Source organism: Dama dama, chromosome 18, assembly GCF_033118175.1.
Source record: "Dama dama isolate Ldn47 chromosome 18, ASM3311817v1, whole genome shotgun sequence".
In the NCBI taxonomy this organism is placed as follows: Eukaryota; Metazoa; Chordata; class Mammalia; order Artiodactyla; family Cervidae; genus Dama; species Dama dama.
Window position 1 is genome coordinate 93,780,053 of NC_083698.1, and position 1,153,433 is coordinate 94,933,485.

The 1,153,433-nt window shown below is 41.7% G+C and overlaps 13 protein-coding genes, 2 long non-coding RNA genes, 1 other non-coding gene and 3 pseudogenes across 41 annotated transcripts; 11 read left to right on the top strand and 8 right to left on the bottom strand.

Annotated features, from left to right (window-relative positions):
* The first annotated feature begins 6,914 nt into the window (after nt 1-6,914).
* BPGM (bisphosphoglycerate mutase) lies at nt 6,915-37,257 on the top strand. Of its 2 annotated transcripts, none has more exons than XM_061165839.1 (3): nt 6,915-7,036; nt 18,587-19,248; nt 35,029-37,257. In XM_061165839.1, exons 2-3 carry the CDS (start codon nt 18,648-18,650, stop codon nt 35,205-35,207), a joined length of 780 nt encoding a protein of 259 aa, XP_061021822.1. In that variant the 5' UTR covers nt 6,915-7,036; nt 18,587-18,647; the 3' UTR covers nt 35,208-37,257. The 2 variants fall into 2 exon arrangements, with proteins under 2 accessions (XP_061021822.1, XP_061021823.1); XM_061165840.1 differs by lacking the exon at nt 6,915-7,036 and adding an exon at nt 8,227-8,382.
* An 85,839-nt stretch (nt 37,258-123,096) lies between these two features.
* Nucleotides 123,097-350,266, top strand: CALD1 (caldesmon 1). Of its 10 annotated transcripts, none has more exons than XM_061165845.1 (16): nt 123,104-123,197; nt 193,078-193,118; nt 222,673-222,765; nt 246,254-246,365; nt 310,361-310,507; nt 314,148-315,192; nt 316,418-316,495; nt 322,529-322,671; nt 327,071-327,329; nt 330,274-330,414; nt 336,164-336,207; nt 336,313-336,391; nt 338,557-338,694; nt 339,159-339,254; nt 345,410-345,490; nt 347,974-350,266. In XM_061165845.1, exons 4-16 carry the CDS (start codon nt 246,295-246,297, stop codon nt 347,980-347,982), a joined length of 2,331 nt encoding a protein of 776 aa, XP_061021828.1. In that variant the 5' UTR covers nt 123,104-123,197; nt 193,078-193,118; nt 222,673-222,765; nt 246,254-246,294; the 3' UTR covers nt 347,983-350,266. The 10 variants fall into 10 exon arrangements, with proteins under 10 accessions (XP_061021827.1, XP_061021828.1, XP_061021830.1 ...); XM_061165843.1 differs by lacking the exon at nt 123,104-123,197 and adding an exon at nt 148,150-148,425; XM_061165844.1 differs by lacking the exon at nt 222,673-222,765 and having other exon boundaries at nt 123,097-123,197.
* Nucleotides 350,267-357,410: 7,144 nt separating this feature from the next.
* On the top strand, nt 357,411-452,606 carry AGBL3 (AGBL carboxypeptidase 3). 2 transcript variants are annotated; one of them, XM_061165852.1, is made up of 17 exons: nt 357,411-357,604; nt 358,782-358,889; nt 359,751-359,811; nt 373,803-373,988; nt 388,139-388,246; nt 391,034-391,172; nt 392,385-393,164; nt 396,610-396,772; nt 398,636-398,762; nt 399,742-399,842; nt 400,052-400,164; nt 400,953-401,019; nt 410,918-411,007; nt 419,184-419,241; nt 421,028-421,093; nt 435,307-435,355; nt 451,351-452,606. In XM_061165852.1, the coding sequence occupies exons 2-17, from the start codon at nt 358,827-358,829 to the stop codon at nt 451,760-451,762; spliced, it is 2,583 nt and encodes an 860-aa protein (XP_061021835.1). In that variant the 5' UTR covers nt 357,411-357,604; nt 358,782-358,826; the 3' UTR covers nt 451,763-452,606. The 2 variants fall into 2 exon arrangements, with proteins under 2 accessions (XP_061021835.1, XP_061021836.1); XM_061165853.1 differs by lacking the exons at nt 435,307-435,355; nt 451,351-452,606 and adding an exon at nt 421,417-422,780 and having other exon boundaries at nt 357,545-357,833.
* Nucleotides 406,095-462,716, bottom strand: LOC133072512 (uncharacterized). 3 transcript variants are annotated; one of them, XR_009696756.1, is made up of 5 exons: nt 462,594-462,714; nt 460,519-461,296; nt 458,211-458,397; nt 412,504-412,654; nt 406,095-410,647 (listed from the first exon to the last, which is right to left on the bottom strand). It is a non-coding gene; the product is annotated as an uncharacterized LOC133072512 (long non-coding RNA). The 3 variants fall into 3 exon arrangements; XR_009696754.1 differs by lacking the exon at nt 412,504-412,654; XR_009696755.1 differs by lacking the exons at nt 412,504-412,654; nt 460,519-461,296 and having other exon boundaries at nt 462,594-462,716.
* On the top strand, nt 455,742-455,848 carry LOC133073162 (U6 spliceosomal RNA). Its single transcript, XR_009696871.1, has one exon. It is a non-coding gene; the product is annotated as a U6 spliceosomal RNA (small nuclear RNA).
* On the top strand, nt 462,668-476,746 carry TMEM140 (transmembrane protein 140). The gene is made up of 2 exons (XM_061165858.1): nt 462,668-462,964; nt 475,259-476,746. Exon 2 carries the CDS (start codon nt 475,286-475,288, stop codon nt 475,850-475,852), a length of 567 nt encoding a protein of 188 aa, XP_061021841.1. The 5' UTR covers nt 462,668-462,964; nt 475,259-475,285; the 3' UTR covers nt 475,853-476,746.
* A 147-nt stretch (nt 476,747-476,893) lies between these two features.
* On the bottom strand, nt 476,894-481,822 carry CYREN (cell cycle regulator of NHEJ). 2 transcript variants are annotated; one of them, XM_061165859.1, is made up of 4 exons: nt 481,675-481,822; nt 480,055-480,314; nt 478,813-478,888; nt 476,894-477,643 (listed from the first exon to the last, which is right to left on the bottom strand). In XM_061165859.1, exons 2-4 carry the CDS (start codon nt 480,183-480,185, stop codon nt 477,392-477,394), a joined length of 459 nt encoding a protein of 152 aa, XP_061021842.1. In that variant the 5' UTR covers nt 480,186-480,314; nt 481,675-481,822; the 3' UTR covers nt 476,894-477,391. The 2 variants fall into 2 exon arrangements, with proteins under 2 accessions (XP_061021842.1, XP_061021843.1); XM_061165860.1 differs by lacking the exon at nt 481,675-481,822 and adding an exon at nt 481,163-481,443.
* A 5,416-nt stretch (nt 481,823-487,238) lies between these two features.
* Nucleotides 487,239-512,455, bottom strand: WDR91 (WD repeat domain 91). Of its 3 annotated transcripts, none has more exons than XM_061165854.1 (15): nt 512,293-512,455; nt 510,771-510,950; nt 509,984-510,191; nt 508,206-508,288; nt 507,080-507,210; nt 505,611-505,776; nt 497,350-497,505; nt 495,436-495,629; nt 494,820-494,970; nt 494,144-494,238; nt 493,830-493,998; nt 492,269-492,377; nt 491,366-491,478; nt 489,828-490,025; nt 487,239-487,769 (listed from the first exon to the last, which is right to left on the bottom strand). In XM_061165854.1, the coding sequence occupies exons 1-15, from the start codon at nt 512,413-512,415 to the stop codon at nt 487,605-487,607; spliced, it is 2,241 nt and encodes a 746-aa protein (XP_061021837.1). In that variant the 5' UTR covers nt 512,416-512,455; the 3' UTR covers nt 487,239-487,604. The 3 variants fall into 3 exon arrangements, with proteins under 3 accessions (XP_061021837.1, XP_061021838.1, XP_061021840.1); XM_061165855.1 differs by lacking the exon at nt 512,293-512,455 and adding an exon at nt 511,974-512,126; XM_061165857.1 differs by lacking the exons at nt 509,984-510,191; nt 510,771-510,950; nt 512,293-512,455 and adding an exon at nt 509,271-509,804 and having other exon boundaries at nt 508,206-508,293.
* LOC133073221 (5S ribosomal RNA) lies at nt 493,209-493,327 on the top strand (annotated as a pseudogene).
* Nucleotides 512,456-512,649: 194 nt separating the features above from the next.
* On the top strand, nt 512,650-543,851 carry STRA8 (stimulated by retinoic acid 8). The gene is made up of 9 exons (XM_061165865.1): nt 512,650-513,646; nt 526,030-526,254; nt 529,721-529,796; nt 530,408-530,492; nt 533,685-533,903; nt 534,700-534,976; nt 538,343-538,416; nt 540,411-540,522; nt 543,732-543,851. Exons 2-9 carry the CDS (start codon nt 526,063-526,065, stop codon nt 543,804-543,806), a joined length of 1,110 nt encoding a protein of 369 aa, XP_061021848.1. The 5' UTR covers nt 512,650-513,646; nt 526,030-526,062; the 3' UTR covers nt 543,807-543,851.
* Nucleotides 543,852-544,240: 389 nt separating this feature from the next.
* Nucleotides 544,241-603,416, bottom strand: LOC133072513 (solute carrier family 23 member 1-like). 4 transcript variants are annotated; one of them, XM_061165862.1, is made up of 15 exons: nt 603,259-603,416; nt 593,187-593,258; nt 588,476-588,619; nt 585,363-585,520; nt 573,718-573,877; nt 561,411-561,592; nt 559,621-559,738; nt 558,369-558,525; nt 557,439-557,692; nt 549,469-549,633; nt 548,978-549,086; nt 547,707-547,802; nt 546,115-546,355; nt 545,177-545,270; nt 544,265-544,383 (listed from the first exon to the last, which is right to left on the bottom strand). In XM_061165862.1, the coding sequence occupies exons 1-14, from the start codon at nt 603,298-603,300 to the stop codon at nt 545,192-545,194; spliced, it is 1,977 nt and encodes a 658-aa protein (XP_061021845.1). In that variant the 5' UTR covers nt 603,301-603,416; the 3' UTR covers nt 544,265-544,383; nt 545,177-545,191. The 4 variants fall into 4 exon arrangements, with proteins under 4 accessions (XP_061021847.1, XP_061021844.1, XP_061021846.1 ...); XM_061165864.1 differs by having other exon boundaries at nt 544,241-545,270; nt 546,223-546,355; XM_061165861.1 differs by having other exon boundaries at nt 544,241-545,270.
* LOC133072516 (cytochrome b-c1 complex subunit 7-like) lies at nt 596,376-596,763 on the top strand (annotated as a pseudogene).
* Nucleotides 603,417-616,672: 13,256 nt separating the features above from the next.
* LOC133072895 (transmembrane protein 243-like) lies at nt 616,673-617,372 on the bottom strand. The gene has a single exon (XM_061166423.1). It carries the CDS (start codon nt 617,136-617,138, stop codon nt 616,782-616,784), a length of 357 nt encoding a protein of 118 aa, XP_061022406.1. The 5' UTR covers nt 617,139-617,372; the 3' UTR covers nt 616,673-616,781.
* Nucleotides 617,373-620,399: 3,027 nt separating this feature from the next.
* Nucleotides 620,400-633,951, top strand: LOC133072517 (uncharacterized). Its single transcript, XR_009696757.1, has 3 exons — nt 620,400-620,545; nt 624,170-624,435; nt 633,916-633,951. It is a non-coding gene; the product is annotated as an uncharacterized LOC133072517 (long non-coding RNA).
* Nucleotides 633,952-638,643: 4,692 nt separating this feature from the next.
* On the bottom strand, nt 638,644-789,897 carry CNOT4 (CCR4-NOT transcription complex subunit 4). 6 transcript variants are annotated; one of them, XM_061165868.1, is made up of 12 exons: nt 789,680-789,897; nt 718,070-718,335; nt 704,932-705,129; nt 697,319-697,405; nt 696,432-696,533; nt 695,593-695,718; nt 692,686-692,810; nt 674,285-674,342; nt 671,343-671,592; nt 669,962-670,459; nt 640,712-640,924; nt 638,644-640,039 (listed from the first exon to the last, which is right to left on the bottom strand). In XM_061165868.1, the coding sequence occupies exons 2-12, from the start codon at nt 718,241-718,243 to the stop codon at nt 639,738-639,740; spliced, it is 2,133 nt and encodes a 710-aa protein (XP_061021851.1). In that variant the 5' UTR covers nt 718,244-718,335; nt 789,680-789,897; the 3' UTR covers nt 638,644-639,737. The 6 variants fall into 6 exon arrangements, with proteins under 6 accessions (XP_061021851.1, XP_061021850.1, XP_061021853.1 ...); XM_061165867.1 differs by having other exon boundaries at nt 692,677-692,810; XM_061165870.1 differs by lacking the exon at nt 640,712-640,924.
* On the top strand, nt 735,522-740,563 carry LOC133072518 (rho-related GTP-binding protein RhoU-like; annotated as a pseudogene).
* Nucleotides 789,898-832,824: 42,927 nt separating the features above from the next.
* On the top strand, nt 832,825-931,293 carry NUP205 (nucleoporin 205). Of its 2 annotated transcripts, XM_061165875.1 has the most exons (44): nt 832,825-832,914; nt 839,748-839,890; nt 841,122-841,293; nt 844,613-844,757; nt 845,143-845,302; nt 845,711-845,939; nt 848,400-848,564; nt 851,821-851,996; nt 854,205-854,321; nt 854,552-854,689; nt 856,264-856,414; nt 857,911-858,116; nt 859,124-859,306; nt 863,755-863,805; nt 864,327-864,536; nt 867,878-867,977; nt 868,409-868,546; nt 869,656-869,845; nt 870,814-870,934; nt 873,139-873,220; nt 873,477-873,641; nt 873,971-874,095; nt 876,605-876,719; nt 881,130-881,279; nt 881,861-881,932; nt 882,274-882,431; nt 882,951-883,031; nt 884,026-884,217; nt 884,727-884,994; nt 885,100-885,198; nt 892,510-892,658; nt 896,168-896,359; nt 897,589-897,710; nt 899,249-899,387; nt 900,938-901,064; nt 903,001-903,077; nt 905,261-905,389; nt 905,606-905,732; nt 909,163-909,329; nt 910,923-911,046; nt 911,530-911,658; nt 912,228-912,301; nt 927,999-928,052; nt 929,427-931,293. In XM_061165875.1, exons 1-44 carry the CDS (start codon nt 832,887-832,889, stop codon nt 929,499-929,501), a joined length of 6,015 nt encoding a protein of 2,004 aa, XP_061021858.1. In that variant the 5' UTR covers nt 832,825-832,886; the 3' UTR covers nt 929,502-931,293. The 2 variants fall into 2 exon arrangements, with proteins under 2 accessions (XP_061021858.1, XP_061021856.1); XM_061165873.1 differs by lacking the exons at nt 927,999-928,052; nt 929,427-931,293 and adding an exon at nt 912,862-913,448.
* Nucleotides 931,294-934,792: 3,499 nt separating this feature from the next.
* SLC13A4 (solute carrier family 13 member 4) lies at nt 934,793-974,484 on the bottom strand. The gene is made up of 16 exons (XM_061166543.1): nt 974,347-974,484; nt 970,542-970,670; nt 957,065-957,201; nt 955,004-955,176; nt 954,484-954,538; nt 951,814-951,853; nt 950,802-950,879; nt 948,950-949,134; nt 945,918-946,037; nt 944,548-944,649; nt 944,116-944,217; nt 943,322-943,419; nt 942,994-943,118; nt 939,556-939,717; nt 938,146-938,283; nt 934,793-935,983 (listed from the first exon to the last, which is right to left on the bottom strand). The coding sequence occupies exons 1-16, from the start codon at nt 974,482-974,484 to the stop codon at nt 935,846-935,848; spliced, it is 1,920 nt and encodes a 639-aa protein (XP_061022526.1). The 3' UTR covers nt 934,793-935,845.
* A 4,597-nt stretch (nt 974,485-979,081) lies between these two features.
* FAM180A (family with sequence similarity 180 member A) lies at nt 979,082-997,384 on the bottom strand. Its single transcript, XM_061165876.1, has 3 exons — nt 997,149-997,384; nt 985,062-985,162; nt 979,082-983,552 (listed from the first exon to the last, which is right to left on the bottom strand). The coding sequence occupies exons 1-3, from the start codon at nt 997,222-997,224 to the stop codon at nt 983,160-983,162; spliced, it is 570 nt and encodes a 189-aa protein (XP_061021859.1). The 5' UTR covers nt 997,225-997,384; the 3' UTR covers nt 979,082-983,159.
* Between the last annotated feature and the right edge of the window lie 156,049 nt (nt 997,385-1,153,433).

The following is a 1,153,433-nucleotide window of genomic DNA, read 5'->3' on the forward strand; positions in this document are numbered from 1 at the left end:
AGAGCTTTGTCTCACTCAAGTTGGAGTCTCAGATCCACAGTAAAGTAGCTTCTCTCCTCTAGGTACAAAATAGCACCTACAAGTAGCTAGAAATGATGGGTCTCAAAGCTGCCAGAGAACATTCTAGTAAGAAGTTCTGGGACCTCAGATAGCTTCCAAAATGTTTATCACATAAGTAGAAGATCTTTTATATGATGGGGCTTAGTTGAGAAGCTGAAACTGATTTCATCTGTAAATATATTATCTTTTTGTCTGCTGTTGTGATTTTTTAAATTTTAGATTTCTTTTTTTTTCCTTGTGCATCTCTTAAACCCCTTTAGGCTTCATATTATCTCAGTTCACTGGCATCTGTGGCCTGGCACCTGTTTTGACTAAGTCATCACATGTCTTTCCCTACATAGTGCAGCCCCTGAAGCCTTATCTACTAGGACCAGCCTTTGGCTGCCCTGGGAGGGCCTCCGAGTTGCTTGCTGTATCTGTTTTTCCCCAGAAGAAAACAAGAGAAAATTAGCAAGGTTGATTTTACCTTCCACATAAGGAATTATATTGAGGGTTTCATTTATTGTTGAGACTTTTAAAAATTTACTGAGTTCTTTCCATGTATTAACTTATTTAAATAGTATAACTTTATGAGGTAGATACCCGTGTGTATGTGTGCTAAGTTGCTTCAGTTGTGTCTGATTCCTTGTGACCCCATGGACTGTAGCCAGCCAGGCTCCTCTGTCCATGGGATTCTCCAGGGAAGAATACAGGAGTGGGTTGCCATGCCCTCCTCCAAGATACCCTTATAGTGGCCCATTATACAACAGAAGAAATTAAGCAAGGGCGTTGAAAAAAATTTTGCCCAATATCATGTGGTTAGTACAGGATAGAACCAGGACTGGAATCCAGGCAGACTGACCCTAAAGCCCACACTCTTACCCACTGTGCTACTGAATTTTCTTTGATCCTCCAAATCATGTTTTCCCCCTGCTGGACAATAACAAATCCCTAGGAACACACTTACGTTAGAGATTTAGTCTGGGAATTATGAAAATCGGATCCATCTTCTGCGCTTTAACCACCTGCAAAGGAAGAGCATGCTAGGTAGGGAAAATGCTTGTGCAAAGTTCTAATGGCCGTAGGGGAGAAGAAAGGCCAGTAATAGGGCAGTGGGAAGCCGCTGTGGTGTTTAAAGCTGGGGGAAGGAGGGGATTAGCTGTACCACAATGACAAAGCTCATCCTGTCTTGCTAAAAGGGAGCAAAAATGGATTCCGGGAGATTTGTTACTGATAAAATCCAGCCATGAGGTGATGGTAGCTTCGGTTAGGGTATTGCTATAGTGTGTGTGGCGGGGGTGGGGGTGGGAGGGCAAAAAGCTATCTTTTTAAAAAAAAAAAAAAAAAAGGTATTTATTTGGCTGCACAGGGACAGCTTGCAGGATCTTTAGTGCAGTATTTGAACTCTCAGTTGAGGCATGTAGGACCAAGTTCCCTGACCAAGGACTGAACCTGGGCCCTCTGCATTGGGAGCACAGAGTACTAGCCAGGGGACCACCAGGGAAGTCCCCAAAAAGTTATCTTCCTGGTTAAAACTGTGATTTGATGATGCATACAGCCTTTAACAAAACATTCCAGAAATTACACTTCCAAATATGTGTTACTGCCTTCAAAGTGTCATATTGGGAGGTGATACACCCATTTTAATGATGCTGCATGGCTCTAAACAATTTTGTAAAGCCTTTTAGAACTTCTTTCAGAACCAGTTTATAACCAAACCAGAGGAAAAGACATTACTCTCTATACTATACAGTCATACTTCATAACTCCCCAAAGCTAAGGGAACTATGTAACATTGTTAAACTGATGCAGCTTAAAAGAACTTCCCTTTATGAGTCTGACTTCCCAAAATACAGAGTGAGAACACTTTAGTAAGAAAACAAGCAAATATATGGGGCGGAGGGGGGGGGAAGCTAAGTTGTCTGATTCTTCATCAAAGAATGAGAATACATTCTTGAGGCAAAGAAGGAGCCAACTTGGGAAACTCAGAGGCAGAAGAAATTCTTGGACAGTCAGGAGGATATTTTTTTTTAAAGGGAGCAGATAACCAATAAATCTTAGGAGACTGACAACATATTTCTCACAGGGAAAAAAAAGAAAGAATGAAGTTATAGCCATCAGTTTTTAGAAGTAGGAGCATGGTGGGGAAGAGTTCAAATTTCAGAACCAAGTCTAGGCGTCAAACTCAGATGCTCTAATTAGCAGGTTTGCATAGATTCTCTCTGTGCCCTACTTTCCCCATCTGTAAAATGAAGACACATATGTCAGGAGTTGTATAAGGTTTTATTAGTGGAGCCCAAGTCAACCACTCCCCCAATTTCTCTCATCTCAACACCTTTTCTTCAGGTTAAAGAATAGGAAACTGGAGAGAGGGAGGCAGGGGTGAAGGGGCAACCCTCTAGGAACTTTCAGGCTTCTCTGGCTTCAGCCTTCTTAGCTCTGCAGTGCCAGGGAACAGAGGGAAAAATGCCTGGCAGCTTTACCAGCCTCTTTTCAACAGACATTCCCAGAGCACCCTGTTATTTAAGGAAAGCAGCAGCCCGTTTAAATCCCTGAAACCTTGAAAGTAACTGAAACAACCTCAACGCACAAGAGTAGGAGACTGGTTGAATTGTGAGACGTAATACCCAAAGGTAGTCACATGATGGAATTGTAATTGGAGACTATTAAATGACATGGGGAGATGTTCATAATGAATTAAGTAAATACTGCCATGAAACAGTATATATACTATAGATTTCCATCTTTTTAAAATAATTGGTTTATAGGGGAAAAATTAGAAGGAAATAAGAATTGTTAACAATTTTACAAATGTTAAATGTAAAGAATTTTAACAAATTCTAAGTGGTAGGAATATGGATGTTCAAAATTTTTTCCTTTATAAGCCTTGTACAATGAACATAATATTTTTAACATACAGTATTATATGTAAATCTGACATGGCATTTGAAAAACAACTCCACAGGGAGAAATTATGACCACTTTTTTCACCCTACGATGCTCCATGTTGAGACATATAGTTCAGACTTCCTAATACCACAGGCTCCTGGCCCCACAGTGGGTTTATACCCTCTTCAGCATTCACATCTTGACAGTCACCTCTCTGGTTTGCAGCAAGATTAACAAAGGAAATTCCTGTCCTATAGCCTCTGCAGCAGGCCAGATCTCCACTTAAGTAGACAGTGGGAAAGGGGAGGAAAGCATATGGCCCAGACTTTCTTGAGTTTGTAAAACAGGAGTATAGTGTGAGTAGTTAATAGCGTGATACATTTCATCACTGCTGTAGCTGTTAAGAATAACTACCATTTACTGAACACTTCCTTTGTGCTGGATGCCTCCTGCATCATCTAATTTTCATGATGGCCAATTAAGTATTATCCCTATTTCACAGATAAAGACACAGATAAAGAGGTCAGACAATGTGCCTAAGTTCCCAGTGCGAGGAAGTGACAGACGTAAGGTGCTTCGGAGATTGCAAAACTGTTTCAAAATGGCCTCCATCATTCTTTGCACTACTCTGTGAGATGAGCATTCTATGATTTAACTTGAGAAATGGAAGGGACAGATGGCTTCAAAGGCCTTTCTGAGGTTCTTCGTGGCTGATCTCAAAGGCCATTTCCAGTTTTTGGCTTCAGTAGAAGAGTCGTGTACTGAATGGGTCAATGGTGAAGCCAAACATTTTGGGTATGTTACCCCAGATGATGAGAAGCAGATTTTAATCTGACCTTGAAGAAGGCAGTGTGTAGTGGGAGACCAGCAAACAACCAGATCATGGTGGTAAGATTGCTAAGGAGATAATCCTGTACAGAGGATATAGGACCAGCTACTTTAAAGCTTGCTGGTAGAAAGGAGAGAGCCAAGGCAGAAGAGCTTAGGTTCTTGAATGATTGGTGCACCAGCTCAACCCTACCTGTAAAAGGTAGTGGCTCCATTCACATAGTGGTGAAGTTATTTTGGCCCAGTGTGTAGGCTATCATAAAACTGTATTTTATTCAGGTCCTGAATAAGACACTCTGCTACTAATTCTTAAAGTACTATATGTGCTAATATTTACTTTTTGATATACTCACATAACAGAAAGAAAGACAACATGGCTATAATAATTTAGTGCATTTTCATTTCTTATTTGGGACAACACCAAACATTGTTTGAAGTAGTGAACTGGGACATTGAGCTATTTGCATACTACGCTGCAGCCGCTGCTGCTAAGTCACTTCAGTCGTGTCCGACTCTGTGCGACCCCATAGACGGCAGCCCACCAGGCTCCCCCGTCCCTGGGATTCTCCAGGCAAGAACACTGGAGTGGGTTGCCATTTCCTTCTCCAATGCATGAAAGTGAAGAGTGAAAGTGAAGTCGTTCAGTTGTGTCCGACTCTTAGCAACCCCATGGACCGAAACCTACCAGGCTCCTCCGTCCATGGGATTTTCCAGGCAAGAGTACTGGAGTGGGGTGCCATTGCCTTCTCCGACTATCTATACTATTTGTTATATCAGAAGTAAATGCTCATGACTGGTCTTAATGGAAGTAAATTTTCAAAATTTTTGTTGTTTAGTTGCTAAGCTGTGTCCGACTGTTTTGCAACCTCATGGACTGTAGCCTACCAGGCTCCTTGGTGCATGGGATTTCCCAGGAAGAATACTGAAGTAGGTTGCCATTTCCTTCTCTAGGAGATCTTCCCAACCCAGGGATCGAACTCACATCTTCTGCGTTGGCAAGTGGGTTCTTTACCACTGAGTAACCAGGGAAGCCCCAAATTTTCAAATTAGTGATCTTGGCAAATTTTAAACTTAGTAATCTTGATTTTTTTTTTTAAATTGCTTTGTGTGTGTGTGTGTTAGGAGAGAGGGAGAGGCAACAGAAGAGGAAGCATTTTCCAAGAATCATGATTAGCAACCTTGGATCCTTGTCACTCCAGTATCCTTGCCCAGAAAATCCCCTGGACAGAGGAGCCTGGCGGGCTATAGTCCACGGAGTTGAGAAAAGTCGTGTTGGACTGAGCATGCACTTGCAGATCCTTGTCTAGGCTCTGCCCTCACCTAGCTAAGTAATTCTGAATAAACCTTTTAATCTTCAGATTACTCACCTGTACAATGAGATTCTAAAAGGCAGGTGATGTTTGATGTTGTTAATATTCTGTGTGACAAGCTAGCATTCCACAGGTATCCATAACAACAGTAAATAGACCTTAAGTCCAGAGTAAGTATCCCTAAATGTCAAATGCTATAAGACGGATATTTGTGAATGGCTGTCTTTATTCTCCAGGGTATGGATAGTGGGCACTCTAGGTAGAGAGCTTTGATGTCAACCTGTAGGAAAGTTTCCCCTCACTTTGTCCTCACCTGGTGTGGAGAAAAGGAAGAGGAAGTGGGTAAAAGTATAGGATTTGGAAGCTGCATTCTTGGGAGTCCAGACTGGAAGTCGCCTTCTCCAGTTGCTCAGACCTGACCTCTAGTTAATGACAAATACAAGCTGAATTCAACTATCCTTGGATGGTATCAACCCCTTGCTGGGATTTGTCAAGCCTTGGATTTGTGATCTTCCAGAAGTAGGGATGAATCTGTTCTTTGAGATCCTAGGAGAAACTATTACTCTGAGGATAAATAAGATAATAGAACTAACTACAAATGCTTAGGTCTTAATTCAATACAGTGGATCACAGAGTTTAAAATGTGGAAATTACCTTTTCAAATGTATGTTTAATTATTCTGAGGATCTGGTTGCCTGTCAGATATCTACTGGACTTGTTATGAGGATGAAATAGGAAAAACTCAAAAAGAAGACACTAAACACTAGGAAGGACAGCTTTCAGAAATACGGGAAGGGAAATTTCCCATGTGGTCAGGCAAACACACCAATCCTTACTATCTTTCTTGCCCACCAAAGAGCTCTGACAGTAATGCTTCAAAGGCTTGTGTGGTGGTTCAAGCCTACTTAGAAGTTTACAGGGCCCTATGCTATGCTTCGGGTATCTTTATAGGTTCCTCTTGTTCAGTAATTGTGGCCTCCAAATTTATAATTCTCATTTCACTCCACACTCCCTTTATCTGTCCTCTAGGCTTTCAGTGCCTTCCAGGAAACATTTTTCTTCCTCCAACCAAAATAGCATAAGAGGACTGCCTAAGTGAAAGTGATAGTCGCTCAGTTGTGTCCGACTCTTTGAGACCCTATGGACTGTCCATGGAATTCTCCAGGCCAGAATACTGGAGTGGGTTGCCATTCCCCTCTCCAGGGTATCGTCCCAACCCAGGGATGGAACCCAGGTCTCCTGCATTGCAGGCGGATTCTTTACCAGCTGAGCCACAAGGGAAGCCCCTGAGTGCCTAAGGGGAACCTATAAAAGTATTAGGAGAGAGTGAGGGCCAGTTACTGCTCATAAGTCGGGCACTTTAAAGGCTTTTACTTTAATCACCGTTTAGGATTTAAAACACCAGGAAAGCAGGAGCTTTCACTCCTCACTCCGCGAGGAGTGCCCACCTTCATCCCCAAGCTGCAGTTTCCCATGAGTAAAGATAGGCATCACCTCATCACTTCAAGATTCCGTCGACACTTCTCTACGTTGGCAGATAGTTCCTTTTCGACGCGAAAGCGCTTTCAAGCACCTCAACCGCCGAAGAGCTCCTGAGGCTTACCTATTGCCCAGGCGACGCGCCGTGTTTTGTTTTTCTACGTCCCCGCCGGAACAGGCCCGCCCACTAGCGTCAGAGCTAGCTCTTCACTGGTCCGGAGGTGTGCTCGTCTCCTCAGAGAGCCAATCAGAGCCTCACTTTCTACTCAGGGGATTTGAAAACCGGAAAAGACCTTGACCTGTTCCTGGGAGTAGGGCGGGGGTGTGAATGATTGACAACTCGACTCTCCAATAATCAGAGCCCTAGGACCTGCCCCTTCTGGCTCCAGGGCTAGAAAAGAGAGTCGATGCCGGCCGCAGTGATGAGTCCTGGGGGACCGTGGCTGCTCGGCGGTTCCGAGGAGCGGCTGCTACTGGTGGCCTTTTGGCAGGTGAGTGGCTGCTCTTGTTAATAGTGCTGTCGCGAAGGTTTTGCATTTGTCAGTGATGTGGTGGTTTATTTCGGCGCGCTGGAGGGCCAGTTTCTTTCCTCCCCAGGTTCAGTCTGTGGTGGGAGCCTGGCACTCGCACGCCCACCCCTCAAGCTCCGACCCTCACTTATCCCCTAGGTCCCGCTCAGCTGTCCCTTTCTCAGAATAAGCCTGTTTAGTCTGCTGACGGAAAGGAGGACCCCGCGTTGGTAGTGGTGTCTTGACGGCAAGAATAAACAGGGAGTCGAAGGGAGTGATAACTCCACTTCCCTGGACGTCTCAGGTACCGGGTGTCAGTCCTTCGTAGGACTCCCCCTGAAAGGGCGCTTCCCTATGTTCTCAGGGCCTTGGCGCTATATTGAGGGCGATGGCAGACTTGGCCCTTGAAGGCTCAGCAGATAGAAAAAACCTGAACGTCATGAAAGGAGAAAGGTAAATATCTGCAGTGGTTTCATGGAGGGTTCAAATCTGGAACTAAATCACAGGTTCTTTGAACCACTACAAATGAAAAAGCAAGTGTATTTCTTCTTCTTTCCAAGGGATGAGGGCCATGTTACTGGAGAAAGAGAGTAGAAATGCGAATGGAAGTGAAATTCACAGTTGAGTTTTGAGGAGTAATTGTTTGTTGACTGACTTAGTATAACTCTCATTACCTTACTGCCTCCCAAATTATGGAGGCTTAATGGCTTGTAAGTAGTACCAGAATGTTAACTGCCCACTTTGGGGGGAAAAAATCAGATGCAATCTTTCACCAGTAGTTTCTAGGGTTTTCTATAATGAAAGCAGAACACATGGCATTTTGTCTTTTAAAACTGTCTCCCCTGAGGCCAGGGGACTAGGTTTGTTCCATCCTTGTATTCCTATGCACTTCACATACCACAGATGCAATACTCAATTGTGGTGGGGTTTAGAGAAGCATAATTCAATCAGATGGTGTTGTGGAAGGAGCTCTGAGTTGGCAGTCAAGACACCTGGTTTTAGTCTTGAAGTTGTGTGATCTCAGTGAAGTGAAAGTCACTCAGTCATGTCTGACTCTTTGCACCCCCATGGACCATACAGTCCATGGAATTCTCCAGGCCAGAATACTGGAGTGAGTAGCCTTTCCCTTCTCCAGGGCATCTTCTCAACCCAAGGATCGAACCCAGGTCTCCCACATTGCAGGGGGATTCTGTACCAGCTGAGCCACAAGGGAAGCCCAAGAATACTGGAGTGGGTAGCCTATCCCTTCTCCAGGGGATTTCCTGACCCAGGAATCAAACCACATTCTTCTGCGTTGCAGGCATATTCTTTACCAACTGAGCTACCAGGTATAATCTTAAATCATTTCAACTCTCTAACTCTTAACTTCTGCCTCTTTAAAAAGTGAATGTTGCATTAGATTATTTCTGAGGTCCATGCCTGTGTTCAAAGTCTGTTTTAAACTAAAGATTCTTAAACATTTTCCACCACAAGTACATCAGCAAAATCTCATTACAGTAAATTCCTAACCAGTCTGTTAGCAAACGAAAGCTCCCAGCTACAAGGGTCGTACCTGGTTCTTTTGTGTCCATATTTAAACCAAACCAAGTGGATCATTGTAGAACATTTGGTCATTGTCCAGAATGAACACTGTACAGAAGTAAAACATGGCAGAAAATGTCATCCTTTATTCCACTACTCAAAGACAGCTGCTGTTGGTGTCTGGGTAGATCTTTCAGTCTCTCTTCCTCTTTTGCCTTCTATGGTTGGTTGAAATTACGTGGCACATTTCATTTTAAATTAAGTAATTTAATTTAAGTAATGACATCTAAATTCAGCCACACCTTCATCTTTGTCTTGTGCCTAGAGCACAGAGGACATGCCAGTGTCTGAACTGATGATGGGTCACTTGAACATCCTTGGAATGAAATCTGGTATGAAGGGATATTTGTATGGGGAAATAGGACTAAAAGTATCACTGAATAACAAAACTCTTTAACTGAAACGTGGCCACAAATATGATAAAAACATAGTCTATAAAATGTAAAATAAATGTTAGCCACTTCACCAAAGCATGTGAATTATAGAATATCACTTAGTATTTGGTATGCTTCTAGGACTGTATCTTACCATCAACACCCCTGCCCTGAAACACATACAGCATTTGATTGCATTTCTCCTTACCCTATCTAATTTAACCTTTTCTCCTTACCCCCACCCTCATTTTATTTTATCCCCAGCTTTTGTTTCTGCTCATACCATCAGCAAGGTAGGATCACTTTCAAGGGTCTGAGGTCTGTATCAGTCTTCATGTGTTAGTCAAACTCTGCGCCATTCAACCCAGAATACCTTGCATTCTTCGGTAGGGTGCTCCACCATCATCTCATTTAGTATTCCTCATAGCCCCTTGAGAAACAGTAATTTCATTATCCTCATCTTTATGGACAAGGAACCTGAGGTGCAGCAGATAACTTAAATAGTCAAGATGACACTGTCATTAAGTAGCAGAGCTGGGACTAAAGTCCCATACATTTGGGATTTGGTGGAAATGGTTTGTTTTGACACAAATGCTATTACTGTAGGGGAATAAGTAACCAGAGATAGGAAGGAGACATCTTGAGTGGGTATTCCGCACATGAGTGATGCCATGCGAGCTGGAACAGGCCACATGCCCCATGCACACACGTCTCATTGCTGGACACTTCCCTGTGAGTAAGGGTCTACCTGCTATGGTTTGTTACCTCTGGAACATGGGGTCAGTCAGGGCTGTTAGAAGGTATAAAGTTGGAGAATGACAGGGTAATAGTGTCTGGAAAACACCTACAAGTAATAGAGTTTGCTCCTAGTAAAATAGTTGTTCTTATAATGCAAATACAAATGGAAAAATTACCATCATGCTTTCGGAAAAGTAATAGATGAGGAATGGGAGGTACTTTTGGATACAGGCGTGTTTTCATATTGAGCTGGGCTGGGAGAATCTTAGGAACTGAACTCCAGATGTCATTTCCCTTAAGAACTGTTCCTTTTTAATTTATCAGAAACTTGGTTAACCTCTCTTTTTCCTATCCTCAAGTCTAGCCAGTCTATCTTCTGTAGAGCTAGATCCCTAATGCAGTGGGGGTTGAGAGTCATTCAAAGCTGCATAGTGAGGATTTAGACCTCCAAGTGGTGCAAACATAGAAACACTCAAATGGTCTAGGGTAGCATTTGAATATTTATTATTGAAGAGAAAGCTTTGGATTAAAGGAACTCTCTGGCTCTGCATCCCTTATTTTATATTGCTTCAACATTCTATCATTGATCACATTTCTTACTCAATTTTTGGAAACAGAAAACAAGCTGAGACTGGACTTTATCCTATAATTTTCCCCACCTGTTCATGAGTTGCCAGGTATGTACTCACCTGAAGTGTGAAGCACTGTGACAATTTATAAAGATGTCTAATAAAAGTAAAGCATGTCAAAATGACAGATTATATTTTTGAAGTTGGTTAACAAGATGAATAATATTTTCCCTATTGTTCTATCTTGAACCCATTATTAAGTAATTTGATGAAGCAAAATAAACTACTCAGACTGATTTAAATGTGCTCAATATTGTCTTATATGAAGCATTAAAAACAGTTACGAATGGGATTCCATTATTCAAAGTACTTGCAGTGCTGGCCAAGAATAAAATCAGGTGATTTCAATAATGTTGGGATTATCCTATGACAGGATGCTTAAATGTTCAAAATGCTGATGTGATTAGTAGATCTGAGTAATCTCAGCTAGACCAGGGTTTAGGAAGCTAAGACCTTCTGGCCTACTGTCTTTCCAGCCCACAAGCTATGAATGACTTTTACATTTTCTTAATGGTTGAAATAAGTCAAAGAATAACAATATTTCATGTGCATGGAAATTATATGAAATTCTCATTTCTTTATCCATATGTAAAAGACAAAATGTTCCAATATGTTTATTGGAACATAGCCTTATTTGTTCGTATATGCATTGTTTATGATTGCTTTCAGCTACAGTGGCAGAATTGAGTAATTTTAAGAGAGACCATATCACCCACAAAGCCTAAAATATTTACTCTTGGACCTTGTACAGAAAAAGTTGCCCCCCCCCCCCCGCCTTTTTTTTGCCTCCAGCTAAGCTGAATGTCTCTCACATCATTGCCTTCATCCCATTTCAACAGCAATTATGCTGCCCCAGGTCTTCATTAAATGTTACCAGAATAGTTGCAAAAGATTCACAAGTATTCACATCCATTTCCCTTACTTGTAAGTACTGCCTGATCCTCCTAAAATACAGAGTATTAGAGCTTTAATGATGTCCCAGTACTTGCAGAAGAACCTATGTTCTTTGGCACAATGTCCTTTCAGGGCCACTATTCAGCCTTATCTTTCTAGACTAGTGTCCTCCTTCTTCCTTATTATACCCTATACTTAGTACAGGATGATCATATAATTTTCCAGATGGGACCTTCAAGTGTGAAAGGGGCCCTATAATAATTATGTTGGGGAAACAGGTCTAAAGCAAGACTGTTCTAGGCAAACCAGTTTGAATGGTTCTCCATAAATACCCATTCCCTTAATTCTACTCACTGTTCCCTTAGACCAGAATTCCTTTTCTTTTTTCTATAAATCTTAAACATCTTTTCAAATCCAGCTTAAATAGTGCCATGTCCACGAAGCATTATTCAAAAAAACAAACAAAAAAAAAACCCTCCTTTTCTATCTCTCTTATACATCAAGTGCTTTCTCGTGCTGTGGATTACTTTCTGCTGTCATGATACACACCCGTCCCTTTTCCCCCATTAGTCCCTTGGAGGCATCATTCATGTTTGATTCTCTGTTCCTCCCAGGCCTAGCTATGTGCCGTGTTCAAATGAGATTTGCAGCACATGTTTGAAGAATGAGTTGTTTGACCAGACTGGGCAGACTGATGAGTATCTGGGGCTGTCAATGGATACATCATCCATTTTAATATAATTAAAGTCGTGAGAAAAGTGGGGTTTCCAGGGTAGGAAGACAGAGCCTTGGGTGCCCATATGGTAGTGGAGCAGAGTGGGTCAGGGCATATGTATAGGCTTTAGGGTCCAGGCTGGCCTGATACTGAACTCCTGCTCTGCCAGTCTCTGTCCTCTTGGGCAAGTTAGCCTCTTCTGAGTTTCTGCATCTGTAAAATAGGAGTAATTGTAGTAACCTGTCCATAGAATAGTGGTTGAGAATACGAATCGTCCCAAGCACACGATGAGCACTCCAAGAAAGGTAGCGGCCGTGGAGTCTTACAGGCTTCCCTGGTGGCTCAGATGGTAAGGAATCTGCCTGCAGTGCAGGAGACCCATGTTCGATCCCTGGGCCGGGAAGCTATGCTATGATACATGCTTCACCATCCTAGTACTGTTGCCAACAGGTAGGCAGCACCAGGACGTAACAATAGAAGAGGTGGGAGAAATGCAGTCCTGAAGTCTTAGAAGAATTTTTCTTCCCCTGATGGAAGTGCTCAGCTTCAGAGGGATCAAACCAGTGGGAGTCCTGAGTGAAGATGGTCTCCGCTTACTAAGAAGTGATTAATCAGCAGTCTTTTGAGAGACTGTTTCAGTAGAGTGGGCAAGGTACAAGGTAGGTGTCAGACGACTAAAAAAAAATAATGGCCAGAAGGAGGGAAAAACAGCCAAGAGGAAGGGGCAGGAAGAGGAGATGCAGAGTCATGTAAAAGATATGTTTGCTTAGTATTTTTTTTTTTCTTTGAGCCACATCATATTTTAAAAAGGAAGGCACCCTGAAGTGTGGTCACTCAGTGACCTGTGTGGCCCCTCGGGGGTATGAAGTAAATCATTGACTAAAATCAGCGCTTAATTCAAGTGCCAATAACCCTTGCTGAGAGGATAAATGAGGACCCTTAAAAATCAACTCCAGCATGGTAAGCTTTACCAAAAGCAGCACACACCTCCCCCCGCCCAAAGCTTGATTTTTAAAAAGAATAGTTTTTAATTCTTGTCATGGCCCCTCTTTCTAAGCCGGGAGTGTCTGTCGCCTGATTCGACGTTGTGCCTGGAGGTTCTCATGAGCAGTCACACCCCGAGCCCTCCTTTATACTCACTTTGTTTGTGAGCAGCTCATGAAATGTCTGCCTGGGTTGGGAAGACAAGCTGTGACTGGAGATGCTCCTGTGAAGCGAAGCCAAATGAGCCTAGATGCTCACACCCAGACTCGCAAGTCTTCCATGGTGAGGTAGAAAGAGCATAGGTGTCAGAGGCACAGGGCCTGGACAACAGGTCCAGTTTCATTTACTGCCTCTGTGTTTTTGAACAAATCAATCTCTCTTTTCTCTGTGCACATTGTTAAGGCCATTTAGGAACACACTAAACTGTAACAGATACAAAAATATGATGGATGATTGTTCTTGGCTCTGCCTTTGCCATCAAATACATTGGAATTCTTGAGTTAAAACTTCCTAACATCTTGGACCTGCCAACTGACTGTTGATTTGTTTTTTTGGCCATATCGTGTGACATGTGAGATCTTAGTTCCAACCAGGGATGGAACCCACACTGCCTGCAGTAGAAGGGTGGAGTCTTAACCGCTGGATTGCCAGAGATGTCCCCAGCTGACTGTTCTATGCTTTGGCAGTTACCACTAAAACTATTGGACTTCCCAGCTGGCATAGTGATAAAGAATCCACCTGCCAATGCAGGAGATGTCAGAGATGTGGGTTCAATCCCTGGGCTGGGAAGATCCTCTGGAGTAGGAAATGGCAATGCCCTCCAATATTCTTACTGGGAAAATTCCATGCGGAGAGGAGCCTGGCAGCCTACAGTCCATGGGGTCGCAAAGAATTGGACACGATTCTGAATACTCATTGCACCATGCTTAGCCTTATTAGCACAGTCTAATCATTTTTGCTTGTCTTTGATTCAGTCAACACACCTACTAAGTACCTAGTATGTGTCAAGAGTCATGCTGGGTTCCAGATGTAGGCAGTGAGTCATCAGCTCTAATGCAGTTTACAGGGCACACAGACAGGGAACAAGTGATCTGTCACAGTGACCCATCACAACTGCACCCAATGTCATAAAGCAGGGGGCTGTGGGAAGGCACCTCATCACTTTCAATGGGTGAGAAAGAAGGGCATACCCAGAAGTCTGAAAGCATTGTCCTCAAACCCGCAGCATCAGCATCACCTGGAATCTTGTTAGAAATATAGTCTCATGCCCACCCCAGACCTACTCATTCAGGCTGTGGAAATGGGCCCAGTAATCTGAAACAGTTCTCTTGGTGATTCCAATGCACATTAAAGTTTGAGAAACCACCAGCCTAGAGGAAATAACATTTAAACTAAGCTCTATAGTCACACCATTCAATATAGTAACCACTGGTCATGGGTGGCTATGGAGCCCTTGAAACTTGGCTAGTTCAAAGTGAGTTGTGCTTTTAAGTATAAAATGCAGATCAGGTTTCAAAGACTAAGAAAAAAAGAAAATACCTCATTAATTATTTTATATAGATCATATGTTAGAATGATAATCCTTTGAAACTAAAGGGTTAAATAAAATGAATTATTAAAATTTCACCCACTTTTTTCTGCTTAATATGACTTTTAGAAAGTTTAAAATTACCAATTTTAAAAAGCCAATTATATGTGGCTTGCATTACATTTTGATTGGACACAGCTGATGACTAGTGGGTCCAAAAAGCAGAGTGGGATTGAAGTGGCAGTTGGAGGGGAGGTGATGATGGGCAAGGGTTCTGTGTAGGATACAGAGTGTGCAGAGTTCCTGAGGCCAGAAAGAACATGGTATGTTCAAGGAAATAAAAAAAAACCAAAGCCTTACTGGTCACATTAAGGATTTTGAGTTTTGTCCTAAGATCAACAGGAAGTAATTTGAGGGTTTTAAACAGGGTACTCAGTTTTCAGGAAGTTTGTAGCTAATGCATGAGGGTAAGAGAACTAGGGCTGAATGTTGCAGGACTCTCAGAATCAAAGCTCCCTGCTCCTGCCCAAAAGATGGTGGGGGTGGAGGCATTCGTTCAGGCGGTACCATCAAGAGGGAGGGAGCAGGACCCTCACCATCAACTGCCCCCACCCCAGGATATGAGGCACAAATACCCCTGCTAAAGGGAAGAGCAGACACCTGGGAATAGTTTTGTGCTCAGTTCATTTTCAGCTTGGTCAGTGTTGAGAGCTAGAGGAAACATTCCAGAAGAGTCCAAAGTTGAGTAGGAGTTTGATTACAGATCTGGGACTCTGCAAGGCACTGGCAAAGGTTTGGTGAAGGGAGGGTCAGGGACAAGGAAGCCCGGCATATCTGGGGATTAGCGGGTCTGTCCTTTGGAAGAGTGCGCTGGGCAACCACGGAGAAAGGGCCAGGGTTAGAGCCTGGAGGCCTGGGCTCTGGCCAGCTCCAGGAGGTGGGGGTGGGGCTTCCCATTCACCTGTGACCTGGAGGAGCGTCCCCTTTAAGTCACGGGTCATACACTAGCAGACTCAAGCTACTCTCAGACAGGTCTTGTTTAGCTCATGTTTTTTAAAATGTATTCTAGTTAGTTGCTAGTAGTTATATCAGATATCACATGGAATTCACATTTCCAGTTCTTTTGAAGATTGGAAAATTGAGGATCTCAGTTCCTCAGTCTCACAGAGAAATGGGCTGGAGCTAAGTAGTAGCTACTCCTTTCATTTTTCCTATGAACTTTTAAGCTGAACTGATCACATTACAAAAAGAAAAAAAAGACATTTTTGTTACTCTCAAGAACAAAACAGAATCCACAAGTTCTTTCTGGTCTGAGTCTTGCATTCTCTCCAGTCTTGTTTCCAGCAGCTTGCAGCTTCTCTTTGTTCTCCAGAAAAGTTCTAGAATGGTAACCTTAGCTCAGTGAGACTAGATTATATAGATGCTCCATCCGTGTTTCAAAGTGCATGAGTTGCATCCATCAGAGAAGCACCTATGTTCTCTGCAGTTCAGCAATGTTCCCACCACTCATGCAGCCCCACACGGATCTGCAGCCCCTGCCTGAAACTTTAAATGAAACTGACAGCAGTGTTGTATTTGTTGGTAAACACTTGGCATACCAGCTCCTACGGAGACTGAATCATAAAGATGCAAGCTATAAACCTCAACAGCTCCTTTGTAAATATTCAGCCATTAATTAAATGGCAAAGGTCAGTTGATAGCAAGGAGGAGAGAGGGAAGGGACTTTGTTGACCTGAAGTAGATGCTCCAATTTGCTATCTTATCCTGTGTTTGCCCTCTGTGCACCATAATAAGGGGCTGGTGTATTTGTAGAGTCTTTGTGGCTGTAGCACTATTTTCTCTGCTCCAGGGTATTTATTTTGAGAGGGAAGAAACAGAAATTGTCTTATTTCTTAAAGTAAACAAGTAGAACTGATTAAAATACTGTAAAGCTTCGTGATAGGTACCTGAGTGTTCGTGATGTTATTGCTACATTTTTCCCCCCGCTCAGGATAGTTCATCATCAAAAGATGATGGAGAGGTGCATCTGCCTATAATATTTGTGCATCACACCTTCTTCATTTGAAGTGAAAAATAGCTTCTTTGCTATAACGAGCTTCTTGCTTGACAAGACACAGTAAGGGCTGAGGTAGAGAACAATCGACAGCTTCTCTTTTCTCCATCCCCCTCCACCACCAGAAGCAGAGCAGTGAATGTTGCATGGGCAGGAATCCAGGTTTTGATGGGCCTGAAGCTTCTAGCACTTAGTGGAATTGGGGTGGGCTCTTCAAAAAAATCAATACCCAAGTGTCTTTATTTTGCTGATTAAACACACATACACATTCTCATCCATGTGAATTCATTATTTGGTCTCTCCCAGTGCCTTAGAAGGAGTTTGTTCAAGTGAGGGGCCCTAAAGCTTGAGCTTCATTCATTTCATGAGTACTCCGCTTCCAGGCATCAGTAATCACCTAGCCAAACACTGCCTAGCTGCCTTTCATCCCATTTTCAGTTTTCTGCCCCTCGCTGCCCATCTGGGTTGAGGGGAGAGGCATCTTTCTCCCTCTGGAAAGCCTCAACTCTGCAAGGTACCTTCACCTGCGTCCTGAGCCCAGGCTCTTCCAGTAACCTGATGCTTCCCTGTTGCACATTCACTAAATAAAGGTCAGACTTCATTGATGCCCAATGTGAAGGGAAGGTCATAAACCTAACTGCTGTCACCTTTCAACCACTTGCAGATCATTTCCATCTGCTTCCTCCCTCAGGTCCGCTCTTGGCCCTCTGAAATCGGAAGCTTTGTTGTAAAGACTGCCCCCACCCCCCCCCCCCCTTGAGAATCTCTCGGGATTAACTAAGGAAAGGAAGAAATTAGATCCAGATTCCAATTAACTTCATCACTGATTATTATAGAACTGTGGGCGAATCACAGTTTAAGTGGGACAGAGTATCTCCAGTTCATGGAAGTTGCCAAGAATGGCAGAAGACCAGGCCCTGATGTTTGTATAATCTGTACCCCCTGGTGTGGAAAGTGCTGGGCACGTAAACCGAGTAGCATTTGTCAGTGTGGATGTGCCCATCAAAAGGCCAGTGAGGCAGGCTGGTACAGCCAGGCTGCAGATTTTCTCCAGGGGACAGAGTGGGCCCAGATTTCTGCTCTAGCAGCTTCATTTAGGGGGTTCAGGAACACTCCAGGGTTGCCTGTCCCAGCTTACTAGAGTCTTCCTCTGCGATGTGGCTGGCATGTATAGGAAAGCTGAAGGGTTGAGAGGAGGAGATGTGGCCTCCTTACCTGTGTGCTTCCTCTCACTCCTGCAGACCACCTGCTCCTGGTAATCTCGTTCTACAGGCAGCATCTCTCAGCTGCTTAATTTGATAGCTTGTTTTGCATCCAGATTTATTTCTGCCAAAAACTGTCATCTTGAGTCAGGTGAGAGATTATTTAAGTGACTACCGTATTGGATGCTAAGGTTGATTGAAATCATCTTACTATTGTTTAAATATTGAAACTTAGATTTTCTTGTGTGTGTGGTGTAGACTATGGCATTAAAGAGCCAGTTGTCTCCATTTGGTGGTTTACATACCAGGTGAATGTGGTGGTTTATAGAATTAGCATGTTTAATAACTTCTGTAATAAGATGAGACTGTAAATATTTCTTTCTTCACCAGAGGGAAAACAGAATGAGAAGGGTGTTCCTTCAGTCTTGAGTCAGCTTCTCAAAGCTGGGAGTTCCCAGCTACAAGTCATCATTTTAGACACGTACAACTCATTCTATTAAATCCTCTCTTCTGTAAGCAGGAACTGCCTTTTTATCTGGTGGACTTGTAGCATGCCATTAGAATTAAGTGTTCTGTTGTTTTACGTCATACAATTAACATATACTATCTAACTATCAGAAAATTAAGCCAGCTAACTAGGTTCCCTGTAATTGTCTATAGACTTTGCCCATATGTGCCATAGTGTGTATTGCTGGATGCCTGATGTCAAAATGGTTCAAGGAATCATTCCAGTGTATTTTAGAAACTGACTGTTGGAAAGTTGTGCTTCCACTCCCAGGTAGTCAGTTGAATGAAACATATAACTTTTATACTTCTTGTTTCTTCTCCATGTAGATATATTGTTGTCACTGAACACCAACCCTTTGGAAAGCCCTAGGAAAGCTCAGCCATCAATATGGCCAAGTACAAACTGATCATGTTGAGACATGGAGAGGGTGCTTGGAATAAAGAGAACCGCTTCTGTAGCTGGGTGGATCAGAAACTCAACAGTGACGGCCTGGAGGAAGCGCGGAACTGTGGGAAGCAACTCAAAGCACTAAACGTTGAGTTTGATCTCGTGTTCACATCCATCCTGAACCGGTCCATCCACACAGCCTGGCTGATCCTGGAAGAGCTAGGGCAGGAGTGGGTTCCCGTGGAGAGCTCCTGGCGTCTCAACGAGCGTCACTACGGAGCCTTGATCAGTCTCAACAGGGAGCAGATGGCATTGAATCACGGCGAGGAGCAGGTGAGGCTGTGGAGAAGGAGCTACAATGTGACCCCTCCTCCCATCGATGAGTCCCATCCTTACTACCACGAAATCTACAACGACCGGAGATATAAAGTGTGTGATGTGCCTTTGGATCAGCTGCCACGATCCGAGAGCTTAAAGGATGTTCTGGAGAGACTCCTTCCCTATTGGAACGAAAGGATTGCTCCTGAAGTATTACGTGGTAAAACCATTCTGATATCTGCTCATGGAAATAGCTGCCGGGCACTCCTGAAATATCTGGAAGGTACCATCTTCACGCTATTACTAACCGGGTCTTAGTCTAGAAAGAACATGGTTTCTAAACTAATAATGCACAGTTTACATTATAGACTTTCGTTCCCTATCACCTTTTGTCACTTCAATCGTTTAAGGATTGTTTTGTTGCATCAGAAATCCTGGGTCTTTTACATTTGTATTATTTGCTCTAACTTCAGCAAGCATCAGAATCACCTGAAGGGAGGGAGCACTTGGACCACCCCTGGTTTCTGGCCCCACTCTTGGAGCCTGTAGGCCCGGGGTGTGGCTCCATAATTTGCTTTTCCAAAGAATTTTCAGATGATGCCGATACTGCTGCTTGGGCTTCTCCAAGTGCTTGAGAACCACTGATTTAGAAGATTATGTGGCTTTTGTTGTAACCAGGTAAGAGGAGGCTGGGGAGAGAAGAGGTTTCTGTAGAAATGGTGTGCAAGGTACATTTTTGTTGTTGTTGTTTGTTAAGTGTTTCACGATAAGTAAAATTATATAGATTTTAGTCTTGCTCATGTTCTTCCAGCTTTAAACAACCATTGCTGTATTTTCAGACCTAGGTTTCCTGGATAATTGTTTTGTTCCAGTCTTCTCTTTCCAGACCAGATTTAGTCATCGACTGGGAGAAAGTTCAGGAGAAGGAAAAGAAAAGGATGGCTTATTAGAGATAATCAGTAACTTTAATTTTAATTCCTTGATGTTGTGTTCTAGAAAGTACTGTTGTTACCTATCTCTTTAAGCAACACGAACTCTTTGGAAGACTCGAGCTCACCAGTTTGGGGCACCATGATTGCACTGTGACCCCTTCAGGGGTTTTTTCTCTCCTTTCACCCTTCACTAAATAATCCCAGTTGTTGTTCAGTCGAGTCCGATTCTTTGCTACCCCGTGGACTGCAGCACGCCAGGCTTCCCTGTCTTTCACCATCTCCTGGAGCTTGTTCAAACTCAGGTCCATCAAGTTGGTGATGCCATCCAACCATCTTGTCCTCTGTTCTCCCCTTCTCCTCCTGCCTTCAATCTTCCCCAGCATCAGGATCTTTTCTAATGAGTTAGCTCTTCACATCAGGTGACCAAAGTATTGGAGCTTCAGCATCAATCCTTCCAATGAATATTCAGGACTGATCTCCTTTAGGATTGGCTGGATTGATCTTCTTGCAGTCCAAGAGACTCTTGAGAGTCTTCTCCAACACCACAGTTTGAAAGCATCAATTTTTTGGTGCTCAGCCTTCTGTATGGTCCAACTCTCATCCATACATGACTACGGGAAAAACCATAGCTTTGACTATACGAACCTTTGTTGGCAATGTCTCTGCTTTTTAATACACTGTCTAGATTTGTCATAGCTTTTCTTCCAAGGAGCAAGCATCTTTTAATTTCATGACTGTAGTCACCATTTGCAGTGATTATGGAGTCCAAGAAAATAAAGTCTGTCGCTATTTCCATTGTTTCCCTATCTATTTTCCATGAAGTGATGGGACCAGATGCCATGATCTTAGTTGTATGAATGTTGAGTTTTAAGCCAGCCTTTTCACTTTGCTCTTTCACGATCATCAAGAGGCTCTTTAGTTCCTCTTTGCTTTCTGCCATAAAGGTGGTGTCATCTGCATATCTGAGATTATTAATATTTCTCCCTGTGTTCTTGATTCCAGCTTGTGCTTCATCCAGCCCAGCATTTTTTTGCATGATGTACTCTGCATATAAGTTAAATAAGCAGGGTGGCAATATACAGCCTTGACATGTTCATTTCCCAGATAATCCCAGATGGTTGTGCATTTTGTGTGATGGGCTCTGCTGGTGTTTTCCTGTCTCTCATCACTGTCAGCAGTTAGCTCACTGGCATTAGAATGCATTTCTCCAACATTCCCTTTTCATTCTGCTTTGCTTTTCTATACGAGGCTGTGAAAAATGAAAAGGTTGACCTTGCACATGAAATAAATGAAATAGGTTATTGTTAACAAAATGAAGTGATCTTTATGAGATTTTAATATAAACCTTTTAGCATGTGTTTTTTTCCCCCTCTAATTTTTATACCATGGCCAAGAGCCAAGTCATTACTCATAAACCTGACATCCATTCCTTATGCAGAGATCTGAAATCTATAGACTTTATTAGCTGTTAAAAACTTTATTGGCCAGGCATGGTGCTTGATCTGTTTATGTGTGGGTATGCGTGTGTATCTTATTTACTCAACTGTATAAAGGGTTTTATTCTTCCTTGTTCAGAATAGTCAGATATTTGATTAAATATGTATATATAACTTCATCATTACTGGGTTTATTATAGTACTTTATTGTTTGAAGAAGAGTTGAGGCTCCTCTCAGGAGAACAACAAACTGAAATTCAGAATTTCAAAGTTTCTGCCAGAAGATGTATTCTCTTCTCCCCAGACTAATTCCTTTTTTCCAGAGATGGATTTAGATCTCTCTGTGGCCAGATTCCCTTCCTTCAGGAAAATGCCATTATCTCCTTATGGATCCTCTTCTCTTCCCCATCTCAGCTCAGAAATCCTCCTTTTAAAGACAATTTCCTAAAAAATAAATAAATAAATAAAAATTTTAAAAAAAATGAAGACAATTTCCTGCTGTCTGGTACTATTTACTCTTTGCCTGTCTTCAGGTTTAGAGCGCTTAGATTATTCTACAGCCCCAACCATAGCTTACTCTAATACCCCTTTCTATTAGTGCATTGGTAATTTAACCATCTGTTATTGTTCTTTTTTTGAAAAATACAGGAAGGCTTAATAAATGGTGGTGAGGAGGATTGCCATCTTGGTGGGGTTGGAGAGAGAATTACTCTTCAAGGGCAAGGTAATACATAGAAGAGCTGACTGTATTTGAGGGAGGTTTTGAAATCACTAATAATTTGTTGAAAACAACCAAATGATACAGCTTTTTGAGAAAACAATCTGGCAGTTCCTTTATGGTGAAACAGTGACCCAACAGTTCTACCCCAGATGCATTCCTGTATTCATTTCCTAGGGTGTCTGTAGCAAAGGACCCCTAACTGGGTGGCTCAGAAAAACAGATAATTGTCTCACAGTCCCAGGAGCTGGAAGTCCTAAATCAAAGTATTGGCGGGGTCCTGCTCCCCCTGATGGCTGTAGGAGAGAATCCTGTCTTGCCTCTTGTAGTTTCTGGTGTTTGCCAGAAACCCGTTAACATTCCTTGGTTTGTAGATGCATCAGTACAACCCTCCGTCTTCACTTGGGTTTCTCCCTGTGTGTCTCTGCATCTTGTCCAAATTTTCCTGTTTATAAGGACACCCAAAATATTGGACTGGAGCCTAACCCAGTGACCTCATTTTAACATTATTGCCTCTATAAAAACTCATTTCCAAGTGAGATCACATTCTGAGGTGCTGGAGTTTACCTTCAACATATTTTTTGGGGGGGAAATACAGTTAAGTTCATAACAATACCTAAGAGAAATGAAAACATATGTCCAAACAAAAACTTGTACACAAACTTTCAAAGCAGCATTATTCATAAAAGACAAAATATAGAGGCAACCCAAATGCCCATCAATGGGTGACTGGACAGATGAAATATGTAGTATGTCCATACAATTAAATAGTATTTAGCATTAAAAAATAATTAGTGAACATGCTATAATGTGGATGAGCTTTGATATCATTATTACATGAAAGAAGCCAATCACAAAGGATCACATATTGTAGGATTGTATTGGTATAAAATCTCCAGGATGAGCAAACCTATATAGACACAAAATAGATTGTTTGTCTCCTGGGACTGAGTTGGAGGGGAAGAGGGTGGAGTGAGGAGTGACTGCTGATACATGCAGGGTTTCTTATTGGGGCGGTGAAGATGTTCTAAAACTGATTGTGGTGATGTTTGCACAACTCTGAATATACTAAAAGCCATTGTATACATTAAATGGGTCAGTTGTATGTGGTATGGTATGTGAATTACTAAAACTACAAAATAATTTAATCAATGAGATTTAAAAATGAGAGGATTTGATATAGCCCTGGAAAGCAGTAGTTTGGGGACAGATACATGGAAGTGACCGGTAACAAAGGAGATATGCATGGATGTGGAGTATAGAATAAATAAAAAAATTAAACACAGCTTTGACCACGGGGGCAGAAATGGATTTATAAGCATTACTGAGGCTTCCCTGGTGGCTCAGATGGTAAACAATCTGCCTGCAATGCAAGAGACTTGGGTTTGATCCCTGGGTTGGGAAGATCCCCTGGAGAAGGGAATGGCAATCCACTCCAGTGTGCTTACCTGGAGAATCCCCATGGACAGAGGAGCCTGGTGGGCGACAGTCCATGGGGTCACGAAAGAGTCAGACACGACTGAGTGGCAGACACTGACTGACTGAGAAATGAGTGGGCGTTTGTTCTTAGGCTTCATTTAACTTTTCTTGTGAAGGTCTTTCTTCCTTTCATTTGGAGTGTATGGAACTAAATTACCTTTCAGAGATTAATGATGTAGGAGCGACCTTAAATTATAACTCCTATCCCTGTCACTGTAAACAGGCTGTATAGAAAATGTTTTCATTTGGGGAATAACTGATTTAAAATAGCAGTGTTCATGCTCAAAGAGGTCAGTTATACAAAGAGTAGAAGGTATGTGTAGAGAAAGGTATAAGGCTGGCAGGTGTCTGCAGGAGAAGAGAAGTGAGGTATATGGGAGGGAGACAGAGAAGGTAGAAATGGTAGGGTTGGTAACCAGGAAGTGTGGCAGACATTCAGAGGGGGAAAAATTGGCAGAAAAACCAGAATATACCCTTAGGCACAAGCCAATAGCTGGGAAACGAATGAGTGAAAATTGCAGTTTGTCCATAGGAAGTCTTTTAAAAATCTTTTTAATTATTTATTTTAATTGGAGTCTAATTCCTTTACATTGTTGTGGTGGTTTTTGCCATACATTGGCATGAACCAGAGGAAGTCTTAAGAGTGGTTTGTGATCTTGGCTCCCCCATCCTTGGGAGGAGGGCAACTTTGTTCCCTTTTGGTCTATAGTACCCCCTGGTGGTACTGTTGTTAAGATTCACCAAGGTTCTTTGCTGTTGTTAAGATTCCCTGTAGTAACTTCCATGCCTAACATGGAAGAAAATGACTTCATGTGCTGGAAATAGACTGGACTAGATTTTAGGATCACATCATAAATTATTTGTTATCTGTTGTTTTAGGAATCCTCTAAATGCCAATTCCCTCTACTAAAATTTCTCTTACAGTGTATGTTGAAAAATAAGTTCCAAGTATTCTATGCCACAGCTCCAAGAATTAAGCATAAGTCACTTTTTAAAGATCAGAGGAAAGTGTTTATTTCTTCCATGTCATTTCTGATAATTTAGTGAGATCACAGCCCTTTAAAAACTTTATTGTAGATGTATATACTCACTGGAATAGGAATACCAAAATTAGTTATCTTATATGTCATTAACCTTCAAGAGTCCATGTGTGAAGGCTACATGTGTTATTATGTTAGTCGCTTCAGTCATGTCCAACTCTTTGTGGCCCCATGGACTATAGTTTGCCAGGCTCCTTTGTCCATGGAATTCTCCAGGCAAGAATACTGGAGTGGGTAGACATTCTTTTCTCCAAGGGCTCTTCCCAACCCAGAGATCTAACCAGGGTCTCCTGCATTGCTGGTGGATCTTCTTGGAAAGTTAGGAAACCTAATTTTCATGTGGTACTTGATAAATTCTCAATCTAAAAGAAACATTCTATTGAATTTGGAAAATATATTGATGCTGGTAAAGATAGAAGGCAGGAGGAGAAGGGGATGACAGAGGACGAGGTGGTTGGATGGCATCCCCGACTCAGTGGACATCAGTTTGAGCAGGCTTCGGGAGGTGGTGCAGGACAGGGAAGCCTGGTATGCTGCAGTCTGTGGGGTCACAGAGTCGGACACAACTGAGCCACTGAGCAGCAACAAATTGGATCCAGGTACTGACTTTCCAAGATTCCAAAAATTAAGTGACTCTCGCTTACTTTAAGGACTTCCCAAGGGGCACAGTGGTAAAGAATTCGCCTGCCAATGCAGGAGATACAGGAGACGAGGCTTCAATCTGTGAGTCAGGGACATTCCCTAAAGTAGAAAGTGGCAACCCACTCCAGTATTCTTGCCTGGAAAACTCCATAGGCAGAGGAATCTGGTGGTCTACAGTCCATGGGATTGCAGAGTCTCGGACATGACTGAGCAAGGAGCACACACACCCTTACTTTAAGGGGGAAAGTACAAGATTTTTCTAATATAAAAAGATGATTGGCCAATTTATTTGTGTGTATATGTGTTTATTGTGTTAAAAAAATGTAAAGGACTTCCCTGGCGGTCCAGTGGTTAAGAATCTGCCTGCCAGTGGAGGGGACATGGGTTCAATCCCTGGCCCAGGAAGATTCCACATGTGGTGGAGGCATCTAAGCCCATGCACCCAACTGCTGAGCCCATGTGCCTAACGCCTGTGCTCTGCCAACAAGAGAAGCCACCGCAATGAGAGGCGTGTGCACCAAAACGAGAGAGTAGGTCCCACTTGCTGCAACAAGAGAAAGCCCTCACGCAACAATGAAGATATTTTTTTAAAAAGACCATAAAATTTGCCATCTTAATTGCTAATTTATTTTTACTGTGGATTTATGTTACTGTACATCCCCCTGTTTTTGGTTAATGTCTGTTACCCTAGTACAGTTACTCACAGCATCTCCTTTCACTTTCTAAAGTGCCCCAGTTTGGATGATAAATTATATGGTCATCTTATTATAAAGGTTATTCATCTGTATTAAGAATGAATCTTTGAAATGGGTGTGACCAGATTCCATATTCCCTATAAGTACACAAGTTGCTAAATTCTTTGCATTGGTCACAAAGGTAAAAATGAATGTTGCTGTAGACTGATCTGATTCCTAGTCCTGTTTTCTAGATATGTTTATGTAAAATTCTCCCCTACAAACAGGATCTTTCAAGGAAATGGGCAATTTCCCCCCATACTGTTCTTAAGTTGTTTGACATGCTTAAAGCATCTTACCTTCTGTTGGGCAGAATACGGTAACTGACAGAATCAATGACAGCATACTGTCTTATAGAAATACCTTATTGTAACTTTGGATTGGAAAGAATGATAAGCCAGCCACGGAACTAATTGGGAAATCGGTCTGCCCTGAAGTCTCCAAGGGCCTTAAGATCGTTTGGCATAGAGTATACACGTGTTACTCATCTGCTCTAGATTCTGTATACCCGGACAATGGAGAAAGTTCCTAAGATGTTATTTTGCTTCTCAAATATTTGGTGCTATGATTCTACCCTGCTGCTGGTGCTAAGTCACTTCAGTCGTGTCTGACTCTGTGCGACCCCATAGACGGCAGCCCACCAGGCTCCTCTGTCCACAGGATACTTACCACCTGAGCTGTTTTAGTTTTTTTCCTGAAAAGTAGCCCTTCCCTTGATCTATTCTGTTTGAAATACTGTTACGAGAAGCTGACTCGAGTATCTTTGGCATGTAAACTATAAAAAGGTAATTTCATGCAACTACTTGAGTCTTATGGTTTTTTACATTGTGGTTTGTGAATGACACTCCCTGGTACAGCTATACAAGATGGCCCTTTTTTGAGTGCATACTATGCGCTAAACACAGTACTAGGCATTTTGCATACATGTTTGTGGTAGGAATTAGAACAAGTGCTTGAACTTACTGGAAAACTGTGGTTCGGTATTTTGTTTTGCTTTGTTTCTGTGTCTTCCTCTGCTATTTAGTGTAGTCAAGTCATGTTTTTTTTTAATTTTTAAAATTTATTTTTGGCTGTGCTGGGTCCCTGCTGCTACATGGGCTTTCCTTTAGCTGTGGCGAGAGGGGCTACTCCCTAGCTGCAGTGTGTGGGTTTCTCATTGCGCTGGCTTCTCTTGTGGAACACAGGCTCAAGGGTGCTTGGGCTTCAGTAGTTGCAGCACGTGGGTTCAATTGTTGTGATGGATGGGGTTAGCTTTTCCACTGCATGTGTGATCTTCCCGGACCAGGGATGGAACCCATGTCTCCTGCATTGGCAGGTGGACTCTTTACCCCTGAGCCGCCAGGGAAGCCTGTAAGTCAGGTTTTAAAAAAATTTTCATTTGAACAATCATTGATTGTTTTCATTTTGTTTTGTTTGGTTTTTTAGATTTCACATGTAAGTGAGATCACATGGTATTTGTCTTTCTCTGCCTGATTTCAGTTAGCATAATACCTTCTAGATCCATCCATATTGTCACAAATGGCAAGCTATCTTTTTTAACACTGAGTAATGTTTCATTGTGTGTATGTACCACATTCTTGTTTATCCATTAATTTATCATTGAATACTTATGTTACTTCCATTTCTTGACTATTATAAATAATGTTCCAGTGAACATTGGTTTGCATGTATTTTTTTTGAATTAGTGTTTTTGTTTTCTTTGGATAAATACCCAGAAGTGAAATTGCTAGATCATACAGTGGCTCTATTTTTAATGTTTTGAAAAACCTGCATATTGCTTTCCAGAATGGCTGCACCAGTTTACCGTCCTGCCAACAGTGCACAGGTTCCCCTTTTCTCCACATCTTGGCCACCAGTGGTTATTTGTTGTCTTTCTGATGATAGCCACTCTGACCGGTATGAGGTGGTATCTCACTGTGGTTCTTGTTTGCATTTCCCTGATGTTTGGTACAGCTGAGCGTCTTTTTATGTGTCTGTTGGCCATCTGCATTTCTCCTTTGGGAAACATTTATTCAGGTCCTCTGCCCATGTTTTAATCAGGTTGCTTGTTTGTTTGTTTTTTGATGCTGCATTGTTTGAATTCCTTGTCTACTTTGGATATGAACCCCTTGTCGGATGTATCACTTTGCAGATATCTTTCCCCATTCAGAATGCTGCCCTTTTGTTGATAGTTTCCTTCTCTGTGCAAAGGCTTTTCAGTTTGGTATAGTGACATGGACTGCTTTACTTTTAACCTGATAGTAGTTCTTAATTCCTTCAGAAGAAAGAAGACTTAAATATGTGAAATACTATATAGTAAGAAAACCTCTACATGAAGGACTGCTTTATTGATTTTTAACAGCATAAACAAATACCCATGCTGTCCTCTAAGAAGTCTAGATGACAGCAGAGCCCACCTCTCACCACCTACCACCATGATGACTCCTAGCCCAGGCTTAGTATCTAATAGCTCCCTGCTCCTTCGCATTCCAGACGGGTGTGTTTCTTTCTCTGTGGTTGGCAGAGCCACTTCCTGTTTGTTTCCTGCCGGCCCACATTGGAGGAGAAGTGAGGTATTGAACTGAAGCATTGGATGTAGTCTGCATTTTGCCAGCGGAAGTGGATTGTTTAGTCTGGGTTCAAGAGAGGACTAGGCAGTTTCAAGTTTGGAGTAAAAGTGGCATGCAAGACAGGCTTGCCCCACTGAAGAACTTTGTGCAGTTGCACACGTATCAAGGCAGAGAAGTGATGAAGTGAAATTAGAGACTTAAGGAGGAAAGGTCAGCTAGGACTTGCTGTGGGGACAGGGACTGACTGACCAGTCACCTTTGGCATTTTGTGGGATATTTTCAGAAGTAGCAAAGTCAGGCCTCTCTTCTGTGAAGCAAATGCTTATCTAGTGGTATGGTTAAGCTTTCTCTTATTATAATTGATTTATAGAAACCTTCCTTTTTAAAAGTTGTAAACCATTTAACTATAAAATTAGATGTAGGATGGATTCTACTCTCTGCCTTATTCTGAATCAGAGGCTGTTATGTTATCATCATGTTACACTACTCAAATAACCAATTTCTAATTGTCCCCTGGCCAGTCTTTTAAGTTGTACATGGATAGCATTCAAACCTAAAAGAAATAAAATTAAAAGTAGATGGACCATATATGAAATTCAGAATCTTGTGTCAGCTCTTATTTTGGCAATAGAAGAATACAGAACTCTCATCACAAGTCACTGTCAGTGGGGTTTTAATTGTGACTGATGTGATTGGGAAAAGGAAGTGGGGCACCTCACATTTGTATAATTTGATCGGAGTTTTGCCCTCTTTCTCTAATTCCCAAAAATATGCATCATGGAATTGGGGTTTCCCAGGGCTTCCCAGGTAGCGCTAATGGTAAAGAACCCACTTGCCTATGCAGAAGACACAAGAGACTTGGGTTCGATCCCTGGGTCAGGAAGATCTCCTGGAGGGGGACATGGCAGCTCAGTCCAGTATTCTTGCCTGGAGAATCCCATGGACAGAGGAGCCTGGCGGGCTACAGTCCATGATCACAGAGTCAGACATGACAAAAGCAACTGAGCATGCACGCGCATGTCGTCCTGTAGAGATCTGTCTCCCCAAACACCTTTTCTCTTGTTTCCTGATACTCAAAGATTTTGGCAAACACTTTGGAGAAAACCAGAGAAAATATATAGAAGACAAATTTAATTTCAGTTGTTTGCTGTTTGTGTACTAAATACAAATGACTTTTTCTTCAACCTTTTTGACCGTCTCTCTTTTTTCCTTAAAAAGGTAATAAAGGAATCACAATCTGACTGTTGAGTCAGAACTTCAACAGTAAGGGACCAGATTTAATTTGAAAGCTTAGAGAGTTCAGGTTCATTCATTTCAGCCTTGTGCCAAGGGTCCATTAAGTCAGGTGCCGTATATTCTTGGTACAAGGATGCAGCACCGGGATGTGGACATGCAAAGTCTGTACTTATGAGACACACTGTGAGTCTCCTTTTCAATCTCCTTCTGAAACTTGGCTGGTACCATACCTCCGACATAGTCCTCTGAGTGCTTTCATGTACAGACTGTATGTCTTAGAGCTTTTGTTAACATTCTATTCCTAACAGCCTTTATTTAATTCATATAGTTGTAATATCAGATCATTAAGCTAAAAAAATTCTGGATTCTAGCAGCCAACACATGATAAAATTCCTTACAGTTGAACAAACATTACTAAATTCTTGCATAAGGCCCCATTCAAAAGCATGAGCATCACAAGAGTGGCTAAAACATGGTCTTATAATCCTGGTGGGAGAAGTGAGTATTTGCTCAGCCACCGCTGATAGAAGGCAGAGAGGTCGTGCTGTATATATGTGTGTGGGGATCTTCATGACTCTCCATGGTTCCTGTTCCTGTTCAGTGATCAGGGGAGTCATTGTAGACACAGTCTGGATTTTTGGAAGTTGGTCCTGTGTGCAGAGAATTAAGTTGTTTGGATTTCTTCCTATATTGGCTTTGAGTTACTCCTTTGACTCACCACCAAACTTTCATTATTTCTTACTTGAAATATCCCAGTCATTAAAATGGATTGCAGTTAACTTTCAGATGCTTCTACATGGAAGATTCAAGAATTAAAGACAACAGTCGGGAGTTGGTGAAGGGGTTGATGCGGGATTAGATACTTCCCTTCCAAACATTCTTAGATGCCGTTTAAAACAATCTAAGCCCATTATCAGATGGAGGATGTGATATCTGGCCACTCATTATAACTTTCATATGATATTCCAGTTAATGCATTTGTAATATGATATTGCATAATATAGTATTGATTCAGTTTGATTTAATCCAATGCAGATGCATTTTTTAGCCTTAGGAGTTCTGCTTGCTTAACTCTCTTAGGACAAAGAATGTGGCTTATGCCAAAATTGAGTAATGAGTAATGGCTTCATTGTGGTTTTTCCTAATTTGCTTTTTTAAAATGTCAGTCACTAAGTCTGTTGACTGATTATTAAGCAATCTAAGTATTTTAAATATTTGTAAGTAATTAGTCTGCTCTGTGAATGGCTTGAGTAGTCATTAAAGTGGAATGTCAACTTTATTTATTGGAAATATTTGTATTTCTGTTGAAATCTCCTTTCTTTATAGGTGAAATATTGTAGTTCTCGTGGCCTTTGTTTAGTTTGCTCTTTCATGTGGTCCCACACAAAGCCGGGTTGTTATCGAAGCCATAAGCATGAGCTTGAGAGTAACGCTCTTAAAAATAACACTTGTTACACCTGGTTAGATCTGAGGCCATGATCAGATGAGTTCCATGTGTGCCCCTTGACCCTTGCCAAAGACCTAGCACTTTTCTCTGAGGTCACATCATAACCCCTAACCCTGGCCCATGATAATTTTCGTGTATTAGTTACTTCAAGGGGGATCAGACAAGGCAGTTCATCCCTGTTATTGTTGTTTAGTTGCCAAGTTATGTCCTACTCTTTTGTGACCCCATGGACTGTAGCGTGCCAAGGTCCTCTGTCCATGGGATTTCCCAGGCAAGAATACTATAATGACTGCCATTTCCTTCTCCAGGGATCTTCCCAACCCAGAGATCGAGCCCTGGTCTACAGCATTGCAGGTGGATGTTTTACCGCTGAGCCACAGGCAAAGCCTGTTCATCCCTGTACTAGTCTTGAAAACATGAGACCACTAGATTCTGGTGTCCAGTTAGCACCCAGCCCTTCACAAGGGCAGGACATGGACATAAGTGTTCTCCTCTCTCATAGTACCATATTTCCATAGAGGTGGAAATAGCCATCGACGAGTCAGATGACCAGAGCTGAAGTCCTGGAATTTGGAAATTTTTTTAAAAGTCCAATTTTACTACCTTAACTGTCTTGTGATTAGAACCATAAACTTCTCTGGATCTGTTCAGTAGTTTTTCAAACATCTTTCTAGAGTTATAATTCATATGCCATACAGTTTATCCATTTAAAGTGTATAATTCAGTGGCTTTTCACAGAGTTGTTTATTCACAGAGTTGTCCACCTATCAGCACAGTCCATTTCAGAACATTTTCATTATCCTAAAAAAAAAAAAAAAATCCCCATGCCTGGCTGTCACTGCCCAGTCCTCCCATGCCCTCTGGCCCTAAGCAACCATACATCTATTTATGTTACTGTTAGATTTGCCAGCCCTGGCCCTCATGCGTGCTTAGTTGCTCAGCCGTGTCCGACTCTTTGTGATCCTTTGGATTGTAGCCTACCAGGCTCCTCTGCCCATGGGATTCTCCAGGCAAGGATACTGGAGTGGGTTGCCATGGCCTCTTCCAGAGGATCTTCTTGACCCAGGGATCAAACCCACGTTTCCTGTGTCTCCTGCATTGGAAGGCGGATTCTTTACCTGCTGAACCATCTTGGGAAGGCACCATTTGGTTTAAATGGAATCATGCAGTATATACTCCTTTGTGACTGGCTTCTTTCACTTAGCGTACTGTTTCCAGGGGTTATCAATGTTTAGCATGTATCAGCACTTCATTCCTTTCTATTGCCAAATAATAATCCATTGTCTGGATCTACCACATTTAATTCATCCATTCATCAGTTGGTGGACTTTTAGGCTGTTTTCATCTTTTGTCTATTATGAATGATGCTGCTCTGAGGGTTCGGGTATAGGCTTTTGTGTGGACATATGTTTGCATTTCTCTTGGGGGTGTACCTAGGAGTAAAATTGCTGGGTCCCATGGTAATTCTGTGCTTACCTGTTTGAAGAATTGCCAGACTGTTTTCCGAAGATTCCATAGGATCTTATACCCTAATTTACAATGTATTAGGATTTCAGTTTCTCTATATCCTTAGCAGTCACCTGGCTCTAACCATGTGCTGTTGCATTCCGCTCTGACTGTCTCCAGGGGTTGCGTGTGGCAGCTGCTGTGCGTCCAGCTGACAGATCTGACCTGATGGAGCCCGAGCGCTCTTAAAATCCAAGGCAGTCATCTCCCAACTAAACAGCTGGCTGCTGGTCTGAATTTATTTGTTCTTGCCAGCTTTCGTTTGGAATGGTAATCTTATGTAGGGTTGCAGTGTGAGGGTGGGGGCTTCGCCCACCCTCAGTGTGTTAGTAGCTTTCTCTTTAAATCTTCAACCTAGAAGAGAATTCCTAGTGGAGAAAGAAGAAATACTTTTCGTGCTGTCCTTCTTCATGTCTGTTCTCTTTTTAAGTCCGTTCCTTCTACCTCACACCCTTGGTAACGGTGGTAGAGAAGAGTGTGTGTTTCTTTTTTTAATTAGACAGAGGCACTGGAGGCCCAGAGAGGGCCTCTGAGTTATGACCATTGGTTAATAAAAATGACAAAGTGCATTGATAACTAACTGCCACTAACTTACTCTGCCATTCTCGCCTTCCAAGTAAAGGGGGACCGTTGAACTTGCCCCAGAACTTGCTCTGCCTATAGGTCCTTTCTGTTAATATAGCACAGAAGCATGTGGTTAGAGTTTAGAAGTCTATATAATAAATGTCTGTTTTTAAAGCAGATAATTTGAACACTTTCAGTTGCCTTTTAATTAGCTTAACTCCATCTCTTCAGGTCTCCTCTCTTCTCTTTGTCCATTTTGAATCAGAGAAATTTGAAAAACATTGTATACTAATTGCAGACACCTAGGGTTCAGTTCAGTTCAGTCGCTCAGTCGTGTCCGACTCTTTGCGACCCCATGAACCGCAGCACACCAGGCCTCCCTGTCCATCACCAACTCCCGGAGTTTACTCAGATTCATGCCCATCGAGTCGGTGATGCCATCCAGCCATCTCATCCTCTGTCGTCCCCTTCTCCTCCTGCCCCCAATCCCTCCCAGCATCAGGGTCTTTTCCATTGAGTCAACTCTTCACATGAGGTGGCCAACGTATTGGAGTTTCAGCTTTAACATCAGTCCTACCAATCAACACCCAGGTCTGATCTCCTTTAGGATGGACTGGTTGGATCTCCTTGTAGTCCAAGGGACTCTCAAGAGTCTTCTCCAACACCACAGTTCAAAAGCATCAATTCTTCGGCGCTCAACTTTCTTCACAGTCCAACTCTCACATCCATATGTGACCACTGGAAAAAACCAAAGCCTTGACTAGACGGGCCTTTGTTGACAAAGTAATGTCTCTGCTTTTCAATATGCTCTCTAGGTTGGTCATAACTTTCCTTCCAAGGAGTAAGCATCTTTTAATTTCATGGCTGCAGTCACCGTCTGCAGTGATTTTGGAGCCCAGAAAAATAGTCAGCCACTGTTTCCACTGTTTCCCCATCTATTTGCCATGAAGTGATGGGACCAGATGCCATGCTCTTAGTTTTCTGAATATTGAGCTTTAAGCCAACTTTTTCACTCTCCTCACCTAGGTTTAAATCCAGGCTTTGCTATTTACAGCCTGTGTGATCTTGAATTGTTTGCTTAACCTCTCTGTGTTGAAATTGTTACATGGAAAAATAATAGTGCATATCTGATTTTAAACAAGTTAACACACATAAAGTACTTTGAAAAGTACCTGGCATGTGGAATGTGCATTAGCTATTTATCGTTTAAAGCACTCATTAAAAAAAAAAAAAAAAAAAAAAAACCCAAAACCTATAACCACCATGCTTGCTTCTACCCTTGCCACAACTCCAGCTCTTCTGGTCAAAGTTGAACAACCTATGATTCAGGTTACTTAAAAAAGATCTGATGGAATTCCCTGGTGGTCCAGTGACTAAGGACTCTTGGCTTTCATTGCCAAGGCTGTGGGTTTAATCCCTGGTCTGGGAACTCAGATCCCACATACACCTTGCTCTCCCGGCAGTTAGAATGTTAAAGGACAAGAGGAGGATGGGACCTGTCAATCATTTAGTTAGGAAACAACCAGGAACAGGTTGCCCCAAAACGTATTTTCCTAAGATTTGATGTAATGTAAATTTCTGTCTCATCTTTCTTTCTTTTTTTTTTAATCTTCTGGGATGTCCTTGGCTTCCAATGACCATAGCTGGAATCCTTCAGTATCTGGCATGATTCCAAACACACAGTTAATATGGGACTAAATAAATGTGCACTTAAATACGTAACCAGAGCTTCCTCCTGTGTTGTCTTTAACGCCTTGTTTCTCCCCCTCTTGATCTCCAGGTATCTCGGATGAAGAAATTATCAACATTACTCTTCCTACTGGGGTCCCCATTCTCCTGGAACTGGATGAGAACCTGCATACTGTTGGGCCTCACCAGTTCCTGGGCGACCAAGAGGCTATCCAAGCAGCCATTAAGAAAGTTGAAGATCAAGGAAAAGTGAAACGAGCTGACAAATAAAGTCTTTCCCACGTGCTGGCTAGGAATAGCTGCAGAAGGAGTGGCATGCAGTGTGTTATGGGTGCTCATCTTGCTTTTTTTTTTTCTTTTTTGGTCTCCCTGCCTGATTTTTCCAGATCTAGGCTCTGGGGTAGAGTTTGTAGAGGTAATTAGGTAACTTAACCTTGGCCCAGTTAAAGGCTTTAGGATGCCCAAGTGCTTATGTCATAGCCTTATGCGCTAACCCCTGCCGGCCTCCTTTTAATTAGTCACTAAGTTAGTCACCACTGGGGCTTAATCAATGTCCTAAGTTTCTGAGATGGGAAAGCCACAAATGAAGGTCAAGTTCAAGGTCGTCCTCATTCAGTAAATCAGTATTGAGTCACTACTGACGGACCTTCACTTCAATAAGACGTTTGTGTTTATAGAAAATTTCTGGGATGATAATAAAAGATATTAGATAATATGCTCTACTTAAGTACTTATTACTAGTCTTTTCCTCAAGGAAAAGGGGTACTCTCATAGGTAAGACCAGCGGCCCATTAAATGGGAGAGTCACAGATGGATTCTTCCAAAGCAGCCAGCTACAAACAGCAAGGCCCTTTGCCTCATCTCTAGTCCAGAGACATCCTGTTTGACATCTGGTGGAATTCCTTTCTGGCTGCTGGAATTAGCAGCATATAGACAGCCATGGCTGTTCATGTTCTCTTTTGTTTTTAAATATTAATCTTGGGCTCCTTAAAATTGATTTAAAAATAAGTTCTGTGTCTTAAAATGGTACCCCCAAAGTATTTCCATATGATTCATAAGTATTAAGTACAAGCTTCTGGATTAGTCTCTGCTCTCATCTTCCCATAACACAAAGAGTTGTACTGGTTTCAAAACACAGACATGCTTAATTCTCTATAAATTGAAGGTTGGGTCGGGGTGAAGGTAGAATACAGTAGGTGTAATTTCATTCACTTGAACAGGGGAAATGGTAGACTGGCACTTGTCAGGTACATTTCTTCTTTATCTGCTGAGGGCAAAACACTATGGTACATAGTCTGTAGTCCTCAGGATAGACCACAGACTGATTGATTGATTGCTCATCAATCTTAATGATACAGGATGTCTTTAGATGCTGTAGACAGGTACGTCATCATTTCTTTAAGCTACTGCCTTATGTCAAAGCAAGTGACATACGTTTCAATGATAGAGTCATCTTAACAGTTTACAACTATAATAGCTATTACAGGTATCACCAGTTTTTCACGGTTTTCCATTGGTGGATTAGTTTATTTGTATCCATTTTATAGTAAAATTGGTATTAGAAGGAAACTAATTATAAAACCCTTGCTACTGCTTGGTCTCCACTGATCCTTAAATCAAGACTTAGAGGGACTTTCCTGGCAGTTCAGTGGTTATGACTCTGAACTTCCAGTACAGGGGGCACGGGTTCCATCCCTGGTCAGGGAACTAAGACCCCACGTGCTGTGCAGTGCAGCCAAAGGATAAAAGATAGAGAAAACTTAGAGCATCAGCTGATAAAGGTGGCTGAAAAGAACATGGTTTGCTCACAGCTGGCCACATCTGCAATGCATAAGGACACGGAATGTGGCTGCTTGGCATTCCTGACCAACTACTGTCTTTTCTGCTGCCGTCCTTCTTTTCACAGTCCTGTTGCCCAAACAAAGAGCACTCTTTATGATAATTCAGAGATCAGGGCTGTGAATACAACTATCGTCTCTTCCTAGAATTCCGAACCTGTGGCTAAACGTCAACTCAGACCATTTTTGAACAGCTTCATCTCTGGAACTGGCATCTGAATTTTCCAGCCCAAGTGCTGACCTTGTCTTAAAGCAGCTCAAGAGCCCAGATTTGGATTTTCCCCTCGTCCCACCTCTAGACATCCACCTCCAGAGCACCCCCAGCAGCATGATTGTTCCTATGCACAAAGCTGTGCTCACGCTCAGTCACTGGAGTCTCACAGACTTCCGCAGAGAAGGATGATTGTTGCTGACACATTCTGGTCCAATTTTGGTTTTATTGTTTTTGACATCTTGGCTGAAATAAATGAGATTTATGAAAACTTGATGTACATTATCTTTAACAACTTTAGCACGTCAACCTTGAGACCACCTAGCGAACCTGTTTTCTTTGCATGGTTTGCAAAGTATTCAGGATTTTTGATGTAGGTACCTTGAAGTATGCCTAACCTGGATCCTTATCTTGGTATCCTCTGTACTGTGTCAAGCTGGGACCATAAAAAGGGGGAATTTTTTAAATGCAAAAAATGATAGCTTATCTAGAAATTTGGTCCTTGGCGGGCCAGGTTTGGCTTGCCCTGTAACCACCTAGCCAAGTTTCTTCTGCCCAGGCTGTAATACTTGTTATATGCAGGTCCAGTGTGGTAAGATAATAGCCATAACAAGATGCTATGAATTTTAATTTTTAAATATCTCAAATGAATCCTGTATCCCAGTACATTGAGACTTTGTTTTTCTGAAAAAAAAAAACAAAAATTCTGCCTCAGGAAAAAGGTTCTTAAAATCATCAGTGCAAATTTGAGCACTGAATTAACAAAGCATCCTCTGTTAGGATACATTACATCATGTATATTTCCTTGATAAAGATATGCAAGGAAAATTTCTCAACATGATCTGGCTATTTCCATGCTTAACCAGATTCTTTTGCCCCAAATTTGCAGACTGTTTCTCATCTTGGGTCATGACCACTTTTATTAAAATGCAGCCCTTCGTGTGCACATTAATGGCAGTGGTTATTTGTCTTCTAGCCTGGGAAACCTCCCCAGAGGCTCTGTAGCTTTGTTGCCAGATGCTTTTTTTGGTTAAAGCCAATCCCTGTTGGGCTGCAGTTGGCCAACTTGGTAGCCAGAAGCAGAAATCCTTCCAGGAAACAGAAGTCAGAGATCACATATGTTTACCCCCTTCCTACCATGTAGTAATAATTTTTTATTTTTCCAGCCCCTCTCTGTTTGACAGAATGAAGTAGGGGAACCAGCTTTACTGAACAGAAAGTTCATCATCCCCAGCATCATTTTTAATTCATTTTTATGCGCTTATAAGTGGCAAGTCTCTCTGTCTTCAAAGTTCAGGTTCCCTCTCACCTGGAAAGTCTTTCATATGTTTCTCTTCCCTCAGAAAAACAAAATTGCCTCAACATTTCAGACTCTGATCACTTTTCCTGCTTTTGTCTTCTGCGTGGTTGGATTTTGCAAGTTTGGAACTCACTTCTATAGCACTATTCGTCTTAATAAATCATGCATTGCCTCTCAGCAGATCTGACTGTGGCAGATGCTATGTTATGCTGTATCCTGAGGGTTTCCACATTGGACTGTGAGGGAAATTTTGTCCCAAGGGGAATATGAAACGACTGTACTGTAAGAATATTTTAATCATGCAATCTCTCTCTAGTGCCAAAGCTATTTAGCAAAATGATAGGCAGAATTAAAGTCACTCTTGCCCACAATTGGCGAAATTTTATTTATTGGAGGATAATCTCACTATATAGACTAGCTTTTAAGCCATGGAGTTTAAGTCCAAAAAATGTAAGTTCCTTAGACAAAATCTTAAACATGAGCCAGATTGTCATCATCACTTTTGACTTTCACATAATAGAGCCACATTTTATTTGCCTTCTATTTAGTTGGGGCTGGCCATTTAAACTTATGCTTACTCTGATTTAACAGGAATATATTTTTAATATTTTTATTAGAAAACATTTTAAACATCCACAAAAGCTGAGACTGTAAATAGCACAAGCAACACTCATTTACTGATCACCCACTACCACTTCATTAACTCTGTTGTTTAGTTACTAAGTCATGTCTGACTCTTTGCAACTCCATGGACTGTAGCCCACCAGGCTCCTCTTCTTCTCAGGCAAGAATGCTGGAGTGTGTTGCCATTTCCTTTTCCAGGGGATCTTCCCAACCCAGAGATCGAACCCGTGTCTCCTGCTTGGCAGGCAGATGCTATACCACTGAGCCACCTGGGAACCCTTCATTAACTTGTGACCACCATCGTGTGTGTCTTCTCACTCTGCCCACTGGATTGCTTTGAAACAAATGCTGAATGTCAAACAGGATCGATTTTGAGAAATAAAACTCCTCTGATAGTCTTCAACCAGTTAAAATGAAAGTCCCAGTAATCTCTTCTGATATTTGTCCATTTTGGTACTCTCAAGAAACAGCCGTTGCTAAGTTGTCCAATTCAGGTCCTAAATACAGTTGCATTATCTGTCCTTGCTCTTTAGAGAGCTGTTAGTCTGTTCTGTGTGACTTCTGTGGGATAATTTGGAATGATTGGCTAACACTGATGTTAAATTCAAGTGTTTAAAGATGTAAATGTTCCTGAGACTATTTTAAAGAATTACTTAAATAATTCTGAATTTCATAGGTTTAAAATTGAGCATATTTGTTGATGTTGTTGTAAATTAGGTTACTCACAAAGGGAGAAGAGAGATAGAAGGTGGAGGAAGATAAAGAAGACCACCATGTTACTAGTTTTGAACTGGAGATATTTGTATGAATGTGTATGTGATTTCCTCTCTCTTCCCAGCCCCACCTCTCCTCTTCCCCTACCCCCACCTCTGGCTGTGTGCTCTGAAAGAGCCTGGAAGCCATAACCTAGTAATAATGAACACACTTAGTTACCTTGATCTTGTTTTCTAAATACTGTTCCACAGATCCAGCGATGTTTGAGAAAACTGTTGATTCCAGGTTGGAAGCAGATAAAGTGAACTTAGAACACCTTGAGTCAGAAAAGAAGAAAATGCCCGAATACTGGTGGGGCATAAACATTGGCTTCAGGTGCCAAATTTGGGACAGTTTGAGTTTAAAGAATTAACAGTGATGGATTATAAAACATTTGTTTTAGTCTGTTCAGGCTGTTGTAACAAAGCACCACAGATGACTTAAATAAACATCTCTCACGGTTCAGGAGGCTGGGACGTCCAAGGTCAAGGCACTGGCAGATTGATTGTCTGATGAGAACTGTCTTCCTGGTTTTCAGACTGACATCTTCTTGCTGTGTCCTCACACGGTAGAGAGGGAGGGGGCTCTGGTCTCTTCCTTTTAGAACACTATTCTTATCATGGGGGATCCACCCCCATGACCTCATCTAAACCTGCTCACCTCCCAAAGGCCCCACCTCCAAACACCATCACCCCAGGGAGCAGGGTTTTACCAATTAGGTTTGAACCTTAATTGGATATTTTGATTAAAAGTTATAAAGGACATTTTAGGGGCTGAAAAATTTGAGGTTGAGGTGTCATGATGCCTGCAATTCACCTTCAAATGGTTCAGCCAACACAGTGTTCATACATATTTAAAGAGACAGAAAGCAAATTAATAAATTACAATTGATAAATTGAGGAAAGAATTTATAATGCTGTGCTATTCTTCCAGCTTTCCTGCAGGTTGGATATTTTTCAAAATAGAAGCAAAGAAAAAGTAACAGGGGAAACATTGATAAGCAACCAAAACAGCCTCGTATTAAAAATGAAAACACGTTTTTGCTATATGCAATGACTGGATAAATGTGACTGGTTTCTGTACTTTTTAGTTCTCAAAATTTCAGTCTTTTGTTAGTAAAGGAAAACCTTCTTAAGTCTATATTATATTGTCAAGAGACAAATAGTTGTATGCTTATTTTACTTCTGCTAGGTCTAGTGCTACAGTTACGTATCAGACCAACAATTATTAATACCTTATCTGCTAATACAAGTCAGAAACAGGATTATGATTGCCATCACCTTGTAGCTGAACAAAGAGAATTTATTTCTCCTGATGCAAGACCTTAGGCTTTAATCTTTTCCTCCCTGAGACTGACATCCCTTCTTAATGACACCTGTTTGACTCCTAAACTCCGCTTAATCTCTGGGCCTCCATTTCCTTGGAATTTGGCTCCCTGAAGCAATCATCTCCCGTGTGCCTTGTTTCACTCAGCTCAGGGTCACACCTCAGCTTGGATACGTGTGACCTCGAAGCAGCTATGGTTTCGACTGCTGCTCCATGCTTCCTTCTACTGAGACTGCTGGCGGTCAACAGCCTGTAATGAATGCTTTTCATTGGCACCAAAAACCAGCCTTTTATTTATATTGTGGTTGGCCACTTAAACCTTCAGTCTATTCTTACTTTAAAAACAAGGTTCATGAAAATAATCCCTGTTTTCATGAAGGAAGCTCTACCTTTTCAAGACGGCTTCATTTAATTCTCTGCAATGCCAAGTTCTTAAAAACTTCAGCATAGACCAGAAGTCAACATAAGCTTGTGTCCAAAGAGCCAGTGCCTCACTTCCAGTCTGCAGAAAACAGATGCCATCTGATAGCAACTGCAGCAACCATAGACCGAAATGTCAGGTGGTGCCTTTCTTTCCCTGAAGCACTTGCACCTGAAGGAGCTATTTTGTTTCCGAGTTTTTACTCAAGAATATCTCATGAATTCACTCTAGCCACACAGATACTGAAAAGGGCACATTAGCCAACCACATTGCCCTGTATCCACTTGAGAGGAAGCTTCATTTGATGTAATGTTGACCTAGTGTCCGTCGCTCAGTTGTGTCTGACTCTTTGTGACCCCATGGGCTGTAGTTCACCAGGCTCTCCTCCAGTCAAGAATACTGGAGTGGGCTGCCATTCCCTTCTCCAGGGGATCTTCCCAACCCAGGGATGGAACCCAGATCTGCATTGCAGGCAGATTCTTCACCATCTGAGCCACGAGGGAAGGTCAACGTTGACCTAGGTGGAGAGTAAAACACAGCTGGAGTTTGTTTCTGTCAAATTAATTGTGTAAAAATCTCCTCTCTTACTGAAAAGACTTTGAAGCAGTTAAACCTGGAACTTGGAGCAGAGAGGGTCAAGACCATTATATAGTGTACACTCATAATTGAGGTCATTTAATTCACTATGACACTTTTTCTATAGACCATTCACTGGAGTTCTCCAGACTGCTATTAGCCATTGGTATAGTAAAATACTAGTCAGTATTTTTATTTCTGATGCACCCCCAGGATTCTGAATTGGATGGTAGGAAACACTATTTGTAGCTGGAATTCCAGGTACTCTCCCGAGAGTCTTGGTATTTTATAATCTTTATTTAATCTTTATTTCTGCACCTAGACACTGGGGGTCAGTATTTATTCATAAATGCCTCTCAATTTGACTGTAAGCCTAGCTCTGGCTACTTATAAAAGGTGATGTCTAGGGAGTCCTAGAGTTGATTGTGGGATTTCTTTCTCTGATTGTGTAACTACAGAGCCCAGCCTAGGTAAACATAAAATGTAAATATAAACATTGTGGATCCCTGTAGGACTGTAACCAGGGAAGGAGGCAGACAGTTTTCAATCTGAAATATAAACTAACACCAGATCCTTTTCCTTTCTGGAGACTTGTCTGACAACATTGGTCCAACGGGCGCACTCAAATCCTCAGGCAGAATTTGGCCATCACCCCTGACTTTCCTTCTGGTTACTTATTTTTTGTTGATTCTCCCTCCTCCTAGCTGTCAAATTCATCTCTATCCCCACCACTCAGGCCTTGAGTCACATCCCCACCTTTCTTCTCTTTATGAGACTCGCATGCTGCCTACTGCACTAAGAAGGCACTTCTCTCTCTTTAGACATTTCAGCAGTCTTCTAGATGATCTGCTTTTACTCTCCTTCAGTCCTCTCAAGGGTGACCTTTCAAAAGGTCTACCACACAGTACTTCACACAAACTTTTAGGGACACCAACATTGTTTAAGCCTCTGCCTTTGTACTCATTTCTCCTCCATCACCACCCCATCTTTTTATCTCCTGCCTAATATCTGCTTATCTCTCAGGGCTCTTAGGCTCTCAAGGATCCCTGTGATTTACCTGTGCTGGATCTCATCTGTCTCTTTGTCTTTTCGCTGGCAGGAGAATGGAATGAAGTTAAGTTCTCTGCCTCACAAAGCTGGGTGCCAGGCAAGGTCATGCAAACTTACTCTCCAGACTCCCCCAAATTTACCTCCCATGAGCATTAAACCATCCATTTTTTATAGATATATTCTTTAAAATAGTTCTTGTCTAGAGATATTTGATCTTAAGCTGTACTATGCTTTGTGGCAGTCTTCCCACTGTGTGAATTCATGGAAGCAGAAATGGAAACCCTGCTGATGGTGGAGTGGAACGCAAGTGAGGCTGAGTAGCCCTTCAACTCAGAGCATTTCTCCATAGGCAGCTGCTATAATGGTGAGAAAACAGGTTAATGAGTTGTGTTCTTGCTTTTTATTCAAATTATATAGTTAAATATATCAGTCTAAATATGTTAAAAATAAGTAAACTCCTTAATCCTGCAATCCAGAGAGCTATTTCTTTTCCTGTATGAATTTTCACATAGATATATTCTTAATTTGTATTCAATTTTGTATTCTTTTCTTCATCATAAGCATTTCTCCATGCTTCATAGACTTCAAACAATAGTATTATATGGATAAATACCATTCCATTATTTGGATAAAATTTAAATGTCCCAAAAGGAGGCAATTAGATGCTTTCAACATTCTGCTCTAATAACCAATTCTGTCCCTATAACTTCTCTCCCAGACTCTTTTTGAATGTTTATGAGGTCCAATGCAAGAGCACAGTGGAGGCCCACTTGCTTTTTGTCCAAATATTTTAAAATATCAATCAAGCTAACAGACATTTTATGTACCTTGCAAATATACCTTCATAACAAAAATATTTTAAAGTATATAAAGGTATTTTTTTTTAATAACTGAAAGCCACCACACATGGGGAATGGTTATGGAAATCTTCTCTGAAAAGAAGAGTGGTCCAATGTCCCAAGACCTTGTTGCCACTGAAGAACTTCAGCTACATGACACACAGTCTCCCCAAAGCAACATTTAGATTCTACTATTGAGAAATATAATCCCTATAAGAATCATAAATCCTATACTATTTTAAGAGAGATTAAGGCTCCCAAATATATGAATCATTGACAGAACCAAAGGGAGAAATGAACAGCAACACCGTAATAGTGGGAGACTTTAATTCCTCCTTTCAGCTATGGATAGAACAACTAGACAGAAGATCAATAAGGAAACAGAGGACTTTAACAGCACAATTAGACCAATCAGAATTAACGGACATATACAGAACATTTCCCTCCAAGCAGCACAATACAGTCTTCTCCAGTACACATAAAATATTCTCCCACAGACCACATGTAATCTACAAGTCTTCACACATTTGAGAAGCTGAAGTCATATGAAATGTCTTCGTCAACCATATAGAATGGAACTAGAAACCAACAACAGAAAGAAAACAGGAAAATCCACCAAAATGTGAAAATAACTTCTACAACCAACAAGTCAAAAAAGAAATCATGAGGGAATTTAGAAGACATCTGAAGATAAAATGAAAATGTAACATACCAAAATATATGGCATACAGTAAAAGCAGTAATAAGAACATGTATAGTGGCAAATGCTTACATTAAGAAGAAGAAAGCTCTCAGATCAACAACCTAATTTTACATCTCAAGGAATTAGGAAAAGAACAGCTAAAAGTTAGGAAGAAGAAGGAAATAATAAAAATTAGAGCAGAGAGAGAGAATAGGAAACAACAGAAAAAATTAAAATCAAGAGCTGATTTTTCTAAAATTTTTATTGGAGTAGGCTTAAAATGTGTTAATTTCTGCTGTACAGCAAAGTAAATCAGATATAGATAGATAGATACCACTGTTCTTTAGATTCTCTTCTATTTTCCTATTTCAGTGTGTTGAGAAGAGTAGTGTTATACAGTAAATCCTTAATAGTAATCTATTTTACGTATAGTAGTGTGTATATATAAATGCCAATCTCCCAATTTATCCCTACCCCACATCCCCCCCCCCCCCCCCGGTAATTATAAGTTTGTTTTCTATATCTGTGACTTTATTTCTATTTTGGAAGTAAGTTCATTTGTACCATTTTTAAAGATCTCACATATAAGCAATATCATATAATATTTGTCTTTCTCTGTCTGACTTATTTCACTCAGCGTGACAAACTCTAGGTCAATCTATGTTGCTGCAAGTGACATTATTTTATTCTTTTCTATGGCTGAGTAATATTCCATTCTATAGATGTACTATGTCTTCTTTATCCATTCCTCTGTCAATGAATATTTCAGGTGTTCCATGCCCTGGCTATTTTAAGTAGTTCGGCAATGACTATTGTGGTGCATGAGTCTTTTTGAATTATAGTCTTCTCTGGATATATAAGCTAAAGGCAAAGGAGAAAAGGAGAGATATACCTATCTGAATGCAGAGTTCCAAAGAATAGCAAGGAGAGATAAGAAAGCCTTCCTCAGTGACCAATGCAAAGAAATAGAGGAAAACAATAGAATGGGAAAGACTAGAGATCTCTTCAAGAAAATTAGAAACACCAAAGATAGGCACAATAAAGGACAGAAATGGTATGGACCTAACAAAAGCAGAACATATTAAGAAGAAGTGGCAACAAAACACAGAAAAATTATACAAAAAAACTTAATGACCCAGATAACCACTATGGTGTGATCACTCACCTAGAGCCAGACATCCTGGAATGTGAAGTCAAGTGGGGCTTAGAAAGCATCACTACAAGCAAAGCTAGTGGTAATGATAGAATTCTAGTTGAGTTATTTCAAATCCTAAAAGATGATGCTGTGAAAGTGCTGCACTCAATATGTCAGCAAATTTGGAAAACTCAGCAGTGGCCACAGGACTGGAAAATGCCAGTTTTCATTCCAATCCCAAAGAAAGGCAATGCCAAAAATGTTAAAACTACTGCCCAATTGCACTCATCTCACACACTAGCAAAGTAATGCTCAAAATTCTCCTACCGAGGCTTGAACAGTACATGAACCGAGAACTTTCAGATGTTCAAGCTGGATTTAGAAAAGGCAGAGGAACAATAGGTCAAATTGCCAACATCAGTTGGGTCATCAGAAAAGCAAGAGAGTTCCAGAAAAACATCTCCTTCTGCTTCATTGACTACGCTAAAGCCTTTGACTGTGTGGATCAGAGCAAACTGTGGAAAATTCTTCAAGAGATGGGAACACCAGACCACCTGACCTGCCTTCTAAGAAATCTGTATGCAGGTCAAGAAGCAACAGTTAGAACCAGACATGGAACAACATTTTCCCAAATTGGGAAATGAGTACATCAAGGCTATATTTTGTTACCCTGCTTATTTAACTTATATGCAGAGTACATCATGTGAAATGCTGGGCTGGATGAAGCACAAGCTGGAATCAAGATTGCTGGAGAAAATATCAATAACCTCAGATATGCACATGACACCACCCTTATGGCAGAAAGTGAAGAAGAACTAAAGAGCCTCTTGATGAAAGTGAAAGAGGAGAGTGAAAAAGCTGACTTAAAACTCAACATTCAAACAACTAAGATCAGGGCATCTGGTCCCGTCACTTCATGGCAAATAGATGGGGAAACAATGGAAATAGTGACAGACTTTATTTTGTGGGGCTCCAAAATCACTGTAGATGGTGACTGCAGCCATGAAATTAGAAAATGCTTGCTCCTTGGAAGAAAAGCTATGACTAAACTAGATAGACTATTAAAAAGCAGAGATATTACCAACAAAGTTTCATCTAGTCAAAGCTATGGTTTTTCCAGTGGTCATGTATGGATTTGAGAGTTGGACCATAAAGAAAGCTGAATGCCAAAGAACTGATGCTTTTGAATTGGTTGGAGAAGACTCTTGAGAGTCCCTTGGACTGCAAAGAGATCAAACCAGTCAATCATAAAGGAAATCAGTTCTGAATATTCATTGGAAGGACTGATGCTGAAGCTGAATCTCCAATATTTTGGCCACCTGATGGGAAGAACTGACTGATTGGAAACCTGATGCTGGGAAAAAGGCAGGAGGAGAGGGGATGACAGAGGATGAGTTAGTTGGATGGCATCACTGACTCAATGGACATGAGTTTGAGCAAGCTCCGGGAGTTGGTGATGGACAGGGAAGCCTGGCATGCTGCGGTCCATGGGTTGCAAAGAGTTGGGCATGACTGAGTGACTGAACTATATAAGAGCTGTTTTGTTTTTTTTAAAGACCAACAAAATTGGAAAGCCCTTACATAGAATAACTAAGAAAAAATGAGACTCAGTTAACTTAACTTGGAAATGAAATAGGGGACATTGCAACTGATGTCTCAGAAATAAAAAGGGTTATAACAGACTACTGTGAACAATTATATACCAACAAATTAAATAACCTGGAAGAAAATTATGTATTCCTACCAACTGACCAACATAAAAATCATAAGAAATAAACAATCTGAAGAAACCTATAACTAGTAAGGAGATTAAAGCAATAATCAAGAGCCTCCCAACAAAGAAAAACCCAGGGCCGGATGACTTCACAGCAGAATTCTACCAAACATTTAAAGAAGAATGAATACTAATCCTTCTTAAACTCTTCTAAAGAATTTAAAGGGAATGCTCCAAGCTCATTCTATGAGGCCAGCATCACTCTGATATCAAAAGAAGATATAAAAGGCACCCAAATTGAAAAGGAAGAAGTAAAATTATCTCTGTTCACAGATAACATAATCTTAAAGAAAACCCTAAAGATTTCACACAAAAAATGGTTAAAAGTAAGAAATTATTTTAACAAAATTGCAGGATAGAAAATCAACATATAATGGTCAACTAATAATGATCAAACTGAAAAGGAAATTAATGAAATAATCTCCATTTACTATAACATCAAAAAGAATAAGATACTTGGGAATCAATGTACTCAGGGAGATGAAAGACTTATATACTGAACACTACAAAATATTACTAAAAGAAATTGAAGAAGATACAAATAAATGGAAAGGCATCTGGTGCTCATGGATTGGAAGATTTAATGTTGTTAAAATGTTCAGACTACCAAAAGTGATCTGTAAATTCAGTTCAATCTCTATCAAAATCCCAGTGGCATTCTTTGCAGAAGTAGACAAAAAAAATCTTAAAACTGAATCTCATAGGACCTTCGATAGCCAAAACAATCTTGAAAAAGAGGAGCAAATTCAGAACTCTCACACTTCCTGATTTCAAACATACTACAAAGCAACAGAAATCAAGACCATTGGGACTGGCAAAGAGACAGATGTAGAGACCAATGGAACAGAATAGCGTCCAGAAATAAACCTGAGCATGTAACCCCAAATGATTTTTGACAATGGTGTCAAGACTACACAATGAGGAAAGGACAGTCCCTTCTTAAACGGCATTGGGAAAACATTGTCCATCAGGACACTGAGTGGAGCTCGTGAGCTGAGTTTTTTCAAACAGAATTGAAGGGTTTGCTTTTCAAGTTGGAGGAAATAGAGTTTGCTTTCCTTCTTTTCTCAAGTCATCTTCGATATTCAGGGAGTCCTGAGCTTTGTATGAAACCTAATTGGATTATATGAATGCATACCGAGGAGTAGGTGAGCTAAACATTTTGTTTGCAAAAAAATTAAAATCAAACATTGTGCCTTCTTCAGCATAGGTTATTTAAAGCCACAGAGCCCCAGCCTTAGAAAATATCAGTGTCAGAATCCTTAGTCAGGAACAGGAGAAGCCACTCTAGTCTAAACAAAAAAGGAGTTTCTTAAAGGATATCAGATGCCTCACAGACTCTTTGGGAAGGCCAAAGAGTTAAGTTTGGAAGACCAATCAGTTGAGAATAACACCCAAAGCCCTGTGTGAGAATAGCTCCAGCAAGGACTCCCCAGTACCAGGCTCAGTCACTGCAGCTCCCACCGATGATGTTGAAAAACAGTATAGAGGGTCCTTTAAAACCTAAAAATAAAATTACCATATCATAGTGTGAGAGCAGCCATATACTATATGAAAATGAATGGGTGTGGCAGTGTTCCAATAAACTTTACTTACAAAAAAAAAAAAAAAAAGGCAGTGGCCCTGATTTAATTCAGAGACTAGAGTCTGCCAATCTGCACTCTAGAACAATGTCATTGGTGGTCTTATTTAGACATTAACACCATTTTTTAAAGGTGAGCAACTTGGATGTCTTCACTGGGTGCTAGAAATACTAATGTTGCTGTCCTAATTGGCAATGGTCTGGTAGATGGCAAAAGTGGCCACACTCTATCCTTTCATCCATGCTTCTTTACCTGGAACTTTGTATCCCCTCCCACCTGATTCTGGGCTCAGCCAATGAAGTGAAGTGAAGTGAAGTCGCTCAGTCACGTCCGAACTTTGTGACCCCGTGGACTGTAGCCTACCAGGCTCCTTAGTCCACGGGATTTTCCAGGCAAGAGTACTGGAGTGGGTTGCCATTTCCTTTTCCAGGGGATCTTCCCAACCCAGGGATTGAACCCAGGTCTCCTGCATTGTAGGTAGACGCTTTACCACCTGAGCTACCAGGGAAGCCCCAGCCAATGGGTTATCAGAAAAATGTGACATAAGCAGAGGTTTGGAAACATGCACAATGGGGCTTGTCTTTTCTTAAAACCCCTCCTGGATGATGTAACACATGTGGCCCAGTCACTCCTGTTACCTAGACCTACAGATTGACAAACACCAGCCCTGTGATGGAACTCATGCTAGACTGCCCATTACTAGCCATTTTGCCAGTTCATCATGAACACGTGAGTGAGCCTAGAAATGATCAACTAAGCTGGCCCAGGTCACACAGTCCAGCCAATTCACAAAGTCACAAGCTAAATAAATAGTTATTATAAGCCACCATGCTTCCCTGGTGGCTCAGATGATAAAGCGTCTGTCTGCAGTGCTGGAGACCTGGACCACTTTAGAGCAATGACTTTGGTGGCCTTATTAGGATGTGAATGTCCGTAGATATTAACACCATTTTTAGAAGGTGAAAGACTTTCATATCTAGTGCACTTTAGTTTAAGGGGACCAACCCACACTCAGGTCGTGTTATTCAATCATTGCCCTGGCAAAGAACACCTTATTAGACCAGGCTATTGAGTGCATGGACGGCCTTGCTGTTGAGCATCATCTGCTCCCTCTAGCACTGTGCTGGCACAGGACACAAGTGGCAGAGTTTACTGGCTGCCCACTAAGACTCATTGTCTCCTCGTATAGTAAAACACTGCAGATAGGGTCATAGCCAGCCAGCCAGAAACTGCTTTTCCCAGCCTCCCTTGCAGCTTGAGTGGCCCTATTTCTAAGTTCTCACTAGTGGAATGTGAGCTTAAATGAAATGTTCAGCTTCCCACCCCCACATCCTTAAAAGGAAACTGCTGCCCTGGATTTACTTTCTCTCAGAGTCCTGGCTCTGACTTTGTGAATGAGGACAGTGCTAGGAACTAGGGCTTCTCACACCTAACGGCATTAGCATCATCTGGAAAGCTACTTATTTGCAAAAAAAAAAAAAAAAGCACAGTTAGACCTCTACCTAATACTATATTTAAAAACGGGCTTCCCATGTGGTGCTAGTGGTAAAGAACCCAGCTGCCAGTGCAGGAGACCTAAGAGACTTGGGTTCAATCCCTGGGTTGGCAAGATCCCCTGGAGAAGGAAATGGCAACCCACTCCAATATTCTTGCCTGGAGAATCCGGGGACAGAGAAGCCTGGTGAGCTACGGCCCATAGGGTCTCAAAGAGTCAGCGACTTAGCACAGCATAGCATATATAAAAATTAATTCAAAATGGCTCAAAGACCTAAGCCTAAGACCTAAAACTGTAAAACTCTCAGAAGAAAGCTTCATGACATTGAATTTGGCAATTATTTCTTCATATAACACCAAAGGCACAGGCAACAAAAGAAAACATAGACAAATTAGATTTCAAGAGAATTAAAAATTTTGTGTATCAAAACACAGTATCAGCAGAGTAAAAAGACAACCCACAGAGTGTGAAACACTATTTACATATCATATATCTGCTAAAGGATTCATATCCAGAATATATGGAGAACTCCTAAAACTTAACACAATAAACAACTCAATTCACAAAAGGACAAAGGACTCGAATAGACATTTCTCTGAAGAAGATATACTAATGGCCAATAAACACATGAAAAGATTCTCAACATCACTTATCATTAAGGAAATGCAAACCAAATCTATAAGGGTATGCCACCTCATACGCTTTAGGATGGCTACTACCAAAAATAAAACAGAAACCTACAAGTGTTAGTGAGCATGTAGGAAAACTGGAACTCATGCACTATTGACGGGAATTTTATATTTAGCAGCTGTAGGAAAACGTTCAGTGATACAGCAGCTGTGGAAAACAGCACAGTGGTTTCTAAAAAATTAAAACTAGGATCACCATATGATTCAGCACTTCTACTTTTAAGTACATACCATTAATAACTGAAAGTGAAGTACTTGAAAAGATGTTTGTATACTCATGTTCACAGCAGAATTATTTAAAATAGGTAAAACATGGAAGCAACCGAAGTGTCCAGAAGAATGGATAAACAAAACATGGTATGTCCATACTCTGCAGTATTCAGCCTTAAAGAGGAAGGAAATTACGACATATGCTATAATGTAGGTAAACTTTAATGATATTATGCTAAGTGACATAAGCTAGTCACAAAAAGACATGTGCTGTATGATTCCACTTATATAAGATATTTAGAGTAGTCAGTATCATAGAGACAGAAAGTACAATGGTGCTTGCCAGGGGCTGGGGAAATGGAAAGTTACTGTTTAATAGGTTTCAATTTTGCAAGATAAAAAGGATTCTGGACATGGCTAGTGGTGATGGTAGTACAACATTGAGAATGTATTTAATACCATTGAACTGTATGCTTAAAAATAGCTAGAATGATAAATTTATGTGTATTTTACCACAATTTAAAAAAAAAGAATTACCTGGAGAGTCTGGTGAAACACAGATGCGTGGGCCCCACCACCGGTAGTACTGGTTCAATAGCTCTGAACTGGGGCCTATGAATTCAACTTTCTTACAAGTTCTCAGGTGATGCTGATGTTGCCCATCCCTGGATCATACTTTGAACAGCACTGCCCTAGCAGAAAACAGGTTAACAATAGTTAAGGAATTTGGGTCCTCGACTGATCTTATGTAACCGGGAAGAGAGAGAAATTTTCTTAAGCCGATGTCAGTGTAGCGCATGCCTCGTTGTCACAGCAGCATGGTTTCTGTCCTCCTTCAGTTGGTGCTCAGTGGTCGTTTGTTGGATGATTAAGTAGGCGAACCATTGCATATATGGTGGTAAAAATTACTGATTGGTCTGGGAGGCTTGGTTCTTCTGGTCTGCTTTATTCTATCCCTAGGGTTGGTCCGAGGTGCATCCTACTCACTGTGAGGACTAGAGAGTTGGACCATAAAGAAGGCTGAACACTGAAGAACTGATGCTTTCAAACTGTGGTGTTGGAGAAGGCTCTTGAGAGTCCCTTGGACTGCAAGGAGATCAAAGCAGTCAATCATAAAGGAAATCAGTTTTGAATATTCATTGGAAGGACTGATGCTGAAGCTGAATCTCCAATACTTTGGCCACGAGATGCGAAAAGCAGACTCATTGGAAAAGCCCCTGATGCTGGGAAAGATTGAAGGCAGGAGGAGAAGGGGACAACAGAGGAGGATTGGATGGCAGAGATGGGGACCACAGAGATGGTTGGATGGCATCACCGACTCAGTGGACAGTGAGTTTGAGCAAACTCCAGAAGATGGTGAAGGACAGGGAAGCCTGGTGTGCTGCAGTCCATGGGGTTGCAAAGAGTTGGACTTGACTGAGTGACTGAACAACAAAAGAGTCCAATAACTGGGATGTGGGCAACTGCAGCAGTGTTGCTCTGCAGGGAGAACTGCTGCTCCCCAGAGCCAGGCCCTTAGCTCAGAAAGCTGCTCCAACTTCACATGCAGGTCCCCTGTGCAGGGCCGGACGGCTCCAGCTCCCCTACGCCTCCAGCCACAACTCAGTGTTTACCAACTGTTCTCACACAGAGTTAAAGAATGGATTATCTTGCGGGGAATGCTGGGTACACAGGCTTGCTGAGAGAGCTGGATTCCAGGTTCAGGAGATGAAGAGCCAGATGGGCAGCGTTAGACAAGGGAGGTGCTCTCGTGGTGGGAAGGAATGCTGGTAGTGACCACTTCCTTCTCTTTATCCTGCATCAGAGTTAAGTGCTGGCCTTGCGCGAATCTCACGCTGAGACCTGGACCTCAGTAACTCCAAAACACACACCCTTTTCAGAAATTTGTCATTTCATCATTTCTTAACCAAATGACTCCAACCGCAGAAAGGCACAAATTTTCCATTGGGACTTATTCCACTGCTCCCTTTTGGTGGGTATATTCTTTCCTGCTTCCTTTAAAAACCCCATTCATTATATGAAGTATAGGTTTTTTGAAACTGCTTTTAAAGTGAACTGGTTATTAAATACTCATATCTTGTCTTCCAGGCTTTCTCACTCCACTTTATAGATTTGAGAACTGAAACACAGAACTGTCTATGGCTTAGAAAAGCTAAGTTCCCTTTTTATTTGGCCCAAAGACCATAATCTGAGCTTTGAAGTCTAAAGATCTAGCATTACCCACCCTCTTCCCAACCCTCAGTATAGCCCGACCCTGATGCAAAAAGCCAGGAACCTCACTCCACAAGTAAGGGCAATCCAAGACTTCCAGTTTCTGGTTGCAATTGAAGGCCAGGAAATTTGGAGAACAGGCTGAAATTGTTTCTTGTACAGGCAAACAATTTGTAATCATTAAGAAGTACGAAGCTAATGAAAAGCAATTCATCCAATGGCAAGTGTTGCCATAAATTTCATTCCTAAAGTTAACACATGATACAGGCATGATTCTTGATTTCAGATAAAGAGAAAAATGTGGAGCTATTATTAAACACAAAGTAAAACAACATGAAAAAAAAAATGCCAAAAGATAGAAGGAATGCAAGCAGGAGCCCTGGGGCAGAGGGAGGGGAGGGCTCAGTGAAGGTGGGATGTGTGAGAGGAGAGAGGGCCCTGAGGTGGAGCTGTGCCAAGTGGAATCCATCTCCAGGCTGGCGAGGCCAAGGGGCAAGGACAGAGCCCACCCTCCCCCGGGAAGCCCTAGCAGGGCCTCTGCGGGCTCCGGCTGAGCCACTCACCCTCCCCACCCCGCCGGCCCTGCCACAGGGAGTCACGTGGGGCCCTCCCCCGATGAAGCAAGAAATAAAGAATGACTCCTCATTTCCTGGAACACTTGAGACCACAGGGGAGTTGGCAAAAGCAGGCAAAGTTTCAGATTTTTGGTAGCATAGGAGGGGAGGTGGGGGAAGAAGGCACCAAAGCTACCTAAGTCTCTCTCCCCAGGCAGACATCTGGCAAATATACCTGTGAGGGCTTTTGAGGTAGCCTGCAGCTGAAAAAAATCAGCCAGGGATACTGCAGGTTCTACTCAGATCCAGAGGACCAGGTAGAGATTTCTGCCTTTGAAATATCAACACATCCTTTGCTCTTCAAAGTCCACTTAAGGGTACCTTGAATGAATACCTAGTATGATGACAAGATCTTCCCAACCACTAAGAAAAAGTATCTTTCCTTTTTGCCACCACAGATGCCTGAAATTCCTTTCATAAGGGACTAAAAATCTCTATGAAATCATTAGAGATAAAACTTTTTAAAGCAAATACCACTAAGGAACAGCGCACATTGAAGACACTCATTCATAAGGAAAAGGTAAGCAGCAAACGGAACCACGGGCTTCCCAGAGGATGCTAGTGGTAAAGAACCCGCCTGCCAGTGCAGGAGACGTAAGAGATGTAGGTTTGACCCCTGAGTTAGGAAGATCCCCTGGAGGACGGCAGCCCACTCCAGTGTTTTTGCCTGGAGAATCCAATGGACAGAGGACCTGGCAGGCTACAGTCCATGGGCGTCTCACAGAGTCAGACACAAGCAATAGCACACATGCACGAACCACTGCTTAGACAGAGGGAAGGGGGTGCTAAAGCAGAGGAGGGCTTCCCTGGTAGCTCAGGTGGTAAAGAATCCGCCTGCAACGCGGGAGACCTGGGTTCAATCCCTAGGTTGGGAAGATCCCTTGGAGGAGGGCATGGCAACCCACTCCAGTATTCTTACCTGGAGAACCCCCATGGACAGAGGAGCCTGGTGGACTGTGGTGCACGGGGTCACACAGAGTCGGACACGACTGAGTGACTAAGTACACACACAGCTGAGCAGGGACTGAGGACTGAGGACTGTGGTCCAGTGGTTAGGACTTCGCCTTCCCGCGCAGGGCGTGTGGGCTTTATATCTAGTCAGGGGGCTGCATTTCCAAGTAACAGTGAAAGTCACTCAGTCATGTCTGACTCGACCCCATGAACTATACAGTCCATGGAATTCTCCAGGCCAGAATACTGGAGTGGGTAGCCTTTCCCTTCTCCAGGGGGTCTTCCCGACCAAGGAATTGAACCCAGGTCTCCCGCATTGCTGGTGGATTCTTTACCAGCTGAGCAACCAGGGAAGCCCTACAATCCCAAATGCCTATCAGCCAAAAAACCCAGAACATAAACAAATGATGGAAGCAATATTGTAACAAATTCAATAAAGACCTGAAAAATGGTGCACATCCAAAAAAAAAAAAAAAAGAAAGAAATCTTAAAAAAAAAAAAGCAGAGGAGGGACTTATGTTGAAGAAAGACCTGGAAAACAAAGTTACTGACTAGCTGATTACACTCAGGGTTGACTTTGTTTATCTTCAGCTCGGGGTGGGGAGAGAACTGGGTGTGACGATATCTTTGTCTCATGGGTCTGTTGGCAATAGATAGTCTTGTGCATGCTTTATGGAGATTTCCGTGCTTTCTTTCTTACTTTTTTTTTTTTCCCAATAATTTTTGGCTGTACTGGATCTTTGTTGCTCTGCAGACTTTCCTCTAGTTGTGGAAAGCGGGGACTATTATCTTGTTTTGGTGCTCAGGTTTCTCATTGTGGTGGCTTCTCTTGTTGCAGAGCACAGGCTCTAGGGCGTGTGGACCTCAGTAGCTGTGACTTGCAGGCTCAGTAGTTGCGGCTCCCCGGCTTTAGAACACAGGCTCAGTAGCTGTGGCACACCAGCCCAGGTGCTCCGAGGCATGTGGGATCTTCCTGGATCAGGGATTGAGCCCAAGTCTCCTACACGGGCAGGTGGATTCTTCACCATTAAGCCACCAGAGAAGTTCCAGTACTTTCTTTCTTAATGCTTTTTAAAAAGCATTATTTGAGCATTCTATAGAATCAATGGTTGGGGTATCCGTATATGAAACAGTTGTTGGTACAACCTAGTGAGATGCAAAGGACCTGGGCACTGGGACCCCAAGATTTGGGTTCTATCCCAGGCTCTGCCACCCACTAGCTGAGAGACCTGTGGCCACTTGCTTCATCTTTGGTGCTTAATTGCCTTGGGCAGCACTTTAGATGGTGGTTCCCTTCTTTCTCAGTTGGAACACTTTGAAAGCAGAGCTGCCCATTGGAAGGGCAGGAGGGCCTCAGGACCCTGCCCACCCTGTCCCCCTTCCGCCCACGGCTTGTGTGGCACCTCCTCCAAACCTTGGGGCAGCGTCAGCTGCACTGGCTCAGATGGGGGCTAAACGCTCTTTGAGTTCATCCAAAGGTGGCTTCCGCCAGAAGAACATCACAGACAGACTTTGAGACTCGGCGGTCTGGATTTAGAGCAAGGCACGTGCTTCATGAGCCTTGTTCTGCTGAGGAATTGTGCTTGGGGGCCAGAGGATGTATATCTCTATCTCTGTCTCCATACGTAGATCTCAGGGCCCCACTGTCCCATTTGTTGGCAGTAAGCATTTCTTGAACACTTTCCCTTTGGGAAAGTAAGTTCTTAACCAGCAGAGAGAATAAGAAGTCACATAAAAAATGAGAAGCAGTGAAACAGGTTCTTTACCTCTTTATGAAAATCAGTGCCACGTCACATAGGGGAGAGAAGCTCTGCAAATCCTTAAACACTGGAGCACAGTGAGAAAAAAAATTGTATTTGAACAAAACTATCCCTGCAAAGAGACGTAAAGGAGATCAGAGCAGGAAGACTCAAACGGGGAGACTCAGTACTTGAGGACTGGGTGTGATGAGGCCCGGCGGGGAGTGACTGCTCTCCCCTCTGAGAGCAGCTCCAGGCGATGGGAAAAACTTGGTCTGGGGACCTGGAGACCTAGGGGCTGGTGCTAGGTGTGTTCTCAGCTTGTCGGTCAGAGGCTCTGGAATGAGAGGTTAGGGCTTGAGCGTCTGTGAGGCCCACGTTCATCCATAAAGTCTAGGATGCTCTCCTTCAGCAGCCTTTGTGATCGAGAGGGGCCGTGAATCACTAGGCACGTTTCCCTGTGTTCTCTGCATATATTTTAATGGGTCCTTCGAGACATTCTCCATGTTGATGGTCAAGACATCGGAGCAATCCGCAATGGCCAAAAGCACTACCTTGTGTAATAGCAACTAGCACTTGTGTGGAACTTATTCTGCTCAGGCTCTTCTTAACTGCTTTATATATATTAGTGAATGCAGTAGGTGCTATCATCATTCTCATTTTATGAATAAGGAAACTCAGGCACAGAGTGGTTAAGCAAATGGCTCAAGGTCACACAGCTACAAGTGGTAGAGCTGGATTTCAAACCTAGGCAGTTTGGCTCTGGAACCCACATGTTAAACCACTATATCTTGGTTATAAGACAGATAATAATAGCAGTGGCATATAATACCACATATGGGAACTTCTGGCCATTCTGAACATGGAGAGCTTTGAGGCCATACATTAAGGAGGCAGGTGGGAGTGGGGTGTCAGGGTACCTCAGAGGGTACTAAGGGGCTGTGGAGGATCACAGGTACTGTATACATGTATTGCTACCACTGTATCTGTTTCTCTCTAAAAATTAATGGCAACAAAGAGACATGATCTTCTGCAACTTTGAAAAGAAACTAGCAGCTGTAGGAATCTGGAAATAATATCTCCTTAATTCAAAGAACTGAAGCATTGGTTTAAAAGGGGTTGACTTTAAAGCTGGTATGTGAGTTTACTGGGGCCACTGGCAGGGATGTTAACAATTTATGGAATGCATTTTTGGAAAGGATTAGGGGATAAAACATGTTGTGTCTTACAAACCCAGAGTTAGGAACACAGCTCTAAGGGGTGAGCATTAAATATCAAGCTTTCAGTATGCATAGTTTTTAAGGGACTTGGTTTGCCTTCCCTCTTCTTTCTTTTCTTTTTCAGATCTTACCCAAAGGATCAAATTCAGGCCATACCGGATATGTCCAAATCATTTCCATCTGACGCCCAGGACGGCCCAGAAGGCCTGGCCTTGAGAAACAACCCCCAGTGAGTGCTATTTGTGAAGCGACCAAGATAGAACCCTGTCAGTCGTTTCGGCTCAGCCTGGTCCCAGGCCCGCCAGCATTGGCTTGCTGGTATTCCTCTGTCAGCTGAGTTTTAGAAATAGCCTGCTGTTTACATTCTGGCCATGAATTGAAATAAGAAAAAAGAAGCCCTTCCTTTTATTCCAATTCCCTCTCCCTTTCCCCCTCCCACTGTACAAATGACGTGCTTCCCACAGAAGAGAGGTGGATGTATGACAGATGGGTAAACTGAGGCATGAAGAAGGTGATTGATGTGACCTGACTCTGCTTGGCTGTCGTAGAACAAAGAAAGTCACACAGATCTCTCAGACCAGAGGAAAACCTCTGGCCGCAAAGAGAGTGTTCAGTCAAAAGGAAAACACCGGGCTTTTAAAAGAGTCCCTTTGTTGCTATTTCTGGGAATGGTGCTTGGAGCCCACCTGCCGGCCCCAGATTTTCACAACTCCCCGAAACACAGAGAGCCTTTTAGTTCTGTTTTCACCTCCTCAATGACTAAAATGATTGGACAAAATACACCTGGCAGAAAGGATTTCCAGCTGCTCCTGAAGGCAGCAGTGATTGCGTCAAGGGTGGAGGTTGGGCACACTAGTATTTACCAGGGAGGCGGTGTCTAAACTGAATGGGACAGGAGACGAGGCGGGCAGACCCCAGCAATGGGCCAGATGTGCACACAACCTCTGCTTCTGCTGGGAAAGAATCTGATGGGGGAAGCGTCTTCTATTGCAGACAGTGGTCCTAGCCCAAGAAGGGCCCGTAGATCCAGGCTTCCAAACCCTACATCCAGCCTTCTAGGTTGTTTTTCTTTTTGAAGATTGTATTTTAAAAAACCATTTTAATATATTTCTTTATTTTGGCTGCACCGTGTTTCATTGCTGCATGCAGGCTTTCTCTAGTTGCCGTGAGCAGTGGCTACTCTCCGTTGTGGTGCACAGGCTTCTCATTGTGGTGGCTTCTCTCGTTGCAGAGCACAGGCTGCAGGCAAGAGCTTCAGTAGTTGCAGCTCGCAGGCTCAGTAGTTGTGGCACATGGGCTGGGTTTCTCTATAGCATGTGGAATCTCCCCGGACCAGGGATTGAACCCATGTCCCCTGCATTGGCAGCTGGATTCTTATCCACTGCGTCACCAGGGAAGTCCTACTGTATTTTTTAAGAGCAGTTTCAGGTTCACAAAAAAATTGGAAGGAAGGTACAGAGCTTTTCCGTATATATACCCCTGCCCCTTTACATGTATAGCCTTCCCCAGGATCAATATTACTCATCAAATGGATACATTTGTTATCAAGGATGAACCCACATTGACACATCATAATCACCCAAAGTCCATAGTTTACCTTAGGGTTCGCTCTTAGAGTTGTACACGTTCTATGGATTTGGTCAAATGTATAAAGATATACGTCCATCAGTAGTATATCCTAAGGAGTCTTTTCATTGCCCTAAAGATCCTCTGTGTTCTGCCTATTCATCCTTCCTTACCCTCCGAAACCCTTGGCAACCACTGATCTTTTTACTATCTCCATAATTTTGTCTTTTCCAGAATTTCATAAGAGTATGTAGACTTTTGGAATCATACAATATGTGACCTTTTCAGATTGGCTTCTTTCACAGTAATATGCATTTAACTTACCTACAGGCCCTTTCATGGCTTGACAGCTCATTTCTTTTCAGTGTTAAACAATATTAAGCTGCCTAGATGTACCACAGTTCATTTATCCATTCACATGCTAAAGGATATCTTAGTTGTTTCTAAGCTTTGGCAATTATAAACAAAGCTGCTATAAATATCCCTGTGCAGGTTTTCGAGTAGACGTAAGCTTTCAGCTATTTTAAGTAAGCATCAAGGAGTGCAATTGCTGGATCATAAGGTAGGAGTATATTTAGTTTAGTAAGAAGCTGCTAAACTATTTTACATAGTTGCTCTACCCCACTGGTACATTCCCACCAACAATATGTGAGAGTTCTTATACAGGATGTGGAGCATGTTTTCATGTGTTTACTTTCCATCTATGTATCTTAGAGAAGGAAATAGCAACCCACTCCAGCATTCTTGCCTGGAAAATTCCATGGACAGAGGAGCCTGGCGGGCTACGGTCCATGGGGTCTCAAAGAGTCAGGCATGACTGAGCTCACACACACACACACATATGTATCTTTGGTTAGGTGTCTGTTAAGATCTTTGGCCCATTTTTAATCAAATTGGTTGCTTATTGTTGATTTGGAAGATTTCTTTGTATTTTTGGATAACAGTCATTTATCAGATATGTGTTTTGAGAATATTTTCTCCTAATCTGTGGCTTGCCTTCTATTTCTCTTGACATTGGATTTCACAGAAAAGAACTTTTAAATTTTAATAAAGTCCAGCTTATCAATTATTTTTTCATGAATTGTGCCTTTGATGTTGTGTCCATAAATGTATTATCATGCCCAGTATCATATAGGTTTTCTCCTATGTTATTTTCCAATAGTTTAACAGTTTTATATTTTAAATTCAGGTCTGTGATCCATTTTGAATTAATTTTGTGAAGGGATATAATGTATGTGTCCAGATGCATTTCTTTTTTTTGCATATAGATGTCCAATTTTTCCAGGACCACTTTTTGAAGAGACTGTCTTTGCTCCATTGTATTGCCTTTGCTTCTTTGTCAGTGATTAGTTAACTATATTTAAAGGGATATATTTCTGGGCTTTCTATTCTATTCCATTGAGCTATGTGTGTATTCTTCCACCAATGCCATACGGTCTTGATTATTGTAACTTTAAAGTGTCTTAAAGTCAGGTAGCATCAGTCCTCGCACTTCTTTCTTCTATCTAATTTTGTGTTGGCTATTCCGGGTCATTTACTGCTCCATGTAAACTTTAAAATTGGTTGGTTGATATCCATAAAATAGTTGCTGGAATTTTTATTGGTATTGCATTGAGTCTATAGATTTAGTTGGAAAGAGCTGACATCTTGATGATATTAAGTGTTCCTATCCATGAACATGGAGTTCATTTCCTTCATTTTTAAGGATGTTTGAAAAGGACTGGTGAGAGAAGACATCTTTGCCTTGTACCTGGTTTTAGTGGGAAAGCTCCAATTTTCTCACCATTAAGTATTAATATAGTATAGTGTTAGTTGTAAGAGTTTTGCAGATAGTTTCTAGCAAGTTGAGAAAGTTCCCTTCTATTCCCATTTTACTGAGAAGTCTTTTTGAATTGTGTTAAAAAATAAATAATGACTATATAAGAACATGGAAATATAAATGGTTAGCTGGGAAAATATTTATAATACATAAAATAGTCCAAGAATTAAAATACTAACAAGATAACCCACAGGAGGATTTTTAAAGTTTTTTTCACTAAAGTATAGTTGATTTCCAATATTATATAAGCTTCAGGTGTACAATATAGTGATTCAAAATTTTTAAAGATTATACTCCATTTATAGTTATTATTAAATATTGACTACATTCTGTGTGCTGTACATTACTGAGAGTTTTTGTCATGGGTGGGTGTTAGGGTCTGCCGATTTCTTTTTCTGCATCTATTGATTTGATTGCATGATTTTTTCTCTTTTAGTTTGTTGATGTGATGGATTTTTTAATATAAAATTTTAGTTGCATGAAAAATGTTATTTTAAAGAATGATATGTTTCAACATCTAAATTACTGTTCTTGCTCCACAAATCAAGACTTTACAGAGAGACCTCTATGTTTTGTATCACACACAGCATTCTGCTCCATACTGGTTACATTCCGCTTTCTAGAAATCAAATCAATCACATCAGTAAGCATTTATGAGCACCATCTGTGTGCAAAACACAGTGCCTGACATCAAGAAAAATGCCAAGTCGCTTATCCCTACAGTAACGTTTAAACGTTCTACTTTGAAATCATTTTAGAAGTTCCAGAGGAGTTGCAAAATTAGTACTTAAGGTTGCTGTATATGCTTCACCCTGTTTTTCCCAATGATAACAGTATATATGGCCATAATGCATTGTCAAAACTGGGAAATAACTCTATAGTTTTACGGATGAAAATATGGAAGCTTGGGAAGGCTGGGCTTCCCGCAGAGGCACATGGTGAGGGAGGTAATCTGGTGTCCCCCACAGGCCCACCTCACACCCCACTGGGGCAGGCATACAGTAGTCAGGAATATCAAGGTTTGCTTGAGTCCAGCTTCTGACACTGATGAGCTGGGTGACTTTGGACAGGTTTGTTAAGCTCTCTAAGCATCAGTTTTCTCTAACAGTGCCTACCTTGGGGGATTATTCTGGAGACTGAGGAAGTATACACCAAAGGTTACATATAATGTCTGACCTATAGCAAGGATCTACTCTCTTTGGAGGCTTCCTCTGTTTCTGGCACTGCTGCGGGTGCTCTGTATGTTCAAGTGTGTGGTTCTTAGAACAGCTCTAGAACACATCAGCGTCATTTTACACATGAGGAAAGTGAAGCACAAAGACGTCACAGACCTAGTGAGGGACAGCGCTGGGCCTCAGAGCTAGGCATTCTGGGCTGAGGGCTGTTGCTTCAACATCCCGTGGCCAAGACTTAAGGAGCAGAACCGCCACAGTTGCTGTTCTGGCGCCCTGCCTCTCGCCCAGACCCACTGGTTAGCTGGGATGGTTTCCCTAAGCCATCTCACTGGTGCCACCTGCGTGTGAACTTGAGGACAGGCACTTAGCATTTGGCCACCATAAGCTAGTGGTTAATTAGCTACTGGGCTGACTTCACTAAGCTCTTCACTAAGGCCTTGAAGGAGCTCCGCAGCCATCCAGTCTGAGGATTCCTGCCTTTCCATCACCATTTTCTCCACCTCTTAAGTCGCCTATGTCTCAAAAGATTTTGCTATCAAAATCTTATATTTGTTAATTAGTTGAGCTATATTTCCATTTTTAAAAAAAATTAAACAAAGATAATTACAATTAACAAATAGAGATATTGAGCAGCAAAGGATAATCAATGTCATCATATTGGTTTAAGAGAATTCTGGATAAAACCAAACAAACTTTGACATTTTAATGGGCCTATGCAGGCTTAGCAGGCAGTGTGACTTCTAAAAATACTGAAAATAATTTAAGGATTCCTAAGGGTTTAGGAATCCCAAGGACTTAATCCAGTCCCAAAAGACTCTAAAGATTCCAGAAAATCCCCTACAAAATATAAATATGCTTTGTTATATGTGCTTTATGTTGGCCTAAATCCCCATTTCCATATCTTAATCTCACTCTACCTCAAAGTTTGATATTTACATGGGAATCTCTAAAATTTAAAGATATCCAATTGCATTAAAATATTTCTATGCACATATGATACCCAGGTGCATAATAAATGTAGAAATCATTATTTCAGAAATAGTGGCATGTAGTTTCTTTTCTGGTCATGCAATCTGCCTACCTTTCCACACATTTTCAGCCATTTCCCCTCTTCTATTCAGCTTTTTGCCCACTTGCCATATTCCTTTTTTTGCAATTAAGTCTGAGGTCTAAACAAGGGCTGTATTATTAGGGTTCCCCACAGAAACAGAACCAGTACTTTATGTGTGTGTGTGTGTGTGTATGAAAAAGAGACAGACAGACAGAAGACAGCAGGAGAGAGAGACAGAGAGCAAGAGAAACAGAGAGACCGATAGAGACAGAGACACAGAGGGAAATGGAGACAGAGAGAGGCAGAGCGTTTTATTTTGAGAAATGAACTTACACGATTGTTGGTGCTGGCAAGTCCAAAATTTGCAGAACAGGCTGGCAGCCTGGAAATTCCAAGAGTTTGATGTAGCGACTCAAGTCTAAAGGGAGTTTGGAGACTGAATTCCTTCCTCTTCCAGGGACTTAAGTCTTTTCTCTGAAGGCCTTCAACTGATTGGATGAAGCCCATCCATACATGGAGAGTAGTCTGTTCTACTCTAATTGTATTGATTTAAAAGTTAACCACATCTTTAACATATCTTTACAGCAATATCTAGATTGGTTTTGACCAACAACTGTGCCTCATTGTGCTTATCTGTATCCTACTCTCTGCAGCCCTATGGACAACAGCCTGCCAGGTTCCTCTGTCCATGGAACTTTCCAGGAAAAATTACTAGAGTGGGTTGCCATTTCCTACTCCAGGGGATCTTCCCAACCCAGGAATTAAACCCACATCTCCTGCATCTCCTGCATTGGCTGGCAGGTTCTTTACTACTAGCACCACCTGGGAAGACATGTTGGCACATATATGTAACCATCATGTGTAAAAGTACTGTATTTAGCACTGGGGCTGAAAGATATATATATAACCTTGTCCCTGACCTTAAGGAGTTGATAATCAAGTGGAGAAGTGAAGAAGTGATTTTGACAAGTATTATATTCAGGAGTGAACACGAAACTAAGACCAGTATGAGAAGGTTATGCTTTAACAGGTACGATTTGAGCTGAACTGTAAAGGCTGAGAAGAGGCTGACAGAGGAAAGGTGTCCGTCCCAGTGATAGAGTAGTGAAAGGAAGTAGGAGACTGTGAATGCCTTGGCGTGGTGGGGGGTGCAGTGTGAGGGTGTGAGGGTGGAGCCTCTAGGATGAGGATGGAAAGATGCTAAGGTACGGACTGTGAAGTGAGGGTTGCAGAGGGTTTTATGGAGGAGGTAGAAGCCCCGTCCACCTCTGGCTGTTTCTATCAGAAAATGGTGTCAAGGTCACCACACAGCAGGTGGTTAGGCTTCCTGGGACTATTCCAGCTGGAGAGTCCCTCAGAAGTGACCTCTGAGGATTTTCACCTAAGGAGGTACCCCTGGCACCACTGCGGGGGTAAGGGGTGGGCAGAACTCTGGGGGATCCCCACACCCTTTTCAAGTTAAGCACTCAAACGCTATACATTATCACCTGGAGATTTTCGGCTTCCAGCCAGCAGCTGTTTTCAGACTGGCACCCTTTCCTGGGTAGCCTTCACACGTGCCTCAGTAGAGGACGGGTTGGGGGGTGGGCACTGGGTTGTCTGAACGTTTCAACCTCACCGCCTGTTTACACTTTCCCACTCTGTCCTCCTCTAGGTGAGACAAAATAAAAATAGTGCTGGAGAGGCTCACACCTTAATGTGATCAGATAGCACCTTAGCTGGGACCATTTGTTATCCAGCTGGTTCTGCCTGATGAGCCAAATGCCCTGGCCAGAGCCCCAGGCTGGGGGCAAGGCGGCAACTGCAGCTCCATGGAGAGGTCTGAGCCAGGGGGTGGGGGAATAGGAAGAGCTCTCTCATGCAGGACATAGCTTACCTGCCTCAGTGAGGATCTGGGGTGGAAGGAGGGTGAGGGTTAATGTGCAGAAGACCCTTCATGCATCTGAATGTAGGCGTGAGGACCCTCTTTCCTCTGATGCATCCTGGTGCAGTTACTGTAGAAGGAGTTCTTCCAGAGGAAAAACAAAAATTAAAGCAAGCCAAATCTTCTTTCCTCTTTTCTTCTCCCAAAATTTTAGAAACAATCCTTGTTTCCTCATGAGCTAAAGTTAGGTCCTTCACATTAATGCCAAGTGAAAAGAAATAACATCAATTAATGGTTGACTACAGCAATGAACGTTTTCAATTCTGGATAGGGAAATTGACATTTTAAGGAATGTATATGGCAAACTGTGAAATTAAATATTTTTTGAAAATAATTTTTGCTCTCTTAAAGTATCAGAAAAGCAGAAGAACAAAGACATCCTACGCTAAAAGGTAAACTTTAAAAAATAAGCAGGGATCAAAGGTACAGGATCAGTGAGCCTGGAAGACCTAAGAGATCATTCAGCCCACAGATGAAGACCTCTGCTCAGAGAGGCTGTTTGCTTTACTAAGATCACACAGCTAACAATTAAAATTGAGAGAAAACCACATTTATGTCTTGATAACACTTGTTCCTCTACATAATGTTGCCATCTAGATTTGTGACCATTGCTTCTCCATTTTGGAAGAATGTGAGGGAAGTTTCTGGAGTCCATACAGCAAAATAATGAGCAAATTTAATCCCATTTTTTGTTGGCTTGTTTTGGTGAAATGTATATAGAATTCACCACCAGACACTATTGGGTAGTCTGAGAGGAGTAGGGAATGAAAAATTTTGTGTTCCATCTCTTGGTAGAAGAAAGCATGGTGGCATGCATCCCCAAGGGTATGACTGCGTTATTTGAGGTTTTAGGTGTATTAGTGGGGTGGCTTAGCTGGTAAAGAATTAGCCTGCAATGTGGGAGACCTGGGTTCAATCCCTGGGTTGGGAAGACCCCCTGGAGAAGGGAGAGGCTACCCACTCCAGTATTCTGCCCTAGAGAATTCCATGAACTATAGTCCATGGGGTCACAAAGAGCTGGACACAACTGAGCAACTTTCACTTTCACTTTCGGTGGGATTTGTAGTGTGAAAAGAGACAAAAAAGGAGTTAAAAGAAATTGCTGCTCTCTGGAGATCAAGAATGCCCTGAAGTCAGACATAACTACACTGAACTCTTATCGACTCTTCTTACAAAGCTAGATTCTATCAATTGGTTACTTTTGTGAGAAAGGGATGTATTTGACCTAAAAGGGACTAAATGACTCTTGCTGCAGACTGAATGTTTATGTTGGACTAAATGACTCTTGCTGCAGACTGAACGTTTATGTCCCCCTGCCCCAATTCATATGTTAAATTCTAATGCCCAATGTGATGGTATTTTGAGGTAGGGTCTTTGGGGGTGCTTAGGTCATGAGAATGGCACCCTCATGAATATAATTAGTGCCCTGATAAAGGAGGCCCCAGAGAGATCCTCACTCTTCTTACCATGTGGGGACACAGCAAAAAAAAAAAAAAAAAAAATGTTCATCTATGAACAACAAAGATGGCTCTCACCAGACACCAAACCTGCTAGCATGTTGAACTTAGACTTCCAAGAGCTTCCAAATAAATTTCTGTTGTTTATTAGCTGCCCAGTATATGGAATTTTTTTAATAGCAGCCTGAATTAACTCAAGACAACACTTTGTGAAGGCATGTTGTATCAAGTCAACAAAGAAATATGAAAAAAAAGCTGGACTATGCAAAAAATACCTGCATGTTTACAATGATATTTATTGAAGTGGAATTTTACCTGGCCAGGGCATAATGAAGACACAGAAGTTCTTTCCTCTGGAGCAAATAATTTATTGGGTTTTATGCAGCCTTAGCCTTTGACACAGGTCTTCATAACTTTTCCGTCATGAAACCAGGATGGAATTTGTCTCCCTACCCCAGGAGATGGGAGAGATGGATACTGGAAAAGAGATGAAATTGACTAACTATTGGTGATGAAGGGACTGTAGATGAAAGGAGGCAGGGACAGGGTACTTCCTGTTTCCTCAGAAACACCCCAGGGCACCCCAGACAACCCAAACAAGGAGCAAAATGAGTGATCCTTTGCCTCCAGCCAGATATCTGTACAGGTTGGGAGGGCAGCCTCACAAGAGTCAGGGAGATAGGCTGTCCGCCTGCCTCATCACCATGAGGTGACAGGGTCAGAAGGTCACTCAGATCTGTTTGTTGAGTCTTTGAGCCCCCAAAACTCCAGAGTGACTTCTTAAAGGGGAGGAGAGCAGGCGGATTCCACAGAAGGCAGCCTTATCAAGACTCCGGGAGTGCCCAGCTGGCTCTGGTCCTATGCACAGCCTGTATTATTCAGCAGTATTACTGAACACCTACCTGTCATTGGCAACATTCTGAGGGGAGTTAGGGGGCCTGTGAAGGCTCTCACCTTTCCTACGAGTATGAATTGACACAAACCAGTCAACAGAAATGCTAGTGACCAAGACATTTACCCTAAACCTCAGCTGCCCAGAGGTGACACTCTCACCCCTGCCAGCTCTTTGGTGGGACACACATTCAATCGTAGAACTGGAAGCAGCCTCAGCAATCACCTTGAACATCCTCTTTCCAAATTACAGATGAAAGAATAGTGCCCAAAGAAGGGGAGTTCTGCACCCAGTAGAGTTAGGAGCAGACAGAGCTGGAGCAGAGCCCCAGGCTGCTGGAGCTGACAGGCCTCTCTGTCCTGTCTATGATACCTGCCTCTTCTTGCGAGTTATGGGAAAGAATAAAATGATGGAAGCCAAATAATCCAGCAATTTGGGTTTTAATCTCCTCTCTGATGTAATTAGTGCTTCCAAATGGTCGAGACGGTGTGCAGCTTTGCCTCTTTTTCTACCTGACACCCTACAGAAGAACAAAATGACAAGAATGGCAGGATACCTTCGTCCTTGAACTCTGCCTGTGTCTTCCCAAAATAGTTATGCCAGCCTACCTTCCACTCAACTCAGCTCTGTCACTAAATCTATGCACTGAATAGGACTTCCCTGGTGGTCCAGTGGCTAAGACTCCATGCTCCCAATGCAAAAGGGCCCGGGTTCAATCCCTGATCAGGGAACTAGATCCCCCATGCTGGAAACAAGAGTTCGCATGCCACAGCGAAAGATCACACATGCCACAATGAAGATCAAAGACTCCACGTGCTGCAGCTAAGACCTAAGTAAATAATTTTTTTTACATATGGGAAACCCTTTAATTAAACAAATGTATGGCCCATAGAGCATGGAGGTTACAAGCATAAGTTCTGAAACCACACTTCCTGGATCCGAATTCCACCATTGGCCCTGCTGGCTCTGTGACCTTGGTCAAGTCCCTTAACCTCCCTCTCCTTTAGTTTCCTTACCTGGAAATAAGGAGATAGGATCAGGTCCTTTCAAAGGTGCTGCTTACCCTGACATGACTGTGCTTCTATTAATTTACTAAAAATACATATGAAATGACCAGTGTACCAGTGAGAGGAGGGGATGGGTCCAGGGAGCAAGCATTGGTAGAGAAAGATGGACCACAAAGTCCCTTCACTCCCCTGGAAAACACCTGCTTTTGTTTCTCTTTGCCTTGCATTGGGGTGGCCCTGACAACAGAAGGAGAAGAACACAGAAACCTTGAGTTGTTGTTATATAGAAGGACCGTGTGTTCAGGTACACCAAATAGCAGTGAAGCAGTGACTGGCTAAGTGTCTGATGAAGACTGGATATTTGGCCCCAAGCTGGGACTCAATGAAATCTAAAGCCTTGGGATGTATCAGCTGGGGCGGACTAAGTGATCACCAGGGTTACCCTGTAACTAGTCTGGAAGTCATTGGCAGTGGGCTTGGAACTAATGAATCAGAATTGCTGGTAACAGGGCCCAGAAATCTGCATTTTAACCAGCACCTCAGATTGGCTTCTTAGGCTTAAATTTTTTTCTTTAGAATTTCTTTCGATTTTTTTGGCTGCATCATGGTATGTGTTGAGTTTTAAGTCAACTTTTTCACTCTCCTCTTTCAGTTTCATCAAGAGGCTTTTTAGTTCTTCACTTTCTACCATAAGGGTAGTGTCATCTGCATATCTGAGGTTTTTGATATTCCTCCTGGCAATCTTGATTCCAGCCTGTGCTTCCTCCAGTCTGGCATTTCACATGATGTACTCTGCATATAAGTTAAATAAGCAAGGTGACAATATACAGCTTTGACGTACTCCTTTCCCAATTTGGAACCAGTCTATTGTTCCATGTCCAGTTCTAACTGTTGCTTCTGGACCTGCATACAGGTTTCTCAGGAGACAGGTCAGGTGGTCTGGTTTTCTCATCTCTTGAAGAATTTTCCACAGTTTGTTGTGACCCACACAGTCAAAGGCTTTGGTGTAGTCAATAAAGCAGAAGTAGATGTTTTTCTGGAACTCTCTTGCTTTTTTGATGATCCAACGGATGTTGGCAATTTGATCTCTTGTTCCTCTGCCTTTTCTATATCCAGCTTGAACATCTGGAAGTTCACGGTTCACAAACTGTTGAAGCCTGGCTTGGAGAATTTTGAGCATTACTTTGCTAGCATGTGAGATGAGTACAATTGTGCGATAGTTTGAACATTCTGAGTTTGAAGAAGCTCTGGGAGTTGGTGATAGACAGGGAAGCCTGGCGTGCTGCAGTCCATAGGGTTGCAAAGAGTTGGACATGACTGAGCGACTGAACTGAACATGGTATGTGGGACCTTAGTCCCCTGACCAGGGATAGAACCCATGCCCCCTGCAGTGGAAGCGTGGTGTCCTAACCACTGGATTGCCAGGGAACTCTCTTTAGGCTTAAATTTTAAAACCGCTGATACAGTTCTTCATCTCATTTTTAAACAACAGTCAGCTAGTTATTTTTGTTCTGCTTCCTTCTACACAAGGAGCCAGAAAGTTGGCATAAGACTGTGGGTAAAAAATGGTCAGAAATTTCTCAGGTCCTCAGGCAAAGACAGATTTGATTCCCTTCAGCCTATTGCTCCCCAAAATGTGTTAATTCTGGTGTGCAAGTGGTCTCAGGTGTTGCCAAGAGAGGAGAAAGTCTTCCTAAGAATGGAGGCCCTTACTCTTCACAGGCCTCATGGTGCAGGGCAGAGGTGCCTTGGACTTTTGTTCTGGAAGAAGCTACCCCCTCACCACCATCACCCCCACCCCTCCCTGTCCCCACCCAGCAGGGTCCTAACCTCTCATGAAAACAGTCTCTCTGAGGTCAAGGACTGAGAACAAACTGCAAATAAAAACATCAGTCTTCTTAGCAGCTGACTCACAGGACCAGCCCCAGGGAGAAGCCAAACCTCTGTATAAGGCAGGAACGGCTTGATTTGGGGCATGTATAAATTAGGAAATGTGTAGGACTACATGGAAAAATAATAGGTAGTTTTATCTGCAGAGCTGATAGACAAATTTGGAGTTCTGTGTGCTCAGGCTTTTAAATATTTATAACTGGGAACCTGCAGGGGTAATGTTCTTACAGAGACCTTTCTGACAGAATTTTGCAAACTTCGAAGAGATCTTGGCTTAATCTTTCTGCAAACCCATTCAACACCTTTTTAAAAATAATAGTTAGATATTCCTGGGTCACCTTAGTAAATACCATATAGTAATACTCTAAATGTGGCCAGGGATCCAGTGGCCTGGGAAGCAGCCAAAATACAGGGGTAACTCCCCAGCAAAGAGGTAGTTTGCGGGTAAGCAGGTGGAGTATGGCTAAACCTATTGTAATTTAACATCGAGGAACCACAGAACCTCCTTCCCAATGCATTTTGCTTGAGGTGAGCCTTGGAGACCTACTCTGGAAATATTTCAGGATGCATGAAAATCTCACCTTCTCTTAGAACTCAAGATGGTCTTAGGGAGTCCTGACCAAACCCCAGCTCTGAGGGAGAGGTTTCTTAGGCATGTTGAGACTCTGGGGAGTTCGTGAACTTGTCCTTCTCAGAGTGTTCTGGAGATGGGGGGAGCTGACCCAAAGCTAGACACTCCATTATAGCACCTCCCTTATGCTCTCAATACACACCAGTGGGAATGCCTGGTCCCCACTGGCCTACCCCGCGCACCAGTAAACAGTTCTAGGAGAGTACAAACGACTTGTCCACAGTCCCAGTAAAGTGATGGCAGGGTGAAGGTTCAAATTTATATCTTCCAAACCCCAAAGCTGCATTGGTACATATGATACGTGCTATGGGGACATTTTCAAGCAATTATGAAAGTAATATTATGCTTTTAGTTATTGTGGAGTGCTTTGCCAAACTTCAGACTTAATTATAAATAGATTTATATATCTATAAATGAAGTCTCTTAGCATCCATTCATAGAGTTGCACTGAGTACTGAATGAACTAACATGTATGTTGAGCTCCCAACATTTCTTTTTTCCTGGAACATAGAAAACTCGTAAAATGTGAGTGCTAATATTTTTATTGTGTTTAGGGAGTAGAAATGAATGGTTTAGGTGAAGTGTGCACACAGTTTTCTATGACTCAATACAGAGACAAATCAACTCAATGATTTGGGGGAATTACACGTGTTACAATTGTCTCCCTATCCAATTTGGACTTGACAAAGCTTTAAACCAGTCAACCAACAAAGAAAAAGCAATTTAGGGATAATTGTAAGAGATTCGATAGGGATGAACTCAAGACTGTTTTGAATTGTGAAACAATTCAGAGTTGCAAATGCAAACAATAAAGATAATGAAAGTCACTCAGTCGTGTCCAACTCTTTGTGACCCCATGGATAGTCCAGGGAATTCTCCAGGCCAGAATGCTGGAGTGGGTAGCTGTTCCCTTCTCCAGGGGATCCTCCCAACCCAGGGATTGAACAGAGGCCTCCTGCATTGCAGGAGGATTCTTTACCAGCTGAGCCACCAGGGAAGCAAAAAAGGACATAATAGCCAACCCGCCAAGACAAGAAAGAGAAAATATCCATCCTTCATTCTGCAAGAAATGAGAACTTACTGCATGGTGAGAAGTGTGCAGCCATGATCTGTGCCCCTCTCAGGAGCGCATTGCTGGTGCTAGAGACTAAGCTTGAGACTCCAAGGGCACAGACAAATCATAGCACGTTTCTATGGTGATGGGGGAAGGCCATCCCAGAGGAACCAGTGTAGGAGAGGATAGTAATATAGCTCAGAAGTTTTTAGCAGTAACAGCTGCTTCTGTGTCAGTGTTTCTTCCAAAGCAGTTGTAGGTATTAGGAAAGTTTTTGTAAATACAATTTTATTGAAATTGTGACATGATGTTTTGAATAAAGAATGTGAGAAAGATATGGCTATTCCTATCAATCAAAATATGAAAAAAATGAGTGTTTTTGAGGGGTAGGTGTTCTCTTGCATTTATGTAGCTGTTGAAGTTTGTAGAAAGGGATATCAGAAAAATGTCTGCAATCTCAAAAAGTACCTGTGGCCAACCTATACCTAATAATATAGATAAAAATTAACCCCCAAAGGATTAAAAACCTAAAACTATAAAACTTTTAAAAGAAAACTCGAGGCAAAAGCTTCAGGACATTGGATTTGGCAGTGAGGTCTTGAATATGACACCAAAGGCACAGTCAAGAAAAGAAAAAATAGACTGGGCTTTATGAAAATTTTAAAATATGTGCCCCAAAAGACAAAATCAACAGAGTAAAAAGACAACCCACAGGATGGAAGAAAATATGCGCAAATCATATATCTGACAAGAGATTCATATCCAGGCTATATGGAGAACTCATAAAACTCAACAGTGAAAAAACAACTTGATTCAAAAATGGACAAAGGATTTGAATAGGCATCTCTCCAAAGAAGATATACAAACAGCCAATAAGCACAGGAGAGATGCTCAACATCACTAATTATCAGGGAAACACAAACCAAAACTAGAAAGATACACTACCTCGCCCCTTAGGATGGCTACTATAGGAGAAAACATAACGTGATGAAAAATAGCAAGTATTAGCATGGATGTGGAGAAGCTGGATCTACTATGCTCTGTTGGGAATGTGAAATGGAAAATAGTATGGTGGTTTTCAAAAAATTGAATATAGAACTACCGTATGATCCAGCAGTTCCACTTCTGGGTATAAACCCAAAATCATTCAAAGCAGGGTTTTTTTTTTTAACAATTTTATTAAATATAATTGACTCATAATGTGTTAGTTTCTGCTGCGCAGCAAAATGATGCAATTTTATATTATATATTTATATATGTTTACAGCAAAGTGACTCAGTTATATATATTCTTTATATATATATATTCTTTTTCATATTCTTTTCAGCTATGATTTATTACAGTATATGGATATGATTTATCACAGGCTATTGGATATAGTTTCCTGGGTTACACATTAGGACCTTGTTGTTTATCCATCCTATACATCATAGTTTGCACGAAAGCAAATTATTGTTGAAGAGGTATTTGCACACCCATGTTCTAGCATCTCAAAAGTCTAACATCTCATCTAACATCTCAAAAGTCCTTGGTACCTTTAGGGAAGTGAATGCTAATGGAGACTTTCAGAGCAGATCTGATATACCACACACACACACACACACACATACACACACACACACACCCCATTGGTCTTGTTACATTAAAGTGATGCCTCCTTTTTTGACCAAAATCTACCTTTACTTAGTTTGATGGGCAGCTGGGACCACTAGTTATTCATCTAATAGTCTCCTCAGATAGTACATCCATGGACCATTCCATGAACAGTGCCCAATCAATATTTCTTCATTGACTTAGCCATTGATCGAAGATCCCCTTGAGTTACAGGACTTTGTTCTGAACAACTTATAGCTGCCTGTTTCCCAAAGCTCAAGCCACTTTCAGAGTCATGAAGTAGATGTGAGGTGGATGGAACACTTCACTTGGAGCCAGAAGTCTGGTTTATTTGCCAGCTCCGTGTTCTTGGCAAATCACTTTACAACTCAGGGCCTTTCATGCTGTGGAAGTAATATAAAGTTTGGGGGCTGTTTTGAGGATAATTGGGATGATGTATAAATATATGGTATGGTTATTTGTTATTGTCATTTACAAGACTTTCTATAGGTTGTGAAGGAATTTCACACAAAGATTTCCCCCAAATGTTTGGATTCATGAAAGTTAATTGGAATGAGTTTTTGTCTTCACAAAGTAGACATTTCTCGTTTGTTGCATTAGTCCTGGAATGTTGATTAAAAATTCAGTCACTCTATTACAATTTGAGGGATTAATAAAATGAGCGACAATTTGACAAAGACTTTTACAATTCCCAGCTTTTTTGTTACTGTTTGTAAAGCAAAGGAATGCCATTGAGACCAAAGTGAGAGGGAGGTAGAAAAATGGAAAATACCATGACGGGGCATCCGAAGCTTCCTTCGGATTAGGCTCTGATTAAAGAATGGAAAATATTTTTGCAATGAAAATTCTTGTCATTAAGCCAAACACCTGGGATTAGGTTCCTCTTGGGAGAGCTGAAGCTCCCTCCTCGGCAAGGTACCTTATCTCTTTAAGGGCTGACATCCCATCTGTAACCAATAATCTCAGTATGGATCTGTCTGAACCTAGTAGTTGTAGGACTTAATTTGTTAAAATAGACTGGTGTAGGATTAAATTGCCAAGAAAGAGACAAATATTTAAGTTTCTCTATGTTGGCTATTTTTTAATCACAAAAGTTTATATTGTGTACACTTCTACAAAATATATTTAAATGTTTAGTTACAAAATGTGTTTATGTTTTATCATAAAAGCATATTTTATACATTTATACAAAATATATTTTGTGAAAAATTTGGAAAATGCAGAAAAACATAAAAATAAATAAAAATCACTCTCACTCATAATTATATTTCATTTTGAGCCTATCTTCATTCTATGTGTGTGCATATATATATATATATATACACACATATACATACACACACACACACACATATACGCTTACATGGGGCTTCCCAGGTGTTACTAGTGGTAAAAGAACCCACCTGCCAATCCAGGAGATGTAAAAGACACAGGTTCGATCCCTGGGTCAGGAAGATCCCCTGAGGAGGGCATGGCAACCCACTCCAGTATTCTTGCCTGGATAATCCCATGGACAGAGGAGCCTGGCGGGCTATGGTCCTTGGGGTCATGAGTCAGACCTGAAGTGACTTAGCACAGCATATTTATATGTTAGACATATAAATATATATAATATATGGAATACACACTTTTAATGAGCTCATATTTACAAACTGCTAGGAACTGTTTTTTTTTTTAACTTAGTGCTTCATGAATATTTGCCCATGTCATTACTTCTCCTACTGAATGACTGAAGATGACTGTAGAATCGGGTTTTGGTGTGGTCTGGCCACCGGGTTCAGGGAGCCCTCTGCTGGGCCAGGCTGGTTAGCACTTCCCTGCCCCTCTGTCCTCTAGAGGAGCGTGTGTTCTGGTGAGGACAACCTATGGAGGGATGCTTGCTGGCATCCTCTGCTGGGTCCACTGTCACACTCCATATACTATCCCCTAGGGCTCAACAGAATCCACAGCAGCAGCCTCTCATCACTGAGGACTTCAGCAACCTAGAACCGCCCCTCGGAGGTGGGGGAGGAGGCAAGGATGCCTTTAGTCATGGTCATCCTGCATATTGAGTGTGGGACTAGAAAGAAAGCTGAGGACCGAAGAATTGATGCTTTTGAACTGTGGTGTTGGAGAAGACTCTTGAGAGTCCCTTGGACTGCAACGAGATCCAACCAGTCAATCCTAAAGGAAATCAGACCTGAATATTCATTGGAAGGACTGATGCTGAAGCTGAAGTTCCAATACTTTGGCCACCTAAAGAACTGACTCATTGGAAAAGACCCTGATGCTGGGAAAGATTGAAGGCAGGAGGAAAAGTGGACGACAGAGGATGAGACGGTTGGATGGCATCACTGACTCAATGGACATGAGTTTGAGCAAGCTCTGGGAGTTGGTGATGGACAGGAAAGCCTGGCGTGCTGCAGTCCACAGGGTCGCAAAAGAGTTGGACATGACTGAGTGACTGAACTGACTGACTGATCCTGCATATTGAGGGAGGCAGCCTGGCCACCACATGCGTTGGTGTCAGACTGACTGGCCTTGACTCCCTATCCCACTCTGCACCAGCTGTAGGACCTTAAGTAAAGTGCCTCACCTACTTGGGTGAGAGAAGATAATAATCAGAATGCCTGCTTTATAGAGTTGTAAGAATTAAAGAAGAAACTCATGCAGAGTTTGGCACAGTATCTGGCAAATAGTGAGAGCTCAGTAGATGTTAGCCACTGTCATTGTCACCTCGGAGTTCCTCGGTGAAAGTGGGGGATATTTGACAGAAAAACAAGATGGGACAAGGTACAGAGATGACTCACAAGAAGAAAGAATCCAGGAAGGAGCCTGGAAAGGATGCGGGGAGGGGCTGTGTGATGGTTAATTTTATATGTCAAGTACCCAGATATTTGGTCAAACACCAGTCTAAATGTCACTGTGAAGACTTTTCTTTCTTTTTTTTTTTTTTTAAAGATATGACCCACATTTAAATCAGTAGACTTTGAGTAAAGGAAAACTGTTTTACTCTACCCTTTATAATGTGGATGGGCTTCATCCAATCAACCGAAGGCTTACTCTAAGAGAAGACTGACCTCTCTCAAGGAAGAAGGATTTCTATATTACCTCCAGACTGCTTTTGTACTTGAACTGTAACATCAACTCTTCTCAGCATCTCCAGCCTGCCTGCCTGCCCTTTAGATTTTGGACTTACCAGCTCCCATAATCATGTGAGCCAATTCCTAAAAATCTCTCTCAAAGAGAACTATTATATATATATATATATATATTGAACATCACAGGTTTAAACTGTGCAGGTCTACTTACATGCAGATATTTTTTTCAATAGTAAACACTACAAGACTGAGGTTGGTTGAATTTGTAGATGCAGAACCATGGATACAAAGGAAATTCATGTATGGAGGGCTGAGTGTAAGTTATCTATGGATATTTGACTGTGCAGAGGTTCAGTGCCCCTAACCCCTGCCTTTATTCAAGGGTCAATATATACAGCATGTGTGTGTGTGTGTGTGTGTGTGTGTGTGTGTGTGTGTATCTCCTATTGATTTTTTCTCTCTAGAGTGATAACTAATACAGGCTGTCATCTAAAATGTAGGAAAAACAGAGAAAGGTAAATGGACTCGAATGTTCAGATAAAGTCAGTGGAAGAGGAAAGCGGGCAGTTGCGGGTATTGGATATATTCAGAGCATAAGCCATGTCATGTTTGTCTCTGTAGCTTAACACAGTTCCCGGTGTTTAAGTACCAATGAAAGAAAGGAGAAGAAGGGATGGAAGGAGGGAGAGAAAGAGGAAGGTAGCAAAGGGAAAGGAAAGGAGAGAGCACCTGCTCAACTGAATGAGCAGACAGGAAAGAGGGGAAGAAGGAGAAAAGAAAACTCTAAGGGAGGCTTGAAGGCAAGACTCTTCTAGTTGTCCTTTTCTCTGTTTAATCCTTGACCTAATGCCTGAAGTATTCCTCTTCTGTTTACTTAAAATCAAGCAACAAGCCCAAATCTCTTACCATTTTCCCCCAACCTTTTTGCTTCATCAGACACCTCTCTCATCTACATCACTTGGAGGTCTGGCCAACAATGTCTTCTTTTTAAATTAAAGTATTTAGTCTGAAATCTGTCTTGGCAGAGCCGTAACGCTCTGCTTTGATTATGGATCAGTTGGAGAGCGGTTGGAGAGATGGGACCAGGAAGATGAATGCTCAGATTGCTGGCTAATTACGTCCTGACCACTAGAATTCCCCCTTGTGGTTTCAGTTGGATGCAGGCATGCTTTCCTGGCATATGCTGGAGTCACCCACAAAGTAGTCACATTCCTGCCCAGGGCACAGGGGCTATGTCCCCTGGAAAACATTCCATCTGGCACAATACCTGGAGGGTACTCTGGAATGAAAGTAGAATCCAAAAGATGATAGGTTATCATTTTATTATGTTCATTCTATGGTTCCTTAGGGTTCATTTAAGAGTGGGTTTTCTCTTTTGTGGTGATATTGCAAGGATCTGGGGAGACTGATGCTCAGAGATCCTTCCCACCATAGAGTCAGAGAGTCATTTAAGTAAGATTTGACTTGTATCAAGATAACAACCTATCCCTGAAAAAAGAGCACTTTAAGGTGGAATCAGGCACGTCTTCTGACTTCCTGGGACTTCCCAGGTGGCACAAGCGGTAAAGAACCCACCTGCCAAAGCAGGAGATGTAAGAGACATGGGTTCAGTCCCTGGGTTGGGAAGTTCCCCTGGAGGAGGGCATGGCAACCCACTCCAGTATTCTTGCCTGGAGAATCCCACGGACAGAGGAGCCTGGCGGGCTACAGTCCACGGTGTCACCAAGAGTCAGACACGGCTGAAGCAATTTAGCGCAGCACACAGTAGACAGGCATGTCTTAGTGGGGAGTTTTCATACTAGAAGGAAAGAAGAGAAGAAAGACACTGAAACCCAAGACAGGAGACAACACACCGGAAAATAAACTTTGCTTCTTTATTTTTCTTATTTGGCCTAGCATCATGTGCCCTCACTCATTCATGAAATTCATTTAAGACTGCATTGAGTATCTATCACATGCAAGGCACTCAGGTATATATCACGAGGGATACAAAATAGTAAAAGGAACTTTAAACCCTTTTTTGACATTGACACATAAAGTTCTGGAGATTTCTTAAAATTACTTCCATGCAAGTCAGCACTGGGAAGTAAGTGACATTAGTGTTCATTTTCCTCTCACTGTCTTTTCAGCTCCTGTTCCCTGGGCGCCTTGCATACACACACACGTCTCTTTGGGAGTTGTTCTGAATGCCTGCCTAGAGTCTACCCTGATTTGTTAATTTCCACTCTGTGGCTCAGACTGTAAAGAATCCGCCTGCAATGCAGGAGACCCAGGTTTGATTCCTGGGTCAGGAAGATCCCTTGGAGAAGGAAATGGCAAACCACTCCAGGATTCTTGCCTGGAGAATTCCATGGACAGATAGGCCCGGCAGGCTACAGTCCATGGGGTCCCAAACAGTCAGACACAGCTGAGCAACTAACACTTTCACTTTCACTCTAATCCAAACTTATCTGACCTCAGGCCTGTTCCTTTTCACCTGGAAAATAACCACAGCAAACAATTTCCTTTTAAGGAGTTTAGTTGACTATGTGTTTGGTTCCCCAACATCCAGTTTCCTGAGATGTGGACAGAATGGTGAATGATCGGCTGTGAATGTGACTGAGAGCAGAGGCCTCCAGGAGATGCGGTATTCCTCAGACCGTGTTCAGAACATGAGGTTGGGGAGATAGTTACAAGCACTCAATAAAGAATTTATTTCTCAACTGAATGAGCGTGGGAAACATGACATATTATATCCTCCCTTGGAAATTCCCAAGAAACATTATAGCATAAGTAAAGACTTGATATTCTGCAGTAAAGAAACTCATTTAATTTAGTTTAACTTAATAACAATCCCAGGTGGGAAAATTTTTTTTTTTTCCTATGGACAGATGATTCACAGAACACTAGTTTGGAAAAGGCACACACCTGACCTAATAAAGCAAAAAAAACCCAAAAAAACAGAAATGTATATGGAGGGATTTCAGGTGACTCCAGACAGCAGAGAGAAGGGATGGCTTGAACTACGAGGGCTTGTTTGGAGCAGAAGACATTCCAGCTCCATGACATGGTCCTGCACAACCACAGAGATGGCTAGTCATTGTCATCCTACATCTCCTGGACAATTTTCTCCTCCTCTGGCAGGGTCTGTCCAGATCTTTGGACGTCTCCTCTTCCAGTCTCTGTCTGCTTCTCACACAGAGAAGTTCTATGGAGAAGAGCTTGCTCTATTCAGGTTTCTCCTTCTCTCAGACCATTTCTTCCTCTGCATCTCTGCATGCTGGCACCAGTTGTGGCTTCATGTTTGCCTAATGAGGGGAGGGGGCTTCATTTTCCTGATCATTTGGGTCAATTTCATTCCTGTATTATCATATGTTATCCATGGAGCAAACATATGCCTGGTTGCAAAGATTCCATAAATGTAGAATTCTAGCTTCTTCTTAAAATACACACACTTCAACTATTTAAAAAAATAAACTATGATAATAAACACACGCTCTAATTTGACATGCACCAGATTTTAGCATATTTGGGACCACCACTACCGTGACTCATACTGCTGGGTGAGCTTGGTTTAATTCAGACCTGGAAATAGCATTTCTCTTGATGTCTATGTGTATGTATATATTTGGATGTCTCATGGATAGATGTTCCTCTGAACAGAGCTTGTAGCTCTGCTCCTTTCTGTTCCTGAATTCAGGCCTGTACATTTTTCCTCGGGTAAATTATTACAAGTGCCTACCCTCCACTAACATGGGAGTGACCATGCTTCATTAAATGCTGAGCAAGCCTCATGTGCATGTGTTTAGCACGTGCTCTCCTCATGGAGTGGAAATCAGTTGTACAATAACAAGTGGACATTTAATGCATTGCATTATGATAATATCATATTATTGTGGTTTTAATGAATTGCTTTATCTTTTCAATCTTCATATTTACAAATATTATATATATATAATATTATATTATATAATATTATATATATATATATCTGTGGGCTTCCCAGGTGATACTAGTGGTAAAAGAACCCATCTGCCAATGCAGGAGACATAAGAAATGAGGTTCAATCCCTGGGCCTTGGAGGAGGGAACGGCTGCCCATTCCAGTATTCCTGCCTTGAGAATCCAATGACAGAGGAGCTTAGCGGGCTACAGTCCATACAGTCGCAAAGAGCCGGACATGACTGAAGCGACTTAACACACACACATATGTATCTATGTCTGTGAGAGAGTTTATAATTATATTTATCTCCCCCGTTGTTGTCATTGTTCAGTCACTAAGTTGTGTCTGACTCTTTGTGACACCATGGACTGCAGCACTCCAGGCTTCCCTGTCTTTCACTGTCTCCCGGAGTTTGCTCAAACTCGTCCATTGAGTCAATGATGCCGTCCAACCATCTCGTCCTCTGTCATCCCCTTCTCCTCCTGCCTTCTGTCTTTCCAAGCATCAAGGTCTTTTCCAATGAGTCGGCTCTTCACATCAGGTGGCCAAAGTAGCTTCAGCCTCAGTATCTCCTCCATAGTAATGTGAAATAATTTTATATATAATAAGAAAAGGATCAAGCTAATCATGACAAATCTGACCAGAATAAGCATCTTTCCAGAAAACCAAGGCCCTGTCTGGAAATGTATCTCATAAAGTCATTGAAAGACAAGAAGAAGAGTAATTATTATTTGTCATTGGGGTTCACCTTTTATGGTGCTAAAAGTTACTGGATGTACTTCATGCAGTAAAAATTTGCAAAACAGTTCTACAATGCCTGCCAAGTTACAGTGGCATTTTGAAACAGAATATAGTGAGAATAAAAAGAGGGCTGACAAAACCCACTGAAATGTTGTGAAGTAATTAGCCTCCAACTAATAAAAAAATTAAAAATAAAAAAAAAATGAATAAAGTTGTTAAAGAGGAAAAAAAAAAAGAGGGCTATTGACATCTTGCAGTCTTGAGATTTCTGTTCCTAGAAAACAGAATACACACCAAAATTAAATCTGACAATGAAAATTCACATGCAGCATCACTCAAAGTAGATGGGCTCTGAGAGACAGAATGGAATGTTCCATCAGGGAAACCTCGTTAAACATTCCATTACTAAGGAGGCAACTGGCTACTATCAATATTCAACCACTACCATTGTCTGACAAGAGTATAGTGCAAAATTCAAGAATTATTACCCAATATGCTTGGTGAATTAATTCAAACATTAAGATTTTCAAAATCTTCATGGATCCGGTAGACAGCACTACTTTTCTTGCCTTTGTATTATAAGTTCATGCAGACAAATATGAGAAAGATGCATTAGTTTTAAAAACTTTTGACATGTACACAAAGAAGAAATTTTAAGGTGTTTAGACCAGTTTTTAACAAACCCTCAAAGAGAGTGGCAAAAATATAAGCTATCTGTAGGAATGGTATGAACACAATGGCAGGGAAAGATGTCAGAAGGAACAGTTCATTTTATTTTATTTTTTATTTATTTTAATTGGAGGCTAATTACTTTGCAATATTGTGGTGGTTTTTGCCATACATTCACATGAATCATCTATGGGTGTACATGGGCTCCCCATCCTGACCCTCCCTCCCACCTCCCTCCCCATCTTAAAGCCGTTGTGTGCTGTCTGCTAAGTCACTTCAGTCATGTCCAACTCTTTGCAACTTTATGGACTATAGCCTGCCAGGCTCCTCTGTCCATGGGATTCTCCAGACAAGAACACTAAAGTGGGTTGCCATGCCTTCCTCCAGGGGACCTTCCCGACCAAGGGATCAAATCCGTGTCTCATTATGTCTCCTGGTTTAGCAGGCGGGTTCTTTACCACTTATGCCACTTGGGAAACCCTCAAAGAATACTGGAATGGGTAGCCATTCCCTCCTCCAGGGGATCTTCCGAACCCAGGGATCGAACCCTGGTCTCTAGCATTGCAGGCAGATTCTTTACCATCTGAGCCACCAGGAACCACGCTGAATAGTGCCACACAAATTGTCAATTTTATTAAGAAACAGTATTTACATTGTGTCCTTCCAAGTTGGATTTAAACAATATGATTAATGAGTTCTAGAATTTACTTTTTCATACCAAAGACAGAAGCCAAATGGGATGAGATATTACTGGTATTGTTTGTTTGTGGCCATTTTCATTGGTGAAGAAACTCCATTACCACATTATTTCTCAAATATAACAAGAATGGACTACTGTAGATTTTTTTAAATAGATATAATAGGTTTATTTTATTTTCAGTCACACTGCACGGATTGTAGGATCTTAGTTCCCTGACCAGGAGCTGAACCTGTGCCCTTGGCAGTGAAAGCATGGAGTCCTAACCACTGGATCCCCAGGGAACTCCCAGATTTTATTTTTTTAAAGAAGTTTTAGGTTTACATAAAGACTGAGGGGTAAGTACACAGTTCCTTGATATGCCTCTAGTTCCCCTGGCAGTACTGGTTTCCCCTTGTATTCGCATGTTGCTTGACTGCGGTAGACTTGTTGAAATGGATGACCCAATACTGATAGAGTACCGTTAACTATCAGTCTATCGTTTACAGCAGGGTTCACTCCTCGTGTTGTCCGTTCTTTGGGTTTTGACAAGTGTGTAACATCATGTGTAAACCAGATCGTGTCACCTCCTTGATGACCACAGTAGTCTTAACAAGCTGAAAGAGCCCAACTGGGAAATCAGAGTAACCTGGTCAGCTTGCTCACAACTGCAGGCAAAGCGCAAGCAACTAAAACGAAACACATCTCATTTTCACTCAGTCCATCTCATCAACACATTTCCTGCAATACAAACTAAGTTGACCTGCTTTGATGCTGAGAAGGAAGGAGACATAAGGGAACAGAAAGTGGTGAGGAGAAGGAAAGGTGTGATGCAGAACATCAGACAGCGCTGGAACCCAGCTCACAGCTTCGCCATTCCCTCATGGGGCTCCGTCTGCCTCTGCTGGCTGGGCTCCTTGTCCACAAAGCAAAGGGTTTGAAGCCATGATTGCAAAGGCCCTTCCAGCTCCAGGCGAAAGAGGGTACAGATAATTATAACTAGGGTAGTATGTGTTTAGTGGATTGGAAAACATTTTCCTCGAGCCTCAGGATTTTTGTGCTGATTGCCTTTGGAGAATTCAAGAATTAAAAAGACTAAGAAAACATAAATAGAAAGACTCTTATTTTGGACTTTACCAATTTAGTCATTAAACAGCATATTTGGGCTACAGCTAAGAGAAACAAACAAACAAAAATAATAATCCTAACAGATTATTTCCAGATAAGAATCCATAAATTCTCTTCTCTTCATCTCCCTTAAGTATATGAATAAAGTGTATTAAAGACCATTCTTCTTGGAATAGGAGTAAAGCTTGAAACTAACTGAATGAATGCTCAGGAAAGGTGGATGTTTTATTTGGTATGGATTTGTCTTCCTTCTTGTTTACATATAACTGAAACAGGAAGAAAGGGGGCAGGGCACAACCTTTGAAAGAATGACTCAGCCAGAGGACACAATATAAACTGATTAGAATCAAATGGGTCCAAGATGGCAGACAATCAACTTCAACTAGACCTTGATCCTCAGTATTGTTGTTGTTGTCCAGGGGCTCAGTCGTGTCTGGCTCTTTGCGACCCCATGGACTGCAGCACACCAGTCGTCCTTCACTATCTCCCGGAGCTTGCTCAAACTCATGTCCATTGAGTCAGTGATGCAAAGAGCTGACTCACTGGAAAAGACCCTGATGCTGGGAAAGACTGGCAAGAGGAGAAGGGGGCGACAGCAGATGAGATGGTTTGCTCATCAGTATACGCTCACTGTAACACATTAGCAAGCTAAATGACACCCAGGGTTGCCATGATAGTTTCAAGGTCCACCATCAAAGACCAAAAAGTGGGCAGTGGGCCAACTCCTGGAAACCTCCACCCCTTCTCCAAAATAGTTGGAATGACCCTCCCACTCATTAGCCTATGAAATTACCCATTCCATAAGAGCTAATCACACACATTTTGAGGCCACACTCAGTCTCTGTGACGGCCTAACTTTGTCTCTCAGTGACTTCTTTCTGCAGTGAGACATCAAGAACCTGTACTTCATTAGGTCTTAAAACCAGATTTGTGATCTCAGTTGAAAGATCATGGGTTTTGGATGGATTAGAGTCCCGGTACATAGGTTCAAGTCCCAATCTGAGATAAATGGTTTCAGAACTATACGTAAGTCATTTAGTGGTGAGGAGCAGAAAACACAGAGGGAAGTTTTGGTTATAAGTGCTTGTGGATTTATTCTGAAATCCTAGGTTCTAGACTGAATACAGTTTTAAAAGTCCGGCACTTGAGGAAGAAGACTATTCCAAAGGAATGTGTGAATATTCATTGTTAAAAATAGCGAACATTTACTGAAGCCTGATATCATTCTAACCACTTTATATGGACTAAAACTTTTATTCACTCATCAATATTATGAAGGAAACACTATCATTGTCTCCATTTTACAGAAGCGAAGATAAAGTTGAGAAGTTAAATAACCCTCCAGGCTGCTCTATGGTGATTAAGTTGAATTTTGAACCTAGGCAGGTTGATTCCTGAACTTCATTTCCTACTCACTATACTGCTGCTATAAATTACATGTTTATATCTATGGTTTTATTTCATGGGAAAGTAAGGAAACTTTAATACAATGATGTATCTCAGATAGGAGCCAAGATAAGTGTCCAGATAAAGCTGGTCTGTAAGACTTGTTCTGTACTTAGAAATGCATGAATCTTGGCTTTCAGCTCTTTTTAAATTGTAGTAAATTACTGTTCAGATTTATGTCACAATTAGTAGTCTTCCATTGTTTAATATAAATTCTGTTGTAGTGCAGATGGACCTAAGAGACTTGAACTTACATTCAAATTTCAAATACGCTGTCCATTTGTCACTGCTGCTTCTGCTAAGTCGCTTCAGTCATGTCCGACTTTGTGTGACCCCATAGACGGCAGCCCACCAGGCTCTGCCGTCCCTGGGATTCTCCAGGCAAGAACACTGAAGTGGGTTGCCATTTCCTTCTCCAATGCATGAAATGAAAAGTGAAAATGAAGTCACTCGATCGTGTCCAACTTTTAGCGACCCCACGGATTGTAGCCCACCAGGGTCCTCTGTCCATTTGTCACTAGGATTAGGCGAATGCTTGACAAACAGTTTGTTCTGTTTGGAGACAATTCTCCATAGGTCTCTTGCATTTCTGGATGTTCTATAAGCAGAGGCACTGACTTTCTTCTAGATTATTTTTTTCAATGATATTTGTATAGTAAAGAGCTTTGGAATGTACGGATGGCATCATCTCCCAGAGCAACGAGCAGGCACGCTTTACTGCTCTCTGTTACAGAATCTCTGGGCTTCTCTGGTGGCTCAGGCGGTAAAGAATCCACCTGCAATGAAGGAGACCTGGGTTCCATCCCTGGTTGGGAAGAACCCCTGGAGGAGGTCATGGAAACCCGCTCCAGTATTCTTCCCTGGAGAATCCCCATGGATAGAGAAGCCTGGTGGACTACAGTCCCTGGGATTGCTAAGAGTCGGACACAACTGAGTGCAATGCAGGCACACGCATATTTGTGTGCGTGCACAAACACACACACACAAGCACACATACACTGCTAGGAAAAGCAAAGTCTCTTGTTTCTGACCCAGAAGTCTTATGCCTTCTGTCAGCACTCACACAAATGTACCAGGCCAACTTGCTAGCTGGTAAGAAGGGTAAAACCTCAGACTCTTCATAGTTCTTGACAACTGTATCTGGATTTTTTACATTCTGAAAATATTGTTGCCATTACTTAGATGTCATACCTAGATGAATAATACTTGCCAGATGAATCTTTTAGTTCAATTGAATGAATGAATCACCTTTTCATAAGGATCTACCAGGGTTTTTTTTTCCATGCCAGCTTCACAGTTCTGCTTAGTGTAGACTATTATTTTCATTTTTCGAATGAAGAAACTGAGGTTTAGGAACATTAAGGACTTTCCCAATATCCTAAAGCTAGTAAATAGGGAAACTAAAGTCTTAAATTTGGCCTATGTTCTTTCTGCTACCATTACCTCTTGTAATGTTTTAGCTCTAGAAGTATTAATTTTCAAACCAAGTTACAAAGGCTAACTGGGAAAGGAAAAATGATTGTTTAAAGAGAAGATGTGAGCTTCAAACAAGAAGGAAAGGGTGAGGTGGAGAAAGAGTGAAAATGAAAGGAAAAAGAAAGAGGGCAGACAGATAGGATGAAGATATATGTCCTAATATTTTTAGAGAGCAAATATTGGACTGGGGTTTCCTGAAACAAGGGAACAGGAGGAGATTAAGGGGCTGGTTAAGGGAACTTGGTGGAGATCCATGGAAAATCTCAAATAGAGCACCCAAGTAAAGCCTGGAGGGAGCCAAAGGTCAAGTTCAGGAGTCCAAGAAAACAGCAGGGGGGAGGGGGATGGGGGCAGAGGAGGAATGCAGTTCATCAGAGTCCTGTAGAAGTGAGAGAAGGGGATCAAGCAAGAGGTCTTGGTGGTTGGAGGGGACAACTAGGAGTGATTCCTTGATGCACTTGAATATTATAAAGTGAGGACAGTCTTTTGTCATTATTGGGTGTTTATCTGCTTTGTTTTCTGTAGGCATCAATGGTCTTTCCTATGTGCAGAAGGGAATTATTAAGGACCACATCTGGTTTGGACAGAGCGACAGTAACTACCAGTTACCGCTGCTGACCCTCAGGAAAATGAAATCTGTAAGGCACTTGTTTAAAACCCAAAATGTAAAAAAAAATTAAAAATAAATAAATAAATAAACAAAACCCAAAATGTTTGGGATCAATCTCCCAAGATAACTGCAGGGAGTTTTTCTGTCCCTGTTTTTATTTCTATTTCAATTCACTTTGAGCTTCACAGAGCCTTAAAAATAATCAAGGTTGCTGTTATATTTAACTCTCACTCCGGGTAGTAACTAAACAGTGTGATGTTAGCACATAGCCTTGTACGCATTGCCCACCATATTTTGTTTTGTTCAGACTCACAGTTCATTCGCTGATATTCTGCAAACATTTATCAGTGATGATGGTGGCATCCTGTTAAGTCCCCCACCCCCGGGTTCTTTGTTTCCTGGCAGAGCATGGTTGCAATAAATTGGGAAAGTTTCCCTTCTTCAAGGGAGCTGTGAAAGAATGATAAATGGGTTCCTTGTTCTGATGCATCCTTCTGTTTCCTACAGGGGAAAAGCCTGACAGCTGCTCGTCTCTGTTGTCAGGAGCCCCATCTTGCTCTGTAATAAGATCACTCACTGTTGTGTGGGAGAGGTGAAGGTGAGTTTCATATTATTCATTAGGCTTGAGTCCTCATTAGCAACTTCTTTATTAAAATAAACACTCAGCTCTGCAGACACAGAGAACAAGAGCCTACTTCATACGAATTACAGTGATAAATGTCTCCTGTGGCCCTAGATTCCAACTCTTAACATCTGGGAATCTCCCCGTCTCCATGGCAACATAAAGTAAATAATAAAAATAGTCCACATCCAGGAAAAGCACAGCGGGGAATGTCTGTCCTGAAAGAAAACAAGTGCTTAACATGCATTCACATACCCGCAAGAGGACCCATGCAAAACTTAACAGTTGATCAATAGGAAAACAGCAGTGAGTGGATAATGCCAAGTGTGAAAGCAAACAGACAAAAAATGTCAGATTGTTTGAAGTATTGCCTGCTTTCAATAGGATGCCTGAAGGGAACATTGCTTCTTATATTCATGGGCTTGTACGGTATGTCTTTTACATTTTGTACAAATGTGTTTTGAATTATAAGCCTGTTATGTTACACTATATTTAAAGGGAACCATAGATTATAAAAGTAATAGTATCAACCAAGGAGTTGGGAACTGCTGATTTTGTTTTTGCCACATAACTTCTTAGCAAAGCCACCGTCTGCCAAATAGGCCTCCTGCAACTCCTCCCAACATGCACCCCAACAACCCGGAGGGCTACTCCTCCCACACCCTCACCCACCCCAGGGGGACACAAAATGGTACATCTGGGAGGCTCCATAGCCCCCACAGTTGGCGTGAGAGCGTCAGAGCCGCCCTCTGGGAGAAAAGAACGTGCCTTCAGGGTCACAAGAAAAAGCTCAGGAGTAAGATGTTTTCAAGAATGGGGTTTTGGCTTAATTTCCTAGTTAGCCGTAGTGACTTTGGGCCTTTCAGTTCACTGAGCCTGGTTTAACTCATCTGCGAAAACAGAGACAGGGGGACTTCATGACCTGGTGTCCCTACCAGCCCTAGAATTCTACTATTCTATGAATTGAGCACAAAGCATGATTTTGTTTCAATCTTTCTGGGTAAAAATTTCTGAGTTTACTGTTCTACTCTAGCAAAAACTGCATTGAATGTAACCAGATGGCAGCGTCGGGGAAAGGGGGACTGGGAGGAGGGGAGGGTTAGACACAGCTTAGGGGAAAGACTGAGGAGTCTAGAGCCAACGCCAGTGACTGGCTGTGTGACCCTGGGCAAGTTGCTCAACCTTTCTTGGCCATAATGTCTTCATCCCTACCAGTGGGGATGATGGTCCTCACCTTATGGCATCGCTGTAGGAATAACTGTAAGCAATCAACAAATGGCAACTATTAACTTTTTAATGGATCTTTAAGACAGTTGTTTGAAAACTATTTTGATCACAGAAGTAAGATTTTATAGTAGAGGGGCCACTTGTCTGGTGTGATTTATGGAAAGCCAGCTCAATACTTCGTCATGGGGGTACTATTTGGCACTACCTGTGTGTGAATCTATACTGAAGATCCACCATGGGGCTTTTCTTTGAATCCCTAACAGTAGCTTTTATATTCTGCATCTTTCTCCCAAAATTGAGAAAGTCTCTTAGTCGTGTCTGACTCTTTGCAACCCCATGGACTATATAGTCCATGGAATTCTCCAGGCCAGAATACTGGAGTGCATTGCCATTCCCTTCTCCAGGGGTTCTTCCCAACCCAGGGACTGAACCCAGGTCTCCTGCATTAGTGGGTGATTTCTTTACCATTGAGCCACCAGGGAAGCCCAAAATTAGAGTGTAGCTAAACCATTCTGGCTTTAATTTAATAATCTAGAAAGATTGGGTTCTGTTATAATAAGTGGAAGTTTTTGCTATATGAGTTGTGCATAGACATCTTGCCATGTATTCACAAGCAAATATTCAAATTAAAAGCTAACCATATTCATTGCAGCATTATTTATAATAGCCAAAATATGAAAACAACTTAAGTGTTCATCAGTGGATGAATGCATAAAGATGTGGTGTTGTGTATAGAATGGAATACTACTTGGCCAGAGAAAGAATGAAATCTCTCTCACCATTCTCAACAAAACAAATAGATTTTGTTAAATGAGTGAAATCAGTTAGATTGAGAAAGATAAATAGAGTATGATCTCACTTTTATGTGGAATCTAAAAGAAAACAAAAAAAAAAATACAAGCTCATAGATACAGAGAGGCAGATTGGTGGTCACCAGAGGGGAAGGGGTAGGGGTAGATGAAATGCATGAGTTCATCGTATAATGATGGATGGTAACTAGATCTTTCTTGGTGATCACTTTATAATATATACAGATGTTGTATTTTAGCAGTGCACACTTGAAATATTATATAATGTTATGTACCAATTTTAAAAAATCATCAGAGACTAACACAATATTGTAAGTCAACTATTCTTGAATTGAAGGGAGAAAAAAGCTAACTAGAAGTTAACAGTCACAAAGACGGCTTTGGGGGCAGATTCTTTTTGTTGAGGGGCTTCTCTGGTGCCTCAGATGGTAAAGAATCTGCCTGTGCTGCAGGAGACCCAGGTTCAATCACTGGGTCGAAAAAGGATTCCCTGGAGAAGGGAATGACTGCTCTCTCCAGTGTTCTTGCCTGGAGAATTCCATGGACCGAGGAGCCTGGCAGGCTACAGTCCATGGGGTCACAGAGAGTCGGACATGAGTGAGCGACTTTCACTTCTCTTTATTTATTCCTTTCTTCCAGTTAAGTTCCTCTTCATCTCTTTCTTTCGTGTCTGTTGACCACTCTCCCCCTCTTAGTCTTCCCCCGCCTAATCTTCTGTTTTCAGTGTGCTCTTCTTTCTAATTCCGTGCTGTATATTCTTCAGTATTGCTCTTTCCTCACTGCTTTCCTACTTCTTATTCCATTCCTGACCTCCTTTCCTTTTTATTTTCTCAAGTTTCACTTCCAGTGATCCACAGTACCTTCTAGAGGTGGGTGGGTGGGTTTTGCAGAAAGATAAATACTAGAAGGGCAGATGGACTTTCCTTGGAATATAGGAAACAGGACTTGCAATTAACTACTGGGACTGAATTTCCAGAGGAGGGTTCATATCAGAGCATCCAGCTGCCCAGGATTTAGAGACATCAAACGGAGAACCAGCAAGTGTCTGGGGCAGTAGTGACTCTAGAGGCACAGGAGTCTAACCTGTCAAGGGAAGAGGGAGTCAGTTAGAAATGGCTGCACTTAGAAGAATAAGGCTTGTATCTGATCCAAAAGACAAATCCAGCATTTGGGCTGCTTGACCTGAAAGGATGGGGAAAAAGACTAAATGAAAAAGGCTAAATTGACCTCTGTTCCAATATTACAATATGAGCAACCCAAACAATATAATTAAAATAAGTGATGTATTGAAATCCTTGGTCAAACAGGAACACTGATGCTGCTGCTGCTAAGTCACTTCAGTCGTGTCCGACTCTGTGCAACCCCATAGACGGCAACCCACCAGGCTCCCCAGTCCCTGGGATTCTCCAGGCAAGAACACTGGAGTGGGTTGCCATTTCCTTCTCCAAACTAGTTGATCTCTAATATTAACTATCGAAGAACCCACCTGCCAATTCAGGAGACATAAGGGACATGGGTTCGATCCCTGGGTCGGGATGATCCCCTGGAGGAGGCCATGGCAACCCACTCCAGTATCCTTGCTTGGAGAATCCCATGGACAGAGGAGCCTGGCAGGATATAGTCCATAGGGTCACAAAGAGTCAGACACAACTGAAGCGACTTAGCATGCGTGTACACCTCACCCTAGTCAGCTCTGAGTCTTATGCCCCTCTCTACCAGTTATCATCTGACTGATCTTGGATAAATTACTTAACCTTTTCAAGTTTTTGGTTCCCTCTATAAAAACATATGACACCTACGTCTTTTATAAGTAACAGGGATTAAATGAGATCTCATGTGAAATGCACTCAGAGTACTTTGAAATTCCTATGCAGTTACTGTATCTTTGTCTTGGGATTTTCATATTTCAGAGATGCTTTGTTCATCTAATGGGTAGTTAAATGTCCTTTTGGCTCAACGCCCTACCCTGTCCTCTTGTCCTGACATTGAGTTTGAAATAACCTTACGTCTATATTGTGCTGTATAACACATTGCTCGCGGCACCCTTACATCCAGCCATTCTTGGCACCTCCTCCCCGAATTCCCATTTGGCTCACTAATGATTTGAGTTGTCTGGTATGGAAGGAAAGGTTAAAAGCCAGAGGCTTAAAACACATTTTAAACCTCACACCAGGTATGTTAAAGCAGCGGTTTCCAGGTAGGGGTGACTTTAACTCTCAGGGACATTTGATAATGTCTGGAGACATTTTTCATTGTTATAACTTGGCGGGTAGATTGAGGTGGTGCTCCTGGCACGTGATAGGTAGAGGCCAGGAATGCTGCTGAATATTCACAGTGCAAAGAAATGCCTCATCCAAAATTTCAACAGTGCTCAGGTCGAGAGACCCTAGTTTGGAAGTAGCGAGTTGGACAAATCATTTTTGTAAATGGGAGACCTTCCTTTTCAGTTTTAGCCTCTTACTATTTATTAAGTTTGAGAATGTCTGGACAGAGGAGGCATTCAACGGGATCGGAAAACCTTTAAAACTGAGTTGCTGTTATGAATTCAGAGAAATATGTTTGCCTTTTGGACAAAGAGATCTGTAGCCTTGCGCATGCCAAAAAAATTTGCTCAGGGTTTGCTCTGCGGCAGCAAGCAAATCTGTCCATAAAAGGGATGGACTTCACTGCTCAGAGGGGTTCCCTTCAAGGGTTTCCCTTGCGAGCTGGAAAAAAAAAATCATTGGGAAAGGCAAGGCTGGCCAGCCTTCTGAGTTCCAGCCCCTCATCAAGGAGTGTTTATATTTCCCCGGAGGTGAGAGTGTGGAGGCTGTGGGGAAGGGCAGCTCTCTAGCCCTAAAAAGGGGTTGTTTGGGAACCATCTTATTTTTTAGATGTGAAGATGAACCAGCTTAGCTGGAAAGTTCTTTTAAAGGAGAATCTGGGTTTTATTATCAGGGGAAGCTGAGAGGAAGTCATCATGAAGGGACAAATGCCTGGGCTTCTGGATCAGGAACATCAAGGTTAGACCCCAGCTCCTGCAGCTGCTCACTGATGCTGTTACCTTGGACAACGAAAATAAATTAACTAAAATTACCACACACCTACTACATGCCAGACTTAATGCTAGTCTTACACGTGCAATATGATTTCACTTTATTTTTACATTAACACTTTGAGGTAGCTTGGTTATTTCATATAGTCAGTAATGGGCTAAATCACCTAGGTTTGTTTGACTCCAAAGCCTGTGATTTTTCCACTACACCCCATGGTCTCCCTAAATCCCCCTTTTAACCTTAGTTTCCTTGCTTGTTAAATGAACTCAGTCCACCTCAAGAGAGTGTTAGAAAGATCAGCTCCAAACAACCTTGGATGCCTCTGGGCTGTAGGCAGTCATGGCCTCCAGGGGGCGCTCATCACTCCTCTTGTCCACCTCCTGCGCCACTTTCAGCCGTGGTTGGTCAATTTTAAGGACATTTATCAGCCTTTGCGTCTGTGGCGGGGACATCAGTGAGCTGAGATAAAGGTTCATGCCCCTCCAGGAGGATTGCTTCTTCTCCCTCTTCTTTCCTTTTATTTTTTTTTTTCTTTTAAATATTTGATTTAAATATTTATTTACGTATGTAGTTAGCTGTGTCAGGTCTTAGTTACAGCATTGCAACATGCAGGATATTTAGTTGCAGCATGCAGGGTCTTTTCGTTGCAGCATGTGACATCTAGTTCCCTGACCAGGGAGCGAACCCGGGCCCCTGACCCTGGGAGCACGGAGTCTTAGCCACTGGACCACCAGGGGAGTCCCTGCTGCTGCTTCTTTCTCTGAAGCCACAGTCAGCTCCCTTTGACTGGGGAGTCTCAGAGATGGGGGCAGTCACCTCCCTCTCCCAATGGCCAACCTGATCTCTTCCACTTCTGAGGGTGATGAGGTTGGCTGGCCTACATCTTGCTTCTCCGACTTGCACACACCTGTCCTCTCTTACTGACTCCTCGGACACCCTCCTCCAGATCTACTGCCCTGATCTGGGTGTCTGTGTGGAGAGCCCAGGCCAGCTCCTCTCTAGGCCTCAGAGAAAGTCTTGCTTGTGCTGGGTGGAACCTTCCCTCAATCCAGTATTTTGATTTCTTGATGTAGAGATGGACAGATAACACCTCCACAGCCCTCTCTGCAATGGAACGGAAGGAGGACCCTGTAGGTTCAGCCTGTCTCCTTGGCTCCTACATTGCATACGGGATCCAAATCCTGCTGAGAACAGTACTGCTTTATCTGGCTTCATTATCAGTGCTCCTATCTCTTTCAGAGAGGCTTTCAAAAGTGAGATGGTTAGGATAATGTTCCACTATTCCTCAATTTCCTGTCCACAGGATTTCCACATCACCCCTTGAGTCTGACATCCTCCTGTGTCTAACAGTTAGTGCTTGATGGGTGTTACTCCTCCCTTGGACGCAAACAAGAGCCTGAGAGATCATACAGTTTAGGGGTGTTTAACTTAGAACCATACTAAGGGTAGAGTCAGTGACATAATGAGCATTTTTCTCTCTCATTAGTAAACAATCCAAAACTTTTGACCTGTGGAATAAAGCATGAGACAGAAGCAAGAGGCTTCTCTCTGTCAGGAAGACAGGCACAGTTATCGTTACAGTATGGTTGCACTGTTGGTCAATTTGAATCCCGAGGATTTGAAGTATTCCCATACACTCTTTATAAACAAAAATTTTAAAATATGAATCTCCTTTTTCTTTCTGGAGGTGGGGGGTGGAGGGGAAACCTCAAGAAGAGTCTAATTCCGAATCTGGTAGCCTGAGTGAGTAGAAAATCCTGGTTAGGCTGTGTGCTCCATGATGGTCTGAAATACCTGGGGAACAGCAATGCTCATCAGCTGTTGACAGTGATGTATGAACTCACTATTGTTTACATGCTGTGAGCGGACTTAGTGTCTATCACTTACTGTTGCTCTGTATGACTGTCCTCTTTATATCATACACCAATGCCATCTATATGCCTATTAAGTGGTAGAGCTGGAGGTTTCTTTTTATTTTTATTTTTTTTATATGTATATACATATATTGGAGGTTTCTTTTTAAAGAAGTGTTCTTTGGACTAAAATAGGGGTCAACATACTTCCTCTCCAAGAACCAGATAGTATGTACCTTATACTTTGCATACCATATAGTCTTTGTCACAACTATTCAACAATCCAATATTGTTGAACAACAACTATTCAAGAATCCAATTCTGCCAGGAAAGCATAGAACCGACAACATATAAATGAAGGTGCAAGGCTGTGTTCTAATAAAACTTTATATATAGATGCTGAAATTTGAATTTCATGTAATTTTCATATGTCAAAAAAATCTTTTTTTTTCTATTTAAAAATGTAAAACCCATTTTTAGCTTGCAGGTCATAGAAAACCAACTGATGAGCCAGATTTAGGCCACAGGTTACAGTTTTATGACACCTAGACTGGGAGTTAGATATCATAAAAAGGTATTAAATATTATTTTGCTTAGAAACTTTGTTAGAAGAAAAATAAGGTACAGTGACTGTTGCTCTATATAGTACATACATGCATATACACACAGGTATACACAGACATGCATATGCATTGATTCCCATTGGAAATTATTTTGAATTGTTGAGGAGGGTGTGTCTATAGGCTGCTGCTGTGGCCCAGAGGCACCAGCAAAAGACTGGATCAGTTTTCAAGTCCCTTAGCCAGAAAGGGCAAAAAGAGAAGATACTGTGATGTTCTGTATATAATTCTACTAGTTGGGTACCAGAAAAACAGAGATCTAAATACACAATGGCTTGAGCAATATAGCAAATATATCTTTCTGCATGTAAGAGTCTGGACAGGCAATGTAAAGCTGCACCCAGGTCCCTTCGTCTCAATTTTCTATCAACTTCAACAGCCTGCTCTTACCCTCATAGTCCATGAGGGCTGCTCCACCTCCCACCATCATACCCATATTCCAGTGAGAAAGAAAAGAGAAAGGGGAAGAGGAGGGCCCACTTGGTCATGATTTTTTTTAATTTTTATTTCTTAATTTTAAAATTATTTTTTGCCATACCATGCAGCATGTGGGATCAGAGTTCCCCAAACAGGGATGGAACCCATACCCCTTGCAGTGTAAGTGCATTTTCTTAATCACTGGACCGCCAGGGAAGTCCCATGATTTTCATTTTTTTTAAATGGTGCTTTCTTTTTCCAGAGAAGATGGGGTAACAGGGACTGGTTTTATCCTCTTGTTCCAAACAACAACGACAAGAAGACAAAATATGAGACAATGGTTTTCAAGGTGTAAGACATCAGGCAACAAAGGGCAACAATCCCCAAGAGAGAGGAAACAAAGGAGGTGAGCTCTGAAGGTGTCCCAGACCTCGGTGCAAGATGGGAAAATCCAGAGTGGAGGGAGTGGAGTGGAGCTGGGAGTCCCGGGAAGCCCAGGTCATTAGGGTTCACAGGCAGAGCACCAGGAAAGAGAATGCTGCATGGAGACAATTCTGGAGATCTGCCGAGGGCCCCCCTATCACCACCCCTCCACCCCCAACCCCCACCTGGTCTCATCTGAGCGTTGATCACTACACGGTGAAGAAACTAGCCCAGGCCTGAGAGTATTGGAAGGAAAATTCTCTAGAACTCACCCAGAGGCAGAAAGATCTCCTCTTACAGTAGCCAGAGTAGAAAATCTTCTAATTTACAGGGCGTCAAGTAGAAGTCTCAGAGAGTTCCGCCTCAGTAGGGGACAAAATGAATTCTAGCTTAAACGCTACTCTGCTTCCACCTAACAAAACCTAAAACCAAACATAAAAAGATCATTTCCTAATGTAATGGGATAAATTGGGGGCCCAAAGATAAAAGTCCTAATCTTTGGAACCTAGAAATGTTACCAGATTTGGGAAAAGGGATCTTTATAAGTGTGCCTGTGTTAGGGATCTTGAGATGAGAAGACCATCCTGGATTATCCAAGTAGGCCCCAAATGCCACCACAAGTGTCTTTAAAAGAGGGAATCAGGACTTGCCAGATGGTCCAGCGGTTAAGAATCTCTGCCTGCCGATGCAGCGGTCTCAGCTTTGATCCCCGGTCAGGGAGGATCCCACAGCTAAGCCCAGGCACCTCAATTCCTGAAGTCCGTGTACTCTAGAACCAGTGAACTGCCGGAGAGCAGCCTCCTCTGTGAGAAGCCCATATGCCACAGCTAGAGAGTATCCCCCACTCACCAGAACTAGAGAAAGCCCAAACATAGCAACAAAGACCTAGCTGCGAACAAAAATAAATAAATCAAAGAAGGAGGGAGGAGTAGAGCCACACAGAGGCAAAGGCAATGTGAAGACGCCTGGCTGAGATTGGAGTGATGTGGTCAAGGGATGCTGGGCTCCACCAGAAGCCGGAAGAGGCAAGAGATGAAATCTCCCCATGGAGCCCCTGGAGCTGCCCCCACTGACACTCCGGTTTCAGACTTCTGGCATAAAGAATAAACTTCTATTGTTCTGAGCCACTACGTTTGAGGTAATTTATTACAGCAGCATCAGGAGACTAATACACCAAGTAACTTAATCACATCCCGTAACAGAGTTCAAGAATATTTATAGGAATACAAAATTATTCAGCACCTAACAAGATAAAATTCACAGTGTTTACCATCCAAGCAAAAATTACCAGGCATGCAAAAAGACTGGGAAATACATAACGAAGAGAAAAATCAATCGATTGAACTGACCCAGAAAACACAGATGGTAGCACTAGCATACATCCTTTTTTTCTGTTTTTTTGGCTTCCCTGATAACTCAGTTGGTAAAGAGTTCGCCTGCCATGCAGGAAACCCAGTTCGATTCCTGGGTCAGGAAGATCCACTAGAGATGGGATAGGCTACTCACTCCAATATTCTTGGGCTTCCCTTATGGCTCAGCTGGTAAGGAATCCACCTGCAATGTGGCAGACGTGGGTTCGATCCCTGGGTTGGGAAGATCCCCTGGAGAAGGGAAGAACTACCCACTCCAGTTTTCTGGCCTGGAGAATTCCATGGATGGTATAGTCCATGGGGTCACCAAGAGTCAGACACGACTGAGTGACTTTCACTTTTTCAGTTCAGGACCTACGGTCAAGACGTGATGCTGCTGTGGATGCAGCTGAAATCCTGAGTTCTACAACCAAAAGATGAAATGGAGAAAATTGGCAGATGGCTAGCAGTCCCAGCCATCATAGAAAAAACTTGTCTCACCAGTTGTATTAGTCAGGGTTTTATAGTTGCAAACAACTGAAACAGATGTGGTTGATTTAAGTGAAAAAAAAATTTAATAAAAGGATATTGTGTATTTCACAGACTTTAGAACCAGGCCTAGAAATTGATCAGGAACAAATGAGATCTGGCAGCAGCCAGGACCACAGCCAAAATCTTGCTCCAGAGCCCATCTAGTGAGGATAACGTTTGCTGGACATCATAATCTGCCCTCTGAAGTCACCTGGCACATGTGCAGCTGGGGCTCCCGGGATGCTGCTGCAACCAGAAAGTCCACATCGTGGAGTCTGCAGCTGCCAGCTGCCAACAGGGGCGCTCCTTGTCCTGTTTCTTTGGACCACTAGCTAAAAGCTGCTACGGATGTATCGGACAACTGAGCTTCACCATAGCCTGAGTCCCAGCTGCTAGGAAGGCTGACAGGAGTTTTCAGCTTCTGCCCCAGAAAGCATCAAGAGGAAAAGAAATTGTCTCAAAACTGGAAGAGGGTGCAGAAACTGAACAGCCAAGTAGTAATGACAGTAGTAATAATAACAGTAACTACCGACCAAGTCCATTTTATGAGTTCAGATTCTACTGATGTTGGCAAGCCATGAGTGCAGAGCGAAGGGGGGCCTTAGCATTGGTGCATGCATGAAGTCTCTCCAGTCATGTCTGACTCCGTCCGTGGGATTCTCTAGGCAAGAATCCTGGTGTGGGTTGTCATGCGCTCCTCCAGGGGATCTTCTCCACCCAGGGACTGTACCTGCATCTTACATCTCCTGCATTGGCAGGCAGGTTCTTCACCACTAGCACCACCTGGGAAGCCCTAGCATTGTTGACACAACTTCTACTCTTGAGAATCCAGCTTTCACCCATCTAAGCCCACCTTTGTTTTTTATTCCTAATGAATACATTTTAGTCATAGTTACATGTATTTGAGATGTGTGAATGATCCTTCTGAAGTAAATCATCTAAGTCAGTGTTATTAACTTCCCATTTTCGGTGATTTTCTTACTAACATGTCCATTACTCTATGGACATCCTATTGGCTACCAGCCTTTGTACTGAGGATGGGAAAAATAAAATCTAAAAAGAGAATGGCAGTTAAATGCATTCTTTCCTTTGTGCTCTGATATTTACTATAGAGAATGACTTTAACTCTGGTTTAGTCCAACTTGCTTCCTGGATTATGCCTTTAATCCGTGATGATTCCTAAGCAGTCTGCTTCCCCACCCCCACCCCCCACACCACCAGCCTGGATTCTCCCTGCTTAAAAGGAAATAGTAGGGAATATCTGACCGGAAGGACCAGTGTTTTTAAAAGCTGCATTAGTATGACTTAAGAGTGATGGGAGGATCTCTACATTGTCCCTATAGTTCTGTCCTTTAAAGTTAATTCCCTGGACACTTTCCATAAGTCTCTCACTAAAATACCAAACAAAAACAAACGAAAAAACATAGAAGGGACAACACATAAAACAATAATCCCTTTTGACACCTTGGAGGCCTAAGTTTTTCTGGCACTAACTAACACTTACTTGGCACTACAGAGTGCCCTGGGTTTCCCTGGTGGCTCAGTGGTACAGAATCCGCCTGCCAATGCAGGAGACTTGGTTCGAACCCTGGGTCAGGAAGAGCCGCTGGAGAAGGAAATGGCAACCCACTTCAGTATTCTTGCCTGGGAAACCCCATGCACTGAGGAGCCTGGCGGGCTACAGTCCATGGAGTTGCAAAGAGTTGGACACGACTTAGCACCTAACAATAACAACAGAGTGCTTCACGTGCAGTTTAAGTCACTATCATCCATGAAGTCCTATCTTGGGGGTATTATTATTGCTGCTTTTCTACAGATGAGGAAAGGGAGGGTCGGAGAAGTATACTTGCCCAAGGGCACCCAGACAGTGAATGGCAGAGCTGTGATTCAAATCCCCGGAATTGCTCTGCAACTGCCTGGCCTCTGTGCTAGACTGGTGGCTGCCTCTCACCTAAGAGAGTACTGACCTGAACAAGACACGGGGCAGCTAAGTGCTGAGAAGAGGGAGAAGGGAGCCCAGGTCCAGGGCACAGCACACCGCCCGTGCAGGGCAGGCCTGAGTCCAGGTGGGAACTCTGTGGGACACAAGGAAGACAGATCTAGGGGCCTGGACAGCACAGATCGCCCCATGGCTAAGGGTCTGCCTTCTTTCTAGCTGGAGGCCCTTTGCTGTCTTGTGCCGATGGCTCTGACTTCAGGGATCTGCCTTCTTGAAGAAGTCCCCAACTACTTGCATTTCTGATGAAATCAGCAAACTCTGCCTGCCATCTTGAGGTCCAAGGACAAAGATGAGGGAGGGGGGACTATTACACAGAACTCTCTGAACACTGCTAAAGAGGCACAGAAAATGATTTGCTGCCTGTGGGAAGCAAAGTCAGCAACATGTATAACAGTGAGGCCAGTTGCTGATGAGAGAAATAAAATCTGTTGGAGCCATCATTAAATGGAGAGTCAGATGGGAGACTTAACGGCCAGGATGGCAGTCTCTGTGGACTGTCCACCCTTTTCACTGGAGAGATGAATTCACGAAGCACCACACAAGCACAATATTCACAGACAGGAAGCCATGAAGTTGCTGTTCTTGTTTCTGCTGGGGGTTTTACTACCTCTAAAGTAAATAGTGAGTTTTAGTTCTGTGGAACTATCCCTTTCGGGCATCCCAGGTGGTGTTAGTGGTAAAGAATCCACCTGCCAATGCAGGAGACATGAGACCTGGGTTTGATCCCTGGGTCTGGTAGATCCCCTGGAGGAGGAGGGTATGGCAACCCAATCCAGTATTCTTGCCTGGAGAATCCCCATGGACAGAGGAGCCTGACGGGCTACCTAGGGTTGCAAAGAGTAGAACAGGACCGAAGCAATGTAGCGTGCACACATCCATTTCACAGAAAAGTCCAGAATTCAAACTCCATTCAAATCACATCTTGGTTCTCTTGGTCTCTTTTCCCTCCCTACCCTACAGCATCCAGAGTGTCTGATTCTAAATAAAAATCAAACAACCAGAAACATTAGAAGATAAGAGAAATAAAGCAAAAGAACTTCAAGCAATCCTTCAGTTTTTGCACCCAGACCAGACAATGGTGGAGAAAAACAGGAAAGCTTCTGCCAAAACCATCCTGCAATAACTCCAACTTTCTAGTTCTTTGCTCATTGGCAGGCGAGTCAGGTACTATCAGCAGAAATAGGCTTTACAAGTAGCAGCGTGAGCACTGCACCATGATTTAAGCTTCTTGAAACACCCAGACTTAGGGCACTCAGACTGATAACATATTATATCTCAAAAATGTCTTCTATTCAGCATCCTTTCTTTTGAGGAAACACAGAAACAAGCAATGCGAATTACTCTATTTATAAATTTTTTGGCCTTATCCATGCTTTAGAATTAAAAAATAATATTAAAACATTGGGTAATACCATACTTAAGAACAACACAAGTTACAAACAGCAATGTAGAAGGCAATTTTAGAATTAAATTAGACATCGGGCTTTCATGAGTCATAAGATTTTGTATGTCAGACAAGCTGGCATTTGTGTGGGGGAGGGCCAGGGAGGGACTGAAGGTGGTGGAGTGGGGAGATTTCCAGATGTAGAGTGCATATACCCACAAGAAATCGGTTCTTACCCAGCCCCCACCCACCTATCCTACCGTCTCGGTCCCACTGCACTGTTGTTATCTGTTGACCCACAGTCACCTCTAGCATTTGGTCTCTCCCCCTTGTCTCTCCATCATTCCATCTGTCCACCTAGACTTCTGTGGTTCTGATGTTACCTCCCCAGCTTCTACCTGCCTTTGGAGCAGCCTCCTAGGCTAAACTGCGATCCTAGTCTCTCTCTTTTTAAAAGAAATAATTTTTACAGGAGTATAGTGGTGACTCAGATGGTAAAGAATCTACCTGCAATTCAGGAGAGTCGGGCTCAATCCCTGGTTTGGGAAGATCCCCTGGAGGAGGGCATGACAACCCACTCCAGTATTCTTGCCTGGAGAATCCCATGGACAGAGGAGCCTGGGGGGCTGCAGTCTATGGGGTCACAAAGAGTCGGACACGACTGAGCAGCTCACACACACTTAGTTGCCTTACGATGTGTTAGTTTCTGCTGTACAAAGTGAATCAGCCATACATTTACATATATCCCCTCTTTTTAAAAATTTCCTTCCCTTTTAGGTCACCACTGAGCATTGAGTACAGTTCCCTGTGCTTTACAGTAGATTCTCAATAGTTACCTGTATTATTCTGCTGCTGCTAAGTCGCTTCAGACTTTTCTAATCGCACCAGCTCAAAATGTTGGAGAATCTCTCATTCTTCTCTGTTTTTTTTTTTGTTTTTTTTTTGGGGGGGGGGGCGGTCTTGTATTTGATTGGTAGTAAAGTCCTTGGAACAAAAGTTATGACCAACCTGGATAGCATATTAAAAAGCAGAGACATTACTTTGCCAACAAAGGTCCGTCTGGTCAAGGCTATGGTTTTTCCAGTGGTCATGTATGGATGTGAGAGCTGGACTGTGAAGAAAGCTGAGTGCCGAAGAATTAATGCTTTTGAACTGTGGTCTTGGAGAAGACTCTTGAGAGTCCCCTGGACTGCAAGGAGATCCAACCAGTCCATCCTAAAGGAGATCAGCCCTGGGTGTTCATTGGAAGGACTGATGCTGAAGCTGAAACTCTAGTACTTTGACCACCTCATGCGAAGAGTTGATTCACTGGAAAAGACCCTGATGCTGGGAGGGATTGGGGGCAGGAGGAGAAGGGGACAACAGAGGATGAGATGGCTGGATGGCATCACCGACTTGATGGACATGAGTCTGAGTAAACTCTGGGAGTTTGTGATGGACAGGGGGGCCTGGCGTGCTGTGATTCATGGGGTTGCAAAGAGTCAGACAGACTGAGTGACTGAACTGAACTGAACTGATAGTTCTGTCAATTTGTTGAAAACATGTATCTTTTGTGTTTCTTCTTTCCTCTTTATACCCTCTGATACCCTCTAGTTCAAGATCTGACCTCCTCCCTCATTATTTAATGCCACACTTTCCTAATAGGTCTCCCTCCTTACTTCCGGTTTCACCCCACTGAGCTGCATCTATTGTATTCATCTTCCTGAAACACGTGTCAAAGCTGGCTGTTTTCCTGCTCAGTCACTTTTAATGGCTGCCCAGTCCCTAAAGCATAAAGACCCTAACACACACAATATGCGTAGGATCCTTCACCTCTAGCCCCAAACTACCTCTCTAGGTTTATTTCCCATCAGTTTTTTTTCTTTTTTCTCTACCAGTTATTTACTCTGGCCACCACCACACAATCACATGTTAATTTTTAAAAAATATTTATTTATTTGGCTATGTCAGGTCTTAGCTATGGCATGCAGCATCTTTAGTTGCTGCATATGGGATCTAGTTCCCTGACCAGAGACCAGACCCAGGTCTCCTCCACTGGCGATGTGGAGTCTTAGCCACTGGACCACCAGGGAGGTCCCTCACATGCTAAAGTTTTACAGCCAGTGGCAAGAAACAAACAAAAAATAACTCTAACTCAAAATCACTTAATAACTCATGAATGTATAGATTTAGTTAGTGATAGTGAAATTAATTGATTAATTTTAGGCTATACTTGATAAACTTACAGCAGGAAGTTCTGAAGCAGGAGGCCCCTGGCATGGATGTTCCCGCTCTGATCCTGCTTCTTTGCAATTCTGTTGACAGAAGTGACTGTTCCTTTGCTAACAACCTCACTCGAAGCTGGAACTCACACTGTGCTGATCGCAGTGTGATCTTTGTATTATAATTACCTGTTACCAGTCTTATCCTTGTTGAGACTGGAGGGGGCCCCATGAAATTATACCCTTCTCCTCTCCACCTGAATTCTGAAGTGAAGCAGAGAGAGGAAGGAGTGGCAGACAAGATCAAAACAACATTTTATTACTAATAAAACTGGTTCTCAAGAAAGGTGCTTGTCTGTATTGCAACAAAGGTCTTCCTAACACACGAAACCCCAGAACATGACAGATGCCTCTCCAGTCACAGGCAGGGTTAGAAGACAGGGCTCCTGAATGGGCAAGAAGTAAGTGGCCCATCCCAGTCAGTACGCTGGAAATTACTTATGGTAACTCACTCCTCCAAAGGGAGGAATAAGGGATGGGACAAGAACCCTGGAGTGATTAGGGGAAATATCTCTCCTGGAAACCATTGAAAAACTCAAAATCTTCAGGGGCAGACATCTCTCCTAGAAACCATCAAAGAACTCAAAATCCTCTTTCTGGTAAGATCATAGACTTCTTGAAGTGAAGGACTAGATTTTATAAATCTTTTAAGGTGATACACATATTGGGTGCTTAATAATGTCTGCTGTGCATGCGTGCAAGCTAATTTGCTTCAGTTGTGTCCAGCTCTTTGTGACGCTGTGGACTGTAGCCCATCAAGCTCCTCCATCCATGGGATTCTCCAGGAAAGAATACTGGAGTGGGTTGCCATGCCCTCCTCCAGGGGATCTTCCTGATTCAGGGATTGAACTCAAGTCTCCTGCAGCTCTTGCATTGCAGGTGGATTCTTTACCACTGAGCCACCAGGATAGCCCCAATAGTCTGTTACATTATATTAAATTATATGATAATTATTACACACAAAAGATAATAGTAATTATAAACAATTTATATTATATAATTTATATATTATAAGCTTGGCATGTTATATTATTATAAAATATCACATATAAAACATATTATATAAAATTATTTATATTCAGTTTAGTTCAGTCGCTCAGAGTGTTCAACTCTTTGTGACCTTATGACTGCAGCACACCAGGCCTCTCTGTCCATCACCAACTCCTGGAGCTTGCTCAAACTTATGTCCATTGAGTTGGTGATGCCTTCCAACCATCTCATCCTCTGTCGTCCCCTTCTCCTCCTGCCTTCAATCTTTCTCATCATCAGGGTCTTTTCCAATGAGTCAGTTCTTCACATCAGGTGGCCAAAATATTGGAGCTTCAGCATCAGTCCTTCCAATGAATACTCAGGACTGATTTCCTTTAGGATTGACTTTTGCTTGATCTCCTTGCTGTCCAAGGACTCTCAAGAGTCTTCTCCAGCACCACAGTTCAAAAGCATCAATTGTTCAGCACTCAGCCTTCTTTATGATCCAACTCTCACATCCATACATGACTACTGGAAAAACCATAGCCCTGACTAGACGGATCTTTGTTGGCAAAGTAATGTCTTTGCTTTTTAATATGCTGTAGGTTGGTCATAGTTTTTCTTGCAAAGATCAGGCATCTTTTAATTTCATGGCTACAGTCACCACCTGCAATGATTTTGGAGACCCCCAAAATAAAGTCTCTCATGGTTTCCATTGTTTCCCCATCTATTTGCCATGAAGTGATGGGACCAGATGCCATGATCTTCATTTTTTGAATGTTGAGTTTCAAGACAGGGTTTTCACTTTCCTCTTTCACTTTCATCAAGAGGCTCTTTAGTTCCTCTTCCCTTTCTGCCCAAAGGGTGGTGTCATCTGCCTACCTGAGGTTATTGATATTTCTCCTGGCAATCTTGTTTCCAGCTTGTTGCTTCATCCAGTCCGCATTTCACATGATGTACTCTGCATAGAAGTTAAATAAGCAGGGTGACAATATACAGCCTTGATTACTCCTTTCCCAATTTTGGACCAGTCTGTTGTTCCACGTCCGGTTCTAATTGTTGCCTCTTGACCTGCATACAGATTTCTTAGGAGGCAGGTAAGGTGGTCTGGTGTTCCCAGCTCTTGAAGAATTTTCCACAGTTTTTTATGACCCACACAGTCAAAGGCTTCAGCATAGTCAGTAAAGCAGAAGTAGATGCTTTTCTGAAATATCACATATAAAAAGTATTATATAAAATTATTTATATTAAAAAATTATTAAAATTTAAAGAGCTACTAATATGCAACAGTGACATTAGCAGAGACTTACAGAAGCAAAACTGGTTATAACACAGTGAAACAAATTATTCTTGAGCCTGCATAGCATAAAGGGAGGTTTACAGAGAAAATGGACACATTTAGAGCTTTGTGTATCATCAGACAGAATAAAGCAATTATTAGATAAAATATTTCCTATGAAGAGTTATTTCTTAAAAATTCTATCAAAGCAGCCAAGTTTTTATTTCTTTCCAAAATTCATAAGAAAACTTATTCATTTTATTTTTTTAACAGTGAATCATTTTGTACCACCCAGACACTTCCTACAGTGCCAACCATCTGGGTATGTAGAAAACTAGCATTTGTGACTCACTGTTTTCAACTTTCATTAAGATATTTGGTGTCAAATAGATGCAACACAAATGTGTCTCTTTGAAGTGCTTTAATATTGACATGTCATGTTGTCACAGCACATAATTCAAAATTTAGACACATTAATCTATTTGGAGAGTCTTGATGGAAAAACTTATTGCACATTAACAAACACCATTCAGTATATTTAAATAACTGAGTTCAGAAGGGTGAAATATTGAAGTAAACCTTAGAACTTAAACTTGGGTGGTAATACCATATATGCATATAATCTGGTGAGTGTGTGCATATCACATAGCTCACTTATTTAAATAACAGTCAAACACTTCTAAAGGAATGGCCTCTCTCTTTCTCTTGGGGTGGGTGTGTGTGTGTGTGTATGTGTGTGTGTGTGTGTGTGTGTGTGTATCTAGGTGGAACCTGATTCTCTTAGTAGAAACAATTTTCTGTCCTTATTCCAGGTACTATGATGTCCCTTGGACTGCTTCTGGGACACACCATTCTATGGCCCTAAGGGATTTTAAAGCTGAATTTAAAACTTTTTGTGAGGTTCCATGGCTGCCTGAGGTTGAGCACTGCTGGGAAGTAGGGATATGTAACAAACCACTCAGAGGAAACCACTGAATAATTAGGGAAATCATTTAAGGTAAGACAGTGTTCACGCTGCTTCCCTGGTCAGGCAGTGTGTGATGCTCAGTGGGGAGAGCTTCAGGGCTGGAGAAGTGCTGTGTGTAGACCTGGAAGCTCTGTACGTTCCTCTGAAAGCTGGTTTTTGAGAGCACAGCTGGGATCCGTTTTACAAGGGGTCTGATTGGGTCCCTGAGCAGTAGCCTACGGAGAATTATTTTAGGAACACTGATGACTGCCATTTGGGAAACTGATGACATTACTTTGCTTGTTGTTTAGCTGCTAAGTCGTGTCCGACTTGTTTTCATACCCATGGACTGTAGCCTGCCAAGCTCCTCCATCCATTGGATTTCCCAGGCAAGAATACTGGAATGGGTTGCCACTTCCTTCTCCAGGGGATCTTCCCAACCCAGGAACTGAACTTGAGTCTCCTGTCCTGGCAGGTGGACTCTTTACCATACTAACAGGAAAAAAAGAAAGAAAAAATCCACAGGGACACTGATCAGAAATCTACAAGAGCTACTTAAGATCCAAGAATGAAGAAGAATGAGTAGATACAGTGTCCTACTGTTATTGACCTTTTCAGGTTGGGACCTAACAAGGTTCCACCTTCCTATGTCCTTTGAGCCAATAGAATGGGGCAGAGTTCAGTTCAGAAGCAAAGGAAAGCTTTGGGTTTGGTTTTTTTTTTTTTTTTGGCCATGTCGTGCAGCATGCAGGATCTTGTTTCCCTGGCCAGATGTTGGACCCATACCCAGTGCATTGGGAGCATGGAGTCTTAACCTCCAGACTGCCAGGGAAATCCCAGGAAAGCTTTATTCTCTGATCTAAGACCAGAGAAGTGCAAGCTCGTGCTCTAGAGTACACCTCTCCAGACAGGCTGTGGGTGAGGCTGCCTTATAGGAGGACCTCAAGGGGACGCTTTCCAAACTTGCATGGCTGTGCTACTTAAGCTTCTGATTGCAGTGCCGGGCGCAGAATCTCTGCACTTGGCCTGTTGCCACCATCGTGCCTTGCAGTGTCGAATGCAGAGCTTCTGCTCACGGCCTGCCCAGCTAAAGCATCTGAGCAGCCATTTGCACTGGGAACTCCGGTCTGAAGTGCAGCATGTGAGGTCTCTATACAGGGCACCCTATGAGCAAGTGAAACTAGGTGAAGCACAAAGGAAAAGAAAGGAGAAAAATGGTCAGAATTTATTACCGAGATTCTGTTTTTATTTCCCTGGAATTATTAACGGACTTTGCCAGTGATAGCACTTTTTAAAAAGCCCCTCTTCAAAGGGTTTTGGTTCTAGATTCTTCCTGCCTATGGTAGTGCCTGCCATGGGAAATGGTAATGTAAATCCTTCTGCTTAATGTGCCTGTTAAAGGGAAAGGAGTGAAGGCAGAGGTCTTTTTCTGCTTTAAAAATCACTATCACCACCATCAAAAACCCACACCAAATATTTCCCTTAAATGCAGGGAATAATAAGGGAGTTATATCTGAACAGATAGGATGAAGTCCAAAAGTCTCTTACTGGAGGTGTAAGATCTGTGAAAGCCTCTGAAGAAAGTCTCAAATTCCAATTTGGGGTGTGACCCAGTAAAAGAGGACAGCACGTTTATGTACTTAAAACTCTTTGTCTGTATACATACATATCTGACAGTGTAGAGCTACAGAAAAATGCTTAGACATGCACATTGGCTCTATCCATCCACTCCCCTCAGGCTATTCCTCTATAGCTGCACACTCCCAGACTGATCTTTGCAATCGGAGGTTTTGAGCAGCAGGACCCCTCCCTTTCTTTTTAAGCCTCAGATGCTTCAAAGAGAAATCATGTGTTTTGTACAGAGAGACAAAATGACTGCCACTCTCCATCCCTTAAAGAACAAAGCTAAACAATATGTCACCTGGCCAGAGTCATCTGATTTGCCTAATGACAGTTTTGTCTTCTGCTGCTGCTGCTAAGTCGCTTCAGTCGTGTCCGAATCTGTGCGACCCCATAGACGGCAGCCCACCAGGCTCCCCCATCCCTGGGATTCTCCAGCCAAGAACACTGGAGTGGGTTGCCATTTCCTTCTCCAATGCATGAAAGTGAAAAGGGAAAGTGAAGTCGCTCAGTCGTGACTCTTAGCGACCCCATGGACTGCAGTCTACCAGGCTCCTCTGTCCACGGGATTTTCCAGGCAAGAGTACTGGAGTGGGGTGCCATTTCCTTCTCCAACAACTCTGTCTAGGTGGCTTTAAGTTCCCTGAGAACACTCACCGGATGGTGCATAGGTAGGGTACATCACAAAGACAATGTTCTTGGCAAACTGTAGTATGTGCTGCTTCACTGGGAGGAGTCTTTTTTTTTTAAATCAAATTAGAAAATTCTCACCATTCATTACCTTTTTCATTATTGCCTTGGCACCTTTCTCTCTCCTTATTTTCTAGAAATCCTTTTAGTTAATTATTATTTTTAAAATTTTGGCTGTGACTCGTGGCTTGTGTGATCTTAGTCCCCCCACCAGGGACTGAACCCAAGTCCTGGGCAGTGAAAGCACTGAGTCCTAATCACTGAACGGCCAGGAAATTCCTGTAGAAATCTTCTTAGACTCAATTGAAACTCCTCATGCTTGCTACCTTTTCTACCTTCACTTCCCTTCCAAGTTTTCCATTTCCTTATTTCTCTGGGCTATATTCCGGTATGTTGCTTTAGCTTGGTCTTCTCATTTACTAATTCTTCTTCAGTAGATTGCATCTAATCTACTATCTATCCGTTGAGTTTTTAATTCCAATAACTATTTTGTTTCTAAGCTTTCTATTCAGTTCTTTATTTTTTTCTTTTGAATTTTTTATTTTGTATTGGAGTATAGCCGATTAACAATGTTGTGATGGTTTCAGGTGAACAGCCAGGGGACTCAGCCAAACATATACATATATCCATTCTTCCCCACCCCCTTCTATTCAGTTCTTTAATCTGCTTTTTCTTTCTTCCTTCTTTCCTACCTTCCTACCTTCCTCTCTCTCTTTCTTCCTTCCTTTCTTTCATTTTCTTTCTTTCATAGATTTCTTTCCTTTTCTAATGTCTGCAATCATTTTGAGCATGCTTATTTCATTTTCTCTTTCAGATTGTTTTACTAGCTCAATTCCATGGGAGGTGGGAGGTGATGCAGGTAAAATCTGTTGTCTGAAGTATTTTTTCTTTCTTTTTAAAAAACACTTTTTGACCATGCCATGGAACATGCACAATCTTAGTCCCTCAACCAGGGATTGAACCTGCCATCCCTGCAGTGGAAGCTCAGTCTTAATTGCTGGACTGCCAGGGAAGTCCTGGTTCATAATTTCTACTGACTCTTGCCCATGATGGATTTGTCCCTCCAGTGTTTTGTAATTTATTTTATTGTGAGCTCATCTCGTGTGGGACTTGCTTATTTCTGTGAAACTACCTGTATTCTAAATTGTTAAATGCTTCTCTAGCGTGTCTTTTATAACTGCCTATGCCAGACACTCCCAAAATATTACTAGACAGGGACCAGTTTTTACATTAATTTCTTGGCTTGGAAGTTTCTGGGCCATTCCAGTAGGGCAATTTGAAAAAACAAATTCATTTGTAGAGCTGTTCCAGGGTTTCAAATTCTCAGGAAAGACTTCTTTTCCATAAAGAGTGCCAAATGAATTTTCATGTCATCTTGCTATGCTGGTTAGAAAATTTTTTTTCTGGTCAATATTCTCGCTGATGGTTCAGGCCTACCAAGGATCTTGGCTTCCTGTGGGAGTCTCATTTTCATCCCCATCTTTTGCAGGTTTATATCCTTGGTCTATTATTAATAAAATCCAGGTTCCAAGGCTGGTGAAGATCTGTGACTCACTCCAGTTTTGAGGGCAAAAGGAGCATCAGTTCATATGCTAACTTATTTGGTTTCACTCTTCCTCCTTCTGTGATTTCTTTTTCTTTCCTACGGTCTTAACTTTGCTTAAAATTTTGTTTTTGTTATATTTTTTATCCTGTAACCCTAGATATACTTAGGAAGGAAGAGTTTCCAAGTTATGTTAGCCTGCCATATTATCATAATCAGAAGTCCTTTCACCTGTGCTTTATATTTTCTTCCCCATACTCCTAAGTCCTCATGCTAAGACTCCTGCTGCAGCTGCGGCTAAGTCGCTTCAGTCGTGTCCGACTCTGTGCAATCCCATAGACGGCAGCCCACCAGGCTCCCCAGTCCCTGGGATTCTCCAGGCAAGAGCACTGGAGTGGGTTGCCATTTCCTTCTCCAATGCAGGAAAGTGAAAACTGAAAGTGAAGTCGCTCAGTCGTGTCCGACTCCCAGCGACCCCATGGACTGCAGCCTATCAGGCTCCTCCGTCCATGGGATTTTCCAGGCAAGAGTTCTGGAGTGGGGTGCCATCGCCTTCTCCATAAGACTGCTACAGTTGCCCCCTAATGTATTTTCCTCCAAGCGGGCTAAGATATGATCTCTCAGATGCATCTTTCTAAAATGCTGCTGTGACCACAAGATTTCCAGGCTTTACAACAGTTAATGGTCTTCTTGTGGTCTGTCGCATAAAGTCTGATTTCCTTTTCCTTGCGTATAAGATTATTCATTGATTCACTCAACAATTGAACAAATCTTTATTGCACCAACTACATGACAGGCCCTGGGCTAGGGCTGGGGGTACAGCAATGGATAAAATGAGTTAAGACTGTGCTCTCATGGACCCAGAAATCTTACCGTTCTCTGTTTTCTCCAAGTCTGTATTTAACCAAAAATGGTAGACTTGGAATTAGAGTCAGGCTCTTTTAACTTTTAACCCATTGAACTCCTCTAGTCACAGGTTTAGCTTTGTATTTGATCTGGAATAATATGTGGCTCCCACCTAAATTATGTCTGCTGTCTGTTTTAGAGTTGGGTTTACTATTCATCTAAGTCATTTCCTTTTTTTGCTGGGCACATAATTAGACCACATTTCCCAACTTCCCATGCAGGTAGAGGTGGTTATGTAACTGAATTCTAACCAGTGAAATATGCAGAGGTGATATGCACTACTTCCCAGTCTGGACCATAGAACACTGCACCTGTTATCATCTCTCCTTTCTCTCCATTAGCTGCTGAATATAGAGGACTCCAAGGACCAAGAAAAGGGTGAATCCATAACATGGAAGAAACATTTCCTGAATTACACATGGAAAGCAGCCTGTCAACCAGGAGAACTTTGTATGACTTCTTGTGAGTGAGAAATAAATTTCTATTGTCTTAAGTCACTGGGGTTTGGGGAATTCTTTTTTTTTTTTTTTTTAACAGCAGATAATAAATGCACCCTTCAAATAAAAACCTAAAATGGGACCACAGAATGATAATCAAATGGCATACTTTATTCTTAAATAATCTATTAAACTATATGCCCTATGTTCATCTTCGACAATCTGGATATAGACATCAATAGTCTCATTAAATTCAAAGGAGATAGCAGCACTCCAGGAAAATTTAAAATGATATTCAATGATACTGTAAATCCAGTGTACCTTAATATCAACAAGGTGTGCATGCTAAGTGACTACAGTCATGTCTGACTTTTTGCGACCCTGTGGACTGTAGCCCACCAGGCTCTTCTGTCCATGGGATTTTCCAGGCAAGAATACTGGAGCGGATAGCCATTTCCTCCTCCAGGAGATCGTCCCAACTCAGGGATTGAACCCACATCTCTTACATCTCCTGCATTGGAAGGCAGGTTCTTTACCACTAGTGCCACCTGGAAAGTCCTCAACAGGGCATTTTTGAATAAAGTAGTGAAATAGGGGTACTACTCAATGAGCTCAAAACTGCCTAATCAATTATACCCCAGATGATTAGTAGACACATTTAAGTATGCAGAGTATTCTGCAACTCCAGAAATACTGGGCTATTCTCTTAGCCTTGTCTTGGTCAGCATTTTTATTGGTGTCTTGCATGAGGATGTAGTAAGTATGCTGACCATGTGACACAAGTCTGGAGGGGCTAGAAATGAGATATAAGATCACTGACAGAATCAAAATTCATTATCTTGATGTGCTGCAGTGCTGAGCCAAAACCAGCAACGTGACATGTAATAAGGATAAATGAAAGGTCTTGTTTTTAGCTCAAAAAATGAATTATAAAAATACAAGATGGAGAATATGTAACTTGGCAGCAGGTGTAAAATGGCTCTGGGGATCTTGTTTAACCAAAAGCTTGATTTGAGCCAATAGTGTGATATGGCTTCTCAAACATCTGCTTTAATCAAAGCATCGTGGGACCATCATGAGACACATTAGGCTGTGTGCTCCTCAGATGAAACCTGGAGTGCTATTTTTAATTAGAATTTTAAAATTTTATTTATTATTTATTTTTGGCTGCTCTGGGTCTTCATTGCTTTCCAAGGGCTTTTGCTAGTTGCAGTGATCAGGGGCTTCTCTTCGGTGTGATGTATAGGCTTGCCACTGCAGTGGCCTCTGTTGTTGAGGAGCAGGGCTCTAGGCATGCGGGCTTCAGGAGTTGTGGCACACAGGCTCAGTGGTTGTGCCGCATGGCCTTAGTTGCTCCATGGCATGTGGGATCTTCCCACACCAGGGATCAAACCCATGTCTCCTGCATTGGCAGGTGATTCTTATCCACTGTGCCACCAGGGAAGTCTTTTAATTATAATCGTAAACTTCTGTGTATGTTGGAACAGTGACGAACTAGAGACTCCATGGAGGAGGTGATGAAGATGGTGAATAAAGAGGTCTGCTGCCTTGCATCCATAGCATACCACTGTTTAGCACTCATTTCTCCAGCTTTGCACTACAGTCTGTCTCATCCACTAGACAAGCTCCATTAATGAAGGGATCCTAATAATCATAGCATCAACAATGGTTACAGGTAACATTGACTGAGTTTTTCCCTTATGCAAGGCGTTTCTCTAAATGTTTTACATATATTCCCTTATTTAACCTCATGGCAGCTCTATGAAATGGATCCTACTAGTGACCCCCCTTTTATGCATGAACTAAGACATAGTGGGGTCAAGTTCCTTAGTAAATGATGGAATCAGGGCACAGTGTCAGGCAAGCTCTTAAACCCCCAACCTTAAGCCCTCATGCTCAGTCATTTTACTGAGGGAGAGTAGAGTGGTACATAGAGACCAAGGTGTACAAAGAACCAAGAGGGGCAGAGTTCTCTGGTAAGCAGTGGGAACTTGTCTAGTGCCTGCTGCATATAAGAGAATACACTCATGAGGTTTGGATACACCTGGCCACCTATTCCAGTAGCTTCATGAATAATATCCACATATTTTTATTTTTCAAAAGCACTTTAAATTTGAGACATAATTGACATATATTACATTAGTTTCAGGTGTCAAAAACATTTCAAAAACACTTGATGCTCTTTAATCCTCCACATTTCTTTGTAAATTAAGCATGGCAAGTTTAGAATAAGGAAACAAGCCCAGAAAGACTACATTAGTTCATCCACCCATATGTTTATCAACAAACATTTATTAAATGTCTATTATGTTCCAGACAATACCACTAGATCATAGGAACTTTATAAAGCAGGTGTTATCTCTATTTCATATTTAAGGAAATGGAAGTTCTGAAGATTGCATCAGCACCAGCACTATGAGATAAACACACACACACACACACACACACACACACACACACACTATATATATGTGTGTATATATATATATATGTATGTATATATATGTATATACACACACACATATATATGATACATGTCTGGGTCCAACATTACATACTTTTCTTTCAAAGGTTGAAGTTGGAAGGGTCATTCTTCTTCAATATTAAATTTCACAACCCTATGTGCTGGAAAGGGGTTTCCATATCTAATTAGTAGTTGAGCTCTTGGTTTCCAATATGATGTTCTTACCATGAGATAGATTATGTGAAAAAAAATCAAAGCGACATAAATGCAAAGAAGGGTCATCATCATCAGTAGGGATGAACATTCTTAAATAAACGCCTGTTAGAAAGTGAGATCACCCTTGGACGGTGCTTTGAGATCTTTGGGAAGTGTGATTGGGGTTGAGGGGAGCAAGCCAGGACACCTTCCCGTCCAGACATTCCAGGCTCCAGGCCTCCCAGCTGTGGAATGTCCTGGAATGTGCTCGAATGAGTGTGGGCTGTGGAGTCTGGGAACAGTAGGGCTCTGATAGCAGAGGCTGGTCTGGACCCACCTGGGACCTCTGGTGTTGTTCACCAGCAAGGTAAAGAAACTAATGCAAAAAAAACCCGCCTGACAATGCAGGAGACGTGGGTTTGATCCCTGCGTGGGGAAGATCCCCTGGAAGAGGAAATGGCAACCCACTCCAGTATTCTTGCCTGGGAAATCCCAGGGACAGAGGAGCCTGGTGGGCTACAGTCCATGGGGTCACAAAGAGTCAGACACGACCGAAGCTACTTCGCACACTTGCATGCACATCTTGTCACTGCAGGCCTCCCTGAGAACAGAGGTGGTTTCAGGGAGAAACCAAAACCAAAGAAGAGAGTGGTTGCTCTATCCTTTCTTACAAATGTCCACCAGGTCAGCGCAATTTCCAGCTGAGGCTATCCAAAAGTCTCCCTCACCCCTGTCACCACGGAGAGTTAGAAAGTCTGTGTCACCTATCCTTCTTCCTTTTAAAGGAACGGTCTTCTTTAAGGTTAGAACTAAAGAGAAACTGTGGACCCAGGCAGTGAAGGGTAAGGAGTTGGTAGTGAAAAGAGAAGCAAAGTGTTTGGTGCTTCAATCCTGGAAGTTCCTGGGAACTCGCCTGCCCACTTCTCCCTTTTAGTACAGACACAAAGGCTAGCCTCTCTGCAGAAGCCTTTTAAAGTGCTGTCAATAGGAGATCATTCAAGGAGAGTTGGAATGGTCATCAGGGGAAAGATTTCTGTGTCTCTCCTGGGAGGCCTCAGAGACGTCTACATTTCCCAGAACTTCCCAGAAGAGAATCAAGGGGAAGGAAAATTACTGCTTAGACTGAAGTTGGCAGTGGCTTTGGGGATCAGCTCCCCCCTTCCCCCTAGGCCCTGGCTTGGTGCCTCTATGGAGAAGCATCTTTAACTTTCATTGCCAGGGGTGTTTTGCTTCTAGTGAGGGGAGGAGGAGATAGCAGAGGAAATAAAAGCACAAAAATGAAAAACAAAGAATTCCTGAAGGTCTGATAAGTTGTTCAACTATGCACCAAAACATAAATATTTGGCCAAATTAGTTACTCCAAATGCTTTATATTTCTAAAATTGAGCCATAGTTTTGTTATACTTTGAAGTTTTTCAGCTCTTGACAATTCTGTGAAACTCTAAGGGGAGTGGGGCTTGGAGTTCATTTCCCTCCCTGAGATTCCAGCAAATACTTAGCTTCCTTTCTTTGAGGCCTGGTGAAATGATTTTGTTTTGTTGGTCATCTCTTTCCAAAGGGACATGTTCTGTGTTTGTGCAGTCACTCAAGTCAGCATTTTATCAGTGAACAAGCAACAGGCAGCGTGTGCTGGAAAAAAATAGCTTGGAACTGATGAGAAAGCTCTAATGGTTACTAAAATATCTGCATCCTAATATAATCTGCAGTGATGCTGCAGCTTAATTTCTGCTCACCTTCTGTTGAATTCACCTTTTGAGATTTGTATGACTTCAATCATGTAGTATCTCATGACTGAAATCTAATTTACTTATACTATGGCATGGCAGAAATCACTGTTCCCTTGGGCTGAAGAATGAACATCCATAAATTGAGTGTTTATATGATCCTCAAGCTGTTGGTTAATTTCCTCAGTGCAGTCCTGTTACCTGAAAACTTGAGTTTACCTCTGGGATATTGAGCCAAAAGATGCAACCAAGCCAAGGAACGGGAGAAGGAAGGTTTTCTTACTATACTTGCAGCAAGTAAGGAGAATCAGGGATCTTTCCCAAAGCAGTGTTTTCCAAGACAGCAAAATAGGGGAAGTTTAAGCTAAAGATAAATGCATACTCTTGAAAGGGTTTGAGTAGTAGGCAGAGACCAAACTTTAACTAATTAAAGTCAGGAGTTCAGTAAAGGTCAACATCCTCATCCTTTACGTTCCAGCTGATCTTGTGTGGTTGAGTGTTTCAGGCTAATCTTTACCTTGAAATAGAACTGGGACTCTTCACAAGTGGTATATTATCTTTGCTAGTGTTATTTCTTGTGCCATAAGAGTCTTTGTTTCTGCATTTTTTTGTTCCCTAGAGATCATTAATTACTGAGACTTGGTCAAGGGCATGACTAGGCTTGAGTCACAGAACAGTTTAGGCCAAAAATGGCTTCTCTTATGTTGAGAAAGCTATGTCTGGTTTTATTTCTCTGGGCATCCCTTCCTTAACTGCTTATAGTCCTCTAATAAATTCAATGAAAAATAGCCAATCTGATCAGTTGTTTGCTATCTTTTAAAAAAGCAGTGAGATATTTTAAGGTCTAGGGAACAATGGGCCTCTCTTTTCCTGCAGTCCCCATGTTTAAGGGAGTTAATTATTTTTTACTTCTTTTATTTATTTAGTTTTGGCTGTGACGGGTCTTTGTTGCTGCATGGGGTCTTCTCTAGTTGCGGTGAGCAGGGGCTCCTCTTCTGTTGTGGTGTGTAGGCTTCTCACTGTGGTGGCTTCTCTTGCGGATCACAGGCTCTAGGTGCGTGGGCTCCAGTAGCTGCAGTTTGCAGGCTCTAGAGCTCAGGCTTAGTAGTTCTGGGCTTAGTTGCTCTGGGGCATGTGGGATCTTCCCAGGCCAGGATCGAACCTGAGTTCCCAGCATTGCACGGTGGACTCTCAACCACTCGACCACCAGGGAAGCCCAAGGAAGTTAATTAAACAAGGAGGGTATTAGATTAAAGTGGCTTTAATGCCTTAGTAGCCTAACCTAAGCCAAACCTAAGCAAACCCAAACCTAAACCTGTAGACACCTCAAGGTAAAGAAATCAAACCTAAGGAGAACCTATCAGAATGAACCAAGTAGACGTTCCCAAATAAGGCAACTGCTTAAGCTATAGTCAAGCAGATAATTGCTTTGTTTTTGCCTCTTCTCTATCAAGTCTCTACTCGAGCATCTATAATATAAATGGTGAAGCACTCTGGTTTGCTGGTACCCAATTCAAATCGATTTTTGCTCAAATAAACTCTTAAAAGTGTAATATGCCTCACTTTACCTTTTAACAAGGGGAAGATCAAGACAGAAAGATGGAAGAACAAAGCCCCATGGTTAAGCCCTTGGCCAGTGGGAAACTTTTTCTCTAGTAGTAGCTAGTAGTACATCATAGTAATGAGAATTATTTTTTAAAATTATTTGGCTGCGCCGGGTCTTAGTTGCAGCACACAGCAACTTTAGTTGCAGCATGCAGGATTCTTTGAGTTGTGGCATGTGAGATCTAGCTCCCTGACCAGGGATCAAAACCGGGTCCCTTGCATTGGGAGCATGGAGTCTTAGCCACTGGACCACCTGGGAAGTCCCAAGAACTATTTTTGTTAAAGAGGACAATGTGTGGTGTTACTGAGGACTGTCACTTTCTAGGCAAAGGAAAGTGCTAAAGAAGTATCAAGCCTGCTCTCAGGCCCCAAATCTTTTAATCTCATGCCCAGGAAGCAAGACCAGGGACCACCTCCGGATGTTGCTGCTGAGAGTGAGTGTGTAGCTTAGAGTTCAGGTCAGATATTTAATGCATAAAATCAGAGGTCTTGCCTCATTAGAGTTAGCTTTAAGGATTTATTCTATTCTCTTTTATCAGGAAATACTTGTGTTTGGGGATGGGGGTGGTTATGAGAGGGACAGAGCAAGACCGACTGCATAATTTCTTTTTAAGAAACTTTGGAGATATTTAAAGCATAGGAGGTTCATCTATATATGCAGACACTGACTGAATTATTCTGAAATTGTTGCTGTTGTTTGATCGCTCAGTCACGTCTGATACTCTGCAACCCCATGGACGGCAGCACACCAGGCCTCCCTGTCCTTCACCATCTCCCAGAGCCTGCTCAAACTCATGTCCATTGAGTCGATGTTGCCATCCAACCATCTCATCCTCTGTTGTCCCTTTCTCCTCCTGCCCTCAATCTTTCCCAGCAACAGGGTCTTTTCCAGTGAGTCAGTTCTGCACATCAGGTGGCCAAAGGATTGGAGCTTCAGCTTCAGCATCAGTCTTTCCAATGAATATTCAGGGTTAATTTCCTTTAGGGTTGACTTGTTTGATCTCCTTCTGTCCAAGGGACACCCAAAAGTCTTCTCCAACACCACAGTTCAAAATGATCAGTTCTTCGGCACTCAGAGATTTCTTTATGGTCCAACTCTCACATCCATACATGACTACTGGAAAAACCATAGCTTTGACTAGATGGACCTTTAATAAATAGATGGGAAAACAATGAAAACAGTGAAAGAATATTTTCTTGGGCTCCAAAATCACTGCAGATGGTGACTGCAGTCATGAAATTAAAAGATGCTTGCTCCTTGGAAGAAAAGCTATGACCAACCTAGACAGCATATTAAAACGCAGACCTTTCTTTGCCAACAAAGGTCCATCTAGTCAAAGCTATGGTTTTTCCAGTAGTCATGTATGGATGTGAGAGTTGGACTATAAAGAAAGCTGAGCACCAAAGACTTGATGCTTTTGAATTGTGGTGTTGGAGAAGACTCTTGAGAGTCCCTTGGACTGCAAGGAGATCCAACCAGTCCATCCTAAAAGAAATCAGCCCTGAATAGTCTTTGGAAGGACTGATGCTGAAGCTGAAACTCCAATACCTTGGCCACCTGATGCAAAGAACTGACTCATTGGAAAAGCCCCTGATGCTGGGACAGATTGAGGGCAGGAGGAGAAGGGGACGACAGAAGATGAGATGGTTGAATGGCATCACCCACTTGATGGATGTGAGTTTGAGCAAGCTCCAGAAGTTGGTGGTGGGCAGGGAAGCCTGGCGTGCTTCCCCGCAGTCCATGGGGTCTCAAAGAGTCAGACACAACTGATCGACTGAACTGAACTGAACCTTTAATCAAAGTAAACCAGTCCCAGTAAGCTTGTCAGAGCAAAATTCTTCAGAAGATATATTCTCCACATCTTCCTGGTCACTATCACTTGATTTTCTCAAAGGAGCCTCTCCCTCTCCTTGACTAGCCTCTCAGTTGCTGCCCTTCCTAAACCTTGGAAGGCCTGTCTCTCTTTTCTCTTGAAAGAGTAGTTGAAACTCCTCTTCCTCCAGGGAGGCTTTCTTGGAGAAAAGGAGCGACTCGCCTTTCTCTGGACTCTTGCAGAACTTTACTTGCACCACTTCATGGCAGTTATTTCATTGTGATCCATTGTAGCAGTGTATGTTCACATCTTATCTCTTGTACTTACCTCATCTGACTTATAAGCTCCTGGAAGGCAATATCTGTGATATATTGATAGTCCCTAACTTCAGATTCAACTTATGATTTCTTGACTTTACAAGGATATGAAAGCAATATGTATTCAGTAGAAACTGCACATCAAATTTTGAATTTTGAGCTTTCCCCAGACTAGTGATGTGCAGTCCAGTACTCTCCTGATGCTGGCCAGTGGCCGTAACCCCCTCTCCCAGTCAGTCATGCCATTGTGAGGGTAAACGATGGATACACTCTCAACCATTCTGTACCCACACAACGATTCTGTTTTTCACTTTCAGTACAGTGTTCAATAAGTTACATGAGCTATTCAACACCTTATTATAAAATAGGCCTTATATTAAATGATTTTGCCCAACTGCAGGCTAGTGTAAGTGTTCTAAGTGCATTTAACATATGGTGTTTGGTAGGTTAGGTGTATTAAATATATTTTCAACTTACAATATCTGAATGTAACCCCATTGTAAGTCAAGGAAGATCTGCATCGTACTCTGTGTCGCTGTGCAGTTGTTAAGCCATGTCTGAGTCTTTGCTACTTCATGGAGTGTAGCACATCGGGCTCCTCTGTTCTCCACCATCTCCCAGAGTTTGCTCAAATTCATGTCCATTGAGGGGTGATGCTGTCTAACCATCTCATCCTCTGCTGCCCCCTTCTCCTTTTGGCTTCAGTTGTTCCCAGTATCAGGGTCTTTTCCAATGAGTCGGCTCTTCACATCAGGTGGCCAAAGTATTAGAGCTTCAGCTTCAGCATCAGTCCTTCTAATGAATAATTCAGGGTTGATTTCCTTTAGGATTGACTGATTTGATCTCCCTGCTGTCCAAGGGACTCTCAAGAGTCTTCTCCAGAACCACAGTTCAAAAGCATCCATTCTTTGGCTCTCAGCCTTCTTTATGATCCAACTCTCACATCCATACATGACTACTGGAAAAACCATAGCTTTGATTAGATGAACTTTAGTTGGCAAACTGATGTCTCTAGTTTTTATTATGCTGTCTAGGTTTTTCATAGCTTCCCTTTCAAAGACCAAGTGTCTTTTAATTTCATGGCTGTAGTCACCCACAGTGATTTTGGAGCCCAAGAACACAAAATCTGTCACTACTTCCACTTTTCCCCCTTCTATTTGCCATGAAGTGATGGGACCAGATGCCACGATCTCAGTTTTTTGAATGTTGAGTTTTAGGCCAGCTTTTTCTCTCTCCTCTTTCACCCTCATCAAGAGGCTCTTTAGTTCCTCTTCACTTTCTGCCATTAGAGTGGTATCATCTACATATCTGAGATTGTTGGTATTTCTCCTGGAAATATTTTGATTGCAGCTTGTGATTCATCCAACCCGGCATTTCATATGATGTACTCTGCATATAAGTTAAAAAAGCAGAGTAACAATATATGGACTTGACATACTCCTTTCCCAATTTGGAACCAGTCAATTGCTCCGTGTCTGGTTCTAACTGTTGCTTCTTGACCTATATGCAGGTTTCTCAGGAGACAAGTAAGGTGGTCTTGTATTCCCATCTCTTTAAAGAATTTTCCACAGTTTTTTGTGATCCACACAGCCTATGGCTATGTGGATCATAATTTGTATCTTCACACTATTTAGCATAGTACCTCGTACTTAAAAGGCACAGTAGTATTTGTTTAGCAATGAAATAAATGCATCCAAGGCCAGATCTACTGCACAGCAGTAGCCTGAGACCAAAATGTTCTTACAAATAAGGATAGAAAAAGTCAAAGCTCCACTTTCTAAGTTTCAAATAAATACTTCCCTTATTTTCTCTATCAAAACTCAGTACTGAGCATATTAAATTTGGTCAGAATCAACTGAGCAGTTTAGAGTGTAACCTAAAGTAAACCCAAGTAAACATTTTTCTTTCTCTTTCTTTTTTTCTTCCTTGGGAACAGATGACACTTTACTAGACAAAAAGGAAAAATATCTGGGTGGGAGAAATTGGGTGGGGCCAGTTAAGCCCACATTCCACTACTAGATTTAGTTGAAAATACCAAGCTGTTTTCAAGAAGTCTGAATTTAACGGACTCCCTCACACCGTACTCAGGGGTGCCTTCCTTGAAGAACTGAAAGCAGAAGTAATTGGGAGCTGAGAGTAATGCTCAACAAAAGGTAATTATTTTAAATCAAAACATATGCAGGAAGGGTGAACTTAAGCTAAATTCCAAGGGGCAATTGCCACTCAGCTTTCACTTCTCAGACCTGTCTTCTCTGATAAATTTTCCCTGGTTACATAAAAAAAAGGTGGGGTGGGGTTTGCTTTGCCATTCCTTAAAATAGTGCTTTTAAATAAACTGTCTCCTTTTAATACCTCTCATCTCATGGTTGCCCTATATATAATACATGGTATGATGTGGTCTTAATATGTAAGTAATGAGAAGATGAGGAACAAGTGGTAGAAGAATTAAAAGGAGGAAGAAAAGGTAGGAAAGATAGTTCCTGTCCTGATTACTCAGTGTCTAAAAGTTCTGGGAGACTTGGGAAGCCTTTTGATTGTGGCAATGGTGGAATTTATTTTTCAGTTTGTAATGCATAGTGTTATTTCTCATGGTTGTGTCGATCTGATGAAACAGCTGCTATTAGTTTGGGATGATTGGGGAGAATCTGTGGGCAATCCGTGCAAAGAGCCTAACTGGGCTGAAATCTCCAGCAGTGATAACTTTGGGTCACAGAACTTAAGTCCTGTCATTTGGATACTTGGACTTTGGGGAAGGAAGAAATTGATGAGAAATAATAATTAGAGGTTAGCCTAAAGAGGCTAGAGAAACGAAAACAGAGGCTTGTTTATACTTCTTCACAAATACAGAGAAATGCCCCTCAGCCCTGGCCCCAACAATGGAAGTGACCCAAGAGTGCAGAGCAAGGAACAGGACTCTCAAGGCCAAAGCCAAAAGAGTGAGCTCAAGGGCAAATGTGCCGTGGGTCTAGCCTCAAAGGGCTTCTGGCACAGAAGGGCAAGATGGAACCCCAGCCAGGGACCGAGGTGGACACTCTAACTTTATGAAGGGATTCTGTTTAGCCAACCCTAGACGGGGGCTTTTCAAAGTTCCAGAAAACAGCAGGGAGTATTAATAGTGCCTAGGAAATACACAGATGTCTGAGATGCCAGAGGTGCAAGAGTGGGTGACATTTCTGGAGTTTTGTTTAGAGGACACATAGATTTCTAGAGCTCAGGGTTGGAGCAAAGACGTTCTTGATCTCACAGAAAGAGCAAATTCTGAGACCCCCTTAGGGAATGCAATTCACAGTAAAGAAAAGCCTTCTAGGAAAAGCAGGTCTCTCAAAACTAGAGAAGTAAGAGGAAGAAAGAAGAATGATCCCTTCAGAAACCCCAAAACAACTGTTCTGATAAGGTGAGAGCACTGGGGAACTCTGAGTCGGGATGGGTACTGCCCCTCAGGATCCTGAGACCTACCTGTCCTCTGAGTAACACCTTTCCAGTGGATGACTTCCTCTGGCACATTTCTGCCCATCGATGCCCCAGCTTAAATTCTAAATCCTCCAATAAAATGACACCAGCCATTTTACCATCCTCTCCAAACATCTGGCCTTCCTTTGATCTTCCTCTTGATCATGAAATTCCCTTTAAAAACTCCATTGGTTGCCATGGATTTTTTAAAATTGTTTATGTTTTGCTATTTTCTGCTCACTCAGGGCTTTAGCATTCCCAATGCTTTCTCTATTAGTTTGGGTCCATTCAGAAGTTAAACTGCTACTAGTTATTTGAACAGAGAGAATTTAACATGTTTTTAAAGCCTGCTAATCAGATATAGAGCTGTTAGCAAAGTAAATAAAAGAATAAATGTGTGCATGCTAAGTCACTTCAGTCATGTCTGACTCTTTGCAAACCTGTATACCATAGCCCACCAGGTTCCTCTGTCCATGTAATTCTCCAGGCAAGAATACTGGAGTGGGTTGCCATTTCCTACTCCAATGGGTCTTCCCAACCCAGAGATCGAACCCAAGTCTGTTGAGTCTCCTGCACTGGCAGATGGATTCTTCCCCACTGTGCCACCTGGGAAACCCAGTACCGCTATATATACATAATTTATATTCAATGATTAATTCCAGCTCTTACTCTTGTACTAGTTTTATCTGTCAGAAATGTGTAATTAATGTTCTCCTTCTGAGCAGACGGCCCCTAACAATCCCAAAGCAAGCTGTTTCTTCTCTAACTCATCCTCACTATACAGTGTTTCCATTAAATGTAACCCATTTCCATAGGTTATTCATGTGAATCGCTCCTTGACATATAATACCACCCAGGCTTCTTATTAGAGGCCCATCATTTAGGATTAGGACTTGCTCTCCCCTCACCATATTTCAGTATGGAATCTCTTCCTACCATGTCTCAAAAATCACATTGTGTTATAGTTTCCAGCTCACTTTGCTTACACTACACACTCGGTAGGTTAGAGAGACCGTATGATGTAGTGTGAATCCTGGGCCACATTGTGTGTGTGTGCACTCAGTTGCTCAGTCGTGTCTGACCCTTTGTGACCCCATGGACTGTAGCCTGCCAGGCTCCTTTGGGTCCAGGGAATTTTCCAGGCAAGAATACTGGAGCAGATTGCCACTTCCTTCTCCAGGGGATCTTCCTGACCCAGGGATCGAACCTGTGTCTCCTGTGGCTCCTGCATTGGGAGGCAGATTCTTTATCACTATGCCACCTGGGAAGACCCCTGAGAAGCCCCCTGGACCAGACTGCCCATATCTAAATCCTTGCCTTCCCTTTTACCTGCTGTGCGTGTCCTTGTGAACACAGCTTCTTAAATGTCTATAAGCTTAGTTTCTATAAGCTTCATTTCTCTATCTGTAAAATGTAAGCAATAGTGGTACCTACTTTAAAGGATTGTTCTTAAGTTTAAGTGATATGCAGGGAGTAAATAATCAATGACAGATATTATTAGTATAAGGATATTAAGTCTATCAGTTATTTCCTTCTCCTCACCAATATTTTATGGGTACAAAATACTAAGTCCCTCCCAATACTCTTATTCTTCTTCTCATCTTACACTTGTCCTCTACAGGTATCACTTTCATAGGTTTATCAAGGTGACTGTCTCCCTCTCCTTCTTTAGTTTTTCAGCCAAGTCAGTTAGACTCTGGTTATACACACTTCCCTGGCCATGCATCCATCACTCCTCCCAGTATCTAAGACCATAGTTATGTCTTTTAAATCTCATTTCTCATCATCTCTTTATTGGGACGTTCAACTCCCACATCTTCCTTTCTCCTCCAAGCCTTCGCTGTCAATAGAGAAATTATGTCTATCATCTATGCTATTTTGGCTTTTGATTCCTAGGCCCAGGCCTCTTAGTTTCTTTTCAGTTAATGTCGTTCTTGCAGCATTTTAAACTTGAGATGTGCTGGGAGGAGATTTCCAGGAGCAAGTTAACAGGAATCTTCAAGTGGCAGAGGAATCATGAGAGCAGACATGAAAGCTTAAGGTAATAACTTTCAAGAGCTTGGTGATCTGTCTTGGGTATTTGACTTGGACAGAATGCTTATTTCATATAGGTTAAGCAGGGCATCTCAAGACTGTCAGAAAAATGAATCTGTCTTTGTTATGCCAAAGAAATCTGTTATCTAGTCAAAACAACTAGTCAAATAATTTCCACATTAATTTTTCATTTTATGCTTGCATTTGCACATCCAGCCCAAAACTCTCCAAGGAATAAATTATTATTTCAGTATGTGAAGGTTAAGCTTCTTTTCCTGGCTACTCCAAACCATCCGCATTATAAAAGTTAAACTATCTATCGTGCTTCATAAATGTACTTCCAAGAGCCAGAGAAGAGGCATCAGGAGTGGGGAATTTCTTATGTGTCCATGCATGTACAGAGTTCAAGCTCTAGGAATAAATGTGTCAAGAATGTGTAACTGCTGCCGAGTAATTATGCAACTTACATTTCTGCCAATAAAATTTGAGCCTGAGTTATGTAAGATTGAATTATAAATCCAACCTTTGCACCAGTTATCACTGAGATGTGGAAAGAAGGAACATTATAAAGGGTAGAGGGGAAGAAAAATGAATGACAAGTAATAGTCTTCAGGTGAATCTGGGAGTGCACAATAAATGTTAGTGTTGGTTACTTTAGCTTGTACAGATGCCACTATCATTTTTTAATTCCTGCAACATGTCTTCTTTGTGACTTTTTAGTAGCACAGTTGTCTCAAGGGTGCAAGCACAGAATGGAAGTGTAAAGTTTTTAAAATGTCAATAGAAAACACATATATTCTCCTGTTCAACAATGCAAACATTAAAAGTAACTAAAACTGACTTCCATGCCTAATCCCAGTTGGCTCCCAGAGGTATCCCCCGAAAACTGAGGTATAACCCTTCCAGTGCATTTACATACAACGACATACATATATGTTATATAATACATATAATTATGTAATATAGATATTATATTATAAAATCAATTAATGTGTGTGTGAGAGTAAGTTTTATGTATCTGGTATCATACCATACGTGTCATTATGAAGCTTACTTCTTTCACAGAACAGTATATAATGAAGATCTTTGATTTCACTACATACAGATCTATCTCATTCTACTTAACTGCTAAACTCTATCTGCATACAAATAAGATGTTTCTAGTTTATGTGATTACAAATAATTCTGCCATAAATAGCTTATATATGTGAGAGTAGAGCTTTCTTTAAATGGAGAAATAAAATTGTTAGATCCTAGGCATATGCATTTTTAATTTAAATGTGTATCATCACATTCATACCAGGAATGCAAGAGGGTACCATTTCACTATACCCTAGCCAACAATGATATTTTACATCTTGTCGATCTGAAATGGTATTTCTTAATTGATGTGAAATGTTTTCTCGTTATTGATGTTGTGAAAATATGCTTCATTGTTGTTCCAATTTGCACTTCTTTGACTGTGAGATTTGACATATTTGTATATGTTTATTGTTACTTGTATTTCCTTCTCTTTGAATTCACTTTTCATATCCTTTGCACAGTATTCTTGGATGGTTTATTGATCTTTTCTTCTTATTGACATAGGAGGGCTTTGAGTATCTTGGATTTTGATCAAGGCAACTTTAGGGACACCGTTCACATTGTGGTCCACAGGAAAGTCTCCCCCTGGTGGTGTACAGTGTACAATTTACACAGTCTCACGGCAGTTCTTCATCTTTTGTTTGTAATAAATTATGGAAGCATTTTATCCTTAATCTGTCTCCTGTCTTTTAACATTGCTTGTGTTATTTTTTTCATAGTAGAATAGTCATACCTAATCAGTCTTTTCCTTCGTGTTGTTTGCCTTCTCTGTCTTGTTTAAAATGGTCTTTCCTACCAAAGGTAATGAGACATTTTTCCTGTATTTCCTCTGATTGTTTTCATAGTTTTTTTTTTAATGCTTGTATCTTTAATGTTTCTGAAAATTATTAAATTTTATAAATGATGTGAAATAGGAATCTAAACATTATTTTTCCTATTAATCATAACCAATAGTCCCAACAAATTATTGGATAGTTATCCTATCCCCTTATCTAAAATACTACCTTTATTATATACTCCTTTTTCCTATACTCCTGAGTGCATTTGGGGGTTCTACACTACGGTCTTATGAGTAAAATAATATTTGGAGAAAGTACTCATTTAGCTACATTAGGGTTATCACTATCTACTAATAACTGAGAGGTTGAGATTAAAATAAGAATCCATTTAATATTGGCTTTAATACATAGTATACAACTTGATGTTAAACTTTGTGTTGCAAATTATGTGAAATTCTCACTTCTGAGAGGAGGCTCAGTCTATCTTATTAATTTGTCTGTCATATTTATAGAGTTCCTACATTGAAAACCCTGTCTAGTTGCTCTTATAAACATATAGTTAGAACTGGTGGATCTTACATAATGCTTCTATACAAGATTCTGGTGCCCAGTTAAGCAGCCAAACTTTTTTTTCCTGAATACTGTGCTTGACTTGAAAATGCTTAACTTGATTTAACCATGTACATAGTAAATTAATAAAAATTAATAACTATATCTTTTAGCTTTAAATGTATAGATCACTTGCAACAAAAGTGTAAAGCATTTGAGCTTTTCTATAGGGCCATGAGGACCTTAAGTGTAAGATACATCTGGTAGCCCAGTTTGACAAATAGTCAGCACTAAATACACATTTGCAGGGTGAAAGAAGCCAATAGCAGGCTTAACTTTAACGAAAAACTTTTTTTGTTTTTTAATGGGAGTATAGTTGCTTTACAATGTTGTAGAAGCTTAACTTTAAAAAAAGCATTATTATTATTAGTTCTTTTTTCTAGACACTTTACTGATTTGCTTCATTCAGAGTTGCTGTTTTGCTCTTATTTACAATGTATGATATTAGAGAAGTTCAGTAGCTCAGTTGTGTCCAACTCTGCAACCCCATGGATTGCAGCACACCAGGCTTCCCTGTACTTCACCATCTCCTGGAGCTTGCTCAAACTGACGTCCATCAAGTCAGTGATGCCAGCCAATCATCTTGTCCTCTGTCATCCTCTTCTCCTGCCTTCAATCTTTCCCAGCATCAGGGTCTTTTCTAATGAGTCAGCTCTTTGCATCAGAGGCCAAAGTATTGGACTTGGCATTAATCTGTCTTTCTTAGCCAGAAAACTTCAAGTCAATTTATCCTTTTCTATGAGAGCTGTTTAAATCCAAGACTTAGTTATTTGGTTATTGGTTGAAAGAAAAAACAACCTGAAGTATAAATCTCGTTGTCCATATTTGCTTTCCATGTAGACCAATTGAATGAAAACTAACTTTCCTCTCCCTTCTCCCCAGGTATGCTGGTACTTTTGAGTGATGCTAGCTTATTCTGACTGTTATTTGCAACTCTGTTCTTCTTTCTTAAAGCTAGTGTGAGATAATGCAAAGTCAAAGTCAAATCCTGGACTTACAGATTCTTAGAACTGGAAATGCCTTGAGATATTCTAGTCTAACCATCTCATTTTAGAACTGGGATGATTGCCCTGTTGATACACTTGATTATATATATATATATATATATATATATATATATATATATATATATATATAATAAGTTTAGTTATAGATATTTAAAATTTGTATGAACTAATCATTTGGGATAAGAGTCTAAATATATTTACAAACACATGAAGTTAGCTCTTCTTTCTTTAAAATATCCATAGCACCTACTGAATGTACATGAATGTGCAATTATAAGAATGTGAGGATGAAGTTACTGATTATCACCCATTAGCCTGATAGGAATGGTTAAAATGTGAAACAATTTCCAGCAACATGTGGAATTCTGGCTGGCTGCTTTTTTATTTCAAAGTCTGTTTTATTTTCTGAAACAGTTTCTTATCACATTTATTTATTATTTCTCAAAGGGGTGCTGGGAAATATTCTGCCTTTATTGCTATTCTCATGTTCACACGTGAGAAAATCAAGTTCACACAGAGCTTAGCATTCTCTTCCTGGAAATATGTACTTAAAATAACCCACAAAACACTCAGCTATCTGTCACTCAGCTCAGCACCCTTTTCTAGTCCTTTCTCTTCCAGCCTGAGGGCTTTCACACAGATGAAGCTGATATTACATGGAAATTCCCCAAATCAAGGCTTGTTTAAAAATCCCCAAGAGACACTGGACTAGGCATATCCCCATGTGGCTGAAGATACATGCACACAAAATGATACCAATAAACTTGGGAAGAAGACATGTAATATCAAAAATGCACAATTAATAGAAGAGAATGGTTGTCTTCAGTGCGGAGAGGTGAAATAAGAGGATGTTGTGAAAACAACATTAAGTTTTATTTTTGCTTCTCCCCACCCATATTCCTCATCCCAACCCAGTTTTCCAAAAGTATCTTATTCCAATATTTAAGAAAAACTTTAGTGTTTTTCTCTGCACACGGTGGAATTTCACCAATTTCTTCGGAATGACAAGTATCAGAAAAAGTTCTGCGGCTGCTAAGATCACTGTTCCATAATCTATCAAGAGCCAAGATCTCACAGGAAGAAAATTTGCAGTAGATTAACTTAAAGTTAAAAAAAAAAGAAAAAAAACAACTGACAGTCAGGAGACCACTTGGATTTTAATCTCAGTTCTGTGCTGATGATGGTAACCACTCATAGCTAAGTACTTTTTTAACAGTTTATAAAACATGTTCACATTTATTAATCTATTTGATCTTCATAGCAACTCTTCAGGGGAGCTGTTATGTAAATGAAAGAACTAAAGCTCAGACTGCTTAAATGACTTTTTAAAAATCATTTTGGAATATTTATTTTTACTTATTTATTTGGCTGCACCAGGTCTTAGCTGAGTTAAGGCATACAGAATCTTTGGTCTGTGTTGTGGCAGGCGGGAACTGTACTTGCAGCATGTGGGATCTAATTCCCTGACCAGTGATTGAACCCAGGACCCCTGAAAAGGGAGTGCAGAGTCTTAGCTACTGGACACCAGGGAAACCCCTTACATGACATTAAAATTGCTTAATTTGTGATCTATACTTTTTCTGTGTTCTGAGGGCAGGTTCCTAACCTTTCTTTGCTTCACATTAGTAAATATAACATTTGCCAACTGACTTTACAGGAATGTATAAGAGAAAAGTGATGATACTATGAATGAAATGGTTACTTGGGATAAAAGTGCTAAATAGGTTAATTAATATATAATAATTAATAAATTGAGTGTTATTTAAATTAAATAATGTATTAGAGTACTATAACATTGTATTAAATTATTATATATATTATGTATAAATAAATAGATTATTTATGTGCAAATAAGTTTACACAATATATATGTATATATAGGTAGATATAGATAGTTACCATTATTTGTATGTTATTATTATTATATGGCTTATTATTACTTTTGAAATATTTGCAACAAAGTCTTTGCAGATTATAAACTATCTTAAAGGGATGGTATTTATCAGGGACCTAGGAACACTCAAATTAGATCCACACAATCAAGCAGCCTTCTCTTTGAGTTTCTCAAGAGAAATAATGTACAGAATCCAGTGTTGGGTGAAGTATCTTTTCATCTATTAGCTGGAGATCTGGCCCCAAATCCAGGATAACTGCCAAGGGAGATTGGTCAGATTAAATTGAATCTACAGTTGAATCTTGGATTTTATCCCTCCATTGAGGAAGAAGCCCATTAGCCAGAAAACTGAAGAGGAAGTATGTGAGGAGGGCGTGGAGAAGATGAATGGCCCGCTGCTCTCCTGAGGATAGGCCCAGCTCTCCTTAATACTCTAATCTGGAAAAGCTACAGCATCTGACCCTAAGGAGCTCTACGCTGAGGCTTTAGCTCCTAATGCCTAGAAAACTAGCCCAATTGGAGTCCTTGAACTTGACCAATCCCTAGCAATGGTTTTCTTCTATGGAAGGCAAGAGTGTTAAGAGTGCTGGCTTGAAAGTGTTGCTGAAAGTTCTCCTAGCTAACTGTTTCCAAAGTAAGAAGAATCCCCAGACTTGGGAATGATTTTCAGTTCAGTTCCGTCACTCAGTCATGTCCGATACTTCACAACCCCATTTACCGCAGCACACCAGGCTTCCCTGTCCATCACCAACTCCTGGAGCTTTCCCAAACTCATGTCCATCAAATCAGTGATGCCATCCAACCATCTCATCCTCTGTCATCTCCTTCTCCTCCTGCCTTCAATCTTTCTCAGCCTCAGGGCCTTTTCCAATGAGTCAGTTCTTCGCATCAGGTGGTCAAAGTATTGGAACTTCAGCTTCAGCATCAGTCCTTCCAATGAATATTCAGGACCGATTTCCTTTAGGATTGACTGGTTTGATCTCCTTGCAGTCCAAGGGACTCTCAAGAGTCTTCTCCAACACCACAGTTCAAAAACATCAATTCTTTGGCGCTCAGCTTTCTTTATAGTCCAACTCTTACATCCATACATGACTACTGGAAAAACCATAGCCTTGACTAGATGGACCTTTGTTGGCAAAGTAATGTCTCTGCCTTTTAATATGCTCTCTAGGTTGGTCATAACTCTCCTTTGAAGGCGTAAGTGTCTTTTAATTTCATGGCTGCAATCACCATCTGCAGTGATTTAGGAGCCCCCCAAAATGAAGTCTGCCACTGTTTCCCCATCTATTTGCCATGAAGTGATGGGACTGGATGCCATGATCTTAGTTTTCTGAATGTTGAGCTTTAAACCAAATTTTTCACTCTCCTCTTTCACCTTCATCAAGAGACTCTTTAGTTCTTCACTTTCTGCCATAAGGGTGGTGTCATCTGCATATCTGAGGTTATTGATGTTTCTCCCAGCAATCTTGATTCCAGCTTGTGATTCATCCAGCCCAGCTTCTCTAAAATTCATTCATTCATTCCATAACATTTTGTGTTAGGTATTATACTATGTATTGGGATACAGAGATGAATATTTGCTTGTGACTGTGTGTGCATATAGAGAAAGAGATATGGACAGATTATGAATAATTGACTTAAATGAAAACTTCCCAGAAATTGTCCACTCAACAGAGAACAGATATAGAGGTAGTCCTTCTCTGGAGATAATTTCTTGTAATATAGATTCCTATAGATTATGTGGAGATAGTCAGTTACAAATAATATATAAATTTGAGATACATAAGTTGAAAGAATTCAATGTAGATGGTAGAATAGGCAAAGAGAAGTCTGATGTTTAGAGATTTGGACAGAAGAAAATGCCAGTATTCCCCCAGTACTATTTTAGGAGACGTTCTCTCAGCAATGGAGTCCTATTCTTCTGACAGAAATGTTCCTTAAAGACTGGCATTTTAGTCAGTCACCACTGAAGAAGTGAAATCATCCCTCCAAACTGGCCAGCCTCTTGGGCTTTGGGTCAGAACTTTCCCTAATACCTCCCTTGGCATCCTAAGCTGCCTGTTGGAAAGGAGACTTGATTGAAATGGCCACCTAAATTTTCTGTCTCAGGATATATTTTAGCCTTTAGATAATAAGTCAGCACTCTAGTTTCTAAGGCAACACTAGTCATACCCACTTGTCTGTTATTTTTATCATGGCTCTTACTTCCCTGCCTTCCAGAAGAGCCATGAGAACCCAATATCCCCAAAAGTCCATACATGGATAGTTCTGTTTGAGGTATGTCTGGTATCCATGTGCATGTGGGAGTTCACCTCCCCCAGCCACCTGCTCCTCTTAATTAGGATTGCAACAGCAAGACTCCAGGGTTCCTGGCCTAGACCCAGTCACACTCACCAGTCCCCAAGCACTCACTTGAACTCTCAGTTTTGGTCCTAGGTTTGCATACAGTTGAAAAAGATAGTTTTTGTCAAGATTTTACTATTTCATTTGCTTGTATTTCCCAATTCTGGTCGCCCAAAGCAGTGTTGGAGGAACATAAGTAAGCATAATAGATGGCCCAGAATTTTAAGTATGATCCTGTTTCTATTTTTTTTTCTACTAAAAAATTCTTTTTACTAATTTTATTTATTTATTTTTTACTGCCCCGTGTGTTTGTTGCTGGGAGAGGGGCTACTCTCTATCTGTGGTATGAGGGCTTCTCTTTGCGGGGACCTCTCTTGTTGTAGAGCACGGGCTCTAAGGCATGCAGGTTTCAGTAGCTGTGTGCACGGGCTACATTGCCATGAGGCGTGTGGGATCTTCCCAAATCGGGGACTGAAGCTGTGTCCCTTGCACTAACTGGTTCACCAAGGAGGTCCCTGGCCCCTGTTTTTACAAGTTCTGTGCCTTGTTTACCACTGCATCACTAGGACCTGATAGTGTTAACAATGCATAGCAGACAATCAAGAAATATTTTTTGATTATCAATTCAGTTCAGTTCAGTCGCTCAGTCATGTCTGACTCTGACCCCATGGACTGCAGCACTCCAGGCTTCCCTGTCCATCACCAACTCCCAAAGTTTACTCAAACTCATGTCCAATGAGTCAGTGATGCCATCCAACCATCTCATCCTCTGTCATCCCCTTCTCCTCCTGCCTTCAATCTTTCCCAGCATCAGGGGCTTTTCCAATGAGTCAGTTCTTCGCATCAGGTGGCCGAAGTATTGGAGTTTCAGCTTCAGCATCAGTCCTTCCAATGAATATTCAGGACTGACTTTTAGAATGGACTGAATGGACTGATTTAGAATGGACTGGTTTGATCTCCTTGCAGTCCAAGGGACTCTCAAAAGTCTTCTCCAACATCACAGTTCAAAAACATTAATTCTTTGGCCCTCAGCTTTCTTTATGGATTTCACTATCAATTAATTAACCATTAGTGAAATAACTGGTTAAGCCATCATTAATTAATTAATCTAGGATGTAAAAATCCAAATGAAATAATCAAATCAGTAATGGATAAATAGAAAATGAGTCGGTTTGACATCAAGTTTGTAATTCATTTAAAGAGGACTGTTAACTGAGGGCTGAGATTTTAGTGATGGTTTTTCAGGTGGATCTGGGGCTCCGAAAGCATGAAGGAGGAGGAGCCAGGTGACTGGAGTCCCTGAGGCAGAAGGTGCAGGATCAGAATGGGAAGGCGAGTGGTTTGTGTCAGAACAATCAGAGAAGCAAGAAAGAGGGTGATTATGAAAATCACTGTAACATGCCAAGTCAAGTTTTGACTTTATCATTTTGGTGGTAAGATGATATTGAAGATTTCTGAGCAAGGAAATTCATGATAAAACCTAAAGTTCAACACTAAATATGTATTTTTATTTTTCATATCAGAAGAGGTAATTGTTGAAAACGTGAGAACAAGTGAAAAAGATTTTTTTAAATCCACTAACATAAAAATTACCTCTCCCTCCCTGGTTCCTCAATATGACCCTCACTGTACAGAATTTTTTTGATAATACCTGCCTACTTTACTGTGTTTCTGTGAGTACCTGTGTGTTCTAGCAAAAGGTAAGCCCCTTTTTGGGAAAGGGCCATACAGGGCCTTATATAGGACCAAGAAAAGTTTCAGAATGGGGAAAGTACTTCATAAATGTTTGTCCTATGCATAAATAAATGAGCATTTAGTTCACAAAGCAACTTCATAACCATTTTATCTCATTTAATTCTTACATCTGCCCTGTGAAACAGATATTATTTTTTTTCCCATTTATTTTTATTAGTTGGAGGCTAATTACTTTACAATATTGTAATGGGTTTTGCCATACATTGACATGAATCAGCCATGGATTTACATGTGTTCCCCATCCCGATCCCTCCTCCCACCTCCCTCTCCATCCCATCCCTCTGGATCTTCCCAGTGCACCAGCCCGGAGCACTTGTCTCATGCATCCAACCTGGGCTGGTGGTCTTGAAACAGATATTATTACTCTCTGAGGGAGATCAGGCCTGGGCATAGGGGGATGTCAGAACTGTGGGAAAAGAAAGAACAAATGGGAAAATCAGAGAGGCCAGAGAGGTAAGACAACAGTCAGGACACCAGTGGCAGGAGCCACCAAGACAGAGCCAGGAGAGCTGGGGGACTGCACAGGGGTCATCTCTTCAGGGGTCACAGACGGGACTGCTCAGAAGCGGGCGAGGAGGGGACAGAAGGTAGAATGTCCAGGGCCAAGAAGAAGGGAGGTCATGGAAGAAGAAGTGGGGTGAGGGGAGACTGCACCATAAATGCATCGTTTGGAGAAACTTGACACTGAAAGAGAAGAGCGAGGCTCAAAGAAACAAGATGCAAGGTGATCTTCCCCCAAACCTCAGACATGTTTTGGACAGAGGACACTGACCAGCGCAGAAAGAGGCATGCACGCGGGCGCGAGAGGTGAGGTGCTGCTGGACAGCAGACAGCTCAGGTCTCACACGTGCTCTCTCGCGGATATCATGTGATCAACCCCAGCGTAGCTTGATCAGTGGTTAGGTGTGTCTAAGTACATGGCTAGTTTGCTTGTTTCAGACAGCCATCCTTCCCCATGTATTACCAGACTACACTATCTTTGAAAATATGTTTTCTCTTTCTTTGGATCTTAAAAATAGTCTGCCCCCCAAGAGAAATCACTGCCTCTTAGATGACATTCTGCCAGGCCAAAGCTACAAAACCTCACCCAAAATAGATCAAATATTTTAAATATTTTCTTATTTGCACCCCTCACAAGTATGCCTGCAATGCAAAGCCAATTATGAGACTGACTTTTTTTTTTTTTTCCTGAAACGAGAGAAGACATATTTTCTGGTAAAAAAGTGGACACTAGGTCTCACCACATGGTGTTGGTTGGATTTCAGCCAGCCTTCCCTAAGCCTAGGACAGGGAGAGGGAACACCTACAGCTGAGTTAACACGTGTAGAGTAAGGAGGTCTCTGTTAGCATTTACCATCTGGGAGTCTAGCTCGTGCACTTGTCTGAGCTTCCCCATGAGAACAGTGATTCTGTGAAGGCAGGTGCAGTGTTTTTACAAGATTACAAAAGGCACATAGCCTCACACTAAGCCTTTCAGGTAATAGGTGTTCAGAGGTTGGTTGAATGAATGAATGAACAAAACTATCTGAGAAGAATCCAATTTACAGCTCTGAGAGACAAGAGGAATTTCTTGTGAATGAAACCTCTTTGCTTTCTCTGAGGGGAAAGCAAACCCAACAGAAAGAGTGAGGGAAGAGTGGAAACCATAGAGCCATCAGAAATAGGGAGACAGAGATTTCTTGTTGGAGACTGAGGGAATTGTTTAATCCTGTTGGGTAGAAGTGGAGAACAATAACTTGTCTCAGATGGCCCTTCTTCCCGCCACACTGGATCTTCTCCCACCTCACTCCCTTTCCATCTTGTCAAGTCCTCACCCTTATCCCATGAGACCGTGTCCTCCTTCTTCTACCTCGTGCCTCGGGAGACTAGCCCCTCCTTCTTTCTTCTTTGCCCTATAAGTGCAGGCTCTCCCTTCAACCATACCCTATTGATAAAACATAGGCTATGGCTTAAGGTGTTAGCCCTTAAGGGTAACTACTGTTTCCATGGTGTCAAAGCTGTACTACAAGTGTGTGACTAAATTAAGGACTTCCCATTCAGGGCAGATCCCCTCTCCTGCTAGTCAGGCTGGCCCTGTGAAGAACACCACTGGTCTGAGGACAAAGGTCAATGGCTTTTCCCAGTGTCCTATAGGTGACCACGTACTAGTGACCTGGAGAGAGAGTTCCCATCTGTATAGCAGTTTCTTTAAAAAAAAAAAAAAAAAAAGTTTAAGGATAGAATAAAACCTGTGTACATGCTCTGCAGAATTCACAAATATAATAATTTTGTCATCATTGCGTGAGATCTTCTTTTATATCTTGCAGAAAATTTTCAAGTTCCTTGATTTTGTGGCCAGTACCATTCTCTCTCCCTCTCATGGGAAACCACTGTATTGAACTTTGGGGCTTCCCAGGTGGTAAAGAGTCTGCCTACCAATGCAGGAGATGTAAGAGATGTAGGTTCAAATCCCTTGCTTGGAAAAATCCCATGGAGATCACTTTGGTATTCTTGCCTGGAGAATCCCATAGACAGAGGAGCCTGGCAGGCTGTCCATGGGGTCACACAGGGTCGATCACAACTGAAGTGACTTAGTAGTAGCATGTTGAATTTGGTGTGGTTCTACCATCACAGGTATTTATATAATTTATAGGAATAGAATCAATCATCCATCCCTTTTAGCTGCTATATAGTATTCCATCCTATACTTTAGTTTATATAGCCTCTCCCTCACTGATGGCTGTTGGAAATTTTGCAATGATATTGCAATTACAGATGATATTCCAAACAGCTGCCTTTTACATGCTTGCTAAAGAATGTGGGAGTTTCCCAAGAAGATATACCTAAAAATGGAATTGCTAGATAAGAAATGCATACCCGGAACATCACTGGATGTTGCCAAATCACTGCAAAGTGAATGTACCAATTTACTTTCTTACACAAAATATATACACATTACCAGCAATATTTAGTTTTTCAAAATCAAATGTCTTTTTCTTTATCAATTTGCTGGTTATGAACTGATATTAATGTATTATCTTGCATTTTCTGGTTACTAATGAGTTTGGGCATCATTTCATGGTTTTTGGCCTCTGAATTTTTTTCATCTGTGGATTGTAATATCCTATTCCCATTTTCCACTGGGTTTTTCTCTGTGTGTGTGTCTTTGTGCCTTTCTCTCTCTCCCTCCCATACCTATCACAATTGATTTTCAGGCATTTTTTGATATTCTAGATTCTAATCTTTTGTTTTATACCTTGCACATCTTCTCTTGGCTTGTCTTTTCACTTTGTATATGATGGCTTTTGTTGCACAGAAGCTTTTACATCTTGAAATCTTGAAGTAACTAAATTTTCTTTAGTTTAAATTTCTTTAGCTTAATTTTTACTTTATAGAAATAAATATTACTTAGCTTTTTCTTGGTTAAAAAATGTTTCAAAATCTCAGTGGCTTATGGCAGACATTTATTTCTTACTCTTTGGTCAGTAGCAACTCTGCTGGTCCTGAGTGGGTTCACTGGCCCGGCGGAGCTATTTGTGTGTCGTCTTCTGAAACTCAAGCTGAAGAGCAGCCATGATCTGGGTTGTATTGAATTCCTGCTTTGCTATAACAAGTTACCACAAACTGGGTGGCTTAAGATGACAGAAATTTATTTTTCCACCATTGTGGAGGCCAGGAGTCCAACATCAAGGTCTTGACAGGGTTGTTGGCTTTTTCTGACAACTCAGAGAGAATCTGTTCCACGCCTCTCTCCTAGCTCCTAGTGGTTGCTGGCAATCCTTAGCATTACAAATATTTATTTACTTATTTGGCTGCATCAGGTCTTATTTGCAGCACCCAGGTACTTCACTGCAGCATGTGAGATCTTTCACTGTGGTGCAAGGGCCTCTCTCTAATTCTGGTACTCAGGCTCCAGAGTCCATGGACTCAGTAGTTGAAATGCATAGGCTTAGTTTCCCCACAGACTTAGTTCCCCCATGGCATGTGGGGGAACTTAGTTTCAGATCAGGGATCGAACCTGTGTCTCCTGCATTGGATGGTGGAGTCTTAACCACTGGACCATCAGGGAAGTCCCTGTCCTTTTCTTATAAGGACACTTATCATTGGATGTAGGGCCTACCTAGATAATCCATCCAGGCTACAGTCCAGGGGATCAAAAAGAGTCTGACACAACTTAGCAAATAAGCACAACACAGATAATCCTGTATGATTTCATCTTGAAATTCTTAATTATTAATACATCTGCAAAGACCCCATTTTCAAACAAAGTCACATTGACAGGTTCTGGATGAATATATCTTTGAGGGGATGGGAAGACCCCACTCAATTCCATGGCACCTGTTGTTATCACAGCAAAGGGCAGACACTCAAGAGTAAAAGCAAAATGTGATGCCTCTTAAAGCCTCCACTTGGGATGGGCACATCATCCTTTCTAGCCACATCCCATGATTCACAGCAAAACCCAGGTCAAGACCTCCTAGGAAGAGCACTGCAGCAATACAAGGCAGAGGACATGAGTATTTAATCCCAGTCACAGAGGAAGTGAATATCTGGCTGTAAGAATCCAATCTGTTACAAACCATATTATTTTTGAAGTCAAATCATACATGCAACTTTCAGTAAAAGACAGTCATCATCTTCCTCACCCATTCTTGTAACTGATCCTCCCCCTAGGCAATGACTCTCAATGACTCCTTCTCAGCCTTCTTTTCTGGGCTCTAAAAATGGGGTGTCAGTTCCCACACCTCTTCTCTTCACTGCCTGCATCATTTTTTTTTTCAGGGAACTTATTCCTGGTTTAAAAATACTATCTATAAATGGACAACTCTCAAAGGTGCATCTCCAGCCTCATCCTCCCCCCTTAACACCAGATTTGTTCATCCCAGGACCTATCTGTGCTTCTACTTGGATGCCTCTTATCATCTTAATATGCTTAACATATGTCTCATGTGATTCCCACCCCCTCCTTGAAATCTATACCTCCCTCAGTGGTCCCCGTTTCATGAAATCACACTCCCACTCAGTTATCCAGACCATGAAAAGAGATATCCTTGATTCCTCTCTTTTTCTCACATCCCTCATTCAAACCATCCAGATGTGTCCAAAATTCAGTGCTTTCTCAGTCCTCTGAGCGTGACGGCCCTAGTCCCAGGAGCACCTCATGTCTAGCAGGAGGCGACAGCTCCCTCCTGCTTCTTGCCTCACGCTCCTGCCGCCTATTCTGCACAAGTGCGTGTGCACTCTGCCAGAGTGACCCTTTTCTCTCTGCTCGACACCTTCCAGTGCCTTTCCCTCTGACTTGGAACAAAACCTAAAGTCCTTGCCGTGGCCATAAGGTTCTGGATGATCTGGGCCACTGGAAGTCACTTCTCCCAATTACTCTGAAATCTCTGTTATTCCTTCAGTATGTACCTGCTATGCTTGCAGCCAGAAATGCCCTTCCTTCCTGTAGCCTCACTGCTTACTCCTTCATTTTTTTTTATCCACTTCTCTATTGAAAAACTTTTCCAGAGAGGACTTTCTGATTTCCTCTCTTCCTCTGCACTTTCTTATTTTTTCTGTACAGCACTTCCCCCTGCCTCATATTATATATTTATGTATTAGCTAATGCGTTTATCTGTCTCCCTTCATCGAAATGTATTTTGTTCACAGTGAACGCCTAGAACAGGCCCTGGCATGTGGGTGAGACTCAATAAACATTTGTTCTGTGAATGAATGAACTATTGTAGGGGGAGTTGGTAATTGCTTTCATATTCCCAACAATATACTAATTCAACTATTTACTAAAAGTTCAAAAGTAGACATTTATTACTAATTTCCTGCTAAACAAAATGCAGATTTTGCTCTCTTATCTAGCATCATCCTACTAACATGTTCTTGCTCATTCTCCTCTGAATCTAATTACATCATCACTGCTTTGGTGAATTCAACATGTAATGTTTACACAATTACACCTGTAAATTTTTCTCACAGTTGACCTGTGTAGTGTACAATAGCTACTTTTCCTTTCTCATACAAATATTTAATTTTTCCTGAAATTATAATGACCTCAATCTTATAGTTACTTGTTTTCTACGTACCTATCATAAATACTTTTCCCAAGAACGTATCAGGTAATCTATCTACTTGCCTTTTTCTTAAATATCTTTCCTGGAGTCCTCTGCTCCAATCTCTGCTGATTGGTTTCTGGACCAGCTGTTGTCCCCGAATTTTCTTTCACCCTCATTATGGGACCACTTTTTACCTCTGTCATGGGTTTGCATCCCCTGTTTTCTGATCCTTGTCTTCGAAGCTTCTTGGTTTCTAGTTTTAGCTCCTACTTTTTCCTCCCTTTAAAATATATAACTTCAAGAACTTGATGACTTCAGAAGACAATATGTTTTCATTCATTTTACTGAATGACCAGTGGGCCCTCTGAATCTGGAAACTTCTACCCTTTAGTTTGAGGAAATTTTAATTTATTATTTATTTCATAATTTCCCTCCCACAATTTTCTGGAGTGCTCAGATATTGGCTATTTGCTTGATTCTCTAATGTTCTTTTCTCTCCTTTTTCCCATCTTGTCTTTTTCTTCTACTTTTCTGGAAGATTTTTCTAAACTTTATCCTCCATTTCTTGAATTGAATTTTTATGAATTTCTGTCATAGTATTTTTCATTTACAATAGTTCTTTCCTGTTCCCTGCAAATACCTTTTTACAGAGTATTTCTCGTTTCGTGGCTACAGTATCTTCTCTTATCTCTCTGAGAATGGTAATTATTGTTTTCTTCAAGTTATATGGTAATTATAGTTTTCTTGAAGTTTTCTTCCACTTCTCACCCTCCCCCTTTTTCCTCTGAGTCTCTTTTTTTCTGTTGTTCTAATCTTTTTTTCAGAGCTTTACTTTAACTTGATGTTCATATTTAAGAGTGAGATGCTAAACAGTTGATTGAAAGTTCCTTTCAATTCACAAAAGTTCACAAAAGTGTTTTGGGTGATAAGATAGACATTTCCAGGGTCCCTCAAATTTTGCCTTTAGATCCTTTTTCCATGGGTCTGCCAGTTTCCCTGAAGTGGGATCCCCCAGTTTCCTTTCTGTGGCGTGCAGGCTCAGTGTTCCCTGAGCAGACATTCATTTCAAAGTCTGTTTTCAGCACATGGCATCTTTTCTGTCCACTGCTTTGCTCTCCAGAAAATCAACTCCATGTCTGTCTGGTTGGGTGAGGGGTGGGTATCTGGGTTGGTGGGGGCAGAGGAGTATCTAGGCTTCTAATTGTTCCTTACTTGGATTTTCAGCCTAACCTGTTTTCTGCTCCATCTCTCATCTCAGAGATTCCCAAGCTTCCACATCCTGAGTTTTTCCTGGTTCTGAGGCTATAATTGGCTTCTTTCTTGTCTATCGGCCTTCTGCTCCACAGGGCCAGAGTTCAGTTTCTCAGCTCTGGTAAGTCAATTACTAACCATCCGTCCACTTTCCATATTTCAGAATTTGGCTCACATCGACCTGTGTTGACTCTTTTCCAGTACTTTGCCCCGTAGGATTTATTTATGATTTTTTTATTTCTTTGTTATCATTTTGATGAGATTTGGGGAAGGAGCAGAAATAAATGAGGGATGTGCATTTAATCTGCTGAGTTTAACCATATCCTCGATCTTGTTTTTTAGTCTTTTCATTTGTATGTTCTACTTTTTATGATTTAAGAATTCTGCCATCCTCTATCTTAAATATATTCTCCTACAATTTTTCCTAATCATTTTCAAGTTTTGTTTTTCATATAGTCTAGATTCTTTTGCTCTAGGTGGAAATTCTGAATCTAATTGTATTATTTTCATATAATTGGTTGTAACCTTACCATGAAAAATACACCATTTTCTCCCTAATCTATAATGCCCTCACTATTATTTTAAATGTTTTCATAAATGCTTGGGACTGTTTCTAAGCTTTCTACCTTATCCTATTAATCTATTTGTCTTATTTTAACTAGAATTGTCCTATAAATATATTGGTACTTTTCTTTAGATCTTTACTTTTCCATATTACTTTTAGGATTATTTTGTCAAATTCTATAAAATAGATCATTTAGGGATTTTAGTTGTAATAGTCAATGCATAGGTTAATATGAGAAGAATTTACATGTTTATAATTTTGAGGTTTGCCATTTTGTAAAAGTGATATATTTCACCATTCAGGCAGACCTTTTATGTCCTTAAATCCAGGACATAAGCATTTTGTAATTTGCTTGCACATATTTTGTTACATTTATTTCCCAGGTAATGCACACTTTTGTTGCTAATAATAACATAGTTTTGCACTATATTTTAAAATTAAAGATGACTGGTTACAGAAACTCTGAATTTTTGCATACTGAACTTGATTCCAATAATCTTGCTAACCTCTTTTAGTAGTTCTAATATATTTGATGATTCTCTTTTGACATAGATAATCATATCATAGCAAATAAATAGCAAATAAATAAATCATATCATAGCAAATAGCATGTTTTTCTTTCTAATTTCAATAGCTCCTATTTCTTTTTTCTATTTCTTTGTCTTGGCTAGGACTTCCAATCCATTTTTTAATTGCAGAAAAGATAATAGTCATTCTTGTCTTTTCATTGATTATAATGGGAATACTTTTAAATTTCATCATTAATTGTGATGTTTGCTCTATATTTATGGTAAATATCTCTTATGTTTACAAAGATTCTGGTGCTAGTTTTTTAAGAGCTTTTTTTTTTTCCTATAAGTGATTACTAATTTTACCAAGCATTCAGTTTCAGTTCAGTCGCTCAGTCATGTCCGACTCTTTGTGACCCCATGGACTGCAGCACTCCAGGCTTCCCTGTCCATCGCCAACTCCTGGAGCTTGCTCAAACTCATGTCCATCGAGTTGGTGATGCCATCCAACCATCTCATCCTCTGTCATCCCCTTCTCCTCCCACCTTCAATCTTTTCTAGATCAGGGTCTTTTACAATGAGTCAGTTCTTTGCATCAGGTGGCCAAAGTATTGGAGTTTCAGCTTCAGTATCAGTCCTTCCAATCAGTCCTACCAAGCATTATTTTTTATCTATTGAGATGAGCTTTCACTTTCCTTTTTTCTATTTTTATAGACTTTTAAACTGCTAATAGTATATAATATATCCATAGATTTTCAGATTTTGACCATCACAGAATTGGCCCTGTCTTTTTTTTTTGGCACTGTTAGATTCAATATGTTAATTTTTCCATCTAGGTTCATAAGTATATTTAGTCTAATTTCCTTTTCTTTTTCTTTCTTTTTTTTTTTTTTTTTTTTACCATTTTTGTTGTCCAACTTTGATATTAACATTCTACCAATCTGATTTTATTGTTTATAAACTTGAGTTTCTGGACATACTTCATTTGAGTGAAAGAAGGTATGTGTGTGGGGGAGACAGGTTGTTTTACTGTCTTTTAAAATGCTTGAAATATCTGTGCAACTCAATAAAGTAGATATTTTAAGTTGGAAGAATGTATATTTTTCATGGAACTCAATGAATTGATTTTAATTTTGAATGAGAAAAGTATGACTTGCTTTTACTTTTCCCAAATTGACCCACTAGCAAAATAAAACTGCTCACCACTGCAAGCTGGCAAATCCTCAGTTGGAAATGAAAGAATACAATGAATCATCCAGGTGTTTCCAAATGTCTTTTTAGAGTTGTTATGGTTTGATCAGGTAGATACAGCCTATGCTAGGCAAGCTGTTCTTTATCTGGGATGATCCGAGTGGGAAATATATTCCACAGAAGTTGCCTATGTAAATCCTGTATTTTTAGTGTCATTTACAAATGACTTCTGGAAAAAGTGAATATTGTTATCCCATGACTGAGATTGGCAACATATATCTCTTTTCTTTCTTTTTATTCCCTTTCCTTTTTTATTCCTGTTTACTTTTTTTAAAAGTAAAAGGACAATGAAAAAAGAATTTTTCTATGTCATGGTGTATATTACATGGAATTTGTTAAATTATTCTTCCAACTACATAGTTCCTGCACAATAAGTCTATTTTCAAATACACAAAATAAGCTGAATGATTGCTCATCCACAAAACCCTGGACTCAGAATTTATCTAGGGAAACATACGTCTCTTTTCTAAAGACATAATCCAAAAATATTTAGCCATTTATCTCCTAAAAACCATGCAAAATGCATGTCCTTTCTATGTTTCCTGCTGATAATACTTTCCCCATTTGTAGCACAACTTTTCTTTCCTCTGGAAAGCTGGTACTTATTTTATTCATAGATGGTAAATTATGCCTTGATCCTGCTCAACCAAAGGGTATTACTCAAACAAGCAGGGAGAATGCTGCTTAGGATATAACCAGCGGTGGCCATGGAAAGCAGCACATCGAAACAGGCCTCACTGAGTTGCAGTCATACTGCACGGAGATCACAGGCACCAAACCTCTCTGAACACAGGTCCTATCTTCACATCAACTTCACCAGCCGAGTTGTTTTCAGAGCTTAGGGATGCCTGCCCACCAAGTGTTCAAGCTCAGCAGTTTATCAGACTACGGAGTGTTATTCTATCTTTACAACCTGTCCCCAGCAGCCCAAACTGGTTGTGTTCCCAAAGTTTATTTCCAAATCATTTCTTTGGGATCAGAGAGCATTTTCCCATAGGAACAATTTTTATAAACAGTGGTGTTCCACAAATGCCTGGTTGAGCCACAGCATACTTGAAATGCAGCAGTGACTGTCCTATTCCCACAAGCCATTATTTATTTTGCTTCCCTGGGAAAGTGCATTCTGGGTTTCAACTTGGGATGCCTGGAGCTCACCTCTCCCTCCGCCTGGCAGGCTTTGCTGTAGATTTTTTTTTTTTTTTTTTTAGGCCGTGCTGCAGTAGCCATTGGAAAGAGGGGACAGAGTAGCCTTTCCCCCAAAAAGGTGAGTGTAGGTTGACAGAGATGCCTCTAGGTAACTTAGTGCTTTGGAACTGAGGAAGGAAGCCACGATGGGGCTCAGTCACTTCCCCAGTCCTCTGAGGGAGGCAAAATGGGCAGGGACTTTCTCCTAAGTAGAGCTCATTTCTAATTCAGATCTTCCTAAATAGGAAAAAGGCTTATCCAAGTTATACCTAAGATTTTTGAAGACCATGCTTCTGGGCTTGTAATTAGCCAGGCAAAATATTTTAACTCCTTCTGGTCAGTAATGGAAGAGTCTCCAAACACAGAGCAATAATGAATGAGGCAGATATGTAGCACCTAGCCCCAGCACCTGGCTCACAGTCTCTTGTGACTGAATTGAGTACTGATCGACTGAGTAAATTCTGTATTGAGAAGTACAAGACCACAGAATATATATACACACAAGCTAGTTAATTTCATTTTAATTCAGCATCTCCTAATTCTGACCCTCTCACAGCACACATCCTATCAAGGAAGAGTCGTTTGGAGTACTTTCAAGAAGACACGAGGATGTCAGTGTCATCTCTGTGGGCATATGCATCCATCCACACCAGCTCCAAAGCAGCTGCTAGATCCCTTCACACCCTCTCTGCTTTGCACAACTTCTAGCAATATCTGTCACCAAATCTGAGTAAAAAGAGGGGAGAGGGAAGGAGAGAGAAAGGTGATGTGGAAAATCAAAGAGGATAGCCAAGTCTATAGGACCCTGCCTGGATGAATTTCTGGCAGCATACTTATTCTATTAAAAAAAGACCTGCTTTTTTTTTTTTTTTTTTGGATTAGTTGTTTTTATAGCGCATATTTTAGGAGGCTGTGCCTCTTTCAGTTTAAAATTTAGCCTGTACATTGGACCTGGGTCTTAGCCATGTCAGGCTTTAAAATTGCATACACAATTAAATTCCATTTTGTATGTACAACGACTTTTAAAAGAAATAGGCTATCTCTCAATTAAAAAGCCACTCCCAACCCCCACCCCAATAAACGTACAGACTGTTAAGTTTAAGTTTCATGGACTGTGCTTTCTTTTTAAAGCTCCATTTGTGTTCTACAAGACAGCCTCTTTCTCCAAGATTAACATTTCTTATGATTGTTCCTGACAATGGATTCACTTCCAGAGGCCCTGCTAAGGATAACCAAAAAAGGGCATGTAGCAGGCTGGTTTTGGCAGCCTGCACGCAGTTTCAGAGCTTTTTAGGTCTTGGTTTTTTCTGATGAGTGATTTCCTGAGCATGCCTAGGGAATGACAGGCATCTCCACAGGCAGGCTGCATCCACCTCGGCTGGGGTGTCGTCATTGGCTGCCTATTAGAAAAACTACAGGACAATGCATACCACCGATGCCGACTGTAAACATAGGGGATATGTGTTCACTTAGCATGGACTTCTGGGAGGGGCTGAGGAAGGGCGGTCTGGAGTTTTCTTGAATAGAGCAGTGTGTATTGGGCTGCCTGCCTGCCTGCCCTCTCACTGTGCTCCTGCTTAAAGAAATCAGTCCTTCCTTTCCGACTTAGTCCCCGGGAAGAAGTTTCAGCCTACGAGGTAAGGCACAGAGGGCTTTCTTTTAATCTCCTCCAGAGAGCGTGGGGGCTTTCTCTGGGTTTCAGTCAGCATTCCTGGGCTAGGTAGCTGGAGATGCAAGATTATAAAAGTCAGTAAACCACGCAAATGCTCGGGATTGGACTTTGCTGCCCTGCAGATGTTCCCGGAAGACAAACAGGATGAGATTTCAAGTTTCGTTCTTAGAGTCTGGACGAGAGAAGAGATTATAGAGAGACTTATATCCAGGGACCACTGGCAACTTGATAAGATAGCGTTTTGTTCAGGAGTGCCCTGGGGATTATACCTGACCGCCATAGGCCAGTGTCAATAGTCGTGTGGTGCCTATTTGCTCATGCCAGCCGTCTCTCCTGCATCTTTTATTATCAGAGATTTAAAGAGGTTTTGCTTTAAAAACAACAATAACTTTCTAGGTGGATGAGAAGCCAAAAGTGATAATTTTTAACCAAACGCATTTACATTTTATTCGCTACCAGTGTTTAAGACTTGACTTCTAGAGCTGCAAGGAGATAAGGTCAGGGGTGGGGGGAGGAAGAGCACTGGCATTTAGCATAGGCTGGGTTAATGTAACTGATCTGCTATTTGCCCAGACAGAAGATGCCTCCCGTGATCTGTTTCCTATAAAACCTAATAATGAGAGAATGCATGTGCTAGTGGGTGTGTTTTTAGAAATCGCATTTCACATCTGACCAAGCTATTTCTCAAGAAATCCTATTTTCTGTTTGAAAGCATGCCTGAGTGTCACTGGAGAATTTGAAAAAGGTGTAGGTTGCAAGTTTGTTCTGGGAAGGGAGGGAGCAAGCTTTCATTTCAAGATAGTCAGACATATTGGGGCATCTTAAACAGTAGTGCAAGGCAGCTAGTTGGTAATAGCCTGGAATTCCTTTTAGAAAGAGATGGTTGTAAAGGGTGGGGAAATTTGAGTGGCAATACATGGTAAAAAAAAAAAAAAAAGATGAGTGAGAACAAAGTACTTGGTATTTGTGGATCCCATCTGTTAATCAGACTATGCAGATGGACTTGTGAGCTGGAATAGTGAAATCCTTCTAACGTGTTTGGCAAAACCAGACATGGATGTCTAGAATTTAAGTGAAGACTAGGTGGTATAGGGCAAGAAAGACATATCTGAGCTTTTTTTTTTTTCAAAAATAAACCTGGATATTAAAGGTTTCCAGTTCCAAATGACTGACTCGATTTGATTTTATTCCATGAATAGAGGTGGTTTTGTGTTGAGATTCATTAAATAATCTTCTCCCTTCATATTTAAAAGTTTGGGGATAATTTTCTTGAGAATGCTTCCCTCTCCTTCTAGAAGTGATATATGAGAACAGAATTCCCTGTGAGTTTCTCTTCCTGGAACAGTTCTGAGTAAGTGTGAAAGAAAGGCTGCAGGCAAAGCTATCGTTTGATTATTGTCATTCCCTCGAAGAGATCAAGTTCCAAACTATTTTCACAGTGTTTTTAATGTCAATCAAAATACAGAGAGCAGTTTCTTTCTTAACTGCTCTCTAAACCATGTAGGGAATGTAGTTTGGGAGGAAATCTATAATCTTGGGATTTGAGGATAAATTCCATTTTGAAACCAACATCTCTGAATCCCTGACAGTTCAAACTTTGCTACTACCACTCTCTCCTACCTTCCTCGTGTGCTCCCCACCCCCCAAACAACCACAAAAATACATTTTCTCAAAATAATGCTTCAAGTGTTCTACTCTATGTAGTGATGGAGCAAGGGGATTTGGGCATTATACTTTAGGTAGGACTTCAGGCCACTCTTTCTGCTACTTTTGTTGAATATTAGCTAGCACACATCTCCCCAAATAGTAAAGCAAAGGAGCACAATGAAACCACAGCACAAAAATTTCTCTTTGATTAGAATCATTTAATAAAAAGAAATGCAATGGCAGAAATCTGGACTAAAAAGTCACTAGTGAAAAGTGATCTCAGCACACAGGAGGAATGTACAATGAATTGATCCATAGGTAACATGCTAGGTTGTTTCCATTATTCAAAACTAGCAGAATGTACAATTTAAATAATTCAGATCAAAAGACTGCTTTAGAGAAACAGACACTTCTTACATTGAAGAGAAGGTTCAAAATGAAGCTTAAAGGATTTAAATGAGATGCATATAAGCATTCTCTGACAGTGAGGCCATTAGCAGTTCTAATTGGCTCTTGTGACTGGTCTGAGGATCTGCTCTGGAGCAGATAGTATAGGGTGATCCTGTATCTGGCTGTATTTTCTATTCTGATGAGTACAATGTCCCCGTGTACATGCTGACTCAGTCATGTCCTACTCTGCGACCCCATGGACTGTAGCCCACCAGGCTCCTCTGTCCACGGGATTTTCCAGGCAAGAATACTGGAATGAGTTGCCATTTCCTTCTCCAGGGGATCTTCCCAACCCAGGGATCAAACCCAGGTCCCCTGAGGCTCCTGCATTGGCAGGAGGGATTCTTTACCACTGAGCCCCCCCTGGAGAAGCCCCCAAAATGTACCTTAGTAGACCTTTTCTTAAGAACACACGTAGTTATCTCCATTTGTCATTTTCATGGTAGAACGGTTACTGGTTAGTCATTCTTTAGCAAGACAAAAAAAATGACCTGTACGTGGGCATGAGGGGAGACTGGCAGGTTCCCCAACTGCCTGCAGCCTGTCACATGTCTCAGAAATGTGGTAGGGTGAGGCCATGGTGGGGGACCAGGGAAAATGCTGACAGGGTGGTATGCAAATAGCATGGTAGGACTAAGGAGGAGGTTAGAAAGATGCTGCCAAAGAATTTTCAGACTTTAAAAAAGAATTTTCTGGGTAAATTCTCCCAGGGCCCCAAAATAGAAACATTTTCTCCTTACTGAAAGGCCTTCATCCATCAAGTTAATTCAAGTTTGATATTGAAGAAATGCCCATAGGATTGGAGTAGTTGGTTAATTTAAAGAGATACTTGTAGCTCTGGCTTCACTCCTGAGAGTCAGTCTGAGTACTGGTTCTCCTGTTTAAAAAGCCCAGAACTTTGAGGGAAGTCATCAATCTTTGACCTCATCTGTGGAATGGGCCTTCTAATGCTTCTCCTACCTCCCACAGTGGTTAAGATGTGTGAATGAGATGTTTCCCCTTCTTCTCTATAGGCTGTACACTCCACTGCCTTCAATTTGAGTCCTTTGGACATTATGCGCATTTTGACTAGTATCTCCCCTTCTTGTCTATTTTCCCTAATTATCTCCTCCGTTCTTCCTCATATTTGAAGACCTTTGAGTGATATCTGCTAGATCCTGGTTCTTTCTAAAACCCAGAACCCAGAGTTTAGGGAATACTGGTCCACCCCAGTGTTGACTAAACTTTGGCTTTCATAATCAGAGACCAGGAGGACAAAAGCTTCAGGAGTCAAATAAGTTGGGTCATCAGTGGTGTGAGGCCACATCCAGGAACCAGGAAATCTGAAGGTCCTGTTGAATGGAAGACCAGTGACAAGGCGCTGACAACAGAAAGGGCTTGGTAAATGAGGCAGTTTCTCTGCCCCCAGCCAAAAGCATGGGACGAATCCCAGCATGTCAAGCCTGGGATTGTGAGGAGGCTGAGGTAACTGAGAGCACCTGGCCGTGTTCCTGTTGGTACTGAGACCAGAGAGAGCCACGCATCTGGCCTCTCATCTCTGCTTGCTTCAGTCTTCAGCACCCCCAGCTGGGGCCCCTGTGACGGACCCTGTGGTGGCATCCCTCACTTCCTACCCCAGGCCTCCCTCCGTCTCTACCAACTTCTCTAGTTCTTCCATCCCCAGGCCAAACAAAGGGGGCTTTCCTGATCCGACACAGACAATTTACAGTGGCTGGGCTGTAGGGTGAGGCCCAGACAATAGCAGAAGAATCAAGCCTAGATATGCTCAAGATAGGGAAAGAGCAGTTTCTGTGGTAAAGAGCCACTCTTCAGCTCACAGGCTGGCTGCTGGTGGGCGAGTGCTGTGAGCAGGGGGAGAAGGCCGGGGTGATGGGGTAGCGGTGAGGAAGAGGGGATGGGGCTGCCCTGTCGGCCGTCCTTCCCTGTGCTGTTGTTGTTGTTTTCTCATGGAAGCCTTTGAGAAGCTGATAAAAACTCTAACCCCTCAAGGTCCATTGAGAACCCACTTTTCTGACTGACTTGTGAGAAACCCTTGAGCCGGTGGAGGTTGGGGTGGGCAGTGGGATAAAGTGTTGGTTCTCCCTGGAGACAAGAGTGAATGGGAGCAGAACATGTGAGGAGGTGTCCTTCCTTGTTTCCCAGATTCTTTGGAAGGAAGACAGGATGGTGTAAATATACGCATATATAGAAGGAGATTACCTCATATGGCCTCCATTTCAAAGAAAACATCATCTCTAGAGAAAGTTTTCTGTAGGGAACGGAGGGGCTGAAGAATTCAGGAAAGTCTGCTGTTACGCTCTTAAGTGTATGCTGAGAATTTAGTAAGAGGATTGATAAGAATGGTTGAAAGAAAATGAATATTTGGGGGAATATTTTAGGTGAGTTGGGTATTCTTACTAAGCGCTCGTTTTAGAACATGGCTTTTCTTTTAAAAAATGTATGTGTACCACTGATGGCTAACTTGAAGATAAATTACTTTTTAATAATTTCCTGAGGCTTCTAGCATGGTTTTGTAAATATGTAGATGAGAGCACTTAACTGTAAGGAAGTCATCTCACTAGGAGGGGGATATATTAAGTAGGAATAGTTAATTAGTTTCTTTTACCCTCACATGCAACATTCCCTCTTGGCTCAAGCTGGGGAACTAGGCAGATTTCACCTGAGTGCTGAAGAGGGGCAGGACCAGGGTGAGGCCCCCCCCCCCAACCACCAGAGACCCTAGGGCCAGAAGTACCTTCATTCCACTGGAGTCAGGAGGGTCTAAGCCACATAGACATAAAATACACCGATGGGCTAACATGTGAATTACAGCCAGATAAGTAAAAGAAAAACAGCAAAAATCAGAAGTCAGACAGAGGTTAAAAACCAAGAGCTTGCTTAGCAAGGCAGTGTACAGACAGGTACAGTAACATATGTGAGAACTCTTGGCACACTGCTTGGAACAAATAGACCCTTATGTTAATAAGTTTCAGTAGCTTGAGTAAAGGGACAGAATGATAAGATACATGTGGGATAATAAAGGGATGGAAATTCAAGGAAACCCAAGGATAGAAGCCAAGAAGGGACCAGAGTCCAAGGAGAATGGGGCTGCAATCAAGGTAGGTCAAAGCAACCCAGCAGAGGTCCATGTGCTACCATTAACGTAACTCAGCTGCAGCACATATGGCTGCTGCTTTTTGTTGACCTGCAGACTGGGGAATTTTTTCTGTGCTTCCTGGTTAAATTCTGAGGGAGAAAATGTGATTGGTTCAGCTAATAACTATTGTTTTTGGCAAATCCCTTAGGATAATCAAGGGTTACTTGCATGCCTATGGATGAATTACCAGTGTGTCTGGCTGCAGTCGTCACCCCTGGGGAATAATACAGCCCAGTGGGCAATTATTTAGTTAGAAGAGAAAGTTAGCCATGGAAAGCAAATTAGCTGAAATGTCCAACAGCTGTCAATGAATATCATTTGAATTTTTATGTGACAGAATTTATGGAGAATCAAACACCCACTGTCAGAGTCATACAGTTCCTAATGATCACTTCGGCATGGTCGGATGAACCAATCTTAAAGGAATTGGCCTGGAAACTTGTACCATTGATAATTAAAAGGATAAGGATTATCCATTTTAGAAAGATTCCAAAGAAAACATGGGTATTTTCATATGAGTCATTTGTGTGATATGGCTCCCCGCAAAATAAGGCAATCTTTAAAATTAAACATGCAATGACTTAGTAATGTTATAACTATCAATATATCTCTTAGGCCTTCCCTGTCTCAGTTGGTAAAGAATCTGCCAGCAATGCAGGAGATCCTGGTTCAATTCCTGGGTTGGGAAGATCTGCTGGAGAAGGGATAGTCTACCCACTCCATTGTTCTTAGGCTTCCCTTGTGGCTCAGCTGGTTAAGAATCCGCCTGCAATGGGGGAGACCTGGGTTCGATCCCTGGGTTGGGAAGATCCCCTGGAGAAGAGAAAGGTTACCCACTCCAGTATACTGGCCTGAAGAATCGCATGGACTATATATATATAGTCCATGGAGTCGCAAAGAGTCAGACAAGACTGAGCAACTTTCACACACACATATCAATACATCTCAGTGTAAATCATAGTACTGAGTAAGTTAAATGCATAAAAGCTAATGTACTCTTAGTAAACGTTTCAGTTCTTGGTAGTGTTTGCAAGACAACAGTGCATGCTAAGTCAATTCAGTCATGCCCAACTCTTTGCAGTCCCATGGACTATAGCTTGCCAGGCTCCTCTGTCCATGGGATTCTCCAGGCAAGAATACTGGAATGGGTTGCCATGTCCTCCTCAAGGGGATCTTCCCAACCCAGGGACTGAATCCAGGTCTCTTACATCTCCTGCATTGGCAGGTGTGTTCTTTACTATTAGCACTACATGGGAAGCCCCACAGGACAGCAGAACTAAATATAAACAATTTGTGGATTTTTAAAAGCTGGGCAAGGCCTTAGGAGTCATTTGACCCAGGGAATGATAATAAGTTTTCATCTGTTTGCCAACTTTAAACAGTTGGTAGTGACCATCTGGAATACTCTGTGGAGAAGGATTCTGAGGCTGAGGCTAAACTTCCTTTGGGCAATTAATGCTGTCACTGATAGTGATGTCTGTTGTATAAGAAAAGAGCCATTGCTACTCAAGTACCACATATTTCATGAGATTAATATAGTCTGTAGTTTCCTAACCTCTGTACCTTGGACCCCTGGGAGGCCACTAAGTTACTGCAAGAGGTAAATAAGTCCATATATGCAGTAAGTGATTTTGATACGCTGAGTAAACAATATGTGCTACTATTTTTCTAGTTACATAGGTGCATTATGATGACACAAATGCTAATTTATTGTAAACAGTTATTGAATTCATAGCAGCTTTTGGTATTATGTTATCTCAATCAGTGGCCCTAAAACATGTAATTATATTGTGTGTGGGAATGTTGGGACAAGAAATTTGGGATCTTAAGAAGAAATTCTTTTAAAAAAAAATGAACCAGTAATCTACTCTTCATTTTCTAGATGAGAAATTAAAGCTTAGCCACACCAAGTAAAATTACACACATATTTGCAGGTTTCTTTGATTCATGTCAGGAAGATTCATAATGGCAGGGAACATCTTTTTTTCCCCCAATATATACCTAATGCCTGGCACATCACGGAAGTCCGGTAAATATCTGCTGCATGAAAGAACAAACCAAATGACTTGACCAAGGTCACCCAGTTAATTAGTGGCAAAGGTGTTTCCAGAACACACGTGTCCTAAGTCCCACGCTGTTAATCTTTCAGTACACCAGGTTGCTTCTCCTGGTAGCATAAGAAAATGTCCCTCCCATTTTAACAGTATATGGATTTGGATTGTACACTGCACCCCAATTTGCCTATAATCCAGGAGATCTTAATCAGAGTCATCTGTAGGATTTTCTGAAAACATCCCTGAGACCCATCTACAGAGATTCTGATACAGTAGGATTAGAATGGGGTCCAGTTTATGAAAACTCCCTGTGATTCTGCTAAAACACCTCGACTCAGAAACAGTTCTGTACATCTGTGCTTAAAATAATTTATAGTAGATCCATGGAATCACTTGCTCCTCAGAAGCCTTGTTGTTTAGTTTCAGATAATTTCTTTCCAAAAGTTACAGCTGTCTATTCCAAATAATCAGTATTGCTAAAGAGTCTCTCCAGAAGCACTAGAATATTTATCTGAAAATTCCTCCAGCTTCCAATACTCTTTTGGTTTGGCCGCAAAGTTATCAACCCTGTAAGGTCAAGCTCTCTGATGAGATTTCCAGTGTTTGCTTTTGTAAAGCACTGAAAATGTGGCAAGAATAAAATTTCTCATGGTATTTCCACTTCCTGTTCCAGCCACCATTACTAAGTGAAATTTAGGCTTCAGGGAGGGATGAATTGAAGAAAAATTGTCTCTCTAAGTATTTCTGTCCTTAGGATGTTTTGGAGGTTGGTTACTTTAGATATTTAGCTTACCAAGAAAAACAGAAAATGTTTTTCTCTGTTTTCCACTTTGTGGTAAGGAATGTACAAATCCTCCACTCTCACCATCTATCTCCTCTTAGTCTGGGGCCTTGGATGCTTCCTTGGGTGGCCCCTTCAGAAGTCTGTTAGCCCTAAGAGACAAGAGGCCTCAGGTTCATGGACAGGGGGAGTAATTGGCTTTTGTAGGACAGAAACTCCATCCCTAGGGTTTTCCCTTAGACAACAGTCAGGAGGTACCTCCTTATTGCACAGAAGAATCTGCTATATTCAGAGCACCAAGGACATAAATTATATTCACTAAGGCCTGTAGAGTTAAAACCGTATCTGTATGAACAACCTGGTCCAAGAAGAATGCCAGAATGGTTGCTATATTTGTGCCGATGGTATTTAGTTTACAGAGCAGTGCTTCCACTGTGTACATGAAAGCAGAGCTTGCTGGAGAAAAGCAACTAAAAAGGAATCAGATTAGGACCTATGTCTGCATGATGACACAACTGTGACTCAGTCTCCTTTTCCTCTGAAATGTCTCCTTACCCAGTAGTGTGTGCAGCCAGCTCATACTAGCTCCCAAAAGCCAATTGCTAAATTTTCAAGATTTTGAGAGCTAGTCATTATACAGTCATTATCCAAAATTAAGTTACATAGACTTTCAGTTAAATTATAGCAAAAGACAAGGTTAAAAAAATACTCAAAACTGATCTCTTCCTAATTATGTTACATTTTATTATTAACTATGCTGTTGAGGTTAGTTACATCTATTTTATCCATATAATGGAAATACCACCAAATACTGTGCAAGAGAACTTCTCCCAATTCTTTATTCACCGATGACATGTTGGGAGCTTGAGGTCAACCATGATGGAAGTATTTACACCCTGGAAATTAGGAAATAACACAAGTCAGACTCCCCGCCCCTGCCGACCCCCAGGGATTGTTATCGAACATTTATTAGCACACCACTGACCCTAAAATATCAAGTCAGTAAAATTAATTGAAGAGCCAATCGGGATACCCACAATGCTTAGGTACATGCATATTCATAATGTATGCTTATAACTGCCTATTTATTTGTTTACTTGTTTATTGTTTCCCATGCTGCTAAAACAATGCACTATGAACTCAGAGACCTTGTCTGGATTTTTCAAGTGCTGTGACTTGAGCCTAAAAAAGTGCCTTGCCCCACATAAAGTAGGTGCTTAATATGTGAGTTAACTAATTAAAGGAATAAATGTCCATAATTTCTTCTTGATAAGAAAGTGGAAATCAATATTCATGTTTGAATTCCTTGATTGCTCTCTAATTGTATCAGTCCTGAGTGCTTATAATAGCCCCTGACACAGGCCAAGTAGCTAATTAAATAAATAATCTTCATAACAATCAGATTGACAGATGAGGAAACTGAGTCACACAGGTTAAGTAACACATCTAATGTCACACAGCTAGTAAGTGGCAGAATCAGGATTCAAACCTGGATAAACTGGCTCCATAGTCCACATCCTCAACCACCACACTCTGCTGCCTGATTACTCCATTTGAGCTTGTGTATATTTCTGGGGATGTAGCCTATCTGAGAACACACTTTAAAATCAGGAAGACTTGAGCTGGAATCTTAAACTTACTATTATCTGGCCTATTTCTTTACTCAACAAGGGGATCATTTTTTCCTCCTTTTTGTCATTGTTATAAGGACTAGAAATAATAGAGTTGAACTGCTTTGCACATGACAAGCACTAAGTTAAAAATCGTCAGCTACTAGCCGTGGCTTCCTGTGGAGGCTATCTGTAGGCATGGGACTCCTTTTAAAAGTGCCAGTGCCCTTAGCTACCCACTCTCCCAAGTTGCCTACTCCACTGCTATCCTGTAGACAGAGCAAAAGGAGCCAAATTCTTTCATGTCCAGTTCTCCAGGAAGTACAACTAGGACCAATAGAAACAATTCCAGGAAACCCTGTTTCAGGTCAGCATAAGCACTTTCTAACTAGATCTATCTGTCTCTGGAGCTCAGAGCTCAGCCAGCCATACACTACAGAGGCAGACAACCCCCACCATCCCTTTCAACCACAGGATTTTCTCTTCTACACTTATCATTGGGTCTGTGCTGCCTTGAACGTTCTAAATCATCTTTTGTCTAGTCTGGCTAAAGAGTTTTATTATTCCTGAGACTGGGTTGTTTTGTAGGATTTTTGTGTATTAGACCTAGAGTGAGAGAGGGAGAGAGGAAAGAGGAGAGAATGGAAGAAGGAAGAAGATTGAGACTTATCTAGAGAACAAAGCACTGACCTTCGAAGATAGAGCAAACAAATGAAGTGACTGATATCTCTCCTGAGCCTTTAAGTTAGAGATGGTTGGGAAGGTAAGCTAACTCAGTAAACTACCTTGTTGGTATACTTGTTACATGACAGGCACTGTTCAGGTAGAGGATAACTACCTCAGGTCAGTAAAGTAAATTCAGTTCAGTTGCTCAGTTGTGTCCAACTCTTTGCAACCCCCATGGACTGCAGCACGCCAGGCTTCCCTGTCTATCATCAACTCCCGGAGCTTGCTCACACTCATGTCCATCAAGTTGGTGATAACATCCAACCATCTTATCCTCTGTTGTCCCCTTCTCTTCCTGCCTTCAATCTTTCCCAGCATCAGGGGCTTTGCCAGTGAGTAAGTTCTTCGCATCAGGTGGCCAAAGTATTAGAGTTTCAGCTTCAACATCAGTCCTTCCAATGAATATTCAGGACTGATTTCCTTTAGGGTGGACTGATTTGATCTCCTTACAGTCCAAGGGTATCTCAAAATTCTCAAAAGTAAATTAGTTGCCCAAAGTCACACAACTGGCAAATAACTAAGCTAGATTCAATGATATTCCCTGACTCCAAACTATTCCATTTCCCTACAGCTGTCTGTTCTGTCTTTCCTAGGAAGAGTGATGGAAACCAGAGCAGGAGGTTTCCATAACCAGTCATTATAATTTGTCAGAAAGCCACACTGCAGTTCAAATAGACAAGCACATTGTCCTTCCCTGCCATATAAGGAAGCAGGGCTAAACACCACTGCTTTTACTAGTGACTCAAGAGGTTTTTCAAGTAAGTGTTTGATAGGATGAGATCTAGGCCTATAACAGCTTTAAAAAAAAAAAAAAAGTAATGTGCAGAAATATTTTTGTGTTTTCTTTTTCCGGTAGCAGAGATAGTTTAACAAGCAGGTTAGCAAGCCTTTTCTCTAATACAAGAAGAGATAGTCTGTACTGAAGGAAAACTCTTTGTCCAAATATATCAAGCTATTTTGGGTTTTAATCGTGTCAAATTTAGATACTCAAAAGGTGGAGAGAGCTGATTCTGTGAGGATCAGGTGGGAAGTCCTCCACTTCAGTGATCAGGTAAAGAATTGAGGGTCTACTTTCCATGACAGCTGTTCTCAGTGTATTTATTAATAAGGCTCCACATTTTAAGTTTGGTCTTCCTGCCCCAAACTCAGAATATTTCTGTGATCACCCTTCACCTTTCCACTCAGTCATAGTGTGAATTTCAGACCACAGGCCCCATGATCAACTCCATGGAGGGAGAAACTGAGGCATGAACTATCAAAATTATTTCCTGCGGATCATCCAGTCCCACTTGCCATAGGGACTCTTTCAGATAACTCAAAGAAGCATTCCTTAGTCTTCTTAGGGAAATGAAAAAAACTGTAATTAGTCTGGCGAGCTTCTCCTAATTCTCATCTTCCACCAGACTGCATCTCTAGGGTATCAGTCTCCTAGGACTGCTATAATAAAGTAACACAATCTAGATGTCTTAAATAATAGAAACTTATTGTTCTGGAGGCTGGAAGTCCAAGGTGTCAGAGGAGCTGGTTCCTTGTGAGGGCTGTGAGTGCAGGATCTGCTTCAGCCATCTCCCCTTGGTTTGTAGATGGCCTTCTTCATGTAAACATAGCATCCTCTCTGTATGCAGATTTCTTCTTCTAAAGTTACCAGTAGTATTGGATTAGGGCTCATCCTAATGACCTCATTGTAAGTTGATTGCCTCTGTGAAAATCCTATTTTCATAAAAGGTCACATTCTGAGGTGCTGGGGGTTAGGACTTCAACATAAGAATTTTGAGGGAGACACACTTCAACCCATAACATGCCCCAATTCAAAATATTGGTAGAAATCTATGAGACATAGTTTTTGAAACTCTAAATACCAAAGACCCTCTTGCTGGTGGTATTCCATCTTCCCTCTGGGTGTAAGCAAGGCTTAGCTAGAAATCACTTGGCCTTTTGAACTTGCCCTTGACATTTACTTTCTGCTTTTCGCAACACAAAATTCCGATCCAGGAAAAAGTCAAAAGAGGTCTCTGAAATGACGCAGCGAAGGGCAGCTTCACATACTGTGGCCTATCTGTGGAAGCCTGTGAAACCACAGTGGCAGACAGTCTGGTATGCGGCCATCAGAGGTGGGGGCAGGGGCTTGGTGGGAAGGCTTGCTCAAGGGAGCCTGCAAGGCTGAGAGGCAGCAAGTTAGGAGGAGGTGAGCAGCTTTGGAGCAGCAGACTAGGAGACAACAGCAGATGAGACTTTATGCGTGCCTACACAGGGTGGAAAGCCAAGATGGCTATTTTAAGTCATTTTTATACATGCTGATCATAACCACGAATCCCCCAATACAGGGGAAAATATAGGTGCCTAAGCATATCTGTGCTCTGAATCATGTCTCTTATCTTTGTTTTCTTCTATCTCTTCCCCATCCATCTTCAAGTTTTCATACACTTTTTCCTCTACAAGTCCTTTCTAACTTTATCTGTTTGGCATAATTGGTTACAAATTGTCTGCACATTATACCTGGTCTCGTTTTCCCCCCTCTTTGTTTAGCTATTGTTTCCTTTTACCCCTTCCTTAAAGCACTTCTTGATGTCATTGCCCAGATTGAGTCCTGCTTATGGCTACTTTCTGTCTTTGGCCAGAGGTGGTCTATACAGACAGTAACTCTATCATTTATTATCTAAACCAGGAGGGAAAGGAAGAGCTATTAATAATTTTCCTAAAATAACAGTTCTAAACGGAGACAGTCCTGGGTAATTTGGGATGGACCCGTTATCCTGCCCATGATTGTTTTCTGCCTTCCATAGAGCCTACTTCACTTAGCAACGGCTCCCTCTATTTCTGGATCTTAAAAAAACAACACCATTTATGTTCTGATTCTTCTTTTTATTTCCACCCCAGGAACCTTTTTGTATTTTTGTCATTGTGAGTTTCTATTTTCCCTTATCCCCTCCTCACTTTTCTTTCCTCTTCTCTATTCTAGATCTTACGTCATCACTTAAGTGCCTCTTCTTCCCTTTGTTTTGCTACAATCTTGAGTGCATCTCAAAGAGGCCACATTTGTTTGCCATAATACATGCAGGACAAATTTGTTTCACACACACACACAACTACCACCACCATCAAATGGGTCTCAAGTGACTCCTTTATAGGACTGTCACCAATTCAGCACGTCTGCTCAGAGACTAGAACAATCTCTATCCTACATAAGCAGCCATACCTAGAACTATCACATAGATGCATTCTGTGTATGCATCTGGGTTCTTACAGGGCATATTTTCAGTATGTGTACATGTATACACTTAGAGTTGAAAATATATGGCCTGAAAAAGATAGTCAAAACTGACTGTGTTGTGACTTCAGTAAGCTGGATTATTTTAGCCTCTAAAAATCTAGTAATGGCTGCTATAGGCTTAACATATGTAGAAATAAACTTTGAGGTGAAAAGATTAAGAATAAACACTGACTTAGATCTCTTTCAAATGCAGTTCTTTTTATGATTCAGTCATCTGCAACTTACGGTTCATTCTGAAAAATCATATCAGTTGTCATTCGAGGTCATGCAAGGATATGCCTTCTCAACTCTAAAATGAGAAAGGCAAAATAGTTTCCTCTTGTGAATTACTAGAAACTAAGCCCTCAATTCTGAAATATTTGACAGTATAGCACTGTGTCGGGCTTTCCTGGTAGCCCAGCAGTAAAGATTCTGCCTGCAATGAAGGAGACAGGATGGGGTTTCAATCCCTAGGTCAGGAAGATCCCCTGGAGAAGGGGATGGCAACCCACTCCAGTTTTCTTGCCTGGAGAACCCCATGGCCAGAGGAGTCTGGCAGGCTATACAGTCCACGGGGTCTCAAAGAGTCAGACACGACTGAAGAGTCAGACACAACTGAAGTGATTGAGCACGCATGCATATAGTACTATGTCAGCCAGAAAAAGCTTCTTTTGTCCTTTATTTATTTACTTATTTTAGAATTTGGATCATAATTTTCCCTCCTTTTTAAAGTACTCAAAAAATTAATAAATAAGGGAAACTGAAAGAAGATACTTTTTGGAAGGAAATAAAGGTTTTGTTAAAGTTTACTCCCTTCTTCCCTCCATCCTTCCTTTCTTCTCCCACTACTGGACCTCCTTCCCTTTCATCTTCTTTCTCTTTTTTTGAAGATGACAAAAGGAGAGAATTTTCACTAAAACCTTCTGGTCTGATTTTGGAGCCTATGGGAAAGACTGACTCAAGGCTGAAATGTGACATCCTTCACTTTTTTTTGAGGTGGAATATACATAGAGTTTTAATATACATACAATGAAGTGCACTGATCTTAAAGGTACAGCTGGAAGAATTTCTACATGTGTACACATCCATATAACTATCCTCCAGATCAAGATGGAGATGAATTCCATCCATTCTCCTCTAGCCCCTCTACCCATTGCTGTACCTGGGCCCAGGGAACCACTGTTCTGACCCCTGTCCCTTCCATCCATTTGTTCCTAGCCTTCATGAAGGAGCACCCTGTGTGGCTTGTGAAAGTTACCCTGTCACCAGATCGGCCAGCCGTTCACCCTTGACCCTGCCTGCGGTGTCCTTCACCCTTTCCCTCACTTTGCTGACAGTCCATTGAATGATTATACCCCAGTTTGCCTGGTGAAAAACTCAAGTCATTTCTGACTTTTGCCAAATATAACTAGAGCAACTAGGCTTGTGGCACTCCTGGTGGATCACAGGGTGGGCTACACGTTCAGCACTCAATTCTGTGGCTTTTTTTCCCTCTACTATATATTTACTTATTTATTTGGCTGCTCCGTGTCTTAGTTGGGGCACATGGGTTCTAGTTCCCTGCCCAGAGACGGAACCCCAGCCCCCCTGCATTGGAAGCACAGATTCTTAGCCACTGGACCTTCAGGGAAGTCCCTCAATTCTATGGCTTTTTCCCCAGGTAGTGCAGGCATGATACTGATGCCACAGCACTTGGCCCCTCCCTGATCTCCTTCTATTTTTGTTGTTGTTGTTTCTTCTCCCACTGAGATTTATTTGGTTGAAAATGTTCTATAGCTGTTGGGTAGCCATACGCTTTAGCCATGAAGTCCTTATGTCTCTCTTGCTTAGATATTTCTTCTTTAAAGTATTGATGATAATAAAAGGAAAACTCAATTTTCAAACACTCTGCAGGGTAAGTATAATATACAGTTATGGCAATGACAGAATGGAAATATCTAGCCAAGGAGCTTTCTAGTGCCCCTAAGATTGGATACAGAGATTATATCAGCCAGCCTGGAACTGCTGACCCACCTGTGCTTGAATAAATAGGAAATGAGAAGTATAGAAGTTTGAGAATTCTTTTATGTGCCATAACTTTCCATATTTCTGCTTTTAGTTACGCTGTTAAAACAGTCTTACCATTGGGAATAGTTTCTAGTTTGCTAATTCTTTTTCCTGAGAACATATGCAATGAGGTTTAAGTTTTTGCTATCTTGGTTCTTATGTTTTGTGGGTACCTCAGATTCCAAGTGGGTGGTCTCACAGAAAAGTGGCCTTGTTGCCAGCTTCACGTCTATAGCTGATAACCTGTGCGGCTTTGAACAGACTTCTATGCCTCAGGCTTCCTGATTATAAAACTCACAATAGCCTTTTTCCTTCTCTGTAAACCCAGGTAGGGAGCAGTGAGATCTTAAACATAAAGGCACTTTATGTATTAAAGTATCTTTAGGACATAGTTTTCTTTTCTTTCTTTCTTTTTTTTTTCTTGAAATATGAAGACTTTTGCTGGTTGGTTTTCTGGGAAGATATAAGTCATATTGAATACATTCTTAAAGAAAACTCTCTAGACTCTAAGTTCAGAATTTGAAGTTTCCAAAAATTATGCCATGCCTGACAGCTTCTGCTTTCTCTTTCTGGAGTAAGCTGCCCCACCCCTGGTTCAGTCTTTCCTTCTCTTCCCCCAACTCCTTCCCCCCACCCACCTTTTTTTTCCTTTTTAAGGCTTCTGGGACAAGCACATTCCTTTATATCCTTGCCCTAAAAAGCAGTATTGACCAGCATCTTGTTTGGAGACAATCTGAAACACCAAGGTGCTGAAAAAGGATGCTGAAAAAGTTAAGACAAACTACCATCCAATTTGAGCTTTTTCTCTAATGTAGTCAGAAAAGTTTTTTTACACGCTTTTCTGAAACCAAAGCACAAAATGAACAGTTGCGGATCTTAGAATCTTTGTCACCCTCTGATTCGCTAAAATTGTCTTCATTAGCATTTAAATTTCTAACACATGAGGTCACATATATGAAAGTGCTGTGCTTTGTAATGTCTATGATTATAGCATCTATGGCCAAATATGTTAAAGTTTAAAAATGCTCTAGGAACCTAAGGAGAAGAGTAGAAGAAAAGCAAGTTTGATCCAAACAAGAGTGCTTGGGCCCAGCTTGCACAAGCAGTCCTATGGGTGGGTCATGCTGTTTATTATTTTTGAACTAAAATTTTATTTTAGAATAATAATTTGTAGATTTATAGAAGAGTTGAGAGGACATTACAGAGTTCTCATATATCCACACCCAATATCCTCTGTTGTTAACATTGCTGTGCATATGTGTCACAGCAAATGAGTCATTATCTTTAACATAATTATTAACAAAACTCCATAATGGCTCAGATGGTAAAGAATCTGCCTGAAATGCAGGAGACCCGGGTTTGATCCCTGGGTCAGGAAAATCCCCTGGAGAAGGGAATGGCTACCCATTCCAGTATTCTTACCTGGAGAATCCCATGGACAGGGGAGCCTGGTTGGTTACATAGTCCTACACGAAGAGTCGGGGTCATAAAGAGTCAGGTCACAAAGAGTCGGACATGACTGAGCAACTGACACTTTCACTTTCATACTTTATTTGGATCACCTTAGATTGTGCCTAGTATTCTTGGCTTAATTTTTAAGCCCCTTAAAACAGAATTGTGCTTTACATAGTAAAAGTTTTATAGGTATGTCATTAGAGATATGGATGGAGCATTATTGCATGTATGAAGATTGTGTAATCCCCTGAGGACTTTCCACCTGAATACCCAAATACTCCTCTGGATTCTGGTTTGTTTCCCTTGAGGCTGATGGCAGATTCCTCAGCTTGCTCTATCTTGATGCCAGATTCTGGAACCCCCTCACTGCTTTACTGAGATGGGTCATCCCAAACAAATGGTAACATCCAGCAATGCCTCCCACTCTCACTTTACAGTTTTAGGCAGAAGTATTAGAGTGAAAGGGTTTATTTACCTGGCTGTTCAACTCCTGACACTCTGCCCTGAACTACATCCTATCACAGTTATTTGTAAGAGCTTCAACACTAACAAAGGCAAGAAAGACGATCCATGATCCCCCAAACCTTGAAATCTATAGGTTTTAGACAATTTTAAAACACCACAATTTATTTAAAAAAAAAAAAAAACCTATTACTAAAACATAAATTATGGAGGGACTTGCCTTATAGAAGTTATCTCAGTAACAGTCTTCCTTATACTGAGCTTCCAAACTTTCTCTGAAATATGAGTTAGCAGTAGATAATAGTAGAAAGAGTTAGCAGTAGATAATAGCAGAAAGAATCCATCTAATTCTGCCTTTGAGCCACTTGATGATGTCAGGCAGGTGACTCAACCTTTTGGTTGTCAGTTTTTGTAATGAAGAGGTTGTACTAGATGTGGTCTTTCCTAGCTCTAATGCCCCATGGATCATTGGCTTTATGACTTCCCCTCAAGAGGTTTGTTATTGTCCTTTCTATCAGGAAATCTAACCTTGTACTTTTATTGGCAAATCATCTTAAAGGGAGAATAACAGCTAATTTGGGCTTCCCTGGTGGCTTAGCAGTGAAGAATCTGCCTGCAATGCAAGAGACTTCCAGGAGATGCAGATTCAATCCCAGGGTTGAGAGAATCCCTTGGAGAAGGAAATGGCAACCCACTCCAGTATTCTTGCCTGGGAAATCCCATGGACAGAGGACCCTGGCAGGCTACAATCCTTGGGGTCGCAAAGATCAGACACGATCGAGCGAGTAAACAACAACAACAACAACAACAACAAAAAGCTAAATTAGGTCAAACAGTCATTAGAAATCAGTTGCATTCAAGGTAGCCAGGCTTTCTTTTTTCTTTTTTTTATAAAAGTTTGTTTTTAAAGTAGATTTTGCAGAAATGTAACACATGCAATGAAAACAATAAAAATGAAAATACATATTGAGAAAGGTAACCTCTTGTTATATTCTTATCAAAAAAATTAATTGAAGGAATCTATATATCAGTGAGTGAAGGTGATAGTCTTGACTCAAAGATAGGTCTTAAAACCTCCTGATAATAACATTATCATCACTGAGTTTGTTATCTATGTGTAAATAAAGCTGGTAAGAGACACCTTCCATAAAAGAAATGATTGAACTGACTCTCAAATAGGAAGACATCAAAGTCAAGAAAGAGAGTAAAAACTAAAGCCATGGAGTGGAAATGGTTACTGGGTTTAGCCATCTGCTTTGGTCTTTCCTGTTCCACATGTAGCTATATAGTTTACATAAAAATATCTCTCCAAAGGATCAGAAAGAACAGATTTATGGACCCAGATGTGAGTTAGCATTTCTACAGGTGTGGCTCTGCAGCTGAAAGAACATGTTGTACCAGGGATGGAGTTTCTTATTATGTAATCAATATAAATTACCTCTAGACTTTTACAGAGGTTGATAAAGCAAACATGTGTCATTTGGACTGGCCTTCTGATATATAAAGAGAACCTGCTCTACTTGGGGCACAACGTGAAAAAATGCACCATTTAGTATTTATGAAAGACTTGGTAGCAAATGCCATCACAGTGATCAGGCAAAGCCGTTACAGTTTGCACCCAGAGGGAATAGCTGGTGAATAGATGGAAATGGTGTATATGTGTTTTTCTTCATCAGAAAAGACAAGGAACAGGTCACAAATATTTATGACATTTTTCAGCATCTGATAGTAAAGGGCCAAGAGAATGAAAATGATTAGAGGACTGGGGAAAAGAAAAACAGAACATGAGAAAAGATGAAAAAATTAAACTAAAGAGGCAAATATCCTGCTTAAATGAAACATAAAGTCAGGACTATTTAAAAAAATTAACTTGGTAAATCACAGAGCACTTTAACAATTGCACACAAAAAGAGGATTTGAAAATTCTAGACACTGAGAGTAAAAATGTTGCTGGCTAATTAACTTTGGTCACTAGATTAACACAAATGTTTTGATTCTTTAAAAAAAACTGGATGCTTTTATGTTAGCTTATCTAATGGGACAAAAGTGAATATTCTGACACTTCTCATTTGCTTAAAGCTTTTTTGATTGAGTTTAACTGTATTTTTCAAATATCATATATTTATTAATTTTTTTAGTTTCTTAATCTATTAATTACTAACAGAGCTGTGATTGTGAATTTGCCTACTTCTACTTGTAAAACTTGTCATTATTATGGTTCACATGTTTTAAGGCTCTGTTATCAATACATATATGTTCATGATTTTTAAATCTTTCTGATGGAGTATTCTTTTCATCATTAATTCACCTTAAATTCTACTTTGCCTGCTATTAATATTGCTACAATGCCTTTCTTTCTATGGTTATTTACTTATTAAATAAATTCTAAACCTTTCACATCAGTATTCCTATGTGAAATAAAAATTAAAAACACTTAAAAAATAAAAATAAAGTGACTCTTTCATAAATGGCATATAGTGAAAGAAAGTGAAGTCACTCACTCATGTCCGAGTCTTTGTGACCCCATGGACGGTAACCTACCAGGCTCCTCGGTCCATGGGATTTTCCAGGCACAGGTACTGGAGTGGACTGCCATTTGACAAATTCTAAATATCCTCAAAGATTTTTATCATTTGATGTATAAGTCCATTTGTTATGATTCATGATATACAGGCTGATTGAAAATTCTGAAAACATAGGATGAACTTAATTTTTTTTTAAGACTTTTATTTATTGACTGTGATGGGTCTTCACTGCCACACCAGGCTTTCTCTATTTGCAGCAAGTAGGGTCTACTCTTCATTGGGGTGTGCAGGCTTCTCACTGCAGAGGCTTCTCTTGTTGCAGAGCACAGCCTCTAGGCGCAGACCTCAGTAGTTGCAGCACACAGGCTCAGTAGTTGTGGCTCTCAGGCTTAGTTGCTCTGCAGCAATTGGCATCAAACCAGTATCTCTTGCATTGCAAGATGGATTCTTAACCACTGGACCACCAGGGAAGCCCTCAGACTTAATTTTAAATAGTAAATTAGCTACATTTTAACATAATTTGCTCAATATATTTTTCTTCAAGCTTCAGAAAGCATTTCAAGTGAAGTGTCTCTAAATTTAAAGCAATGGGACCAATTATTAATCTTAAAAAAAAAGTATATACACTATTTTCCTTGAGTTTCCAGAATTGTTAGACCTTATGTGGTACATTTGTTATATAAGACATATTGCACATATTATTTGAAAATGGAACTAACCTGCAGTATAAGCATGCCAAATCCTTATCTGTTATAGCAGAAAATTAACGGGTAATCTCTAATACTAATAAGACTACCAAAATCAAAACAGTTTGATATTGGTGTAAGAATTAACAAACAGATCTATGAGACAGAAGAGAAACTACTGTCAGAAATAGACATCATATTCCCCATTTTTCTAATATTATTACTGTATAAATATTGCTCCTAGCTGACCACATAGTATATATTAATACTATTATTACTTTTTATTTCTTATATTACTATCTTCCTTCTCCCAACTCTCATAATTTAATAGTTACTCTGTTTCTCTTACCTGCTTAACTTTATATCATTAATGCAAACATCAAACTCTTTTCAATACAGTCAAATACATCAGGTAAATTGACATCTTTTTTTTTCTTTAAAGGTATCCTTTTTGGAAACTGCTTAGAATTTTTCTAGGTTTGTTGCACAGCTAGCTGTTCTAAATCTTTACTTCACAGTCATCTTAGGAATTTCCTTCCTAGGATTGGAAGGAATTTCCTTTGCTTGTGGGTTGAAATTTGAATCCTGTTCCCTGATTCCCGTTCTTTCTCTTTCTTTAATACCCTGATTTGATGGAGAAGATCATCCAGGATCTTCCTGAACATGGATGCAGAGGAGAAGAACAAGTTTTAGTGTCCTTCATTTATCTTATACTTGGTTGATTATTTGATTACACACAGAATCTTAGGCTGAAAATCATTTTCCCTAGAACTTCTCAAAGTATGCCTACATTGTCTTCTAGACTCCAATGTTGAATTTTTACATCTGATGCCATTTTGAATCCTGAGCATTTGTATGTTGCCTGATTTTTTTCCTCGGTGGAAACATTTAAGATCTTCTTTTTATCTTTAATATTCTGAAATTTTATGACAATGTACCCTGGTATTATTAGGATTTTTATTCATTCTTTTGAATACTTAGTGCACCTGTTGAATCTAGAAAAACACATCTTTTAGTTTGGGGAAATTTTCTTATATCATTTTGGTGGCAATTTCCTTCTCACTCATTTTCCATGTTCTCTCTCAAGAGAACTCTCTCATATCTTATACATTTATCCTCTGATTTTATATTTTCTCAGATCTTTTTTAGATCTTATTCTAATATCTGGGAACTTTCCTTAATTTTGGCTTTATATTCCTTGTTTTTAACCATAATACTTTGAATTTCCAAGAATTCTTTGGTTGTTCTTATTGTTTTGAATGTTCCTTTTTATAACATACTGATTTTTTTCAGAGATACAATGGTTCTCCCATCTTCTTGGAAATATCATTTATGCTTTTAAGTGTTTTTCTCTTCCTGTCTCATCCGTGTTTCCTCTGTGTTTCTATATTTTGTTGTTTGTGCTGGCTTCTGTCTTTAATTCCTTCCTAAAAATACTGGTGATCCTTGACTGGATGCCCATATTTAGAAGTGAGACAATAAAACACCAATGAAGCTCTAAGTACGGGGCACTCGTAGGCCCCCTGCCATATATTGGACCAGTTTTTTCAATGGACAATCGCCAAATGCGTATATCTCTAGATTCTTTTCCTTGAACAAGTTTATGCAAAGAAGACTTTCACAATCTCCTCCTGGTACTTGTAAGCACAGCTCCAGCAGTTTAAGAGGTTTTAAGGCCTGGATTGTGGAGGCACCCCACAGGATGGTTTCCTGTTTGTCTTCACTAGTCTCTGTCCATTTCATTGGTTTTTAGATCATGTGTCTCTTCCGTTTCTGGGCTGAAAGTTTTAAGTGGGACGTTCAGATTTGGATCCCATTCCCTTACACAGAAAGAGGTCTTCTCTGTTTCAGTCCAGGGTTTGACTCTTGCTGACAGATTCCTTCCCCATTAGTGAGTTATCTTAGGTGGAGTATTCCTATTCTTGTTCATAGATGGAGCACCATCTTCCTAGCTCTTGGCTTTAGGCTTAGGTATAGTTTTTCTGTCATGTTAACAATGAAATCTGCCACACCTTCAGTAAAGGCTAACCTCTTTGTCTTTGAATTCCCTCTGGATTCTGTAACTTATAACTGTTCCTCTCTTGCTGTAAACCTCATTTGTTGTTGCTTAGTTGCTAAGTCATGTACAGCTCTTTGAGACCCCATGGGCTGCAGCGTGCCACTTCCCTGCCCTCTACCATCTCCCATAGTTTGCTCAAGCTCATGTCCATTGAGACGGTGATGCTATCTAACCATCTCAACCTCATTTAAATGTTTCTAAATGTTTTTCTGCAACATTTATGTGTTTGGAGCATAGTAGGAACACTTCTTGAATCTGCTTAGTCTACCATGTTGAGCAGAAGTAGAAAATAATTGATTCAAAAGACTTATCTCTTAGAGCTCTGAGTAAGTTATAATGTGTACATTTGTTTTTGTGTATGTTATCAATCCTTGGTCATTAATTTTATCTACAAAGTTTTCTCAGTATAGTTTTTATAGTACTTGTTTTTCTGTATGTATCAGTTAGTAAAGTCACTAACAAACTAGTAATATGGGGATATTGGTCTAAGGGACATTTTTTTTTTCTGGTAGCTTTTTTCCTCCTTTTTTTTTTTTCTTCCTTTAAAGTCTGACTCCCCAAAAGTAGATCTGATAGATGAAACTAAATTCTTTGGAATATCTTGATAATCTTTGTCACCTTTTTTTTCCCATTTATTTTTATTAGTTGGAGGCTAATTACTTTACAATATTGTAGTGGTTTTTGTCATACATTGACATGAATCAGCCATGGATTTACAAGTATTCCCCATCCCAATCCCCCCTCCCACCTCCCTCTCCACCTGATTCCTCTTTTTCACCTATTTCTTCATTCAGTCCACATTATTATTAATAATTGAGGAAAATTAAGTTAACCTATTGGAGATTTAGCCTTGCGTATATTCTAAAAGGAAATTTGTTGCCTCCTCTGAGATATCTGTGATGGGAGGAAGATACTCAGAAAGTTAACCTTCTGTGTTTGTGTGTAGGTAGAGAATTGTTATGGGCTTCCCTGGTGGCTCAGATGGTAAGGAATCCGCCTGCAAGGCAAGAGACCAGGGTTCAATCCCTGGTCAGGAAGAGGCTCTGGAGAAGGGAATGGCTACCCACTCCAGTATTCTTGCTTGGGGAATTCCATGGACAGAGGAAGCTGGAGGGCTACAGTCCATGGGGTTTCAAAGAGTTGGACATGACTAAGCAACTAACACTTTCACTTTTCAAAAAGCAGTCATGATGGTCGGAAAAGCTAGTTCCTACTCCTGTTTATGTTTTTCCATGCTCAACTTCTTAAACAGAGATGATTCTCCTAATGGGATAAATATAAACCTTGCACCTTGAGAATCATGAAGAATATGAGATCTGGAGACGTCTAATTGCATACATATTTAAACATTAACCCAACTATAGAAAATTCTTTCTGTGATAGAATGACTGGTTTATTAAGAAGTCTCAAATCACTGGGTGTATAAAGACAACATGGTTTTATGGGTTGTTTTTTTTTTTTTTCTTATTAGTACCTTTAACTGTTCTGTTTCAAACTTCCTTTTATCATAGAGGAGAGGAGTCCCTTAAGTACATCTCCGCCCAGCATCCAAACTCAAGAAAGATAAATGTTTATTTAAAAATTTCAATCTCATCTCTTATTTGATTCAAAGCTCTGCTCCCACCTCTATTCCCAGGATAGTCTAGTGGCTTAGAGTTGTATGGCTGAGGCTCTTCCAAAACTCCACCTGCCCCTCTTTCATCAAGGTGAATAACTCTGGAATTCTGGGGGGTTGGGAGAGGAGAAAAGGAGGAAGACGTCTCTACTGGACTTCCACAATACTGGTTGTTGTAAAAAGACCCACTCTAATTTGCCTGGCTCTTTATGGTTAATGTCAGTAGTCTCTAATTATCAGATATAGTCACTGCTTCCTCTCAGATAACCTGCCAGATAACCAGGTATGTTACAATGTAAATAAGACTCAGAAACTAAGTTCTGTACCCATGCAAACATTCATTAGCCAGTAGGCACAGAAACAATTAGAAAAGCTGTTCTGTAGACTTGGAGACGCTCTCACTTTGTCCTTTTAGTTGCTCTGACAAACACCTTTTACAAAAGGTTTACTCCCTGGCAAGGATTACAATATTCTGATGACAGCATCAGTTTTCCTTCCACCCGGGTCCAAATTTTTAAATGGGCATATTTGAAGCCTAAATAGGATCCTAGAGTTATGGCACTTCTCCAGTGCAGGGCTTGCCAGATTCTTAATTGCTATACACAGTAGGATGGGATGCATGAACAAGTCTTTCTAGGCAAATCAATCATATATATTGAACCCCCAACTCATTTGCCAAATGAAAAGCTATTTCTGCATCCTTTATGTTAATTCATAGGCTTCTTAGGTATGTATTTAGATAATGGTATTTTGGGCTTCCCTTGTGGCTCAGCTGGTAAAGAATTCGCCTGCGATTTGGGAACCCAGGTGGGAAACCTGGGTTCGATCACTGGGTTGGGAAGATCCCCTGGAGAAGGGAACGACTTACCCACTCCAGTATTCTAGTCTGGAGAATTCCATGGACTAGTCCATGGGATCACAAAGAGTGGGAACGACTGAGCGACTTTCACTTTCACTTTCAGTGGTATTTTAAACATCAGGCTTATACACTTTATGGAGTGTGTATTCCTAACTAGAGTCCTTCATATACTAATTAACAATAGTTCCTAGCATACAGGTTAGAGTTAATTTACACACACATGCATTTGTTGTTGTTCATTGCTTAGTCATGTCCGACTCTTCGAGACCCCATAGACTGCAGCATGCCAGGCTTCTCTGTCCTTCACCATCTCCCAGAGTTTGCTCAAACTCATATCCATTGAGTCGATGATGCCATCCAACCATTTCATCTCCTGTGTCCCCTTCTCCTCCTGCCTTCAGTCTTTCCCAGCATCAGGGTCTTTTCCAATGAGTCAGTTCTTTGCATCAGATAGCCAGAGTACTGGAGCTTCAGCTTCAGCTCCAGTTCTTCCAATGAATATTCAGGGATGATTTCCTTTAGGATTGACTGGTTTGATCTCCTTGCAGTCCAAGGGACTGTCAAGAGTCTACTCCAGCCACCACAGTTTGAAGGCATCAATTCTTTGGCACTCAGCCTTTTTTATTCTCCAGCTCTCACACATATGTATAAATTACATTGAATACACTGAAGTATTTAAAAATAAAATTCCAACAGTGTAACATTGGTCATAACTCTGAACTAACTCTTTGAAAACCAGTAATGAGGGACTCATTCCAGAGGGATGAAAAAAGTAGTTAAGGAGTCTAGGGTGGTGAGAAAATAGTACAACTAGGGGAAAGACTAACTTATAAAAAAAATCTATGTTTACAAAGAAAATGATAGTAAGGCTAAAACCCATGAGGATAATACGTTCTTCCAAGCTTTCTACTTTTGAGCTAAAATTACCAATATGATTTATGTATAATGAGTCTATACTAAGTCGCTTCAGTCATGTACAACTCTTTGAGACCCTCTGGACTATAGCCCACCAGGCTCCTCTGACCATGGGATTCTCCATGCAAGAATATTAGAGTGGGTCGCCACGCCCACCTCCAGTGGATCTTCCACACCCAGGGTTTGAACCCGTGTTTTTTGTGTCTCCTGCATTGGCAGGCAGGTTCTTTACCACTAGCACCGCCTGGGAAGGCCCTTATGTATAATAATGGGGGTGCAAATAATATTCTTACTACCAATAATGCTGCTAGCCTTTGACTGACATTGGTAATTAAATGTAGCGTTCTTTCTCATGGATTCAGAATTCTTTTTCAGTGCAGTATTCTAGGCAGCTGAAGCTGATAGATTAGAATTGACAGACAAGTGAGAACCTGGTGTAGGACAAAAGTCACAGGGTCTGTACAGTATATAAGACCTATAGGTAAAATTCTGAACCCCTTCAAGTTTTCATTTCCTCATCTGTAAAAAAAAAAAAAAAGGCAGGGCTGGATGTTATAAGAACTAAATGAAATAACATAAATAACTTAGCACAGAGCCTGTAGAGGTTCAATACATATTAGTTCCCCCCTCTTGTAACCTTGATTTTTTTTTTTTATGAAGATGATAAATGTTACTTTCAGCTCATGTCTTTTCTATGAGAACAACACTTCCTCTAGAACAAAATGTACATTCGACATGGTACAGTTGTCTGTATTTTGACTGTCAGTTTTAGTCATGTCTGTCATTTTTTATTTTCCAACATGAAAAGAAAGGTTTAGGATAGTAGTCACATTGGAAAACAAAGACAATAAGATTAAAATTCCTTCAAATCAGCTTTGGAGCCACAAAAATATTAATGCCTTGACAGCTTACTCACAATTGCAAGAGACTGTGAGCCAACATTTTGCTTTGTATCATAGAGGTGATGAGAACATATTTTCATTGCTAGAAAAAAAATTAAGCTATACAGACAGAAATGGGACATGAGAGCCAAATTCCACAAGAACACCCTCAAGTTTAAAGATTTTTTTCCCCACAATTTGACAAAGTTTAGAAAACCAAAGACTGTACACTTTTAAAGGATTCTTGGATAGCTTACAGATATAGTAAGGTCACCAAAACACTTAGCAGATATTGAATTTTAATAAAAGTACTTAAATGGATTAATATTAGTCTCAGAAATAGCATAAACTTAAAAATCAGAAATGCTTACTACAGTGAACATATTGTGACTAGTTGCCAGTTGTCTAATTAACCCAGCTGGCCTAATCCTGCATTTTCAAGGAACAGACAAATCCTGCCTGTGTGAAGAGAATCAAATGGTTGGAGATGGCAAATCTCCTCTGTGAATTATTCTCTGTTGTCTTAATCAGTGTTTTCTAGATTTTTCCAGTTTCTGACACACCTCTGAATTGCCAGATTATGCCTGGTGAGGGTCTAGTCTCCCTTTCTCTGGTTGGTTATAATTATATTGGTTATAATTACCATGATTTATTTATAAGAATATGCACCATGAAAACACTGTTGGTAGGATATTTGCATGTTGTTTTTCCAGTCATCAATATATTCTTGTATAAGCACCATAGGTCAAAAGTGTGCCCTCTGCAATGGCTTCGTGGAGTGAGAGCTACAGTCTACAACTGATGATCTGGCCATTGAGAAGATCAAACCATTGACTTCTTCATTCATACTCCTCTTTGTGGTGACAGAAGGCCTTCTCTTTACCCATACCCAAGTGTATGCCAGTTTTTTAATTGGGTAGCAGTTTAATGAAACCCAAAGTTTTTCTGTGAGGTTTGCTCAGGTGGTCATTCTGTTCTCAACTTTTGTATTCTCAGTCTGAGTATACCTCCCATTCCCTTTCAGTTGACAGTGCAGCTGCTGGGTGTGTGTGGGCAAGACTCTTGGCATCTCCTGGGCCAAAGAGGAATGACTAACCACCCAAGTTACACACATAATTTTCCAGAAACATGTCTATCAACACAAGCCATCAGCTAAGAAGAAAGTTTCTTGGTCCTTGGGTCCTTTTCCATTCACTCTCTACAGACTGAAAGTCAGTGATCCATAGTTCAGCTCATGTACCACCACCTCCTTCTTGTCCCAGTCAGAGTGGATGGAAAAGTTTCCCACAACTTAAACCTCTGTGTATTATATCTGACCGAAAGAGTTAACTATTCTTTTCTCTCCACTTCACCATCAGGCAGGAACAATTTTCATTGATCTTTGTATATCCTGCCCTCAATTCCACTGTAAACTACAACTTCAAGTCCAAAGTAGAGGATCAACAAATGCTGAATTGAATTCGGTTAATTGAAGACAGGAATGTTCACTGACACGATTGATACTTCTGATATTATTCTGTCTCCCTGGGGACTCATAACTGGGGAGAAGGGTTGCCAAGTACAATCAGAATTGGCTGGAGAGTTTTTTCAAACTACGCGGGCTGATAGTGTGAATTGTGCTACTCAGGACATTCTGAAATTATCCTTACCCATTCCCCCACCAGCCCTCATCCTGGTTGAGAACCTTCAGAGAAGGCTTTCTAAGATTCACCATTCAGAACCTTCTATTTACTCCTATTCATTTTAATGAAAACTTCATAAAACTACCCATAGCTGTGTTTTCATCACATTTGAAGTTTAACTGACTGATAGCTTGGGCATGATGGAAATGCTTAGCTAGATTATCTTAAGTTACATTTAAACAGAACTACTTACAAAAGATCTACTTCTTGGATGGGCTATTTTTAATGTTTCCTAAACAAGTTATTGTAGGTGGGCCAATTTTCCCTTTTTGCTTGTCACTTTAGAAGCCCATTTGGACATGTTCTATCCCCGATCTGGTTCTCTCACCCCACTGGCTACAGAGTAGTGCGTTCTTGTTTGAAAGGGTCAAAACATTCAGAATCTGACATCCAAAATATGTGCTCTTTTCCCTTTTTTTTTTTCCTTCTGGAGTCAAAACCCCTGAAGTATAAATCCTTTTTAAATGAAGAAAACAGTGCCAAAAGGAATGAAACATTTTTGGTCCCTCTCCAAAACAGAGAGATAGCACTGAAACAGGAAGTGGATGATTTAAATATCCACTCGGCATCTTGGCAACATATTTATGTTTGAGGGACTTAAGGTTAAAAGGTTTTAGTCTGGCCTGGGAACACTCTATCTTCCCTTAGGGTTTGGAGCTTTGGGGAAAACTTTTAAGCACTTATCAAATATTTGCAATTAGCCATTTTTTTTCCGAGACCAGACTGTTACTAAGAATGTCACAGGACTGTGCTCCTGATACATAGCATGCCACCATTACTCTCCTGCTTCTTATGATTATCTCTTCAGCCATCTAGCTGGTATGGTATTTTCTATAAAGAAAGAAGAATGCCGTCTCCAGTTCTGCTCCCAAATCTGGAACTACACAGAAAGACTGAACAAGCAGAATACAAAATTGGGGTTCAATTGACTGTGTACCCCAGGGGCCACTGAAGGGTTCCATCCTCCAGGAAAATTTCCCTCTCCCCTATCTAAGCTCTATACCTGTCTGCTCTCACAGCACCACCTGTCCATACCATTATCATTTATTTTCTTTCTCTTTTTTCTTTTTTTGTTCTTTCACTCTTCCTTCTCTTCTTCTACCTCTCTTTCATTTCTCTTCTTTCTTCCATTTTATCCCCATTCTTTCAGGTAATGCCTTGTGGACCATTTGTTGAAGTTGGGATTTTATTCTGTGTAAATCAGGAAGCAATTAGAAAGTTTTAAGCAAAAGAGTGATGTGAACTGACTTAGCATTTACATCTGATTCCTGTGTTGAGAACAGACTCACGTGGGGAGAGTGGGGCGGTGGGGAAGCTGATATAGCTCAAAGAGAATGATGGCTTGAGTTAGAGTGGCAGTGATGGAGACAATGAAAAGTGATCAGCTTCTAGTTATTTATTTTGAACATAGAGCCATCTTGATTTGCTAGTGAATTGAAAAGTGAAAGAGAAACAGATAGTAGGTGGTATTCTGGAGCCAGCTCATTAGAGTTCATGAGAACCAATAGCTAAATTTTTAGGAATTTTGTAAGCCAGTTGTTAAGCACAAACTGTGTTCAGTTCAGTTCAGTCGCTCAGTCGTGTCCGACTCTTTGCAACACCATGAACCACAGCACGCCAGGCCTCCCTACCCATCACCAACTCCTGGAGTCCACCCAAACCCATGTCCATCGAGTTGGTGATGCCATCCAACCATCTCATCCTCTGTCGTCCCCTTCTCCTCCTGTCCTCAATCTTTCCCAGCATCAGGGTCTTTTCCAATGAGTCAGCTCTTCGCATAAGGTGGCCAAAGTATTGGAGTTTCAGCTTCAACATCAGTCCTTCCAATGAACACCCAGGACTGATCTCTTTTAAGATGGACTGGTTGGACCTCCTTGCAGTCCAAGGGACTCTCAAGAGTCTTCTCCAACACCACAGTTCGAAAGCATCAATTCTTTGGCACTCAGCCTTCTTTATAGTCCAACTCTCACATCCATACATGACCACTGGAAAAACCATAGCCTTGACTAGACGGACATTTGTTGGCAAAGTAATGTCTCTGCTTTTTAATATGCAGTCTAGGTTGATCATAATTTTCCTTCCAAGGAGTAAGCATATTTTAATTTCATGGCTGCAATCACCATCTGCAGTGATTTTGGAGCCCAGAAAAATAGTCTGACACTGTGTCCACTGTTTTCCCATCTATTTGCCATGAAGTGATGGGACCAGATGCCATGATCTTAGTTTTCTGAATGTTGAGCTTTAAGCCAACTTTTTCACTCTCTCTTTCACTTTCATCAAGAGGCTCTTCAGTTCTTCTTCACTTTCTGTCATAAGGGTGGTGTTTTAATTATATAAACTTCTAATTAAAAATTGTATTAAAACAAAGGTAATGAATTAAAAAAAAGAAAGCCTCATCATTTCCTAGTTATTTTACTACATTTTACAATTACCTAAGCTCTTGAAGTTATTTACATCCTTGGTTATCTGTATGGTGGAAATATTACATGATGAAGAGCGAGTATGCATCTCTTTGCAACTTAGTATTCAGTGATGTGATCTTTGCTGCTAGAAATGCATAACTGTGGGAGTATTTATACACAGAAAGTTGGACTGTCTTCTACTGCCCACCCTTTTACAAAACTTCTTACATGTTTACCAGAAAATCATTGGAAAAAAGGAGTCAAAAATGAGCTCAAGCTTTTTAGTTTAAAAAATTGGAAGAAAGGAAGTTTCATTTACCAGGTTCAGGAAAAATGTAGACATTGGGGCTTGGAAAACCATAGTTTAGTTTTGAACATTTTGAATTTAACATAACAACTATTCATCTGATTGGAATTTAAATAGGGTGTTGGATATACAAATCTGGGGTTCAGGGGAGAGGTCCTGGGTGAAGATAATGTTTTTGAGAGTCATCAGCACTTTCATGATATTTAATGCCAGGTGACAAGATGTGATCAGGGAAGTGAGTTAGACAGAGAAACACAATCTTAGGACAATTTCCAGGGTCCTCCAACTTTTAAAGATCAGAATGAAGGCCAGGAACCATCCCAGGAGACCAAGAAGAAGAATAGCTAATGGAAGTAGAAAGAGAACCAGGAAGGTATGATGTGCTAGAAACCAAGGGAAGAAAGGACTTCCAAAGACAGGAAGGGACCATGTCAAATGCTAATAGGCCAAGTAAAACAATGATCATTGGATTTAGCAACATAGAAATATTGATGACTCTGAAAGAAAAGTGGATAAAAAGCCTGATTGGCATGGATTTCAAGAGAAAATGGGAGGAAAAGAAGTAGAAACTGTGAGTAAAGGCAACTCTTTCCAGATTTTTTAAAAATAATTTTATTTTTTTATTTATTCATGTATTTATTTTTGACTGTTCTGTGTCTTGTTGCTGCACATGGGCTTTTCCCTGGTTGAGGGGAGCTGGAGCTACTCTTTAATCGCAATGCTCAGGCTTCTCACTGTGGTGGCTTCTATTGTTGTGAAGCTCGGCCTCTAGGGCTCACGGGCATCCTTAGTTGTGGCTCCCAGGCTCTAGAGCACAGGCTCAATACTCATGTCTGGGCTTAGTTGCTCCGCGGCATGTGGGGTCTTCCTGGATCAGGGATCAAACCTGTGTCTCCTGCATTGGCAGGTGGATTCTTTACCACTGATCCACCAAGGAAGCCTCAAAATTTTTATTGACAAAGGAGCAGAGAATTGCAATAGTTTTTGAAGCATCACATGAGTTTAATAAAAGTTCTCTTTTCTTTTAAGATGAGGTATATTTAGGCATGTCTGATGGTTGAAATAATTTGGTGGAGAAAGAAATATTGATGATAAGAGAAGTTAGCAGTTGCTATGACAATGCCCTTGGGAAGGATTCAGCTATAAGTAGATTGGGAAATATGATGGTGGGAACCTGTGAAGTTTCCACCTGATTGCCTCCATTTTCTCAGTGAAATAGGAAGCAAGTTTATCAGCTAAGCTGGGAAGGGGAGAGGAGATTTGGGAGGTTTTAAGAGAAGAGAGGATATTTAGACTTAAGAAACATAGAACCGCCAGGTAGCACTAAGGATCCACTCAACATTAGTAGTAATGAATTTTAGGTAGAACCCGTCAGCTTAGCTATGAGTTTCCTCCAGCTGGGTTCAGCTGCCTGCCTGCTACATGGAAAGTAGTGTTTAGAGCGATGAATCATGGGGGTATCATCTGGGAAAGGAGGTGGGTGGCTGAGATGTTGGAGAACAAGAACATTGGAAGAGAGGAGCTCAAGGAACTAGGAGGCCAGGTATTAGAAGGATCATGTACATGAAATTTGAAATCACTGAGAATTTTGGCAGGTATCAAGTTGAAAAGAGTTATAACCAGGAGCTAAACTCTTCTAGAAATGGAGGGGAGTAATGCAGAAACCAGTAAATGACTGTAACAAGAATGGGTAATGGGTAGTATTTTTAGGGAGAAATGAGGGATGAAAAATGGCAAAGAGAAGAAAGGAGGATACCTCCTCCACCCCCAAGCTCTGTGATAAATGTGTGTGGATAACAGAAGGACTGTAAATTGTACAGGGATTTATGAAGCATGAAATTGGAAGGAGTAATTGAAGAGTTTGCAATACAGGGTCTTGGTTGATGACGGATTCTGAGTTCTAGAGAAATCAGGTAGGAGGATGATATGGGATCAGAACAGGAGATGCATAGAGCCAGCTGGACTTGGAATATGGGTAATGTAGGAGGATCTGACAGTCTTGGGAGCCTTGCAGAATGTAGTGCATGTTACAGTCAGTCCTGATGGTCTCATGTGCAGACTAGGACTACTGCTGAGAAGGGAGGGGTTTCTTTCCAGAAACATGCAGAATTCCGGGGCTTCTTTTTCAAGCCAACTTAGTGCTCAGTAGAGGCTTGTGGAGGGGTAGTTTACTAAGAGTGCTAAAGCTCTACAGGCCACCTCTACTCCTGCATAATATTTGTTCCTCTTTTTTAGCCCTTAGCTCACCAAGATTTAATACTGTTTTACTTTACGTCTTCTGAAACACTAGAGGTTCACTTGCCTATGTCTGTGTCCCTAGTCCTAGCATTCTCCTGTAATATGCTCAGGAATATGAACAAGTGAATGAATGAATAAGGATTTGAAAGAACGGTAAATCTTTAAAGATCTAGTGTTGGAAAAAACCAAACAAGCAAAGTGAGAAGCAGCTTCTGCTCCCACCCAAGATCTTTCCTCAACAGACTTCTTACTCCTGAATCTTGAACTCACTAGACTTGTTGACTCCCACTGGCAACCTTAGCCAAGCCCTTCACGCTTTGTCTTTCTGACTGGACTGCATCATCCTCTGTAAACAGGTGTAACTCTAGTACATGAAGGGCTTTCCAGGTGGCACTAGTGATAAAGAACCCTCCTGCCAGTGCAGGAGACACGAGAGACATGGGTTCGATCCCTGGGTCGGGAAGGTCCCTGAAGAAGGGAATGGCAACCCACTCCAGTATTCTTGCCCAGAGAATCCCATGGAAAGAGGAGCCTGGGGGGCTATAGTCCTTGGAGTCACAAATAGTTGGACACAACTGAAGTGACTTAGCACACAGCCAAAACATGAATCTAGTGACCAAGCTCCAACTCTCCTGATCCTGACCTACCTCACTACTTGCCAGATTCTGAGAGAGGGCTTTGAGCACAAGTTTTGCCCCTTCACTGGTGTGTTCAGGATGACCTGGTAAGCTACCTGGCCTCACTTTTGTGGCCCTCATAAGCAGTATCCGAGGACTTGCCTGGTGGTCCAGCGGTTAAGAGTCCACCTTGCAATGCAGGGATGCAGGTTCGATCCCTGGTTGGGGAACTAAAATCCTATATGCCACAGGGCAACTAAGTCAGCATGCCAAAACTAGAAAGTCCATGTGCTTCAACAAAAGATCCCACATGACACAATGAATATGCCACAGCTAAAATTCAATATAGCCAAATAAAATGTTTTTTAAAAAGCAATATCCGGCTGCATCCCCTCAACCCAAAGCAACCATTGCTTATGATTGCTCTTCATCCTTTAGTATACTTAGTTAATGGTGCCATCTTGTTTTGTAAGGAAATAGTAATTCTAATTAGTTTCAGGAGGCTTAGACTTGAGACCTCTTTAGGGAATAAGATGGGTGGGCTAGGGACTTTGATGTAGCTGATACTAACCTGAAATTTACTTATAAGATTTAAATTCTACATTTAGAATCGTCTTTCTGAGAATGATGCTTACTTTCAATTAACCGTATTTCTTGTCACACTGTGGTGAACCCTAAGATGATTACAGAGAAGGGCAAAGTCAGGGACTTTGAGATTGTTAGAATGGATGAAAGCTACATGATCAGACATATAACCATCGAGAACAGGATAAAATAGTATGTAGTTAAATGATAGAAGGCAGGGGTCAGACCCAGCCAGAGCAGGAGAAAGAGTTTAAATGGAAGTCATCATGATCTAACAAGACTACTCGGAGGAGATGGGGTTTCATCTGGGCCTTAAAGATCAAGCAGGAGTAAGACAGAGACAAAAATATGTCATATGGAGATATTTATATTAAAGCACAACAATACAGACATTATTGTGAGACTTCCTAGGGAGTTCACTGACCTGATGGCAGTGGAAGGTGAATATACAGGAGTAATGAAAGGTAAAGTTGAGTCCACAGCAGCAACTTTGAAATGGCCTCTCAGCTCTTCAGCTGTTGTGGGTGTAATTTCTTGATGCCTCAGCAGCTGCACTTTAAAGTCTGTGTTCTTGCTGAAACCACAGATCCCATGGAACCTTGCCAGGGATATTAAAGTAGGCTTGTTCCTGGGAGATGTGGGACTCCTCTGATGGGCAACTTGGTTTTGAGGACTACCCTAGGTCTTGACTGACTTCTTTTTCAAGATTGGGGGTGGGGGAAGGACCATTTTTAAAGTCTTTATTGAATTTGTTACAATATTTTTTCTGCTATCTGTTTTGGTTTTTTGGCCATGAGGCACATGGGATCTTAGCTCTCTGACCAGGGATTGAACCCACGTCCCCTGTGTTGGAAGGTGAAGTCTTAACCACTGGACTACCAGAGAAGTCAGAAAGTCTGACTTTCTCAGAACTGCTCTCTAATCAAAAATTATTCTTACCTACTCGCCTTCCTTCTCTCCCTCCTTCACGGAGCTGAGCCCTGCACCCCACTCTGTGTTTCTCTCAGTTTCTCCTGGTCCTTCACAATTACCAGCAGTGTTCCTCCAATCAGCTGCTCTGATCTGCACCAGCTCCTGCTGGGTCATCAATGTTGTTACCCTAGTCACTGGTCTGGAGGAGTGACCAAACCAATGGTTTTTTAATGATTTTTTAAGGTTGAGGGAATGTTTAAGACTATGAGGTCCCAGTCCCAGAGTTTTATTTTAACTTCTAGAAGCTGACAGGGTCTAGGGTTTTGACTAAGTTGAACAACTTTATTGAACTAGTTGGACTGAGAAATCTGGTGTTTGAACCAAATGCATGGAAAAGTAGAGATCAAATGTGTGTTAGTCACTTGTGCGTGCATGTGTGTTCAGCCACTTCAGTTATGTCCAACTCTTTGAAACCCTATGGACTGCAGCCCATCAGGCTCCTCTGTCCATGGAACTCTCCAGGCAAGAATGCTGGAGTAGATAGCCATTCTCTTCTCCAGCGGATCTTCCCAACCCAAGGATCGAACTTGGGTCTCCTGCATTGCAGGCAGATTCTTTACCATCTGAGCTACTTGGGAAGCCCAAATACTTAACTCTATCAATATATGACATTCTCAAAAGTTTGTTTTTATCAAATAAAGCATTTAAAAATATCTTTCCTCTAAAAAAGTCTATTAAAAAATCTAAATGGTGTATATTCCTTTTGTGAACATCAGTTTCTTAAGAATCTTCCTTTTAATTGCAGTTATGTTAACCAGGGTCATTGAGTTGTGAATCCATCTAGTCTTCTCTTGACCACATCTAGAATGCTAGTTTTGCCCATTGCTATTATGTTTTCCTCCCAGCCTAGCTAAGGGTTTGGTAATTTAGTTTAGTTAGGTACTTTCCTTCCAGTTGCAATCTTCCTTCAGTCCTAATATTTTATTTTTCTGGAAAAGTGCAAGAGCTTATATGCACAAATATAGACTATAGAGTTTTAAAATAAAACAAAATGTTATATCAAATCAAGTGTAACAGTATCTGGTTATATGTGTATATCAAATCAGCAACTGTGTTCCCAGAAAAACTAGGTGAGGTTGAGGAACAAAAGGATCCTGCCATCACCTTCAGACTAAGAATCTCACAGCTTATCAATTAACAACCTTTTATTGAAGGAAATTACTGAAGTTCTTGCATTTTCCAGTTAGTAATTTTCATATGCTAGAGAAAGTGGAACTTGACTAATTATATTTAGTTTGCATTTTAAAGGCTACTCCAAAATACTTAAAAGAGTTTAGGGGACTTCCCTGATGGTCCAGTGCTTAGCAATCCATCTTGCAATGCAGAGGACATAGGTTTGATCCCTGGTCAGGGAACTAAAAATCCCACATACCTTGGGGGCAACTAAGCCCACAAGCCATGACTACTGAGCTCAAGCAAGGCAGCAAAAGATCCCTCACGCTGCAACTGAGACTCAAAGCAGCCAAATTAATAAGTAAATAAATTTCAAAAATAAATAAGTTTAGTATGCCATTCTCAGATCAGGTGTACATTCACAGCAACAGAACCGTTCTTGAACAGTCTCTATCCAGCCATTTGAAGCTAGCTGCGGGCCGTTTTGTATGCACTGTGCTTAGTTGTTCAGTTGTGTCCAACCCTTTGCGACCCCGTGGACTGTAGCCCACCAGGCCCCTTTGTCCATGGGGATTCTCCAGGCAAGAATACTGGAGTGGGTTCAGTGAGTTTGGAAGATTTATGTTTATGTTACTGCTTTGACTGGACTGGCATTTTAGAAGACTTTTGGAGTCTCCAAATTAATGGGTAAAATTTAGAGAGTAAGGACACTTTGGGCATTGATCATATGATCAATGTTTTCTGCCAAATACAAGTAAAGACAATTTCATTGGTTCCAGTGCATGTCACATTTCATTAACAATCCCATGGATTTAGTAGGTGAAGTTTTACTGAATCAGACAGTAGACCAATGAAATTAATGATGAAATCCCTGATGAAATCTGTTTTCTTTCTGGCTTTAAAAATGATCATTTATCTGTTGTTTTTGAAACAGTGGCTATTAGAGGTGTTGATTCATTGAGTTGGATTATTTATTGTAGAGAATGTTAATGTTATAACCAGAGCAGTGAAGTACTGTTTACATTTGCTAGGAAATCGTGATTGTTTTGGTTTTATTTTTATTTTCACTTTTTATCACTAGTCTTATGTATGGTCAAAACTGTCAAGAGTGTACCTCAGGAGGAGTGTTAAGGTAGACAAGCTTGCTGTCTACAGGACTAAGAGTTCCATTTAACAAACAGTTATAGTCTCAACAAACACGTACCTTCAGAAAGGACTATTTTCTTTGTTTGTGCTTTTTGACCACTGACATTTATTTTCATTTTTTAACTTTCTATTTTGAAATAATTATAGATTTGCAGGAAGTTACAAAAATAGTACACAGAGGTCCTTAAGAACCCTTCACTCAGTTTTCCCCAGTGGTAGTATCTTATATAACTACAGTACACTATCAAAACCCGAGAAATCAACTTTGGTACAACCCGCAGATCTTGTTCATGTAGGAAGGACTTTTCAAAACAAGAAATAATTCATAACAACCACAGTTGTCTTCTAAAACCTGACCTTCTTACAGGGAAGAACCTGAGTATTGTTTATTGAGCACTTCTCCACACTTTTCAGAGACAAACTCACCTGGAACTGAACTTTTTAAAAAAACTACATTACTTCCAAAATATTATCTTCACAAAGTCCAGCATGTTGAGAACAGAACAAAGTTATTGTTTCCTTTCATGAAGTATACAAAAGCTAAATGGAAAAACCATATGGGAAGGTAGAAATCAGTTGGCACAAAGTGCTTAGAAAGCTGAGTGAGGCAGGATTTCTCTTACTCGCTCCATTATATAAGAAGCCTTTCAAGACAGAGGATATTGTTTTTTTATTTCAGGATTTGCCTGAAAAGTCACAGGTGTGTGGCAGCAAGATAGGAATTTTCAAACAATAGTTTTCCTCAGAGTAACCTTCAACTCACTGAGATAGAGTTTTCCCTTTTCCCCTTTTTCTTAGTTAACTGTTTTCAAGTTTGATCCACATATGTATAATATGCATATATTAGTGACTTAGCAGCATATATACATATATCAATCACAATTTTTGTAGGAGGAGGCAAGTCACACACACACAAGTTGTTTTGTGTTGTTGTTTTTTTCATGGTGTACTTAAACTGGGCTTCCCAGGTGGCCCTAGTGATAAAGAACCCGCCGGCCAGTGCAGGAGACATAAGAGACACGGGTTTGATCTCTGGGTTGGGAAGATCCCCTGGAGAAGGGAATGGCAACCCACTCCAGTATTCTTGCCTGGAAAATCCCATGGACAGAGGAGCCTGGCAGGCTACAGTCGATTGGGTCGCAAAGAGTCAGACACGACTGAGTGACTTAGCACGCACACACACACACTTAAGCTATTTTGAGTGCAAACACCCAAATATTCTGAGGTGAATACAGTGCTTTACTTGTCAAAATTTTTATTAGCAACAAGATATTATTGAGGTGTAAGTGACTTACCTCTCTGTATAAGTTTAAGGCATGCAGCATGAAGGTTTGATTTTCATGTGTAGATTGTGAAATGCTTACCACACTAAATTGAGCTAACACTCATCTTTTCTTATAGATAAAATAGAAAGAAGAAAAGAATAAAGGGAAAAACAATTTCTCTTTGTGATGAGAACTTATAGGATTTCCTCTCTTAACTTCCTGTCAATATATATCATACAGCAGTATTAGCTATGTTGTATTCCTAGTACTTACTTATCTTTTAACTAGAAGTTACTAGCAATGAATTTAGTTTTGTGGGATAAGGATGGAACACTGTAAATATGGAAGTACTACCTTAAAGTCAATGATAAACCTGATACCATCTAGAATAGATCCAAGACTGATTTGAAGTTTCAGCTAGAATTTCATCAAGCATACTTTTTGCTTCTTAAGTCTTAATGCTGGTTGATAAAAGGAAAAGGAAACTGTTTTCTGATAACCAATTATCACAGAAGGCTTTCTGCTCAAAACATAGATGTATTTTATTCTTGGGTTCCTCTGTTTTTGAAGGGTTCAGTGTTTATTGGAGGAAGGTTTATGTCAATTATCTAATCAGAAGCAGACCCCAGGCTCTGCCAGAGATATTTTGGAATGTACGATCTACTTCAAAGGAAGGTTCCATGTGTCTGTACCCAGATGAACCCAATTTTTCATAGTGAAGACCAAGGTAATTAGATTTTCTTTTTCTGAGCAAAAATTATTTTTAGGTTAAATTTAATGGGTCATATTTCTCTGCTCAGTAAATCTTGCAATTATCACTCCTCTCTGGAAAATGTAACTGGATGACCCACCAGTGTGCCAGAGCTTCTGTGGGTCACCACGGAAGCAGGACAGATGGCAGCCACGCTCCAGGAAGCCCCTGAATGCAGTGTGAGGTTGGTGTCTGTGACACTCTCCAAGATCAAAACCAAGCCATCAGCTGATGGCAGTAGTCCACATGCCAACATTTTTGTTTGTTTGGAATGGAAAACGCTAGGGGGAAAAAGAGGAGACTGGATGCCAGGAGTGTGTGGTAGAGATTTTAACCATGTTCAGTCACTGGAGAAAATCTGAACTGACCACTCTAAAGAGGGCCTTTCTTTGAAAGGAAAGTCAGTAAGTCCAGATCTAAATTCTAGACATATGTCCTCTTCTCCTGTCTCCTCCATAAGCTCTTCTGACATTGTGCAAAGCAAGAGGGACTGAGGACAAGGAATCTGACCAGATAGAAGAGTGACCCCAGGTGAGGCCCAGGAGAAAGAACCAAGGCCCTTGCATGGAGAATATACTTGAGGCACAAATGATTCTCTCTAGGAAACTAAAAAAGATTCTCCATGCCATTCCACACCCTCTAACTCCACTACCTTAAGTCTCAGCTTAGATGTCGCTTCCTCAGGAAAGGTTAACAGACTCATGTTTGGCTAACAGCCTTCTCTGAGCTCCGACAATGCGCAATTCTTTCTCCACAGCAAGATTATCACACTGCATTGTGATATTTGATTTTCGTACCCCTAGTAGACCACAGACTTAAGGGGACTGGGACAACGTCTCTCGTGTTTATAACTTTATTCTCAGTGCTCCTAGCACTGTATCTAGCACATAGTAAATACTCACTATAAATGTGCTGTTTTGAGTCGGTGTAGTGAGGCCCAAGTGATATCCACACCCTTAATGTTTGGGATACTCAAGACTGCTTAACAAAAGTACTTGCATACCCTCAGAACCTCAATCCAGTCCAGTAGTGTTGAAATCATCTCTATAAAGTTTTGGAAAGTTCAGTCAACAGCTAAGAAGCCATTGTAAAATCACTGTAGAGCCCCACAATGACTGCACATAAAGCACATTGTTTTTATCATATGTATTGTTTTTTTAATCATAAAGTCCCTGTAGAGATGGAAAAAGGAGAAATAGCTTTAATTTCATAAGTGAAGAGAGTCAGACCTCATAGTAGAGAATTATCAACCAAGGCTATAAAAATTGATCAGCCTATTTGTGGCACCTCACAGACATGGCATCCCACAGTTCTGCATGCTCTAGTTAACTGCCACTTGAATATCCCTCTGGCACCAGTGGCCAGTCTTTATTGCCCAATGGAAAGAAGAATTGTGGAACACCAATAATCCCCCAAAATAAAAGTTTCTGTTTCTCTAGTCGTCTTCCAAGTTTTAAAGAAAGGATTAAGATAGCCATGAAATATACCTGAAAAGATAACAGAAACTGAAATAACGGGTCTAATGAAAATCAGACGTGGTCTTGTAATTTTGTTAATGTGATTATTTTTCAGCCTTCTACACAGTTCAGTTTTTATTTTCATGAGAATTTGAATCTAAAAACTTTGAGTTTTCAAAACTCAAAACTTGAACTTTGAGTCATGTCCTTTATATATATATATATATGATAACCAGAAACTTCTAAGACATAGTCTATGTGTAACTTCAGTCCATATTGATGAGAGTAGTTGAGTAGTCTGTTTACACTGAGGTAAGATTAAACTGACTGATCTGATGATTTTGACCCTGTGTAGATGAACAGTAGGACTTCCCAGTTAGCAGTAGTGGTAAAGAAGCCTCCTGCCAATGCAGGAGACATAAGAGACGCAGGTTCCCTGGGTCGGGAAGATCCCCTGGAGGAGGCCGTGGCAACCCACTCCAGTTTTCTCGCCTGGAGAATCCCAGGAACAGAGGAGCCTGGTGGGCTACAGGCCATGGGGTCCCAGAGTCGGACACGACTGAGACTTGGCATAGCACAGCACAGACGGACAGCAGTCTGAAAGCTCCAAAATGAGGAGCTGCCCTTTACACCATTTTACTCCAAAGTCGATTGGTTTCTATAAGAAAATAGTTCTGTTTTTTCAAGGAAGATCAGTAAAATGTAGGAGAAATCTGACACAGTTAAAAATAAATAGAGCACATTTAGTCTTCCAGGTAAAATACTGCTGGGCCTAAAAGACTGCTGAAAGATGTATGAAAGTCTAGATGTTGGATGATCCTATTCAGATACTTTTGTGTGATATACAGAGTATTGAAAGAAAAGTTACAGTACAAAGTATATAGAAAATAATACACAAGATAGAGAAAAAGCATCTGGCTACTGGAAGACTTTTTGACTGTATTATCCACTAGAAATGTTTAAGGGATCTGAAGATCTACCTTACACCTTTCAGTTCAGTTGCTCAGTCGTGTTTGACTCTGCAAACTCATGGCCTGCAGCATGCCAGGCTTCCCTGTCCATTACCTGGAGCTTGCTCAAAGTCATGTCCGTTAAGTCAGTGATGCCATCCAACCATCTCATCCTCTGTCATCCCCTTGTTATCCTGCCTTCAGTCTTTCCCAGCATCAGGGCCTTTTCAAATGAGTCAGTTCTTCATATCAGGTGGCCAAAGTATTGGAGCTTCAGCTTCAGCATCAGAATGAATATTCAGGACTGATCTCCTTTAGGATGGACTGGTTGGATCTCCTTGCAGTCCAAGAGACTCTCAAGAGTCTTCTCCAACACCACAGTTCAAAAGCAACAATTCTTTGGTGCTCAGCTTTCTTTATAGTTCAACTCTCTTGCACATTTAGTGATTCATATAATTTAAAATGAGATTCTCTGTAAGCACTAGATGTCCATGGTTGCCCAATTTAAAAAAAATATGTGTTGCTTTGCAATTTTGGCCAATTTTTTTTCCTGGGAGGTAAGGTGGGAGGAAGCAGGGGGTGGTGGGATATGGTAGAAGTTTCAACTTTAAAATATATGTGAGCATTCCCATTATTTAAAAGAAGGCTCATAATGTAACATGTTGTTTTATATTAATCTTAGATTATATTTATAATTAAATATAAAACTAAAGCTAAACAACTGTTACTATTATGATTTAAAAGGTAAATGTTATATACCTTAACAACTAAAAAATAATAATGATATTGTTTTAAAATAGGGAAGGAACTGTAAAACATAGTGTTAAGGAAACAAATTTCCCTATGTTTTATAGTAGAGAGTCAGGTAATGTCTAAAGATGACATCTGTAGTGAAAACAACAGTTATAACCCCAGTCTGTCTGTCTAGCCATCCGTCTTTCCTTGTGTGCTTCAAAGATTTAGCATATAATTCTTATAAAAATGGGTAAACTTCAGCACACCAAATTCTATTGGTCAGACACTTGTAGAGGAAAGTCCTAAACTATTAAAATGAGAGTGAAAGTGAAAGTCGCTCAGTGGTGTCCAACTCTTTGTGACCCCATGGACAATGCAGTCCATGGAATTCTCCAAGTCAGAATACTGCAGTGGGTAGCCTTTCCCTTCTCCAGGGGATCTCCCCAAACCTGGGGTCGAACCCAAGTCTCCTGCATTGCAGGCAGATTCCTTACCAGCTGAGCCACCAGGGGAGCCCTGTTAACAAATAGTTGAGACTAACAAAACAACTGACAACTTTGTGACTTTTCACCAAAATGATGATGATGATGCTCAAGATGGTGTCAATCCTTGGGCAACTCTGTCTTGTTTTAGGTACAGTACTGCTTGCTAAATAAAAGTTATACATAGAAGGGAAATCAGAAATGTTCAGTTTTAGAATTTTGTGTTTAATGAGATGCCAATAGCTAGCTACCTTTTACTATTACAATGTCTGGACTTAAAATGAGGTTTGCCTCATTTCCCCGGTATGTGGGAAAATGCTATACTTCCTTGCTTCGTTCTGACAATCAACTTATTTGGTGAATGATAATGGGTAAATTGAATGAAGAGAGACTTACTGGAATTTCTAGAATCATGTGTCCGAACAAGACATATGTTTGATCGATTCACTTGTCACATGTGTTGCCCAACATGGTATAAATTAAGGCATGCAGTAGACTGACCAAGATTTTTATTCTTCAGTTGAATGTCATATTGTGCTGATTTTCATAAGAAATTTGACAAAATTTAATGTTATAATTTTTTTAAAGAAAGACACTAACTAACACGCTCCTGGAATGTTGTCAGTGTTGAATAATTGTCATATGAGTGAAAGCTAATACCATAAATAATCTATGACATGGATACCTCCTTGTATAAAAGTATTTCAAATTTCTAAAACAGTGCCTCTTATCATAACCTTTTCAAACTTCCTTTCCAGATCTTAAAGCAACTTGTGCTACTTCATTTGAAGAGAATTAGGTATGTTTTATTGCATTTTTATTTGTTTACTTTTAATATAAATTTTTGAAATGCATTCATTTATTTATTTTGCTGCTTTGGGTCTTAGTTGTGACACGTGGACTTAGTTGCCCTGCTGCATGTGGGATCTTAGTTCCTCTTCAGGGATTGAACCCGAGTCCCCTGCATTGGAAGGCAGATTCTTAACCACTGGACCGCCAGGAGAGTCCCTATTGCATTTGTTATACTCAGCTTTCTATTTTGTGATATAGTGGTTGTGTCTGTCTCCCTGTTTAAGTTCTTTGAAGATAAAAACTGTGCCTTTATTGACCTTTGTTTTGCTCCCTCTCCACTGTGACTAGTACAGTACTTTATATATGGACACTCCAGACTCAGGTCAATAATTGTTGAGTTGCTTTGAGATGAAATTGTTGGATAGGTTTTTAGAAAACTTCCTGTGTAATAGGCCTGTGACAAAGCTCAAATGTAATCATGACAGAGAAAGTTTTGACACTATAAAGTTATAAACTGGTGTTCAGTTCAGTTTAGTTGCTCAGTCGTGTCTGGCTCTTTGTGACCCCATGGACTGCAGCACGCCAGGCCTCCCTGTCCATCACCAACTCCCAGAGTTTACTCAAACTCTTGTCCGTTGAATCAGTGATGCCATCCAATCAGTTCATCCTCTGTCATCCCTTCTCTTCCCACCTTCAATCTTTCCCAGCATCCAAGGAGTTAGTTCTTTGCATCAGGTGGCCAAAGTATTGGAGTTTCAGCGTCAACATCAGTCCTTTCAACGAATATTCAGGGTTGATTTCCTTTAGGATGGACTGGTTGGATCTCCTTGCAGTCCAAGGGATTCTCAAGAGTCTTCTCCAACACCACAGTTCAAAAGCATCCGTTCTTCGGCGCTCAGCTTTCTTTATAGTCCAACTCTTATATCCATACATAACTACTGGAAAAACCACAGCTTTGACTAGACAGACCTTTGTTGGCAAAGTAATGTCTCTGCTTTTTAAAGACATTTTTCATCATTTAAGCTTCAAGCATGTGATATGTGACTGAATGGAATTCCTGGAGAACTGTATTAATGTGTTCCAAAGGGCTGAATCCTGAGGAAAGGATTAGGAGTGCACCTTCAGAGATGCAGCCTAGTTTCAGCCTAGAGACCCCACAGAGACTCAGACAGAGACTCAGAGTCTTTGAGTGTCTCCTGAGGAGCTGAGGGTAGGCAGTGGACTGCTGCAGGGGCAGGGACTCTGGATGCAGTGGACCTGGGTATGGCTGGGTGCGGCAGACTTGGGTATGGCATAAGCCCTCTTGGAGGAGGTCACCATTAACCCCACCACAGAGATACCAGAACTTACACAGGACTGGGAAATAGACCCCTGGAGGGCACAAACAGAACCTTGTGCACCAGGACCCAGGAGAAAGGAGCAGTGACCCCACAGGAGACTGACCCAGACTTGCCCGTGAGTGTCCAGGAGTCTCTGGCAGAGGCGTGGGTCGTGGTGGCCTGCTGCAGGGTTGGGGGCACAGAGTGTAGCAGTGTATGCCTGGGATCTTTTGGAGGAGGTCGCCATTATCTTCATTACCTCCACATAGTTTGGCCTCAGGTCAAATAACAGGAAGGGAACACAGCCCCACCCTTCAACAGAAACTGGTGTTAGTGGTTATTATCACACCCATCTGTAAATTGGAAAGTTTAACTTTGGAACCCTTAAGCAAAAATGCTAGAAAGTCTCCATTTATCTCATTTACCCATTATCATTTACTAATCTCTGTGGGTCATCCTGCCAACCCCAGCTGTCCCCTCATCTATGTTCCTTGAAATACCAGAGTTGCTAAAGGCTTGGGGAAGGTTTGGTTTTCACATTATCTTCTTATGTACACCCTGACATCATCTCAGAAGTACAATTAGTATAATACTTACATAAAAGGTGTTTATGAGGACAAAATCAGACAAATAACTAAAGACTTAAGCACTCAATATGCTTCCCAGATAGCTCAGCGGTAAAGGAGACATGGGTTCGATCCCTGGTCAGGAAGATCCCCTGCAAACGGAAATGGCAATCCATTCCAACATTCTTACCTGGGAAATCCCATGAACGGAGGAGCCTGGCAGGTTCAGTCCACGAGGTCACAAGGAATTGAACACGACTTAGAGACTAAACAGCAACAGCAAGCACTCAATAGAATTAATACAGAATAGATACTTGCATGTTTCACAGATTTTACAGGGCAGCACACATCTGCTTGAAAAGTAAAAAATTCAGCCCTTTAGATTCCTGATTCCAAATTGTCAAACATTAAGTATCTTGTCATCTACATCTGGTTGATAGAATGTGAATCCTCCCCCACACCCTTTTTTTGTTTTGTTTTTTTTTTACCAGATGGCTTCAGCCATAGATAAAGCATGGACTTTTCCATGTTTCACATGGTACTTGATGTTGTAGAATTCAGTTTTTGTGCTGTTCTTTTTTCCCCTCTTGCTATTGCCTGGATCTCATTAAAAACCATTAGTGATGTAATACTAAACCTATGGAATCTTAAACATGCTTTTAAAATCCTGTGGAATAAAGATGTCTCCTACCAAACCAAAAATGCAGTGGGAATAGACAAAGTTACATTTCTTTAAGAAAAAATGACTCATTTCATAGTTTCCAAACTGTTTTGACTGAAGCCTCTCAAAATAAACTTTCTACAATATGCAGCCTTTGATGTCTGACTTTGAAAAAAAAATCGTTTCTAAAGATACAATTCAGTCTTTTTTGGGTGTTCATGTATTTTTGCAGATTAACCTACTTTTATTTCAACCAGTGAATGACACAATATTAAATAGCCATCAGACTAAAAAAGAAAAGTATGTTTGAAGTGGTCTTAACTCCTACATAAACCAAATGTAAAGAACATGCCATATGACTTTTTAAATTACCACAAAAATAGAATTTCCAGAACATTACCAGAAAGGGGATTTGGTCCATTAAGAATAACAAAACAGTGTAGATGTCATGAAAGTGGAAGATTAGGAGTGCAGTTAAACTTAGTAATGATATTTTTGATTCATATGCTATTTCCTAGGCTAGGCAACATTTTTAATTTTTCACAGTCCTGAACCTTAATCCTTAAAGGGTAATTCAAGTTTTGGAGCTTACATGCCGCAATTTGTTTGGGGTGGCAATTTGCCATTGACTTGCCTCTGGATTCTTTTGTGCTCTTCCAGCTGCGGGACTCAAAGGTGGTCATTTATTAAGTCCAGGTCTACATATGGCCACTGAAATAACCGGCTTTCAATCAAACCTTTATAAAAAATCCAAACAACCAGTTCTTGTGCAGTTGATCAGATTGATTTAAGACATCAGTTGCTTCTGTTCAAACAACTGTGAATGAAATAGCTGAGTAACTGAACAACCTTTTCTTTCTTTCTTTAATTCTTTTTTTCTTTTGAATGTTTCCCTTTGGAGCAGTGGGAAGGAGCTAGATTAAGATGTGCATTCTAGTTCCAACTCTTCCACCTCTATCTGATGCTTGGCAAGTTCCTTAACCTCTCCAGCCTGTACTTTCTCATCGACAAGTGGAGAGAAAAAACACTTTCCTCGTGGGTTTGTCTGAAACATTAAAAAAAAGATGTATGGCATTTGACACACCCTTAGCATATGGTAAATATAAATTTCTTTCCAGTTGCCTGAATGGCATATACATAGCATCTTCTGCAAAAGCAGAAGATTTCCACTGTAATGATAACTTCTCAATAAAAAAGTGAAGAGAATATTTGACACTCAAGTCATTAGACTATTGTAAATATCAGATTCTAAGATATATCTCACTTGATCAAATTCAAGTTCTATAGCCTGATGTCTGAGATAATGGCAAGAAGGGACTGTTGCTGGAATTTATGTTATATTATGAAACCTGTACATCCTCTAGAACTTGATATTATCTTCAAGCCTTCTACTTCTTTCCTTTCTTTCAGAGGCCCTTTTAAGCCTATTATCCAATAATATCTCTAAACTCTTCTTGAAGCTATATGCATTTTTAGCCTGGTACTAGCACTGCAAGTAATGTTTTCCAAGTGTTTAGTACACATACTTTGAAGAGGCTCTTCTATTATTTGGCCTGAAACTGTCATTTCAAAGCATCAAGACTGAGATAAAGCAGGGAATGGGAGATGGGAAAAGGGCAAGGCAACTAATATTTATAAGATGACAGAAAGTTTAATAGAAAATGAATGGGGGTCATACATTCTGGCAGGCTTGGACTTCATTCCAGCTCTGTTTCATTCTACTTCATAGGGTTGTTAAGAGGATGCTATGTACCCAGTTAAAACAAATCTGTTTTGCAAACTTTGCTAATGCTAGTAGACAGTTAATTTTGGATTCCTTCTTTCAAGTCACTTATTTTAATGAGTAATTAAGGGAACTCCTCTTGTGATCCGGTGGCTGAGACACTGTGCTTGCCCTGCGGTGGGTGCAGGTTTGATCCTCGGTCTGGAGATTAAGATCCCACACACCACGTGGTGCAGCCAAAAAAGAAAAAGTAACTTGGGTAGTTTACAGTCTTTAAATTGCTATAAAATGTCTAAGTATTAGCTATAATCTAAGTATTAAATTAGTATTGTTTTCTCTGTGTAAAGATAATTTCATAGCCTAACTTTCAGATTTGTAGAAAGTGAAAGTCGTTCAGCCGTATCCTACTCTTTTCAACCCCATGGACTATACAAGTCCACAGAATTCTCCAGGCCAGAATACTGGAGTGAGTAGCCAGCCCTCCCCTTCTCCAAGGGATCTTCCCAACCCAGGGTTGGGACCCAGGTCTCCCATATTGCAGGTGGATTCTTTACCAGCTGAGTAAGTCTTTTATATATTATTTCCACCCCCACCCCATGAATTATTGCTAACCATTTTTATTGCTAAGGGCATCTGCTCTAATACTTCAACATAGTGGGTCTCAAACTTTCACACTGGAATCATCTGGGGAACTTGTAAAACAGTTTGCCATGCCCCTTCCCCTGTCTCTAATTCAGGAGGTGTGGGGAGAGGCCCCAAAGTTTCACAATTTTGAGTAAATTTCTATATTATACTGACGCTGCTGGTCTGGGGACTACATCTTGAGGACCACTAGGGTGGTATTTTGTTCTAGATAAGCATCAAACCCCAAAAGCGAGGTTTCAAGTTGTGCCCAGGTGGCAATAACCTTCCCATGTCAAAGAAAAGAGAAAGGTGATTTGGAGGATCAAGGTTTCCTGCGTTGCAGGCCTTCCTCAGGGTGAAAGTTCTCATTCTTTCTGAGACAATCTCTTTTAGCTGGATTTCAAGAAAAATGTGAGAAGCAGGAACTAAATCTTTATAAGGTAGTGTTAGTCGCTCAGTCGTGTCCAACTCTTTGTGACCCATGGACTATAGCACACCAGGCTCCTCTGTCCATGGAATTCTCCAGGCAATAATACTGAAGTGGGGTCCATTCCTTTCTCCTGGGGAATCTACCCAACCTAGGGATAAAACCCGGGTTTCCTGAATTACAGGTAGATTCTTTACCATCTGAGACACCTGAGCCACCGTGGAAAACCTTATAAGGTAGAGGCAGGCCTAAGTTTGCTGTGTGTATAATATGTGTATTCTTTCAGAATAATATGGAGATTTCTTTTTTACTGAGTGGATTATTGGTCTATATGATTTATAAAATTATATTCAATCATACAATTAAAGAAAAGACCTCTATTTGCAAAATAGCCCAAAGTCATTTTATACTTACCAAAAAAATGATCTTAATACTTCTTGTAGATAAATCTTCCAAATGATTTATGAATCATTAATAGCTCAATTCTTAGACCCAGGGATTAGAATTAAGTGTTGTATCTGAGAGAGGATAACTTCACAAACTAACCAGAGGAGATAGGACAGGTTGGAGAGAAATAAATGCATCATATCTAGAGTCTTCACTGACTATCTTTTCATCCAAAGTTTCATTGTCACCATTTTAATTAAGATTTCAAGAATCACCAAACTTACTTCCATATTGTTTAGTCCCCTCCCTGACCCATCTCATTCTAGACACTGATTGTGAATCTTTCCAAACTATCATTTATATTTAAAAACCCTAATTCCTACTGACTGTTCCAAGAATAAAGTGTGAAATGGATATCCAAGGACATAATCAGTACAGCATGCTTCCCCAACACTTCCGGCCATACTTTTGAATGTGCTCGCTCATGAATTTAACTTGTGTGTTTCTGCCCAAATGGCTTTGCTTTGTTCCTGAGCAAAAGTGAAATATCCTCACTCCTTTTTTTCTAGTTATCCTGAATCTTAACTCTTCCCTGAGAGCCAGTCTTCTCTGTGAAGCCTCTCCTGAGTACTCTGTGTGTGTGTGTGTGTGTGTGTGTGTGTGTGTGTGTGTGTGTGTATGTGTGTGTGTGTTGAGTCGCTCAGTTGTGTCCAGCTCTTTGCGACTCCATGGACCACAGCCTGCCAAGCTCCTCTGTCCATGGAATTTTTCCAAGAAACAATACTGGAGCAGATTGCCATTTCCTACTCCAAAGGATCTTCCCAACCCAGGGATCAAACCTGCAACTATTGCATCTCCTACATTGGCAAACAGATTGTTTACCACTGTGCCACCTGGGAAGCCTTCCTGAATACTGTGGCTCATCTAATCCATAAATAGCAGAGCTCTTCCAATACACCCTTCATCCTTTTACCCTTGAGGAACTTGAGGTCTACAGAGTCCATGACTTGTCCAAAGTCCCATGACTAGTTTAGCAGTGTCACCAGGACCTAAAATTGAGGCCATTTAACATCTAGCCAGTACTTTCCATTGCACGGTGACAGTTATCTGAATTATTTAAACTAATCATAACCTTTTTTTGTATTGTTGATTAATTGTTCATAAGTATGTAACCTGGAAATGACAAAGCTCTTCCTGGGTTACTGGGGCCTCAATCTCCATATTTCTTGGAATCTCCAAGAAAGAGAGTGCTGGGAATGCCTATGTTTTCCTGTCACCTCCTGCTCCAAATTCCTGTCACCCTCTTTGAATTTTCCACCCTTCCCTATCTCTCTCGGCTTCACCCTGTGTGGAAAAACTCCTTTTTTCCTGACTCCCACAAAACTTTGCTGTTTAATAGACTCTGATGAATGGTTTGAAGTGTTAGAAGAACATCATGGTACAGCCCAGACTGGGTCACAGTTTAAAACAAAATGTTAGACAGGGTGGCCAGTGGGGCCTAAGGAGGAAGAGGGCAAATGAGAAGTTACCTGAGACTGGAATGGCTACAGGGAAAAAAATCAGCTTTTTAGCTCTTTGCCTTAATTCTCTCCCAAGCAACTTTGGGGGTGGGGATGTTGTTCACATTTATGGAAACAAAAATAGATCAAAGTGTTAAATTTACATAAAACAGTCATCTGCCCTGGGCTTATGCTCTTAGTAGCTCTAAATCACAACAAAAATGTTGACGTTAGTTTTTCTTTAACTTGGGCCAGACTGAATTTTTAGGTAGCACTCCATTCCTCAATGACCAAGGCAAATATCTGAGGTTAATGGTATATTTTTCCTTTTCAATTTCTGCACAGGTAGTTAGGAAAAAGCCTCCAGCAGAGATGTGCAGAATGCCCTGAGATTAGGAAGGGAATAGAAGCGAAACATGGGAGCTTGCTGACATTTACTGAGTGTTTCCTTCACGTCAGATGTCATACTACCATGTGATATCTCATTTAGTTCCCAAAACAACCATGCAATGTAGATGCATTCCGTTTTTACAGAGAAATTAAACAGTGCACAGAAGTCATCCAGCAAATAAGTGGCAGATCTAAAGTTCAGATCAAGATCTGTCTGACTTTAAAACATTGCTCATGTCTCAAAACAGCCAAAGAAATTACACTGCTGGTCAGATGACAGTTGTAGCAATCAGGCACAAAAGTTTGTGAACGATGAAAACAGTAGTGGGAATGGAAACAAGCCCTCATGACTGAAACAGCCTAAGGAGAATCCTCAGATTTGATGACCATTCATAGTATCTGTGGACTTCCCTGATGGCTTAGCTGATAAGCTGGTAAAGAATCCACCTGCCAGTGCAGGAGATATAAGAGACAAGGGTTCAATCCCTGGGTTGGGAAGATCCCTTGGAGAAGGAAATGGTAACCCATCCAAGTATTCTTGCTTGGAGAATCCCATGGACCAAGGAGCCTGGCAGGCTTCAATCCATGAGGTCCCTAAGAGTTGGACACGATGGACCACACGTGCATATGCACTGTATTTGTGATGAGAGAAAGAGTGAATTTAAGATAGTGTTGATCTGATCCCATCACTTCATGGCAAATAGATGGGGAAACAGTGGACACAGTGTCAGACTATTTTTCTGGGCTCCAAAATCACTGTAGATGGTGATTGCAGCCATGGAATTAAAGGACACTTACTCCTTGGAAGGAAAGTTATGACCAACCTAGACAGCATATTAAAAAGCAGAGACATTACTTTGTCAACAAAGGTCCATCTAGTCAAGGCCATAGTTTTTGCAGCAGTCATGTATGGATGTGAGAGTTGGGTTATAAAGAAAGCTGAGCACCAAAGAATTGATGCTTTTGAACTGTGGTGTTGGAGAAGACCCTTGAGAGTCCCTTGGACTGCAAGGAGATCCAACCAGTCCATCCTAAAGGAGATCAGTCCTGGGTGTTCATTGGTAAGACTGATGTTGAAGCTGAAACTCCAATACTTTGGCCACCTGATTGGAAGAGCTGACTCATTGGAAAAGACCCTGATGCTAGGAAAGATTGAGGGCAGGAGGAAAAGGGGACAACAGAGGATGAGATGGTTGGATGGCATCACTGACTCAATGGACATGGGTTTGGGTGGACTCCGGGAGTTGTTGATGGACAGGGAGGCCTGGCATGCTGTGGTTCATGGGGTCACAAAGAGTCAGACATGACTGAGTGACTGAACTGAACTGAACTGATGTCTATATCTGAGTACAAGAAGTAAGAAGCAGAAATGTCAGTCAGAGATGTTGTTTGTAGAAGATAATGATAAATCCATGATGGGAAATGGCAAACTTTCTTTCATCCTTTCTTCTGTGTGAAGCTATTTGATTTTACACACACTCAGAGGCCCTCCTACAGAATCTTAATTGGGTATGCTCAGTCACTCAGCCTTTATAACCCAAGATGGGCAACGTGTTCAATGTGGTATCACTGAGAGCCTTCTTGGGCAACTTTTATTTATTCATCTTGCCTGTGAGTGGGCAAGGCGGGCAGGTATCTGGTTTTTGTTACTGCATAGAAGTCCTTAGAGTTTTGTTGATGTGAACGGATAAGTACTAGCATCTGAACGGCAATTACTCTATGTCTAAACAGAGGAGTCTGTGGCAGTTTTCTTACTAAAAAGTTGTTAAATTTGGCAATCCTCACTCTGTTCCAGTCATACATTTTCTTAGCCATATTAGGTTATATGGAAATAAGCCAGTATCATGGCCGGTGTATGAGTAGTTTTTCTGTACCAAGGCAGTTTTCTTGAGAGTCTTTCTCATTAGTTTAAACGGAAAAGAGGCAAATGTGGCTCAGAGTATATTTGATATATGGTTGGGAAGAAAAATAAAATCTTGCCAATCCCAAAAGTATTAGGAATAGCAATTGAGACCAAAATCAGATTTTTAACCTGGAAGACTTGGGAATATTTGGAAGGAAGGAAAGAATATTTACCTTTGCATTTGGCATTTGAACGACTTTCACAGCAGGGGGCAAGAACGACTTTCACTTTCTACAAATCTGAATTCCTTGATAGTTTGGAAGAAACAAATAAATATTTAAAGGGCTGTATCAATTTATTAAAAGTCCAACTAACCTTATCACAGATGCAGAGGAAGAGAAGAGAACAAAATCACATTAACTGTCTTATATTTTCTCTTGCTTTTGTTATCACTCAGTCTCTAGTGTTAGAAATTCAGCATTTGAGTTCTGGATCCACTACATTCTGAGTAGTTATAGGCATTGGACTTAATTTCGTTGTTCACCAAATGGAGATGATATATTCTCTATCTCACAGTGTTCTTATGAGAATCAAATGAGATAATGCATGATTCAACCACTAACGATGGAAAATATACTTTCTCTTCCAAACTACTTCTAGAGAAAAGTGTAGCAGCAGGTTATTTACCTGGTTGCTTTGGTATGGTTATCTCCCTTTCATTCATAACTTAATCATATTCTGTTTTGACACCTAATACAAATTCATCCATATTTTCATTAATTTATTCAGTTAATTGAGCACTTGGTCAATGACAAATTTAATAAATACTTTCTCTGCAAATAGATTTTTAAAAAGCCTGTAAATTAATTAGTCTATAATTAATTAATTCCCTATCTTGTAACTGGATATTCTTTTGAAATATTGACTGTTTCTTGGTCATTTATTCATTTTATACATATTTGTTGAGGGATCACTATATTTTAGGTAATTGTAAAGTGCTTGGGGATCAATGGTTTAAAAAAAAAGCAGACAGCATTTATGGAGCTTTCAACCTGGTAGGAAAGACAAACATTAGATAAATACATAGACACCGAAACATAAATGTCATTACAAATTGTGATTGTACATGAAGATAAATAGCAAGAGCCATAAAAGAATAATATGAAGGGAAAAAATCTTAAAAATCTTCATATCTAATACCTTTAATTTGATATACCTTAGCAATATAAATGGATAGAATACTTAAAGCTTTAATCATGTATCTTGTGCTTGTGCTATAACAAAAAAAATCAGTATTTTGTGAATGTTGCAAAAACCTTGACTTTGTGGGTTTAAGGAAAGCTGAAGCTGAAACTCCAATACTTTGGCCACCTCATGCAAAGAGTTGACTCATTGGAAAAGACCCTGATGCTGGGAGGGATTGGGGGCAGGAGGAGAAGGGGACGACAGAGGATGAGATGGCTGGATGGCATCACTGACTCGATGGGCATGAGTTTGAGTAATCTCCGGAAGTTGGTGATGGACAGGGAGGCCTAGCGTGCTGCAATTCATGGGGTCGCAAAGAGTCGGACATGACTGAGCGACTGAACTGAACTGAACTGAACGGAACTGAAGTGCTATCCAAGTGAGAAATGTGCTGGTATTACTAAGGAAAGGTAAGGGGATCATTTCAGTCTTAGAGAACAGCATGACCTAGAGCCTGCAAGATTTGGATCCATGCAAGAAACTGAAAGAAAGTCTGACCAAATCACAAAATTAGTGATACAAGAGGAAACTGGAGGGATAGGCAGGGACAGACCATTAACAGCAGTTGCAGGTTGTATAAATAAGTGAATCTATAATCTAAGTGCACTGTGAAGCTATAGAGGTATTTTAAGCAGGGCAGTGATCCAATCAGATTAGCGTTTTTTAAAAGGTCTTTATTTGTACAAGGCCAGAAAATTTGAACAGAAAGACATGTAAAGGAGTCTCCTGGAATGATCCGAAGAGATAAGGTGGCTCAGATTAGAGCAGTAGCAATAATTATGAAGATAAATGGACTGCTTCTACTAAATATTCTGGAGGGAGAACCACTGGGCTTATTTATTGCATGGGGAGGGGTCGGGAATATACAGTGAGGACAAGGTGGCTGGAGAGACGCCCAAGTCAGGGCTCAAGCAGTCAGGTGAATGCTGGTGCCATATTGGAAGATGGGAAGAATTCAGGGAATATGGACTATGTTCAATTATTAACATATTCTTTTTGCTGGAAGAAAAAGGAGCAGTGCTTGAATGTTTTGAGTTGTAGAGAGGAAACAAAAGTATAAAGTGTGAACTCCTCCTTCAGAGTATTTGCACCATAAGCATTAAGCCCACAATTGACACTATTTGACTTCCCTGGGCTTCCCCGGTGGCTCAGACAGTAGAGAATCTGCCTGCAATGTGGGGAGACCTGGGTTCAATCCCTGGGTTAGGAAGATTCCCTGGAGAAGGCAACGGCTACTCACTCCAATATTCTGGCCTGGAATTCCATGGACAGAGGAGCCTGGCAGGCTACAGTCCATGGACTCGCAAAGAGTCAACCACGACTGAGCGACTTTCACTACCAGACCTTGTCAAACCACCAGAGGCTCTCCTATGATGCTATGGGTTACCTCACTACTAGGACTTATTCCCTCTCCTATCTTTCACTGTGTGTACCTACCTATAATGTATTTGCTCACAATACACTTTTGGGTATATTTTGCTTATAATATACTTTTGAATTATCTCATTTCTCAAGACTTAAATCAGTCAGTCTTGAAAATTGGGTGTTTTGTTTTGTTCTGGGCTGTGCCAGGTCTTAGTTGTGGCACACCAGGTCTCTGCTGTGGCATACAGGGTCTTTAGCTGCAGCATATGAACTGTTAGTTGCAGCATGTGGGATCTAGTTCCCTGACCATAGATTGAATCCAGGATCCTTGCATTGGGAACATGAAGCCTTAACCCACTGGGCCATCAAGGAAGTTCCCGAGAATTAGGTTCTTAGAAACAACTTTTGGGGGGGAGTTTTTCTATAACTTGGCAGTGAATGGATAGTACTAGAGGTCTTTTCAATTTTGTCCTACTAGGAATATATTATTTGCTGTAACTCTTCTATAAGTATTTTGGTGGCATTGCAATTATTGTTCCAACTTTTCCAGCTGGTTATTTGAAAACAAGAATTCACATAAAGAAAATGTGATCAATTTGATCCCTTGAGCATCACTACACCCTCTGTATTACTTAACAATTAAAAAGAAAGTGAGATTTGGGGATTATGGTTTATATACAAGAATGTCCATTATAATATTACTTATAACAGCCCAAACTTGAAATATATGTCCAGTCATAGGAGAATGATTATGTAAACTACGACACTGTTAATCAAGTTAAAAGGATGGTGTAGGAAAATATATGTATGTGAAAAATATGAATACATAACATATTAAATTTGTTTTAAAAATACTATCATATGTGTTAGTAAAGAGAACCAGAAGGAAATATATTTAAACTTTAAATCTCAGAGTAGGAGGGATTAAGAGACTTTAAAATTGTTCTCTGTATATATTTCTATCTTTTCTAAATTTCCTAGAGTGAAATTTATATCTATATATTCTCCCTTTTGTTGTTGTCTTTTAGTCACTAAGTCATGTCTGACTCTTTTGTGACCCCATGGACTGTAACCCGCCAAGCTTCTCAGTTCAGTTCAATTCAGTCACTCAGTCATGTCTGATTCTTTGTGACTGCATGGGCTGCAGCATGCCAGGCCTCCCTATACATTTCCAACTCTGAGAGTTTACTCAAACTCATGTCCATTGAGTCGGTGACACCATCCAACCGTCTCATCCTCTGTCATCTCCTTCTCCTCCCACCTTCAATCTTTCCCAGCATGAGGATCTTTTCAAATGAGTCAGTTCTCATCAGGTGGCCAAAGTATTGGAGTTTCAGCTTCATCATCAGTCCTTCCAATGAATATTCAGCACTGATTTCCTTAGGATGGACTGGTTGGATCTCCTTGCAGTCCAAGCGACTCTCAAGAGCCTTCTCCAACACCACAGTTCAAAAGCATCAGTTCTTTAGCCCTTAGCTTTCTTTATAGTCCAACTCTTACATCCATACCTGACTACTGGAAAAACCATAGGTTTGACTAGATGGACCTTTGTTGGCAAAATAATGTCTTTGCTTTTTAATAAGCTGTCTAGGTTGGTCATAGCTTTTCTTCCAAGGAGCAAGCTAGTGGATGTGATGAAATTCCAGTTGAGCTAGTTCAAATCCTAAAAGATGATGCTGTAAAAGTACTGCACTCAATATGCCAGCAAATTTGGAAAACTCAGCAGTGGCCACAGGACTGGAAAAAGTCAGTTTTCATTCCATTCCCAGAGAAAGGCAAAGCCAAAGAATGCTTAAACACTGCACAATTGCACTTATCTCACACGCTAGCAAAGTAATGCTCAAAATTCTCCAACCAGGCCAGGCTCCTCTGTCCACGGGATTTCCCAGGCTAAAACACTGGAGTGGGTTGCCATTTCCTTCTCCAGGGAATCTTCCTGACCCAGGGATCGAACCCACATCTCCTGCATTGGCAGGCAGATTCTTTTCCACTGAGATACCTGGAAAGGCCGTATTCTCCATGTTTATCTAAATAAGATGTTTATCTAAAGAGCACTCAAAGATACATCTGACTTTACAGATTTAATGATCTGAAACCTTTTTCAACAGAGTAAAATGGAAATAAAAGCAGTCTTAAAAAGCATCAGTCTTTCAGTCTGTCAATAAATAATTGATGCTGTTGCTGCTACTGCTTCTAAGTCACTGCAGACGTGTCCGACTCTGTGCGACCCCATAGATGGCAGCCCACCAGGCTCCCGTCCCTGGTATTCTCCAGGCAAGAACACTGGAGTGGGTTGCCATTTCCTTCTCCAATGCATGAAAGGGAAAAGTGAAAGTGAAGTTGCTCAGTCTTGTCCGACCCTTAGCAACCCCATGGACTGCAGCCTACCAGGCTCCTCCGTCCTTGGGATTTTCCAGGCAAGAGTACCGGAGTGGATTGCCATTGCCTTCTCTGAAATAATTGATGATTACTGCACAAGTTGCTGTGGGGATGTAAAGTGATAAGAATGTTACTCCTCACTCAAGGAACTTATGATCTCTCTGCTTTCCTAGATTTCCCCGCTTTGGATTCAAATAGCCTAAAAACATAATAAGGACAGTTTTTATTTTTGTCTCTGAGCTTTTCCTTTTGAGATACATCAGGAAATGAAAGGGCTCAGAGGGAGAGAGAGGAAAAAACACTACCCGAGCAGCTTAAGTATCTACGCAGCCTCAATGCCATTTAAATCCTGGCTAAATTTAATGTTTTCCTCTCACATTTCTAGTATATTTCATATAATGTATTTGTAATTCTATCCGAAGTTCTCGGATGGCATTTGTATGCAAGCTTAGTTGTTTTGAATTATTCACAGACATTTGTTTTTCATTCTTTAGCAGTGATTTCTCACAATCTCATTTTATGTTCCAAACATGTAAGAATTGTTGTCCCTGAAAAGTGCATTTTCTTTATAAAGCTGCAAGGTACGTTTTACATACATGTCAGCTCTATTCAGTCTTTATATGTCTTCGTAATGCCAGAATTGCCACTTCAAAAGACAGAGCTGCCCAGTATGAAATTATTTGGTGGTGGCAGTTACCCAGAAGATTTTATTGAACTAATTTGTCTCTTTCATTTAATTCAATGAACTCAGCTATAAATGCTGTCCCTGATGAGGCTTCTGTTGGTAATTTTGTTGGCATATGATTAGACACTGCTATTTAAAAAATGCTGTTCTTTAGAGATAAATTTACTATAGAATGTTAAATTTGAAATATTGTATTAATGTGAAAAATCTTCACTCCATGCTCCATTTGTTTAATCACACAGTGTTTTTTTTTTTTTTTTAAGAGATCAGCCTGGGTTTAAGTTTGTGGCTATAAAAGATTGAAGTTGAGGTATTGTCCACACAACCATCAACCATCTAATATAATTGCCAATAAAATTGTTAATAACAGGCTTCAGTGAGATTCTGATTGTCCTATTTGTATCCACTTTTAATCTGGTCCCAGAAAGAATGACCCTGGATAATAAGTCAAGATTTAGAAATAAAAAAAAAAAAAAGATTTAGAAATAGAAAAGTTGGAACATCTAGAGACATCACACATATTTCCTGAGAAACTAACATGTACTCAGAACTCCACAAAGTGCTGGGGATATAGAAGTGAAGAAGACTTTAAGAAAGTAGATCATATGTTAAGGGTTCCTAATCATAAATTTTTTTTCAAGAACTCAAGCCAAAAAAATAACAAAAAAGTGAAAAATAGCTTAATATTTTTTACTTTTCTCACTAGGGAATTAGCTCAGTGAGGGCAGAGATCTTGTCAGTCTGTCTCTGCGTCATCCTTAGCAGTTTCCATTTTATAACTAGAAATAGAATCTCAAACTGGGCTGATGTTTTGTGTCATGATATAGGAATAGAAGATGAGCAGATCTCGAAATATTTTTCTCCCTGTTTCATGTGTGAGGAATGATATCCACAGTGAAGTCTCACTCTCAGGAACACACATAAGAAGGCCTTTTCTTCCACCCAAGAAAGATTCCAAGAATGCAGTTGAGTGAGAGTCAGGTTTACAGAGATAACCTTGACTCTTTCCTAATGTTTTAATAAAGAGTAAGTCATAGGTAACCTCAGATTTCTGATGACATGTCACAGGTAATGATGCTATGATTGAGAATTCATGTGGCAAGCCTCTGGTGGGCCTCCATACCTTGACAGATCTATTTTGATGTTCAAGTGCTTTGAGGTTAAGATGGTTACTTGAAGGATTCATCGATTGTAGCACTCCCTGCACCATGTCATTACTGCAAAGACAGTGCAAATTTTAAGGGTCACAAAGAATCAGTTCTCAGGATTGTTGTTTTGAAAAATCTTATCCCATGATAGTAGTTGGGAATCAAATCAATGGATTTATCTGTCCCCTAAAAACAAATATAGTGATTAATTTGTCTTAAAATAAAAAACAACCAGCTTGAACTTGGTTGTTAAGTAACCAACTAGAGGCAAAGTAGTGTTCTACAAAGAGAAAAGATCTGGGGACCCATATCTACTCACCACTAGCTGAGAGGCCTTGGACAAACCATTTAACTTCTCCAGGACTCTCTAGGTCCTGTTTATAAAATGTTTCCAATAATATTTATCTTACTGATATCCAGGGTTGACATGAAAATCATTTGGGAAAAGGAATATGAAAGCTCTGTTTACTATAAAATTGCTTTCGTTTGTATTCTTAGTCCATTGATGATACTACTAGTCACTTGGAAATCAGTCCACAAATGACTGATCCCACTGATGACAGAAGCATAATTGCCTTGTGACCAACCACTTCATCCCTACCAAGCATTCCAGACATTTCAGTGCAAAAACAAGGTCTATGGGAAAAAGTCAAAAGGCAACTGATCAGAGGAATTCCACTGGCCCTTCCCAGGGCCCTGTGCACAAAATGGTCCCCTGTGCATTGTTATTTTGCTGTGTTTGCTGATGTCCACAGTTTCCAAGACAATCACAGACTGATAACTTGGGGGTGATGATGAACAGAGACAGAGTGTGCGTGATGTTACACCAGTCTTCTAGTGCAAAGGCCCCTCTATCTCATCCATGGGATTGCAGCCTTCACTGTCTACTTTTTGAGTTAAATGTGCAAATAAATTATTCAGAGACTGACATTTTTAAATGCTGAGGGATGACATCAACCAGCACATTTTTTTTCAAGGCTACGCACATGGATGGTTTTGTCTTTGTTACATGGGTAGGACAAGGTGATTCTAGGTTGTAAGCCCTCAGTCCTACCACTGTTCATATTCCTGGTCAGACTTTTGCGCTTAAGGTTCTGAATCAGGTCTTGGCATACAACCCTGGAGTGAAGGAGAATGGTGGGCAGTGCTAGTTGATTACAACGTAGAGAAGAGGAACAGGTTCATCCTACTCTCGGTGTTATTTTGCTTTGTGGTTTTGCTCATCTTGAGCAACCAGCCATACAAAAAATATATAATATGTAGTCTTTGAATTTTAATCAGTAGTAAAAGCTAACACTAGTAAAAGTTTTAAGAATCCTTTAAACAAAGTACATATTATATAATAGAAACAAGAATATTGGTTCACTAAATCAATAAAGTGTGCTCAAATTTTCCACTGAGCTGACTGAATTGAATAAATAATCCAATTGCTTTGATTACCTGTAGTCTCAACCAGAAAGTACTGAATTGGGCGCTGCTTCTTTGTGAATATCCAAAATGCCTGAGTACTGAGATTGTTAATAAACTGAGAGTCTATTGGAACTAATGGGTTTGACTTAATGAATTGTAACTAAACTTACAATTGTCAAACTTATTCTATATGCCTGAAGTTTACTGCACAGCAAATATTTACAAGTTATTCACCTTGCATAGCAAGGATGTTGGAAAAAGAGAGACCTACTGGTAGGAATATCAAATGGTGCAGCCACTTTGGAAAAAGGTCCTGTAGTCCCTCAAACAATCAAACATAGAATTACATACGACCCTGCAATTCCACTCCCAGGTATATGCCCAAGAGAAATGAGAACATATGTCTGTGCAAAAACTTGTACACAAATGTTTATACCAACATTATTCACAATAGGCAAAGTAAGCAAATAACAAAACATCCATCAACAAACAAAATGGATAAGTAAATTGTGATGTATCCATACGGTGGAATATTATTTGGCCATAAAAAAGAATGAAATACTGATACATGCTACCATATGGATGAACCTTGAAAACATTGTGCCAAGTGAAATAACGCAGTCACAAAAGACCACATATTATATGGTTCTATTCATATGAAATGTTCACAACAGAGAACTTTATAGAAACAAAATATAGTTTTTAGTGATCACTTAGGGCTGGAAGATATAGGGGATATTATGGTGGGTGGGGAGATGGCTAAGATTGTGGTGATGATTGCACAGATCTGAATGTACTAAAACTATTGATTTACGCACTTAAACAGATAAATTCTCTGACATGAATTGTGTGGTGTGTGAACTATATCTTAATAGAACTGTTTTTTAAAAATAAAGTAATACCTGATAAATAAAATATACTCAATTGAAAAATAAAGAAGCCGTATGTAATCACATAGGCAGATGAGTGCCGTGAAGACTGTATGATTTGGAGATTTTAATATATGTAAAAATTAAGTGTACCATTTATTATTACTCATGCGAGCCCAAGTATTTAAGAGTGCCTTACAAATAATATAGACAAACACCAGTGCTTGTTGATAATGATAATAATGGTGGTGGTAATGCTGATGTTTATGATGATGATGGTGACAAAAATAAGTGCCATTGCCTCTCCACAATCTTTGGACTTCTAAAAATATCTACATTAGGTTTTTCCTGATGGGAGGCAGTTAAACGAAATGCCAGGTACAGGCACACCATGATTCTGTAAAGAGAAAGATTGCATTTTTCTTAGGAATTAATATCTCATATGTGTGTAGTCACAGGAAGCTTATCAAACACTGACGTCAGCTACTTTCCCATGAGAAGCTCAGAAATTTCATAATACCATAAATTACTTTCGCTTTCCTGCTTGCTTCAGACAAGTAGAGAACTTTTCATAAAGCTTAAAAATAAACATCTAACCCTCACCCTGCCACAGACACATTCTTAAGGCTTCTCTGATCAGAAATTATCTTGCCTCTAAAAATTCACCCTTATTCTTCTATTAACAATTGAAAAATCTTGGCCAATGCAAATAACATCATGGATTATTCCTATTCAAAAATTGTCCAAGAAAAAAAAAGGAAAGGCTGCAGCAAATAGGAACCATTTTATGATATCAAAGCCCTTCTTTTGTACCATTATGTGATCTGGTTCTGTTCAAATAAGAATTTTTTTCGTCTTCATACTTGTACAAAATTGGCTCCTCTGTGAACAAAAATACAAGCTATGTCTTTGTCTTCCCATGAAATTTGAAGGGGAATTCAGAAAAACTTCCTTGGCTACCTTGGCTAGTCCTGGCCATCTAATAAAAATAAGCTAAGGGTTGATTCAATCTCCTTTCCAGATAGAAAATAACAAAAGGAGGAGGAAAAGAAAGGGGTGATATTCATTGGGAGCCTATAGCATTCTAGGTTCAGTAACGGACACCTTATATGTTATCTTATGCACTCACTCACTCACCAGTGAACTTTTACAGAGTGTTATACGTCATGGAATTTACTAAATGCTTGGGATAGAATTATGAGTAAGGACATTCTTTGCCATCAAGATGCTCATGCTCATATATACACTATCATCTGTAAAACAGATTATTAATAGCAAGTGGGAAGCAGCTGTAATGCAAAGGGAGCTCAGCTTGATGCTCTGTGATGACCTAGAGGGTGGGATGAGAGCAAGGTGGGAGGGAGGCTCAAGAAGAAGGGGATATATGTACACATAGAGCTGATTTACATGGTTGCACGGAAGAAATGAACACAAAACTGCAAGGCAATTATACTCCAATTCTTTTCATTGTAAAAAATAGAATAAATTAAAAGAAGCCCACGCTCATAAGATGACAGCCCACTGTGGCAATGCCTCCATAACAGCATTAGCAAAGTACTACATAGGCACAGATGAGTAAAAGGCCTTCAAAGCAGTTATTATTATCCTCATTTTAAAATAGAATCTGCTGTGCATGCATGCTAAGTTGCTTAAGTCGTGTCCAACTCTTTGGGACCCTATGGACTATAGCCCACCAAGCACCTCTGTCCATGGAATTCTCCGGGCAAGGATACTGGAGTGGGTGGCTGCCGTGCCCTTTTCCAGTGGATCTTCCCAACCCAGGGATTAAACCCACATCTCTTATGTCTCCTGCACTGGCAGGCGAATTCTTTACCACCAGCCAAAAAAAGTAACTGATATCTAAGCTCATATATCTCTCTTACGACCTCACAGCCTGTCTTCTTTCACAATTCCATGCTGCTTTTAAGGGAAAGACATTTCCAATCCAACTGAATATTGTAAAGCTTTGTTAGCAATCCAGTGAAACTGTTTGTTGCAGAATGCCAAGACAATTTTTACTTTCATTGGATAATTGACTTTTTCTTGAATTATAAGAGCAATTTCCTCAGTCTCTTGCTTTATTTAGTCTGCTTGGTAGCTAAATTCCTAACATAGTATTCTGTTGATACATGTTGCCCCTCTTATCTACTAGTTTATACAAATATCTCTGTATATCCATATGCATAATCTCATAAGAATATGAAAAATGCACCCTACAAAAATCAAGAGATTCTCCCACAGGCATAAAAATTTACACTGAAACGCAAGCATACTATAGGCAAGTGTTACTCAAGATACACAGGCAAAAAGTTAAATGGAAACAAACAGTTGAAACAAATGAAGAGGAAGCTTTGTGCAAGAACTTAAGGCACAGGTAAGGCACTGGAGATAGATTGAGGAAGAGAAGTGGTGGGAAGTGAAGAGGAGACACTGTGGTTAGTGAACAAGGGTCTGAATGCACTGCGAGGTTTCACAGCATCTTAAGATGATAAGTAGTCCCTGTATTTGAATTGCTTTGGTATGGGCCACTTGCAAAAACATTCAATATTTCCCTTCTAAGATATAGTAAGCCAAAATATATATGTGGAAAGTTCACTAAGTCATTGGTAAATAATCCAGTGTTGACTTTTAATTTAGAAATAACTGGCCAAATTGATCCCAGCCTTCCCGACTGCGATCTTTCCCCTGCAGAGTACATTCATTTGTATTACCTTTTTGTTTTCTCTCATTATTTGTCTTTCTTTTTATTATTTTATTTTCCTACTCTAATATATAGTAATATATGACTGGGAATATTAAATTTTCATAGTTTTATATATTTTGAGCTCATAAATTCCCTTTAGTTGTCATCTTTCCAGATTGAGGCTTCACATTTTTCTATTCACATGGTATTAAAATAATCTTTTTATTGATGTGTAGCATACAGAAAAGCACACATATCATAACTATACAGCATGGTTAATTTTCACAGAATGAGCAAAGTGGTGTAGTCAGCACCCAGATCAAGTAACAGAACATTACTGAGCACCCCAGGACCCGCCTCGTGCCCCCTCCCACAGTCACGCCTCCTCCCCGCCCCTCCCCCACTGTCCCAGGGTAACCATCACCTTGATTTTTGACACCTAGTGACCGTTTTGTTTATTTGATGGTTTGATTTGTTTGTTTTTGTTGAATTTTATAGTAATGTAATCCTATAGAATTTGGGGGAGGGGGTTGTCCAATCTCTGTGATTTAAAATTATGTGTCTGAAATTCATTACATGAGTGATTATTATATTATTCTAGCTTGCAACACAGTATTTTGTTGTTTGCCAACCACAGTTTATTCATATTACTATTGATAGACACAGAGGTGATTTCCTCTTTGTGGCTGTTTTGAATAGTGCTGGTTTGAGCATTCTAGCTCATGTTTTCTGATGAATATGTGCATGGATCTTTGTCATCTATATACCTAGGAGTAAGATTTCTGGGCCACCAGTTGGATCAATATTCAGCTTTAGCAGATACTGCCAAATATTTTACCTCAGTTATTATTCCAATTGACATTCCCACAGCAGTGCATGAGAGTTACAGTTGCTCACTAAAACTTTGAATCGCCAGTCTTTTCAACTTTAGCTATTCTAGTAGTGCGTAATTTGAATTAGAATTTTCTAATGCTTAATGAAGTTAAGCACTTTTCATATGTTTACTGCCATTTTAATATCCTTTTTGTGAAGTACCCATTAGAGTCTATACTTATTTTTAATAGAGTCATATTTTTTATTGATTTGTGGAAATTCTTTGTATATTTAAATACAAGTCCTTTCTCAGATGAGATGTAGGTTTTGCTAACATATATTTTCTTAATCTGTGGTTTGCCTTTCACTCTCTTTATGGTTCTTAATTTTGATGCAGTACAGTTTATCAATTTTATTCTTTTATATACCCTATTTACAAAATCTTTGCCTGTCCCAAGATCATGGAGGTATCTTCTTTTTTCTGAGAGCTTTAATGTGTAAGTTTTCACATTTAGATCTATAATCAACCTAGAATTGGAGGAGGGGGTGTATGATACAAGATATTAAATAGAAGTCAAGATTTGATTTTCTTTTCTTCCATATGGGTATCCAATTGAGGTGCTAGGTGATGTTACTTTCCTCCAGACTGAGTTATTCTATCTTCTTGTGGTTTGATAGAATTGGGGAAATTCTCTTTAGTTGAATTTGAAATCCATCTGCCATTTCCTACGATTCCATTGACTTGTAGTTTGCCCCTTCTCCATGGATGAACTCTCCTAAGGTCTGAGACTATATCCCAAGACCCTTTCCTCGTTTTTTTTCTTGCTTGTGTTTTTTCAATCAAAGTATAATTTATATGTGGTAAAAATTTACTCCTCTTAGTGTACAGTTCTATAAGTTTTGACAAATACAGATAGTTGTGTAACTTCCACCACAATTAAGCAATAGGTGCATCAGCTCCAGAGTCGTTCTTCCTTCTTGTGCTTTTGAGTTTTTCCTACTCAGCGCCATCAGTTCCATTCAGTTCAGTCACTCAGTCATGTCCGACTCTTTGCGACCCCATGAATCGCAGCACACCAGGCCTCCCTGTCCATCACCAACTCCCAGAGTTTACTCAAACTCATGCCACCGAGTCGGTGATGCCATCCAACCATCTCATCCTCTGTCTTCCCCTTCTCCTCCTGCCCCCAATCCCTCCCAGCATCAGGGTCTTTTCCAATGAGTCAGCTCTTCGCATCAGGTGGCCAAAGTATTGGAGTTTCAGCTTCAACATCAGTCCTTCCAATGAACACCCAGGACTGATCTCCTTTAGGATGGACTGGCTGGATTTCCTTGCAGTCCAAGGGACTCTCAAGAGTCTTCTCCAACACCATAGTTCAAAAGCATCAATTTTTCGGTGCTCTGCTTTCCTCACAGTCCAACTCTCACATCCATACATGACCACTGGAAAAACCATATCCTTGACCAGATGGACCTTTGTTGGCAAAGTAATGTCTCTGCTTTTTAATATGCTGTCTAGGTTGGTCATGACTTTCCTTCCAGGGAGTAAGTGTCTTTTAATTTCATGGCTGCAACACCATAATACTGCAGAAAACTCTGCTATGCTTTTCAGAAACATTGCTTCTTATTCTCTTATTTACTCTTGTCCTTTCCACTCCACTCCAAGTGCTAGAAAGAGCTTTGAAGTTGAACAAGTCTGGGCTGCAATTTTAGCTCTGATACATGTTAACTATGTGACAATGAATCTGAATCTGTATTCTTACTTTGAAATAAGATACTAAAACAATTATTTTCAGTCTTCTTTTGAAGGTTAATTAGATCACAAATACCAAGTACCTTGCACGTAGTAGGTGTTCAATAGATTCTCCCAGAACTGTAGGATACATTCGTCTTTTAGAAATAATGGAGAAGGGGTGGTGTAGGTGGTCCCTGAAAAGCAATTCTTTTCTCTGGGAACCCCCTTCGATGCTGAACTTGATTGAACTTGTTTTATTCCCAGCCATAACAAGGTCATTCATAGATACTGAGATATACACATTATTTTTTTTTTCCCTTAAAAAACCATAAAATTATACGAAAACCTTCTGAATTGGAGAGATCTTTAAAAATCTATTCCAAATGCTTCGTGTTACAGATGAAAGAATTGAGGGGCCAAGAGTACTTAAATAACTTGGTCAAGGTCAACTCACTCATTAGTATTTACTTAAGTGACCCAAATTCCCTGAGATCACATATTTCTTCTCTTCCAAAATACTCCTAGGTCCCATATTCAACTATAAATGTAAAACAGAGACAATTCACAAGAGACAATTATTAATGTTTTATTGTTACTGGCACATTTTGACTAAAACCCATAGATCTATTTTTAAAATTTTTATTTTAATTTCCATTCCCACAAATTATGTGACTTCCTGCCAGCTAAGTCTGAAATAGCTTCTTACCATTCCTTTCCCATTCCAAGGATTATATCCTGTAGTGTTTCATTCTTTTATTATTAAGAAATATTCTGCCTTATTCTCCAATGCACAAGACTGAAAGGAGCTGGAAACCCACAGAAGGCAGCTGTCTTCAAGTTTACCAAGTTAACAGGAGTGCAGAGGGGCGTCTATTGTCCTGGGCATTGGATGCACAGGTATCCCTGGCATGCTCCCTGATGGTTAGAGACGGATGACCAGCACCTCTGCCATCCTCATGCTTTCTGGCAAAGGTGGTGCTCTGACAATCTTTTTTTTTTTTTTTTTGGCTAAGTCCATTTTTGTTCAGCACATCTTTCAGCATTGTGTATTCTGCTAATGGACAGATAAGCCTGAATCCCATATGGACTGAACAACTTGGAAGAGTTTCATGATCACAGAACACACAGTCATCTCATAAAACCCTCTGCCTCCCACCAGGATTCTCAAAGCCTCTTCCAGAAACACTCTTCACATGAGTGACTCCTTAAACTAGAAGTATATTTTCAGCCTAGGTATCTACTCTTCAGAGAGACCATCTCTCACCATCCAACATTCAGTGGCGCTCTATCACGTTAGGCTCTTTTATTTGCTCACCATTGGAAACATGCGTGCTATCTGTACTCCACAAGATTATAACTCCCGTGAGAGCAGAGTCCTTGCTCCTCACTGTGTGTCCAGTTCTGGCTTAGAGAACTCACTCAATCTGTCAATGAATGTGGGCATGTATCCTTCTCATATACCTGTCAGGCTGGGTCTGCCCCGGATTTGAACACTGGCTTCATTACTTACTAGCTGGGTGAATTTAGGCCAATGTGTTAAACACAACAAATTTCTCAGGGCTTCTCCTAGGTTAAGAACATGTATCTCATTAGTTGTTGTAGTGATAAATGAGATAGATGTATGAAAGGAGTTTAGCACAGGGCCTGGCACTAAAAACCCTTAACACACAGTAGTTATCAGAATCTCCATGAGGAGAGCAGAGCATATTACAAAAGTGTCATGGGGGATTTTTTAATATAAATATTCATGCTGAAATAAAAGGAACCTAACTCAACTCCACAAGGCAATATCTAAATTAATGAAAACCCGGTTCTTCTTGTTGACTCCATGAAGTTATTATTTTTTATAAAGGATCTCTAATTGAACCTTTTCAATAACTCCCTGTTATAATAAGTTATCATTTGAGATACTCTCCTTTATCCGACCCCTTGGTATCCTTTTGGAATATGGCATCTTTCTGTGAACACTTGTGTTAGGAATTTTAAAGGAGAAGCATAACCACTTTTTGCAAGTATGTACAGTCAATATTTTTCCATTTGTGTAACCTAGGAAGGTGCTAGGTCCTGCTCCTCATGCTACTGAATGGCTTTACCTAGAGGTTTCCTGAGGGTTTTAAGAAAATCACTCCCCTTAAAAGACTAGAAAGCTGATTGAAAGGAAAGAAATTCCTCCTTTCTTTTTATTACACCTTGATTCTCCCTTAGTGAATGCTTTTGTATAAAACCCCAATTTTCCCACATGCCTGAGCAGACAGTTCAATCAAAGGAGCAATAAATAGCACCTGGCCGTTTGCCACTGGCTGGGAAGGCGACGACCGAGGCAGCGGGGCTTATTTGCCTCACGCCGTCCTGCTCGCTCTTCCGGCCACTCTTCCTTCATCTCGGGTCGTTCCCTTCCTTACCATGTCCGGTCTAGACTTAGCTCTGCCTGCAGAGAATTTCAGCAGCTGCCTCTGAGCCAGGTCAGCCCGTCTCTATATGTTGGGTACTGAATGAAAAGCGTAGAGGGATCCAGCAAATAACGGTTCACCCAGGCAAGAATCTGCAGTTGCAAGGTAGCGGACATGGTCTTGAAACAGCAAGTGAGAGCCTCATCAACTTTCTGGCCCTTCCGTCCTCAATCTGAAAATAAAAAGTATATGTGAAGACAAGCTCTCTGTTTAGTCAGTGTGCTATTACCTTATGATTTCTCTCAAAAGCCTTTCTATCTTTGTCTCACTAACAAGATGGTTCATTAACATATACATAGACTCTACAGACCAAAAAAGAAACATTTCCCCAGGTCCCCAATTTCTTTATATTTTTCTTTATTCATTCCCAGTTTTAAAAATAAAAATACTGAGGGAATTGGGACCAGGGAAAGGGAAACTAGGCAAATAAGTACCGACCCTGCCAGAGGGTTTGGGGGAAGGTACTGAGGATTTTTTTTCCCTATAAGTTTAAATCTCTTGGTTCATTCATTAGGCAAGTAACTCCATGATTTCTTCTAGTCTCCTGTTCCTTTGATGAAGCCTGAGGGTCAAGAATGAGAGGCCTATGTGGAAGGGATAGACTTCCCTGGTGCCTCAGTGGTAAAGAATCCACCTGCCACTGCAGGAGACCTGGGTTCAATCCCTGGGTGGGGAAGATCCCTGGAGAAGGAAATGGCAACCCATTCCAGTATCCTTGCCTGGGAAACCCTGGAGGGCTACAGTCCGCAGGGTAGCCAAGAGTCAGGCATGATTAAGCAACTAAACAACAGCAAGAGCAACATGTGGAGTGGGTTCTATAATCTGCATCAGCATCTGAATGTAAGGAACTTCTTATAATGTGCAAGTTTCGGGACACCTCTCTGAAATTTCCCATGTCATATTTTCTTGAAAAAGCTCTCCCAGAAGATTTTGATATGCAGCCAATCTGAGAATCTCAATTCTAGGGGGACAGTGTACTGTAAGTGCCGTGAAGCCAGGTTCAGCGGCTGTCTGTTCACTGGCAAATCTCCGATATGTTCCTGGCACATAGAGAGGAGCAGGACCTGGAGGGAATCTCTCCACCTGCACCCTACCTGTGCACACGGCTCAATGATTCGGAAAAGAAGTCTGCGTCTTTATCTCAGTGACTGGCAACCTGCCAGCACTTTAGACTCCCTGGGGACAGCTGAGAAACACATATGCCTGGGGCCTAACCCCCCAAATCCTCGTTAGGTTGATCAAAGGAGGATCCCAGGGTTGGGTCATTTTTTCAGCGCTCCTTGGGTGATTGTAGTGTACAGCCAAGGTCAAGACCACCAACTAACTCTTAGGCCCTTGAAGCTGCCCTGCAGTTAGGAGGGTCAGGGATCATGCCTTCCCTGCATTCTAGAGATGATGAAAGAAAGGCCACGGAATAGATGCAGTAGGTCTGGATGTGGCAGCATCGGGACTAGGTACTCAATCCTTATTTGTCTGTAAATTTACTCGTAGGATTTGTTTTCATCTAAACACTATCCTCTCGTGCTATGCCAGGGCTCCCCAGGTGGCGCTATTGGTAAAGGACCCCACTGCCAATGCTGGAGACATAAGAGCCGTGGGTTCGATCCCTGGGTAGGGAAGATCCCCTGGAAGAGGGCATGGCAACCCACTCCAGTGTTCTTGCCTGGAATATCCCATGGACAGAAGAGCCTAGAGGGCTACAGTCCATGGGATGGCAAGGAGTCGGACATGACTGAAGCAACTTAACGCACAGGTACTAGCGCCATCCTAATCATTTAGGCAGTGGTTCTTAATTCGGGGGGGTGGGGGGGGAAGGGAGCAGAGACTACTTTCAGAAATGAATGAAAGTTAACACACAAAATCTGGCCTACAGTTTTGAGGAGTTCATCACCCCCCTCTAACTCATAGCTTTTGTTCACTCACTCAACAAAATTTCTTGATGCCCTGCTGCGTGCTGGCAGAAGCCTAGGAGCTGTAGGGAACTGACTGTAAACCAGGCTCGAGCAACTTCTCCAGCTAGCAGATGTCTCACAGAATTTCTTGTCCCCCTTTTCTGCAGTTTTATAAGAAAGACCTCCAAAATGAGGCCCACGGTAGGAGAAAAGGAATTTAAATGGGATTTGGAGCTCTTATCACTTTCTGGCATTGTAACCTAGAAGGATAGTTATATCTTTTATCACTCCAACTAGATATTGGGCTCCTAAGATCAACACGCACATCCCCAGAATAATGAACAAGGTACTGTAGATGTACAACAATACAACAGTTGAAGTGTGCATTTTGGACAAATAGGAGAGGATGGTAGAGGTTCAAGGAGGAGAGCTGAAGATAGCCTGAATGTCTGCTCACAAATAAAGAAACGGAATAAGAAATAACACCTGGCCCTGCTGAATAATTTACAAGCCCCTCAGGGTTCCCCATCCCTACTTTGCAAACCAGCCTTCCTGAGATGGATACAAACCATCAATACCATGCTAGGCAGGTTTTTGTTTGGTTTTCTTTTTACCTGTGAAATCTGAAATGAGAATCTAGGAATCTAAGATTGATTCCCAACAGTGGGATTCCAAGCCAGTCCCTAAACTCCAAGAACTTCTATTTCCTTCCAATGCAAAAAAGCAAAGAATGGGGTGGGGGAAAGCAAGGTATGTTCTTAAGGTCCATGTGGGCCCCATTATTCTAGCAAAAAAGGCAAACATTAAAACCCAGAGCTGCACTTCCCACACTCATAGCATCCTTGTTGCATCATGCTAGGGCAGGTTAGGGATGCGATGGTGGTTTGCGGCTGCAGTTCATTATTTCTTTGGTCTAATATTTAATATTTGTTGCTGTGTTTCAAGTACAAGAGAGTTACCTCTAGATTATCTACTAGGGCATTCTATCATTATTTGTAATCTTCTGGAGCCTCCTCTTTTACCTATTAACCAAGTTCCTAACCATCAATAGCAGATTTTGGGCAAAGCAAAGGGTCCAAAAAGACTTTGAGAGTCTGAGGTTTAGAAGGTTTTGAAGGTGAACTTAGAAAAGGCAGTGTCCCTGGCTATGTTCTAATGCCTTTGGTCTTTGATTGTTGGCATTGGTAGTGCTCCCTGCTTTGTACAAACCATCTCTCACCTCCATTATTTAGAAGAATTTAGGGACTGACTCTGTAATAATTGTATTAATTTTTTTTAAAATGCAACTATTAATTGCAAATGCAATATCTATTTATATCTTTGCTTTATTTCCCTTTGATGGTCCTAACCAATATCAGTACCTGAGGAAGAAATTGTATCTTAAATATTTGGAATAGTTGTGCATTAACTAAAATTCACTGCACTGAGCTTCCATCCTTTTATACCAGGTAATCATTGAAAAGCTTGAAGATCATCCAGCCGAATTCATAGGGATTGGTAATCAACCAGAGGTTCACAAGCAGACATTTGACTGCTTACCTGTGAGTAGAGTTTATGTGATTTTGCTGGTGGAGCAGGCTCTGATCTTTTAAATTACATAGCCTTTCTGCCTGATTGTCTAAATTCTCGCACCTAAAGATTCATTGTGAGAAACCAAGGGTTCTGCTATGCCCTTCATAGTTTATTTACCAAGTAATCTATCAAGTTTGAAAGAATTGTTTTCCTGTTTTGTAATCTGATTTTTTTTGCTTTAATTTTAATTTTTTTCCTGCATCTATAGTATATTAAGCAAAACAGTCCCCAATCAATAATGAAGTTCTCACTTCCCAAGAATGTTGCTGACTTGAGGGAATAGAGAGATGATAAGGCAGTCTTCGGGGTAGAGGAGCTCACCTTTGAACAAACAATGATTTCAGGAGGAAGTGCTCTTCACTCTTAGCAAATCCTCCTCACCTGGAAGAACTTCTACCAGTAGACGGTCTCCCCGGGGAGCAGAAAAAAGGAGCTTTCAGAAGGTAGAGGATGGAGAAGCTAAAGGAAACTTCACTCATTCACAGTTTTTCCAAGGCTGGCACTAGTAGGGAGAAGTGGTTTTCTGTGGCTGCCAGAGCAAAATACCGCAGACCGGGTGGCTTACATAGCAGAGATTTATTTTCTCACAGTTACGAAGGCTGGAAGTTCAAGGTGAAGGAGTTGACAGGTTTGTTTTCTTCTAAGGCTTCTCCCCTTGACTTGCAGATGGCTCTCTTTTCCTGGGTCTTCACATAGCATCCCACTGCCAGCACATGTTTGGTGTGCTCTCTCTGTCCAACATCTTGCTCTTCTTAGAAGGGCCACAGTCATATCAGACTAATGCATGCTCTAAAGATTTCATCTTAACTTAATCACCTCTTTAATGACCAGATCTCCAAATTTGTTTATATTCTAAGTTATTCACAGCTAAGATTTCAACATGTGAATTTGTGGGAACGCAACTCAGTCTCTAATATCCCATCATTTTTTTCCCCTATATGCTGATTTTTAGTTTGTTGCATATGGACGGCTCTCTGAGTCTCCTCTCCTGAACTCCCTTAGCGCTTATGTCACTCTTAGAATATTTGGTTTTCCTAGAGTATGTTGCAGTCCTTCGTATACACCTCTCACTTCCCTGTTTCATTAAATAATTTTTGAAGCTGAAAAGTATGCCTTTTATATCTTTCATAGCACTAGAGGAGGCTTTGTAAATAGTGAGCATTCAATAGTATTTATTAAATGAATAAATGAATGGAGAGGTAAGATACAAGTTTCTGCACTTCTAATTTGCTTTAATACCACCTCCAAATAATGATTATTAGTGGTGCTTTCTCCTCACTTGCTGCCTGTCTCCTGACTTCTAAAAAGTGGAAATAAGTCAAAGCTGGAGACAGAGACTGAAAAAAAAATAATGTGATTAACTGATGGCAGGAGACTTACCTCGCTCCTCAAAGAGTAAATAACATGGACCTGCTCCAGATACTGAGAACACTCTTTTGGGAGCCAAGAGGGAAGGACAGTGAGTTTAGACTGAGACTTGCTGAGTTTAAGGGCCTATGCGACAACCAAGGGTGTGTGTCTAGAATACAAGGGCTATGCAAGTCTGAAGCCCAGGTAATAACTAGAGATAGAAATTTTCATAATCATAACCTACACGTAGGAATTATGAGGCCACCCAGAGAGATTGCAGAGGGAGAGGAGCAGCGGTTTAACAATGCCACTAGAAATTGCATGTAGAAAGTTTGCCTGGTAAATAACAGGAGGAAGAAATCTAAATGGCATTTCTAATGTAAGAATATGTGTATTAGCAGCTGCAGATGTCTATCTATTTCTCTCTTCACTTATTCCTTTGGTCCTATTTTATAACTTCTTCTGTCCTCTCCTTTAGGGCTCTGCCCGAAACCATTCCTGGGGAGCTTTCTCTACCCGAGCTCGCTCCTCTCCAGCCAGCTCCACCCACGAGCCTGTGTTTGACTCCCCAGCTGCTTGCCCAGGGCTATCATACGTCAGCACTTCCCTTTAGGACCATGTTCTCTGCCGCAATCAGAGCTGATCAGACTGGACAGTAGGGGAGGTCCAGGATTAGACTCCTCAGTGTCCAAAGAGACAGAAGGTCAGGTGACTGGGACTCCTCTGCCGCAGAGCATCGTCTTGTCCAGACAGTCAGCAAAGGACTCAGTTGAGGGGGATGTACCTCCTTTGCACTGAACCCCTTCCATAGTGCATTGGTCTCCCCACATTTCCTATGCCTTCAAGGAGGTTTTGGTGATATTTTCCTGTTTCATGCACAGGACAGAATGGGGGCTAATGACTCATGAATGGACCAGGCCCTGAGTCATGGTGGCCATAGCAAGCCTCTCCTCTCTGGGTCTCACCATCAAAAGCAATTTCTAATTGGGCCATCTTCACCCCAGCCCTGAATTTCCCACTTTTCTCCTGCTTAGTGTGATACAAACAAAAGGAGGAAAACTATTCATTCATTTCTCTGTTATTTTCTAAACTGTCATTTCTTTTCCTTGCTTCTCCATGCACCACCACCCCCCGCCCCGCTGCGCCACCCCCGGCCTCCATTTCTCCATTGGTTCTCTTTCTCTAGCAGAAACCCATGATCTTTCTTTGGATTGTCTGATTATTAGCAGGAGAGCCTGTCAGAGGCTTGTAAATTTCCTCCTGCTCTGAATACCCCCTTCTATTTCTTAAAAATAAACTTTGAGATACCAGATTTCTTCAAGTACCCCCCACTTCCATACTTTCCTCTTGGTATTCTTCAAGTTGCCAGGAAAAAGATGCCATTTTTCACTCAGTGACCTAAAGTGCTAATGGTACCTGTGTCAGTGGATTTTACATAAATTGCTATTTGTATAAAATGAGCAGGGAGAAATTCTGAAGTCAAGAGAAAACAGCTCTGCAATCCATGAATGGCCTAGGTGGGGTGTTCCAAATGAATGGTGGCCAGTGGCCAGCAGAGGTGCCTCCAGACTGCATTTCATTCACTTCAGTCAGCTATAGGATATGAAGAGAAAGATAATTTTCCTATAAACATGTATAAGAAGTGCTTTGAGTTGTAAGCACCCAGCAGGCTTTGCCTTGTTTTAGAACAGCATAAATGGGAGTTTTTATAACCTCTGTGGGCGAGTATTTATGGAGTCAGTTGAAGCTCTAGACGGTATGGAAAGAGAGGGTTTTTTCCCTTTATCTTCTCTTGAGTTTTGCAGAACAAGCCTCTCTGGACACTCTTGACACAGTATTCAGCCTCCTGTTTAGTTCAAGTGTGTCTATACTTGTTACAGCAGAATCTGAAGGGATCACTCTTGCACTAAAATTGTTTTCTATAGATTTCTGGTAGTGGCTGTAGAACAACACCCAAGTTTGCTTAGGAATCAAGAGGACTCAAGGAGCATGGGTTCTCAGGTCTTCCCAGTTCTTGAAACTTTCATGATAAGGAAGGTAACAGGACATTCCAGCATCACCATGTGCAGATTTTGTAACTTTGGCCAAGTGATGGTGTTTCCTTGGCCAGGGAATTGCACCTGGCCTTAGGAGGCACCTCCATTAAGCACACATTCCTACCCAGCATGGCTGTTGATGGAAAGAGGTTTTGTCAGGGTGGGCAAACCAAGATCAAGGCACAGATAGCAGGGAGAAAAACAATGTTGCCAGGAGTTCTTGCCTAGAACTCCTTTCCAGACTTCTGTTCCAAAAAACATGAGTGAGTATGCCGTAAAGAGAAAAAAAAAAAAAAGAAGAAGAAGAAGAAGAATGATCCTGCTATTTAGCTCTCAAACAAAGCTATCAGAAGTCTGAGGTTCCAACTGTGATGGGATTTGTACAGTTCAAGGACACAGACTCAACTACTTCCAAAGTTTGCTTTGGGATGTTCAATAAAACAAAGCTGCAAACATCTTGTACTAGCCCAGGGAACAGTCCTCCAGTAGTGCTTAAAGGCTCAATCTGGGGGGGGGGGGGGGGGGGGGGTCAGGCAGGGCGGGGGAAGACTGAGACATTTTCCTTCCTACTATTTTCTGTATCAGGTCCAACTTAATGCCAAATTAAATCTAGATTTTTTTTTTTTTTAATCGACTTTTACTGGAGGAAAAAGCAGAGCTGCATTCCCTGAAACAGATATTTTAAAGCCAAACTTATTACTTGGGTTTTTTTTTTTCCTTCTCCTTTTTGCTAATTCAAAACAAAATGTCTATCATTCACTCTAACACCAGTCTTTAAGAGTTGGAGACAAATGGAGTCTGAATATTCACGCCAACGTGGTATAAATGAGCTGTGATTTCAGGAGGCTGGCTGTTTCTCTGACAGGGGAAAAGAGAGGTTGACTAGTTTAATATCTTTGGCTGAAAACACTTTGTTAAAGAGGGATGGAGACAGCCAACATTAATATCAAGTCCTGTTATTTAATGACCAAGAATGACATACCGTGGAACGGGGCATCCTGAGTTTGGAGAGAAGTGTGTTTATCATATTCAGAGAATGCAGAGAGGGAGTGAATACAAACATATGGCAGGCCTGAAGGAAGGCGCTCGTCTAAAAGCATTTTCTTCAAGTTCTTCAAAAGATTCCTCCCATAAGTATATTATACCCATGACTGAATCTGATTCCATCACAGACTCTCAAGATGTATAAACATAAAGACATTTGTTATCATGAGGGACTCTGGGGACATATCTACTGCCTCCCCCAGCTTGCTGGCTAATAGATTAGAAATAAAAGATGCAGTTTTAAGTCAGGGTTGGTGGGGGAGGCTTGTGACCACTATTAGCACCATCTGTCCTTTTCTTGCTCTTCAAACATACATATTCAGTCACTCATTAATTTATTCACTCTACAGCTATATACTGAATTGGAACTTCTCTAGCCCAGTGCTATATTGGGTCTGGGCTACGTTAACAATTCTAGTGTTCCTTCATTCTTCCTATAAAATGGACTTTTTTTATTGAATGCCGTGGAAAATCTAGTGACTCCAATAATATACTCATTGACATAATTGTGATTTCTGATTCTTTTGTTTATTTTTTATTGGCCTTATCTTAACAAAGAGTCATAATATTTTATATATCTCTGCTGTCTCATCTACCTATCATTCTTAATTATGTGGTTTATAGGCAAAACACTGCAGACCACTGCTGTATCTCTGATTCTACTTTTCTGAAAATTGCTTTGAAGAATGAAGCTTAATTGTCCCCTGCCTCATTTGTTTCCTAAATTCTGTTTTCAAGAAGAATTTAATAATTAATGATAATTAATTATTATTAATTAATTAGGGGGACATTAATTAGTTAGGGGGAGACATAACTGTAGAATCAAAATAATTGGAAATTAAGACCAAGTAAGGGTTTGTGAATTTTTTATTGGAATGCTCAAAGAATCAAAGGTGACAGACCCAAAGTGATTCACTGTGAAACCAGTGGTGCTTAAGCCACAAAGCCCCTCATTTGAACAGATGTCTGTCACACCCCTGCCTAAGTTTTTACATTTAACATTGTATTTGCTTTCTTAAAGGACTCCTAAATAATTTTCAGGTCCTACAAAATCTGAGTCTGTCTTAAGACAGACACTAACAGATAATCTTAGATGATTTTGCTTCTTGTCTGAAATTAATTCAATGAAAAAACGAAAAGAAATAGTCAAAGTGTGTTTTATTTTTTAAAGACTTTAGGATGAATTCAGCTTACTTTCTAAAGTGAACCCCATTTAAATGAAAAAATAAATTAGTTTGCCAAAGCCCAAATGAACATCAACAAGATTCATTTTCATTTCATTAATAAACATCAAATATGGACTCCCCCTAATATCAAGCAAGCCAAATCCTTCCAACAGGAAACAAATTCTAGACAGGGTTGTTTGTAGCCAAGCATGGATCCTTTAGGCAATTACATGGTCTTTTCATCAGTGAGGTTATTGCCATAAGCTACCTTGTATTACATCTTGTAAGAAGTAGCATAGTCTCACAAAGCACAGACTCTAAGGGCTAGGCTGCCTGGATGTAAATCCTGGCTCTAATATTTGCTAATTCTGTGACCTTGGGCAAATGACACACCTTCTCTGAGCCTTAGTCTTTCTATCTGTAAAATGGACTCAATAAAGATTGTTATAAAGCTTTAAACTGATATTTATAAAGTTCTTAGAACTGTACTGGGTACATAGCACATGCTATATAACCATTGACTAAATAAATAAACTTCTCCATCTAGAGTGTAGGCTAATAGATGAATTCACATAAGTTCACCCTTTAACTCCTCACAGTGCCTAGCCTGGCACATGAGAGCCATTAAGGAATGATTGTATATATTAGGGATTACCAACAAGCAACCTGAGGTCCACACTGACCTGAAAGTGGGCTTCTTTTGCCCAGCATGGTTTTCTTGAAATTTTGATTTTGAATTTTTTTAGGGATGCATGCATTCTCCATTTCCCCACAGGCCATCACTCCCCAAGTATTTACCTTTTGGGTCCTTAAAAGCATTTGAGTTTGTCATTCCTGGTGTAAGTGAATGAACACATAACAAGTGAGCACTGCTGCAGTTAGTGGTAGTTTTATGACTCATTGGAGTAGGCAGATGGGGCCAATGAGCCATTTCCACTCCCTTAAACCCTACCTGATTAGCTTACCCATTCCTATTTCTATGTTAGAAGCCATAGAACAGAAACAGAAAATCAGTAAGTTGGATAAATACCTTCATGAAGCAGTGCCTAATATCACAAGATCATTTTTGTTATGGACTAGCTTAACCATGGCTATGTCAGTCATGGCAGCTAGGTTATGCTGGGGTTAGGGACCACTCAAAATCTTAGTGACTTCAACACAAAGGTTGCCCACTCGTGCTTTCTCTCTAACCCTGGATAGGCAGGGGTCTCTCATCCACATCATTGCCATCCTTACTTGGGGACCCCAGGGCAGAGAGAAAAAATACTCTGAAGGATCTCATATCAACAAGTAAATGGTCTGCCCCAGAAGTGACGGAATACTTCCGCTCACAAGTCATTGGCCAGAACTAGTCACTTGGCCGAAGTTGACCACAAGGAAGCCAACAAGTACAGTTCTATAAGGTGCCCAGAAAGCGTGAAGGGTATTAACGGCCAGACGTGTGGAATTTTTGGAACTTGGATTTTTAGGCCAGAAGTTTTTTCAGTAAATTCAGTTCAGCAACCATTCTCACGTATCTATAAAGGCAGAGCAAAACACCCAGCACTGTGAGGGGATACCAAAGGAGATGCAGGCCCTGACATTGAGCAGCTTCACATTTTCTCAGAGAAACAGAGGTTATAACACATTTGAGTAACAAAGCTGTATAGTATTGACCATCAAAAAGAACAGTGCTAACAATGCTACAGAGTTGAAAGACAGGATGCTTCTGGAATAACGAGAAGACTGAGCTACACTGTAGAAAAATATATGGGATTTGCAGAAGGAATGGAGGGCACTGCAGGTTATAAAAGAGAGGAAATAGGGACAAAGGCCCAGAGGCAAAAATACTAGCTGGATTGTTGCAGGACTAAGGAAGTGGCCTCACTGTGGGGTCAGGAGAGGTGGTGGGTACAGTGGAGTCATTACATGCAGGGCCCCCAAGGTGGACAGGGAAACAGGATGGTGGCTTTGCCAGCAGGGGGGTGGGGGCTGGGGGAAAGACCATCCCTCCTCACTAACCCCTTCATAACCCAGACACCTAAACCTCCCAAGCTTCAGCTTATTCCCCAAACCAAGATTCCTGGATGTCAGTCTTCCCAGACCCACAGGGCAGTCATTGAACAGAGACAGTAGTAAACCTGGGTTGCTCCTGTTTTCAGTTCCAGGATTTGATCACTTGTCCTACTAACAAAAGAATATTCAAGTTCAAGTGAAACAGCCTCTCTTTGCTGGGGTCAGTTCAGCCCTTCTGCTACGGAACATCTGTTTTTGAAATTCAGCTGAGACCCTGACTTAAATCTGTTTAACTTAAAAAGCAGCAAGAGAACATCTTGTTTTCATGAATGTCCAGGGGCTGTGTGTCAACAAATTAAAGGTCTGCTTGTGGTATTCAAAGTAGGAAAACTGGTCATGAGATGTTCTGCCACTTGGAGTAAATTTATTATGGGTTGTTCATTTCTTGGAATCATGAACCAAAATTTGAAAAAACAAAGTGAACCAGCTACATTCAAATCAACAAATGTCTGCCCAGTGGTGAGTGAGAAACATGCTTTTGTTGTTGGAAGGTCATTGAGTTGGGTGGTTTCTAGAAAAATGCCCTCCACTCTAGCCATGTGAAATTAATATCTTAAGTGGATTCCCTATGTCTGTATCAGTTCTGGCAGATCATATTTTTTGATAGGTCATTATATTTACATTACTTACATAGGATCTGAAGTTAGAAAGAAAGGGTGAGAATAGTTCACCACCCTGCAAATCTAACTAGCTACTTTACTCTTCACTCACTTTTTTAGGACAGAAAAGTAGAGACGAGTTTGATTTATCAACACCTAAAAGAGCAAGTGCCTGGCACAATCTAGATGTTGATATATATTTAATAAATGCAAACCTCAGTCTCATACATTTATGTTCCCTTTATCAATGCTTGTCTGTAGTGTATTAACATTATTCTTTTTTGAAAAAGCTACTACTTCTTAAATCTTATTTTAACCCAAAGGAAACCTTGAGTTAGAACTCTGCTTAATGTTAAGTAGCAGCTTGGATAGGAGGGGACTTTGGGGGAGAATGGATACATGTATATGTATGGCTGAGTCCCTTCACTGTCCACCTGAAACTATCATAACATTGCTAATTGGCTATTTCCCAATACAAAATTAAAAGTTTGCAAAAAATATATTAAAAAGAAAAAAAAAAAACAAAGAAAACCATGAGTCATTCCTGTAGTTCTCTCTCATAGCAGCTTAGATTTTCCTTTCCTAACCCCGCCCCAGTTTATATTTTATTGATTTATTGCCTGTCTCCACCATCAGACTATAAGCACAATGAGGGCAGAGTAGTTGCATTCACAACATCTTTGCCACACCCAGCAAGGTAGCAAATGGTAATTCACAATATTTGTTGAATGTTGTTTTTGAAGTTTTGATTGTGATGATGGATACAGAGCCTTTGCCAGTCTTGAATATGCTATCGTTGTTGTTCAGTCACTCAGTCGTGTCCAACTCTTTGCAACCCCATGCACTGCAGCACACCAGGCTTCCCTCTTCTTCGCTATCTCCCAGAGTTTACGCAGACTTATGCCCACTGAGTCCATGATGCCCTCCAATCATCTCCTCCTCTGTCGTCCCCTTCTCCTCCTGCCCTCAAGCTTTCCTAGCATCAGGGTCTTTTGCAATGAGTCGGCTCTTCACATCAGGTGGCCAAAGTATTGGAGCTTCAGTTTCAGCATCTCTTGAATATACATGAATTTAAACATAGTGAAGAAGACATTAGGACTTAAAATTCAGTTGAATGTAGAGAAGCCTTTTGTGTGATGACACACTCCCATTCATTTGAGCATACTCTCTCCTGAAGGTCATGGCGGGATGGGTTGGTCTAATCATCTCTATGTTCTCTCAGCTGAAAATTGTCAGCGACATCTGCAATGTAGCTGGCCAAGATTAATGTCAAAGCACATGGCAACAGTTTAGGACTTTTTTTTTCCCTCTCAAATAGTTAACTCATTCCTGGTAGGATTAAACCTATGACATTAGCCTTGTTTGTAATAACTGTTGATCCAGCAAGCTCCCTGGTCAAGACAGTACAAAGATCTACAGTCAGAAAGCTGTTTCAGTTGTCTGATGGGCATGTGGCTTTGTGTGCTCATTTACTTGTCTGGGTCACTGTTTACTTTTCTGGTGGTCAAGCAAAGTACCAACACTTTAGCTGAGTGGGGACAAAGTGGATTCACTTGCTCTGTTTTATTGTTACTGTATGTGTAGACAGGATTGAGATGGAACTTACTTGTGAGTTCTAAAGAATCTCAAGAGAAATGCTCATTCGTTTACAGGAGTTGCAATTCCACAACACTTTCTTACTTTGTATACTTGAAAACGTTCCCAAAGAAACAAAGTTGGATGCCGAAAAAATAATGGGAGGAAAGAAAAATAATACTCTGAATTCTGAACAATTCTACTTTAATAGGTTGATCTGTCTGCCAGCTGGCTTCAGTGTTGACTACTTGTAATATATACTTTTGGTAGGCCGCATGTAGTTCTTGGAACTGTTTATATTAGACTGCAGAAACTTAATTATTCTGAAACTGGCAGGACTCGCTTTGGTTACTTAATACAGAGTTGCTTAGTCATCTTTATACATGGTGTGGACAGCATTGTTTGAGTGTGAAAATTTGGAAAATGCAAATGTGTTCCGAAGAGATTACAGGTCAGGTAGAAAAACAAGACGTTATCGTTGTTTCAAGATGCTTGGCAGGTGGTTGCCACATGTTTTAATTTGACAAGTTAGGTGACTGCTGAGTTGAAGCCCTTGATTACAAGTATTTTTCCATTTTCTTTGTGAATTTTGTCAGAAGTAAAAAACTGCTCCTGCTGCTGCTTCTTAGATCATATTCTGATCCACATTTTGCGAAGTACAGATTTCCCAGCAAGAGTGTGAGGTACTCTAGAAGACACTGTTGAAATCGCTTTCTTGTTTTCAGAAACAAATAAGGATGTTATTTCATGCTGGTCATTGCAACGATCCTTCTTTTTATTCTTCTGGTTTGAATGCTTATCTTGCCATAGTTGAACTACTGCCTTCCAAATGCAATACAGATTTATAGAGCTTCAGTAAGGGAACAGGCAGGCAAAATGAGTTTCTTCCGTGTATTTTAGAGTCTGAAGTGGCGCCGGAGGTCTCCAGGTTTTCCAGGAATGCCCATGGCAACCTCACACTCTTCCTGTGACCTGGGTAGGAGCTCCTAAGAGAGATGGTGAGAAAAGATAAAGGTCCTGTAGCCAATGGGTAGTGACACCAAGCCTGGGAGGGTGGGTTCCCGAGAAAACATCCAGAACAGTGCCTTATGTTTCTAATTACCAAGCATAGTCACAGAGTAAAATCAGGCAACACTTTTTTTTTAGACTGATGGAAGCATTTAAATCAGCTCTGAATGTCAGTGTTTTCTAATTATGATGGAGGAGTGGCAAGGCATCTCCAAAGGCCTTGGAAATTTGATGTGCTCAACCCTGATTCTCTTCTTATTCATTGTTATCTCTTCTTTCTCCTTTTCCTTTGAACATCCCAGAAATTCCCTCAGTTACAAAGGCCTAATCCCCTTCTTTCCAGAAACCAGAATGTCTTTCTAAGACAAGTTTTTTTTCCACTAGAAGAAAACAACCACAACTACAAAATAAGATAGAGCTTTGTAGTGAACCACCATCCCCAAGGTTACTAAGAGTTCAACTGGAGGCAAGACCTTTTGATCATGTCTTAGCCAAGTTCCTCTGTTTACCAATTAAATCCAAAAATAAGCAATGCCCCGGAACCCACTTTAATTCAACAAGTGTGAACTTAGTGCTGACTATAAGAAAAAAAAATAGTTAAAAACTTTGAGGGTTGACAAAAATGAGTGATAATCACTAGGAGATTACAGCCTTCTGTGTGTTAGTCGCTCAGTCATGTACGACTCTTTGCAACCCTGTGAGTTATAGCCTGCCTGGCTCCTCTGCCCAAGGGATTCTCCAGGCAAGAAGACTGGAGTGGGTTGCCATTTTCTTCTCCATACAGCCTTCTAGGGAAGACAGATATGTATTCAGTAATTAAAATGCAAGCTCCAATAATACAGGTATCAGTAAACACCCATGTCAGTGAATACAAGATTCAGAGATCCTGTCATCTCGGCTTGTCAGAAGCGGGCTTGCACTCTGAGCCATTCTTTATTTGAAGGAAAGTCCAGAAATTCCCAGACTAACAAATGGGTGAAACTACCATCTAAATGATTCATGAGAAAGGAAGGAGGAAGCAGTCTAGGCACTTTTCAATTTATTATTTAACTTTGTTAATTTTAGATTATATGTTTAGATTTATATGTTAATTTACATGTTTAGATTTATATCTTAAATTGTGTATCTATTACATTCGAGGGACATAATGGATAATGTCCCTCAGTTTGGTTTCAAAGCTTATCATCTTAGATTACAAACTCCTAGAATATAGTCTCTAACTTGCTTCAAAATTCTAAAACACATTAAGTGCATTTGATGATCATGATGAATAGATGTTGAATAATTTACTAAGGAATAATTAATCCCCTGATTGTAATAGCATGTCCTTCATGTACAAAAATGTCACCAGTCCTAAGTATCACTAGGGCATACTGTTGAATTGTTCCCAGCAGTGTAAATGGATTTACAGTGCTGTGTAAATTTACATTACATTTACACATTTACAATGTGTTAAATTACATTTACAGTGTAAATGGAAGCCCTGCCATGGGCTTCCCCATGGGCTTAGCGGTAAAGAATCCACTTGCGATGTGAGAGACAAGGATTCAATCTCTGGATTGGAAAGATCCCCTAGAGGAAGAAATGGCAACCCACTCCCATATTCTTTCTGGGAAAATCCCATGGACAGAGGAGCCTGTTGAGCTACAGTCTTGTTATTGTTCAGTCACTCAGTCATGTCCAACTCTTTGTGACCCTATGTACTGCTGTACACCAGGCATCCTGTCCTTCACCATCTCCTGGAGCTTACTCAAACTCATGTCCATTGAGTAGGTGATGCCATTCAAGCATCTCATCCTCTGTTGTCCCCTTCTCTTCCTCCCTTTAGTCTTTCCCAGCATCAGGATCTTTTCCAGTGAGTCAGTTCTTTGCATCAGGTGGCCAAAGTATTGGAGCTTCAGCTTCATTCTCAGTCCTTCCAATGAATATTCAGGACTGATTTCCTTTAGGATGGACTGATTTGATTTCCTTGTAGTCCAAGGGACTCTTGAGAGTCTTCTCCAACACCACAGTTCAAAAGCATCAATTCTTCAGCACTCAGCCTTCTTTTTGGTTCAACTCTCACATCCATACATGACTACTGGAAAAACCATAGCTTTAACTATACAAACCTTTGTTGGCAAAGTAATGTCTCCACTTTTTCCTATGCTGTCTAGGTTTGTCATAGCTTTTCTTCCAAGGGCTACAGTCTATAGTACCACAAAGAGTCAGACACAACTGAGCACATCTAAACTCTGTCACCTTACTAATGTCTTGTACTAGCAGGATACCTGGCTAAGGCTCTGGATCTTGTTGTTGATCACTAAATTGGAAATGTTAGATGAGAAACCAATCATGAAGAGCAGACTCATGGATTGCTGATATTTTTATAGCTGAGTAGACTGGAAAGGCCAGAGAGTCATGCACAAGTAAAACTATAGTTATGTAAAATATGGTGACCTCCGTACTGTGTTTATAATTGGTGAAGCCCTATGGCCTCTGACCTGTTCCACGTAAGCCACTCTTGGGTCTTGTTATGCAATTCGAAGTGTGAGCTCTCTTCAGACAGGGTTTCAGCTTCTCTTGCATTCACTGAGCAGTCATTTCCCTTTCTCAGTTGCGAGTGTGCTCAGAACAGCAAGACTGCAGATCTGAAAGATCTCCCATGGGTCAACAAAGAAGTTACTAATGAGAGGATTAAATGAGCACATCCCTGCTTTGAGAGGCTGGCCCATACCACACCCCTCATTTCCATTCCATCTACTCTAGGAGATATAAGGTCTTTGAAGACAGAGACCACTTCTCTGAACTGTATAACCCCATGGTAAAGTCACTTCGTATTAGGAGTTGGAGGGCCTTACAGCAGGCTGTCCAATAGAACTTTCTGTGATGATGGAATGTTCTCTGCACTGTCTTACATGGAAGACACATGTAGCCCCTAGACACATGTGGCCACAGAGCACTTGAAATGGGGCTGGTGAGACAGAGGCACTGAATTTCTAATTTTACTTAATTTTGTTTAATTTAAATCACCTCCTATGACTAGTGACAACCATATTGAGTGTCGCAGCCTTAGAATCTCAAAAAAATAGCTTTCCACTACAACCCTAAACAGATGGCCATTTCACCTCTACCTGGCTATTTCCAGTAACTGGGTTCACATTTTCTCAGTAGCCCTACCCATTGTAGGATAGGTCCACTGGGACAAGGATCCTATCCTGATGTGACATCAGAATTAGCCTCTGTTATCAGGTATGCATTTAGAAAGCACATTTAGGAATTTTTATATTATAGCTATGCATTTTTTTTCTCACCTGGGCATAGATTGGTGGAGAATTTCTGTCTTTGCCGTAGCATTCACTCCCATGACTTTTGTTGCTTTTCTCTTCTTTCTGGGCCAAGACAGCAACAGTGACCATATGCCTTTGCTGATTTCATATGTTCTGTCCTGTGTCTTTTGGTCTAATTCTCCTGGAGTTTGCTGTGAAAGAGTATTTCAAACTCTTGAAAAGGGTACCAAAGGAATAGTATTCCAAAATTTTAATTCTTTCTCTCTTACAAGAAAACTTTTCAGCTTGGTTTAGAGATTAGTCTAAATACCAGTCCCGGTTTTCCACTGACGGGCTGTGATGCAGGAGCTGATGCCACAGTCCTATTTATCTCAGTCTTCTTTCTTTAAATGGAGGTGAATCCACTTTTCTTACTTGGGAAGATCAAACAGTGAAATGCCACGGGATTGTGAACAACTTAAAGTACTCCAAATGGGTAGTAACGCTTGGGGATGAGACATAAAATTCCGAAGTGTGTGGTCTTCCCCAGTGTGAAGGCCAGTATAGATAAACACCGTCCCTTCAAAAATCTAAAACGCCCAGTGTCCACTCCTCCTAAGGTGGAAAGGAGGCCATGAAGACATTGATTTTGGTAACATTAAGACTTCTGTTCTCCTGTTTTGCAAGTGGAGAAATTATGAATAGAGAAAAAAGTAATAATGAAAGACTGAGCAGAGGAGGAAAGAAGAAACAGGTTATAACATGTTAATCTACTCTTAGCAGGGCCTTGGGTTCTGTATTCCACTGATGAGAGAAAAGAAACAACTTAAGGAGGCAGAGTTCCACAGTTTGATCCCATTCGTTTTTATTTCTGTGTTCCTGGTCTTCACACATGTGTCTTGGAGATTGCATTTTTTTTAAAAGTAGCACGGATTTTTGGAGCAAAATGGTGAAGATTGAGCTAAAGTTAAGTCCAAACTGTATGTTAGAATCCATGTGTTTATTTGGTTTTTGAGTCCCAAATGAACTATTTAGTTGAGAAAAGAGTAAAGCAGGTTGATAAATTGATTTTTTTAAAAGGACAAAAGTTCATTTTCTATCATCAGAAAGAAAACACTGCCAGATCTACTGTGTAACTACTGCAAATGAGGGTTTATATAACTTTTGAGATTCATATACAGCCTATTACCTAGGTCTTTAATTCACTTTGTAAACACTGATCAGTCAGTAAACCATAGAGATGATTCAGCTTGAGTTACATTTTTTACTCTCAGCATGGTAAAATCAAGAATAAAAATCTAATAGTTCAAATCAGCTATAATTCCTGAGTGCCTGCTATGTCCCAAGAGTGAAAAGAGCTTTTAAAAGGCTGTATCTATTCATAAGTGGCCTTAAGAATGAAAGCATGTGGAAAGTAAATTACCAGTAACATATTTAAGTACTAGTTAGAACAACTAATAAGCCAGGGCAAGGCAGTACATTATTAATTACCAAAATTGAATGATGGATATCCAAGGAGTGAGATATCACTACCAAACTGGAGTCCTCATGAAAGGCATAAAGGAATTGAAATTTGAGCCAGAAATGCATGACTGAATTGAAACTATTCTGTCTGATACTGTAACAGTGAATACATAATATTATGTGTTTGGCAAAACCCATAGAATGTACCAAAGTGTGAAGCTTAATGTAAACATGAACCTTAAAAACTAACAGAGGTGATAGAATTCCAGGTGAGCTATTTAAAAACCTAAAAGATGATGCTGTGAAAGTGCTACACTCAATGTGTCAGCAAATTTGGAAAACTCAGCAGTGACCACAGGACTGGAAAAGGTCACTTTTCATCCCAATCTCAAAGAAGGAGAGTGCAAAAGAATATTCAAACTACTGAACAATTGTGCTCATTTCACATGCTAGTAAGGTTATGTTCAAAATCCTTCAAGTTAGGCTTCAGCAGTACATAAGCCAAGAACTTCCAGATGTACAAGCTGGGTTTGGAAAAGGCAGAGGAACCAGAAATCAAATTGCCAATATTAGTTGGATCATAGAGAAAGCAAGGGAATTCCAGAAAAACATCTCCTTCTGCTTCATTGAATACGCTAAAGCCTTTGTGTGGATCACAACAAACGGAAATTCTTTAAGAGATGAGAATACCAGACCACCTTACCTGCCTCCTGAGAAACATGTATGCCAGTCAAGAAACAATAGCTAGAACTGGACATGGAACAATGGAATGGTTCAAAATTGGGGGAATAGTACAATAAGGCTGTATATTGTCACCCTGTTTATTTAACATATGCAGAGTACATCATGTGAAATGCCGGACTGGATGAATCTCAAGCTGGAATCAAGATTGCCAGGAGAAATATCAACAACCTCAGATATGCAGATAATACCATTGTAATGGCCAAAAGCACAGAGGAACTTAAGAGCCTCCTGATGAGAGTGAAAGAGGAGAGTGAAGAAACTGACTTAAAACTCAACATGCAAAAAACTAAGATCATGGCATCCAGTCCCAACGCTTCACGGCAAATTGAAGGGGAAAAAGTAGAAGCAGTGACAGATTTTCTTTTCTTGGGCTCCAAGATCACTGCAGATGTGACTGCAGCCAAGAAATTAAAAGACACTTGCTTCTTGGAAGAAAAGCTACGACAAACCTAGATAGCATATTAAAAAGCAGAGATATCACTTTGCTGACAAAAGTCTGTATAGTCAAAGTTATGATTCTTCCAGTAGTCATGTATGGACGTGAGAGTTGGAAAAGACCCTGATCCTGGGAAAGATTGAAGGCAAAAGGAGAAGAGGGCAGCAGAAGATGAGACGGTTAGATAGCATCACTGACTCAATGGACATTAATTTGAGCAAACCCCGGAGACAGTGAAGGACAGGGAAGCCTGGTGTAACACAGTCCATGAAGTCACCAAGAGTCAGACACGACTTAGTGACTGAGCGACAAAAACAACAAATCAATATTATCTCGTTAATTATAACAAATGTACCACTGCAAGATTTTAGTAATGGGCTGTATTAGTTTGCTAGGACCGCTGTAACAAAGTACAACAAACTGGGTGGCTTAGCCATATGACCCAGCAATCCCACTTCTGGGCATACACACTGAGGAAACCAGATCTGAAAGAGACACGTGCACCCCAATGTTCATTGCAGCACTGTTTATAATAGCCAGGACATGGAAGCAACCCAGATGTCCATCAGCAGATGAATGGATAAGGAAGCTGTGGTACATATACACCATGGAATATTACTCAGCCATTAAAAAGAATTCATTTGAATCAGTTCTAATGAGATGGATGAAACTGGAGCCCATTATACAGAGTGAAGTAAGCCAGAAAGATAAAGACCAATACAGCATACTAACACATATATATGGAAGTTAGAAAGATGGTAATGATAACCCTATATGCAAAACAGAAAAAGAGACACAGATGTACAGAGCAGACTTTTGGACTCTGTGGGAGAAGGCGAGGGTGGGATGTTTCGAGAGAACAGCATCGAAACATGTATATTATCTAGGGTGAAACAGATCACCAGCCCAGGTTGGATGCATGAGACAAGTGCTCGGGCCTGGTGCACTGGGAAGACCCAGAGGGATCGGGTAGAGAGGGAGGTGGGAGGGGGGATCGGGATGGGGAATACATATAACCCCATGGCTGATTCATATCAATGTATGACAAAACCCACTACAATATTGTAAAGTAATTAGCCTCCAACTAACAAAAATAAATGAAAAAAAAAATAGAATAGAAATTTATTATCTCATAGGTCCAGAGACTGGAAATCAAAGTGTCAGCAGAGTCCCTCTGAAGACCCCAGGGAATGTCTCACTCCTAGCTGCTCATAGCCTGAGGCGTTCCTGCCCCACCATATTCTCATGTGTTTGCCCATGATCTTCCCTCTGTGTATATCTGTCTCTGTGTCCAAATTTCCCCTTATTATAAGGACACCAGTCATACAGGATTAGGGCCCATCCTAATACTCGTCTTAACTTGATTACATGTGCAAAGACACAATTTCTAAACAAGGTCACATTCTGAAGTGCTGGAAGTTAGGACTTCAACATATCTTTTGGTGGGGAATACACAGTTCAGTGCAAACACAGAAACACTGGGTGGGGGTAAAAGTGAGGGAATATATGGGTACTCTGTACTTTCTGCTCAATTTTTCCTTAAACTATGTTGCTGTTCAGTTGCTTAGCCATGTCCAACTCATTGTGACCTCATGAACTGCAGCACACCCAGCTTCTCTGTCCTTCACTATCTTCCTGAGTTTGCTCAAACTCGTGTCCATGGAGTCAGCAATGCCATCCAACCATATCATCCTCTGTCGCCCCCTTCTCCTCTTGCCCTCAATCTTTCCCAGCATCAGGGTCTTTTCCAATGAATCAGTCCTTTGCTTTAGAAGGCCAAAGTATTGGAGTTTCAGCTTCAGCCCTTCCTAGGAATATTCAGGCTTGATTTCCTTTAGGATTGATTGGTTTGATCTTCTTCCTGTCCAAAGGACTCTCAAGAGTCTTCTTTAGCACCACAGTTCAAAAGCATCAGTTCTTCGGTGCTCAGCCTTCTTTATAGTCCAACTTTCACATCCATATATGACTACTGGAAAAACCATAGCTTTGACTATACAGACCTTTGTTGGCAAAATTATGTCTCTGCTTTTTAATACACTAGGTTTGTCATAGCTATTCTTTCAAGGAGCAAGTGTTTTTTTAATTTCATGGCTGCAGTCACTGTCCGCAGTGATTTTGGAGTCCAAGAAAGTGAAATCCGACACTGTTTCCACATTTTCTCCATCTATTTGCCATGAAGTGATAGAACTGGATGCCATGATCTTAGTTTTTTGAATGTTGAGTTTTAAGTCAACTTTTTCACTCTCCTCTTTCACCTTCATCAAGAGGCTCTTTAGTTTCTCTTCACTTTCTGCCATTAAAGTGGTATCATAGGCATATCTGAGGTTATTGATACTTCTCCCAGCAATCTTGATTCAGCTTGTGATTCATCCAGCCTGAAATTTCACATGATGTACTCTGCATATAAGTTAAATAAGCAGGGTAACAATATATAGCCTTGATGTACTCTTTTCCCTATTTTGAACCGGTTCATTGTTCCATGTCCGTTGTTCCTTCAACTTAAAACTACACTAAAAAATAATTTTAAAAAAAATTTTTTTTTAATTTAAAAAATACGATCCAGCACATAGCACATGTTTGATTCGTGTTGGTTACTTTTGGAAGTTGCATTGACTTAGCATCCCTGACACAACAGATTTTATTCTTGATGTGTTCTGAGACCAGTGTTGGCACTGCCCCAAATTCCAAGGACCTCCTGCAATAATTCACCATTCACTTTATGATGATTTCAAGGTAGATAGAACTTAGCTTTCTCTACAGATTTCTCCCCCTAATAATGGAATACTGGTCAGCTAACTACCACCTACTGCCTTGACTATCTTTACACCTGTGTGCATGTGTGTGAATACACATACTAACACATGCACATACACTCACGCACACACAAGCACATATATACCCACATATGTGCACACACATGCACATTTAAGATGACTTCCTACCTGCTACCAACCCTGTCCCAAACAAAAGCAGAAACTAGTTCTCCTTATAAAGGTGTCTCAGGAAATATCTCTAGTGAAGGCCACATACCCATAAAGAAAAAAAAAAAACTTTGCAAAGGTAAAATATAATAATAGTTATAATTCATAATTCATAATATATAATTCATAATAATATAATAATTCATGATTGAAAGAGGCACATTGGAAATTAAACTCAATGTTTTTAAGAAAAAGAATCCTAGATTGGATTTAATAAGTAGACTTTAATTCCCAGTACAGAGAGGGAAATGAAGAAAGGAGGAAACAAAGGAAGTATTACAGAATGAGACACATGAAAAAAAGGAAATGACAGAAGAAATATTGATAAATATCTCCCCATCCCCCAAAAAGAAGTTGAGAGGGAAAAAGAAAGCAGAGAGAAGGAAAGGGAAGGAGGAAGCTTCAGGATGCTCTGGCATGGAGGAGAGACCATGACAGACTCAACAGGAGGTCCACTCACAGCGCCATTCACCTGAGTCACCGGCTTGGTAGTGCCGTTACCCAAAGGAAGGGCAGCATGTTAAGTGATTTGAAATCTCTGACGTTGACTTACTCCTTAATTGTACCAGCACAAACATGCCCCATTTTAAGAAAATCTGGTATTTGAGAACCCATATTGAAAAGACAGGTTTATCAGTAGGTGATGGTTCTCCTGCCTTTGTAAAATGCTTTTTCTCCCTTGACAAAAGGAGTTGCACCAAGGTTTTTCAGTAGCATGACTACAATCTCCCCAGCACAAAAATTTAGATTTTCATAAAGCTTTTCAAGAACCCATCTGTCACATTCGTGGATACATACCTCCCTTCGTCTGTGTCTGTCTTTCAAGCTACTCTGTCCACTTGCGACGCTCACGAGCTCACGAGCTCCGCTGTTTACAGAAGCTCTCTGCCTTGACATGTCATCACTTGCTTGATGAAGAGTTTGTTTCCTGTCCAATGTTACTGGAAGGAGTTCAGCATCAACTGGGGGTCAGGGAGGAGATGAGAGATTCCTAGCTGAGGACATGGGAGCTGCTGCTTCCAAAAGGGGGGAAAATTCACTTACAATTCTCCCCAGACCTGGCTCCCCTTATGAGGAACAGTGCCAGGGAGGTTCAGAGAAGCTCTGTGATGATATAAGGGTGTGAGGATTGAGAAGACTTCCAGCTCCATCCTACAGTGGGACCAGCAAAGAGCCATTTTCACAAGCACAGACAACTTCCCCCCAAACACAGCGCGTGTCCCAAAAGAGAGTCATCCCGCACCACCCGGTACAGAAATGCGCTTCTTCCACCACCTCAAGGGTTACACACCCGCAAAGCAGGGCCCAGAAAGGCATCGTGTGTGTAGATGCTCTCCATTGAGCGCTCACTCCCTGTCTCTTCCTCCTAGTGCCTTACTTCATTCAATGAGCAAACACCTGGCTAGGTAGAGTTCCTATATGGTTGAAGAAGAAAAACACCCAAATAATAAAAGATGGGATCTGCTTGCAATGCGGGAGACCTGGGTTCGATCCCTGGGTCAGAAGGTACCCTGGAGAAGGGAATAACAACCCACTCCTGTATTCTTGCCTGGAGAATCCCCTGGACGGGGTAGCCTCGCAGGCTCCAGGACATGGGGTCGAAAAGGGTTGGACATGACTGAGTGGCTAACAGACACGATAAAAGGTGAGGAGTAGGAGGAGGGAATGGGTCGGGGGAAAAATGTGCGTGGGTCGAGAGCCTGTGAGGGTGGCCAACCACAGTGACCACATGATGTTAATTAACTGCACTTCCCGAATGCTCCAGGATGCTGCTTGGCTCTGCCAGCCGTGTGCATCTTCGGCCTGCTTGGAAATGTTTGTTTCACAACTTGTAGGCACCTGCGCTAGAGGTATAATCTGAGAAAAAACCCAGCCTCCACTGCCAGCAAACCACCAGCACGACTCTTTGGCTTAATAAGGCTGGAGCGAGACCCAGAGGCTTAGAGGCTGCTCTTCAAGCTACTCAGATAAATTAAGAAAAGTGAAATTGTTTGCTTATAGACAGAACCTCTTTCTCCTGTTTCTGTTTGCTGTTGCTATAGTTATTCCAGAAGTTGTGTATATACAACAAAAAGACTTCACTGAAGAAAGGAAGGAGAAGCCTTTGCCCTCACTGCACCCAGCACTCAAGTCGTGGAGTCCCACTGCCCACAGGGCCGCCCTCACCCACCCTGCATTTTGCTCAGAACAGGAGCCCACCCCAGGGAGACACATGGCCTCTCAGGAGACCCTTGAATCACCTTCTTTTTTTTCCCCCATTCTGATAACTATGGAGAGATCAGACTGAAAAACATAAAGAAAATTTCTCTTGGTTACTGAAGTAATTTTTTAAAAAAGAAAACTGATTTTTTTTCCCTTTATAACTAGCTAAGTATTTGGAAAGAACTCTTTGTAAGAGGCAGATAAAAAAACACTGAAAAATCAAAAATCCCCAAATAAACACCCGAATTTGAATTTCTAAAGGATTTATGAGCAGTATAAATAATACCTTAGGGAATAAGAAGGGAGGGGGAATTCAAACGTTGCATCGTTTTGTTTTGGTTGGCTGAGATTTTATTTTTGTTTTTGTGGGTTTTTTTAAGGGGGGAAATGCTTGGAAAAATAAAAGCATCTAGTGATTTCAGAAGGTTTCTGAACTTGGCCTAAAAGTCTAAGTTTTGCTTTTCACTCCCCCACACAGAGATGCCATTAGCGGATGGCTTCAGGTTTTGCATGTCCCTCTCTTCTTACGCAGGGCAAATGGCTTGTCTCGTGTGCACAGAAAGGGCTGGAAAATATTTTTTGTGATCTGAGTGCAGCACAGAGTCTAGGATTCCAGAGGAAGTGGAGGCCTCCCGCTCCACACAGGAAACAATCTTCAAGCAGGCCTTAAATGCCAGATTCCAGGCCGAGTTTAACTAACCACTGACAGCTCTGTAAACAAAGCAAGGACAAAAAGAGCCCGCTTCCCCTTTTCTGGTAGTCATTTTGGGTTTGGGGGCTGCAGGGGAATTCTGGAATACTTGACTCCATGGCACAGAGACGCAGGAAAAGCGGACTCCTCAGCTGAAGAGCTGGAAAGGGAAGATATTTCTGGGATTAAAACCATCACGGAGGAGGTAGGAAAGGAGAAAATGGTTGGGTTACAAAGAGCGGCGACTTCTGAGCTCTGAGAACAGTTTGATCATATGTAACTGCTTTGAAAAATGCTGCTGCGCTGTTTAGTCATGGTGCTCTTGCTGTGGTCTTTATTATCATTCTGATATTAATATTCTTTTAGGATATGCAAATTACACCTAGATGCTTGTATTATTTTATTTCTCTCTTTACTTCTGCTTTTCTCTTAGTTCCAGACATTCCTTTTCTTGCCACTTTTCTTTTTCTCACTTGTGTTCCCCTTTCCTCTTTCTTTGTTCACTGATTTTTATCACTTTGGTCTGTAGTTCAGCAGGTTACAAAGAACAATATCATTCAGTAGCTTTCGCGTGATCCCAGCAATATTTCAAGTCATCAGACCTCTCTGTCTCAAGATCTTTGCTTAAAAAAAACCTGTGATTCTGGAATTTTTACTTATTTGTCTCTAAGTTGCATGAATGGGACTGAATTTAGCCCATAAAGGATATGGCTTGGCTTGGGAGTCAGAAATTGATCCCTGGCTACCTCATTCATCTTCTAAAGTGTTTTTCTTAAGAATAAAGAAAAGGGGGATAAAATCATGGTGAAGGGCTGAGATGACTCATCTATGATATCGATTTTGCTTCCTCCCCTTTAGATCCAGACATTCTCTGGTCTCCCTAAACCTGAACCCACACCATGGATGATTTTGAACGTCGCAGAGAACTCAGGAGGCAAAAGCGAGAAGAGATGCGTCTGGAAGCAGAAAGGTAAGGTATCTCTGTTCTGTTATCCACAATACTGGTTTCAGGCCTCGAAGAAAGATCATTGGCCTCAAGGGCCAAATGTATGGCACGCTAAACTGTTTGCAAAAGCAGTTATAGAAAATGTTCCCAGCCATTAAGACTCTAAATTCTGGGCAAACAAACATCAAGAAAAAGAGAGATTGGAGATTTAATTTGTGTCTTTCATATTACCCATAGACTTTTAAATGACAATGTATGGATAAAAGTTTTTAAATCACTTGTAATATTGAAATGCCAAAAAAAGTGACAAATATTGAATACTGAAACCATTTAGGAAATGGAAGTCTTCGGTCTGAAAGAATAAAGGCAATAAGGCCGGATGGACCTCAGGACACATTTTTATTCTTATGAGAAAAGCAGCCAAATCCAGTAATGGACATATTATGGGTTAGTAGCTGGCAGAGTATGTTATTGTGGAGATTCTAATTGAAAGTTGTTGTGTTGTGTGAGGCCTCTGTTGTGTTGACTTTCAAGGGCAAGTTGGGGAAATGAAGCAGTGACATACGAAGCACAGGACATAAAAGCATCTTTTAAATCTTTAGGCCTCGGAGCAAAGGACAGCAGCATTTAATGTGACTTAACTCAGACATTTGTTGAGAAAGCAGAATAGGCATTCACAGAAAGAAAAATGTTAAACAATTATTTAAAATCAAATAGATTTTTGCCTCATAATATTAGTAATTCCAAAAGATGGTACTAAGATAATACCTTAGTGATTCTGTAGTAGAAAACTAGAAACTTACACCGATAGCAAAATATGTTTAAAGCATGTACTAAATTGCTTCAGTCATGTCTGACTCTTTGTGACTGGTAGCCTGCCAGGCTCCTCTCTCCATGGGGATTCTCAAGGCAAGAATACTGGAGTGGGTTGCTGTGCCCTCCTCTAGGATTTAAAGCATGGGATCTACTTATTTGTGTAGAGAATTCAAAAGAAGAAGGTAAGATTACTGCCTTTGATGAAGTTGGTCAGAGTAGATTGCTGTATGCCACATGGTACCATGAACAGTATCTGGGCTCCGTAGGTTCAGATCCCACCTCTCACTTATGAGCTCTGTGGCCATGAGCAAGTGACTTCTCTCTACACCACAGCCGCCTTATTTGTAAATAGGCATAATATCTATGCAGCTTCTGTGGTTGTTGTGAAGATTATTGAACTTAATCAATGGCCTAGGCTAGTACCTGGCACATAAATATACATTACTATTTTTTTTACTGGAGTGTAATTGCATGACAGTGTTGTGTGTTTCCACTGTACAGTGAAGTGAGTCAGCTATATGTATGCATGGACCCCTCCCTCTTGAGCGTCCCTCCCACCCCACCCCCACATTTCACCCCTCTAGGTCATCACACAGCACAGAGCTGAGCTTCCATGCAATACAGCAACTTCCCACTAGTGCTTCCCACTATACACATGATAGTGTACATATGTCAATGCAACTTTCCCAGTTCATCCCACCATCCCCTTACCCTGCTGTGTCCACACATCCATTCTCTACACCTTCGTCTCTATTCCTGCCCTACAAACAGACTCATTTGTACCATCTTTCTTGTATGTTATTATTTGTCAAAACCATTATCCTTAGCTAAACAAGTAAGAAACAACAGAGCAATATAGCCAGAACTAAAAAGTAATGCCAGGAAAAGGTAGTTGTCATACTGTGATGAAACTAGGCAGGAAAAGCTCCCTGGAAGTGGAGGGTCATGGAGGAAGTTAACAATGGTGATGATGAACGAATACAAGGCGGGGCTGTGTAGAGGAGGCAGTGACGTCTGCAGAAGCTCAGAGGTGGGAATAAGAATCCTAGTGCAAGAAACCTGTTGAGTGCTTCAGGAAGAATGAGTTAGATTTGTGTATCTTGGGTGTTTCTATTTCACATAAAAGGCAATAGACAGAGACTTTGCCAGGAATGAAAACATACTGGGGGATGTTATCTATAGTGGGCTAGAGTGTGGGGGTACTGGCAGGGTTAGTGTTGAACACCCGATGATGAGGACCGAATCAGGGCAGCAAATATGGAAATGAAGATCAATGTGAGCACCTTTAGAGGGAGAATTAGCAAATCTTTCAGGAGAGGGAGAAACTCAAGACAATCCCACAGATTTTAAGTCTGGGAAACTAGAAGGGGAAACTGGGAAGTGTTGCACGCTTGGGTAGGCATGGGGAGAGTGCTTAATTTCAGGTAGAAACCACATCCAAAAAGAGATTTCCTTCAGGTGTTGAGAGAGAGACATTCCAATCTTTGTTCAAAAAGGGAGAAAAATTATTATTGGAGAAGTCAGTTTGGGCAGACTCAGTGTAGCAATGGTAGCACAAAAACAGAAAATGGATGGTAGCAATGGTGATGTGAAAGCAAGTGGAGACAGAGAGAGGTCATAATACATAATGGATGGACTCCCCTAGTGGCCCAGTGATTGAAACTTTGCCTTCCACCTGAGGGTGCAGGTTCAATCCCTGGTCAGGGAGCTAAGACCCGGCATGCCTCATGGCCAAAAAAACAAAGCAGAAAACAGAAGGAATATTGTAACAAATTCAATAAAGACTTTAAAAATGGTCCAGATCAAAAAAGAAAAAATAATCTTAAAAAAATAATAAAAGATGAAACGGAAACCATCACAGGAGACAAAAAATCAGGGAGAGGAGGAGAACCCGGGAGGGCATGGGGCAACCATGATAAGTGTACATGGAAGTCTTGTAGGGGTGTCCAGACCCATTGGAGTGTACCTCTTATCCTTTCCAATGATGTGTTATGTGACCTCAGTTTCTCCTGAAGGTCTACAAGATGCTGTACCCCGCTGCTAGGAATAGTGAAAAATGGGGAAATATACATAGACATAGCTTCCGTCTTTATGTTCCTCATGATATGCTAGGAAACCAAAGTGCAGCAGAGTCAGAATACAGACCAGGCCAGGACCAGGGGGCAGATCTAGCAGAACTGGGGCTAGAGGGAGTCAAGAGTGGGTACAGGAAGCTGGGCATCAGGTTAGATCAGTATCTTCAACTTCTTCCTTGGTTGTGTGAATTGGGAAATGGGGACTCAACAGGAGAGGAATAATAGAGTGAGCTTGTGGTTACACCCATACGATAATTACAGTGAATGAGCTAGGTTCTTTTAGAATTTTGCCTAAGAATTTTCCATACATCTACACAGTCCATTCCTTCCAGTTTTTTGTTTTGTGTGGAAGGATACGTCTTCCTTTAAAGTCAATTGTAAAAGAAATATGTACCAGTAAAGCTTAATTAGGTAACCTAAAACAAATTCACACAAATCTGTACTACCCTTGTTTAACTTACATTTCTTCAGGGATATTACAGCTCATGTGACTCCTTTTCTTTCTTTTTTTTTTCTTATTTTTAGATAAATTCTTAAGTACTTCCTTATATTTGTACTTATTAAGGGGAACAATTTAGTTATGTTATTCTGTAATTTGTTAAGCAAGTCCATGTTCACCCTATAGGATTTTGTAAAATCTGATCATTTATGGAAATGGTGAAGGTCAGGCTTTATGGTCCAGCCAACTTTGATGGGAAATTTCAGGGTGTGCACAGGAAACAGATGTCCAGAATCAGGAATTAAGCGCCATCTAAAAGCATCTGAAAGGGCATAAGACCCTGGGCAAGTCCCTCTTCTTTTAGCTTTAAAACTTGGCTTCTTCATCTGTGACTGGAGTAGGGGATTGGCGGTAATTTTTATTTTCCTTTAGCTTTTAGTATTGTCTAATTTTTACAATGATCATGTATTTCTTGGCTTAAAAGCAAATAAAACAATAAGGCAGATTTCCATTTTGAAAAATAAGATTCTATGGGCTTTGGCATTGTACCTGGGGTCAGGATGGAGAAGATCAAATTCTCCTTTGGGTTTACAGAACTAAAAGAAAGAACTCAGCCTTGATCTGGAATGGCCCTAAAGCTCAGGGCTGCAAGCTCATTCATTCACTCACCCACTCATTCAACAAATTTTATTGGGCTTCTACTCTGCTTCAAGCTTTATTTTGGGGCACTGAGGATAGACCAACAGAATGACAGAATTGGGAAAAGTGTGCTTAATGCTTTTCAACCTGTGTAAAACCAGGTGGTGATCAGGCAACTATACTTGTATGTCCTTAAATGTAATATGTACTCTCATATTCATTGATAGTTTTTAAAGAAGGCTTATTCCCTTTGTATGCTGTACCCCTGTGGAGAGTGTGGGGAAAATGGTAACACAGAGAAGAGACTGTTGACTTTTCCTCTTCTTACCCACAAAGCCTTTCCAAATAAAAATACCCCATTATTTTAATTTGTTGTTATTGAGTTTGACTAGCAGGTGCTGTTCTACTTTGCAATGATAAATAATTTAAAACTTGTACTCTCACCAGATGTTAAAACCACAAATTAAAATAAACCAGATTCTTTACACATTTTATTCCTCAGAAATAGAGTTTTTAAAAAGATTACTTAAAAATATAACTGTATATTTTGGGCCATGCTGGCTTTTCAGGGTTTGGGACTCACAGTTCTTCACTATATCTCAACTGCCTTGAGACTCTTGTGCTCACACCTCATTCCAAGGGTTTGCAGTCCAGTGCATTTCAAATCATTTTGCCTGCCATCACCTAGACTGGGAACCTAGTTATATAAAAAATATACTTCCCTTCTTTGTCCTACCCTTAACCTATGCATCTTTTTACTATTCACTTGTCCTTGTCCAACATACTCTGTATTTTGACCTGGAGAAGCATATGGACAGAAGAGTTTGGCAAGCCCCAATCCATGGGGTGGCAAAGAGTCAGACATGACTGAGCAACTAACCCTTGTCCTTCACTTGACTTTCACTCTGAGTCCTTAAGATGAAGACTTTAGAGTTGGTAAAGGAAGTACTTCATTCAGTCTTTAGATCTGGTAAAAATCCAAAGACTATCTATTGTATCTATTCGGTACAAAAAAGTATGGAATATCTCTAAAGTACAAGACACTATATTGAACCAAAGGGATGAGTTCTCACCAATCCAGGCAGTATCCCAATAGCCACAAAGCACGCATCATAAATGAATTAGTAACTTTAGAGCCAACTTGATTAAAAGGGGAAGAAAAAAATTTCAATAGGCAGAATGAATTCAGCAGGTAATCTGTGAAAATCCTAAATGTTTTGTTTCTAAGGAAAAATGATATTTGTATACATCTCAAATTAAACTGTACTTCTGAATCAATTACCTATTTGAACAAACAAGCATTTTGTTTTTCTGTCTATTATTCTTTACCTATGTCATGGGGATACAAAATGAATAGGTATATTCATTCATTCTGCTTCCCTTTCTGTTTCTTTTATTTCAATCCCTTTCTACCTCTGTTTCTGTACTCCTTTTCTTTCTTTATGGTATGTGGGATCTTAGACCCCAACCAGGGATCGAAGCTGTGCACTTTGCAGTGGAAGTGTAGAGTCTTAATCACTGGACCACCAAAGAAGTCCTGTCTCAAAAAAAAAAGAAGTTCTGCCTCTATATTTCTTAGTGCATCTTGATGTGTTTTCCTCTGGTCCATGTGCATCTTTATCAGTACTCAATCCACTTGTTTCTATTTCCCTCTCCTCCTAATTATCCTGGATTATTCTTAAACGTCCTTTTGTATCATCAGGGAATACATTTTCAAAGGGGAAAATGTAGGGTAAAGGGATACATTTTCAAAGAGGTCAAGTTCAGCTCTCTCTCTGTTCAACAAGTACCGCCCCCCCGCCAAATGCCAAGCATTTTATGTGTATCTGGCAAAGATGGACTGGACACCAATAATACATGTGTGTGAATAGAACACACGTTCTGTGTAAACAAAGCAACATGGATAGGCCTACCAGTGAGAGGCAGTAGAGCTTAGCAGTTAAGAGCGTGGACTTGAGCATTACACAGCTGTGCTGTCAAATCCAAGGTCTGCCACTAATTAGCTACATGATCTTACATATTATTCATTCTTCCTAACATTCTTTTTCATTTTCTGTAAAATGGGGGAAATAAGAGTATCCACTTCATAGGGTTTTTGTGGGGATATAAAGAGATAATACATGCAAGTATTAACACAGTACTAATCATCTAGTGTTTATTATTTAAATAATAATTTACTATTATTTAAATTATTTAAATAATAATTATTTATTACTCATTGGATTACTTTTATTTATTGACTGTTATTCAATCAACATCAATATTAAATTACCCATCTAATCCGATTCTATGCAACACACAAAGAATTGAAGAAATCTTTTATATTTACCATAAAACAAAACAAAATAAAAAATATGAAGGTTTTGTTTCTACACTTCTCAAAGGACACAGGAACCTTAGGAAGTTGAGAAGCAGGAATTTGCTGTTGAGTGAAGAGTTTTGAGGATGTGACTGGTAACAAGGTCTGTCTCAGTAAGAAGTTCAGTTCAGTTCAGTCGCTCAGTCATATCTGACTCTTTGCGACCCATGGACTGCAGCATGCCAGGCTTCCCTGTCCATCACCAGCTCCCAGAGCTTGCTCAAACCCATGTCCACAGATTCAGTGATGCCATCCAACCATCTCATTCTCTGTCGTCCCCTTCTCCTCCTGCCTTCAGTCTTTCCCAGCATCAGGGTCTCTTCAGATGAGTCAGCTCTTCACATCAGGTGGACAAAGTATTAAAGCTTTAGCTTCATCATCAGTCCTTCCAATGAATATACAGGACTGATTTCCTTTAGGATTGACTGGTTTGTGAACTCTTTAAGATTGACTGGTTTGTGAACTCTTTAAGATTGACTGGTTTGTAAACTCTTCAGTAAGAAGAGTTCACACAAATTTAAACTGAGATCTTCTATTACATTTGGACTAAAGGCTTTTGAGCTTTGATGTATCTGCTGGGAAACCTGCAGTGATGGTTTATCCATGAAGAGAGCTTCAGTGAGACATACTTTTCCCTGCATTTAGCTTGCTTTCAAAAGCAGCTCTCTCGCTCTTCAAGACGTGCACTCATTGCATTCACAGCTCCTGCTTTCCATACCCGAATGTGAGTTTCTCTTTCTGATCAGAAGAACAGCTGCTATTGTACAGTTTTTATCAGATTCAGAGGTTCATATATGTAAATAAAGGGAGCGAAAACACTCATGCTGTTGTCATCATTCACACATTTTTATAGGCCTCTGAAATATACTGATGATTAGACATTTGAAAGTAAATATTTTTATTTCACCAGAAAAAATACAATTTTTTAAAGTTCACTGAAGCTAAGTAGTGGCCTCCCAGAACTCTATCATTGAAACTTTTTTACATGATTTAATGGTGTGACCAATCAATGATTATACAAAAACACTTTTATTTACAGTGCTTAGCGCTGTGACATTGAAATTTCAAATCAAAGAAGTTTTTTGTTACTCTGTAATCAGAAAATTGTTTCCCATTAGGAAGTTAAATAAAATATTCCTTTGAAACTGTCTAAATTATTAGAGGAGCTAAATTTGCTCAAAACTTCCCTTCAGTTCTCTCAGCAAATTCATCACTCCAGGGGAGCAAAAAATTGTTAAGATTTGTATCCGCATTTTTACTTTTAAGTTAAAAGATTTTTTTCAAGTAATTCATTTGAAAGAGATTTAAAAATATTTCTGTAAGGTTCTTATATTTATTTGATGTTGTGTAGGGTCAGCCTAACTTGAATGTAGGGGCACTGAGAAAAGGAGGTAATTTTCACTTAAGGGATCTTTAATTATTTATTTGTGTCTAGTCACATGAAAAATCAAAATATATACACATATTCATATTCTCGCTCTCTTTCTCATGCACCATAAATAGACATTATTTATTGCCTCTATTGATGTATAAATGATCAAATTATAAATGATGAAGATGGCATAGTTGGACCAATTTCCACTAACCTAACAATTCCTCTGGTCCTAAAAGTATCCTACTTTATGATGATCAGTAGATCAAGAATTCAGGATCTGCTTGAGGTGACACTTGTTCAGTAAGAATGAAAAATCTAGATTCTTAAGGACTTTACATGCTGACCCATAACTTCATTCTTAGCTGGAAAAAAATGTGGCACATACATGAGTCAATATACTTATAGTTTAAAATAGCACTGAAAAAAAAAGAAAAAGAAATAAAATAGTACTGAAATTTTCTAAACAATTTATATATGTGACTTATAGTGTATCAGTCTTCACTCACCTGAGGAGAGACGGGACAATGTAGTGGTTAAGCATGTGAATGATGAAGTCTGACAGACTTGAGTTCCAATCCTGACTTTGACAACTACTGGTTGGGTAACCTCATGACAAATAACTTAAACATCTCATGCTTCAATTTCTTTATGTATAAAAATGGGGATAATTATTCTACCTTACAGGATCATTGTAAACAATAAGCTAGTTAACCCATGTAGGGAAATTAGCACAATGACTGGCATAGAGTATATGCTCAATAAATGTTAGATGTTATTATTAAAGTCATATTAATGTTTTGGTAGGCTTTTGGTACAAAATAGTATTTAACTGGGTTTGAATTTTCACTGGTCTGTCAGGTCAGTCATTATGATTTGTTTCATCCTTCTTTCCTATACTGATCTGTATACTTGCTAAGACACTTGCTAAGATACTTGCTGAATACTTTCTACTGAAGTTGGGAAAGAATGAAAACTTCTGACCATAAATAAGTCTACTGCACAAATACAATTGCTGTATGAATATTTCAAAATCACATCTTGTAGCTATGAAATTAATCAATTCATTCATTATGTCTTTATCTTAAATATAGCATATAAAACTTAACTCAGAATATTACCTGAAGAGTTCAGTTCAGCAAAAATAGTTCTCAAGTTGAAAAAAGTATAACCAGATTTTTCATCCAGTGTTAAAAAGGAAAAGGAACCATCATTTGTTTAGTATCAGCCACGTGCCAGGCTAGGTGATGCACTTTATACACTGTGTGTGTGTGTGTGTGTGTGTGTGTGTGTGTATGCTCACTCAGTCATGTATGACTCTTTGCAGCCCCATGGGCTGTAGCCCACCAGGTTCCTCTGCCCATGGAATTTTCCAGGCAGGAATACCGGAGCGGGTTGCCATTTCATACCCAAGGATCCTTCACACCCAGGGATCAAAACCACATCTCTTGCATCTCCTGCATTGGCAGGCAGATTCTTTACATCTAGTGCCACTGGGAAAGCCCCTATACACCTTATATCATTTAATTATCAAAACAACTGTATGATATTATCTTAGTTTGTTCACTCTGTTATAACAGAATACCATAGATTGAGTGGTTTACAAACAATAGAACTTTATTTCTCACAGTTCCAGAGGCTAAAATGTCCAAGATAAAGGCAACTGCAGAATCACTGTGTGGTGAGGGTCCACTTCCTGGTTCATAGACAACTGTCTTCTCACTGTGTCCTCTCCTGGCAGAAGGGGTGAGGGAACTCTCTGAGGTCTTGTTTAAAAAGGGCACTTACCACATTCATGAGGGTTCCACCTTCATGACCTAATCACCTCTCAAAGTCCCAAATTCTAAATACCATCACATTGGGGATTAGGTTTCCACATATGAATCTAGTGGGAGGACCCATTCAGTTTGCAGCAGACCTGGATATTATTATCCCTATTTTATAGCTGAGGAAAATGCATGTCTGAAAGGTTAAGTTATATGTCCAAATTTATACAGCTGTGGACCACAATCTGATTCTGCCTGCCCCAAGTCTCAAAACCTTTTCACTGTCATAAATTGATCAATAGAATTTTTCATGTTTCAACTGGTTGCCTTGGCTGAAGATCCATCATCTCTGCCATGCCAAAATAACTCCCTAAGATGAGGAGGGGCATCATTCAACGAAGTTATGTGGCAACAGAGAAAATGAGGTTATTGGGCTTAATTGAACTGCCCTGCTTATTCAGGTAAATTACTTACATGTGTAGACAAAGTCATTGTTTTCTTTGCCCTCAAAAAAAACTCCCATGTTATTCCCATTTCACAGAAAAATAGAAACAGAGAAGATCAAATTTTCTCCCTCCTAGCCAAAGGAGGTTGTTGGCATAAATCTTCTTGACTTTTCTCTGGATTTTTCTCAATAAGATTGTGTTCACCATTAGGACGGGACTTAGTCATATCATCACTCATGAAATCTTAAGGCTGTCACTAACTTTATAGATAATCTGCTTCAGTGGAATGTTACTTTTTCATTTTTGGACCACACACTACTTTGAGTCTCTGATGAAAGCTATAGACACTCCTCCAAGAAAAATTTATATATGCACCCACAAAACTTGGCACTTACTTTCGGTGGTGTCATGGTCCTCCATCCACAGACCTCATGGGGGCCCTTCAACATGGGGCCAAGAATCCCTGATCTAATGAATTTTAAAAGTTCATTTTACATAAGAAGAAACCTATCTCAAGGGATGTGGACCTCCTCAAGATCACCCAGCTAAGCTGGGGCAGAGCCTGCTGGCACAGTGCAGGCTCCTGAATAAATGGAATTGTCAATAAAGGTGCCATGGCTATTGATCAGGAAAATAGAGCATGCTTTGGGGAAAATAGTGTATATTACAGTGTAAGATGTTTTTTAAATTTAAAAACAGCTTTTGGATAATATTACAAAATAAGAGGAGATTGTAAGATGACTTCCCAGGGAGCAAAATGAAAAGCAAAGAAAGATAAGTAGATAGGCACAATGAAAAGTTAATTGTTAGCAACTAGGAATTGAATTTTGCCATCTTAGTCAAGAAGGAAAAGAAAAATGTGGTGATTTTCCAAGGAGAACCCTGTTGCCATCAATTTTGGAAGTATTTTATTTGACATACGTTGTCTTGGCAAGATTTCTTTATATCAAGCTTAATTATGATTCTAAGTTATTATGTAGGATTTCTCCATCCTTACCAGTTTCACCTGAGCAATTCAAACTCATCAAAGGATATCTCTCTATAAAAATGAGAGAGGTAAGAACTGATATGATTAAAGAGGATCTTGTGTTTCACCTTCATCACGACAATCTTTTGGGAGAATGGGCAGATTTGAGTGGGACACAGACATGAGGATGTCTCCCAGAAAGCAGAATCATGCAGACTTGGGTGCGAATCCTGGCTGAGTTAGGAAAGATGATTCTACTTAGTCTCTCTGAGCCCATTTTCTCGTCAGAAAAATGGCCTCATAACAGTTCCTCCTCATGGGGTTTCATATAGATTGCAAAGCACCAGGTAGATAGATGACTGCTGCTGCTGCTAAGTCGCTTCAGTCGTGTCCGACTCTGTGCGACCCCATAGACGGCAGCCCGCCAGGCTCCCCTGTCCCTGGGATTCTCCAGGCAAGAACAGTGGAGTGGGTTTCCATTTCCTTCTCCAATGCAAGAAAGTGAAAAGTGAAGTCGTTCAGTCGTGTCCAACTCTTAGCAACCCCATGGACTGCAGCCCACCAGGCTCCTCCGTCCATGGGATTTTCCAGACAAGAGTACTGGAGTGGGTAGCCATTGCTTTCTCTGAGATAGATGACTGATGATAGACAAATGGATAGATAGATGATAGTAGAATATATATGCTATATATGACATGAATACATGATACCTTGATATGATTAAAAAGTGTAAGTGACAGTGTTAGTTGCTCAGTCATGTCCTACTCTTTGCAACCCCATGCACTATAGCCACCGGGCTCCTCTATCCATGGAATTCTCCAGGCAAGCATACTGGAGTGGGTTACCATGCCTTTCTCTTGGGAATCTTCCAGACCCAGAGATCAAACCTGGGTCTCCTGCATTGCAGGCAGATTCTTTACCATCTGAGCCACCAGGGAAGCCCCATGATTAGTGCATGGTAAATGTTACCTGTCGGTGCTAGTTTTCAGCTGGCTAGAAGACAGCGTAAGGAAGGAGCTATTGGGAAAGCCCCCTCCAAAGTCATCTCCCAAGAAACTCGACCCCTCTCCAGCAACATTCTGGGGTTTCTGCACATTCTGCACATTCACTGAGCATGTGCACAGACCCCATGTCTTCAGACAATCTGGTTTCCATTCTACTCCATTTCAAATCTGTTCTAGCAGTCACTTTGAAAGTGATGGGAGAGTTATGGATACGAAGTCTCCATGCTGAAAAGAAAATCTACCTCCTTATTTTAAAGTCTTTTATTCTTCTATACTAGTTTGAAACCAAGATAAAAATATAGGGTAGTCTGGTATCTAACATATCAAGATTTTTTATCTTGATAATTTATGTATTAGTTAATCACATATTCTAAACAGGAGTTTTTTTTGTCTAGTTGAATTATGGTCTTTTTTCATATTACATAATTGTGGTTTCAATATAGTTAAAGAAGTAACTTAAAGACTCTCAACATAAAACTATACTAATAAAATAAAGAAGTTATGTGCCTAATTTTTACAAAATAACTTTTAATCACTTTATTCTAAATTAGTGATTTTATTCATTTTAGTTATGAAAAGCCAATACATACAAAATAATATTATGTAATGTATACAGAGATTATAGGGCTTCCCCGGTGGCTCAGGAGAGTGCAGGAGACAAAGTCTGATCCCTGGGTTTGGAAGATCCCCTGGAGAAAGGAAACGGCAACCCATTCCAGTATTCTTGACTGGTAAATCTCAATCCATGGGGTTGCAAAAGAGTCAGACACAACTGGGCAACGAGACAACAATAATATAGAGGTTATAAATCATTGTAATGCATACATTATAAACTTGTCGTTCATCCTAAGACCTAGAACATTTCTAATACCACTGAAACTCCCTCTCCAGCCCCACTCCCTTGCCACGCGTGCCCCCCCCCCCAGAGGAAACTAGAACCTTGAAAAATAAAATTCTAAATAAGATAATATGAACTTAGGTGATAGTTTTTCTAGGACCCTGTGATCCAAAGTTTTCCAAAGATTCTTTCCAGACTCAAGTGAAGGTGTTCATGAGAAGCCCACTGTTCTCTGAGAGGGCAACAAATTTGCCTTTCTAAACATTGAGGACCAAAGAAGTCCTTCTATGTCTATAGCTGGGAACTTTGGAGAAGTATCACAAACAAAGAATTCTCTACAAGCAAAGAATGTTCATCAAAATCAAATAAAATGTAATGAAGACTATCAAATATGTATGCTGAATACATCTATTCTGCTCACTGGTTTTCTGATTGACCAGCCTAGTATAAGAGATCTGCATTGCAGCCATCATTTGACCAGGTGGGAATGTTGGACAGGAATGATTACAGACTATTCCAAATTCTTATTCAAGGGAAATCTATCTCAATTGCTTTGAAGTCTTCTAGGGAAATTCTTGACCTTTATTAGCCCAAAAGTTCTTAACATTGTTACAAGAACATACCACTGGATGTGAAACATGAGCATGCTGGAATGAACAGTGGCTATATAAATGGATTCTCATCCATCTGTGAATGAAGTTAAAGAAGAATAATGTGCATACCTTAGGAACAAAACCAGTTCTTTTCATGAATTTGCTATATAATAGGTAATGTTCATCAGGAGTCGGAAAATCAGTTTTCAGTCCATAAATCTTCATTAATATTCAGATTCTTCCATTTTAAAATCTTTATGAGACTGTGAAAAAGTATAAATTTGAACTATTTGTAAATAAAGGATTTGACTAATATGTTAAATATGCAAGCTGCATTCCATGGCTTAGTTATTACGCACTTGAGAGCACAACTTTTTAAAGAATTTTGGAAGAATTCACCCTCATTTAAAGGCTTGATTTGCTAAGTATAATTAATTTTTATGTATGCAAATTTTAAACAAGTTTCTAATGTTCTGTTACTCTGGTTGAAGTCACCAGACATTCTTGAACATATTTTCAAAACAGAATTTCTTTCAAAATATTACATAATTTGTACAGGCCTTCCTTTCAGTTGGGCTTCCCTGGTGGGTCAGATGGTAAAGAATCTGCCTGCAATGCAGGAGTCCTTTCAGTTACTCTAGATTAGTGAGATTTGACATTACATCTGAGATTATTACCAACTAAATAAATTAAAATGTGAGGGTGTATTTTCCATTTAAATAACCCCCTACATCACATACAGTTCCTTTGTTGGAATAAAAATCTTGGTAAAATACACATCAGCCTCTATAAATAGCAGCCATAAGCCTGTACATTCAGGAGAGTCTCCAGAGAGTGTATTTTAAACTGCACATTGTTTAGAATAGGAAATTCTTCTGATGTTCATATTTTCCATTGTGAGTGACATGGTCTATTCCATGTCACATTTTTACTGGCTTCCATCTTCTTATACCATTTAGGGATCCAACTGGTAGATTCCAGAAGATTGCTCAATATGTGCTTTTTAGTTTCTTAAGTAGTCTGTGTCTTACTGCCCATGGGAATTCTGCATAATGAGGGGCTCTCCAAATGAAAACTAGATAACTTCCAGAGCTGGGCCCAGCAGCTAGGCCATTGAAACAGTCCTTTATCTTTGGAGCTAGTAATTCTACTGTGCCCATTCAATATAATAGCAGTCAATCCATTTTTCATTCCCACAGAAAGCTTTGCACTGTTGGCAGGACTTTCTGGAGAAATCAAGAGACTAATATGGAAAATAACTGAGCAGGAAGTGAACAAACAGACAAACATGATGAGATGATGGGTTATCATGCAGATTCCAAGACAAGGAGCCTCAGCAGTTATAATTACACTGCATCTTTCCCAAGGCACTATTGGCAGCCATACTAGCTGTATGCCTCTGCCCACTCTTTCCTTGAAGAGTCCTTCTGTTTCTCTAATCAAAACTGTTGTGTAAATCTAACTTTTTTTAGTAGGGGCCCATTTTGGAGATCTAATACTCCCTCACCATTTCTCCTTCCTTGATGAAGAGGATGAGAAATTACTTTTTAAGGGGACTTGGACAAAAGTTGTGATATACAAGGAGTTGATATCTGATGCCCTTCTTTGCTGATACTCCCCTTTTAAGAGCCTTTAACTCTTCCCACCTAACTAACCATGAAAGCAAAACATTCCTAATATATGTATGTTTTCTGAGCCAGCACCCTCAGAGTATATCCTGGCTGCCCAGGGAATATCATTGCTACGGAAGCTCCATGGTTTATGAACTGAACAGAATGAAGCTTTTATAAAACTCAAGGCTGAGGCAGAATGGAAAATCCTAATCCTTTCATTTCTAAGTGCCTTATACCAGAGGCACATGAATATAAGTTCTATCTCATTGAAACATTTATCAGAGCAACGGTAGCGTGAACTGGGGAGACATGCCCTTCAGAAAGGAGTTAGTTTTCCGTAAGAATGCTGACTGAAGTGAGAATTACTGCTAGGGAACATCCTGGTATCGTGTTGGGTTGTGTGATCAGAAATTAGACTCTCTTCCCTGCGTTCTCAAGTTTAGAAATTCAAATCATTGAACTCAGACTTGCAAAGCAGCACATCCAAGAGCATACAGTCAGTGGCAGCGTTCATTCTGGAAACTCTGTCATTGACTTTAGTTCCGGTGCTCTCCTCTCTGCATTGTGCTGCGCCTGACGCCTCCAACTGCCTCTAACTCCATGAAAGAAAGTACCTTTTAGATCAATGATTAAAAAAAAAGGACGCTGTATAAAGATTGAGCAGATCTGGGCTTCCTCAACAGTAAAATAGAATTAACACTTCTCAGGGTAGCTGAGAAAATGAAAAGACATATGGACAAATACCATCAAAAGTGTAAGGGGCTGCATGTGACAAATGCTTATCAGGTAGAGATACCTGTATGATTTGTTTAAGTCAAATTCACTTCCATTTAACTCTGTGTGTTGTGGCAAGTTTCTTTCTGGTCATATAGCGTGTTTCAGACCTTCTGGTCATATAATGTGCTCCAGAGGAATGTTCACACTTCACATTCTGCTGTGTTACGCTGTCTAACTGGCCCTCAGGTATTCAAGTCTTTCAAAAATCTGACTCAAAGAAAATGCTGTAAAATGTTACCTCCTACTCTCCCCAGAGTCTATCACCCCTGGAAAGGCCTTAGGACCTCAAATGCAGATTAAAAGATACCATTTCATCTTCCCTTTCCTAGTGGTGAATTGAAGAGAAAATTCAAAAGATTTTAAAATGACTTTATCCCATTCAAAATTAAATCCTGCTGCTGGCCACTTACCTATCTGATTTTGCATCTAAGTGAGCAAAAGTCCTCAGGCTTAAAGGGATTTTGTGCTGCTCCACACCACTGTCCTTCGCTCCTGAAACTCTTATAAGTGGTGAACTCTTACCTTGAAGCCCCATCTCAACAGTCATCCTCTGGAACAGTCCCTAGTCAAAGTGACTGATTTCCCACCTTGGGTTTCCCGAAGCACTTTTCTGGTACATTAATTATTATCACCCATTTTATTTTTTATTTGTTCACATGTCTGTTTTCCCCACCAAACTGAAAGCAACTCTAAATCCAAAACTACATCTTACTTTTATTTCCCCAAAGACTCATACTCAATGCTGAACAAATGAATGAAAAACCAGCTACTTCAATTTATATCTGTGTACCAAGGCAGAACTTTGCTTACTTCAATAAGCTATTTAGGGACTTCCCTGGTGGTCCAGTAGTTAAGACTTCATCTTCCCAAGCAAAGGGTGTGGGTTCAATTCCTAGTCAGAGAGATATGATCCCACATGCCTTGAGGCCAAGAAAACCCAATGCATAAAACAGAAGTAATATTTAATAAATTCAATAAAGACTATTTTTTAAATGGTCTTAAAAAAAAAATAAATTTTCAGGGGGAGGCAGAAACGTTGGTGACCTCTGTGGTATTCTCTGAGTACCAGCACCATCCATACAGTGCTTGAGGTTCCATCACTCTCCTGACGGGCCACTGGAATTTTGACTTCCTGTATTTGTCTCTAGAGATATGAAAAAACTCACCTCCTGTATTTCTCTGATTATTAAGGATAGTGGACTCCTGTTCCATGTAATTTTTGACCATTATGTTTATTTAGTTGCCTCATGAAGGCAAATGATATTAATATGGTAAAAGTAGATTCCCTTTGAGTTTCCCTGGTGGCTCAGCGGTAAAGAATCTGCCTGCGAGGCAGGAGACCCGGGTTCGATCCCTAGGTCGGAAGATCCCCTGGAAGGGGGAAATGGCAACCCTTTCCAGTATTCTTGCCTGGAGAATCCCATGGACAAAGGAGACTGGTGACCTACGCCAAGGGGTCACAAAGAGTCGGACACAACTGAAGGGACACAGAGACAGCAGCAGATTCCCTTTAGTTGGCCTATTTGCTCTAGTATTCAAGCTCTTAAGTGTTATTTGCAATTAACATGTGCATTGTAAGACCAGATAATCATTGAATTACAGGGTTCATACCAAGCTCCAAAGAGTCCAACAGTGAACAAACCATGTAATCAAAAATTTCTCTAATGAAAGACCAAGTTTGTGGTCTGGAGGAGTAAACTTCTTCAGCTAATCCCAGGAGGATGGGCTGAAGTAGATGAGGGTTAGGGTCAACCTCAGACAAGTATTTACTAACGCTCTTTCTGAAATAGAGAGTGTTTAACGCTCGAGTTGGGTCTAAAGTTTAGACTCTAAATAGTGCACTGTTTTCTAGCATTGGGATGTTGTGAGGAACCAAGGGGGGAAAAAAGAAATAGAGAAAAGATGTTAGACAACCCAAGACTTTTAAACCAAGATATGGATGATATGGACAGTTAACTTTATTTTCAGTGAAATGGAGAACTTTTTGTTTTTATTAATAGTTTATACACCTCCAAAAGTATTGTTTGGAAGAAAGAAGAGAAGCATTTATAAATAAGCATTTATTTATAAGTAAACTATTTATAAATAGTTATCAGTCAAAACTCTAAGATTCAGATTAAATTCAGTAAACATTGACTATGATACAACACGGTAGGCACTAGGTTTCTTAATTATAAAAGTATAACCTTTGGTTGATTTGTTACCCTAAAATTTGTAATTAAAATGAAGTTAATGAACTGGAACACCCAGAACAGATAGGCGTGGATGCACTATAAAATAGTCTCAGAATTGTATCTTTTAATTTTTAATTTAATTTTTAATTCTTAGATTCACTGAAAAAGAGTCAAAAGGAAAGATAATTTGAAGTTATTCTAGAAAGACACTGAATTCTAAAATACCTATGGGAATCTCAGATTACATCAGCTTTCTCTACTTTGAAACACAGTTTAGAAAACTGAGTGCATATTTCGGGTCACTGGCTTTCAGATTTGACTTGACTGAATGCTACTTTTTATATAAGTATCATCCATTTTACTTTCTTTGTTGTCTTCAGGAGGTCTTAAAAAGCTTTCCAGATGGCTTTTGACTTCTAAATAAGAAAAATGAATGCAATTTTTTTAATTAAATGTTTTCACTAAAACCCCTTCTCTCTTCTGTTCTATAAACTAATGAACAAAAAGGAGCTCTATTTGTTTTTCTTGCCTTGGTCTTAATAACAGTTTTATTTCATTGCTCAATAACTTCAAAGTAAAATAGTGTCCTAAAGCTGAAGAGCTTCCTCCTAGTCTGCTTCTAACCTCTTGTCTCAAGGCATATCATAAAGACACTCAAAAATTATACTAAAGAACATTTCTTATAAATTCAACACGTGTCAAATTACATTAGGTCTCCCAGATGTAAACAAATGGAATCTAACTGTAATCTACTCTATTAGTCAGTCTGGACTGCTGTAGCAGAATGCCAAAGACTGGGTGGCTTAAATAGAAAGAATTTATTTAGTGTAGTGCTGGAAGCTGGGAAGTCTAAGATCAAGCTACTGGCAGATCTGGTGTCTGATGAGAGCCCTCTTCCTGGTTTGCAGTTGACTGTCTCCTTGTTGCATCTGTACACGGAGGAGAGAGACAAAAAGCAAGCCTTTTCATGTCTATTCTAATAAAGACACTAATCCCACTCATGAGGACACCAGCTTCATGACCTAATTACCCCCCAAAGGCCCCATCCCCTAGTACCATCACATCCAGGGTTAGGATTTCAGCATGTTAATTTTAGGGGATACAAACATTCGGTCCACATCTCTGATGGGATCAGTAAGTCTGAAAAAAGAACGGGTCAGTAGAAGAGGTCTGCATTGTTGCCCGGTCCAGGTTTGGGACTGGGTATCTAGGAATATCCAGATGAGATAGACCTCGACTCTCAGGATTTGTTCAGTCTTATGATGTGATAGATATTTTCTCCACCGAAGGAGGTGTTTCTTCACATCTCCCCTTAGCTTGGGTGCAATCTTCTTTATGGTGCTCTCCCTTCCATTTGCTCTGACTCCATGTCATGAAGGATACTCTGGTGAATGAGACTTCCTGACACTCTGGTGTGGGAACTGGGGGCATCCTGGTTGGGAAACAGGAGCTTCCCAGCCACTGAAGAGGGAGGCCATCCATTCTATCTTAATTAACTGGCCTTAACTGGGCATTCTGATGTACACATCAGTTTCTCGTTAGTCTGTGAGCCAGTCAGTTGAGACCTGTCCATTCTGAGAATTCCCGATTCAGTGGCTGGGGGCAGCAGAGCACCTAGAACTTGTACCATGAGAAATACTCTGAAGAAGACCACTCCGTGGGAGTATCTGGTAGGACCGGTCAACTGGCCTTCTTCATGCAGCATCTCTAGTCCATTGCTGTCCCCCTTTAACCCAGAGAGCAAATGATGAGAATTCTTTCAGCATCTGTCATATGTCTGACACTATTTTAGGCTGTATCAGATGCCAAAGAGGTATTAGGAAACATCCCTGCCAGAAAACAGGTGAGAAGAGGTATATACATGTGAACAGTGAATAAATAAGACTCTCTGTATCCATTCATCTATTTCTATTTATAGAAATAAATATTTCTATAATACTAATTCATGTGATCTGTTAATCACAAAATAGGACAATACCTTAAAAAGTGTCATTTATGTAATATAAATAGTAAATGCTACCTCCAAAGTATCCAAAACACACAATGGATTATTTCTCTAGCAATAGGAAGAAATACATATTTAATCCAGGTCTGACCACCTAATAAAGAAATCAAGTTTTTTTCAGACCTTATGTATCACTGGAAAAAAATCTGGATTTTATTCCAGCTCTGAAATCCATGTGTAAATTTTATATCCAGATGTATAAAGTGGACATTAGAAAATAAATTTATGGTGTGGAAATATTTAGATAGTTTGAACTGTGAATTCCATGGCTTATGAATTACCATGCTTCCTTTAAAGATGTGACTTTTTCCCTGCACCAGAATTATATTCTGAGTCCCCACAATAGTTTCTTAATTCCTTCACAGTTTAATTTTATCTATATACAATAAATATATATTCTAAAGTTATCACCAAGGGCCAAATCCAGTTTCCTACAGGCAGAGACCATATCTTTCACGTACACACTTCTTCTCTAGAATTATATAAGGTATATATTATTATTTTCTGAGACCAGCACTAGGGGTTTATAAATGTGCACTAGCAACCATTCATTCAAGAAACTGATGTTAGAACCCTACTATTTCCAAGCACTGTCTTACTGTTTTAAAAATGTGTTTCAAGCTGGAGGGTGGAGGGAAGTTGGAGGCACAATCTGTTTAAGATAGAAACTGTTTAAGAAACTTTTCTTTCCAGAAAAAGAAAGTAGTCCAGCTAGCTAAAGCCCTCAGATTTTAAAAAGAGCTTAGAGACTAGACCTAAATAATTGTTGCAAAAGAATTTAAACAGAAATGGAACCTCACAGCAAGTTAGCTGGAAGGGCTGAGTCACACATAACACTATTTCTCACATGCATGCAAGCAAGAGTGGGCTTTCTCATCGCTCCTCCTAAGATGATAAATTACAAAGAAATAAAGTCAAAACTAGAAGACTTTATAGAGGTGGAGCCAAACACTGGTTCTTAAAGAATCACTAGAATTCAGAGAAGCAAAGGAAATTTAAAAGGCTGTTTTAGGGAAAAGGAGAAAGAATAGCTTCATTGGGTAAAGGCAGAACACTTCAGGAAATATTGGGAAAACAGTGGCAAATGCCAATAATCTTTTCACTGAACAAAAGTCTCTTTTATGATCCATGTTATGGTACATTGCACTGAGGATGTTCGTGTGCTAGATTGTCTGTGGGTACAGCTGGAGGTCACGATTTCCTAAGGGGATGAATTAGCAAGGTAATGCTGGGGTTCAACATTTGGCCTTGAGACAGAGAGAATGCCCTCCTTTTAACTGAACGGTGGGGTCTTGAGCAGAGGACCTACATTTCACCGTGAAAATACAGAAGCATCAAGGCACAGTGAAATGATGTCTCACTCCCGTGCGCCCATCCTGTTTTATTCAAGAACCAAAAACATACTAGGGTGGCATTGATGATGAGCCCACTGGGCCAGCTGTGGAGGGAGGAGAAGAGGGGAAGAATAGTTCACAGGATTAGATCTCAAGAAAGCAGCTTAGACAGATTCAGGAGAAACACTACCTCCAGGTAGAGAAAGGGAGAAGGTCATCCTGGGAGAACCCATGGAGCACTAAGTGACTCTGAAAGTTTTTTTTCTTTAGCTGAGTGGTGAGCACACAGATGTTCATTATAGTTTCTTACTCCTTTTAGTTTGTCCAAGATTTTAGAATAAAATGTAATTTTAAAAATGTACAGAAACCTTATAACTGGCACCCATATATCCTCAATCAGATCTGCCTGTGGATGTCAACAAAATGACATTACTAATGGTATAATTCTTAATGATCCCTGCTGATGCAAGACTAACTCCACCAATAACCTTTTTTTAAAAAAGAGTCCTTCTGTTTCTAGAAGTCTGATTCATAAAACCTAACAAATGGTGCATTCAGCCACCATGTGCAACCTTCTGTGGCTCCTGCTGCAGATTCCCTGCCCCCACCCTCCACCACTGCCCTGGGGCTTACTTGAGACCCTACTCTTCCATGTCAAAGATGCTGTCTCATGCCCTTAATACAAACTTTCAAGTTTCCAAAGTGGTCATGCGTTTCCTTCACTCTTCCAGATTTCCAAAATGGCTGTGGTTATAGAAGTGTGTGTGTATGTGTGTGTGTGTGTGTGTGTGTGTGTGTGTGTTGGGGGTCAGGGGAGGGGGCTTTCCTCTGCCCCTCTTTGTCACCAGGCCACTAAAACTCAGCCTAGACTCAGCAAACATCTTGTGGTTTTGCTGAGTGGTTTTCCTTGTAGACTCAGGAAACACCTTCTGCTTCCCTGAAGCCCACCTTGGTCCTCAGGGCACAAATGTGTGGCAACGGGTCTCGGCTCAGGGGCCAATTCCAAGGCATGGGATAGCAGACAATGAGCCGAACCTCCATGTAGATCGGCTCCCTAGACCCCCTTCACCACACAGTCACACGTGCCCAGATGCATCTCAACTCCAGTGGTGGGCATAACTGACCTTGAGGCTGGGCCACCAGTCACATCAATTCTCCTCTCATTTCAACTCAATGACAGAAAAAAACAAATTAACTTGGTCAAGGCCATTATTTGCTCTTTATGAAGCTATGCACCCTAATTTACTTATGCAGCACGTATTACAGAAGGGCTGATCTATGGCAGACATTGTGCTAACTGGGGTGAGAGGCTGGGGCACGAAGATGGGTAAGACACAGTCCTCCTCCTCAAGGAGCTCACAGCCTAATAATGGGAGGTAGAAATATGTAAATAAACTCGGAGTGCAGTCCAGGACCTTGAACTCTATGTTGCTTCAAATCATTAGAATTCCCAGACATTGAAATGTAGGTATATATATGCTCTCTGAAAGAGCGTGTCCTCCTTTCTTGAAATCATATTTTGTGTTTCAAGCAGGAGAGCAAGAAAAGTACTATAGAGTGTAACCTGAAAGATTTGAAAAATGAGCTTCTGGAAATAATATGAAGGTCTTTGTATGAGGGTAATTAATAACAACAAAAATAGCTTAACAGATAAATGTTGGAGATAGATTGACTAAACAACAAATCTGGAGGGGAAAAAAAAACCACCCTGGATTTAGCACAAAATTTAATGAATGATCTCTATAAGGGATGCTATTATCAACGTGAAAACAATGTTAGGATGTGTTAACAGGAACATGGCAGGCAGTGCTGGGACTTCAGCCAGCCACATTCAGCCTTGGTCAAGCCTTTATTATGTTCAATTTTGGTTTCCCATTTGAAGAGTTGTTAAATTTCAGGCTGATATTAAAAGGATGGAAAATAGGCATTGGCATCTAGCCTAGAAAAGACGAGACTGAAGGATGACTTAATACCTGTGGCCCTAACAGAGATAAGTGGATTTCTATTTCAGGCACAGGAAGTCTAGTTCAATCACTGAATAAATTGAGAGTTTAGGAGTGATTAAACACTGGGACCTTGATCATGGGATGTCACCTTAGAAGTAGAGTACTTCAGCTCTGCCACTTTCAGAATACTGTTCACTCTCCATCTTGCATTAATATTTTAGAATGCATATATTATCTCCCTTTGGGACTGCCCTTCTTATCTTTGAAGGCCTCATGGCTCTTAACTCTATGACTTGCTTGTAGTAAATATTCAAATAGCGTTAGGTAGGGGGAAAGTGCTGGAATGGAAACTATATGGCCACCATTATAAGGTAGACAAGAGAATGTTGCAGCCCAAGCTGTGTTACAGGCCTGGAGTCAGACCAAAGAGTAGTTCAGAGAATTGTCTCAGCAAAGGCCATAAACATTCACTGATGGACAGGGGGCTGTACTGGAAGACTGTGAGGAGGGGTAAATGATGACTTTCTGTAACAGTCCATACATCCCTCCACCCCCTCCCCCGGCCAGCCCAACACACATTCCACAGTGGGAACTCCAGACTTTAGCTAGGACGTGATATGGAAGGAGAGGCCAGGAAAACACTGGATGGTAGAGAGCAGAAGAAAGAAGGAAGAGTCGTCTGTAATTTCTGCAAAAGGAGATGGAAAAGGGAGAAGCATTTCACGAGAAGGTGTCTCAGGAAAATCTATTAAAAAGGCAGTAATCCCAGGAAAGTACAAAGCAATATCATTTAAGTGAAACATGTCCAGCACCATTCGGGGAGGGAAATGGGGAGGAGGGTGATGCCTCAGCTGTGGAAGAAAGACTCTGAGAGGCCACAGGAAAGGAGGAAAGATGCCGTTAACCCCTTCACTTCTGTTCCTGGTGAGCGGCTGTCTAGGCAAGATCTTTTGCCTCATTCTAAGAGTGTAGTGTCTGTGAATTTCTTTACAAGAAAAACTTTCTTCAAGAACTTTTTAAAATATTCTCTTTAAATTACTTGAGTGGTTGCCTCTCGTGTGTTTAGATTTCCTTTGAGTTTAAGTTGTGTTTCTGTAGGAGGTGTGTGTGTGTGTGTCTGTCTTGAGTGCATTAGGGCAGTACATGGGGCACTTCCCACATACCTCTCTTTTTCCCTAGGGAATTGCTCCAAGGTAGAAGCTGTTCTTAAACAACCATTGCAGACCATAAAGTCTGGAACAGATCATGGAGCTCCTACCTCCATGAAGTTAAGTTATTTTTTAATCATATTTTATTAATAAAGGACCACCCTGTGGTGGGAGCTTATTTCTTTCTATAGCACTGACCTCTTTCAAACCTTCCCAGCCCAGAATCTCTTTGACGAAAAATGAAACAAACTTTCTAGAAACAAAGGGTGCTATCAGTAATTTCCTTGATGCTGGAAAAGATTGAAGGCCTGAGGAGAAGGGGACAACAGAGGATATGATGGTTGGATGGCATCACCAACTCGATGGACATGAGTTTGAGCAAGCTCCGGGAGTTGGTGATGGACAGGGAAGCCTGGTGTGCTGCAGTCCATGGGATCGCAAAGAGTTGGACGTGACTGAGCAACTGAACTGAACTGATTGGTAATTCAAGAGTGGCCCGGATTTTCACTTCCGCTAGTAAAAGAGGCCAGAAATGTCACATGTATGACACCTACTCTCTTGCTGAAGGATGACTGGCCCAGCTGTTCACAGTGCCAATGAATGATCATTACTTTGGTTCTCAGAGACACCAGTTCAGGCAGTTGGACCCTGAGTACCCGTGTCTGTGCCACACAGTGAAAGCACACGTGCTTGCTGGTCTCTTCAGAAACAGACACTGTTCACAAATTACCTTCTCGCATGTTCTTCCTGATTCCTCTCACCTCGCCTCTCCAGCCCCTGGTGGCTGGACCTCAAAGGGCTACCTGGAAGCAGTTGCCTACTCCCACCCCACTCTCGTCTTGTAAGTCTCTCATCTTCCTGCCTCTCAAATGCATCCAGTCTCCTTCTCATTGTCCTCTGCGCTCCCTCTTCCCTACTGGCGTCTGACCAGAGCCCCAGATTCATTCCTCTCTTTGCTATTGTCATGTTAGTACCCTATTAGGTAGCAGGAGTTATGACATCCATTAGTTTTACAAACTGAAGACAGACAGCTACTTCCCAAACACATTCCATTAATAACAAGGGGCCAGCTACAAGTGTGCATGATTTCCCTCTTTCTATCTGTACAACTAGGAAAATAACTCAGTGGATATCTTTTATATAGCTGGCCATTAGCATATTTTCAGTGCATGAATGTCAGCATGTTAGTGGAAGATTACAAAGTTCTTGCTCTCCTCTGTGTGTGTGTGTGTGTGTGTGTGTGTGTATGTGTGTGGAGAAAAAGAGAGTCTGGCCTGGAAGAACCACTGAATTTTTTCCAGGCTAGTCGATTTTATGAGTTTATTCTGATGATGCCAAAATTATACTTGCCACCTCAGAATTGGAGTGGGAGTGGAAAACAGGAAATCAGGAGGTGAAATGTATTCCCAAGGTCAACTGAGTCCCATAAGCAAATGTATTGGTTTTCTATCACTGCTGTAACAAAGAACCACGATCATGGTGGCTTAAAACAGTACAAACTTACTATCTATTGTTCTAGAGGTACAGAGTCCAACAGTTCTCTCCAGGCTAACATCAAGGTATAGATAGACAGGGCTGCATTCCTTTCCAGAGGCTCTAGGGGCAAATCCATTTCTCTTGCCTTTGCAGTTTCTAGAAGCCGCCACATTCCTGGATTCCTGGCCCCATTCAGTGCCAGCAAGGTCATCTCTCTGGCCACTATTCTATAGCCATATCTCCCCGTGACCTCAGCGGGAGAGGCTTATCTCATTTTAGACACTCGTGTGACTAAGAGTGAACACATCTGGATAATCCAGGATAATCTCTCCACCTCAATGCCTCTAACTTAATCACATCTGGAAAATCCCTTTTGCCGTGTAAGGTAACATATTCACAAGTTCTGGGCATTAGGACATTGGATGTCTTTGGGAGAAACATTATTCTGCCTGCCACAGCAAATCACAGAATTTAAAAGGAAAAAAAATTAAATGGGAAAAATGTGGTAGAAAGAGGAATGGCAAAATGCCTCAATTCATGTATCTATCACAGCTTTGGAGCAATAAACTCAAACCAAGTCAGTATTTTATTAAAGCCACTTGTGTAATCTCTAATTTTATGAGTGTCTTGTGCACATTAAGTAGTCTATATATGTTGAGTGATAATATACATAATCAAAGGGATGTTTAAAGGTGTATATTCATTATGAGTGTGTGTGTTAGTCGCTCAGTCGTGTCGGAGTCTTTGAGACTCCATGGACTGCAGCCCGCCAGTCTCCTGTGTCCATGGAATTCTCCAGGCAAGCATACTGGAATGGGTTACCATTCCCTTCTCCAGAGGATCTTCCCTACCCAGGGATCTAATCCAGGTCTCCTGCATTGCAGGCAGATTCTTTACCATCTCAGCCACAGGGAAGCCCACATCATAGTATACGGAGATAATTAACTTTGAAATTCATTCAACTCTATTACTCTATAAACTATGGCTTTGAGAACAGCATAGGACTTAAGCAGGAAAACAACCAAAACTTTCTAGTTAGTGAAAGTGAAGAGAGGATTTAATCAAACTAAATTAAACTTCTTTAAGTTGAGCACAAGAGTACCTGCTTTGGTTCCTCTCTGTGACTTGGGGTGAACTTTTGAAATGCTCTGTGCTTTTGCATCCATGTTTGCAACATGAAGCCATAGATCTCAAAGATTTTTTCTTTTTTTTTAAATCATGAGAAGGATGTGAATCAATGTGTGAAGGGGATTGTTTCTCCTGCTATATACCAAAAGAATCATCTTAACCCTCCATTGTGGAGATCTGAGTTGTTCAACTGATTTAACAGAAAGCCAGTCCCATCAGCATCTTGGTGCCCCAGAAGCGATCTGTTCATTGCTTGTTAGAGATGAAGAAACACATTCACAACTCAAGCCTAGACGGAGTGTCATCTCCAGATAGAATCAACACCACCCCCTCCACAGGGGCTGGAATCTGGCTGCTTTCCAAGGTGTTGCTGACCAGGCTCCCTTGCCTGGCCTGGCCGATGAGATCATCACACCAAGTGCCACGGGGGCAGACCAGGCCCGCTGTTGCAACATGTTCCTTCCTTGGGCTGTTGCCTTCATTTCACCAAATGCCCTGTATAACACAGCATATCTCTGATCCGCTGGCTCTCTTCCCTTTGCCTTTGTATGCATTTTTATATCATGCATCTTCCCCTGAATAAAAGGGATAATAGAGGTTTCTCAGATTTGATTTCTCAGTGGGAACTGTTTGGTTTGGAAGCCACCTACACCAATTCTAATTGAGAACAGAGCTCAGAACGAGGGCCTGAGAACTGCACCCGGATGAACTTTTTGGTGGGCTGATTTCCATTGATCTCTGTAGCACTGGATTGTGTATGTGAGTGATCCTAGGGTCGACTGTTTTCCAAAAGCCTGGACACGTGGATCAATCAGTGTCTTTTTCTTTGACTAGCTCTCTACCTTGGAAGGATTCGTTGTAATTGATCATATAAAGTCTTCATCATGAAAGCTACTGGGGATCCTGGGCCCCCGCTGTCCAGTCATAAACATTGTGGAAATCACGAAGCCATCTGGGCCCTTTACAACCTACTGTCTAAACATGATGAGCCTCTATTAGAGAGATTACAGTAAAAAATAACAATCAGCTCTCTGATGATCCGGTGCGGAGGGAAAGGGTGGGGAGGAGTAGATTTGGCAAAGGACAAGCCCAGACTTTCGTCACAGGGACAGACCAAAGTGTTAACACAAAGGGAGAACCCGGGAGCATCCCGCACACTGCATTTCAGCCCAGATAACATGGCACTTCCGCGGGCCGGGTCCACGCCCTGACCGCCGGAGGGTCTCAGCACCTCTGCGCCCGCCCGCCGCCCTTCCAGCTGCAGACATGCTCGCGGGATCCGGATCTCAGGGAAGACGCAGCCTGGCCGCGCTCTCCCAGTGAGTGCTCGCTTCACCTCTTCGGGGGTTTCTTCTTCTCTTTCTTATAAAGGAATTGCTGTTATTAAAATGCTTTTTAATTGTGGGAGTGGGAGGAGAGAGGAGAAGCCAGGAGGCAAAGGAAGGCAGTGAGTGTGTAAGTTTCAGACCCGTAGGGAACTTTTTTGGTCTCAACTTCGTGGTGGTTCTGATTGGTTTTCCTCGGTTCCATTTTTTGGGGTGGTTCGTAGACCATTTGCGGGGGGTTGATACCTAGGCACTGAGTTTTCTTATTCCAAATAGCGATCCACAAAGCTTCGGGTTTCTAAAGATCTGCTGTTAATTTAGACCTGAGCCCTCTGCTCGGAATGATCCATCTGCAGGGCTCAGAGACTTTGGCTAAAGCACACATTGCCCAATCCGTAGAGTCAACAGCCCAAAGCCCTTAATACACTGACCATCTGACTATAACAGAACAAGACCCAGAGCGCATGCTATCGATCAGAGAATTGTTCAGATAACAGGCTCCAAAGTTTAGGATCCTGGAATCTTAGAATGTTCAAGCTAGAGGGGCCCCTAGGGCTGTTTGCTGAAACTCTTTCCTATAGACTGAGGAACTGGAACCCCAAGGGGCAACTCCTCTCACCCAAAGCCAGACAGCAGTCAATAGCGGGGAAGCCAGTGTCTTTGTACTTGCAGGCAAGGGCCCTTTTCACGCTGGCGTTTATGAGGTTTGGAAAACTCTCTGGGTCTTGGGAAAAGGTACCGCACAAGAGTAAGAACACCAGATGGCCTTTCAGTAAATCTGTCCCATTTTTGAAAGTTTTGGCATCGATTCAGCATGACAATTGTTGTTCCAGTCGTTCCAGCGTTTGTGCAACAGTTCATCAAATAAACAGGAACTCAACAGGGTCCTAAAAATGAGACCCACGTCCATTGCATTGGCAGATCTCTTGGATAACCAGTTCCTTTGAGTGTGATCGTTCAAGTGTGAGAGCGAAAAGGGGTGTCAGAAGGTTATCTGTATGGCTATCAGACTGGTTGGGGGTGGGTTTTTTTTTTTAACAAATTTACTGTTATGGGGAATTCTGTTACATAAAGGAGATGTTCTGATTAAATGGGTGGTTTTGGATCTAGAGCTTCTCTTCACCGCTGCAGTCCCCATTGCTCATCTCCCCCACTCCCCATCCTTCTCTACCCCACCCCACTCTACCCACTCCACCAAAACTTCCTTGGAATCCTAGGTGTCCATGGAATTTGAGAAACCCCCGATTGTGCTTAATGGCTCAATTTCCAATGAGGAAACTGAGGAACATGGGGTAAAGGGCTGGCCCAGTATTCACAGCTGATCAACAGCAGAGCCTGGAATGCAGGGCAAAGAGTCCAATCTTGGGTGTGTGTGTGTCTCTGTGTGTGTGTGTGTGTGTGTGTGACTGTGAATTCCTGGTCCTGACTCTTCCCACTTTATCATGTCCATGCTTCTATCAGTTTACTTTCTCCATATCTCTCTACTCTTATCTACTCACTCTGTCATTCCTGAATTTCAGCAGTTCTGCCCACCCACCCCCCAACACACACCTAGACAATTCTAATTGCCTCCTATCTGGTTCCAGCTTCAGTCTCTGTCCCCTTTCTGACCGCGTCTCCTCCGGCCCTCCCACCCCTCACCCTTGAAGATAGAGCTCACTGTCCTCTACATGGCATTCAAAGTTCTCCCGATCTGCCTTTTGTATCCCTTCCCATTCTGACCGCCCCCTGCTCTAGCCAAATCAGATTACTCACTGGTCCCCAAACTCATCACATAAAAGTGACCTCCATTCCTTGGCTCACTCTATATCTTATGTGGAGAACACTCTACAAGCCTCAGTTTCCCCTCCAAAATGGAGGAATTGAACAAGATTGGGGCTTCTGAAGTGTTCTGTGGAGACCAAGGATTCCAAGGTAGTTCTGGTGGAGTGAGTAGGGTGCAGTGGGATAGGGAAGAGATGGGGAGTCTGGTGGGAGGGAGAGGCAATGGGTGGATGGTGGGGGCGGGGGGGCGGTGATTGGAGAGTACAGTAGGGATGTGCGGCTCTATCTCATGTGCTCCTGACTCCATACCTGTCCTTCAGGGCCCTCATCAAATGCTGCCTTTCTCCACAAGGCTTCCTCCGCTCCTCTTTTATCTCCACACCACTAACCTTCATTGTCCATCCTTCTATTATTAGCTTTAAACTAAAGATAGTGGTTAGCATGCCTGTCCTCTTGCAATAAATGGTAATTCACTTGAGGGTAGGAACTATTGTGACTCTTGGGACCTTCAGCTTCCAGCATGGTGCCCGTGGTCAAAAAATACTCTTTCACTTTCCCATTATTGGATAAATCAAACTCAGTTCATCTAAGTTCACACTTTTCACTGGAGTCATTTGAACACACCAGCGCTTCTGGACCTTCTGCTTTGGAAGAAGTTTTAGGTTAAATGCCAAAACAGATGCCCAACAAAATGATTTCTAAATTCCTTTGCATTTGCATCAGATAATTTATCTCAGTTTCATCACCTATGGAGCAAGATTGGAAGTATTTCTTTTATGAGGTACATTAAGATTCCTAAATGCCAAGACCTACCCAGGGTCGTGTGATTCTCAGGGGCAGTTGTAAATGGTTTTTCAGTTCTTTATAGCTTTCAAGGTGCTGTTTAATTTGTTCCTGGTATGATTATTGAGAGATTCTGTCACTCGCAGTCTAATATTTTCACCACTTACTTTCTCATTTTCCCAAAGCCCGGGTGAAATCTTCTTGAGTCAAGATATGGGGTTTCCTGTAAATAGCCATACTTTTGTCATTTTGTAACAAATGTAGAAGGGTATATATAAATTTTTAAACCATGATACCAAAGAAACATAGGAAATTTTTTTAGTTCATGCCACAGTTTTCTGAAGAAACTAAGTTATAAACATGACAGGGAAATAAGTGTATCCAGTTCTAGTTATTCCACTCACTGTTCACAGTAGCCAAGACTATGAGGAAACCCCGTCTGTGACAACTGTTTAAGGAAATAGTCAGCAGTCTGGGCAGAGGAGCACTCAGGCGCCTTCTCTCTTACCAAGTAAAGGGCATGTACATTTTGTGACTGTTGATTTGTATACCAAACCGGCCATTTTTGTTCACTTTGGGGTTCAAAGTTTGGCTTTAAATGATTGACTTCACTAGACCTCTTATCTGGTTAAGGGTAAAATTACCACTTTCTGTTAGTGGATAAAAAATAAGAAAGAATGGTAGAGAAACGGGCAGTTATGCTTTGCCAGTATGGGTACTCTATAAACGATATTGCTGAGTTTCTGCTGGAATGGTGACTATACCAAATCTTCATGGAAAATGGCCTCGACTTTCTGCATATGTGTCTTCCTAGCCACCTGGCCACAAGCACACTGACTGGGTGCGTGGTGGCCACAGGCCTTTCTTTCCCACCTGGTTGATGCAATTTGCATTGCTCACTTCTCTTTCCCTCTGCTTATCTTTGACCTTATTTCTATCCTTGACATGAGCCCTCACTTCCTACTGCTTCTCACACCCGCCTCCCCAGTTCCCCCAAAATGGGAGGGCTAGCTGAGGCTAGAGGAATGGGGGCTGGGGAGGTGTTTCTCTGCCATCTGGAGGCTAATTTGCCTCCGGCATTCCTAACTGGACCAGTGAGGATGCTTTTTCCCCCTTAGAAATGCAGTTTCAGTTCTCAGTACTAGCTTCAGATATATCCTGGGTTTTAAAAGGTGGCTGTGGGCTGGCCCGAGATCCCAACTGCCATGTATAATAATGTTTGAAGTTCCAAAAACCAATTTGCAAATTAAGGTTTTGGAAACAAGCTTTTCATAAATGTAGGACTGCCTGAATTCATTTCCAAGCCTAATTGAGTTTTTAAGAGGAGCCTTTAAAAATCTGTAAACCTCACTCATTTCCATGCATTCATTCAACAAATATTCATTGAGGGTTTCCTGTGCCAGTTAGTGCTGCTGGGACTAGGCACTAAGAACATAAAAAAGAACAAAGCCCAGGCTCTGGCTTCAAGATTATCTAGTCTTTTAACCTCCCGCCCACTGCAGGAATGCTCCTCTGTTCTGGTCCCACACCCACCTCCCGGTCCACCAGGGGGCTGCCGTCAGAACAGCACAGACACCTAACCAGTGCTAGCTGCATCAGTGTTCCCCTGTTTTCTCTTTCCCTCTGACCCTCTGAAAGGAATACTAGTTTCTATTATACTTGAATATAAACTTAAATATAATAAACTTAAGTTTATCTTGTGACTCAGTATGTCAGCGACTCAATGGACATGAGTTTAAGCAAACTGCGGGAGATGGTGAAGGACAGGGAAGCCTGGGCTGCTGCATTCCATGGGGTCGCAAAGAGTCAGACACAACTGAACTGACTAAGCATATATACACACATATATCTCTTTGAAACAAATATTTCACAAAATAGTGCTCACTCTTGCTATGTACGATGCCCTCTGATATTTTCTTTTTTCGAGTTGTACTACTGATTTTTTCCAGCTTTATTACAGTATGATTGACAAATAAGATTATTATAATACGTCCACAGGATTCTCCAGGCAAGAATACTGGAGTGGATTGCCATGCCCTTCTCCAGGTCAATTATTAAAGCCTAATTGACAAATAAGCTTATAATATATTTGAAATGTACTATATGACGATCTATAGATCTGTACATTGTGAAAGAAGTCCCAGAGTTAAGTTAATTAACATATTCATCACCTATCATATTTACCTTTCTTTCCTTTTTTGGTGAGAACACTTAAGTTCCACTCTTTTTGTATATTTCAGTTGACAACACTATATTATTAACTATAGTCACTATGTTATCCATTGGATCCTAAGATTTGATTCACCTTATCACTAAAAGTTTAGAGCCTTTTACCAGCCTCTCCCCATTTCCCCTAGCCTCCAGCCCTTGGCAATCACTATTTTAGTTTAACTCTTTTATTCAAATTCCACATATAAGTGATAGCACGCAGTATTTGTGTTTCTCTGTCTGGCTTATCTCAGCGCAGTGCTCTCCGTATTCATTCATGTTGTTGTAAATGGCAGAATTTCCTTCTTTTTTTATTTTTTGTTTTTTTTCCTCTTTTTTTTTCCTTCTTTTTTTTTTAAAAAAAAATAAGTTTTGGTGGCCTATAATTGATGTACAATGTTGTATTAGTTTCAGGTGTCCTTCTTTTTAAAGGCTGAGTAAGATTCCACATTACTATGTATATTATATATGTTATTGTATTCCATATTATATATATATATATATATATATATATATATATATATATATATATACACACATGTATATGGATCCCCATTTATCCACTGATGAACACTTAGGTTGTTTCCATACCTTGGCTATTGTGAGCAATGCTGCAATAACCTGAAAATACAGATATTTCTGATATAGTGATATAGTTTCTTGCCCTCTGATATTTTCTTTAGTCTATATATCATTAAAAAATGCTAGTCATAACCTACTGAGTAGATTTCAGAAGCTGTAAAGTGAATTTTGAAAGCCACTGAACATATTACATAATCTTGATAACCCTGACCCTGCTACCTGCCTGTTTCAGAGATCAGCCTAGATACTTAAAGAGAAGCTTTTCAAATGGGAATCAGAGGGTCTTGATTCTGGTCTAACTCCTTCAGCAATAAGCCCTGTGTTCTCCAGGAAGCCACTTCATCTTGCTGCAATGCAGCTTAAGATAGAAGTGCTCATGTCTGCTCCGTGTAACTTGCAGGGTGGTAAGAGCATCCAGTACAGTGATGTGTGTCAAAGTATATGGAAAAAAAGCTAAGTATTAAACAAATGCAAGTTATTATGAAATAGCCTTATTTTTCCCAATTAAAATTTAATATCAGAGGAGCAATTTGGAGAGACCATTTGTTCTTTATAGAGTTGTGGAAAGATCCTTGCATGGGCTATAATATTATGCAACTTCACAAATGAAAATCTCAGAGTGACATTTATTTGGGATGTTGTAACTAGGTTTGTATTTAAGAAGCTCAGCCAGGTCATCCTCTTTCCTCTGCCCTTAAATACTTTTTCCGGTTGTAAAATCAAGGAAGCAACTAGGTGGTCGATGGGTTTTTAACTTCTGAGCCAATTTGTGAAGGAGTATGCTTTGCCTGATAGTATCTGCTCTGGCCCACTGCATTGATAAACATTCATTTCCACTGCTATTAAGACTGCTTTTTATTAAAAACAACTGACATTAAATAAAAGTAAATAAGAGTAAAGGCGATAGCTTTATTAAGAACGGTTGAAAACAATACATTTCTAAAGAAAATATGGTACTTTTCTCACTGATTGTTCACTTTTTCTTTATAACCTTTATTGTAAACCTCATCTCCTGCAGACATTGATTAGAATGCTTCTTACATCTTGATATTGCTATTTCAGTTCAGTCGCTCAGTCTTGTCTGACTCTTTGCAACCCCATGAACTGCAGCACACCAGGCCTCCCTGTCTATCACCAACTCCCAGAGTCCACCCAAACCCATGTCCGTTGAGATGGTGATGCCATCCAACCATCTCATCCTCTGTCATCCCCTTCTCCTCCTGCCCTCAATCTTTCCCAGCATCAGGGTCTTTTCAAATGAGTCAGCTCTTCACATCAGGTGGCCAAAGTATTGGAGTTTCAGCTTCAACATCAGTCTTACCAATGAACACCCAGGACTGATCTCCTTTAGGATGGACTGGTTGGATCTCCTTGTAGTCCAAGGGACTCTCAAGAGTCTTCTCCAACACCACATTTCAAAAGCATCAATTTTTCCCGCTCAGCTTTCTTTATAGTCCAACTCTCACATCCATACATGACCACTGGAAAAACAATAGCCTTTGTTGACAAAGTAGTCTCTGCATATTGCTATTTAGGGCCTGGTATTTTAGGCTGGTATTTTCTATACTAATGAATTCCTGTTGAGAGTCTAACCCATACTAGACAGGCTCTTCCAGGCTAGCTCTGTCTTTTCTTTCCATGACTTCTTTCTGATAGTTAGAAGGAATAGCACTCACCTTTTCTAGAACTCAATTCTGTAAGTCACTATACCTTGCTCTTTATAAGCAACAGAGATAATATGTCCTTAGGCACTCAGTCATGTCTGACTCTTTGTGACCCCATGGACTGTAGCCTGCCAGGTTCCTCTGTCCATGGGGATTCTCCAGGCAAGAATACTGGAGTGTGTTGCCATGCCCTTCTCCAGGGGATCTTCCCAACCCAGGGATCAAACCCAGGCCTCCTGCATCGCAGACAGATTCTTTACCAACTGAGCCACCCGGAAGAGATAAAATTACAATATAATAACATAAAGACTATACTCACCCCAAGATAATTAGCCACTTTTGCCCTCTGAAGAGTGAAAGCATTCTTGCACAGATCAGTGATACCCCACCAAAGGCCACAGTTCAAAATTATCTTGCATAGTTTCCAGAGAAGGGTACATGAAATACAAAAAACTTAAGTAATTTTTTCAACCTACCTTTAATATGGTTTCATGATATTTATAGCTTTTGTGTAATTCCCATAGCCACTTAATGAATTAATATGATATGTCTAAGAATTGAATTGAAAATAATGGTGTTCACACAACTTTTTACTAAGAGTAAATTTAAGGTCCAAGGTGGCCTGTGCAGAAGAGATGTCTTTAAAGAGGAGCTGATTGCTCACCTCTGCTATTTCTCAGGTGGTCTTTCCAGAGTGAAACAGCACTAGTGGCTGGGGAAAAGGTCTCAGCACTCTTTCTACTGACCAGACCCACCTTTCAAAGCACTAAATGGGCACATTATTGGCAGGTGAAAACTAGAGCCAGGTATCCTGACTTCCACATCTGTGTTTGGACTTTGATCTTTGATAAGTGTGTGATTGAGCAGGTCTCTTAATTTCAGTGGGCCTAAGTTTCTTCATATATGGGGCGGAGCGGGTGGAGGGGAAGAAAGGTATAGTATCTGTCTTGCAGGTTTAGTGAAAATTAAAGGAATTAGTTACGTGAAGGTGTATAAACCACAGCAGATAATCAATCAGTGTTAAATTTTCCACCTTCCTCTTCCATAAGAGTTCTTCTTTTCCTGCAGACCCTAGAAGAGAAATGGCTTGGTATCTTACACCAGCAAAACTACTGGGGTGTAAGATGCTGGGGTAAAAGCCAGGTGAATTCAGTTTGTGATTGACATGTGTTCAAAAAATCCATCTATTTTTAAAAAATCAGAGGAGCTCCTCATCAGATTTTAGTTGTTCCATGTACTTCCTACTTAAAAATTATAACCCATACGGCAATACTTTGATAAGTTAAAAGAAACTTGCTAAAATTAGGCTTGGGGGCAAAATATAAAATTACTACTTTCCAAACTGGCCTAAACCAGACACATTGTGAAGGAGGACATAGTAAGAAGTACGGATTTGTTTGCCAAAACTTGGATGCCACCAATCTCTAAGTAAGCTCGATAGAGAAGGGGAATATAAATTAAGAATATTAACTTTGAAAAAAGGCAGATAAAGTTGGGAGCTGGACTCAAATCCTAGTTGCATCATTTTATTAACTATGTGCCCTTGAGCTGATTACCTAATCTCACTGAGTTTTTTCAGTTTATTTGTCTATAAAATGAGGAAAAGATATGTAAAGTGGTTAGCATGGTGCCTGGCACTTAGCTGAAAAAGATGTGTGTGGGGTGATAGACAGTAATAATTACTGGCATTAACTGGATGCCTAAGGGAATGAGTCTGAGGTAGCTTCCTGGTACAGTAAGCCCCCTACACATGAATCTTCAAGTAGTGAACTTTCAAAGATTCGAACGTGCATTCCGTCATCATCAGCCATGCGTGAAATTGGAGCTTGCCATCCGTCTCCTTGGAGTCCTTCAGCTCTACCATCTCCCACCGCCACTCCCCCCTCCACTCAGTAACTCTTCTTGCCTGTTCACTCAATGCCAGCCTCTATTTATTAGCTTACTACTATACTTTTCAAGGTAATGTTCTGTAGGATTAAAAATGGTTTATTTTTTGTGGGTTTTTTTTTTTTATGTATTATGTATGTGAAAAGTATACTATTACAGTACAGTACTATATAGCCAATTGTGATAGTTGGGTACCTAGGCTAACTTTGTTGGACTTACAAATGCCCCGTCGGAACAGAACTTGTCGTATGTAGGGGACTTACTGTATTCACAGAACTGTGAATGACTGTGATGGGTCGTTATTAGTTTCCTAGGTCTCACATAACAGTACCACAAACTAGGTGGCTTAGAACCACAGAAACTCATTGTCTCTCTCAGTTTTAGAGGCTAGAAGCCTGATGTCAAGGTGTCTGCAGGACTATGCGCCCCCTGAATCCTAGAGGGGAAGATTCTTCCTTGCCTTCTCAGGATGCTGGTGGCCCCAGCTGGGCCTTGGTTTGTGGCAGGATAGCTCCAATTTTTCCATTACTTCTCATGACATTCTCCCTATTTCTCTTCACATCATCTTCCCTCTGTCTGTCTCTGTGCCTGAATTTCTCCTTTTTATAAGAACTCCAGTCATTGTGGATTGGAGTTCACCCTAATGACCTTATCTTAACTTGATTACATCTTAATTACAAATAAAGTCATATCCTGGGTACTGGAGGCTAGGATTTCAATGCATTTTTGGAGACAATACAGTTAGACCCTACATAATTATGTGGGTACACAGAGTTCCTAGAATTAAATGCAACAAAGGCCTTACCTCTATATTTTAAAGTTTGCTGAGGTCTCCACAAATTGAGCAAACCTTCTGTACCCTGGAGATACCTAATGTGGAAATGGTATTCTGATGTGAGTTTGCGGAGTAGTAGATATTTCCGGGGGGGTTCCCAGGTGGCTCAGTGGGTAAAGAATCCACCTGCAGTGCAGGAGAAGCAGGTTCAATCCCTGGGTTGGGAAGATCCTCTGGAGGAGGGCATGGCAACCTACTCCAGTATTCTTGCCTGGAGAATCCCATGGACAGGGGAGCCTGGTGGGCTGCAGTCCATGGGGTTGCATAGAGTTGGACACAACAGAAGCAGCTTAGCAGGCACGCACACAGGTACTTCCTGATCACGAAAGGACAAAAGCTCCTTAGGCTCAAGCATTATGGGGCTTTGTGAGCGAAAGGCACCCAAGAAGTATGTATGTATAGCATAGCCTCTTCTCACCCCAAGGGAAACAGCCTTGAAGTCATAAATTGAACCATGCCAGGCCTGTACAAGTTAGTATCATGGGAAAGATTTACTTTCCACTTCTTCTCCCTCCCTTGTATACATTTTTAAACTTCTGACCTTAATTACACATTCAGTTTGACCCAGGGAAGCATTATAAGTCTGTCTCTCTCAGATCTGAAGACTTGCAGACTGGAAGGGAGACCCTGTAAAACATTCCCTCCATCCAGGAGCTTAAGAAGCCTAGTTTTATGAGTCCACCTAGAGCTACAGGTAAATCTTAAACCAAGACCCTCAGACACCAGAGGAGCAAAAGGAGCACAGCAAAGATGAGAGCTGAGCATATGAGGAAATAAAATTATAAGTTACAATGGAAGGCAACTTCATAAATTAGATGGGCTACTAATTCAATGTAATGAACCACATGCCTAAATAAACAGTAGAAGGTGCTTGTAATTGTTGAGAAAAATTAACAAAGTAGAACCACATGCTAAGTAGTGTCCGACTCTTTGCAACCCCATGGGCTGAAACACATCAGGCTCCTCTGCCCTCCACTATCTCCTGGAGTTTGTTTAAATTCATGTCCATTGAGTCGGTGATGCCATCTAACCATCTCATCCTCTGTTGCCCCCTTCTCCTTTTGCATTCAGTCTTTTGCAGCATCACAGTCTTTTCCAGTGAGTAGGCTCTTTGCATCAGGTGGCCGAAGTATTGGAGCTTCAGCAGAAACATTCAGTCCTTAAACTGAGGATTGTCTTAGTTTCCTTGAGCTGCCTTAACAAAGCACTACATACTTTAAACCAACATACTACATACATTAAACCAATAGGCAGGGTTGTTCCCTTTGGAGGGCCATGAGGGAGAATCTGTCCCAGGCCTCTCTCCTAGCTTCTCTTGGTCTGCTGGTCATCTTTGACTGTCCTTGGCATGTAGATATATCACTCCAGTCCTCTGCCTTCCTCTGACATTCTCTCTGTTTCTTCACATAGTCTACCTTCCATGCATGTCTCTTTCTGTGTCCAATTTTCTTCGTTTTTATAAGGACTCCAGTCCTATTGGATGAGGGCCCACCGTATGACCATCATAACTTGATTACCTCTGTAAAGGCCTTATTTCCAAATAAGATCACCTTCTGAGGTTCTGGGAGTTAGGTCACCAACCAACCTATCATTTTATTTTTTCATAATTTTATTTTTTATTTGTTTATTATTGGCTGTGCTTGGTCTTGGTTGCTGCACAGGCTTTCTCTAGTTGTGGCAAACAGGGGGCTACCCTCTAGTTGAGGTGCATAGACTTCTCATTGTGGCAGCTTCTCTTGTCACGGAGCACGGGCTCTAGGTGCTCAAACTTCAGTAGTTGCAGCACGTGGGCTCAGTAATTGTGGATCTTCGGCTCTACAGACTCAATAGTTGTGGCGCATGGACTTAATTGCTCCAAGGCATGTGGGATCTTCTCCGAGACATGTTCTATCTCTCCCAGATCAGGGATAGAACCTGTGTCTCCTGCATTGGCAGGTGAATTCTTTACCACTGAGCCACTAGGAAAGCCCCCAACCTATCATTTTTAGAGAGGACACACTTCAACCCATTACAGATTCTGAGAGATTTAAAATACTTTAACATGACATTGCATAGTTTAATTCATAAGCAGTAAGTGGAATAACTTTCTAGTACAATCAAAATGCCAGCTGACTGAAGGATATGGGGGCAGTGTCAGGCCATCTGTCTAAAGCCATTCCAGTGACACTCAGAACCAACCTCTATGTGTAGAGTTCTGAACCATCAGTTCTCCACCAAGTTTGGGTGTTAAGCCAGCCCCAAAGAATAATAGAAAAGGGGATTATCCTCTTCTACTGGCATGCATGCGTTTTCTGGTATGGGAAGATAAAGCTGTCTGATGATAAATTTTACATTTTAACGACAAGTGACATGGGGACTAAGAGACAGAGAAAATGAGAGATAAAAGGCATTCTCCTTATTGCACATTTTTAGCCCCTACTCTTCCTCTCCGCACTCCACCCCTCAAAAAAAAAAAAAAAAAAACCACAGAGACAAGGTAGTCAACAGAGAAGGAATAAAGGAATACCAACAAAAGAATATTTCCCTACGTTTGTTCTGCATTTCTAAGCCTTCTCTGGTGTTCATATTCTCAGTGAAAAGGAGTTTAATATCCTTGAGTTAGAGAAATCTTCCTGCCCAGTTCTCCCCTTCATGCTTAGAAACAGCAGCATGCCCTGGAAGACATAAGCACAGAACCTATTTTCTATATGATAATGAAGAGGAGGAAGAGAAGGATGGTAAAATAATAGTAAGAATAAATAATAACAATAATAGTTAGAACTCATACAGTACTTAAAACGTGCCAAGCCTTGTGCTAGTACATTACAAATATGGGTTTATTTAATTCTTCAACAGCATGACATGTCGAGTGCCATTATCTCCATTTTCGGTCAGTTCAGTTGCTCAGTCATGTCTGACTTCGGCAACCCCATGGACTGCAGCATGCCAGGCTTCCCTGTCCATCACTAACCCCCAGAGCTTGCTCAAACTCATGTCCATTTTACAGATGAGGAAAATGAGGCCAAAGAGGTTGATTCACTAGCCCTCTTCCTCCCTGTGTGGGTGTGTAATGCCTGGCTCCTGTCTCCTGGCTGACTCCCAGCGGCTCCCTCCTTTCTCCAGCTAACACAGATGTTATTCCAGGCCCGTACTTTCACAGCTCTAAGCTCTGGTCTTTGAGTGGGAGAATCTGGCAGCATTTGTAATATGACATCAGATCCTGCCTGATGAGCAAGCTTCTCCTCCTGGTGGAGCAGGGCTGGATGGGGTGAGACAAGTGGTCTGGTGAGGGTCTTTGATCTTTCATGACTCTTTACCTTAAACAACCCACCCAGGGGACTACAGATTGCTTTAAGGACCCTACAAAGAGACAGTGAGTGTTCCTTTTCCCCTTGGTGGGAGAGCTATGCCATTAATCATCACATGGCTTTCTTATGCTATTTAAAAGAAAATAAACGCTTTGAATAATTTTGACCTTTTCCATATCTGAACTTCTCAGTCCTGCCCTGTCAAAGTCAAAGAACTGAGACCTGAAACGAAAGAGACAAGCTATGTCATAGTTGTGCAAAGAGCCCAGACTTTGGGGTCGGCCAGACACGCAAGCTAAGATCCTACAGGTATAAGCCTGGGCAAGTGACTTGACTTCTCTGTGCCAGGTTTGTTCCTCTCATCTGTAAATAGTAACTGTTGTGTGTGTTCAGTGCTGTTGTAAGGGTTAGATGAGATACACCCTGTGCATTGCCCGACACCTAGTTAGTACAGGCAGATCTCACTTAATTGAGCTTCACAGATACTGCGTTTTTTACAAATTGAAGGTTTATGTCAACACTGCGTTGAGCAAGTCTATTGATGCCATTTAATCAACAGCATTTGCTCTCTTTGTTTCTCTGCGTCACACTTTGGTGATTCTTGCCATATTTCGAACTTTTTCATTATCACTGTATTTGTTATGGAGATCTGTGATCAGTGATCTTTGTTATTGTTGTTCAGTTGTTAAATCGTGTCCGACTCTGTGACCTCGTAGGATGCAGCATGCCAGAGTCCTCCATTGTCTGCCAGAGTTTGCTCAAGTTCATATCCATTGAGTTGGTAATGCTATCTAACCATTACATCCTCTGCCTCCCGCTTCTCCTTTTGCCTTCAAACTTTCCCAGCATCAGGGTCTTTTTCAGAGTCAACTCTTCTCATCTTTGATATTACTATCATAATTTTTGGTATTTTTAGCAATAAGGTATTTTTAATTAAGGTATATAAATTGTTTTTTAGACATGGTGCTATTGCACACTTAATATACTGCAATATAATATAACATAACTTTTATGTACACTGGGAAACCACAGAATTTGTGTGACTTGCTTTATTGTGATATTTGCTTTATTGCCGTGGTCTGGAACTGAAACTGCAGTATCGCTGAGGTCTTCCTGTACTGTTCAAGTGGGAGTTATATATCACCACTGAATAATCCCCCTCATTTTTTTTAAACAATTTGTTTTAAAAAAAATTGTTTGCTTCATTCATTCAAAGTCAAGGTTGGCTGGTCTTGTACATTCCTCTTTTTTTTTTATCACCAATGTTATTATTTCAAATGGGTAATGGCTATTGTGTTTGGATCATTAGCCATTGAACTTAAAACTTTAACACGGAGTCAAATTTAGCGGAATGAGTTGTTGGCTACAGCACCCAGAGGGCAAGGTGACTCTTGGAGCCACCTCCAGTCTCCTGGGGGTGAAAGCACTTTTTAAAAAAAGTCCCTAGGGGAGCTTGAGGACTTAAAATCTCTGTGGTAGGCTTCAGAGCTCCATCTGAGCAGAACACCACAATTCAATGACATCCTTGAGATGGAAGAGAGCATCAGAATAGTCCAAAATTAGAATGATGTCCTGACTCTGAACATAAGTTACTCACCTTCGCTGAGCCTATTTCCTCAGTGGCCGAACAAGGATGGTAGCAGTGTCTGCCTCACTATTGACAGCATGTACATGCTGGAAGTGTTTTATAAACTCTAGTTAAAGTTAGAATTGTGTGGATGGATCTGAGTTTCTGAGTTGGCTCTGAAAACAGCTCAGCTACTAAACAGGATAGGATTGACAGGACAGCCCTGCTGACACAAATCATAACAGGGCAGCATCTCATTTTAACTTGGAAGCTGCTCCCAGTTGCACCAAAGTCCTAGGATAAAAAAAAAAAAACCTGTTTTAAGTGGTGGAACACTGTGAAAAAAGGAAGAAAGTGGTTAGCTAGGACAAGGGTCAGAGCATGGATAGGGGAACCTTTGTAGCCAGGTGAGAAGTAGAAAGACAGAAGAGGAGTCAGGGCTTTTATTTTGCTTCAGGTTCAAAACCAAAGATGCAAATAACACCTCTAGGTTCAGGTATATGCTTTAGAACTGGGACAGGCCATCTAAGCCTAGCCCTTCTTTAGGTTAAGACCAGGTACTCACTGATTATACATATGCAACTCCCTGGAAGCATTCAACTTAAAATTTCCTTGCCTGCATTTCTAAGTTTCAAAAACACCCTTCCAAAAAAAACTGCATTTAAAAAATATTAAGATTGTGTTTTTTTGGTTTGGCCTTTAAAAAAAAAAATTTTTTTTTTTTAATCCAAAACCATAATTGTGGCCTACCAAGATGGATTCTCCTCCCATACAGAGAGGATTTAATTTTTCCAGTCCCCTCCCTCGGTGCCTGTTACCCTCTGCTCGTTTTTGATGAACTGCACATGTTGTGGAAGCCACTCCTGGGCCTCAGACACGAGCAGTCTCCCTCGCCACTGCCAGTGTCCTAATAAGGGAATGAACAAGCTCCTATTGGTGAGCTAAGAGGAGTCAGGCGGTGGATGATATTTTTGCTGATTGAGGAGGATAAGGTGTGGTTTGGCAGGTACCTCGTCGGTTTGGCTGGCTCCCGAACTAGTTTTTTTTTCTCTCTTTTAGAGTTCAAATTCTGTCAAACAGCCACTCAGAATTGTTTTCTCACTTAAAACTGAGCTGAGCTTCAAGAGTATCATCTTGACACAGATCATCCCCGACGGGGGAAAAGATAGGAATTTGGAGTGAGATGAAGTTTTCATCCTGAATGGAGGTTGAGGGGCTGCCACCAAAAGGAAGGTGGCATCAGACTCAGTCAAATTTGGTCATGGAGAGAACGTGCAATAGACCACTCAACATACTTAACCAGTGTTTCATAAATTTAAAATTTTTATCTGCACAAAAATATTACATAACATTCACTTGCTGCCTGCAAATATTGATCTACCCTAATTTTAAAAAATAAAAGAAACAAAAAGAATATCTAGGATCATAAGGACAAGTGCCCCCATCTATTTCCACTCTGACCTCAAACTACTTGCCCACTACTCCTGTCTCCACTCTTGTGTTTTGAATGACTCTCCGTTGCCGTTTAACGTGACTGTATCTGGCCCGAACTGTTCCTCAGTCACTCATTATGAATCAATGTTTCTCAACCTAGAACCACTTAGGGAGCTTTAATGCCTGGATCATAACCCACAGTGGGTCTGATTTGATTGGTTTGGGGACCAGCCTGGGCAGAAAGATGTTTAAAAGCTCCCCCAGGTGATTCTAATGTACAGCCAAGGTTGAGGACTGCTGCTCTGAATGCCTCCTCTATTGTATTGTCCAGGTCCTGGATGGCAGGGCCAGCCTCTCTCTCTTTCTGATGTTTTGAAACCTCTTTAAAAGAGAATACAACACGTATATGAAACGAGTTAGACAGGTTTCTTCTCAGGTTGGTAAGTTCAGTTCAGTTGTTTTAAACCTCATAGTAGAGACTTGTGCTTTCAACCCAAATCAACTTCTAGACATTTGGGTATTGTTTGAACTTTACTTTCCATGCGTGTAAGGAGTGAAATTCTCTGCCAACTAGTATAAAAAACAGTGATTCCATTTTAAAGGCATAAGTAATGAAGTTATATTTTAATGTTTTCTCTGTGTTTATGCAAGCTATTCCTCTCTTGATATTTAATTTAGTTAATAAATGCTTCTTTATTTGACTTTTCTTCTAATATTAACCCAACTTCACATCCTGAAACTGTGAACTTGCTATCTGCAGCAAGGATAGGATGATATGACTGAGAAATTTTTAAAAAGTATGTTTAAGCAATCCATCTTTGAAAACAAGAGGATCTGAGAGTGTAGTACCACCATGGACAGAAGTTTTGAATTTTGGGAAAGTCATGATCAGTCAGATGTCCAGAATAACTTATTACTCTCAACTTCTTCGCTGGAAATTTCATTATCAAAGAAAAAGTTCAATTAGAAATTCAAGAGAACAGCTTACATTCTACTTTATATGGAATATAGATTAGAAAAGCATCACCTAAAAATTGACTAACAAGTTATAAACATAAATGGGATTACTCAGGGCAAGTATGTTCAATAAGACTAGCACTGAGGAAGACACAGAGGAAACTGCAAAATATTTCATAAATGATAGGTACATAGGATTTTCACATAGGGAAATATGGTCAACAGCATCAAAGACCTCTGTGAGGTCAAATAAAATGGGGTCTGAAAAGGGTCACTGGACACTTTGTTCCAAAGTGTAGCCCTAGAGCGCACAATACCATAATACAGTGTCATTGGGAATTATGGCTACTAATGTCTGGATCAAAAGTAGTCAACCTAGTGTTCTGAGACATTTAATTGTTGTTGTTGTTCAGTCGCTCAGTCATGTCCAGCTCTTTGTGACCCCATGGACTTCAGCATACCAGGCTTCCCTGTCCATCACCAACTCCTAGAGCTTGCTCAAACTCATGTCCATTGAGTCGATGATACCATCCAACCGTCTCATCCTCTGTCGTCCCCTTCTCCTCCCACCTTCAATCTTTCCCAGAATCAGGGTCTTTTCCAATCAGTCAGTTCTTCCCATCAGGTGGCCAAAGTATTGGAGCTTCAGCTTCAGCATCAGTCCTTCCAATGAATATTCAGAGTTGATTTTCTTTAGGATTGACTGGTTTGATCTTGAAGTTCAAGGGACTCTTAAGAGTCTTCTCCAACACCACAGTTCGAAAACATCAATTCTTCAGCATTTAATAACCAAATTGAAATGTTCCATTTTGGGGTTTGTTTTTTTTTGTTGTTGTTGTTATTTTGATCAACTGGGCAAATGGGTAAGATGTTTGGAAAGTGTTAGTCACTCAGTCGTGTCCGACTCTTTGCAACCCCATGGACTGCAGCCCACCAGGCTCCTCTGTCCATGAGATTTTCCAGGCAAGAATACTGGAATAGGTAGCCATTCACTTCTCCAGGGGATCTTCCCAACCCAGGGATTGAACCCCAGTCTCCTGCATTGTAGGAAGATTCTTTACTGTCTGAGCCACCAGGGAAGCCCCAAAATGTCTGGAGATAAAATAAAATCACTTCATTAGCCCTTTGTAGATACATATCTGGGTAAGTTTAGGTTAGCTACAACGTAGATTAAACTAATTTAGAAGCCTAACTCTGAAAATAGATGTCAAATGACAAGACTTCCCATAATACAGTGGAATTAGCTATTTTCAATTATCTTAATGATTTATCCCATGAGTTACAGACTCTGTTTTGACTAGAGCACTTAAAAATATTTCTAAAGGACTGCCTAACTCAAATTTGCTTAGTTTATCTACTACTGAAGTTTTTTTGCTTTCCACACACATTGCAAAAGGCCAAAACCAATACTAGGCTTGATAGTGAGAGGAGAGAGAATATAGAGGGATAGAAGGATTTTATAAGGGAAAATGATACAAGACGGAGTGATGGGAGTGGGGGGAGGCATGTGCCAGAGTAACAGGAAAACAAAGAGTTTCTGCTCTGCTCACAAACCATGCTGAGGCCAGTCCTGTGACAGGAACAGAGACAGGCCGATGGCAGGTGTGCATGTGCACACACTCACACACACAAGCCTCTGAAGCAGGCCAGGATCTGCAAACAAATGAGAAAACACTCGTTGACTCAGTTTAACTTTAGTCCCTGACTATTGCCTATATTCTAAAGTCAAATATCTTTCCTGTTCATAACCATTTGGTTCTTCTTACCCAGGAAAACATACATTTTCCAGCTCTAAACTCAGAGTCTAAGTCTAAAGTCTAAGAGAATTTCTGTATGTAGTTACAACACAATCTCATACATAGAGAAAACAGCATTCAAATGAGAAACAAATTTATAATAACTGCATTAAAATTTTGGCATTTTTGACCAGTGAGCTACATTTTCCAGGTACCCACAGAGACCCTGCAAGATGGCTCTGACTAGTAGCTATTCCCAACTTCTAGTAGGAAGGACTTGAGAGAAATGTGAGGTATTGGGGTTCTACCACCTGCATTTTTTTGCTAACCCTCTTCTGTCTCCAAGCATAGCCTGGAAGCTGCCACTGGCACTCCCAGTTCCAAGTAATGTGGCTCTCTTCCATTGCTTCATAGTGTTGAAGTTCAAACCTGAGAGGTGCTTTCTTCCCATTGTGAATGATTAGGCTTCAGCAGCTGGAACTCATGGTCAGAGAGCAAGTCCCATGGCCGATGCAGTATGGCCATGGGCACAGCTAGATTTCCTGATTCATATTCACAAGCCAGTGTAGAGTGTCTGCCTTCTTGGAGACTCACAAAACTTCTGAATGAGTGTGCATGTTCATGCACACATGTGCCTTTGGGACATCCTTTGGGGGTGGCATCTCCATCTGAAAAAGCTCTAATCACTCTAAACATAATTTTCTCAGTAAACACTTGTGAGCCTCACGTAGAATTGTTGGCCTTTCCCTGTTCCCTGAGTCAATGAAACTGAGTCACATTTCATTGATCTGTCCTTTGGGGAAGCATTGTTGTCCTGTATTTGACACTAAAACTTTTAAGTAGCTTCATGTTGACTTATTTGTCCTTTCCATATCTGATTCAGTTAAATCCACATGAACTTAGGCAGTTCACCTCATATGCAGGGAACTGAATTAGCCTTCATCGTTGTTAATTAGCCATATTGCTCAGTGTCTTTTGCTGTATGCCTTTCTTGAATTTATTACTAAAAATACTTATTAAATACGTGCCTTATGCAAACACATTGGGGAGAGGTCTAAAAATATGTATAAAACATAATTCTTGCTTTCATTAAACATGAAATAGTATGAGAGAGAGAAATGCATGAGTGCTCAGTCATGTCCAACTCTTTTCAACCCCATGGACTCTAGCCTGCCAGGCTCCTCTGTCCATGGGATTTTCCAGGCAAGAATACTGGAGTGGGTTGCCATTTCCTTCTCCAGGGGATTTTCCCAACCCAGGGATCAAACCTTCATTTCCTGTGTCTCCTGCTTTGGCAGGCAGATTCTTTACCGTTGGGCCACCAGCGAAGATGTATGAGAGATAGGATGCTACACAAAGAACAATAAGGCAATATTGAAAAATATCCGGAAAAACTGCAAAGATTTCAAGGGAAGAAGGAGTTTCTTCCAGTTGACTTCCATTATGTCTGGTAAGACTCACACAGATCTGAGCTGGCCCTGGGGGTAGAGAAGAGCCCTCTAGGTGGCAGGAAGAACGCAGTGAAAGAAGAGCAGGCAAGAAGGTATAAATGAAGTTAAACTAATAGGAAATGAAGCTTGACTGATGCTTATTATGCTTTCTGGCCCTGGCACCTTCACTTAGTTCCTATTTCCAACCACGTGCGACTGGTCTTGAAGGAAGAGCAGGAGTCCCACCCCCAGAGGTGAGGTGACCTTTCCCGTACTGTGACTCCTTGCAGTTTACTTGTAACTGGGTAAGTGCATCTACCGATGGTATAGCTTATCTAGTTTAAAGTAAACTAGCCTTTGTGAAAGGGATTCAGATTTCTGGACTCAGAAGGATTTCTGTAGAAACTGCAGCCTGAAGGGAATACTGACCATGTGAACCCAGGGCAAGTCTGAGATGGAGCTCTAGGTGTCACTAATGCTGCAAGCGTATATAGTGCTTAGCTACTGAGCCACGCACATCACCTGTGCCTTCCAGTGAAGGAGAGCTTTCCACAAAGACGGAGGGATGTATCTGTTTTTAGAAGAAGCTCATGCAGCAGAGAAATCATTTGGGAAATAACCCCATTGTTTTGTGACCTTTTTTTTTTGTCTAAAATGATGTAAACATATAACCTACCTAAGACTATTGGTCTTCATACCTCACCTTGGGACCAGCCTTTTCTAATCTATTAAAAGAAACCTCCCAAGCAAAACATAACAGTGGATTTGAAGCTGTGTATTTAAAAATGTAAAACTAAAATAGCTTTGGCTGACTTTAAGCGAACAACTGGTTGATAACATGACAAACATAAATTTCCTAGGCAAATTTCACAAAGAACTGCATAGTTGGTGGGGAGATGGACTCTATTAGTATAATGCATAAAAATGCCTAGCCAATGATGTGTTCTTTCTATTTGTATCTACCTTTTAGGAGTTTTTGTTTTTTTAATTAAGTTATAGTTGTCATTTAACATCAACTATCAAAAATAAATTGAACTTAAAGACAGATTTTTCAAACCACTGATCCAGTATGTTAAACTAAGAGTTTTCAAAAAATATTTTATGAACATTAACAAATTAAACTTATTTTAAAAATTCTATTTTGTTGTCATTATATCTTTTTCTGTTTTATAAATCTATAAACATTTAAATAGCACTACATGTATATTATTTATAAATAGTGAATATATACATGTATGTGTATGTGTTCATATATGTACATAAGCATATATGTGTATATACATATATATTTTCAAATTTGTGGGAAGCACACGCTCTGTTATAATTATAATTACACAACTCTGTATGTGACTTCTTTCACATTTGAATGCCAATCTGGGAATGACTATGCTCCAATAAAACTTTGTTTACAACAATAGAATGTGGGCTGGATTTAGCCCTGGGGCCATAGTTTGCCAATCTCTGACTTAGATGACTGAAGCCATTTGTTAATCTACAGAACACCCTAAGAAAGCTGAACATAGTGTCATAGGTTAGAAAGAAAACAAATATGGGATATAAAGACCTGGGTCTAGTCCTGGTTTTGTAATTGCTTGTGTGAGTCACTTCACCTCTTCAACCCCACATTACCATGTATAGCATGGATTGAAAATAACCTCCAACATTCCTTCCAGTTTAATTATTCTATGTTTTTAATATCTTGCCAGTTTGCCACAGTGGTGGATTGCTCCTGGGATTTGATGAACAAGCAGAATAAGTCAAACTTTAATTTACTCTATGTGGGCAAAGTGGAGACAAGACAGTGGAGAATGTGGCAAGAATATAAAAGAACATAATGCCACTCTGAAAAATCGCAGTGCATTGCTCTTGAAGGATCCTCCACAGTGCTTCTGTTCTAAATGATTGTAGGATTTGCTGAACTGAAGTCTCTTCTTGTAGCTAAGATTTATGAAGCCCTTGATATTGAGTAGCTGGCCCTTTATTTCTCAGAGAAAGCTGTGGAGTGAGATGAAACACCTGGAGTGGAGACTGAAACTAGAAAAGACTCCCGGTGTGTTTCCGTAGGGCCACCGCCATGGAAGACGACTCCCACCTTAAGCTTTGTAAAATGGTCGGTTTACTCTTCCAGTTACTGGAAGCTGTCCTTCTGCGTGTGCCAAGCACAACTGGAGCCTCAGTAATACCCTTCATGTACTCCAAGCCCCGGCCAGGCTGGATTGTTTGCTTTCTCATGTCCATATTTCCTGTCTCTGCAACCTTGCTATCTGAGCTCTTTGTACGCGGGAGGATCCACTTCTGTCCCCCCAGCCCTAATACTAAAGATCTAGTTCAAATACCACTTTCTCTGTGTACTTCTCTGATCCCTTAGCTGGAATTGCCTTCTTCCTCTTCTAAACTTTAGATCATTTCATCAACATTTCCTATGATATTTACTGCATTCTACCTACTATTATGTTCTTATACATTTTTTAGCTTCCCTACCAGATTACAAACTCTTTTCAGGGTTTTCATGTTGGTTTCCACCTTCAGTGGTTTGAATAGAGTAAATACTCAGTAAATGTATGTTGAATGAATGCATTAATTCCAGTCACCTAGGTATCAATTTGCATGTTAGAGTAGCATTAACAATCAGCACCCCTATACTGTAAGTTAAAATGCCACATTCATATCTGGCACATCACCCACCACTTCCTCAGAATCTAGACTGCTCATGGCCCACCACTCTGATGTCCCACTTTGTCTTTTTCAAAGTCTGTGTTCTGCGCGGATCAGTGGTTTGGTTGTAGAGAAATATATATACAAGATTAGAAACCTATAAGGGCTTCCCTAGTGGCTCAGATGGTAAAGAATCTTCCTGCAATACAGAAGACCCAGGTTCGATCCCCTGAGTCAGGGAGATCCCCTGAAATAGGAAATGGCAACTCACTCCAGTATTCTTGCCTGGAGAATTCCATGGACAGAGGAGCCTAGCAGGCTATAGTCCATGGGATCACGAAGAATCAGACATGACTGAGTGACTAACACTTTAACACACTTTCAGAAACCTATAAACCAGTGCCAATGCTGTAACTTTGTAATTTGTAATTAAAAATATATTTTTTAAGTTGGTTATCTCCCCTACTGAAGCAGTGCCTCCTATACTAGGTAACAGTTTTAAAGAACTAGTGATTGCACTAGTGTCTACTCAGAAGATTGCATAAGCCTTGTTGGTTTACACTCTGCTGTTGGGATATCAATCTTCAGGTACTGGACAGGTACCTCAAGCAGTTTAAGTGCTATCCAAGAATGTTGCTATTGCTCATGTCCCCCTCTCTCAGAGCCCTGGCTGTCTGATTCTTAAGCTGTTGGTGATTTTAATTCTATTAACACACATAAATGTGGGAGCTTAGCTATTTAATATTACATTAACTATTTAAGTGTTCACATTTTTATAGGGGTCTGCTATTAACTTTAACTGTGGAAGAAGGTTTTTATCTGGTTTGGTTTGGTCAGGCTGGCTCTTTAACCAAATCACAACAAAAAGGTGTCTGCTTTATCCCTTCCCCATGGTGCAGGTCCCAGCATAGGTAGGATTTCTGTTGACTGGGGAAGATGATCCACTAAGCACAGAGCAGACCCTTTGACTTCTTTTCCTAACAGTAGGGAGGTTGGGCCCATCGGCAGTTGTTGGCTCCCAAGTCCCCTGCAAGAATAAGTGTTCTTCCCACAGGTCCAAGCTTCAGGATTTGGCCTTTCATTTTCCATTTCCTGTCTCTATCCAAAGTTTGTCTTTCTACTTGCTACTACTTGTAAACAAAACTCTGTGGTCCTAGCATAGGCAAGGAAGCTATGAGCCAGCTGGATGTTAGGTGTGGGTATGTGTGCACTCAGTCATGTCTGACTTTACAACCCCATGGACTGAGTCCGCCAGGCTCCTCTGTCCATGGGATTATCCTGGCAAGAATACTGGAGTGGGTTGCCATTTCCTACTCCAGGGGATCTTCCTGACTCAGGGATCAAGCCTGCATCTCCTCTGTCGGCAGGCAGATTCTTCACTGCTAGTGCCACCTGGGAAGCCCACAGATGTTAGGCAAGGTTGTGTGGTACCTCTAGAGTTGGGGAGGTCGTAATCACCCCTCAAATGTGCTTCCTTGTTATAAAAGTCCCTTCACTCCCCAGAGTTGCCAGAAACAATGCTCTAGTGTCGTATCTATCAGTATATTTAAGCTTTCTGTTTCTGAAGAAGAGAGGAGGGAGAGAAAGGAGGGGTGGTGATGGGAGGCCATGCCACCCAGAGGGAAATGGAGCCAAGAGAGTGCTAGAAAAGAGGAAATGAATACTGAATCTTTTTCCAATTAAGAAAAATGAGAGTGGAAGCAGGAAAGCTCCAGAGGGCACTTTTGGGGGGGAGGAGGAGATCATAAAAGGCCTGTTATGAAAATCCATTACCCATAAATTTCCCTGCATTAAGCACTGCCTATGTAGAGAGGATGCTGAGAATCCTCTCAGCTGACACAGGACACGTGACTTCAGATAGCAGTACCCACACGCCATGTGCCATTTGCATCAGCATGTCTGAAATACTGCTTTCCCTTACAAGAATTCCTTCTAATTACTCACAGGTTCATCCTCTCCTCTTAAGGACATCTTGTTTTTGTTTTTCCAATCACTTTGTTTCTTTTGTCCGATGTTTAGCAATGTGATAGAAGTACCATAATTCAAAGCCCCACCATGTGGAATTATGGGCCTTTGTACTGCATCATACAAGTATTTCAAATTTAGGGGTAATATGTGAATTTCTAGATCACACTAAGACTCATCTAAAATGAGTTCATATATTCACATTTGAAGATGGCAATGGAAATTTCTGCTTCTAGGAGATTGTTTTTGACTGTGAAAAGACTCTGCTTGCTTATATATCTGTGGTCAGATGTAGATGCATCCAAATCGGCCTTTGGGTTGGATTTTCCCTGCACCCTGCTCTCAGGTAGTTTTTTTTTCAATCAGTTGTATATCCACGTTCAGACCTACATGCAAGAGAAAGAACTGGCAAGATGTAGCACTGCCAGTCATGGGTACCTGGGTCAGATGAATTATTTTATCATGTCTTATTCGAAAATAAATTACCTAAGCCCAAGATTTATTGTCCACATCTATTATGCACATTAAAACAAGATTGTCCTTTCATAGCTACATCAGGAAACAGCCCCAAGTCAGATTTTACTCTTGACTGATAGCATTTTAAAAAGTCTGAGTTTATTAATGATCATATTTTATTTAAGATTCTTACTCGACAAAGAATCCTAGGTTGAGGATGAAGAAAAAGTAATGTTTATGAAAACACAAGTAATAATTAGGTTTATCCCCCAGCCACATTTTATACCAGTTGAATTTCAAATTAGAGTTAAGAGAGGAAAGTTTGATTGCTTTATTTTAATTATCTTACTGGCCACTTAAACATTTCTCTTACTCCTTGTCATTCATTTCAAATCAAAGCTTAACTTGAATTATCAAGTAAGAAGTAAAATATCTTCTCCATCATCAACCTTCTCTTTCCATAACTACACTTTCTAAACATTTATAAATTAAAAATTGAACTGTATTTGACCAAGCTTATTGTTTGAATAGGGTGGGATCGTGGGAGTGGTGCAAATTCAGTCCTGTTCGTGACAGAATAAATAGAATTACTTTATCTCAGGAAACTGCCATGGAATTATCCCTCCAAAATCCGTGTTTAATAGATTTGACAGAAGCATTGTTCTTTTAAAAAATGTGAAAAAAATAGCAATTCAAAAAGAAAGAAATCCTGATTCTATTCATTTTATTTCTACTGAATATCACCAACCATCTGTGGAGTTTTAAAAAAACATGGCACCCATTGGATAAAAAATTAGACATTTATCTCATCCAAACTAGAATCTCAAGAAATGTTTGGGAAACCTATGTCTCATCTGTCATTATAAACTACAGCTATTTATATAAATATAGATGAATCTCAGAGGCATACTATTGGGTAAAAGAAACTAATCACAGGATTCATACAGTATGATTATATGAAGTTCTAAGAAGGCAAAACTGAAAACCAAATTGTTTAGGGATACATCTGTTGGGGTAAAACTACAAAGAAAAGCAAGAAAATAATTAAGAAAAACTCAGGCTAAAGGTTATTTGGAGGCATTAAAAAAGAGAGGCAGATGGGATTGAAGAAGAGCACGTAAGGCTTTCCAGGGTGCTGGTGCTGGGTGGAAGGCACATGGTATTTGTTTCACTATTTTTCTTTCAAGTGGTCATGTACTATACACTCATTCATAGGTAAAATATATTTCATGCTAAACATCTTTTTAATTTAAAATACCGATCCCAAACAATTGGAGTTCATCTTTTAAAACTTTCCTGTGACCTTGTGTATCAATTCAGAAGTGAGTCTCTAAGCTTAGGAATCTGCCAGGGCGGGACCATTCTGAGAACTGTGTTCACATAAGCCCTCAGCCATATACACCTGAGTCACAATCAGAACTCCCCGTACTCCCCGATATGTGATCAATCAGACCCGATCTATTTGTCTGACAGGACGTCACAGTTAAACGGTTCTAAGAACCAGCCTGCTCCGAGAGTGTGAGGAAGCAAGTGAAGAGATTCTTCTCCCACTGCCTGATGGTTGTTTCTTTCTACTGTGTTCTGCCACAAACGTTTCCCCATCATGGTCTGTGGTTATAGAAACTCATCTGATTATGGCCATCACCATTATATACAGCATATGGTAGGCTGGTGGTGATGACTTGTGGTGACAACATATACGAGAACCCTGAAGTGTGCAAGCACACAGTGTCTCACTACTGAGAACCAAAATTTATGGCTGGTTTGCAAACTTAGTAATTCTCAAATGTGTGTATGAGGAGATGGGGTAGGACATACCTTTCTTCCTAAGTAAACTTCTTCAGAGTATCATATCCCCTTGCATGCCAGCACTCCCACAAAAGGCATACCCTGACATAGCAATGAATCCTACAGTGAAATTCAGCATATTTTTACTTTCCCTACCAGAAAAAAAAAAAAAAATACACACACACACACACACACACACACACATATTCTAAATGAGAGGGACTGTCTTTCATTTTGGCCTGCGTTAATTACTAATAGACCAATTGACTATTGGCTATTAATCCATTTCTAAACATATTCTGACCTGAAAATACTTTTATTTTCTTGATTTTTTTCCTCCACTGTAATTTTCAATGCCTTTCTTTTAAGGAATCCAAGGAAAAACATTCAGAATTGGACCTCATGTGCATTAAATGAAGCCACAACATTTTACAGATACCACATATAAACAAAATCATATTTAAGAGCCTGGAATGTATCTATAAACCTCTTTTTAACTTTCAAATACACAATAAATCTGTAGAGCAAATATGGCTCATTTCAGTAGCTCAGGATTTTTTCCCTCCTGATCACAGCATTGCCCGAAGTTTTACTGAGAACATTTGAGCAATTCACAGAACTAACTGGATATGTTTGGAGAATCGCTTGCATTTCATATTATGAAAAAAAAAAAAAATCACTGGGGTTTTTTGGTACATGAAAAATAATACTGAAAGTATGTATGAATCATTCTGCCTCCTAATAGCTGATGGGTACATTTTCAGCCCATAGGAGGTTTTAGCTCTAAGTTGGACACCATTGTAAAACCAGGTCAAGACAATGACATTGTCAGAACCAAGAATGATGGAAATCAAAGAAATGTAATTGACTAAGAAGTTGGCCTTTGTGGCTAAACCCCAGGCTGTCTTCCTCCTGAGTCTGGCCTGCGTGGGGAATGTACAGCTGCAGAAAACTGGGGGCAAGATCATGTTTGGGGTTGAGTATTTCAGTTCCCACCTGGAATCTTTTTCAGTCAGCACCACCTTCTATCAGATGACTCCTTGCATGAAAGCAGAGTTGTGGAGGGATACAGGGAGATGAAAGCTGAACTTGGGGTTCAGCTAAGTGTCTACTGGTCTGCAACTTACTGTGAATCCACAAATGATGAGCTACTGGTAGGAGTCCTTCTTTCAGGTAGCGAATTTATTTGTTCTGTTGGAATTTTAGGTGCAACATTCTCTTTTTAAAGTAGAGGAATGTGGCAGAAACAATCAAGGGACACAGAGAGACTTGGAAATTTTTATCTGAATGAGCTCTGTTTAAGTCTTTTGTACACAGGCCTCATTTTAGTGCCTTGAGCCTTTTGTTTTCCCCGAGGTTTTTGTCACTTAATCAGTGGGTCTGCATGTGTGCTTACCAAGAACAAGGAATGTTAAAGGATGCAAAAGGGCTTGAAGGGGACAAGTCCAAGTCTGTTCAGTGGCACTCTGGTAATCTTCTATACACCAATGGTTCTCTAGCAATGAAATTACTGAAAGAGTCCCAAGTTCATATCCACACCAAGTGTTTTCTGTAGTCTGATATATAATTTTTTAAAGTATGAAAAACTGTTCTCCAAATATGTATTAATACACTGCTTTATAAAATACAGATTCCTTTCTATACAGTGTTAATTTACAGGCACTTTATAAGACATTTTTAATAGATAACAAATGTATAAGCAATTGTCATAATATTTTATTTTTTCTTGATATTTTAAAGGGATTCACATTCCTCAAATGTTACTAACTACTGCTATAAGATATGGAAAATTAAATCTTTTCTGTAGTTCTCTTTAACTTTTAATAAAATCAGCCCCCTCATAAAACTAGTTATTATTTTTTCTTGTTCTATTTTTAAACATGGTTTCCTGATAAGAGATCTTGTTAATAAAATGTTATTGCCAGCATTTTTACTTGAAAGTTTAAGGATCATGTACTAGAGTCTCAAATCAGAAAATAGCAAAAAAAAAAAAAAAAAATTTTTTTTTTTTTTTTTTTTTTTTAAGAAAAAAATCAAAGGAAATGAGAGTAGTATTTTTCTAACTATGGAGAACATGGGGTTAAAAAAAACTCTAAACTGTAGATGAAATCATAAAAAGGATTTTGCCAATGTTGAGCAAGTCTGGAGAAGTGTTTGCTGGAGAAGATGGGATGCAGGGGACACTGGGGCAAGCTGACAGCTAGTGGCCCGCTCCAGTATCTGACTGCGGAAGCCTCTGCTGCTTCCTCTTTCTTCTAGGATACATTTAGACCCTGGTCCAGCCAAATGTAAAGACACTGAGTCCTCAGTGGTTTCATTATTCGCCATGTCTGCAAAACTTTTATTTATTTGAACTTTCTATCTAAAAGGCACAGCTTGTAACATGATTACCGTGTTACTTGAATACACTGAGGCAATAGAAGTCTGGTGGTAAAGACTTAAAAAGTCTTTGGTGTGAAAGCCACAGCATTCCAAGAGAGTTTTCCCAGTGCATAGATCTGTTTTTTCTTATAATATAACACCAGGATATTTAGGCAATGGTTCTGGGAATGGAAGAAAAGCCAGTCCTTTCTGCTTTTATCATACCACTGACACAATCAAATAACATCATGTAATTACTATTGACTTTTGAGACTGGTCAACACTTACTCGTACACAACACACACACACACACACACACACACACACACACACACACACACACACACACACACACACACACACACACACACAAAGATCATCTCTCGCCCAGACATCTGATGTGCCATTTTGCTGCCCTCAGCACTTGCCTTCCTTGCAGTAAGATTAATCACACCTTTCTCCAAGTGTTCTCTAAAACATGAGGAAAGGCAGTTACCCAGAAACAAAGCATAATACTCCAAAGTAAACCTGCTTACACCCAGCCTGGGTGGGAAAGTCATGGATTCTGGTTAATTGAACATTTCATTTAATAAGAGGTGCTTTCCTTATCACTTGAGATTTTGTTATTGTTGTTCAGTTGTTGAGTCCAACTCTTTGCAACCCTGTGGACTGCATTCACCAGTCTTCCCTGTCCTTCACCATCTCCCAGAGTTTGCTCAAACTCATATCCAGTGAGTCAGTGATGCTATCTAACCGTCTCATCCTCAGCTGGCCTCTTCTCCTTTTGCCTTCAATCTTTTCCAGCATCAGGGTCTTTTCCAATGAGTTGGCACTTCACATCAGGTGGCCAAAGTATTAAAACTTCAGCCTCAGCATCAGTCCTTCTAATGAATATTCAAGATTGATTTCTTTTAGGATTTACTGGCTTGATCTCCTTGCTTTTCAAGGGATTCTCAAGAGTCTTCTCCAGCACTACAATTCAAAAGCATCAATTCTTCAGTCCTCAGTCTTCTTTATGGTCCAACTCTCACATCTGTACCATGACTACTGGAAAAAGCATAGCTTTGACTATACAGACTTTCTTTAGTAAAGTGATGTCTCTTCTTTTTAATATGCTGTCTAGGTTGGTCATAGCTTTTCTTCCAAGGAGCAAGTGTCTTTTAATTTCATGGCTGCGCTCACCATCCACAATGATTTTGGAACCCAAGAAAATAAAAATCTGTCACTGTTTCCACCTTTTCCCCTTCTATTTACCATGAAGTGATGGGACTGGATGCCATGATGTTAGTTTTTTGAATGTTGAGTTTTAAGCCAGCTTTTTCACTCTCCTCTTTCACCCTTATCAAGTAATCATTTGGGATTACTCATTTTTTAATAAAATGCATCTGATTAAAACTCTAATAAACATAGTTTAATCTTTCTCAGATGATTCAGAGGAACTCCGCTGCTTGTGAATCATCTGGGAACATCAATTATCTTTGTAGTATAGGATACAGTAGACTGGTTACTGCCATCATCTGCTGAGGTTTCACAGAAAGAACAAATGGATTGTTATGCTTTCGTTTTGCAACCCAGTGCATGGTTAGGTATGATTTTTACTAGTCAGCAGCATTTCAATACATGTAAATGTGGTGTGTGGAAAATCAGAAATGTTAACATTTTGTCTTTAACCAAAGCCTAACGCAGTTGTCCTATCATGTGGGTTTATTAAGGATGCTGTGTTCTCATCTGTCTTTTTGAGTAAGTTCTTGTTATGGTGAAATTAACACTCACATGTGACATATCTTTCTGGAGGGCAGTTCGTCAATGTGTATCAAAAAGCCTTTACATGAGCATACTCCTAAACTCAGAAATTCTAACTTTTGAGAACATTTCCTAGATAAATAATTGAACACGTGGTAAAAGTATATCTATAGTGAGGCCCTTTGTAGCATTGTTTCTAAGATCATAAATTTGGAAAAATTTTAACTGCCCATCCGTAGAAAACTGGTTAAATAGATTATAGTACATCCATATACATATATCTACTACATACATCCAGTCAAAAAATACTGTGTTGCTGTTGAAAATTATATTTTGCTAATGTGTTAACGTAGTAATAAATAAGGTAAATTAAAGAAATTGTTTCTAAAATAATGTATATCTCATGATCCTATTTGGTTAAAAATTAAAATATCTATGCATGCATAGTTCTTCCCTTGTGGCTCAGATGGTAAAGAATCTGCCTGCTATGTAGGAGACCTGGGTTCGATCCCTGGGTCAGGAAGATTCTCTAGAGAAGGGAATGACAACCCATTCCAGTATTCTTGCCTGGAGAATGCCATGGACAGAGGAGCCTGGTGAGCTACAGTCCATGGGGTCGCAAAGAGTTGGACATGACTGAGACACTAACACTTTCATGTAAAGATAGGTGACGTTCTGGTAGAATACACTGAATATTAACCATGTTCATATCTGAGTGGTGTGATTAGGAAATTGATTTTTGCTTTCTCTTTTATACATTTTTTAATGCCTGGTTTAAGAAAACAATAAATGCATGTTACTTTTGGAGCCAGAAAAAAATTTAACAATTAAGTTTTTTTCAATTTTGAAAGAAAAGTAATAAGTCTCTGGTAGTAGTATGAAGGGTAGTTGTCGTGGGAGAGGCCTGAAAGCTAAGCAGCCACTGTGTGCTCTGACCTTGGAGGGCAGATGTAGGGAGGTTCACTTTCAAAGAATTTGCACACATATCAAGTCATTTGGCATGGACACAATTTCACATATAAAGTCAACTGATAAGTCATTGAGCCAGCAACTGGGCACATTCTGATTCAAAATACCATGAAATCATTTTGTCTCCTTTTTTGTTTTGAAGTTTGAAAACAATTTTAACATGTTTCTTTATTAATAGACATATGTATAAAATAGATAACTACTAAGAACCTACTATATAGCACAGAGAAAAAAGAAAGGTACAATCTGTAGGGCATGAATGAAGCTAACCTTAAAAATGCATCCCAGTAAAAAAAATAAAAATAAAAAATAAAAAAATGCATCCCAGTACACATTGTTGTGCTGTGCTTACTCAGTCGTGTCTGACTCTTTGCATCCCCATGGACTGTAGCCCGCCAGGCTCCTCCATCCATGGGATTCTCCAGGCAAGAATACTGCAGTGGGTTGCCATGCCCTCCTCCAGGGGATCTTCCTAACCTAAGGATTGAACCCAGGTCTCCCACATTGCAGGCGGATTCCTTACCATCTGAGTCACTGGGAAGCCCATGAATCCTGGAGGGGGTAGCCTATCCCTTCTCCAGGGAGTCTTCCCAACCCAGGTCTCCTGCATTGCAGGCAGATTCTAAACTAGCTGAGCTACCAGGGAAGCCCCAATACACTTAGGTGCAGACAAATACTGTTTGATTCCACATATACAAGATATCTAGGATAGTCAAGTTCATAGAGTCAGAAAGTACCCTGGTAGATGCCAGGGAACGGGGGTGAGGGGGTGGGGAAGGAGAATTGGGAGTTAGTGTTTAATGGGGACAGAGTTTCCCTTTAGGAAGGTGAAACATTCAGGAGATAGATAATGGTGAGAGCTACATGACAGTGTGGATACACTCAGCGCCACTGAACTAACTGTACAGTTAAATATGGTTAAAATAGTACATTTTATATTATATTTTACCACAATAAAACACATTTGAAAATGAATAAGTGTCCTCAAAAATTTAGCTCTGGCAATTGCATGTCCTAGACAAGAGTCTACCATTGCAACGCAATGGTAAATTGTAAGCCATAGGAAGTTAAAAGAGTCAGAAGAGACAGTGGAGATGATCCAGTTGTTCAAGGTCACTCCTCCAGTGAGGAATCTGAGATGAAGGAAGACTGAGTGTGACCTGGCCAAAACAGATGGCAGATCTCGGTGGTGTCAGAACTAAAAGCCAACAGTCTCCACCATGAAGCTCATTGGGTGAGTGGGAAGAGACAGTAACATCTCAAATCGTTCAAGTATAATGTGAAATTAAGAGCTTCAAATGAGATTCCATTTTTAGGAGAGGGGATAGTTTTGTTTCTGGCAAAAAGTGTCCCATATGGAGCTTTTATGTGTCTTGCTTGTCTTGGGAAAGGAAGGCCCCAAGTAATAGCCAAGACCTCGTGGCTGAACCAGAGATGTAGACGGGCAAATTAAGACTTTCTGTTTGATTAGCTTGGGAAGCCATCATTAAGGACTCATTCTCCCTGCTGTGGTTAAAGTTGTCTATTGAGAAATAAGCCAAAGGAATATGAAGCCAAGAATCTGAAGACTGAAGCCAAACCACTGGGAAGGGCTTTTGACTGCAAACTACAATGTGATTGAATTAGAAAGGAACATTTGAATCATGTCATGCTGTCACCTAGAATTCAACAAGTCTAAAATTGAACTCATCTTTCCTCACAAAGCAGCTCCTCCACTGCACTTTCCTAATAGCAACAAAATACTACACTGTAGCTTGACTTACCACAACACATCCATGATTTCTTTTGATTGTGACACACTTCCAGACAAGGCAGCGTAACGCAGGTTAATCAAAGAGCTGCCAGCTAGGGAGAGACCAGTTGTAGAAACCAGGTTTTCTGAATATTAATCTAGTTATCCTTTAACTGTATCACACTACCCCTCTCTCCATATTTGTGGAAATAAACCAGTCAGCTTTATAGAATTACTAAGTGACAGTTTATTTATATTGGCATTTGAATATTGCACACCAGCACATTTTAGCAAGTATGAAGTCAGAGTTTCTTAAGTAGCAAAGAGCAAACCAACCAACCTTCAGAACTGTTCATCTGGTTTTGTAAGATACCTAGGTCCAAAAACATTCAAAGCATTTGTATTATTGAAGTCAAAAGATAAAGCCCCGGATCTAAAAATACCTAGTTTGTAAGTCCAACAGGAGCAAACTTCATCTGTCCTGTTAGGTTTGTTTTGTTGGTATAAATTGTATGATTTCACTTGTAAATTATTTTAGCTTAGTCATGATTGATAGGCATGTAATATTTACATATCTGCATTTCTATTTGTAGATATGTAAGTAACACTGTTAAAAAAAAAAAAGCACATGAACTCTCCAATGTAAAGAGCAGTCTGGTGCACACAGTAGCTCCATCCCAGCCCATGGAATCATCAGGTCACCCAGCACTGCCGTGCCTCCTCAGCGCTGTGTATCCCAGTCACAGACCTCCCTGCAGAGCAGCCCGGTTAACCACGTAGGCCTTCTCCTTTTGAGTCTGAGCATCTGCAGCACTCCAGCTCCAACTCTTTACTTGGGATTAAATATTAGGGGAAACACATCTAACTAGTGATTCCGATTGTATGACTTCCCTAAATAGCTCTTTGCTTCAGATAAACCAGGAAAGCTAAATACCACGTATGCCTGGGAAACCCTCTCTGCCTGTTGTACCTGCCATTGTTGCGGTTGTTGGTCAGCCTCGTGTCGGACTCTGTGACCCCACGGAACGCAGCACGCCTTAGACAACAGGTTCTATCTAACACATGCCTGTAGGCTCCCATGAGGCGCCCAGTGTGAGGGTGGTGGAACACTAAGGCAGTTTTAGAACAAAAGAGGGGGCCATAGAGGGCACTGCCAGTGGCTCAGCGATAGAGAATCCGCCTGCAATGCAGGACACATAAGAGACACAGGTCGGATCCCTGGGTCAGGACGATCCCCTGGAGGAGGAGATGGCAACCCACTCCAGTGTTCTTGCCTGGCGAATCCCATGGACAAAGGAGCCTTGCAGGTTGCAGTCCATGGGGTCACAAAGAGTCGGTCACAATGAGCACACACACATATACATAGAGGGTGCTGCCCTGAGTGTGAAGCCTCTTCTCAGCTGTCAATGACACCTTCTTTCTTCCGTGAAAAGGAGCTACAAGGGAAACAATAAATCCAAGCAAAGAGGATATCCTGCTCTGGTTTTTAGTTAGCTATTTGGCTTGTTAATGCCAGATTCCTGGCTTGGTAACATAACTTGATTCTTTTCTGACCTTTGTGAAAGTGTATCCACAAATAATTCATACAACATGCTAAATCTTTTCGGTTAAGTGTTTTGATTACTTTCAGTTCAATTCTTTGGATTTCTGCTTCTAAATCTTTACTAATCATCAGCTTAGTAAAGAAATCTAAATAAGCTAACCCACAGTCTTCAAAGGCAGTTGCTGTTGTATAAATTTTTTCAGTTTAAGCTGTTATTTGATCATTGTCAATTAGCCTCTGTAACTATTGGACTAATGCTTTTCAGATACAAGTTTAAAAACTCGTCAGATCAGGTCTCTAAATGTTAAGAAACAGAACCGCCCTCTGAGAACCCTGTGGTTCAGTAAGTAGTCACGTTCAGGGTTGATCCTGCTAAGAAGCTGGTAAAAATGGTTGGCATTTGGCTCAAGAGATTGTGTTTTCGATGTTGCAGAATCGCCTACCAGCGGAATGACGATGACGAGGAAGAGGCCGCCAGGGAACGGCGCCGCCGCGCCCGACAGGAAAGGCTGCGGCAGAAGCAAGAAGAAGAAGCCTTGGGGCAGGTGACCGACCAGGTGGAGGTCAATACCCAGAACAGGTACTGTCCTCTTCGGAAGGGCACATTTCTCAATTGCTTCTTAGCCTGTCTGATGAAAGAAATGTGTTGGGCAAAGCATTCCCTTCAGCCCAACTCAATCTCTTTCACTCTTTCTAGCTTGTCTAATTCTTGTGTGGCCATTCTTGGCATCTCACCAGACTGGACAGTTGATCTGATTTAGACATCAGGACACCAGAATTCCTTTTTTCTCACCCCCTATCCTGTCCCCTGGACACACCCCAGTTGAAGGATATTTTCTTTGTAATCTAGTAAATGTTTTATTTACTAAAAATCACTGATTATATTCTTAAATAAGGAAAACTATTTACATTCCTTCTTTAAGGTATTGTTATCTGTTCTGAACTAAAGATGTATTAATTTAACAGTCCTCTGTACCTACCAGTAACAGAGATAATACTTGAATTTTAAAAGTAGGCATGAATTGCAGATGTCTTATTCTTCCTAATATACACCCTAACCCAGTATTCTCTGTTCTCTGTAATATTCTACAAGGTGCAGAATCCTGTTTAATTTAATGTAGTTATTCAAACAAGCTTATGAGTTTAGTACTGCATTTTTTCTATACCAGTCCTGGTGGAAATCAGGAAAGTCGAGATCTCTTAGTAGTAAGTTCAATTTCTTATAACAAGTGTTAGTTGCTCAGTCATGTCCAATTCTTTGCAACCCCATGGACTATGCCCGCCAGGCTCCTCTATCCATGGCATTCTCCAGGCAAGAATACTGGAGTGGGTTGCCATTCCTTTCTCCAGGGGATCTTCCTCACCCAGGGTCTCCTGCACTGCAGACAGATTCTTTACTATCTGAGCTATCAGGGAAGCCCTAACTTCTTCTAAAGAGACTTTTAAAAGTTCACACATACAAGGTCAAACAGTGCATTATGCTAATAGTTAGTATATGTCACGTATATGCTCCAAGGTACAGAAAAGATGAGGATGTTTGAGAAGGAATGGAGGAAAAGATAATTTTATTTTAAAATTATGGAATGGTTACATATAATGAAATCATCATATAAGATCTTTTGTGTGGTTTTGGTTTTAGATTCTCTTACTTTGTGCATGTTGGGAGGAAACTGTATTTGATAATCCCCTTCATTCAATCTACATAGAAAATTCTGAAGGGAAAGACTTCTGACCTCTTTAACGTGAATTTCAGTGGGTACACAGGTTTCTGAAGGCAGTCGTGAAAATGCTGGCGGGATGACTCAATCAGGAAGCTTCTTGGTTAGGTGGACAAACAGACCTCATCCCTCACTAAGTAGCTCCTAATTAGGGAGGGTGTATAGCCAAGAGATTGAGGTTTGTTCTTTGGGGTTCACCACCTGGCTTTGAATCCCAAACTGACCCTCCCTTCACTCACTCTATTTCTTCAGTTAAATGGAAATAAAAATTATATTTTTGTTTTAGGCGTGTCGTTAAATTTAAATGAGATGATAACACATGTAAAATGCACATAGTAATCTTGACCATTATTAGGAAGATGGTATCAGAATCTTATAAATCAGAGCAGTATGGTCGTCACTTCCTTTTCCATTTTTGAGCTGAGGGAGATGGGAAAAAAAGAGTTTAAACACGACATTTTTCATTTTAAGGCCTTCCATGAATCTGGCTATTAGGGAATAATAAACAATGCTTTAAAAAGTTACTAGTGCCTGTAGTTTTCTTGCTTTTAAAATCTTGCTCCTGCTTGTATTTCTATTCTTTCACCATTTACTATTACCAGTTATTTCATGCTATTGATTGAGTACAAAATTCTTTTTTTTTTTCAGTAGCTCATATTCATATAATTTACCTCTGACATGAAGAATAAGTATTCTTCTTGGGGCTAAGCAACTGTAATTGGTACTCACCTTCTACTGATAATAGCTGTCCTGATTTATAAATAGCAAATAGCAAAAAAAGATTCAGTAGAGTCTGTGTTTCTTAAGAGTTCTTTAAGCCAACTAGTATTTTGGAATTTGGGGTACCTCTTAAAAATTATTTAAATTCAGTTGACCCAAATGCCTCATATACATAGATTTTTCCCCTTAAATTCTAAACTATTTGCATTTTCAGAGAAGTTTAACCCTTAAGTGTCTAATTCATTGACATGGTGCCTTACAGCAACAGTGAAGGCCAAGAAAATTTAAAATCTAGTCTCTACTCTGCCGTTTCTTATTGTTAAAGGTGAAATGTGTTTTTCCAAAATTAAGTGAACTTGAACTTCAAAAGGGCCAAGGTTGGTATGAACCATGAAATTTGATGGAGTTTCAAAACACTGCAAGACATACTTTTCCAACTCTGGTCACAGTCCTAGTATCACATGACTAGTTGTTTCCTGCAGTGAAGACCAACACCCCTGGCTTGGGCAGTGTCCAGCCAGCATCCCACAGTAGTGAGCATGGTGATGGACATGCTGCAGTTTGTTTTTTAGAGATTTTCTCTTCTTATTTTATAAACATCAAATCTAACTGTTCTTTGTCTACTGTAGAAAAGAAGGGCAAGAGACCTTTTACTCATGGAAATCTTGACAAAGAATGGAGATGATATATTATATATATATATTAGTTAGGGCAACATCAGCTGCTTTAACAATGAGTTCCCAAATTGGATATTTCTGATTGGTAGAACTGGTCCCCTATCTTCTTTCCACTTGTGAGTCTATCAACCTCAGTCCTCTGATCTAGCCAGCAGACAGAGGTTGAAAAGGAAGACTATGTACCTCTGCTTCTTATTTGTCCTGGCCTGGACATCACACTTCTGCTCATACTTCATTGGAATTATTGGTCCTGTGGCCCCACCCAGGTGTAAGGAAGAAAGGAGGGCTAGGCAATGACTTGACGGGCAATGACTTCCATGTGACTAAGGAAGGAGGACCATGAATTGTGGTGGACAGTTGGCTGTCCCCACCGTGGGGGTTATTAGCCTGAGTATAGTATAGCATCTGTGCACTATTATTAATACATACACTCCCTTCCTCTCAAAGTACTTTGTGTTCCAGAAATCCAGATCAGGAATTCCAGATGACTTGGCAACATGTGGGAACACTATATGATATGAGAGGAATTTGTTTCTTCAGTTTGGTCCTTGTCTTAATTTGGGTTCTCCAAGAATCAGATTCTGAAACAAAGATTTGAGCACAGTTTATTTGTAAAGTGATCCTAGGAAAAGCCAGTAGCAGTGTGGAAAAGTGAGGCAGAGAAGGCAACACAACCAAATAGAGGTTTTCTTTCTGAGAAAATTACCACTGTGAGTATCTGGAGCTTAACTCCACTGGGAGCTCTAAGATCCAGTGCACTGCAGGTACCTCGGAGCTATCTGATTCCAAAGGTGAGGGGAGCTGAGGTATTTATTCACTAATGCTCATCAATTTTTGCTAGAGGCACAGTGCCCAGGGGGCATTAATACTCAGCTCTTCTGTTTACAGAATAGACTCACCATGGCCAGAGAAAGACCATGGGCAAAGGTTTGCATATGCTGTCATTGAAAGCCAGGCAGGAATGTACTAATATGGGGCTATATATGGGGAGTGTGTGTATATATATTTCTCTATGTATCTGCTATAGTTCCCATGTGGCACAGTACATGAATCCAGCTGACCGATTAATCAGCAAGCTGTCCTTGGTGTTGTTTCTGTTGTCCAGTGTGCCTGACGAGGAGATCAAGACATCCACCACCAACACTCAGGTGGAGGGCGATGATGAGGCTGCTCTCCTGGAGCGACTGGCTCGGCGGGAGGAAAGACGCCAAAAGCGCCTCCAGGAAGCCCTGGAACGGCAGAAGGAGTTTGACCCAACAATAACAGATGCAAGTTTGTCGCTCTCCAGCAGAAGAATGCAAAACAACGCAACAGACAATGAAACGGCGGAGAAGGAAGGAAAAAGTGAAAGTCGCCAGGAAAGACAGGAGCTGGAGGAAACGGAAATAGTCACCAAGTCCCACCAGAAGAATGATTGGATGGAAGCAGAAGAGAAAAAGAAAGAAGAGAAAGAAAAGGAGGAAGAGGAAGAAGAGAAGCCAAAGCCAGGGAGCATTGAAGAAAATCAGGTAGAGGTGGTGGTAGAAGAGAAAACAGCAGACACCCAGCAGGAAACAGTAATGCCCCTGAAAAATGGGCAGATCAGTGCAGATGAGCCTAAGGCCGAGGAGGAGGGGGAAAGGGGCTCAGATGAGATTCTCCACAATGAAAAGCTGGAAGAGGAAGCCAGGGAAAGAGCTGAGGCAGAAAGGGCCAGGTTGGAAGCAGAAGAAAGAGAAAGAATTAAAGCTGAGCAAGACCGAAAAATAGCAGAGGAGAAAGCAAAAAAGGAAGCAGAAGAACAAGCAGCTGCCCAAGAGAGAGAAAGACGGGAGGCAGAGGAGAGGGATAGGATTAAGGAGGAGGAGAGAAAGGCAGAAGAGGAGAGGAACAGGATCAGGGAGCAGGAGAGGAAGGCAGAAGAGGAGAGGAACAGGATCAGGGAGCAGGAGAGGAAGGCAGAAGAGGAGAGGCAGAGGGCAAAGGCAGCGGAAGAGGAGAGAGCTAAGATAGAAGAGCAAAAACGTAAGAAGCAACTAGAAGAGAAAAAGGGGCAAATGCAAGAGAAAAAGATTAAAGGGGAAAAGGTAGAGGAGAAAACAGCAGGGAAGGGGGTCAATGAAAAGAAAGCACAAGAAGATAAACCTCATACAGCTGTCCCAAAGAAACAGGTACTGTAAACCTTTTGCACCAAGTGTGTGATGCCTGCAACTTGCGAGAAATGTAATGCACATCAAATTTGGGACTGAGGCCACATTCCTAAGGCCCCCCATGCTTAATCGTTTGGCAAGCTGTTCATTTTTTTAGGTCATAGCAATACGCAAGCATAGAGCAATTGACTGAGAGCTAAATATTCCACCAACCAAATTTACTGGTACAACCAGAGAGAAGTGAGTTGCTCTGTGCTTGATTGCTATGAATCCCAGAAAAAATGAATTAACCCAAAGATGACAAGTGTGGTGGTGCTGCACTGACATGATTCTGCACCTGCATCTAAACTCATTCCTTCTAACAACTTACCTCTCTCCACAGGTCTACATGAGGCAGGAGGACCATAACTCCTCACCTCATCTATGTGTTTGGCATCTAATAAAAGATGCTAAAAGTTGGGGTGGGAAACTGATATGATGAGTCATGGTCAGAAATATCTTAAGAAGACAAAAATAACCCCCTTGAAATTAACTGGTAATAAAGGAGGGAAAGGAGCCATTTTGGACCTTTTATAAAAAAACGTCAAAACCCTGACTTGCCGTCATGTAGACCTGAGCCTAATGTAGACTTGCAGAAAGCCATTCATCTGGGGCAGCGTCAACTTAAAACTGGTTGGTGATTACGAGCACACATTTTGCTTCTTTTACCATCTGGGTGATACAGATTTATGTAGCACAAGGGAAGAGTGGAATGGGGCTGGGGGAATGTCTGTAATCTAAGAAACATTTTTTTTTCCCTCTGTCTGCAAGGCTACATTAAAAGCACTATACCTAACCAGAAAAGAAAAGAGATGCTTGTGTATTGAGCTTTCCAGAGAGAATGCTCTATCGCTAAGTCTGCATTGCACTCAAGTCATCTTTCACTTCTGCTTCTTACAAGGGGCTCATAAACACAGCTATCCTAAGAGATGATCAGGAGTAAGATGCACCAAACACATGAGGTATTCAACACTCACTAGAAGCACCACGTCACGCTGGACTTCAGCAGGCACAATGGCAGGCACATGAGGAAAGATTTGGTGGGAGGAAACGATCCCACATGGCTGTTTAGAACCACTGACACTGGGGAAATGTGAGCATTGGGACAGCCACAGAGAAGTCACTTCACGCCACATGCAGAGTGACCTGAGCACCCTCTCACTCTTGCTTTTAAATAAGTGACCTTACCATTCTTGAAAATAAAAAGGAAGAAGAAAGGGGGGCTAAAGTGCCAGCTAAAAGAGAAAAGTCCCAAGAAGACAAGGCTGCCTTCAAAAAAGAAGAGGTAAATATCATTGAGAAGGAACCTAGTCATAAAGCACAGAGAGCAGTGTTCCATGACGTTTCAGGTCAGATGATCTCAAAATTGTAACCTCTAACCCAGTATTTTTCAAGCCATGGCTCATGATCCATTGAATGGTGAAATCAATTTGAAGCAAAACTAGTTAAAAATGTCAATCTGCATTTTTTTAAATGAAGTAGAATAGAAAATATCAGAGGGCATCATGGCCACTGAGTATTGCATTGTGATATAAATTGTCTTTTCTACTATGGGTCACAGTCAGAAAGCTTGAAAAACACTTCTCTGATCAACCTTGCCTGCTTTCTATTCTCCTCCAAAAAAGCTATTTTTTTTTTCCTTTGGGCCATCCTACTTTCATTTCAATCAGGAAATATTTCCAACTGGCTTTGATTAATGATTTAACTTTTCAACGAGAAAACACTCCCACACCTCTCAGTAGAAAATCTGTTGAACTGAAGATGATATTTGGTTTTCAAAAAAAAGTTTGGCACAATGTTCTGCACTGCATTTCTGAGGCACACACGGGAGCTGGTGCCAGGGTGTTTGACTGTAGGTAAGTAGTAAACAAGTCAGTGGACCAGAGGCTGCTGCAGAGAGCATGTCATTATGTCCCGGCATAATCAAAATGCCACATCAGAAAGCCTGACCTCAGGACTTCCGTGGCCATCCAGTGGTTAAGACTCTTTGCTCCCAATGCAGGGGGCACAGGTTTGATCCCTCGTTGGGAAACTAAGATCCCGCACACCACATAGCACAGCTTAAAAAAAAAAAAAAGGAAAAAGAAAGAAAGTCTGATCTTGTTTTAACCATCATGCTTCTGTTAGCTCCAAGCAATCCTAAAAATGATGATAGTATTTAATAAGCTCAAAGTACTTGATCGTGGTAAAACTAAATTATCAAACATAAGATTTGAATTACTCTGCCTGTAGGACTGAATTGTAGTTATTAAGCTCCAACTCAGATGGACTCTTGCTACATTTCTCTGCCCATTATAGCACAGAATAAGACACAGACAAATCTATATTTAGCAAATAGATGAGATTTAATAGGAGAATGATTTTTTCTTAAACCTTTTTTTTCCTAAGATTCATGTAAAAAGAACTCTAGTTCATGTGATATTTATTTTGTTTTTGGTATGTGTTCCTCCCATTTTCTAGTAGAACTTGTGGTGGCTTGGGAGTAAAAACCGAATGTGAACACTGCCCAGTTAAAAGCAGGAGAAAGCATGAATGCTAAAGACTAGAAAACTAAATTTGGCTCTAATGAGGCTGCTGAGAAATTTGTTGAACATGTTGGGAAACAACTGTTCCCATTCTGTAACAGAAAAACAACTACAAATTCATTTCCAAAAAATGAACATTACTTTGGAACTAAACTCAAGAAATATCCCACATATATTATTTATTTCGCTTCCCACATATATATTTATACATCCCACATATATTATTATTTAGCTTCATCTCTGAAGCTAGCATTTTGTGAGAGAATATCTTTAACTTATTTTTTAATTGGAGTATAATTGCTTTACAGAACTGTATTGCTTTCTTCTGTGCAACAGCATGAAATCAGCTGTGTATATACATATATCCCCTCCCTCTCAAGTCTCCCTCCCACCACCCACCCCACCCATCTAGGTCATCAGAGAGTGCAGAGCTGAGCTCCCTCTGCTATACAGAAACTTCTTGGGGGGGGAATATCTTTAAGTACAGGAGGAAGAGGGCATGAAATCATAACTCAGTAATTACATTTCTGTGGAGCAGGAGAGGCGGGAATGACTGTATGAATTCTCCATTTCATTCAGTTCAGTAAGGTGTGGATTGTTTTTAATGACCAAGGCATTCTGTGTCCACATTTTGTGCCTGTAAACTAGAAGGAGCTCACCAGCAGTCATCCCATCATCCTTTAGCCTCTTTTCAGATAAGGCCCCCAGTTCAACAATGGCCGTGTGGCCGATGATTTCAGTCCTGCCCCTTTTTCAGTCTGCCCTCCAGCACATTCCAGTGTCCCAAAACCTGGCCTCTTTTTGACACAAGAACAGATTAGCTCCTTAACCCAAGCTTTGAAAAAAAAAAAAAAAAACAACTGCCATTCCTGTTTTAACATTGCATACATAAATTACTAGTTGAGTAACTAGTTTTCCCCCTCTCCACCTGTTTGTGTAGCTGCTCCACTTAGATAACTTTCAATCATAGTTTACGAGATGTGGCCATTTTAAACGCCCTCCTTCTACCCCCCCAACCCCCTTTTTGTTCTCTACTCTCAACAAAAGTCTTTCCTTTCATGGAGTTTGCAAGGAAAGGAAACACAAACATCAGGTGAGCTACATTTCCAGAAGTCACTCCAGTCCCTTACACAAAACCTTCTTTCTCCCACTGCAGTTTAACTGTTTGTGGCAGTGAATCACAGATGACCAGTCACCCTGAAACTTAACTTTTAATCTTCCCCAGCTATAAAATGCCTTCTTTTAATTTTTTATTTTTTACTGAAGCATAGTTGAGGTACAGTGTTGTGTTTATGCTGCTCAGCAAGTGATTCAGTTATACACGTATTGCGTGTGTGTGTGTGAGTTCTTGCTCAGTTGTGTCTGACTCTCTGCGACCCCATGGACTGTAGCCCACCGTGCTCCTCTGCCCATGTGATTTGCCAGGCAAGAATACTGGAGTGGGTTGCCATTTCCTACTCCAGGGTAATCTTCCCAACCCAGGAATCGAATCCACGTCTCTTGTGTCTCATGTATTGGCAGGCAGATTCTTTACCCACTAAGTCACCTGGGAAGCCCTTTATACATATACATATATTCTTTTTTTAATATACATTCTTTTCCATTATGGTTTATCCTAGGATATTGAATATAAAATGCCTCCCTTTAGTTCTTCACCCCAGAGCTCGTTGTTTGTTCTGGCCTCTAATAGGAAAACAATTTCCAGCAGAGCTGTTCATATAATAATGAAACTAATGTTCATATCACGTAGGCCAGAGCCTCTCACTAAACATCAGGGTGCATGCTGGTCACCTGGGATCTTATGAAACACAGACTCTGACTCTGTGGGTCTGAGCAGAGCCTCAGCTCCCCCAGGGAAGTCCATGTTGTCCATGGACAGGGCCATTCATGTGATAGACATTGGGCCTGGAAAAGGAATTGAGGCTTCTGAATCTAACAAAAGTATGTTCTACTTAGTCTGAAAAAGTGTAACTTGCACCAGTTCTTATCATTCTTCTGGAATCAAATGATAGAAAGCAGTACAACAGAGAAACTGGTGCCTCAGTCCTTTTAGACTTGTTCACAACTTTTTGAGCGTCTCTCTGGCACAAGAGTATGTCACTGGAATTCCTACCCCTACACACATAACACCCATGTGTTACCCCACTGATCACTTTTTTTTTTTTTTTCCTGTGCTGTTCCCAGCTGTGTCTGACTCTTTGCGACCCCATGGATTGTAGCCCAGGCTTCCCAGGTGGCACTAGTGATAAACAACCTGCCTGTTGATGCAGGAGATGCAAGAGACGTGGGTTCAATCCCTGGGTTGGGAAGATCCCCTGGAGTAGGGCATGGCAATCCACTCCAATATTCTTGCCAGGGATAATCCCATGGACAGAGGAGCTTGACGGGCTACTGCAACAGGGTCAGATACGACTGAAACAACTTAGCAGGCACGGACTAGCCCACCAGGGTCCTCTCTCCATGGGATTTCCCAGGTGAGAATGCTGGAGAAGATTGCCATCTCCTACTCAGGATACATGGCCCTGTATTAATCCATCAGCACAGATTGTCTTCTTGGTAACATTTTGATCTGGAGGCTCTAATGCTTTTCCCAGTGGGCTCAGAATATCCCATTTGCTTAGGCTGAATCTGCTATAGAAGCCAACCCACTGTGCTCCTTAAAGTGTTACGGAATTTATTTATTCATTTCCCAGAAAGAAAAAATAATTTGCAGTCAGCATTAAATTATCATTATTTCTTTGGGAATTTTTTTTTAAGTCTTCCAAAGAGAATATAAGCATACCATCTACCACAACTTTGCCAGTACAGGCAGAACTTGAAAAAAAGGGATGTTTCTTCTGTTAGACACGTATTGTTTTACAAATCTATTTTACACACATTTTTGGTCGATAAATTAGATAATGCATTTTGGGAGACTGGAAATATCTGACTCCAAAATAGGAGAAATGAGCTTCTCTTTGTATAGTGCTCCACAAACTGTGAGGTGTGACTCACAATTTCTTTCATGGGTTCACTGCAAGGGGACCACCTCACCCTTAAATGTGTATCCCCAGATACCGCTTAACCAGGATATAAACTCCCATCCATAGTTTCTGGGGCTATTCCCAACAATGGTAGGTCAGAATGAAAAGAGACCTTGCTTGCTCCTGCCTGCCCAATAAATACTGATTTACCACCAGGCAAGGACCGTCGAATTAAAGCTGCGGGACAGACCAGGAGCTTCCTTCTCTTCTCTGACCCTCTCAGCACAAATCTGGAGCCAAGAGAGAAGGCACAGGCTGAAGGATTAGGAAGGGATCATCTAGCCCAACCCTTTCTTTTCATGCACACGGAGCCAGCATTCCAGAGATGTTAGGTGACTTAAAGTCACAGTTAGATTGTTGACAACACTAAGACTAAAACTCAGATTTCCTGACTTTCAGACAAAGCTCTCAGAAAGAATAGCAAAATAACAGCCTCCCTCTTCAGCAAGTCCAAGGGATGTCCTAGATATATGCCACTTGGAAAAAGATGAAAAGTCTTAACTAGATAGGGCACCGTGGTAGTGAATAGTCCATCGATAGTAATTTAATCAAATAATACTCGGCAAAAGGAATCAGGCAAAGGACTACTGAAGACTCATTAGTAAAGAGCAAAAAAAAAAAAAAACCTTTTCTTAGTAAAACATGCACTTTGGTGGGAGTTAGGTATCAGAAGCATAACAACTGCAAAGAGGTGAGTGGTGAGGTAAGGGGAGGGACCATTCTTGGCAGCCACTGGAGCCCTGAGTTCTTACACCCAAACCCCCCTCCTTTGGTCTCTTTCGAATGTTAGTGCTTTCTCACTGTTTGTCTTCAAATGAGCAGTAATGAACCTCACCTGTTCTCACACTCATTTTTTAAGAATGGGTGAGATGATAAAGGTAATTTGAATTCTTTTACTCCCCCCCCCCCAAAAAAAAGCTATGCAAATTCAGTATACTTTGAAATAATCTGTCTCACTGTGAGGAACTTGTAACACAAAGCCTACCCATGCACACAAAAATTAGAGCTAATACCTACCACCTTCCTCTGTCTCCCACAACAATCGCAAAGCCACTTTCAGAGACTAAATTATCACCTTCAATGGAAGTCAAGGTCAGCCCTGGAATTTTTCCTTTGCATTCTATCTTTAATGCTTTAGATGACTATAAACATGGCCCCGCAGGTCTCTGCGTCATCCCTCTAAAGGTAGGGTTATTATGTCTTCTATCCTGAAGACCCTAGTTATTCATTTGATTAAAATACTAGGGTGGTCTTCCTCTGAAATCTGCCAAGACTGACTTGACAGATCTGGCTAACTCAGTAGGTTTCTTATTTCCTCCTCAACACATTCAAGTCCTTCTCAAAGAAGCACCCTTCATCCAAGAAGAAATCTGTCCAAGCAACTTGGCCATTCTCCCATCAAGGCCACACTAATAATTGCTCTTCCCAGTGGGAACTGAAAACAACCCCTCTCATGTGGAGTTTCCAGAACATAATGGTTTCCAAATGGTAACACCTCCGTCACTTTTGAAAATAAAACCTCAGTGAAATAAGGGATGATCCTGACCTCCTAAAATTGTGGTCAGGGTCTTTGCTCAGAAGCTGGAGGACCATAGCTCATGCTCCAAGAATTTCCTCTGATTCCAGGTCTACCACATCATTCTCCAGTGGTTTGTTTTACTTCTCAGTTTTCTGGCTTCCTAACAATGTTGGGTTTTATTTGGTGATACCAACCGAAACCTAATAAGATTTTTATCGTTATGTTTCTTCCTGATATGTACCATTGGTTAGCTCAAAGATGAGAAGACTAAAAAGGACAAAGAAAGCAAAGACGTTAAGAGCTTCTTGGATGCAAAGAAGGGGTTTACAGAAGTGAAGTCTCAGAATGGAGAATTCATGACCCACAAACTTAAACACACCGAGAATACTTTCAGGTAAGACATAGTGGCTAGTTAACAGTGACTGTGCTCATGTGTGGGGGGGGGGGGGGAAAGTCAGTCTCCCTACCCTGTGACTCCAGACAGAAACGTGCTAACAGGCAACATACTTTTGTTGTGAGGTCACTGGCCATTGTCTTAGAGATACTCCGTCAGCAGATCAGGCTATCAATCACTAACAGGAGAACAGCAGGCCCTGCTCAGACAAGGTTTGATCTGCTTTTCCCATTATTTGACAAGGCAGATCAATCCTGCTTGGTATCCATGTTTTTGTTCACTGCCCTAATACGTTCACGTAAGATCAGCTTATTAGAAAACATTTTCACCTGAGTTCATCTCATTGATTCATTATCTGTAAGGTCCAGCAGACTTCATAAAAGAAACTTCTCAATACCATTTTTCAGAATGTATTTTCTAAACATTGTAAATAAATTGTTGCAGAAAAGGAAGATTGCCTGGTGGCCAGATACTTTGCAAACCTTAGGTTAAACTAAATAAGTTACCTCTCTTTACCCAGGACTTGGAGAAACTTTGATGTTATTTTGCCTTGGGGAATCTCTAAGAGGGAGGAAGAGGGCATACAACTAATGCTCCAGTTTGGAAAATCCTCTTGCAGAGCTTCAGATTCCCCTTTTTCATCCCCTCTCCCATCACACTGAATAGATCTCGGCAATTAAGTTTAGGCCAGATAGACAAGTGTGTGCATGCTAAGTCGCTTCAGTCCTGTCTGATTCTTTGCAACCCCATGGACTGTAGTCCACCAGGCTCCCCTGTTCACGGAATTCTCCAGGCAAGAATACTGGAGTGGGTTGCCATGCCCTCCTCCAGGGGATCTAAGTATATGCAGGCAAATCCTCACTTCTAGGTTAAATATGGAGATTCCCCCCACCCCCACCAGCTTTGTAGAAGCCTGCCATGGATGCCTGGCTACCTGACTCTCCGTGCCCCATTCCTGCACACACTCGCTCCAACTGCTGGTGCCAAATTGCAGTCTCTGTTTTGTCACTGGCTGCTGTGCCAAACATTCTGGAAAAGAGTCTGGGGTCCCGGTAACGTGGATTCCCAGAGGGTTGTTCATTGGTGGCCACCCTGCCTGTAGACCCTGTTTTTGGGAATACTTCAAATAAGAAAGTTCCAAGCAGGTGTTGTATAGAAGCCAGACGACTCCTTACACCAAAGCATGGGTAACACTCAGGAGCAAGCAGAACTATGAGGGATGGACATTTCTAGCCGCTTTAAGATGCTAAAGTTTTAGGTAAATATAGTTGTTATGCACACAATTTTTCTACACAAAAATTTGAGAAGAAATCTAGTCACGGTTTTACAAAAGACAGCTGAAAGCACATGGAAGAAAAGATGTGTATTCAAAGCCTAAATAAAGTGTGAAGGAGTGAGAAGGGTAGAACCTATCGATGTTACTTGGGATTGGCAAGAAAGTAGATGTAAAAATTAAGTTTATTAGGAATTCATAGAAAATCTAGAAATCAAGCTGATTCAGGCTGGTAAGCTGAGTGCAGAGCTTGCTGAAGTGCCAGTCCTTTAATGCGTTAGAGCCCTAGAACAGTGTCAAGTTCATGAAAAGTGTTCAAAGAATATTACCTAAAAATGTTATTGTTTAATTACTTAGATAAGACCCTGATCCTGAGAAAGATTAAGGGCAAGAGAAGAAGGGGGTGACAGAGGATGACACAGTTGGATGGCATCATCAATTCAATGGACTCGTGTCTGAGCAAACTCCCGGAGGTGGCGAAGGATGGGGAGCCTGGCGTGCTGCAGTCCATGGGGTTACAATTGTCAGACACACCTTAGCAACTGAACAGCAATAACAGTTACTTGATGGTTTAAAATATGTGCTGTAGGCACAAGTACAATTTTATTAAGAGAAATAACTTTAAAAATCTGTCAGTAGAAAGAGGTTTGGTTAACAGTTAGCAAGCTTGTCAACCAGTTTCAGTCAAAACTCAAATTGACAATTACCATGCCCATTGTTTGGGAATCCAAAAAACTGGGTAACTCGAAAAGATAAGTCACAAGGGATGGCAACAGAGTAAGGATTGAGAACCCATAATTGGGACTCTTGCTTTAATTTTGCTATGTTTTGACAGGAAAAAATGAAACAAACTGCTACCATGTTATTAGTTTTTAATTTAGCTGCCTACATACGTTAGTTGTAGTTTCAATTAGAAATTGATGCCTATGGAAGCAGAGACACCTCACTTTGCTCCATATAGTTATAGAGTGAGGAGCTGGGGAGGAGTGAGAGCCTCTATTTAGATTAGCTTAGTACCTACTAGTCTAATTGAAAACTAGCTGTGTTCATAGTGAAAGGTCTATATTCATCTTAACTTTCACCTAACGAAGCCACAGAAAGAGGAAAGAACCTTCTGGAAGAAATTTCCATATTAGTGGTACCCTAACGCTCAGGCCGTTGCCTGGAAAATCCCATGGACGGAGGAGCCTGGTAGGCTGCAGTCCATGGGGTCGCTAAGAGTCAGACATGACTGAGCGACTTCACTTGCATGCATTGGAGAAGGAAATGGCAACCCACTCCAGTGTTCTTGCCTGGAGAATCCCAGGGACGGGGGAGCCTGGTGGGCTGCCGTCTGTGGGGTCGCACAGAGTCGGACACGACTGAAGTGACTTAGCAGCAACGCTCAGGCCATCCAACACATCTGAGCAGGTGTGATGCGGCCAAAATTCTTGTTCTTGTTTTGAGCATAGCTCCTTTTGTTGATTTAATTACTTTTCCCTTTGATAGACCCATTTTCTTATAGCTAGATGTTTTCTCTAAAATATGACATGAAAATCTCAATTCAGGAGCAAGTTAAGCACCCATCACCCAAGGAAACCACCAGTAACATTTTCCCCAGATACTCTTTATGTGTATACATTAAAAAACAGACATAGATGTATATATGTGTATAATTATAAATCTCTGTTTTAAAGTGATTCTTTCACTGAGCATAACAGTGTATCTTTTTGCTAGCTTTCTACACCAGTGAGTATAAGCCTACAGTTAATGTTAGAGTGTTCTACTGGCTGGATGGGTCATGACTGATTTAACCAGTCCCTAATGATGGGCATCTGAATGTCCAAAATGAAGATTGAGCGACACCTAGTGGAGTCCAGAAAAGTTTCTATAGGCACGTGTTAGCAGTCCTACCAAACACTGACACCAGCTCTCAGGAAGAACCAACTCTCTGAAGATGGAGAGACTTTATCTGAAAGGAGAGGGTTCCTCTCTGGAGTCACAGGCCTATGGACATTTAAGACTTTGAAAGAGCAATATCAAGTCTTAAGGGGTCCCCTAACCTTGACTGAGTTAAAAATAAGAGTTGATCTTTAGCTATCAAGAACCTAGAATGATATTTTTTAACTTTTTAACCTCAACTCCTAGTAAAATATAAATTTTACATTATATCGCGGTACACGTCTACATATGTCTACATATGTACTTATAACTGAAACAAGAATGTCAAGAAAAGGTCATTTCCCTTGTTCCATGCAATACCCTCTGATGTTTTCTCATTGGTTCTTTTAAATGTTAATTACAGTCCACTAAATAGATTTTACAAAATGCAGCTTGAAAAGCATAGTACTAAAGGACATAGTTTATTCAGAACTTTCTCACTATCTTAAAAGCATGAGATGCATGCAAAAAAAATCAGTATGGGTAACTATGTAATCCTGAACTCCTTTTCTGTTCCTCCTCTTGCTTCATAGCTAGAAACACCAGTGCTATTCTCTGCATGGAATAAATGATACTAGACCATGGTAATTATCTGTTACAAAAGTGTCAGAAATGGGCCACCTATGTTCAGATATAGTTAAGAATGCCCTCACTACCTGTTAATGAGTATTTATATAAGATTTCTTCCATTTTTGTGGCTCAGCAATATTCCATTATACCTACTTTTACATTTTTGTAATACGTTCATCCATCAATGGGCACTTGGGCAGTTTCCATATCTTGGCTCTTGTAAATGATGCTGCATGACCATGGGCATTACATGTATCTTTTTGAGTTCGTGTTTTCATTTTCTTTGGATAAATACCCAGAAGTGGAATTTCTGCCTCATGTGGCAGTTCTGCTTTTAATTTTTTGAGGTACCTCCATACTGTTTTCCCTAGTGGTTGTACCAATTTACAGCCCCACCAACAGTGCCTGTTTGCTCCCATTGTACAACCTAGGAAACCCAGGGTAAGTGGCAGGGAGGGGACTCGGATTCAGACCTGGGAATTCCAGATGGAACCCAACTTAGCCGTGAGGATCCGCTGTCCAGTGAGGGCAGTGGAGATTTCCGTGTGGGATGCAAGGCCTGCAGACCGACCTCCCCTGCTTCCAGGGGCGGTGAGGGTAGGCTGCAAGGCAGACGAGTGTCCCACTCCTTTGCAGCCGCGCTGGCGGGAGGGTCAGCGAGGCCAAGGAGGCTGAAGGCGCCTCCCAGGTGGAAGCCGGCAAGCGGCTGGAGGAGCTGCGCCGCCGCCGCGGGGAGACGGAGAGCGAGGAGTTCGAGAAGCTCAAGCAGAAGCAGCAGGAGGCGGCCTTGGAGCTGGAGGAGCTGAAGAAGAAGAGGGAGGAGCGAAGGAAAGTCCTGGAGGAGGAGGAGCAGAGGAAGAAGCAGGAGGAAGCAGAGCGAAAAGTGAGAGAGGAGGTAAGGCGGGGCGCAGCGCGGTGGTCTAGCACCTTCACTTACCCAAGCCCACGAGAGGGTGTCTCCCCGTGAACATTCTGACCCTGGAAAATAGTTTCTTCCTTGGTGAACTGCTGCTGCCCTTTTGAATGTGAGTTCTTACAAATGCATGAATCTGAGCAAACTCCGGCAGATAGTGAAGGACTTGGAAGCCAGGTATGCTGCAGTCCTTAGGGTCACAAAGAGTTCAAGACGACTTAGCGGCTGAACGGCAGCTGCAGCTTGCTGTGTGCTAGGCATGGTTCTAAAACTTTTATACACATTAATTTATTCAGTTCTCCTAAGAGCTCTCTCATATAAGTAGCCTTCTCATCCCCATTTTAGAGATCAGGAAACCGAGGCACTGAGAGGCTTTGTAATGTTCCACAGGTCCCACTTGCCTTTGTCTTAACACGTGTCCCTGTAAATGTCTCTCAGTAAAGACCGCGAGAGCAGAGAAGGATGAAAAAGTCTGCAGATCAGTTACAGGAACCAAGAGTCACATGGTGGTTGTTTTTTGATATTTGAGGAGGTTGTATAGAGAAGAGTTTCGCAAAAATCATTTTGGGGGTGTTTTAAGTGGAAGAGTAAGTAACTAGATTTTCAAAGGGAGGGACAGTACCTGCTTTTTTCACTGTTGTACACCCAGGACCCAGCACAGCGCCAGGCATGTAGCGGGAGCACAGTGATTATGAGCAGATGAATTTGTTCCATCTTCTTAAGCAGAACTGAAAATGACAGATAAAGTTACAAGAAGGCAAATTTTGAGAACTGAAAAAGTGCTTAACCAGTTACTGTAAGCATTGCAGTAGTTCACAAAGAGCCTTTTTTCCTTGTATCCTGAGGTACATTATCCTCATTTTATGGACAAAGAAATGGGAATCAAGTAGTTTGACCTGTGTGAAGTCACTTGACTAATAAGTGATAGATTTGCTACTGGGACCCAGCTTCTCCAACTCCACGTAGAGCTTTCCACACAAATCTCCAGAAATTGTGATCTCCCATCATTTAAAATATGCAAAAAGACTTTAGATGACTTTCTGACATGGATCCTATACAAACATTCCCCAAACTGTGTGGAAAGTTTGGATACATTACTCCAAGATCTCTTTCAGCTCCAGCTCTTCTTGAGCCTATGACCTTTGGTTAGAAAGTAATTGGAATGATCGTTTTAGAATCAGACCCTCTGCCACTGGCAAGCTGGGACCTTGGGAGGGTCACTAGACCGTGAGACCTCTTTTCCTTATCTGTGAAATATCTACTTTCAGGATTGTGGTGGTGATTAAATCATGGCATTCAGGGTGCCTGGTACTTAATAGACACTCAGGAACTCATAGTTTTCAGTCCTGTTATTATTGTTATTGCTATTCTCTAGAGGAGCAAAGTATCAATGAAAGCAGAGGAGAAACATGTCCTCTGAGACCTGGATTGGACCTCAGAGATGATTTGGTCTAACCTCCTACCAAGCACCATGTCTTAGTGGCGGCCGCTATAACAAACTGCCATAGACTGGGTGGCTGATGAGACATCCAGGAAATGTTTGTCTCACAGTTCTGAGGCTGCGAAGTCCAAGATCGAAATGCCAGCAAACTCTGTGTCTGGTGTGACCTCAGTTCACAGATAGCAGTCTTCTTGCTGTGTCCTCACAGGACAGAGGGGTGAGAGAGCTCCCTGGAGCCTCTTTTAGGTTCCATTCTCATGGTCCCTAAATCCCCACCTCCTAATGCCATCACCCTGGGGGTTAGGATTTCAACACAGGGATTTGGTGAGGTGGTGGTGTGGGGAGAGCGGGGGCGGGGCACAAATATTCAGTCCACAATACACATGATCTTTCTGCAGCATCCTCTGATACATGAACATCCAGTTCCTGCTTGAGAACATCCAGTTTGAAAACTACAGAGACTACATAAATCTGTCAGAAAACTGTTCCTAGAGGATGTGCAGCCTGATGAGAAGACAGAGTGTTCTAGGCTAGGAATGAAGGCACCTGGGGCGGGTGGGAGGGGTTGATGAGAGGGATTGTAAACATCTATGATTTCACCACTAGGGTGCAGTGTCTACACCGTTTCAGATTTGTCAGACTATCTAGAAATAATCTACTCAGCTAAGGAGCTAAGGTAGGAACAACCATGAAACCATCTCTTGTACAATTTAGTAAATATAGTACTGTACATTTGTATACCTTAGCATATGAATCATCTCATTTGTCTTCACATCTCTCCTAGGAAGTAGAAGTGATAACTTATTTCACATACACAAAATGGAAGGCCAGTGTTTGATGACTTGACGAGGTGATGATGACTATGATGATCATCCTGCTGAACATGAGTCTAAGCCTTCTACCTGAGCTTTCTCATTTCAGTTCAGTCCAGTTCAGTCGCTCAGTCATGTCCGACTCTTTGCGACCCCATGAATCGCAGCACGCCAGGCCTCCCTGTCCATCACCAACTCCCAGAGTTTACTCAAACTCATGTCCATCGAATCGGTGATGCCATCCAGCCATGTCATCCTCTGTCGTCCCCTTCTCCTCCTGCCCCCAGTCCCTCCCAGGGTCCTTTCCAATGAGTCAGCTCTTCGCATCAGGTGGCCAAAGTATTGGAGCTTCAGCTTCTCATTTAGTCTGTGTTAAACCCCTAGTCAGTGGATACTATTATTATCCCCATTTTACAAATGAGGAAACTGAGGCATGGGGTAGATAAGTAATGTGGCCAAGGTCACACAGTTTAGACGGGGCAGTGCCAGAGTGTGCATCAGCAGCTGGACTCAAGTGCTCGGGCTTAACCTCTGATGCCACCCTCGAGGAAGGGGTAGCATCTTTTCTAGAACCCGGCTCTTTTTCTTCTAGGACTATGACCATTCCCCTACAGCAGTCTTTCCTTTTGGCCTGAAGCTGATATTAACGTCCTTGTTATTTGTTCTTTCTTAGGAAGAGAAGAGGAGGCTAAAGGAAGAGATTGAAAGGCGAAGGGCGGAAGCTGCTGAGAAACGCCAGAAGATGCCGGAAGATGGTTTATCAGAGGACAAGAAGCCCTTCAAATGCTTCACTCCTAAAGGTTCATCTCTCAAGGTATTTTTCCCCAGAAAACCTTCTTGTGTTTATTAAAATATGATAGAAACATGATTTCAGCCCCTGATTTAGTTATTGATTATTCAAAGTTTTTGTTCCATTAATCTTTTTGCTCCCTCTGTCAGCAATTTCATAGCTTTTTTTCATTTTCAAGATATAGATAGGAGAGAAATCAAGTGGAGTACTTTGTGTCTTTTGTTTATTAGACCTTTGATTAAAATGACCTATGGTGATTACCTCTAGATTTCATTGACCCATACTCTCAATGTGCCTTATTACTTTGAGCAATTAAAAGCAGAAACATTGAAACTTTATAAAATAGGCAAATATATTTTAAAGGTTGAAGCTGCTTTTTCATGCTAATTTCATTATTTTTCTTTGTCATTATTAAGAGCAGGACAGCTGGGGATGGTACAGGTCAAATTTCAAAGCCATTATCATCAAAGGAGATGAAATGTGACTCAGATAGGCTCCCTTGCCAGGATGAGTTTGGTCCGACTACTCCCTTCAGTGGGCATAGCTCCTAATAAAGGAAGACAGGGGTGCTGCTGAGAGAATGAGCAGGAAGGAGCTGAGTCAGGGAGATGATGGGATGGTTGAGAAGGAGGGACAAGAGCATAGACTCAAATATGTATTTTTGCTTATATAGTTAGCATGTTTTGAGTCCCTGGCACAGTGAAGATATTCACTGATGTAGTGAGTGAGTGGTTATTGAATAAATACATGGATGAATGAATCTTTACAGATTGGAACTTTGAGCAGTTTTTATTTTCTGTCATCCTAGCTAGGTTACAAAGCCCTGACAACAGGTAAAGCCAGTATAGAATCATAGCTGCAGCTGGATAATGTGTGTGTGTGTGTGTGTGTGTGTGTGTGTGTGTGTGTCTATCAGCGTGTGCACATTTTGATCAAAAGTCAGTTATTTACACTTACACTTATTACTTGTTTCACATGGAAAACAGTATGTTTTATTTCTAGATCATTTCCTTCAGTCTTTAGGATGATCTGGGTCCCAGTCTACCATGGTTCTGCTGCTGCTGCTAAGTCGCGTCAGTCATATCTGACTCTGTGCGACCCCATAGACGGCAGCCCACCAGGCTCCGCCGTCCCTAGGATTCTCCAGGCAAGAACACTGGAGTGGGGTGCCATTGCCTTCTCCATACCATGGTTCTAACCCCTCCCAAATAAAGTCCTTATACTTCAACCTCATCTCAAGGGCTGCTTCAGGGGGAATTGAAACTAAGCCACAAGGGAATTTTCTTATTTGATATTTATAACAAATCTAATATGTGCTATGAACTATGAAGGAGGGAAGCACAAAGCGAGGTCACTGTCGATAGGGCACTCATATAGTTGACCGCCTCAGGAAAACTCAAGAGTTACAAGGGTAACCAAGTGCAGACTACCAGCTCAGTGAGGTCTCTGGGTGGAGCAGAAGGAGGAGAGAGAGGCTGTGAGGAGTAAGTGAGCTTCATTTATGGATCTGAAATTTGAATTTCTTAAAGTCTTCCTATGTTACAAAATATTCTTTTGACTTTTTCCAAACCATTTAACAATGTAAAATGTTCGTAGTTTATGGGTGGCTGGAGAACATGGGCAAAACTCCATTTGCATCCCCCTGCTGAAGGAGAAAGAGCAGAAAGATGCAAACCCTGCTCACTTTAGACCATCTCTGCAAAGCCACTAGGTCCCCTTCTGACTGGGTCCTTTTGTTCCTGGCTCATCGATAATCAGAAAAAGAAAAGTGCCCTCTCTCTTTCAACTTTCCTTCAATTGCCACCTGAGCTGAACTTTCCTTGAACTGTGTGGGAACATGAGAAAAGTTGTAGTTATCGAAACTTCTGATTTCTACTTTGTTTTTTAAAAGAAACGGCAACCCATCCTCTTTTTTCAAACATCTCTCTGCCAAGGTTCCCAACTTAGCTTCTCTAGTGTTTCCATCAACCAGACTCCAGAGTTCCCACAAAGCCATTTATCTACTTATTCTGGTAGAGAAGCACAGGAAAGCCTGGCATGCTGCAGCCGCAAAGAATCAGACACAACTGAGCAACTGAACATCAACATTCTAGTAGAGAGGCATGTGTGAGCCATCAAAATTGATGTATAAAAAAGAAATTTTTAATTTCTGTGTAACAGAGATGTGCTTTCAAGAGTAGGCAGTCTAGTGTTTTTCTCCATAGTATGTGCCTTGAAGAACCTGCTATGGCTCATAACTTCATTTCATGTCCTACAATTGAAATTCCTGCAACTGTTGACACTCGGCCCTGCAGCTTTTATAAACGGTCACAAGGTAACATTGTCGAATGCCAGTGGAAGGAGAAACGTTTGATATTTGACCACAAGATATTATCCACTGGTGTATTTTGTTGATTTCTCATGGCTTACATTCCTCGTCTGAGAAGCTCAGAACCTGGTTTCTCATAGTTAAATTATGCTGGCAGTGAATGATCCTTCTTACGTAAGACATACAAAGAATAAGTAAATTAAATTTAGAATTTTGTTTTTATTATTATTATTTTCATATACTCGTGGTGGAGGAAGTGTGGAATTAAGGAGAGCACCAGTTTGCTGAAATGTGTGTGATTTTCCCGTTTTATTAGGACCACACTGCCACCTCTTGGTTTATAAAAGAACCAGTTTCTCTCTTTAAACTCCTTACACAGAATGAGTAATTAACAAATTTAGTAGAAATTGTTACATTACCCAGAGTCACTAAGTGCAGACATTTGCCAGCAAAAATACATCACTAAGTCCTGACAAAATGTGATGATGAAATCAATCTGTATTGAATACTGTAGATACAAAAGGAGACGTTAGAGTCTGAGAGCCATAATGTGCATAAATGTGATGGCCAGCGTTAACAAGATGATCCCCAGGTCAGAACGATGCTACAAAGAACAGGCCTGCTGTCTGCCCTGTCCATTGTCCTTCCCGCACACTGAGCGGTTCGCCATTCTTCAGTCCCACTGCTCTGCTTGCTTCTTGGTTCCCCAAATCTTTGTATATGTGTCTGCTCTACTACAAATGTCCTCTCCCCTCCAACGCACAGACTCCCTACCCTCACTTTCATGAACTCATTTATAAAGCTGTGTAAACTATAAACTATAAAGATCAGCTCAAATACCAGAACATCTGAAAATTTTTCTCCAACTCTCCAATTTTTTAATCTTTAATATGGTACCTACTGTTTAGTTTTTTTTTATTTTTATTGAAGTACAGTTGATTTGCAATGTTGTGCCAGTCTCTTCTGTATAACAGAGTGACTCAGTTTTACACATATATACATTCTTTTTTAATATTCTTTTCCATTATGGTTTGTCCCAGGAGACTGGGTACAGTTCTCTGTGCTTTACAGTAGGACTTTGCTGTTTATCTACCACTGAATTTTAAATTTTTCATTTATGTGTTCTGCTAGTCTCCCCTACTGACTCCTTACAGAATTGGAGCCCTGTCTTATACATCACTGGTGTTTAATTTTATATAATAGGTACTCACATATAATTTATTGGTTTGTTGGTTGTTTGACAGACAGGTTGACAAGGATAAAGGTTGGATGGATAGATGAGTGAATAATATTATAAGTGCCAGTACATTGTGTGGTTCTAATGTATTTTATCTCATTCAGAAAAAGTTTAGCTGGGAACTTTTCCTCCAGAAATGCACTTCTAAGTTCATGTTAAAATCAGAAAAATAAGGGTTTGAGACCCTTTACACCTCATAAACTCAGGGATACCTATAGCACATTTTTGCATAAAGTTTTATTTTTAATGAGTTTGATTTTATCTTTGTGAGAAATCACTGGAAAGGATGAAGTGCCCTCACTAACATCTATAAAAGTATTGTTCAACTGATATTAGGAGTGAAGCATGTTTTCCAAAAAGCTTAAGGTTATTTATTAATAATCTCTGAGTCCTAGGCCAACAGTCTAGAAAAGCCACTGACATTTCGAAGATTGTAGGGGAAGGTCAACTGCTCCAGTATTCTTGTTGTGGTTCAGTGGATAAGTCATGTCCAATTCTTTGCGACCCCGTGGGCTGCAGCACGCCAGGCTTCCCTGTCCTTTCCTGTCTCCCGGAGTTTGCTCAAACTCATGTCCATTGAATCAGTGATACCATCCAACTATCACATCCTCTGTTGCCTCCTTCTCCTCCTGCCCTCAATCTTTCCCAGCATCAAGGTCTTTTCCAACGAGCAAGCTCTTTGCATCAAGTAGCCAAAGTATTGGAGCTTCAGCTTCAGCAATACTTCCAAAGAATATTCAGGGTTGATTTCCTTTAGGATTGAGTGGTTTGATCTCCTTGCTGTCCAAGGGACTCTCAAGAGTCTTCTCCAGCACCACAATTTGAAAGCATGAATTCTTTGGCACTCAGCTTTCTCTATTGTCCAAAGCTCACATCTCTACATAACTACTGGAAAAACCATAGCTTTGACTATATGGACCTTTGTGAGCAAAGGGATGTCTCTGCATTTTAATACACTGTCTAGGTTTGTCATAGCTTTCCTTCCAAGGAGCAAGCGTCTTTTAATTTCAAGGCTGTAGTCAACATCTTAAGAGATTTTGGAGCCCAAGAAAATAAAATCTGTCACTGTTTCCACATTTTCCCCATCTATTTGCCATGAAGTGATGGGACCAGATGCCACAATCTTAGTTTTTTGAACGCTGAGTTTTAAGCCAACTTTTTCACTGTCCTCTTTCAACCTCATCAAGAGGCTCTTTAGTTCCTGTTTGCTTTCTGCCATTAGAATCATAGCATCTTATTTGAGGTTGTTGATATGTACCCGTCTAGGGTAACTGTAATCTAGTAGATTCCTGAACAGGACAGAAAATGGACCTGTGTACTTTGCACATGCAGTCATATGCAGAGATGTTACTCTTTGCTGATGACAGAGGATGCATGGCAGAGGCTATTTCTAGCCTGGAGTTGGGTATCATAAGGAGTCAACAAATATTTGCTGGCTTATGAAGAATATTTGGATTTGAGTGATGCAGTTTTAGTAAAATACAGTGTTTGATTTAGCAGCTTTAGTTGTAGCAAAATTTCTAGCTTTAAAAAAAAAGTCTTTAAAAATACTGAATCAATCAATATACTCATAGCAGTTTCTCTAGGCTTATTTCTTGACTACTAGGGTTTTCATGAGAATCCTCAGCCATTCCTGATGAGCTGTGCCCTAGTTTCACCCAGCCCCACATCGGTCTTCTACATTCAGGGCAAATTAAGTTCAGTAATAGGTTGGATAGCTATCAAAATTAGGAAACCAGGCTAAGCAGTAAGTGAATAGATCACAGTTCCTGGTTATCATTCTTATATATACAAATATCAAATCATTATATGGTATACCTAAAACTAATGTTATATCATTTATACCTCAATAAAAAATGAAAAAAATTTAAAGTACATCAGAAAGCAAAAAAAAAAAAAAAGTTAGTCTTGGAATGTGATTGTTTTGCCATTGATTTATGTTATTTCAGAGTCATTTTTATTCCTTTCTATCTAGTCCTTGTTTCCAGAACTTCATATTTTCTCTGTCTTCTGCTAATCCTACCTTCATCTCCCAGTCTCACAGACCTCAATCAAATACCTAATGTGTCATTTTCCTCCCTAGCAGAGATGCTGTGCACAGCACCCTCTTACTCTTTGATATTCTTTGGTGCTTTTATTCCCCAGGTTCAGGGAAGATAGTAGTATGGACTGAGAAACCTTTATATGCTGAAAATATTAACTGGTTTTATTTTTTTTCCTATTCCTAGATAGAAGAGCGAGCAGAATTTTTGAATAAGTCTGTGCAGAAAAGGTAAACATGGTTGACTGTTGAATTGAGAATCATCAACCATTATATGTAATGGGAAAATTCTCTCATATTTTTATGCATGTCTGTGTGTCTTTATTTACTTAACAGTGGTGTCAAGTCAGCTCATCAAGCGGCAGTAGTCTCCAAGATTGACAGCAGACTGGAGCAGTACACCAGTGCGATTGAGGTGAGAGATGGCCTCGATGTTAGATAACTGAAGTGAAAGTGTTAGCCACTCAGTCATGTCTGACTCTGTGCAAACCCACAGACTGTAGCCTAGTGTTATGGTCAAACAGAAATCATACTCTGATTGTATATTATACTCTGATTGTATAAACAATCAGAGAAACACTTAGGACAATAATCAAGTCCGGTAGTGTTAGAATGTTAATGATGCTTTAGTATTTTGAATAAGTTATAGAGAAAGCAATAGTGAAGATAAATTATAGAAAAGTTTAAAATAAATTATTATTTACTACTTTCCACCTGAGTATTCAATGAAGGTGTAATTTTTTTTTTTTAATGAATGAGTTTGTTACTTAACTGTATTATTTATGTGTTCACAAGTATATCTTCAATATTCTTAATTCCTTATAAAAGGTGTTCCTATATATAGTTTAAACAGGTCCTTTACAACCATGATTAGTCCTTCTTTGTCTATAAGAACTTTCATCATCAAATAAATTGGTAGTATAAATTAATATAAAGATGACAGCCAGCTGGAATTTAATAGTCAATTTCAAATTGATTGTTTTATGTTTGAAGGATCATAGTTTTATGCCTCTGTCTAATCCAACTTTCTTTCCCCCTCCCAATTGACCTAGGAGTTCTACTCTATTTGGAAATAATGTATATTTCCAAGTACCAAAGCACTAAGAGGGTAGGGTGCCATTGATCAGGATGCAATACTGATTTTTTTTTCTCCTTTGTGTAGACTTTAGTTTTAGTTGTCTGCTGTGATGTAACTGGATCAGTTTGATTTGCTTTGATCCTGACCTTTGTACTGCAGAGTGGAGATGCCTATAAAATAGTTTGTAACAAATGATAAGAGGGAATAAGAAAGAGTTCTGGATGGTTTGTCAAGTGAATAATCAAGTCCTAACATTCAAGAGGAGATTTTCAGAAGATCAAATGGCCACTAAAATATAAGACAAATAAGATAAATTGCAAATAGTTTTTTTCTGTGGTTGAATTGGTCATAACTCTAACAGGGTTAATGAAGTCAAGACTATTGCTTCAGCCTTTACTTAGTCCAGCAGTGGGGCCACTCACCCTGGCTGCCCACCTTGATGACACATGCCACAGGCCCCAAAGCAGGACCAGGAGAGAAAGTACATGATTTAGGGTATGTGCATCACTACTGCTGGAAAAGTATCTTGGATGCGCATCTTTCTTTTTTACACCTGTTCATTCCTCCTTTCAGTATATTCTCCATGCAGTGATCGCTCAGTCTTTCTCGATGTTCTGGCATATCCCTATCTTTGGTCCTTGGCATGTACTGTTAGCTCTTTATGAAACGGTGTTTGTGCTTTCCTTCACCAACCTCTTTGAAGTCTTCCATCAGATCTGGGTTTAAATGTCTCATCCTCAAAGTGGTTTCCTTTGCCCCCCTAAACTAAATGCGTCCTCAGTTGCACGGCCTTGTCTGACTCTTTCCAGCCCTTTGGATTGTAGCCTGCCAGGCTCCCCTGTTCATGGGATTTTTCTGGCAAGAATACAGGAGTGGGTTGCTGTGCCCTCTTCCAGGGGATCTTACCAACCCTGGGATCAAACCCATGTCTCCTGCATCTTCTGCAGTGCAGGTGGATTCTTTACCACTTGAGCAGCTACCTGGGAATCCCCCAAACTAAGTACCACTGTCCTCTTGTGTGGTCTCTTGGCATGCTTTCAGCACCACACTCATCTTTCATAGCACTTATTGCAATGTGAAATAATACTGAATAACTAGTTACCATCTGTCCTATTAATGTCAGTCCAGTGGGGCTCACAGAGAAGGCTGTCTTGAGTGCCGCCGTGTCCCCAGGGCCTACCACAGTGCCCTGCATGCGGCAGGCACTCAAGAAGTGTCTGTTGAAGAAATGAAGTAGCATATCACTATAACAATAAGTGGGGTGGGGGCTGAGATGCCAATGAAAAGCATATTTCACTTTGAAAAGATCCTCTGAAGTAGATATAATGGTTTATTTAGAGATAGAGATCTTATCAAAATGTATAGAAATTATGAGTCATTTTTGGTGAAGGTGTTTACCCAATGAATTTGTTGAGTGATAACGCTGAGGAAGACAGGCTCACTATAGTTTTATGAGAACAAACTTATCAGTGTCAGTCCTAAAAATAATTCACATACTTCAGGGAACAAAAGCTGCAAAACCTACAAAGCCAGCAGCCTCAGACCTTCCTGTTCCTGCTGAAGGTGTCCGCAACATCAAGAGCATGTGGGAGAAAGGCAACGTGTTCTCATCCCCCACTGCTTCAGGCACACCAAACAAGGTGAGCAAGGATTGCTGTCTTTTCATTCTAGAGGTTGGATCCCCCCCACCCTTTTTTTTTCCTTTTATTTATTTTTTTAGGAATTACATAGTTAATTACAAAAGCAGTGAAGAAAGTATAATTCTTACTTTCTTTTGTAATGACCACAAAAGCAAGCTCAGAAAGAGTGTGTTCCTGAGGTTCTATACTATGCCCTGGCCAGAGGCCTCTAAATACAATGCCCGGAGTTCATCACTAACCTTGGGATTGGCAGGGGAAGGGAAGTGCAGGGGGAAGAAAACCAGATATCATACTCTTTCAATATCAAGTTCAAGGTTTATTTTCCTTAAAATAGTCCATATAATGATCGGTAATTGATTGGTGATGTATGAAATAATACTGAATAGTATTTCGAGGTTGCTTTGAATTTCCAGGTAGTTTTTTTCTTTTTTTCCCCTTTAACATTGGATGCTTGACCTTTACAGGAAACCGCTGGCTTGAAGGTGGGGGTCTCCAGCCGCATCAATGAATGGCTAACCAAAACGCCCGAGGGAAGCAAGTCGCCTGCTCCCAAGCCTTCTGTAAGTAGCTCCAGGTTTTTCTGAATGTCTTTGATAGCTCAGCTTCCAGCAACAGAAGAAAACAGGCTGTTGGGGCATTTGTCTGGGGAAAACAGGGCCCCTGTTCTTGGCTGCGACTGCTGAGTAACAGACAAGGAGGGGCTCAGATGAGAGAGCAGTCCCGAGCAGCTGCGCTGTCATTACCCAGAAGGTAAAACGGAGCTGCCAGCACCTCTCCTCCCGGAACGCTGAGGCAGTTCAGGTTTACCCTCTTAACTGTCTGCATGTTTAGTTTCTATTCTATGAGTTAACCTAGAAATTTGAACATGTCAAATCATCTTGGCCATCTCTCTGTTAAGAGCACCCCTGGACTTAGAATGTTATGCTGGCTCTCGAACTCACATTTTTTAATTTGCCTAATTTCTGTAACTTAACACAAAAATACAGTGATTAGGTAGTTGTTGAAATAATTGCTGTAATTTCCTTGTCAACACCTCCAAAGGAAAGCCATTAAAAACAAAACAACAGTAAGACTAGAAACTATCAAAACTGGTTATGAATGTTATTTTTGGAAATTTAAAGTCTTCTTATTAAGCATGGCTTTCTTACTAAAAAATATTCTCTTATCCTTTTCATTGAATGTATATGGTAGTTGCCTTGCATTTATCATTATAATCAAAAGCCATATGAAGCTCCCTACTGTACACTGGTGAGCTTTCTCTGCTCAGCTGGCTTTCTAGCTTTGTTGGTGCCCAAGGTAGCGAAAGACTCTATTGTCACAACCACGCCACTCCAGAGGCAGAAGAAAAGCTTCCCAAACCCTAGGTCTCTGCACCATTGAGCATTTAATTGCACCCATTGGCTCCATGTTTAATCTCCAAAGTCACTAGAGTTTATCACCTTTCCAACTGAAAAAAGAAAAATGGAAATATTTCCATACTCTTCTTGGGTACATTTCCTTCTAATCAATTAATATTCAGCCTGAGATTCTTTACATAAAGGCCTCACAGAGATATAACACTAATGTGAACCCAGTTTACAACTGGAAAGTTAATATATTGAAAAGAAATCTTTTTCCCTCTCCCAATAGATACAGACTCTTTGTGACTCTGGACTGTAGCCCCTGTGACTACTCTGTCCATGGAATTTTTCCTGCAAGAATACTGGAATAGGTTGCCATTTCCTCCTCCAGAGGATGTTCCTGACTCAGGGATCAAACCCATATCTCCTGTGTCTCCTGCATTGCAGGCAGATTCTTTGCCCTCTGGGCCATCAGGGAAGCCCTCAGATATATGAAAGGAGGCCTATAAAAGGAGATAGTAGGGCTTTCCAGGTGGTCCTCGTGGTAAAGAACCCGCCTACCAATGTAGGAGACTTAAGAGACACAGGTTCAATCCCTGGGTCGGGAAGATTCCCTGGAGGGGGCATGGCAGCCCACTCCAGTATTCTTGCCTGGAGAATCCCATGGACAGGAATCTGGCAGGCTTCAGTCCACGGGGTCGAAAAGAGTCAGACACGACTGAAGCGACTTAGCACACACAAGGCAAGGGGTGATGCCCTCAAGGTATATGATCTTTAGTGCCTCAAGTTTCCCAGCACCCCAGGTGATATGAAGGATGGAAATTATTTTTTAATGGCAGTTTACATAAAGTTTTATGATTCCAGACCAATGTTTATCAACCTTATTGAATTATGGACCCCTTTGAAAACCTAATGAAATCTAAGGACCCTCTCCCCTAGAACATTGCATATAATACAAGTTCAGCAAGTTTGTGGACCCATTTAAGACTTCTCATGATAGCAAGATAAGGAGAAAGAGGTGTATGTTTTTCTTCTTTCTTCTTGGATGAACATGGCACATTGCTAAAGGAGGTGGTCAGTTTTTTACATGTATTTGCAACCTTGTTTCATTTCAGTCCCAGATTATACTCATATATTTGGTCAAGGACCTGACCCATACTCTTTTATCTACACTTTAACTGATAAGCCTGTCATCTAATTTATCCTAATGGGAGGGTTAAAAAGATTCAATTCAGTTAGTATTACAATAAGTATAGCTGAGTCAAGGTTTCCACAAATATCCACATTTTCTGGGAATTATTGATGACCTCCTAAAAATGGCAGGACAAACAGGCATTACAGAGAAATTACAAAATCATTGCCTGCTTTATCTAATATTTAATAAGTAATTTGCCAGACTGTCTACTAGGCAGGGGTCCCCAACCCCTGGACCACAGACCAGTAGTGGTCTGTGGCCTGTTAGGAACTGAGTCACACACAGCAGGAGGTGAGTGGTAGGAGAGCAAGTGAAGGTTCATCTTTATTCACAACTGTTTTCCATCACTTGCATTACTGCCTGATTCTGCATTTTGCTGAATTGTAGAATTATTTCATTATATATCACAATGTAATATAATAATAGAAATAAAGTACACAATAAATGCAACACACTTGAATCATCTTGAAACCATTCTCCCCTACCCCTGGTCCATGAAAAAATTGTCTTCCTTGAAACTGGTCCCTCATGCCAAAAACGTTGGCAACTGCTATACTAGAGTCTAGAGAAGAAAAGGAAAGGAGAATGTGGCAATTAGTATACATCAGAATGATCTCTTTTTCCCCATGTCCCATTGGATTTTGTAGATTAGTGTGGCTTCCTCGATAAAGGCCAGGTCGAAAGATAATGATACATAATTGATGTTATAGATAAAAGGCCAGCTTGAGTATCCTTAATAAGCAACTTTGAGCTTTGTGCACATTCCAAGAGTAGTAGACCAGCAACATGTCATTCAGGAAAAGAGATAACTTAGAGTTCAACAAGGCAGGAGTGTGAACCACAGACAATAAGGATCCAACAGAAACGAAATGAAAGTGCCCAAACTACTGGAAAGAGCCGAAAGGATCCTGTAGATATGAGTGCACAAAACTTATCAGACAAAAGGTTAAATCCAGGAAGGCGGCTTAGACAGTCAGATCAAGAAAGGCTGTGGTCTAGGTCTTATCCAGGGGGTTTCACTCTGGTGGCCTGCAGCTAAGATCTGTGTAGACAAGGCCATCGTGCTTTATTTTCCCTTTTAAAATTATAATTCAAACACATTTTTGAGGTGTGGAGGCATGCACTCTTTAATTTGTCAATTCCCTCTTTTACAAAATTTAAAATTTTCTTCCACCAGCCACTTCTGGCTTTTGTTTCTAACTTGTCTCTTCATGACAGGCATGTGAGTTTGACAGCGTGGGGATTCTGGTCAGGCCGACGCTGAGCTCAGGATGTCAGAGGATTATCTAAGGACAACAGTAGAGAGGACGCTCCCACATTCACCCTTCTAACTGGGGGCCATAAGCGATTTATTCTGAGCCCTTGGTTTCTATTCCTTGGCATATGTGTGTGGAGGGAAAAACCAGGGTTGTGTTTGCAGATGTGTGGCACGTGGCCATTAAGGAAAAATCAGAGAGAAATTCTCTCACCAAAATAGTACTCACCCAGTGAAACCTCAAGAAGAAGGAAAAGATATTTGTGTTCGGTTCTGAACTTTACCAAAGAGAAAAACCATCCTCTGCTACTAGCTATGAATTAATTTTCATGTAATTAAAAATGCCCAGGAGCTTATCAAATCAATATTATTTGGGGTTTCTGAAAATTAATAACTTATTTAAACACTGATGTATACCTGATTCTTTACTGGGACATCTATTGCTATTTGTGGGTAGAATTTACAGGACTTCAGTGTCACTGTGTAAAATTGTAAATATGTCTGTTTTACCTGGTTTGTCTGTTCTTTGTGTCTAAGCTACATGTTATATACAGCAATTAAAATGCTAATTTATCTTTCTTTTTGTTTAAAAAAAACACAACTTTGTCCTTCTCAGCTGAATTCTCTTCTTCATTCTTTGATCTCTGGTTGACTGGAAGTCTGCTTTCCTGCCTTCATTTTTCCCTCTTCTTCTGGAGTGGGTCTTTCTCTAAAACGTAGTAGGCCGGTCAGGTAATTTCATTTATATTTCCCATTTGATTTAAAATGCCAATTTGCTACTTGGATGTTAATATTTTCTTTAAATGGACTCTCTAAACCGTTTAAGTGACCTCAAAAGATTCATAGGCAGGATTTAAGGGAGATACAATTCATTTTCCTCAGTAGAAGAGTATTCACATTAAAAAAACTATTTCTCTTATATGAATTAAATAAAGTAGTAATAGCCACTTTCCAGAGCTACCATTAGCATGATCCTAATTACAGTCTCCACTTTTTTTAAACAGTCTTCCAGACAATTTGGCAGCTTCTGCCTACATTGGAATATACAGTGGAATTCTTCAAAAACAACCTGATTTGTTGCTTACTGGTTCCAAGTTAAATAGGTGTAACTCTCTAACAGAATATCAGGAATCCACATCACAGTGAAAATCCAGAAATTTATTAATAATAAGATTAAGGCAAATCTGAACTGCTTTATGTGATACTATTTAACCAGTGCATCTTCAGCATTACAATCTCAATAGTTATCTATGAAAGAATATATGTCCACTTAGACTGGTGTCCATGGGTAAATGCAATTGCTGTTAGCTTTGCCTTCTAATGAGAAAAGGGTTTGCCAAAATAAACATTTCTATTTCAGTAAAACACATTTATTTTCCAGAAACTGCCTTTGCCAGGGACTAACATAAGCAAATGTTAGAAGAAAAGTAAATGGAAACAGAAATTTGGATCCTTGTCTAAGCCAAATTCATTGTGAGGTAGTAAATAAAAAATCCAAGATATATAGCCGTTATCATATTTTAGTGTTTTCTTCCCAAGATTTTCATGCGTTCTTGCATATGTCATCAACCTGTCAGTTTCTCTTATGGGTACAGTTTGTAGTAAATGTTTACTTTCATGGGGCTGGCTTCTCCTGATACACTTCTGAATTACCACTTGCTTCTCAGAAAATATAAAATTATTTTAGCCTGAGGAAAGTGCAATTAGAAAAATGTCTTAGACTGGGCTGCCCTAAAATAGTGGTTCCTATGCAAGTAGTGTACTTGGGACGTGAGGAAAACACTATAGGAAGTGAGGTGGGAAAAGAAAATAGTCAATTAAGAATGTTTATTAAGCAACTCACTACGTGAGCTTTTAAATGTAACCCCACTGGGAAAAGCCTAGAAGCCACCACAAAACACATGCTTCTGAGTTACCCTACCTGAGGCGTGAGCGAGTCTAAGAAATATTCTCGCACCAAATCTCATGGATGAGTGATTGAAGACTGCTCTTAGGGGTGACTCTGAATGTCCAGGTTGCCCCCTGGGTGGGCAAAGTGGGCACGTGGAACCAGAGGAAGTCCTCAGGCGAAGAGATGCAGGGTTGGCCATTGGAAGTCCAGCTGATATGCATTAGTCTTAAGGGCTGGGGGCCGTGGGGCCAAAAAGAAAGTTAATTGGCAAGGGATGAAGTACTTATCCAACCCCTTGAAAATTATTTATGTATTGTAGGTATTTTTTATTTTTTAAACTTTTTATTTTATATTGGAGTATTCCAAAAAATTGGGCTTCCCTGATAGCTCAGTAGATGAAGAATCCACCTGCAATACAGGAGACCCTGGTTCGATTCCTGGGTCGGGAAGATCCCCTGGAGAAGGCATTGGCTATCCACTCCAGTATTCTTGGCTTCCCTTGCAGCTCAGCTGGTAAAGAATCTGCCTGCAATGCGGAAGACCTGGGTTCAATCTCTGGGTTGGGAAGATCCCCTGGAGAAGGGAAAGGCTACCCACTCCAGTATTCTGGCCTAGAGAATTCCATGGACTCCATGGGGTCGCAAAGAGTCGGACACGACTGAGCGACTTTCACTTTCATACCAAAAATTATTTAAAACCCATGCGCTATTCACTTCTAAGGACATAGAAAGTTAAACATAGACTATCTCATTTTAAATATGCTTATATTCCAATTTTACAGGTCAATAGACAGTAAGTCCTCAGTGAATAATGGGACCTCAGTGCCGGATAGTTTGAGCCCATTCTCATGTCACAACATAGGTCAGGGTCTATATAAAATCAAAAAATGGTTAGCAATCCTTTTGATTCAAACCATTTCACATCACTCGGATAAAGTGTGTTACACAAATAAACAACACATGTTGTGATTTATTTAGACCCGGCCAGAAAACACAAAGAGCCACATATCAATTTTTCTGCTTTCTGTTCATTAGGATTTGAGGCCAGGAGATGTATCTGGCAAGCGGAACCTCTGGGAAAAGCAATCTGTGGACAAGGTCACTTCCCCCACTAAGGTAATCTACTGGGAGATTTGTTTTTCATGGGTTCATTTCCTACTGTATCCTGCAGTGTGAGGTCCCAGGGTCAAATGAGAAATAGCACTGATCCGCAGAGTCTTGCCTGAGTAACCATCAGTTTCTAAGGACCTGCATGTGGTACAGTGAAAGGCAAGGTCATGGAGCCTTCAGCATAGTAGATTTGTCAGTTACACAAGGTAAATAGTCCAGATCTGTGAGATGGTTCCCGGACATTCTAGAAAGGGGCGTTGACAGCTGAAGGCTGTGTGGTATAACCGCAGTCTGCCCTTCCTTACAAAGCCCAGGTTTGAAGATCAGAAGTTTCAGATTGCCCAGGGAAGAAACATCTCTCTCCCTACAGGGTAGTTTGAAAGCTGCTTTCTGGAACCATTCTAAGGGGTAGCATTGCCAGCAGCCTAGGACTCAAGGCTGTTGTGACAAAAAATTGAAATAACATTCAAAAGTTAGCAAAATTTGCTACCCTATGAAAACTAGTGGCTAAGGATGTTTGGATTTGTTTTTTTTTTTTTTTTGGTCTTCTGCTCATTCTTCATAAAGGGGACTCTGGACAATACCTAAATGATGCACAAACTAAAAACAGGACCCCTTGTTGTAGCATTTTATTTCAAGTAATAATTCTGGTCTTCTCTCTTGGTAGGGGGAAAATTGAAAAGAGGAAAATTAGGGATTAATAGTAAAATTAGGATAGTTTGCTTATGGGCCAGGGTAGAACTCCATACACAGAAGCACTTTTTAAGCAACTTAGGACTAAAGAACATCTCAAAAGCATCTGAAGAATCACTGCAATTCACAAAAGGGAAAGAATTACTTCCTCTTTCCTACTTCTATGTGCTGAAGTCTGGTGCTGTTAAGTCTGAGTGTGTTACTTCATCTTCTCTATTAGTTCTTAGTTGTTGTTACATTCTGGTAAAAAAAATCCACTGGCCCAGCCTCTCTACTTAAAAGAGTTTTAAATAAGCTTTCTAAATAATTGCTAAATACATTGAAAGTATCAGTAATAATTATCACCATTACAAATCGCTAACATGTAATGAACATCCACTATATACAAGACACTGTTCTACCTTCTCAACCTCCCTTACCTTATTTGACCCTCCAATCACCATTATTTATTTTATTTTTCAGGCACCATTATTATTATTAGCCCTGTTTAGATCTGAGGAAAATGAGGCACAGAGAGTTAAGTAACTTTCTCAAAGTCACGCAGCAAACCAGGAGCAAAGCCTGGATTAAACTCAGGCAGTCTGATCCGAGCCTGCATTCTTAACCATTATACGTGATGGGGTTTTTATGAGAATTACAGACTCAATAGAAAACATAACATTCTGAGTTTCTTATACAATTTTCTCCTGGTGGAAGGGAAAGGAGTCATTTTTCAGTTGTTCTTTAAAAAAAAAAGAAGAAGAGCTTTTGTTGGTCTAAGCCATTATGACCCTTGTAGGAAAGACCTTTCGTAAATGACAGTCCAAATGTTTATATAGTCTCCTTTCTGAGTAGGAGATGTCAGCTGTCCATGGCCATCATCACAGGTTTACTAGATCCCCTCTGGACAGCATCCCTCTGAGCCAGGGTTCTAGAAAGTAAAGTTATGATCTGGGATGGTCAGACTCAGACAGCCCCACTCACATAGGAAACAACACAAATGGTACTCCCTGAAATTGTGCAACATTGTGATAAAGGGTAAGACTTCACACATACCAGCCCCTCCTCTTTGATCTACACCACGAAACTCTTTCTACAGTAATAATAATAACACAACTAGCAGGCCCAGAGCTGAGTTTATGAGGTAGCAAAGTAGACAGCTCCTTTGGTCCAAAACGTCAAACTCACTAGTGTCATGCAGTAATTCCTTTGAAATGAAACTATCTATTTGAAATTGCAGATTCACAACAACTCAACATTTGTGAATACCTCAGCAAAGATTTTTATCAGCTAGCAGAAGAAAAGAAATGGTGTACAGTAAGACCATGGATCAGACAAGTTTCTAGGGTAGGGGTGTACAAATAGGAAGTAGGAAATTAAAAAACCAGAGAGAACTGAAGATAAGCACAGTCTGCTTTACCATCATGCCTTGATGTGGCCTAGACTGAGCCATTCAGTCATGTGTGCCTATCTTGGGATGCATATCATAGAGTCCTGGCCCTTACAGTAGAGTTTAAAAAAAAAACAACAGCAAACCTCTCTGACCCTGAATGCCATGAGCAAGGCTCCAGATCAAGATATGGAAAAGGGAATATAAAGAAGAAAAAAAGAGGAAAGCAAAAAAAAAAAAAAAAAAAACAACAACAGAAGAAAGGATAGTCTGAAAGAAGAGGAGCATATTTAAATGAAATGCCAACAATAATCCTCCCTTTCATAAACATTTATTCCTGCCATATTATGATTCTTTTTTTTTATTCTGACACAAAATGTCTAGCTGAAACACCATGGCCTGCCTTTTTAAAACTTTCTTCTCTTAGCAGGTTTGAGACAGTTCAAGAAAGAACCCAAAGTAGCCGCTCAAGATGCTGGACCAGCTCAGTTGAAGAGGGCTAATTTGCTCTGTTTTATATTTATGTTGATTTACTAAATTGGGTTCATTTCCTTTTGTTTTGTTTTTCATTATCCCAGTAAACCCATGTATATTATCACTATATTTAATAATCACAGTCTAGAGATGTTCATGGTAAAAGTACTGCCTTTGCACAGGAGCCTGTTTCTAAAGAAACCCATGCTGTGAAATAGAGACTTTTCTACTGATCATCCTAACTCTGTGTCCGAACAGTGATACCAGCCACATTGAAAGTCAACAAAAGAAGATCCGAGTTGGAAATTGCCTGAGGAATGTGCAGTATCCAGAAAAATGAAACCTAGTGGTTTAAAAAAAAAAAATACAGAAGTCATGTCATTTCTGCACTTTAGAATAAAGCATGGAAGAAATTATCTTATAGGCAATTATAACACTTTGTGAAAGTAACCCATTTCAGATTTGAGATACTGCAATAATGTTTGTCTTCAAAATAGAAAGATGTACTGTTAAGGTATTACTTTTTTCATGCTGATGAATATCTAAATTGGATTATGATGTTAGCTGACAGTGGTACTGATTTCTTTAGGTTGGTTGCTTTGTGGATTTCTTTGGTAGTGATAGTAAACCACATTTTAGATGACCCTGATCATGTATGTATGTGCATACACGTATACAAACACACTAATGGTAGAAAGCTTTTTTATGTGCTAGGCTATTATATTTAGCAGTATGTCCCTGTAACTAGCCAATATCACTGCTTTTTAAAAACTAAAAATCACAATTTATATTAATATTTCATATTTGCCAATAGAAACATGGCAGAATAGGTATCGATATGTTTTCAATGCTGGATAACCTATAAGAAAGAGAGATTCAAAGTGTCAAAATGCATTGACATTTTCTATAAAACATATTATTTAGTTTATAATTAAAAGCAATCTTGAAGTCCAGTGTGAATTGTACCAAATATACCAAACTTAAAGCTTGCTCAGAACTTCACTCTTAAGAATCAAGTTCACAATAGGTTGGCTTAAATGCTATCTGAGTTCTCTTCCTTCTCTAAAACTTACAGACAAGAATCTTAGTGACAAAATTGTACAGCTTGGAATTCCATGAATAAGTGTACTAAGACCAACTTTGACTAATCTCTGGAAGCAGAAAAGTAAGCAAAAGCCACTATTTAGGAGTCATGACCTACTTCCATCTTTAACATCTTTTTAATTAAACTTTTCTACCTTTATTAGTCATTGGTACTTGCCATAAGTTGATAATGTGCTGAGCTTTCAAAAAAATATATGTAATTTTTATTAGTTTTACCTTTTTCTCCAAGAGTCTATCAACTCATCATTTGTACACACACAATCCGGATATCAGATTTTCTTTTAGCTCATATGCATTCATCTATTCTTCACAACAGATTAGAGTACTCCAGTGTCTTGGCAATATGTTCTAGCTTAGAGCTATACATATAGTGTAGTTCTATAAACCTATACCTCATGACTTACCAAAGTTATCTTAGTCTCAATTCCTACCACAATGAGGGAGCCTCCCAAATGACCCTTTTCTAATCCACAATGTTCCCTGGGGGAGCTTGCCAGGGTAGGGCTGGCATGAGGAGTGACTAGCGCCTTCCAGAGGCTCTTTTCCTTGTAAGTCAATAGAGTTGTTGAGGCCTCTAGCTTTTAGCACACCTGGGCCAAAGAAAGTAAAGCCAGCAATATTGCACAAGTCACCCACCCATGACAGAGTAGACATGAGTCTATGATACGATGAACTAGAATTCACATGCAGTGCCTGAGTTAGCACTGACTCCCACCACTGGAGTGAAATGGATCAAAGTTTGAATTATGGCCTATGGCGAGATAAAGTTTCTTTGTTGTACTTTTTAATAAGAGCTTCTCCTGATCACTGTTATATATTTTTTCTAGAAAGTCTAAAGTTAAGAAGAGAATATATCGATTGATCCTGACTTTTATTCCAGTATTTGGATGGAATAACTTTTAGGGTAGACTTTTGTTCGGTTTGAATTTAATTTTTTGAAAAAGAATTTCTTCGTTTACTTGTTTGATTACAATTCTCTTTGTTATCTTTTTAAGAGATAAACCTGCAAGGTGACTAGCATGTTCTGTGAATCTGCCATTCCTAAAAATTTTATAAACACGATATTTTTCACTGATAATTGATCGCTGCAATAAATACATATTGTGAAAATGCATCCACAATAAATGGAATTCCTCCAAATATCTTTGCCTCACTTGTTTTATGTACTATATTGATTACAAGAGTTCTATCTGATGTAATAAAGATGATGGCATAGCAAAATGTGTATTTCAGATTGAGTCTTGGATTCATTTTTTAAAGAAGAAAGCCATTTCATATTTTTAGATACTTCTTATTACAAGCAGTTTTTCAACAGAACATTAAGAATTGCTCTGATTGGGACAACTGATCAAACATATATGGAAAGTTTGAAAAGAGGGATTAAAAACTTTTTCTTAAAAAAAAAAAAAAATTATCAAATGTTCCTTTCTCTTCCTTCTCATTCCCTGCATTGTCACAAGTCATTGTTCTTGCTCCTATGGTGGCAGTATTGTTTTCTCAAAGGCAGTGTCTTTTATAGTAGAAATACCCATTTAATATATACTGTTTGTCTATAAAATACTATTTGCAAGGCACTGGTGATTATATTTAAATCCAAAGATTTTTTTCGTAGCAGTTTTATATATTTAAGTAGCACTACTTGAAATCTGAGGCTCATTTACAAAGGTTTTATTTATTTATTTTTATTATTTTGACTGTGCTGGGTCTTCATTGCTGTGCGTGAACTTTCTGCAGTTGTGGCATTCAGGCTTCTCATTGCTGAGCACGGACTCTAGCACACGTGGGCTCAGTTGCCCCATGGCCTGAGGGATCTTAGTTTCCCCCACCATGGATTGAACCTGTGTCCCCAGCATTGGAAGGTGGAGTCTTAACCACTGCACCACCAGGGAAGTCCCCTCATAAAGGTTTTAAATTGTGTGTCCGGAGGCTCTGAACAGTCCCCTCATTCCTGTTCATAAGACTGACAAAGAGTTAACTACTGTAACTTAAAAACAACTAGTACTTTTGACATCTCCGTCCTAATAAGAAGGACTCTCAGTTTAGACAATGAGATAGTTATCATCAAAGTCTATCACAAATTAAGCAATGAAAAGCATACAGCCTGTAGTACCAAACTGATAGGATTAGGGATGCATCAAAATTAGTCCTACAATGTGCCTATCCAGGGTTTGAGCTCAAAGGTGTTACGGTCTTGTGTGTGATGTAGAAACAGGTTTGTATTAGGGAGTTTTTTCTACTCTTGCTTGCATGTGTGTTCCAAGTAGAAAGATAGATAAGATCTCATGACCCTAAGCATAACTTCTTCCACAGGAGTAAGGAGATGGCCTAATAAGGTCTTGATTTGAGTGCTGTGTCTATTTGTGTTCAAGCTTATTAATCATGTAGTCCAAATGTTCTATATCCTTACTAATGTTTTGTTCCTTTTTTCTAGCTATGACTGAATAAGGAATGTGAAAATCTCCCTCTATTATTATGGATTTGTCTATTTCTACTTCTGAATATGTTAATTTTGCTTTCATATTTTAAGCTCATGGTTTTGGTGCATACAGAAATCTAGAATCATTTTCCAAGTGAATTGAATTATTTTAGTTTTATGAAGTGCATGTGCCTAGTACGTTGCTTCAGTCTTGTCCAACTCTTTGCGACCCAATGGATTGTAGCCCACCAGGCTCTTCTGTCCATAGAATTCTCCAGGGAAGAATACTGGAATGGGTTGCCATGCCCTCCTCCATGGGAAACTTCCTGACCTAGGGATTGATTGAACTGTGTCTCTTAAGTCTCTTGCATTGGCAGGCAGGCTCTTTACTGGTAGCACCACAATTATAAAGTGACTCTCTAATTATAGCAAAGATTTTTGCCTTAAAGTTTTTTTTTTTTTCTATTCTTAACATTGCTACCATGGTTTTCTTTTGGTTAGCACTTGCAGGTGGCTCAGTGGTAAAGAATCTGCCTGCCAATGCAGGCAACACAGGAGATACAGTTCAATCCCTGGGTCAGGAAGATCCCCTGGAGTAGGAAATGGCAATCTACTCCAGTTTTCTTGCCTGGAGAATCCCATGAACAGAGGAGCCTGGTGGGCTACAGTCTATGGGGTCACAAAAAGTCAGACATGACTGAGCAAGTGAGACTTGGCAACTGCTAACTTTACTTCTACCCTTTACTTTTTTCTCTTTAACTTCACTGCCTCAGTGATTAGTTTTAGGTTTTGGTCTCTCTTATTTTTCAATTTTTTTAATTGGAGTAGCTTTACCATGTTGTGTTAGTTTCTGCTAGGAAGCAAAGTGAAATCAGCCACATGTGTACATACATTCCCTCTTCCTTGGATTTCTTTCCCATTTAGGTTACGACAGAGCACTGAGTAGAGTTGCCTGTGATATACAGTCAGTTCTCCACTCTTTTATTTTCAACCTTTGTGTGTGTGTGTGTTTGATATATGATATAACTTTCTCTACACCTTTATACCTTTACTTTTCTCTACGATATATGATATAACCTTCTCTACACCTTTACTATCAATATTTGTATATCTTTAGTTTTGGATAAACATTCACTTAGACTGGTATCCATGGATAAATGCAATTGCTATTAGCTTTGACTTCCTAATGAGAAAACAGTTTGCCAAACTAAGCATTATTATTTCAGTAAAACACATTTATTTTCTACAAAATACCTTTGCCAAGTACTAATAGAAGCAAGTGCTGGAAGAAAAGTAAATGGAAACAGAAATTTGGATCCTTATCCAAGCCAAATTCATTACGAGGTAGTAAATAAAGAATCAAGATTCTAACCTCTGTTCCCCATAATTCCTCACAAGAGATTGCTATTTCCTAGGAGCATGCCTTGAAGACAGCCCCTTTTTAAGGGGCAAGCTGGGGCCACCATGCTCCTCTTGCTGTTATTGTTAATAACAGCACTGAAGACCAATAAGGCATACTGCAACTTGGCCCAGTGATGAGATATTCTGCCCTTTCCCCCCAGCCCTGAATCATCCTCACACAATAAGGAACTAGCACTTAGAAGAAAGAGGGGATGAGTGTAAATAGTAAAACATCACTTCCCTCTCACTTTCTAAGTCACTAGAGCTAGGGACAGATTTGGGAGGTAATGAGGAGAAGGGCACTGAATCGAGTTTGAAATTGAAGCGTAACATGTACTGAATATCAAATATCAGATAACCCCAGGTGTTCCCAGGATCCGTAGGGCTTCCTCAGCCAAATGATGACAAGGCTTCTACAGCCACATAACCACTGACTTCTGTGATGTCATAAATAACTGATTACCCTACTCACCTCATCTTCTCATTTAAGTCTCTGCTCAAAATGGTATAACCACACAGAATAAATCACATTCCTAACACAATTTACATTTGGCCATATGTTGCTAAAGTGACCTTACCTCCTGATTGCCACGCCAATAACTGTGCCTTTTGGAGTACTGTTTTGGTTTTTCTTTTCTTTTCTTACTCTTGCCTTTTATACTGCAGGCTTAGAGGAGATGAATCCGTCCAAAAACTGGAGGAGGAAAAGTTACTGCACAAGTAAAGCTGACTTCCTAGGAAGCAGAAGCTGCTCCATGTGGAGCATATCCCTTAACCTCTGATAAAATCATAGACAAGAGGAACAAAAGTTCAATCTGCCATAAATGACCTTTGGGTTGAAGGTCCACTTTAACTTGAAGCCAAAGAATTTCATTTTCACTATATTCTACAGTCTAGAATAGGAGAGTAAGTTTTTCTTAAAAAAAAAAAAAGCAACAGGTGCTTAAGGAAATCATTTTAAATTTATCTGGGGAAAAAAAGAGGTCCTAATGAAACCTCTTTCCTTAAAACGTAGTCACTCCAGCTAAACCAGCAGTCCCCTACCTTTTTGTCACCAGGAACTAGTTTTGTGAAAGACAATTTTTCCACAGACCAGGGATAGGGGGTGATTTGGGGATAATTCAGGCACATTACATTTATTGTGCACTTTTGGCTGAGATGGTAAAGAATCTTCCTGCAATGTGGGAGACATGGGTTCAATCCCTGGGTTGGAAAGATCCCCTGGAGAAGGGATCGGCACCCCCTCCCATATTCTTGCCTGGAGAATTCCATGGACAGAGGAGCCTGGTGGGTTACAGTCCATGGGGTCACAAAGATTCAGACACAACTGAACTACTTTCACTTGACTTTATTTCTGTTATTATATTAACTCCACCTTAGAGCATCAGGCATTAGATTCCATGGGGGGGGGACGCCTGGGCTAAACAGTACTGCCTAGTATAATTCATAACATGGTCTCCTCTCAGAACCGATGTGCTTGCTGACTGTCCTGCCTGCTAAGGTCTCCCCCAGACATCCCCGTGGCTCATCCCTTTCCTTGCTTCAGGTCTCTGCTCAAGAGTCTGTTCAGACACTTTCCTGGACTGCTCATCAAGAGAGCCACACCTACTGAGGCCCACACACCAGAGTACTCCCTATGCGCTTTAATTTTCCATTATATTTCTCTCCATGCCAATTGTTATCACGTGGGTGCTTTTTTTTTTAAACACCACCCTTATGGCAGAAAGTGAAGAAGAACTAAAGAGCTTCTTGATGAAAGTGAAAAAGGAGAGTGACAAAGTTGGCTTAAAACTCAACATTCAGAAAACTAAGATCACAGCATCCGGTCCCATCACTTCATGGCAAATAGATGGGGAAACAGTGGAAACAGGGGCAGACTTTATTTTGGGGGGCTCCAAAATCACTGCAGACGGTGATTGCAGCCACGAAATTAAAAGACGCTTGCTCCTTGGAAGGAAAGTTATGACCAACCAAGACAGCATATTAAAAAGCAGAGACATTACTTTGCCAACAAAGGTCTGTCTAGTCAAGGCTATGGTTTTTCCAGTAGTCATGTATGGATATGAGAGTTGGACTATAAAGAAAGCTGAGTGCCGAAGAATTGACTCTTTTGAACTGTGGTGGTGAAGACTCTTAAGAATTCCTTGGACTGCAAGGAGATCCAACCAGTCCATCCTAAAGCAAATCAGTCCTGAATGTTCATTGGAAGGACTGATGCTGAAGCTGAAGTTCTAATACTTTGGCTACCTGATGTGAAATGCCGACTCATTGGAAAAGACCCTGATGCTAGGAAAGATTGAAGGCGGGAGCAGAAGGGGATGACAGAGGATGAGATGGTTGGATGGCATCACCAACTCAATGGACATGAGTTTGAGTAACTCCGGGAGTTGGTGATGGACAGGGAGGCCTGGCATGCCGCAGTTCATGGGGTCACAAAGAGTCGGACATGACTGAGCAGCTGAACTGATTGGTCTGTCTTCTCCCAGTAGGACACAAGGAATCTCCACAAGGAATATCTGTTTTATTCCCTGCAAAAGCCTTCCACGGGGAACAGTCCCTGGCAAGTAGTAGGGATTGAATAAATACTTGTTGAACTAAAGAATGAGTAAAAACAATTTTCATTTTTTTAATTTTTATTACACACTAAAATTTTTCTCTGTAGGATCACTTGGAATACGATTGTGTAAACATCTGAACTAAAGATCTTGTGACCTAAGTTCCAGCTCTGCCATTCATTTCTTGTGTAACCTGGTTAGATCATTTCTTGGAGTTTCACCTTGTGTGTCTGACGCTATGGCTTGAAATCTTGACACTAAAATCCAACACAAAATAGATTCCATATATAAAAATTATCTATGCATGTCATCTTTAGTAACATGTATGACCTCCAGTACTTTGGCCACCTGATGCAAAGAGCTGACTCATTTGAAAAGACCCTGATGCTGGGAAAGACTGAGGGCAGGAGGAGAAGGGGATGACAGAGGATAAGATGGTTGAATGGCATCACCAACTCAATGGACATGGGTTTGGGTGGACTCCGGGAGTTGGTGATGGACAGGGAGGCCTGGTGTGCTGCGGTTCATGGGGTCACAAAGAGTCGGACACGACTGAGTGACTGAACTGAACTGATGACATAAAACCAGGTACAATTATAAAGGGTTATTACTTTCAAGAAAGTGTGATCTAATAATGTGCTCATTTCTTTTTCTGGAAGGGCCAATCTTCCAAACCGCCAACCTCAAAAAATTATGTTATTTTTTTGGAAACTAACAAAATTTAACCAGAGACTATTAATCTATTTCCATGTTTAAGCTATTGTTTTGCTCTTTATTCTACTGTGAAACTTGCTATGGTCCATCATCTCCATTTCTACAATATTACAAGTCTCTTGACACATAATGCCTCATGCAGGCACCAAACATTTTTTTTTTTTTAGCTCTACTTGGAAAACTATTCCATATAAACTATCCAGTAAGCTAAAGGCCAGGGGAAAAATCATGGTTGAATATACAGGTATAATGACTAAGCCTGTTACGGGAAGATCATATTTAATTAGGTGAAACAGTACATGTAATCTGATTTGCATAATGTCCTCCGTATGTTGTTGTCGCTGTTTAGTCACTACGTCGTGTCTGGCCCATTTCCGACCCCGTGGACTGTAGCCCGCCAGACTCCTTTGTCCATGGGGTTATCCAGGCAGGAATACTGGAGTGGGTTGCCATTTCCTTCTCCACGGGATCTTCCAGATCCAGGGATTGAACCTGCGTCTCCTGTATTGGCGGGCGGATTCTTTATCACTGAACCATGATTATTATTCTTAAACAATCTCTGAGCTGATAAAAATCTCGAGACTTCACCCTGGTATATCTCTGGCTCTTCTATCAAACATTTAAAAAGAAAAGTCTCATTTTCCAAATCCAATAAAGATTATTGGCCACACAACTGTGCAAAACGCAACTCAGTGTAGCTACAAAGAAAGTTCAACAAAGCACAAGTCTTAACCAGTCTGCTCCACTGTCTCCTCGGGTGCAGCACGTGGGAGCAAATACCTGTCCTTCCTCCGCCCCTATAATTTCTAGCTAGCCACCCTCCCGCAGCCAGCGGCACTTTGACACCTGTGCGTCTCTCCCTAGCTCCCGCCATCTTTAGCGCTTTCCCTTTCAGTTCAGTTCAGTCCCTCAGTCGTGTCCGACTCCCCGCGACCCCATGGACTGCAGCACGGCCAGGCCTCCCTGCCCATCACCAACTCCCGGAGCTTACTCAGACTTAAGTCCATTGAGTCGGTGATGACATCCAAGAGTACAGCTTTCCCTTTATTTCAGCTGAAATGCAGCCTAGCTAGGTCTGCCCGAGGTCTCGCGAGGGTGACCCCGTTGCCCTGGTAACGAGTGCGGCGCGCTGCGAGGTGAAGGGCGTGGCGGGGGCTGCTCAACTGCAGTAGCGTTTTATCCTGTGTCGGGGCTGTTGGCGCCTGGGGCAGAGCTGCGGCTCCCGGCACCGAAAAGGCGCCTGGCCGGGCCGCGGGAAGACTGACCTGGCCGGGAGACTCAGGGCGAGGGGGTGGTGGCCGAGACGGGACAGGGAAGTGCGGAGGGGGACGGTCCCTAAGGGGAAAGAACGCGCCAGAGAAAATGTGCCCTTCCCGCCACTGCTGGGTCGCGAAGTGAGTGTGGGAGGAACACTTGCCCCTCTCCCCCTCCCCCCCGGGAATTGTGGCTTCACTGTCCTTCCCGCCTAGGAAGTTGTTCCTGCCCGCGGACGGCCCCCGCACGACTGGGCGGGGCGGTGCCGGCTGTGTCGCTTCTGAGGTAGAAGACGCGCGCGGAGGGAGCGTCCCTTAGATCCGCCTGTGTTTGTGACGTCCCTGCCGCCTAGGTTTTACCCTGCAGCAGGTTGGTGCGCCTCATATTTTCACGTAAAAAGAAAGAACCAAGGTTTATACCAGTCTGGTTTTCCAAAATTGGAGTTGTGGTCCCCAAACGGAACCTTTAGTTTCTTACCACTGAAGGTATCACCCATAAGACAGACTTCTCAGTTGTATTCGTAGTTTTTCGCTATGGAGCTTGGGCTTTATATAGTCCACGCTCTAAAACACTTTGTAGAAAAGAGAGTCTTTATGTAGTCCACTCTCTAAAACCCTTTTTGTAGAAAACAGCGTAAATCAGTAGTTTCAAAATTAGTAAATTCCTTTAGTCTCTCAAAAATAGTAGACTCTTGACAAGCGATTTCTATTATTTCATTGTCTTTACCATTTAAGAAGATACTCGCATAGGGAGGATTATGGTCGTTGTCCAGCCTTCTGATAAAGATTGAAATTCCAGTAAGACTTACGACCGAATATTTAGAACAGACAGTATCTACAGAATATCAATCAAAATACAGAGAATAAAAGCCTAATTTCATTTGAACCGTTGGTCAAATGAAAATTACGCAGAAAAAATATTAACTATATTGTTGAAACTCAATGCCTGAATCAGTAACTGTAAATTTTCTTTGATTCACGATTTTTTTTTTAATGCCGCAGGCTCATTCTGAACTTTCTATCACTGTATGGTATTTAATTGTAAATAGAGGATGTAAACGATTTGGCTGTGTACCCTGGAAATTCCTTTTTCAATTAAATTATTTACTTGTTTTTTCTTTTGTGATTTTTGTCTCTAATAAAAATAGAAAATGTCTTTAAATCTTTGAAATTAAAGGTTTAATTAGCTGTGTCCTAATTTACTTTATAGAGAAACCTTTTGTCACTATTAATTAAATTGAATATATTTGGGGGTAAACATTTAATGTGTGCTTAAAAAGAAAACTACCAAACAAGTTCCTTACAAATTGTTTTACAGCCGACCTACATAATAAAAGAAATTTCGAGCCAAATATTGGAAGAGATGTCAGAAGATTCAGAAAAGGAAGACTATTCAGACAGAACAATCAGTGATGAAGATGAATCAGTATGTTTTTCTCAACTTTATCCTACTTAAAACTTATTTGTATTATAAAATACAAATTCCCAGTAAAAATGTTATATATTCAATTGACTAACAATCAATTGGATACTTAAATCACTTGTCACTAAGTTGGGAAATTGATTGAAAGCAAAGCGGTTACTGTGTGCAGTATGCCCTATGTAAAAAGAGAGTCTATATTGGGGTTTTTTTGAGAGAGTATTTTAGATAAAACTTCTCTGAGTTATCTTAATAGTGGGACCTCCTATTTCTAAACCTATTGTGTGTCACCGTAATAGGTTTCATGTGGCAGTGTTGTAGCAAAAGTACATGGAGGAAGAAATCGGGGAGGGGAGAAACAGTAGTTTCTCTTTCTAAACAAAATAGTTTAGCAGTAGTTGAAATATTCTTCTGGTCCCAGCACGTACTTCTAAGAAATTCCCTTCACATTTTAGTAAAGTATAAATGATCTATGTAAGTTAAGGTCCCAAAATAAACTCCCCAAATGAGGTATAACCCATTAAGTTAGCGACTTTCTGGGTTTCTTGTCTTTCTTCCATTTTCCAGTTAATTTTATATTGAATTTAAGTTGTTTTGCCAGGTTTACCAAGAATCTTTAAACTATTTGTTCTCTACAATCATTAATATGGCCTTGCCTTGTTGAAGAAGAGAAATAAAAGCTGAAAACTTTGTTTCAGGATATTCAAAATGTTGGGGGCTTTGAGACCAACAGCTGATAATAATCCTTTAATTTTTTTCATTTATTAAAGATTAAAGACAGACTCAGTTTTAAGCATTAAGATGTAAAATATTTCTGGATTGGCAAGCTGCTTTTAAAATAGGAATATTTTAAAATTCTCATTTTAGGATGAGGATACCTTTATGAAGTTTGTAAATGAAGACATCCATCAGTGTGCACTTTTAACAGGTTTGAAATTATTCATATATTCTCCCTTCTCTTTTTGATAAGACCTTAAGTAGATGAAAAATGAGAGAAAGCTAGAAAAAAAAAGTCAGAGTGAATAACACAGGAATTATTATTCTGTTATTGGTAAGGAGAGATGTATTTTTATGAGTATTTTGGAGTTTGAACATTTTTTTAAATTGCAGTACAGGAGATTTACAATATTCTGTTAGTTTCAGGTACACAGAAAAGTGACTCAGTTATATATATAATATATATAGTTTTTCACATTATTTTCCATTATAGGTTATTAGAAGATAATGTAATTGCCTGTGTTATTCAGTAAAGCCTTGTTTTTATCTATTTTATGTATAGTAGGTTGTTAATCCCATACTCCTAATTTATCCCTCCCCCTTCCTTTCCCCTGTGATAACCATAAATTTGTTTTCTGTGTCTATAAATCTGTTTCTGTTTTGTGTATAGATTCATTTGTATTGTTTTTTAGATTCCACATATAAACCATATTGAAGTTTGTCTTCCTCTGTCTAACTTACTTCACAGGTATTTTTAAAAATGACACAAATGAACTTATTTACAAAACAGAAATAGATTGATAGATTTTTGGAAACAAACATGTTTACCACAGGAGAAATGTTGTGGGGGAGGGATAAATAAGGAACTTGGGCTTACATACATACAGGTATAATGTTCTCAAGGTCCATCCATGTATTTTCAAGGTCCATATTGTTGCAAATGGCCATATCCCATTCATTTTTATGGCTGAGTAATATTTTATTATACATCTTAAATCAGTCATCTCTTGATGGGGACTTGGGTAGCTTCCAAGTCTAGGCTATTGTAAATAGTGCTGCTATGAACATTGGGATGCATGTCTCTTTTTGAATTAGAGTTTTACTTATTTCTGGATATAAATCCCAGGAATGGGATTGCTGGATCATATGGTAGTTCTATTTTTAGCTTTTTAAGAAACTTCCATACTGTTTTCCATAGTGGCTGTACCAATTTACATCCCTACCAACAGTGTATAAGTGTTCCCTTTTCTCCACACACTCTCCAGCTTTATTCTTTGCAGATTTTTTGATAGTCATTCTGACCTGTGTTAGGTGATAACCTCATTGTGCTTTTGATTTACATTTCTCTAATATTACCAGTGGTGACCATCTTTTCCTGTGCCTGTTGGTCATCTCTGTGTCTTCTTTGGAAAAATATCTATTTAAGTCTTCTGTTCATTTTTTGACTAGATTGTTTGGGGTTCTTTTTGTTTGTTTTTAAGTTTTATTGGAATATAGTTGATTTACAGTGTTGTGTTAGTATCAGGTGTTAAACAAAGTGATTCAGTAATACATATACATATATTCATTTCTTTTTCAGATCCTTTTCTCATAAAGTTTATTACAGAATATTGAGTAGAATTCCTTGTGTTATATAGTAGGTCCTTGCTGGTTACCTATCTTATATATATGGTGCTGTCTGTATGTAACCGCAAGTTTCTTATTTATCCCTCCCCCAGAACATTTCCCCTGTGATTACCATGTTTGTTTTCAAAATCTATCAGTCTATTTCTGTTTCATAAATACATTTGTATCATTTTTTTAAATTAGATTCCACATATTGGTGATACATATATTTGTCTTTGTCTGATTTACTTCACTTAGTATAATAATATCTAGGCCCATCCATGTTGCTACAAATGACATTATTTTGTTCTTTTTTTATAGCTGAGTGATATTCCATTGTATATATGTACCACATCTTATCCATTCCTCTGTTGATGGACGTTTAGGTTGCTTCCATGTCTTGGCTATTGTAAATAGTACTGAAATGAACATTGAGGTGCATTATCTTTTCGAATTATGGTCTTCTCTGCATATATGCCCAGGAGTGGGATTGCCAGATCATGATGTTGTTGTTGTTCAGTTACTAAGTCCAACTATTTGTGACCCCATCAACTAAAGCCCACCAGGCTTCCTTGTCCTTCACTACCTCCCAGAGTTTGCTCAAATTCATGTCCATTGAGTTGATGATGCTATCTAACCATGTCATCCTCTGCCACCCACTTCTTTTGCATTCAATCTTTCCCAGCATCAAAGTCTTTTCCCATGGGTTGACTCTGCATCAGGTAGCCAAAGTATTGGCACTTCAGCTTCAGCTTCAGCTCTTCCAATGAATATGCAGGGTTGATTTCCTTTAAGATTGACTGGCTTGATCTATTGCAGTTGAATAGATTCTCAAAACTCTTCTCTAATACAGTTTAAAAGCATCAGTTCTTTGACGCTCAGCTTTCTTTATGGTCCAACTCTCATATCCGTATTGACTACTGCAAAAACCATGGCTTTGACTAGACGGACCTTTGAGGGCAAAGTGATGTCTTTGCTTTTTAATATGTTGTCTAGTTTTGTCATAGCTTTCCTTCCAAGGAGCAAGTCTTAATTTCATGGCTATAGTCACTATCTGCAGTGACCTTGGAGCCCAAGAAAATAAAATCTGTCACTGTTTCCACTTTTCCTCTTCAATTTGCCATGAAGTGATGAGACTGGATGCCATGATCTTAGTTTTCTGAATGTTGAGTTTTAAACCAGCTTTTTCACTCTCTCTTTCACCCTTTTCAAGAGGCTCTTTAGTTCCTCTGCCCTTTCTGCTATTAAAGTAGTATCATCTACATATCTGAGGTTGTTAATATTTCTTCTGTCATTCTTGATTCCAGCTTGTGATTCATCCAACCTGGCATTTTGCATGATGTACTCTGCATGTGTGCATGCTAAATCATGTGTGCTAAGTCACTTCAGTCATGTCTAACTCTTTGCAACCTTGTGGACTGTAGCCCACCAGGTTCTTCTGTCCATGGGATTCTCCATGCAAGAATGCTGGAATGGATTGCCATGCTCTTCTCCAGAATATCTTCTTGACCCAGGGATGAAAGTCACATCTCTTATGGTCTTCTGCATTGGCAGGCAGGTTCTGTACCACTGGCACATATAAGTTAAATAAACAGGGTGATAATATACAGCCTTATCATACTCCTTTCCCAATTTTGAGCCAATCAGTCATTCTATGTAAGGTTCTAGCTGTTGCTTCTTGACCCTCATACAGATTTCTCAGGAGACAGGTAAGGTGATCTGGTATTCCCATCTCTTTAAGAATTTTCCAGTTTGTTGTTATCTACACAGTCAATGGCTTTAGTGTACTCAATGAAGTGGAAGTAGATGTTTTTATGGAATTCCCTTGCTTTCTTTATGATCCAGTGAATGTTGGCAGTTTGATCTCGGGTTCCTCTGCCTCTTCTAAACCCAACTTATACATCTGAAGTTCTCAGTTCGTGTACTGCTGAAGCCTTGAGCATAATCTTACTAGCATGTGAAATGAGCACTATTGTGCGGTAGTTTGAACATTCTTTGATACTGCCCTTCTTTGGAATTGGAATGAAAACTGACCTTTTCCAGCCCTTTGGCCACTGCTAAGTTTTCTAAAAATGCTGACATATTGAATGCAGCTCTTTAACAACATCATCTTTTAGGATTTTAAATAGCTTAGCTGGAATTCCATCACCTCCAGTAGCTTTGTTCATGGTAATGCTTCCTAAGGCCCACTAGACTTCACATTCCAGGATGTCTGGCTCTAGGTGAATGAGTGACCACACCATCATGGTTATCTGGGTCATTAAGACATTTTTTTGTATAGTTCTTCTGTATATTCTTGCCACCTCTTCTTAATACCCTCTGCTTCTGTTAGGTGCTTGCCATTTCTGTCATTTATTGTGCTGTCCTTGCATGAAATGTTCCCTTGATATCTCCAGTTTTCTTGAAGAGCTCTCTAAGTCTTTCCCATTCTATTGTTTTCCTTTACTTTCTTGCAGTGTTTATTTAAGGCTGCCTTCTCCCTCCTTACTATTCTCCATTTCTTCTAAGGGATTCTTGCCCACAGTAGTAGACATAATGGTCACCTGAATTAAGTTCACTCATTCCCATCCATTTTAGTTTACTGATTCCTAAGATGTTGATGTTCACTCTTGCCATCTCCTTCTTCACCATGTTCAATTTACCTTGATTTGTGGACCTAATATTCCAGATTCCTATGCAATATTGTTCTTTACAGCATAGAACTTTACTTTCACCATCAGACACATCCACAGCTGAGTGTTGTTCCTGCTTTGGCCTGCTGCTTCATTCTTTCTGGAGCTATTAGTAATTGCCCTCTGCTCTTCCCCAGTAGTATATTGGACACCTCTCAACCTGACAGGCTCACCTTCCAGGGCTGTATCTTTTTGCCTTTTCATACTGTCTGTGGGTTTCTCCAGGCAAGAATAGTGGATGGAATGGTTTGTCATTCTGTCCTCTAGTGGACCACGTTTTTGTCAGAACTCTCCACTATGACCCATCTGTATTGGGTGACCTTGCACGGCATGGCTTATAGCTTCTTTGAATTATTCAGGCTCCTTCGTCAGGACAAGGCTATGATCCGTGAAGGGATGCTTGATCATATGGTAGTTCTGTTTTTAGTTTTTTATCTCTGCAAGAAAATTAGTGATACCAAGGAAACATTTCATGCAAAGATGGTCACAGTAAAGGACAGAAATGGTATGGACCTAACAGAAGCAGAAGATATTAAGAACAGCTGGCAAAAATACACAGAAGAAATATACAAAAAAAGATCTTCATGACCCAGATAACCATGATGGTGTGATCACTCACCTAGAGCCAGACATCCTGGAATGTGAAGTCAAGTGGGCCTTAGGAAGCATCACCACAAACAAAGCTAGTGGAGGTGAGGGAATTCCAGTTGAGCTAATTTAAATCCTAAAAGATGATGCTGTAAAAGTGCTCCACTCAACATGCCAGCAAATTTGGAAAACTCAGCAGTGGCCAAAGGGCTGGAAAAGGTCAGTTTTCATTCCAATCCCAAAGAAAGGCAATGCCAAAGAATGTTCAAACTACCACACAATTGCACTTATCTCACATGCTAGCAAAGTAATGCTTAAAATTCTCCAAGTGAGGCTCTAACAGCATGTGAACCATGAACTTCCAGATATTCAAGCTGGATTTAGAAAAAGCAGAGGAACCAGAGATCAAATTTCCAACATCCACTGGATCATTGAAAAAGCAAGAGAGTTCCAGAAAAACATCTACTTCTGCTTTATTGACTACACCAAAGCCTTTGACTGTATGGATAACAACAAACTATTGAAAGATTATTAAAGAGATGGAAATACCAGACTACCTGACCTGCCTCCTGAGGAGCCTGTATGCAGGTCAAGAAGCAACAGTTAGTACTGGACATGGAACAACAGACTGGTTCCCAATCGGGAAAAGAGTACTTCAAGGCTATATATTGTCACCTTGCTTATTTAACTCATATGCAGAGTACATCATACAAAATGCTGGGCTGGATGAAGCACAAGATGGAGTCAAGATTGCCGGGAGAAATATCAATAACCTCAGATATGCAGATGGCACCACACTTATGGCAGAAAGTGAAGAAGAACTAAAGAGCCTCTTGATGAAAGTGAAAGAGGAGAGTAACAAAGTTGGCTTAAAACTCAACATTCAGAAAAGTAAGATCATGGCATCTGGTCCCATCACTTCATGGCAAATAGATGTGGAAACAGTGGCTGACTTTATTTTTTGGAGCTCCAAAATCACTGCAGATAGTGACTGTAGCCATGAAATTAAATGACGCTTGCTCCTTGGAAGGGAAGTTATGACCAATCTAGACAGCATATTAAAAAGCAGAGACATTACTTTGCCAACAAAGGTCCATCTAGTCAAAGCTATGGTTTTTTCAGTAGTCACGTATGGATGTGAGTGTTGGACTGTAAAGAAAGCTGAGTGCCAAAGAATTGATGCTGTTGAACTGTTGTGTTGGAGAAGACTCTTGAGAGTCCGTTGGCCTGCAAGGAGATCCAACCAGTCAATCCTAAAGGAAATTGGTCCTGAATATTCATTGGAAGGACTGATGCTGAAGCTGAAACTCCAATACTTTGGCCACCTGATGCGAAGAGCTGACTCACTGGAAAAAGATTGATGCTGGGAAAGATTGAAGGCAGGAGGAGAAGGGTATGACAGAGGATGAGGTGGTTGGATGGCATCACCGACTCAATGGACATGAGTTTGAGCAAGCTCCGTGAGTTGGTGAAGGACAGGGAAGCCTGGTGTGCTGTAGTCCATGGGGTCGCAAAGAGTCGGACACAACTGATCAGCTGAACTGAGGCTGGAGGCTGAAGCTCTCCGTTGCCAGAATGCAAGATGCTGAGCAGGCCTTTCTGATAGAAACCTCAGGATACCCCTAGAAATATGGGTATCCCTCCACCTCCTGGGGAAGACTGGCCCAGACTCAAGACACACTGTCCGCAAAGAGATTGATGTGTTTTAATTTATGGGGAATTGTTTGTGGTGTAGAATAAAGGCTCGACGCTTAAGCTGAAGCCATGTCTGAGTGATTAGGGCATAGGAAAGAGGAAGTAAATGCCTCCATCTTGCCCTCTGCAGCCTCCTTGGGTCAGGGTAGGCCCAGTCTCAGAGGCCTGAACATAGTTTCCAATGATCCAAAAACTGACAGAGATTAACAGAAAAGAGTCAAGAAATGAAAACAGTCCCATGTTTACTACAGAATAAAGAAGCAGCTCATCCCTGCTGTCTTAGACAAGTAAGCAAATAATCAATGAAGGGAGTTTCTGTAATTCTGATATCTCTCTTTAGCATATAATCACATAAATTATGGGCTTCTTTGGCAGCCCAGACCATAAAGAATCTGACTGCATTGCAGGAGACCCAGGTTCAATCCCTGGGTCAGGAAGATCCATTTTGAATTTATTTTTGTGTATGGTGTTAGAGAACTTTCTAATTTCATTCTTTTACGTGTAACTGTCCGGTTTTCCCAGCACCACTTATTGAAGAGATTGTCTTTTCTCTATTGTATATTCTTGCCTCCTTTGTCATAGATTAATTGACCATAAGGGTAGGGGCTTATTTCTGGGTTTTCTGTCTTTTTCCATTGATGTACATGTTTACTTTTGTGCCAGTTGTTGTTCAGTCGCTAAGTCATGTCTGAAGCTTTGTGACCTCATAGACTGTAGCATGCCAGGCTCCTCTGTCCTCCACTATCTCCCTGAGTTTGCTCATTTTTCATGTCCATTGAGTCAGTGATGCTATCTAACCATCTCATCCTCTGTTGTCCCCTTCTCCTATTGCCTTCAGTCTTTCCCAGCATCAGCGTTTTATGCCAGTACCATACTGATTCGTAGTATAGTCTAAAGTCAGGGAGCCTGATTCCTCTACCTCCATTTTTCTTTCTCAGGATTGCTGTGGCTATTTGGGGTTTTTTTGTGTTTTCATACAAACTGAAAAAAGTGTTTTTCTAGTTCTGTGAAAAACTCCATTGGTAATTTGATAGGGATTGCACTGAATCTGTAGATTGCCTTGGGTAATATAGTCATTTTGACAATATTGATCCTTCTGATCCAAAAACATCGTATATCTTTACATCTGCTTGTGTCATCTTCTATTTCTTTCATAAGTGTCTTATATTAATAATTTTCAGAGTACAGGTCTTTTGTCTCCTTTGGTAGGTTATTATTTTTGATGTGATGGTAAGTGGGATTGTTTTGTTAATTTCTCTTTCTGATCTCTCATTGTATAGGAATTTCCACAAGATATTTCTGTGTGTTGATTTTATATACTGCAACTTTACCAAATTCATTGAGCTCTAGTACTTTTCTGGTAGCATCTTTAGGATTTCCTATGTATAGCATCATGTTATCTGCAAACAGTGACAGTCTTACTACTTCTTTCCCAATTTGGACTCCTTTTTATTTATTTATTTATTTTCTTCTTAGATTGCCATGACTAGGACTCCCAAAACTATGTTGAATAAAAGTGGCAGCACTGAACATCCTTGCCTTGTGCCTGATCTTAGAGGGAATGCCTTTAGCTTTTCACCCTTGAGAATGATATTAGCTCTGGGTTTGTTACAGAGGCCTTTATTATGTTGAGATAAATTCAGTCTATGCCCACTTTCTGGAGAGTTTTTTTTTTTAATCATAAATGGCTGTTAAATTTTGTCAGACACTTTTTCTGCTTCTATTGAGATGATAATTTTTATTCAATTTGTTGATGTGATGTATCACACTGCATTATTGCAGTGTGAAGAATTGCAGATGTTGAAGAATTTTTGCATCCCTGGCATAAATCATGGTGTATGATCCTTTTAATATATTGTTGGATTTGGATTGCTAGTATTTGGTTGAAGATTTTTGCACCTGTGTTCATCACTAATATTGGCCTGTAATTTTGTGTGTGAGGGGTGTGTGTGGGTGTGTGTGTGTGGTATCTATGTCTGGTCTTGGTATCAGAGTGATGGTGGCCTCATAGAATGAGCTTGGGAGTGTTCCTTCCTCTGGAATTTTTTGGAAGAGTTTCAGAAGGATAGGTGTTAACTTTTCTAAATGTTTGATAGAATTTGCCTAAAGATAATGGAAGTCATCTGCTCCTGGACTTTTGTTTATTGGAAGTTTTTTAATCACTATTTCAATTTCAGTACTTGCTATTGGTCTATTTATATTTTGTTTCTTCCCAGTTCAGTCTTGGAAGATTGTACCTTTCTAAGAATTTTTTCCCTTTCTTCTAGGTTGTCTGTTGTATTGGCATATAGTTGTTTGTAGTAGTCTCTTATGTACCTTTGTATTTCTGTAGTGTCTGTTGTAACATCTCCTTTTTCATTTCTAATTTTATTGATTTGAGCCTTCCTTTTTTTATTGATTAGTCTGGCTAAAGATTTATCAATTTTGTTTATCTTTTCAAAGATCTAGCTTTTAGTTTCGTTGACCTTTTCTGTTGTTTTCTGTGTCTGTGATCCATTTATTTCTGCTCTGATCTTTATGATTTCTTCTACTAACATCAGGTTTTGTTTGTTCTTGTTTCTCTAGTTGCTTTAGGTGTGAGGTTAGGTTCTTTGAGATTTTTATTGTTTTCTGAAGTAAGGACTGTATTGCTGTAAACTTCCCTCTTAGAACAGCTTTTGCTGCATCCCATAGGTTTTAGAATGTCATGTTAAGCTGACAGTCATACAAGCTTAAAGAAAGAAAGAAGAAAGCAAGTTGCTTCAGTCATGTCCGACTCTGCAATCCTATGGACTATAGCCCACCAGGCTCCTCCGTTCATGGGATTTTCCAGGCAGGTTGCCATTTACTTCTCCAGGGGATCTTCCTGACCCAGGGATTGAACTTGAGTCTCCCACATTATAGGCAGACTCTACCATCTGAGCCACCAGGGAATCCCCATACAAGTTTAAACACAGTCTAAAGGAGCTAAATTTTTATACTCTCCTGCCAGCATTTTATGATTTTTATGTTATATTTTATATCCTCATGCTTATCATTTTAGCATTAATTATCATTATAATAGATTTTACAGGATTTTTTGGATTGTTTTTAGTTTATGTACTGACTTATTTTAGTGATCTTCAGTCCTTTTGTATATTTGCCTTTCCTGTTGTGATTTTCCCTGTCCTATAGATACTTGCTTTTTTTCTATCAGAGAAGGCCTTTCAGTATTCCTTTTAGTTTAGACTTAGTGTTGCTGTACTCTTAGTTTTTGCTTGTCTGAGAAATTCTCTCCCTCTCCATCTATTCTAAATGATAATCTTGCGGGGTGGAGTATCCCAGGTTATGGGATTTTCTCTTTCAGGACTTTGGCTGTATCATGCCACTCCCTTCTGACCTGCACAGTTTCTGCAGAGAAATTAAGCTTATGGGGGTTCCCTTGTAACTGACTGTTTTTCCCTTCCTGCCTGTAGAATCTTCTCTTTGTCTTTAACTTTTGCTGCTTTAATTATAATATGTCTTGATATGGATCTGTTTGTGTTCATCTTGTTTGGGACCCTTGGTGCTTCCTGTACTTGAATATCTGTTTCCTCCTTTAGATTTCAGGAAGTCTCAGCCATAATTTCTTCAAATACATTTTTGATCCCCTTTCTTCTCTCTCCTCTTTCTGGAGCCCCTTTTATGCATAGGTTGGCACTGTTTATATTATCCCATTAAGTCTCGTATGTTGCTTTTTTTTTTTTTTTTTTTGTCTTTCTGTCTGCCATTCTAGCCCAGATGGTAAAGAATCTGCCTGCAATGCAGGAGACCTGGGTTTGATCCCTGGGTCAGAAAGATCTCCTGAAGAAGGGAATGGCAACCCACTCCAGTATTCCTGCCTAGAGAATTCCAGAGACAGACCAGGGGGTCACAAAGAGCTGGATACTACTGAGTGACTGACACACACATGCTCCTGTTCTGATTGGGTGATTTCCATTATTCCACCTCCCAGATCACTTGTTCATTCTTCAGTGGCACTTAGTCTGCTATTCATTGCTTCTGGATTGGCTTTTATCTTGGCAGCTGAATTAGCTAATTTTAATTGGTTCATCTTCATAGTCTAGTTCCTTGTTACAGTGATTTGCATTTCTAATGATAACCTTTCTTAATTTCTTTAGCATTTTTATAACTTCTTTTTTGAACTTGGAGCTTGGTCACTTGACCCCTTGATAAGTGAAGAGGTGTGATTGGTTTCGTAGTGTCTAGAGGCTGTGCTCCATGTAAGCTAGGGTTTCCTCTTTCTCTGTGGTCGTCATTGCCTAGCTGGGTTCTGTCTGCTCCCCAGTTTTTGGAGTAGAAGTCTTGAGGATTGGGTTGGATAAGGCTCCATTACCCTTGAGTGTATGCCCCTTCCCAAAAGAGGTGATTGCTGAAGCAAGTGTGCTGTTGTGGTCACAGTGCACCTGTGCCTCACTTGTGTAGGCATCCGAAGTTCCTCTCAGAAGCAGCTCAAAGTCACATCCCTTTGTCCATTGTGTTTGACCCAGATCTAGTACAGGGCTGTGGTGTGGAGTAGGCTGGGGCTGAGGACGTGGACATTGTGGCTGCAGGAATTGAGGTGGCTGTGCGGCTGCCTTGTGACCTGGGCTGCCTCTCTGGCACACTTCTCCCTGGACCTGTCTGCCCCGCATCTGGTGCTGAGCTGCAGTGTGGGGTGGACGGAGCCCGAGCGCAGTCACTGGGAAACAGATTGTGGCATATTCTTGACCACGGCCTGCGTACCCAGGGTTTAGCACTTAGCTGCTTCACACATTGTTGTGGCACTGCCTGGTGTGAACACACTAACAGTGGTCTTCACAGCTCTGCCTGCATCACACCCAGGTACCCTGGTCTGATTCTGTGTACTTAGACGAAATCTTTGCCCTTATCTGATGCCAGGATGTAGTATGGAGTGAGTGGGGACAGGGTGCTCACCCCTTCGGTTTGGGAAGTGCAGCAAGGCAGCAGCTGCCAGTGCAAGGCTCTCTCCACCCTGTCAACCAACTCATGTGCACCCCTCACAGGTAGAGTCTAGGTTCCTCCAGCCCTTTTCTCTGTCTCAGTGGATTTCCCAGCAGGCAAGGGGGTTTGTCTCCTTGTGCAGGACCCAGGACTGGGATGCCCTGATTGTGAGTCTGTCTGCTCCCTCCCCAGGGTAAGGTTCTACCCATGCAACCTTCTCTTCCTTACAGATCCCTCTCAGAGGCACAAGTCCTACCTGACTTGGTACCCTTTTTATCTGTCTTACCAGGTTACATGAAGGTCTTTCTTGCTGCTTTAGTTGTATAGGAGACCTTCTGCCAGTTTGCAGTTAGTTTTCTCTGAGAATTGTGCCACGTGGAGGTTTTTTTAAATGTATTTGTTGGGAGGGGTGAGTACCTCATGGTCCTACTTTGTCATCTTGATCTTCCCCTGAAGTTCAAACTTTTAAGGTTTGTTTGATTTTTATATAAATTAAATGAAAGTGGTCATTATAGAGGACTTCACTTAATATAAGAATTTACCTTGACATTGCGTTTTTTTTGGCCATGCTGTGTGGTGGCATGCAGGATCTTAGTTCCCTGACCAGGGATCCAAACCATGCCCCCTGCATTAGGAGCATAGTCTTAACCACTGGAATGCCAGGAAAGTCCACCTTGACATTTCTTTAAATAATTAGTTCTTTAAATGCAACTACAGTATGATTCAAATTTTAATTTTCCAAAACATGTTTTGGAAATACATCCTTTTGTAAAATGAAATATGCCTGTGTGAAGAGTTTCTATAATAAAGTCATTCATTTGCAAATGTACATGTATATGACTATCTTGATATATACTTGGTTTTTTAAATTTTTACACTGTTTTAGAGTACTTTCAAATATACATTAAAATATTTCTTCTAAATATTCATATATCAGAGATATTCTGAAATTGAAGATAAGGTTTTTATCTCTTTTTTTTTTTTATCATTTTCACCACCATCCTAAAACAGATCTTTTTGAGATAACCATTGTTCTCAGTTTGGTATGTACCCTTCTAGACCTTTTTCTTTTCATTTGTATACATACCTATACCCATACTCATATAAAATTTATAGTACTATTTTGCAGACTTCTTCCCCCACATTTTCCTCTTTAAAATTTTGCCTGTCTGTTGGAAGAAAGATGGTAACTCACTATTTTAGCTAAGATTTTCTTGATTGCTACAGAAATTGAGAATTGTTTCCTATGCTTAACTATTTATATTCTACCTTATTATGAATTGCCCATTTATAATGATGCTTTGTTAACTTTGTTTATGTTGTTTCTGTTACTTAGAATTATTATGATGTTAAGTTTATTGTTACTTATTTATGGCTCTTTACTTTTATATCTGTTTAAGCTACAAAGACCTTCTCTACACCAAGATCATGAATATAATCTAAATTTCCTCTAAGTCCTTTTACCTACTGTTTGGATTTTTGTATTTAATTTCTATATGAATTTACAAAATAGTAAGAGGTACAAATCTAATTTTATTTTCTAACTCATAAATAGCTACCTTGTCATTTTTGAGTCATACCGTAAATTAGACAAAATGTTGTCTATTCACACAATGGAATGCTAGATGATTAATAGCCGTTGGATAAATGGATCCAAGTAAAAGTCCTGAGAAGTAGCAAGGGAAGGTAATATTATCCCTTATTTGCATATAGTAAGATTTATGTTCAAAGAGGCTGCATTGGCCAACCAAAATCATATAAAAACAGAGTGGTAGGATAGAACTCAGTTTGTCTGACTCCTAGTCCAATTGTTAAATCTGCTGCTGCTGCTGCTAAGTCGCTTCAGTTGTGTCCGACTCTGTGCAACCCCATAGATGGCAGCCCACCAGGCTCCTCTGTCCCTGGGATTCTCCAGGCAAGAATACTGGAGTGGGTTGCCATTGGTATATCTGCTATTGTACAAAAAATAGCCAAGAATTAAATCTAAAAACCCACATTTCAAAGGTGAAAGAGCAAAGGAGTCAGTGAGATAAAATGGAGAACCAAGTATGTGGAAAATAGAAAGAAAACTAGGAAGTATAGCATCATTAAAAAAAAAAAACAAGGGAACAGAGCTTAAAGAGGGATGGCTATCAACATCAAATTGATGGTCCATAATTATCCCATAAAAAGATGGCCACTGCATTACCTACTTGGAACAACAAAATTGTACTTTATGCAAATATGTTCCTGGGGTTATATCACATAGTGACCCTGGAATGAGAATTGAGAAGTTGTATCTCAGAGTTCACTAGCAAACTCTGAGAATATAGTTCCAGTAGGTGGTCAGGAATTAAGGTCAGTGTGTGTCTTTTAATGCATTAGACAGATGTTGCAGCCTCAGTTTGATTAAGTTTAAGAAGGCTTAGCCATAGACAGTTTGCTAAAAAAATCATAAGAAACAAGTATCTTTAGAGTAGCAGTGAGAATTTAGCATAAATTAATAGTATATAAGGTCAACAGCTATTTTCTAGCTATTCTGAAAATTATTTTTAAATTTCATTAATCTTTTATTTTTTTAAATGCCATGAAATACAACATTTTATAACAATATCCACAAGTATTCTTAAATTATGTTATTAGAAAAAGACTATGTAAAATAATTATAGGAATTGGGGTTTTCCTTCTTATCACTCACGATTGTATTTGAATTCTTTTTCAGCTGACTCTATTAGTGACCCATTTTTCCCCGGGACTACACAGATACTATTGGAATATCAGCTAGGGAGATGGGTGCCACGTCTTCGTGAACCACGAGATTTATATGGTGTCTCTTCTTCTGGTCCGCTGAGCCCAACACGGTGGCCATACCACTGTGAGGTCATTGATGAAAAAATCGAACATATTGGTATGTTCTTAGCAAGTTTTGGGGATTCAAACATTGGCAGACTTACTGTGCTAAACTTGACTTCAGTAAAAACACTCTTGGTATTAAATAGTATGTTCCAGCAGAAATATAACACAAACCATGTATATAATTTTTAATTTTTCAGTAGTTACATTTAAAAAGATAAAGTGAAATTGACTTCAAAATATATTTTATTTATTCCAAATATATTTAAAATATTTTACATTTTTTAATGTGAAGTCTTTGAAATCTAGTCTATATTTATACTTACTTTTCAATTCAATTCCATTTTTTCTACATCCTTGTCAACACTTATCTTTTGGTTTTTGGATAATAGCCATTGTCAACTTAAAAAAGTAGTCACAACCTAGAAGGTAAGAGTTATGTTTTATTTGGTGGGAATTTTTTAGGACTTCAAGCTCGGGAGACAGCATCTCTAGTAACCTTGAGACAGCTGTTCCAAGGAGGCAGGGGGAGGAGTCTGGTTTTATAGAAGTTTGCAGCAAGGGGCAGGTAGTCTGAAGGTCAAAAGATTATTGTTAATTAAGGAAAACTAGATTATCTCAAGAAATTTAGTGCTTTTCTATGTATGGGCTTAATGAAATCATTTTCTTATTGAAATTCTATGTGTGGGCTTATTGAAATCATTTTCATATTGAAATCATTTTCTAACTCTGGGCTTATTGAAATCATTCTTTTCATATGCATCTCAGCTATTTAGGGCCAGCATCCTGCAATTTGATTACTCACATCCTTAGTTCCTCGCTGTGACATCCTTGTGTATTGATATGGCAGAAAATACTTCATTTCTCCATACATGTATAAGATGATGTCTCACTGTGGCTTTGATTTACAATTCTCTAAAGATTTTTGATGTTGACAATGCAATCTTTATCAAAATTTTACAATGGTATTTTTTTAATAGAAATAATAACTCTAAATTCAGATGGAACCACAAAAGGCCACAAATAGTCATATCAGTATTGAGAAAGAAGAACAAAGCTGGAGACATCACACATTCTGATTTCAAAATATATTACCAAAAAACTACAGTAACCAAAACAGTATGTCACTGGCAAAAGGACACAAACAGGCCTGTGGAGCAGAATTGTTGTTTAGTCACTAGGTCACGTCCAACTCTTTGTGACCCCATGGACTGTAGCCTGTCAGGCTCATCTGTCCATTGGATTTCCCAGGCAAGAATACTGGAGTGGGTTGCCATTTCCTTCCTCCAGGGGATCTTCCCCACCTAGGGATCAAACTCGCGTCTCCTGCATTGGCAGGCGGATTCAGACTCCAGAAATAAATCCATGCATATGTGCCAACTGATATTTGACAAGAGTGCCAAGAATCCACAATGGGGGAGAGATTGTCTGTTTAAAAATGTTGAGAAAATTGGATGTCAACATGCAAAGGAATGAAATTGGGACTTTATCTTATTAAAAATCAACTTAAAACAGACTAAAGACAAACTTAAGGTCTGAAACTGTAAAAACTGCTAGAAAAAAACAAGGGGGAAGCTTCATGACATTGTTCCTGGCAGTGATATCATGGGTATGACAGGAAAAACACAGGCAACAAAAGTAAAAAAAGACAAATGGAAATATACATCAAACTAAAAAGCTTATGCACACAAAGGAAATAATCAAAATAGTGAAAAGGCAGCTTGTAGAATGAGGAAAAACATTTGCAAAACATATTTGATAAGGGTTAATCCCTTGTGGCTCAACTGGTAAAGAATCTGCCTGCAATGCAGGAGACCTGGGTTCGATCCCTGTGTTGGGAAGGAGGCTACCCACTCCAGTATTCTGGCCTGGAGAATTCCATGCAAAGATTTGGACACAACTGAGTGACTTTCACATCACAAAATCTCTAAAATATAAAAGAATTTCTGTAGCTCAATAAGAAAAAAACTAATAACCAGAATAAAGGATGGGCTAAGAATTTAAATAGACAAACAAATGAACAATAAGTATATTTACTGACTTTTTATGTGAACTGTTTGATAAAAATACTTTGCCCATTTTGTTATTGGTTGTACTTTTCCTTTTCTTCTTGGTCTGTAAATGCTGCCTACATATTCAAGAGGTTGGCTTGTTCCTGCTTATGCTAAGTCACTTCAGTCATGTCCGACCGACTCTGTGCGACCCCATAGACGGCAGCACGCCAGGCTCCTACGTCCAGGCAAGAATACTGGAGTGGGTTGGCTTACTATGTCATAGACCTGGCATTCTTTTCTTCTTAGTTTGTCACTTTATCATTCAGAAATTTTTAATTTTTATATAATCAATATGTCTACTGTTTTTCTATGACTTCTGGGTTTTGAAATTTTTGTGTTTCTCTTAACACTTTTTTTGGTTATTTTTTCACAGAGTGCCAGGCTAGGCTCCCTGTGTTATACAGCAACTTCTTACCAACTATCTGGGGAAGATTGAAGGCAGGAGGAGAAGGGGATGACAGAGGATGAGATGGTTGGATGGCATCACTGACTCAGTGCACATGAGTTTGAATAAGGTCCAGGAGTTGGTGATGGACAGGGAAGCCTGGCTTGCTGCAATCCATGGGGTCACAAAGAGTCAGACACGACTGAGCAACTGAACTGAACTGAACTGAATGGCTAGTATATTTCAAAAGCAATTCAGATTAATAGTCTATAGGATCTGGTTGTTATGGTTCCTGAGGTAATGGTTTTAAGATGATGATAATGTGATGGGATTTATTAGTACAGGAAGGGTATAAACCAACATTTTAGGGGTGGGCCTAATGGCTCATTTAGCTGACTTTCCTATAGAATATGGTATTATATGGTAGCAGAAAGAATTTTGAATTCTTAAGGGTAGGTTCAATTCCTATGATTCTAAAGGTAAGAGAATTTAAACCTCTGTTTACTCTATCAAAGTGACTTTTATCGGACATATTTCTTATGTTTATGGAGGGATGCTTGGTACTGTAGAAGCCTGATATTATAATGGGTAATGAGACGTGTCATATGCTTTGGACTAGCGTTAGATGGCATCACGAACTCAATGGACATGAGTTAAGAGCAAATTCTGGGAGATATTGAAGGACAAGGAAGCCTGTTGTGCTGCAGTTCACGGGTTTGCAAAGAATTGGACACGACTTAGCAACTGAACAACAGCAGCAAGTATTAGTAGTATGAATTTTTTCTTCCAAATTCATAGGAAAAGATTGTTAGTGATAGTGTTTTGATAATGAAGTTGGTTGTGTATAGATCTGGTATATAGGGCTATGGAGTGCTCCTAGCAACAGGATTATTGTGAAAATGTTTATTCTGATAATGTCTGCTTAAGAAAAATACAGCAAATGGACCTGCTGCATATTCTACATTGAAACCTGATACAAGTTCAGAGTTTTCTGTTAAGTCAAAAAAGGCTCAGTTAGTTTCTGCTAGAGTGGAAATAAATCATATAGCTAGGGTTCATGATGGGAAAATTATTTGTAAATGTTCTTGTGATGAGGGTTTTAAGGATGAAAGATCTATTTATTAAGAGAACCTATAAAAGAATAATTACTAGTGTTACTTCATATGAAATTGTTCTGCTGCTCATCAGGCTCCGATTAGTAAGTATTTTGAGTTGGAATCCCATCCAGCTTATAAGGTGGAATTTACAGCTAGGCTTGATATAACTATAAATAATACTCCTAGACTTACATTAATGAGGGGGTAGGGTATAGCTAGGGGGATTCACATGATTAGGGTTAGAGTTAGGGCTAGGATTGGTACAGATGATGAATATGGAAATGGAGGGTGCAGCTGGTCATAGTGGTTCCTTAATGAATAAAATGACTGTTCAGCAGTGGGTTGTAATAGACCATATGGTCCTGTGATATTTGACCCTTTTCAGTTGCATATAACCTAAAATTTTTCATTCAATTAATGTTAGGAATGCTATGACTGAAAGAAGAGGATAATAACAAGTGTTAAGATACTAATTATAAACATTTTGTTAGGGAGATTTGAATCTCTGGCTATAAAGGTTTAAGTTTTATGCAATTTCTGGGTTTTGCCACCTTAACAAACCCTGGTCTTGGGTAGATGTTTTGTATCTGTTAAGTTGAGACTGTATCATTAACCAGTTTTAACATAGTTTTTAAAGTGGAGCTTATTTCTCTTTTTCTTTCATACTGGAAGAAGTATATAATAGATAGAAACCAACCTGGATTACTTCAGTCTGAACTCAGAGATGACAGAGGATGAGATGGTTGGATGGCATCACTGACTCAGTGGACATGAGTTTGAGCAAGCTCTGGGAGTTGGTGAGGGACAGGGAAGCCTGGCGTGCTGCACTCCATGGGGTCGCAGAGTCGGACATGACTGAGCGACTGAACTAAACTCAGATCATGTAGGATTTTAGTTGTTGAATAAATGAACCTTTAATGGTGGTTACACCATTGGGGTGTCCTGATCCAACATCAAGGTTGTGAACTCTAGTATTGTTTATACTAGTTATATCAAGCCTGGCTGTAAACATCAAGGTCGATATGAACTCTGGAATAGGATTATGCTGTTATCCCTATGCTAACTTGTTCGGATGGTCAGTTTTTTGCATCAGTAAGTGATAATGTGTTTTGACTGTTAAGTCTAGACTTTAAACCCTCAGAGGCTATTTTGTTCTCCAGGGTCACCCCAACCAAAATTGTCCACCCATATGCATTTTTGTTATCTCTTGGTGGTTTAGTTATTTTTGTTGTTGATAAAGCTCCATAAGACCTTCTCATCTTGTTTTGTTATTCCTGTTTCTTCACAGGAAGGTGAGTTTCACTGATTGAAACTAAGAGACAGTAAAACCCTCCTGTGGCCATTCATACAAGTCCTTATTTAGAGAACAAATGATTATGCTACCTTGGCCTGGTCAGGATGTTAATGGTTGTCACTGGGCAGGCAGTGCCTCTAATACTGGTTATGCTAGAGGTGATGTTTGGTCAACAGGCAGGGTTTGTGTTTGCCAAGTTCCTTTTACTTTTTTAAAATCTTACCTTGGGTGCCTGCCTGTATTGGATTAACAGTGTGTGTTTGATAAGTAGTTTAATGTTGAGGTGTATTAATATTTATTTACTGTTAATTATCAGTATATTTTTAGTTACTGATAAAACTTGTGCAAGGAAAAATACTTCCTGTTACTCATATTAACATTGTTGCCTCTATTAGTTCATAGATTAGTCCAATATAAATCTAGGAGTTGATTCACTTGTTACTGATATTAATGTAAAATTATTTTTGAGCTTTAATACTTTTTTAATTGCTGGCTGTTTTTGAACCAGCTATGGTGTTGTTTATTTTTACTCTCTAGATAAGGTTGTACCCATTTATAAAAAGCTATTATCTTTTTTAGACTAACATTTAAAAATACATTAAAACTTAGAAAAGATTTTTAGTAATTTTTAAAGTTGAACTAAAATTCTTTTCCTGGACAACCAGCTATCACCAGGCTCGTTAGAATCTTCTCACTACTTTGCTACATAGATGAGTTTGTTCTAATAAACTGTTCATAAGTAGTTCATCTGGTTTTGGGATATTTAATTTAAGTTCTCTTTGTTAAATGTTTGTTAGTTAAATCATTATGTGAAAGGTACAAGGGGTAAACTTTGTTTTTTGTTACTTTTTAGGCTTCTTTCATCACTCCCTAACAATATTTTCTCTATAGTGCCAGAAGATATTAAGTTTCTATCTCCTATACTTTGAATGTTGAATGAATATTTTAGTTTGCTTATACTAGTAGAATAGAGAAGGGTATTGGGCCAGATTTAATTCAAAGTATTCATAAATTATGAAATGGCCTAGGTGTAAACTGGGTGCATTATTTAAGCTATGCTTTGATTTATCCAAGCACACTTTCCAATAAGCTTTCTTTGTTACGACTTGTCTCCTCTCATATGATCAGTATTTGCTGTTAGATTATAGGGAATTGTTACAGTGCTTGAGGAGGGTGATGGTTGGTATGTGCATGCTTCATGGCCTTATTCGCTCTAAGCACTCTATTCTTAATTTACTAATTAAATCCTCCTTTGGTTTTTTGCTTTCATAAAAAATGTTCATTTGGTGAACATAAATTCTTGAAGTAGAAAATGTAGCCCATTTCTTCCAATTCCGTAAGTTACACCTTGGCCTAATGTTTTTTATGTATAACAATTATGCTTACTTTTCCTCCTTTTTAGGGTTTGCTGAAGATAGTGGTATGTAGTCTGCATTAGCAAGGGTTGGTGAGGTTTATCAGGCTTTATCGATTATAGAACAGGCTCTTCTAGAGGAGTGAGAAGTGCCACCTAGTCATTTGAGTTTTGAGTTGCTGCTAGTAGTACTCTAGCATATAATTTTGTTCCTGTAATTATTTGGGTTTAGGACTAAGCATAGTGGGGTATCTAATCCCAAGTTGGGTCTTAGCTGTTGTGTAATCAGGAAATAAAAAAGTCACTTTTGTAGTCTCTTTTTATTTTAGTTACAACTTTTTATGGCTTAATTAAAACTGTATTTTATGTTACTCTTTAATATGCTTGACACCATATTTCTGTTAATTTGGGTTAATCATTATGACCACAGTGGCTGGCATGAGATTTACCAACCCTGTTAGTATAACTTAGTTGAACTTTTGTTTCTAGCTTAATTTTTATCACTGCTGCTTCCTGTAGGGGTGTGGTTAAGCAAGCTGTTATGAGCTACTAATGTTAGTGTGCTTGATGTCTGCATTGTGTAATTTTATTAAAACTAATAGAAAGTCTGGGACCAAACCTATGTGTTTATGAGTTAGTGAACTCATCTAGGCAATTTCAGTGCCTCGCTTTCAGGCTTTAAGCGACATTAACATGTTGTAATATACTGAAATAACATGTATATTGTTGTTTTGTGTGATTTATGTTAGACTTAGTGTTAAAATTTTGACTAAAATGATTGTCTAGGGATCTAGGAGATGTCTGTCTATATAAATGGTGAATATCTAAGTAGTTTATTGATATGATTGGGGTTTATTTTCTTGGTCTGTCTAATCTCAGTGGACATGAGTTTGAGCAAATTCCAGGAGATAGTGAAGGACAGGGAAACCTGGTATGCTACAGTCCATGGGGTTGCAAAGAGTCGGACACGACTAAGTGAACAACAGCAACAATCTTGGGTAGTAAGTTGTCTTTGTTATTGGGTAGATGGCCAAGTTCTATGTATTTATATACTTTTGCCTTGTTTGGGGGGTTTGGCAGGGCATTATGGGCATATAGAGCATGGGATTTATTTATTTATTTATTTTTAGAGCATGGGATTTAGTAGGGTGTAAGGGGGGTTTGTTAAACAGATCCATTACCTAGTCACATGTTCATATGTATGTATGTGTATGTGCATATACATGTATGTTTGTCTGCAATTATCTTTATGTCCTGTAACCATTGACTGAATAAACCTAATACCTTATGGTTGATGATGCTGGTAAATAATATTCAATTAAAGTCCAGCTACAGTTTTTTTGTTTTTGACTGTGTCAAGGCCTCAGAAAGCCATAGCTGAGTCATACTGTCCCTTAAAAGTTAAAAAATACCAAATACATGAAATAACAGATATGTGTGAAACATGGGCTTATTAGTCCTTAGTCCACTGAGATATCTTATTTAAGAGGAAAGAGTGGGTGATTTTAGGTAAGATGGTCCTGAAATAAGACCCAGGTGCCTGATAAAGTTAATAGAAACCCATAAGTTATGGGCCTGGAGCAAAAAGAGGGACATCTCATTCCATTTATTTCAGAGTAAATTGTAGCCATTCTTACATTTCACCTCTAAAGTTCAGTCTTTGTGATTCTTTTTTTATTTTGAGCTAAATTCTACATTCAATGAAATGTACAAATCTAAGTATATCTGTCTGTGAATTTTAACAAATGCATATGTCTGTGTAATCCAAATCCCTACCACAGTATACAACAATGTCATTGCAATCACTTGGAAATTTTAAATACTTAGGTGTGAATTTAACAAAACACCTTTAAGACTTGTATGCTTAAAACTACACAATGCTAATGAAAGGCATCAAAGAAGATGTCAATAAATCTCCGTGATCGTTGATTGGAAAACCCAATCTAGTAAAGGTGTCAGTTCTTCCCAAATTAATATACAGTTTCCAGGCAATTCCTGTCAAGACTTTTTGAAGATACAGACATATTTATATGGAAAGGTAAAATAACTAGAATAGTTAAAATAATTTGAAAGGAAGCATAAAGTGGGAGCAATCAGCTTACCCGATTTCAAGACCTTTTATGTAGCTACAGCGGTAACAGCCTTGTGGTATTAGTGAATGGGTATATATATAGATAGATTAGTGAAACAGAATAGAGACTGGATGCTTTTCCCTATAAGAGCAAAGACAAGACAAGGATATCTGCTTTTGCCATTCATATACACACATTTGCAGTGTGAATAAGTTTGATCCTTACCTCACACCGTATAAAAAAAATTAATTCCAAATGGATGAAGACCTAAATGTAAGAGCCAAAACTATAAAGCTTTTAGAAAAAAAATACAGAGCTAAATCTTTATGATCTTGGATTTGGCAATGGATTCTTAGTTAGAAGACCAAAAGTATAAGCAACAGAAACAAGAAAAATGAATAAACTGGATTTTATCAAAACTTAAAACTTTCATTCTACAAAGGAAACTATCAAAAACAAGAAAATACAACCTAAAGAATGAAAGAGAATATTTGCAAACAATTATATCTTATAAAGGACTTGTAAAGAACATACAGAACTCTTATAACTCAGTAAAAGACAACCCAGTTTAAAAGTGGCAAGGGATCTGAATAAACATTTCTCTAAAGAAGAACACATGGCCAGTAAACGCATGAAAAGATGTTCATCATCATTAGTCACTAGGGCAGTGCAAATTAATATTACAATGAGATACCATTTTATACTCACTAGGCTGACTAGAATAAAAAATCAGATGACAAAGTTGATGGGAAATCAGAACCCTCAAATCTTACAGCTACTTTGGGAAAGTTGGGCACTTCTTTCCAAAGTGTATCAGGGTTTCCATTTGACCCAACAGTTCCATTCCTGTTATATACCTAAGAGAAATGAAAACATGCCCCCAAAAAAGTACATGTGTTAATATGCCAACATGACTCGTAATAGCCCAAGGTGGAAACAACCCAGATGTCCATCAGTGGATGAAAGGTTAAACTAAGTGTGGTATACCCACATGGACTATTAATTGTACATAAAAAGGAATGAGGTGCTCATACATGCTGCAACAGAGATTCACCTTGAAAACATTCAGAAGCCAGACACAAAAGGACAAACATTGTATGATTCCATTTAACTGAAATGTCCAGAATAGGCAAATATATACAGAAAGTAGATTAATGGTTGCTTAGAGGCTTGAAGACTAGGAGATTGGAGAGTGATAGCCGAAGTGTACAGTGTTTTTTGGAAAGTGATCAAATGGACACCTGATTTATAATAAAAGTGAAATTTCAGAAGAATAATTGAAAGGTAGTCTTTTCAATGAATAGTGCTAGAATAACTGGATTTCAGTATTTAAAAAATGAAAACCCACTTCACTCCTACAGGTTGGTTGTAGATGTAAATGTACATCTACATTTAAAAACAACAAAACTTCCAGAAAACAATACAGGATAATATCTTCATGATACTGAAATTGGGAAAGGATAAAATGGAACACATTTTATTAATGGAACATATTAATAAAAAGGAATAAAACATGCTAACCATAAGGGAAAGTTTTGAAAATTTTGACTATAGCAAAGTCAAGAACTTCAGTACATTATTAAAAAAAATCAAGGCAAGTTATAGATTGGGATTATATATTTGCAGTCTGCAATATATACCTGTCAAAGAGGTCACATCTAGAATATACAAAAGCCCTTCTACAAATAATAAGGAAAAGGCAACCCAGTTGGAAAACAGGCAAGAGATTTGAACAGGCACATTATTAAAAAGGATATCCAAATGGCCAGTAAACATATCCCTGAACCTTACTATGAAGTGGTGTCTCATTGTGGTTTTAATGTGCATTTCTGATTATTAACAAGGCTGAGTATACTGTTTCTTAAAAATCATGAGAGACCAGGTTTTAACTTGTACTAAACATTGGTGAGAATGTGGAGCAGCTACAGCCTTCATAACCTGCTAGTGGGTATGTAAGGTGGTTTGGATTACAGCTTTGTATGATCTACTAAAATTGAAGCTACACATGCCCTACGATCTAGAATCCTTACTCCCAGATATATACCCAAGAGAAATGTGGGCACATATGCTCGCTGTTTGTAGCACTGTTGTTCATAATACCCCCAAACCAACAGAGCCCCAATGTCCATTACAAGTAGAAGCTGATAAATAAATTATAACATTTTTATAGTTACATATTATATAGCAATTAAAATGAACAAATTACAGCCACATACCATGACTGATTTCACAAATATATGTTTAAAATCACAGAATATAGTCTATGTAGTTCAGTTCAAAAGTAGGCAAAACAAAACTATAGTTTTATGTGTATATTTGTGTAAATATAAACTATATATTATGTATAGGTATATATGTGAATACTTAAGTTGAAAATTATAAAGGAAAATAGGAAGTGATTATACTAGAAGGCTAATGGTTACCTTTAAAGGTAGTGATTAGAAGGGGACATGAGTGGGGCACCTGTGATACCTGCAATATAGTATTTCTTGACCTGAGTGGTATCTGCTTTGTGATAAATCACTGAGCTATATTTCTAATTCCTAATAAACAATTTGTTTAAACATTTGGTTTGTTTCTGGTCATGTGAGCTATAGATAGTAGTATGTTTTGGTAGATTTGAAAAGTAAGCACAAATAATTGGCAAAAAAAGAAATACATCAGTGCAACAGAATAGAATCCAGAAAGAGGTCAACAAGTGATTGTTGACAGAGAACCAAAACCATCCAGTGGGAATAAAGAAAAATTCTTTTCAATAATTTGTGCTGTAATGACTTGGGATCCATGTAGAAAACAATAAACCTTGACCTCTATCTCACTTAATACACTAAAATTTAATTCAAAATAGATTGTAGACCTAAACATGAAAGTTAACATTTTAAAGTCCTAAAAGAAAACCAGACAGTATCTTCATAACCAGAGAATAAGGCAACAATACTGTAGGGAGACTCCAGAAAGAAAAAGGAAACAATGAAAATATTAATAAACTTGACTTCATTGATATTAAAAATTCTCATCAAAAGACACAGTGAATAAAATGAAAAGGCAAGCCACAGTCTGTAAGAAAATATTCCCAATGTATATCTGACAAAGGACTTGTATGCAGAATATATGAAGAATTATTACAAATAAATATTAAAAAGAAAAAAACTTAATTAAAAATGGGGAAAAGACTTGAGCAAACTTTTTTTTTTTTTTTGAGCTAACTGTTCTTAAAGCACGACATATAATGGCTAAGGAACATACGGGAAAATGTTCAACATAGGATATGAAAATTAAAATCACAGTGAGATAACAACTTTACGTCTGGGATGGCAGCAGTTTTGGTTTTTTTTTAATAAGGCTGACAACCCCAAATAATAGAATGTAGAACTGGAATTCTAATACAAAAGGTTTGGTGGTAGGTTTTTTTTTAACAAAAACAACAAAAAATATATATGTATCTACTCTGTGACCAACAGTTCTACTCCTAGGTATTTAGAGAAATTAAATGTCTTCAAAAATAGTTGCATATAATTTTAATTTTCATATTTATTCACAAAAGTAAAAAACTGGAACCAGTTCAGTAGAAGAATGGATATCCAAACTATGGTATAGCCATACAATGGCATACATATGAACAATAAAAAGGAAAATAAAACCTGGTAAACATAACATAGATGAATTCCAAAAACATTATACTGAGTTAAAGAGGCCAGAAACAGATGACTATATATGATTCCAATTATATGAAGTTGTAGAATAGGCAGACTGGTTTACAGTCACAGAAACCAGTGGTAGGGGTTGACTTGAAAGGGCAAGAGGAAACTTTCTAAGATGATAAAAAAAAAAATGTTCTATATTTTGATAGGTGTGTTGTTTACATGATTATATACTTTTAAAACTCATTAAACTGTACTGTTTTATGAGTGTATCATATATAATATGTAAATTTTTCTCAATTTAGAAAGTAGCCATGATTCTCCATGTGGATCCAAATATCCTCACCCTTTGAAATACCACTTTGAGTCTCCTTCCATGAAGAGGTATACTCTTGCCCTATCCCTTGAATCTGAGATGGCCTTGTGACTTGCTTTAGCCAGATTGAGTGTGGCAGAAAAGAAAGCATGCCAGTGTTGACCTAGGCTTCAAGAGCCTATACACTTGTGCTTTCTCTTAAACCCTGTTCAGCCACCATGGAACGATTCCTTGCTAGCTTTCTGGATAATGAGAGTGAAGCAGAGATGAACTGAGGTTATCCTAGATCAGCCAGCCTCCAACTAACCTGCAGCTGATCAAGATACATGACTGGACCTAACCCATACCAAAAGAATCACCAAGCTGAGATAACTAAGATTTGGGGAGATTTCTTATGTAGGAAAAGCTAAGGCTTAGAGTCCAGGCTCTGTAGTAATAAACTATAGCCCATGGGCCAGATATAGCCCATCACTTATTCTGAACCTTTTATTCAGCATTGGAAAATGGGACATAAATTAATCTTGGGAGAGGAACACCTTTTATAATCAATAGCCAAAGAATTTCTATTAATAAAATACCACAGTTATAGGAATACAGCCTGTCAATAGGTTTTCTAAAGTAGTCTCGAAGTTTACAGGGATGGCAAGTCATATTCCATTTGTACACAGACATCAGGTTAATTCCTCTGTGAACCTTTTAAGAAGAGGTAGAAGGAAATGAAACAACTTTGTAACCTAAGTGAGAAAAGGTATCCTCAAATTGCATGAAGATATAAAATGAGATTACTGTACTATTTAAAGGCCAGACTGTACAGCTTTTTGTATCAAGATGGTTAAAAAAAAAAAAAGAGCTAAAATTCCCCAAAATTTCAAAACAGGTGCTGTATTATCAGTTCATTGTTAATTTTGGTTTGAGTTGATTGTTTTCAACTAATGAGAGTCTTACTTCTAAATTTTAATTTGTTTTATTGTTTGTTATCAGTTGTGTGTTGTTGTTAACCCTACAACGTACACTGTTGAATATTTGCATTGATATTCTGCTCTGTGCTTTTTCTGTAGCTAGACTTGACCCTTATTCATCATGTCAAATACACTTTTGCTGCGAAAGCAGTTGTACATATAACACCAAAAACGTATTTGTCCAGCAACACTTGTTTCTCATCACCAAGTTCTTTTTGTTTCAGCAAATGTATTTGGGATCATAGAGGCTGGCTCCCTCTACTGGAGCATTTCTATTCCAAGAGTGAAGCACAGTCTGACACACAGCAGCCAATAATAAGTAGTATAAGTAGAATGAGTCATCACCAAATTCTTGTCCACTAAAAAGTGGGAACAACAGGGGTGGTTGGACCGTGAAGTCATTTTTTCCCAACCAGGTAGATCATGGTCAAAAATCTGGCCCTAAAAATAATGAAGAGCAGGAAAGCTGGTATAGGTAAAGGAAAAGATGTGGCTCCAAGGACTGCCTTCCAGTGGGGAGACAAAAGAAACTTGAACCATGCGTGCAAACTTAGGAGGCAACCATGAGGAAGCAAGAGACTGAAGATGCAGGGAAAGGGAGAATAAAAAGGTGAGTAAGTTTCCCAAAGATAGGTTAGAGAGGCATCAAGCACCCAGGAGTAATAGAATCTTTAGCGTTAAATCTGTGGTGACACAAAATAATCGTGAACTATATAATGACTTAGAACCAAGGTGCAAATTGGAGTAGGAAATGGCCATCCACTCCAGTATTCTTGCCTGGAAAACCCCATGGACAGAGGAGACTGGTCCATGGGTTTCACAAAAAGTCAGACATGACTGAGTGACTGAGCACAAGGTGTGAATAAGATGTTATGGGTTTTGTTAAAGTGTGACCATGCTCATTATTACTTTCAATGAGAAATCCAGCTTTGCTGGATTTGAGCCTAGATCTACCAATGAATAATTTGAAAATATACAATAAAATCTTACTGCTTTATTTTGAAGTCATATTCAAATAATGGTTTTTCTCCAGATTGGACCCCTTCGAATCCTGAGCCAATGTACATCCCCACGGGCCTGGAGATGGAACCCCTTTATGCAAACTCCAAGGAAGAAACTGTGGTTTATCTAGCCGAAGATGGTGGGTACATAATGAGACATGTTGCGATAAAATATAATAATTTGGTGTCTGGGCTAATCTATTAGTTGTATTTGTTCTGCTGTGTATAGTGGAAATTGCCAATTACCAGGAAATCCCTGACTCCATAACCATGTTTGGTTAATATTGATCCAGATGTTGATTCAGTGCTAATTGTATTCTTGAAGGTGCATACTGCAGTTTATGCACAGTTATTTTAAAATGAAGCATCATGTTGACCATGAGAATGAAGAGTTTTATTGAGATGGAATTAAACTTTACATCAGTTTTCAAAGATATATCCAGCAGAGTGCTCTGCACCTGTCTGTCTATAGGTCACATTCATGCAGTCTTTCAAATGGTTTATTTTCATTTCATGCCAGTTTGATGCATGGCTTGGAACTGCCAAAAAAAATCCCACATCACAAATACTATCCAAGATTATATCTCAGGAAAGTGTTCTTAACACTCAGGATTAATAATCGGCACTTTGAGAGTTCCAGTAATGTAAAAATCTCTGCTTTATGGTCAGGTGTACTAATAATCAAACATAGAAGTCTCAACCTGTATTCTAAACTGCTGCTCCTGAAACCCTAATGTCAGGAAGTATGGGACTCCTGTACAGTTTCACCATCACATTTGTATATCTTAGAGTATATATATTAAAGATAACTTCCAGGGAACATGTATTTTATTTAAAGAGTTGGCAAAATAGAGGAATTCACAGGGATTGCTTCCTATATAGTAAGCAATCATATATTGCAGATTACAGAAATCATATATTCATGCATTTTTAAACAACTGAGGTGAGAAAGCACCTCTGATTTTTTTCAAATTGATTTCAAATATTTACCCAGCTAACCTACCTTATAACTTCCACACATAACTTAAATGAGATATAATATAAAATTAAAGTAGCTGAGGTGAGTCAGTCAAGGTCTTGTCAGGAATTGGATGGCAAACGTAATTTAAGAAATTTTAATGAAAAGACATCCTATAACAGGGTGGACAGAATCAAGGGAGACTAATAAGGGGTGGTGAGAACACTGAGCTGTCGACAGAACAGAATCATTGTTTCTCCTCCACTCGAAGGGGTGAGAGAGCAGACTGGCGTCGAGACCTGTAGCTGCAGGAGAAGGAAGTCCCCACACAGCTGGACATAAAGAATTTGGGGTTCACATTTTTTCTTTTAAATATTCTTATTTCTTTAAAGATATTGTTCCATTATCTCATGACATCTGTTCTCTTTAAGAAAAAGTCAGACATAATTTATATCATTGTTCCACATTATATATGTTGTGTCTTCTGTCTGTGATCTGCCTAGATTTGGTTATCGTTGCATTTATCCTGCTTGCAGTTTGCTGAACATCTTGGATCCATAGTTTATTAGTTCTGTCTATCCAAATTTGAGAAATTTTCAACCATTATTTCTTCACATAATTTCTCCATGATATTTTCTTTTCTGTCCTTTGGAATTTCGAGTATAAATGTGGTAGATTTCTAGTTATGTCCCACATTCACTGGATCTTTGTTCTTTTTTTTATCTCTGGTCTTGAGTTTGGATAATTGTATTCATTTGTTTGTAAGTTCACTGAGTCTTTTTTTTTTTTTTTTGCAATATTCAATTTCTCTTAAACGCGTCTGGTAAATCTTTCATTTCTGTTATTATACTTTTTATTTTTAGAATTTCCATTTCATTCTTTTTATAGTTTCCTTTTTTAATTAGTTGATCTGTTTATTCATTATCTTTTCCTTTTAACATAAATTCAGAGTCTTTCTCTGTTAATTGTACCATCTGAGTTATCTTGGGGTCTGTTAAATATATAAATATTTATTGGATCACATTTCCTCATTCTCTGTATGCTTCATAATTTTTTTTAATCACATGTGGGAAATTGTGAAAGACATGTTTTGGAGTTTTCTTTTTTTAAATTGCACTGAATTTTTTTTCTGGTAGGCAGCTAAATTGCTGACAAATCATTTTGCTTCTCTTAGAATTGGTTTACTTTCTTTATAAAAACAGGTCTGTTTTTATTTTATCCTTCATTCTAGGTCATGACCCTTCTCCTAAATATGGTTTTTATGCCTAATGTTCAACATTTCTAGAGTCACAGTTAAATGCCTGCAGTGCTCAGTGAAGCCTTTCTATTCTGGATAAGTTGGAATTTCAGTATATGCCAGGATGTTTATCCTCTGCTATCTCAGGAGCACTCTGTCCTGTCTCCTCAACCTTATCCTGTGCTTGTACAGCCAAGTCTGCAGCCAGGCAGCCACCGTGTGGACTACCGAAGCCCTCCCTCTGTGTAGCTTCTTCTTCTAGTACCTAGGGTGCTGACTTCAGCAGCCCTAGGCAACAGTTGTGCCTCCTCAGCTCAACAAGACTGTTACGCTATCCTTAAGTGTCATCTTTCTAAGAGGTAAAAAGTACTCCCAAGAAATCTAATGTAGTTCTAATGTTTGTGTTGTCTGAATGCGTGGAAATAGTTAATTCATATTTTTTTTGGTCCAGTTTTATAGTCATTTACAGTGAAAAGACAGTTTCAGGAACAATTACTTCATTATAACCAGAAGTAGAATTCATGTATTTCTACTGTGAGAAATACATGAACTTATTTTAGGCATTGCTTCTCTAATCTAAATACTCAGACTTTCTTATTTCAACATAAACCTATATGTTAGTAAAATGTATAACCCTTAGTGACACTTCAGTTATACTATAGCTTCAAACTCTATGCAGAATAGCCTATAGACTTTAGATATGGCTTGAACATCTTTATGGTCTCTCATCAGCCTACAAAGAGCCGTGTTTTGTATATTCCCGAGTTGGGGGCAACCGGACACCCTTGAAGCAGCCTGTGGATAACTGTGACGATACTTTGATGTTTGAAGCAAGGTTTGAGAGTGGTAATCTGCAGAAGGTAGTCAAAGTGTAGGTTTTAATTATTTTTATTTGAGGAATTAGACTATCAACTATTTCCTGTATTAGGCACAATAGTTTTAGTATCCATTGCTGAACTATAATTCCTTGAAGTGTAGATGCTAATTAGAGATTATCATAAGAGGGTAGGTATGGAAGGTTCTGTATTCAAACAATTTTGAGAGCTAAGAATTAAAGTTCAGCAGGTTTCTGTAGTGTACATTTTTAGTATGCCAGTATGAACTGTTAAACACACATGAACACTGCTTCTCCAACTTTTTAATGGAATAGGTCTTCAGATGAGTGTTCTATAAAACATGCTTGGGAATATGCATACAATTCAAGGATATTCTTTTTTTAAAAAAATTTTATGAAAAATTTTAAACATAAAGTACAGAGCATAAAAAAAAAGTACGGAGCATAATACAGTTCTACATATACTCATCACCTAGATTCAATAGCTCTTCAGGTTTTGCAACATTCATTTCACCAATTCACACAAACACATACACACACATAATAAGTGTGTAATGCTCATAGAATAGGAAGTTACTTGGTAAAGAAAAAAGTCACAACTAACCAGGTAAAATTGTTGTATGTATAAGTAATGTACTAATGAAGTTATATTTGCTTTTATTTAAGTATCCTCAATGATTAAGTATGGGGAATGCAAATAGTTATCAAATATAGTTCCTGTCCTCTCAAAGAGTTTAAAATTTTATAATTCATATGCTCATAGTAATTTATATATATTTTTAACCTTTGTTAGTGATATGTATTTCAGATCTCTAGAGTTAGAATCTAATATAAAACAAATGTGTCTGAAGTAAAAAAAGAAAAAGACACTGGACTTTAATTCTTAAAAACTTAAGAACTCTTTAATCACTTCTTTTATAGGAAACATAACTGGGTTGAAATACATAAATTTTTGTCAAATGCCCATTTTTTTAATGTGCTCTCTTGAATTACAGAGGGATAAAAAGGCTTCAGAATTGGCATAGAATCAGTTTCACATCCAGTTAAAAGAGAAAATTTCAAAACATTGATCTTTTGCAATAACTTGGTATTAGATACTACTTAATAAACACTGTTTCCCAAATAGAAAGCTTTCCATGAATAGGTAGGTTATTATTTGTATATTTATTATTACTTTTATTATTTAAAGTTGAATGTCATTTTTATATTTTTATGTCTCCCCCCCCCCTTCCTTTTTCTGTGTATTAGGGCAGAATATGAATACCAGCTGACTGTGCGACCTGACCTGTTCACAAATAAACACACCCAGTGGTACTATTTCCAAGTCACTAATACTCAAGCAGGAATAGTCTACAGATTCACTATTATCAATTTCACCAAGCCTGCTAGTCTTTATAATCGGGGTATGCGCCCACTGTTTTATTCTGAGAAAGAGGCCAGCGCTCATAATATTGGCTGGCAGAGAATAGGAGACCAGATCAAGTATTATAGAAACAACCAGGGGCAAGATAGGCACCATCATTTTTCACTTACATGGACGTTTCAATTTCCACACAGTAAAGATACCTGCTACTTTGCTCACTGCTATCCGTACACTTACACAAACCTGCAAGAATACCTGTCTGGCATCAATAATGACCCAGTACGGTCAAAGTTTTGTAAAATACGTGTCTTGTGCCACACAATTGCTAGGAACATGGTGTATATTTTAACGATTACTACCCCCTTGAAGAACAGTGAGTCAAGAAAGCGGAAGGCCGTGATTCTGACTGCAAGGGTACATCCAGGAGAAACCAACAGCTCTTGGATCATGAAAGGCTTCCTAGATTATATTTTAGGAAACTCAAGTGATGCAAAGTTGCTTCGGGACACGTTCGTCTTCAAGGTGGTACCCATGCTGAATCCAGATGGTGTGATTGTAGGAAATTATCGTTGTTCCTTAGCTGGACGGGATTTAAACCGTAACTATACATCTCTCCTGAAGGAATCATTTCCTTCTGTCTGGTATACCCGGAACATGATCCGGAGGTAAAATAAGCCTCAAATTACCCTCTGCTTATTTAGTAAACTTGATAGTAAGAATTTTGCTCCCACAATCCCACTTACTTTACTCTTTAACTTTCCTTAAGATAGTTTAGCTAGTTAATTTTTTCCGTCATTCTTCCCAACTCTGCTTCTATAGCTTTCTGGCATTATGCCACTACATTCACTAGCTTTCTCTAAACAGCATTTTAATAGCTTAGTGAAACTTAAATTTGCCTGTCCTAAATTTCGTTTCTTCCTAAAGCTAATAATGTTTCTTTTGGAATCCTTGAGAATCCCTCATTAATTACATCTAGAAAATTAATTACATCTAGAGTCTTTGAGTACTGCATTGACCACACATTGCTCTGTGATGAGTCTCTTAGGATGATGATAAGTTGCATACTTATTTAAGCTTTCATGAATAGTCTTGTTTGCCCCTAGAAAAAAATGAACAGCTTTAAATTGTCTAAAGAATCAGAACAGTAAAATGCATGTAATATTTAAAGACTTGTTGGATTACTGGGTGAATTCTTTAATAGATTCAAGTAATAACAATCAGAAACAGGCGTTGCTAGAGTAGAAAGATTTATTGGAGTGAAACAATACCCATTCCAAGTCCAAAGCCTCTTAACTTTGTTGGTTAAGAATGTGGAGACTGAAATGAAAACACATCAAATGGGAATCCCTGCTCTGTCATTTGGTAACTGTGTGATCTTGAGCAGTTTAAAAACAAACCCAAACCTCCATTTCCTCATCTATTTGTAAAGTGGGAATAGTAATACTTACCTCACAAACAGGAGGATTAAATGAGATTATTACTAAAGTGCTCAGAATAAAGTGTCCAGTATTACTGGAATATTGTAAGTTCTAAATGTATTCATTGTTTCCTCAAATGTAAAAAGAAAAGGAGTTAATGAATTAGATATAGATGTAAAAACTCTTTGTAAACTTTTTAGGGTTGTTCAGATGTTACACTGATAAGTACTGTTACAGTGTTTGTATCCTCACCCAGCTCTGTCGCCAGGGCTACTAGTGCAAGCGTCAGAGCCCTGTTTCAAGAAGGACCACCTCAGTCCCTTAGAGGAGCTGACAGGCTTCCGAAGCTCCCAGCATGGCTCTAGTTGTCTGAGTTCAGCCTCAACTTTCAGTTAATCCTTTTCATCTTAGACACATGGAGAGTGAAATGCAGATTGCCACAAAAAGGAGTGAAAACCCTAGTTTTCTTTTCTTTTTTTTTTAAAACCCTGGTTTTATACCCCTCACAGATGTGGACTTCAGGATTCTCTGAAGTTACTTGGGAAATATTTAAGTGATAAAGAATAACCCACGATTGACTTAGTTTCCTGGGGATGACAGATAAAAGAGCTGAGTAAATGCAATGTGGTATCTTATATTGGATCCTGGGACAGAAAAAGGACATTATTGGGGAAATTTGTGAAATCCAAATGTTGGTTCCCTAGTTTTTGACAATATTTCATGGTTATGTGGTTATGTTAACATTAGGGGAAAATGGACCAAGGGGTAGCCATATGGACACTCTCAACTATTTTTGGCAATTTTATATAAATCTGAATTTATTCCAGAATTTAAAGTTTATTTTTAATAGAAAGGGAACTTTGGAGCCCATTTGAGTATTTATAATGTCTCCTTAATGCTCTTTGACATTAAGGGTGCCTGGCCCAACACAAGATGGATTACAGCCAAAGCCCCTTGGCTTGTCTCTGTGAAAGATGTTTATCTTAGTTCTTCTTAAATTGTCTCATAAGAAGCTTAAGGCAGGAATCCATTCAGTAAATTTTGGAAAGACTTGCAAGAAAAAGAACTACCTTAATGCAATTAATCATAAACAGTAAATGGAATAGACAGTCACATATGTGTGGATAGGTGAGCAGCTGAAAGTATGCCTAAGATTAGATATATTTAAAGTATTTGAAAATAATAGATTTTAGTATAGGATACTTAGTGTAAGATACTTAGTATATCTTAACTGTGGTAAGAAAAAAATCCAAACTGTTTCTAAAGGGATTCAGTGTAAGATGAGAGACCCTGTTACCTTGTTTCACTTCAAAAGTAGTAATTAATATTTCTTTGGGATTTAATTACTTAGAGTTTCTTTTGACTCACTTAAAAGAAACCAGATGTTCATTAAAACTAGGGAAATGATTTTAAAATGTATAGTTTTATAATCTAGTACTAAGAACTTGCAATGATCATTTGAAGGCTTTATGTCAATCTTATGTTATCAGTTAGAATTTATTGGTCATCAAATAAAAAAGGGCAATGAACTAATATATATAACAGATTTCAGCTTGGAATTTCACTGTAGTTTAAAAAAGTACTGTTTTGAATAAAAGCTACACTTTGACTATTTTGATTTTAAGATTTAATATTATAAAAGTAGTACATTTCATATTAGTACAAATTGTTAACATTTATATTTATCCTTCCAGATATAACAAACAGTGTATGTAATTTCAGTTATTTAAGTAGCTTTATGAAGTTTGGAAATATGAAAATCAAGGCAAAAATGCCCATAATCCTACCACTTTAATACCACCACTTTTTCACCTTTTGAAAGCCTACTAGTTATTTTCATCAACCAGTTTTGAGGGGCTTATTTTTTATTACTTTAATATTCACTGAATGCCTAAATTATACAGGCTAAAAGAACTGTGCTCTTGAGAAATGATTTCTGGAAGTTATTTATTAGAAAAACAATCAATTCAAACTTTGGTACCATTTTTCTCAAAATGGTATTTATTCACCACATTACTCAAAAGGTAAATGTTAACTGGCTTCAGCATTGAGTCATCAGGCACAAATTTTAATACATATTTGGTACTGTTTTATGCATTGCACTGTTTTAGAAATTTTGAAGCATTCCCTTTCTATAACAAGATTAACTATGGAAAATCTAAAAATCTATTTAGGTAAGTGTTAAGTAAATGGTACCAATATTAAATACTACAGGAGTTCAAAGAAAAGAAAAATTTGGCAGGGATCCTCACTAGTTAGAGAGGAAGTGTGACCTGAGGTCAGTGTTGATGGATAAGGGGTAGTATTTGCATTTACAAAGATGAAGAAGGAAGGTATTTCAGTCTGAAAGAATCTAAGAGCTAATGGGCAAAGATAGGAGTGAGTTGTTTTCAGTGTACAACAAAAAAACAACCAAAAAGCAGAGAAATCCTGTTGGAGAAATTCTTGGAAATAAGGTAAATTTTGTCTTTATAGTAGAAGGCTAAAGCATTCACATTTTATATACAATTAATAGGAGTTTATTGTAGGTGTTTAAAAAATTATATATTAATATGCAGAAGAAAAGAAATTGAAAACTAGGATATAAAAAATGCTATTTATTTGGATGTTAGACTTGTTAATTCATAATTACAACCACAGAAGAAAAATGTTGAGATAAAATGCAATAACTTGTTCTTTTTCTTCTTGGTAGATTGATGGAGAAACGAGAGGTTATTTTGTATTGTGACCTTCATGGCCATAGCAAGAAAGAGAACATATTCATGTATGGCTGTGATGGTAGTGATAGATGTAAAGCATTATACTTACAGCAACGAATCTTTCCACTTATGCTGAGCAAAAATTGTCCAGATAAAGTAAGCACCTTTAAGATTTTGACTTTTCCTTTACTACATATTGTCCATGCAGGACAGCTGAATGGATAGACTTATTCAGTAAACTGCTTTTTTATTTAGTTTTTTTGACTGGTTTATACAGTTGACCATAGAAAGCAATGATGTGAAATGTTTAATAACTAATAATTTGAAATATGAAGGGAAAAACGCTCGCTAGCCTACCACCACACATGATGATAAAAGACTTGATTGTTTTTCTCTTAAAGTCAGGAACAAGGTAAGGATATCCACTCTTACCCCTTCAATTCATCCTTATACTGGAGGTGCTAACAAGTGCAGTAAGGGAAGAAAAAGAAATAAAAGGCAGACTAGAAAGGAAAGGCAGATGTGATTGTCTTCACAGAAAATCCATGCAATCCACAAAAACTATAACTGAGTGAGTTTAGCAATGTCATAGGATACAGGGTACATCCACAGAAGCCAGCTGCAGTTCTGTATACTCACAGTGAACAGCTGGAAACCAAAATTTAAAACAAAACCATTTACCATAGCTCCAAAATAAGCAGAAGACTTGTGACTGCAAATGGATGGCACAAGGGGGTTTTTAAGAGGTGATGGAATTGTTCTATATTCTGATTTGTGGTAGTGTTTTATCAACTAAAAAAAAAATGCACAATGTGAAAGTTGCGAGTAAGTTTTATTTGGGGCAATATGAGGACTGTAGCCAGGGAGACAGCACATCAGATAGCTCTAAGAAACTGTTCCAGAGAGGCAGGGGGAAAGGATACGTATATATGTGATTTTGGTAAACGGGAAGTGCATGCAGTCAAGCACATATTTGTACAGAGTTTCTGCTGGTCTTGTGAAGCTTCTGCTAGTCTCGAGAAACAGTCGTCACCATGAAGGATCTTAGTGCTTTTCTAGATATGAGGAGATATAGGAACTGAGCTCGTAAAATCAGCTCCTGACAGTATCTAACTATCTAAAGACCTGTCCTCAGTTTCCCATAGTACAGAGTGTCTCATTCTTGCTTTCCACCCTGAACTCCTTCAGGGGGAGTATTGGAGGTCAGAAGCTGCTGTAGCACATGACTTAATCCTTATAGAGGTAGATGGCAGGCACCCATGGCAAGTGCCAATTTGTTGACAGTTTTCACAAACCTTTACATGTATTAGGGCTTTCTTAGTGGCTCAGTGGTAAAGAACCCGCCTGCCAATGCAGGAGATGCAAGTTTGATCCCTGGGTTGGGAAGATTCCCTGGAGAAAGAAATGGCAACCCACTGGTAAATCCCATGGACAGAGGAACCTGGTGGGCTACAATCTGTGGGATCACAAAAGAGTCAGACCTAGTGACTAAACAACAACATACATGTGTTAACAGTCACAGGATGGAACACAAAGTAAGTTTTTTCAATTGTATGGTAATTACAAAAACTCATTGTAGATACTGATGTTATAACAATCTTTCAGGGTAATTTTCAAATTATCTTTCATGTGATAATAAAGCATCTTTATTCTAAAAATCTACAACACTGATCATTCCTAAATATGTTTAGACTCCTTCCTATAACCTTTTAAAGTCAACACTATCAAGAATTAGTCAACTGGGTTTTGAATGCATATGTTTTATATATATATATATATATATAAAGTAAAATTTATTTCAGAATTCAGGCCTATAATTCTCAGAAATGTAAATATGTCATCCTTAAAATGAGCTATTTCCACTGATGAGGAAATAAAAGCAGCTCCAGAAGCTTTTATTTTAGCTTTAGAGAGAATTATGCTTTTGCAAACCTACTTTTTCATTTCTAACCCTACTTCCTATGACAGGCATTGTGATTAGAAGAGCAGTGGGTCTCATTTTTATTTGCTTCTTTTCAGTTTTCATTCTCATCCTGCAAATTTAATATTCAAAAGAGCAAAGAGGGAACAGGAAGGGTGGTGATGTGGAAAATGGGAATCAGGAACAGCTTCACCATGGAGGCCACTTTTTGTGGATCTACTCTGGGTAAGATTGAGGGCCCTCATTCATGACTGTCAGAGATTTAAACCAAAGGAACATATTCAATGTAAGATTCATAGTGTTTGACAACTGGATAGTGAGCACTTTCTTCCTAGTTAGATATATACCAGTAATCTAATCAATTCTATAAATAGGATGAATAAACAAATGCCTACTGTATGTATCTCTATCACATCATTTTCCTTTGTTGAGAAAAGGAAGTTTTAGCACATATATAATATACCTAAGTGGTTGTTTCATGATCTGATCTTTAATTGCTTGTTTAGGGTTTTTACTTTAGAAGAGTTCCTATGACTGTAATGATTTCAAGAAAAAGCAATGCTTATAATTAAAATATCAGAATAGAAATATCTTTACTAGATTTGCTATTTTTAAGACAGAGTTGACTGGGCTTTGTTTTTGTTTTTTTTTTAATTGGTTCCTTGAAGTAAAATAAACATGTGCTTTAGTTCCATTTAAGGAAGCTTTTAGTCACATTTAACATATCCTTAGAATGCCTCATATTAGGGTAACTCACATTATTAGAAAATGTATCAACTCGAAAGTGCCAGAAATCCAGACATATTACTTCTGGCTAATTTTTAAGCACCTTGAAATTGATCTAACACTGTTAATGATGATGAAACCATTAAATATTTCTGCAGGTTTTTCTCTAAGTAATGATTAGGGTGCTTATAACTAGTAACCAAGTAGTCCATAACTTTCTGACTGAATTTTCTTCTGCTTTGCAACACAGATTAATCTGTGTTCATTTAAATGTCACCTTTGGTCCAAGTAGTGGAGAGGGAACAAGGGAAAATAGTCAGTTGTTTAATGACCTGCCCCAGTGTAGAAGATCCAAAAGACAGAATATGGAATCATATCAGGTGTTTTGTTTATACTCTGTTTTGCAACTTAGGCCTTCTTGCTAAGAAAAAAATGTTTAACTCACCATCAAGGGTGGATAAACTTATTGATGTTTTAGGTAATAAAAGAGGCACTCATTTCAACACAAAAGACTTGGAGTCAATGGGATATCACTTTTGTGATTCTCTCTTGGACTACTGTGATCCAGACCGAACCAAGGTAAGTAAAGTCCATTTGCCCATACATTAGACTCCAGATGCCCAGATAACATCACCTGCCTTTGGACCTGCAGCAGTTTGTTCCTTCTAACATCCTGACTGTTCATTCAGTGTTTTGTTGTACTTGATGTTCCAGGTGTCTATAAATATTCAGTTACTTTAATTAGGAAATAGCTATTTATAATTAACTTACCTATCATTTCCCCCTAGTATTATCAGTGCCTGAAAGAATTAGAAGAAATGGAGAAGCATATAAACTTGGAAAAAGTCATTGATGATTCAGATACTTCTCTGAAAGAAATTACATTGGATCTAGAGACTAGGTAGGTCAAGATAGTGAAAGTAATGTAATTTGCAGTGTTATTCTACCATGCTGTCTAGTGGTTAGGATTTGACTCTCTCACCACCACGACCAGGGTTCTATTCCTGGCTAAGAAAGGCCTGTTATAACAATTCAAGGATGTAATTGTCAGTCTGTACTGAAAATCCTAGCTAGAGATGGAGGAAAATTTTCCCCATGCACATTACTTCAGCCAGACCTCATCAAGACTTCGTTTATTCAAATGATATTGAGTATCCACTATGTACTATATGTGAGAGACATACTCAAATTGTTTTTAATGCTGTCATTACCCACAGAGAATTGACACATTTATAGACACCATATAAATACTCTAAGTTAGCGAATAATAAGTGCAAAACTTAATGCCAAGGGAATGTTACTGGAAGAAGGAGTGTACTAATTTTAGTGCAGTTCCTATAGGAAAAGCAGAACAAATGTTTGATTCTTAACCTTTATAAGTTTTCAGACTTAGAGTTAGTGCCCCTGTAACCTCCAGTGGTGACTCACAAGTTTGTTTGCAGATAAAGTATCATTTTGAACTCATGGATTTGTTTATATTTGACATGATCCAATCAATTTCAGTCATCAATCCTCTAATACTCTCTTCTACAGCCTAGAACTATCAAACATCTACACCACCTTTGTAAACATCCTTTTTATAACTAGAACTCTTTCTGCCATTCCAATAACATAATAAAGTAAAAGTAACAGTTGAAGTTTTAAAACACCACCGAAACATTATGTAAAGTAATTTATTATTTTTTGTAGTAGCCATGCCTCTGACAGTTCAGAATCCAATGACTCTCAGACTGATCTTCTCAAGTTAAATTCTCAGGTATGATTGAAAATTTATGCCTATGATATGGATATGCCAAATGGGTACTCTTCTTACTATGACTAACAACCAGGCCAAAAAAAAGTCTGCAGTTGTATAATTAATTGTATAGCATAATTGTTATTTTCTTATTATGGATTCCATATCCTTAAATCATAGAATTTTCTAATCTAGAGTTTTTTAATACCCTTGCTTTATTGATGAGAACAATTAAGATCCAGAGAGATTAAATTACTTTTCAAAAGCCATACTACTTGTTAATAAGAGTTGGTAGCATAACATACATTGCCTGACTGTTAGTCCTATATTCATTTATTTATTTACTTAACAATTATGTACTGGGCTCTGACTTCATGCTTGGGAATAGATCAGTGAACAAAATAAGAAAAAAAAAAATCCTTCCCATCATAGCTTATATTCTGGTTGGTAAGTAAAATGTGAAAGTCACTCAGTCCTGTCTGACTCTTTGCGACCCCATGGACTGTACAGTCCATGGTGTTCTCCAGGCCAGAATACTGGAGTGGGTAGCTTTTTCCCTTCTCCAGCGAATTCTCCCAAACCAGGAATCAAACCGGGGTCTCCTGCATTGAAGGTGGATTCTTTACCAACTGAGTAAGTAAAATGTATGGTGTGTCAGATGAGGAGAAGTGCCTAAGGAGGAAATTAGAGCAGGAGGAGGAGTAGGGAGTTTAGGTGGTACTGTGAACTGAATGTTTGTGCCCCACCACTGAATACACATGTTGAAACCCTAACCCCCAATGTGATGGTATTAAGTGGTGACTAAGACAAGCTTGAACTGAAGGGGATGGAGACATAGAATAAAAGGAAGGCTATCAGAACTTCTTGAATTTTATAGTATGGCTTCAATACTACAAAGCTCTGCAGCTGAGAAATGTGTAATGTTCTTCAATACAAGTGACGGGTTTTTTGTTTTTTACTGTAGTATAGTTGATGTACAAAGTTACAGGTATACAGTATAGTGATCCACGATTTTTAAAGGTTACACTCTATTTACAGTTATTATAAAATATTGGTTATATCCCCCATGTTGTACAATTATCCTTGTAGCTTATTTTATGCATAGTAGTTTGTACCTCTTAATGCCCTATCCCTGTATTCTCCCTCTTCCCTTCTCTCTCCCCATTGGCAACCACTTGTTTGTTCTGTATATTTGTGAATCTGTTTCTTTTTTGTTATATTCACTAGAATATATTCACTATTTTCACGTTTTTTAGATTCACATACAAGTAATGTCATTCAGTATTTGTTTTTCTCTGACTTATTTCACTCAGCATAATACCCTCCAAGTTCATCCATGTTGCTGCAAATGACAAAATTTCATTCTTTTTATGGCTGAGTAGTAGTCCATGCACACACACACACACACACACACACACACACACACACACCCCCTCCACATTTTCTTTACCCATTCATCTGTTAATAGACACTTGATTGCCTCTATATCTTACCAGCTGTAAATAATGTTGCTGTGAACATTGGAAAGAATGTGTCTTTTCAAAACCAGTGGTCTTTTTTTTTTCTCTCAGATATACACCCAGGGGTGAAATTGCTGAGAAACCTCCATCCTCTTTTCTGTAGTGGATGCACAGATTTACATTCCTACCAGGAGTGTATGAGAGTTCCCTTTTCTCCACAGTCTCGCCATCATTTGTTACTTGTGTTTTTGATGATAGCCATTCTGACAGCTGTGAGGTTGAATTTCATTGTGGTTTCCCTGATGATTAGCTTTGTTGAGCATTTTTTCATGTGCTTGTTGCCCATCTGCATTTTCTCTTTGGAAAAATGTTTATTCAGTTCTTCTGCACATTTTTTTAATTGGGTTGTTTTTTTTACTTTGAGTTATATGGCAGTTTATATATGTTGAATATTAACCCTTATCAATTACATCATTTGTAAAATATTTTCTCCCACTCAGTAGGTGGTTCTCTTTTCCTTTGCTGTGCAAATGATTTTAATTAGATCCCATTTATTTTTATTTCCTTTGCTTTAGGAGATAGATCTAAAAAATATTGGTGCAGTTTATGTCAGACTGTCCTGCCTGTGCCTTCCTCTAGTAGTTTTATGGTTTCTGGTCTTACATTTAGGTCTGTAATCCATTTTGAGTTTATTTTTGTATGTGGTGTTAGTGAATGTTCTGATTTCATTCTTTTACGTGTAGCTGTCCAGTTTTCCCACCCCTGCTTTCGGAAGAGACTGTTTTCCATTGAATATTCTTGCCTCCTTTGTTGTAGATTAATTGATCATACATGTGTGGGTTTATTTCTGGGCTCTCTATTCTGTTCCATTGGTCTTTGTTATTTATTTTTGTGCTAGTACTATATTTTGATTACTGAAGCTTTGTAGTATAGTCTGTGGTCAGGGAGCATGATTCCTTCAGCTCTGTTCCTCTTTCTCAAGATTGTTTTGGCTATTCAGGGTCTTCCGTGTTTGCATACAAATTTTTTAATTATTCTAGTTCTATGAAAAGTGCCATTGGTATTTTGACAGTGATTGCATTGAATCTGTAGGTTGCCATGGATAGTTATGGTCATTTTAACAATATTAATTCTTCTAATCCAAGAACACGGTGTATCTTTCCATCTGTTTGTGTCAGCAAGATAAGTTTTTAAAAGTTCCAAAGGGACTAAGAGATCATCAGGGACGCTAATGCCTAGGTTTTAACAGGGCAGATGGCTTCCACTGAAGGCCATGGAGGTAGGCTGTCTGGAGCTGTGCACTGTGGTGTGGACAGAGTACTGACAGAGAGCCAGGTAGGAGTTGGCAGCCTGCCAAGCTGTTGGATGATACTGCCACCCCAGTGGGTCCAGAAGGCAGATCACGGAGGCACGAGGATTATTCATGATCATGAAGATCTCATTGAATCTGCTTTACTAGTTTTTGTGCTTGCTTGAGACCCATCACCTCATCCTTCTTTGCTTTTTCCCCCTTTTACAATGGGAATGTCTATCCTATGCCTGTCCCTCGGTGGTACTTTGGAAGTACATAACTTGGTCATGGTTTCACAACTGGACAGAAAATTTACCTTAGGATGAATCATATTTTGAGTTTCATCCATATCTGATTTAGATGATATTTAGCTAGGACTTTGGAGTTTAGAGTTGATACTGGAATGAGTTAAGACATTAGGGGTTGTTGGGATGGAATGAATGAACTTTGCATTTGAGAAGGATGTCAATGTGGGAGGTTTAGGGGTGGAACGGTCTGGATACTTCTGTCTCCCAGAAGTCATATGTTGACATTATAATGCCAAGTATTATGGTACTAGAAGGTGGGGCCTTTGGGGGGTGATTATGTCATGAGGGCCGAGCCATCTGAATGGGATTAGTGCCTTGTAAAAGAGGGCCCAGAGAGATCCCTAGCCCCTTCTGCCTTGTGAGGATGCAACAAGCAGTCCACAAACCAAAGGGAAGCTCTCACCTGACCATACCACATCCTCATCTCAACTTTCCAGCCTTAGAAATATGAGAAATAAGTTTCCTTTTTTATTAGACACCCAGACTGTGGTAACTGTTTTGTTAGAGCAGGTGAATGGACCAAGACAGATATTGTATTCATTTCCTCTTGCTGAGTAACTAATTACCACAAACCTCTGCAACTTAAAATGACAAGAATTTATTATGACACAGTTTCTGTGGATCAGAATCCAGGAGTGACTTATCTGGATTCCTAAGTTCTCTGAAAAGACTGCAATGAAGGTATTGGTGAGGCTGTAGAATCATGAAGGCCTGACTGAGGAAGGATCCATTTCTGGAGTTCACTTACATGGTTGGTGATAGATTCAGTTCCTCACAGGCTGCTGAGCTGAGGGACTCAGTTCCTTGTTGGCTGAGGGCCGAAAGTCTCCCTTAGTTCCTTACCATGGTGCTTCTTGTATGACAGCTCACAACACATATCTGGCTTTCATCGGAATGAGCAAGTAAGACAGCAGAAGAGAGCACACAGGCTGGAGGTACAGTCTCCCTGTAGCCTCATCTCAGCAGCAGAATCTCATCACTTTTGCCATACACCATTCATTAGAAGTGAGTCACTAGGTTGAGCCCAATGACCTAGGACCACAGAAGAGTATGAATGCTAACAGACGGGGATCATCAGAGGTCATCTTAGAGATTGTCTACCACAGATGTAAAAGCCATTAATATTGATTTGACCTTTGCCTCAAGGCTATATTGAAGCCAACCTACAAATTCTAGAATTTGGGGCTGTTTTCCCTCTCAATTCCATTTTTTTATCCAAGTATTTTTGAGCTGATTTCTTTCTTGTAGGACCTTATCAAATGAAGCTAGCAACCACCAACTCATACTCTATAAATTTTCTGCCTCAAAGTCTCTTTGTCCAGTGACTCAGGGCACATCTTCTCTCACAGAAGACAGTTTCACTAAATGTGTCACCTCTATATAACTTGTGTTTTCTGCCTTCCTATAACCACATGTTATTTAGTCACCAAGCCAATGATTGCCACATAGTTTAGGTTTTATTAGGACAGCATCCTACTTTTAGGTATCAGTTCTAAACTATTCATATTTTATTCATTAAAACAATTCTCAGAATGTCAATGGCTTATATTAGCAAATATCTTTTTTCCTGTTTTGGGGTCATCTATGGCTATATTGGACTTCACTGGTGGCTCAGATGGTAAAAGCATCTGCCTACAATGGGGGAGACCTGGGTTTGATCCCCTGGGTCAGGAAGATCCCCTGCAGAAGGAAATGGCAACCCACTGCAGTATTCTTGCCTGGAAAATCCCATGCCGGACACGACTGAGTGACTTCACTTTCACTTTCATGGCTATATTGGACTGACCAGGAATCCACTGAACTCATGTCCAGACTGTGGGCTGATTCAGATCTGGTCTACATTTCTTCCTTCTCCATAGACACCAGCAGCCAGCTGGGGCATGTTCTCTCATGGTAAATCACCAAGAGTTCAGGAGGCACACCAAACCATGAAAGTATGTTTAAAGTTACCATGTATCATTACACTGGCTAAATAAATTCCTGTGTCCAAATCTAACATCAATGGAGTAGGGAGAGTAAAGGTATTCATTCCTAGAGTAGGAGTACTAGAAGTGCAAAGGCCATGAGGAAGAACATGTCTGTTATCTTGTAGGAAGACCAAGGAAACTAATCTGGGTAGAGAAGATTGAACAAAGAGAACAGGAATAAGAGAGAGAATGTGAAATAGGTATTGGACATTGGGGAGCGGGCAGAATAGCTCATGTAAAACCTGGCTTAGGACTTGGTTTTTACTCTTGAGTTTGGAGAGTTTGGGTTAGAGGAGTGATGGGCTTTGTGTCAGCAGGGGCACTTTGGCTGCTGTGTTGTGAGCAGAGCGATGAACCACAAGGGGAAACCACTTAAGGGGCTATTGCAGTTACCCAGGCAAGGAGCAGTTGTAGCTGTAGAGACAATGAGACATGACCAGGTGCTAGATATATCTGACAGAGTCTAGAGAATTTGCTGATGGCTTGGGTACAAGTTTGAAAAATACAAAGGAGAGAAAGAGGTCTCCAGAATTCCAGGCCTGAGCAACAAGATGGAGCTTCCACTTAGTGACATGGGGATTGTTTTCTTCTCTGCCTACTATATCATATTCTGAGGGTGTGTATCAGAAGTTCATCCATTGTAAAGAACAAAAAACTTGCAAAAGATGGCTTAGCTAAAAGGGGAATTGGTCGGTTTAGTAAGGGAAATAGTTTAGAGACAAGGGTGGCTTTAGCCATGGCTTAAATAAGGGGCTCAAAGAATATCACCAGGATGCAAAGTTCTTTTGTCCATTTTAATGTCATTTCTGCCTCTTCTGAGTTGGTTCTATTCTCAGACTCTCCTTTCTTGCGGGCAAAATGGAATTCTAGCCTCCCATTCTCACAATTCTAAGTCTGGTATATACCCTCTTTTCCAGTAGCCCCTCAAAAATATAGAGATTGATTCTTTTTTTTTATTGCAGTAAAATTACACATAACATTTACCATCTTAACCATTTTTAAGTGTATAATTCATTGGTACAAGTACATTCACACTGTTGTACAACCATCACCACCATCCCATAACTCTTATATCATCTTGAAAAGCAAACTCTATAGCCTTTAATAACTCCCCACTCTCTACTCCCATGTCTCTTGGAAACCACTGTATACTCTTCTTTCTTCATGTATTTTGCCTGTACTAAGTACATCATATAAGTGGAATTGCTCAGTGTTTCTTTTTGTGATTGGCTTATTTCATCGAGCATGATGTCCTCAAGGTTCATCTATATTGTAGCATATTTCAGAATTTCTTTCCTTTATAAGGCTAAATAATATTCTATTGTATGTTTACACTGACTTTTGCTAATTCATCTCTCAGTGGATACTAAGGTTGCTTCCACATTCTAGCTGTTGTGAATATGATCACACATCTCCTCAAGATGTTGCTGCTCTTCATTCTTTTCGGTGTATACCCCAAAAGGAAACTGCTGGATCATATGGTGATTCTACTTTTAATTTTTTGAGGAACCTCCATACTGTTTTTCACAGCAGTTATACCATTTTATATTCCCACCAACAGTGCATGCAGGCTCTAATGTACCTACATGCTTGCAAGCACTTGTTATTTTCTGGTTTGTTTGTTAATAATGGCCATTCTGACAGATGTGAGATACCATCTCACTGTGGCTTTGACTTGCATTTCCTTAATGATTAGTGCTGTTGAGCATGTTCGTAAGGGATACTGGTCTATATAGCTTCCTTTTCTTGTTTGTAGTGTCTTTCTTTAGCTTTGGTATCAGGATAACTCTGGCCTCATAAATTACAAAATGTTCCTTCCTCTTCAATTTTTTGGAAATGTTTGAGAAAGATCAGCATTAGTTGTTCTTTAAATATTTGGTAGAATTCACCAAACCATCAGGGCTTTATTGTTAGTTGGGAGAATTTTGATTACTGATTTCAGTCTCCTTAACTAGTTACTTGTCTATTCATATTTTCTATTTCTTCATGAGATAGTCTTGGTAAGTTCTGTGTTTCTAGGAATTTATCCATTTCATCTAGGTTATCCAATTTGTTGGCATACACTTTTTCATAAGACTTTGTTATGATAATCCTTTATATTTGTGTAGAATTGATATAAAAATCCTCACTTTCATTTTTGATTTTAGTAATTTGTCTTTTTTTCCTTAGTCCATTTAGCTAAAGATTTGTCAATCTTGTTGACCTTTTGATTCATTTTCTTTAGTTTTTCTATTTCATTTATCTCTGCTCTAATCTTTATTACTTCCTTCCTTCTGCCATCTGTGAATTTGTTTCTTAATGTGATTACAGATATAAATTTCCTCCTCAGTGCTACTTATGCTGTGTCTCATAAATTTTGCTCTGTTGTGTTTTCATTTTTATTCAACTCTGTATTTTCTAATTTCCCTTGTGACTTCTTTGATCCATTTTTTAAAAAAGTGTGTGCATAATTTCCACAAGTTTTTGAGTATTTTAGATTTTCTTCTGTTATTTATTTCTAACTTCATCCCGTTGTGGTCAGAGGGAGATACTTTGTATGCTCTCTATCTATTAAAATGTATTAAAACTTAACTAGTGGCCTAACATATGTTTTATCCTGGAAAATGTCCTGTATGCAACTGAGGAGAAATGTATACTCTGTTGTTGTTGGGTACAGTGTTCTGTGTATGTCTGTTAAGTTTAGATGACTTACTGTGCTAAATCCTTTTTCCTTACAATCTTCTGATTGGTTCCATATTATTGTAAGTAGGGTATTGAAGTCTCCTACTATTATTGTAGAACTGTCTGTTTCTCCCTTCGGTTCTATTTTGCTTCATATATTTTGATGATCATTAGGTATGTAAATATTTATAATTGTTATGTATTCTTGCTGTATTGAATTTTTTATTAACCTATAATGTCCTTTTAAAAGTAGTTTCCAGTAACGTTTTAAAATTTAGTCTGTGTTTGTCTAATAGAGCCACCTCTGCCTCTTTGGGTTACTGTTTGCATAGGATATCTCTTTCCTTTCACTTTCAACCAGTTTGTGTGTTTGGATCTTTGTGAGTCTTTTAAGACTGCATATAGTTGGATCATGTGTTTTTATCCATTCTCCCAATCACTCTCTTTTGATTGGAGAGTTTAATCCATTTACAATGGAAATAACTACTGATAAGGAGAGACTGACTTCTGTCCTTGTGCTGTTTTCTATATGCCTTATAGTGTTTTTGTCCCTTCTTTTCCTGCACTACTGTCTTCTTTAGTGCTTAGTTGATTTTTTGTGGTGAAATGTTTCAGTTCCTTTCTTATTTCCTTTTGTATATGTTTTGTAAGTCATTTCTTTGTTTTCACCATGGGAATTACATTTACTATCCTAAAGTTATAACAGTCTAATTTGAATTTATATCAACTTAACTTCAAAACATACAAAAACTGTTCTTTATAGCTCTACCCCCACGCTTTCAGTTGTATATGTCACAGAATTACATAGTTATACATTGTGTGCCCAAAAACATAAACTAATGTTTCTTTAAGTGTATTAGTCTCCTAAATTATGTAACAAACAAGGTTTGGTGTTATAGGGCTTGTCTGGTGGCTCAGATAATAAAGAATCTGCCCACAACGTGGGAAACCCAGGTTCAATCCCTGAGTCGGGAAGATCCCCTGGAGAAGGTCATGGCAACCCACTGCAGTATTCTTGCCTGGAAAATTCCATAGACAAAGGAGCCTGGTGGGCTATAGTCCATGGAGTCGCAAAGATCAGACACAACTGAGCAACTAAACACTTTATAGGCCAAAGAAATAGTAGTACTAGCTTTTAGACTAATAAATGCTTTTTTTTTCTTTAATATTTTTTCCTCTTTAATCATGTAGACTTAATCATGTAGGGCTTCCCAACTAGCTCAAATGGTAAAAAATCTGCCTGCAATGCAGGAGACCTGGGTTCAGTCCCTGGATTGGGATGATTACCTGGAGGAGGGCATGGCAACCCACTCCAGTATTCTTGCCTGGAGAAGCCCATGGACAGAGCCTGATGGGCTACCATGCATGGAGTCGCAGAGTTGGACACAACTGAGCAACTAACACTTTTTTTCATGTAGATGACAGAAAATTCAGTTTGAAATTATTATTACGATAATACTAACGTTCATAATTTCCCATGTATTTATTACCTTCATTTAGACCTTTATTTTTCTCTATAGCTTCAAGTTACTGCCTAGTGCCCTTTCATTTAACCTTGCAGAAATCCCTTGAGCATTTCTTTCAAGGCATATCAAGTGGTCACAGACTCCCTCAGCTTTTGTTTATCTGGAAATGTCTTAATTTCTCCCTAAATTTTGAAGGACAGTTCTGCTGGGGTTTGTTTTGTCTTGTTTTGTTTTCCTTTATATTCTGCATTGTCTTCTGGCTTCCAAAGTTTCTGAGAAATTGGCAGTGATCTTATTGAGGATCCCTTGCAGGTAACAGTTTGCATCAGTCTTAACTGCTTTCAAAGTTTATGTGACTTACTGTGGGCATTTTATTTTACTTGAAGTTGACTGAGATTCTTTGATAGTTACCTTCATGTCTTTGATCAAATTTGGGACGTGTTCAGGCATTTTATCTTCACTCATTGGCACTTCTGGGTTTCTGGCTTATCCAGCTCTAAGGTTGGGGTAGATGAGGCAAAAAGAAAACACAGAGAACTACTCAGCATCAGGCAGCTCTTCTGTTCCTGAAGTCCCTCCTCATCTGCCTCCTCTTCCCCTTTCAGAGCCTCTTGTGTTTAGTTTGTATGTAACGGCCAGGGGTTTTAGTTGTACTTAGTGGAAAGAAGAGAAAAAGTACTTCATCTTCCTAGAAGTCTCGAAATAGTTTTATATCTGCATATGTACTGTCTTTGATACATTGATTAAATATGAATCTCTTACCTAGATAAAAACCAAGAAAATACAACTAAAAACAAAGAAGGAAAGAAACTCTACCATAGCAAGACATCAAAACATCAGAGAAGAAGAGCAAGAGGTAAATATTCATTGATAAGTTTGCTAATGGTTGTTTGAAAAAAACAAGAGAACAGCAAGTTACACGCTTACACGCTTAATGATTTTTCCCCAGGAAAACTTAATGATTAAAATCTTGCTCATATTACTTACTATTTATAAAAATACAAAAGAATCTTGACAGGTGAGAGGTGGGTCTTATTAAGGTTCTGTATTTAAATTTCACTTAGAATTACCTTACTCAGAAAACTATTTAAGGTCTCTTACAAAGAGGCATTCAAGATAGCAAGAAGAGATAAAACTTAGAAAACTTAATGGGAATACAAGAGTATAAAACAGGTGGTGCTGAGATTGCCTTTCATCATGACAGCAGGAGCTCTGCAAGCCCTTTCACCAGCAAAAATTAGTGAAAATTATTTTTTTTTTAAAATTTAAAGTTTCTGCAAATGGTCCTGGGGCATATAGCAAATGGAAAAAACATCTACTCAGGAAAATCTAAAATATGATAAAAACAAAAAATAACAACAACAACAACAAAACCCCAGAACCTCTGATATTTGAATCAAGACTCTGCCCACCCCCCAGCCCCAGCTCACTGATACTCTGCAGTGGAGGACACAGGGTCCCCTCTCCCCCCAGATACCAGACAAAGGGCTATCATATACCAGGAGGAGCAGGGCACTAGAATTTCTTACTCTGTCTCCAGCTACCTATTGCTAAAGCTAAGTTCCAGGTAAGTGCAGCCAAGAGGTGGGGGCTCCCTTCTTTTTATCCAGACCCTGTTCTTGAAAATAAGGCTCTAGTTTGGATGCTACATCACTGAAAATATTTTGGTCCTAACTGCCCTTTTCTTGGCTAATAAAGTGTTAGTTCCACATTGGAAGAAGCACATAGAGAAGACCCAAGACTACTGCCCTACTCCCACCTACATCTTAGCTCTGAAAGTGGGGTACCACTGAAAGAAAAGTGCCACTGTCCCCCTCTCAGCATGACACCCCCATTAGAAATTTTGCATAAGTGCAGCAAGATGGCAGAGTAGAAGGATGTGGAGCTCACCTCTCTTCACAAACACATCAAAAATACAACCACCTGTGGAACAGTTCTCACAGAAAACCGACGGGAAACGGGCAGAAGACCTCTTATATTGTACAACCGAGGCTGCATGCACAGTAGAGCAGAAGCTGTCAGCACCTGCGTGTGGGGCGCGGGGACGGTGGCGACAGACCTTGTTGGCATGCACACCAAGTGGCCTCCCAGAACCGCACGTCTCTAGCAGGCATCCCTAGGAGGAATACAGAGCGGCTCCTTTCCCTGTTGAGAGTGATCTGGTCCTTCCCACCTCACACCCCAGCTTGGAGCTGGATGGGGGCTGGAGAGGCCCTGGGGGGCACTCAAGCAGAGGCAGCCAGGGCCCCGGCGGCAGCACAGGGACCTCCATTCCTGCAGCTACAGCACCCCAACCTCTCAGCCCCGGCCTAGAACTAGTCTGGGACAAACACAGCAGACAAGGGACACAACCTCGGGCTGCCTCTGGGCAGAACTGCAGGCGACTTCACTGGCGACGCACAGGTACGCTGTGACCACGTGGGCCCCACTTGCTTCAGCACTCACCTCCTCTGGGACAGAGCACATAGTTAAGGGCAGCAGAGCCTTACTGAACCCAAGTGATCTGGAAGACAGAATAATGGCAATCACCCAATCAGAACAGAAGACAGAAAGCCAAATTGAGGAAAAAAAAAAATGAAAGCCATATACAAAAGCTATTGGATATTATAGAATGCCTTCTCAGTTGTGTCTAATTCTTTGTGATCACATGGACTGTAGCCCATCAGGCTCATCTGTCCATGAAATTCTCCAGGCAAGAATACTGGAGTGGGTAGCTATTCCCTTCTCCAGGGGATCTTTCCGACCCAGGGATCAAACCTACATCTCCTTAATTGCAGGCAGATTCTTTACAGTCTTAGCCACCAGAGAAGCCCCATGAAGAATGCCAGCCTATGCATAATTTTGGTACCAGAAGGATAATAGAGAAGAGGATCAAAACTGTCTTTAAAGATATAATGGCTGAAAATTTCCTAGAATCTAAAGAAGGAAACAGATATCCAGGTACAGGAAGCATAGAAGGTCCCAAAGAAGATAAACACAAGCAGACACAAACCAAGACATAGTTAAAATGGCAGAAGTTAAAGAGGATTCTTGAGGCAAGAGAAAAACAGTCAGTTACATGGAAACCCCTATAAGGTTGATTTCTCTGCAAAAGCTGTGCAGGTCACAAGGGAGTGTCATGATATAGTCAAAGTCCTGAAAGAGAAAACCCTGCAACCTGGGACACTCCAGCCAGCAAGATTATCATTTAGAGTAGATGGAGAGAGAAAGAATTTTTCAGACAAGCAAAAAGTAAAAGAATACAGCAACACTAAGCCTAACCTAAAAGAGATATTGAGAGATCTTCTCTAGATAGAAAAGAAGCAAGTATCTATAGGAAAGGGGAAACAGGAAAGGCAAATATATAAAAAGATTGAACATTACTTAAGTTAGTACATAGATTAAAAGCAATCCAAAAAAATTGTAAAAGCAACTATAACTACAATTAGTGGTAAAAGGCTAAGCATCAAAATATAAAATAGACCAAAATCACAAAATGTAGTGGAGGGGAATATAAAAATGTAGATCTTTTAGAATGTGTTTGAACTTGTATGACTATTCATTTAGAACACATAAGATATAGTTATGGGTTAACACTTGAAACCAAGGTAACCACACATCAAAAAGGTACAGTAGATTCACAGAGACCAAAAAGAAAGGAACTCGAGCATAATACAGAAGAAAGCAATCAAACCACAAAAGGGAAAACCAAAAGAAGAAATAAATAACTATAAAAACTGGAAAACAAATGTTTAAAATGGCAGTAGGTACATACTTTATTAATGATTTCTTTAAATGTCAGTGGACCAAATTCTGTAATCAAAAGACTGAGTGGTAGATTGAATAAAAATTACCACCTACAAGAGACTCACTTTAGGAGAAAAGATACAGATTAAAAGTGAGGGGATGGGAAAAGGCATTTCATGCAAATGGAAACAATACGAAAGTGGGGCTAGCAATACTCCTATCAGATAAAACAGACTTTAAAACAAGGCCATAAGGAAAAACAAAGGACATTATATAATGATAAAAGGAATAATATAAGTAGAAGATACTACACTTGTTAACATAAATATACTCAATACAGGATCACTTAAATATATAAAACGAGTATCAGCAGACATTAAGGGAAAGACCTACAAGAATACAATAATAATAGTAGGAGACTTATTGGCATCAATGGACAGATCTTCTAGACAGAAAATCAATAAGGCAACAGAGATGTACGATGACACAACAGACCAGATAAAACATAGCTCCTAATGTCTTCCCAAAGTAAAAGACTTAATTTGCAACAGATCCTGGGGGAGAAATTCAAGCTTAACATCATTCTCAAAAATTGAAATACAGAGAAAGGTGATTTGAAGAAGATTGGTAGATTCTTTGGAGATATGGGCCAAACGTGTAGGCTGGCTAGTTCACAGAGAGAATTGGGGGCAGGGGAACAGGTAGGAGGAGTCTAAAGCAGGGTCAGTATAAATCTGAAACCCTGACCTGGCAAATTATCCCTTCAAAGGAACCCAGATTTGATTGAATTAGCCTGTAGAGCAATTTATATCCCCAAGGCATTGCTAAAGCAATAGAGCTACCAGCCAGAAATTAGCGGAATTTAACTGCTAGGTATAGTCAGGGAAGGAGTCAGAGAGACTTCTGCCAAAACCACTGCACACCCAGAAAGTGTGGTCAGGGATGGAAGGGGTAGGGGGAAAGATTAGTACCCTACCAAGAGATCAGAAGAACTGTCTAGTTAGGAAATAAGCCTGACAAACACAGATGAAGGACAACATCCCAAGTTGATGAGATTAAAAAAAAAAAATCCTCCTTGGATCCCATCGGTCAATCCATAAAGCATCTGTTACCTGCAGAGAGCCCAGAAGTCAACCTGAGTACCAGCCTCAGGTTAGAAGATTTCTCCTCAAATATTTCTGGTGTTAATAATAGTAATCCAGTGGGAAATCTAAGGTTAGCCATGACAAGTTCATCCAGCAGATACAGCAGCAAATACACTGCCATCTGCCAGATGTGGATTAACAGAATGTACTTTTCCGAGAACTTTTGAATTTTTCTACTCACTTTTTAATAATCTTTGGTAAAAAGAGTGAACAGTATCATCTTAACTGAGGTTAATGCCTGAGGTCAAATTAAGCTCATGCTCTTCAACTGTTTCTTAAATGATTGCTTGTAAGATATCAATATACCCCCAAAAAAGTATTAAACTATTTTAGTAAGCTTTATTCCCTACCAGAATACTTTCAGTAATTAATCTTGCAGACTTTAAGCAAAAACAAATAATTGTAGATTACTGTGATTAGAATTTATAGATCAGTATGGCAGAAACCAACACAATATTGTAAAGCAATTATCCTCCAATTAAAAATAAATATTTAAAAACAACAAAAAGAATTTATAGATCACATTCATAAAGGGCACTAGGAGTTGATCGTAGCTCAGTTGGTAAAGAATCTGCCTGCAATGCAGGAGACACACATTTGACTCCTGGGTTGGGAAGATCCCCTGGAGGAGGAAATGGCAACCCACTCCAGTATTCCTGCCTAGACAATCCCATGGACAGAGGAGCCTGGCAGGCTACAGTCCATGGGTTTGCAATAGTTGGACATGACTGAGCAGCTAAACCAGCCAACCAACCATAAGGACACTGGCCTGGTAATTTTCTATAAGATGAAGATAATACTTTTATTATTGTTCACAGCCATATTTCAATCAAAGGAGGAAAGCTAAAAATGACAATGAATTCATCAAATCAAGTCTTATTACAAGTGAATTTTCTTCAGCCTAGTTTTACCCCTTGTCTCTAAATTCTTTATAATGATTATGTAATATTGCTACTTTTAACTTTGCTTAATTTTTTCTAGAATACTTCCTTATCTCTTTCCCTTCAATAATCAAGTTTTGATTTTTACAATTTCCTCCCACCTCCCATTTTCATGCTAATTGTCTTTTTTTTTTTTTTTTGGCTGCCATTCAATTTTATCTAAAAAGTGGCTTTCTTTATAGTTCAACTCTCATATCCATACATGACTACTGGAAAAATCATAGCCTTGACTAGATGGACCTTTGTTGGCAAAGTAATATCTCTGCTTTTTAATATGCTGTCTAGGTTGGTCATAACTTTCCTTCCAAGGAGAAAGCATCTTTTAATTTCATGGCTGCAGTCACCATCTGCAGTGATTTTGGAGCCCAAAAAAATAGTCTGCCACTGTTTCCCTATCTATTTACCATGAAGTGATAGGACTGGATGCCATGATCTTCGTTTTCTGAATATTGAGCTTTAAGCCAACTTTTTCACTCTCTTTCACTTTCATCAAGAGGTTCTTTAGTTCTTCTTCACTTTCTGCCATAAGGGTGGTGTTATCTGCATATCTGAGGTTATTGATATTTCTCCCAGCAATCTTCCAGCAGTGTTTCTCATGATGTACTCTGCATTTAAGTTAAAGAAGCAGGGTGACAATATACAGCCTTGACATACTCCTTTTCCTTTTTGGAACCAGTCTGTTGTTCCATGTCCAGTTCTAACTGTTGCTTCCTCACCTGCATACAGATTTCTCAAGAGGCAGGTCAGGTGGTCTGGTATTCCCATCTTTTTCAGAATTTTCCACAGTTTATTGTGATCCACACAGTCAAAAGCTTTGGCATAGTCAAGAAAGCAGAAACAGATGTTTTTCTGGAACTCTTGCTTTTTTGATGATCTAGCGGATGTTGGCAATTTGATCTCTGGTCCCTTTGCCTTTTCTAAAAGGCAGTTTGGAAGTTCACGGTTCACGTATTGTTGCAGCCTGGCTTGGAGAATTTTGAAACAGTTTGGAAGTATCTAAAATGTTTTCAGCTTGCCTGGTGGCTCAGCTAGTAAAGAATCCATCTGCAATGTGGGAGACCAAGGTTTGATCCCTGGGTCCGGCAGATCCCCTGGAGAAGGGAAAGGCTACCCGCTCCAGTATTCAGGCCTGGAGAATTCCATAGACTGTATAGCCCATGGGGTCGCAAAGAGTTGGACACAACTAAGAGACTTGCAGAATGTTTTCACACTCACATGATGATTTGTGTACACTACTCAAGATGAGCAGTCACAATTCCACAGTGTTTTGTGTTTCTTTTAGTCCAGCTCGGTCAGACTGGCAAGGCATCTCCTTTCATGACACACAGACAGCAGTGTCATGCATATTATGGTCTTTCTTACTCTAAACTTTTTTTTTACAAGATATGAGAAATTATTTTTTCAACTTTCCTGTATAAACACAGTTTTGCAATTCCTTATACTTTTTCCATACAATTTTATATATTTTCATTCATTTTGTACTTCTCTTTATCTTTTTTTTTTCCATTTATTTTTATTAGTTGGAGGCTAATTACTTTACAATATTGTAGTGGTTTTTGTCATACATTGACATGAATCAGCTGTGGATTTACATGTATTCCCCATCCCGATCCCCCCTCCCACCTCCCTCTCCACCCGATTCCTCTGGGTCTTCCCAGTGCACCAGGCCCGAGCACTTGTCTCATGCATCCAGCCTGGGCTGGTGATCTGTTTCACCCTAGATAATATACATGTTTCGATGCTGTTCCCTCGAAACATCCCACCCTCGCCTTCTCCCACAGAGTCCAAAAGTCTGTTCTGTACATCTGTGTCTCTTTTTCTGTTTTACATATAGGGTTATTGTTACCATCTTTCTAAACACATACCATCATATGTGTTAGTATACTGTATTGGTCTTTATCTTTCTGGCTTACTACACTCTGTATGATGGGCTCCAGTTTCATCCATCTCATTAGAACTGATTCAAATGAATTTTTTTTAATGGCTGAGTAATATTCCATGGTGTATATGTACCACAGCTTCCTTATCCATTCGTCTGCTGATGGGCATCTAGGTTGCTTCCATGTCCTTGCTATTATAAACAGTGCTGTGATGAACATCGGGGTGCACGTGTCTCTTTCAGATCTGGTTTCCTCGGTGTGTATGCCCAGGAGTGGTATTGCTAGGTCATATGGCAGTTCTATTTCCAGTTTTTTAAGGAATCTCCACACTGTTCTCCATAGTGGCTGTACTAGTTTGCATTCCCACCAACAGTGTAAGAGGGTTCCCTTTTCTCCACACCCTCTCCAGCATTTATTGCTTGTAGACTTTTGGATAGCAGCCATCCTGACTGGTGTGTAATGGTACCTCATTGTGGTTTTGATTTGCATTTCTCTGATAATGAGTGATGTTGAGCATCTTTTCATGTGTTTGTTAGCCATCTGTATGTCTTCTTTGGAGAAATGTCTGTTTAGTTCTTTGGCCCATTTTTTGATTGGGTCATTTATTTTTCTGGAATTGAGCTGCAGGAGTTGCTTGCATATTTTTGAGATTAATCCTTTGTCTGTTGCTTCGTTTGCTATTATTTTCTCCCAATCTGAAGGCTGTCTTTTCACCTTGCTTATAGTTTCCTTTGTTGTGCAAAAGCTTTTAAGTTTCGTTAGGTCCCATTTGTTTATTTTTGCTTTTATTTCCAATATTCTGGGAGGTGGGTCATAGAGGATCCTGCTGTGATTTATGTCGGAGAGTGTTTTGCCTATGTTCTCCTCTAGGAGTTTTATAGTCTCTGGTCTTACATTTAGATCTTTAATCCATTTTGAGTTTATTTTTGTGTATGGTGTTAGAAAGTGTTCTAGTTTCATTCTTTTACAAGTGGTTGACCAGTTTTCCCAGCACCACTTGTCTTTCTTTATTTTTAATCTTATTAAGTAAATGAAATTATAAAGCATACACTTTTTGTCTCTTTCTCATCATATAAGTTCTACATGAAGTAAAAAAAAATTTAAACTCCCTTTAATGCCAAAATACAGTATTTAACATTTTCTTCTGCCATTGGCGGAGAAGAAAAGTAGTATTGTGAAAGATACCAGAAGGTACTGATTTAAAAGATTATTTTTGTCCATTCCAAATCTATGAAAATAAAATGAGAAATGTTGAAAATTACCATAAATTGTAGAAAATATACCTCATTTTCATGTTTATAATATAGTACTGTTTTCCTTCTGGTTCTGTGTTCCATTAGGTTTGTGATAAAGGACATTTAGTTCAAAGACACAAAGAATCAGTTTCTGATGTGACAGGTAATGTTCTGCTTTTACCCTCTGATAAATGATTAATTCCTCAAACACTTTTTTGCACTACAACTCGGAGGTTATCACTGTGCTTTGTGCTAGGGATATTAAGAATATCTTGTACTGTTTCTTACCCTTAGGAACTCATCACTTAATAGGGGAGACAGACAAACAAGTTAGGTGCAGATGCAGTGCCTGCAGTCCGGACAGGGTGCCCAGGAAGCACCCTGACGGTTGGACTGAGTGGCCCACACACTTGAGAGACAGCCCTCATTTGAAAGGTTTTTCCCCAAACAGAATATAGGGGTTTACGTTTAAAAAACATCATGGTCCTTTTGTTTCATAAATTAATAAAGGATGGGTCAAGAGAGAAATTAAATTTTGGACTACTCATTTGCTTCTGTGAGAATCTGCTAAGTCTGATATAAATGTAAATCTCTAAGAAAAAAATACCAGAAATGTTAGAGATTCAGAGATTTATATTCTGGTATTTTTTTTTCTTAATTTTTATCTCATTATCTTGAGGTCCTTTGAAAAATATTCATGTAATTTAAACATTTTAATTTCATCTAAAATAATTCTTTAATTTTATGTGTATATTTTTTTAATATATTTATACCACACTTATTTTCAAAAAGGATCTCAGGTAATGATTAAAAGTATATATAAATGTACATGCTTCCTTGGTGGCTCAGACAGTAAAGAATCCGCCTATAATGCCAGAGACCAGGGTTCAGTCCCTGGGTTGGAAAGATCCCCTGGAGGAGGGCATGGCAACCCACTTCAGTATTCTTGCCTGGAGAATCCCATGGACAGAGGAGCCTGGCAGGCTACAGTCCATAGGGTTGCAAACAACTGAGCAACTAAAGCACAGCCCAGCATGAATGTACATAAATCCATTTAGTTTATGATGCAGTTGTTGTTATTCAGTCGCTAAGTTGTGTCCAACTCTGCAACCCCATGGACTGCAGCACTCCAGTGCTGTCTCTCACTATGTCCCACTATGATGCAGTAGGCTAATTAAAAATAGAAATGGAAATAAAAACCACACCTAAGAGGGAATTTTTTTATAATTAAGATGGTTACTTCATTGAACTTGAAATTTTTTCTCGTAGTGATAAGCCAAGAAAAACTGTCACTTTTGCTATGTAACTTTTATATATTCTTCTGCTAAATTTAATGTCAGAATTTAAAAATAGAGAACATATTTAGAATACTTATTTTAGACATTTTTTCTATACATGTACAGTCCATGTTAATCACACAGACTAATCTTCAGGGGGTTTTTTGCAAGATTTAAATGTTTTCATTTAAAATCACAGTGTATTATTAACTTCTCTCAATGTTAATAAATGGTGGCAAAGTATTCCATTGTATTAGTGAAACTTAATTTATTTAGATACCCTCCATTGTTAAAATTTTATTTTGATCATGTTTTTTTCTATCATAAACAATGAAGACTTTTTAATTCACTATTTGTATATAATTATTTATCTGTAATAGATTCCTAGAAAGGAACTGCTCACCCAAACAGTATGAATATTTTTTAGACCTTACCTATAAATAGAGTCGGACACGACTGAGCGACTGAACTGAACTGAACTGATAAATGGCAAAAATGCAGCAAAATTCATAAGATATGAAAACTGTTTGTATTAATTTCATTGAGCTAAACTACTATTTACACGTTATTTGCTAGCATACTAGCATTTTCGTTTATAAAAAGATAAAAATACGAAATGTAAGTCAACGAGCTGTTTTCTTGCTGCTAATGGACTTTTACCATCTTTTCTAGATACAAGGCCTTCTATATCAGATGACTGTATATTTGATTATTTCAGAAGACAGCTCCCTAACCAAGGTTTGTAAGATGGGAATATAGACAGTAATGAGCAGTCGCCTATCATCTGAATGTGAGCTATTTAATAATATGTATCTGGTCACGATTTACACATAAGAAACTAGAAGATTATCTTCAAATCAGATTGCCAGAGAACAGTTCACCTTCCCAGAAATTCTGTATCTAAAATTTTGATTTTCCTAACTCTAGAAATATATAGAAGACAGTAGAACTTCCTTATATGTCAATTCGATTTCCAGTAATTTTACCAAGTCGGAAAAAAAAAAGACCATTCATCTCATTGTCTAATCTTTTCATTCCCATCTCACCGAATCTTAAAGCAGAGAGAAGCCTTGAGAGTTCCCTACTCTCACCTCCTACAGATGACAGGACCCAAGCACATGCAGCCTTTGACTGACAACACCTGGTGACAAGCAGTTTACCAAACTGCAGTTGATTCATTCCACTGCTTGAGAGCAATGCTCTTTTTATGTTGAGTTTAAAGCACATGTCCCTGTAAATTTTAACTCACCTCTTTAACAACATAGAGCAAAAAAAAAAAAAAAGAAGAAGAAACTTTAAAGGTAAACATTTCTGATCAACTCATTTTCCCTAATCCTCCTTGCTTATTTCTTAATAATGTATTGCCTCTTCCACATGACAGATCATAAGTATTTTTTAAAGCTATTATTTATTTACCTGAAATTTTCCTTTCCTTTCTTTCAGCCATCCATAATATGATTCAAGTCCCTTTACTATCGTATTTTACTCTTTTCTGTCACTACTCAAGCTTGAAGGAAACTGAACACAGTATTGCAGATGTCATCTAACCAGGACAGTCATTCCTTGGTATTTGAGGGGGACTGGTTCCAGGAACCCCACAGAGACCAAAATCTGAGGATGCTCAAGTCCCTCATGTAAAATGGCACAGTATTTGCATACAACCCATGCGTATCCTTCAGTAGCTCTAGATTAATATAACACTTAATACAGTGTAAATGCTATGTAAACTGTCGCCAGTGCACAGCAAATTCAGGTTTTGCTTTTGAGAACTTCTTGAAATTTTTTTCCTACTATTTTGATCCACAGTTGGCTGAATGCAGATGTGGAACCCACGGATATGGATGCCTAACAATACACAATAAATTATCTTTCTCATTTGCTTCTTTCTAGATACCAGATTCACATTAATGCAGTCTAAGATTACATATGTTCTTTTGAAGATTATCCTAAAATACTGACACGCTGGACTCACAAACACTCAAACCTATAGTTTTATTTTGATACTGCCACTGTGTCTCCTCCATTCTCTTCCTTCAGTTGTGGTCTGGTGTTTTGGTCTCGTGTATGGAGTCTTAAATTTATCCTTGTTACACTAAGTCTTCTTCGATTCAGCCTTCCAGGAGCTCGTTCTTGATGATGTCACGTTGTTGACCACACACACATGTATACACCTTACACACACACAGATCTACACATGTATCTGACCTCTGGTCAAAGCTTCAGCCTCTTACATTTAACTATGTGCTATGTATCTTCACACAAATGTCCCTCACAGCCAAATTCTAATTCATCTAATCCCACACTGCATGCTGTTCCTTCTGTATTCACTGTATCTTTGGTAACAAGTATATCTATGTAACTACCAAACTAGAAAGCTGATAAGTTATCTTTTTTCTTCTTGCACTTCCACCACTCATATTTAGAGAGTCACTGAATCCAATTGATTTTACCTCATAATCCCTTTTATCTTCATCTTAACTACCATCATTCTTTTCAGACTCATCACATATTTATCAGAAGCACTTTAGTTTCTAAGTGGTCTCCTTGCCATCTTTGTGTGTGTGTGTGTCTGTTAAGTTGCTTCAGTCATGTCTGACTCTGTGCAACCCCATGGACTGTAACCAACCATGCTTCTCTGTCCATGGAATTCTCCAGGCAGGAATACTGGAGTGAATTGCCACGCCCTCCTCCAGGGGAATCTTCCCGACCCAGGGATCGAACTCCGGTCTCCTGCATTGTTTCCCTACTGAGCCACAAAGACCTAAAAGCCAGTACTGTCATCCTAATTCTACCTTTCATACTATCATAAAGTAATTTATCAAAAGCAGAAGTCTGATTAATACCACTGTCTAAAATAAAGCCTGTCAGTAATTCCCAGTTTTCTAACAGTGGTTGAAGTTGGCACAGTCCTGAGATTTAAATTTGTTCTAGGCTTTCTCTTTTCAATTTTTTTAACTTTTAATTTTTAAATAATTTCAAAAAGTACAAAGAACTATATCTACCTACCTATCTAGCTGTATTTCCCCCAAGTACATTTTTTTATAAATATCATGCTCCTTTATTGCTAAAGAACTTCAGCAATTATTTTCCAAGAACAAGAATAGTCTCTTAAGGAAATTCAACTTTGATACAATACTATTTTGTATCAGACTGTACTTAAGTTTTGCCAAATGTACCAATGTCCATTAGAGTGAAACTTCTCCCTGATTCAGTTTCATGGATTGCATTTAATTGCCATATCCATTGATTCTCTTTTAATTTGGAGCATGTACTCAGTTCTTCTCTGTCACTCACAGCACTGGCATTGTGAAGATTATAAGCCAGTTGTCTTACGGAACATGTGGTTTTAAAATTTTAGAATTATCTAGGGAGCTTATGATAATCCCAGCTTTGAATTCTAAGCTGGCATTTGTTGTTGACCCCCAAATCTGCATTTTTAATAAGGCACCATAGATAATTCTGATGTTCGTAATCTGCAGACCACACTTAAACTCACCACACTGGGAGCTATAGTGAGAATCAGAGGGAGGCCAAGCACCAACTGGCCCATCCAACCCTTATTCATCTTGAGTGGCTTTCATGTACAATTTTTCTTTCAATAATGGTCTGTTATTTTAAAAAAAGCATTTCACAACCACTTGCTGCAGCAGAGGAACCAAGTTGCCTATTATGACATGCAAGACTTCCAGTGAACAGGCCCCTGACTGCCTCTCCAGTTTTACCTCTTACCATCCTCTGCCTTTCCTTTACTCTTCAGCAACGGTGATCTTTTTTGTAACCTCAAAAAACATCAGTCTTCTCACCTTGTTGCCTTTGCTCACATTGTCTTCTCTGGCTGAAACATAATTCTCCCTCCCTCTCCAACAAGATGAGCTGCTTATTACTTAAGGAAGTGTAACAAGACGCATATACAGTTCATTAAACTAAAAGTGAAATGGAGTGATATGCATGAATTATGTCCTCAAAGAAGGGGATGTAATCCAGCCTGGAAATCCCAGGGAATGTTTTCTTGAAGGAACTGATCCTTAAATAAACATGATTATGATGGATGATGGATGGAATCTTTAGGCATTTAGCAGCAAGAGACTCACTTCCTTGAATTCTTAAAAGGTTAGTGTCAATGGTTTTGTGATCTTAGTTATATGGAAGTTCTTTTCTTACTTGAGATGTAACATATCTGGGGCTGAAGATGAGTACTAATGTTTATTCTCCCCCTGTCTGATCAGAAGAAACTCTACTTGATAGAAAAGACAGGTGCAGCAGAGGAGCTAAGGGAGTCTGCTCTTTGTCTTCCGGGAGTATTTTAAAATAACACCAGCAGAACAAATCTGAACATCAGTTGACATATTTTCATTCTGCATATAGCTAAGTAAAATTTTGCTGATACTATTCTCTGTGTCTTAGTCACTCTGTTTTATAATCATCCTTTGTTACATAATCTCCTTTTCCTCTTTGTTCATGTTTCTTTAAAAATCTGGTGATTATCTGCTTTGCAGAGGTCTCAAGTTATACTAGTCAATGACTGTGCTAGAGACTGGGCTACAGTATATAGTTTGTTCTCAAGAAGCAAAGAGTTTGACAAACACATAGAGAGACAATAGAAACAATGGGATAAATGCTACTTACTGTGCTATGGTATTATACAGGAGTTGTCTGGGGATGAAGGAGTATCAGAAAGTTTCTCTGAAAAGGTAATTATAAGGGTTCCAGGGGCCTAATAAATAAATAGCACTTCTTCTTTACCTTTGTATCTATTAAAAATTAAGACAAAATAGTAGGACCAAATTCTAGCAAACTGAGTCCAGCAACATATAAAAAAGATTATACATAGTGACCAGGTAGGATTTATTCTGGAAAAGCAAGGTTGGTTTAACATAACAAAAATTATCCACCTCTGAGAGTAAAGAAAATAAAAACAAACAAATGGGACCTTATCAAACTTAAAAACTTTTGCACAGCAAAGGAAGCCATTAAAAACAAAACAAAACAAAAACACAGAATGGGAGAAAATATTTGCAAACAAAACAATCAACAAGGGATTAATCTCCAAAGTATACAAACTCATGCACCTCAATTTAAAAAAAAAAAAACCAATCAGAAAATGGGTGGAAGATCTAAATAGACATTCATAAGACATACAGATGGCCAAGAGGCACATGAAATGAAGCTCAACATCACTAACTGAGAAATGCAAATCAAAACTACAGTGAGGTACCGCCTCCCACTGGTTAGAATACCCATCACCAAAAAAATCTACAAATGCTGCAGAGGGTGTTGAGAAAAGGGAACCCTCCTACACTGTTAGCAGGAGTAAATGGTACAGTCACTATGCATAACAGTACAGAGAAAACTTAAAAAACTAAAAACAGAGCTACCATATGATCCAGCAATCTCACTCCTGGGCATATATCCAGAGAAAGCCATAATTTGAAGGGATAACATGCACCCTAGTGCTCACTGCAGCACTGTTTACAATAGCCAAGAAACAGAAGCAACCTAAATGGCCATCAGTTGAGAAACAGATGAAGAAGATGTGGTTCAGTTCAGTTCAGTCGCTCAGTTGTGTCCGACCCTTTGCGACCCCATGAATCGCAGCACGCCAGGCCTCCCTGTCCATCACCAACTCCCGGAGTTTACTCAAACTCATGTCCATCGAGTCGGTGATGCCATCCAGGCATCTCTTCTTCTGTCGTCCCCTTCTCCTGCCCCCAATCCCTCCAAGCATCAGGGTCTTTTCCAATGAGTCAACTCTTCACATGAGGTGGCCAAAGTATTGGAGTTTCAGCTTCAGCATCAGTCCCTCCAATGAACACCCAGGACTAATCTCCTTTACGATGGACTGGTTGAATCTCCTTGCAGTCCAAGGGACTCTCAAGAGTCTTCTCCAACACCACAGTTCAAAAGCATCAATTCTTTGGTGCTCAGCTTTCTTCACAGTCCAGCTCTTACATCCATACATGACCACTGGAAAAACCATAGCCTTGACTAGACAGACCTTTGTTGGCAAAGTAATGTCTCTGCTTTTTAATATGCTATCTAGGTTGGTCATCACTTTCCTTCCAAGGAGTAAACGTCTTTTAATTTCATGGCTGCAATCACCATCTGATTTTGGAGCCCCAAAAAATAAAGTCTTGCCACTGTGTCCACTGTTTCCCATGAAGTGATGGGACCAGATGCCACGATCTTAGTTTTCTGAATATTGAGCTTTAAGCCAACTTTTTCACTCTCCTCTTTCACTTTCATCAAGAGGCTTTTTAGTTCCTCTTCACTTTCTGCCATAAGGGTGGTGTCATCTGCATATCTGAGGTTATTGATATTTCTCCCAGCAATCTTGATTCCAGCTTGGGCTTCTTCCAGCCCAGCGTTTCTCATGATGTACTCTGCATATAAGTTAAATAAGTAGGGTGACAATATACAGCCTTGACGTACTCCTTTCCTATTTGGAACCAGTCTGTTGTTCCATGTCCAGTTCTAACTGTTGCTTCCTGACCTGCATACAGGTTTCTCAAGAGGTGAGTCAGGTGGTCTGGTATTCCCATCACTTTCAGAATTTTCCACAGTTTATTGTGATCCACACAGTCAAAGGCTTTGGCATAGTCAAGAAAGCAGAAATAGATGTTTTTCTGGAACTCTCTTGCTTTTTTGCTGATCCAGTGGATGTTCGCAATTTGACCTCTGGTTCCTCTGCCTTTTCTAAAACCAGTTTGAACATCTGGAAGTTCTCGGTTCACGTATTCCTGAAGCCTGGCTTGGAGAATTTTGAGCATTACTTTACTAGCATGTGAGATGAGTGCAATTGTGCGGTAGTTTGAGCATTCTTTGGGATTGCCTTTCTTTGGGACTGGAATGAAAACTGACCTTTTCCAGTCCTGTGGCCACTGCTGAGTTTTCCAAATTTGCTGGCATATTGAGTGCAGCACTTTACAGCATCATCTTTTAGGATTTGAAATAGCTCAACTGGAATTCCATCACCTCCACTAGCTTTGTTCGTAGTTCTAAGGCCCACCTGACTTCACATTCCAGGATGTCTGGCTCTAGGTGAGTGATCACACCATCGTGATTATCTGGTCGTGAAGATCTTTTTTGTATAGTCCTTCTGTGTATTCTTGCCACCTCTTCTTAATATCTTCTGCTTCTGTTAGGTCCATACCATTTCTATCCTGTATCGAACCCATCCTTGCATGAAATGTTCCCTTGGTATCTCTAATTTTCTTGAAGAGATCTCTAGTCTTTCCCATTCTGTTGTTTTCCTCTATTTCTTTGCATTGATTGCTGAGGAGGGCTTTCTTATCTCTCCTTGCTATTCTTTGGAACATATACACAAGTGAATATTGGCCATAAAAAGAACAAAATAATGCCATTGGCAGTGACATAGATGGACCTAAGATTGTCATACTGAGTGAAGCGAGTCAGACTGAGAAAGGCAGATATCATATGATATCGCTTGTGTTTATGTGTGCACATGTGTGTGTGGGAGTGTGTCTGTGCTTAGTTGCTCAGCTGTGTCTGACTCTTTGCAACCCCATGGACGGTAGCCCACCAGGCTCTGTCCATGGGATTTTCCAGGCAAGAATACTCAAGTGGGTTGCCATTTTCTACTCCAGGGGATCTTCCCAACCCAAGGATCAAACATGCATCTCTTGCATTGGCAGGTGGATTCTTTACCAATTGTGCCACCTGGGAATCCCCAATATCACTTATATGTGGAATCTTTGTTTAAAAAAATGGTACAAGTGAAACTACTTATAAAACAGAAATAAGAGTCACAGATGTGGGAAACAAACTTATGCTTACAAGGGGGAAGGCGGAAGGGATAAATTGGGAGATTGGGATTGATATATACACACGACTATATATGAAATAACTAATAAAAAACCTGCTGCTTAGCACAGGGAACTCTCTTTAGCACTCTGTAATGACCTATATGGCAACAGGATCTTAAAAAAGAGTGGATATATGTATAATTGATTCTCTTTGCTGTAAAGCAGAAACCAATACAACATTGTAAATCAACTTTTGTTGTTGTTTAGTCACTAAGTTGTGTCCAACTCTTTGCGACCCTGTGGACTGTAGCCCACCAGGCTCCTCTGTCCATGGGATTTCCCAGACATGAATACTGGAGTGGGTTGCCATTTCTTTCTACAGGGGATTTTCCTGACCCAGGAACTGAATCTGGTCTCCTGCTTGGCAGACGGATTCTTTTTTTTTTTTTCATTAGAGGCTAATTACTTTACAATATTGTAGTGGTTTTTGCCATACTTTAACATGAATCAGCCATGGGTGTACAAGTGTCCCCCATCTTGAACCCCCCCCCCCACCTCCCTCCCCATCCCATCCCTCAGGGTTGTCCCAGTGCACCGGCTTTGAATGCCCTGTTTCGTGCATTGAACTTGGACTGGTGATCTATTTCATATATGGTAACACACATGTTTTAATGCTATTCTCTCAAATCATCCCACCCTCGCCTTCCACAGAGTCCAAAAGTCTGTTCTTTATATCTGTGTCTCTTTTGCTGTCTCGCATATAGGGTCATCATTACCATCTTTCTAAATTCTATATATATGCCTTAATATACTGTATTGGTGTTTTTCTTTCTGACTTACTTCACTCTAATAGGCTCCAGTTTCATCCACCTCATTAGAACTGATTCAACTGTGTTCTTTTTAATAGCTGAGTAATATTCCATTGTGTATATGTACCACAGCTTTCTTACCCATTCTGGCAGATGAATTCTTTACCACTGAGCCACCCAATAAAAATTTTTTAAAAATTAAAGAATGTAATATACATATTAATAGGATAGAGAACAAAATGCACACAATCATCTCAGTAAATGCAGAGATAATGTCTGGCAAAATTCAACATCTTCCATGATGTTTAAAAAAAAAACGATACCAGACTAGAAGTAGATGGGATGTTCCTCAACCTGATAAAAACCATCTATGAAAATCCCACAGCTAATGTCATAGATGATGGTACAAGACTGAATGCTTTCCCCCCAAGATCAGGACCAAGATAGGGGTGTCTGCTCTCAATATTTCTAATCAACATAATGGAGGTTTAGGCATGGCAGTCTGGGAAAAATAAATGCAAGGCATCCAGACTGCAAAGAAGTAAAACTATCTCTATTTGCAGTACACATGATCTTATATACAGAAAATCCTAAGGAATACACGCACACATATGTACATACACGCACACACAAAACCTACTGAAACTAATGAGTTTGGCAAGGTTGCAAGATAAAAAAACATGCAGAATTGTAATGGGTGAGGTATATGGTATGTGAATTAGATTTTAATAAATCTGTTATAAAAAATCAATTGTACTTCTGTATACTAGCAGTGAACACAGTATAAGTGAAATCAAGAAAATTCTATTTAGAAAACATCAAAAAGAATACAATGCTTCAGTCAGTCAGTCAGTTCAGTCGCTCAGTCATGTCCAACCCTTTGCGACCCCATGAATTGCAGCACACCACGCCTCTCTGTCCATCACAAACTCCTTAGGAGTAATTTAATAAAAGTGGTATAATACTTGTACACTGAAAACTAGAAAACTGTTGAAATATATTAAAGATAATTTAAATAAATGGAAAGATTCCCCCATGTTCATACATCAGAGTACTTAGTTAAGATGGCAATATTCACCAAATTGATACACAGACTCAGTGTAATCCTATCAAAATCTCAGCAGAAACAAAAATTAACAAGCTAAACCTAAAATGCAGTGGTAATATAAAAGGCCAGAATAACCAAGACAATTTTCAAAAAAGAAGAACAAAGTTCACAAACTCATACTTTCCATTTTCAAAACTTACTACCAAGCTGCAGCAATCATAACAGTGCAGCGCTGGCATAAGGGTAGATACAGAGATCAAAGAAGTAGAATTGAGAATGCAGACGTGAACCCTTACACTTATTGTCAATGAGTTTCAACAGAGGTGCCAAGACAATTCAATGAAGAAAAAATAGCCTTAAAAATGGTACTGAGACAACTAGATATGCACATGCAAAAGAATGAAGTGGGTGGTGGGGCTTATTCCTTACACCATACACACAAATTAATTCAAAATGGATGACCCATATGTAAGAGCTAAAACTACTCTTCAAAGAAAAGAGATACGATGTAAACATAGTAAGGGACTTGCTCATTTTAGCTCCAACAGGTAACGGACTGGATTTGGAGAGTAGACCTTTGTTATGGAGAATGTTCTGGATATATTTTACTCTTCCATCTGCCCAGTCAGCCCCCTCCCACTGAAAGGTAAGGGGAAGAAAGCCAAGAAATACTTATTAGGGTCACAGCCCAGGGACACAGACCCACTAAAAGACCAAGATTTCAAAAGATTAGAGGATGTTTCCTTTCCCCCATGCCTTACCACCACGACATGACTCCAGTATAGTAACAATGGTGTACAGCTGAAAGAGCTGCAGGCAAGACATATATTCTATCTGATAAGTAGTTCTTAGGGAACCCCAAAGACAAAAGGATAGACAAAAACAAGGCTATTGTAGGAATTCCAAGTCTCTGCCAATAGCTAATATAGCAAACATTAAACATACTCATGGTAAATATGAAAAAAGTAAGCATTAAACTTGCCAACATCTGTTGGCAAATTAAAATTCCCAACATCCACTGGATCATGGAAAAAGCAAGAGAGTTCCAGAAAAATATCTCTTTCTGCTTTATTGACTATGCCAAAGCTTTTGACTGTGTGAATCACCACAAAGTGTGGAAAATTCAGAAAGATATTTGAATGCCAGACCACCTGACCTGCCTCTTGAGAAACCTGTATGCAGGTCAGGAAGCAACAGTTAGAACTGGACACGGAACAACAGACTGGTTCCAAATAGGAAAAGGAGTACGTCAAGGCTGTATATTGTCACCCTACTTATTTAACTTATATGTAGTGTACAACATGAGAAATGCTGGGCTGGATGAAGCACAAGCTGGAATCAAGATGGCCGGGAGAAATATCAATAACCTCAGATATGCAGATGACACCACCCTTATGGCAGGAAGTGAAAAAGAACTAAAGAGCCTTTTAATGAAAATGAAAGAGGAGACTGAAAAAGTTGGCTCAAAGCTCAATATTCAGAAAACTAAGATCATGGCATCCAGTCCCATCACTTAATGGCAAACAGATGGGGAAACAGTGGACACAGTGGCAGACTTTATTTTGGGGGGTCTCCAAAATCACTGTAGATGGTGACTGCAGTCATGAAATTAAAAGATGCTTGCTCCTTGGAAGAAAAGTTATGACCAACCTAGGCAGCATATTAAAAAGCAGAGACATTACTTTGCCAACAAAGGTCTGTCTAGTCAAGGCTATGGTTTTTCCAGTAGTCATGTATGGATGTGAGAGTTTGACTATAAAGAAAACTGAGCGCTGAGGAACTGATGCTTTTGGTGTTGGAGAAGACTCTTGAGAGTCCCTTGGACTGCAAGGAGATTCAACCAGTCCATCCTAAAGGAGATCAGTCCTGAGTGTTCATTGGAAGGACTGATGGTGAAGCTGAAACTCCAATACTTTGGCCACCTTATGTGAAGAACTGACTCATTGGAAAAGACCCTGATGCTGGGAAATGATTGAAGGCAGGAGGAGAAGGGGATGACAGAGGATGAGATGGTTGGATGGCATCACCGACTCAATGGACATGAGTTTGGGTGGACTCTGGGAGTTGGTGATAGACGGGGAGGCCTGGCAGTCCACAGGGTCACAAAGAGTCGGACACGACTGAGCAACTGAACTGAACAGTTATCACATGATCACTGAATCAAAAATACATTTCCTCTGGCTCTTAAGTAGTTGAATTTGAAAAATGGGGTTTCAGAGAATCTTGATTTCTATGATTATTTTTAATGAAACCAAACGAAAAATCAACGAGATATTGTTAATACATTGTCCAAATACATACTAGACTTTGTTCATCTATCTGCATGGTTGACTGACAATGAGAATATAAAATGTATACTTTTGCATATTTCAGTCAGTCTATCAACTTCTTAACAAAGAAAATTTTTTTAAAAATTCTGATCTTCTAAATGTCTTGCACACCTTGTACTTTAAAAAGTGATTTGCTGTCCTGTGATAAAGAGACTTTCATAATGAACTTTTTGGGTCACGTTTTAGTTTCCTCAAAACATGCAGAAGCACTTAATGAGATTTTTTACTTTATAGAAATGAAAGAGGGTATTTCCTTAGACCTGCGCCTACAAGGTGGCTATCATTACTGATAGCCATAGAAAAGATGTTAAAATGCTGGTCTGCCATTAAGTCACATTTTCAACATGTGGGACAAGAAGAACAGCCTTGTCTGATTTGTAAATAGTTGAAGAAGGGAATAAAGGACAGGATTACAGTAAAATAATTTATATGCTGTTTCTCTAAATCTATTTGATCATCTCTGAATAGGTCATAAGGAGCACAGGATGAACTATACCTCAGTTGTTCGATATTATGTATAGGTTATGACAAAAACTCATATAGTGAAAAAAGTGAAATTTATGGGAAATAAGACTGACTCAGAAATTAAAAATATGTCACCAGAAAGAGCAGTCAAGTTGAACAGCACTAAAAACTGCAACAAAAACTGAAATTCACATTCAGTTTGAATTACCTCTGTGCTTTGAAAACCTCTTCCCTGAGAAAGAGAAGTTTAACATGTGATGATATCCAGTGTGCTTCAGAGTATCTATAATAAAAACAATAGATATTGTAGACATGGAGAACCCTACATGATGAATTTAAGGATATGCATGCATGCTCAGTCATGTTCGACTCTTTGTGACCGCATGGACTGTCACCCACCAGGCTCCTCTGTCCATGGAATTTTCTAGGCAGGAATACTGGAGTGGGTTGCCATTTCCTCCTCCAGGGGATCTTCCCAAACCAGGGATTAAACCAGCGTCTTTTGTGTCTCCTGTATTGGCAAACAGATTCTTTTATCACTGCGCCACATGGGAAGCCCAAATTTAAGGTTGCTAAGGGTCAAATCCCCAAAAGTCAGTCTACTAAAACAAGCCTGTAGATACAAAGTGAACAGACATTTTTGGGAAGCTGGAAACTAATTCTTACAAGTCTAGAAACCTGCTATTGCTAATTTTGTTGTTGTTCAGCCGCTCAGTTGGGTCCAACTCTTTGCGACCCCATGGACTGTAGTCAAGCTATTGCTTGCTTGAGGGGCTTCCCTCATAGCTCAGCAAGCTATAAGGGGTTTCCCTGATAGCTCAGTTGGTAAAGAATCCGCCTGCAATGCAGGAGACCCCGTTTCAATTCCTGGGTCGGGAAGATCCACTGGAGAAGGGATAGACTACCCATTCCAGTATTCTTGGAGGCTCTCAGCCTTCTTTATGGTCCAACTCTCATATTCATATGTGACTACTGGAAAAACCATTAGCTTTGACTAGACAGATCTTTACTGACAAAGTGATGTCTCTGCTTTTTAATATGCTGTCTAGGTTTGTCATAGCTTTTCTTCCAAGGAGCATCTTTTAATTTCATGGCTGCAGTCACTGTCTGCAGTGATTTTGGAGCCCAAGAAAATAGTCTTACACTATTTCCCCATCTATATGCCATGAAGTAATGGTACTAGATGCCATGATCTTAGATTTTGAACGCTGAGTTTTAAGCCAGCTTTTTCACTCTCCTCTTTCACCTTCATCAAGAGGCTCTTTAGTTTCTCTTTGCTTTCTGCCATAAGAGTGGTGTCCTCTGTATGTCTGAGGTTATGTCTCCCAACAGTCTTGATTCCAGCTTAGTCATCCAGCCCAGCATTTCACATGCTTTACTCTGCCTATGATGGACATACACATAATGATGTATGTTATTGATATTTCTGCCAACAATCTTGATTCTAGCTTGTGATTCATCCAGCCCAGCATTTCACATGATGTACTCTACATGTGATGGACATGAGTTTGAGCAAGCTCCGGGAGTTGGTGGGACAGGGAAGCCTGGCATGCTGCAGTCCATGGGGTCACAAAGAGTCAGAGACACGACTGAGCGACTGAACTGAATTGAACTCTGAATATAAGTTAAATAAACAGGGTGACAATATACAGCCTTGACGCACTCCTTGACTTTTGAATGTTTTCAGTTTTACCACTACATAAAATAAGGATATCCTGAAGACTGCAGGCAGTGGAGGTAAATATTATTGGAAGAGGACACACAAAGAGCAAAAATATTTTATCATGGGACATAAACATGTCAATTTTTATTAATTATAAGTAATATCTAATTATCCCTACTGTATTACATTCAGCTTTTTAAAAGGTCTTATGTATCTTAAGACATAATAATATTGCCTATAAAATGTAACTATTTTATAAAAATTTAAAATCAGAATCAGAGGAAAACACTATTGATAGTGTTCTGTTATTCTCACCCATACTGTTTAATTGTTTTCACTATTAAATACCACTAACTGCCACTCTTAACTAGTCCTGTTGTTTTTCTTAAATAATGACATTTAAGTAGCAGAATAGCAAATAATACAGAATAATATATAACTTTAAATAAACAGCTAATTTATACTGTATGTTAAAAATGATAATCATGTATGTGTAAGCATTTATTCATTACATATTATAATGATTCTTTGGTCTGATGTAGCTGTGTCCTGAGTTGGGGCTCTAAAAGTTAGTCACTCTGCTATACATGTAGATGCCCTTCCTAGAGCCTGACATGCAGAACGCAGTTCTGAATTGCTTGATAATTATTGGACAGGTATTTCTACTGTTTGCTTCTCTCTTGAAACAGCCTTATCTAAAGGCTTTCAGTGGAAATATGCACTAATATATTTCATATGTCTGAATGAGACAGTGGCAGGTTGAAACTCAATTAAGCTAGCAATTGTAAGGCAGTTGTCAAGAAAGTGAAAAATCAAGTTTTGTTAACTTTAAAATCTAAGTTCAGAAATTTTATGGTATATTCTCTTTTTTAGCAAAACTACCTGGACGAGTCCCTGCTTGGCTTCTAAAAAGGTATCTGAGGTAGGAGAACTACACTCAATTTCTTCTACCAGATTACCTCATTCCCTTTCCTCCGTCTTAAAAGATTTTGATTTTGAACTAAAGTAACAGGTAAAAGTGGCTTTTTGATAACAATTTCCAGTTGTGTCCTTAGAGTCTACATAGTGTCTGTGACACAGTGTCTGGGACTGCATAGGATTGCCCATATGATGAACTTTGAAGGGTTCTCAGATTTCAGTATCCCTAAACCATCCCCAGTGGATGCCTTAACATCTGCAGTTAGGCATTTATTTCTATGCAGTCATCATTGCTTTATCTGAGTTTCTCTCTTCTGGCCTAAGATAATACTTAGAATGAATGACTGTCAGATGTTTTACTTTCTATAATAGCAATTGAAGCACTGGTCACATAGGGTTGATATTATTAGTACCTAAAAACTAGAAAAGGGATAGGAAGAGAAGTCAGGGATAGCATAGATAAACACTGTTGTTTTGTCTAAACCAGTAATTATCATATCACAAGCCCCCTTGGCAAGTTTCCCCATCTTCAGGAACAATGACCTGAACAACCATCTCAACAGTGGGTTTGTAAGTATGAGAACAGACTGAATTTGCAGAACAGAGGAAACATGGTACGCCTGTTCTTCCTTCCTTGGCCTCTTTTCTAAGAACTTAGTTTCTGCCCAGCAATGGGTTCTGTTGAAATACATAGGCTTCTCTTGCCTCAAAAACTAGAAATTTAGGTTAAGAAACCACCTTTGGCCATACCTGTACTTGGATCTAAAGTTGATTAATTTAAACTAAGATTTAACTTACTTATCTAAGGGGCTTCCCCTGATAGCTCAGTTGGTAAAGAATCTGCCTGCAATGCAGGAGACCCTGGTTCTATTCCTGGGTCGGGAAGATCCCCTGGAGAAGGGCTAGGCTACCCACTCCAGTGTTCTTGGGCTTCCCTTGTGGCTCAGCTGGTAAAGAATCTGCCTGCAATGCGGGAGACCTGGGTTTGATCCCTGGGTTGGGAAGACCCCCTGGAGAAGAGAAAGGCTACCCACTCCAGTATTCTGACCTGGAGAATTCCATGGAAATCTACTTTCACATCTTATCTATGGAAAGAAATGAAATAATACAAGAAAATAACATGAGAGAAAGTAATAGACAAAGTACTAGAGTTAGAAGGCGTGTATTCGAGACCTGCCCCTCCTTGTTAGTTATGTTATCGTGAGCGAATAGTTTAACCTCTCTGATTCCTTAACGTTCCCTTTCTGATATAAGATGGGGATAACATTGGCCGTCCTGCCTGTATCAGAACTGCTGAGAGCCCCAAGTAAAGTAATATCTGTAACAATACCTTGCATACTGTGACATGTAATATACAGACATAACATGGCATTTCACTACTTTTAATTAGATAGTTCATTGTTAACATTGAAATCAGAGTACCCAATTTCTTTCAGCTCCCAAACTGTGATTCAGAAGCTTAGCAGAGACCAACAGAGATATGTTTTAGAAACTCACAAGAAAAACCAGGAAACAGTTCAGCCCAGGAACAATGATTTGTATGAAAACTGTGTCAAAGTGACATCCTTGAAGTGTCCTCTGAACAAACAGACTCGCATTTGGACTGAGACGACAAGGATACCAACAGAAGGTGTTTTTTTAATGTTTAGGATTTTAATAAATGCCAAGGTGGCTTCTACCATATCATCATTAATAAATTGTATGAAATCTGGATTATGGGAACTGTTTTTATAAGCAGAGAAGATAGACAGCCATTTTACTCCACTCTGAAAAATACTTGCCTTATTTAATTTCTATACAAGTTGAATACAGAAGAAAATTATTTAATATAGCCTTGAAAAAGTCAATTTATTGTATTGTTTCCATCACCTCTTAATTATTGATGCCCTTTCCATATCATAGAATAAAAATGTAATGAGTTGATACGCACAACATGGATGAATCTCAAAATCACAGTGCTGACAAAAAGCAACCAGATGCAGAAAAGTAAAAACTACAAGAAATCACATGCATGTGAAAAGCAAGCTAATCTCTAGAGACAGAAAGTAGATAATGGCTTCCTCGAGTAAGGGACAGAGTAGGGGAGGAAGGAAAGAATGGACTGTAAAGGAGCATCAGGAATCTTTTAGTGATCATCTTTTCTAGATCTTGGTTTATGGTAGTGGTTTCACAGGTATTTACAACTGTGGAAACTCTAGGGCGTTGGGCCAGAGCAACTAGCTGGATTGAACTGTCAGCCACCAGATGGCAAAGACCAAGAGTGGAGCATCACTTCAGTTTAGACTTGTTCCTTTTGACACGCCTTCAGACACTGAAGTGGAGGTACTGAACAGGCAGTTAGATATATGAGTCCAGAGTTAAAGGAAGAGATTTGGGCTGAAGATGCATTTAGGAATTTTCAGCATAAAGATAGTATTTTAAGGCGTGAAGCTGGATGAGATTTAAATGAGTGTAGATATAGATGAGGGTTAAGGAGCAAGTCCTTGGGAACCCCCAACACTGATGGATCAGCAAAAGAGTAAGAACCCAACAATAGACCGGAAAGCCCCACCTTGGGTAGGAGGGAAAGCAAGAGAATGTGCTGTCCTGGAAGCTTAAGTGAGAAAGTGTATCAAACAGGGCATAATCAGCCAGGTCTAATGCTTCTGATTAAATGAGATGGTTTTACGATTTGATTTTATAACATGTAGGTTTTATTTGGGGATCTTGTTCAGGGAAATTTCAGTAGAATGATAGAGGTACAGGTCTAAGTGAAGTGTACCTTAAAACAGGAGAGAAATTGGAGGCCATATTTATAGAATTTTGCTGCAAAGAGGAAATTTGATTTTCAGTGTTCCCTACTGCTCCCACCCACCCACTGCTCTTATAATTTGAAATTATGTTTCTCAACCTTCCCATCTTTCCTGAGCTGAGATTCTCATGGCTTTTTATTATATTATCTTTAAACATGTCCTGATGAATCTTGATGACATATAATTAAAAATTCTACAGTTTTCTTTTTTTACTGGAGTAAGTCATTTCAGAGGGAGTCAGTTTTTGATGCTGCCTCCTCCTCTACAGTATATGCATTTAGGGCTATACATTTTCCTCAAGTATGTCATCTCTCAGTTTCTCCCAGAAGTCTGTCCTTTCCCATTACTGAACTATTCAAGTGGAGATGAGCTGGATCTGTCAGAGATTCACGAGCAGCCTAGGCAGACTTCTCCAGTTCTGGGAGGGTTTACATTTGTAATGAGTCATGGATATATGTTCCTTTGATTCAGACTCCCTTTCTGCCTCCCCTGAATTAGCCTCCTAACTTGTCCCTCTGCCTCACTTTTCTTCACCCTGACAACCTCCTGGCTGCCACTCTGATCTTTCAAAAATGCATATCTAATTACGTCACTTCCATGTATAAAGGCCTCCTAACAATTCATTTTTTAAAACATTAAGCATCTACCTGTCACACGTGATTCCTATCTCAGGAAATCTCCCAGAAGTTCTATTATTACAGACAAGGTCTCCAGTTGTGAACCACTTATTCGCACCTACCTGATTTCTAGTCATTCTAGACCTTACTTGTGATTTCCTGAGTGTGCCGTGCTGGCCCCACTACCTAGACTACTGCTGCTGTTGTTGTCCGTTGTCTGGTGTCCAGCTCTGCAGCCCATGGACTGCAGCACGCCAGGCCTCCCTGTCCCTCACCATCCCCCAGAGTTTGCTCAAGCTCATGTCCACTGACATGAACCTAAATTACTACTCTCTTTTTTTTTTAACTAGCTGACATACCTGTGCATCAAGACTCAGATTAATTAGGAATTAGGAATATTTCTTTTTCCAGCTCTAAGTATGGCTGGAAGTACCTCTTCAGCAATCCTACAGTAAGTACCTTGCCTTATCCTAGAGATATATATTCTAACTGAGGCTTTACTTCTCCCTCTAGTCCCAACTGTTGGCATATTTAAGGCAAGGACTATGTACTTTTCACATCTATTTACCAAACTAAACATAATGCCAGCTACATAATAATGTTTCAGTGAACAGCCTAAGAACGGCTTTTCCAGAGACTGTAGATGAATTCATTTTATTTACCAGCACTGCCAGATATTGTAATCATACATACCCTCGTTAATTGTCTTTCAAGTCTAGTTTAATTCAGTGAGTGCTTTAGTCATCCGTTTCCTTTCTTTTTAGTAATGGACAATTCCCTTTAAAAAAGCATTATTGTGGATATTTCAAGCATAAACAAAAGTAGAATAGAATAATGAACCACTGGTGCCTGTCATCCACCTTTTAATAGTTATCAGCATCCTGCTATTCTTGTTTCATTTATATTCCCACTACTTTTTTTTTTTTTGCTGAAGTAATTAAAGCAAAGTCAGCAAATCATATTGTTTTGCCCATAAATACTTCAGTCTATGTCTCTTAACTAGATAAACCTTTTTTCTATAAAGCATAATGTATTTCTTGCTTTTATTCTAAGTGTATTCTACTTTTTTCTTATTCTGTCTACATACATAACAATTTAGGCATCATAATTATAAGTAATACTGCTACATCCTTTAAAATGTCTACCAGTTTTCCTTCAAGTTTTACTTAGGGTTCTTTTTTTCCCCTCTCTCTACCTATATATATTGAATTTTTAAAATTCTGTTAAAATACACATGACATAAAATTTACCATCTTAAGTATTTTTAAGTATAAAGTTCAGCAGTGTTGAATACATTCACATTGTTGTACACAGCCTCCAGAACTCTTTTCATCTTGCAAAACTGAAATGCCATAGCCATTAAATGACAACTGCCCATTGTCCCTCCTCCTAGGCCCTGGCAACTATCCTACTTTGACTATTCTAGGTATCCAATATACATGGAATCAAATATCTGGAAAAACAAATACATTATTTGTCTTTTAGTGACTGACTTATTTCACTTAGCATAATGTCCTTGAAGTTCATCTGTGCTGTAGCAGGTATGAGAATTTCCTTCCTTTTTAAGGCTCAGTAATATCCCATTATATATATATACCACATTTTGCTTATCCACTTATCTGTCAGCGGGCACTGGAGTTGCTTCCATCTTTTGGCTACTGTGAGTAACACTACTATGAACACTGGTGTACAGATAACTCTCCAAGATATCATCAATTCTGGGGATACACCCAGAAGTAGAATTGCTGGACCATCAGTTACCCTATGGTAATTCTATTTTCAGTTTTTTGAGGAACCGCCATACCATTCTCCATATCAACTACACCATTTTACATCCCAGCCAGCAATGCACAAGAGTTTTAATCTCTCCACGTCCTTGTCTACACTTTTCATTTTCTGTTTTTTGACAATAGCCATCCTAATGGGTATGGAGTGGGATAAACACTTTTCAAATGAACTTTATTTTTTAAAACAGTTCTCCATACATTTTTAATGTTATTATACTCTTACCACAATTAACAAAATAAACAATAATTCCTTCATATCATCTGTTAATAAATAATAAAGAAGGAATCTCTAACAGACTTTTCCCATAGTTTTCTCTATATCTTGTCCTTCTACTTGCTCAAACAGCAGCTTTGGGGCTACCAGTGATTTCTCTCTTCTTTTCTCACCCCACATCTAATTCATTGGAAAATCTCAAAATATACTCAGGATTCTTCCCCCCTGCTCACGCCTCTCCCTCTGGTGACTGCCACCACCCTGGTCCAAGCTACCGTGCGCTCTCCTGTTAACAGATTCTTTCAGGAGCCTTCCATGAGATCTCCCTGTCTGTTTACCCCTGCACCTCTTCAGTCTGTTCTTGGCTCAGCAACCAGCATGATCCTATTAAAGCAGATCTGAGATGTGACACTCCTCAAAGCCTTCCAGGGCCTCCCTATTTCACACTCAGTAAAAATCCAGAGTCCTTACAGTGGCCTGTGAGGCCTTATGTGAATTAAGTCACCCATCTAGCTCATATCGTTCTGCTTATTGATTCTGCTTAGCCACGTGTCTCCTCATGGTGCGCCCTGCACACACGACCATGCTCCTGGCTCGGTGTCTTTGCACTTACTGCTCCCCTTGCTGCAAATGCTCCTCCCTCCAACAGTGGCTTGACTCGCCCCCTAAGTCCTCTGACATGGCAGCATCATAAGGAGGCCTTCTCTGACCACCTTTTTAAAAACAGAAATCAGCCCCTCCCCAAGAATTCTCTATTCCCCTTCCCAGCTTTATTTTCTCCCATAAATTTTATTATCTAACAGATGTTTTATTTGTTTACTTTCTGCCCCATAATTAAAGTATAAGCTTGAGATGGATAAGAATTCTTAGATAGAATCTTTGGCAGATAATGCTCAGTAAGTAACTGCTTAATCAATTCAGTTTATGTATCTATACATATTTTTATGGTTGCTCCCCAGATCTGCATCACAATTTAAAAAGCACTATGAAAGAATGTCCATCTTTCCAAAGCAAGAAGGCTGATATAAACTGGACAGATGATGAAAAAAGAATCTACAGGGATAAAAAAATAGCTGAAACTCAAGAAATATTGCAGTATTTGCTCCCCATCATACATAGCACTAAAAATGTGCAAACCACTCAGATAACAGAGGTATTCAACCCAAGAACCAGCTTTCAAATCCAACATCAGTAAGTCAATACAATTTTGTCATTCTTAGCTATTTAATACATGCACTCTTTTATAAAGAAATATGGTTTATTGATTCCACATCCTATTAAACAAACATAGGCTCTTAATAGAGGCAGCCACACCATATTTGACAAAGGCCTAAAGCCATAAGAAAACACTGGATATGTGAAGGAGTAAGGTTATCAGGCCTTATTTGATTATTTACATGAAACCACTCATTAGTTTGGATTTATAGGAGCAAAAGGAAACTAATACAAATAAAAGACAATGACAAGCTGAAAATAAGAACTATAATACTAATATTATCAACAGATTTGATGAAGTACTTTCTATGTGCCACACAACATCCTTTGTTCACACAAACACATTTTACATTCTACACATAAGGAAACTGAGATGCAAAGTCTGTTACTCAAATTTGTTCAAGGTCACACAGCCAATAGGCAGCAACTGGACTCAACCCTAACTAGACATTTAGAATGCAGAGTCTTTCATCAGTATGCTTGGACATTTCTCTTCATAATATAAGAAACAGAGGGCCAACATACTTAATAGTCAAAGACTGCATACAAATCAATGACAGAATCATGAATATTTTAATAGGAAAATGGACAAAGGCTATGAGCCAGAAATTCACAAAAGAAAAAAAAGACCAATAATCACTTTAAAATGTTCAATCTCACTTAAATCCAAGGAATGTAAATTAAAACAATAATGAAATTCTCTCATTTTTGTCTCTCAAAGGAAGAATTCACTCACTGACTGTTGGAATAGAAATGGTACAATTTCTGGAAGGCAATCTGATAATATATGAAAATCCTTAATATCTACATTTGTTTTAAGAAATTCCACCTTTAGAAACCAGTCTTAAGGGGAAAAAAGCCTCAGGAAGGGCTAGAAGACTTCTGTAGTGATGTTCATTGCAGTATTGCTTACAGGAGCCAAAGAAAAGAAAATGAATTTAAATGTTCAACAATAGAAGACTGCTTAAATAAATTATTGTATAGCCATAAACAGAAAGATTGTGTGGCTATTAAATATATCAATGTATATATTAACATAAAATGATGTTCACAATATATAAGTGAATGAAAGCTGCAGACCAGCTTGATTTGCTATGGTTGCATTTATGGATTATGTATATACATTTAATGTGTGCAGATTATACTAATCAAACATATAACTAGAACAAACCCTGGACGCACATATTCCCAGCAGTGATTCTCTCTGCAGAGTCAAGTACTGGCAGAGTATGATGTTCCTCTTCCTGTTTTTTTTTTCCTAAATTTTTATTAATGCATATTTCTTCATTGTAAAATCAGTGAAGTTAAAAAAATTAGAAAAATAGGCACTTGATGGCAGTTTCTAGTGGGATGGGGTAGCTGTCAGTGCCTTACAAAAACTGAATCTAATAGGTCAACTAATATGAGAGAAGCAAATAGTACAGACAAACAAAGCATCAAGTATGATGATATCAGCAAAATAAACAGCAGAAAATTAATTTAAAAATATAATGGACCTACCTAGGCAAAGGAACTGAGAAGCTGAGAATCAATATAAGCAAGGGGTGTGAGAGATAATAATTAGGACATCACTTAATTTTTAGTCATTATTTTCACAAGTGTTAATGTGTTAGTTGCTCAGTCACGTCCAACTCTTTGAGACCCCATGGACTGTCACCTGCCAGGCTTCTCTGTCGATGGAATTCTCCAGGCAAGAATACTGGAGTGGGTGGCCAGTCATTCCCTTCTCCTGGGGATCTTCCCAACCCAGGGATCGAAACCAGGTCTCCCACATTGCAGGTAGATTATTTACCATCTGAGCCACCATAGATTCCTTACATTCTTTGAGCCTAGACATGCACTCAATGTGAACTGGCCTGAGCCTAAAAGTGTAAGTAAATAATAGTCTTTATTAATTAAGAACTCTTTGGTTACATATAACAAAATAATTCTATCTAGTTTAATCAAAAAGCATAAGGTAGGGCAGAGGGGAAGAACTGTAAGAAAATGGAAGGCTATTCATGGAAATAAGAGAGAGAATGAATTCAGGCAGGATTCATGCAAGGCCTGGAATTGGGAACGGAAAACTATCCATCTTCGGTCTCTGCCTTTCTCTCTCTGCAGAAAAGTCTTCACACCCCTGACTCACAAATGTGTATTCTACAGCTGCTGCTGCTGCTAATTCACTTCAGTCGTGTCCGACTCTGTGCGACCCCATAGATGGCAGCCCACCAGGCTCCCCCGTCCCTGGGATTCTCCAGGCAAGAACACTGGAGTGGGTTGCCATTTCCTTCTCCAATGCATGAAAGTGAAAAGTGAAAGTGAAGTTGCTCAGTCGTGTCCCACTCTTAGTGACCCCGTGGACTGCAGCCTACCAGGCCCCTCCGTCCATGGGATTTTCCAGGCAGGAGGACTGGAGTGGGGTGCCTTCTCCAGTATCCTACAGCAGTTTCACTTAAAAGACTGACCCACTATCTCTCATTACCAATTCTAAATTATAGGAAGGATAATTGGACTGGCAGCATTCCCAGTGGGTAGAGGTCAAATAGTTACAAATGTGGCTGACTGAAGCCCTACCTTGAGAGGCAGTCCCCCAGAGAAGAGAAAATTTTGCCTGGGCTGGACCATTCCCAGAAGTATCTGGTATAGATATACAAGGAAATAAGAAAAATTAGGAAAGCAGAAAGCAACAGATGGCCTTACTACATATTTAACACCATCCATTTTCATAAGATTATAATGAGGCATCTTGACCCCTCTGCTAGGCAGTGTCAAAGAAGGCGAGTACCAGGTCAGGACTTCCATCCCCAGTGGCCTGGAAAGATCCCCACCCCAGAGTGTCACTGGGAGCCACGTGGGAGACTAGACTTCCACACCCATGGGACAAAAATCAGGTGCCTTTCCCCCTCCTCACTATGGGGGTGTCAGAGTAGGTCTAGAAGAGAGTCAGAACTTTTACTATTGCCCAGCAGTAATGAGACCGCTTCTATCATAGTGTAGGTGGAGGCTACACAGGGAGATGAAACTCCCACGGCTGTCCAGCAGGAATGAGAAGCTGCTCCCTTCTGGTGTCAAGCAGTCTAAGTGCGGAACCTGGACTTCTGCTTACATCTGTTAGTAATGATGACTCACCCATGCTACAGCAGAGTCACACAGTCAGTTAAAACAGAAGGTTTAAGATCCAGCCTCATAACACTATATGAGAATGTCCATGTTTTAGTCAGAAATAAATCATCATACCAAGTATGAGGAAGATTAAACCTGATAATCAGCAAGTGCAAACACTGAGAATGATGGTAACAACAGAATTTTCTGGAAAAGATTTTTAAAGCAGTCATGATAAAAAATAAAATGTTTCAACAAACACAAACACTTGAAACAACTCAAAAGAAAATATAAAGCCTCAGTGTGGGGGAAAAAGGTGAAGTCAGGCAGACAGAGAAGGAGAGAAAGAAAAAGAAGATAGTAAAAACCAAAGGGAAATTTTTGGATGGAAAAACACAATAACTGAAATAAAAGGTTCAGTGGCTAAACTCAACAACACAACTGAGGAGAGACTGGGAAGAATCTATGGACCGGAAGACACAGAACAGAAATAACCCAACCTGAACACCAGAGAGAAAACAGACTGGAAATAAAATGAACAGAGCCTCAGGGACCTATGGAACCATAAAACAAAATCTAACATTCATGTTTTCAGAGTTCCTGGAAGAGAGGAGAAAGCAGCAAGGCTGAGAAGGTACTTCAAAGGTACTCCAAGTCCGGCAAGAGACATAAACCTACAGATCAAACAACTGAGCAAACCATTAACAGGATAAACTCAAAGAAATCATGCCAAGATATTCCAAAATTTAACTTCCGAAAACTAAAGAGAAAGAATAATTCCTGAAAGCAGCCAGAGAAAAATGACACCTTATTTATAAGGGAAACAAGTTTAATTACAGTCAGTTTCTCAGCAAAAACTATAGAGGCTAGAAGAAGTGGCACAATGTTTTCAATTATTGAAAGAAAGGAATTGTCAACCCACAATCTGACACACAGCAAAAATAAAGGAGCACTCAACAAATGTTAAGATGAAGGAAAACTAAGATAATTTTTCACTAGAAGACCTACACTAAAAAAATGACTAAATTTTTTTAAACAGAAAAAATAGAGGAGGAACATCAGGAAATAGATAATGCTGAGCTAATGTACAGGTAAATATAATAGGATTTCCTTCTCGAGTTCTCTAAATATGTTGATGGTTGAAGCAAAAGTTATTACACTGATATGGTTCTAAATGTATCTAAAGGAAAATATTTAAGATAGTTACAAATATGAGAAGGTAAGGGGGACATAAAGGAAGGTTAGATATCTATATTCCATTCAAGCTGAGAAAATTACACCATTAGATGTGATAAGTTATTCATGGGTAATGTAAAAGATACTTAAAAAGATACACTCAAAAACACTACAGATAAATAAAAATGGAATTTTTATGCAATCTAAAAACTCCACCAAACCACAAAAGAAAAAAGGAACAAAGAAGAAATACAAAATCAACTGGAAAACAAGGTTTAAAATGACAACAATTCATATATATCAATAATTACCTTAAGTGTCAATAGACTAAAAGACATAGAGTGGCAGGAATAACAAAACATAGCCTATAATAATCTGCCTGCAGAAATCATCAGCAAAATATTAACAAACCAAATCCAACAACATATAAAAAAGATCATACACCACAATCAAGCTGGATTCATCCCAGGGTCAAAAGATGGTTCAACATATGCAAATCAATTAATGTGATACGACTACATCAACAAAAGACAAAAAGCACATGATCATCAGATGATTAATGATCCTCTTATCATCAATAGCAGCAAAAAAATCATTTGAAAATTTATTCAGGGTAGAAACTCTCACCAAAGTGGGTACAAAGGGAACATACCTCAGCACAACAAAAGCTATGTATGATAAACGCACAGCCAACATAATACTTGATGGAAAGTTGAAAACCTCACTGAAAGCTGAAACAAGACAAGCATGCCTACTCTGACCACTTCTGTTCAACATAGCATTGGAATTCCTAGCCACAGTAATCAGAGAAGAATAAAAACCTATCCAACTTGGAAAGGAAGAGGTAAAACTGTCACGATGTGCAGATGACATGATACAATATACATAGAAAATTCTAGAGACTCTACCCAAGAACTACTAAAACTGATAAACGAATTCAACAGGGTAGCAGGATGCAAGATTAACATACAGAAATATGTTGCATTTCTATATACTAATAATGAAGTATCAGAAAAGGAAAGTAAAAAAAAAAAAATCCTGTTTAGAATCAAATAAAAAAAAAAGAACAAAGGAGGCAACCAAGTAGGTAAAAGACCCATATGCTGAGAACTATAAAACATAGATAAAGGAAACAGAAGATGATTCAAAGAAATGGAAGGATATTCCATGCCCTTGGATTGGAAGAACTAACACTGTTAAAATGGCCACACTACCCAGAGCAATTTACAGATTTAATATGACCTCTATCAAATTACCTATGACATTGTTAACAAACCTAGAACAATCCTAAAATTTATATGGAAGCATAAAAGACCCAGAATTGCCAAAGCAATTTGGTGGGAAAAGAACAAAGCTGGAGGTATAACTGTCCCAGACTCCAGAAAATGCCAAAAAGCCACAGTAATCAAAACAGCATGGTACTGGCACAAAAACAGACGTATGAATCAAGAGAAAAAGTGGAGAGCCCAGAAATAAACCTATACACTTAGGGTCAGTCTTCAACAAGAGTCAAGAATATACAATGCAGAACAGTCTCTTTAGCAAGTAGTGTTGGGAAAGCTACAGTCACATGTAAATCAAGTTAGAACACTCCCTCACAACCTACACAAAATAAACTCAAAATGGCTTAAAGACTTAAATATAAGACATGACACCATTAAATTCCTAGAAGAGAACATAGGCAAAGTATTCTCTGACATAAATTGTAGCAATGTTTCTTAGGTCAATCTCCCAAGGCAATAGAAATAAAAGCAAAAATAAACAAATGAGCCTCAAACTTATAAGCTTTTGTACAGCAAAGGAACCATAAACAAAATGAACAGACAACATACAGACTGGGAAAAACACTTGCAAATGATGCAACCAATAAGGGCTTAATTTTCCAAAATATACAAACATCTCATAAAGTTTAATATTTTAAAAAAACCAACCCTAACAAAAAATGTGCAGAACATCTAAATAGACATTTCTCCAAAGAAGACATACAGACGGTCAATAGGCACATGAAAAAATGGCCAACTATGCTAATTATTAGAGAAATGCAAATCAAAAGCACAGTGAGGTATTACCTCGCACTGGTCAGAATGGCCATCATTAAAAATGTCTATAAAGAATAAAACAGACATGAACAATAAATAACTGAAATGAAAAATACACTAGAAGGAATCAATAGCAGAATAACTGAGGCAGAAGAACAGATAAGTGACTGAGAAGACAGAATGGTGGAAATCTCTGCCATGGAACACAATAAAGAATGAAATGAGGGCAGTCTCAGACACCTCTGGGACAACATTAAATGCACCAATATTTGAATTATAGGGGTCCCAGAAGAAAAAGAGAAAGGGCCTGAGAAAACATTGGATGAGATTATAGTCGAAAACTTTTCTAACATAGAAAAGGAAAGAGTCACCCAAGTCCAGAAAGTGCAGGGGGTCCCATGCAGGACAAACCCAAGGAGGAACACGCTGAGATACACATTAATCGAAAAAGTCTACAAATAATAAATGCTGGAGAGGGTGTGGAGAAAAAAGGAACCCTCCTACGTTGTTGGTAGGAATGTAAACTGGGGCAACCACAATTGAAAACAGTATGACGTTTCCTTAAAAAAGAATATAGTTGCCATATGATCCAGCAATCCCACTCCTGGGCATATATCCAGAGAAAACTCTAATTCAAAAAGATGGATGCACCTCAATGTTCAGAATAACTCTATTTACAATAGCCAAGACATGGAAGCAACCAAATGGCCATATAACGATAACCCTATATGCAGAACAGAAAAAGAGACACAGAAATACAGAACAGACTTTTGAACTTTGTGAGAGAATGTGAGGGTGGGATATTTCAAAAGAACAGCATGTATACTATCTATGGTGAAACAGATCACCAGCCCAGGTGGGATGCATGAGACAAGTGCTCCGGCCTGGTGCACTGGGAAGACCCAGAGGAATCGGGTGGAGAGAGAGGTGGGAGGGGGGATCGGGATTGGGAATACATGTAAATCCATGGCTGATTCATATCAATGTATGACAAAACCCACTGGAAAAAAAAATAATAATAATAAAAATTTTAAAAAAATAAAAATAAAAAAAAATAGATAAATGGATAATAAGAGATGTGGTATATATAATGGAATATTACTTAGCCATAAAAATAATAACACCATTTGTAGCAAGATGGACCAACCTAGAGATTATCATACTAACTGAAAGAAGAGAAAGACAAATGATATGGTATCACTTAGATGTGGAATCTAAAATATGATACAAATGAGTTCATTTACAAAACAGAAATAGATTCACAGACACAGGAAAACAAACTCATGGTTGCCAGAGCAGGAAAGGAAGGGAAAGAGATAATTTGGGAGTTTGGGATTCACAGATACAAACCACATATATAAAATAAATAAACAATAAAGTCCTACTGTATAGCCCAGGGAACTATATTCAATATTCTGTAATAAACCATAATGGAAAATAATAGGAAAAAGAATATATACATATATATGTATAGTACAACTGAATAACTTTCTGTACACCCAAAACTAATGCAACATTGCAAATCAATTCTACTTCAATTTAAAAAATAAAATAATAAGAAAAATAAAACAATAGGAGTAGGAAAAAACCAATATTAAGAAAACAAATAGATCACTTAGAAAATGAGCAAAAGACATGAACTGTCACTTCACCAAACAATATACAGATGGCACATAAATACATGAAAACATGTTACACATCATTAGCCACTAGGGAAATGCAAAATAAAACCACAGTGAGTTATCACTACATACCTATCAGAATGGCTACAATAAAAAATAATGATAACACCAAATGTTGATGAAGATGCAAAGAAATTGGGTCACTCATATATTGCTGGTAGGAATATATATGTTTTCACTCTGGAAAACAGCTTGGTACTTTCTTCACAAGCCAAATATAAACTAACATATGACCCAGCAATTGCTCTCCTGAGCTTTAATCCCAGAGAAAGGAAGACTTACATTCACACAAAAACATATTCACAAAGCTTTATAGCAGCTTTATTTCTAATACCTATAAACCGGAAACAACTCACATGTCCTTCAGCGGATGAATCATTAAACAAACTGGTACATCCATTCCATGACCTCAGCAATAAATAAAGAATGAACTACTGATACACAAAGCAACCTGGATGAATCTCCAGAGTTTGCTGGGTGAAAAAAAAGGTCAATCCCAAAAGGTTCAATACAAGTTCACTTGTACAACACTCTTGAAATAACCAAATTATGTAATCTGGACAACAAATTGGTTGCCTGGAGTTGAGGGGATGAGGGAGGAAAGTAGGTATGACAGTAAAAGGGAAACATGAAGGAACTATTCTGTATCTTGACTATGTCAATGGCAATCTCCTCACTGTGTTATTGCTTGTAGTTTTTCAAGATATTTCATTTAGGGGAAACTAGGTGAAGGGTACATCTCTATATTATTTCTTCCAGCTGTAGGTGGGTCTACAATTATCTCAAAATTAAGAGTTTAATTAAAAACATGGTTGAGATTTTGTGGTTAAAAAATGGAATTCTAAAAAAAAAATGGAATTCTCAAGAAAAACTGAGAGACTTTAGGTAGCGACAATAAGTAATTTTGAAAACCTCACTCTCTCGAGGAAAACCTCTCTCTTGGACTTATATTGATCTCTTTACTGAATATAGGGTGTGAGCAGGGCGGGGGGGACAGTGCATGTACACTGAATTAATTCTAATAGAATACACAAAGTAGATTTTTAGAGCAAGGTGGAATTTTAGAGAGCGTTGACTTTAGCTGAATGCATTAATGTGAGAAAGGGCTGAGGACCAGAGTGGCCATTATACCAGGAAGCCTAGGGTCAGGGCAGGTATCCAAATAAACATATCCTCAGGGCATTTAAAAATACAAGGTTGGAATAGTGTTTAAAAATCATGACTAGAAATGAAGTTAGATCATTCTCATAGAAATAAAGGTAAGAGTCTTAAAGGAGAATGAACTCAGCAAAGAAAAAAAAAAAATACGATTTATACTATCACAGTACCTAAGGACTACAAATACTTAGGGTACATATTGGGCAGAAGCTCACGTATTTCATTTCTTTCCTAGACAAAAGCCATCTTCTAACATAAACATAAGGAAATGCAGCACATCTTGGACACCACCCAGAAATCTCCCTTTGATGAGCCAGAGGACTCTTACAATAAGCACTTCAAAATGGTTCCAGTCTCTGTCCCGGAAGTCATCTGAAAGTTCGCTGCCTCTCAGAGGGCCCAAGAAGAGGAAAAAATATTCTCGAGTCAAGGCCACAAAGACTAAAGACATGAAAGCTGCCAGCAGCAAATGGGAGATGACTCCCTCAAGTTCTGAGAAGGATGCAGACAAGAGTCTGCAAGCTGAAGGATCCAGCCAGCAAGGCTCTATGCAGACAGCACCCCATCCAACTAAAACTAAGGGAGGGCAGCCAAAAAAGAAGCATGGACAGCCCACCTTTCACCTGAAATTGCAGAGGGACATATAATCTAGCTTTTTGCTGCTCTGAAAACTGTGGATGAGAGATAACGTACGCTAACACAGTAAAAAGAAAAAGCAAAGAAAGACAAAGGAAAGCCCTCCTGGCCCCTCAATCCCTACCCCCTCCCACCTGTTCATGTGCATGTACTAAACTACAAACTTCAGATATCCTATCTTCTTTAGTGGGGACATCTTTCAGAGTTAAAAAGAAATCCAGAAAAAATATAGAAAATGAAAAATCACTTAGATATTTATATTTAATTTTTGTCAAGATAAAAAAAAAGTCTGAATTTTTTATTTCTTCTGAAATGATTTATTCACACAACACCAAAAGACCAAGACCTCAAGGCAAAGATGACATGTACTGCTCTTAATGTTCCTACTAGGCACTTTAATGAATCAGTCAACAAACATTGTTTCTTTAACTTCTATCTTGCAGTGTGCTAGAAACCATTAGTGACTTAACTGCAGAGGAACAGGTATATCGGGCAAATAAATCAAGATGGATGGGGTAAGTGAGAAGAGAGTCAATCTGCCTGGAGTTGCAGGTCAACAATGGTGGCCACTACAGGATAAAGCCATTGAGAATCAGGAGAGCTAGTTCAAGTTACAGGCCACAAGCTTCATTAGGGTCCCAGGAGCAAGACGCAACTAAAGATCTGAGGTTGGGGAATGTACTCTCAACAATATTTCCAATGGCCAAAGAGGGTTCAAGGCGAGCTCATTGGGGTATTAAAAGAGTAACTGTTATGTCCTGGTCTTGGTTTTAATAGACTTTATTTTTTAAGGAAGTTTTAGGTTCACAGCAATACTAATCAGAAGGTAGACTCCTATTATCACCATCCCACCAGAATGATTCATTTGTTACAACTGATGAACCTACACTGATACCTCATTATCATCCAAAGTCCATAGTTCACATCAGGGTTTGCTCTTGGTGTTGTACATTCTATGGGTTTGGATAAATGTATAATGAAATGTATCTACCATTATAGTATCATACAAATTAGTTTCACTGCCCTAAAAATTCTCTATGCTCTACCTATTCATCCCTCTCTCCCACTCAAACCCTGGCAACCACTGATCTTTTTACTGAAAAGTTTTGCCTTTTCCAGAATATCACATAATTGAAATCATAAAGTATGTAGCCTTTTCAGATTGGCATCTTTCACTTAGTAATATTCATGTAAGTTCTATCATATCTTTTCATGGCTTGATAGCTCATTTCTTTACAGCACTGAATTCCATTGAAAATAAAATTTACAAACTCCTCGCAACGTTAACGAAGAAAAAAGACACAAATTACTAACATCAGAAACAAAAGAGGGGCCACTAACATTGATTCCATAGAAATTAAAAAGATAATTAAGGAATATTATGAACAACTCTTGACCCACAAATGTGATAACCTAGATGGAATGGGCTAATTCCTTGAAAGACACAATTTGTCAAAATTCACGCAAAAAGAAATAGACGATTTATCCATCTCATTAGGACTGGTTCAAATGAATTCTTTGTAACGGCTGAGTAATATTCCATGGTGTATATGTACCACAGCTTCCTTATCCATTCATCTGCTGATGGGCATCTAGGTTGCTTCCATGTTCTGGCTATTATAAACAGCGCTGCGATGAACATTGGGGTGCACGTGTCTCTTTCAGATCTAGTTTCCTCAGTGTGTATGCCCAGAAGTGGTATTGCTGGGTCATATGGCAGCTCTATTTCCAGTTTTTTAAGAAATCTCCACACTGTTTTCCATAGCGGCTGTACTAGTTTGCATTCCCACCAACAGTGTAAGAGGGTTCCCTTTTCTCCACACCCTCTCCAGCATTTATTGCTTGTAGACTTTTGGATAGCAGCCATCCTGACTGGCGTGTAATGGTACCTCATTGTGGTTTTGATTTGCATTTCTCTAATAATGAGTGATGTTGAGCATCTTTTCATGTGTTTGTTAGCCATCTGTATGTCTTCTTTGGAGAAATGTCTGTTTAGTTCTTTGGCCCATTTTTTGATTGGGTCATTTATTTTTCTGGAATTGAGCTGCAGGAGTTGCTTGTATATTTGTGAGATTAATCCTTTGTCTGTTTCTTCATTTGCTATTATTTTCTCCCAATCTGAGGGCTGTCTTTTCACCTTACTTATAGTTTCCTTTGTAGTGCAAAAGCTTTTAAGTTTCATTAGGTCCCATTTGTTTATTTTTGCTTTTATTTCCAATATTCTGGGAGGTGGGTCATAGAGGATCTTGCTGTGATTTATGTCGGAGAGTGTTTTGCCTATGTTCTCCTCTTATACAGAGTGAAGTAAGCCAGAAAGATAAAGAACATTACAGCATACTAACACATATATATGGAATTTAGAAAGATGGTAACGATAACCCTATATGCAAAACAGAAAAAGAGACACAGAAATACAGAACAGACTTTTGAACTTTGTGGGAGAATGTGAGGGTGGGATATTTCAAAAGAACAGCATGTATACTATCTATGGTGAAACAGATCACCAGCCCAGGTGGGATGCATGAGACAAGTGCTCCGGCCTGGTGCACTGGGAAGACCCAGAGGAATCGGGTGGAGAGGGAGGTGGGAGCGGGGATCGGGATGGGGAATACGTGTAAATCCATGGCTGATTCATATCAATGTATGACAAAACCCACTGAAATGTTGTGAAGTGATTGGCCTCCAACTAATAAAAAAAAAAAAAGAAATAGACGATTTAAAGAGGCCTATATGAATTAAAGAAATTAAATCAATAAATATTAACCTGCCAAAAGAGGAAATCACCAGGCCCAGACAAGTTCACTGATGAATTCCACCAAAAATTTAAGGAAGAAATTATACCAGTTCTCTACAATCTCTTCCAGAAGATACAAGCAAAAACACCACTTAATAACATAATCTATGGGGCCAGCATTACCCTAATGCTAAAACCAGATAAACATATTACAGGAAAAGAAAATTACAAACCAATATCTTCTGTGAACATAGATGCAAAAATCCTCAACAAAGCATTAGAAAATAGAAGCCAATGATGTATAAAAAGAATTATATACCACGGTCAAGTAGACTTTATTCTAGGTATGCAAGCCTGATTCAATATTCAATTATTGATATAATCCATCAACAACAGATAAGGAAGAAAAATTATATAACATCAATAAATACAGAAAAAGAATCAAACAAAATCCCACACCCATTCATGAATAGAAATGCTCAGCAAAGTTTTCCTTAATTTGATTAAAAAATATCTACCAAAAAATCTATAGCTCACATTGTATTTAATGATGAAACTAGATAGGTCCCTGTTAAGAAATAAGGCAAAGGTGTCTACTCTCCCAATCAACATCATACTGGAAGCACTAGGTAATTCAATAAGATAATAAAATCTAAGGAAAAAAAATAAAATATAAGGAAGAAATAAAACTGTATTTGTTGACAGAATATATGCTTATCTATGTAGAAAATTCCAAAGAATCAACAAAAAACAACCTGCTGGAAGTAATAAGCAATTATAGCAAGATTGCAAGATACAAAGTTAATATACAAAAGTCACCATCTTATACACCAATAATGAATACTAGAGTTTGAAATTAAAAACACAGTACCATTTACATCAGCGCCAAAAATTCAAATACTTGGGTATAAATCAAAACTGTTCAAGATTTACATAAGGAATACTGTAAAATTCTGATGAAAGAAGTCAAAGATTAAGTAAATGGAGAAATATTCCATGTGCACATAGACAGGAAGACTCACCACCATTAAGAGGTCAGTTCTTTCCAACTTGGAAGTGCAGATTCAATGAAATCCCAATCAAAATTCTAGCAAATTATCAACCAACTTGATTCTAAAGTTTATATAGAAAGATGAAAGATTCAGAATGTCCAACACAATACCCAAATGGCAGAAGAAGTGACAGGACTGATGTTATTTGACTCCAAGACTTAAAAGACTTACAGTCTATAAAAGAGCATTAATCAAGACAGTGTGGTGCTCGCTTTCGCAGCACATATACTAAAATTGGAATGATACAGAGAACATGAGCATGGCCCCTGCGCAAGGATGACACCCAAATTCATGCAGTGCTCCATAAAAAAAGACAAGTGTGGTATTGGCAAACCTGAACTTCATGTCCAACAAAAAAGAAGAAAAAACTTTTCAAATGAAGGCCTCTGTGACAGGTAGGCTAAGTATGAGCTGTGACCCCATCCTCTCCGCAGATGTGACCCAGATTCTGCACCATCTTTGGTTCCCCACACAAGGCAACAGCGATGCCTGATAGAGCCTGGGTTTCTGACTTGGCACTCATGCTACTGACCTCGGCAGAAGGGCTTTATAACAGGAAACAAAGACATACACTAACTCTAGGGCTTTCATCCTGATACCATTAAATTGTTCTTTTATAATTAGGCTTTAAGATAAGAATGATCTGCCCATTATCACCAAAAGTTGTATTTCACCTTTATCCCAGAAAGGTGGGCACCCTTTCTGCACATAAAAGGGGTTTACTTGTCATTGTTTTTTCATAGGAACATCTCCTTCTATACTACCACAGCCAAATTCTCTACTTTCAGAAACATGAACTCCTAGTTGGCAACTTGTCTTTCAAACAAATAAACTATAAAGAAAGAAACAACTATCACTTCATCAAGCATTTGGCCATCTTCACCCCTCGCCTCCAAGCCTGGTAAGAGCCTCTGTTCACATTCCTAGATGGGCCATTGACCCAAATCCTGGAGGCCCCTCCAGGATTCCCAGACCAGTCTCTGCAGATTGTTCTATCCTTTCTTCTTTGGGAAAAGTCTGTGAGGAGAGAACCATTCATGGCAGAGTCCTCCGTGATGGACAAGAGAGGCTCTGGGCCTGAGTCTGCTAGAGAGATACCAGGAGAGTGAGGTTCTGTTTAAAGAAATAAAAGATGGCACAGTTCGCTGATAGAATGACGCACTCCCTCAGCAGAGGTAACAACAGTTCTGAAGATGCTCTGTGCCTATGGAGGCAGGGCCACCCGAGGGCAGGCACCTGGGGCAGAGTCATCCCATCTGAGAACACCTGGACTGAACTACGACAAGGCTCCACTGAGATGACACGAAAGGTGAAGACATCGACGGTTCCTCTGATTTCTCCCGAGTTCTAACTGAACTCCAGGTCAGTGAGGAAATACCTTGGGGGAGGCCCTTCATTTCTCTGGCCCGGCTTGTCTGCACTGCCCGACACAGGCTCAAAGAGGCCTACAGAGAAGAGAGACGCCTGCAACCTCTGTAGGCAGGATCAGGCTTCAGGGCTCCAGAAGGAAATTCCAGATCTGGAGAGCCTCACCCAGGAACGTGGTCCGTGCGTCCTCTGCTCCGGCACGTCTCGGCACTATGCCCTGACGCGCTTGTGTTCAGAGAGCAGGTTACAGCACGACGCCACTCTGTTCTCTGGCTTTATGCATCATCAGGTGGGGCCCAGAGTAGCCACAGCTTGTGGGTTCTTTTCTGACTGCTGTCAGCCTTTTACATTTTCCTGACACACAGGACAAATATCGCTTTCTATGTGTGCAACAGTGAACAGAACAAAGCGTGTAACGTTTTATTCAACTAGGCCTCCCTTGCCCTGCCCCACCGATGGTCTAGCCTGCGTGCCAGGCACTTGTTTGTTTTAGATGTACTCTCTCCACAGGGGCAGAAGCAGACAGTGTGGTTCACGGCATCGTATCAGCCAGAGGCCTGGCGTCCGTGCCTTTGGAGCCTCGGAGGGCCTTCAGACGGCCACAGAACTAGCTGTCCAGCTGCTCCTGGAGCAGCGCTCTGACGATGTTCTCTGACTACTTGGGTTTTCCTTCAGTAGGTGCTTCTGTGATTTATTTTTTAGTAAGAAGCCAACATAGTTTAAGGAAGAATAAAGGGCTAGTCAAAAGTTTTTCTGCCCTGGATAAAGAATATTGTTATGTCAGTGAAAAGATTAGTTTACACAAACCTATAAAAGGCCTCAAACTGCCTTTCACAGAGGCCAGTCCTCCAAGGGTACAAAGTCTGCGTTAGGCAGCACTTAAATGTGGAAGGGTCCACTCTTCACTTGAGGACACAGCAGATCAAACTGAATCAAAAAGCGATGTTCCTTAACTCTCACGTCATGGTGTGCTAATGACTCACCTTTAAGAATACATGCAACCAGTCAGAAAGGGATGGGAATCCTTCTCGTCCCAACTAACTATAGCCTAAAGCATCTCAGGAAAAAAATGTGTATAATAACTTCAAAGGGAAATAATGGATGGTCTGGATGAAAACACTCATCTTTCAGGAAAACCTAAATCTGCCTTCCCAAGAAGACGAGGGACAGAGGAGCGTGGGAACTGAAGGGCCAGAAAAAGAGAAGTGCTTGCAAACTATTACACGTGAGTAAGACAGGCAGTAAGTGATAAAAGGGATCCCTTACAGTGTCTTACTCAAACTGTGCTGCTGGTGGTAAGTTTACCTGCTCTCTTTAGAGAAGATCGTACAGAGGATGACAACGTCTCCAGTTCCAAGGAAGGATGAGGGTCACACCATGAGGTCACCACAAGGGATGCAGGGTCCCACGCAGGTTCATTTCAGATTTCAGAGCAGCCCTCTCCAGAACATCCACATGCACTGCAGGACATCTGATGGGTTGCTTTCTCTCTCTTTAAAAGTGATTTAGATTAACCTCGATTTAGTTTAACTGCTGTTACTTGATTTTTTTGTCTTTTTCTTATTGTTTGATAGAACTATTCATTCCTAAGAGTATTTTTAAATACATATGGTTTTGATTGTGATATGTTATTTACATTTCATTAAGCCCCCTAGAATTAAAAGATATAAGTGCTGTATTTTTACTCTTAATTAAACCATCATCAGTGTTTTACACAACTAGACGGAGATATGTGAAACAGAGGGGGACAAAAGACTATTACAATATATGTATCTATTAGAAGTCTATATAAGTAGCTTAATATTTACCTTAGTAAATTGTTATTGGTTTATCAGCTTCAAGAAAACAAAACCCTAAACAACCACAAAGACATTCCCAGCTAAACCTATCAGTACTTTTATTAATTTACAACCATTGTTTCTTATTTTGTAACTTTCTGTAATTTATCATTTCAGATTTGTTCATGATACCTTTGCTATCTAAATGTCTTTAGATTTTATGCAGTTAAAATTTTTTCCCTTTAAAAAATAATAAAGGGGCACAAATCCAGTTCTAGAACTACAACCTGAGAAAACCCTCCATCCACTCCCCGGTGAGAATACCAAAACTGGTTTAAAAAAAAAACAAATTAAGTCTTTAGAAATGGTCGTAAGGGACTTCCCTTCCCTTCCCAAGTGGTCCAATGGCTAAGACTCCACAGTCCCAATGCAGGGAGCCAGGGTTCAATCCCACGTCAAGGAACTAGATCCCACACACCATAAGTAAGATCTCGCATGCTGCTACTAAGACCCGGCGAAGCCAAATAAATAAATATTTTTCTATAAAGAAACTGTCCCAACAACACTTAACAAGTGAAGAAACATTTATTTTAAAAAGTCTGCTGAATCTCAGTAAGGGCATGAGAGTTCATGGCACTTAAACCACAACCCACTTTGCTCTTCACCCCAGTGGAGAGTGAGGGAAACGCCACTCTGTGCAGTGTGTGACCAAGACTGAGAGCTCTGGAGTGCCCCCTACTTATACTGATTTGTTTGAAACGGAATGTGGAGAAGTTCCTAAGGATGCTATCAAAAACAATGGAGATGTGGGTGGTTAGCAGTTAAGGGGAGCCTAGGAGCTTGATGGGGCTACCTGCAGTGCTGGAGACCTGGGTTCTATTCTTGGATTCAGAAGATCCCGGGAGAAGGGATAGGCTACCCACTCCAGTATTCATGGGAATTCCCTGGTGGCTCAGACGGTAAAGAATCCCTGAGTCGGTAAGAGCCCCTGGAGGAGGGCATGGCTACCCACTCCAGTGTTCCTGCCTGGAGAATCCCATGGACAGAGGAGCCTGGCGGGTTACAGTCCACGGGGTCGCAGAGAGTCGGACACGACTGAGTGACGAAGCAGAGCACACACAGGAGTTTGATAAAGCAGCAAACTCGGAAGGCCGCTGTGCTGCCAGAGCAACCAGTGAAGGAGAGCCAGAGCACCCTCCTAGGGTTTAAAAAAAATTAGACTTTCAGTAAAAACTAGCAAACTGGACACATATTTAATTTTGCTCTTTCTCAAAAACCTACTAGAATAACAATTAGTGTTGTGAGACCAAGCTGCGAGGATGAGACTAGGACAGGAGGCCATTCTGGAAGCCAGAAGGCGGGTGGCTTTAACCTTCTCAACTCTAGTGAGGGCTAGATGGGATGGAGCAAGACTTTCAAAAGTATGAAGGCAAATTATTTCTAACCTAAAATTCTATATTCTTCTATATTTGATCAAATTTAAGAGTAGATAAAGAATAGATTGAAAAAAGCCTTTGATGCAGGAAATAAGTGATCCAACACTGGAGAGAGGCAGTAAGAACCCCAGGATGGTGGTGGTGAAATGAAATGCCAGGACGACAGCTGGGTATCAGTCCAGACTGGAGCAGGCTGGAAGGCACTGGTGGGGATTATCCTGGGAGAAGATCAGACACCATGCATAAAAATTCCTTGAAAAATACCAGGCAGACTTAAGGGCTGGGTTAGTATAAAATACACAGAAAACCAAGGAAACAAACAGAAACTTAAGGTGAGTATCACCTGTAGAATAAGATAAACATTTATGCAGGAAAAGAAAGGAAATCATCATTTTCTACCTGATTCAGCTACTATACATGGTACGTCAGTTCAGTTCAGTTGTTCAGTCACGTCCGACTCTTTGCGATCCCATGGACTGCAGCACTTCAGGCCTCCCTGTCCATCACCAACTCCCGGAGTTTACCCAAACACATGTCCATTGAGTCGGTGATGCCATCCAACCATCTCATCCTCTGCCATCCCCTTCTGCTCCCGCCTTCAATCTTTCCCAGCACTGCGGTCTTTTCCAAGGAGTCAGTTCCTCACATCAGGTGGCCAAAGTACTGGAGTTTCAGCTTCAGCATCAGCCCTTCCAATGAATACTCAGGACTGATTTCCTTTAGGATGGACTGGCTGGATCTCCTTGTGGTCCAAGGGACTCTCAAGAGTCTTCACCAACACCACAGTTCAAAAGCATCAATTCTGCGCTCAGCTTTCTTCACAGTCCAACTCTCACATCCATACATGACCACTGGAAAAACCATAGCCTTGACTAGACAGACCTTTGTTGACAAAGTAATGCCTCTGCTTTTTAATATGCTGTCTAGGTTGGTCATAACTTTTCTTCCAAGGAGCAAGCATCTTTTAATTTCATGGCTGCAGTCACTGTCTGCAGTGATTTTGGCGCCCCCCAATATAAAGTCTGCCACTGTTTCCCCATCTATTTTCCACGAAGTGATGGGACCAGATGCCACGATCTTAGTTTTCTGCCAACTTTTTCACTCTCCTCTTTCCACTTTCATCAAGACGCTCTTTAGTTCTTCACTTTCTGCCATAAGGGTAGTATCATCTGCATATCTGAGATTTGATATATGGTATTTACATATTTACAATATTGTAGACACTGAGGATCAGTTTAAACAATGACCAATTTGAAAGAGGGAATGAGGACTTGTACTTATGGAACAGGAGTGAGGAGGAAAAAAGCTACGTATAAAAATTATGCTTGAAACTGAAGAACCAAGTTGTACCATTACAAGCATGTTACATACAGAACTGAATGTAAATGTAAACATAAATACCTAGAGAATCAGGTAAAACAGGTGAAGTGCTTACCCTGAAGAAGAAGGGGATAATGTGGGACTGCTGTTTTCCATAACAAGCTTGACAAACTCTTGACTCTAAAAACTATGTGCATTCTAACTTCAAATAAAAATTTTAAATGTATACTTCCATCTCTCCTATACTATTTCACTTCATTCAACAGTGTTCAATTTTCATGACTAGTTTATACTAGTACAAAAGAATTAATTTTGTCTCTGCCTTGAAGGCATTACTATGAAGGCTACGAAGACATTCAGAAATCCTGCTTTTAATAATAACAGTTATCATGACTGTGTGCCCAGTACTGTACTAAGAACCTTGATGCATAATCTCCAATTTCCACAACAGCCATGCAAAGTAGGTATTGTTTCCATTCTATAGATGAGAAACTGATGCTCAGAGATGTTAAATAATCTGCTAACCTGCAGCACAGCTCCCTGATCCCACGGTTTCTGTTCTTTTCATTAGATCACATCACCTCTTTCTAGGGTTTGAGTTTAAAGAAAATAAAAAGGGGGGAAAAATGCAACAGTTCTATTAAGTCCTTTGCGGGAAGGACAGAGAGGGGAAGAGGAACCCTGAAGGATTCAGAAATATTACTAGGTAGCTGTCTACTGACTTAACCGAGCTTAACCCCAAATCGGAATTTCCAGCTGGTCATGTGAGCACAGAAAGCAATTTTTAAACTCTGGCTAGGAGCCCCTATGATTACAAAAATAAGAGCTCCATTCTGCTCTTATTTTGAAAGGAGATGTTCCAGCTGCTCTAGCATGGGCCTAAACACCCTGGTGAGGACGCTAAAAAGACACGGTTTTGTGTCCAGGGACCCTCAGTCATCCTGCAAAGCTGATTTCTGAAACGGCAAGGACAGAGGCATAGGTGCTTCCACGCAGTCACCGGGGTCTGGAATCTTGGACTAGTCCATCTTGAGGGTCCTTTCTGAGTAAGATTCTAGGTTGTGTTTATCTCGGTTTAAAACATGAGGAGTTTTGAAAGTGTCTTGGCCAGTCTCCTTTCTGGAATCATTGTGTGTTATCATCCAGACACTTACCTGGCTATTTAGGTCTGCTGGCTGGTTGGCTCAGGTGTGGGTAAAGTGCCCAGTTTGGAGAAGAGCAACGTTGTTTACATTCTTTCTTTCTGAAAAGTCACAAGCCACCGGCAAGAAATGAAAGTGAAATCAGGGGACAGTGTCATCAGTCAGCAGAAATGTGCCAAAGTTCAGAGAGCTGTTTACTTAGGCACGACATGCCTGCCAGCCAGTCATAAGCCCGGGGCTGCATTGATCTGCCGGCCCCTCTCCACCGGCCTGGATTCTGGAGCCTGGACACTAGGAAGTCAGCGAGAGAGAAGAACCCACCGAACCTGATTTCCTACTCTTCCTCTTGAAAAGCGCTTTGTGCGTTCTGCATCTTCTTTTCGGTAAGTACCTGCCTTGTGTGCCCAACAGCTCGCCCAGATGCCTGCTGCTCTGGAGACAAGTGGGCTTTCCTCTCAGACCCTGCATTCTAGCCACAGAACCAGGGAAACAACCGGTAGTCAGGGTCTGGGGACCACCACCCACCCCCATGGATGACCCACCTCCAAGAGCTCAGCTCTCCCCTCCTCCTTCCCCCTACTCCCTTCAGCATCAGCCTGTGGGCCTCTGGCCTCTAAGGCGGTGCAGGTAATGCCAATATGACTGGTTAGAAATGCAGAGGAGAGCAATGGGCAGTGGGATTTTGCACCGCGTCTACACAAATAATAGTCTATGGCGCATGAAGTGGAAAAGGCGGCCAAACAAAAGCAGATCACAGGCTTGCAGTAGCTAAACAGGAATACCATGAGTCCTCCTGAAAATACGCACTGTGGACTAAGACTGTCAGAAAGACCTCTCTGCTCTCAACTCAGAAAGAAGACAGTAAGATCTAAGAGATTTTTAGACCTGGTGTTATTAGATTACATTGCTTTTCACAACTTGATGGAAATTCACAGTGGGATTTTAGTTCTGTTGGTGCAGATGTTTCCCCTAAAATTTCCAGTTAGCTTCTTCACCTGTAAAATCAAACGCTCCTTGGGAAAAGATAAACACGCATGTACTTGGGATTGTCTTTCCTTCCTCCCTCGTGACAACTGAAGTGCATTTTTCAGTATCTTCTTCCTAAACCTCACCTCTCCCAAACTCCCAAATCCGTGCCTATGACAGTCTCCTTTTGATTTTGCATATTCCCCTTTCTCAACACTCTTTCCGGCCAACCCACCTGCTTTATCTAATCACTAACACTGTTTTCTAAATTTCACTTTTACATAAATAGAACGCATGACTCTGGAAATATTTTTAATGTGAAAAGAAAAGAACTCTTGCCCATAATGCCTAGAGATACCAGAATTAACATCAACATTTTAGAACATTTCCTTAGTATCTTTCTTGCGGTCACACTGTATAGTGTGATTTTAGACCTGGTTTTTCTAAAGGCTACATAGAGTTTTATTATCTTGATATGTCATAATTTGATTCTAATGTTGCTTCTCATTTTTGGCTAAAGTAATACTATGATAAACATTCCTGTATATAAATCACTGACGGCATTTCTGATTGCTGCCTGACTCATAAGGGGAATTAATTGCCCAAAGGGGTATGATGATTTTTAGTGCTTTTTGCTCTACTGCCTCCCAGAAAGTTTGTAAGAATTTTCACATCCACCATTATTCTATGAAGATGCCAGTTTTATTGCACTCTTGGTATCAAGTGTTTTTATCTGCAGTTTTGATAGGGAAACTCAGACTATTTGGCATATCTTTGATTATTTACTTGAGGTGTAGACTTTTTTTTCATGTTAGTTAATGTGACAGAGTGATTTACAATAAGAAACAGATATTCCATCTCTGTCCCCATAAAACCCTTGGCATTTCCTAAGTGATAACAGAGGTAAATGTGTTTTTTTTTTTAATTCATTACAAACCCTTTTCAACCACCTCTGAGTTTATGTTAATGAGTCGACTTTTGGAAAGTCCCTAAGGAGAGGGGCTGGTTGCCAGGGAAAACCACCACATACTTAAAGGGTTGGAACCTTCAGCCCCAACCTCCAGGGAGGTGAGAGGGATGGAGATAGAGTATGTCACCAATGGGCCAACGATTTCATCGATCACACCTGAGTAAAGAAACCTTCACAAAAAATCCCTAAAGGACAGGGTTCAAGGGTTTCTGGGCTGATGGATGCATGGAGGCGCCAGGAGGGTGACAGGCCCAGACAGGGCATGGCAGCTCCGAGACCCCTCCCCGCATCCTCTGCCCCGAGCGTCTTTAGGGTGGCTGCTCCTGGGCTGTGAACCAGTACTCTGATAACGTAGACTGCTGGCCGGAGTTCTGTGAGCCGCTCTAGTAAATTAATCAGACCCAAGGAGGGGGATATGGGGACCTCCAAGCTGTCGCTGGTTGGTCAGAAGCACTTGTGACTGGGGGACTGCGCCCTCAGCCTCTGTGGGAGGTGCCACCTCCAGGTAGACGGAGTCAGAACGGAACTACAGGACACCCAGGTGTCGCAGAGAATTCCCTGGTGGGGGAAAAACCCTCCACCCTAGTGGAGGGTACAAATAAGCAAAAAAGAGGTTTTTACAGTTAACTACTTTGCATTCCTTCTCAGGTGAAATATCTCTTCATGTGCCTTGTCCATTTTCATGGGGATTAAATGTTTTTTAACTTTTTGGCATAAACATTTTTTTATATTAGGTATAGTAACCATTCCATATTGGTTGCAAATATTTTTCCATGCTCACTGACTTTTAATTTTGTGTTTCCGTTGTATAGAAGTGTACATTTTCCTGGTTAAATCCGTACCATTTTTCCTTTGTAGTTTCAATTTGCTTTTAAGCTCAGAGCATTCTTTTTTCATTCATAAATCAAATATTTACTTTTTTCTAGATCTTTTTTGTCTGCTTGTTCCTTATAGCTCACTACTGGGTCCATGTGAAATTTATTTTGATATGTGGAGTGAGATGAGGGCCTAAAATAGTTTTAACTAATTGCTTCAGCATTAGTTAAAGGAAAGCCCTTCCTTCCACTGAATTCTAACGCCACTCTTAATGGTGTATTAAGAGTGTATTCATAGGCGTGGCTTTTCTGAGATAGTCTGCTCTCTGAGCCATCCAGCCAGTGCCTCCCCACCCTCCTCTGTTGGCTCCACTTTCCCCTTAGTCACCTCTACCTGGGAGCCGGGCACTGCAGTGACCCCAGTGATCAGTCTGCCTTTGGAATCTTCCAGTGAATTGCATCTTCAAGCAAAGTAATATATAACAAGTATCTTTGGAGGTTTAATCCTCAAAGGCACGCATAGTAGGTTCTATAGAAACTAAGACACTTTATTCTGCACCCCTGGACTCACACCTTAGTTTTCTCAGTCCTGTCAAAAGGACAAACCTGAAACAATTTAGTAGCTACCTGACTCATTCCTTCACTCACGGGAAAACAAGCCACAGATCAAGGGAGCATGGCACCTCACGAGCAGGGCAGCACCCTTCCTAGGGATCTGGGGCAAGAGCGAGTCCCACAGAGCACTGGAAGAAGTCATATGACTTGTAAGGACACCCTGACCTCGAAGCCAGCAGGCCCTGCTCCTAGGGAAGGTGAACTGGCTGAGGCTGCTGGAGGGCTGTGAGTGGTGTACGTTAGGCTTCCTAGACAGGTGTTTCTCACGCAGGCTGACTTGGGTTTAGATTTGTGACCTGGGCCAGGTCACTGGAGCCACATTTTATGAGCCTCAATACACAAATGAACTTCATCAGCCAAAACCTGTGGGCTTTGGGAGGAGATCCCCAGATCTTCTGTGAGGACACAGACCTACTGCCCACTCGGCAGCAGGAGGGAGGTGGAGGTCTGACGCAGAGACCTTGGCAGAGCAGAGAACACACAGGAGCCGCAACGTCAGCCCCTTCCCGAGCAGCCCGCCCGCAGCATCCCGCCCACCGGCAAGCACCAGGCCTCAGTGAGCGGCCCTCCACGAGCGACCAGGGAAGATCCGCTCTCTGGGTGGAGGAGGGGGGGCCCCAACGCATGGACAGCTCAGTTCGTCTGAGACTGGCTGTGAGTTATCTTGCTTGAGTTATGAAGCCATTTTATGTGCGCTACAAGCTCCGGGTGAGAGACGCATCCTCCTGTGTGGGCGTGGAGGGCAAGTCCTAGAAGACACAGCTCCCTCCGGCTAACTCAGAAAATACCTTTTGCAAAACGGAAGGACTAAGACTTAGTGACGGTCTATCAATCTTCACCTCCTCCTCTTTCCTTCTGACTGCTGGGGGCAAACTGCGATCACTAGCTTTAGAGCAGGGCTCCTGGGCAGGACTGCCAAAGCCAAGGCCCAGCACTGCCCCCACCCCAACTCAGGAGCTCTCCACACCCCCGGCCCTGCCGCCTGGGGCACGTGCCTCAGGTTTGGGGAGCAGGGCCTTGAGGTGAAGCAGCAGCTCCTGGTGAGGACACAATCCACACCTCTCCCCCTGGCCTCCGAGGCCTCAGGGACCCGGGTACGCTCACCCATCCAGCCTTGTCTTGTCCCCGTGGTCAGCGGGCTGCCACCCCACCCCCAGTCTGTTCCTCTCCCAACGCAGTATCTCTAACCACTGCCCCCTCCTTCTGGAAGACTCTTGCCCTGGATCTTTCACACCCCTCAGGCCTCAGATCAAATGCCCACTTCGCACACAGGCCCTCCCCTGACCCTCCACTGGAGGCTCATCACTTCCTGCTGCCAGGTTCTCTCTTTCACGTCATCCTGTTTATCTGCTTCCCAAATCGCTTCAAAACTTATAATTATCTTTGTGAAAACATGTGCTTGGTGTTTGGTGCCCCAGCCAGAGTGCAAGCTCAAGGAAGGCAGGCCCCTGCCCCGCCCTGCGTGCCGCTCACTGCCCAGGGCCTGTGACTCGGGGACCGTCCTGCGTGTGTGACCCCGGGGGTCACAGGATGAAACCCTGGCCCGGTCAGTACGAGGGGGGACAGTGACTCTGGGCGAGTGCAGGAGACAGAGAGGACAGGAGCAGCGCAATCAAGAGGGACAGCTGAAGGGACTTCCCTGGCGCCCCAGTGGTTAAGACTCCGGCTTCCGATGCAGGCGGCATGGATTTGATCCCTGGTCAGGAAACTAAGGAGTCCCACAGGCCACGGGGTGTGGCCAAAAAGTTTTAAAAAAAGAGTGACAGGCAAAGGCAGTCACTGGTTTCTAGTACTGCTACCTGTCTTCAAACTCTGCTTTAGATCCTGTGAATCTTTTTTTTTTTTTAAGATTTTTTTTTTTTCCTGATGTGACCATTTTTAGTCTTTATTGAATTTGTTACAATATTGTTTCTGTTTTATGTTTTGGTCCCTGTGGGATCTTAGGGCCCCAACCAGGGATCGAACCTGCACCCCCTGCATTGGAAGGCGAAGTCTTAACCACTGGACCGCCAAGGAAGTTCCTGGGTCCTGTGAATCTTAGCACCCCCACGCACCCCCCCGCCCCCCGCCGGCCCCCGGAAACTAACTGCACTGTTGAGTCTTCCCAATAAAAACCAAACGAGAATGGGTCCCAAGGTGCAGGTACTTCCTCATTTTCAAGGATTCCACCCACCCCCCCAACTGAAATTTTTTTTTTTTTTTGACCTTTGCTCCCAGCTGGATAGTCTGCTTGCCAGCAGGGCTAATGAGCAACAAAACAACTGGACCAACAGCGAGTTAATATTAATGGAGCCGCTGAGACAGTCTATCCCGGTGGCTCGCTGGAGGCGGAGGAGCAGCGGGCGCTCCACTCTGCAGTCTCATGGTGCAGTCATGTTTCTGCTGGCCGAGCTGCTTTATTTACATGGAAAAATTAAGTGCATCCAGACGTCACGGCGTTCCATAAAAAGCCACTGTTGGCCCGGCTGTCCACGCAGCCTCTGAAACCCGGGTGCAGCTGCCGTCTTAACACACTCGGGCAACACTTCTGTGGCCTCATTTTCAGAATTAAGAGCCTGGGCTCACATTCCTGCTGCAGGAAACATGACGCGGTTCCCTTTCTTCTTCCCTTTTTGTTTGCTTCTGTCGGGAGCCACGCCCAAACCACCAACACACGGGTCCCCAGCTGTGCGCAGCCAGACACATTCCCTTCCGGGCCGGGGGCCTCCTCTGGCAAGCCGGCTCTCTCCTCCGCCAGGCTCTCTCTCTGACTTTCTTCTGCTGGCGTTTTCTTCCCTGGGCTTCGCTCCCTCTCTGTTCCCGCTGCAGCCCCACCCTCCGCCTCTCCTGGCTCTTCTCTCGTCTCCCCTTCCTCCCCGAACACCGCCTCGTAGGCAGCACCATGGCAGGCACCAGTCCACTTGTACGATCAAATTAGCTCCCTCCAGTCTCACAACAACCCCCAGGAACAGGCCAGCGGGTGCTCTGAGGGCAGGGATGTTGGCGTGGGCAAGCCTGTGACATGCTCAAGGTCATATGCTGTGAGTGACAGGACAGGGCCTGAACCCGGCTGGTCTGGCACTAAGGCCCACGCGCTTGATCGCCACGTCCCTAACCCCATCCCGGAGCCAGCAGCACCAGACACCAGTGAGGCCGGGCCCTCCAGGGACACTGGTCATGAACGCCAGCCCTAACGTCTCCCCCAGAACTCACTTCTCTGAGCCTCAACTTCCTCTCCACGATGATAATAATTTAAGTGATACTTACTAGGTCATGTTCCCCAGGCTGCATGTAAATCACCTCATTTAATTCCCACAACATCTACAAAACACGTTCTATTATTATACCCATTTTCCAGATGAGAAACCTAGGCAGAGAGACGTTCACGTATCTAGTCAATGGCAGAGCGGGGATCAGAACCCTGGACACACAGCTTTAATGCTGATGCTCAGCGGCACTGCTCCACAGCGTCCCCACCGTGCTAGATGAAAATGCCGGGGTGTCTGCCCATTATAGATGTGAGCGCAGGAGGGGAGGACGTGTGCGGGGGCCCAGCCTAGGGAGGACGTGTGCGGGGGCCCAGCCTAGGGAGGATGTGTGAGGGGGCCTGGCCTGGGGAGGACACGTGCGGGGGCCCGGCCTGGGGAGGCAGAGCTCAGGCTCTTAGAGTGATTTCAGTCCTGCCCGACAGGCTGCACCAGCCTCGCCTGGGGAAGCTACTGAGCCTCACGAAGCCTCCGTTTTCCTCTCTGGGACATGGATGTGGTAACAGTAAATGTGTTTCCACAGTGAACTTAACACTGGCCTGACACAGAGTAAACACTCAAAAAGATTCTGAGTTTAGTACTTAATCATTAAGTCCTCAGTCAAGCTAGATTCCTTCTCAGACACCTTCCAGTGATCACAAAGACTTCTCGAAGCAAGTTCTGCCCTCTATTGTCCCCTACAGCTTTCTTAAGTCATTAATGAGAAGAAAAAGCCCGGGAGATGAATTTGTAGCCCATAATAACCTAAAGACCCACTCATTTTTCTTTCGAGCTTCTGTTCCTCAAAACTTGCAAGCTCTACAGCGTCTGATGGCTGCCAAATGATAACACCCAGATTTCACCAGGCAGTTCTCAGGGCCGTGGCAGCGACTGGTCCGCAGCCTCAGCCGTCAATCACACGGAAGTCCATCCTTGCAGGTGGCCTCACTGTCCAATCCCTGAAACTACAAGCTCACACACATGTCTGAGAAAGAGGGGATAAGCTTGAGGAAACTGACGTTTAGGAAATGGGATAAAGAAAAAAATAAACAGAGAAGGACCTGAAGGAAGAGAGCCAGGACAGAGAAGTAGGTCAAAAAAATTAGAGGGAGGCATTTACGAAGCTCTGTGGGCCACGGCTGATGTTCACGCTGCATTCAGAGGTTGCCTGGTGGATATTCACAGACGTGCCAGGGAGTGTTGGGGGTATAACAGTTAAAGACATATTTTGATAGAGACAGATGGCCAGAGACTTTTGTCTAATTTGCACAACATAAAATTCCTTACCCTCATGAGGTTTACATTCTATTGAGGGCTGTAGGTTGAAGACAAAGTATTTAGGATGTTAGATGGTGGGAAATGCTACCGAGGGAGAGCAGGAGAGGGGCACAGAGAGCCGGGTGCTGTGGAGGAGCGTCACAGTGTCAAGGTGCCAGCCAGGGACGGCGTCACTGAGAAAAGGATCTCTGAGCAGAGACCCAAGGGAGGTGGCAGACACGTGATAACGGAAGAACAGTCCAGGCAGGGGGATGCCAGCACAGAGGCCTGAGCTCGTCTGAAGGTTTCGGAGGATGCCCATGGAAGCCAGCGTGGCAGGAGCTGAGGGAGGGGGTGGAAAGCAGGAATAAGGGCAGAAGGCGCCCAGGGGCGGACAGGGCCACTTACAGCCCCGGGAGCCCTGCTCCCCAGGAAGCAGGAGGGAGGCCACATGACTGCAAACGTCGTCCCGGCAAAGTGGACGCCCGCGGCACCCAGAGTCTCCCCGGTAACGAGCTCCACACGACACACCTGCCAGGCACAGCGCACGGTGCTCTTCCCCGGCCCAGGAATCCAGGCGCTCCAGTCTCGTCCCCACCCTCCAGGAGGGAGCGGGGACTGAAGGGCACCCTTGTAGACACTTGCCTGCCTCCCCCATGGGCACCTAGAAGGGCTTATTAAACACTTCATGGATGAAGGAGAATTTCCCGCCGGTGGCCTCTGATGTGAGGGGGCAGTGCAGGGGCCTCTAGGACGCATCTCTTGGGACAGACATACAGGTGGTGAACCCGGGCAAATGGCGAGAAACTAAGTAAGGCCCAACTGTACATATAAAGTCTTGTCACTGACTATCATTAGACCTTCAGGCAGGAAGAATGAACTGAAAAAACAGAATGACATGAGTGACTACAGGGGTAGGAGGGTATTTTTGCTAAGTCAGTGTAGAGAGGGAGTTGTGTGGCATCTCACATGTTGGGACAGATGGAAACGGAATATGTGAAACCACGATTAGAGCAGTGACAAATTGTTTTTAGTGCCTAAGTCACTCTTTGCCACCCCACGGACTGTAGCCCGCCAGGCTACTCGGTCCATGGAATTTTCCAGGCAAGAATACTGAAGTGGGTTGCCATTTCCTCCTCCGGGGGATCTTCCTGAGCCAGGGATCAAATCCCCGTCTCCTGCATTGGCAGGCAGGTTCTTTACCACTGAGCCACCAGGGAAGCCCCAGTGACAAATCAGAAGTTATAAATAAGTGCATGATCAGTATTTGTATACAAGGCACATAATGATTAAGCTGGCAGATATTCCAGCATATAAGAAAGAAGTGTCTGGGAGCTGGAGATTGTAGCTACAGATCTCCTCTGTAACAGAAGGTCGACGGGAAGTTTGGAAAAGTCCATTCTGATTCTGCAGCTAGAGAGAGCACGCGCTGGGCCTCCGGCCATCTGAAGTAAACAAACCAGTGTCGGTGGCAAGAGCCGGCCCCCTGCGCGGTCAGCCCTTCTCAAGTGTTCCTTACAGTCAGGGGAGAGGCCAGGGGTGCACCCGCGCTGGGAAAGCTCCCCGGGCACCGTTTTCTGCTGCCAGGAGCCCTGTACTCAGGGCGTGGGCAGCCAGAGGGTCTGGCAGGGCGACAACCTGCCGGGGCTCTAATCCTCCCTGACACGGCCTCAGGGAGGTCTCACTCTTTCAACATGAAAGTGGCAAGAACATAATTTAAAGACTGGGACCCTATGTCTGTGCCTCTTCCAACCATCATCCTATTGATGTGAAAACTTCAGAGGTGCTTAAACTGAAAAAAAAAAAAACCACGAAGTGCCTCAGATGAATAGTCTGAGAGTATTTTCCTTCTGGTGACAAACGTGAGGCCACACACTTATGGAGTCCAGATTTGTGTCTTGGTTCGGGGGCCCCACTGCCACAAAAGGGTTATGCTTTATGACAACCATTATGACAGCGAAACACTAGCAGCCTTTATTTATAAAGAGCTCATGTACACTGACAAAAACCAAAACTAAAAACGATGGGAAAAAAAAAAGGAACTGACAGCATTCCACCCCCTCTGATTTAAAAAAAAAGTCAACAAACACTAGAGAAACGTTAAACCTTAGTCAACAACAGCAATGCTGTGTCATTTTTCATCATCAAAGATGAAAAGATGAGAAAATTCAATAAGATGTATGAGACAAGCACTCTCAAACTTCTGGGGGAGGGAAACACTGGTTCACACACACAGCCACCATGGCGTTATTTACAGTACTGCAAAACTGTGTTGTAAAACAGGACATATAAACCGTGTACCAAAACAATGTCATAAAACAGAATATATAAACCATACATGATAGTACAGCTAACCCAGCCCTTAAAAACATTGTTTAGGAAACATTTCTAGTGACAAAGGGAAATATTCACGCGACAGGGATGTTTACAAAGCAGGATACACACACACATATTTGTGCAACCCCCAGCTACATAAAACAGTATAGAAGGAAATGTGTTGCTGGGTGGTTATTTCTACAACCTTGACGTTATGAATGATTTTTAGTCTTGTCTCCATACTTTCACATTTTTCTGATTTTCTACAACCAACATGCATTACTTTATTAAAAACAGGAAAGACTTCACTTAAAAATAGCAACAGTGACTCAGCAGTCTCCCTTCTGCCCGCTGAGGGAAGCACAGGCTTATCATTAAAGGGAATTAAAGAGCTCACTGGGCTGAGAACAAGATTACAAGGATTGCTAAAGGCCAAAACCAAACAAAAAACCGGGGTAGGCTCTTAGGAAGGCAGAGAAGGGTGCCCTAGGGTTTTCCAACCAAATAACCATATCCTTTCACTGGGACATGTTTAGAAAAAAGAGGCTAGGCCGAGCCCCCAAGCCCTCTGTCCACACCCCGGGAAGCGAGGAGCAGGCACCCAGCACAGCCCCTCACCTCACGAAGCTCTGCATCTTGTTAGAGGTCCGACAGATCAGTACGTGCGGCACCTAAATGACGCTATGTGCCATTTTCATTCATTCAAAAAAACAAAAGTTCCTACTGCGTATCAGGCACCATTCTGGGGATAAAATAGACAGACTGTTCCCCAGAAAGATTACAGCAGGCGGGAACACATAACCTGGCCTTCGGCTACATCAGAGTGCGGGCTGAAGTAGCCTGAGAAAGTTGGTGAAAAATCAGCAGAACCCAGAGAGGCAGACAACAGGGAGTTGGTGATGGACAGGGAGGCCTGGCGTGCTGCAGTCCATGGGGTCACAAAGAGTCGGACACGACTGAGCAACTGGACTGAACTGAACTGAGGGGCAGCAGCTGAGGGGGTGGGCGGTCGGGAAGGGGGACGGTGGGCAGGGGCAAAGCGAGGGAGGGAAGACCGAAGGCAGCAGGGCCGGCCTGGGGAACCCAGGTTCAAGTTTTCAGCTGCCCCAGGCGGTGGAGCTGGGACTGAACTCTATCTGCACGAAGGGCTGAGAGGAAGGAAACCAGGACTGCCACCCGCACGTCTGCTCATGGGCCTCTCAGCTCCAGCTTTGTTTCGTTCTCTATTGAAAACCTCCAAAAGGTCAGTCCAGAGAGGACAGGAAGTCAAAAACAAAGGCTCTGGGTGCCTGGGGAGCTGCTGTGAGGCGGCTGTACAATCTCCTCTGAGAAGCCCCAGGAATCTTTTTGCATTAAGCTTGATGATAACCTTTCTTCCAAGCCCAAGTGGAACAGGCTTGAAATAGGAGAAGTAAGACGGAGCATTTATACACAGGCAACCCAACTCCCAGCCTACTGGTTCCTGGACCACTGAGGCAAGTGGAATCTTATTTCCCACTACACAGTGGTATAAATCTGGATTCCAGCCCTGGAAGTCCATCCGACACCCCTAAATTCCTACAACCATCAAAAACTTAGATACAGGCTTTTACAAATATCTGTTAATATGCAAAATTGTGCAAACTATGTTCTTGTTGGCAATTTTTCCCATGCCATGGGTTGGACTGGTTAAAAACTTCTCACCCTACCAGTCTAATAACATGGACTAAACACATCATTTTAATATTTGATACATCTTTCTGTCTCTGCCAAAGGAGTTGCTGATAAATCCTTATTCTCATCAGCCACCTACTGCAGACTGAATGTCTGTGTCCCTCCAAATTTGTGCACTGAAGCCTAACCCCCAGCATTTGGAAGTGGGGCCCTGGGAGGTGATTAGGGCTAGAGCAGGGATTCACACTATCCCCTCTTGAATAGGATCAGTGCCTTAAAAAAAGAAGCCCCTGAGAGCTCCCTTGTCCCTTCCACCCCACAAGGACACAGCAAAAGGTGGACCATCTGGGAACCAGGAATCAGGCCCCTACTACACCCGGAATCAGCCAGTGCCTTGATTTGGGGCTTGCCGCCCTCCAAAACCAGGAAAACAAATCTCTGCAGCCGACGAGCCACCCCGTCCACAGTAGCCTGTGGCAGCAGCCTGTGCGGGTGGACGCTGCCGTCCCCTACAGCCTGTCCGCATCCGGTCCCCTCTCACGGCCTTCCTCTGTCTTTCCACGTGCAGGACGAGTGTGGGGTGGTCAGGCAGACCCTCCAGCCAGCATGGGGAGAGGGGAGGGGCTGTGCCTCCCAAGGGGGCTTCCAGAAGCTGATTGCCAGGGCGGTCCCCAGGGGCCACCGCTGGCCACCACTCCCCGCACTGCCCACCACGATGGGCAGCCGTGGCCGGGCTGGGTTTGGTTTTGTCTTGAAGGAAGTAGGCCACAAGTTTCTGTGGAATTCCAGAACAGGAGCTTGAGAAGAAACTGGGAGGGAGGCAGGGTGAGCTGGACATTCACGGTGTGACCTCCCCTACAGGGACCCAGGAGGCGCCCTGCGAAGGGCATGAAGATGATTGTCCTGAAGTCAAAGCGGCGGAGCCAGCTGCTGTTCCTCGGCACAATGGCCCTCATGATCACGGTCATCTGCCTGCTCTTCTTTGCTCTCCTCTGGAAGGCCGGCAACCTTGTGGACCTGCCCAACCTCAGGGTCGGCTTCTACAACTTCTGTCTCTGGCATGAGGGCGCCGGCGCCCTGCAGTGCTACCAGTTCCCGGAGCTGGAGGCCCTGGGCGTGCCTCGGGTGGGCCTGGCCCTGGCCAGGCTCGGCGTGTACGGCGCCCTGGTCCTCACCCTTTTCGTCCCCCTGCCTCTCCTCCTGGCCTGGTGCAACAACAACGAGGGGGAGTGGCAGCTGGCCGTGGGCTTCCTGGCCACATCCTCCGCGCTGCTGGCCAGCGGCCTGGGCCTCTTCCTCACCTACACCTGGAAGTGGCTCCAGCTCTCCCTTCTGGGACCCGGGTCTCTAGCTCTGGGCGCTGCCCAGGCCTTGCTCATCCTCTTGCTTGTGGCCACAGCTGTGTTCCCTCAGAGAGCAGAGGACAGGAGCTGGGGAGCTGCTAGCTCCGTCTAAAGGCTTACGTGATCGCAAGGGTTCGCTTTGACCTGTGCTCAGAGAAGGCTGCCAGAGAATGCACGGGCCGGTGTGTCTTCCCGGCCACCCTGTTTCACAGCCAGTCCTGAGCTCCAGCTGGAGCAGGCTGGACCCACCACGGAGGGGTTGGGTGCCCAACGTCAAGGAGGACAAGACGCAGTGAGGGCAGCCAGCGCCCCTTTGGCTTCTTAGGATAGGGTGGTCTGTCCTTTGGGACTTCTAAGAACACCCGAGAACCACGTAACTCATTGTCGCAAGAATTCCTGCTTTAGTTAAGTGACCTGAGCAAGCCATTCTGACTTGATCCTCAGAACAATGGGGAGATAAGGCTTCCTGTCACTGGGGCCAGATTTCCAGGACAAGCTGCCAAATGCCAGACGGGAACACGGTGATGGTTTATGAAGGAATGCCTCGGTGTTCCCAGGAACCCAGCCTAGCAAGCTCCCCATCTCCATTTGAGACAATGCTCCCAAAGGCCGAGGAGTGATCTGAGGGATTCACAGAACAAAAATGCACAGAGAACAGTCTGGCGGTTTTGAACATTCCCCTGAAAAGGTTCCTGGGCCTGAAGACAGAACAAGGGTCTAACCACTGCGTATGAACAGACCTCTCCCAGCACGTGACCTGGGCGTTCAGGAGCCCAATAGGCCAGATCCCTGGTCAGGAGAGGAAGCTGAACGGGACTGAACCGGCCCACGTGAATGTAGACGCCGCATCCCCTCCCCTCTCACCCGGCACCGGAAAGGACACGAGCACCGCTCACGCGCGGGGGCGCTTTGAGTATCCTTCAGCATCTGTTACACTGACAATCTGTACATCACGTGACCGGCTCACCCCTGTGCAGAGCCACACTCAATAGAGGCAGAAACACGGGCTCCAGTGTGATGTCTTGCCGTCACTGTCTCTTTGGGGCTCCTATCCCACTCTTACTTTCTAACTGCCCAGGGACCAAGGCCGAGGCCGAGAAAGGTGGCGGCCCAGGGGAGGAGAGCTGGCTGGTGGGTGGGGAGGCCTCCCAATCTGTACATGGGACCACAGGCAGGCTCTCAGCGGGCAGCCCAGCCCTGGGGGAAGGTGTCTAGTTCAGGGTTGGACCCACAAGGGCTCAGTGACTGACTGACATGTGACGGAAGAGATTTTAAAAATAGGCTTCTTCCTTGGGTGGCCAAACCGTAGGAATTTCAGTGTACTTAGTAGCCAAACTTGTTTTTCCTTGAAAATTATTAAGTTGACTCTCCAGTTCCAGTAAGTTTGACCCCCATGATCTCATTTCCCTGGAACCACGTACCTGAGTAAGACAATGTTGAGCTCCCAGGCCCCTGAGCAGGAGAGCAGAGAGCAGGAATTCTGGGAGGAGCTCATTTTGATTGCTCACCTCCCGCAGTGAACCCACCCAGCCCAGGGAGGCTCGACGCTGGGGGCAGAAGCTGTCACAGTCTGACAGGCGGCGCCCAGGCCAAGAGGGGAAACCCAGCTTCCTTCAGCCACTCTGAGCAGAAAGTCCTGGAATTTTGTCCCTTAGCTGAAAAAGATCTCCCTGACGTATTTTAGCTCGTCCTGGTCTTCCTCAAGGCTTCTGCTGCAGGCCGCGTCAGAGCCCGCGGGCCCTGGGGCAGGCCCGTCAGCCCCACAGTCCTCTTCCTCACGGTCCTCGCTTCGGCTCCAGGAGGGACTTGGGGATGGTGGCGCTGGGCTGGCCGGGGAGCGCTCTGGCTTATCAGCGCCTGCCAGAGGTGGCGGCTCCAATGGCTTTTCCTGTTTTCTGTCCTCCTAAGCAGAAGAAACGGCAGGCAAAACAGATGGGTTTTACTTCCCTAACGTGCACGGACACAGAACGTACCCAGTAGCATCTGTAAAGCCAGCGCTGGGGGGCCGGGCTCCCCACCCCTCACCCGACTCCGCCCCTCCCCACCCTCCTTCTCAGGCGCTGCAGAAATGGGGACCAGCAGGGCGAGCCGGGTAGGGGCCTGAGGAACAGCGGCGCAGGGAAGACAGGTGGACCCAACGGACATGGAAGGGCAGGCTGGCAGAATGAAAGGAGCACAGGATGCTAACCCTGAGTGTGGGCCTCACTCACTGGGACTAGCAACAGTATCGACCGGCAGGTTACTGCAAGCATTAAATGAGACAGGAATATATAAAAGGCCCCGAGCAACTCTCAGGGACTACACCACTCGAAGGTGGGACAACTGTTAGCCACTCTGGAAGCCAGGGCTTTAGGGGCGAGGTGCTAAGGGCGGCGCTCAGAAGTCACCTTGCCCGATGGAGACTCTCAGAGAACAAGCAGTCCACGACTCCTGTCCCCTCCACCCGCCACCAGCAGAGAGTCACCCAGACAGCGAGGGCCACCCTCCCTCACACGGCCACGGCCTCCCAGGTCTCCAGCCCCAAGGGCCTGGCGGGTGCACCCCTCCCCTGGAGCGGGCTGCAGGTGAGCGGGCTCCCAGCTGCCAACAGGCAGGGCGCCTCTTTTATCAGCACGAACCAGGGCCTGGTCTGGTTTCTGCCCGCCAGGAGTCTCTGGTCATCAGAAAAGACACAGCTGGTCTTCCCTAGTGGGTGAGTGGTGAGAAGTCCGCCTGCCAATGCAGGAGACATGGGTTCAATCCCTGGTCCGGAAGACCCCACAAGCCTCGGGGCAACTCAGCCCATGTGCCACGACTACTGAAGCCTGTGTGACCCAGGGCCCACACGCTACAGTCACTGGGCCCAGGACCCACAACTACTGAACCTGTGCTCTGCCAACTACAGAAGCCCATGCGCCCTACAGCCCGTGCTCCACAGCAGGAGAAACCACCGCAATGAGAAGCTTTCTCACTGCAACCAGAGAGGAGCCCCCAATCCCCGTGACCAGAGAAAAAGACCGAGCAGCAGCGGGGACCGAGCACGGCCAAAATACATATGTAAACAAAAAGAATAGAAGACACAGTTGACTTTACCTCAATGAGGATCCCCAGGGCAACGTCGACGATTTCGGCCTCATTCATGCAGTACACGGTCCTCGCCGCAGGAAATCTGAGAGAAAAGCATGAAGTTAGAGACAGGCACAAATCACCAGGAGGAAAGAATAAGACCCAGAGTCGCATCTCGGGGCCTGTCTGCCAGGGCTGAGAGCAGCAGCCTCTCCGGGCACTGCCGTGGCTTCTGCATCCTTGGAACCAGTGACTGGCACAGGGGCTTCCTGGGGCAAGCGTGGGGGCTTCCCACCGTCCATCAACTCTGCTAAGAAATAGGGTGAGATGGCCGGCTCCTGAGAGAGACACAAACGTGCGCGCACAAGAAGGTCAAACAGACCAAGACATGTCTGGATGCCACCCCTCACCCCCATGCGTGCATACAATAAAGGAGGGCTTTCCCTGGTGGCTCAGTGGTAAAGAAACCCCTCACAGTGCAGGAGACCTGGGTTCAATCCCTGGGTCGGGAAGATTCCCCTGGAGGAAGGCATGGTAACCCACTCCAATATTCTCGCCTGGAGAATCCCCATGGACAGAGGGGCCTGGCGGGCTACAGTCCACGGGTTCGCAATGAGTCGGACACAACTGAGCGACTAATACAGCACAGCAAAGATCAGAAAGCAAGGCTGGTCAATGAAGAAAACTTAGAAGGGGGAGAGTCAGAAAGGGACAGTGAGCGCCTGAGACTACGGCCCAGAGAGGACAGGGGTACCCCCTCCCTGGCAGCTTCGAGACCCCCATCAATATCACCATTTAACCAACCTCCCCCCCACCCCCCACAGCCTCTGATTTCCGGCCGGCCCAGCAACCTGCAGCTCGTCTGCCTGTCCCTGAAAATGTATCTGCAGGAAAATGGGATCACCTGGTCCACCTACCCCCTCATTGGATGGTCACAATTTCTGGGGCAAATGAAGATACTGGCAGTTTGGACAACTGGTGTCTGACAGCTTGGCTGATGTGTGTTTAACTCAAGAGCTGGAGCTGCTATCTGGGAGCTGACCCATACGGGCCTGAAGGTGGAGATTCACCAACAGAGGCAGAAGCCAGTGCCAGCCTGCCAGGGCACAGCCACCTGCAGCCTGCTCACCCCTAAGAGTGGATGAGACGTCTGTGGACTGAAACACCCCCCTCACTGTTCCACCAACACTGGACGACTGGGCCCCAGCAACAGTGAGGGTTTCAATCGCTCCCTGTCCTAATCCCCCGGGAGGACAGAAGCTGCCCCACCTGGCTGCAGCCACTGGCACCGTGGCTGGTCTCTTGGGGGTCTTCACCTGCGCCGCCCTCTTTTCAGACACCTGGGCTGTCATCCATGTGGGCAGCACCCTCTTTTTATTCTCAGACTTTAAGGCTTCCATCTCTTTAGTCTCTCATGAAGAAGAACCAGGGTCCAAGCTTAGTGACTTCAGGACAGCAAATCCCACTCTCTCATCACACACCAGGAACTGTAGGTCCGTTTGTCGTCAACAGGAGTCCAGCTTTAATTCCTACAAAGAACAAAGTCCAGTGAATTCTAATATATAAGAATATTCCCAGGCATCAGCCACAGTGACTGGTTAGGGCAGGCCAGAGGTGAGCAGGGCCAAGGAGACTCAGATGGGTCATTCACAGGGCATGAAGAGGCAGGTGTGGAGTGGGCAGGCAATGGGGGTCACGGCGAAGCAGTCCTCCACTCAGGGCCCAGGGCCCCCACCAGCAGTGGGGCCCCAGGCTCCCAGAAGCCTCTGCACTGAGCCCCTCAACACAGGAGGAAGGAAGGTGCCCCTCCTCCTCTCCAGGGGAGATGCTCACTGTCCAGACTACCCTACCCTTAAAACATCTCTCAATGCTCTCTCCCTCCCCTCCTCCCATCACAGATTTCTCCTTCCCTCTATCTGGGAGTGGTTATAAGAAACCCCAAGGCCATTTTGATTCACAGTGAGGGGTCACTGGCCAACACCCACTCCCTTAAATCCAAAGATACTTCTGACCAGTCAGATTTCAGCCAGCAGTGGGGGTCGGGGGTGGGGGTCAGAGATCACTGTGCCTGGATGTGCAGAATCCAGAAGCCAGGGCTTTGGGGGTCAGGGGCCGGTTCTCATCTAACCCACCCCCACTGGATTCCCGCCCTGCCCCTCCTCCTGAAACTCAACCCCGACTCTCTGAGTCAAAGGGTGCAGATCTCTACCCTCCACTGAGCAGTTAACCCTGAAAACAGCTCAGCGCGCGCGTTCTGTGAAAATTCAAGAGGTGGTAATAGTCATTCCCACATCTAAGGCTGTTGTTCAGTCGCTCATTGTGGTCCGACTCCTCGAGACCCCATGGACTACAGCAGCCAGGCTTCCCTGTCCATTACCAACTCTCGGAGTTTGCTCAAACTCATGCCATTGAGTTACTGATGCCATCCAACCATCTCATCCTCTGTGGCCCCTTCTCCCGCCCTCAATCTTCGCCACATCTAACGAGCACCGCTAACCGCCCCGCACAAGCCCAGCTGCGGTGCTCGGTGCATAGACTGATTTGACCATGAGATGGATATTCTGAAGCCCATTTTACAGACGAAGAACTGACATTTAGCAATTCGCACAAAGTCACAAAAAAAGTTTGAAACGGCCGGTCAGGACTCGCACCTGGGCCCTCCAGGCCCTGGCCCTGGGCCCCGCCGGCCGGAGGACGGGTGAGGGCCTGGGGCGGCCCCGCGGGCGCAGCGACCCGCCGGGCGCCCCTAGTTCTCGGCCTTCCCGCTCTCGGGGACCCCGCGCCGCTCCGGGCGCGACGAGAGCGGGGCCAGCCCGCTAGAGGAGGGCGAGGGGGGACGCGCGACCCAGCCGCCCGCGTTCCCGGTACTCCTCAGGCCGGGCTTCGTACCTCTGGGCCCGCGCCCCTTCCCTGGCTTCCGGGGAGGGCCCGGGAGGCGGATCCGGACGGCGGTCCGGAGCGGGGAGCCCAGCCGGCCGAGCCACGGCCCCACGCGCACCGCGGCCCGCCCCGCGCTCCCCTACGTTCCCGCACTTCCGGCTCCCGGTCGCCCGCCGGCGTGGCGGACCCGGCACGCCCCCTGCCGGCGGGCCGCGTGGTCTGCGCCCTCCGCGGTGGGGCAGGACTTGCCCGCTGAGGCGGAGGGGGGACACTCAGGCCTCCGCTGACCCGGGTCCTGACCAAGTCTCTCCTTGGCCAAATTCAGGTGGGATCTGAACTCTTCTCAACGAGGCCCTGCCTTTTGGACTTACGCGTGCGTCTCCACATTGTCCATTTTTACCGAGAATACTGCTAATACTGGATTAGCCAGAGTCCGCCCACCCTCCACACCTGATTCTCATCCACCGCCATGCCATCCCCCCAGGTCATGTCTGATTACCCGGCCGCTCCCAGCAATAATCTTATTAGGTCGATGTAGCCAGAATCCCACTTCACCCTGGTGTTTCCTCTTAGTAATTATCCATCCACTGACCCCCACCCAGCCACTTCCCTTGTACTGGGAGTTGAGTTCAACCTCTCCCCTACAGCAAAACCCTACCTAATACACCCTCTAATAGTTTCCTTACTGTTCTTTAACCAGGGTCGTGAATAATTTTAACAGTATTTTTTTTAACGGTTCCCAGATGTGACTCCATTTGAGGCTTGCTGGCTAAGTTCAGTAGCTCAGTTGTGTCCGACTCTTTATGACCCCATGGGCTGCAGCACACCAGGCCTCCTTGTCCATCACCAACTCCCGGAGTCTACTCAAACTCATGTCCATTGAGTCGGTGATGCTATCCAACAGTCTCATCCTCTGTCGACTCCCTCTCCTCCTGCCTTCAATCTTTCCCAGCATCAGGGTCTTTTCCAATGAGTCAGTTCTTCACATCAGGTGGCCAAAGAATTGGAGTTTCAGCTTCAGCATCAGTCCTTTCAATGAAGATTCAGGACTGATTTCCTTTAGGATTGACTGGTTGGATCTCCTTGCTGTCCAAGGGACTCTCAAGAGTCTTCTCCAGCACCACAATTCAAAAGCATCAATTCAGCACTCAGCTTTCCTTATAGTCCAACTCTCACATCCATACATGACTACTGGAAAGCCATAGCTTGGACTAGACCAACCTTTGTTGGCAAAGTCATATCTCTTCTTTGTAATATGCTGTCTAGGTTTGCCGTAGCTTTTCTTCCAAGGAGAAAATGTCTTTTAATTTCATGGCTGCAGTAACAATCTGCAGTGATTTTGGAGCCCTCAAAAAATAAAGTCTGTCATTGTTTCCATTGTTTCCCCATCTATTTGCCATGAAGTGATGGGACTGGATGCCATGATCTTTCTTTTCTGAATGTTGAGTTTTAAGTCAACCTTTTCACTCTCCTCTTTCACTTTCATCAGGAGGCTCTTTAGTTTTTAGCTTTCTGCCATAAGGGTGGTGTCATCTGCGTATCTGAGGTTATTGATATTTCTCCTGGCAATCTTGATTCCATCTTGTGCTTCATCCAGCCCAGCATTCCGTATGATATACTCTGCAGTTAAGTTAAATAAGCAGGGTGACAGTATACAGCCTTGACGTACTCATTTCCCGATTTAAAACCAGTCTGTTGTTCCACATCCAGTTCCAACTATTGCTTTTTGACCTGCATATAGATTTCCCAGGAGGCAGGTCAGGTGATCTGGTATTCCCATCTCTTTTAAGAATTTTCCACAGTATGTTGTGATCTACACAAAGGCTTTGGCATAATCAATAAAGCAGATGTTTTTCTGGAACTGTCTTGCTTTCTCAATGGTCCAGCAGATGTTGGCAATTTGATCTCTGGTTCCTCTGCCTTTTCTAAATCCAGCTTGAACATCTGGAAGTTCTCGGTTCACGTACTGTTGAAGCCTGGCTTGGGGAATTTTGAGCGTTAATTTGCTAGCGTGTTAGATGAGTGCAGTTGTGTGGTAGTTTGAACATTCTTTGGCATTGCCTTTCTTTGGGATTAGAGTGAAAACTGATCTTTTTCAGTCCTGTGGCTTGCTGGTTGGACTTTGTTAAAGTGGCAATTCCCAGGCCCCTTCTTCCAACCAGAAATTAAGGAGAGGGGGAAGGGGGAGCTTCATTTTGGAAAGCTCTGATGGGGAAGGGCAGAGGCGGAAGAGGAGAAGTCCCAGAGAAACCAAGTTCAAGGCTCCCTGCTGGAGGCACGCACTCCCTGGTAGGGGGAGTGGTGGCAAGGTGAGTCCCTTGGGTGCAGGAAGAGAAATTAAAAACATCGTTTACATGTGTTATCTAGAAAGTAGGAGTTACTAATAATTAATACTCAAATTGGCGACTGAGGTGTTCCCTCTGAGAACAGGGCTGCTCAACAAAGTTGCCCAGGTGTCCTCACTCTGCTTTCAACTTGATGCCGAGTGCTGCAGTTCACATGTGGAGTTAGCATCTTATTTTACACAAAATCATACAGCTTGAAATAGCTTCAAAAAGGCAGGAAAAAAAAGACCCCAAGTGGCAGACATGACTAAAATCACAAACATTTGTGTTTTTGAGGCAAAAGGATGATAAGGACCATCGACCCCCCAAATGTGAAATTATCAAGACAGCCATTTAAAATGTGACTTCAACAAAGCAGGTAATAATAGAATAATTACTTTCCATATACTAGAGGCACAGGATAGGGGAATGTGATCCAGAGCTTCGAAAATCAGAGCCAGATCTCGCTTATAACTGCGTGGTGACTTTGCTTTCTCCAAAGCACTTTCACCTCATAACTAATCCTCAATCCTAGGGAGGTAGGCTTGTCCAGGAATGTTTAAGTCAGTCAAGGATTAAGGAGATAAATCAAGGATTTCAAATCACAAAACCAACCTGCTGGGCACTGGAGTTGTTTAGCTGTGGGTTGAACCTGGGCTCTGCCTCCAGCCTCTCCAGGAGGCAGGACCTGCCTCTCCTCTGGTTCCCAAAGGTTCCAACATCACTGACCTCTAGTGATCTCACTGACCTCTGTTCCCACAAGTTGTGAGCCAAGACAAACCCAAGTCTAATCAGTGGAGATGTATCATTTTGTGAGTAAAGGAATGGGGAACACTTACTACTGTGAGAACCACTTCCTCTACCTTTTTCTCCTTAAAAACCTCTTCCCAAGACCCAGAGGAATCGGGTGGAGAGGGAGGTGGGAGGGGGGATCGGGATGGGGAATACGTGTAAATCTATGGCTGATTCATATCAATGTATGACAAAACCCACTGCAATGTTGTGAAGTAATTAGCCTCCAACTAATAAAAAAAAATAATAATAATAAGATAAAAAAAAAAAAAAAAAAAACCCTCTTCCCATAGCCAGCTGAAAAATGTAGGACGCCCATCTGCATAAAAACCTTTCCGTGTGAAGGCCCGACTAGGGACAAGAAACCCAAGCGGAGGGATTTGAATGGGTGGGAATCAGCTCCGGGAGCCGTCTGAATGCTGAGCGCAGGGGGCCCGAGGTCTCGGAGCAGGAGCAGGCAAGCGCAGACAGGCCCCGAGGATAACGAGGGGAACGCGCCTCACTGTTCTCACGCAGCCCAGCCCAGCGCCAGGGCCACCGCTGCGCCGGGCGTGCGGGGCCGGGCACTGGGGCTGGACTGGCTTGATGGTTTTCATCTGGTTGGCCTTGCCCGCGCCAGGGGAGGGACCTCGCTGCGGTTCCCGGGTAGGTGCCAAGCTGGCGTCGTGAAGGAGAGGTAAATTTAAGTTTTGACATGCTTTATTGGAAGATGAGAAGTCACCTTGGAGGGGGGCGGGAAGGGACAGGGAGGAACCCCAGGAAGAAGGCACGCTGACAGGCACTTAGGATGGGGTGGGGGTCGGAGAGAGACAGGCCAGGAGGGGCAGGGTGGCCCGCAGCACGTATTGTACCTGCTGATTTCAAAAGGTCAGAGGCTACTGTTGTTTTGGTTTTGTGTTTTTAGGCAGCTTCAAAGTGATGTGGAAATCCCCTGCCCCATCCCTCCTGGTGGAGCCTCGGTCACATCAGCTGTGAACAGAGCTCAAAACAAGAGGGAGACGGAGCATAAAGGAAATGAGAAAAGAGACAGCTTTTCAAGTGCTGTTTTTCTACAAACCTTAAAGACATTTTGGCGAGCTGCGGAAACCATATGTATGGAGAAGATGTCCATATGCCCTCAATGGGCATTAAGACAGAAACTTCGAGATGGAGAGAGGGAAAGTTAAATCGTGAATTCTCTCATCCAAATGAAACACATGACCACTCTTTAAATGGCCCACAAAATCCCTGGGGGAGAGAAATAAGGTTGTTGCTTCAGTGCAGAAGCTGGGGACAATTATAGATGGAAAAGTCTTGTGATTATTCATTTGAAGGAAGACTACCAGGTGGAAATGGGTAAAAATGTTTAAGTAACTACTTATCACTAAGTCTCTCATGTTTTCTCATAATCGAGCCTCCCTGCTTTCCTACCAACTCCCAGTAGGTCACAGCCAAAGTTTTAATACCCATCGTTTCATGATTTTCCAAAAGGAGGTAACTTGGAGCACCCCCTCACCAGGCCTGCACCCCAGATCTGGGTTGGAGCCCAGAGAGCCTCTGCAACAACTATTCTGAGCAAAGCCTGGTGACAAGGCTGTCCTGTCAAGGGTAGGAGCCCGAGGTCCGGGCCTGAAACCCCAGCGCCTCAGATGGAAATGCAAATGGGAGAAGGCAGTCATCCTCTCATGCTTCTCCACGCTGTGAGGGCATCTGCCTTTTCAAGGTCCCACCCAGCCAGGAAGCAGAGGGCCAGGCTGTAGACACACCCCGATGGCGAGACCCTAGGTTCCAGGCCAGCTCTTGGCCGACTTGCTCCTGTCCTCTGGCCACTCACCAGCAGAGGGCGCTGGTGGCTGGCTCTGCTCAAACTCAAGGATGCAAAGTTCACAGAACAGGAGGAGCCCCCTGACAGGTCCCAGGAAACCACCGTCACATAGATGGAAGGGGCAGACACCTCAGACCCTGCCCTTGTGCCGAGAAGCTTCTGGAACAAAAGCTGCCAACTCTCAGGGAAAAGAAGAGACACTATAGCCTCCTTGAAAGTGAAAGTCGCTGAGTCATGTCCAATTCTCTGGGACCCCATGGTCTATACAGTCCATGGAATTTTCCAGGCCAGAATACTGGAGTAGGGAGCCTTTCCCTTCCCCAGGGGATCTTCCCAACCCAGGGATCGAACCCAGGTCTCCCGCATTGCAAGCGGATTCTTCACCAGCTCAGCCACAAGGGAAGCCCAAAGCCTCCTTGACACGAGCCCAGAGACCAAGGAATGGCACAGACCTTGGTTGGCCAATGGAACGGTAGAGAAAAGGTGTTCTACTTCTATGGCGAAGCAAGAGCAACTCTCTGATAAAGGTCAGCCCCGTGGCTGGTGAGGTCAGAGCTGGGGCACGGGGCCTGGGCTCGCCATGACTGTCGCCAGGGAAAAGGGCGAAGGCAGACACACTGCTGCACACACACATTCCAGAAAGAGAGGCCCGGTGACCACAAGAGTATTCTTTTTTTAAAAAAGAAAACTGAGCAAATATATACAAAATACTTCCAATCTCTTCTGGGCCAACAGAGCAGCCACCACAGCGCTTCTTCTTCCTGAGCTTTCCCCTGCCATCTGGAGCCCGCTCCTGGCAGACCCAGCGAGCCCATGTCTGGGGAGCACGTGCCGCCACTGCACGTGGCTCCCGTTCCAGTTGGGTATCTGGACAGTGCCCAAGCGCTCCGGGCAACCTCTCCCTGAAGACTGCCCACCCGGCAGGGGGCCGCGAGGGGAGCTTCCTGTTCTCCTGTGTCTTCTCTGCCCGCATCCTAGGATAATACTGCTTCTGTGGGTGACCCTCAGGGCGGGTCCCTTCAGACTTTATGGGCCAGGAGGGTGGTCAGCTTGATCTTGCCGTCCATGGAGGCAGTGAGGCAGGTCCCGCAGTCCATGGCTGTGCTCCAGTCCACGGTGACCACAGGGGCGCGGTGGCCGCCCAGGCTCACACAGCTCTCCAGAACCTTGTCGTCCCCACCCAGCTGCAAGGGGACAGGAGGCAACATCATCAGGCACTGCTCACAAACACATGCAGTTTATTCACTTCCGGGGGCCAAACTGCCTTGAGCCCGGGGGCTGCCACCCCAAGCCCAGGACATGCCCAGGCACACATATCCCTCCGGCCAGAAAGTCTCATGTTCGCCACTTGGACCAGCGATACCTTCAATTTCCTGACTACAGTTACTCCTTCAGCCAAAGTGGAAAATAAGTCCCTAACATTCTCTAAGAGGCAGAATTCTCTCTGCCACCTTTAACCTGCTGTGGGTGTCTGAAAAGACCCTGATGCTGGGAAATATTGAAGGCAGGAGGAAAAGGGGATGACAGAGGATGAGATGGTTGGATGGCATCACCAATTCGATGGACATGAGTTTGAGCAAGCTCCAGGAGTTGATGATGGACAGGGAAGCCTGGCGTGCTGCAGTCCATGGGGTCACAAAGAGTCAGACATGACTGAGCAACTGAACTGACATTTTTAAAGGATATGGGGGGGGGGAGGCTTTCAACTCTTAAATTGGTTTAAGAGCAAGTCTGACTACAAACTGATCTGAACTGATCAGGATAAGTGACAAAGCCTACAGGATCAAAAATAAAATAATATACACACATACAGAGAGCAAAAGGAGAGCCCACCTGGAACTCAACCAAGTCTTTAAATAATGAAATAAAATTAGGCTTTAAACAGAAAGCTCTTTACAGTATCTCCCAATAACAATTACAAGAAATTATGGAACTCTATATGACAGCATCACACTGTACACCTTAAACATATAGTTTATTAAGTTATTTATCAACTGTAGCTCAGTAAAGCTTAAAAAAGATTTTTATTAAAATATCCACTGAAACAAATAAATAAGTAAACACAAATTGGAATTAATTTCTAAGGGGAGGGCAAGAGCCACCCGAGTCATCATCATCTACAGGGAAGAGGAGCCTTGGTGACAGTAAACCCAGGCTCCCTGGCACCACTCTTAAGGTCCAGAAGGCTCCTGACTTCCCACTTCCGCAGTCCCTTCCCCCTCACCCCTTGCTCCCCGCTGCCCCGTGGGACCCCAAGGCCCACCTTCCTCCTCCTCCAAAGGCCGTGACTCCACAGACGAGCATCCCTTTCCCAGTCCTCCCCAGGGACTGGGTCCCCACCTGGCTTCCTCCCCTCTGAGCCCTCAGCTCTGTACTGCCCCCACTGCTGATGCTTGCGTCTCATTCTCACCTGAGTGTTAGCACCAGGAGAGGGGCCACACTGTCTCCGGTGTACACTGCCCGGGGCCACGGCCACACCCACCCACGGCTGCCCCCCGGGGCACAGCTGCCCGTGGACAGTGAGCCCTGGGGAGACAGCATCCCACTCTGTGACTCCTTCTGCCCACAGACAAAGCACCACCGCATTCATGTGGAACTGGAACTACGCGCTCAGGCCACAACACAAAGCCTCATCGCCCCCGTCTGCTTGGTAAGACGAGTCCAGATGGAGAGGTTTAGAATTTCACTCAATTATATACACAAACAAGGTACATGAACCAGAGAGGCTGTGACGAGACGATTAAGACAAGCAGATCGACTGAGGGACAGAACAGAGTGGACAACTTACTTGCCACGTGACACATCACACCCCTGAATTTCTGTCCCAGCCGTGGCTGGTAATGTCCTTGACCCACAGGACATCTCATAAAACAATAAATATACGCCAGATTAGAGTAACTGGAACAGACCACCTGGGCACTCACCCAAACCAACACACAGCCCTTCTCCCTAGCTCTCGATGTTCTATAATTGTTATTATTCCCAAGGAAGCAGGCAGAAAAGGGGCAGAGTCTCGTGAAGGGACAGGGACAGGTGAGCAGAGAGGAGGACAGGCAGGTCACCCTCAGGGTTTCCGTCCCCCCAGTTTCCCCCGAGCCAGCCTGCAGCCGGGAGGCCTAGACGGTGTCCATCCCCGGCCAGAGGCGTCTCCATGGCCACCAGGCAGGGACGGGGGCTTGAGCTCAACCAGGCCCAGACCTCTGGGGAGGAACCTCCCTGCCACCCAGCGGGCCCCCAGGTACCTTGTAGATGACGCCCCCCGTGGCAGAACACGTCAGCATGTAATTGCCCTCCGAGTCAAAAGCGAAGAGTCGGCCCCGGGGCACCTGGACCTGCTTGTAGCCGCTGTAACCGGACAGCACGAAGGGGCCCGTGGCGTCGGCGGGCAGGCCGTACTCGGACACCTTCAGGCCACTCTTGTGGATGTTCCACTGGATGAACTGCAGCCAAAAAGCATGAGCGCAGCGCTCTCAGCGGGGTGGCCAGGGCACAGGGCCCGGGGGACGAGGTGCGGGGAGCAGTGAGGCGGCCCCCAGGAAGTGGGGGGGGTCCGTGGGCCCCAAAAAAGGTAGGGAGATGACCATCCAGTCCCATTGCCTCCCGACACAATGTAAGCTTTTTTTTTTTATTTTGAAGGAAAGAAAATCTAGAAAGAGTCAGACATATCATGTCCAGGTCAGAACTTTCTCTCTGGCCTGACTCCAGGAGCAGCAGAGTGTAGGCACCGGCCTGGACTCCCATCGCTCAAGCTGGGGCAATGCTCCAGCGACTGTTACACAATTGTTGTGTAACAGTTGTATAAGGTTGTTGTACACAACAGTTGTTGTACAGTTGTTGTAACTGTATTATCCGTGAGGTTAGAACCCAGCTAGGTTTTTCTTAAATTCCAAATACACTTCCGGTTCCTCAGCAGCGCAGCCGATGGAACACGGGCGGTGGAGCACAAGCGGAGCTCGGGGACTGTACTGCAAACACCCTTCGGCCTGCTTCAGGGCCAGGCTGCCTGCTGTGACCTCCTCCCGACTGAGAACTCTACTCAGATGAACAGCAAGTCAAGCTCTGATTTAAAAATCCCTTCTCAAAAAAAAAAATAAATAAAAATAAAAATCCCTTCTCAAGAGTTTTCAAGTGAAGAATTCACTTTGTAACGGCTATCTTCACTGGGTAAGAGAGGTGGACAGGATACAATCCCGAAGGCCCAGGAGGGGACACACGAAAAGTGAGACCTTATCCCAGCTCTGCCTGCCCCAGCTCCCTTCCCAGAGATCCTAACGAATTCTTCCAGGGAGACTAAAAGGGGACGCTTATTTTTACCTTCTTCCCCAGCTCGCTTTTTATGTTTCTTGACTCTGGGCGCAGCTGTCTCCAGCCCCCCGGCCTAGAAAGTTCTACCCACCCATGCTGTGATTACCCGGTGACCAAACTCACTCAAGTACACCCTGGCCACACTGGGACCCATGAGCAGGGTGGGTCAGGGAGATGCATCCTTTCTGCTACAATCAGGAGAAAGGATGTGGGTCTTCCCCTTTCCTAACAGTTGACTCCCACTGAACTCATATTCAGTGGGACCTCACAAAGGTCCTATATGAGACCAGTTACTATTTTCATCTGTTTTACAGAAGACAAAGCTGAGCAGAGAGAGGCCCAGGTCACAGAGCTGGTGAAAGGTATGGTCAGGACTGAACGCGGTCCACTGTTCTATTGCGGGGCCCTCTAGAATCTCAGATGCCTACTAAGCCAGGGGAAGGGAGCTTCCGGACCAAAGCCCGCTCCCACTTACCTTCCCGTCCTCACCGATGCTGTACACCGTGTTCTCATCGTAGCTGAACTCCACGGAGTAGACCTCCCCGCAGTGGGCCTTCCAGCTCATCGCACACTCGTGCTGCTGCATGTCTGAGGCAACGAGACGCCGCTAGGGTTCCCACCCGGGCCCTGGGGTCCACCTGCCCGCAGGCAGAGGCACCTCACCCTCCCTGTGCCTGGTGGGCAGGAGCCGTTCTGGAGGCAGAGGACCCCCTGGACCCAACAGGAGTCACAGAGCTGACCGCAGTGAAGAGCCTGCACGGGGTGTTTCAGTTCACTAGTTCTCTCCTCCACCGTGCCTAGTCTTCTGTTAACCTGTCTTAAATGAAAGCTTCTCTCACTGGTCAAAGGTGAGGTTCAGGAATCCTGGGGTGGAGTCTATAAGTCTAGGAGGACACAGAAGTCCTTCCCAGGAAGGGACTGTAACTTCCTACCAGGGCGCCCTGGAGATCAGTTAAAGATACAGTCCCCAGTGGTGCCTCTGCGCTGGCTCCGGCCTCCTGGGACCGGCCTGCATGGGAGCTTTAAAGAGCATGCTGCTGACTCTGAAGCCCACCCTCCTGCTCTCACAGGGACTATGAAATGGCCCCACCAAGAGGACAGGACAGCATCACTCCTGGATCTCACTTGGGCCGTGAAGACTCAGATCCAAGAGCTCAGGACTGAAGGACTGCTAAGCCCCATCCCTCCCATGTCCACTGGCTCAGATCAGGAACAAGGTAATTAGGGCGGCCCTGAAGCAGACGCTGACCAAAGTTAAGTTCTCTTAGGAGAATCTTGAATTTCCACAGTAGCCTCTAGTCCCACTGGCAAAAACCCAACTCTCTTCCCTGGGCTGATGGAGGAGGGGACCAGGACTGCCATGAGCACACTCTCTTACCAAACAGCCGGATGACGCCGTCAGCCGCCCCCGTGACCAGCAGGTTCCCATTGTGGTTGAAGGCGGTGCAGTTGACGGCAATGGGCTCCGGATCCAAGCAGAACTGGAGCTGTAAAAAGGATAAACCACATTTAAAATGTAAGACAATTAGAAACCAATCCCAAGACAGGTCCTGTCTGAAAGGGGGAAGCAGCCCGAGATTGAGGAGTGACACATCAGAGCACAGAAGGATCAGCAGTGTCCAACTTTTAAACCGTGACAGTAGACAGGTGCTCGTTTTACAGTCTTCTCTTTACTCCAAACACCTGTGATTTCAGTATTCTCTTCTATGGATTCAATACTCAATGAAAAAATTGGAAAATAACAAGTAAACATAAAATTAAAAATCCCAAGAAAGGCCCTCAGCAGAAAATGTGCCTAGTCATTTAGTTGTGTCTGACTCTTTGCGACCCGATGGACTGTAGCCCTCCAGGCTCCTCTGTCCATGGGGATTCTCCAGGCAAGAATACTGGAGTGAGTTGCCATGCCCTCCTCCAGGGGATCTTCCCAACCCAGGAATCGAACCAGGGTCTCCTGCATTGCAGGCGGAAATAACAAGATTAAAAAGGACCTGATCAGACTGGGTGGGATAAGGTAGAACACCTACAAGATGCCAGAGGACAGATGTACAGATGTCTGCTGGATGGAATGGGGCAGGAGGGTACATGTCATTACCCATCTGTCCAAGCCCACAGAACACACAACACCAAGAGTGAACCTTGTGGACCTGTGGTGATTACAATGTGTCCGTGTGGGTGCATCGATTGTAACGAGTGTGCTACTCCAGTGAGGGAAGTTGGTAGCAGGGGAGGCTGGGCACGTGTGGGGACAGTGTGCATGGGGAAATCTTTGAAACTTCCTCTCTGTTTTACTGTGAGCCTAAAACTACTCATACCACCCTTTCTATGGCCATACGACTCTGAATGTGCCCGATCTCGTCTGATCTCAGAAGCTAAGCAGGGTCACGGCTGGTTAGTACTTGGATGGGAGACCGCCTGGGAATACTGGGTGTTATAGGCTTCTGGGCTTCCCTTGTGGCTCAGCTGGTAAACAATCCGCCTGCAATGTGGAAGACCTGGGTTCGATCCCTGGGTTGGGAAGATCCCCTGGGGAAGGGAAAGGCTACCCACTCCAGTATTCTGGCCTAGAGAATTCAATGGACTGTCCATAGGGTCCCAAAGAGTTGGACACAACTGAGCGACTTTCACTTTCAAAGCTACTAAAAAAAAAAAAAAAGTTTTAAATATTAAAAAAATGTTTAAATTTTTCAATAAGCCAAAAGGGCCCACTAGAAGGCACTGTGTGAATTCTAAGTTTGTCGCACCTTCCGAACGACTTCAGCTGCCAGCAATCTGCCCCACTGGAGTATTACTACTTTTCAACACACTCTGAAATCTCACAAATCAAAATGTGAGGAGCCCAAAGCAAAGAGGGAAGAGACCAAAGAAACAGCGGACGGTGTAACTTGAGTGCTCCCCGCCCGGGAGGGTGCCCAGCCCCGGGCACCATGGGAAACTCCCACCTGCTGCTTCATGGTCTTCGTGTCCCAGAGCAGCAGCCTGCCCGGCACCTGATTGGTGCCCCTGCCGCCGATGTCTGGTGCCAACACGTCCACATGGGCAGTGAGGCTCGAAGCTGCAGCCGAGCAGACGAAAGACGCCCCGCTGGGGCTGCACGCAAGAGACAGGATCCTGCAACACATAGAGGGTGTCAGCAGTGGGGGCAACCCAGCACTCTGCCCACCCGCAAAGGAAGGGGGAGCTGGGCTCGGAGGCTCGGCCAAGGCCAAGGCCGGCCCACCAGGCACAGTGACAGGGGGAGTGGCATCTGGCTCACCTGGGCATATCATCATTGATGTTGATTTCACAGAGGTTCTTCTTGGCTTCCGTGTCGTAGAGGCGCACGGTCCCCACACCGCTGCCCAGCAACAGCTGGAAGGAGAGGGACAGCTCAGGGTCAGGCCTGCTCAGAGAGGCTCACAGGAGGGCAAGGCCCACCCCTGTGAGGGGGAGCGCAGGCTGTGGGGTGACCCACCCCCACTCCCGCAGGTAGGACAGGGGAAACTGGCTAAAACGGACCTCTTTTAAAAATTAAAGACACTAGAGCTGACCTTGAAGGAATCTGTGGAATAGGAGGTAGACATCACCACAGGCAGAACTGGAAAGGAGACCCTCTGCCCTCCAACCCCCCTGTCTTCCAGTTTCAATGCCAGCTGCCCTGGTCCTGTCCTCTGGCTCCTGGCCCACCACCACCTCCATGGGCAGAGGCCTCAGCTGGTCATGGGTCTGGGTGATAGCCCCATTTGCATGTCCTGGGCACAGCTCTGGCTCTGGGCCTATAAAGGCCTCCGGGAAAAATAGAGGAGGCCATCCTTGCCTTCAGGACAGTCCTGGAGGTGTGGTGCTCGAGTGAGCAGTGAGAAGAGAGGGGAGGGGTTTGGCCTGGGGTCCCAACCAAGCCTGGGAGGTCCTCACTTAGGACCACAGGTCCAACCATGGGCAAGACCACTCACCAGCCTGTCCCGCTTGGTGGCCCACTCTAAAGAGAGCAGCGGTGACTTGGAGATAGAGGATGCCTTGGTCTGCATGATGGGGTTGAAGGACCACACTTTGATGACCCCGTCCACGTCCAAGCTGGCGACCCTTCTCCCCGAACAGTCCACCCTGAGATGAGACAGAGAGGCATACCATTAGCATCCCCGCCTGAGTCCGCCATCCTCCTCAGCCCAGGCCCAGAGGACTGCCTTTTCTGACTCTCCTGCTGAGAGATGCCCACGCTCCAAGGACGGGTGTGGACTACTTCTAGAAATATTCATTCATTCATCTATCTGAGAACTACTCACAAAGCATCCATTATGTGCTGGGCCCAGTGGGCATCACCCTCTGGACGTTACTCTCCAGGATCAGAAGGAGTGGAGGAGCTGACTTGACCAACAACAGCCCCAGTGGCAGCTGTCCAGCCTTCCTCTGACAGTTCACGGTCCCTCGGGGCTATCCCACCACCTGCATCTCTGTTACCCCTCATCGTCCTGCTTGCCAGGCCTTTAAACGCACAGCCCGAGACCACAGGCTTCCCAGGGAGCCCACCCCTTTTTCCCCCAAGGCCCCGCCCCAGCGGCCAGCACCCACCTGCAGTGCATGATGGAAGAGTGGTGCTCCCCATACTCCTCCTGGCCCAGCACGATGAACGGCTGCTCGGGGCGGACCCCCCCACCCTCAGGGCCTGCCGTGGGCACCCGCGTCAGCGTCTCCAGCGCCTCCACGTGGAGCTCCGGGCAGGGCTCTGCCTCTGGGCCACCAGCTTCGGGCTTCTTCTCCGCACCCTGCGCCAAGCAAAGCAGGCACAAGTCAGCGCTGAGGGGTCGGCGCTGGGCCCAGCTGCTCCCTATGTCTGGGGACAGGCTGGGGGTGTCTAGGACGCCAGGCCACAGCCCTCGGGGGAGGATCTTGGTGGTCATGGGGTCTTAAAGAAAGAACTCTGAACTCCAAGAGCCTGCTTCACCGGCAGCCCCAACCTAGAGACCATGAGGAAGGAAGTGTGGGCCATGGACTCCCGGTCCCAGTTGACGAGACCCAGGACACGCACGACCCTGACAGACTAGGCCAATGATAACAAGAATCAGTGAGGGAGGGACTGCCCACTGCACGCCAGGCACTGTGAACACGATGGACTGTCTCATGTAATGCTCCCTCAACCATCTGTGATCCTGTTACTAACCCCATTTTACAGCTGTGGAAACTAAGACTGAAAGCTGAAGTTAAGTAACCTTGCCTAGGATCAAGAGCTGGCCCCAGGGGCGAGACGCCGATGTGAAGCCAGGTCCGTACAAGGTAAGCCTGGCCGCCCACCAGCACCTCCTCCTGGGAGACTGGGGTGATGGGCTAGGTCCGAGGACAGCAGCTAAGCTAGCGCAAGGCAGGACACCAAATGGCACCCACACACACTGCCACCCAGGAGGCTGCTGTCCATCTCTGCCTCTCGGGGGCCCTGGGCGCTGGCCACCACGACTACCACCTGCTCACCCAGACATAACCCAGGCCACGGAGCCTCAGCCAGGGTGCTCTCTACCACCCCCCTGGTTCTGGAGACTCCTGGAAGCACTCCTCAGAGACCCAGAAAGAGCAGTTTTACAGAAAAAATAAAATGTAACAAAATAAAGGAACAGAGACCTTGGAGCTCAGAGGTGCTTTCAGGAGTGGCTGAGTTCTAGAGGTATAGGATTATACCTCTAATTCTATAGCCCAGAAGGATCTGAGATGTGAGCTGTAAGGCTCTATGCCATTGGACCAGAACACGTTCAGGGCTGCTAACCCCCAAAATGCCTTTAAAACAGGCAAGTAGCCTGGATTAGGAGATAAACGGTCAACAAGGTGACTTAAGGCAGTAAATCCCCTGGGGCTTTGCCTTCAATCCCGAGTATTTCACTGAAGCAGCAGCAGTTTATACCACCAGGAAGGGAAAACCCGAACCCACATTCACTGGTGAGAAGTGTCTCTGAACCAGCCTGGCAAGGGCCGGGGCCGCCACACGGCCGCTGTGTGGGCACATGGCCCTCTGGGCAGCGACTCCAGCAGGGCATGCAGGAGAAAAGGCCCGTGACTTAGCAGGTCTGCGCGATGCTGGGTTACACCAAGGGCACCCTCTCCCCCGACTCCGAGCACCCGTGACATGCGCACACTAAGGCACAGTTAAACTCAGGGGAGGACAGAGCACGCAGGGGTCCCAAACCAACTGTTCACAGAGCTCATCTTCTGGGACCATTTTCAGAGGTCAGCATTTTATGGCCCCTGTTTAGGGCAACGCTACACTGGGAAAAGGGATCCCTGGAAAGCCAGATTATTCTGGAATGAAACAACCAAAGTGCAAGCGGTTAAAGCCAGTTAGGCAAAACCACACAAGGCATAGCGAAAGAAATCAAGAGAGGTAAGAGCAGGCCCTGCACGACCCCTATCCCCCCACCGTATCCCATGGCTGTCCACCATGGAGGCGGGCCTGTGGGGTGTCCCCGCGGGCGTTCGCGAGACACTGAGGCCAAGCCGCACCTGCAGAGTCATGGAGAGGAGCTCCTTCCGTTCCTTGCCGTGGTCCTGCAGGCGCCGCTGCCGGTGCTGCGACCAGCTGGACTCCCCCGGGGTCAGCCCGCCGAAGAGGCTTTTCCCGTCCTTGGGCGCGCCGGCCAGCTCCCTGCCCTTGGCGGTCTGGAGGACGAGACACCAGGCTATGAAACGTGTTGTCCCACATGGGGCCGGGCAAGGAGGGGAGCAGGAGCCAAGGAAGGGACTCTACCTTTAGTGCTGAGTAAGGCTCCTCCCTGTCCAGGCTGAGAGTTACTACCTCGGGCTTCCCTGCCGTTACAGTGGTAAAGAATCCGCCTGCCAATGCAGGAGACACGGGTGCGATCCCTGGTCCGGAAAGATCCCACATGCTGGGGAGCATCTGAGTCCGTGTGCCACAGCTACTGAGCCTGCGCTCTAGAGCCCGCGAGCTGCAAGGACTGAAGCCCGCACGCTCTGGAGCCCGTGCTCCGCAACAAGGGAAGCCACCACCACGAGAAGCCAGTGCCCTGCAACTGGACAGTCGCTCCCGCTCTCTGCAACTAGAGAAAAGCCCACACAGCAACAAAGACCCAGCACAGCCAAATCTAAATAAAAAAAATTTTTTTTTAAAAAACATATTATTATCTCAGCCCATGAGCAAGGTCAAGGGCAAAACACCAGCAGTCTGTACCTCCTCCTTCCTGTTCTCCACTCCCCCTTCCTGAGAGGACAACTCCCCAGCACTTCTCTGCCTGCCACATCTACTGCCTGGAGGTAGATACACACATATCCTCCTGATCTATTCAGCAACAGTTAACTTTATTTATTTTAGTTAGCACTTAGCGAAGCAACAATTATGAGACAGATCAGGCCCTACTCTGGTGTTATATTTAAAAGCAACAATGTGTTTGGGCAATAGAGAGGGAAAAAAAATTATGCAAAATATAATTACCCCTCTACAAGGGAAAAAGACACACAATACCCTCTCTTGTTTTGGGCCAAGTGCATGACTAAGCCAGTCAAAGTTAACAAATATTGAGGTATTTGGAAATGATTATTGGGCAACCAGAAAGTCTTTTAACAGAAATAGTTGGAAACTCGAGGACTTTGGGGCAGGATAAACTGGACAAGAGAGAAACTGGCATCTTCTGGCTCTTTTTCATAGCAACAAGAGATAAAGTCAACCAACGTTACAGCAAATGAACTCAGTAATTCCTAACCCAGGCTTTTTTGGTGACTCAGACAGTAAAGAATCTGCCTGCAATGCAGGAGACTCAGGTTCGATCCTTGGGTCAGGAAGATCCCCTGGAGAAGGAAATGGCTACCCACTCCAGTATTCTTGTCTGGAGAATTCTAGTCCATGGGATCACAAAGAGTTAGACACAACTAAGCAACTAACCAGGGCTTCCCAAGTAGCAATCGTGGTAAAGAAACTGCCTGCCTATACTAGAGACACAAGAGACATGGGTTCAATCCCTGGGTCAGGAAGATGCCCTGGAGGAGGGAATGGCAACCCACTCTAGTATTCTTGCCTGGAGAATCCCATGGACAGAGGAGTCTGGCGAGCTGCAGTCATGGGGCCACAAAGAGTTGGGCATGACTGAGTACATAACCCCCACCCCACTCCCATAGAGACTGAAGATTTCTAATCTAGAGCTTTTTAAAAAGGAGCTGCCACCTCATCACCTTTCCAGATGATCTGGCTGGGTTCTCTTTTTCTAATCTTATTCCCACAAATTGTGATGGTCACACTCCTAACCCCTCTCCTTTTTTTTTTTTTTACACTCTTAGCAAAGGGATATAGATACCAATAGCCACTCAGTTTGAGACCAACCTACTCACAAATCATTTGTACACAAGTCCTAAGTAAAGAGAATAAATTCAACCAAAGTCTACATGTGGCCTTTTAGTTCTTCTACTTGTTATATTTTATGTTAACACTAAACAACTTTAAACGATTGACATAGATTCCCTGGGACCCTGAGGTCTTTAAATGATTGACATAGATTCCCTGGGACCCTGAGGTCATATGAACAGTTAAGAAAGGAAATTTTAAAGCCTATTAGTTTATCTGGAGCCTAACTGTGGCTGACAGGATTGGTTATTTTTGTTTTTCTGACTGAAGCGACCTCCGGTGGTACCTGGAGGTATTTGTCACAGATAGTTTCTCTAGAATGGTTGATCTCTGAATTCTGACTTGTTTGGGGAACAGTAAATTTCTTAGTCAAGATTCTTTAAAAAAATAAACTAGGAATAAAATCAACAACAATAATGTCAATATATATTACTTACTGAGCATTTACCATATGTAAGGTACCATGCTAAGAATCTTACAAACATACTCTTAAAGATGAAGCATTATATCAAGATGGGGAGCAGTTGTATAGAGAGGTTAAATTACTCGTCTACACAGGGAGAACTTGACAGAACTGTAACTCACACCCAGATCTGACAGTGGCCCCATGATCTGAAAAACCTGAAGAAAGCAAAACCATGATGGAAGCACATGAAAGAAAGTGACACTGAAGAGAAAAGAGAAGAAGGAATGTCATAATCCTGGAACCTAAATAACAACCAAGAGAGGCCCCTCTCTCAGTGCTTCTGGCTGTTCTGGAGAAGCATCCCATGGTCCAAGGAGCACTGAATAGGTCCCATCGTTTTAGAAAGTGGAAGATGACTTCTCTTACCTTCCCAAAAGTAACAAGTTGTCCTGAGTTAACCATGTTCCCTCACATGGTCCCAGGGTGGGTAGTGGAGTGGAGGGCGGTTCACTCCCTAGTAGGTGATCCAAGGGTGCCAACCTTCATTACACAAATCTATTTATTCCTCCTGACTGATCCAGAAGGCAAATTGCTCAGACTAAGGAATTTCACAGGGGAGGCTATATCATGCCCAGTTGCCCAGCCATGTCCAACTCTTTACAACCATATAGACTGTAGTCTGGCAGACCCCTCTGTCCATGGAATTTTCCAGGCAAGAATTGCAGTGGGTTGCCATTTCCTCCTTCTGGAGATCTTCCCAAGCCAGGGATCAAACCCCTGTCTCCTGCCTCTTTTGCATTGGCAGGCAGATTCTTTATCACTGTGCCACCTGGAAAACCCCCATAGGCTATACTATATCAGACAAGAGACTTTAGGCCAAAGACTGAAATAAGAGATAAAGAAGGCCATTTTATAATGATAAAAGGGTTATTTCAACAAGAGGACATAATATTTGCAAGTATTTATGCACCTGACCTCAGAGCACCTCATATATAAAGCAACTATTAACTGACTTGAAGGGAGAAATAGGCAGCAATACAGTAATAGTAGAGGACTTCAATATCCTACTTTTCACCAATGAAGAGATCATCCAGACAGAAAATCACTAGGGACAAACTGGCCTTAAACTGCACATTAGACCCAGTGAACTTAATAGACATTTACAGAACATACCACCCTCAAGCACACATGTAACATTCTCCAGAATAGATCATATATTAATAAACATAAGCCTTAATAAATGTAAGGAGATTAAAGTCATAGCAAGTATCACAATGGATGAAATTAGAAGTCAATTTTAAGAATAAAATAAACAGTTCATAAATATATGGAGACTGAACAACCAATGAGTCACAGAAGAAACCAAAAGATAAATCAAAAAGTATCTTGAGACAAGTAAAAATGGAAACACAATATACCAAAACCTATGCAAAACTGATTCTAAAAGGGAAGTTTCTAATAATAAACACCTGCATTAAGAAGAAAGAAAGATTTCAAGTAAACAACTTAACTGTACACCTCAAGAAACTAGAAAAAGAAGAATACACAAAGCCCAAAGTTAATAGAAGGAAGGAAATAACAATGATCAGAAAGGAAAACAATGAAATATATTAACAAGTCAATAGAGGGCTTCCCTGGTGGTCTAGTGGTTAAGACTCTGCCTGCCAATACAGGGGACATGGGATGGATCCTGGGTCGAGGAAAATCCCACATGCCGCGGAGCAACTAATCCTGTGCATCACAACTGCTCAGCCTGCACTGTAGAGCCCATGAGCTCCAATGACTGAAGCCCACAAGCCTAGAGCCCATGCCCCAAAAGAAGAGAAGCCTCCACTCTCTGCAACTAGAGAAAGCCCATGTGCAGCAATGAAGCCCAGCACAACCAAAAATAAAAATAAATAAATCTTTAAAAAAAAAAAAGAAATGATCATTGAAACCAGGAGCTGGTTTTTTGAAAGTCAAACAAAATAGACAAACCGTTAGCTTGATTTACCAAGAGAAAAACCAGGACTCAAATAAATAAAATTAGAAATGAATTCCAAAACACATCTCCAAAAACTCTACCATTCTGATAGAAAAGATAAAATAGCTAGCAGTAAAGGCCATGTTTTCTGGACCACAAAGGTGGTGATGGGAACCCCACAGCTAGCTATGAAAACAGTGCTGAGAGCAAGATCAGTTTCCTGGGTTGACAGCAGTTTTCCAAAATAGTGGGATCCTGGCAAGCAAGGAAGTCTCAAACTAGCCTGGCACAACTATGATTCAGGTTTGACAGACTTATCAGCCTGACCAAGAAACCTTTATACTGGATACTTGAGAAGAAGCGGGAAAAGCATCCATTTACTACTGATGCATGCCCAGGGAAAGTACAGACACTGCAGGGGTATCCCACTTTGGGGCCAACGGTGGAGGAGGCTGCAGAACAGGCACTGACACTTGGTGGAATGCTTGTCTGTCCTTACTCACCTGCTACACCTGATAAATGCTGTCTTTTCCCTTTCTAACAGGTGGTGTTAAGAGGACCCAATTCAGTTGGCCCAAATGGATGGAATAGAGGGGCTTAGGATAGACTTCAAATTCCTGCAGCTGACACAAAAGACACTTACAACACTTCCCCAGCAAGTATATTACAACATTAAGAAGAACAAAAGCAATGCTTCCTTCTTGAGTCAAGATGGCAAGGAAGCTGTCCAATGTACTACAGGCTGGAAAGTAACTCCAAAATGAAAATTCAAACAGGTGTTAACATATAAATAAGAAAAACTATCTTTATAATGATAGGACAACTTATACCAAGAGAGCTATAGACCTAAACATGACCTAGCATATCCTACTTAGAGAGTGCTTCTCTTTAAACTGTATCTAAGATTCATCAGCTGAGCCACAAGGCAATTCCCAAGACATCCAAAAGAAGGGGAAACATCAACAAAAAACAATAGCACACTAAAAGCTGATGAATGCAGCTATCCACCAAACACCTAAATAAGTAGGTAAAGTAAACCTGTGTCCAGCTACAAAGGCATATGACTTAAGTAAATACTCACTGTGACACACCCAGTAATTCAAAGTTTTATTTTAAGAGCAAACTTCATAAAAATCTTAACTACTGGATTCATGTAACATTCCAACAGTCCAAATTATATTGTCCCAATCTATCATAATCTACCTGTCTCCTACAGTTCAAGAGAGGTACATTTATCATGCTTTATCATCTGACCTTCTCTCCTCTCACTCCAGAGAAGGATCTAAATTCATTTTTGGTGGCCTGAATAGACTTACCAGGCAATCGTCCAAATGGAACAGAAAACAAGTTCCAGTAATTTGGCCTCACCTGAGGCAAAATAAAGCCACCCAGAAGACAGGCCCAAGTAACAGAGAAATTACAGAATGAAAGATGGGGAGGAGGGACTCCCTTTTCCCCATCCTGCTGAGATCCATGGAAACAGCCCCAGGGGCGGCATTCTTACTGCCGATGTCACGGGAGCTACAGGATAATTTGATACTAATAAGCGTTACAAAGACACAAGCCTGTGGATGCTGTGCTTTCTTTACATTACCGTCAATTAAAGGTTATCTCTGTAATAACCATAATTCCCCCTCGTAGTCCCAAGGTGACTGAGTGGGTGTGGAAGGAGTGAAACTGTAACTGGAGGGGATGGTGGGGTAACACTGCAGTGGGGGAGCCTGCTGAGGAGGTGCCTGGGGGGTTTCTATAATAGAGAGCCCGGAAGAGCTTGGGAACTGTGGTTTTACAGCTACTTCTAAAATTTTGCCTCCAGATTCATAGTGAAAGCACAGAGAATGTATCACTGTAGACTCTACATCTATAATGTAGTGAACTTTTCAGTGTTAACAACAGTTACAGGGACCGATCACAAGCGGGCAAAATGCTGATATAATTGAAGCTTACAATCGTTGTTTTGTCACTACATCATATCTGACTGTTGCCACCCAATGGACTGTAGTCCGCCAGGCTCCTCTGTCCAAGGGGTTTTCCAGGCAAAAAAGTACTGGAGCGGGTTGTCATTTCCTTCCCCAGGGGATCTTCCTGACTCAGGCTTATTAAAAAAAAAAGTGTCATTTTATATTGACTTAAAAGCAATATATCACTAAAATCACAGGAAGTGATCCTATAACTAACAGCATTTGGTATTGGTAAGAGAGCATCCTGAATTGTAAACTCGAATTTGGCCATCAACCGTATAGAGGAGTTAAAAAATTAGAATGTCCCCCCCCAATAGAAGGGAACCAGGATGGTGAGGAGTCTAGAAATCATGCCACATAGGTAAATAGCTGGGCAGAAAGGGAGGAACGAACATAGTGTTTAGCATGGAAAAGACAGAAAGAAGCCTTATTCTATGCAGCTCTAAGGCAAAGCTAAGATCTGTGAGTGAAAATCACAGAGGCTTCAACTAACAACTTTCAAACAGGCCAACACCCACCCCAACACAAGCATTGAGCTCCCCACCACAGGAGGCAATCAATCAAATTAAAGGTCATCTGGCCCACCCTCCTAGCCAATAGGAGCCTGGCCCACCCTCCTAGACAATAGGAGGGTGGGCCAGATGACCTTTAAACTTCCTCCAACTCTAAATTCTATGATTTTCTTGAAACTCAGATATACTAGTTATTTTTAGAGCTGAAACATCACTGCTGAGTCAAATATATCATTTAAAAAAACAAGTGAGCCAACCCCTGGATTTTTTAGATTGAGAGCATTTATCATCTGTACCCAGGAAATGAAGAGTGCTACCTCTGCTCTGTTAACAAGCCAGAAGCTTTGTTTGAACATAGGTAAAGTAAAGGTAATAAAGGTAAAGTAAGGAACATTTGCCTGCAGATTACACATTCTTACCTTCCTCTCCTGAATAGGAACCTCACAAACATTTCCAATCACATTTCACCCTCAGTTTAGCGCCTGAACACGTAAAGATATGGCCACAGGCCAAAGCGCAAAGACCCCATCTCCATGCTTTCAAGTTAATGAAACTGAATTTCATCATTTCATGTACATTTCAAGGGATGTAGCACTCCATACATCATCTATTACAGGCTAATACCTTCCCAACTACAATAACTACAATGTATTGTGAGCTCATAATCTGTCAGGCACTGCATATACCATGGGCTCTCATCTCAACTCAAACACCTCTCCCCATAGGGAGTAAATGCTTTTATCATTCCCAGGCCAAGTGGGTGGGGAGATGTGAGCAAAGATGCTAAACAAGGTACAGTTGGCTGAGTCCGAAGCCCATGCTTTTTCTCCCCCCATGTCCTGCTCAGCATCTGCACTTGAACAACAGTATGAAATCTGTATGAAAACAGTATGAAAGTGCTGTGCCAAAGGCCCCGACGTCCCAGTGGCAGCGTGGACAGACCCCCGTCTCCCCAGGCAGCCCCACACTGCTGTGTCACCTGCAACTGTTCTCAAGCCAAGGGCAGCAGGAGAGGAAGGCAGAGATGATGACAACTTACTGTATCTGCAAGTAATAAAAATCTGGAGAGGGAAACAGTCCCAACCCAAGCAATAAAGCATCACTCTGGGTCTGTTAAAGCTTCACTCTGGCCAACATTTCTGAAAGCAATGAATTCTGATCATCTCCGCTCGGAAAACTAGTCAAGTTTTGGACATATGCTGGCATAAAAGAAATTTTCTTGCAAGCTTTTATGAAAGAAAAAAAAATAGCAAAAATCCTTTGTAGCATCAGGAAATAAGAACTTGTAGTAAAAGAAATACCACACTGATTTAGAACTTTACTCTTTACCCACTACTTTCTATCACCAAAAATTTTAAAGTCCAGAATTGCTTGAACTCATGCTTGAATAACCAAATTTTAGTCATAAGCACTCATGAGTTAGAGGAAATTGATGAGAAAAGGGAAGGGACCCTTCAGAGCACACTTCCTCCTGTCACCATCCACCCTCCCACCTGCAGGTCCAAGGGGAGGGCGGGCAAGTCTCCACGTGGGTGACGAGTGGGGTGTCGGAGGCTGGACCTGTACTTACCTGGCTGCCGAAGGACTCCTTCTTGGCCGAGCTCTGAGTCTGAGCCGGGCCCTGGGCGGGCGACAACCTTGAGGGGCTCTTCTTGCTCTGAGGCAGCAGCGAGGACAGGAAACCCACGCGCGGCGACTGGGAGAGGGAGGCGTTCCTCTGGCTGCACACCATGGCTCTGGACAAGCAGACACAGCACCAGGTCACGGCGCTGGACGGGGGCCTGGGAGAGCCCGCGGCGCACACTGTGTGGGCTGCGGATGCTGCTAGTAACCAGGGCCGTGGCCGGGTTTGCGCATCTGGGCTTTGAGGCGGCCTGATGATTGGTGTCCTTTCACAAAGGGAGCTCGCAGCCTACTTGGCACAACCGGGAAGGCTGCGGCTCTCTGAGGGCCACGGTAAAGCCCAGAGCAGAGCTGTCTACTGCCCACTGGCCACATGTGATGTTGAGCACCTGAGATGTGGTCAGTCCAAATGGAGAAGTGGAGAAATGCTACAGGCATAAAATCCACACTGGAATTCAAGATTTAGCATGAAAAAGAGTTGTTAAATAGCTCATGAATACTTTATATTCATTGCATGTTGAAATGATACTTTAAAAAAGTTGGACTATATAAAACTGAAAGTGTTAGTCGCTCAGTAGTGTCAGACTCTGCTGACATGAGCGTCAGACCTCACAGACTGTAGCCTGCCAGACTCCTCTGTCCACGGAATTCTCCAAGCAAGAATTCTGGAGTGGGTTGCCATTCCCCTCTCCAGGGGAACTTCCTGACCCAGGGATCAAACCTGGGTTCTCCTACATTGCAGGCATATTCTTTACCATCTGAGCCACCAGGGAAGCCTGGGCTAAATAATAAATATCATTAAAATTTACCTTTTTTAAGATAGTTACTGAAAGTTTTTAAGTTCAATTTTTGGCTTGCACTTTACTTCCATCAGCAGGCACTAGCTCAGAAACCAGAGCAGTTTCATCTGCTGCAGGACTTGGCCACAGACAGGTTTGCGATCTGACTACCTGGGTTTGCATCCTGATTCACCAATCACTGATCCTGGGACCTGTGGTGCCTGCGTCTCTTCCACTGCTATTATCATCATCATCTGGGTCTCTGGCTTTCAATGGCTGTTTTTTAAGGCTGCTCAAATACCTCTCTCCCAACCTGCCTACCGCTCCGAAACCTGAGACAAGAGCATGCGTCTATGGAGAAATGTGTTGACAATCCTGGCATCCATGGGGCGCTCCTGGCAGAGCACAGAAACTTCCCAGGGCTTCACGACGATGGCTGTATTAACCCAGGCTGCACACATCTGGATGTGTGAGCCCCTGGCAGAGCCTGTAGTTTCCCTGCCTCCGGTCAGGCCCAGAGACTCAGAAAACTCAGACTAGAACAGTGGGCGCTCAGGAGGTTCCTGGCAATTCGGAGGCGTCACCAGGAGGGAGAACACTGGGGACAGAGCGAGGAGGGGGCGCGGCACACACTCACAGTTCCGAGTCCCCCAGGCGGTCCATGTTGGAGACATAAGGAGGCAATTTGTGCTGGACCAAGGCCTCTTCTTCCTCTGGCTGTTGCTCCTCTTTCTTCAGTCGGTGGATTTCGGCTTGTAGTGCAAACAGCTACATAGAGGTGGGGATGAGTGAGACGGGGATCTCACCTAGCCTTCCCTCCCCTGGGGAAGATTAGATACATCACGTCCAAAACCCAACCACACTGACTCAAAGGCCACTCGCCCTCAGCCTCGGGGTGCCCATCTCACTCTCTGCAGGCTGGAAAGATAGGTGAGGCTGCTGTGACTTGATGACAAAGAGGTGAGAAAACTAAAGACCGTTAGATAATATGGAAGCTACTTCTTTTTTCTTTTTATCATTTGACTTGCTTCCCTTTTATCATTTGAGTTGCTTCTTCCTGAATTCACTGAGAAAAATAGCTCCACCCACTCCTGCTTTCCTCTTGGGAATCTACAAAACCAGACTTTGGAACTCAGATGGAAAAAAAATTTTTTTAATGAAGGTCAGCATTTTTTACCTTTTGCCTGAAGATAATTATACACACAGGCCCAAACCTAAGAACCTTAAACCCCCCAAACTGAAACAGCTTATAAGCTTCCTTTTTCTGAACAATCCTCCCTTTTCTGATGGTGCATCAATTTCAAGGTTAGAGAAATGCTCAGGCAAATGGAAAGGCAAACGTGAGCTGCCCAGGAGCTGTTCTTTTACCAAAGTAGAAAAACCTGGTCAGGCTGAGAACAATTAAATCATATCTGGGCTATAAACAAGACAGATGTGGAGATGGGTGGAAAAGGCCTGGGAGTGGGGAGTGGGAAGCGGAGATATACAAGCAGGTTAGCTGCAAGGAGACATCCATGCGTAGAGTCAGTTTCCTCTTAAAATTTCACGGCTGTTACTAACTTGCTCATGCTATGACATAAAACATCAACCTCGCCTCTGGTTTTCAAAGGCTTGTCACAGCTCCCAACACTGCCTTTCTGGTGACTCACTGTCACCTGAGACCAGTGCTGTCCTCTACTGACTCACCCTCCACGGCCACTGCCTAATTTCACACATGAAAAGCAGAAGTGCTCCCCAAGGAGCAAGCGTCATTCAGAACAAACCTTCTGGCGAAGAACTTCATTCTCTTCTTGAACCTGGTTGGTCCTCTGGCACTCTGCATCAAAGTTCAGGATCACGGGAACTGGTGTACTGAGTTAAAGAATACGCCTGCCTTTTAATCAACTTGATTGCGGTGGTCATGACACAATGCGTACATACACCAAATCCTTAAGTTTTACACCATATATACATATACAAACACATACACACAATGTTTCATTGTCAATTATATTCCAATAAAGATGGGGAAAAATTGCCAATTAAAATATGTATTCTATCACAAACTCTGCAATAACACAATTCAATAAACGTGTTTTAAAAGAAAAAGAATAAGCCTGCCTGCAAAACAATTAAAAGCCATTTCAGACACTTTAGACACCTCAGCAACACCCTTGAATGTGACACGGAGTAAAGACTCTGTGCTGTGGGCTCCTCAAAGCTTTATGAACAGTCTCTCCCTTGACCCTGGGTCTGGCCTGACTTCGTTCAGACAGACTCACGGACACCTGACAACATGCCTGGCTAGCCCACAGAGGACATACCTCCAAACCTGATGCTTTCTCCCAAATGCCGGCAGTAAAGGGTTTATCTTGCAGGCTTCACACTCAGTCTAAGCTTTAGCGACATTCGGCGAAAAGCCAGCCCAGTGGCCAGTGGATCTGTGGGCACATGGCCAGCTGCTCTACCAGCTCGGTAGAAGGACTGGCCGCTCGCCTTTTCCCTCCTCAGGGTGAGCCTCTCCTTGGCAAAGGTTCAGGCTGAGAAGCAAGCTTTCTGCAGCCTAGGAGCCACCCAGGAGGATGCACCAATGAGGTCACAGGGTCAGTCTTTCCCAGCCACCTCATACAGCGTCAGTCCAGAGGAGCACTAAGCCGGCAGGGCCACGGTTGGGCAAGCGAGCTTCCCTGGAGGGCCCACGAGGTCAAGCCCTGACCACCTCTGGGCTGGGGCCCCTGCAAGTTTTGTCTGAAAGCCCTCAGGATAAAGAGTGGCAGCAGGGGGAGAAAAAGGGCCAACCTGGGTAATTCACACTCACCCCAGCACAAAAAGAAATGCTCCCTTCCTACCTCCACCAGAAGATGGTCCTCCCAGAGACCAAAAGGCGATGGTGGGTGGGCCTCCACAACGCCCAGCTTATCAGTGACTCACCAGGCAGCCCCATTCAAATCAGACCCCCTTCTCCTCCTGGGGAGTTCCTGCCAGAAAGTACAAGTGAGCGAGAATGTCCCCAGCTTTCCACAACAAAAGGGTACATAAGGTAGGCTTGGAAATTATTTATGTCCTCTCTCTCTCCTAAATCTCTCCACATATTCTTAAAGCTGCCTTGTCCTCCGACAAGTTGAGGGACCCTGAGGTCACTGTGAAGTCAGTGACCCAGACACCAACACAGGAAGGATGTTTCAGCCCTAGAAGTGTTTTCACCTGCTACCTAATCCCAACAAAGTCCAGTGAAAGCCTGGGGGGCCACGGGGCATGCGCAGAGAGGCTGCTCTGGAGGCCGGCCGGTTTCGCTGTGCTTGCTGGGAGAGACCCCGGCCTACTCGAGGGCTCCTATCGCCCTACAGCGAGGACAGTCTCCCCACCCACACATGTCAGCTATTCAGCAGCAGAACTAAGAACTGCAACTCCCACCCTCCCAGATCAAAATAACCACAGCCTGCCCAGCCCCCTCACATGACAACACGATGATCTTATGACTGCGTTAAGCGCAGCAGCCGCTGGTCTCGCAGTCAGGTGGCCTCAGACTGGGCCGCCAGCCCCCCAGCCGCTGAGAGGATATGCATGCACTGAAAGAGGACGCTCAGGAAGTTATGCAGGGACACGATGAAGGTGTCGGCCCACTGGCGCGAAAAGTAGGTGGCGAAGGTGGGGTTGGTGTCTGGGGATGGCAGGAAGGGCAGGACAAACCAATCCTTCCACTCGGCCTGGTTCTGGAGCTCTGAGGCCTGCTTTGCAAAGAACTCCTGAGCCTTGTCACTTCTGTTTGTCTGCCAAGACACAGAGGCGGAGGCAAAGAAAGGGGAGAGACAGAAGGCCAGAGGTAAGCCTCTTCACCACCACACCACAGAGAGCCTCTGAATACTGGCCTCCTGAGCAAGTCACCAAACATGATCTATGAACTCGTTATAAAAGAAATCATCACTCTTTTCTCAAGTTCCTTGTAACTTTAAAGAAGTCTGTTTAAAGCCCTAGTGATAAATGCCACCCTAAAAATTAATTCCTAGTTGATTTTCAAATAATCTAAGTGATTTACTCACCCCCCCCCCCCCCAAGTCAGTCATAACCTTTTTACTCAAACTTTAACCCAACTACTTATATTCTTTGAAACACCACCCAGGCTAATGTGTTTAAGACAAGAGGAGAAATAGGAATGAGGAAGATAAGTCAGATGATCTACAGATGAGAAGGGGAAAAAAAAAAATTGGAAAACAGTCAAAAATAATTTGCACTTGACTGTTCCACCCTTTCCCAGAGTAACAGAGAAGAGCTGTCCCTAGGTGTTAAAAGAAAATCTATTTCTGGATTAAAGATTTTTCTCCACCAAGAGATCCCTGAACCAGAAACACCTGGATTGTGTAGACGAGATAAAAGCGGAACAGGCTGGTTTTCAGCTTGTTGATGGTGGGTCTGTACACGTCCTCCAAGCGGCTGAAGAGCCGCCGCTCCAGGTAGTTCCAGTAATCCCGAAGAGCAGTCAGGTCATACACCTGCATTAATTGCTGCAGCTGGTCCACAATCTTGTCCACCTGGAGAGCGAAAGATGTGATGGAAAAGGGAATTCTCTCTTCACTCCACAGAGTTAGTACAGCTTTTTTCCTCTTGCTGCAGCTTCTGGATGCTTCAATTTTTTTTTTTCTTTAAGTTAGCAATCTATAAAACTTTCAAAACACTGTAACATAATAGGTTTCAAGTTTTTTTCTTAATGTTAAGTATGCGTTTCTACCCTTTGGCAAGCATGGAAATTTCAGCTGTAAAAGCACTCTGGCCCAGGAACCAGACAGAGTCCAGGGCCTGGACCTGGCTCTAATTTATTCAACCACCTTGGCAATGTCACTTCAACTCTCCGGTCTTAGTGACCTAAGATTTCAAAAAGCAAAAAAGAGGGAGTGAGACAATCTCCATGCTCCTCCTCCATTCCAGGATTCCAAGGCTCATGTTAGATGTACTGTGTCCTTCAAGTCCTCTAAGCACCACTAAAGCCCTGGCAGCTGCTGAGAGTGTCAGCCAAAAGGGGTCCCCTCCTTGTGTGTGAGGAGCACTCATATCAGAGGACACAAGACGGAACATGTTTTGAATACTGATACCATTCTAACCTCCCCTCTCCCCATTTTACAGATCAGGACACTGAGGTTCAGAGAGCTGAAATGATTTGCTTTACCCACCACCAAGTAGCCACTAACTTTGGCAAGACAAGAACCCAGGTCTCCTAACTCCCCTCCGGTGTTCCTGCTGCTAGCTCACTGCCTCTCTCAACTCACCTGCCAACACCAACTGAAGCCAGCAGGTATACACACAAATCACACACATATAACTTCCAAGAACTCAACAGAAAATCATGTCTGAGCAAAGTTATGTTTTCAAATGTACAACAAGGTCTTCCTCGGAGATGAAGCAAAACTGCCAATGGGTCACTGGCAAAGCCATTTTAAATACCTGAACCTAGCTCACATGGGCTGCAGACCCCTTTGCTCCTAATGCCACTAGAAGCCGACTTTAGAATATTTCTGTTCCCAAAACCCAAACGTCTATCCAACCATAGCTTCTCAAACCTCATTGCCATCCAGCCAATGACTGGCCAGCACCTGCTGGGAGACTGGGGTGGAGATCAGAGCCCTGGACCAGGAGTCAGGGCACCTGGGCTCCAGCCTCGGCGATGCTCCTGACTCGTTGGCAACTTCAGACAAGTAACGTCCCCTCTCAGGGCCTCAGTTCCTCATCTGTCAAGCGAGTGCCGGACGCGCTGATGTCAATGATCCCCCTGGCGCGGTGACAGCGCCGCTCCCGCCCCGGAGGGCAGTGCTGGGGGAGAGCCAGCTCCTGGCTCCCTCGGGGCCGCCTCTGCCTGCGCCGCGCCCGCCAGCCCCTTACCCGGAAGCCCTTCTCCTTGTCCGCCTTGATCTCTGCGTCCAGCTGCCGCAGAGTGTGCGTGAAGCCGCGGAAGAGCAGGTACTCGCGGACCATCTCGTCAGTGCGCTCCACGGCCTCCGCCATCTCTGCGCCAGCGCCGCGAGGGGCTGCGCCGGGTGAGGGACGAAGGGGCGGAGCTAAGGCCGCGCGGGGCGGGGCCGGGCGCGAGCGCCGAGCCCGTCACGCCGAGGCCGGCCTACCAGCGCGCACGCATTGCGCGCCGCGCGCCTTTGGACCCGCCCCCGCCCCGCCCCCGGGCCCGCCCAGCTGCTCCCGTCACTATCACCCAGCTCAAAGAGCAGATGAAAGCAGCACGGCTAGCTGGGTTTTACTGGCAGCGCCGGCGGCTGTGTCATCTGAGTTATTGAAAGGGGCGGCTGCCGTCCAAGTCAAGTAGGGCTGGACCTTGGAGATTATCCCAGATAGTCACGAGGCGGGCGGGGGGCTGAGATGCCCTGATCGTTGGCATTACAGCGCCGAATCCTCTGTGCTCTGCCTGCCCTCATTTTACAAATGGGGGAAACTGTAGTCCTAGAGGCAAAGTAACTTGTGTGAAATCACACAACCAGGTGTGTTATCAGGGAGCCCTAACCTCCCCCCAAAACCTACTTTCATAAATAAGATTTATCAACACCGCAAGACAATCAAAGCACACTGTTACCAGAAAAGGAAAAAAAAAAAGGCAAGTTTCAGAACAGAATGTATAATATGATCCCAGTTTCTTGAGGAAAGGAGTTGGGGAGAGATGCGTGCTTTTGTGTACATTTTACAAATTCAGGAAGATCACACACTAACCGCTTGTAGTTGTTTCCTCTCCCAGGTGAGACTCCAAGGGACTTTTACTTCCGAATTTTTACTGCTTTTTTGTTTGACATTTTTATAAAGTGCATATAAGCAGGGAAATATTCAATATCTTTGAGCCTCACTTTCCACCTGCCTTCCAGAGTAATAATGAAAATGTAATAAGATAATGTATGTAAAATGCTTAGCACAGTAAACAGCCCATCAGTAAACTGCAAGGTTTGTTCCCTTCTCTCTAATGGTATGGCTTTCTGTACAGTAAGTCCCCTGCATGCAAATCTTCAAGTTGCAAGCTTTCAAAGATACAGACGTGTATTCACATGTCCAATCATGTGTTAGTTCATGTGTCTGGCATACATTGTCACATGTGTGCATCCCCTACAAATAGTTGTCGTTTTGTGTATTTTACAGTACTGTATGGAGTATAACGGTACGATATCTTCATTTTTTGCCTTTTCATTTGATACCAGCTCCTGTGTGCCAGCTTTTGTACTGTACTACTGTACTTTTCAAGGTACTGTACTATTTGATTACAAATGTTTTCTTTATTTTTTGTGTTTATTTTTTATGTGTTATTTGTGTGAAAAATATTATAAACCTATTACAGTATTATAATATAGCCCATTGTGTTAGTGGGTACCTAGGGTAATTCTGTTGGACTTACAAGCAAATTAGACTTACGAACACGCTCTTAGAACGTAATTCATTCATATGCCGGGGACTTACTGTATTTGGCAAAGTACTACTCAGAATCATTACTGCCACTCTGCCCAGATCCTCCAATATTATTACATGAAAATTGAGCCCCAAAGGCATTCTGATCTGCACTAGAGAAACTTGAAAAGATAACAAAGCATAAAACCCATGGCAAGACAAGGTAGAGACTTGTTGCTCTCTGCCTGCTTTACCTGTCTCCACAGGTGTAAGTGTCCCCTAGCAGACAGACTTGTCACACAGGGCAGGCAAGAAGAGTCGCCTCTGTGATTACTAGGAGAACTGGGGCAAGTCATACTGATACTTTGACTGGGATGTCAGATTTTCAAAAGGGAACTTGGGAAATCCTGACAAGTAGCCAATGTCAATACCTCCTGCTACAGGAAAGTTTCGAGTTAGATTCTCCTTTAAAAGGCACCAGAAGCCACAGCCCTCACCGCGCTCCCCTCCCCCCACCCAACTGCCATGGCAGTTTCAGACCAGAGTCTATAAAACCAACTAAGATTGTTTTTCTGATCAGCAAAAGACAGCTCCTCTGGGCCTTAGTAGGAGCTCTTTCCTCTACCAGGAATGCCTTCTCCCAGATACCCATATGGATGGCTCATTTGAGCAAACACAGGAAGGAGGTTATGCACGTTTGCACTAATGTCACCTTGTCAGAAAAGTCTGACCATCCCGTACAAAATAGCAGTGATGTCACGTCCAGAACTCCTAGCCCCTTTGCCCGGCTATATCTTTCTCCATAGCACATATCACCACTGACATACTAGATATTTTACTTATTTATTATCTGTCCCCTACCCTCTTTGAAAGTATAAGCGGCATGAAAACAGAGATTTTTGTCTTAATTGTTTGCTACTATAGCCCCACTGGGGCTTTCCTAAATAGTCCAGTGGTAGAGAACGCAGTGTAAGAGAATCAGGTTCGATACCTGGGTTAGGAAGATCCCCTGGAAGAGGAAATGGCTACCCATTCCAGTATTCTTGCCTGGAAAAAAAATCCCATGGACAGAGGAGCCTGGTTGACTATAGTTCATGGGGTCGCAAAGAGTCAGATATTACTGAGTGACTAAGCATGCATGCATAGCCCTACTGCCTAAGATGGTGTCTGACTTATAGTTATTACTATTACTATTAAGCTTAAAATAGTCACTTGTGCTTGGAAGCTTTGTTGATTGGCAGCTAACCCCTTCTAGGCTCCATTTCCATGAAATAAGTGAGTCTCAGACATATGTGTTCCCACAAATCCCTCGGAAATTGGTCCAAATGCAGATTCCCAGGCACCATCTAAGCAAGAACTGACTCATTGGAAAAGAACCTGATGCTGAGAAAGATTGAAGACAGGAAGAGAAGGGGACAAGAGAGGATGAGATGACTTGATGGCATCACCGACTGAATGGACATGAGTTTGAGCAAGCTTCAGGAGTTGGTGATGGACAGGGAAGCCTGGCGTGCTGCTGTCCATGGGGTTGCAAAGAGTCGGACACCACTGAGCAACTGAACTGACTGACTGATTTCATCTGAACCTCATTCAGCCCTATGAAGTCTTTTTCTCCTCATTTTATAAATAAAAAACTGAGGTTTAGGGAGCTTAAATGATTTATTCAAGTTCTCAGGTTGACGCTTCTGATTCCAAGTCCTCCAGTGCTCACAGTAGCATCACTGAATTAGTCAGCTTGTGAGATAGGCTGCGTGCCTAAGTGAGGACAATTATGTCCCCTTCCTGAAGAGTATTAGAGCTCAGACTAACCACACAGGGTCTCTTTCATGGCTGGAGCACTCTACCGCGAACAGGGATCAATCAGTTTAACCCTGGGTCCCACAGATAACAGGTCAAAGGTATAAGAGCTCTGGAGCTCTTTAAGTTTCTGGGATTATCTTAGAATTTCATCTCCTACCCATACTTCTTTTTTTAGACATTCTGGGAGGCATGTGAGATCTTAGGCCCCCAACCAGGGATCAAACCTGTGCCCCTTGCATTGGAAGCACAGAGTCTTAACCACTGGCCTGCCAGGGAAGTTCCTCCTGCCCTTACTTCTGATCCTGATGCTCTGGGCTGCACTTTCTTTAATCTACAGCTTCTGATATTTCTTGTCACCCCCATCCTTTGCCTGCTCTGCCTGCGGTTGTTCCCTTGAACTCCTATCCTTTAAGACTCAGCCTAGTCATCCCTGGCCCTCACCACTCCAGTTACACTTGGTGTTTCCCTCTCTCTGTTCCCCTGGCCTAGCACCCTGTTTGTGAGTATCACATTGCTTTGTAACAGTCTGTCTCATTTCCTTGATTATAAACTCCTGGGAGCAGAGAGTGTGTTTGTTGATCCTCCAGTGCCTAGCATAGTCCCTTGAAAGGAGGTGCTCAAGAGCTATTTGTTGAATTAATGAATGAATGAAGTCCACGTGACTGTACTGCCTGGGACTCCAAGTTACATGCTCAGTACAGAGCTTCCACTGCCATTGTCTTCAGCAGAGAAATATTTTCTTATTGTGGTCAGTGTCATAAAGAGTCCTGGGCTCTTCTGAAAACTGGAAGTGGCCTGGCATGACCTGTTTGCACATTGATGTTCAACCCCACTGAAAATCAGTGACATAAATTAAAATAGATGTTATTTTCCCTTACCAAATTTCCATTGAAAAATCTATTGCCTGGTGTTGATCAACCAAAAATGAAGTGTACATTCTTACCAAGCTCCAGATTGAGCTAATTTTCTAGGAATGACATTATAAGTGATTACTCCCCCACCCCCAAGAATGTTCATACTCTTGAACTCAGTGGCTATTGCTTCTAAAATTTCCCTTAAGAATAATTTTTACAAAAACAAGATTCATGTAGAATGGGTTGTTTGTAAGAGCGCAAATTATTTGTAATAATGGAAGTTATTTACAATGGTGGAAGTTGCAAGTACTTAGAGGCTGCAGTGAGTTGTCCTCCAAGAACTGAGGGATGAGGAAACTGCATTTCCACTGGGTGCTGAACTGCAGAACCAGCCCAAGATGGATCAGAAACCAAAGAAACACAGTTAGTGAAAAGAGAGAGAGAAGCTACTGGCTCACAGTACTTGACTGAGCATATCAATTCACAAAATAGTGTGTCTGTCCATCAGAAAAGGTTTTGCACTCAGACTCACAGAAATCAGGGACTTCCCCACTGGCTCAGTGGTAAAATAATCTGCCTGTAATGCAGGAGACACGGGTTCAATCCCTGGGTCGGGAAGATCCGCTAGAGAGGGCAGTGGCAACCTGCTCCAGTATTCTTGCCTGGGAAATCCCATGGATAAAGGAGCCTGGCGGGCTACAGTCCAGACGGTCGCAAAGAGTCAGACATGACTCAGTGACTAAACAACAACAACACGGAGATCAAGTGAGTGACCAAGGGCAGAGCCCACTGAAGCCCTCAAGTGTATCTCATCCAGCAGACATCCTGAGTTCTGTCCTGTGACAAGACTATGACTAGACCATGAAAGTTGGGCCATTAGAGGTAACCTACCCTTTTCCTAGGTCCAAGCTCACCAGGGGTCCATCTGATTACCCTGGCATTTGACCACAGGAAGAGTTGTAGCATTCTGGTGTCTTTCTCCTCGTAAACTGAAAAGGAGTTTCCAATTGTGTTAGTCTTCCAACATAGGCCAAAGGGGCTGTCATTGACACTAGGGCTACCATGCACAGTCTGTGTGTGTGCAATAGTTATATTTTTTACTGAATGACAATAAGTATGGCATTCTGGTATCTCCCTCAGATCCCTGTGCAGTGAAGTTAGCACTAATCAGCCTTTCAGAACCTGCTTATCCTTGGGCATGACAATAACAGTTCCAACCAACCTGTTCACACCAACTGCGCAGGCAGGCATCTCTTCATGATTTCTACAAGGAAAAAGAAATACGAAACAACCAAAATGTCCAACATCAGGGAAAAACTGAAATAAGTTATGCTAATCCATCCCATGGGAAATAGATGGGGAAACAGTGGAAACAGTGTCAGACTTTATTTTGGGGGGCTCCAAAATCACTGCTGATGGTGGTTGCAGCCATGAAATTAAAAGACGCTTACTCCTTGGAAGGAAAGTTATGACCAACCTAGATAGCATATTAAAAAGCAGAGACATTACTTTGCCAACAAAGGTTTGTCTAGTCAAGGCTATGGTTTTTCCAGTGGTCATGTATGGATGTGAGAGTTGGACTGTGAAGAAAGCTGAGCGCCAAAAAATTGATGCTTTTGAACTGTGGTTTTGGAGAAGACTCTTGAGAGTCCCTTGGACTGCAAGGAGATTCAACCAGTCCATCATAAAGGAGATTAGTCCTGGGTGTTCATTGGAAGGACTGATGCTGAAGCTGAAACTCCAGTACTTTGGCCACCTCATGTGAAGAGTTGAGTCATTGGAAAAGACCCTGATGCTGGGAGGGATTGGGGGCAAGAGGAGAAGGGGACGACAGAAGATGAGATGGCTGGATGGCATCACCGACTTGATGGGCATGAGTTTGAGTAAATTCCGGGAGTTGGTGATGGACAGGAAGGCCTGGCATGCTGCGATTCATGGGGTCACAAAGAGTCAGACACGACTGAGCGACTGAACTGAACAAGCTCGGGGAGTTGGTGATGGATAGGGAAGCCTGGCATGCTGCAGTCCATGGGGTCACAAAGAGTCGGACAAGACTAAGTGACTGAACTGAACTGAATACATATTATGCAGCCATGAAAACAAATTAGGTAGATCCCCAAATACAAATATGAACTCATCTCCAATTTATTTGATTGAATAAAAACAGCATGTTGCAGAGTGATATATTTATGTAAAGGTTCTTTCCTCCCAGAGCTCACAAAACAATATTTGCCAAGGGACTATCTGTAGGTATGTAAACATTTAGCAAAGGATCTGGGAGCAGACATATCAAACTAATAACAGTAGCTAAATCTATAAAGGTGGAGAGAAGACCAGGGTGGGCTCGGGTGTCTTCATTTTACAAGGGGAATGTGTATTATTTGTGTAGTTAAAATTCACTTTATGTGGCAACTGACTAAAGGAGTTGACCAATGATTTGATTTATAAGAACTGAGCCTGCCTGCCGTATGGTCTTCCCTATCCTTTCATTTCATCCTTTCAGCTCTCTAGGCTCAAAATCAGGGAGTCACGTTTGACTCCCCTCTTTCTGTGGTGCCCTCCTACCATCAACCCATCACAATATTCTGTGGGCTTTCCCTTCAATATCCAGTGATTTCTAACCTCATCCACCACCAGCTCTCATATTTTCTCACCTGTGTTATTAAAAGAGCATACCTGGCCTCCAGGCTTCACCCCCTCACCTCCTCACTGCCTCTTCTGGACTCTTGTTTCTATGAGGTTGACCATTCTAAATGTCTCACATATGCAGTATTTGTCATTCTGTGACTGGTTTGTTTCACATAACATAATGTCGTCAAGGTTTATCCATCTTTTTATGACTGAATAATATTCCACTGTATAGATAATAATATTCCATTGTGTGTACCATATTTTCTTTATCCATTCATCTGTCAATGGACATTTAATTGTTTCTACCTTTGGCTACTGTGCATGATGCTGAAATGAACATGCATGCAGACATCTTTTCAAGATCCTGGTTTCCATTCTTTCAGATAAATACCTAGAAGTGGGATTGCTGGATAGTTAGTTCTATTTTTAATCTTTTTAGGAACATTCATGCTATTTTCCCTAACTGTTGCACCATTTTACATTCCCAGGAACTATGCACATAGTTCCAATTTCTCTATATTCTTGCCATACTTTTTTTGATAATGGCCATCCTAACAGGTATGAGGTGACATCTCGTTGTGGTTTTGGTGTGTCTGTCCCTGATGACTGGTGGTATTGAGCACCTTTTCATATTGCCGTTGGCTGTTTGTATGTCTTCTTTTCGGAAACCTCTGTTCAAGTCCTTTGCCCGTTTTTTAAAATGGTTATTTGGGTTTTTGCTGTTGGGTAGTAGGAGTTCATCACGTATTTTGGGTAGTAACCCCTTCTCAGATATACAATACTTTGTCCCATTCTGGAATGCCTTTTGACTCTGTTGTTTGCTTTGCTCTGCAGAAGCCTTTTAGTTTGATGTATATTTTTATTTCATTGCCTGTGTTTTCAGTGTCATATCCACAAAATCACTGCCAAAACCAACGTTCTGAAGATTTTCCCTTATGTCTTCTTCTAGGAATTCTATAGTTTCAAGCCCCAACTTTCTTCATCAGTATTTGTGTTGCTCTTTTTCCATTTCACAGCACTTTCATACACTTTAAACTCTTTAAAACAGAAACCCCAAAGGGAGGTCCCATGGTTCTGAGTCATGATGACAGGCCCTGAGCCTTTGGGAGTTTTACTCTGGAGGTCAGGAGAGGATGGGCACTCTCACCCTGGGATGCGTCTTGGGAGTCATGTGTCTGTCCTTCTACAGTAGACGGTGCTCAGCCAAGCTGACTCAGCAATACCTGTTGCTCGTGAAGGAGCTTACTCGATTCCCAGGCTCTTCTGGAAGCCAGAATCTGGCCCTATGCAAAGGAGGTGAAAGGCAGAAGCCCATCTAGGATTGCATCTAAGGCTCCTTTTGACAGAAGAGGAGCTGGGAGCTCCTAACTGGAGTCAGAGACTGTACCCTTCTGTAGGCCTCTACCTTCCTCATCCTTCCCTACATGCCATTGTCCACAGACCTCAGTTCACAGCTGAGACTCTTCTGTTCGGAAACTTACAAAATCATGCAAATTTCTCTCCAGCAGAAAAAAGTTAACATTCCTTTCACTAAATGCTACCCAAGGAGGCATGGTGAGCAGAAAACCAGAGAGAACTCTAAGTGTTTAGACTTTAGGCAGGTGACTGCCCTTCCCTGAGCTGGCTTCTCCCATGTATGAAATGGGGAAGAGAAGACTCTTTGCAAGGTCATCCATGAGGATTAAGAACATAGCAGATGCTCAATACACAATCCATCACTCTCATTTTGTTTGGAGGATACAAAGATGATAGAGTCTGAGACCCCTGCCTGTTATCACATGAAATGGATAGAACTAATGTTGATGCAAATAATCAATAAACAATCTATAATAAGGGACAGAAGAGAATTTCATTTGATCCAAAGCAAGGACTATAGCCCAGGAGACACAGATTCAAGAAGCACCTGAATTATGTTCCACAGGACCACAAAATAGAGGCAGCTTGTATACACAAAACCTATAAAATTTACATAAGTTGTTTATCAAGAATTAGGACTGGAGCTGGCAAGAAGGGTGCCAGTTAAGCAGGGATTGGTTGGTGCGCAAAATGGTTGTATAGTTACAAGCATAGACCTTGAGACCATAAGATTGCAGCTGGCAGCTGCTACCAGATGTTTTGAAAATAGCTGGTGACATCCTTGAATTTGATATAGTTCAGAAAATTTAGGAATTGATGCAGCAAAGTGTCTGAAACCACATCTGCAATGGCCACCAGCTCCATTTTAGATGTCTGAATCACAGTTCCTCCATTTTGATTTTTAAATGATCTTAAACATGTCATCCCCAACAATGGAGAACAAATGAAAAACGCTGTTTCTCCAACCAGAAAGTTAGGGCTGAGGATGCAGAACACGGGTGGCTATAGTGGGCTGGTATTATGCAGAAATCTTAGAAAGCTCCCTGTTGGGACTGGTATAGAACTTATCTGAGGGAAAGAAATGCTCTCAGGCTGGTGGAGGGAAGGGGTATTTCAGGGCGGGATCTATGCTGTTTTGGCAGGGGAGGTATTTTGGGCAGGACCCATGTTACTATGGGGGGGGGATATTTCACAGCAGGATCTCTGGTACTGGGAGGGAGGAGTCAGGGTCAGAAGGTGATGGTGTGTCTCTGTGTGGCTGTTGCTGGGGAGAACTCTGATTGTATCCAAAACTGGTGAGAAGCCACCTAGAGGTCCCAGAGTTCATAAGCAGAGCCTTCTACCTCACGGCTGTGAGGAAGGCTGGCTGAAGTGGGCCAGAGGTCTTCATTTTCAAGAAAGAAATCAGGCTGCAGCAGGTAAGGAACCCTCTCAGCAACGTCCTACCCCAGGACTGCATTTTTTCTGGGTGCATACCTGCTCCTCAATGGCCACATCCAGGGAGCCAGACATGTGTGGTAGTGGTCGAGAGGGGATGACTAGACAAAGGGCTGGGCAGGTTGGTTTCTGGACCTCTGTGTACCCTCTTAGCGCAAAGGTAAAGCTCTCCAAGACAGAGGTGTGCTGCTGCTGCTGCCGAGTCGCTTCAGTCGTGTCCGACTCTGTGCGACCTCATAGACGGCAGCCCACCAGGCTCCTCCATCCCTGGGATTCTCCAGGCAAGAACACTGGAGTGGGTTGCCACTTCCTTCTCCAATGCATGAAAATGAAAAGTGAAAGTGAAGCCGTTCAGTCGTGTCAGACTCTTCTTGACCCAATGGACTATAGCCTACCAGGCCCTCCGTCCATGGGATTTTCCAGGCAAGAGGACTGAACAGACTCTTGAATGCCCTCAGTCGCACAGGGGTCTCACAACAACTCCGAGACTGGTGTTGGGAGGAGAGCAGCAGGGGCAGGGAGGAGAAACAAAGGAGGGGGGAGGGGAGAAAGCACTTTCTCAGGTCACAGGGTCCTGGACAGCCAGAAGGGACAGGGCCTCAGGCTAGGCAGAATTTTGTTTTAAAACGAATATTTAATATTTATCTTGAAAAGGAGGAGGAGAATTTGCTCCTCCTGGGTGCTTTCCATGTGACAGTTTCTTTCCACATAACACACCGTTTAATTTAGTGTTCCACCAAACTCCGAAGCTGAATTTCAAGAGCGTCCACCAGGGGGCCAGGTACCCTGTCTGTCTGCTTTAGGTAGATCTCATGGCAACTCACTCCAGTATGCTTGCCTGGAGAATCCCATGGAGGGAGGACCCTGCTAGGGGCTACAGTCCATGGGGTCGCAAAGAGTCGGACACGACTGAGCGACTTCACTTCACTTCATTTCACTTCACTTCATGGTCCTCATGGTCACTGTGAGGTAAATCCCCAGTCAGAATCCAAATCCAAGTGCCTCTAGGCCCCCTGCAGGAGGCCTTTTGACCTCAGGTTCACCCCTACCCGGGGTGAAGCAGCTTGCCCCAGGATAGGGAGCAGCAAGGGGCGCCTGGCTGCTGGAACTTCCTAGCCTCAAACTGAAGGCATGGGAGCAGACCATCCCCGAAACATTCAGGGGAGCAGGAATTCAAGCAGAAAGACACCTAGACACACGAATCTCTATTTGGGGGAGAAATGAATTTTTTTTTTTTTTTTTTTGCCTAAGCTGGAAGAATACCTGTTTATTCTTGTCTCAGAGAGTAAAGCACTATTTCTCTTTTCTTCTTGCTATTTTGATCCCACCTTCTAAAGGCCTCTTCTGTGCAACCTCTCTTATGGCCCACCCCCTTTTCTTCTTCCCTAGTTTAAAACATCAATTCCCCGGTCCCCCCTTGTATCTGTCTATTTCCTCACATCTGCCTGCTCTCATCTTTCCCCCGAGACAGGGAACCTGTGCTCTGGACCTGTATTGACCAAGTCTTCTCTAAGCCTCAGGGAAATCCAGTCAGGCTGGTGCCCCGTTTGAGGGATGAGGATACTGGGGCTCTAGGTCAGGCCAGCGGACCCAGTCGAAGGACATCCATTTAGCCCTCGGTGGGCACATACAAGCCGTGTGGTGACACAGGGATCCGCTCCCTAACCCCCCTCGGCCTCACTTGGAAAGGAGCCATCGGGCAAGGTAAAAAGGTCAGCCCGCCCCGCTCCCGCTCCCCGCCGCCGTGTGTAGCCTTTGGACAATATGTTACACTGTTTCTTCCACTGCCTGCACCTCATTGGTCCACCACCGCGCATCCTCATTGGCTGTGGGCCCAGGGCCACACTGCGATTGGTCCGCGCGCCTGTGCTGAGGTCTGTCGGGCCCAGGGGAGCGAAGGTCCCCACTGTGTTTGGCACGTGAGGCCAGTGACCCACTGCCACCACTGTCATGGCTTCCCGCTTCCCGTGTGCCCAGGTGTTCATCTCCCTGCGAGGGTGCGAGTCGACTAAACGCCACCCATTCACCTCCAGAATAGTGCACTGGACTTGTGGGTGGTTTATGTAATACATGCGACTTAGTGAAACTCGTGGATCCAAACAGGTGGCCATTTAGGCCTGAGTCCAAACTTTTGTACATTTGTACACGTCATGCTGACACCCTACAGATTTCTGAGAATGATTCTGGGTTTCTTTTAAGCATGATCTTCTAAGCATAGGGAACCAAAGGAAGCTGCTGGTGGGTTGCAAAACATCCAGTGTCTTGTATGCATTCACTTAGGATTTGCTAAGAGACTCTGTGTGTGTGTGTGTGTGTGCGCGCGCGCATGTGCGTGTGTTAAATCGCATCAGTCCTGTCCGACTTTGCGATCCTATGGACTGTAGCCCGCCAGGCTTCTCCAGGAAAGAATACTGGAGTGGGTTGCCCATGTCCGCCTCCAGGGCATCTTCCCCACCCGGGGATCCAACCGACGTCTCCTGCATTGACAGGCAGGTTCTTTACCGCTAGCGCCACCTGGGAAGCTCTAATACAACTGGATCACACTCAAATGGTTTAGGGATTGATAATTTAAGATGACTGAAAGTTACTTTGAAACTTGGAAAGGGTGAAGTCATAGTTTTTTTTTTTAAAGTTTAGCCTAGGGAGTTTTTGGTTTTTTGTTTTGTTTTGTTTTGTTTTAAGTTCAACTCTAGGTGGCTTCCCAGTCGTTCACTATCTCCCAGAGTTTGCTCAAATTCATGTGCATTGAGTCAGAACGCTATCTAACCATCTCATCCTCTGCCACCTGCTATCCTGTCTTATATCTATTCTGATGCACTCTCGGAGAGACACTTTAGATGCTGAATACATGGATCCTGACAAAGGATCTTGATTTGGTGACAAAACAAGATTCAAATGAGAAGCCAGTGTGACCTGGGTCTGAAAAACTTCTCAGAGAAATTGGGGCTTAAATTGAGAACTGAAGGACAAGCTGACTCTAGACAGGTATAAACCGGGGGGAGGCGGGGGGGTTGCATTCTAAGTGGGAGGAAAAAAAACGGAGACGCGGTGGAGGCAGCCTCTGGAGGCAGCAAGTCTTGGGAGTGTCTGCCCCCTATAGGAGAGGCAGAGGGCTGCACCCTTATCGCGTGCGGCAAACTTCTCCACAGTCGGGCAGATCTTTCCAGAGGAATGTGTTCGGGTAAGAAACCTGAGAGGAAAGTCAAATTATCAGTATTGGCACAGGAGAGCTCTAGACTCCCCACAAGTCCAGAGGCCTTTGGCATTCATATGCCTAGACTATTAGAGAATTTGAGACTCTGGGAGGACCTTGGTGTTTTCACCTCAGCCTAAATGTCAACCTAAATGCCCTGGTGTCCAGGCACATGCATTTCTTTTTAATTTAAACAGGTAAAGAAGACTCATATTCTTAAGTTCGAAAGGTTCTTGTTTTTCCCTGTACGGTGTGCTGGCCTGGTCCCTCAGTCGTATCTGACTCTGTGACGCCATGGACTCTAGCCCACCAGGCTCCTCTGTTCATGGGATTCTCCAGGCAAGAATATTGGAGTGGGTTGCCATTTCCTCCTCTGGGGGATCTTCCTGACACAGGGTTCAAACTCAGGTCTCCTGCATTGCAGGCAGATTCTTTACCACTAGTACCACCTGGGAAACCCTTGTTTTTCTCTGGGCTTCCTGTTCACTTCGCTGTTTCACTTTGCTTCCTATTAAAGATTTGTTTATGTCTGGAAATTGGAGACTATAAAAGGTGGCCTCTGATGTAACCTAGCCGTCAGGCTGGATGGGCCTCTGATTCTGTGGCTAGGGAAGACCTCACAGGGTTGGGACACACCTGCCCCACCTCTCACAGCCTGTAAAGAATGAGATCTCAGGGTACAGCCTGCCCTCCTTGGCCACTGTGGTCAATTAACAAGTGTCCAGTGAGAACCTGCAAGGTCCTGGAGACTTCCTGCTGTAAAGCAGCAGTGCCCTTCAACTGTAAGTCAGGTATGAGCACCTTGGGTTTTCAGGAGTCGAGTTTCGATAACAGGTTTTGTATCATCTATGGTTGATTGTGTATCTGTTGTCGATTATACTCACTGGTTTGGGACCTTTTACTTGGGAATTGTTCCCCTTTTGGCTTCAATCTACCTTCCTTTCTCTTTAATATTTTACCTTTACTATTTAGGGCCAAGCCAAGCCTAGCACCTTGCAGCTTCTCATGGAGACTGCAGGAGGAGGCAGCAACCCCGGCGGCGGCGGTGGTGGGGTGACGCCCCGGCCCCTCCAGAAACTGGAGCAGCGGGTGGCCCGCAGACGCCTGTCCCAGGCCCGCCACCGAGCAACCCTGGCGGGGCTCTTCGGCAACCTCAGGAAGGCCGTCTACTCCCACTCTGATCTCACAGCCTCAAAGGTATGGGGACCCGAGGGGAGGGAGGAAAAGCTCCCACATGTGGAAGGACTGTGGAGCCAGGGTGGAGACTGGCCTGGAGCTCCACACCCGAGGGCTGCAGCCCAGGTGGGTCAGTGGCCTGCAGTGGACACCTCAGGACGCTCTGTCTGCTCTGGGCCCTACCTACCCCCTGCAGACAAGCCTGGCCTCAGGAGGGAAATGAGCCGCCGAGAGGCCAGGTAAGCTGGCCACACTGATGCCCATCCCTCTTGTGGGCCGCAGTGAGCCTCCAGCCACTGCCCAGACCCTGCATTCCCACTGTAAGCACACACAAACCCCCCTCCCCCAAAGACCACCCCCCCCCCCAACTACAGGCGCATGTGTGTCCCTCAGTTTTCATGCACTAACCAGGTCTTTCCCTAGGTGGCAGGACACTCCAGGTAAGCATTTGTCTTTTCCTGATCTTAATTCTGCCTTTCTCCTTACTGGGCTTCTGTACTGCTGATTGCTGTCTCTGGCGGAGCACAGAAGTTCGCGTGGGTTCGGGTGGTGATGGAAGGATGGAGTTGGTATCACTGGAGGGAGTAGTCAGGAGGTCTCCAACGTCGGGGAGGTCATGATAGCCTCAAGGCCCCTCACCCTTTTTAACGAACGAGGGAACTGGAATTCAGACAGGACCTGCCAGCTGGTTGGTGGCAGGACCCAGGGAGAGGCCAGGTTTGGGGCTCCAAACCAGGCCCTCTTTCCACCGTCTGTCTCTCTGGACCAGCCTGTTGCTCTGCAACTGTGGGTTTCCCTCTGGGCTGGTGCTGCTTCCAGAGCAGGTACCCTTGTGTCCAGATCCAAGGGGGGCAGGAAGAATCTCAACAGAGCTCCCACCTGCTCCTCTAGAAGGACACCCAGCTGTGGACGCCTCACGGCGCTCTGGCTGCTGCTGCACGTGGGTAAAGCTTAAGAGCCGTGCCTTACCTCCCTGCTGCAGACTAGCCTGACCTCAGAGGCCCAAATCCGGGCCTCTCAGCAAAAGGCCTGTCCAGAACAACTCTGCTCCGTGCCCCCTGGGTGACATGCGTCCAGGGTGCACAACAACCCCAAGGGCCCTGTCACTGGCCAGTGAAGAAGTGTGCAGAGACGGGCAGCACGTCTAAAGGAAAAACAGGTACTGGGGGCTGGCAGGAAAGAGTGGAGGTAAATCTAGAGGGAAACCCTCTGCACCCCTGAAAACTCATACCTCCTGATGTGGTGGAGAGCCTGGCTGTTAAGTGGTGTCAGTCCACGTGAGGCAGGTTCCTTGCTAAGCTTCAGTTAACACATTGGTTAAACAGGGACCCCAGTCACGGTTTCCTGAGGCCTGCCGTGGAGTTTAAGAAGAAAAAGCATGAAAAACATAGCATGGTCCTAGGTGGTTTAGAATGCTAGTATCATTTCCCCATGCATCACTTCATTTCTTCCTCCCAGCTCTGTTCATGTCACCCTCACTCTGCAGAGGAGCAAACTGAGGCTCCAGAAAGTTAGACTATTTGCCTGGGATGGCACAGCCAGGGGGCAGACTGGAAATCAAATATCTTCTGTCCTGTTCTTCCTTTGCGCTCCTGCTGGAGGGACAATGCTGAGTTTTGCATTTGTAGCATCCATGCAGAAAGGATTTGCCTTACAAGAGTGAGATGCACACATGTGTGGCAGCAAGGTTGTACTAGTTTTCTGTGGCTGCCAAAACAAAATACGATACAGGAGATGGCTTAGAACAACAGAAATGTCTCAGAGGTCTAGCCTCTAGAGGTTCAAAATCCAGGTGTCCACAGGACCGGGCTCTCTCTGACTGCCCTAGGGGAGAACACTTCCTGCCTCTTCTGGCTTCTGGCATTTGCTGGCAATCCTTGACATTCCCTGGCTTACAGAGGCGTCACTCCAGTTACTGTATGTGTCTGTCTCTATGTCCGAATTTCCTCTTTTTATAAGAACACTGGTCATACTGAGTTAGAGCCCACCCTCATGATCTCACGTTGACTTGATTACCTCGAGAAAGGCCCTGCTTCCAAATAAGGTCACGCTCACAGGCCTGGGGTTAGAACTTAAACACATCTTTTTTTAGGGGGACATAATTCAACTCAGACAAAGGTCCTAAGAAAATCAGCCTGCCAAAAATGTTGTTGAAACAGAGTTTCAGTGACCCGAACCTGGCCCACCTGGCTCCGTTCTGGCCCAGGTGACGCAGTCAGACTGCAAGGTGGGCATGGGGTGGCCGTGCTGCGCGGACGCAGGTGACCGTCCTGGCCCAGAGGGCTAGAAAGTCCTCGCCTCCCAAGCCCGAGGTTCAGGCAGCCTGTCGCCCCCGGGTATCCCGAGAGTGGACAGAGTCCTTGCTGACCCAGCAGTGTAATTCTGAGCCTGGGACCGGAGCCAGCAGCCAGTGTAGGACGGCAGGGGCCCTGCTCTAAAGGAGCAGTCCGAGATCCCCGTGGTCCGCTGGGTCTCCTGTCACCGTCCAGTGGGTCTGCAGAGCGGGGTGCCTTTAGTCACCCTCCAGTCTCCTTTTCACGTGCCAGCAGGACTCAGTCGGGCCCTCCAGGAGGGTGGGTCCCTCCTCCTCCCCTGCTGGCCCTCCCACAGTCCTCTGCGGCGCTCACCGAATTCTGCATTAAGAGAGGCTGTGGTGTGTTCTGTGTGATGAGTGGTTGTCTCCACGCTCATCTTCCCTCTTAGAATGTCAGCGGCCTGAAAGCTGGGCAGTTTTGTTTACTCTGTGACCCCGGGCTGGGCACACAGCTCTTTGCCCTTGTGCATGCCTGAGGAAGGTCTGGGACTCCTCACAGCCACTGGGCGGTCTGCATAGTACACAATATTCAGCGCTTCTCATCGTTGTATAATCTTGCAGTTACCATTTTGACTTGAATAATGTTACATCCAGCGGTGAAGAAAGGGAAGAAGGGAGCAAGGAAATGCTTGTGATTCTATTTTTGCAGGACAGGAAATTCATAGTTCAAATTGACAGAGCACTTGATAAGACTTTAGGTCAACTAGAATGTATGCATTTGGCAAACAAAAATACATTTTTGTATTTTTACTAACTAGTACATTTACTAGTACTAAACTAGTACATTTACTGTTAACCCACCAGTAGCACACTGTGCGAAGTGAGCATAAGTTAATGGGGGGAGGAGGGGGCTCTCTGCTGCCTCTGCAGACATTGTCCATCCCAACTTCACAGCGCGTCTATAGTCATTTGCAGCCCTAACTGTCTGCTGAACCCAGCTTAATGGTTTCCAAATGCTTTGGTATTTCTGTGAGAACCATTTCCAGAATACAAAGTAAATGTGCCTTCCGTGGCTAGGAACTAACTCCTACCCTTTCTGTTGACGCTGTCAAAGACTGAGACTTTGCACCCGAGGTGGGGGTGGCTTCAGGGCAGGAAAGGGGCTTCCGTGTTCACAAAACCAACTCTGCGAGGGGAGGCCGGTTTCTCCGCACTGTCTGTCTCTGTCCTCAGTGGCAAGTTTTGAATAAGGCGAAGAATCGTATTCAGGAACTGGAACAAACTTTGGATGAGCTACTGAAGCTGAAAGGTAAGCGATCCATGGCTGCCACCCCTCTGCCTCCCAGGGTAGGGCTGGTTGGTTTTTTCTGTTGAAAACAGAGAGATTGGGGTAAGCCAAGTGAACATATATTTACTGAGAGCCTACTGTGTGCCAGGCATTGTGTCTGGACCAGGGGTACGATGAGACCCATGCCCCTGTCCTCAGTGAGCTTAGGGTCTGGCAGGATGGACAAACGTCAGTGGGCTGTGTGAGCAAGAGGAGTTCCTTCCCAGGTGCCTGACCTCTTGAGAGGCCAGAGAAGTGGACCAGGGCTGTCCAACTCGAAAGCAAAGGGCAGAAGCTGTCTCCCTTCTTTGGCACTCAGGCTGGACATTGGGGTTTCACGAGCCAGTGGGAGCTGAATTCTGAAAGGGGTGCTCTCCATGGCTTGACTGAGAAGGGCCAGCTCAAGAAGCTCTTCCCCTGTCCCTCTCCCCCTCCCATCTAAAAAGAGAGGTGAAACTGGGCTCTTGACCCCTAACCCTGAACCTGGGTGGGTTCAGCAACCACCCATGGTCCACATAGTCCAGAAAGGCAGGAGAGACTGGACCAAGTCCCGACTTTATCACGTGTGACCCTTGCCTTCAACTCCTTAATAGAGTCTTTCAACCTGGAGGATGGGAATGCAAACAGCTTAGAGGAGGCCAAGAAAGAATATGCCAGCATGTACTCCAGAAACCCCAGGTAAGAGCCCCAAGCACCAGGAGACCCAGGACGTGCCGCTCTTCTACCACAGTTCTGCTGCGGCTCGGCAGCCCACCCTCCCCGCCAGAATGCAGAGCAGAGTGAGAGACACTGCTTATCGATTTAGAACAGCTTTGTGCTGGAGAGTTCTCTTCTCTGTATTATCCTAATCACATGTATTGGATTTTTCCTAAATATAAAAATAATCCTACTTATTAACAGAAAATGTCAAAAAGAACAGAAGTACCCGAAAAAGAACATGAAAGTACTTCTTATCTCACCACTCAAAGAAAATCAATGTTAACCATCAAGAATATCCTTATTTTCTTTTATTTTGCACATTATTTTGTGGAGAAATGAGATCACAGTATTCATATAGTATTACAGCTTTTAAAAAACTTACCTAATGGTTTTACTGAAAGATACATAAGAAGATAAGGGAAATCCAAATCTCTGCCTACCTTCTAGCTTCACAGGAACCTAAGAAAAGCTAAAAGGGATGTCAGAGAAGAAAGGAAAAAGTAGTACATGCAGGTGCTGCAAGGGGAAGGGATGCTGAAAGGGGAACCTCGTTTGTAACATGGCACTCAGACAAGAGAGGCTGACTGAGGAGCGTCTCGCGCTTCTGTGACCTCACGGGGGACATTTAGCTCTCGCAGCTTTGGACGTGCACTGTGCAGACTCAGTCCTTGCGCCCTCGGAGGGTGACCCACGCCCTTCACCGCCTCAGCCCGCACAGCTGCTTCAAGCGCGGCCTGGACTCTGGGACCACGACCGGGCCCACGTCATCTCTGGTGGCCCCAGGGTGTTTCCAGCACGGTGTACGCTCAGACCGGCCTCTGAGGAGGCACCCGAGTACGTGTGTAAACAGTCTTACGCACTCTGAAAAGGGGACTGCACACGGCTTGGGATCAGAAGCTCCCGAGAACCCGTGGAGGCCAAGTGATGTTGTTTCCCTTCATTTTGGACGGGGTTACTGATTTCTTATATTGTCTTCTCTGTGCTTTTCTGTATTTCCAGTTTTTTAAAACAGCAAATGTGTACTATATCCTAAAGGAAATAATCAGGAGAGAAATGATTAAATTAAATTCACATTGTAGATACTGTGAGAATACAGAAAAGTATTAAGAAGGGTGTAATCACCTATAATCATAATCTGCACTGTTTGGTCATGTGGAGGGGAAGAGGCAAATGGTGTGTGTATGCGCGCGCGCGCGTGTGTGTGTGTGTGTGTGTGTGTGTGTGTGTGTGTGTGTATTGAGTATATGTGGCAGGGTATTTGTGGCCATATTTTACAAATCAGACTGGCCCCACCTAGAAATCAGCCTGGGAGATGATCTCAGTGAGGCAGACGTTAGCTATTGACTCCACCCCCTATTTATTATGTAAGCCATGCTTTCCCTCCTGATTTAACATATGAACACTATCACATACTAAAATCTTGTTAATACTTGTATCACCCACATCTGGATGGCTAAATTTCTTTCAGAATCATATTAATTAGGGAAGATTTTTCACTAGAATTATTATAAACCTGCAATAATTAGAAGTGTGGTACCAGTAGAGGACTAGATTAATTGCATTTTATAATTATTATATTTTAAATTAATTAATTAAATTATGAGTAAGCTTAAGTGCCTTTGTTCAGGGTCATTTGTATTTCCCTTCCTGGAAGCTTTTTTTACCTAATTTCTGCCCATTTTCCTGTTCGGTTGGTGGTCTTTTTCTTAGTGGTAGAAGCACTTTACATATCATGAGAAATCAGCTCTCCTTCTAGTATATAGATTACAAACAATCATACCTTGGTTGGTTGTTTTACTATTTCAGCATTTCTGTTTTTTGTCTTGTCCATGCAAAACTGAAGTCTAATCTGTCGATCTACAATGGCATCTGATGTTAGGTGAATAGTCAGAAAGACTTCTTCCACTCTGAAATTAAACAGAAAGAGAGAGAGAGACTGAGACCCCTCCTATGTTATCTTCTGATGCACTTGCCTTTTGACTCAATCTGATGCCTTGGGGATTATTCCTGTCAGTATGAAGAGATTCTAAGTACAAGCCCTGGTTTTCCAAATTGCGTCATATTGTTTCATTCTCTTAAAACTGTCTTTTGAAGAGCAGAATTAAAAACTTTAAAGTCCAGTTTATTCATTGCTTTCTTTTCTAGGTGGAGCTTTTAGTTTAAACCCAAACATTTAACCATGGTTTTGGGTGCTACTGTAAATGCTACTTTTTAAATTTCAATTTCCAGTTATTCATTGCTAGTTTACAGAAATACTATTGGTTTTTGTATATCAACTTTGTATTCTGAAACCTTGCTTCCTTCTTAGTTCTGACCACATATTTTTAGGTTCTTTGGGATTTTCTACATAGATAATCACATTGTCTGCAAACAAAGACAGTTTTATTTCCTCCTCTCCAATCTGTATACCTTTCATTTCTTTGGTTCATCTTTTGGGATGGGCTATAATCTCCAGCATAATTTTGAATAGAAGTGGTAAGAGAGGACATCTTTCTCTTGTTTCTGAGCTTGGCAGATAAACAATCTTTTACTGTTAAGTATGATGTTAGCTATAGGCTTTTTATAGATGCTCTTTATCAGGTTAAAAAAATTCCCTTCTATTCCTAGTTTGCTGAGAGTTTTTTAAAATCATGAATGAATGTTGAATTTTGCCAAATGCTTTTCTGCACATATAGCAATTAATATTTTTCCTTAATCTGTTGACACGGTGAGCTACACTGATTGATTTTCAAAGTTTGAATAAGCCACCTTATATTCCTAGGATAAACCTCACTTGGTGATAATGTATTTATACATATGTAGGGTAGGGTATGTAGGGTAAGAGCACCCTGTTGCCTGCATGCTCGGGCACATCAGTCATGTCCAACTCTTTGCAACCCCACGGACTGTAGCCCACCAGGCTCCACTGTCCATGGGATTTTCCAGGCAAGAATGTTGGAGCGGGTTGCCATTTCCTACTCCAGGGCATCTTCCTGACCCAGGGATCAAACCTGTGTGTCTTGTGTCTCCTGCATTGGCAGGCGGATTCTTTACCTGCCCACTTATTGGGGAAGCCCACTTATGTGTATATATAATATATATAAAATATGCTAAAACTGTATTAAAATGTTCAGCCTTGATGTTCATGAGGGAAATTAGCCTGTAATTGTCTTGTTTCTATTTCCTCCCCAGTCTGGTGTCAAATAAAGTTAACTGGAAAGGCTCGGACACTTGGTGCTCCATCGAGGCAGCTGGGAAGGATGTTGAGGAGGAAGAAGAGGAAGAAGAGGAGGAGGAGGAGGACCAAGAAGAGGAGGAAGAGTATGAGGAGGTGGAGGAGGAAGAGGAGAAAAAAGTGGAGCTCTTAAACTCCTCCGTCACCTTGCTGCCAGATCTCTTGGAATTTGAACGGTGTGAAAGGCCTGGCGCCCGCGGGGAAGGGGACAAGTGCTCCAGCGGGAGCACCCTACAGGCCCTGAGCTACGGGTCCTCCAGATTTCCACACAGGAAGGGCTCGGGGATGGGGTTGGCAGAGGGGCTAAAGAAATAGTCTTGAAACCACATTTGCACAGCACATGCACTGTGTTTCCTTAGACTGACTTTATCTGGGGTGACACTGTGGGGGTCTGTTGGTGTGATTTGAGGGCTAAAGTGCTTCCCCACCCCCGCAGCATTATTGGTCTTGGAGCAAGGGAAGCAGTGAATGGCTAGCCCAGATTCCACCTGCTATTCACTGCTCCTTCGCAAACTCAAGGCTGAACACATCCATGTATGTGGGCTTGGAGGAGTTGGCTCAACAGAAAGAGGCTTACTCCACAGCTTCCAAATTTAAGCGGGCTCCTATCATGTCTGCACATTCCTGGGCTCTAAATTTGAAGCTGTGTTCCCCTGGTGAGAGTCAGCCTGCCCTGCCTCTCATCCTCTCTTCTGTCTGACAGTGAGCTTCGCAGAGGGCGCTGGGAGGACTTAGGAAGGGACCCCAAAACACAAAACTAAGTCGCCGTGGCCCCCAAGCTGGCTCTGCACTGCTAGGGTCAGGGCTGGCGGAGACTAATGAGGCTGAGTCCCTGGTGAACCACAGTGCGGGGCAAGGCCTGTGCTCTTCACCGCTCCCCTCCCCACCACGGGATCCCGAGGAGCCGCCTGGGGTTGGGGGACCTCGGGTCGCTGCGTTCAGGTCTGGGGGTCACTGCCCTTTCGGTTGCAGGTACCTCAACTTTTACAAGCAGACAATGGACTTTCTGATCAGGAACAAGATCATCTCCTCCAAGGAGGTGACGCTCCCCATCGTGTCTGCGGCCATCTCCCATCTGTGGCAGATCCTCTCGGAGGAGATGAAGACCATCCTCTTGCAGGCCTGGGAGCAGACACAGAGCGGCCTCGTGGGGTCCTATCCAGAGCCGGCCTGTGCCGAGGACAGCATGAAGGACAGCGGGGTTGACAGCCAGGGAGCCAGCTGCTCGCTCGTCTCCACCCCTGAGGAGGTGAGCCGACCCACGGGTGGGATGGAGGGTGGATAGGAATGACTCCATCATCTGTGCCTGGAGACGCCCCGGCAAGTTAGCAGGGTTCCCGCAGCCACCTGGAGGTGCTCTCTGGATGCTGGCGCAGTACGTTTCTGATTTTCCTGACATATATGCATAACCACAGAACATTTATTTTTCTCCTGTTACCTTCCTGGCCTTTCCATGGGGATTACAGAAGAGATGGCTTAGAAGGCTGTATCCACTAAGATTCTTTCAGTTTCAAGTACTCTCTGATTAAACCAAGAGGTGATGTACTCTGCCCAACCCGGGAGGACTTTCGCTATGTCTCCAGGCCGTGTGGCCGTAGATTCGGTCCTTCCCTTCTCCCTGCTCTGCCTCCTCTCAAGGCTGGCATCTCACCTTTCCCGCCCTCCCATTTCCCGCACAGGGTAAAACTGGAACGGCGGCCAGTAGCAATCAAGTTATTATTCCTTCTCCTCTACATCAGTTTAGTTCAGTTCGGTCGCTCAGTTGTGTCCGACTCTTTGCGACCCCATGGACTGCAGCACTCCAGGCTTCCCTGTCCATCGTCAATTCAGGACTGATTTCCTTTAAGACTGACTGGTTGGATCTCCTTGCAGTCCAAGGGCCTCTCAAGCGTCTTCTCCAACACCACAGTTCAAAAGCATCAATTCTTCGGCGCTCAGCTTTCTTTATAGTCCAACTCTCACATCCATACATCCTCTACGTCAGGCAAGGGAAAAGACTGCCTCTGGCTCTTTCTTAAGCATCAAGGAAGAACATCCCCAGAAATTTCCATCATGCCTCTCCTTCCCTCTCATTGGTCAGAATTTGCTAGATTGCCAGGTAATTGAGCCAATGAAAAACCGAGATAGAATTCCGTTTGGACCAATCAGGGCCAAGACCTGAGAGCGGGGGGGGTTAGTTCCCTCCCACCCCACAGAGCGTTGGGGAATAGAGAGGAGGTACCCGTGCCTTTACTGTAAATGCTCGAAGTTGAAGCTGTTAACGCCGGCCATGGTCAGCCAAGCAGAGTGCTGGTGCGCGTTAGCGGTCGCTGAGCACTGAGATCAAGGTGGGCTCCTCCGCTGGTCTTCCAGAATTAGGACAGCCGCGGAAGGCTGCTGCTCCCACTTGGGGCCGCATCTCTCCTCCCTGCTCTAGCGGAGCGGGCAGTTCTTTGCTTCTCTGCTCCTAATCTAGTGCTTTGCAAGACATTCAGCTTGCATGGCGCCACCCCCCTGCTTTGCCCTGACTTTTCAAACGTTCCTCAGCAGGTGGTTTCTTTGAGGAGAGGTCCGGTGCCTCTCTGGGGAGTCTTGGAGCTAGAGAACCTCCAGGCGCCTCTGACAGTGGGGGAACAGCCCTTGTTGTTGCGCAGGCGTATCCGACTCTTTGTGACCCCATGCGCTGCACACGCCAGACTTCCCTGCTCTTCACTATCTCCTGGAGTTTGATCAAACTCATGTCCGTTAAGTCGGTGATGCTGTCCAATCGTCTCATCCTTTGTCGTCCCCTTCTCCTCCTGCCTTCTATCCTTCCCTAGCAGCAGGGTCTTTTCCAATGAGTTGGCGCTTCACACCCCAGTGACCAAAGCATTGGAGCTTCAACTTCATCATCCTTCCAATGAATATTCAGGGTTGATTTCCTTTAAGACTGGTTTAATCTCCTAGGTGTCCAAAGGACTCTCAAGAGCCTTCTCCAGCACCACAGATAGAAAGCATCAATTCTTCAGTATTAAGTCTTTTTTATTGTCCAGCTTTCACATCCCTACATGACTACGGGGAAAAACATAGCTTTGACTTTGACTTTTTTTTGGACCTTTGTTGGCAAAGTAATGTCTCTGCTGTCTAGGTTTGTCAGGTTTTCTTCAAAGGATCAAGTGTCTTTTAATTTCATGGCTGCAGTCACCCTCTGCAGTGATTTTGGAGCCCCCCCAAATAAAGTCTCTCACTGTTTCCATTGTTTCCCCAGCTATTTGCCATGAAGTGATGGGACCGGATGCCTTGATCTTCATTTTTTGAATGTTGAGTTTTAAGCCAGCTTTTTCACTCTCCTGTTTCACCTTCATCAAGAGGCTCTTTAATTCCTCTTTCCTTTCTGCCATAAGGGTGGTGTCATCTGCATATCTGAGGTTATTGATATTTCTCCCAGCAATCTTGATTCCAGCTTGTGCTTCATCCAGCCCAGCATTTCATATGATGTACTCTGCATATAAGTTAAATAAGCAGGGTGACAGTATGCAGTGTTGATATACTCCTTTCCCAATTTGGAACCAGTCTGTTGTTCCATGTCCGGTTCTGACTGTTGCTTCTTGACTTGCATACATGTTTCTCAGGAAGCAGGTAAAGATGATCTAGAGGTTCCCCATCTCTAAGAATTTTCCACAGTTTGTTGTGATCTACACAGTCAAAGGCTTTAGCCTTTGAAGTAGTCAATGAAGCAGATGTTTTTCTGGCATTCTCTAGCTTTTTCTGTGATCCAGTGGACAGCCCTGGATACCACGTTCCCTGGGAGGCCTCCCAGACTCCAGGGCCAGGCATGGGAAACTACTGTCACCTTGTCCTTCCAGCTTACAGACAAGTCCAGTGTGGGGGAGGACCTATCCAAGATGCCTAGTTCCTGCTTTAAGGATTGCATCCTTTATCACAGATTATTTTTGTGTTTTCAAATCTCTGCCCTTTGGTCACTTGTTTATGGTTAACCCTCCATGATCTCCCCATGGTTCTCACGTGGAATTTAGTTAAAAGATAGGTGCTTGGCTACTACTCTAGACCCACTGAATCCGAGTCTTCAAGGGGATGGCTCAGAATCCATGTTTTTAACAAGCACCCCAGGTGACTGGTGTGACTGCAAGGGACTCCCAAGGTGGAGTGGGGGTGGGGCAGGGACATGGGTTGACTATGGCACATCCACCCTGGGAGTGGGCTCTCTGCAACCTAACCGTAGAGACCCCTTAACCTCTGTTCCCCTGGCATGAAACTACTAGATTGTGGATCCTGGGCTCAGTCTGTCCCTCAGGCGGTGTAGATGAGCCCTTTCCCATGTAAACAGAGGCTCACCTCTGGCTGTTGCCTCTCCCACCTAAGCTCCCACCCTCTTTAAAAAGAGGAGACCATGGTCCCCAGTGCTTCCCCATTTCTCAGCCACTCTCTGGGGTTGGCAGTGTGTTCTGGGTGGGCAAGAACTTAATATTCATCCCCTGTAAAGGTCACCAAGCAGAGACCCTGGGTTTGGGCCTCATCTTTAACATGCATCCCTTTGGGGGCAAGGGGTAGGGAGCCTTTCTATCCCTTGGCAGCCCAGAGCAAACATCAGAGTGTGGCGGATTTCTAACACGTGAAGTTTTATGGTTTCTTTCAGATCCTTTTTGAAGATGCCTTTGATGTGGCAAGTTTCCTGGACAAAAGTGAAGCTCCGGGCACATCTAGCCCCAGGTGAGGAGGGGTATGAGACTCTGTGTGTGTGTGTTTGTGTGTGTGTGTGTGTGTGTGTGTGTCCCTGCTGGGGTGTTTAGGACCCTCTCCCTTGCAGCCTCTCAGAGGGGAGCATAGTTCAGTGGAAGTTCTTGGAAATCCACTTTTTCCTGTGATTCAGAAGAGGCTGGTCCTAGGATTGTGTCATTGCCCTGGGGAGAATCTTCTCTGGGGCTTCTTCAATATAGACAGTTCTTCCGTTGTGGTCCAGGGCTGAGATACATCAACCAGAGTTGTCAACTCTAGGTGGTTTGCACTGTCTCCTGGGGTGAGGTGGCCGTGGGTGGGTCACAGCAGTCAGTCTGGTTTGAGAGGTGGACAGGGAGCTCTGGGGCCAACGTGGAGCTCTGGGGCCAACGTGGAGCTCTGGGGCCAACGTGGGAGCCTGGGCTAACGTGGCAACAGGCCCCGTGCCTGAGCCTGGCGGGGAGGGACAGGGTCTCTGAGCTGCACAAGGGGAGGACTGTTTTCACGGTGCTGATGGGAAGGATGTAGAAGGAGGGGATGACCCCCTGAAGTCAGAAGAGCATCTGGGGAGATTTTAAAACAAGAAGCAGCTTGGTTTTTTTAAACACACACACACATAAAAAACAGTTTTGTTCCCTCAGAAAGAGAGAGTTTAGGACTAAAATTTCCTTGCTACTTTGAAAAGCTGCGGTCTTACAGCCCCCTCAGATACCTAGTTACAAAGGAGCAAGAAGGGATTTCCTTGGTCGTCCAGTGGTTAAGACTCCACACTCTCAAAGCAGGGGGCTGGGGATGGATCCCTGGTCAGGGGACTAGATCCTGTGTGCTGCTAGTAAGACCTACACAGCCAAATACATTTTTTTTTTTTTAAAAGAAGCAAGAACATGTAGTCTTTCTGCCTTGTGAGTGAGGTGACATTCTTGTTCTCATGATCCCAAAGAACATCTCCATTCTTTCTAAGGCCTGTGGCTCCAGCCTGGAGCCCTGGCAGCCTGCAGGCAAATCAGATGGCAGTATTTGCAACTCAGCTGCCACCCCCTCCCCCTCCCCCACCCCCAGCCCAGCCAGACTTGCCCGAAATCTCAAAGCGATTTTCCATGGTGACTCTTCCCGGCAGTACAGAGTTTGATTTTGCTGAAACCGGCTGGAGACAGACATTGCTATTTCTTTGTTGGGCTTGGGCTATGAACACAATTTGGTTGAAAAGTGGCCAAAGTGTACTTGACAAATAATTTTGTTAACTCCTCACCCTGCTGGTGGAACAGAAAACAACCAATTAGGGGGTAAAAAAAAAGTGAATTGAGGTCAAAGCACCACCAGCTGTCCAGGCCTGATTCACGGTCCCGTTGGTGGGCTTCTCCCCTTGTCCCAGGAAACAGCAGGAAAAAAATCTTCAGGGCAGCCTTCCGTCTGTGCCAGGGCTGGCGTTTCATGTTAGACCTCCTGAGCAGAGGCATGTCAAGGGACTGAACTTGATCATGCCCTGGGCTTCCTGAGCCTGGGCAGCCACGGGAAGGAGCAGAGCCTGACTTTGGGCAGAGAGGAGATCTTGCTCCTTGTTCCCCAGGCCACAGCTCAGAACACTGAACGAGGACCCATGGGCCAGCCTCCCTGTAGTCTTGCTTCCCCAGCAGCTTCCAGACATGATGCTGGAACCAGGGTGGTGTAAACCTTCCACAGAAGGCGCTGGGCCACCGGAGGGTTCAGCTGCGTGCTTCAGAGTGTTTGATTCTCATTGTAATCCAGATATTTTTAGAGGTGGAGATTGAGGGGAGGATGAAAAGGGGCAACAGAGGATGAGATGGTTGGATGGCATCACCGAACGAATGGACATGCATTTGAGCAAACTCCGTGAGATGGTGAATGACAGGGAAGCCTGGCACCATGGGATCACAAAGAGTCACATACGATTTAGTGACTGAACAGCAACGACAAAGCGGAGGTAAACAGGATTCTAAATGCTGTTTCTTCCTCCTTTCTGCCGTTAGTTCCAAGTTGGCCGTCTGCAACCCAAAAAATCCTGAGGAGATGTTTCAGCTCTACGTGCAGATCATCGATTTTTTCAAAGGCCTTTGCTGTGTTAACACTCAGGTCAAGCAGGTAGGATGGAGCAGGGTGCAGTCAGGCCTTGGCTCGCCTCCCGTCAGATGGTGGGCTCTGGAGGGGCGCACTGGCTGCAGCTCCCCCAGTTCACACCACGGGGGACGTTCTTCCACGGATAGGTGACTTCAATCTAATGCATCTTGTGGAAGGAGCATGTCCAGGGAAACAGGGAAGAGGCAGAGGGATGCTCTTCAGGGCACATCCGAGCCTGGGAACCTTGAGGCAGGGACCAGACGTCAGAGGCCTGGCCCTTGGCAGGCATTCCTACATGTGTGATTCCTTGATGCCTTTCTGAGAGGCTGAACTAGTTCATCATTTTCTGAGACCCTGGGGTAATATTTGCTGTCAGCTTTTGAAGGATATTAATTTCTGCTTTTTGCAGCCCACAGTGACATGCATTGTGGGGGTCTTGGTTAGAAGGTGCATTCCTGGAAGTTTCCATGGAGGGAGGGGGTTATTCATGAGCTGCCAAGGAGACAGCCCCTTTCAGATTCAGAGCCATGGATTTTCCCACTGATTTAGCAAAAATATAGCTGTTTATTTTAAAAGGCACATGATAGTGATGAAAATGGCCAAAAATAATCAGGGCAGCCTTTCAGTGTGGCCCTTTTCCTGCTTACCCTTCACTTCCCTCTGCTGAGACCACTTGGAGCCAAGGCCCTTCCCTGCGGTTTGCTCTCTGCACCGCCCCCACCAACCCTTGGCCACCAGCCCTGACCACTGAGTCCCTTTCTCTGGACACAGTGAAGTCAGGTCACTTTACCAAGGCTTTGAGAGTGGATGGATGGGACAGTCTTTGTTTTCCCCACTTCGTTACTCTACACATTGCAGGAAAGAAAGAACTGGCAGGACTGGAGCCCATGTAAAGCAGAGGCACTCAGACTTGACTCACCTTGGGAGCTCCCTGGAATGCAGATTCCTGACGTTCCCACACCCAAGATTTCCATTCAGTGTTGTGAGATGTGGCCCCAGGAATCTGTGTCTTGAACAAGCTGCCCAAGAGTGTCCTCATGCAGGAGGCCTCAGGCCTTGGTACAGGGTGTGTAAAGAGGGCAGCTGCATTCTCTTCCCTGTTCATCCCGCACTGTTGGCTTCAGGGAGGTGGTTGGATGAAACTTAATTAGTACCTGTATTGGTTTCCTAGGACTGATGTAACAAATTACCACAAACTCAGGGGCTTAAAACAACAAAAATTTATTTTCCCAGAAGGCCCAGTTTCGGTGTTGACAGGCCATGCTCCCTCTGAAACCTCTAGGGGAGAATTCTTCCTGCCTTTTCCTAGCTCCCGGTAGGCTCCCAGCAATGCCAGAGATCCCTGGACTTGTAGCTGCATCACTGCCTCCATCTTCTGTGCGTCTCTCTGTCCCTCTCATCTTGTAAGGACACCTATCATTTGGATCGAGGGCATACCCCAAATCCAGGATGACTTCCGCTTACAGCCTTAGTTAATCACACCTGCATAGACTCTAGTTCCAAATAGGTTCCAGGTGGACATGAACTGGGGGGAATGCTACTCAACACACTTCAGCACCCAGTCCCAGCAGACACCTCTTGCAGCTTAGCAATTTCACAGATCTGCAGCTGAAGAGTCCCTCATCACCATTTTCAGGGGCCTAGAGATGGTTGGATGGCATCACTGACTCAGTGGACATGAGTTTGGGTGAACTCTGGGAGTTGGTGATGGACAGGGAGGCCTAGCACGCTGCGGTTCATGGGGTCGCAAAGAATCGGACACAACTGAGTGACTCAACTGACTGACTGAAGGAAGTAGGACACTCGGAATGACATTCAGGCACACTGTGACAGACTCCAGTGTGTGGCTCCCTCCCCAGATGTTTGGCCTCTGGGCATCCTCCACGTTCCAGCTCCCCTTTTTCTCAACCTTTGCCACCATCCTCACCCTAAACAAGGGGTCGGGGTGATTTTCCTTTGACCAGTTCTTCCCCCTCTTGGATATCCTGGCTCTGATGTGCCCCACCCCTATCAGGAGGGCACAACAGGTGAGGACAATTCTCTCTGGAGCTGAAGAGGCTTCATTCTCAGAATCACCCCCAATCTGGTCCCACATCCATGAGATGGTTGGCTGGATTAGGGGTGCTTCCCAAGGCCCAAGGGAATCAACCCCTAACGAGCAGGGCTAACAAATTACAGGGGTGATTTTCTGCTGGAGTGGGGATACTCAGGAAGAACACAAACCCAGGAATGTACTTTTAGGGGAAGAGTTAATGAGGAATCAGGGAGGTTAGCTGGTGTCATCATTAAGGGAATGAGAAACGCTTGCTAAATTAACATAATGCTGTTTCTTTTCAAAATGATCTCCAAATAGCTAACCCATGAACATGGTTTAAAGTTTAAATGTTACCAAAAGATATACAAAGAAAACGTAGTCTCTTGCCTACCAGTGTCCCTTGTTCCTATTGTATTCCCTTCCCCAAAGGCAGTTATCATGACCAATTTCTTATACAGTCATCCAAAAATATTCTGCAGATATTTATATAATCTATCAAATACAAATGGTATTCCCAGGTGGCACTAGTGGTAAAGAATCTACCTGCAATGCAGGAGACCCAGGTTTGATCCCTGGGTTGGGAAGATCCCCTGGAGAAGGAAATGGCAACCCACTCCAATATTCTTGCCTGGAAAATGCCATGGACAGAGAAGTCTAGCAGGCTAGAGTCCATGGGGTGGCAAAGAGTCAGACACAACTGAGCACACAGACACCAAACACAAATGGCAGCCCACCATAAACACTGCTCTGGACCTTGCTCTTTTAAAATAGAGTATCCCACAAAGAAGGACCCCTTTCCTTTTATTGGAAGCAGCTGCATGGTATTCCACAGGTGGGTGCATCGTGGTATAATTCATCATCCTCTGTTGAGGGCATTTGGATAAAGCTTTAAGATTCCCCCTGTCTCTCTCATGGGATCTTAGAAATCCCCAGGAGAGGAGAGAAGCCAGTTCTACTGTATCCAGGAGAAGCCCTTCTGGAGACTGTAGAGTACGGAGTCCAGTGAAATGGAAATGGACTCCCTGCCCCTCATTGCTCTTAACTTCCTGGCTGGAAGCTGGAGGAGAAGATACTGCTGAAGAGATGTGGGGGAGAAGCAGAGGGAGGAGGCATGCCTGAGATGTTGGGGCCATCTCCCCTACCTGAGGCCTGGAGCCCTCAAATAAAACTTGAATCCTCCTCTACCTGTGTTTTGCAGGAACCAGACCTTCCTGTCGATGACGAGATGATAATGTTGAGGTGCACGGAGACGTTTGACGATGAAGATCTGTGATGCAGGAGGGCTGGAAGCAGGAGGGGATGGAGGGAGCTGGTGGTCTCTGGTTTTGAGTTCTGGCAGCCCAAGTTGCCCTTGACTTGGCGTTTTGGAGTGGGCTGTCCTGAAAGCATTCTGATGGTTGTAGTTTCTGATTGTTATAAAGTATTCAAGAATAGTGTACGTGTGTCGGTCTTTCGGAGTTGTTTTGAATGAGGTGCTGGCCCGCTGCAGGGCACACACCTGCTCCCGCTGTGCTCCTCTTCAGGGGAGCACCCGAGACCAGGCCAGCCAGGAGTCTTTCAAGAACAGGACAGCCAGGATCTGTCCCATGACATTGGGTACTTGCAGCACACTCAGGGCATTGTGTTGATGGGTTCTAGAGAGCTCTGGCATCCACCCCACATCCTGCAAGCTCTAAGAGCCCAGGATCAGTGCTGACCTCAATCTTGTGCTCCAGGACACCAAGGCAGAATCACCTATATCTGCTTCTTCTGACAATAAAGACTCCTGAATGGAGTCCACACCAGGTCCCACAGTGCTCGGAATGCTTTTTGGTGATGCTGCTGGGCAGAGTGCATCAGGGCACCTGAGCCTGTGTATGGGGGGTGATGGTGGTTATTATTACATGTCAGCTTGGCAAGGCCGTGGTACCCAGGTACTTGGTCAAACATTTTTCTAGATATTTATATGAAGGTTTTGTTTTTTTTTTAAGAAGAGATTAACATTTAAATTAGCAGACTTTGAGTAAAGCAGATTACCCTCCATAGTGTGGGTGGGCCTCATCAAATAAGTTGAAGGACCAAACAGACCACGCTTGCGACCCCATGGCTCTGAATTCTCCAGGCCAGAATACTGGAATGGGTTGCCTTTCCCTTGGATCATCCCAACCCAGGGATGAAACCCAGGTCTCCCACATTGCAGGCAGATTCTTTACCAGCTAAGCCACAAGGGAAGCCCAAGAATACTAGAGTGGGTAGTCTATCCCTTCTCCAGGGGATCTTCCCAGCCCAGGAATTGAACCAGGCTCCCCTGCATTGCAGGCAGATTCTTTACCAACTGAGGTATCAGAGAAGCCCTAACCTCCCTCAGGAAGAGGGAATTCTTCAGGGACTGCCTTCAGATTCCAGCTGCAACTCATCCCAGCCTGATGGCCTGCCCTGCAGACTTCAGACTTGCCAGCCTCCACAATCACCTGAGCCCAATCCTGAAATCAATCTCTCCATCTGCCTTGCCCGTGTGTGTGTGTGTGTACACATATATATGTCTCTCTGTAGACATGTATGTATATATGTGTATATATATGTATGTACACACACACCCTGTTGGCTCCGTTTTGCTAGAGAATCCTGACTAATCCATTGAGGATGCAGAGAGAACAGGCTCACCTGGCTCTGTAAAGTTTATAAATCACGACAACAGTGGCTCCACTCCACTGACGGCCTTTCAGAGGCTTTGGCTGTTTCATGTCCCCGTGAGAACCTGAAGTGCAGGTTAAGTCTTAGGGTCCAAACCTGGTGCCATCTGACTCCACACCCCCCAGTGCTCCCGGCCTCACCATACCATCCTGTGATGCACAATCTGACTCCAAGGACTAGCACTGGGGATATGCAGGGACTGTAGCTTTGCAGACCCTTCAGTGTTTACAGGGGCTTCCCAGGTGGCACTTGTGGTAAAGAACCTGCCTGCCAACGCAGGAGAGGTAAGAGAGGCGGGTTCCATCCCTGGGTTGCAAAGATCCCCTGGAGGAGGAAATGGCAACCCACTCCAGTATTCTTGCCTGGAGAGTCCCATGGACAGAGGAGCCTGGTGGTCTAATGTCCAAAGGCTTGCAGAGTCGGCCACGACTGAAGTGACTTAGCACAAGGGCAGCATTTACCAATGGCAGGGGCCTGGAGGGGAGGGGCCTGACTGGGAGGAACCTGGATGGGAGGGGTCAGCAGGCCTCATACTTCTTTGCAGAGGAAGAGAAATGTTACTGTCACCTTTCAGCTAACAGCTCCATCTCTGTCCCCTGCCCCACCCAAAGCCTCTGCCTCCCAACGCATCAAAATACTGCCTAGAGGCTTTCTGTGTGGACACCGGGCTGCACTGGTTTAGACTGGAGACGGGAGGGCTGGAGCACTGGGTAAGGATGTAGCTTGAGGCCAGACCTCGCTGACTCACTGACGGGGTCACAGCACGCTTGCCCTGGCCTTAATCTAACACTTGTCTAACTCTGCCACCAAGTGTGGGGTGCAGAGGTTCTCAGGACGACAGGGTACCTCCCATGCATGGGTGGGCAGAGGAGCACACGGTGGGGACGGTGCATTCGGGGCCCTCTCACATGCGGGTGTCCACAGCGCTCTCCGGCCGCTCTCCTGAGGTGTCCCGGGGGCAGAGCGAGAGCCGGCTCACTCCCACCTCACCTTCCCCGGGCCAGAAGGGGAGGTACCGGGTGCAGGAGGACACGCAGAACCTGGTGCCAATCCCCCAGGGGAGGCCGTAGACCTCCAAGGCCTTTGTAGTCTCCTCAGACTCCTCCTGGACTTGATTCCATGCCAGGAGGCCTCTCTCCTCCAGACTTCCTAATAGGAGACAGCAGCGGGGTCAGGACTGGGCCCCAAGGGAGCTGGCGGACCTGGGCGGGAGGAGCCTCTGGAGAGGCCAGTTCGCAGTGCCCTGGTCCTGCCGGCAACTCCTCCTTCTCCTCCTCCCAGCCCACCCCAAGAATCAGCTCAGCTCAACTCTGTCCCACTCAACTCAATGGATGTGAGAGCTGGACCATAAAGAAGGCTTGAGAGCCAAAGAATTGATGCTTTTGAGCTACGGTGCTGGAGAAGACTCTTGAGAGTCCCTTGGACTGCAAGGAGATCAAACCAGTCAATCCTAAAGGAAATCAACCCTGAATATTCATCAGAAGGACTGAAGCTGAAGCTAAAGCTCCAATACTTTGACCATCTGATGTGAAGAGCTGACTCACTGGAAAAGACTCTGATGCTGGGAAAGATTGAAGGCAGGAGGAGAAGGGGATGAGAGAAGACGAGATGGTTGGATGGCATCACTGACTCGATGGATATGAGTTTGAGCAAGCTCCGGGAGATGGTGATGGACAAGGAAGCCTGGCGTGCTTCAGTCCATGTGGTCACAAAGAGTCAGACACGACTGCCTGACTGAACAACAACTCAGCTCATCACCAGGCATTTTCTGAGTTCTGGGGTGTGACCTTCTGTGAACCACTGTTCTTTCCTCATCTTCTGGGGCGGACCTTTCTATGTTTCACTTTCTGGAATGCAGATGTGTCTTACATTTGGTGGAAAGAAGAAACGTGGAAAACAGCATATCATGAACCAGGAGTTATTACAGAGGTCCTTTCAAGAAACTGTAGGAGGACCAAGAAGGGAGCACGGAGAGCCACCAGTGAGGACAACTCTGCACCCTTCCCCTGACACATCCTCAGCACTGATGGGTTTGATGTGCTCCTCACCACACTCAGGGCCCTGTATGGTAATGGTCTGTGGTTGTGCCTCCCTTTCCGACAAGCCTGTGAGGCTCCAGAAGGCAGGGCGTGTCCTGCTGCTCTCTGCACGCTCAGTATGGAGCACCCGGAACACAGCACACCAGCTATGGCTTGTGTTGGAACATGAATATACACATGTGTTCTCTCCCTCCCCAACTAGACTGCAGGCTCTAACAGAGCTGGGGCTGTGCCTTTTGAGCTTTGCTTCTAGTATATTTCCCACCTTAGGGTCCTTTTATGGGCTGAATTGTGCTCACCCACCCACCCCCCAAATCATATGTTGAAGCCCTAACTCCCTTCCTCATATTCCTCAGAATGTGACTATATTTGTAGACAGGGACTTTAAATCACCCCACCCAGACCCTGGACCCACTCAGGGTTCCTGAACTGCCAGTTTTCAGAGCAAAGATGAGTCCTACCAGGGATGGTGTTGTCCAACAGAAATCCCAGAAATCCACCAACAAACATGCCCGTGGTCAGCAGCACCTGGATGACTTGGTCCAGCTGGAGAATCCCTAGAGTGAAGACAAAAGTGACAGGAATTAAAAAGTGGGCTGGGGATCTTAACAGAGATTTTCCCAAAGAAGATGTCCAGTTGACCGACGGGTACATGAAAGGTGTTCAACATCACAGATATCAGGGAAATGCAAATCAGAACCACAGTGACATACCATCTCACACATGTGAGGATGGCTTTTACCAAAAAGAACTGAGAAGTGCTGGCAAGGATGTGGAAAAATAGAAACGCTTACGCATCATTGATGGGACTATAAATTAGTGCAGCCATATGGAAAAAAGCATGGATGTTCCTTAAAATTTTTTAAATAGAACTACCATATGACCCAGCAATTCCACTTCTGGGTATTTATTCAAAGAAAATGAAAACACCAACTCAAAAAAAAAGATGCACAGCCACATTCACAGTAGCATTATTTACAACAGCCAAAATATGGAAACAACCTGAGTGTTCATCAGTGGATGAGCAACTAAAGAAAATGTGGTGTATGTTTACAACGGATGTTATCCAGCCTTAAGAAAAGAATGAAATGTCGCTATTTGCACAACATGGATGGCCCTTTAGGGCATTATGCTGTGAAATAAATCAGAGAGAAAGACAAATATGTATGATCTCACTTATTATATGTAGACTCTTTAAACAAAATAAAAACTCATAGAAAAGGAGATCAGATTTGCAGTTACCAGAGGCGGGAAGTGGGAAAAGGAGGTGCTGGAGGAGGGTGATCCAAAGGTACACACTTCCAGTTATGAGATAAGTAAGTATGAGGGGTGTAATGTACAACATGAAAACTATGGTTGACGCTGCTGTATGTTAGCCATACAGTTGTTAGCAAAACACACCCTAAGAGTTCTCATTACAAGGGGAGAACTTTTTCCTTTTTCCCCACTTCTTTTTCTTGTATCTATGTGAGATGATGGGTGTTAACTAGACTCATTATGGTCATCATTTCACAACGTATGTACATCCAAACTTTATGCTGTGTACCTGGAGCTCATACAGTGATGTATGCCAGTTATATCTCAACAAAACTGGAAATAAGTAATGGCGATGTAAGGTACAACATGGTGACTATAGTTAATTTAAAGGAAGTGACAGGAATTCCCGGGGACCAAGGGTCCCCCCTCCAGCTCTGCCCCTGGAATGGTCACAGTCTAGAGGATGGACAATCACCTGTGTGGAGCCTCTCTGGGTTCTTGTTCACCCAGTTGGGAATGGCAAGCCCACAGAAGATGGAGAAGCCGAAGATGAAGAGGTTTCTGGATGAGTTCAAGTCCACGTGCTGCAGGAGAGGGGCCCGGAGCCATCAGCACCTGTACTGAACACCAAGCACCCCTCCAAAGTGCCCCCTGCTCACCCATCACTGGAGGTAGGAGGGGGACGTTGGATTCTGAGGGCACAGGCTCTCAGTCAAGTCCCAACTCCCCCTTGACCCTGGGAGCTGAGTGGTTTGGATAATCCAATCCAAAAGGATGCAATTTTGTTTTTCAGAAGTTTGGATGTTTCTGGTTACTTCTTCCTTCCATTTGGGGCCGGTGCATTTGCTGGGACAAAAGGATTCCCTTCTCCTCCCTTGTCCCCACCCTGTTCCATTCATCTCCATCCCCGCGGGCACCTCTCAGGAGATGCAATGCTGCTGCTTTTCTAAGGGTGCCTCGCCTCACCTGGAGATTGGAAATCCCCACGGCAGTGATGACCCCGAACATCACCAGGAACATGCCTCCGATCACGGGTGTTGGGATGGTGGCAAATGCAGCCCCGATCTTCCCAAATATGCCCATCAGGAGCAGCACACATCCCGCGACGACAATCACCATCCTGCTTCCTACCTGCAGCACTCAGGGGAAAGGGGTACAGACGGTGGCTGAGCTCCAGCCAGGACACATGCCCTGGAGACCTCTGCCCTCTTCCTGGGGAATCGCAAACAACAGCTCTAGGAGACGCGCAGGAGGATCCCCCTCTACTCCCACATGGGGCTAGGGAAAGGATGAGGGTGTGGCCTTGGGTCCCGGCCTCTTTCTCCACCTCTCCTCTCTGCTGCTCTCATACCTATCTTCAAGTCCTGACTCCAGTGCTCCTTCTCTGGGCAGTTTTTTGCAAAGAAGTGGCATGAAGTCTCTTTGGGGAAGGAGTGGCCTGATGCTTAAGAATGGGGTTTGACAGCCAGATCCAACTCTGCCTCTAACTAACTGTGTGACTTTATGCATGTTATCTAACCTCTCCAAATATCAGCCTCCAAATTTATCAGGTGGAATTAATAATACTTACTTCACAAGCTCATTTTAGGAGGCCAGCAGGACCCTGGCATTACCAAAGCCAGATAAGGACGCTACAAGCAGAGACAGTACAGGTGACCCTTGAACAATGATTCTGAACCGTGTGGGTTGCTGTACATGCAGATTTTTCAACAGTAAACACCGCAGCACCAAATAATCCATGGTAGGCTGACTCTCTGAATGTGGAACCACAGATATGATGGACCCATGGATATGGAGGGACCACATGCACAAAGATCCAACTATAAGTTATACAAGGATTTTTGATTGCGAGGAGGGTTGGTGCACCTAATCCCACCCCATTTCCCATATTGTTCAAGGGTCAACTGTACAGGCCAATATCCTTGATGAATATAGATACAAAAACTATCAACAAAATATTAGCAAGCCAAATTTAACAGCACATTAAAAGGATCGTACACCATGATCAAATGGGGATTTATCTCTGGGATGCAAGGATGTCTTGACATATGGAAATCAATAAATGTGATATACCACATTAATAGAATGAAAGATAAAAATATATGATCATCTCAATAGATGCAGAAAAAGCACTGGACAAAACTGAACATCCTTTCTTGATTAAAAAAAAAACTTTCAACAAATCAAATATAGAAAGAATGTACCTAAAGGCATATATAAAAAGCCCACAACTAACATCATACTCAGTGCTGAAAGGTGGGAAACTTTTCTTCTAAGATCAAATCAGAAACAAGACTAGGGTGACAACTCTCACCACTCCTATTCAACATATTACTGGAAGTCACAGCCATAGGAACCAGGTAACATAAAGAAATAAAAGGCATCCAAATAAAAAAAGTAGAAGTAAAATTATCTTTACTTGCAGATGATATGATCTCATATGTAGAAAATCCTAAAGACTCCACTAAGAAATTGTTAGAACTAATCAGTGAATTCAGTAGAGTTACAGGATAGAAAATCAACATACAGAAATGTCACATTTTTCTACACTAATAATAAAACATCTGAAAAAGAAAGAAAACATACCCATTCATAATAGCATCAAAAACAGTAAAATATTTAAGAATGAATTTAAAGAAGGAGGTGAAAACTATAAGACTTTGATGAAAGAAATTGAAGAAGACACAAATAAATGCAAAGGTATATTATGTCATGACTTGAAGAATTAGTATTGTTAAATGTCCATATTACTGAGGCCATCTACAGATTCATTGCAATCCCTATCAAATTTCCAACAGCATTTTGGAATTAAAAAAAAATCCTAAATGCTTATATATAGTAGTGTAGTGTCAGTTGTTCAGTTGTGTCCAACTCTTTGCAACCCCATGGACTGTAGCCCACCGGTATCCTCTATCCATGGAATTCTCCAGGCAAGATTACTGGAGTGGATAGCCATTCCCTTCTGCAGGTGATCTTCCCAACCCAGGGATCAAACCTAGATCTCCTGCATTGCAGAGGGATTCTTTACCATCTGAGCCACCAGGGAAGCCCCCTAAAATGTTTATGTAAGCACAAAAGATGCCAAATAGCCAAAGCAATCCTGAAAAAGAAAAATAAAGCTGGAGCCATCTCAATTCCTGATTTCAAACTATACTACAAAACTATAGTAATCCAAACAGTATGGTTCTAGCATAAAAATAGACACATACACCAAGGGGGCAGAACTGAGAGCCCACAGGTAAGTCCATGCATACATGGGCAATGCTTGACAGGGCTTCCCAGGGTGCAAGTTTCATCCCTCGTCCTGGAACGAAGATCCCACACGCCATGTGGCCCAGCCAAAATGCAAAAAACCAAAGAAACAAACAAAAACATTAAAAAGATACTCCAGGATAGTTTATTTTGTAGGAATAAAAAGCTGTGAAGATCTGTTGCACAGCATTGTGGATACACTTAATAGTACGGAACTGTACACTTCAAAAATATTAAGATGATAGATTTTATGTTATGTGTCTTTTACCACAATTTTTAAAAATTTTAAGATACTCCAATGTCAATAACTTGAAGTCCGTTAGTGCAGTGATAAAGTAGTGGATTCTACCTTTGCTTATTTTTCTTCCCAGCTTAAGAGCACAGTGACCACTGACTGACACCTGGTGACTGGTGAAGGTTTATATGGTCAGTGAGGACCAGCAGTGGGACAACCAGGGCACCAGTCATGTCCTCTGGCTACATGGAGTGGCTGAAGGGCATGCCCCTGCTATACAGGGCCTAACAAAACATGGTCCACTGGAGAAGGGAATGGCAAACCACTTCACTATTCTTGCCTTGAGAACCCCATGAGCACAATTTATTTAACTGACTTCATAAGAAAACATGTGATAAGAATTTACCACATCAGCAGGCCTCCCTCGCCTGCCTGCTGCATCTCTTAAAATTATGCTATATTAATAAATCTACTTCTTGCCTATCAAAAGAAAAAGAGTTTACCACACCAAAGGAAACTTCTGTTTTGTTTATAGCCCTAACAATGAACTGTGGGAACTAAGCATGAATCTAAGCACAATAAATCAACTTGTCAGGTTCAACCAGTGCCCTTTGGATATACTGATGATCTCATAAATGGCAGGTCATCCAAAATCCTACCACCACAGTATTTGCCGTGCAACCCTGGGCCTCTTTTGGTCTCAGGATTGACATCTGAGCTGGAAGCCACAACACCCTAGAGAAGTGATGGGAGGTCTCTGACCTTCAACCTAATTCCTCCCCCCATGCCACCACCTGTCCCCCACTTCCCACCCCACCAACTAGGAGAGAACCAAGAACTAGTGAAAGGCAAAGGAGAAAAGGAAAGATATACCCATCTGAATGCACAGTTCCAAAGAATAACAGGGAGAGATAAGAAAGCCTTCCTAAGTGAACAATGCAAGCAAATAGAGGAAAACAAAAGAATGGGAAAGACTAGAGATCTCTTCAAGAAAATCAGAGATATCAAGGGAATATTTCATGCAAAGATGGGCACAATAAAGGACAGTATGGACCTAATAGACACAGAAGATATTAAGAGGAGGTGGCAAGAATACACACACCTATACAAAAAAGAACTTAATGGCCCAGATAACCACGATGCTGTGATCACTCATCTAGAGCCAGACATCTTGGAGTGTGAAGTCAAGTGGGCCTTAGGAAGCATCACTGCAAACAAAGTTAGTGGAGGTGAAGGAATTCCAGCTGAGCTATTTCAAATCCTAAAAGATGATGCTGTTAAAGTGCCACACTCAGTATGCCAATATTTGGAAAACTCAGCAGTGGCCACAGAACTGGAAAAGGTCAGTTTTCATTCCAATCACAAAGAAGGGCAATGCCAAAGAATGTTCAAACTACTGCACAAAATTGCACTCATTTCACACACACACAAAGTAATGCTCAAAATTCTCCAAGCCAGGCTTCAACAGTATGTGAACCGTGAACTTCCAAATACACAAGTTGGATTTAGAAAAGACAGAGGAACCAGAAATCAAGTTGCCAGCATCCACTGGATCACAGAAAAAGCAAGAGAATTCCAGAAAAATATCTATTTCTGCTTCATTGACTATGCTAAAGCCTTTGTGTGGATCACAAAAAACTGTGGAAAATTCTTAAAGATACAGAAATACCAGACCACCTTACCTGCCTCCTAAGAAACCTGTATGCAGGTCAAGAAGCAGCAGTTAGAACCGGACATAGAAGAAAGGACTGGTTCCAAATCGGGAAAGGAGTACGTCAAGGCTGTATATTGTCACCTTGCTTATTTAACTTATACATAGAGTACATGATGCGAAATGCTGGGCTGGATGAAGCAAAAGCTGGAATCAAGATTGCCGAGAGAATTATCAATAACCTCAGATATGCAGATGACACCACCTCATTGCAGAAAACAAAGAGGAATTAAAGAGCCTCTTGATGAAAGTGAAAGAGGAGAGTGAAAAAGTTGGCTTAAAACTTAACATTCAAAAAACGAAGATCATGGCATCTGGTCCCAACACTTCATGGCAAATAGATGGGGAAACAATGGAAACAGTGACAGACTTTATTTTCTTGGACTCCAAAATCAATGCAGATGGTGACTGCAGCCATGAAATTAAAAGATGCTTGCAACTTGGAAGAAAAGCTATGACCAACCTAGACAGCATATTAAAAAGCAGAGACATTATTTTGCCCACAAAAGTCTTTATAGCCAAAGCTATGGTTTTTCCAGTAGTCATGTATGGATGTGAGAGTTGGATCATAAAGAAGGCTGAATGCCAAAGAACTGATGCTTTTGAACTGTGGTGTTGGAGAAGACTCTTGAGAGTCCCTTGGACTGCAAGGAGATCAAACCAGTTAATCCTAGAGGAAATCAACCCTGAATATTCATTAGAAGGGTTGATACTGAAGCTGAAGCTCCCACACTTTGGCCACCTGATGCAAAGAACAGACTCATTGGAAAAGACCCTGATGCTGGGAAAGATTGAAGACAGGAGGAGATGAAGATTGAAGACAGAGGATGAGAGGGTTGGATGGCATCACTGACTAAATGGACATGAGTTTCAGTAAGTTCTGCGAGATGGTGAAGGACAGGGAAACCTGGCATGCTGCAGTCTGGGGGTCACAAAGAATCGGACATGACTGAGCGACTGTCACCCTGCTTGTTTACCTTATATGAAGAGTATATCATGCGAAATGCCAGGCTGGATGAAGCACAAGCTGGAATCAAGATTGCCAGGGGAAATATTAATAACCTCAGATACGCAGATGACACCACCCTTATGGCCAAAAGGGATGAGCTAAAAAGCCTCTTGCTGAAAGTGAAAGAGGAGAGTGAAAAAGTTGGCTTAAAACTCAACATTCAGAAAACTAAGATCATGGCATCCGGTCCCATCACTTTATGGCAAATAGTTGGGGAAACAATAGAAACAGTGAGAGACTTTATTTGGGGGGGCTCCAAAATCACTGCAGATAGTGGCTGCAGCCATGAAATTAAAAGACGCTTGCTCCTTGGAAGAAAAGCTATGACCAACCTAGACAGCATATTAAAAAGCAGAGACATTGCTTTAACAACAAAGGTCCATCTTGTCAAAGCTATGGTTTTTCCAGTAGTCATGTATGGATGTGAGAGTTGGGCTATACAGAAAGCTGAGCACTGAAGAATTGATGCTTTTGAACTGTGGTGTTGGAGAAGACTTTTGAGAGTCCCTTGGACTGCAAGGAGATCCAACCAGTCCATCCTGAAGGAAATCAGTCCTGAATCTTCACTGGAAGGACTGATGCTGAAGCTGAAACTCCAATACCTTGGCACCTGATACAAAGAACCAACTCATGGAAAAGACCCCAATGCTGGGAAAGATTGAAGGCAGGAGGAGAAGAGGACTAGAGAGGATGAGATGATTGGATGGCATCACCGACATGATGGACATGAGTTTGGGTAGGCTCCAGGAGTGGTGATGGACACTGGGAAGCCTGGTGTGCTGTCATCCATGGGGTCACAAAGATTCGGATATGACTGAGTGACCGAACTGAGCTGTAGTCCATGGCATTGCAAAGGGTAGGATACGACTGAGCAACTGAACAACAACTGGATTTGTAGCCTGCTCATGTACCTTTCCAGAGAAGGCAATGGCACCCCACTCCAGTACTCTTGCCTGGACAATCCCATGGACGGAGAAGCCTGGTAGGCTGCGGTCCATGGGGTCGCTAAGAGTCGGACATGACTGAGCGCTTTCACTTTCACTTTTCACTTTCATGCCTTGGAGAAGGAAATGGCGAATCACTCCAGTATTCTTACCTGGAGAATCCCAGGGACGGGAGCCTGGTGGGCTCCCATCTATGGGGTCCCACAGAGTCGGACACGACTGAAGTGACTTAGCAGCAGCAGCAGCATGTACCTTTCTGCCCTGCTCCTTCCCTCTAATCTAAACAGCCTTAGTTCAGAAAAGAGAAAGTTAGTTCAGAAATGATACATCAAAAAAATTTTTGTTCTGTTTATTGAGTATAATTTTCTGTTCTGCATGATATTTGCTTCATTTAGCAGGAAAAATTGTTGCTGCTTTATACTCATGTAGCCCATTCTTGTTATATTTTTGTGTGGGTCAGTGATCCTCACATGGAAAAACATTCCTTTCACTTGCTCTAAAGGTTTGGAAACTTTGGGAAAATATCCAAGAGTCCATGGTGTCAATTCACATGGTACTTGCTCCAGGCTCTGCTGTTGCTCACACATTTTAGCTCCCACTGTGGACCTGAGGTCATGCAGATACAGAGGTGGATAGGTCTGAGAGAGCGATCAGAAAATGCAGGGAGGGGAAGTGGATAGCGGGCTCTGTATTCTCCAAAGCTGACTTCACTTGTTCTGGGAAACACTGCACTTCTGCACTGAAGCAGACAGGAAAGCAACATTGTAATACTATTCTTTTCAAGCCTTTCTTAGAAAGCACCATCTTGAAGAATTTGTGCTGAACTTAGGGGGCTTTGCTGTGGAAAACGGGAGCCCCCAAAGAGATTTTAAGTAGGGACTAATTTAATTGGATTCTAGGAAGATCCTTGGGCAGCCACGTGGCAGCTAGATGAGAGATGGGCAAGATCCTGGGAAGGGACAGTTAGGGATGCTACCGCGTTCGGGTGAGAGATGATTGATCAAGCTGTGGTCCTGCTTGGAGAAAAGCGGACAAGACGGCCACAGGCACCCAGAGAAAACAGAATCCACTGTGAGGGGTACAGGACAGAGACGACAAAGATTCACTGGGACAAGCTTTACAAGGAGAAGTAAGAACGGGGCATGGACTGAACATCACAGAGGTCACGCTGAGTAAGAGGTACCCGTTGGACATGCAGGTACAGGGGACCACAACCAAGAAGGTCAAGAACAGTAAGCAGAATGAGGCTCCTCAAAGATGTCCACATCCTGATCCCAAAACTCACATGGAAAAAGGGACTTAAGAATTTTGAGATGGAGAGAGTATCCTGAATTACCCAGGTGGGCCCAATCTAATTACACATACCCACATAAACAGATAATCTTTCCCAGGTGTAGTCAAAGGGAGACGTGACAAAGGAAGAAAGGTCAGAGAGATGCAAAGTTACTGGCTTTAAGATGGGGGAAAGGGGCCATAACCAAGGATGTGGGGAGCCTCTAGATGATGGAAAAAGCAAGGCAATGGATTCTACCCTGGAGCCTCCAGGCAGGAACGTAGCCTTGCTAATACCTTTACTGTAGTCCTGTGAGACCTGTGTTGGAGTTCTGACCTCCAGATTGGTAAGATAATAAATTTGGGTTGTTGAAAGCCATTAAGTTTGTGGTAATTTGTTGCAGCAGTAATAAGAGACTAAGACATGGATGACAGATCCAGGTACTTAGTCTGCACACCCACCCCCACCCCCATGCCCCACACACACCTATGGACCACTGTCTGCAGCCTTACCCTGGTGATGCCCAGCGCGCCCACATTCTCACTGTAGGAGGTGGTGCCGTTCCCTGTCCCCCAGGCCCCTGCCAGCAGGCAGCCCAGGCCCTCGATGCCGATGCCTCGGTTGATGGCGTGCTTCGGAGGGGGTGGCGCCCCCACCAGGCGGGCACAGGCATAATAATCGCCTATTGACTCCACCATTGAGGAGATTACGCCTGCGATGATCCCAAAGACCCCAGCCAGGCTGACGGTGGGGAGGCCCCACTGTCCTGAAAATCCAATGCAGAGGGAATATTAACCCAGAAGACAACAGGTTACTGGACCCCCAAATAATTTCTTTCCGAGAGGATTCTCTGGAAGGCTTTAAAAACTGGGCAACACGTCTTCTAGCCCCACCACTGTCCTGAGACTTTGTCTTGAACCCCTGCCTTACCCGTGCCTCCCTGGGGGTAGGTCAGATGCCCTGACCTTGAGCTCCCAGGGCACACAAAGAACCAGCAACTCAGCCTTTTCCCAGGAAGGCCCTGAAGCGTTCTGAAGTCAAGATACTTACTCAGGGAGGCGCGAGCTCCCTAGTCCATGAGGCCACCCCTGCCTATCACTGCTGAAATGTGCTTATTCACACAACCTGAGCCAAGAACTGCAGGGAAAGGAGACCAAAAGAGGCCTAAGAGATGGCCTTGACCTCCAGCCCAGAAATGTTCTCCTTCAGTCTCGAGCCTCCCTTGTGTGGGACCCTCCGAGTCCAGGAGGAGACCCAGATGCTGGCTAGAGGTCGGGTTCCTCTGTGCTTTTCCCACCCACAGGCTGTTGTCAGATCCCTTGAAGAAGATTCTCCACCCACCCCCCTCGGCTCTATTCACCACCCACTCTGGTGCCCTGAGCCCCATGGACAGACCTAAGAAGCATGTGTCCCAGGCAATAAGGGCCCAGTGCTCTCATTACCTGGGTAAGGGAAGCGAAACCACGGAGCCTGGCTCAGGACGTTGCCTCTGGTGTCAGTGCGGGCCAGGTACCCGTAGGCTGTGGGCGCTGACGGGAGGGCGTCGGTGACTGTGAGCGTGAAGCAGAGCAGCCACGAGATGCAGAGCCCCAGCAGTACCTGCGGAAGGGAGGTACCCTTCACACCTGGCCCCACTCCCTGCCCCGGTCCACACCTCCCAGCAGGGCTGGGCAAAGGAGAGAATTCAGGAAAGCTCTTCAAAATGAGGAAGTGTTGGATTAGGAACCCTTCCAGTGACAACAGAAATCTGCCGTGTCAGTGGATGAGTAACTCAGTAAAGGAACACAGACAATAAACCATAGGGAGACCTTATGCCAGGTAGAGGCAGAACTGTCTAGGAAAGTAGACAAGGCCTGGGTCAGAAGGACTGCAAGCTGACTCCCTTTCTGCTGTTTGCTGGTCACGTGACTTGCTTCAAACTCCCTGACCCTCAGTGTGCTCATCTGTACAATGGAATTTCAGCCATTGCTCTGCAGAGCCTGAAGCAGGATTTCTTAAAGTGGGGTCCTCAGATATGTTGATTTTTAATCTCTGGTGGTAGAACCCCAGACATCTGTATTTTTAGCAATGTTCCCAAGTGAATCTTATGCACACTGAAGTTTTGAACCACTGGCCTACAGGGTTGTGGAAGGATCAATGAGATCACTATATGGAAGTATCTTTTTTACCATGCAGAATGTCGTTCATAGGTGAATTAAACCTGAAAACACCTTTATGGGGTTGGCAAATGTGCCTGCTTGACAGAATGGAACAAATTCAACAGAGAAGGCTCTGAAAAAGGAGGCACCATCTGAATCTTCCAGGAACCAATGAGAAAGAATCTAAGCATCTTGGCCCTTCGTTTTGCACCCATAGTGGTGATCCTGGCTATCTCCATGTTCTGAGGGCCATGTTCTGAGGACGTCCCGGCAAACATGAGGAAGCTGTCTCACACTGGCAACCACTGTAGCAACCTGGGGCGAGCTATCTGCTCCTGCAGGAGAGAAACATTGAGGGAGGAGCTGTAGGGCATCAAGCCAATGCTCTCACCACCCACGGGCAGAGCGGGGAGGAGCAGTTAGGGGAGGCCGAAGAGTAGAGGCCACTGCAGGGGGAGAGCATTTGACTTGAGGCCCATCTGGATGAACAGGAGGCTGCTCCTCACTCTCCAGCTGAGTCAGGTAAGGATGGCGGTGGGCGGGGAGTGCTTCTTACAGGGAAGACCTGAAACAGGTAGAGCTTAGAGGTGTGACACTTCTCTCGTCCATAAACGGGCACGGGCACTGCGATGTTTTTCAGGTACTGAGAAAACAGCACGATGAGGAAGATGGTCCTGAAACAGAAACAAACCACACTCAACCTGGTGAGCTGGGGCTCATCCAGAGCGAGGATCCAGGAAGCTGGGCCACTGTGTGCTTCTGGGTCTGGGGAGCAGGGACTGTGCTAGGAGGGCCCTCATCTAGGCCCTGCTCTGCATCCTGCCAGCTGGGAACAGGTGGGCGGGCCCCTTTCAGAGGCTGCAGGTGGCTGAAGAGGAAGAGTGGGCAGAGGACTACTATTCCTTGGGACCTGAGAAATGAGCATGACAGCTGCATAGATCCAGACTGGAGCCAAAGACCATCTTTTCTCCCAGGTGGTCCTGCAGGCCCTTGAGGTCAGAGTGAATGAACACATCCATCTGTTGTTGCCAAATTCCTCCAAAGCTCTGTTTAAATGTTGAGGGCCTCTTCTCCACCCCACTCCTAAGCCTTCCTGACACTCTTCCCCACCATCTCCATCCCTCATAAGCTGGCTGTCACTGCCCCATCCCCTGAACAAGCTTGACACTCTGGGACCCTCAACACTCTCTCCTGGTGTCACAGGTACTTGGACTCAAGTCTTAACCCTCTGCTAAACTACCAAATGCTTGAGAGCTGGGCCATGTCTCTGTACCCTTCCCAGGAGCTGGAGGTATACAAATATTTGCTCAGTGAAAGCCTAGGAGGCAAGGGACGGGTAGCATCAGCCATCTGTGAACCCTGCACTAAGTATGTTTATACACTGCCTGTGGTGAACTCATTGTCTGTGAGGATTAATAACAAATAAATAGTAATAATACATTCTAAATAGCCATGTCACTGCTTTTTAAGGTATTATAATGTACATGAACTAGAGAGCCTCTTGATGAGGATGAAAGAGGAGAGTGAAAAAGTCATCTTAAAACTCAATATTAAAAAAATTAAGATCATGGCATCTGGTCCCATTACTTCATGGCAAATAGAAGGGGGAAATGTGGAAGCAATGACAGATTTCCTCTTCTTGGGCTCTAAAATCACTTCAGATGGTGACAGCAGCCATGAAATCAGAAGACAATTGCTTCTTGGCAGGAGAGCTATGACAAAACTAGACAGTGTGTTAAAAAGCAAAGACATCATTTTGCTGACAAAGGTCCATCTAGTCAAAACTATGGTCTTTCCAGTAGTCATATATGGGTGTGAGAGCTGGACAATAAAGAAGGCAGAGTGCTGAAGAATTGATGCTTTTGAACTGTGGTGCTGGAGAAGATTCTTGAGAGTCCCTTGGAAAGCAAGGAGATCAAACCAGTCAATCTTAAAGGAAATCAACCCTGAACACTCTTTGGAAGGACTAATGCTGAAGCTGAAGCTTCAATACTTTGGCCACCTGATGCAATCAGCTGACTCACTGGAAAAAACTCTGACGCTGGGAAAGATTGAAAGCAGAAGGAGAAGAGGGTAACAGAGGATGACATGGTTGGATGGCATCATCTATTCAATGGACATGACCTTGGGCAAACTCCAGGAGATGGTGATGGACAGGGAAGCCTGGCATGTTGCAGTCCATGGGGTCACGAAGAGTTGTACACGACTTGGCCTCTTAACAACAAATGTTCATGAAAGTACTTGTAAGCCACCCGAGCTTGCCAATATCCAGGACTCACTCTTTATAATGGGTAACCTTCCTCTAGAGGGAACTCAAATGGCCCTCCCACCCCAGAGGGTACTTACGTGACAGCAATCCCCCAGTGGATCCCGGCGTTGTCGCCCGCAGAATCGAAGAGAGGCAGGGCCACCAGGGAGATTGTGGGAGCAATGGTCAAGGGGCCAATGAAGCGCATGAGGAAGCCAATGAGGCCAGAGAAGCCCACCAGCATCTGGACACAGGAGGCAACCATGATGGCTCCCTGCAGCTGAAAAGGAAGAGTGGGGCTCATCGACTAAGAGCCGGCGGCGGGGCGGGGCCTGCGGCGGGGCGGGGCCTCAGGCCTGCCCAGGCCACCGGGATCGACGGTACCTTCGGAGGCAGGGCATGGGGCAAGGCTGGACCCCAAAGGAACCCACGGAAGACGAGCTCTGACCTCACTCCTCTCTCCAGTCCTCTATTGCCAACTGTCTGTTGGACATTTTCACCTTATGTGAAGTTTTTCAGAAAGTAGACTTCAAGATTATCTGTTGATCATGGTGATAATGCTGACGACTTGTAATACTGGTGTTACCCAGTAGTGTATTGACCGTCTTGCTGCTTTACTTTTCTCTGTTTTCCTACTTTCTGTCGCAGAGGCTGGCAAAGGGGACAGAGAGTGAATTGTTGAGCTTCTGTGGGCTGTCCAGGCTCAGTCAAAACTTTTCCAGACAAGATAGGAACAAATGAGCTTGCCCATGTTCTAATAAAACTCCATGGACAGGCCCTGAAATTTGTATTTTGTACAATTTGGACTTGTCGTAAAATATTATTCTTCTTTGATTTTTTTTTCCAACCATTTAAATTATAAAACCATTTTTAGCTTGTGGGCCATTCAAAAAACAAACAGAAGACAGGCAACCGGCCAAATTTGACTCATAGGCTGTAGTTTGCCAACCACTGAGCTATGGGACTCATTAAGTTTATTTCTCTGTTTTTACTTTACTTATTTGGGTGTTATATATTCTTTTTATCTCTTGCTTTGAAGTCTGATTTCCCAGAAAAGAAAGAAGTCTGATTCCTGCTTTATTTTGATTAGTGTTAATATAGTATATTCCTCTCCATCTATTTACTTTTAATCTACATGTATCTTTATATTTAAAGTAGGTTTCTAGAGAAAGACAAATATGATATCACTTATATGTAGATGTTTTTTAAAAGGGTACAAATGAACTTATTTACAAAACAGAAATAGAGTCACAGATGTAGCAAACAAAGTTATGGTTATGAGGGGATAAGAGAGGAGGGGTAAATTAGAAGACTGAGGATGACATATACTGAGGATGACATTACTATATATAAAACAGATAACTAATACAGACCTGCTGCATAGCATGGGAAACACGACTCAGTACTCTGTAATGGTCTATACATATGAGAAAAGAATCTAAAAGGAGTGGATGTATGTATATGTATAACTGATTCACTTTGCTGTACATCTGAAACTAACACAACATTGTAAATCAACTCTACTCCAATAAAATTTTTTAAAAATCAAAGTAGGTTTCATCTGGACAACATATGGTGGGGTCTTATTTTTTGATCCACTCTGACAATCTGGTCTTTTAATCAGTGCCTTTAGAGCAATGATGTTCAAAGTAATTATTGATCTAATTGGATTAATATCCACCTTATCCATTACTGTGTTCTATTTGTTGCCCTTGTTCTTCACTTGTTTTTTTTTTGTTGTTGTTGTTGTTTTGTTTTTTGTCTTCTACTCTTTGTTTTTGTCTTCTACTCTTTTTCTGCCTTTGGTGGTTTTAACTGAGATTTCTATATGACTCCATTTTCTCTCCTTTCTTAGCATAACTATTATCCATTGTTTTCCCTTTAGTGGTTTTCCTAGAGTTTGCAATAAACATTTACAGTGAACTCAAGTCCACTTTCAAATAACACTATACTACTTCATGAGTCGCATAAATAACTTATAGTTACAAAACAATCCTAATTTCTCCCACCTAGCCATTTTATCATTGCTGTCATTCATTTCACTTATAAATAAGCATACACAAGCATACACAATTTTTTAAACTACCATAATACCAGAAGGTGAAGTTTAAATTGGTCTAACGTGTTGAAACCTGAGCTTGCCATCTCTTCCCTACCATCATTTTCTTAAAACACAATCACTATTTACATTTCTTCTCTATTATTTCTTATCTCCCAGAAAGTAATGACTTGACTATTGGTCCTATATTTGCCTCACTTTCATTTGTGGCTACTATTGTGATGCAGAGTTGGACTGCTAACCATTGGTGGTTTCAAGACTTGAGATGTGTGTAAACAAATATAACCCAGTGAAACATGGAAAAATCTACCTTGAATTCCAACAGGCTAGCTCAGTGAATTAAACCAATCCATTGATCAGTGAAAGGAAGTTGAAACTTGCAAAAACTTTCCCTTGTTTACAGCACTGGTGAAAAACCCTGGACCAGCAGATGGAGCTAAAACACCACAGCTAAGACTCTGGGTTTGCGCTCACTCTCAGACACTTGGAAGTGATGTGGAAAAGAAATAGTGGAGGCTACCGTTCTGGATCTGGGCAAGAGGAACCCCTACCCTGGGCCCTGTGCTTTAGAGCAGGGGTTGGCAAACTTTTTCTATAACTGGTCAGATTAAATAAACATTTCAGGTTTTGTGGGCCACATGTAGTTTCTGTCGCATATTCTTTTTTTAATTTTAAACAACTTAAAAATGTAAAACCAGGACTTCCCTGGCAGTCCAGTGGTTACAACTCCACTCTTCCATGTCAGGGGGCAAAGGTTCAATCCCACACACCCCACAGCATGGTGTGGCCAATAATAAATAAATAAAACGTAAAAACTATTCTTAATTGGTAAGGAGTAAAAAACAGATTGGGCTTCCCTGGTAGCTCAGCTGGTAAAGAAACCATTCGCAATGCAGAAGACCCCAGTTCGATTCCTGGGTCGGGAAGAGCCATTGGACAAGGGATAGGCTACTCACTCCAGTATTCTTGGGCTTCCCTGGTGGCTCAGATGGTAAAGAATCCACCTGCAATGCAGGAGAACTGGCTTCGATCCCTGGTTTGGGAAGACCCCCTGGAGGAGAGCATAGCAACCCACTCCAGTATTCTTGCCGAGAGAATCCCTATGGACAGAGGAGCCTGGTGGGCTACAGTCCATGGGGTCTCAAAGGGTCAGACATGACTGAGCACAGCACAGCACAAAACAGATTACAGGCTAGATCTGGTCTAAAAGCCATAGTTTGCTGACCCTGGCTTTAGAGGTATCAGAAGCACAAGAATAGTGAATGCACTAAAGAAAACTCGGTTACATCTGTCACTTGGGATCCTGTGCCCAGTGCAGGCTCAGCATGACCCACATCCCTAAACATCCTCTCACTACTAGTACTGTGTCCTCAGAACACAAGGTAACTGCTTCTGACTATTCCAGTGTTGGAGCAGACACGTCTTTAGAACCCAGGAAGGATTTGAGCAACAGAAGTGCTCAGGCAGGAGAGGAAACAAATTAACTTGTTGGATCTTTCTTCTCAGATAGTATGAAGGCAAGAGATTCTTGCATAAGAAATTACAGTTCTCGGGGCTTCCCTGGGGACTCAGTGATGAAGAATCCACTTGCCAATGCAGGACACACGGGTTCCATTCCTGATCCAGGAAGATCCCACAGGCTGCAGAGCAACTAAGCCCGTGGGCCACAACTATTGAACCTGTGCTCTAGGGTCCAGGAGCCACAACCACTGATCCCACATGCCTCACCTACTGAAGGCCGAGTACCCTAGAGCCCACGCTCCGCAACAAGAGAAGCCACTGAAATGAGAAGCCTACGCGCCACAGCTAGAGAGTAGTCCCCGCTTGCCCATGCGCAGCAATGAAGACCCAGCCCAGCCAAAAATAAATTTTAAAAAAAGGAATTATAGTTCTCAGTAAGTCTAAGTGAAAGGGAAATTGTGCCCCTGGCATCTAGCAGATCAGGGTAAAGAAACTGATGAAATAAAATTCATATTTTAAGGCAGACAAGAAAAAAAATTAAATATAAAAGATGATTGCTCCTTGGAAGAAAAGCTATAACAAACCTAGGCAGCATATTAAAAAAGCAGAGACATTACTTTGCCAACAAAGGTCCATATAGTCAAAGCTATGGTTTTTCCAATAGTCAGGTATGGATGTAAGAGCTGGGCCATAAAGAAGGCTCATCACCAAAGAATTGATACTTTTGAACTGTGGTGCTGGAAAACACTCTTGAGAGTCCCTTGGACTGCAAAGAGATCAAATCAGTCAATCCTAAAAGAAATAAATCCTGAATATCCATTGGAAGGGCTGATGCTGAAGCTGAAGCTCCAATCCTTTGGCCACCTGATGTGAAGAGCTGACACACTGGGAAAGACCCTGATGCTGGGAAAGATTGAAGGCAGGAGGAGAAGGGGATGACAGAGGATGAGATGGTTGGATGGCATCACCAACTCGATGGACATGAGTCTGAGCAAACTCTGGGTGATGGTGAAGGACAGGGAAGCCTGCGTGCTGCAGTCCATGGCGTCGCAAAGAGTCAGACACAACTGAGCGACTGAACAACAACAACAAAGGAAGACAAGAAAAAAAATTAAATATAAAATTCTTTCTGTTTGTTTGGGCCTCCTCCCTCCCTAAAATGCAGTGTGCACCCACATTACACATTAACCAGAGCTCTTCAAAGATGGAAGGGCCAGATAAACAGTAAAGCAGTTTTTTTTTTCTTTCTTCTGATGCTAACAATGTAACTTCTTTTATTTGTTTATTTATCTTTTAATTGAAGGATTAGTGCTTTACAGAATTGTGTTGGTTTCTGCCAAACATCGACATGAATTAGTCATAGGTATACATATGTTCCCTCCCTCTTGAACCTCTCTCCCATCTCCCTCCCCATCCCACCCCTCTAGGTTGTAGCAATGTAACTTCTTGAAAGAATAGTGTTCTTTCTCAGCTCTGTTGGGAGTCATGGTGACCTGCTGCTCCCTTCTATGTGTTTACCTGGACAATGTGTCCCTGGTGAACTTTACATGAAATATCAGTATGTCATTTTAACGTATGATCCTTTGTCTCAAAAAAGTATATGACTATGCCTTTGACTTCTAACAGGTGAAACAGTTCCCAGAGCTTCCTGACAATCTGCTCCCTGGGTTATAATCCTCAGTTTGGCTTGAATAGAATCCCCCACTTTTTTTTTCTTAACTTGATAGTTAATTAAAATTTCCACTTCTTATTCTTTGCTTAGTTTTAATTTGGATTTACCAAAGCCAAGTATTGGCTCCCTGGGGGAGAGCAGAAACAAAACCAAACCTCAAACTACATGTGTTTTGTGATTCATGCTATTGATGATATAATACAAATAGGCTTCACTGAAGAAGAAATACACCCTGCTTTGAAAAAAGTTGTTTGACAAATGGCATTTGAAGGTTAGCCAATTGACCTGGCAAAAATCCAGGGCCCAACAGCTTGACAAGTGAAATCCTTAGGTATGTCTTGGTCTAGAGCTACATGGAAAAGTTTATTAAATATTAAAAACTCCTGTTAACTCTGGGTCCACCTTGAGAAAAGAAAGGAAGCACAAGGACTTGATAGATCACTGAAGTACATCCGCATCTCTTGGACTGTACATCAGAGCACAGGCATGTGCAGAAAGGCTGTTTTGAAAGGGAAGAACAGCAGAAAGTTCTGGCTGAAATTCACAAGTTATGGCTCAGACTGGTCTCAGACCAGCACCCCAACCAGCACAGCACTCCTGAGATAACAGAAGTGTTGGTGGTTGAGTCCACACTGAATGAGGCCTGACCCTGCCAGATGCTAGGTGCTTCAGCTCTGAGTGGGGCATTTGATGCAGAGGTGGCCCAAAGCAGCTACTCAGCCACTCTCCCTTTGAAGTGGCTAAGCCACTCTCCTAACTAGTCTGCTACTGGGCACTGTTTGGAATTAGAGCACTATTGACTGGCACCAAATAACTCTAAGATCAGAAATCTCAATGATATCTTGAATGATGTCAGAAAGACATTCAAATAAGAAAGGGGCGTGTGTGCATGCTAAGTCTCGTCAACAGAACTTGCTGGTTAAAGGGAAATAGTTACAATCAGAAAAAGAAAACACAGTTACACAGGGAGGAGTTCATAGGATCCATGAGTAAGTGACAGTCCTTGCCTTCCCTGGGTGGACACTACTTCACAAGATAATCTAACTCTAGCAACCAAGATTTGGATCTCACTATGTGGGTCTTTGAATTTAGAAAGCAAGTTGGAGTCTTGCTAAAGGTGCTGCTCATCCACCTGAGAAAGACTGAGACTAAAAAGCGTAACATTTCAATAGAAGGGCTTTGATGGAGGAAGGAAGGCAAGTCTAAGACCAGCCAATGAACAATGTGTGTGATGTGCCAGTGGACACGAAATTACCCAGAATCATCCCTTTAAAATTTTAGGTTTTCAAGCTGTGGTCAATGGACTAGCAGTTTGGTCTGGCAAGTCGGTCATAGAGACTGTACTGAAATTTCACCTTTTATGGGACAGGACTTAATAGTCAAATCTCAAATACTGGTGGTTCATATCAATGTCCCCGTGTCTTAAAAAAGAGGAGGGAAGTATGACTTTGAATGTAGTCACTAGGGTCCAGGAGATGACACCTCAGGTCACAAGCCACGCACAAGTGAGCTCACAAACTGCACAATCTCCATCTCTATCTGATGTTGTTTGTGTTTCCCAGGATGATCCAGATTGATGACAATGATTGATTAGTGACAGTGATGGTCACAGGTGCCTCTGGTGGGAGAACATGAAGATAAATGGCCCATCACAGAGCTGGTAGACTGCCCAAACTGGACAGTCCACAGAGTATGGGAGATTTTTAACACTTTAAAAACCTGGTGGTTCTGGAGAATTGTGGTGCTGGAGAAGGCTCTTGAGAGTCCCTTGGACAGCAAGGAGATCAAACCAGTCAGTCCTAAAGGAAATCAACCCTGAATATTCATTGGTAGCTGAAACTCCAATACTTTGGCCACCTGATGTGAAGAGCTGACTCATTTGAAAAGATCCTGATGCTGGGGGAAAATTGAGGACAGGAGGAGAAGGGGGTTACAGAGGATGAGATGGTTGGATGGCATCACCAACTCAATGGACATGCGTCTGAGCAAACTCCAGGAGACAGTGAAGGACAGGGAAGCCTGGCGTGGTGTAGTCCATGGGGTCGCAGAGTCAGACCTGACTTACTGACTGAACAACAACACGAAAAACCTGGTATGGACAATGTTTCTGATTTGAACTTTGCCTATCCCATCACTGAAACCCTGGCCCAGGCTACAATATAGAGACCAGCAACCCAGACTGAAATCACCATGAAGATCAACTTATGTATTAAACAGCTCAAGGATCACTTTTCACAGCATGAACATGACAGGAATGGACCAAGAAATACAATATCAATTGATCTTTTCATATTTCATGACACTTCACCCCAAAGAGTAAAATTACTGCAAAATTAGAATGTGTGCTTGAAGCAATAAAATGTGGGTGACAAAGGCAGGAAGGGCAGGCTTTGCAGGGTAACATAGTGTAAGCTCAAGATTGAGCTGAAAATGGGGTACAAAAGTGAGTCGCCAGTGGAGCAGTTGGAGCAGAGGGTAAAGAAATCTTATTTTCCCAGGACTAGAGCTTTGGTTGTGTTCCTTAAGATGGAATACTAGAATCAATTTAATTTGACTTGCTGGTATTCTGATGGTATTTATGGGCCGGATTGGAAAGTCTGGTGTTTTTCAGGATGCATCCTACCCAGTGGAAAGAATCCAGTGACAATATATTTATTAAATCATTTGAAAGTACCTTGGGAAAGGACACACAAAGGAATGTTTAGCAATGTTATTTTTCCTGCCCACTAATTAAAAATTAGAGGAGAAAAACTCAAAACCCCCTCTAGGAGCAAGAAAATGGGTTGAGAAGGGCTCATCTTGGGGGGAAAAAAGATGGTGGCAGAAAGAATTAGAGTCACCAAATCTTAGAGTCATCAAATAATGCTACTTTTGCCCATTGTGTTTAAAATGGGAATAAGAAAATGATTTCTTAGTCATACTTCTAGATACATCTTCAATCTGGGATGAGGGGTGCTGGCATCATAGTTGATTCTATGAAACTGAAGCACATCTAATAAAGTTAGACCCAAAGTGTACTGGGCTGTACTGAATGGACAGTGAGGAATGAACACCAATACCTACAGTGATGCTGGCATATTTAGGACGTGGTCTGTTGTCTGAACTTTAAGATTAAAAGGTCATAGACTGACTATGAGCTCACAGGTGATTTACATGATACTTGATGAAATGAAAGTCACAGAAATAATGATAAATAACAAAATCTATATTGGGATATTGAACTCTAGTCACCAGTTAAAGGGCTTCCCAGGTGGCGTAGTAGTAAAGAATCTGCCTGCCAATGAAGGAGATGCAAGAGACTCGGGTTTGATCTCTAGGTCGGGAAGAGCTGCTGGTTTAGGAAATGGCAATATATTCCAGTATTCTTGCCTGGAACATTTCATGCACAGAGGAGCCTGGCAGGCTACATGGGGTCACAAAGAATCATACACGACTGAGCACACACACACACTGTTAATGTGGCAAGCATAGGAGCAAGAATGAGTCCAGGTTTTCAAATAGACCTATAAGATGAGGACAATTACAGTTAATTCTATGTCATTCAATAGCATCATAAAAGAATGATACAAGTTTACCATAATGCACTCAGGAGAGTGACTAACATGAAAAAGCTAGAAAATGTTGGTGAGATTGTGGAGTAACTGGGACTCACATGATGCTGGCAGGAGGGTAAATTGGAACATCCACTTCAGAAATGTATTTGCTAGTGCTTACCCAAGTGGAACATATGCACAATGTGATGGTGAATTTTATATGTCAACTGGACTGAGGATGCCCAGACAGCTGATAAAACATTATTTCTGCGGTGTTTCCAGAAGAGATTAGTATATGAACTGGTGAACTGAATGAAGCAGATGGCCCTATCCAAAATGAGTATCTCTCTCTGCTAAATCACTTCAGTCATGTCAGACTTCTTGTGACTCAATGGACAGTAGTCCTCCAGGCTCCTTTGTCCACGGGAGTCTCCAAGGCAAGAATATTGGAGCTGGTTTATACTGGTTATATTCCAGGCAGGAATACTGGAGTGCTCTTCTCCAGGGGATCTTCTTGACGCAGGGATTGGACCCATGTCTCTTACGTCTCCTGCATTGGCAGTCGTGTTCTTTACCATTAGTGGCACCTGGGAAGCCCACCCAAAGTGAGTGAGTGCCATCCAATCCTTTGAGGGACCCAACAGAACCAAAAGGCAGAGGAAGAACATTTTCACTTGCTGCTTGGGCTGGGACATCCATCTTCTCCTGCCCCCAGACATCAGCACTCCTGGTTCTCAGGCCTTTGGAAACAGATCAGGACTTACACCGTTGTCCCTCCGCCCCATCCCCCGCTGGAGGGTTCTGTCCATTCTATTCCCTGTCATTGGTCAGACTTGGGTAAGAATAGGAATCTTGTTAGGAATGTGTCTCCTCTGTATTACCGCTTCCTTCATCTGTCACGTAATGAGAATGTGACCCTTATTGCAGCCATGAGGCTGCTGAACTTGGACTGGGTGGGAGGCTGGATGGGCCCTGGCTTCGCTAAGGCTTGTCAGCTAGACTCTCAGGGATGTCTACTAACAGACTCCGCTCTAGGTCCATAGCCGTGAGTTTTGGAATGCCTTTGGTCCAGTCCTAGTGAGCTTAGGGAAGGCACACCAAGACAAAAAGTGAGGGCTGGAGTAATGCCTGAGCAAACTACCTTGTACTAGAAGGAATGGAAAAGATCAGTTTTCATTTCAATCCCAAAGAAGGGCAATGCCAAAGAATGTTCCAATTACCCCATAGTTGCACTCATTTTACATGCTAGCAAGGTAATGCTCAAAATCCTTCAAGTCAGGCTTCAACAGTACGTGAACTGTGAACTTCCAGATGTTCAAGCTGGATTTAGAAAAGGCATAGGAACAAGAGATCATATTGCCAATATTAGATGGATCATAGAGAAAGCAAGGGAATTTCAGAAAAACATCTACTTCTGCTTCATTGACTACACTAAAGCCTTTGACTGTGTGGATCACAACAAACTATGGAAAATTCTTCAAGAGAAGGGAATACCAGATCACCTTACCTGCCTCCTGAGAAACATGTATGCAGGTCAAGAAGCAACAGTTAGAACCAGACACAGAACAATGGACTGGTTCCAAATTGGGAAAGGAGTACGTCAAGGCTGTATACTGTCACCCTGCTTATTTAACTTACATGCAGAGCACATGTTGTGAAATGCCAGGTTGGATGAAGCACAAATGGAATCAAGATTGCTGGGAGAAATATCAATAACCTCAGATATGCAGATGACAACACACTTATGGCAGAAAGCAAAGATGAACTAAAGAGCCTCTTGATGAAAGTGAAAGAGGAGAGTGAAAAAGCTGGCTTAAAACTCAACATTCAAAAAACTAAATTGTGTCATCTGGTTCCATCACTTCATAGCAAATAGATGGGGAGACAATGGAAACAGTGACAGACTTTATTTTCTTGGGCTCCAAAATCACTGCAAATGGTGACTGCAGCCGTAAAATTAAAAGATGCTTGCTCCTTGGAAGAAAAGCTATGACCAACCTAGACAGCATATTAAAAAGCAGAGACATGACTTTACCAACAAAGGTCTGTCTAGTCAAAGCTATGGTTTTTCCAGTAGTCATATATGAATGTAAGAGTTGGACCATAAAGAAGGCTGAGCATCAAAGAACTAATGCCTTCGAACTGTGGTGTTGGAGAAAACTCCTGAGAGTCCCTTGGACTGCAAGGAGATCCAACCAGTTCATCCTAAAGGAAATCAACCCTGACTATTCTTTGGAAGGACTGATGCTGAAGCTGAAACTCCAATACTATGGCCACCTGATGCGAAGAACTGACTTATTTGAAAAGACCCTGATGCTGGGAAAGATTGTGTGAGGCTGTCATGGCTAACGCCATGACAGGCAGCCTAGATTAGGAGTGGGCCTAGTTTCCCGGGGCAACATAATTATCAGGCCTCCTGGAGCCAGCCAATCAACATATGCCTAGCAAGAAAAAGGGAACCTATCAGGGGAAAGCTGAAAGCCCCACGTTGGGCCAACAAAAATTACCTTGCAACTGTGTAATCAATCCGCTTGCGCCAACTACCCTTTGTGTAACCAATCCGCTTGCGCCAACTACCTGCTGCTTTTTTTGACCTAATAAATACCTGAGAGAACTGGGGCTTGGGGCCTTTTCGTCCTCACACCCTTGGTGAGGGCGGGAGGCCCTGGCTCGAGTCAGTAATAAATTCCCCTATTGCGAGTTGCATTGTCTCGAGGAGTCTTCTTTCCCGACCGGGGACTCGGACTACGGGCAGAACAATTGAAGATGGGAGGAGAAGGGGATGACAGAGGATGAGATGGTTGGATGGCATCACCAACTCGATGGACATGAGTTTGAGTAAACTCTGGGAGTTGGTGATGGATGGGAAGACCTGGTGTGCTAAAGTCCATGGAGTAACAAAGTGTCAGACATGACTGTGACTACGTGACTGAACAACAACAAGAACCCCACACCATACAGTGCTTGTGTAACTCTGCCCCTGCTCCAGAGGAGGTGGTCCTTTGAGTCGCTCCAGGCTTACATATTTAGGTCAAGCTGGGAGGGAGTTGACTGGACTTCCTAGAAATCTCAGGCGACCTTCACTCTCATATATTATTCCACCCATGAGCCATCCTTGACACCGCACCTCTGAGGCCAGGTGAGGATGTTAGAGTCTGGAAGTTGTGAGGCCTACGGTCCCTGAGGGTGTGGCTGGGCTTTCTGCTGACAATCCTGTGTGCTGATTTCCTACTCATTTAGATAAGCCAACCTGGAGCACAGGCTTCCTGGTGACTCAGGGTGTAAAGAATCTGCCTGCAATGCAGGAGATCAGGATTCCATCCCTGGGTTGGGAAGATTCCCTGGAGGAAGCCATGGCTAGCCACTCGAGTATTCTTGCCTGGGGAATTCCATGGACAGAGGAGCCTGGTGGGCTACAGTCCATGCATTTCCAAAGAATCAGACACGACTGAGCAACTAACACTCACTGAACTCAACTTCTCTTGGAGCACGGCCAAACTTTAGAGCCTGCTTCAAGGCCACCAGTTTCTTTCCCTGAATGACACAACTGAGTTAAACAAGAACCAAGTGTCTTAAAGTTTGGAATCTTGCCTAGTAGTGAGCTGAAAAAATGAGTCAACTCCGAAGCCCCTTCTGAGGACCACCCCATTCCTCGCACCCCCACCCCCTCAACCCCCTACCTCTCGGATCCTCTTCTGCCATTCCTCAGTAAATTCAGGTGAGCTGGTGTTCACGAGGCTGGCATTGAGTGTCCACGTGGGGCACTTCCAGGTGGGAAGAGACAGCATGGCCAGGGAGGGTGCCAAGAAAGCAAATGTCCCTCCCTGGAGAATGGGCAGCCTGGAGGAGGGGAAAGGAGACAGTTACCCACTAGCCCCTTTAACACTGGCCTGTCACTGGCCCCAGCAGAGGCCTTTTAATCCCAAGTCCTACCTTGGTTTCAGGGCAACACATGACTCCTGCAGTTTTCAGTTATAGGGAACTCCTATCAATCTCCAGGTCAGATCCACGAACTGTGCCAGACTTTGGACAGGTAGGAGAGGTGGGGAGGATAAGACCAGCAGACCTGATCCCGTTCCTGGAGATGCGGGCCCAGGAGCAGAGAGTCATGTACTGGGAAATGATCTGGGGCAGCACAGAACTCAGGGAACATGTTTGGTGAGTGCCGCTGCCTTCCAGTCCCAGAGATCAAAGCACAATTCACACACATCAAGTTCCCCCACTGACAAGAGATGCACAGCCTAGAATCTGGGTGGCCAGATTCCTTTGCACCTTCAAAAATGAAGGGCAATTCCAGACCTCTACCTCCAGGCTCCTTTTTATAACAGGGACTGAACATGCTTGAGGTCCATTATCAGGGCGTGTCCTCCACACAGGCCTTTCTTCCGCCTGGTCAGCATCTCACTCTGGCCTCTGTGAGAACTTCTAGCAGTGTCCATCTGACTTGTCTCCCTTCAAGGTGAATGTAGCCTGATAAGTCAACCTCCAATAACCCCGTCTCACTAGAAGGTCAGAAGCTGTTGAGGCTGACCTAGTCTCCTCACCCTGCATACTATAATAGAACTGGTGTGGAGGGAGAGTGGGACAGAGGAGCTTGGCCTCTCGCTTGCATTTGTCATAGTACAGCATACCCAGTTTAGATACTTGTTCTAAACAATACTAAAAGAGCACTTTTGAAATCAGGATTCCATGAAGATAGCTTAAAGAGTCTTCTTGAGAACAAATACATTTTATTTAATGAAAATATTAAGTATATGAAAGAGTTTTACTGCCTAACTGGATTTTGTCCTGGCTAAACATAGGAACTAGCAAGGCCTGAGCATCAGCCTCAGATGAGTTCACAGGCTTGTCAAACGGTACACCCAGGCATGGGGAGAGCTTAGACCTCCAGGTGATTCTAACATCAGCCAGGGTTGAGAACAACTGATCTAGATTCATAAATCTAGACCCATAAGGCTCCAAAAAATTGGAATGTATGGTACACACAGGGCAGGAAACATGGGTGATGGAATGGGTATGTATGAATGATTTTTTAATTAAAAAAATTACAGTGGGGAGAGATAAATTAGGACTTCAGGATTAACATGTACACACTAATATGTATATAAAATAGGTAAACAACAAGGACCTACTGTATAGCACAGGGAATTATATTTTATAATAATCTATAATGAAAAAGAATCTATATATATAATATATATTTATATATATGTATAACTGAATCAACTTGCTATATACTTGAAACTAACACAACACTGTAAATTAACTATACTTCAATTAAAAATTCATAGAAATTATGAAGCTAAGTATCTTGACAGAGAAGGGAAACACACTATACTTATATCATTGCAAAATCCCTTTTGAGCTTTTAAAATGAACACAGATATCTTTGCATATCATATATACCAACAGTATGTAAGACAAGATTTGTGTTTCAGTTTTTTGCTGTAATTCCATATGCACATTTCATTCATTCAACAAATATTTACTGAGGACTTGCTCTGCGGGAAGCACTGGTTGTCAGGCATTGGAAATACCACAGTGAGTGAGACAAAATTCCCACCTATATTCTAGTTACATATTTCCTCGTTAGCCCTTGTACTAACAAACTAATCATTTACAGTAACTCACTCTCAGGGATTCTTTTTTTTTTTCTCAGGGATTCTTTAAACAGTTTACAGTTATACTTATAAACAATTCATCATTGCTATACCACCATGGCCTCAGCCATTTCAGTATTACTGGGTTCCATGAGGGCAGAGAAGTCTATTTTTCTTTTCTATCCCTCCAGGACCGAGGTTAGTATTGCAAAATCTGTCAACATTGGGTTTTCTCATTTCATTTTTTTAGTTTAATAGGCATATAATGAAATCCTGACAAATGTGAATTTGCATTTCATTAAGTCATGAAAGATGTGATTTTATATCTGTTTTTCCTTGTCTATAAACTGTTTTACTCATTACATAGAAATTAGATACTGCCAAAATATATTTAAAACAGTTTCACTGATGGTGAGATTTGTTTTCACTTAAAAAATATTTTCTGTTTTTATATCCCTAACTTAGAACTTATTTAAGAGGATATTTCAAAATTTTCAAGTAGTTCAGCATTTTTCTAGCTCTGTTCATGTTTTTTTTTTTTTTTCAAGATTATTACATGTAGTTGGGATAATGTACTAACATGATAGATGCACTTTTTACCTTTTTTTTTTTTTTTTTGGCTGCACCTCTCAGCTTGCAGAATCTTAGTTCACCCACTAAGGGAACTTGCATCAAAAGCACTAAGTCCTCACCACTGAACCACCAGGGAATTCCCCCTACCTTTTTGTAACTACTAAATACATTTTATGTTCAAGAGCAAGATGAACTGTTTCCATTAATTTACTAGAGTGTATTCCTATGTCCTACCATTAGATTTATACAATGTATCCATAAATTCTTCCTTCGCTCTCCTATACTCAGATCTTCCAATCCCATTTTCCATCCATTCCTGTCCCCCTCCCCACCTTGTTTTATGAGCATTACCACCTTGCTCATACTTCTTATTGATACTCTTTTGACAGAGATCTATGTATATTTCTTGCATTTCTACTAGTTTTTCTTTTATGCACTTTCTTGGTACATGTTTAAGATATATGCATTCAGTATCACTACAAGGCTTTCATTGTTCTTTATACATTTTACCTTTTGTGGTGACTTTAATGTATCTCAGAGCTGCTTTTAATTTCACAATTAATTTCATCTTATTTTAAAAATTGAATTACCTTGAATATGATTCACTATTATTATACATATGCCTTCTAACTCCTTTGTAAACCACAGATTGTTGATTTTTAAAACTCAACATTTTAGAAATAGAAGGGCCATTTGAAGCATATCCAGCCAGGCCTTATCACTTTATAGATAACAGATCTGGAGACCAGGGTCATAGAATTAACCAGGATAAGTCTTAGGTTTTTTCACCACAGCCCTATAACACCAATTAAGAGCATGGTATAGACCAAAGGCAAGTTCAAATATGACTTTGCCTTATCAGCTATGTGACGAAGGCATGTTGCCCAACTTCTGCAAGCCTCCGTGTCCTCTTTGACAAAATATAGTAGTAATCTCCCAAGGAGTAACAGTGAAGATAAAATATATATAAGTGATTAGCACGATGCCTGGGGAAGAGCTCAATAAATAGAATAATCTTCATTATTATTCCCTCTGAAATGTGTGGTTACTTCTGGAAAGGGTCAGTCAGTCAGTTCAGTCACTCAGTCATGTCGACTCTTTGTGACCCCATGGACTATAGCATGGCAGGCTTCCCTGTCCATCATCAACTCCCAGAGCTTGCTCAAACTCATGTCCACCAAGTCGGTGTTACCATCCAACCATCTCATCCTCTGTCATCCTCTTCTCCTGCCTTCAATCTTTCCCAGCATCAGAGTCTTCTCCAATGAGTTGGCTCTTTGCATCAGGTGCTCAAAGTATTGGGGCTTCATCTCCAGCATCAGTCCTTCCAAAGAATATTCAGGGTTGATTTCCTTTAGGATGGACTGGTTTGACCTCCTTGCAGTCCAAGGGACTGTCAAGAGTCATCTCCAACACCACAGTTCAAAGGCATTAGTTCTCTGACACTCAGCCTTCGTTATGGTCCAACTCTCACATCCATACAAGACTACTGGAAAAACCATAGCTTTACTATATGGACCTTTGTTGGCAAAGTAACGTCTCTGCTTTTTAATATGCTATCTATGTTGGTCATAACTTTTCTTCCAAGGAGCAAGCGTCTTTTAATTTCATGGCTGTAAGTCACCATCTGCAGTGATTTTGGAGCCCAAGAAAATAAAGTCTGCCACTGTTTCCACTGTTTTCCCATCTATTTGCCATGAAGTGATGGAACCAGATGACATGATCTTAGTTTTCTGAATGTTGAGTTTTAAGCCAGTTTTTTTCACTCTCCTCTTTCACTTTCATGAAGAGGCTCTTTAGTTCCTCTTCGCTTTCTGCCATAAGGGTGGTGTCATCTGCATATCTGAGGTTATTGATATTTCTCCCGGCAATCTTGGTTACACTTGTGCTTCATCCAACCTGGCATTTCACATCATGTACTTTGCATATAAGTTAAATAAGCAGAGCGATAGTACACAGCCTTTACGTATTCCTTTCCCAATTTGGAACCAGTCCATTGTTCCATATCCTGTTCTAACTGTTACTTCTTGACCTGCATACATGTTTCTCAGGAGGCAGGTCAGGTGATCTGGTATTCCCATCTCTTGAAGAGTTTTCCACAGTTTGTTGTGATCCACACAGTCAAAGGCTTTAGTGTAGTCAATGAAGCAGAAGTAGATGGTTTCCTGGAATTCCCTTGCTTTCTCTATGATCCAGGTAATATTGGCGATATGATCTCTTGTTCCTATGACTTTTCTAAATCCAGCTTGAACATCTGAAAGTTCACAGTTCACATACTGTTGAAGCCTGGTTTCAGTCATATGAGGACTTTCTTCATAGCTCAGTTGGTAAAGAATCCACCTGCAATGCAGGAGACCCTGGTTTGATTCCTGGGTCAGGAAGATCTCCTGGAGAAGGGATAGACTACCTACTCTAGTATTCTTGGGCTTCCCTTGTGGCCCAGCTGGTAAAGAATCCACCTGCAATGTGAGAGACATGGGTTTGATCCCTAGGCTGGGAAGATCCCCTGGAGAAGGGAAAGGCTACCCACTCCTGTATTGTGGTCTGGAGAATTCCATGGACTGTATAGTCCATGGGGTTGCAAAGAGTTGGAAAAGGTATGTATAGCAAAACATTTTCTTAATTTTTCCTCAAATAACAGATGTTATAATATGGGCTTTTTGTTTTGTTTTATTTTAAAGCTGTTGCCTGGCATTCCCATTTCTTGAAGGTTGGTTTTCTAAGATGTGCTTTCTAAGACTCTCCCTTGTCCATTCTCCCCTTCCCTTAACTCTTTAATATCTCATCTGTATGCTCAAGTCTGAAGAACATTCCCCACCATTTTCCTTTACAACAACTTGCAAAATCTACAGTCTCAGGAACGTGCCTTAGAAATTTGATAGGATTGGTATTTTAAGTGGTCAAAGCCACAGATATGTGTCCGTGGGGGTGCTATCAACATCTAAGCTCGTATAGTGTTGTAAAGTTACACAGCATTTTCTCATCCTTATCTCAGGAGTATTGCAAGGTGTGTAGCACAATGCTGCTTTGTCTCTGTATGAGGAACTGGTACTGGGGGAGGTGCCAGTGGCAGGGTCCAACTGGGAAGCGCAGAGCCCTGATCAGAAAGTCTGAGTCACGGGGCCAAATTGTGACAGTATGTTTGTTATAAGAACAATTGATAAGAGGACATGTGGTAAGAACAAACTTCTTACACAGTATATGGTAACGATTACGTGAGTAATTTTTCTCATTTCTTAGTATATATGAATACTTCCATTTGGGCTCATAAAGTAGGAACAGCTAACCTTTTGGAAGTATTGGGAAGTTAAGCTTCAATCCTTCTCCCTGAGTTCTCATGCACTCCATAAAAATAGTATACATGACACTTGTTAAAGACGTTAAGGCAGGCTTTATTCAAGGGGGCTACTACAATGGGATTTAGTAATAGGGGAGAGACATCGGGCTCAACTCCCAATGTGACAAGGAAAGGTGAGAATTTATAGCCAAGGAGGAGGGTGGGGTTCAGTGGATAGAAAAGTACTAAGAGGAAGCATCAGGGTGAAGAGAGGATTCTTGATGAAGACAGGACAAGGTGATCGGACATCACCTGGGGATGATGGAGAATGAGGAACCCAATCAGAGAGTGAGGGTGGATAGTCTGACCTCAAGGACTGAGCAGGATTCTTGCTAAAATTGGACCTTGCAGAAACCAACATGCAAGCTCAAAAGTCAAGCCTAGTTGAACAGTTGTTTATTGGATGTAGCAGTAGGATGATCATAGTCAATCTTGTATGTTAAGACACTATGACTAAATGGATCTCTTCCAGTTAAATAGACTCAGCACAACTTGGGCTTGTACAAAATCCTGCAGCAGAAGGGGGAAGGTTGCATAATACTTTGGAGTTCCTAAAACTACACTGGAAACTAGAAGGCAAGGGAACAATGATTTCAAAATTCTGGAAAAAAAAATTATTTCCAACCTAAAATTCTATATCCAGCCAAGTTATCAATCAAATATGAGAATAGGATCAAGATATTTTCACATATGAAGAGTCTTACAGAATTTATCTCCCATGTGGTCTCTGAGGGAACTACTGTGTAATCATGTTCCACCAAAAAGAAGAGGAAGGCCTGGGATCAAGAGATCTAGACTTGAAAATAGACATGAAGAGAATTGCCAGGATAAGGGTAAAGAGGCATCTCAAGATGAGACATCTAATATACACCAGGAACGTAGCGACTGTTCCAGATGACAGCAAGTCAGAGAGCCCCAGGGGGTAGTCCATCAAGATGAAGCTGATAGCTACCTGATGCGATGAAATTATCAAGAAGAGATTTATACCAATAGGCAGGGAGTTTATCGTTGAAATGAAAATAAACAGAAACTTTAAAGTATTTTTTTAAAGATATTAATTTTAGAGAAAACACGCAGTCATTATAATGTGCAGGCTTCCCTAGTGGCTCAGTGGCAAAAAATCCACCTGCCAAGGCGGGAGACATTGGTTTGATCCCTGGTTTGGGAAGATCCCCTGGAGAAGGAAATGGCAGCCCCCTCCAGTATTCTTGCCTGGGAAATCCCATGGACAGAGGAGCCTGGTGGGCTACAGTCCACGAGGTCTCAAGAGTCAGGCATTACTTAGTGACTAAACAACAACATTATAATGCAAACACTCAATGATGACCTATGCTGGGAGGATGTGATAATAGGAAGATGGAAAATATGCTTCTATGTGGTAGGAGTGAGGGGCTGTGAAAGAAAATGAAATCATAGTCATCCATATTGGCACTTCAGTCGCTAGTGCATAAGACAGAAGTCTTATGCAGGAGACTCAGGGGAAAATAGCTAAATAATCAGCTTGGAGAGATGAGAGTGCTTGCCTCTGCCTAGAAGAAAGGGGAGGGGATAGATCTCCTTCTCTGGTAGGAGAAGGCTGTGTGTCTGTCTTCTTTAAACCCATCACTACCTACTGCCTTGAGAGTGCCTTTGACAGCCACCCACATTGCTCCAGTCCTCCCTTCTGATCTGCCCCACAGATTTGCACACCTATTCTTTTCTTTTTTCTTCTAAGGGCTTTAATGCTGACCGCCACAGGGAAACAGATTGGGAAAACAGAGATAAAAGCAGGTGAAGAGACAAAGGTTGCAGAATCTGGGAGGTTGTCTCAAGCCTGGAGCCGTGAGCCATATCTCCCAGCCCCACTTCCAAGATGGTAATGAGCAGTCTACTGGACTTTTGCTCTCAGGCAAAGTACATCATGCAAAATGCTGGGCTGGATGAAGCACAAGCTGGAATCAAGATTGCCGGGAGAAATATCAATAACCTCAGGTATGCAGATGACACCACCCTTATGGCAGAAAGGGAAGAAGAACTAAAGAGACTCGATGAAAGTGAAAGAGGAGAGTGAAAAAGTTGGCTTAAACCTCAATATTCAGAAAACTAAGATCATGGCATCCGGTCCCATCACTCCATGGCAAATAGATGGGGAAACTGGAAACAGTGACAGACTTTATTTTCTTGGGCTCCAAAATCACTGCAGATGGTGACTGCAGCCATGAAATTAAAAGACGCTTGCTCCTTGGAAGAAGAGCTATGACCAACCTAGACAGCATATTAAAAACCAGAGACATTACTTTGCCAACAAAGTCTGTCTAGTCAAAGCTATGGTTTTTCCGGTAGTCATGTATGGATGTGAGAGGGAGACTATAAAGAAAGTTGAGTGCTGAAGAATTGATGCTTTTGAACTATGGTGTTGGAGAAGATTTTTGAGAGTCCCTTGGACTGCAAGGAGATCCAGCCAGTTCATCCTAAAGGAAATCAGTCCTGAATATTCATTGGAAGGACTGATGCTGAAGTTGAAACTCCAATATATTGGCCACCGGATGAGAAGAACTGACTCATTGGAAAAGATCCTGATGCTGGGAAAGATTGAAGGCGGGAGGTGAAGGGGACAACAGATGATGAGATGGTTGGATGGCATCACCGACTCTATAGTCATGAGTTTGAGTAAGCTCCAGGAGTTGGTAATGGACAGGGAAGCCTGGCATGCTGCAGTCCATGGGATCACAAAGAGTCAGACATGACTGAGTCACTGAACTGAACTGAACTGAACTGAAAGATTCAAAGGGTGTGGGGCTCAAGAAACATGCCCTGATACTTTTCTAAGAAAAAGTTTTAAATGGTTCTTATTTCTCCCAGTTATAAAGCAACACATGGACTCTGAAGAAAAATTAATGGTAAATAAAAATACAAAGCATAAATCAACATAATTCCACAACCCAGAAATAATTTTTAACATCTTGTTCTAATCATTTTTTTTAACCCTTGAGTAGATAAACTTTATCAGCACACATACAATATTGGTACATATCTTTCATATATAATATGTATCACCCAGAAATAACCTTTAACATTTCTTTGATTCTTTTTGCTATCTTTAACTAGATAAATGATTGTCAGTTTACATAAGATGTATTTCTCTCACGGGCTTCCCTGGTGGCTCAGCAGTATAGAATCTGCCTGCAATGCAGAAGACCCAAGTTTGATCCCAGGGTTTGGAAGATCCCCTGGAGAAGGGCATGGCAACCCACTCCAGTATTCTTGCCTGGAGAATCCCAAGGACAGAGGAGCCTAGCGGGCTACAGTCCATAAGGTCACAATGGGACATGACTAAAGCTACTTAGCAAGCACAGAGTTCCAATGGCACATCTGGTGGCTTGTGCGATTTGTCATTGAGGCAAGGGCAAGGTGGCTGCAGACCTCTGGTGATGGGCATGGACTTTCTGCAGAACCTAGCAACAGCTACAGAGCTCGGGCAGATCAGGGCCCAGCTGCAGGCAAGTCCATGGAAGAAAAGGACCCAGGCTGATTTGGGCAAGACTATATAGAAGCCAGATCTGAATGTCTCCACACTTGAGACATTCCCAGGAAAATAAAAAGGGAGATATATCACTTGGAACCACTCCAGAAAAAGAAAATCCTAGGTAAAAATGAATAATTCCAGAAATGGAATTAAGACCCAGAATTACACAGTCAATATTTCATTTCCTTTAGTGGCAGCATTTAAACTTAACGCTTTCTTTTGAAACAAATGGTTACATAAATTCAGAATTGAGCACCTCAGTGGGAAGGGCCTTGGGAGATACACCCAAGACCCTAAAGTCACACCAGGGAGGCAGCCATCCCTCTGCCCAGGGCTGCAGCTGCCTGCCCCACAGTGGGCCCTGCGCTCTTCAGCTCTTATTGGGGAAGCTGTTATTGCCTCTTACCATTCCCTTTGACTATTTAACATGGTTTTAATCATTAACATCTTCTGAAATCTTATTGCAGTATCAGCATTTTTGTTTACAGTCTAAAAAAGTACATAATTAAATACTGTTTATCTGATAACCTGCAATCAAATCTACTAGGCCTTTGATTCACAGGCTATCAGCTAGTTTTATAATTTCTAATGTCTCTAATGAGCTACTGTACTTGTTAGTCTCTAAACAGGAAGGTTATTTCGGGGAAATAATCCCAGGTGTATTCCTGTCCCTACCTTAGTCTAAGACATTAGCATGGCTTTATTTCTTAATTTTATTTCCCTCTTTCTTTGCATGTTTAATTAGGTAAACAGATTCTTTTAACTCTATCTTCTGATTTTGTTATGCCTCTCACAGGGTTTACCAGAAGGCAAGGTCCACAAGCACCCTCAGTACTGAGATTCCAGTTGGAACATAGTACTGTATCATCTTCTCTGTCAACAACACAGGTGTCCACATATTAGAGATGAAAGGACTTACAGATACGACACACTTCAGCTCCCTCATTTTACAGATGAGAACACTGGGTTTTAGAGAGGGTGAATGGCTTGTGCAGGTTCCCACAACACAGAAGCCAGAACTAGAATTCAGGCCCTCAGCTTCCAAGATCAACCTTTTTCCATTATTATAGTGAACACCATCTCAGTTTAAGGCAAGGAGCTCCCCCATCCAGAAGAGCCTTGTGTATGTAACTCTCCACGGGGCGGCCCAGGGGTGGGACCTCCTGGGTGTCCAGGCAGGTGGCTGCAAGGCCTCGCTACTGCAGCACCTGTCACTCCCGGGGTTGATCCTGGGAAGGTAGGAGGGGGCCTGGATTTCAGGGACTTGAGAAACAGACCAGACCAAACCTTAAACCTCTCTCAGTGCTTGGTGGGGGGTTTGGAAGAAATCTTGGCTCTCAGAGATGATGACAAAAGAAGGAAGAGAGAGAAGGGAAATAATCTGACAAAGATGTAGGCTCTAAACCCCTCTCCTCAACAAAAAACGAGAGACCTGGCATATCTCCTGTAAATGACTTGCAAAAGCAGCACTTTGGAAAGAGTCTTTGATTTGATTTAGGCAAGAAGACTAGGTTAGGAAGGAATATTCTCTAGGTACTCTCTACAGGCAGCCTATCTTGGAATAATCAGCCACCTTGTAACAGCCTTCACTTGTAGTTTGATTCAGATAATTGATAAAGGATAAATAAATGATAGAGTAAATCCTGAGTTCTCATCAGAAGGAAATGTTTTTTCTGTTTCTTTAATTTTGTATCTATGTGAGATGATGGATGTTCATTAAATTTACTGCGCTAATCATTTCTTGACGTCTGTAAGTCAAATCCTCATGCTGTCACTTATACAGTGTTGTCTGACAATTACATCTCAATGAAACTGGAAGGAAAAAAAGAATAAATAGTAATTTTTCCTCTCAAGTAATTTTCTCATATGACAGGTTGGGCAGAAGCACATCGTAGGGAATGTTTTCCATCTTCCTCTGCATCTCCAAAACTGGGCACAGACCTGGCACAGATTAGGTCACAAGCAGACTTACAGTGAAGATTCCCTCACTTGTACTGCTCCTTCTAAAGTCCAGGGAGGCGTCCCCACAGTGTGTTCACTGGGAGCCACAAGCCTTGTAGAATTTGCAAAGGTAAAAGGTTTCAAGCACGGCTACCTGTAGCTATTTATATTTCTTTAACCAAGAACTCTGGCTAATGTAGATAGTAAATGTTGGAGCTGGGACTTCAACTCAGGTGCTTACTTCTGATCCTGTGCTCCCTCTGTCATGTCACACCAGCTTTCCAACTCATCTCAGGCTACAGGCCAAGCAAATCTTACTGCTACCCTGGGAGATAAAAGTCAGAATCCATGGGGAGGAGTTTTACCTACCTGATTCCTAAAAATACTTGCAGGAGAGTGCAGATGCCAGAGACAAAGAAAATGGTGCTGATGAGGTAGCTCTGGGTCAGGGGATCATGCTGCAAACACAGGTCCTTGGCCAGGATGAGCGGCACTGCCACAAGCCCCCCTAGGGCCGTGAGGAAGTGCTGTGGGCAGAGCAGAGAGAGGAGACAGACTTAGAGATGCTGTGGCTGCCTACTCCGCCTAATCCTATTCCTCCCACTGGAGGCTCAATCTCTGGTCTCAGAGGAGATCCAGGCAAGTGGCAGGAACTAGGAAGCCCTGGCAGCAAGAAGCAGGGACACAACCAGAAGGTCTGGGCTTCAAAGGCAGGACCCCGGGGCTGAGAACTGCTGTTCTATGCAAGAAACCAAGGTAGAGACACAGTGCAGGAGGATGTAACGGGAACCAAGGAAGTGGCCTTAAGAATAGGAATAAGACAAGAGGCTCATTATTAAAATAAGGCACAAGGTGAGGGCAAGACCATTGACCAGGAAGGCCTGAGCACGTTCTTCAAGACTGATTATACATTAGGTCACAAAACAGCATCAGGAAACTTAAGACGACTGAAATCAAACCAACAATCTTTTCTGTCTGCGATGGTCTGAAACTGGAAATCAATAAGAGGAAGGAAACTGGACACAAATTGGTGGAAATTAAGAAACACACTCCTGAACAACCAATGGGTCAAAGAAGAAATCAAAAGGGAAATAAAACATAACTTAAGACAAATGAAAATGGAAATACAACATACCAAAACTAATGGGATGCAGCAAAAGCAGTTCTAAGAGGACAGTTTATAACAATGTATACTTACATTAAGAAAGAAAAAAGGTCTCAAATAAACAACTTAACTTTATTTCTCAAAGAACTAGAAAAGGAAGAACAAATTGAGTCTCAAGTTTGAAGAAGAGAGGGAAAAAATGCAGATCAGAACAGAAATAAATGAAATGAAAAACCATAGAAAAAATAAACAAAACTAGAGCTTTTTTAAGATAAGCAAACCCTTAGCTAAACTCAGAAAAAAAGGAGAGAGGACTCAAATAAAATGAGACATGATACAATAGAAATACAAAGTATCATAAAACAATAGTAACATTACACACCAAGAAATTAGATAATCTAGAAGAAATGGATAGATTACTAGAAACATGCAACTTGCCAAGACTGAATCATGAAGAAATAGAAAATCTGAACAGACCAATGACTAGTGAGGCGACTAAAACAGTAATCAAAATTTCCCAACAAAGAAAAGCCCAAGACCAGATGGTTTCACTGGCAAATTCTATCAAATATCTAAAGAAGAATCAACACCAAGCCTTCCCAAACTCCTCCAAAAAATTTAAGAGGAGGGAACACTCTCAAACTCATTTTACAATCCAGCATAACCCTGATGGGGTTGTGGCTCAGACCGTAAGGAATCTGCCTGCAATGCAGGAGACCCAGGTTTGATCCCTGGATTGGGAGGATCCCCTGGAGAAGGAAATGGCAAGCGACTCCAGTTTCTTGCCTGGAAAATCCCATGGACAGAGGAGCCTAGCAGGTTACAGTCCATGGGGTCGCAAGGAGTCAGACACAACTGAGCGACTTTCACATAACCCTGATTCCAAAGCAAGATAAGGACCCTACGAGGAAAGAAAATTACAGGCCAGTATCCCTCATGGATATAGATGCAAAAATGCTCAATGAAATTCTAGCAAACAGCATTCTACAGTACATTAAAAGGGTCATATGACATGATTAAGTAGGATTTTTATCCCTGGAATGTTAAATATATACAAATCAATAAATATGATACACCATATTAATAAAATGAAAGATAAAAATTATATCACCCCAACGGATGCAGAAAAAAAATTTGACAAAATTCAACACCCTTTCACAATAAAGTATCTGCATTGTCCATTTTATTGGCTCACAATAATATTTTTAAAAATAGTAAGACATTTGTTTCTCTTCTTTTGTGGAAAAGCACAAGGAAGCAAACAAAAAAGTATATCCCACCCCTGATATTCCACAATGAACATTTTGGGATTAAAATGAAAACAAATCCATGTATGAGATTCAAGCTACAAAAAGTTACAAAACAAATAGTGAAAGTTGAAAGCTACTTTCCTTTTTCTAGTTCCTCAACCCAAGGTTAAATACCTCTATTAGTTTCTTATGATTCCTTCAAGACATGCAAAAATTACTACATATACTTATTTCTGCTGTTCTCTCTTTTTGTTAGTCTTTAACATAAAAAAGATCACACTATACACAGTTATTTACTTGACTTTTTTCACTTAATCTATGTTGGTGATCATTTTTTAACTGCAAGGTAAATATATCTTTCTCTTTCTAACAGCTACATTAAAAAACTATTTGTTAGAATATGCCAGAGTTCTCTAAGATGGATATTTTGGGGGTGTTTCTGGGTTTTGCTTGTTGTTGTGATTTTATGATTAATCAATAGAACATCTTTGTACTTATCTTAACAAGTCTTGCCAGCATATCTAGAGAGAAATTGTTTAAAAAAATTTTTTTTTTAATTTGGCCATGCCACATAATTTGTGGGAACTTAGTTCCTCCACCAGGGATTGAACCCATGCCTTGGCAGTGAAATGATGGACTCCTAACCACTGGACCACTGGGGAATTCTTTACAGAGAAATTCTTAAGCATTAGAGCCTGGGTTAAATAACATGTGTTTTACCAGTAAATAGAAAAGTTGCACCAGATAACATTCCAACAAGTGTTTGACATATGCTTGTTTTCCAATATTCCCCAAGCACTGGTTATCAAACATTTCAGTTGTTTCCAAACAAATTATAATTGGTATCTTGGGGAAAAAAAAACACCTCACAATGGCCCAGTTGGTGTCCTTGATGTGACCTAGTAGCTTAACATGGGGGAGAAACTTCCCCTAACTCCCTGCCCCCATCCCCAAACTCCTTGGGAGAAAAGAGAGCCTGGAGGAGCCTTGGGTCCCCGAAAGGTTCACAATATGGAAGCCAAGAACATAAGCAACTGAAGTTAGATCTTGACTAATTTGATCCGTGTGTGTTGATGCGCCTTTTGAGACAGAGCCTCCTTGCACCCAATGCTTCTGTGTGGCCTTACCTGGATCCCCAAGAAGATGCAGAGATACCATGGTGGGATATCCAGGATGCCATAAGCCAGGTGGCTGCTGCTGGGAGTCTTGAGCTGGCCATCCTTCTTCCTGCCTTTGTCACTTTCATCGGAGCTGAGCACACCATCACCCCTCTGGTGGGAAAAAGACAAAAACACGTTTGAGCATTTCAAGAAGAATCAAGTGCATTTTGATGCCAAAAGCCTGGCCTCTATGTACCAGTGTCAAATCAAATCTCGGAGACAGAGTTTTGGATGAAGTAGAAAAGAATAGCTTATTGCTTTGCCAGGCAAAGGGGAACACAGTGGCTCCTGCCCTCGATAACCGTTTGTCTCCACCCAGAGGGATTTGGTGAGAAGTTTTATAGCAACAGCTCAAGCGTGGGGCTGCTAATAAGATTAGGCCGTGTACAGTTCAGTTCAGTTGCTCAGTTGTGTTCAACTCTCTGTGACCCCATGGGCTGCAGTGCCAGGCCTCCCTGTCCATCACCAGCTCCCAGAGCTTACTCAAACTCATGTCCATCGAGTTGATGATGCCATCCAACCATTTCATCCTCTGTCATCCCCTTCACCTCCCGCCTTCAATCTTTCCCAGCATCAAGGTATTTTCAAATGACTCAGTTCTTCCCATTAAGTGGCCAAAGTACTGGAGTTTCAGCTTCAGCATCAGTCCTTCCAATGAACATTCAGGATTGATTTCCTTAAGGATGGACTGGCTGGATCTCCTTGAAGCCCAAGAGACACTCAAGAGTCTTCTCCAACACCACAGTTCAAAAGCATCAATTCTTCGGTGCTCAGCTTTCTTTATAGTCCAACTCTCACATCCATACATGACTACTGGAAAAACCATAGCTTTGACTAGATAGAACTTTGTTGGCAAAGTAATGTCTCTGCTTTTTAATATGCTGTCTAGGTTGGTCATAGCTTTTCTTCCAAGGAGCAAGCGTCTTTTAATGTCATGGTTGCTGTCACCATCTGCAGTGATTTTGGAGCCCCCCCCCTAAAAAAAAAAGTCAGCCACTGTTTCCATTGCTTCCCCATCTATTTGCCATGAAGTGATGAGACTGGATGCCATGATCTTAGTTTTCCGAATGTTGAGTTTTAAGCCAACTTTTTCACTCTCCTCCTTCACTTTCATCAGAAGGCTGTTTAGTTCTTCTTCACTTTCTGACATAAGGGTGGTGTCATCTGCATATCTGAGGTTATTGATATTTTCCCTGGCAATCTTGATTCTAGCTTGTGCTTCATCCAGCCCAGTGTTTCACATGATGTACTCTGCACATAAGCTAAATAAGAAAGGTGACAATATACAGCCTTGACGTACTCGTTTTCCTATTTGGAACCAGTCTGTTGTTCCATGTCCAGGTCTAACTGTTGCTTCCTGACCTGCATACAGATTTCTCAGGAGGCAGGTCAGATGGTCTGGTATTCCCATCTCTTGAAGAATTTTCCACAGTTTGTTGTGATCCACACAGTCAAAGGCTTTGGCATAGTCAAAAAAGCAGATGTTTTTCTGGAACTCTGTTGTTTTTTCGATGATCCAACGGTTGTTGGCAATTTGATCTCTGGTTCCTCTGCCTTTTCTAAAACCAGCTTGAACATATGGAAGTTCATGGTTCATGTACTTTTAAAGCCTGGCTTGGAGAATTTTGAGCATCACTTTGCTAGTGTGTGAGATAAGTGCAATTGTGCGGTAGTTTGAGCATTCTTTGGCATTGGCTTTCTTTGGGATTGGAATGAAAACTGATATTTTCCAGTCCTGTGGCCACTGCTGAGTTTTCCAAATTTGCTGGCATATTGAGTGCAGCACTTTACAGCATCATCTTTTAGGATTTGAAATAGCTCAACTGGAATTCCATCACCTCCACTAGCTTTGTTTGTAGTGATGCTTCCTAAGGCCCACTTGACTTCACATTCCAGGATGTCTGGCTCTAGGTGAGTGATCACACCATCATGATTACCTGGGTCATGAAGATCTTTTTTGTATAGTTCTTCTGTGTATTCTTGCCACCTCTTCTTAATATCTTCTGCTTCTGTTAGGTCCCTACCATTTCTGTCCTTTATTGTGCCCATCTTTGCATGAAATGTTCCCTTGGTAGCTCTAATTTTCTTGAAGAGATCTCTAGTCTTTCCCATTCTATTGCTTTCCTCTACTTCTTTGCATTGATCACTGAGGAAGGCTTTCTTATCTCTCCCTGTTATTCTTTGGAACTCTGCATTTAAATGGGTATATTTTTCCTTTTCTCCTTTGCCTTTCATTTCTCTTTTCACAGCTATTTGTAAGGCCTCCTCAGACAACCATTTTGCCCTTTTGCATTTCTTTTTCTTGAGGATGGTCTTGATCCCTGCCTCCTGTATAATGTCACAAACCTGCATCCATAGTTCTTCAGGCACTCTATCAGATCTAATCCCTTGACTCTATTTCTCATTTCCACTGTAAGGGATTTGATTTAGGTCATATCTGAATGGTCTAGTGGTTTTCCCTACTTTCTTCAATTTAAGTCTGAATTTGGCAATAAGGATTTCATGATCTAAGCCACAGTCAGCTCCTGGTCTTGTTTTTGCTGACTGTATAGAACTTCTCCTTCTTTGGCTGCAAAGAATATAATCAATCTGATTTCAGTGTTGACCATCTGGTGATGTCCATGTGTAGAGTCGTCTCTGTGTTGTTGGAAGAAGATGTTTGCTATGACACAGAAAACTAACCAATCTGGTCACATGAACTACAGCCTTGTCTAACTCAATGAAACTATCAGCCATTGCCATGTAGGCCTACCCAAGACAGACAGATCATGGTGGACAGTTCTGACAAAACATGGTCTACTGGAGAAAGGAATGCCAAACTACTTCAATATTCTTGCCTTGAGAACCCCGTGAACAGTATGAAAAGGCAAAAAGATAGGACACTGAAAGAGAAACCCTCCAGGCTGGTAGGTGCCCAATATGCTACTGGAGATCAGTGGAGAACTAACTCCAGAAAGAATGAAGAGATGGAGCCAAAGCAACAACAACACCCAGTTGTGGATGGGACTGGTGATGGAAGTAAAGTCCGATTCTGTAAAGAGCAATATTGCATAGGAACCTGAAATGTTAGGTCCATGAATCAAGGCAAATTGGAAGTGGTTAAACAGGAGATGATAAGAGTGAACATCAATAGTTTAGGGATCAGCGAACTAAAATGGACTGGAATGGGTGAATTTAACTCAGATGACCATTATATATACTACTGTGGGCAAGAATCCCTTAGACGAAATGCAGTAGGAATCATAGTCAACAAAAGAGTCTGAAATGCAGTACCTGGATACAATCTCAAAAATGACAGAATGATCTCAGTTCATTTCCAAGGCAAACCATTCAATATCATGGTAATCCAAGTCTGTGCCCCAACCAGTAATGCTGAAGAAGCTGAAGTTGAATGGTTCTATGAAGACCTACAAGACCTTCTAGAACTAACACCCAAAAAAGATGTCCTTTTCATTATAGGGGACTGGAATGCAAAAGTAGGAAGTCAAGGAACACCTGGAGTAACAGGTAAATTTGGCCTTGGAATATGGAATGAAGCAGAGCAAAGGCTAATAGAGTTTTGCCAAGAGAACATGCTGGTCCAGCAAACACCCTCTTCCGACAACACAAGAGAAGACTGTGTGCAGGGCACTGCTTTAATCTGCTCTCAGGTAATCTGATGAGAACCTTGTTCTTGGGCTTCCCTGGTAGCTCAGACAGTAAAGAATCCACCTACAATGCAGGAGACCCAGCTTTGATCCCTGAGTTGGGAAGATCCCCTGGAGAAGGGAATGGCTACCCATTACAGTATTCTTGCCTGGAGAATTCCATGGACACAGGAGCCTGGTGGTCTAAAGCCCATAGGGTTGCAAAGAGTCGGATATGACTGAGTGACTAACACACACGATCTTATGAGTTTGAGGTTCCTTTAATCTGGAATGAAGAATGGTGACACCTTCCTCTTTAAAAAAACTAGGAATAAAACCACCATATGACCCAGCAATCCCACTCCTAGGCATATACCCTGAGGAAACCAAAATTGAAAAAGACACATGTATCCCATTGTTCATCGCAGCGCTATTTACAATAGCTAGAACATGGAAGCAACCTAGATGTCCATCGACAGATGAATGAATAAAGAAGTTGTGGTACATATTCACAATAGAATATTACTCAGCCATAAAAAGGAATGCATTTGAGTCAGTTCTAATGAGGTGGATGAACCTAGAGCCTATTATACAGAGTGAAGTAAGTCAGAAAGAGAAAGATAAATATCATATGCTGCTGCTAAGTCACTTCAGTCGTGTCCGACTCTGTGTGAACCCATAATTGGCAGCCCACCAGGCTCCCCTGGCCCTGGGATTCTCAAGGCAAGAACACTGGAGTGGGTTGCCATTTCCTTCCCCAATGCATGAAAGTGAAAAGTGAAAGTGAAGTCGCGCAGTCGTGTCTGACTCTTAGCTACCCCATGGACTGCAGCCTACCAGGCTCCTCTGTCCATGGGATTTTCCAGGCAAGAGTACTAGTACTGGAGTGGGTATATACCAACGAATATATACAGAATCTAGAAAGATGGTACTGAAGAATTTATTTGCAGGGCAGCAATAGAGAAACAGACAGAGAGAATAGGCTTATGGATATGGGAAGAGGGGAGGAGAGGTGAGATATATGGAGCAAGTAACAAGGAAACTTACATTACCATATGTAAAATAGATAGCCATGGGAATTTGCTGTATGTCTCAGGAAGCTCGAACAGGGGCTCTGTATTAACCTAGAGGGGTGGGATAGGGAGGAAGATGGGAGGGAGGTTCAGAGGGAGCAGATATATATATACCTATGGCTGATTCATATTGAGGTTTGACAGAAAACAACAAAATTCTGTAAAGCAATTATCCTGCAATTAAAACAAACAAATAAATAAAAAGAATGGTGACATCTTCTATTTATTGGGGGTTTTAGTCCTTTTGTTATTGCTGTTCAGTAGCTAAGTCATGTCCCACTCTTTGTGAACCCATGCACTGCAGCACGACAGTCTTCCCTGTCCTTCACTATCTCCTAGACTTTGATCAAATTCATATCCATTGAGTCAGTGATGCTATCTAACCCTCTCATCCTCTGTCATCCTCTTCTCCTTTTGCCATCAATCTTTTCCACCATCAGTGTCCTTTCCAGTGATTGGGCTCTTTGCATCAAAAGGCCAGAGTATTGGAGCTTCAGCATCAGTCCTTCCAATTCATATTCAGGATTGATTTCTTTTAGGATTGACTGGTTTGATCTCCTTGCAGTCCAAGGGACTCTCAAGAGTCTTCTCCAGCATCACAACTTGAAAGCATCAATTCTTTGGCACTCAGCCTTCTTTGTGGTCTAACTCTCACATCCATACATGACTACTGGAAAAACCATAGCTTTGACTACATGGACCTTTGTTGGCAAAGTGATATCTCTTCTTTTTAACATGCTGCCTAGGCTTGTCATAGCTTTCCCAAGGAGCAAATGTCTTTTAATTTCATGGCTGCAGTCACCATGCACAGTGATTTTGGTGCCCAAGAAAATAAAGTCTGTCACTGCTTCTACTTTAGTTCTTTAAAGAGCTTGAAAGATACTGTTTTATCTCTTGAGGTGGAACCAGGACCCTGCCCAAAGCCTGCACTATTGTTTCCTGGCTGCTCTCTGTTATCTCTGAATCCCCTCCTTTCCCTGGTTAGCAACTGTTTGAATCTACCCTTTGGGACTCAGGGAAGGTCATGGAGGCTGCAGTCTGTTCCCCACAAACAAGGAACAAGGGACATGGAAAGGCTTCTGTGCCCAGGAGCCCCAGAGGCTCCTGTTTAGTTTCACTTTCTTATTACAACCAGACAGATAGACAGCTTTCTAGAGGCAAGAACAATGGTATTGTGATATATGCTGGCCAGCTTGTGGTTTCTAGATTCAGACTCAAAAGACCAGTGACTTTTTATATTACACATCTGCAGCAAGCCCTAACAGAAAATAAACTTTGTGGAAGAACGAATGGGGATCAACTCCATGGTCAGGAAATGGGCAGAGGAATTCCTTGATGATTCATTTAGTGGTTAGGACTTCATGTTTTCACTGCCAAGGGCTTGGGTTCAATCCTTTGTCTGAGAACTAAGATCCCACATGGTGTAGCCAAAAAAAAAAAAAGAAAGAAAAGTGGGCTTCTCAAGAAAAAGTGCAAGGAAATAGGGATTCTGACCCAGATGGTGTAGCTGCCAGTGTTTATGCTCCCACAGGCCAGCCCTGTGCCAAAGCCCTTCTCATAATGTGTTTATTACAATGGACTATTTCCTTATCCATCTTTTCTGCTGAGTTCCTAGAATGCATTCACTGTGTCTTACTCTCCTTTGTTGTCGCAGCTTCTAGAACAACCACAATGCTCAGTGTAGACTGTGTAAATGGCGGAATGAATGGATATAACACAAATGTAAATAAGTGTGGAGCATATAGAATGTTCTAGGGTCAATAGCCAGAGAAGGCAATGGCACCCCACTCCAGTACTCTTGCCTGGAAAAATCCCATGGACAAAGGAGCCTGGTAGGTTGCAGTCCATGAGGTTGCTAAGAGTCGGACACGACTGAGTGACTTCACTTTCACTTTTCACTTTGATGCATTGGAGAAGGAAATGGCAACCCACTCCAGTGTTCTTGCCTGGAGAATCCCAAGGACAGGGGAGCCTGGTGGGCTGCCGTCTATGGGGTCACACAGAGTCAGACATGACTGAAGTGACTTAGCAGCAGCAGTAGCAGCAGGGTCAATAGCCAAGTTACATTCCTTTAAGGTTACTCCAAATTAACTTCAAATCATAAACTCTCTCCTCCAATTTATTGGCTATATAGTTTACCAAACTTGGGCAAATTATTAACATGTATAAGCCTTATTTTTCTGATCTGTGTAACAAAAATGTTAATAACACCTACTTCATAGATGAAAAATTTAAATTGGAACATGAAGAAATGGGGAGATGTTGCTCAAGGGATACAAACAAATAGTTTAACATGAATAGGTTCTGGGAAACCAATGTACAGTGTGGTGATTATAGTTAATAATTGTATTGTATATTTGAAAGTTGCTAAGAGAGTAAATCCTAAATGTTCTCAGCACAAAAGAGAAGTAGTGACTGCATGATGTGATGGAGGTGCTAACTACTAATAACTGCTGCTAACTCACTAAGTCACTTCAGTTGTGTCCGACTCTTTGAGACCCCACGGGCCATAGCCTGCCAGGTTTCTCTGTCCATGGGATTCTCCAAGCAAGAATATTGGAGTGGGTAGCCATGCCCTCCTCCAGGGGACCTACCCCGCCCAGGGATCAAACCCAAATCTTTTAAGTCTCCTGCATTGACAGGTGGTTCTTGACCACTAGCAACACCTAGGAATCTACTAATAACTGCTATGGCAGAGACATTACTTTGTCAACAAAGGTCTGTCTAGTCAAGGCTATGGTTTCTCCAGGGGTCATGTTTGGATGTGAGAGTTGGGCTATTAAGAAAGCTGAGCACTGAAGAATTGATGCTTTTGAACTGTGGTGTTGGAGAAGACTCTTGAGAGTCCCTTGGACTGCAAGGAGATCCATCCAGTCCATCCTAAAGGAGATCAGTCCTGAATCTTCATTGAAAGGACTGATGCTGAAGCTGAAACTCCAATTCTTTGGCCACCTGATGTGAAGAGCTGACTCATTTGAAAAGACCCTGATGCTGGGAAAGATTGAGGGCAGGAGGAGAAGGGGATGACAGAGGATGAGATGGTTGGATGGCATCACCGACTCGATGGACATGGGTTTGGGTAGACTCCGGGAGTTGGTGATGGACAGGGAGGCCTGGCATGCTGCGGTTCATGGGGTCACAAAGAGTCAGACACAGTGTCAGGTCAACATGGCGGGCTGGCCAGCTGTTTCAGCATCAAGCAGGTGGCTGGAGGGTATCGAAATGGCGTTACAATGCTGTCAGGTTCAATGAACTGGGCTTCATGCGAGATGACACAATATATGAGAATGACGATGTAGAAGAAGCCATAAGAAGGCTTCCTGAGAACCTTTATAATGACAGAGTGTTTCACATTAAGAGAGCACTGGACCTCAGCATGAGGCAGCAGATCCTGCCTAAAGAGTAGTGGACAAAATATGAGGAGGATAAATTCTAACTTGAACCGTATCTGAAAGAGGTTATTCAGGAAAGAAAAGAGAGAGAAGAATGGGCAAAGAAATAATTTAGTAGTCTAAATCTGTGGGTACAGCTGTTCTCAAGTATTTTTATGAAGTTGGTTAAATGTGAAATGTACAATGTAGAACTATTTGGGCTGTAAATGTATTACTTTAAATAAATACCATAATTATTGTTGGAAAAAAAAAGAGTCAGACATGACTGAGTGACTGAATTGATGGTGGTAATCATTTTGCAGCATATAGTTGTATCAGGTCAATGTCTCAGACACTTTAAACTTACACAATGTTATATGTCAATGACGTCTAATAAACCTGGGGAAAAAACAGAGCATGAAGCACATAGTTCTCTGCCCTGCACAGTGAGCCTGCCCAGTAAATATATTATTTGCTATAACTATGATAAACTTCTGGTCCCATGTTTCAAAGGCTTTTAACTCACACTTGAGTGACATTCGGGCAGCTATAGGTGAGAGGAACAGGAAAACAATGTCTTCAGTGTGGCCAGAGGGGGGTAAGGCCACCAGCATGAAGATCAGGCAATTGGGTGACAAGCCCCAGCAGGGTCCTGGACCCTGGTCAGACCACAGAAGAAGAGCAGGGTCTGCCTATTGGCACAGCCAGGGTGCCCTGAAAATAGTGTGGGCTTCTCACAGAGCAGTTCTGGAGAAGACATTAAAGGCACCTATACCAACACCAACCTCCATGGTCAAGCACCCTTTACTCCAGCACAGCCTCAAAGAACAACTTCTGAACTGAAGCTGCACTATGACTCCTGGGAATGCTAATCACTTCAATGCTATGGGCTCCTCCTATAGAAGAAATCTGCTATTTTTTGTGACTATATTGATATAAAGATATATTATTATATACTAAAATTTTTCTCTTTCATCTAAAACTTATTATTTTTTTCCTTCTGATTTTGAAAGAAATGGGAGCAAAATTGTGGGCACAGACACCATGGCTGCTCTCCCTAAGGATCAGTGGCCCTGCTCTGGAGAAGGAGGAGAAGCCGATGAGTGGAGGGCAAGGGGTCACCAGTTGCTTTGAAGTGGAGAGAAGCAAGAAAGTCACCAGTTCAAGAACTGGGTGTTTGTCCCCTACCACTTCCAGGACAGCACTGGTCCCTGCTGCTGCTACTGCTGCTCCTAAGTCGCTTCAGTCGTGTCTGACTCTGTGCGACCCCATAGACGGCCCTAGGGAACATTATATTCTAAGACAGGGTTTCTCAACCTCAGCACCATTGCCATTTTGGACAGGATAATTCTTCCTTGTGTTGTATGTGTACATGGCAGGGGTTGGGGCTATATCATGCACCCCAGGATATTTAGTAGCATCTTTGACCTGACCCACTAGATGCCAGTGGCAAGCCCCTGCCCTCACCTTCAGTTGTAACAACCCAAAATGACTCCAGACATTGCCAAATGTCACCAGTAGGGTAAAAATCACCCCCAGTTAAGGACTACCATTTTAAGAGTATTGTTCAGATCCCACCAGGGAAGCTGCAACTAAGGACAGTTCTGTCTGAAGTGGGGAGTGGGTGGGATGGATGTGCTATCTCCACGTGGAGATAGAGGAAGCCAGTCCTCCTCTTCCGTGGGATGGAGCACTGGCAAACCAGATCTCAACTCCTTCCCAGTAGGTGGGGGCCCCATCACTGGCGATGGAGAAAATATCCCAGGGCACTGAGGTCCAGGCAGTGGGAGGAGCTCAGGGCTGCGTCAGGCTTGCAGAGAGTGGGTGGACTGAGTCAGCCACAACACAGGTCTGCAGAGTCACCCTGTTCTTGGGGCTCAGTGCAGCATTTGCCCATGAATATATTATTTAGTTTCTGAAACTTAAATGTAAGAGTTTTGCTTCTACTCATCTATTCAGCAACGCCTGGAAGCATGCCTCCCAAACCTGCTCCAGGAAGCCTTCCCTGACTTCTCTCCACTCCTGCCTCAGACTACAGCCCCAGGCATGCCTCACAGCCATAAAACACGTTTCCTCATTTAAAAGTCCATAAAGTCTCATAACTTCTCTACTCCATCGCTAGCACAGAGTTAGTGCTCACAGCACAATCTGTTGAGTGAGAAAATAAATAAATGAACACATGTATAAATTAATGACCATGAAGATTCTCTCATCAACTTTTAAAAATAAATCCATAACTGGTGAGAACTCTTTGGAAACATTATGCTGATCTATTTGGATTCCTGAAAAGAAGGCTGTACTGATGCAGCTTTGGTATTTGGGTTGGATGTGAAAGAAGGGTGGTTTTGCCTAAGCAGATCAAGGCCAAGCCAAAGATAGCCTGGAGGATGCCCGAGGGAACTCCGGAGCACTTACCGCGAGGTTTCAGTGACCGCGTGGTGCAGTCAATAGGCACAGCAGCAGAAGAACCTGCTGAAGAAAAGAGGAGGGGCAGAAGAAAAAAGAGTGGCTGTTGATTGGCTGGCTGGTTGATTGACGCTGCGGAGGCTACACAGAACAACAGAGCGCGCAGTTTGAACTGGGGCCGCGGTGGTCTGTCCGTCCCCTGCTTGGCAGCCATTAGCACATCACTGCTCAGACGGTCAAGCGTCTGCCTACAATGAGGGAGACCCGGGTTCGATCCCTGGGTCGGGAAGATCCCCTGGAGAAGGAAATGGCAACCCACTCCAGTATTCTTGCCTGGAAAATCCCATGGACTGAGGAGCCTGGTGGGTTACAGTCCATGGGGTCGCAAAGAGTCCGACAGGACTGAGCGACTTCACTTTCACTTTCCCCTCTCTCAGACTCCGTGTCCCCTTCTGACTCTGGGAGGGTTGCAAAAATGCTCAAAAGTGTATGTGGCTTCCCGTTATGTGTGCCTGTGAATGAGCTCACACGACTCGGGCAGGTACAGCTCTAGCAAACTCACCTCATACTTTCTCCCAAGACCCCTTGGAATTCTCAGAAAGGCGAAGGGGCGGGGGGTGGGGGGAGGGTAGGGGGGGACAGTAGGGAGGATGTTAGTTTGGGGCCTCCCCCCCCCCCCATTTAGGAGTCAATGAATGACTCAGGACTTCCCTGGTGGTCCCCTGGTTAAGATTGCCTTCCAATGCAGGGAGTGAGGGTTTGATCCCAGGGCAGGGAGCTAAGATCCTACATGACCAGTGACCAAAACAACAAAACATGAAACAGAAGTATTGTAACAAATTCAATAAAGACTTTGAAATTGGTCCACATCAGAAAAAAATCTTTAAAAAAAAAAAAAGTCAATGACTCAAAGAGTGTTCTCAGCCTGATGACTCCGAATATTCTAAGTTTTGTCTGGATATCAATCTGGATCTGATGAGGTTATGGAAACCACTTCTGTAATTGCTTTACAACACTTTTCTGGGAAATTGTCCTTGTATGAGGCTCAACATGGAAAAAAAAATTAGAACTTAAGAGTGGAGAAAAGCTCTCTTCCTTGAGAACAGCTGGTTCCTCACTCTGATAAGAGTGTGACTTCTGTGAAACATGTCAGCTATGGCTGGTAGAAAGCACACGGCCTGATCAAAATACGTCTTTTGCTGTAAAGCACTTTGTGTCACTTACAGAAAGTGCTGGGGCAAAAGTAAAATAAGCAGGTACACAGTGGGCTAAGATTCCTGTGTGTCAGAGATGAGTCACTAGCATATTAAAGATATACATGGAAACGTGACGTCCCAGAGATATTGTAGAGCAGGGGCTTCCCAGATGGAGGTGGAAAAAGCCCCACCTCAGTACATATCCAGATGAGGGAAGTGACTTTATCCCAGGGAAATCCCTGGTCAGTAAAATTTTGTAACTCTCAGGCTTCCCTGGTGGCCCAGGGGTTAGGATTCTGAGCTCTCAATGTAGGGGGTCCAGGTTCAATCCTTGGCCAGGGAACTAGATTCCACATGCCTCAACCAAGAGTTCACATGCTGCAACTAAGACCTGGTATGGCCAAATAAATAATTTGTTTTTAAGTCTCTGACTCATAGTGGCAGAAGAATGCCTCCAAGCCCCTTTTTGAAGGAAGAATAAACTCTTAATGAAGTTTCCCCATGAGTCAGCACTGGTATGAGAAGATGGGCCACAAGCTTTTCTTCTGATTGGAAGAGTCTATCAGCTCAACACATGGGCTGTAATTTCACAAAAACACTTGCTCAAAGAGGCATTCGTTGAGGTGTGGCATTTTATAGCGCTTTACAGTTTGCAAAGAGCTTCCAGTGCATTCTCTCGTTGGATTCTCACAACCCAGTTTCCAGAGAGGAGACTGAGGCTCAGTGAGATTACACGGCTTGTCCCAGGTCCCCTTGTAAATGGGAGAATGGAACTCTCCTCTCCTGGTCGAGGGCAGTTGCTGGCATGCATTCCTGTGTGTTCAGGGACAGCCTGTTGTCTCCCTGGAGCAGAGCAGGAGGAGACTGACACAGGGGGAACAGCAGTGGGAAGGAGGATTCCTGGGGGGAAACGAATCCCTTGGCCCTCTGACTCCATCCATCTCCCACACAGCCTCCCACTCCTCAACTTGCCCCCTAGGTTTGTTTCCTAACACTTCCAGTCAACTGACTCTAGCCATTGGGATTGTCCAGGTCTCTCCAAACATGGCTGGGAATCTGTCTTCCCCATGTTTATATCCCTAGAATGTTCTAACAAAGCAATATGCACAGGAAAACCAAAACATCTCAGAAAAGTGGCCTTTTAATCTGGGTGCTGAGATCGAGGCTTTGAGGAAAATGAAAAGACAGTTCACTGAATAAAGATAGATATGTGCCCAGACCCTACCACTCCCTACTGGCCTCAGGTATGCTAAAGATGTGGAAAACATCACAGCTTTCAGAAATAGAGTCTTCAGCTTATTTCCCAAGTTGGGTTTTTTTTTTTTTTTTTTTTTGCGTCTATGAGATGGTAACAGAGTGTTTAAAAAAAATTTTAAAGGTCCAAAATGGAGTAACTAATGCTAAGCCCATATCAGCCAACCAAGACATAATACCTAACCTAATTAATTGCATGCAGTTTTGGTCTCTTACAGGAATGTAACCTTTTGCTAGTCCGTCTCGAATTATCTGGTCAGAACTAATGAAGTGATCTGCCTGGTAGACGGCTGCTTTTCAGGAAAGTGACTTGGCCTGAAACAATCCACTCTTTGATAGAATAACTTTGCCATGCCTCCTTCTGCCTATAAAACTCCTCCATTTGGTACAGCTCCTCAAAGCTCCCATCTATCTTCTATGATGGTATGCTGTCCATTTCATGAATCACTGAATAAAGCCAATTAGAGTGGACTTCCCTGGCAGTCAAGTGGTTAAGATACCACACTGTCTGTGCAGGGGGCCTGGGTCCAATCCCTGGTAGGGGAACTAAGATCCTGCATGCTACGAGGTGTGGTCAAAAGACATAATAATAATTTAAAAAATAAAGCCAACTAAGCTTTAAATTTGCCCACTTGAATTTTTACTTTCAGCAGTAGGAATTCTGAGAAGAGAGGAAATTTCTCTGAGGTGCCTGTCACAATTTTCCAGAAGAGTCAGCCACAGTCTCTTTACCAGAAGTCTGATTAGCAGTGGGCAAGTTCTGGCAGCCAGGCTCCAGGGGACAGTTCTGAGGGCCCAGCCCAGGCTCATGCGTGGCACCTGTCCCATAGACACCATGGCTGGGCCTGGTGCGGAGAGGCTCTGTCTGGCTATGGTGGGCAGAGGGTCCCCCCTCAGTCAGCTCCCCCCGCCCCCCGCCCCGGTTGTTTTTAGGGGGCCAAACTAGGCTGGAAAGAATGGTGGGAGCAGGGCTCAAGGACTAGCTGGAGAGGCCTCCAGATTGGTTATTGTCACTTTACTTCTCTGGGCCTCAGCTTCCTTGTATGTAAAAGAAGTGCATGCTTCACTGGCTTGAAGGACGCAAACAACGCTGGGACTTCAGCCATTCGGTCAACAGAAGTTCAGTGCCTCTTTCGCTCCCTGTGTGTGGAAGACGCCTCTTCCCTCGCTGTTCCTGAAGGTGACCCCACGTCTGCCCTTGCCCACAGGTCTGTGAGGGTCGGGGGTGTGGGGGCGGTGCAGTCAACTCCCCACTCCTGGACCCTCATTCTCTCTCTGCTTTCCTCTTTCTCTTTGCTTTGCTTCAGAAAGGGTTTCTGATCAAAGAAATCATAATGCTGACAAGCCTGGAAAACAAACACCTAGATTCAACAGAGTAAAACAAAGAGGACCTTTCAGCTCTCCCTTCTTCCTTTGTAATTCTTTCACGGAGTTTAGCACCGAGGGTGGAATCTTTGCCTTGTGAGGGTGGCGGCAAGAGAACAGCTGTAACAATTCAAAGTCTCACTTAGAACACGAGCCACCTTGCTTATGAATCAGCATTAGGACTCCATGCTGGGACCTTTCTCCAGAGTCTTTCCTCTTTTCAGCTACCCCACCAATCTGCCTGCAATGCAGGAGACCTGGGTTTGATCCCTGGGTCAGGAAGATCCCCTGGAGAAGGGAATGGCAGCCCACTCCAGTATTCTTGCCTAGAGAATCCCATGGACAGAGGAGCCTGGTGGGCTACAGTCCATGACGTTGCGAAGAGTCGGACAGGACTGAGAAATTAATACTTAACACACCCCCCACCGCTATCATCCCCTCTCTTCTACCAGCACTCACCAAGGGGTTGGGGTGCTCACAGCTGGTGATGGCAGAGTTCATGGCCACCTGGGGTCTTCTCGTTTTGGCTTCCTCTCAGAATAGAAAAGAAGCAAAGCTGCTGCAGGAGAGGAAGATTAACTTCTCACAGCCTGCTGAAATAATAAGAGAGAGGGAAAGACAAGGATCTGAGAGGGTGGGGCCTCCAAGCCCCACCTGCTGGTCTATAACAGACACCCCCTCCGGCCCCCTGCGGTCACTGCAGGGGACCAAGGTACACCTAGTGATAGTAAGCATTGCATCATTTGAAAAGTGTGGGTAGTTGCAGAAGTTAATGATCCCCCATGGCACCAAGGAAGACAAATCAGGGTGCAGCCTGTTGAGATGTGGCAGGGCAGCACTTTCTGGAAACCAGGTTCCCAGGGGCAGGAGAAGAGGGGGGTGAGGCTCTGGGTCAGACATAGAGGCTTTTCTGTTTTCTAAAGCTGATTTCTAGTGACTGGTTGAGCTGGAATGAAAGCATTGCAAAAGTGACACAAGCAGCCTGGCCCCTGAGATACATGGACACAGTCGTTAGGGAGGGACTGCTGACCCTAAATGCTGACTTGGGAGAGGCCAATAAGTCTCACGGGTGGAGCAAAGACCTCAGGTGAGAGGCTGAGAAAAAAATGCTTCTACTCCTTGGGTGCCTGTCTCCCTAATATGCAGAAACTTCTAGCAACCTACCTATTGGAGAGACAAATCCAAGAAGGCATAGTCTCGGTCTTATCCCGCACAGAGTACTAAAATGCTCCTCTAAAACTCTCAATAAACTCTGCTCTTTGAAGTCCAATGGGGCTTCCCAGGTGTGCTAGTAGTAAAGAACCCGCCTGCCAATGCAGGAGATGTAAGAGATATGTGTTCAATACCTGGGTCGGGAAGATCCTCTGGAGGAGGGCATGACAACCAACTCCAATATTCTTGCCCAGAGAATCCCATGGACAGATAAGCCTGGTGGCTACAGCCCACTGAGTTGCAAAGAGTCAGACACGATGAAGCAACTTAGCATGTATGCACATGAAGGCCAATGCAAGCAAATACCTGTTATTCATAATGATGGAATGTTCTAGAACAGATAGCACTGGGACCCAAGTTTCAGGAAACACATAGTGGGACATATACAGACACTGATAGGAGTCCATCCAAGAGGAAGTCCTGAAAAGCACAAAAATGAGAAGCTTGACATGGGAGGGGACAGAGCTGACTTAGGCTATAAGAGAAAAAACCAAGGTCAGAAGAGAGTCAAAGGTAGTTGACCTTTACTGAATATTAACTGAGCACTGCACCATACCTTTTCTGTTTTTCTTACTAATTGTTCACTACAAACTATCATTCACATCCTTATTTTACAAAAGGAGTTAAAATCCTATAAATTCAGATTTTTCTAAGATTAAGAAATATGGGTGTCGATGGGTTAAGCTATTTGCCCAAGATTCGTAGCAAATGCAGGAGCTGAGATTCAAACCCAGACAATCTTGTCCTACAGCCCACGGGGCTCAAGGAGATGCCCATCGGAGCCAGGCAAGTGTTCTGGGCCTGGAGAGGGCTCAGGGACACTGTCCAGGGAGTGTGGTCAGAGAGGCTTCCCCACACCACCCAGAAAGGAAATGTGGATTGTTCTGCCCATAGTCCGAGTCCCCGGTCGGGAAAGAAGACTCCGCAAAACAATGCAACTTGCAATAGGGGAATTTATTACTGACTCGAGCCAGGGCCTCCCGCCCTCACCAGGTATGTGAGGACAAAAGGCCCCGAGCCCCAGTTCTCTCAGGTATTTATTAGGTCAAAACAAGCAGCAGGTAGTTGGCGCAAGCGGATTGGTTACACAAAGGGTAGTTGACGTAAGTGGATTGGTTACACAGTTGCAAGGTAGTTTTTGTTGGCCCAACGTGGGGCTTTCAGCTTTCCCCTGATAGGTTCCCTTTTTTCTGGCTAGGCATATGTTGATTGGCTGGCTCCAGGAGGCCTGATAATTATGTTGCCCTGGGAAACCAGGCCTACTCCTAATCTAGGCTGCCTGCCATGGCGTTAGCCATGACAGCCTCACATGGATCTTCTCCAAAAGGCACCTGGGGCCCCAAGTCCACCTGAGAAGGGGAAGTGAGGCTGCTCAGCTTCAAGGGGATGGGTCTTGCAGGGGTTGGGATCCCCAGAGCAGGCTAATTCTGTAGTCCCCAGGGCAGGGAGAGGCAGGAGGTGATGACAGAGGGCCAGAGCCAACATTTACACGGACAATGAACAGCACAAGCTCTGTTCGTTGCTCCAGGAAGGCCTGGCTTAAGGGGTGGGGCTAGGAGGGTCCAGGAGTGGGGAGTTGACTGCACTGCCCCCACACCCCCGACCCTCACAGACCTGCGGGCAAGGGCAGAGTTGGGGTCACCTTCAGGAACAGCGAGGGAAGAGGCGTCTTCTCAGACTCTGCCCTCCCCACACTGGAGGCCTGGCCTCGCAGGCTCTGACTTTTCCTCTTGCTGCCAATTTCTTGGATGGACAATTAAACTCTTCTATAGACTGAGGTAAAATGGCGCTGGGTTAGCCACACAAGGAAGGTAAAGCAGAGAGATGGGCTCCTCTCACCCCTTCGTCTGGCTGCCTGTACAGTGCTCAGCGTCTTCCTCCTTCTTCAACCTCAGCACCTCTCTTCCGGGGCTGACACTCTGTCTCACAAGGCTCTGTGCTGGGCGTCCTCCCAGCGTTGGCCCCTTGGCCTGTGGTCTCTGCCACTGTTCCTTTCTTGCTGTGAGGAGCCAAGCCAGCCGCCCCCACTCCCCTACTTTTCCTCCACCTTCCACACCTTAGAAGTCATTTTCAGGGAATTCCCTGGCGGTCCAGTGGTTAGGGCTCGGTGCTTTCAATCCCAAGGGCTCCACTTCAATCCTTGGTCAGGGAACTATCTCACGACCCTCACAGCCAAAAAAGGAGAAAAAAAACAAAGTTACTTCCACAGATTTGTCCCTCCTCTCATGCTTGACTGGGCCTGGCTTTGAAACAGGAGGGAAGGGCCCTTGAGGACTAGCTAGAACCGACTAGATGGTGGAAGAATTGACTCCCAGCAGCCCCTGGGGGCTCATTATAATACATTAACATGCTGATGACACACCCACAGCCACCATGACATTTTCGAGGCTGACCATAAAAGGCCAAAAAGTGGGCAGTGGCCCAATTCCTAGAAATCTCCACTGCTTTTCCAAGATAGTTGAAATAATCCTCCCACTCATTAGCCTACAAAATTGTTCTTGCTTATTTGCTAAGTCCTGTCAGACTTTTTGCAACCCTATGGACTATAGCCCACCACAGACAGGTTTCTCTGTCCATGGGATTTCTCAGGCAAGCATACTAGAGTGGGTTGCCATTTCTTTTTCCAGGGGAATCTTCCAGACCTAGGGATCGAACCTGCATCTCCTGCATTGGCAGACAGATTCTTTCCCACTGAACCACCAGGGAATTATGAAATTACCTAGTCGGTATGAAGTTACCCAGTCGGTAAAAACTAACCATCCCATGTTTCAGGGCCTCTTGCCTCCTGAGATGGCCCACACTCTGTGGAGTGTGCTTCTTCTATGACAGCACTCATATGAGATGACCTCATGCCCTCCAGCTGCTCTTGCCTTTTGAAACTGTCCAGATACTGTCTGTGGAATGTATATTTCTCCAAATAAATCCATGTATTACCTATTGCTTTGTCTCTCACTGAATTCTTTCTGTGCTGAGCTATAAAACCTGAACTTCAGTAATTCTTGAGACCAGGTGTGTGATTTTAATTAAAAGACAGTGGGTTCAAAGACAGTGGGTTCAAGTCTCATCTGAGTTATGTGGTTTCAGCTTCTGCTACCATCTCTTACCCCAAAGCCTCAGTGGTACCCCAACTCTCCCATTTCCTTGGCTATCCCAGACATTGGCTCACCCCTACCTCCCTGATTAGAATGATCCTGCTACCCTATACACACACTAGCCTGCGATTCTCCGCTACACATTCAATACAGTCACATGTGATTATTTATTACCCTGTGTTTCAAGTTACAGAAATCTTGCTGTTCAGTCACTCAGTCATCTCCGCCTGTTTGCAACCCCATAGACTGCAGCATACCAAGCCTCCCTGTCCATCACCAACTCCTGGAGCTTGTTCAAATTCATATCCATCAAGTCCGTGATGCCATCCAACCAACTCATCCTCTGTTATCCCCTTCTCCTCCTGCCTTCAATCTTTCCCAGCATCAGGGTCTTTTCTAATAAGTCAGCTCTTCGAATCAGGTGGCCAAAATATTGGAGCTTCACCATCAGTCTTTCCAATGAATATTCAGGGTTGATTTCCTTTAGGATTGCCTGGTTTGATCTCCTTGCAGTCCAAGGGACTCTCAAGAGTCTTCTCCAAAACCATGGAAATCTAGTAATTAGTTCAAGCAATGACAGTTTTAAGAATATGAAATAAGAATAAGAAACTGGTTTTAAGAATATGTGGTCTCTCTAGGCACCTATCGGAGAAGGCACTGGCAAGTGCCACTCCAGTACTCTTGCCTGGAAAATCCCATGGACAGAGGAGCCTGGTAGGCTGCAGTCCATGGGGTCGCGAAGGGTCAGACACGACTGAGCAACTTCACTTTCACTTTTCACTTTCATGCATTGGAGAAGGAAATGGCAACCCACTCCAGTGTTCTTGCCTGGAGAATCCCAGGGATGGCAGAGCCTGGTGGGCTACCGTCTATGGGGTCGCACAGAGTCAGACACCACTGAAGTGACTTAGCAGCAGCAGCAGCTAGGAACCTATGAAGGTTCCTCAAACCCATGAAGGAGTTAAAAACTCTTCCATTACATTTTCACGCATAAACTTCTAATCCAAGATCTGAGACAGTTCCTCAGGCCCCAGGCACTTTGGGAGGAGAAAGGCACTGGGTCTCTCCATCTATAATGCATAATAGCCCCACTGAATGCACCATCTTTGTATGTGGAATAGGCTACACAAGGAGGCTTGATCTGGACTGATTGAGGTCAGATAGATTGGTAGTCGGTGGTCGTAGGAGGGAATCTGCCGGGAGACAGCCATGGGGCAAGGCATACCTGACGGCAAGAGTGAAAGAGGCCAACAGAGTTTCTCAGAAGGTCAAGCTAAACTAAGGGTTTTACCACTGAGAATCTGTTTAGCCTTCCCCGATTTTCCGAGCTGGAACCATCCTGACCCCACAGCAGCCAGCCCATGGACTTCAGGCAGAGTTCACTCTGCCCCTGGCTGCCTGGCTTGAGGGTGAGAGGCCACTTGTATACTCAGTTGCTTAGTTGTGTCTGAACCTTTGTGGCCCCATGGACTGTAGCCTGCCAAGCTCTCTGTCCATAGAATTTTCCAGGCAAGAATACTGGAGTGGGTTGCCATTTCCTACTCCAGGGGATCTTCGGGACCCAGGGATCGAACCTGTGTCTCTTGCATCTCTGGCGTGAGGGTGAGAGGCCAGTTGGAGCACTGCAAGCTCCTGGCCACTGCCTTGGATGCGTGATGGGCATGTTAGCCAACCAGAGTAACAGATGCAATGGAATTTTGCTGGGATTTGGGGAAGGGAGGGATTCTGTCTTTGTCGCTAAACCTGAACCCACAGGATGTAGCTGCCAACAGCCACCTCATGACACACAGTCTGTGAAGGAAGCCAATATGAAGAAGAGAGACCAGGCCCTAGTGATATTTGAATCCATACATCAAGCCATATACCTCAGGTAATAAGTTCTCCTTTTGGCTTAAATCAATCTGATTTTCATTTTCTGTCATTTGAAGCCAAAAAAAAGAAAAAAAAAAAAATTCCCATACTTACACTTTTCTCTTTAGTCCTAGACTGATTCTTTTTCTGGAATAACTTACACAAAATTTACCAAGGTCTTACCCTTCACGAACAGTGATTGTTAAATTTCAAAAGCAATAAAAATAACTTAAAATTGACTCCAATGCAGACAACCTCAACATGCTTCTACACAATAGAATCCATTGTTTAAAATGTGACACAAACAACCCAAGAGAGTAACGAGGAAGCAAGGTAAAGGCTACTTGTCTCTGAGATGCTTCACTCAAATAAAAACCTAATTTGTTCATCTTTTTTTAATTTTAATTGAGGGGTGATTGCTTTACAGAACTGTGTTGGTTTCTGCCAAACATCAACATGCTGATTCGTTAATCTTATACTCTTGATGTAGAAGGCCAAGAAACCGACATTAGTCATGGAGGCTGGGATTTTCTAAATGTTCATCAAGTCCTGACTTGTTTTAACAGAAGCTGAATTCTGTTTAGACTTTTAGGTTTGATTTTGCCAAGTTATTTACTTCAAATTTTGATACATGCAGCTTGGGAAAATGCTTCAAGTGGATTGTGGCTTTTAATGTATGACCTCCTGGTCTAAATATTAATAATTCCCATACCCAGTTAAATCTCTGTTATAATGCAGAGATTGGTAAACTGACTCACAGACTAAACCTGGACCATGGCCCATTTTTGTAAATAGAGTTTTCTTGGAACACATCCATGCCCATTCATTTATATATTCTCTATTGTAACTTTGGTGTTACAAGGGCAGAGTTGAATAGCTATGACAAGATAGAAAGCCTAAACTAATTTACTACCTGACCCTTTATAAAGAAAAAAAAAAGTTTGCTGATTCCTGGTAGAGAATATCCGTCTGAAAATTAAGTCTTTAGCATGTAATTTTTTCATCTATAATGATACAATGGAGGTACAATTTAAATAAATGAAGTATAGCTAAGAACTCATTAAAAATTCTGTTTTTCTCCTCTTTTTTATATATTCTTTTCAGATTCTTTTCCATTATAGATTATTACAAAATATTGAACACAGTTCCCTTGCTCTACAGTAGGTCCTTGCTGTTTTTCTATTTTATATACAGTAATGTGTATCTGTCTTATTTTCTCTTTTTCAGTTGCTATCCCTCTTTGTTTTTCTCTTCCAAAGCTGCTTGACAGGAGCAGTCACCTGTTGTGGCTTAATAGGAACATACCAGGCAATTTGCCAGTTACACTATTTTCTCTTTCTCTTCTTGTGTAGACTAAATGCTTCTGCTAATCCTTTAGCTCATGTCTGTCTCTGCGTGTCCACGTCCTTCTGTTGGGCAAGCGGGGCCCTGGGAAGAATATCCAAGTCGCGTCAGGGGAGACAGGGCTGGACACCTGGATGAGATGGTACTGACCAGGAGACTGCTGTCTGTAAAACCAAAATCCAAAACCAGCTTTTGGAGAGTGGGGTTGAAAACTATTACTCTGATACAGGGCTTCCCTGGTGGCTCAGAAGATGAAGTATCCGCCTGCAGTGTGGGAGACCTGGGTTTGATCCCTGAGTTGGGAAGATCCCCTAGAGGAGGAGTATTATAGAGTGTTACTCTGTCCAGTACTTTCCTGGAAAAGAATCCCCATGTGCAGAGGAGCCTGGTGGGCTACAGACCACGGGGTCACAAAGAGTTGGACACAACTGAACGACTAAGCATACTCTAATACAACCAGGCATATTCCAAAGTTGGAAAACAGGTTGCCAAAATTTAATGGCTGTTACAAGCTGCCCGTTGCCCTGCAGCCAGCTCTGGTGCCTTCACAATTCTAGCTCTTCCTACGGCGTGCTCTGCTAATCGCCACCCCCCACCTCCATCAGGTCAATAAGGCTGGGAGAGGAGCAAGGGGCTGGCTGGAGACCACTGAAAGTCAGGTGGGCTCTCATGCAGAGACCCTTCTGGCATGAGCGATCCTGGGATTACAGACTCCACCAGCTTGAAGTGCCCCATCTGATCTTTTTCCCTGCCGGAGCACCACTCAGCAGCCTTCATGGGTCACCTCGTGGCCCACATGGCCAGAGGGCTATCTTCCAGAGCATTTGTTGGCAACTCATGACGCACCGGCTACCGCCTGGCCATTGGGGGAGCTGGGAAATCAGAGGATGCCTAGTAGGGGTAAATCAAATGCTATGAGTTAGCATTCTTAGTTGCAAGCAACAGAAACAGACTGTGACCAACTTTAGCAAGAAATGGGCATTTACTTGAAGAACTCTGGTAGCTCAGAGAATGAAGACTTGACCAACCAGGAGCTGGGAAGGATGGCAGCTGTGGATCTAGAATCACAGCAGCAGGAGCAGAGACTTTGTCTTTCCGGGTATTACCTCCCCCACCCACTGTCTCTGCCTTGTGCCATCACTCAGAAGTCAGACTCTAGGAGACGGGATCTGATTGGTCCCGCCTGGGTTATGTGCCCACCCCTGCAGGCAGCCCATGGCACTGGCGTGGTGGTGGGGTCCTACAGCGGGCAGCTGTCTGCGGGACACCTAGAATGGGGAAGGGGCAGTTTTTCCAAATGAAAGGGAAGAAAAGCAGAAGGAAGGTGTAGAAAGGAGATGATCACTTGGCACCATAATAGGGAGCATCCGGGTGGAGGAGCCTAACAAGTTTTCCCACGCAAGTTCTGTGCTATTGCAGGCAAGTGAACTGGCCACGTGATCAATAAGAAGTACCAGTTCAGTTCAGTTCAGTCACTCAGTCGTGTCTGACTCTTTGTGACCCCATGGACTGCAGGACGCTAGGCTTCCCTGTCCATCACCAACTCCCGGAGCTTGCTCAAACTCATGTCCATCAAGTCAGTGATGCTATCCAACCATCTCGTCCTCTGTTGTCCCCTTATCCTGCCTACAATCTTTCCCAGCACTAGGGTCTTTTCTAATGGGTCATTTCTTTGCATCAGGTGGCCAAAGTATTGGAGTTTCAGGTTGAGTATCAGTCCTTCCAATGAATAACCAGGACTGATCTCCTTTAGGATGGACTGGTTGGATCTCCTTGCAGTCCAGGGGACTCTCGAGTCTTCTCCAACACCACAGTTCAAAAGCATCAATTCTTCGGTGCTCAGCTTTCTTTATAGTCCAACTCTCACAACCATACACAACTACTGGAAAAACCATAGCTTTGACTAGATTGACCTTTGTTGGCAAAGTAAGGTCTCTGCTTTTTAATATGCTGTCTAGGTTGGTCATAGCTTCTCTTTCAAGGAGCAAGCATCTTTTAATTTCATGGCTGCAGTCACCACCCGCAGTGATTTTGGAGCCCCCAAAAATAAAGTCTCTCATTGTTTCCACTGTTTCCCCATCTATTTGCCATAAAGTGATGGAACCAGATGCCATTATCTTAGTTTTCTGAATGTTGAGTCTTAAGCCAACTTTTTCACTCTCCTCTTTCACTTTCATAAAGAGGCTCTTTTGTTCTTCTTTGCCTTCTGACATAAGGGTGGTGTCATCTGCATATCTGAGATTATTGATATTTCTCCCAGCAATCTTGATTCCGGCTTGTGTTTCACCTAGCCCAGCATTTGCATGATGTACTCTGCATATAAATTAAATAAGCATGGTGACAATATGCAGCCTTGACGTACTTCTTTCCCGACCTGGAACCAGTCTGTTGTTCCATGTCCAATTCTAACTGTTGCTTCTTGACCAGCATACAGATTTCTCAGGAGGCAGCTCAGGTGGTCAGGTATTTCCATCTCTTGAAGAATTTTCCACAGTTTGTTGTGATCCACACAGTCAAAGGCTTTGGTGTAGTCAATAAAGCAGAAGTAGATATTTTTCTGAAATTCTCTTGCTTTTTCAATGATCCAGTGAACGTTGGCAATTTGATCTCTGGTTCCTCTGCCTTTTCTAAATCCAGCTTGAACATCTGGAAGTTCATGGTTCACGTACTGTTGAAGTTTGGTTTGGAGAATTTTGAGCACTACTTTGCTTGCGTGTGAGATGAGTGCAATTGTGTGGTAGTTTGAACATTCTTTGGCATTACCTTTCTTTGGGATTGGAATGAAAATTGACCTTTTCCAGTCCTGTGGTCATTCTGAGTTTTCCAAATTTGCTGGCATACTGAGTGCAGCACTTTCACAGCATCATCTTTTAGGATTGGAAATAGCTCAACTGGAATTCTATCACCTCCACTAGCTTTGTTCATAGTGATGCTTCCTAAAGCCCACTTTACTTCATATTCCAGGTGCCTGGCTCTAGGTGAGTGATCACTAGGTGAAGTACCAGATGAAAAGTGAAGTTGCTCAGTCGTGTCTGACTCTTTGTGACCCCATGGACTGTAGCCTACCAGGCTCCTCCATTCATGGGATTTTCAGGCAAGGGTACTGGAGTGGGTTGCCATTTCCTTCTCCAGGGGGTCTTCCCAACCCCGGGATCGAACCCAGGTCTCCCACATTGCAGGCAGACATTTTATCATTTGAGCCACTAGGGAAGCCTCCACCAGATTGCTCAGTGGTAAAGAATCCACCTGCAGTGCAGAAGATGCAGGTTTGATCTCTGGGTTAGGAAGATCCCCTGGAGGAGGAAATGGCAATTCACTCCAGGATTCTTTCCTGGAGAATCCCAGGGATAGAAGAGTCTGGTAGGCTTTAGTCCATAGGGTCTCAAAGAGATGGACATGACTGAAAGCCCAACAACAGAGTGGGCCTGCCCTCTAGGCCCCCGCTGAAGCACTTTCCACCTCTACGCCCTATCAAGCACACACCTGGAAGGTGATTACCTGCTGCCCTCCCCTTTTCACCAAGAAATAAACACTCACTGTAGTGAGAAGATCCCATTTTTGCACTGTTAATGCGTGTTTTCTGTGCCCATATTCTCTGCTCCCCATGCTCTGCCTGTTCTATAAGACACAGCTCTAAGGCAAGCAGGCAGGAGCCCTGAACTGATCAAGTTTTAGAACAATGTGGTTAATTTCCAGACTGAGAATCCTACCCTCCAGTGTGGGAACTCACCCAGTTGGCTAGACTCCTCGGGCAGAGGCAACTGATCACAGACCAGAAGGAGTGCCACTTACAGCCGTGGGAAGTGGGGTAGAGTCACAGTGGAGCCGCTGAAGGCCGGAGTTCAGAGTGACCCTCCAGGCTGCACAGGGGAGGGTCCCACAGAATGCTGAATGCTTTCAGCAGATCCAGGGCCAATGGAAGAACAGAGATGGGAGTTACGCAGGCTGTTAAGAGTCTGCGGACCAGATTCACTCTTGATTCAGAAGAAAATATTAGAAAAGGAGAGGCATGGAGAATGAAATTTTAAGCTTCCCAATGCCAGGCTTGGGGCTTCCCAAGTAGCACAATAGTAAAGAATCCACCTGCCAATGGAGACACAAGAGATGTGGTTTCGATCCCTGGGTCAGGAAGATCCTCTGGAGAACGAAATGGCAACTCACGCCAGTTTTCTTACCTGGGAAATCCCATGGATGGAGGAATCAGACAGGCCACAGTCAATGGGGTCACAAAGAGTCAAATATGACTGAGCACAACACAACATGCCAGTCTTGGAATTTCTAGAACAGACACTCTTCCTGGAGAGGGAGGGGGCCATTCCAGGAGCCCTCCTTCTCTGCCTTGAGGGTTGAGGGTATTTACCGGACCTGGTATCACTGGCTGGGACCAGGCAGGGATTACGGCCCATCACATAGGAAGGGGGGGCACTTTACCGGAGAGGCCCCAGGTGCCCACCCAATGAAGGGGGCCAGGCTCAATGCAGAAACTGAGTTTGGGGAGGGTTCTGAATTCCTAGGAAAGCCAGAGCAAATGAGGCATCATTTCAAGAGATCTCTTCAGGATTTGGGGCCTACGGGTGTCCTTTTTGCTGTATTTCTAGGACTTTCTGCCCTTTCAAGGGTAGTTTGACCCATAGACTTGTGAACTCTCATTTGAAAGTGTGAAAGTGAGGTGTGGTTGGGAGGGTCTCAGGAGACCAGGGGCACAGAGGCAGGAGCGCTGAGGGTCCCACACAATCCTACCCCCAGCTGACTCTATACCCGTATGATGGCAGAGGGCTGAGACCCAGGGACAAGGACTGGAAGAAGGAGATATACCTGGAGACCGGGGGCAGGTGGCCACCCATATTCACCGCTCACCTTTAAAGCTGAGATCCCAGGGAATAAAGCCCCACCCCCACCCCTGCTTTTAGGGAAGACACTCAGAGACTTATCCAGATTCAAGGAAAGTTATGCTGGGCCCCTGTGTGGGAAGGAGAAAGGGAGGGGCGGGCATGGTGCCAGGAAGGGAGAAGAGATCTTTGCCCGGTATCCAGTCTCAGCTAGCTGTCCCCAAGAGACCCTAGGAGTGGCTGACCCACACAGCCAGGCACTCATTGTGCAGGGCAGAGCCAATGTCCCCATCTTTGTGAGGACATCAAACTTATTAGGAAGGCACTGTGGAAGAATAATGTTTTGGAAATAATGATAATCCTGGGTTCCTCAGGCTAAAAATAAAAAATGTTCACTATTTATAAAGGGAAGGATTTCATACTGCAGGTAGTTGAGGGGGTCGATGATGAGTGGAAATGGAAAATGTCAGAGCCTTGTGGATCTCCAAGAGGTGGCTGAACCCCACTTCCTGGGGAAAGAGTCCCTCAAGAGGACAGCAAGACCCTGAAGGGACCATCTGCACAATGGGTCCAAGTGTCCAAGTGGCAGGGACCCAGCGGCACCCTCCCAGGAGACTGAGGCAACTGAATAATTCCTGGGTCCTCAAGCCAAAGAATCAGAGAATCAGAGGTGATCATGATGGCTGATGGCCTGAAATGATGAGGGCCTTCTCATGGGGACATATGTGAACTGAATAACATGGAAAAGCCAGAAAACAGACAACTCCAGGGACACCTTTGAGCACAGCTGTTAGTCGCTCAGTCATGTCCGACTCTTTGCAACCTCATGGACTGCAGCCCACCAGGCTCCTCTGTCCACGGAATTCTTCAGGCAAGAATACTGGAGTGGGTTGCCATTCCCTTGTCCAGGGTACCTTCCCGACCCAGGGACTGAACCCGGGTCTCCTGCATTGCAGGCAGATTCTTTACCATCTCAGCCACCAGGGAAGCCCTGAGTACCAGTGACTCAAGGCCAAATGGGACCTTTCCTAAAGCCCTGGCATGACCCATGTGCTCCTGAACTTAGCCACAAACTCCAGGAAAGGGGGAAACCCCAGCTGGAAAGGTTGAACATCTACCATCCTAGTAGAATGAAGGGTCACAATAAAAAATGAATGTTTTTTCCTCTTTGCCCACCTACATTTTTTTTTGTATAAATTATTTTATTTATTATTGTAATTAGATCTACACAATCAAAGTTGTCTTTTCACTGTCTGTGTTTTGTTAATGTGAAATTGTAGTTATAAGCAAAAGTTGGTTGCCTAGGGAACAATAATTGTATATTCAGTTTAACAGAAATAAAAGAATATTTGTCTTAAAATGCAAGATTGTTACATAGCCTTGTGCCATGCAATTACTTTATATAAAAAATTTCAAAAGTGAAAATGACTTGTGCTTTAAGGGGTAATGTTTAAGTGCAGCATCGGCTCCTTAAAGAAAAAGCAAAGTGATATAGGATATGTCTCCCCTGCAAGAGGGAATTTAGATTTACAACTAACATGAAAATCATGTATCAGCATTTTGCAGGAGACTCTTCAGCATACCTTATCCAGCTCTTATTCGAGTCCAAAAGTATTGCTTTGAAGAGACCTGGTGAGTGTATCTCTTGGCAGCCTCACTTTCCCACATCATGGAAGTACAGATTCGCACATATACATAACATGATGATAGAAAATAAGATATAGTAAATAAGGTTTCTAAATTTCGGTTCTAAATCTCCTTGTCGATACCAGTAGATAAATATGCAGGCAGTGATACTGCTCAAAGAGATGCAGACAGCAAAAAATATATTCAACGGTTTTGGAGGTAGTTGAGGGAAAACAAAAGCTCTAATCAGCGTTACTAGGATCAATAAAGACGTTAAGCTGCCAACAACTAAATTGATGATTCGATCCTTGGCAGACGTCTCTCCGAACAGAGGTCTGTTGTCCAGGCCACTTGTGCCGTAGGTCCTGGTGGAAAAGTCCTCCATTTTAGGGTTTCTTCACTGTCCCCGAGCCACTCCAAGCCGAGCCAGCATTGCCTCCCGGAGTCCCGGGTCTACGACTCGCGGCGCCGCCGGTCACCGAGCGCTCATCGCCGAAGCCCAGGGAGGCCGGAGTCCCGGCGGCGGGGGTGGGCGCTCAGACCCGCGGGACGAGGCCGCTCCGCCCGAGCCTCTCTCCCCTCCTCATCGTGAGCAGCTCGGCGTCTCCAGCCCCCCGCACGCTTGGGAGTCCTGGCCGCACTCGGTAGCGCGGGTCCCGGTCCACGTCGGCGCGGGGATGCGGTGCCAGGCGTCGGGGAAAGAGAGAGAGAGGCCTTCCGCGCGGGCGGCGAGAGTGTGCTGCGCGGCGGGTCCCCGGTCCGCTCCCACGGCCGGGACCCGCGGCCACTCTGCATTTTTTTTTAATAGGAATTCAGTCTTGTTATGGAAACCTTAAGGAGGAGGGCTGATGCTTTACACAAGTAGAAAATTGCTCCAGGAATTGCTCCACCAACTGTGGTTGTGTGAGCCACGGACAAAGCAGAGTGAGTGTTTGTCTTCCCCACACTTCACCTTCGAGCTCAAATCAGGGACTAGATATCATGGAGGTGCCCATGGTTGGCCGTTCTTCGCACCATCGCCAGGGTTATACTGGAGACAGGGGTGTCTTGGCACTGCGCTCCATTGCAGCTCTTCGGCTATCCAGGGGTTGATGGCAGTGAGGGGTGGGCGGGTGGGAGCCCAGAGCCAGAGACCTTCTAAGATCTGTGCTCTTGTGCTCCCCCCAAATTCATATGTTGAATCCTGATGCCCAACATGATGGTCTTTGGAAGTGGGGCCTTTGAGGGAGTGATTAGGGCGTAAGGGTGGAGCCCTCATAAATGGAATTAACGCCCTTACTAAAGAGACACCAGAGAATTCCTTCACCCCTTCTGCCCTGTGAGGACACAGCAGGAAGATGACCGTCTGAACCAGGAAGCAGGTCCTCAGCAGACACTGAGCCCACCAGCACCTTGATCTCCAGAACAGTCGTTAAAGCCACTCAGTCTATAGTAGTCCTGTTATCACAGCCCAGACAGACTAAGACCATCTGGCATGTGTGGAATTCCCTTGTGATTTGCTTTACAAGAAGAGTGGCTTTAGCCTCTGGCCTTTTCTTCGCTCAATTTCTCTCGATAGGAGTTTGACCTAAATACTTTTTGCACGTGGCATCCATCTTCTCGTTGAACATTTCTAAGGAGACTGAGAAGCAGCAGAGCTTGGGCTACATGTTGAAATGCTTCTCCTGAGAGGCACACCAGGTGGGCATCATGGGTGGTTTCTGCCCAGCTCTGACCAAGATCCACGTGAACTCAGTCCTCTGAATGCCGGTCTGGCAAAATATCAGCAGCTGACTTCAGAGCCCACCAGGGTAAACATTGCTTCTCCCTTTTTTCCCTTCATCTTCTTGCAGACACGTTTCTGGAAAGTAGGATTCTAGATGATGAAATCTGGAAAGAACTATAGAAGAAACTAAGGTCCGGAGAAGGACAGAACCTGCTCCGCCCACACATCTCATCTCAGTGAAGGACACTAATGTCCTCCAATACCCAAGCCAGAGCGCAGTCCACCATACGCAGTTCTTAAGTCCTGTCTACTTCACCTCCTAAATGCATCTCATGTGTGTCCAGTTGTCCAGGGGTGGCAAATGTATAATATTAATTTCATCTAAGCTAACTTCATTGAGTCAACTCTTAAAACATAAATCTAGTCTCGTCATTCTCCTTTTTGAAACTCTTCCTGACTCACCTGTGCTCCAAGGTTACAGTAAAATGAATCCTTGGCATGGCCTGTGATGGCTTTCACAATTTGCCTTCTCAGAGCCCCATGGCTCACCACTCTCCATCACTCTGAGTGGCACACAACGGTAGGTCCTCCATGAAGAACAATTGGATTGAATCACATTATCCAGATGTATTCAGTATGTTTCAGTCATTAAGTTGTGACTTTGAACTCTTGGGCCAGGTCTTTGTCCACAAACAGGTGGAGACTCCAATACCTCCTCTTCCACTGGGCAGGCTTTCTGTGAGCCCCAGATGCCAGAAAATAAGAAAACACAGTTGATACAATCCTGGATGGAGAGGTCTGGAGTTTCTCACATGCCCACTGCTCACCAGAGCAGCTCCTCGGGGATATTGCATTGGCCACCTTCCCCTTCGTAATGAGGACTTCCCAGGTGGCACAGTGATAAGGAATCTCCCTGCCAGTGCAGGAGATGCAGGAGACTTGGGTTCAATCCCTAGGTTGGGAAGATCCCCTAGAGTGGGAAATGACAACCCAACCTAGTATTCTTGATGGGAGAATCCCACGGACAGAGGAGCCTGGTGAGCAACAGCCCACAGGGAAGCAAATAGTTGGACACAACCGAGCAACTGAGCACATACACTACACCTTTGTAATGACATTTCTTCCATGAAAAGTGCCCATGGAGAAGGACCATGGGAGAATTTGGGGAGAGAGAAGTGAGAGTCTGAAATAGAACTTGTCTTTGCCATCCTTTCTAAACAAGTTTTGCACTTTGGTGGGACAAAATAGACTGATGTTGGAGCTGAGATAGGAGGGAGAGAAAGCACCAGAGATCAAAGGGGACAGTGGCTGCTAGACGGCTCAGGACGGCCCTGGGGCTCGAGTCACCTACTTCTTAGTCACTTGGCCTTTGGCCTGGGATCCAACTGGACAGTCTCAAAGGTCAGTCCTTACTGATGTCTGTTTCCTTCCTTCCCTCAGATCTGCTCTGGGTTGGAGCAAGGTGTGTAGAGGGCTGGGAAGTGGGGGTGGGACACAGCTGCTGATACCAAAGCAGCAGCACAGGGAACCTCCTGGTGGTCCGGAGGTTATGACTTTGCCCTCCCACTGCCAAGGGCATGGGTTCAAACCCTGGATGGGGAACTAAGATCCCTGCCCCTCACCCCAACTCCCACCCCCAACATAGCAGCAGCACAATCAGGCTTAGCAAGGTGGCTTTGTGGAGGAGGAGGAAAAGGAAGCTATTAAAGGATTGTGTCAACAGCTCTGAAAACTATAAACAGGAGGGGGGTGTGGGAGGGGGCCGTTCTGTTGAGGGTGACTGAAGAGTGAGCCACCCAGGCTGAACTCGGAGGTGTAGTCAGGTCCGTGTCTCACGGAAGTTTCTTTTCAGGAAACTTGCACACACCTGCATAAGTCTACACACCCTCCTTCTGATACTGTCTGGTTTCAGCTTTGACTTTTTTTTTCTTTCCCAGGATCAGGAAAGTGCAAAGGGCTAGACCCTCATCCACCCTGTGTCTGATGTCCTGGAAAAATCTCAAAGCCACTCTGATTGCTGCTGGAGATGTGAACAAGTTTCCTGAGCAATGCCACTCCCTGGACTGACACTCAGAAGAATTTGAGGGGTAGGTTCAGAAGTCCCCAGAGGGGGTCTAAGAGGTCCAGAGTCATCAAGTCAAGCACACTTCTCCTAAGACAGTCTGGGAGAAATGACTTCAGTGGCCAAGACACCCTCATTGACCAGAGGGTCTCTGGTGGATGCTGTGAGTGTGTGTTTGGAGGATGGGGGGCAGGGGAAGGATGATGAACTCGAAATGATGGAGCAGGGCAGGTAGAAATCAAAAGGCATTGTAATAGTAGCTTCAGTGGCAGTGAAACAGAGCGAGATCTGATGGTCCTTGCCACTCCCCCCACCATGTCCTCTGCCTGCCTTTTGTCAATGGAAAAACTTTAGTGAAAGAATAACTTAATCAGAGAAATGAGAACATATAAAAACAAAGGAGAACAGTCAAAGGAGACTAAATAATAAAAATGTAGTCATTAGGCATAGTCAAGGACTTTGAGTTATTTCTCAAGGGCTATAGATAATATTCTGAGCCATATCCTGGGAGCTGTCTTATAGGTACTAGAACACGAGGTGCAGAATTTAACCACACAGTGACCAGACTGTACCCAGGACATGAGCTGCCACAATTCTGAGAATTGGCCACAAAGAAATGGGAACAAATGGACCCTGGAACTGAAGGTTAATTGTACCTAAAACAACCAAGATGATGCTGGTCAGACCACTGACGACCGATTTGAAGATGACTGTTAGAGATGACGGTGCTGTTTCTGCATGAAACAATCTGTCTATAAAAGCTTTCACCCCTGCTTTTTAGGGGGTAAGGGTGGAGCTGGCTTTTGCACAGATATCCGCCCCCTGCTCCCCACCAGTTGCTGGCATCTGAAATAAAGCAAACTCTCCTCTCCACTAACATGGCCTGTTTATTAGTTTTTGAGAGGCAAGCAGCCTCTTTCATTAAAAGTAGGTGTCTGGGGCAGGCATGTTAAATTTTAGGCTGAAGGACTTCCCTGAGGGTCCAGTAGTTAGGACTCCATGCTTCCACTGAGGGGACACGGGTTCAATCCCTGGTCAAGGAACTAAGATCCCATATACCACAAGCCCCCCCCTCCCACCAAATTTTTTTAGGCTTAAACCAGACACTCTAAAAACATACGTGGAGGCTCAGAAGCCTGGCAAATCAGAAGTAGAGTGGCATAAAATGAACAAGTCATGGCAGGAGCATTTTAATAAACTAGGACGCAGGCCAGGAGAACCCTTGTGTAAGAGCCTCTTGAGGGACCTGTCACTCAGGCCTGACCTCCCCTCCTGCCTCAGACATGGCGACCAGCAGCCTCACCAGGCACCCTTCTGGCAGTGAAGCCCTGACCCCCATTGTCTCCTGGACCCAAAAGGAGTTGTTTTCATGCAACAGCAACACGGTATCCTGCTCCCCAACACAGAAACAGCCTGGCACTCTGGACCGTCATCACACCTCCAGTAATTAGCTTAGAAAAGTGTTCTCAGGCCAGTGACCACTCTGGGAACCCAATTTGTGCCCTTAGCCCTTTAGATGACTTGAATGAAAAAAAATTCAACAAAATGGATTTTAGAGGAACAAAGAAAGATGTCCTGCTGGATCTTGTCGGTTCAGGGAGGGATGGGGGAGGTTGTGCAGTGAGGACTGGAGGGGGTGGGGCTGAAGGCGCAGAGGTTACACGCCTGCCTGCACTCTCTTCCGTTGTCCTGCGTGTCCCCATTGAAGCGGCTCCCATAGCCATTCAAAGGATGGCTCTGCTGGGGGTGAAACCAGGTCACAGTCCCAGCGGACGGCACTTTGGCTGATTTTACACTTGATGACACACTTTCTTCCATAATTGTTTCCTGGCATAGAGATACAGAAATTGCTTCACTCAGCTCTGCATCCATGCAAAATCCCTTCAGCCGTGTCTGACTCTTTGTGACCCTGTGGACTGTAGCCCGCCAGGCTTCTCTGTCCATGGGATTCTCCAGGCAAGAATACTGGAGTGGGCTGCCATGCCCTCCTCCAGGGGATCTTCCCCATCCAGGGATCAAACCCTTGTCTCTTATGTCTCCTACTTTGGTAGGTGGGTTCTTTACCTCTAGTGCCACCTGGGAAGCCCCTCACTCAGCTCTAGGCCTGACCAATGAAGATGAAACAGACACACATCCCGACTTGGGGACAGTGGGAACTGCCAAGCGACTTCAGAGATCATTTGGGATGCTCTGTGATCGAAATGTCTGTGGGTTTTTCTGCTCGGAAATATGACTTCTGCTGGAAGTCATAATAGGACTGGAGAGCTGTTCTCTTGGACATGAGTTCTCTTAGTTCTGGCATTTCCTCTGAGTCCTTCTAACAAGCCCCAGGGCCCAGGCCACTGCCTTTCTCCTTTCAGCTCTGACATCACCCAGGCAGGCTCAGGCCACTCTCTGGGCCCCAGTGCTGAGTGGGGTGTCAGCTAACAGGCCGCACTGTGCTGTTCCGTCCCTGGGAAGGCAGTGCTGCAATCTGGAGTCCCTGAGGGTGGGCGAGCACACTGTGAACCCTTTCAATGCCAGTGGGACTGGCCAGGGCCTCACAGAACCCTTGAGCCCTCCGAGGATGTTTTCCGCAGGGCAGTGAGTGCAGCTAACCCTAATCTTACCGCTGAGGTCAAGTGGGGTCCTGCCTGCTAAGTAGCATCAAAGACTAAAAAGCCATCGCAGGGCTCCCAGCCAGCCTTCTCCGGACTGACCCAGATAATTCCTTCCCTGTTCCCTACTTGGCGGAGAGGGAGGGGCCTCCTTTGCGTCCTGACCTTGCAGTCAGGCGGAGCCTGTGTGATGGAGAGCAAGGGGAAGCAGTGACACCCAGTGGCGAAATCATCACCATCTCGCTCCAACTGGCCTGAACCCTGAACAGACCTCATCTCCCCAGTTCTGGGCTTGGGTCCTGTCCATGGTGCTGACATCCTGGAGTGGGGAGGAAAGGCAAGCTGACTGGAAGGTGCCAGAAGGGCCTGACATGTGACATCTGCAGCCCCAAGGGAAGCCCATGAAGCCACTCCTGGCTCCCAAGTGCCTCTCCCAGGACCAGCCCGCTTCTCTCCACTCTCCCCAGGTATTACCCAGGGAGGTGGCCCTACACAGGAAGAGGTGTGTGGGGCTGATGGACAGGACTGGGCTGGGGACGCAGAGCTACCTTCCTGCCCTTTACTCCGTCAACTCACCACCCCTATAGCTGGGGCTTTCAGAGGGAAAGTCTCAAGCTGGACCACGCCCTGATCTGTGTGCCCGAAGGCCCAGGCAGTCCACCGGGGCCGAGGGGGGGGGGTGGTCCTGGTCACTGTGAGGTCAAGCTACCATACTGGAATTTTTCCTTCAGCCCAGGGAGTGGTGGGCTTCCCTCTAGCTCAGTTGGCAAAGAATCTGCCTGCAATACAGGAGACTCAGTTTCGATCCTGGGGTCGGGAAGACTCCCCTGGAGAAGGAAATGGCAACCCACCCCAGTTCTCTTGCCTGGAGAATCCCATGGACAGAGGAGCCTGGTGGGCTACAATCTGTGGGGTCACAAAGAGTCAGACATGACTTGGCGACCAAACCACCACCACCACCCGGGAGTGATGGGCTGAGGGTGCTGCCTGTGGCCCAGAGTCTGGATCCAGTGACTGATTTCTTTCCCCCATATTTATTACCGGTGACTTAGAGTCCTCTGGCTTGGTTTTCACTTGTCAGCGGCCAACATCACTCAGCTCCTGCAGAGGTGGGCTTCGTCCCCTGGAGCGGCCTCCTGCCGGCCACCCTCCCGCCCTGCCCAGGGTGCTGGCTGGTTCCTCCTATGCAGCCAGGCTCTCAGCCGTGCCTGGGCCTTGAGCCGGCTCCCTCAAGCCCCACGTCCTGGCCCTTCTGCCCACTCGATGCCCAGTGACTGGATGGCTACCTGGACTCCACTTGCCTGACGACAGGGGGATGGTGAGACCAGACCTGACTCCCATAGCCCATCAGTGCCTCTCGTTAGATGGTAAACGGGTTCCTGGTGATACAGGAGTGGGGAGCACCCTGTGTGACTGGAAATTAGCTACAACTGGGCAGCAGACTGCCCTCGCTGGCTTTTATCCTCAAAGGCAGGGGAAAGCAGTGGAGGGACATGCCATAGGAGAAAGCGCCCCTCCCCGAGTCGGGTGAAGACGGGGGAGAGGGCCCACCCGCCCCTCAGAAGCAGAGAAAACATCCGAGTCTGGAGAGCAAGACAGTGCTGAGCGCCAAGACACAACCTCATGGCGGGCCCCCACAGATGGAGTCCTGGGTCCCTCTTGTCTCCCTCCCTCCCTTTTCTCCCACTTCATCCTTCATCGCAGGGACGCCTCCTCAGGCCAATTGGCAGGCCAGAGTTTCCCCTCTGGAGTCTTCACCAGGGGCCCTGCCAGCAGCTCCAGGGGCCAAGGGGCCTGCACTCTGCTCAGGCCTCGCAAGACACGCCTCCCCGAGGTGGGGACCCAGGAGAGCCGGGATCCCCAGAGAGCTGGGAGGAGCAGCAGCATGATCCCTGCTGTCCTGGGCTCCCACTCTGCCTGCCGAGGCAGCAGGGAGGTATCCTGGGCAGGCTGCCTTGTGGAGACTTCTCCCCGATCCCCCAACCCCATCCCCATCCCCACCCCGGGTTCTTTGGTGAGCGAGGCAGGAGACGGAGCTGTCGCTCACTCAGCCATCCGTCCTGTCTTCTCCATCCCATCGTCACCCTCTGGAGAGTGCAAGCCCCTGGCTGAGATCCGACTTCAGGCTCTGTCCCTGTCAGCAGCTGTCCCCGTATCAACAGAAAGATCTTTCTAACTTGCCGCATCCTGTGCCTTAAGGGAACTGAACTTAAGGAAGAAGATGTCCTAAGAAGGGTATGAGGATGAATGAGGAACAGGATACTCTGTGTCCCTATAAACCTCTAGAGAGAAGACAGGCTGCCTGCCCATGTCAGGAGCATGGTTGAGGGACCCTGCACCCTTGACATGGGCAGGCCCCGGGCACACACACAAAACGAGGCCTATACACCCCCCCATGCCCACTGATGGGTTACACATCCCACTGACGCGCTGTGACTAAGTCCGTCCGGTCATTCCACCCTGACACTCGCACCTTCATAACAACCTGGGAGCCAGCTTGCATTTGGGATTCTCTGCCTCCTGGGATTTTGTGCTCAAATGCACAGGCAGAGCAGAGCAGGCCTCAACTCAACTCACAGCTCCACCCTGCTGAGTGGGCTTCTCATTGAAATCAGAAGTGTGAACCAATATATAATTAAGAGTGAGGGTTAATGATAAAACTTCTAGTGTTATTTGCAAAGGAGATGAAGAATCTCACACGTTTTTCAGAAAAATTAGTCTCCACTGACCACGTCCATGTCCTCACACTCCAGGCACTTCTTACCCCTCTGTGATCGCTCGGCTACCTTCCCTCCCTAAAGGTCGTCAGTGACCCCAAATGTCTAATTGGCCAACTGTGTTGTCGTCATCCTAACTAACCTCCGTAGCGTTTGATCTAATTGACCATGATACTCTTTCCTCTCTTTGCTTCCATAAAGCCATTTCCCCACCCTGGTTCTTCTTTCCTCTCTGTCTCCTCCAGTCTCACAAAACTGATGTTCTCCAAAAGCCTGCTTAGGGTTCTCTTTTTGTTTTTTTCTCCTCACTCTTACTGAATGATTTCAGTTCCATACTACCCACCCCTGAAGTGTCATCTCTAACTCTATGCTCTTCCCTGATATCCTGTGTGTGTGTGCACATGCACGTGTGTGCATGAACACATGTATTTTGTCCACTGTAGATTATACCACCCAGCATCAAACTCCTCCTTCCCTTCCTCTTCAGCCAACACACACATAGCTGTGTGTAAACCAAAGACCTCTGTCATCTCTGCTTCCTTCTTCCTTGATCTTTTCACCCAGACACAAGTCCTGGCAACTACCTCTCAGGAATGTCTTTTCAACTTAAATCACTCTTATTGGGGTAAAATTTAATTATTCTTTTCTTCTTTAAACTCATTATCTCAATTCATATGCATGTGCACTTTCTTACCAGGACAAATGCTTTGTTTTTCTCTCTCTCTTTTTTAAAGTCAAATATGCATAACATGAAATTTACCATTTGAATCCTGAGTGTACAGTTCAGTGGCATGAAATACGTTCATACTGCTCAGCTATCCATCTCCAGAACTTTCTCATTATCCCAAACTGAAATGGTACCCATTCAACAGGAACTCCTCACCCCCTTTCCCCAGGCCCTAGTAATCGGTATTCTGCTTTCTCTACGGTTCTGACGATGTTAGGCCTCTCATGTAAGTGGAATCATATAATATTTGTCCTTTTGTGTCTGGCTTATTCTCAGCAGTTTCTACAATTTTTCATTATTTATTTTTAAATTTTTATTGGAGTATAGTTGCTTTACAATGTTGTGCTACTTTCCGCTGTACAGTAAAAGTGAATCAGCTATACAGATACACATATCTGCTCTTTTTTACTTCCTTCCCCTTTTACTCACCACCGAGCATTGAGCAGAGTTCTCTGTGCTATATATTAGGCTCTCATTAGTTATCTATTTTATACACAGTATCAACAGTGTATATATGTCAACCCGAATCTTGCAATTCATCAGTAGTTTTTTAACTGGTTTCATTATGTATAGGGCTTCCCAGGTGGTACAGTGATAAAATACCCCACTGCCAATGCAGGAGATGCAGGTTCAATCCCTGGGTCTGGAAGATCCCTTGGAGAAGGAAATGGCAATCTGCTATTCTTGCCTGGAGAATTCTGTGGACAGAGGAGCCTGGTGGGCTACAGTCCATGGGGACACGACTGAGCAATTAACACACACACACATTACATCTTGTTTTTCTTCTCCAACACTTTTGGTACAGCACAATCCAAATTACCTTTCTAAGACATGAAAAGACTCTTTCACACTGACTACAAGAGAAAATCCCCAGTCTTTGGGATGGTGGTCAAGGCCTTTCAAAACCTGGCCACCACCTACCTTTCCAGCGTCACTTCTTGCTACTCCCACACCACCAGGTAAGTCCTCCTATGCCTTTCTCAAGGGTCCTGCACCTGCCACCTCCTCTGCTTGGAATATCATATCCTCCCTGTCCTTTCTGTCCTCCTTCAAACCTTTGGTCTTCACTTAGCAAGCTCTACTCATCCTTTGAAGCCCAACTTCTGTGTTTCTTCCCCGGGGAAGTTGGCCTTGACCTTCCAATACTGATCCAGTCCCTCCCTCTACCATGCTACTAGATCACTGTGCACATCTAGGTTTTACGTATTTTCTATTATATTTCTCATTCAAAACACTTTAAGAAATATTAATGTCAGTCTCCCCTTTGAGTCTGTAACTTTAGTGGTCGAGAACATATCCTTTCCTTTCCTTTAGGGCACTCTAGCTGGTGGGTACTCAGTAAAATGTAAGTTCAAGGAATAAACAAGCAAAATATTCATCCATCTATGTGGGGTTACAATTGAGCCTTCTTTTTTTTTTTTTTTTTGGCTGCATGTGGGATCTTAGTCCTCTGACCAGGGATTGAACCCATACCCTCTGCACTGGAAGCACAGAGTCTTAATCACTGGACCACCAGGGACGTCCCAGCCTTCTTTGATATATAAGGACACATTTGGTGATCCCTAAAAGTCTTCTTAGATACAGGATTCTGAAACACACTTGAGATACCCTGCCATATACCATGTAGGAGCATCTGCTCCCAACATGAAAACCTGGAATAACAGTGGTTATCACAACAGCTGCTTATGACTAGAAGCTCTTTAAGTGTCAAATATAATAAGGGTAATTACTCAAAGCTGTCATCTTGATTGTCTGAGGCAATCAAACCCAAAGCAGTGGCTTTTCCCCAGGAGGGTTGGTAGCAGAATTCAAACCTAGAAGTCACTTGAACTGAAGGTCTTCTTGAAAGGAAACTGTGGGTGCTATTCCCAGGGGGAGTGACAGTCACAATGCAGCGTGGCCTGTGGAGGGCTGTCTAGGAGGCTCCTTGACCGACACTGACGAAATCCACGTGACCATAAGTGTATGCCCATGTTCCCAGCCATCAGCCTGCCACTTGACAGCAGTATTTCAGGCGAAGAAAGCATGGTAGCAGTAAATCATTACACACTCTTTCTTGGTATTTGCATTGTACTTCCTTTTCAAAGCATGCTCATTTACAATATTTCATTCAAGCCTCACGGCCACATGAGTATAAAGATCTTGATGTGTAGATGAAGAGGCCAGCACTGGTACAGTGGTCTTCCCAAGGCCATGGAGTCAGCAGTAGCACTTTTTGCTGTTTCATATCAGGGGTTTCTCAACTAGATTATGGTTATTAATACATACGTGGCAATGATTCTCCCCTAGTCTATTGTTGATCTAATTTTGTTTATAGTGTTTGTTTTATAAGTCTTAAATTTAGGTTTAGTAAATGAATCAATATTTTTTCTTTTGGGTCTTACATTTTGCTTATAAATGCTTTCCTTACCATAGGGTGATAAACATATTCTTCTGCACTTTTTTTCTTCGCCAAGCCACAAAGCTTGTGGGATCTTAATTCCCTGACGTGCATGCATGCTCAGTCATGTTCAGCTCTTTGTGACCCCATGGTCTGTAGCCTGCCAGGCTCCTCTGCCCCTGGAATTTTCCAGGCAAGACTACTGGAGTGGATTGCCATTTCCTTCTCCAGGGCTTAATTCCCTGACCAGGGATCAAACCCCAGACCCCATGAGTGGAATCCTGGAGTCCTAACCACTGAAGCACTAGAGAATTCCTTCCTCTGCGTTTTTTGATATGAGTGCATAGTCACTACTGAACTGTTTGTTTAATGGTCAGCAGTATCACTCAAGTATGAATTCTAAGAAAGAAGGAGTTATGTCTGTTTTATTACCAACTGTATCCCTAGGGCATATCACAGCCTAGTACCTCTGGCTCAAGAAATATTTTGAATGGAAAAAAAAAAAAGAATTAAGGGGATACTATTAACAAGAGAACATAGATACCCCTGGAAGAAAATCAATATATGAAATTTGATTATTGTGAATTTTATTTTAATAATTCTGCATATAGTCTATTACAGTTTACACTCAGTTTTGAATTCTGGAGATTGCCAACTTCTGCAGCAATCCTAAAATAATAATAAAATCTTAAATGTTGGAAGCAGCTTTCGGGATCAGGGAGAGGTCCAACTTCTTGGTTGGTATGGCACCACCACCAACCCTGCCCCCGCCTTCGGCTCTGCCCTGAGAAGAAACTGTTTAGTGCGTGTGCACAACCTCATTGGCAGCAAGCCCTGTCCCAGGAGACCAGCGCATGGCTTAAGAACATCCCCTGCTGCTGGCCTTCTCTGGGACCGAAACTGGTGGTAAGAGCACCACTCTCCCAAAGCACCAACCCCAGGGTTTCTGCCATGTCTATTTCCTAAAAGTCCAGGTACTCTCTTCTGCCTGCTTGCCTTTCTTTGCTGTAAGACTGTTAAGTATTTGGGGACGACATCAAATTATTCTGATTGGGTCCATTTCAGATATATGCTAACCTCAACTAGGCCCTTGCTACTTGTTTACCACTCTTTTTATCCATTTTTTTTTTTTAAACCTTCATGCTACATTTTCCTAAGTGCTAATTAAACATTTTGTCGGTTAAGCTCTAAACCCTGAGTCTACCCCTGGCCTCCTTATTATACTGAGCTTATGGGTTCTCTTAAAATTTCTTGTCTTGTGTATAAATGAAATATTGCTGTGCATCTGAAATATTTTAAGTCAACTATACTTAAATAAATGGAGAAGGAAATGGCAGCCCACTCCAGTGATCTTGCTTGGAGAATCCCATGGACAGAGGAGCCTGGTGGGCTATAGTACACGGGGTCGCAAGAGTCGGACATGACTTAGTGACTAAACCACCACCATACTTAAATAAAACATATATGTTAAAAAAAGAAAAGATTTCTTGTTTTTAACCTCGAAACCCTCTCTCGTATTTGCTACTACTAATATCTTGGAGGAAAAAATATCCCTCTTTCTATGAGTAAACCTCCACATGTGCTCTTGATTGAATTCGGCTTTCTTGTTCAAATTTCCTTTTCCAGGTAGTTTTGTCTTCTCTGACTTCTAAAAGGCTTATGACTTCCTCAGGGACAGGCGGGGAGGGGGTGGGGGGGCGGTGGGGTGGCGGCAGGCAGGAAGCTGCTTGTCCTCTAATTTGGCCTCTGAAATTGTGTTGTCATCATCTCTTCATCAAACGTCTTGGCCATTCATCTCTCTTAATTCTTTAATTCCTACTCATTCTTTAGCCTACTGCAACTGACTTTCAGTACCTCCTCTGAATTAAAACCAGTCCCTTGAAGATCATTACTGATCACCTACCAATAAAATTTAATAGCAGCCCACCACCCAAAGTTTCTTTCCTTCTCTCATTTATGCCAACAAAATGGCAGTCAGTATGCTAAGCCCTGGGAACATGTGGACAAAAAGAAAGAAAACATTACTAAGGGTAAGAAAGGTACCAAGGACTACCAAAACTTGAGAGCAAGCCTCAAGGAGCAGATTACCAGGGTGAAGATAAGATTGGTGTGGATATTCCAAGTTGAGAGAACAGAAAGGCACGGAACAGTCTTGTGAAACAGAATATCACTGTGCGTTGGGAAGGCACTGGCTACCACCCTAGCGAAACTTAAACTTCATTATGAATGTGTTGGGAGTGGGGGTTTTGGAGAGTTTTGAAGGGAAGTGACATGACCCATTTTAGCTGCTCTAAACCACAGGTGCCAGCTTTGTTGACAATCATCAGACCCACATCCTGCTACCCTTTTCTCTGCATCACAGTTCTCAGAGTGCCTCCAACAGGATCCCAGGCTAGGCCCTGCTGGTAAGAGGCCCAAAAGTAAAATCTGAAAGGTGAGAAAGAAAAAGTCTTACTCCTAGAATCAGCAGCTATGGGCAGGTCGCTGGCCACTGGCAAACACAGGGTTTTGGTGGCCACTTCCCGCAGCCTCCTGAGAATCACCAACTTAGCGCTGCAGGCAGTTGAGAGGGAGCTCTTGGGTGAAGGCTTTCCTCGGACCCCAGCAATTCCAGATCTCCTGCAAGCCAGAGAGGTCCTCCTAGCCTTTCCTCTCCCAGCCTTCCTGGGGGTTGTGAAACCCCTGGTTTCCTGGTGAAAGCCTCATACAGGATACCATTTTCAGTAAGTCTTGCCTAGAAACAGTCCTACATTGACACCATATACTCAGTTCTTTGTCAGACCACTCATCTCTATTTCCCCCCAGATTTCTATCTCACTTCTCTCCACTATAAAGATGATGCCAAAACTATACTTTCTAACCTCTGGCTTTTCCTCTTAAGTTCTGCATCCAAATTTCCAACTATTTCCTGGACACGTCCATCTTGATGACCTGCGGAAACCTCGAACTTGACACATTCAATAAAAGTCACCTTCTTTTCAAACTAGTTCCTTTTCATGAGTCCACAGTTCTTTTAAGCACAATGCAGTTATTTATTTATTATTTATTCCAGTTATCTGGCTGCAAACCACAGCCATACTAAATTTTACTCTCCTTCAGGTAAACATTTATTGAGAGGTTACTATGTGCCAGGCCCTTTGCTAAGCGCTGGGACTAGCATGGCTAACAGGTAGATATGGGGACCTCTCTGGTGGTCCATGGTTAAGACTATGTGCTTCCACTGAAGGGGTGGCAGGTTCAATCCCTGGTCAGGGAGCTATGACCCCACATGCCACTTGGTATGGCCTAAACAAACAAACAGGTAGGTGTTTTCCTTGCTCTCAGAACTTACAGTCTAGTGGAAACTTCTAGAAACTTCAACATGTTTCTGAATTTTTTTTTTAATCCTTAATCTGTCACTGGGAAAAATTCAAGATTCTGAAATATCTTTTGAATTATTTCCCCTTCTCATTTTCTCACCCCTTATTAATCGGTAACCTTCACCTGGACTATTTCTCTTGTTTCCTAGCTAGACCTCTTATTTTATTGTGGACTTTCCTATGTTTTGATGGAACAACATGCACACACCTTATTCCATAAAAAATTTCAGGCGGTCATCAACAGTCCCTTTGAGGCAAAACCCCAGACTCTTGGGGTTTTTCATTAACCTAAAGAATCTCACTTCAGTGTCTCTCCCATCTTCATCATTCCTGCCTAGGGCTATGTATTTACAAAGAACAATCTTATAATGTCTCTCTCCTAAAACAGAAACTGGAAACAGGCTCATTTCCAACAAAATCAGAGTCCAGGACTCTTGCAGGCCTTCTTTCTCACAAATCCCCTGCACAATCCCAGGTTCCTTCCAAACTGAAATGTAGTCCCTAAACATGGCCTATGCAATCTCATCACAAGGCCTTTCTTTGTTCAGGCTGTGTCCTCACCCAAGTCTTAGTTTATCCAAAGCTCGCATTTCTTTGAGCTGGTTTGACATTTCATACATTAGACATTCACATCCAGTCTTAGTTTTTAATTTTTATTTGTTTATTTATTTATTTGGAGGATGGCATGTTAGATCTCATTTCCCTGACTGGAGATCTAACCTGCGCCCCCAGCAGTGGAAGCACGAAGTCTTAATCACTAGACCACTGGAGAAGTCCACAGTCTTAGAGTTGACTATTCAGACTTTTTCAGAGTAAGAGAATAGGAATCACCTTATTTTTGTACCTCCTGAAGCACCTGGCATAATGCCCAGCCCAAAGTAGATGTTTGGAAACAAATGTTAGACTTTATTAAACTCAAATTTCTCCTTTACATCCCAGACTCAGTTGTGCCCTTCATCCTTTTTCCTCTCCTACATAACTGTCCTTCAAATATTTGAAAACAATTACCTTGTTCCTTTTTCTTATCTGCCCCCAATCCAAGAGACACTGGCTAACTTGGTAGTCTATGTAAACAAAACTCAACATAAGCACAACATAGTCAAGAAGTCCCTCAGAATTCTATTTCCCAACCAACCTTTGACTCACACTCTATGATTTGGGACAAGCAGTATCTCTTCACACCCTTCATTTCACCACCACTTTGCTAAAATAAGGAAGAAAGAAAAATAAAACAAGGAGGAAGCAGGCAATTCCATCCTTATCTCAGTCATTTTACAAATATAAACAAGAAAGGCGGCAAACACAACACTTGGAGTTTCAGAACAGAAAGGGAGGATGAGCAAAGTAATGGATAAATGCAGCTGAGAATGGGTGACAGCAAGCTTTAGCTCTGCTATTAAATCTGTGACCCAGGACAAGACTCAACTTCTCTGGGTCTGTTTATGTAGTTTTTGCATATTAAGGAGACTGATAAAAACCAAGGAATTCACATCTGGACTGTATGCAATCTTCTGGACCTTAGGTATTTTATTAATATTTATCTGTTTTGCAAATACTAAAGCTGAAAACAAAAATATCCCACAGATCATTGTTTCTCTTTGTTGTTGTTTTTCAGTGATTCAGTCGTGTCTGTCTCTGCAACCCCGTGGACTGCAGCACGCCAGGCTTCCCTGTCCTTCACCATCTCCCAGGACTTGCTCAAAGTTATGTCCATTGAGTCAGTGATGCCATCCAACCATCTTATCCTCTGTCATCCCCTTCTCCTGCTTTCAATCTTTCCCAGCATCAGGGTCTTTTCTAGAGTCGGCTTTTTCTCTTTAAATTCTCTTAATTATTTATGAGCCTTAGTTTTAAAATCACCCAGCCTACACAAAAATATTCTATTTGAACTATTAACCTCTATTGGTCATATATACCTACTCCCATCAACTCAGGAGGGAAGCTGTAGAAGGAAGTGCAAGGACTCCATTTACAAACACCCGCATAACATACTCAGTTTCCTTCAGAGATGGAGCAAGTGCCGAATACTTTAGAATGGCCAATTCTTATGAGATGTGCCTTGAACATTTGGGCCAATGTTTATGTTCTTTCTCAAATTATTTGGGTTACCACCAATGGAAACTGTTATCTTACCCTTTAAAGGCATTTCCCCCCCCATAATCATGTACTCTCTTCTTTAAATCAATTTGTTCAGTGGCAATTTTAGAAATGAATTTTCAAAGGCAGTTCTTTCCAGTAGGAAATTGCCCGCATGTCTAAAAGCTATGTCTAGACTAAGTTAATAATGTGTTAAGCACAAAGAACTGAGTACTGATTTTTGTGACAAAATAAGTATTTGGTTTTGAAAGAATTCATGCTAACGTCCTCAGTCATCTTCCACTTGGATAGATCTCTTGAGTGGAAATAGCCATATCTGACAAAGGATATGTTTCATGATTATGTTTAAAGTATATAAGCTGTCAACTCTTTAAAGTTTACATACCCTAAATATAATAAGGAGCTTAAATCAAATGATGATGGTAAAAACTTGATAGAAAACTTGAATAACATGTGCAGTGGATGCCACGTCTTTAAATTCAGGCAGGTGGTGGAGAGTGCTAACTATATTCAGCTCTGTCATGGGTTGTCATGGCATAATCCTTGTGGATACACACTGTTAACACTTATTACCTGCTCACAAAATATAATCCATACAGCGCCAAGGGGAGGCTATTTCCTCCTCTGCAATTTCCAGAATTGCTCTAACTCAGGGTAGCCTAGAAAATGACCCACATCCATCTGACTTGCTATGTCCCCTAAAACTGCAGTAAATGCGGACATCTAGTTCAACATTTTAATCATTAAAATAATCCCCTGTATGATAAGCTTTGGGAAAACAAACTAATGATTGTAAATCAAAAGAGCTTCATTGGAAAAGAGGATATTAAAAAGAGAGAAACCACTTCAAGGTTAACAGAACAAACACGTGGGCAGGTGCCATTCAAACCATATATATACATATATATATATACACAACATGGTGGCTAGTGCTTGTTCCTCTACTGCCTAAAAATCTATGCCGGTTAGCTTAGAAAATCAGGGCACAAAACTGGACTAAGATGGTAGATTAAACCTACATACTTAACTTAAAATTAGAATAAAGAAAAAAGCAGGGAGACCCTGAGAGGAGATGACAGAGCAAAATGCGGTGACCAAGAAAGCAGCAGTTTGAGTCACCTGGCTGGTGAGAAACTTCACGCTAGCAGCAGAGATGCTGAGACCCAACACCATTCACACCACAGACCCCTCAGGGGCACACACTGCCAGGTGCCCTGAGAAGCAAGGATAAAATGTGTGGGGCGGGGCTAAAGTAAAGCTTACTGAGAAAGCTGTTTCAAGAAGTTAGTTCCCTAGATTCAATCCCCCACTCCACACCATAGTGCAACCACACGTTTCTTAAATGGACAGGTTATTTACTTGGAGACAATCTCTGGAGAGAAAAGGACTGAAAACAAGGATGAAGTAAACATTCTCATAATGAATACAGAGACTACCATAGCAGCTCTGGCCTCAGACCCTCACCAGCCACCATGAGACTCTTCTCTAGACAATCTGACCAGCCCAGGAGAAAAAGCCCAAAGACACTGACAATAGGTCTTCCCCAACAGAGCCCATCCAGACTTCCCCAAAGTGAAGTTTAAAGTTGGCATGCCTTCCTGTTTACAAAACTTCCTGTCAGCTTTTTAGTCTTATTCATGAGCGGATAAGAGTTACCAGGGATCTGCGAAGTCTCTAATGTGAAAGACAGAGATCAGAGCAAAGAGGTAAAACCAACTGGGAGAAACAGACACAACGCAAGGAGAAGACAGCTACATGTATAAACAAACTCGAGATAAAACTTCCTAGAAAGAGCAAAAGACCGAGCTGGCAAATTGGAAAAAAAAGGCGAAAGTCCAGAGTAAGGGCATTTTTAGAAAGGGAGAACAGTGAAAATAACTGCAAGAAATTCACTCGTGAAATAAGTCAAGAAAATTTCCTAGAACTGAAGGATGTGAGTCACCGGGTTTTAAAAACCTAGTGTGTATCCACTGTGTTCAGCATAGACCCATACCAAGGAACACAGAAGACAATTTCTACAAGCTTCCTGAGAGAGAGAGAGAGACAAAAGGACTACATACGAGTGGCTCTGAATTTTTTTTAACAGTAATACTGGAAGCAAGAAGACAAGAGAGTAAGGCCTTCAAAGTTCTAAAGGGAAAAATATCTACAATTTTCTGTATCAACAATTTACTGTTTATCAACTGAAACAGTATTTTCAGGTATGCAAAATACTAAAATATTTATTTCCCATGTGCATTTCTCAAGGAGTTTCTGGAAGATGTCACTCCAACAAAATTAGAGGAAAAAAGACCAAGATATGGCATACAGGAATACAGGGGGGAAAAGACCCAAGAAAGGAGACAGGTGAAGGGAACACTAGGAATGTCGGCAGTGCACCAGATCTAAGAATTGTGAGCCCAGAGACAGACATTGAGGGCTGTCAGTACCAAGATTCCTACTGCTGTTATGCCAGCAGACCGCCTAAATTGGTTTGGTCCAGATTCTTTTTTGCACTTATCTGATTTTGACCAAATCTAATGAAATTTCTGTTCTCCCCTCCATGCCCTGGTGAATTGGTCAGCTGATGCTTCTTTTAAACCATCCCATTCCCATAGGTTGGGCTTTGATCAACTCCAGAGGACTGGAGGGAAACCAGAGAGCTCACACACAGGAAAGAGAGCAGACTACTTGCATCAGTGTCTCTGCCAGACGCCCAGGGTCAGACTGACGGCAGCCCTGTCAGATGCCCTGCTGGCATCCTTCTCCAGGGTTCACTCATGGCCTTGCATCGTCTTCCCCAGAACTGGCTTTTATAAATTATCAGTGAAACTAAAGCCAAACTATGACCTAGAGAATCTGTTCAATTTATCTTCTAAAAGCCTGGATCTGATGGTGATAATACTGCTCTTCCTTACACATTTAGGTTTTGCTTTGCAACTTAGCTTTTTAAAAAAATGAAACAATGCATTATTCAGGGATATGTATGTCATGGCAAGATTTTAAAAAGAAAGATTAGCACAGATATCAAGATTATGGTTGTCTGTTGATGGGAAGGAAAGAAAACTGGAAAGGGAGAGATAGGAGGTCTTTCACGATATTATAGGTTCTAACTTAGGTAGTAGGCATAGAGGGTTTTATTATTTTTTAAATGGTATTTATATAAGGTCTTCTGTATGTATGATTCATTAAGCACATACACAATCATAGCACAGCCATGCAAGATAGAATTGCCCTCCTTTTACATTTTTATTGATATACCAACTCCCCTGGCCTGAATGCCCCAAAGCCTTGATTATAATTCACGACTACCTGATATTACTTGTGTGTTGGGCCACCACTCTGCAGCACAAAGTGAAGATTTAGGCAACTGAAGCAAAGCTTACAGACTAAAGAAAGCCTACAGCCTTAGTCTTCTCCTATCACAGGTTACATTGTGGTTAATTTTTTAAAACACAATTTGCTGTTCACCCAGTCATATCTACTTGTGGTGACATGTATCTGAGACAATCTGCTTCACATTCTTCAAAGATTGTTAAAAAAAATTTTGGTATCAAATGGAAGTACATATTAAAGGTAAGAAGGAGGACAATCAACCCGAAAAAAACCAGAACGTAAAATCTCAAAAGATTTACTTAATTCATCCCACAAAGATCTGCTTAATGGAGGTAGCTGGAAATATACCAACTCCAGCTTTGAACTTCTGAATGTAACCCAAATCACGCAGACTTCTAGCAAGCTCATCGTCTCCGACGGTCAGTGGTGTGACTCTCTCTCCCTCCTAGACCCTCCCTAGGACAGCTGGTCACGAAAGACTCCTCTGCGGGTTTCCTGCATCAGTGTTCCCGATCTCCTTCCCGTCAGAGCACGCACACGTGCTGCTGCTACGTGGGTGGCACCCCGCCTGCTGGTCCTGCCAGCCTCCCCGAGGCCGCCAACGTCTCAGCACGACACAGCCTATGTGCTCCTTTGTGGCACGTGAGGCCTCTCAGTTGCGAAGGTGTGGCCCACACAATGCAACAGCACAAAGATGAATCTTCTACTGAAAGCCACTGGGAGAGGAACTCTTGAAGATAAGATGGGCTGATCATCACACATGGCAACGCCTGACAGTAAGATTACTTTTTTTTTCTAGTTTCTTCTTCTAACCCATCTTCCCTATTGCTGAAGATGTAAAATCCATGGAAACACCGGATGACTGTTACCATGAAATGTTTCAAATTCACATGCAACAAAATGGAAAAACAAAAACAAGAACAACCCAATGGTCATCATCAAGTTTTCTGTTTTATTTAAGATTTTAGTTTTAATTCTGAAGAAAGAGGTACATTTCCTTTTTTTTTTTTTAGTTTTAGCATCAGGTTATAACCAGGTTTCTGTTTTCTTTTCTCCTGTCTTTTCAATACTGCACAAACGTCCAGAAACTACAGGGTTAAGTAAAAGCTGCAGGCAAGGAGGTCAGAGATTTGCTCCTGATGGTGATCAGATGGCCCCAGAGCAGTGCTATCTCAGAGTGCCCTTAGTCAGGTGAATTTACGGTAAAAAGAAAAAAAGATTCTGACAGAGGAGAAAGATTGACAAAATCACTTATATTTCAGCTCTTATATATTATGCATAGGTATTAAATCTGTGAATACTTTTTTTCTTTAAAACATCTGAATTTATTTTAAATCTAAAGTCAAAATTTTTTCTCCTTTAAAAAAAATCACTTCTCCCCTCCTTATAAACTCTTTAGCAACAGGCCAGTTACTACTACAGATCAATTTATCTTTCCATCAACTTCCAATAAATTCTTAAGCTTAACAACACAATCAAGTCCTCTCCATCAACTTGCCAAAAGAATTAAAAATTAAATTAAAAGCATTTTCCCTGCAATAGTGATAAGCTGAATACAAGATGGATGCCAGGACCACTGCTTTCCCCCATGCATTTAGCAATCTCATTTCAACCTGGTTTTCAAACTTCTGCAGTTGATAATGCATTTACTTCACCTTTCCTAGAGATTAATCGTCATTTTCTGCTAAGCAGATTATATCATTATTATGCGCAACAGACAAACAGTAATTTTCTAAGTTTCGAGACTGCCCTTTGATTTCTTTTTTTTTCCTCCTTAAAAAGGCATTTTTAGAAAACATTCAACAGTGTCACTTGAATGCTGGATCAACAGAAACTTTTACATTAAAAAAAAGGATGGTAATGACCCTGTGATCGCATTGCATCTGGGGGTAGGGAGAAAAAAAAAATTGATCAGGAACTGGATTCTTCAGAACGTAAGAGATGAGAAGGGAGCTGTGGGTGGGCTGAGAGGGAGAAAACAGGGTGGGACAAATCCTGCATTTTCTAATGAATTCTCCTCTTTCCCTAGTGGCGGTCCAGTGTTGAACTCTGTAATAAATCTGTGGGGGTTTTGCTGGGGGGTCTGAAGGCTGTCTGAAAGCCTGGGGGTGGGGAGTGAAAGCTGGAAGGGTTTGAAGGAGGAGGGTAGGGGTTCCAGCTGGCTCTGTGCAGAGGGATCTGTGTGCTGAAGGGGGCGCTGTGGTGGGTTTGTGACGGAGCGGCAGTGGGGCCGTCCATCTCTGTGAGGGCCTGAAGGGATTTTAGCCAGTGTGGAGGATTGTCATCTTGAAGAGAGTCTAAACTGTTTCCTGAAGATGCTGGAATACCTAAGGAGAGAAAACAAAACAAGAAGGAAGATGGTGAGTCTGTGCAGAGAGAATAAGAAATTCATCAAACAAAAAATTTTAAGGAGCTTAGTTTGTCCAAAAAGAAATGCAATTTTCAACTCCGTCCAAATAAGACGTTCTCAGGCTTACGTTGCTTTTATCCTCCACCCACAACGACCACGATTTATTGTCACACAAACCCATGCCTCCTCTTCAACTATACAGACATTATCCCCCCGTGTCACAGAGGCAGAGTTGCAAAAACCAGTCCCCAAGATTGTATTTCCCAATTGTGCTTCTCCTTCTCTAGCAGGGATACACGGACCAGATAGCCTTATAATAGAGAGCTTTATGTTTTAAAGTGGAGTATGTTCCTTTAAGAGGATAAGTCAGATCCTTTTGTACTTTGAGACCTACAAAATACACGCATGCTGTCAGACGTGAGCACCTACTGACATCAAAGGAAGCAACCTAGGTACAAAACGCCTTATTACACAACTAGGCCAACAGAGTTAACAACTGAGGCTACGTGACCCCAGAGGATCAAAGAAGCTGCCACACACTTGTGACTTTGGGGGAAGATTATGTTGACGAGACCTCTGCTTTTAGAACATCTGTGCTAAAACACCAAACCAGTGGCAGTCAGTGGAGCTGAAGGAGCGAGAAAGTTACCTGTGATGATGGCTGGGTCTGTCCAGCTGCCAGGGCGGTCCCAACTCGGGCTGTCGGTGGTGGCAGTGTTGGACGCTGGTGCACTGTGGTTGGCGTTGGAGGGGGAGGAAGAATTGGGCAGTCCACCAAAGTTGATGTTAATGTTGGGTAGAAGTGCCCTTAGCCCGTCCTGCCATTCCTTCATATTTAAACTCTCTACAGAACTGCTGTTGTCTGGGAGATTTACCAACAAAAAAATGAAAGATAAAAAAAAAAATAAAAAGCTGACGTTAGAAACATATGTTGTTCTTTCGTGGTTAAGCGGGAGGAGAATTATTCTTTCTTTATTGAGCATCTAGAAAAGGTTGTCCTAGCAAGATAAACTTAGTTAGGATTTTGCTCGTGAACTCGGAGCCCCTGAAATCAGTGAGGAAAAACTTGCTCAAGGATCAGGAGAGGGAGCTTCTTGTCCTGACAGACGCTTCACCAGTTGCTTTTGTAAGCCAACAGTCCAGTTTAAAGACTCAGTGCTCCAGAGCATAATTTGGTTCCAGCTACATTATGAAGTTTCAGTTAGTGGGGCATGTAGCCAGCTGAGCTGATTTATGCTATACACAAAAAAAGCAAGCCTGTGAAGTTCAGTATAGGCTTGTATAGTTCAGTAATGAGCCCATTAAATGAAAAAAAAAAAAGCCATTTTATGAAAAACAAACATAAGCCAATAGAAAAAAAACAATTTAAGTTCTTCCTGATTATAAAACTGATCATGTATTTCGGAGGAGAAAGGCGTAATGAATAGGCTTTTGAATCCGAAAAGAGTATTTTTCTATTAGTCACAAAGGCCAAAGAGGCAGGGGTGAAGCTACCCTTTAAATGGAATCATTTCCAGTGGCCTGCCCACTCTGTCCTTAACGGTTCTACCAATCATTCACAACACAAGACCTGGAGTCCTATGGTTGGTTTCCTGGTTCTATTTATAAATAGCATCAAATATGATATAATGCTATCAAGATAAAAAGGCTTTCATAAATTGTGACTAAACTCACTTGATCTGCTACCATCCAGAATCCACATGGCATATAAGCAATTGCCTGGGGGAGGGGAAGGGTGAAATGTAATTACTACTTAGAATAACTGTCTTATTGAGACTAGGATGGCAGGTCAAACTACGAACTGCAGTTCTTGAGAAGAGCACAGAAAACTGAGTTCTACAGAATTGATGAGAAATCACCACTAATGATGATGATGACGACAACAATGACACTTTATCAGGTACAGTCTAGGCTATTTGGTGAATTTAGTTTTCTTTTTATAATTTTTCCCTTGCCCCAATCACTGACCTATGCTAAATTAAAACGTTTCAGTCAGTGATGCTTTTAACCCTAATGACGTTATTTATAAGAAGATAGAAACTACAACTAAATGCAGTAAGTCATCTCTGAATTTACTAAAATGAAGAAAAAGCAATCAACACCATACGAGTCAGTAGAAAGGAAAATAAATTCTTCAAACAAAATTCAATTCACCATCAGTGTAATTTCCTAAGGCTCATCCTTCTATTTGCATCCTACCTCACACTTGCACTATGTTGAACAATTCACAAAGCACTCTCACAGTCATTATTTCATTTGCTGCTCATGTTCTGAGGTATGCAGAGCAGGAGGTATAGCGTGCATTTAACAGATAAAGGAACAGACTCTAGAATAATTTGTCCAAGTCACATAACTTATATAGTCAACACTTGAAAGTCAGACCTTATCTGAGATTTTTTTTTTTTAAGTAACACCAAGCTCTAGATTTTGTATAGACTATTTGCCTTGTATTTGTATAGACTATTATTTAGTTTTCTTAACAAGTTAAATGCTTAAGGCAAATCCCAGGGGCCTGTGAGACCCATGATGAAAAGGAAGCAAAAAATTACAGAAATATTATAGAATGTCCATCAGTCATGACTTGGAGAAGAAATATTTCACTAAAGGAACAAATGAGACTTGGCAGCCAGGATGAAAAAATTCTAATCGACAACACAACCATCAGTCTCCTCTTGGCTCCAACTGCATGAGGCATTAACAAAATCACACTAATAAAGTCCTAGAACACTCTCAATTACAAGGTTTGGTGGCTAAGGCACATTCTAACCTTGAAAGTAGTCACACTGTCAGACTGAATAACTTAACTTGGTTTCAGTTCAATTCAGTTCAGTTGCTCAGTTGTGTCCGACTCTTTGCAACCCCATGAACCGCAGCACGCCAAGCCTCCCTGTCCATCACCAACTCCTGGAGTCCACCCAAACCCATGTCCATTGAGTCGGTGATGCCATCCAACCATCTCATCCTCTGTCATCCCCTTCTCCTCCCGCCCTCAATCTTCCCCAGCATCAGGGTCTTTTCCAATGAGTCAGCTCTTCACATCAGGTGGCCAAAGTATTGGAGTTTCAGCTTCAACATCAATCCTTCCAATGAACACCCAGGACTGATCTCCTTTAGGATGGACTGGTTGGATCTCCTTGTAGTCCAAGGGACTCTCAAGATTTCCGTTAACCAAAAATTGAATTCTAAATAAGGAAAACTTCACAGGAGGGGAAAAAAAAATCTCCCCAATATAAAAAGGTGATGTACAACTACATGGGAAAACTTCAAGAAAGATTAATGCCCTAGAACTTTAGGTAGCCAAACTCAACAAGAAGCCTATTAAAATAAACTGAGGTTCCCTCTTCTACTTCACAGGGAAAAAGCAAAAAAACAAAAACAACAACAACAAGAAAAAAAACAACCCTGTAACTTAGTAAAAACCCATCTTCTCCTTACTTTTGCTTTACATTTAGTGAAGGCTGGAAATAAGGAACGCATTAACAGAATAACATTTGCATCTATATAAAGTTTATCTGAAAATTAGTATTTATCTGAAAACTAGTATTACAATAAAATCAAAGATAACTGCTCACAGGCAGGAGGTATATGGGAACTTTTTGTACTCCACTCAATTTTGCTGTGAACTTAAAAAGTCCTCTAAGAAATAACATCTATTTTCTTTGATTTTAGGCTAATGAAATCAAGCAAGAGTATGTTAGCCAAAGACACTCACAGACGGCACATGATATAGAAACTACGAGGAACGTGGATCCTCCCAAGGCGAACTATGATTACAAAATACCTTGGGAAATAAACTGGCTAGTTTATAATTCTTACAATCTTGCCAGAAAACAAAATCATGTATGTGCCTAGACATCATGGGAGCCCAATAGCATGGCTGGCTGGCTTGCAGTGAAGTTGCAAGTGTCACAGGAAGTGGACTGACATCATTAGCTCAGGGTATGGGACCACTCTTCTCAGTTGCTTGCAAAAAGAAGTTTTCTTCACTGTTTTGTCTACTATTGCTATGCCAAGTGTTGGCACAAAGAAAGGCCAAGAAAAAGGAAATCAGATAAATCCATCAAAACTTCTACAGACACATCTGTAACCACCTACTCTACCTCCCTGCCCACATTCCCACCCCACCTCTGGCCCAAATCTGTTCTGGCTGAGAGGGCTTCTGGTAATTCCATTCCTTGCAATACATAGAGCAGGGCAGATGAACCTTGGCACAACTGACATTCAGGAGAAATGACAGTTCGTTTCTCACCACGCGGGGGCTGTCCTCTGCCCTGGAGGCGTTGAGCAGCACTGCCGGATGCTAGTGGCTCCTGTGCACAGCCGCCGCCCCCCCAATTCGGACAGTGAGAAATGTCTCCAGACATTGCCGAATAGCTACTGGGGTGTGGAGAGGCAAAATTACCCCTTGTTGACAACCACTGACACAAAGGAAGTTGATTCCTTTGTTTCTAAGATTCTAAATAATTCCATTCGAATACACAACTCCTTTTAAATAGCAACCTGGATGCAACCTGATGCGACTTCATTTCCCTTTGCTTATACAGGACTTCACACTGGCATATAAATTCACTATGTACAAGTCAATAGCTGTAATGGAGAAAACACTGGGCTGAAAATTGCAGATGGACTCTATAAGACAACCGTAATTAACATAACCTTGAACATATAAGTGCATGCAAGTCTCTTAATATGCCAGGACCCTATTTTATAACATCTGCTTTTTTCTCTTATAAGGAACAAATAAGAGAAGGAAGGGCTTCCCTGGTGGCTCAGAGGTTAAAGCGTCTGCCTCCAATGCGGGAGACCCGGGTTCGATCCCTGGGTCGGGAAGAACTCCTGGAGAAGGAAATGGTAACCTACTCCAGTATTCTTGCCTGGAGAATCCCATGGACGGAGAAGCCAGGAAGGCTACAGTCCACGGGGTTGCAAAGAGTCGAACACGACTGAGTCACTTCACTTCAAGAGAAGGAAAAGCAATTTGAAGCCCATTTACTACTTGATAAATGTCTAACAACAATTTTTTTTTAAATACTCAATACTGAATAGATTAGTAGTTTCAGAAAAGCCAATGTAAGAACATTTCCCAGTTGCCAGAAAGTGGCTCTGTGCACAATAGTTTCCTCCCAGGAATGTAGAGCTAACATCCAGCATTCTCCCAGAGGTGCTATGCAGTCAACCTAACTAATAAGCCTTCTTACCACCAACACAGTACAAAGACAAACAAGACATGAGAACAACCTTTAAGTTTATTCTGTAAGCAGGGACTTCCCTGGTGGTCCAGAGCCTAAGACCCTGTGCTCCCAATGCAGGAGGCCCAGGTTTGATCCCTGGTCAGGGAACTGGATCTCACACGCCACAACTAAGTCCTGGAGCAGCCAAATAAATAAACAACAATAAACTTACCATAAGCAAACTACAATGAAAATCATGTCACTGAACACACTTTATACTAAACAATACTAATTTTAGTGTTAATGTATTTAATTAGAAGTAGCATAATACATTTGGAGAAGGAAATGGCAACAACCCACTGCAGTATTCTTGCCTGGAGAATCCCAGGGATGGGGGAGCCTGGTGGGCTGCCGTCTATGGGGTCGCACAGAGTCGGACGCGACTGAAGTGACTTAGCAGCAGCAGCATGATACATTCGGCTTCCTTGGTGGCTCAAATGGTAAAGTATCTGCCTGAACTATGGGAGACCTGGGTTCGATCCCTGGGTTGGAGAGATCCCCTGGAGGAGGACATGGCAGCCCACTCCAGTATTCTTGCCTGGAGAATCCCATGGACAAAGGAGCCTGGAAGGCTACAGTCCATGTGGTCACAGAGTCAGACACGACTGACTAAACACAGCACAGCGTGATACATTAGGGAAGGATTGTGTATTTTTAAGGGACTGCTGATATGTTTAAATGTTTTATGATGTTAAAATTTTAGTTTCAATTTACAATTTTCAAATATGTACAAAACCACTATTTTCGGTTCTAAACAATTCGAGGGCAGGAGAGCAGGTGAAGTTGTTTATAGTAGTTTTATTTTTTAGAACAGAACTCAAAGACAGAATTTAAAGTACTTTCAAGATGCCTTCTCACATTCTCATACTTCACTGTGTAAGAAACATCAGTATACTTCGATTTACCTAGCTCAGAACACATTTTATTAAGGAAGAAATTATAGTTAAAATTCTGCCAGTTTGCTGATAGCCTAAGACTAGGTCCATAACAAGCCGGTCATCACGCATTAAAGCAAGATGACAAGTCTAGTTTTTAGCAACAACAGAAAATGTATGTGTTAAGGCTGCCAAAATAAAAATCAAAGCAACTATTTAGTGAATGCCTACAGTACACAGGGAGGACAAAGCCCTTATGTCTTAACTCCTGTTCTTAAGCAGCTTAACGTCTAGATGGTGAGACAACGCAAACATGGGAAAAAGTTCAACAACCGCAGCCTGAAAAACCAACAGAAGAAATGCCATGGGGTTGTACATGATTAACAAATGCTATAAAAGTTTAGTAAAAAGAGAGGCTAGGTAGGCACACGTGTAGAAATGTGGGTGAAAAAGAGTTGCAGTCTCTCATTCATGGAGGCTAAAGTTCACAGATGCCCTGAGCCTGAAAAATCCATGACAGGTTAAAACTATCTTTGGCGTTTTTATATACCTAGCCCAACTATTTGCTAGAAAATACACATAAAGACACATTTTATAAGCAATGATTATAACATATTACAAAATCAAGTTAAGCTGTGTTCTGACATCAGGCCTTTCACAGAAAACCAAGAGCAGGAAAAGATGAATGGCTTTAGGTAAGAGCACAAGTTACAGCAGTCAAGGGGATTTCTCTCCTTCCTGTTCCTCAGATTAACTGCAATGTGTTATTATAAAATGCAAAACTTCGCTACAGAGAACAAGACTGTGGGGAAATCTGCTCCTTATGATACATCATCACTGGTGATAAGCCAATGACTTCTTCTGGCTTGCATGAAATCTTTATCTAAGACAGAAATTTTCAAATTGGTTATACAGACTGCAAAACCACCTTAGGAGCCACTGAGGAAGAAGTTAAGGGGATAAGGGTAGAAGGACAACACATCTGCTCCCACCTCTTGATTTCATCTATTTCAGGGTAGCAGGTAAGACTGCATTTGAAAAACAAGGCCTGCTAAGATAGAAGACAGAGGATCTATGTATATAACACGGTGAAATAAAACACACTTAAGGGGAATCCTAAAATAAAAGGCTATTCCAAGTCTTTGTTTCCTCTAATACAACATATACCACCAGGTCACAATTTTATCTCCACTTGGCATTCTTGACTCTACCCTCTCTTTGGTTCCCCTCCACAAGGTCTTTTTTATTATAAACACATAGGTCTTATTAATTAAACTAGCTAGATGCAACTACAGTCACAAATCTACCAATTTCTCCACTTTCCTGTTTGGGCAGGGACAACTGGTACACGTATTCAGCCCTGATCCTTTCATTATTCTGTTCCCACCTACAGTCGCTAGGACCAGAGACTTCTTATTTCAAGTTAAATTTCTGTTAGCAGTCTAACTCAACTGGGAAGTAGTCATTCAGAGTTCCAGTCCCAAAACATTCCTAAAAAGAGTTTATTCTGCTCTTCAGTTTTTAATCCTCATCTCACTGCTACTCCCCAAAGTCTCCTCAATCTGATCTTGTTTTCTAAAAAGCTTTAATCTTCCTTTTCTTCACTGCTGTCCTTTATAGTTCAAAGTCAGAGGCTAAATTCTAAAGGTAAGTTACTTAGTGAAACAAATCTTTCTTGGTACAAGGGGCTGTCCATCAGAAATTTAGTTCCCATTATGATTAATTCTTGCCACTTAGACTCTCAAATATTCATTTTTAGGACAACCGAGTACGGCCTGTCTTAGTCACTCTACCCCTTGCTAAACTCCCTGCCTCCTCCAGCCCTGTTAGATATTAATTCCTATGAGTTTGGGGATGGAGTCTATCTCTATCAGTATATGATTTCAAGAAAGCCTAAACTTTCTCAAACTTCAACATATCTCTAAGCAACTGAAATAGAAATGAATTATGCTTGTCCTATATACAAAACCAAACTTTAAAGAGCACACAAAATTTCTCTTATCAGAACTTAAAAGAAAGCCTTTATGATACAGGCATGCTTTTCTCTAAAAGTCACAATAATCATTTCAATTTATTAACTAAAATGTGAATGAATTCTTTCCAACAGATAAATAAAATCAGCTGTTTATTAAAAAAAAGTTATTCCATCTGAACAAAAAGAACTGATCCTCAGATTTTCTAGAATTATGCTCGTTATAAAAAGCAAAATAGACCATTACTGCACAGCACATTTGCTGGGGCACAAAATCTTAAGGGTTTAATAGATCTGAAAGTAGAGATTAAATGAAGCCAAACATTCTAAGAACTCAGAGCAGAAATGACACAAACAGGAAAAGAGAGGCCCTGAGGATCAGCTAAATACGATTTAGGCTTTTTGGGCTGTCTTTACTTCCTTCCTTTCTCCTTGTCTAGAATGCTTTCCTGATCTCTTCAATTAATTTTTACTCTTTCAAAAGTCCAAGTCTTCCCCACAGACAATCCTAGACAAGACTACCGTGGTCTGAACCGCACTCCGGCAGCCGCACACCCTGCTCTGACAACCAGTACCCCCTGACGTGTACTCCCATCTTCTCGCACAACTCTACTGACAGGCCTGAGGGAGGCTGTCTCATACCTTCTTGAGCATACAGCTCAGCGTCTTAGAAACGTGATCTGCTTCAAGATACCTGCTGAGTCAAAGACCCAACTTGAGTGGAGCTGAAAAACCACTTTCCCCGAAAAGGCCTATTTACATAATATCTGTATAATGCAGCGATTCAACCTGTTCTACCAAAAGGGATGCAAATCCTTCTGAAAGGAGGAATCAGCTAAGTCTGGAGGCCCAAAAGGCCTCTCTGAAGAAAAGAGGCCACTAAAATATGCTTTCAATACTGCTTGAGATGTTAAAACACAAGTAAATATAACTTTCAAAATCCACTTTACCAAAATAAATAAGGAGTACTTTTAAAAAAGAGATATTCTAACATTATGTGCATAAGACAGTAAACAGGCCTATTCAGTTCAGTTCAGTTCAGTTGCTCAGTCGTGTCTGACTCTTTGTGACCCCATGAATCGCAGCACGCCAGGCCTCCCTGTCCATCACCAACTCCCAGAGTTTACTCAAACTCATGTCCATCGAGTCGGTGATGCCATCCAGCCATCTCATCCTCTGTCGTCCCCTTCTCCTTCTGCCCCCAACCCCTCCCAGCATCAGGGTCTTTTCCAATGAGTCAACTCTTTGCATGAGGTGGCCAAAGTACTGGAGTTTCAGCTTCAGCATCAGTCCTTCCAATGAACACCCAGGACTGATCTCCTTTAGGATGGACTGGTTGGATCTCCTTGCAGTCCGAGGGACTCTCAAGAGTCTTCTCCAACAGGCCTATTAGCTATATTCTATCCATTTTTCTACTCTAGACACTCTTCACTCACTATGCACTTTATGTACTTGATATCCTAGTACCAACAATCCAATGAGTTAAGCAGTAGCTTCATTTTATAAATGAGGAGACTAAGTTGACTCTGGAAAATGAAACTGCTATCTAGCCCAGTGGATTGTTGGTACTAGGATATCAAGTACATAAAGTGCACAGTAAGTGAACAGTTCAAAAGTGCTGAAGTCAGCAATCATTTCCATTCTGATTCCAGACTGTGTGTTCTCACCACCAGGCACACTACCCAGTCCGTGTCTCGGCAGGACTCACAGGCCAAGAGGAGGGGAGGGCAGACATGTTTAAAAACCGATATGGCATGTGATAGTAAGTACTGTGATATGAACAAAGTCCTGTGGGGCACCAGGAAGAGAATGAACAACCGTGCCTTTCTGCATGCAGGATAAATGATGGCTGGAGAAGCTCAGGGGAAGAGAAGCTGATATGGAAAAGGGAAAGGCATTCCATACTGAACAGAGAGCAGCAGAAGCAGCTGATCACAAAACACAGTACATGGTACAATATACATAGATGTGTTTTGCACAATGTGTACTTCTCTCTTCTAGAATGTTCCTACAAGGATCTGTAAGTTTTGTTTTTGGGGAAGAATCAGATCCTTTAATGAAAGCTGGGAAGACATTTAGATGTTTGCTTTACGAAGGATCTGAAGAAGCAAAATCTATTTAAGCAAAAACAAATAGACAAACACAACAGGAAAAAGTATCTATAGAAAGAAGTCTATATGTAAAGCCTCATTTAGAATGAAGAAAAAGGTAACTGAGAAGTCAATGGAGGAGAAGACAATACATTCTTAGAAGCATTATTAGGTGGAACCTGAGCCAGAATACACAAAACTAAACAATGGGGAGGGACAAAAATCCAGTGTAAGAAATTGACAAAATCTGAAGTTGGAAGCTTGAAAGCAAGCATTTAAGTGAGCATGAAACTAAGAACCATGAACAAAAAGCCCTATGAAGACATCCAAGGATGACTGAGGGAGCTTACCACCCAGGAGAAGATATGTGGATCCATCAGAATATGATTTCACCCAATTATAAAACTGTGGGGACATGGAGAATGTCAACCACCCTGACATCTCTGAGATCTGAATCTGCCAGGAGAAAATAAACCTGATAAAATTTATCTCCTGATCCCCGCCCCCTCCATTCCCAATGTGGAAACAGAGAGAAAATTTTCTTCTGGACCTCTGACCAACAAAGCACAGGTTGGCTATTGTGAATATAACAGAAGCCCTAAAAGCATGTGACGTAACTTTAGGACTTTAAGAAGCAAGGCATGAGACTAACTGATGGAGTGCTTGGATGGCTGGCATCCTGGCTACTTCTGCAACCACCACCGTGAATTGCATTCACTTGTCAGTTTTTTCCTACTACACTGTGAGTTCCTTCAGAAAGGGCCTTGATTTGATCCTCTTTGTGTACAGTGAACAGTTTCTGAACCTCAAGAGGTATTTAATGTTTCCTAAATGAGGAGCCCTGAACATTTGCTTCCAGTTTTTTTTTTTTTTTTTTTGAGAAAACATCTTTCTAAAGGTTGTTTTTCTTTCTTTAAAAAAAAGGAAAGGTGGGTCAGCGTGGTCCCATGGTTATAGGAGGCAGTGATTTATAGACCATAGAAGATGCTAAAATATGAACATTCTGACTATGCAATAAATAATCTAATAAGGAAAATAAACTGGGGCAAAATCCAAAGAAACTAGTTCTTGTGCAGGGAGAGTCTCATGGGATAAGATGTGAAAAGCTGGATAGAGTTATGTAACCTACCTGTGGATAAGAGTATCATAATCCTTGAGGATTAAAATCAGAATCCATAATGATCTGAAGCTTGTGAAAAATGCTAAAGGCAAAAAAAAAAAAAAAACAACAACAACAACAACTAAGTTTGGAACAGAAGAAAATTAGGAAAAGGCCACGGCTCAGCCTGTCATAATGTTAAGTCCTGAGGAAAGTCAGAGCTATGCAGTTCCATCTTCATTCTGCCTCCTTCCATCTTCTTGATAAAAGAGCATGATCCTCAAACCAGAAAGGACAGAGTAAGCAACGTGGAGAGAGAACTGTAAGTCATAAGAGATACAAAGACAGTGAAAGAATATCTACTTAGTTTCAGTAAGCTTAAAGTTTCTAGGTGCAACATGGATTCTACTCTAGGGTATTCATCCTCAGAGACATCATCACAAAACCATTGTTAAAAGAATTACGAGGAAAGAAAGAAAAGGCAGCTCTGTAAGTTAAGTGCTTACCAAAAGGGTTCTGGGGAAAATTTTGAAACAGATTGGGAGATACCTGATTTCTTTAGAAGTGAACATGAGAGGTTTTGCAAGCACTGCTCTATTGTTTGCATTTGGGGTCATTTTTCATGAGAAATAATACGCAACATTTTGGACTAAAACCTCAGCTCCTTTCCTAATGAAATATACAGGAAGTTTAACTTTGAGGTGAACAGCAGTTGTGAAGGCAGCTTCCACTGACAATTGTTTCTCACTGGAAATGTCCTGCTTCTAAATTCTGGGATCCATTTCCTTTCTTCTTCTGTTGCTTGCCCAAACTCAAAGACTTCACAGCTAAACTCCATCTCTATCCCACCAAAACATCAATCCCATAAAACAAATGGAATAGAGTTGTCGATGAAAGCCAAAATGCATTTCCATAAAGAACCAACCATATCAAAGTAATTTATTCTTTGGACAGACTTCCTAGGATATAACTATGATATGTCTTGAATTCAGCAGTTTCTGGAAGCTTTCTAATGGTAATCTTTTGTTATAAGATTCTAAAGTACAGCATGGATGACGGCAGTGTTTAGATGAACTGTCACAGTGTTAGTCTGAAAGTTCCTGAGATAGTGCTTGGCTTATCTTTGACTCCATGCTTCTCACTATACTTAACAAAACCCACACAGTTTATCTAAACATGCAAACAAAAAGCCAATTCTAGAGATGACAGAATCAATTATTAAAACTACAACTATTATTAAATCAAAATCCTTAAACTCTTCACTATTAATGTTACTAATAACATTTATCTCTCACTTTATAATCACATAGTCTCATACGATAAAGTTGTTAAGATGGTAATATATAAACAAGAGTACACTCTAACTACACCAAATCCAAACACACAATTTAACATGGTTACATTCAGATTTTTAAAAATACATTTGGGAAGTACAGGATGGAAGAGATCTAACCAACCAGTCACATGTATGAAAAAAGGTTTAGTAGTTTTACTTACACCATTTCATAACAATTGGGTTAACAGAATTTTTTAAAAAATAACACTAAGCCCACATAAATAGATGCGAAATGTCCAAATTAGCTACTGTATGACACTGAGCCAATCACAAATGATAACCACTCTGAGCCTCAGTTTTCTCATTCACAAAATAGGGATAACATCTACTCCACAGGATATTTTTATAAAGAGACTGTGTAAACTATAAAGGAATATACAAATATTAGTAATAAGAAAAGTGTTAATGAAAAAGTAGATTCTCTAATCACATTTGGATTATTAAAGTATAACCTCCATATTTCAAGCAAGCCATTCAGTGCCATGTCAAAATATGTGGAGGAGAAATGGACTAAAGAGAACTAGAAACCATGTTAAATGTGAAAAGGTTAAAAGGACTAAGGATGTTTCATCCTTAGTCGAGAAGTTATTAGACAAGTGGATACTGCCTTCACATATTTGACAAGAAGCATAAATGGGAAAAAGATTTTGGTTTAGCCAAGAAAAAACATTCTTTAACAATCATAAGTTCCCTAAAGAGAGCGCCCTGCTTATGAAAGTACTAAGTTCCCCAAGTAGCTCTTCAGTACTTACGTTAAGTAGAGTTCTAGAAAATAAGCTATTTATAAAGGTTTTCTGAATTGTGTGTATATGTTTGTGAGTATTACAAATGAGACACGAGGTAAGAAGGGTTATTGGTTAGGTGAAATTTTTTAAAGCTTGTGTGTATGGAGGAGGGAGCACGGTGGTCTTGGGAAAATAAGGAATAGTCACAAGCTGAATTTCCAGAGTTCAGAAGTAGAGAAGGACTGATTATGGAATGATGAGGCGAATCCTAACACTGAACTGAGGATCACAGTTCAACCAAGAGATAAGATAACTTATTTGTAAACGAATCTGATTAATGTCTCCACAAGTCCAGATTTAACACAAAGCATATCCAGATCCAGGCTTTGCATACCTCCAGAAATAATCAGATACAAACATCACCCTCTCAACCACAAGTTTTCATTCAGCAAACGTTTATTGGCTATGTCTGGGGCTTGATGCTATAACATTCTGCAGCAGTGTCCTACATTTCACGTTGTTCTGCTTATTTTCTATTTCTTGAGCAGATCACTGGAGTTTGGTTATTCTGAAGAAAGCAGTGATAGCTTTCAATTGTTTAGTACCAATAAAATATTTTTTAAGGGAGTGTAAGTTCCCTTCAGGCTTGCATTCAGACCAAAGTATCTTGCCACAAATGCAGCAAATCCTCATAGGGTTGTATGTCCATTGAAATTTCTAAGACTTTTTATGTTCATAATCTTCCAAATTTAAAGATTTCTAAATTTTCTAAAAGTTATTAAAAACACTAAAGTCAGTTTTTACTTCATTTTATTATTACACAGCTCACTTTTGTTTTGACACTGAAGATCAGTCTGTCTCATCTTTTTCTGAAGGATGGCTCCTATCTTAAGGGCTTATATCAAAGACACAAAAATACCCTCAAAAGACGACTAAAAATTATCCATGCTCTGAAATGTGATTTTCCATGCTCTGAAATATAACCTAACTATGAGCTTTATTTTTAGAAATTTATCTTTTTAGGCATTAAAATAAGAAACTGCTTCTTAATTTTAGAAAAACGATTATTTTAGGAAATGAAGTAAAGTCCTCATTATTATACTAAAACTAAATGAAATAGATAATGGATATGGTCATAGCAATAAATACTTCCAACCAAACAGATCAAGCATACATCTTTCTTCTTCACTGTACTATTTTCACAAACCAGAGGTATTTGTTAAAATTTGTTTTGAGGTTGTTTTATAAATAAACATTTGATTTTTCAAAACAAGAATATAAATTGAAATTTACTTATTCTTTTATTTTCACATACATATGTGAAATTTATGATCTTAAAAAAAAAAAGACTAGTCTGCTTTTTCTTCCTTACTATTTATACTGTTGAAAATACAGACATTTTCTTGCTTTCAATTTTTCAAATAATGCCTCAATTTAAAGAGATTTAATCCTAATAAGACTGTATTCTTTTCAAACCTATAAAAGATAATACTCCTTTGGAGGATAGCATTTCAAAAGGCCTACCTGCTGATGAATTTAAACAGCTATATGCCTACCATCAGGTTCACTAAGTGGCCTTAGTTTAAAAATTATTTTAAAGATATACTTAAGTGTTCATCCTTGGCTATGATTTATTGTAGTTCAACTGGCAAAGAATGCCAGAGATAGTCTTGACAGACCAATTCTCAATCAGCGTTGAAGAAAGGAAAGCAGGAAGAAAAGAAAGATCAGATGAAAACAGTCTTAAAATATAAATTATATATTTAGTCTTAAATATAAATTAGAAACAACAATTCCTATTTCTCCATCTCCTGGAGCTGTATACGGAATTAGAATTTTTAGTGGAAAAAAATTAGTTTTATTAAAAATCACATATGATTTGTGAAACATTGAATTTCAGTAGTATTGTCCAGAAAGTATTTTTAAAGAGCTAGAATTACTTAGAAGTAAAAGCAAGTGAATAACGGCAATCTAGCAAAGTCAAAAGTCTACCAATCAGACATTTGTTACTCAATCTACTCCCAACCCAGACTGTACTTTCGGCTTAAATGTGCTGTTTTGATTTTTAAGAGAGAACAAAAAGACTGACCGAGAAGGAAACTGGTAGGTAAATGACCATAGAGGCACTGAGCGAACACTCAGGAAGCTGACAGAGCCCGTTCCTCTCCTCTGAAGAGGGAAAACTCAGGCCTGTCGAGGGCCCTGCAGGGGTACCGCACAGGAAGTGCACCTTAAGATCTAGTCAAGACCTCCCCCTCTAACTGTGGTCAGTTACATGGAGAAACAAAGAAGCAACTTCTTCTTTGCCCAAAGGAAGAAAAAAAACTGGACAGAGAGGTGAGCACAAGCTACCAGAGTAAGACTCACAGCGGGCAAAACTAAAACCAGAAAGCATGTTATAAAACAAAAGTTGCAGGGGTGTGTGTATTTATTTGGAAATTATGAAAGATCTCTGCTTAGTTCAGTAATAGGCTTCATTACAATCACCTGCCATTTAAAATAAACATGAGGTTTTGCAGCACTGACTCAAGAAATGTCATTCCTACCTGGGACTAGGGCTGGGGAAGACTATGGTTAGGTTAATGAGTGATTAACGGTTTAGATGTAAAAACAAAAACCCCAAAAACCCATACCTGGTAGCAAATCACACCCTAAGTAAGGGATGAGGGAATAGGGCTATCAGTAATTCATAATCACAAATTTTAATAAAAACTTATATTTTAATAGAGACAACGTAAGTGAAATAACACTCAGCTTAAGGTCAGTAAGAAATCTTCCTCCTTTGTTGATGAAGTCATAACCCAGGGCCTCCTTTTCCTTTAGCTGAATACTCAATTTATAGACATAATAAAGAAAAAAAAGAATGGCTTCAGCGTCAGTTTTCTTGCCAATGCCAACACATAAAATGACAATGTTTAAAAACATCCCAGCAATATTCCAGATCACTATGTTCTGCTCCATAGACACATTATTTCCATACACAAGACTGATGACAACAGAGTAGAAATGCTAGCACAGTCTTTGGGAGGAGATCTCACCATATTAGGAAACAGCGCTAGGCTATAAAAGTTGATTGCAGTCAGCATCCCTGCATTTCTTCTTGGAGACGATGATGGTATTATCAATTTTAAATCCTTGTGGAGCTTCCCCTCTTTTTCATTATGCTGAAAACAACAACCTCCTTGATTGGAAAAAAATCAGCAGATGTGCTATCATTTTACATGGTGTAGCATACAGTAGCTCTTCAGAGATGAATCTGAGATCACCCCTTTGGTGTGGGTGCAGTACATCTTGGTGCCGTTACTGTAAGAATTTTTTTCACTCTGTAGTATTAGAGATATCAGCAGTCTAGTAGTCATGCAGGTCCATGCTTAAATGTTCTTTGGCACTGCAGAAAAATCCTGGGTAAAATCAACTCCACCTCTGTTTTACTCTTTATTTTGGTTCTGACATCTGTATTTAAGTCACATTAAGAGTACCTGTGAAGTTTCAATCTCCCCCCACTAAAGTTACTTCAAGGTCACTAGGCGACATTTAACACAAAGCTGTTTTAACAATTTACAGGGTCTGTAATAACAGTTGCCAACAGATGGACAATCTGAATGCTTTAAATTCATTATTTGCACTGATATTCACAGTTGAAAGCCCTTGACTTGTGAGAACTACTATAATAAACTGTAAGACACAATGAAGTTTAGAGAAGAGATATGTTCTGAATCTTCAAGTTTTCTTCCTGAGTTACATATACTCACATTAAGAGTACCTGTGAAGTTTCAATCTCCCCACACTAAAGTCACTCCGAGATCACTAGGCCACATTTAACAAAGCTGTTTTAGCAACTTACAGGATCTGTAATTACAGTTGCCAACAGATGGACAATCTGAACATCTTAAATTAATTATTTGCATTGATATTCACAGTTGAAAGCCCTTGACTTCTGAGAACTACTATAGTAAACTACAGGACACAGTGAAATTTAAAGAAGAGATATGTTCTGAATCTTGATGTTTGCTTCTCCTTGAATTACATATACGAAAGCATATTTATTGGTGAAGGCTAACAAAACTTCAAACTGTTGTTAGAATGTGATTGTGGGCAAACAACAATCCTTCTGAGCCTTAAATATTAATATCATTATTATTATTTGGCCTTCAAAAGAAGGATCATTAAAGGCTATGCTATATGTTTCATAGCTCTGAAGTTTTAGGACTATATAATAAAACTACTTCTTCTCTTTATCCTTTCCTTAGGTTTTCCTAAAGAGTATGATATGGGACAGATATGTTCAGTAGTGCAAGTGAAAACTGATGAGAAAAAGCTATGAAAATATTTGTTCGGATAAAGCATAACCAGGGGTGAAGTGGGCACCTATACCATAACCTTGCTCCATATGAACAGGACTTTAATTCCCGTTAAGAAAAAAAAAAAACTTTAGAGAAAGACAGAATACGAATACAGCTCTTATCCTAAACACAAGAATTAATAAGAACACAGCAGGAATAAATACATGAAAAGTCACAGGGAGATGGCCTGAGGCTTTTTCCTCTGCCATATTCACCAAGTAGAGGATTTAAATGAAAATTAATATATATAAATCAATGTACATGCACACATACCCACTCAATCTCACCCTCAGACACAGAGCGAGGCTTATATAAAGCGAGGCTTCCTCGCTAAGGAAGCCGTTTTTTCTGTAATGTACTAGTCAAATGTCATGAAGACAGAAAAGACTATTATTACTGCTTAAGAACTACTCAGACAGTTACTTTAAACATTTTTACCTGAGTCTAGATGCAGCCATTACCACACAGCCCCAACAAGGATGGGCCAAATTTCTCACAGCCAGAGTGGGTTATTTATTCAACTTTAAGATAATTAAAGAACAGTCCTACTAGGCCATCAAATTGTACACTTTAAAGCAGTTAATTGTATGTTATGTGAATTTCAACTTAAAAAAAAAAGGTACTGAGTTCTTTAAAGGCTTTATAAATTATATGGAAGGGAAAAAAAGCTTTGAGGCTGTTGCTTATAACACAGCACCATAGTGGGTCTTAGGACCAAGCAGGAGCTGCAACAACAAACTGTTCAAAGCACAGTATGTTCTTAGGGGTTGGGTTGGAGCTTCCCTTTCAAGTAGCTCCAAGCTACTTGAAAATAATCACAAAATGTGAAGCTGGCTAAGAACAAAGTGAAGTCAACAGCTGCTTATGAAGTCTGGTGTGAAGGAACCTGAAGAAAATGGATTGGTTCTCGAGTACAATAATTTCGATCTGGTTCATGGAATTTCTAGGTACTTGAGTCTAATTCTCAAGCAGCTTATAACTGCATAGGCCTGCCTTCAATTCTAGGTATCAATAGGTGTAAACCAGATTTTTATCTAACTCAAACTTAGGGTAGACTCTCCAAAGCTCCAAGCTACCAGACTCGTCACATGCACCTACTTCCTCTGTCTAAACCTTTCACATCATAAGTAACACACTCACCGGGGTTACCTACGCTGTCCAATCTCATCTCTGGCTTTCCCCAGGCCTTCCCTTGAACTATGTGTTCACATCCTCCTACTGTGTTTTGAGGAAGCAATGTTCATTCCACTGTGGGATGTTTTCCTCTGGATCACCTTCAACTTACATGAAACATGATTCAGGATTCCCCAGGTAATACCATGCTTTCTACAACTCTCTCTCACACAGTCTGACTTCTTACTCTTGACAAAAGAACTAGAGGGGAAAGCTGGGTGAGTAAAGACCACAGGGGTAACGAAAGCTTGCCTTCTTTCCAACCTCCAGTCCTAATGTAAGACATCTATCTACAATCCTTTTTCTGGTTCTCACTTGTCATGTAGTGCTGAGTGGTCATCACGCTGACTAGTCTCCTATTCTGTCCTTCTCTTAACAATACTATACTGGTTCTTTGTCCTCATCAACATATAAAATCAATGAACTCTGGATCACAAGATTATATCATTAGTTTTGCCTTCTTAAACATCTTTGTGTTCTTTTTTTCTTCACCCTCTAACCAAAATCTCATACATGCTTTGTCCACTCCTGTTGAATCATCACAACATACAAAACTATACATATCTGACTCTTTTAAATTTGATCCTTACCTTGATTCAACAATTCTTAAATTTCTTTCTGATGAACTTCTAGGCTTATTCTCACAGACTTATTTCTTTCTCTCCCGCTTTTTTCTTTTTTTTTTTTAAAAACAGGTTCCCAACTCCAGTCTTTCATCCTCATTTTCTCACATGATATGCATCCAAGAATTACTCATATGAGCACCTTCATTTAATCTCATTTTCTCTAATCTCACCTTCTTTTGCCTAGATTTTCAGATTGTTTTTTACAAACAACAAAGGAAGATATAGCCCATCTCAATTAAGTTAAGCCCATAACCTAACCTCATCTTGGGTGTATCTCTTCCTAACACCTACAGAAATCTTTTACCCCACTGGTTAGCCTATTTTCTCTTCCATACTATCTATGCTATTCTCTCACTTAACTCTGTAAATTCTGCATTAAATATTCAGCTCCCTTATCTTAAAGCAGGGCTTCCCTCATAGTTCAGTTGGTAAAGAATCTGCCTGCAATGCAGGAGACCCGGGTTCGACTCCTGGGTCGGGAAGATCCCCTGGAGAAGGAAATGGCAACCCACTCCAGTATTCTTGCTTGGAGAATCCCATGGACAGAGGAGCCTGGCAGGCTACAGTCCATGGGGTCGCAAGAGTCGGACATGACTTAGCAACTAAAGAGAGAGAGAGAAGGATCTTAAAGCAATGCCTTCTAAGATATACAACCTGTCTAGTCAGCATCTTGCTTTTCTCTTCCCCTTTGTTGCCAAATGTCTTTAGTCAAGGACTGCTGCATCTACATCCTTGACATTTCCTCATGAATCCTAGAAATCTGCCCTTCCATCTGTATCTTTTTATGAAAGAAGCATTTTTAAAAGTCACTGGAGACATGGCCAAAACCAAAGGCCTTTCCCTGAATCTCATTCTGACTTGTAATTTATAATTTCTTCTGCAATCCTACTAGTATTACTATTTGTGTCCAGGCCATCTTGTTTTCACTGGTCAGCAATGATATATAGGAACTACTTTCTAACTAGTACTAATTTCCAGCAAATGTATTAATCTTAAAACGCTGCAATCAAGTTACATCTTTGCCAAAGAACATGTAGTTCTCTACCGCTGACCACATCTACATCAAGACTAAATTCTTCTTCCTAGTTATCAAGGCTTTTGCACACTTACCTCACCTTCCTACATGACCTGTAATACCTCAGACAAGTCCATCTCCTTACCATCTTCTCCTGACCCTCCAAAGACCATGCTAATCTCCATCCCTAATTCTTCATTCAATCTGTTCCCTTTACTGTATTTTCCAATTCCATCATTTAATTTCAAGCCATCCTTCAAAAGCAAAAAGTGAGACATTTCCTATGAAGCTTTTTTCCAAATCTGCCCTGAATAACTTCTTTCTCTAAATCCTATTTTTACTTCTGCATCAGCAAAGTGTCTAACTGGCTCACTCAGCATTTCATGTGTGACTATTCAGCACAAGGAGACAACACAGTACACATTCAGATAAAAAGACTGAGAGGAGAAAGACGCAGCACTAACGGCAGAAGAACTAGCTTGAAACCAGATAAGTGACTTAGTTATATTTTATAGAAAAAGACATTATATATTGTTATTTTCCAGTATCACCTCTTTAAAAGAAAAAAATTTTTTTTAAGTTATTGTGCTCTCAACTGTATGATATGCATCTCTTAAGCAGATATGGGAAAGCTTCATCATCAAATAAACAAAAGAATCCAAAACCTTACAACTCAATATAGGATAAAATGTCCTCTCATTTTTATATATGCACACGTAACTTGGTGGTCTTCATTTTGTGAGTTTCAATAAACCTGCAATTCGTTCCTTGCTCTTGACTCTCTGATGTAACGCCTCTGTATGAGGAGCTCCCTATGTACCTGCATCACAGCAGAACAGAGCTCTGTCAGTCTTGCAGGTGCTTGGAATATTGTACAGACAGGAGCCATGTCAGTTAAAACGTGCACACAATGCAATGAAGCTTTCTTTATATATATATATATGAATCTATACTTAACTACCACAACACTAAAGAATAAGACATGAGTATATGCCCACGACTGAGCAATACTTTAATCAGAATAATGAATGTATGTCTCCCCTGTTAAAATTTTTTTCACTCTCTCTAAATTATCACATATTTCAAAATGTCAAGTATCAGTATTCAATATCCTTCGTTGCCCTGTCAAAGCAATGAATAATGAAATGAGTGGACTAGTATGGCTGTTCTTGTAATTAAAATATATCAAGAGGTGACCCTATAGAAATAACTGAAATAAAATTGTCACAAGACTGTTATCCTTGATAATATATAATAGGATCTATACTTTATTTAACTGGTATCCCTCAAGATCTAGCTCGAGCCACTACACAGAACAGGCACTCAAATATTTAATCAATGCTCTGTTGAAGTAAGAGGAGAGTATACAAAAGTGCCACTTGTAAAAACAAATGCAACAGTAGAATGAAAAGGAAAGTATTATTAATCAGAAAATATTTCCTAATGGAATCTTTAAGAAAATAAAAAGAGGCACTTGACATTCATCATATGATCAAAATTATTCAGTCAAGGTCTATATCCTACTGTGGCACTAAGAAGTGATGCTCTAAATGTCTTTTTAACATTTTCCCCCACTTAGGCTGGGGGAAGAGGTCGGTCACCAAACGCTTTGACAAGTCTAGTAAATACGAATATTCTCCCCAGAAAAAAAATGAACATCTATACACACATACAACTCATAAGCACGTCCAAGGAGTTTTGTATTCCAGGTTAAACATTTCTGATTTAAGGAAAAGACTAGTCACTTTTGAAAAGTTAAGGATAGAAAAGCATATAAAGTTTCCCTTGTGCATGACATATCAGTCATGCAAGGAATTTATCAAAAACTAATCTGAAGTTTTTAGAACTTCTCATTCTTTACCATCATTTGGCTTCATCAATTTACTTGCTATGTGAAGCAGTACTTTCTTGTACATGTTGTGTAATTTCTTCTGAGTTTTAGTATAATTAATTTTGACTGATTTTAGGACTTCACTTAAAAAAAACTGTAACATACATAAAAGTAAGCAAAATAGTGAAGCTTAATTTTTTAGGCTTACAAAGTCTCAGATTTACAAAGTTAGTTAAATGATCATCTTTCATCCACATGAAAATATCTAAGTTGAAGCCTAATTACCCAAGAAAGCATTTTTCTGTTTACAGTGTGTATGTATAAGGTGGCATAGGAGGGGAAGCAGGCAGGAAGACAGTTCTGGGCTCTAGCAAATCAGATAAATTCTGACAGTTTTGTGGCAATGGCCAGGAATGAGAAAGGAGAGAAAGCTACCACAGGAGAGAAGCCTTGTTTAACAGGTGCATTTCTCAACACAGAGAAGAACGTAAATGAGAGCTAACCACCTCTTATGTTTTCATAAGAAGAGTCAAGCAATGAAAGGCTTGCTCTGAAGGCTGGAGAAAACTATGCACTAAGTAAGCCCTAGCAGGGAACCCAAGTTTGTCCACAAGGCCAAGGGGCCTCAGCACCACCGGAGGCATTAAGTGGATGTCTTGGCCTCTTACAGCGAAAATGAAACCACAGTCAACACATACTAAAAGGCTTCATACTCAACACATACTAAAAGGCTTCTAACGAATTTACAGTATTTGTATTTGCTAAGTTTCTTATAATGCTGTCCTAAAGTCATTCCTAAATCAAAAGCTGAGATTGTCATTTATGCAGAAATTTTACAAGAATAATTTAAATGGCTAGAGAGTTGTTTCTATACTCTCAGCTAACCAAATTGAAGAATATCTAAGAATGGATTTTAGTTTACCTCCTATACTTAAGGACAAAGCCATTTAATTTGTGTATTTTATTTAATGGAAGGTTATTAGACTTTATTACATAGAGAGGTAACCCTGAAAACTCCAACTCCAACATGATATTATTATCAGTTCCTAGTAAGGTGTTTCATTATTATTATCATCACCATCATCATTATTATTTTAAATCTTTAGGCTTCCTTTTTTGGTATTCATGCTACTCTTTTAATATTTTTTTAAATTAAGGCGTATCTTTTATATCACAATTGTCCTTTGAAAATCCCAAGAGGAGATCTGACTTTCCCTTTTCTTCCCAGATGCTTAATTTAGGCAGCAACAGTCATGTTTTCTGAACCAGCTTTGTCTAATGCTGAGTACTGAACTCAGCTTATTTTCTTTCATTATCAGCTTTAAAACTACTTCAAGAAATTGTTTATTATCCAAAAAATCACTTCACATTATATCCTAATAAAGTACACCACTATTCTCTGTGATTAAAATTACCTATGACAACTTACGTGGCCTAATTTTAGAGGATCCCCAATCTCTTCTCTTCCACCTTAGTCTCATTCTGGTCAGGAACTTGTAATATAGTTTTATTATCACATTTCAATTGTGAAACAATGAAATTTCCAAACAAATATCTCACAGAACTACCATTTTTTCAATAAAAGTTTTACACTACTATGGTTGCTTCTCACATACAATATTTACCCCATATTCAAGTTTCTGATAAATCAACTGTAAGTTGAAATTCTGTTTCTGAGGCATTTCCTGGTATACTAGGCAGTGCATTAGGAAAGAGATTATATTGCATTTAGTCTATAATAATTATCTTTTAAGCGTCTCTATATAATTAACAACCATTCAAAAAGAAAGTGCAAATGTGCAAATGAGAAAGAACAAAAACAGTTTCTAAACAGGTAATGCATAATATAGGACATAAATCCATACAACTACAAACAATTACTGATAACATCCTTCTGGGCATTAAATGACACCACCAATTTTGTTTTATATGTATTCTTTCTTCTCAAGTATTCAAAGAATGCAATAAACATTATCTTCTTAATTTCCAAATTTCTCATGAATATATTAGGATATTACCATTTTTTCACAAGCCAGAAAACAAGGAACTACCATTATCTTTGAATATTTTCAATAACAGAGCCAAAGTAACAATTCTAGCTAATCTCATCTGGGATCTTAATTAGTACTACAAGTTTATTTGTGTGAGTTAAAAAATAGTATCACTCATGAGAAACAATGCCAAAATTATTATGCTAATAAATTGTGTTAAAGGCCTAATGAAGAAATACTTTAGCAGCTCTATGAGGTAACACACTAGTTGTAGGCATGAGGAACGTTTATGTTGGCTCTTTTGGGTGTATACATTAAATGCAAAATCAGAAAGGAATCATGCAAAAATCCGGTTGCCCATGCAAGCACCCCAGAGTCTAATCCTCTCCTCTCAGTTCTGTTGTCAGGCCACAGTAGTGTGGAGACTTGTAGGCCGCTGTCCTTGTTGTAATGAATGGGAAGAGGCTGACAGTGGCATGGTCGAAACCTTCACCTCTTCTTCCCCTGTGGAAAAGTCAGTCATGGTCTAGTTATGGGTGACTAGATTTGTTAACAGTCCCTTTAAAAATGATTTCAATATTTGGAATACTGATACATATATAAAATACATGCTTAATGGCTGGAATGCGAGTGTGAAACAAGACATGAATTTTAAAATATAAACTTATCAAGTACCTAGAAAGCAGTTACACTCTAATCACACCCTTAAATTTAATACTATGTCAGATTTAAGAACAAATAGATTCAGCATTATAAATATACAAAAACGAAAAAAAGAGACCAGGAAAGCCATTCTTTTCCAAGCCAATTGGACCTTTTATATAGACACTCCTAATAGTAAGTAGTATTTTGTGGGGGGAAAAAAAAATTACAACTAAATTCACCGAAGTGAAAATGTGAGTTTTGTAAAGGGCAAAATGACAAATCCATGTTTTAAAACCAGTCATTATGTTTAGAAAAAAGAAATTAAAAGATATAAATATTAGCTTAGCAAATTACCATACAGCATCTGAAAATTCAATGTGCACTTTTGAAATAATGAGAAAATAGTAAAATACTAACAATACAATGATCCAATTGACTGAAAGTAAGATGACTACTTCTAGGTCAGAGAACTATACATGAAATGAGATCAGTTCTCCCAACTATAACTGATAATGACTACAAGTGACTTGTTTCACAAATGACTCAAAATTCAATCAAGTCACTGTTAAAACAGTGAATTCAGAAACAAAGAATTTTCTTTAAATGCCCTCTCTTAAGTAAATTTGAATAAACAAAAACATGAACAAAAATCTAATCTTGAACAGTTTTAAATATTTTTCTAGGTATATTTTGAAACAACAATGCTCACAGACTTAGATTATTATTTGTTTCCCAAATAATTTTTAGCTCTATAGAATAAAAACATCCTGGCAGAAAGTTCTTTGAAAAACAAATCTGCGAAGTTACACTTGGAAAGATAGTTTAAGTGATACCATGAAGAAAAAGACTTGAGTCTTTAGAATCGGTTATTTCATAGTTTTTCAGTAAATTGGCAAATATTCTATAAATCCCAAATATATAGCAAGAAAGCTGTGTAAAAGAAATTTTAGAGTTCTTGGTGAGGACATGGTACTCATAAGAACTAAGCAAGAGATTAATTTTCATCAAGTCAATGAAATGCATTCTATTTTGTAACTGCAAGTTATATTCCTGAGCTGGGCCAATTGTCTCATGAATAGATTAAAAAGGGACCTCCCAAGAGTGTGAGAGCAAAAATCAATTACTATGGGAAGAAAGCCAAGTTAAAGTAAATGCCAGTAATCTTCATTTATGATAGAGAACATCAATACTGTAGTGAAAAACATTTCACTTACTGAATCTGAGCCCTGGGTTCCTATCTTAAACCTACTACTAACTGAATGTGTGACTCCTAACAAATTATTTAACCTTTTCAGAACATAGCTTTGCCATTCCTAAAATGAAGGAGTTGAACAGGCAGGTCATTTTTTGGAACAGGAAAAGTTACTTTTTAAAACAAAAGCACACAGTTCCAATAACAAGGAAGGTCTGAATGGACTTCCCTATTACTGGTTACTAATCCAAGTTTTCCCTCAAGAATATTTATTCCAAAAACCCTTCTCAATTTAGAAAACTGGATATGCAGCCAAGAAAATGCTGCTAAAAAGATTTCACTTAAGGAAATAACTAATTTTCAACATTTAAAAAATGTTTTCAATTAGGCAGAGGAAATGGAAACCATGTTTATGTCAAACCTAGGGCAGCTGTCCTTCCCATGATAGATTTCAGATATATCAATTTTTAAGAATTAACTGAAACAAACCAAAACTTAAAATTTAAATACAAATGTATAACAAATACAGACATTTGTAAGATACAAAGGTGACTACTTACTCCTAACTAAAAGTCAGGAACCCCATCTTGCTCTACATATCTAAAGAACAAATACATATGATTTTTCCAGTACTCAATACTGTCTAAGCATATCTTAAGACCTCGCTGAAACCTATGTACTCTCCTTTATGAAGCTCTTAACAGTTACCCTGTGTAAGAAACCATGATATTCACTGCAGAAAATAGAGTTAAACCTTTTTCAACAGTTCAACTCAAGTACAGCTGAGTTATAACTAGGGGTGAGAGGCAGACATTGCCTACATATTAAATTGCTTCAAAAAATGCACAGTTAAGATGTACACAGTTTTCCAGAATTTCAGGTTGTCATTTCTAATTGTTACGGCAAAACCTCAATCATTTGGCTACAATTATAAAACTATCCTGTTTTGAGGCTTCACACATTCAGCATCCTGAGGTATTTGCCAAATATATATAGGCCATGGAAGGGTTCTGTATAACTCTTGATATCAATTTTAAATATTTCAGTACATTAACACTAAAATTTCTTTAGCCATGGGGACCTTGAGAGTTCTCTAAAAATAAGCTTAATTGTAAGTCACCACTTAAATACCAAGCTAGTATGCACAGTCAAGAAACTGAAATAACAATCTCCCACATCCCAGAAAACAGAAAAGTGATTCAGAATCTATAGTCGGTGACTTCATTCTTAGAATTTCTGGGGGAGAAAAAAAAAAAAAGGATTTTATGCTCTATGGTTGAGTATATGCTAAAAGAAAAGAAAAACCCAGGAGGACAGGATGATGATTTAATGCCACATTCTTCTTCATAAAGTATCTACTCTAGATGAAGATTTCAAATGACTAACATGAGGACAACTACCCTCAAAAATCAGTGATTACTCATCACTCCTGTGGCATTTCTGGAATATCTACCAGCTTAAAAAATATTTGGTTTAAACCTGCTCTTTTTACACTAATGGACAATATGATAACTATGAAATCAGAAGAACAGATAATTTTTTAGGATGGTCACATAATATGTCAAATGAAAGTCACGATGAAGACAGCTAAGAACTAGAGTTCCACAAAGGCATCCTCCTTCCTATCACATCAAGCCCACGCTGTTCTGCCTCCCTGACCGAGCTCCCCATCCTCTCCTCCACTCTAGAGAACACATGAAGCACCTCCTGGTACAGAAGGTAGTTCTATTGTTTCTTAATGTAATGACACTAAATTTTGCCTCTATGCCTTTATTTGGGAGTTTCTACCAACACAAAAGATCTTGCCCTTTCCCTCTTGCTAACCCAAATCCAGGATACAGATCAATTCCTACTTCCTCAATGATGCTTCCCCAACAATTTATAGGCTCCACTGATGTGTCTTGCATTCCAGTATCAAATAGTTGCCACCTTTATACACAGCCTTATTTTATCTTGTCAACTACACTATACAGTATCTGGAAATAATATCTGCATTTTAAAGTTTTTCTGCAATATCCACATGGCCTAGTTCATTGTTGGGCAGATACCCAAATATTCATAGTAATTGGTCTAATATTCTATTGTTAAATGTTTAGAATATTTAGGGGAAGTTAAATTCTTGGTGTTATGTTATGAGATACACTACTAGTAATTTAAATTCCACACTTCTAAATGATTGAAACAAAGGAAAACAAAACAAACTTACATTCTAATATACTGTCTTGGAAAAAAATTGAATACCAGGAACTGAACACTTAGTATTTCTCAAGTGAATATCATGTAGAAGAAGACTGAAAAATGTCACTCTCAGTTACCTACTAACTACCAAAATCAAATGAACAAATATCATGAGTCCCACCAACGTGCAAACCACTACATTAGGTGCTACCGTGGTGGTGGTGGTTCAGTTGCTAAGTCGTGTCTGATCTTTGCAACCCCATGGATGGGGACCACCAGGCTCCTCTGTCCACAGGATTTCCCAGGCAAGAATACTGGAGTGGGTTGCCATTTCCTTCTCCAGGGATCTTCCTAATCCAGGGACTGAACCCGGGTTTCCTGCATGGCAGGCAGATTCGTTAACAACTGAGCTACAGACCCCATGTGCTATCACTCTTATGTGTAAATTAACTTGACTGTATCAAAAGCCACACACCATATTCTCTTAACCTACCTACTTGTTTTGAAATTCAAATGCTGTAGTCACAAAGAGAATAGAGTCAAAGAATTTTGATGGATCTCTGAAAATTTATCTATCAACCTTGCTAAAAACAAGAGAACAAAGGTCTTGCTGGTGGTAGCACATTATCACAATAATGCTGTGCCATGCCATATCACAAAGGCCAAGACAAGGGATAAAAACAAATTTTATGAGTTATATGACAGAGTGAACTACTATTCTATTTGATTCTCTTCAGAATCAAGAGAAAACAAACTCTTTCACCAGTCATAGCTAAAGCCCAAATCAAACTTTGAAAAACTATTAATAAGAAAGATTCCTTTAAATATAGAAGTCACTTGGTCTAAAAAATATCATATGAGACCTTAAAAGCCAAAAGTTCTGAAACCTTCAAGGGTAGCAGTACAAAATCAGAAATATTCTGGCGTCACTTACAGGAATCTAATATTTACCCCAGAAACAAAAACATGACAGGCCAAAAGGAAAAAAATCTCTCCTTGAACAATTTTTCACAGAAAGTATAATTATGCACATATGATATGTCTGTGAAAATTAAGAGTTCCCAAATATTAAGTCGTTTACTATATAAGCAGAGTTTTGATGTGAGTGTGTGTCTATCAGCCAAAATAAATTGTCAAAAAGAGTTAAGAGGGTGGCTTTATCCCTCATGCTCTCACTAATTATCATCTCTAAAAACTTTTTTTTGAACCAGTTTACTTTCAGAATGTGTAATCAGCATTTTTGGTGTTGGACATTATGGCACCATAATTTCAGAGCCCATTTCTTTTTGCATTTGAAAAAGATTTATATGCCATAAGAAAGTATGGTAACTATGCTATAAGTAAAATGCTTCCGAGCAATAACCAGGTATAATACTCCACCATCCTTATAAAGCTCAATATTACAAGGCATCCATCCAATTAAAATTTTTTTAGATTATGATAAAGAGTGTTTCCCATTGAAATTTCCAAGACTAATGATAAACACTTTCTGTTATCCAAAAGTACCCTCCCTACCCACCCAACAATCTGCAGGCAAGAGTTATTCACAAATTCTCAAAGGCTATAAACAAACCTACCTGCTATAGGGATCCCTCCCAGACCTGTGTTGTGCTGTGGCGGGAGATTCAAGTCCAAGAAATTACTATTTGAGGTGGGGTTTGCTGTGTGGTTCAAGTGCATGATGCTATTGCGTGGAAAGGCCATCCAAGGATAGCGGGCTGCCTGGCCTGGAAAACTGAATGAATTATAAACCGCTCGGTGCTGCTGAAATTGAGGGAACCTCTGTGGCAAGACGGAAAAGGTACTATTCAGAGAGTTGGCATTTGTAGGTGCAGCAGGATGTAGGAATCCAGAGCCTGGACCTTTGGCGGTTGTAGTGTGTGACGAGGAGTTCTGAAGAGATGTGGGCGAAAGGGAAGGCTGGTCTTGGACTGACAGTTCCTTTTCAATTAAGTCTGCTAAGGCTTTTCGAGTGACATCAAAGGGATCAAAACCCAAGTCATCCTCTGGTTGTTTAGAAGAACCAAAGCCAAACGCTGCTTGCCAGTCTGTAGAGGATGATACTGGGATTGTTTCTGATGGGAAGAAAATCATTGATAAATTTAAAACATATATCTCACTTCTATACTAGTGAAACATCATACTATATAACACAAAGGCAAATAAATACATGCAAAATCTGTTAAGATTTCTTAGAACATTAAGACTGTAAAATTATAATTGGCCTCAGATATTTTAAACAATGATTTCATTTTTAAGTTACTAACTTCAAAAAGTGAATGATACAGATTGATTTTGCCAATCAAGGAAAACAAAGTACTACTTGAAACCCAAATCATACCCTCAACTATTCATCATCAAAACCCAGAATAAGTTGTTTAAATGAAATAAAGTAATAAATATGGTCAGAGAATTCAATTTAAGTTTATTTTTAAAATTTATTTCTCAGACACAAGTATAAATAATTTTGAATATATGCTTTATATACTACTATAACAATGAAAAAAGTATCTTTATATTTTTTTACATTGTCTTAATTTTATGCTATCTTTCACATTAATGAGAACAAAATGAATGAAACTGGAAATGGTTCAAAATGCCAAAATATAACGTTCGATATTAACATACTTTTTTGTCAGCTGGGAAAACACTTTATAAAATATAACTATATAAATACAAATCTAATTAAAAACTGTAAGCCTTTCCTATTAATACTTCCTAAAGGAATAAGTATTTGAATATTGAAAAAATGATCTAATACTTCATTTCTGGAGAAATCCGTTAACACAGTAATTTCTAGATCATACAACTCTTACCAAAACCATCCAATTTCTTGCAATTTAAATGATTACATTTTTATGAAAAAAGAGGAGGACAAAAGCAGCATAACAGCACACCCAGTGAAGGTCTGGTTTTAGTCTGAGTATCACTACTCATACACGCAGTGTTGTTATGTACCTGATGTGAAGAGGCTCTGTGGCTCTGGTGCTGTAGGCCAGTCACTGGAAGTCTGTGGGGAGCTGGGGAAAGGAGGAAGCCCGCTTGGGATAGGGTTGGGATGGCGAAAATTATCTGAGAATAACGACTGTGACTCAGTTACTGCTCCTTCAAAAGGAGACCGTGCACTGTGATTGGATGAGCTGATGGGGATGACTGGATTGGATTTTGATAAACCAGGAGGTGGTGAAGGTGTATCACTGTTAGATATCTAAATAAAATAGGAAAAGAAAAGAATAATCAACGTAAATTTATACTATATACAATAATAAGCCACACTTTAAAGGGCTTGCAATGAAAAGTACTAGAATAGTGCTCTTCAAAAACGGGATACTTAAGAGACTTTTTTTAGGATTGTGTGAATTTTCAAAAAATCAACTTCGGACTTCCCTGTCAGTTCAGTGATTAAGATTCCACACTTCCACTGTAAGGAGCATGCACAGTTTGATCCCTGGTAGGGGAACTAGAATCCCACATGCCACACAGTGCAGTCAAAAAAATATCAACTTACATATGTACTTTTTAATGTAAACTCCTGAAAAGACACAGTCCGTATCCTCTCCTTTTACAACCTAATTTCTCTCACTATTTCTTACTCTCTGGGGTCTAACCAAAGTGTTTTGCCCAAGAGTGAAAACTTTCTGGAAGCCAAACACAACTTTATTAGAAATATTCAGATTAGTAATGACAGCGTGTCTGACTCTTAAGGACTACATTTTCTTTGGCAAACTAAGTGATTCCCAATACTTTGGTTTTAAACAAAACGAAAATATCTAATCAAGTTGTTTCCAAACACATCATTATAACTAATTTTTATAATAAATCTTAATATGATTCTTAGGTATTTAAAATTCAAGAGTTTGAAAATTTGAGTGACACTGACATAATACTCTTTCTTCCATTTACTTATATATATGAACAAGATATCTCAGCACTTTCATTTAGAAAAACAAAAACACGATTAGATGGCTGCTAAAACATCTCCTTGTGCCAAAGGGTAATATTCATCCATGGATACAAGAAAACTAATTTTAAAATGCCCTATCTGCTTCATTAAGAAGCAAATTTCCAATACAATTTTAGCTTTTATGTTAAATGATTAATTTTTTTTATTAAAAAAAAAAATGAGGTCAAGGAAGGATGTACAATTTCCGATTGTTAAAGACGAGCTTGTGTAAATGGATGAGGGAGTAACAAAACATTCTGATACTAAATCTCTCGAATACTAATTAAAAACCAATATAGCCTATTTATTTAAAAATACCAAAACTTATAGTAAGCTGGAAATTACATCTTTTGTGGCTATTTTAAACTTATTATGAAAAAATATTTAATGTTAACTTAAAATATACAAGGGGACATGCAGATTTTCAAATTCTTTCATGGAACTCGTGAACAAAAGTTTAGAAAAGCAGTGTAATTCAGATTTCGCATTGTGGGAAACCACTTTCTTTACAGAAGAGATTAGAACACTTTTTTTTTTTTTTTAATTTAAACTAAAGTAAGAGGGTATACAGAAAGTAAGACGGTATAGTGAAAAGCTAGCAAATAGGCAATATCATACAAAGCATGCTCTACAGATTAGGACCTCATTCAGTATCATACAGGATACAACTCTGAAGTTAACTATTTGATTTAACCATTTCAAAGCCCAAAGTCATTTGAGGAATGAGGGAAACTTGGGGGAAAGTTCATTGAAAGAAACAGAAAATTAAAGTCAGTCTGGAACTAACAGATACAAACATATATATAAAGTGGATTAAAAGATCCTACTGCATTTCAGAGAGAATTATATTCAATATCCTAAAACATAATGGAAAAAAATATGAGACAGAATATATGTATAACTCAGTCACTTTGTTTTACAGCAGAAATTAACACAACATTGTAAATCAACTCAATAAGATTAAAAAAAAAAGTTGAAAGTTGACAACAAGGGACAGGGGAGCACAGGACAGAGAAACAACTCAAAATCAAGAATGCAGAAGGCATGTTAGTCTGGGACCATTTCATGTAGGGTCAAAAAGACCACGACTATCAGGGATTCTAAGGACACTAATGTATTGGTACATAGCAGAGTAACATATTTTATTTTCTTGGGCTCCAAAATCACTGCAGATGGTGACTGAAGCCATGAAATTAAAAGACATTTGCTCTTTGGAAGAAAAACTATGGCAAACCTAGACAGCATATTAAAAAGCAAAGACATTACTCGGCTGCCAAGGGTCCAAACAGTCAAAGCTATGGTTTTTCCAGTAGTCATGTACGGATGTGAGGGTTGGACCATAAAGAAGGCTGAACACTAAAGTATTGGTGCTTTAGAACTGTGGTGCTGGAGAAGACTCTTGAGAGTCCCTTAGACTGCAAGGAGCTCAAACCAGTCAATCTTAAAGGAAATCAACCCTAAATATATATTCACTGGAAGGACTGATGCTGAAGCTGAAGCTACAATATGAGAAGAGCCGACTCACTGGAAAAGACCCTGATGCTGGGAAAGATTGAAGGCAGGAGGAGAAGGGGATGAGAGAGGATGAGATGGTTGGATGGCATCACTGACTCAATGGACATGAGTTTGAGCAAACTCCATGACAGGGAAGCCTGGTGTACTGAAGTCCATGGGGTTGCAAAGAGTCAGACATGACTTAGGGACTGAACAATGAACAGCAACTGTAACATATGGTCATAATGATACTTCTGCATCATCAAGAAAGGGTTACATTATGCTCTATTCTGTGGAGAAAAAGATGGCTAATTATTATTCATTTAACAAAGATGCTCACTAAAAGTTTTTAAATTGTTTCAGTATTTAAAGTATTTTTCACTATCTAGAAAATTCACTTGCATAGAAGGTCTTATATCAGCAGATGGCAGGTAAATAAGGGAACACAGTATCACAATCTTACCTGCTGAGAATTATCACCATTCCCTATGCTGAGAGAATCAGAAGGTTTGTCAATAGGGCTGTAAAAAAATAAAAATTAAAGTAAATTTATTCTCCTACAACCAAAGCCTGAAAAATAGACATTTTTTCATCTTAACATTTACTGAAGCACTCCGATGCAAAATATTAGGTTAGATATTGGGGGACACAAAGTGTAAGATAAAATCTCTATCCTTGAACAACTTACAGTCTAATTAGACTCTCCAAAAACAACGAGTGAAACAACAGTTTGGGGCCGGGGAAGGGGAGTAATGTTTAAAAAGGATACTAATCCATTATTTAGTTTGTGCCCATAATAAACACATTCCCCATTAAAATTCTGAAAAAATTCTATTTTTCTAGGTGCTTAACAGAGGGCATAAAAGTTACTGAAATGTCATCCACAGGTTCTTAAAATCAATACATTTTTAATACTTCAATAGCCTAATCATAACCTTAAGAGAAGACATATGTAAGTGTATACACATACACACACAAACACATACACACCACACACAACTAATTAAAGAAACTTTTGTGCCTCCAACAATAGTAAAATTTGATTTCCATAAGAGAAAATGCAGTAACATAGTAAAGTAACACAGATTTGCTAACTTCAAGTCCATTTCAAGTCCATTTTAAGTGACTTAAAACAAAAATGTTTATAAACATTACAACACTGACCAAGCAAGCAATTTCTATAAAAAACTTTAATCCAGCACATGAACAAAAGCTTTGGCACTCATATAACTAATACTTACTTCTGATATAGTACTATAGCCAAAAAACTTAAGATTCCAAATTTCTGAAATTTATTTGATTGCCTGGAAACATATATAAAGTCACCTTACAAAGCAACAACTTACTGGTACCATATTTGATTGTTTTGGAATAATTTCACAAGAACTAGTACCCAATCTGAATACCAAGTGCACCTTCTGCAGAAACATTGCCAGGTGCTCTTGAATCTGACTGGTAAGTCCGAAATTTACTTGAAGAACATCTTTACTTATTATTCACAGTATATCAATAAATGAATTCATATTCTTGTCAAGAGGGGGATCCTAATCATTTTAAGATCTAGTTCTGGGCCCACTAAATTTAGAGGTAGTTGGGTAACGAGGAAGGTGCCCACCAACAAGTATCAGTCAGTGTCAACTATTACATGAGCTGTTTAGGCACGAAGTGCCATAAATCCTTAGAAGAGGAGCTACTCTAAGAGGGGCAACTGTGAAAAGTTTCCTAGGGAAGTTCAAATTTAACTAGGCCCTTAAAAAATATTTATACATTAGAAGGAAGAGAAAGGAGGGGGGGTGGCAGACAGCATTAAAGGCAGGATTAGCAAGAATTTCAAGAATAAAAAGGTTGTAGAAAAGGTTGAGAGAAAAGTAATTAGTTTAGCTAACATACAGGATGATTTTACCAATGGGAGGTAGGAAGAGAAAGACATCAGAGGCCACTGGAAATTTCTTTGAGCACAGAAATGATACAAATAAAGCAACGTTTTAGAAAGATTAATACACTTCAGTGGTATTAAATACACCTTGTTGTACACCTATCACCAACATCCATTCCCTAACTTTTAATTTTATAAAAATGAAATTCTATACTCACTAAACAACTCTATTTTTCCTCCTTCAGTATCTACTATGTACTTTGTTTTGATGACTCTGACTACTCTAAATGCCTTGTATATAAGTGTTTATCACAGAGTATTTATCTTTTTGTGACTAGCTTATTTCATAAACAATAATGTTCTCAAAGTTCATCCATGTTGTAACATACAGAATTTCCTTCCTTTTTAAGGCCTAATACTATTACATTGTATATATGTACCATATTTTCTTTGTCCATTCATCCATCCGTGGACACTGAAATTGCTTCTACATTCAAGCTACTGTGGGTAATGCTGCTATGGCAAAGTGCACAAATACCGCTTCAATATACAGCCTTCAATTCTCTTACATTTATATACAGAAGTGGAATTGGTGGGTCATATGGTAATTTTATTTTGAAATTTTTTGAGGAACTGCCATACTTTCTTCCACAAAGGCTGTACCATTTTAAATTCTCACCAACAGTACACAAGGGCTCCAATATCCCCACCTTTCTTCACACACTTGTTTTCTGCTTTTTTGATGGTGGCTACAGCGAGTGTGAGGAGAATGGGTATGAGGCGGTATCTCACAGTAATTTTCAGTTGTATATTCATAATGATTAGTGATATCCATCTTTTCATATGCTTAGTGGCCATTCACAAGTCTTCTTTGAGAAAATGTCTATTGAAGTCCTTTGCCCATATTTGAATTTGACATTTTTTGCTGTTCAGTTTTAGGAGTTCTCTACATATTCTGGTTAATAATCCTTAAGAGATTTATAATTTGCAAATATTTTCTCCCATTCTGCGACCTGTGGATAGTGTCTTTTGATTCATAATATTTTTAAGTTTTCATGAAGTCCAATTTATCTATTTTTTCTTTTGTTACCTATATTTTTGGTGTTAGATCCAGGAAATCACTGCCAAATTCAATGTCATCAGGTTTATCCTACATTTTCTCTTAAGGTTTTTTTGGGGGACAAGAGGGTGTTTAAGGTCTTAAATTTAGGTGCTAGATCCATTTTGAATTGATCTTTGAATATGGTGTTAGGTAGGCAACCCACTTTATCCTTTTGCACGTGAATATCCAGTTTTCCCAGAACCATTTGTTGAAAAGATTGTCCTATCCCCAGCAGTCTGGTCTTGGTGACCTTGTCAAAAATCATTTGGCTATATATGAGTTAATATTTATGAGCTCTCTATTTTACTGGTCTGTAAACTATCTTTATGTCAATATCATACTATTTTGATTAGTGCAGCTTTGTATAAGTTCTGAAATCAGGGAGTATGGGTCCTACAGTTTTATTCTTCTTGTTCAAGATTATATTGGCTATTTGCCCCTTGAGATTCTGTATGAATTTAGGATGAATTTTTTCATCTGTTAAAATCTCTGGGATTTTGGACAGGACTGGGATCTGTAGACAGCTTTGGGGAGAACTGACATTTTAATATTAAGTATCCCAAGCCATAAACATTGGTCTTTTCATTTATTTATGTGTCTTTTTAAATTTCTTTCAGCAATATTTCATATTCTTATACAAGTCTTGCATGCGTGCATATATGCTAAGTCACTTCAGCCATGTATTTTATTCTTCTATCTTATTGTGAATGAACTTGCTTTTGTAATTTCATTTCAGATTGTTCACTGTTCATGTACAGAAATGCAAATGATTTTTGTATGTTAACTTCGTATACTGCTACACTGAATTCATTTACTGATTTTAATAGGTGTGTATGTGTGTCTGTGTGTAATCATTAGGATTTTCTACATATAAAGCCATACCATCTGCAAAGAGATAACTTTACGTATTCTTTTCCAATTTACATGCTCCTTCTTTTTCTTGGCCAGTTGCCATGGCTAGAAAATGCAATGTTGTGTTGAAGAGAAGTAGTGGAAGAAGGCATCCCATTCCTGCCTTGTTCCTCGTCTCAGGAAAAGCTTTCAATCTTGCCACCACTGAGTATGATGTTCACTTTGGTTTTTCATATATGGCTCTTACTATGCTGAAGTGGCTTCCTTCTATTTCTAGGTTGTTAACTGTTTTTGTCACAAGAGTGTTTGTGTCGGATGCTCCTTTTGCATCAGTTGAGAGGATCATATGGCTTTTAACCTACATTCTGTTGATATGGCATATTGTACTGTTCAAGTTTCATACATTAGACCATCCTTGCATTTCAGGAATAAATCACACTTGGTCTTGGTATTTAATCTTTTCAATGTGCTGAACTCTGTGAGTATTCTGTTAAAGATATGTGCATCAATGTTCATTAGGAGTGTGAAGTTTTCTTACAGTGTCTTTGGCTTTGGTTATCATGGTAATGTTGGTCTCACAGAATGAATTAGGAATCATTCTCCTCTCTTCAATTTTGGGGAAAAGTCTGAAAAAGGCTGCCATTAGCTCTCCCTTAAATACTTGGTAGAATTCAATAATCAAGCCATTGGGTCCAGAACTTTTCTTTGGTGGGAAGTTTTTAATTACTAATTCAACATGCTAACTGGTTATACATCTACTCATGCTTTTTATTTCTTTGAAATACAGTCATGGTAGGTTTTGTGTTTCTTGGAATCATTTCATCTAGGTTATTCAATTTGTTGGCATACAACTGTTTATAGTACTTTCATATTTATTTCTGGAGAATTTGTAGCAATGTTCCCACTTCAATTTCTTATGTTAGTCACTTGAGACATTCTTTTTTTTCTCAGTTCACCTAGCTAAAGTTTTGTCAGTTTTGTTGATATTTTTCAAGAGCCAACTTTTGGTTTCCTCAATTTTCTCCACTGTTTTTCTATACTCTATTTCATTTATCTCTGCTCTAATCTTTCTTATTCCTTCTGCTAGCTTTGTGCTTATTTGTTCATTTTCCAGCTCCTTAAACTGCGAGGTCAGATAGTTGACTTGGGATCTTTTTTATTTTTTAATGTAATATAGTACTTAAAGCTATAAATTTCCCCCTTAGCACCACTTTTGCTCCTTTCCAGAAGTTTCAGTAGGCTGTGTTTTCGTTTTCATTCATCTAAGTATTTTCTAATTTCCTTGTAATGTCTTTTTGAACCCATTAGTTGTTCAAGTGTTAATTTCCACATTTATGAATTTTCCAGGTTTCCTTTTGTTAATGATTTCTAACTTTATGCCACTGTGGTCAGAAAAGATACTTGGTATATTCATCTTTTTAAATCTACTGAGACTTGATTTGTGGCCTAACACATGGTCTATCTTGGAAAATGTCCCATGTACATTTGAGAAGAATGTGTATTCTGTTGTTGAACAACAACACAAACATATACAGAACAGGGTACAGTGTTCTGTATATGTTTGTGTTCTTTAAATCCTCTCCTTATCTTCTGTCTCGTTGTTTAATCCACTATTATGAGTGGGGTACTGAAGTCTCTAGCTAGGATTGCAGAACTATTTCTCCCTTCAATTCTGTCAGGTTTTGCTTCATATATTTTGGTCACTAAGTGTGTAAATGTTTATCATTGTTCTATCTTCTTGCTGTACTGAAGCTTTTATTAATATCTAATGTTCTTTTTGTCTCATTAACCTTTTTTATTTGAAGTCTATCTTGTCTGATATTAGTAGTAGTTTTTGTTTAGTTGGTAGTGGTGTCCGACTCTTTTGTGACTCCATGGACTGTAGCCTGCCAGGTTTCTCTGTCCATGGGATATTAGTAGCCACCTTTAATCTTTTTTGATTCCTATTTGCATGGAATATTTTTTCCCATTCTTTCAGTTTCAACCTGTTTGTGACTTTGGGTCAAAAGTGAGCCTCTAATAGCATATTGCTGGACTATGTATTTTTATCCATTCTGCCAATCTCTTTTGAATGGAGAACTGAACTCATTTACATTTAACATAATTAGCAGTAAGAAGTTATTTATGTCATCATGCCATTTGTTTTCTATATGTCTTATAGCCTCCCCCCCTCATTTATTGCATTATTATCTTATGTTTAGCTTGTTCTTCTGTAGTGAAATGTTTCTCACTTCCTTTTGTGTATATTCTAGAGTTCTTTGTTGCTATCATGGGAATTACATTTAATATCCTGAAGTCACAAAAGTCTACCTTAAACTTACACTAACTTAACAATATACCAAAACTCATAGCTCCTTCCCTAGCCCTTTTGGTTACTGATGTCACAAAATTGTATCTTCATACATTGTGTGTCCCCAATAATTCTTCTGAATGCAGTTTCTTAAATTACATGGAAAACAAGATTTGAAGTCACAAAGCAGAGTAATATTACCTTTTATACTAAGGTACTGGACCTTAAATGTACTGATCTTAAGGTCTACAGGAAGAAAAAAGCATAGTTACAAACCATTGTTATAACACTAGGTTTACTTTTATTGAGATCTTTATTTCTCCATACACCTCTGTTTAATGTCTTTTTATTTCATCATGCAAGACTCCTTGAGTTTTTCTTGCAGGGCAGGTTTAGAGGTCCTGAATTCCCTTAGCTTCTGTTTATCTGGCAATATCTTAGTGTCTCCCTCACTCTTTGAAAACAGTTTTTCTAGACAGAAGATTCTTGGTTGGTGTATATATATATTTTCTTTATAGCACTTTGAGTCTATCAGCCCACTGCCTTCTGGCCTCCAAAGTTTCTAATAAGCAATCTGCTGATAATCTTACTGAAGATTCCCTTCTATGGATAATTTGCTTCTCCTGCTGCTTGCAAGATTCTCTCTTTTGTCCTTTGCCCTCTCTGATTATACTGTCTCAAGTATCTCACTGTGGGTCTCTGAGTTCACCTTAATTAGAATTTGTTAAGCTTCTTGGATGCTTATACTCAGCAGACTTGGGAAGTTTTCAGTCATTATCTCTTCAAATATTCTCTCTGCATCTTTCTCTCTTCTCCTCTCAACTCCAATAATGCATCTGCTGGTCCCCTGGAGTCCTATAAGTCCCTTAGGCTGTTCTCCTTTCCTCAATCTTTGTGTGTTCCTCAGACTAGATAATGTCCATCACCCTATCTTTAAGATTGCTGATTTCTTTCTTCTGTCTTCTCAAATCTGTCTTTGAATCCTCTGTAGTAATTTTTGTTTCAATTATTGTACTTTTCAGCTGCAGAATTTTTTTTAGTTTCTTTTAAATTTTTCTACCTTTTATTGATGTTCCATTTTTCTTCATGCATCACTTTTCTTTCTCCACATCTTTCCTTAATTCTTTAAGAATCTGTAAGAGTTACTTTAAAGACTGTCCAGTATATCTGCCATTTAGGTCTTTTCCAAAGACAGTTTCTGTTGATTTATTATTTTCTTTTGAACGGACCATTCTTTCTGTTTCTTTGTATGCCTTCTGATTTTTTTGTTTAACACTGTCCATTTGAATCTATCTAGTAACATGGTACCTCTGGAAATCAGATTCTCCCCTTTCCCCAGTGTTTGCTCTTTTTGTTATCAGTTGCTTTTTTGTTTTCTTTTTTGATTGTTGCAGCCTGTCTCTGTACTGAGAATTAGTCTTAGCTGTAAACTTAAGGTCTTCTCAGGTCTTTTTTGAGCCTTCCCTGGACATGTAGAGTAAGTTTCTAATTTTTTCCTTATATGTAGCTGTTTTTGAATGTCCTAGTCTTTAATGCCCAGTTCCCAAAAGGAGAAAAAGCAAAAATTAAAGGGGTATGGCAAGTGGGTATCAGTCCATCAAATTCTCTGGAAATCACTTCAGTCAGAGAGGAAGGGACTTGTAACTATGAGAGGAGATACAACAATGCTTGCCTGCCTCTCTGTCTGCACCTGTGATCAGAAGCCATGATCAGCAATCAGAGCAGAGAGCCTCGATATTTGAAGACATGGTCCACTTTGTCCATCCTGTCTTCCACAAGCTATAGGCAAGTTGCTCTAGGAACATGTACATAGCACCTGCCATGTGGCTGGGGGTGGGGGTGGGGAGCTACTGTGCTAAGAGTGGAAGTATACCAAAATTAACTGCCAAGTCTTTCCCTGAAAGTTGCAAGCCTTCAAAAGACCTCAGGAGTTCAAGAATAGTTTCATTAGACAGATTATGCAAGTGCAATTGTTGTCCAGGTGGAGAGACTGATTCCTGTTGCTATCTACTGTCACCTTCCCCAAATTTGCACTGTTCTTTCAATAGGGAATAAGGGCTTAAAAATGAGAGGAAGGAGTAGTCATAGAAACAGAAAGATGAGAGCAAGATATCACAGAAGGAAATTTCAGGGTCTTTATCTTGGTTCACCTCCTCAATTACCACCATTAGAAAGCACTAAATAATAATTTTCAACTTAGATAAGGTCAATCTTGCTAATGTCAAGGGTAATATATGAAAATATTATAGCATTCAGAATTAAACCTTGAGATTGTTTCTGGATTACAACTGATTAGAATACTTTATAGCATCTTTTCCACCATACCAACTGCAGTTTCATAAACAGTGATTCACGAGTACTTATCACTTTACCTGGGAAGGTCTTATCAAAGATCTCTAGATCAAAATCTTTATTATCAGTGTCATCAATTCAAAGACAGCTACTGAAATATCAGGATCAGGGCAAGATTTAGTAAGCTTAAGTCCCATTCAATTTTAGTATATTCTTCAATTTATTTTAAGAATAATTAACAAATTCAAGGAATAATAGATGACAGCTTTAGGAATAAGGATATAACTAGAAAGTTTTTTATTTTGTGGGTTGTAAAAAATAAAGTTTTTTGTTATGTAAAAAACATGGGTCAATTAAAATTAAACTTGCCATAGTAAGTGCAACTATCAGTGTCAAAACAGAAAATGAAGATGGGGGAGTCCTCACAAATGAATGTATAAACTCAATAGAAAGAAAAGGTACACTTCCCAAGTCTAACTGCAATAAATGTACACTTCTTGCACTCTGATGGCTGAACAGAAAACACGTATCTCATAGTTACCACTAACCAGTCAAAGTTCTCACAACTCCACTGGGATCAGGTGTCCAAATTCCTTCTTCATTATGCTCTGTCATACTAATAAAATTTGTTGTTTTACATTCAACATACATCCATCCATTATCATGCCAAGAAGGTTAAGAAAGGAAAGCAAACATAAATATCACATTTACTAATGAAGATAGAGACCTATTTCTTAGGGTTCCCTGGGAATGACTCTAGAACAGGCTCCAGCTCCAGTTCAGGTCCTGGGTTTGGTTCTGGCATTCTTAGTGATATCATGCCTAAAGCAGGTTCCACTGCTGGTCCCAGATCCAGCCCTGCTCAAGCAATGACTCTAACTCCAGGCTTAGCTCTGGCCCCCTGTGCCAGTCTGGGCTCCCCCTCTAATGATTCCAGTTCTGGCTCTAGTGGTTGTTTTAGCTCATCCATTGGTCTGTTAGAGATGACAATGAATCTCTGTTTCAGGTATTTCCTCTGTTCCTGAAAATTAACTTCCTCCTATAATAGCACCCAAAAGCCTCATCCCTGGGGCTTCAGGAGTGGAGGAGGTACAGCAGGCTCTCAGGTAAGTTTGCCTCAAAGACGCTGTTAGTAGTTGATGACTTCAGCTAGCAAGAATGATGGGAGCACGTTCCTGGTGCAGGGCTGCACGTCATCATCATTCAACCAGGAGCAGATACTACCCCCTTCCAGTGACTCACTGCAGCACAGCAGCAAAGTGCCAGAGATGGTCTTCAGAAGCTGGCATCCCTGGCAGTGCTGGAAAAGAACTGCTGATTCTAGGGGTCTGAACTGACCAGACTGAACCAAAGAATCAAGGACCAGGCAATCAAGAGTAGGTTCACACTAGGAATAATCATTAAAAAGAGGGTGTCTGTTTTCAGCTTCTGCTTCAGATCCTGGTAGCTGTATCCGACCATGAAGTTGATAATGTGCACTTCCTGTTGCACCCAGCAGTCCCCTACTGTTGCCCTTTCCAGAACCACCTGAACACTGCTCCGGAGTCAGGGAGCCAAAGACCCAAATTAAAATTTGACTCTGCTTCTTCTTGGGGCACAAAGTTTTCTGGTTTGAAATCAGAATGTTGAATTTCTATAATTTTGTACAGCTGGTCATCAACATCCATGGGTCCCATCTATTCAGATTCAAGAATATTCAGAGGAGAAAAAATTCCAGAAAAGTTCCAAAAAGCAAACTTGGATTTTCCTTGTGCCAGCATCTATTCACCTAGCATTTACATCGCATTAGGTATCATTAAGTAATCCAGAGATGATTTAAAGTATACACGAGGATGTGTGTAGGTTACGTGCAAATATCACACCATTTTATATAAGGGACTTGAGCCTTTGAGGATTTTGGCATCCTAAGGAACCAATCCTCATGAATATCAAGGGATGACTATAACGGAGGAAGATTATAATCAGCAGAGACTCCCGCAGTCAGTGACCCACGGCCTTCCTAGAATCTGTTCAGCAGCCTTGTTTGAACAGTAAACTTCCTCCCAGCCTTGAGGATGAGGGGCCAATGGGAAGTTCAGGAATTGCACGGCTGGGTTTCTACCAAAAAGGCTATGTGGAACAGACGTAAAAGCAACTCTGTGTATGGGACCTTTCACAGGTCTGCCCCTTGGGTCAAACGGTCGTCCTGATATATAACCTAGCAACTCAATTCCATCAGCTTCTTCAGGTCAAACAACAGCTTAGCTGTGAACATTTCTCCAGCCGATCCAGCCAATGGTCCAGGGGGGCCGCACTGCGGGCGTTGTGCTGCTGGACATTCCATGCCTCCAACTTCAACAGCAATACTTTAATTAGGGTAATTGGCCCAGTAGTCCTTTGGAGGCATCCAACACCTCCTTATTCCTTTAGTCCAGTTCACTGAGAATTTCCTGAAAAAGCTGCTGCTGTCTGGTCTGACAGGAGTCCAAAAAGGGTATCCTCACTGGGTCTGGCTCTTATTTGGAGGCAAAAGACATCCTGCTGGCATTTCAGGTGGCTGATGGATTTTACCAGTTTCTCCATCAAGCCCTTAATTCCAGGGTCCAGGACTCAATCTCATGTTGCTGGCTTTCCACAGGTTCTTTGAGGTCTGCCTCTCCTTGCTTCGAATGAGCCCTTTGAGCCTGGAGCAGAATTAAAGAGATCAAAGATCATCTCAGCCAATTACGTATGGCCCCAAGAAAGGCCAGAATGTCCCAACAGAATTTTTGCAAGTTGGGCTGTAGTAACAAACACCCAAGGTCCTGGCTGCAGTAGCTACACTCATAGTTCAGTTGGCTTAAGAAGTGGAAGAATAGCATGTTAGCCTTGGTATCATCGTTATCCAGTAACAATATGGAGAGAGAGAAATCAAGACACCTGAATCACACAGTTGACTGATAAGCACTGGTTTCAAGTGGGATTGGGAAATTCTAATAGGTAGCTAGGGTTCATAAAAAGTGAAACCTAAGAAAGGGAAGAGGAACTGAAGAGCCTCTTGATAAAAGTCAAAGAGAAGAGTGAAAAAGCTGATTTAAAACTCAATATTCAGAAAACAAAGATCGTGGCATCCAGTCCCATCATTTCATGGCAAATAGATGGGGAAACAATGGAAACAGTGAGAGACTTTATTTTCTTGGGCTTCAAAATCACTGCAGATGATGACTGCAGCCATGAAATTAAAATACGCTTGCTCCTTGCAAGAAAAGCTATGACCAACCTAGACAGCATATTAAAAATAACAGACATTACTTTGCTGACAAAGGTCCATCTAATCAAAGCTATGGTTTTTCCAGTAGTCAGGTGGGAGTTGGACTACAAAGAAAGCTGAGCACCAAAGAATTGATGCTTTTGAACTGTGGTGTTGGAGAAGACTCTTGAGAGTCCCTTGGACTGCAAAGCAGTCCATCCTAAAGGAGATCAGTCCTGAATATTCATTGGAAGAACTGATGCTGAAGCTGAAACTCCAATACCCTGGCTACCTGATGTGAAGAACTGACTCATTGGAAAAGACCCTGATGCTGGGAAAGATTGAAGGCAGAAGGAGAAGGGGATGACAGAGGATGAGATGGTTGGATGGTATCACCAACTCGATGGACATGAGGTTGAGCAAGCTCCGGGAGTAGGTGATGGACAAGGAAGCCTGGTGTGCTACAGTCCATGGGGTCACAGAGTCAGACATGACTAAGCGACTGAACTGAACTGAAGTTAGGTTTCACAATGCAATCAAGGTATTATTTCTAGAAGGTAATGCTGTGTGTATAAATCTCTGTAGATAAAAATTTGTAAACATGTTTTCATACAGTCTCACTAAAAATTTTTTTAAAATTCTAGTCCTAAATAGTTCTGAAATCTATGGTGAAATTAGTTAACCCAACAGTTGGAATCTGGTGCTATGGAGCTTTGCAAAATATAAACATTTACATTTATTTATTTAAAGTATTGAGTCTATATCTAGATTCTGTCCTTGGAGATTCTGACTCAGTCCAAATTGAGATATTTGGTGTCTGATGATCACTGTTCTAGTGGAAAAGGAATACAGTGAAAAAGTATCAAGTTTCCTCAAAGTCTCTGATATTATTAGGCTTTAGAGCCAGAAGGAATCATTAACATCAAATTTAAATGTTAAATTTAACTGTTTTACAGTTAAAAGAAACCAAATTCACAACTATCTGCAAAGTGCCTATCTCTGGATCTTCAGATGCTCAGCCAACTTTGCTAGCTTCTAACTGGCCCACTGGGCAATTTTTGAGTTTGATTTCCTTTAATTTCCTTGGTGGTGACACCAACCAAATTCCTAAAGATAGTCTCTTGGCTGCTTTCTAAAAATTATAACATAAAACAAGCAGTTATGTAGTAGAAGAAACAAAGAAAACATCACTTTCAAGGACTGGAGTTGGATAAGAAAAATAGTGAGGTTTAGTTTCCTGGTTTATCATATTCAAAAGATAAAAATAGTCTTCAAGGTTGTACTAATTTTTGTTGCATTTTGAATATAAAGTAAAATTTAAGGCAAATGTCAATAAAATGCACATTTCCAAATTTCTGTCGTGTTACTATATACCCAAGTACATACTTATACTGCTCCTAAATATTCCCTTATTCATTGAGAATAATTCACTTTAATTTTTCATGCTCGCCAAAGTCTTAAATAACTGAGATAAACATTTGCTACTGCAAAGGACAAATTTAAGTTACAGACAGAAAGCTTGCTTTTAAAGAGTTTATTTTGATACAGGGGCTTCAAATACACATTGACACTAAAATTACTTTGCTAGTAAAATATGGCCACATCTTAAGTTACATGACACAATTAACATGGCAAGAAAATAATGCCTCAGTAAACCTAGACTGATTGTAGTTGGCAAGTATGATTCTAACTGCAAGTTTCTCATAACTCCAGGACATACCAAATATGAAAGAAAATAAATGCTTTTATTACTGGTAAGCACAAAAAAATTAATTACCCTTAATATTAAAACTGAAAGATGGACATCCACCATCCTAAACATCGCAGACTACTGCAAGCTTTCAAAAACAAAAAGCAAAATCTCCATCTATTCAGTATAATTTTGTATTTCAGTAATAAAATTTGATCTTAAAAAGATATTTGACATGTCTTTTCTTATAAGAAATAAAGGCACCAAAAACTTCAATCTCTAACCCATTCCTACCAATCCCCACCCTCCCCTCCCTTCCTCGCACTTATTACAACCACCCTCCGGAAAAAATACCCGTGGCTCTCTAAACTTTTTGAAAATATTCTACTTCAGAGGAGCAAGATACCAGAGCTGACTGACTAGTTTTCCAGTACCTATGTGCACATGTGCAGTAACCTTATATATCCAAATATATCATGGGAATAAGTAAGATTTCTTAAGAAAAATAAGGAAAGACTGAGAAATAAGTTCAGAAAAATCTCATAATTCATGCATTTTAATATAAATACCCAATTTTAGCAAACTTGACCACCTACTTAATTTAACAGTAAGCAGCCTTAGCTTTATACAAAAATAAAAGTTCAGAACGGTAAATAATTTACCTACTTCAAAAGAGGGAATGCCTTACTGGGGGTCCACTTTACAAAAACAATGTAGGCTACCTGTCATGACACTTGTCCATACTTTGAGAATTACTGCTTTATACTGCTCCTAAATTCACCTCTATAGGTATCAACACACATCAGTAATTTATAACTATTTTTAGGTCATGGATCCTCCCTCCAGAAAAGTATACACACACACACACACACACACACAATTTTACATAAGATTTCAGAGTCTGCAGGTATTCAGAAGTCTATACATGACTTAACACGTTCTACTCAAGACTATTTTATACAATTATCTGGACCATATCCTTTCTAAATTTCAGGGGTTTATCAAATTAAATTAGGACAGAAGAATACGATTCAGGCAGTGCCTATTTCCATTCTGTTAAATAAATAAGGCACTCTCATTATGCCTTCAGTCTATCAGAGCTTATATTTGACTTTCAATACAAATATAGCTACATATAGTTTTTAAAAATACACCTTTTCCTTCAATGTGATAAAATAGACAAATTTCTAGAGAAATTTTCTTTTCACTGTTTCTTTAGCTTATCCTCTACTGCCACCAATCTGTGGTTTAGGGAAGGTTTTGCTTAAACCTTCTCTGGGATTAATAGTACATCCAATTATATTTATCCTGAGGTATAAGCCTTAAGTATCAGAGATCTTCAAGGTCAAACTACATACAGTTATGGCATAGTTTAACTGATTTACTTCGATTCACGCTAGAGTTTTTTATTCAGGTTAGAGTCTTAAATTTCGCCTCTTCTAGATTGAGAAATGGCAGAGTGGAAGAATGAACCTGGGCTTAAAACTGACAGAGACTTTTGGTCAGAATCTGGTCTATCACTTACTCGTACAGGATACTGGTAAATTACCTAAACTCTCTGAGATTTAGTATTCTTGCCAGCAGTAAGATAACAATGATGTCTACCACACAGAACTACTAAAGAGATTAGATGAACACAAAAGACATCAACTTTTTATTCAACCTTCTTTCTACCTAAATCTAAAGCTGAACATCTCAATTCCTTCAATGATGTCTTCTCTGAGTCACAACATCAAGTCATAAACTTGACTTGCGTGATCTGCACATTCCATAATCTGTCCCCCAAAGTAAGTAGACCTATGCACTGTCCTGGGCATATAGCAGCCATTTAGCTATTACTACCCTGTCTAAGTCTTCAATTGGTACACAAATAGTACCTCAATGTAAATAAAGGTTATTTCAAAGCCCTGAACTTAAAAACAGAATATCCAATCCTTAAGAATCACTACTGCATGGCTCCCTTACTTCCCCTTCTCCACATCTGTCTTCATCATTTCAAAGTAACTAATAGAAAAACAGCGTATCCACAGTCAAAACCCAATCTGACTGATACACTCTCAAACCCATAATAATGGAGGGATGTGTGTGAAGAACAAATGATACACACCCTCTAATTAATTATTCATTTAAGTGATATAGGAATAAGACATATTACAGAAAATTTCACTTACTAACATTAATGTGTATCAAGGGACCATGTTGGGGTTCAGTGATGATTAGCAGTTATGATATTCTTAATATTTATAATCTGGCTTAATTACAAATGAGAAAAGTACATTTCAGTTTAATGTCAATCTATAAATTTTCAAGTTTTGCTTTCTTGAAATTCTTCTAAAACTGCTACTCACTACACAGCAATGCCAAAAAAAGAGGAAAGGGGGCCATTCTTTCTGTCCCTAGAAAGTTTAATTCTCAACTCGAATAAGAAAAATGTTCTCTCTCTTGGGTAGGACCACAGAAAGAGTTGTACTGCTCTTCATTCTAACTTGGCAGATCTTCCCTGAGGGGAGAAGAAAACTTGTCTACAAATACATCCCTACCTGTACCCTGTATGGTGGTAAGGTACAAGTGGGGACCAAAGCAGACGTTCAGTAATATTGACAGTCAAACTAATTCTCTGGCAGGGGTTGGCATGCAAAGAAAATAAGCTATAGGAGCTTGCCAAACAAAACAAAACACCGATAACTCTATGTAACCTGGGCCATCAACTGTCCTTAATAAATCCTGGGGGGTGGTGGGGTGCGCCTTGCGTTAAATAAAACAAAAAAAAAACCTTCTCTCTCTCTCAAAAATCCTTCACATATTATGACTTATGTTAAGCAAAGGTAACCATGTCAAAATTTATTTTGGTCCCAGCTGAAGTTCAGTTGCACTGATTTTGGGCAAAGTTACTAAATGGGTCTACTGTTTCAATTCCCCCCTTTTCTTTTTTCCCCTACAACTTGTGGTTGCTATGACACTCCTCTCCTGTAACTGAAACAATTATAAATGTGCTCTGACTATACTTTATATGAAGGCAAAGTCAATGAAATATTAGTAAATCTATATTAATAAGTGATCACAAAAACAAAAGTTAAAGACAGCTAGCTACTGTTAAAATGCTGAAAAGACATGTTGGTAAATTCCAATTTTCACTTCTAATATAAAGAAAAAAGTCCAATAAATTAAAAATAATAAGGTGTTTTCATATTGTGATAATACCACTTTCTGACACTGTTGCTTAATTTTTAGTTCCTAGGGATTCTTAGACAGGAAGAGGTGATGGTAGGAGATCTGATTTAAAAATGCAGGGAAAAGATAAAAAAAAAAAAAACCTTTCCTGAGCAACACAGAAGACAAGTATTTTGAAACAAATAGACTTGGTCAACTAACGGGGGAAGCTAGCCTATATACTGCACATAAAACACTTCAATACACCAATAAAACATGGCAAAGAGATATGAACTCACGATGCATAAGAAGTTCAGTATATTAACCAAATATAAATTAAAACAAAAAAGATTTTATCAAAATTGGCAAATGTGCAGAAAAAAATACTTAATTCAAGGAAATACTCATAATCATTGACTTAGCAGTTCCAAGAGCATCAAAACTATAACCAAAATGTTTACATGAAAAAATATTTATCACAGTATTATAAATAATAGCACCAAAATGAAAGTAAGATAATATACACCAGCAGGAGATTGGTTTAATAAATGTGCAATACTCACATATAATGGAATACTACACAGTCATAAAAATTATGTTTTCATAACATGGGAAAGTATTCATAATAATGGGTATTAAGTTTTAAAATGTAACAAACCAATGCAATTTTCTGTATATATACATTCACAGGAAGGAAAAGGACTACAAGGAAATATACACTGCAAGGAAGATACACCAAATCATTTTAGTGAAAACGTCTGAGTATTGAGATCACATACAATATTTACTTTCTTCTTTATGCATTTGTATATTTTTCAGCTCTCCTTCAATAGAACATTACTTTTATATTCAGGGAATAACAGATGCTGTCACAAAGAGATAATCTAAATTTTACATTTCTGCTCTGCATTCTCCAGGGACTATAAACCCAGAACATGACTTTAACTAGAATGACAACACTTTTAATGAGAATAAAGACATGCATTTGAAAGCATCTGAAATAAATTTTTACTACAAATTCTTACATAATGTACTACAGAGTTAGCAACCAATGAGGTAAATAACAGCATAGGTTCTTAATAAAATAAACATATGGGTGGGTACAAAAAGATCAATGGAAAGGGTCAAAGTTTATCAACCCCCAAAGATTTTAGACTTAACTTTTATCCTTAGCTTTGATAAAATAAATTTCATGTAGTTTATTATATAATAATTTTACATTTTGCTCTATGGCCACCTATATATTTATTATATATATATGTACATATGTGTGTGCAAATAAAAGGAAGTTTTTAAATTTGAATTGCCTTTATAAATAATCTTTACTATCAAAGTGAATAAACTTAACAAGGACTTCCAAGAATTTAAATATAAGAATAAGTTTTAAAGAAACTGACTCTAACAACAATCCATGTGGTTATTATTAACTATGCTTAAAAATGGCCCTTACATTATTCTAGTGCTAAATAGACATGGGACTGTAATGGGACTATGTAATACCCAGACCTTTAAAGCATCACTTAAACAAATTTAACTTTGGAATAAATTTTTTAAAAAAGAAAACTGACCTATTTGATTACAGCTATTTACTTTAGATGAATTCACTTTACAAAAGTTAGACTTACCAAATTTAAAAAAAAAAACAACAAAAAAAACCACACCAAGATCCTAACACAAACTTAAGATATATTCAGAATAAAGTGTAACCCCCAAATTATCATTTTTATTAATCATATCATTTTCTGACAGGCCAAAACCAAATACAATCCAAGATGTGACGATCACCATATCAGAATGAGATTCGATACATAAAGTTATAAATTTGTTTAAACATGAACAGAATATAGGTCTGTGCAAAAACAAGTTGTCTCCAAGATGAAAAAGATCTGTATATGGGATACCCTCCTCACTCAGAGGACATAAGACTTTGGTGATTCCTGAGACAAGACAAACATGAACACTTGTATCCCCAACACAAAACGCTTCAGATTAATACCCTCTGTCCCTTTTACAGTATTTTGTGCCGCCCCCCCGCCCCCGCACCCCGCCATTACATCAGGAAGGAAACCTCCATTAGGTGACAAGAGCCTTTTAATAACCCACATCTCTTAATTTCCCTTTTTATCAAGGAGAGTGTTCCTGGGGCTCAGGGTAGTCTGCAAATCAATGCAAAGGGGAAGCATCGAGAGGCTCATCTGAAGTATTACCAGGGAGCAGCAGGCAGCAAATATTCAAACCCAGAAATTGTGACTCAACATTTCCTACAGTACAACAATTCTGCACAAATGACAGACACTGTCAAGAAGGATCCTGCCTGAAAAAGATGCAGAATGAAAAGAGAAGAATGACAGACAGGAAGGTTAAGGTATTTGATTATACTAGTATTGGTACTTACGTATCATACCTCTGCAGTGGTGTCACTTTGTTCTTATTCTTATCAATGGAACCCGTAGACAGTTGAAGGAAATTGGGGTTTAATTTATATAATTCCTGAAGGAGCTTCTGTTCATATTCTTGGTGTTTACCCGCCTGGTGGAAGAAGAAATGAAAACTGCAGTGGGATTCACAAAGTGGCTGGTCTAAAATGCTGACGTACTTTCTGAATCATTAAAGCTATCCTAAATAAAATACGTAAGAGTTAGTCACAGTGTCAGAGAAACCTGTGAGGAAGATGTCACAGAGCTTCTAGACCAATGAAAGTTCTTTCAACAAAACTACAGGAGACATATTCTATTAATTAAGCATATCGTCAACCACCTTATGTGGAGAAAAAACATATTAACAGACAACATTTTTGCTAGCTTAAGGAAAAACTAGAGGGGCCCTTTTAAATTTACTTCCCCATCTTTCCACAAAAGAATTAAGCTTTCTAACAGGTCATTACAGAATTTTCTGAAGATCAATGGAAAATCAATCTCTCTTTTAGAAGAGATTAACACTAAAAGTAACTCAGAGATGAAGAATTTTCATTATCCTAAGTAATACATTTACATAAAAATGAATATATTTAAACGTTGGACCAGAAGATGGCAATTTAGAGCCAACCGCTTTGTTTTTATAAATAAAGTTTTAAGGGAACAGTAATGCTCATTCATTTACATATAATCTATGACCTTGTTGGTGTTACGACAGCAAATCTGAGTAGTTGTTACAGAGACCATGTGACCAGAAAAACTAAAAACTAGAACATTGACTAACTGTCCCTTTACAGAAAAAGTGTGCCAATCTCTGCTCTATACATGACAAAGAGAGCTCTGTATTTCCTGGAGTTGGTAGCTCTCTATCAAAATGCAGTGTTACAAACATGATGGAAGAAATCAGACAACAACTGACTGTGCAACTAGTCACACACAAAAATAAATTACAATGAAATTACACTGAATAACTTTCTACTCTTTGCATGTATATTATGACTGCAAGGACATTTTTACTTACCTTCAGGATTGTTAATTATTTTTAAAGTGTGGTCTAAAGAGATGTTATGGGAAAACCAAAACCAGAACAGATCAAAACAAAAACAAAGCAATAAAAACAAGGGCAGTATCATGTGATCCAGCACAACTGTATCATATATATTGCACAATGCATCATTCCCTGCTCTGAGAGGGCTCTTGCCTGTTCAACTATACAAATATTTCATATGGTACTGAATTTTGAGTTATGCAGTAACAAGGAAAGACCTAGTTTTTGCCATGATATAATTTGTTCGTTTCCTTTCTACACTGAGGAAATGTTTTAATGAAGAAACCCCCTTTCATAGTAATTTTAAATTCAAAGAAGAAAGAGATGAATACAGGTCAACAATATGAAATAAATTTTAAATTGTTAAGGAAAAACACAGTTTAGATGTGGATTTTACATCTTTAAAATAAAAAAAGCCCTGAAAATTATTTCTGCAAGCAATACTTCAGGAGATATTACAGCTTTCATTAGCCACAAAGAGCTCAAACTGGTATTCAAACAGTTTAACAGGGGCAGTTTACAGAGACAGGTTAAATAGCATTACAAATATATTTCAAGGGACTGCCCATCCATTTTCTTTTACTTTTTAATAATACTTAAGTGAGATCAACTGGGGCTTAGAAACTCCTTGACAGATATTTTCATTGTAATAATACCCATAAGTAAAGCATAGTTCCTATTAATCAAAATACAGCATGAAATGGCTCAACCTTAGATTTCATCCAAGAAAGTTTCATTCAAAAGAAGAAAAAAAGTCAAGAACCATTTACTGGATAAGCAAGAAATAAGTAAGTCATCTGTCCCCATTAAATATCACAGAGAACTTAGTTTTTGGGTTTGGGGTTTTTTGTTTTTTTTTTTTTGACATGGACCATTTTTAAAGTCCTTACTGAATTTGTTATAACATTTATTGTTCGGTTTTTTTTTTCACTGTGAGGCATGTGAGATCTTAGCTCCCCAATCAGGGATCGAACCTACAGCGCCTGTGTTGGAAGGTGAAGTCTTAACCACTGGACCACCTGGGAAGTCTCTTAACACTGCTTCTGGATCATAAAGACCATACATACTGTAAAGAAATTCCAACGTATTTATTATAATGTGATTTAATCAGTGATAACTCCAAGTCAAAAAGGGTAATATTTCATTCCATTTAACAATCTGCTCTGAAAGGAGCCCCTCCTAGACTGTCTCTAGTTTGACCTGGAGAATGAAAGGCAGCAGTCAATGCCCCCCACCTTCTAAATGAGAAGTATTCCTGCAAAGTCCACAGCAACAATCTGAAGTCTTCACCTATAATAGGGAAGTGCAGCATTGTGCTTTGGCATAATCCTCATTTAATATGCCGTATGGTCAATATTTTTACTTGTAAAGGCAAATTTATACTACAAATTGAAAGAAGACAGGAGAACAGGAAATGTAAAAAAGAATACAGGATAATAAGCCTTCAATTCACCCTTTACAGGACACTGACTCAGTGTACACTTTCATGGATAGAATCATTTCATAAAAACAATTTAGCTTTTCAGTGGCATTTAATAGAGTATTATTTTCTAGCACGCTCTATGAAGAGCAGAGATGGCAAAGGGGAACCTCATAATTACAATACTCCACTTAGCTTTCATTTTGCCTACATTTTCAAAACTTAGGGGGCCACAGATGCATTTTTTATTATACCAATGTCCTGCAGAACTGATATTCCATAGAACAACCACGTATTTGGAAAAAGCTAATTTAAAATAATAAGAGTTTAATAAAAAATAAAATTCTTAGTTTTTGCTTTTGTAATTTTAAGTTATAAAGAAAAATACTTCCTTTGCTGCAAAGTTGATAATTCACATTACTTTACTACCTGCATTTCCTCTTTTGTGAAGCTGGCCGCCTCGTCCCCCAATTCATGTAGGTACATGCAGTCAGGCTTTGGGCACTGCATATTCTTTAAGAAGTAACTGCAATATTTTGTTGTACCTAGAGATGCCTGCAGGAAGAGAAGGGAAGAAGGAAAAAGACCCAAAACGTAAACTGACACCAGAATGAGAATTTCCGTATCTAGTGTTTTCATTTCATCTAAAATGAGGCAAAGACACAGCTAAACAAAGTACGGCTGTGAATACTAGAGAATTCAACTATCATTAGCAGAATTTATTAAAGGTGATGAAACACCTCAATCTATGGTTTCCAGAGCTTGAGCACCCAAATCCTTTCCCTAGACATCAGGAGAGTAGGAAGGCAAAATCTGTTCCATGTTTTAAGCGGTTAGGCACATAAGACAAATTCCTTTTTCTAATTATGCCATCCTTCTTTCAACTTACTTAAAGCATTGCTTGGTGGGACCCTTCACTCAAGCCTGAACTAATCAATGTCCAAATATTTAAGGACAACAAATTGGAACCATCACCTATTTCTTACAGGAAGAATAATAAATCCATTTTCACAAGAGAAAATATGTGTAAATACAGGAAATTTTTTTTAGGACTAATCCCCTAATAAGGTATGTGTTTACCTCCACCTGGTAGAACAGGACCCTAACAGGTAAGTGATAAGCAAATTAGCTGTCATAGGTTAGAATGGATACCTAGGAAGCAATCTTTAAATAAGACTCCTTCATTAATATGTAACAGCTATGTTCTTCTGTACTTGCTACATGTTATCTCTTCCCCCTAAAAAAAAAAATCCAGAGGACCATATTACCTTAAGTGTTCTGCCATCCACCACCACATTGTTAACACATTGTATGGCTCTGAGAGCATCTTCCGACCGTATATAGGTTACATAAGCACTGGCACTTGGACCCTAAAGTGAAAAGCCACTGTCATTAGAACCAAATTCAACAAAAACTTAAAAAAAAAAAATTAACTTGCAACCTGCCAAAGGAATTCTAAAGGCCTTTACTAACACTATCTTTAATAATAATGACAATGATTAGAAGTACCAGTAGCTTTGATTAAACTATATACTAGCTCATCTTAAGATAATCATACTTAATCAATTTTATCTGATTTTAAGCAGACTAAAATATTTATGAATGAAATATCTTTGGCTTGGCAATTTTCTTACAAAAGTCATCTGACAGGCTTGTCAACATTACAAAAAAAATCAAACTTTGAAAGTTATATTTAAAAAAATAAGATGTGAAGATACTGTGTCAAACTACATTCTCAGAATAAATGCAATCTTTAAGAGTATTCTAATAGAAAATTAAAAAAAAAAAAGAGTATTCTAGCTGCTAATATCAGCATAACAAAAATGCTCTATTAAGTTCACAATATCTGAAAATATTAAATAGAAATCATTATATAATTTAACTGCTTGGTTATAGACTCAATTCTCCCTCCCCTTCAAACCATCACTAAATCTCTGTTACTACTTTTCTCTTAATACTATCAATTCACTGTTAAGTTTTGAAAGGATCAACCAACCACCAAAAAATTCCCCCACCCTACCAATAGAGGTCACTATATGGTGTAAATGCTTGACCCCCAAGCTTTCTAATCACAGAAACCAAGTTTTCCTTCTGAACAGCCCAGGTCAAGCCCTGACCATAGGGAGGAAAGGTAAAAATCCCTATAATTAGTTACCTGTGAGCCTGCATATGATGTGCTATTATTGATGACAACTTTATGTATTTTACCAAACTTCCCAAAATATTCTGGTCGTTTTAAAACCTATAAAAGAAGAAGAAATAAGGTATAAACTGTCCCCACTTCATCAACTTTATCCTTATAATGGGGACATGCACCATGCCTCTTGAGTGAAAAGAAAATAATTGTTAAAGTTTCCCAATAAATGTGACTACTTTACTGATTACAATTTGTGTGGTTAACTTACCTACAGGAAATCATCAACAAAAACCTAAAAGCTATTCTTTACTGACCCACTGAATAGAAACTGAGACTGAGTAAGTCTCACATTATCTACTACGTTCTAACATGTGCACCAATAATCTATGGGATCTTAACTTGACATTATTCTTAAACACAAAACAGATCAACTATCTTAACCACACTGTCATTAATAGATGATTCTTATAAAGTCTCAGAACAATGACCAAGATTATGTATTAAACAGAAACTCAAAAACAGACACAAGTAGAGACAGTTTTACTCATCAATCTATTGTACATAAAATATTATGTATTATATTAAAGCACTGTTTATAAGTTACAAATTCGAAATATGGTAACAGAATATTTTTCAAACTTTCATGCTTTATGATTTATTACTCAGTGTATGTCCATAAATTTTCCTTATGTCAATTTCACCATTTTTCAATTGTCTTCTATGTTTTTCTCTCTTTTCCAGATAAATAACAAATGAATTTTTCTCTATTACCTGGTTACTTCTTGGTGGTCATTTTCCCTCATACTTGTGTCATCTCCTTTACTATGTGATCACTATATGCATTCATTTAGCTTCTCCTGCAAACTAACTTAACTTTGGCTAACTTAATCCTCTCTCCCAGGATTTACAACTACCTCAAAATTAAACTGTTCTTTTCCAAAATTTACCACAGACCTACATAGTATTTGTTTATAGGTTTAAAATTCAACATTCAAAAAATGAGTATCATGACAACCAGTCCCACCACTTCATGGCAAATAGGAGGAAAAGTGGAAACAGTGTCAGATTTTAATTTCTTGGGCTCCAAAATCACTGCAGATGGTGACTGTGGCCATGAAATTAAAAGGTACTTGCTCATTGGAAGAAAAGCTATGACAAACCCAGACAGCTAATTAAAAAGCAGAGACATCATTTTGCCAACAGAGGTTCATATAGTCAAAACTGTGTTTTTTCCAGTAGTCATGTATGGATATGAGAGTTGGACCATAAACAAGGCTGAGTGCCAAAGAATTAATGCTTTCGAAGTTGTGGTGCTAGACAGGACTCTTGAGTGCCTTGGACTGCAAGAAGATCAAATAGTCAATCTAAAGGAAACCAACTCTGAATATTCATTAGACAGACTGATGCTGAAGCTAAAGCTCCAATACTCTGGTCACCTGATGTGAAGAGCCAGCTCATTTGAAAAGATTCTGATGTTGGGAGAGACTGAAGGGAGGTGGAGAAGGGGGCAACAGAAGATGAGATGGTTGGATGGTATCACTGACTCAGTGGACATGAGTTTGAGGAAACCCCAAGAGATAGTGATGGACAGGGAAGCCTGGTGTGCTGCAGTCAATGGGGTTACCTACAGACCCACTGTTTCTACAATCTCTCCAAATAGCAAGCTATCTCTCAGTTGAAGCTTTCTGCATGTATCTGTTCAAGTGTATGCAAAGTACCTTCTCCAAATACTCTTATTTGATAATATTCTCACATACTTAACATCTTAGCTATTATGCTCTACATCTCACAGAACCAAAGTTTTGTGAAACAGTCTGTGGTTGGGGTGTCATGAATTCTTAACAGTTTTCAACTTGATTAATATAATTTTTTTTAACCTTACTTTATTTTAGGTTTTTATAAGTATAGGGTTATTATGTTTTCTGCAGCCAATTTTAATGGATAAGAAGGTGCAATGACTACACTGGCTTTCTATCTTTTTCCCACCCAAATCTTCTGAAGGATATGACATTTAGAGTGGCAAAGGCAATGACTCTCGTGTTGTTCACAGAGAGTCTTAGGATAGAGGCTATGGGAAGAGTATGTATCTTGAAAAGCCTTCTGGCCAGTGGAGAACAGAACTGCGTTCAATATTCCAGCTGGATGTGTACCAATTCAGCAAAAGGCCTCAGCCAAAAGACCTGCTTCAAGGGACTCAGCCTGGTCAAAAGCTGTGCTGCATTAGCATCTCATATCACACCCAAGTTGATGGTAGTACTTCTCAACGAAGGCAGCATCAAGGGATGCTGGCACATCATGTCAACGTAACTGGGAGACACTATTGGTGCTCAGTGGATGGGGGCCAGGGACAGCTTACAGCACTCAGGCTAGCCCTGCGCCACAAAGAACCATCCTACACAACTTCTGAATGTTCTTACAAGACATTCATCTAGCCAAGATGCTTGTTTATAACTAAGTGAATCTAGAAACAAATCATAAATATAAAGCACTTTCCCACAGTTTCAATGTATGTTGAATTTAAAAGCAAACACTATGTAAATAAGGGACAACTACAAATGCTTTGTTTGAAATTTTACTAAGAATTCTTCAGAAAAATCATACATCATTAACTCTTCATGGTACCCATGCTGTCAGTACATACATCTGTAACAATCTGCACTTCTAGTTGTCACATTCACAGTGATTCTACAAACAGAGGCAAGCTCCTATTTCATAATGTACTGGGAAAAAAGGTACTTTACAAACTTATATACACACACAAATCATTTGCGGATCCAGTTGAAATACTTATTTCAGCCCCTGAGAGTTTGCACCATAAGCTCCCAGGTGATACTAATGCTACCAGCCCAGAGGTCGCACCCTGAGTAGCGGTACCAAGTATTTACACGTAGAAACAGTCTTCTTATACTTTAATCTCTCCCTCATTTTTTTCAAATTATGTATCTACCTAGACAGATTATATGATCAAGAAGTCATTTCATGAAACTCAAAGGGTGCTACAAAATACTATTTAAAAAAAAAAAGTGGGTACTGGGTCTGAAAAGGTTAAAGACTGACTTATGGAAATAAATTCTGGCCAATAATTGAGCAATACTTTCATAAAAAACATAAGACTTGTATATAGTTACAGTGAGCAGCCAGAATAGTATTTCCAAAGCACAAATCTCACCATGTCATTCTGTTCTTAAGATTAGTCAATAGCTTCTCATTGTCTTTAAGATACAGTGCAAACTCGTTGAAAGTGAAAGTGAACTCGCTCAGTCGTGTCCGACTCTTTGCGACCCCATGGACTATAGCCTACCAGGATCCTCAGTCCATGGTACTTTCCAGGCAAGAACACTGGAGTGGGTTGCCATTTCCTTCTCCAGGGGATCTTCCCGACCCAGGGATTGAAACCAGCCCAGGTTGGATGCATGAGACAAGTGCTCAGGCCTGGTGCACTGAGAAGACCCAGAGGGATTGGGTAGAGAGAGAAGTGGGAGGGGGGATCGGGATGGAGAATACATGTAAATCCATGGCTGATTCATGTCAATGTATGACAAAAACCACTACAATACTGTAAAGTAATTAGCCTCCAACTAATAAAAATAAATGGAAAAAAAAAAAAAGAATACATGATAATGAAACTGGGTCTCCCTCATTGTAGGCAGATGCTTTACCGTCTGAGCCACCAGGGAAGCCTTTAAAGCCCTTCCTTATCCCTTACCACTTACCTCATCAGCCTCATCTCTCACCATTTCACTCTTAATTTTCCAGCCAAACAAATCATTTGAAGACCAAGCCTTTTTTTAAATCCAGAAGCACTTGTATAATCCCTATGCCTGAAGCACTTTATACCAAAGATAGCCAGGAAGTTCATACTTCCTGATGGCACTCCAACAGTCAGGTGCCATCTCTTGTGCCTCCACAACACACAGCACTCCTCACAGTATACAGCTGCTTTTATAAATAAACAGGGGCAACCTTTTATTGGTTTATGTTCAATGTCTCACACAGTGCCTGGCACACTGCAGGTACTCAATAAATGCTTATGGAATAATTAAACTCTGTTAGCATTGAACAAAAAGAATAACACATGTGTAAAACACTAGTGGGCCTTAATGTATTAGGAAATGATCTATGGGTGACAAAAATAGCCCGCCCAGGCAAGGGAAACTCAAGTAATTTCGATGTTCTATATTAAGTTGCACATTCAAGGTTCTATCTAAACATAAGTCGAATAAGCAAAACAGTAAATAAAGAAAGTAAAGAGCACGGGTAGTAGGCAGAACAGCCTGCATATAACCACATAACCTATATATTCAAAGTCCTATATTTACTTCACAGTGAGTCAACTTGAGTACTAGCTACTATATAAAAGGTTATATGGTAGAATTATAAATGCCCAATGACATACCTAATGTGTAAAATGTCTTCCTATACGTTGGGAACACAAATGTTCATGCACATGTCAGAGAAAATAAAAAATGTAGTGACAGATGAAGGATGAATAGACAAATATGTGAATGAAGGAACCATACAGATCACTGGTGTAAAATTCATCGGAATAGGAGTTCTAAGACCAGGGAGATGGGGGCGGGGGAGGGAGGTGGATGAGGGTGGTTTCTAGTTCTGGGTTTGCTATGAAATAGCTAAGTGATCCTAGACAAATCATTCAACTTCTCTATGCCTCAGTTTCCCATTTGTAAAAGAAAACGGTTACATTTTTAAAGTCTTTCAGTTCCTCAAACAAGCAGCTCTTTCATGCCACCATGCACCTGGGACATGTCTGCCCTTATTTGCTACCCAGCTAATCCCTAGTCATTTTTAATCATCCTTTCCTCAGGGAGGCTTTTCGTGGATCTCTGCACTAGCTAAATTACCTACTGTTCGTATGTTCTCAAAAAGCCCTGTATCTCCCTATTTATAAATACTCAACACACTTACAAGTACTTAAGTCTGTCTTCTCCACTGTCTGTAAGCTTCTAAGGGTAGAGACTGTGTCTGGCTTGCTAAACCATTTCAGTAACATCAAAGTATCTAACAGACTGTAAGTATTCAAGAGCTAATTTACAGAACGAATGATTAAGGTTCTGACAAATTTAAATTTTTAGGATTTAGGAGATGATTACTCTAAGCATTATCTCTAACTACCATATCTTCTAAGACAGGCTTTTTTCCTATTAAGCGATAAATGGATACATTCGACCATCAATCTTGGTATGAAGTTGTCAGATGTACAAAAATTATTTTCAAAATAAGCTTTAAATTTTCCTAAATGCTCCTATTCTACTAATCAGAATTCAGCCAAATATCAAATTGTTCATCATCCAAAAATAAGTAAATGATAGGGATCTTCTTTGACTCAAAGTTCCCCTAACAATTTGAAACTTGGTGATTTCTAATGAAGTGTTCCAATCTGAAAGAGTTAGGCAGTTACATTAAAAAAATTTTTAAGGTTATTATTTAGAAGTAGTAGGGTTTAATAACTAAAACACTAACCTTTGGTTTTCTTAGGGTTTCAAGAGAAACAAATGAGAGAAACTAATGTTTAAGAAAATTCACTGTCCTCTTACCAAGCAACAGTGCTTTCAAAAGTCTAAAACCAAGACAGTGATTTTTTAGGTATATTTACATTCATGATAAAGTATTCTCTTTCAAGAGTCATTCCCTAGATTAATTTCTTTCTGTGTAATAGTTCTTCAGATTAATCTTACTGACATTGTGCTATTTGAAATGAATATAAATCTCTGTACATAAGTAAAAACAAACTACAGATCTAAGTCACTTCTCTAAGAAGCAGCAGAAACCTGTAAACCAAACATCAGACTGAGACTATGGCTTCATTTTATCCAGAGTTTGGGTGCTGCTCGGTAAGCCTCCAATACCACAAGCGACTGGGTTTTGTATTAGTAAAACCAAGTACATCCACATCCAAGAGTTGTTAAATAAAAATTAAAGTTCCATTAATTTGCTGGACTAGCAGGGAGCCCCTTGGTGGCCTAGTGGTTACGACTGCACACTTTCCCTGCCATGGCCTGGGTTCAATCCCTGGTCAAGGGAGCTGAGATCCCACAGGGTGCATGAGTGCCCCCCCCCCAACAAAAAATTTTTTTTTTTTACTGGAGTAGCAGCTTCAGAAAAGCAAATATAGATTCTAATCAATAAGATTAGCAGGAATAAATAGAGGTAGGTAAATTAAAAACCTGCTTAGGCAAGAAATGTCCTCTGGTTAGAAAAAAGTAATGTTTAAAGAGGGAGACAGAAGCATTGATACAAAGTTGTGGCAGTGTTCAAGAGTGAAATGGGATCCTGACTGTCTGGGGAGTTAAATGCTAGATGATTTAGGAAAAAGGGAGAACTAGCTGCTGAGGTTAAATCGCAGGCCTAAAATGAGCTCCTTTCTTATCATTTATTAGAAATATGAACTCTAGATCCACCCCTTTGGCTTTGGAAAAAACCTCGACTCTTGAAGATCGTGTAGCCCACTAATGCCAGCATCTCGGACCTAGATCCTAGTAATTCGTGAGCTGCCTCCACATTTATTACCAATGACAGAGACTTCTTAGTAAGGTCACCCTGATGTTCTCCTCTACAGATCTTGAATCCCTTCACAGCCTCAATACATAGTTAACTAATCAGCAATAAATATTTCTTATTCTTTCTAAACTGATTTTTACAAAATCAATTTTTAGACTCCTTATATTTCCTCCTTCTGGGGCCTTTAGCCCTCTTAGACCAGTTCAAAGATTCCCGCCTCCCTAAGCATATTCACTGTAATCCTTCCTCTGACTGCTGCCATCCTGAGCATTACTTTAAACCCTTCTCAAGGAGTACTTCCGACAGATCCCTCAAATCCAGCTCTCTCCAACTGAAGCAGACATTCTGGCTGCCATTCAGTTTCTATTTGCCTTCCCAACAATCTAGTCAGCATCTCCTGGTATATTAGGAACTAAACATTAGCAGACATGTGTCCAAGGGCATTAAGGAAAAGTAATGAGTTCAACACTACTTTAATAAGCCTGGTGGAGGAAGGAGAGAAGAGTTAAGTAATAAACAAAAGGGTTAAGGCCTCCCCTGCTTTCAACGTATGACAAAGAACCTCAACCACTGTTTCCCTCTGAATTCTTTCTCCTTCCCCAAAACTGGCTTAAAATGAATGAATAAAGAATGATGACACAGTAGAGCAACAATTCTATCACTGTTTTATAATCAAGGTTCACTGCTTCGGCGTGATTAAAAAAAAAATACAGATCTCTGGTGGGTTCATGAAAGTACATCTCCACTGCTGGTCCTTAATACAGCTACAGAAAAGAGCAAAGAAACAGAGCGGTCATATCAGGGGAGCCTTGAGAGCACAACACAGCCACTGTCCAACTTCCGTAGACTAGGAGCACTGAAGGGGACTTCAGAGACCTAATTCAACTGCCCAGTTTCACAACTGAAGGAAATGGGCCAAGAACGATGAAGACACTGGCCTGAGATCACAACTGGTCGCGGTTTCTTAGTGATTATTAAAAATCATTTCCCATTATCTTCTAAGTTTTACAATTTTCAGGTAAATCCTGCCTTCGGGCAGGGCCAGCTACTATTTCCAAATAAAGAAAAAGAAAAAAGTGCCAAATTGAGAAAGAAAAGAGAAGACAACTTACCTCTGGGTCTGCTAGGCGCTGAGACAGACCTACAACAAAGACGAGGTTTTTTTGTACAACACGTACACTAGCCAAATGTTTGCGATTTTCTGATATTTTCTGTTTTCTCTCATTTTGTTTCTGTTTTTTCTCATTCTTTATCCTTTGCAGTTCTTCCTGGGAGAGTGGTTTATAAACTGCTGGGTCTTCTGGATATGGCTTTAGGCATAAAACAAACACAGAAGTTAGCATTAAATGAACAGAAAACCATGAGTAAATAATTTTCAAATGCTTGATGATATGTATGCAGTTATTTGCTACATCTCCCTTTTTCTGAATGTTCTAACTGTGTAACTTTTTATTTAATAAAAGTTAAATGTTACATAAGAGTGTTTTTAAATACTATGTAAACCACTTTTAGTGCTAAAACTTAAAATATCACCAAAGGTTCTAAAATTTTAAAAAACCACCCTGGTATTACCGACAATGCCTAGTACACAGTTTACAGGAAAATTAAGCTTTTAAGGTACTATGTAAAGGGCAAAAAGTACAAAATATCATCTAAATATGGGTTTATTGTATTACAACCAACAAATATTTAATGAAAACGTACTATGTGCCTGAAGATTAATGAAGTACTTATTCTTTAATAGATAGACATTTCCTGTCAAAGGAGATGGGCAAATAAACAATACACAGATACTCTGGCTCAGGAGTTTGAACTTAGCTTCAACACTTATTATCCACATGGCTTTAGACAAGTCAATAGAACGCTATGTCTCCGTATCCGTGTTAAGTAAAATGAAAATAATCTTAAAGGCTGGTATAAAAATAACACTCATAAAGCAATTATTTTAACTGGCCCACAGTAATCTCTCAATAAATACTAGCAATTACACCACTGTAATGTTTTTCTCTCTCATCATTACAATTTTGTTTTCATTCCTACTGCTAATGCCAAGACTACTGATGGCCTGAATGAGAGTTGCAAACTGGCTTTGAATCTTGGATTGTTCTTTACTGAGAGACCTTGGCTAAGTTATGTAATTTGTCTGCCTCAGTGTTCTGTAAAATGGGAATCACAGTACTTTATTCAGAGGGTTTCTGTGAGAACTTTAAAAAGGCAACACACTTACAAAGTGATTAAAACTGTGTCCTGCACAGAAGCATTCAATAAATCAGTTATTATTTCAGCTGGCCCTCCATATCTGCAGGTTCCACATCCTTCAATTGAACCAGATGAAACTATTTGGGGGGAAAAAAATTCTAGGAAAAAAGTTCCAAAAACCAAAATCTGAATTGGTCATGCACCTAGCATTTACATAGCATTTACATTGTATTTACAACTATTTATACAGCATTTACATTAGATATTAGAGACTATACATAATCTAGAGATGATTTAAATTACATGGGAGGATGTGTGTAAGTTACACACAAACACTATGCTATTTTATATGAGGGACCTGAGTATCCACAGATTTTGGTATCTGTGCAAGTGGCATGGAGGGGGCTGTTCCTAGAAAAAAATTCCCCACAGATACAAGAGACAACTGTATTAACAAAAAAGGTTAATAATAAATGGAAGATGGAACACACTAAATAAATAGTAACACGTAAAGCTGAATGTGAAGAGATCCCAGAAATGGGAAGTTGTGCCTATCAGAATACCAGAACCTGGGATTAACAGAATCGCTGCTGTAAAGAATAAACTGGAAGAGGAAGAGAGAAGGGAGTATCACAAGCCTGACACCGTGCATGCCCTTAATGTAAAGTTACTTTCATCTTTTCCATACATAAGTTTAAAAAAATTACTTAAAAAAAATGAACAAAACACCCTCCAATATGTGAGCACACTCTGAGTAATGCTGAAGGCAATTAAGAAAGTGAGATTTCTTTTCCTGCTCCATTATTTTTACTAGTAATAACATAAAGTCTCCAAAACTCCTGTTCTTAAATATTCAGCCATAACTCTTAGTGGTCCTGCAGAATAAAGTGCCCATTCCATTCAATTCCCACATTTAAACATTTGAATCTTTTAGCTAATTGGTCCTTTTTGGCATACTCCAACATACTAGTGAGTGAGAAGCATATAAAACAGCTGATTCAGTAATTTGCCTGACTTTTGCATGACCTAAGGGTTTTATTCCAGGGTCAAATATAAAGTTTGTGTCATACATTTTAGGAGCTTACTAAATATTTGCCACATTAATACCAAGCTATTTTCTAGAATTAGAAATTCAGCACTACTAACTTTCCTTTTTAAAAAAATCTTATTTCAATAGTTCTTACATTTTAATTTGAGGAACCAAATGGTTAGAGATCTATTACAATAAATTCAATTCTTCAATCGATGTAACCGTGCCCATTTAAATTTTTTCCCTTTTCTACACTCACACTTCTGTACCTATATTATCTTCTTTCAAATCAAACTATCTGCTTGGATGATTTTAATCCCGTGAAACTATTTAAAACTACAGCATGTATATTATCTATGGTGAAACAGATCACCAGCCCAGGTGGGATGCATGAGACAAGTGCTCGGGCCTGGTGCACTGGGAAGACCCAGAGGAATCGGGTGGAGAGGGAGGTGGGAGGTGGGATCGGGATGGGGAATACGTGTAAATGTATGGCTGATTCATATCAATGTATGACAAAACCCACTGGAAAAAAAATAATAAATAAAGGAGAAATTTTTAAAAAAATAAATAAAATTTTGCAATAAAAAAAAAAACTACAGAGGCAAAAGTATAAAAATGAACTACATACAAACCAGTGTAAATACCTTTCCACAATATCACTCACATTTTCATTTGCTATTTTCTACCACAGGATTTCTGGGCAGCTCCTTTTGGAGCATTTATTAAGTTTATCTGAGAGCTGCTGCCCGTCACTAACATGTGGAGTGGTGACAACCCACTCCCTGAGTCAGTAAAGCCTTTAGATTGTTCCCAGATCCATTTCAAAGCCTGGTCCATGCACTGCCTCATTCCACCAGTCCATGGTGAGTGTAAAAATTAAGAAAAAGCACTTGGAAACCTTTACAGCAACTTAACATTTCCACAGCATTCAAGTATGTCATCAGTGGGCTCTGAAGAATAAGATACTTATCAGTGTGGCTGTTATCAAGCTTAGGTGGTAAATCACATGACACAAGCTGGATACTAGGCATGCTCAACAGAACCTTGTGTCAGTTTCCAGCAGACTGTGCTGGGCGGGGGCGCACACACATCTGGTTCTACATCAGAGATAGTCTGAGAAACACTAGTGTAACTCTTCTGAGAACACGAAGATTTGACAAGCATTCAGGTTTTTTTTTTTGCTAACCATCTCTGACACTGTAAAATCCTAATAAAAGATGATGCAAAATAATATAAACACCTCCAATAAATGGAGAATGAAAATGACCAAAAATCAGGTTGTGGTACCAATTCTCATGAAGTGTATTACTGATGTTATCATTATATTGAGTTTGTAACACTGGTTTATCCCAGTCTTTTTCTATATTACTCCAAGTTTTTTCTATGGAAATTAGTACTTCTATCAGTCTTCAAAGGCAACTTTATTGGACTATAACTGCTATGTAATGATACATTACACATACCAATACACAAAGATATCACTACAGGAGAAGAAGATAAATTAGTTTATTATGACTTATCCTCCAAAATCCTCTTACTCCAACTTAAAAGAGATTATAAATACTAACTTTTTCATCTTAACATATTTGTGAATCTGCATCTCTGTTGTTAGGAAGAATTAAATAAATTGTTCAGATAATAGAAATCTGATAATTTAATCTAAACACAAATGAAAAATATAGATAATTTTGTTAGTCTCAACCTGTCTAAAGGTTTCATAAAAAGTTGGTAAAGTACACATTCTATGATGGTTCCTCCTCCACACACACCACCATTAAATGCCTACTCTACAAATCTGATAGAAAGTTAACCATCTGATACAATAAGATGAGGAAAGAAGCTAGATTAAAGATGGGAGATGAAAACACATAATTTGAACAGCTGCAGAAAAACACTGTGACTCACAAAACTAGTAACCTTAGTACTAAAAATGAATATAAAGAAAAATACATCTGGTCTACTTTTTGACTGAAACACATACGTTAAACCTAATATTCTAGGAATATAGGATCAAATAAAAAGCTATAAGCAAAAAATTTTTCTTTAAAATTTTCTACTGCATGTTACAAACTAGTGATAAATAGGATACTTGTGGAGAAGCATTTTAAATGTGCAAAATATTTTTAGTAGTGTTAATCTGTCAACAAATTGCCAAACTACTAATTAAGATGGTTTATAGCCTTTAATATAATCACTTAATCCCTTTCATATGTGTAGTTATGGTTCCACTTTTATTCCCAATTTACATGTATATTTAGATGTGTCTTCTGTTTTATTTTCTTATCAGACTTACCAAGACTTTGATTATTTTATTGGCTGTTTCAAAGAACCAGCTCCAACTTGTATGGAAATACAGCTTTCCTATTTCATTAAATTCTACTTAATCCCTACTTTCTACTGTCATGTTTCTTCTTTTCCTAGTTTCTTAACCCAGAAATAAGTTCATTTACTTTTGCTCTTAATTTTCCAATAAATGTATTTACAGCTTCATCTTTTTCTCTTGCTAAAGACAATGAAAAATACTGTGTAAAACTTTTCAAACCAACATCTTAAAAACAATAATGATCTGCAGTGGTGAAGTCCCAAGCAAATTTCTGGATAAAAGTCAAAACCCAAAGAGATAAGTGGGGGGAGTAACAACCGATGGGAGAGAGGAACAAATGAGGGAAGAAGCACAGCATTCAAAGTCCAAAACCAGTCCAAGGTAAAGAGTTCTGGGGAGATCACTCCCATGATAAGCTGAGACCAGCTCACCCCCAAAGGGCTCATATTCTCTTAGGGTTAAGTACAGCTACAGAAAGGTCAGAACAAGATAAGAAGAAAGGAAAAGGGTGAAGAAAAAAACCATCCTAGAGAAGTTGAAACCAGCCCCAAGGAAGATGTGCACCTGAGAGAACAAAAGATTAAGGCATCCCTAATGGCAAAGAGCTGGACACGACTGAGCGACTGAACTGAACTGAATGGCAATGTTCGCAGGTTACAGCAGAAAGCAAACCAAAGCCTATCTACAGGATGGCAAATTTATCCTGGGCCTCAGAGAACTATACAAATAACTCAGTGACAACCACGAAGCCGATACAGACAACAAATCATAGAAATAAAACAACAAGAATGACAACCAGCAGAAACATCCCCCACAGACTTTAGCAACTGGAATTAGTGGACAGATTTTAAAACAAGAATGATTATCTGTTTAAACAAATATATGACAAACTTGAAAATATCTGCAGGGTTTAAAAATCCTTTTTAAAAAATCAGGTAGCAAAAAAGAACATACATTACTTTTAGAAATGGAAAACAAAACTTTAAAAATCAGTAGAATAGACCTTATATACTATTTAACTTACATGCTGAGTACATTATGCAAAATGCCAGCCTGGATGAATTCAAGCTGGAATCAAGAATGCAGGGGGAAGTAACAATAATCTCAGATATGCAGATAACACCACCCTCGTGGCAGAAAGCAAAGAGGAACTAAAGAGCCTCTTGATGAAAGTGAAAGAGAAGAGCGAAAAAGCTGGCTTAAAACTCAACATTCAAAAAATGAAGATCATGGCATCAGGTCCCAGAACTTCATGGCAAATAGATGGGGAAGCAATGGAAACAATGACAGACTTTATTTTCTTGGACTCCAAAATCACTGCAGATGGGGACTGCAGCCATGAAATTAAAAGATGCTTGCTTCTTGCAAGAAAAGCTATGACCAACCTAGACAGCGTATTAAAAGCAGAGACATTACTTTGTCAACAAAGGTCCATCTAGTCAAAGCTATGGTTTTTCCAGTAGTCATGTATGAACGTGGGAGTTGGACCACAAAGAAAGCTGAGTGCCGAAGAATTGATGCTTTTGAACTGTGGAGTTGGAGAAGACTCTTGAGAGTCCCTTGGGCAGCAAGGAGATCAAATCAGTCAATCCCAAAGGAAATCAGTCCTGAATATTCACTGGAAGGACTGATGCTGAAGCTGAACCTCCAATAGTTTGGCCACCTGATGCAAAGAACTGGCTCATCTGAAAAGACTCTGATGCTGGGAAAGATTGAAGGTAGGTGGAGAAGGGGATGACAGAGGATGAGATGGTTGGATGGCATCACCGACTCAATGGACATGAGTTTGAGCAAGCTCTGGGAACTGGTGAAGGACAGGGAAGCCTGGCAGGCTGCAGTTCATGGGGTCACAAAGAGTTGGACACGACTGAGTGACTGAACTGAACTGAGACTAGACCTAAAAAAAAATTAATTGATTAGAAGGAATCATCTATTTATGCATTAAAGGAAGAAAAACAAAGAAACAGAAAAGAGATAAAAAGACATGACAGACAGTGAAAAGAACTGGAAAATATTTAATCAGAGTCCCAGAAAGAGAGGAAAGAAAATACCGGCAACAGCTGACAAGATAACAGCTTAATTTTTTCCCAAACTAATGAAACTCTAAATTTGATGATTTTGAATTGTGGGCTGGAGAAGACTCTTGACAGTACCATGGACAGCAAAGAGATCAAACCAGTCAATCCTAAAGGAAATCAACCCTAACTATGCCTTGGAACGACATGTTGCAGCTCCAATACCTTGGCCACCTGATGCGAAGAGCCGACTCATTGGAAAAGACCCTGATGCTGGGAAAGATTGAAGGCAGAAGAGGGTGACAGAGGATGAGATGGGTGGATGGCATCACCAACTCACTGGACATGAGTTTGAGCAAACTCCAGAAGATAGTGAAGGACAGGGACACCTGGCCTGCTGTAGTCCATGGGGTCTCAAAGAGTCAGACACAACTTAGCGACTGAACAGCAACAATAAAACTCACCAAATCCACAGATTCAAAAAGCCCTACAAACCTCAAGCAGAATAAATAGAAATACACAAGTGAGTTCTATATTTTGGAACTGATCAATAGTCAATTTCTGTGCCCGATACACTGTATTTTAAAGTTTTGTACAAATTTATTTGTACAAAGTTGTATGTATGCACACACACACATACTTGCTAACTCTGTTAATCAAATTTTTCATTCCTTCTGTGTACTTCATGTGTGCATGTGTGCTAATAAGTGACTCTGTATGACATATTTCTAAAATACAGAAATTAGAAGCTCCTTGATTATGAAAGTGGGTGCAGTTTCTCCTGGTATTTACATCAGCTCAATATACTTCAAAGCTCTACTAAGTAAATAAAAGTTTTGTGACTCTAGGGGATCTTTCATCAGTAAGAAAAATATCCTCTTTAACTACTTTCAAAACGTGTAGATCTTGAATCTGATTATGACTAAATAATATCAGTACTATTATACTTTCTTTCCTATGGTTTCCATTTGCCCACTCCTTTTTCCCCCCTAGTTTCATGATCTATTTCTTACATGTGTTCCTAGTCAAACAGTTCTACAAGGTTTATCAGGAAATAGAGCAGTCCCCTATATGCTTCCCCCTCAACAGTTGCCTCTCCCTAAAAATAATCTGTTTATTCTTTTACTTGATTCTTTTGTCATTTACTATCACACCATTAAATAACATGCTTGTACTGCTACTTCTTGATTTTTTCAATATTCAATATTATTACATTATGCAAACTCAAGATTTAGCTTTCTTTCAGCCAGCCTAACAACATATTCCAAGCCCACTTTCTAACCTTCCATCCTAATTTCATTAGGCCAATAGTCATAATTACATTATTACAAAGTTCAAATATTACTTATACACTTTCACCTCCAGCTATGGCAGATTATTAGATGATTAACAGACTAGGGATACCAGCATAAACAACTAGAAAACTAGACAAAATGTATGAAATAACTGTTTTCAGACACTGACCAACAGGGAATGAACAGCAAGCAGATCTATGACCTCTGAGAGAAAAGAAATAAGGCAGATAAAAACCACGAGTGTCCCAGTTTTCTGCTCTTCTGGCACTTACTGGACCCTGGCACTGGTTCTAACAGTCACACTGAGCAGAAGGGACAGTGTTCAAAATTTGAAGAGGCTGAAGCAACTGAAATTTACGGGGCAAAAATACCACAAAGAGTGAACTAATAAAAAAAAAAGAGTTCCAGAAATCAATGTGGAAGAATCCTGTGGTATCCAGTTTTCATAACAGCCCTCCTGACAGAGTGTCAACAGTGAATTTGGGAAGGAAATCAAAAAGAATTAACACCAGTCACATGTACACTCTTTCAGAATACAGATGAGGAGGAAACACTTCCTGAAGCAAGTATTTCTTTGGTACCAAATCTAAAAACAATATAAAAGAAAGCCATAGATAAATACTTCTCATAACACAGGTACAAAACTCCTTATGAAAATATTAGCAAATTGAAAATAAAAAGGATAATACATCATGACACATAAATCAAACAAGATTTACCCTTGGGAGGGAAGGTTGATTTAAAAAAAAATCAACCAACCTAAATCACTGTTTCTACAGAACAAAGGAGATAACACACGATCACCTCAACAGAAGCAGAAAAGGCACTGACAATATGCAACACCCACTCATGATTAAAATCTCTCAGTAACCAAAGAATAAAAGCAAATGTCCTCTACCTGATACAGACCATCTACAAAAAAATGGTGACATACTTAATAATGAAATACTCGATGCCTTCCCACTAAGATTGGAAACAAACAAGGATATGTGCTTGTAACACTTTCATCCAAGATTACAGTGTAGAGCGTTATTGTTGTCCAGTCGCTAAGTCATGTTCAACTTATCCAGTGCAATATGGCAAGAAAAATAATTTTTAAAAAATAAAGACTGAAAAGAAATAAAACTGTCTTAATTCACAGAAGGTGTAACCATCTATTTAGAAAATCCTAACAAATCTATTTTACAAAAATCAATTATTCTACCTATAAAAATGAACAATTAGAAAATGAAATCTTAAAAGGCATATCATGTGCCACAGCTCAAAAAACATAAAATAGTCATAGGCAAATATAACAAAACATGCTGTACTACTCTGTACACTGCAACTATAGAACAGTGTTTCTGAAATGTAGAAAAATAAACCTTATTCATGAACTACATAAGTCAACATTTTTAAGATGTCATTTTTCCTCAAATTGACCTGTTTATTCAATGCAGTCTCAATCAAAATTCCAGTAGTTTTGTACAAGATGACAAATGAATTAAAAAACTTATGTGGAAAGGCTAACATTTAGCTACCCAAACATCAGTCTGAAATGACCAATTCCTGATCTTTTATGTGCAACCTACCTCTTCCTCTTTGGCAACTTGTAGAACCTCTTTCTCTTTGGTATTCTGGTATTTGAAAATAAAAGTTTGCTGGACTTCCCTGGGGGTACAGTGGGTAAAAGTCTGCCTGCCAATGCAGGGGACACTGGTTCAATCCCTGGTCCAGGAAGTTTCCACATGACACAGAGCAAGTAAGCAAGGGTACCACAACTACCGAGTCCGCGTGCCTAGAGCCTGTGCTCTACATCAAGAGAAGCCACCGCAATGAGAAGCTCGTACATTGCAACAAAGAGAAGCAAGCCCTGCTCGCCACAACTAGAGAAAGACTGCACACAGCAACGAAGATCCAGTGCATCCATAAATAAATATTTTTAAAAAGGTCGTTGACTTTGTTTAATACCTAAACAATTATTATTTAAAAAGTTTGTGCCTGGCACTTGATAGGCATTTTTTATTCTTGGGGGTGTTTTTTTGTTTTTTTGTTTGAGGTAACACTAGTTTATAACCTTCTGTAAGTTTCACATGTACAACATTTTATTTCTACTTCTAGTACCCTACAGCAGTCTCGCAACCAAAAACAAGTTTCTGTCACCAGTTGATGCCGTTTATCCATTTCACCCTCCCTCTTTGCCCTTTCCCCTCTGATAACTATTACTCTGTTCTCTGTATCTCTGTGTTTTTATTTTGTTTGTGCATTTATTTTGCTTTGTTTATGTACTTGACATATGAGTGAAATCACACAGTATCTGTCTTTCTCTAACTTATTTCACTTAGCATTGACTCTTCGAGGTCCACCCAAGCTGTTACAAATGGCAAGATTCTACCTTTTTGATGGCCAAGTAATATCCCAAGGGTGAGTGAGTCAGTGAGTGTGTGTGTGTACACATCACATCTTCTTTATCCATTCATCCATTGATGCACACTTACATTGCTTTCATTTCTTTTTTACTCTAAATAATACTACAAGGAACATAGTACACATATCATTTTAAATTAATATTTCTGTATTCTTTTGTTTCTTTTTAATATGAAAATATATCCTTTGGTCCTGGGGATATTCTTCAGTCATACTATTGAAGGTAATTTTCTTCTCTATCATTGTAGTCTCTTCCTAGAACACTAACTTATTTGGCATGTGACCTTCTGGACTGATCCTCAAATCAAAGTTCTCTCTTCTGTCAAACATTCTCCCTTGCTTTTTCACATTACTTGTTAAGAGATTCATCTCAACTTCATCCTCCAACTCCTTCCTTGAGTTATTTCTGCTATCATATTTAATTTTCAATAACAGTGTTTATTGCTCACTGAATTTTTTTATACCATCTTATTCTTATTTCATGGATGCAGTACCTTCCATTATTTCGAGGTGAGAATAAAACATTTGTTCAAGTTCTCATTTCCTTGGCCAGCCTCTGATTTTCATGAGAATCAACACTGTATGGTGCTACATCAGTGTACCACCCATATTTCCACATCTGCTGTTTCCATTTTTCTCAGATATGCTGCACTAAAAGGACATGCAAAGGCAGTCTAAAGGATGACCTGTGCCTATGTTTAGGGAAGCACTAAGGTCCACTTGACCCCACCAAGCTCAGCAACTAGGACCAAAGAGAAATGTTCAACTTCATGTTTTTAAAGTCTGCCTCTCTCTGCTTTTCAAAGCTATGTAAACAAAAGAGGCCTTTTCTGCAAAAAGACAGATATCATCTTGTGGGCCAAAATCAGACGCTGGCTTCAACTAGTCCCCACCTGCATCTCCAAGTTTATTTAAATCATCTCAATTTGCCACCTCACAGAATGCCTTCTACAGACTTTTCCCCACAGGGTTGAGCTACATGTAAACTATAGTTTCATGGTCCTCTCCAGAAACACCTGTGGTTTCTTTCTGCGTTAACATAACCACTGAAGCTGGTCTCCAAAGATGTAAAGATCTGCTGGTCCCTGACTGAGATGGGTAGCTTCATAATTTTGGATGTCCAGCACTCTCTGGCAAAGCTAAGCCAGATTCGAAGACTTTGCCTGACCTGTACTATCTGCATTCCATGATTCATGCCACGAGATAGGTATGAGTAAGGTCTGATAGTTAAGAGACTAAGGACAGGTTCTAAGAATTGTGGACATGAAATCAACAGGAAGAAAAAAAAAATATTCCTGGTCTGACTATTTACGATAAATGACTCATCTCATATTTCTTTAATCTGGATTTTTTTTTCTCTTTTTTTCTATAAATGTTGGAAAGCATAACCTGTCATCTTTTCCACTGACCCTCTCTTGTGATTTCACTCAGCATCATTAATTTACAAAAACATTCTATTCATTGATAACTTCCAAATTTATAACTCCATATCCAAACCAACTTGAATAAATTCACCTGTTTATTCACTATCTCCATTTAGATCTCTAACAGGAATCTCAAACCTAACATGTTTAAAACCAAGTTCCTGATCTTCTCAAAAAAAACCTATTCCTATTACAGTCTTCCCCACCTCAGTTAACAGCCATTCTCTACTTCTAGTTGTTCAGTTCAAAACCTTCCTGTCATCCTCAACTTTTCTACTTGTGTTGTTATAAAACATATATATATATATATATATATATATATATATATATATAGTTTTGAAACTACATTAATTAACACTTAAATAGATCTCACCTTTTTTCATTCATATAACATATGTTAACTGCCCACTAGATTTTAAATAAAACACTGGACAATGCATTGTCTTCTGAGTTTTTGGTTGTTAAATACTTTTTTTAATAATGCAGGTATGTAAAACACATTTCTCCTTTATAAAAATTTGGTAATAATGAACCCAAGAGCTTTTTTAATGGGTAAACAGAAAAGAAAGCCTAAATTATACAAACAGACATTAAAGAGAAGGCAAAAAACAGATATTTGCATTAATCCCTAAGGTAACAAATAAGGAAAGACCTTCAAAACAGAGAAGCAGCAATCTTACTCATTCTAATAGGTCATTCACTACACTATAACTGCTATATCTGCTTAGTAAAACAACCAGGCCCAGAAAATTACTTTAAAAATCATAGATTTTTTTTATTTAGAGGGGATTCAAAGGACTTGCCTGTGACCAAACCTACTCCCCATCAGTTGACGCCTTAGACAAATTACTTAGAAGGCCTAGTTTCCTTAAGTGTATAATAGGGATAGCACTATCAGCCTAGAATTGTAAACAAATGAGTAAGTGCTACCTTCTGAACCAGGATTTCTCTTGTCATTTTAACTCACACTCTTTCTCAGTAAACGTCAAAACTTCTCTATTTTGTACTAGAAAACTAAATCAAATTTCTCCCCAGATGTAAAACTGATTGTGTTTTTCCAATCTGACACCATCCTATCTAAATCTACTGCCTCTCACTACTCCTAATCCTTGCTAAAGAATCTGCCGGCAGTGCAGGAGATCCAGGTTTGATTCCTGGGTTGGGAAGATCCCCTGGTTCGGAAATGGCAACCCATTCCAGTATTCTTGCCTGGAGAATCCCATGGACAGAGGAGCCTGGCGGGCTACAGTCCTGGGGTTCCAAGTCAGACACGACTTGGCGACTACACCACCACCACCACCACTGACTGGCAGTCTCCTCAGATAAGAAAACTAAAGGCCAACCAGAGAGGCTCTATGACTTTAGCAAGGTAATATACTTAGTTAACCATAATGTTGAGACTCTGACTCCCAGGGCAGTGTTCTCTACACTTCATGATATATTAAAAATATAATGTCACACTTTATCTCACCTGAGTTGTGTGGATTCTATTAAATCAACTTACTCATAGACATGGGGGAAAAAACTAAACGCAAAGTTATTCTGGAGCATTTACCTTTCTACATGCAGGACAAAGCCCATTTTCATCAGTGCGAATTCGATGCCAACAAAAGCGGCAAATCTGGTAGCCACAGGTGCAAGGGAAAAAGTTGATATCATCTATCTCCAAGGGCTCCATGCAAAGAGGACATTCCACAGGGTCTTCCTTCGCGTCAGGACTGCGAGACATCTTCACTTTTATTAAACAGCAGCAAAAGTTTATAATAATTTAAGGGAGAAGAAAGTTCAGCACTGAGAACTAAACCGTAGAACTTCAAAGACCTGCATGACAAAAAAACAAAATATACTGCTTACTACTGAAAAACAATGGCATTTTCAACAATCAAGAATCATATTATCAACAAATTTGAAAAATATTAATCAGATCCATTTTTGCTATCATCTCAGAAGATGGAATTCTGAGCATTTTGCATGTCAAGATAAAAGACCTGAGAGGCTGTTACATTTTTAGATTCAACAGAAAGAGAAAAGAACTTCCTTTTTTTAGCTATAACGTTTAATACAAAACCAGTACTAATCACAGCACATTTTAGAGTAATAAATACTATACAGAAGCACATTCATCTTAAAACATATTCTAAATTTAAACTGTCTTATCTTTGACCTAAAAGCTACTAGTAATATTGCCATGTAAACTAACAGTATTATAGCAGTCTAAAAGGTGTCCTAATTTACAAATAAGTTTAATAAAGAAGAGAGGCTTCAGATGTCCATTACATGTTAATATCAAACCATAACCACAGAAAATATAAGAGCTGAAAAAATGTGCCACAGAAGCTAGCCGTTTACAATTAAATAGGTATTAACATGCCAAGAAAAATTTCATCTCTGGGAAAATAAGCATGTATTAAACAAACGAAAATATTCCTTTTTATTGCAGAAATGCTACTAAAAGCCTAGAGAAAGGGGGAAGAGAACAAACAGACCTCCATGTTTCAAAGTTTTCTTAAAAATTAATAATTTATCTTTTTAGATTATGGAGAATTGAGAATTTTAGGCAAAAGTCACTGTTAAATTAAAAAGTTATGTCAAAATAACAGATTTTGGTTTATTTACATAATTTGACAAGTTAATTCTAAAGTTTACATGAAAGAGTAAATGCATGAGAAATGCTTTGAAACTCTTCAAGGGGCAACTTGGGAATTTGTGCTATTGGATATTGAGCTGTATCACAAAGCTATAGTAACAAATAATTTGATAATGATACAAAAACAGACAACAGATCAAAAAAACTAAATAAGGAATTTAGAAACAGACCATGAATAAGATTTCAAAATTTGATAAAAGAGACATAACATCAGTATGTCAAGGATGGACCCAATTTATAAAGAGTAACAGAAAAAAAAAAAAAAAAAAGAGTAACAGGATCCTGTTCTATCTATTTTGAGAAAGGAACAGTATATAGCCATCTCACACTGCAATCAAAATAAATTCTAGATGATCTGTCTAAAGAGTTATACAGTGAAATAAACTATTAAAGTGTTAGAAGAAAAAGGAATTTTTTAAAAACTTGGGATACAGAAAGTCTTCCTAAGAAAAAAACATAAATTCATAAAAGATAAATATGATTAACTTAGCAAAGTAAAACGAGAAAGACAAAATTAAAGGCAAGCAACAGAGTAAAGGATACATCCACTGTATGTAAGAGTTACTGTCCTGAATATACAACGAAATCTTACAAGCAATGTTTAAAAGGCAAATAAGTCAGAAGAAAAGATGAGAACAGAATATGATTAGTAGTTCACAAAAGAAGTACAAATGACTACAATATACAAAAAGATGATCAACCTCTTTAGCTTTAAACAGTGAGATAGCATTTTCCCTGCACCAGCATGTCAAAGTTAGCCTCCCCACAAAGCAGAGATCATCACTGAAATAAGTTCCTCTTTACAAAGAGTAAATGCAGGCACAAAGAGTACCTTGCCTTAAGTGATAGTCGCTCAGCTGTGTCCGACTCTTTGCAACCTCATGGACTGTAGCCTGTCACACTCCTCTGTCTATGGGATTCTCCAAGCAAGAATACTGGAATGGGTTGCCATTCAGGATATGCCATTCAGGGAATTCTTACCTGGAGAATCCCATGGACAGAGGAGCCTGACGGGCTACAGTCCATGAGGTGGCAAAGATTCGGATACAACTGAGACAAAGTCAAAGAAGAACAAAAGAGCCTCTTGATGACAATGAAAGAAGAGAGTGAAAAAGTTGGCTTGAAACTCAACATTCAGAAAACTAAGATCATAGCACCTGGTCCCATCACTTAATGGCAAATAGATGGGGAAACAGTGGAGACAGTGTCAGACTTTATTTTTGGGGGCTCCAAAATCATTGCAGTCATGAAATTAAAAGACGCTTACTCCTTGGAAAAAAAGTTATGACCAACCTAGATAGCATATTAAAAAGTAGAGACATTACTCTGCCAACAAAGGTCCATCTAGTCAAGACTATGGTTTTTCCAGTAGTCATCTATGGATGTGAGAGCTAGACTATAAAGAATGCTGAACATCGAAAAATTGATGCGTTTGAACTGTGGTGTTGGGGAAGACTCTTGACAGTCTCTTGGACTGAAAGGAGATCCAACCAGTCCATCCTAAAGGAGATCAGTCCTGAATATTCACTGGAAGGACTGATGCTGAACCTGAAACTCCAAAACTTTGGCCACCTGATGTGAAGAACTGACTCATTGGAAAAGACCCTGATGCTGGGAAAGGTTGAAGGCAGGAGAAGGGGATGACAGAGGATGAGATGGTTACATGATCACCAACTTGACGGACAAGAGTTTGAATAAACTCTGGGAGTTGGTGATGGAAAGGGAGGCCTGGCATGCTGCAGTCCGCTGGATTGCAAAGAGTCAGACATGACTGAGCAACTGGACTGAACTGAACTCTCCAGGGGATCTTCCTGAACCAGGGACAGAACCCAGGTCTCCTGCATTGCAGGCAGATTTTTTCCATCTGAGCCCACAGAGAAGCCCCACCTTGCCTTAAATTGCACAGCTATTGAGTGGTGGTTCCTGAATTCATTCCAGGAAGTCTTAGCCCCAGAATCTGTGCATTTAACCATTCCTTTAAACCACCTACGAATTTATTCTACATAAATTATGCCGCAAGTACTTTGTTGTACGTTTTGCAGCATTGCCTGTAAGAGTAGAACTATAAACAATGTTAACTGTCCATCAGTTGGCAAATCATTATGCAAATAATGATACAGCCATTAAGTTGATGTGTGCTGAATCAAAAGATGTTTATCATACAGATTTTTTTAAATTTGTAAAAGTAACTAACATAAATATACAGTAGCTTCAATATTAATATATAAAAATCTGTATGTGTATATTTTGTTTCTCAAAGAAAATAAAGCATATTAAAGGTTTTACACCAAAACGTTAACCCATATCGTACCTCCAAAATGGAGGTACTAATTTCATTTTGAAAATCTGTATTATCTGTATTGCTATGACAAAACTTTCTGCAATTTAAATGGCAAAAAAAATTATATTAAAAATTATTTTTATCTCCTTTAGGAAAATTAAATCTGACTTGTGCTAATAATTAGGAAAATGAAATATCTTATGCATCTATAATTATTTCAAAATATAAGTTTTTTAACGGCATATAAACAATTCAGGAATCCTGGTTTACAGACCCAGTTTTGTCACTATCAGTTTTCTCATATATAAAATTACGGGTTTAATCTTATGGTTACCAGGGGGATAAGAGGGGAGGGATAAATTGGGAGACTGGGACTTACATACACACTACTATATATAAAATAAATAATAATGACCTACTGTATAGCACAGGCTTCCCAGATGCTGCTAGTGGTAAAGAACCCACCTGCCAACGCAGGAGACATAAGGGATGTGGGTTCGACCCCTGGGTGGGGAAGATCCCCTGGAGGGTGGGGCAATCTACTTCAATATTCTTGCCTGAAGAATCCCATGGACAGAGGAGCCTGGCAGGCTACAATCCACAGGGTCGCAAAGAGTCATATACAACTGAAGTGACTCAGCACACACATGCACTGCATAGCACAGGGAAATCTACTCAATACTCTGTAGTGACCTATATGGAAAAAGAAGCTATAAAAGGGTAAATACATGTGTATGAATAACTGAATAACTGATTAACTTCACAGCAGAAAGTAACACAACACTGTAAATCAACTATACTCCAATAAAAAATTTTAAATAAATAAAATGAGGGGTGTTAAAGACAATGCAAAAGTAAGACTGTAAGCTTCAAAGTCCATGTCCTTCCAAAATGGTAAGGATTACCAAAGCTATGATTAACTGAAGGCGCAGCCACATTCTCTTCAGTATATACTGTAAATGTCCTGAAAGTAAAAATGACATTACTGTTTCAAAAAGTTAAGTTCTACAGGAAATCTCTACTTTATTATCTGAGTTCTTGTCCCCTATATTACCTGCAACTGCTATCACAACACAGTATATATTTAACATACATAAAAATGCTCCTGTATCATCAAAGACTCCCATGTAGTAAGTGTACAAAATATTTATTTTGTACAATATACCCAAAATCATGCTCAAAAGTTCCTTATCACTCATAACATGCCACATATATGGTTTTATACTTAAGACCATTTTCAAAAGATCTATGTAAGATGCACTACAAAATGTCAAGAACTGAAGCCGCTATGGAAAATAGTTTATTGGCTCCTCAAAAAGTAAAACATGAAATTAGCATCTGATCCAGCAATTCTACTTTTGGGCTATACCAAGAGAATTAAAGGAGGGACCTGAACAGATACTTGCACACAAATATTCATAGAAGAATTATTCACAGACAACCCAACTATCCATTAACAGATAAAAGGATAAACAAAATGTAGTCTGTACATACAATATAATGTCATTCAGTCATAAAAGGAGTGAAATTCTGACATGCTACAATGTGGATAGGGCTTCCCAGGTGGCTCAGTAGCTAAAGAATGCTCCTGCAAAGCAGAAGACGTGGGTTCAATCCCTTGACCGGAAGATTCCCTGGAGGAAGGCATGGCAACCCACTCCAGCAGTCTTGCTTGGAAAATCTCATGGACAGAGGAGCGTGGTGGGCTCTAGTCCATTGACAAGAGTCAGACACGACTAAAGTGACTGAGCATGCACAATGTGGATGAACTTTAAAAACATTATGCTAAGTAAAATAAGCCAGAAACAAAAACAAAAATAGTTCGATTTCACTGACAGGGGGTATCTAAAATAGGCAATTTATTGACACAGAAAGTAGAACAGAGGCTGGGAGGAGAAGAGAGAATAGGAAGCTTCTGTTTAATAAGTACAGAGTTTTGGTTTGAGAAGACAAAAAAATTTAGAAATAGAAAGTGTTGATGGTAAAATAACATTGTGAATGTACTTAATACCACTGAATTGTATACTCAAAAATACGTAAAGTGGCAAGCTTTATGTTCAGTTCAGTTCAGTCGCTCAGTTGAGTCCAACTCTTTGTGACCCCATGGACTGCAGCATGCCAGGCTTCCCTGTTCATCACCAACTCCCAGAGCTTACTCAAACTCACATCCATCTAGTTGGTGATGTCATCCAACTGTCTCATCCTCTGTCATCCCCTTCTCCTCCTGTCTTCCATCTTTCCCAGCATCAGGATCTTTTCCAATGACTCAGTTCTTTGCATCAGGTGGCCAAAGTATTGGAGCTTCAAAGTATCATTCCTTCCAATGAATATTCAAGACTGATTTCCTTTAGGATTGACTGGTTGGATCTCCTTGCAGTCCAAGGGCCTCTCAAGAGTCTTCTCCAAACCACAGTTCAAAACATCAATTCTCTGGCGCTCAGATTTCTTTATGGTCCAACTCTCACATCCATACATGATTACTAGAAAAACCACAGCTTTGACTACATGGACCTTTGTCGGTAAAGGAATGTCTCTGCTTCTTTAATATGCTGTCTAGGTTGATCATAGTTTTTCTTCCAAGGAGCAAGCGTCTTTTAATTTCATGGCTGCAGTCAACATCTGCAGTGATTTTGGAGCCCAGAAAAATAAAGTCTCTCACTGTTTCCATTGTCTCCCTCATCTATTTGCCATGAATTGATGGGACCACATGCCATGAATTTTGTTGTTTGAATGTTGTTTTAAGCCAGCCTTTTCTCTCTCCTCTTTGACTTTTATCAAGAGACTCTTCAGTTCCTCTTCACTTTCTGCCATAAGGGTGGTGTCAACTGCGTATCTGAAGTTATTGATTTCTCTCTGCAATCTTGATCCCAGCTTGTGCTTCATCCAGTCCAGCATTTCATATGATGTACTCTGCACATAAGTTAAATAAGCAAGTTAACAATATACAGCCCTGACCTACTCCTTTCCCAATTTGGAGCCAGTCTGTTGTTCCATGTCTGGTTCTTACTGTTGCTTCTTGACCTGCATACAGATTTCTCAGGAGGCAGGTATGGTGGTCTGGTATTTCCATCTCTTTAAGAATTTTCCACAGTTTGTTGTGATCCACACAGTCAAAGGCTTTAGTGTAGTCAATGATGCAGAAGTAGATATTTTTCTGAAATTCTCTTGCTTTTTTTATGATCCAAAGGATGCTAGCAATTTGATCTCTGGTTCCTCTGCCGTTTCCAAATCCAGCTTGAACATCTGGAAGTTCTCAGTTTACGTACTGTTGAAGCCTAGCTTGGAGAATTTTGAGCATTACTTTGCTAGCATGTGAGATGAGTGCAATTGTGCACTCAAAGAATTTGAACATTCTTTGGCATTGCCTTTCTTTGGGATTGGAATGCAAAACATTCTTTGGTATTGCCTTTCTTTGGGACTGGAATGAAAACTGACCTTTTCCAGTCCGGTGGCCACTGCTGAGTTTTCCAAATTTCTTGGCATACTGAGTGCAGCACTTTCACAGCATCAACTTTTATGATTTAAAATAGCTCAGCTAGAATTCCATCATCTTCATAATGATGCTTTGTTCATAATGATGCTTCCTAACACCCACTTGACTTCACACTCCAGGATGTCTGGCTCTAGGTGAGTGATCACAGCATCATGGTTATCTGGATCATTAACCTCTTTTCTGTATAGCTCTTTATGTTACATATATTTTATTAAAAAATTAAAATATACACTATACACACAAATGCAGTATATAATACACAGCACTTTTTAAAGAAGTATTTCATTTCTTTATTTAAATTAATTAATGCTCCAGTTTTCTTTCAATCTGGTAGTAAATTTGTGGTAAGTTAAATGTGTGTGTAATACAAGTCCACTGAATAGTTACATAGAAATTACATTCCTGAATACATTATACAGGAATGTACATTATCATTACACATAATAGAAAAACTACTTATAGATATGACGTATACACACACATTTTGAATGGCAATTAGAACAGCATCTTAATTGAACTTTCAGAAAGAGACTCACAGACTCAAGAGGACAAACCTATGGTTGCCAGTGGGAGGGCTGGAGGGAAGGGACGGTTAGGGAGTTTGGGGTAGTCATGTACACTCTGCTACATTTAAAGTGGACAAACAGTGAGGACCTACTGCACAGGACAAGGAACTCTGCTCAGTGTCATGGGGCAGCCTGGACGGGAGGGAAGTTTGGGGGAGACTGGATACATGCATATGTATGGTTGAGTCCCTTCACTGTTCACCTGAAGGTATCATAACACTGTTAACTGGCTATACCCCAATACAAAAGAAAAGAAAAAAAAAACAAGAACAGCACCTTAAGCTTCCATTAAAACCTTACATTCAATATATACACGGAACTATAAACTAATATTTTTTAAAAACCTATAATAAATATAAGTACAATACCACACAGCTTACATTTTACTTAGTCAATGTTTCATAACTATAAATTCTTGTTTCTTTAACAATCAGTCTATTCTCAGTAGAATGCAAGCTTCAGGAGAGAAGTTAACTGGTGTGTCACACGTACCAAGCAGCTACACATGACCGCGGATAAACAGCACTCAAGCATTTGATGAATGAAATATGAATAAAAGAAGGAATGAATTATTTGTTATACATCAGCTTTGACTGACCATCCTCTTCAAAAATAGGAAACAATATTCTAATTTGTTCATTGTTTCTGTATTAGGCATATACTTCATAAAGCATATATAAACTACACAAAGGCAAAAGCAGATTGAATGGTAGCTATGAACAGTTTGCTAAGTGAAAGAGCAAGGTAAGTCAACTGAGTTTCAGTGGCAGTACTTCTTCCCCTTTTTAGATTAAATACCAAAGTATCAATAACATATACCATGAATGTACATTTACAAAAGAACTCAAGATTGCCTCCACCAAAGTTAGGAAAGCTTATTTTCTCATAGAAATAAACATCATGTTTAGATATTTTCTTACAGAAAAATATCTACCTAAGAATTTAAAGTCCCTTTCATAAAAGGTTAAGCTGCAGTTATACAAAAAAATCAATTATGTGGAATTGCTCTCTACTTCCACACCAATTTGTTCTTTATTCAGCAACTTATTTGTACTTCATATCCTCTTCCTTTTTGGCAGCACTGTGAAGCTTGTGGGATCTTAGTTCCCCAGCCAGGGATTGAACCTGGGTAACGGCAGCGAAAGCAATGAGTGCTAACCACTGGACTGTCAGGGAATTCCCTGCGCTCATCAGCATACAAGTCATTTCACATAATATATGACGTCCCCTAAGCAGTTTCTGCAGAAGGGACAGATAAGGCTGGAAGGAGACAAACAATGTTTATCCAACAGAAAGCAAACTCCATGCGGACAGAGACTGCTTTGCTTGCTAGCGTATCCAAAAATCCTAGAAGAATTCTTGGCAGAGAGCAAACACTTAAGAAATATGTGTCAAATAGAAGGAAAACAAGAAAGGATGGAGGAAGGAAGGGAGCTGAAGGAAAGTACCTCCTCATTCATCCATAAACGTGTAAGCACATATTTGAAGAGTCACTGAACAAAACTGAGACAATCTCTATAAGTCTTCATGCAGCAAATACACAACAGACATAGTAATACACTCCTCTGAATGTATCACTGAAAAAGGCAAAGGTTTTTCTATTTTCTTATGATGTAACACTACTAAAAAATAATTTCTAACTTGCATGTAGTATTCATTTGCATAGTTAGAGCAATGTGATTGTTAATTTGGGGAAGTTGTTCAATAAAATCTACCAATTTATCAGCTACATAAAGACAATAAAGATGACAAACCATCTAAATCAAAGCCATAAAGAAATGTAACCTTTGCAAACAAGTATGTTTTCAAAAACCTAACACTATGGAAACTTACATGTATAAAAAATTTGAAGATGATCACTTTCTGATAAGTCAGTTTTAAAGAAAAAAAGTTTGCTAAAACTTTCCTTTAAATAAAAGTTTTCAAACATATTTAAAATAGTTCAAGCAAAAGTATCTAATTCAAGCCAATCTGGTAAAGAGTTCTACTATGGAAAGTATGGTAGGCAGAACTTAATGATGATTAGTCTTTTTGAGGGGGTGAGAGCTTATCTTTTTTTAAGGCATATTTAAGCTTTCTTACAAGAAAACTAACTGGTTGTTCTAACTGTATCCAGTATACCAATAACATTACCTATGATTCTCTCTAGGTAAAAAGATTTTCACTTTATTAAGAAAGTCAGATGGTTGACCAGTGAAGGTTTTTGCCACCTAAAAGTTCATTGTATCCTTCACTCCCTTAGTGATTCAATAAACAGTTATTAAGCTCTTGTTTCAAATTCTAGTCTAAGTCCTTGAGATACTTTAGTGACCCTAAAGGGCAAATATTTCCACCTTGGTTTCCTGGCCCAATTCAAACCCAAAACAAAAGTCATAATAAGTCAGTATATTAAGTATGATAAAAGGTGATAATGCTGTGTGTGTGTGTGTGTTCAATCGCTAAGCTGTATCTGACTCTTTGCAACCCCATGGACTGCAGCACACCAGGCTTCCCTGTCCTTCTCTATCTCCCAGTTTGCTCAAATAGAAGGTACCAAAGTCAGGATGCAATGGAAATGAGCCAATTGGACTAGATTTCATTAAGAAGGTAATATTTAATGGAGGAACCTGAATAAGCCATGCATTGAAAAAAGCTGGCTTGAAACTCAACATTCGAAAAATTAAGATCATGGCATCAGGTGCCATCACTCCATGGCAAATAGACGGAGAAACAGTGACAGACTTTACTTTCTTGGGCTCCAAAATCACTGCAGATGGTGACTGCAGCCATGAAATCAAAAGATACTTGCTCCTTGGAAGAAAAGCTATGACCAACCTAGACAGGATATTAAAAAGCAGAGACATAAGCAGAGACATTACTTTGCCAACAAAGGTCTGTGTAGTCAAAGCTATGGTTTTTCCAGTGATCATGTATGGATGTAAGAGTTGGACCACAAAGAAAGCTGAGTGCTAAAGAACTGTGATGCTTTTGAACTGTGGAGTTGGAGAAGACTCTTGACAGTCCCTTGGACTGCAAGGAGATCCAACCAGTCAATCCTAAAGGAAATCAACCCTGAATATTCATTGGAAGAACTGATGCTGAATCTGAAGCTCCAATACTTTGGCCACCTGATGCAAAGAACTGAATCACTGGAAAAGACCCTGATGCTGGGAAAGATTGAGGGCAGGAGGAGAAGGGGATGACAGAGGATGAGATGGTTTGATGGCATCACAGACTCAATGGACATGGGTTTGAGCAAGCTCCAGGAGTTGGTGCTGGACAGGGAGGCCTGGCGTGCTGCAGTCCATGGGGTCGCAAAGAGTCTGACATGACTGAGCAACTGAACTGAACTGAACTGATATCTGAGAAAAGAACAGAAAAGGCAAGAAAAAAATCAGTAGAGAAACCCCAAAAAGGAAAACTGCCTAAAATGGTTGAAGAACAGCAAATTCAGAGTGGCTGGAACAGAATAAGCAAGGAGAAGAACAATTTCAGATAAGGTCAGAGTGGGGGTTCAGGATCTTGGAAGGATTCATCACAGGCCACTAGAACAGTTTTGGCTTTTTTTTTTTTTAAGTTATTTATTTTTTAATTGAAGGATAATCGCTTTACAGAATTGTGCTGGTTTCTGCCAAACATCAACATGAATCAGTCACAGGTATACATATGACCCTCACTGTTGAACCTCCCTAGTTTTGGCTTGCTTTGTAAAATAAATGAAGAGAACCAGAGTTTTAGAGACAGGAAAGGCTGTGGATTTGACTTATATTTTCAAGTTTTCTCCGTGTTCTACTTCCAGACTGACAGTGTAAGGAGCTCTATGACCTCAATCCCCAGCAAAACTGCTGAAAATTATTTAAAATGAACCATTTGAAGTATCTGGAAATGATACTAAGAGCACAAGAGAAATGAAGAAACACTCACTGAAGAAAATCTACTAAGGCTCAAGAAGAAAAACAATACTATGTGGTATTGGAACCAAAATCTGCCCCGTCTCTTCTTCTCAGCTTCTTCTTCTTCTAAGTCTTCTTCTTCTCAGCTCAGTGAGACTGGAACTCTACTCCAGGCTGGCACTGCCAAGAACAACAGGGTGCTCCCTAAACACAGTTACCACTCAGAGAGCATCTGCCTAAGAGGGACAGGACATTAGCACTTATCCTCCCAAAGCTACCTGATGCTGTAGCTAAGTTCCAGGTAAGTGCAACCAATATGTGAAGGCGCCCCTCCTCCACCCAACTGCCATTCACAGTAAAGAGCACCTCTGCTGCTGCTGCATGTTGAAAACACTAGGACCCAGACTGCCCTGCAACCAGCTACTTTATAAAGCTGGGATCCTGCAACAGGAAAGGTAAGACAAGACTTGAGGCTACTGTACACTCTTCCAATGAGGGCTCAGTTACTAAACTGGGAGTGTCACACAGAGAAAAAGAGCACACCGCTGCCATTCCTTCTCAGTATCAGAGCTCAGCAAGAGATTCTGACAGGGAGGTAAAGCAGGTCTTAAGGATCTCTTCCCCCCTAAACCAACTTCATCTGTAATGGTGTCTTAAGTCCAAACCTAAGCGCAATCTCAAAACCAGGAAGCCTGTGGTGAAAGAAAAATAAGAGGAGTCAGACACAGGCTGAAGTGTAAACCAGCTAGCTTGCAGGAAAGAATAAGGAGAATCAGGTTCTTCTTAACAGCTGGGATGATCCCTCCCGTGGTCACAAAACAAACTTCAAGCTGTGACCTAAAAATCTATGCCTTCAAGTGAGCTCATTTAAAAAAAAAAAAAAAATCAGGCGGAGAAGCAATTCATATCCTAGGGCATTGTTGAAATCAACCGAGCAGTCAGCTGGAAAGTTGTAGAGTTTAACATCTGGATGTGGTCAAGGAAAGAGGGGAAGAGGGCCCTGTCGAAAACACAGTCATCCCAGGGTACATGTGGACATATATAAGTCTGCACCCCCCAGGAACACAAACAGATGCTTAACACAGTCAGAGCAAAACAGTTCACTAAATTAATTCACTCAGTCATTAAACAAATAAGCAAATAATAATAACAAACCCTGGGAAAAGGAGGACACTAGTACCCAGAGTCACTACAATACTATATAAAATGTCCAGTTTCCAACCAGAAACTACAACTGTGCAAAGAAACAGGGAAGTATAACCCATACACCAGGGGTGGAAAAAAAGCAGACAACTTCCTGTGAAAGCCACAAGACATTGGATTTAATAGCCAAAAACTCCAAAGGAGCCATTTCTAATATGTTCAAAAAACTAAAGGATATCATAATTAAAGAAGTAAAGGAATGGATGTGGTCCACTGGAGAAGGGAATGGCAAACTACTCTTGTATTCCTGCCTCGAGAACTCCACAGACAGTATGAAAAGGCAAAAAGTATGACACCAGAAGATGAGGCCCCCAGGTCAGGTGTCTGATGTGATACTGGGGAAGAATGGATAAACAGACCCAGAAAGAAGGAAGAGGCTGGGTCAAAGCAGAAATGACACTCAGTTGTGGATGCATCTGGTGGTGAAAGCAAAGTCCAATGTTATAAAGAAGAATATTGCATGGGAATCCGAAATGTTAGGTCAAGGTAAATTGGATACAGTTAAGTAGGAGATGGTAACAGTGAACATCGACATTTTAGGAATCAATGAACTAAAATGGACGGGAATGGGCGAATTTAACTCAGATGATCATTATATCTACGACTGTGGGCAAGAATTCCTTGCAAGAAATGGAGTAGCCCTCATAGTCAACAAGAGAGTCTGAAATGTAGTACTTGGGTGCAATCTCAGAAACAACAGAATGGACTCAGTTCATTTTCAAGGCAAAGCATTCAATATCACAGTAATCCAAGTGTAAGCCTCAGCCACTAACGTCAAAGAAGCTAAAGTTGAGTGGTTCTATGAAAACCTACAAGACCTTCTAAAACAAATACCAAAAAAAGATGTCCTTTTCATCATAGGGGATTGAAATGCAAAAGCAGGAAGAGACACCGCGTTTGGCCCTGAAGTACAAAATGAAGCAGGGCAAAGGCTAGGGAATTTTGTCAAGAGAATGCACTGGTCACAGCAAACACCCTCTTTCAATAACCTAACAGACTACTCTACACATGGACATCACCAGATGGTCAATACCAAAATCAGACTGATTACATTCTTTCCAGTCAAAGACAGACAAGCTCCATACAATCAGCAAAAACAAGACCTGGAGCTGACTGTGGCTCAGATCATGAGCTCCTTATTGCCAAATTCAGACTTAAACTGAAGAAAGTAGGGAAAACCACTAGACCATTCAGGTACGACCTAAATCAAACCCCTTATGATTATACAGTGGAAGTGACAAACAGATCCAAGAGATTAGATCCAGCAGACAGAGTGACTGAAGAACTATGGACGGAGGTTCATCACACTGTACAGAAGGCTGTGATCAAAACCATCCCCAAGAAAAAGAAATGCAAAAAGGCAAAGTGGTTGTCTGTGGAAGCCTTACAAATAGCTAAGGAAAGAAGAGAAGCAAAAAGTTAAGGGAGAAAGGTGAAGATATACCCAACTGAACGCAGAATTCCAGAGAATAGCAAGGAGAGAAAAGAAAGCCTTCTTAAGTGAACAGTACAAGGAAATAAGAGGAAAACAATATAGAAAAGACTAGAGATCCCTTCAAGAAAACCAGAGATACCAAGCAAACATTTCATGCAATAAAGGACAGAAACATCAAGGACCTAAAAGAAGCAGAAAAGAAGAGGTGGCAAGAATACACAGAAGAACTATACAAAAAAAGGTCCTAATGACCTGGATAAACACAAGGGTGATGTCACTCACCTAGAGCCAGACATCCTGGAGTGTGAATGATTGCTGGAGTGGGCTTTAGGAATCATTACCATGAACAAAGAGCAGAAGTGATGGAATTCCAGCTAAACCATTTCAAATCCTAAAAGATGATGCTTTTAAAGTGCTGCACTCAATGTGTCAGCAAATTTGGAAAACTCAGCAGTGGCCACAGGACTGGAAAATGTCAGTTTTCATTCCAATCCCAAAGAAGGGCAATGCCAAACACTGTTCACATTACCATACAATTGTGCTCATTTCACATGCTAGCAAGGTTAATGCTCATTCCTTCAAGCTAGGCTTTGACAGTATGTGAATCAAGAACGTCTAGACGTACAAGCTAGATTTAGAAAAGGCAAAGGAACGAGAGATCAGATTGCCAACATTCACTGGATGTGAGGAAATTAAAAAAAAAAAAAAATCTACTTCTGCTTCACTGACTACACTAAAGCCTTTAACTGTATGGATCACAACAAACTGGAAAATTCTTAAAGAGATGGGAATATCAGACCACGTTACCTGTCTTCTGAGAAACCTGTATGCAGGCCAAGAAGCAACAGTTAGAACCTGACATGGAACAATGGACTGGTTCAAAATCAGGAAATGAGTACATCAAGGCTGTACATTGTCACTCTGCTTATTTAACTTAAGATACCCCTGTGGCTCAGTAAAGAATCTGCCTGCGATGCAAGAGACCCAGGTTCAATCCCTGGGTCAGAAAGATCCCCTAGAGAAAGGAATGGCTATCCACTCCAGTATTTTTGCCTGGGAAATCCCATGGACAAAGGAGCCTGGCAGGCTACAGTCCATGGGGTCACAAACAGTCAGACACAACTTAGCGACTAACACTCTGCTTAACTTATATGCAGAGTACATCATGAGAAATGCCGGCTTAGATGAGTCACAACCTGGAATTAAGACTTAACTACTTAATTAATTAATGCCAGGAATTAATGCTGAGAGAAGTATCAATAACCTCAGATATGCACATGATACTACTCTAATGGCAGAGTGTAAAGAGGAACTAAAGAGCCTCTTGATGAAGGTGAAAGGGGAGAGTGAAAAGGTTGGCTTAAAATTAAAAAAATTAAGATCATGGCATCCAGTCCCATCACTTCATGGCAAAAGGATGGGGGGAAAGTGCAAACAGTGACACATTTGATTTTCCTGGGCTCCAAAATCACTGAGGATGGTGACTGCAGTCATGAAACTAAAAGCCACTTGCTCCTTGGAAGGAAAGCTATGACAAACCTAGACAGCACATTAAAAAGCAGAAACAGCACTTTGCCGACAAAGGTCCATCTAGTCAAAGCTATGGTTTTTCCAGTAGTCATGTAGAGATATGAAAATCAGACCATCAAGAAGGCTGAGCGCCAAAGAATTTATGCTCTCAAATTATGGTGCTGGAGAAGACTCTTGAAAGTCCCTTGGACTGCAAGGTGATCAAACTAGTCAATCCTAAAGGAAATCAACCTTGAGTATTCACTGGAAGGACTGATGCTGAAGCTGAAGCTCCAATACTTTAGCCACCTGATGGGAAGAGCCGACTCATTGGAAAAGACCCTGATTCTGAGAAAGATTGAGGGCAGAAAGAGAATGGGGCGACAGAGGGGGAGATGGTTGGATGGTATCACCGACTCAATGACCATAAGCTTGAGTGAACTCCAAGAGATAGTGAAGGACAGGGAAGCCTGGAGTGCTACAGTTCATGGGGTCACAGAGAGTCGGACATGAATTAGTGACTGAATAACAACAAAATGAATGTATGATGACAATGTCACAAATATCAAATTTCAATACAGAGAATAATGCTATTTTTAATAGAAATTCTGGAGTTAGAAGTACAATGACTGATATGAAGTCACTAGCGGGGCTCAAAGCCTGTACATGTAGACTAGCAGAAGAATGAATTAGTAAAAGAGAAGATAGATTAAGAGAGATTATGCAATTTAGAAAACAGAGTGGGAAAAAAACTGAAGAAAATGAACAGAGCTTCAGAGAAATGTAAAACACCATTAAGTACATCAACATACACATCATGGGAATACTAAAGAAAAAGAAAAAAATACTTGGAAAAACAACTGATGGACGAAAAAGAAAAACTACAGCAACACTAAAACAAAGACGAATCCCACAAACACAGTACTGAAAAAGGAAGAAAGAAGTAGAATGTAGCTGTGCTCATACAAAGTTGAACAGGTAAAATAAAACTTTAGTTTTGGGCTGCACCAATTACATTCCCACCAACAGGGTAGAAGGATTCACTTTTCTCTAAACTCTCTCCAGCATGTGTTGTTTGTAGACTTTATAATGATGGCTATTCTGACCAGTGTGATGTGGTACCTCAGTTTAGAATCTGCCTGCAATGTAGGAGACCTGGGTTCAATTCCTGGGTCAGGAAGGTCCCCTGGAGAAGGAAATGGTAACCCACTCCAGGGTTGTTGACTAGAGAATTTCATGGACAGAGGAGATGGCAAGGTACAGTCCATGGGGTCATAAAGAGTTGGATACAACTGAGTGACTAACACTTTCACATTTCTCTAATAGCTGTGGGTGTTAAGCATCTTTTCATGGGAGAGTACATCATGAGAAATGCTGGGCTGGAAGAAGCACAAGCTGGAATCAAGATTGCTGGGAGAAATGTCAATAACCTCAGATATGCAGATGACACTACCCTTATGGCAGAAAGTGAAGACGAACTAAAAAGCCTCTTGATGAAAGTGAAAGAGGAGAGTGAAAAAGTTGGCTTGAAACTCAACATTCAGAAAACTAAGATCATGGCATCTGGTCCCATCACTTCATGGGAAATAGATGGGGAAACAGTGGAAACCACGTCAGACTTTATTTTTGGGGGCTCCAAATCACTGCAGATGGTGATTGCAGCCATGAAATTAAAAGACGCATACTCCTTGGAAGGAAAGTTATGACCAACCTAGATAGCATATTAAAAAGTAGAGACAGGCTGTGGGCCCGACGCCGGGACCTAGCGGCCGCCCCGCCTTCTCTCCGCGCCCGCCCCCGGCGCGCCGGGCCGCCGGGAAGCAGGAGGAGACAGCGCCGGGCCCCGCGCCGCTCGGTCCACAGTCCTCAGCCGCAGAACAGAGCCGGCGCCGCCGGAGCCTGAGCCCAGCCGGACCCACCCGACCGCCTTTGTCTGCACCGCGCGGCCGGAGCCGCGGCCCCCGAGTCGGGGATGGCTCCCCCCGCGGCGGGCGCGGGCCGATGCCCCCGCAGCAGGGGGACCCCGCGTTCCCGGGCCGCTGCGAGGCGCCGCCCGTGCCGCCCCGCCAGGAGCGCGGGGGCCGTGGGCCTGGGGCGCCGGGGGACCGGGGGCGCGCGGGCGGCGCCGAGGGGCGCGGCGTCCAGTGCGTGCTGGTCGGCGACGGCGCCGTGGGTTAAGACCAGCTTGGTGGTGAGCTACACCACCAACGGCTACCCCACCGAGTACATCCCCACCGCCTTCGACAACTTCTCGGCTGTGGTTTCCGTGGATGGGTGGCCGGTGAAACTCCAGCTCTGTGACACTGCAGGACAGGATGAGCTTGACAAGCTCCGGCCTCTGTGCTACACCAATGCCGATATCTTCCTCCTGTGCTTCAGTGTCGTGGGTCCCTCCTCCTTCCAGAACGTCAGTGAGAAATGGGTGCCAGAGATCCCGTGCCACTGTCCCAAAGCCCCCATCATCCTTGTGGGGACACAGTCGGACCTCAGAGAAGACGTCAAAGTCCTCATCGAGCTGGACAAATGCAAAGAGAAGCCGGTAACCGAGGAGGCGGCCAGGTTGTGTGCCAAGGAGATCAAAGCCACCTCCTACATTGAGTGCTCGGCCTTGACTCAGAAGAACCTTAAAGAGGTCTTCGATGCAGCCATTGTGGCCGGCATTCAGTACTCGGACTCCCAGCAGCAGCCAAAGAAGTCCAAGAGCAGGACTCCCGACAAGATGAAGACCTTGTCCAAGTCCTGGTGGAAGAAGTATTGCTGTTTCGTATGATGCTGATGGGGACCCCAGCGGGCTATGTTCCAACAAAACCCACACTAGAGGCTATATTAGCTGAAATGACTCTTTGACTGTGTAGGACCTGTATAGCGAGCGCGTGTGTATATGGATTATAGGAGGTGCTCCAATTTATGTTATTCTTTCTTGCATTTGACCTTCTTGTTTGTTTGAGCTGAGGGATGAGATACTTATGCAAGGTATCTTGAAGTAAGTTAAGAATTTTTCATAACTCTGGAAATTTAGAGCTTTAGACCTTCTGATTAATTTATATCTAATATGAAAAAGGCACACCTTTGCTATGAGATAACACACAGAAGAACAAAGAGGAAATGGTGTGGTTAGCCATCCCTTCCCTGAAGGCTGGCTATGGTCAGAGTAACTCAGCTTTGAAACCTCATACTTTTTTCCCCTTTATTTTAAGGGAAAAAAATCTGAGGGAAAAAAAAAGATTTCTGCCTGTAAAACCTCAAATCAGACACTTTGGTTATATTCTTTTACTCCATTGCTTAAGATTTAAAAACAACCAACAGAAAACATCCCACTGACAATGGTCCTGTGTAGACCAAAAAGGAAAAATTGTTGATGGGGGTTTTTCATCCTGAGATCATGTGAACAGCCAGAATGCCATGAGGAGTACAGTGGCAGCCCGGAGCTCTCTTTTCTTTAGGGAACGACTCACATTGAGACCAGAGTGTGATGTTTGCTGTCATGCACGTGAGCCAAGCTGCCTGAACCTGTATGATGACAGTGCCCAGGAGACCTGCCTGGATTGGTTCCAAGCTTCTGGGCTTTCCCTGCCCCACCTTCAGGGAAATGAACACTCTAGCAGGGCTGGAGCAGGCAGGTGTTTCGGGAAATGAAACAAAATGTCTTTTTTTTTTTTTTAAGTCAGCCCAAAGGTACTTCTTTGTGTACACACATGAGCACAGATATATATGTGGCTGTTCTTGCTGCAGATTCAGACTTTTAACTATGGAAAAAAGAACGTGGCCACAGGAACAGCTGTGATGGAAGCCTGGCTTCCTCTTTTAACACTTTTTAGAACAGAACTCTTTTTAATGATACCTGAGATGTGATTCTAAGTGTATCTTCACACATTATGGAGCCTATGTTAAAACATGTACATCTCTTAGAACCTGTTTTACAATGAATGCCTCTTCAAACCTACTAAACCCACAGATACCTCTCAGGAGCTGGCCACAGAGACAGTGTGTAGGTCAGGGGCCGTGGAGTTGGCGGTGGCCGGGACCACAGCACCCTTGCTCACACTTTCTATACTGTAGAGCAGTCAGAAAACCACAGACTGTGACATATTTGTGTTGTTCCAGGTGGTGGCTTTTAGGGCTTTATGTTCTGGGGGAAAAAAACGTGCCACATCTGGGGAGCAGGTTTACTTTGGGATGGGGTTGCTTCTGAGATGCTGAGAAGTAGCTGAAGGCGAGTTGTGATGTCAGGCTTGCACTGGTGATGCAGATCTACCAAAATCTGCCAGTAACTGGGGAAATTTCTCTAGTGCCCATAGGTAGAGGAGTTTATCTTTCTGTGGATCTTGTCCTTTTTATATTAAAAAAAATCCAATTTGTGTTTCTTCATATAAAAAGTAAATGATCAGGCTATACTTTAGGTTAGGGGCTTCTTTTTTCCTGTTAGTAAATAAAATTAACTAATTTCTTCATTTAAAAATGAAACACATACTGTTTACTATTTATTTTTCAGTACACTGAAATTGATATCATAGTGTCCTGAAGCATTTAGTGAATAAAATGCTGAGTGAATACAAAAAAAAAAAAAAAAAGTAGAGACATTACTTTGCCAACAAAGGTCCGTCTAGTCAAGGCTATGGGTTTTCCAGTGGTCATGTATGGATGTGAGAGCTGGACTGTGAAGAAAGTTGAGCGCCAAAGAATTGATGCTTTTGAACTGTGGTGTTGGAGAAGACTCTTGAGGGTCCCTTAGACTGCAAGGAGATCCAACCAGTCCATCCTAAAGGAGATCAGTCCTGGGTGTTCATTGGAAGGACTGATGTTGAAGCTGCAACTCCAATACTTGGGCCACCTCATGTGAAGAGTTGACTCATTGGAAAAGACCATGATGCTGGGAAGGATTGGGGGCAGGAGGAGAAGGGGCCGACAGAGGATGAGATGGCTGGAGGGCATCACTGACTCAATGGACATGAGTTTGGGTAAACTTCGGGAGTTGGTGATGGACAGGGAGGCCTGGCGTGCTGCAATTCATGGGGTCGCAAAGAGTCTGACATGACTGAGTGACTGAACTGATTGGCCATTATGTCTTCTTTGGAGAAATATGTATTTAGGTCTTCTGCCCATTTTCCGACTGGTTTGCTTGGAGGTTTTTTACTGTTGTTATTTTTTTCTTATTGTTATTGAAATGGGTAAGCTGTTTTTATATTTTGGAAATTAAGCCCTCGTCAGTTGCATCATCTGCAAATATCTTCTTCCAGTCTGTAGGCTGTCTTCTCGTTTTATGTTTAATTTTGCTGTACAGAAGCTTCCAAGTTTGATTAGATCCCATTTGTTTATTTTTGCTTCGGTTTCTATTGCCTGGGGAGACCAACCTAAGAAAACACTGGTACGATTTAGGTCAGAAAATGTTTTGCCTGTGTCTTCTTCTAGGAGTTTTATGGTGTCAGGCCTTTTATTTAAGTCTTCAGGCCATTGTGAGTTTATTTTTGTGTACAGTGTGAGGGTGTGCTCTAACTTCACTGATTTACCTGTGGCTGTCCAACTTTTCCAACACAACTTGTTGAAGAAAGTGTCTTTTGCCATTTGAAGTCTTGTCTCCTCTATCAAACACTGACTTCAGTGTGATCACTACTGAAATAGGTGTGTGGATTTATTTCTGGGCTCTCTGTTCCATTGATTCATATGTCTGTTTTTGTACCAATAAAACTATGCTGTTTTTGATAACTGTAGCTTTGCAGTATTGTTTGAAGTCTGGGAGGGTATGCCTCCTGCTTTGGGATTCTGGGTCTTTTATAGTTCCATATAAACTTTAGGATTATTGTTCTAGTTCTGTGGAAAACATCATGGGTATTTTGTAGGGATCACTTAAACCTGTAGATTGCTTTGGGTAGTATTGCCATTTTAACAATATTAATTCTTCCAATCCAAGAACATGGGATATCTTTCCATTTCTTTGACTCATCTTCAATGAAATATTCTATTTTTGACCTGGGAAATGGTTACAAAGACGTTTGCTATACACTTAAACTGTACATGTTCTACATGTACACATTTTATGTTTCTGAATATGCAGTTCTTACATTCTTCAAAGTCTTGAAAGAATAAGATAATAGTTGCAATTTTCCTAGAATGATTAAAAATAACCCCTTGTCCCACAAAGCACAACATACCCAAGTGAGATCAACAAATCCACACCCAGACACAAGACAGTAAAACTGCAGAACACTAAAGGCAACAAGAGTCTCAAAAGCAAACACTGAAAAAGAACCCTTCACCCAGTAAAATAATCAGACTTTACAAGAGATTTCTCAGCAACAGAAAATTACTGTCAACCTACAATTGTGCTACTTGAAAACAATAACCCTTAAGAACAAAAGCAAATGATAAAACAACATTTGAGATAATGAAGCTTTTCACATGGACTGGTTATTAAAAGACATTAGTTAAATATCATACTAGTATTGAGTTTTATTTTGTTAAAAAGCTCTCTACAGAAAATACATTCTAAAGTATTTACAGATCTCATGATGAGATATTCTAGCAGGAAAGGAGACACAAAACAAGGAAGAGATGAATAGCAAAAGTCCATAACTATGGAAGCTGAGGGGTAGTAATAACTGGGTTTCATTACACTGTTTGGTCTACTTTCAGCTATGCTTAAATTTACCATGATAAAAAGCTAAAAATAAGGAATTTAAAAAATAAAGTGAATGGGACTTCCCTGGTGGCCCAGTGGTAAAGAATCCACCATGGAGTGGTCGGGGAACTAAGATCCCACATGCTACAGAGCAACGAAGCACACAGGCCACAACTACTGAGCTTGGGAGCTCCAGAGTCTGCTGTCACACTCCTGAGGCTCATGCTGCAACCAGACAGTCTGTGCGCTGCATCGAAAGATCCGGCATGGCACAACTAACACAGCCAACAACTAACTCAACACAGCCAAACAAATATATAAGTAAATAAAGTTTTTTAAAAGTAAGGCTAGGCTTCCTGGTAGCACAGTGGATGAGAATTCACCTGCCAATGCAGGGACATGGGTTCAATCCCTGGTCAAGGAAGATTCCACATGCTGTGGAGCAATGAAGCCCCCTCGGCACAACTACTGAAGTCTGCACCCTTCTAAAACCCATGAGCCACAAGTGATGAGCCCTTGGGCCGCAACTACTGAATCCTGCGTGCCCCGGGGTCAACAAGTAGCAACTACTGAGCCCACGTGTTGCAACTACTGACACCCGTGCACCTAGAGCCTGTGCTCTAAAACAAGAGAAGCCAACACAACGAGAAACCTGTGCACTGCAACTGGCGAGGAGCCCCAGCTCCCCAACCAGAGAAAGCCTGCATGCAGCATCAAAGACTCGGTGCTGCCAAAAATAAAACATAAAGCGGTGTGTATATGTAAAAAAAAAATTAACAAAAAAAGGCTAAATTAAAACAAGTAAACAAAAATAGAGACAGTTTTATCAGCAAGCCACCTCCATTACAGGCATTTGTGAAGATATTCTTCAGGATAAAGGAAAACAATCTCAGAACAGCCAGAGATTTAAAAAGATGGTGAGGAAAGAATATAGTAAAAATATATGTAAACTGAATCATATTTCTATAGAATATTCTACTTCTCCATAAAGTAATATAACTTTTTGGATTTGACAAGTATAAAACATTAAATAATAATAACATGTTGGTTGGGAGAGGATTGATATAAACTGCTATAAGATCCAACTTTAAGAACAATACAAATAGTAAAATCTCAAAGATAACCACATACACACTAAGATCCACTAATTCCCTTTCCTGTACCTTTGTTAGAGAAACCACTGCACATTTTAGTAAGGTACCATATACAAATAGTTCCAGCACTGTTTGTAATAGAGAAAAAAATTGGAAATGTAAACATCCATCAAGGAACTCACTGGTGGTCCAGTGGTTAAGATTCTGCAATTCCACTTTAGGGGGTATGGGTTTGATCCCTGGTCAGGGAACTAAAGATCCTCATGCTGCAGCATAGCCAAAAAAAAAAAAAAGTCGGTGAATAGGAAATGGCAACACAGCAATAAAATGAAACACTATACAGCAATTTAAAAGACTAAAAGAGATCCCTACATTACAAACAGATTGAATGAGAAAAGCTAGTTGCAAGTACTATGTAACAGTTTTTACATTAAAGAAGAAACCATATGCTTTCTTTATATACAAACATACAGATGGTCTTCAACTTATAATGGTTCAACTTACAACTTTATCATGATGCAAAAGCAAAATGCATTCAATAGAAGCCAAAATGTACTGTGAATTTTGAATTCTGATCTTTTCCCAGGCTAGCAATATGTAGTACAATATTCTCTCGTGATGCTGGGTAGCGGCAATGAGCCAGTGAGCCACAGCTACCAGTCAGCCACACCTTCCCAAGGGTAAACAATAGATACACTCAAACTATTCTGTACCCAGATAACCATTTTGTTTCTTGCTTTCATTACAGTTATTCAATAAATTACATGAGACAGTCAACACTTCACTATTAAAAAAAGGCTTGTGTTGGGTGACTCTGCCCAACTATATGCTAATATAAATGTTCTGAGCACAAGGAAGGGTAGGCTAGCTTATGCTATAATGTTTGGAAGGCTAGGTGTACTAAATGCACTTTTGACTGACTAGATGTTCAATTTACTGAAAAATAATTCCATAGTAAGATGAGAAAAATCTATAATAACATACACAAAATCATAGAAAAATTAAACACAAGCTAGTAACAGTGGTTACATCTATGAAAAGATGAAGAAAACGGAATGGATTGGAAACTTGAGGCTTGTCTGTAATTTTTGTAAAGATGGCTAATGCATTTCTCTATAATAGCAAAATTAACTTTTAAAGATAATTTTAAAGACATTAAACCTTGAATTCTTTGAGTGTAAAGATTGTATCCACTGTGTTCAAGTACTGTACCATGGGCAAATGTATAGCAAATAACAGATTCCCACAACTGGAAGAAGTGGAGGGAGATACAAAGGCTGACTCAAAAGAAATATTCCAAAGTAGCCGACGTTATCACTTAGCAGGGCAATTATGAATAGTTTCTTGTCTTCCTTTTATTTTCTTCCCCTTCCTAATTTTTAGAAAATAAACATTTACATTTACAATGGAAAGAACTATTTTAAATTAGTTAAAAACTTGGTACAACTGACCAAAAGAGACAATAAAGTGATGAGATGAAAACTTTTGACTGTATAATTAGATTAGCAGCATTAATGTTTTCCATTAGTTTGATGCTCTCTCAGAAGGCCAAGAGTATAAAAAAATTAAAGGCTAAGCCTGATGAAAGTCTTATTAATAAGATAAAATTAAACCTATATAAAATCAAACCAGAGATTGATTAATCAGTGTGCCAATCAGTTCTCTACCATACTTGAGCAGGTTGTCAACAGAAGTAGTTACCTTATCAAAAAAAAACAGATCTGTGGCTGGGGGTGGGGGGGTGGTAACAGTCTGTTTTCTAACACAGGGGGTTACAAAAAATGACTTAAACATATACACATGTAAATTCTGAGATGAAGAATACACTGTTTATTTAATTGTGGAATGTATATTAAGTCATTCATACCACTGCTATCTTAGAAACTAAAAGCCCCATTTTAAAAAATGTAACATTAAAAGAGAAGGGGCTCTAAACCAAGGATCAGCAAATATTTTTTGACAACAGCTGAATGTTAAATTTTATGCTTTGTGGGCCATGTGGTGGTTTAGTCGCTCAATCGTGCCTGACTCTTGCAACCCCATGGACTGAAGCCTTCCAGGATCCTCTACCCATGGGATTCTCCAGGTAAGAATACTGGAGTGGGTTGCCATTTCCTTTTCCAGAGGATCTTCCCGACCCAGGGATCAAACCTGGGTCTCCTGCATTACAGGCAGATTCTTTACTGACTGAGTTATGAGGGATGCCACACAGACTTGCAATTATTCAACTCTCTACTGAAATGTAAAGGCAATTACAGACAATACCTAAATGAGTGTGGCAATGTTCCAATAAAACTATATAAACACTAAAATCTGAATTTCACTTAATTTTCCCATATCATAAAATATTACTTTTTTTTATTTTTCAACCACCTGAAAATTTAAAAATCATTCCATTTGGCCCTACAAAAATAAGCAGCATGAACCCCTGCTCTAAACTAACAAGGAAACCTCACAAATTTGAGCATGAGTCTAAGTCTTGGACTACTTTCAAATCTATTTCTCTTAACGTTCCTGAGGAAATCTTTTTAGTATTTTATTAGGCAAATGATTTGCCTCCACTCTAAGCATTTACTTTTACATGTCCTGCTGAGTTGGCCCTAGCATGATATGAGAAACAAACTATAAGGACTATTTTAAGATACTAAAAATTCTTTCTGCATCCTCATATTCTTAACTATAAAACTTCACAGACCTGAAATAATTTGTGGACACAGGCTTGTTTGCCAATTAGACAAAATTCAGGAAGTAAATAAAGTACCTGAGAAATACTGACGTGAAATACTTAACCTACCACATGACAGCTACAATGAAACCAAAATCATTAATAATAATACATGTTGAAATAGTAAGTAAAACTGTCCCTAATGATGTTAACCTGCACTAACTAAATGTTTACAAAATGGTCCCGATTTTGAGGGCATCAGTAAACTTCTAGATACTCATAACTATTTGCATATAAAGAATGAGAAAATAATCAAGATGTTTAGAATTGGGTGCAGTTTCATATTTCACAGAAAGAAGAAATTCTATTGCAGGTGCAAAAAGGAGTAATAAGGAAAACAAATAATGGAAAATGCAAGAGGTAAAAAAGTAAAGGTATAGAAGTGAGATAAAACAATTATTAGAGTCTAAATTACATTTTAACAAGAAAAGAGAACAGCCAAAGGTGGACTCTTAAGTTTAGCAACACAAAGGAAACAACTGGGCTTTTTAAAGAGCAGAGAAAACAGTTAATATGAATAATGGTAGTGATGCCAGAAGAGGGAATAAGAAAAGCAAATGATGAAAATAAAACATTAAAATGAAGCCACCATTTAGATACCCAGTTACAATCTAACTCCAATCATTTCTGCAATATATTTATAGTCTTACTGGAGAAGACTCTTGAGAGTCCCTTGGACTGCAAGGAGATCCAACCAGTCCATCCTAAGAGAGATCAGTCCTGGGTGTTCAATAGAAGGACTGATGTTGGAAGCTGAAACTCCAATACTTTGGCCACCTGATGCGAAGAGTTGACTCATCTGAAAAGACCCTGATGCTGGGAAAGACTGAGGGCAGGAGGAGAAGGGGACGACAGAAGATGAGATGGTTGGATGGCATCACTGACTCAACAGACATGGGTTTGGGTGGACTCCGGGAGTTGGTGATGGACAGGGAGGCCTGGCGTGCTGGGGGTTCATGGGGTTGCAAAGAGTCAGACATGACTAAGTGACTAAACTGAACTGACTGATATAGAAGTATGCAACCATTACTTTCGAAATACTCTAAAAATCACAGTATATCTATTAACGGGAAACTTTAAGAATCAAGATGGTAATAATAATATACGCACATAATAAAATGTCAAAGATAACTGTAAACTTTTGTTACTACACTTAGAACCTGTGGAAGAGTCTAACTTTTGATAATGGCTAGAATTTCAGCATTTATCATTCACCAATTTTGGGGAACAAGGCAAATTACAGTGAACTGTTACAAACATCTACAATGCTTCTAGAAGCCTGAATGCACAAAATGAGAATTTTTTTGTAATTCTCCTTCAAAGCAACAGGAATGTATAAGAATACACTAACCATCACTTCTCGGCCTTTTGGCTAAGATCAAGTGAAGAATACACTAACCAAGCAGAAATCTATATCAAACTAAGAATCAGAAGAACTAGCTTGAAGTTTGTGAGTAACGATCTAGACTACAACCTACTAGGGCAAAACTAAAATTGCAGAAGTAGCAAAATTAGATTTATAAGATTATGTCTCCTAAATAAAGACTAATCAATAAACAGGTCTTAGAGTAAGGAACAAGTATAAAGTAGGTTTAACTGTAGAGAAGGATGAAGTTTGAGAAAATGAGGAGGGAGAGGAAAAAGGAGAGGAAAAACAGATGAGGAAACTATATCATAAGCTTAATACCAAAATTTGAGTAAAGAAAACTACAGATCCTTCTCATAAAAACATAAATACAAAAATCCTAACACAATATTAGCAAAACTAAATTCAACAATATTAAACTAGAATTTTCCCAGAAGTGCAAGGACTTCATAATAGGAAAGTGTTTATCTCCTCAAAAGGTCAAAACAAACAAACGAACAACTGTTCACCTCCAGAAGTACTAAAAAGTCACTTAATAAAAACCCACTATCATGGCCTTATGAACTCTCTTAACAGAACAGGAATAAAAAGATTACTCTATAACATGATAATGGGTACCTACCCTAATTCATTCTAATAATAAAATATTAAAGGAATTCTCAGTAAAATCAGGAATAATGTAGGATGCTATCATTACTATTAACATTATTTCAAAAGCTGTAGTCAGTGTTAAATAAAAATTTAAAATTAAGCAATATTATTATATGTAAAGAACAATTAAAAACAGAAAATGAAGACAAACATGTATTACCAATATCATAATAAAATGGGTACTTGCTGCATATGTGGGTATTTATGTAGAATAAATTCGTAGGTGGTTTAAAGGAATGGTTAAATGCACAGATTCTGGGGCTAAGACTTCCTGGAATGAATGGGTTCTATCCCTGGTTGGCGAACAAAGATGCTGCAAGCCACAGAGCATGGTCAAAAATCATAAAAAATGAAGAAAAAGAAAAAAGAAAAACTGAACCCAAAACAAACAGAAAACCTAGACTGCCCTCTAAAGGTTAGTACAATTTTATTTGTATTTTAAAATATTCTCAAATGGCTTCATGAATGAGTCCTCAAAAAATTTAAAAGATAAGTAATACAAAACTCAAACTCTTACAGAGAAGAGTAGAAGAGTAAACACTTCCCAAGGCATTTTATGAGGCAGTATATTCTGCTATCATGACCTGACAAAAACATGACAAGAAAAGAATATCCCCAAAAAAGAATCTTCATGAACACAGACTAAAAAAATCTTTGAAGCTCAACAAAATATAGCAAATATATTAAAGAAAATATATCATGACTGTGATCATGCCAGGGATGAAAAACTAATTTAACATTCAAAAGTTAAGTCAGTGGATAACCGAACAAACTGCCACGGAGAGTATACCAGGATGCCAGTGACACTAAAGAATAGAATATAACGTCAAGCAGCCTAGATGTGAAGACTGACCTACACAACCCACGGCCTTAGTGAGCAAGTTCAAGTGAAGATGAAGTTGCTTGATGGTCAGGAAATGAGAATGAAGCTGCTCAGATATAAATCAATTATCAGTGGGCTCTAACAGCCCATTATGCTCATCCTCATTTATTCAGTCATATGTATATTTTAAATGTATTATAAAGTATATGACAAAAGGTATTTAAAATACAGACAATACTTCTAAAATAAAACATTACAAATATAAACACACTGAAAAAATCAGTAAGTGGAAATCACCACATTAACCAAATAAAGAATCATGATCAATTTGAAAGATGCAGAAAAGTGACAAAATTTAACATTTATTTATGATAAAAACTCAGCAAATTAGAAACAAAAGGAAACTTCCTCAATGTAATAGAATATCTGTAAAAAGCTTATAGCTAACATCATACCTAATTGATGAAATACTGAAAACTTTTCCTGAAATCAAAAAGTCAAGACAGTCTGCTCTCAAGTGACTCATTCAAACCTTTTGCTAGACAGACAGGAGGGAGGTCTGAAAGGGAGGGGACGCAAGTCTGCACACAACTGACTCATTTCATGGTACAGCAGAAACTAGCACAGCACTGTAAAGCAATTACACCCCAATTAAAAGAAAAAACGTGTTTTCACTAGATGTCCTAGCCAGTACAGCAAGACACTAAACAGATAAAGATTGTGAGACTAAAACCAGTCTTTATTTGCAAATGATATAACTTCATACATAGAAGATCCAAAGGGATAGAAAAACTACTTGAACTAAGTGAATTTAGCATGACCACTGGATACAAAAGGTATACACCAACATCTACTGTGTTTCTAAACACTAGTAACATACAATATAGACAGAAAGTAAAACTACAACACCACTTATAATTAAATAAAACATCAATTACTTAGGAATAAATTTACTGAGATGTGAAACACATCTATACTGAACCACAAAATACTGCAGAAATGAATGGAGAGGTTCACAATGCTTATAAATTGGAAGACATGATATTTTTAAGATATCAACTATCCTCAAATTAAAGTATTTATTCAAAGCAATCCAAATCCAAATGCATTTTCATGAAGTGAAAAAGCAAGTTAATATTGCAAGATAACGCTTAAAACATCTAACAGAATTCATACTCAAAATATATAGAGAACTTCTACAAATCAATAATAAAAGACAATACAATTTACAAAAATGGTCAATAAGCAATTATTGTGTTCAACACCACTGGTCATCAGGGAAAAGCAAATTAAAACTACACTGAGATATTACTACACAATCACCAGAATTGCTATAATCAATATCAAGTGTTAGTGAGGACATGAAGCAACTAGAACTGCCATACTTTGATTAGAGCATAAAACAGGACAACTATTTTTGAAATCTAGCAGTTTTTAATAAAGTTAAACACACACCTACTCTATAACCCAGAAATTCCTCAGCTAGATATATACTTAAATAACATTGAGTGTGTATGACTAACAAAAGATTTGTACAAGAATGTTCATAGCAGTATTATTCATAACAGCTTCCCTTCCTTTGCCCACAAAAAAAGGAAATGATTTAAACATCCATCAACAGAGGAGTGGATGAACTGTGCTATATTCATACAATAGAATACTACTTCACAACAGAAAAGGTATTACTAATACAAATAACTACTTCAATAAATCTCCAAGTTATTATTATGTCTAGAGCAAGGAGCCAAGCACAAAGGAACACATGGTTTCATTACATAAAACTAACCAAAAGTCAGATGCTTTTTCATCATGGGGGTTGGAATGCAAAAGTAAGAAGTCAAGAGACATTGGGAATAACATGCAAGGTTGGCCCTGAAGTACAAAATAAAGCAGGGCAAAGGCTAACAGAGCTTAGAGAATGCACTGGTCATGGCAAACACCCTCTTTCAATAACACAATAGACAACTCTACATGGCCATCACCAGATGATCAATACTGAAATCAGACTGATTCTATTCTTTGCAGCCAAAGAAGGAGAAGCTCTATAAAGTCAGCAAAAACAAGACCTGGAGCTGACTGTGGCTCAGACTGTGAGCTCCTTATTGCAAAATTCAGGCTTAAAATGAAGGAAGTAAGGAAAACCACTAGACCATTCAGGTATGACCTAAATCAAATTCTTCATGATTAGACAGTGGAGGTGATCAATAGATTCAAGGGATCAGATCTGGTAGATAAGAGTCCTGGAAGAACCATGATGGAAACTCATAACACTGTACAGGAGGTGGTGACCAAAACCATCCCCAAGAAAAAGAAATGCAAGAAGGCAAAGTAGTTGTCTGAAGAGGCGTTACAAATAGCTGAGAAAAAAAGAGAAGCGAAAGCAAAGGAGAAAGTAAAAGATATACCCTACTGAATGCAGAGTTCCAGAGAATAGCAAGGAGAGAGAAGAAAGCCTTCTTAAGTGAAAAATGCAAAGAAACAGAGAAAAACAATACAGTGGGAAAGACTAGGGATCTCTTCAAGGAAATTACAGATACCAAGGGAACATTTCATGAAAAGATGAGCACAATAAAGGACTGAAATGGCAAGAACCTAACAGAAGCAGAAGAGCTTAAGAAGAGATGGCTAGAAATACACAGAAAAACCGTACAAAAAAAGGTTTTAATGACTTGGATAACTGCAATGGTGTGCTCACTCACCTGAAGCCAGACCTCCTGGAGTGTGAAGTCAAGTGCACCTTAGGACTCATTACCATGAACAAACTAGTGGAGGTGACAGAATTCCAGATGAGCTATTTCAAATCCTAAAAGATGATGCTGCATTAAATATGCCAGCAAATTTGGAAAACTCAGCAGTGGCCACAGGACCGGAAAATGTCAGTTTTCATTCCAATCCCTAAAAAAGGTAACACCGAAGAATGTTCAAACTACTGGACAATTGAGCTCATTTTACATGTTGGTAGCTCAAAATCCTTCAAGCTAGGCTTCAACAGTATGTGAACCAAGAACTTCTGGATGTACAGGCTGGTTTAGAAAAGGCAGAGGAAAGAGAGATGAAACAGTCAACATCCGTTGGATCATAGAGAAAGCAAGGGAAAGAAAGCAAGGGAAAAAAATCTACTTCTGCTTCATTGATTATGCTAATAAAGCCTTTGACTGTGTGGATCATAACAAACTGTGGAAAATTCTTAAAGAGATGGGAATACCAGACACTTTACCTGTCTCCTGAGAAACCTGTATGCAGGTCAAAAAGCAACACTTAGAACCGGACATGGAATAACAGACTGGTTCCAAAATGGAAAAGGAGCACGAGGCTGTACACTGTCATGCTGCTTATTTAACTTATATGCAGAGTACATCATGCAAAATGCGGGGCTGGATGAATCACAAGTTGGAATGAAGACTGCCAGGAGAAATATCAACAACCTCAGATGACACTACTCTAATGGCAGAAAGTGAAGAGGAAGGAGACTCTTGTTGAGGGTAAAAGGAGAGTGGAAAAGCGGCTTAAAACTCAACGTTCAAAAAACTAATATCGTGGCATCATATCCCATCACTTCATGGGAAATAGATGGGAAAACAATGGATACAGTGACAAATTTTCACTCCCAAATCACTGCGGACATTGACTGCAACCACGAAATTAAAAGATGCTTGCTCCTTGGAAGAAAAGTGATAACAAACCTAGACAGTGTATTAAAAAGCAGAGACAACACTTTGCCAAAAGAGATCCATATAGTCAAAGCTATAGTTTTTCCCATAGTCATGTACACATGTGACAGCTGGACTATAAAGAAGGCTGAGAACTGCAGAATTGATGCTTTCAAATTGTGGTGCTGGAAAAGACTCTTGAGAGTCTCTTGGGCTGCAAGATCAAACCAATCAATCCTAAAAGGAAATCAACCCTGAATATTCATTAGAAGGACTGAGGCTGAAGCTCTGGTACTCTGGCCACCTGATGCAAAGAGCTGACTCATTAGAAAAGACCCTAATGCTCTGAAACATTGAGGGCAGGTGCAGAAGGGGGCAACAGAGGATGAGATGGCTGGATGGCATTACCAATTCAATGGACACAAACTTGGGCAAACTCTAGGAGATAGTGAAAGACAGGGGTGCCTGGCATTCTGCAGTCCATGGGGTCACAAAGATTCGGACAGGACTTACTGGCTAAACAACAAACAACAGAAGTCAGAATGCTTACTTCTTAGTGCGAACAGTGAAACTGACTGGAAAGAGGGAACCACCTGATTGTAAAAGTTTCATATCTTGATCTGGGTGTTGGAGACAAGTTTGCATACATATGTAAAAGGTCAAGTGTCTAGTTTTACAAAGGTCAAGTGTCTAGTTTTACATAAGAATTGTCCCTCAATTTTGTACTGTGCAAAAGAAAAGAAGGAAGCGCCATTTTAATTTAATTTAATTTCATGATCTAAATCAAAATTTTCTCTCTTAAAATGACACCAACAAATTTTTTGTGGAAGGGCGTGTTCTCTATGATACACAGTCCCTCAAATTGTTAGGAATATACCTCATATTGTATTGTTTTTTGAACAGCCCACTGAAATGCCATTATTACACATTCAGCCTGTTGAATGTCTAAGGATAATACATTAAGAGGATTTCGACAGCAGTTCTATTTTCTCTCATTTGCCCAAAAACATCTAAGTTTCAACAGAGCATTCATACTTCTAATACTACGTTAGCTCTTCTCTTTGGGACTTAAAACTAATGGTTAATTTTTTCAAATTCAATCATCTAAGTTCACCGTAAAATAGTTAGCAATTACAAAACTGCAACAATTCAAAAAATGTGAAGTCAGCCACAATCCCATATTCTAGTACATAAAGTTTTCTGTATCCACACATCTCAATTACATATTATAAATGTTCACATAATTTAAAATGGGGGAAGGATCATGCTGCACCCTATTCTGGACTCTGGCCCCGTGCTTAATGCTATCTTCCCTTCATAAGTCATGGGTGATCTCTCAATGCATAATACTCTTCTACACAGATGTCCTGTAATTTATTTAGTCAGTCCCCTGTTACTAAACACTTGTTTTCAACTTTTTATCACTGTGAACAATATTGTAACAAACACTACATCTGTGTTGATTTTTTTCATATCTTTTATTTTTACTATAACTTTAAAAGGCCTGAAATGATTTAGGATCTTACTGGTGATTCTGGGCAGATAGTGAAGATTTTTTCTTCAAAGGCTAGATGGCAAATACTTTAGGCACTGAGGGCCATGTACAATCTTTGTTGTATATTCATTTGTTTTTACAAACTTTTAAAAATGTAGAATACCACTCTTAGCTCACGGACCTTACAAAAACAATCCATGGACAGGATTTGGTCTGTAGGCCAGTTTGCTGACCCAATTTAGATCATGTTTTATAAAAAGACCCATGAAGAGAGAAAGTTACCTTAGAATTCTTGGTGGGTGAGCCAGTCACCACATTTTACTGGACAGTGTAGCCTAATAAGTTTAATTCTTAGTTATTTTTAAGGAAAACTTTTACTTTCTTATGATCTCTTCTTTTAACCCCCACAAGATCACCTAACCTCTATCCTGATGAGATTATTAAAATGTTTTATTTAAATTTTAAAACTATAAAGGCTGCTGTGCAAAAAATTTACAATTTTAAAGGTGCTTATCAGAATCAGTGATTTTGCTAACGTTCATAACTCTTCAGCTTCGACATTCTAGGAATCAGCGAACTAAGATGGACTGGAATGGGTGAATTTAACTCAGATGACCATTATACCCACTGCTTTGGGCAGGAATCCCTTAGAAGAAATGAAGCAGTCATCATAGTCAACAAAAGAGTCCGAAATGCAGTACTTGGATGCAATCTCAAAAACGACAGAATGATCTCTATTCGTCTCCAAGGCAAACCATTCAATATCACGGTAATCCAAGTCTATGTCCCAACCAGTAATGCTGTAGAAGCTGAAGTTGAACAGTTCTATGAAGACCTAAAGACCTGTTAGAACTAACACCCCAAAAAGATGTCCTTTTCATTACAGGGGACGGGAATGCAAACGTAGGAAGCCAAGAAACACCTGGAGTAACAGGCAAATTTGGCCTTGGAGTACAGAATGAAGCAGGGCAAAGACTAATAGAGTTTTGCCAAGAGAAGGCACTGGTCATAGCAAACACCCTCTTCCAACAACACAAGAGAAGACTCTACACATGAACATCACCAGATGGTCAACACCGAAATCAGATTGATTATATTCTCTGCAGCCAAAGAGGAAGAAGCTCTATACAGTCAGCAAAAATAAGACCGGGAGCTGGCTGTGGCTCAGATCATGAACTCCTTATTGCCAAATTCAGACTTCAATTGAAAAAAGTGGGGAAAACCACCAGACCATTCATATATGACCTAAATCAAATCCCTTGTGATTATACAGTGGAAGTGAGAAATAGATTTAAGGGACTAGATCTGATAGACAGAGTGCCTGATGAACTATGGATGGAAGTGCGTGACATTGTACAGGAGACAGGGATCAAGACCATCCCCAACAAAAAGAAATGCAAAAAAGCAAAATGGCTGTCTGAGGAGGTCTTACAAATAGTTGTGAAAAGAAGAGAAGCGAAAAGCAAAGGAGAAAAGGAAAGATATACCCATTGGAATGCAGAGTTTCAAAGAATAGCAAGGAGAGATAAGAAAGCCTTCCTCAGTGATCAATGCAAAGAAATAGAGGAAAACAACAGAATGGGAAAGACTAGAGAGCTCTTCAAGGAAATTAGAGATATCAAGGGAATATTTCATGCAAAGATGGGTTCAATAAAGAACAGAAATGGTATGGACCTAACAGAAGCAGAATATATTAAGAAGAGGTGGCTAGAATAACAGAAGAACTATACAAAAAAGATCTTCATGACACAGATAATGACCATGGTGTGATCACTGAACTAGAGCCAGACATCCTGGAATGTGAAGTCAAGTGGGCCTTAGGAAGCAGCACTACGAACAAAGCTGGTGAGAGGATGGAATTCCAGTTGAGGTATTTCAAATCCTAAAAGATGATGCTGTGAGAGTGCCGCACTCAATATACCAGCAAATTTAGAAAACTCAGCAGTGGCCACAGGATTGGAAATGGTCAGTTTTCATTCCAATCCCAAAGAAAGGCAATGCCAAACAATGTTCAAGTAACTGCACAATTGCACTCACTCACACGCTAGTAAACTAATGCTCAAAATTTTCCAAGCCAGGCTTCAGTAATACATGAACTTCCAGATGTTCAAGCTGGTTTTAGAAAAGGCAGAAGAACCAGAGATAAAATCGCCAACATCCGCTGGATCATCAAAAAAGCAAGAGAGTTCTAGAAAAACACAGATTTCTGCTTTATTCACTATACCAAAGCCTCTGATCATGTGGATCACAACAAACTGTGGAAAATTCTGAAAGAGATGGGAATACTATACCACCTGACCTGCCTCTTGAGAAATCTGTATGCAGGTCAAGAAGCAACCGTTAGAACTGGACATGGAACAACAGACTGGTTCCAAATAGGGAAAGGAATATGTCGAGGCGAGGCTGTATATTGTCACTCTGCTTATTTAACTTATGTGCAGAGTACGTCATGAGAAATGCTGGGCTGAAAGAAGCACAAGCTGGAATCAAGATTGCTGGGAGAAATGTCAATAACCTCAGATATGCAGATGACACCACCCTTATGGCAAAAAGTGAAGAACTAAAAAGCCTTTGATGAAAGTGAAAGAGGAGAGTGAAAAAGTTGGCTTAAAGCTCAACATTCAGAAAACTTAGACCATGGCATCCAGTCCCATCAGTTTATTGCAAATAGATGGGGAAACAGTGGAAACAGTAGCTGACTTTATTTTTTGAGCTCCAAAATTGCTGCAGATGGTGATTACAGCCATGAAATTAAAAGACACTTACTCCTTGGAAGAAAAGTTATGACCAACCTAGACAGCATATTAAAAAGCAGAGATATTACTTTGCCAACAAAGGTCCATCTAGTCAAGGCTATGGGTTTTCCAGTAGTCATGTATGGATGTGAGAGCTGGACTATAGAGAAAGCCAAATGCCAAAGAATTGATGCTTTTGAACTGTGGTGTTGGAGAAGACTTTTGAGAGTCCCTTGGACAACAAGGAAATCCAATCAGTCCATTCTAAAGGAGATCAGTCCTGGGTGTTCATTGGAAGGACTGATGTTGGAAGCTGAAACTCCAATACTTTGGCCACCTGATGCGAAGACCTGGCTCATCTGAAAAGACCCTGATGCTGGGAAAGATTGAGGGCAGGAGGAGAAGGGGATGACAGAGGATGAGATGGTTGGATGGCATTATTGACTCAATGGACATGAGTTTGGGTAAACTCTGGGAGTTGGTGATGGACAGGGAGGCCGGGCATGCTGCAGTTCATGGGGTTGCAAAGAGTCGGACACAACTGAGTGACTGAACTGAACTGAACTGATCAAATACTAAGAAGATATTCTTTGAAAGGCTACTGTTAACAAACACTGCACTCCCAATTCTGGCCACGTAATGATTAACAACTACAGCAGTAAACATCATCACCTAATTGTCCTCATCTTATCCCATAGCCTGTCCTTGCATCATCTATAAACTCTTTATAAAAAAACACATGAAAGAAATGCAATAAATATTAAAAAGTAAGTTGTTTACCAATATATGATTTCACTAAAATGTTTTTAACAACATCAGCAAATCATACAATTTAAACAATAAGGATAAGACCAGTGACATTACAAAGAATTAAAAGAGTATGTCTTATGAGTATATTCACTTTATATTTTATGCATTTTTGTAAAATAAACACTAAGCAAAGAATGCTTAAAGGATAAAAGGAAAAGTTTTTTAAAAAAGAAAACACAGAAGATAGACTTTATAGGTGCATGGTCGAAAACTAACGGAAAGACAGTTCAATACATTTGTAATACCGCCAGCTTTGGTGCACTCGTGGATGCTTCATAAATCTACTGATTTTGGTTCTTTTGGTTTCTAGTGCCTAGGTTGGAACATCAGAACTAGCACGGTTACTTGCTGTTGCTGTTGTTTAGTTGCTACGTTGTGTCCAACTCTTTTGCAACCCCATGAACTGCAGCCAGCCAGGCTCCTCCATCCATGGGATTTCCTAGGAAAGAATACTGGCTGGGTTGCCATTTCCTTCTCCAAGGGATCTTCCTAACAGGAATCAAACCTGCATCTCCTGCACTGGCAGGAGGATTCTTTACCACTGAACCACCAGAGAAGCTACAAAACATAACCTACTCCAAATTCACCCCATCTCGCTAGGTCCAATTTCCTTATAATAGGTCCTCTTTACAGTCTTTTTATGTGCACTCTAAAAGAGAAAGGAAAAGAAGGAGAGGAAAAAAGATATGGAAAAATAAAAGATAGTATCAGCCACATATCACTAAGACAGTATTTTCTCACAGGAAATTTCACTTTACCCAAAGTGCTTTTGGCCATCATAGGTTCTGGCAGATTTTCTTACCAAGGAAATAATTGAACATGTGAATATTAAGCTCATTCTCTATTTCAAGCAAACTCACGGCTAGAAAGGGCCAGAAAATAAGATATATATATAGATCTAGGTTACAGTTCTGATTCTTACCACAACTTGTTTTGGGTAACTGGTCAAGTTACTGACTTTCTATGGATTTCTTTGTTTGTAAAATAAAGGGATTGTATTAAATACTGAGATCTCTCCCAGTTCTAAAATTCTAAAAATACAAGGTGCTTAAACCTCCCACAATTAAGCACAAAGTACCTTAAAGGGACTATATAACAACCACGACCAATAATAGGAAAAAAATAAAATGCTACTTAGGAAATATTAAATAATCCAACATCTTGTGATTCTAAAATTCCAAATTGTCATCATTCTCAAGAAAATTGTAATATTTAATAAAGCCCAATGTTTTGATATTTGATGTTAATTCAATTCAGTTCAGTCGCTCAGTCACGTCAGACTCTTTGCGGCCCCATGGACTACAGCATGCCAGGATTCCCCGTCTATCACCAACCTTGGAGCGTACTCAAACTCATGTCCATCAAGTCAGTGATGCCATCCAACCACCTCATACTATGTCCTCCCCTTCTTCTCCTACCTTCAGTCTTTCCTAGCATCAGGGGCTTTTCAAATGAGTCAGTTCTTCCCATCAGGTGGCCGAAAGATTGGAGTTTCAGCTTCAGCATCAATACTTCCAATGAATATTCAGGACTGATTTCCTTTAGGATGGACTGGTTTGATCTCCTTGTTGTCCAAGGGACTCTCAAGAGTCTTCTCCAACACCACAGTTCAAAAGCATCGATTCTTTGGCACTCAGCTTTCTTTACAGACCAACTCTCACATCCATACATGGCTACTAGAAAAACGATAGCTTTGACTAGATGGACCTTTGTTGGCAAAGTAATGTCTCTGCTTTTTAATATGCTGTCTAAGTTGGTCACAGCTTTTCTTTTGAGGAGCAAATGTCTTTTAATTTCATGGCTGCAGTCACCATCTGCAGTGATTTTGGAGCCCCCAAAAATAAAGTCTGTCACTGTTTCCATTGTTTTCCCAGCTATGTGCCATGAAGTGATGGGACTGGATGCCATGATCTTTGTTTTTTGAATGTTGAGCTTTAAGCCAACTTTTTCATTCTCCTCTTTCACTTTCATCAAGAGGCTCTTTAGTTCTTTGCTTTCTGCCATAAGGGTGGCGTCATCTGCATATCTGAGGTTATTGATATTTCTCTGGGCAATCTTGATTCCAGCTTGTGCTTCATCCAGCCCAGCATTTCTCATGATGTACTCTGCACATAAGTTAAATAAGCAGAGTGACAATATACAGCCTTGACGTACTCCTTTCCCTATTTGGAACCAGTCTGTTGTTCCATGTCCAGTTCTAATGGTTGCTTCTTGACCTGCATACAGATTTCTCAGGAGGCAGGTCAGGTAGTCTGGTATTCCCTTTTCTTTCAGAATTTTCCACAGTTTGCTGTGATCCACACGGTCAAAGGCTTTGGCGTAGTCGATAAAGCAGAAGTAGATGTTTTTCTGGAACTCTCTTGCTTTTTCGATGATCCAACAAATGTTGGCAATTTGATCTCTGGTTCCTCTGCCTTTTATAAATCCAGCTTGAACATCTGGAAGTTCACAGTTCACATACTGTTGAAGCCTGGCTTGGAGAATTTTGAGCATTAGTTTACTAGCGTGTGAAATGAGTGCAATTGTGCAGTTACTTGAACATTGTTTGGCATTGCCTTTCTTTGGGATTGGAATGAACTAACCTTTTCCAGTCCTGTGGCCACTGCTGAGTTTTCCAAATTTGCTGGCATATTAAGTACAGCACTTTCACAGCATCAGTTTTTAGGACCTGAAATAGCTCAACTGGAATTCCATCACCTCCACTAGCTCTGTTCATAGTGGTGCTTCCTAAGGCCCACTTGACCTCACATTCCAGGATGTCTGGCTCTAGGTGAGTGAGCACATCATCATGGTTATGTGTGTCATGATCTTTTTTGTACAGTTCTTCTGTTATTCTAGCCACCTCTTCTTAATATATATGCTTCTGTTAGGTCCATACCATTTCTGTCCTTTATTGAGCCCATCTTTGCATGAAATGTTCCCTTGGTATCTCTAATTTCCTTGAAGAGCTCTCTTCTCTTTCCCATTCTGTTGTTTTCCTCTATTTCTTTGCATTGATCACTGAGGAAGGCTTTCTTATCTCTCCTTGCTATTCTTTGAAACTCTGCATTCCAATGGGTATATCTTTCCTTTTCTCCTTTGCCTTTCCCGTCTTTTCTTTTCCCAGCTACTTGTAAGGCCTCCTCGGACAACCATTTTGCCTTTTTGCATTTCTTTTTGTTGGGGATGGTCTTGATCCCTGTATCCTGTACAATGTCATGAACCTCTGTCTATAGTTCTTCACTCTATCAGATCTAATCCCTCGAATCTATTTGTCACTTCCACTGTATCATCATAAGAGATTTGATTTAGGTCATATCTGAATGGTCTAGTGGTTTTCCCTGCTGCTGCTGCTGCTGATGCTAAGTCGCTTCAGTTGTGTCCAACTCTGTGCCACCTCATAGACGGCAGCCCACCAGGCTCTGCCATCCCTGGGATTCTCCAGGCAAAAACACGGGAGTGGGTTGCCATTTCCTTCTCCAATGCATGAAAGTGAAAAGTTAAAGTGAAGCCGCTCAGTCGTGTCCGATTCTTCACGACCCCGTGGACTGCAGCCTACCAGGCTCCTCTGTCCATGGGATTTTCCAGTCAAGAGTACTGGAGTGGGTCGCCATTGCCTTCTCTGGTGGCTTCCCTACTTTCTTCAATTAAAAATTTGGCAATAAGGAGTTCATGATCTGAGCCACAGTCAGTTCCTGGTCTTGTTTTTGCTGACTGTATAGAGCTTCTCCATCTTTGGTTGCAAAGAATATAATCAATCTGATTTCGGTGTTGACCACCTGTTGATGTCCATGTGCAGAGTCTTCTCCTGTGTTGTTGGAAGAGAGTGTTTGCTAAGACCAGTGGGCTCTCTCAGCAAAACCGTTAGTCTTTGACCTGCTTCATTTTGATGTTAATTAAATGGCTCTTAGTGTTAAAGTAATAGCTAGCTATGGTATAAAAAAAGTTTTTCCTAAATTTTCCATATGCAAACCCAGAAGTTTTACTAATTTAGATTGGAGGACAGTCTGAATTAGCAGAGTACTTCTTTGTATACAGATTGTATCAAATACATCAGATTGCTTTTGATAGTACTAACTTATAAATTATAGAAGATGATATTGAAGACAAATTGGCTACTAAAGCAGATTCTTAATAAGTCTGGCTTATTTTCTAGGGTGCTGCTCTCCGGTTTTAGTAAATTAATTTTTTAAAAAAGGACATGCCTTGGTTACATAACCCAGGAGTACTCTAAATGCAGAAATCTTCCTAAAACTGTAAAGTGCAGAAAGGCTCATAAAACTCACTTAAGGCAAGCAACTGTAATTTTAAACAGTGTTTTTTATTTAAGTGTGTATATTTGTGCATACATATAAAATCTCATAAGTATAAATGCCAAATTGACTAGAGGAGTTAACTAAGTGATCTGGATGGGCAAAGGGCAGTGCAGTTCAATTAAAAGGGACTTTTACTCTATTTATACAGCTTGAATTTTTCTAAAATTTCATCACTTCTGTGACTACAGTTAAATTTTTTAAGGACAATGCTTTTAAGAAAAATATATTCAAAGAAAGTCATATTAGTACAACACAGTGATCACTAGTTGGAGCAGGGTTACATGCTATATTTAAATGTCTAAAACAAGAAATAAATTCACATTTAAAAAAACTTATATAGACTAGATATTTAGGTCAAATTCTTACTCCTCCATAAAATACATTTCCATTTCTAGGACTGAGTATTTTTAGCAGTGTTCACTTTATATTTCACCATCTGTGAATTTTTCAGGGAACTAAAGTGCATCACTTTTAAAGTAGCAAATCCTATGTTCCTACTATGTTTCAGATATAGTGTTAGGCACTGAAGTTGGTGAGTTGGTGATCATAATGAAGTTACTGCTGTTGTTGTTGGGGGGTGTGGGGGGAGAAAAATTAAGGACTAATGAATTTATTATACTATACTCAATGACCTTTACTCTATTTAGACAGGCAAATTTCAGGTTCTTCCAGATTTAAAAATAAGTCAGCTATGTTCTAAACATAGCTGTGCAAACTAGTGTGCAATTCTGTCTACTCCATGCTGTTCCAACTTTCTCCATCATCAGCATGAGCCAACCTTTTTTCATTAAGAGTCTATGATGTAAAGAGGTATAATTTACAGAAAACTTGAATGTCTGAGGAAAATATAGGGTAGAATGATAAGGACAGTCAAGAGCAAAGAGAAAATATAAATGCTGGTGTTTTAACTGAATTATGTAGCAAACTTTTTTTCCTTCACAGATTTTAAACTCATTTATTAGCCTGGAAAAACAAAATTGTTACAGATAACTTGTAATGTACATGAAGATTATACTGTGGATATTTAATTTGTAGATTGAAAACCAAAGGAACAATTTTGGTTTTCTATTTTCTTGAGTTATTTTCTCAATTCTCAAGCAAACCAGAAAGGACTCTACTAGAAATTTTCCTACAAATTTTCTGTATCTACTCCTTCCCTGAACATAGTTTTATTATAACCATTAACATATTTCCTATTTTCGTATCTACTCCTTCCCTGAACATAGTTTTATTATAACCATTAACATATTTCCTATTTTCTCCTCAAAGCAAAGCAGTATGTAGTTCACTGTATGTCATAATCACTTAAGACCTCATGCCTTACTCCTAATATCACAGTTTTAATCTTCCTTTAAAAAAAAAATCTACTTTATATCCAGGGAAGAGCACAAAGAAAGAAATAAGCACACAAGACCAAGGTCAGAGTGATTCCAACCTTGTAGAGACTGCAGCGGAGACAAAGGATGTTTATGAAGACCACAAAGACACTCCAAAGACAGACAGGTAGGAGAAAAAAAGAGCATAGTGACAGCAGAGATCAAGAAGAGTGAACAAGTTTGAGAAATATTTTGACAGGAGAATAGACTAGATATTAGAGAAAGGAAGAAAAAGAGGTTTCAAGAATGACTCTCAATGTGACTCTCAGAGATGCCCATGAACATTCATTCATTCACCAAAACATTTATTGAGCATCTAACAGGCACAATGCACTTACTTTCCAAAGCATGGGGGTTGGTGTCACTTGAATAAACATACAGAGCTCAGTGATATGAGGGCTGATGAAATATGAATTTTTAACTCAGACACAGATTTAATATTTACAGTTTTGATGATACTACCTGGGCTTTCTCGTTTATGTGACACAAAATATTCTCATGTTTAAGCCAGTTTGGGTCAAGTTTTATGTCATTTGCAAGGAAAGAGTCCTCTTCACAGGGTCTTGCATCTTCAGCCTCACCTTTAACCCACTCTTCAAAAAGTGGTCTCTGAAACCCTTCCACGGCTTTATATTGTACTTGGGATAAATGTTCTTTAATATGACCTCTAAGATCATTCACGGTATAGCCTTTAAAGGTATTTCTCACTTCCATTGCCCTCTAAATTCTGGTCTTGGGAAAACGGTTTTTAAGCAGACACTTACCACATAACCTAACAATTCCACTTCTAGAGATTTACCCAGGAAAAAATGAAAACACATGTCCACAAAAGAGCTTATCCATGAATGTTCATAAACAGCCTTATTCAGAGTTAGCCAAACTGAAAACAACCCAAATGTCCACCAACATATGAATGGATAAACAAACTGTGGTATATTTATTCACTGGAATACTACAACTATTCAGCAATAAAAAGGAACTGCCGATAAATATGACATGGACAATCTCAGAAGTATTACACTAAGTATAAGAAATCAGTCACAAAATTATTTCACTTATGTAAAATTCCATCAACAGCAAAACTAAGGTCTGGTAACAGAATCAGAACAGAGATGCATTCTGGAAGATAGGTACTGAGTGGTAAGAGGCATAAGAGATTTCTGGGGTAACTGGAATGTTACAGATCTTGAAACAGGTGTAGCTACACAGGTGCATACATCTGTCAAAACTCACATATTTCACTATTCAGTTGGTGGTAAAGACCCCTAGCAAAGCAAAGCACAGGGGGCGAGAAGGGGGAGTTGAGGGGAGGAAGAGAGGGAAGTCTTTTAACTCTCCTCTAGAAGTCTGAATCCTGAAATAGTCAAGACAATTTTCCTAAATTACAAGTAAATTTATTAGTTCGTGGATTGGAATAGAGACAAGGGATTCTAGTTGATAAAACGCCATTATGCATACAAAACCACTCAGAGACCATTCAAACTACTGGAAAAACTTGATACTTAAAAGAAACTACTATATTATAAATGACTTTATAAGATACCTATGTTATAAAACTTGAGATTCCTCAAACAACTATTAAACTATAGAATATCTTGCAATTATAAATTATTAGGAGTTGTAATACAACCTTAGAAGTATAAGGTACTAAAATTGTAAATAAGATAACTGCTTATGAAAAAATCATGCTGAAGACTAATTTTAAAGCAATCTGATAAAATTAGGTTGAGGGACGTAAAATCATCAAGAGATAAACAAAGTTAAATGTAGAAAACAGCCTTGAAATGAAATTACTCATTGTTCTTTTCCTTCTCTTTATTCAGCTCCTGTGTACACAACGACTTGTATTATTCATGTCTTACATTATATAAGCCAACCTTGCAATTCAGCTAGCCTACATGCCAACACTTTGAAGGCAGTGTCCTACAGCTAGCAGAGAGCTGGAAGACACACTTAATAGCCAAATGAGATCCTGTTATACTGTATTGGGTCAGCCAAAAAGTTAGTTCAAGTTTTTTCTAACAGCTTGTGGAAAAACTAGAATGAACTTTTTGGCTAATCCAATATATTAAAGGTTCCTCACTACAAATCAGTCATGGCAGAAAGCATCAAAACAACCCTTTCAAACTGGCTCTAAAGATAATGACTGACTCCAAAAGAAATTAAACAGGGGGGGGGGGGGGGTGGAAAAGAACCTTAAGCATGTGCCTCACAAATAAGAAATTCTAAGTGAGTTAAAAATAAATCTTTCAAAAGATGCAATTATAATTTCTTATCTTTTAAAAAAAAAAAGATTAACCTGCCATAGAATCAGTTTTTAACAAAATTGCTGGATGGTTTGGAGGCTGAATAAGTCTTAAAAGGTCACCAACAGGAAAGTAAATAAAAATACTCCTTATTTTCTGACAAGTGACCTAGTGATTTGCTTAATTTAAAAGATTATTTCTAAGTTTCTCCTAAATAACTTACAGTTTTAAAAAGTAGATTCAAAAACAATAAAAATGGGGCTACACTAAAATTTTTGTTAAATAAAAAATAAACACAAAAAGCTATTAAAACAAGACAAAAATAATTTTTTATTCAATTCCTTGCAAAATATGACATTACTAACTTGGCAAACAAACAAACAGTAAGTTTTTTAATTGACTGAACCAAGCAGACACACAGAGACAGACTTAAGCATAGTGACTGTTAAGCTGCAGGATAAAAGTAGCACATTATTCTATTCTCAGCCTAGGGGGACATAAGACAAAAGAACTCCTCTGTTCCAAGAATACAATAGTACTCTTCATGACTTTCTTCCAGGGACACTCTATTTCATTATGCTAATAACCAATCTTAACTTTTGATTCAAAACAATAATGTAGTGACGGTTGCATAACCAAATGCTCTAGTTAGAAGTTAACATTTTCCAAACCCACTTCTAATTTGTTGTTCCTACTGAATTTTTACACAAAGCAAATGAAAATGTAACTCCACAAGATCATTTTACTCCTAGTTAATATTTTCTAATAATAATAACTAATTCCAAAGAAAATCTATTGAAATCAAGGTGTTTATACACTGCTGACGACATTATAAATTGATTCAATCCTTTTGAAAATCAGTAACCATGCAAAAACCTTATATAATGATGTCCTCTGCTCCAGTGTTTTTATGTCTGGAAATACAGCTAAGGCTAAAATACAGCTAAAAGAAATGTAAGCTATTTCAACCTTGCCTAGCACCTGAGAGTCCAGTTAATACCAATTTTGCGGTCAACTTAAACAGGCTGAACTCTGGTTTCAGTGAGTGTGAAGATCGGTATTTCCATGAATGAGATTGTCTCCCACTACTCTGAAAGTGTCATCTATGTAGCAGAACAACTAATAGCAACTACATAACAAAATTTTATCAAAGATGTGAATAAGTCACATACAAACAGAATTCTACATTCTAAACTCTCATCATTGGAACAGAAAGCCTCCAAAACAAAAATGTCAAAATCATGACCAGTAACTTTTAGGGAGAAGAACAACTGAAATACCGAAGAATGGAAAGAATTCTGAGACTCAATGAACATGACTGAGTTAGCAATCCTACAGTATTAAATAAAAGATGCTTACAATTTTCTCATGGATTAGCTAAGAAATACAACATCAGTTTTTTGCCCAATTCATAAAGAATATTAATGGCAGAGTTAATTAACAAAATTAAGCAGACCATGACCAAAACTGCACATGGTAAAACATCCCAGCAAAAACTGATGAGTCAACTCTTCTTGACAAAATTCCAGTGTACAGTATATAAGAAAAGTAAATTTGCATACGCAGTTCAAATGAAAACTAACAACCAGAACTATACATAAGTAAATAAAACTAATTCCTTTAAAAAGACAGTGAAAAATACCAATGTTGTGGTGAGTAAACTAATACAAAAAAGCAAAATATAAAAAAAGTGAAAGGAAACACAGTAAAACAAAATTTTTAACAAACGTCACCGTTGGGAGACTTGTCCTCTACATGTCATTTTCACATCTTCTACAAGGAATATATGCTGCGAATATTTAATTTTACTTTTACTAGTTAGTAAAACTGATCAAGTTTTACTTGATCAAATCTATTAACTTTGTCTCCACCTGTTAGGATCCTAGTGGCAACCACTATAAATAATTTTTAGTACTCTTACAGATATATCCCATGTATATATATGTTCATAAGCATCTTTTTTTTTAACTGAAAATGAAAAAGACTGTGTGCACTGTTCTGAACCTTTTTTACTTTACACTAAAAATTTTTCTATCTTAATACACTTACCTCTACTTTCTTTTCTATGGCTACAACATATTCCATCATACAGATGCAAACATAATTTAGTAAACTCTGCTGACACGAATTTCAGCAGTTTCAGCCTTTTGGTATTACAATAATGCAATGCACACTCTTCAACATATGTTCTGGTATGTTAGTATTATCAGAAACAAACCAAATCTCCAAAATTCAGTTTGCTGAATAATAAATTCACTGAAATTACCAAATTTACATATTCATCTCAAAGATCTCAAAAAATCAGATACATGACCCTGATTATATTTTATATTAATATATACCATATTGGCTTACTAATACATTGCTATAACACATGTATTTAGAGTATAGTCTATATGTATAAATATATTTATTAATTTAAAAATATATCTGTATTTATAGCTACCTACATGTATAAATGGGCTTCCCAGGTGGCACTAGTGGTAAAGAACCCACTTGCCAATGCAGGAGACACAAGAGAAGTGGGTTTGATCCGCGGGTTGGGATGATCCACTGGAGGAGGTCGTGGCAACCCACTCCAGTATTCTTGCCTGCAGAAGCCAATGGACAGAGGACCCTGATGGGCTACAGTCCATAGGGTCGCAAAGAGTTGGACACAACTGAAGTGACTTAACACACATACATGTATAAATACCTATATTTATTAATACATTAATAAATATAGAAATCTCATTTATAAATAGTTCTTATTTATAAATATTTATAAATACTTCTATAAGCACTTTATATTTATTAGTAAATATATTTGTTAGTTTTGTATTTCCAGTCATTAAATTTTTTGTCTTTTATAGCAAGATTTAGGCCACTGTTTCCAGTTTTTTTACATTCTTGTTTGAATGAAATATTTCATTACTCCACTCTTTAGGTAATTTTATTATTATTCCCCAAGGCCTCAATCAAGATATCATTCTTAATTTTTATAGCGATTAATAAAATATTAGCATGTCTTAGCGATAGTTGCTCTAGATATTTTTCGGCACATATCTATGGAAATTGCATGTAATATTTACACTGAAATATTAATAATTATGATTGTGAAATGTTTTTCTGAATATTAAATATGTTCATAAAAAAAGTCAATCAACCTATGACCCTTAGCTTCCAATATTCCTTAAAATAAGGGGGGGGTCGGGGATTGTAAACCAAATCCCATCAAAAATCTTAAAAAGCTATTAAAATAATTCCATCCAATATATGTAACTGCAAATTTTTTATAACTTATAAAAATTTTTAATTTAAAAAAATTTATTAAAAAACAAAGGCTGGTAGATGCACTTGGAAACTGACAAAAGAACCCTAAAACTATTAAAATGCTAGAAGGAAACACAACATAACTTTTAAATAACTTTTTAAAAGATTATAAAGAAATCAGAAAGTGCTGGTGGGGGGACATAAACTAACTCTTCAAAGAATGGGAAAGAAATCAGAGTAAACTGAAAAATTTTATTATGAAATAATGCTATTTTGTCTATACTCATTAAAAAAAATATTTTCCTGAGTACACTGATACAAAAAAATTGGTAAACGTGACAAGTCAGCCTTGTAGATTAGTTGACCTAGAGCCAGTATATTTGTAGAACATATTCCTAGAAGTGAAACTGCTGGACCAAGAATGGTATGTGCAATTTTTAGTTTTAACAAACACTGCCAAATCACCCTTTAAAAAGTTGCACCAATCTACATTCTCACTAAAATCTATTAGAACCAAACATTTTAATCCTTACCAATCTAAAAATGTAAATACTGAAATCACTGTGATTTTTAATTTGCATTTTTAAAAATGTGGATGAGAGGGTATGTATGTATTTCAAGTTGTAAAGAAATAGAAAACATTTATATAATGAGTTTTAAAGTATACAAAAAATATAAAAACAAGTTACTTCTTAATAAGAAATCAAGACAACATATAAAAATAATGAAAATGCTATTTATTTTAGGATTTTGGAATTATAAGCTTTTTCCATTCATTTTTCAAGATTTTCTCCAATGTTATCATTATGCTCATTTTCTATCAACAAAAAGTTCTCTCAGCCTGGGAATAAAAAATAATCACAGTTTTTTTGCCACCCAGGCTTTTTATTTCCTGTCAATGGCCCACCCAGTTTTCAGTTGCCCAGTGCCAAAACTTGAACATAATCTTCAATTTAGCAGTTTTATTATACTTAAGCATGCATACAAATTACCTATCTTATTAAAAAATGTAGGTTCTGATTCTGTAGGTAAGGTAGGGTATTAAAATTTGCATTTCTAACAATCTCCCAGGTTATGGCAATGCTTTATACTCCATTCTTCAAGTCACTCTTCAGAATGAGAACCTTTAAATCTGCTACTGCCTCCTGCTCAAACTGAAGCTCTTTCTCGGTATTCAGAAACTTCCCTCTAGTTGACCTTTGATCAACATGGGTTTGAACTGGGGATCCACTTATACATGGATTTTTTTTCCCAATAAACACTACAATACTACACAATCTGCAGCTGATTGAATCCGCAGATATGGAAGCAGGGATATGAAGGGCCAACTGTAAAGTTAGGTACTCCTAACCCCTAAGTTGTTCAACTACTGAATAATCCCACTGCCTCAAAGAATGTCCCCCTCTCCCACAGGCCATGCTCGTTTTTGTTCAATAGTCCCCTTATACAATGTTCCCCAGTTTCAGTTAAACTTCCTTTCCAACTCCATCTACCACTCATTGAAGTAGTTAACCCTTGAACAACATGGGTTTGAAAAGCACAGGTCCACTTACATAGGAATTTTTTTCAACAGTAAATGCTACAGTACTACATGATCTGCTGCTGATTGAATTCACAAATGAAAACCTCAGATACAGAGAAACCTGGGACATGGAACAAAGAACCACATATATGAAGGGTCAACTATAACTTGGCTTCCCAGGTGGTACTAGTGGTAAAGAACCTGCCAGCCAATGCAGGAGACATAAGAGACGTGGGTTCCATCCCTGGTTGGGGAAGATCCCCTGGGGTAGGAAATGGCAACCCACTCCAGTATCCTTGCCTGGAGAATTCCCCAGACAGAGGAGCCTGGCGGTCTACAGTTCATAGGGTTGCGAAGAGTCAGACAAGACTGAAGCGACTTAGCATGCAACTATAAATTAAACAGAGATTTTGTCTTTTTTAATTTTCTTTATACTCGGATTTTTGACTGCAGGGAGGGTCAGTGTCCCTAACCTCCACACTGTTCAAGGTTCAACTGTATTATTTTTTCACAAGGCTACACAAATTAATCCTGCCTACATTCTTTAATTACTCCTTTTCTGAATTCTTATAGTACCTCTCCATTAAGCATCTGTCTTATACTATTATAAACACTGAAGAAGTGTTTATCTTGTGTCCAATGAAGTACCTTGAAAACACAGATTTTCCTCCTATTTAATGCACAGCAATATGCCTGGCATACAATTCCTATTCAGTCTAAATTTATCCCAAGAATCATACTTTATGAGCGACTTTTTAAAGAATAATAAAAACACACCACCATATTTCACCTTGGAGCAGTAATATTTCAAGGTCAATCTGCCATTAGTGTAAGCACAAATGACACTGCCAACATTAAAAACTAGTGACAATATTAAATTTTGTTTAAAACTACAGAAAATGTCAAATGAGACATGAGACAAAAAATTAAGAATTTATGGGAAATAAAAAATTATAAGGAGAAGAATTAAGAATAAATGTCAATGATGCTCTACAAACCAGTAATAAGGAACATGAACCAAACAGAATGGGTGGGGCAGGCAGTAAGGAGAGAGCTGCACAGGGAGAGGTAGGTGGTATTCCAATGGAGTCAAAAAGTAAGTAGAACATATATTCTTTTCAAGCATCCATAGAACATTCTTCCAGAAAAACAATATCCTGGGCCATAAAACCTCAATAAATTTCAAAGAACTGATATCATAAAGAGTATGTTCACTGACCATAATGGAATCCAACTTACAATGTATCAAAGGCGAAATGCAGCTAAAGCAGTGCCCAGAGGAAAATGTATGGCCCTAAACGCTTACTTTAGGAGACAAAAAAGGCCTTAAATTGATCATCCTAGTTCCTATTGCAAGAAACTACAAAGAAGAGGAAAATTAACTCAAAGCAAGCATAAAAGAGAAAATAATAAAGACAGAGATCAATAAAACTGAAAACAGAAATAAGAAAAAATAATGAAACAAAGAGCTGGTTCTTTGTTTCGAATAAACTTATAAACCTCTAGCAAGACTAACAAAAACAAAAAGAAGAAAGACTTGAATCACAACTATCAGAGGGAAATAGGGGATTATCACTACAGATTTCTCAGTCATTAAAATAATAATAAGGAAATACTGAGAACAACTTCATATTCATAAATTCAACTTAGAAAAAATTATTAAAAACCACACATCATGTTGAGGAATATAATAAATACAAATCATAACTAGACATCAGGTGATCATTTTGAAATGTATAGGAATACAAAAGCACTACATTGTATATAACAGGAACTAACATAGTGTTGGAGGTCAGTAACACTTCAAAAACAAACTCATTAAAAAAAAAAAAGAGATGAGTAACCAGAGGCAGGGAACAGGGGATGTGGGGGTGAATTGAATGAATGTGGTCAAAAGGCACAAATTTTCTGTTTTAAGATAAATGAATACTAGGAATGTAACATACAACATGATGAATACAGTTAACACTGCTGTATGTTATATATGAAAGCTGTTAAGAAAGTAAATCCTAAGAGTTCTCATCACAAGGAAAAATTTTTTTCTATTTCTTTAATTTTGTATCTGCATGAGATGATGGATGTTCACCAAATTTATTCTGATAATCATGTAAGTGAAATTATTATGCTGTACATCTTAACTTTACACAGTGCTCTATGTCAATTATATCTCAATAAAACTGAAAAAAACATTCAAAAAAAAAAACCACATATCACCATAACTCAATAAAAGATGAAAGAGATCATTTGAATAGTCCTATAAGCATTAAAAAAAAAAAAATTTGACTCCATAGTTCAGAACTCAGGAAAAGGAAATTCCAAGGCCCAGATGGCTTCACTGGAGAATTTTACCAAAAATTTAAAGAATTAGTTTTATTGTTATACTACCTTCCAGAAAAGACGAGGAACTCTTCCTAACTCATTTTATGAGGTGAGTATCACTGTGGCATCAAAACCAGACAGACACAGTACCAAAAAATATAAAAAAAAACTTCACACCACTATTTCTCATGAACTTAAGATGCAAAAATCATAAATAAAATGTAAGCAAATAAAATCCAGAAACATATAAAAAGATTATTAGACTTATTCTAGGAAAGCAAGGCTGGTTCAACACTGGAAAATCAATCACTGTAATCCACCAAATAAAAGGGCTAGAGAGGAAAATTACATGATCATATCAATTGACAGAAAAGCATTTATCAAAATTCAAAATAAAAATTCTCAGTAAACTAGGAATAGAGGAGAACTTCCTCAATTTGGTTAAAAAAAATAAAGTTGATTAAAAAAAAAAAAAAACCCATGGATAACATCACAACTTAATGGCGAAAACTGTTTCCCACATAAGCTTAAGTACAAGGCAAAGATGGCCACTCTCACCAATCTTTTTCAACATTGGAAGTTCAGCAAACAAGGTTAAGAAAAGGAAATAAAGGCAAACAGATTGGAACAGAAGAAAAAAATCTGTCCCTGTTTGTAGATAACATGACTTTTCATTTAGAAAATACTGAGGAATCTATAAAAGAAGAAATGAACTAAAAGAACGAATAAATTAGTTCTGCAAGGTCAAATGATAAAAGGTTAACACATAAAAAGCAACCATAGTTCTATATACTAATAATAAACATATGAAAACCTAAGTTACAAACACAATGTCATTTAAAAATCACTCCAAACAAAATTAAATACTTAGGTGTAAATCTAACAAGATGGGCAAGGTCTATATATTGAAAGTTACGAAATGCTGATGAAAAAAATTTAAAAAGACCTAAAGAACTGGAGACTTAGGATGTTCAATGCCTGGAAGACACAACACAGTGAAGAACAATACTCCATAAATAAGGTATGTAATTGATATAGATGTAATTCTTAGCATGATTTTCACAAAATCTTAGCAAAATCTTTCACAGATTTTTTTTACAGGTATAAATAAGCTTATTCTAAAATCTGTATGGAAAGGAGATCCTACAAGACCTAAAACATTAAGACCTAAAGAATCAAATTATGTAGTAAGCCTGATATTGAGGCTTACTACATAGACTTCCCTGGTGGCTCAGACGGTAAAGCGTCTGCCTACAATGAGGGAGACCTGGGTTCGAACCCTGGGTTGGGAAGATCCTCTGGAGAAGGAAATGGCAACCCATTCCAGTACCCTTGCCTGGAAAATCCCATGGATGGAGGAGCCTGGTAGGCTATACTCTGTAGGGTCCCAAAGAGTCGGACACAACTGAGCGACTTCACCTTACCTTGCCTTACATAGCTACATTACTCAAACAGTGTAGTACTGATGGAGACAAACACATGCATGGATGGAATGGAACAGAACATCCAGAAATAGGTCCACACAAATATGTCCAAGTAACTGTTGACAACAATATGCAAAGCAATTCAACAGAGGAAAGAGAGCCTTTTCAACAGAAGGTGCTGGAACAAATGAACTAAAAAGAAAAGAAAAAAATATCAACTGAAATCTCCTATCTTATACAAAAAGTGGCTCAAAATGGATCATACACTAAATGTAAAATGAAAGACAATAAAACTTCTAGGAAAAAATTTAGAAAGACATCTTCAAGACTCAGGACTAGGCAGAGTTCTTAGACTTGTAACAAAAAGCACAATACATAAAACAGAATTAACATATTGGCCCTCATCAAATTAAAAGTTTTTTCTATGAATGACCCTATGAAGAAGATGAAAAGACAAGCTACATACTGGGAAAAAAATATTTGCAAACCACATACTTGACAAAGTACTTATATCTAGAATATAGAAAATCCTCACAACTCAAGAGCAAAAATATCAAACTGGAAAATGGGCAAAAGACATCAGATATTTCACCAAAGAGGATACACAAATGACCAATAAGGACATGAAAAGGGGTTCTACAACTTTAACCATAAGGAAGTGCAAACTAAAACTACAATGAAATATTACACATTTGAGTGACTATAATGAAAAATAGGGATAATACACACCCACTCTGATCAGAATGCAGAGAAACTGAATTACTCATACAATGCTTGCAGAAATACAAAGTCATAGAGCAACTCTAGAAAATAATCTTATAGTTTCTTTTAAAACTAAATATGCACTTATCTGATGATCTAGTAAGCATGCTCTTGGGCATTTATCCCAAAGAAATGAAAACCTATACCATGCAAAAATGTGTACGCAAATGCTCAAAACAACTCAATTAGGAAAAGCAAAAAAACTACAAACAAGCCAAATAAACAAACTGTGGTATATCCACACCACGAAATACTACTCAGCAAATTAAAAAAGAACATATGATATACACAACACAGATGGATTCAGAAATTATTCTTATAGATCAACCCAAATCTAAGTCTGCACAGCCAACAGAAATCAGGCCTATCCTCAAAACTTAGGAAGAACCAAAAAGTTAAACAGGGTATTCTAAGATCCAGAAAGTTGCCAAGTAGCAAAATCTTTGTTTCAGTCTATCAAAGAGTAACAAAATTATCCTTCCATTGAGCATCTAAGAATGTGAACTTCTATGAGCTCACTTTTCTACTTCCTTCTCACAATCCCTATTATCTCTATTTCTCTACTCTTTTCTCCCAAGCTATCCTTTCTCTCAATTTTCATTTTTAAACCTATATTTTATCAATTCCAATCTTAAAAAAAATTCAAGCTTCTTGGCCAAATTTTTTTCTTATATACTTTCTTGTGAATATGCTTTTATATAATTTACAGTATGTAGGTACCTACTATTCTCTAAGTAGGTAAGGATAATAAAATAGTTCTCCAGTAAATAATTTTCAAATACCTAACAAAGCCATATTTGTTAATACCTTGATGGTAACAACATATGACAGATTAATTTGAAATAGATTTTGGAGCTCAGAAGTCAACAGCTCACTTTAAAATATAATCCACAATTACCCAAATCATTTATTCACTTAAAAATTACCCAGATCTGAGCTACACCACTTGGTTTTTTTTTTTTTTTTTTTCACCACTTGGTTTTAAACAGTTTAAGGCTTAACCCTATAAAGGTATTCCTTGAACCCAATATGAATCCTTTTTTTCCAAAGATCAAAAAAGGTAAGAGAAATAAAAAGCAAAAACTTAAACCCTCAAAGGACTACAACATGGAAGGAGAAACAGTAGCAATGGTGCTAAGGTCCAAGTTTATGAAAGTTTATAAAACCTTTAACAGCAAACTAAGTCAGTGCATTTTTGCTTGTGTATTTATTTGTTTGCTGGGTTTTATGTTCAAGCAGACTTTCCTCATGTGAAATTTTCAGTCCCTTTTCTTTTCTACCAGGTACAAATTGCTTTTACTTTAAATTTTAAAATTTTACATTAGTAACAGAATGATTTATAAAACATAGTATTAGTAGTCCTAAATATTAAGAAGTAAATAAAAGATAAACTCTTATACTTTTTAAATTCCTCCAAAATCCTTCCAGGCAATATACAGAAAGCATAACATGCCTATATAGTACCATGAGAAGATAAGACGAAAGTCAAAAGGTTAAAAAAAAAAAAGGAAAAGAAAGACAACTCAAGGTTTCAGAAAGTGAATACTAATAAGCATAACAACATAAAAATACTAAACTTCGGAAAAAATCCTTTTATATTACATAACACCAAAATCATTTTTAGAGAATATATAATGGATTAAAATAATTGAAACTGTTAGAACAAAGGAAAAAGTAAGATAAGACAGCAATGTCAAAGAGATATAAAATGCAAACCACATATGTAACTGTAAATTTTCTACTAGACACATCGAGAAAAAGAACAGGTAATTTATCTAACCCAATATATCCAAAATATTACCAACTCAACATGTAATCATTAATTTATACTTAGCGCACAACTTAATTCAGACTAGCCACATCTCAAGTGCTCAAAAGCCAACACATAGCTCATGGGTAACATAGTAAACAATACAACTCTGAAACAGCTTGAGAAAACAGGCATATATATATATATATCTATCTTCAGACCAATCTCTTGGTACCAATCTAGGGTCCTAACTACTAAAATATGAAAAGATCTGATATCAGTAGTAACATACACACAATATCCCAACTTGTAATATGATTGCTGATCCCAGTATAAGAGAACATTCTGAAAGGGAATCAAAAGAAAACTGATTAAAGAACGTCTGCTTCAGAGAACAGAAGTGAAAAGATAAAAGAAACGAACTATGAAGTTGTTTTTTCAACTAATCTCCAAGCTTCTCTACATGTTGCAATACAGTGTAACTCTTCTAGAAATCATGAGCATTATGACAAGCACATTCAGAGTACCCAAAAAACATATCTTTCATTTCCCCACAATTTTACACATGATTTCCCTATTTGTATCAATTAACCCTTTTGTTGTCATGTTCAGTATCATTCTGTTGGAAACTTTATTAACAAAAGTAAAACCAACTCACATCAGAGATGGCAGAATGCACTATCAAGATATCTGAAAGAAGAGTTTAAAGTATAAAATACTGATTCAAATAGAGCCAAAGGTCTTAAGAAATACAATACATCCATGTGGAAGTAGGGAAAAACAGAGAAAGGGCAGGGGTAGAGAAGGACACCGAGTTTGGCAGGAGTCGGGGAGAAAGCAAGTGTTGCTAGAGGAGGTTAGAGGCAGTGGTGAAGCAACAACAGATCACTCTTTTATTTGCCACACTGTGTGGCATGTGGGATTTAGATCCCTGACAAGGGATCAAACCCGTGTCCTCCACATTGAGAGCATGGATTTGTAACCACGGGGCCACCAGGGAAGTCCCAATGGATCTCTTAATTTAAAAGGGTGGTCCAGTCTTCCATTCAAAGTAACTTTCTGTAATAGTAACCAACTCATAACCTCTCTTCCCAATTTCCTTTGGTATATAGGTCGTGTTTGGGTGTAGGATGGAGGAGAGGAGGGTGAATGAGGTGAAAAGCAGACAACTTCCCCACCCACAAACATTGGTATAATCAAAGTCTAGTTAAATATGCCTTCAAGGTTTAGTTAAGATAAGATAGACTAGAATAATCTCTCATCAACTCATGAATAGAATGATTGATACCTAGGTAATGAATGTACACTAGGTAAGAAGGGAAGAAACAAAATCAAGGTCGGGGTGGGGCGGACAGTGCAAAGGAAAATAGAATCTTTGGATCAGAGCTCCTAACTACAATAAGATTGTTGAGTCGGGAAGTGCCTGGAAGGAGTGAAAAGACATATGGTGGTCAGAGAGGGGTTGCATGAACTGAAAATCATGGGAGGCAGGGCTCACGTCACTGGTAATAACAAGGCATAAGATACGACTATGGGGACTTCCCTGGCGGTCCAGTGGTCAGGACTCCTCACTACCATTAAAGGGGGCACAGGTTCAATCCCTCGCTAGGGAACTGGGATCCGGCATGCCAAGCAGCACAGCTGGGGCGGGGGGTGGGGGGGAAACAGACAACCATGAAGTAGTGGCTGAGATTGGGTGGAGAGCAAAATCATTAAAGAATTTTAGAACTTAAGAGGTCAAAGTAATAGAAACAACACAAATGGTACACACTGCAACTATCAAGAATTTTTAAATGGATAGTGTTATTAGCAAAAACAACAGTATACTATGAGCTAAAAGATGAGTAGCTCAGAATGCAAGAAATGCCAGCAAACCTAAGGGTTTTTGGACAATATAAACCAGGCTCCCTTTTTGACTCCTAGTCAGTAGAAGTGGCCATAATGAGAAATGCAATCTTAAATCTCAGTACATGAAACTCACCACTGACCCTTGATGACAGCATATAAAAATTAAATGAAAAATATTATAGCCAAAACTTGCAAGGATGACAGGGGAAACTGTCTTCATAACAGTAGGAAGTGGAGGAAGTGTTTAGGGGGGAAAAAAAAAAAAACAGTGATATGAGAAATTTTGCTGATGATGGAAAGGACTGAAAAGGTAAGAAACATTCAGAACTTTGTGAGGATTCAAGTGTGAGACATGAACTGTCACTTGGGAGAATGGTAGTAACTGACATAAAAAGGGATAAAAGATATAATGAGATCTGGACTTCAGGCGAGCAGTGGTGTCAAGCCTGCGAGTGCCAGAGGGAGAAAGCAGGTGTGAGGAGCTCCCTGTCAACAGAACACCAGAGTCTGGGGAAGCACTGCCCTTTGTCTCAGCGCAAAGGGCTTTTCCTTCACCCTAATGATGGCATACACGGAAACTGCAATGTACCTGTGAGGCTGCAGAGTTTTTAAAAATTAATAATATAAATGTTTACAACAGTTCCTAAATTCTAATAAACACAAAAATTTAAGCTTTTACCAGCTAATCAAAAGTAAAATATTATTATAGAAAAAGAGAGGTGTCTTAACATTTTTCTTTCCTCAGTTTAATGGGTTTGCCAAGTGATTTCCAGGGAAACCAGTACCAAAATGGACTCAGAAAACCCACTTGAGAAGAGGAAGTTGATCTGAGAAGATCAACTTCTATATAGTATCCATCAATCTCAGAAAATTGGCTTTTCCTCCAAAATTGTATCCCCAGCACCACTTAAACTGATTTCCCCATCCACCTCACTTCAATGGAGAAATAATTTACTCATTCAAAGAGCATATACTGAGCACCTATTATGTACTAAATATTATTCCCAGAACCTGGGTCTATCAAGGAACAAACATCCCCATCCTAGTAGATGGAGATTGACAACAAAAGGAATATATAATAAGTAAGTGGATTATATGATATGTTTGAAGTATTGTATTTTAAGGGCTTCCCAAATGGTGCTAGTGGTAAAGAACTGCCTACCAATGCAAGAGATTTAAGAGAAATGGGTTCAATCCCTGGGTTGGGATGATCACCTGGAGCAGGGCATGGCAGCCCACTCCAGTGTCCTTGCTGAGAGAACCACATGGACAGAGGAGCCTGGCAGGCTACAATTCACAGGTTCACAAAGAGTCAGACACAACTGAAGTGACTTAGCACATTGTATTTTTTTTTTTTTAAGTAAAACAATGCAAATATTAGGAGAGAGAGAGGCTTGAATGCTAACTGTAAATAAATAGGGCAGGCCTATTGAAAAGGACATTATGTGAACAAAGGTCTGAGGGAGTTGAGATAGCTATACAGTAATTGGAAAACTGTTCTCCAAGCAGAGGGACAGTCAGAGCAAAGGTTCTAAGGCTTTTCTATTCAGTTCTTACCACTACTTGGCAATGATTTTATTAATTTTTTTCCTATTTCTTCTCTTCTATTGTCCAATCCTACCCCTTACCCTCACTTCAGCAGTGGATGATAATAACAGCTAATATTTATCAAATATTTACTACATACTAAGCATTTTCTAAGCATTTTAAAAAGATTAATTTAACAGATCTAAGAAATAACATAGATCTATGAACATAACAGATCTATGAACTAGATCTCCAACATTTACAAGGAAAAAACCAATGCATGAGAAGATAAAGCAATTTTACTCAAGATTACAGAGTTATTTAGCAAGTGGCAGAGCCCTGAAGCAGCATGTGTAATAAGTCTTCTATACTGTGAAATTTAAGAACATTCAGCACGAAGACTGCCTCAAGTTTTCTCATTTCTAATAAACAGAATCTCTCATATTACACATTCAATAACTATGAAAGCTGCTATTATAATCTGTTTTACTGACATTTTTACAGTCATTATCTACTACTGAACAGTCTTTACCTACAATCTCTACTTACCACTTCCCTTAACTCCCCCCAATCTGATTCATATTCCCAGTCTAATGAAACTGCTCTAATGTGATTAGTGACCATCCCACCACAAGCCAAAGAGCCTTCTCTTCTCAAGTCTCCTTCTCCTGGAATGTTGCATTGCTGCTGCTAAGTCACTTCAGTCGTGTCCGACTCTGTGCTACCCCACAGACGGCAGCCCACCAGGCTCCCCCGTCCCTGGGATTCTCCAGGCAAGAACACTGGAGTGGGGTGCCATTTCCTTCTCCAATGCGTGAAAGTGAAGTCGCTCAGTTGTATCCAACTTTTAGCGACCCCATGGACCGCAGCCTACTCCATCCGTAGCCTTCTCCCGAATGTTGCATTGAATTGTGTCATTTCCTTCTTTCCTCCTGAAGTCATACTGGAAGTGATATCATACTGGATCTTACCATCCCTGTGACTTCTGCCCTAGGAAATTCTTCGTTTTCTGAGACATACTTTTCCACCTTCTTTTTACTTCTCCAGTTGTTCCGTTAATAATACCTTTTTTAACTTCTACCCCTTTAAAGGGAGGGATCCCAAAAACTTACTTTCCTTTATACTTGTCTGTTATCTCAGTCCCCCTCAAGGTTCATTCATCCAATAAATATTTGTCAAGCGTCTTATTACCTACCAGGCACTGTTGGAGTCACTCTGGATACATCAATGAACAGAATAGACAAAAAACATCTTATCCACATAAAATCAAGTATCTGTGCTACCACAGACAGTCAAAACCATCTTCCCCTAAATACTATGGTTCTTCCAGTAGTCATGTATGGATGTGAGAGATGGACCATAAAGAAAGCTGAACGCCAAAGAATTGATGCTTTTGAACTGTGGTGTTGGAGAAGACTCTTGAGAGTCCCTTGGAAAGAAAAGAGATCAAACTGGTCCATCCTAAAGGAAATCAATCCTGAATATTCACTGGAAGGGCTGATACTGAAGCTGAAGCTCCAATACTCTGGTCACCTGATGCGAAGAGCTGACTCATTTGAAAAAACCCTGATGCTAGGAAAGATTGAGGGCAGGCGGAAAAGGGGACGACAGAGGATGAGATGGTTGGATGGCATCACTGACTCGAAGGACATGAGTTTGAGCAAGCTCCAGGAGTTGGTGATGGACAGGGAGGCCTGGCGTGCTGCAGTCCATGGGTCACAAAGAGTCGGACACGACTGAGCAACTGAACTGAAACACTATTTTAAACACATCTCTCCCCAACTTAAAAAAATGAATTTGAAGTGACTGCAATGATTCCCCTCTTATCAATCACATCTAAATTTCTCTGTCTTCATTCAAAACACTCATAATTATTTTCTATCTTACCTGTCCAGATTCATTTTCCAGTATTCCTTGATTCAAAAGAATCCTAGATAGGTCAGTACTTGGATTACCCCATAAAACACTCTACTCGTGTTTCTAGCTGGTCAAATAACTACTGAAAATCTATGTCCACTACCTAGACAGAAAAAAAGTATACTGAATAAAAACTCTACTGAAACAGATTTTTTTTTAAATCCTTTCAAATGTGTAAAAACAGCAAACACTTCTACAGGGCTTACTATATGCCAAAGGTTTCCCAGGTGGCGCTAACGGTAAAGAATCCTGCTGCCAATGCAGGAGACACAAGAGACACAGGTTTAATCCCTGGGTTGGGAAGACCCCCTGGAGGAGGAAATGGCAACCCACTCCAGTATTCTTGCCTAGGAAATCTCTTGGACAGAGGAGCCTCGAGGTCTACAGTCCATGCGGCTGCAAAAAGTCAGACACAACTCAGCACACATACAAAACAAGACTATATGCCAAACACTACTCCATGCATTTTATAGACATTAACTCATTTATACCACACGACAATCTTAATGGCTGCATCCTACAAATGAGGAAGCTGAGGCCCTGATAGGATAAAGTAACTTGCCCTAGGTCTGACAAGGAGTATGTGGTAAAGTCAAGATTCACGCTCAGGCAGCCTGGTTCCATACTAAACTGCATAATATTCGCAGCAGAAGCAATAAACAAAAATAGGAATTCAAAAGGCTGGCAAGGAAATCCAGGGGCCAATGAAAACTATGTTCAACTGTATTAAAAAAAAAAATCATTTAAGTTAACTCCTTTACTCTAAGAGCAATATTTCTTTTAATATAATGCCAAGTTTTGAAGATTGTAGAATTTAGTAGTACATCATAAAATGCACAATCTGTAAACACAAACACATCATATGTTATTCAAAGTTCTTCAAAGCTGCTGAAAATATTTGCTAGGTATGACAAAATATATTTTTATATATTTATATATACATATAGCTAATAAATGTTCTTTTATTAGCATGGCTATTAAAGTATTTTATTGTCATACTTGTTTTCATTAGTATCAAACAGATTGGAATACAGTGCAGGGAAGGTAACTACCTTAAACAAAGACTACGAGCTCTACTTTCTAGAAGCAACATTCACATCTGTACTAGGGCGAGTATAACAGAAGAGATTTTAATAGAAGCAAGACATTCCCAAAGATGTACCACTAAGCACCTAATTTATATCCATACCCTGCAACCTACCACCAACTCTATGGCTAAAGCACATTTTACAAGATTTCTAAGGATTCATTTAGGAAATTTATGAAGCTATTTTAGAACTGATTATATACAATTAAAAATCAAAGGAAGAGGTTCTTGTATAAAATAATCTTAGAATAATCATATGCCAATTTATGAACAGACGAGGAGTATCATACATATTTTTTTCTCTTTCCCATTTCCCCCTTCTTCCTGGCAGATTAAAGACACAATTATCAGGTTCTGAGCTAGAGAGATTAAAATACCGAAGCCTGGAGAAGGAAGCCAGTCTGACTTAGAAAAGGCTAAAGTTTGTAGCCTTCCCAACTAGTAGCCTAACTTAGAAAAGAAAAACCTAAAGTGTGTAGCCAAAGGCAGCAAAGGAGCCCGTACCATCAACGCCTGAGGCAAAAATGCACTGTGGCCGTTATTAGAATTTGAAGACTTTCATTGTATTTTCTGCCTGTCTTCCCTTTTCCTAGGTTTGCAATGCACCTGCCCTCCTAGCAACTCAAGACACTCCCAAAGCCACTCACACAAAAAGGGCCCTTTCCCAAGGTTTATATGAATAAAGCTATGCAAAATACTAATAATTTGACATTAATTCAAGTTGTTAAAATCTGGGAGAGCCTCTTGGAGCATGGAACCATTTGCTCCCCTCCCTACCAACCCCTCAGGGCTTCCCTGGTAACAGCTGGTAAAGAATCCGCCTGCAAGGCAGGAGACCCCGTTTCGATTTCTGGGTCGGGAAGATCACCTGGAGAAGGGATAGGCTACCGACTCGAGTATTCCTTTCCCTGGTGGCTCAGCTGGTAAAGAATCTACCTGCAGCATGGAAGACCTGGGTTCAAAAGATCCCCTGGAGAAGGGAACAACTACCCACTCCAGCATTCTGGCCTGGAGAATTCCATGGACTGTATAGCCCATGGGTCACAAAGAGTTGGACACAACTGAGTGTCTTTCAGTTCACTACCACCCCTTCATCATGGCTCCATACTCAAGGCATTAAATTAAAAGTTGCTGGGGGAAAAGAATAGATTGGGAGCTACCAATGAAAATATTCTCAAATACTAAGGCTCTCCTATACTGCATATTTGATAATTTACTTCCTTTCCACGTACACTGGGAATGAGAAAGAAGCATAATGCTCCACAAGATTCTTCTGCGCAAAGGCGATCTCAATTCAATCTTAAATCCAAAAATTAAAATATGAAAGGCTCTGTTAAAATATACCAAAGGAGAAAGCAACAGCTTTCTATTCTAGTGACCATATTAGACAGCACACATAACCCGCTAAAGAAAGAAGGGGAAAAATGTCAGAAATAGCTCTGTCACATTACCAGGATCAAGGAGGTTCAGGATGGAGGGAATGTCAATGAAAAACACATATTTCCCAACAAAGCACTATATTACTTTATTATCTTTATTCTTATTATAATTTCCCAAAATAGTCATGGCATTATTGTAAATCTTTTATATTAATAATAGGAAAGAAAATGATTGATAAGTCATTTTGAAGCTGTAAGCACCCCAAGCTTGATATATTTTCAGACTCAATTGTGATAATTCTTGAGATCTACATGCTAAATGTTGTAAAAAGGGACTACGTGTCATATTGAGGGAAGCAAAAACAGAAGAAATGCAAATACAGTATTATTACTCATCTACTATTTACAAAGCCAAAACAAGAAATCTACTTTTTCCCCGTTGCTTTAAGATACAAAATGAAATTTTCCTTCACAAAACAAAGAAAGCATGCTATCCAGAAATACACAATAGATGAAGAAAGTTGGTTTAATGAAGAGTAAACAAACCAAAACAAAGAAAAGAATAACTTCAAGGGTCTCAGAACTTAAAAAAAAATTCCAAATAGAATAAATAAGCCTGTTGTTTAACCAGATCTGTTTAGAATACCTCTGCAAAACAAAGTATAATCAAAATAAATCAAAGAAAAAACTTTCACTTAATAATGGCCCTACATTCTTTCCCCTGCTGACCTATCCTTATTCATCCTTACGGGAGCTTGGGGTTGACAATATTAGTATTCTATTCATCAGAATTTTATGCCATTCCTTCTGCTTTCATCAGGTCACTATTAAACTTTAAAGACACCCAATAATATATACTGGTTACAAGCTGTTCAAACATACATTTCCTAATAATCCTGAACTCATACACACTTAAGCAGATGAGGCATCAACTTCTCTTTTACAGATGAAATATGTTCCATCTCATCATCATGTAATAAAGATTTTATTTTCTAAACTCTTATTTCTCAGTGAACACACAACTAAAATTATTTGAAAACACTGGTGGTTATTTTCTGCTGAAATTTTTTGAGATTGTTATTTTGAGAAATCACGCCTCACTTCCTTTCCAAAAGCTGGGCTTGGGTAACAAACTGCAGTTTACTATCAAAGACAAAGAGACTACGTTTCTTCAGTTCTCTACTCTCCAAAACCTTGCTGTCATTTCTGGATGTAAAGGACTGAAGCGAAGTTGGAATCTACAAGACGTCACACCAACATCTCTCAGATTAATTTTTCTCACTCAACTGTCCTCCCCAAAATATACTGCACACTACTGAAGGAGGGATCTTTCTAGAGAGTACTTTCACTATGTCATCTCCTGCCCCAACCAACCTACTGGCTCCTTACTACTTAGCAGATCAGATTCAACCTGACACTGAATATACCTCACAATCTAGCCCAAATCTAGTATACTAATTTCTCTGACACCATTCTCAGAAATTAGCACCTTATTCCACTGAGATCAGACTCATCTCTCTCTCACATCATGCTGGTCCCCATCAACGTGTCTGCTCCTGCTTCCACACTCCACATGGAATGTATGGAATGTTCTCCTTCTGAAGACGCTCTGCCTTCAGTACATATTCTTTATTCAAGTCCTACTTTCTCAAGAAGCCCTACTTCTAAATATCCCTACTCTAACATACTGGACTCAGACCTATGAATCAAAGCATTAGATGCATTATGTTTTGGTTAGCGCTAGTTAATAATTATAGAAGTACACCCAACAAGATAATGAACTCTTAGAAGAGGTTGAACCGTTTCCCAAGAAGCACATCTATAGTAAATACTTAAAGACCATCTGACAGACTGAATAATCATGCTTCAAAAAGAAAAAACTCAAGGATTTTTATGTCAAAAGATTTCTAGCTCATATGAAATAGTTGTGAAGATGAGGATTTGCTTCAGAATAATCCAGGTCAAAGAGCAGGGGGACACGGAGTAAACTAAGTGAAGGCACAGGTGAACCCAGACTGATTATGAGTTGACCTTTGAAGTGACACAGACACTTCTGTCTGTGTCAGAGATTTCTGACACAGTAGACAGCGATTTTTGTCCACTTTTGTTTAAAATTTTCCACAATGTTTTCTTTTTTAACACTAATAAGTCTATAGTTTATTTTAAATGACAAAACCAAGGCATAGAATACCACTTTTCTTTACCCAACAAATACCCAGGTCCCTATTTAAAGTAAGAAAAAAATTCTGGAATGATCTAACTTGGCAGGGAACTTGTATGATTCTAATTCTCAACTAAGAATTAACTTAAAAATTAGAGGGAAAAAAAAACAAAAAAAAAAGAAAAAAACCAATCTAAATGGAAGGGATCACCATCAAAAGAAAAATTAATCTACTACCAAAAGCAATACTGTTTATATCTCAAATTCTCATTCAATTACAGCATTCACAAAAGGACCCACCCAAACAACAGCTGAAAATCAGCTGTTGTTTTTTTTTTTAAAAAAAGCAAAATATGAAAGGCAAAAAAAAAAAAAAAAGACTGCTACAATCAACGTTCAATAAGCCAAATCAGTCAACGCTACTTCAAGAAATACACAATCTGAAGACACCTATTGCTCTTAACAGAGACTGACTTAGTAGAGTATTAAATAATCAGAAAAATAAGCACTTCCTCTATTCTGAGAACTGAAAATTATGTTTAACAAATTTCAGATATTTGTCTTAATGACAATGTATCTGTTTGCTGCTACTAAGGAATGCTCCACCGCTTTGGTAGTTCAGGCTACAGCTACTTATCAAAATTCAACCACCATTTCTCTACATCATCGTTAACTAATTCTTTTTAAAAGCAGTAATACAAACACCTACTATCTTTAAATGTTGGTGTTTTATTCTAATGACATTGCTTCTTTACCTTGACTTTTTTTCTCCCAAACTAGTTTTAGGTATATACACACACTAATCTGATTATTTTGATTTCCCCTTCTCCACAATTTCTGTAAATATTCAAGAGGGGAGGTTTTAGATACCATAACTAAAAACCCAGCTGATTGCAAACAGATATTTCACATACCCTGATGCTGGGAAAGATTTAGGGCAGAAGGAGGGGGGGGGACAGAGGATGAGATGGTTGGATGGCATCACTGACTCAATGGACATGAGTTTAAGCGAACTCCAGGAGATGGTGAAGGACAGGGAAGCCTGGTGTGCTGCAGTCCATGGGGTTGCAGAGTCAGACACGACTGAGCGACTGAATAACAAATAAATAGCAAGCTTTATCCTCATAGCAATACATCATCTGTCCATCACCCAATACAATTAAAGTTTAAAACAGGACAACTTTCTTGTATAAACAGAGTTTAGAAAGAATGAAACCAAACTCATAAATAAACTTCTTAGAAGAAAAATAAACATACTCAAATTGCCTTGTACTTGCCCTATCTTTAAAGTTTCATTTTCCTAGCGAGTAAAGGTAATGATCTTCTTTTTAGTAGCATGTAATTTCCCTCTTCCAGTAAAAGAAAAACTGCTATAGGAAAGCTAATCTAAGGGGCCAAAGAAAAACTGCTATAGGAAAGCTAATCTAAGGGGCCAAAACAGTGTTGAAATATTCTCTTCTATAAACTACTTTAAGAATCATGCTACGAAAAAGAAATGAGACAAAACCTATTGGATTAATATTACACCTGAAAAAATTTGATATTTACCATACAATCTTTTCTAATAAAGAAGACCACATAAATATCAAAAAATATTTTCAGAAAACCACTAACTATAAGATTATCTTCTTTCATCACATCACTAAGTGAGTAAATAATGCCCATCTTTATTATTTGTATACTCTTGACTTTTGAGAAAAAATATTACTTTTTAAAATATCAAGGGGATTACCACAAAGAATGGGCCATTTGCACATTTTTCCTAATATCTCTGAGTTAAACACAAATTTTTTTAAATCTCAAAATGTGTTAACAAATTTTATCCAACACATGCTACTCCAGTGGGATGAAAACCATTTACAAGTTCCACTTAGATTAAGAAATCCTTTGAGAAAAGTATGTAGTACATTCTAGTTATACTATTTCTAGAGCACTAAAGATCTCTATAACCTATTTCCCTACTGTTCTTCTTTAGAACCAGCTGAGATGAATGTAACTTCCTTCACAAAAAGTCAAGACAGTAGTAAATTTAATGACAAAAAACTAACTGAGTTTTCAGCAAATGCTTAAGTTTTCACAAATTAAAACTTTGTACTTCACTTGAATGGTCTATAGAAATAGTAACACTGAGTTGAAACGGATTCATCAAGTGCTATTTGCAGGCACCAAAAAGAAAAAAAAAATGTTTTAATCAACAGTGTGGCTTAACCTTAAGACAGAAGTAGTGAAAGAGAGAAAGGGAAGATCTCTAAAATCATAGTGCTTAAACTGAGAAGGTATTTTTTCATTAACTATATATATATATATATAAACATCATCTTAAAAATAAAACTCCCCTAACACAAGATGTTCACCCTTAAGCAATGCCCTCTTTCTTTTACAAAGTAATAAACTGCAAGTTATCGCTAGTGCTCCATTCAGACTGAAGTTGAAGGGCATTACAAAACAATTTTTCTGCACTTTGCCATTTGATTATAATTGTCTCATCCCTCGTAAAAGGTCTGTCTACAGAACTTCATATAAACAAATTTTATAATAAGTTAACCTTAAGTAACTCACATTCAAAAACTCTCCATTAAAAATAATTTATTCAGTTGAAGAATTCAACTACTGAACCCAGCAGAAAGTATTTCAAACCACCCCCCACTCCCCCCCAAAAAACCCATAAAATTAGGAAGCTGCAATAAACCATACAAAAATATTTTAAAATCTCAGCTCTCTATTTCCTATCAAAATATCAAAGCACTTTTAAATTATTTTCTTCAGATGTGTTAAAGATCCCATAGTGAATTCATTTTGACTTCACAGTGCTGAAAATAAGAATTTGATGACTGCAGGTAAAAAAAAGTATAGAGTGGAGAAAACTACTTGAGAACATTTTTTTATTGAAGCAAAATAGCTTTACAAAAGAAAAGCTATATTAAAATCATTTACCTTCTTCTGCCAGACAGTCCTCTCCTAGAATACATTGCTTACAATTCAGCAAAGCATGACTGCCAAAGGTTTCTAAACCCATTCGGATTTTTCATAGTAGAAAGCTTCTCCGCCAGTGTATTACAAAGAAAAATGAAATGTATTTTTTGCTTAGAGTTGAAGATCAATTGTATTAAATATTTTCCTACTAATATAAACTAAAAGTAATACTTAAAAAAAAAAAAAGCTCAGGTTATAACTCAACACAAGGTTTGCTACATAAATTGCTTCTAAATCTCAGAAGAGTAGGGATTAATTCAGTTTCCCCAAATTGTGGCTTAAGTGGTTGAAAGGAAAAATGAAGCTTTATAAACATCTTTTCCTAACCTTGGTTTACATTTGATGAAACAGACCATTTATCACAATCAAGTGAATGTAATGTCAAATGTAAGATTCCTCAAGTATTACAGGTAAAATCTGTAAAAATCACAATTAATGCAGTAATCTCCAAAAGTGATTTAAAGGGCAGCTGTATGTATTTATATTTACACTTGAGGTATTATTACTTTTGCAAATAAGAGGTATATTGCTGCATGAGATTGCTACCATGACTTTTAACATTTTTATATATATCTCATGAATACAATGTCTTATTCATGTTTAAATTTGAGATGTATGTATCTGATCTATGTAATCCGGTTTGTTTTTCTGGTAATTCTTTACTTCACAGTAGTCTGACTATAGCAAAAGCTCCTTCTTCACTTTATGCCATTACTCAGGACATTTTAATTTCGCTTTCACCAAAACAGACATCATAAGCCACCCTTGGCTTCTAGCTTTCTGTTTCTTAATGTAAACAATAATGACAGTGAGTGCTACCAAATGCATTTATGTGCACAGCTTTGTCATTTCTTTTCCCAGCCCCCTTCTTTCCTATGAAAAAAATCAGGGATTTCGTTCTAGAAAAAAATCGATTTTTCTTTTGCTTATATACCTAATGGTTTTCAAAAGAAGATAATGTATTCTGATACCTACCATTCTAGAAATGTTAAAAGAAAGAACTTACCAAATCCAAAAATATTAAGTCAGTCTGGTATTAGCCAGAGAGGAAATTTCCACTCAAACTATAAATAAAATGTCATCAATTAAGGTGAACATCAATAAAACTGAGTCAATAATCAATTCTCAATTTGGAAGGAATCCGTAAACCACATATAACCTGCATATAATCAAAATATCACTTATATTTGCTCGTGAAGCTCACAGACGAATTTGATTGTGTGCCAGATTTATCTTATTTTTTAAACGCCTAGGCTAATATGTGTTGGTATAATCAGAGCCCATACTAAGTGTCCTGGGGAGATACAATTCAGAAGAACGTTTGGTAGCATGGAGAAACCAGTCCAAAATGAAAAAAGAAAAACAAACCAAAACAAAACCACGTCTCAACAGAGCGAATAATCCACAAATTGATCGCTGGGAGCAAAATGGTCAAGACGCTCCTCTCCGGAGTAGCCTGAATAAACGATCTTCACTCAAAATGTTTAATAGTATCCTACCTCACTTCATTCACTTCCCAACTTCCTTGACTTTTCAGGGGCCAACACGGGGCGTCCCTTTTTTTTTTTTTTTTTTTTTTTTTTATTCTGGAAGAGTATGCTGCAAGAATCAGTTAGGAAAGAGGGACGGGAAGGACAATACCCAAGAAAGCTGTGAAACAGGTGGGTTAGAACGAGCAGCGGCACAATCGAGATAGTTAAGGGGCAGCTTTAAAAATGACAGATGTGGTTAAACGAAAGACAGCAAATCTGAAGAAGCTCCAGGGTAGCAAGACAGGCTGAGGGGCTGACTGCAAGCAACAGAAGGGGGCAAAGGCTAACTCCAGAGTGGTAGCAGCCGAGCAAAAAAAAAAAAAAAAAAAACCAAGCAGCAGGACGAGTGGGCAACGAGCAGCAGGATTAATGAGCAGCAGCAGCGGCACGGGTCAGAGTGGGAGTGATGGCTTTGGTCCTGCGAGACGGGGTCCAGTGGGAAAGGACGTCAGAGAGGGGCAAGGGGGCTGGGAAAACAAGGAGTCCTGAGACCTGAGATTGCTGCTCCCACAAAAATGTAGAGGAAAGCGCTGAAGACGAGCAGCCGCCTCAGCTGCCCAATTGAAGAGATTTTCGAAGCAGCCGGCGCTCGCCGCCGTGCTGCCTTCTGCCCCGCTCCCTTTTCCTGGTGGTAACTGCTGTGGCGTAGAGGGGAGAGGGAGGAGGAGGAGGAGGAGGAAGATCGAGAAGGAGGAGGGTGAAGATGAGGCGGGGGGGCTGGGGAGAAAGGGGGGTGCGGCCTGCACAGTCCCAGCGAAGCCTCCGCTCTCTCGTAGCCGGTCAGCCCTGGGTTTCCCCTAAAGCCCAGCCCCGCATAGACTCACCCGCCTGCCTTGCCTCGCTTTTCCCTTAGCCGACTCCACGCGCTGCCGCGTCCTCACAAGAGACCACTGAACGAGTGTCGGGGAAAAAAACTCTTCAGAACCGGGTCTGATTGCTTCAGCGAGTCCGACCTTTACGGCTGAGAGAGAGACTCTCAGCTTTCGGTGGGTTCCACAGCCAGACGGGCCACCATCTTACATTAGGGTAAGACTCCTCCGGCCTCCCGTGCGCAGGCGCACGCCAATCCGGTCGGGAGGGCCGGGGGAGGGGCGGGAGGAGTGGCGGGTGGTCGCTCCCGCAGCACCCTGGGAGTTGTAGTCCTGGGACGGTAACCGCCCAGCTGCAAGCCGGGAGTTGAAGTTCTCACTCGGAGGGCGGCTGGCATCGCCTGCCTCACGTGGCTGCTACACTATTGCCTTTTTTCGTGTTTTGCTTCCTTCTTGGCCCTCGTGTGTGCTGCTCCGCTGTCATTTGGTCGGCGGCCTACGTTAGCGGTTCCGTTTCCTCAGTGTTTGCTCAAATATGGGAAACCAAAACTCGGGGCGGGCGTAACCAATTTGGGGGAGCCGAGAACGTTTTTTCTCTGCTCCGCCCACCATAGGTATCAGAGAGGGCGGGGTAGAGGCAGATGCGGGGGTAGGAGGAGCGCGGGATTTGATCTAGGGTGGGAATTAGATTCTGAATTAGCGTTTGTTTTTTGAAAAGTGAGTGTTATCTCGTTTCCCCTGTTTGCGCTTTTTGGAGCCACCACCCTTCTTCCCATCCTCACCATTAATCTCCAGTGAAGAGGTAATCCTAAATTGTCCTGTACAGAAGTACAAGAGATCGGAACACCCACGCACTTACAAAAATGTGTTTCTGATGAGGTCAATATGAGAACATTATGCGGACTTTGCATATTAGTGTTAGTTCGGTTTCCAGTCTGCACAGCTCTGCGCTCGGAGTTCACAAACCCTTCACACATCAATACATGCCAACGAACATAAGAATGCACTCGCAATTTCTACGAGCGCTGAGGAATCCTCAATCTCAAAAATCAGTCAATTTACTGGTCCCGCCCACAGTCCTCCTAGAATTCTGGTGGAAGTGGCGCTCCACGCAGTCGTTTTTGCTTATTGCGTGTATTCCTCACCCATTCATACAACAGATACTCATGGAGCTCCTCTTGTGTGCCCGGCACTGTTCTATACATGGGGAGGCGACGGTGAGCAAAAGAGATAGCATTCTCCGTTTCTATTATAGGAATTCCTGTATCTATTCCAGTGTGTGTGTTGGGGTGAGAGAAAAGGGAGAGGAAGCAACATATGATTAAAATGCATAGTGCATTGTAACTGATGAAAAAAAAAACAAGGGGAATGGGGAGAGGTTGCTGAAGTGACAGCAGTAGCGGCAGCAGTTTTAAATCTGTGAACCTAATCCCATAGGGAGCAGCTTTTTCATTTTTAAAAAATACGTTAGTTATTTGTGTTTCAGTTTCTTCACTGTCAAACCTAGACAAATTATTTGGTGAATACCTAAAAAATGTAATAAACTCACAATTTCCCCAAAATTTGAAATTGTAGAATCATGAGAGTATTATCTAGCAAGCAAAATTGGGAAAATCATTTGGCTTCACCACCTTAGGTAACTGTCTAAACATTCAGTATAGGAGATGTGTTTCTTTTTAATGTGTGTTTGTTTTTTTAATTACCAATTATATGGTGAAAAATAAGCCAAGTAATGCAAAGACCAAAATAAAAAGTATCCTTAACCTTATTAAAGATTAGAACCACCGCACTAAGTCTTTTAGAAAATATCTTAATCATCATTTAATCCATCATCTTATCCTACACACCTTTTTTTTTAAGAACAGTGTCTTCACAGTGTCTCTTGTATTAGCCTAAAATGAAATTCAGGGATAATTTATAAATTTCATTTACATATGTGACTTTGTTTTAAATCAAAATAATGTCCTATATATGATATAAAAAGTACAAAAAGTAATAATACAGTGATTTGTAGTTCAGTATGTAAATGCTCAGACATAACTAGTCTAGAAAATATAATCAAATCATCATTTGTTGGCTCCTGTAAATCTCCACGAATGTGGAAACTCCAAATACCAACTGACACAAGTATGGTGATTTGGCCACCTCTAGCCACAACGCTAATCTGTCCTCAGTGTCCACTGTAGATGCATTCCCAAAGCACTCACTGTTAGAATTGTGTAATAATTAGAAACAGTGTTGGTGAGAAGTTGCTCAATAACACAGGTAGCCCAATCTGGTGCTCTGTGAGGAACTAGAAGGATGGAGTGTGGGAAGGGGAGGGAGACTCAAGAGGAAGGTGATATATGTATAATTATGGCTGATTTGCATTGTTGTATGGCAGAAACCAATGCAACATTGTAATTTTCCTCCATTTAAAAATTAAATTTTTAAAAAAGCAAAAAAACCTTTGTGTTCATATGCAAAATAGTTGTTCATATATATACTGATCATATATATATATATGTACAGGTTTTTCACCTATACGAGGACATTTAAAAGATATGAAGGACACACAAAAAATTTTCATGTGAGAAAGGTTCCCATGTTTCACAGGAAGTCTTGGGCTTCCCTGGTGGCTCAGCTGGTAAAGAATCCGCCTGCAATGTGGGAGACCTGGGTTCGATCACTGGATTGGGACGACCCCTTGGAGAGGGGAATGGCTACCGACTCCAGTATTCTGTCCTGGAGAATTCCATGGATTTGTATAGTCTATGGGGTCTTGAACAGTTGAATGCGACTGAGCGACTTTCACTCATTCACTAGTTTACCTGGCCCCCAGCCTCTAAAGGTCAGTAGTACCTCCAGGAGTATTCAACACTAGGGGGCAATACCATACCTACTGACAGTCATTTATTCCTGGAGATTAACAGTACAGTGACATTTCCTAGTTCACCAACTAATTAGTGACAGAGTCACAACCCTCCCAGGCCAATGCTCCTTTTACAGTATTTTGCCAGTTTTTCATATATGTATATGTGTATGTGTTGTATGTATAATTTCATATAGACATCCAACATATTTTTTTCATATCATTTAAAAAATTAGTTAACATTAAATTCTATTACCTCACTGCCCAGTGATTCCTTAGGACTTCCTAGGTATCTCAGTGGTAAAGAATCCTCCTGCTAATGCAGGACACCTAAGAGATGTGGGTTCAATTCCTGGATTGGGAAGATCGCCTGAAGGAGGAAATGGCAACCTACTCTGGTACTCTTGCCTGGAAAATTCCGTGGACAGAGGAGCCTGGCAGGCTACAGTCCATCAGGTCAAAGAGCCAGACACAACTGAATGACTAAGCACACACAATGATTGATTCCTTGGTGTAGCATATACAATCTATTGACTCAATAAATGTTTTTTGCCTTTGAGTATTGTGCTAGGAGGTATTGGTGGTACAGTAGAGCAAAACATTGTCTCTGTCCTCATAGAACATGGTACCTAGTGGAGGAGAAAGAGATGAAATAATCAGACATTTAAATATATATATATATACATTTAAATATATACAATATATAAATATAATTTCTTATAGATTATTATAACTGGTGATGAGTACCATGAAGGTGTTTATAAGATGTTATGAGAGTGTTTAAGAGGGGAATTTCTTTTTTTTCTCTGTTTTTTATAGTTTGTATCTACCAGCCCCAAACTTCCAATCCATCCCTCTCCCTCCTCACTGCCAACCACAAGCATAGGTCTCTATGTCTGTGAGTTTGTCTCTGTAGATAGATTCCTTCATGCCATATTCTAGATTCCATACGTAAATGATATTATATGGTATTTGTCCCTCTCTTTCTGACTTATTTCACTTAGTATCATCTCTAAGTTGCAACCGTGTTGCTGCAAATGCAATTATTTTGAGGAAAACCTAATTTAAATGAGTGAGCAAGAGGAGGATGTGTGCACGTGTGTGTGCTCAGTCACTTCAGTCGTGTCTGACTCTTTGCCACCCCATGGACTGTAGCCCACCAAGCTTCTCTGTCCATGGGATTCTCCAGACAAGACTACTGGAGTGGGTTGCCATGCCTGAGCAAGAGGACGATAGTCAGGGGAAATCTTTACAGGTTAAGAGTTAAAAATATACAAGAATTATGAGTGGGGGGGGGGACCGTATTAGAAGGCCAGTATGGATTATGGTGAGCAAGGCAAGGTGGGGGTGTAAGGTGAATTAAAGAGAAGCAAGAGCCGTATCATACCTGAGCCTTGCAGGCCATGGTAGGTAATGTGGATCTTATTCCACAGGAAAAGGAAAGTTTGGAAGGAAAGAGGCATGATCTCACTTACATTTTTAAAAGGCCATGCTATGGAATGTTTGTCACTGAGGAAGTTACCAATTTAATTTCTGTACTTCCATTCTCTGGAATAATATACAGCTATATAAAAAAGAGAAAGGGAAAGAACTGTATATCAACCTGAAAGAATGTCCATGACATGTTATTATGCAAAAAATAAATAAGTGAATTATAACATGATATATTGTGTATAATGTTACCCATTTTTTAGAAATAAGAAAGAATCAATTTATATTTATGCAGAGCACAGAGAAAAGAACGGGCAGCTGGTTACTTTGGGGGGTTTCAGTTGGAAAGGCGTAGAGGGAGTATACAACTTTGTCTTTATAAATTGCTATATGGATCTATTGTGTGTATGAATTAGTCTTATACATTTAAAAAAAAAAACAGATCAATCTGCTGTGTGGACAGTGGATAGGAGAAAAGCTATAGAATGAAAATGGAGCAACTAACTAAGAGGATATTTCAGTTATCCATATGGTGGTTCTGATAGTGGTGGCAGTGAAGATAGCATAGTGGTGATGAGTTCAAGATCTATTTCCTGAGGTGGAAACAATAGGACTTAGTGATATAATGGATCAGGAGGCAGTCCCATGAGTAACTCTCAGGTTTTCTGATTTATTTGGCTTTGTAGATGGTGGCTCCTTTGATCCCGGGAGAATGGTGAATATTGAAATGGCATCTGTAGGGAGAAGAACAGCTTCATCCAAAACAACAGCATTTCAGGGAAATGATTGCCCATCTGAGCTGGGTAATCTTGAAAGTCCTGCTGATTGTATTTTGCCCAACTTAGTGGTTTATCTCTAATAATGCTTATCTGCTTGGGTTCTGCCAAAGAAACAATATACAGTTGGGTTTATCTAGGCTGGAGAAGGAGAATGAAAATAGGAAACATTATGGGTTATTTCCCTTTTTTTTTTAACCTTAACAAATAATTAATATATGGATATTTTAAATAAATAAATAAAAATTTCAAGTTATATTCTTAGACTATAATCTGAAATATAGATCTACAGGGCCAAAGGAAATGATCAGCTTTATGACCCTTGTTATGGCCAGATTGCTTTAGTATTAGTGAACATTAATGCCATTTTACATGGAGGCTTTTTTTTCCCAAAAATCCATTTGCTTGGAGTTTTATTGTTCTTATTTATCTTTTCTTGTTTTAATTATTTATATTTGAGTGCTAAATATTGACTATGTGGAAGTGAGCAAAGCACTAAGCTCCCTCAAAGATCTTAGAGTTTAAAAGGAAAGACAGAAAATAAGTTAAAAAGCAAGTAAAACTCCACTTATTTGTTGTCAAAGTATTAAGAAGGAAAAAGAACAGAGAAATATATACATTAGAAGAGGATTTACTTTAAATTGGACAGCCTCTCTAAAGAGATGACTTAATCTGAAATTTAAAGGATTGGAAGGAATCACCCATTTAAAGAAAAGAGAAGGAGAAGGAAATGGCAACCCACTCCAGTATTCTTGCCTGGATCAAGGAACCTGGCAGGCTATAGTCCGTGGGGTCCAAAAAGTACACGACTGAGCAATTAACACTACTACCCATTTAAAGAATGACTTGTGTTAAGATCCCAATGTGGGGATGAATTTAGCATATTCCAGGAATGGAAAGTTTACCAGTGAAGTCAGGGCATTCAAAGGCAGAGTGGTAGAAGATGGAGTTAGGGAAAATCTAGTCTATAAAGGGTTTTACATGGAATTTGGATTTTGTTCCAAGTAGATTGAGGCAATTGAATGGTTTGAAAAAGAGAAGTAACATAATCAATTTGTCTTTTCAAAAGATCAGTGGGGCAGTGATGTGAAGAGTGATCAAAGATGGCTGGCAAGAGTATATAGAAGTGGAGAGACCAGTTAGGAAGCTATTGCAAAAGTGCAACCTGGAGGTAATTAGTTTAGACTATGGCAGGGCTGCAACTAGGATGAAGTGAGGCAGGCTCTTGCCTTGGGCACAGAATTTAAGCAAGCTCTCAAAGATGCAGTCATCAAGGTAAATAACATTTTGATAGTATACGTTTAAAAAGCAACATTAATGCAAAAAATCCATGGTGAAAAAACTTTAAAATATAAAATAAAGACAAAATCTGACCCCTAAGTTTACACAACTTTGCCTCACTTTCCTCCCACTAATTCTAACCCTGGTTCCAATAAAAGTTTTGGTTTTTTTTTAAAAGCTAAGATAAGTAGCTGGCACTTGGGTACTTTGCTGGTTTGATATTTTTCTTAATCATTTATATAAAAGAAAATACCAGTGCCCCATTAATTTATATACTCTAACCAAACAGTTCCACTCCTGGGTGAGTGTATGTGTGTATGTATATGTGTATGCCAGGAGACTTAATGGCAGTATTAGTTGTAATAGCAAAAGCACTGGAAATAACTCAAATGTCACTCAATAGTAAAATGGATAAATTGAGTAATTTAATACAATATATTACTATACAGCAAAAATTAAAAAAAAAAAAAGGATTAACTTCAGGTACACATTTCAATTTCAAAGGATGAATTCCAAAAACAAAATACAGGGCAAAAGAAGAAAATCATACCTAAATATATAACAGTATGATACATTTTATATGGAGTTCAAAAATAGGCAGAATTAAATAATATTGCCCAGGGATACATAGGTAGAGTTAAAACTACAAAGAAAAATAAGGACATGTTTTATACAAAATTCAGGACATGGTTATCCTTACATGGGGGAGAAAGAGATATGACCTTGGAGGGTTACACAGGGAACTTCTGAAGAACTGATGCTATTTCTTTATCTTGTAGACCTACAGGTGTTCAGGTTACTATTATTTTTAAGAGATGCAGATGCATTTTGTACTCTCCCTTGTGTGACTTGCTTCATGGTGAAAACAATTATATTATTCAGGGATATACTCAGGAAAAAATTGAATTACTAACCAGGTTTCCCTAGCTGAAAGACAGCATGTCTGAATATTTTTGCAGGCTCATTTTACCAATCATTCAAAGAAATCAATAATGCCTCTCTTATTCAACTTCTTCACTTATGGAGATAAATGCAGCATAATTTACCACATCAGCAGATTAAAATAGAAAATACATGTAATCATTCTAATAGATGCACAAAAAGCCTTCAATAAGAGACAATGGTCAATTATTAAAATATATATTTTAGCAAAACAGAAATAAAAAGGAACTTCCTTAATCCACTAAAAACTTATAGCAAACATTACACATAATAGTGGATTTTAAAAGCATTTTCTTTAAAATGTGGCAAGGATGTTGTGCTATCTTTGTTACTCTCACGTATCATACCAGAGGGCCTAGCCAATGCAAAAAGACATAAAAGGAAACAAGAGATATAAGAAAACTAGGAAGAAAAATGACGTACTCATTATATACAAATATGATTGTCAGCATAGAAAATTCAAAAGAGGATATATGAACAAATAATGAAAACTAAAGAGGATTCAGCAAGGTCATTGAACATATCAATATACAGGAATCAAGAGCATTCCTATATGTCAGCAATCAGTATGAAACTGCAAAAAATGCACATGACAAAATCGATTTGTAAAGTTTGGGTGATGGGTGTTCAACTGAGAGATTAGGATTTCTTTTTTGGTAATAGCATGCAAAATGATTTTGATCAACCTTTCCACTATTGTTGCAAAAGGAACAGAAGCCCACACACACTGCTCATGCTGCATAGTGTAAATGCAAATAAGATTTAGTGAGGAAAACATGCTGGAGATGCAGCACAGATATTATTCCTCATTTATCCCAGAGACACATGCTTAAGCCTGGCATAAATATACGGGGAATACTCCCTATAAGGGAGTTTTGCAAGTGATAAACCAAACTCCCAAGATACTATATTGACACTTATACAAAATGGAAAACAGAGAGCATCTAGGCAATTGTGTAAAAATAAGAATCTCCTGGTTGAGGAATGACCTGTTAGAAGAGAGAAGCTTCTGGAGCTCAGATTCTGATAATAGCCTTTTTTTCTGTTGTGATAACTCACATACCTGTATGAGTAGTTATTACAGCAAAAGTACTATGTAACTATCCCCTAAATGCAGTGACTTAAAAAGAATTATCATTTGCTGTCTCTCATGCAACTGTAGGTTAGCTGGGGGGGGGGGGGGGGGGGGGGGGTCAATGTACCTAAACTGGGCTCACCTGGGTGCCTCTGCTTCTATCTCCAAGTCCAGTTGGAGTTGGCTGTTGCAGGTTGGGCTCAAGACCACTTTCATGTGAGTTTATTCTGGGGCCCAGGCTGAAGGGGCAGCAGCTTCTTGAGGAAAGTTCTCATGGCAATGAGGGAGATAGATGCAGGAGGGCAAGTCCAAATATGCACATATGTTGGGCAACAGCTCAGTACTCATAGCAAGTCACCCAGCCAGCTTCAACATCAAAAGAACTGGAAAGTAGACTCTTCTTAGGAAGGTTGCTGTGCTGTGCTGTGCTTAGTCGTGTCTGCTCTGTGACCCCATGGACTGTAGCCCACCAGGCTCCTCTGTCCATGGGACTGATTCTCCAGGCAAGAATACTGGAGTGGGTTGCCATTTCCTATTCCAGGAGATTTTCCCAACCCAGGGATCAAACCCACATCTCTTGCATCTCCTGCATTGGCAGGTAGATTCTTTACTGCTATGCCAGTTGGGTTAGGTAAAATGAATATTTGCTGAACAATAATCTAATCTACCACAATACTACAAAAGGGACAGGAGTGAATCTCTAGGATCATCTAGATTTGTCTCTTTTCACTTCCTGGCTTTTGGGGTCTCATTAGATGAGACGCTTTATCCAAAACTTCACTAAAGGCAACTGAGAAGAAGTTGGATAAATACCAAGAAGCATTTACTAAAAAGCATCAATGTGGCAGGCCTTAAACCTGGGAAAGAATTGGAACTTGAGATTAACTGAAGCCATTTCTGTCCAAGGGGCATTTGCTTATACCAAATAAAGGGGGTGAGGGGCATCTGAGAGACAAAGGTGCCAAAGGTAAATATCCCCCTCCTGTTAAATATGCTAATGAGCTACTGCTTTTACTCTGGAGGCATTTGTTAATCTGAGGGGAATAGCTTAAAAATGGAGTAACTTCATGGACACCTGAGGTTTAAGAAACAGGGGTTGGGATTCAACACATCCGAAGGTGGAGATCTGCCCTTGTGCTGGGACCCAGAAAACCCCTATTTCAAAAAGTAAGGGTAGGTACCATCCAGTGGGTCATCTCAGTAACCCAGTCTTGCCTTTGACTGCATGAACCATCAGGTCCTTGGTTGAAGAAAACAAAAATTTGCTGGAGGAAATTTACATTATCTTAGCTTTTAAGTTAATCCTAAAGATAATATTTAAAATAAAATGTCTAAGAAACAGTGAGAGATTATGGAATACACCTCAAGTCAAAACAAGGCAGGATTGAACACCAGTTGCCCACTACAGTACATGCATAATTCAGTTCAGTTCAGTTGCTCAGTCATGTCCAACTCTTTGCGACCCCATGAACCACAGCATGCCAGGCCTCCCTGTCCATCACCAACTCCTGGAGTTTACCCAAACTCAAGTCCATTGAGTCAGTGATGCCATCCAACCATCTCATCCTCTGTTGTCTCCTTCTCCTCCTGCTCTCAATCTTTCCCAGCATCAGGGTCTTTTCCAATGAGTCAGCTCTTCGCATCAGGTGGCCAAAGTATTGGAGTTTGAGCTTCAGCATCAGTCCTTGCAATGCATATTCAGGAGTGATTTCCTTTAGGATGGATTGGTTGGATCTCTTTGTAGTCCAAGTGGCTCTCAAGAGTCTTCTCCAACACCACAGTTCAAAAGCATCAATTCTTCAGCGCTCAGCTTTCTTTATAGGCCAACTTTCACATCAATATGTGACCACTGGAAAAACCATAGCCTTGACTAGGTGGACCTTTGTTGGCAAAGTAATGTCTCTGCTTTTTAATATGCTGTCTAGGTTGGTCATAACTTTGCTTCCAAGGAGTAAGTGTCTTTTAATTTCATGGCTGTCATCACCATCTGCAGTGATTTTGGAGCCCAGGAAAATAAAGTCAGCCACTGTCTCCACTGTTTCCCCATCTATTTGCCATGAAGTGATGGGACCGGATGCCATAATCTTAGTTTTCTGAATGTTGAGCTTTAAGCCAACTTTTTCACTATCCTCTTTCACTTTCATCAAGAGACTGTTTAGTTCTTCTTCACTTTCTGCCATAAGGGTGGTGTCATCTGCATATCTGAGGTTATTGATATTTCTCCCGGCAATCTTGATTTCAGATTGTGCTTCATCCAGCCCAGCATTTCGCATGATGCACTCTGCATATAAGTTAAATAAGCAGGGTGACAATATAGAGCCTTGATGTACTCCTTTTCCTATTTGGAACCAGTATGTTGTTCTGTGTCCAATTCTAACTATTGCTCCCTGACCTGCATACAGGTTTCTCAAAAGGCAAGTCAGGTGGTCTGGTATTCCAATCATTAATGTGTCCTTTTTCTCTCTTCCCTGTCTTTCCATGCTTCCTCTGTACTTCTGCATTTCTTGGACTCATCTCCCACATAACTTCTTTTACCCAAGTTCTTACCTCTGGGTTTGCTTCTGAAGGACTCTACGCTCACCCAACAGGTGGGACAATCACAGAATCAAGATAGAGGACAGGGACTTCCCTGGTGGTCCAGTGGTTAAGACTCCACACTCCCAATGCAGGGGGCCTGGGTTCATTCCCTGGACTATAAAAAGGGATCCTGCATGCCAGACTATAAAAAGAAAAAGATGCTATGCACTGCAACTCAAGGTCCCACAGGCTACAACGAAGATCTAATGTGCCGCTAAATGAATAAATGATATGGGGCAACGCCTGCATCCTAGTAAGTTTCCTTGTACCCCTTTGCCATCAGTCCTCTCCCCCTACCCAATTCTCAAGCAACTGCAGGCCTGCTTTCTATCATTATCATTTTGCTTTTAAATAACATGGAAAGGATTTAAAATTTCTTTCACCTTGTTGATTTTATTGAATGGCAGTTTAAAGAGAATTTATTATGTGATTGAAACTGCTAACCTTGTCCAGGAAGGACCCCAGGAAGAATCTCATTAGTATCTACTGCTATTATAGGATTTATATATGTCTGTTTTCTCTGGAAGGCTGAGGGATGGCCACCAGAATTCTATCTGTAGAAGATCCCAAAGAATCTCCTAAGAGACATGAGTCTCCAGGGAAGAACCTGGCATAAAGGACTGTAAGAAAGCCTTAGTCATTGGAGGGCCAGGAGATGATACTGACTCATGTGTGTTACTCAGATCTGCATCCCAATTCAGCCCCCTCCATAAACTCATATCTGAGTAATGCAGGTGTATGTACTGGGAGAAAAGGAAACATGAGCTATGAGTCAACTCAGAAAGAGCAATGTCCCTACAGTCTCTGTGTGACATTGATATACGAGCTTCACGTCGCTGATACTCATTCATAAGCATGACATCCAAAGCACATTTGCCCAGAACTCAGAGGAGCTTTGGCACCTTGGAAAACCCAGCATATCTTCCATGACGATGCACAGGGAGGGAGGCGACGGTGCCTAGGACAAGTGACAGATTAGTGAGCACCAGCAGTCATGATGGGTGCCTTCACGTGACTTGACAGGAGGCAGAACCCCGAGCAATTATGCTACTGGAGTCCAAGAAGTAAACAGTATATCCCAATGACTAAGAATCTGAACCTTGGAGTCAGGTCTAGATTGAAACTCCATATATGATCCCATCCTACCTACCTGAGGTGCCCTAATGAAGTACCAACTAATGGTGGCACTATTATTGTTCAGTCACTAAGTTGTATGTGACTCTTTGCAACCCTATGAACTGCAGCACACCAGGCTTCCCTGTCCACTATCTCCCAGAACTTGCTCAAACTCATGTCCATTGACTCAACAATGCCATCCAGCCATCTCATCCTCTGACGCCCACCTCTTTTCTTGCCCTCAATCTTTCCCAGCATCATGGTCTTTTCAAATGAGTCGACTCTTCACATCAGGTGACCAAAGTATTGGAGCTTCAGGTGCAGCATCAGTCCTTCCAATGAATATTCAGAGTTGATTTCCTTTAGGATTGATGGCTTTGATCTCCTTGCAGTCCAAGGGACTCTCGAAAGTCTTCTCCAGCATCATAATTCAAAAGCATCAATTCTTTGGCACTTAGTCTTCTTTATGATCCAACTCACATCCATACATGACTACTGGAAAAACCATAGGTTTGACTATACAGACCTTTGTTGGCAAAGTGATGTCTCTGATTTTTAATATGCTGTCTAGGTTTGTCATAGCTTTTCTTCCAATGAGCAAGTATCTTTTAATTTCATGGGTGGAGCCACCATCTGCAGTGATTTTGGAGTTCAAGAAGATTAAATCTGTCACTAGCAGGTGTCTGATTTTAATGATTCTTTCATTCATTCAACACATACTTATTGAGAACCTACAATGTGCCAGGCACCTTTGAGTGAGCAAAGCAAATGAGCTCAAGGGCTCAACTCCCTCTGTGCTAGTATCACAAAGAATCACGCAACCTGCTCATGGTGTCTTACTGTTCCCAAGTTATAGAGCCTTTGCCTCTTTCCACCAAGCTCCCTTTGAACAACTGAATTTGAAATCTGCAGTTTTGCCCTGGATATCTTCATCAGTTTTCTCTTGAGTCTCTGTCCTTCCCCATTCCTACATGCAACCAGTTCCTACTTGCTGGAGAGAAAAGCATTCAGACATTTCTCCTCCAATGATCCTGATAATCTCATTGGAAGAGAAGTGAAGTGAAGTGAAAATAGCTCAGTAGTGTCTGACTCTTTGCTTCCCCATGGACTACACATGGATTCTCCAGACCAGAATCCTGGAGTGGGTAGCCTTTCTCTTCTCTCTTTGTTTTTTCTTTTTTTTCCTTCTATTTTTTTTAATATATTTTTTCCATTTATTTTTATTCATTGGAGGCTAATTACTTTACAATATTGTAGTGGTTTTTGCCATACACTGACATGAATCAGCCATGGATTTACATGTGTTCCCCATCCCAATCCACCCTCCCGCCTCCCTCTCCATCCCATCCCTCTGGGTCTTCCCAGTACACCAGCCCTGAGCACCCGTCTCATGCATCCATCCTGGGCTGGTGATCTGTTTCACCCTTGATAGTATACTTGTTTCAATGCTGTTCTCTCTGAACATCCCACCCTCGCCTTCTCCCACAGAGTCTAAAAGTCTGTTCTGTACATATGTGTCTCTTTTTCTGTTTTGCATATAGGGTTATCGTTACCATCTTTTTAAATTCCATATATATGCATTAGTATACTGTATTGGTCTTTATCTTTCTGGCTTACTTCACTCTGTATAATGGGCTCCAGTTTCATCCATCTCATTAGAACTGATTCAAATGAATTCTTTTTAATGGCTGAGTAATATTCCATGGTGTATATGTACCACAGCTTCCTTATCCATTCATCTGCTGATGGGCATCTAGGTTGCTTCCATGTCCTGGCTATTATAAACAGTGCTGCGATGAACATTGGGGTGCACGTGTCTCTTTCAGATCTGGTTTCCTTGGTGTGTATGCCCAGGAGTGGGATTGCTGGCTCAAATGGCATTCTATTCCCAGTTTTTTAAGGAATCTCCACACTGTTCTCCATAGTTAGCCTTTCTCTTCTCCAGGGGATCTTCCCAACCCAGGAATTGAACCCTGGTCTCCCACATTGCAGGCATATTCTTTACCAGCTGAGCCACAAGGGAAGCCCCACTGGAAGAAAGGAGGGTTATCTAATCCCCAGACACCAGTGCAGCCTTTATGTACCTTGCCCTGCCTTTTACTTTTCTGGCCTCACATGATGAGACCAAGTCTATACTGTAGGTCAGTATTAGAGCTTTTCCCATTTTGGACCCAGTTCTTGGGATCTCTGCTCTTATCCTTTTTTCTGCTGGAGGCTGGCCCCAATCACTGTATGTTCACTGTATCAGTCGGGGTTCTTGAAGACAAAGAACAGCGATGGGGCCTGGCTAACAAAAGTGGGGAATAAATGTATTAGAGGGACTTTGGATGACTCACTCAGTTGGCTGAGAAATGGAGAACCAGGCTTGGAAAACAGGCAGGAACCAGGGGGCTGGCAGCTGCAGCAATCTGGTTAACAGCATAAGTGTCACGGCCACCACACCCATCACCACTGTTCTGCGTGGCTTAAATGGCCCTGTTGCCTCTGTTGCATACTGCCACAGGTCAGTCCGCCTCGGTCTGCCTCCTTGCATCACTCAGAGTCCCAGAAAGAGCATCTAACTGCAGAGCCTAGGTCGCATGCATGGTCTCTAGCTGTCCAGATACTCAGGCAAAACTCGTTGGCATACTAATTGGCATTTTTGCTTTGTTTCCCTGGTTTCCCCTAGCTGATACTCTTCCAAGTTGAAAGGATCAGGATTGGTTGTGGAGATGTAAAATCCTGTTAGCCAGGAGGCTTCCATGGATTTCATGCTGACCCTGCTTGGGCTGATCATTGCAGAGCCATCCTTTGGATATTATCCTTTCTTTTCAACTTGAGACTAGCCTATAGTTCCATTTTAACCCCCTTGCCCTTGTTCTCTGCCTTTTCTTTGCCATGTTTATCTGCAACACTATTTGAACCTGTTTATTCTGCTCTGTTTTTGTGACTAGGACTCTTCTCTCAGCTTTAATCATTTCAAACTTGTAAGTCCCATGTTCTATACCTTTTCCAGCTTTAAGACTTTTGTAAACTGCAGCTAGAGAAGCCCCTGTGCCACAGTGAATACCCAGCACAGCCAATAATAATAATAAAAAATGAAAGTTCTGTCTTTATGTAAAAGAAGGCTTTTGTACAGTGGGAAAATCTGTGCACATGTAGCTAAAGTTATTTCTCTTCAACCATCTTGTGCTGCTACCCAAACAACTTAACTCTTAAACCAAACCAACGTACTCCAAAAGAGAATGTTCATTCCCAAAACTCCAGTTTTCTTTTGCATGTTACAAGTCTCTAATTCTTATTATACTCACTGTCTTTCTACATTATTAGAGATTTAAAATATTTTCCTTTTTTAAATTTTCAAAATGAGTACCCCTAAAAGGGTTTCAAGGACTTCTCCAGTGGCTCAGACAGTAAAGAATCCACTTGCAATGTGGGAGACCTGGGTTTGATCCCTAGGTTGGGAAGATCCCCTAGAAGAGGGATGGCAGCCCACTCCAGTATTCTTGCCTGGAGAATCCCCATGGACAGAGGTGCCTGGTGGGCTACAGTCCATGGGGTTGTAAAGAGTTGGACATGACTGAGCGACTAAGCAAATAGCAGAGCAAAAGGGTTTCAAAGTGCTTTCTTTCTCAGTGTTTGCCCAATACTACCTCCCTCTGACATACTAGTTGTCTGTATGTTAGATATTTTCTTCTCAGTATTGTTTATAATAGCCTGTAATTGTTTATAAAAGTTTTAATTGTCCAATGATAGTAGACAGGCTAAAGAAATTATAGTATATTCATATGGTGGGATTCTGTATAGTCATATTAAGTAATGATACAGATCCATATATACTGGTGTGGAGCCATGTCCATCATGTCCTGGTGTGTAAAAAAAAAGGAGAGACCAGAAGTGTGTGTATGGTATATTATTATTTGTGAAAAAAAATGTGTGTGTATGCAAAGAATGTCTTCAGAAGGATATATGAGAAACTAGTACTGGTGAGTCCCTCTAGAGATGGAATCTGTGGGCTGGAGGATGAGGTGAGAGGGAGAGACTGTTTTCACTGCATGCTCAGTATGGTACCAAAATAAAATAAATTATTTCTACTGAGGAGAAAATCCAGTCACAAAGACCAAAACTGTAATAATTTATGATTCATTTGAAAGACCTTGAGAAACAACTCCATTTAATAACTTTGGGTTCATGGTTTAAATATTTTCTGATTTCTCGCCTGGGTTTGATTGCAACAAAAAACTTGGGGAAAACAGGATTTGAGGTTTCACATTATCTCTTTGGAGAGGCTGATCTGCATTGTGGGAAAGCCATTCTAGATCAGTCGGTCTAATCTTCAATGTAACTCCCTCTTCAACAAGTATTTATTGAACACCTGTTGGAACCAGGCCCAGTGCTACACACTGAAGTGGCCCATATGCTGCAAACAGGTTTCATATTCTGATGAGAATCAAGTGGGAAAAAATATAAACTTGACCATGATAACTCTTGCTCCATCACTGAGGGCACAGTTCTGTGTGACTTTCTTGTTCCAAGTCCTTGAAATACCAGTAAAGAGACTCAAGAATTAAAAAAAATTTTTTTAATGTTCAGGCACATTTACTTCCAAACTATGCCTTTTTTTTCCTATCAGTAGTCCAGTAGTAGGTGTCAAATAGTTTTTAAGAAAGCAGGATTCAATTTTCACGGCACAAGATTTTGTAGAACAATTAAGTAAGTAATAAACTGCAGAAAATTTCATGGAAGTTTCTGTTAGAATATTTTAAATATGCATTTTTAATTTTGTTTCAATATTTTTTTCACAAAATGTACTTGGGACCAGAGAGATTGCAGCAAAATAATGCTGCATGTTTGGAAATAAAATCATTCTTTTAGCCATTTTTTCCCATTTGGCACTCTACTGACGTCTAGCAATGCTGTGAAAATCCAGTTCTTTAGTTCTTTTCCAAAGATTTAGACAACTATTTCCACCTTGAGACATTTGTTAGAGACTAAATAAAAATCAGAGTAACTGAGACAGAAATGTCTGGTACTTCACTCAGCCAAGTTGCAATTGTAATGTTCATCATCTTTCTACTGGGGAGATCAGTGAAAAATAAGCCGGAGACATAAAGGAAGCCATCAAGAAGAGCCACTTGGAAAACTAACTGACCACAAAAGCCTAAGGAGCAGCAGTCCTAGATTATACAGTGCATACAGACAAAGGTTTCATTCATTCATTCATGTATTTATTCAGTTTAGTAGTAATGTGGACTCTGAAATCAGACTGCCTGGGTTTTAATCTTTGTAAGTGGGTAACATTACTAGTATGTGATTCCAGTCATTCAGCTTCTCTGTGCCTCAGTTTCCTTATCTGTAAAATAGTACATATTGCTTTATAGGGTGTTTAATATTTGTTCTTTGAACAGTGCCTGACCCCTAGTAAACACAGAAGTGCTAGTTAGATTAACTTATACATTAGTTTAACAGATATGCATCGAGCAGCTGTGTGGTCCAGGCCTTGAGCCTGATGCTTGGGTTACAGCAGTGAATGAGTCACAGAATCTGCCTCCTTGACTTTGAGATGATGGAGAAAGACACAAACTTGTGATAACAGAAAATGTGAGGAGCATTTTGATAGAGGATGTAGAAGGCATTACGGGAACACAGTATGGAGGGACATCCCTAGCCCATATCAAAGGAAAGTCTGGCTTTTCTTGGGAGGAACTTTTCGGGCACCAGAAGGGGCATTAGAGACTAGTGGTTAAGTGACTCTGAGAAGCCCAGCTTTCTGGGTTTGCATCATAGCTCCATCACTACTGCTCATGTGAACTTAAGCAACTTACTTAACCTCTCTGTACCTCAGGTTCTTCATCTATAAAATGGGAATCATAATTATATCTGCCTCTTAGAGTTATAGTGAGGAACCAATGAATTTATACATCTAAAATACTTAAATGGTACCTGGAATATCATAAGCACTTTTTAAGTATCTTAATAATAAGTATTACTTGAGTATTAGTATTACTACTTAAAAATAAGTATATTACATCATGAAAATAGAATGACATGTGATAATACTCTTGTAGTTGATGTTGTCTAGCTCTCTTCTTTATGGCTTCCCTGGTGGCTCAGATGGTAAAGAATCTGCATTGCAGAGACCCAGGTTCAATCGCTGGGTCGGGAAGACCCTCTGGAGAAGGGCATGGCAACCCACTCCAGTATTCTTGACTGAAGAATTCCACAGACATGGGTATTGGTGGGCTAGCTATCTTCTTTAGCTTTACCTCTCCTTTTATGAGACAACTGAAAATTTTAGAGCATTATGTTTTCCTTGCATCTTTTGTCTAAATCAGTGGTATAACTAAAAACTTCCTCCTCACTTCCTCCCTTCTGAAGTCTAGCTTCTAAACAGGTTTTACTGGACACTTTTAAATGATAGAAGCTGGAGTCATTGCACACATGGATAATACCAGAATGCCTGCTATTGTATTTTGGCTTTCCTCTACTGGAAGGAGCACTCAACTTGCAGTCAGAAGATGTAGGTTTCATGCCTGGCTGTGTCACTTTCTGGGTGGTCTTGGGCAAGTCATCTAACTTGTCTGATGTTCAGTTTTCTCATCTGTAAAATTGGAGAAGAATAATTCCTCATTTACCAAGTTGTTATAGGGACAATTGAGATTACATAGGCAGGAAGGAAGACTCTGTAACCTGTAAAGGTCTATTCAGGTCTGATCTGACTTATATGTGGAATCTAAAATAGTCAAATTCAGGGCTTCCCTGGTGGCTCAGTGGTAAAGAATCCACCTGCCAATGCAGGAGATACAGGTTCAATCCCTAATCCAGGAAGATCTCACATGCAGCAGAGCAACTAAACCTGTGGGCCACAACTATTGAGCCTGTGCTCTAGAACCTGGGAGCCACAACTGCTGAGTCCTCATGTCACAACTATTGAAACCCTCTTGCCGTAGAGCCCGTGCTCTGCAACAAGCTGCTGCTGCTGCTGCTAAGTCACTTCAGTCGTGTCCGACTCTGTGCGACCCCATAGACGGCAGCCCACCAGGCTCCCCCGTCCCTGGGATTCTCCAGGTAAGAACACTGGAGTGGGTTGCCATTTCCTTCTCCAATGCCTGAAAGTGAAAAGTGAAAGTGAAGCCACTCAGTCCTGTCTGACTCTTAGTGACCCCATGGACTGCAGCCTACCAGGCTCCTCCGTCCATGGGATTTTCCAGGCAAGCGTACTGGAGTGGGTTGCCATTGCCTTCTCCAGCCACAACAAGAGAAACCACCATAATGAGAAGCCCGTGTACAGCAGCTAGAGAGAAGCCCCCACTTGCCGCAACTAGAGAAACGCTCATGCAGCAGCAAAGACTCTGCCCAACCGAAAATAAATATATAAAAAAACTTAAGAAAATAGTCAAACTCATAGAAGCAGAGAGTAGAGGGGAAAAAAAAAAAAAAAAAGAAGCAGAGAGTAGAAATGATTTCCAGGGGCTGGGAGAGGGGGTATGAGGTTGAAGGGTATGAAGTTTCAATTATGCAATATAATTAAGTTCTGAAGATCTTCTATTCAGAATAGTACCTATAGGTAGCTATTGTTTACTTTTAAAATTTGCTGAGTAACTCAAGTGTTCTTGTCACATACACACACGAATAACAACACTAATGAAGGAGGTGAGAGGAAACTTTGGGATACATTTATGGCTTTGATGGTGATGGTTTCACAAGTATATACTTAACCCAAACATATCAAGCTGTGTACATTAAATATGTACAGCTTTTTATATGTTGATCGTATCTCAACAAAGTGGAAAAAAATTAGAAACATAGCCATATGCATATAACATCTGATCTAGTTTTCCACATAGCCGGTCACTCCTGTGGCCCATTCATGTTGCCCAATAAATCCTCAGCCATTTGCCCCAAAGCTTTGGCTACTTATGTCAATTCTGGATCAATCTTGGAAGCCTAACTAGGGCTTAAATTGCGAGAGGGGTGGGTTTGTGGGTATGGGAAAGAAACTAACTTTGTTTTCTTCTTTTTCATCCCATCCTCTTTCTTTTCTCTCTCCTTTACTTCCTGGAAGATCTTTGAACCACCCATTCAACAAAATAAGAGGTAAGAGGAGTTTTTCTTCCTGCTCCTTACCTGTATTTCTGTGGTCCTTTATTTCCATCTGTATCACATAGAGAGTCATGGTGTATTGTGGTTATATGTTGATGTGTGTTCTTCCTATGCCACCTCTTTTTTGTTTGTTTCTTTCTCCTGGTGGGTTCTCAATGAGTGTTTATTGGATTGAATTTACCTGAATAGAATGTAACATAATTGAAGCTATTCAGAGCGTATTCCACACACTCAGATCAAGTGATTTATTCAAAAAGAGTTTCAAAGGGGTTAAAAATAGAAATCTGGATTCAGGCAGTTTTGTTCAGAGACTTTCAAGGGGGTAAAACAGCTCTGGCTGCAGGCTATGGTCTTTGTAATGAGAAAAATGCAAATATGAAAAATCGCAAAACACCACTAGGGAAATGTCTGGGTATTTTGAACCTTTGGCAGAGATGTATTTCTGTCTGGAATACACTTCCTTCTCTTCCCTCATGTCTCTAATCTTAGTCATGGCTCAACCCAGTAGCACATAATAAATAAGCAAAATTTATAGAAATCTTTTTCTAAATCCTCATCCCTTGAAATTACGACCTGGCAATTTCTTCCCCCACCAATAATTCTGAATTCAACATGGAATATAAATATGGCAACTGCATATCCTGGCTTTTCCATCACAGTTTTGATATAAAATATTATCTCAGTATCAGACTTGTTTCTTTCCTTGTTCATATTTATGGGGGTCCTATAGTAAATTGGGTAACTTCCCAGGTGGCACAGTGATAAAGAATCTGCCTACCAGTGCAGGAGATGCAAGACATGTGGGTTCAATCCCTGGATTGGGAAGATCCCCTGGAGGAGGAAATGGCAACCCACTCCTGTCCTCTTGCCTGGGAAATCCCATGGACAGGGGAGCCTGGCGGGCTACAGTCTGTGGGGTCGCAAAGAGTCAGACATGACTGAGCATATACTGTTACTGTCTATGGTAAATATGTTATATGCACTTTTTAAGATATTATGCTTCATTTAATTATGTTTTTAAACATAGGATAGGGAGAGTACTTGGATTCCTAAAGAAATTTCTTTGAAGAAATTCCCAAACTTGACAAGCAATAAAAAATGCATTTTTAAAAAATTAGATGTCACTTTTTAAAAAAGCTTCCTAATAATAAAATTTTAAAGTTATAGTGTTTAGTATTGGTGAAGGTTGGAGAATCAGGTCCATTCTATGAAAGGAATGTAATGTCTTTAAAACAATTTTGTAATATTGACACAGAACATTAAAAACTGCTTGCTTGTTAAACTAATAATATTACTTCCAGGAAACATTTGTAAAGAATGTGGACAGAGATTCATACATAAAGATATTCATCAAAGTATTTGTAACAATGAAAAATTAGAAGAAACCTCAATATTCAGTATTAGCAGCTCAACTACATAAATGTAGGATTGTATGCTCACGCACAGGATTAATATTTTGGCTTTTGAGTTCTTAGCACATGAATGTTCTCTGAGCAGAATGACAAAGTGGAAAACTGTGATCCTGAAGAATATTTCATGATGAAGATAAGGCTCATGATGTTCTTATTGAGAATATAAGAAACAAAATAAATATATAATGTTAATAATTTATATTAATATCAATGTGTCCAGCTGGAATTAAAGCAAGATGTCTAGCTATGGTTATTAGAGCTAATTTCAGTTTTTTATTCTTAGAACTATTCTGTGTTTTCTAAATGCTCTGTAATGAGCATGTGCTATTGTTATAATCAGAAAAATATAATTTAAGATTATGAAGGTTTAACAGTGAACCTCAACAAGGAGATAAACTGTTATGCTAGAAACCAGGTGGGGTGAGTGAGGGAGTCAGGAGGGGGTTGTCAAAGAAATTCTTGCTTGGAAAGAGCCTCACAGGAGACCACTCTGCAGACCCAGGGGTGAGAGTTGGGCTTTGCCTGTTGCCATCCAGAGAATATTTATGTGGGACTCAGAAAGCCAAGATCGTGGAAGAATTTGGTTTGAACATGCTTAAAAGAATTGAAAATCCCTCTCTCCAGGAGGAGAGAATATCAGAGAAGAGAGTACAAAGAATTTAAGGAAAGCTAATAGCTATGAAGTTACATGGCAAGGCAGAACAGTGTCTGGGAAGGTCAGCCAGTCACCCAGACAGGTCCCCCTGTCTGGAAGGTGGAAGGCCCAGGAAGGTGGAAAGTACGTCACTAATTATTCTTTATTTATTTATTTATCTAAGATATTTATTAACCACCTCATAAGTATCAGACACTCCGCAAAGTCGAGGGAATGTGTTGGTAAATAATATACCAGGAATGCAAGTATAGTTGAACAAGTTGAGTTTATTTGTTGCTGTAAACACTGAATACACTTGGGGATCCATGGGGCATTTCAGTAAAAGTGTGTTAGAAAGGACTTAAAGGATTTGGGTTTGGGTTGGGTAATTTGAGGGAGGATTCAAGGAAACAGAAGTTTGGTCTAGATTAAGTGCTTTCAGAAAGAAGGAATAATTCTGTGATTCATCACATCAGTCTATCTTATCTCTAGGGAGGGCAAACTGGAGTAAGGCTAAAACTGCAGTTGGGAAAGAAGTGATAGTCCCTCATATGAGCTGAAGGGAGGATATTTGGTATTTTATAACTTGGACAATGTTATCATCTTTTTCTCTATTCAAATTGATTACAGAGTGGTCTTGTTTTGGTCTTGATTCATCATGGTCACAGAGTGCCTTTATCTGTCCTTGATATTGTGTGACATTGTTTATGTTCAGTGGGAACACATCAAGATCTAGTTATGAGTGCTGGGCCAACTCAAAGCAGCACCAAGGCCTACGTAATTAGTAATATCTTGCCAGCTTCTGGATATCAGGGGGCTGCTTTTCTCTTTCTCAAAAGGAAGTAAGTAAATGTAGAACTTCAGATTATACTTGTTGTTTCATCATGTCTAACCCTTTTTCATCCCCACGGACTGTAGAGTTGAACCATAAAGAAGGATGAGCGCCAAAGAATTGATGCTTTTGAACTGTGATGCTGGAGAAGACTCTTGAGAGTCCCTTGGACTGCAAGGAGATCAAAGCAGTCCATCCTGAAGGAGATCAGTCCTGGGTGTTCATTGGAAGGACTGATGCTGAAGTTGAAGGTCCAATATTTTGACTTTCAGGTATTTATACCTGAAGGAAAGAGCTGACTCATTGGAAAAGACCCTGATGCTGGAAAAGATTGAGGGCCAGAAAAGAAGGGGGCAACAGAGGATGAAATGGTTTGATGGCATCACTGACTCAATGGACATGAGTTTGAGCAAACTCTGGGAAATAGTGAAGGACGGGGAAGCCTGACGTGCTACAGTCCATGGGGTCACAAAGAGTCAGACACCACTTAGCAACTGAATGATGACAGACTATAGCCCACAAGGTTCCTCTGTCCATGGGATTCTCCAGGCAAGAATACTGGAGTAAGTTGCCATTTCTCTCTCCAGAGGATCTTCCCAACCCAGGAATCGAACCCATGTCTCCTGAATTGGCAGGTGGATTCTTTACCACTGAGCCACAAGTGTTATACCAAATTAATAGGATGCAATGTTAGAGATCAAATTAATAGGATGCAAATATTAGAGATCAGTGTTAGAAATCAGCTCCCTTATGATTATACAGTGGAAGTGACTAATAGATTTAGAGATAAGATCTGATAGACAGAGTGCCTGAAGAACTATGGATGGAGGTTCATGACATTTTATAGGAGGCAGTGATCAAGACCATCCTCAAGAAAAAGAAATGCAAAAAGGAAAAATGGTTGTCTGAGGAGGCCTTACAAATAGCTGATAAAAGAAGATAAGCGAAAGGCAAAGAAGAAAAGGAAAGATATACCCATTGGAATGCAGAGTTCCAAAGAATAGCAAAGAGAGATAAGAAAGCCTTCCTCAGTGATCAATGCAAAGAAATAGAGGAAAACAATAAAATGGGAAAGACTAGAGATCTCTTCAAGAAAATTAGAGATACCAGGGGAATATTTCATGCAAAGATGGGCACAATAGAGGACAGAAGTGGTATGGACTTAACAGAAGCAGAAGATATTAAGAAGAGGTGGCAGGAATACACAGAAGAACTATATAAGAAAGATCTTCATGACCCAGATAACCATGATGGTATGATCAGTCACCTAGAGCCAGACATCCTGGAATGTGAAGTCAAGTGGGCCTTTGGAAGCATCACTATGAACAAAGCTGGTGGAGGTGATGGAATTCCAACTGAGCTATTTCAAATCCTAAAAGATGATGCTGTGAAAGTGCTGCCCTCAATATGCCATATGGAAAACTCAGCAGTGGTCCCAAGACTGGAAAAAGATCAGTTTTCATCACAATCCCAAAGAAAGGCAATGCCAAAGAACGTTCAAACTACCGCACCATTGCCCTCATCTCACATGCTAGCAAAGTAATGCTCAAAATTCTCCAAGCTAGGCTTCAACATGAACCATGAACTTCCAAATGTTCAAACTGGATTTAGGAAAGGCAGAGGAGCCAGAGATCAAATTGCCAACACCCATTGGATCATCAAAAAGGCAGGAAAAAAAAAAAAGAAAAAAAAAGGCAGGAAAGTTCCAGAAAAACATCTACTTCTGCTTTATTAACTACACCAATGCCTTTGACTGTGTGGATCACAACAAACAGTGGATAATTCTTCAAGAGATAAGAATAACAGACCACCTGACCTGCCTTCCGAGAAATCTGTATGCAGATCAAGAAGCAACAGTTAGAACTGGACATGGAACAACAGAATGGTTCCAAATCAGGAAAGGAGTACGTCAAGGCTGTATATTGTTACCCTGCTTATTTAACTTATATGCAGAGTGCATCATGCGAAATGCTGGGCTGGATGAAGCACAAGCTGGAATCAAGATTTCCAAGAGAAATATCAATAACCTCAGATATGCAGATGACACCACCCTTACGGCAGAAAGTGAAGAGGAACTAAAGAAGTGAGTGAAAAACCTGGCTTAAAACTCAACATTCAGAAAACTAAAATCATGACATCTGGTCCCATCACTTCATGGCAAACAGATGGGGAAGCAATGGAAACAGTGACAGACTTTATTTTTTTGAGCTTCCAAATCACTGTAGATGGTGACTATAACCATGAAATAAAAAGATGCTTTACTCTTTGGAAGAAAAGTTATGACCAACCTAGACAGCATATTAAAAAGCAGAGGCATTACTTTGCTGACACAGGCCCGTCTAGTCAAAGCTATGGTTTTTCCATTAGTCATGTATGGATTTGAGAGTTGGACCATCAAGAAAACTGAGCGCCGAAGAACTGATGCTTTTGAACTGTGGTGTTGGAGAAGACTCTTGAGAGTCCCTTGGGCTGCAAGGAGGTTAAAGCAGTCAATCCTAAAGGAAATCAGTCCTGAATATTCATTGGAAGGACTAATGTTTCCATTTCAGAACTCCAATACTGTGGCCACCTGATGTGAAAAGCTGACTCATTGGAAAAGACCCTGATGCTGGGAAAGATGGAAGGCAGGAGGAGAAGGGATGACGGAGGATGAGCTGGTTGGAAGGCATCACCAACTCGATGGGCATGAGTTTGAGCAAGCTCTGGGACTTGGTGATGGACAGGGAAACCTGGTGTGCTGCAGTCCATGGGGTCACAATGAGTTGAACATGACTCAGTGACTGAACTGAATTGAATGGTAGAGAATCAAGGTTAGGGTTGGATCCATTTGCATAGGTTGGTTAAAGAAAGCTTCTCTTAGGAAGTAATGTTCTATTTAAGACCAGAAACGCATTACACTTGCTTACATACATGTGGATCCGGGATGATGCTGTAAACATATTTCTTTTTAAAAACAGTTTACTTATTTATGACTGTGCTAGGTCTTCACTGCTGCTCGGGCTTTTCTCTAGTTGCAGTGAGTGGGGGCTACTCTCTAGTTGCAATGTGAGAGTTTCTCATTGCGGTAAATTTCTCTTGTTGCAGAGCACAAACTGTAGGGTAGTTGGGCTCAGTAGTTGTGGTTCCCAGGCTTTAGAGAACCGGCTCAATAGTTGTGGTGCTTGGGCTTATTTGCTCTGAGGCACAATCTTCCCAGATCAGCAATCAAACCTGTGTCTCCTGCATTGACAGGCAGATTCTTTACCACAGAGCCACCAGGGAAGCCTGTACATATATTTCTTATTGTGGGTTGTCAAAAGGAAAAAAAGCGAGGGGGGGCGGTGAGGAAAGCATTGCATAATGAAGATATGAGCATGAGTAAAATAAGGAAATTGGATCCAGATCATATAAATCCTTATAGGCGAGGAGTTTCTGTTTTATTTTTATTAGATTGATCAACATAAAATTGTTGATTTTCAGTTTTGACCAGTGATTTTGATGCTGAAAACTCAGCCTCTGTGCACTAGTGCCAAATCGAACCTCAGAGTTTGGGTGAAGTAGAAAAGAATAGCTTTATTTCTTTGCCAGTTAAAGGAAGCCATAGCAGGCTTGTAAAAAGAGGCTATGTAAAAAGAGGCTATGTAAAAAAGAAGATGTGGTATATATGTATACAATGAACATTACACGGCTGTAGAAAGAATGAAATACCATTTGATGCAACTAGAGATTATTGTACTAAGTAAAGTAAGTCAGAAAGAGAAAGACACACTACATGATATCACTTGTATGTGGAATTCTAAAAAAATGATACAAACTATACCAAAATTGTATGTCCCAACTGGAGAAAGGTTTGATAAGTTTTATAGCAAGGTTCAAGAATGGGGTTGCTGATAAGGATTAGGATATGTGCAGGGCACACTCCTTTAATCTGGTCTCAGGAAGTCTCTTGAGCTTCTCTGGTTCCTTTAATTTGGCCTCAGGTGGTCTTCTCTGGAGTGAAGAATGCTAACATCTTCCATTTGTTGGGGGTTTTAATTCTGTTGTTGTTGTTTAGTTGCTAAGTCACTAAGTTACCTCCGACTCTTTGGGACCCCATGGACTGCAACACAGTAGGCTTCCCTGTCCTTCATTATCTCCTGGAGTTTATCCAAACGCTTGTCCATTGAGTCAGTGATTCCATCCAACCGTCTCATTCTCTGTCACTCCCTTCTCCTCCTGCCCTCAATCAGGGTCTTTTCCAATGAGTCAGCTCTTTGCATCAGATGGCCAAAGTATTGGAGTATTGACTTCTGTAAAGAGCTCAAGGTGTGTGCCGGGCAGTCGTGTCCGACTCTTTGTGACCCCATGAACTATATAGTTGGCCAGGCTCCTCTGTCCCTGGAATTTTCCAGGCAAGAATACTGGAGTGGGTTGCCATTCTCTTCTCCAGGGAATCTTCTAGACCCAGGGATCGAACCCAGGTCTCCTGCATTGCAGGCAGAATCTGAGCCACCAAAGAGCTCCAAGATACTGTTAAATGTGTCCCTTGAGGTAGAACCAAGCTGCACCGACCTAAGGCTGCACTATTGTCTTGGCTGCTCCTCCCTTGTTTCTTCATCCTCTCGCTTCCTTAATTAGCAACTGTTCCAAACTGCCCTTGGGAGCTCAGGGAAAGTCATGGAGGCTGAGTCTAGTCCTGGCCTCAGGTATAAATAAGAAACAGTGGACACAGGAAGGCTTCTGTGCCCAGGAGCTCCACAGGATCCTGCTCAGTTCCAGTTTCACTTGGTTCAACTTAATGCACTTCAACACCATTAAAACAGGGGCTGCAATGACTGGATTTATATTTTTAAAAGGTCACCCTGGCTTCTGGGTGGAGGATAGATGGCAGACAGATGAGAAGGCAGGGAAAAGATCAGTAAGGTCTCTTCTGATACTGAGTCCTCACTTTGGTTGACTTAGAAATCTGTTTTATTAATTACCCAGTGGAATCTGTGCAGAAAGGAGTTGACTCATGCTAGAAAAATTCACAAGAGAGTGTTAATAGTTGAATTGGAATGCCAATTTATTAATTTTCAATGAGAAGTAACACTGTCAAGCAACTGAATTCCTGTGTTTATTGATTAATGCCATCTTTTTACACGGGTAGCTAAATTCAAATCAACAGATTATTGGATAGGACTGCAAAAAAATCAGAGCAAGGGGAGTTAGGGAGAGTCATTGCCAGCAAACTTTGTTGGCATAACCCCTCGTTGGAAATATTTTTTACATGGAAACCTAGTTTATTAGTTTATTATTTTTTTAACTTTAAATTTTATGTTGGAGTATAGCTGATTAACAATGTTATGATAGTTGTAGGTGGACAGCAAGAGGACTCAGCCATACATTACACAGGTATCCATTCCATGGAGACCTATTTACACCACACAAAATAGAGCTGAAACAAAATTTTTACAAATCAGAACATGCTCTTCTTACACAAGACACTGATATTTTGTTATATATATATTTTTCAGTAAAAAAAATATTGAGGCACAGGCCCAATAAATTGATTTCAGGATCTACTAGAGTCACAACTTGCAATTTCAAAATCGCTGAGTCAAATCATCTTAAGGCTAGTTGGCATCACACTATGATAGTCCCATACAGGATGATGTCCAAACATCAGTAGCACCTCTAGGTTTAGGCTGAGACTGCAGACTGGCCTCTGCAACAACTTCCTGGCTTTCACATTTCCTGGCAATGGTCCCAGGCTGTCTCCTATTATCCTCCCAAATCTGCTGGGGGATTTGACTTGCTACAGTTATTACCATCTCGGTGACGGGCAGCACCTAGCTCACCTCCCTCTGCCCTCAACCTCACCTTGCCTTTACCCTGTTGAGCAATCAGCCTTTCTCCCTCTGGGTGGGGCAGAAGGAGGGAATAAGCCACCTACATAGCTAATGGCCTGTGCCCTGAAGCTTAACTGCGCTATGCAACTCCATATTTCAGATTCAGCAAATTAAGGTTAGCTATAAGGACGCAGTTCTACTTCAGCAGAGGTCCAGGACTGACTAGATGCTTGGGTGGCAGGTGAAATGAGGACTCTGCAAAGTGGAGTTATGATGCAGAACACCCAGGAGCCAGAAGGCCAGCAGCAACCCCTGCAAGTGAGGCGTCGCCCTGGAGAGTTTCTGCTCACTACTGATACAGGTTTTCTACCTGAGCAGTGAACAGGGAAATATTTCCCAGAGCTCTCTCAGGTCACCCATGAGTGCGCAGGTTAGGGGTGGGGTAATCATCTGAGATGAGTTAGAGGTCAAGAAAGCCAGGAGGGCCTGTTGGGGGAGTGACCCTCTGGGGAGGCTCGGATTCAGGTATTATCACTCAAACCTCTTTTGGTTGGCCCTAAGTAGAAATGGTGTCCTGCATAAGTGTAAGTAGTATTGCCACTCATATCTGTATTCAAGAGCTGGACGGGTTCTGTTTGTTGAAAAACTTTTATGCTTTTCCTTTTTTTCTCCCCTTATTTTCCTTTTCTTTTTTTTAATTGAAGTATAGTTAATTTACAATGTTGTGTTATTTTCAAGGGTACAGCAACATGATTCAGTTATACATACCTATATGTTCATTTTTCAGATTCTTTTTCATTTTAGGTTATTTAAGATATTAAGTATAGTTCCCTGTGCTATACACTAGGAACTTGTTTATATAGCAGGAGGTGGGAAGGAGATTCAAGAGGGAGGGGACATATGTACACCTATGGTTAATTCATGTTGATGTATGACAGAAATCAAACCAATACTGTAAAGCAATCATCAACCAAAAATAAGTAAGTATTTAAAAAAAGAATAAAAAGGATAAAAAATAAGTGTGTGTATGTCAATTCCAAGCTCCTAATTTATCTCTTGACCCTCCCACTATCCTCTTTGGTAACTATATATTTGTTTTCTATTTCTGTTTTGTAAATAAGTTCATTTGTATCATTTTTTTTAGAATTCCACATATAAGTGATATCATATAGTATTTGTCTTTCTCTTTCTGACTTACTTCACTTAGTATGATAATCTCTAGTTGCATTCATGTTGCTGCAAATGGCATTATTTATTCTTTCTATGGCTGAGTAGTATTCATTGTATACATATACACCACATCTTCTTTAACCAATCATCTGTTGATGGACATTTAGGTTTTTTTTATGGCTTGGCTTTTGTTGTGCTGCTATGAACATAGGGGTGCATGTATCTTTTTTAATTATAGTTTTGTTGGGATATATGCCCAGGAGTGTGATTGCTTGATCACATGGTAGCTCTATTTTCAGTTTTGTTTTGTTGTTTTTTTTGAGAGATCTCCATACTGTTTTCCATAGTGGCTGCACTAATTTACATTCCCACCAACAATGTAAGCTATTACAAAATATTAAGTAAGGCATGCTTAATTTTCATTCAGTTAAAAATATTGTCTAATTTTGCTTGTGATTTCCCCCACCTTGGGTCCTTCTCAGTAGTTTTTTCTTTCTCAATCTCACACTGCCTTGTGCACCAGCTTTTTCTCCTGTATATTTATTCATTCAGCAAATATGTATTGATCGTCTTCTATGAGGTGCTAGGTGTTGTTCTAGGTACTTGAGAGGCAGAGTGAATAAAATAAATATCCCTGTCCACACAGACATGTATTTTATTGTAGTGTCAATCACTCAGTCGTGTCCTACTCTCTGTGACCCCATGCACTGTGCCCTGCTAGGCTCCTCTGTCCATGGGATTCTCCAGGCAAGAATACTGGAGTGGGTGGCCATTTCTTACTGCAGGGGGTCTTTCCCACCCAGGGATTGAACTCGAGTCTCCTACCTTGCAGGCAGATTCTTCACCTTCTGAGCCACCAGGGAAGCCCCGTACACAGAACATGTATTCTATTAGGAGTCACTGTTTTATGATTTGGCCAGGATTTACTCCTATCAAAGGGTCACCTTCCTTTTGAAGTCTTGACATACTATTTCCTTCCTGTGTCTCCCTGATGACTTTACAGACCTTATTTGCAACTATGAAATGATACCAGTGACTTTTACACTTAAAAAGTATGTACCAAGGGAGACTTCCCTGGCCAAATATAAATAAATAAAATACATTAAAAATAATAAAATAAGAGTAAATGTCACTTAAAAAAGTATCAATACTTAATGCCTCATATTTATACTTAAACAGTAGATTCATACCTCCTGTCTACATATATTTCCTAAACTTATAATCATGTTTTTGAGACAGATGGTATTTATTGGGAGATGTGTTCTTCTCTGTCATATTTATGCCTTATTCTGTCTGAACTCAGGAAGATGGACTGAATTTTCGTAAGCATCAGCTAGCTTTAGGGTTGAATCATAACCAAGGTTTCCTACTATTGTCAACCAAAAAAAATTCTGAGATTATGCTGATTTAAATTTTCCCTTTTGGACTTCTCCCATGGAGTGGTGGATGAGAATCCACCTGCCAATGCAGGGGACGTGGGTTTGATCCCTGGTCCAAGAAGATTCCACGTGCCACGGAGCAACTAAGCCCACTCATCACAGCTACCAAGCCCGTGCTCTAGGGCCTGTGACCCACAATTACTGAGCCTGTGTGCTTCAACTTTTGAAGCCCATGCACCCTAGAGCCTACAGGCCACGACTATTAAGCCCGTGTGCTACAACTGCTGAAGCCTGTGTGCCTAGAGCCTGTGCTCAGCAACAGTAGACACCCCCGCAATGAGAATCCTATGCACTGCAACAAGAGCGTGGGGCTCTCTGCAACTAGAGGAAGCCTGGGCAGCAGTGAAAACGTTATGCAGCCAAAAATAAAATGAATGTTTTCTTGTATACTTTCACTGTTTGAAAAATGAACAAATTATAGAGACTTTCCAGTCACTATGAACGTAATTAACAACTTTTCCTGATCACTGTGGGATGATCATAGATAATGCAGTAAAAAAAAAAAAAATGCATATAAAATGTTGTTTTTAAAAATATTTATTTATTTATTTGAGTGACCTTGATCTTAGTTGCAGCCTGTGGGATCTAGTTCCCTGACCAGGGATCAAACCCGGGCCCCCTGCACTGGAGGCACTGAGTCTTAACCACTGGACCAACAGGGTATTCCCAAATGCGTATGAAATGAAACTAAAAAGTGAATAGCTGATAAGGGATTCATGTCCACAACATATAAAGAACTTTAAAAATTCAACAACAAAAATTCAATTAAAGAATGGACAAAGGACTAGAATATACATTTTTCCAAAGAAGATAAACAAATGGCCAATAAGCACATGAAAAGATGTTCAGCATCATTAATCACTATGGAAATGCAATAAAAACTGAATGAGATACCACTTCATATCCACTGGAATGGCTAGCATTGAAAAAAATAACAAATATTGTCAAAAATGTGGAGAAATTGGAAAGCTCAGGCACTGTTTAGTGGGAATGTAAAATGGTGAAGCTGCTATGGAAATGTTATGGAGACTCCTCGAAAATTAAACACAGGACTTCCCTGGTGGTCCAGTGATTGGGAATCTGCCTGCCAATGAAGGGGACATGGGTTCAATCCCTGGTCCAGGAAGAGTCCACATTCTGCGGAGCAGCTAAGCCCGTGTGCCACAACTACTGAGCCTGCCCTCTACAGCCCATGGGCCACACCTGCTGAAACCCACATGCCTAGAGCCCAGCTCTGCAACAAGAGAAGCCAACACAACGAGAAGCCCCCACTTGCTGCAACTAGAGAAAACTCATGCGCAGTAGCGAAGACTTGGCACAGCCAAAAATAATAATGATAAAGAAATACTTTAAAAAAATTAAACAGAATTACCATGTGATCCAACAATTCCACTCTGGGTATCATTCCAGAATAACTGAATGTAGGGGCTGGAAATATTTCTACACCTATGTTAATAGCAGCATTATTCACAATAGCAGAAAGGTGGAAGCAACCCGGGTGTTCAACAGATGAATGGATAAACAAAATGTGGTCTATATATACAATGGGCTATTATTTAACCTTTAACAAGAAGGAAATTCTGATACCTGTTACAATGTAGATGAGCCTGACATTATGCTAAGCAAAAATAAACCAGTCAGAGAAGGCCAAGTGTTGTATGATTCCTATTACATGAGGTACCCAAAGTAGTCAATTCATAGAACCAGAAAGCAGAATGGTGGTCACCAAGGGGCTGGGACGAGGGGAAAACAGGGAGTTGTTTAACGGGTAGAAACTTTAGTGCGGAAAGATGAAGAAATTCTAGAGATATGGATGGTGGTGATGCTTTGAGAACAGCATGAATGCACTTGATGTCATAGATCCATACACCCCAAAATGGTCATAATTTTAGGTTATGTTTATCTTGTGTGTGTGCATGCTCAGTTGCTCAGTCAGTCATGTCTGACTCTTTGTGGCCTCTTGGACTGTAGCCCGCCAGACTCCTCTGCTCATGGAGTTTTCCAGGCAAGGATACTGGAATGTTTTGCCATTTCCTACTGCAGGGGATTTTCCTGACTGGGGGGTCAAACCCATGTCTTTTCCATCTCCTCCATTGGTAGGTGGATTCTTTACCATTAGTGCCGCCATGTTTATCTCATCACAATTTTAAAAAATGAGTACCCAGACTTGGTCTAGGTACTGTGCAGATGTAATTTTAGAAACCAAGAAGCAACAATATTTCAATGCTAGATAATACCTTTTTTAGAAAAACCACATTTTAAAAATGATTACCTTGTTTGGCATCGTCACACTTATGACTGAAGATTAAAATCTTAAAATCACAGTATATTCAACTAAGTTCTAGTGACCATGTTGATTTTCTAATTTCAAATGCATTTAAATTAGTCTTATTACTACTCTCAGGGCTTCCCTGGTAGCTCAGACAGTAAAGAATCTGCGTGCAATGTGGGAGATCCAGGTTCAATCCCTGCGTCCGGAGGATTCTCTGGAGTAGGGAATGGCAACCCACTTCAGTATTCTTGCTTGGAGAATCCCATGGACAGAGGAGCCTGGAGGGGTTGAAAAGAGCCAGACGTGACTGAGGGACTAACACTTTTCACTTTCACTGCTTCTACGCTTATTAAATGGGCAGCTTAAAATGTATAGGGTTGTGCAACATGGCTGAGTTAACACTACCATGGGAGCCTCATTAAAAGAGTTCACTGATGCTATGCTATTGTTAATACAATCATCCCTGGGTATTCACAGGGGATTGGATCCAGAACCACCACCCACCCCCCCCCAACAATACCAAATTCTGAGGATGCTCAAGTCCCTTATATAAAATAGCATAGAATTTGCATATTGCTATATTACACATCCTTCTCCTCCCACTATACTTTAAATCATCTCTAAATTACTTGTAATACCTAATACATTGTAAATACTATGTATATAATTGCCAGCACAAGGCAAACACAAGTTTTGTTTTTTGGAACTTTCTGTAATTTTTTCTCCAAGTTATTTCAATCTGTGGTTGGTTAAATCCTCAGTTGTGGAACCCACAGATACAGAGGGCTGACTGTATTAGTATAGCTTTATCAGACAGTCTTATTCAGTGGCTCCTTCTTTCTTTGTATAATCCCCATATTTTACATTCACTGTTCTTCATTCTGACCATCCTATGACCATAGCAGAGTATCTTCTAAGTATTTTATGTCAAGTTCATATATTAGTTTACTGATTCTTCACAGCAATTCAAGGAAAGTATTACTCCTATTTTAATGGATGAGGAAACTCAGAGAGATTGAAAAACTTGCTTACAATCACACAGTGAGTCACTGGCAAGGTAGAAATTTAGATTCAGGGCAACCTGCCTCAAAATCTCTTCTCAACTCCACCAGCATGCTACACCTTGCACTGTTGATTGGTTCCTCCCTGAAATCTCAACTCTTCCACGAAGCAGGAAGAGAAGATACAAAATGCACATGGCTGAAGAAGGACCCTAAGCCAAATGGAAGCAGAGAAATGATACACACAACAGCTTCGTGGTAAACTGATATCTAAAAAATCTTTCTCTAATGTATTTTTGCATTTGTTTGCACTTGGAAATGTTTCCTATTGTCCTTTGTTTTGGAGTTTACGTCATGTTCTGAACAGTACGGTAGTTTACTTCAGTTAATGCTTTCTTCTTCCTTGTACATAGTTTCACTTTGAGTATTCTGAAAGGATGAATGCCCTGCTCTTTCATCACACTCAGACAGAATTCTGCTTTCCTCAGTGACTCCCCATTCTCCTTCACACACAAGGCGTCCCAGACTGGAGCCAAGTAGTCATGCTAATTCCCGGAGTACAGTCCAGACTCTTTTTTGATCAGATAAGTTGACTTTGCCACCAGTACATTTACACTCCTTTACTCCTGCTCGTTTTCCTTTTCTGTGTCTGCACTGCTGTGATGCCTCCTGTCAGGACCAAAGTTCCCACCATATCTATATAGGAAAACCTCTCAAAGCATTGCTGTCCTGTCGCTCGGTCATGTCTGATTCTTTGCAACCCCATGAACTGCAGCACACCAGGCTTCCCTGTCCTTCACTATCTCCTGGAGTTTGTTCAGATTCATGTCCATTGCAAGGGGATTCCGCCAGCTAATTCCTTAGCTGGAGCCCTGGTGTGTTTCATGCAAGGGAGCATGGAGGACCCTGTCCCCTTCAGGTCTGTATCAGTAATCCATGCATCAGGAACAGAGGCACCAGCCTTCTTTTCCTGGAGTTTTCAGGCACTTACAAGAGAGATGGCGGTATGTGGAGCCCTTTTTCAAGGAGCCCATGGCATAGTCAGGCACTGAGTAGAAGACGGTAGCCGGACATCTCATCTTTATTCATTCAACGAGTGTTTGTTGGCTGCTGGCTGCCTCTCCTTTTCTGTGTGCAGCTTCCAGTCGATGACTGACAAACCTGTGGGAAATTGTAGTACATTACTGGAGAGACAGGAGGGCATGTTGTCCAGGCTGAGGTAGGAGTTCCATGGGGGAAAGTGACACCTGAGAAGAGTAACTTAGATGAAGGGGCTACAGGTATTCTAGAAGAAGAAGATCATGCCAACAAGGATTCAGAGGCAAAAAGTTGTGACTCTAATTGTTGTTGTTGTTTAGTTGCTAAATCATGTCCGACTCTTTGCAAACCCATGAACTGCAGCCCACCAGGCCTTCCTGTCACTCATTATCTCCCTCAGTCTGTCCAAGTTCATGTCCATTGAGTTGGTGATGCCATCCAACCATCTTATCCTCTGTCGTCCCCTTCTCCTCCTGCCCTCAATCTTTCCCAGCATCAGGGTCCTTTCCAATAAGTCGGCTCTTTGCATCAGGTGGTCAAAGTATTGCAGCCTCAGCTTCAGCAGCAGTCCTTCCAATGAGGATTTGGGATTGATTTCCTTTAGAATTGATTGGTTTGATCTTGCTATCCAAGGGATCACAAGAATTTTCTCCAGTACCACAGTTCAAAAGCATCAGTTCTTCAGAGCTCAGACTTCTTTATGGTGATTCCAGTAGCCAGAGGGAATACTCCATGAAGAAGGGACTGCTGTGGATGCTGGAGGAGCTAAGAATGTGTATATAAGTAACCACAGTCAACACTAAAGAGCCTTAGGGAAGGAGGTGTGAGATTAAAGTGAAGAGGCCTGAAGGGGTCAGATCATGAACTGCCTTTTGTTCTACTGTAAGAAGAAGCAAAAGCTGGAATCAAGATTTCTGAGAGAAATATCAATAACCTCAGATATGCAGATGACACCACCCTTATGGCAGAAAGTGAAGAAGAACTAAAGAGCCTCTTGATGAAAATGAAATAGGAGAGTGAAAAAGCTGGCTTAAAGCTCAACATTCAGAAAACGAAGATCATGGCATCTGGTCCCATCACTTCATGGCAAATCCATGGGGAAACAGTGGAAACAGTGTCAGACTTTATTTTTTTTGGCTCCAAAATCACTGCAGATGGTGACTGCAGCCATGAAATTAAAAGACGCTTACTCCTTGGAAGGAAAGTTATGACCAACCTAGATAGCATATTAAAAAGCAGAGACATTCCTTTGCCAACAAAGGTCAGTCTAGTCAAGGCTATGGTTTTTCCAATAGTCATGTATGGTTGTGAGAGTTGGACTACAAAGAAAGCTGAGTGCAGAAGAATTGATGCTTTTGAACTGTGGTGTTGGAGAAGACTCTTGAGAGTCCCTTGGACTGCAAGGAGATCCAACCAGTCCATCCTTAAAGAGATCAGTCCTTAATATTCACTGGAAGGACTGATGTTGAAGCTGAAACTCCAATACTTTGGCCACCTGATGCGAAGACCTGACTCATTGGAAAAGACCCTGATACAGGGAAAGATTGAAGGCAGGAGGAGAAGGGGACGACAGAGGATGAGATGGTTGGGTGGCATCACCGAGTTGACGGACGTGAGTTTGAGTAAACTCTGGGAGTGGGTGATGGACAGGGAGGCCTGGTGTGCTGCATTCCATGGGGTCACAGAGTTGGATACAACTGAGCAACTGAACTGAACTATTGTAAGAAGGGTGGACTTGCCCTCAGGGCACTGACAAGAACTCGAAGGGTTTTAGGGAGAGGATGACATGGTCCCTCTGGTTATAGTATGGAAGATAAAGTGGGCATGAGTGAGACTGGCAGCAGGAAGACCAATTAGGAGGCGATGGGAATAATCCTGCCTTTGAAGGGAAGCATTTACACAGAATCATTTGCTGCATGGTGGTTGTGACTCTCTCAAGGGCAATCTGGGGAAGATTTGTTTCCTCCTCTGCCAGTGTCCCACGGCTAATAGTTCTGCCATTGCAAACTTTCCACAGCTGGCTACTGACTGGCGTCAAACATGATGGTGAGTCTATCATGCCTGGAGTCCTCACTGGCTGGATATGGAAAAATCTCAGAACTTGAAACTCATCTCAATGTCTAAGGCTTGTCCAGAGGAATTGTTGCAGATCTTTAAATAAGAAAACTTGGGCTTTGTCACTTTTTTACTGATTTGTTCCCTCTCCCAGCCCCATAAGCTCTCGGGACCATGTAAAATTCTAGCATCTGTCCATTCAAGTGCCATTTTCTTCATGTAATTTTCCCTAATTTTTATTTCCTGGACTCCAAATAAGAGTTAACTGTCCAGAAAAGAGCTATACGTCCTCATGTTCACTGCAATCTTATTTACAAAAGCCAAGATATAGAAGCAACCGAAATGTCCATTGATGGATAAATGAAAAAAAGAAAATGCTATATATTATATACATATAATGGGATATAATTTAGCTGTTAAAAAGAATGAAATCTTGGGACTTCCCTGGTGATCCAGTAGTTAGGACTTAGTGTTTTCACTGCTGTGAAAGCCCAGATTCAGCCCCTGGTGGAGGAACTAAGATCCTATAAACTGTGTGGCATGGTCAAAAACAACCCTCCCCCAAAACAACACAAAGATCCCCAAATCATATGAAACCAAGCTCATACATAACAAAGAAAAGATTGGTGGTTGCCAGAGACAGAAGTTGGAGGATGAGTGGAGGTGAAGGCAATCAAAAGGTACAAATTTCCAGGTCATAAAATAAATAAGCCATGGGGATTGAATTATAGCATGGTGACCATAGTTAATAATACTGTATTTCATATTTGAAAGTTGTTAAGAGAATGAATCTTAAAAGCTCTCATCGCAGGGGAAAAAATCTGTAACATGGTGACCATGTTAACAAGACTTTTTATGAATGATCATTTTGCAGTACATACAAGTGTTGTAGCATTATGGTGTACACCTGAAACTAATACGGTGTATGTAATTATACATCATTTTTTAAAAAAGGAAAAAAGAATTAACCTTTCTTGTTTTAAGAATTCAAAGAATTTTGTGTGTACAGTTAAAAATCAATAAATTGGAGCAAGGAAGGAAATTACAAATAACAGATCAGTTAGACTAGGGCACAGTCCTACCCCTCACCCAGATAAATCACAAGTTTGAGTAAACTCTGGGAGTTGGCGATGGACAGGGAGGCCTGGCGTGCTGCAGTTCATGGGGTCACAAAGAGTTGGACACGACTGAGCAACTGAACTGAACTGAAGTAGTTGACTATACCTCCACTTACACTTATTCTGCCTTAGCAAAACTTTATTTAAAAACACTCACATAGCACTAAAGGTCAGGCACAGTGTAAGCACTTTACAAATAAGCCTCTTAACGACTCTACAATATAGATGCTCATCTTATCACCCCCATCTAGAGAAGAGAAAACTAAGCCACTAAGGAGGGTTTCACAGCTAATATGTAAGAATTTGAACCCAGGAAGCCTAGCTCTAGGTTCTGTACTCTTAGCTGCAATTGCGTATATGTGTCCTCTCTCCCTGCCAGTAGATCTTGGAAGCACCAGGTTCTGCAGATTGTTTTTTCCTGAGTTGTGACTGTAAGCTAGGGATGTGGCAGCAGAAGGGAACGCAAATATAAAAAGACATAGTTGTGCTCTCTGGGAGGAAATCAGTTGTTTATTGAACATAACAAACCACGAAACTGTGGCTTAAAACAGCAGCCTTTTACTTGCTCATGATTCCAAAATGTGGGCTGAACTCACTTACCCGTTTGCAGTCAAGTGATGGTTTAACTAGAACTAGAGGATCCGAGATGGCCTTCCTCAAGTCTAGACTCTTAGCTGGTTTAGCTGGGAATAGCTGGAGGCTAGTTAGACTTCTCTCCTCCTGGTCTTTCATTCTCAAGGAGGCTGGCTGGGATTTCCTTTCATGATGTCTCAGAGCAGCAAAAAAAAAAGCACAAGTGGAAGCAGCAAGGCCTTCCAGATGCTAGACTTGGAACTCACTCAATGTTACTTACACTGTACTTTTTTGGTCCAAGCGAGTCATCAGTGTGGCAGATGATCACATAATGCCTTGAATTCAGGGTTGTGGGTGGTGATAACTTGGTGGGTGGTCGACAGAGGGACGGAGAAGGAAAGATAGACATTCTAGGCAGATAGTATAGTAGTTGCACAAGTACATGGTACAAATATTGTACCTAGGGAATAACAAATACTCAAGAGTGATTAGAATAAAGAGGGCACTTGAGGAAGAAAAAGGGTAGGAAGTTTGAAGAGGATGGAACCAGATCAGGAAATGGCATGAGTGCCTTATTAAGAAGTTCCCAGTGTTACCCTTAGGGACTAGGTCATTGAGAAGTTTTGTTTGTTTGTTTCTGAGAAATTTTGATTATGGAAAGCACATGATTAGGTCTTCCCTTGTGGCTCGGTTGGTAAAGAATCTGCCCGCAAAGCGGGAGACCTGGGTTTGATCCCTGGGTTGGGAAGATCCTCTGGAAAAGGGAAAGGCTACCCACTCCAGTATTCTGGCTTGGAGAATTCCATGGACTGTATAGTCCATTGAATCACATAGAGTCGAAGATGACTGAGTGACTTTCACTTCAAGCACATGATGTGATTTGTACTTTGACTATCACTTTGGGAGACCATGGGAATGGGTGAGATGGAAATCAGGAAGACCAGTGAGAAGGCTGTTGTGAAATAGCAGGTATAAGATGATGAGGCCTCATGCAACAATGGCACAGGGAGCAGAGAAGAGGAAAAGGGCTTCAGAAATATTTACAAGGCAAGATGAATAGGATACGGCAATTGAAGGAGGAATATGGAATGATTGTCAAGTTTGTGACTTTGGCAACTGAGTAGATACAAGTGATTGAGTTTTATGAAAAAAAGTGCTCATTTAAGCTTTGGATCAATTAATTTTGAGATGCCTATATGACAATCAATAAAAGTGTGGGGTGGACAAGTTGGATATACAAATTTGAATTCTAGGACAGAGGGCCAGGTTAAAGATATAAAATTCATCAGCAAGCAGGTGGCTGTAAGAAGCCATAGATTTCCCAGAAGTAGGCAGAATGGTAGAATAGAGGCTGGTGCAGGGGTGGGGTACTTCCCTCATGGTCCAGAGTCTAAGACTCTGTGCACCCAGTGCAACGGGCCCAAGTTTGATCCTTGGTCAGGGAATTAGATCCCTACATGCTGCAACTAACAGTTGGCATGCCTCAACTTAAAAAAAAAACCCTGCATTCTGCAACTAAGATCGGGCACAGCCAAATAAGTAAGTAAATAAACATGAAAAAAAAAAAAAAAAGAATCCAGGCTGGGAATGATCAAAAGGGAAGAACTACATTGAATAATGCGAAGAGAAAGAAAAGGCCATAGAGATTTTAAAAGAACTATTAAAAAAAGAACTATAAAGACAGGAGGAAAACCAGGAGGAGTGGTACCCCACAAGTCAAGGGAGAAAAGAATTTCTATGCTATTTGGAAAAGTGCTTGTGAGATTTAATTAATCACATTTAATTAATCACCAATTAATCACTGGTGACCATACTGAGAACAGTTTTAGGAGAGTTATAATGCCAATACCCCAATTGCTATGGACTGAGGAAACCTGTGAGGTGCTTGTACATGAGATGATGCACGAGGGGGAGTTGCAGGAAGTTAGAGTTAAAGAGTTCCTTCATCGAAAGCGAGTGATCTACAAAGAGGGAAATGTGTGGGCTTAAAGAGTGCAAGGGGAAGGCTCATAATAGTTGTGCTGAGAAAGAAAATCTTTGAGTGCTACTTCCTGCCAAGTTTCTGCTCAAAATTCTTCTCACTTTCGTGATAAACTTCAGGAAAAACCCCTTTACCTTTTCATTTGCTTTCCCCCTTCTCTCCTTAAAATCACTTTTATTGTAATCTGGCATTTGTCTCTATCTGACAATGACTTTCAAAAAAATCACCACTGACTGTTGTGTTCCACCTAATGTAAACTGTGTCATTCCATATTATTCATTCTAAAGAATGAATGTTTGCTGTTCTCAACAACATACTCTGTGATTTTGTCTAAATTATTTAATTATTTTTTTTCCAACCGTGAAATAGGAATATAAATTCTAATTTCTCCCAAATTCAGTAAAATGTAGGAGAAGTTGAGAAAGTGGGGTTGTAAGGTACATAAAAAATCTCTGAGATAAGTAGCTCTAATTATATCTCCCTAGTAGTAGGATTGTTTCAGGGATTAAGTGAAATAATGTAACAGCAACAACATTCTTAATAAATATCTCTAATAAATATCTGGCATATGTTTTTTTAAATTTAAAACAAATTCTTTTTTAAATTTCTTTTTTATTGAAATGTAGTTGAGTTACAATGTTGTGTTAATTACTGCTGTATATCAAAGTGACTTGGTTATGCACATATATACATACCTTCTTTTTCATATTCTTTTTTAGTATGTTTTATCACAGGGTATTGAATATAGTTCCCTGTGCTACACAGTAGTGCCTTCTTGTTTGATAGCAAATTCTTAATAAATATCTGGCATGTGATAGCACATGGTAAAGACTGTATTTTTGTTTGAAAATTAGCAAACTAAAATTCAGCAAGTGAAAAAAGAAGGTCCGGCTATTTGGAGATGCTTAGGCAGGAAAATATTTGGTGTTTGTGAAATGATATGTTTGGAAATTGCTTCAATATAATCTCCCATGTTGGGGGTATGGTACAGGAATTGACCAGTTATTGAAGCCGAGCATTCATTATTCTAATTTTGTACACATCTGAAATTTTCATAATAAAAAATTATGATTGTTTAATTGCATGCAACTATATTCACACAATATGCTTGGGATATAGATGAAATGTAATGAAAATTTAGTTTGTAACCGGTCAAGTTGCTTTTTGAGGTTTGTCACCGTACACCCCACTCAACTCCCCGAAGTAAGGGAGTGATGCAAGGAAGATTTAAAGTAGAATTATTTGAATTTACAGCTTTCATAATATCATAAGTGGGTGTCATTTCAATAATTAATCTTTTTCTGCTTCAGTTTGCTTTTTTTTTTTTTTTAGCATTCTCCTTTTATTTATTTTTCCTTTTGGATGAGTTTCGTGGCACGCAGGCTCTTCTTTCCCCGACCAGGGATCGAACTGTGTTCCCTACTGTGGAAGCACGGAGTCTTAATCACTGGATGTCAGGGAAGTCCCTAGCTGACCAACTTGAATCATTAGAAACAAAACTACAAGTCTCAGAATGCACTGCACGATGGACGTCAACTTGAGGACCCCGCGTCTCCGAACTGGTTGCCCTCGCCTTTACTTGAATGGGAATAATCCCAGCGAAAATTGACGTCTGTGACTCAGAGCAGATTTTCGAGTATCTGTACGCTTGGGTCGGTCGAGAGTGCAGTTCGAGAGGGACAGAGTGGTACCTTTCTGATCAGGCGTCGCCCCGGGCAGCCTCACCTCCGTCTGGGGCTTCCGTGCGGCAGGAGGGCTCAGTTTTTGCGCCTCCAAGATGGCGACGCTGTTGGCGGTAAACTCGGGTAGGTGCGGCCGGGACAGAATGCAAGCTGTGGGCAGGGGGCTGACCCGCCCTTTAGGTAGAGACCCGGGCAGTGAGTTTCCTCGGAGTCCAGGACCCCACTTGTGCATAAGTGTCCCCTTCTCCTTAGCTCCAGGGCTAGAGTCCCGCCCCTCCCCAGTTTGAATGGCGCGCGTCGGCACTGCGGTTCTAGCCCTAGAATTGGGTCTTAAGGGTCGAGGCAGGGAGGCTTGATCCACTGGAACAGGACGGGCAGTTCTCATAACCAGGGCCTAGTCTAGTGCCTTCCATTCCCCATCCCAGTATGTGTCTGCGGTCCGAATTCCTGCAGGATTAGCAAGTCTCTGGCAATGGGACCAGGAGACCGGAGATAATTCTCAGCCACGAGCTCAGGCTTAAATGAAAACTCCCACCTCAGAATAGTCCCTGGGGCCCTTCTAGGTTGGGTGGGCGGGTGGGTGGATGGGTAATTCTACAGAAAGCGAGGCCCCTTGGTTATGAAGCCTGCAATCCGGAAGCTGGTCCAGAGTGCCGTGACTCCCGGCTTGGCTTCTCTGGTCCGTCTCTGGATGCTCCTGAACGTTTGGAGCAGTAGACCGTCGGGGACGGGCAGAATCTAGAAGGGAGAGAAGAAAGTTTGACGGACTTGGATTGGGTTTTCTTGTCAATTCTCAGTCGGGCGAGTACCCCCCGCCCCACCCGTACCCCTGTCCCCACCTGGGCGTTTGAAAGAGTGGGTGCATTCTGATTGTTACAATTCCTGGGATGCCCTGCTGCAGCCTAGTGGGCCGGCCAAGGATGCCAAAAGTGCTGTGGCGGCCGGAAGGTGCCTGGTAGATGAAAAATTTCCTGCTTAGAATGCCTTGATTGAGCCGTGCTAAGCTTCATGGGTAGTTAAGAGCACATCTGCCTGGTAAATGCTTGTAGGGCATTTCACTCAAGAGGACCCTTTTTCTGGGTGCCTTTTCTTTCTGTCTCTGTACAGTCTTTTCTTGTTGCTGATATATTCTTTTCATGGGCTTCTGTGGTTGCTCAGCTGATAAAGAATCCGCCTGCAATGCGGGACACCTGGGTTGGGAAGATCCTCTGGAGAAGGGAAGAGCTACCCACTCCAGTATTGTGGCCTGGAGAATTCCATGGACTATATGTATAGTCCATGGGGTTGCAAAGAGTCGGACACTACTGAGTGACTCTCACTTTTCACTTACTCTTTTCACATGACTGATATTTTTGAAAACTTGTCTAAATCTGACTTTTGTAAATCAAACCCTTTCAGAGCCACTATGATAAATTATTTTATAATAATGAATTACGTTTATTGAGCACCTCCTTTTTTCCAGGCACTGGACTGAGAGTTGTGCTTTCATTTAGTCCCCCTTATACAACTCTGGGGTAGTTGGTATTAAATACATCAGTTTACAGATTTGGAGATAAGAGTCTTATTAACTTCTTCAAGATTATACAGCTAATGATTTAAAATTTAAAGCCAGTCGTCTTTTTTTTTTTTCCCTTGAAGCCAGTCTTTGATACTTAAACTTCTACATGTTCCTACTTGTGAAAGTGTTAGTCACTTAGTCATCTCTGACTCTTTGCAACCCCTGTGGACTGCAGCCCACCAGGCTCCTCTGTCTGTGGAATTCTCCAGGCAAGAATACTGGAGTGGGTTGCCATTCCGTTCTCCAGGCGATCTTTCTGAACCAGGGATCGAATCTAGGTCTCCTGCATTGCAGGCAGATGTTTTCTACTGTCTGAGCCACCAGGGCAGCCCCAGTTAAGCAAAACCTAATTCATTTCATTACATAGTATTTTCATGTATCTGAATGTTAGCAGTGAAGTTCCTTTCTTAATATTGATGTCCTGCCCTCCACCCAGATGTAAACTTAAAACAAGTCTTGCATGTTATATATGTGGTTATATACTTTTCTTTAGTATATACTCATTGTAAGTTACTATTCTTAAGTTGAAGGAAAATGCTGTTGCCAACAGCTGCAAAGAGTATACATTGTATAATAATGCCTTGTGGCAGGAGTGTTCAATTGGCCACATAGAAAGAAAACATTTTTAAGAGCTGAGTCAGGAGAAATTTTACATATATATACATATATATATATATATGTATATATATATTTGGCTGCACTGGGTCTTAGTTGTGGCATTCGAGATCTTTAGTTATGACATGTGTGATCTAGTTCCCTGACCAGACATCAAACCCGGCCCCCTGCATTGGGAGTGTGGAGTATTAGCCACTGAACCACCAGGGAAGTCCCAGGAGAATATTAAAAAAAAAAAAAAAAAAAAGATGTCCAGGAAAGTAACCCAAATGCCCATTGACAAGTTAATGGGTTAGTAGTGTGGTCTATACATCTATAATGGAATATTATTCATCTTTGAAAAGGAAATCCTGTCGTATGCTACAACGTGATTGAACCTTGAACATTCTGCTAAGTGAAGTAAGCCAGTAACAAAAAGACAAATACTGTATAATTCTACTTATGTGAGGGGTTGAAAGTAGTCACACTCACAGAAGCAAAAAATGTTGGTTGCCAGAGGCGGAGGGGAGGGGGAAATGGGGGCTTGTTTAATGGGTACAAAATTTCAGTTTTACAAGATGAAAGAGTTCTGGACATCTGTTACACAACAGTATGATTGCCCTTAACGCTACTGAACTGCATACTTCAAAATGTTTAAGATGGAAAATTCTATTCTGTGTGCTTTTTATCATAGTTCAAGAAAAAACTTAAACATCTTAGAATTGTAGAAAGGGAAGAAAGTAGATTGTAGAGTTCAGAGACCTATGCTTGAGTTTCAGCTGCATGATTTACTAGTATTGTGACCCATGTCAGCCTGGCTGAGTAGACCTATAGGCTTGTGAGTAAGCAGCCATTAACACTGTCAGTCCTTGGAGGGCTGTCTGGTCACTCCTGTCCTCTTCATAGCATTGTCTGTTTCAGACCTTTTCCACGCTCATCAAATCTTTAACCTCCAACTGATCCCTTAGTCTCCTAGTCACACAGAAAGAAGCCAACAGGCATGAACTCTTTTTTCACCCTTAAATCTACAAAGGTAGGTATATCTACACTCTTGAGTCAGTTTCCCTATGTCTTCCTGTCTAAGGTAGATCCTACCCTTTACAGCCTTATCCCTGTTACTCCCTCCTCTTGTCGATTTGCCTCTGTGTCTTGTTCCTTTTCTTTCCACTACCTGCCCTCTTTCTTGATTTCATGCCTCACCCCAGTTACTGTCCTCTTGCTCCTCTTCAGAGTCAAATCTTTCAAACATTGATCAGTATGCACTGACTGTTCCCATACCTTCTCGTCCTCCACCCACTCTAGTCTCTTGTTGTTTAGTCACTGAGTTGCATGAGACTCTTTGCGACCCCATGGACTGTAGCTCGCCAGGCTCCTCTGTCCATAGGGTTTCCCAGGCAAGAATAGTGGAGTGGGTTGCCATTTCCTTCTCCAAGGGATCTTCCCAATGCAGGGATTGAACCCGCATCTTGTGCCTTGGCGGGCAGATTGTTTCCTGCCGAGCCACCAGGGAAGTCTCTCTAGTCTGTTCCCCTCCTCCTAAACGACTGTCAACTTTTACATGCTTTTCTGTTTCAGTAAGTCCAGCAGACATGTGAGATCTTATTCTCACTTGGTCTTCAAGGGTAAAACCAAAATCCTTATCAGGAGCTAGTAAGCCCTGCCTGGTGTGCCAGTTGCCCCCCTTGCGGAACCCTTCTCGGTACTCTGGCTCTCTTGGCGTTTTCAGCAGTTTGAGAATGCAGCATTTCCTCTTGCCTTGGGAACCCACGTGCTGTCCTTTTTCCCTGGAGTGTTAATGTCTACCACCTTCCACTCCCCCTTTTATCCTTTGCATTTCAGCCTAATAACCATCCCTTGCTCAGTGCATCCTTGCCTTCCCTGATCTCCCTGGAGAGGTCACATTCCTCTGTTGTGCGATCTTTGCCCTGGGTATTTCACTGTCATAGCCCTTACCCCCTATTGGAGATTGCTCTGAAGTGTGACTGTGTGGGAAACGTGCTTCCTCACTACACTGCGAGCTTATGCATACCTAGCCCGTGATGAATGGGTGAATAGGTGGGATTTTTGATCTGTTATTGGATGTCTTCCCGTAAAAGGAGAGAAGTAGAATTTTCTCTAGAATTCAGTGAACTTATTTAAGCTATGTATAGTGCAAAGAATCATTCATCAGAGGCTCTATTAAGTATTATTTTTACAGACAGTCTTTTGTTAGCTTTTTGTCAGATTTTAGAAAATAGTTGTGGTAAGGCGACTTTTGCATTTACCTACAAGTCAGTTTTTTTTTTTTTTTTTTTAAACTATTTATTTCTTTTAATTTGGCTGCACTGGGTCTTAGTTGCCAAATGTGAGACTGAGTTCCCTGGCCAAGGATCGGACCCGGGCCCCTGCATTGGGAGCACTGAGCCGTACCCACTGAACCACTAGGAAGTCCCTACAAGTCAGTTTTGATAACTTTCCTTCATACCCTGGGCCAATCAGTAGCCAGTTCTGACTTTACCAAAAGCTCTCGCCTTTCTGTTTTACTGCCCGCAGCCTGCTTTAGGTTCCATCACCTCATGAGTAACTTACTGACCGATCAGCCTTGGGTCCTGACACTTCATATTCTAGTTAGTCTGTCAGTCACACCATTGTGCAGGTTTATTTTGTCTTCTGGGGCTTCCCAGGTGGCTCAGTGGTAAAGAATCCACCTGCCAATGCAGGAGATGCAGGTTCAGTCTCTGTGTTGGCAAGATCCCTTGGAGAAGGAAATGGCAACCCACTCCAGTATTCTTGCCTGGAGAATTGCAAAGAATTGGACACAACTGAGTGACTGAGCGTACATGCATTTTGTCATCTACTACTTGAAACTTGCCCATTTGCTAATTGGAAAAATTCCATCTTGGCCAGGAAGACAAGGCTCAAACCTGCTCTGTCCTCAGCTGGAAAGAGCCAAGAAAATGATCTCTAGGGAAGTCAGGTAGCCACCATCCAACTGGTCCCTCACAGGCAGTCACCAGGATCCAGGGTCGGGTCCTCATCTTGGCAGGCCTGGAGATGTGATATTTGTTAGTTGTATCCAGAGTCGAGTAGATGCCAGTAATTGATTTTCTCTACTCACCCTCAGACAGATATGTAAATCAGTATGTCAGGTAATTGATCTTTAGTGGGAAGTACATCTGCGTGGGTCCTCATTTCCTCAGCACATTTTATTCTGGAAAGTTTATATGACATGCTGTATTTTCCATCAGGAGATTGGCAAGTTTAGGGTCAAGATGGTAAAAGCACAGCCGGGAGTTGGGTGATTGTTCTCTATGTAAGGTCGAGACAAGTGATCCCCATTCGCTCACATCCCCACAGCAAAGATCTGACACACAACTTCCTCCCTGCCCATCACATCAAGTTAGATGCTTCCTTTTGTATGTTCTCCTAGGACTCTACTTCTTCATCATACCTTTCATTAGACTGTTAGTTGTGTTTTGAATTCTGCATTTAATGCCTGTCTTTCTCATCAGTCTATAAGTTCCATAAGCCCAGGGATCCTGTCTGTTCTGCTTGCTCTATAGTCCCTGACACATGGAAGGCCCTCAATACAGTGAATGAATGCTTCAGCTTGACTGGTTTAGTCTGTCCTCTTCTTGGACATCGGGCTTCCCTTGTGGCTTAGCTGGTAAAGAATCCACCTGCAATGTGGAAGACCTGGGTTCGATCCCTGGGTTGGGATGATCCCCTGGAGAAGGGAATGCTACTCACTCCAGTATTCTGGCCTGGAGAATTCCATGGACTGTAAAGTCCATGGGGTCACAGAGTTGGACATGACTGTGTGACGTTTACTTTCTCGCACATCCCTTTAAAAAAATGTGCACAACACTGTGCCGCCTTCTGACAACACTGTTCACAAGCTTGTCATGCATTAGTTAGGTCACAGCTGTCTTGCGTGTCTTTCTGACTGTCCTGGTGACTTTAGTGGGATTTGTGTTGTCTTAGATATCAGTTAAACATGTATGCAGCCTACTCTTTGAGGTTTGAGCTATAGTTAGTGCATCCGTTGAGTGAGTGAGTGGTTTTGGTTAGTTTCCCTTTCAGAGTCTTTATTAACATATAGGGGTACCATGCCTGATTGTTTGCAAACAGAAACTTTGGGCTTCTGTGTCATTTTTTTCAAACGGTACTTAGTAGCACATAGCAATAGCTCTGTATTACTTATTACTCTTAGTATCTTTACAAAGAAAAATGTGATCCTTTATTAAATGAGTTTACAGAAGAATTCTGTATTTCTATGCTGTTTTTTAACAGCTAGTGTCCCAAGCAAATAAAATACTTCTTTTCAGCTTCTAAGTTTTACAGACACTGGTTCCTCCTCCCCCCATTCCTGCTTTTCCTCTGGATGATAGGGAGGGAAGGAAAGGCAGTTACATTTATTGAGTGACTGTGATATGCCAGACACTGTATTGTATGTTTTGCTTAGTTTATTCTTAGTCCATTCAACCTTATGGAGCAGATGATGTCCCTATTTTCTATATAAGGAAACTGAAATTCAAAGAGGTTAGTTTCTTACTGCATGTCACATAACCAATAAAGTGACAAAACCAGGTTCCACTAATGCTTCAGTTTAAAGTCAGGATTTATTTTATATTAAGTTAGGTAAAATGATGTTTATGTTATTGCTTGTGAATTCTAATACTCTTTTATGTTAATGTTTGGTTTGTATATATAATTCCTTATATTTAAAAGTTGCTGTGTGACTAAAATGTGTAGACAATAACTTTGACTTATTTTCCAAATGTATGTTATACTTGATGCTGATTTTATTTATTTTTCCTTTAAGCTGCTAGTCTGTGGGGTCCTTACAAAGACATTTGGCAGACTGTGGGAAATGCTCTTTGGAGAAGACAACCTGAAGCGGTCCACCTCCTTGACATGATTTTGAAGAAACACAAACCTGACTTCATCTCATTGTTCAGAAACCCTGTAGGAGATTTTCTTTTTTTGCTTCTTGAATTTGCTTTTTCCTTTAAAGATTGAGGCAGCAAGTAAATTCTTAATGCATTTAAATGCAATATGTTACTTGTTTTAGTCTATTGATTTAAGTTTTTTCTAAAGATGGAAATTTCCTAGGAGGAATTATTCTCTTCTTTCTGTTCTCCATGGAAGTTAATATAGCTTTTAATTCTAGCTAGCCGGTATCTTGATAGTATTTGAATACGATTTTGGAAGGTCCACATATTCCAGAAATAGAAGCCTTCTTGGAATTTCTAACTTGCAGTTAATCCATCTAAGCTTAGTAAGGTTGATTATTTTATTTATTTCCAGGTACACTTCAACATTTTAACTCTTCATAACGTTATGTAAGTTGTGTTAGGTGAACGAGTTAATTCTTACATATCGTTAGTCACTGCGTCTTGACATACTTTTCAACGAGGAGTAGATTACTTCAGTGGTGGGGGTTCATATTTGGAAACTCCTTTCCCCGCTGTTTGACAGTTTCCTTTATATACCAGCAAGGCCATCTAAGAGCTATTTATGGGTTTGTCTTACCAGAAAGAGCCCTGGCCTGGGAGCCAGTTGAACTGAGTTCCAGTCTTGGCTTGCCCACTGAAGAGTTGTGTGACCGTAGGCAAGCCACCTGACTTCTCTGGGCATCAGTTTTTCCCTTCTGCAAATAGAGAAGGTGGATTAAATGACTATATGGCCTTTTTCAGTGTATAAATACCTAAGATTTTATGGTCCATCATGTAATTCTGTACTATGTTATGTGTAAAATATTTGCAGGTAAACCTTTTTGCAAATAAGACCACATTTTAAAATGACATACTAATAAGCTATCATTAGTCCTAATTAATTCAACAGTTCATTTCCATTTGCTATCTTCCACTTGAAGATTCATTGTTTTTATACTTTCTTAATGATGTGATTGGAAAGTTCCTTAGACACTTGAAAAGTCGGATGCTGTTTTGTGTGATTTCTCAACCTTTCAGAGTTGAGCAGAAATAGTTACTAAGAAGGTAATCATAGTGTAAAAAGTTGAAAGTGATGTAAAACGTTACCTCATAAAGTTCTAACTGTAGATTATGTGATAAATACTGTGTGTCTTGTTACCCGACTGCTTTGTGAGTGAGCTTCTCTAGATAACAGCTTACTACCTTGTTTCCGTGCGCCATTTTCATGAGATGATCCCATTTATTTCTTTTTACTGTTGTAGCCAAAAAACGTTCAGCAACATGAGAAGGTTCAGAAAGCCAGCACAGAGGGAGTTGCCATTCAGGGTCAACAGGGAACCCGACTTCTTCCCGAACAGCTCATTAAAGAGGCTTTTATCCTCAGTGACCTTTTTGATATTGGAGAACTGGCAGCTGTTGAACTTCTCTTGGCTGGTAGGTTGACACTTAACCTATGGTAAGGCAGTACATAAATACAAAATTATTCACTTGTAATTTCAACTGTTATACCATTTAGATTCCACAGTAGTTTCTAAAGATGCAGTGTATTTGATATTCACAATATTGCCTTTTGTTTATCTTTGACTAATGGAAAGGCTTTAGTTTAGTGGTCAGAATTGTTTAAGAAAATTTAACTGTTTTAAGATAGACTTTTTCTCGGTCATTGACTTGCAAAGAATAGCTGACTGTATCTCAGATGTTTTTATAGCACAAAGCATTTCTTGTCATACAATGAGTAAGAAGGTAAGGTCACTGCTTTCTTGGCGTTTCTTTTTGAGGGGGTGATTCAGACAATGAATAGGTAAAGAATATTCATGACTGAGTGAAGTTGCTCAGTCGGGTGTGACTCTTTGCAACCCCATGGACTGTAGCTTGCCAGGCTCCTCCATCCATGGAATTCTTTAGGCATAATACTGGAGTGGGTTGCCATTTCCTTCCTCAGGGGATCTTCCCAACCCAGGGATTGAACCCAGGTCTACCGCATTGAAGGCAGACTCTTTACCATCTGAGCCACAAGGGAAATTCCTAGGTAAAGAATAAGATAATTTCAATAATATGGAGTTCTAGGAAGGAAGTAAAACAAGGCAGTAGGATAGAGATGGGGGCTGGTAGAGGGAACTGTGTAAGGAGTGTACTAAGGGAAGGCCTCTCTGAGATTGGAGCATTCGATCTGGAACCTATATGATGACAAGATACCAGAGTTGTTGGGGAACGCTGTTCCAGGGATTGCAGAGCTTGAGGTGACAGCAAAGGCCTGCCAAAGGACACAAAAACCACAGTGGTCGGGACATCATGAATGAGGGTGAGAGTGAAAGAAGACAAGGACATCATAGGAGTCAGACCATAGTCTTGCAGGCCGTGAAAATTATTTGGATTTTATTCTGATTGCAGTGGGAAGTTGTTGGCAGGGGCTTTAAGCATAAGAGTTACAGAATCTGGAAAAACTGAAATTATTTGTCCTGCTGCTATATAGAGAAAAGATCGAAATTTCCATAAAAAAAGTAGTTCATTTTAATCATAGTTGGGGAGCCATGTGAAGAAGCCAGGTGAACATTTTAATTAAAAGACAGTCTAATATGTCTGAAGATAACCATGCAGCTGCCAGAATAATATCTGGCTTTTGACCTAAGATTGTATTGAAAGAAGTAAGATATTGAAAATAATTAAGGTCATTTTCCCATTCTGTGATGGAGGTGTTAACTGGGCATGTTCCAATTATGAGTTTAATTCAAAACTTAATTTACCAAATATTTTTTTCCTGTGCCTATTATGGGTCAGGCACTGTGTTAAGATTCAAGGGATATAAAGATGAATAAAACCTCAACTAGCTTATAAGTTATTATAAGTGAAGTTATTACACTGTACATAAAGGAGCTGATAGTTTAATAACTGAGAAAGACATAGGAACCAGTAATTATGACCCATTAAGTGCATTAATGCACAGTTAGGGGATGGCCCAGCAGGGAGATGTTTAAATTGACCTCAGATTGTTGTAGAGCAGTCCACAGAGATCACGAGGCTTACAGTGGTTGTTGAAAGTAATTAGGCATATGTCAGGTGGGGTAGGTGCACACTCAGAAGACAAAGGACATCCAGACAGAAGAAATCACCTGTGAGAACTGTGAGGCAGTGAGATGAATTTGGGGAAGAGAAGGGAAGAGAGTGTAGGAGTGACTGGGGCAAGGGGAGAAGAAAACCATAGGAGATGAAACTGTAGGCAAGGTTGTTCAGAAAAGACAAAGTAGAATTTACTCAGAGGGGAGTAGTGAAAAAGAGCGAGTAGAAATATAAGAGAAGGTTATTTAATTTACTAGGGGAACAATCTTAAAAATATTTGAAAGATTTTATGTGAAAGAGAATAAAACAATGGATAGGTGTTTGAAGTCGAGGACCCTTTAGTTCAGTCACTCAGTCGTGTCCGACTCTTTGTGACCCCATGAGTCACAGCACGCCAGGCCTTCCTGTCCATCACCAACTCCCGGAGTTTACTCAAACTCATGTCCATCGAGTCAGTGATGCCATCCTGCCATCTCATCCTCTGTCATCCGCTTCTCCTCCTGCCCCGAGTCCCTCCCAGCATAAGGGTCTTTTCCAATGAGTCAACTCTTTGCATGAGGTGGCCAAAGTATTGGAGTTTCAGCTTCAACATCAGTCCTTCCAATGAACACCCAGGAGTGATCTCCTTTAGGATGGACTGGTTGGATCTCCTTGCAGTCCGAGGGACTCTCAAAAGTTCTCTCCAACACCACAGTTCAAAAGCATCAATTCTTTGGCGCTCAGCTTTCTTCACAGTCCAACTCTCACATCCATGCATGACCACTGGAAAAACCATAGCCTTGACTAGACGGACCTTTGTTGGCAAAGTAATGCCTCTGATTTTTAATTTGCTATCTAGGTTGATCATAACTTTCCTTCCAAGGAGTAAGTGTCTTTTAATTTCATGGCTGCAGTCACCATCTGCAGTGATTTTGGAGCCCAAAAAAATAAAGTCTGACACTGTTTGCACTGTCTCCCCACCTATTTCCCATGAGATGATGGGACCAGATGCCATGATCTTAGTTTTCTGAATATTAAGCTTTAAGCCAACTTTTTCCCTCTCCTCTTTCACTTTCATCAAGAGGCTTTTCAGTTCCTCTTCACTTCCTGCTATAAGGGTGGTGTCATCTGCATACCTGAGGTTATTGATATTTCTTCCGGCAGTCTTGATTCCAGCTTGTGCTTCCTCCAGCCCAGCGTTTCTCATGATGTACTCTGCATATAAGTTAAATAAGCAGGGCGACAATATACAGCCTTGACGTACTCCTTTCCCTATTTGGAACCAGTCTGTTGGCCCATGTCCAGTTCTAACTGTTCTAACAGTTGCTTCCTGACCTGCATATAGATTTCTCAGGAGGCAGGTCAGGTGGTCTGGTATTCCCATCTCTTTCAGAATTTTCCACAGTTTATTGTGATTCACACAGTCGAAGGCTTTGGCATAGTCAATAAAGCAGAAATAGATGTTTTTCTGGAACTCTCTTGCTTTTTCGATAATCCAGCGGATACTGGCAATTTGATCTCTGGTTCCTCTGCCTTTTCTAAAACCAGCTTGAACATCTGGAAGTTCACGGTTCACGTATTGCTGAAGCCTGGCTTGCCCCCTTGAACCCTGGGATTTCATAATGTCTTTGAACTGAGCATTGGTATCATGATTTATGTCACAGCCTAAACACATATATGTTAACTTACTAAATTATTTCTCAACTTCCTTTTCTAGGAGAGCACCAACAGCCACATTTTCCTGGCCTCACGAGAGGATTAGTAGCTGTTCTTTTATACTGGGATGGAAAGCGATGCATTGCAAATTCCCTGAAAGCCTTGATACAGTCCCGACGAGGAAAGACATGGACCCTTGAACTCAGGTCTGTTTGCATGCTAGTATTTCAGGGCTTAAATAGAAATTGCTTGAAGAATTATAATTTTAGAAACAAAACTTTCTCTTTTGTATGTATAATTGAAGTAAAGTGTATAGCGTAAGTTGAGTAATAAACCCTCCCTTATTGTGCTGGGAATAACACAACAGTTTAAACCTGCTTTATTTCATTTACAAATGAAATATTACTCAATTATTTATGGTTAGAAGTTTACTGAAACACAGTGATCTGAAAAGAATGAAAAGAGCTAGGTTATAACTCATCCTGCTTGTTTCCAGTTATCCAACATTATTGTCAAAAGAGTATTTGCTATATCCATGTGATGAGGAAGTTTAAACACTATCGTTCATTGTAACTTGATTTTTTATCACAGTCCGGAGCTGGTTTCCATGACAACACGGTTTACTGATGAACTGATGGAGCAAGGATTGACTTACAAAGTTCTTACTCTGGTGTCACAGATTGATGTTAACAATGAGTTTGAGAAACTGCAGCGTGAGAGAGGTTTGGGCAGTGAAAAACATCGAAAAGAGGTAAGTGTTCAGTGTATTGGTTCACACTTGTCTGTGTCAAATCTTGAAGGCAGAAAAGTCATGTCAGCTAGAACATTCTTCTAATACATGCGTAGGAAAATTATAACATGGTGAAGTGTGGTCAGTTCATGAAATTGACTTGCACTTGTTTCAGCCTCTTTCTAGTCACTATGTGCCATGCTAGCACTTTTTCTAGAATCAGGCCTTTAAGAAATTGGTTATCCTGTAGAGGAAACTGGAGTTAGGATTTGTTCAGAATTGCAGAGTTGAGATTTTAGGGTCACTTATGGATTCAGATACATTTATTTAGTTCACCTTTATAATAGATAGTTGACACTTTGGAATAAGGTCAGGCTTCATAGTAATTCATTTATAATGATAATCATTCACCTTCACCTTTATTTTTAGGTTTCTGATCTCATCAAGGAGTGCAGGCAGTCTCTGGCGGAAAGCCTTTTTGCCTGGGCTTGCCAGTCACCTTTAGGCAAAGATGACACTCTCCTCCTTATTGGACATTTGGAAAGAGTGACGGTTGAGGCCAATGGCTCGTTGGATGCAGTGAACCTGGCTCTTCTTATGGCGCTTTTGTACTGCTTCGATAGCAGCTTTATAGAAGAAAGCACAGAGGAACGTGATGGTAGTGAACTTTGTATCCACTAATACATTTATTTAAAAAAAATCGGGTTTAATTGTGGAGATGACGTTTAAGAAAGGTGACATTTGAACAGCTAGACTATAAATTGTATATTTTATTCCTCTGTGTGTAATTCATCATATTTGGATATTTAGATATAAGATCACATTTTGAAAGTAATTTCAACCCTGTTAGATGTTTCTTTTATCGTTTGGGATTTTGAAATGGGAAAGTGGCTAAAGGATTTGCAATGTTTTTGAATTATGCATACATACTTTGGCCACCTTATGCGAAGAGTTGACTCATTGGATAGGACCCTGATGCTAGGAGGGATTGGGGGCAGGAGGAGAATGGGACGCAGAGGATGAGATGGCTGGATGGCATCACCGACTCGATGGACATGAGTTTGAGTAAACTCCGGGAGTTGGTGATGGACAGGGAGGCCTGGCGTGCTACAATTCATGGGGTCGCAAAGAGTCGGACACGACTGAGTGAACTGAACTGAACTGAACTGAATTTGCTTGTTTTTTATTTATTCACATTTTAAACCTTTCATTCTAAGGGGGGATGACTATAAATTTTAGTAACATGTCATCTTTGATGTTGTTTTCTGTGAAGTAGGTAGAATTTCTCTTGCTAACCTTGTAAACAGGCTTCTCTGGTGGCTCGGCAGTGAAGAATCCATTTGGCAATGCAGGAGATACACGTTCGATCCCTGGGTTGGGGAGATCGCCTGGAAAAGGAAATGGCAACCCACTCTAGTATTCTTGCCTGGGAAATCCCATAGAGAGAGGAGCTTGGCAGGCTACAGTCCATGGGGTCACAAAAGAGTCAGATGTGACTTAGCCACTAAACAACTTAAACAAAAACCTTATAAACAGTTATTGCTTAGAGCTGAGGATCTTAAAAATGATTCTCACAAAGGAAGATTACTGCTATTTAATGTCATGCATGCATGCTAAGTCACTTCAGTCATGTCTGACTCTTTGTGACCCTTTTGACTGCCAGGCTCCTCCGTCCATGGGATTCTCTAGGCAAGAATACTGGAGTGGGTTGCCATGCCCTCCAGGGGATCTTCCCAACCCAGGGATTGAACCTGCTTCTCTTATGTCTTCTGCCTTGGCAGGCAGGTTCTTTACCACTAGCACCACCTGGGAAGCCCATTTAATGTCATAAATATTTATAATTATTCCAACAGTTTTCCCCTGTCCGCTTTTGATTGTATCATCCCAGTTTGCTTTCATTAGATATGTGAAGAGAACAGACGTTTCCCATTCGTCTTTGGAGATCATCCTTAGCCGTTAGGAAAGGCTTATTTAAAACACAGCTATCCCGTACCTCCAGTCAAATTGTCAGGTGATACATCATGTCACATCACAAGCAGCACCTGTGCTATATTGTTCAGTTGCTCTGTCCTGTCCGACTCTTTGCGACCCTGTGGACTGCAGCACGCCAGGCTCCCCTGTCCTTCACCATCTCCTGGAGCTTGCTCAGACTCAAGTCCATTGACCTGTGCTGCTCATATAGGAGTGCTGCCAGTTAATGCATTGGTCAGATTTCCTGTATTGAATGAAATGAAGCACAGAATTAAGTGGATGTTGGCTGTGTTAATGGAAGTTTGTAAGCTGAAACTTTGAAATGCTAAATAGAATGAATGGGAAGTTTCATAGGTTTGGTATTCATTTAGGGTACTTATTTTGATTATCTCGTCTTAATTACTTGTTGATCTTTCTGAATATCTTTGTTAACGGGAGAAGTGAATTACTAATTCATGTATAATAGTAGATATAAACTTTAATAATACAGAAAATTAAAGAAAATGTTTTTCCTGGTTTCAGGTTGGAACCACTGAACTAGTTATTCACAGAATGACATCAAAACAAAATATAAGAAAACAATGAAGTTAAATAAAATTCGTAGGTGATCAGTGATGTTACCCCCATTTTTAGATTTATTTGGGATCTTGTGCTTTTTCGAAGTACCATAGTATAATTGAAAATACCTTAATTATTTGGTTGTTTCATTTATGTTATAATCAGACTAGATGCATGTTTGCAGTTGGCATGCTTTGTTATGGTCAGGGTTTTCTTTTTAATATTTTAAATTCAGGCTGTTATTTAATCTCATAAAAGTATCTTTCTTAAATCTTTAACATTGGTTTATATTTTGGAATTTGTGCACAGAAAAAAATGACTGGCTGTTTAACTTTTTTCAAATTTGTTAATAGAACATTTACCAAAAAATCACTGCAAGTAGTGAAACTAAAATTTAGGGTTATTGTCATTTCTTTCATTTTTAGTTTGTGTACAGTTGTTACAATAGTGTTCTTATTTCTAAGATTCATGTTTAATTAGTCTTTTTTTACAGGAATTCTCTGATTTTCTTATTCTTAGATATCATGCCTATACATCAAAAGTGGAAATTTTCTCTGCTTTTTGGTATAGTGTCTATTTTTGTTTTCAGATATGATTCACCAACTTCCACTGTTGACAGAGAGGCAATACATTGCAACAATTCACTCTCGCCTTCAAGACTCACAGCCTTGGAAGCTGCCAGGGCTGCAAGCCACAGTGAGACTTGCCTGGGCCCTGGCCTTGAGAGGGATATCTCAGCTGCCCGATGTGACAGGTAAACTGATTGTAGGTCATTTTCTTATGAGAAATGACATATCTGCATTTTATAATATTTCAGAAAAGGTGTGACATTTGACATGTCTAAACATGAGCCTAGGAAAATGCTTAGAGGTGTGATGAAGGAATCTTTTCCTTTTTTTCTTGTCTCTCGAAAGTATTCAAAAATTTTTTTCCCTTTCTTGTAGCTAGTGATAATTCTCTTTTAGCTTTTTTTTTTAAGAGTTTGAAATTTGAAAATGACAGTGTAACACATATATATACATTTTAACTTTTTCTTCTTGGGTTTGTTCATAGACAAATTTTTCTCACATTGTGTCAGATTAAAAACTAGTATTAAAAATGCAATGTATTAGGAGGTATTTGGTTCAGTCAGTAATGGATGTGGAATTCTGACTTCTAACAATGTTTTCTACTGTAGCATATCCTCTTCTGCCATGTGTGTTCATGTAATTATCATCATACTAGTGGTTCACTGTGACAGGATGAGAAATAAACTTTTGTTGTCATTTGAAGCCCCTGAAATTGTCACTTCTGTAGGTTTTTATGGTAAATTTGGAAAGGTTTTATTAAGATTTACGGTCCATGGGCTTCCCAGGTGGCACAGTGGTAAAGAATCTGCTTGTCAATGCAGGAGACACAGGAGACATGGGTTCAGTTCATGGGTTGGGAAGATCCCCTGGAGGAGGAAATGGCAACCCACTCCAGTATTCTTGCCCAGAGAATCCCAGAGACAGAGGAGGCTGGTGGGAGGGCTACAGTCCATGGAGTTGCAGAAGTGGGAAACGAGTGAGGGACTGAGCATTCACATCAGTTTTCTAGTTTTATAGTGTCAGCAGATTCCAGTATCTTATAAATTATGTGATTCCAGAACATTTTGTTCACTAGTCTCATGCTGTTCCCAAGTGGGCTGTGGAAAGCTTTTTTTGTGTTACACAGTTTTCTTTGGCTGAGTGTTTTTTATATTAAAGCTGATAAAAGGCTAATTAGACATTTACATTCATGTACAAATTCTGTTTTTTAACTATGCCTCTTCATTTATGAGTCTTATTTCAGTACTTTTTGGGCATAAAATGACCCTATGTGCTTTTAAGTAGCTATGTGATAGTTAATTACATTCACATACTGTAAATTACTGTACCATTGCCCTAATCTTGGGAGGCACATAGAATATGCTGTACCTCACTACTGAATAGTAGATAAGAATAGTCTAGAAATCTGGACCTGGTTTCAAATCCTAGATCTTTGGCTACTCAATCTCTTTGGTTTTGCATGCTCATATCCTTTCATAATCTTTGAAATTAGGGGTATTATAATGAACATTTTGAATACAAATTTTTTTCTGTTTATTTGTATTTTAAAAATTACTAGAAAAAATGAATAAATTATCTTATATTGCAGAAATGGTCGTTTCTTGAAATAATCCAGACAAGTTTTACCAAGATCTGAATTTTGAAAAATTGCTTTCTACTCTTTATTATAGACTTCTGTAAATTTTATCAAATTTGTTTATTACATTATTTTATAAAACTGTATTTTGAGTTTTATTAAACTCTAAAATTTTTGTATATTGTTTTGAGACATTAAAACTCAGTTTACATTACGGTATTAGTGTACTTTATTACCTAAGTAGTCTTTAAAAAGTAGTTCTTATTTCTAGTATTTCTGAATTCAAGTGAAGACTTGGAACTAATTATTATTGTTATTATATATTTAATTAATTAACCATTTCAGTAATTATTAATAGTATTAATAACAAATAATTCAGAAACTATTTTGTTCTCAAGGAATTTGTATAATATGGGTAGATATACAGGCTTTATTTCAAAATGCCAAACAGTACATAAACAAAAAAAGAAAAAAACCAACCAATCTCTTTTCCTCTGGTTGAGAATATCCTGGTTTATATCTATTCCAAGGCATTGAAAATGTACCTTAAGTAACAGATTATATTTGGTCTCTATGACAGTGAAACAGAATAAGCTATTTAACATTTATTTTCCAAAGCCAGATTATCACAAAATTACCTAGCAGTTTTATATTTAAAGTTTAAAAGAACTGAACAGCAACGTAGTTTTTGATGGAAGGATGCAGCATCACCCATGATATACTTTTACTGAAAAAAATGGAATGTAATTAATTAAACTGCTCAAGATCAAACTTACCAATATTTAGTGTAACCAGAGAAAAGGAATATAGTAACTATATTACTGGGATGCAATGCTAACCCACATGGTGGAAAATGCTACAGTATAAGACTTTAGTTTTTTTCAGCAGAATAAAGGGCAAGAGGAAAATGAAAAAGATGTAAGAGGAGCCTACAGATATATCAGTTAATTGCAGTGTGTAGACCTTATTTGGATACAGGTTCCAGCAAAAAAACAAACTGCCCTAAAGAGAAGAAGCAAAAAGACGAAGCTAAAATCTTTCATAACATTTATGGGACAGTTGTAAATTTAACCACTGACTGGAGTTTTGATATTGAATTATGTGGCAAAATACTAATGTACATATGTGGTTTTTTTCCTTTTTTTTAAAGTGCCATTTTGAGTTGTATACTTAGAAGTATAGTGTTAAATTGTCTGGTATTTGCTTCAGTCTAAGTGGAGAGGAAGAATGCATGGAGATCTAAATGATATAAAGTTAATCGTAAATGGTTAATATTGTAGCTATTGTAGGGGATGTGGAGGTTCATTATACTTGTTTTCTCTTTTTTCACTTATCCGTTTAAAGTTTTCCAAGTACAAAGCTAAAAATATTACAAATAGACCACTTTGTCTTTAGGTTAAGATTTATTTAGTTTTTCCATTTTTGCTACTTGTTTACCAGATTAATAGAGTTGCTTAAGTGGCCATGTTTTTGATTTTCACTTGTTGACTGAAGACTTTTGCTGAATGATCCAGTTCATTTCATTGAGATTAAAGCCTTAGCATCATTTAAACTTGTTAATATTTTGATAATAGCGTTCTGACTACATTTGTGTTACATCATACATCTGTTAAGTATTTATTTATTTTTTATCACTCTTAATGTTACTGTGAAGAGCAGATGGTTTTCTAATGCACTTTTTTGGTAGTTCTTTGGGGTTTAGTAGTCAATTACAGTTACACTGTCTTATTTTGTGTGTAACTCAAAATATACACAAACGAAGGGTTGAGAAGAGATCTGAATTTTGAACTGTTAGGAGAATATTATGAAGTATTATAATCTATTAACTTTTCCTCCATGTGCTATTTTTCTAAATACATTTCTAGCTCTGGCTGAATTCACAGAAGCAGATGAAGCAATGGCAGAGCTTGCAATTGCTGACAACGTTTTCCTGTTCCTCACTGAATCTGTAGTGGTGTCAGAAAACTTCTATCAGGAGGAATTTTACATTCGTAGAATCCACAATCTCATTACAGATTTCTTGGCACTTATGCCAATGAAGGTAAGTGTAATAACGTAGGGTGAGTAAGAGTGGTAGAAGATAATAAAAGACTCATTAACTGAGAACAAACTAAAAGGAAGTAGTATTTGACATTGAGAGTGGTTTATAATGAGAAAGTAGGAAGCAAGTGAAAATGCTTCTGTGGGGAGAAAATTATTAACTCTGTGCTATCCTGAGGAATCAGTGTTAAGGTTGCCTTATTTAATGCTTTTTATACATGATTAGTAAGATGCATGGTGGAGAATCTCCAGTTTTATAGATAATTGTTTAAACACTTAATTATAGTGTGTAAATGGACCTCCACATAGATACAGGTAATGGGTTTAAGAAACTAATGCAAAGGTTAGTTTTTCTTTTTAATTTTTTTTGTTTTTTAATAATAGGGCTCAGGGGCCCTGCCCATCTCTAGCGTGAGGTTATATTTAAGTAAAGTGCTGGAGCTATAGCTTTGTTCCAGAAAGGGATTCTTAGAGCCATTTCAGACATTTCCTTCATAGCATAGTTCTGTGTGCCATTTTGTGCCAAGGAAGTGGTGGTGGCAGGAAGTAAAAGAGAGAGTAAAGTCCTATAAAACTGCTTTATGTGTGTGTGTGTGCAAGCGTGCATGAGGAAACACCTGATATGGAGTTCTGATATGATACATCTTAAAAAATACAAGTCAAGTGGAAAAAATACCTGGAGTGGCAGCAAACAAAGAGTTAAGTGCTTACTCACACTATAGTGAATCAAGTGTTCATTGAGTTTCAGCTGTGTTCCAGGTAACTATGCTAGGAATTGTGAAGAAGACAAATAAGTAGGAGACTCATTCCCTGCCAGCAGAGAATGTATATATAGTCTAGTTGGAGAAATAACATACACACACAAAAATATAGATAATAACAGGAAGTAAATGAAGGTGTAGAGAGTAAATTGCTGTGGATTTTTTAGGCTAAGGATAGTTCACTTAGAATAGTCAAGGAGTATTTAACAGATAACTTCAGACCTCATCAGCCTTGAAGGACATGATAGAGTAACATGCTGGAAATTTTGAGTAGAAATTTTTTCATTTATATTTGTGGAAATGAAGCTTTAGAAAAGGTTAAGGCTTTAACTTTTTCCTAGTTATTAGTCTAGAAGGGACTCTTAATATGGAAAGATAATGGTCATCTGGAAAGATGAAGACTGAGAGGAGTTTGAATAAACAAAATCATACATGGTTTGGATAGGGTAGGCAATGAACTTATTCACACATCAGGACACTGTAATTTTGTTAATATAATACTGTTTTAGGTTATCTATTTTTTCTTGGATAAGTTTGGATGCTTTTTGTCTTCAGTGGATTTTTCCATTTCATTCCACTTATCAAGTTGATAGCATAAAGTCATTCCTAATAGTATACTTTTTATGTCTATATGATCTGTAGTGATGTTTCTTTTTTCATCCCTAATATTGGTAATTTGTGTTTTCTCCTTTTTTTCTTAATTAACTAGGCTAGAAGTTTATCAGTCTTATTGGTCTTTCCAATGAGCCAGCTTTTGGCTTCATTGATTTTCTTAAGTTTTCTTTCACTGTTGCTGATTTCAGCTTTTATTATTTTCTTTTTCTCTGCTTGGGATTTAATTTGCCCTTTCATTTCAGTTTCTAACAGCAGAAGGTTAAATTATTGATTTGAAACCTTTATTTTTTTCCTAATACAAGCATTTAGTGTTATAAATTTATCTGTAATTACTGCTTTAACTTGATCAAATTTTTATGCTTTTGTTATTAGTCAACTTAATGTATTTTTTTATTTTCCTTGAGACTTTTTTGATTGATGGGTTATTTACAAGTACACTGTTTAGTGAATATTTGGGAGGCTAGTTTTGCCTGTTAATATTGACTGTAGTATTGGTATTGGTAGTTACTAAATAGTATTAGGAATGCCAAATGTCCTGTAATGTTCAGAATCATTCAACCAGTGAAGAAGTGTCCTGCCCAAAATGTCAGTAATTGAGAAACACTATAGTTAAAATTATCTATAATGGGAATTGCATTGAGTTTTAAGATCTTAGAAATCATAGATAATAATATTGTAATAAAATTGTTGGTATATTCATTTCCACGACTAAAATGGAGTTGATATTTAAACTATTTTTCTTTTATGTAATAACTTAGTTGCCTGATTTTCTGTTTCATTATTATTAACACATAATAAATTTACATATGAATTGCCTGTAATAAATTTCATAGGTGAAGCAGTTGAGGAATCGGGCAGATGAAGATGCTCGAATGATTCACATGAGTATGCAGATGGGGAATGATCCCCCCATTTCGCTTAGGAGGGATCTGGAACACTTAATGCTCTTGGTAAGTTGTTATATTGGATCATAATCTCCCTCTCTCCGTTACTTTTCCCCTAACTTTGGAAAATTTCAGATCTTTTTCCCCTAACTTTGGAAAGTTTCAGGCCTAATATCTTAAACATACAGGTGAGTTCAATAAAATGTAATTCAATAAAATTCAATAAAATGTAACTTATTTAAAAGTAGTTTTTGAGTTATAGACATTTTCACACAGTTTTTTTTTACACTTTGCAGATCGGTGAGCTATATAAAAAGAATCCTTTCAATTTAGAACTTGCGCTGGAATACTGGTGTCCATCAGAGCCTCTTCAGACTTCCACTATCCTGGGTTCTTATCTTGGGGTGGCTCACCAACGACCCCCTCAACGCCAGGTGAGCTCTTGATTTTCTTTCTTTTTACCTTTGAAATCATAAAAACATGAAGATTGGTATTTTCCTCATGTTACTGCTGTTCATGCAAAATGAACACTAGTAAACTTCAGGTGTTTATACTTATTTAAGGAAATGGAAACTGTTAAATTGATCTGATCATTTCAAAGTTTATCCAATCAGCCTTGTATTAGATGCTAGCTATGTATTGAATCATTAGATGTAGGAAAGTGTCTAGTTTCTTTGTGAGTCGCTAAATAAGTGTGTGACTAAATAAGTGACTAATTAAAACTAATATTTATTAGCTTATTCTGTCCTCTATAGGCATAACAACAAATATCCATCTTTCTTAGCAAGTTGGGTAAGATAGGAGAGATACAAATACTAAAGAAAAAAGGCTTAGAAGTTATAATTAATGCCAAAGTGCCTATGAGTCAGTAGATAGTGTAGGAAAAAGTTCATTTTCTATTCTGTATTAACTTTTAAAATATGTTATGCATTAATCAATCAGAGGGATTACCATATCTGTCTTCATTCTTTTGGGATTTTCTATTTTAAATGGTTTCATGCCATGTACTATAATTTTCATTTGTGCTAACAGTCAAAGGTCAAGACCCCCTTTTTTAAACTGTATTTCTTACATTTATTGTTTCACTTTTTTCCTCACTTAAAAAATATATTTCAGGGAAGGATTTATTAAAATTTTTTAGAGATTAAAATAATTTCCATTATGAAGATTTTCAAACATGGGAGAATAATTATAGCGAACACCCAGTATCTTAATTTAATAGCTGTTAACATCTTGCCGTATTTACTTCTGCTCTTGTTATTTCTATTGCTTTTTTTTTTTTTGCTGAGTTATTTTAAAGTAAATTATAGGCAGCATGACTTTTTCATCTCTCATTGGTTAAGTTAATATCTCTTGAAAATAAGGATATTTTTCTATATGATCATAAGATCATTGTTAAACCCAACAGATTTAACAAAAATTTCCAGAGATCTGTAACATTTCTGGTTCAGAGTTCCAACTAATTAGTCTAAGTAATCTATTTAGTTGTTAATAATAGATTTAAGGCTTAAGCAGGAGAAAAGAGAAACCTAAGAAGTGAATCTAGAGAACAGGATTATGGAAACATGTATCAGCAAGAAGATAAAACAGTATGTTTAGGTTACTATCAAAAATTCTTCCAGGTTCCTAGATCTTTGTATTCAGTTTTACTGGGGTTTAGGAACTCTGGGTTCTAAGTGTGTCTTTGAATTTGCTGGTTAATTTTAGATGAGTAAATTCTTCAATTGTTTTACATATTTAGAATATGAGTAGTCTTGTATTTGTGACATTTAGTTGTTTTTAAAAAATGTACGTTGGGTTCACAAAGATATTCTGTAGTTCCATTAAATTACTAATGATAAACTTGGAAATGCAGTTTTTCATAAATAGAATACAAGATTATTTTGTCTTGGGGGAAGTTAAATAAGAGTACTTAGTTTTGGTTCATATGTAGTCTACATTGGCTAGTTCATGTTGGCTTAAAGTTAAGCTATGCTTTATGTAAACTGTTGGCTTTTCCGTATTTCAGGTTGTCTTGTCAAAGTTTGTTAGGCAAATGGGCGACCTGTTGCCTCCAACTATTTATATTCCTTACTTGAAGATGCTGCAGGGATTGGCCAATGGGCCCCAGTGTGCCCACTACTGTTTCAGCCTGCTCAAAGTCAATGGGAGCAGTCATGGTAAGAAAAATCTAGATGTTTTCTAAGTTTGTCATGACATTCAGTATTCTTCTACCTATTAAAGCATATTGGTTATTTATGCTGGGTTCTACTGGGTGTATACATTATATTTACAACAGAAAAGCACACTGCTGGCTTTATGTATGATGATGCTTTGATTATGGTCTCAAAGAGGGGAGAGTGTTACCATTTGCTTTATAAAATACAGTACAGTTTAAGAAATGAGGGTTAATATGCATTTTCAAGAACACATCTGGTGCTCAAAGCAGGATATGTACCCTTGCCACATAAGTTTGATTTCTTTAGTTTCTCTTCAGAAGTCCTTGTTTTCTCAATTTCTGTTCTTAGTTTTTCTCTCAACTTTTCCCCAGTTTCTGCATTTAATTTTCAGATTTGAGTCTGGTTATACCAAAAAAAAAACATGTGTGCATCCCTCATTCAGTAGGTAAAGAATCTGCCTGCAGTGCAGGAGACCTGGGTTCGATTCTTGGGTTGGGGAGAGCTCCTGGAGAAGGAAATGGCAACCCACTCCAGTATTCTTGCCTGGAGAATCCCAGGGACAGAGAAGTCTGGTGGGCTCCAGCCCATGGGGTTGCAAGAGTAGGACACGACTTAGCAACTAAGCCACCAACCACACCAAAGATAGTGCAAAAGGGAAGAGAAAGAAATATTTATTAAACATCTGTCAGGTAGATTACTTTCAATTTTACATTTGAGGAAACAGGTTTAGCAAAGTGAAGTAATTTAGGGTCACAACGCATAGGCAACCCATGATTGGTAATTGAGATCTGCCTGACTCTAAGACTGGGGTTTTGACCATTTTGTTAAGGCTTCTTTGTCTTGTCTGCTAGGCTTTTCCTCTCAGTGCTTAGTATGTAATAGAGTACTGTAATCTGCAAATCAGGATTGTAGTTATCTCTCTCTTTGGAAATTTAATTTAAGCTCAACATTTGGGAACTGCTCATGGGAAAAGCAACCCTGAATAGTTATATGACAATACGGAGAAATGTCCTGAATTCGAAGTAGGTAACTGACATTCAGGGCTTCCTAGGTGACTCAGCAGTAAAGACTCTGCCTCCCAATGCAAGAGATGCAGAGGATGTGGGTTCAGTCCCTGGATCAGGAAGATCCCTTAGAGGAGGAAATGGCAATTCACTGTAGTATTCTTGCCTGGGAAATCCCATGGACAGAGGAGCCTGGTGGGCTGCAGTCCATGGGGTTGCCAAGCGTTGGCCATGACGGAGCACACACGAAGGGCAGGGCAACTGACATCCAAAGTAATTTACCTTTGTACTTGCATGGGCACCACCAGTCTTAGTCCCAGGGAAAAATTAATCCAGAGTTCCAGTTTACAGAGGGCTTCTAACCCATTTTCAACACACACCATATCTAGGACAAAGGCAAAGTGTATTGTTTTATGTTTACTTTCTCCCTCCATTTCCAGGCAAGTACTTAGACAGTTTTGAAAGGAAATTCTGTGCTGTGTTTCTTTCCAGTTGAAAATATCCAGGGAGCAGGTGGCAGTCCTGTTTCCTGGGAACATTTCTTTCACTCCTTGATGCTTTACCACGAGCACCTCCGGAAGGATCTTCCGAGCGCAGATAGTGTCCAGTACCGCCACCTGCCTTCACGCGGTATCACCCAGAAGGAGCAGGATGGGTTGATTGCTTTTCTGCAGCTGACATCTACCATCATTACTTGGGTAGGTAACCCACCCGCAGCGTGTGAGTACAGTGTAATTTTATTTGTATTCTAACACAGTGGCATTTTAAGGAGCCCCCAAGTTTTCTTACAATGCTTAAAGTTTATAAGCAATAAATTTAGCATTTATATTTGGCATTCTGTGCTTCTAAGTTCTTTGTTTCTTCACCTTTAAAGGGTGTGTGGTATTCCCTGCTTACTGCCAGAAGTGTGTATGAAAATCACAGCCTAATTGTGATGTTTGTATTTTTTGATGTTGAATTGTACGAGCTATTTATATATTTTGGGTATTAACCCCTTACTGGCCATTTCATTTACAGATATTTTCTCCTGTTCTGTATATGGGTGGTCTTCATTTTGCCAGTGGTTTACTTTGCTGTGCAAAAGCTTTTAAGTTTAATTAGGTCCCATTTGTTCTTCTGGTTGTTTCTGTTGTTCGCTAGCACAAAGCTAAGTTCCTTTGTCTGACATTCTCTCTGAAGAACAGGAATAGTGTCTTCTAACTTTATTGGTTTTTCCAAGAATGCTAAACACTATTCAAAGTCAAAACATAAAGTTTGTAATTATTTACTGTTGAATTAAATTGAAGTGATACTTGGTAGTGTGTGTGTGTGTGTGTGTGTATGTATGTCTATTTTTTTTCTCAGAAAAGGACAAGGTATTTTTCTCATTTATATATGACATTGTTCCAGAAAGGATTTAAAATGCCTAAGTAAGATTTATGTGACCCTGGAAGACTGTTTATCTCTGTTTGTATATTTTGTTTTCTAGTTTTAGAGCTGTAATTCAGTAAAGGCTATTTTTTTCCTCCATTTTTTTATATTAACTGAGCTTGTGATCTGGTTTGATCTACTTGTAGAGTTCAGGCATTTGCTTTGTTTTAGTATGTGTTAATTAAGCCTGTGAATACTCAGTGTAAGTGTTAGCAATTTAGATGATTTTACTGGTCATTTTCTTAGCTTTTAAACATGCGAAGCCTGTCTTGTTCTTTTTGTATTCAATTCGCAGAGTGAAAATGCCCGTTTGGCACTCTGTGAGCATCCCCAGTGGACCCCCGTGGTGGTGACCCTGGGCCTCCTGCAGTGCAGTATCCCTCCTGTGCTAAAGGCTGAACTACTGAAGACGCTTGCAGCGTTCGGAAAATCGCCTGAAATTGCTGCTTCTCTCTGGCAGTCGTTAGAATATACTCAGGTAGTACTGTGAGCTCTCTTACGTACACTACTCCAGTTTGGAAGTGAGTTTTGATACTCTTGTACAAGCAAGTGCATCCAGTTGAAACTTAAAGTACACCATGAACTTCCCAAATAGAAAGTTATGATTTTGGTACTGAGCATAACATCAGAAACTGATAGGCTTGGATTTTTCTCTTGGATCAGTTGACAACTTCACTGGGTTACTAGAGATTGGTTCTTCTCTTAAGACTTTGTTTTTCAGTGTGTGTAAGATTAATAAATGGACAGAATTCCTCAAGTCTGTCTTTGGGTATTAGCCTGCAGTAAGTGTTCAGAAGTCATCTGTATTCATTAAATGTGAGGGATGCCCAGTTTTCTTTTTTACTCCTTCCTTCTGGGACCCTGCCTGTCTTATAACAGTCAAGTAAAATGTCTTATCAACTATTACTTCTTTAGATATAAGCCCTATTGGAATTTTTATGTCAAGATGGGCTTATTCTATAAGTGATGGAGTGAAAAAAGGAAAATAAGAATGTGTTCTGTAGAGATATTTCTAGGAAAATGGTTAGGTGGAACATGCATTTGTCTTCAAAATAATATGACATAAGGGAGCCTGTGACTCTGACACATTGGTAGAAGCTACTGTTTGAAGCAGTATTCTAGTTGATTTCTAACATACGTGTCCTGAATATGTTAACGATACTTTATGAAAACGAATAAAGTTGGTATGTGCTGAGAGGCTGGGCCACTTTTCTTTTAGTATTGATACTTCATTTTTTTCATTCAGGAGCATGTCAGTACTTATTATTGTCCTAAGTGCTTCAGTTCAGTTCAGTCGTGTCTGACTCTCTGTGACCCTATGGACTGCAGCACGTCAGGCCTCCCTGTCCATCACCAACTCCTGGTGTTTACTCAGATTCATGTCCATTGAGTCAGTGATGCCATCCACCATCTCATCCTCTGTTGTCCCCTTCTTCTCCTGCCCCCAGTCCCTCCCAGCATCAGGGTCTTTTCCAATGAGTCAGCTCTTCGCATGAGGTGGCCAAAGTATTGGAATTTCAGCTTCAACATCAGTCCTTCCAATGAACACCCAGGACTGATTTCCTTTGGGATGGACTGGTTGGATCTCCTCGCAGTCCAAGGGACTCGTAAGAATCTTCTCCAACACCACAGTTCAAAAGCATCATTGCTTTGGTGCTCAGCTTTCTTTATAGTCCAACTCTCACATCCATACATGACTACTGGAAAAACCATAGCCTTGACCAGATGGACCTTTGTTGGCAAAGTAATGTCTCTGCTTTTTAATATGCTGTCTAGGTTGGTCATAACTTTCCTTCCAAGGAGTAAGCATCTTTTCATTTCATGGCTGCAGTCACCATCTACAGTGATTTTGGAGCCCCCCAAAATGAAGTCAGCCACTGTTTCCACAGTTCCCCCATCTATTTGCCATGAAGTGATGGGACCAGATGCCATGATCTTAGTTTTCTGAATGTTGAGCTTTAAGCCAACTTTTTCACTCTCGTCTTTCACTTTCATCAAGAGGCTTGTTAGTTCTTCACTTTCTGCCATAAGTGTGGTGTCATCTGCATATCCGAGGTTATTGATATTTCTCTGGGCAATCTTTTTTTTTTTTTTTTCCTGGGCAATCTTGATTCCAGCTTGTGCTTCATCCAGCCCAGCGTTTCTCATAATGTACTCTGCATAGAAGTTAAATAAGCACCATGACAATATACAGCTTTGTTGTACTCCTTTCCCTATTTGGAACCAGTCTGTTGTTCCATGTCAAGTTCTAACTGTTGCTTCCTGACCTGCATATAGGTTTCTCAAGAAGCAGGTCAGGTGGTCTGGTATTCCCATCTCTTTCAGAATTTTCCACAGTTTTTTGTGATCTACACAGTCAAAGGCTTTGGTATAGTCAATAAAACAGAAGTAGATGTTTTTCTGGAACTCTCTTGCTTTTTTGATGATCCAGTGAATGTTGGCCTGATTCCTCTGCCTTTTCTAAAAGGCAGTTTGGAAGTTGACGGTTCATGTATTGCTGAAGCCTGGCTTGGAGAATTTTGAGCATTACTTTGCTGCTGTGTTAGATGAGTATAATTATGCAGTGGTTTGAGCATTCTTTGGCATTGCCTTTCTTTGGGATTGGAATGAAAACTAACCTTTTCCAGTCCTGTGGCCACTGCTGAGATTTCCAAATTTGCTGGCATATTGAGTGTAGCACTTTCACAGCATCATCTTTCAGGATTTGAAGTAGCTCAACTGGAATTCCATCACTTCCACTAGCTTTGTTCGTAGTGATGCTTTCTAAGGCCCACTTGACTTCACATTCCAGGATGTCTGGCTCTAGGTGACTGATCACAGCATCGTGATTATCTGGGTTGTGAAGATCTTTTTTGTATGGTTTGTCTGTGTACTCTTGCCACCTCTTCTTAATATCTCCTGCTTCTGTTAGGTCCATACCATTTCTGTCCTTTATTGAGCCCATCTTTGCATGAAATGTTCCCCTGGTATCTCTAATTTTCTTGAAGAGATCTCTAGTCTTTCCCATTCTATAGTTTTCCTCTGTTTCTTTGCACTGATCACTGAGGAAGGCTTTCATATTTCCTTGCTGTTCTTTGGAACTCTGCATTCAAATGGGAATATCTTTCCTTTTCTCCTTTGCTTTTTGCTTCTCTTCTTTTCACAGCTATTGGTAAGGCCTCCTCAGACAGCCATTTTGCTTTTTTGCATTTCATTTTGTTGGGGATGGCCTCTATCCCTGTCTCCTGTACAATGTCAGGAATCTCCATCCATAGTTCATCAGACACTTTGTCTATCAGATCTAGTCCCTCAAATCTACTTCTCACTTCCACTGTGTAATCATATGGGATTTGATTTAGGTCATACCTGAATGGTCTAATGTTTTTCCCACTTTCTTCAATTTAAGTCTGAATTTGGCAATAAGGAGTTCATGATCTGAGCCACAGTCAGCTCCCGGTCTTGTTTTTGCTGAATGTATAGAGCTTCTCCATCTCTGGCTGCAAAGAATATAATCAATCTGATTTTGGCATTGACCAGTTGGTGATGTCCATGTGTAGAGTCTTCTCTTGTGTTGTTGGAAGAGGGTGTTTGCTATGACCAGTGCTTTCTCTTGGCAAAGCTCTGTTAGCTTTTGCCCTGCTTCATTCTGTACTCCAAGGCCAAATTTGCCTGTTACTCCAGGTGTTTCTTGGCTTCCTACTTTTGCATTCTAGTCCCCTATAATGAAAAGGACATCTTTTTTGGGTGTTAGTTCTAGAAAGTCTTGTAGGTCTTCATAGAACCCTTCAACTTCAGCTTCTTCAGCAATACTGGTCAGGGCATAAACTTGGATTACCGTGATATTGAATGGTTTGCCTTGGAAACGAACAAAGATCATTCTGTCGTTTTTGAAATTGCATCCAAGGACTGCATTTTAGACTCTTGTTGACTATGATGGCTACTCCATTTCTTCTAAGGGATTTTTGCCCACAGCAGTAGATATAATGGTCATCTGAGTTAAATTCACCCATTCCAGTCATTTTAGTTCACTGACACCTAAAATGTCAATGTTCACTCTTGCCATCTCCTATTTGACCATTTACCATGATTCATGGACCTAACATTCCAGGTTCCTATGCAATATTGCTCTTTACAGCATCGGACCTTGCTTCCATCATGAGTTACATCCACAACTGGGTGTTGTTTTTGCTCTGGCTCCATTCCTTCATTCTTTCTGGAGTTATTTCTCCACTGATCTCCAGTAGCATATTGGGCACCTACCGAACTGGGGAGTTCATCTTTCAGTGTCCTATCTTTTTGCCTTTTCATACTGTTCATGGGGTTCTCAAGGCAAGGATGCTGAAGTGGTTTGCCATTCCCTTCTCCCGTGGACCACATTCTGTCAGACCTAAGCGCTTAGTGCTTCTTTATACCTGAGATGATGTGTGATTGGGTTTGGACATTTCTGTCTTAGATAAGGCTAACTGACACTGAGTATAATTATATACCAGAGACTATTTATGCCTCCAGCACGGTCAGGACAGAACTTCTTAACCCAAAACTTCTGTTCACATAAGAGACCTGTTAACAAATTTACTTCTTGGTTTTTTGGTGCCAACAGTAGGGCTGGTTGTAAAAAATACTAGTGTCTTGAACATAAGTGAGATTTCATCCCATAGATCCTTTTAAGGTTTATTCCTAAAATATCTGAGAATAAATTTGTTGAAAACACATCTTGTGTGCACTTAAGAAATTACCAGTTTTCTGAAGCCCAGGTAATTGGAGGTTCTCCCTGAATGTGGACACAGTTGCTCATGAAAGTTCATGAGAGACTTATCAGTTGTCATTTCTGATTGACATTGTAAATTGGTGGGTGATGTATGAGACTATTATATTATTGCAAAGCCACTGATTTTCATTGATCAATGAGGAATGCTCCTAACATTGCATTCTTCTTCTTATTTTAAGATACTGCAGACTGTTCGGGTTCCAAGCCAGAGGCAAGCAATTGGTATTGAGGTAACATTTTCCTTTTAGTTTAAATTCTGTAGTCATGCATTCACATGATGAAAAGACTAAGAAAAATATATTCTTACCGTATTAAGTTTCTGTAGTTTTCAGATTTGATGTGTTTTCATTTGAGGGTTTTCTGTGTTGAAATGGTGATGAAACTTTATGAAAGAGATCAAAACACTTTTGGTTTCAGAGCTGGAAAAGAATGTTAGTGGCAGCCATCCAGACTGAAAGTTTGGTTTGAACTCAATTTAATTTGACTACTTGGGTCAGCCATGAAGTGCGAATTTACTTGTTTAAGTTTCTTTTTTCTCTCTGTGCCCCCTTCCTCTTTTTTTTAAAGAAACTTTTAAGATACCTGTTTTGAACTTTTGTATCTTTACCTCTGAATAAAAAAATCGTAGGGTCTTTGTGGGTCTTTGGGTGTGATATTATACCACTGGTAATGAGTTAATGTCTGAAAAATGCTTTGCACTTTAAAGCTAGTGGTTTTATGTTACTGAACTTCCTTTATTTTTCTTTGGAAGGTGGAACTAAATGAAATAGAATCCCGGTGTGAAGAATACCCTTTAACTCGTGCCTTTTGCCAGTTAATTAGCACCCTGGTGGAGAGCTCCTTTCCTTCTAATTTGGGTGCTGGGCTGCGGCCCCCCGGTTTTGACCCTTATTTGCAGTTCCTGCGAGATTCCGTGTTTCTCCGATTCCGTACAAGGGCTTACCGGAGAGCAGCTGAAAAGGTTATGTTCAGAGAAAAACTTTTGTCTCCTTATGTATTTTATTGCTGTTTTTCTTTTATTTGAGGTATGAGATGCTATAAATTCATTTTAGCTTTTGAAAGTAAAATCTATGGTCTTAAACTGACATATCCATGGTCTGATTGGTTTAAATGTATTAAAAAATACATTCAGGCATTAAAACCAGAGCACTGACTCTTTAGTGATTAGTAATTTAATTGATTTATAACAGAGAAGCACACTGCTGGCTTTATGTATGATGATGCTTTGATTATGGTCTCAAAGAGGGGTGAGTGTTACTATTTGCTTTATAAAATACAGTACAGTTTAAGAAATGAGGTTTAATATGCATTTTCAAGAATATATCTGGTGTTCAAAGCAGGATATGTTCCCTTGCCACATAAGTTTGATTTCTTTAGTTTCTCTTCAGAAGTCCTTGTTTTCTCAATTTCTGTTCTTAGTTTTTCTCTCAACTTTTTCCCAGTTTCCTCACTTAATTTTCAGATTTGAGTCTGGTTATACCAAAAAAAAAAGTGTGCGTCCCTCATAGCTCAGTCGGTAAAGAATCTGCCTGTAGTGCAGGAGACCCAGGTTTTGTTCTTGAGTTGGGGAGATCTCCTGGAGAAGGAAATGGCAACCCACTCCAGTATTCTTGACTGGAGAATCCCACAGAGAGAGGAGCCTCGTGTTCTACAGTCCATGGGGTCACACGAGTAGGACATGACTTAACTACTAAACCACCAACCACCACCACCAATTTAATTGATATGAAGTCATAGTCATTAAATCTTTAATTGAACAAATTTTGACCAAATCGAACCAAAAATGATATACCTTTGGCAGTTGGAAGCACACTATCCTTTATTGGGATGATTTAGCTAGGGTTGAAATAAGTTTTAACTTGCACACCATTTAATATTGGTTAGTAAGTAGCACTTCTTTGTTGTGGAGTCTTGGCTTAGTGGGAAGGCATATTGTGATTCATCAGATATGTAAGCCTTGGAGAGAGGCCAAGGGAACACTGATGTTTATGCTCATATTTGCTCTGGTTGTAGTACATTCACAACTGAGCTTTTGTATATATCATCTTATGTAATTATAATATTACTGCAAGGCAGGTACTATTAACATTCCCATTTTACAGATGGAGGCTTAGCAAAGTTAAGGAACTTGCCTAAGGTCCAGGACCAGGATTTGAACCTAGGACTCTGATTCCAGATCCAAGCTCATAACCACTAAGCTATGTAAGAGACCCTTTCAGGTTCTGACTTAATTCACTTTAGTCTATAATACTGTTTATTGGTTCACAGAATACCCTTGCGGACAGAATACCTTATAGGGACATTTCTAATTTATTTTATAGTTTGGTGTTTTTGAACCTGTTGGGTTTATTTGTTGTTGTATTAATGATTATAAAATAATTTAGTTCATGCTACTTTGGGAAATTAGGAAAATATAGAAAAATATGTGAAGAAATTACATCACCCATAATCTTGTTGCTAAAGGAAGGGATAACTGCTTTTATTCTTTTTCCTTTGCATATCTACTTAAATTGAGATAATTAGTGGCATTAGCTTATATCCCTTTTTGGCCACTAAACATAGTATTATGAGGATTTTTTTCATGCTATTAAAGATTCTTTGAGAAGAGTCTTTTTAATGACTGCATAATCATTACTTGTATCTGGTATAGCTTATTTTTCATTGCTATATTATCAGACATAGTTTGTTTCTAATATTTAGTCCCAGATAGCTGAGGTTTATTTTTTGTCAGTTGCTTTATAAGTTTTGCTTCTCATGTGGTTAAAAATCGATGCCAACAGGGGTGTATGTTTTACTAAAGGCCTAGTATTATCTTATTAACATGTATTTCCTTATTGGATTAAAGCATTAATAGCAGTCATGCCTCATTAATAAAAGTCATTTCAGATGGATAATGGATGCTAACAATTGCAGTCTCTTCAGCAAAATGTTCTGATACTTTTTGGCATTTCTTTTAATTATCTTACTTGCTTTTTCTTAAAAAGGTCAGTGTGACCTAAGGGTTTAGAGCTTTAGTCAGCCACTCTTTTTCTGTGCTTATTATTTTTCACTCGTGCATTTTTATATTTCTAGCACTGCTGCTCTTCCAGCTACCAATGATTTCCTAACATATTACCCTAAGAAAATTTCCCTCAGTTTTGGGAATTTATTTCACTAGAAGGTCTTTTTTAGGTTTAATTTGTGTTATTGTATTTTAGAACACTAACTTGTCACAAAAACAGTGCTTTGCATTGAAATAAATAAATATAAACAGTGTTTGAGGCAGCATATATATTTAGTAAACCTAAAGTCCATTATCATGTGGTGATAAACATTTTTTATTTAAATAAATGATTTTGAAAAATTTAGAAAATAGAGAGAAATGAGTAATTAAATAAGATAAATTAAAATTAAGATTGTCATAGTCCTAGTTTTAAAAATCAGCTTTGATAAAATTATATGCAGTGGAAATAATGACTAAAGTAATAATCTTAAAAACCACCGTCTACAGTTACTAGACTCAGCCTTATTAAAATTTTATGTAGTAGATTTTTTTAAACAGAGTTTAATTTTACTGTCTGTACAGTTATGTCTGTACAATATATTTTCCCTTTGGCATAAATATTTTTCCTTGGTGTTACATAGCTTTTAAAAACATTTTAAACAAAGAGGTGAAGATGAGGTCATTTGGAGGAGGTCTACCAGTGATTCTTAACTTTGGCTAGAGCCATGAACCAGCTCTAGGAATTAGAAGTGCAGGGCTGGACCTTCAGCACTTTGGCTGCCAAGCTTTATGGTCTGTGGAAATCATTCAGTGCTCTGAGCTTTACTTGCTTCACCTGCACAATAAGAGTTGATGAGATATTTTCTCAGATCCTGTCCAGCTGAGATCCTTAGAGAAACTGAATGTTTGATGTTTTTGGAGAAGTGTTCAAACGTGATGGTTTTTCATTATAAATTGAACTAGATTTATGAACTAAATTTATTTATAAATTTTAATTTATAAATGGAACTCTGTATGGCTAGATATTGGGTGCTTTAGATTTGTTAACAGAGCTCAAATATCTGCTGTAGAAATGTTTCTTTTTTAGAAATGTTTCTTTTACTAATTCTTTTATACCTGTTTTACCTTGAAAAACTAGCCAGTCCACTGTCCTTAGCAAAACAAAGCAGAATGAATTGGGCGTTCTGTATTGCTTCGAATAAACAAAGTAGAAAAGGGACTTCACACATTTTCTGGAGGAAAGTTAGAGGGGTGAAAAACTTACCCAATCTATCACCGTGAACTGTTACTGTTACTGAAATATTTGTGTCTTTCTGTAGTGGGAAGTTGCTGAGGTTGTTTTGGAGGTGTTTTATAAATTACTCAGAGATTATGAACCTCAACTTGAAGATTTTGTGGATCAGTTTGTGGAACTACAAGGTAATTTAATTCTGTCACTTTCAAAGTGTCAGCTATTTATAAACCTATTTATAATTTATAAATTACTATGCATAAGATGTAAATTACTTCTGGCTATAAACTAAATTATAATTTTATATGTTTTGTTACATTGTTTTAGTCATTTTGATTGTTCTAAGCAAGAGAGAATAAAGTAAAAATTTCACGGAATGAAAGAGTAAGAACATTGCCTATAGATTAAGGAGTTAGATGTCAGCGCAACGTGTGAACCATTGTGTGCACATCAGTCCTTTCGGAAATAACCATTGTGTATAGTTTGTGTCACTGTCTCTAAATTGAAGCTTGCTTCATTTGTTTAGATACTATTTAATTCACAAATCTCATGCTTCATAAAAAGGGTGTGACAAAAGTACTAATTCACCATCTCTTGGACTATGTTATGTTCTATTTAGGAGAAGAAATCATAGCCTATAAGCCACCAGGATTTAGTCTGATGTATCACCTTCTGAATGAGTCACCGATGCTGGAGCTTGCCCTTAGTTTACTGGAGGAAGGTGTTAAACAGCTGGATACCTATGCTCCTTTCCCTGGTATGTGCCTGACTGTCTTCATAGCTTGAAAACAGTTTTGCTGTTTTTGTCATGTGTAAACTGAAGCTTTGAAGTAGATGACATCTTAACTTCCTTTCGCCGTAAGATTTTCTCTGTGTCTACAGTATTGTTTTAGTGAGTCATACCATCAAAGTAAATTAAAAGTGAGAGCTGACTGAAATACAGAGACTCTCATTATAACTGTCTTATTGCAGGGTCTTTGGTAGGTAATCATAGTTATCTCTTACAACTTTAACATCTCTAAATTTAAAGTACTTTTTGTTTCATTTTCTCCATAGTATTTGTAAAAGCACTTACTATAGTGCGTGGTACATGGTGTTCAATAAATTTCATTTACTATTGCTATAAGTTATTATTATTTATTAAGTGCTTACTGTGCATTTGGCAATTTTAAAAGCTCATTACATGTATTAATGTATTTAACCTGTATGAAAGACCTGTGCGGTAGATGATATTATTTCCATTTAATGAATAAGGAAATTGATGCATGAAGGCGTTTCACATCTTTCTCCAGGGTCAAGGATGTGATTTGAGCTTAGGTAATTTGACTCCAGAGCCCGTGAGTTTTAAGTTTGAATGGTGGCACTATATGTAGCCCTTGTTTATATTTGCCTCTTTATTTTCCAAATTTTCCACGGTGGTTATGTATTATTCTAAATCAGCTTCTCAGCCTCAGCACCACTGGCATATTTGGCAGAATAATTCTTTAATGTGGAGGCTTTCCTGTGTGTTGTAGACCTCTACCCACTAGATGCCTGTACTGCATCCCTTGCTGTGACAATCAAAAGTCTCCAGGTATTGCCAGATGTCCTCTGGGGCCAGACTCACTCCCATCTGAGAACTCTGCTCTAAATAATTAGGGAAAGAATGCAGGAAAAAATACTGAGAAGCCATTGTATTAAATTAATCTGAGTCACAAAAGTACAGTGACTTGTCTGAGTGAGCAGTTCTGTGAAGTTACTGCTAAAGGTTTGAAAACTTGAGGACTTTTTGAATCTGGAACTCACCCTTTATCTTGTTTTCCTGAGAATTGATTCTGAGTTTCTAAGATTCATGTGGAACTTTCTAACTTTGATTTTGCTCTGTAGGAAAGAAGCACCTGGAGAAAGCAGTGCAGCATTGCCTTGCGCTTCTCAATCTTACTCTGCAGAAGGAAAACCTCTTCATGGATCTGCTGAGAGAGAGTCAGCTGGCTCTGATCGTCTCTCCGTTAGAACAGCTATTGCAGGGAATCAATCCCAGAACCAAGAAGGCGGATAATGTGGTGAACATTGCCAGGTGAGTTCCGTGTGTAGGTAGAGAAGTGACAATGTGAGTCAGATGGCATTCTGACTTTGATGTCCAAATCTGATCAGATCCATAAGGCATCACTGAAGCATTTTTTTTTGTTTCATTTTATTATTGTCGTCTTTTGCGGCTCCGATTTTAATGACTCTGGACCTTGTAATTTCTTTTTCTTCTTTCTAATTTATTTTCTGCCCTAAATATTTCAAAGTATAAAATGACATAATATTGTCTCCTGTAGGGAAGTTGGATGTTTGGAGAATATAGGGCTGGGGAGCAAACTTTTCACTGTGTGTGTTTGAGCCTCTGGTGGTTTGCTGGCAATGCTTAGTATTCTGTAAATGGTGGGCACATCATCCCAGTCTCTGCCTTCAGCTTTACGTCATGGCGTTCTCCCTGAGTGTGTGGCTATGTCTACTTTTCCCTTTTTTATAAGGCTGTCAGTCGTTGAATTAGGGCTGTCCCCAGTGGTCTCATCTTTACTTGGTTAATTATATCTTCAAAGACTCTATTTCCAAATAAGATCATTCTGGGTTTGGCTGTCAACATGTGAATTTTGGGGAAACACGATTCAACCCATAACAAGGTTGCTCAGTCACTTCAGTCGTGTCTGACCCTTTGTGACTCTGAACTGTAGCCTGCCAGGCTCCTCTGTCCATGGGATTCTCCAGGCAAGAATACTGGAGTGGGCTGCCATGCCCTCCTCCAGGGGTTCTTCCCAACCCAGGGATTGAACCCCAGTCTCCTGTGTCTCCTGCATTGCAGGCAGATTCTTTACCACTGAGCCACCGGTGAAGCCTCCGTAACAGGTTACATCTAGTTATTGACAGAAGGGGAACCTTGTCTAACTTACCGAAGTGCGGTGTGGGTAGGAGAGCCCGGCCTGCGAATGTTCTGTAGTGATTATAGTAAGAAGCAAAAATTTCATCACGTTGTTCCCCAAATGTTTTCTTGTTTTAAAGATACCTGTATCATGGCAATACTAATCCAGAATTGGCTTTTGAAAGTGCCAAGATCCTCTGCTGTATCTCTTGCAATTCCAATATTCAGATAAAATTGGTTGGAGATTTCACACATGACCAGGTAACTGATTTTGTTATTGCTTTTCTTGCTATTTTTTTGGTACGTCCAGAATACATCTTATTCTTGTATGTGGGAAAATTCTGAGAGTAAGTATATTTGTATATGATGGATAAAAGCCTACCCATGTACTGGACTATGATTTGTGTTTGATGACAATACCGTTCTCTTAATACGTATATGATAGTATGTGGTTATACTCTTTATTATAGTATGTAACTGTATGGCCTAATGAGAGCATTTAATGCGCTACTACAAACACATGAAAGGGATGATTAGGTTTGTAAGTGCACCTTCTGTTTGTTTTTTGCATCCTTGTTTCACTCTTCCTCAGTTGCCTCTGTGCTGAGTGAGCCTCTGCTATTCTGATTTCACTGATGTGAGTTGTCTGCTTCTGTGGGTTTTTGGTTGTTGTTTGCTGTTGTTGTTTAGTTGCTAACTCATGTCCTGTGGACTTGTGACCCTGTGGACTGTAGCATGCCTGACTCTTCTGTACATAGGATTTCCCAGGCAAAAATATTGGGAGTGAGTTGCCATTTCTTTCTCTAGGGGATCTCCCACTACACAGGGGTGGAACCTGTGTCTCCTCCATTGGCAGTCAGATTCCTTACCGCTGAGCTACCAGGGAAGCCTCTGTGGCTTTTTGGTGACCCACAATTGTGTCACTTCATTTGATACACTGTAGAGTATTTTAGATGTTTTCTTCTTTTAGTCTGGTTCTCTTTCTATTGACTGAATAGCTATAATTGGAGAATCTATTATTTTTCTTTCTCTTTATAGACATTCCTCACCTTGTATATTTTATGCTGGAAATCACTGCTCTAGTTAGTTGAAGAATATTATTGGGTTTTGGTATTTTGAAACAGGGACTCTTCTGGCATTTTGGGTGGGACAGATCTTCGTTTTAGTGTAACTGTCTCTTAAATTGCAGGACTCTTAGCATCCCTGGTCCCCTGCCACTGTCTTTGAGTAGCCGTCTCTGGTCCTGAAGACTCAAAATGCTCTCATATAATTCTAAGGGCCTTTTAGAGTGGCAGTACCACCCAGGTTGAGAATCACTATTTATTGTAAATTTTAGATGTGTAATCTGGTTTTTGGATAAGCTCATGAAACCACATAATTAATTAGAGGACTTTGGATGCAGATTTTCAGTTCATTGGTATTCATTTGAGTTTGAATTATTACCAGTTTTAGTATCCTGCTAGAGTTCTTAAGGGCTTCCCAGGTGGCTCAGTGGTAAAGAATATGCCTGCCAAGCAGGAGACACGGGTTTGATCCCTGGGGAGAGTACCATGGACAGAGTAGCCTGTAGGGCTATAGTCTATGAGGTTGCAAAGAGTTGGACACAACTTAGCATATACACACATACACACACACACATAGAGTTTTTAAAAGAGATAGAGTCGTATCTAATTTCTCAGCCCAGAAATATAAAACTGGTGTAAGTAATACATTTCTAAAGAGAAAAAATGAGAATTTTATTTTATATTTTAGTTAAGATCAATAGCATAGAGTATATAATGAAGAGTTTATGAAATAGCAATTTAATGTTACTGTTTTTAAAAACTAGTTTGATTCTTTGGGAAAGAAAATTAATGAAGCAAGTTTTAAAGCCAATAAACTTTAAAAGTTTTTGTTTCTTATTCATCTTTATTTATTTTTGGCTTTGCTGGGTTTTCTCTGCTTTGTGTGGGCTTTCTCTTGTTGCGGAGAGTAGGGGCTACTCTTCATTGTGATGTGCAGGCTTCTCTTGTGGAGCACGGGCTCGAGGTGCCCAGGCCTCAGTAGTTGCAGCCCGTGGGCTCAGGAGCTGTGGTGTGCGGGCTCTAATAGTTGCCACTCATGGGCCTTAGAGCGTGGGTTCAGCAGCTGTGGCACACAGGCTCAGTTGCTCCACGGCATGTGGGATCTTCCCGGGCCAGGAATCAAACCTGTGTCCCCTGCTTTGGCAGACAGATTCTTATCCACTGCTCTACTGGTGAAGTCCTCTTTAGTTATTTCTATAGCAAGCTAAATGGCACTCAGTTAAGGAACTGAGTTTTATATTAATTAAAAATATAACTAAAACCTCATACTTTCCTTGGAGCAGATTTGCCTTTTGCCTTTATAGACAAGTGTTTGTAATTATATATCATATTTATCATAGTTTCTCTAATACTTAGAACCTTTTTATAACTTGTCATTTTAAAATCTTTATATCATTTCAGAGTGTAAGTCAGAAGCTGATGGCTGGTTTTGTGGAGTGTTTGGATAGTGAAGATACAGAAGAATTTGTACGTATGGAAGAGGGTATGTCTCAGATTAACGTGTATTTTTTATTTTATGTAAATAAACTGTTGAATGTCTGGTGGTGACATAAGGGAATTTTGAGAATTTGCTAGCATAACAGTAAATAAGACTTTTGGGAAACCTCTTAAATCTGAACTTAATGTAATAGCTAATCAAGTAAACTAAAGCTAAAGAAAACATCTGAGGTTTGAGATAGAAGTTTTATATTAGTTTGACCCATGGTAACTTTTTATTGCTTTGTTATTTCCACATTTAGGCTCAGAACTTGAAAAGAAATTAGCTGGAATCCGTCATGAAACAAGAATTCACATCTTGAATCTTCTCATTACCTCTTTGGAACGCAATCCACCCAATCTTGCTCTCTACCTGTTGGGCTTTGAATTAAAGAAACCTGTCAGTACCACAAACCTGCAAGACCCAGGTATTGCCACAAGACACATAGCCATTTATTTTTTTCCATATTTGTCACTCAATGGTTACGTATTGAATTCTAGGCTCGTGGGATAATTCACTGAAAGAAATAATGTGTGAAAAATTATGTGACAGGTTGATTTTTGGGGGATTTAGATGAAGTCTGGACAAACTAAGCCTTGGAAAATTAGTATTTAATAAATTTTCTGTATCAGTATTTGAAACGGTATTTACAGTAGAGTGTATGTGTACAAAACTTTAAGTTTTATAAATGTATTCTAAGGTTTTTAATGCCGAACTTTGAAAAGAGAAGCTGAATTTTCCTTTGGTTTCATGCAGGAGTGCTAGGCTGCCCGCGGACCTGCCTTCACGCCATCTTGAACATCTTGGAGAAGGGAACTGAAGGCAGAACAGGCCCGTTGGCGGTGAAGGAGTCCCCTCAGCTCGCCGAGCTGTGTTACCAGGTACACAGAGGGCTCAGCTTTGTAGCACACCCATGAGAGGAAGCTTATGCGTGAATCCGTCACAGATATGCAAGTACCACGGTAGGACTGAATTGGAATGAGTTCATCTAGTGGTTGGGCCAGTCTTTCATTTATGGGTAAAGTCCACAAAGCACAAGCTCAAGATCTTATAGATCTACAAGATCCTGTCTGTTGATCTCTTGAAAAATAAGGGATGGATTTAGACCAGTTGATGCAGAAATTTTCCAAGGATGCTGTGTTTCAAGTTGTTTCTTTTTGGTGGAGAGAGTAGTGGATTAGCGTCAGAAGACTTCTGGTTCCTACCTCTGCCCCTTAACTAGCTAAGTCACCTTGGGTCTGCCATGAAACTTCTCTCAGTTTTTAAATTTGTGAAATGGGCTATTGTGAGACTTCAATGAGAATGCAAGAAAGTAAGGGAAAGTACTTTTTAAGAACCATGTGCATTATACGTATAGCTGTTTGTAAGGTGGTCGATAGTCAAATTAATGTAAATTTAAACTTTAGTGAGAGCTGCTGTTTTATTTGTGTTTTATTCTTTTATTTCTTGTTTTCTTCACATTGTAAGTATTTTAAGAACTAGGCTTTATAAGATACAACTAATTTCTCAATTTAAGTGACACCCTGATTCTCATTTTCATGGTAAGAAATGCGTCATTAACTTCTAGTAACCTGGAGATTTTTGTTATTCTTGTATTTTTCTTTTTGTTATTCTTTACTGTCGTCTTCTATTTTCCGGCTCTCCAAACTTCACTTCTCAGTACTGCAGCTCAGTCTTCCTGTAAATCCCTTAATGAGGGAACAAACTTGATGTATATTTTAGCGCAGTGTTACTGATTTTGATGTACTTAGGTAGAAGCAATTGATAAGGTTAATCATCTGGGTTAAAGGAGTTAGGCAGGTATAAGAAGTGAATAAAACCAGATTTAAGACAAATAGGTGGGGAGAGGAGCCAGGGGAATCCAGCAGACTGGAGACCATCTACTCTGCTACTCAGCCCCTGCTCATTTTTACCCTGTTAGAGTGCAGACCCTGGTTTGCCAGATCCTCTGCTTTCTTAAACACTATACCGGCCAAACAAATCATGTCTAAACCAACAGATTGCCAGTTTAATACATATGCTCTGTGACTCAAAACGTGGACCAACATCAGCAGCATCACCTCCTGGGAGCTTGTTAGTGCAGAATTTCAGGCCCTACTCCAGCCCTTCTGGGTCAGAATCTGCATTTTTAACAAGAAACACTGCTCTGTTGTTAACGAAAGAGGTGTCCTTTACCTCTAGGTTTACACTTCACTGTGTTTCAGAAAAAAATTAAACCTCTAAGAAGAGCTTGTTTAAAAATAAATCTAATTATGTGAAAGGGAAACACTCTGGGCCTTATTGACACCTTCATCATCCAGCAGCACAAGGCCGTCTGACTGAAGAGCTGACATGGAGCCTTGTGTCTTTGCTATCTTCCCTTGGACAGCGGAGAGTTTTCCTACTTGATCTTGGAAACTAGGAAGGGTGTCAGGCAAACCCCTGGAGAGTGGCTTGTCATGCTTTTGGAATTCACTTTCTTTGTCCTTCTCCCTCGAGCAGTATTACCTCCCACATATCTTGGAGCATCTGTTCTTGTATCTTCTTAACTCACCATCTACTATGAATAACTTGATTTTGTTTTGAGAAGTTCAGTATTTATAGTGTCAAAAGCAATACAATATCAAAGCTGTTGGAAGGACAAGCATATGTCTGCAAGTATTTAAACTTTACCTTGTGTCCCCTTCCTGTCTTTTCCTTGTACATATGAAATACGTATGTACAATTTTGTGTCCTTCCCTCCCCCTGAGGGAGGGGAGACACTTTCTATGCTGCTACAATATAAGTTACACTTAGGTTGTTTCCAGTTTTTTTTAACTCTGCTTTACTCAACGTCTTTAGTTATGCTTTGTTGTTTTGTATTTTTCTTAAGACTATGTTTCTAGATCTATATTGAATTTACATTCAGTTGTTCTTGATTTTATAAAGTCACAGAGAACACTGAATTGGTGAATACTGAACCATTGCTCTTTGGGAATACATAGGATTAAATTCCCACAAGGGATTCTTAGATCCCAACAATTATATCAACTAATTAATATATAACCTTGGTTTTTAGAAGTTACTTCTGAGTAATTCGCTGATAATCATAGTTAAAATACTAAAACTTACTATTTAACTGCATGTATATATGTTAATGTATCTGGGGTGATTTAAGATTAGTCCTGTGAGAGTGTTGTCAGCATTCTCCTGTTGCATTTCAGTGTATTTTGAGTCAGTGTGCTAAGAACTGCTTTTACTCTTGAGTTTTTGTTTTATATGTACATGTGTTTATCCTTTTTGCTTTAGTATTTATGGGTCTTAGTTTCCACTTAGTAGATTTAAGGTCAACCTTTTTATATCTATAACCTTTTTTATCTAGAATATAAAAAGCTAATTTGGGGATTTTCTTATGTTATTATAATTCTGTAGGTGATTTACCAGTTATGTGCATGCTCTGATACATCTGGTCCTACCATGAGGTACTTGAGAACCAGCCAGGACTTCTTATTTTCTCAGTTGCAGCATTTGCCATTTTCTAACAAAGGTAGGACATTCTTCTCCTTTATTATTAAAACAAATGTGTAAAGTCTGTGTTGAGTGATTTTAATTTTATAACATTTTGGGGTAGCATTTAGACAAGTCCAAGTCTATGCCCAAACCAGTAATGCTGAAGAACTTAATCCAAGTCTATGCCCCGACCAGTAATGTTGAAGAAGCTGAAGTTGAACGGTTCTAAGAAGACCTACAAGACCTTCTAGAATTAACACCCAAAAAAGATGTCCTTTTCATTATAGGGGACTGGAATGCAAAAGTAGGAAGTCAAGAAATAACCTGAAGTAACAGGCAAATTTGGAGTACAGAATGAAGCAGGGCAAAGCCTAATAGAGTTTTGCCAAGAGAAAGCACTGGTCATAGTAAACACCCTCTTCCAACAACATAAGAGAAGACTCTACACATGGACATCACCAGATGGTCAGTACTGAAATCAGATTGATTATATTCTATGCAGCCAAAGGTGGAGAAGCTCTATACAGTCAGCAAAAACAAGACCAGGACCTGACTGTGGCTCAGGTCATGAACTCGTTATTGCCAAATTCAGACTTAACTTGAAGAAAGTAGGGAAACCCACGAGACCATTCAGGTATGACCTAAATCAAATCCCTTGTGATTACACAGTGGAAGTGAGAAATAGATTTAAGGGACTAGATCTGATCAACAGAGTGCCTGAAGAACTATGTACTGAGGTTTGTGACATTACACAGGAGGCAGGGATCAAGACCATCCCCCCAAAAAAGAAATGCTAAAAGGCAAAATAGTTGTCCGAGGAGGCCTCACAAATAGCTGATAAAAGAGTATAAGCTAAAGGCAAAGGAGAAAAGGAAAGATATACCCATTGGAATGCAGAGTTTCAAAGAATAGCAAGGAAAGATAAGAAAGCCTTCCTCAGTGATCAATGAAAAGAAATAGAGGAAAACAATAGAAACAGAAAGACTAGAGATCTCTTCAAGAAAATCAGAGATACCAGGGGAACATTTCATGCAAAGATGGGCTCAGTAAAGGACAGAAATGGTATGGACCTAACAGAAGCAGGAGATGTTAAGAAGAGGTGGCAAGAATACACGGAAGAACTATACAAAAAAGATCGTTACAACCCAGATAATAACGATAGTCTGGTCACTCACCTAGAGCCAGATCCTGGAATGTGAAGTCAAGTGGGCCTTAGGAAGCACCACTATGAACAAAGCTAGTGGAGGTGATGGAATTCCAGTTGAACTATTTCAAATCCTAAAAGATGATTCTGTGAAAGTGCTGCATTCAATATGCCAGCAAATTTGGAAAGCTCAGTAGTGGCCACAGGACTGGAAAAGGTCAGTTTTCATTCCAATCCCAAAGAAAGGCAATCCCAAAGAATGCTCAAACTACCACACAATTGCACTCATCTCACATGCTAGCAAAGTAATGCTCAAAATTCTCCAAGCCAGGCTTCAATAATACATGAACCATGAATTCCCAGATGTTCAAGCTGGATTTAGAAATGGCAGAGGAACCAGAGATCAAATTTCAATAGGATCATCAATTGGATCATCAAAAAGCAAGAGTTCCAAAAAAGCATCTATTTTTGCTTTATTGACTATGCCAAAGCCTTTGACTATGTGGAGTACAAAAAACTGTGGAAAATTCCGAAATGATGGGAATACCAGACTACCTGACCTGCCTCCTGAGAAATCTATATGCAGGTCAGGAAGCAACAGTTAGAACTGGACATGAAACAACAGACTGGTTCCAAATCCAGAAAGGAGTGTGTCAAGGCTGTATATTGTCACCCTGCTTACTTATATGCAGAGTACATCATGTGAAATGCTGGGTTGGATGAAGCACAAGCTGGAATCAAGATTGCTCGGAGAAATATCAGTAACCTCAGATATGCAGATGACACCACCTTTATGGCAGAAAGCAAAGAAGAACTAAGGAGCCTCTTGATGAAAGTGAAAGAGGAGAGTGAAAAAGTTGGCTTAAGACTCAACATTCAGAAAACTAAGATCATGGCATCTGGTCCCATCACTTCATGGCAAATAGAGGGTGAAACAGTGGAAACAGTGACAGACTTAAATCACTGCAGATGGTGACTGCAGCCATGAAATTAAAAGATGCTTACTCCTTGGAAGAAAAGTTATGACCAAGCTAGACAGCATATTAAAAAGCAGAGACATTACTTTGCCAACAAAGGTCCATCTAATCAAAGCTATGGTTTTTCCAGTAGTCATGTATGGATGTGAGGGTTGTACTCTAAAGAAAGCTGAGCGCCAAAGAATTAATTTTCGAACTGTGGTGTTGGAGAAGACTCTTGAGAGTCCCTTGGACTGTAAGGAGATTCAGCCAGTCCATCCTAAAGAAAATCAGTCCAGAATATTCATTGGAAGGACTGATGTTGAAGCTGAAACTGCAGTACTTTGGCCACCTGATGCGAAGAACTGACTCATTGGAAAAGACCCTGATGCTGGGAAAGATTGAAGGTGGGAGGAGAAGGGGACAACAGAGGATGAGATGGTTGAATGGCACCACCAACTCAATGGACATGAGTTTGGGTAAATTCCTGGAGTTGGTGATGGACAGGTAAGCCTGGCATGCTGCAGTCCATGGGGTCGCAAAGAGTTGGACTCGACTGCGCAACTGAACTGAACTGAAATGGGGTAGCAGTTTTAGAATTTGTGGAATTCTGTCCTCATTTTATTACTTTGCTTCTGTGTTCCTTTGTGTTGTTTTTGTAATTTGTGCTTGAGAAACCTGATGTTTTAACTGCCAGCATAAAATTATTTTCAAATAGCCTGTTAAGGTTGGAATTTTATCCTTTTACTAACAAAAATTTGAAGTTGTGTTTAAGGGTAAGAATATATTTACATAAGATTTCAGAAATTTAGATTTTTTTTTTTGAGTGAAATTGTTTTATAAAAGTCTGTGTTTTACTTTTGTTTCTTGTGTATGATCAGGTCTTGAAATGAAAAATAGGAAACTAATTATAATGGAAACTATACGTTTAGTTTATTGACCTGGTCAACACAGCTACCCAGGCTTCCTGTGTTTTATAGGATTCTATTTTATGTAATTTTCTTTTTGATCAATTTATAACAATTTTCTTAGCTCATATTATATCTGGAGAGCAATCGTTTTATTGAGGTTTTTTAAAAGTTTATTTTGTATCATCTTTATGTTTTAGGAAGTCTAGGCTCAAAGATTTCATAGTAAGTTTCCATTACTAGTAATTGTCAGCTCTGATTTGCTTTTTAAGGATTTTTTAAAAGCTTCTATTTATTTATTTTCGACGGTGCTGAATCTTCATTGCTGCGAGGGCTTTTCTCTCTAGTTGCGGTGCGTGGGGGCTTCTCAGGAGGTGGCTTCTCTTGTTGTGGAACAAGGGCTTCAGGTGCTGGGACTGCAGTAGTTGCGGCCCCAGGGCTCCAGAGCACAGGCTCAGTAGCTGTGGCGCACAAGCGTTGTTGCTCCTCAGCGTGTGGGATCTTCCCCGATCAGGGATGGAACCCGTGTCTCCTGCATCGCCGGAGGAGTCTTTACCACCGAGTCCCTAGGGAAGCCCCTGCTTTACTTCTTAGGGTGTGGTGTGAGACACTTGGGAATTACCTAATGGCAGAAGAGGTTGAGTTCATTTTCATAATCAGTATATGTTATTTTTAACCCCAAGATACTGTTTATAACAAGATTTTTAAGAAACCCTTTTTTATTCCTAATTGGAAAAAAAAAGTTCCTATCTTGCCTGTTTTGCTGTCTACTTTCTAAATATTGATGTAGCTTTGCTTGTAATTATTATTATTAGGAGGAGGAGTAGTGTTTGTATGTTTATAAAACTCATAATTTAGGACTTCAAAGCCAGGCATATTACAATCATACTGGATTCAAAAACTTTTATTGGATAAGTGATTCCCAATTCTAACTATATGTTAGACCAAAATGATGTTGATAATCTCAAGATAGCAGAAAATCATGCATTTTAAAATTATGCAAATTATGTATTTATTTTAGTTTTTAAAATGTATTTTTTTCTGAAATAAAAATCAAATTTTATGGTAGTCTTTTTTTGCCAGGATAAATAGTTGAGAATTACTTGGATTATCTTTTTAAGTATTAAATTCTCTATTCATGTCAAACTATGATAGATCCAGAGTTCTCTAGATCTACATGAAGTTATTCTAGCAACAGAAACTTGATTCTCTTTTGTTCTTCAGTTGCTTTTGCTTACCTATCATAGACATACACTTATTTTTTCTCTTGGCATCTGGTTTTTTCTTTTTTAATTTTACAGAGTGACAAATTATTATGGTGCATAGTTTCATAAATTATTGACTATGTTACATGGGAGAATACTGACGAGTTACAGACTATGTCTGTTCTGATTTTGTGTCATATACTGGGAAACTAAACATATATATTTAAATTACAGAATATGAAATATCTATGCTGAACCAGATGTCATGGCTGATGAAGACTGCCTCAATAGAACTAAGGGTAACTTCTTTGAATCGCCAACGCTCTCACACCCAGAGGCTCCTCCACCTCCTGCTGGATGACATGCCAGTGAAGCCCTACTCAGGTGAACATGTGCATGTTGCCATTTGTATTGTCCTGCTGCTGACTGGTCTGTGTGAATGCAAGTGCACATCTGAATCTCATGGTTAGTCTGTGATTGTAGGCCAGACACGTTCTTTCTGCCTTTAGAATTTTTTCCCTTCAGAACACAAAATTAAAAGTCACCCGTCATTGCCATGTTATTATTGTTAAAAGCATTCACATTTTGCTCTGTTCATATACACAGATACACAGTGGAGTTGGTCATGCTGAGCCAGCATGACCCAAGATATTCTAATAGGTGTTTTACATGCAAATTAAGCACAAACTTTTCTAATTGTCTCACAGGCATGATTGGATCCTGCCTCTTTTAGAGCTCTGATTATGCTTTTTACAATTGTGAAGTGGATCTGATAGAAACAGAAAGAATTAGAGGAATGTTGTTGATAAATTCTCATCATCTTTGCATTTTAATTATCCATTTGCAAGGGGCTCTTTGACCTAGAAGCAATAACATAGAAATAAAATAACCTGATATTTGTTATTTCCAAATAAATTTTGTGAATGTGTTCTTTTTCTGATCTTTTATTACTGATGCTCCAACAGATGGGGAAGGAGGCATGGAAGATGAAAATAGGTCTGTCTCTGGGTTCCTGCACTTTGACACTTCTACAAAAGGTGAAGCTCTTTGAATTTGTAATAAATTTGTAGATATGTATATATTAAATTGCTTAAAATCTCAGGAGGTAATTAATGCCTGTACCTGCAAATTCTGAACTGATGTTGAAAAGCTATGTAAAAATTATTTGTCAACAAGAAAAACTTTTTATAGCAAGATGATAGCATGGGAAAAACATTTTTGGGAATGAATGTGTTAGAAATAAAATCCAGTTTAGATTTCAATACAGTCTTCAGTTTCCAGACTGATGCCCTTTCTGAACATAGATGTAGTACTGTCTTTGGATTGCTTTTCTCCCCCATGTCGTAGCTAAAATAAAATGACTTTTCATTATTTCTAGTACGTCGCAAAATTCTCAATATTCTCGACTCCATTGACTTCAGTCAGGAGATCCCTGAGCCTTTGCAGTTGGATTTCTTTGATCGGGCCCAGATTGAACAAGTTATTGCTAACTGTGAACACAAGAATTTACGGGGACAGACAGTCTGCAATGTCAAGGTGAGCATTGCTTTAGAGTGTGTGGAGTATCACGGGGTTCAGTCTTTGAGTCATTAGGAAAAAATAACATGTCTTTTTTTGTAATAGAAGTGTTGGTTTATTAGACTGTGGTTTACGCTTTTCAAGCAGTAAGGAAAGAAAACTGAATAGGCCGCACTAATTTTATCTCTTTGTTAGGTTCCCCATCTCCTTCCTATTAGTCATGCCACCCAGCTGCCACTCTGGGGTGGTTTTAATTATTTAACTCTCTACCAGGTAGGTGTCAATGCCCTGACTAATAGGAAGAAGATAGCCTGTGCCTTTGCACCAAATTTCCTGCCGCAGAGGCTCTTCGGTACTACTCTCTGGAATGTGAGGGATCCCTCCTGTTTTTGACAGGAATTGGACAGTGCCACAGTTAAATTATATATAAAGTTATCTGAAACTTTCCCCTCTAGGGCAGTTTAAAGTAACTGCTAGGTTATTGTTGTACCAGTGTCGGGAATGATCTTATTTTTCTCCCTTCTCTCAATTATGTAGCTTCTTCACAGAGTTCTTGTAGCCGAAGTGAACGCCCTTCAGGGTATGGCAGCCATAGGACAGAGACCTCTCCTGATGGATGTAAGCCCTGCTGACACCTTTTAACTCCTTAAGCTACTTAAATCGCCAGTTAGATGACAAAGCAGTGAACTGACTTCTAATTCATTATTAGGAAACTACTTAAAAAATAAAAGTCACCCGTCATTGCCATTGTTATTATTGTTAAAAGCATTCACATTTTGCTCTGTTCATATACACAGATACACAGTGGAGTTTGTCACACTGAGCCAGCATGACCCAAGATATTCTAATATGTGTTTTACATGCAAATTAAGCACAAACTTTTCTAGTCATCTCACAGGCATGATTGGATCCTGCCTCTTTTAGAGTTCTGATTATGCTTTTTACAATTGTGAAGTGGATCTGATAGAAATGGAGTCTTTCACTTTTGACTTTGTAATGTTAAAAGCTGAGCTGAAGTTAATGTCTGGATGCCAGAATAAAAATTATATCTTTTTTGCTAAGCTAGTTGAGGATTTACAACCTTTTCATATTGTGTAATAGATTTTACTTGTTCCCAGTCAGTGAGGGAAGAGTCACTTGTCATCACAAGTGGGGAGATACGGGTCAGAGATCGAGTGGGAAGGACCACATATGTGGAAACACAGCTGGCTAGGCCAAAGCCAGAGGCAAAGAAATAGAAGACACATTGAGGAAAGGTGCTATTGAACTTGAGTTTTAGGGAACTCTAGTGTTACGAAGTATAATAGACAGTTGCAAGAAGAAAGAAGATGGGGTGAAAAACTCATTTCCATCCACATCACCTCTGTCACCTATCTTAAACATACACACACACACGTGCACACACACAGCTTTATTTTTTATGAAAAATAATAATATTCTGGCCACCAGTGTAATATAAAAAGTTAATCTGCTGTCTAGCAAGCATGTGGAAGGTTTCCAGAGGATACTGTAAATGTTTTCAGATTAACTGACAGGGTTAAAAATAGCAGTCTGTTGGTAAGACTTTATTTGTCTAAGTGTTAACCTTGCAATTCAATTTCTGCGGCGGTAGGAAATCAGCACCATACTCCAGTACGTGGTAGGAAGAAACAAACTGTTGCAGTGTCTTCATGCAAAACGGCATGCTCTGGAGTCATGGAGGCAGCTGGTCGAAATTATCCTGACAGCCTGTCCCCAGGACCTCATTCAAGCCGAGGATCGCCAACTGATTATTCGTGATCTTTTACAAGATGTGCATGATAAGGTGACATGCTTCCTGAATTACTGTATGCTGCTGAACAAATTTTAATCCCATTTAAATATATAGTCTGCCCCACCTTTTTTTCCATTGTAGATTTGGAGTCAATAGAGTTGTGTTAACACTGCAATGCCAGTGTTAAAACTTTCCTCAAGGAAAGTAACTGTACAATAATGGCTCTCAACCAGAGTGTGTCAGAATTCCTTAGGGAGCTTTTTAGAAATCTCCGTGACAGATCCCTACCCTAGACCTATTAAATGGCAGGCTCTACTGGGGAGGCCATTATGTTAATTTCCATTAAAAACCTCTAGGGAATTCTGCTAGGGCTCCCTTCTGGTTAAGAACATTTTACTCAGCATCCTATTTAAATTTCTTTCTGTGTATTAGCTTTTATCTTCTTTGAATAGTAGTTCCATTTTTAAATTCTTGTGATAGTTGAAAAGCTGCACGTGTAAGACGTGGTGATGACTAGCTGAAAGCAGGGCCCTCACTGTGGTTTGTCTTTCTGCTTTAAGATCCTGGATGATGAAGCAGCGCAGGAATTAATGCCCGTGGTAGCAGGTGCCGTGTTCACCCTGACCGCTCACCTAAGCCAAGCCGTTCGCACGGAGCAGAAGCAGCCCTTAGTCTTGGGACCTGGAGAGGTCCATTGTGCTTTCACTCTTGATGGCTCTTTCAGCTCGCCTCCGCCCACAGAGAACCCAGTGGTGGGGTTTGCTTCTATCGGAGATTCTTCACTTCACATCATATTGAAGAAACTGTTAGACTTCATTTTGAAGACAGGTTTTTTTTTTTTTTTTTTTGTCTAAATTTTCTACAAATTATGACTTCTGTATTTGTTTTAACTTTAATTTAAAAAAAGATTTTTACTCTGCTGTATTTTCCTAGGTGGTGGATTCCAGCGAGTGAGGACACACCTGTATGGCTCTCTGCTGTATTACTTACAGATTGCCCAGAGGCCGGATGAACCAGATACCTTAGAAGTGGGTAAGTGCTAATCGTCTCTGTTTTTAGAGATTGGTTACTTCAAATGTTTTTTTTTTTAATAACCTTTTCACCTTTTGGCTAAGCAAAGCTATTAATAAATGAGTCTTTATGGAATCATTAACGTACTTACTATAAAGTCAAAGGAAAATGTTTAGTTTTGTAAAATTGTGGCAATAGGAACTTCCCTGGTGGTCCAGTGGCTACGACTCTGCACTGCCAATATAGGGGGCCCGGGTCTGATCCCTGGTCAGGGAGCTAGAGCCCACATGCTGCAGCTAAAGAGCCTGTGTGCCGCAACTAAGACCTGGGGCAGCCAAATTAGAAAAGAAGAAGAAAAAAGTGACAAGAGTACAAAAGTAATGTAAGCACAAACCTTCAAATACTACTTTAGCTTACATATTTTTGTAACTCCTGCTCACCTCTGGTCCCGTTGAACCGTACATGTCTTTTAAAATAGCTCTGTCATTCCACAGTATAGAAGTCAGGTCAGTTCAGTCGCTCAGTCGGGTCCAACTCTTTGTGACCCCATGGACTGCAGCATGCCAGGCCTCCCTGTTCATCACCAACTCCCGGAGTTTACTCAAACTCATGTCCATTGAGTCAGTGATGCTATCCAACCATCTCATCCTCTGTCGTTCCCTTCTCCTCCCACCTTCAATCTTTCCCAGCATCAGGGTCTTTTCCAATGAGTCAGTTCTTCGCATCAGGTGACCAAACTATTGGAGTTTCAACTTCAGCATCAGTCCTTCCAATGAATATTCAGGACTGATTTCCTTTAGGATGGGCTGGTTGGATCTCCTCGCAGTCCAGGGGACTCAAGAGTCTTCTCCAGCACCACAGTTTAAAAGCATCAGTTCTTCTGTGCTCAGCTTTGTTTATAGTCCAACTCTCACATCCATACCTGACTACTGGAAAAACCATAGCTTTGACTAGATGGACCTTTGTGGGCAAAGTAATGTCTCTGCTTTTTAATATGCTGTCTAGATTGCTGATAGTTTTTTCTTCCAAGGAGCAAGCGTCTTTTAATTTCATGGCTGCAGTCACCATCTGCAGTGATTTTGGAGCCCCAAAAAATAGTCAGTCACTGTTCCCACTCTTTCCCCATCTATTTGCCATGAAGTGATGGGACCAGATGCCATGATCTTAGTTTTCTGAATGTTGAGTTTTAAGCCAACTTTTTCACTCTTCTCTTTCACTTTCTTCAAGAGGCTATTTAGTTTAGCATAGAAGTAACATTTATTTAATCATTTGCCTCATTCATAAGTAGTTAAATTGTTTCTAATTTTTTACTATCACAAAAATGCTGCATCAAATATTCTTTTATATGACTATATATTTCTCAAGAAGGATACCTTATAGTGGAATTTCCACGTGAAAGAGGACGCACATTTTTATTTCAACAGATTCTACCGAATGGCTTTCTACCAGTTTAAACTCTCATCAATAGTATACATGAGTCTTTTTGTACTTAATGTGAAGGTTTTCTTGAGTAAATGTCACAGAGTAGAATTTCTTGGTCAGAAGGTCTGTGTGTTTAAAATAATGATAGAGGCTTTGTAAACTGTAGTTTGTGTGTGTGTGTGTGTTTGACCATGCTGCTCACTTGTGGCATCTTAGTCCCCTGACCAGGGATTGAACCTTGGCCCTTGACAGTGGGAGCATGGAGTCCTAACCACTAGACCACCACAGAATTCCCATGTGATTAGCATTTTAAAATAAGAGTAATTATATATATTCTTTGATTGCCATGTTTGGAAAATGTTTTTACCTGTTCTGCCAGACTTAATACTGATATTTAAGAACTTGTCATAGGCACCTTCTTATAACCTTCAAGAGTATTTATCTTGTATACAGATTCTTAAAAACCACTCTGTGTGTAAGACTCAGATTATCTCATATTATTTTTTACTGGCTGTATTTTTTGTATAATATCCTTAGAAGGTAGTAATAGCCAAATCATGCATTTATGGGAATGTCCTACTGGCATAAATAATGCACAAAAGTAGTTTTAGGTCATTAAAAATAATAGTTCAGAGAAAGTTTTTAAACAATTAGGTTTTTAAGAGTGATAATCCACCAGCATACCTCCCCCATTTTCCTCTTGACTTACAAAAATTTTAACATTGGATTTAGTTGAATTGGCAGAAATCATCACTTAACCACTAGGTGGAGCTTTATAACATACTTTATAAGAACTTATTACCAAGATGTGGTAAAAGCAACGTGACCATAAAAGAAAATTCTCCTTTGTTTTAATTTTCAAATGATCTATTTTTGGAGCAGGTTTATCCCTTAATTAGTTTTTTTCTTAGTCATAATTACTGCTTATTTTGGCTTACTTTAGGTAGCAAAGTATTTTCTAGATACTAGTATTTTTAATTTTCAAATTAGAAATATTACATTTAAAAACTCTTACTGAGCACATATTGTTGTGCAAGACACTGTACATACCTTCTGTTGTTTTAAAACCAAAAGTGAATTTTAATGTGTACATACTTAATTTTTCATACCACTTTTACTTTATTTTTACATAACCATATATATTGAATACTGGGCAGCCATTTTCCCTGTTTGGTAAAATAGGAATCTGACTTAGAGAGATTAAGTGACTTGCTTGTATGTGACATCTGAGAAGTAGAATTCAGTTTTCTCAATTTGTAACAGAATTCTCCTGACCTTGGAACATCATATCTTCATCTTTTTATTTCATCTTTTTGTAATCTGTAGTTTTTCCTTACTGTAATTTGGTAGAAAATGTCACCAACATATTTGTAACTTATGTCATGCATGACTAATTTCTAATAAATAAAGAGCATCTACAAATCAATAACCCAACAGAAAAATGAACAGAAGATATGAGCAGATTGTTTAAGGAAAAGGAAATTCAAATGTCTCTTAAACATACAGTTAATTTTTTGAAAATCCTTGTAAGTGGATCCTGTCGCCTTGAGCTGGCAATACTGAACATACATCTGGGGAGGAACCAAAGTATATGTTTTTTGATAAAATTATTTGGAGAATCTTAAGTGTTTCCCTAATTAAGAACAGTGTAGTTGAAATCTGACATTGCTTTTGCATATGTAATTCTCGGGGATTAGCTGACAGCTATTATTGTCATAAATATCTCTCTGTATTCTTTTCACTTTTTATTTTCTCTCTTTTCTACCAGTGACCACTAGAAAGAAAAAGTGGATAATCTGACCAGAGCTTAAATGTTTAATATGAACCACAAGTATTATATTCTAGATTTCTTTATTGAGCTGTTTCTTAAACATATATTGATATAAAAATAGATTGATAACGACAAAGATATACATTTTCAGCATATTTTTAATCAGATTAATGTTTTCACTAAAAGTTGATAAAGCCAACCTGTAAAGTTATGTTAACTTTAACTCCACCTCAGTGTGTAGGTGCGTCCTTTTTCGTTTTATTTCTGAGATTAGCCCTGTTTGACTGTTTTGTTATAATTTCTGTAAAATGGATTATATTGCTTTGAAACCAGATTTGTTTTTAACTTTCTATTTTCTAGGAGCTTATCATTCAACTTTAATTTATAATTGATTGATGAAGATGTCAGTTTGAATTCTTTATTTTAAAATTATTGTTGCAATTTTAAGCAGTTTTATTATGTTTTTCTCATATGTTCTATTTTCTTCTAAATTGGCTTTTCTTTTTCTTTAGTTTTGACAAGTTGATAGTATTCAGTAAATAAGAATGAGAAATTATAATGATGATGAATTTTCTGCTCTGCTCATAATTCTTTTGGGCTATTGTGACTTTTGAGCAGAATTTTCTTGTTCTTTGTTTATGAAGTTGTAGTATCCAGTCATCTTTTTAAAGGAGACTAGAAAAGATGATCTATTGCTGTTACTAAATTTTTGAGAATTGTATCGTGAGATTTTCCATTTTTATGGTCTAGGTGTTAGTATGATCTAGAATCATAGTACAAGTACACCTATGATTTTAGTCATGAAGTAGTGGGACTGAAAGGATTTCATAGAGCATCTTGCTGGTTGTTGACTCCGTTCTTTTGAATCCAACTCCAGTAAGTGACTTAAAAATACCAGCTACAGCTGGTGTGTAGTAGGTGCAGACTTTTTGCTTGATATGAATTTAGATGTACATTTCTCACCACTCCTTTTGTTTTACAACCTGAGTCAGATCTTAGGACCTTAGAACCTGACTAAAAATAATCAGGTATTTAAAAAATAGGATTTAGCTTTTCTTTTTTATTTAAAAATAAATGTTAAAAATAAAATAAATGTTGATTGAAGGAAAGTTAGGACATATTAATAAATGAAAGGAAGAGAAAAGTCACACACTCCACCTTTCTAAGATAACTATCAGGACGTTTTGGTTGGAGCCAACCGTCTTTTTGTATTGATTTGTATCTTCCTTTTTCTTTCTACTTAGTATATTATGAGCTTTTCCCCTCTCATTTAATGGCATTTTAATGCCTCTATAGATTTTGTCACTTATGGATATGTGGCAAATGTCCTACCCATTTTTAGACCCTTAGCTTATTTCTAGTTTTCACAATACAAAGAAAAAGTAATAATTATTTGGTGGTTTATTATTTTAAATTGTTCCAGAAAGCATGAATTGGGTTCTTGCTTTCATAAAATCTTATATCCTAGTAGAAATGGCAGTATATGTGCTTATAAAACAATAAGCCTTAAATTGGATGATATAGAGTGGATGCCTGCAAACTTTTTCTGTAAAGGGCCAGATAGTAACTATTTTAGGCTTTGCAAGCCATATGCTCTCTGCTGCAACTCCTTAACTCTGCCATTATAGTGCAAAAGCAGCCAGAGACATATGCTATGTTACATTGAAATTTTATTTACAAAAACAGGTCGGAGATCACATTTCACCCACAGGCCTTAGTTTGCCAACCCCAATTATAAATTACAAGTTTTACAGGATTTAAGAGGAGAAAGGAAATCAAGGATTTTGCTAGACTTTTCTGGTTGGGTTGTATTTACATAAGAATAAATGAGGGTCTTTTCAGTAAGGCCCAAACTAGGAGGGAGTAAAGAATCAGGCCATAAGCAGGGGAGAGGGTTGATAGCAAATTAAGCCAATTTGAGATGGTAGGACCATATTATTAATGACCTTGAAAATGAAACTATAGTGTTAGAGCTAGCAGAATTAAGCAATAGACATTTAACATTTTTGAGTAACTTGATAAGAAGTTCGTAGTTTAGGAAAGTATGTGTGGCAGTGATTTATGTGGTATGTTGGAAGAAGGGACAGATTGAGTAGAAGAAATCATTTTGGTGATTAATTTATCCTCTTAAAAAATGAGGATTTTAAAGAAAGGCATTTAAAAAAAAACTGTTTTCCATTATGATTTATCACAGGATATTGAATATAGTTCTCTGAGTTACAGTAGGACTTTGTTGTCATCCATTCTATATATAATAGTTGGCATCTACTAATCTCAGATTCCCACTCTGTCCCTCTGCCTTGGCAACCATAAGTCTGTTACCTGTTTTAAAGAAAGAATTAGATTTTTCTTTTTTCTAGGTAGTGCTGTCAATAAGTAATATTGGAACTCTGAGATCTGTTCACAATTTGAAATCAAATATTTCTTGGATATCTTCTGCAATCCCTTGTTTTTCAGATTTCACTATGAGGCCCCAAGGTTCTTGCAGGGGTTCCTCAGGGGTTTTGGGGAAGAATCTCTAGAGTGATATGCCAGCATCTCTTTACCCTCATTTCAATCAGAATGTTTGAACTAAGGAATTCAGGGCTAAAAAGCCTTAAACCTGTAAAGTGGTGGCTTTCAGACTTGCCCAGATTCTTGACTCACATAATTTTGTGGCAGTTCTGTGTGTAGAACAGGAGAAGCCCTATCTCCTCAGACTAGGCTCCTGAGAACCCACCCACCATGGAACTCCCCCCGCTGAGGGCGTCTGGTGGCCTCTCTGAAGGAGAGTTTCTAAACTTTCCTTTAAGCTGTCGATCAGTCAATAATTAATATTTGAGCTTCTACTTGTGTGCTAAATTTCTGGAGAAATAGGGGTAGACAAGACAGAATCCCATTGTTAACAAGCTTATGTTTGATGTGGTCGATGTGGGGAGACAGGAAACAAGCATGGAAATCCACCTCCGCTTCAAATAACATAATTTTAGTAAATCTGGCAAATAAGTACTGTGGAGAAAATAAAATAGTCCTGTGATATGTCGTGAGGAGGGGTGGGGGAGGAGGGAGTATTGGGTGTATTTGGGGAAGTGATATTTAATAGAAGCTGGAATGGGGAAGAGGAGGTAGCCATGCTACGATCTGGGGAAGAATATGGAGAACAGCTAGTGCAAAGATCCTGAGACTGAAGTAAGAGCTGAATTTGAGGGACAGAAAGGCTAGTGTGGTGGTAGTGTGGAGGTGGAGAATGGAAGGGCTTGAAATAGAAAAGTAGATGGGACCAGATGGGATCATGTCGCTTAAGGAAGGGACATGATTGAGATTTATAATCTCATACCCTCCTTTGACACTATTGGAAAAGAAATGTGATTAAATAAAACTAAAGTAGTGGTGAAAATATTTTAGGGAAAAAAAATCATTAAAACTGAAGATTTGCCCGCTGTAGACTTTATAGTGAAATATAGACTTGTGGCTTTATTTTATTTTTCATGATTATGTCTGCTTTGTTTTATTTTCCATTCTGAGCACCCTGTCTTAAGAATTTTTCCTCAGTTTGAAAACTGATGCCATTATCCTAGTTGGGGAAAATCATAAGATTAGTTTCAGCTGTATTGCTTTATGTAGTATATTTATGAAACTTTTTTCTGAAAGATTTTCAGGAATCTATGTAAAGTTTATAATCCTATCTTGAATTATCATTGTGCCTTGAATTAAATTTAAGTTGTCTTCATAGTGAGTATACCTTTTCCTTTTTAGTAAGTATTTCAATTAGAAAGTATAAAAGAATAAAACATCTGCTTTTTGGAAGTAGAGGTTTGTCTACTTTGTACCTGATCCTTTATAGCCAAATTCTCATAGCTCTCAATAAAAGATAAAGCCAGATCAATTAGCAGAATAAATACAGGAATTGGTTCTCCTGGAATCTCTTAATTCATTTTGATTTCTTTAAGGATAGTTTCTCCTTTTCCTAATACCATTGTTATCTCAGTGTACATGCATGGAATAGTGCATTGTGTTCTTGAAATTTACCTGCTCAGACTCATTGGTTGATGGACCTTTGTGTGCAGGCAATAATGGAAATGTATAAGGTGTAATTACTCAGTTACCAAATTATTTTTTTTGCTGGAGTGTTTTATATGTCTTCTCTTGTAACCCTTTAGCCAAGAAAACCATGTGGGAAAGGCTGACTGCCCCTGAAGATGTGTTTAGTAAATTACAGCGAGAAAACATAGCCATCATCGAGAGCTATGGTGCTGCCCTCATGGAAGTGGTCTGTCGAGATGCTTGTGATGGTCATGAGATTGGAAGGGTATGGTAACTCCTGCTCAGTATTGTACTTGGATAGATATTTTGACATTATATTAAGGCATAAGTTGGATCAGCTTTTCAAATGGATGTTATATACTGGAAATTATTTTCTGTAATATATTTTAGTGAATTTTCTTATTTACTCTAATTTAGAATTTATATTTTGTTTATTCATATGTTTTGTTCACTTACATTTTTCTTCCTTATTAGTTCAGAATGGGCCCTGAGAATAATCTTTTTCCTAATTTTGAGATTTGCCTTACACTGGTAGAAACAACAGAGGTGCTGGTTAATAAAGATCCTTGAATAATAGAATGGGGATATATAGCTGTTCGTTTCCAAGGCAAACCATTCAATATCATGGTAATCCAAGCCTATGCCCCAACCAGTAATGCTGAAGAAGCTGAAGTTGAACAGTTCTATCAAGACCTACCAGACCTTTTAGAACTAATACCCAAAAAAGATGTTCTTTCCATTATAGGGGACTGGAATACAAAGTAGGAAGTCAAGAAACACCTGGAGTAACAGGCACATTTGGCTTTGGAGTACGGAATGAAGCAGGGCAAAGGCTAATAGTGTTTTGCCAAGAGAACGCACTGGTCATAGCAAACACCCTCTTCCAACAACTCAAGAGAAGACTCTACACATGGACATCATCAGATGGTCGACACTGAAATCAGATTGATTATATTCTTTGCAGCCAAAGATGGAGAAGCTCTATACAGTCAGCAGAAACAAGACCAGAAGCTGACTGTGGCTCAGATCATGAACTCCTTATTGCCAAATTCAGGCTTAAACTGATGAAAGTAGGGAAGACCACTAAACCATTCAGGTATGACGTAAATCAAATCCCTTATGACTGTACAGTGGAAGTGAGAAATAGATTTAAGGGACTAGATTTGATAGACAGAGTACCTGATGAACTATGGACGGAGGTTCACGACATTGTACAGGAGACAGGGATCAAGACCATCCCCATGGAAAAGAAATGCAAAAAGGCAAAATGGTTGTCTGAGGAGGCCTTACAAATAGCTGTGAAAAGAAGAGAAGCAAAAAGCAAAGGAGAAAAGGAAAGATATTCCCATTTGAATGCAGAGTTCCAAAGAATAGCCAGGAGAGATAAGAAAGCCTTCCTCAGTGATCAATGCAAAGAAATAGAGGAAAGCAACAGAATGGGAAAGACTAGAGATCTCTTCAAGAAAATTAGAGATACCAAGGGAACATTTCATGCAAAGGTGGGTTCAATAAAGGACAGAAATGGTATGGACCTAACAGAAGCAGGAGATATTAAGAAGAGGTGGCAAGAATACACAGAAGTACTATACAAAAAAGATCTTCACGACCCAGATAATCACGATGCTGTGAGCACTCACCTAGAGCCAGACATCCTGGAATGTGAAGTCAAGTGGGCCTTAGAAAGCATCACTACGAACAAAACTAGTGGAGGTGATGGAATTCCACTTGAGCTGTTTCAAATCCTAAAAGATGATGCTGTGAAAGTGCTGCACGCAGTATGCCAGCAAATTTGGAAAACTCAGCAGTGGCCACAGGACTGGAAAAGGTCAGTTTTCATTCCAATCCCAAAGAATGCTCAAACTACCGCACATTTGCACTCATCTCACACGCTAGTAAAGTAATGCTCAAAATTCTCCAACCCAGGCTTTAGCAATACGTGAACCATGAACTTCCAGATGTCCAAGCTTGTTTTAGAAAAGGCAGAAGAACCAGAGATCAAATTGCCAGCATCCGCTGGATCATCGAAAAAGCAAGAGAGTTCCAGAAAAATGTACATTTCTGCTTTCTTGACTATGCCAAAGCGTTTGGCTGTGTGATCACAATAAACTGTGGAAAATTCTGAAAGAGATGGGAATACCAGACCATCTGACCTGCCTCTTGACAAACCTATATGCAGGTCAGGAAGCAACAGTTAGAACTGGACATGGAACAACAGACTAGTTCCAAATAGGAAAAGGAGTACGTCAAGGCTGTATATTGTCACCCTGCTTATTTAACTTATATGCAGAGTACATCATGAGAAATGCTGGGCTGGAGGAAGCACAAGCTTGAATCAAGATTGCCGGGGGAAATATTAATAATCTCAGATATGCAGATGACACCACCCTTATGGCAGAAGGTGAAGAGGAACTAAGGAGCCTCTTGATGAAAGTGAAAGAGGAGAGTGAAAAAATTTGGTTTAAAGCTCAAAATTCAGAAAACTAAGATCATGGCATCTGGTCCCATCACCTCATGGGAAATAGATGGGGAAACAGTGGACACAGCATCAGACTTAATTTTTTTGGGCTCCAAAATCACTGCAGATGGTGACTGCAGCCATGAAATTAAAAGACGCTTACTCCTTGGAACGAAAGTTATGACCAACCTAGAAGCATATTAAAAAGCAGAGACATTCCTTTGCCAACAAAGGTCCGTCTAGTCAAGGCTATGGTTTTTCCAGTGGTCATGTATGAATGTGAGAGTTGGACTATAAAGAAAGCTGAGCGCCAAAGAATTGATGCTTTTGAACTGTGGTGTTGGATAAGACTCTTGAGAGTCCCTTGGACTGCAAGGAGATCCATTCAGTCCATCCTAAAGCAGATCAGTCCTGGTGTTCATTGGAAGGACTGATGCTGAAGCTGAAACTCCAATATTTTGGCCACCTCATGTGAAGAGTTGACTCATTGGAAAAGACCCTTATGCTGGGAGGGATTGGGGGCAGGAGGAGAAGGGGACAACAGAGGATGAGATGACTGGATGGCATCATCGACTCGATGGACATGAGTTTGAGTAAACTCTTGGAGTTTGTGATGGACAGGGAGGCCTGGCGTGCCGTGATTCATGGGTCGCAAAGAGTCGGACACGACTGAGTAACTGAACTGAACTGAACTGAAATAGCTTTTATATTGGATACATCTTTCTCTGCTTTTTTGAGAAGTATTTACATTTGTGTATCTTTAAAATATTATGTCATATTGGTGATAATATATTGAGAAGATAATTTCCTACTGGTGGAAAGTCACATTGCATTTGAATCATGTAGTGTGCTCTTACTTATGTTAAAAAAATAGTATTTGGGAAGAAACAGGCCAAAGTGGTCTTGTTTATCAGATACTGTATTTCCGTACTTTGTTTGTTTGTTTGTTTTCTATGTTTTCTACAATGAGCATGTAACACTTCACAGGAGGGGAAAATGCTATTTTTAAAAATCGATTTCCTCCTTTCCTCCAACAAGTAATGTTTAGATTCTGTTAAAATATGTTTAATGCTATTATTTTAATGTGTTAGGTTTTGTTTCAGAAATATAACTTTACCCTGAACATTTTCCTTTTATTAATAAATCAAGATTCTGGATATATAGCTTTCAACTTCTCCAAAAAAAAAGGAGAGAGTTGTATTGCATGCAACAGTTCTTCTTGTAAGAAAACTTTTAAACGTTTCCAGGTAGAGGGCGTTAACTGTTGTTGACTTGGTAGCCATCTCCACATTTTGGACTTTGATTTATTCTTCCTTCAGATGCTGGCGCTGGCTCTCCTTGATCGAATCGTCTCCGTGGATAAGCAGCAGCAGTGGCTCCTATATCTGTCTAACAGTGGCTATCTGAAGGTGCTTGTGGACAGCTTGGTAGAAGATGACCGTACTTTGCAGAGCCTACTCACTCCACAGCCTCCCCTTCTAAAAGCCCTTTATACTTACGAATCCAAAATGGTAAGGCTTTATGTTCACTTGAGGTTAGATCAACAGGTCATTTCCTCTTGAGGTGAAAGCTATATTAAGGAAAATGAACATGGCTAACATTTTTAATATTTTTATCATACATGCCATAATCATTTCTGAGGAGTTTTAAATTTGGGTACATGTGCTAGGAATGCATCTTCTGAGCTTGTGGAGTTGAGTTGAAACGGTCCTATGAAGGCTAGCTGGGTGCCGAGACTGCTGCTTACTCACTTCTGTTGCTGGTGATGCCAAAGCCGTGTGATACCCAGTGCTCTCTGAGGAGAGTGAGCACACATGTCCTTCCCAAAGAAAATCAGCCTGTGCCAGTTGCCTGATGAAATTCCAATGTAGATGTGCTGGTTCTACTTTTAAGCACAGGAATTTTTCAATCTAGTATATATATTTACTTTCCTTTCCTCCAAATATTGTTTTAATTTCCATTTCCTCCTGCTTAAAAATACCACCAATGTCACAGTAAGAGAAGCACTAAAACCTTAGATTCTTCACTGATTCTGTTTTCCCTCCCTCCTACATTTATTCAACAATTATTTGTTAAATATCTGTTATGTGCCAGGTATTGGGTGAGGTAGTAGAGATACAGCTGTGAGCAAAACAGTCTTTCCTGCCCTCCATCAGCCCATGTGATGATTTCCCTGAGTGTGTAACCCATGCAAGGCCTGTGTGGCACTTCAGATACACTGTACCGTTTATTCCTCATGAAAATCCTATGGTGAAAGTGAAAGTCGCTCAGTTGTGTGGGACTCTTTGTAACCCCATGGACTATACAGTCTGGAATTCTCCAGGCCAGAATACTGGAGTGGGTAGCCTTTCCCTTCTCCAGGGGATCTTCCCAACCCAGGGATCGAAGCCAGGTCTCCTGCATTGCAGGTGGATTCTTTACCAGCTGAGCCACAAGGGAAGCCATAGGGGTATAATGTGCCCCATCCTAGCTAGTCACCAATGATTACAGATTAGAAATGTGCTATGATGGGGACATGTCTGGCGGTCCAGTGGTTAAGAGTTTCCCTTCTAGCGCAGGGGGTGCGGGGAACTAAGATCCCACATGCCACAGGGTGTGGCCAAGAATTAAATAAAAACAACATTGTAAATCATCTATACTTCAACTTAAAAAAGAAATATGCTATGAGCAAGCTTCATTTTTATATGAGACCCGTGACTGCGATCTCTGTTCTCATGATTTTTGTTTTGTAACTTCTTAGGCATTTCTCACAAGAGTGGCCAAGATTCAGCAGGGTGCTTTAGAGCTGCTGAGGTCTGGCGTGATTGTGAGGCTGGCACAGTGCCAAGTTTATGACATGCGCCCAGAAATGGACCCACAGGGGTAGGTGTCTGTATCATTTGGCTTTTTTTGTTACCTGTAAAGGTTTATTAAGGAAAAAAACTTCAAACATAATTTTGCCCTTTATAATTCTGTTTGAGCAGTACTCTCATCTTGATGGTTTTGTCTGGTCATACCCCGCTGCCATTTGATGCTAATAAATGAAAGTTGTTAGTCAGGGTAAAAGTGAGTAGAGACATGTCTGCGTGCTCAGTCGTGTCTGATTCTTTGTGACCCCATAGGCTATAGCCCCCCAGTCTTCTCTGTCCATGGGATTCCCCAGGCAAGAATACTGGAGTGGGTTTCCATGCGCTCCTCCAAGGGATATTCCTAACCCAAGGATTGAACACATGTATCTTATATTCCCAGCAGGTGGGTTCTTTACCACTAGCACCACCTGGGAGACGAGTGCTTTTTCTTTTAGATCAGTGACGTAAGAGAAAGATGGGAGAGCATTTTGTTAGTAGATGTTACTTTTCCAAACTATATTGTTCTGTTTAGTGGAAGTACATATTTTCCATTATACTGTCTTTTAAAGTCCTGTATGAAATTATAATTTGTGGTGGATTTTCTTTTCTTGATGACTTGAGTAATATTTTATGTTTTTCTCATTTTAACATTTTGCCAAGTGCTTACTAATTTGAAAGCTTCAAATGAAATTTTAAGTTCCAAACTAGCAGATTTCTCAGTTGAGTTTGAATGTGGATTTTTTTTCCTTTTTTGTCTACGTGGCTCCAACATTATTGAGCTTATATATAGCCTACCCGCTTACTATCAAATAACATTATTTCAGTTTTAGTAATTTTCTTCAAAAGATCCATTGCCAGATTGCATGTTTTGAGTTTTTCAGGTTTAGCTATAGGACAATATTTTACTTCAAGAAAAATTAACATCACTTTCTGAAGTTTTAAAAATGCAAGTTTTTACTTTCACCTTAGGTGAAGGGGATTAAGTTATATCCCTCCCTCATGATGCGTTATTATTGCCCATCTTTGGAAAGCCTTTCTGTTATATCTTTTTATTTCCATATTCTGCTTTCATTCCCTTCTCAACAGGCGACCATTTTTTTTTGGTCCAAAAATTTAAATAGAAATATTTACAGTAGGCAAATAGTTTATTAATACAGTGTTCTGAGACCTAAACTTAAAGGCTAAGTCATTTTGCAACCTCGTTTTAGGTTTTAAAATCTCGTTTTATTTTATGTAATAGTGTAGATTCTTTTTTGGCTTTGTGTATATGAGAGGGAAATTTGGGGAAAGCAGCTTTTGTTTCTGTTTGTCACTCATAGTCTCTATGGCTTAAGGGAACATTTGGAGTAGAATAAGCATGTTTGGGGAATTTTGTCTTCTTTACTAAGATTTTTCTCAAGATTCACTTAACTCTGTCTTCACTGTACATGTGGGGTAGAGAGTCCTCGTTAGGAGCGTCACATCTTACTCAGTCACCTGTGGTTATTTGCCGTGGGGGTGGTCAGGGACTGTTGGAATGTACCTTAACTCTTGGACTGTTGCTGTCTCCTTGTTCACTTGATATGAATCAAGCATGTTTGGCATGAGAGACCCCCCAGTGTTCATCCCTACTCCAGTAGACCGATACCGCCAGATTCTCCTCCCGGCTCTTCGCTTGTGCCAGGTCATCCTTACGTCCAGCATGGCTCAGCACTTGCAGGCAGCAGGGCAGGTAAGAGGAGCCCTTAGTGTAGAAATCATCAAGTACAAAAGCTTTGTTTTACAAATGCAGAAGATGGACCGCTTACATGAATTTCTTTAGGTTCCTTGTACTTTGCTCTGAACTTCATCGGTTTGTTTTTGTACTCTTGTTTGAAGGAAATGTTATAGCTAATTAATAAAATAGTGAGATGGGAAGCAAGACATCTAAATTAGTTGTTGTATAGAAGGAAGCAGTTACCGTGATAGAAATAAGCTGACTTCTAAAATGTAATTTAACCGGGTATTTATTAGAGAATGCTATACACTTTATTATACCTTACAGAGAATACAGAAGATAGATGGTAATGCTACATTTAGTTGTGATATTATTTTCAGTGCTTTTCAGTGAAATCTTCAAAAATATGTTTATTTCTTTAATAATGCAGTATACAATTTAGCCTTTTGCTGGTTAATTAGGCTTATCATCATGAATCTGCCATTTTTTATTGTATTGCTCTATTCTTATGATACCCTCAGGAGCTGTGTCCTAATAATTTATGGTGATTTTATCTGCTTTCCCTGCTGTCAGTCTTTAGGCTTGCCTCACCAAGATAGAATGCTGCTGTTTCTAGTGTGACACCTGATTTTATACTGACTGCATTGGTCTTGGTGACATTCTGTCCCTTTCATATACAGCCTTTGAGTTAGTTCTTTAGCACACAAAGACTCTGTCTTCTACTTTATTGAGGTTAAGATTTTTTTAGTGGAAGTGGGACATTGTGAAATAAGACCAGACTCACCCTGAGCATAGCGGTATTACCTGAATAACTTCTTTAAAAAATACAGATTACTGAGTTGCATGTCCAACAATGATGGGCTGAGGCCAGGAATCTATTGAAAAAATAAAGGGCCACAATTCCTGAGAGATTCAAATGTTCAGCCTGTTGTGGTGTAGTCCCTGCCTTCGAGGCATCTGTAATCTAGTTGAGAAGATGTTTGGATGTGAAAAAGAGTAGAGTCCTCTGTGATGGGACACTGTAAAATGCTAAGCTGGAAGGGCAGAGTTTGGAGGTCAAGGTTTGTATCTCCTTTATTTTCACCATATCAGAAGGAGAATTAGACAAAAGCCTTTCTGTGATTGTCCCTGTCACACTAGTCAGACTTTCATAGAGCTAGCTTGAATTAGCTTGAATTTGGGAAGTCATTTTTATATACGCTCATTCAAAATTCATGTTCTAGTTAGACAAAAATTTCAAAATAAAAATTTTGGGTCAGATAAAATACGGGTCAGATAATAGTTTTCATGCAGTTGTTCCAAGTTATTTTATTCTTCTGCGATAGCTCTTAAGTGTATTAAATTTCTACACTTTGAAATAATCCTTATCTTGAGCTTTCTTATGAATGTTGTCTTCTTGAAGAAATAAATTATGTAAATACAAAGGATAACTGTTTATCTAATATTCCTCATTACATTAAATTATTTGCTTCAGTGTTACTAAACCGATGGATATAAATTTATAATATACTTTTCTCCTTTTCCACCTCTGTGTTTTCCTTTCCCCCTCTCTTTTTCCTTGGTAGGTGTTGCAGTTTCTCATTTCTCATTCAGATACCATACAAGCAATTCTGCGCTGTCAGGACATTAGTGCAGGGTCTTTGCAGGAACTGGCTCTGCTGACGGGAATTATAAGTAAAGCAGCACTTCCTGGTGAGTTGATTGTGTTGAATTTTTAAACAACGGCTTTATAGACATACACTTAGTAGAATGAGGTTATTATTACTTTGCAGCTGTATGTGAATTATTTGAGAGTGGACAAAGTTAACAAAGTTAACTACCTTTTTTGAAGTCATATGTTTATTAAAATGATTTATGGTCAGTATAAAAAATTCAGAAAGTTAAAATAATTAACACTCAAATCCCACTATCTAGAAATTACCAAATGCTAACATTTGGTAAGTAGCTTTTTTTTTTTTTTTTTGGTAAGTAGCTTTTTAACCAGTGTCCTATGCGTTTGTATGTATTGGTGAGTGAGGGGGCATGATGGAAAGAAACAGACCTATAGAGATAATATATGAAAATGGGATGCCTTTTGCATGCAGTTTTAGAAAGCAGCTGTTTAATTTTACGTAAACTTTATAGATGAAAAACTAGTTGAAGAGAAACTGAAGACATTGATGAATTCTAGACAGACTTTTCTTTATTTAATACAGGTGTACAAGAGATGTTAGTTCTTACAAGAGATATTAGTTCTTAAAAGATGACTATGATTAAGAAAAGATTATGATAATTAGTAAGGTATTTTGGTCATTAAAAAAATTTGTTTTACTAACATAAATTTTAGACAGAACCAACTAACTCAGTGTGAAAGATGAGTTACTTTACACATCTTCCACCCTCACGTTATGTTTACTTATATTTTTACTTTGTGAAGTAAATATCATTTTCATTCAGCTCTGGAACCATAATACCTTCAGCTGTTTAGTTTTACTTGTATATTTACTTGGATTCATAGAAATGCACCAGTTTTTTTTTTTCCTCTTACAACTTCACCATTTCTGAGTTCTTTCTTTTGATTTATCTCTTGGAATTTTTAATTTGTGTTGAGGTCCTCTCTCCCAAGAAAAAATATATAACATTCTCTGAATTCTCTAATGTTTATGAGTACCTGAAGATTGCCTTATTCTTGAATGACAGCATGGCCTAAAATTAATGATAATAACTCATATTTTTAAGCATTTATATGCTGGGTACTGTTTTAGACGCTTAGCATGTTAATTGATTTAATCATCACAACAGTCTTGAGAGTTAGAACCATTATTATCCACCTTTTACAGGTGAGGAAACTGAGGCACAGAGAGGTTAGCTTGTCCCAAGTCACACGAGTAATACTGTAGCGCTTTCCAGGAACCATGGCTTCTGAGCCTGTGCACTTAACTACTCAGCTATTCTACCTCCACTTTTACATTGCTGTGGAGAAGTCTGAGGCCAACCCCTGATTCTGCCTCAGCGCCCCCAGGAATTTTTCCTCTCTGGACATTCCTCGGTGCCTGAGCCCTTTGTGTTGGGAGGAGGAGAGTTTGGCAGGGCCGAGTGCAGTGTTTATTAAGGTACTCAGAGCCTGTGTTCATCCTGAGGAGATCCCAGGGTCAACTCCACCTCACCTTGTCATGTCTCAGTCCTGTGTGCTTATTATGGTCATTTCCCCAGTTCACTCCAGTGGCCTTGAATGATGCCAAGACAGTCCAAATGATGCATAGAAGAGTTAAAAGAAAAAAGGAATGCATTTCATTCTTAGTGTTTTATATTCTGAACTGTTTCATGAGAAAGTAATTTACTGTGGAGTTTAGAAAATTTTGTTTTATATTTATAAATAAAAAATAGATTTTTCTCAAAAGACTTTTTAAAATGCACTTTTGAATCACTGATCCAATCTAGATTTAGTTTGCATATGACTGAATGTGTGGTGGGTGGTACACTTAACAATTTGTAAAGTTGTAAGGTATTTCTCAAACCTCCTTCATGGCAGTCTGTGTCTGTTGATGCATTAAAGAATGTGAAAGAGTAAAACTACTCTTCCTAGTTTTTTAATGTCTATATTTTGTCAATTACAGAACTACATTTTAAAACATTCTAAATTTTATAGGTATACTAAGTGAACTTGATGTTGATGTAAATGAAGGATCACTAGTGGAACTACAGGGACATATTGGAAGATTCCAGGTAGCTGATTCTTTACTTCTTTTTTATTTTTTAAATTAAAAAATTTCTTTTGACTCTTAAATTTTTAAAGAGCAGTAGTAAAACTTATAGTAAAGTACAACAATCCTCTCTGATCCTCCTTATACGGCTCCCTTAATTTGCGTAAACCCAGCAATGGTTTTAATTGAGTCTTTCATGCCTCTAAATAATTTGCTTATGTTGCTACTACTTGATTTTCCAATTTTAAGAATCATCTGTCAACCTTCCATCAAAGAGGATAAGAATTTAGATCTCTACTCCTGTTCTTCCATCATATGATATGTGTGTCTTTTATAACAGCCCCCACCCCCAACTCAAAAATCATATCATAATTTTGATTAGATTAACATTTAGTATTATATTATTACTGTGTAAAGTCATTTATAAATAAGCCATGGGTGGACCATATGTTACTTTTCTAAACATTATGTTTTCCCTAGAGTAAATAATTGTTGCTTTTTTTTATTTGCTTGGTTTTTGTACTTCTGATTTATTCTCAAACTCTCCTCCAGTTGTATAATCTCCTTTCAATATATTCAAACATAGTAGATAGCTTATCAATTCAGTATTTTATCACAGTCCTTCTGGGAGCTTCCTGACCTGCTTTGATCTAGACATCTTCACTTTTGGGGCAGAGGAATTATATTTATATAGTAGAATCTATATTCCATTGTTTTTGCACAGTAATTGTCATAACCAATCCTCTTTTCGTGAACTGTTTTTCAAGTTTCCAAAAGAAAAATGCTGCCATCAGTTTTTTAATTTATACATTTTTATATAATATTACTGTTATCTCTGGGACCCAGGGCATATAAGTAGAACATTTTGAGTCATTGTCAGATAGCACTCCAGAAGGGCTTGTGTTCTCTGTAACCAGGCCAAAATAATCTGGATTTTTTTTTTTTTCCCCTCAGTCTTCTAACTTTTTTAATTGGTGGGGAGGAAAAAATATTTCTGATGCATCTTTCATAAGGTGGCCTCTGGAAATGTGTTGCTGCATCTGTTTTATCTGTCAGTGTGGCAAACGGCCAGTTGTAAGTTTTAAAAATAGATCCAGCTGTTTTGACAAAATAAATTTATATTATAGTCTCCTTAGTCTGTTTTGCCTTATCCAAACTTACTCTAAATTAACATGAGTTTAAAGTAGATATTATATAATATGTAGGTATGTATGTGTATATAGGTGTGTATGTATATAATACCAATGTTTCAAACACATTTTTATTGTGCACTTACTACGTGCAGTGGACAAGGAAATGGCAACCCACTCCAGTTTTCTTGCCTGGAGAATCCCGTGGATGGGGGAATCCTAGTGGGCTACAGTCCATGGGGTCATAAGAGTTAGACGCGACTGAGCACATTCTGCGTGCAGAACACTGTACTAAGCACTTTAAATATAATTCAGTGTCTCGGGTAATCCAAACAATAATTTTACAAGGTGAGAATTGCTATTATCACTCTAGAAATGTGAACACAGTGGCTTGAAGAAGTTAAGTAACTAGTCCCAGGACAAATAGCAAAAAGTCATGTGCCTGCAATTGGAACCCACATCTCTGATTTTGGACATATTGCCAATTTTGCAAAGCTTGTCCTTTCCCTCTGAGAACCATAGGAACAATTGTATTTTCAGGTGAAAAGTACCAACGTGTCAAACAAATGACCTTTGCATTTTATCTGCCAAGGTCACTTCTGTGTTCCCCACTCCTTGATGACATTCCCAGAAGAAGCCACAGGAGTCAGAGCCTTTAAATTTGAGCCTTGGTAGACACAATGATCACAGATCTGCTTCTGTCCACCGTCTCATTTTCTTCTCACTGTTTATTGATCGGTGTTTATTTAATGGGTATCTACTAAGGAATTATTTGGTGTGATACAAAAAATTTGGGGCCAACACTGAGACTTCAGTGGGTGTTAACTGCTAAAAAAATTAATATTCTTTTAATGAGTTGTCTGCCAAGTAAATACATTTGCAAAAAGATGAATTTTAATATTAATAACTTATAGTTGACTCAGTTGGAAGTCAGAAATCAGACACATTAAAGAGGATTTCACTCTCCACTGAGCTGAGTTTTTCTTTATCTCCCTCAAGAAAGAGAGGTCACTAACTTTAAACATATCCAGCTAGATGTGAACTTTTGTTCATTTTTTGTCTTTTATTTCCTTAGCGCCAGTGCTTAGGACTACTAAGTCGCTTTGGTGGCTCCGACAGACTGCGTCAGTTTAAATTTCAAGATGATAATGTGGAGGGAGATAGAGTGAGCAGGAAAGATGAGATCGAACTGGCTATGCAGCAGGTAAGAGGAGTGGCAGTTATGTAACTATTCTTTACGGTTTTTATGTTTCTGGAAATATTTGAGAAAAGTAATACATGTGGATAATTTTAAAATTGATTTGTGACTTTGTTGTAATTTTACAGATTGACCTAACTCTGTTCTCCTTGCATCTGGATTTGCACGAGATGGGGCATTTGGGGAGCTAATGTTTTTGTTGCTGCTCTTCTCACTTTGTAGATTTGTGCTAATGTCATGGAATATTGCCAGTCACTCCTGTTACAGAGTTCCCCTACCTTCCAGCATGCTGTGTGTCTCTTCACCCCCAGCCTTTCAGAAACCATTAACAGAGACGGGCCCCGACAAGGTGAGCTGCTTCTTTCTTTCTGTGTTTGAGGAATTCAGTTGCTAGGATTATGAGAAGCTCTAGTTAGCTCCAGTAAGGTGCAGCTTTTTTTTTTTTTTTAAACAAATAATGAATGGGGAATTTTAAAAACGACTTCTTTAAGAAGAAGTGATAAGGAGGTACTGTTGCCAGACCTCTGGATACAGCTGGAGATCTTGAAAGAATAGAGAAATTTAAGATTTTCTGAGAATAAATCTGGAAGAGCCATGTGGGGAGAGTATAGTTTTATATAGTGTGTGAGACCCCATAGAGTCTGGGATTGGAGACTAAGCTAGCTAGGTGAGAAGTATGAAAATACTGCAGACAGTTTATATGTTAAATCATGTTAAACTGAATTTTTAGTATCTCAGCTGGATTTTGTATGATAACTCCAAATTTCCATACCATAGCACAGTAAAATTTAGATACTTAGTAGGCTCACGTAGCCTGGGATTTCCTAATGACCCAGTAGGGAAGATTAGCAATCTAAGGCAGGATTATGGATTGGTTAAAGCCGTTTTCCATGGGACACTGAAAAGCCAAAAGCCATTTTGGATCTTGGTGGTTGTATTGTGATGGACTGGTGATTTCAAGAAACATTCTATTTGAGATTTTTGAGAATCATTTTGGGGTTTGTCTTACTCTGTTGTAAATGTCCTAGGTAGTGGGATTAAGAGAATTTTATTGAAGTATTATTTAAATACAACCAAATTCACCCATCTTAGGTGGACCGTTTGAGTAATTTTTATAGTTTTATGCAGTGTGGAACTACTACCACAGCCAAAATATAGAATAATTGCCTCATCCTTTGAAGTTTCTTCTTGTCCCTTTGCATTTGATTGTTTCCTTTGACCCTTTGGTCAAGGTGTCTATTATTTTGCTTTTTCCAGAATTTCGTATAAATAGAATCATACAACATGTCTTTTTTGTGTTTTGACATCTTTCATTTAGCTCAGTGTTTTTGAAATCCACTTATGTGTGTATTACTGTTTTGTTCTTTTTATTTCTGGCTAGTATTCCATATGAATTTATGTATCCACTAGTTGATAGACATTTGGGTTATTTCCAGATGTTTAGCTATTGTGAATAATGCTGCTATGAATGTTTGGATATAGATCTTAATGTGGATGTATGTTTTCATACCCCTTGATAAGATGCCTAGGAATGCAATTGCTGGCTTGTGTGATATGTTTAACTAAGTAAGATACTGCTATTCTGTTTTACAAAGTGAAAATCATTTTGTATTTCTACCAGCCATGTAAAGAGTTCTAGTTGATCCACATCCTTGCCAGTGCTTGGTTTGTCAGTCTTTTTAAGTTTCAGCTGTTCTAGTGGGTGTGTTGTGATATCTCATTATGGTTTTAATTTGCATTTCCTTGATGACTAGTGATGAGCCTGTGTCCAGGTCTAGTACCATTTGCTGAAAAGATTTATCTTTTGGTTTCATTACTTTGGTACATGTTGTCAGAAATCAACTGATCACATAAATTTGGATTTATTTTTCTTCAGACTTTTTTAAGGACTAATAAGCATATTTTTCCCTGCCAATTCTAGACATATAAATGGGTAGGTATTTAGTAGGTTCTAGAATAGTTACAGAGAGACAGTTTAACTTAGTGGTTAACCTAGGGTTAAGAGCACAGTTTGATGATGAACTGCCTGGATATGAATCCCAGTTCTACAGGTGACTTAAGAAAAATGACTTATCTCTTTGTGACTCAGTTTCTTTGTTTATAAAGTAGAAGTAATAACAAGGTCTCCTCTAGTGAATTATTGTAAGGATTAAATGTGTTAATAAGTATAAAGTGCTTTAGAACAGTGCCTGACAGCACAACATCAGTGTTAGCTATCATTATTTTTATTATTGCTCTTATATTGTTGTTATCCTCTAGTATATTTACTGTTCCTTGTGATCAAGGGACACCTTGCTGTAGCACTTCTATTTCCTTGACCTCGTTCTCTTTCCCGCAGAATCTATTTCTGTAATTAAATATCTCATGAGCCATCCTCATCAGATGTCTAAGTCCAGTGCCTCTGAATATTTTCCAGACTGGAGCAAATTATTGTATAAGAATTCCTGAAGACATCTGAATTACTCTCAGCATTAGACCATCGTATTTGTGGCTAGTTTCCTACCAAGTTGTGGAGAAGGAAATGGCAACCCACTCCAGTATTCTTGCCTGGAAAATCCCATGGACTGAGAATCCTGGTAGGCTACAGTCCATGAGGTCGCAAAGAGTCGGACACGACTGAGCGACTTCACTTCACTTCACTTCACTTCCTACCAAGTTGAGGTCTCACAAATGTTATCCGGGGACTGGCATAGCTAATTTCACTAAGAGAAGGCTTTCTGTGATGACCTGTGTCATAAAGATTGTCACACCCTCACTGAAGACTGGTAAAGGAGACCTGGCAAATCAGATGAGTCTAGGCAAAATCCATTGACAAAGGAGTCTTCTTTTTCCCCTCCATGTGAAGGTCTGTGAGATCCGACTTTGGAGCAAAGTTCAGGGAGATGGCAGTGAAGGAAGCAAGTGTAGATCTCTCTCCCTCAGTATTCATGGCAGTTGGGGCCATTAAACAAAGTTTGTCTTCAAATTAAACGTGAAATTACTAAGGTGTTTCTCAAAGAAATCCCTTCGTTGCAAGAGGAAATTGCTTTATTTGCACCACACAAACCATGTCTAGAATAATGACGTTGCTGCTCTCTACTTTTACTTCCCTTTACATACAGCTTTTCCAGCATCACATTGTTCCTTTCTACCTTCATCAGAAAGTGGTCACGTAAAAGGCAGATCATTTTGTTTTGCTAGCCAAATGGAACTATTGTGGTGGAAGACTTAAGCTTTAAAAATTCTGTTACCTGTTTTTTAGTTATGTGTTAGTATTCTACTTGTCTGTTTGGAAGAATGATTTTGAGTTGGCAACTCAGCGACCAGAAAGATGCAGATTGGAAATGAATCCATATAAGTAAAGCCATAGGGTGAGGCAGGACTTATTCACCTGGGGGTCAGGAAACTGTAAGCTATATCTGTGCATACGGGGTGGTGGGTGGTAGAGAGATGGGTGTATAGGTTTATAGCTTCCATTGAATTCTCAAAGAGGTCTTCACCCAGTAAAGGATTAGCTTTCTCAGTGTCCATCAGCCAGACTTACTTATTGTCTCAAGGCTCTATCCTTATGTACCTACCTCATTACAGTAGCTCCTAACCACGCCTTTGAACTGTTCAGTTCAGTCACTTGAACTGTTAGTGGTGTTTAAAAGTAGTCCTGGATTGTTTTTAATAATAGTTTACATGCCTTTAAATTCCTGGGCTTTCCTTTTAGAAAAAAAAAAACAGGTCATTTGAAATTCATATAAAATGGCTGTAGGTAGAACATTGGTTTTTTTTTTTTTAATCAACTCCATTAGATACCCAAGCTCCAGTGGTTCCATACTGGCACCTGCCTGGTTTGGGCATTATCGTCTACCTGCTGAGACAGAGCGCTAATGATTTCTTCAGCTATTATGACAGTCATCGACGGAGTGTCAACAAGCTACAGAACGTCGAGCAGCTTCCCCCAGATGAGATAAAAGAGGTATGAATCTTATTATGGGCAATGGAGACTTCTGAGAAGCCATTGGTTTTCCTGATAAGGCAGGGGACCAGTGTCAGGCTGGTAAGTAAAGATAATGCATGCAGTGAGATGAAAGGAACTCCACTGACTCTTTGTGGTGGCTTGAAGAAGAGTCCCTCACCTAAGTACCACACTTCATAAGTGTGGAAACTTGACTGAGTGACCAAAAGTTGTACCTGTTCAAGAAAACCACCTGCTTTTTTCAGTAGAAAAGCAACTGGCCTTTGAATAAAGAATTTGATAATTTATACTGTAAACATCTGTGCTGAGAAACTTAGGTTGCTGAGAAACTTAGGTTTCTATTGCAGATGCTTTTTCAGTTAGAAGTGATTTCCTTAGGTAAGATGTCTCTGTCCCTCCAACACCTTCAGTATCTGTTAAGTGAATTTTTCAGACAAATGGGATGACCTGTCAGACTTGACCACCTTCTCTCAATGACCCAGAACCATTCCCCGACACTTACTGTAACTGAAGAGGCTGAGTTACTGGGCTTGCTCCCTAAGCAGCCCGCCTTCCTTTCCATTTGGCACAGCTGAATTGTAAAATGTCCCGTGGCCAGTGCTGAAGCCTCCTGGCGTCCTATGTGGCGGCCTGGTTGGTGAACCATTCTTCCATTCCTGGTTCACACCAGGCTTCTGAATTATAGCATGTCACCGTCAAGACTAGTCAGAGCCCACTCCACTCCCTCCTTGCATCCTTTTGATAACTCTAGGGAGCATGTATTGAGAGTTCATGATGTGCCCAGCCCTGAGCTCCAGGCGCCACCTGAATACATGAGGCAGATACTGTTGCTCCTCCTCTTTCTGAGATGTGGAAACTGAGGCACTGGAAGAGGGTATAGTTTACCCAAAGCCAGCAAGTACAGGTGGGGGCAGGCGTTACTGAGTGGGCTCAGGTGATCCCTGAGGTTGAGTGGTGTGCACCCAGCAGCCTTTGCCCTTGGCGTGTGGCTCACGGGTGACGCTGGCACTCGCAGGAGGAGCTGCAGTGTCTCACCAGAGCACGTGGCACTTCCCCAGCCCACCGCGGCACGCCTGCTGCCGCACCCAGGGTCTGCAGGTTAAATCGACCCGATGTGCGTGCAGGCATGCCACATGGGGGAGGGGCCAGGGGAGTTTCTGGTTTATGATCCTACATTTGTTAGGCTCTACAAGTCTCATTTGTGTTTTCTTCAGAAGATACCTGACGGCTGTTACAGATATTCTCCACTGAAAATGCACCGTTTTGTTTCATTTTGTTTTGTCTTAATTTGACAGGAAATTCAGGGTTGGTTGGCCCATCAACAGATTGGAAATGTATATTTGAGGGATTGGACTTTTGCAAAAAGCCACAGATGAACATTCATTTATGAATTCAACTGCTGCTTTGGCTCTTGTTTTTTAAATTACTAGCTTCCTAACTAGATGCTAAACTCTTGTCTGCAAGGATGTTTAAATTCACTTGAATGTTTTTCACAGTACTTATCACAAATGACTGCTTATAGTAGATTTTCATTACATTTTTGTTACAATATATGTCATTCTTAATGCTGTGTTTTTTTTTTTTTTTTTTTAGTTATGTCAGTCCGTGATGCCTGCTGGTGTTGATAAAATCTCCACTGCCCAGAAATATGTTCTAGCAAGACGGCGTTTGGTGAAGCTGATCAACAATCGAGCTAAACTGCTTTCCCTTTGTTCTTGTATCCTTAATGCAGTCATCGAGACTGCAGGGTGCTTGAAGGGTGACCTCTAAGGGAATCTTCAAATGCAGGAACTCTTATTCTCACATTATTTGGGTATCAGAACCAAATGGAAAGGGGCATGATTATCATTATTTTTTTCTAGGTAAATGCCTGACATATTTCTAATGGAAAATTTTTTCTTACTCTTTCGAGTAACTAGTAATCCTCATAATATATGCAGATACTTTGTGTCCAGACAGGAGGTCAGGACACTGAAGGCTCTGCTAGCTCTGTCCCAGGGTCTGACCTCCTTTCTCTCAGCACAGCATGCTGCTTTCTGGAGAGACCTTACAACCAGCTTGTTAGACTGAAGGTGTATCACTTCAGGTGTGTGTATCACTTCAGGCTGTGGGTGTATCACTGAGTGGTGCAGTCTCAGAAACTGGATTGTGAAACTGTGTGATGAGATTGTTTTCCTTGAATCTGGCCTCTCCCCTGTAGTCATCATAGAGACCTGCCTGTTTATTCTCTGGCGCCATCTGGAGTACTACTTGTTACACTGCACACCCACCGATTCTCAGGATTCCTTATTTGCCTCCAGGTCCTTATTTAAAAGCAGAAGGCTACAAGGTAAACTTTATTCTGAAAATTAATGAACCAAGGATGCCTGCAGATTTTAGCACCTTGAAAACCTAGTTACATTTAACCGACTTTTGACTGTTCTGATTACAGAGCATGGACTAGGTAACTAAGTAACTACTTAATTACTAGGCATAGCTAGTTTTTGTATTTCCCTTCTGTCCATAGGAGATTGTGCAGAGCACAAGAGCATCTTAGAGGCTGTCTTCAGCTGCTCCTCAGCTTCTTGCAGTTAATGGCTGATGCAGGTCCAGAGTCCTCTGGTCCAGAGGAGTGGAGATGGGTCAGCCTTGGCCACGCTGCTCATTGCTAAAGGGATCTTTTGTGACTGATGAGCATGTACTGGATCCCTTATGTGGCAGGAAACAGAAGGAAAGCTTGAGAACACTGGCCTGGAACATCAAAATGCTTCCTAGGGGCTTCCATTTACTGAAAGCTAAGAGAGTCCTCAGCTTTGACCCATGCCTGGTCACAGACGCTGTGGTTCATTGTCATTGGGTTCTTCTCTTCTGTGGAGGAGACACCTGCAAACCTAGTTTGACTGTGTCTTTTATCTCTAGATTCCTTTGCTTCGGAAAGCAGTCTGGATTTTAGAAGTGGGTTAACTACAGTGAGCCAGCATGATATAGACCAGGTAACGTTCTGTTCTCATACTCTTGTTCTTTTTTTGCAAGTACAAAGGGAAAGCCTGGTACGTGAGTAAGATGATAGTTTTCACAGCTGCATGCAAAGACCTGATTTGAATTCTGGGATAGCAACCTAATAGCTATGTGACTCAAAGCAACTTACTTAGCCTCTGAGCCTCCATTTCCTCAGCTCAGAAATGGAAGTGATAATTCAACCTTGAAGTGTTTTGTCAGAATTAAATGAGGCCTTCATGTGTGAGACGCCAGGGTAGTGCCTAGAAAGTAGTAAGAGTTCAGTAATTAATATGCGTTATGGTCTGGAAACTCCATATACCAACAGTTACTGCAATTTAAAGCAAATTTAAAACTGTATGTACTTATACAAGAAGGAAAAACGTTATTATCATACCAATAAACTTCAGGGTGGAAAATGTGAATGTTGAGTTAATTTGGCATCTGAGAAAGGATCACATTACAAAAATTCAAAGGTATTTTAAATAGGAAGACAAAGAATAAAAGAAATATTTGAGACTACTTAATCATGAAATGTCACCCGTGTTACTTCTAGCTTCAGGCTGATGCTATCAGCGCTTTTGGAGAATCACTACAGAAGAAACTTCTGGACATTGAAGGATTGTATTCAAAAGTGCGATCTCGCTATAGTTTCATACAAGCTCTCGTCAGACGCATCCGAGGCCTGCTGAGGATATCACGGAACTGAGAGCCTATGCTTATACTCTTCTGAGGAAGAGACAAATTGGGGAAAACTGTCTCCTTTTTATAGTTTCCTTCTAAATTATGAACAGAAGATATTTTGCTATTTCTTTCTTTATATATGGACTTCTTTTCTGTAAACTTCTTTGCCTGGTGCCATGCTCACTAGTTTAAAAAAAAAAAAAACTTTTTAAAAAAAACAAACATGTGGTCAGTCTCTTGAAATTTTATCTAGAAAATGGTCAGCATTATCAGGAATTGTCAGGAATTCAACAATTCAAGAATCTTTCCACAGTGCTGGTTTTTCCCCAGGGGTATTATTCTGAGTGCCAAATTAAAGGCATAGTCTGAAAAACTCCTATTTTTCCTTCCTTTGTAGCCATATAACATGTTTTATGATAATGCTTTTTTAATAGAAAAGTATATTCAATACACTGTGTTACAGGAATGTCTCAAAGTCAAGGCATCCCTTTACTAAAAGTATTTTTTTCTTTCCTGCATGTAAATGATGAAATAATCACTTGCATTTATTCCCTAAAATAATTATGAAATTTTTCAAATTAATCATCTGCCTGTATTTTACACATAGTTAATAGGGTGACTGCTGTTAGCACTCTTACTTCTTGCCTGGTAGTATTTATGTGCCTGTGACTACATCATCTGAAAGTCCATTTGCTGCTTTCCAGTTACCAATTATTTCAGCCTGGTATATAGAAGAGACTGCTGAGAGGGGAAAGAGTCTTGACCCTCAAGTAGTGGCAGAAAATTAATACTTAATTCTATAATTTTTCTTCTTAATAAAATGTCCATGACATTTTAGGCATTTATAAAGACTTAGTCATTGTTATATTTTGAAATTAATCTACTGCCTAACACTGACAAACATCAATCTTTCACTGCAAAGCATCCTGTTAATAAGGAGCATTCTTGGAGGGATGTGGATGAGTAAGTAACTGGTCCAAGACATAGTAAGCCTGGTGGCTGCTGCTGCTACTGCTGCTAAGTCACTTCAGTCGTGTCCGACTCTGTGCGACCCCATAGACGGCAGCCCAGCAGGCTCCTCTGTCCCTGGGATTCTCCAGGCAAGAACACTGGAGTGGGTTGCCATTTCCTTCCCAGTGCGTGCACGCGTGCTAAGTCGCTTCAGTTGTGTCTGACTCTGTGAACCTATGGACAGCAGCCCACCAGGCTGCTTTGTCCACAGGATTCTCTAGGCAAGAATACTGGAGTGGGTTGCTATTTCCTTCTCCAGTAAGCCTGACTGTTGCTCCACTAATCAGGCATATGGTAAGCTTTATCATGTGGAACACAGGCATGAACACAGAAATATCAGGAAAGAGCCTGAGGCACAGAATCAAAGCATTTTGTAAACCTCTGATGTGTGAAGCCTTCCACAGGACAGAGAGCTAGTTTGGGATAGTTAAGATTTGGGATTTACTGAGTTTCATTATTTTGTTTTGCCACCATTTCTTCCAAAATTAACAGCAGAATGGGGATCAGAAGTTGGGGCAGTGGAGAAGTGCCTGGAAAAGAGAAGCTGGAAGAACTGCAGCTGCACTGTATATTGCTTTAAAGGCTGACGAGAAATGCTGTTTGTGTAATAAATATAACAGGGAGAGGCTAACACTTAGGGCACACGCCTGACTCAGCATTGTTCCCTGGGACACCGGGAGAGAGGCTGGTGGATGTTGCATGTGCTCTTCAGCAAAGCAAAGGAGATTGAAAAAGATTTTAGATTTTTTTTTTTTTTTTAAGCATTTACAGCGTAGATCATCTATTCCTCAATACTTTTTTGGAGCATAGGTCATCTGTTCTCCAATTCTTGACCAGCTGAGCCACAAGGGAAGCCCAAGAATACTGGAGTGGGTAGCCTATCCCTTCAGGGGATCTTTACTACAGGAATTGAACTGGGTTCTCCTGCATTGCAGGCAGATTCTTTACCAACTGAGCTATCAGGGAAGCCCATTCCTCAACAATACTAAATAAATATAGGATCTTAATGTGTTGCTTTTACTGAGTTAGTTTGCTGGAATTAGAAAATCAAAAAGAGGTGAGTACGTTCTTGCTAGTTATTAGGGTTTTAGTTTTGATAAACTGGTTGTTGTTTAGTCAGTAAGTTGTGTTTGACTTTTCCAGACCCCATGGACTGTATCCTGCCAGGCTCCTCTGTCCATGGGATTTCCCAGGCAAGAATACTGGAGTGGGTTGTCATTTCTTCCCCACACAGGGATCAAACTCGAGACTCTTGTATTGGTAGGCAGGTTCTTTATCACTAGCGCCACTTGGGAAGCCCCAGTGGAGTATGTCGCAAAAGCTCCACAGGTGATTCTGCTTTGCCTGTGTGGATGGGAACCAAGACCTCCTGTGGTCCTTCTAGGTCAGGGAGTTCAAAGACTGGTCTTTGGGATGCCGGTAATCATACAGACTACTAGGCCCCGACCCAAGTTTATAGGAGCGGTACTTGAGCACTGGGCTCTAAAATCTGAATGTTCAAAGCTTCCAGCCTGGCTTGGGCCTTGGGACTTGCTCCTACTGTGCCCCGCGCGCTCTCGCCAGACAGGCAGTTCAGGAGGTGATCCCCAGGCGCTCCACTAGGGGGCGCAAGGAACAGCTTCCGGGTGAAGCAAGGCGGGAGAGGCGGAGCGGGGCGTGAACCGGAAGTCTGCCGCGGGCGCCGCCCATCGCGCCGGGGGAGGTAGGTCCCGACGGCCCTCGGAGCTGCAGCCGCCTTTCGCGCCCTCCTTGCCGACACTATGCTCCAGTTCTTGGTGAGTGGAGCTGCCGAGGAGCGAGCCGGAGCTTGGCCCAGGGCTCTCGGGGGCTCCAGACGCCCCCACCCCGACCTCGTGCCGGTCTGGGGGGGCGTGGGCGTGGGTCCCGCAAACCCCGGCGCCTAGCTCGTCGCCTTTCCGGGTGGGCTGTGGGGGTTTTTGTTCTGCCTCACTCATCCTTTCACTAGCGTTTTTCTGACGCCGTAACTTTTGAGGTGTCAGAGCATAGGTGTTTTTTCAAATCTGTTGTGTGATGGGCCACGCGTGCTTTGTGTGCGTTCCTCGTGTTCAGGCTCCTTAATGACTTTTCGGCCCTCCCGCCCCCGACTTAAACACGTACCCCGTCTGCCGCTTGGAGCCCTGCTGGTTGCCATCTTTGAGAACACAGGAAGGCCAGTGATAAACACGGAATTCGTGAGCCGCCGGAGTTAGAGACCGAGGGAGCCCTCCTCAGACCTTTTATAGCTTCCAGATTGAGGACGGCTAGTTGCTGACGTACGTGAGTCAGGCCGCGGTGAACAAGTAATTTTTCCAGAATGCTCATTCTGGGAGAAAATGAGTGTTACCATGAGTAAGCAAATTATTTCTCATGGCTCTCCTTAAGTTAGAAACAGGTTTTCTGGCAAAGATTGCCTTGTTGAAGGTTTCAGGAGGACTTGCCAACTTTCAGCGTGAAAGTCTTTCCTCTCAGGCTTTTGTGCTTTCAAAACTTGATTCTTAAGTTCTGAGTGATAAGAGGCGAGTATTCTGAAAACCTTCCAGGTGGCCCATGGAAACTGAGTACTCTTGGGACGAGATACTTTCCCAAATGTTACTTTCTTTTTTTTCCTCCAGCATGCTGAAAGGAGATGCTGTCCTTCTGTTTTATTTCCAAGTTTGGGGTAATTAAAAAAAACTTTTTTTCAATTTTTATTGGAGAATAATTACAATGTTGTGTTCGTTCCAAACGTTATATTCTTTATCAAAGAGATTAAAGAAGAAAAAGTGTCCCTCTGTCCTTTTTGAGATGGTAGTTGATTTTTCAGTCTTATAGACCAAAAGAGGGTATCCCTGACAGTAAACTGCCTGAATTACTGCCTTGTAATTGTAGGAAGCACTCAGGTTAAAAACAGTATGGGCCCCAAAGTGTAAGATGATGTCATTGAGTCTCCTACTTCAGCTGTAGCTCATTGGTAACTGGGAGGACATGGATTCAGAAGGGTGGTGCTGGAACAGGTTTGGAAAGTGATGGAATAAGTCACAAGTAAATATCTTGGAGGGTTCATTGCCACCACCCATTTTGGAACCCTCCAAGATGTTTCCTGCAGTTGTCATTTTCTGGAACACCATTTGAGAACCACTGCACCTGATCGTGTTGCTTATGTTAATATATTTTCTTCATTGCTCATTTCTCTTTGGATTACAGTATTTGCGCATTATCCATTCCTTACATGTCGAAACTTGTTCCTGTGGTCCTGGCGCCTCTTTCTGCCTTGATTTTACTGCAGTGGCCTCCTCACTTGCAGCATGGTGTAGCCACAGTGTGATTTAAGGAAACTTTCAAAGCTTTTCAAGGGAAACCTGATATGATGGGCTCTGCTGGTGGTTTGTGTGTGCTGCCTTATGCACTTTCATGGGGTAATGCGTTGGTTCTGTTCTCTCTCAGAGGAGCAGCCTCTGTTACTCTTATTCACCTCCTCTTTAATCTGTCCTCCCTCAGCTTTTGGATCCTGCATCTCAGTGCTTTTCAATATTCTTACACAGTGGAACACGCTGGGACTTGTTTTTTTGGAAGAAGCTGCACAGAGTACAGGTGACAAGCCCTGGGTCCTGGCTGCTCCAGGGGCCGAGAGGAGCAGTATCTCGGTGCACCAGTTGGGAAGTTGCCTTATCTAATCTCCCTGGTTTGTACTGGCTGCTGTTCCCTTCTTTTGGTTTCTGGCTGTTTCTCAGGGCTCAGACCTTGACTCTCTATTTCAGCACCCTTAGGGGACGTGTTCCTTGTCATGCTGTTGTCTTCACCTCCGTTGACAGCTTCCAAAACTACCTTGAGTCCTTTTCTCTGAGTTCAGTTCCCCATCATCAGCTGCCTCCTGAACATCTCTTGTCCAACCCTCTATCTTAGACCCAACATGTGGGGGACCTGTTACCTCTTTCCCTTCCCACCCCGCACTCCACACCTAACTTCTTTCTCCCCTAGCCCTGGCTTTCATTAACTTGAAATATTGACATAATCTTGACTTAGTTCTCTCCTTCATTCTTCATATCATTTACTTGCTGTGTCTGGCACATTTACGTGCTTTATGTTTTTGGGCAAGTTACTTAACTGCTCTGTGCCTCAGTTTCCCCAACATAGAGTGGACAGTAATAGTACCTGCTTTAACAGGGTTGTGAAGACCATGAATTAATTACTGAAAAGGAGTTAAAATGCTGCCTTGCGAATAGTAAGCACTCAGTAAGAGTTAGTATTGCTTTAAGCCATCAAGTCTTCATTACTTAACCTTAGGACAGGTTCTGTCTTTGTGTTTCCATTGCCAAGTTTGTAGAGCAGGTCTTCTTCCTTCCATCCTTGGACTGGCTGCACTAGCCTAGTAAGTATGAATTAGAGAAGTTATTTTAGATTCTCTAGTTGAACATGATGGTGCTTAAGTCTCTGCTTCTGAGGAGGCATCCAGTTCATATTCAGTCACCTCCAGTTACAGCAGGACCTGTTTCCTCAGGTCCTCTTTCACTTTTGGTCAATGTCTTCTTACCTGGTTCTACTCTTTGATGTTAAAAAGCAGTTCTGGTTCACGTGACGATCTTTTACGGTTTCTGAGCATTACCTTGGTACCACTCTCTAACTCCCTGCTCCCACCAGTCTTGTCTTTAGGCTACCCATCTTTTCTTCTTCCACTCATTCTTCATGGTAATCCTTCTCTGAATATTCTAGTTTTTGAATTTTTTTTTTTTTTTTTTTAAACATAGCACTCCCAATATAATCTGCTCGGCTGTAGAATAGCAAGGCTGTTGTCTCTGGTTCGTTGTGTTTCCCTTGACACCCTTTGTTCTGTCCTGTCTTGCAGCTGCCAGAGTAGTCACCCAGGAGGATCTGTTTTATTCACATGCTCAGAATCTGTGGGTGCTCCCCATGTCCTTCCCCATCAAGTCATAACCACTTGTGGTTTGCTGGGCTAATCTCACTGGTCCACCCCAGGGTATGGACCTTCCTGCTGTCACATCGTCCCACTTCCCCTTTGTCCTCCTTTTTGCCTTCGCAGCTCCACTTAGTGGCCCATCTCCCACCTTTTCCCACAAGCCATCCTGATGACTTTACTCTTGAAAGCTTTACATTGTTGTGATCCATCTTCCCATTTATTTAGGGTCTTTCATCAGAGTTGTTTTTTTTTGTTTTTTTTTTTAATTTTCTTAGTGATAGTCTTGCTTTTTCCAGATACTTTTTAGTTCTGCCTAGTATTTTTTTTTTTCCTTCACTTTTACTGTGTTTAGTCTTACCTAGTATGCCTGGGTGCTTTTTAGTTTCGTTGTTGGTTAACGTGACACCCTTTTTATCATTACATTATAACTGAGCAGAGGGCTTGTGTGCCTGCTCTAGAGAAAAGTAAACTGTGACAGCAGTGTTCGCTGCAAAGTCAGGATTGTATCGCAAGGCGCCAAGCAAGGGAGTGGGAGACACGGCTCAGATCTGCTCCAGCTTGGTCTTTGAGGTTGGGGTTTTTAGAAGGGGAAGAACAAAGAAGCTAGGTCATTGTCTTGTGATGTTTCTGTGACCTTTCTTAGTTGTAGTTTTGGAGTCAGGGTTGTTCCTGGTTTCCAGTTCTGTGGCCTGTGACTCAGGAGTCTGTTAGCTCATCTTATCCTGGAGAAGGAACCTGAGTTTGTATATTAGTGATGTTATGCACAACAGCAATTTTTCATACATTAATGATGTTATTGACAGTAGCACATTTAGTACATTAATTATACTATTTAAAAATTTTTTAGTGAAGTGTAGTTGATTTATAATGTGTTGATTTCTGCTGTCCAGCAAAGTGATTCAACCACACATGTGCACATAAACATCCTTTTTCGTACTCTTTTCCACATGGTTTATCACAGGGTACTGACTGTAGTTCCCTGTGCTGTACAGTAGGACCTTGTTTTTTTAATGATAGCATTAGCAACAACTTTAGTCATCTGACACTGGTTGATTAGTGTTCGTTTAGCACAGGGTTGAGGTCAGAAGGAACAAGAAAACGGAATGAAGTTTTTGTTTGTTTTTTGTAGTGAAACAAGTCACGTGTTGATTAGGAGGAAAAAGAGTACAGTATGTGTGGATAGACACATGGGCAGTCTCAGAGCGAGAGTCTTGAGTTGCCAGGAATGAAGTTTTGGATAAAGAGCTTGGTTAATCATAAACTAGGCAAGGGTACTTAGTTTTAGGATGAGTCAGTTTCACCGTTGTCGAGTTAGTTGTTGCTGATGTATAGAAATGCTAACGATTCTGGTATATTGATTATGTATCTAGCATCCTTGTCTATCTTTTAGCTCCAGTAGTTTGTAGATTCACTTCGGAGAAGGCAGTACTATGAAGGCACTCATATCTCCAGGGAAGACAAAAATCACAGTTCTGTGTTCTTTTCTTCTTTCCTGCTCTCCTGTTCTCACTCTCAAGTCAGGACTTGTAGTAGAAGTAGAGTGAGTGTTTCTGCTTTGAGTGGAAATGCTTCTCAGGTTTTAGTAGGATGTTTGTGTTTCTGATATTTTCTAACAGATTCATGGAACTCTCTTGATAGCTCAGTTGGTAAAGAATCCACCTATAATGAAGGAGACCCTGGTTCTATTCCTGGGTCGGGAAGATCCACTGGGGAAGGGATAGGCTACCCACTCCAGTGTTCTTGGGCTTCCCTTGTGGTTCAGCTGGTAAAGAATCCGCCTGCAATGTGGGAGACCTAGGTTCGATCCCTGGGTTGGGAAGACCCCCTGGAGAAGGGAAAGGCTACCCACTCCAATATTCTGGCCTGGAGAATTCCATGGACTGTGTTGTACATGGGGTCGTAAAGAGTCGGACATGACTGAGCAATGCTCGCTCACTTACTCACTTCTGTTTCTTAGGAGTTTTTATTGAGATTGGCAGTAGAATTTTATTGTGCTTTTTCCCATCTAGTGATCATGACTTCTCCTTTTACATGTTAATATGAATTAGATTTCTAACACAAGGCACTTAAATCTATGTGGCCCATTCAGATCATTTGCTAATGTGCTGTGTTTTGTTTACTGCATCTTGATGAACAGTGCATTTTATTTTGTCTTGTCTTTCTAGACTAGATCATAAAGTTCACAGGAAGAGGAAACATACTTCATAGTTAGATTTCCCAAGCAAATGGCACTTAGTACTTTGGGATTGATTTCATTTATTTATAATTAGGTATTCCTTTTTTGCTTGGTTACTCCTGTCAGATATTCATAAGATATTTGAATATTTGAATCAGCTTCTTTGAAAATAGGCAGACCAGTTCTACCTGATGCCCTGCTTTTCAGAGTGTTACTGGCTAACTTCCATGAATGTCCCTGTTTAATTTACTGACTCAATTGAAGAATTAATAGGTTTTTTTTGGTTGTTGTACTTTCTTCATTCTTTAAGGAAAATTATTGAATATAAAACCTAGCTTACACCTTAAAAATGTACTTCTATGTAGTGTTAGTAGAGGGGGATAGAATTTGAGTTTTATTTTTACTGAAGCAGTTGTTAAACACATTTGATGATTATCTCTACACCAAGTGTTGAGTGTTTAAAAGACTAAGCTGCAAAAAAGGTAACTTTTTCCCCTGCTTCCTTGGAACAAAGAGATCCTCTGACAGCTTCTATAGCTGAGACTAAGCTTGAGAAGTAAAATTATCAGTTTACTTTTTTATTAATGTAAGATAATGTATACTTTTGGTTTTCTTGTCAGTGTGTAGCTTTTTTCATCTGAGACTGTGAAACATTTTTAGGTGTCCTTTTGAATGCTAGTTATATTTGCTAAACACAATCAAGATTATTTTTAGATTTCGTAAGTCCTCGGCAAATATAAAATGGTTCAGATTCTATGTTGTAACTTGTTTTGGGTGTGTACTTTTTGAAAATGTGATTTAATGGGTCTTATTTCAGACATGTCAGGTAGTATTCACTCTGGACTATTGCAAGTAACCATTTCCAGATAAAAATTGTAGCTTTATTTATGGAGCTACACACATAGTAATTTTTTGTTGGGTGCAGATGTTGAGCAGCATTGAGAGGAGTCAGATTGCTTCGGAGCTGTCTCTACTTTTTAAGACTTGGTGCTTCTTTATGTTAATAGATACAGTGTTGTAACTAAGCCCCTTGTGTCTATACATAAAAAAAAAAAAAAAAACAAAATTGACAGCATTTTCAGTAGACCTCTCATGTACAAAACAAAGCCTTAGTCTAATGGTCCTCAGTTTTTCATCTGACATTTCCATTCTTTTTAAACTTTTGTCCAATCTGGAAACCTCAAAGTTGTCTTTGATTTTCTCAGTTTTATCCCATATAGCTGATATTCTGCCCGTTCTTACTATTTGCTTTGGCTGGGCTGTGTTGCATGCAGGGTCTTCATCCCCCAACCAGGGATCAAACCCTTGCCCCCCAGTAGGGGGAGGGTGGAGTCCTAACCACTGGACTGCTGGAAAAGTCCCAAATCCTGCTTTATTTTTTTTTAATAGTTTTGAAATGTAGTTCTGAAACCATACAGTTCACTCATTTAAAGTGTAGGGTGTAGTAGTATGTTCACAGACTTGTGCAATAATCACCACTATCTAATTTTTATATCTAACCTTACCTGTCTCCTGAGAAACCTATATGCAGGTCAAGAAGCAACAGTTAAAACCAGACATGGAGCAATGGACTGGTTCCAAATTGGGAAAGGAGTACATTAAGGCTGTATATTGTCACTCTGCTTATTTAACTTTTATGCAGGGTACATCATGTGAAATGCCAGGCTGGATCAATCACAAGCTGGAATCAAAATTGCTGGGAGAAATATCAACAACCTCAGACATGCAGGTGATACCACTAACTGCAGGAATTGAAGATAAACTTAAAAAAGCTTCTTGATAAGAGTGAAAGAGGAGAGTGAAAAAAGCTGGCTTAAAACTCAACATTTGACAAAACTATGATCATGGCATTCGATTCTATCACTTCATGGCAAATAGAAGGGGAAAACATGGAAGTAGTGACAGATTTTATTTTCGTGGGCTCCACATGCAATTAAAAGACACTTTCTCCTTGGAAGGATATTTATGGCAAACCTGTGAAAGTTGTTCAGTTGTGTCCTACTGTTTGTGACCTCATGGTTTATACAGTCCATGGAATTCTCCAGGCCAGAATACTGGAGTGGGTAGCCTTTCCTTTCTCCAGGGGGTCTTCCCAACCCAGGGATTGAACTCAGGTCTCCTGCACTGCAGACAGATTCTTTACCAGCTGAGGCACAAGGGAAGCCCTGGCAAACCTAGAGTGTTAAAAAGCAGAAACATCACTTTGCTGACAAAGGTCTGTGTATAGTCAAAGTTACGGTTTTTTCAGTAGTCATGTATGGATGTGAGTTAGATGTGTAAAGAAGACTGAGTGTCGAAGAATAAATGATGCTTTTGAATTGTAGTGCTGGAGAAGACTCTTGAGAACACCTTGGACAGCAAGGAGATCAAATCAGTCAATCTTAAAGGAAATCAACTCTGAATATTCATTAGAAGGACTGATGCTGAACTCCAGTACCTTGGCCACCTGATGTGAAGAGCTGACTCATTGGAAAATACCCTGATGCTGGGAAAGATTGAAGGCAGGAGGAGAAGAGGGTGACAGGATGAGATGGTGGGATGGCATCACTGACACAATGGACATGAGTTTGATCAAACTCTGGGAGACAGTGAAGGACAGGGAAGCCTGGCATGCTTCATTCCTTGGGGTCACAAAGAGTCAGACATGACTTAGTGGTTAAACAAGAACTATATTTCGTTGTCTCCCAAAGAAACTCCATACCATTAGCATTCATTTCTCATTCCCCTCACACCCAACCTGGACAATCACTCATTTTGTGTCTTTCTGGATTTGCCTGTCCTGGACTTTTCTTTTACTGAAATCATATAATATCTGGTCTTCTCTGACTGCCTCCCACTTGGCATAATGTTCTCAAGGTTCATCCACATTTTAGCATGGATCAGTACTTCATTCCTTTTTATGGCGATATTGCATCGTGTGACTTACACCACGTTTTGTTAATTCATTCACCAGTTGATGGACATTTGTGTTGTTTCCACCTTTTGGCTATTATGAATACTCCTGCTGTGAACATTCATGTAGAAGTTTTTGTGTAGATACATGTTTCAGTTTTACTGCTTATATATCCTAAAGTGTAATTGGTGCATCGGATGGTAACTCTGCCCAGCTTTTGGATGCTTTGCAAGACTTTTCCATGGTGGCTGCATCATGTTACATCCCCACCAGCAGCGTATGTCCCTGTTTCTCCCTCTCCTTGCCAGCACTCGCTCATCTTTTTCGTTCAAGTCGTCCTAGTGGATGTAATGAGGCACCTTGCTGTGGGTTTGATTTGCATTTCCTTAATGACTAATGATGTTGAGCACCTTTCCATGTGTGTGTTGGCTGTTTGTATTTCTTCTTTGGAGAAGTGTCTATTCAAATCCTTTGCTCTTAAATTTGGGTTGTCTTATTATCATTCAGTCAAGAATTTCTTATATATTCTGAGCACAGGCCCTGTATCAGCTGCATGATGTGCACATATTTCATTCTGTGGTTGTCTTCACCGTCTTGGTATTCTTTGAAACACAAACACTTTAAATTTTGATAAAGTAAGATTTATCCATTTTTAAAAGAGTTTTATAGTTTAAGCTCTTATATTTAGGTCTTTGATCCCTTTTGAGTTAAGTTTTGTTTGTGATGTGAAGTAGGTGTCAGCTTTGTTCGTTTGTATGGGGATATGCGGTTGTCCCAGCATCATTCCTTGCAAAGACCATCTTTCTACCATTGGCTGCTTAGCACCCTTGTTGAAAATCACATGACCGTGAATGTAAAGCTTTATTCTTGGACCCTTTATTCTATTCCATTGATCTTGGTTTTTAAGAAGAAAAACCATTCGTGTTTGTGTGCCTTCTCTGCTCTCTGTTTATTCATTTGTTTTTGGGTATAGCTGTCAGGTGAATGCTGACAGAACGGTGCTTTCATCACATTGCTACCGGTGAAGAGCAGTCAGTGGTTTCCTACCGGTTTGCATGAGAACTAAAGGCACTTGCTGGCTTTTGAAGTCCATCAGCTAGCTCCACCCAGCTTTCCAAACTGGTATTTCTCTCCATTTTTTGTTCGATCTTCTTTTCTCATTGGGCCTATTTCTTTTATTCAGGTCATCGCATTGTCATTCCTGTCTTGTATCTTGATTCTCCAGAGTCATGTTCCTTGCCAGTTTAAATTTTAACACTTCCTTAGCATCTTTAGAGCCTTTAATAACAAGTTGAGGTACACTGATCTCTTTCAGGTATGGTTTCTCAAAAGAAGCACTTCTGTATCATTCATTTTGTTACTTACTGCATGACCCAGTTCTGGTTTTCATGCATCTGTTACATTCAGGGTCCTGTGCAGGGTCCTGTCTGTTGTTGTAACTGTTGTACTTACTGTGTAGCTTTTCTTTCTGTACAAAATATAAATTCTTTAAGAAAAGAGACCATTTTGAAATCTTTTCACAGGGCTGGATGTGAAACTGATTTTTGGTATATAAGGGACTGCAATCCTTTAATCAAAACCTTTAGAGGCCAGATGTATTTGGGAGGGTGTTTTTCAGATTTCTTCTCACCCATTTGTGCTCTGTGTAGCTTTGCTCATGTCACTCCTCAGTCCCCAGACTTCTGGTGTTTTACCATTTATTGTCCTCAGTATGTTTGTGAGAAGCAGTTACATATTCCTAGAGTCTCCGAATCATTGCAGAAAGGACATAATCATGATGTATTTAGTGTTGAGCTTGGGAGGAAGGCACTCCCTTCCTTCTGCTTATCTTCTCTGCGGGGAGTGCTGGGGGTGGGAGGGACCATGTAATGTGGGGAGGACTGTGGCGATAGCATCCATCCATCCAGATGGACCACTGAGGTCTTGACCTGGAGGAAGGTAAGCATTCCTGCCCTGTGGAGAGGCTTCTGGCTCATTCGTGACCCTCTGAACTCTGACTCCCATCTAACTTCTCAGTCACCGTTCCTCACATATAGATTTCATTTTTTTAAATCCTTTATTTATTCTGATTAAAACTTCTTAACTGTGTAAACTTGCCTATTGAGTATTCCATGAACAACATACAAATGCTTTTTACTGTCATGCATTTTCCTCCAACTTCTCTTCAAGTGCACCATTTCTCTTGCATTATGTATGTAGTTTTACAATATCCCATTGGTAGACCTAGCAGTATTTTGAAACTGGAGTTGGATGACTTGTCTAGAGACCCATGATATTTGTTTTGTGTAAGTCAGGAGCCTCAAATTGGCATAGCACCAAGGAGGTTAAGTGTCTTGCCTGAAGGTACACAGCTAGATAGTGATAGAAGCACAATTTCTTTTTCTTGAAATTTTTCAACCTTCTGTTCTTTCTGTTTGGTGTTAGAGCTAACATTCTTAGATGATTTCTTCCCCCTCTCTTTTAAGCAAATTTAATACTCTTTATGGATTTGGAAAAACTCTTACTACTTGGTTTCAACCCATAGGCGTGGAAAAAAATCCTTTGGCTTCTCAGTGCCACGTTGATAAAAGTATTTCACAAGCTATGTTTGAATAATCAAATGTTCAGAAAATGGTCTGTGTTTAGACTTGATAGTCTCTTTTTTGCATCCTACTAACAAACCCATTTAAATCATGGGTGTTTAAAGCTTAGTAAGCTTCAGGCTTAGTAAGGATCCAGCTGTGTTCTCTCTCCTATGTGCGTCTCCAACTTGAAGACAATTCCACCATGCCATATATGACCACTGGTGCTACGTGCGGTGCTTTATGTTTCTATATTAACCTCTGCTGTGTATTTATTAGGAGCAACAGTGACTAAAGAAAATGATAAAAAAAATCAGTTGCAAATTCAAATTTATAAAATTAGAAGTTAGGTGTTCAGTTGGACAATTTAAATTATTGGGTGAAAGTGTTAGACGCTCAGTCATGTCCAGTTCTCTGTGACCCCATGACTGTTTGCCCACCAGGCTCTATTGTTCATGGAATTCTCCAGGCAAGAATACTGTAGTGGGTTGCCATTTTCATCTCCAGGGGATCTTCCTGATCCAGGGATTGAACCTGGGTCTCCTGAATTGCAGGCAGATTTTTTACCATCTGAGCCACCAGGGAATCCCACCTGGGGGGAGGGGGAGGCAGAAACCAGGAAATTATAGATCATCATTAAAACTCCCAGGCTGAACGAACTTTGAAGCTCTTTTGGTGTGAAGGGATTTTCATGAAGCAGTTTTTGTTCAGGAAGACAGTCACCCAGTGAGATAACACCAGAGTTCTCTAAAGGTTGTGCATGTGTCTCTTGCCACGGATTCAGAGCTGGCTAGGGGACCTGTGTTCTCGCGGTCTTAAGTGCCCTGCCCATTAGACTCCACCCGTGCCAGAGAGCTAAGCCGTATGCACTGTCAGTTGTGTGACAGTCTCTTGCTTTATGTCTTTGTATATTTTAGTTTTTGAGTGTGAATCTGCTTTAGGTTGTCCTGTGCTCCTGTGATGAAAGACCCTGAACAAGTTACTTCATGTCTTAGAACAGGTGCTTCTTCAAATGTGAAGGGATTGAACTGTGAACATCCCTTCATTTTCTAAAATTCTATGATTCAGCTGGATACTTTTTAAAATTGAATACTTTTTACTTGATGTAGCAAGAAATAACAAATCTCATACCCGCCCCCCCCCCCCCCCCCCCACACACACACACAAAATACCAAACTGTGGCTCTCAACAAAAATCAGATTTTGGTTTGAGGTTCTAGAACTTACAGCCAAGTATTTGTAAGGTCAATGTGTTTAGTTCTACCATATACTATTTATTTAACCTTGTGGGAGGATATTTCCATGCCTACTTTATAGACGAAAGATGTGGATTTCATGCCATGCACTCCCCTGGACTGGGCACTGAGGACTTCTAACTGTCCAGAGTTCCTTAGATGCTCCCCCTGTGGTCTGGTTGGTATCAGGCGGCACAGAACTCGGTCTCCAGTGTGACTCTTCCTGTTCTATTCTTACAGCTTGGATTTACTCTCGGCAACGTGGTGGGAATGTATCTGGCTCAAAACTATGACGTAAGTGACCATATTCATGTCTTCCTTGATTCCACGTACCTAGTGTGTAGTGACTTGTGTTTGTTGAAGTAAAGTATGCCTTCCAGCATAAACAAGGTGGTCCATAGGTCTGAGAGGAAAGTCCTGAATTTTGCAGAAAGATTTCCATTGTCTGAAAAAATAATAGAACTCACAGAAGCACCTGACGTACGTTTCACCCTAAGAGAACAAAATCCTATCAGTTTAGGTGGTCTCATGGTGACCGTGAGCTGTGTGTGTTAGCGCAGAGTAACATTGTTGGAGTCTTACAGTTCTATGGAAAATCACGTAAAGTGAGACTTGCACTGGACAGTCTCTCCAGCCCCTGCTACCTGGTTGTAGAGATGACTGAGTAGTTTGGAGGTGGATCCATTTAGTGCTACACATGTAAGGACAGAATTCCATGAAGTAGCGAGTTGTATTAGCTTCACTTTACAGATGTGTAAGTTGAAAATCGGGTGACACAACTGCCCATGAATAGGAATCCTGAAATGTAATGTTTGTTTTAAGGAGACAAGGAAAGAAGACATGATTTTAACTTTTGATTTGTAGTGAAGTTTTTAGTGTAACAAAGGGAATTACCTTTGTCATCCTTAAACTTGAGTCTTGTGGTTTTCTAGGTAGGTGCTTGTTAATATATGTCACGTTTATTGTTTACATGTACAACTTTGCTTGGAATATAAAGAAAATTTGGACTATAAAGAAAGCTGAGTACCAAAGAATTGATGCTTTTGAACTGTGGTGTTAGAGAAGACTCTTGAGAGTCCCTTGGACTGCAAGGAGATCCAACCAGTCCATCCTAAAGGAGATCAGTCCTAAGTGTTCATTGGAAGGACTGATGTTGAAGCTGAAACTCCAATACTTTGGCCACCTGATGCGAAGAGCTGACTCATTTGAAAAGACTGTGATGCTGGGAAAGATTGAAGGCGGGAGGAGAAGGGGATGACAGAGGATGAGATGGTTGGATGGCATCACTGACTGAATGGACATGAGTTTGAGTAAACTCTGGGAGTTGGTGATGGACAGGGAGGCCTGGTGTGCTGCAGTCCATGGGGTTGCAAAGAGTCAGACACTACTGAGCGACTGAACTGAACTGAACAACTTTGCCTGGCACTGGATTGAGGGAGTTCAGTGGGTATATAAAAGTAGAACTCAGGGTCTGACTTTTGGGGGAGGGAGCCTGTTTTAACTTAGCACTTTTGGGATCTTTCTTAGGCAGTTATGAGGCTAAGGAACACCGCTGTTTATTAGGTTTCTTTTAGAGGAAAGTTAAGCCATTTCTCTTTAGAGGAAGAGAAATGAAAAAATACTGACTAGGTAGACATAAAATGATGATATTCTCTTTTCTCTTTAAAGATACCAAACCTGGCTAAAAAACTTGAAGAAATTAAAAAAGACGTGGACGCTAAGAAGAAACCCCCTAGTTGCTGAAGCCAACTCCAGCACTGCCTTCTGGATAAACTGTCTACTGTTCTCCAGGGCCTCCTTTACCGTCTGAACCAAAAGCTTTTGTTTTAATCTCCAGCCTCAGCAGTTTTCATTTTCGCTAGACCTTGCATTGCCTTACAGCACAAAAGGGACCAGAAGTTAAGAACGACCCTTATTTCTCCAACATCCTCACTTCTTCCCTTCCTCCTTCCAGCCTCTTGGGAGGTCCTGAGAATGGAATCATGGTGCTCGATTAGTTATCATACCTTTAGTTAGTAGTATCTCCCTTATTCTTTGAGATTTCTACTACCTTTTCCAAAAGAAAAATGGATGAGTTTTGTGTAGTTGATGAGATCCAAATAATGCGTGTTTCAGAGTCTGGTAATTATAATGGGTTTTTAAACGTTTGGTACTAAATTATGTTGTTTCACAGTAGTAATTAAAATGAAAATCTGGAAGCTAATTTCTGTGAATTATCTACTGATTTTATATCATCAGGAAGTGCCATAGTTGCTAATTTCACCAATAAATCAATTTACTATTCATTAACCAAGAAACTGTGTTCTGAGAACCCTATCAGGAATTGGGGAATTTAAAAGTATTTAAAATAATGGTCTTTGTCTCCAGTAGAATTCATAAGCTAGTGTGCCTGTTTTTTCTAGATGTATTTGATCTGGCTCTTTTCAGTCATGAGAATCATAGTTAATGGGATTACAGGTACCTTTGACATTACATGGTAGATCTATGAGAAGTTGTTTATAAAGGACATTTTCTGCATTTTTGCATTAAAAGTGTGCACATTATAACTTCAGAGTGATTCTCATAAGACTGCGTGTTTTTCCTGCAATCAGAAATCACTCTTGGAATTTTTCAAATGCATACTCAGTCCATAAAATTTTTTAGATGTAAAAGAAAGTTTAAATGCACAACTTTCCTCTGGGTCAGCACAAAAGTGATCTGTATTACCCTCCAGCTCCTAGTTCCTCTCACTGCAGTCAGACGTTGTTGCTAGTTTCCTGTATCCTTTTGAGAAAGATTTTGTGCCTAAATATACACACATGCGTGGGGGTTTTTATACAAATAACAACAAACTGTATACAGAGTCTTCCCCGGTGAGGATCATTACATAGCAGTATGGAAGGAACAAAGAACTGTTTCCATTTTTTGGCTGCATAAGGTTGTACTGAATGAATATACTATAAAATGCATTTAATCTGCTCCTGAGGAACGCTTAGGTTTTTTTCCTGTCTTGCTACTACAGTGGTAACGTAAAACTTGATGTTATTATGCTTGTCAATGCAGAGGGATAGCTCCATCCTGAAGTCCTAGAAAGGTAATTTGCACTAAATATAAATAAAGTTGCATCTCATTGGGCGTTTTGTTTTAGAGAGCTTGTTGGGCAGCTTTGCTGATAATGCCATTTCTGAAGACATTTTAGCAGAATCAGTAACCTGAAAGAATGGCTTAGAGACCTTTTTTTCCGACAGTGATGCCACTGATACTGTGATGATAAAATGAAGTGATTCTGCTTCTCTTGAAAAACATGGATCTTTCATACATGGAGATGAGTTTTGTCCCTGTTGAGCTGTACTGGTGTGTGAGACAGATTAGATCATACTATGGACTGGCGTCTCCCTTGAAGTGTGATCAGGGGCAAGCAGCTTATTTTTCTGAAACTGTTGTATTCTCTGTACCTACCTCAGAGGGCTTCCATGAGAAACAGCTGAAATAATGTGTGTGATGTGTAGCACAGTGCTTTGCAAATTATCCAATAAATAGTAGATACTAGTCCAAACGTGTTGCTTTTGGTCTGAATACTTTTTTTTCCCCCTGTACTCACTTTTGGAGCAAAAGTCTATGAACTGTGCAAAATTTGTTATTATTCTTTGGTCACTCACTTTGTTGATGAAAATCTATAGTATCCACATTGATCATACCACCTGGCTTACAAGGTTTGCTCTTGAATGACTGAATTGTTAACAGAATGAACTGCAACCTTGAAGGAGAGAGGTTTACCATCCTTGAGAATATTCAAAATGCCACAAACTTAGAAAACCGTTTTCAAAGACAGATTCTTTTTTATCACCTACGGAGCATTGTTGTTTGTGGATGTATTCTCCCAGACTGGCTTCTTTGGGGGTGAGGGTCACTTAGGTGTTGTAATATTAGGTCTCTATAATTATATGTTGTAATTGAAACTCATTTGGACTTAGAGCTTCCACAGAAGTGACACTTAACCTCGATGAGGAGGATCATTTCTTCCAGTGGGAGCCATCCAGGAAATGACCTTCACCATGTAAACTGCTCCCCAGTGAACACAGGCCGACTTCCTGGTCACCCTTCAGAGCCCCTCTCCTAGTTTTAGGTCCTTGCAGGAGTGAAAAGGAGCTTTGAGTTCTCAGGCAGGGTTGCCTTTACTGAGATACAGTGTTGGAGGAGCCCAGAACCACCATGGATTTTAGGGGAAGTGGTGATGGTAATGAGGGCAGTGACTGGTACATTCCCTGGGTGTTTTGTCGAGACTCTTGCCTCACAAAGCAGTGGAGGGATGGGAAGAACCACTGAGAGACCTGCCTTGTTTTCTTTTCAAAAAGTTTGAAAATCACTGTTGTGATTGAAGGAGACTTTCTGCTACTCCCAACCTTAAAAGGAGGGTTACATAAAATACTACTAAAGTTACTCATGTGTGAAAAGTAAGACTTAAGGGTTGATGTTGGGAACCTAAAAGATACATTGAACTAGAAACCTTATCCTTAAACTAACCTCCCAAACAAAATACACAAAGAAAGAGAAAAAACAAAAGAACCTTAGTTGGCACTGTCTTTTATGAATTGAAGTTACCAGCTGATGTCTTTAGACCTCTCTTCTGATTTACTGTTAATTAAGTAATAATTAAGCAGTTTTTGGTTTAAAGGGACAGTTTTATATTCTTCTTTCTAACTCATTTACTCAATGTATTTTTGTGACTCTAGAGAAAAGTTAGGATGTGTGGGTTTTCTAGTTGTCTGTACTTAACGGGTTCAAGGAGCATGTGCAGCATGCATAATGTTTTAATTTCCACTGAGTGGTTCACTCCCTAGATACTGTGCTGGTGTTTGCTTTTCTGCTAAACTCTCCCACATTTTAAATTCTTCCTCTGTTACTCCTCCTGAAGGAACGCTATATACTGTACTGAAGCAAAGGAGACTTTTCTTCAGCTCGCCGGCCTGAACTTTGCACGTAGCATTTCCCAACCTTACTCAAATGAGTGAGTTCTTTTTTCCCCCACTGTCTGTTAACACCTTGCCTCGTGGAAAGGAGCAGGACAGTGAAGGGGAAGTACTCTGAGATGTTGCCTGGTCTTAATAGGGAGTCTGTGAAACTTGGATTTTCACATGTTCTATTTATACCTCTCCTAAATCTGGATGCCACGCAGTCAAGCACTGAAGACCTTGAAGATGGCACGGGAGAGAAGCCAGCAGTGAAGTTTTGTGGGAAGTGCCTGGGGTGTGGTGGGACATTGCAAAACCGGAGCCCTGCGCCCGCGTGTGAAAAATGCAGCTCTTACACGTGCAGCTGTGCCAGACGGGGCCACACAGAAGGCACCCTGTAAATAGAGCGGGCGGTGTGCTCAGCATTTGTTCAGGGAGGGCGGCCCCGGGACAGCTGCCTGAGCCCCTGGGCGCGCTCAGCTCCCTGTCTCACAGTGGTTCAGTTACCTCGCTCGCCTGAGAGATCCTAGTGTTGAGATGCACTTTTCAAACAGGCGTCTAAATGTGAAGCCACCTACTTTATTTGGGTTCAGCTAAATAAGAGATCGACTCTGACAATGGGGGAAAAACTAGCTATTTTTTACTTACTAAAATGGCACACGAGTCTTTGTTTCATGTGAATTCTAACATAAAAGATTGTATACTGTGTACTTCATGGGTGACTTAAAGGAATTTCTGAGACAACATGAAGCAAACTTTGATGTATAATCGAGAATAAGATGCAACTCTACTTGGTGTTTTTGTTTCTCAGTTTCATCATCTATAAAATGAGCTGGTATAAGACGATCATTTACAGCTTTCCCAACCCATGTAGAGCTGTGATATGAGAAGGATCAAATTTAATGTCTTTGCAAAAGACAGCACTACCAAGTAGAGCTGTTAGGTCGTGTCCAGCAGGAGAGTGACTTTAGAAGACAAGGAGTTGTTAGTCACAGCGGACACTCGTTAGTCATATCTGGAATGAGCAGGCTTCTTTGGACTGAATCTCCGGTCTGGGGACGGAACAGTGCTGTTCGGTCTACCGACCAGACCGAAATAAACACCCTTTCTGAACTGACTGCTCCAGAGTGTTAGCTGCCTGGTGGACGTGGCAGCAGCTTCACGGAGCTGCTCTGCTTTCTGTTTCAGAGCAAGTCAGGGTCTCAAATAGCTGAACAGGGGCCAATCATTCTAAGTCAACTGAATTCTTTTTTTTTTGGCTGCACTGGGTCTTTGTTGCTGCATGCGGGCTGTCTCTCTAGTTGCTGTGTGAGAGCTTCTCATTGCAGTGGCTTCTCTTGTTATGGAGCACGGGCCTAGGACTTGTGGGCCTAGTTGCCCTGTAGGATGGGGAGTCTTCCCAGACCAGGGATTGAATCCATGTCCTCTGAATTGGCAGGCGGATTCTTAACTACTGGACCACCAGGAAAGCCTGAAGTCAACTTCATTATCTGTCACCTTTTCTTTCTCCTTTTGCTTGTTTATACTCCCAGCATCTTATTGATGATCTGTGCATTGCCTTGTTGTCTGACTTAAAGGTTTGGTGTCTTAAATTCTGAAACAGGTCAGACACTCGACCATTTGGCTACCCTGACAATAGGAGTGACATCCTGACTCAGAAATATTTCAAAGCAACATGACTGGTAGCGATGCTGGTTCCTCAGACCTGCCATAGTGTACCTAACATTGGTATTTCATTTGGCCTCATTCACTTTTGTAAGTGGCCAGGTAATTTGGCCTGCGCTAACTGGAAGCAGCAGTAATATTCCTGGTTAAACCTGGTGCAGGTTTTTGACTGGCACAAAAGAAACTTTGTAACGGACAGATACATGATAAACTAAGAGAGTGACTTTACTGGTAAATCATTGTTGGAAAACTGTACTTGCTATCATTAGTAACTTAAAATCAATTCAAGCAGAGCTGTAACTATGGTTTCCTCCTTTTTCCCATAAGATGTATTTAGCAAGTAGTTGATGGTAGAAATCTGAAATGTGTCATGCTGAAGGGATTGGGAGCAACATCCAGTCCTATCATGGGGATAGGGGTGCAGTTCAGGAAGAAGGAGGAGGCCTGGACTTGTAGAGTCATTTCAAGGAAGACATTTATTGAGCAGACACGCACACAGTTTACTGTATCATATAAGTTGCTGGAGACTTTAAGAGACATGAGACATCTCCCCTCCCCTCCAGGGGCTCAGCAGCTTTTAGAAAGTGACAGATGTGTTTGGACTTTTCTGTGCCTGTCTTCTTAGGGACGAGCTACTCATTACCTCCTGGAGAAAGCCCATCAACATATCATCAATAGTGCTGTGGTCTTAATCACAGTTTCCACCTCCTTAGTGAGATAGGTATGAACTGTGAAGGTTTTTCCTTCCTCCCAACGCTTAACCAGCACGGTGGTATTGATGGTTAGTGCTGAGTGGAGAGAGAGAGACTGATCCCAACGTGTCTTCTTTCTCTGCTGCCTTTTCCTTTGACAGAACAGCACCAGCTTCTTTCTGAAGGGGACACTATTTCTTTGCAGGGATTTGGTGCCAGGGTATAGAGAAGCCATTTAAGAGAGGCACTAAAAAGAGGAGTGATAAAAGAGTACTGATTGCCACAAAGAGGCCTCACTAAGAACTACCCTTTTGTGGAGAGAACTTGGGCGAGAAACACCTGGGAGAAAGAAGCCGATGTCAGGTCTCAGGTTCTGGGTGAGACTTTTCCCCCAAAGAGGAGATGACACTGGTTTCACTCTCTGCACTTGGAAGGATGATTTGGGTTTTCTCCTTCTATTCCTAAACGGGACTGAGAACTTAAGAATAACATCAAACCCAGTGAGACTGGTCAGTTTGTGAGGCTTGGCCTCTGAGGGGCAACGAGGACAGACTTTTGTCTCTTGCCGGCTTTCATTCAGAAAGAGCTGGTTGGAGAGACAAGCTACAAGGGAGGGAGAGGGGTTTTAGGTTTCCTCGCGCTGAGGAGGGAGGGCAGAGCGGAAGACACATCCGGGCCTGTGCATTGTGCTTGGAGGCTCTCCGCACGTCACTGGAGGTGGAAGATGGAGGAATCTTCTGAGGGGGTCCTGTGCTGCTGGTGGTCCTCTCAGCCTGCTGGGCGCTGGTCGCTCCTGGGGTCAGGCCTGATCAGTGATATTACTGACCTTGGCCCAGGCGGGAAACGTGTTGAGGTTGAAGAGGCTTATTCCCCAGGTATTGATGGCCACCATCACTGTCACCAGGCCAATGACATTGACCCCCAGGCCAGCTTTCACCTGCAGGACACAACAGCAGGGCGCACAGCCCGCGGTCACTGTGAGCAGACAGCACAAGTGCCCCGGTGCCCCCCGCCTGAGCCTGTCCTGACCTGACCCCAGCCCCCCTGCACGGCCCTGACTTGCTCCCCTCACTGCCCCCTGGTTCTCTGGTGGTGCCTCTTGGCGGGCACAGGCCTGTAGAGGACAGGTGGACAGGAAGGACTTGGGGCTGGGAGATGGCCGTTGGCATCGTCTCTCCTTTTGTAGCACTCACACTACTGCACGGAGGCCTGGGAGGTACGTGCTTGGGACGCCAGCTCTCGGCACGTTAAGTTGCACTAAGACAGCTGCATGACTGGGAAATGTGTTCACTGAGATCAAACAGAGCTCACGAGAGCAGAAGCCTCTCAGCCTTCACACGTGAGGGCCTCCTAGGAGAGCCTGTATTCTGTGACTGCTGCGTTTTCCCCACAAGGGACAGCTCAAGGAAGTAGTGTCCTTGGGTTCACCTGGGCAAAGGTCAGCCGCCTCCACTCAGCCCTTCTGCAGAAAGGCGACGGTCGGCGCCCTGGCTGGTGGCACGGGGCCTTTGCTGCTTTCTCCTGAGGGAATGCCACCTCTGCGGCTCTGACGGCTTTGTTTCTGTCATGGCGCCGACACACCCAGGCGGAAGGGGGACGTGGGGGAGGAAGGATGCCAGAGCCAGGGCCATCTGGGAAAGTGTACACTAGGGAGGGCTGGCATCCTAGCGGGTGACGACCCGAGTGCGCAGGGTGTCCCCACAAGTCCACTGACCGGGACTGAGCCGGGCAGGCTGCGAGGGAAAAGTGAATGTGAGGAAGTGGTTGATGACTCAGTGAGTCGCCCTTCTGCCTTCTGGCCCAAGCGCTGTCCTTATGAATCATCCCGACCCCCCGAGCCTTTCAGCATGGAGAACTGCCCACGTTTCCCAGCAGGTGAGAGGAGGCAGGTTCTAAAGGAGCTAAGTGAAGGTCATTTAGAGCTGGGAGGTCACACAGAGCATCTGGGCTGAACCTGCTCACTTAGCAGATGACGGAAGTGAAGTCTTGAGTCAGTGCCCAGGCTGGGGCTAGAACCCAGGACCGGCTCACTGCTCGTCATTTGGTGCCTTTGAAAATGACTGACTCTCGTCCCTTGATTCCAGGGTGAAGGCTGGGGGTGAGTGGCAGGAGCACACGGCAGAGGGAGCAGGATCGGGGGTGCAGGGGGAGGCCGAGGGGACAGGAGCATCGTCGTGGAGCTCGGCAGGAGCGCATGGGGCTGTGCAGTAAGATCTGGGGGGCGGGGACAGAGGGGCGGCTGTGACCCCGTTCCCGAGGTAACTCTGATGACTCAGATGGGCAGTATGAGAGCAGAGAGGATCTGAGTATCTGCTCCCAGCCTGAAGCTCTTTCTTCCTTTTCTCTGTTTGATATTTACAGGCTGCCGAGATCTAGTTTGGATTGGAGTGAAAAACTAGCCCCCAGCAAGGGAGGATGGACCATTTCAGTCAGCCAGGCCCAGGTACCTGTATGAGGGTTTCCTCCCTCCCCAACCTTGTCAGCCCTGGGAGTCGAGAAGCATAGCCGTGAGCATAGGCTGAGGGGTGGAGGGTGGCCCCACACTAAAACCAGCCACAAAGTGTCCCCTCCAAGCCGTGTTTCGTGAGCCTCGCTGAAAACTAAGAAATGAGCTGTGGGTGCTTCATTTTACAGTTGTTGCTTCGGGGGTTTCTTGGTTGGGGAGAGGGTTGGACAGAGAGAAGGATCTTGTTCTGACTAAGTATCTTTCACCCTCAGTTCACACAGTGTCTCACACTTAACCTATGAATAAGCCAGCAACTCTGGGCCAACATCCCCATGGTTCAGTGCAGGAACTGAGCAAAGACTAGAACAAGACTCTCAGCTTCCAGAGTGCGTCACACCCCAGGTCGGTCCCAGCCTTTTCTGTCTACGTTCCCACTCTTTTCCCAGATTAGGACTGGGGAGAGCACATGATTGCTATTCTTGGTGCTTATGGACCAAAGAAAAACCTTTTACCAGGACCATTCTTTCTGCCACCCTGGGGCTGAGCTATGACAGATCAGGGGTACTGCTTGTAAAATAATAAACTGTAGAAGGCTAGTCATCCCTGTCTTCATGGCAGGTTGGCCTGGTGGGAAGAGGCCACCCACGACTCACCATATCTTTAATCTGGCAGTGCCCATAGCTGAAGACGATGGCGTTGGGGGGATTGCCCACTGGCAGCATCACTGCAAAGGAGATGCACATGGTGACTGGGATCAGGGTGTAGAGTGGATTTATTTGCAGCGTCTCAGACTAGGAAAAGAGAGAATTCACAGAATCATTAGCATGGAGGTTAGACTTGCATTTGCCGTGCTTACCATCACGAGTGTGCCTAAATGATGGCTGGCTGCCAGCTGCCCTTGACTGGATACCACGTGTGAGGGACAGTTAAACCATGCCCTCAAAAGCACGTAGTCCCAGGCTCCTTGGATGGGCCCCTGCTGCTCACTCACTCCCCATGGAAACATGGACTCCAAGTTGCCTTCCTACTAGAAGGGATGTTTTGTTTCTTGGTGCTGGTCTAAGGGAGTAGTTTTAAAATTTGATGCTTCAGCTGAGAAATTCTTCCAACACAAATCTCATGAATAAGTTGCATTGACTGAGGTAGACATCTCTCGCTCTTGGGGTGCAGAACTAAGGTTTTTGTTTTTGTTTTTCCTAGGTAAGATAACTGCCTTATGTGGGACTTGAACCTGTGGTCTTACCCTCAATGGTACCAAGTTTTAAGTGCATTCCTGCATTCACGCAGGCGGGCTGATGAGAGGGAGAAGTTGGAGGGAGACGTCTGAGCAGTGAGCAGAGAGTGGCTGACTGGGAGAAGTTTGGGGCTGATAAAGTAGGAGGATATTATCTTGTTGGCAGTGAGGAAGAGCCTTCATCTTACAGGTTCCACCTCACAGGATGGGATGGAGGCAGCGTTGTGTTTGATGGATCACCTCTTGGGCTGCTTAGCCAGGCTGAGATCTGCCAGTGGCTCCACCCCCACCATCCCACTGCGCAAACACCTACTCCATTAATCACAAATTGTTCTGAGACCCAGGAATGAGCCTGACATTGCTCATAATTCTCAGAATCTCCTGGACAGAGAAGCTGGGTGGAGGCGGTGATGACAGAGCTGTGGTTTTGGTCTCTGCAGCTGAGAGTACTTCTGGGAGCACTTTTTGTCTCCATTTTCTGTAGCTATTTCTCCCGCCCTCCTGTTACGTCTCATCCCTGGAGAAGGGAAAGGCTACTCACTCCAGTATTCTGGCCTGGAGAATTCCATGGACTGTATAGTCCATGGGGTCGCAAAGAGTCGGACACGACTGAGCGACTTTCACTTCACTTTCACAGGAGAGAAAGATTGACGGCACTCGTGGGGTTTTAGAATCCTAGGGCTTTACGGTTATCTTGTCCATTCTTGTTTCCATTCAGAACTGCCCCTAAACTAAGCCTAGACTTTTGGGAAGGGGTTTCTAGAGCTCTTGCTTTTATTATCTACCTACTTATCAGTTACTGGATGTCTGGGAGCCCTGTTCTACTCACCAGACTGCACACGATGGGCAGGAAGATGGTGATGGTGGCTGGGTTGCTCACAAACTCTGTGACAATGGACACCAGGATGCATGCCAGCAGGGTGACAGCCCATGGTGGAAGGCTGCTCAGAGACAGCATCTGCTGCCCGATCCACGAGGAGAGGCCAGAGGTCTGCAGGGAGACAAGGCGATGCAGTGAGGAGAGAGCGGCACTCTCAGCCTCCAGAAGGTCGGGGATGGTGGGGGCTGGAAGGGACCACCAGGAGCCATCTAATTTGCCTCCCTATTTTTAGGCAGGCTGGATCCACAGGCATTCCTGTTTTGTTTTGTTTTTATGATTAAGTCACTTCATAGCTCAGCAAATTATTATTATTTTTTAATATTTATTTATTTGGCTGTGCTGGGTCTTAGTTACAGCATGCGGGATCTAGTTCCCTAACCAAGGATCAAACCTGAGCCCCCTGCACTGGGAGTGTGGAGTCTTAGCCACTGGACCACAAGGGTCTCAGCAAATTCTTTTTTTTTTTTTATTGGTTGCACATTTAGTCTTAGAGCCGCCTGGTCAGTTGTTGTCACAGGGCACGGAGAGCCTCCACTTGCTGTGATCCTCCTCGGCGCTGTGACAACTCAGCAGGGATTGGAGGCCTTTGCGGGTGGTGGGCCGCTCAGCTTCAAACCTGTTACTCTTTCTCCAGCCTCTGACAGTGTCATGCTGTCCGTTCAATCAACAATGCCCTTTGCACAGGTTGCCAAGTGTAATCCTTATTCCTGCTTTTGAAATCTATCTCTATTATCACCCATGAAAAGGAACAAATTATCACCATGTTTGGATAGTAACTTTCTTCTGGTCTTTGGGGCCTGAGTAGGCAGGGCTGGACATTAGAAATTTTACGTGAGTAATGAGGGAGAGAGAAATTATAGGTCTGTCTCCATGTCGTGGCGAAGGGGCCACCTCACTAGCCTGGAAATGGTCATTCAGCCTCAGCCTGTGTTAGGTTCAGGTCTCATTACGGCTGACATCAGGATCTACCATCTGCCCGTACTTCTTGTCAATATGAAATAAAGTCTTGAACCTTTTCCATTAGCAACACCTATACACATCAACTCAAATAAACCAATATTTCCACTTGGAGTAATTCACTTGGTTGGAAGATGTTCATCTGCCAGTGATGAGGGCTCTCCCCATCCCCTAAAAATGAAGGGCACAATTGAGTTTATGTTCTTAAAAAACCCCAGGTTGCCGTATGCACTTTCCAGCTCTCCCACCCTCCCTCCTCTCCCTTCTCTAGTTGACATGCTCTGACTTTTCCTGTTCACCCTCCAGACTGCAAATGCAATAAAGTAATGAGGACTAGGGCAAGAAACAGAGACATTTTATGATTCCTCAAACTGCGGGCCCTACTCATGTTCTGCTATTAAGGACGGCCTCACTATGTTGTCTGCAGGCCACCCTTTCTCCTCTTCTCCAAGTTCATCAAAAGCTCATTTCATCTCCATAGCACCCAGGCCACTTCATGGCACGCTCATAGACAACTGATAACCCAAGGGCCGCAGAATTCTCTCATGTAGCCATTTTTACCTTGAGACACTTCCTTCTTTTTTCTCTCCACTGACTGACAGCTATAAATGCAATATGTGAGGACCACCTCAGTTAATGGTGGGTGCAGTGCCTCGAACCTCTGTAATTGCTATTGCTTGTGACACATAAAACTCTGCTCATGAGAAAAGACAGAGGAGGCAGAGAAGTTAGCTGAGTGGAAGCAGTGTGTTTTATAAAGAAATGGAGTATTATTTATCATGTTATCCAACAGTACTTGTAAGTAAAGTGAAATAATGGAAATTTTTTCTTCAGAAGAACTAGCTTATACTATAATTTAAAATAAACTGATAAATTAGACTGTAAAGTTAGGGGGGAAAACACAATAAAGGAAACTTTAATTTTTTAAACCCTTGGTATGAAAACATTTTTATTGAATTTTCCTCACTAATGTTAAGACTCTGAAATTATTTTCGATTCAGGAGGAATCACACATACTGTACCTAAATTATATTATTAAAGTAGTAGAGTGAGTAGGTTTTATAGCCATACCAACTGTACACGTACAATTTTGGTTAAAAAAAAAAATCTTGCCAGGCTGGGCTCAGTGGCCAAAACTAACCACTGAAATTCAACAAGGATAAATATGATACTATGGACTTGGAATCAAATATTGAAAGCATATATACAGAACTGATTGAAGGATTTGAAGCTTAATAATGGCTAACAACGAAAAGAATGAAGGCTATTAGTTGACTGTGGTTTCAGTGTAAACATTGACATGAGTGCCAACAAAGCCTTGTAAAAGCTTCTGTAAAATACAGGACGGGGCTTGAGTTATTATTAATAACTGCTCTAGTCTGCAGTAGACTGACCACCCCCGGACTGTCTTTGATCAAAGGCAAGGTGTAGTGAGTCCTAAGGAGAGAGATCAGTGTGGTCAGGGGTCACTACTCCTATGAAGAATGGTTAAAGGAACTGGGGAGTTTTAGTTAGAAGAAAACATGATCTAGGGGAACATAAGTGTCTGTATTGTTTTAATAATTATTACTGAGGAGAGGGTTCCTGAGAAGAAAACCAGACCAAAGAGTGGAAGACATCCAGAAGACTTTAACTGAAAGTCAAGAGTGACTTCTCTGCTGGCTGTGCAGGGCTGGCCTCATCACCCGAGGTGTCCTGGAGGGAAGAAGTCTCTCCTGGGTGGGCTAGGGGACCCCATGTCCTCCATGGTTCCTTCCAAGTGGAGGACCCTGGGACCTGATTACTGATGCAGATAGCATTGAGGCCCAGACAATGGGCAGTCAAAACTGAGCCACGTTTAGAATGGGTTAATGTGTTAAACATACAGAGAAGACAAAGGAAGAAAACAGTGAGAACCTTAACCTGATTATTAATGGTTGTTACTTTAGGAAAGGGTTAGGAAAATCAACTCTTTCCCACCAGCCCCCTTTAAAAGATCTCATCCCAAATCCTCCCACGCAGGAAATCAGGGGGCATCTATACCCACTTTAGCATCATTCTCCACAGGGCCTCAGGATAGGCATACAGACTAACTGAGGGATCAGTCTGGGGCATCTCTGGGCCCTTATACCTGTCACCACTGTCAGATCCCCAGACGAGATGGCTACAAAGTCCAGTACTTCTCTTGCCTGCAGTGGTGTGGGCCCATACATGAGGTGTGAATGCCTGTGTGCCAGGACTCAGCTCCCAGTGGTGCCATTTAGACATTCTGGGTAGGACATGATGTCCATTCCTGGCTTCCCTTCCCAGCGACTTGGGTGGACATTCACCTCTTAGCACCTTTGGATCTTCCCTCCCAGAACCATAAGGACTCATTATGTAAAGCCAGTGGCTTTACATAATTTACATAATGAAAAAACACTTGGCCCAATAAGACGACTCAAGGGTTACCTTGCTGCCAGAAGCCAGAGCGTAGCCTCCTCCCACCAGAATTACGATCTCCCAGGGCATGGTCTTCTGGAAGTCCTTCCACGTGATGATGGGCTCCATGCCCAGCGAGGGCCCCCGGTCCTCCCCTAGATCACAGGGAGACAGGCGGAGCCAGATGAACCCTCCTGGTGTGATTCGTGGAGACAGGGGTCTCGTTGATGAACGAGAGGATACTCTGCTACGCCGGGAGGAGTCAGAAGGGCTATGGTAAGGCTCCTTCCAGAAATTCTGAACTTAGACCATTATTTGACTGGAGCCAGCCCCGACTCTTCCCTTGAACTCCTCTCACCATCTCTCTTTTTCCCGAAGCAAGGCTTCTTCGCTGGAATCAGGAAGAGGAGGAAGCCAAGGAAGACAGAGACCGTGGCATCGGTGCGATAGCCCTTCCTGCCAGAGACAAGCAGAGCTGGGGAGGAGAGTCAGGAGGCCCAGGGGTCACACCGGGCCCAGGACAGCCTGTCTGCACGTGGTGCCTTTCTAGGGCACCTAGTCTAGTGGGGACCTCAGCCTTCCTTCTGGCCAGCTGCTGCCATGCCATCCACTGGTGGATTTAATGTCTGGAGGGAGGGCCTGGCTAGGGTAGATGTCTTAGTGTGAATTTATGGACCTGTTGGAAGGAGTGAGCAGGAGTTATTTTAGACAGAGGAGAAGAGAAAAGGGGGCGTTCTCTTTCCTGGAAGGGGCACAAGCTGGCACTGAGAGCTTGTGGCCTGTGGCCCTGGCCCTCGGGAATATGGGGGGGGGGGGAGGCGGACACCCCTCGGCCACTGTGACCATAGCCTTTACAGGTGGTGTTTTACTCTACATTTTCCCCTTTAAACTCTCGAAACAAGCACTTAAGTAACAAGACCAAGGTCATGTGGATGGTAAGTGGCAACTCCTGACCCCAACCCTGGAGGCAGACTCCAAAGACTGTTTTCTTCTTGAGTCTGCACTGCAACTTCTCTAAGAAAGACGAATTTTTAAGAGGACAGAGTCCTTCCTGGGTTCCTGACTATCCCTAAGAGTCTAGGAAGGGACCCTGGTAGGTACTGCCTGAAGAGTTCGGGTGAGGGGGTCATTCACAGAGACGGTATCATTTACTTTTCAAAGAAGGAATCCCAACCAGGAACAAAGCCAGGCTCCCGAGTAAACCACAGCACAGTCATCAGGATGAAGAAGAATCCAGTCACCATTTCCGGGTAGCTAGAAGAGAAAACAGGAAGACCTCCTCCAGGAACTGGGATGTTTCACCTGGCCTCCTCACTTTGCTTCGGGATGCTCTTGCGATCAGGGGTCCAGAACTGGAGACCTGAGACGCAGCTTCTGCTCAACCACTTGGAATACAGCAACAGGGAAGCGTGGTCCCTAGGGCCTGGGCCAGCTTGTCTTTGGCATTAAATAGCACCTCTATTTGTACCTGAGGAAAACTCCCCCAGCTCAGGAGGCCACCGAGAACAAGGCTGCTTCTGTGCACACTTTACCTGCTGTGATTTTCTCTTGGGGAAAGAGAGAGGGTGAAGGACTGATTCTTACGTAATGGCTCCCAGCTTTTCATATTCCTCTTGGATCCTCTTCTCTGATAACTCCTCCCTTTTGGTCCTCTTCTTCTTACTCAGAGAGCAGGTCTCTTTAAAACTGAGAAGGGAAGAATAAGCAGAGGAATGAAGGCTGCTTCTGAGAGCAAGTGGAGAGCAAGTTATAAGCAAACACTAAACTACTGACTGGCTGTGACAGTTCTTCTCTCCCCTCACTCTGCCTATCATGTGTCTTCGTCTGCCAAGTTAACACAGCCTCTCAGCAGCCTTCTCCCCAGCTTCCTGGGTGAATCTCTGGTATATAAATGTGAAGTCATGTCTCATGGACTTGCGTGAGGGTATTTATGTGGGGTTGTTTCTACACACTCATCTTTCCCCCACTCCCACTTGGTTTTTTAATTTAGCTAATTAATTAGGCTGCACCGTGTGGCTTGTGGGATCCTGTTTGATTCCGAACTAGAATTGAACCTGTGCCCCCTGCATTGGAAGCACAGTGTCTTAGCCACTGGACTGCCAGGGAAGTCCTTACACACTCACCCTTTACCTAAGTGAGAATCATTGTGATGTGGCATATGTATGTAGATGCTTATATATTTATTTTTTTGCAAGCACACATAGAAGTGTGTGTGTGTGTGTGTGTATCTGTCTAGAGACAGGGTTGTTTGGGGTGAACGGGGTGTTAGTTTTCAATTAGCAATACTGGGAGCATGGAAGTATGCAGTTGTCATTGATTTGATGATTGTCTCGAGTTATTTTTTTAAAAAGCTCAGCTTAGAGAACATTCCCTGAGCAATGGGAAAGTTGGGTTCCCTGGACTAATACCAAAACATCAGGTATATCTTTCCTTTATGTGTTTGAAACTGATCAAATTTGGAGTAAGCATCAGTAATGGAAAACTGGCTAAGTAGATTAGTATTAGAAATATTATTACAAGAGGAATGTCTAATGTTATTTTGAGTGATATGAGCATATTTCATACAACTATTAAGTATAAATCAGTCACGTCTATAAAACTAAGCCTAAGGCAACTTCTACTTGGAGTCATTTCCTTAGAAATTAGTTCAAATTACTCTCCATGAAACTACATTAACTACTCTCCAATTCAGACTTTTTATGAATCCAGCCCTTCCTCTAACCAGTCAGTTGACCTTAAGAACATTACACTGTAGAGCTCATAGAGAAGTGCAGAGTCCACGTGTGTTTGGAGTATCTAGAAACACGATGCCTGAGTCCTCATCTGCTTCACTGCCTTCTCCCCTGGCATCCTTGATGGTTACTTGGCAGCTCGCAGTAGAGTCTCACCCCCAGGGCTTGAGCCATGGCCCTGGATGGATGGGAGAGCCTTGCTCTCAGGGTCCTAGGACTCACTTGCAGCCCAGGAACAGCCAGTGCATCCAAAACCAGCTGACCACCAGCATGATGAGGGAGATGGGGAAGCTGAAGAGGAACCAGGTGCCAAAGTTGACCACTTCTGCAGCTGGATACTGGCTGGAAGGGAAAGAACCAGGACAGTGGTTAGAAAAGGGTGGATTTCCATGTAGTATTTTGGGGGGTAATAAGCTAAATAGTCCTTAGGAGACATAAAGCAGAGTTAACAGTACAGCTAATGATAAAAGTATGATAATACATTATCAAGAAGTCACTTGACATCTGCAGCTGTCCTGAGCCCAGCCAAGAATTATGAAATGTGCTAAAATGGCATCCAAGCAACCAAAATTGATATCATGGAAGTGTATACACGTTGCACTCAGGAGAATCACTCAGATCTGTTTGCTTCTTAATTTATGTAAAGATTCTGATAAATTTACCACCCAAGATATAGACTAAAAGAATTTGAATTGGCCCAGAAACTAAATCAGAAGGGCAGAAACTCAGAGCTTGGGCAGGGTACTATGGTGTGAAGAGCTCAGATCCTGGGGAATTAGGTCTTAAACTTTGATCTATCCTTCTTCCTCCCATCTCCTTCCTCATTTTCTTCCATTTTCCTTCATTCTCTCCCTGCTCGAGATCCCATCCCCTCTTGTTTCCTCAGTGCCATCACTGTCAGTCATCCCCTCTCCCTAGTCTTTAATTATTTCTTATCTGGATCATTCCTATCAGCGCTGGAATGTCTTTCATCTTCAGAGCCCTTTCTTGACCCTGCTTTGTTGTTCAGTTGCCCAGTCGTAACTCTTTGTGACCCCATGGACTGCAACACGCCGGGCTTCCTTGTCCTTCACCACCTCCCAGAGCTTGCTCAAACTCATGTCCACTGAGTCGGTGATGCCATCAAACCATCTCATCCTCTGTCGTCCCCTTCTCCTTCTGCCTTCAATCTTTCCCAGCATCAGGGTCTTTTCCAATGAGTTGGCTCTTCACATCAGGTGGCCAGAGTATTGGAGCTTCAGCTTCAGCATCAATCCTTCCAGTGAATATTCAGGATTGATTTCCTTTAGGATGGACTGGTTTGATCTCCTTGCTGTCCAAGGGACTCTCAAGAGTCTTCTCCAACACCACAGTTCAAAAGCATCAATTCTACAGTGCTCAGCTTTCTTTATAGTCTAACTCTCACATCCACACATGACCACTGGAAAACCAGAGCTTTGATGATACGGACCTTTGTCAGCAAAGTAATGTCTCTCTCTAGGTTTGTCATTGCTTTTCTTTCAAGGAGCAAGCGTCTTAATTTCATAGCTGCAGTCACCGTCTGCAGTGATTTTGGAGTCCAAGAAAATAAAGTCTGTGACTATTTCCATTGTTTCCCCATTTATTTGCGATGCTTTATCCTCCCTTTATTATCACCCCATCTCTCCTCTTCCCTTCACGGCCAACTCTGCATTTCCTCATTTCCACCTTACTCCTCAAACTACTGAAATTTGGCTTCTTTTCAGGTCACTTGACCAAATTGTTCTCGCCTAGGTCACCAGTAATCTCCATATCATCAAATTTAATGGATACATTTTTGTCCTTACTTTGCCTGGTCATTCAACAACTTTAAACAATATGGACCACGTTTTTCCCTTGGGTAGAACGACACTAGATTTTCCTCTTCTCTGTCTGATACTGTTTTATTCTCTTTTCTAGTCTACTTTAAATGTTTTTCTAAAAAAAATATTTACTTATTTATTATTTGGCTGTGTTGGGTCTTAGTTGCAGCACGGGGGATCTCTCAATGCGGTGCCTGTACTCTTGAGCTGTGGTGTGTGGGCTTCATTGCTCTGCGGCATGTGGGATATTAGATGTCCGACCAGAGGTAGAACCTATGTCCCCTGCATTGCAAGGCAGAGTCTTAACCACTGGACTAACAGGGAAGTCCCTAAATGTTTGGGCTTAATGTTTATGCCCCTGATCTCCTTATTCTGTGTGTTCTTCCCGAGTAATCTCTGTCACTCTTAGGGCTTCAGCTTCTATATGCAAGTCACTAGGACCAGCTACCATCTACTTTGTGGGGCCCAGAGCAAAAGGCAAACGTAGGGCTGCTTGTTCACTGACAGTAGGACATTAAACCCCACATGAGGGCCTTGTGAGCCTGGTGGCCTGGGGATGGCACAGGTGGCCTCTGACTCCACATCTGTGTCTTTAGCCTGAAAATGCCTCTTGAGATTCAGGGACGTGTCCACCCGGACATGTCCACTTCTCTATCAGCATTTCCTCATCTTTACCCTCATGTAGGTCAAGGGCAGCTCTGTTTCCCCAGCTGCTGAAGCCCCGACTCAGACAATGAATCCAGGGCTTCCCCTCTCTCAGGCTTTTCCTAATCTGACCTCAGAAGCTCGCTCAGATCAGGCCATTTCTCCTCCCACTGTTATCCAGGCTGCCATCAGCTCTGTCTTGGGCGCTGGCAGCAGCAGCCTGGATTGTCTTCCTGCCTTTTCCTTCCCAAATTCCACTGTCCATTAAAAAAATCCAGAATGTGTTTTCAAAACTGTAAATGTGATCACCTCACTCACTGCCTATAATTCTTCAACGGCTTCTCCCAGCCTTTTCGGATGAATTTCCAGTTCCTTCATGGGCCTTGTGAGGCCCTGGGTGGTCTGTGCATCCACCTCCCTGGCCTCCTTTCTCCCTCTGCCATTGCCTTTATTTTCTCTGCTTTCTTGCCTCTGAGCCTCGTACACTGTTTTGTCTGGAAGATCTCCCTTTGTCTAGTTTACTCCAGCTCAGGCTCCAGGTCTCTACTTTCATCATCACCTCTTTGGGGAGGCATTTCCTCCCTCTAGATGGATGCCCCCCAGCCGCCCCCAGCCACCCTTGCAGAATCCCACCCTTCTCATCACATTTGACTGTAATGACTTAATCCTTTCTCTGGCCCTTTGTATAGAAGCTGCTCTGATTCCATTTTCTGCCATATCCTTAGCATCCCGGTCTGTTGCTGACATGCTATGGTTTGTAAATACTTGTTGACCAAATAGATTACTTACTTGTTGAAGTGCTCCAAGAAGATGAGGCTGGTGGAGGTGCCGATGATGGTGGTCAGACCCCCGATGGTGGCGGCATAGGAGATGCTCAGAGAAAGGCACTTGCAGATCATCTGGTCATGCTGGGACTTGTACTTTCTTTTGAGCTCCTGGTTCCTGGAGCTGGGGGTCAGGACTGGTGGCTTTGCCTACCAAAGGAAAGTCAGTGAACTTCTCCATTTCAGCTTGGGCTTCTGGCCCACAAAGCATGCAAGATCATTGTGCAGCGGAAATGTTTTGAGCTTGGGTGTCAGATGGGTCCCAGTCCCAGTACTATTCTTGACCTGCTTGGGCAGCCCCATCTGGACTATAGTTTCTTCTGTAAAATGGGGAAAATCCAGTTCCTCAGCCAGGTTGTTGTAAAGAGTAAATAGAAAGTACTTGGAACCCTTCCTGGCATTTAACAAATGGTAAGCTATTAATATTGCTATTTTTGTTGTTACAAATATTAACAGTTATGTTTTTTACTTGAATTCCAGTAAAACTGACTGCTCTCTACTTCATGTTTAAATACCAAATGGAAGATGGTTATTCTCTGTGGAGTTACAATACCGTCCTGGTTCAGAAATGACTAAAAAAGAAGCTTTGCATTATAGAAAGAGTCCAGCTTTCACTGGACAGAGAGTCAAAGTGTGTTTCTCTCCTCCCTTCTTTCTCACTTTTTCCTTCTTGCCTATTGACTTTTCCTCCCCTCTTTCTCCTCCCCCTCAATTTGCATAGAAATCTCAGCCTTGCCCTGGTCCAGTCAGGCCCTGAGTGGTCCATGTGATGGCCTTTCAGGGTCAGAGGTTTCTGACTTCCGATCTCAGCTCTGGGCTTAAGAAGCCAGTGCCTCTCTGTCCTGCCAGGCCCATGAGACTAGGAGTAGCCTGGTACAAATGTCACCAGGCCAGGCCATGGGGAGACCAGGGGGCAGAGGCCACCCTGCCACAGTTCTCAAAGCCCATAACCTCTGCCCCATCTTTCTACGAGGGCCCAGAAAAGGTTGGAGCTTTCCACATTCTCCTGAAACAGTCCTTGATTATAAGAGCTGGAGAAGACCTCAGAGAGTCTCTGATCCAGTGGTTTTCCATGATCCTTTCTCCTAATGGAAACTGATGTGGACCTCCAATAGAGGAAAAAAATATGGCATTTAATGAGCATATATCGATGTTTTAACTGAGAGTGCATTGGCATCAAGGTTCTCCTCTTACTAGCTCCAAAGCCTTGGGTACATCTCTTTGCATCTCAGTTCAAAGTTGCTCTCTCATTGAGCCAAGACTAGAGAGCAAATGCCTGGCACAGTGCTTGGTATTTAATAAACGATGGTGTTTATTTATGATTATACAGATGCTACATAATTGAGATGATTTTGATGAACACAAAAACTTGAAATCTAGGGTTATAAGTAAGAGTTGCAGTGTGATGCCAGCTTCCACATCTGTTTTACTTCTGCATTTTGTTTCAGTGATAAAAGTTCCAGGAAAATCAGGGAACAGAAAAGCAGTTGCCTTAAAAATCTCAGGATACGTGAACACAATATTTGCAGTGCCCCCAAAGCACCTTTGAGGAGTAGTGTGAACACCTCTGATCTAGACTGAGCCTCAGTTTTAAAGCTGATGGGACTGGGGCTCGGGCAGTGGGATAACTTGCCGAAGTCAGCAGCGAGTGGGATGCCTTGCCTCCACGGCACACGCAGACCTCACAGCCACACAGGTGGCTGAAGTGGCCTGTGACAGCCCGCCTGCCTGACGCCCTCACAGCTGCAGGAACAATGCCCCCTGGGAGCTCGGGTGCTTCATGAAGGAAACAGGGTCAGGAGGTACCGTTCCATTACCTGGGGTGGGTGCTGCTCCCTGCCTGGGAGGTTTGCTGTTTTGGCAGAACTGGTGACTGTGGGCACACCATTCAGCTTCTGTCGGGACAAAGACCATCACACCATCAGGAGGAGGATGTGGGGTCTGGAGAAGCCACTGGAAAACCCCGGGGGGGGGGGTCACGCCTCTGTCTCCCCTCCCTGGGGACTTGGGGAGCAGAGAGGATGAACAGAGGGTAGAGAGCCACCCCCACTCTGCCTGCCTCCTTTCACAGGTTCCTGTCCAGCTGGACCAAGCACCCCATTTGAAGAAGCTTTTGAAATTTGGAAAAACATGGCTCTGTCCTTAGAGAAGAGCTTGACTTTCTAGAACTCCATTAGCTCATGAAGAGCCCTTCATTTTAACACAGAGAAAATGAGAAAGAAAATGCACACAACCAAGTCCACAGTTTGGACCAATCAAGGCCCATCCATTGGGACTGAGGTGAGAAGTGATGTAAAACCAACCCCAGGGGAAGGGGCAATGCTGAGCAGTGTGTGGGCAACTTGACTTTCACCTATAAACCATCCCCTTTTGTAGTACAATTTTTCTAAATGAACCCCTCCTGAAAGGAGTCCTAAGGGTGAATCCGTGGATGGCTGAATATTGGGTTTCTGTGAGGAAAAGTTAGCTTGTCCCTTTGTGAAGCTAAGCCCAGAAACCAGGCCTGGGCTTCAGAAATGCCCGAAGCCTCACGTGTCCAGGCTCAGGTGAGCACCTCTCTGCCCTCACATCTGAGAAGGCCACTGGCTCTCGACAAGCTGCCAGGCATCTCTGTCTCTGAGTTACCTTTTTTTTTGTATAATTATTTTTTTCTTTTTTTGGCTGCACCATGCAGCTTGCAGGATCTCTGTTCCCCAAGAAGGGATCAAACCTGCACCCCTTACAGTGAAAAGGCGGCATCTTAACCACTGGACCGCCAGGGAAGGCCCCATGAGTTATCTTGAGGGTCTTTTAAGTATCTCAAAGCACAGGAGAAAACCAAGGCCATACCTTGTTCTGCATCAGGGAACTGAAGTCTGCATTTGACGTGCTGGAAGAGAACAAAGGAGGTGGGAAAAACAGCAGTGGCCCAGACTGGCTGAGGTGGGGATCCTCCCCACATTGATGTTTGGTATAAAGGACCCTTCTAGACTCGGGTGTTCTTGGCTACAAAGAAGACGAATCTCACCTTCGAGAGATGTGGTAAGGATTTGAGGGGACAGGGGTCAGGGGGTTACCTTTGAAGGGAGACCGAGACTCCTAATAACAGCTAACATGGAGCTGAGCACTCAAGAATGGATTCCAATCCTCATGACCTTGTTAATCTCACAGCAAATCTGTGGGGCAGGTACTGTTACCTACATTTACAGAGTAGGAATCTAGGCAGAGGGAGGTTACTAGCTTCCCTGGGGGGCCTGGGTGCTAAGTGGTAGTGCCAGAGAGGAACCTGTCTGCCTGCCTGGAGAGCCTGGGCCCCCGGACCGCGGTCTCACTGGCTGACCATCTAGAAGGAGAAGCGTGAAATGCTTCTCTAAGGCGAACAGGAGCAGGGAGGGCCAGGGCCACGGGTGGTGAAAGGCACAGGAGAGCAAGAAGGCGGGGGCGAGTTTCTCAGCAGCAGCTGCACCCCCCAGGGTGGGAGTCACCGTGGGTCCCTCCCACCCCAGCCGCCCTCCAGCTCTGCCTTGGGGAGAGAGGAAGGTGGGGATTTAACACCAGCCTTACCGACTCCCACTCAGCACTAAAGGCATGTTTCTGGTCTGTCTTAGCTCTGAGGACAGTGGGTCCCGTGAGCTCAGCCACTGGGAAAGCCAGTGAGGTGGTGGACGCATGCAGGACATGGGGCTCTGCGGTTGTCACCCACCTCCAGGCTCTATCACGAGTTGATGGAGCTCAGGGGGAAGTGTTCATTGGAGGGAGTTGTCAGCCTGGGGGGAGTATTGTGATATTTCCCTGTCTTCCTCCCCAGATCGGTGAGGATGCTGGTGAGGAACCCCTCAGACTGCCATCCTGTCTGGCAGTCTGGCAACCCCCTCCCTGCATCCCTCTGCTCCACTGCTGCTGAGAGAATCCAGGGACACCCTGAGCTTCGGCTTTGGAGTTTGGGACGTGTGTTTTCATCTGGAAAAGAAACAAGGGCGAGAGGCCAATGGGCGCTGCCCAGGAGGCCAGAGTGAGGGGGAACAGACCCCCTGCACCAGGAGCAGCTAGAGCTTTCGGTGTCCAGCGGATCTTGTCGGGGGGGAGGCCCCCAGGGAAGGTGGCTGGGCCACTGCTCAGCGTGAAAATGCTCCACCAAAGAGGCAGAGGCAACCCCAGATGGAAGGGCGTGGGGAGTGAGCCACCAGAACACAGAACCAAGGTGGCCAAGTAATTCTCCAAGAGCACCTCATGCCACTGGGCCGTGTGCAGAGGTGGCCTCCAAGGGACACTCTGAAGACGCTGAAGGGAAATGCCCGATGTGGGAAAGGGTAGGGACCTGAGTCCCTGGGCACTGACCGCACTCTCCAATACTTCCAGCCAAGGCCCTCTGTGCTCCTGTATCTTTCCTGCTCCCTATAGCCGCTGTCCTGACCCTGGGGAAGTCAGAAGTAGCAGAGAGGGTTGGTGAGGGGAGGGGAAGGCAGAGGAAGACTGAGAGAAAAAGCCAGCTGTCTCCCCCGCTCACGGTCACCTCTCATCCTGCAGACCTGGGCTGACCGGGGGTGAGTGTGAGCACGAGAGAGTGTGGGGAGAAGCTTCAAATGAGAGAGTGAAGTTTTGACACGAGCCTGGACTAGATGGCGGAATATCTGAAAATGAGATTGGTCTAATATCTGGAAGGAGCTGTGGGATTTGCCTGAGACATCATCAAGGGTGGGGAGGCAAGGCCAGTGTATTATGATCGGAGACAGTGGTGGGAGGAGGGGCCCCCTGCATCTGTTTCTCCAGATAGTGCTGGTCTCACTCACTGTGAGTCCCCCCCCCGCTTTTTTTTATGAAAAGAGCAAATTGCACAACGGAGCTCTAGTACAGATCCAACTTTTAAAATGTCCTATTCATCACAGTCTTCCTTGAAGACCACATATTGATATCAGATGTTCAAAAGAAATCAGCTGTTCATGAATCTGCCTCACATGAGTGTTTGAGACCAGATTTCCCCTTTTCTAAAAAAGCTTGTTTTCATCATCCCATGGCTCTCTCACCAACTGTCCTGTTATCCCCTACGTGCCACTTAATTTTTCCTTGCCATATCTAACAAGACCAAATCTTGTAAGACCAAAATCTTACCAAAACTAGTAAGACCGTATCTAATACCTATGAATTACTTTGTGGTCCTCTAAGAGGCTCCAGCAATATCCAATATGCAAGATGTTTTTCACCAATAGAGTTTTAAAATATTCTCCCAAGAGGGACATCAATTTAGAGGAAATTCTGCTTGGGAAATGTATGTACAGTCTGTATATCCTGTCAGGTTCAGCGTAGTCTTTCCCCCTCTTCCCTCAGCCCTGCAGTACCCAGTTTTGAAGGGAGTTGCCCTTGGGGTCTTGGGCAGTGTCTCCCGGGCAGAGAGGGAATTGGGCGGGGGTAAGGTGGTGGTGTGGTGAGCTGTGAGTGTGGCCCACCCAGCTGAAAGGGTGGTTCCTGGGGGGACTCTTTCCTGACCTCTGGGATGGACCTGGAGGGGACAGTCATACTCACTCTTCATTGACGAAGATGAGTTCCAGGGGAGGTTGGCTGTTGTTTACATCGAGATCTACAGCAGCAAAGGAAAGCAGAAAGTTAGACATGGAGTCCGGACTTGGTCCTGAAGGGCAGGGGCTCCAGGCTGGGGCTGGACTAGGGGGACCCAGGGGCATGCAGGCTCCCGCTGGGCCTGGTGCCTGGCGGTTCCCCTTCCCTCCGCTCTGAGGGCGTGGTGGGACTCAGGGACACAGAAAAAAGCCTGGGGTCCTGGGCTAATCCTTGAGCATCTGGGGGCAGGGAGCAGCAGAGGCTGCTGGAAGCGGGGCAAGAAGGAACAGCTGGGAATGGGGGTCCCAGGGAACCTCTGGATGAGCAGGGCTGGAGGTTAGGGGATAAAGGGCAGGGGAGGGGGGCGTCAGAAGACGAGGGGAGGGAAGCTGGCGGGGGGGGGCGGTGGGAGCAGGTGCCGAGCTGGGCGGTGTCACTGGAGGAGGGGTGGAGGAGCAAGGGGGAGATGAACTCCAGCAAACTGTACTGATGGGCTCGGCCTCTTCGGCGCTGGAGGTGCCGGCCGCGAGCTGCTCCTCCTCGGCACTGACCAGCTCCTGCAGCACGGCCTCCACGATGGGCATGACCATGGCAGTGGTGGACGTGTTGGAGAGCCACATGGACAGCAGCGTGGTGCAGCACATGAAGCAGAGCAGCAGCCTGGAAGGCAGGGCGGGGTTCGGGGTGGGGGGGCATGCCCACCTCCCCAGGCCCCACCTCTGACCTCACGGGGCTCCCTCAGGGCCTGCTACCAACCCACCAGTGCAGGCGTTTATCCAGAGTATTGGGGTTTTATGTCATACTTGGTACTCCCAGGGCTTGGCACAGAGTCAACATTAAAGATGTGAAGATGTGTTGAATGAATGAAGCACACTTCATGGGCTAGTGTGGCCTTGGCATTCCCCCCTACCACCCACCAAAAAAAGCCCTTACTTAAGCAAAGAGCTTTGGTCATAGGGTCACAGGGCATGGACTTAACTGATTCCTCATCTCTCTGTGGAGAGAGCTTGGTGACGTTACCTTGGTGATGATGTGTGTTTCTTTGTGTGGGTATAAAGGAATTCTTTTTTGCCCCTTGCAGCCAGCAAACCTCTGAATACCTTCATATTCCTTGCTTTGCAGCCATGTCACCATAGTTATTAGCGACCGAATAGAGATGAATGGATGGAGCTCATGGTTCCACCCACTACTTGTTCCACTACTAACATGTTGAAAGCTTAGCCCTCAAAGGCCCCAGTGTTCAATTTCACTGTGTGCACTTTTTCAAGCTGGTGTCTTAAAGAGTTGAGGCTTGGAAAAAGGCTAACAAAGATAACATTCAAGTTCTCCTTGACTTTGAAAACATGCACTGTGTGTACAGATATAGTTCTCATTTCCATAAGAGAAGTCAACATAAAAACCTCCCATGTGGATCACCTTAGGTGGGATCACCGACTGTGCAGTTTGGGGCCAGCATGTCTGTCCTATGGATCAAGACTGGGTAGGTGCCAGAGCCCCAATGAAGCCTCTGTTTAGGCTGATGGCGACAAGAGTTTGTCTGATTTGGGCCCTCACCAGCAAACAGAGGGCCTCACAGGGGTGGAAGGTGCGGCGAACAGAGATGAGTGGAAACACAATGGGATAAAAATTCTCGAAGATGGTATTCAGGGGTTTTAAAGAGCTGCAGGGTCCGAATATCATGTTGGGAAGTGCCAAGCTGTGTCCAGCAGGTCGAGTGTGGGGGTACAATATTAGGTTATTATTGAGTGAGGGGGTATTACTGAGAATACCCCCCTGCCTTTAATGCTGTGAATTAAAGCTGTGGTTAAGTGAGAGACGGGAACATCTTCTGAATTATAACCTGTATTCATCTAATGACTAATGTTGAAAATGAATACCGTAATATTTATTTATGCTCTGTCGGATTCCCAAAGGAGCCAGGGAAAAAGGGTTGCAAGAAAGTTGTAAGCTAGAAGGAGGTGAGGAAAGTATTCCAAAGGGAAGGGCAGGGTTATTATCCAACAGAGTGGGAGTGAGTTCACACAACACCATCAATTCTGACCTCCTACACATTCCCAAGTACCCCTCCTGACAGCAAAGAGAGAAGAGGAGACAGCTGAGGGGCTGCAGATCGGGTCAGGTGCCACGTCTGACAGGCCTGTGGTCTGAACCAGTGACAACACGAACTCAGGGCAGATGGCAGGAAACTGCCACGCCTCCTTAAATGACAGAGGAGACACCACTGCTTCATCCAGCCTGTTACCTGATACACCAGAAAGAAGGTTGGGAAACAGCTCACGTTGGTCCATCTTGTTTTACTGAACGAGCCGCTTAGATGTTGTAACCTGCTGCACCGGGAGTCTAGGTTACTCGGGTTATTTAGATTTTGACCGTAAAGGACACTAACGTCTCCGTTCCAAGGTCACAGTCCCTCTCCCTGGAGGGAGAGGAGGGAGCCTCAGGGCCCCGGTGTCCTCCCATCCCTTCTGGTAGAAAACCTCAGGTGGACATCCCCCTGACTGTCCGGGGGCCCAGTGGGCGCTGGGGAGGCGCGCCCAGTGTGACTCACATGCCCGGCTTGGCTCCAGCCATGAGGACCATGCGCAGAGCAATGCGCTTGTGCAGGTTCCGCTTCTCCACGGCCGCCGCCACGCAGATGACGCCCACCAGCAGCAGCGTGGTGTTCTTGAAGTACTCGCCCGCCACCTGCGGAGGCCAGGCTGGGTCACCCCGGCCCGACCCACGCCCAGCCCCCATCCGGCTAAACTCACTGTCAACCACAGGCTGGCAGGCAAGAAGCAGGGAGACGAGGTTTATTTAAATAGCTAGCTATGGTGTGTATTACATATATGGGCTTCTCTGCTGGCTCAGTGGTAAAGAATCCACCCGGCGATTCAGGAGACCAGGGTTTGATCCTCAGGGTCGGGAAGAACCCGTGGAGTGGGAAATGACAACCCACTCCAGTTGTTCTAGCCTGGAGAATTCCATGGACAGAGGAGCCTGGTGGGCTGCAGTCTATGGGTCACAAAAGAGTCAGACGTAACTTAGCAGCTAAATAACAGTATTACACATACATATTCTACTTTGGGCGGGTGCTGTGCTAGCTTTGCTGTCCAGTTGCCAAGTCATGTCCGACTCTTTGCAACCCCATGGACCGCAGCACGCCATGCTGCCCTGTCCTTTGCTATCTCCTGGAATTTGCTCAAATTCATGCCCATTGAATCAGTGATACTATCTAACCATCTCATCCTCTGCCATCCTCTTCTCCTTTTGCCTTCAATCTTTCCCAGCATCAGGGTCTTTTCCAGTGAGTTGGCTAAGCACATTACAAAGATTATTTCATTTAATCCTGCCAATAACTCTATAGGGTAAATAGTCTTCTCCGCTTTTTAAGAGATATAAAAAACACCCATTATGAATATGATTTCAAAAAATAAACATTATCAATTTTATCTTGTGAGTGAAGTGAAAGTCACTCAGTCATTTCCGAGTCTTTATGACCAAATGGACTATACAGTCCTTGGAATTCTCCAGGCCAGAATACTGGAGTGGGTAGCCTTTCCCTTCTCCAGGGGATCTTCCCAACCCAGGGATCGAACCCTGGTCTCCCTCATTGCAGGTGGATTCTTTGCCAGCTGAACCACAAGGGAAGCCCAAGAATACTGGAGTGGGTAGCCTATCCCTTATCTAGCAGATCTTCCTGACCCAGGAATCGAACTGGCATCTCCTGCAATGCAGGCAGATTCTTTACCAACTGAGCTATGTCCTTCAAAATTATGAAAATAACCCTGGGTCTGTCCACTAATCTTATTTTCTTTAGTTTTTTTTTTTTTTTTTTATAAAACTATGTTCATTTTCTTATTAGAAAAACACCTGTTCACTATGGAAAACTTTAAAATATAGAAAACTTAAATATAAAATTACCCTCAATCTTACTACTGTTAATACTGTGGTATATTTTCTTTGATTTTTAAAGTCTATATAGATACATAATTGGATTTATATAGTATGTGCTGGCTTTTATCCTCTGTTTTTTCATTTGACATTGTACTTTGATCATTTTCTTTTGAGACTTAAATTTATTGGAAAAATCCATGCTCCTAGCAGCATGAAGTACTATAGAATTTACTTAGCCATTTTCCTTTTGTTGAATATTTAAGTTGATTTCTTTTCTTTCTTTCTTTGCTACAATGGAACAAAGAATAATTTTCTGCTTAAATCATTAAGCTTATATGAATGTGATTATTTCCTTAAAATAGAGTTCTTGAAGGTGTCTTTATAACTTGCCAAATAATTACAAAGTTCCCAAGGGTCCCAAAATGATAATAGTACAAGGAATATCCTACACTGTATCCATTTTTGTTTATTTGTTTCTCAACCATGTGAAGGTTACATACATTTTAGACCTTTTTCCATAAGTATTTCAGTGTTTATTTCCTAAGATTTGGGGTTTTCTCTCAAACAACCATAGTACCAGTCACCAGCTTCTCCTTGCATTTTAATAATGAGAAAATTGAGACTGAGTCCTGTTCAAAGATGTTTCCTGTGTTTGGGGTCCAGAACCATCTCTTCATTGATCCCCTCCCTTGGAATATTCTCTTCTTATCTCCACTTTGATGAGACTTCAAAGCCAGTTCAGGCCTGGTACCCCCCAGAAAACCTTCTGTGTGCCTCTAGCCTCTGGCTCCAGAACATTCCTTGTGGGTTCTATTAACTCCACATGCATCACAGAGCACATAGGGCAATGCTTAAATTGTTGCTTCATGCTTGTACTGTTTATCTTTTTATGTGTGCCTCTCTTGTCTCTTTGGAGAAGGCAATGGCACCCCACTCCAGTATTCTTGCCTGGAAAATCCCATGGACGGAGGAGCCTGGTAGGCTGCAGTCCATGGGGTCGCTAAGAGTCGGACACGACTGAGCGACTTCAGTTTCACTTTTCACTTTCATGCACTGGAGAAGGAAATGGCAACCCACTCCAGTGTTCTTGCCTGGAGAATCCCAGGGACGGGGGAGCCTGGTGGGCTGCCGTCTATGGGGTTGCACAGGGTCGGACATGACTGAAGTGACTTAGCAGTAGCAGCAGCTCTTGTCTGTTAACTGAATTCTAGGCTGCAAAAGGCCAAAGAGCATGTTTCTATATCTCTTAACACCTAATAGGATAAATTGCAAAAGTAGACACTCAGTAAATACTTGTCACATACAAGAGCGTTGTTCCCAACAATGGGACCATGATATAAACTGAGAGGAAAAGATGTAGAAAAGTTGAACTCCCAACTTAGAAACCCTCTTAAAGTGAGAAAACAACATTTCTGATTGCAAGAAAAATCAAAACTGAACAGGGAAGGAAATGCAAATATAGTAAATTCTATGATGTTTAAAGTGAATGGAATTTACATAACCATAGTGTTGAAATTTGATTATTGAATTATATGCCTGTACTGAGAGATGGAGGAGAATTGGGTGGTGTAAGAGTACAAAACCCTCATCAACTACAATCAGAAGACAACTGATAATGTCTAAAAGTGATAACAATTAATATGTGTGTATTAAGTCACTTCAGTCATGTCCAACTCTTTGCGACCCTGTGGACTGTGGCCCACCAGGCTCCTCTGTCCATGGGATTCTCCAGGCAAGAATACTGGAGTGGGTTGCCATGCCTTCCTCCAGGGGATCTTTCTGACCCAGGGATCGAACCCACCTCTTTTTATGTCTCCTGCTTTGGTAGGCAGGCTCTTTACCATTAGCGCCACCTGGGAAGCCACAATTAATATAGGAATATCATAAAGGACTGTGGCACTTAATACCAGAAGAAGCAGTTAGCAAAGTTAAGTTATTAGCTCTGGGTTGGGGGAGGTAGGTGGAAGAGACAGCTATTTTTTAAATTATGATCTTTTTCAATATTATTTGATTTTTAAACCCTGCTAGGAGCACTTTGGTAAGATAAGAGCTGCGCCAGAAGGCAAGCTTCTCCATTTCCCTCTTCTCACTTGTTCCCCCACAGAGATTTCCTTGTGTCTGACTGATGAGTTCTGTGCTGCAGAAGGAACTTCTTTCCTCTCTGACCATTTGCTGGAAGAAAAGCCCTGTGCTTCTGGTCCTCGGCCTGGACCCCAGCCCTCATGGACACTGTCACTAATTCTCCTGGAGGACAGAGAAACTCTGCTGGGCTTGTGACTCCGGAGGAGAGTGCCCTCCGGGAGGGACAGGGAGGGTTTGGACCCCGACAGTGGATGGACATGCTGCCTCCTCTCGGGAGGTGGAAGCACTGCTGGGAAGGTCAGTGCTGGCTGAACTGGACCTTCCTCACTGTCCGCTCATGGTCCCAGGCAGCTGAGAGGCAGCTTGGTGGTGGAATCAGTGTTTCCCTTTCCTCTGTTGATCAAGGAGGGAGACCTGGGCGACGGTCCCCCACTGGCCCCATGACTCCTGGCCCTCTGTGAAGCTTCTAAAGACTCAGTGCTACCAAGGTTATTTCCCAGGGGACTGACTGACAGCATTATGGTTTTCTGCCTCTTTGGCACAAACCCTAATGGAACTCCAGTTTGTGATGGCCTTTCAGGAGGCTCAGAGCCTGCACAATGGGTGGGGCTACTTTCTCTGGGTTCGTCTCAAAGGGAAGCAGAAAGGAACCAACGTGTGTAGAGTGCCTTCTGCATACCAGGAATGTTGCATTTTGCATTTGCTTTCTCATTTAAGGTGAGGAAACAGTCCCAGAGAGGTTCGGGAAGAGGTTCCAGGGTCCCCGATGTGAGGGGTGGAGTCGAGATATCAATCCAGGTCCCTCTGAATCTAAAGCTACCATGCGACATGCCATTCATGGTAGCCAACTGGAAACCATTCATCTAATTCAACCCCAGGGGAAATTCTTGGTCCCCCAGACAGCATGGGCCAGCCCACATTCCTTATCTTTATTCACAATCACAGTCCTGATGCTAACCCCAAATACCTGGGCCTGGTCCAATGGAAGCCCCAGGCTCAACTTTAGTGGGATAGTTGTTAGTTGTTTAGAAAACAACTGTGCTGTTTTCTTATTTGGTGTTTGGTGGGTTCACACGTCCTCCCTCCCCCTTGTGAATGATACCACGGGCTTGGTGATTTAGCTTGGGTGTGGTCTGCGATCACAAGATAGTACCATTAAGTGGGGAAGAGCCAGGGCTCTGGAGTCAGCCAGGACTTGGCTGTGTGACCCTGGGCAAGTGATTCAACCTCTCTGGGCTTCATTTCTCTCATCTAAAAAAATAAATGAGGACTATATGACTCCCAGTCTTTTGTAAAGCTGTTGTGAGGATTAAATGGCACGTGCAAACCAGCTAGCCTGGCCCGCCACCCTGCCAGCTGGGGCTCCTGGTGGTTCTCCTGTCAGTCAGTGGTCCAACTGTCCAGGTCTGTGGCCATTCACCCACGGAGAAGGCTGAGGCACAGCAGATAGAACCCTGTCCAGGGGTGGTGTCGGTCAGGTTTCTAACCCACTGATTTTTCTTTGACAATGAAGCCTTGGTTATTCAGAACCCCTCTGGGAGTTCCAGGATTCCTAAGGATTCTTTTAATCATTTTCTAAAATGTGTTGCATCCTCACATTTGCCATGAGCCTTCCTTTCCCCACTATCTAATTTTCAAGACTAATATTCTATGAGTTGGGAAACTAGATAATGGAAATCGTTAGAACTATTTGCAAAGAAAAATTAGATTCTAAGACGAGAGCTCCTCCCGTGGCTAGAGTGCGTGGATTCTGTGACATTTATGTTGGCAGGGTTATTGCCTTTACTGCTTTTCTGCTCTGTGGTTTTTCTCCATGTGCCAAAACCCTGGGCTTGGAGAGCAGAAGTATTTCCGGACGCTGTTTAAGAAGAGAGATGGGCTCAAAGAGACGGCTTTGAAAAGGTGGAGCAGAGGATAGCAAGCTCAGGCTCTGGAGTTAAGATGACCTGGGTTCAGATGCCTGCTCCCACAGATGCTCTTGGACCAAACACTGAACCCAGATACCCTCGTCACTCTGTGCAGTGATATACACATTGAATCCATCATACTGTGTGCCCGAAGTAAAATGATGCAGGACAGACTTGGCATATAGGAAGTCCTCAGAAAAGGCCCATTATCATTGTTCAATGAAGTAAAAAAGATGAAATGCTTCAAGATGAGATTCAGGGTCAGGAATCAGGTATGCCAGCCTGACCACGTAGAGAAAGAAATGAAATAAGAAGGAGCAAGGTGGAACTTAAAGAAAAAGATGCTTCCAAACTTTCTTAAGTGAAGGGTGAGGATCTCTCTAGAGTTTTCTAACGCAGCCTGGACTAAGAGGCACAAAGATGTTAAGTGCTGAGCAATGCAGTCTATTAATGAACTAGTTCATTGTGAGTGAATTGCTGGTGACATCTCTTAGTGATGAGCTTTTAAAAACATCACCCTCTTTGGCCATGGGATTATTTATTGCTCTCTAGATAGGTCAGGTTTTGTTTTTACAAAGTTGTTGCTGTTGTTTTTTAATAGGAGGAGGGCAGTTGTGGCTTTAATCCTAGAAGTCTGAGGAGAACAGAAATCTGGATATTGATCTTGGTTCAGTGCTTTTCTCACTAAGAACATCATCAAGGGCATCGTCAGGGAGAAAGGCAGAGATGGACCAACCAATCATTCATGAAGATGAGCTGGGCACTCTGATGGGCACTTTCTCACTCAGAAAGCTTTTAACATCCTCATAACTCCCCAGGAGGTAAGTACATCAATTGTTCTGATTTTCCAGGTGAGTAAAATGGTTACAGCTTAGAGAAGTTACACAGGGAAAGAAAAGAATGTTGCCCATTCCAGTTCTCTAAGGATCAAGCCCTCAGCTTCTGCAGTCATGCACCCTGAGGGGAATGCAGGATGGAGAAAAACAGGAAGCCTCTACACTTTCGGTATGAGCCCTAAATAGTTAAGATGCATATCTAAGGAATCATTTCAGTGGCTCCAGATTCTTATATCTTCTCATAAATAGAAAAGCACCAGGATCATTAACTGGAGATGGCTGTTGTGATTAGCAGTAGTCTTCTGATGTTTGACTACATGTTTTTTTTTTCCCAGAAAAATAAATTCATATATTTCCTGGCTCCTGCCTCAGCTCTTTGGAGCAGCTCCTCAGTAACCCAGGCTGTCTCCCAGGCCATAGTCCTCAGTAAGGTACCCAAATAAAACTTAACTGGCAACTTTTATTTCAGTCAACACACAATTTGCTCAAGACTAGTTAGTGACAAAACTGGATTCAAACTCAGATCTACCTTACTCCTAGCTTGGATTCTGCCCCTTGCTAAGTTGCCGCTGCCCCTGCTCGTGGTGGTGACAGCCGGAGACTGGCGGGATGTGTGGATCTAACTGTGTCCTGACACGGTCATGGGTGGCATTGCACGGGTACTGTCGGCACCCTGCTGTTGGCGGCACACAGCCAGGCTCTCCTTGCAGGTCAGCTGGGGGTGAGCCTTGTCACGTGGCGGGAAGGTGGCAGTCCCTCAGAAGGTTGGTGGTGGTCGCTGGAGATGGGCCTATATTGAGGCTCTTTTGGTTCATCTGAACTATTCGCAGCGAGTCCAGGATGGGATCCTGGGCAGGCCCCCCTCAGTGATGAGCTAAGCCCATCAGAACTGGAGCCTTCCTGACACCATTCCAACCACCTCCTTGGCAAAGAAGCTACGTCCACTGTGGCTGCCTCTCTGCCCTTCCCTGGGGGCAGGAATGCTGATTCTACTGGTTAAGTCTGTGCAGGCTAAGACACCTTCCTAACCACCTGTCTGTATTCCCTGAGGACAGAGGTTTTCAAACCATTCACTGCCCCCTGGAACCTCAGGGGCTGCTGTGGGAACAGGGTGGCCAAAAGGTGTTGCAGCGGGAAGGGCCCGGGCAGCCAGGGCTCTGAGCCCCCATGACCAATCGGAGTAGGACTTCCTCTTCCATCAGTTTCATATATTGAGTCTCCTAAGATTTAGTTTCAAAAAAAGCTTTTGTTGCTTAAAAAACATGCTTGGCAAACCCTACCCTAGAGAAGGCTAAAGCAGAGAGACCCAGATGGGTGCTGACCTGGCCCGAAGTCAGCCCAACTCCTGCAGAGCCTAGAAGTGCTGACTTACCAGGTGCCCCCAGTTTCTGCTCTTCATGTGGAAACACATGAAGGTTTGGCCTCAAAGGGCTGCAAGATCTGTAGGTTCCTGGGTATTGGGCCCCTCTTGTGGCCTGGGCACGGGCTCAGCTCTGGGCTGTGTCTGGATGGCTGTGGGTGATGGGCAGCCTGGGTTCAGGTGGGTGGCTGGGCACAGATGCTCAGTCTGTATCCTCACAGGCTTGTATATGTGGGGGGGATGCGGAGGAGGGTCAAGGGGGCGGGCGTGTCAGCCTCCATGGTAAGCGGAGGCCAGAAAGGCAGAGTAGAGAGTGGCATATGAAATGCCCCCAGATTTAAACAAACATTGAAGGTCTGGGCACCGGTCAGGAATCGGTGGGTCAGAAAGATGAGAAGCCAATAGGGAAGCAGATTTCAGGATATCAGACTCCAGCATCACTTGGCTGTAGAGGCTGTTTTGTTTTTACAGCTGGAGCTGCCTTGCCTCTTCTCCCCGGCAGGAGCTAGAATCTAAATGGGAGTTGCTAGAGGCCTGCAATGTAGGCCACTGAGACAGCAGAGGGCGTGTGTGTGCGTGCATGGGTGTGTGTGTGTGCACGCGTGTGTTTGGTGGGTAGATAGAGAGCAGGTGTAATCACTACCAGAAATAATTCCTGACCCTGGGCACCCCTGAGGCTCTTTCTAAGCCTCAGTATTCAAACCATGCTGTTTAGTTCCCCAGAGCACCCCTGGGCCTCCACCTCGATGCCGTTCTCCTATAAACAGTCTCTCAGCTCACTTGATTGACACAGGTACTGTTCCCGGCTACTGTAATACATTAGAAGGGCTTAGAGGACTTTCAAGGCAGATACAATGATAGTAATGAGAGTCACAATGCAAGCAAAACAAAGAAAGACACGCCTAAAAATAAATCTGAAATACAGAACTGAGCTCTGTGCACCAGCAGAGGGGTGCAGTGACTGGGTGCTTACAAGCTTGATAGAATCCTAAAGTCAAAGGGTCCTTAGAGTCCAGCCCCCCCCCCCCGCCCCCCCGCCCAAGGAATGCAGTCTACGTCTAATGTCCCTGATTCAGTCATCAGACTTGTGCTTCTGGGGACAGAAACAGCAGGACCACATGGGGTCCCCGTTTCAGAGTCTTCCCTCCCAAAGAGGGGAATCTCCCTTATGGTGCTTTGCCTCTGGTTCTGGTTTGGCCCCTCTAAGCCTGGTGTGTTGAGCTGCACAAGCCAGAAATCATGCCCCTCTTGAGGCCTCTCTTCCTTCCTCATGTGACTCAGCTTCTAGATTTTAGACATCTTGGCTACCCACCTCTGAATGAGCACCTTATCCAGAATTTACTGCCCTGGACAGTGAACATAATAGTCACTATATAGAGGATTACAAGATAGGCTCCTCTGACCACAGGATTTCCCAGGCAAGAATACTGAAGTGGGTTGCCATTTCCCTCCTCCATGGTTCTTCCTGACCCAGGGATCAAACCAGGGTCTCCTGTATTGCAAGTGGATTCTTTACCAACTGAGCCACCAGGGAAACCCATTAAAAGATACAGTGCATGTAAAGGACCTCTGCATTTTGGCAGCCACCTTGGATGGAAAGCTTACACTGAGTCTGTACTCAGCTGAAAGCCAAGGGTCTTTTTCACATGAACTGCTAACATTCATCCTTATTAAACTTCATTTTGCCAGTGCCAGTCCATTGCCTCTTCCTGGCAGCATTGATTCTGTCACTGTATATTAGCTGGTCCATCCAGCTTTGAGTCATCTGCAATCCCAGTAATATGCCTTTCATATTTTCATTTGTGTTCTCTCTCCAGCATGATGCCAACATGTTATGAAAGATCCTTTAGGCTCAGCTATTTAACCACTACTCAAGCTACTCAACTGTGCTATTATCCAGCCCATATGGGTTCCTCTGATTGAGAAATTTTTATCCCTGGAAATACTGAAGGCGCCAAAGAAAAAGTTAATTTATGTTCAGCAACTCCTGTTTTAAAAGACCAGGGAAATTGTAAAGCCTATGGAAAGACCTCCATCAAAAAGCAGTCAGTATAAATTTTGGGCACTTGATAGGGTAAATTTCATTTATCTAGAACATTCTCTCACAGGAAATCGTGTAAATCCTCTGCAATGCCAATAATAGTGGCATTACTGCATAGAGTCTTCTGTGTTACTCCATGTGGTTTACACTTTCTCTCTACTAGAACAGAAACTTCTCAAGGTCAGGAGCCATTTCTATCTCTTTTCAGCACCTGAGTTCGGCTGAGAGAGGACAGTCTAAGCTTTGCACAGTGAACTCTTAACCTGCAGACTGACAATACATCACTGTAAAACTTAGCCACTTATATGCACACATCCAGCCCCAATGGGAAACCCAAAGCATTAGCTATGAGATTCAAGAGGGCAAAAATAGATTTCTTTTTCATTTTTGTCACCTGCAAGGTATCTGTAACATCCCACAGTGCACACAGTAAGTACAGCACTCAGAAATAAATATTTTTCTGAATGTTGACTGAATAACCTGAGAGACAGAAGCCACAGATTCAGGGTCACCCTGATCCTATTCGCACGCTTTCCTTCACATGGAGAGTACAATACTGACACATACCATCAAGAACACTGCAGTTGAGAAACATTGACTGAGGCTGGTGTGAAAGTGGACTGTATGTAAAAGACACTGTAAATCCTAGAAGGGGTGAAGCTGGGTGGAGAGACGATATGTCTACAGCAAGTTTTTAATCTGACGTTCTCCTGTACCATTTAAGGGACAGATAGTACAGATGAACCTACTTGCAGGGCAGGAATAGAGACACATATAGAGAATGGACATGTGGACACAGTGAGGGAAGAGAGTGTAGCATTAACATATATACACTGCCATGTGTAAAGGAGATAGCTAGTGGGAAGCCACTGCCAACCCCAGGGAACTCGGTGCGGTGCTCTGTGACAACCTAGAGGGGTGGGAGGGAGGTTCAAGGGGGAGAGGATATATGTATTTATATGTTGTTATTTGCATCCATTGCTGTTGCTGTATAGTGGAAACTAACACAACATTGTAAAGCAATTATACTCCAACTAAAAAAATCAAAGGACAAAGATATCAGGGCGGTCCCAAAGGAAGGGACCAACACCTTTAGTGTTGGAAAGTTTTTGGAAAGGCTTCATCCAACAGGGTAACTGCGTAGGATTTTAAAAGCTTAAAGGATTGGAGAGAACTTTCCAAGGTAGAAGAGTGGCCTGAGTCCTGGCAAGGGGCTGGGAAAGCACAGGTGGGTTTAGGGAGTGACAAATGGATGCTGTATCTGAAGAAGGGGATTCCTGTAGACCACCCCCCCACCTCATTTTTCCCAGAAAGCTAAAGCACGTGCTGGTATAGGAGATAAGTCAATGGCTGAGGAAGAGATATGTTCTCTGTCTTGCAAAGTCAACAGGCTCACACACGGCTATCACCCATGTCCTCTACCTGATCGGCATTTCCTTTAATCTGAGCTTAAAACCCTAGCTAAACAGATTATTTTTGGTCTAAACTGCACCCTGGAGCCCAGCTGTTAAATATCATCACCAACCAAAGATACTTTATCAGGCCAATGGGGTAGAATTTTTCACCTCAAATGATAAAATTGGCTCCCTGGCTCTTCTGGTGTTTTCCACCTCTAGCTCCAGCAGTAACAACCCCTAATCTCTCCCCAGACAGTCTTCTTTTTCTTCTTACAAAGTGCAGTTGCCTTTGAAAACAACTGCCTCCCTAGACTCCTTATAGGTTGAGCCTTCCTAATGGTGCAGATGGGCAGACCCTAGGATGAACTGTTGCCTAGCAACATCCCTAGTGCATGGAGGGGCTGACTGGCCCACCAGTCTGTAGGATTCCGCTGCAGGAAGCCCTTGGGGAAATAGAGACATCATCTACTTTAAGGTTGAAGCATGCTGTTGGCTTTTGGGCTGCCTGCAGTGAAATACAAAGATATTAGTTTTTTAATGAATAGTTAGCTCACTTTAAAAATGTTACTTAAGTTTCAATTCTTTCTATAACTTTTTTTCTCTGCTCTCTACTTTCACCTTCTGACTCATTGGCTTTTTTTTTTTTTTTTTTTGTGATGCATTGGCTTTTGCTGTCACAATTTTAAAGATAAACCTGCCAGACAAGTTCATACTTTTCTCTTAATAAAGGTAATATTGATGCTTGTTCTTTTAGGCATGCAAACAGACCCGAACTACCTATTCTCTTTCCACAAAGGAAGGGGGACAACTGGAGAGACTGCCTAGTACTTCAGGTCCCAGGTGAGTTTTATGTGGGTCCCAGGATACTGATGTTAGACCCATTTCAGGAATAAAAGCACTGCTGAGTGTTTGGGGGATTGTATCTTTTTTGGAGAGTTTGGAGAGTTTTTATGACTACTAAATGCCAACCAACAAACTAATGTACTAGCCACCTCTAAACCAAAATGTTGCAAACCAAAAAAAGCTAAACAAACACTGGCCAGTTGAGTCCATCTGGTAGAAGGACATGTTAATTTGTAGTCATGTACAGCGATTAATTAGTTGCTCTGTTGTGTCTGACTCTTTGTGACCCCATGTACTGAAGCCCACCAGGCTCCTCTGTCCATGGAATTTTTCAGGCAAGAATACTAGAGTGGGTTGCCATTCCCTTCTCCAGGGGATCTTCCTGACCCAGGGATTGAACCTAGGTCTCCTGCAGGATCTGACTAACTGCAATTAGAGGGGAGCCTAATTTTATCTTTAGACTTTCACAAAAAGTTCTGTTATCCATGGTTAAGGCATCCTATGGACCCAGGTTCATTATTCCTTCATCACATCACAGAGGTGAAGTGAAAAGGTATACAGTTCTTAGTAGTAACTCACCTTGAAGCTATGTAATACTTAAAGGAGTGTTTTTCTGACAGTACAGTTAGCAAGTGCATAGACTGAAATCTAATAGGTATGAGTTTGAATCCAATTCTGCTGTTTCCTACTATGTGATCTTAACTCTGAACATCTTTCCTCATTCTGCAGAATGGAAATAGTAATGTCTGCCTGGTGGAGCTCTTGGGAGTATTAACTAATACAGTACTTCTGGGGTTGTACCTGAGTCTTAGTGGGCATTCAAACAATAGGTCCCTTTCCTCTTTTCTTCTGAGCCTATGTCCTTAACTAACCTCTACATTCAATCTTCTTCGGAAACCCTAAGCAGAGACCAGGTGCTATAATGAGATAATCCAAATGGAACCAGGTGTTAATGAATGAGGACCGTTCTTCATCTTGCTCTTGGTGTCTGGCTGTGATTTTCTTCTTTCCTATTTGTCGGAGGCTTAACTGTTTGCCCTGAAATTTGGCACCACTCTGGGCCTCCTGTTGACAATTTCTGTCTGAGCTTTAAGAATGCCAGAGACAGTGAACAGAGGGCAGAGTCTAGGTAGACAGCAGTCAAAGAAAGAATCTGCAGTAATCCTGAATTGGGGAAGAAGGGAGAGACATGTTTTTTAGAGGAAGTGAATGAAGACATTGTCAGGCCTCAGGGAAACACGGTAAGTTTCTCTGTCAGCAAGCATTTATTGGGCCCCTGCTCCATAGAGGCTCAACTTTATCATGAGATTCCAAAGACCCCGAGACCTGATTCCTCCTTTGAGTGTTTAGAGTCTATAGGGACAATCGAAAGACAGAGAAAGGAGTGGGGAGCAATCTGGTTGAATGTGCCAATCACATGGTTCCCAAAGGTTTTCAGGTTGAAGGAGCATTTGGATCCAAAAGGCTTCCTGAAAGTGGCAGTTTGAGGGAGATGCAGGTAGGTCATGGGTTGAAGGAAAGGAGCACGGGGTCCAGAAGAGCAGGTTCAAAGGCTTAATGCTAATGGGTTGGTTCAGGGTTAAAAGAAGCCCCTCCTAAACGCTCTGTGAATCTCCCTTCACCTCCAGCCCTCTCTCACTGGCCCGGCAGGGACCAGGCAGGGGTCGCCACCAGTGGTCTAACCTCGCTGGATCGCAGGACTCCGAAGAACGGGTAGAGGAAGGCAGGCACCAGGGCTGCAGCTCCAAGAGGCACCGCCTCGGACACCCAGTACACGGCGGTCACGATCAACACATAAGCACATGAGGCTTCCTGGAAGGGGAGGAAAGTGGGTGGTTAGAGAACAGCATTGCCACCGAGAATCTAAAAGAGAGCCGGGGCAGAGGCAGTGATCACACAGACTTCAACACAGCTGCTGGCATACAGGCCTTGGGGGTGGGTGCAGAGCTGGACTTGGCGGAGGAGTTTGCTGGGTTGTTGTTGTTTAGTCACTAAGTCATGTCCCATTCTTTGTGACCCCACGGACTGTAGCCCGCCAGCCGCCTCTGTCCATGAGATTTCCCAGGCAAGAATACTGGAGAGGGTTGCATTTTTTTCCTCCAGAGGATCTTTTCGACTCAGGCATCGAAGCCGCATCTATCAGGTGGATTCTTTACCACTGAGCCACCAGGGAAGCAGTTTGGTGCGTATGTGCCATCATATTTTGGTGCGTGAAGGTATGGCTGCTCCTTGGGGAGACTGATGTCTGGCACGTGGTTTGCATGGGTTTGCGACAGGGAGGGACTGGACAGTCATGCTATCATAGCTCTATTGGTCCCTGAAACAGCAGGGTAGGGACAGAAATTAACTGCAGTGTCCAGATAGATCCAAGATCGTATTTCAAAAAGGTATATCATATATCATAAAGGAGTTCATACAGAATATTTTGGTGTCAAGTTGATCAGATGCTGGAAGTTCTTGGGGTGGCTGAAGGCAGAGGTTGATTTGTGTAACTGGTTCACATGTGAATTCTGGGCCATTTGAAGCTGGATCACTCCTTGCTGGGGGTGAGGGTGGGAGTGGGGAGCTGTCCTGCGCCTGTGCAGCATTTAGCAGCATCCTTGGCCTCTACCCAGAAGATGTCAGTAGTACCTCCCCGGTTATGACAACCAAAATGTGTGTATGCTCAGTAGCCCCCCAGTCCTCCTCTGGGACTCTCCAGGCAAGAATCCTGGAGTGGGCTGCCAGTCCCTCCTCCAGGAGATCTTCCCGACCCAGGATCGAACCTGGGTCTCCTGCACTGAAGGTGGATTCTTTACCGCTGAGCCACCAGGGAAACCTAAAAATGTCTCTAGACATTCCAGATGTCCCTTGACAGTGGGAGGAGGGGGGGGATTGTCCTTGTTGAGAACCAGTGCCCTAACCAGTCTGGGACTTTATTCCGCGTGCCTGATACACATGGAAACATCCTTCTGACAAAGGGAATAAGACTGTTCTCTGCCCAGAAGGGAGGACCTGGAAATTTACCAGGGTTTTTCCGAGCCTACCCACTTTGTTATTTTGAACAGCCTTGGGGTGCACAGAATAAATAAGTATAATATGCTTATCAAAAATTAGTGCTCCAGTGATGCTGGCTGCCAGGAATGGCGCTGATTAATGGTGGTGGGAAAGGTCTCTGTTTAAAGGCCTTAACCATGGACTCTGGAGGGCCCTGAGTAGAAGATCCAAGCTGGCTGTGTATTCCTCTGTTTATACCTAGTTCTAAACCATCTGGTTTCAGGTCTGACCTCCCCTGAGGCTGGCTGGCGATCAAGGAACCTGACAAACCTTGTTCTGTTTATCTCTCCCTTGGGTTCAGAACAAGTGTCCTCAGACTCTTACACAAAAGTTACAAAAGGTCGCTGTGATCAGTGAGGGGCGTCAAGGGAGATTAACCCAGCCTGGCTGGATGGGACCTTGCTCCCTCCTGATATGCATGGATTAGAGGGCTGGGGTTAGAGAAATGGGAACTGGGCCCAGCAATTGTTGACTGGGGCTCCCACTGAGGTTTCCTCTGGGGCCAGAAGATCAGAGAGAAGTTAAAACTTTTGGAAATGCTGATAAGACAACAGAACTAATACTGGTGGGGGCGGGGGAAGGAAAGGCTCCCTTTGGAAAAGAATGCAACTTAGAGACATGCTCCCTTTATTACAGAAATAAAAATACCTAAAGGAGTTCAAAGCTCTTCAGCCCACCTGAGCTCATTCATTCCCATTTCCTTTCTGGGAAAGAAACGGAATGGTAGGTGTTGGTTCTAGTTGATGAAAAGGAGATAGAACGTCTTTCTCTCTCTCTGAGAAGCCCTTATTTCTTCTGAAGAAACTTCAGTCCTTATGGCTTCATCATTACAGGTCCAGGAATGAAGCAGGGGTGGTGTGGGGGGCACAGAGAGAAAGAGCACGCGAGAGTGCCATTTCCTTCTACCATGCACCATTTTGGTTTGAATTAGGAGAATTTTGATAAGCCAAGGTAAACTTTTTGATTGTAACTATGGTTAGGAATTAGAACAGGTTACTGGAGGAAGTGACCAAGCCACCTTCACTCAGAAGTATTAAGAACAGGATAAACTACCATCTTTTTTTCTTTTCAGCTGTGTCACATGGGATCTTACTTCCCCAACCAGAGATCAAACACGTGCCCCCTGCATTGGAATCAAGGAGTCTTAATCACTGGACCACAAAGGAAGTTTCTCCTGCCATCAATTTTTAAAAATAGCTTTTTGTTTTTATTTTCTATGTATGTTTATATTCACATTTACGAGCATTTTCTCTTTTTGCACTCAGTCACTCAGTTGTGTCCGACTCTTTGTGACCCTATGGACTGTAGCCCACCAGGCTCCTCCATCCATGGGATTCTCCAGGCAAGAATACTGGAGTTGCCACATCCTCCTCCAGGGGATCTTTTGGACCCAGGGATTGAACCCATGTCTCCTGCATTGGCAGGCGGGTTCTTTACCACTAGTGCCACCTGGGAAGCCCTCCTGCCATCATTTTTATCTGAACTTTCCTTAGAGTTTTCTAACTTTCATTAGAAGAATGGGTAAGGAACCACCTTCAGATTACCTTTCCATCTATTTCACACTCAGTTCACTCATGGAATTCACATAAATTTCCCTTTGCTTCTTCTCAACCATTTCAAAATTCAGCAAGAAAGCCTATATGCGATAACCCAGAACGCGCTGTGTGTCCTTGCATCTGGCCTGGGGTCCGGCAGTTACTCAGTCCGTGTTGGGTGAACTAACTGGGCTCCTCTGCTGGCTAGCAGGTCTCTCTTATTTGCTGGAGAAAACGTTCTGGAAGCACTCAGCCCCTTATCACTGCCCCTGGTCAGCAAGTATGTATTGGTACGTATTCAGGCAGTGCCTTTAAGAGATAGTGTTGTCAGTTCTTCATGGCTCCTGTTTACAAACAAAGGAGTGAGTTTAAAAGTGGCATCTCCCCACAGCAGATGCTTCCAACTGGTGTTTGCATCTGCTCCTTTCCCCACAGTTTGACCACCTTGATGAAACCCCACTGGAAGAAGCTTGAGGTCTGGTTATTTGGTGTCATAAATGATTGCAAGGGCTCTTTAGTCTGAGAGCTGGGTTTAGTTATGGATGCCACCCCCTGGACTCCCGCTTCCTCTTCTGTCATACGGGGGTCTGAGTCGGGGCCTCTGGCTTTAGAGAGCTGGGCAAGAAAAATGGGGAGGTTCTTCTAATCCTTCCCGAAATATAGCTGTGGCTTGTCCCTTGGAAGGACCATGAGAACTGCAGGCTAGGACCTTCTGCCTAGGTCACTCCTCCCAGCTCCAGCCCAGAGCAAACAAGGCCATTTAGGAATCTTAAGGATTAAATATCAGAATGTAAGTGTGAGGCAAGGGGGATGAAGTGACGGGAGCCAGTCTCTGCAGTGGCTCGTGCCAGCTGTGGGTGCCGTGACCACATCCTCTATGATGTGCCTCTTCCTTGCAGAGAAAGGTAGCGTCTTACCGACACTGTGACCCATGGAGGAATTGCTGCTGCGGGCCATGCAGGGGCAAGTGGCAAGCAGGCTGCACCCACCCCTGAGGGCTTGGCCCACCCGGGTTCCACCTGGCGGTCCCGAGGGTTGTAGGTGGTCCGAATCATGTACCCTCCCCAACCCCGTTAACACAGACTGGGAAGCTCTGCTGTTATTTGATCCCTTAGTTGTGTCTGACTCTTTGCGACCCCATGGACTGTCGCCCACCAGTCTCCTCTGTCCAGGCAACAATACTGGAGTGGGTTGCCATTCCCTTCTCCAGCAGATCTTCCTGGACCAGGGATCGAACTCGTGCCTCCTGCATTGGCAGGCGGATTCTTTACCAATGGACCACCAGGGAAGCCCATTTTCTTAAGGTACTGATTCTCAGCTGGCGGTGATTTTGGCCCCCAGGGGATGTTGGTAATATCTGGAAGCATCTCTGGCCGTCACAGTGGTGGGGGCTGCACTGGCACCTGCCGGGTCACGACCAGGAATGCTGCTGAACGTCCTACAGTGCACAGCATGGTCCTCCCCTCGTGACAGAGAATTTTCTCTCCCCTCCACCCCCCACTGAATGTCACCAGTGTGGCTGTCCCTTCCCTAAGGTGAAACTCAGTTGGACAGGAGGGGATAAGTCAGTGAAGGGCTTAAATCAAGTGCCTCTTGATCTTAGTGAGTCCACCTTTAAAAACCTATTCAAAAATTATGCATAGACCCCAATAGAGCAGAGGCTCACCTTTCCTTCCTTTTCTCTTCTCTTTTCTCCCCCCACAACATCCCTCTTCTGTCAAATTGTATGGATGATTTTGTCTACTTCAATACTTTGTTTTTCTATTCTTTTTCTTCTCATGGGTCCTGCCCACCAGGCATTGTTAGCCGAGAAGCTCAAAGACTGGCTCCCAGAATGAAATGGCAACATCTCTCTGCACTCATGGTCCCCAGAGACAGAGCTGATTTAGGAGACTTGTGGGGAGTGGGGGTGGCTGATGCTGCCATGGAGAAAAGTGGGTGCTACTTGGCTGGCATTCCCTAAATCCATCTGACATTGAGTAAAACAAAGCAACAACATGGACAGAAATGAAAATCACCCTGTTGGGGACAAAGCCAAAGGCAGACTAGTCTATTGGCCAGGAAAACTGTCAGCACCAATCACTGTCTGCTAATCCCAGCCCAGCTTTCATCAGCGGCTCCCTGGCACTCTGAGGTATTTGTTCTACTGAATATTTAAACTAGTTTGTTTTTAAGAAACAGTCCTAATCCCCTCTAACTTTATAATTACTTTTGGTTACTAAGTTACTCAGGGAGCTGAATGGAAAGACAGCCCTTCCCCTCCCACAAACATGATTAACGTTTCTTGGCTTATTTTTCCTAAAGTCTCAAGGGTAGTGCCAGCTGGGGGAAGGGGTAGAAACACTGGGAGGAGGAGAAGGACAAGGAGGAAGAGAGGGGACACAAGGAGGGGAGAGGAGGAGGGATGGGGAGGAGAGGAGGGGGAGGAGGAGAAAAGGAGCCGGAGGAAAGAAAGAAAGCGAAGCTCTGGGTCGGCTCACACCAACCTGGACAAAAAAATTCGGTCACTGTCTAGAGTTGGGGGCTCTTACTCTTTTTTTTTTTTTTAATCAAGTCATTTGTTGTCTCTCCTTCCACCTCTCAGAGAAGGAAACAGAGAGGATAGAGATAATCAAAGGGCCATATGCATGCGGCCAGGGCAGGCAGCCAAGTTCCACTTTCAACTTACAGTTCAGGAGGAACTTATTTAAGAGTTTCCAATAGTGGTTATCAGAACCCACCGAGGGTCACCCACGGACCCTGGCTTGATGGACAAGAGCCTGGCCGGGCACTGCTCCCCAGCACACCCCAGGCTGGGGTCCACAGTCCCCTCCCTCTCCGCCCCCTCCTCTATGGGGAGGTCTTCCTGCATGTCCAGTCACTCTCCCATGCCATGGTCACATGTTGACTCCTGGCAAACACCGCTGTCCAGAGCGTCCTCATCGGTGTCCACCTGGCCCACAGACCGGCCACTCCAGCCACTGACCCACCCCCCTTCTTATCTCCCTCCCGGCTGGGGGCCGTAGGGTTGGGGGGACTGGGGGTTGAAAATGGCAGTTTTGGGGCAGAAAGCATGTGAGCCTCCTCCAGGAAAGCATTTCCACTTCTTGACACCGACAGAAGAGCATGCTGACCTCGGCACTGAGCCCCCCTCTTCCCTCCAGCGACCTCCCAGCTGACCCACTGGCCCCGGGAGGGGACGGCCGGTACTCACGCTGCTGGGGTGGAGCATGGGCAGGGGCAGCAGCAGGAGCGGCACGAGGATGGCGAGCAGCAGCTTCCTGGCTCCGAGAAGTCCCTCCAGCAAGCCCATCCTGGACCTCCGCCCCTCGGAGCCCGCGCTGGCCAAGTGCTGTGCTGCTTGGCGACGCTCGCCTCCGTCCAGAAAGACTTCTCCAACCTTTCTCGGCTTCCAAGAGTCCTCTTGTTTTATGGGCAGAACAGGAAGGCAGGTAGAGCCCCTGTCTACACCAAAAGCCGGGCTCCTCGCCTCCAGTTTTAGGTGGGATTGGTGAGCATAGCCTCATGCCCAGCAAAAAGGAAGCGGGAAAGCGTGACCCACGGGGACATAGTGGCTCGCTCCCTTTGCTAGATCAGTAATGGAGTCACTTTATTCTACAGCTCAGCAAAAGCCCCCTTAATCGATCAAGAGTACACCTCTGCTGCAGCTGTCTGGCCTCGAAGAAGTCATTTAAAAGCTTCGAAAAAATAACAGATGCCAAGAGTCTGTGGCGCCCTCCATCATTCTTCCTCTCTCTGATGGCCGGCCTGCTTTGAGCAGTACTATCTTCACTTTCTACCAGACCGGCTGTGCCCCTTCCCCTTAAAAAGTCTAGTCGTCCCCGCCCCACTTCCCTTAAAACAAACCCCCGAAGTTGTCAGCAGAGCATGCAGACTTCAATAGGGCTGGTCTCTTCTCCCAGGACCTGGCACCTTAACTCTGTTCAGACTTCTTTCCTTCTAATTGGTTTCCCATTATAAATGTGCCTTGAGCCTGGGCTTCCAGAGCAGGGAGAAAAAAAAAAAAGTCCCCAAGACATTCCTTTTTTTGTCACGGGACAAAATCCTGCTGGAGGCCCACCTTAACACTCCTTCACCTATGGGAAGCGGGACAGAGGCGGTAGCCACGCCCATTCCTCGCAGCCAATCAGCACGTTGGAAAGAATGAGTCAGTATCTCTTCCAAAGGTGGTTCGGGATTGGTCCCAGCAGGGGCCTGCTGAATTCGCAGAACCCAAGAAACTTGCAAAGCTTATTTTTGTTCCTCAAACATCCTAGGGGCCGGAGTGATGACCATCACTGTAAACATAATCCCACCTCCCCACACACTGCTTTAACGATGCAAAGCATAAGACACTGAGCTTTCTCTTTGAGGGCCACTTGCTGACCTAGTCCTCAGGAAGATATGTCTGGTAGCAGGGAGAAAATGAAACATGAACCCTGGAGAAATTTGCCCCAGAGGATACAACATCAAGAGGCATCTCTGGTGGCTCAGTGGTAAAGAATGTGCCTGAAACGGAGGAGATGCAGGAAACGCAAGTTTGATCCCTGGGTCGGGAAGATCCCCTGGAGGAGGGTATAGCAACCCACTCCCGTGTTCTTGCCTGGAGAATTCCAGGAGGAGCCTGGCCTGCTACAGTCCACGGGGTCTCAAGAGTCTGACACAACTTAGCAACTAAACCACCCACCACCACCACCATACAACATTAAGTCTTTCAGACTTCCCTGGTGGCAAAGACCACTTGCTTCAGTGCCCAGGTGAATACAAAGCACCTGAGTCAGCATTGGACGTTAGCCTCTCAGCAAGACCACAGACCTTTTAGGGAGAGTGGGAAGGGTACTGCCTCTCTGGAAAAGTCTAGACACCAATTTTATTTCAGAGGCCTTTAGAGGATATCCATGGTCCTTCTGGCTGGAGTAGGTGTTCAAATGCTCCTCTCTGAGGCTCTTTACCAAAAAAGAAGCAGAAGGCTTCCTTTGACTGGTATGCAAGGAGGAGGTGGGAGGGCAGAAAAAAATGGATGGGTTCAAGAACAGGGCCTTTGCAGCCTTTGGACTCTTTCTGCTGCTTATAGAAGAAGAGAAGCATTTCTCTTTTCTCAGAAAGGTCATGTGGATGAGGGGCAAGGAAGAAAGAGAGAGAAAGCACCCACAGTTTTATAATTGGTGGTGTTTGGCAGCATTGCCTTGATCTGAGAGGTGCTGTGGGGAAGTTAAGGGTTATGAAATTCATGCTCTCAAATTCACAGAACCCAAAAAATGACTTTCTAAGGTCTGCAGCTATGCCAGTTGAAAATAATCCCCAGGCTAAAGGTGACGTGAATCTGGAAAGGCGAGTCTTGAAACCAGTTCTTCTTAACCCCTAAAGCAGGAGCAGCTGTGGGTGACCTGGTTTGAAATTGTCTTGCCACTGGAGGATGAGCTACCATGACTCATCTCTTTAAATGCTTATTAAAGACTGGCTGTCATATTTACTACATTCAAGCCTCATTTTTTGTGATGATTTTGAAACTCAGGAAGAACAGTAACACATGAGTGATGTTTTGGTGGCAAATATTAAAGAGACTGGATGCAGACAGCTGTGGAAGTCAACATTTGGTGTTAAACCCGCGAGCCACTTCAAATTCTTTGGTGAGATAATCTGAGATAACAAGGATTCCACTGAGCCTGGAAACTCGATCATGACATTTTTATTACAACATAAGTGAATATTTGTTAAATAAAATTATGTGACACAGTAATACCAAGAGTTCTCCTTCAGGACTCTCCATTTTTTCAGACAAAACATTTTCTTAAGGAAATTTTACACATTGCTTCAGAAATGCAAGGCAAATTCCACTTATATGAGGTATCAAAAGTAGTCTAACAATTAGAAAGTTGAATGGTAGTTACCAGGGGCCATGAGGAGAGGGAAAAGTGGAATGTCGTTTCATAGGTATTGTTTTTGCAAGATGAATAAGTTCTAGAGATCTTTCACACAGCTGTGTGCATGTAGTTAACTGTTCTGTACTGTATTCCTAGAAATGGTTCAGTTCGAATGGTAAATTTCATATGACATGCTTTATAACCACAATAAAAAAAAAGAAAGATATTAAAATGGATTAGGGAAGTAAGGAGCGCCATTTAACAAGCATTTAATTTTAGATCAGTGCCCTACTTCCCAGGTGGCCCTAATGGTAAAGAACTCGCCTGCCAATGCAGGAGACACAAGAGATGTGGGTTCGATCCCTGGGTCCAGAAGATCTCCTGGAGGAGGGCATGGTAACCCACTCCAGTATTCTTGCCTGGAGAATCCCATGGACAGAGGAACCTGGTGGTCTGCAGTCCATGAAGTCTCAAAGAGTCAGACATAACTGAAGAGACTTAACATGCATGCATGCCTTGTGGAAATATCTTCTGATTCACTACTTTTGTGATTCTCCTTTAGTTAGATTCCAGGTGAGATGACAGAGTAATGGAAGTTTCAGCCTATAGATGTTATTCAGTGTCTCTTGAGGGACACCAGAGGTAGCCATGAGAATGCCAACTATAGAAGAAACTTCCAGGGTTTTTAGATGCTACAGTGACCCAGCATCTAGTAATGGCAGAAGGGTTCCATTGAGTCACAGGCAAGTTTCCACTGATGTCACACTCTGAATTATTCTTTGAGCGAATGTGACAAAATGTGTCTGGGTTATGACTGTAGCGTGTACAGTGTGGCATTCATGAGGCAAAATGGGAGAATCCATGGTTGTCCAGGCTACTCCTTCACTGCTCTCTGGGCAAAGAGTCGAGATTTGGAGGGGGTGGTGTTGAGCAGAATATTTGATTTTGTTTATGAATGAAGTCATTGCTGTAAAACTTTTTGTGGGCAAACAATTTGTATTCAGACTAAAATAGTGTTTAAATATCTAGTATTGGCTTCCCTGGTGGCTCAGTGGTAAAGAATCCACCTGAAATGCAGGAGCTGCAGGAGGTGTGGGTTTGATCCTTGGGTTGGGAAGATCCCCTGAAAGAAGGCGTGGCAACCCACTCCAGTATTCTTGCCTGGATAATCCCATGGACAGAGGAGCCTGCAGGGTTACTGTCCATAGGGTTGCAAAGAGTCAGACACGACTGAAATGACTGAACACGCACACATCTAGTAACAAAAATGAAAATGTCATTTGTCTTTAAAAAGGTTGTGCCCTTCTTATTCCTTTTTATTGTTTGTTTGTTTCAATTGACTGCCACGTAAGTTTGGACTCGATTTATCAGTACAAAAGTGCCTTTAATTTGTTTGTGGCAGGGTGAATGAATGAACTGTCACTGTTATCACCAGTCCTGAGAACAACCCTCTCCTATTCAGGGATCTTCTCCCCTCGGGAGCAGCTGTGTGTACCCTCACATGGTGCTCGGGGACACCAAGTGTGGGCCTTTCTGCTTGGTGACTAGAGGAAAGCTTGTAGATCCATTCTGATAGGCATGGAGCCCCAGAGCAGATGCAGGACTGTCAGACTATTACCCAGTGTCCAGAGACTGAGGCCTCAGCTGATCCCCTCCCCAACCCTCATGCAGGCAAAGCCCCAACACTGAAGGTAGGCTGTGAGGCTAATCTGCTTTCTGGGCAATCCCAAACTTGTCTGTACCTTTGTTTTGCCTTTGTTTTAATCAGACAGCAATTCCTGAAAGAGACAGTGAGCATCAGAGAGAGCCAGGCAGAGACAGTGAGAGGTTAGCCTGAAGAAATCAAGATGTGCCTTGAGGATTGAATGTAGAGATATCAGAATCGGACCTAAAGACAGCGCAGCAGAGACACCGATGAACACAGAGATAAGCGGAGTGATGATGTCAAAGAGAACATGTGATCTTAGAAAGAAATTGAGTAGAAAAGTATATATCAGAGTCTGTATCTGAGGGGTGTACAAGAGAGGTATAACTGGGGAATGAGAACTAGAGAGACTGGCTGGTTAGTCTTCTGAGCCTGAGAGCATGAGGATGCAAAGTAAGACTTTTATTTGATGATAAATACCTATTTCTTCATCCTGATATTTCTTCAAAAGATTCTGCAGCTTGTGCTGCTAGGTAAGGCTCTCTTATTCAAAGATTTTAAAGAGGTTGAGACCAGCATTCATCATCATTAAACGACAATTGTTAAAAACCCATTTCAGAATCAGATTTAGCTCAGTGAGTCCTCGCTTATTCAAAGACTGGACTTCTTGCAATTTTAGCCTCTCAAACGCAGTCATAAACCTTGGAGAAACTGGAAACATCTCTGAGCTGGTGAGGAATCTTAATTAGAACTGAGGTGATTTACTCCTGGCAGGGACTTTCATGGATTAACTCTTCTTTAACATAGAATGCTAAAAAGACTTGCTATCTTATCTTTCAGGCCAAGGCCAGTTAGAAAGAACAAATTGCAAAGGTCAAGTTATGTTGGTAGCAGAGGAAAGTGCACTCTTACAGCCTGACTCTGAGGAAGGCTGCAGAAATATACCAGATTCAGAGTTAACAAAGCCTGGGAAATTTCAGGGTTGATACAAGCAGCCCAGCAGACTGGACAATGCAGGTCCAGGTGTCTCCCCTTGTAACATTTCATAGTTAGTTAAATTTGAGAAGTAGAGGGATCTTAGATCTTATCTAACTCCTACACTAGGATGTCTCCAAGACACTAAATAAAAATGTAAGACATTTCATATGTATAGTTTAAAATATATCAAGTTGATAATTCTGAAATGAAAGATTTGGCATTTGAAGGGGTAAATTTTTGTCATCTGAAAATCACTTTTATTTGGTGCACTTAATTCTCTGAGGATGCTCAATAATTTTAGCATTAGAATAGACAGACCAGGGCATGGGTGCCACCTCTCTTGTCAGGATGACCCTCTCTGCATTAGCTTGGCTTCTCTGTTCAAAAGGCAAGGCATAACAGTAGCATTTCTGTGGGCCTCCTTCATATTTCTCCGCTAAATTAGACTAGCCTTCAGGAAAGAAGAAGCTTGGTATATGTGTCATAACTGATCTTTTGACTGATTCTTCTTGGGGACTTTTGAAAAAGTTGAGAAGTAGGCCCTTAGTTAACAACATATTTATTTGGCTATGGCTCTAGTTTCTTTAGGGCTTCCCAGATGGTGCTAGCAGTAAAGAACCCGCCTGCCAATGCAGGAGACACAGGAAAGGCAGGTTCAAATCCCTGGGTCGGGAAGATCCCCTGAAGGAGGGCTGGCAACCCAGTCCAGTAATTTTGCCTGGAGAATCCTGTGGACAGAGGAGCCTGGAGAGTTACAGTCCGTGGGATCACAGAGTCGGACATGACTAAAGTGACTTGGCACACACCCATAACTAGTTTCTTGATATCTTATTACAGAACTTTGGAAAGACGTTCATTCAGTCCAGCACCCTGATCTCTTAGGACCAAAGAAATCTGCTCCCCCCTCCACCTTCCTGTCACGCCCAAACTTCTATGATGCCTCTCCTGTCTCCTTCCTCACTCCTGGGTGTTTGTGTCATGGGCAGCCAGTGTTAAAGCATAAGTTGTTGCTGTCGCTGCTGCTAGACTGCTGCAATTCACCAGGCCAACCATTCACCCTCTGGAGGCATCTCGAATTACCATCGCAGCCCTTTTTTCCATCCCAGGTCACATTATGGTATAAATCACCATCTTTCGCTTATCAAGAAGTTACAAGGGGCAAAGAGCAGCAGGGTTCCTTATTTGATCTCTGCAGCTCTGAGTTGGCAATGTGTGTTCTGTGGCTGGTCTCTGTAAATGGAGTAGAGAATGAGGAGTTTCTGGATTACTGTGTGCTGGTCCCCGCTCCATGGCCCTGGTGCGGGTCAGTCCCTCGGGGAGATGCTCTCGGACCTGAGGACCGCATCAAGTCATGCCTCAAGGCACGGAAGAGGCTGAGGAGGGACTGGGCCCAGACGTCCTTCTGATACCCTTGGGACAAGGCTGTGCGGTAGGCCGTGTAGGCTAGAGTCAGTGCTGTCCTTTCAAAGTCCTCTTTCTTGAGGATGCCTGGGCGGCTGGAGAGGCTGGCACTCAGCCGCCGGATGTCGGGGATGCTCTTGGGGATCACGTCATTGCAGACAGCCCGGAAGTCTGAAGCCTTCCGCAGGGAGGCCAGCTCCTCGTCCCTGATGGAGATCTTCAGGTCAGGGCTGATCTCAAGTTCAGCCAGCAGGAACTGAGGAGAAACACGGGATGTGGAAAGGCATGAGGCACCCATGGTCATTGAGGACATCGCATTACCAGATTCATGATTACATGTGTTCATGTAAGGGAGGCGGCTCACAAACAGCTTCGGAATCAAGAGACCTGGGTCCCAGGTCTGACTTTCCCACTGTGTAACCCTGGATGAGTTACTTCACTTCTCTCAGCCTCGTTTTATCCCTCTGTGAAGTGGTTAACAACAACAACACTTCACTGGGAGAGTGTGAGGAGTAAATAAGACAAATATGGGCAGCATCTAACACCATGCCTGGTTCAAACCACTGTTAGGTGACTCTGTTGTTTCCACTGTCCCAAGTCACCCCCTTCTCGCCTTTCTCCCTCCTGCCAACCAAAAATCTTCTACAGCACAAACTGGCTATTTTCGATACTTTAAAATCAGAACCTGGGTATTCGAAGGATGCAGAGAATTGTGCTAGGAATTAAGTGGGCTACAGAGAGCTGTCCTCATTTGTTACCTGTTCTTTAAGGATGGGGTAAGGTCTGTCATTTGCACCCCCTGCTCTGTGCCCGGCTCATATCAGGAATCTAATAAGTCCTGACTCTTCCCTCTGGCTCTAGCATTCCCCAGCTCTGACCCATTTTCCATGCTACTGTCTCTTATCTTCCTAAAGCAGATCTGTTCCTCAGACTCCCATGTTCATAACTTGGCAAAGGCTATGCATTTTCCAGTTTGCTCCCTGAGGCAGGGTTTGAAATCTGCCGCCTGGCTCAGTCACTTGGCTGTGGCAGGCTGTCTGCTTCTTAGCCAGACAGCTGTAGTCCTGGAGGACCTCAAGGCAGGAGGGGGACTTGGGTGATCACTGGAGCCCCTTGTCTAACAGCTGAGGAGACTCGGGTCCAGAGAGACACCGTGGCTTATGTAAGGTCACGTGGCCGACGGGTGGCAGAAGCAGAGCTAAAGCTCAGATCTCGAGTCTGCATTTTCACCACTGAACCAGGCCACAGGGCCTTGGGAAATTCACTGTGGTCTGGAGAAGAGGGGTCATCGTGCCAGAGGTGTGAAAGGCAGAGGAAGAGCCTTTGGGGTGGCCCCAGACTCGAAAATGGGGCTCTCCCTGTGTGAGGTTACCGAGACTCAGTGCCACTCAGACACCAGGTGTGGCATCATCTGGGCACTGCTGACCCATCCTGGCTTAAAGCCCTGGTGGGGGCAGACTGCCCTCTTCTGCTGCTTGGGTGCTGGTAGGGGCACCTCTGAGCCAAGTCTAAATCTCTAATTTGCCTCCACTGAATTCCTAATGTCGTCCGTCCCTGGGATGACAGGTGGGACAGGAGAGGGGTACAGAGACCACTAGCCTTTGAGGTGGGCAGGATTCTGGGACCTCCACACACAAGTCTAGTCTGGTTCCCCAGGCAGCAGAGGCCACCCACTGTCAGGGGCTCAGGTCACTCCTCCAAAAACCACAGAGAAGGAGCAGTGCCTGCTCCGTGACTTGGGTTGCTCACTCTGCCCTCTGCCTACCTCATAGAGCAGCTCTACTTCCTCCAGGGAGCTCTGCAGGATGGGGTTCAAGGGCAGCGATGAGGATCTCTTTGGCCGGTGGGCGGCAGGGAAGAGCACGGCTGCAAGAAATTAAGAGTGAGCTTGAGGGCTTGCTGTGTGCACTGGCTTTTCCCCGCGGGTGAACTCCAAGGTCAGCCAGCCACTCTTGAAAGTGACTCCGATTGGTGGTGGATGCAGAGGGGGAGAGGTGACAGACCGCCCTGGTGTGTCCCAGAGAGTCCCAGGCATATCAGAGGTTACTATTTCACACCAATGATTACAAACCTGGCTTCTCATCAGAATCATTTCAGAAAGTTTTGAAAAATACGTTTGTCTAAGGAGTATGAATCCTCATGGGCCTTTATGTTAGAACAAAAACATTTATAATAGTTATGACATAGGAGCAACCTGAGTGTTCATTGACAGATGAATGGATAAAGAAGAAGTGGTACGTATACATAAACAATGGGATGTTACTCAGATATCAAAAAGAATGAAATAATGCCATTTGCCGCAACATGGGTGCACCCAGAGATGATCACCCTAAGGAAAGTAAGTCAGAGGAAAACAAATACATGATATCCCTTATATGTGGAATCTAAAATAAAATGAAACTTATTTACAAAATGGAAATAGACTCACAAGCAGAGAAAACAAACCTATGGTTACCAAAGGTGGTGGTGGGGGGGATAAATTAGGCATTTGGGATTAGTAGAGGCAAACTATTATATATAGACTAGATAAGCAACAAGGACCTATTGAATAGCACAGGGAACTATACCCAATATCTTGTAATAACATGTAACGGAAAAGGATCTATAAACAGAATCTTGATGTGTATAACTGAGTCACTTGGATGTACACCTGAAACTAACACATTAGAAATCAATTATATTTCAATACAAATAAAAAAAAGAGATGAGCAAACCATTGACCACCACCTCCCCCAATTCAACAAACAACTCCCTAATGCTACTGTTCCCTACTAACACTGCACATTTCAGCACTTTATCAGAATGAAGTGTACTGGTTTATGTTTATTGACAACCCTTTGAATCAGAGACTCAGACATCTGGCTTATTCCCCTGCCACCTGGAGGAGAGCTGCCAGGAATCTAAGCACAGGTGATGAAGTGTAGGAAGAGAGCTGCACAGACCCTGACACTGGCTCTGGGGGTGTGTGGTGTCAAGGGCTTGACTCAGAAACGCATTTGCTATAAACTCAGTGACTTGACACAGAAGTTCCTCAGTGGCTGCATAGAGATGTAGTGGCTGGGAGGAGATGGGCAAGCTGCTAGAGGCAGACAGGACCAAGAATTAGGAGCTGACGGAGGACACGAGAAAGAGAAGACAGAATATTATAGGAATTATTGTTGTTGTTTAGTCACTAAGTTGTGTCCAACTCTTTGTGACCCCATGGATTATACCCTGCCAGGCTCCTCTGTTCATGGCATTTCCCAGGCAAGAATACTGGAGTGTGTTGCCGTTTCCTTCTCCAGGGGATCTTACTGACCCAGGGATCGAACCCATGTTTCCTGCATTGGCAGCTGAATCCTTTACCACTGAGCCACATGAGAAGCCCACTGTAGGAACAGTCATTAGAAATTGCACTTCTCCTGGACCCATCAGGCTAGAAGCAGGTGGCCCCATCCACCCCCACAGCCCCTCCATGTCCCCAAGACATGGTGCAGAAAGGATTGGCAAGCCCACTGTCAGCTGTAAGAAAAATGGGCCACTTCTTTGAGACACTTGGTTATGATCTACCAGAAGCTTGGGCAAGTAGCTATAAAAACTGGTGAGACTTCAAGGGAAGGTTCATTCCCTGAAGTTGTGCAAAGCACAATTTGCATAATTGTACATGATCACTCAGTTTCTTGACTATGGTGACCTTGGACCCCCAGGGAAGGGTCCAGTGATGTCCAGAGTGCAATGTTGAAGAAGGGAACTGCAGAAGCATTTAGAAGGATTTCTATCAGAAGTGATAACAGTGAAACGTCTTTGATGTAAAGGACATTTCCTGAAAAGCTCACTGGTGGGAACCTAACCTCCTGGAAAAACTGCCTGGCTATAGAATTGCTGTAACACTGCCATCTCTGTAATCCGTTTATTATCTAGCCCACAAGTTCCTCAGGGGCTTGGATAAGAACGCTTTCAGATTTCTGTCTGCCCAGCGGAGAACCTGGCAGGCTTTCAGGGTGCACACAAGTTGCAGATGTTGGCAGACTAAATCCCTACATTGAAGGGGACCTTGACGGGCAGAAGGACAGCCCTCCTTCCCCAGACCACCTTGGGGGACAGAGCCTACGAACTCCAGAGCAGTAGTTCCTCACCCAGAATTTTAGCAGAATTTGTTCTCTTTGCCAGAAAAGTGCCCCTTTCCCACAGAATCATAGATTTTACGGGCTGAGTGAGCCTCTGCTCACTTGAGGCCTCTGCCTGTGGTCTCAGGTGGAGCCAAAGAGGGCAAGGCATCTATTCCTCATGTTTGTAACCTTGACCCCACGTGAGCGTCACCCAGGGCACCTGGAGAAGTTCTGATTGAAGTGACTAGTGATTGGGATAGTCAACTTTTTGAAAGCTTTCTAGGTGCTTCGAATGGCAGCCTGGGTTGTGAATCAGAGGGTGCTTGACCAAAAGCTGTGTAGAAGGAGCTGGCCAGGCTGAGTGGCCACTCCCAGTTTAGCCCGGGGCTTCTCAACCTTGACCATGTTGTAGAATCACCTGGGAGCTTTAAAGACCTAAATGCCCAAAACTGCCTCCCAGGCATCTCTGGGGTGGATGGATGTAGGCGATGGGACTCCTGACAGCTCCCAGGTATTACAAAAGGTAGGCAGGGTCTGTAACCACTGTGCTATCCAGACCCACTGCCAAGCAGTGGGTGCACTGCCAGAGTTGAGAGTTGCTTCCCATCTGACAGGGCCTTATGCGAGCATCTGAAGAGATGAAAGAGACATCCTAAAGGAAATCAGTCCTGAATATTCATTGGAAGGATTGATGCTGAAGCTGAAACTCCAATACTGGCCACCTGATTCTCCAAGCCAGGCTTCAGCAATATGTGAACCATGAACTTCCAGATGTTCAAGCTGGTTTTAGAAAAGGCAGAGGAACCAGAGATCAAATTGCCAACATCTGCTGGATCATTGAGAAAGCAAGAAAGTTCCAGAAAAATATCTATTTCTGCTTTATTGACTATGCCAAAGCCTTCGACTGTGTGGATCACAATAAACTGTGGAAAATTCTGAAAGAGATGGGAATACCGGACCACCTGACCTGCCTCTTGAGAAACCTGTATGCAGGTCAGGAAGCAACAGTTAGAACTGGACATGGAACAACAGACTGGTTCCAAATAGGAAAAGTACATCATGAGAAACACTGGGCTGGAAGAAGCACAAGCTGGAATCAAGATTGCCGGGAGAAATATCAATAACTTCAGATATGCAGATGACACCACCCTTATGGCAGAAAGTGAAGAACAAAAGAGCCTCTTGATGAAAGTGAAAGAGGAGAGTGAAAAAGTTGGCTTAAAGCTCAACATTCAGAAAACTAAGGCATCCGGTCCTATCACTTCATGGCAAATAGATGGGGAAACAGTGGAAACAGTGGTGGACTTTATTTTTCTGGGCTCCAAAATCCCTGCAGATGGTGATTGCAGCCATGAAATTAAAAGACGCTTACTCCTTGGAAGGAAAGTTTTGACCAACCTAGACAGCATATTGAAAAGCAGAGACATTACTTTGCCATCAAAGGTCTGTATAGTCAAGGCTATGTTTTTTCCAGTAGTCACGTATGGATGTGACAGTTGGACTATAAAGAAAACTGAGCGCCAAAGAATCAATGCCTTTGAACTGTGGTGTTGGAGAAGACTCTTGAGAGTCCCTTGGACTGCAAGGAGATCCAACCAGCCCATCCTTAAGGAGATCAGTCCTGGGTGTCCATTGGAAGGACTGATGTTGAAGCTGAAGCTCTAATACTTTGGCCATCTGATGTGAAGAGCTCACTGGAAAAGACCCTGATCCTGGGAAAGATTGAGGGCAGGAGGAGAAGGGGATGACAGAGGATGAGATGGTTGAATGGCATCACCGACTCGATGGACATGAGTTTGGGTGGACTCTGGGAGTTGGTGATGGACAGAGAGGCCTGGTGTGCTGCGATTCATGGGGTCACAAAGAGTCGGACATGACTGAGCAACTGAACTGAACTGAACTGGTGTGAAGAACTGATTCATTTGAAAAGACCCTGATGCTGGAAAAGATTGAAGGTGGGAGGAGAAGGGGACGACAGAGGATGAGATGGTTGAATGGCATCACCGACTCGATGGACATGGATTTGGGTGGACTCTGGGAGTTGGTGATGGACGGGGAGGCCTGGCGTGCTGCGGTCCATGGGGTTGCAAAGAGTTGGACACGACTGAGCGACTGAACTGAACTGAAGAGAGCAAGACCCTTGTGTCCTCGGATACAGAGATGGAGGCACAAGGAGGGGTGCGCTTTCCTTGGCGGGAGGAGGAACAGATGTGGGCTATGTCTTCTTCTGACCGTGAAACCCCTTTTCAAGGTAAGATCTGAGAGCAACTTCTTTGTGTCTTCTCTGTGATTGTGAAATGAAAGGTCTTTTTCTCTTTTAAAAAAAAAAAAAAAAATCATTTGGCAGCAGGGGAAGAGCCAAGAAGGGAACAAGGTCCCAGCATGGGCCCTGAAGTTATTCAGACCTGCACTTTCTTCACTCAATTGTTTCCCCGGGAACAGTCACTTCCTTTAAGGTGCAGACACGCTGGTAGACCACTAATTCTCAAGAATTGGGAAGAAAAGGCTTCCTGATGAAGGCTGTATTTAATAATGGAAACACTGTTTCCAGTAGCCCTTGTTCTCAAAGTTTTTAAAATAATAACAGTTCAGGGAAGATTGTTAGAAATAAGGTCAGCCTCTGGATGGGGCTGGTTATTGCTTCAGAAAGTCTGTGTGGGGAGCACAGGAATCTCAAAGATGGACCCTCGCCCCTTCCTCCCATCCCCACCTCTGCACGTACCCCTCGGGTTGCTGCGGCTGCTTGACGGTGCGGGTGGGGCAGGGGGCTTTTTGTACCTTGTGAGCTAAGTGTTCACATTCCATTTTATAGATGAAGAAAATTAGGGGCTAAGAAACTTGCCTTCAGCCACCCAACTGGTTTGTAATAAGGCCTGAGATTAAAATCTAGGTCTCATGGGCTTCAAAACACTCCTATATTTAAAATAGATAACCAACAAGGACCTATTGTATAGCACAGGGAACTCTGCTCACTACTCTGTAAGAACCTAAATAGGAAAAAAAAGTTGAAGAATAGATCCATGTATATGTATAACTGAATTACTTTGTTGTATACCTGAAACAAATAAAACACTGTTAATCAACTCTACTCAATACAAACTAAAAATTAATAATAACAAATTAAAACCAACAACCAGGTGAACAAAAACTCCTCCAATCTCACTGACGCGGTGTGTGTGTGAGCTAGTGTGTGTGTGTCTGTGCTAGACGCTCAATCATGTCTGACTCTTTTCAATCCCTTGGATTGTAGGCCACCAGGCTCCTCCATCCATGGAATTCTCCAGGCAAGAGTACTGGAGTGGGTAGCCATTCCCTTCTCCAGGGGATCTTCCGACCCAGGGTTTGAACACAGGTCTCCTGCATTACAGGCAGATCTTGGTCTGAGTTACCAGAGGAGTCCTACAGGAAGGATACATGTAGTTAATTAGAAATGAATGAATGCATATGGTGTAAAACATACTCTTGAATGAATCACACATATTTTTAAAACAAATCTCTAACTTTGATTTATAATGTGTTATGCAAAGTTATTTCCCTGGGCTCCAAAATCACTGCAAACAGTGACTGCAGTCATGAATTTAAAAGACGCTTCCTGGAAGGAAAGCTGTGACAGACCTAGGCAGCATATTCAAAAACAGAGACATCACTTTGCCAACAAAGGTAAGTATAGTCAAAGCTGTGGCTTTTCCAGTAGTCATGTACAGATGTGAGTTGGACCATAAAGAAGGCTGAGCGCCAAAGAAGTGATGCTTTTGAACTGTGGTGTTAGAGAAGACTCTTGAGAGTCCCTTATACTGCAAGGAGATCAAACTAATCAATCCTAAAGGAAATCAGTCCTGAATATTCACTGAAGGACTGATGCTGAAGCTGAAGCTCCAATACTTTGGCCACCTGATGTGAAGAGCTGACTCACTGGAAAAGATCCTTACCCTGGGAGACATTGAAGGCAGGTGGAGAAGAAGGTGGCAGAGGGTGAGATGGTTAGATGGCGTCACTGACTCATTGGACGTGGATTTGAGCAAACTCCTGGAGATAATGAAGGACAGGGAAGCCTGGTGTGCTACAGTCCATGCAGTCTCAAAGAGTCAGACACAACTGAGCGATTGAACACCAACATTCTCAGGAGGGGCCTGAAATGCTGCCTGACCATTACTCACGTTTCCTGATTCCTCTCACTCTATTTCAGCATGAAATAGATGACTCAACACCTCCTCCTTTCTCCTGATACCAGTTACCCACCTCTTGCCCAGACCTCTGACATCCCTTCTGTTATTGTTTCCCTGCTCTCATTTAGAGCTTTGGACCAGGTCTCCAATAAAGACTCACTCACCTTTCCACCTTTCTCTCCCACATCATTAGTTTTCCCTTCTCTACTGATTTTTCAAACTGGCATGAAAACACATTGCTGCTTCTTAAAAAAAAATCCTCCCTTGCCAGCCGCTTTTTCTCCTCATCCATCTCTTTGTATTGCTGACTCCTGGCCTCAGCCTGTGTCAGGATGCGTGACTCCTCTCTCCTCACCACCCTGACTTCCGTACTGATCGTCCGCTTTGTATTTCCAGGTCAGACTTCTAGATACCCAACTGCCTACAGGAATCTCCTTTTGGATTTGTAATAGTCGTCTTTCCTGATCCCTGACCCCATGCCAGTCCCCACCATCCCTCGCACCTGTTCCTACTCTCCTGATTTATCTGCTGTCTTTCCATCTCTCACAGCTGCCCAAGCCAAAACCTGGGAGTCATGAGTCATCCTTGCCTTTTCTCTTTCACATTTCACACCCATCCAATCAGCAAATCTTGTTGGCTTTACCTTCAGAACATACCTGGAATCTGGCTACTTCTTACCACATCCCTGCTAACCTCCATGTATCTAAACCTTGAACATTTCTCCTAATGGTGCTTCAGCTTCCATCCTTGGCTGCCATCATCATCCTCATTGCATTCTTTTTTTTGACCATGCCACGCAGGGAGGCATCTTAGTTTGCCTACCAGGCATGGAACCCATGCTCCCTGCAATGGAAGCCCCGAGTCTTAACCACTGGAAGGAAGTCCACCTCATTGTATTCTTTTTTTTTTTTTTTTCCTCATTGTATTCTTAACAAAGCAACTAGAGCAATTCTGTGAAAACATACGTTCCATGATATCAATCTTCTGCTGGGAAACTTCTGTGACTTCCCATCTCCCTGAGAGTAAAAGCCAAAGATCTTCAGATGTAGGAAATGGCAGCCCATTCCAGTATTCTTGCCTGGAAAATTCCGTGGACAGAATAGCCTGGTGGGCTTCTGTCCGTGGGGTTGCAAAGAGTCAGACATGACTAAGCACCTGGGCACACATAAATATATGTATTCTTTTTCATTGTAGGTTATACAAGATGTTGAATATGGTTCCTTGTGCTATACAGTAAGTCGTTGTTTTTATCCATTTTGAATATAGTAGTTTGTATCTGCTAATCCCAAATTTTTAATTCATCCCTCTCCCACCCATTTTCTCCTTTAGTAACTGCATGCTTGTTTCCTGTGTCTGTTTCTGTTTTGTAAACAAGTTCATTTGTATCATATTTTAGAGTCCACATATAAGTGGTATCATATGATATTTGTCTTTCTCTGTCTGACTTCACTTAGTACAATAACCTCTAGCTACATCCATGTTGTTGCAAATGGCATTATTTCATTTTTATGGCTGAGTAGTATTCTATTGTAATCATGTACCATATCTTCTTTATCCATTTTCTGTCGGACATCTAGGTTGCTTCCATGTCTTGGCTATTATTGTGAATAATGCTGCTATGAACATTGAGGTGCATTATTTTTTGGAACTGGAGTTTTCTTCAGATATGTACTCAGAGGTGGGATTGCTGGATCATATGGTAGCTCTATTTTTAATTTTTTGAGGAAGCTCCCTACTGTTCTCCATTGTGGCTGCACTAACTTACATTCCTACCAACAGTGAAGAAGGGTTCCCTTTTCTTCACACCAGAGAAGCTACTTTTAATTATTTCAGTCAAGGCTGGCACCTGTCTCGCTCTCTATGCCTTAGCTCCTTCAAGCTTTCTTGCCCAGATGTGCAGGCAGAAGCCTGCCTAACGGGAGAGCCTATTTTTGCTTTGAGCCTGATCTTCTCGTTGACTTTTATAACCTGTGACAGAAATCTCTTCTTCCCTCCCATCTCTCAAATAGGTTAAAAAAGCAAACAAACAGAATGGTATTAAGACTATGGCTTCTGGGTAACTGTGTACAGCATCTCTGCCAAAGACCTTCTTGGAAAGGACTCAAAAGATAGACCATATCAAGCCAAAATAAAACCATATTTCTACTGAATCAGTTGAAGCAGCTCTATGGAAACAGCCACGGGCGTGGAAAGGAAAAGCCCTCATTTATAACAGATCTTTTGCCAAATCCTACTGATGTCATTTTCTTTTTGGCTCCTGGGCCAGCCCTTCAGACAGCGGTCCCCTACCTTTTTGGTACCACGGATTGGTTTCGTGGAAGACAATTTTTTCATGGACTGGAGCGGGGGATGGTTTCAAGATGATTCAAGTGCATTACATTTAATGTGCACTTTATTTCTATTATTACATCAGCTCCACCTCAGATCATCAGGCATTAGTTGGGGGGTGGCTGGGAACCCTTGCCTTTATTAACATAGTGCCATTCTGAAGAAGCCAGAATCTCAGTCCCTTGTGCTGGGCGTCTTCCTGGAGCGCTTCTCAAAGGGCTGCTGTGAGTCGGCTCCCCTTGGCCAGAATATGCCACTGCCCAAGGGGAACCCCACCGCCCAGGGGGAGCCCCACTGCCCAAGGGGAGCCAGGGGATGCTGGGAGCACCTGGAAGGGATGGAGAGGCAAGGATAAGGACAGCAAGGCTCTGCTGTTAGAAACAGCGCGGGAGTGAGGTCGAGCTCTAGGCTTTCAATGGAGGGATCTGGGGCGTGCTCACTTCTTCCCATCCTCCAGTTTTCCTACCTGTTAGTGTTCAGAATAGCAGCTGACTAAACGCAGTGACGTGCAGCAGACAAAGTGGCTACTCAATCATGCTGGACCAGTGAGTCAGTCCCTACCGGGGGCCCTTCCCTCCGTGGAACATTCATGATTGAAAACACACAAAACACTGAACTGGACACCTTAAAATGACACCGAGGAACCACCTTCCTTACGAAACTACTTTTAAAAGAAATAACATGTATATGGAATAAAAATTAAATATTTATAGGAATTCATGCATGCATTTCTTTCTGTTTTTTTAAGACTGGCTAGGTTCCCTGCAGTCCCTCAAGTGGTGCGCCGGCAGGACCCGGTGGGACGAGGACTTGGGCCAGGTGTGTCCACTTCCAGGAGGCCTCGCTAACCACAGGTGAGTCATTTAATCTTCATCCAGCCGGTGAGGCTGGAGCAGCCATGCTGGCCCAGGGAGCTGCCTCCCAGGGCGGAATCCTAGAGAGCAAGTCCAAGGGAGAGGCAGGGAGAATGGTAGGGGAAAAAAGATGTCCTGCTGCAGGGCGCATTCCTGTTGGGTTTATTTCCCCACTTTCACCCATGGAGCCAGGCGGAGGGGGAGGGTGGAGGCCGGGGTGGTGCTGCGGAGCAGGGGCTGGAGGACTTTGTAGGGAGAGGTCACCCTCCGACTCTTTCCATAGGGAATTCTTCTCAATTAGGCCTGGCGGTGGAGGCAGGGGTGGGGCTGGGCTAAGGATGAAGGTGAAAGGGACAGTTTAAACGTTTGGAAAAATTGGTTTTCCTTTGGGTGTGACTCCCATCCCATCTTAAAAAAATGACAACTGTGGATTCTTTTCACAATTAGACAAAATGTTAAAAATGAATAAAAAAAAAATCAACCACGTGGAAGACTTGATGATGGTTGGAAGGGCTCCCATATCATTTGTTGGCTCTGAACGCTGACATGAGCCGCTAATCCAGCACTTAGTATCAGCGGCCTGATGGAGGCCTCTATTTCAGCTATGTTGGCTTTCTGTCTTTATATAGATCGTTATTGATATGGGGGGGCGGGGGGCAGACCTTCCCCAGGGAGGAGTGGGTAGAGGGCCAGAGCAGCTGCCTTCAGGATGTTGCTGTAGAACCCACAGGTTTTCTGTTGAGAACCTCACACTTTCTTTAATAAAATTTTTCTAAGTGGTGGGTAATAGTTGACCTTGATTTAACTCCTCATTATTTAGGAAGTGTTTTATTTACATTTTTGAATATGACCCTCACATGACAACGCCATGAGGGTCACTTTTTGTTATTAATATGTTATCTGTTCATGAACTAAAGCTCAGAGAGGTCAAGAGACTTGCCAGACATCACACAGCCAATTAGAGGCAGAACTTAAAATTTTTGAGTTCCTTGCAGGGTAGGTAGTTCATGATGCAGCTATTGTATTTACAAGACTTGTAAAAAAAAAAAAAAAAATTGAACCATCTCATTTGGCTTTCTAACAGCCTGTGTGTTAGGAAGAGTGGATATTATCATCCTTTTTTAATAGGCAAATGAAGGAAAGCCCCAGTTTCACACAGGGGTAAGCGGCAGAATACAACACCGAGGTCTCTTTGCTCTGTGCTTCCAGGTATTACCCCCCAAATTTGTGCACATGATGAGCAGGGAAGTGTGTGTGTGTGATGTTCACTGGAAAAAAAAAGGGGAAATGCTTCATTAATTATTTGTCCCTGGGCAAGAATCATTTCATAGCCCAGTATAGAGAATTGGCAAGTCCCTAATCTCAGGTTTACAAGTGAGGGAGTAAGAACCCTAATAAGTGCCTTGACTTTTGCTTTCCCCCATATCAGATCCACCTGCTCCACGCTGCTCTGTGCCCCAGCTGGCTGCTGCCTCCTTTCCTGACTCTCTCCTTGAGAACCAGGTGGGGGCTCATCCCCTTGCTGCTATGCCGTCTTCACCCCACTTTGGATCTCTGGGAATACCAGCAAACCTGACTTCTTTTTCCAGTTCTTTCCAGGACAGAGATCTCATTGACTTTAGGCAGCAGAAAGATTTCAGTTCAGATCGGCATGCAGCGGTCAGCGCTATGGGTCCCTCGCTTCCTAAGTGATAAACCTTAGTTGACTGGAGGTGCTGCCAGTGTCTGCCCACAGGAGCCAGAAAAAGATGCCAGCCCAGCTCTGAGGGGCTGTGCCCCGAGGGGAAGGAAGTCGTCCGTGGGGAGAAGCCTTACTGGGCTTCTTCCTTTCCAGGGGAGGCTGGCTGGGGTGGTAGCAGCCGGGCGGACAAGAGGTTGCTGAGGGGATTACTATTCCTCTTCTGTTGCTGGGCCAGCTCTCTCCAGCTGGAAAGGTGTGACCACTCCTGCTCGGGAAGCAGTGTGGAGCCCTCCACGTGGACACACCACGTCCCCCAGGGGTCAGAATTCTGGCCGGCCAGCACCCCCAGAGCCATCATATTAGCATCAGCCCTGGGCACCTGCTCTCTGCATGCCCTGCCCAGCTGGTAGCAGCCTGGGGGGCACTCGTGGGAGTCTGTCCACCTTCTACGAAGCAAAGATGACCTTCTCCCCGGCCTGTCAGGAAGGGATGCTCTCTGCACTCTCCACCTCAACCCCGTTTTCTCAGCAGCTTTGATTTTTTTTGGGTGTCATTTCCCCCATCACCTTCTAACACCTTCTAGCCTGTTGAGAAGCATAAAGTGTTTGACAAAGAGGAGATCAAAGGAGGGCACAGGGCTTCTAATTTCCTTCTGTTCCCTCTACCCCTCCAGATTCCTAATGATATTCAAGAAAGAATCATAAGCATCAAGTAAATAAAGGAAAGGCAACTCACCCCTGGTCCACCTGTGAGACAGAGTGGCCTGAGCATCGGAATACAGCAGCAGAAGCAGCAACGTCTTCCAACACATCTTTTCCTCCAAAAAGGTGAGACGTCGCCCTCAAACCCAAGGGGACCCCAGGAGCCACAGGTATGCCTGTCCTGGTCCTCCCAGGGAGGTGGTGAGCTTCCTACCACCCCTCCGTCTTCAGACGTGCAGAGATGCCCTCTCCTGCCTCCCAAGGGTGGAGTGGGGGTTACTCCTGGGGAGGACAGGAGTGGGACCTCTGTTACTCCTACTCTCTCTGGGATTGGGGCACTGGGCTTCCACAGAGAGACTCTGTTTTTGAGCACATCTGGAGTGACTCACGGGGCATGTGATCTCTCTGGCAGTGGGGCGGGTAAATATAATTTCTGTTCTTGAGTTCCATGTGTTGGATGCACCCACTGGAATTTTTCTTTAACAAACAGACTCGCGGAACTTGTTAGAGAGCCCGGCAAAGAGCTGGCTGCTGTCCCTGTATACACACACACACACACACACACACACACACACTCTCACACCAGCGCCAGGGGCGAGAGCCACAGCGCGAGCCGGGAGACTTGCCTGGCAGACGCCAGGACTGACTGAACCCAGAGCTGTGTCCAGAAAAGCAGAGTCATTGTGGCGTCTGGGCTGAGTGTCCGCTGTTGCCCTTGTGTGGAGCTAGCCCTCGTGAGGAGCAGGAGAGCTGCTGTGGTGTGTAGGTATTGTAGGGGCAGGTGATGATCCAGGGGCCCATAGGTGACCCCATTTGCATTCATGACACCTCGATTTCTGGACTGTCTACACATGGTCCCAAACCACTTTGATTCTCCCAAGCAAAATAGTAGTGTTTTTCCATGATGATACTTTTGGCATTTGATTAATTTTTATTGAGATATACTTGACATATAACACTGTATAAGTAAGTTTGAGGTGTACAGCACATTGAGTATTTTTTTTTCCCCTTTGGTTTCACTGGGTCTTCACTGCTTTGTGGGCTTTCTCTAGTTGTGGTGCCTGGTCTTCTCATTGTGGTGGCTTCTCTTGCTGTGGAGCACAGGCCCAGCAGCTATGACACACAGGCTTTGGTTAACCTCAGCATGTGGAATCTTCCCGGATCAGGGATCGAACCCATATCCCTTGCATCGGTAAATGGGTTACCTATTCACTGTACCACCACGGAAGTCCTCCAATGTGTTGATTTGATATGCTTCTCTTTTGCAATATGATTGCCACCATAGCCATAGCGAACAACTCCATTATGTCGCTGAGTCATCATTTCTTTTTTTTTGGTGAGAACATTTAAGATCTGTGACCATTAAAAACAATTTTTTTTTAAGTTTATTTTTGGTTTGCGCTGGGTCTTGGTTGTTGCACAAAGGCTTTCTCTAGTTGTGGCGCATGGGCTTAGTGGCCCTGCCCCCTGTGGGATCTTCCCAGACCAGGGATCGAACTGGTGTCTCCTGCTTTGCAGGCTGACCATTAACCACTAGACCACCAGGGAACCTCTCCACAACCATTTGGAAAGTCCTGCCACAGACACCTTGATTTTGTCGCGTACCATGTTCTTACCTTCTCTGAAATTATAGACGTGTGATGAGAAAGCCTGCAGGACATTTTTTTAAAAGAAATTTTCTAAATAGACTCTAATGGAAGTTGCAAACAAATATCTATTTCACTGAACTATTCCCAAGCTTTGAATTTTTAAAAAATATTCTAATAACCATCAAGAAGGTGATGTGAAAACAATTCAAGAATTTAAAAACCCCCGTTTTGAATGAGTTTTTCAAAATTACTGTTATGTACAAGTTGTTAGGTAAATTGCAGATTTTTTTAAATTGAGATATTATTAATTGGTTGTTTTGATCTTTATTTTAAAACCAAATGTACGTCTTCTCATACACTTAAATTTGTAAGAGTCATTCTGTTTCTAGTAGTTTGGGTTTTTTTAATTGTTAGACTCTTTGTTTGGTAACAGAAACTAGAGTCAATAACCACTGAGGTCAGAAAAGGCAGAATTCATAGAACTCTACCTTCTAATACCTATGACAGTATTACCACTCTTGATGTCTTTTTTTTTTTTTTTTTTTTGATGTCTTATAGATATAAAACTCATCTACTCAACTGCACTGTAAACTAATGTTAAAACTTTACTTTCTTTAAACAGTCTTTTTTTTTTTTTTCCTTCTTAGAAGTTTCTTTGGGAGTTTGTCTTCTAAGAAATGGATAAAGCCACATTCTTAAAGCATTTGAACTATAGGGTAAGCACTGACCAAACTGCTTTGGAGTAAACAGCTAATCCTAAAAGAGAGAGGAAGCAAGCCATGTGGATTTTTCTCTCTTTAAGGTCTTTAGAGTTCATGAACTTATATTTGGGATTGCATCAAGAACTCAGGGAACAATACTTTAAGTCATCTTCCTGAAATACTGTAGGGTTCTTTAAAAATTTGAAATGTACAAAATATGTGACCTTATTTATTTGTTGTATATTTAGAGCCATAATGGGATTTTTATTTCTACATTTTTAATGAATTTACTTTTCTGGGGAAAGGGCCTTGCTTTTAGAGTTAAAACCCTCTTTTAACTTACAGAAGAGTTATTATTTGCTTGTTTGTTTAATGTGGGTCAAAATTTCCATGCTTCCTGTTCCTCGGTACCTTGAATCTGATCGTAAGAATTTCTTACTGTCATAAGAGCTGGCATGCCTTCTGAGGTAAAGGAGCACCAAACAGGATTTCCCAATCAGTCTCAAGACTAGAACATTATAGAACAGTAAACATTTTGAATAACTTTTTTCCCCAGATAAAATCCCTGCTTCTAGCCTACTTCCGCCAGGAATTGGTTGGTAAAGAACTTTGTGTGTGGGACACAAACAGACCTTATCACAGCCACCTATTTGTTTTTGTGGAAGGGTAATTAGATCACAAAAATCCACTCTGCTGTATTCCAGGAAAGTCAAGTCCATCAATTTTTTTATAAGAGGTATCACAGCAAAATCAAACACTACCTTATGGGCAGGAACAAAAGGCAAAGCAAACTGCTAACGAAAGCTCTATTATCAGAAATTCCTGATTTCCCCCCGGAAAAGAATTAATTTTAATCCCTCCCTATAGTTATATTTAAAAACATTTGCTATCTGCTGTCATACCTTCCATAATCATTTTTCTCCAGTGCAGACAGTACTAAACTCAACTATTTATGCAGCATTGACTTTAACACTTAAAACTGTAGATAGGCCTAGGTTAAGATCACAAATAAACTAAGCACCTGTGGTGTGTTTATGTGATGCTTTAAGTTATTCAAGGCTTTTGCCATCAGAACTGAACACCAAGCATATTTCTCAAATAGATGGCTTACCATATGATCACATATGTTGTATTTTTATCTTTATTTTTTACATTATGAAAAGTATAGGTTAATTTGTTTATTTCTTATAAATCTGTATTTATATGTATATAAAGTGCTGTACAATGAGTGTAAATATGACTTCTGGAAAGTTTTAGACTACATTTAGAATCCCTTTAAAATCAAAATGCTGCTCAAATGAAAGTTAATTTAATATCTAGGTGCTTACTTTTTGTTTTACTGAACTTATAAGACTGGAAAAAAGATCAACACAAGTAGAGTTACCTTAAATTTATATATTTGTGCAGCAGATTATTTTTGTAGACTAGAGTGGGAATTTAACTGGCAATTTATAATATAGCTTACAGCTTTTAAAAAACTTTTAAAGAGATTAAATTTAAGCTATTAAATATTTAGATTTTGCTTTCAGACTTTATAATAGGACTCCTTAAAATCATGTTATATATTTTATAGGCATTTAATTCCTAGTTTATTAAAAGTACTGGTTGTTAAATTCATTTGATTTCTTAAGAACAGTTATTTAAATTAGTTTTAGGAAATAGGATCTTCATTTCAAGGAAAGAGAATCAAGTTTGCTATTTTGATAATATTACCCTTAGAAAGGGAAAATGTGAATAATAAAACCTACATTGTTCTATTTTGCCTTCTTCTGCTTTTTAGAAGCCTGAACTCATAAGCTCAAATTTGTAAGGGGAGAAAAGTGGATGGCGAGGGTAGAACCAACCACAGTATTTATTTTTCTAAAACTTAATAAACCCAGATTAAAAAAAAAAAAAGAAATTATATTTATTTATTTTTAATTGATTGATGATTGCTTTACAGTATTGGTTTGATTTCTGCCATACATCAACATGAATTAGCCATAGGTGTAGCTGATCTCACCCCATGGGTTTCCAAACTGTGGAGGTGGTGCCCAAGGTGAATGGACGACTGGAGAGGACTCCTCTTTGTTTTAATCAGAAGTGCTTTTAAAAAAAATCTGTTAGAGGAAGTTGCTTGAAAAAGGAAACGTAGCTCTGTAACTTTTGAAAAACACTGGTCTTTCTAACATTCAGACTAGCTATTGGGTACTTTGTTCCAGCCTTGGTGCTAGATGCTCTTCTTGTATTTATTGATTTAATGCTCACAGCAGACTGTGAGGTCGATCTAGAACTGCCCTCTCCAATTGAAATAGAATTTGAAAATCAAATGTAATTCAAAATGTTCTAGTAGTCATGCTGAGAAAGTACATAGGAAATCAATTGTCATAATACATTTTATTTAACCCAATATATCTAAAATATTATCATTTCTATGTGTAATAAACACAAGTTTAAGAAGATATTTTATATTCCTTTTTCATACCAAGTCTTTGAAAGCCAAAGTATATTTCACACTTTTGGCACATTTCAGTTCAGCTCAGTCACATTTCAAGTAATAGTTCACATATGGCCAGTGGCTACTGCATTGGGCAGTGCAGGGCTGGAAGGTAAGAGGCAGATAACTGTGGTCACCATGATATACATTACATCCCAGAACTGATTTATCTTATAACTGAAAGTTTGTACCTTTTGACCACCTTCACCCATTACTCCCCTCTCCCCCAGCTCTGGCAACCACCAGTCTATTTTCTGTTTCTGTGACCTTGGTTTTTTTAGATTCCACGTATAAGTGAGATCATATGGTATTTGTCATTCTTTGACATTTCACGTAGTGCCCTCAGGGTCCACCCATGTTGTGGCAAATGGTATGATCTCCTTCTTTTTAATGGCCGAATAACATTCCACTGTGTATATACACACCACATTTTCTTTATCCATCTGTTTGTTGATTGCCACTTAGGTTGTTTCTATGGTTATTGTAAATAATGCTGCAGTGAGCATGGGGGTGCAGACATCTTTTTGAGACAGTGATTTCCTTTCTTCAGATATATCCCCAGAAATGGGATTGCTGGATCATATGGCAGTTCTATTTTTAACTTTTTGAGGGTCCTCCAAACTGTTTTCTGTAGTGGCTGAACCACTTTTTATTTCCACCAACTCAGGCTACCTTTTCTCTACATCCTCATCAATACTTTTGGTCACTGTCTCTTTGATGATGACCATTGTAACAGTTATGAAGAGATATCTTGTGGTTTTGATTTCCATTTCCCTGACAGTTGGTGATGTTGAGCACCTTTTTATGGATCTGTTGGTCATTTGTACTTCTTTGGGAAAAGATCTGTTTATTTCCTATGCCCATTTTTTAATCAGGTTGTTTGTTTTTTCACTATTGAGTTGTATGGACTCTATATATTATGGATATCAACCCCTTATCAGATACACTATTTGCAAATACCTTCTCCAGATCATTCTGTAGATTACCTTTTCATTTTGTCGATGGTTTCCTTTTCTGTTCAGTGTACATCCTTTTTAAATCTTCAAAACTTGCCCAAAGGACCAGGCACAGACTGGGTGCTCCAAAGTTGCCTGTTGAATATTTGTTGATTGATGCTGAAGCTGAAAAAGCTTCCACTCCTCCCATTGTCTTGCCAAGAGAACTTCCGTAAGCGAGGAGGTTTCTGAGGAGGGAAGATGGACAGGAACTGGCCTGGCCACCGGGAAACCAGAATAGGAATCACGGTCTTGGCCTCCAGTCCTGGACTTTATCATCTGCAGATGGGACTCATCAAATGATCACCTACTATCACTAGGATGAGGATTAGCTTTTGGATCTGGGCTGGGAACAAATGCGTTTATAACTCTCTTTGTTTTGTAAGATGATGAGCCAGGCCTTCTCTCCCACCACTTTGCCCAGCAGCAGGAGGTGAATGGGCACAATTTCTCTAGGAGCCTGACTGAAGTCTTGGGAAATCCTGGCCCAATGCACTGATTTTTTTCTCTCTTCATGTGTTTCTTGTTCTTGCTGCCATTGCATGCACACCGGTTAAACCTGGCAAGTGAATGCAAACACCGCCTTTTATAACAACACAGCAAACCCACAACAATGGAGTTTCCCAGAGCTATCGATTATGTATAAAAAACCTTTTTTTGAGGGGGAGGGATGTTTTACTAAAAAACAACAGTGTTCAAGTGTGTTTGCACCTCTGAATTCCCACTGCATCTACCTGTGTGTCTCTTGTCGCACCGTTTTCCAGCTTAGTGATATCTATTGTTTACTGGGTTCTGACCGTATGCCTTGTTTTATTTCATTCAATTTTCACAGTAATTCTGTTCAGTGGATACTATAATAGAGTCCATTTTACACATGGAAAACTGAAGCTTAAAAAGGATAAATCACACAGTATCTGCAAGGCAGACACTTCCATATACTACCTACTAGGGGCTGAGCAAAACAAACACCATTGAAGCAGCTTCTGTATGTTGGAAGCATGATCAGTAACAGAGTACTGGGTAGGACCCATTAATAGTGATGGTTGTGTGTGTGTGTGTGTGTGTGTGTGTGTGTGTTGTGTGTAGAAATTCTGTTCATTTTGAGGGCTTCTGACCCCAGCACAGAAGTGGCACAGTCTACCCACATATGGTTGTCATGTACTCATTCATTTATCTACTTTTAAAGCACCACCTCTATGCCAGGCAGTAGGTATAGCAAGCCAAGTTAGACATGGACCCTGCCATCAAGAATCTTCATTCTAATGGGGCAAGTAGCTCCACAGAGATTTAGAGCATGTGATGTTAGATTTAATGATGGAAGAGCCTATGGTAGGAAATGAGAGGGCAGGGGTGTCAAGGAAGGCTTCTTGGAGGGGTTGACACATGAATTAAGATTTTAGGTGCGAGATGGATTTAATTAGATTATGGGAGAGAGGGTATGGTGAAGGATGAGACAACCTGAAAAATGGCACAAAGAGGGAGAGATGACGGGATATGTACAAGGAAATAAAAGTGGTTTGGCCTTGTTGGAAGATCAAGGATGAGCAGTGGGAAGCAGGTTGGTGGGAAGGAGAGCCTTGGGTGTGACACGTGGACTGTACCCTCCTGGGAGGGAAGCGTCAGGGAGGGCCACCTTCAGGGAAGCGAGATGGCCTGCTTTCTGTGGGTGGATTTGACAGAATAGAGATCAGACAAGGAAGGAGCAGAGGCAAAGTTCTAGGGAGAGATGGTAAGGGTCTGAAATAGGGCAGGAGCTAGTGGTGAAGGAGAGGAAGGTGTGGGTTTGAGAAAGATTGTGGAGGTAAAGAGGACTTCCCTGGCTGTCCAGTGGTTAAGACTTCTTGCTTCCAACACAGAGGATGTGGGTTCAATCCCTGATTTGTGATCTAAAACCCCACAGGCTGCACAGTGCAGCCCCAAAATAGAAAATAAAATAAAAATGCACTTTAAAAAAAGATTGAGGAGGTAAAATCAGAAACACACAATGACTTCTCAGAGGAGGAGCTGAGCGAGGGAGCAGATGAGAAGTTCTGGGGTGACCCCAGTGAAACTGGGAACAGACAGATGCTGTGACTTTGATGTTGGACCTGCCGAGGCTGAGGCGTGTGCTGGGCGTCTCTGTTTCTTGGTTTCTGGGGTGCTTGTTCCCTGCTGCACCCCCCGTGATATGCTGCTGCTCTTTACACGTGTAGCCCTGGGGGTGGGTTCTTACTGCCGGACTTGGGTGCTCTCGCTGCCCCGGGGTTCTCTGCTGAGGTCTGCAGCCGTGAGGACGGAAGAGGGTGTTCATCCTTCCTGGAGAGAAGTCACCTGTGTCTGGACGGGGAAATGAGTGAAGGTAGATCTGCCATTGGAGGGAAATGGGGACACTGACTCCCCTCTTCTGGGTCCTCTCCCTTGGCCTCAGTGGGGACGCTTAGGTAAGGGCCCCTCTTTATCAGGTTGACTCCACTCATCCTCCACATTCTGGCTGCAGCAGTGTCCCTCTCCCTGGGAAACCCTGCCTGGCCTCTCTGCCTACATTTTCTCTCCATATTAAGCATGTCCAAGGTGCTGTGACCCTCTCCTTTGAGTCGCATCCCAGCTGCACTGTTACTCTGTGATATTTTGACTCAGCCGATTAAATGGCAGGCCGTGCACCCTATGAAGGCAGGACAGTGTAGTGTTCACCCATCTTTGTATTTCTGGTGCCTTCTGGCACCTGCTAGGTGATCTAGGGCAGCCAGGCAATAGAGGTCTCAGTCAGAGTCCTGGCAGGAAACAGGTGGCACTTTCTCAAAAGGAATTGAAAAAGACGAGAATGAAGGAATTGCTTATAAAGGAGTAAAAGGACTAACGGAACAGTCCCAGGTTGGGGACTGGCCACGGTGGGAGGCTGTTATTCCTTGTCAGGGATTGAAATAGGTCACCCAAGAACGTTTGAAGTCCTAAGTCCCAGGTTCTGTGAATGTGATCTTATTTGGAAATAGGGCCTTTGCAGATGTAGTCAAGGGAAGATGAGGTCATTAGGGTGGGTTCTCATCCAGTCTGACTGGTGTCCTCATAAGAGGAGGCTTACACAGACACACCCAGGGAGAAGACAGCCACGTGGTGATGGAGACAGAGATTGGAACGATGTACCTATAAGCCAGGGGTGCCAAAGTTTGTTGGTAACCACCAGAAGCTAGAAGACACAAGAAAGTTCCTCTGCAAGTTTCGAGGCGGCATGGCCTTGCTAACAACTTGATTTCAGACTTCTAGCTTCCAGAACTGTGAGGCATTACATTTCTACTGTTTTCAGCCACCTAGTTTGTGGGGCTTTTTTATAACATCCCTAGACAATTCATATACTCCTTCTGGGCCTGAAGGGACAAGAGGAGGATCTAAACTGTTTGCAGTGATCTTAGCAGAGGAACCACCTGCCAGGAGCTGTGGCCCAGGTAGCAGAATCCAACTACTGCAAACCCTGGCCCAGCAGGGACGGAACAGGGGAATTACCGCCTTGACCTCGCACCTTTCCCACTTCCTAATTTCCTTCTCCTGTTCCCATTAGCCTAGCCCATCTGGCAGTCAGAGGACAAGGGAGCTTGGTGATGTGGTCTGCAGAAGTCAGTCTCCCAGGCACAGGGCAAAGGGGTCAGGGGAGTGATCTGGAGGGCAAGGTGAGTAGATTCCACAGAGGAAGTACATAAAAATATTGAATGCATGAATGAGTGAATGAATGAAGTCAGAGACAGAACTGCAGGGTAGTTCTCATTTCCAGTTTGGGAGTGGACGATTTCGTGGCACCGTTCTGTTTCCGTCACGAGGAGAGAGGAGTCATAGGATTCTCTCCATTAGGACTTTGGGTGTATCTTCCAGCCCTGCCCTCTGGCTCAGCACCCAGGTTCTGAGTCTTGTGAAGCCTCCCTCTTTGTGCAGCCAGCACCTTCAGGCTGGATGCTATTTTCAGGCTCTTAAGTGAGGTAATTTGGTACGACAACAGAAACACAGCTGTAATTATGAGGTGCCAGCCTCTGAAGCAGAAATGTTGGCCCTAAAGGGATGCAAGCTCAAGTGACTCAGTTGTACATGCAGGCTCGTGCCAGGCAGGCCAGGCTGGTCCCCCCTCCCCGCCCCACCATCCCCGGCTATGTGCACCAGCCTAGAGTACTGGGCAGATTCAGCTCCCGTGTCCATGCGGGGCCTCAGTGGCCAGGTGCTGCCAGCCAGAGCAGTGAGTGACACAGGGGCATCAAGGTAGCCCACCAGTTGATGGGCCATTTGAACCAAAGGGGCTAGACCTCTTCTCTGGTATAAATATTGTCAAGACCAGGCTGTATTGGCAGAGCTTCTGATGCCAGTTTCTGTGTCATGAGAACATCTGCCATGCGATGATCCGTTCAGCTTTGTGTAGACATAATGACTTGCATAATCTCCATTCTCCATCAGGTAGCTTGACCTGCCCTGTCTGGGATCTTTGTCATTCTCAGATCAAAAGTAACTAGTCATACCCTTTGCTTCTAGGATTGTTTGCTAGTTTGTTTAGAGTTGTTGTTCAGTTCCTCAGTTATTTCTGACCCTTTGTGACCCCATGGACTGCAGCATGCCTGGCTTTCCTGCCCTTCACTGTATCCTGGAGTTTGCTCAAACTCATGTCCACTGAGTCAGTGACACCATCCAACCAACTCATCCGCTGTCACCCCCTTCTCCTCCTGCCCTCAACTTTCCCAGCGCTAGAAAGGAGGTTGCTAAAACAGGGCCATGGCGTGAGTAGAGATTTGGATGGAAAAAAATCTCGGTGTTCCCATCCATCACTCAAGTTTTCTAGCTATGCTAAGACTGCTGTGGATTCTTCTCAGAATTATCCTAGATGACAAGCACTCGCTGGTGTCCACTGTGTACAAGCCACTCTGGGGAAAACAGAAGCGGTGGCTCTGCCCTATGAGAGATTATATTTTCCCCCTTTTAAGTAAATTTTACCACCAAACAGTTTCTGTAGAAGTTGAAGCTGAAGAGTGGCTCAGGGCACATGCTGAGACTCCTCATTTACTAAACAGATGTAAAGCAGGCAGGAGACTTGGAGAGGAGATGCAAAATGAATTCTTGGAGAAGCCTCTTTTGGTGTGAAATGCTCTGGGGAGAAGGTGGTCTTATTTGCACAAGGAGTCCCCGGGTACTCAGAGAGGGAAGGACTGGATATTAGACAGAATTTGCAAGGTTATGCTGCTTTAACAAATAACCCCAAGCTTTCAGTGATTCCCAACAAAAATAATACAAGTTTATTTCTCATTCATGTGACCTGTGCATCCTGAGTTGGCCATGGCTTGACTTCTTGATGTCTGAGGATCCTGGCTAGTGGAGTAGCTTCTATATGAAGCACTCCTTGGCCATCATAGCAGAAGAAAAAAGGTTCAGGTAAGCCACACTCTGGTTGTTACAGTTTCTGCTCCAAAGGGACACACGTCTCACATTTCAATTCCTCCCATATTTCAGTGGCTAAAACAAGTCATGGGGCAATTGCTGAGTTCAGCAGGGCAGGAATGTATAATTCTCCCATAGGATGGAAAAATGGAATGTTTGGTGAACATTAATGCAATCTGTTGTATATATTTGTGCCTTCCTCCTGAGATACAGAATTAGGGAGATGGAGGTATAGCTCAAGGGCAGAGCACTTGACTGCAGAGTCAGGGAGATCCCCTGTGTTTGGCACCATGAGGCTCTCATCACAGCCAGTTGCAGGGATGGGCAACTGGATTCTCAAAGTGAGAGAGAGAGAGAGAGATCTGATGGGTCCATCTGAGTGAGGCTGGAGACCAAGGGGTAATGGTTCTGGGTCCACGAGGTGGTTGCTGGATGCCATCCTGACTTAGTTCTCCAGTCGTAGCTGAGAAGCAGATGAAGGAGTACTTGGGAGACTCCGAGTTTTGGTGTAGTTTTCTTTTTTCACATATGTATTAATTTGTATTGGAGTAGAGTTGCTTTACTGGAGAAGGCAATGGCACCCCACTCCAGTACTCTTGCCCGGAAAATCCCATGGATGGAGGGGCCTGGTAGGCTGTGGTCCATGGGGTCGCTAAGACTCGGACATGACTGAACAACTTCACTTTCACTTTTCACTTTCATGCATTGGAGAAGGAAATGGCAAGCCACTCCAGTGTTCTTGCCTGGAGAATCCCAGGGACGGGGGAGCCTGGTGGGCTGCCGTCTATGGGGTCCCACAGAGTTGGACACGACTGAAGTGACTTAGCAGCAGCAGCAGCAGCTGAGTTGCTTTGCAGTGCTGTGTTGGTTTCCACTGTACAGCAGAATGAATCAGCCAGCCATATACATCCTGCTGTTGTTCAAGGTTTAGTTGCTAAGTCATGTCTGACTCTGTGACCCCCTGGACTGCAGCACAACAGGCTCCCCCGTCCTTCACCATCTCCAGGAGCTTGCTCAAACTCCTGTCCATTGAGTCAGTGATGCCATCCAACTATCTCATCCTCTGTGGCCCCCTTCTCCTTTTGCCTTCATTCTTTCCTAGCTTTAGGGTCTTTTCCAATGAGCTGGGTCTTCATGTCAGGTGGCCAAAAAACTGGAGCGTCAGCTTCCAGCATCAGTCCTTCCCATGAATATTCAGGGTTGATGTCCTTTAGGATTAATTTCTTAGATCTCCTTGCTGTCCAAAGGACTCTCAAGAGTCCTCTCCAGCACCACAGTTTGAAAGCATCAATTCTTTGGCCCTCAGCCTTCTTTATGGTCCAACTCTCGCATCTATACATGACTACTAGAAAAACCATAGCTTTAACTATATGGAGCTTTGTTGGCAAAGTGATGTCTCTGCTTTCTAATGTGCATATATATTCCCTCTTTATTGGATTTCCTTCCCATTTAGGTCACCACAGAGCATTGAGTACAATTTCCTGATGGTGTGGTTTTCTTTTTTTCATAGTTTTATTGAGAAGCTATTGACATACTTCACAGTATAAGTTTAAGGTGTACAGCATAATTGACTTATATATATTGTGAACTGATTACCACAATTAGTTAACATTCATCATCTCATAGAGATACAATAAAAAGAAAAAAAAAGAAAAAATATTCTCCTTGTGATGAGAACTCTTAGAACCAACTCCCTTACCAACTTTTCCATATATCACAGAGCAGTGTTAACTGTAGTCATCATGTTGTACGTTACATCTTTAGTATTTATTTGTTTTATAACTGAAATTTTGTATCTTCTGACCACTTTCCTCCAAATCTTCCTCCCTCTGGTGTAGTTTCTTGACTGAGCCTAGTCCAGGGGTGGGTTCCAAGAAGCACTTTGCTTATTTTAACTCTGCAATCATGGAAATAAAACTCCTCCCCAGCCACTAGGCTGCCACTGATGTTAGCAGAGCTAGAGCAGGCTAAATAAGATTTGACCCGTGCCAACTTTCCCAAGACTTCTCATTTCCTTTGCACTTTCTCTTCCTCTATCTCCTACCCTTCATACTAATAAGAACTCAGATGTCTTTGGATATATAGAGAAAAGGAGTTGGGGCTTTGGAAAATATAAACTGGATTTCTAGCTACTACCACCTGAGGCCTGGTTGAGGTTTGCTATTTGGACTACAGACTGTAAAGAGGGACATCTCAGTTACATGAAAATGTATAAGTCACAATTCCTCCAAGAATTATGACCAGAAGGCAAGACATATAATTTAGAACAAAATTCACAATCAAGGCAATTTTTGGTATAAGCAGGTGTTAAAATGTGAGAGACAGGTAACTCTTCAGTATGTTAATCCACTGAGGTGTTTGGAATGTTTGTTACAGCTAGGCAAATGCAGTGTGTGTGTGTGTGTGTGTGTGTGTTCTGGGGAGGTAGGCATGAAAGATTCAGAAGGAATTTCTCAGAATGGAAAGTTCTCTGGGATGGGCATCTTGGCTGCTCTTTGACTAGATTCCACAGAAGGAGGACAGTGCTGAAATTTTATGGAGGAAGTGGTTAGTGTGTCTGTGAGTTAAATCCCATCTTCTCCCTTGCACTCTCGCCTGGGAAGGATCTGATGAATGGGTGTGGCCTTACACTATGAAGCTGTAATTTACAGTAAGTGGCCCAGCGGCCCAGCCTGTCGTGTCGGAGCCAGTGGGTGGCCGGGTTGGAACCCCAGAGAGGTAGCCATGGAGGAGGCTAGTCTCTGAACGCAGCAGGCTTCAGGAAGAGAGGTAGCTATGTGGGGAATTTCCTGCCTTCGCAATCCTTCATGCCAACAACCACAGCTTAGCAAATCCACCTCCTGGCTACTTTGGGGGAATTTTAAAAAAACAAAACAAAAAAAAAACCTCACAAGCTCTTTTGGGTTTGTCCTTAAAATCCAAACCCAGTTCAGGGCTATTCATTTCTGAATCAGATTTTAGTAAAACAAAAACAAAAACCCTGACACCTAGTTTATTTCATCAAGTGTCAAAATGGAAGAAACTCATCTTCTTTTTCTTCTTTTTCAAGAAATTCTGGGGTCGGGGAGAATTTGTTCTTGAAAGATTAAGAAGTGGGTGGAGGGCGGGGAGAGGTTAGGAAAATGCTTCGGATTTTGGATGGCGCCATCAGAGCTGGTGCTGGCCAGGGGCTGGAATGGGACCGACTGGGGTGGGTTGAGGCTGTCGGCAGCTGATTATACTCAGTGTCGTCATTTTAAGAGAAGCGGGGAGACCCATCCAGGGAAAGGAACAAGGAGTTCAAGTAACAGACAGGCACCACCCCTGGCTGTTGTGAGGTTGAGAGAGATGTGAGCTGGGACCCCCATGGGGCACTCATTAGCACCCCAGGGAACAGCCTCCCTACCTTCAACTTATCTGACTCAGTTCAGTTCAGTTGCTCAGTCGTTTCCGACTTTTTGCGACCCCATGGACTGCAGCAAGCCAGGCTTCCCTGTCCATCACCAACTCCCTGAGCTTGATCAAACTCATGTCCATCTAATCGGTGATGCCAGCCAACCATCTCCCTTCTCCAGGGGATCTTCCCAACCCAGGGATCGAACCCAGGTCTCCTGCATTGCAGATGGATTCTTTACCAACTGAGCCACAAGGGAAGCCCAAGAATACTGGAGTGGGTAGCCTCTCCCTTTCCCAGGGGATCTTGTCGACCCAGGAATTGAACTGGGGTCACCTGCATTGCAGGCAGATTCTTTATCAACTGAGCTATCTGGGAAGACCTCCTCCCTATCTCAGAAAAGCCAAGTGGGTGGGATGTGCGAGGTATGTGTCTCGATTTGAAGGAGCTGGGAAAACAGTGATGGATTAGGTCAGCTGGTGCAGATGAAGTGTTCCTGGGGTACACATGAGGGTACTTGTGGGGACAGACTGCTTAAAGGGGAGATGAGAGGCCTGAAAGGCTCAAGTAAAGGTTGTTTAGCAACGACATCTACACCTGATTGTCCTCTTCCCTTTTCTTAGTAGAGAAAATGGAACTCACTAGGAAAAGGAAGAGGCGGTGTGGTGTGGAAGAAAGGTGAGATCAAGGGCTGAGAGAGAACAAGAGGGAATGAGGTGGAATTTGTGTCACCAGCGCCCATCCTTCCCTGTGGTCTGTTCTATCCCAGGAGATGTGTGAGGACAGGAGGACTTCACTGGTGCGTGCTCAGGCTGGATGTTAGACAGCACAGTAGTAATCATTCAGGCCATTAGGAGTTCGTGTCTTTGTGGGTTCAAACAGTATCTGTTGAATAAATCTTAAGGCAGAGTGATTATTTTTTATGTGCATCATCCAAATGATTGTTCCCAAGCTTTTATCTTCTTTCTTTCTTTTTTTGTTTTGGCCACTCCTCTTGGCTTGCAGGATCTTAGATCTTGACCAGTGATTAAACCCTGGGCCCATGACAGGGAGAGTGCTGCGTCCTAACCACTACACTGCCAGGGAACTCCCCACCAGTCTTCTCTTTGCATGGCCCAGAAAGACCTTTGCTGTGGTTAAACGGAGGCCTGACTTTGTGCTGGAGTTTCTGGGTGCACTGCACTTAGGCTCAAAAGGTGTGGTGTGGACATGTTTAAAGCCAGTGTTAGATAAGCAGCAGAAGGAAGAAGAATGAGTGATGGGAATTCATGGAAGGAACTGGCAGCTCCATTTGCCAGAAATGTTTCAGAGACCCGGTCTACAGTCCCTCTGTGAGCCTGGTTCTTTCCCACACACCTCAAGGGAGAAACTACTGTAGCTTTCCATGGAGGACAGGAGAGCTGGCTGGAGTAGACACATTTACTTACATCTTAACCATGATGGCTGGCCTTGCTCAAGTTGCTTCCAGAGGGTAGAAGAGGAGAGCATGTTTCCTTCGTGATTATACATCATTTGATGACAAGAAATGGAATGGGTGTATATCTTGTACTTGAATAAGACCTGCTGTCTTTGTTGGTGCAGGAGTTACAACTCTGTGCAGAAGCAATCACTGTCTGCTCTGCAGTTCAGAGAAAACATTGTCACAATATAGGAGCTTGATAGCAGCTCTTAATCAGAGAAGAGGTTGAATTAGAGGACCCCAGGGATGAAAGGACCATCAAGGTCAGCTGGTACCTCTTTTCCCTCACAGGCTGTGACCTGTGGAGGGTGACTTTTGTTTAAGTTCATTTGAGTGGAGAATTGAAATAGGCCCATGACACTAATTTTTAAAAAATCATGTGAACATAAACTGAAAACAATGCAAATATTCATCAACAGGTGGATGGATAAGCAAAATGTGGTATGTTCATACAATAGAATGCCATCCCAAAATAAAAAGAAAAAATTACAGATACATCATGGATAAACCTAAAAATATTATTATATTGAGCAAAAGAATATGAGGTTGATATGAGGTTGAAGAATAGGCAAAACTGTAACTATGGTGATAGAAGTAAAAAAAAAAAAAAGTGGTTACCTGTTGTGGTGAGGGTGGCTGTTGACTGGAACAAGGTGTGAAAGAACTTTCTAAAATGATGGAAATGTTTTCTACTTCTCTCCAGATGCAGGCTGCATGGGTGTGTGTCTGTCATTGAGCTGTATACTTAAGAGTTGTACATTTTATGGAATGTAAATTATATCAGAAAGAGAGAAAAAAACCCCAATCAAAATCCAAACAATGAACAATACAGAATGGGAAATATGTGGTCAACTGACTAAGGAACATGGATTGTTGATAAGCTCGATGAAGAAAACTGAATAGTAAACAAAACTAGTAGAAGTCCACTTGCTTAGCAGTTTAAGTAACTTGGACCTGTTATTTAATGTCTCTGAATTTTCGTTTTTCTTCCATTAAAAAAAGGGAGGGCTCGTTTGTTCACTGCACACAGTCTGCCACGTCGGATGGCACTGGTTTAGCGGGAGGAGGACACAGACTCCAATTGCAGACCTGAGGCTGTGCTGCCAGCTCAGGGAGCGCAGTCACACAGAAACCAGGGCAGCTGCCAAAGCCAGCCTGCCCTGTCTCCCTCTCCTGCTTTTCTGGTTACAGCCAGCACCGCAGGAGCTGTGAAAAGACCTGTGTTTAGGGCCAGACGGGAGCCTCTCTCCTTCCTCCCAGAGCCTTGCTTCTCCTGTGATCCAGAGCCGCCCTTGTCCTCCAGCCCAACAGCCTTGAAAGGCTCTTTCTGTTTGGGGAATGCATTTGAAGCCCGGGAGGGAGGGAGAGAGACAGAAAGAGAGAGAATGAATCTGAGGGCACTTGTCTCACACCCAGTCCCAGGGCCTAAAATAAGTGGCCAAGAATCCCAGTCTTTCTTCCCTGAAGGGAGACAGATGACAAAGGTCCTCCTTCAGGTAGTTCCAAAGACCCACACAGAGGGACTGACGCCTCCCCTCCCCAGTCCAGCACCCCAGGCCACTGAATTGGCTTCAAGTGGGGTCCCTCCTATCCCTTCACTACCTTGGAGCTCCCCAGAAAGGGGGACAAGGCAGGGGTGTGTGTATAATTTGGACCTGGTCACTAGAGTAGCGTCTGGGTAATTTTCCATCTTGCTTCATTTACTCAAGCCTTTCCTCCTGATGTAGGGAGGCAGACAGGTTGTGTCTCTTGTTTGCTGATGGGAAAACTAAGCTCCTAGATAAAGACCTCCTAGTGGAGGTCCTGGGCAGAGGTCACACTCGCCCTCCCCAATTTACACTCAGGATCCACACAGGAAGCCAGCTTATCATCTCGACTTGGAGCAGAATCAACAGATCTTGGTCTGGACATTCTTCTCACAGGAGCAGAGTTCAGTGAAAGCACAAATATTGACCCTGTGAAAACCATAGATTCTTAGGCAGGAAGGAAAATGGAGATCAGACTCCAGGGCTATTTTATAGACGAGGAAACATAAGCCGGGAAGTAACTTGCTCAGAGGCAAAGGCCAATCAATGATAGAGCCAGGAAAAGAACACAAGTGGCCATGCGGACTCAAATTCCTGAGCCAACTGGATAGAACTGATTGTAGCATATTTGCCCTTGTAGACCAGGCTTCTCAACCTTGGCACCACTCACATTTTGGCCTCAGTACTTCCTTGTTTGGGACACTGTTCTGTGCATTGTAGGATGTTAAGAAGTATTCCTGGCTTCTACCAGCTAAATACTAGTAGAACTGCTCAACCCAGCAGTGATAACCAAAACTGCCCCAGACACTGCTGGATGTCTTCTGGAGATGGAATTGTCCATGGTTGAGAAGCTAAAAGACACTTGCTCCTTGGAAGGAAAGCTATGACAAACCTAGACAGTGTATTAAAAAGAAGAGACATCACTTTGCTGACAAAAGTCCTTAGAATCAGAGCTATGGGCTTTTCTGGTAGTCATGTACAGATGAGACAATTGGATCATAAAGAAAGCTGAGCATCAAAGAATTGATGCTTTTGAACTGTGGTGTTGAAGACTCTTGAGAGTCCCTTGGACTGCAAGGAGATCCAACCAGTCCATCCTAAAGGAAATCAACCTCGAATAATCATTGGAAGGATTGATGCTGAACCTGAAGCTCCAATACTTTGGCCACCTGATGCAAAGAACCAATTCGCTGGAAAAGACCCTGATGCTGGGAAAGATTGAAGGCAGGAGGAGAAGGGGACCACCAAGGATGTGACGGTTGGATGGCATCACTGACTCAGTGGACATGAGATTGAGCAAACTCTGGGAGATAGTGAAGGACAGGGAAGCCTGGTGTGCTGCAGTCCGTGGGGTCACAAAGAATTGGACACGACTTAGCAACTGAACAACAACAAGAAGCAGTGCAATGGAAAGCCCATGCTGTCAATTCAACATGCAAAGATGCACTGTGGTCCACATCCTTTTTTTGTAAAGCTGTTTGGGTATTAGTCTGGAAGTTCTTTGAGGGCACAGACAGGGTCTGATTCACCTTGATGTTTCCTGTGTCTTGAGACATACCTGGCAGGTGAGAGACAGGCAATCAAGGGTTTTGAATGAGTGAACGAACCAACTCCCTGGGAGACCCTGAAATGTAAACTTCCACTCCCTGGATATCCTGTATTATGTTAAGCCTCAGCCAGGCAGAGGCAAGAGGAGGGGCAGGAGAATGACCTGCGTGACCTTCCATCAGCGGGAAGGGGGGCCTCCTGTCATTTGCTTTGTCATCCACGGTCCTGGCCCCACAGAAGTGTCTTCTCCTTGAGCTCCTTTCCTTTTGCTCCAGACTCAATTATGTGGCTTCTTTTCATTCTTGCAAAACAATAGAAATGGATGCTGTATCATAGAGACTTTTCTCACTGGGGGTTAAGCCAGAATTCTGGAATTTTTTTTTTTTTTTTTTTTTAGAATTCTGGAAGGTTAAGCCTGAGATTCTCACATTTGGAAGCCAGAAGTCCCTAAATACTATGGAGTCATGAAATTCTGACATTGGGAAAATTCATATGTAAAGTTTAAGAGGAAACATTCCTACCACAAAATCCTCTGCTACTGTTTCTCTTCATACCAGAAATTTTCAGCAGTGTTGTGTTTGGGCAAGTGACTGGACTCTTGTATGTCTGTTTTCCAAACAATTAAGTGCTTGAGAGGGTAGAGTTCTTTTTGGTAAGATGGAAAAAAAAAAAAAAAAAGCTTTCAGAAGACCTTATATTCAAAGTTATAAAGTATAAATTCCAGTCATTTTTAAGAGTCACTGGATTCTTGTGACTGGAACTTTATGTTTTATGGTTTACTTTGGGCAGAATGAAAATGGAAGTAACAGAAAAAAACGAGCTGTGGGTTACATGGATCTTATAGGGGAATTAATTAAAAAGAGACCTTTCCAAAGATTTTACTGGGAAATTAATTCAAATGGACAAATTGATTTGAATATAAATGGTGAAAGAGGACACAAACTGAATAAGTACAAAAAGGGAAATAAAGAAGTGACAGTGAGAGGGAAGAATGATTTTGTTACAATGATTGGGTGCTATTGGCCTAAGATGATTTTAAAGGTGGATTTTACCAAGCTGCTGAAGTGCATCCAGGACCATAGAACCATCATGTCTGGCCACATGCTGTTAGCATTTATATGATAGCTCTTCAGCCTAAATTTTATCAGGGATAATGAATGTTAATTTTTAAAAAAAAAAATTATTGACATATAGTTGATTTACAATGCTGTGTTTAATTTCTGCTGTACAGGAAAGTGACTCAGTTTTATATATATATATAGAGAGAGAGAGAGGGAGAGGGAGAGAGAGAGAGGTTTCCCTGATAGCTCAGTTGGTAAAGAATCTGCCTGGGATGCGGGAGACCTGGGTTTGATCCCTGGCTTGGGAAGATTCCCTGGAGGAGGGTCTGGCAACCCATTCCAGTATTCTTGCCCAGAGGAGCTTGGCGGGCTACAGTCCATGGGGTTGCAAAGAGTCAGACATGACTGAGCGACTAAGCACAGCCCAGCACATGACCTTAGGCAAACACGTCTGAAGCAGTCAGGCATGAAATGTTCCCTGCGAGATTTATCTCTGATGCTTCTCAGTGCTGAACTTAGACCCATATCATTTTATATGCTTCTGGTGTATAAGCACATAGATGCTCCTTTCCAGGTGACCAGTCCAAACCTGTCAATCCTAAAAGAAACCAACTCTGAATATTCACTGAAAGGACTCAACCCGAAGCTCCAATACTTTGGCCACCTGATACAAAGAGCCAACTCATTGGAAAAGACCCTGATGCTGGGGAAGATTGAAGGCAAAAGGAGAAGGGGTCAGCAGAGGATGAGATGCTTAGATAGCATCACCAACTCAATGGACATAGGTTTGAGCTAATTCCGAAAGATAGTGAAGGACAGGGAAGCCTGGTATGCTGCAGTTCATGGGATTGCAAAGAGTTGGACACAGCTTAGTGACCGAACAACAAGTCTAAAACTGTGTGGTAGCCAGAGCCAGCTGCTGGGGAGGGTACAGTAGATGAGGGTGGGGAGGAATGATGTGATCAGGTTGTCAGACTTAACACATAAAAACACAGGACGCCCAGTTAAATTTGAATTTCAGATGAAAAATGCTTTTTTTTTTTTTAGTATAAGTATATCCCCTGTGAAAGTGAAAGTTAAGTCACTCAGTTGTGTCCAACTCTGCGACCCCATGGGCTGTAGCCTTACCAGCCTCCTCCGTCCGTGGGATTTTCCAGGCAAGAGTACTGGAGTGGGTTGCCATTTCCTTCTCCAGGGGATCTTCCCAACCCGGGGATTGAGGCTGGATCTCCTGCATTGCAGGCAAACGTTTTACCGTCTGAGCCACCAGGGAAGTCATATCCCCTGTAGGGCATGGGATATACTTACATACTTAAAACATTATTTACTGTTCATCTGAAATTCAAATCTAACTAGGCTTCCTGTGTTTTATCTGGCATCCTTTCTTGGGACTCTCAGCAGCCAAGGAGCTGGGGTCCTTGATGATGGTAGTGATGTTGAGGGCATTGTGATGCTTCTGTATCAGATGGAAGATGGCTGTCCAGGTCCCCTTCTCTCACGCCTTCTCCCATTCACCTGGGGTTTCTAGATAAGCCAGGAAGTCCTCTTGCCTTGTAGATGTCCAGGCAGTAAAGGAAGGACAGAGCAGCATTTGTAGTTCATTGCTACCGTAAAGTTCTTTCTCCAGTTCCCTTTTGTCTTGCTCCAGCAAGAGGAACAACTCAGTCTTTTAAGGATTTGTGGACAGAAGGAAATGTGACTGGATAAAGCTATTGCACTCTGGAGCATGTGTCCTGGGGAGATAATGGCTCTCACTCTGCTAAAATAAATGGTCTGCTTTGTTCCTGAATAATAATCAGTTGGCAGTTTTGTTCTCTTTTCCCGGCAGCTGGATGAGGACGTTCTGATTTCTGAGGAAAACGGGTGACCTGGGGCTGGCCATGTTGGACAGAGGGGGCAGGGAGAGTCACCACACCTGGGAGCCCCCTATGGTGACAAAGATCCTGCTGCAAAACCTCTCCCCACTGGCTGTCTTAATGCCCAAAGGTCTGCCATAAGTCTGAAGGTTAATGACCCTCACCATAAAAAATGCATATTTCCCTGTGAATCAAAACATCCTCTTGGAATGAATTGACCCCATTTTTTTTAAAAGCTTATAAACAAGGGAAGCTTATTTCTCATTGAATTAGATCCCTAGAGTCTTACTAACCCCACATTTGGCTGAAAGCAGGGTCTTAGTGTTATTGGACTCTAGGCCAGGCAATTCTTTGGGGGACTGAGAGATAAAAGAGGTTGACCTACAGAGGGAGAATATGACAAAAACCTAGAAATTAAGGGACTGGGCAGTTCAGGAGGACTGGGGAAGGTGGAGAGAGGAGGAACAAGAGAGAGGAGAGACCAAGGAGAGGATGGGGTGAAACTACCCACTTTACTTGCTGCCATATTGGCTGGGGCTCCGTGGATAGAAGCACCCCAGACAAATTTGGGTTGGGCATGGCTGAGGTCAGGACACTGAGTTCCTGTCTTGCTCCTCTGTGTGAGTCCGAGTCAGTTCTATTTGATTTTCTTACCCGTTTCTCCCAAATGTCAGGAGACAAATGAAAGCACAGAGGGAAGTTTCTGTCCTGCTCTAGCCTGGAGGAGTGCATTAGGCTGCAGGGAAGGGAAGGCTCATATCCAGTGGATTGAACCTTAATGGGGTTTCTTTTTCTCATGTGACAGCAAGCTCGAGTAGTCCGTATGGGCTGATGTGAAGCTTGAGCATGTCACCGGGGGTATGGACTACATCTGTCAGCCTGCGGTCAAAGAGGGCATGGGGCTCGGTGTTCAGTGAGCTGCAGTGGCCCAGAAGAAAATCCCTGGCAGATATTCAAGTGGCCCTGGCATTCTGGGCCTTTCCCTTTGCCACCTGGAGACAAGTTCACCATCCCGAGATTGTGCTTCCCAGCACCATTCATCTTTATTTTTTAAAATTTTTTTGGCTGTGCTGGGTCTTTGATGCTGAGTAGGGCTTTCTTTAGTTGCAGCAAGTGGGGACTACTCTCTAGTTTCGGTGCACAGGCTTCTCACTGTGGTGTCTTCTTTTGTTGTGGAGCATGGGCTCTAGGCTTGAGGGCTTCAGTAGTTTTGGCTCACAGGCTTATTTGCCCTGGGGTATGTGGGATCTTCCCGGACCAGGGATCGAACCCATGACCCCTGCATTGGCAGGTAGATTTTTAATCACTGGACCACCAGGGAAGTTCCATCCAGTACCAATCATCTCAATGAGTGGTTGAATGTTTCATTTCCCCCACAGATATTTGACTCCATCTAGGCACCCCCTGTGTCTTCCTCTCTATTTGGGAGGGTGCCAAGAACACTAGGCTTCCCTGATAGCTCAGTTGGTAGAGAATCCACCTGCAATGCAAGAGACCCCGGTTTGATTCCTGGGTTGGGAAGATCTGCTGGAGAAGGGATAGGCTACCTACTTCAGTATTTTGGGCTTCCCTTGTGGCTCAGCTGCTAAAGAATCCACCTGCAATGCAGGAGACCTGGGATAGATCCCTGGGTTGGGAAAATCTCCTGGAGAAGAGAAAGGCTACCCACTCCAGTACTCTAGCCTGGAGAATTCCATGGACTAGAGAAGTCCATGGGGTCGCAAAGAGTTGGAAACGACTGAGTGACTTTCACTTCACTCCAAGAACACTGCAGGGGCCAGTTTGGTTCAGGGAATCTCTGTAGATTGTCTGGACACAGGATGATTTTTTTACCTGCGCTTTCCATCCAAAACCTACTTTCCAGAAGAGCAATGGTTACAACTTTGCCTCCTCTATCCAAAGAAGTCTTTTGCCACCATTAATTCAGTTCCATTTCATTCCTGAAGACTAGAGCCTGAGAAAAGATACAGTGTATGTCTTGAAGGTCAGAGAGCTTGGGCAATGCATGCAATTTTCCATTGGGAATGAACATTCCCATCTCCTGAGCAGGTCTGTAAATCCCCAAGGTTGCCCTCTCCTCAGTCTTGGCCAGCTGAATGAATAATATTTCTCATTCCAATAACCACAGAATTTGGATTGTGATAAAGCCAGTTGTAAAATTCTCTCTGTGGATGGCTCGAGTATGACATAAATGGGGATGAATGGCTCCAGGGTCATAGCCTACATTTTGACTGGAGCCAGCTGTCCTAGAAATGTGTCCTTTAGGTTCCAAAGGATAAAGAATGTGTAGCATGTCCCTTCTATGTGGCAAAAGCTGCCTGACTTAGTGACAGTAAGTTTTGGAATCAGGAGGCCAGGATGTCAGCCCTGGTTTCTTCCCCTCTCTAGGTGGACAGAGCCGGACGTACTTAAGCTCTCAGACTGTTTCTTCCTCTGTAAGAGATAGGGATATCTCTTCATGGATATGAGTGGGAATTTCAAGTGCTGACCTATTCAGTTCAGTTCAGTCGCTCAGTCGTGTCTGACTCTTTGTGACCCCATGAATCGCAGCACGCCAGGCCTCCCTGTCCATCACCAACTCCTGAAGTCTACCCAAACCCATGTCCATCGAGCCGGTGATGCCATCCAGCCATCTCATCCTCTGTCGTCCCCTTCTCCTCCTGCCCCCAGTCCCTCCCAGCATCAGGGTCTTTTCCAACGAGTCAACTCTTCACGTGAGGTGGCCAAAGTATTGGAGTTTCAGCTTCAGCATCAGTCCTTCTGATGAACACCCAGGACTGATCTCCTTTAGGATGGACTGGTTGGATCTCCTTGAAGTCCAGGGGACTCTCAAGAGTCTTCTCCAACACCACAGTTCAAAAGCATCAATTCTTCGGCACTCAGCATTCTTCACAGTCCAACTCTCACATCCACACATGACCACTGGAAAAACCATAGCCTTGACTAGACGGACCTTTGTTGGCAAAGGAATGTCTCTGCTTTTTAATATGCTATCTAGGTTGGTCATAACTTTCCTTCCAAGGAGTAATAAGCATCTTTTAATTTCATGGCTGCAGTCACTACCTGCAGTGATTTTAGAGCCCCCCAAAATAAAGTCTGACACTGTTTCCACTGTCTCCCCATCTATTTCCCATGAGGTGATGGGACCAGATGTCATGATCTTAGTTTTCTGAATATTGAGCTTTAAGCCAACTTTTTCACTCTCTTCTTTCACTTTCATCAAGAGGTTTTTTAGTTCCTCTTCACTTTCTGCTATAAGGGTGGTGTCATCTGCATATCTGAGGTTATTGATATTTCTCCCGGCAATCTTGATTCCAGCTTGTGCTTCTTCCAGCCCAGCCCTTCTCATGATGTACTCTGCATATAAGTTAAATAAGCAGGGTGACAATATACAGCCTTGATGTACTCCTTTTCCTATTTGGAACCAGTCTGTTGTTCCATGTCCAGTTCTAACTGTTGCTTCCTGACCTGCATACAGGTTTCTCAAGAGGCAGGTCAGCTGGTCTGGTATTCCCATCTCTTTCAGAATTTTCCACAGTTTATTGTGATTTACACAGCCGAAGGCTTTGGCATAGTCAGTAAAGCAGAAATAGATGTTTTTCTGGAACTCTCTTGCTTTTTCGATGATCCAGTGGATATCGGCAATTTGATCTCTGGTTCCTCTGCCTTTTCTAAAACCAGCTTGAACATCTGTAAGTTCTCAGTTCACGTATTGCTGAAGCCTGGCTTGGAAAATTTTGAGCATTACTTTACTAGCGTGTGAGATGAGTGCAATTGTGTGGTAGTTTGAGCATTCTTTGTGATTGCCTTTCTTAGAGATTGGAATGAAAACTGACCTTTTCCAGTCCTGCGGCCACTTCTGAGTTTTCCAAATTTGCTGGCAGATTGAGTGCAGCACTTTCACAGCATCATCTTTCAGGATTTGAAATAGCTCAACTGGGATTCCATCACCTCCACTAGCTTTGCTCATGGTGATGCTTTCTAAGGCCCACTTGACTTCACATTTCAGGATGTCTGGCTCTAGGTGAGTGATCACACCATTGTGATTAGCTGGGTTGTGAAGATCTTTTTTGTACAGTTCTTCTGTGTTTTCTTGCCCCCTCTTCTTAATATCTTCTGTTTCTGTTAGGTCCATACCATTTCTGTCCTTTATTGAACACATTTTTGCCTGAAATGTTCCCTTGGTATCTCTAATTTTCTTGAAGAGATCTCTAGTCTTTCCCATTCTGTTGTTTTCTTCTATTTCTTTGCATTGATCACTGACGAAGGCTTTCTTATCTCTCCTGGCTATTCTTTGGAACTCTGCATTCAAATGGGAATATCTTTCCTTTTCTCCTTTGCTTTTTGCTTCTCTTCTTTTCACAGCTATTTGTAAGGCCTCCTCAGACAACCATTTTGCCTTTTTGCATTTCTTTTCCATGGTGATGGTCTTGATCCCTGTCTCCTGTACAATGTCACGAACCTCTGTCCATAGTTCATCAGGCTCTCTGTCTATCAGATCTACTCCCTTAAATCTATTTCTCACTTCCACTGTATAGTCATAAGGGATTTGATTTAGGTCATACCTGAATGGTCTAGTGGTTATCCCTACTTTCTTCTGAATTTGGCAATAAGGAGTTCATGATCTGAGCCACAGTCAGCTCCTGGTCTTGTTTTTCCTGACTGTATAGAACTTCTACATTTTGGCTGCAAAGAATATAATCAGTCTGATTTTGGTGTTGACCATCTGCTGATGTCCATGTGTAGAGTCTAAGACATCACACATCACTAAATGTGCCTGTGAGCCAGGGCTGGCCACCCATAAGGCACAGTCCAATTGAAGGAGTCCTTTCTGCCTCAAAGGACATGGGAACCACTTCCTGGTTGGACACCCTTGTTCTAGCTCTGATCTTCCCCAGGAACTCTTCTTTGTTTTTTGTTGTTCAGTCACTCAGTCATGCACAACTCTTTGCAACCCCATGGACTTCAGCACACCAGGCTTTCCTGTTCTTCCCCATCTCCTGGAGTGTGCTCAAACTCATGTCCATTGAGTCAGTGATGCCATCCAACTTCTTTGCTACTAGAAAGTAATTTTTCATTTTTTGATTACAAAAAATATATTAGTGTGAAATTTCATTGGCTGTCTCCAAATTCACCAAAAGAAGGCAATCATCCAGATGATTCTGGTAAAAACCTTAGTGAACTCAGGCATCCTGTGCATGGTCGTGGGGAAAGCAAATGGATAGAAGAAGCAATGGTTAGTATTTACTGAGTAGCTACTATGTTCCAGACACTGCATGAAGTGTTTACATGTGTTACTGCATTTAATTCTCACATCAACCCACTTGGGTAACTACTACTGCACCACTTTGCAGATAAGGAAACTGAGGTGCAGAGAGGTGGGAGGGGGGATGTACCCCTATAGCTAGGAAGTACTAGTTTTTGTTGTTTTAGTTGCTGAGTTGTGTCCAACTCTTTTGTGTCTCCACCGACTGTAGCCTGCCAGACTCCTCCAACCATGGGATTTCCAAAGTTAGAATAGTGGAGTGGGTTGCCATCCCCTTCTCCAGGGGATCTTCCTGACCCAGGGATCGAATTTGTGTCTCCTGCATTGCAGATGGGATCTTTATTGCTGAGTCACAGGGGAAGCCCAGGAAGCAGCAGGGCTGGGGCTTAAATCCAGAGCTGTCTGATTGCAAAACCCACACTCTTAACCACCATGGGATTATTAACCTCTTTGCCTTTTTCCCCCAACTTGTGATTCCCAGTCAATATCAGAGACCACCTGTCCCTTTGGCCCTCTAACTCTCCATGTCTCTTTTCTTCTGTTGTGCAGCCCTGGGCTGAATCCCACAGAGAGCCTATGCTACACTGAAAGGACACTGGGCTTTGGTGGTGTGCTCTGGCCCAGGCAGGCTTAATGACATTAAAAAAAAAAAGTTTATTTATTTGGCGGTGCAGCATGTGGGATCTAGTTCTCTGACCAGGGATTGAACCCAGGCCCCTTGCCTTGAGAGTGTGGAGTCTTAGCCACTAGACCACCAGGGAAGTCCCCCAGGCAAGCTCTGAGGTATTAAGCTGTCTGGCCCTCTCTTTGGCAATGACCATACCCCTGGCACTAAGGGTGCAGCAGATGCCCCTGGCAGTGCTTGGGGGTGGGGGCAGAACTTAAAGTTTCAGGGACCAGCCATTCTGCCACCAGGGGCGCTCCTGAGGCTGGTGGGGGTCCGACCAGCACTGTGCCTCCAACTCCATCCCCACAGGCAGTCCAAGGACAGAACTGAAGTCTCTCTTTTCACTTCCTCCTTCTCTGCAATGGGCATAATGATGGGATGCATGCATGCATGCTTGCTAAGTCATTTCAGTCGTGTCTGACTCTTTGCAACCCCACGGACCGTAGCCCACCAGGCTCCTCAGTCCATGGGATTCTCCAGGCAGGAATACTGGAGTGGGTTGCCATGCCCTACTCCAGGGGATCTTCCTGATCCAGAGATCAAACCTGAGTCTCTTATGTCTCTTGCATTGACAGGCGGGGTTTTGTTTGTTTGTTTTTTTTTTTTTTTGTTTAAAACCCACTAAACCATCTGGGAAGCCCCATAATGATGGGATACCAAGGAATAAAAGGTTGAGAACATGTGTTTTGCCAGTTGTTTCAAAAGGCTCAGAATCAACCCCATGCCTCCCTCCTGTGTGAGCCTTGCAGAAGTGCTCCTGATGGCTACTTCCCTTCTTAAATCAGTGTTGGAGTCACATGTCCAGGAAGTCTTCCCTGAAGAAGCAGGCTAGGTTACGGTGCCCTCCCTCTGTGCGTTCTGCTATCAGAGTACCTCACCAGCACATTTATTACCAGTTGCCTTGTCAGTCTCCTCCTAGGCTCTTTGGGGGCTATTTCCTGGCATGTAGCACATACTTCTGCATGTTTGTTGATCTGAACTTGAGCTTTGAGTCGAAGAAAAGATCAATAACCATTTCAAAAGTTTTGTTGTTTTACATTTGTTGTTAATACCTGGTGATTCTGCCCTTTAGGCAGAACTATTCCTCAGAATTTTAGGCATCTTTGGGAGTTTCTATGCCTTATTCAGATCTCTGGGTCATGACTTAGTGTTCCGGGGATTTCAGAGGGGAAGAAAAATCATTTGCTTCTGCAAACCCTCATGTCCACCATTCTGATAAAGGACCCCAGCTGTGACAAGGAGATTATTTACTTGAAACTAATGAGCAAAGCTAATTACTGCAGTTGATTTGGGCAGGGACAGAGTGTTCCGGAGCAGGCTGCTGGCAAATGTCCCCAAGTCTCCAACTCAGCAACTGAGCCAATGAGCCCATTCGACGTGCCAGTGCTTTTCGGTCCTTGAATCTCCTGTCCAATAGCAAACAGACTTTAGGGTTGTGGTTTGGGGCTCAATTGCCTGAGAGGAGCCAAGAGTGAGTTTCTGTGGCTTGTTCTCATTCTCTCTGGTTCCAGTTTTTGTAAAAGATATAATAAAATAATTAAAGTCTGACCTTTGTGAGGGTGTGGGATTGGAGGTCCACCCCTCACTTCCACAACTTCCTTCTCCACAACTCCTCCACAGGACGGCTCCTCTCCTCCAGAACAGGAAACAGACTTCTTTTCGGGGCTCACAGATGCCTGGTTCCCTTGGCTCAGGCGTTTTTGTTTCCTTCTCCATTCCTCCTAATGCAACTGCAACTCACGTGTCAGGAAACCACTGCCACTGACCCATTTGAGGATATTCATGTCTTTATCTGACATCCTGAGCCTCGCGAACTTGTCCCAGATGCCAAATCCCATTCTAATGAATTGTGTGGGCATCCAAATTCTTTCCTTCTGGTGGAATTTTGTTAAAATTAGACCTGACAGGAAGTATTAATGAGTGGGATAGATGAGAATTAAATGTGTGAATTAAATAACATGTCTGGCACAATTTATAAAACATTTTTTAGACATTTAATTTCAATATGCATCTTTTGAGCATATATTGTGAAGCCCAATCCTATTCTCTGTACTGAATAATAATAATAAAAACTACACACACACACATACACACACAAACCGTGGTCTCTGCTCTCAGAGTGTTTGCATTTTGGAGGGAAATGACAAGACACATGTGACGAGTCAGAAACAGCCTTCATGGGATGCACAGACCATAGGGAGAGAGGTGGCGTGGAGAACAGGTAGGAGTGTTGGGGTTTAAAGTGAGGCAAGGACAGTCATGAGGTTAATTGGAAAAGGCTTAATGGGGAAGGATAGTCTGAAAGTGGAGGTACAATTTTGCCAAAGACTATTGGAGAAGGCATTCTAGGCATGAGGAAAGGGGTGAGGAAGCCCAGAGATGGTTACCAGGGCAACAGAGGATGAGAGGATTCTAGGGCATGCAGGATCTGATGGGCCATGGATGGGTCGGTAGGAGCTGAGGGTGGGATGGCCTCTGGGGTGAGATCATTAGCCAGACTGTCAGGGGCCCGAGCAGCAAAGACTTCAGGAGAAGGGCTGGTGTGCACGCATGCTCAGTCGCTTTAGTCGTGTCCGACTCTCTGTGACCTTATGGACTGTAGCCCGCCAGGCTCCTCTGTCCATGGGATTCTGCAGGCAAGGATGCTGGCATGGGTTACCCTGCTCTCCTCCAGAGGATTTTCCTGACCCAGGGAGGGGTGGAACCCACATCTCCCGGATTGCGGGTGGATTTTTTTTACCACTTGCCACTGGGAAAGACCAGAGGGGTTGGTAGATGGTGGCTATTTCAAAATCTCGGGAAAATGTTGGCTTTCCTTGGAATTCTGGAGTGAGGCACGTTACCCAGCTGAAGTTAGAAGCAGTCAGAGAAAGTGAGCCTCTGTGTTTGAGAGGAATGGGGCTGAAGAGTACTCTGGAAAATGACAGGTTCTACCAGGATAAGGTGGAGAGAAGACAAGCAGATGGCTGACAACAAAGGCGACTTAGCTCTAGCGACTGGTGCCCCACAATATTAACCGTGGAGGCTGTAGCAGGAAGCTCCAGGGCAAAAGTAATGGGTGCCCATTTTTTTTGTTTGCTTGTTTTTGTACTAAATGAGCAAGCACACCCTGGGCTTTGTGCTTTCCATCCTGAAGGGCAAATAAGAAATTGTCATGGAGCTAAGTTCTTGAATTTCTAGAAACTTACAGTAGAGATTCTTATTCCATACAATTGGCCAAAATAAAAATGTTGACAAATCAATGTAAAAATAGGACATAAGCATTGTATCTTAAGAATTGTAATTTAAAACATAAAATGTACATCTCCTAACATTTTGGGCTTCCAAGCTGGCTCAGTGGTAAAGAATCTGCCTGCCAATGCAGGAGACTCAAGAGATGCGGGTTCAATCCCTGAGTTGGGAAGATCCCTGGGAGGAGGAAATGGCAACCCAATCCAGTATTCTTGCCTGGAAAATCCTATGGACAGAGACGCCTACCAGGCTACAGTCCATGGGGTAGCAAAGAGTCGGACACAATTGAAGATAGCTCAGCACTAAGATTTCTTTGTTGAACTTAGACTTGTCTCTCTGACCTGGGGGATACTGATTGGAGTTTCCTGTTTTCTTTGTTATATGATCAGCATCCCAATGGATAAATAATGGCCACAGATCTTTTGCTACTCCTTCATTGTGGGGTGGAGCCCAATTCTCTATCTGGATCTGAGCTTACCTTGGTGATTTTCTTGACCTACAGAACACAGTGGAAGTGACATTCTGGGAATTCCATGGCTAGACTTGAAACTCCCTGCTGGGCACCCTGGAATGCTCTTCTGGGAGCCCTGAGTTCTGGAAGCTCATGGGAACTGCCATCTAAAAATTCACTACCTTGAGTTCCCCAGGCTTGAAAGGCCACATATGGGTGCTCCAGAGGACAATCCCAGCTGGGATCAGCTTTCTAGCCATCCCCATGAAGACACGTGACTGTAGCCATCTTGGATCCTTCACTGATATGTGTGGAAGAGAAAACTTGTAATGGTTGAGCCCTCTCTGAATTTCAGAGCCCTCTCTGAATTTCTAGCCCACAGAATTGTGAGATAGTAACAGAGTGGTTGTTTTAAGTCACCCAGCTTTAGGGTAGTTTGTTATCTCTGCTAGATACTTGGAACCTTGTTATAAAGAGGGCTGGGCACATAGTCATGGGACTGGGAGAGACTAGAGATCAGGTACTTCAGCTCTGACGTGCATGTGAGAATTCTGAGTACTGGCAGAGGCATCCAGAAACTGACATCAAAAATGACCCGTGATCCTACAGAAAGTGCCTGGGCCTCCTAGTTTCAGTTTTGCTTTCCTGCCCCTGAAAGCGAGGGGTATCCTGTGTTTACCTTTCCTGGATCACCTTGCTGGGAAAGTGCCAGCAAGCAGAGTCAGATATATAGATGGTCAGCCACATTGTGTTGGCCATGGGAAGTTGTTTCAAGAATCTGTTCTTTAGCAGTTGGTGTCTGTCCTCCCAGGGTCCCGGGAAGTCTCAGAGGTCACAGGGACTGTGCTTCCTGTTTGTCTGACGTCACTCCCCTTCCCATTCCTTCCACGGGAGAGGCTCCCTCCAGCCCAGTGGGAGCAGCAGGGAAAGCTTGGTGCTTCTTTCCTGCATGCTGAGGCTTCCACAGACAATTCGCGACCAGGTCCAGCCCCATGGACAGGAGACCGTACACAGAGGAACTTCAAGCTTGGTTTAATGCTCTGCTGGCGTCATTTTGAAATTCTTAATACTTTTGAAAAAGAGGATCTGCATTTTCATTTTACACTGGGCCTGAAAATTACATAGACAGCCATGCCATGACTCATTCATACTCCTGCCTCATCGTTGAGACGAGGGGTCGAGGCTGTCTCCTTAGTACAGCCCTGTGCTGTCTCACTGGGGACTGATAGGAAGGGGAGCCACGTGGGAAAATGAATGCTGTATTGCTGTTTCCCACGTTCAAAGATAAAGTGAGGCACATTAAGACTCTCTAAGAGTTTATCTGAACAAAAATCGACTGGAATCAAGCAGCACCAAGCTGGAAGTGGTTAGGAGCCCTCTGACCTGCAGTAACTGGGGAGAGACATAGAGAAAGTGAGGAAGAGAAGTAAGGAGACTATTTGATTGGCTGTATCGTGAAGCCTGGTTGGCCAATTGGCTATAGCATGAAGCCTGGTTGGCCAATTGGCTACAGTGTGAAGCCTTGGCTGATTGACTGTAGCGTGAAGCATGGTTGGCTGTTCACGAATGGTGGTCCTTTGCGTCTTGACTTTCAGGCTTTTACAGGTTAGACTTTGGTTTGCTTAAGCAGGCTGCCCCGGCGTTAGGGCCTCCTCAGTCTAACAGCCTCCTTGTTTAATTCATTTAACACCCCCTGTAAGACAGGACCCCTTCCTCACCCCTCAGCAGTTGACAAAATGACCACCTCGGGCCGGACTGACTGGGTGTGAGGGACGCTTGGCAGGGCATGAGTTTGGGAGCAGAGGGTGCCCTGCGGCTCAGGCCAAAAGTGCAAACCCCAGATGCTTTCTCTGCCGTCCATCACTAGGAGCCAAACTGAGGATCCTTTCTCACGAGCCCAGTTTTCCTACGAGGATCAAGAGTGGTAGCAATAACGGGAAAGTGAGGGTGGGCCTGGGGAGCTTGGGCACCCACACTGTCTGAGAGAGAAAAGAAATGAAGAGCTAGACCCCACCCACGGCCTAGTAGAAGCCTAGGGAGCGGGGACAGGGGCTAAGGAGACCCTCGCCCCCTCCTGCAGCAAACGTGAATCTCGCTCTCTCTGGCTCGTCAGGACGAGCTGTTCCACACTTGGTGATCATTTCAAAACTCTCTTCTGCCTGCTGTCGGCCTGCCCTTTCACATGCGGGCTCAGATCCAACCACAGCTGTCTCCTCTTTGTCTACCACCTGTGTCTCAAAAAACCAATCAGTTCGGGTCTGCACTGCCATAGCGGACGATTCTCCACTTTTTCGCTTTCTCTTTGCCCTCCTAGAGCAGTGATTCTCAAAGTGGGGCTCCTGAACTGACAACATCAGCCTTACCTTGGAAACTGTTAGAAATGCTAATTTGTGGATGCCACCCCAGACCTACGGAATCAAAAACTCTCAGGGTAATGGACTCACAGACTTAGAGAATGAACTTAAGATTACTGGGGGTGGAGTGGGGGAGAAAGAGGGAGAAGAGATCGTTAGGAAGTTTGGGATGGACATGCACATGCTGCTGTATTTAAATAGATAACCAACAAGGACCTACTGTTTAGGACAGGGAACTCCGCTCTGTTATGTGGCAGCCTGGGTGGGAGGGGCGTTTGAGGGAGCATGGATGCATGTGTGTGTATGGCTGAGCTTCTCTGCTGTCCACCTGAAACTCTGAGAACATGGTTAATCAGCTATACTCCAAAATAAAATAAAAAGTTAAAAAAACCAAAAAACTGAGGGTAAGGCTGCTGACCTGTGGTGGAATAAGCTCTTCAGGTGGTTCTAATGATCACTGAAGTTTGGGAAACCCTCTCCTTGAAACTGGTGACTGAAATAAGTCCTTCCACCAGCACCCAGGATTTCAGTGTTGACACCTCTATGACAGATGGCATATCAATTTTGCAAAGGAATGCAATAGTATAAAACCCCTCACTTATAAAACCCCTCCCCACCACACACAGACACACAAAAGTACACAGAAAAAGGAAAAATGCCTTGCTTCTCATTCCTCCTCTATCTAACATCTGTTACCCAGGCTTTGAGTTGTTTGAACAAGAGCATCAGCGTTAGAATAAGCTTGCTTGCAGGGTGTCTGGAAGGCAGGTGCAGCCTGCCACTTTTAATGCAAGCTGAGAACAAACACAGCATACTGAGCCCCCATCAGCCTTCTGCTGCTAGAGACAGAGGTGGAATTTCTGTTTTGCTGGGAAGATACCCCCTAAAGCGCTGCCTTACCTTGAGGCCTTAATTAGAAGCAGCAGTGGCCCTCAGGCCTGCTGAGTTTCTATTTGATGTGATTGCACAAAAGAGCTGAGGTGGAGAACTGGACCTTTTGTTATTTCACGTATTCAGAAAAGCTTTTTCATAAAAGCCCCTCTCTAGGTTCTTATTTGCTATCACATGCACCAGGGTAAACTTATAAAGATTTACACAGAGCAAGCAGTTAGTAATGTCTGGTTTTCCCGTGTTTGTCGTAGATTAACGGATTTAATTTATGCCATTTCAGCCCCACTTGCCCTCTCTCACAGGGGCCTCTCCCACTACAGCTGCCTTCCTGTGCATTCATCACTGCCCTGCGTTCTCTGGTCCCTGTGACTCTCTCTCCTTTTTTTTTGCGTCTTTCTAGAGAGGTCTCAGTGTCTAGTATTAGCTTGAATGCTTGAACATATATAAAAAAAATCCAATATAAAAGTGAAAATTCCTACTGGAGATACTGATATTTTAATTTCATAATTGCACCCCGAGTTAACCTGATAAACCAAAGAGCTATGGAGATTTTCTTGTGCTTTTCTTCATACGAATGTAGACAAGAGAGGACATGCCACAGACCGAGATTTCAGCTGTAAGCTGTCTGGCTGATAAGGTGCTGGGAAATACAGAGATGTGACAGTCTTCCTTGATCTGCCACATACGTCATGTAGATATGTTCACAGGCTTAGCTCAGTGCAGCTCTTGGCTCGTGATAAGTCCTAACTAATTGTCTACTGTGTGGTACTTAGCCGCATAGCAGAGAACCCTTACACTGGGCTAACAAGAAACACATAAGAACTGATGTCTTCTGACATAAGAAGGGGGTCTTGCACCAGGATCTGTGCATCTGCACTGCTTGGACAAAGTCTCTTATTGCTCTCTGTCTTGATTCTCTGGGTTTTCAAATTATGGGTTACTCTTTTGTTTTTGCTTGTATTTTTAAGCTCCCTAAACTCACTTTAAGCACAAAAGGGAATTTATTGGATGAATATTGGAATATCTCGAGAATCCAAGGCCAAACTATAGCTTGAGCTTCATGAAGGCCTGGAACTAGGAAGTGGGTGCAAAGCCATCAAGAGCCAGCAGGCATTTCATTCTCACTTTTCTATCTCACACTCGGGGCCAGCTGGACTCTGCTTCTTTCTCAAGGTTGAATCATGCTTCTTCGTGTCTGTGGACCAGCTGATACTTCTTTGGCATGAGAACCACAAATATGGCTGCCACAAAATGGCTATATTTTAACTATAGTGCTATATAGTAGGTCCTTGCTGATTATCCATTTTAAATATAGTGGTATGTACATGCACATCCCAGACTGTCTAAGGTGGGGATTTATTCTGTTAAGAATAATTATCTCAAATTTGGAAATGAAGCAAAAGAAAGACAACTTGTCCTTTTAATGTCATGTCGGAGTCCTGCTTAACCGCCTTAGGGTTCTTTAATTATCTTGAGGAATGTATCTTTATATAACTCACTTTCTACTGCTGATGAAAGACCCAGATTCTGCAGTTACATGGTAACTTTTAGATAAATGTTTGTCTAGTAGATATTCAGTTAATTTTATCTCATAGAGATTATAACCAAAGATTATGACTTTATTGCTCATAATCATGTTAACTAGTTTTGTACCTAACCTAGTAATCTTACTCCAATATTTTCTTTCTTTAATGACTGTGTATTCCCTTAGTCTATACTTTTCCTTTGAACCAGCTTCACTATCCTGTTGATTTCCTGAGAAACAAATTGGGCACATCTTGACATATGTTTATTTTTTTGTATTTGTATGAGAGGCATGTTGTTAACTTTTTGAACTTTATATTCTTTTCAGTTTTCGGAATAAAGGGGAGGAGGATTGAGTTGATACTTCAAAGTTATCTACAATAGCTTCTATTTTGGTTCCTTTGAATTTCCTGTTTTTTAATGACTTCCACAACAATTTACCAGTGATCTGGTCTTTTGCTTTAGTGAGAGTCTGCTGTTGGTATACTTTTTCAGTCTTTTTTGGTCTGAAATACACTTATTTCATTTTTGTTCCTGAAAGGAACTACCACTGAATATACATTTTAAGTTGCCATTCTAAGACTCTCTCTTAGGTCTTTGAAGATATTCTACTGTCTTCTGGCCTCACTTGTTGCTATTAACAAGTCAAATAAATCTAATAGTTATTTTGTCATAGGTAATTTTTATTTTCTCTCTGGTTGCTTTTGAGATCTTCTTTTTTTTCTTCAGTATTCTTTGACTAAAAAAAAAAAAATCTCAAAGTGGATTTTAAAAATTTACATCTCGTGAAATTCATAGGGCTTCCTAATTCTCAGGATTTGTGGTTTTCATCAATTCTTTGAAAAATTCAATTAATATCTTTCAAATATTTTACCTCTTCACACTATTTATGTTATTATAGACCAGTTGTTACACTACTGGTGGGAGTGTGATTGGGTATGACACTTTTAGGAAACAACTGTCATTACTTACTCTTGTTGAAGCTCTTCACCCCCTTTGAGTTTGTAATTCTACTGATAGCTGTATAATTAACAGCAATACAGACATGTATTCATTCAGGGGCTTTCAAAGCTATTCATAGCAACGTTATTCATAGTGGCCCCAAACTGGCAATAACTCAGATGTTCATTAAGAGTAGAATGATAATTAGTCATGATGTATTTATACAATGAAGACATATAGCAATTATAACAAACACCAGCTACAAGCAATAGGTGGATGCATCTCACAAGCCTAATGTTGACTGGAAGAAACCAAATTCAAAAGAACATGGTCTCTATGAAACCATTTTATTTTATTTTATTTTATGAAACCATTTTAAACAAACCAAAACAAACAGAAAACCAAACAGTTTGATAAAACGAAACTGTTGTGTTTAGGGGCAAACACCTTGGAGTTAAAACTAGAAAAATAGATAACCATAAAAGTCACGATAATGGTTAGCCTAGGTGGGGTGGGATAGTACTGTGACTGGGAACCAACACTCGGGTTTTCTGGAAGTACAAGTAATACTCTATGTTTTGATCTAATTGATGGTTACTTGAGTGTTTGGTAGAAAAATCATTGAACTATATGCTGCTTTGTGAAAAATGAAATACACACTTTGACTTGTAACTAATGAGAGTATTACATATCTTAATTTGTTAATGCAGGTAAGGAGGTATTTGGAGGGAAATTTATAGCTTTAAATGCTTATGTTACAAAATAAGAATGGCTAAAAATCAAGAAATTGAGCATTCAATTTAAGAAATTAGTAAAAGAAAAATTAAATAGTTCAAAGAAAGTTGAGTAAAGAAAGCAACAAAGATATGAGAAGAAATTAATGGAGTAGTAAACAAATATAGAGTAAAGTAGAGAATAAAATGATGATCAATACAAAGAGTTTGTTCTTTGATATAACTAAATTAACAAACTTCCAGAAAGGTTGATGAGACAAAGCAAAAAGATAGAAACAGATGTGAGGAATAGAAAAGGGAGTGTGCAGTGTGTAGCAGATACAGCAGAGATTAAAGATAGTAAGAGACTGTTATGAACAAATTTATACCAAAAGTAGTGGGAATATATAACATATTGAAACTGACTTTAAAGTAATACAAAAATTAAATAGCTCTATACTCACTGAATCAAATAAATTGAATTGGTAATAGGGAATCTTCCCATTAGGAAATGTCAGCCCTACTTTTATAGGTAGGTTTCTCTAGACTTAAAGAAATAGATTATTAACATATTACACAAACTCTTAGAATAGACAAAGAAAGGACACTCCCCAGCTCAATTTATGTAGTTAATAAAAAAATCTTCAAACCAAAAGCAGATGAGGACAATACAAGAAAGGAAAACTGTAGGCTGATTTTACTCAGTGAACACAGATAAAAATATCCTAAACAAAATATTAGCAAACTGAATGAATAATATATAAGGCAGCAACAATTCATAACTAAATTGGAATAAAGGCTAAACTCAGAAATCCAAGACTGGTTCAACATTTGAAATAGACTGATATAACTTACCTTGTTCATATATTCAGTGAAAATATTCACATGAATTTTCACAAAAGTTCTCTCAGTAGAAGCAGAAAACTGTTTGATATAATCCAACATCAACTTATGATAAAGAGTCAACATATCAGGAATAGAATGGAATTTTTTGAACTGGATAAAGAACACCAATGTACAAAGGAAAAAAAAAAACCAACCTTATAGCAAATACCATACTTAATGATGAAATTGAAAAAGCAGATCCTTTAGCAAACAGGAACGAGACAAGAATCTCTGCTTTTACCACTTCCTAGCCAGTACAGTAGGAGGAAAAAAAAGATTTATAAGGTAAAGGATTAGAAAGGAAGAAACCACACTGTCATTATTCACAGATGATGTGATTGTTTGCATAGATTCATAGACAGTGTGTTAGAATAATAAAAGTTTGGAAAGGTTGCCAATTATAAACACAATGTAAACAAGGCAATTTCATTTTTATACACCAGTTAACATTTGGAAATTTTAATTTGATAAAGCTATCATTTATAATAGTAATAAAAATATAAGGAAAGTATGCCTATTTTTCCAAATTTGAACTTGAGATTTAAAGCATTTCCAATAAAAATACCAACTTAGCTTTTCATGGAAGTTGGCAAGCTGGCTCTGATTTTTATGTGGCAGGGCAAAAGTCCGAGACTAGCCAACACTGTCTAGAAGGGAAAAGAACAAGAGTGGAGGGATTTGTCTTCTTAGGTGTCAAGCTTCATTATAAAATAATAAGGAAGACAGTGAGGTGTTAGTTCAGGGAGAGACAGAAAGACTACTGGAACAAAACAGCCCAGACACAGACCTAAGCAGTTTTAGAAATTTGATAACTGGCAAAAGGGGCATTACAGAAAAGTGGGGAAGTGTTAACACCATTGAATGATTTTGTTCCTGTTGTTTAGTTGCTAAGTCATGTCTGACTCTTGCGGCCCCAGGAACTGTAGCCCGCCAGGCTCCTCTGTTCATGGGATTTCCTAGGCAAAAATACTGGAGTGGGTTGCCATTTCCTTCAGTGATTATCCATATGGAAACTAAAGGATATTGGAACTCTATATCATTCCATGTACAAAAATCATTTTAGAGTGATTAAGGGCTCAAAGGTATAAGGCAAAATTTTAAGCTCTTTTAGAAAAAACATAGAACATCTTTAATCTTTAAAACATAGAACATCAGGGTAGGGGGGGAGGAGTTTTTAGATGTTACACAAAAGTGCAAAGCAGCAAGGAAAAGATTGGAAATTCTACCACCTTAAGAACTGCTATGCTGCTGCTGCTGACAAGTGCTCAGTCATGTCTCGTGTCTGACTTTGCGACCCCATGGACTGTAGCCAGCCAGGCTCCTCTGTCCATGGGATTTTTCCAGGCAAGAATACTGCAATGGGTTGCTGTGACCTCCTCCAGGGGATCTTCCTGACCCCCGGACTGAACCCCGGTCTCTTGTGTCTGCTGCATTGGCAGGCAGGTTCTTTACCACTGGTGCCACCTGGAAGCCCAAGAACTGCTATAAGTTCTTTATAAGACTATAAAAAGAGTGAAAATAAAAGCTCCAAACAGGGAGAAAGTATTTGTCACACATATAAACAAAAGAGATTATTATCCAGAACATATAAAAAACTTAACAAAAATCACTAAGAAACAGGTAAATCACACTATACAAATACAGAAAATATGAGAACAGGAACATTATTACAAAGGAAACACAAGCAACAACATATTTTTTAAAAATGCTTAATTTCATGATTAAACATGGACTGCAAATTAAAACAAGGAGGAGATAATGATTTTATGCTTCCAGACCGGCAGAAATGAATAATTCAGACAATACTATGGATGAGAGCAAAGTCCTACTGGTGGATGTGTAAATCAGTACTTTGGGGAAAAAGTACTGTGTCTAGAAAAGCTAAAGATGCTGCATGGTGCAGAAAGTCCACCATGTACCCCTTAGAGAAATTCTTCCATATAAACTCTAGGAGAGGAGCACAAGAATCTTTGTAGCAGAACTATTGCTAAAAACAAAAGAAAAAAACTAGAAACAACATCAATATCTACCCAGGAGAAAATGAATGCATAAACTGTGCTATATATACCAAAAAATGAACACAGGACAGCTCATGTATTAACTTGGGGGAAAAAACCCCCAGCAAGAATATTGAGTGAAAGGAACCATTCACGGATGAACATGTGACTCCAAAATGTTTGCAGACTTGCAAAAACCAAACCAGGTCTCATTCAGGCATACATATATGTGCTGAGATATTTTGCAGACGAGCCTTCTGTAGGCTAGGCTAGGCTCCCGGTTGCCTACCATTTTTGACAAGAGGACCCTTATCTGCTTTTCTGAGCGATGAGGGGGCCCTGAGTCAGGAAAGCAGGCGTCCTCAGGATGCCCGCATCACAAAAACTCCTGACCATCCAAGCTCTGCCCTCCCGATGGGGAGGCCAGTTGATGGCCTCCGTCTCCATTCTCAGCTCACTGCTGGGTTCTGGGGTTGGGCGAGGCCCTATTTGAGGCAAGGAAAGGTGGACTCGGGAAACTCAAATTCAATAGCTTTACATGAATTTAGTCTTGTTCAAATCAATTCCTGTGGTTCCAGGTGGCTTTTTTGTTTTTTTAAAAAAACCTTGTATCTACGTCATACCAACATACCTTTTATTTCAAACACTAGGACATGATCTGAGAGGTGCACCAGGACACGCTGGGTTCAAACAGGGTGAAAAGCAGTAAACCCAGTCCTTCCTGTCCTGAAAGACCCAGTTTCTGGCCACATGTCTGGGCAGGGATCCCGAAAACTGTGGGCCCAGCTGCTCCCGCCTCCTGGTGAGGGGCTAATGCATTCTTCCCCACCCCCACCCCTTCCCGCCTTGCCAAGGCAGCTGTCTGGTGGGATGAGGAAGGAAGGAGGACAGGTGACACGGGAAGGCAAGGGAGGACCGGGAAGGTGGGAGGACGGGGGAGTGTGAGGGGAGGAGACCCAGGCTGGCCTGGAAATGAAGCTCTTCAGCCCCTGAGCCAGGACTGCTTTTGAAACACACGAACACCTTCCAGCAAGTCCTCAGACAGACCCACTATTCATCTGGACAGTACGTTTTTCCCTGCAGAAAAGAGCCTTCGTCAGCCAGCAGCTCCTGGGATGTGGGCTGCAGGACGCAGTCCAATGGGCCGGCCCTCCTTCACCCACTGACGCTGATGCCCGTCAGGAGGCGACATCAGGGCCTAAAAATAGCCTCTGCCTCACCCACTCCCACCCTGGGCCCTGCTTTCCAGGGACTCCCTCTGCGAGTCGACTTCATTCCGGGACGGGAGCGTATTTCTGGACGAAGACGATTTGTGGTGTGTTTCTATTCTGAGCGGCCTTTTCCTTCCAAGGAAGGCAACTCGAAAACACGTATCTTCAGTGAGACATTCAGTAAGGAAAGATTCGTGAGTTCTACCAAGTCTGAGCACCTGATTCAAAGCCAATTCAGTCAAAGGCCGGGGTCCTGTCAGTGGTGTGAACTGAGACAGGCAAACACGTTATTATGGGAGAGCTACCAGGGAAAACGGACCCCTCGGCAGACTGGCGAGCAGAGTCACCCGAAAACAGCTCCTTCAGGTCTTGTAAGCCTCAAGTTCATTGAACTCGATGACCCTGATTTCAAGAAGAGTAACCTCCCAAATGACAGCCTTTATGCCTTTCCCGAGCTTACAGACAATGGACTTATGATAGAATATAGAAGTTGTCATTGAGTTGAAATATGAGAACATGTACTGATGTGGGGAAGTCCAGTACTATGGACCATGAGGACAGGACGGGCACCCCACTCCAGCTGAAGATCCGCATGAGGGTATTTAGTAGGATGATTCTGCCATCCCCTCAATGTGCTCCTCCCAGCAATCTAACTCATCTCGTTAGTTAACCTCACTGATCATCTTCCCACCCTGAATCCTAGCTTCTTTTCTCAGTTACCCAGTTCCTACCAGGGGAACTCATTGTCTGTTTTTCAGATGTCTCAGAGTCTTCTATGATAATTTCCCTGCACTTCACACCTGATCCTCCAGGCAGCAACTATCTTCTTCCTTAGAAATGAAAGATTTGCCTTGACTCTCACTCCAGCTCTCAGCATTCTACCAGCGATTCATGGATCCTTCTTGATCAGTCTGGCAGTCCCCCAGTAAATCTCGCATGTCTGGCCCAACTGATTTTATCAAGCCATCACTTTTGTCATCTCCTTACTCGAGAACTCATAATAGCTCCCTATTGCCACCTCCTCCCAATTTTCCTTGGATGGCTCTTGCTCTACCTGTTCATCTTAATTTTTTTGTGGTTACCTGTTGTGTGGACTTTATTTCTCAACATTAGGATTCCCCTCTAGCTCAGAGCCCAGCTTTTCAAGGGAGGAGCAGGGGAGAGAGAAGGAAGATGGTAGGGAAATAGAGGCGCATGTCCACCGCTGTGACTGTCCTAACCACTCTGTCATTGCATCTGTCCTTTCTTCCCTGCCATTCTCCGATAATCCAGGCCTTGAACTTCCTTTCTTTGAGACTCAGCTTCCCATTGGGATCTTTGCTATTAGTAGCACCTTCCTTCCCAGTCTTCTGAGCTCTTTCACCCACGCTGTACATCTTCTCTGACTCTATGGGGAAACATGCTGGTGCCATTGTTCACCTACTGGTCATGTCCACTGTCCATGGCAAGTTAGTGATCCACCTAAAGATGTGCCAACAGAGACTGAATTGCACGGATTGCCCATGTCCCTGGAAAATTCTCAGGCTTCCTAAATAACCCTCCTGTATTTGCTAACTGATAGTAGAAGAAAGGCGTGGACTCTGCTGTCTCCTAACCTTTGGTAGCTCAATTTCCTTTCTTTGACCTCATCATCATTTACCAAATCTTTGCTGAGCACCAGTTGATACCAGTTGTGCCAGTTGATACGTCTTAGTCTTTGAGCATTCAGATAAATAAGGCATAGCTTCCAGTCTGGCTGAGAATATAGGCAGTGTTCAGGAGCTTAGCCACCCAGAAAAAGAGCAAAGTCTCCTTTCCAAACACGTTCTTGCTTTGCACACAAGTCAAAGGAGTAGATACATCAACAGTGGGCAGGCAGGAAGGGCCCCCACTTCTTCCTTTTAACTCAGAGAGTGATAGTGTTGCTTAAATAGCCACAGTTCTAATGGAAAGAAAGTAGTTTAAAAATCTGTCTATGCCCGTGGTATCTCTGAGATAAGCACTGAGCTTAACACATCATACAGTAAGTGGGCGGGTGGTAGAGCCTGACATGTTGCTTCTGAGAGAATTGTCGACCACCGCATGTATGGCTTTCCAGGTGGTACGTGTAGAAAAGAACCTGCTTGCCAGTGCAAGAGACATAAGAGACATGGGTTTGATCCCTGGGTCGGTAAGATCCCCTGCAGGAGGAAATGGCAACCCACTCTCATATCTTTGCCTGGAGAATCCCATGGACAGAGCAGCCTGGCAGGCTACAGTCCACAGGGTCACAAAGAGTCGGACATGACTGAAGTGACTTAGCACACACCACCATGTATAAAAGAACAATTGTGGGGAAACAATGGGCTGCGTCAGATGCATTTAGGCTGTATATTCTTTTGAATTCTGCCTCTAAAAGCAATTTTTATCTTAAAATATAATTGCAGATTATTTAGTTGTATATCCATAATGAATATTGAGTTTGCATAAACTCATTAAACATTTACTGGGTCAGGAAGGTCCCCTGGAGAAGGAGATGGCAACCCACTGCAGTATTCTGGCCTGGAGAATCCCCATGGATAGAGAGGCTGAGCGGGCTACAGTCCACGGGGTTGCGAGAGTCAGACACAATTGAGAGACTAAGCAGCAGCATTGAACATTCACTGTATGGTTTGGGAAATAAGCTTGAACAAAGGAAGACTTTCTTGGGCCAAGTTATCTATTTTTGCATTCTTTTTTTTCCCGCCAGTTCAGGGGCGTTTGGGGTTTGGCTGACTGTTCAATGTCCCCACCTTGGGGGCTGCAACCCATGGGTTGGGAGTGGAATTGCACAGTGGCCCCCTATGCAATATGCAGAGAGTAGCCTAGTTGATGTTTGTGGCAGGAAGCTTCATGAGAGTGGCTTTAAGGACCTGTGTTAATCAAGGGAAATACCATTTAATCCCCCTTGTTCAGCATGTTCTTTAAAAAATTACTGTTTTTCCAAAACAGGTGATACATTTGCATAGTTCAAAAATGAAAACCATAAATAGATAGGGTAAAATGGCTCCTTCCCCATTCTCTCCCTTGTCCTGCCAGTTTCTCTTCCTCCAGCAGCTGTCCCATAGTATTTTTAAGAGATATTATTAGAGTAGGTACGAACCTTCTTTAAGATGTATTATTAAAGCAGGTGCAAACAAATATGAATATACAGGCTTTCCTCTTCCAACTTTTTAAAAACAACTAATGGTGTTCCCTACACTCTGTACCTTAATTTTTCCTCTTAATGTCTTCTCTAGGAGACTTTTCCAAAGCAGTTCCTTAAGAGTTTTCCCATTCCATTTTGGAGTTGTATGATATTCCATTTAGTGGCTGTCTTACTGACTTGGGTCCTTGGACTCTTTCATCAGTAGAAATTGATAACAGGCAAGATGAGAAATTCAGGCAAGGCATTACTGGGACTCGTGTAGCAGCACGAGGGAGTGAAAACAAGTAATAGGTGCCTTTGCTTGCCTCCAAGGAGGGCAGGTTACTGTGGTGAAGGTCGAGGCAGATTGGCGGGTCGGCGAGACGGTGGCTTAGATGGGCTGCTCGCCTTCGTGGCGGTGCTGTGTGCAGAGATCATGTGCACTTCCCTGCTTTTCCTTCCAGCACCTCTGAAGTGGCAAGTGTTTGTGGCCTTCTTGTATCTTATTGTTCATAATTACTTTAACTGTGAATGTGTGTATTTTTACACACATATTTTAATCAACTTAGATGTTGATTAAAGTTGATTCTAATCTAAGTTGATTTTAATCTTTTGCTGTTGCATACAACGTTTCAGTCAATAACTTTGTACACAGGTTCATTTTGCATGTGTTAAAGAAAGATGGGAAAGTAGAATTGTTGGGTCAAAGGGAACATACCTTTGTGCTTTAAGAAATATTGCCAAATTACTTCCAAACAGATTGTATCAATTTACACCTCTACCATAAGTGAGAGGACCTGCTTCCTCTACAGTCTTCTGCCTTATTAAACTTTAGGATTCTTGTCCATTTGTGAATTAAGAAAATGGTATTTCAGTGTCTTTAATTTACATCTTTTATTATGAGTGAGGTAGAGCATTTGTATTTCCTTTTTATGGGCTATCCTTCACCCATGTAACTTTGGGCCATTGATCTTTTTACCTGTCATTTTGGGAGAGCCTTTTTTATTTACGGAATATGAACTGAAAATATTTTTCTATTTGTCACTGGTCTTTGTTTTTATAAGGTTCATTTGGCTGTTTGTTTTTATCCATGCAGAAGTTTCAATTTTTATGAAGTAAACAATTTTAACCTTTTCTTTCTCATCTGGATTTTGAATCATTTTAGAAATGCTTTAACCATTCTAAGGTTATGAAAGATTTCTCTCATGTTTTATGATGGTTTTTTTTTTGTCATCACATTTAAATCTTGACCTACTTGAAAATTTTCTTGGCTTTTGACAGAAGGTGTGGTTTACAAATTGTTTCCAGATGGCCTATCTGGTTGTAATAACACCTTTTATCGAAAAGTCCATGTTTTCCCCACACATTTTCCAGTGTTCTTATATACCAAATTACTTCATTGGAAGGAAGACTATTTCTGGATATTCTCCAGACTATTTCTAGATTTTCTACTGTTTCATTAGTCTGTCTGCTTATTTATTCACTAGTACTACTAAATTAAAATTTTGAAGTTTAATAATACTACTGTGATGATTAATAATATTAATATAAATGCTACTCATTACCTTTTCCAGAATTTTCTCTGAGAACATTAGAATCATATTGTCTTGCTCCAGAAAAAAAAGTTTGTTGGTATTTATGGTGATATATAAGTTTATGAATTCCTTTACAGAATATTGACATATCACAACATAGTATTCCTTTCTCTTTGTTCAGATCCTCTTTTGTTCCTTTCAGAACTGTTTTCAAGGTTTCTTTCCTATAGATTTTTGGTTAACTTTATCTTTTTTCTTCCAAGTTCCTATTGTAAATGGTGCCTATTTCCCCATTTTATCTTCAGAGGTTTATTGTTTATTAGTTCTGGAGCATTCTACGCTACTAAATATTCTTATTTTTTTGAGATAGTTTTTCTGTCAATTTTTTGGGATTTGTCTGGTGTATCATTATAGAATTTGTAAATGGTGATGTTTACTTCTTCCTTTCCAATTGTTTTTATATCTCTAATTGCTTTCTTTTGTCTTGTGCTACGAAAGTTAATGGAATGGTTCTTCAGTAATACCTGTGCAGAATAAGGTCATTGTAATGGAGAGAGTTTCGGTATATATATATATTTAAATTTTATTTATTTATTTTGTTTTTGGCTGCTTTGGGTCTTTCTTGCTATAAAGGCTTTTTCTCTGGTTATGGTGAGCAGGGGATACTCTCCAGTTGCGGTGTGAAGGCTTCTTGTTGTAGTAGCTTCTGAGCTCTAGAAAACAGGCTCAATAATTGTGGTGCATGGGCCTAGTTGCTCCATGACATGTGGGATCTTCCTGGATTGGAGATAGAACCTGCGTCCCCTGCGTTGGCAGGCAGATTCTTTACCACTGAGCCACCAGGGAACCCCTGGGCATATTTACATATGGAGCACAGATGTCTACTAGGGAGGGACTGGTTTGAGACCCTAATCCCCTCTTTAGGAAATTTAGTGTTGTTTTAAGTTATAAACTGAGTTGCCCAGCAGGTTAGATGGCAAGAAAGAATAACAGACATCTCTGAGAGGAAGCTCACATAGAGTTAGGGAGTCTAGCCTAGGGCTCAGAGAGGCTACAGTATTTGACCTTTTCAGGAACTCCTCTAGGTTTAACTCTTATGGAGCCGTGAATGTGACTTTGGGGAAAGAAACAACTGTCCGTGCATGTCTGTGTATTTTCTTTCTTTTTTTCTTTTCCTTTATTTATTTATTTTTTTTTCAGTGGGTTTTGTCATACATTGATATGAATCAGCCATAGATTTACACGTATTCCCCATCCCGATCCCCCCTCCCACCTCCCTCTCCACCCGATTCCTCTGGGTCTTCCCAGTGCACCAGGCCCGAGCACTTGTCTCATGCATCCCACCTGGGCTGGTCATCTGTTTCACCATAGATAATATACATGCTGTTCTTTCAAAACATCCCACCCTCACCTTCTCCTACAGAGTTCAAAAGTCTGTTCTGTACTTCTGTGTCTCTTTTTCTGTTTTGCATATAGGGTTGTCGTTACCATCTTTCTAAATTCCATATATATGTGTTAGTATGCTGTAATGTTCTTTATCTTTCTGGCTTACTTCACTGTGTATAATGGGCTCCAGCTTCATCCATCTCATTAGAACTGGTTCAAATGAATTCTTTTTAATGGCTGAGTAATATTCCATGGTGTATATGTACCACAGCTTCCTTATCCATTCGTCTGCTAATGGGCATCTAGGTTGCTTCCATGTCCTGGATATTATAAACAGTGCTGCGATGAACATTGGGGTGCACGTGTCTCTTTCAGATCTGGTTTCCTCAGTGTGTATGCCCAGAAGTGGGATTGCTGGGTCATATGGCAGTTCTATTTCCAGTTTTTTAAGAAATCTCCACACTGTTTTCCATAGCGGCTGTACTAGTTTGCATTCCCACCAACAGTGTAAGAGGGTTCCCTTTTCTCCACACCCTCTCCAGCATTTATTGCTTGTAGACTTTTGGATAGCAGCCATCCTGACTGGAGTGTAATGGTACCTCATAGTGGTTTTGATTTGCATTTCTCTGATAATGAGTGATGTTGAGCATCTTTTCATGTGTTTGTTAGCCATCTGTATGTCTTCTTTGGAGAAATGTCTGTTTAGTTCTTTGGCCCATTTTTTGATTGGGTCATTTATTTTTCTGGAATTGAGCTGCAGGAGTTGCTTGTATATTTTTGAGATTAATCCTTTGTCTGTTTCTTCATTTGCTATTATTTTCTCCCAATCTGAGGGCTGTCTTTTCACCTTACTTATAGTTTCCTTTGTTGTGCAAAAGCTTTTAAGTTTCATTAGGTCCCATTTGTTTAGTTTTGCTTTTATTTCCAATATTCTGGGAGGTGGGTCATAGAGGATCTTGCTGTGATTTATGTCGGAGAGTGTTTTGCCTATGTTCTCCTCTAGGAGTTTTATAGTTTCTGTGTATTTTCCTACATGCATAGATGGGAAGAGTGGGTTATTGGACCTGTAACATTTGAAGTCCAAGTTCCTATTCTCCTTCCATGGGATGCTGGGTGTGGTGCTGGGGGCTGGGGGACCCCTCCATAGTACTCAGCTGCAGGGAGTGCTGTGCCTAGGGCTGCCTTTCTTCTTGTGGATTGCAGTCTTCACAGCATCACCCTGGTGACTCCTGGGGTGAATGAGCCAGTTCTGGGCACTGGCCCCATTGTATTGGAGGTGATATCATGTTTTAGGAGCAGAGGCATCAAGGATGGAGAATGAGGATATTGGGGGACTGAGAAGAGCATAGATGCTTCTCCACCTCCAAACCAACCTCCAACCTGCAGAGCCCCGCTTCAGAGCTGAAGTGCACCAGCTCTGCCTGCCCCCAACAGGTAGCAGCAGAGGTGATCAGACAAGGTCCTTGCATAGCAGCCACACTGTTTTTCTGTTTAGTGGGTTTTGTGTATGTATAGTGAATTATTTCTAGACAGTAGGGATGGTTAGAAGGACAAAGCGTAGATCAAGCAACACATGAGGTATCTGTCAAGTCAAAGGAGAGCAAGAGGAGTGACTGATGGAATCAAAGACACTTACTGCTGTGATGAAAGGGGGAGTACCATTGTCGGAAGTCTTGGCTTAACGTTGGTTCAGACGAGAGCTAGGAGTTTGTTCAGGACCTTAAGGCCAATAGGTGGTAAAAACGCTGCTGCTGAACCATCACAAGCCACACGTGGCCTGTATGTTTAAGGCCTGCTCAAATCTGCTCCACATCACAGAGTGAATTTGAGGGGCTGACTGCAGACACACTGGCCTGAAGAACACAGATGCTGAGGATTTTCTTAGGATACTTGCAGAGATCATGGTGGGGGTTGGGGGGGGGGGAGTAGGTTACCTGTCTCAACAGGTGTTTGGTGTAGGTAATATTGGCCTATGTATTTATTTTCTAGCTTTATTAAGATGTAATTGACATATAACATTGTGTAAGTTTAATGTGCACAATGACTCCTTCTCTCTACCTGCAACCTTGCTGTGTGGCCCCCAGATGTCCTGTGTAATTTCCAGGACTTGGAAATTATTATTATTATTACGTAAATAATAAATCTTGTTCCTTTCAAGTTTAAAAAAAAAGTAAAGTGCACAACGTATTCTTTTGATACACTTAAATATTGCAAAATCATTACCATGTTAGTATTACCTAATACTTCTATCCCACAAAATTAGTATTTCTTTTTAGTGATGAGAACATTTAAATCTGTTCTCTCAGCAATATCTGATGTATGCTATAGTATCATTAACTATAATCACTATGTTGGGTATTAGATCTCCATAATTTGTTACTTTTATAACTGGAAGTTTGTACTTTTTGACCAATACCTCCCTATTTTCCTCACCCCCAGCCCCTGGTAACCACCATTTCACTCTCTGTTTCTCTGAGTTCAGCATTTTTAGATCCCACATGTAAAGGAGATCATATAGCATTTGTCTTTCTCTGCCGGACTTACTTCATTTAGCATATGGCCTTCAGGTTGCATCCAAGTTGTAGCAAGCAGCAGGATTTCTTTGTTTCCACGGCAGAATACGATTCCATTGTGTGTGCATACACCACATCTTCTTTATCTGTTCACCTGTTGACGGACCTTTGGGTTGTGTCCACGTATTGACTATTGTACATAATGCTGCAGTGAACAGGGGAGTACAGACGCCTCTCTCAGATCCTGTTTTCACTTCCTTTGGACGTGTACCCAGAAACGAGATTGCTGGGTTGTGTGGTGGTTCTGTGTTTAATTTTTCTGAGGAAACTCCATGCTGTTTTCCAGAGTGGCTGCACCATTTACTTTCCCACCAGAGGGGCACAAGCATTCTCTTTTCTTCACAGGCTCCTCAACACTCATTATCTCTTATCTTTTTGATGACTTCTTCTGTAGAAGACTGCCCCAGATGACACATATCATCCACAAGTGGTGTTAAAACTCCGCGTGGTTGAGTCACAGTCCTGCTGGTGGCAGTGAATCCAGAGGTGGCTTCTTCACTTTAGACTCACGGCCCTTTGGAACCGGACCTGCTTGAAGCAGGAAGGCTGTATGTCTTCTCACTGTGCTGAGTGTAGGCGGGGCTACCCTTTGGTTTGCATAAGCAAGCCTGGGGTTTTTTGGAGTGGTTTTTGGAAGGAAGTTCTGGAAGTGGGTCTTGATTTCTTACTAACTTAGGCAGTTGGGGGCTTGGAAACTTAATAAGAAACGTGACTTTCTTTTGTATCCCTGACTAGTAAAGTGGAGCATCATGGTTACACTTTGCCCTTTCTTCAACGTGTTTTTTCCAGGGGACTGTGTTCTCCGTTGCACTGAGAATAGAAAGTCAGTGTACTAGACCCCGAAACATGTAAAACATGCAACAGAGAGAAACTTCCGTTGCTAAACCACCAAATTTGGCTGGAAGTTCTGCCGGTAGCAGCCCTCTCAAACGGCAGACACGTGGTCCCCACTTTCCAGCCAACGTCTGGTGTCCAGCCTGTGAGAGTGAAAAAGAACCAGAAGACCGGGTCAGGCATCTTCAATTCTGGCCACACGTCAAAATTTTAAGAGCTCATGGAATGTTTACAAATTCTGGTTGCTCAGGATGCTTCCCCCAGAAATCCCCGTTCAGTGGGTCTGGGTTGGGGCCCGGTGAGTGACTCAGATGTCCAGCCAGGGTTAGGAAGCGCCAGTCTAGGCTTGCCCTAAAGCATTACCAGGGAGCCGAGTGACCTTTGGCAAATCACTTTACTTCCTTGGACTTCAGTTTCCTCATCTCCAAAGTAAGAACTTGGATTGGAGGTATCCAAACTGGCCACAAGTCAGCAAGTCCCAGGAAGCTTTAGAAACACAGATTCCAGAGTCCTTCTCCAGATGGCCGAGTCTGAATCTTTGGGCCCAGGGCCCAGGAACCTGTGTTTTTAAAGACTGGTGTAAAATGCATGACACATTTTACCATCTGGACTATTTTTACTAATTCAGTGCAGTCATGGTAAGTATATTCACATTGTCGTGCAACCAATCATCAGAACTTTTTCATCTTGGAAAACTGAAACTCCCTGTCTATTAAACAACAGCTCCTCATTTGGTCCTTCCCTAGCGCCTGGCAACCACCTGTGTCTGTGACTCTGACTCCTCTCATAATAGCTGGAATCATACAGCATTTGTCTGTCTATGCTGGGCCTATTTCACTTAGCATAAGATCTTCAAGGTTTATCATGAAGCAGCTGTCAGAATTTCCTTCCTCTTTCAGGATGAATGACATTCTGCTCTACGTATAGACCACATTTTGTTTATTCCTTCATCTGTTGGTGGGGATTGGGGTTGCTTCTACCTTTTATTTAGTTTTGGCTGCGCTGGGTTTTCATTGTGCTGGGTTTGCACGCGCTTTCTTGAGTTGGGGTGAGCAGGAGCCACTCTCTAGTTGCGGTGTTCAGACTTCTTATTGTGGCGTCTTCTTTTGCTGTGGAGCTTGGGCTCTCAGCACGCAGGCTCCAGTAGTTGTGGCACATGGGCTCAGTAGTTGCAGCTTGAGGGCTCTGGAGCTTGGGCTCTAGGTGTCCAAGGTAAGCCAATGCACTGGCTGAGTTGCCCCTCATCACATGGAATCTTCCCAGACCAGGGATCAAACCCATGTCCTCTGCTTTGGCAGGCAGATTCCCATCCACTGTGCTACCAGGGAAGTCCTTTACCTTTTGACTATTGTGCTTCTGTGAACTTGGGTGTACATACATCTCTCTGAGACCCTGCTTTCAGCTTTTTTGACATACACAGAAGTGAAATTGCTGGATCACATGGTAATTTTAGTTTTTTGAGGAACCCTCAAACTGTTTTCCCCTGCAGCTGCACTGTTTTACTTTCCCACCGATAGTGCCTTAGAGTCCCAGCTTCTCCACATCCTTGCAGTCCTGATGGGCAGGAGGAATCTGTACATTTAATAAGCTGTCCAGGAGATCCTGGAGTTGTCAGTCCCTGGGTAGGGCCCCATGTCATTGGACCCAGTGGTGACTTGGGCTCTTTCTAGCTCGAAAGTACCTGGATGCATATATAAGGATAAACTTGAATGGCTAAACTTAGAGTGAGTGTCAGCAGTTGTCATGATTTGCCTCCATGCTATGTTTGTTTGGGGGCTTCCCTAGTGGCTCAGGCCATAAAGAATCTGCCTGCAATGCAGGAGACCTGCATTCAATCCCTGGGTTGGGAAGATCCCCTGGAAGGGAATGGCTACCCACTCCAGTATCCTTGCCTGGAGAATTTCATGGACAGAGGAGTCTGGCAGGCTACTGTTCACGGGGTTGAAAAGAGTTGGACACAACTGAGCGACTAACATTCTCACTTTCTATGTGTGTCTGGGATTATTCTCTAGCTGTTTTAGGTGTGAGCAGTTTTCTTCTCCATTGACTTTGAAGATGGAATCAGTGCCTGGCACTTGATAGACGGCTCAAAAATGGAGTGAATCAATGAGTGAACAAATTATAAGTCCCTAAGGCAGAGAACTGGCATTCCGTTTATTATGAACCTCTCGCTGCACTAAGCAGAAGTGTGCTAACACAGTTCATACTGATAAATGTTCGACTGTGAAGTAGACACATATGGATCATTTTTGCCAGTATAAGAGTTGGCATATTGAGAAGACTGAATGCAGAGTGAGCCCCAGGTGACTGTGCCTGGGTTTCTGCCTTATAGGAGAGTTCTTTGGTTAAGGCAAAGCCTGTGTAGGCAGCATCAGAAGGTATGGGGTCTAGGGCAGGGGTCCCCAACCTCTGGGATCTAATGCCTGTTGATCTGATGTGGAGCTGATGTAATAATAAAAAAGTGCACAATAAATGTAATATAGCTGAACCATATGGAAATCACCCCTCCGCCCCCTTCCCCACACACCCTGGTCCATGGAAAAATTGTCTTCCATGAAACCCGTTCCTGGTGCTAAAAGGTTGGGGACCACTGGTCCAGAGGAACACACCTAGATGAATGAGTTTGTGCATTTCTCTTCCCTGTGCACGGAGCTCCCAGGGCGAGCCAGCTGTATTGGCAGCCAGGAGCGGGTAACACCCTGGAGCAGGTTTGTCTTTCCAGGGGAGCCTCCCATCCAACTGTGGCCTGCCCTGCCCTGCCGGCTTGCTGGGGCCAGCGCTGCTCAGGGGAGATGGGGCCCTCCCTTAATGGGTGGCCCAGAAGAGGGGAGACTGCTGCTTTGTTCTCTGGAAGGTGGAGCAGGGTGTCACACCACAGCCCTGGACGTCCTGCTGATCACAGCCCCGTGGATGTGTCCGCAGTTGTGTCCTGCGGGGCCTCCAGTGCCGGCAGCCCTTCCCATCTGGACCGCGGTCACAGAGAAGACAGCTCCGCAGCCTCCTTGGCAGCATGGATTTCACCTTGGGTGCACCCAGCAGGGGCGGGGCACCAGCTTCATCACGGCCAGTGTGCTCAGCCAGGATGCTCCCCTGGCTACAAATCAGATCTTCCCTTGGAGTAGACAGCCTCAGGATTACATACAGTGTCATAGTGAATCCACACAGTGGGTAGTTTTAACTTTGCAGGGCGGTGAAGTGAAAGTGTATATTTCTTTAACAGCCTTGGTCAGAAGCACTGATGTCATCTGTTCCCTGTACTCACTAATTGCAGGCCCTGCTCTGCCTTTCACATCCCCCTGTTCAACATATGATTTTTTTTTTTTTTTTTTAAATCAGCATAGCAGGTTCTTCTGGCTTCTCTGAGTTTTCTCTTGGAAGTTGGTGAAAGTTGAATGAGTGAACTGATTTAAAAACCAGGATGGGATTTTCCCCGTGGTCCAGTGGTTAAGAATCCACCTGCCAATGCAGGGGACAGGTGTTCGATCCCTGGTCCGGGACGATCCCACCTGCTGTGGGGCAACGAAACTCACGAGCCACAACTACTGAAGCCCTAGAGAGTGGTGGGGTGGGGGTGGAGCTGCAACTAGAGAAAGTCTGCAAGCAGCGGTGACGACCCAGCACAGCCAGAAACAAGCAAAATTAATTTAAAAATGATTAGAAGGGTATATTTGAAAAAACAACAACAGAATGCATCTAGGAGAAAGTCCTTAGAGACGAATGTGTACATCCATGAAATTAGCACGTGTATTTGCAACCACAACTGACATCGACACCGTGTGTTCTCAGAGCGGGCTGTTCCGAGCCTCTTCTTCCCGCGGAGGAGAGGAGGGAGGCGCTGAGCGGGGGTGACTTGCCCGCGTCACGCAGCTGGTAGCAGAGCTGCTGTCCTCTGTATCTTGGTCTCTGGCTTGTCTCCCCATGGTGCTGTTGTCTCGCATGCCTTCCGTCCATTCATTCATTCTCTGTTCCCTACTCTATGCTCCCAGCACTTAGAAGAAAAAGTGAGGCAAGACATACACAGCCCAGAAGTAACCTCTGTAACATGTACAGTTTAGTGCCTTTTAGTGTATTCACAGTGGTGGGCAACCATGCCGTGTCTTTAGTCCTAGAACATTTCCCCCAACCCCAAAGGACACCCTGTGCTCATTAAGCAGTCACTCCCCATTCTCCGGCACCCCCAGTCCCTGGCAACCACTGACTGGCTTTCTGTCTCCATAGATTTGCCTGTTTTGGATATTTCATACAAATAGAATCCTAGAACATACGGCCTTCTGTGTTTGGCTTCTGTCACTTAGCATGTGTTCAAACCTCATCTGTGTTGTAGCATGTATCAGCATGCCATTCCTTTTTAAGGCCCAATCATTATCCATTGTGTGGAGACACCGAATTTTGTTTATCCATTTCTTTGCTGGAGAGCATTGGGCTGTGAACAGTTTTGCTATGAACATTTGTGTACACGGGTTTGTTTGAATTCCAGTGTTCGGTTCTTTGGGGTATATACCTAGCTGTGGAATTGCTGGTTTTAACGGTAATCCTATGTTTAACTTTTTGAGGAACTTTCTAGCACTTTTGAGTGGAGCAGGTCTTTTCTTACACGTCCAGTCTTAAGAAGGCCGGAATATGCGTAAACATCTTTGTGTGTGCATGCCAAGTTGCTTCAGTCACGTCTGACTCTTTGTGACCCTGTGGGTTATAGCCCACCAGGCTCCTCTGTGCATGGCAAGAATACTGGAGCGGGTTGCCATTTCCTCCTCCAGGGGATCTTCCTGACCCAGAGATCAAACCCGTGTTTCTCACATCTCCTAGTTCTTTATCACTAGCACCATCTGGGAAACACTGTCTTCACACAGTGTCAAATATCTGAGTGAAAAACCAACTGTGTGCATGTCCTCAATGGTTTATGATCCAAATGTTTGACTCTAAGGGAACCCTAAGACCCGTGTTCTTTAAACACACAGAAACCCAAACATTTAGATGAAGGTGACCAGCTCAGTAAATGCAGAGACCACAGGCGTTTGGAGAGAGAAGGTTGAATGGCTGACTGTTGTTCAAGCTACAGAGAGTCTGCATTTCTCTATCAACACAAATGCTGACTAAAGACCAATTTAAGTCAAATGAAATGAGAACAGGGTTGGGGTGGGGAGGTAGCGGGTGGGAGGGTATGGGTGGGGGCATGGGCAGAATCTAATACCTGCCTCTCGGGTACCTGTCTGCTTCAAGCTTCTGGACTCAGAGGCATGTATCAACTTGCATGGCCCCCATAACCGGCTTTCTTGGGCAAAACATCTCCCTTATCCTGACATACCACAGCTACTTAGTTGTGGAAATTTAACCTTCTTAAAAACAAAATCCCGTGACTCACCCTGTCCTTCACTAAACTGGAAAAGTATAGCCTGGTAGACCAGTAGAAGTAGCTAGCTGAAAATATCTCATCTATACTGCGTCTTCTGAAGATCTGAGACCTCTATTGAGCTGGTGATTTTCAGGAGTAAGCATCTTTGGCCTCTGGTCAATAGACAGGGGACTTCCAGTGCTCTTTGCAATTTTCAGAGTGCTTGTTGCTTTGGGAGTCAGTGGAAAGAGAAGGTACTCTGGCATTAGACTGAACTAGACCCCCCAAGTCTTGAACCTAATGCTTTCCAGTGGTGTGACTTTTCTTTGTGAGCCTGTTTTGGTATGTTTTGCTTTTATTTGCTTATATACCATTACCTTTGGGCTGGTGTGAGGATTAAATGAGACAGGGTGTGTATTAGTTCTTTTCTGTGTCAAGCACATCAGGCCCCCTTGTTTCACCCCTCATCCAGATTCCAGTAACATTTATTCTTCACACCAGTTATGTTTGGCTGTCCATGGTTTAGGGGGATGAAAGATGGGGGACACAGCCCAGCAGCAGGACCTGTCCATGTGCAGAGAGCAGTATATAACAGACTCACATGTTTTCACTCTATTGAGATATTCCGTTAGCCTTACTTCTTTCTGCTCCTCCATTTCCTTTTCATTCTACTGTGGGATGAATTAGATCACCCAGAAGGCACATTCTTTATCCAGAACATCAACACACCCTATTTCCTTTGAAGGGCAAAATCAAAGGAAAGCAAACAAGAGACCCAAAGAAGACCATTGTGCTGGCTGGGAAGATTTGGGCGCCTTGTGGATGCTTGGATCTGAGCCCCTTATTCCAGCCTCAGCAGTTTCAGCCGCAGAGGAGTTCTCTGTTCAAGTGCCATCTTCTGTCTCCTGTGGGACAGTGCCCTCTGCCTTCAAAACCCTTGACTTTTCTTTCACGGTTCCAAGTTCATGATTGCTGTCTATCTCAGCTCATGGGGACTCCCTCCCTCCACAAATGTGTGGAGTGTGCCAACCATGGGCTATCCTTACCATCAGCCAACTGGTTGGAGTTGCATTTCCAAGTTAATGGATCCAGTGCAAGTTATACCACAGTGAATGTATTAGTCTCATGCGGACGAGTGTCTTAAAGTGCTTACATGCAGACATTGCCAAAATAGTCAAATTATTCCAATGGCATGGGAGTGAATTCTCAATCCCCGAGTCTTTAAAATTTAAATATTTCCCCAATCATTTGTAAGTGGTAAGATAAACAGCCCTCTAGCTCGTCATTTGATTAAAGGCAGACCCAACCAGGCTTGCTGTTAGTGTGAGAATAATCTCTCTACTGTTCACCCCTGTTTCTCCCTGAGTGCTTCCATACTTTCTGAAGAACCAGGGAGAAACCTGCCTTCCTCTCCCTTTCTCTGCCGATCTCCACAGGAAAGAGGTGGGGGGACACCCAGTTGGTGAGGTGGGGAGAAGGGCCTCTGAGTGTGTATCCCGAAGTGTGTGCATGTGTGTGAGTCACGCAGTCGTGTGTGACTCTTTGTGACCCTATGGACTGTGGCCCACCAGGCTCCTCTGTCCATGGGATTCTCGCAGGAATATTGGAGTTGGTAGCCATTTCCTACTTGGCTAAGGAAGCTCACATGCTAAGTCAAGGCTTGCTCCAGGATGTGCTCTCAGAACCTCCCACGTGGAAGTTACATTTCTCCCTTTGTCACTGAACCCTCTGTGAACCGGGTACCCGCTGGAGCCTCCAGGTGTCACACCACAGCCCTCGGCTGGAATCTCCCAGTTCTTCAAATTCCAGGAGGGAGAGGGGCTGATGTAGTTGGTCTGGGTCACTGCAGCCTCCAGGCCCCCAAGTCTTTGGATGTGTCCCTGCCCTCAGCTCAGCTGCCCACATGTGACCACAGCTGTGGCTCCGGTGACCAGAAAGCCCCACTGAGCCCAGCTGAATGTTTCCTAGAGTTGGGCGCTTGCAGAGAGGGGGTGTCTCACCTCTCCGCACAGCCTCCCACCATCTTCTGACTTCTCACCATCTCCCCTCCTCCCCTCCACCACCCCACACCCCACCCACCTCCCCCCTCCAGCAGATGGCCCTGGCTCCCCTCCTTGGAAGCTCTTGTACCCCCACATCCCCCACCCTCACGGGCTCACCATGCAGCCCGGGTCCTCACCAGCTTCCTCTCCCAGACGAGGAGTTTCTTCCTCGAGGGGTGGTGGCAGCTGTTTAAGATGATAGTTTTATCCACAGCATCGATTATACTGTCCATACGGTGAGTCTCCTGCCCACATGGTGGGGACTGCAGTTCTTTGTAAGGTCGGTGGGGGCTCCATGCTGCCCCTGCTCACGGGGACACCCCGCCTCTGATTCTGCTCAGGCACCCCTTGGTCAGGGACCCAGTTGTCCCTTTCTGCCCCACAGAAGGGCTCCCTCAGCCCCGCTCTCCACCTGCAGATCAGAGGGACTTACCTATGTCAGGATGTCATTCCAGGTGAACTTGGAGTAGCCTTTCCACTTGGGGCAACTCGTCCTCCCCTCTGGACCTCTCTCATAGAAGGGTCTTTCTTCTGCTTGGAGTGCTCCTCATCCCAGGGTCCTGGCTGCCCTCCACTCCTGTTTTCAGTGGCCATCATCTATTCTCTCCCCTTCCTCAGGCCTCTGAGGAGGAAATCTTTATCTTTCATTTAAGTGGAAGTCAGTGATTTCTTTGGACTTTCATTTCCACTTTGGTGTAACCCGGGGAAGAGAAGATGGCCCCATGGTACAAGTGAAAAAGAAGAGGGAAGAGAAGTACATTCACGGCCATGGCAGGGTGCACAGGCTGTGCACTGCACAAATCCAGGCTCCCGTTCACATGGACTGTGGTGTGATGTGAAAAATGGGGTTTGCCGGGTGAAAATGCTTCCTTTGAGCTCTGCCTTCTCTTATTTGAGGGAAATTAGGAGGCATGGAGAGGGTGATGTGTTTTGAGCCCAGAAGATCCCAATTTGAATCCCCTTGTTTCTGTCACCATCCCATCAAATGGCCCTGGACAACTCTCACAACATCTCAGACTCCAGTTTCCTCATTTGTGAAAGGAAAATGATAGCACCCCCTTTACAGAATTGCTGTGAGAAAGAAATGAGACCTGATATTGATCAGATGGCATATTTTAGGTGCTCCATAGATGCTATTTCCCCAGGAGAGTTGTCTGGTTGAAAGAATGTTTGCCAATCTCATTTTTGGCCCTTTTCAAGTGAAAATAAATAGGACCTTCGAGAAATGCTAAGGGTATATCTGTTGGAGGAAGAAAAAGATACAATTATTTCCCTTGAAGCTCAGTTGAGGAAAATAAGAAATTAAGATATGTGGCCTATTGGGACATTCCAGAAAGTTGCCATCTTTAAAAAAAATATATTTATGCTTATTCAGTTGTGCCATTTCTTAGTTGCAGCATGTGGGATCCATTATATATATGTGTGTATGTGTGTATATGTGTGTGTGTGTGTGTGTGTGTATATATATATATATGTATATGTATATGTATATATATACTATAGTTGCCGCCCGTGGAATTTAGTTCCCTGACCAGGGATGGAACCCAGGCCCCCTGCATTGGGAACACAGTATTAGCCACTGGACCAACAGGGAATTTCCAAAAGTTGCAATCTGGACATCAGAAAGGACAACTTATTGAGCCCTTCCTGAAAGTTAGGCACTGTTTGAAGCATCTCCATGGGTTATTGCTCTGGTGAAAATCAACTCTTCTGGGACACAGCATCCCAGACCCCGTCCCCAGAATTCTGTGTCTTTGTCAAAGGATGAAAAAAAAATATCCTTTGCTTTCCAACTCGCTTCTGGCATTGCCTGGCACTTCTGCAGATCTTTGGGTCCCCGAATATGGTCTTTTTGCATCAGCCCTTCTGTCCCTTTTGATAATTACCAAAGATGTGCTTAAGACGCGAGTCCAGGAGATGGTGGTGTGCTGGAGCCGGCTTGCGCCCCCTGCTGGAGCTCCCGGTTTGCATCTCCTCTGTCGGTCTGGCCCTTGAGATCAGCCATCACAGAAATATTTGCAACATGGAAGACAGCAGATTCTACAAATTAGGACCAGCCCCTCTCTCCTTTCGAACTGGTTGGCTGCCTCCCACTGACCTGCTCACAGCAACTCAGGGGCTGGAGAAAACTCAACAGGCTTTTCCAGACTTGAGCGGAGGTGCTCGTAGGAAACCTTTAATTCACAGACATGTACTAAATGGAGACTTTCAGGTAGGCAGATTTTCCACTTCTGTTGTTGTTCAGCCACACAGTCGCGCCCCACTCTTTGCGGCCCCATGGACGGCAGCACGCCAGGCTTCCCCGTCCTTCACCATCTCCCAGAGCTTGCTCAGACTCCTGTCCGTTGAGTCGGTGATGCCATCCAACCCTCTCATCCCCTGCTGCCCCCTTCTCCTTTCGCCTTCAACCCACTTCTGTTTGTGCTAAGTTGCCCCAGTCGTGTCCGACTCTGTGCGACCCTATGGACTGACACCCACCCGGCTCCTCTGTCTGTGGGATTCTCAGTTCCAAAGGGAGGAAGACAAGTGACAGGTCTTAAAAACTACACTTGAAAGGCACCCTCCGGGGACCAGGTACATCTTTCGTGTTACCTTTTGAACCTGGAAATAGCTTAATATACTGTTTCTTATAACCCGACATCTCTGCACTCTGGAAATGAAAGGGGAGGGTACAGACCTAGCAGAAAGTAGGTGAAGTCCAGTGTTCATAGAAGAAAAGAACGGGCCGGCACATCCCGAACGTCAGTGTTTCCCCACAAGGTGGCGCTCGCGTCTCAGGAGACGGGAACTATCAGACACGCTCGCCGCCGCCGAGCTGCGGAGAATTGGGCTCACAGGCACCTTGTAATCTATCGCCTTAGCGCAATTGGTTTGAGCTGAGCAATGCTAAGGTCAAAGTCACTGGCCCGCTGCCTAGCAAATCCATCTCTGTGATCCTGTGAGTCCTCATTCATTATTTCTGCTCCTGGAGGAAGAGGAGCAGAAAACTCCCAGCCGTGGTGGGGGGGTCCTTAGCTGGTGAGTCTCATGTTCACCGATGAAGGAGAGGAAATTCTTTTTTTAAAAAATTAATTAATTTATTTTAATTGGAGGCTAATTACTTTACAATATTGTAGTGGTTTTTGCCGTACACTGACATGAATCAGCCATGGGTGTACCTTACATGTGTCCCCCACCCTGAAACCCCCTCCCACCCCCCTCCCTATCCCCTCCCTCAGGGTTGTCCCAGAGCACCGGCTTTGAGTGCCCCGTTTCATGCATCCAACTTGGACTGGTGATCTATTTCACATTTGGTCATATACGTATTTCACTGCTATTCTCTCAAATCATCCCACCAGGAGAGGAAATTCTAACTGAGCCTTTAGTTCTTATAAGGAACCAGAGGGTTCCTCTGTCTCCAGATGGAAGGTATAGAAGATGTCAGAGATCTCTGGAGAGCGTGCTTCTGAATCCAGGGTCCCCTCCTGCTCCCCTCATCTCCAGGGTCCCTCCTTCTGCCCTCTGCACATCACCAGTTCACAGCCTTGATGAAATCCTGCTGTGAGCTGCAGTGCTTAAAAAGAAGTAGTGCTGCTCAGATGAGGTACATCACAGAGCAGATGTGATGTGAGCCCTGACCGTCCGCTTGAGCTCTCTGGTCAGTGGTCTCCTCACTGACCCTCCCTGGCAGGCCCTGGCGTTCCCCCTCTCCCTGGCAGCCCACTGGACCTGAACCCCCCAGGCTGAGGCCAAGCTTTGCCCTTTGGCCTGTTGTGTTCACAGATGCCAGCTCTTTCTCCTGACCAGCTCTGCTGGAGGTCATTTTGTCCTGCTGGCCTGGCTAGCGTTCCCTCTGGCCGTCACCTCCAGCGTTGTCTGCTGACCACGGCCCCTCGATCTCCTCCTTGCTTCTCTGAGCTGAGCCTGCTCCCGCTGTCCTCCCTGGAGGCCCTGTCCATCTCTCGGCTCCCACTTTCCTCACCTGCCCACTGGGCACTTCTGGTCCTGTTCCCCAAGCCCTTCGTTAGCCCCAACTCCTCTCAAGTTGTTCCTCCGCCTCACCAGCAAACAAAGCACCTTTCAAATGGTCTCAGCACCGCCCTTTCAGCAGGAATCACCTTGGGGAAGCAGAGTCTTGGGAATCTCATGAAATGAATCTCTCATCTCTCTGTTAAACGCCGACATCCTGTGCAGGTCAGATTGTGCCAGACATCAGAGTCAAGTGTACAAAGTACACAATTCTAACCTTTGCAGCCTTTGCCAATGGCATACATAGACCAAAACCCCACCTTGCCTCTCTCTGCCTGGTCCTGACCAAGTCCTTCTGCTTTCAAGTTTTCTTATTAGGCTGATCTGAAGGGAACTGCCATGTAAGGTCGCCAGTATTCCTTGCTTCCCATCTAGTTCTTCTATTCAAGATAGCCAGTAGCTGGAGAGGCACATGAAATCAAGGGAGAGTTTATTCACGGTGAACAGATCAGATCTGAATGCTGAAGGGAAGGATCCAGTTGGTAGGGAAAGCAAAAGTATTTGTGATTGCCTGTAGTGAAGACAAAATAGCTGTCCTTCACCCAAGATCTTACAGCTCACAGGTGTAGAAAAAGCAAGAATGGGCCACGGGGTCAGTTTGAGACTCATCAGCCTTCCTGACACGTAAGGCTCATGCGTCCTGAGGACCAGTCCTGTCACTTCCTTCCTAACATCACTGTGGCGGTGCCCTTCCTGAATCCAGATCTCCTCCTGCCCTTGATTCCAATCTCTTCCAGCCTTTTTTCTTTCAGGCACTGTGATGATGGCATGACCGGTCCCCATGAGCGCACTATCTGTATCTCTGCCCTTTGCTGGGGAGCTGTGCGGTCTCCACGCACTCTGATTCTGGGACCCACAGCTTGCTGTTGCCAACGGGACAGGAACAAACCAGATGAAAGTGCAGATTTGCGAAACACTTGCCCACTTTCTCCTCCATCTCCAAATCCCGCTTCTTTATGTGAACACACCTGGGCCAGACTCCTGGAGGATGAGAGGCTATGGAGCTGAGGCATCAGCCAAGACCCTCTTAACCAACCAGTCCTCAGCTGACCTGTAGGATGGCCCAGCAAGGCATCTGCTTAGGAGCAGAAAGAGAGGTCTGTTTATGCACTCCACTGACGTTTTGTGGTTGTTTTTATGCAACAACATTGTGGCCATAGAGAGCTGTCCTGGCATAGAATGTGAGCGCCATCAGAGGTGTTCTCACCTGGAGATTCTAGGAGTGATGGAGCCTCTTCCCTCATCTTTCTGTCATTCTAGGCTCCTGGGAGTAGATTGGGAAAGTGTTGAGAGATTCTGGTGACATATTTTCATAAGAAAGAACACAGAGGATCATGGTTCTTTGAGTCAGAGGTATGTAGGAGTGCTATCTAGCTGAATATAGGAAGGGACCTTTATTATCCTTCCCTGGGCTCCATTATTGACACCTCCTGGTAACCAGACATTATTCAGCCTGTTTAGTTGAAGAAGCGAACAGCTCCTGCATGGGGAGTCTTTGGGTTTATCACATGTGATACAGCACTTTCCAAATGGAACTAAAGTCTAGCAATCACACTTCATCACCTGGATTATTGCAATGACTCCTAAATTCGTGTCCAGATCCTGCCCACCACTGCCAGATTTATCTGTCCCCAACACACTTTACTTCTCAGTTTCCTTCTCTCTACTCAAGGAAATCCAGTGGTTCTCCAAGGGCTTTTGGACTAAGCCCAGCTCAGTCTGGTCCTTTAGTAGCCCTGTAGCTTGCACCAGCCTAGTGACAGAGGATGAGATGGTTGGATGGTATCACCGACTTGATGGACAAGAGTTTGAGCATGGGAGATCTCTCTGGGAGATAGTGAAGGACAGGGAAGTCTGGCATGCTGCAGTCCCTGGGGTTGCAAAGAGTCGGGCATGACAGTGGCTGGACAATAACAACACCATTTCCCACACACTCTGGCGTGGGCTAGGCTCTGGGCCTTTCCCATCCATGCCCCTCACTGCCACTTCCCTGCCCACCTGCCCTTCTTCTCATCTCCACTCCGCCTGTGCTGAGCCCACCGACCCTGCAAGGTTCCACCCAGCCCTCACCTCACCCATGAAGCCTCCTTGGTATCTCTAGAAAATGTTGATGTTTCTGTGTTGTGAGAAGATGTAACACTTGGAACCAAAAGTGAGTCTCACAACCTTCCCGTCCCTCAGTGACCAGTCTCCAGAGAACAAAGCAATGGCAGAGAATTTAGATGAGTCCTCATTAGAACTGTCAATTAAAAGCTACTGGTAACCCGAGGGAAAAGCTGTAAGGAACACATACTCGGTTTCCCCTTCTGTAAGCCAGCAGAGGATACTTGGTGGAGAAAAAAATAATAGGATTTTCTAAACTTGTGGGTGGAGATGGCACCTTGGAGATTATGAAACAGGAAATATTTCCTTCCTAGTAGAAGCTGGGGCTTCCCTGGTGGCTGAGCGGTAAAGAATCCACCTTCCAATGCAGGAGATGTAGGTTCGACCCCTAGGTTGGAAAGATCTCCTGGAGAAGGAAATGGCAACCCACTCCAGTATTCTTGCTGGGGAAATCCCGTGGATAGAGGAGCCTGGCAGGCTCTGGTCCATGGGGTCTCAAAGAGTCGGACACGACTTAGCAACTAAACAGCAACAACGGGTAGAAACTACTGTCTCTGAGAATTAATGTTTGTCCTGTGTGTGCGAGTGGACCTGTTTCAACAGGTGCAACAGTTAAAGAAACAGTCATGCCTGTAACCATTCAGATGTGAGATCACAAAGGCAATCTGACCTGTAAGGTCCTTCTGGACCCAAAGGAAAGCAGGCATCCCAAAACCATGCCCACTGGATGCTCGTGGGATCTGGGGTTCAGTGGATGTCAGGGCTAATCTAGGAGAAGTCCAGGACGCTCTCCAGGCTAGATGATTTAGACCTGAGAAATGTACTGGGGGGAGAAAGGAGATGGTGGTGGCATTGTGGTCCCTTTTGATGCATAGACATTTGCTTTTCTCAAGGGTCATTGGACATTCCAGCTGGGGAGGTTTGATGAGAGGAGATGCTTTGAGGGGAGATATGGGAATTCTAGTCCTGGGAGCCAGGTTAGGGGCTAAATTTGCACCCTGAGGGCCACCTATGTGGAAGCATTAACATTTCAGATGCCGTCCTTTTGGAGCCCAGTAAAGTCCCCTCTATTGGTTTGGCCAAAAAAATTGTTTGGGTTTTTCCATAAGATGTTACAGAAAAACCTGAACAAAATTTTTGGCCAGCCCAATATTTAGTACTCGGCTTTATCCCTTCCCCTCCAACATTTAGTGCATTCTTTTAATTGACCTAATTCTCCTGAGCACATGTTGTGCAGCTGGCCTGAGGCCACAGGGGACAGAGGTCAAAATGGAGGGTTACTAGTGCATCTCTGCCTTCTCAAGGGCCTATGACTTCTTCACAATCAGTTTTTAACTTTGTTGTTGTTCAGTGGTTCAATCAAGTGCATCTCTTTGTGACCCCATGGACTGCAGCACACTAGCCTTCCCTGTCCTTCACTGTATCTCCTGGAGTTTGCTCAAACTTATGTCCATTGTGGCAATGATGCTAAACAGCCATCTCATCCTCTGTCGCCCCCTTCTCCTCCTGCCCTCAATATTTCCCAGCATCAGGGTCTTTTCTAATGAGTCAGTTCTTCACATCAGGTGGCCAAAGTATTGGAGCTTCAGTTTCAGCATCAGTCCTTCCAATGACTATTCAAGGTTGATTTCCTTTAGGATGGGCTGGTTGGATCTCCTTGCTGTCCAAGGGACTCTCAAGAATCTCCTCCAGCACCACAGTTCGAAAGCATCAATTTTTCGGCGCTCACCCTTCTTTATGGTCCAGCTCTCACATTCGTACATGACTACTGGAAAAACCATAGCTTTGGACTATAGATGCTTCAAATAAGGAAGCACGGTGGGAGGCCTGAGTCATCTCCTGGCTCAGGTGGTGCAGGCAGAGAACTGCGCCTGCTCATGGCAGCTCCGTGTACGCATCAACCAGGCTTCTCCTGAGAAGCAGAATCACGTTTGGGCAGATACACTGAAAGAGATTTATTATCGGGGAGGGGCCCGTGGATGATGGTGACTGAGGAGTCCCATCACCTGCCAACTGCAGGGTGGAGGCCCAAGGAAACTGGTGCTGTGGTTTCAGCCCACACACCTGAGAACCAGGGGAGCTCATGGTGTAAGTCCCAATCTGAGTCCCAGTGCCTGAGAGTCAGCAGCATGATATGAGGGGGCAGGAGAAGGGTGGACATCCCAGCTCAAGCAGAGAGCAAATTCGCCCTTCATCTATCTGCCTTTTTGGTCTATTCAGGCTCTTAATGGATGGCACAAGGCCTGTCTGCATTGGTAAGAGCGATCATTTATACTCAGTCTATTGATTCAAATGCTAATCTTTTCTGGGAACATCCTCATAGACACGCGCAGAAATAATGTCTTGCTAGCTCTCTGGATATCCTTTAGCTCAGTCAAGTTGACACATTGAAATTAACCATCACAGTGTATAAGCAGATGCATTGTATGACTCAGCTGATTTGAGTACTGTAGTTTATTAAAAGTAATTATCATAGTAAATTTACAACGTGTGTGCTCAGTCATGTCTGACTCTTTGAGACCCCAAGGACTGTAGCCCACCAGGCTCTTCTGTCCATGGATTTTCCCAGGCAAGAATACTGGAGTGGGTTGCCATTTCCTACTCCAGGTAATCCAGGGGATCTTCCCAATACAGGGATCAAACCCGCATGTCTTGCGTCTCCTGCATTGGCAGGCAGATTCTTTACAACTGTGCCACCTGGGAAGCCCACAATACAGAATTATTCTAATATGGTCAATAATCAGATTAAATTTAATGCAGACTCAACAGTGTCACAATGTTACTCTTCAGCTGAATTAGACAGCTCCACAGTGTTATCAGATGATGCATCATTCATGCCATCATAAGGCATTTGAGAAGGCATTATGGAGCAAGTTTTGGTTAAGTGTCAGTCAGTCAGTTCAGTCACTAAGTCATGTCTGACTCCATGAACCACAGCATGCCAGGCCTCCCTGTCCATCACCAACTCCCGGAGTTTACCCAAACTCATGTCCATTGAGTCAGTGATGCCATCCAACCATCTCATCCTCTGTCATACCCTTTTCGTCCTGCCCTCAATCTTTCCCAGCATCAGGGTCTTTTCCAATGAGTTAGCCCTTCGCATCAGGTGGCCAAAGTACTGGAGTTTCAGCTTCTGAAGTGAAGTGAAGTTGCTCAGTCATGTCTGACTTTGTGACCCCATGGACTGTAGGCTACAGTCCATGGGATTTTCCAGGCAAGAGTACTGGAGTGGGTTGCCATTTTCTTCTCCAGGGGATCTTCCCAACCCAGGGATCGAACTAGGGTCTCCTGCATTGTAGGCAGACGCTTTACCCTCTGAGCCACCAGGGAAGCCCTTCAGCTTCAGCATCAATCCTTCCAATGAACCCCCAGGACTGATCTCCCTTAGGATGGACTGGTTGGATCTCCTTGCAGTCCAAGGGACTCTCAAGAGTCTTCTCCAACACCACAGTTCAAAAGCATCAATTCTTTGGCACTCAGCTTTCTTTATAGTCCAACTCACATCCATACATGACCACTGGAAAAACCATAGCCTTGACTAGATGGACCTTTGTTGGCAAAGTAATGTCTCTGCTTTTTAATATGCAGTCTAGGTTGGTCATAACTTTCCTTCCAAAGGGTAAGCATCTTTTAATTTCATGGCTGCATTCACCATCTGCAGTGATTTTGGAGCCCCCAAAAATAAATTCAGCCACTGTTTCCACTGTTTCCCCATCTATTTGCCATGAAATGATGGGACTGGATGCTATGATCTTAGTTTTCTGAATGTTGGTTAAGTGTGAGGTCTGATTATTCTGAATGAGCAGAGAGAGCCTTGAATCATGAATATAATTGTGACTAGCACTCTTACATAAGCAGTCCCTCTCTGAATTAATATTAGAGTAGTCAAACCACAAAGCCAAGCCAATTCAATAAAGAACCAGACCCGAGTCTCTCTCACTCAACACTGCTAATTTGGTTATAGCAGAACAGTATCATTAAATTGATGTTAATTTAATTATTATTGATTTTTCAGGAATTCTTTTGAGGGGTTGCAAGTTATAAATTTGCTTTGGTTTTTATAAATTTAAAAAATTTATTCCAAGTTTTATGTTTATACATATTCAAGTAACATTATAAAAAAATTTAAGTCAAATTGGAAAGTCCCTGAAAAGGTTTCCCTTTTAGGGGATTATTTATTACTCTAGTTTGAAAAAAAACTATGACTTGGGAGAAAGATCTTTGGCTTATGTTTGTGTTATTGGCATCATAAACGTGTCTCCTATGCTTCTCCAGTTAGTTTTATGCATGATAAACGTGGGCTTCCCTGGTGTCTCAGCAGTAAAGAACTCACCTGCAACACAGAAGACACGGCAGGAGCTGCAGGTTCAATTCCTGGTTCAGAAAGATCCCCTGGAGAAGGAAATGGCAACCCACTCCAGTATTCTCGCCTGGAAAATCCCATGGACAGCCCATGCAGCTGAAAAAGAGTCAGACACGACTTGGCAACTAAACAACAATGATAAACTTGGCTCTCCAATTATTATCATGCATCTTTGGTTTACCCCATAGCACCAGGCACAATACTGGGTATGTAATAGGGGGTGGGTAAATACAGGGTTGTGTGGGAGTGATCTGGGCTCCATGAGTGGAGTGAAATTGATTGGAAATGGATTAGAAAGAAATGGAGTGAAATGTGTCCTTATCTTGTAGAATATTTTTTTCATTAAACATTAAAGGGAATTTTGCTTTATAAAGGCAAGCAAACTGAGGTTGCTTTGAAAGAGATTAAAAATTATGCAAAAGACATCACTGAAAAATTAGTATCTTCTGAAGTTCATATATGCAGAGCAAATATATTTAAATTCTTTTCAATGTCCCTTTCATCAGCAAATATTTAATAGCATTACTGACATCTGAGTTGTTTGTGGGGACCAAGATAATAGAAATCATTGACTCTCAAAGAGCTCAAAATCCCATAGATCGTATGGCAGCACCAGAGGTGTAAACTTCAAAGAACACTATTTCTTCTCTATTTCTCATTAAATACTTTATGTTCTGGGAAAATTCCATAGCCAGGCTATAAGTTCTGATATGTACAAGGGCCTCTGTGTCTCTCATGGTGCTTAATACAGAGGAGCTGCTCAGTCAATACTTATGAAGTAAAAAGGTCTTTAAACTTGACAAAAGGGGAGATAAAAACCCCAATAATCTCCAAGAGTCCTGCCCATGTACATCCAGGGAATCCATACACTGCCGTATGTCCTAGTACACACCTCCACTCCTGAGTATACATGCCCAGACACACACACTCCTTCTTTGTTTGCAGGGCAGTGAGATGGTCTGAAGCAGAACACTAGGATGGGGAGGCAATGTGAAGCTGTGTCCCCAGAAGACCTTCCCTGCATCTGGAAATCTGACCTGACCAGCTCAGGGTGGGTAATCCAATCCTGGTCACATTTTCAGTGAGCTCTCAGATATCGACAGCCTTCCTGATATGTACCCAGGCCTGAATTTCCCCCTGGGCTAGCCCAGGCTGCCTGATCATTTCAGGTATTTTTTTTTTTTTTCCTTTTTAGGTCCTACCCTGTGGCACTCAAGATCCTAGTTCCCCGACCAGGGATCGAACTTGTGCCCTCTGCATTGGGAGCACAGAATCTTAGCCACTGGACCCTCAGGGAAGTCCCTGGTTGGCCATTTCAGTGCAAGAATGGAGCTTCTGTGGGTGGGGCTTGGCTGCAACCCACAGGCCCTGTGGAGGGGTCTGCTACCTAGAGCTAGGGACCAAGGTGGCCCTGGTGGGCATGCCTGTTAGGGCCCCCAGGAGTGGTCTCAGCGCCCTTTTCTAGGATGTAAACAGAGCAGAAGGGAGAGTCCAGCTTCCATCCACAGGAACTCCAGGGCTTTGGGTTACGACAGGTAGCAGGGCAAAACCATCTAAGGGCCCAGGAATCTGAGTTTTAAACAAGATCCGCAGGTGATTCTGAAGTGCTCTCAAGGTGGAGGACTGCCGAGTGTGCTAAGAGCACCCATGCTGTTGGCCCTCCCACCCTGCTGAAGTTCAGGGTTGCTCCCCTCCCCTGGTGAAGGCCATCCTGAGACGCCACCCTGGATGGCTGGGAATTGGTCTGTGGCCCACGAACCTCCCTCTACCACCAACCCAGTCCCTGTCGGCTGCTGCTGTGGCCTTTCAGGCCATCCAGGTGGGAGCTGCTCTGACGTTTCTGTTTCACCCTCCTGACTGAGAATGTCTTAGTCACCACCAGAGCCTCGCCCTGCCCTCCTGGCCTCCTCCCTGCCTCTGCAGCTGGCGACTGCACCTTCATTTTCTCTTGCAGCCATCACATGTCTGCCATGGAAAGAGACAAGGCTGAAAGTGGCCTCGACATCGTATCTCTTGCCTGTGTCGTGAGCTGTGAGCCTCATCCAGATCAAGGGCTCTATTATCGATACTGGCAGGCTGAGGGCCAGTGCCAAGGACTCTCTTCTCCAGTATAGGCTCAGAAAGAGGGTGATTAGAAAAAGGAAACTGGGGATTCCCTGGCTGTCCAGTGGTTAAGACATCATCTTCCAGTGCAGGGGGGTTGGGTTCTATCCCTGGTCAAGAGCTAAGATTCCCAGGTGCCTCATGGCTGAAAACCAAAACATAAAACAGAAATAATAATGTAACAAATTCAAGAAAGACTTTAAAAATGGTCCACATCCAAAAAAAAAAAAAGAAAAAAAAACCTTTAAAAAAAGGAAGAAAAAGGAACCTAAGAATTTTCTCTGTTCTGTCCTCTCCCCTTCCTTCTGATGCTCCCCTCTGCATCCCATCACTGCATCCTGGACCTGGCATGAATCTAGCATGCGAGTATGACAACAGTTCTGTTGGCCAAGGGTGCAAGTAGCTCTATTTTCTGTCCCTAGGCTGGTCTTGTACCCTTAAAAACCAAGCCCCCTTCCCTGCACCTTAAAGCTGGTGGAGAGATTTGGCACCATTGGGTTATTAGTTCAATGTGCTTGACACTCCATAAATAATGATTATTATTCCGAAGGGCAAATCCAGCCATTGCAGAAAAAACTAACCTGATAACAAGGAAGACAGAAATCAGCCAAATGAGGCTTTCTTCCTGTGGACTGGATAAGTTTCTTACTTTTAGCACAATATTTTTCTTTTTCTGATTGGGTCTCCTGGCTGGTTGGATTTCATTGTGGTTTCACCCAATTGAGTACCTACTGCAAGCTCAGCTCGCCCAGTCATTTCTAACACTGGCTTCATTCGGTGATTAAGATCACCCAGGGAGCTTTAATGAAGTACAGTTTCTTCCTTGTTGAGACTCCAGTTCAGTCAGTCTGGGATGGAGTCCTGGCATCTGCGTCTTTCTTTGTGATGAGTTAGGGAACCACAACCCTACACCATGCTATGTGCCATGGGGATACAAAAGGGTTCTGACCCTGCTATTGCCTTTGAGGAGCTTATGGTCTAGTTGGGGATGGGTATTTTAGACACTCAGCAGCATTTCATTCTATTAAGTTCATAAGAATAATGTAGAGCCTGTGTTGGAATAGAAGATGGAGAGGGCAGGGTTGAGGTGGGTGTTTCCACAGTGTCTGTGTGTGCGTGTTTAGCTGTGAATTTCACCTGTTGATATTTTCCTGTCCCTTAATCGGTCCATTGTTTCGTTGAGGATTGGAGGTAATGCAGACTTGTAAGTTCATTGAGGTAGGAGAGTTATCTAATCCAAATGCCTGTGTTCACCTTCGAAGACACTAAATTCCAGAGAGATGACATGACTTGCCAGAGGTCCCGCAGAGGTCCTGGCAGAGCTGGAGGTGAATCTTGGGCTAAAGCTAGAGCATATGGCATCCAGGGAGAGACAAGGACTACCTCCCAAAAACTTCCTCTTGAGAAGGGGCATGGTAGAGAGATTTGTTACAGAACCCATTATGAAAATATCACCAACCTTGCTCAGTGGTCCCACGGCACTCCCACACTTGGGGCTTCATTTCTGCCCACCTCTACCTCTTGTAGCTGTCAGGCTGAGGAGATTCACAGGAAGGGCTTTTGGACTTGGGCAGTTAGAGCCGATTTGCCGCTTGTAATGATTGCTAAGTACATCTTACATTGGGGTTCTGGAGCCATCCCAAGGCCTCTTGGGTCTAGGATCTAAAAGGCTGGAAGGGTATCCCCCTCTGAACTGTAGTCCTCCTGTTTGGGGATAATCTAGTTAAATAGTCACAGAAACACTGAAACAGAGAGAGTGGTCATATTTGGATCAGCTGCCAGTAAACTTCCAGGGGACGAGAGAGAAGCTAGAAGGAAAAGTAATCTCAGGGATAAGGGATGGCGTAGGAGTGCAGAGTATGGGAAAGAGCAAGCCCCGATGTTTCTGGAAGCTGAGCCAACTGTTTCCCTCCTGTCTTTGGTGACGGGGGAGACAGTGTTAGGACATGGGCTTTCTCTTTTGTAGCTTTTTCTATGTAGGCTGGGGTTCTCTTCATCACCGACTCCACCAACCTGCTGTGGTCTTGAGTGATGTGACCCAAAACACCAAAGCAATATACACTGGGGAGGGTGCTGTTGCCCCTTATATTTCTGTTGGATTATAGACTTGACATTTTTCAGCTTTGTAACATATATGGTGGTGTGTGTATGTATGTGTTCAGTCGTGTCCGACTCTTTATGACCCTGTGGACTGTAGCCTACAAGGCTCCTCTGTCCTTGGAATTTTCCAGGCAAGAATATTGGAGCATTTTATTATCTCCAATAATAGCAACCTTATTGGAGAATAAGGTTGCATTTCCTACTCTAGCGGATCTTCCCAACCCAGGGATTGAACCCACATCTCCTGCATTGGCAGGCGGATTCTTTACCCCTGCAACACCTGGGAAGCCCTTTGTAACATATAATAGTGTAATTAACATCTCACCAGGTCCAGAGGATAAAAGGAATTGGTCTAGCTGTAAAAATCAAGGAGATGTAGGAATCAAAGACAAGGAAGGCAACTGGGCATCTCTATGAACTAACTAGAGGATTTTTCCTCCTCTTGGTACTTGAATGTATGCAGAAGGGCAATATTGCTAAGATAAGGCTATCTGTGAATTATTCCCCCCTCTTCCTGCCATATTTCCTGCTTTGAGCTTGCAGAAAGAGATCTGTGAGGACTCACCTTGCTCTCTCCCTTCAAGTAAATTTTTTTTTCCAGCTGAAGGCACTGGAACGCACCCAAATCTCAGAAGATGCTAAAGGACCCCCAATTCAGGAGCCCAGAAAACACAACACCTAGCCAGCCTTGCTCCAGGCTGCTTTGACCTTGTGGGTAGTTAACTGGGTTTCTGCCTCGTACTATGTGTCCCTGCAGTGCCCCTTCCAGGAGCTGGTTTCTGTCTTATTGTCTCGTTCAGAATTTCTGCCTGGTTCTCTTATCTGCTGACCCTGTGTGGGGACTCTGAGGGGTTCTGTCAGTGCCTCTCAGTGCCTGGGCCCCTGCCCCTGAAGCCAGCTCCTCTGGCCAGTTCTCTTGGTTCTTGCACCCTGCTGACCATTTAGGTGGTTCTATTATGATTCAGGGAAGCCATTTAGCATCTGTGGTGGGCTGAATAATGGCCCCAAAGATGTCCATGGCTTAATCCCTATACCTTTGAATGAATAGGTTGGGTTACATGGCAAAGGCAACTTCACAGAAGTAATAAAGGATTGCAGATTTTAAAATACAGAGTATTTCCTTTGTACTTAAAAAAAAAAAAAACTTTTCATTTTGTATTGGGGTGTAGTCAATTGACAATGTGGTGATAGTTTCACGTGGACACTGAAGGGACTCAGCCAAACATATACAAGTATCCGTTCTCCCCCAGACCCCCCTCCCATCCTGGCTGCCATATAACATTGGGCAGAGCTCCCTAGGCTATACAGTAAGTCTTTGTTGGGTGTCCATTTAAGTATAGCAGCGTGTACATGTCTGATCCCAAGCTGAACTCAGGTGAGCCCAATATTACTAATCAAACCCCCGGTTTTCTGGGTTCATCACCCCTCTCCCAAGTGTATCATTATTTCCCCTAGTGCCTCATGTTCCTCTAACCCAGTAACTTTCTGTTGTTGCTAAAGATGGGCAAGATTACTGTGAGATGAACTGCTTGTGATGACAGCTATTATTTCGTGAATGCTTATTGTGGTCCATTAGCTTTACAACCATCACTTCATTTTCTAAACACAATAACCACGTGAGGGAGTGGTTATTGCCATCATTTTGCAGACGAGGACACTGACATTAAAGCTCAGAGAGGTTGAGGGTCTTGCCCTGGGCTGTACGTTTGTTAAGTAACTGGGAAAAGAAAGTGAAAGTGTTAGTCATTCAGTCGTGTCCGACTCTTTGCGACCTCATGGACTGTAGCCCGCCAGGCTCCTCTGCCCGTGGAATTCTCTAGGTGAGAATGTGGGAGTGGGTTGCCATTTCCCTATCCACGAACCCACGGTCTCCTTTATTGTAGGTGAATTTTTTATTGTCTGAGCCACCAAGGTATTTTGATTTTAAGGCCTGTTTACAAACAATGGATCTACTTCCTTCCACAGTTAGGAAGGTTCTGTAAACCCCAAAGGATTTACCTTTGCTCATCATCTGCTTTTTGGAAAAGCAGCTGTTCTGATTTTACACAGACGACCACACTTTCTTTGATTTCCTTCCTTGGAGAGGTGGAGCTTAATTTTCCTCCTTCTGCCTGGGGCTGAGCCTGGTGTCTTGCTTGTGACGAACAGCATACGGTGAAGTGATTATGTGTGACAGCAGCTAGGTCACAGGAGGCACTGGGGCTTCTCACTCGCTCTCTTCTTGGATTGCCTGCTCCCTCTGAGGGAAGCAGGCTGCCGGTTTGTGAGCCGCTGTCTGGAGAGCTCCACGTGGCGAGGAACTGAGGCCTCCAGCCAACAGCCAGGGAGAAACAAAGGCGGGCCATCAACCGTGTGACTGAGCCTGGAGGGGACCCTTCACTCCAGATCACTGTGGCCTCCGCCTGCAGAGGCAGAAACCTCCCCAGAGACAAACCCAGTCAGAACCCCCAGCTAAGCCCCTCCCTGATTCCTGACCCGCAGAAAGGACGAGATAATTAACGCTGGTTGCTTTAAGCTGCAGAGTTTGGGGAGGAACTTGCTATGCAGCAAGAGAAAGCCAATAGAGGAACATGCTTGTCCTCTCTCTGCTGACGAGCCTCTGAATTAAACTCTTTCATGGGTTTAATTTATTATATTTATTATATTAATTTATTATATTAATTTAAGATATTAGAAGGGAAAGCACCTTTGGGAGATGAAATAGTTCAGCCTGCTCTAAGCCTGCACTAAGACAGACAGTCATGTTTAACTTCACTGGGTGTTTGTGAGAATTAAGTGCAGAGGCAGGAGGAGTATGTCTAAGTGTTTGAGTTGAGTGAGCGAGTGGTCAGTGAAAGCCATGCTCCCTACTCTGGGTGAGGATGCTGGGGCCCAAGAGATGAGGGGACCAGTCAGGGCCCCAGAGCTCAGCAGCTGAATCCTACAAGCAATTCCCAGGGCAACCCCTCAGTGTCCCCCCATCCTCCTACCCCTTTCCCCACCACTTCCCCGCCTCTTCCTCATCCACCAAGTGGAGTGAAGGCATCAATGAGCCACGTAGATGATGTTTGAGGGGTGTGAGCAAGGCGTGTGGGAAGGCGTGGAGGGAGAAGGCTGTCCAGGGACTGTGCTGTGTGATGACGTTGCACTTGGTCCCCGAAAGTCAAAGCAGTTGCTGGAAATTCTCAAGGCAGTTGTGATGGGCTGAAGCCTGAAGTTAAGGAAGGTGAGGCTGGCAGGCAGGATGGAACAGCGGGAGGAGGCTGGCGGCCGGGATGCTGATGGCGTGGGCAGCCCAGGTCCCGCCTGGCCGGCCCTGTGCCGGCACCCCAGCCCCTGGTACAGTCACCTTGCACACAGCAGGTGCCTAATAAATGTGTGCTGTCCTGGCTGTGAGTCACTCTGCTTCCCCGTCTCCAATGTGCCTCCTCTCTCAGGTCCCAGGTGCTAGTGCTCCCTCGTCTTCAAAACGCAGCTCAGATACACCCCCTCCACGCGTGGTATTGGCACGGCTTTCTCGGATCCACAGAAGAGTTCACCGTGGACTCACTCTCCTTTCTCATCCATCTCCCCCTCCCAGGAGCACAGGAGCTCCGAGTTGTGAACAGACCCAGCTTGCCCATCCGGGTCTTATCTCCACTTCACGCTCTGATTCTTCCCTGTCCCCTGTAGGTCTTTGACCTTCACACTGGTGAGCACTTGGGTGAGGACTGCTTGGGGGGTGGTGGCTGGCAGAGGGATGGGGCTTTGCTTCCTTGAAATGCTATCGTGTGTGTGTGTGTGTGTGTGTGTGTGTGCGTGCACACGTGTGCGTGGACTGAGTCATGTCTAACTCTCTGCAAACTCATGGACTGTAGCTTGCCAGGCTCCTCTGTCCATGGGATATCCTAGGCAAGACTACTGGAGTGGGCTGACATTTCTCCTCCAGGAGATCTTCCTGACTCAGAGATCAAACTCTTGCATCTCCTGCATTGGCAGGTAGATTCTAGTGCCCCCTAGGGAGCCCAAATGCTATCATGTTAACATTGTAAAAAGCCTTTCCTGTCAAATGTCTGTGCGTGAAGTCAGGTGTTTGCAACTGTTTTAAAGGTAGGAGCCGTTGAGAATGCAGAGGGGGTAAGGGGTGGGCAGCTGGTGCATTATCCTGGCTGGGAAGAGCAGTGTCTGAGGTGAGCCTGGGCCACGGATGGCTTTGACCATGCACAGCCCAGCTGATGTCCCACACAATGGCATTCTTCTCTGCCTGAAGATTTCATTCTGGACTCTTGGTGGTCCAGTCCCTCCTCAGTAGGCTTGCATCTTACATGTACTAAGTCATCAGATAACGTAAAAGTCTCAGATTCAAAACTGTCTTTGAAAAATCTGTGGTGTTGCTGTGAAATTATTATGTGTGTAAAATCCTGGGCCAAATTATGTGGCATGTAATGACCAGCGTATAAAATAGAGGGACAAGTGCAAATTCAGTATCACAGTGTTTAACAGAGAACCTCTGCCAAAGAGAATGATTTTTCAACACAGCAGTCACGCTCTTAGGGGGACCAACTATCCAGCTTGCCAAGAACTGTCCTGGTTCTCGTGCCATCAGTTCTGTGTCTCAGGAGACCCCCAGGTCCCTGGCAAGCAGTTGGTCACCCCCACCTCAGCACTGAGAGCCACTCACGTTGGAAGAGGCCTCATGGGCACCAGGGCCGATGGTGGGCTTTGCGTGTCCCGGTGGCCTGTAACTCCTCCTCTTTCTCTCTGCATCCTCCCACCCACAGTGCATGTAATTGAATTTGTACCACCCATAGAAAATGCCCTCAGCCTCTTGGTGTACTACAAAAGCAGCAAAAAGACAGGCGTTGGCATTGCTGAGTCCTTGGCATCACTCATATAGCAGGAAGTCAATGTGTGTGTGTGAGTGTGTAGGGGCAGAGTGTGGTAAAGCAAGAAGCAGCTACTGACAGGTGTCACAGATTCCTTGGCCTACATGGTTCATTCTCAACTGCAGATGGGTGAAGCTGACACTTCCTGGCTGGGCTTGCTCCTGCAGTCGGGATGTCTACGGGCAGCAATCGGCCAGTCCTGGGGACATGTGTCCCTGTCAGATCTGGGATGGGACAGGGAACAGGTGACTGACAGCCGCTCCCTGTGTTTGGTGTGATACTTGTGATACCAAGCCTTAACTTGGCTTTGGTATCAGCGACTTCTCATCAAACCCACACCTTTTCCTCTGTGTTGGAGTTGCTTGGACAGAAGATCACTTGGAAAGGTTTATTCTCCCTTCTTCTCTATCTGGAATTGCTTAGAACCAACTGGTTGACAGCAAGAAGATTTTGACAGGGGAGCAACATCTAGTTTTGCCAAACAGCTTTTGTGGGGCGGGACCAAGCCATTACCATATCTGCAGAGTGGGGCAGAAGTGAATAAATCCATGCGTGTTCCTTCTCTGATCTCCCAACAGTTGAGGAAGGGCATTTAAGCAATGCGGAATCAGGAGTTTGCCAGGGGTCTAACAGTGGGTGAGATAGGGCCAGCGCAGCAGCCAGAGCCAGGGACAGGGACAAGTGAGACCCGCAGCCCCGAGAGTGCCCACCACACTGCTAATGTTTTTCCCGGGAGAAAATAGGGGAGCCCAGAGTGTGCATGCCAGCCCCTCTTCTCCTCTTTCCACTGAGAAACAGCTCTGGGAAAGCCCCTGGGGTCTTCATGCTAACACCAGCGGTATTAAAAGCCTGGCCATCTAATTAGTGTGTATTTTGTTTTGGTCCGGTTTATATGTAATTAGGCATTTTTTTTCACTGTCTTGAGAAATACAGGAGAAGCATCTAAAAGCCTTCTTCTGTATATGGATCTACAGGATCCAGGTGTGAAGGTGGTGGTGGGGCATTCACGGAGGAAGGGAGACAGGCTGCAGGCACTGGCAGAGGAGCAGGGCTTCGTGATCGTGTTTGTTTCAGGGCAGAGGAGACGGTGAGGATTATTCTAGCTACATGCTGTGTGTTATCTTCGGGGCCAACTCGAGCTTCAGCTGTGGTTGGATGGCACTGCTCATACATATCCAAGTTTCCATATGCTGCTCCAACTCTTGAGATTCCCTTGGACAGCAAGGAGATCAAACCAGTGAATCCTAAAGGAAATCAACCCTGAATATTCACTGGAAGGACTGATGCTAAAGCTGAAGCTCCAATACTTTGGCCACCTGATGTGAAGAGCTGACTCACGGGAGAAGACCCTGATGCTGGGAAAGATCAAAAGCAGGAGGAGAAGGGGATGACACAGGATGAGATGGTTGGATGGCATCATCGAATCAATGGACATGAATTTGAACAAACTCTGGGAGATAGTGAAGGATAGGAAAGCCTGGCGTGTTGCAATCCATGGGGTTTCAGAGTTGGACACGACTTAGCGATTGATCAGCAACAACTCCATCGCACCATGTCCCACAAAAACTGCCCACAGGGCTCCACAGACCCGGAAACTCCCTGGGAGCATCTCATCTCGGCACCTAACATGGATTCTAATTAGATGTGTGTTTGTCAGTTTACTTGCTGAATGCTCTCTGCTTTCTACGCTGAAGTCCAGTGAGAGAAGGACTACAGCAGTTTGACTTAGCACTGTAACTCCGGGACCTAACGCAATGCCTGGCTTAACGTATGTGTATTGTAAATATTTACTGAATAAATAATTGTTCTTTCCCATGAGGTTCTTTCAGGAAGCTGGTGGAGCTTGCCAAATGCTTATGCCCACGTGTGAGTGAATATTAAACAGAAGACACAAGAATACCTATTTCACTTTTGGAGAGTGTGGATTGTATTCTGTTAATGAGATTAGTCTATGAGGTAGAAGAATCTGGAAGTTTGCCCTTCTGTGCTGTGCATAGTTGTGTCCGACTCTCTGTGACCCCTTAGACCATAGCCTGCTAGGCTCCTCTGTCCATGGGCATTCTCCAGGCCAGAATACTGGAGTGGGTTGCCATTCCCTTCTCCAGGGGATCTTCCCAACCCAGGGATCAAACCCAGGTCTCCGGCATTGCAGGTGGATTCTTTCCTGTCTGAGTCACCAGAGAAGCCCGTTTGCCTTTCAGTCCTTTTAAATGAGCTGCAGAAGGAGGTGGTTCTGGGGACAGGGGAGGAGAACTCACTGTGGGGAGAGGGGGTGGTTTGGCCAGCTGAGAACAGGTTGGCTCTGACAAGATCCTTTCGGGCTCATTAAAGATTGGTTGCTTCCAGGCCCTGTGGCATCCCCTCTGAAGGAGAAGAGTGGCAGACGGACTAATACCTGGGAATTCAGAAAGTGAAGTGAAACTGATTCAGTCGTGTCTGACTCTTTGCGACCACATGGACTATACAGTCTGTGGAATTCTCCAGGCCAGAATACTGCAGTGGGTAGCCGTTCGCTTCTCCAGGGGATCTTCCCAACCCAGGGATCAAGCCCAGGTCTCCTGCATTGCAGGCGGATTCTTTACCAGCTGAGTTACCAAGCCTCCGAATTAGGCAGATGAGCAGAGGCTCTGCATTGAAGGGGAAGGAGCGAGGCGGGAGAAGTCACACCTGTGCCTTCCCCATGCCAGTTAACTTGCCAGTGAAACCCTCTTCTGCCAGGTGGGAGACAGGAGCCATCTCACTGACCGCCTCAGATCCCAGCCACAAATAGACCTCGGTCATCGGCCACGCTCACAGGCCCTGCTGTGGGCACCTTGCCCTCTGAAGGGCTCTCTCTCAGCCTCACTGGCCGCCTGGCATCACAGCTCACTGTTTCTAGGCAAGCTGTGTGAGGAACGGCATCTCACGCCCTCTGCGGTGGCTGCTGAAGGCCTGTCTAGCAGTGGAATAAGTTGAAATTGGAGGCCCTTAAGCCCACACTCCCTTAAATAGAAAACAGGCAAATCACCCATGGAAAATAGCCCTTCTCCTGCTCTAATGTAAGGCTTCCTGGGGATTGCGAAGTCTGTGCTGACAAGCGATTCATCAAATTGATGCTTTTCCAGCATGGCTTTGTCTTTGTGCTGAAACAGTGTCAAACTGTACATTTTAGTAACAAGGCCCTGACGTGGCTTCTGAGCCCTCTGTAGGGATGGATGATTAGACAAAAGCATGATTTGGAACTTTTCTCAGTGGGGGAGGTTGTGGTACTTATGGCAGGATTAGGTACTTATGGAGGGTCTGTGGTTTATATTGATATCAGAAGAATTGGATCAGGATGAACCAAGCTCAGGGGAGATAAGAAAAGCAAGGAGGAAAAGGAACCGGCGGTTTTGAGGCCTTGAGGGTGCAGACATTGTCCGAGCATGACAAAATGAATGACTTCATTTTGTCTGTGATTGTCCTCGATCCTTTTGGGAGCCTGGCCTCCATCTACCTGGCGTGGGAGCAGGAGGCAGAATCTGGCCAGAAAAGGAGCTTTAGGATGTTTAGAGTGTCAGTTCAGTTGGGGAAGCAACAGACTCAGCTCTGAGATGACTCCAGAAGTCAGAACTCAGAGTGCCAACTTGGCCACAAGGCTCACCAGTTACGCAGGCTCCTCCGGGTTTGTGGTCATGGGCTCTGCAACTGGGCTGCAGCTTGGTGGGGAGGAGAAACACCCAGGATTTCTCTTCCTCCTTCAGAACAGAGGTCCTCAAACTAGCTGGCACCAGCACCCCGAGTTTCTGATCTGCGGGTGGGGCTGAGAATTTGCTTTTCTAACCAGCTCCCAGGTGATGCTGCTGCTGGTAGTTCAGGGACCACACTCTGAACCTCTGCTCTGGAGAACCTGCGTGACGGAGGCCCAGCTCAACCCTTGCAAAGGGCTGGGTTTTCTGGGGGAGGGGCTGCTCCCCACCAGAGTTCGGTGGTGAAGTCCTTCAGGCATCCCTGCCCACCATGCCCCCCTCCACTGTCCCTCCTACTGAACAGGCTGCCGAGTGCAGGGACAATAGCGGATACTCTTCTCCTTCTGGTGTTTTATAATTCAGTCCTCTCAGCACTTTGCAAAGCCTTTTTTTCCCTCTTTTATTAAAATAAAAAGGATCTGGTATCCTTGAAGACAGATGCCCTTTTAGTTTTGCTTTGGGGTTGGGGGTGGCTTTGAGCTGCCTATGAAGCAAACATCTTAGGGAGCCTGGTCTCTTACGTGTCTGGCAGGGGAGCCAGTGAACAGTCACTCTGCTCCCAAAGGCCAGGACCCCAGTGTCAGGAGCCCTGGGCCACCTGACCGCTCCTGTCCTGAATCTAATGTTCTGCATCAGCACCCCGGGAGAGGCTAATGAAGGTCGGCATCAGGCTCAGGGAGGCTCTCGGCAGATGTTTACTTCATAGATAGATGGAGTAAGGGAGGCAGTGGGAGGCTGGATGTGTGTGTATGTGAGTGTGTTGGGGAGTGATCTTTTCTCATGTCTGGAAGGAAACTCTTTTCTATAATAAGAGACTTATTTCCAAGTCCTAGTTTCACAAACTGACGCTACTGGCCAGAGGGGTGAAGGTCATTCTTAAGAGTAGGGGTTCCCCACTTCCAAGTCTCCTTTATAAACAGGGCTTAATGAAAGCCCCAGCCTGGAAGGGATGGGACCCCTTGAATGTTTAGCTCCAGGTCTGGCGCGAGGCCAGTGCATCATACTTTGTGGCTGCTCTTCCTGCGAATTTAAGGCTCTACACAGGCTTCTTCCGTTGGAGAGTCAGATGTGCTCAGAAACGGGGTCTTCTTCTCATTTCTGAGCAGGATCGAGGCCAACATGGTGGGAGCAGGTTTGGATTATTCACTGGAACGAGAGCAGCCACATCAGGCTGCTAAGACTCCCAAGTGAGGCCTGACTCTGAAGTCTCCATGCAAGTCACTGCAGGTCCCTCTAGAAAAGCCAGGCCCCGCCCTCACAGAGCCTGGGGATGCCTGGGAACCTGAAGCCATGCCCACTCACCCTTTCCGCCTCTGACCTCATCTCCGGCTTCGCGATGCTCTCAGGGCCAGTGCCCAGTGCTCTGTTGTTTTCCTGGTGGCAGGTAGGAGAAAGGGCCACGTGGGCTTGTGATGGACCATCTCCAGCCACTACCCGCATCCTCCTCTCCGCACGCAAGGAAGAACTGAGGGGCCCTGGAGACCCCAGGGGCGGGGGCGTGCTGCGGTCCTGATGTGACGTTTGACAACTTTCCGCTCTAGGTATTCCGTGTCTCAGGTGGCCGCTTCTCAGGCCACAGCTCTGCACTCTGGATCCTTCTCTCGGATTCCATGTCAGTGAGCTTCATTTCAAAATGGGCCCTCTTTTATCTCAGTCCTTCAGGTCCTGTTTTGCGTCTATTCATTCATTCATCCATTCAGCAGTAACTACGGAGTGCTTCCTCTGCTGATCAAACCTATGTCGTGAATGAAGCTGGACCTAAGTCGTGGGCCCACCAGGCACATAGTTGGCGACGACAGAGTGGGTTTCTGGCTCTCACTGTGCCACGTGCCTCATACCCAGAGGGCAGTGGCCTGGGGGTTCGGCCTGGCTGCCTCCAGTGTGGAGAGGTATATGGCAAGGCAGTAGCTGGCCCCCCACCAAAGGGAGGGAACTGACCATGACCATTTCTGTTGAGATGGAAATGCTATTCCACACTTAAGCCCATGGTGAGCACTCACGATCCCTGGCTTCTCTCTGGGTATCACATGTTTGGGAGAGATTTTGCTCCTCTGAAAAGAAAAATGACCTTAATCGTCTTCTGTGCAGGGACACGGTAACACCAGCCCTGGGAGTGAGTCTCCCAGCTGACACGTGGATGGGTGTGAAGGAGGATTGGAGCCTTGGAGAACCAATGCTCCCATCTTTACTGCCCCTGGCTTTGTCCAAGGTTGACCAGATGTCCAGCCATAGGAAGTAGCAAGTACTTTCTTTAGTCTTTTTTCCAAAGGGTTAGTAGGGACGTTTGAGGACCTCCTGGGGGTGTGGGAGGCACCATCAAACCTAAGGCCTCAGATATTTTGAACCAGGGCTGATACTCCCCACTCCCTACAATCCCACACTGCTGAGAATCACTTTGAATAGCGCTGTTCCTCACAGGGACGTGATGTGCTTGTGAATGACTCAGGAGCAGAAGAAAGGGCGAGAAAAACATTGTCTGCCGGCTTTCATTCATTCACACATTCATTTGTCTCCTATTGAGCCCCTGCTGGGTGTCTGGCTCTCTTGGGCACTGGAATATTGACAGGAAGACTAGGCTATAAGGATGCACCTGCCGGCATCCTTGGGAAGCTTGCCATCAACGGGAGCTTGTGAGAATCTGATCAAAGGGCAAAGGGGGCAACGACCCCTCTGTTAACTTTGGAAGTTGTCACTGTCTCTCTGGGGACCCAACTCCACATAAGGTGCCTGAAGTCAGGACTGTTCATGGTGCCTCCATCAGAGGTGCTTCACTCAGCTGACCAGAGATAGGTGCTCAGAGACCTGGGTTGTGAGTTTAATTTTCAGAGATTAACAGGTGACTGATTAGAAAACCATTCAGAGGCAGGTATCTTGCAGATTATGTCCTTGGTTCTGGGCTCAGGTAACCCTGGTGGCTCAGCTGATAAAGAATTTCCCGCAATGCAGCAGACCCAGCTTCCATCCCTGGGTGGGGAAGATTCCCTGGAGAAGGGAATGGCAATCCACTCCAGTATTCTTGCCTGGAAAATTGTACGGACAGAGGTGCCTGGTGGGCTACAGTCCATGGGGTTGCAAAGAGTCGGACATGACTGAATGACTATCACTTTTGCTTTTGAACCCTACACACTCTGAGAAAATAAACAACTCAAGTGCAAGTTCTAGAGGTGAACTGAAGGTTAGAGTGAGGTATATCTAGGAAAGTTAGCAAATGCAAAGAGGCTTCCACAAATGGTGTTGGTATTGATAACCTCCTCAGAGTCTAGGGTCTACCTCCAGCCTTATGCACTCAAAGCATGGATCAAGAGCAGATCTGATGCTTAGGAAAGATTTACTCTAGCTAAATCTACAGGCTTGTGAATCAACTCAGAATGCTATTTTCTTGATTTATACGAAAAACACAACTGTCATCCAAGTAAAACACATGGCTAATGGCCTGTATCTGTCTCTTTCTATAGAACAATCTTTAAGGCAGTTGTCAACAGTAGATCGTTTGGTGAGTTCGAAATCAGAACAAAGGGACCTGGTTAGATGGCTTTGCTATTTAATAACATTAAATTGTGAGAACTTGGTCAATCACAATTATATGTAAAATATATGGTCACTGGCTCTGATGGACTTGAAATGGGCAGTGCATCACTCCTGAACACACCTTGGGTAGGGGTTGCCAACTCCATTTATGATGGCCTATTCTTGCTTCATCTATGTTATGGCTTTCAGTCCTGTCTTATAGGTTTGGGAGTCATTTTATTTCTTTCAAGAGACTTTGTCTCTCTCCACTATGGTTCTTAGAACCTATGGTTTAACTTATAATGACAACCTTATATCCTTTTGAACATTTTATCCACAGTTCAGTTCAGTTAGGTCACTCAGTTGTGTCCAACTCTTTGCAGCCCTATGGACTGTAGCACACCAGGCTTTTCTGTCCATCACCAATTCCTGGAGCTTGCTCAAACTCATGCCCATCGAGCTGGTGATGCCATCCAACCATCTTCTCCTCTGTTGTCCCCTTCTCCTCCCGCCTTCAATCTTTCTCAGCATCAGGTCTTTTCCAATGAGTCACTTCTTCGCATCAGGTGGCCAAATTACTGGAGTTTCAGCTTCAGCTTCAGTCCTTCCAATGAATATTCTGGACTGATTTCCTTTAGGATGGACTGGTTGGATCTCCTTGCAGTCTAAGGGACTCTCAAGAGTCTTCTCCAACACCACAGTTCAAAAGTATCAATTCTTTGGTGCTTAGCTTTTCTTTTGTCCACAAGTACTCCCAAACAAGGAAAAATTATGGGCCATCCTCAGGCACAAAGACCAGCCCATTGATCACTGATGTTAGATTGGCCCAGATGTGGGTCAGAAATTCTTCTTTCTCTTGTACATGGTAGAATTTTTTCAGTAAAGTAAAGAAGTCTGACTTATCCTAATGCATTTTTAAATAATGTTTTATATTACTATGTCACCAGAGATATTTCTCTTGGGATGCTGAATGAAATGAAGTTACTGTTCTTTGTTGTTTGTAAACTAGGAAAATTCTTGGATAGTGCTCTTGGAAGGGAAGGGCTTTCCTGGTGAGTCAGATGGTAAAGAATCTACCTGTAATGCAGGAGACCTGGGTTTGATCCCTGGGTTGGGAAGATCCCCCAGAGGAAGGCATGGCAACCCACTCTGGTGTTCTTGCCTGGAGAATCCCATGGACAGAGGAGCCTGGCAGGCTATAGTCCATGGAGTCAGAAAGAGTTGGACACAACTGAATGACTAAGCTGCAGAGCTTGAAAGGGGAAAGGTGGTGTGAAACTGAAAGTGAGAGGCACTCAGTCGTGTCTGACTCTTTGCAACCCCATGGACTATACAGTCCATGGAATTCTCCAGGCCAGAATACTGGAGTGGGTAGCTTATCCCTTCTCCAGGGGATCTTCCCAACCCAGGAATTGAACCAGGGTCTCCTGCATAGCAGGTGGATTCTTTACCAACTGAGCTATCAGGGAAGATAGCTGGTTTCTCTGAGTAACTGGAATAGAAATGCACAGACATCTATTAGCATGGGGGGATATTAAGAATTTGCAGGAATTAGCTGATGAAGCTACTTGCAAGCCCTGTGATAGAATCTAAACTTTACCTTGAGTGCAATGGGAGACCATTTGTAGGTTTACAGGGAAGGGTGTAGCATTATCTGATTGGTTTCCTTCAATTAGCACATGGAGAACAGGTTGGAGAGAACGGAAGCAAGACCAGAGGGAAGGAGCCTTGCTAAGAGATCTGCTATCACCTGGGCTGGGTGATTCTCAATCTCGAGAAACTAAAGAGGCACCTGGCTTTGCCCTGACCGCAGCTGGAACCAGTGACCTCAGAATCTCTGGGGGTGGAGCCCCCAGGGTGCAGCCAAGATTGGGAACCACTGATCTGGGAGCTACAAAATGGCAGCCTGGATCAGGAAGGTAGCAGTGAGGCTGAAGGAGAGAGAGGTTAAGAGGCAGGGTGAACTGCATTTCTGGGCGGGGAGAAGAGAAGAAGCCTTCCTCCTTGGTTACTGCTTTGGCCCTCCGAGTAGGCGGTGTAATTCATTCATTCACAGAGAGGACTTTAACAGGAGGATTAGCTCCAACCTGCAGGAGAGAGGTAAGCACTTTCTCCCAAGAGTTGCCTCTTGTTCAAGGCAGCTTTGCTCCGGCGTCTTGTGTCTGCATTCCGGGTTTCTGCCCCCACCGCCCCATCCTCTGGCACCACTACCTCTTCTGCCTCTTGACTACATCCTCTGGCTTCTGACTCCCGCTTCCATCATCTCCCCAAATCTCCCCAAACCTTGGTTGACTCTCCCATCCTGCCTGCCATGTTATACCCACAGTTCACTGGTGGCCATGGACGTGATAAACAAAAGGAGAAACCTCAGCTGCTGTGATCTCTTGAGGTAGAGGCATGGGGTCTCCCTTTCCCACAAGGACCATTCAGTGACTCAGTCTGCCCAGAATGGAAGCTCCACCCTTGCTATTTGTAGGCTTAAATGGAACAAGGCTGGAAAGAAAGTGAAAGTGAAAGTTGCTCAGTCATGTCTGACTCTTTGTGACTCCACCGTCCATGAAATTCTCCAGGCCGGATTACTGGAGTGGGTAGCTGTTCCCTTCTCCAGGTGATCTTCCCAACCAAGGGATCAAACCCAGGTGTCCCACATTGCAGGTGGGTTCTTTACTAGCTGAGCCGACCAGGGAAGCCCAAGGCTGGATAGGCTATTAAATACACTTCATGAAAAAAGGAATGTGCTGACTTTCTAACTAAGGTGTGGAGGGATGCTCAAGACCCCAGCCCCAGTGATGGAGGGCAGACTGGGGGCTCCTTCCTGGCCTCGGACCTACTCTGACTGGAGCCCTAATGCTGTGACCTGGGCCCTCCCTAGGCTGCCCGGATGTAATTTTTCTCAAGCCTGCTTTAATCTCCAATGAGCGAGAAGCCTGACTGGTGCACTGTGTTTGTTCTTACCTTTTAGGCAGGACCTGAGTTCCTGCCTAGGGATTCTCTTTGGTCCAGTAAGTTATTTCAGTTAAGTCCAAGTGTTCTGGAGAGGAAATTAGCTTGTACTTATGGAGCTTCTAGCACATGCTTAGCATTGATACCTGGGCTTTTTCTACCTGGGGCGATGACGGGTGTGTCTTGGCTAGGGTAGCTCACTTGGTCTAAACGGAATCGAGCGGCAGAGGCTGCAATTCCTGTGGATGACCACACGAGGGCGTCCCTGGAGGAGTGCTGGCTGGCTGCCAGGCAGCCACCAACTCGGGGTCAGAAGGGCACTGAGTCTATGGAGCCCGCTCCTGCTTTGGCCACCGGGACCCGCAGGAATGAGGCAGGAGTGCAGAAACCATGCTGGGATAGCTGGTGGGCTGGTGGGTGCCAGGTGGCCCTGACAGCACACAACCAGGGTTCCAGGGACCCAGGGCAGGTGGTGGTGTGGGAGGGTCTAGAAAGCTTCACGCAGTGGTTCTTTACCAAAGGGTGACATCCAAACTTTCCTTCCCTTTCTGCAGCCCAGCTGTTTCCCAACAGATTTCTCCAAACAGCACCAGGCATGTAGTAGGGAGCTTCCGTCATTCCTGTACCCATATCCTTGGAGTTTCCCTACTTAAGGAAAATACAAGGACGAGGTACTGACCAGTGTCTCCGATTGACATGGCTGGGGAAGAAAATGTTTTTAACCAACTAACTGTAATCTAATTAGATCCCAAATCGTCACAACCATCCACGATATTGATCTTGAGGGGGCGAGGCCACATGGAACGCATACTTGATCCGAGTCCCCAAATCCTGACATTTGTTTCCCTTTCTGGTTTCCGACCCTGCCACGGCAGCTCTTCTCCCATCTGCCCTCAACCAGCTTGCTGGGGGGCTCCACGGACCAGTGATACCTGTGTTGGGAGGGGCTGCAGGAATTGTTCCAGCCAGATGCTCCCCGAGCTTGGAGCTCCACCCACTTCTAATCTAGGCTGATGTAATAGAGCCCTAATTCATCGTCTTCTCAGCTGTGGAATGGTAGTGATGCTGTCAGGCAATGGGCTGGCACAAAGATGAGCAATAGGGCTGCGACCATCACGTGTCTGCTCATTCCTGTCTTCACCAACATCAATGAGAGCCAGTGCTGTTGTCCCAGCAGATAATATTAAGGACACGGGCGTTTTATTATGGCCAGTGCTAATTAGTTTCAGTGGGAGAAAACCGTCTATCTTGTGGACAAAGATGCACTTCTGATGTCATAGATGTTTCCTGGTCGGTCCCAAAGGAGATCAGGCCCCGCCTCAGTAGAGAGGGGGGCTGGTTGGTGGGACCTATCCTGATACCAGAAAAACATCCTGGAGAGTGTGTTCTTTAATGGTGATCATTTCTGCTGGTCTGGATGATATTGGGTTGGCCAAAAAAAGTGGTTTGGGTTTTTCTATGCCATCGTATGGAAAAACCCAAATGAAATTTTTGGTCAACCCATTTTTTTCTCAGCTGAGAGAGAATGTGGACTCCTAGTTAGTAGAACAAAATACTTTGCCCTTGTTTATTCTGATCTCTTGCTTTTACTTTTTTTTCCCCCTGATAGTTCAGGATTTGCAAACTGGAGACCAGAATGTTGCTCCTGATCTTCAGGAGAATTTTGTTTGGCCAGCACGTTTTTTAAACTTGAATTTGAGGACCTGCAGGTGGCTTGTGTCTCTGGTTAGGTCTTGACTCACCTAACTCACATAACTCACCTAACTCACATAACGTTACCTTCCTGGCCTTGATCACATCACTTTGCCCTGTAAACTTTGACCTTTGTCCTATAAACTTTGTGCCGGGGTGGGAACATCTGCCTCACTAAGTATATTCTTTTTTGACTGATCCTCATGAACCCTTTCAGGACACGTTTTAAGATCATGGAAAGCATCTCCTTATTTGGAAGGACTGCTGATTATCAGAGAGCACCAGCTAAGAAGGCCAGGAAGCTCTCTTCTCTGACATTTAGGCTTTCGTGGTGTGACCCAGCTCCAGGGCGCGGCTCACACAGAGGGCGGTGCGCCTGGAGCCCCTGGTGTGGGCGGGGGACCCTGGTGAACTGTAAGGAGCTTCCAGCTCTAGCCTGTTAGGTCATTATTACTCTGCCCCGGTTATGCCAAAAGCTTCTGCCCCTTAGGGGATGGGCACCCACACTCAAAACTATAATCTGAACAGATGAGCATGAAGCTGCTCACCAGGGACTCATTTTGGACTTGGGCTGTGGGCCCTGCCGGTAGAACAGAGGCCTGTGCTGAGGAGGAGAGACCAGGGTGGCCGCGGCCCAGGAAGGGGTTCAGAGCGCCAGGAGAGCCTCAGGCCTACATCCAGAGCCCGCTGCCTGCCTCGCCCAGACATGGGCCCGTACCAAGCTCCGTCTTTTCCTCGTTTTGTCTCTCTCATCTTTCCATGAGCAAGAAGGGAGGTGCACCTTAACTTCTCCCGGTCCTCTTGTCCTCAATTTTCCTCAGGAAAGACAGGGTCAGGGGGGGCCTGGCCAGGGATGGCAGTTCATTTCAAAACCTCAAGCTAACCTGTGCTCCCTTTCCCGACCTCCAGCCTATTTTAATCTTGTAAACGGTAATGATGTGTGTGGGGAACAATTTTGTTGTTTACTGAAGCAGTTGAGTGATAATTGCAGAGAAAGGAGAAAGCGGAAGGGTTTCCCCACACCCTGTGTTCCTCTCTGCCATTCTCTACACTAATATAGGCCCCCGATGCTGTTTCTTGTGAATCAAGATGACAGACTAGGAAAGGAAGGTTAGGGGGGTAGTTTGAGGGGGAGAAAAGGAGGGAGGTGAGCCCAAGGCCTGGACCCCTCCCAGCGAGGAGAGTAAGTGGGATTGGACAGTTGCCAGCTCCTCAGGGTGGCTGTGCTGTAAAGAGGGTGTTTGGGCAAATAGCTCTTGGTCCTCAAGGTCTTCTGAAATAAAGCTGTGGCGGAAAGTTCTTTCTGATGTCAGATCAAAATGTATTCTGTTTCAACATAAAAAGGAGGCAGACAGACCAAATGGAACAAATATAAAATTATTTTATTTAGCCTTCTTAGGTTAATCTGTTTCTGTGTGACTACTGTTCATTAAAAATTCATCATGCTTGAAATTATCAGCACCACATTTCTCTTTAACAGTGTACATCCATTCCTCAGATAAGCATCTTGTCACTGCCGGATATAGAATGTACCGAGTGGCCAATGTATGTAGAATCCTGTGAATACCCTGGGCTGGGAAGCCAGAGTGCAATTTAGTTGAAGAGATGGCTCATGTCCCATAACCACAGACTGCTTTACACACAATAGAACAAATGTGAAAGTGTTACAGATGTCATGGCTTGAGTGATGTGGCTGCAAAGCAGGCTGGGAATCAAAGAGGCGCGGTCAGGAGGAGCACAGGGCAGGCATCCAGAGCTGAGCAGGACTGGGTCTGTGGGTGGTTCATCCATGGCAGGGTTGCACAAGATGGGGTTCAGGAGCTCTTCCCCTTGAGTCACCCAGGACTGGGATGAATGGATGGACCAGAATCTCCAGGGGTGGGCACAGGACTTCACTCTTAACAAGCTCCCAGGAATTCTGATGCACACTGAAGTTTTGTGATTTTAAAAGAATGCCTTAAAAAAATTTTTTTTTAATTTGTGTATTTGGCTGTGCTGAGTCTCAGTTGTGGCATGCAGAATCTTTAGTTGCTGGCATGTGAGACTTTTAGCTGTGGTGTGTGAACTCTCAGTTGCCATATGTGGGTTCTAGTTCCCTGACCAGGGATCAAACCCAGGCCGCCTGCATTGGGAATGTGGCATCTTATCCATTGGACCACCAGGGAGGTCCCCACTCGGAAGTTTGAGAACTTTTAAGCCATAGGGTACTTAGGTGAATTGGGGATGGCTGTCCACAGGCATGACCGAGGCAACCCTGGCCACAGGCCGTGGCTTTGAATGCAGGTGATTGTTCAGTGTAAAAGCAAGCCCCAGCCCCTGACTGTGGATACAGGGTCCGGCCCATCCCCAAGAGAGAGAAACCGATGACAACAGACCAGGTGCCAGGGCCTCAGTGCATTTGGGGGAAACCCAGCTGTGTGGCAGGACTTGGCAGGAGACCTGGCGGGCATGAGAAGGTTCAGGCCTCCCAGAGCAGCACGGGCTTCCGCATCACGTCTGCCAGTGACCTGAGGCTCTGAATTTCTTTCTGGCCTTGGTCAGGACTGGCCTGGGGCTGGGTAAGGCTGGGCCTGCAGTTGGGGGGCCCTGTAGGTAGGACCAAGCAGTAGGGGCAGAAGCAGGGAGCCAGGGGTCAGCAGGACAAAGGTGACCTTGGAAGTGAAGACTAGAGATGTTAAGGAAAAACTCTGTGGTGGAATGCTTCTCAAGTTCCCAAAGAAATCCACAGAAAATGCAGGAAAGTTCTCAAAGTACTGTTATGGGATGTAATGATCTTCCTTGGGTCTGCTTGGGTGAGAGAGGAGTCCATAACAAAGGATTTCCTAGCAGGCCTGACCATGTCCAGGCAAATGCAAACTTGATTTGCTAGAGTTGCCAGCAGAAGCAGGGTCATGTCAGACAGAGGGAGGCCCAGTGGGCTTCTTGCCTGATCTTGGTGGAGAAGGCATCATTTTTAATCTGAAATCAGGGCTGGCTTTGAGAAAAGATGTTCAGTTCCAGACCTCTACCATTTTACATCAAAAAACCTCAGGCTTTTTCTTGTTTAAACTTCTTTTGGTTAAACCTTCCCTTTCAACAAATCCTGCAGTGAAGTTCCTAGAGCAAGCCTATCCAATTATAGGGTATCTGACTCTCAGGATTCTTGTCTAAGAGAGACCAAATCCTCTCTCACCTAAAAACCAGGACCCTGTTACCCGCAGCCTCTTGTTTGTTCTGTCTTTTCAAACAATCCCTGAGTCAGAATAAAGGGAGATTTTCTGAGACAAAACAAACACTACCTGAGAAAGACTCCCTTCTTTTTTGTGTTCCGTATGCAGCGTCCACAGACACTTCCCTGAAGGTCAAGTTCAATTCAGTTCAGTCGCTCAGTTGTGTCCAACTCTTTGTGACCCCATGAACCGCAGCACACCAGGCCTCCCTGTCCATCACCAGCTCCCAGAGTCTACCCAAACCCATATCCATCGAGTCGGTGATGCCATCCAACCATCTCATCATCTATCGACCCCTTCTCCTCCTGCCCCCAATCTTTCCCAGCATCAGGGTCTTTTCAAATGAGTCAGCTCTTTGCATCAGGTGGCCAAAGTATTGGAGTTTCAGCATCAGTCCTTCCAATGAACACCCAGGACTGATCTCCTTTAGGATGGACTGGTTGGATCTCCTTGTAGTCCAAGGGACTCTCAAGGTCAAACATCTCCTTTAATTGTACCCAGCACACTTAACCAAGGCAGACTCAACCCAGATGGCCCTGGCCTTCTAGGTCAGCACACAGCTGTTATCCTCTGGAATGAAAGTGCAAGGAATGGGCAGGACTTTGTATTATTATTATGGCTCTTTTTTGGACTTGAAAGTTGAGTTTGTGAAACACAATTTCTTTTGGCAACTGCATCTATGAACTTGGTCATTTACTGATTCTCACCCCCGCCCCCAGTAACTTTCCCTGTCTCGCACTCTCTTATATATAATCTGGAGAGCTTTACCTACAGTTGCTTTTGCTTCTGGGGCTTTTGCTGTGGCAAGAGGTGGGGGAGGCCTTTAGGCCCGGCTAAACTTCAAGTCAAGCTTTCCACCTCTCCTCTTCCAATTCTTTGTCTCCTCCGAGGAAGGGCTCAAGTTTCTCTCTCTCTCTCTTTAAAATTTTAGTACTTATTTTTGGCAGCGCTGGGTCTTCGTTGCTGTGTGTGGGCTTTCTCTTGTTGCGGCTGCGGGGGCCAGTCTGCGGGTGAGGTGTGTGGGCTTCTCACTGGGGTGGCTTCTCTTGGGGAGCACAGGCTCCAGGTACCCGGGCTCAGTGGTTGTGATGTATAGGCTGTGGCCCCGCAGCAAGTGCAGGATGCCCGGACCAGCCATCGAATCTGTGTCCCCTGCATTGGCAGGTGGGTTCTTAACCACTGGACCACCAGGGAAGTCCTCAAGTTTCTCTTGAATGCTAAGAAAAGAAGGATGTGGTAGGTAGCCCTCTTTTGGACTTTGAGTCCCCAGTTCAATCTGAAATGACCAAAGTAACACACATACACATTCCGCCCCCTTTTCACAAGCAGGGAAGTAAGAAAGAGGAGGCAAGGGGGACTGGTTCTGAGGTTTTGGAGAGGGTGATAATTCACTGATAGCTCGGTTAATAAAGAATCTGCCTGCAATGCAGGAGACCCTGGTTCAATTCCTGGGTCAGGAAGATCTGCTGGAGAGGGGATAGGTTACCCACTCCAGTATTCTTGGGCTTCCCTTGTGGCTCAGCTGGTAAAGAATCCGCCTGCCATGTGGGAGACCTGGGTTCGATTCCCTGGGTTGGGAAGATCCCCTGGAGAAGGGAAAGGCTACCCACTCCAGTATTCTGGCCTGGAGAATTCCATGGACTGTATAGCCCATGGGGTGGCAAAGAGTCAGACACGACTGAGCGACTTGCATTTCACTTCACTATAATTCCTGGAAGGTCTGACCCAGCGGACCTGACGGGGAGGGGCAGTGGGACCCAATTGAAAATAATGAAAACATCACATTGTTAGACAGAGGAGCTTTTGGTTCCCAAGCTCCTCTGGGAGTACCTGGAAAAGCTGAAGCAGGCACCTCCTCTGCCTCACCCTCCTCCAGCAAAACACCTTGAATCACCAGGACATTCATATTGTTCTTCATAATAAACTGATCACCCTTCCCCTCTTAATCTTATTTTATCCTTCTACAAGTATTAGCTGAATACATTATCATCATACAAAGTTCAGGGAACGCAGAAATAGATTGCCTGAGTTCAGATTCTCTAGGAAAAAAATGAGTCGGAGATGAAACTTACTGTGCTAATACTGAGACTGAGAGAAACAGGGATATGAGTCCAGGAAGGCAGGAGGTAACTACCAGGTGGGAGCTACCAACGAGGCCACAGGTTCACAGGGAAATAAGAGAACTCAGATGGTCTTGGTCATGAGGGACATAGCCATGAAACCAGTTACACCCAAGTAATGCCCAAGGAAACTTCCTGTTACCTCCTGTCTTTCATCGGTCAAAGGTGGTTGTTGCTATTGTTCTTGTTCAGTTGCTAAGTCATGTCTGACTCTTTGTGACCCCGTGGACTGCAGCATGCCAGGCTCCTCTGTCTTCCACTATCTCCTGGAGTTTGCTCAAATTCATGTCCATTGAGTCAGTGATGCCATCCAACCATCTCATCCTCTTCCGCCCCTTTCTCCTCCCGCCTTCAACCTATCCCAGCATCAGGATCTTTTCCAGTGAGTCAGCTCTTTAACTCAGGTGGCCAAAGTCCTGGAACTTCAGCAACTGTCCTCCCAACGAATATTCAGGGTTGATTTCCTTTAGGATTGGTTGATTTGATCTCCTTGCTGTCCAAGGGACTCTCAAGAGTTTTCTCCAGCACCGTAATTCAAAAGTATCAATTCTTTGGTGCTCAGCCTTCTTTATGGACCAACTCTCACATCCGTACATGACTACTGGAAAAACCAGTAGTTTCTAACTATATGGACCTTTGTCAGCAAAGTGATGTCTCTGCTTTTTAATATGCTGTCTAGGTTTGTCATAGCTTTCTTTCCAAGGAGCAAGTGTCTTAATTTCATGGGTACAATCAACCATCTGCAGTGATTTTGGAGCCCAAGAGAATAAAATCTGTCACTGCTTCCACTTTTCTCCTTCTATTTGCCATGAAGTGATGGGACTAGATGCCAAGATTCTACCTTGGTTGTACTGGGGACCCCAGAACTGCTTTGGGCTTGGCAGAGCCCAGCGCTTTCCACTATGGCAAAAGCCAAAGACAGAATCTTCTTTGTATGAGAAAATAATTCTTCTCCCATTTGCCCTCTTCTCCTCAAAATAACTGTTCTTAAGAGCTTAGTGTGTATCATTCCAGGCTATTTTTACGCTTTTGTACACATATCTTTGTGGGTTCTAAAAATCGTGAACTAGATAATTTATATGTATTGTTTTGTAGTTTCTTTTTTTCCTCTAATTATACCTTGTAGATTTTTCATGTTTGTACATTCTTTTAAATTCCTGTGTTGCATTATTTAGTATGGATATTCCATAATTAATTCTCCTTTAGCTAGCCCTTTAGATTTTTCCAGCTTTGGCTATTCTAGTCGGTAATTGTAACGAGTAATTGCAAAACGAGGTGATTGCACAGAGCAACGATTCTGTGTACATGTGAGGATATCTCTCACATCCTTGAGGTTGTACTTTTGGGTTAAATGATCACCCATGGAAATCAAATAGGTTTCTTCTTGTCAGGCTCCTTTAGATCCTGGGAGATTTAAAAGTGGAGACCACTTGATTCTGTTGGTTAGAGCATGAAGCCAGTGAACCCGGGAGATACTGAATTCATTGTTGTTCACTTGCTAGGTTGTGTCTAACCCTTTGTGATCCCATGGACTGTAGCACACCAGGCCCCCTGTTTTCTACTATCTCTCGGAGTTTGCTCAAATTCATGTCCATTGAGTTGGTGATGCTATCTAATCATCTGAACTTGAACCTCAATAAATAGTGACAAGGACAATTACACCCCATGGTCACAGACTGCACCTTGGCTGGTTGCTCCTCAGACATTTGTCCTTGGTCATGAGGGGGAGACAGTGAGAGAGCCTGACTCTGCAGAGCACTTCTCAAGGGGTGGCCCACTGTCCAGCATCACCTGGAAACTTGTTTGGAAGGCAAATGCTTGACTCCTGCCTCATAGCTACCGAATCAGACATTCTAGGGGTGAATCCAGAAAATCTGTTTTACTAAGTCCCTTCAGTGGTTCCAATGCATATAAATAACATCTGAGATTGGCTGCCCTTCCAAGCCCATCTCTATTACTAGAAGAAAACAAAGCTGATGGAGCTCTGTGCCCCCACTGTTCAGTTGCAGCAGAACCACGTCGGGCACTCCTGAAGTTGTGGAGGATCATACCCTCGTCTAGCTGGCGATTTGGCCCTTAGGCTGTTCAGACCCGGATTACTGCCTCTCCCACCGCACACACTGCCTCCGCCATCAGATCAGAGTCACCAGAGGTGTGTCTTGCCAAGAACCTCATCTTCATGACTTCACCGTTTGGCTTCCTTCACCTCTGTGGCCTTTGCTCTTGACCCTGGAAAGCTCCTGCCTCCTTGAACATGGGCTTGAGCCCATGGCCCACAGTCCACTGGCTGCATTGTCAGAGCCCAGCACCTACCTAAGGACTCTTCTATTTCCTTTTCTGTCCAACCATCCAGGGCCTGCTGATACGTCTGCTAGGCTGTGTCCATTATTTCTATATACAGAAGATCATTTGCTTTTTCATATTACACCTGGAACTGTAAATCCCAGCTCTGTAAGTGGATACGTTTAAACCAACTGTCATGGCTGTGATGCAAGAAAAACTGAATTATAAAAGATTTTTTGCTGGCTTTCCTGCCAAAGAAAGTCTCCTTTAGTTTCATTTTTATTGCATCTGCCTCCAGATAAATGAGATCCTCACCAACCTCAGAAGCTGTGGATGGAGATTCCATCCAGCTGACTTCAGTTATTTGTATTGTGAGGTAGAAAAACTGATCTCTTACAGATTGTTTCCGTTTGGTGTGTCTTACTGGTTGAATGTGTGGCCCACATTCATCTGTTGGAGTCCTAAAGCAAGTACCTCGGAATGTGACTGTATTTGGGCATAGGGGCTTTATAGAAGTAATGAAGTTAAACTGAGGTGTTTTGTGTCTGACTCTTTCCGATCCCATGGACTGTAGCCTGCCAGAGTCCTCTGTCCATGGAATTCTTCAAGCAAGAATACTAGAGTGGGCAGCCATGTCCTTCTCCAGGGGATCTTCCCGATCCAGGAATTGAACCCAGTTTTCCCGATTTGCAGGTGGGTTCTTTACCATCTGAGCCACCAGGGAAGGCTGATATCGTCATGAAAAGGGGAGATCTGGTCACAGCCATGTGCAGGGAGACCACCATGGAACAAGAAGGCAGAGATGGGGTGATGATTCTCTAAGCCAAGGAACCCTAAAGATTGCCAGCAAACCACCAGAAGCCAGGGGAGAGGCGTGGACCAGATTCTTCCCTACAGCCCTCAGAGGGAATCGGACCCACTGACACCTTGAACGTGGACTTTTGGCCTTCAGGACTGTGTGACGATAAATGTCTGTTGTCTATGTTGCCCAGTTTGTAATGCTTTTGCAGCAGCCCTGGCAAATGAACCCAACGTGCCTGTCCTCATTTATATTTCTTCTGAGACTCATTCTGCCTTTCCGAGCTCATCAACTCTTATGTGGGCTGCTATGAACAGCTGGTCTCTCTGACCCAGTCTCCCCACTCTCCACCCTGTCCAGCCAACCTTTGTCAGAGCGAGCTTTGCTGAGAGTGGTTTTTATCTCCTGCAACACTGTATTCTTACTACTTCAAGTCTGAATCTTGTGACCATAGCCTTTTCCCCAAGCCCTTATCCCTGCCGGCCTCTACAGGTCCTCTGCTGTCTCTTCAGATAGGCCTTCTCACTACCCACATGAACATACATGTCATACCCACCTCCGCACACCTGCCATGCCCTCCTTTCCAAGTTCTTTAGAAGCCTCACCATCTCACATCACTTGGTCAAAGGGTTCTTAGACTTTGCTGCATGTTAGAATAACTCTGGGGGATTAAAAAAAATCCTAAATGCACAGGTTACTCCCTATACCAGTCATGTAAGAGTCTCTGGCATAGGATCCATGCATTAGTAATTTTTAAAGCTCTAGGTGATTCATTGTAGAGCCAGATTTGACAATCTTAGTGATTCCCTTCTTCCATATCACCCTGACACCTCTCAAACCTCAAGGCGCACACAAGAAGGCATCTGCAGGGCCTGAGTTCTGCCTTTCTAGCAAGCTCCAAATGCTGCTGGTCCAGGGACCACACTTTCAATAACGAAGTACTATACAACTTACAGGGCTTCCCAGATGGCTCAGGGGTAAAGAATCTGCCTGCCAATGCAGGAGACGTGGGTTTGATTCCCTGGGTTGGGAAGACCCCTGGAGAAGGAAGTGGCAACCCACTCCAGTATTCTTGCCTGGGAAATCCCATGGACAGAGAAGCCTGGTGGGCTACAGTCCATGGAGTCGTAAAAGGGTTGGACATGTGATTGAGTGACTAAAAAGTGACAACACAACTTATCACTTAGTGTTTATACTCAGCTTGGCCCATAGATGATATTAGATGGTTTATGGGAAATACACAGACAAAAATTAGCAATTAAGTTTATGCCTTCATCCAGACATGCTTACAAAGGTCTTTGGAGAGCATCTAAGGAAAACTGGCAAAGATGTGCTCAACAATAATGCTAGAGAGAGGAGGAAGCCTGGGGAAAGCAGGAAATCCACCTGTACTGCCCTCCCCCAGAGAGCTGTACACGCAGGCTCCCCCAGCAGCAGCGACAGGGGAGCAGCCCTGAGGAGCCCTTGTCCTGTGATCTGAGGTGTGTGGTCTTTTAAGGAAAACTTGGACTTTTAGGGAATTTGGGGCCCTCTTGTTGTGTACTCCCTCTTGTCTGGTGGGGTGTGTGCTCTTGCTTGGGAAAAATCTGAAATTACAGAGGCAGAGGAGTGAAGATGCAAAACATAAGGTGAGCATTGTCAGCTCACCAGCCAGCATTGTCATATCATGTGATTCTGGGGGATCAGTATCAGGGAATATACCGTGGCTGGTGCCCCCTGCAGTTGCCAATGTAGGGCTCTGAGGCCAGGGCGCATTAGGTAAATTCTTTGAGCTGTGGTTTCTCCATCTCTAAAATGCAGGTAATAACATCTACCTTCCAAGGCCTAGAGGTGATTAAGTGAGATCAAGCATGTAAAGCTTCTAGTACTGAATCTGATGCACCCTGGAAGTACTCATTAAATGGTTGCAATGATTATCACCATAATCACTCTTATCAGCACTTTGTTTTCAGATCCAGGGCAGTGCTCACATGCCTGTGAGCAAAGCAGCTACTCAGAACTGGCTCCAGGACTCTTGGGGTTTGCATGTTTCTTGTGTAGGTGGCAGCTGCCCATGCAAGGGTGGAATAGGAATTGGGCATTTCGTGCAGCTGCTGGTTCGGTTTCCCTTTGGTTTGGTCAGGGCTGCATTATGATTTCTGGAGTTCTCAGAAAGTTTTGCCTTTCTTGGGCCTCCTCTTGCATTAAAAAAAAAAAAAAAAATTAAAAACACTTTGTGCTTGCGTTGGTAGACAGGTGAATGCAAGTCAGATTGGATTATATTCACTTTTTTCCTCCTGATTTTTGTTGCTGTTGTTCAGTCGCTCAGTTGTGTCTGACTCTTTGTGACCCCATGGACTGCAGCACTCCAGGCTTCCCTGTCCTTCACCATCTCCCAGAGCTTGCTCAAACTCATGTCCATTGAGTCAGTGATGCCATCCAACCATCTTGTCCTCTGTCATCCCCTTCTCCTCCCACCTTCAATCTTTCCCAGCATCAGGGTCTTGTCTAATGAGTTGGCTCTTCACATCAGATGGCCAAAGTATTGGAGTTTCAGCATCAGTCTTTCTGGCTTTAAACGGAGTTAAAACGTTTTCAGGGCCCCTAACCTATCGCAGGCCCTGGGCACCATGCCCATTGTGGCCCCCAGATGCAACCTGCCTGTGCTGACCCTCCCAGCAGCTGAGCATGGCTTGGGCGGCATGGGGCAGCAGGCAGAGACCTCCAGCACAAGGTATTATTTTCTATGCAGAGGTCTTTCTCCCTAAACTAGGTCACAGCTGCCTCCAGTGTAGGGGTTTTCCTTTTTAAATTCCCACCTAGCACCCAGTGCCCAGCTGAGCACCAGGGCCAGTCTGTTTAACACTTTGCAACTTAAGTACATTTTGTGGCTGTTAATTGTTAGGAGACTCCATCCCAAGCCTTGGAAACCTGTTGCTCAGTGGCTTCCATGGTCATTAGCAGACTCAGGTGGCCTCTCAAGGTCTTTCTGTGGCACAGCCTTGAGAAACTGGCCACAACAGGCTCCCACCACTGATAGAATCCCGTGTCCCTGAGTCCAGAAGAGTGAGGTGATGTGGGGGTGCCTGGCTCTGCGTTCTCAAAACTGTGATTCAGGGTCACGTGGAAGCTGCCTGTCAGGGCTGAGCTTTGCCCAGTGTGAGCACCATTCATCTGCGTGATGGGTTTCCTGCCCTCTCTCTTGGCTGTACCACTCCCAGAGGGAGCCTGGCAAGGATGCTGTGTGAGATGGTTGCAGGGTCGTCCTTCGTGCTGCTGTTCCCTAGGTCTGTTCAGTTGGGGAGAACAGCACAGAGCATCGGCCACAACCACCAGCGCTTGTCGGCTCCCAGGGTCACAGTCAGCCCAAATAGCAACACATGGGGGAAGGCAGCAGGGGCGTGACCCTCTGAGGGGCGTGTCATTTGAGAGTGCCTCCGGGGCTGCCTGACTGGGAAGCTGGCTGGATCGACAGCCAGGAGGGGATCCCCTCAGTTCTACTCCTGAGTTGGTTTAGCAGGAAGTGTGTTCACGTAATCTGTCCAGCACGCCGAGGAGCTGGCCAGGCAGTGACAGTGGGCCTGGGGACAGACTACAGAGGCTGAATGGTCACAGTCCTGGAGCAGACAGCGCTTTTATTGTAACTCTTGAATGCTTGTTTTAATATGTGCGTGCTAAGTCGCTTCAGTCACGTCCGCCTCTTGGTGACCCCATGGACTGTAGCCCACCAGGCTCCTCTGTCCATGGGGTTCTCTAGGCAAGAGTACTGGAGTGGGTTGCCCTGCCTTCCTCCAGGGGATCTTTCTGACCCAGGGATTGAACTTGTGTCTCTTATGTCTCCTGCATTGGCAGGCAGGTTCTTTACCACTAGCGCCCCCTGGGAAGCCCTTGTTTTAATATGAAACTCATTAATTCATGTCTTATTTACAATAAATTGCTTGTTTATCAGTTATTCTTGACCTATTACGTTATATCTGACTCTCTTTTATACAGTTTGAGAGCTGCCAAGATGCTTAGTCAGTGTTACTGAATGTACCCAGTGATGGCACAGTGTAAATATTGAGCTAAATTCTTAGTTTGGAGATGCAAATTCTAATTACCCATCAACCCAGATACTCCAAAACTTGTTAGAATATTGGTTTGTGATGCAGCACTGAAGAAAGGAATATAAAAATTAGGATTAGGGCCTGAGAAGAAAGATGGGGATATTAAAAACCCCACTGATCGTTTCAAAGAGGGATCTCCAGTTGCATTGGAAGCAAAGACTATTTGAGTACTGGTAATGGAAGAAAGAGAATATGGAGTGTTAGTTACTCAGTTGTGTCCAACTCTTTGAAACCCCATGAACTGTAGCCTGCCAGGCTCCTCTGTCCTTGGAATTCTCCAGGCAAGAATACTGGAGTGGGTAGCCAGTCCCTTCTCCAGGAGATCTTCCTGACCTAGGGATCGACTCCAGGTCTCCTGCATTGCGGGCAGATTCTTTACTGTCTGAGCCACTGGGGAAGCCCCTGAAGGAGACTAGAAACCTGTTTTAAAAGAAGGTTCAAAGCCTTATGAGGCCAAGACCAAAGAAACAGTGACTCAAGAACAAGGGTACTGGAAACACCAAGAAAGTTTCTCCATTCACCTGTTGCTCTTACAAATACTGTTTGAATCCTGGTAAAGAGAGGCAGGAGGCAAGGGTAGTTACAACACAAAAGACGCACATCTGTGGTTCCACGGGGTGGGGGAGAACACGGTTGGGATGGTTGGTATGTGAAAGGGACTGATCATGAAGGGCCTTGAAGTCATGGGGTGGGGGAGGAATTTGGATCTTGAGTTTAGGACAATGGGAAGCCACTGAGAGCTTCAAGCTGAAGAGTGAGTCACTTGTGTTATTTGGGAGCCAGGGTTTCATGGAGGCCATTAGAGGGTGTAGTGATCCAATGCTACAATAATCCAGAAGGATAATTCCACCATAGAAACTAGAAGCTTCAGCAGCAGGAGTCTCAGGCGCAACTCCTGAGAGCGGTTGTTGAGGGTGTGGCTTGGGGTTGTTGGAAGTGATGAGTTCAGGTTGGAAATATTCAACTGGAGGGACCTGTGGGACTTCCCAGTGGCTGCTTGCATCTGGGGTAGAGGTACAGATTTTGGAGCCATGAGAAAATAGATGGTCATTGATGAAGCATAGGAGTGGCGGAGGTCACCTCACTAGATGACACGGGCTGGGAGAAGAGGGACTAGGGTGGGACTCCCTGAAGAGCAGTGTGCTGGGGATGGGCCGAGGAGGAGGAGCTCTGAGGGAGACTGGCAGGCGGGGTCCCTGAGACCAGGGTCTCAACACAGGGTCGCAGAAGCTGAGGGAAGCGATGATGTGAAGAAAGAGCAAGTGATCGTGAATGTCAGAGTTGGAGAGAATTCATATAAGAACTTTACCTATTAGATTTGGAGCAAACAGATCTTTGGTCTCCACTTAGAGGGGTTCATTTTTTTCAATTATCAAATATTTCCTGGCTCACTCATGCCAGACACTGCTCTTGGTTTGAAATTTACATTTTGGTAGAAGAGATAAGCAACCAAGAAGTAAGCCAGTAACAGGGGAAGGCTATTTCACTCAATGATAAGAGCTATTATAGAAAGGATAAATAACAAAGCCTTATAGCAAACTAAAAGGAACTATAACCAATACCCCATGATAAACCATAATGGAAAAGACTATAAGAAGAGTGTATGTGCATGTGTGCTAAGTTGCTTCCGTTGTGTCTAACTCTTTGTGACCCTATGGACTGTAGCCTACCAGGCTCCTCTGTCCATGGGATTTTCCAGGTAAGTTTACTGGAGTGGGTTGCCATGCCCCCCTCCAGGGGATCTTCCTGACCCAGGGATGGATTCTGTGTCTCTTACATCTCCTGCATTGGCTGGTTGGTTCTTTAACACTAGCACCACCTGGGAAATAAATATATATATATATATGTGTGTGTGTGTGTGTATATTCATATATATATATATATTCATATATTATATATATATTCATTCATATATATATATGAAATGGAGTCAATTTGTTGTACAGCAGAAATTAACATTGTATATCAATTACTTGTTGTTCAGTTGCTAGTTGTGTCCGATTCTTTGCAACCCTATGGACTGCAGCACACCTGGCTTCCCTGTCCTTCACCATCTCCTGGAGTTTGCTCAAATTCATGCCCATTGAGTTGGTGATGCTATCTAACCATCTCATTGTCTGCCACCCTCTTCTCTTTCACGTTCAATCTTTCCTAGAATCAGGATCTTTTCCAATGAGTTGGCTCTTTGCGTTAGGTGGCCAAAGCATTGGAGCTTCAGCATCAGTTCTTCCCATGAATACTCAGGATTGATTTCCGTTAAAATTGACTAATTGATCTCCTTGTAGTCCAGGGAACTCATGACAATCTTCTCCAGCACCACAATGAAAAAGCATCAATTCTTTAGTGCTCAGTCTTTTTTATGGTCCAATTCTCATATCCATGCATGACTACTGGAAAAAATCATGGCTTTGACTATATGGACCTTTGTCGGCAAAGTGATAGCTCTGCTTTTTATATGCTGTCTAGGTTTGTCATAGCTTTTCTTCCAAGGAGCAAGCATCTTTTAATTTCATGACTATAGTCACCATCCACAATGATTTTGGAGCCCAGGGAATTAAAATCTGTCCCTGCTTCTACTTTTTTCCCTTCTATTTGCCATAAAGTGATCAGATCAGATGCCATGATCTTAGTTTTTTTAATGTTAAGTTTTATGCCAGATTTTTCACTCTCTTCTTTCACTCTCATCAAGAGGCTCTTTAGTTCTTCACTTTCTGCCATTAGAGTGGTATCATCTGCATATCTGAGGTTGTTGATGTTCTCCTGGCAATCTTGATTCCAACTTGTGATTCATCCAGCCTGGCATTTTGCATGGTGTACTCTGCATATAATTGAAATAAATGGTGACAACATACAGCCTTGTCATACTCCTTTCCTGATTTTGAACAAGCTGTTTGTTCCATGTCCAGTTCAAACTGTTGCTTCTTGTCCTGCATACAGGCTTCTCAGAAGGCAGGTGAGCTGGTCTGGTATTCCCATGTCTTTAAGAATTTTCCATAATTTGTTGTGATTCACACAGGAAAAGGCTTTAGCATAGTCAGTGAAGCAGAAGTAGATGTTTTTCTGGAATTGCCTTGCTTTTTCTATAATCCAGTGGATGTTGGCAATTTGATCTCTGATTCCTCTGCCTTTTTGAAATCCAGGTTGTACACTTGGAAGTTCTCAGTTCATGTACTGTTGAAGCCTAGCTTGAAGGATTTTGAGCATTACCTTGTTAGCATGTGAAATGAGTGCAATTGTGCAGTAGTTTGAACATTCTTTGGCATTGCCTTTCTTTGGGATTGGAATGAAAACTGACTTTTCCAGTCCTGTGGCCACTGCTGAGTTTTCCAAATTTGCTGACGTACTGAGTGCAGCACTTTAACAGAACCATCTTCTAGGATTTGAAATAGCTCAGCTGGAATTCCATCAACTTCACTAGCTTTACTTGTAGTAATGCTTCCTAAGGCCCACTTAACTTCACACTCCAGGATGACTGGCTCTAGGTGAGTGATTATGTCATTGTGGTTATCCCAGTCATTAAGACCTTTTTTTGTCTAGCTCTTCTGTGTATTCTTGCCACCTCTTCTTAATCTCTTCTGCCTCTCTTAGGTCCTTGCCATTTCTGGCCTTTATCATGCCCATCCTTGCATGAAATGTTCCCTTGATATTTCCAGCTTTCTTGAAGAGATCTCTAGTCTTTCCTATTCTATTGTTTTCCTCTACTTCTTTGTTCATTGAGGAAAACCTTATCTCTCCTTGCTGTTCTCTGGAACTCTTTATTCAGTTTGTATATCTTTCCCTTTCTCTTTTGCTTTTCACATCTCTTCTTTCCTTGGCTATTTGTAAAGCCTCCTCAGGCAATCACTTTACCTTCTTGCATTTCTTTTTCTTTTGTATTGTTTTGGTCATTGCCACCTATATGATGTTATGAACCTCTGTCCATAGTTCTTCAGGCACTCTGTCTACCAGATCTAATCCCTTGAATCTATTTGTCACCTCCACTGTATAATCATAAGGGATTTGGTTTAGGTCATACCTGAATGGCCTAGTGATTTCCCCTACTTTCTTCAATTTAAGTCTGAATTTTGCAATAAGGAGCTGATAATCTGAGTGACAGTCAGCTCCAGGTCTTGGTTTTGCTGACTGTATAGAGCTTTTCCATCTTAGGCTGCAAATAATATAATCTGTCTGATTTTGGTATTGACCATCTGGTGATGTCTAGGGTAGAGTTGTCTCTTGTGTTGTTGGAAAAGGATGTTTGCTATGATCAGTGTGCTTTCTTGACAAAACTCTGTTAGCCTTTGCCCTGCTTCATTTTGTACTCCAAGGCCAAACTTGCTTATTACTCCAGGTATCTCTTAACTTCCTACTTTTGTATTCTAATCCCCTAGGATGAAGAGGACATCTTTTCTGGTGGTAGTTCTAGAAGGTCTTGTAGGTCTTCATAGAACCACTCAACTTCAGCTTCTTCAGCATTAGTGGTTGGGGCATACACTTGGATTATTGTGATGTTGAATGGTTTGCCTTTGAAATGAACTGAGATGATTCTGTTGTTTTTGAGATTACACCCAAGTATTGCATTTTGGACTCTCTTTTTGAGTATGAGGTCTACTCCATTCTTCTAGGGGCTTCCCTTGTGGCTGGCTCAGCTGGTAAAGAATCTGCCTGCAATGCAGGAGACCTGGGTTCAATCCCTGGGTTGGGAAGATCCCCTGCAGAAGGGAAAGGCTACTCACTCCATTATTCTGGCCTAGAGAATTCCATGGACTGTATAGTCCATGGGGTCACAAAGAGTTGGACACGACTGAGAGACTTTCACATCATTCTTCTAAGGGATTCTTGTCCATAGTAGTAGATATAATGGTCATCTGAACTAAATTTGCCTATTCTTGTCCATTTTAATTCACTGATTCCTAAAATGTCAATGTTCACTCTTGGCATCGCTGCTTGACCATGTCTCAGTCAGTCAGTTCAGTCGCTCACCCATGTCTGACTCTTTGCGACCGCATGAACCGCAGCACACCAGTCCTCCATGTCCATCACCAACTCCCAGAGCCCACCCAAACTCATGTCTATCGAGTCAGCGATGCCATCCAACCATCTCATCCTCTGTCATCCCCTTCTCCTGCCTTCAATCTTTCCCAACATTAGGGTCTTTTCAAATGAGTCAGCTCTTGGCATCAGGTGGCCAAAATATTTGAGTTTCAACTTCAACAGTCTACTTTACCTTGATTCATGGACCTAACATTCCAGGTTCCTATGAAGTATTATTTTTTACAGCATCGAACTTTACTATCACCACCATTTACATCCACAAATGAATGTCATTTCTGCTTTGGCCAGCCACTTCATTCTTTCTGGAGCTATTAGTAATTTCCCTCCACTCTTCCCTACTAGCATATTGGACACCTACCAAGCTGGGGATCTCATCTTCCGGTGTTATATCTTTTTGCCTTTTCATACTGTTCATGGGGTTCTCATGACAAGAATACTGGGATGGTTTGCCATTCCCTCCTCTTGTGGGCCATGTTTGTCAGAACTCTCTGCTATGACCCATCCATCTTGGGTGGCCCTGCACAGCATGGCTCACAGCTTCACAGAGTTATACAAGCCCCTTTATCATGAGAAGGCTCTGATCGATGAAGGGGTATTTAACTATACTTCAATTAAAAAAACACAAACAAAGCAGGGTGATGTGGCATTTGGTGATGGGCAGGGGGCTTATTTAGACTGGGTGGACAGGGAAGGCCTGTTTGAGGAGGTAACATTTGATCTAAGACCTGATTATGAAACATTTGCATTAAGATCCAAGAGGCAGAACAATCCAGGTAGGGGGAATAGCTTGTGCAAAGACTCTAAATTGGTGAGTTAATTTTGTTCCTAGAGGACACTTGCTATGTCTGGAGACAAACACCACTGGAAGGGGAAGGTGTGTTGCTGACATCTAGGGGGTAGAGGCCAGGGATGCTGGTAAACATCCTACAATGCAGAGGACAGGCCCCACAACAGAGAATTATCCAGCCTCAAATGTCATAGTGCCAAGGATGAGAAATCCAGCCTTAGATTAGGAACAAATTTGGTTCATTTGAGGAGAGTAGAAAAGAGTTCAACATTTGAGAAACAGGGGTCTTGAGTTAGAGATGTGGATAGGACCAAGTCATAGAGGCCTTGGAAGGAGGGCTAGGTAAGGGATGTTTATTTTACCTCTGAAAGTGCAATGGGAAACCATTAGAGGATTGTCTGCAGTGAAGTGATCTGATCTGATTTATACTTTGAAATGATAGTGTGACTGCTGCAGTGACAGCATTGCAGCGGGCAAGAGTGGAAACAGGTGAGGCCATCCAGGTGAGGAGAATGGAAGATAAGTGGATGACTAGGTAGAGCTGATGGAATTTTTCTGATGGATTAGGTTTGAAGGTTGAGGGAAAGTGAGGAATCAAAAATTACTTCTAAGACTTTGGATTGGACAATAGAATGGAAATGAGATGTCATGAGAAGACAGGGCAATGTTTAAAATAGGATACAAATAGTCTGAAGTGTGTGCTGAGGAGATTGTCAAGGTAATGAATGAGGGTTTAGTGCTCATGGTGTTTATCAAATAACCGTTTGAAATAGTTGCAAACAACCTAATTGTCCAGTTATAGAAGATTAATTAAATAGATTATGGAAGCAATATAATATAGAATATATCTACTCATATGAAAATATGGTCACAGTGCAGTAAGTGAAAGAAATTATTGTAAAATAGTATGTGGAGTATGATAGTATTGGATTCTTATTTCACTTTATTTTTTGGCAGCACTGCTGTGGCATGCATGCAGAACATCTATGACCAGATATCGAACCCATGCCCCCTGCAGTGGAAATGCGGAGTCTTAACCATTGGACCATCAGGCAAGTCCTTATTTCACTTTTTTTTTTTTTTTCAAATTGCAGTTTGAAAAAATTTTTTTTTAATTGTATTTTTTTCCTTTTTTTTTTTTTTTTTTTGGGTTTTGTCATACATTGATATGAATCAGCCATAGATTTACACGTATTCCCCATCCCGATCCCCCCTCCCACCTCCCTCTCCACCCGATTCCTCTGGGTCTTCCCAGTGCACCAGGCCCGAGCACTTGTCTCATGCATCCCACCTGGGCTGGTGCTCTGTTTCACCATAGATAGTATACATGCTGTTCTTTTGAAATATCCCACTATCACATTCTCCCACAGAGTTCAAAAGTCTGTTTTGTATTTCTGTGTCTCTTTTTCTGTTTTGCATATAGGGTTGTCATTACCATCTTTCTAAATTCCATATATATGTGTTAGTATGCTGTAATGTTCTTTATCTTTCTGGCTTACTTCACTCTGTATAAGGGGCTCCAGTTTCATCCATCTCATTAGGACTGGTTCAAATGAATTCTTTTTAACGGCTGAGTAATATTCCATGGTGTATATATACCACAGCTTCCTTATCCATTCATCTGCTGATGGGCATCTAGGTTGCTTCCATGTCCTGGCTATTATAAACAGTGCTGCGATGAACATTGGGGTGCACGTGTCTCTTTCAGATCTGGTTTCCTCAGTGTGTATGCCCAGAAGTGGGATTGCTGGGTCATATGGCAGTTCTATTTCCAGTTTTTTAAGAAATCTCCACACTGTTTTCCATAGCGGCTGTACTAGTTTGCATTCCCACCAACAGTGTAAGAGGGTTCCCTTTTCTCCACACCCTCTCCAGCATTTATTGCTTGTAGACTTTTGGATAGCAGCCATCCTGACTGGTGTGTAATGGTACCTCATAGTGGTTTTGATTTGCATTTCTCTGATAATGAGTGATGTTGAGCAACTTTTCATGTGTTTGTTAGCCATCTGTATGTCTTCTTTGGAGAAATGTCTGTTTAGTTCTTTGGCCCATTTTTTGATTGGGTCATTTATTTTTCTGGAATTGAGCTGCAGGAGTTGCTTGTATATTTTTGAGATTAATCCTTTGTCTGTTTCTTCATTTGCTATTATTTTCTCCCAATCTGAGGGCTGTCTTTTCACCTTACTTATAGTTTCCTTTGTAGTGCAAAAGCTTTTAAGTTTCATTAGGTCCCATTTGTTTAGTTTTGCTTTTATTTCCAATATTCTGGGAGGTGGGTCATAGAGGATCTTGCTGTGATTTATGTCGGAGAGTGTTTTGCCTATGTTCTCCTCTAGGAGTTTTATAGTTTCTGGTCTTACATTTAGATCTTTAATCCATTTTGAGTTTATTTTTGTGTATGGTGTTAGAAAGTGTTCTAGTTTCATTCTTTTACAAGTGGTTGACCAGTTTTCCCAGCACCACTTGTTAAAGAGGTTGTCTTTTTTCCATTGTATATCCTTGCCTCCTTTGTCAAAGATAAGGTGTCCATAGGTTCGTGGATTTATCTCTGGGCTTTCTATTCTGTTCCATTGATCTATATTTCTGTCTTTGTGCCAGTACCATACTGTCTTGATGACTGTGGCTTTGTAGTAGAGTCTGAAGTCAGGCAGGTTGATTCCTCCAGTTCCATTCTTCTTTCTCAAGATTACTTTGGCTATTCGAGGTTTTTTGTATTTCCATACAAATTGTGAAATTCTTTGGTCTAGTTCTGTGAAAAATACCGTTGGTAGCTTGATAGGGATTGCACTGAATCTATAGACTGCTTTGGGTAGAATAGCCATTTTGACAATATTGATTCTTCCAATCCATGAACACGGTATGTTTCTCCATCTGTTTGTGTCCTCTTTGATTTCTTTCATCAGTGTTTTATAGTTTTCTATGTATAGGTCTTTTGTTTCTTTAGGTAGATATACTCCTAAGTATTTTATTCTTTTTGTTGCAATGGTGAATGGTATTGTTTCCTTAATTTCTCTTTCTGTTTTTTCATTGTTAGTATATAGGAATGCAAGGGATTTCTGTGTGTTAATTTTATATCCTGCAACTTTACTATATTCATTGATTAGCTCTAGTAATTTTCTGGTAGAGTCTTTAGGGTTTTCTATGTAGAGGATCATGTCTTCTGCAAACAGTGAGAGTTTCACTTCTTCTTTTCCTATGTGGATTCCTTCTACTTCTTTTTCTGCTCTGATTGCTGTGGCCAAAACTTCCAACACTATGTTGAATAGTAGTGGTGAGAGTGGGCACCCTTGTCTTGTTCCTGATTTCAGGGGAAATGCTTTCAATTTTTCACCATTGAGGGTGATGCTTGCTGTGGGTTTGTCATATATAGCTTTTATTATGTTGAGGTATGTTCCTTCTATTCCTGCTTTTTGGAGAGTTTTAATCATAAATGAGTGTTGAATTTTGTCAAAGGCTTTCTCTGCATCTATTGAGATAATCATATGGTTTTTATCTTTCAATTTGTTAATATAGTGTATTACATTGATTGATTTGTGGATATTAAAGAATCCTTGCATTCCTGGGATAAAGCCCACTTGGTCATGGTGTATGATTTTTTTAATATGTTGTTGGATTCTGTTTGCTAGAATTTTGCTAAGGATTTTTGCATCTATGTTCATCAGTGATATTGGCCTGTAGTTTTCTTTTTTTGTGGCATCTTTGTCTGGTTTTGGAATTAGGGTGATGGTGGCCTCATAGAATGAGTTTGGAAGCTTACCTTCTTCTGCAATTTTCTGGAAGAGTTTGAGTAAGATAGGTGTTAGCTCTTCTCTAAATTTTTGGTAGAATTCAGCTGTGAAGCCATCTGGTCCTGGGCTTTTGTTTGCTGGAAGATTTTTGATTACAGTTTCGATTTCCTTGCTTGTGATGGGTCTGTTAAGATCTTCTATTTCTTCCTGGTTCAGTTTTGGAAAGTTATACTTTTCTAAGAATTTGTCCATTTCATCCAAGTTGTCCATTTTATTGGCATAGAGCTGCTGGTAGTAGTCTCTTATGATCCTTTGTATTTCACTGTTGTCTGTTGTGATCTCTCCATTTTCATTTCTAATTTTGTTAATTTGGTTCTTCTCTCTTTGTTTCTTAATGAGTCTTGCTAATGGTTTGTCAATTTTGTTTATTTTTTCAAAAAACCAGCTTTTAGCTTTGTTGATTTTTGTTATGGTCTCTTTAGTTTCTTTTGCATTTATTTCTGCCCTGATTTTTAAGATTTCTTTCCTTCTGCTAACTCTGGGGTTCTTCATTTCTTCCTTCTCTAATTGCTTTAGATGTAGAGTTAGGTTATTTATTTGGCTTTTTTCTTGTTTCTTGATGTAAGCATGTAATGCTATGAACCTTCCCTTTAGCACTGCTTTTACAGTGTCCCATAGGTTTTGGGTTGTTGTGTTTTCATTTTCATTCATTTCTATACATATTTTGATTTCTTTTTTGACTTCTTCTATGATTTGTTGGTTATTCAGAAGCGTGTTATTTAGCCTCCATATGTTTGAATTTTTAACAATTTTTTTCCTGTAATTGAGATCTAATCTTACTGCACTGTGGTCAGAAAAGATGACTGGAATGATTTCAATTTTTTTGAATTTTCCAAGACCAGATTTATGGCCCAGGATGAGATCTATTCTGGAGAAGGTTCCATGTGCACTTGAGAAAAAGGTGAAGTTGATTGTTTTGGGGTGAAATGTCCTATAGATATCAATTAGGTCTAGCTGGTCCATTGTGTCATTTAAGGTTTGTGTTTCCTTGTTAATTTTCTGTTTAGTTGATCTATCCATAGTTGTGAGTGGGGTATTAGAGTCTCCCACTATTATTGTGTTACTATTAATTTCCTCTTTCATACTCGTTAGTGTTTGCCGTACATATTGCGGTGCTCCTATGTTGGGTGCATATATATTTATAATTGTTATATCTTTTTCTTGGATTGATCCTTTGATCATTATGTAGTGTCCTTCTTTGTCTCTTTTCACATCCTTTATTTGAAAGTCTATTTTATCTGATATGAGTATTGCGACTCCTGCTTTCTTTTGGTCTCCGTTTGCATGAAATATTTTTTTCCAGCCCTTCACTTTTAGTCTGTATGTGTCTCTTGTTTTGAGGTGGGTCTCTTGTAGACAGCACATATAGGGGTCTTGTTTTTGTATCCATTCAGCCAATCTTTGTCTTTTGGTTGGGGCATTCAACCCATTTACATTTAGGGTAATTATTGATAGGTGTGGTCCCGTTGCCATTTACTTTGTTGTTTTGGGTTCACGTTTATACAACCTTTCTACCTTTCCTGTCTAGAGAAGATCCTTTAGCATTTGTTGAAGAGCTGGTTTGGTGGTGCTGAATTCTCTCAGCTTTTGCTTATCTGTAAAGCTTTTGAATTCTCCTTCATATCTGAATGAGATCCTTGCTGGATACAGTAATCTAGGTTGTAGGTTATTCTCTTTCATTACTTTCAGTACGTCCTGCCATTCCCTTCTGGCCTGGAGGGTTTCTATTGATAGATCAGCTGTTATCCTTATGGGAATCCCTTTGTGTGTTATTTGTTGTTTCTCCCTTGCTGCTTTTAATATTTGTTCTTTGTGTTTGATCTTTGTTAATTTGATTAATATGTGTCTTGGGGTGTTTCGCCTTGGGTTTATCCTGTTTGGGACTCTCTGGGTTTCTTGGACTTGGGTGGCTATTTCCTTCCCCATTTTAGGGAAGTTTTCAGCTATTATCTCCTCGAGTATTTTCTCATGGCCTTTCTTTTTGTCTTCTTCTTCTGGAACTCCTATGATTCGAATGTTGGGGCATTTCACATTGTCCCAGAGGTCCCTGAGGTTGTCCTCAATTCTTTTGATCCTTTTTTCTTTTTTCCTCTCTGCTTCATTTATTTCCACCATTTTATCTTCTACCTCACTTATCCTATCTTCTGTCTCCGTTATTCTACTCTTGGTTCCCTCCAGAGTGTTTTTTATCTCATTCATTGCATTATTCATTTTTAATTGACTCTTTTTTATTTCTTCTAGGTCTTTATTAAACATTTCTTGCATCTTTTCAATCTTTGTTTCCAGGCTATTTATCTATGACTCCATTTTGTTTTCAAGATTTTGGATCATTTTTATTATCATTATTCTAAATTCTTTTTCAGGTAGATTCCCTATCTCCTCCTCTTTTGTTTGACTTGGTGGGCATTTTTCATGTTCCTTTACCTGTTGGGTATTTCTTTGCCTTTTCATCTCGTTTAGATTGCTGTGTCTGGAGTGGGCTTTCTGTATTCTGGAGGTCTGTGGTTCCTTTTTATTGTGGAGGATTTACCCAGTGGGTGGGGTTAGACGATTGGCTTCTCAAGGTTTCCTGGTTAGGGAAGCTTGCATCAGTGTTCTGGTGCGTGGAACTTGATTTCTTCTCTTTGGAGAGCAATGGAGTGCCCAGTAATGAGTTTTGAGATGGGTCTATGTGTTAGGTGTGACCTTGGGCAGCCTGTATGTTGATGTTCAGGGCTATGTTCCTGTGTTGCTGGAGAATTTGCGTGGTATGTCTTGCTCTAAACCTTATTGGCTCTTGGGTGGTGGTTGGTTTCAGGAGGCTTTTGGACAGTCACTTATTATTTAAAGTTCCATGTAGTCAGGAGTTTTCTGGTGTTCTCAGGTTTTGGGCTTAAGTCTCCTGCCTCTGGATTTGTTTTATTCTTCCTGTAGTCTCAGGACTTCTCCAACTATACAGCACTGATAAGAAAACTTCTAGGTTAATGGTGAAAAGATTCTCCCCCGTTAGGGACACCCAGAGAGGTTCACAGAGTTCCATGAAGAAGAGGAGAGGGAGGAGGGAGATAGAGATTAGCAGGAGGAGAAAAAAGGGGGACTCAAGAGGAGAGAGACAGATCTACGCAGCTGTCCGTTCCCAGAGTGTTCTCCGTAGCCCAGTCACCTACAAAGATTCACAGAATTGGATTGGGAAGAGAAGGGGAAAGGAGGAAATAGAGGTGTTCTGAGGTAGAAAACAGAGAGTCAAGATTGGGAGAGAGTAATCTTCAGTTTAAAAATAGGGCTTCTCTTCTTTTTTTTTTTTTTTTTGTAAGGTTTTGGTGTATTGAAAATGAAAATTAAGGAGTAGTAGAGGAGTACTAGAGGACTTTAAAAGAAATAAGAGAAAAAGAAAAATAGAAAATAGAAGAGAACAAGGAAAGAAAAAAAAAAGAAGAAAAAAAAAAAAAGAAAAAAAAATTTTTTTTTCCCCTAATTAAAAAAATCGTAAAAATCTATGGAAATGAAAGTTAAGGAGTAATGGGGGAGTAATAGGGGATTTTAAAGGAAAATAAAAGAGAAAAAAGAAAGAAGAAAAAAAAGTAAAAGTAAAATTATATCTAGGAGTTTCTCTGGAGCTGTTGCGGTCAGTGTGGGTTCAGCTCAGTTTCAGATAGCTCCTCGTTCCAGCTTACGCTTCTCGATATCTACAGGCCCCTTCTGGTGTAGTCGGTGTTTTCTACAGGGATTTTAATCTGTTGCACCAGTCCCTTCTGAAGCGGTTCCCTTTGTTTATTTGGCTTCTGTTTCCCGGTCTCTTCAGAGCCTCATTTCCGCCCTGACACAGGCGGGCGGAGGTGGACTCTTATTCAGGTAGCTAGTTCCGTCGCTCTGCGGGGCGGGGCTTGCGCTGCAGGGCGGGGCTGGCGCTGCTTTCTCCGTCTGCGCTGCTCAGGCTCCCGGCTGTTCTCTATGGAGCGCGCCCCGCGCTGCGCGAGGTTCCAGCCCTCGGGTGTTCCACAAAAGCGTAGAAGGAAAAGCTGCGCCTGCTCTCTGTGCCTTCCCCGTCAGAGCGGTCCAGGCAGCCAGGGGCTTGGTGGGCGCGCTCTCCCCAGGTGTGGCGCGCCCACTCCCTTCCGCGGACCCAGTCTCAGTTTCCGCTGGCGCCAGTCGGGTGCGCGCGCCTTCTGCCCTCCGGGTCCCCAGCCCCAGTCCCCGCCCGCGCCGGTCGGGTGCCTGCGCCCTGTGTCTCGCCGCGACCTTCCCCTCCCCGCTGCCTCCTGCCTCCAGCGGGGCTGGGCCGGTCCGCAGCCTGCGAGCTCTTCTCTGGATTTTCTCGGTCTCTTTGTTCTGCGAAAGGCCGGCAGTGTGTTCGGGCCGGTTAATTTTCTCTCTCTCTCTTGGTCTCCCACAGTTCAAGTTGGCAACTCACAGAAGCTCCCTCCGATTGTCCTCAGGGCACTCAGGCCCGGACCCTACCCCAAGCAATGCCGCCTAAGACTCCCTTCCCGGGACGGACCTCCGTCCTTAGCTCTTTTGTCTCACTTTTTATCTTTTATATTTTGTCCTACCTCCTTTCAAAGACAATGGGCTGCTTTTCTGGGCGCCTGATGACCTCAGCTAGCGATCAGAAGTTGTTTTGCGAAGTTTGCTCTGCGTTCAGTTATTCTTTTGATGAATTTGTAGGAGAGAAAGTGGTCTCCCCGTCCTACTCCTCCGCCATCTTGGCTCCTCCTTATTTCACTTTTTATACCAAAATATATACTGCATGAAGTCACAATTTAAGCGTAGAAGTAAAATTATAAAAATAATAGAAGCAAATAAGGGTGAATATTTTTATAACCATACAGTGGTTGCATAACATAATATATTGCATATATTGCAATAATATAATATTGCAATAGTATATATTGCATAATATAATATTAAAATAAGAAATCATGAAGAAAAGATGGATATACTTGACTATATAAAAAGTTAAAACTCTTGGGGGAAATCCATAGACAAAATCAAGAAAAAAGAAAAACTAGGAAAAATTGTTTGCAATTTGCATGACAGAGTTAGTATCTCTATTAGCTAATGAAGTTTTATAAACTGATGTTATAGAAAAGACAGCCCAACAAAAAAATGGATAAAGATGGGTAGGCAGTTCCTAGAACAATAAATGAAATGGCCAATCAGCCTGTGAGGAATTCAGTCTCTCTATGAACAAAATGCTAATTGAAACAACTTCATTTTTTAATTTATCAGGTTGGCAAAAATTGAAAGATTGATAATATCCATTTTGGGAGAGGGTGAATGAGAGTACCCAGTACAGTCTTTTTAGAGTGTGATCTGGTACCATCAAAATGTAAATGTGAGTATTTTTTGACCAAGCAAATCTACTTTTGGCTCTTCAGCCTACATGAATTGGACAATTATTAAAGGATATAGATATAAGATGTGTAGACCTCATTGGTGATAATGAAAACTTTGAAATACCTCAAATGTTTCTTAACAAGGAGATGATCAAACAAATTATGGGCCATCTAAGTGATAAAGCAATATTCATCTATTTAAATGAGTCAAGCTGTAAGTCTTGATTTGGAAAACTGTTCGTGATACTGTTATGTGAAAAAAGCAAGTTCCAGAGCAGTTTAAGTGACATGGTCTCATCTTATGAAAATAAGTAAATAAATTGCATTGGTAGATATGGTTATAAATGATTAGGAAAAGTTCTGAAAGGCTTACACAGATTTATTCAGTGTTGTCTTTTCCAGGGAGTCAAATATTTAGCTCCTATTTTTTTACTTTTCTCTATTGTGTGTTTATTTTTAATGTAGTAGCATATGTCTACATATGGTTGGTAGTAAAAATTGTATATTGCCATATTGGTAAAGATGGACTTAACATAATTATGAGTGCAAAATATGTTCCTTACGTCAAAATCATCTGCCCAGGACTTCCAGCATCGTCCCTTCCTATCTTAACATCACACTATGTGTAATTAGAAAATAAATGAAATAACGTCTTACTGTTTGATAAACTGTTAAGCAAATATCACATCCTTTGGCTCCCACTGTTTTCTGACATGTAAATAGATGTGTCAAGTTGTCACAGAGTCCCCTTCTTTAATAACAGAAGCCAATATTTTATAAATCTTTGGATAATGTAGAAGCAGCAGGATACATAAACTAGTTTTGATTTATGTGAGATATGCAAAGATAAAACGGCAGAAAGATTGAGCAAAGAAAACAAAGCAGGGACTGTGGATGATGATGTTTTAGAAGTTCGCTATGCAAGAGAAGGCAGCTCTGAGTAAGGAACAGACCTGTATATATTCCTTACCCTAAGGAATATGCCTGTAACTATTGCTGCCTCCTGTTATCTTGTTCTTATTTGTTTGATGTTTTTGGTGAGCATTCTACTTAAACCTGCAAAGTACTTGTGAAAATTCATATACAATTTGTACATATACACACATATTAAGTAGTATATATATAATATGAATTCAAAGTTATTTAAATTAGCTTTTTGTAATCATGAAAAACTTTAAATAACTCATATTTATATGTGTGTATATTACCTGTGCATATAGCTCTGCATCTATACATGAATATATGCACAGAAGGTAATCGAGGATCTATGTCAATCTACTGACAGTGGTTGGCTTGGTGTGGGTGGGTTTATGGATTTTATTTTTTAATGTTCATTTTAGTTGCTTGAAGTTTCTAATTGTTCTGTAATGAGCATTGTTGCTGTTCAGTCGATAAGTTGTGTCTGACTCTTTGCAACCCCATGGACTGCAGCATGCCAGGCTTCCTTGACCTTCACTATCTCCTGGAGTTTGCTCAAATTCATGTCCATTGAGTTAGTGATGCTATCTAACCATCTCATGCTCTGCCATCCTCTTCTTCTGACTTCAGTCTTTCCCAGCATCATTAGGGTCTTTTCCAGTGAGTCCGTTCTTCTCATCAGGTGGTCAAAGTATTGGAGCTTCAGCATCAGTCCTTCCCATGAATATTCAGGATTGATTTCCTTTCCAATCCTTCAGGATTGATTGACTGGTTTGATCTCCTTGCTGTCTAAGGGACTCTCAGGCGTTTTCTCCAGCACCACTGTTCGAAAGCGTCAATTCTTTGGCACTCAGTCTTCTTTATGGTCCAAATGAACATATTTGCTTTATAAATAAGAAATTATTTTGAGAAAAAAGGAAGAAAAAATATGTAAATGGTGACCTTGTCCTGAGATATTTCTGGGCAGTAGTGATAGGACAGAAGCTAGATGGCTGTGGGAGAAGATGAAATAGAGGCAGGGAGTGTGAAATAATCTTTAATAATCTGGAGTGAGGGGAAGAAGATAAAGTCAAGAGAGAGAAGCTGAAAATTGAAGAGTCAAGGGGAGGTTTCTGCTGCTTGCCTAAGCATGTCTGTCTGTCTGTCCATGGGACATCAGCGCTCATGGCAGGTTTTCTTAAAAGCAGTCTTACTCTTGTTTTTCATTGTCCCTTTAAATCTGCTGCAGGGACTGATCATTTCTTTAGTTCCTCTTACTTAAAATTCTGAGTCATGGTAGGTCACAGTCTTAGTCTCAATTCATGTAGAATATCTGCTCCAAGATACCATACAACACTCTGAAGCTGCTTTATTGTTTGGTCTTCTCCCCGCTGCCCTCACAGCAAGCTGGCCCCTTGCTTTGATGGTGGGGGCAGGTGTAACCCTCCTCTTCCCTGCTCCCTGCTACATCCACACTTTCCCCTCATTCCCTGCTTGCCAGTTGAGCTTCTCTCGGGTGGGGTCTTCCCCCTGCACCTCTTCAGCTGGCCTTGTCCCATCTCCCAAACCCACCTCCACCTTCCAGTACTGCTCAGAGTCTCTTACTTCTGGGGTCCTCTTTTTGGGGAGCCTCTCCCTGAGCAGAAATCTTGGTCTGGTCCCAAGTTTGGTCCCAGGAGAGAGTTACTTCCCAGACCCAGTCTTCTACCCTGCTGCCCTGATCTTCTCAGGCATGAGTAGGTCCAGGTCTTCCCAGTGCCCAACTGCAGGGGACATTCATTCATATCTTCATGCTGTTCCCTTCAAGCATACTCACTAGGCTTGAGGAGAAGGCAGAGATCCTCTTCATCCTTGGGGTCTGAGACCCACAGCATTCTAATGCTCTACTCAAGACTCGACTCAAAACCCCATTCCATTCAGTCTTCATCTGTCTGCTGAATGAGAGGATTTAAAAGACATATACTGGTTTTTGGTTACTCTACTTTGAGATTTTGCATACATCCTAGCACATCCTTTGGGATGTAGATTTGGTTATATGTTGGTGCTTCACAGTCCCAACTTCTTTTTTTAAATTAATTAAATTTTTTTTTTTTTTGGCTGTGTCCCATGTGATTGCAGCCATGAAATTAAAAGATGCTTACTCCTTGGAAGGAAAGTTATGACCAACCTAGATAGCATATTAAAAAGTAGAGACATTACTTTGCCAACAAAGGTCCATCTAGTCAAGGCTATGGTTTTCCCAGTAGTCATGTATGGATGTGAGAGATGGACTATAAAGAAAGCTGAGTGCTGAAGAATTGATGCTTTTGAACTGTGGTGTTGGAGAAGACTCTTGAAAGTCCCTTGGACAGCAAGGAGATCCAAACAGTCCATCTTAAAGGAAATCAGTCCTGAATATTCCTGAATATTCACTGGAATATTCACTGAAACTCCAATACTTTGGCCACCTGATGCGAAGAGCTGACTCATTGGAAAAGACCCTGATGCTGGGAAAGATTGAGGGCAGGAGGAGAAGGGGAAAACAGAGGATGAGATGGTTGGATGGCATCACCGACTCAATGGACATGAGTTTGGGTGGACTCTGGGAGTTGGTGATGGACAGGGAGGCCTGGCGTGCTGCAGCTTATGGGGTCGCAAAGAGTTGGACATGACTGAGCGACTGAATTGAACTGAACTGAACATGTGGGATCTCAGTTCTCTGACCAGGGATTGAACCTTTGCCCCATGCACTGGAATCACCAAATCTCAACCCCTGGACCACCAGGGAAGTCCCACAGTCCCAACTTCTAAAATAACATTTTGTTATATACAAATGATGATGAGCCACAGCTAATACAGATGGAGAAGCTGAAGATGCAGAAGAGGGGCCAATGGAATTGGGGTCCACAACTTTGGTGGTGTATTGGTCTAGGGGGAAGAGGGTCTCTTTCCCTTGTGAGAGAAGGGGAGGAAGAAGGCAAGTCTTAGATTAATGGAGGCAGGCAAGGAGTTGATAGAACCCTCCTGTGATGACTTCTATTTCCTCCATGAAGCAGGAGAGCAGAGATTTATAGAAGCATCAGTTCAGTTCAGTTCAGTTGCTCAGTCATGTCTGACTCTTTGTGACCCCATGGACTGCAGCACGCCAGGTCTCCCTGTCCATCACCAACTCCCAGAGTTTACTCAAACTCATGCCCATTGAGTTGCTGATGCCATCTAACCATTTCATCCTCTGTCATCCCATTTGCCTCCTGCCTTCAATCTTTCCCAGCATCAGGGTCTTTTCAAATGAGTCAGTTCTTCTCATCAGTTGGCCAAAGTATTGGAGTTTCAGCTTCAACATCAGTCCTTCCAATGAATATTCAGGACCAATTTCCTTTAGGATGGACTGGTTGGATCTTTTTGCAGTCCAAGGGACTCTCAAGAGTCTTCTACAACACCACAGTTCAAAAGCATCAATTTTTTCGGCACTCAGCTTTCTTTATAAACCAACTCTCACATCCATACATGACTATTGGAAAAACCATATCCTTGACTAGATGGACCTTTGTTGGCAAAGTAATGTCTCGACTTTTTAATATGCTGTCTAGGTTGGTCATAACTTTTCTTCTAAGGAATAAACATCTTTTAATTTCATGGCTGCAGTCACCATCCACAGTGATTTTGGAGCCCCCCAAAATAAAGTCTGTCACTGTTTTCACTGTTTCCCCATCTATTTCTCATGAAGTGATGGGACCAGATGCCATGATCTTAGTTTTCTGAATGTTGAACTTTAAGCCAACTTTTTCACTCTCCTCTTTCATTTTTATCAAGAGGCTCTTTAGTTCTTCTTTGCTTTCTGCCACAACGGTGGTGTCGTCTGCATATCTGAGATTATAGATATTTCTCTAGGCAATCTTGATTCCAACTTGTGCTTCATCCAGCCCAGCATTTCTCATGATGTATTCTGCATATAAGTTAAATAAGCAGGGTGACAATATACAACTTTGACATACTCCTTTCCCGATTTGGAACCAGTCTGTTGTTCCATGTCCAGTTCTAACTGTTGCTTCCTGACCTGCATACGGATTTCTCAGGAGGCAGGTCAGGTGGTCTGGTATTCCCATCTCTTTCAGGATTTTCCACAGTTTGTTGTGATCCACACAGTCAAAGGCTTTGGCATAGTCAATAAAGCATAAATAGATGTTTTTCTGGAACTCTCTTGCTTTTTCAACGATCCAGCAGGTGTTGACAATCTGACCTCTGGTTCCTCTGCCTTTTCTAAATCCAGCTTGAACATCTGGAAGTTCACGGTTCATGTGCTGTTGAAGCATGGCTTGGAGAATTTTGAACATTACATTACTAGCGTGTGAGATGAGTGCAATTGTGTGGTAGTTTGAGCATTCCTTGGCATTGCCTTTCTTTGGGATTGGAATGAAAACTGACCTTTTCCAGTCCTGTGGCCACTGCTGAGTTTTTCAAATTTGCTGGCATACTGTGTGCAGCACTTTAACAGCATCATCTTTTAGGATTTGAAATAGCTCAACTGGAATTCCATCACCTTCACTAGCTTTGTTCGTAGTGATACTTCCTAAGGCCCACTTGACTTCACATTCCAGGATGTCTGGCTCTAGGTGAGTGATCACACCATCATGATTATCTGGGTCATGAAGATCTTTTTTGTATAGTTCTGTGTTTTCTTGCCCCCTCTTCTTAACATCTTCTGCTTCTGTTAGGTCCATACCATTTCTGTCCTTTATTGAGCCCATCTTTGCATGAAATGTTCCCTTGGTATCTCTGATTTTCTTGAAGAGATCTCTCGTCTTTCCCATTCTATTGTTTTTCTTTATTTCTTTCAATTGATAACTGAGTAAGGCTTTCTTACCTCTTCTTGTATTCTTTGGAACTCTGCATTCAAATTGGTATCTCTCTCCTTTTCTCCTTTGCTTTTCACTTCTCTTCTTTTCACAGCTATATGTAAGGCCTCCTCAGACAGCCATTTTGCTTTTTTGCATTTCTTTTTCTTGGGGATGGTCTTGATCCCTGTCTCCTGTACAATGTCATGAGCCTCCATCCATAGTTCATCAGGCACTCTGTCTATCAGATCTAATCCCTTGAATCTATTTGTCACTTCCACTCTCCAATCATAAGGGATTTGATTTAGATCATACCCGAATGGTCTAGTGGTTTTCCCTAGTTTCGTCAATTTAAGTCCGAATTTGGCAATAAGCAGTTCATGACCTGAGCCAGAAGCATAGTGAAGGGAAGAAAATGACAGAATCAGTCTGAATAACTTGTATGATGGAATTCCTCGGGAATTTCCAGTCCAACGTGAAGTTGTAAAACCCCCTACTACAGCGTGGGCTGCTGAAAGGGCTGCTGAGTTCCTCCTGCGTAAGGAGAAGTCATGGAGCAGGAAATGGCTCCTACTCCAGTATTCTTGCCTGGAGAATCCCATGGACAGGGGAGCCTGGCAGGCTACAGTCCACAGGGTCGCAAAGAGTCGGACATGACTGGGTGACTAACGCATACACACACACAAGAAGTCGAGGTTAACGCTTCCTGGCTGGGCTGTCTCTATGGCTTTCCTACAAGAGAGGACAGATTAGAGAGTACAAATACCAAAGGAAGTAGAGTATAACATGATGAAGGAAGACCAGAAAGATAGCAAGCCTCCCTGGATTAGAGAGGAACTTTTATCTTTGCAAATAGACTCAGTTTAGGTTTGAATGCCCTGAGTCACAAAAGCCCCAACTATTCACTAACCCACACCCCTGGAATCCTCTAGCTCAAAAGAGGAAGGTGGTATGAAAGAGCAGTCATGGTGTGGTCCACAATGACTGACTACAGCAGGGAATAGATGAACCCCTTCAGGCTTTTTCAGGCTCAGTACACTTGATTGTTCAAACTTGGTAGACTCTCTTGATTTTGTTTCAGAGGAGTATGTTGATATCCATGATTGGCAGTGAAACTTTCTCATGTCTCAAACACCTTCATCTCTATTGGATGGTAAAGGTCCTTGGGGCTTTATTATTAAGTTGGTATCACAAATGACCAAATGCTCTAACAGCACCTTTAACTGTAGGAGATACAATTATAAGGACTGAAACTAATGTTTCCCCAAGGCCAGAGGAAGAGGAGACGAGAAATAGAAAGTGAAGCATAAAGTATTTTCTCAAAGCTAAATGGCTACTTACAATTAAGGGGAATTAATAGAGATTAACAAGCTAAAATTTTAAGTAGGGAGCCTTTGGCAGCATATCCTTAAATAAATCACGTGGGCAAGTGCTATGAAGCCTAAGTGATGGGCTAGTCTTTTTAATAATGAGTCTTCAGAGTTGGGCGGGGGGTTCTACTGAGAATAGAACTCAGCCATGTCCAACTCGTTGTGACCCCATGGACTAAAAAGTCCATGGAAATTCTCCAGGCCAGAATACTGGAGTGGGTAGCTGTTCCCTCCACCAGGGGATTTTCCCAACCCAGGGATCGAACCCAGGTCTCCTGCATTGCAGGTGGTTTCTTTACAATCTGAGCCACCAGGGAAGCCCTGAGAGTATCCACTCTAAGTTGTCCCCAGAACTTTCAGGGCTTTTCATGGGGCAGTTAGGCCACCAAGAAGCCATTTGAAAAGGGTATGAAACAAAAAATTAATATCTAAGGTGGAACTTTGCTTTTTCTTTGGAACTCCTTATTCCAGACTTGTCACCCTGGGGAGACAGTGGGGTGGGTCCCTGACACTATTGCACTGAGTGTGTGATCATGATCAGCGTGTGATTTTCTCTAAAGAAATCAGAATCTTCAAACTGAACACAGTGAAGTGTGTTCTAGGGATTCTTCAAAGTGTTGCCACTCATGAGGGCAACTCTTTAAAGACAGTGGAAATAAAGGAAAGGACACAGATTTCCTCAATAAGGATCAAAGCTTTTTGATTGCAATCCCGTTAAACTCTCCAGTGCTAATTACTGCCTGGATGTATTCAGCCATGAAGCCCCTGAAGTTTGCCAGCTTGAGCTTATGAGGTATTCCATTTTAATGTTTCAAAATCTCTTAAATAACCACAAAGGCAACTGTTTATCTCAATCTTCCCTTCAAACACCTGCTTACTGATACTTGATTATGTGTTTTGAGGCTTGTGATTGAGTCTAACACCTGGCTGATGAGGCTGATGTTGGGTCATGTTTTGAAAAGCAATCTTACTATTTCGTGCGTCATTCCAGACTGCAGTGCATACCTCCAAACTCTTGTTGTTTTTAAAAGATAACCGTTAGAGAGTAATGGCTTGTTTTCACTGAAGAGATAATGAACTTTAAAATGCTTACAGTCTGATGCGGCCTTGTTCTTTAAAACAGTGGGTTTCAAAGTGTGGTGCTGGTTATGAGGGTGGGTGAGGGGGGCAGGGGACCTACCTTGAATTCCTACAAGACTTACTGAATCAGAATCTCTGTCATGGGGCCCTGGATTGACATTTTGAACTCATTCCCTATGTTGAGAAATGCTGCTTTAAGAGAAGGAAGCTTTCAGCTGGGTCCTCAGTAGGAGCTTTCTGGGTAGAAATTTCTGGTTCCTTACCTGTGAAATGTCTCTGAACTAGAGACAAGAGGTTTCTGGCTGTTCCCTCGGAGAGTGCCAAGCGTGTGCGGGAGCCCTCACCTTTCTCCTTGATGGGCAGTGGCCCTGTGCTCAAGGGTCTAAGAGGGGAGGAGATGTGCCCTTGGGCCCGTGATGGGTGCCCACATCCCCGTTTTGTTTACAGTTGAGACAACTAAAGCCAGGGAAAGTAAAAGGACTGACTGAAGGTCACTGAGTGCAGAGCTGAGGCTAGAGCCTGGGATCACAGTCCCTGCCTCATTCCCAGGCCATGGAGTGAGGCCTCTGTAAGAGGCTAGGTCCCACCAGGACCCCTCCCCATCCTTTCCCCCAGTGCCCAGGAGGCTGACCTGCTTAACCTACAGCTGGAGCATCCTTCTTTCCGTCTTCTGGCTGGGTTTGGGAAACAGGGAGAAGGAGCCTGTGGATGGATGTGTGGTGGGCTGGCCTGAGGGCATCTGTCAGTCTGGAGAAGGGAAGAGCCTGTCCAGCCCTCCCAGTTTGCCTGGACTGAAGGGTTTCCCAGGACTTGGGACTTTCAGTGCTAAAATCTGGACAGTCCCAGGCAAGCTGAAGTGGAGAAACACCTTTAAAATTTTCCTAAAGAACCGCTTGAGCAGGCTCAGGACTGTGGTTAATAATCATGGAGGTGTAATTTTTGTTGCCATTTAAAAAATAGCCACATACTTAATTTTTTTTTATTAAAAAATGAGAGTCTGACCTCTCCTTGTTCATCAGGGATGAGGGCACAGTTCTTGAGGTGCTAGCCAACTATGTTCTGCCTTTGCCTGGCAAAGTAGTAAAGCCATTCTTTCCTCCTTCTCCATAAAAAAAAAAAAAAAAAAAAGAGAGAGACTGTAATAGAAAATTAAAACATTTTAAAGGGATATGTTACTAAGTCTTTCTGACTTGATCTCTGTCAGTTTTCTTTTCAGAGGCAGTTGTGGCCAGTTTCTTTGTGTATGCTTCCAAAGGTATTTTATGCACATTTAAGTGCAAAAATATATCATGTAAAACATCCAAATGGTAGCATACTGTGTTCTTTACCTTGCTTTTCTTACTTAACAGATTTGAGATTGTTCTTCAATAGGTAACAGCTGCCTTCTTAGGGGTTGCATAGTGTTCCTTCATCTGGATTTATTGTCTTTTATAAACATATCAAGTCACCTATTAATAGGCTTTCAGTTTGCTTCTAATTAAGTGCCATTATTAATACAAATAATGCTGCAATGAATATCCTCAAATGTCTGGGTCAAAGGGAATGTGCATTTAAAACAATGAAGTCACTCAGTCATGTCTGACTCTTTGTGACCCCATGGACTGTAGCCCTCCAAGCACCTCTGTTCATGGAACTCTCCAAGCAAGAACACTGGAGTGGGTAGCCATTTGCTTCTCCAGGGGATCTTCCTGACCCAGGGATCAAACTCGCATCTTCTGTGTCTCCTGCATTATAGGCAGATTCTTTACCCACTGAGCAATTGGGGAAGCCAAGGCTGAACCAATTTACACTGCTCCCATCAGTACAGATGATGGACATGAGTCAATGGACATGTGTTTGAGCAAACTCCAGGAGATGGTGAAGGACAGGGAATCCTGGCATGCTGCAGTCCATGGGGTCACAGAGAGTCAGACACAACTGAGCGACTGAACAACATCAGTACAGAGAAGTGCCAGAAGCACCTCCTCTAATTCAGCTATGGCCAAGGCTTGGTTAAGCAAATATTAATTTTTGCTCCTAAGTCAGATCTTCTCCATTTTACTTCCTTACTGGTCTCTTTCTGGCTACCCAGGCAAGCTATCCTCTTGCCAGAGCCATTTCCTGCCTCTTTAGCTGCTTTTGCTGAGTCAGCTCATTAGCTTTAATTGTCTTCAAAATGATCTCCAGCTGTGTCATTCTTTCCAGACCTGCAGAGTTTTGGGAAATGCTGTCAAAGCCTAGGGGTGTGTCTGGAGGGGTAGAGCGAGGTCTGTGCAAGTGGGAGCCAGAGTTGGGCAACTGGAGAGTAAATCAGCATTTTCTTTTTTTTTGCTCTGAAAATAGGTCAGATCCACAAAGGCAGGGAGGAACCACAGAGTTTCATGCCAGGGCAGTCATACCAGGGTTCAGGCTTTTTTTTTAACATCCAGAACTACATGTGGGTTCATGGGACATGTATATGGGACAGTTGAATTTCCTGATCCTAACATATACCATCCCTACCTCCCATCTCCACACATTCTATATATGTGGAGAACTAGAGGTGACCCTCTCAGATCTTCTCCCACCAGTAGTGTGTGTATGAGAGGGGGACAGGGGCATCAGATCATATCAGAATTTCAGAGCTAGCTGTTAAGTTTTTAGGAATTTTGTGGGCTGCTTATTAAATACAGCCATTATTAAAAGTTGTATGTGTATAAGTAAGTGTATTAAAGGTGATACTCAAAACACATCACTGCCTAATTATTACACACATTTTATTTGTGCTTTTGAGTTTTTTAAGATGATTGTATCTGTCAACAAAACATTAATCAATAGTTGATCTATCTAACAAAGAAATGGAAAATTTTGTTCGAGCCAAATAGGATTATAACCTGGGAACAGCCTCTCGGAGAACTCAGAACAGTTTCACTTGCTAAAAGGCTAAAACACAGTTCTATAACTTTTTGAGACAGAGTGCCCTAGGTATATTAAATGACAGATTATTGACAGTTTGCACAGTCCAGATTTACGAGACAAAGCAAGTAGTGAGTCAAGGGTCATCATGACTCTTCACAAGATTTAGAAGGAAGGTTATCTTCTGAGGAGTTGTGAGGCTTTATGAGATTAAGAAAGAATGTTGTCTCCTAGGGAGGTCTGGTTAATGCAGATGTACAACACACAGTAAAGAGGAAGGAGGAGGCCCAAACAGGCAAAGAAAACTTTTATGTTTAACTTCTTCTTGTCTTGCTATCAAATACGAATTTCATTTCATTATATCGCTACAGTGGAAATACTATGGAACAGTGCACTGTGTTTCTCCTCTACTTGGGTTGGTGGTGTCATGTTGGTATCTTGAAACTGTCCACATCAGGCATATGTACACCAGGGAAACTGGCAAGCACTATAAATCAGTGCATGGTTTATTGTTTTGTTGCTTGTCTAGATTTAAGAAAGTCAAGGAGAAAATATTAATAATGCAGATTAAACTTTAAAGTCTGAAATGACTAGAGGTGAAGGTGAAGAGGATTTAGTTCAAAGAACACATTTGTATGAGGGTGAATTTATCAGTGGATGTTATAAGTAATGACAATACATTTACTAGGAAAAGAGCAGACTGAAATGGAACTCCATTTGTCAGATCATGGTTCAAATGCAACTGTGGTTTGACTACAGATTTAAGAGCGTCCTGGTAGGAAAAATCAACTGTATAGGCTCTGTAGTAAAGACAATTGTGTATTTAATTACTATCTGTAAATCGTGTATTATAAATATACGTGATGTATATCAGTAAAATTTACAATAGCCTTATGTGTGTGTGTGTATACACATACACATAGATTCACTTTTTTTGGAAAGCTGTTTAAGTATTTACCTGCACACCACCATCTCCAGCTTCAGAATTCTGTGACTATACCTTAAGTTTGTGCGGTTATCTCAAAAGAAATCCTGCTGTTTTCATTAGTCCCCTTTCCATGCAGTGGGGATAAGATGCTGTTTGGTTCCTTTCCCAAGGAGTAAACCTGAGGCTGAAGAGTGCCTTCACCTGGACCTCTGTGTTGACTAAGATGGGGGAATAGGCCTGGTGCTGGGGAGCAGGCTGGCTTGGAGCCAGGCCCTTTCTGCTGAACCTTCTTTCTGTTCAACAGCCAGAAGTTTTTGGCATTTTCCTAACTCAGGGGTTGGCAACCCTTCTGAAGTAGCAAGCCAAGTCCTCATTTATTCACTCTAAGGTGGCGTGTGCCAGGAATACATTCTAACTTTTAAAAGTTCTCCCTGTTAATCCAGATTCTGGACAAAGTCACTGTACAGAAGAATTCTTCTATTAAGAGAAAGCCCATGGAAACAGAAGATCCAAAATATGCAATATCTTTAAACTTTTGACGTGAACTGGATAGTTGTCATTTTGTTCCCCACCTGAGGGAGATTTTTATCTTGCCCCATGTGACTTGAGCAGAAGAGCATGTTCCTTGTATTAATGCCCCAAGTCAATGCTTCAGGGCCTCTGAGAAGCTGGGCTGGCAACTCAAGGGCTGGAGTGAATGGCAGCCCAGGGCTGCCCCTGGGCATGTATCTGGGATTGAGGCAGAGGGACTTGTGATATGGCTTTTACTTGGTATGTCACCCAGAATTCATCAGGGCAATCAAGAGCTACTACTTTTGCTTATGTGAAGGTTAGAGAGACTTACTATACAGAGGTTAGACAGATCAAGACCCTTCAGAACCAAGTTTGAAAAGCAGGCTTGAATAAGAGACTGGGTTTTAGCTACGACCATAACCCCACTCACATTCCAAACTACAGCCTGGTGAAGCCCCTTCAACTGCTTTTTGCCATCACTGAACACTGGGCATCTCTGCTTGGACCAGCTCTGCTGCTGGCCCAGGGCACTGGATGTCTTCACCCCTGGAAACTCTTTTTGTTGTGTTGTACTTAGGCATGACTCAGAGTATGTGGGAGTCTAGGTCCCTTGCCTTTACTGAGTTGCAAGGGAGCCTGGGGGAGAAAGTTATTTGGCTTTTTCAGGATCTGTAGTGAGAAGGCGGCTCTGTTTTCTACTGGAGAGCACAATGGGGATGTGCTACAGACAGAGGGCAGGGGTTGGCTGCTGGGTGGCCAAACAAGGAAAATCAGGTGTCCATGATTCTCGGCCACATGCTCTGCACACTTATATGCTCTCATGTGTCCCCTGGAATGTGCTCAACTTTTGCTTCATGGGACCACTATGCAGTGGACCACTATGCAGTCTTCCTCTTCTCTAAGCAGGGTGGTTTGGAATCCCCTTGTCCCCTTCTGTATACTCAAGGGTAAGTCTGGAAGAGATGCTGGTGCAATCCCGTTTCTGCTGCGTGCTCTCTTGTCCATCTCGGGACAGCACCCCACCACTCCTCCATGCTGTTCTGGGTCACCGTGCTTCCCCTGCCCCGTCACTCAGCCTATAGTGGGTCTGTTTTCTTGGGCTCCAAAATCACTGCAGATGGTGACTGCAGCCATGAAGTTAAAAGACACTTACTCCTTGGTTGTAAAAAGCTATGACAAACCTAGACAGAGTATTAAAAAGAAGAGACATTACTTTGCCGACAAAAATCCATATAGTTCCCTGGTGGCTCAGACAATTCAGAATCCACCTGCAATGCCGGAGACCTAGGTTCTATCCCTGGGTCAGGAAGATCCCTGGAGAAGGGAATTGGCTACTCACTCCAATATTCTTGCCTGGAGAATTCGATGGACAGAGGAGCCTGGTGGGCTACAGTCCATGGGATCGCAAAGATTCGGACAGGACTGAATGACTAACAGAACACACTTTTGGGGCTTCCATGGTGGCTCAGACAGTAAAGAATCTGCCTGCAACTCAGGAGACCCAGGTTCAATCCCTGGGTCAGGAAGATCCCCTGGAGAAGGGAATGGCTACCCACTCCAGTATTCTTGCCTGGAGAAATCCATTTTCAAGACGATGAACTCGTTTTATTGGCTGAGCTGCCCCCTGAGATAGCTATGATTATCCCCATCATGGAGTCAAGCCACTGAGAGGCCCAAAGGGTGCAAGGTTGTGTAGCTACTGAGGGGGCAGGGTTGGACTTGGCCCCAGTTTTCCTTACACCTCACTTGCTGCTCTGTGGACAGCACCGTGGTAGTGTCGTCATGCCTGATGACAGTGGCATGTGCTGCTATGATGAAGCCAATTACCCAGGAGCCAGGATCTTTGCTGGCCAGTCCTGCCCGCTGTGGGTTAGCAGACCGCTGCAGAGCTCTGTCCTGCCTTTTGAGCCAGATGGGGTGAGTCTGGATCCTCTGAAGGTGGCAAGGAGCTCTCAGCAAGAACTGTCCTGGATTGATTTCCAGCCCTACCCGGCCTGTAGCTTTCTCACTCACTCTCTACCCAGGATATCTCTCCTTCCCCGCTGATCATGAAACCTCTCAGAGGCAAGGCAAAAGCAGTTGATGAAGTGGTCACAACCCTCCAAGAGGAGCCCAGGGGGAGGAATTCACAACCACCCTGACCCTGAGGTTTGGGAGACAAATGACTTCTGTGTCAGACAAATGGGAGTGTCAAGTTATTCCAGCCTGATGAGGTTACAGCTCGGAGGATCACGAGGAATCAATTCCTCTAGAAGAAGAAAAAAAACAGCCGGCGCAGGAGCCCTGCAAGGCCCTTGGCTAAAGGTAACGCGGGGTCACAGGCTGGAAGATTCCAGGTGATGACGGGGTGGGCGAGAGGGAACTGGCATGTGAAACAAGCCCAAGATACAGTAGTGATGGACCCAGGGCAAGTCAGGAAGGTTCACAGACACAAGCAAGACTGATGACTGACAGGCACCAGCTTCGGGGTCCCATCTGTCTGTCCAAACACAGCACAGGAGAGACTGGAGGAGTTTGGACTCTCAAAAGGGAGCAGTAGAAAGACAGAGGGGGCCAGGAAGAGGCAAGAGAAGGCAGTGACGCACTTCCCCTGGTCCCAAAATTTAAGGAGCCCTGAATCTCAGAACTCAAGATGAACAGTATTTCAAGGTAATATTTTGATTTACAAAAATAAAAATTAATGCAGATATAATCTGTGGTGAACAAAATACCAAAATTTTAAAGAAAGGCTAGACAGTAACAGTGCTGTATGTAGCATGTTGGAACCTTAGAAAGAGGGACAAATCAATAATATTGGTCCTGTCTTTAAAATTTTGCCGTTTTGTCCACGTATTTTTTTTTTTTTTTGCATTTTTCCTTTTTTTTGTTTTGATGAAGCATATATAACACAAAATGTACCATTTTAACAATTTTCATGTGTACAGGTCAGTGGTATTGAATGCATTCACTCTTTTTTTTTTTTTCATTTATTAGTTGGAGGCTAATTACAGTATTGTAGTGGTTTTTGCCATACATTGACATGAATCAGCCATGGATTTACATGTGTTCCCCATCCCGATCCCCCCTCCCACCTCCCTCCCCATCCCATCCCTCTGGGTCTTCCCAGTGCACCAGCCCTGAGCACTTGTCTCATGCATCCAACCTGGGCTGGTGATCTGTTTCACCCTTGATAGTATACTTGTTTCAATGCTGTTCTCTCAGAACATCCCACCCTCGCCTTCTCCCACAGAGTCCAAAAGTCTGTTCTGTACATCTGTGTCTCTTTTTCTGTTTTGCATATAGGGTTATCGTTACCATCTTTCTAAATTCCATACATATGTGTTAGTATACTGTATTGGTCTTTATCTTTCTGGCTTACTTCACTCTGTATAATGGGCTCCAGTTTCATCCATCTCGTTAGAACTGGTTCAGATGAATTCTTTTTAATGGCTGAGTAATATTCCATGGCGTATATGTACCACAGCTTCCTTATCCATTTGTCTGCTGATGGGCATCTAGGTTGCTTCCATGTCCTGGCAATTATAAACAGTGCTGCGATGAACACTGGGGTGCACATGTCTCTTTCAGATCTGGTTTCCTCTGTGTTTGCCCAGGAGTGGGATTGCTGGGTCATAAGGCAGTTCTATTTCCAGTTTTTTAAGGAATCTCCACACTGTTCTCCATAGTGGCTGTACTAGTTTGCATTCCCACCAACAGTGTAAGAGGGTTCCCTTTTCTCCACACCCTCTCCAGCATTTATTGCTTGTAGACTTTTGGATAGCAGCCATCCTGACTGGCGTGTAATGGTACCTCATTGTGGTTTTCATTGAATGCATTCACTCTTAATGCAACCACCATGATCTCTAGAACATTCTTCATTTTCCCAAAGTGAAATTCTGTATCATAAACACTAATTCCCCATCCTCTTCTGCCTGCAGCCACAGTTCTGCTTTCAGTCTCTATGCATTTGACTGCTCCTGGACTCCTCCTGTGAGTGGAATGCCACAGTATATGTCTTTTATGACTAACTCATTTTATTGAGCATAATGTTCTCAAGGTTCATCCATATTGTAGCAGGTGTCAGAATTCAGTTCAGTTCAGTTGCTAAGTCATGTCTGACGATTTGGAACCCCATGGACTGCAGCATGCCAGGCTTACCTGTCCATCGCCAACTCCTGGAGTTTACTCAAACTCATATCCATTGAGTTGGTGATGCCATCCACCCATCTCATCCTCTGTTGTCCCCTTCTTCTCCCACCCTTAATCTTTCCCAGCATCTGGGTCTTTTCAAATGAGTCAGTTCTTTGCATCAGGTGGCCAAAGGATTGGAGTTTCAGCTTCAGCATCAGTCTTTCCAATGAATATTCAGGACTGGTTTCCTATAGGATCTCCTTGCAGTCCAAGGGACTCTCAAGAGTCTTCTCCAACACCACAGTTCAAAAGCTTCAGTTTTTCCATGCTCAGCTTTCTTTATAGTCCAACTCTCATATCCATACAGGACTACTGGAAAAACCATAGCTTTGACTAGATGGACCTTTGTTGGCAAAGTAATGTCTCTGTTTTTAATATGCTGTCTATGTTGGTCATAACTTTCCTTCTAAGGAGTAAGCATCTTTTAATTTCATGGCTGTAGTCACCACCTTCAGTGATTTTGGAGCTCCCCAAAATAGAGTCTGTCACTGTTTCCACTGTTTCCCCATCTATTTGCCATGAAGTAATGGGACCAGATGCCATGATCTTAGTTTTCTGAATGTTGAGTTTTAAGCCAACTTTTTCACTCTCCTCTTTCACTTTCATCAAGAGGCTCTTTAGTTCTTCTTCACTTTCTGCCATAAGGGTGGTGTCATCTGCATATCTGAGGTTATTGATATTTCTCCCAGCAATCTTGATTCCAGCTTGTGCTTCATCCAGCCCAGCATTTCTCATGATGTACTCTGCATTTAAGTTAAATAAGCAGGGTGACAATATACAGCTTTGACGGACTCCTTTCCCGATTTGGAACCAGCCTGTTATTCCATGTCCAGTTCTAACTGTTACTTCCTGATCTGCATACAGATTTCTCAAGAGGCAGGACAGGTGGTCTGGTATTCCCATCTCTTTCAGGATTTTCCACAGTTTGTTGTGATTCACACAGTTAAAGGCTTTGGCATAGTCAATAAAACAGAAGTAGATTTTTTTTTGGAACTCTCTTGCTTTTTTGATGATCCAACAGATGTTGGCAATTTGATCCCTGGTTCCTCTGCCTTTTCTAAATCCAGCTTGAACATCTGGAAGTTCATGGTTTACATATTGCTGAAACCTGGCTTGGAGAATTTTGAGCATTACTTTACTAGCATGTGAGATGAGTGCAATTGTGTGGTAGTTTGAACATTCTTTGGCATTGCCTTTCTTTGGGACTGGAATGAAAACTGACCTTTTCCAATCCTGTGGCCACTGCTGAGTTTCCAAAATTTGCTGGCATATTGAGTGTAGCACTTCCACGGCATCATCTTTTAGGATTTGAAATAGCTCAACTGGAATTCCATCACCTCCACTGGCGTTGTTCATAGTGATGCTTCCTAAGGCCCACTTGAGTTCGCATTCCAGCAAGTCTGGCTCTAGGTTGATGATCACATCATTGTGATTTCTGGGTCGTGAAGATCTTTTTTGTATAGTTCTTCTGTATATTCTGTGTCAGAATTTCCTTCCTTAAAAAAATTTTTTTTAGAATTAATTTATGTTTGGGTGCACTGTGTCTTCACTGGTATGCATAGGTTTTCTCTAGTTGTGGCTAGCGGGGCCTACTCTCTAGTTGCTCTGTTGGGCTTCAAACTGTGGTAGCATCTCATTGTGGCGCACAGGCTCTAGGCACATGGGCTCAGTACTTGTGTGGTGTGGGCTTAGTTGCCCCGTGGCATGTGGTATCTTTCTGGACCAAGGATCAAACCCATTGTCCCCTGCATTGGCAGGCGGATTTTTAACCATTGGACCAGCAGGGAAGTCCCAGAATTCCCTTCATTTTAAAGGCTCAATAATATTCCATTTTGTGTATATACCACATTTTTCTCATTCAGTCATCCATTCAGGTTGTTTCTACCTCAGCTATTGTGAAGAGTGCTGTGATGAATGTGAGGGTATGAGTATTCCAGTCTCTGTTTGAATTCCTTTTATGTATATACCCAGAAGTGGAATTACTGAATGATATAGTAATTCCACGTTTAATTTTTTCAAGGACCACTAAATTATTTCCTACAGTAGCTTTTGCATTAATTTCAATTAAAAAAAATATTCCATTAGAATTTTATTTATCTGAAGTCCAGAATTTTTTAGGACTTGTTTCTGTCTAGTCCTGGCCCTAGAAATGCAATCCTGATGCCGAGTTATTCATCCATGGCAGTGAGTGGAGCCACAAAGCTCTTTTCCAGAACTGTGGAAGGACCCCTTGGCTGGCCTGTCATTCGTGTTTTGCCCTTATTTGGGAAGATGGTGCTTTGGGTGGCTTTTCCGGCTGTGAGACCAGATAACATAGACCCAGCTGTTACCTTGTTACCTGGCATAGATCTGTGAAGGTGGGCCAGTGTTGGGGTGCAGTCTGTGACAAGGAGATATCATTCCGATAGATGGGATCCTAATTGTTATGAGCAGGAACTGTACCTGCTGGTACTCCTGATCCTGCATTTCAAGAGCAGCGCTTAATTCTACATGGTCCCCGTGGTTTTCTTACATTTTCAAGTGAGTTTCTGTTTCATTAAATACACCAACAGTGTTTTGATCACTTTCTCCAATCTTTAATTTTTTGTGTTAAAAAATTTCTGTTTTATATAGATGTATAGTTAATTACCAATGTTGTGTTAGTTTCAGGCACACAGCAACGTGGTTCAGTTAAACATTGTTATATCTGTATCTATTCTTTTTCAAATTCTTTCCCCATTTAGGTTATTACAGAGTATTGAGCAGAGTTCCTTGTGCTGTATAGTAGGATGTGGTTGGTTATCTATTTTAAATATAGCAGTGCGTACATGTCAGTCCCAAACTCCCAATCTATCCCTCCCCCTCCACCAGCCCTTCCTTCCCTGGTAACCATATATTTGTTTTCTAAGTCTCTGAGTCTGTTTTATAAATAAGTTCATTTGTATCATTTTTTCTAGATTCCTCCGGTTGTTTTGTTTTGCTTCCATTATTGGTAAAAAGAAGAGCAACCTCTCCCCGGAATAAAACATGACCCGAGTTCTGGCACAACACTATTGGACAGCCCGAGCACATTCTGGAATTACAGAAAGAGAAGTTCATCTGCGAAAGAAAATGGCTCTTTTCATCGTTCCCGAGAGGAATGTGGACGTGCTCACTCATGTCCGTGATCCCTGAGTCCCCTGGTGCTTTAGGAAGCTCCAGACAGGTGCTCACCATTTGCTTCTTGGGAGTTCTTCCCAGCAGGGCAACTCCCTCTTTGGCTCTTCGGCTGATTAGAGTGAATGCGGGGTTTCCAGGTAGTGGTCTCCATCCCCAATTTGAAAGGTCCCTTATCCTCTCAGTGTGCTTCCTGAAGGCTGGTGGACGGTCTCCTTTGTCCTTGCGCTCATGCAGGGCTTGCTTACTCCTCATCTCCCCCCCAGTGGTGCACTCTCTTTCATTTGATTGAAACCTGGGTGGTGGTGGTTGTTCAGTTGCTAAGTTGTGTCTGACTCTGCAGCCCCCATGGACTGCCACACGCCAGCCTTCCCTGTCCTTCACCATCTCCTGGACTCTGTCACTGTTTCCATTTTTTTTCCCCTGTCTATTGGCCAGGAAGTGATGGGATTGGATGCCATGATCTTAGTTTTTTGAATGTTGAGCTCTAAGCCTGCTTTTTTACTCTTCTCTTTCATTTTCATCAAGAGGCTCTTTAGTTCCTCTTCACTTTTTGCCATTAGAGTAATGCCATCTACATATGTGAGGTTATTGATATTTCTCCTAGCAATCTTGATTCCAGCTTGTGATTCATCTAGCTTGGCATTTTGCATGATGTACTGTGCATACAAGTTAAATAAGCAGGGTGACAACATACAGCCTTGACATACTCCTTTCCCAATTTTGAAGCAGTCTGTTGTTTCATGTGTGGTTATAAACTGTTGTTTCTTGACCTGCATACAGGTTTCTCAGGAGGCAGGCCAGGTGGTCTGGTAGACCCATCTCTTTAAGAATTTTCCACAGTTTTTTTGTGATCCACACAGTCAAAGACTTTAGCATAGTCAATGAAGCAGAAGTAGACGTTTTTTCTGGAATTTCATTGCTTTCTCTGTGATCCAATGAATGTTAGCAGTTTGGTCTCTGGTTCCTCTGCCTTTTCCAAGCCCATCTTGTACATCTGGAAGTTCTTAGTTCACGTACTGTTGAAGCCTGAAAGTAAAAGTCACTCAGTTGTATCTGACTCTTTGCAACCCCATGGACTATATAGTCCATGGAATTCTCCAGGCCAGAATACTGGAGTGGGTAGCCATTTCTTTCTCCAGGGGATCTTCCCAACCCAGGGATCAAACCCATGTCTCCAGCATTGCAGGCAGATTCTTTACCAGCTGAGCCACAAGGGAAGCCCAAGAATACTGGAGTGGGTAGCCTATCCCTTCTCTAGCAGATCTTCCCAACCCGGGAAGGTCGCTTGTATTGCAGGCAAATTTTTTACCAACTTCCCTGAGCTATCAGGGAAGGATTTTGAGCACTACTTTGCTAGCATGTGAAATAAGTACAATTGTGCAGTAGTTAAACTGGATAGGGAAGGGGTATGAGTGCACTGAATGACATTTTCTCATTGACTTGAGGGTGGCTAAACATGAGCCAATCAATAGCTTTGTGCCTCAGTTTCTGCAATGGTTCAGCATTAACATCCAACTTCTTACCACCTTCTGTTTCTATTGGGAACAGTACCTCTGATAACAAGAGTAGGGGATGCTGATTAAATATAAGAGTGTGTGTAGGCTTTCCTGGTGGCTCAGACGGGAAAGGATTTGCTGCAGTGCAGGAGATCCAGATTCAGTCCCTGGGTCAGGAAGATCCCCTGGAGAAGGGAATTGGCTACCCACTCCAGTATTCTTGCCTGGAGAATTCCAAGGACAGAGGAGCCTGGGGGGCTACAGTCCACGGGGTCACAAAGAGTTGGACATGACTCAGCGACTAACACTTTCACTTTCATGCCTGACTGACTGCATGTATTAACTACAAATAATGATGAAACTCTTACTATGTACCTAGCATCCTTCTAGACACAAAGATAGAAAATTGCTTAAAAGTGGTTAGGGTACAGTTGGGAATGTAGACTAGTAAAAAGATGTGATGAGAGTATGTTTTGAATAGTGACTGCTACAACTCAACAAATGGTGGTTCTTATTTCTATACTCCTCCCCCTATTCCCATCATCATCTCCATGCACCCTGCTAGGCTTGGGGATACAAAGATGAAGAAGCTGTAATTCCTTCCCTTAATTTGCTGATGATCTAGAGGGTAAGGTAGACATGTGAACAACAATCTGTGTGTGTATGAGTTTAAGGCTGTTCCACCCATCTGCCTTCTCAGTCGCTTCTCACAATAACCCTTTCATAGATTGCGAAACAAAAGCTCTTAGCAGTCACGTGATTTCTTTCAGCCATGCCAGTAGTAAAAGCAAAACCAGAATTCAAGCCCAGGACATTTTGATGCCAAAGTCTGAGCTGGTCTGTCTTAACAGAGATGGTGGTCAATGTTTGTCAAATGAATATTCATTCATGGGATGTATGTGAATATTTCCAGAACAGGCAGAGCAGGGTACACAAGAGGTGCTTAAAAGCTTTAAAAAGAATATCTGGATTTTTCCCTCCTGCAACGTGTGTGTGTATGAAGGAAAGGGAGAGAAAACAGCAGCTGGAAACTATATTCTGTGAATCAGTAGCAGGGAAAGACATGGACTCAAAGGCTCCAGGTTTTGCAAAGAATTAAATTGCCAGATGATGATTTCAGAACTGACAGTTGAAAACTGTTTCCTTCTATTTAGATGGTTTGAGTCTATTGTCCTTACTTTTACCTTATACCCTACAAGATAATCTCCTCCTCTTTGTTTTGTATTAAGGACTTGTATTTGGGTGAGTGACAGGGAAGCCGAGGTGGGCAGACAGCAGAGAGGAGAGGAGAGGAGAGGAAAGAGCTGGTGGTTCCTTCCCTTTCTTAAGAGTATTTGATGAAAGCTTTGCACCCTCTGGCTGTCATGTCTGTCCAGGGCCTCATAAAATAGGTTAGCAAATTCTGAAACGACAATTTTTCCACCCAAAGGAAAATTGCTTTTTTTATATTGTAAAAAATAACCTATGTTCCTTGAAAAAAAAAAAAAAAAAAAGACAGAGAGAGGTATAATGAAAACAAATATCATTTCTTATTCTGTTGCCATGAGATGTACACATACCGTACCCACACATATTATAAAAATGGGATCATACTGGTAATAGATACCACTTGGGTGCGTGCTTGCATATATGTACAACAATTTTCTTATGCTGGGAATATCCCTATAATCAGTGTTGGGTGAGTCTCATATAAACATAAAATAGCATGTTTATGTTGTTTGATGAACCAAAGCTGATTGGCTTTGATATAGATGACTGAGCCAATCTAGACCAACTTTAAAAATTTAGAAATATTTTTCTGCTGAGGTCTCTGAAACTATGCGGGTTTCCATCCTTTCTTTGTTTTCATTTATCTTATTCTTTCTTCATCCATGAAATAGCCCAGCATATTTCCAGTAAATTCCCTTCTCCCTCATCACCCCTCCTCCCATCACTTCCCCTTCCCTTCCTCCTTCTGTCTCTCAGCTTATGCTGCTGGAATCAGCTCCTCTTGCTTACAACCTGAAGAAGTTTAATAAATACAACATTATATTTGCTGCTCTGTAATGTTTTGCACTTAATAGCATGTTATAGGCATTTTCTCATGTCAATAAATGTAAAGTCAAAGATTCACGTGTAATGGCAGCATGCTGTTCCACTATATAGATGTACCACAACTTATGGAACTAAAATGAAACAGTTTTCAGCTGTCAATTCTGAATTTATTATCTAGGGACTAAAAGTTACTATTTTGGCTTTTATTGGTATCCTGCAACAAACATTATTGTATATGTATCTGTTTGTACTTATTTCATTATTTATTTCCTTATGACAAATTCCAGAAATGAAATGAATAGGTCAAAGGGTCTTTACATTTTTAAATATTATACATATTACCAGATTGCTCTCCAGAAAAGTTGTGCCAATTTACATTACCAATAATAAAATTTGAGCAACCAGAGTAGGTATCAAAAGTCTTCCCATTTATTGATAAGCTGTTGAGAGATTACTCAAAAGATGGCAATATGATTTATACTTTGTGTACAATTTTACTCCTGAAGAAGTTTCAAGGAGAACAAACAGCTATAAAGAAGGGTCAAAACTCACCCCAAATCCACTATCCATTTGGGTCAACTTCCTTTCCAATATCTCTTTATGCACAAATAAATAGAATATATATGTAATTTTAGATAAATAGGAAATTAACTTTAATAAATAAAATATAGACACATCAGAAATAGTCAGTGTAAATAACCCTTCCTAACCCCTCTTTCTCATTAGTGGTAGCCACTATCTTCACTGTGGCATTTATGCTTTTAATGCTTGTTTCTAAACCATATTTACAGGTGTATAACCATAAATAATATATGCTCTTATTTTACCTATTTAAAAACTTTATATAAATTATATGCTGTGAGTATCACATGGCAATTTGCTTTGTTCATCCAACATTGTTTTTGAGATTTATCTATGTTGACAGACAGAGCTCTAATTGATTCATTTTAACTATTACAGATTATTCTGTTGTTTTACCTTACTCCAAGTTCTAAAAAAGCCTGTTTTCTATTACTTATTGATACTTAGAAACTCTTTGTATATTGTGTATACTTGTTATTTATATTGCAGATGTTTTTCCAATATACAGTCTGTCTTTTCACTGTATTTTATCTTTATTTGAACAAGTTCATTTCATTCTAATGTAAAATCTATGAATATTTTTCTTTATGATTTATTTTGTCTTGTTTCCCTCTAAGTACTCAAGCCATGATACTTTCTTAAAAGTTATATTTTCTTAAAAATTTTTAACGGTTTTAACGGTTTGTTTTTCGCATGTAGATCTTCAAATCCATCTGAAGTTGACTTTTGTGAATAGTCACAAAAGTGACTTTAGGTGACTAGTTGTCCCAACTCCTACTGGTTAGTCCATCTTATCCCCATTGTTTGGAAGAGCCAGGCCTATCGCGTGTCATGTCTGTGTCTGTACTTCTATTTGTTCTGTTGGTCTAGTTCATATCTCACTGTTTTAATTACTATAATTTTGTAAGTCTGATATCTGATAGAGTAAATCTTTCCTGCTATTTTTATCAAAACAGCCCTAACTATACTGGACCATTGTATTTTCTTGTGAATTTTAGAAAGAATTTACCTAATTCTGTGAAAAAGCCTATTTGACTTTGATTGAACTGTGTTGCATAGAATTGACATCTTTAAGATACTGAGTCCATTAGTAAGTTTGGTTGTTCAGTTGCTCAGTCATGTCCGACTCTTTGCGACCCCATGAATCACAGCACGCCAGGCCTCCCTGTCCATCACCAACTCCCAGAGTCTACCCAAACTCATGTCCATCAAGTCAGTGATGCCATCCAGCCATCTCATCCTCTGTCGTCCCCTTCTCCTCCTGCCCCCAATCCCTCCCAGCATCAGGGTCTTTTCCAATGAGTCAACTCTTTGCATGAGGTGGCCAAAGTATTGGATTTCAGCTTTAGCATCAGTCCTTCCAATGAATACCCAGGACTGATCTCCTTTAGGATGGACTGGTTGGATCTCCTTGCAGTCCAAGGGACTCTCAAGAGTCTTCTCCAACACCACAGTTCAAAAGCATCAATTCTTCGGCACTCGGCTTTCTTCACAGTCCAACTCTCACATCTATACATGACTACTGGAAAAGTTAATATATCTCTGTAATTAGGGATTTTATGTTTGCTGACTATACATCATGGTTTTTTCCCTAGAACATTTCATATATATTTTGCTATATGTCTTCCCTGTAAGGATCTTACCATTTTTATGACTGCTTGCATGAAATCCTATTTCAGCTGAATATTTTCTAATTTGTTACTGGTGTATCTATTGGAAAGCCATTGATCTCGCATCCAATATTAAATTGAATTCTCACTAGATATCATAGAGTATACATAGATTCTATTTTATTTTCTTAACAATCTTAACATCTACAAACAAAGATAGTTTTTTCTTCCTTTCCAGTTCTTATTCTTTTTGTTTCTATCAAGAATATCTTTTAAGAATGCCTTCTTGCATTAGCTAGAACCTACAGTCAGTATTGAATGACAGATGTGATAATGGAATCATTGTGCTATTCCTGACCTAAATGGACTTTTTGACTTTAATGGTTTTTATTTTCAATTTCTAATTTTAATTTTTTTAACTTTTCAATCTTGTTAATTTTAAATTTTGACTAATTAATTTATTTAAAGCTCTAAGTTGCCCTCTAAGGACAACCTAAACTGTACTCAGAGCTTTTAATATGCATGATTTTCATTGCAGTTCAGGTCAAGATATTTTACAGGTTCACTGATAATTCTCTGTGTAATCTATGCATGATTTAAGAGTACATTTTAAGTTTTTAAACATAAGAGCTGTAATTTTTTAAAAACTATATCTTGGGCCTTGAAAGAAGTCTTGGAACATTTAAGAGTCTTGCAATTACATAGAGCATGCTTTCCTGACCAGAGTAATTAAGCTAAAAATCAACCATGAAAATAATAGCAAAAAAGGACTTAAAATCCTATATATTTGGAAATCAAGAACACTCTCCTGAATAATTCATGCATACAAATAAATCAGAATAAAAATTTAAAAATATTTTGCACTGGGTCTTAATGAAAGTATGGCAGATCAAAACTTGTGGATGCAGCTGAAGCCTGGCTTTAAGGAAAGTTTCTAGCAGTAAAACTCCCATTTTAAAAAAGAAGCCTAAGAAGTAATAAGCTGTATCAGCCACCTCAAAAAGTTGAAAGCAGCAGTGGTGGCAACAAATACCAATATTCACTAAAGATATCTGTAGGGTCATCTTCAATGAAGATTTATGTTTGTTTATTTTTGTGCTGTCTTCTCACGTAGTTTTATGATTATTGCTGATGCTTCCATCTGATCTATCAGGTTCCTATCCAGAATCAAGTCTTATGATGGTATTTTGGGGTTCTTGCTCCATAGAAATGTTGGGGATGATACAGATGAAACAGCTTAATTCCCAATCGTAAGGTTCTGCTTTGTCCCAGACAGCAGGTCAATGACATTGTTTCTCAGCTTCTTTACACAGGCAGTAAACCCTCATCTCGGAGAAGGCAGTGGCATCCCACTCCAGTACTCTTTCCTGGAAAATCCCATGGATGGAGGAGCCTGGTAGGCTGCAGTCCATGGGGTCGCTAAGAGTCAGACAGGACTGAGTGACTTCACTTTCACTTTTCACTTTCATGCATTGGAGAAGGAAATGGCAACCCACTCCAGTGTTCTTGCCTGGAGAATCCCAGGGACGGCGGAGTCTGGTGGGCTGCCGTCCATGGGATCGCACAGAGTCGGAAGCGACTGAAGCGACTTAGCAGCAGCAAACCCTCATCTCCTCTGTCCCCAGGTCCCTTCCCCAGTCCTGGTTCCAACAGTGAATGTGAGGCCAGCCCCTTCTGCTGTGGCCTGAACGTTTGTGCCCCTCTCCAAAGTCCTATGTTGAAGTATAGCCCCAGTGTGGCTTTCTTGGAGATGGGCCCTCCAAGTAGCAGGTTAAGTGAGGTCCTAGGGGTGGAGCCCTTATAGGAGGAGACGCCAGGGAACTCTCTCCCGTCTCTTTCCCTCTTTCTGCGGACACATGAGAAGGTGGCTGCGTTCAAGTCAGGAGGAGAATTCACCGGAAACTGAACCCCTATTGGATTTTGATGTGGGACTTCCAGCCTCTAGAACAAAGTGGCTCCTGTTGTTCCAGCTGCCCAGTCTCTGGTACTTTGTTATGGAGCCTGGGCAGGCTGGCACACCTTCCTTCAGGGTGACCAAACCATTTGCTGCCCCTGCCTGCCCTGTGGCTCAGTAGCCTCTATCCTTTCTTTAGTCCTCATCACCTTGCCTGAACTGCTCCACAGGGATGTTATTTTTGAGCCCAACTATGACTTTCAGGTTTTTTTGTTTGTTTCACATATTTTATCTACTGTGAGCTGAGCTCACAGTGTATGGACATACTGTTTAAGATCATTCATGTGGGGACTTCCCTGATGATCCAATGGTTAAGAATCCACCTTCCAATGCAGGGGATGTGAGTTTGATCCCTGGTTGGGGAACTAAAATCCCACATGTCATGGAGCAACTGAGATTCCAGCTAAGATCTGTGCACCACAACCAAAGATCCCATGTGACAAAACTAAGACCTGATGCAGCCAAATAAATATTTTAAAATATATATGTATGTTAGTTTTTAAAAAAGATCTTTCATATGTTCTAGTAAGAAAGAATCACAAGGAAACAGATGTGCCATTTAATTTTGCCCTAGAAATTAGTAGCGCTCAGTGGCCTAACAACATTGCTCTTTTTCTCTCTCATGGACACAACTATTTGGAATCAACCAGTTGCTCCTTGATAGTGACTGAACAGTCAAGGTTCACTATGAACCTGTATTTTCCAGATCATCAGGGGGATGGCTCTCAGCCATTCCTTCCCCTTTCTTCACCTCTCAGTCTGTTAATCAAGGCATCTCTCCAACCACAGCTCACTCCAGCTCTTTGCGTGTCTCTTCCCACATTACCACCCACTCCAAGCTCCACCCTCCCAAGCAGGAGTGGCGAAGTGGAATCTTTATGTACCGAAATGAGATGCAAGATGAAAAACAAAGCAGTAGTGAAGTATTGTTTGTGGATGTGAATGTCTGTGTGTACGTGTGTTTATTTAACAACACTGCCTTTGAGGTGCGAGATGATGTTATTGATGTAGCCCATGCAGGGCAGATGAGCCTGGACATGATATGTAACTGTTGGTCCCCTCCCTCTGCTCATCCATTGGTGCTGCTTAGCTTGTATGTGCAGACTGTTACTTGCAGGCCCTGTAGTCATTTATGATTCTGCCGTTCAGGCTTAAAGCAGAACTGGAGCTTTTCCTTCACATTACCTTCTTTCTTTCTCAGCACTATTGGATTACATAGTCATGTCTGTGATTTCTAGCATGTGGTGTTAAAGTTTGGCAACCAAGAATCAAATGGAACAAGTGGCTTCAGATGTGATTTTTTTGAGTCCCAGGGGGCTGTGTAAGAAGGTGGAACTGTGATGGAATTTGGTGTTGCTCAAATCTTATTTGTCCATCCATTAGCTGTGTGGCCTTGGACAAGGTCTGTGAGCTTAACCTCTATGACATGTAACATGTAACCTGTAACATGGGCCTTATGCTACATACTTTGCAAGATTAGTGTGAGTGTTAAATGCATGTCAAGCACCCAGCTTGTGCCTGGGATGCTCAAAGTACGTTATTAATACTTTTCTTCCTCTCCTCCCCTGGTCCTTCAGTGGCTAGACTCCAGACCTCAGCACAGTCATTCCATTGCCCTTACACCATCTTTCCAGGTGTCAGTGAATGACACATGAACCCAGCAGCTTGACTGCAATGATGTCCTCTGTTTCCATAACGCCTTGGCTGCCATCTGACAGCTGTTATCCAGGTTGCATGGGTGGTTCGTCTGGTTTGTCCCCACCCTCCCTTCATTCATTCCTTGGCTCTGGAGCCATGCAGTTGTTTATGACAATATTAATCAGGAGAAAGGAAGAGATAAGTTAAAAAAGGCTCAAAGGGAAAAGGGGGTTGGGTCAGAACCTGTCAGGAGAGGGTGTGAAACTTGAAATTGCTGAACACAGCAATGGGAACAGCCCTTCTCCATGTGAGCAGGCTGACTGAGCAAGTGAATTTCTGCTCTTACGGAATTAACTGGGAGGTTGGGGAGTGCGTGGCTTGCTGTTCTGGCAAGTCTAAACCCTGGGGAAACTACAGAAAAGTTGGACTCTGTCCTTGACACGATCCCCTCTCTTCTGTCTGTGACCTTCCCCACTCCCCCTCGTGCTGTACTCTGCGGTACCCCAATAGGCCTGGCTTCCTCACTTCTCACAAAATTTACCTCTTCTTCCCTCAAACTGAGTAACTTCTCTCGGTACCCAATTGTCCTACTTGCCAGAGAGGACGTAGATCTGAGAAATCAATTCACAACTAGGTTTCTTTCTATAGTGTTTGTAAGCTCTTCCAGAGGCATTTGCATTTTTAAAGAACTGCCTCTTAATGGAATGATACATTTCACTGGGCTATTCCGTACTAATCGTAAAAAGAATTAGGAGTATTGATATGATTGCTTAAAGAAGCCTGCATTAATAGGAACACAGTGTGAAGCTTGGAAGAGGTGTAAATCCCAGTCTGACTCCCTTGGGATCATCAGACTTCCCTTAGAGCTGCTACTATGGTCTTAGATTCCTTGCTGTGAGAAACACCTAGACATAATGGCATACATTTGGATCAATGACACGTAAAGAGAGATTTGGCAAGGCCTGGAGAACTGCTGCCTGCCCCTGTGAAAGACTAGTTCAATAACATTTTGCCAAGAGACAAAGCTAGGACCCTTGGGTGAAATGTATAGGAAGATTGTTTTTTCCCCAGTGAGAAGATGGTTGTTCTTTGAATCAGAAGAGCCCAGAGGTGCAATGGACTGTGAGAAGGGGGAGATTTCAAGGAAGTTCCACCCCACATGAGTGATCTGACCCATTCTCCTTCCTGGCTCTTCCAGCCCAAACTGTCAAAGCTCTCCATGAGTGCAATCCTGGAGATTAGCCTGTGGGTGGTATAAATTTTCGGAGTAGGGAAGATTCCCAGGCATTTGTATAATTTTCTCCAGGCAAGTGCAAGGCTGAGCCTTGAACAGGGCTGGTCTTATCTAGAAGAGGAAAAAGAAGTGACGGCCAGGGGCAAGGTTGATTTATTCCCCACATTCGCAGAACAACCCAGCTGTGGGAAATGGACATTTCATTTATTTGTTGTGGTGGCAACTCTGTAGATTCCCAAATGTTAATGAGTATGAATCATTTTTATTTCATCTCTGTGGACTTAGTCTCTAGCAAGATAAGGAGGCATCTTGCCAAATCTAGATGTGCTGTTTAAGTGATGGAATAAATTTAAATTTTTTGAGGGTCAAGTTATTTTTGACCCCAGACAAGCTCTCTCTCTTCCAAAGAAACCTAATCTGAAAGGTTTATATAAGGTATTCAAGGTTCTCTGGATCTTATGCAAACCTGAGTCAGTCTTACTCAGGTGAGTCTGTAGGTATAGTAGAGCTTTGAGAATTAAATTTTCTATGAACTAGCAAGAAATGAGAGAAAACAGTACTTGATATGCACTTGGGACTCTCACAATCCAGAAACTTAGAAGTCAGTGTTGTTTTATGGGCAATATTTCAAGCTCCGTATAAACAATTGTGTTCTTTTCCTACTTCTTTCTTGTTAGAGTTATTTCTTTCAAGAATTTAAATTGAAATATATCCATTATTTACTAGAATTAAGCTTTCTGAAGTGCTCATGGGGGCTTTCCTGATGGCTCAGTGGTAAAGAATCTGCCTGCCAATGCAGGAGACATGGGTTCGATCCCTGGGTCAGGAAGATCCCCTGGATAAGGAAATGGCAATCCACTCCAATATTCTTGTCTGGGAAATCCCATGGACAGAAGAACCTGGTGGGCTACAGTCCATGGGGACGCAAAGAGCCGGACATGACTTGGCGACTGAGCATGCACGCACGAAGTGCCCATGACTCAAATAAACCAGACAATACGTCACATAAAATCACATAAAATCAAACATATGGATGTCATTACAGTTAAAATTCCCACTTGACTTTTCTGCTATCCCCAAGTCCTATAAAATAGTACCGACAATACTGAAAATTAAATATATTTTGCAAGTAGCAGAAGGTCTTCCTAATAAATTTTTATGGTGATTTACTGATGGAAATTGAGAATACATAAGGATAAAACAACAGATGCATGAAACCAATATTCCTCATAATGAAAGCTCTTAGCAAGCCAGGAATAGAAAGGAACTTCTACTACCTAATAAAAACCTGTAAATTCCTCTACTAAAAACCCTATGCTTAATGATGAAAGACCAAATGCTTTCTCCTTAAGATAAGGAACTAGGTTGATGTCTGTCTGCTCTCAACATTCCTGTTTAATAACCTACAAGAGGTCCTAGTTGGTGCAGTAAGGAAAGTAAAAGAAATAAAAGGCAGACTGATTAGATAAAGAAGTAAAATAGTATTTACTCCCAGGCAATGTGATCTTTTATGTAGGAAAACCTAAGAATCTTAAAAAAAAAAAAAAAAGCTACTAGAACTAATGCCTTGTATTTGCAGGTCAGAAGACTGATAAAAAGGGTAATTGTATTTCTATATACTAGCAATTGGATATTGAATTTTTTTAATGTCATTAATAATAGCATCAAAAGTAAAAAATACTTAAGAGCAAATTTGACAAAAGATGTGAAAGGCCTGTACACTGAAAACTCTAAAACAGATGTCATACAAAAGAGATGTCATGTTTATGAATTAGAAGGATCAATATAGTTAAGATGTTGATTCTCGCAAAACTGATTTAGAGATCCAAAGCAAACCCAATTAAAATCCCAGCAGGCTTTTTTTTGGGTAGAAAGTGACAAGGCAATTCTAACAATCATAAGGAAAGTCAAAGAATATAGAGTAGTCAAAACAACTTTCATAAAGAAGAACAAAGTTGGAGGACTAACCTGATTTCAGACTTTCAAGTATAGTAATACTGTATGGAATTGGCATAAAATAGACAAGTAAACCAATGCAGCAGAATCAAGAATCCAGAAATAGACCCACACATATGTCAATACCATATGGTCAATTGATTTTCAGCAAAGGTGCCAAGACAATTCAATTGGGAAAGAGTAATCTTTCCAACAAATAGTGCTAGAAAAATTGGATAGCCATATGCAGAAAATCAAACCAAACTATCAAAAAGCACCTTAACCCCTACCTGACACAGCCTGTAAAAAGTAACTTGACAGTCGTCATAAACCCTAATATAAGAAATGAAATGATCACATCTCCAGAAGAAAACACATGTGAAAATCTTAGTGACTCTGAGTTTGGCAAAGATTTCTTAATAGGACACACGTAAAGAAATTGATGAATTGGACATATTTAAGTGAAAAGTCAAAGTGTTAGTTGCTCAGTAGTGTCTGACTCTTTGCGACCCCATGGACTGTGGACCGCCAGGCTTCTCTGTCCATGGAATTCTCCAGGCAAGAATACTGGATTCTTGAATTCCCTTCTCCAGGGGATCTTCCCGACCCAAGGATCGAACCTGGGTCTCCTGCGTTGCAGGCAGGTTCTTCACCATCTGAGCCACCAGGGAAACCCATGATATGTTTATTTTTCAAAAGATCCTTGTGAAAGTAAAAAGGCTCGTCATATATAGGGAGGTATTTGCAAAACTTACATGAAGAGTATATATATACTTTACAAATCAATAATGAAGAGGCTAATGACCCAATTTAAAAATAGACAAAAAGTTTAAATAGACTCTTCATGAAAGAAGATGTACAGATGCAAACAAGAAAAGACACTCAACATCTTTAGTTGTTGTATGGGAATGCAAATTAAAATCACAAGGAGATTCCCTTATATACCCACTAGCATGGTTAAAATTAAAAAGATTGAATATGCCTAATGTTGGTGAGATATGGAACAGTTTAAACTCATACATTGCTGTAGGCAATGGAAAATAGTATAGCCAGTTTGGAAAACAGTGTAGCAGTTTCTTAATAAGTTAAACACATCTACCAAAATACATAGCCATATAGTTCTTTTTACTCCTGGATATTTATTCAAGTGTGATGAAAGCATATGTCCACCCAAAGACTTGTACACAAATGTCCATAATAGCTTTGTTTTTTAATTGAACTATGGTTGATTTATAATGTTGTTTTAATTACTGCTATATGATAAAGTGATGTTCAGTTATACATATGTATATACATTTTTATATTATTTTCCCATTACGATTTATCACAGGATATTGAATATAGTTCTCTGTGCTATGTAGTAGGACCTTGGCAACCCCCTTCCCTTTGGAAACCACCAGTCTGTTCCTTATGTCTTTTTCTGTTTCATAGATAGGTTCATTTTTGTATTGCCTTAGATTCCACATATAAGTGATATCATATGGTATTTATTTTTCTCTAACTTACTTTACTGGGTCTGTTATTTCATTCTTCTTTATGGCTGAGTAGTATTCCACTGTATATACTGCATATTCTTTATCCATTCATCTGTCATTGGACATTCTTTTTTTATTTTAATTTTTACTTTTTTAAATTATGAAAGTATGATAACACAATTATAGGAGACTTGGAAAATACAGAACAAGGTTACATATAGTTCCACTATATATTACAATTATTTTTTAGTAGATAAATTAAGATTTTTAGTTGGAATTTCAATATCAGATTCTCAAAAATTAATAGAATGAATATACAGAGAAGTAGAAGGATTTAGTAGACCTGAAAAACACTATGAACCAATTCAACACAACTAAGATTTATAGAATTTTCACACAGCAGTAGGATACAAATTCTATTCAAGTTCCTATAGACTAAACTAGGAGACACTTTAACATGTCCAGGGACATATAGGAAGGTGCAAACATTCCATGATTTGAAGGTATTGAAATCCTAGAAGTCTGTTCTCTTTTTCACTATCATTTTCAAATATCAAAAAATTGAAAGTAACCCACATGTTTTCAAGGGCAATGTGACATTTACCAAGAGAGATCTTTGACTTAGCCACTGAAAGCCTCAGAGAAGAAAGCATTTAAATGAGAAATGAGTATCAAATGAGAAATTAATATTAAAGATACTTTAAACAAAATCCCATGTACTTGGAAATTAAATGTCCATTTTTAAATGATGGGTGTATCTAAGAAGTCAATGGACATTCTTTTTTCATTCTTCTGTAAATGGACATTTCAGTTATTTGCGTGTCTTGGTTATTGTGAATATTGCTGCTATGCACATGGGGGTGCATGTGACTTTCTGAATTACAGTTTTGTCTGGGTAATAGCCCAGGAGTGGTATCGATGGATCATGTGGTAATCCTATTTTTAGTTTTCTGAGGAAAACTTTTTTCCACATGACTGCACCAACTTTCATTCCCACCAACAGTATAGGAGGGTTCCCTTTTCTCCACACCCTCTCCAGCATTTGTGATTTGTACACTTTTTAATGATGGCCATTCTGACTGGCACGGGGGTAGTGCCTTATAGTTTTGCTTTGCATTTCTCTAATAATTAGTGATATTGAGCAACTTTTCATCTATTCTTCTTTGAAGAAATGTCTACTTAGGTCTTCTGCCCATTTATCAGTTGGATTGGTTTTTTTGTGTGTGTGTTGTATGAGCTGTTTGTGTATTTTGGAAATAAGGTCCTTGTCAGTTACATTGTTTACAAATGTTGTATAAGATATCTTATTCCATCTAAGGTGCACAAGTGAATTTTGAATAACTCCTTGGACCTAGGTCAAGACCAGACCTTGCAGCCACTGCCGCCTTTGTCTGCCCCGTTCCATCAGTGGAGCAGCACCCAGCTACCATGCACCTACTCAGCGTGAGTGCACTGAGAGTTATGCACCAGAGATATAGAGGTGAATATGCGTGGGTGCTGCCCTTGAAGAGTTCGCAACCTGCACAGGGAGCCCCTGGAAGGCAGGGGTTGGGTCTGGTTTATCTCCGCCTTGACAGAGTCTCAGCTCAGAGCCTCATACACGGTTGCTGTTCTGTTAACATTTACTGAATGAATACACCTAAAATATGGCTGTTTCTACTGTTTGACCAAGACTTCTTTCTCAGGCAAAGCAAAAAAGTTCTCCCAATGTTTTGTGACTTTCTCTCTTGTTTAAGGTTATATTTTGTGAGACAGAAAACCTAGGAATAAGGCTCAAAATCCAGGCTGAGGCAAACACACAAATGGGAAATTTTCCCTAACTTCCATCCTCTTCAGTGTCTTATCCTGCAGAACTTTATTCTTCTAAGGCAGGAGTCAGCAAGGATTTTTTGTAAACGATTTGGTAGTAAATAAATTAGACTTTCTGGGCAATTGAGTCTCTTTTGAAAGTACTTTACCCTGCAGCTGTCATGTCAAAGCAGCCATTGACACTATGGAAACAAAGGGGCACCTCTGTGTTCCAATAAAACTTTATTTATAAGAATCAGCATTGGGTTGAATTTGGCCTACAAACTCGCTGACTCTAGGGTTTGAATCCATTGTGGAAGTTACACTTTAGCTTTTAGGTAATGGAACTGATATTCAGTAAAGGCCATCTGGTTTTCTGAATAAACTTCTTGAAATAGATTTTGAATCATACGTGAATGTACATGATGCAGGTGGCTGGAAAACCATGCTGGGACTGACCATACTGGTACTTTGGACATGTCTATGGTACCCAGCTCCCACAATTCATGTATGTGCTTTGTTAGAGATGTGCTTTTTCAGTGGGATGGGATGAATGGCAGCTGGGTTGCATTTGGTAGCAGAGTAAATGGGAGGTAACACCAAAATGGGAGCAGCTATAGACCATATGTCAGGAGTCGCCAAGTCTCCCATGTTCAGATATATGTTAGAAGCATTCATGACACTTGGCATATGAATGTACTCATTGCTAAGATTTATTACAGTGATATAATAAGGCTACACACCTAATCATGACGGGAAAAGATGAAGAGTCTGGAGGAATCCATATACAGGCTTCCTTATGCTCTCTCCCACACAGGAGGGGCCACAAAATGCTCATTTTTCCCCCATCAGTGAAATGCAGCAACATATGTGTGATTCCTGCCTAGGGAATTCCACCAGACTCAATGCCCAAGGTTTTTCTCTGGTGCTGGGCACATAGGTATGGACTACATAGCACATATATAATTCCAGGCTAACCCAACACTGTTAATAAGCAATGCTTCAATTTAAGAAACTTCCAGGCTCCCAGAAGGAAAGCAGGTGTTCAGCATAAACCACATTGTTCGCACAAATAGTCCAGGCACTGTAAACCAGCCTTATCATTTAGGGAACCATCTGAGTGTCTAGTTCCCAGAGGCCAACCTTGTAAGCAGAAATTTCTAAGGTTAGTAGTCTCAGGTTTGATGTGTTCATTCTTTTCTACACATATTCTTACTCCAAGATATTTGAATAAGTAAGGGAAGAAGAGTGACAACGCAAGACATAAAGGCAACAATCATTTTGTGTCTTGTATAAATTTCAGGTCTTCATAATATCAGGGGGTGTATGCCCCGATGGGATGGTGTGTTGTGGAGCTCCGCTCTGCCTCTCGCTCAACATTTTCAGTCTTCTTGGTTCTTATTTGCTGCTGTGTATGCTGGTTTAAAATGACCTCCTCCTAGGTCTCCCTGGCTCCAGTAAATTACGTACAGTTTGCCGAGGCATGACTTCTAGGTTTCTATCGTTCTTACGATGCTGCTTGTGTTAAACCATCTAATGTCTCTTTCCTATTTTACTGTGAAAGTTGAGGCCATGATATTTTCTTAATCTCATTTATTTATCTGGCCCCCTCTTTCCTTTCTTGAATCCTCTCCACCTTTCCCCTTCTCTTGAGTCAGAGAACAAAATGTCCCTCTTTCTATTGGAGGTCAATGCTGCCACCTGTGTCCTAGATCCTACCCTCTAACCCTCGCCTCCCTTCACTAGGCTCTTGCTCCATCACTTAGCTTACCTCTCTTATATTCAAGATCCCTGTCTTTCCTGAATTTTTACCCTTAGCACATAAACACATTGTGTTCAAGTCTTTCCCATCATTAAAACATGTTCAAACAAAACCTTCCTGTGACCTCTTTAGCTGCTGTTCTTTCTCCTTCTGGTCTCTTTCAAACTTCTTGAAAGACTTATTTCTTTAATGATCTCCTTTCCAATTCGATCTTCATTACACTGCAATTTGACTTCTACCCACACAGTTCTATTGAATGTTAGGAGCCTTCGAGTACCTAATTGGCAAATCCAGTGGGTACTTTCCATTCATCATCTTCCTTGACCTCTCTGCTAAATCTAACACTGTTAATCAATCACTCCTGCTTCCTGGAAACTCTTATGTTCTCAGAAAAAAATGTCCTGGTTCTCATCATCTCTATTTGACTATTCCATTGTGGGCTCCACTTTCTTCACTCACCATTTAATTGTTGGAAACATTTTCATAGCCACGGGCTTCCACAGCCGGTAACCTAAAGTTTTATCTGTTGTGCATTCGTCTTCTTCTTATATATATTCTCTCTGAGCAGTCTAACCACTGTCTGGATACTGATAAGTCCCCTATTTATATCTGCAGCACAGACATCTCTCCCAAGTTCCAGACCCATATTTTCGTCTCCATCTAGATGTTCCAGAAGAACCTCAAATTCATCTTATCCATAACTGAACTCATCATTTTCTAGCTCTGGGATACTCTCCCTCATTTAATGGCACTGCCACTCACTAGATTCATAAGATAGAAGTCTTCACACACACACACACACAAAAGATGTCTTCAAGTCATCTTTGTTTTCCTTTATTCATATGTTCCATCTCCCTTCAATCAACAAGTTCCATTCATCCTGCTTCCTAAATATTTTTCAGGTTATTATCTCTTTATATCTATTACCAATACCTTAGTTTAGGCTTCCTTTACTCTTGCCTGAATGATTCCACAAGCTTTTTAATAGGTCCCTTTGGCACCCATCTTTCTTCCAACAAATCCATGTATTCAAAGCATTTATAGAACACCTAGCGTATGCACTGTTGTGGCTGGGTAGTTACTGGTAAACAGAATACAGCGTGTGTCGGTGTGATATGTAAGTTACTCTATAATTAAACCCACATTAAATATATCTACATTAAATATAATAATTCAAATACTAAGTGCTCCAAAGAAAAGAAAAGAGAATATAAGCTAACTGATGGTGAATTAAATGTGGATATTCAGAGTAGCCTTGTCTGAGTGGGTAACATCTGAGCAGAGAACCAAATAATGAGAAAGAGCCTGTTTAT

Excerpts from the sequence above, each read along its gene's own strand:
- BPGM (XM_061165839.1), top strand. The coding sequence starts at position 18,648 with ATGGCCAAGTACAAACTGATCATGTTGAGACATGGAGAGGGTGCTTGG. Across the intron at positions 19,249-35,028 it reads ACTCCTGAAATATCTGGAAG|GTATCTCGGATGAAGAAATT; the intron begins GTACCATCTTCA and ends CTTGATCTCCAG.
- CALD1 (XM_061165844.1), top strand. The coding sequence starts at position 246,295 with ATGGATGATTTTGAACGTCGCAGAGAACTCAGGAGGCAAAAGCGAGAA. Across the intron at positions 315,193-316,417 it reads CAGCTGTCCCAAAGAAACAG|GAAGAAGAAAGGGGGGCTAA; the intron begins GTACTGTAAACC and ends GAAAATAAAAAG. Across the intron at positions 336,392-338,556 it reads AGTACACCAGTGCGATTGAG|GGAACAAAAGCTGCAAAACC; the intron begins GTGAGAGATGGC and ends CACATACTTCAG.
- AGBL3 (XM_061165852.1), top strand. The coding sequence starts at position 358,827 with ATGTCAGAAGATTCAGAAAAGGAAGACTATTCAGACAGAACAATCAGT. Across the intron at positions 359,812-373,802 it reads TCAGTGTGCACTTTTAACAG|CTGACTCTATTAGTGACCCA; the intron begins GTTTGAAATTAT and ends ATTCTTTTTCAG. Across the intron at positions 411,008-419,183 it reads TCAGAGAAGAAGAGCAAGAG|GTTTGTGATAAAGGACATTT; the intron begins GTAAATATTCAT and ends GTGTTCCATTAG.
- TMEM140 (XM_061165858.1), top strand. The coding sequence starts at position 475,286 with ATGAAGATGATTGTCCTGAAGTCAAAGCGGCGGAGCCAGCTGCTGTTC.
- CYREN (XM_061165859.1), bottom strand. The coding sequence starts at position 480,185 with ATGGAAGCCTTAAAGTCTGAGAATAAAAAGAGGGTGCTGCCCACATGG. Across the intron at positions 478,889-480,054 it reads GTGCCAGTGGCTGCAGCCAG|ATTTCCTGCGGCGAGGACCG; the intron begins GTGGGGCAGCTT and ends CTTTTCTCTCAG. Across the intron at positions 477,644-478,812 it reads CCCTGGGGATCCTCATTGAG|GAGGACAGAAAACAGGAAAA; the intron begins GTAAAGTCAACT and ends TCTTCTGCTTAG.
- WDR91 (XM_061165854.1), bottom strand. The coding sequence starts at position 512,415 with ATGGCGGAGGCCGTGGAGCGCACTGACGAGATGGTCCGCGAGTACCTG. Across the intron at positions 497,506-505,610 it reads AGGAGTCCTTCGGCAGCCAG|ACCGCCAAGGGCAGGGAGCT; the intron begins GTAAGTACAGGT and ends CTCGTCCTCCAG. Across the intron at positions 494,971-495,435 it reads TCTTCCATCATGCACTGCAG|GGTGGACTGTTCGGGGAGAA; the intron begins GTGGGTGCTGGC and ends GTCTCATCTCAG.
- STRA8 (XM_061165865.1), top strand. The coding sequence starts at position 526,063 with ATGGAGACTGCAGGAGGAGGCAGCAACCCCGGCGGCGGCGGTGGTGGG. Across the intron at positions 530,493-533,684 it reads ATGTACTCCAGAAACCCCAG|TCTGGTGTCAAATAAAGTTA; the intron begins GTAAGAGCCCCA and ends TTTCCTCCCCAG. Across the intron at positions 540,523-543,731 it reads TTAACACTCAGGTCAAGCAG|GAACCAGACCTTCCTGTCGA; the intron begins GTAGGATGGAGC and ends TGTGTTTTGCAG.
- LOC133072513 (XM_061165861.1), bottom strand. The coding sequence starts at position 603,300 with ATGAACTCTGCCATCACCAGCTGTGAGCACCCCAACCCCTTG. Across the intron at positions 588,620-593,186 it reads GGCTATCTATTTTACATATG|AGGGGTGATGGTGTGCTCAG; the intron begins GTAATGTAAGTT and ends TTTTCCCACCAG. Across the intron at positions 546,356-547,706 it reads GTTGGACAACACCATCCCTG|GAAGTCTGGAGGAGAGAGGC; the intron begins GTAGGACTCATC and ends GTCTCCTATTAG.
- LOC133072895 (XM_061166423.1), bottom strand. The coding sequence starts at position 617,138 with ATGGAGGACTTTTCCACCAGGACCTACGGCACAAGTGGCCTGGACAAC.
- CNOT4 (XM_061165867.1), bottom strand. The coding sequence starts at position 718,243 with ATGTCTCGCAGTCCTGACGCGAAGGAAGACCCTGTGGAATGTCCTCTT. Across the intron at positions 697,406-704,931 it reads AGCGCCTAGCAGACCCAGAG|GTTTTAAAACGACCAGAATA; the intron begins GTAAGTTGTCTT and ends CTTCTTTTATAG. Across the intron at positions 670,460-671,342 it reads ACAGAGCCTCTTCACATCAG|AAACAATCCCAGTATCATCC; the intron begins GTACATAACAAC and ends TCTTCCCATCAG.
- NUP205 (XM_061165873.1), top strand. The coding sequence starts at position 832,887 with ATGGCGACGCTGTTGGCGGTAAACTCGG. Across the intron at positions 883,032-884,025 it reads AGAGACCTCTCCTGATGGAT|GAAATCAGCACCATACTCCA; the intron begins GTAAGCCCTGCT and ends CTGCGGCGGTAG. Across the intron at positions 885,199-892,509 it reads ACCAGATACCTTAGAAGTGG|CCAAGAAAACCATGTGGGAA; the intron begins GTAAGTGCTAAT and ends GTAACCCTTTAG.
- SLC13A4 (XM_061166543.1), bottom strand. The coding sequence starts at position 974,484 with ATGATTCGGACCACCTACAACCCTCGGGACCGCCAGGTGGAACCCGGG. Across the intron at positions 943,420-944,115 it reads TGGGATTCCTTCTTTGAAAA|GAAGGGCTATCGCACCGATG; the intron begins GTAAATGATACC and ends TGTCTCTGGCAG. Across the intron at positions 938,284-939,555 it reads TGCCCATCGTGTGCAGTCTG|TCTGAGACGCTGCAAATAAA; the intron begins GTGAGTAGAACA and ends CTCTTTTCCTAG.
- FAM180A (XM_061165876.1), bottom strand. The coding sequence starts at position 997,224 with ATGTGTTGGAAGACGTTGCTGCTTCTGCTGCTGTATTCCGATGCTCAG. Across the intron at positions 985,163-997,148 it reads GTCTCACAGGTGGACCAGGG|CCGTGCTCTTCCCTGCCGCC; the intron begins GTGAGTTGCCTT and ends AATTTCTTGCAG. Across the intron at positions 983,553-985,061 it reads AAGTAGAGCTGCTCTATGAG|TTCCTGCTGGCTGAACTTGA; the intron begins GTAGGCAGAGGG and ends GTTTCTCCTCAG.